A 1,153,433-nucleotide genomic window follows, 5' to 3' on the forward strand; every position below is an offset into this window, starting at 1 on the left:
TTCTTCTGGTACGAACAACCAACCCCCACCCACCCACCCCCCACCAAACCTTGATGTTTTCCGGAACCCCCTCCCTCCTAATTGACGGTCAAAACCCTCCAACCAATCCGTGATTTTTCCCGATCCCTCCCTCTCTCCCGATTGCCTGTCTGATCTCCCACCCTCTCGTCCGCCTCCCACTAAACTGTGATTGTTCTCAGTCCAATCCCCCCCCCAAACCCACGATGTTTCCCAGTTGCCAGGGACTGTCCCCAACACTGGCCAACTCTCCCCTCCCTAATCTGGGGCAATGGGGCCAATTTTCATGCTCCTGCTCTTGCTTCCAGCCTGGCTGAGATCAGCAAACTCAGCATAGGCCTTGGGTTGAACCCGGCACCTCCAGATCAGAATGGCTCAGTTACTCACAGTATAAATTCAGTGGCTGTAGTGGGACAGCACACAGGACTTGACTTTACGAAACTATTCTGACAATACCTTTTACATGACTGACTCATTCAGTACCTCTGTCTTTATGTTCATCACTGTACCTGGGCCTTGGTTATAAGCTTGGATTTCTTCATCGATTTACTTAAGCAAAGGCATTTTACCTGATTGGCTGATCTGTCCATTAATTAACTAGTGGTATGTATACACTGAGAAACAAAACATATTTGTAATGTATGTGTGTGCATTAATATTTGTATAGATATAGGTGCAATGTTAACATTGGTTCATTCAATGAAATTGAATAGGATGATGAAGTGATAATAATCTAATTATAGAGATAGTTCAAGGACTGTAACTAAATCTTTCACAATATGGCCAGTAATCATTAACTTTGGAGTATATGACTTGCATTCATTATACCTTTTCTTTTGTGCTGCAGTGGAGTTTAACTGAATTTTCACAGGCATTATCTTGATCTCTTGCCATAACTTAGGTGGGAGATCAGCAGAACCCCCGGAAATAAACAGGCCTTTTACACCGCTGCTCTGCTGACCCTCCACCGAAGTAACGGCAAGAGATCAGAACAGCCCCTGTGGAATTTCAGGGCCCATATATTTACTCATGTATCCACACACGTATATGCTTGCATGTAAATACCCATGCATATTGTTTCCTATTTCTATCATTTTACTAAATAAATTAAAGACTAAATTTGTATAAAAATAGTATTTAATAAAATTAAATGTCACTATTAGTATAAATTAAAAATAGCTGTTCAAAGCAATGACTGAAAATACTGTAAGGATTTATTGAAATGTATTTAGAGCTAATATTGATGCACTCTTTTGCGAGTGGGCAGTTTGTAAGTGCCTAATGAAAGGAAAAAGAAACTTTCATATATGTCACTTTTTTTTTCAGTTATGGCTGAGTTTCCACTAGTATGGCAGTGGTGGTTGGCTCTAGGTAAGAATTCCAATTTTATGTATAAATGTTGTTCCAAGCATTATATGAAATTACTAAATATTTCAATTTGCTTTACCTTCCCTGGCTCAAACTGGTCATTTCTGCACACACCAGGGATTGTATGTGGGAGCTTCTTAGTCTATTTAATTGAAAAGTACATATAAATATATTTTCCAGCCAAGGTACTAAAGTGGCAAATTCTCCTTGGGCTGAACTTCTGGGATTTTCCGGGTTGACCCTAATGAATAAATACTTTGTGAATTCTCAGCCCATATTCAGCCTAGTTCTGCTGGGACCTCATAAAGGGGAGAGCATAATAACTGCTACAATTTAAAGGAATACCATCACTTGTAGGTTACTGCAGCTTTTATAAAGTATATTTCAACCTTTCCATGCGGCAAAAAAGTGTCTGGTAAAAAAAATGGAGGCAAGTGAAGAAATGGCACAGTTCCTAAACCCATGTTTGATGAATGACAAAGTGGAGGTTCTGCTGCATGAGTTGGCTGCAAAGAAAGTTGCCCTGCTTGGTAATCCTAATCTCCCTTCTCAGAGGACGGAAGGGCAACATGTCGGGCTGGAGGCGGCAGCCAGGGCCAATACTGTGCACACTACCTGCAATACCTGAGAACAAATGCAGAAGCCTGGCACACCTTAAGCAAGCTGCCAAGGTACGAATACCCACTAGTACCATTTACCAGATAGAAACCACAAGGTGTTGCCTGCTAACCTGTTCCACATTTACTACTGGCCCATGCCAAGCCTACAAAGAACCTCAATACAAAATCAAAATATTGCAAATCAGCTGTAAATCTGAAATAGAAACAGAAAATGTTTCTACTACAAAGATCCTTACAGCTCTTTCATTGCGTATCAGGTGCAGCCATGTTCCAGCAGAGCATATATTTAAGCTGCATTTTACAACTGAAACCTTTGGCACAGTCACATCTTCAAACAGCTTCAGATGTAAACCGTTCCAACTCAACCTATCTGAATGGTGGTGACACATGAGATGAGTTGTAGGAGGGCTACGTAGCTGTTGTCAACGACACCTCTTCCTCTGAAATGCAGCAGTGTGGTGAAATTGGACAGCCGTGTTATGCTGTGGCTGCTGTTCAATGGGAAAGGAGATGAAAGTGCTGGTCACGCTGATCAATGTATCAAACTCCTGTGGGCAGCACATTGTCTAGAAAATCTGTTCTGTTGAATCATACTGGGAAAGCAAGGATAGTGTCCTTCATACAAAAGCAAAATACTGCGGATGCTGGAATCTAAAATAAAAAAAGAAAATGCTGGAAATCTCAGCGGGTCAGGCAGCATCTGTGGAGAGAAATAGAGTTAACGTTTTGGGTCCATGACCCTTCATCAGAACTGGCAATAGTTAGTGTCCTTCATAGGTTTCTACTTTCTTTCAGTGAAAAACAATTCTAATCTGAAAAATAAAAATCATTGACAAAACTTGGAAATAGATGAAAAATCCTGCAGAGTTAAGTAAATCATTTGATAATCTGACTGAACGTAAATTCTACAGTTGTGATATATTACACTTATCTGAATTAACATACATTAAAAGCCAGATTGTTAATTTATTACAATGGAAATAACATTTACTTTATAAGAGTCACAACAATAGAGCTAACACGTCAAAGCTTCTAAATATATGAAGTTAACCTTCATTTAAAAATAACAAAATAATAAAAATCCAGTCATTGGACCCTCCCGGAATCATGTAAATAAAGTCTAATAATTTGCAAATATACAAGGACAATCATGTTTAGAAAGGACATTTCAGAAAATAAAAAACAACAGCATTGAAGTGTAAAATTTAAACAATAAAGAAAGTAGGATGGATCAAAAAATTGCAACATAAAAGAAATGAGCAAAATAGCTCTGCAGTAAAACCAGTCAAATTGCTTATGAGTGCACACACACACACAAAACATGAACTATTGGACTCTGCTTGTTATTGCTTGTGTAATGTTGAGACCCGTTGATAATTTTTTTGTGACGTGTTGGGAGTAGAAAAAGTGGTATCGGAAAACTGCCTTTATTCATGCAACTGATATCAAATGGGATGGGCAAATATGGTAAAGTCTATTGTTTGGCAGTTGGTTAAAAAGGCAAAGATTATTATGTACTAGCAAACATCTTGTGACATTGCTCATTGTGAGTTAGAAGAGTGTGACAGGGAAAGTGAGATCGGGAGAGTATTACAAGAAGCAAGTGTGGCACAGAGAATGCATGATACATACAAGACTTATAGGGCTGGATTTTTGTTTCTGCTAATTTCGGGGTGGTAATGGCGGCGGGCCGGTAAAGTTTGTGCCCAGGAATAGCTTGTGCCTCAGTCAGCAAAATTCATCAGCTGGGCCCTGAGTGTGGGGAGGAGTGCTAAAGAAGGCGATACATACCTCTCTTAGGGCGCAAGGCCGGCTGAGCAACTGAAAATCCGTTGCTAAAGAGCCGGCCTCAGAGTGCCCTTAGGGAGGATTCTGTGGCAAAAAATAAATCACACCTAAAAACACAACAAACATTCCCAATACCTTAAACACCCCACAATAAGCTACATCGCAAAAATAAAACTAAATAAAACAATCAAACTTACCTCATTCACCAATTCCATCACTCACCACCGCCAGGACAGCTCTGACTAACTGGTTTTCCAGGCGGTCCTACCACACGTGCTATGGGGCGCTATAGGTTCGGTGCACAGCAAATTTCAAAGCACAGTCGAAACCGGCGACATTGCACTCCGCTTGACACTCCTGGGTGATGCTGCAAAACCGGCAACTCAATTCCTGGCGGGGTGCTGGTGGAAGGCCACCGCCCGGAAACTATTGCCGCCTCCATTACCGCCCCTCCGGGGCATGAACAGAGGCAGTAACATAATGAGAATCCAGCCCATAGTATTATTCTATTGATACTAGAAAATCTCCCTTAGTGTTGCGGAATTGAATGGGGACGAGTGGGGACGAGGCAGGGAGTGGGGTCCCATTTTTAATTTTTTTTATGTTTGCAGCAGAAAAGCATTGTTAATTTTTATAATTTGCAATTAAAGTTTTAAAATTTAAGTTTGTTTCTTATACTTTCTGTAAGCTGATTTCCAACCCCAAATTCTGTGGCCAGTAGATGCGACTTAGAGTTTGAGATGAGTCAAGGAGACTGCAGCAGTGCTATCAATGATTCCAAGTCTGCAACTACAATATGACAGCATGGTGACAGCAAGTTTCTATTTTAACTTTTGGCATAAAAAGTGTAACACAAAACAGTGCTTATGCAAGATGATTTTCCTGGCCTGTTCCACTCTACCCAGTATGCTGGTCAAGTGGAGCATCCTTGAATGCCTGTCCAAGCCTTTGTCTACCAGGCTTTCCCCACCCCCACCACCACGCCCCGCCCCACCCCACCCTCCCCCTGCCTCCACTCAGTGGAAATCCCATAAATCCTGGACCAACATCAACATCAAAATCAGCTTCTAAACATAATGGGGCCGAAATTGATCGTCCGCCCATTTCTCAGCGGTATGCCACTGGTATGTCGTTTCATACCGCTGGGTATCACTGAGGCGGACTGTGCGCGATTTTCATCAGTTTCTTCTTGGCGGTATGCCGAGCGGAATGCAGCGGGTGGAGTCGGTGGTGTGCGAGCACTGAGTCCTTTTCACTCGGTAATCTTTGGGTCCCGAGTTCTATGCATGCACATGCTGCTGCGAGGCTTCGCCTCCCGAGAGACACAGACCAGAATCGACAGAGACTGCCGGCCTGAGAGAGCTGCGCAAGTAAATGGGGGGAGGGGTCACTTCTTGGGGGGAGATTTCTATTTGTGGGGGAGATCGCTACTGGCGGGGGAGATTGCTTCTTGGGGGGAGATTGCTATTTGTGGGGGAGATCGCTACTGGCGGGGGAGATTGCTTCTTGGGGGGAGATTGCTATTTGGGTTGAGATCGCTACTTGAGGATGAGATTGCTGTGGGGGAGGGGGAACAGATCGCTGTGGGGGGGGGGGGCGGGTGGCAGAGACTGGGGGAGGGGTGGGAGAGACTGGTGGAGTGACAGATGAAAAACATTTTCACAGGTGAAGATGCATACCGCTGACTGAAGATCGATTTAAAACCATCTTTTCCAGCGCAGTCTGCAGGGTCGACGGTATGTAGGTGGTAAGTCATCAATTTTGCAATTTTGGGCGGTATATCAGCGGTGTGCATGGGCGGATGGTATGCATACCACCCGGCGGTATATCACTGATGAATTTCCTGCCGGGCGGTATGTGGGCGGTATGTTAGTATTTTTCGATCAAATTTGTGATTTTGGGCGGTATGTCGGTGGTCCGCGGTGGTATGTCCACCAATTTCGGGCCCATTATATATAGAAACAGTGAGCAAAGTGGCTAGAAATGAAAATCAGTATGTCGTTTGTTAAAATGGTGAATGTTCAATAGGACATTCATTTAATATTTCATTAAGTGAATGGATAAGAGTTCAATAGTACCATCTTGTGGTGCAGTTATGTAACTTTTATTGTGAAGCTGTGGCTGTTGTTTTCAATATGTGAATTGTGGACATTTTTTTTTAATTGAAATGTTTAATTTTTACAACCCTTTTTATTTTTCTGCCTTTAAATTATTTTGGAATAATACTATACTAGCATCAACATTTTTAGGAGTTTTGCAGTTGAGATATTTACAGTGTTCATTAAAGAAAAACTGCCAGTAAAGGAGATTTTCAGTCACATCCTGGGCTGGATCAGCAAGAAGAACAGCTCAGTTCATAATCTTGGTAATACACATAGCCAGCCCTACCTCCACCTTCAAAAAGGCAAGCCAATTCCTTCATCATAGAACGGACATATTCCAACAGTATGGAAACAATGTTATTTATTTATGATCATCTCCTCTCCTATTCCCTTGAAGGCCTCACCTTGTAATATGGTACATTTCCCTGGGCATCGATAGCCAAGTAATCATTCCTCTTGTGAGATCCAAACAGCAAATGTTGGCAGACAATTAAACTGCAGGGAATATCACAGTCCAGCTCAATGCATTTCTCAGTCAGCATCCACACATGTACACCAGGGGTCACTAGATAGTGATCAAGAATAGAAGACTTGGCTAATTCTCCCCTCCCTGGCTTGTACGCACAGAAGCAAAATATAGCACACCTACCACCCTGAGCGATATCAACTGACTGAGCAAGTGCCAGGGATTGATTCTGGGGCTTTCATGGTATGGGTCAGTACTTCACCGCACAGCTCTGTGGAAGAAATTTCTCGCTGAAATTGAAGTGCATGGAATTGGATCTAACCTCGTGGGATGGATAGAAAACTGGTTGGGAAATAAAGGCAGAGAATTGGAATAAAGGGACATCCTTGGATGGGGCAGTGACAATTAGAGTCCCCATTATTTAGTTCTGGTGTACCATCGTCTCTCTCTGTCTGTCTCTCACACATATGATCTGGATTAGGGAATAGAGGATAATAGATTCATGGTTTTTAAGCAAGCAGATATACTGAACTGTGAAAAAGAGAGCAAAATATTCCAAATAAACGTAGATAGATTATGCGAGTGGGCAGAACTATGGTAGGTGCAGTTTAATGTAATAAAGTTCAAGGTGGTAAACCTTGTTCATAAATTCAGAACTGGGGCTGCTCATTGATGTTATCATAATATTCAGCTCCATTGATAATGAAACAGCTCATGACAGCATACAGCCGAACTTGGACAACATTTAGGCTTTGGTTGATAAGAGGCAAGCAGCATTCACACTATATAAGTGTCAGAGAATGACTATCTCCAACAAGAGAAAGCCCACCTCCCTGACCTTCAATTACATCACTATTTACAAGTTCCCTGTTGTGTATTGCTCTGGTATATTAAATGTATGATAAGTACAATGGTGCAACACAGATGGCGCTGTGCTGGGAGACCTGAAAGTACCTGCACGAGGCAGTATAAAAGGCTGCCCACCACACCTGTGGAGCACTCTGGAGCTGTACAATAAAGGACGAAGGTCACAGCAGTTAGATTAACACCAGACCGTGTGGAGTCAGTGATTTGTGTGCTACATACACCACATTGGCGACGAGGAAGCGGACAAATTCCACGCAACCATGGCTACTCTGGGCTTGCTAAAGGATTTTACCATGGGCAATGATTGGGAGGCCTTCACGGAAAGGCTCGAGTACTACTTCACAGCAAACGACCTGACGGGGCATAGGGACGCACTGAGAGAGAAGCATAAGGCGATATTGCTCTCCAGTTGTGGAGATGAGGTTTATTGTCTCGTCAGGGATTTGCTGGCACCCGCGAGCGCCAGGGACAAGTCATACGAGGAGCTGACTGAACTCATTTGTGACCAGTTGAAACCGAAGGAGAGTATCCTCACAGCCAGATACAAATTTTACCATCACTGCAGACCCGAGGGCCAGGATGTCACCAAATATGCTGCGGACCTCAGGAGACTCGCGGCGCCGTGTGATTTTGGGGCACACCTTGACGAGGCGTTGCGGGACGTTTTTGTCATGGGGATTGGCCATGAGGGCCTCCTTCACAAACTGCTTGCCACGGAACCCACAGTCACCCTGACAAAGGCCATCGCCATCAGCCAGGTATATATGACCTCGACTTGCAGCACCAAACAAATGATCCACACAGTCGTGAACCCGGCAGGCACTGTCCACAGGATAGCGCCCACCACGGACAGAACTGCAGAAAGTGGCTCTGCCCGGGGCAGAGAGCACGGACCTCGGGATCCTAGAACTCAGAGTCCGCTGAGGGGGGCCAATCAAGCAGCACCATGCTGGCGCTGCGGAGGAAGCCATGGGGCTCACCGGTGCAGGTTTGCGGAGTATACGTGCAATACCTGCCACGTTAAAGGCCACCTTCAGCGTATGTGTAAAAGAAATCTGACTCACCATGTGGCTGAGGAGATGGGGGATGATCCACTGTTCAGTGAGGAGCAGGCAGAAGATGATGAGGGGTTGGGACTGTATACGTGCACCGACGATTCGCCCCCAGTGATAATGGAAGTAAAAATTGACAGAGTCCCAGTGAGTATGGACATGGATACAGGATCGGGTCCGTCGTTGATGAGTCAGAGAACTTTTGAGAAACTGTGGATTAACCCAGCTGCATGACCCAAGCTGGCCCCGGTCACAGCAAAGCTGCGTACCTACACCAAGGAACTGATACCTGTTCTCGGCAGAGCGGATGTGCAGGTATCTCACGGGGGCGAGATGCACGGTTTACCCTTATGGGTCATTGCAGGCGATGGGCCAACGCTCCTCAGCAGAAGATGGATGGGAAAGGTCCACGGGAGCTGGGAAGACTTCATTCCTCCACAGACTGCAGCCTCAGCCTCCACAGACGAACAGACCCTGGAAGATCAAAGTTGCAGGTGCGGGCCTATTGCTGGGGTGCGGGCCAGCAGGGCGCTGCGGGCGAGAAGCGGGAGGCCCATCGATGGCCGGCGGATCCGGGGGGCCCACGCGAAACAGTCGGGCGGCAGTAGCGGCTGCGATGGTGGCGGCCACGGCGGCCGCAGGAGAGGCGGCCACGGCGGGAGTGGAGGCTGCGGCGGCGGTGGGCGTGACTCGGAGGCAGAGCGACGGATGCGGCAGCAAGCACGGAGCAACTCACTGTGACTGATCGAGTCCAGGGAGCCACTTCTGCAAGAGGGATTGATCTGGGCCGTTTTGCTTTTTTCCTTTCCCTCCTTCCTTGTTTCTTCTTCTTTCTTCGCCAGCGAGCTCAAGCTGGTGGTGAGCCTCGTGACAATGGAGACAAAGGCCAGCAGAACACCTAAGATGGTGGCGCCCAAAGGAAGCCTTGTTGGAGCCACAAGATGGCACCTTAAAAGGGAAATGCTCCCGGGAGTCTTAAAAGGTCCTTACACCACTGCGGTCCCCACATAAAGACTTTTGGACTTTTGTAAGGTTAGAGCGAGTCTAAGTGTGCTATGTGAATGTAGGATGTTGGATTTATGACAAGAATTAATATTTTAATGCTGGGTGGTCACTGTGTTTAAAATAATGGACATAAATTGCGAATTACGATAAGAGTTAATATCTCAATGCTGAATGGTCACTGTGTTTAAATTCAGGGACGTGGATCCGTGACCAACATTACCAATGGGACAATGTGTTTTTCGATTTATGGGATTCAAGCAACGGCTTTTTGAACTGGGGGGGGGGGGGGAAGTGATGTTGTGTATTGCTCTGGTACAATAAATGTATGATAAGTACAATGGTGCACCACAGAGGGCGCTGTGGTGGGAGACTTGAAAGTATCTGCACGAGGCAGTATAAAAGGCTGCCCACCACACCTGTGGAGCACTCTGAAGCTGTTCAATAAAGGACCAAGGTCACAGCAGTTAGATCAACACCAGACCGTGTGGAGTTAGTGATTTGTATGCTACATACATTACATTCCCTACCATCAGCATTTTAGGTGTCAACAATGACTAGAAGAATAATGGCCCCAGCCATATCAACACCATGGCTACAAGACCAGAACAGAGAATTGGCTGGATTTTCGGGTGGTTTGCGACTGGGTTTTCGTTGCGTTTTGACCCTCTGCGGCTAAAAATGGGGAGCTCAGCTGTTTTTTGCCTGGTCGCGACTCTCGGCTCGGTTTTTGCGGTGGTGCTTAGAAGCACTGCCGGGGAGAGCTGCCGGGGTGTAACGGCTCACATTGTGACACCGTCCGACTTTCGAGATTCACCCGACCTGTGCACCGTGATCCGATGACTGCCAGGAAAAACATGGCGGTCCAGCCCTGCCGGCGGCGATAAATTGGAAAACCTGAAATGAAGGTAAGTTAAAGTTTTTATTTTTTTATGTTTTTGCGTTGATTTGTGAGGTAAGTGTTATGCATTGATGCTTGTGGTCATGAGACACCAGGGGGCGCCACTGTCGGAGGTCATCGGGCTGTACGCGCGTGTGTGCGGGCCCTGGTATATAAGAGCGAGTACCATGTCATGTGCGCACTTTGGGCATGAATAAAGTTGAACCAGGTTTGCACCTGAGTAAGCTAACAGTAACAAGTCTTTCGAGTCATTATATACATTACATTTAGCGATGTGGTAACTTAAGAACCTTCGCATGCACAATGGGCACCATTGGAATTCTGGAGTGATTCATGGATGGCGAGGATTGGGGGGATTTTATCGACCGCCTGGATCAGTATTTCGTGGTCAACAAAATAGAGGAAGCTGGTGACGCAGTTAGGCGCAGAGCGTTTCTCCTCATCGTTTGTGGTCCAAAAATTTATGGCCTCATAAAGAATCTTCTCTCGCCTGCATGTCCAATGGACAAAGAGTATGAGGATTTGTGTGCTCTGGTGTGTGAACATCTCAAGCCAAAAGAAGGGATCATCATCTCACACTTTCGCTTCTACACGAATGTTCGTGCTGAGGGCCAGGATGTGTTGGGATTCGTTGCTGACCTAAGACGTCTGGCTGAGCCGTGTAAGTTTGGAAATGAGTTGGAAGACATGCTGCAAGATTTCTTCGTGATAGGCATCAACCATGATGTGATCCTTTGGAAATTATTGGCTGCAGAAACGCTGGATTTGAGCAAGGCCATCGCGACTGCCCAGGCATGCATGCTGACTGATGATAATTTAAGGCAGATATCATCGAAGAGTCGGAGCTCCACGGCAAGTACTGTAAACAAGATTGTGTCGTCGTCTGGCAGAGCTGCTTATGGCAGGGCCTACTCGACTGCTTACGTGAAACCTGTAGCTGCTCAAAGTCTGCCAACTGGTACGAATCCAATTTCACCCTGTTGGTATTGTGGGGGTTATCATCGGCCTCATCAGTGTCAGTTTAAACAGTAAATCTGTAAAGACTGTTCGAAAGTGGGGTATCTTCAGCAAATGTGTCCACAACTGAGCAAGCGTGCTGCTGCTCATCACATTGATGATGATGACCAGTCCAGTAATGGCCTGGATATGCAACCCAAGATACCCGAGGAGGAAGTGTATGGCCTGTATTAGTTCCTGACAAAGAGCCAACTGATAATGGTTAATGTGAAGCTGAATGATGTGCCTGTATCAATGGAGCTGGACACGGGTATGAGCCAGTCGATAATGAGCCAAAGGGCATTCGACAAGCTGTGGGACACTGAGGCTGTGAAGCCTAAGCTGAGTACAGTCAATGCCAAGTTGCATACTTACACTAAGGAACGTATACCGGTGATTGGCAGTGTGTAGTCAAGGTGCTGTATGATGGTATGGTTCACGACTTGCCATTATGCATCATCCAAGGCAATGGTCCAATGCTGTTCAGCAGGAATTTGCTCAAGAAAATCAAGGTGGAACTGGAATGATATCAACACGTTGTCCTCGGTGGATGACACTTCGTGTGCTCAAGTGCTGAAGAAGTTTCCTTCTTGGTTTAAACCGGGCATTGACAATTTTACTGGAGGCAAGGTGCAGATTCACCTGGATTCTGATGCAAGACCTGTCTATCATAAAGCCCGGTCTGTTCCATACATGATGAGGGAGAAGATCGAAATTGAGCTTGACAGACTCCAACGTAAAGGAGTCATATCACCGATCGAATTTAACGAATGGGCCAGTTCTATCCTTTCTGTGTTAAAGAGTGATGGCACTGTTCGGATCTGTGGAGACTACAAGGTTACGATCAACTGATTTTTGAAACAGGATCAGTATCCGCTACCGAAGGCTGATGACTTGTTCGCCATGCTAGTTGGTGGAAAGTCGTTCACTAAACTGGATCTGACGTCAGCCTATATGACACAGGAGCTTGTCGACACTTTGAAGAAACTCACCTGCATCAACACCCATAAAGGACTGTTTGTCTACAACAGGTGTCCTTTTGGAATCCGTTCAGCTGCAGCCATATTTCAGAGGAACATGGAGAGTCTATTGAAGTCCGTTCCTAGAACTGTTGTGTTTCAAGATGACATTCTGATCACAGGTCGCGACACTGTTGAACATCTGAACAATCTTGAAGAAGTCCTACATCATCTGGACAAAGTGAAACTTAGGCTGAAACATTTGAAGTGTGTTTTCATGGCACCTGAAGTTGAATTCCTGGGGAGGAAGATTTCTGCTGATGGCATCAGGCCTACTTATTCAAAAACCAAGACCATCAAAAATACACCCAGACCTCAGAATGTGATGGAGCCGCGTTCATTCCTTGGGCTACTCAACTACTTCGGTAATTTCTTACCCCAGATTGAGCACTTTATTAGAGCCACTGCACATGCTGCTCAGAAAAAGCGACAACTGGGTCTGGGGTCTAGCTCAAGATAGAGCTTTTGAAAAAGCCAAGAATCTGCTCTGTTCGAACAAGCTGCTTGTTCACTATGATCTGTGTAAGCGCCTTGTATTGGCTTGTGATGCTTCATCATATGGGGTTGGCTGTGTACTCCAACAAACAAATGAGTTGGGTAAGCTACAACCTGTTGCGCATGCTTCTAAAAGTTTGTCAAAGGCGGAAAGAGCTTACAGCATGGTAGGAAAAGAAGCTTTGGCCTGTGTGTATGGGGTCAAAAAGATGCATCAATACCTGTTTGGTCTTCGTTTTGAACTCGAAACAGATCACAAGCCACTCATTTCATTGTTCTCGGAAAACAAAGGTATTAATACCAATGCATCATCCCATATCGAAAGATGGGCGTTGACATTGTCTACCTATGATTATGTTATTCGTCATAGACCTAGCACTGAGAATTGTGCCAATGCACTGAGTCATCTGCCGTTACCCACACTTGATGTGGAGATGCCTCAACCTGCAGATCTACTGTTAGTAATGGATGCTTTTGAGAGGAAAGGAACTCCTGTTACTGCTCAACAAGTGAGGATCTGGATCAGCCATGATCCCATTTTATCGGTTGTGAAACATTGTGTCCTCAGTGGTGATTGGTCTGCAATAACTATGGAAATGTGTGATGAGACCAAACCTTACAACCGTTGCAAAGATGAACTATCCATTCAGTCAGATTGTCCACTGTGGGGCAATCGTGTTGTTATGCCTAAGAAAGGCAGAGAAAAATTTGTACGTGAACTACATAGCACTCATCCTGGTATCGTCATAATGAAAGCCATTGCCAGGGCTCATGTTTGGTGGCCTGGAATTGACTCTGATCTGGAATCATGTGTGCATCTGTGCATTACTTGCATGCAGCTAAGTAAAGCAACAGCGGAATCTCCACTGAGTCTTTGGTCATGGCCATCTAAACCATGGTCGAGGATACGCATCGATTTTGCGGGCCCTTTCCTGGGAAAGATGTTTTTTGTTGTGGTGGATGCATATTCAAAGTGGATAGAGTGTATTATTATTTATAGAAAATAGGTGCAGGAGTAGGCCATTCGGCCCTTCGAGCCTGCACCACCATTCAATATGATCATGGCTGATTGTTCGACTACAATACCCTATTCCTGCTTTTTCTCCATACCCTTTGATCCCTTTAGCTGTAAGGGCCACATCTAACTCCCTTTTGAATATATCTAATGAACTGGCCTCATCAACTTTCTGTGGCAGAGAATTCCACAGGTTCACAATTCTCTGAGTAAAGAAGTTTCTCTTCATCTCGGTCCTAAATGGCTTAGCCCACATCCTTAGACTGTGACCCCCTGGTTATGGACTTCCCCAACATCGGGACCATTCTTCCTGCATCTAACCTGTCCAATCTGGTCAGAATTTTATATGTTTCTATGAGATCCCCTCTCATTCTTCTAAATTCCAGTGAATATAAGCCTAGTCGATCCAGTCTTTCTTCATATGTCAGTCCTGCCATCCCGGGAATCAGTCTGGTGAATCTTTGCTGCACTCCTCAATAGCAAGAATGTCCTTCCTCAGATTAGGAGACCAAAACTGCACACAATAATCAAGGTGTGGTCTTAGCAAGGCCCTGTACAACTCCAGTAAGACCGCCCTGCTCCTATACTTAAATCCCCTCACTATGAAGGCCAGCATTTCATTTGCTTTCTTTACTGCCTGCTGTACCTGCATGCCCAACTTCAATGACTGATGTACCATGACACCCAGATCTCGTTGCACCTCCCATGTTACTAATCTGTCACCATTCAGATAATAATCTGCCTTCGTGTTTTTGCCACCAAAGTGGATAACCTCACACTTATCCACATTATACTGCATCTGCCGTGCTTTTGCCCATTCACCTAACCTGTCCAAGTCCCCCTGCAGCCTCCTTGCATCCTCCACACAGCTCGCACTGCCACCCAGCTTAGTGTCATCTTAAAACTTGGCGATATTACATTCAATTCCTTTGTCTAATCATTAATGTGTATTGTAAATAGCTGGGGTCCCAGCACTGAACCCTGCAGCACACCACTAGTCACTGCCTGCCATTCTGAAAAGGTTTATTCCCACTCTTTGCTTCCTGTCTGCCAACCAGTTCTCTATCCACGTCAATATATTACCCCCAATGCCATGTGCCTTAATTATGCACACTAATCTCCCATGTGGGACCTGGTCAAAAGCCTTTTGAAAGTCCAAATACACCACATCCACTGGTTCTCCCTTATCCACTCTACTCGTTACATCCTCAAAAAACTCCAGAAGATTTGTCAAGCATGATTTCCCTTTCATAAATCCATACTGGCTTGGACCGATCCTGTCATTACTTTCCAAATGCGTTGCTATTACATCTTTAATAATTGATTCCAGCATTTTCCCCACTACTGATGTCAGGCTAATCAGTCTATAATTCCCTGTTTTCCCTCTCCCTCCTTTTTTAAAAAGTGGGGTTACATTAGCTACCCTCCAATCCATAGGAACTGAACCAGAGTCCATGGAAGGTTGGAAAATGACCCTCATTGCATCTACTATTTCTAGGGTCACTTCCTTAAGTGCTCTGGGATGCAGACTATCAGGCCCTGGGGATTTATCAGCATTCAATCCCTTCAATTTTCCTAACACCATTTCCTGACTAATGAGGATTTCTCTCTGTTCCCCCTTCTCGCTAGACCCTCGGTCCCCTAGTATTTTCGGGAGGTTATTTGTGTCTTCCTTAGTGAAGACAGAACCAAAGTATTTGTTCAATTGGTCTGCCATTTCCTTGTTCCCCATTATGAATTCTGACAGCAAGGGACCTACATTAGTCTTCACAAATTTTTTTCTCTTCACATATCTATAGAAGCTTTTGCAGTCAGTTTTTATGTTTCTTGCAGGCTTACTCTCATACTCTATTATCCCCCTCCTAATTAAACCCTTAGTCCTCCTCTGCTGAATTCTAAATTTCTCCCAGTCCTCAGGTTTTCTGCTTTTTCTGGCCAATTTATATGCCTCTTCCTTGGATTTAACACTTTCCCTAATTTCCCTTGTTAGCTACAGTTGAGCCATCTTCCCTTTTTTATTCTTACGCAACACAGGGATGTACAATTGTTGTATTTCATCCATGTGATATTTAAATGTCTGCCATTGCCTATCCACCATCAACCCTTTAAGTATCATTCTCCAGTCTATCCTAGCCAATTCACATCTCACACAGTTGAAGTTTCCTTTCTTTAAGTTCAGTGCCCTAGTCTCTGAATTAATTGTGTCACTTTCCATCTTAATGAAGAATTCTACCATATTGTGGTCACTCTTCCACAAGGGGCCCCGCACGACCAGATTGCTAATTAATTCTCTCTTGTTACACAAGACCCAGTCTAGGATGGCCTGCTCTCTAGTTGATTCCTCGCCAGGAAATCCTCCTCCACCGTATTGCTACCAGTTTGGTTAGCCCAATCAATATGTAGATTAAAGTCACCCATGATAACTGCTGTACCCTTATTGCATGCGTCCCTAATTTCCTGTTTGATACCATCCCCAACCTCCCTACTACTATTTGGTGGTTTGTACATAACTCCCACTAACGTTTTCTGCCCTTTGGTGTTTTGCAGCTCTACCCATATAGATTCCGCATCATCCACACTAATGTCCTTCCTTACTATTGCGTTAATCTCCTCTATAACCAGTAACACTACCCCATCTCCATTTCCTTCCTGTCTGTCCTTCCTGAATATTGAATACCCCTGGATGTTGAGTTCCCAACCATAATTACCTTGGAGCCATGTCTCCGTAATCCCAATTACATCATATCCGTTAACAGCTATCTGCGCAGTCAATTCATCCACCTTATTATGAATGCTCCTCGCATTGAGACTCAGAGCCTTCAGGCTTGTTTTTTTAAACACTCTTTGTCCTTTTAGAATTATGTTGTAATGTGGCCCTTTTTGATTTTTGCCCTTGATTTCTCTGCTCTCCACTCTTGCTTTTCTCCTTCCTACCTTTTGCTTCTCCCCCCCTTTTTACTTCCCTCTGCCTCCCTGCATAGATTCCCTTCCCCCTGCCATTTTAGTTTAAACCCTCCCCAACAGCACTAGCAAACACTTTGCCTCGGACATCGGTTCCGGTCCTGCCCAGGTGCAGACCGTCCGGTTTGTACTGGTCCCACCTCCCCCAGAAATTTGAATCCCTTCCCCTCTGCACCATTCCTCAAGCCACGTATTCATCTGAGCTATCCTGCAATTCCAACTCTGACTAGCACGTGGTACTGGTAGCTATCCTAAGATTACTACCATTGAGATCCTACTTTTTAATTTAACTCCTAGCTCCCTAAATTCAGCTTGTAGGACCTCATCCCATTTTTTCCCTATATCGTTGGTACCTATATGTACCACGACAGTTGGCTGTTCACCCTCCCTCTCCAGAATGCGCTGCAGCCGCTCCGAGACATCCTTGACCCTTGCACCATGGAGGCAACATACCATCTTGGAGTCTTATTTGCGGTTGCAGAAACACCTATCTATTCCCCTTACAATAGAATCCCCTATCAGGATAGCTCTCCCACTCTTTTTCCTGCTCTCCTATGCAGCAGAGCCACCCCTGGTGCCATGGACTTGGCTGCTGCTGCCTTCCCCTGATGATCCATCTCCTGCAACAGTACCCAAGGTGGTGTATCTGTTTTGGAGGGAGATGACCGCAGGGGACCCCTGCACTACCTTCCTTCCACTCCTCTGCCTGATGGCCACTGATTCCCTATCTGGCTGTGTAACCAACTCACTAAACGTGCTATTCACGACATTCTCAGCATCGCGGATGCTCCACAGTAAATCCATCTGCAGCTCCAGTGCTGCAATGCGGTCTGTCAGGAGCTTCAGCTGAATACACTTCCTGCACATGTAGCTGTCCCGTATGTCCACAGCTACTATTGAGAGCCTTCGTGTCATGTTTGCTACTCATGGTTTGCCTGACATTGTTGTGAGTGATAACGGATCTTGTTTCACAAGTCTTGAGTTTCAGGAGTTCATGAAACTCAATGGTACCAGACATGTAAGGTTTGCTCCATTCAAACCTGTGTCTAATGATCAAGCAGAGCGTGCTGTTCAAACGATCAAGCAAAGCATGAAACGTGTGACTCAGGGTTCACTGCAGATTTGTTTGTCATGTATATTGCTTAGTTAAAGGACAAGACCTCACACACTTACCAAGGTCTCCCCTGCTGAACTTCTGATGAAAAGAAGTATCAAGACCAAGCTTTCTCTTGTACATCCTGATTTGAATGATCATGTTGAAAACAGACGTTAAAATCAGCAATGGTATCATGATCGTGCTGCTGTATCATGTGACATCTCTGTCAACGATCCAGTTTATGTGCTGAATTATGGTTAAGGTCCAAAGTGGATCGTCGGTACTATTATGGCCAAGGAAGGTATCAGAGTGTATATTGTCATGCTCAAGAATGGGCAAACATGCAGGAAACATGTTGATCAGATAAAACTGCGGCACACAGATGAACTGGAACCGGTTGATGATGAAGAAGTCCATGACCAAAAAACCAATGTTCATTCATCAGAAGACTCTGCTGTCATTACTGAATCTGGATTCAGTCTCTGATAGGGTCATCACCACTCCTATCAGATTGGTTACTCAGCCTCCAGTCATAGCTGACTCAGAATGCTCGCCCAGAACTGGAGTTGAACTGAGACAATCAACTCTTGAGCGAAAAGCCCTAGACCGTCTTAATTTGTAAAGAGACTGATACTATGATCTTGAAGGAGGATGTTGTTATGTATTGATGCTTGGAGTCACTAGACACCAGGGGGCGCCACTGAAGGAGGTCATCGGGCTGTACGCGCGTGTGCGTGGACCCTGATATATAAGAGCGAGTGCCGTGTCTTGTGCGCACATTGGGTGCGAATAAAGTTGAACCAGGCTTGCGCCTAAGTGGGCTTACAGTAACAAGTCTTTCGAGTCATTATATACATTACAGTAAGGGTGTTGGCAATGTTTTTTGAATGTTTTTTTTCTTTTTTCCCCCCCTCCCATGGCCTCTCTTGGAGCGCTCCCAGCCCCACACTAAAGTTGGCGAGGATCCCGTTTTTGCACCATGAAAATAGTGCAACGCCTCCGTTTGCACTGCGCCCCTGGCACAGACCCCAAATGCTGAAAGCTAGGCAATTAATCAGTAAAGTTAATTGGGCATGAATTTTCCCGCATCGCCTTCGATTTCGCCCTGAAAGCAGAGACGTCAAAAATCCACCCAAATGGGTACTCTGATGGTGACTGGCTCACCTCCTGACTGTTCAAAGCTTATCTGCCATCGACAAGGTAGGAGTGTGATGGAATATTCACTCAACTGGATATGTGCAGCCATAACAACATTCAAGTGGTTCAACGCTGTTAAGGACAAAGCAGTGCGTTTGATTGGGGTCCCAGCCAATGTACCCTTTAAGCCGCATGGCTGTGTGGCCATGAAGCTCTCAGGACCTCCCATTCAGCATGCTTAGCATAGCGCTCATGACACCGCCTGCCTTCCGCCCCACTCCAAAAGCACTTCCACCCCCACACACCACCGCTACAAATTAGAGAAGCAAAAGAGGGCAATTTCCCTCTAATCTCTGCCCCATGGATTCGGTCGGAGAATATTCACTTTATTTGAATAATCCGTCCCGTTTGGGGAGAGGGCAATTTCGGCCCCATAAAATATAAAAGCAACAAAGTACTACTACAATTCTGTTTGGAATATTAGGGGAGAAGTCCATTTCACACACTCCCTGCTGTGTTTACTTTTGGGTGCCGAACCTTAGGAAGGATGTATTGGCTTGGTGAAGGTTCTATGTTGAGACACTGGGTAACTTGGATTATATTCTCTGGAGATGAGGACATTAAGGGGTGAGCTGATTAAGGTGTTCAATAAAATAAAGGGAACTGATATGAACATAAGAATTAGGAGCAGGAGTAGGCCATACAGCCCCTCACGCCTGTTCTGTCACTCAATGAGACCATGGCTGATATTCGATCTCAACTCCACTTTCCCACCTGATCTCCTAATCTCTTGATTCCTATCTATCTATCTCAGCCTTGAATATACTTAACAATTCAACATCCAAAGATTCACAACCCTTTGAGTGAAGAAATTCTTCCTCATCTCAGTCTTAAATGGCCGACACCTTATCCTGAAACTATGACCCCTAGTGCTAGGCTCTCCAGCTAGAGGAAACCATCTTTCAGCATCTACCCTGTCAATCCCCCTCAGAATCTTACATGTTTCAATCAGATCACCTCTCATTCTTTTAAACCGCCAGAGAGTATGGGCCCAATCTAATCGATTAAGGGCGATAGGGAACAACTGCACCCCGTAGAAGAAGAATCCGGAACAACGCAACATAATCTTTGGATTCCAGCTGTTACTTAAAAGCTAATCCAGAAAAAAATTCTTCAAATGAAGGGTTGTGAGAATGTGGGGTATAGATGCAAAGTTAACTGAGGTATGTAAAATGGAAATCGATGTTTGATTGGGAATTAATTATATTGGCCCAGAATTTCTGATGTCCCGCGTCCGTACGAAGTTTTTACGGACCCGGAAAGGCATCGGAAAAGCCGGTTTTCAGTGCGCAAGGCGCATGTGCTGAAAACCGACTTTTCCGATCTGTCAAGCTTGACAGATGATCCGCAGATCGGAAGCGAGGACATTTGTACGTGGATGTTTGGGCTACTGACCCATATCTTGCACGGCAAATGTCCTCAAAACTCTTGCGCCTGAAAAAGCAGGCGCATAGCCTACTTTTACAGGCGTAAGAGTTTAAAAACATAGAAAAAACATGATTAAAATAAAACTTAAAAAAACACATTTGTGTTAAAACCCTCCCCATTCAGATAATGTTATTTTAAACCCTAACCCTAACTTTTTTAAAAAATCATGATTTTTTTTTCTTTAAAAAACATGTGTAACATTTTTAATTTCTATTAGTTTATTGTGTGAGGTGTTTTTTAAATGTTTTATGTAGTGTTTGTGCATTTTGGGGTTTTTCTCATTTATAGTAATAGGAGATTCGTAACTTACGAATCTCCTATTACTATGAATGAGAACATACTGACCTGTGATTGGGTGTCCAGGCCCACGTGCCTCCGAGGATGGCCCGACGTGCACAAGCTGCGTGTTGCAGGGAGAGGAGGTCTGTGGATCGGGAGTTCCAGCGGGCGCAGCAGCTTCAGGTAAGTGCGCATTTTATTTCTTTTTTTCTTGATTTGCCCGTGGGAAGCCCTCTTCGGAATTTCTGCCCCATTATGGGTTGGATTTTTGGGTGGTTTGCGACCAAGTTTTCACTGCGTTTTGACCCTCCGCAGCGAGAAACCGGTCGCTCAGCTGGTCTTCGCCCGATCACGATCCTCGGCTTGGTTTTTGGGACGGCGCTTGGAAGCACCGCTGGGGAGAGCTGCGCCGGGTGTAACGACTCGGATTGCGCTACCGTCCGAGTTTCGGCACTCACCTGAACCGTACGCTGTGCCCAAAGACCACCATGGAAAACACGGCGGTCCAGCCCTGCCAGCAGCGCTAAGTTGGAAAAACGGGAAAAAAAGGTAAGTTAAAATTTTTATTGTTTTATATTTTTGCAGAGATTTGTCAAGTAAGGGTGTTGGAAATGTTTTTTGAATTTAATAGTGCAATGCCTCCCTTTGCGCTATGCCCCTGGTGCAGACCCCAAGTGCCAAAAGTTAGGCAATTAATCGGTAACATTTATTGGGTGGTAATTTTCACGTATCGCTTACGTTTTCACCCAAAAACAGAGAAAACCAAAAATCCATCCCTAAGAGAGAAAACAAACAGGAAATTGGAATTAAAAAGATAAAGATCTGCATTGGCTAACAAAAACAGTGGAACAGGTTTGTTAAGCTAAATGTCCTATTCCTGTCCTTATGTTCATATGGTACATTTGCTCACTAAGCCATTAGGGAGCATTTAACAATACAATTTAAAGAACCATTAACTATCTGGTATACAATATAAATGATAACAAATACTTTTAATATCAGCACCAAACAGTGCCTTATGTCTATGCTGCTCTCAATGGGAGCAAATCAATGGTACTGTGTACAATATTCAATTTTTAAAATATTTAAGAGATACTTGTAAGTGAATTACAAAATAAAGAATTCAGATTATGTGATAAACATATGTATTAAAATTCAACAACATTAACTCACATTTGTACAGCACTCAAATACAGGAAGACATCTCAGAGCACTTTACAATAACAAGGGAAGGGATACAAAGGAATGTATAGGAAAAGGTGAAGAAAATTAAGAGGTTGGCTGAAAACTGGAAACAGGTGACAGCTGTGTCAGCTGCTGGTGTAGCAACTGTTTGAGTTGTATGTGCTGTCAAAACAAGTTTTATTAATACTGATCTAATGACATTAGTTTTTAATGCTATACTTATTATTGTCAATTAAAAATATATGACACATTTTTTCTGTTTTCCATGGCAAAATAAATTCAATTGGTTTGTGTGATCTGGATTCAAGCAATTTTATTTCTGCATGTGGGATGGATACTACTGGTAGTGTTGCTGCTGTAATTGCTAATCTACAGCATTTCCAGACAGGCAGAGTCGAAACAAAAGGGTACTTACTGTCACATGCACAAACTGGTGGGGGGTGGGGGGGGCGCGGGGGCTTGTCAAGCTGAAGCAATCCAGGCAGATGGTCATGGGAATGTGCCACCTCCCTTAGTATGAGCTGCAGAGATGTCACTAAACACTGACCTCCTGTGGCTCCGAAGGCCACAATTCCACTCAGTTGTTATACCAGTGGTACCTTCTAGGTCTAGACATGAGACATTGCTGGAGTAAGTTGCTGTTTGGTTCAGGGAGCTTTACAACAGGTAACAGAGGCACTGTTTGGAAATGCCCACCTGCATATCAACTTTGGGATGGAGCACTGTCTGCAATCCCGAAGACAGCAGGGCCTCCACCAACATGCACAGTTCCCTAAAAGTTGAGGTAATAATTGATGGTAGCCACGTGGTCACTTGAACACTATTTGGCAATACTGTGGTGTACACTAATCAAAGGATCTTTTGCTTTCTTGTACAGATGGCACGTGACCACAGATAAACATATTAATATTCACCTTCCTGGGTTTACTCACTATCCCTAGGTATGTCTTGTCCCATCGGCAGGACAGAACCATCAGGGGTAGCGGCACAGTGATATACAGTCTTGGGAGTCCTCAACATTGACTCCGGACACCATGGAGTCTCATGGCTTCAGATCAAGCATGGGCAAGGCAATGTCTTGCTGATTACCACCTACTGCCCTTCATCAGCTGAGGAATCAGTACTCCTCCAAGTTGAACGCCACTTGGAAGAAGCAATGAGAGTAGCAAGAATGTGCTCTGGGTGAAGGACTTCAATATCCAACAACAAGAGTGGCTCGGTAGCACCGCTACTGACGGAGCTGGCCGGGTCCTGAAGGACATAGCTGCCAGACTGGGCCTGCAGCAGGTGGTGAAAGAACCACGAGGGAAGGACCTACTTGACCTCATCCTCACCAATCTACCTGTCGCAGATGCATCAGTCCATGACAGCATTGGTAGCAGCGACCATCGCACAGTCATTGTGGAGGTGAAGTCCTGTCGACACACGGAGGACATCCTCCATCGTGTTTTGTGGCACTACCACCGTGCTAAATGGGATAGATTCAGAGCAGATTACCAACTCCAAACTGGGCATCCATGAGGTGCTGTGGGCCATCATCATCAGCAGAATTGTATTCTATTACAATCTGTAACTCATGGCTCGGCATATTCCTCACTCTACCATTACCATCAAGCAGGGGACTAACCCTGGTTCAATGAAGAGTGTAGAAGAGCATGCCAGGAACAGCACTAGGCATACCTGAAAATGAGGTGCCAACCTGGGGAAGCTGCAAAACAGGACTACATGCAGGCTAAAAATCAGAAGCAGCATGCTGTTGACAGAGCTAAGCGATCCCCACAACCAACAGATCAGATTAAAATTCTGTAGTCCTGCCCCATCCAGTCAGGAATGGTGGTGGACCATTAAACAACTAACGGAAGGAGGAGGCTCCATGAATATCCCCATCCTCAATAATGGCGGAGCCCAGCACATGAGTGCATAATAAAAGGCTGAAGTGTTTACAACCATCTTCAGCCAGAAGTGGCGAGTGGATGATCCATATCGGCCTCCTCCTGAGGTCCCCACCATAACAGAAGCCACTCTTCAGCCAATTCGATTCACTCCATGTGATATCAAGAAATGGCTGAGTGCACTGGTTACAGCAAAGGCTATGGGCCCCGACAACATCCCGGATGTTGTGCTGAAGACTTGTGCTCCAGAACTAGCCGTGTCTCTAGCCAAGCTGTTCCAGTACAGCTACAACACTGGCATCTACCCAACAATGTGGAAAACTGACCAGGGTATGTCCTGGCAGAAAAATCAGGACAAATCCAATCCGGCCAATTATCACCCCATCAGTTTACTCTCAAAGTTATGGAAGGTGTCATCAACAATGCTATCAAGTGACACTTACTCACCAATAACCTGCTCACCGACGCCCAGTTTGGGTTCCGCCAGGACCACTCGGCTCCAGACCGCATTACAGCCTTGGTCCAAACATGAACAAAAGAGCTGAATTCCAGAGGTGAGGTGAGTGTGACTGCCCCCGACATCAAGGCAGCATTTGACCGAGTATGGCATCAAGGAGCCCTAGTAAAACTGAAATTAATGGGAATCGGGGGGAAAACTCTCCACTGGCTGGAGTCATACCTAGCACAAAGGAAAATGGTTGTGGTGGTTGGAGATCAATCATCCCAGCCCCAGGACATCGCTACCGGAGTTCCTCAGGGCAGTGTCCTAGGCCAACCATCTTCAGTTGCCTCATCAATGATCTTCCTTCCATCATAAGGTCAGAAGTAGGGATGTTCGCTGATGATTGCACAACGTTCAGTTCCATTTGCAACTCCTCAGATAATGGAGCAGTCCATGCCTGGACAACTTTCAGGCTTGGGCTGTTAAATGGCAAGTAACATTCGCGCCACATAAGTGCCAGGCAATTACTATCTCCAATAAGCGAGAGTCTAACCACTGCCCCTTAACATTCAATGACATTATCATCGCTAAATCCCCTATCATCAACATCCTGGGGTTCACCATTGACCAGAAACTTAACTGAACCAGCCACATAAATACCGTGGCAATAGCCAGTCAGAAGCTGGGTATTCTGCGACAAGTGTCTTACCTCCTGACTGCCTAAAGCCTTTCCACCATCTACAAGGCACAAGTCAGGAGTGTGATGGAATACTCTCCACTTGTCTGGATGAGTGCAGCTCCAACAACACTCAAGAAGCTTGACACCATCCAGGACAAAGCAGCCCACTTGATTTGCACCCTATCCACCACCTTAAATATTCACTCCCTCCACCACCGGCGCACCGTGGCTGCAGTGTGTACCACCTACAAGATGCACTGCAGCAACTCGCCAAGGCTTTTTCGATAGCACCTCCCAAACCTACGACCTCTATCACTTAGAAGGACAAGGGCAGCAAGCACATGGGAAGATCACCACCTCCACGTTCCCCTCCAAGTCACACATCATCCTGATTTGGAAGCATATCGCCGTTCCTTCATCGTCACTGGGTTAAAATCTTGGAACTCCCTCCTTAACAGCACTGTGGGAATACCATCACCACATGGACTGCAGCGGTTCAAGAAGATGGCTCACCATCATCTTCTCAAGGGCAATTAGGGATGGGCAATAAATGCTGGCCTTGCCAGTGATGCCCACATCCTGTGAATGAATAAAAAAAACATAGTGATTCAGAAATCCTGTGCCAATCCAATGTTACTATGCTGTTCCAGAGGGAGGGGAGGTTCAACAGTTGGATACTGCATGATATGAACCAGGTATTGCAACAATGGCTTATGAGACCTCAGCACAACCCAAGTTCCAGTGCTAAGGCACAGTACAATGAAGCACTGATCATGCAGGCCTTGTATATGGCCATGAGAAAGTCACTGGAATTTTGATATAAAGCATTAGTGCTCCTAAATCAGAATAAAGATCATAATATAATAGCATAGAGAGGAATTTCAGATGAATGTGTTAAGCATTTGCAACAATTTATAATTTCAAGGCCATAGTGTTACATATACAGTTGCTTTAAAATGTTCAGAAGATAATCAGGTGTCACTATTGAATAGTGAGGTAACTACAATAACATGAGATTATGGGGGTGAATATGCCCTGCGCTGGGTTTGGGGCACACCTTGAATTAACTGAAAATTTAGCGCCAGTCAAGATGGGCAGAATTTTAAAATTTGCCACTTTGTCTCCCAAATCGGAGAGCTGCGTTGTTGGAGCACTAAATGGTCTCCATGTGGCGGTAACGGTGTGAGAGAGGGGTGGAAGCATGGTCATGTCACTCAGTGCCGCATTGACCATGTCAGCGTGACACTGATGACATCAGCGTGATGTGGACATGTCGTGTGGCACTGACGCTTCACAACGTCCCGCCCCTTCTCTTAAAGGGGAGGACCGATGCAAACTCTCTATCTGCTTCCATGGCACTCACTGGGCCAACAGGAAAGGTTTCATCCAGGCCAGCGGCACGGCACCAAAGCGGGAGTGCCAGGTTGCTTGTTAGCAGCCCAGCTGAACCAGTGGCCGCCATTGTCATGCCGATTGCAAAACCGGCCGACATGAAAAAAACATGGTGGCCATGGCGCAAGGCCCTCCCTTTTAAGGGCAGCCAGGGTGCCCCAGCCATCACAGCTTCTTGCCCCACAAAGCTGTTGGTGACATCGCCCCATACCGACCTCATGTCCTACGGGGCAATTTCCCTCACAAAGGGGTCGGCGCGCATGGCGATGACATCATCGCTGTGCGCTCACCGTACCAGTGCGGTAATCGCGGGGCACGGCACAAAGCACTTTTCGTGCCCCGGGGGCAATTCCGTGGGCGTGCACCATGGCCATCGTGCCCGGGCGAAAGCCCTTTAGCGCCCCATTAGCGCTTCCCAGAGGTGCTAATGGGCCTTTCTGAGAGGGGCAATTTCGACCCCTATATTTTTAATCATGCAAACCAAAAATTTCCATTAAATAGCAATAACTTAAAGCAGCATTTACTCATTGGGCTAGATTTACAAAAAATCTGCCAGCGCCAGATTGCCACCAAAATACTACTAAGATTTTCAAATTACCGCCGGTGAAAAATTCCATAAAAAAGGAAAAAATTCCGACCGGTGAAAAAAAATGGACCTTACACCCCGATTCTCTGCGGAAAATGGAATCTTGGGTCAACTGGGCAGTTCTTAAACAAAATGGGTGGTAATTACTAAAATTTACACTGAGGCTGTGGGTTGAGCCAAGGAGGAGAAAAACACAAAAAAAAATGTTTTTCAAAAAACTTAAAATAAAAAAATCAGAAAACATTCTCAGGACCCTTTTCACCTTAATCACTGTAAGAGAATTTTAAAAGAATTATTAAAAACCCATTAACTTACCTTTTTTTGCAGGGCTACTTATCTACCGCCCAGCACTGCCCAGCTCCCACTGCTTCTCCGTTTTTTTCAACTTACCTACGAGTCACCGCTGAGTCAAAAATCGGCCGATGGCGACCTATGGATGGTACACGCCAGCGATCCACTCCCCCAGCGGTATTTCGAAACCGCCGGCAGAATTCTTTGTGAAAATCTTCGCCGACCCGGTTTTCGCCCAAAATGCCCAATACCGATGCAGTGGAAATTCTAGCCTATTATCTTTTCACATAGTTTACAGTATTTTTAATAAATGTAAACAAAAATCAGAACACAAATCATTTTCTGTTAAATAATTTTGTGGTATTTGGAAAGAAAGTGTTTATGGTTTTTAGATAATGTTTCATTTAAGATAACATAGCTTTTAAACATCCTGAGTCAGATAAAGATTATGGTTGAGGGAATTGTTCACTTCTCAGGGGAAGAGTCTAACCTTTTAAGTGCCTTTCACTTCAAAATTTACATCTGTGAGCAAAAATAGAATTACAGACAAACCATTCCACTAAGCTTCAGGGGAGCCACACATCCTAGCGAGCACAAGTCAATGGGGAGGGAGATGTAACAAAAGTATTAACAACCATGTGCTAAGAAAACATGATATATATACAGGACGGTAAACTGTCTAGTTTGGTTAGTCATTTCCCTAGACATTGCTGAAACAAAAACTTTTCCCATGGTATTTTTTTCCAGCTGATAAAATGTCTTTTAACTATTCTTTACCAATAACTATCATATTTGATTATTTTGGAACTCCTTTTATTGGCTCTTTCTGAAAAAGTATACACAAGCAACCTGCACTCAGACTTTGATCAATCCCACAATGAAACCAAGCACTGGGAAACATACAAGAGCAGTCAAATGGCTCGCCCTCTGATTTTACCTTCTTCCTAGTGGAGATGTCTCTGGCCTCTGGCACATCCCCATAACAACATGATTGAGGTTGGTAATTCACTGGGGGAATGGCTGAGGGCATGAAATCTGCTTTGCAGCATGCACTGAGGCTCAAATAACATTGTGCTGTTGAGTCCAGTTACATTTTAATTGGGACTTTCCCTGCACATGTATTTACTTACTGCTGACAGTATTGTGTATTATTTATGTAAGCCTATCAGAATGAACTTCCTCCAACTACCCCTGGCTCCTAAGGAGACCTGAAGTCCGTATTTAAGTGATGGGTGCTATTATATCTTTAATATATTAAAAATCCTGGGGCCGAGATTGTCCCTTTTCTGTGCCCCGATAGCACCTCCAGGAGGCGTTAACAGGGCGCAATGGCCGTTTCGCCCAGGGGCAGTAGGCAGTAGTGCCTTGGGCAAAATTGCCCCTGAGATTTTGGGGGCGATTTGCCAGTAGCCCGCATCTAGCGGTTAGAAAAAATTAAAAGGTAATTTTTAAATGGCACTGTTTTAAAGTCAAATATTTTTGTTCGTATTTATCATGGTTAAAATAGATTTAGCTCAGTTCAATTATATTCTGCTGAATATCCCGTGGAATTTTGGAATTGCTACCTAAATGAAATTAGATTCATTCTGCTTGGAGAAACAAAGTTCTCAATGGGCCTCACCACACAGCACCAATGGTGGTCCTTGGATGGTTGTTTTTAGTGTATAGAAGCTCCTTGGATGAGACGGCAAAGTGAAAGGGATTGTTTGGAAACTTCATCAGTAACCACTCTGATCCTGTTTGCTGCTTATAGAAAATGGAATGCTTAGAATGGAATGGAACACTGAATAAAATCGAAAATGCTGTGTGAGAGAAAAATAAATAAAATCAGGCCAGCTTCTCCCAAAGGAGCGATAGAGTGGCAGAGCTCCACTGTGAAATTAAACAAAAATCATGCCCACAGCTCTTCATACTGTTTCAGGCACTGCATCATGGAATATCAGTACTACTTCTACCAAAGTGAGAAACTGTCAGAGCTTGGTGTTATTTCTTCCTTTTAACGTCTCCAGCTTCCATAGTGCCCTGTCCCGACTGACCCTTTTCCAGGATCCCAAAAACTGTCTCCACTTCTTTGCAGGCACTGCTGCTGCTGGGGTATACTCCTCCTCTGGCTGCCAGCCATCCCTGCCTGCTTCCTGTTGCTCAGCATTTGGCCTTCCCGCTGCTCCAAGGACTGCTTTAGAAAAAGAACATACATGCAAAATAGCGTCTTCATTTCTTCCTGATTTCTTGCCCAGTGCAAGACACACTGGACAGGGGCTGACACCCACAGAAGGTCCAAGTGAGTACATTTTTCGATGCAATAGACCACAGTTTCAGTTGGAAACAATAATATTAAGAAGTCAGCTTTGCAGTTAGTTGTTGTACACAATAAACCAGATCAACACAACAGGGGCTAAATTGGACCATGTAACGCCCATTTTTTAGGCACTTTGCAGCCACATAACGGTCGAAAATGGGGTCTAAGACCCTTGCCAACACTTCTGATGGGAAGTGCGCAGAATGCCATCTTGATAAAGGGCAAACAAGAGGCGTCCTTTACCCATGTCTGAAGCATATGCAGCTGTTAACATTATATGGATGAGGTGCTCAAAAATGGGTGCTCCTGAACTTATCCCCCACCTGGAAATTTGGAATGTCCATTTCCTCAAATGCGCTGTATTTACAAACAATGGCAATCATTATAGGCGAAGACCACTAATGGGTTTATTGATGGCATCTGATAATTTTAGGTATTACCATCTACTATTTGCAACACTCTGGGAAAGCCAACAATAGCATGAAACTTTGCCCTGCTGCCAACTGTTTTTCTGTGCACCTGCAGAAATAAATAAAAGCACCAGTTCTCTGTAACAACTCCTGAATGTAGAAAGACATGGTGTTCTGGAAAATACCAAAATATCACCTCCTGAATCTGTGCAGGGACCAGCAATGCTTGGCAGAAAGTGTCTGATGGTGGTGGGAGCTACGATGCATGTTAGACACTTATCAGTCACCGTCTATGGAACAGATGTACGTTTCAGGGAGTGGGAAGGCGAGGCAGGGAAATAATCTAGACATCACGCTGTGGTGGTGAGGGTGGGGAGAATTTTCAGCTGCCAGCAGCCTGTTTCTCACCTGAGAAATGGGCGACCAGCAGAAGAAAACCCGCCCAGCACTCCTATCCAATACAGGCGAGAGGCTGTTTAAATATACAAACTAGAGTCCTACTCCAGTTATTGCAGTTTGCATGGGGAAATGTGCAGTGCATCCAATGTGCATGTTAGTCCCAATTTTTGCAGATTTGGAGCAGCCTAAAGAATAGTCCTTAAAGGGGTAAAAGCTGAAAGTGCTGGAAATACTCAGCAGGTCAGGCAGCATCTGTGGAGAGAGAAATAGAGTTAACTTTTCTCACCACAGAAATGGGCAGTTATCGACCTGAAACGTCAACTCTGTTCATAGCAGAATTAGAACACTATTACAGGGCCTCAATTGTAAGCTACTCAAAGGGCTGGATTTTTGGTTCATTTGGCTTTTTTGGGCGTGAAATGAGGCGCACAAGATTTTGCGCCCGGGCAGAATTTTTGTCAATGGTTTTGCAGCGGCGCTAAAACTTAGCACCCCGCCGCTGTTTTGATCGTTTGGATGATGTAAATCGACGTGCATCGCCGTACTAGCAACCCGGGCGGAACTTTCGAGCATATCGCCTAATTTAGCATCCGCCCGGGAACCCGCCAAGAAAAAGCAGTCGGACCCATGGCGCACCAGGCGCTAAGGGTGTCATGTTGGAGGAGAAAGGTGCAGTTGTGAGTGATTTAAAGCATTGGGAGAAGAACGCTGCGTTACTGCGTACATTTGATTGTAACGTTTATGTGAGTTTCTAGTTTGTTTTAAAGGACATTTAAGGACATTATAAAAGATGGCGGACATAGAAACATAGAAACATAGACAATGGCAGGAGTAGGCCAATCGGCCCTTCGAGCCTGCACCACCCTTCAATAAGATCATGGCTGATCATTCACCTCAGTACCCCTTTCCTGCTTTCTCTCCATACTCCTTGATCCCTTTAGCCGTAAGGGCCATATCTAACTTCCTCTTGAATATATCCAATGAACTGGCATCAACAACTCTCTGCTGTAGAGAATTCCACAGGTTAACAACTCTCTGAGTGAAGAAGTTTCTCCTCATCTCGGTCCTAAATGGCTTTCCCCTTATCCTTAGACTATGTCCTTTGGTTCTGGACTTGCCCAACATCGGGAACATTCTTCCTGCATCTAACCTGTCCAGTCCCGTCAGAATTTTATATGTTTCTATGAGATCCCCTCTCATCCTTCGAAACTCCAGTGAATACAGGCCTAGTTGATCCAGTCTCTCCTCATATGTCATATTAAAAAAGGAGGGAGAGAGAAAACAGGGAATTATAGACCGGTCAGCCTGACATCGGTAGTGGGTAAAATGATGGAATCAATTATTAAGGATGTCATAGCAGCGCATTTGGAAAGAGGTGACATGATTGGTCCAAGTCAGCATGGATTTGTGAAAGGGTAATCATGCTTGACAAATCTTCTGGAATTTTTTGAGGATGTTTCCAGTAGAGTGGACAAGGGAAAACCAGTTGATGTGGTGTATTTGGACTTTCAGAAGGCTTTCGACAAGGTCCCACAGAAGAGATTAAAGTGCAAATTTAAAGCACATGGGATTGGGGGTAGTGTGCTGATGTGGATTGAGAACTGGTTGGCAGACAGGAAGCAAAGAGTAGGAGAAAATGGGTACTTTTCAGAATGGCAGGCAGTGACTAGTGGGGTACCGCAAGGTTCTGTGTTGGGGCCCCAGCTGTTTACATTGTACATTAATGATTTAGACGAGGGAATTAAATGTAGTATCTCCAAATTTGCAGATGACACTAATTTGGGTGGCAGTGTGAGCTGCGAGGAGGATGCTATGAGGCTGCAGAGTGACTTGGATAGGTTAGGTGAGTGGGCAAATGCATGGCAGATGAAGTATAATGTGGATAAAGGTGAGGTTATCCATTTTGGTTGTCAAAACAGAGAGACAGGCTATTATCTGAATGGTGACATATTAGGAAAAGGGGAGGTGCAACAAGACCTGGGTGTCATGGTACATCAGTCATTGAAGGTTGGCATGCAGGTACAGCAGGCGGTTAAGAAAGCTAATGGCATGTTGGCCTCCATAGCGAGGGGCTTTGAGTACAGGGGCAGGGAGGTGTTACTACAGTTGTACAGGGCCTTGGTGAGGCCACACCTGGAGTATTGTGTACAGTTTTGGTCTCCTAACTTGAGGAAGGACATTCTTGCTATTGAGGGAGTGCAGCGAAGGTTCACCAGACTGATTCCCGGGATGGCGGGACTGACATATCAAGAAAGACTGGATCAACTGTGCTTGTATTCACTGGAGTTCAGAAGAATGAGAGGGGATCTCACAGAAACGTTTAAAATTCTGACGGGTTTAGACAGGTTAGATGCAGGAAGAATGTTCCCAATGTTGGGGAAGTCCAGAACCAGGGGTCACAGTCTAAGGATAAGGGGTAAGCCATTTAGGACCGAGATGAGGAGAAACTTCTTCACCCAGAGAGTGGTGAACCTGTGGAATTCTCTACCACAGAACGTTGTTGAGGCCAATTCACTAAATATATTCAAAAAGGAGTTAGATGTAGTCCTTATTACTAAGGGGATCAAGGGATATGGCGAGAAAGCAGGAATGGGGTACTGAAGTTGCATGTTCAGCCATGAACTCATTGAATGGCGGTGCAGGCTCGAAGGGCCGAATGGCCTACTCCTGCACCTATTTTCTATGTTTCTATGATTCTATGTCAGTTCTCCCATCCCGGGAATCAGTCTTGTGAATCTTCGCTGTACTCCCTCAATAGGAAGAACGTCCTTCTTCAGATTAGGAGACCAAAACTGAACACAATATTCCAGGTGAAGCCTCACTAAGACCCTGTACAACTGCAGTAGGACCTCCCTGTTTCTATACTCAAATCCCCTAGCTATGAAGGCCAACATCCCATTTGCTTTCTTCACCACCTGCTATACCTGCATGCCAACTTTCAATGACTGATGTACCATGACACCCAGGTCTCGCTGCACCTCTCCTTTTCCTAATCTGCCGCCATTCAGATAATATTCTGCCTTCGTGTTTTTGTCACCAAAGTGGATAACCTCACATTTATCCACATTATACTGCATCTGCCATGCATTTGCCCACTCACCTAACCTGTCTAAGTCACCCTGCAGCCTTTTGGCGTCCTTCTCACAGCTCACACCTCCACCCAGCTGAGTGTCATCTGCAAACTTGGAGATATTACACTCAATTCCCTCATCCAAATCATTAATATATATTGTAAATAGCTGGGGTCCCAGCATTGAACCTTGTGGCACCCCACTAGTCACTGCCTGCCATTCTGAAAAGGATCCATTTAGCCCGACTCTCTGTTTCCTGTCTGCCAACCAGTTCTCTATCCACGTCAATACATTACCCCCAATACCATGTTCTTTAATTTTGCACACCAATCTCTTGTGTGGGACCTTGTCAAAAGCCTTTTGAAAGTCCAAATACACCACATCCACTAGTTCTCCCTTGTCCACTTTACCAGTTACTTCCTCAAAAAATTCTAGAAGATTTGTCAAGCAGGATTTCCCTTTCATAAATCCATGCTGACTTGGACCGATCCCGTCACTGCTTTCCAAATGTGCTGCTATTTCACCTTTAATAATTGATTCCAACATTTTCCCCACTACTGATGTCAGTCTATCCGGTATATAATTACCCGCCTTCTCTCTTCCTCCTTTCTTACAAAGCATGTTATGTCAGGAGTCAGTAATCCTGGCTGCTATATTCATAAGGCGTCATTCAAGAATGCTTATTGATGATCATTTTCAATGTAATTGAAGAGCTCACAGACATATGGGGAGGAGGCCTTACCCCCCATGAGTTTACAGGGAACATCGCTCATACCTGTAGCTCTCTGAGGCACAGTGCGTTAGAAGGCTCTGCTTCCATAAAGAAGTGGTCACAGAGATATGCCAGCTCATACAGGCAGACCTACAGCCTATCAGCGGCACCAGGACTGCACTGTCCGTCGAGGTGAAGGTGACTGTGGCACTTGCCTTCTATGCCCCCGGCTTCTTTCAGGCATCAGCAGGGGACATGTGCTCCATCTTGCAGCATGCTACACATTGCTACATTCGCCAGGTGACTACTGCACTGTACACACATGGACTTCATAAACTTCCCATTGACTAAGGAGACCCAAAATGGGAGGGCTGTAGGTTTTGGATGATTTGCTGGCTTCCCCAACATTCAGGGTGCCCTTGACTGTACGCGCATCACCCTGCGAGCACCTTTACAGCATCCAGAGGTTTATCGAAACCGAAAGGGATTCCACTCCATGAATGTACAGATCAGCTGCGCCTACACTCAGCGCATCATGGCAGTCAATGCCCAATATCCAGGGAGCATCCATGATGCTTTCATCTTGCCTGAGAGCAGTGTCTCAGGCCTGTTCCAGCGTCAACCACAAGGCAAGTGCTGGATGCTCGGGGACAAAGGTTTTGGCCTCGCCATCTGATTCATGAACCCCCCTCCGGAACCCACAGACAGAAGCCAAGCATCGCTATAATGAGAGCCATGCAGCCACATGCAATATCGTCGAACAGAGTGCTTCCGATGCCTGAACCTCTCTGGAGGCTGCCTGCAATACTCCCCTCAGTTGATCTCTGAGTTCATTGTGGTGTGCTGCATGCTACTCAACTTAGCCATCATGAGGGGACAGGAATTGCCACTGGGGATTGCAGGACCACCTCAGGAGAGAGGGGGTGGAGGGGGAGGAGGAGGAAGATGAGGAAGAGGAGCCTGATGAAGAACCCATGCCACCACCACCACCACCCCTACCACAATCACAGGGGAGGCATCATGGAGATTTCGCCACTGCAAAAGCCTTACGTCGGCATTTCATAATTCAACGCTTTGCTTGAAGAGTGAATGGCACGTTTGACCATTGCCTGGCCACTCTATCCCACCATCTTGACTATTCCCCCTCTTATTCTACAAATGAGACACTACATTAGAATGGTTAAGGAGAACAAAAGGATTTATTAAACATTGTAAATGTTGTCAACTTTGTAACTTTCATTGTGAAACTTTAATAAAATAACATAAATTAGCTGCATCCAGCAGTGTGATCATTCAACAACAACAACAACATTATCAACAACCTAATCCAGAGCATAATAATAATGCAACATAAAATATAGGATTCATCCAGCATCAACAACATAATGCAGCAACCCCTGCTGCACTATTTTTTTACCACCGGCTTTTGCCCCCCTTCCCCTTATCACCCTCCCTTGCCTGCTGCTCATACTCAAAGTGGCACCTAGGTGGCATGCAGAAGCTGGGGGGAGAGACAATCGAGACACCGACTGGGGACACACTGGACCAGCTCGTGGCCTGGAAGGCCCAGTTTCTGACTGGCGAGCCTCATCATTGGCGTCGCCAGTCACAGGTGGTTTGGGTTTGGGTGTGACGGTGTGGAACGCAGAGAGTATGGTGGGAGGGTTTATGGACTGATCACCTACCCAAGTGGAAGCAGAGCTTGTGCCTGGGTTGCGCCATATTTGGCAAGGGTTCGCGCCACACTCTCCAGGACTCCAGTGTCACTGCTGGAGGCCACCAGCCTCACGTGGGCATTGACAGCCTCGTTGGTATCACGGCTCGCACTGACAATCTGCAACCCTACCTTCGTAATGGTTGCAGTGAGACTCTCGATGGTCACGGGAATCCTACCCAAGACATCAAGGAGCTGATGACTGACCTGGATGCTTTCCCTGGACAATCCCACCATGTCCAGTTCCACGTCTGCCTTCTGTCAGCAGACCAACTTTGCCTACTCACCCTCCAGAGAGATGGCAGACAGGATTCAACCCCAGAACTGGGTTGCTACACGTCATCAGTCCCAGGAGCCTCGGAGTTGTTAAACACCGAGAAAGTCACATTGTCGTCCTCACGAGGTGAGTGTCAGTGGAAAAAGAGGGGTGGATTGCATCTGCGCCGGAGTCAGCTGATCAGTATCCTCCTCCTCCTCCAGATGATGGCTTGACGTGGTATGTTGCCTTGAGGAATGCTGCGGCTGTGGCTAGTCATCTGGAAGTAGAAAGCAATCAATGAGTGGTTAACAGCAGGGGAGGGGGCAGGGTGACATGAGGAAGGTCGCATAGCACAGGCTCATTTGAAGGACCGCCACTAATCCATTATATCTAGTCCAAAGCCACTGCAGGATATTGCCCCAACCCAGCCCAGGGATTGTGAAGGACATTGCCTAAACCCTAGTCCACAGACAATGTATGACATTGCCCCAACCCAGCCCAGGGAGTGTGCAGGGCTTACCCTCAGTTTCCAAGCTGGGGTCAACCTGAGATGCCAAAGAGGCCTTTAATGATGCTCTTCAATGTCCATGAGTGGCAGGGTATGAAGCGGACCGCCACCTGTCCGCACCTGCTTGCGCCGATTATGTGACTTCTTGGCCTGCAAAGATGAAAATGGGAATGGTTACAAGAGGGTCCATCTGCTCTTGTGGCAGATAGCTACAAAGCATTTATGCCATACTGTCTGAATGTAATACAGTTCTCTGTTTAATGGCCTTGGAGGTTGCAAGTGCTTCATCAGGAGGACATCGAAGTGGGGAGCCATCTTATGAGATCTCAGAAAGCAATTTTAATAATCTGTAAAGATCATTCATGGCAACTAGGGTGCCAAGCTAAACCTACCTATATATCATGCATTTTAGGAGGCAACCCACAGAGTGCTGACAGGCACTAAAAGCGTGAGAACAAATAGTGTGTCAGATTTATAATTGAAGTAATGAAGGAGTACATGAATAAAAATTGTACTCACTTTGACGACCCTTGTCAGATCATTAAGCTTCTTTCGGGACTGTGTGCCAGTCCTGACCACAGTGTCTGAGGCAGAGACCTCCTCAGCGATTTCTCTCCAAATGCACTTGAAAATCGATGGCAGTGGTCTAGATCTACCCCTACGATGCAACTCCTGCCATCTTTTCTCTACAACCCCCACTAGAGCTTCCTTAGCCTCCTGTCTGAATCGCCTGGCACACTGTCTTAATTCCTTGTCCTCCATCATGAAAATCCAAATTTAAAAAGGCTGATTCAGCCCCGGGCCTACTGCGCATGCATGCGGCCATGCCCTGCAATAACGTTTGCAATTGAACAGCAGACCAGAAGCGTGGGAAGGTAAAAAAAATTTGCGCATGCACAGAATGGACGATTTTTCCAGCGGCGGAACTTTCAGCTCCGGCGTACAAATTTTGTGGTGCAATGCCGGAATTAACGCTAACGTTCCTCATGAACTTTCATTTGGTGCAAGTTGCTCGCTAATGTTAACTCGCCGCTAAATTTTGGAATCCTCTACGAATTGCGCCCAGAAACGGGCGAAAACGCAAAAAACCAAAAATCCCACCCACAATGTCCACATTCTGTTCTATTCAAAATGTCCACATTTTATTTTCTAATCTATTAAAGTGTTTCTAACAGTGTATCTGTGGGAAATGTTAATTTAATTTTACACTTATCTAATTGTAACAGAAGGTAGCACAGCATAGGGAGTAAGATATTTTCATAGGATGTAACATATGAACCCATGGCACTCTATTTCATTGGTCTAGGTATTGTTCAGAATAGCTAGGACTAGAAATTGCGTAGCGCCCCGTTTGGGGTGATAACATTTGCGGGACGCAATTGCTTGTGATGGAAACTATCGGTTCAGTGCTCCAGGAGGGAAGTGGAACGTTAAATCAAGTGCTACCACTTTCCTCGGAGCGCTATAGGGAGTGAGAGGGGCGGTATCGGCAGAGCATTGCACAATATTCTGCACAGCGCTGCTGGTTGTATAGGCTCCTTTCCTTAAAGGGAAAGGCCAGTGCTGCGTATATTGAAGCCTAAGGCTGTGGATGTTGGGTGACATGCATAGCAGCCCCAAGCACTCTAAGAAAATGCAAGGCTGAGCAATCATGGCCTACAAAAAAAGCAAAATCCAACACACTGGGGACAGGATTAAATTTTGGCTATCTGACCATCACTGCCTTTAATTAGCGCTCCCCAAGTGACCAGCCAAGGTGACAACGCCTCCTGTAGCTGCCATTGTTGACACCCGGCAATGTGGAAAGTGAATTTTACATCCCGGGCGAGAACTGAGTGCTGTGCACCAGATGACATCACAATCTCTGGGGTGCAAGAGATTGAGATGATAAGTTTACACAAGCACAAACCCGCTCGGGAAGTTCGTGGGCGTCGTTGATGTTGCCGCATCTGGCCGGTAAGCCCCTAGCGTCCTGTTACCGCCTCCCGGAGGCACTAACGGGAGGCGCAAAGGAGTTCAATTTCTCCCCCTGATGTTTTTTACTTCAGAAAAACAAATAGCATTACATAATGGCGGGACAACTTTTAGCTGTGTGTAGGTAGAAGTTACAAACGACTTCTGCAGGGTAAATATATTTGAGCCGTACGTGGCTTAGTTCTTGGCTTTGAATTTAATCATGCGTTTTGCGTACTTCAGCTATAACCGTCACACCATCGCATTGATAGTAATCCACACCTATCACACGAGGACACAATAATGCTTTACTCCCGATCTTCGTCTGTTTCATATTTTATCTAAGTTCTGCTCCCGCTCTTTGTTTTTTTTGTTATTGTCTTTCTCCTGGTGTTTGTCTTTTTTAAGCCCCATTCCTAGTTTTCGTGTCTTTTTTTTTAAACCCAGTATTTCTGTTTTTAATTATATCCTCAACGGGTTCCTTTTAGCGTCTGCGGTTCACTTTTAACCCCATTCTCCGTGCTTGTGGGCTTCTTTCACTGTTAATCCAACTATTATTTTACTGCTTATTCCCAGTGCACTTGGACTTTTTTTTTAATGCTACTCTGCGTATTTCTCTTTTTAACCATATCTTTGCTGTTTCCTTTTAAATCCTGCTCCCTGTATTTCTGTTTCTTTTAGTCTTTTCCCCAGTCTGGCTCTCCCACTCTCAGGCATTCAGAGGACAGGATGGGTGGTGGGTCGGCTGTTAAATTTAAAATGATTGACAGCAGGTCGGGACCCCACTGTCAACCCGCTGTCATGTTATTTTCCCAGATGTCGGGTCTGTCAGCACTGAACAGACCCGGCACGCAGTGGTTGGGGAGGCAGTATAGGTCATTATGACCTTGTTAAGAATTTTGAGCTGAATTTACCATTTTAACAGATTGTCCACAAGGTTTACACTGCTCATGTCTGGTACGGAAGTCGGGAGTTGTGAGACCACAAATTCATTTCTTTACTTGACAGCTGTAATCGTGCTATAAAAGCTCCCATCTCATAGCTGTTCACTTTCAAAATCAAAAGCTGTTGCTTACTGCATTTGTAAGGTACATTGAGCTTTATTCAGGTCGCAAGTATTTGGAGTAATCGCTCTATCCAGTGCCACCTCATTGGAACAATCTCTCTCACCACTGACATCTCGTTTCTGTCATCTCAAGTTCACCTACCATCTATTACATTAGCATCGGTGCCTTTGAAACTATCTCACCTTGGTCCTCAGAATCCCACCACAATCAACCCCAACACCAGCAGCACTAACAACAACACCAACCTTCTCTACAATCAACTGATGCTGCACAGGACACAGGGCATCAGCACCCAATCACATTGCTGCCCAGGAGGGCAGGGATGGCCTCACCATGGCCAGATTGACTTCACTTGATGCTGTACACACTGGTAGCCAGGTTGGCACCACCCCACACCAACAACATAAAGCATCCTTACAATGCCCACATCACCAGTGTGTGGGGTACCGTTATGTCTCACTATTCACTGCAACTCACCAAGCCACTTCAAAAGGTGCACACAAATCTGTCCAAGAATGTAAAATGATGAAAATAAAGGTTTCAATGTTTGACAGTACATTACCAGAAACTTTACATGAACATTGGCTACTCATCGAACAGTTTGTCTGAAATGTGTTATTATATCCTACCTGCCTGTGTAATCAAGATTTTTGCAACGTGCAATTTGATCCATTCATTGTGACAACCAGCTCCAGAGCTCACAGTGCTAACACTACTGCTTTCAGAGAAGAGAAAGGTTCACCTTCCAAGGTTAAGAGTACTCACACTGCAGAGTTCAGATAGGAAGCGGTGATGCCATGGAGAGATTTTAACAAAAGGATGAGAATTTTAAAACAAGGTTGCAGGGGTAGAAAGAAGACTTCTCTCCTTAAAGGTGGACTCCTTGATATAAGGAATCGACACCCCCGCCCATATAACGACCACAGAATCCATCAAACGAAACCTTCGGTACAACTAGTTTATTTTGAGCACATGCAAGGGAAAGTTCAACCATGGAACCTTCAACGTACAAGAGGTTTCAATTACAATTATACAGTTTTTCAAGGGGTGCTACAAAATCATCGATTGGTCTATTGCTATCAGCGAAGTTATATTTGTTGGCTCTTATCAGACTAGCTCTGAGTCGTTCGTTCCCACCTGTCCATCTCTCATCACATGTCAATCATGCTGTTCAGTGATGTGAACTTTGCCATAGTTTCTATGATGTGTGAAGTAACTCTTGTTCCAAAATACTGGCTTCCTTATCTCTTCCCGAGAGTCCCGAACTAATCTAATACCGTTTTTCATGAGAGTCACATATTGTTTACAGTCTATTTCCAGATTGTTGCCCTTGGTGGATTTGCTTATGTAGATCTATACTAATGTTCACACCACGGATGGTTCATTACCCATCAGGCTTCGCTATTCCCTTCTTACTAGCCCAATGTAAGCAAGTGTATAAGCGTGCTTTACATACATAAGTGGGTTATACATAACCGGTCAATATTACAATCCATACCGTAAGACAGAGGAACTCCCGATTCCTCAGAACCTTCTAATTCCGTTTAACCTTCTTACTCAAGTGTACTTTTTTCCCCCTTACAAAGGTGTTGGTAGACAATGTTGCCCCTAATTTTTTGGGGGGTGCACAGTCCCTTTAATGGGCTGCGCAGCCATGCAGCTTGGCAATCACAATGGTGATGGGTGAATGGGACTTGCTGCCTATTAGGATAGTTTTGGATGAGCTCAAGTTCATTGAGAGTGGAAGATGGGAGGCTGGCCAGGAGAACATTGGAATAATTGAATCAGGTAAATAACACATAATTGTAATGTAATGAAAGTTGTAGGACCAAAACAGCATATGCTCTCATTTTTAAAAATTAATTTATGTATTGCCCTTCCCTAGTTGCCCTTGGGAGGGTAGTAGTGAGATGCCTTCTTGAACCACTGTGGTCGGTGCGGGGGTTGAGGGGGAAGGAGAGGGAGAACATGGTGCAGGTGTAAAGGGGGTGGGGGTGGTAGAACGTGATCCAGGCCTAACAGAGGGCGGGAGAACGTGATCTATCTTCTCATCAGGATCATGTTCTTTCTCTCAAAGTTGACGCTTATATAATTTTCCTCTGCAAGTGTTCGGGCCCACCGCCACCTCTGGCCCGAACAACACACCCACTTATTGCCCATCGGCATTGGCAATTAGAATTTGATCACTCCCCAAGGCCAGCCCTTCGATCCTCTCTCTGGACTCCCTCCCTTTGACCCCCTCTCTTCTCTCCCCACCACATCCGATCCCCTGACCTTCTCCGCATGGAGCCGAGGAAAGTGCAGGCTGTAGCCCCCACACCGTTGGGTACTGCGCATGTGTGACCGGATCGAGTGCCCAAGTGCAGTATCAAACAGGCACTGATGCGCAGAGAGAGTCATAAAAGTGGTGCAAATATTCACTCCGTTATGTAAACTTGTGACACTATAACTACACAATCCCTCCAGTGGAGATGTTGTAGTGGCAGTACTGGCAGCAGGCTGTAATTACAGCATGATTGGTTTATGTAGGCAGTTCTCATTATAAATGGGTTCCTATGGATGGCACTGGAAATATAGAAATAAGGATAGAATGAATGACTTTAAAATGGTGACTGTATTATGTCTGTATGTTCTAGTCCAATTATCCCCTGGCCTCTAATCATACTTTACCTGAAGACTACACTTGCAATACCACAGGAAATCAGCAAGTGGGCTTAAATGTTACTTGATTACAAAGTATTTGCCATTATCCTCTTGTCCCAGCTTGACAGTTCTGCAATTACATTTGTGAGCTGATGGATTTGGTTGCTGGATGTTAAGATAAATGTAAACTCGCGCAATAATTAATTAAATCATCAGCAGGAATCACAGCTCTCATAAATGTAATGAGAGATTTGGAGAACCTTTTGCTTGTTATACAGATGTGCTAGTTGTATTCTTTCTGTTATATTCCACCGTTGACAATAACTGCCATTAATACTGACTGCACAATTACAAAAATCAAAGCAAAAAGATGGTTGACAAGTTAACTAGTCCAAAGAAAGCCACTGGACTGGGGGAGAGGGTGAGAAATAATCTGTGGAAGGAAAACAAACCTAGGCTGCACAAGCTGGGAGGAACATCCACAAACCACTCAGCCACATACTGGTGCCAAACCCTTTCATGTGCAATGAGTATCTACAATATAAGGTTTGGTCTGTGTGAAATGTACCATGAGATACCATGTGTGGTTGCAACAAATAATTAAAAAATGCACTTAACTTCTAGCTTAGTGCATCTAATTATAATCTGAAGAATTTCAAGGAAAATATATGTTGTAAACTACTTTAGGAAATGTAACTAAATGTAACTAAATGCAACTAAATTTAATTTAATTAACATCGGTTTAAAATGTCTGCTTTATCCAATTAATTAGAAATGTATTCCCGTTTATACCATGTGAAAACTTAGCTTTATGAAAGTTTGATCATTTGATCATTTGACTGGGTACCTTAGAATTGTGTATTCAATCAAGGAAAAAGATTTCCACCGTGTGATTTTTCTGACAAAATTGTAGACAAGCTTATAAAGAAGCAGCTTATGATTGCTGCATCGTGCACACTGAGGTAATCTCCTCCGTAGCCTGTCATAATAAAAAAAAAACAACAATCTCTATAGGTTATTTTGAATTTAGAAGTAAGAATGTCTGGCTACTGGAACCAAAATCTGATTATGTTTCAATGTTTGTTTTTAAGTACACATGTTCTAAGTCTTCTATTATTTCCATCTAGGTTGTGCTTTGTTAATAATGATCTGTAGTGGACAACTTCTTGTGCATTTTGCATTCCAAGACAACATCATTTATCCACTTCTGGAAGATTTTTGAACAGAGATGACACTTTCCATAAGAGCTGCACTGGTTGAATTGTGTCCGGTTGCTGTGCATTCCCTCTGTGACTCGACTGAGCTGGAATTTCTCTGTGCATCAAGTTTGGCACATTTGGGACTCTTTCTGTAGCATAAAAATCCAGGAATTAGAAAAGACCATTTAACTGAGCCAGGTCACTCTGTCCTCTGCGTTCTGCATTAGAGCCGGTTTCGAACATTTAAAATAACATATTCCTATCCAGACATATTGAGATAGATTTACAACTTACTACCTGGGCTTAAACTGGAACTGCTGGTCTGTTTTGGAAACCACATGATTTTTATTTCCTTGAAATCAATTGAAATTAATGGAAATTAATATTGGGTGGTTTCTATAACAAGCGACTGATCTGCAATGCCAGTTTTATGTCGGGTGGTTAGTTGAAAATCTATCCTATTACCTCTGTACCCTATTCTGAATCAGGTATTAATTCTCTTTCAAGGACACCCTCAAAGCCTCCTTGATAAAGGGCAACATCCCCACTGATACCTGGGAGTCCCTGGCCAAAGACTGTCCTAAGTGGAGGAAGAGCGTCTGGGAGGGCGCTGAGCACCTCGAGTCTCGTTGCCGAGAGCTTGCAGAAAACAGGCGCAGGCAGCGGAAGGAGCTTGCGGCAAACCAGACTCCCCACCCACCCTTTCCTCTAAAGTCTGTCTGTCCCACCTGCGACAGAGACTATAATTCTCGAATTGGACTGTTCAGTCACCTGAGCACTCACTTTTGGAGTGGAAGCAAGTCTTCCTCGATTTCGAGAGACTGCCGATGATGATGCTGACTAGGTGGCAGTTTATTCTACAAATTGACAACTCTGAGTAAAAAAAAAAGTTATTTTTTTATACTGGGTTGATCACATAACTTTCTCAGTTTATAATTGCATCCTCTGATTTTGCATAAACTGATTCTGCATAATATACCTTTCTACATCTTATCAGCTGCCTTTAATATTTTAAAAACCTGTATCTTATCCCTTAACCTTAATCTTTTTCAAATGAAAATACAATAGATGAGGCAGTACTTAGACTGTGTATTGCACTACAATTGTATGTCATAACTGACTTTACCTACGGGGTTAAAAAATCCAAACGCCTACTAGTATATGTTAAATTGAATGAGTGACAGCAGAGTTACTTTCATAGTTTAAGCAGGCAATTGATGACAACATTTATTTTAGACATTGTGAACTTCAAATGGATTTCACATCAGATGAAAAGACAGAAAATGTATTAACATTTATATTCAACAATTATTGAGAGAAATGTTCACTTTGGGGGGGTATGGGTGGAAAGCTGACGGTTGCTGATTGACTGCCTGTTATACTCCCCGCCCGATTTCTCTCTCCATTAAAATAATTTTTTATATTGCAAGGAAAATGCTGATATAATTACATGTCGCAAGCTGACTGGTCTCTTTTTGTAATAATAACACTGATCCTTCCATGACAGCATTTGGGGTTTAGATATCCCGAAAGAGTTTAATTTTAATATTTTGGATGACATTATACTGTACAGCATACATTTCATATTATAAACCTAGAGGAACTGAGTAGCTCACATGTAAAACAACTACAGTTAACTTATTTGTGTTGTTTTGTTTTACAAATATCACAAGGAACCATTGAACAAAAATGAATAGTGTTGAATTTAAAAATATTTCAGTTTTGCTCCAGAGCTACAAGAACAATAAAATGTTACTACAACTCAATTGTTTGAAAGTTAATGTTTATAACCAAACCACAATACTCTCAAAGTTCAGAAGGAAAATCAAGCTTGAGAAATAATAACAGTCAACATGTCTAGTTATATCTCTACAGAGAGTAATATTGTAATAATATGAGAAATAATTCTGACTCTGATGAATTGTAGACTGACTGGTATTAAACTTAAACAATCCAATTATTTGAGATTTTGTTTCCTGCTTTTCTTTCTTAAAAGTGATGGATTACAACATGATAAATATTGTATGAACAATTCTGTTCTTTGTCATCTGTCACATTGCGACGTAAAAAATCCTCTTTTGTGCTCAGCTTTTGAGACCAAAAGATCAAGAAAGTTTGTTCCCTGACTGCAATCCCAAACTACTGTGCCTCTTTGAGATGAAAGTTCAGTATTTCACAGAGTAGATGCACTAAGCTGAAGCACATGAAATTAACAAACATTGAATGTTCCCAATTCTGGAGGATCTTCTTATTTTTCAGCCTACAACACACGATGCACAACATTAACATACATTTCAATCTCATTTTCACTTGAAGTAAATCCCACACTTGATTAGCAGACAGACATGCGCACCATAGCAAAAAACCTACCACATCCAAAATGGATTGCTGTACAAATCTGCCTTAAGACAGCATATGTACTGTTTTATATTTAAATAAAGTCTGGCCCATATTTAAGTGTTTTTAACAGGATCTGTCTAAATTCTTCCAGCTTCCTCTGCTCAGAGCTCAGTATAGAATATTGGTCAGTGTCATAATTTAAAGCATTAGCATCACTTGTGAGTTAAAATGCTTGAGTTGTAATACCTGCACATTTGAGAGGGTTGTGCAGATGGCTTGGATGCGCTTTCCAATGTCATGAGGTTGTGAAAGATGCTATATAACTCACTAACTTACTAACTTCCTTCCTTATTTATTTTTCAATGCAGAGAGTCCATGATGATAGCCAACCGAATGAAATGTATGATTCAACTGCCTCTTGTTGGTTGAATAATACAACAACAACAACTGGTATTAATATAGTGCCTTTAACATAGTAAAACGTCCCAAGGTGCTTCACAGGAGAAATATAAGACAATAATTTGACACCGAGCCACATAAGGAGAAATTAGGGCAGATCAATATAGTAACACATAGACAACATAAACACATTTTTGTTCTTTTGAACAAGGAATGATTTCAATATCTTATTTTTGTGAGGTTGAAATATTACTGGTGGAGACATAAACTATGTTCACTCTAATTTTGAACTGAAGATTGGATCAAGCACCCCAGTGTTTGCGTTTTTAAACCACATGGGCTGCAGTAGTTCAAGAAGAAGGCTCACTACCACCATCTCAGGGTAACTAGGGGTGGGCAATCAATACTGCATCTTGTCAGCGCCACCTACATCTCGAGAATTAATTTCCTTTGTATCAAAACATTCGGCCTAATTTAAAAATTCCTTTATTTGTACTTATTGGCCTGTAATTTGTGGTCCAGATGGTGGTGAACTGGCAGTGTTCCACCTTCGAAACTGACTGCAACTTTGGGATTTAATGCATGCACAGGTGCATGTGGAAATCCTGAAATTGCAGTCTGTCACTCACTGCTCTGACATTGGCTGTGCTTTTAAAATAAATTATTTCAGGATTGCCTTTTCCTCAGATGAGAGTTCCAATCTTTATTTTGCTCTCTCTAAAAATGTTTAAAAGTTAGAATTTTAGGAGCTTACTCCTTTCCTTGTTCGTTGCATGTGAGAATTCTGCATTTTGATTGTCTGCTTGGAGAGCCTGTTGACATCACAGCAACTCGCACAAGGGGATTCACATTAACCTCCATTGATTTGAATTACGCATCAGAAAACTCAAACATCTCAACACAGATACCACAAGATCTCTGTGCAAAGCTTACTTCGGGGACAGGGGCAAACGCCTTTGCTTCACCACTGATTGCAAATTCCGGGCCAATATTTCCCCAGTTTACATAACACAAATAAAAATTACATATCAGGGTGGGTAATGCATTGCCTGTGGAATGGCACCAGTTTACTGTTTTTTGGGCGTTGCACACACTGATAGCATTCCCCTCTGTGCTCGCACTATAATGCTCATTATAATATATATTTAATCATCATCATAGGCAGTCACTTGGAATCGAGGAAGACTTGCTTCCACTCTTAAAATGAATTCTTAGAAACATAGAAACATAGAAAATAGCTGCAGGAGTAGGCCATTCGGCCCTTCGAGCCTGCACCGCCATTCAATGAGTTCATGGCTGATCATGCAACTTCAGTACCCCATTCCTGCTTTCTCGCCATACCCCTTGATCCCCCCAGTGTAAGGACTACATCTAACTCCTTTTTGAATATATTTAGTGAATTGGCCTCAACAACGTTCTGTGGTAGAGAATTCCACAGGTTCACCACTCTCTGGGTGAAGAAGTTTCTCCTCATCTCGGTCCTAAATGGCTTACCCGTTATCCTCAGACTGTGACCCCTGGTTCTGGACTTCCCCAACATTGGGAACATTCTTCCTGCATCTAACCTGTCTAACCCCGTCAGAATTTTAAACGTTTCTATGAGATCCCCTCTCATTCTCCTGAACTCCAGTGAATACAAGCACAGTTGATCCAATCTTTCTTGATATGTCAGTCCCGCCATCCCGAGAATCAGTCTGGTGAACCTTGGCTGCACTCCCTCAATAGCAAGAATGTCCTTCCTCAAGTTAGGAGACCAAAACTATACACAATACTCCAGGTGTGGCCTCATCAAGGCCCTGTACAATTGTAGCAACACCTCCCTGCCACTGTACTCAAATCCCCTCGCTATGAAGGCCAACATGCCATTTGCTTTCTTAACCGCCTGCTGTACCTGCATGCCAACCTTCAATGACTGATGTACCATGACACCCAGGTCTCGTTGCACCTCCCCTTTTCCTAATCTGTCACCATTCAGATAATAGTCTGTCTCTCTGTTTTTACCACCAAAGTGGATAACCTCACATTTATCCACATTATACTTCATCTGCCATGCATTTGCCCACTCACCTAGCCTAGCCAAGTCACTCTGCAGCCTCACAGCATCCTCCTCGCAGCTCACACTGCCACCCAACTTAGTGTCATCCGCAAATTTGGAGATACTACATTTAATTCCCTCGTCCAAATCATTAATGTACAATGTAAACAGCTGTAGCCCCAGCACAGTACCTTGCGGTACCCCACTAGTCACTGCCTGCCATTCTGAAAAGTACCCATTTACTCCTACTCTTTGCTTCCTGTCTGACAACCAGTTCTCAATCCATGTCAGCACACTACCCCCAATCCCATGTGCTTTAACTTTGCACATTAATCTCTTGTGTGGGACCTTGTCGAAAGGCTTCAGAAAGTCCAAATATACCACATCAACTGGTTCTCCCTTGTCCACTCTACTGGAAACATCCTCAAAAAATTCCATAAGATTTGTCAAGCATGATTTTCCCTTCACAAATCCATGCTGACTTGGACCTATCATGTCACCTCTTTCCAAATGCGCTGCTATGACATCCTTAATAATTGATTCCATCATTTTACCCACTACTGAGGTCAGGCTGACCGGTCTATAATTCCCTGTTTTCTCTCTCCCTCCTTTTTTAAAAAGTGGGGTTACATTGGCTACCCTCCACTCGATAGGAACTGATCCAGACTCTATGGAATGTTGGAAAATGACTGTCAATGCATCCACTATTTCCAAGGCCACCTCCTTAAGTACTCTGGGATGCAGTCCATCAGGCCCTGGGGATTTATCGGCCTTCAATCCCATTAATTTCCCCAACACAATTTCCCGACTAATAAGGATTTTCCTCAGTTTCTTCTTCTTACTAGACGCTCTGACCCCTTTTATATCCGGGAGGTTGTTTGTGTCCTCCTTAGTGAATACCGAACCAAAGTACTTGTTCAATTGGTCTGCCATTTCTTTGTTCCCCGTTATGACTTCCCCTGATTCTGACTGCAGAGGACCTACATTTGTCTTTTCTAACCTTTTTCTCTTTACATATCTATAGAAACTTTTGCAGTCCATCTTAATGTTCCCTGCAAGCTTCCTCTCGTACTCTATTTTCCCTGCCCTAATCAAACCCTTTGTCCTCCTCTGCTGAGTTCTAAATTTCTCCCAGTCCCCAGGTTCACTGCTATTTCTGGCCAATTTGTATGCCACTTCCTTGGCTTTAATACTATCACTGATTTCGCTTGATAGCCACGGTTGAGCCATCTTCCCTTTTTTATTTTTACGCCAGACAGGAATGTACAATTATTGTAGTTCATCCATGCGGTCTCTAAATGTTTGCCATTGCCCATCCACAGTCAACCCCTTAAGTATCATTCGCCAATCTATCCTAGTCAATTCACGCCTCATACCTTCAAAGTTACCCTTCTTTAAGTTCTGGACCATGGTCTCTGAATTTACTGTTTCATTCTCCATCTAAATGTAGAATTCTACCATATTATGGTCACTCTTCCCCAAGGGGCCTCGCACAACGAGATTGCTAATTAATCCTTTCTCATTACACAACACCCAGTCTAAGATGGCCTCCCCCCTAGTTGGTTCCTCGACATATTGGTCTAGAAAACCATCCCTTATGCACTCCAGGAAATCCTCCTCCACTGTATTGCTTCCGGTTTGATTAGCCCAATCAATATGCATATTAAAGTCACCCATGATAACTGGTGCACCTTTATTGCATGCACCCCTAATTTCCTGTTTGATGCCCTCCCCAACATCACTACTACTGTTTGGAGGTCTGTACACAACTCCCACTAACGTTTTTTGCCCTTTGGTGTTCTGTAGCTCTACCCATATAGATTCCACATCACCCAAGCTAATGTCCTTCCTAACTATTGCATTAATCTCCTCTTTAACCAGCAATGCTACCCCACCTCCTTTTCCTTTTATTCTATCCTTCCTGAATGTTGAATACCCATGGATGTTGAGTTCCCAGCTCTGATCATCCTGGAGCCACGTCTCCGTAATCCCAATCACATCATATCCATTAACATCTATTTGCACAGTTAATTCATCCACCTTATTACGGATACTCCTTGCATTAAGACACAAAGCCTTCAGGTTTGTTTTTTTAACACCCTTTGTCCTTTTAGAATTATGATGTAGTGTGGCCCGTTTTGTTTCTTGCCTTTGTTTACTCGGCCTTCCACTATTGCTTTTTTCCTTTCTACCATCTGTTTCTGACTCCATATTACTTCGCCCTATCTCGCTGCATAGGTTCCCATCCCCCTGCCATATTAGTTTAAACATTCCCGAACTGCATTCGCAAATGTTACCCCTAGGACATCAGTTCCAGTCCTGCCCAAGTGCAGACCCTTTTGTACAGGTTCCACTTCCCCCAGAACTGGTTCCAATGTCCCAGGAATTTGAATCCCTCCCTCTTGCACCACTGCTCAAGCCACGTATTTATTCTAACTATCCTGTTCCCTCTACTCTGATTAGCACGTGGCACTGGTAGCAATCCAGAGATTTTAATTTAACTCCTAGCTCCCTAAATTCAGCTTGTAGGACCTCTTCCCGCTTCTTACCTATATCGTTGGTACCTACATGTCCCACAACAACTGGCTGTTCACCCTCCCTCTCCAGAATGCTCTGCAGCCGCTCTGAGACATCCTTGACCCTTGCACCAGGGAGGCAACATACCATCCTGGAGTCTCGGTTGCGGCCGCAGTAACTTCTATCTATTCCCCTTACAATAGAGTCCCCTATCACTATAGCTCTCCCACTCTTTTTCCCACCCTTCTGTGCAGCAGAGCCAGCCACGGTGCCATGAACTTGGCTGCTGCTGCCCTCCCCTGATGAGTCATCCTCCTCAACAGTACCCAAAGCGGTGTATCTGTTTTGCAGGGGGATGACCGCAGGGGACCCCTGCACTACCTTCCTTGCACTGCTCTTCCTGATGGTCTTCCATTCCCTAGCTGGCTGTGGACCCTTCACCTGTGGTAAGACCAACTCGCTACACGTGCTACTCACGTCATTCTCAGCATCGTGGATGCTCCAGAGTAAATCAACCCTCAGCTCCAACTCCACAATGCGGTCTGTCAGGAGTTGGAGGCGGATACACTTCCCGCACACGTAGTCGTCAGGGACACTGGAAGTGTCCCTGAGTTCCCACATGGTACAGGAGGAGCATAACACATGACCGAGCTCTCCTGTCATGACTTAACCCTTAGATTAACTTAAATTGGCAACAACAATGCTGAAGTTTACTCACGATTATAGAAGAGAAAAAAGAAAAGCTACTCACCAATCAACAGCCAATCACTTACCCCCTTGGCTGTGACGTCACTTTTCTGTTTCTTTCTACTTCTTTTTTGCCCTCTCCCTGTAGCTGCACCGGCTGGGCCTTTTGTAGGCCTCTCGCTGACCCCGGACTCACGTCTCTCCAACCTCCCGACTCCTCTCGCGGTCTTTTGTAGGCCTCTCGCTGACCCCGGACTCACGTCTCTCCACGCACCTCCCGACTTCTCTTGCGGCCTTTTGTAGGCCTCTCGTTGACCTCGGACTCACCTCTCTCCACGCACCTCCCGATGCCTCTCGCGGCCTTTTGTAGGCCTCTCGCTGACCCTGGACTCATGGCTCTCCACGCCTCTTCTGGCTATAGAAGCAAATTTGGCCAGCTGAAAGTTACTCCAAAGTAACTTCGGCCAGTGTATGTGGAAACTTTTGTAGGCACATAAAAACTTTACCTACATTTAAGAAATTAGCGCAGGTAGCCAGAGATGGGGGGGGAGCCGGGAGCGGTGGGGAGGTGAGTTAGAGGATTCCAAAGCACTAAATACCTTCACAACATCAGCACAACATTGCAACATCTTCAGCACAACAGCTGCACAACATCATCACAAATAAATGAGAGATAAATCGCTGCAGAAAATAGCGCAGTCCTACCTTGCTGACGGCAGAACGCACCAGCTAACCCTCCCGCCAAGGCTAGGGGTGGCAGACTTGCATGACTGTAGGGGCGAGGGATTTTAACTTTTTACAGTTGACTCTAAATGTTGCGAGGTCCTAATGGAGGATGATTCAGTTTCGATGCAAAATATCTTTTATTGTAAATTTTACAGTGCGCTTCAATGATACCAACAACAACAACAACAGGAAAGAAAGGCTGCACCCATCCCTTCCGACATCTCGGGGAAAGTGCACTTCCTCGTAAGGTCGATGATGGTGGAGGGGGGGTTGGGGGCCCGGCTTGGATCTGACCGGAGGTTGGTGCATGGAGTGAAGAGTGAGTGGCATTTGAGTCTACGGCCTTTGTGCCCTTATTGCAGAAGCCAGCTCCCTCATGGCCTCTGCCATCGTCTGCACAACCTCTGAAATGCCCGCCCTCACTTCCCGTCTTAGTGCAGAGATTTCACCCGACAGTGTTGCGACCTCATCACGCACCCGACTGACGGCCGCCACGAGTGATTTTGTGAGGGCATTGGTCTCCTCACCCAATGAAACAACCTGATTAATCTCTGCTGAGGGCTGCCTCGCAGGACTGGGTGTCCCAAGATGCATTTTCTGACCGCCACTCGGATCTGCGACCTCGGAAGGCGTGAACCCATGGAAGTTTACCGAGGAGCTAATGGAGGGTTCTGGCAGTGTGATTCCCTGTGATATGTCCTGATCCATATCGCGGCCAGCATTCTCCTGAACGCACATTTCCATGGATCCCTCGCCCCCCCACACCCGCCCTGGTCTGGAGCTCACGAGTCTGGATTCTCAGGATCTTGAGGAGTGTCTTCATCTTCTGCAAAAGACAACACAACAATCAAATGGTTCGCAGCACAGGAGGGGGCAGGATGGGTGGCAGGCCAGTCAGCAGGTTGATTTGAAGGGCGACTATGCATTTTAATGACTCACCCTCACCCTTGCGTGTGGGTCCAGCTTGTGCAGAGCTGATTCTTTTTCTGCCGGTGCGAGTCAGCAAGGCAGCAACCCTCTGTTCCAGGGGTGATAGTTGGTGCAGATTTGGCAGGCCTCCTCCTGTTCTAGTTCTCTCCCTCTTGTTGTGGGCCAATTTCTTCTGCAAAGATGAAAATATTAATTGTCAGACATGGTGCGCTTCTGATGGGTGGGACACATACAGATGCTAACATTTTCCACTGCAATTCAAAAGATGAAGATATTACTTACACTCATTACTTGACCATTTCTTCTTGCACTGGCTTCCAGATCTTGCGGTGTTGACCCCAGCGGAGAATTCTTCTGCAACGAGGTTCCATCTTTTTCTCATTTCCTTGGGTGAGACCTTTGACGGACCACTCTTGCTGATATCCAGCTCCAGCCATTTCTCCTCAATTACAGTCACTAATTTCTCCACTTTCTCATGGAGGAAATTCTTAGTTCGTCTTGCACGCTCTTGCGCCATTCGTCTATTGGATTCAAACGCAGGTAATGTTCAAAGATCACACTTACACCTTTCTTGCACCTATCCAGCATTCCTTTCCACTCCCTCAGCCACACAAAAATCAATATTCAGACCTCACCTTTATATATGCTCCATAACCAATTATTCTAGATACTGTCACAGAGACTGATACAACACATAACCAACAAATGTAATTTTGATTATTATGATAATTATCAGTATTTACCTGAAGACCTACACCGTAAACGCAGGCTTTGAGTAAAACATTCCCTGTATAAATACAAGACATTACATCTGATCTTAATCACTCATTACACTTACAACTCAAATAATATAAATATATAAGTAAATGTAAATAAATGTAATACTTACTCTGGCAGAACCGACAAGATCGTTCCAGCGTTTGCGGCACTGGTTGCTCTCACGAACCTCGTTCGACGCCGACGAGACCACCTCGGCTACGTCGGACCATATCTTCTGCTAAACCTTTGGGGTGGGCTTCCCACGCCCACCCTGGGTCAATTGAACCCAGCGTGACTGCACCTCCTGCAGGAGGGAGGCATTTGCCTCGTCAGAGAATCTCCGAGCTCGTTTTCGTCCTCCCACTTCTAGCTCCTCTCCCACCTCACTGCTTTCGCCAGCGTCCTCAACCTCCTCCATGCCTCCCATTTTAGTTCTATTTATTTTGCCAAAATCTCCATGCAAACAACTTTATTTGTGCTCTCAATTCTTTTTACTGCTGCTAAATCTCTTTCCTACCTTCCACAACAGTCAAACAGCCTCACAACACACTCACACAGTTCCTCTCTGCTCACTCTCTCTCTCTCCTCTTCTGCGCCTGTATTGATGACCCCTGACCTCCTGAAACACGGGAAACGACCATTGCCATGGCGTTGCTATGGACGCCAACAGTTTACAGCAGAAGGTCAAAAAATTTAACGCTATCGCCCATTTCAGATTGCTCGCATTAACGCCCATTTTATAAAATGGAAAGTTGGGGTTTTGAAAATGGCCGATAATCCGGCGATCTCAAAATCCATAATAAATGCCAACGCTGGAAATAACGCCCATTTTTGGGCGATATGCACAATAATGGAAAGTTTAGCCCATGGTGCTCACACATATTTGGTCAAGATGTTTGATCATGGATAGGTTAGGTTTGTTCACATTGATCATATTTTACCTACAGATGTGGAAGGAGTTGAAAGTTGGAATGATTTAATTATTTCTGATGAGTCAGATAGTCTTGTTACAAGTCGAGTACCAGTAGAACATCTGACATCAGATGTACTAGAAACAAGTCTAAGAGAAAGTCAGAATTTAAGTCTGAGTTCGAGTCAGGTAGACAAACAATCTGAAGTTGTCGAGTCAATTCCTCTCCAACCCATCCAGGCGATCAAAACTAGTCCAGGAGATCACCCTGGCCGTATTCTATTCCCTGCAGCACTTACCATTATATCTGCGCCGTCCAACAAAAGGTCACCCAGTCTAATCCCAATTACCAGCTCTAGGTTCATAACCCTGCAGGTTACTGCACTTTAAGTGCCCATCCAACCATCTCTTAAAAGTGGTGAGGGTTTCTGCATCCACCACTCTTCCTGGCAGTGAATTCCAGATCCCCACAACCCTCTGCGTAAAGAAGCCCCCCCTCAAATCCCCTCTAAACCTTCCACCAACCACCTTAAAACTATGTCCCCTCGTAATAGACGCCTCCACCAATGAAAATAGGCCCTTACTATCCACTATGTCCAGGCCCCCTCAATATTTTGTACACCTCGATGAGGTCTCCTCTCAACCTCCTCTGTTCCAATGAGAACAAACCCAGCCTATCCAATCTGTCCTTATAACTAAGATTCTACATTCCACGCAGCATCCTAGTAAATCTCCTTTGCACCTTCTCGAGTGCAATCACGTCCTTCCTATAATACGGCGACCAGAACTGCACTCAGTACTCCAGCTGTGGCCTAACCAAAGTATTATACAATTTAAGCATAACCGCCCTGCTCTTATATTCTATGCCTCGGCCAATAAAGGCAAGCATTCCGTATGCCTTCCTTACCACCTTATCCACCTGACCTGCTACTTTCAGGAATCTGTGGACAAGCACTCTAAGGTTCTTTTGTTCATCTGCACTATCAAGTGGCCTTTCACTTAATGTGTATACCCTTTCCTTATTAGCCCTCCCAAAGTGCATTAACTCACACTTCTCTGAATTAAATTCCATTTGTCACTGCTCTGCCCACCTGACCAGTAAATTGATATCCTCCTGCAGCCCATGACTTTCCTCTTCATTATCAACAACACAGTCAATTTTAGTGTCGTCTGCAAACTTCTTAATCATACTGCCTGTATTCAAATCTAAATCATTGATATTTACCACAAAAAGCAAGGGACCCGGTACTGAGCCCTGCGGAACCCCACTGGAAACATCCTTCCAGTCACAAAAACATCCATCAATCATTACACTTTGCTTTCTACCTCCAAGCCAATTTTGGATCCAACTTGTCACTTTGCCCTGTATCCCATGGGCTTTGACCTTCATGACCAGTCTACCATGTAGGACCTTAACAAAAGCCTTGCTAAAGTCCACATATACTACATCATACGCACTACCCTCATCGGCCCTCTTGGTTACTTCCTCAAAAAATTCAATCAGGTTAGTTAAACACAATCTTCCCTCAACAAATCCGTGTTGACTGTCTCTAATTAATCCTTGCCTTTCCAAATGTAGATTTATCCTGTCTTTCAGGATTTTTCCAATAATTTTCCCACCACTGAGGTTAGGCTGACAGGCCTGTAATTACTGTCTGTTTCATGGAACACCTTTGGATACTGTTTGATTACATCATCTATCGATGCAAATCTCATTTCAAGATGGAACATCTCATTCCAATCCAGCTTCAGTGATCCCATCCAATTTCTACCTATCAAGGCAGGCTTGTGTCCTGCCAGTACTATGAGAGGCAAGCTAGGAAACTGATTCTTGTATTTTACCAGTATGTTGATACATCCTACAACAGGAATTTGCTCTCCTGAGTAGCCTCGCAGCACTCTCTTTGATTTCTCCATCGGAAAATCACTCAACTTGTCACAACATAGTGATTCTTGTACTATGCTTACGGATGTACAAATGTTTATTTCCATGGCTACCCTGGTTCCTGCAATGTCTACTTGGATGATGATACTTTGCAAATCGCTGTTTGATACCCTCGTGCTCCTGATGACGCATATCTCCAAAATCTCCCTGTCCTGTTGCTTCTCTTCAATGCTATGTTATCTCTGACAATTTCTAGCTCTAGCATTGAACATCGGCTTGCTCCAGTCGCATGCCTTTGCAAGATGCCCTGCCTTCACTTATGGACAGCTTTGAGTGATGTGTTGTCCCAGGCACTCATAGCACGACTTCAATGCACTGTTACCTTGGCCAGTTGCTGAAGCCTTCGGGACCAACTGCCTTTTACTGTTAACCTACAATCGATTCACCTCAGTTGTCTGATGACTGGAAATGGTACGAAATTCTCAGGAGTATTTGTTGGCCATATCCATTGACATAGCTGTCTGACAAGCAAAATCAAAAGTCAAGTTAGGTGTTGACAACAACTTTCTTCTGATTGTTTCATTTTTGATCCCACAAACAAAGTTGTCACGCAATGCTCTGTCCTGAAAATTTCCAAAATGGCAGTGAATGGATAGCTTTTTTAAAGTTACAATGTATGCATTGATACTCTCATCATGTAATTGATCTCATGTTCCAAAATGATAACATTCATCAATTTCCAGGGGCTCAGGACTATAGTGCTGTTTTAACTTGGTTAGAATCTCCATCAGTGGTGTGCTCTTTGGCTTGATGGGAACAGGCACATTTTCAGGGTTTCATACACCTCGGGGCCTGCTCAGTCATGAAAATAGCCCGTTTTCTTTCTAAAATCGCCTGGTTATGGTTTTCATCAGCGGAGACTTCGACGATACTAGTCGCAGTGAAAAACATTTCTAGCTGCTCCACATACACTCTGAAAGTCTCTCAATCATGATGGAACTCACCCAATGCTGTATTATTCCTATAGGTGTGGCCATCTGGACTTTGGCCATGTCAAAAGTGTGCTTGAAATTTACCTTGGATTTTTAGCTGTGCTGAAAAACAAAGAACTTCTCAAAGTTTCTTTGTTGGTTGGCAGTAAGATCCACCAACAAAAGTTTTAGCTACAGAATCTAGGAATCCTATCCTACATCGCCAATGTGATATATTCTTTATGACATCACTGAGCACACTACACACAAGATGGCTCTACAGGAACTTGTCATGTGACCTTGTCACATGATCCTTTATTGTATTTACATCAGCAGTTGCATTACCACATTAGTTCACTAGGTGGCACAGTTGTCCACTTGGGGGAGCTCTATATTACAGATAGGAAGGACCTATTTCCCTTAGCAGAGTGGCCAATAACCAGGGGGCATAGATATAAAGTAATTGGTAGAACGATTAGAGGGAAGTTGAGGAGATTTTTTACCCAGAGGCGGGTGGGGTCTAGAACTCACTGCCTGAAAGGGTAGTAGAGGCAGAAACACTCATCACATTTAAAAAGTACTTGGATATGCACTTGAAGTGCTGCAATCTACAAGGTTCCGGACCAAGAGTTGGAAAATGGGATTAGGCTGGATAGCTCTTTTTCAGCCGGCACGATGGGCCAAATGGCCTCTTTCTGTTTTGGAAATGTCTATGATTCTATGATTCTATGATAATAATGTGCATCTTTCACACGTTGTTATTCTTTCAGCAAAATCTGAGCCATTAAGTTCAAGCCTAGACTTTTGGAAGGGGCTGAGTTAAAGAATCATTGTATCATAGAATGGCTACAGCATGGAAGGAGGCCATTCGGTCCGCCAAGTCCCTGCCAGCTCACTGCACTAGCACTTCAGCTAGTCCCACACCTCTGACCTTTCCCCATAGCCCTGCAAATAATTTTCCTTCAGGTATTTATCCAATTCCCTTTTTAAAGCCATGATTGAATGTGCCTCCACCACCCTTTCAGGCAGTGCGTTCTAGATCCTAACCACTCGCTGCGTAAAAAAGTTATTCCACATGTCGCCTTTGGTTTTTCTGCCAATCACCTTAAATCTGTGTCCTCTGGTTCTCAACCCTTCTGCCAATGGGAACAGTTTGTCTGTATCTACTTTGTCTAGACCCCTCTTGATTTTGAACACCTCTATCAAATCTCCTTTCAACCTTCTCTGCTCTAAGGAGAACAACCTCAGCTTCTCCAGTCTATCCACGTAACTGAAGTCCTTCATCCCTGGAACCATTCTTGTAAATCTTTTCTGCACCCTCGCTAAGGCCTTCACATCCTTCCTAAAGTGTGGGGCCTAGAATTAGATACAATATTCCAGCTAAGGCCAAATCAATGTTATATAAAGATTCATCATAACTTCCTTGCTTTTGTACTCTATGCCTCTATTTATGAAGCCCAGGATCCTATACGCTTTTTTAACTGCTTTCTCAACTTGTTCTGCCACCTTCAATGATTTGTGCATATATACCCCTAGGTCTCTTTGTTCATGCACCCCCTTTAGAATTGTACCCTTTAATTTACATTGCCTCTTCTCGTTCCTCCACCCAAAATGTATCATTTCACACTTTTCTGCGTTAAATTTCAGCTGCTACATGTCCTCACTGTTCACTATACTTCCAAGTTTTGTGTCATCTGCAAATTTTGAAATTATGCTGTGTACACCCAAGTCCAAGTCATTGCTATATATATCAAGGAAAGCAGTGGTCCTAGTACCGATCCCTGGGGAATACCACTGTATACCTTCCTCCAGTCTGAAAAACAACTGTTCACCACTACTCTCTGTTTCCTGTCACTCAGCCAATTTCTTATCCATGCTGCCACTGTCCCTTTTATTCCAAGGGCTTCAACCTGATTGGCATGTCTATTATGTGACACTTTATCAAATGCCTTTAGAAAATTCATGTAAACCATATCAACCGCACTGCCCTCATCAATCCTTTCTGTTACTTTTCATCAAAACACTCAATCAAGTTAGTTAAACATACTTTGCCTTTGAAAAATCTGTGCTAGCTTTAATTAATTAATTCTCACTTGTTCAAGTGATTGTTAATTTTGTCCCCGATTATCGTTTCTAATAGTTTCCCCACTACCGAGGTTAAACTGACTGGCCTTTGGTTGCTGCCTTTATCCTGACAATTTTTTTTGAACAATGGTGTAACATTTGCAATTCTCCAGTAATGTAGCACCACCCCCCTAAGGAGGATTGGAAGATTATGGTCAGTACCTCGCAATTGCCACCATTCTTCAAGTTATTCAAGTAAAATCTTTAACGAAGGCACTTAAGGACACAAGAGAAGATTCAATAGATTCATTTAATTAGGTTGTTGTGATAATTTTTTGATTTTCAAAAACAAATTGTTTAAAAGCTATTTCGAATAATATCTTGAAATCCTTGTAGAGATGAAGAATAAAGCATTAATCTAATGATGCACGTCATTTTCCAGAAAGCTTTATTAAAAAAGGCTGCTTTTCATGAAGAGTTTACAAAACCTTATTTAACTTGCTTGTAATGCAATGGGGGATTTCATGGTGACAAAAATATGAAGTTCTTCTACTGTTCCTCCAAACAAACAGCTTTGTAAACTTTTTCAGAGGGCAATCCTTGCCGTGGGTTCTCGCTGGCCATCCCGGGAGAATGTAGTATCTGTGTGCGGAGGAAGCACCATCGGGGATGTGCTCGGCTTGTTTCCCTGGAGATTACGGGTTATCGGATTCGCCTGGGTCAGAGATAAATCATTGCTGCTTCTCGTTCACTTTGTCAACAAGTCGCCTATTTCGCAGTCGCGCTGAATTTTATCACCACATTGGAGAGAGGCTGCGCTCTAACTTGAGCTCGGTGTTTGACAGATGGAAATAAAACTAAGCTGGGCTTCAGCGGCTGCCACTTCAAATCATGTAATTCGATGTATTTATCCAGAGAGAGAGCCCTTTGATCAGTAGCAGCATCTGCAGTTACTGGTATGCTTTAAATTGTAATTATTCGATTAGTAAACATTGTGTTATTTTTAGAAAGAATTTCCCGAGGGATTCCAGTTTGTTATGTTCAGCCCCCTTTGGAAAATAAACACTGTTTCGGAAAAGTGACGGAGTGCTGAGCTACCAAAAGGTGGAAGAGGGATCCCAACAATGGTCACGATGGGTACTAAATTGATACATTACCTTCACCTGAGGTAAGATTTATTGCTTTCAAAATGTTGTCACAGCTAAGTTTGATTTTTTTTTTGCAAAATTGTTAATTTTCTGTCTTTTAATTATTATGTTTGGACACTGACAGAATTCTTGCGGTTTATAACTTGGGTTTGAGACCAAGGTAAACCAGTAGGAACAGGCGACATTGCACATTTTGTGAAATGCGAATGATTTACTGTAGATGAGAGTCTCTTTAGGGACACTGTCCATTTTAAAGATTCAGCTCAACACTGTTTCCTCTTCTACCATAGTTTACCTGGTGGAGTAACAGGGCCATGATTGTTTTCCTGTAATCTCAGCTGACATATCAGAACTGCATGGGTGAAGTCAGTGTAGGGTATATATTGGTAAAAAGAGGGATTGATAAAATGAGTCAAAGTGTAGGGATTGAATAATATGCCATTCTAAATACATAATTGTGATAAGATTTAACTTGACTACATGCATCTTGTACCTATCTTTCTACAAGCTGACATGCCCTTCAATATGAGTAGAATTTCTGAACTGAGTGTATATGATAATGGTAAAGAGAACAAATGCTGGGAATCTAAAATAAAACAGAAACTGCTGGAAACATTCAATATGTCAATTGGTAAATGGAAGAGAAAGATAATGGAATAGATTTTCATCTCTTTGGCTGGGGGTTAAGAATCAATTGGGCAGAGCGCAGAAAGGAAACTGAGGCAGAGAGAATCACACACACAACAACTTATATTTATATAGCGCCTTTAATGTAGTAAAATGTTCCAACAAGTTTCACAGGAGTGTTATAAGACCCCCATAAATTTCAATGAAGCAGGTTTGGTCACTGGCATGTAAAGCTTTCTACGAGATTTTGCTTTCTGCGCCTGCCCATTCAATGCTTACCAGTAAAGACTAAAATCTATTCCATATTTCAGATGTAATTCTTCATCAGTTCTGTGCTTTGGTTTTCAGCCTTTTCAGTTTTTTTCTATATATATATGATATCTGAAGATAATTTTGGTATTAATAGGTGATTGCCTACAGCTATGTTTGGAACTAGGAATCTGAACAATGTGCTATACATCTCACAGAGCGACAGTAAGTGGCACACCAGTTCTCCACTTTGGGAAGAAAACTGGACAAACCTAGAGTCATTGATGAAGACAAGTCAATATTTTATCCCTGAAATCAAAAAGCAGAAAATGTGCATTTATTATAAACGACAATGAGAGTGATGTCTTGTGAAGGAATTCTAGCCTTGAAGGGCCTACCCTGGATAGTTACTTTATAACTTCTTAAAGTAAGCCAATTGTTGAAACAGTAGTTAGTTCAACTGAATTGACTAATTTGGAGTACCCATCACAAAAACAAGACCAATTCTTATGACCCTGGATAGTTATTTTATAACTTCTTAAAATAAGACAATGTTAACAGTTCTTTAAAAAGGTGAAAAATACAATTTTATTTCTAATAGAGAATCTAACTTTTAAATCTAAATTGTGTTACAGTATTACAGTTCTTAAAATTGTTTAAGCAGGATATCCATCAATTATCAAGGTAGCATTTATCTTAAATCCCTGAGTAGTAGAAGACTATAGTGCTGGCACAATGCCTCTGCTTTGCTCTGATAATCGAGCAATGCTTATGCGAGTCTAAGCGAGTCTGAAAAATCTCATACGAGCTCTCAATATTTATACATTTCCTGATTGTTTTTTACCCTATCTGCAAGTATTTCTTGTTGATCAAGTTAATTAACGCTAGTTATATTTTAGTTGACTTTTGCATCAAGCTCCCCACTGTATCAACGTATGACCATTGTGAGGTTACCATCTGTGGTCAAAGGGAAGATGCCATTTGTTTATGTGGTAGGCACTTGACTTATTATAACATGTGTCCCATTTTAAGAAGTTGTAAAGTAACTATCCAGGGTCACAAGAATTGGTCTTGTTTATGCAATAGGTACTTCAAATTAGTCAATTCAGCTGAACTAACTATTGTTCCAACATGTGTCAAGCTATAGTTAAAGGGCAGATGCACTTCGTTTATGCGATGGGCACTCCAAATTAGTCAAATCAGCTGATTACTGTTTCAACAATTGTCTTATTTTAAGAAGTTATAAAGTAACTATCCAGGGTAGCCCTTCAAGGCTAGAATTCCTTCACATTCTAAATTATCTCAAAAATGTGTTGAATCATGTATCATATACAATCTGTAATATTTTGGAAAAACAATGACTTATTTATTTCTGAACTTATGACAGCTGATGCTGAACTTATGCAACTGTATAGGGTATTGGTGAGGCCGCACCTGGAGTACTGTGTGCAGTTTTGGTCACCTTACTTAAGGAAGGATCTACTAGCTTTGGAGGGGGTACAGAGACGATTCACTAGGCTGATTCCAGAGATGAGGGGGTTACCTTATGATGATAGATTGAGTAGACTGGGTCTTTACTCGTTGGAGTTCAGAAGGATGAGGGGTGATCTTATAGAAACATTTAAAATCATGAAAGGGATAGACAAGATAGAGGCAGAGAGATTGTTTCCACTGGTCGGGGAGACTAGAACTAGGGGGCACAGCCTCAAAATACGGGGGAGCCAATTTAAAACCGAGTTGAGAAGGAATTTCTTCTCCCAGAGGGTTGTGAATCTGTGGAATTCTCTGCCCAAGGAAGCAGTTGAGACTAGCTCATTGAATGTATTCAAGTCACAGATAGATAGATTTTTAACCAATAAGGGAATTAAGCGTTATGGGGAGCGGGCGGGTAAGTGGAGCTGAGTCCACGGCCAGATCAGCCATGATCTTGTTGAATGGCAGAGCAGGCTCGAGGGGCTAGATGGCCTACTCCTGTTCCTAATTCTTATGTTCTTATGAGAGAATAGCAAAAATAGGTTTCAGGCACTTTAGGAATTGTTGCTGCTTTTTGTTATAATTCAGAGCAATATTCTGCCACAGCCCAGTTTAGCCATTCTGCAACTTTCTGCTGTTCTGTTATGTTTGCTTTCTTGTGATCTTCTAAGTTTATATAGTAGATGATTCTGGAAGTGATACAATCTAATCTAATCTAATAATTGTCTACATATAACAACATGTCAGCAGTGCACAGAACATAAGTTACCATAATGTTTTCTCTACAATTATATTTAATATAACAAAGTAATTAGCTTCCTGTCTTCCCAACCCACACCCATTTACACTGAGAACTGCTTTGGTTAGCGCTATTTCCCTAGAACTCTAAGCAACTTAGGTATGCAGGCCCTGTTTGTTTCTTTACGAATTGCAGCTTTAATAAACTACGAAAAATAAAATCTTGTTATATCAGCAATTCACACATTATCCTGACTTGGACATATATCGCCATTCCTTCATTGTCACTGGGTCAATATCCTGGAACACCCTGCCTAACAGCATTGTAGGAATACCTTCACCACACCGAGTGCAACAGTTCAAAAGGAAGGTGGCTTACCACCACCTTCTCAAAGGCAACTAGGGATGGACAATAAATGCTGGCCTTGCCAACGATGCCCGAGAATGAAAACCAAAATATTTATCATCTTTAGGGAAACAAGTCAAAGCCTAGTTCATTACTAATTAAATATTTTTTGGCTTCATGACATGGGACGGGAGGCAAAGTTAGTCTTGCATGGTCATATACAATGTGCATTAGCAAATCGGCAGCCCGGTTTGCACTTCACCCAATTTTGTTTCCCTTTGACTTCAATGGAAAAGAGAATCGGACAGAATGAAAACGGGCTCCTGATTTTCAATCTGTTGTCTGCGTTACCATCCAAGAATAGTTTAACCCCAGTTCTTTTTTTTAAAACTTGTATAAATATATTGTGCTCTAAACCACAAACTTTGAATGTAAATTTCAAAATCTCTCATGGGGAATATGGTCAAACAATGACGAAAAATGGCATCAGATGTATTCTTCTCTACCTTTTTGTACAAAGATTGACTACTCTCCAGTTCTACAACATCCATTGCATATTTAAGGAGGATTGAAAATTGGAGCCAGAACCTCTGCTATCCCCTCTGACTGCTTTCAAATGGTGCATAGCATCAGGGGCTGGTGAATTACCTTCAGTAGTTTATTAGAACTCAAAGCTTTTTTACAGTTACATGTAACAATCGTTACCTATCCTATGCTCCTATCCTCTTCAGTATACCTACATTCTAATTTCCACTATTATTAATTTAAAGGTGGCAAAATAGCCCTTTTTTATAGCCCCATTAGCACCTCAAGGGGGCACTAATGGGCCGCAATGAGGTTCTTGCCCGGGGGAAGGGGTCGATAGCAACTCTGGGGAAATTGCTCCAGTGGTTTGTGGGGTGCTGTGCCGGTTGCACTGTGCTCCATGATTTGCGCCCCAGGCTGGCGCACACACGACGATGACATCATTGCGCGCATGCCAGCCCTTCACCGCCACACGCCCCGTGGGGGAAATTTCCCATGGGTGGTGAGGATGGGGGACATCCACCCCTGGGGCTTACCTTAAAGGGGAGGCCGTTTGCGCCATGGGCCACGATATTTTTCTGTCGGCTGACTCTTCTGTCAGCCCGACAATGGCAGCTCTCGGTTCGACCAGGTTGCCATCCTGTAGCCTGGCACTCCTTTATGGATGCCAAGCCGGTAGCCTGGTTGATTGCATCCCTGATGGCAAAGTGGCAGCCTCCAAAGGGATTGTAGAGCGTGCAGCGGCCCTCCCCTTTAAATTAAGGGGAGGGTTGTTCTGCTGCATGTAGCGCTGATGTTGCTGGCGGGTGCTGGGATCCTGAGCACGCCGCTGGACTCAGTGATGCTCTTTCACACTGGGAGCACCGCTCCATGGACACGGAGAGCCTCCAATCGCACTCCACCTCCATTGAGGGAAGGAACGGCCAACTTTCATGCTGGGCGGCAGAACATCCAGGCTGAGCGATAAATGTTCCCGCCCTGGATGGTTACTGCCTGAAAATGGGTGCGGGGCAATTTTGCCCCCAAAATCTGCACCATATCTTAATGCTCCACAATTAGACCCCTGTTCTGCATGATCTGGCCCTTTCTTTAACTTTTGTTTTAGTATTTATATACTTATAAAGTCCGTTGCTATTTCCTTTTACATTATCTGATAGCCTTTTCACATCTGCTCTTTTTGCCCTTCCAATCTCCTTGCCCTCTCAGGTGTATGTAAAAGATCCCATGGAACTATTCGAAGTAAAGCAAGGGAATTTTCCTGGTGTCCTGCCCAACCTTTATTAATCAACATCACTAAAAAACAGATGATCTTGTCATTTATCGCATTGTTGTTTGTGCAACTTTGCTGTGTGCCTATTGGCTGTGGTGTTTAGAACATAAGGACATAAGAATTAGGAACAGGAGTAGGCCATCTAGCCCCTCAAGCCTGCTCCGCCACTCAACAAGATCATGGCTGATCTGGCCGTGGACTCAGCTCCACTTACCTGCCCACTCCCCAACAGATATTCCACCACTTTGACTGTACACAGCAACACTAGGCTGTCGACAGGACTAGAGTTTATCATATTTATATTTATTTAGTCAATAATTATATATGAAGAAATGGAGCAAGAAACATTTATTAAATCAATGAAAACTGGTCCTTCCACATACCACGTACAAATCTGTTCTATTGTGGACTCTTTCACAAACCATATATAATCTATCCCAGCAGGGGCCCTACCACACACATTTAATCTCCTTCTACATATTATTTTCAATTTACCCTATCATGGACTCTGCCTCACCCACGAAAGGACAGTTTGCACCTGGGCAGGACCGCAACCAATGTCCCAGAGGGAGTGTTTTCTAGTGCTGTTGGGGAGGGTTTAAACTAATATGGCAGGGGGATGGGAATCTATGCAGGGAGACAGATGGAAGTAAAATGGAGGCAGAAGCAAAAGGTAGAAAGGAGATAAGGAAAGGTGGAGGGCAGAGAAATCAAAGGCAAAAAGCTAAAAGGGCCACATTACAACATAATTCTAAAAGGACAAAGAGTGTTAAAAAAACAAATCTGAAGCTCTGTGTCTCAATGCGAGGAGCATTCATAATAAGGTGGATGAATTAACTGCGCAGATAGCTGTTAATGGATATGATGTAATTGAGATTACGGAGACATGGCTCCAGGGTGGCCAAGGCTGGGAACTCAACATCCAGGGGTATTCAATATTCAGGAAAGATAAACAGAAAGGAAAAGGAGGTGGATAGTGTTGCTGGTTAAAGAGGAGATTACCACAATAGTAAGGAAGGACCTTAGCTTGGATGATGTGGAATCTGTATGGATAGAGCTGTGGAATACCAAAGGGCAGAAAATGCTAGTGGGAGTTGTGTACAGACCACCAAATAGTGGTAGTGAGGTTGAGGATGGCATCAAAGAGGAAATTAGAGATGCAATAAGGTACAGCAGTTGTCATGGGCGACTTTAATCTACATATAGGTTGGGCTAACCAAACTGGTAGCAATACAGTGGAGGAGGATTTCCTGGAGTGTGTAAGGGATGGTTTTCTAGACCAATATGTCGAGGAACCAACTAAAGAGCAGGCCATCCTAGACTGGGTCTTGTGTAATGAGAGAGGATTCATTGGCAATCTTGTTGTGCCTTAGGGAAGAGTGACCATAATATGGTAGAATTCTTCATTTAAGATGGAGAGTGACACAGTTAATTCAGAGACTAGGGTCCTGAACTTAAAGAAAGGTAACTTCGATGGTATGAGACGTGAATTGGCGAGGATAGACTGGCGAATGATACTTAAAATGTTAATGGTGGATAGGCAATGGCAGACATTTAAAGATCACATGGATGAACTTCAACAATTGTACATTCCTATCTGGTGTAAAAATAAAATGGGAAGGTGGCTCAACCGTGGCTATCAAAGGAAATTAGGGATAGTGCTAAATTCAAGGAAGAAGCATATATATTGGCCAGAAAAAGCAGCAAACCTGAGGACTGAGAGAAACTTAGAATTCAGCAGAGGAGGGCAAAGGGTTTAATTAGGAGGGGGAAAATAGAGTCTGAGAGTAAGCTTGCAGGGAACATAAAAACTGACTGCAAAAGCTTCTATAGATATGTGAAGGGAAAATGATTCATGAAGACAAATGTAGGTCCCTTGCAGTCAGAATCAGGTGAATCTATAATGGGGAACAAAGAAATGGCAGACCAACTGAACAAATACTTTGCTTCTGTCTTCATGAAGGAAGACGCAAATAACCTTTCCAGAAATATTAGGGGACCGAGGGTCTAGCGAGAAGGAGGAACTGAAGGAAATCCTTATTAGTCAGGAAATTGTGTTAGGGAAATTGATGGGATTGAAGGCCGATAAATCCCCAGGGCCTGATAGTCTGCATCCCAGAGTACTTAAGGAAGTGGCTCTAGAAATAGTGGATGCATTGGTGGTCATTTTCCAACATTCTATAGACTCTGGATCAGTTCCTATGGATTGGAGGGTAGCTAATGTAACCCCACTTTTTAAAAAAGGAAGGAGAGAGAAAATAGGGAATTGTAGACCGTTAGCCTGACATCAGTCGTGGGGAAAATGTTGGAATCAATTATTAAAGATGTAATAGCAGCGCATTTGGAAAGCAGTGACAGGATCGGTCCAAGTCAGCATGGATTTATGAAAGGGAAATCCTGCTTGACAAACCTTCTAGAATTTTTTGAGGATGTAACTAATAGAGAGGACAAGGGAGAACCAGTGGATGTGGTGTATTTGGACTTTCAAAAGGCTTTTGACAAGATCCCACAAAAGAGATGAGTGTGCATAATTAAGGCACATGGTATTAGGGGTAATGCATTGACGTGGATAGAGAACTGGTTGGCAGACAGCAAGCAAAGAATAGGAATAAACGGGTCCTTTTCAGAATGGCAGGCAGTGACTAGTGGGGTGCCGCAAGGTTCAGTGGTGGGCCCCAGCTATTTACAATATACGTCAATGATTTGGACGAAGGAATTGAATGTAATATCTCCAGGTTTGCAGATGACACTAAGCTGGGTGGCAGAGTGAGCTGTGAGGCGGATGCAAAGAGACTGCAGGGTGACTTGGACAGGTTAGGTGAGTGGGCAAATGCATGGCAGACGCAGTATAATGTAGATACATGTGAGGTTATCCACTTTGGTGGCAATAACAGGGAGGCAGAATATTATCTGAATGGTGATAGATTAGGAAAAGGGGAGGTGCAACGAGACCTGGGTGTCATGGTACATCAGTCATTGAAAGTTGGCATGCAGGTACAGCAGGCGGTGAAGAAGGCATGTTGGCCTTCATAGCGAGAGGGTTTGAGTATTGGAGCAGAGAGGTCTTACTGCAGTTGTATAGGGTCTTGGTGAGGCCACACCTTGAATATTGTGTACAGTTTTGATCTCTTAATCTGAGGAAGGACATTCTTGCTATTGAGGGAGTGCAGCAAAGGTTCACGAGACTGATTCCCGGGATGGCAAGACTGACATATGAAGAAAGAGTGGATAGACTAGGCTTATTTTCACTGGAATTTAGAAGATTGAGAGGGGATCTCATAGAAACATATAAAACTCTGACGGGATTGGACAGGTTTGATGCAGGAAGAATGTTCCTGATGTTGGGGATGTCCAGAACCAGAGGTCACAGTCTAAGGATAAGGGGTAAGCCAATTAAGCCCGAGATGAGGAGAAACTTCTTCACTCAGAGAATTGTGAACCTGTGGAATTCTCTACCAGTTCGTTAGATATATTCAAAAGGGAGTTAGATGTGGCCCTTACGGCTAAAAGGATCAAGGAGTATGGAGAGAAAGCAGGAATGGGGTACTGAAGTTGCATGATCAGCCATGATCAAATTAAATGATGGTGCAGGCTCGAAGGGCCGAATGGCCTATTCCTGCACCTGTTTTCTATGATTCTATGTTTCTATGTTTTAAAAAATGTTTCCTTGATTCCCTAAAATATAATCATGTAAAACTCCAGATCTCATCTTACAGCTTGATGATGTAAGGACTAAAGGATTTTTTAATTTATTGTTCCTGAATTTTTTTTTTTTAAGTCATTAATCTTACTACTTTATTTAACTAAGAAAATGATGGAAGTGATCAAACAAGGCCACAAAACACACTCATCCTTCTCAGGTAAAAACAATGACAAGCAAAGCCTGCCACCTGTAGCTTATTGAGAGTAACATCATGTCAGTTGTATGTTGTAGCTGTATTCCTGGTGATAAGAATGAATGGGAAAGCCATTAAACTGCTGGCTGCCCATTTCTCATCTGAAAAATGGACAACCGGCAGTTGAAAGCCTGGTGGGGACCACGTGTGCCAATTTGCTCGCCTGAATCAGTTTTCAAGCAGGCTTTTAAATGGGCACCAAACACACCCACCCAAACCGGAGGAGGCTGTTTAGTTATGCAACTTTCAAAGAGAAATGAGAAAGCATGCACGTGCATGCCAATCCCATTTCTCCAGGTGTTTAGAGGCCTAACCAGCAGTCCTTAAAGAGACTGCTGGTGTTTCACCTAAAAGCTAAGCTTTATGTTTTTTTTTAATTTTAGTGGGACCAGGAACAGCAACAGTGCTCCCACAAAAATCTTCGAGTGTACGCCGGCCATTTTGCATCCCTCCTGGCATCTACCCGTATGACAGGCCTTACCTACCAGCCGGCTGTGTGTTCATAGAATCATAGAAATTTACAGCACAGAAGGAGGCCATTTCAGCTCATTGTGCCCATGTCGGCCAACAAAGAGCTATCCAGTCTAATTCCACTTTCCAACTCTTGGTCCGTAGCCTTGTAGGTTACGGCACTTCAAGTGCATATCCAAGTAGTTTTTTTTTAAGTGGTGAGTGTTTCTGCCTCTACAAGCCTTTCAGGCAGTGAGTTCCAAACCCTCATCCCCTCAAATTCCCTCTAAACTTTCTACCAATTACTTTAAATCTCTGCCTCCTGGTTGTTGACCCCTCTGCTAAGAGAAATAGGTCCTTCCTATCCACTCTATCTCGGCCCCTCATAATTTTATACACCTCATTAAGGTCTCCCCTCAGCCTCCTCTGTTCCAAAGAAAACAAACCCAGCCTATCCAATCTTTCCTCAACTTAAATTCTCCAGTCCGGGCAACATCCTCGTAAATCTCCTCTGTAACTTCTCCAGTGGAACACATATTTCCTGTAATATGGTGACCAGAACAGCTGTGGTCTAACTAGTGTTTTGTACAGTTCAGCATAACTTCCCTGCTCTTGTATCCTATGTCTCGGCTACTAAAGGAAAATATCCTGTATGCCTTCTTGACCATGTTGGCTACCTGGCCTGTCACCTTCAGGGATCTGTGGACATGCATTGCAAGGTCCCTTTATTCCTCTACACTTCTCAGTGGCCTAGCATTTAACATGTATTCCTTTGAGTTGTTAGCCCTCCCCAAACCTCACACTTCTCTGGATTGAATTCCATTTGACAATCTTCTGCCCACCCGACCAGTTGATTGATATCTTCCTGCAGGCTACAGCTTTCTTCTTCATTATCAACCACACGGCCAATTTTTGTATCATCTGCAAACTTATTAATCATACCCACAACATTCAAGTATAAATCATCGATATATACCACAAAAAGCAAGGTATCCAGTACTGAGCCCTGCGGAATCCCACTGGAAAGAGCCTACCAGTCACAAAAATAACCCTTTGCTTCCTGCCACTGAGCCAATTTTGGACCCAACTTGCCACTTTGCCCTGGATCCCATAGGCTTTTACTTTCGTGACCAGTCTGCCATGTGGAAACCGTGCTAAAATCAATATACACTACATCAAATGCACTACCCTCATCAATCCTCCTTGTTACCTCCTCAAAAAATTCAATCAAGTTAGTCAGACACGACCTTCCCTTAACAAATTCATGCTGATTGTTCCTGATTAGTTCGTGTCTTTCTAAATTAAGATTTATCCTGTCCCTCAGAATTTTCTCCAATGATTTCCCCACCACCAAGGTTAGGCTGACTGGCCTATAGTTACTTGGTCTATTTGTAAAGTCCTTACACAATACCACAAATCCACATGAGGCACATTCTATGGACAAGGTCACTCTGTGACCTGCACCTTTATTCACAGGACCAAGAAGTGATGACTCTGCGTGGGGCCTCCCTTTATATACCTGGATGACCAGGTGAGGAGTGTCTCCCACAAGTTCACCCCCTGTGGTCAATGTGTGCATTTCTCAAGTATATACAGTATTGCAGTGTTGTTACATGAAGATTACATACATGACATCACCTCCCCCCCAACGTCTTATTGGGATCACAGGTTAAGTCTTTCGGGTGGTCTGTGCTCTCTCGTGGAGCGCCGCAGTTGGGGCTCTGGCTGTTGAGCCTTGGCCTGCGTGTCTGTCCCCTGTGGTGATTCCGGCCTGTCCGGGCTGAGCGCAGGGACTGTGCATGCTGCTGAATGTTCTTGTTGCTCGTTCACTGGCGGTGGTGTGAGCACCATCTCATGATCTTCCTCAGGTTCCTCAGTGTCCATGCTGAACCTCTTTTTTATTTGGTCCAGCTGCTTGCGGCATATCTGCCCATTGTTAAGTTTAACCACGATGACCCTATTCCCCTCTTTGTCTATTACAGTACCTTCAAGCCATTTGGACCCAAAGCGTGACTAATAACAAATACGGGGTCATCAATTTCTATACATCTCCCCCTTGAATTACGGTCATGGTACTCATTTTGGGACTAGCGCTTGCCTTCAACAATGTCGGACAAGACAGGATGAATGAGAGACAGCCGAGTTTTGAGTGTACATTTCATAAGGAGCTCCGCGGGCGGGACCCCCGTGAGCGAGTGCGGTCGGGACCTATAGGCCAGCAGGAGGCGCGATAGGCGGCTTTGAAGGGAGGGGCCTTGAATCATGAGCATGCCTTGTTTTATGATTTGGACCGCATGTTCCGCCTGGCCATTGGAGGCCGGCTTGAACGGTGCTGTCCTGACATGGTTGATGCCATTACCCGACATGAACTCTCGGAATTCGTAGCTAGTGAAACATGGGCCATTATCGCTAACAAGATGACCGCACGTAGACTCTCCACAGTGGTGGATGTCATGCACGAATTCAAAATGATGCACTCGATCTATTTCGAGTACGCATCAACCACGATGAGAAACATTTTCCCCATGAACGGACTCGCGTAGTCTATGTGGATACGTGACCATGGCCTGGTGGCCAGGGCCACGGGCTGAGCGGGGCCTCCCTGGGTGCATTTCCCAGCTGAGCACATGTTGCGCACCTGCGAACACAGTGTTCCAGGTCTGAATCAATTCCTGGCCACCAAATGTGTGACCGGGCAATGGCCTTCATCAGCACGATGCTGGGTGCTCACTGTGGAGTTCCCTGATGAAAGCTTCCCTGCTCCTCTGGGGCATGACTACCCGGCTGCCCCATAGTAGGCAGTCGGCTTGGATGGAGAGCTCATCCATCCGCCTGTGAAATGGTCTGACCTCCTCAGGGCATGCTCCGTGTGCGGGCGCCCAATCCCCAGTCAGGACACGTTTCTTAATCAAAGATAGGAGGGGATCTCTGTTGGTCCAGATTTTGATCTGACGGGCTGTGATGGGGGAGCCTGCACTGTCAAAGGCATCAACGGCCATGACCATCTCGGCGCTTTGTTCCGCTGCCCCTCAGTGATGGCCAGTAGAAGCCTGCTGAGCGCGTCAGCGCAATTTTCAGTGCCCGGCTGGTGCCGGATGGTGTAGTCATACGCAGCCAGCGTGAGAGCCCATCACTGTATGCGAGCTGACGCATTGGCATTGACAGCCTTGCTGTCTGACAACAGGGATGTTAACGGCTTGTGGTCCATTTCTAATTCGAACCTCCTGCCAAAAAGGTACTGGTGCATCTTTTTCACACCATAGACACATGCGAGTGTTTCCTTCTCAACTATCCCATATCCACGTTCTGCTTGAGAGAGCGACCTGGAGGCATAAGCCACAGGTTGAAGTTGCCCCTCAGCATTGTACTGCTGCAACACGCACCCAACCCCATAGGATGATGCATCACTTGTCAGAACCAATTTCTTACAGGGCTTAATTGAACAGAGTAGGTTGCGCGCCCGATTGAAAGCCCGTTCTTGACAGTCCCCCCAAAACCAATCGCAACTCTTACGCAGGAGCACGTGTAGCGGCTCCAACAATGTGCTTAAGTTTGGCAGAAAGTTCCCGAAATAGTTCAAGAGTCCCAGAAATGAACGCAACTCCGATGTGTTGCAGGGCCTGGATGCTGGTCGAATCGCCTCTGTTTTGGATTCGGTAGGCCGAATCCCGTCTGCAGCAACCCTCCTGCCCAGAAACTCGACTTCGGGAGCTAAAAACACACACTTAGGTTTCTAGAGTTGCAGGCCTACCCGGTCCAGTCGGCCTAGCATCTCTTCCAGGTTGTGGAGGTGTTCCTTGGTGTCCCGACCCGTGATGAGGATATCGTCCTGGAATACGATCATTCCAGGAATGGATTTGAGCAGGCTTTCCATGTTTCATTGAAAGATCACGGCCGCTGATCGAATGCCAAACAGACACCTGTTGTAAACAAACAGTCCCTTGTGCATGGTGATTGTGGTCAGTAGTTTGGATTCGTCGGCCAGTTCTTGGGTCATGTAGGCTGAAGTGAGGTCCAACTTGGTGAACTGCTTGCCACCTGCCAGTGTGGCAAAAAGATCCTCCGCTCTCGGAAGCGGGTATTGGTCTTGTAGGGACACCCGGTTGATAGTGGCCTTGTAGTCGCCACAGATCCTGACCAAGCCATCCGCTTTTAGGACGGGAACAATGGGGCTCACCCAGTTGCTGAATTCAATGGGCGAGATGATGCCCTCTCTCAGCAAACGGTCCAATTTGCTTTCAATTTTCTCCCGCATCACATACGGCACAGCTCTGGCTTTGTGGTGCACTGGCCTGGCGTCCGGGGTGATGCGAATCACTACTTTGGTACCTTTAAACGTCCCGACACCAGGTTGGAATAGCGACTCAAATTGCTGTAGGATCTGTGAGCATGAACTTCGCTCCACAGATGACACTGCGTGCACATCCCCCCATTTCCAGTTCATCTCAGCTAGCCAGCTCTTCCCCAACAGTGCGGAACCATTGCCCGGGACAATCCAGAGCGGCAGCCGGTTCACTGATCCATTGTGTGCGACTGCCAACATTGCACTGCCTAGCACTGGAATGATTTCTTTGGTGTATGTCCGTAATTGAGTCTCAATGCGTTCTAGTTTGGGTCTGCTGGCTTTGAGTGGCCATAGCTTTTCGAATTGTTGAACGCTCATGAGTGACTGGCTGGCCCCCGTGTCCAGCTCCATGCGTACCGGGATGCCGTTTAATAGGACCTTCATCATCATAGGTGCCGTTTTAATATATGAGCTGTGAATGTTTGCCACATGAACCCGTTTAACTTCAGCGTCCATTGATTTGCCCCACCCGTCATCCTGCTTCGCAGACCCCTCTTCTGGTTCATCCGCCTCGTAAATTAGCCTGGTCGCAGGCTTCCTGCATATTCTGGCTAAATGGCCAGTGAGGCTACAATTTCTGCAGGCGAACTGTTGAAACCTGCAAATCCTGGCAGCATGTCTGCCCCCACACCTCCAGCATGAACTGAGATTCCCAGTGTTGTGAACAAAAGAGCTGTTACCAGGAATTCATCGCTGATAGTCCCTTTGACTGCTCTTGAGCACCCTATTAGTGGGTGTCAATGGCCCCATCCCAGAATGCATTGTCTACTGGGATGGCGTAAATGTCCGTTCAGCCTGCCATTGTCTGTGTTGAAAACCTGTTCTGGGCTCTATTGCTGCCTGGGGTGTGTTGAACTGCCCTTGCCTGCCTGCGGGGCTCTGAGTCGTGTTTATGATATTGACCCCCTGATCCATCGCCACGTTGGAGTCAGGATTGCGCGCGTTTATTATCTTGGTTTCCTCCTCCCCCGCCATAAAAGTCTGAGCCAGCATCAGACCGATGCCCTCAATAAAGAAATCCCTTAGCATCTCTCCCTTGCAGGCGTCTGTGAACTTACAGAGGCTGGCCAAGCGCCAGAGGTCCGCAACGAAGTCCGGTATGCTCTGTCCTTCCCGGCGTCGGTGTGTATAGAATCTGTGTCGGGCCATGTGTATGCTGCTCGCTGGTTGGAGGTGCTCACTGATTAGCTTGCTGAGCTCTTCAAAGGTTTTGTTCGCCGGCTTCTCGGGTGCTAGCAGGTCTTTCATGAACACGTATGTCTTAGATCCACAGCTGGTCAGCAGATGAGCCCTTCGCTTGTCGGCCGCTGCATCTCCCAGCCAGTCCTTCGTGACAAAGCTCTGCTGAAGCCTCTCAATGAAATCGTCCCAGTCCTCACCAACACAGTACCGTTCCTCTGGGCTACTGGTGGCCATTCTCGTGGGTCGTTGATTCCCGTTTCTCTTCACCACTGTAAATCCTTACACAATACCACAAATCCACACGAGACACATTCTATGGACATGGTCACTCTGTGACCTGTACCTTTATTCACAGGACCAAGAAGTGACGACCCTGCGTGGGACCTCCCTTTATATACCTGGATGACCAGGTGAGGAGTGTCTCCCACAAGTTCACCCCCTGTGGTCAATGTATGCATTTCTCAAGTATATACAGTATTGCAGTGTTGTTACATGAAGGTTACATACATGACACTATTCCTCTCTCCCTTTTTAAACAAAGGCACAATGTTAGCAGTCCGCCAGTGCTCTGGCACCACACCTATAGACAGAGAGGACTAGAAAATGATGGTCAGAGCCTTTGCTATTTCCACTTTTGTTTCTCTTAACAGCCTGGGATACATTTCATCCATTCTTGGGGATTTATGCACTTTCAAAGCTGCTAAACATCTTAATACTTCCTCTCTCACTATGTTTATTTCATCTAATATTTCACACTTCTCCTCGCTGATCTGCATTTGAAAAAGGAGAGGGGCGATAGGGGTGAGGGCTGTTATAGCCTACCAATTTCCAACTAGGAAAACTAGCAAGCTACAGCAGAACCCCTGTTTGGGGCTCACAACTCATCAGCAAATTGTTAATATGACCCAAACCTGAAGGTGGTTCAGTCCACCCGAATGCTGTGTGGGGTGAGCATCACGGGTACATTGTTGACATTGTGTGAGACGTGAGGAAGATGGCCTTCCTTGCCATTCCATGGCACCATATCTGTAGATCAGCATTGCAGCATGTCTGCAAGGAGGTGGAGTCAGGTTTGAGGCCAAAGCTGGCCTGTACTGTCACTTGTACCAGCTCTATGCTAAATAATAGCTGCATATATTCATGGAGCAGATGGTACAGCTTTACATCTGGATCTCCGATGATCTGGATAAAAATTCCCTTTGGTCATTGCTAGGTATATCTACCAGGGCCTCCCGAAATACTTGGTGGTTTCCTGCCAGAAGCAACTAATGGCTAGGTCAGCTCTTGATCACTCCACATGCCTTCTTTCATGTAGCATCATGCAATGCCTGACATGATTGGGGTCCCTCCGAGAAAGCATCTAATGTTACAGTTAGTCAGATATTTGTACGACTAGATCTGCTGTCCCAACCTCCTTTAGGAATAGGACCCACTGTATCTATCAAAATCTGGTATGTGCACCTCTGTTTGTAGATGCGGATATGCAGGTATTGGCAGATGCTCCCTGATATATATTGGCATGCCCAAAAAGAGGCAGATACTTAAATGGTGACCGAAAATTGAGTGGAGGTTAAAATTGACCAGAGATGCAGTATAGTGGAACTTCACCCCATTTCCAAATCGAGCTGGCCTGATTTGCCCACTCAAACGGGGCAAACCCCATTGGAAAGTTCACCCTATGCTGGCAACACTGGAACCTATTTGCATCAATTTAGTTACCATTTCAATTTAAATTTAGCATCTATCTTTAATTAAATTCATTTTCATTACTTAGTTGAACATAATATGTGATGAATTGAGGACTGTTGTCTATATTTCACTAATGATACTGACAGGAGATTGTGAGTTATCAGATCAGCCACCTTGTGGGGTGTAAATCGTATTCTCTGGCTCCTTATCCCAGAACTTCGATATTTTCAGAGTGGTTGCATGACACAGATTTCTTGTTAATCTGGACTAATAAGATAAAACAAACCAATGATAAGAGTACTGATTACATAGCCTCCACATTCTTTCCATATGTTTGAATTGCTTGTGGAAGAATCAATGATTACTCAGCACAAGGTGCTGTGGCCGGTAAGCTGATTCTCTCTTGGATCTGGCCCCGACTGATGCTGTACTGAAGAATGGATTGAACTATTTTATATACTCAAGCAAGATAATCTGGATCTAGAATCTATTTTAACCAACCCACTGCTAGTTTTGTGAGAAATAACGAGAAGCACTTCCATTATTTTGTTGTCAATTATCTTTCCTGCAATTGATCTGAAGGCTAAAATTGAACTCCTTTTAATTGCGCCTTATGTATAAAAATTATTATTTAAGGAGGAATTCTTTGATATGCATGTGAGGCTCACACGGTGCATGGCCTTTGATATGTATGTGCAAAGTTCACTCTTGTATAGGGCCCTTGAGGCTCTCTGGTATATATATGGCCGACAAAGACAAAAGCTTAGACCCATTTTATTCCATCAGTCTGGTCTGGATTTAAAAAGAATGATGCCGTTACTCACTGCAGCATCCAGCTTACTTTTTTAAGAGTACTGGAAACAACATTATCAAAACAGTTTTAACTGAAATACCTCTGATCAGTCATATCGTCTGTGCAATTTTTCTGGGCAACACATTCAACTCCCAAATCTCTATTAAACAGTATTGCTGAGATTCTCCTCTTTGGGGCAGAGTTCCTCTGTCTGCCCTCTGGATCTGTTCCTACCTCAACCCATTTCCTTGTAGCCATGAATTCTAGGTCCCACAACTCCAAAACTATGGACAGCCTTCTCCTCGGATTCTGCTTGGAAGGTGGCACTTCTTCACCTATTGCTTGCTTCTTTGCTCTCTCGTGCTCTGTGCATCACCCAAAGTCACATTCTCACAAATTCCCCTATGAATCACAGGGGGAGAAATTGGCCTCCTTTGTGCCTCCGGTTAGCACCTCAGCAGGGCACTACCAGCCCTGTGACCGATGCCTGCAAACTTGCCTTGGAGGTTTGCGGTGGTGGTAGCCCCTCTTGCCATGATGTCCTGCGCCCCGGAGATGGTGGCGTCATCTGGTGTGCAGCACCCCAGTACTGCCCTTGATGCGAACTTCAGTTCCGCCCCCAGCAGCATTGCCAGGCGTCAATACCAGCAGCTGCAGGAGCCAATGTAAGGTAGGCCGGCTGCTTGGGGAGTGGTATTTAAAGGTAATACCGCTTTGGGAAGTAAAAAATTTGTATTGAGTCCTCACGTCATTTTTTTAATCATTTTGTTGTGCCGTGATTGATTGTGGCTGCTGTCGGCGACACGGGAAATTAATTTAATGCAGAGCCTGCATCAATGGCTGTGAAGGGAGGGAAGGATCCTCTGATCTCGGCAGCACTGCACTGGATATTGTGCAGCACTCTGCCGCTACTGCCCCTCTTGCCAGCTTTAGTGCTCCAAGGGAAGTGGTAGCTCTTGATTTAGTGCTCCACTTCCTTCCTAGGGTGCTAAACCAGAAGTTTGCGTCGGCTTCACTTGCATAGTGCCTGCCGATACTTTTGTGTTCCCGTGTCTGAGTTGGTACATGAAAATGAGAAAGTAAGTGATGCAGGGTGTAATTTGAGGAGGTTTGGGTGCAGGAACAAGAGGTAGGCTCTTTCTCTAGGGATTCCTGTGTGACCTGGGCCTCATCATCATACTTATTATCACCAATCTAGTCGACAAAGAATACATTTCTTTCCTGCTGCTCTTCCAGCTCCTCATTATCATCATCTTCCTCCCCGTCTGGCTCCCGTCCACCGCTTTCCTGTGATGGACTTGAAGGAAAGGCGAGCTAAGAATAGATGGGCATAATGGGATTAAGGAGACAGAGAAGGGTATGAAAGCTTCTGGCTGTGTGCTGCTCCACAGGGTGCCACAGCGGCTGTCTAGGCCTGCATCCACTAAGCTGCAGCATGCACTGTCCCACCAATGTCACCATCTCCCTCTGCTTGAACAAATTGCCTTTCCACCAGCTCGTATGGCCTATCCCTCATGGGGATGAACTGTCTGATGTCAGGGGCACTCCTCTGGGTGCACTGCCTTTCAGGCACAGTACACGCAAGTTTCTTCTGCAATAAGATTAAGTACTTTAAGTGAAAGATAACATATGAGGGATGTTTCGCAGGTGACCTCAGACAGCTGATATAAGAGATAAGCATGTTAAAATGAGGTCAGGGTTTTAAAGCTTCTGCATGCAAGTATTTCCTGTTAGATGAGACGGAAACACATAGGGCTGAATTCTCCTCCTCGGCTTGGATTTTTGGTGGTTTGGGACTCTGCCCACCCCTCCAAAGCCACCACAATTCTGACCCATTTCCCCGGATCAGGGATCAGTTCAGATGAACTGAGTTCCTGGCAGGATTCATACCACCAGGAAGGAGCACACCTGCTCCCCCTCACCCACACCTGGGCTCCACCCGGCCCACACCTGCCCCCCGCACCCCCTCCTTCGCAGCCCCACCCCCCCCCCCCCCGCCCCCCTGGCCCATACCTGCACTCCCGGCCCAAAAGGAACCTTTAAAAAATAAGTTTAAAATCTTATCTGGGCCTCTTCTGGCGATGATGCTGCTTGGCGCCAGCCTCACTGGTGGGTCCAGGACTATGCGGCTTTTAGTCGGCCTGCAATTAAAATGCATGCAAGTCCGAATGATGCCCTCAGAGTGCAACTTCATCATTTAAGTTAGGCCTTCAGTTGTGTGGGGTGCGCACTTTCCCCGAAGCTGAAAAGACACTTGTTAAAATGCCGACCACTGTAGCTGGTTCAGGACGGGTGGGGAAAATCCCAAAGCTGCTTTTAAGCGCAACGGCATTGTTCCCACCGGTTGGGCAGGATTCAAATTCACCTTTGAATATAAAGGATATAGGGGGGTGTGAAATAGGGTAGCACCGTGTTCAGGGGCGGTTACAGCTGTGAGGCGGGGCTTCCTGCGGCAGGCGCAGAAATCCCGCCCCGCTCGCGATATTGGGGTTATTGCCCCCAAGATCAAGTGAAGTGCAAAATAAAGCACTCCACATGCTCTATGGAGGCGCGAGTGGGGCGGAAGCAAAAGGTGAGGGGCGCAGTGCTATTCACTGTGAAGTATAACGCTGCTGCATAGAAGGGGCCCTCCCTTCCATTAAAAGGGAGGGCCAAGCTGCCAACTCTGCGGGTCCCTACCTGGATCACTGGGGTGCCGTAGCATCAGCCTGGCCCTCAAACGGAGTGCTGGGCTACAAGATCGCGGCACGGACCCCACGTTCCATGATTCAACGAGCTGCGAGCGGTAAGTCGGACGATTTTTTTTAGTGTGAGCCCCATCTCCCCTTTAAGTAATGCCCTCCGAGCAGCTTACAGCAGCATTGGCCGACACAGCTTCAGGGGGCTCACCTGAATTTTCGTTCCGGGACAAAAACGGATCGCTGCGCATGGTGATGATGTCGTCAGCGCTAGCGCAGCAGAGTGGGATGCTACCGGTTACTGCCTCCGCTAAATTCCCGCAGAATTTAGCAGGAGTTATGAGTGGTGCCGCGCCCAGACGAAAAGTAATTTGCACCCCCGGGGACGCTGACGGGAGACGCAAATGACCCGAGTTTCTCCCCCAAAGAATTAATAAAATGAGAGTAAGGACTTGTTGTTTTGCTTAAAAAGTGAGCATTCATTTTCATTGACTAGAACCAGGCTTTTGGACTTCAAATTCAACAGGGCCAATTTTAACATGGCCAAATCAGCATTAATGAGGCGACACAGACTCAAAATGGTGTCGGCAGGCTTACCATTTGGTTAATGCTGACATTCCAACTTCCACCATTTTAAAGGGGCCTTACCACTTAGTGGCAAAGCATACTCCTGTATTAGGCAGTAGGCCTCTTTGATAGGACAGAACTGAGTGGAGCCTGTGGCGTGCACTCTTTGACCAGTTTTACTGGCAGGACAGCAGAAGAGGTTCCAGCAAGGTAAATTTTAAATTATTTTTGTGGGGCCAGGAGGAGCAGGAGCAAAAATAATCTGGGCTGCTGCTACCACAAGCTCTAAGACAGTGATTCCCACCCCCCCAGGACTTCCCGTATTGCTAGATGGGGGCTTTTGGGCCTCCTGATATTGCAAATCTGGCGAACTGCATCTGGATGGCCGCTTGACCAGTTCTATTTAAATCTTCTTTTTAGAGAGTCCCCTGGAGTCGAGGATGACTTGCTTCCACACTAAAATGATTTCGAAGGTGACTGATGAGACCAAAGCGGGATCGACAGTCTCTGGCACAGGTGGGGCAGTTGGTGGTTGGAGGGACGGGTGGGTGGGGTGCTTGATTTGTCGTACGCTCTTTCCGCTATTTGTACTTGGCTTCCGCGTGCTCCCGGCGAAGAGACTCAAAGTGTTTGCCGCCTTCTCGGATACTTCTCCTTCACTTTGAGCGGTCTTGGGCCAGGGATTCCCAAGCGTTGGTGGGGATGTTACATTTTTTCAAGGAGGCTTCGAGAGTGTCCTTGAAGCATTTTCTCTGTCCTCCTGGGACTCGCCTGCCATGACGTAGCTTGGAGTAGAGTGCTTGTTTCGGGAGTTGAGTATCGGGCATGCGGACAATGTGGCCCGTCCATCGGAGCTGATCGAGCGGGGTTAATGCTTCGATGTTGGGGATGTTGGCCTGAGAGAGAACACTGATGTTGGTGCACCTATCCTGCCAATGAATTTGCAGGAGTTTGTGGAGGCAGCATTGTTGGTACTTCTTCAGTGCTTTGAGGTGCCTACTGTACATAGTCCATGTCTCTGAAGCATATAGGAGGGAGGGTATCACTTCTGATCTGACCATGAGCTTTGTGCATGTCATGTATCTTACATTATTATATATAACTGTATCCTAACATGCTATACGTAACTGTAATAAGATATGACCTGTAACCACCAGCATACCTTACCACCAGGGGTGCACTTGCAAGAGACAGGTATATAAGGACAGGTCTGAGGCAAGTGCAGCATTCCAGAGCTGTGAAATAAAGGTGCAGGTCCAGAGTGACCTTGACTTCACTACATGCCTCGTGTGAATCTGTACTGAGGGGACAGGACTTTACAGTGCAGGATTTACGATCCTGGTCTTCGAGCACCCTTTTCCTCAGGCAGCTAAAGGCTGCACTGGCACACTGAAAGCAGTGTTGGACTTCATCATCGATGTCTGTCCTTGCTGATAGTAGGCTCCCAAGGTATGGGAAGTGGTCCACATTGTCCAAGGTCTTGTTATGGATCTTGATAACCGGGAGCAGTACTTTGTGGCGGGGGCAGGTTGGTAGAGAACCTTTGTCTTACTGATGTTTAATGTGAGGCCCAGACTCTCGTACGCTTCAGTGAAGGTGTCAACGATGGTATGGAGTTCGGACTCAAAAGTGTGCACAGGCAAGCATCATCTGCATATTGTAATTCAATGACAGAGGTTGGAGCATCCTTGGATTTGGATTTGGACTCGAGGCGACGGAGGTTGAACAATTTCCTGCTTGCCCTGTCGATTAACTCCACTCCAGCGGGGAACTTGTTAAAGGTGAGATGAAACATTGCAGTGAGGAAGATTGAGAAGAGCGTTGTTGTGATGACACAGTCTTGCTTGACCCTGGTCTGCACTTGTATTGGGTCTGTGGTGGATCCGTTGATAAAAATCACGGCTTGCATGTCATCGTGAAGCAGGCGGAGGATGGTGCCAAATTTTTAAGGACAGCCGAATTTGAGAAGGACACTCCATACCCTCACAGTTGACAGTCGAATGCCTTCATGAGGTCAAAGAAAGCCATGTGCAGAGGTTGATGCTGCTCCCTACATTTTTCTTGGATTTGTTGCGCGGTGAAAATCATGTCCGTTGTGCCCTTTAGTGGACGGAATGCACATCGCAACTCTGGAAGGAGCTCTTCTGCCACTGAGAGGAGACGGTTGTGGAGGATTCTTGCAATGGTTTTCCCTGCGGCAGACAGCAGGGAAACTCCCCTGTAATTACTGCAGTTGGTTTGGTCACCTTTCTTGAAGCTAGTCATGGTTACGGCGTCTCTGAGATCCCCTGGCATTCTCTCCTCCTTCTAGATTTAAATAAGGCCTGGACCTCCCATTGACTCTGGCCTCTGCTTCCGGCGTGGGCAGGCAGCCGGAACGCTCTGCCGGTCAGCCATCCAAATGACACAGGCTATGAAATTCACACCTTAGTGCCGGCTGTTAAACCCGGTTTCCGCCTACATCGGGTGTGTCCTGCAGCAGCCGACATTTTGGGCAGGTCAGCAGTGCAACCGTTGCTTGCATTCGTCAGAAAAATGCTAATCATTTAGATTGTGACGTCAGTCAGTGTGCAACACTGATTTGACGCATGACCTGCTATTTTGGACGTCGCCTTTTTGCTCTTGTACTCGTTCCTATACAGTTTATTGGGGTAGTGGCTTAGTGTCAGACATTTAAAAAGTTGTTAAAATGTGCAAGGAGTGCTGCTGGATGTTTGCAAAGCTTTGCTCTTAATGGAAGGCCTCAGAACACGACTTGCTTCCAGTCGAGGGGAACTTGGTTGCAGCTTGATATGGAGATGGAGCAGAGGCAGCAAAGGGGACAAGCTGCTTGCAAAGGGAGGAAGTGGAGGAAGAGGAGTAGGAGGAAGAGGAAGAAGCAGACGATGAAGAAGCAGAAGTGGAAGAAGTGGAAGATGAGGGAAAAGAGGAGGAGGAGGAAGCCGAAGGAAGGAGGTCAACATGACAGCCCCTTTCTGGCCGGGATATTCAAGATCAAATCATCCGTCTGTGGTTCCAATGAACACAACCCCAATTCCCCTTTCAACATTTGTCCCACACCTTACCTTCCCTATTTGCTGACCATCACATCATCCTCTTGGCCACAATGTTGAAATAAAAGCCACCACAAAGCAAACTTTCAAATTCAACTTTTTCCATATATGCATTCAACATTACATCAAAAAATCAACTCATCACCTTTATGCATTCCCTTAGTGGCAGCCTTGCTTGTGTCTTTGCCTATCGTAGTGCTCCTACGGAGTGGTCTCCAGTGACTGCAGCAAGGCAGGTAGAGGGCTGCTGACTTTCAGTGGGGGAGACTGCAGATGGCCTAGAAGGACAACCTCAAGGAGCTCTGCACCTAGAAGGCCTGGTTTCAGATTGCAGCATCTCAGCATGGGCACCCGGCAGTGTGGGCTGGCTGGCTGGGAGTGTGAAATTGAGTAACAGTGTTTCTTCATCTACGCTATTCATCTCAACTACTCACTGTGGTAGAGAGTTCCACATTCTAACCACTTCTTTTGCCAATTATCTTAAACCATCTTTATTTCCTTCTCCTTCGCCTTTCTCCTTTTCTTCCTCTTCTTACTTTCTCTTTCCTCCTTCCTCTTTCTCCTACTTCCTTCCTCCTTCTTCTTTGTCATGTATTCTACTGTCGTTGTAACCCGTGTATAAACTGACCTAAGTTGTACACTGTGAGAACACTGACCACTAGGTGGTGAACTTGTGGGAGACATTCCTAACCTGGACTTTCAGGTATAAAAGGGGAAGCTCCACCCACCTTCATCACTTCAGTGCTGGCAAATAAAGGTTACTGGTCACAGAGTGACCTTCTCTCTAGTATGGGCCTCGTGTGCATTTGTACTGTATAGCAAGGACATATTATTGGCGACGAGAAACTGGGATTTAAACCACGCGAACATGGCCACTAGCAGCACAGACGAGAGGTACTGTGTTGGTAATGATTGGGATGATTTTATTGAGAGACTACAGCAAAGTTTCGTCACTAAGGAATGGCTGGGACAGGATTCGGCCGACAACCGCAGGGCTCATCTCCTGACGGTTTGTGGATCGAGGACGTACTCCCTGATGAAGGACCTTCTAGCGCCAGAGAAACTGGTGGAAAAGATTTTTGAAGAGCTCAGTAAGTTGATCGGGGAACACCTTAAACCGGCGAGCAGCATGCAAATGGCGAGACACCGGTTTTACACGCACTGGTGGCGAGAAGGGAAAAGCGTTCCAAAATTCGTGGCAGACCTCCGGCGACTGGCGAGCCTATGTAAGTTCCCAGATGCATGCAGAACAGAGATGATGCGAGACTTTTTTATTGAGGGCATCGGGCATGCTGGGGTTTTCAGGAAACTGATTGAGACCAAAGACTTGACCCTGGAAACGGCGGCTTTGATGGCCCGGTCATTTATCTCAGGGGAGGAAGAGACCAGAATGATGTTTGACAAAAATCTTGGTTTAAATGCAGCAAATGGACAGGGAGTCAACATTGTTAACGCAGCACACAGTTCTCCAGGCAGACAGGGGCAATCGGAAATGCTCGAGCATGTAGTCGAACCCAAAGGGGGAACTCAACAGAGACAATGGCGTTTCATGCCATTGCAAGGGACAATGCGGCCAGTAATAGGGCCATCAACACCTGTCAATGGTGCGTTTAAGGACAGTTACAGAGATAGTCAGAGACGATCGACTGGTAATGAACCTTTTGTTTCCAACAACGGCTCATGTTGGAGGTGTGGAGGCAAACACACAGCCAGAGCTTGCAGGTACCAGCAATATAACTGCAGAAACTGCAACATCAGCGATCACTTGGCGCGTATGTGCAGGAAGCCTGCAGCCAGGTTGATGTACGAGGAGGACGGGGATGATGTAAGCCCGACGGGGCCAAATGGACACTGGGGGAAATTGCTGGAAGCTGAAGTTCAGCGAGTTCATGTGGAGCACATTTCCAGTTCATATACCAGGACGCCACCGATTATGATGAAAGTGCTCCTCAATGGCATCCCAGTATCAATGGAGCTAGACACGAGGGTGAGTCAGTCCCTGATAAGTATCAAACAGTTCGACAAGTTGTGGGCGTCCAAGGCCAGGAGGCCAAAATTATTGCCGATTGACGCACAGCTACGGACATATACAAAGGAGATCATTCTGGTGCTAGGCAGCGCCACGGTAGTCGTGACCCACAAAGATTCGGAGAACAGGTTGCCACTCTGGATTGTCCCGGGGGACGGTCCCGCACTGCTGGGGAGGAGTTGGCTTGCTGTCATGAACTGGAAATGGGGCAATGTCAATGCAATTTCTTCTGTGGAGCGAGTATCATGCTCACAGCTCCTGGACAAATTTGACTCACTATTTCAACCTGGCATTGGCATTTTCATGGGGGCCAAGGTAGTGATTCACATAAACCCGGATGCCAGGCCAGTACACCACAAGGCCAGAGCGGTGCCGTACGTGAAGCGGTAAAAGATAGAATGTGAATTGGACCATCTGCTGAGGGAAGGCATCATCTCGCCAGTCGAATTTAGTGACTGGGCGAGCCCGATTGTGCCAGTGCTCAAGGCGGATGGGTCAGTCAGGATATATGGTGATTACAAGGCCACCATCAATCGGGTGTCACTCCAAGACCAGTACCCGCTACCGAGAGCGGAGGACAACTTTGCAACGCTATCTGGTGGCAAGCTTTTTTCAAAATTGGACCTGACCTCAGCTTACATGACCCAGGAGCTGGCGAGTGAGTCAAAGAAGCTGACCACCATCACAACATACAAGGAGTTGTTTGAGTACAACAGATGTCCGTTCGGGATTCGCTCGGCCGCCGCGATCTTTCAACGAAACATGGAAAGTCTCCACAAGTCAATTCCAAGGATGGTGGTTTTTCAAGCCGACATCCTCATCACGGGTTGCGATACTGAAGAACACCTCCACAACCTGGAGGAGGTGCTACGCAGACTGGATCGGGTAGGTCTGCGACTGAAAAAGGCGAAGTGCATTTTCCTAGCTTCAGAGGTAGAATTCCTGGGGATGAGGGTAGCAGCAGACGGGATCAGACCTACGGCGTCCAAAACAGAAGTGATCCAGCGAGCACCCAGACCCTGTAACACGACGGAGCTGCTGAACTATTTTGGGAACTTTCTTCCCATATTGAGCACGCTGTTAGAGCCACTACACGTGCTCCTACGCAAAAGTCGCGAATGGGTCTGGGGGGACAGCCAGGAAAGGGCTTTTGACAGAGTACGCAATTTGTTATGCTCCAACAATCTGTTAACGCTATATGACCCATGTAAGAAAGTTGTTTTAATGTGCGATGCTTCGTCCTATGGGGTCGGGTGTGTGTTGCAGCATGTCAATGCCAAGGGTCAGTTACAGCCGGTAGCTTATACCTCCAGAAGTCTGTCCCAGGCAGAAAGGGGCTACGGAATGATAGAAAAGGAAGCGCTTGCATGTGTATATGCAGTAAAAAAAATGCACCAGTACCTGTTTGGCAGGAAATTTGAGCTGGAGACAGATCACAAACCCCTAACATCCCTTTTGGCGGACAACAAGGCCATAAATGCAAATACGTCGGCCCGCATACAGAGGTGGGCACTCGTGTTAGTCACCTATGACTATACAATTCGGCACAGACTGGGCACTGAAAACTGCGCCGATGCACTCAGCAGGCTCCCACTAGCCACCACCGAGGGGACAACCGAGCATGCTGCTGAGATGGTCATGTACGGGGCATGCCCTGAGGAATTTAAACCATTTCACAGGCGCAATGATGAACTCTCGATTCAGGCTGATTGCCTACTATGGGGTAACTGAGTAGTCATGCCCCAGATGGGCAGAGAGGCGTTCATCCGAGAACTCCACAATGAGCACCCAGGCATTGTCATGATGAAGGCAATTGCCAGGTCACACGTTTGGTGGCCAGAGATAGATGCAGACCTGGAACTTTGTGTTCGCAGGTGCAACACGTGTGCCCAGCTGGGCAATGCGCCCAGGGAAGCCCCGCTTAGCACCTGGTCCTGGCCCGCCAAGCCATGGTCATGCATCCATGTGGACTACGCAGGTCCTTTCATGGGAAAAATATTTTTGGTTGTAGTCGATGCCTAATCCAAATGGATCGAGTGTGACGTTCTCAATTCAAGCACATCCTCTGCCACGTTAGAAAGTCTACGAGCAATGTTCGCCGCCCATGGTCTACCGGACGCTTTGGTCAGCGACAATGGCCCGTGCTTTACAAACATTGAATTCCAGGACTTCATGGCAGGAAATGGTATCAACCATGTCAGAACGACACCGTTCAAGCCGGCCTCAATCTGCCAGGTGGAACGAGCAGTGCAGATAATCAAACAGGGGATGCTCAAAATGGGGTTCCCTACAAAGCCGCTCATAACGTCTCCTGTTGGCCAATAGATCCTGACCACACTCGCTCACAGGGGTTCCACCCGCAGAGCTGCTAATGAAAAAGATCCTCAAAACCAGGTTATCCCTTATACACCCCACCATGAAAGAAATTGTTGAGAGCAGGCGCCGGTCACAATGTAATTACCATGACGGGAATGTGAGGGCGCGATGTATTGATGTCAATGACCCTGTCTTTGTCCTCAACTATGCTGCAGGGCCCAAATGGCTCGCAGGCACTGTGATTGCCAAATAGGGGAATAGGATTCTGGTAGTTAAACTTACCAATGGACAAATCTGCCGCAAACACGTGGATCAAATAAAAAGAAGGTTCAGCAACCCCATAGAAGAAGCAGAGGAAGAACACGATATAGAGTTCACTCCACCACAGGTGACTGAACACTGGAACCAAGTGGAGGAGTGCCCAGTCACTGTGGGCAGTCCGGACAGGCCTGAGGCACCGCAAACAGCAGACACTCAGGTCAGCGCCCAACAACCGGAGCCCCAACTCAGGCATTCTACAAAGGAGAGTAAACCACCAGAGAGACTTAACCTGTGATCCCAATAAGACTTTGGGAGGGAGGTGATGTCATGTATTCTACTGTCATTGTAATCCATGAAAAACTGACCTAAGTTGTACACTGTGAGAACACTGACCACTAGGTGGTGAACTTGTGGGAGACACTCCTAACCTGGACTTTCAGGTATAAAAGGGGAAGCACCACCCATCTTCTCCACTTCAGTGATGGCTAATAAAGGTTACTGGTCACAGAGTGACATTCTCTCTAGTATGGGCGTTGTGTGCATTTGTACTGTATAGCAAGGACATTTTATTATTCTCCTTTTTCTCCTCATTCTCCTCCCCGCCCCCCAACCTCCCCCCCCCCCCCCCACTCCACTACCCTCCCGCCCCCACTACTGGCAGGGCAGGCTGCATTTTTTGAGCTTCTGAAATGAGAAAGGCACAAGAGGTAGGGTTTTGGTGAGAGAATTGGGGGAGCGGGGGTAGAGCATGTGCACCATGTGCAGCTTATAAATTGTGGGATTGTCGGATTAGGGGCAAGTGGGATGTGAGAAGAAGGATAATGTATGAGGATACTGGCACCTTGTATTCTTTCAGCCCCGTCATTGGCTATTCGCTCAAGCATGCCCCTGCCAAGCATGGGCAGCGACATCTCCTCCAAGGGGGTGAGGTGAAACAAGCAAGTCGGTCCCCCGCAGGTTAAAGTCTGCTGGCACCACCTTTTCCTGCACGAGAAAGGGAAGTGTGTCAATGAGTCCGGTGTAATGTGTTTGGGTGATGTGGCTGTCATGGCTGACATTCAGGCTTGGGCTGATAAGTGGCAAATAATATTCACTCCACACAAGTGCCAGGCAATGACTATCTCCAAAAAGCAAGAGTCTAACCACCGCCCCTTGACATTCAACGGAATTACCTTCGCTGAATTCCCAACATCAACATCTTGGGATCACCATTGAACAGAATCTTAACTGGACCAGCCACATAAATCCTGTGGCTACAAGAGCAGGTCAGAAGCTGTGTCTGTGACGACTGTCTCACCTCCTGACTCCCCAAAGCCTTTCCACCATCCACAAGGCACATCGGGAGTGTGATGGAATCCTCTCCACTTGCCAGGATGAGTGCAGCTCCAAACAAACTAAAGAAGCTTGAGACCATTCAGGACAAAGCAGCCCGCTTGATTGGCATACCATCCACCACATTAAACATTCACTCACTCCATCACCGGCGCACCGTGGCTACAATGTGTACCATCTACAAGATGCACTGCAGCAACTCACCAAGGCTTCTTCAGCAGCACCTCTGTAACCCGCGACCTCTACCACCTAGAAGGATAAGGGCAGCAGGCGCATGGGAATACCATCACCTGTAACTTTCCCTCCAAGTTACACACCTTCCTGACCTGGAAGTAGATCACCATTCCTTCATTGTCGCTGGGTCAAAATCCTGGAACTGCCTCCGTAATAGCACCATGGGAGTACCTTCACCATATGGACTGCAGCAGTTCAAGAAGGCGGCTCACCACCACCTTCTCAAAGGCAATTAGAGATGGGCAATAAATACTGCCTTTACCTTCCCATGTACGAATAAAAAAATGGTTAAATAATTGACAGTGTATTCAAGCTGAGAGATGTGGGTGTAAGGCTTGCAGCAGTGGTAAGTGTGTGAAATGTAGCTAAGAATATGAGGTGTGCCTTGTGTTTGGTAGAGATTGTTGGTAGGTGAGTGATGGGGTATTGTGCATTGAGCAGTGTGAGAATAGTGGTGCAGTTGTTAGGAGACGGCTTTTGAAGATGCATTCATTGACCTTGACCACTCGTCTGAGATCATTAAACTTCTTTGGGCACTGGAGCCAGGTCCTGGGGGCAACACTGCTGACAGTGATTGCCTCAGGGATCTGGTCCCAACTCTTTCTTACAGTGTTTCTGGAGGGCTTCCTCCTCCCTGTGGGGGAGGATTTCTCTTCGAGTGTTTACTCTTGGCACAAAGGCCTTGAGTGTTGTGTCTGACACCCTGGGTGCCATTCCCTACCTATTGAGTCATTTTGGTTTGTACTGAAGCAGCTTTAACATTTTTGATCACCAGAAGTCAGCTCACCTTTAAGAGGTGCAGACTGCCTTTAAAAGGCGCAGGCAAGCTTCAAGTAAAGCTAGCTTCGTGCAAATATTGCAAACTTGCGCCCCCTGCTGAGTGCACAACCTATCAGCAGCCCGTTCAGTGCTAGGTTGCGCGCTGCAATCATGCAAAGTAACAGGCAGCACGAATTTTACATACTGCTGAACTCCTTTCAATGGGCGTGGTAAGATCGCATCTGTTTTTGGGCTGAATTGAATTTCACCCCCATAATCTCTCGCAGCAAATCTAAATTTAAAGGGTCTTTGAAAGTAAAGTCTGAATTCACCTTGTTGTTTGTTGCTAAACCTACCATTTACATATTCCATTATATGGCAGCCAGGCATGGAAGGTCCTGTAAAATAAATCAGTTTTAGACAGTTTTATTGTTTTCTAATGCAATGCAAATTGTTCATGATGATGCTACTCATCAAGATGCAGGGGACACACACAGCTACTTTTATGATGGAGCTAGCATTCATTTATAAGCATTAATGCAGCTTAATAATTAATTATATTTGAAGTAGGTATATATTGCAATCTTTGCCACTATACTAAGTAATTGTATTTCCTTTGTTTAGCTTATATAATTGTGTGCTCCATAAATGCAACTATTGTTTATAAGTACATTTTCTTCATGTCATTAGACATACTTTGATATATGATCTTTTACTAATTTGATCCTAAGTCCAAAAGTAAAAGTATGTTGTTCTCCAGCTTCACAAATCGCGAAATGAAACTGAATTATCCATATGAAAAAAAAAGTTTTGCCATTTAATCTGATACTGTGGCAATTATGAGATTGATTCTAAGTACTTCCTATCAGGACAGTGAACCTCTGCTACTAATAAGATAATAATATACTTTGGCTGTAATTGCCCAAATAATTAAATCAAACATAAGTTTTACATGTTTTATTTCTGAAATGTTAGCAATATTAATGTGACCAATAGATAATGTTAAATGCATTTTGACCAATTGGGGGCAGTCAAGGGTGTGAGTGTTGCTTATGGACAAACTCCTGTTGTGAGCCCCGGTTAGGGCAATGCAGTGTTCACCAAAGATAGAAACATTGGCTGCTGTCTCTTAGCTGAATTCTGCAGGGAATCATTTTGAAGTACTGCAATAAAAATGCATGAGATAGACTGAAGAAATGGTTGGTAGTTGGCCACCTGCAATTTCTTTGATAGTGAAAAGTAAAACGTAGCATTTCATGGACTGAAAGAAATGAAAATTGTAAGGTTTTTAGATTTGTTTTCACTTGATTAAATTGGAGTCAATAATCGGACAAAAAATCTTCAGAAGCTCCTTCACTGCTGTGTGTCTATATAAGTGAGGAGAAAAATTTCCAAAAGGATGCATGTGCTTTAAACTGTGCTAAATTCTGATTAATAAGGGTTGGAACAGGTAATTTGCATGTAAACTCCTACAGTTTATATGCCATAAATAATAACTAAAGCCATCGTGCCGTTTATTGTTCTTAATATATTTAACAATTTAGTAGTCACAATGGGCCCAAGTTTTGGGCCGTGCCTAGAATGGCGCAGCCCCGACCTGGACGCCCGTTTTTCGTGCCACAAAGTGCGCCTAAAAAAAACTTCCAGATTCTCCGGCTCCCTGCTGGTCCTCTGGAGCCGGGCGCGGCGCAGCACGAGCTGTAGGGGGTGGAGCCCGGTCCCTGCGCTGAAAACAGTGCCGAGACCTCTGCACATGCGCGCTACAATGGTCTCACTGGGGCTGCGTGCATAAGGCTGCCTCCCACGGCCAGCTCCTGCTTCCTCCCGACCCGACTCGACTCCTGCTTCACCCCCACCCCCCCCGACCGGACCCGACCCGACACCGACCCGACTCCCGCTTCCTCCCACCCCCCCGCCCTCGGACCCGACCTGACCCGATCCCCCGGGCTGGACCCGACCCGCGCACCCCCCCCCCCACACCCACCCGACCTGACCTTCCTCTCCCTCCCACCACCCCTCCGACCCGACCCGCGCTCCCGAACCCGCCCCCCCCACCCGGATCAGACCCGACCCAACCTGACCTCCCTCCCCCCGCCCCCGACACGAACCGACCCAAACCTGACCCGACCTCCCTCTGCCCCCACCCCCCCCGACCCGACCCGCGCTGCCTCCCTCCCTCCCCCCCCCGAACCAACCCGACCTCCCTCCTCCTCCCCCACCAACCCGACCCGCGCTCCCTCCCTCCCCCCCCTCCGGACCAACACCCCCCCCCCGACCCGACCCGTGCTCCCGACCGCCACCCCCCCCGCCCCCGGACCGCACCCGACTCGACCCGACCTCCCTCCGCCCCCCCGACCCGACCCGCGCTCCCGACCCCGATCCGCGCTCCCCCCGACCCGACCCGCGCTCCCGACCCCGGACCCCAGATCCGACCCGACCCAATGCCACCTACCTGTAAATCTGGTGCTGGGGACGGGCCCTGCCCGAAGTCTTCGGCCCGGCCGGGCCCGGCCCGTTCAGCCTCCCTCCCACTTCTCCTTCCCCCCCCTTCTCCTTCCCCCCACCTTCTCCTTTCCCCCCCTTCTCCTCTCCCTTCTCCTTTCTCCCCCTTCTCCTTCCCCCCTTCTCTTTTCCTTTCCCCCCCCTCTTCTCCTTTCCTTTCTCCCCCCTTCTCTTTCCCCTTCTCCTCTCCCCCCCTTCCCCTTCTCCTCCTCCCCTTCCCCTTCTCCTCCTCCCCCCTTCCCCTTCTCCTCCCCCCCTTCCCACCCCCTTCTCCCCCATCCCTCCCCCTTCCCCCCTCCCCCTCTGCCTCCTCCCCTCCCCCTGCCCCCCCTCTCTCCCTCTACCCCCCTCCTCCCCCTCCCCTCGCTATCAGAAACACAGACACTGACAGACAGAGAGTGAGAAACACACACAGACAGACAGACAGAGAGATAGAGACACTGACAGAGACACACTGGGGGGGGGGGGGGTGGGTGGGCGTCCCAGCATGCTGTTGGAGGGCTCCCGGTGCTGCAGTCGGTAAGTAGAAAATGTTTTATTTATTGATTTTTAAAAAAATGTCTCATTAATTTTTTTTGATTGATTTATTGGTTGATTTATTGATGTTTTTATCATTTATTATTGATGATGGCTCTTTATTTGTAAAACTGAAGTGTTTAATGTTTATAAACTTCCCTTTAACCCCCCCCCCCATTCCCTACGCCTGATTTGTAACCTACGCCTGATTTTCTAAAGTGTAGACAAGGTTTTTTCGAGCGTACAAAAATCTTCACTTACTCCATTCTAAGTTAGTTTGGAGTAAGTTTTCACTGCCTAAACTTTGAAAACAGGCGTAAGTGGCCGGACACGCCCCCTTTTGAAAAAAAAATTATGTTCCAAAGTGAAACTGTTCTAACTGACAAGAACTGGAGCAAACTAAATGCCAAAAATTTGAATTTCTAAGATACTCTGTTCTACACCAGTTGCTCTAAAAAATCAGGAGCAACTGAGGCCGAAACTTGGGCCCAATATGCCGCTGAGCTCTTTGCATTTTCTTTATAGTGGTGCCATCTTCATGGAAAAGTGTATGGCAAAACTTTTTTTGTTATTGATTTACACAGCATGATAATATAAATCACATTGATTGTTGTTGTACTCCTAGTGCCATCAAGGATGTGGTTAGTTGGGGGCTAGGAGCGACACAGCCAAATACACAAAATACTGAAGGCTAGAAATTCATTATAGCTACAAAAGATGGTGAATTAGCTCCAGGCGAAAATGCTCTCGACATGCAAAATTCGTCCTGACTGCTCAATAAAATGATTGGAGTTTTAAATTGAGTCTAAAAGCCCAAGCTCATTGGTATTACACTTAAAGGCTGTACCAATAGTGGGTGCAATCTAATTGCAACTCATGATTGCCACAGGCTTTATTTCACTACTTAAAGATGAGGTTCAGTGATGGTGCAGCAATTCATTCTCGGCATTGTTGGACAAGGACAAGGAGCATGTGTTTACAAATCCTCATGGCAGATCGCCGCTTCAGGGAGAGAGCATGCAGGGTTTCCCATGAAGCTTTGGAAGCATTGGTTTTAGCGCTGAAGAGAAGGCGGGCAGTCCTGTACCCCGGAAGCCCTCACAACAAGTCTGCCGCACTATGTGGAGAAAGGGAGGCACACCACATCACGGACTGCCCGTCCGGAAGCCCGATTGTCCAGCTGTCTCCTCCCTCCCTCCTGTTCCTCCTCATCTTCTTCTTCCTTGTCCTTATCCTCCTCCCTCTGCGCACATGTTCCTGTCTTTCTCGTTGCCTATGCTCTCTCCGCTATAGATCCTGGTGAGCAAGGTGCAGTGCCAGTACAGCCCTCATTAATCTTACCAAGTGTTGCAGTTTGAATCTTTGAAGAATAAATGCAACTACTTTGTACTTGCCACAAGACTCCTGATACTAAAGAACCATGAAATGATGCAATGAAACTGTTGCAATAGCTGAAACTAACAAAAAGCCATTGAAACTGCACTAATCTGACAGATGCGAGTGATTACTGATGATCCCTTTAAATAATGTCCCTGCAACCGGCTTCCAGGTGTTGCACGTCAGCTCTCCCTGTTGGTGTTTGCTCCAAGCGGTGAGTAAGTGGCTAAAAGCAATTTGGGAAATCTGGCATTCACACTCACTGACGTCACGATCTCCCTGATGTTTAAGTCCCCAGCAATAGCTGTTTCTGGCAGCGCAACTAGGGATCCCAATTTGACATGCTGTGCTGGACTTACCTCGCCCTGTTGGTACTGGTCTCAATGTCGCATTAGCGCCATCTACTGCCGCTACTGGGCGACGCTAAGGAGACAAATTTTGCCCCCTGACTACACGTTACAAGTTGATGCAACAGAAATTATATCCCAACTATGAAACTTCAGATACATGCAAGTCAGCACACATCATTTTTACCTTTGGCTGGGCCATCAAAAGTAGGATTTGCTATACAGAGAAGTCTAGGTATACATTGTGTGCAGCATTTAGCATTTCCTGTGTAATTCTGATGATAGGGAGAGTCAATAGTCATTAACAATGAATATGACCATCTAATATTGTGCCTTTTGGTCTGGTGTGATTTAACAGTTCTCTAGCCAATGGGCTGGTGATAAGGGATAATCTACAGGCTTAGCGTTTCAGGTCGACGACCTTTCGTCAGAACTGGAAAACGTTCGAGATGTAACAGATTCTAAGCAATTTCAGAGGCAGGAACAAGGGGGAGGGGAGGAAAGCACAAAAGGAAAGGTCTGTGATAAGCTGGAAGGCATGAGAGATTAAATGACATAGGGATGATGGTGCAAGGCAAAAGGAGATGGTAATTGGACAAGTAAAGGAACAAAAGATGGGTCTGGAAGCAGCCTAAATGGAAATAGCAGAATCACCAACAGCTGCCACCTGAAAAAATAGGGGCAAAGGTTATGAACTCAATGTTGAGTCCAGAAGGCTGTAAAGTGGCTAATCAAAAGATGAGGTGCTGTTCCTCGAGCTTACGTTGAACTTGATTAGAACAGTGCAGGAGTCCGAAGACAGGTGGTCAGAGTGGGAGTGGAGCGGAGAATTAAAGTGACGGGCAACTGAAAGCTCGGGGTTATGCTTGCCGACTGATCTGCATTTGGTCTCCCGATTGTTGAGGCATTGTGAATACCGAATACAGTATACTAAATTGAAAGAAATTTAAGCAAATCACTGTTTCACCTGAAAGGAGTGTGAGGGGCCCTGGATAGTAGGAAAGGAGGATGTAAAAGGGCAGGTGTTGTATCTCCAGCGCTTGAATGGCAAGGTGCCGTGGGAAGGGTGTTGAGGGTGATTGAGAGTGGACCAGAGTGTTGTGGAGGAAATGGTAATCAGATATAACTCAAAGATTATTTTATATATTTTTTATGGCTGTCATTTCATTGTTCTTATGTTGTGATAAGATTTGTGCTTTCAAATTACAATCAGTCATAGGCAGTCCCTCGAAACGAGGATGACTTGCTTCCACACCAAAAAAGTTCAGAGGTGCTTCAATTAAAGACCATTAGCATCCCGATCCCGAACCACATCCTGAAGTTGGAAGATGTCTGTGCGTGGATTCCTTTAACGTGTGGTGGCCGTTGCACACCAGCCACCACATGGGCTTGACAGAGCTAGGGCTTGGTCCGGTGGCAAGGGATATCCAAGATGACTGGAGACCTGCTCTGCTGCACGGACCTAGTGCACAAACATATCGCAGTGTGGGCTGGCCCGTGCTGCCCCTGGGCCCTTGGCCCCGAACTCTCACCTCTCCAATATATATGAGCGACAGTTTGAAATGTTTCCATTTAACTGCAAAATTGATGTACAAAACCCACAGTTTTATATCACTTTTACACTAAATGCAAATGTAACTATGTAGATAAGTACTTGGAACAGAAATGTCTTAGAAATATCTTTTTATCCAAAAATATATTCAGTTTTGAAACTTGCCATTGTAGAGCCCCTGAAACATTTCTTATGAGAAGATTCACATGGTGCATGAAGATATCAGCCAAGTGACATCTAATCATTGATGAAATGAACACCAGTTGTTGCCCTTGGTGTGACTTCAGCATTCAGTCATAAGAAATAGCCAATTAGTGAGCTGCATTTTTGTGCTACCAGTGCCAAGAAACATTTCTTATTTCTAAACAATCTGTGTTCCCATAACAGCAGCTCTCGATTCTTCACTGGAACTTAAGTGGCTAAAGGGGTCACCCTGCCCTGCTTTTAAACAGACTGTATGTATCTGCAATAAACCTCCTTAGTGTTACCATTGGGAGAGGCTGAAATGTTTTTGTTCCAGGTGCTGGCACATATTAAGCGTTTGGTTCAGTACTTTGGATCAAATATATTTGCATTTTGGCACCAAGGAATAATTTACAGCATTGAATACAGTTTCTTCATCAGTGATTAAGCACATTACTTTTACTAGAAGGAGTCTGTTCCTAGTTAATAAAATGTATGACATTTGGGGGTAGGTTTTAACTTTTGGGTGGCCGCCTGCCCTCACTGGCAGCGAAGAATCCAATGGGTCCCTGGACCTAATTAAATAGAACCAATGAGCTGTTGGCAGCTTGTAAGTTTTGGGCCGGTGCAACATTAGGTGGTGATCTGTATGGCAGCAAGGAATGGCCTGGGGGAGGGTGGGGGCTCACAATCGCAGAAGGTGAGGGAGCCCGGGGCAGCAACAGCTCAAATTATTATTGTGGGGCCCAGAGGAAGACTCCTACTCCTCCTGGTCCCATAATAATATTTTCAAACTTATCTTTTTGAGGTCTCTTTGTCAGGACTGGTTGGAATGTGTATGGTGCATGTCATAGGTCCCCAATTTGCATATAAAGGTGATCAGCGGGTAGACCCCTGTAAAATTGGTGGTGGCCAGAGTGCCAATAAGTCTACTGAATGCATTTTGAGGCAATTGCCACCCTGTTAGCACTAAATTTGGCACGTTAAAATCAGCCCCCTTCAAGGGCTTTTCTATGAATTTACTTTGTCCATGGTTGGCAGAGAGAAATAGCACAGTAGATTGTAAAGAGCGCAAGCCTGTCCTAGACATAATTATGGCACTTCCTTTGCATAATCTGAGCACTGGAATCCCTAAGGTCCATAGTGGTCAGAAAAATATGAAAATATAGAAAACATTAGATTTACATTTTCATGTGCATATAACACAATGACCCTCTGAGAGTACAGCTTATGGAGAAGAGCTAAGTTAGATCAGCATTCAAAAGATAGGTAGAGCCAGGAATACCAGTAACATACAAACATTACATTGGGTCCGAGCACCAAGAGCGTACTTCACCTAGATGCACAACATTATTGCCAACCCAAAAGCATTGCTGCAGTTCCACTTCCCACTTCCCACCTCCTATCCACAGGATCAGGTATAGCATTCGCTATGGGCTTACCTTGTTTGCTGTTATCGTGGAAGAGGAGAAGGATCAGCACAGGATGGAGCGAAGGAGACACAGGCATTATTTACTGCAAGAGGTATCTCATCACTGAATTCTTCTCTTCTACGGAATCCAGTCTGCCATTGACACCACAGCCTGACCTCATTCTCCACTACATTCAAATAAAGAATTTTCTCTTAAGCCAATACCCATATTGCAATATGACAATGCCTCAGCCTACTTTGCACCTACATTGTACCAAACTCATTCAGATGCACCTAGCCAATCTACTTAGCCAGCCATCAACTGGGAGACATGGGGAAGCACATACTTCATCTCATGCTTCCAAAATGGGTTTGATGTTCTTTCATTCTTGGCCATCATTTCTCCCCATACAGCCTTTGTAGAGACAAAAAACATGTCTGCAACATTATTGCACCATTACACAGGCTGCAATCTTTTGTCCCTGTATGCAGCCATTTAAATTTTAACAGTTCAGGAAAAAGCTCAATGACCTCTCCGGGAATGGCAAGGTAACATACCGACCATGCTTTCTTCCTTTCTTCCTTGCCCACCCTGGACACCAGTATACTCTTCACCCTCTTTAAGCAACACTTGCACAGATAATCCTTCATCGTTCACGCTGGTAAAAGGCAGCTTGAATACAACATCTGCACTTTGGCTACCCAGCTCTCCTAACCAATTATTTTCATGCACAATCCAAAAACCCCTTCCTGTACTTTAACAGCCTCAAACTCCACATCTCTTACTTCAGCTCTCTCATACCACTTGGCATACATTCGTCAACTGTTAGCCGCACTCTGATTTGCTTTATCTACTTGTAAGACAAATTAACACACAATGTCTGTCAAAGGCAGGCCACCAGAAAGGGTGCCCCCACTGATAAACCACTCACCTCATATGAGGAGAAGGCCAGGGAACTAGTGGGCACTCATTTGGCTCTTGCCGTAGGACATGATAATGTCAGCAGCTTCTTAACTATGTCAGGTTATTGATAGTGTCCTATAACAAAATGCTGCATCACAGTTTTCATTGTCCTACCATTATTTTCCCATCATTGGATGTGATGGAGAAGGGCCTGAAACAGTTTCCCATCCAGGAAAACAGCAACAGTTTGTGAGCCTTGACCTCACTACACCCAGCCGTTAATCCCCCCCAACCTTGTCCACCTCGGTGAAGTGAACTGAGGGGTCCCCTTCTTTCTTTAACTTGGGCACACCCGAGATCATATTCTGCAGCTGCGGGGGTGGTGAACGGAACCACAAAATCGCTTTGCAGCGCGCCCTGACCCGCGCCGTCTACGGACGGGCCAAACTTCTGCTGCCGTATGGAACACTTCGGTCCCTTTGGCGCTTCAGGGTTGGATGTCCCTACTCTGCCCCAAATCCTTGCTATCTTCTTCCTCTTCCCAATTCACCCGAGCTTCCCCAAGGGCTATCAAGCAAACCATGCCTTTGGCTTTGGCTGGACCTTGAGTCAAGCTTTGGATTTTTTCTTGGCAGGGCCCGTGATTCCCACTCTCAAACCCCCTACTGCTAGCTACCCTGTAAGCTGTCTTAATATCTTTCAGTTGCCCCTCCAGCCCGTCAACTTTACCCATTAAGCAGGCGCTTTCCTCCCGTACAGCCTGCTCGTTGAGCTTGGCCTTGGTGACCTGGCATTGCAGGTATTCTCCTGTGTTACGGGAGCTTTCCTCCTGAGTACGCCTTTCCTGCCTCTCCTTGCTTAACTCATCCACTAATCTGTTCCCCACTGTGGCCCTTGTGGCTGACTGCTCCCCTGACTCTTGGAGCTCTGCCTTAAGCTTACTAACCTGCTCCCTGAGCAGTTGGACTTGCTTCTGCAACACAGGAGCCAAATGGCCTTTTCTTTTGCCTTTTTGTGTTCCTTGCTCCCCATCCAATCAACTCCCTTACAACAGATCTATACACCGGAATTATAGTGGTGAGCAGAAATATACAGTTATAGTCAGATCTTTTGGTCTCAACCATCACAATGCTTTTATTCAAGTTAGAGCACACACCTAAACCCAGTAAAACACACCCTGGTGGAGTAAAACAAACAAACATAGTAACTTGGCCTGTCTGAGCAGGCCCCTAACGCAAAGTATCTCTGCTCAGATTCAATAGGGCACCACCGAATTGGTCCAACAGAATGTGCGTACGCCTATAATCCGTGCAGAAAAACCTCCCCACTAAACCCCTAAGGCTTGGTTGGGATACACGACACCTTTCACACTATGCGGTGGTCTTAAAGATGTGTGGGCTAGGATAAATGCTCACCAATTACCCCTCTGGCTTACTCGCTACTTCTCTTGATGAGCGTATCTTCTGGTTTGGTTCTGTACCAATCTGTGGTATTCAAGTCCAGTCTCAAGGTCGGCTTCCCAGTTGAAGTAGCAAGGCTCTCTTTGCTCGTAAATGGTGATTTCTTCTCTCCATCCCAGATGGAGTGCTCAGTCCTTGAGTGCGTTGAATGAAGCGAGCAAGCATAGAAGAGGAGAGAGATGGCAGCCAAAACTGCCTCTCTTATATCTGCAAAAATGCTTCTTCTCGCGCCAAAAGTTAGTCCTTCGCCTGAGGTAGTCCAACTGAAAGAGCAAAAAAACACTTCTTCGGATGGTGTCTTTGTCAACTGTCCTGTTCCTAGTGTAGTATGTCGTTGATATACGTGGATGAGGCCTGTGTCTGTGCACATTCTGAGGCTGAACTCCAGGATATAGTCAACGTATTTACTGAGGCATACGAAAGCATGGGCCTTATGCTAAACATCCGTAAGACAAAGGTCCTCCAGCAGCCTGTCCTCGCTGCACAGCACTGCCCCCCAGTCATCAAGATCCACGGCGCGGTCCTGGACAACGTGGACCATTTCTCATACCTCAGGAACCTCTTATCAACTAAAGCAGACATTGATAAGGAGATTCAACACCGCCTCCAGTGCGCCAGTGCAGCCTTCGGCTGCCTGAGGAAAAGAATGTTTGAAGATCAGGCCCTCAAACCTACCACCAAGCTCATGGTCTACAGGGCTGTAGTATTACTAAATATATTCAAAAAGGAGTTAGATGTAGTCCTTACTACTAGGGGGATCAAGGGGTATGGCGAGAAAGCAGGAATGGAGTACTGAAGTTGCATGTTCAGCCATGAACTCATTGAATGGCGGTGCAGGCTCAAAGGGCCGAATGGCCTACTCCTGCACCTATTTTCTATGTTTCTATGTTTCTATGTTTCTATTACCCGCGCTCCTGTAAGGCTCAGAGGCATGGACCATGTACAGTAGACACCTCAAGTCGCTGGAGATATATCACCAACAATGCCTCCGCAAGATCCTACAAATCCCCTGGGAGGACAGACGCACCAATATTAGCATCCTCGACCAGGCCAACATCCCCAGCATTGAAGCACTGACCACACTCGATCAGCTCCACTGGGCAGGCCACATAGCTCGCATGCCAAACACGAGACTCCCAAAGCAAGTGCTCTATGCGGAGCTCCTTCATGACAAACGAGCCAAAGGTAGGCAGAGGAAACATTACAAGGACACCCTCAAAGCCTTCCTGATAAAGTGCAACATCCCCACTGACACTTGGGAGTCCCTGGCCAAAGACTGCCCTAAGTGGAGAAAGTGCATCCGGGAGGGCGCTGAGCACCTCGAGTATCAACGGCGAGAGCATGCAGAAATCAAGCGCAGACAGCGGAAAGTCCGTGCGGCAAACCTTTCCCACCCACCCCTTCCCTGAATGACTATCTGTCCCACCTGTGACAGAGTCTGTGGCTCTCATATTGGACTGTTCGGCCACCAAAGAACTTACTTCAGGAGTGGAAGCAAGTTTTCTCGATTCTGAGGGATTGCCGATGACATGAGTAGGATGTTTGTTTTATTCACTCTACTCTGATTCTTAGACCTGGAACTTATAATGGGAAAGGACAACACGTGGCACAAAATTTTAGACTTAACCCAGTGTTCATTTTATGACGCAACAAAAAATGACTAAAAACTACAGGACTCGACTGCCGAGAGAAATTGACCTAAGACATACAATCACCAGTCCTTCTGTAGCTATCGTAGGTTCGTGATTCTTCTTCTGGCCGTTAACTGCAGCTTCTGTTCCTTTCCTTCTGTGCCTGCTTGCTGTTTCTTTTTGTGTTCTTCCTCCTGCTTCTGCTTAGCTGTTGCTTCCCTGTTCTTCCTCCTGCTTCTGCTTAACTGTGTCAGTGTCCGTATATTTTTTGCAGGTTTTGAATAAGTTTCCCACTCTGACGAAATTCAATTATCGATCCGTTTAACTGGTTGGTAATGACGTTGAATGGCTCCAAATTTGCATGCGGAGTTGACAAAGCAAAAGATATTTCCATAGGCTGAATGCTGTTAGCCCAAAACTTTGCATTTTGTGGGGGTCCTTTGTTGTTACAGTATTTATGGGCTAGATTTTACACTTTTTTTGCGTGCATAACATAGAAACATAGAAACATAGAAACATAGAAAATAGGTGCAGGAGTAGGCCATTCGGCCCTTCTAGCCTGCACCGCCATTCAATGAGTTCATGGCTGAACATGCAACTTCAGTACCCCATTCCTGCTTTCTCGCCATACCCCTTGATCCCCCTAGTAGTAAGGACTTCATCAAACTCCTTTTTGAATATATTTAGTGAATTGGCCTCAACAACTTTCTGTGGGAGAGAATTCCACAGGTTCACCACTCTCTGGGTGAAGAAGTTTCTCCTCATCTCGGTCCTAAATGGCTTACCCCTTATCCTTAGACTGTGTCCCTTGGTTCTGGACTTCCCCAACATTGGGATCATTCTTCCTGCATCTAACCTGTCTAACCCCATCAGAATTTTAAACGTTTCTATGAGGTCCCCTCTCATTCTTCTGAACTCCAGTGAATACAAGCCCAGTTGATCCAGTCTTTCTTGATAGGTCAGTCCCGCCATCCCAGGAATCAGTCTGGTGAACCTTCGCTGCACTCCCTCAATAGCAAGAATGTCCTTCCTCAGGTTAGGAGACCAAAACTATACACAAAACCCCAGGTGTGGCCTCACCAAGGCCCTGTACAACTGTAGCAACACCTCCCTGCCCCTGTACTCAAATCCCCTCGCTATGAAGGCCAACATGCCATTTGCTTTCTTAACCGCCGGCTGTACCTGTATGCCAACCTTCAATGACTGATGTACCATGACACCCAGGTCTCGTTGCACCTCCCCTTTTCCTAATCTGTCACCATTCAGGTAATAGTCTGTCTCTCTGTTTTTACCACCAAAGTGGATAACCACACATTTATCCACATTATACTTCATCTGCCATGCATTTGCCCACTCACCTAACCTATCCAAGTCGCTCTGCAGCATCATAACATCCTCCTTGCAGCTCACACTGCCACCTAACTTAGTGTCATCCGCAAATTTGGAGATACTACATTTAATCCCCTCGTCTAAATCATTAATGTACAATGTAAACAGCTGGGGCCCCAGCACAGAAACTTGCGGTACCCCACTAGTCACTGCCTGCCATTCTGAAAAGTACCCATTTACTCCTACTCTTTGCTTCCTGTCTGACAACCAGTTCTCAATCCATGTCAGCACACTACCCCCAGTCCCATGTGCTTTAACTTTGCACATTAATCTCTTGTGTGGGACCTTGTCGAAAGCCTTCTGAAAGTCCAAATACACCACATCAACTGGTTCTCCCTTGTCCACTCTACTGGAAACATCCTCAAAAAATTCCAGAAGATTTGTCAAGCATGATTTCCCTTTCACAAATCCATGCTGACTTGGACCTATCATGTCACCTCTTTCCAAATGCGCTGCTATGACATCCTTAATAATTGATTCCATCATTTTACCCACTACCGATGTCAGGCTGACCGGTCTATAATTCCCTGTTTTCTCTCTCCCTCCTTTTTTAAAAAGTGGGGTTACATTGGCTACCCTCCACTCCATAGGAACTGATCCAGAGTCAATGGAATGTTGGAAAATGACTGTCAATGCATCCGCTATTTCCATCAGGCCCTGGAGATTTATCGGCCTTCAATCCCATCAATTTCCCCAACACAATTTCCCGACTAATAAGGATTCCCCTCAGTTCCTCCTCCTGACTAGACCCTCTAACCCCTTTTATATCCGGAAGGTTGTTTGTGTCCTCCTTAGTGAATACCGAACCAAAGTACTTGTTCAATTGGTCCGCCATTTCTTTGTTCCCCGTTATGACTTCCCCTGATTCTGACTGCAGGGGACCTATGTTTGTCTTTACTAACCTTTTTTTCTTTACATATCTATCGAAACTTTTGCAATCCGTCTTAATGTTCCCTGCAAGCTTTTTCTCGTACTCCATTTTCCCTGCCCTAATCAAACCCTTTGTCCTCCTCTGCTGAGTTCTAAATTTCTCCCAGTCCCCAGGTTCGCTGCTATTTCTGGCCAATTTGTATGCCACTTCCTTGGCTTTAATACTATCCCTGATTTCCCTTGATAGCCACGGTTGAGCCACCTTCCATTTTTAATTTTTACGCCAGACAGGAATGTACAATTGTTGTAGTTCATCCATGCGGTCTCTAAATGTCTGCCATTGCCCATCCACAGTCAACCCCTTAAGTATCATTCGCCAATCTATCCTAGCCAATTCACGCCTCATACCTTCAAAGTTAGCCTTCTTTAAGTTCTGGACCATGGTCTCTGAATTAACTGTTTCATTCTCCATCCTAATGCAGAATTCCACCATATTATGGTCACTCTTCCCCAAGGGGCCTCGCACAACGAGATTGCTAATTAATCCTCTCTCATTACACAACACCCAGTCTAAGATGGCCTCCCCCTAAAAGGAAAAGGAGGTGGGGTAGCATTGCTGGTTAAGGAGGAGATTAATGCAATAGTTAGGAAGGACATTAGCTTGGATGATGTGGAATCTATATGGGTAGAGCTGCAGAACACCAAAGGGCAAAAAACATTAGTGGGAGTTGTGTACAGACCTCCAAACAGTCGTAGTGATGTTGGGGAGGGCATCAAACAGGAAATTAGGGGTGCATGCAATAAAGGTGCAGCAGTTATAATGGGTGACTTTAATATGCACATAGATTGGGCTAACCAAACTGGAAGCAACACTTAACATCCATTTTACCGCTGAAATGACGTATAACACCCAGATAGCGAGCATTTAGCCACAAAATGGAAACTGACGCCCATTTTTCGGACACTTATCGCCGAGCGTTACTTTCCCCATGTGCATAATGCTGGGAAAAAATAATACTGCCCGCCCAATTTTCTGGGGCGGAATCATCAGAATGGGCGAAACCACACCCATAATATCACCCAGCGTTACTTTCCACACATAATTAACACCAAGATTCAATAATACCGACCGCCCACTTTTTTTTGTCGTAAAGATCACATTTGCTGAAACTAACGCCCAGGAGATCGCCCAGCATCACTTTCATCACCTCGTACACATCTCGCCCACAATATCGCTCACCCAAAACACCGCTCAGAAAAAGTGGAACTGTTCTGAACGAATCACAGCGATGTGGGTGCCATTTTTAAAATTGCAGGTTGCTTCATTTAAAAGGCTGCTTCAACTTCTGGGGACTTTTGATTGACTCTGGAGTTCTACTCAGGTGAAGTGACCATCTCAACAGACATATTTTCAGACTCTGGACTATTGGGGGTTTACTGTAGGTGTATTTTAGTGAGAAAATTATTGCTTCTGATCAATTGCTATTGTACTTTCATTGCAATGGGGCCAGCCATTTCTCAGCCTGCATCGATTAATATGCAGATGCTGCAGAGTGCAGATGGCTCAATGTCTGATGCACGTCATTATGTGCCCAATTTAAGACATGCCAGAATGAGGAGGACGTCCAGACCATACATACCCCATAGTTACAGGGAGAAGAGGTTTTACCTCGACGTGTCCGAGCACACCTACCTTTGGAAACAAGGTGGTGATCAATGAAATATGCGAGCACATCAGGCCATATATGCAGCCGGCCATCAGGACATCCACGTTGGTCGAGGTCAAGGTCACCGCGGCACTGTCTTTCTATGCGTCTGGTTCTTTTCCGGCCTCCGCGGTTGAGATTTGCCCTCTGTCACACCATGCCACCCATCGCTGCGTTAGACATGTCACGGAGGCCCTGGATGCGTGTATGATGGTCTTTATAAGCTTCCCCATTACCATGGAGGCTGATACTGACAGGGCTGGAGCATTTTACTGCATTGCTAAGTTCCCCAGGGTGCAGGGAGCAATGCAGTGCACTCACATCGCCATGTGGGCACCTTCTCTGGACCCAAAGCTTTTTCGTAACAGAAAAGGATTTCACTCCCTGAAGGTCCAACTAGTTGTAGACCACAACTAGATCATCATGGCAGTGAATGCCAAATGTCCGGGCAGCTTCGATGAGGCTCACATCCTATGTGAGAGTGCTGTCTCTGACATATTTAAGAGTCAGCCACAAGGACAATGCTGGATGCTTGGTGACAAACGATATGGCCTAGCTACCTGGCTGATGACCCCTCTGCGTGAAACCCACACCAAGGCCGAGAAACGATACAACCAGAGCCACAGAGATACATGGAATGTGGTCCAGAAAACAATAAATGTGCTCAAGCAGAACTTTAGATGCCAGGACTACTCAGGAGGGGATCTGGGGAGGTCCCAGCAGCTTGGAAAACTGCAAATGTAATGCCCCTATTTAAAAAAGGAGGCAGGCAAAAAGCAGGAAACTATAGACCAGTTAGCCTAACATCTGTGTTTGGGTAAATGTTGGAGTCCATTATTAAAGAAGCAGTAGCAGGACATTTGGAAAAGCAAAATTCGGTCAGGCAGAGTCAGCATGGATTCATGAAGGGGAAGTCATGTTTGACAAATTTGTTGGAATTCTTTGAGGATGTAACAAACAGGGTGGATAAAGGGGAACCAGTGGAGGTGGTGTATTTGGACTTCAAGAAGGCATTTGATAAGGTGCCACATAAAAGGTTACTGCACAAGATTAAAGTTCACGAGGTTGGGGATAATACATTAGCATGGATAGAGGATTGGCTAACTAACAGAGTGCATAGAGTCAAGATAAATGGTTCATTCTCTGGTTGACAACCAGTAACTAGTGGGGTGCTGCAGGAATCAGTGCTGGGACCCCAACTATTTACAATCTATATTAACGACTTGGAAGAAGGGACTGAGTGTAACGTAGCCAAGTTTGCTAATGATACAAAGATAGGAGGAAAAGCAATGTGTGAGGACACAAAAAATCTGCAAAAGGACATAGACAGGCTAAGTGAGTGGGCAAAAATTTGGCAGATAGAGTATAATTTTGGAAAGTATGAGGTCATGCACTTTGGCAGAAAAAAATGAAAGAGCAGGTTATTATTTAAATGGAGAAAGATTGCAAAGTGCTGCAGTACAGCGGGACCTGAGGGTACTTGTGCATGAAACACACGAGGATAGTATGCAGGTAAAGCAAGTGATCAGGAAGGCCAATGGTATCTTGGTCTTTATTGCGAAGGGGATGAAGTATAAAAGCAGGGAAGTCTTGCTACAGCTATACAAAGTATTGGTGAGACCACACCTGGAATACTGCGTGCAGTTTTGGTTTCCATATTTAAGAAAGGATATACTTGCTTTGGAGGCAGTTCAGCGAAGTTTCACAAGGTTGATTCCGGTTGACTTATGAGGAATGGTTAAGTAGGTTGGGCCTCTACTCATTGGAATTCAGAAGAATGAGAGGTGATCTTATTGAAACGTATAGGATTATGAGGGGACTTTACAAGGTGGATGCAAAGAGGATGTTTCCACTGATGGGGGAGACTAGAACTAGAGGGCATGATCTTAGAATAAGGGGCCGCCCATTTAAAACAGAGATGAGGACAAATTTCTTCTCTGAGAGTTGTAAATCTGTGGAATTCACTGCCTCAGAGAGCTGTGGAAGCTGGGACATTGAATAAATTTAAGACAGAAATAGATTGTTTCTTAAACGATAAGGGGTTATGGGGAAAGGGCGGGGAAGTGGAGCTGAGTTCATGATCAGATCAGCCATTATATTGAATGGCGGAGCAGACTCGAGGGGCCATATGGCCTACTCCTGCTCCTATTTCTTATGTTCTTATACAATACAACCCTGAGCAAGTAGCTAAATTCATGGTCGTGTGCTCCATGCTGTACAACCTGGCTATCAGGAGGGGACAAGAATTGCCAGAAGGGACTGATGCTCCACCTCAGGAGAGAGAGGAAGAGGAGGACAAGTAGCTGGACGCTGACCTAGGGCCAGACAATCAGGCTGGCTATGCAATCATGACCGCAAGAACGGGCTCATGGTGGCTACAAAGCTGCAAAACTCTTACGTCAGGAGCTGATAACTGAACGATTTGCCTGAAAGAACATTGCTGTGAGTGTCAACGCTGTGTATGTGTAGCTCAGACATCAATGGTGACCATCACCTTGGTGCCAGTTAAAGTTTAAGTTGATTGAAGTTAAGTTTTACTTAACCCTTTCATGTTAAGGAATCACCAGTGTGCAATGGTCCAGCTATCTGAGACAATGTGCAACAAGGTTATGTTGAATAAAAACATTTTTATACCAACATTGGTCTGAAATCATAAGTATCACGGCCAAAAACACCCCACCCTCGCCCACACCTAACTTTTTCCACCATAGACAATAATCAAATGGTCAACACATCCAGCAACACAGAATACCAATGCAAAGCAGGAGGGTGGTTCCCTTCCCCCATACATTGCAACAAATTGCACAAACCCAGATGGAGATATAACACAGCCATCACCTGCGGACATGCACCTCACTTTCCTTCCCCCCTCCCCTTCTTCTCCCCATCTCGACCCCTTCCCCTCCTCGCTCCACGCCGCCTGGCCGAAGAGCTCCTCAGGCGGTGCCTCATTGGGGAGGATGAAGACAGAGGTGGTGGTTGCACAGGTATGGGAGCGGGGGGGGGGTGCCGAGGGGGGAACATTCTCTGTTCCAGAAGCAGGATCTTGGTCCTGCCTCTCATCTGTCGTTCACAGTGGTGATGCGGGACCTAGGGGTGGAGTGCCGCGCTCCGGGACCACTGGGAGGCCTGTGCCAGCAGTGTCCTTGGCTATCGCCTCCAGGGCCTCCACTATCTGCGGAACGTACTCAGTCATGGTGGCCGCTGTTGGGAAATGCCCCCCAATGCATCGAGGATCTGGTCACCAATGCCTACAGACCTCCTGGAAGCTGTACCATCTTTCCGCTCTCATGTGGCGCTCGTGAACCAGACCTGCCGGGTCCACGAAACCTCCGTGGGGTCGCCGCCTCCTGTGGACAAAAAGGGTGCCCTGTGGCAAGGTGCTTGGGGCCAGTGTTGTGTATGGAGAAAGAGTCAGACTGAACACTGAGCTCAAAGTAAAGTGTGACCTTAGTCTTTTATTGCAGGTCTCCAGAGTGCCTCTCCAACCTGTGAAGCCTCTTTACATACCTGTGCTCCCAAGGGATTGTGGGATCCCTTGGGACTCCAGGGGATGGGCCTTCTGGTGGCTGTACAGAGTTAATACAAGTCTACATATATAACAACACTCCCCCACCCCCCAAAGTCAATAGTGTAACTTTTTACAATGTGAGTCAATCTGGGGCCCTTCTTGCCTTGGTTGATCGTCTCAGTGTGAAAGCTGGTGTTGTTGAATCATTTGTTGGGCCCTCGCTGGGCCGCTGTGCAGCTGGTCTTGCTGAGCTGCCTGGTGTGTTGGACCCTGCTGGGCTGCTGTGGATGATGGGTTCTGCTTCGTGGTCAACCGTGATGCCGGTTGCCACTGGTGTGTATGTTGGGGGGATCAAAAAAGGTAGGGTCCAAGGTGGGTTGCTCAGGATAGTCTGTGACTCTGAGTTTGATTTGGTCCAAGTGTTTCCGATGAATGAGTCCATTTGAAAGTTTGACCCAAAAATCCCTACTCCCCTCTGGCCACAACAGCGCCGGGAACCCACTTGGGACCTTGTCCATAATTTAATACAAATACAGGATCATTGAATTCAATCTCGCATGACACATTTGCGCTATCATGGTATGCACTTTGTTGAAGCCGCCTGCTCTCTACCTGTTCATGTAGATCAGGGTGAACTAGCGAGAGCTTTGTCTTAAGTGCTCTTTTCATGAGCAGTTCAGCAGGTGGGAACCCAGTGAGTGAATGGGGTCTCGTACAGTAGCTAAGCAGGACTCGGGATAGGCGAGTCTGCTGTGAGCCTTCAGTTACCCTCTTCAAGCCTTGCTTAATGGTTTGCACTGCTCTCTCTGTCTGACCATTGAACGCTGGTTTAAACGGGGCAGATGTAACATGCTTGATCCCGTTATGGGTCATGAATTCTTTGAACTCAGCACTGGTAAAACATGGCCCGTTGTCGCTCACCAGGACATCGGGTAGCTGCGTGTGGCAAACATGGCCCGCAGGCTTTCAGTGGTGGCAGCGGACGTGCTAGCCGACATTATCTCACATTCAATCCTCTTGGAGTACACGTCTACAACCACAAGGAACATTTTACCCAAGAACGAGCCTGCATAGTCGACGTGTACCCTAGACCACGGTTTGGAGGGCCCGGACCATAAACTTAGCGGCGCCTCCCTGGATACATTGCTTAACTGCGAGCATGTTTTACATCTGTGAATGCAGGACTCCAAGTCCGCATCGATACCGGGCCACCGCACGTGGGATCTGGCTATCGCTTTCATCATTACGATGCCTGGGTGGGTACTGTGGAGGTCATTGATGAAGGTGTCTCTGCTCTTCTTGGGAAGCACTACTCGATTGCCCCACAGAAGGCAGTCTGCCTGTATAGACATTTCATCTTTGCGCCGCTGGAATGGCTTTATCTCTTCCTGCATTTCCACTGGGACACTGGACCAGCTCCCGTGAATCACACAGCTTTTGACTAGAGATAATAAGGGGTCCTGGCTTGTCCAGATTTTGATTTGCCAGGCAGTGACGGGTGATTGCTCACTTTCAAATGCTCATGAGGAAGTCCAGAACCAGGGGACACAGTCTTAGGATAATGGGTAGGCCATTTAGGACTGAGATGAGGAGAAACTTCTTCACTCAGAGAGTTCTTAACCTGTGGAATTCCCTGCCCCAGAGAGTTGTTGATGCCAGTTCATTGGATATATTCAAGAAGGAGTTAGATATGGCCCTTACGGCTGAAGGGATCAAGGGGTATGGAGAGAAAGCAGGAATGGAGTACTGAAGTTGCATGTTCAGCCATGAACTCATTGAATGGCGGTGCAGGCTCAAAGGGCCGAATGGCCTACTCCTGCACCTATTTTCTATGTTTCTATGTTTCTATGTTTCTATTACCCGCGCTCCTGTAAGGCTCAGAGGCATGGACCATGTACAGTAGACACCTCAAGTCGCTGGAGATATATCACCAACAATGCCTCCGCAAGATCCTACAAATCCCCTTGCAGGTTTAACAGGCTATGCAGCTCGCCTGCACACTCGTTGGAGGTGTCCCATTGTTCCACAGCCCTTGCAAACGTACTCTTTGAATCGGCATGAATGGAAACAATGATCACCCCCGCAGCGCCAACAAGGTGTTGATGGCCTTGCATTCATCACCCTTGATGGTGGACTCTGAGACATCTGCGGGCGTGTAGCTAGAGGTATGTGTGACCTGCCCTGTACGTTACGATTCGAAGACAACATCACTTGTTCACAGTACTTGTAGCAGCACTTATGTGCTGAGAGATTTGCTTCATGTTGTCACTGGTGGCAACGAACGCCTGGGCTATCGCTATGGCCTAACTCAAGGTTGGGGTCTCTACAGTCAAACGTTTGCGAAGTATGGTTTCGTGGCCAATGCCAAGCATGAAAAAGTCTCTGAGCATGTGCTCCAAATGTCCTTCAAATTCGCAATGTCCTGCAAGGCGTCTTAGCTCAATGACATAACTCGCCACTTCCTGGCCTTCAGACCTTTTGTAGGTGTGGAACGGGTACCTCGCCATCAGAATGCTTTCCTTCGGGTTCAAATGCTCTCGGACCATTGTGCACAAATCGTTGTACAATTTCTCCGTGGGTTTCGCTGGAGTGAGCAGATTCTTCATGAGGCCATAAGTTGGTGCCCCACAGACGCGGAGAATCGCCCTTCATTTGGCAGCGCTCACTTCCACATCTAGCTCGTTGGCCACAAAGTATTGGTCGAGTCGCTCCACAAAAGTTTCCCAATCATCTCCCTCCGAGAATTTCTCCACGATGCCCACTTTGGGTTCGCTATCTGTATCTCATCACCAGTTGTTGTGTATGGAGAAAGAGTCAGACTGAACACTGTGAGCTCAAAGTAAAGTGTGACCTTAGTCTTTTATTGCAGCTCTCCAGAGTGCCTCTCCAACCTGTGAAGCCTCCTTAAATACCTGTGCTTCCAAGGGATTATGGGATCCCTTAGGACTCCAGGGGATGAGCCCACTGGTGGCTGTACAGAGTAAATACAAGTTAACATATATAACAGCCGGTACCTTCAGAGTGGAGCCGGGAATGACCGGAGGAGCACTAGGGGTGTCCTTGGGATGGGATGGCTTCTGGAGCGTGGCGATGCAGGTTCCTCGAAGTCCGCGCTCTCATCCGTAGAGTACAGACCCAGTGGATTGACGGGCGAGAATCGGAGCTCCTCAACACCAGATGTAGGATCGTCCTGCCCCGTGCTCCCACCTTCTGGCCTCTGTGGTCTTGCCTGGGGCTGTGCTGCTGGTTGAGCTGCAAAACACAAATGAGGTTATTAGAGGAGAAAGGGGTGCTAAGGTCACAAGGTGATTCCAGCGCTACACACAGCATATGCATGACAAAAGCACCACCGCTATCAAAATCATCACACACATCACCTTTCATGACCATCAACACATTCTGCATTGCAATGATTTTCATTAGGCCAGCATTATTTATAGGACAATTTTATAACTCATCTATCATATATTATCGTTTGGATATGAGTGGATGTGACATCTATTGACGTTATATCGCGCAATGGTGCAAACTTTATTCGCGTCGCATCACTTCAGGGTCTGCAGATGCATCCATGGCTGTCCGGGGGTGCTTCCCCACGATTATAAGTTCCTCCATGTCAGTGATGTTGCTGATGACTGGTGGCCCCCCCACCCTTTTGCCTCTGCATGGACCTCATCGTCGATCACTTCTTCAGTAAAAGGTGACAGGATGACATGGCATGAGCTCATTGCGTGATATCATTGCTAGGTACTGTCACAGAGATAAGAACAGAACAACATAGAAACATAGAAATTTACAGCACTGACGGAGGCTATTCTGGCCCATCGTGTTCGTGCTGGCCGACAAAGAGCCAAACGGCCCTTGGTCAGCGAGCCTAAAGGTTAAATATAAACCTATGAAAAATGACGGAAAGACAAAGAGCGCCCAGCCCAATCAATCTGCCTCACCACAACTGTGACACCCCTTATACTAAAACAGTCTACATTCCACCCCAACTGGAGCCATGTGATCTCCTGGGAGAGGCAAAAACCCAGATAAAAACCCAGGCCAATTTAGGGAGAAAAATCAGGGAAAATTCCTCTCCGACCCATCGAGGCGATCGAAACTAGTCCAGGAGATCGGCCTGGCCGTAATCTATTCCCTGCAATAATTACCATTATATCTGCTCCGTCCAACAAAAGGTCATCCAGTCTAATCCCAATTACCAGCTCTAGATTCCTAACCTTGCAGGTTAATGCACTTTAAGTGCCCATCCAACCATCTCTTAAAAGTGGTGAGGGTTTCTGCATCCACCACTCTTCCAGACAACGAGTTCCAGATCCCCACAACCCTCTGCATAAAGAAGCCTCCCCTCAAATCCCCTCTAAACATTCCACCAACAGCCTTAAAACTATGCCCCCTCATTATAGACCCCTCCACCAATGGAAATAGACCCTTACTATCCATCATGTCCAGGCTCCTCAATATTTTATACACCTCAATGAGGTCTCTTCTCAACCTCCTCTGTTCCAATGAGAACAAACCCAGCCTATCCAATCTGTCCTCATAATTAAGATTCTCCATTCCAGGCAGCATCCGAGTAAATCTCCTCTGCACCCTCTCTAGTGCAATCAGGTCCTTCCTATAATACGGCGACCAGAATTGCACGCAATACTCCAGCTGTGACCTAACCAAAGTATTATAAAATTTAAGCATAACCTCCCTGCTCTTATATTCTATGCCTCGGCAAATAAAGGCAAGCATTCCATATGCCTTCTTAACCACCTTATCCACCTGACCTGCTACTTTCAGGGCTCTGTGGACAAACACTCCAAGGTCCCTTTATTCATCTACACTATTATGTGTCCTATCGCTTAATGTGTATACCCTTTCCTTCCCTCCCAAAGTGCATCACCTCACACTTCTCTGAATTAAATTCCATTTGCCACTGCTCTGCCCACCTGATCAGTAGATTGATATCCTCCTGCAGCCCATGACTTTCCTCTTCATTATCTATCACACAGCCAATTTTAGTATCGTCTGCAAACTTCTTAATCATACTCCCTATATTCAAATCTAAATTGTTGATATATACCACAAAAAGCAAGGGACCCAGTACTGAGCCTTGCGGAACCCCACTGGGGTTCCAGTCACAAAAACATCCATCAATCATTACCTTTTGCTTCCTTCCTCAAAGCCAATTTTGGATCCAAATTGCCACTTTGCCCTCGATCCCATGGGCTTTAACCTTCATGACCAGTCTACCATGTGGGACCTTATCAAAAGCTTTGCTAAAGTCCATATATACTACATCGTATGCACTACCATCATCGACCCTCTTGGTTACCTCCTCAAAAAATTCAATCAGGTTAGTCAGACACGATCTTGCCTTAACAAATCCGTGCTGACTGTCCCTAATTAATCCTTGCCTTTCCAAATGCAGACTTAACATGTCCATCAGGATTTTTTCCAATAATTTTCCCACCACTGAGGTTCGGCCGACAGGCCTGTAATTACTCGCCCTGTCCCTTTTCTCCCTTCTTAAACAAGGGTACTACATTAGCAGTCCTCCATCCTCCGGCACCACGCCCAAATCCAAAGAGGACTGGACAATGATGCTCAAGGCCTCTGCTATTTCCTCTTTTACTTCGCTCAACAGCCTGGGATGTATTTCATCCAGGCGTGGGGACTTCTCAACTTTCAAAGCTGCTAAACCCCTTAACACTTCCCCTCTCTTTATATTTATTTCATCCAGAATATCACACTCCTCCTTGATAGCAGTAGCTGCATTGCCCCTTTGTGAAAACAGATGCAAAGTATTCGTTAAGAACCCTCCCAACATCTTCCGCCTCCACACAAAGATTACCCTCATGGTCTCTACTAGGCCCTACCCTTTCCTTAGTTACCCTCTTATTCTTAATATATTTAAAGAACATCTTAGGGTTTTCCTTAATTTTACTGGCCTAGAATTTCTCGTGCTCCCTCTTAGCATTCTTAATATTCTTTTTAATTTTGCATCTTAACTTTCTATATTCCTCTAAAGATTCTATAGTATTTAGTCGTTGATATATGACATAAGCGTCCCTTTTTTTCTTAATCCTCCCCTGTAAGTCCCTAGACATCCAGGGGGCTGTAGAATTATTTTTCCCAGCCTTTCTCTTTAAGGGCACATGTTTGGCCTGAGCCTTCCGGATCTCTTCCTTGAATGCCTCCCACTGTTCCGACACTGATTTACCCACAAGTAGCTGTTTCCAGTCCACTATAGCCAAATCACTCCTTAACTTAGCAAAATTTGCTTTTCCCCAATTCGGAACTTTTATTCCAGGCCTATTCTTGTCCTTATCAATAACCAACTTGAATCTGACTGAATTATGGTCACTGGCACCCAAGTGCTCTCCCACTAATACCCTTTCAACCTGTCCAGCTTCATTCCCCAAAACTAAATCCAAGACTGCCCCTTCTCGTGTTGGGCTTGCTACATACTGACTAAAAAAGTTCTCTTGAATGCATTTCAAAAATTCCGCACTCTCTATACCCTTCACACTAAATTTGCCCCAATCAATATTTGGATCGTTAAAATCCCCTACTGTTACTACCCTATGGTTTTTGGACTTCATAGCAATTTGCCTACATATTTGCTCCTCTATCTCCCTCCCACTATTTGGGGGTCTATAATACATGCCCAGAGAACGATCGCCTCTTTTTTATTTCTCAATTCAACCCATATGGCTTCATTTGATGATTCCCTCTAACATACCATCCCTCCTCGCCGCTGTAATATTTTCTTTGATCAGTGCCGCAACGCGCCCCCCCCCCCCCGCCCTTTTTACCCCCCTCTCTATCTTGTCTAAAAATCCTGTAGCCAGGAATATTGATCTGCCAAACCTGCCCCTCTTTCAGCCATGTTTCTGTAATGGCTATACTGTCATACTCCCAAGTGTCGACCTGTGCTCTTAGCTCATTTGCCTTATTCACAATACTCCTTGCATTAAAGTATATACCATTCCGCACAGGAAGACCTTCTTGCTTACTACATATTAAACTCTGTTTCCTCTGTCTTACAGGTTCGCTTTCTCGATTCTTGCTATCCAATTTCAGCTTTACTTCCTTCCTTTTTGAATTCGTTCTCTGGTTCGCATCCTCCTGCCAAGCTAGTTTAAACTCTTCCCAACAGCACGAGCAAAACTCCCCGCGAGGATATTGGTCCCAGCGCTGTTGCGGTGCAACCTATCCGGTTTGTTCAGGTCCTATCTCCCCCAGAAGCGGTCCCAGTGCCTCAAGAATTTAAAGCCCTCCCTCCTACACCAACTTTCCACCCACGTGTTCATCCTCTCTATCCTTCTATTTTTATACTCATTAGCACATGGCACCGGTAGTAACCCGGAGATTACTACCTTTGAGGTCCTATCTTTTAAGTTTCTCCCTAGCTCTCTAAATTCTTCCTGTAGGACCTCATCCCTTATTTTACCTATGGCATTGGTCCCGATATGGACCATGACCTCTAAGCTGTTTACCCTCCCCCCCCCCCCCCCACCCGCCCCAGGATGCCCAGCATTCACTCTGTGACATACTTGACCCTGGCACCAGGGAGACACAAAACCATTTGGGAGTCATGTCTACGGCCGCAGAATCGCCTGTCTGTTCCGCTAGCTGTAGAATCCCCGATCACGTGGGCTCTTTTGTTCTTCGTCACTCCCCCCAGTGCAGCTGAGCCAGCCGTGGTGTCTTGGAATTGGCTCTGGCTGCACTACCCAGAGGCACCATCGTCCTTACCGATACTCTGAAGTGAATATTGGTTTGAAAGAGAGATGGACCCACGGGGGGACTCCTGCGCTACCTGCCGAGCATACTTACCACGTCTAGTGGTCACCCACTTCCCCTCTACATGCACGCCTTTAAGCTGCAGGGTGACCACCTCCTGAAACATGCTATCCAAGATATAAGAAATAGGAGCAGGAGTCGTCCATTTGGCCCCTCGAGCTTGCCCGGCCTTTCAATAAGATCAGGGCTGATCTGATCATGGACTCAGCTCCATTTCCCTGCCCGCTCCACATAACCCTTTATTCCCTTATCGCTCAAAATTGTGTCTATCTCTGCCTTAAATATATTCAATGACCTAGCCTCCACATCTCTCTGGGGCAGAGAATTCCATAGATTTACAACCCTCAGAAGAAATTTCTCCTCATCTCAGTTTTAAATGGGCGGCCCCTTATTCTAAGACTATGTCCCCTAGTTTTAGTTTCCTCTATGAGTGGAAATATCCTCTTGCCGAGCCCCCTCATTATCTTATATGTTTTAATAAGCTCACCTCTCACTCTTCTCAACTCCAATGTGTATAGGCCCAACCAACTCAACCTTTCCTCATAAGTCAACCTCCTCATCTCCAGAATCAACCCAGTGATTCTGAACAGCCTCCAATGCATGAATATTCTTCCTTAAATACAGAGTCCGTGGATTCAAGTTTCGGGCTGTGCCTAGAACAGCGCAGCCTCGTGAGCCATGCCTGATTTCCGTGCTCAAAATCGCGCCGAAAACTTACCTCGGTATTCTCCACTCCCTCAGGTCGATCCAGGGCCTCGGCGCGGCGCAGCACGAGCTGTTGGGGGCGGAGCCAGGTCCCTGCGCTGAAATCAGTGCCGGGACCTCTGCACAGGCGCTACAGTGGGCGCGCATGTGTAGTAGCTCCAGGCGCCCGAAACTGTGTGGGGGGGCCCCAAAGTACGCAGCCCCTAGCCCTGGCCGAATGGGCTCACTGGGGCGGCGAAGATCAGGCTGCACCCGCCTCATCCGGCTCCAGCTTCCTCCCCTGCTCAGCTGACGCTCCCTCTGGCTCTCTCAACCGCCCCCCCCATCTACCACTCCGCTGCCCGCTCCCCCCAGCTCCCACCCCGCTGCCCGCTTCCCCCCCCCGAGATCCCATTCTGCTGACCGCTCCACCCCCCCAGCTCCCGCTCCGCTGCCCGCTCCCCCCCCCGCACCGCCCCCCCCCAGCTCCCACCCCGCTGCCCGCTTCCCCCCCCCGATCCCATTCTGCTGCCCGCTCCCCCCCCCCCAGCTCCCGCTCCGCTGCTCGCTCCCCCCTGCACCGCCCCCCCCCAGCTCCCACCCCGCTGCCCGCTTCCCCCCCCCAGCTCCCATTCTGCTGCCAGCTCCCACCCCCCGCGCCCAGCTCCCGCTCCACTGCCCGCTCCCACTAAACCCCCCCCAGCTCCCACTCCGCTGCCCGCTCCCACCAACGCCCTCCTAGCTCCCGCTCCGCTGTGCGTTCCCCCCCCACCCCCCCAGCTCCTGCTCGCTTCCACAGCTCCCGCTCCGCTGCCCACTCCCAACCCCCCACAGCTCCCGCCGCGCTCTGCTCCGGCTCCCCCCTCCCCCTTCAACTCCAGTCCGCTCCCTCTTCCTTTGGCGGGGCCCGTCCGCCCGGCATCTTGCTGGGGGCGGGCCTCACCCAAAGTCTTTGGCCCGGCTTCTTCACGTCGGCCGGGCCCGTTCAGCCTCCTCCCTCTCCTCTCCCCCTCCCTCACTCTCCTCTCCCCCTCCCTCCCTCTCCCCCTCCCTCCCTCTCCGTGCCCCCTTCCTCTCCTCTCCCCCTCCCTCCCTCTCCCTTCCCTCCCTCCCTCCCTGTCCCTTCCCTCCCTCTCCCTCCCCTCCCTCCCTCTCCCTTCCCTCCCTCTTCTCCCTTCTTCCTTCCCTCCTCTCCTCTCCCTTCCCTCCCTCTCCTCTCCCTTCCCTCCCTCTCTTCCCTCCCTCTCCTCTCCCTCTCCTCTCTCCCTCCCCTCTCCCCTCCCTCCCTCTCCCTTTCCTCCCTCTCCTCCCCTCTCCCTTCCCTCCTCTCCCCTCCCTCCCTCTCCTCTCCTCTCTCCTCTCTCCCTCCCCTCTCCCCTCCCTCCCTCCCTCTCCTCCTCTCCCCTCCCTCTCCCTTCCCTCCGTCTCCTCTCTCTTCCCTCCCTCTCCTCTCCCTCTCCTCTCTCCCTCCCCTCTCCCTTCCCTCCCTCTCCTCTCCCTTCCCTCCCTCTCCTCTCTCTTCCCTCCCTCTCCTCTCCCTCTCCTCTCTCCCTCCCCTTTCCCCTCCCTCCCTCTCCTCTCCCTTCCCTCCCTCTCCTCTCTCTTCCCTCCCTCTCCTCTCCCTCTCCTCTCCCTCTCCTCTCTCCCTCCCCTTTCCCCTCCCTCCCTCTCCTCTCCCTTCCCTCCCTCTCCTCTCTCTTCCCTCCCTCTCCTCTCCCTCTCCTCTACCTCTCCTCTCTCCCTCCCCTTTCCCGTCCCTCCCTTTCCTCTCCCTCCCCTCCCTTTCCTCTCCCTTCCCTCCCTCTCCCTCTCCCTCTCCTCTCTCCCTCCCCTCTCCCCTCCCTCCCTCTCCTCTCCCTTCCCTCCCTCACCTCTCTCTTCCCTCCCTCTCCTCTCCCTCTCCTCTCTCCCTCCCCTCTCCCCTCCCTTCCTCTCCTCTCCCTCCCTCCCTCTCCCCCCTCCTCCTCCCCTCCCCCCCTCCTCCCCTCACTGTCAGAAACGCATAGACACTGACAGACAGAGAGAAAGACACTGACAGACAGAGAGAGACACTGACACTGACAGACAGAGAGTGTGAGAGAGACACTGACAGAGACAGAGAGAGACACACTGCGGGGGGGGGGGGGTGGGGGTCGCCGTCCCAGCACGCTGTTGGAGGGCTCACAGTGCTGCAGGCAGTGAGTCGAAACTTAATTTTTTATTTATTGATTTTTAAATTTTTGTAATTTTTTATTAATTTTTTTTGGTTGATTTATTGGTTGATTTATTGATGTATTTATCATTTGTTTTTGATGATGGCTCATTATTTGTAAAACTGAAATGTTTAATGTTTGTAAACTTCCCTTCCCTCCACCCCCGCCCTGCCCCCCCCCCCCCCCCCCCGTTCCCCATGCCTGATTTGTAACCGACGTCTGATATTCTAAGTGTAGGCAAGGTTTTTCTGAGCGTGCAAAAATCTACACTTACTCCATTCTAAGTTAGTTTGGAGTAAGTTTTCACTGCCTAAACTTTCAAAACAGGCGTAAGTGGCTGGACACGCCCCCTTTTGAAAAGAAAAATCTGTTCCAAACTGAAACTGTTCTAACTGACTAGAACTGGAGCAAACTAAATGCCGAGAATTGCAATTTCTAAGATACTCCATTCTAAACCAGTTGCTCCAAAAAAATAGGAGCAACTCAGGCCGAAACTTGACTCCCATAACTGTACGCAGTACTCTCGATGTGGCCTCACCAATACCATGTACAGTTGTAGCAGGACGTCTCTGCTTTTATACTCTATCCCCCTTGCAATAAAGGCCAACATTCCATTTGCCTTCCTGATTACTAGCTGTACCTGCATACTAACGTTTTGTGTTTCATGCACAAGAACCCCTAGGTCCGTCTGTGCTGCAGCACTTTGCAATTTTTCTCCATTTAAATTATAATTTGCTTTTCTATTATTTCTGCCAAAGTGGATAACCTCACATTTTCCCACATTATACTCCATCTGCCAAATTATTGTCTACTCATTTAACCTGTCTATATCCCTTTGCAGATTTTTTGTGTCCTCCTCACAATTTGCTTTCCCACCCATCTTTGCATGATCAACAAACTTGGCTACATTACACTCGGTCCCTTCATCCAAGTCATTAACATAGATTGTAAATAGTTGAGGTTTCACAGCACCCCACTAGTCACTGTTTGCCAATCGGAAAAAGTCCAATTTATCCCGACTCTCTGTTTTCTGATAGTTGGCCAATCCTCTATCCATGCTATATATTACACCCAACTCTGTGAGCTTTTATCTTGTGCAGTAACCTCTTATGTGGCACCTTATCGAATGCCTTCTGATACAACACATAACCGACAGATGTAATCATGATTATTATGATAATTATCATTCTTTACCTAAAGACGTGCACCGTGACCACAGGCTTTAACTACAACATTCCCGGTAAAAGTGAAAGACCTCACATCTGCTGATAGTCACTCATGACTGTTACAAATCAAATATAAATGCATAAGTACATGTAAATAAATGTAATACTTACTCTTACGGATCCCACAAGGTCGTTCCATTGTTTGTGACATTGGTTGCCCTCACGCACCTCATTGGTCGCTGACGAGACCACCTCTGCTATCTTGGCCCATATCTTCTGGTAGGCCTTTGGTGTGGGCTTCCTACGCCCTCCCTGGGTTAAATCACCCCAGCGTGACTTGACCTCCTGCAGGAGGGAGGCATTTGCTTCGTCCGAGAACGTCCTCGCTCTTTTGCGCCCTCCAATGAGCTCCTCTCCCAGCTCACTGCTCTCCCAACGTCAGTCTCCACAGCGTGCTGTGACACCTCCTCCTCTCCCTCCATTATAAGCCAAATTCGGGCAAATATCTGGCTGGTAACAGCTAAGTTTTTTTTCCCTATTTGCTCTAAAGCACTAAATTCTCCCTACTTCCTCCCAAAGCAGCCACACCACAACCACACACGCCTTCAGTCCTTCTCAGCTCCCTCTCTGTCTGTCTCCTCTTCTGCGCATGTCATGATGACCCTTGACCTCCTGAATCGAGCGTTACCATGCCATTGCTAAGGATGGTGACACTTTACGGCAGAAGCTTAGAGAGGTTTAGCGCTACCGCCCATTTCATATCGCTCGCGGTAATGCCCAATTTCAAAAATGGAGACGAGGGGCTTTGAGAATGGGCGACAAGCCGGCGATCTGAAAACCCATTATTACCGCCCACGCCAGAAATACCGCCCATTTTTGGGTGATCTGCACAAAAGTGTAAAATCTAGCCCAATGTCTCCATTGGCAGTTTTCCCCACCCTGGTCAATCAAGTTCAGGGCCTCATGTAACAACTCCATTGTTGTTATGCATGAAGTCAGCTTTGGTTCCTAATGCCTTAATTGTCCAGTTTAATTCGAAAGCTTGTATCAATCAATTTTTAGTTCATGGTCAATGTTTTACTGAAGATTAGTAACCTTACAATATCTCTACTTTTAATGTCTCTTATTATAAGCTCAGAGATATTATTCTGGGTGGCGTCCTCGTTTTCAACGAGCGTTTTGGATGATTGCAGCCTTTAGTCAAATCCCATTACATTTCTTTTTACACCCAAAAGCCAATGTTTTTACAATACAACAGTGTTTCTTACAAGACCATGTTTGGCCTTATTCTGACTTTGGTTTATACCGTGTTTTAGAAACATAGACATAGAAACATAGAAAATAGGTGCAGGAGTAGGCCATTCGGCCCTTCTAGCCTGCACCGCCATTCAATGAGTTCATGGCTGAACATTCAACTTCAGTATCCCATTCCTGCTTTCTCGCCATAGCCGTTGATCCCCCGAGTAGTAAGGACCTCATCTAACTCCTTTTTGAATATATTTAGTGAATTGGCCTCAACAACTTTCTGTGGTAGAGAATTCCACAGGTTCACCACTCTGGGTGAAGAAGTTCCTCCGCATCTCGGTCCTAAATGGCTTACCCCTTATTCTTAGACTGTGACCTCTGGTTCTGGACTTCCCCAACATTGGGAACATCCTTCCTGCATCTAACCTGTCTAACCCCGTCAGAATTTTAAATGTTTCGATGAGGTCCCCTCTCATTCTTCTGAACTCCAGTGAATACAAGCCCAGTTGATCCAGTCTTTCTTGATAGGTCAGTCCCGCCATCCCGGGAATCAGTCTGGTGAATCTTCGCTGCACTCCCTCAATAGCAAGAATGTCCTTCCTCAGGTTAGGAGACCAAAACTGTACACAATACTCCAGGTGTGGCCTCACCAATGCCCTGTACAACTGAAGCAACACCTCCCTGCCCCTGTACTCAAATCCCCTTGCTATGAAGGCCAACATGCCATTTGCTTTCTTAACCGCCTGCTGCACCTGCATGCCAACCTTCAATGACTGATGTACCATGACACCCAGGTCTCTTTGCACCTCCCCTTTTCCTAATCTGTCACCATTCAGATAATAGTCTGTCTCTCTGTTTTTACCACCAAAGTGGATAACCTCACATTTATCCACATTATATTTCATCTGCCATGCATTTGCCCACTCACCTAACCTATCCAAGTCGCTCTGCAGCCTCACAGCATCCTCCTCGCAGCTCACACTGCCACCCAACTTAGTGTCATCCGCTTAGTATTACAAACACTTCAGCCTGGGTTTACTTTAATAAGCCTTCCGGATTCCCTTTTCTCATCCTTTTCTTTAATTTACAGAACAGGACAAGTAGATACAACACTATTATCTACTGTACAATTACTAATGAGTGTGATATGATTCGAACCCAGGGAGGGATTTCAATATTGAGTCCTAGATCCCATCGTGGAGGGGGCCATCATTTCCTCGATTTCTCCCCGTTATCATTTTCCTGCTGTAACGTTTAATAATGTTTGTGGGACAGCTCGATGTTCTTTAATAGTTCAGTCAGATGTTCGGGTAACGGCGGGATATCTTGTCCAAAATGCGATATGTATTCCTGGAGGTTCGGTAAAGTACCGTTGATTATGATATTTATGTGTTTGTGGTCTGCAATAGGAATTATCCTTTCTTGCGCTACTTGTGTCTCTACCTAGGGTTTGAAACAAAAGGTAGAATCCCTCACTGGACACCAAGTGTCCTGGTGCATTCTATACCGACTTTCGCTGGTGGTGACACAGTATGTCCCGTTTCCCCTGTACACAACCTGGAGCAGGACATGGTTGTGAGCCGTCACTTCCATGATACAGCTTATAGGCTGTATCCTCGTACTTGAACCCACATACCAGCCGGTCAAAAGGGGCACAATATCACATGTGTACCCCCTCTCTGGCATCCCTCCAGACTAGTACCGGTTATTGAGTCTCCCAATTTTATTACATACTGCAGGATTTTATGATGTTTCACATGTATCCCGTTCCAAATTACCCCAATGTTTTCCATCCGGTATACCAGTACAGGTCGTTGTGACTGATCCAACACTGGTATTCGAAGCACTATCCCCATTATGGATTGTTTACTTCGACACAGTTGACCGGGACTGGATACGCTTCGGAGGCTGACCATAGCTGGCACAAATTCAGGAGATTGTTATAGACACTCAATGCTTTTAGATGCTTGTTGCTGACCCATGATGGTACGTGGCCTTGTTTTAAATCCTCTAAATTACTGTGTTCTTCGTTTAACAATCCGTACATGACACACACGTAATTCTGAGCAGCTTGATCTGACGCGTTTCTACCCTCCTTGATTAAAGCATTGATGGTCTGAGTGTGTCTTTCCACCTCAGCTACCATCTCTTTCAAATGAATTGTCATTGCCTGGTCCTCCTGTAATTCGTTACCCTCTATGTCGCTACCCTCCTCCAGTATTTTCTTTAACTGGTCCCTTAAGGTATTCACTTGGACTAGCAACTGCACGTTGTCCACATTATTTATCAGTGATGTCCCAGTCTTAAATGCTGTAGCTACATCACTCATTAGCCCCCTTTTCCATCTCGATTTGTACGCTTCCCCCTGACTCTTATCCCTGTAATTCTTCTGATAGAATTGTTTGAACATTTCCTTTAACAATTTTTCATATAACTTTTCTGTTTCTGGTGGACATCACTGGGGTAATTGTAACTCTTAAATTTAGAATAACCGACGCTACTTCATAATATACAGAATTCTCCCTGTTGAGATTAACACCAGCCCATTCTTAGGCTTGGGTTATAGGACAGGACATGGAATTTCTTGGTTTGGAATCTCCAGCATTTTAGGGAGAGGTTTTAATTTGCTCGCGATCAGCTCGGTTGCATTGACTGTTTTTGGAGGATCTGGGACCACACAGACATTGGGACTCATACCCACACAGACGCTGGGCCTCAAACCCACATAGACGAGACATGTACGTGGGGCCTCGAATCCACACAAACGCTGGGCCTTAAAACCACACAGACGCTGGGCCTCGAACCCTCACAGACGAGACATGTACGTGGGGCCTTGAACCCACACAGACGCTGGGCCTCAAACCCACACAGACGCTGGGCCTCGAATCCACACAGACGTGAATCCCTTGTTCCTCCTTCCACCACTTTTCCCAACACAATCTCATATCTTTGGCTCGATTCACTCCTATGAAGACAAAAAATGAAAGAAAATTATTTTGTTCTGTTGGGGCCACCCTCTCACAGGTCCTCCTTCAGTTATTCTCATATGTACATCCTTAAATGAATTTAGCTAAGTCACATTTTAATTTCACAAAACCCTATGTCTAGCCTTTGTGATTTAACCTTACTGGAGTTCACACGGCACTGTCCCATCAAAGTTCAAGTTCGGTAACACCTTGAGGTCATTTCCATATTAAAGGACCTCTCTTGGTAATTGCCTGCTTAAAAGAAAAGAAAAAGAACATCCATTGTGGCTTTTCTGTCAGCCCAATGGGTTAATTCATCAAGCTGATCCCCTTTCTGTTACTGAGGGAAACCATCCACTCAAATTCCAAACTTAAAATTTCCTTTAAAATTTTACAAATGCTCAGAATAATTATTTGACTCTTGACAAGGTGTTGCTTTCTGTAGTCTTGTACATTGCATATTTTCAAAGTTCGACAAACATGCATACTAATGTCACGCATACACATTACACATTACAATGATTCTCAACACCACGCATAATAGCAGTACACGCCCTTTTTCCTCCACTGGTCACACATTCTTGAATTGGTCAGAAAATTTTTATTTTCAAAATACCAAATATATGTGGTTGCCTCATGTCTGGAACTAGAGGTTTTTCACACAATTTAAACCAACCAGAATTCCACTATGGCCGTAATAAAAGTCTGTTTTTTAGCAGGTTAATTAACCTCAATAACTCCAAATTAATTCAAACTAATTTCAAACTAACCAGTGCCAGTTGAAAAAAACTATACAGACACACACACACTTAAAGACAAGTTAAAAACCATCCACATGCTTTTAACTTTACCATTCACACTGAAACATCACAGGTTTTTAGTTCAGCTTTCCTCCACCCATGCCCATATAGGCTATCTTGATTCTCCTGAGCTGTTCCTCTGCCTCTTTGGATTTTTCTAAGTGCCTTTCACTTTGTTCAATGTAGGTCTGCTACTGCTTTTTGCACTCGATCACCTGACATTGTAAATACTCCAAATGATTCCGCACCGTTTAAACCTTCCTACCCTGGATCTACCTTTCTTTCTAAGAACTGGCTACGTCTTTTAACCTTGTATTCTCCTCCTCCAGCTTTTCTACCTTTTCTCTTAACAGTTGTGCCAGGCACATGAGCCAAACCGCTTTCTCCTTTGACTCTTTGTGGTTGCTACTGACTGTCCACTTTGTCGCTTTTTCCTGTGGATCCCCAAAGTGCAGCATTTCCCATGCCCATGGCTTTGAAATGTCCAGTTTGTTCCATATCTATGCAGTTACCTTAGCCTCCATGGACTTTCCACAACTGCGGTTCCTGTTACTCAGGCTTCTCTCTTTGGCTACCCCATTTGACCCAAGACTACTCCGGTCTGTCAGAGACTGTTTCTCTCCTGGTCCCCTAGTCGCCTTTGAGATCACCTTGAGACCTTGTTTGCAGACTACCCGCGACTACCTTTTGGCTTCTCTCCATGACTACCCCAGTCAATCAGGATTACTCCAGCCTGTTTCCTTCATCTGGCTGTTCTGGCTGTCTGTGAGATTACTATGGTCTCCCTGAGACCCCTGCGCAGACTACCTGTGACTTCTTTTCTCCGTGGCTATCTGAGTCAGCCCGGGATTACTTCAGCCTAGCCAAGACTGTTTCCTTCCTCTACTGGCTGCCGTAGCTGCCCCTGAGAAGATAACTTGCACAGACTACCTTCGACTTCTTTCCTCCGTGGCTACCCTAGTCAACCCGGGATTACTTCAGCCTAGCCAAGACTGTTTCATTCCTCTGGTTACCCTGGCTGTCTGTGAGATTACTATGGTCTCCCTGAGACCCCTGCACAGACTACCTTCGACTTTTTTCCTCCGTGGCTACCCTAGTCAACCCGGGATTACTCCAGCCTACCCAAGACTGTTTCCTTCCTCTGCTGGCTACCCTAGCTGCCCCTGAGAAGATAACTTTTTGACTACCTTAGCCGACCTTAGATTTAACCAAGCCTCCCTCGGAGTTCTTGCCCTGGTTTTGTGTCCGTGATCCTTTTCCCAATGCCAAGCTCCTACCTACCAATTCTGTAGGGTGTTTGCTTTGTTCACTCTACTCCGATTCTTAGACCTCGGAACTTATAGTGGGTAAGGACAACACGTGGCACAAAATTTTAGGCTTAACCCAGTGTCAGTTTTTTTATGCAACAAAAGCCGACTATCAACGACAGGACTAGACTGATGAGAGAAATTTGGCTTTAGACGTACAATCACCAGCCCTGGCTGTAGCTCTTCTTCTGTCCGTTCTCTGCAATGCCTGTTGCTTTCGTGTCCTTCTATTTCTTCCTCCTGCTTCTGTGTTTCTTGAGTTCTCTGCTTGCTGTTGCTTCTCCTGTTCTTCCTCTTGCTTCTGCTTAACTATATCGTATGTCTGTGTCCGTATATTTATATTCAGGTTTTGAATAAGTTTCCCGCTGTGACTAAATTCGATTATCGATCCGTTTAACTGGTTGGTGATGACGTTGAATAGCTCTTAATTTGCATGCGGAGTTGACAATGCAGAAGATATTTCCATATGCTGAATGCTGTTAACCCGAAAATTTGCACTTCGTGGGGGTCCTTTGTTGTTACAGACCCAATGTCTCCAGTGGGTTTGTTTTCCCCACCCTGGTCAATCAAGTTCAGGGCCTCATGTAAAACTTCATTGTTGTTATGCATGAAGTCAGTTTTGCTTCCTGACCACAGGATGTTCTTAATTGTCCAGTTTAATTCCAAAGCTTGTATCAATCAATTTTTAGTTCATGGTCTGTGTTTTTCTAAAGATTAGTAACCTTACACTAGGGACAAGGCTCAAACAAGTCTGGGTGGCCAAAAAGCTTCCTTTGTGTCTTGAGCACCGACCAGTCTTCTTGATCTGTCACTGATGGGTTCCCATTACATGACAAAGGGCCCCCATCTTCCTGCCATTTCAGCCATTGATCCATTCCTGCCCACCTGATGTGTATTCCTGTGGGACATGTTTGGACCTGTCCCATGTCATGCTATCTGCCCTTCTGCAGTAACAGCTAAGTTAAAAGCAATGTCCAAAACTTAAAGTCCAAAAATTTAAGTCCAAAAGTTTATGTTTTTGCTGTCGATGTTTTCGCCGATTTCTTACAAATATATTAGATCAGCTGTTTGTCTCATTGTTGTCTATTAATGTGTCCACTATCAAGATTGTTTTTAGGGTAATTTATTATCTTTTATCAAATAATAAAAACTGGAGCATGTAAAATGTTTATGACTGAGCATCGGGGCCAAATGTACAAAGATCTGTAAAGCAGGTGTTTGTAAAAGAAATGGCCCATTGTTTGTCCAGTAGGCAACAAAATGCTTTATGAATAATAGGAGTGTGAGATCTCTGTAAGCTGTTGTGTTATCAGTGGAAGTATAGGAAAACTGGTGGTGAAAATGGAAGATCTAAACTATGACAGTAAGATAACTATATATTCTTTAGTTACTACAGTATCATTGAGAAAGAAAGGCCAATACATCACAGAAACTTCACAAATCCACAAATTCTACTCCTCATTGAAGGGCGTGTGGCCCAAAGGGCACACTGCTACACATGTTCTCGTGTTATCCATGCAGCCAGCTATTTTGGGTAGCACCTCAGGAGGCCATAAAGACCATGGGAGTGAATTCCCATGGGGGTTTTCCCACTTGTCTGCTTTGGCGGAAGAGCTGTGCAATTTTGCAACATGATAGGTATTGACCATTGAGGAAAAGAGAAAAAAAGCATGAGAAGAAAGTGTAAAAAGAGGTTAAAGGCTCCGGTCCAAAGTGGCAGCCAAAATGTGCACACAGATAGACACAGGCGAAAAAGCTAAAACAAAAACATTCAAATTACATTGTAAATAATACAATAAGGGGTATACAATAGTAAAATCAGTATATTAAAGATTAATTATAATTAAACAAAATTTAAATAATATATACCATAATTATAAATTAAGTTAAAATTCGAAAATCAGCAATTGAATCAAATTAAATCAGTTATTAGCTTTCTTTAAGATTCATTCCTGTCCAGTGATTCAATTAATATGGAAGAACCAAATACTGTCCTTCATCCTTGTGATGTCATAATTTTATTACTTTTTATTTCTCATTTTGCCCTCTTGATAGGGCCTGTAATAGCTCCAGGCTCGAACTGCCTCCATTGTCAGGGAGATGCTGATGTTTAAATCTCCCTCCAGCTGCTCCAGGCTCGAGTTGCTTCCATTGTCAGGGAGATAATATTTTATAATAATAAATACAGAGTAATCAGTGTTTACACCATTTTTCCAGGGTTTGCTTTTCTACCAAAGTTACAGAGGATGAATGGGAGATCGGCCCCCCCCCCTCCAGAAGTTCAACCCCCACCCATGACTCGCCTTGCTTTTCCTGCCCTAAGGTTGCTGAGCCCTTCCAAAAGTACCAAGCAATAAAACTGTACAGTACTTCACAAAAGATTTATCTAATTTTGTGAATGAAAATGAAAAAAAAACATTTTCATTCAGGCAGAGTACGTTTCAGATATGTGAATATATATTATGGGTGAATGTTCAACCCATAGCTCTGAACTAAAACATTTCTTTGCTGTACAACTTTATAGAGATAACAACACGTAGATTAAACCGTCATGGAAAAAGTGCAGCATGACCCAGGAAATCACTTACACTGCTGGCCTTAGCAGACTTTTGAAGGTCAGTAGAGGTTTCCTCATTACTGTTCCAAAGGTGGACACCTACATCACTAGATGTTCATCTTAGGTACCTGCTGTGCTGGGGAGGCTGGAAAATCCAGCCAAAGATTGGTGGTCTGGTCTGGGGTGTGGGGGTTCTGCCTCAAGAAAGATTGGAGCTTCCCCGGTGCACCTCTTTATAAGCACTGCCTAAAAATTGCTTTACCAAAAAATGGGTCCTTCTCTTTGGGGTAGGGGAAGGGGGTGGGGCGGAGGGGGGGGGGGGGTCTTGGCCACATCAAGGTGGGCTCCACATCTACTTCTTAGTGAACCAGTATGCCACCAATGCTTTCAAGGCCTATGAAAGGCCAGGAGCTTGTAAATTCCTGATGTTGGAAGTCCCCATCTCCTCCTCCATCAATGGCCTTGCTCCTGGGCAAGATAAGGACCTAGCAGATATAGACATTAAGAACATAAGAATTAGGAACAGGAGTAGGCCATCTAGCCCCTCGAGCCTGCTCCGCCATTCAACAAGATCATGGCTGATCTGGCCATGGACTCAGCTCCACTTACCCGCCCGCTCCCCATAACCCTTAATTCCCTTATTGGTTAAAAATCTATCTATCTGTGATTTGAATACATTCAATGAGCTAGCCTCAACTGCTTCCTTGGGCAGAGAATTCCACAGATTCACAACCCACTGGGAAAAGAAATTCCTTCTCAACTTGGTTTTAAATTGGCTCCCCCGTATTTTGAGGCTGTGCCCCCTAGTTCTAGTCTCCCCTACCAGTGGAAACAACCTCTCTGCCTCTATCTTGTCTATCCCTTTCATTATTTTAAATGTTTCTATAAGATCACCCCTCATCCTTCTGAACTCCAACGAGTAAAGACTCAGTCTACTCAATCTATCATCATAAGGTAACCCCCTCATCTCCGGAATCAGCCTAGTGAATCATCTCTGTACCCCCTCCAAAGCTAATATATCCTTCCTTAAGTAAGGTGACCAAAACTGCATGCAGTACTCCAGATGCGGCCTCACCAATACCCTGTACAGTTGCAGCAGGACCTCCCTGCTTTTGTACTCCATCCCTCTCGCAATGAAGGCCAACATTTCATTCGCCTTCCTGATTACCTGCTGCACCTGCAAACTAACTTTTTGGGATTCATGCACAAGGACCCCCAGGTCCCTCTGCACTGCAGCATGTTGTAATTTCTCCCCATTCAAATAATATTCCCTTTTACTGTTTTTTTTCTCAAGGTGGATGACCTCACATTTTCCGACATTGTATTCCATCTGCCAAACCTTAGCCCATTCGCTTAATCTATCTAAATCTCTTTGCAGCCTCTCTGTGTCCTCTACACAACCCGCTTTCCCACTAATCTTTGTGTCATCTGCAAATTTTGTTACACTACACTCTGTCCCCTCTTCAAGGTCATCTATGTATATTGTAAACAGTTGTGGTCCCAGCACCGATCCCTGTGGTACACCACTAACCACCGATTTCCAACCCGAAAAGAACCCATTTATCCCGACTCTCTGCTTTCTGTTGGCCAGCCAATTCTCGATCCATGCTAATACATTTCCTCTGACTCCGCGTACCTTTATCTTCTGCAGTAACCTTTTGTGTGGCACCTTATCGAATGCCTTTTGAAAATCTAAATACACCACATCCATCGGTACACCTCTATCCATCATGCTTGTTATATCCTCAAAGAATTCCAGTAAATTAGTTAAACATGATTTCCCCTTCATGAATCCATGTTGCATCTGCTTGATTGCACTATTCCTATCTAGATGTCCCGCTATTTCTTCCTTAATGATAGCTTCAAGCATTTTCCCCACTACTTGCAGCCCTCCTTCTCGATTTGTGCTGGAGTTACAATAGGTGTATGCCAGAAGGGCCATGCATTTTCAACCATTGCTCCATTATGAAACAAAAGAGCTTAAGTTGGAGGCGGACCTTATTATAAGTAAAAGTCACGAGAGGAGTGGTTGGGAAGCTGAGCTCTGTCTCATCCACAGGAGAATAATGCAGTACTCATAACAGAGGAACACAAAATAAAAAGGCAGGTTGAAAGAGACTGATTGGCAGTTTGTTATTTTGTGCAACTTTGTCGTGTGCATAAGCATGCTGTTTCACAAAAAAATGAAAGTGCATTGCTGAAGCAGGGCTCAAGTGAAGTCAAAAAATAGAATAATTTTTCGATCAGTAGCTGCCAAATGGAATTTTTAATTGGATCCAACATTATTCTAACACAGCAGCAGTATGTGAGCCCACAAAGAAAAAGTTGGCCATGGAGGTACTTTTCAGTCATACTAAGGTCTCCTGCTGAGTTGTATCCTGCACTGGGTGCAGTGCGATTGTTCTTGTTGGTAATATTATAGGATTACTGCTCAACTGAGTGTAACATGAGTTATGTCTGTGACAAGTACTGAGAAAGTGTTTACGTAATGACGCGATTTGTCCTTGCTTCAAGCAACTGGAACCAACCCAAGTAAAAATTATTAGAGCAGTCGGTGGAAGGCAATTAGTGCTGGAGTATCAGCCCAATGCCTTAAGGCCACCATCATTGTAATATGCCATGATTCTGAGCTGAAAAGTACAGTGAATAATGCCTTACTGTAAATTTTGAATTTTGAGAATGATGAATAGAATTGGTCAGTACAACAGAACATGCTTGAACTCTCCATCACCACCTTTGATCTCATGATTGTCTTTGAGCTGCCCAAATGTCTGCCTGACACAATTTTTTTCAGTTCAATATTGGTAAGATTGAAGTCTTTCTGTTCTGGCCCCACCAGAAAATTGGCTCCTTTATCCTTGATTCCATCCTCCTTCCAGAATGTTCTTTCAACCTTAACCCAATCACAATCTCAGTGTCCACCTGACATCCACTCGATCACAAAGACTGCCTACCTCTACTCTGAAATATTATTCAAGTCATCTCTATTTCATCCCATCAATCTTATTCAGAAATTGTCACCTTCAGACTCAATGTTTCCAAGCCCTCCTCACTGGCTTTCCAAGCTCCACCATACAGAAACTACAACTCATTCAGAAGTCCGCCACCCATATCATATCCTGGTCCTCTAAGGCCTACTCCTTGTCTTGCTGCATGCTCGTTGGATGAAAAACTTATGCATCATGCAGCAGGGAGTATAATGTTGGAAAATTTGGCTGGACTGTACAACAGCACCCTGCCTGATTGATCCAAACATTGCTTCACCATCTCTATGGTGAGCTCAACAGAAACCTTGTGGTGTGGGCTTCGTTGGGAAAGATTTTAATCTACACCACCTGGGCAGTAATCTGGAGCAGTAGATCGTCTACCCTTTACAGAACCGCTTGATTTTTATTCCATTAAATTCAATTGTAACTTTCCAAAGAGTATTGGATATATATTTGAAAATTATTCTTTTTGCAGGGCCATGAGGAAAGAGCAGGGAAGTGCGACTAATTGGATATCTCTTTCAAAGAACTGGCACAGGCACAGGCACAATGGGTCGAATGGCTTCCTTCAGTGTTGTATGATTCTATAATATAACACCCTGCACTGCTGGGCCTGCCAGACAGTGAAAGTTTGGTGTCCTCTCTAGTTATAGTGTCTCCTTTCCATTGGCAATGAAGGTGTTTCCCCTGGTAAATGAGATGTCAATCATAGAATCATAGAATGACATTGGAAGAACCATTTCAGTCCTTGAAATCACTTCCAACAGGAGCGATTGTTGCAAGATCAGAAATTCTACCTACATATCTAATAGCAGGAATCACTTCAGTTAGCTGGAAGCTGTTCTGAGTAGAGGGGAGAGGTGAGGGAACAGAAAGGGAGTGTAGGGTCCGGAAATGGATGGCAATGAAAGGAAAGGAATGGGTGCATGGTTTGGGGAACAGATGAAAGGAACTGGAAGAGATACTTTAGGATGAGGAGGAAGAAGAGTTGCAGCATTAACAAGCAATAGGGAGGGAGAGTGCCAAAGTATGAAATGGTATGGGGCATGGGGAATAATAATTTGAACTCAGAGGGAGAAAAGAGCAGCACCTTTAACTAGGGGAAGAATAGAAACATAGAAACATAGAAACATAGAAAATAGGTGCAGGAGTAGGCCATTCGGCCCTTCTAGCCTGCACCCCCATTCAATGAGTTCATGGCTGAACATTCAACTTCAGTACCCCATTCCTGCTTTCTCGCCATACCCCTTGATCCCCCTAGCAGTAAGGACCTCATCTAACTCCTTTTTGAATATATTTAGTGAATTGGCCTCAACAACTTTCTGTGGTAGAGAATTCCACAGATTCACCACTCTCTGTTTGAATGGGGTATGAGTATTGTCATTTTGAGTGTTGGGTGGAAGAGGCGTACCGTACTTAATGACAGCAGCCCAAGCCTTTGTGCAGGTTTCTTTAGGGGTCTCTCACCTGGTCCCAACAATCAGGGCTAGAGCAAAACGAGGAAAGGAGATTGGGATGTTTCCGGCTACCTAACTAAAATTAAACCTCTGGAGTTGTGTCTATCATGTGCATGCCCACTGATGTCCATTGGCAACACCTCAGGAAATCTCAGAAGGAAGACCGTTAGTCTCCACCCCTTTATCCTCTTCACTGCTCCTGGAGTGTTATGTATTTAATTCCTTGTAACCTGCATAGAAACATAGAAAATAGGTGCAGGAGTAGGCCATTCGGCACTTCGAGCCTGTACCACCATTCAATAAGATCATGGCTGATCATTCCCTCAGTACCCCTTTCCTGCTTTCTCTCCATACTCCTTGATACCTTTAGCCGTAAGGGCCATATCTAACTCACTCTTGAATACATCCAATGAACTGGCGTCAACAACTCTCTGTGGCAGGGAATTCCACAGGTTAACAACTCTCTGAGTGAAGAAGTTTCTTCTCATCTCAGTCCTAAATGGCCTATCCCTTATCCTAAGACTGTGTCCCCTGGTTCTGGACGTCCCCAACATCGGGAACATTCTTCCCGTATACAACCTGTCCAGTCCTGTCAGAATCTTATATGTTTCTATGACATCCCCTCTCATCCTTCTAAATTCCAGTGAATACAGGCCCAGTCGATCCAGTCTCTCCTCATATATCAGTCCAGCCATCCTGGGAATCAATCTGGTGAACCTTCGCTGCACTCCCTCATTAGCAAGACTGTCCTTCCTCAGATTAGGAGACCAAAACTGAACACAATATTCCAGGTGGGGCCTCACCAAGTCCCTGTACAACTGCAGTAAGACCTTCCTGCTCCTATACTCAAATCCCCTAGCTATGAAGGCCAACATACCATTTGCCTTCTTCACTGCCTGCTGTACTGCATGCCAAGTTTCAATGACTGATGAACCATGACACCCAGGTCTCGTTGCAGCTCCCCTTTTCCTAATCTGCCGCCATTCAGATAATATTCTGCCTCCGTGTTTTTGCTCCCAAAGTGAATAACCTCACATTTATCCACATTATACTGCATCTGCCATGCATTTACCCACTCACCTAACCTGTCCAAGTCACCCTGCAGCCTCTTAGCATCCTCCTTACAGTTCACACCGCCACCCAGTTTAGTGTCATCTGCAAATATTACACTCAATTGGAGATATTACACTCAATTCCTTCATCTAAATCATCAATGTATATTGTAAAGAGCTGGGGTCCTAGCACTGAACCTGCAGCACCCCACTAGTCATTGCCTGCCATTCAGAAAAGGACCGGTTTATCCCGACTCTCTGCTTCCTGTCTGCCAACCTGTTCTCTATCCACATCAGTACATTACCCCCAATACCATGTACTTTGATTTTGCACACCAATCTCTTGTGTGGGACCTTGTCAAAAGCCTTTTGAAATACCAAATACACCACATCCACTAGGTTCTCCCTTGTCCAGTCTACTAGTTACATCCTCAAAAAATTCCAGAAGATTTGTCAAGCATGATTTCCCTTTCATAAATCCATGCTGACTTGGACTGATCCTGTCACTGCTTTCCAAATGCGCTGCTATTTCATCCTTAATGATTGATTCCAACATTTTCCCCACTACTGATGTCAGGTATGACACCTGACCACCAGAGGGGCTAACCTGTTGGAGTCCCAAGGGATCCCAGCATCCCTTGGGAGCACGATATATAAGCAGGCCACCCACGAGGTACCTGCACTCTGGAGTCTTATTAAAGGAGCTAAGGTCACACTTGCTCATTATACACAGTACTCAGTTTCATCCTTTATTATGAGTGTACCAATTGGCGACGAGGTAACGAACAACCGCACGAAAACGCAAAGATCAGTCAGTATCCTGGAGAAGTTCTCAGAAAGGGGTGAGTGGGAGGCCTTCGTGGAGAGACTCGAACAATACTTCGTGGCCAACGAGCTGGAAGGGGACGAGAATGCTACCAAACAAAGGGCGATCCTCCTAACTGTCTGTGGGGCAACAACCTATGGCCTCATGAAGAATCTCCTAGCTCCGGCAAAACCAACAGAGAAATCCTACGAAGAATTGGGCACGCTGGTCTGGGAGCACCTAAATCCTAAGGAAAGCGTTTTGATGACGAGATATCGGTTCTATACGTGTCAACGATCGGAGGGCCAGGAAGTGGCGAGCTATGCCGCTGAACTAAGGCGCCTCGCAGGACATTGTGAGTTTGAGGGATTCCTAGAACAAATGCTTCGAGACTTTTTTGTACTGGGCATTGGACATGAGACAATCCTTCGCAAACTGTTGACTGGAGAAACTCCGAATCTAAGTAAAGCCATAACGATAGCCCAGGCATGTATGTCCACCAGCGACAACACCAAACAGATTTTGCAGAGTAAAGATGTTTTGGCCAGTACTGTGCATAAAGTAACGTCGGTTTCGAGCAGAAATGTACATGGCAGAACGTACAGGCCGGCTGTTGCTGCCCGACCTCAGTTGACCCACAGTCCGCCATCAATCGTTAATGCGAGGTAGTTAACACCTTGTTGGCATTGTGAAGGTGATCATTGGCCCCATCAATGCTGCTTCAAGCACTATGCGTGCAATGGTTGCAGAACAATGGGAAACCTCCAGCGAATGTGCAGGCGAGCTACAAACCCTGCAAACCATCATGTTGCAGAGGAAGATCGATCCACTGTGGATCAGGCTGAATTGGAGACTCGTACCAAGGAGGCAGAAGTGTACAGGGTACACACATTCACTACGAAATGTCCACCAATAATGTTGAAAATTGAACTGAACGGTATTCCAGTATCTATGGAACTGGACACGGGTGCAAGTCAGTCCATAATGAGTAAAACAGCCTTCGACAGGCTGTGGGGAAAAAAGGCACACAGGCCCAAGCTCAGCCCCATTCACACCAAACTAAGGACTTACACCAAGGAACTGATCCCTGTATTTGGCAGTATAGAAGTCAAAGTCTCCTATGACGGAGCAGTACACGAACTCCCACTGTGGATTGTGCCAGGGGATGGCCCCATGTTGTTTGGCAGAAGCTGGCTGAGAAAAATCCGCTGGAACTGGGACGACATCCGAGCGCTTTCGTCTGTCGACGTCGCCTCATGTGCCCAGGTTCTGAGCAAGTTCCCATCGTTGTTCGAGCCAGGCATTGGAAGCTTCGCGGGGGTGAAAGTGCAGATCCATTTGGTTCCCGGTACGCGACCCATCCACCACAAGGCACGGGTGGTACCGTACATGATGCCTGAGAAAGTGGAAATTGAGCTGGACAGGCTGCAGTGAGAAGGCATCATCGCGCCGGTGGAATTCAATGACTGGGCCAGTTCGCTTGTCCTGGTACATAAGGAGGACAGCATGGTCAGAGTTTGTGGGGACTATAAAGTAACGATTAACCGTTTTTTGCTGCAGGACCAGTACCCGCTAACCAAGGCAGACGACCTATTTGCGACCCTGACTGGAGGGAAGATGTTCACCAAGCTGGACCTGACCTCAGCCTACATGACGCAGGAGCTGCAGGAGTCTTCGAAAGGTCTCACCTGCATCAACACACACAAAGGTCTGTTCATCTGTAACCGGTGCCCGTTTGGGATTCGGTCAGCCGTGGCTAGCTTCCAGCGGAACATGGAGAGCCTGCTAAAGTCGGTTCCTTGCACCGTGGTTTTCCAGGATGACATACTGGCTACAGGTCGGGACACCATTGAGCACTTGAAGAATCTGGCAGAGGTTCTTAGTCGGTTGGATCGCATGGGGCTCAGGTTGAAACACTCGAAGTGTGTTTCCTGGCGCAGGACGTCGAGTTCTTGAGAAGAAGATTCGCAGCAGACGGCATCAGACCCACCGATGTCAAGATGGAGGCCATCAAGAACGCGCCGAGACCACAGAACGTGACGGAGCTGCGGTCGCTCCTGGGACTCATTAACTATTTCGGTAATTTCCTACCTGGGTTAAGCACCCTACGAGAACCCTTACATGTGCTACTGCGCAAGGGAGACGACTGGGTATGGGGGAATTCACAAGAGGCTGCCTTTAAGAAAGCCAGAAATCTGTTGTTTTCAAAAAAACTGCTTGTCTTGTATAACCCTTGTAAACGATTAGTGATAGCTTGCGATGTGTCGTCATACGGGGTTGGGTGTGTGTTACAACAGGCTAACAAATCGGGGATTTTGCAACCGGTCGCTTATGCGTCCAGGAGTTTGTCTAAGGCCGAAAGGGCCTACAGTATGATTGAAAAAGAGGCTCTGACATGCGTTTACGGTGTGAAAAAAATGCACCAGTACTTATTTGGCCTCAAGTTTGAGCTTGAAACTGACCACAAGCCGCTCATATCGCTGTTCTCTGAGAGCAAAGGGATTAATACCAATGCCTCTGCCCGCATCCAAAGATGGGCACTCACGCTGTCAGCATACAACTATGCAATCCGCCACAGACTGGGCACAGAGAACTGCGCAGATGTTCTCAGTCAGCTGCCATTGCCCACCACTGGGGTGGAAATGGCACAGCCAGCGGACTTGCTCATGGTCATGGAAGCATTCGAGAATGAGAAGTCCCCCGTTACGGTCTGCCAGATCAGGACCTGGACCAGCCAGGATCCTGTACTGTCCTTGGTTTAAAAAAACTGTGCCCTCCATGGGAGCTGGTCCGGTGGCCCAGCGGAGATGCAGGAGGCGATTAAGCCGTTCCACAGCCGCAAAGATGAGTTGTCCCTGCAGGCGGACTGTCTATTGTGGGGAAATCACGTGGTCTTGCCCAAGAAAGACAGAGATACGTTCATATGTGAACTGCACAGCACCCACCCAGGCATTGTAATGATGAAAGCCATAGCCAGATCCCGTGTGTGGTGGCCTGGCATCGACTCAGATTTAGAGTCATGCGTGCGCCAGTGCAACACTTGATCTCAGCTGAGCAATGCACCCAGAGAGGCACCACTAAGTTTGTGGTCGTGGCCCTCCAAACCATGGTCGAGGATCCATGTGAACTATGCAGGCCCATTTCTAGGCAAAATGTTTTTGGTTGTCGTGGACGTTAACTCAAAATGGATTGAATGTGCAATAATGTCTGTAAGCACATCCACGGCCACTATTGAAAGCCAACGAGCCAAGTTTGCCATGCACGGCTTGCCTGATGTCCTAGTCAGCAACAATGGGCCGTGCTTCACCAATGCTGAATTCAAGGAATTCATGACCTGCAACGGGATCAAACAACTGCCCTGTTCAAGCCCGCATTCAACGGTCAGGCAGAACGGGCAGTTCAGATCATCAAGCAAAGCTTGAAACGAGTGTCGGAAGGTTCCCTGCAGACCTGGCTGTCCCGAGTGCTGCTCAGCTACCGCACCAGACCCCACTCACTCACCGGAACTCCCCCAGCCGAGCTGCTCATGGAAAGGGCGCTAAAAACAAGTCTCTCTCTTGTCCACCTTGATCTCCACGATCACGTGGAGGGCAAGCGGCATCAACAAAGTGTGTATCATGACCGTGCAAATTTGTCACGCGATATTGAGATCAATGATCCTGTGTTGTGCTTAGTTATGGACATGGTCCCAAATGGCTCGCTGGCACGGTCACAGCCAAAGAGGGGAGTAGGGTGTTTCAGGTCAAATTGGCCAATGGACAAATGTACAGAAAACATTTGGACCAAATTAAATTGTGGTTCACCAACAGCTACGAACAACCCGAAGAAGACACCACCAACTTTGACCCTCCAACACACACACAAGTGGCAACCGACATCATGGTTGACCACGAAGCTGAACTCATCATCCCCAGCAGCCTGGCAAGGCCAGCTACCCTGCAGGCCAGTGAAGAACTGACCAACTCACCCACACCCGCATTTGTATCGAGACAATTGACAATGGAGCGGAAAACCCCTGATCATCTCACCTTGTAAATAAGTGTACTGTTGACTTCACGGGGGAGTGATGTTATGCATTTAACCCCTTGTAACCTGTATGACACCTGACCACCAGAGGGCCCACCTGTTGGAGCCCCAAGGGATCCCAGCATCCCTTGGGAGCAAGGTATATAAGCAGGCCACCCACGAGGTAACTGCACTCTGGAGTCTAATTAAAGGAGCTAAGGTCACACTTGCTCATTGAACACAGTACTCAGTTTTATCCTTTATTATGAGTGTACCATGGAGAATGCCAATTTTGCAGGTGACTGAAGAGGAAAATCCATTCTTATAATTCCAAGAGTGCATCACTGTCACTCTGGGCAAGCAATCCAAAGCACTGCAACTCCCAGAATGCTATCAAGACTTTCTCTCTGAGTTTAAAGAACACCATATTTTTTCGCTGATATGGATGTATAGTACAATAAGATGTTTATTTATGGTTGCCAAAACAAGGGAAAATCACTTGGAATTTACCTTACTCAGTCACCATAAAGTAATAATCCTCATCATAGATCTCTTATTCAGGACGGTCTTTGGAGTGTCAGTTCCAGCTTTTCAGGAACCTTGTCAGCCAGGAAGTGGAGAGGAGGGAGGAAGGGAGAAATCGCAGGTGCGGGGGTTGCAGAGACCATGGGTTGGAGAGGAGATCTTGGTCGGGGGTAGATCATGGGGAGGGAAACAGGCTTCCTTGAGGGGCTGGGGGAAGCACTCCTGCTCCTCCTGGCCCACAAGCAGTGCTGGAAAGACATTTACCTGCTGGATCCAGCTGTTCTCAACTCCCTTCAGGTGCCAGGTTTCCGAGCCCTGGGAAACCCGGCCTGCAGACGTTATAACTAAATATCTGTTAAAATTTGAGGCACACAGCCTTATTAGCATATTTTAAATCTGATGCCTCCGTGGAACAGGTTAGTCGCCTGCCCCCTAACTTATCTCTGTTAAAACTGGAAATGGATACATTTGAGGCAGGTTCGGGTCAGGTTTCATTTTCCCACTGCTCCCCACCGTCCTGGGGTGGAGGGGGATGTGGGGGCGGCGGGGGGGGAGGGGGGGTGGGGATGCGGGGAGGGGTTAAAATTCTCCACAAAGTGTCTGTTACCAAAAAGATTCTCATTGGCTCAAATTTCCCAAGAATCAATCAAAGAACACTTACTTCACTATCGGTGAGCCAACAACTCTTTTGGTTGGATAACAAAAACAGTTAAGTAAAGTGCCCTCCAATCTGGGGGACACTCCAAACATTTTTCAACTGCCCTTTTTTTTAAAACTTTTTTTTTTGTTTTTTTTGGTGATTTTTTTGGGGCAATAAAATCATAAATTTTACAAGTGTTCCCTATAAAAGGGGAGGGGGACACTAAAAATACAGCAATAAACAAATTAAACTTTAAAATGTAAAATCAAATTAAAATTTGGTTGCCGGGGCTAATAATGCACTCCAGTCCCTACGGTGCCCACCTCTCGCGGAAGGCCGCGAGCGTACCGGTGGACACCGCGTGCTCCATTTCTAGGGACACCCTGGCGTGGATGTACGCGCGGAAGAGAGGCAGGCAGTCAGGCTGAACGACCCCCTCGACCGCTGGCTGCCTGGACTGGCTGATGGCACTCTTGGCCGTGCCCAGGAGCAGTCCTACGAGGAGGCCCTCGGACCTACCCGCTCCCCTCCGCACATGGTGCCCAAAGATCAGGAGTGTGGGACTGAAGTGCAACCAGAAATTGAGGAGCAGCCCCTTTAAATAATGGAACAGGGGCTGCAACCTCGCACACTCCATAAAAACGTGGAACACGGACTCTTCCAGACCGCAGAAATTGCAGGCGGCCTGGGAGCCCGTGAACCGACTTGAAAATTTATTGCGCGGGACTGCTCCGTGCACCACCCTCCAGGCCAAGCCCCCGATGAATAGTGGGAGGACTCCCGCGTAGAGTGCCCTCCATCGAGGACCCCCGCCTCCTCCGGACGGCAAGATGTTGCACCATGGCGTGTCCGGACGGCAGACGAGGATGGCAAGGCTGAGAGTGTGCAGGAGCAGCCCGTACTCGGTGAGCCAACATCCCTCCAAATGCTTTCAGCAGCTGTTATCACTCATTCCCTAATCTTCCCTTCCATCCGAGCACCCTTTTCCCTGGAAACATATAATCTATGACTAACCATTATAAATTCCATTAGTATGATAAGAGTTTCTGATTGCATCAACCTGTGAATAGGTGGCAAGGATAAGAAAGATTGATAACATTCAGAGGAATCTGGAGCAATTAAACCAACCACCCATTAAATGGGAAATGGATTTAATGTAGATTAAATTGAAGGTTATGTACACAAAAAGGAAATGGGGCACATGTACATGCTAAAGGGATGTCAATTAACAAACATAAGATTATTGAGCACCGGATAAAACATTTCAAAAAAGCTAATTATATGCTGGAATGCTTCTCAATAATATTTTGACCTTATACATAACAATGATGAATCTACAGTTGGAATGTTAAATAATGTGTGCCGTTTTACTATCAAAATTCTGAGAGAAATATTGTAGATGCATGTAGATGGTTTAGCTTGGATTATAAAGGTAGAAGTAGAGGACATGAGTATAAAATGAACAAGCCTCAAGCAAAACTTGAGATTGGGTGACTTTTTTTTTCCCCACACAGTTGTGTATATGTGGAATGTTCCCAGATAAAACAGTTAGCAAAGGCCCAATTAATTCATTATGTTAGTGGTGTATAAATTAATTAATTATCTTTTAAAAATACATGACAAACATCTGGTTAGATACATGTCTGAGGTCAATAAGGATAAAATTAAATGATGTGTGGAACATGAGGATGGGTGATGCCAAGGAAAACAACTGGTGTAAGAGTTTAAATTGGGCTGGATTTTTGACTTGTTGTCGCCGATAAGCACTTTCGGGTGGGCAGCCAGCTTCCAGTGCCCCGCCGGGACTTTCGGTGCCGGTTTCGGCGGGGTGCAGAGCATTACCGCCCGGAAGAGGCGAGCTGGTGTACAACACCCCTGGTTGTGACACCTGCTCAATTTTTGGCTGCCGCCCGATCCGTAGCACTCTGTAGAATGCCCTGCTGGGATTGCCTGTGAAAGCAGGCGGTCTGAGCTGTAGCGGCCGCAGTGAGATAAGTAATGTTGACCTTAGGTAAGTGTGATTGTTTTTTTTGGCGGGTTATGTTTTGATGGTGTGAGTCATTTATTGGTAATGTTTTTGGTGGATTTTCTTCCGTTTTTTTTTCTCCCCAGGCTTCTCTTAGCATGCTTTGGGATTGGCTGTTTAGCTCGGGATTTTCGCTTGCTCAGCCAGCCTAGCACCCTAAGAGAGGTGTACAACACCTCCCTTAGCGCTCCGCCCCACACTCAGGGCCCAGCTGCCGAATTTTGCTGACTGAGGCACAAATTGTTCCCGGGTGCAAACTTTACCGCCCCACCGCCATTACCGCCCCGAAATGAGCAGAACCGAAAATCCAGCCCAATATGTAGGATAAAAGGTTAGATTGAAGTTTTGCTTGATTTGATTTTTTGTGAGGGGAGGGGCAGGTGGAATAGAGTGAATCTTTGCAGAATTTTTCCTCCACAAATTAGTTTGGTCCATGATTGAACACGATGCACAGTGTGTGGAAAGATGTCACAAAAATAGCTTTTATGCTGAGGTAAGGATTCAGACAGATTTTTGGACAATAGAAAAGAAGGTTTACAGAGCATTTTTCATGCGATATCTGACCTAGGAATACTTGATTCTGACAAGGGTGTCCAAAGTGTTCCATTCCCAAATATTACATTTCATCACATTTGCAGTAACATTTAGGGATGGGCAATAAATGCTAGCCTTGCCAGCGACGTCCACATTCCAGAACAAAGATTTTTTTTTAAATGAAAAGACAATCAGCAAAGACACATCATTAACCCAAAGCTCGTCAATAACTCAGAGATTTCAAACTTGTATGCCAATACATTCCATTCACATTGTTAGATCAATAGTTCTTCCAAGCCAGACCCCTCAATGAAAGCAGAGCATTTTTTGTTTAACCAAACAATCACAAAAAATAATTGAAACACATAAAAAACTGAATAATCTTACTGTTTATTGCTGATATCTTATTTTTAAATGGTATACTTTATGTTGACATTACCTCTTTAATATTAGTTTCCTTCACAACTCTAAATATCTTTTTCTTATAAAAGATGAGAGGGAAAACATATACCACTGTTGGAAATTCAGTAATGACAGGACTACAGCTGTACGCTCGAAGTTCAGTGTCTTTATCATTACTGCTCCTTGTTTGGAACAACAAAAAGCTTTTCAGACACTAGCCCTACCCACTGTCCCAGAATTGTAGGGGTGGCGTTTCAGTATGGAAATGATCCACGTTGCCAGGCAAGGAAGGATTTTTATTACCCTACGCTGCTTTATGCTGTGTCCAGTTGAACAATAACTAGCAGAAATTATGCCTCACACATTATGGATCTACTGCCTACGTCTCAGAGTGTAGTTTTAACAGGATACCATTTAAATGATGATTCCACCAACGGTGTTGTGAACAGCATGAAGGAGGAAACAGAACTCTCTTCACCGAGGTAGGAATTTTATGCTTCAGAAGAATCTCAACACTTTAAAACATGCCTGTGCGTTAGTCATATTTCAATATGTCAGTACAGTGCAAAGGTTTCAGCTGCTGTGGCTGATTACTGTTGATCAATGATGCAAAGCTTTCAAAAAAACTTTTCCAGTATTTCAGTATTTGTCTGTCCATAAACACTGGAATAGCACGTTGTTACAAAACTGATTGCTATCCAGATTTTGTGACACATAGATTGAGCCTATTTTAAACATGAACGTGCTTGTCTTACTGGGTTAGATTGTCTGTGGAAGTACACTATAAAGTGTTTGGAGTGAGGCAAAACTGTTGGAACTTTTTTTTGTCGAGAATATATTCTGGAAATTAGGAATCTATGTTCATATAGCAGAAATTCACTTTAATTATTTCCTCAAAAAGCAACTGCAGACAAATTGTAAATATTGCTGCATTTTTAGGAGGCACTGGTGTTCAAGTTGTGTTTGCTGTTGCTACATTCACATGCCATTGTAGATCACATCTACTTCAAATCTCAGTCGTCTTTATTTTGATGTGCCTCAGAACAACATTTCAGCATTTATTTGCTAGCCTTTGTTGGTCATTCACAAACATAAAGTAATACTCTGTGTTTACAGCACTACTGTTGATATAGCATTTCCTACCTGCAGTATTCAGTAAAATCTTAAAAATCTCCAGTATAATGTTCATGATCATTTGCATTGCATGAAGTAAATGCATGAATTATTTGCTCTGTCTCCTGGAAAGCCCTTGTTATCACCTAGACATTCCCATTTTACAGGCGTAAAGTTCTGTAAAAATATATTTAGTTGAATATGGAGCCAGGAGGAGCAGAAGTGCTCCTCTCAGCTCCATAGCAATCCTGAAGATTATTGCCTGACAAATTAAATAAGGCTCCACTTCCAATCTCGTGCAAGGATCGCAGGCCGGAGCCATCCAATTTCTCCGCCCTTCTGTTCATTGATAATTCAAAGTCAAATAAGATAATTTTTTTCAGATGCTCATTTGACATCCAGGTCCTTGAATTCTTAATTGAAAGAGCCAGTCACATTCATTTGTGAGAAGGAAGGAATGACGTTAATGATAATAATGAGCTGCCTGATAAAGCAGAGCAAACAACTGGCTTGAAGACAAAAGGTGACTCCATAGACTGTACTGTGGAGGACTCCACACCTTTGGCAATGCACTTACAACCATCTCTGGATAGAACAATATAAGTAGCAAGACTAGTCAAAAACACACAGTGTGACATCAGTGAATTGGAGCAGGCCCTTCGTTACTTCCACCAGATAATCAGAGCATCCAGCAGGAAGACATTGGCCCAAGATGTAAAGCAAGAATACACCTTTACTTAACCCTCCTATGTCGAGCTCTCACTGGGGTGGGGGGGGGTCAGTGTAATCGATTTGGAGTCACCTTTCTGAAGTTGTTACAAAGGATTCTGTCAGAAGCATGTGTACTCTCAGTGTTCCAGGACATAGTTATCAGCCCAGGAATTTCTTGGGGATGGATCTTGGGTGGGGTGGAACTTCTGTCCACCCCACCCAAGATCCTGACACCAGTCCATATCCTGAGGTCAGAAACAGTTACATGGTGTGGGCAGTGCTGATGAGACGCCCGGCTCAGGTGAGATTCCACTGTAGTGAATTGCCGCAGTTAAAAGAAAATTAGAACCCGAGGTTCCATATGCTCATTTCTTGAAAGCTCTGTGATTGATTGCCTTTGGGAAACTGCCGGAATAAATTTCAATCTCACTTGAGGGTCGTAGCAATGCTGGACACATAGGTATTGCTAAATGGGGGAAACTACATTATATGATATGTTTCCCTCATTTGCATTTCATCACAGTAAGTATTATGCTCCCACTTCAAGCAGCACTTTTTTTAAGTGGAAAATGTAGTGGGGATTTAACTTAACTGGGTTCTGTCCCAAATTTACTGCCTGCTAAATTTACATTGGGCCAGAATTTGCTGTCAAAATAACGGTGCGGCTAATGGCGCTCGACATTATTTAGTGAGAGGCAGATGCGCGGTTAAACCTGAATATCCAGAAGTCGCTATCCGAGTTGCTCTTGCTAAAATGGCATCTCGTTGTCTGTCTCATCATTGAAATTAATTGAACAGCATGAAGTCATGAAGTTGCTGTATTTGCGCAGTACATACGAACTAAACTCACTACAGAAAGTTAAGTCTTGTTATTTCAAGTCTAAGCACCCTTTTTAACAATGTGATAAATGTTAATTAGTCAATCAACCTCTCTGACATTGAAAATTAACTAAGAATGTGGAATCTCATTCTTTCAGGTTTTAATTGTTGGAGATGTTAAAAATGTAAAATGTTATAATTTTTTACTTTTCCTTTCTGTATCTTCTCTCTTAATCCAATCTTTCTTTCCCTCTCCTTTTTTCTCTCTCTCTACCTGATTTGACATTGAATTCACCCATTCTAACTTACACTTCCTTCTCAGTCCCTGTGCTGTTAATTTCACAGCCATTCAGTTTGATTGGTTGAAGAGATATACAGTTCTTTACACTGTTCACTCAGATCCCAGAGGCCCTGTTTCTTCGCTGCGATGTTTCAGCTCTCACTTTCAGCAACTTGTCACACAAAAATTGTAAAAGCTTGAACATCCAAGGGCAAGTTTAACTAATGCCAGATGCTATTAGCTGCCCTGCTACAATAAATTATCTTTACACAGCTATATCCCAGAAATTTCAGGTCTTTGATGAACTCTAAATCCTGTACAATACAAGGCAATACTTTATCATAAATTCAAACATGTTGTCTTTATTAATTAGAGTTTCTGATAAATCTTCCCCTTTTTCCTAACATGCACACACTGAAAAATTATATTGGCAGCCATCATTAATGCCGAGGGTTTTATATGTAATTTTATATATACAACATGTGATGCTACCAACTAACTTGAGGTGTCAGCCATAGCTCAGTGGTAGCATTGTTGCTTCTAAGGCAGAAGATTGTGGGTTCAAGCCCCACTTCAGTAAGTTGCAGAATATAACCTAAGTTGGCACTTCAATATAGTACTGAGGGAGTGCTATATATTCGGAGATACTGTCTTTCTGAAGATATTAAACTGAGGTGCTGTCTGCCCACTCAGGTGGATGTCAAAGATCCCATGGCACTATTTGAAGAACAGCAATATTACCATATTTAAACCATCAACTTGCTGTTATGGGACCTTGCTGTTTTCAAATTGGCTGCCACGTTTCTTACATTACAGCAATGGCTACACGTCAAAAGTATGTAATTGGCTGTGAAGGGGTTTGAGACATCCTGAGGTCACGAAAGGTGCCATATAAATGCTTTCTTTCTAAATCGGCTTATCTTTGGGCTGCCCACATACCCGAGTTCAAATGATCTTGAAAGGCCAAATCAGGACGTTGTATGACACAGAATGAAATGTAGCTTAACTCCTATTTGCTAAAGTCATCAAAGACTGAGTTAAACACAGATTATGCTTAGCTAACATTACTTTATTTAGCAACATCTATGATAATGAAATTAACACCACCACAAGGTTAAATATTGAGGATTACGTAACTGGAAATGTGATATCAATCAAACCATTTTAGACACAATAATGGGGGTGAATTTCATGAGCACCTCTCTTGCTTTGCCGCCATAACTTCGGTGCAAACCCATTTACATGTGTAAGTCAGGTTTCTGGCATACTTCTGCCAAAATTACGGTAGTGGAGCAGGAGGAGCCCCAAGGAAATTTTCCCCCAATATCTCAGCATTAGCTGGGGTTTGCTTAGTAACAGTATTCAAGACTACAGTACAGCCCTAGCAAGATTAAGTTTAGTCTATATTAAACATATCACTGGTAAGTTTCCATTACTATCCCTTTATGATGTGAGCATAAGATATTCCTCCCTTCCAATTTGCTGATGCAGTGTTGGGCATTTCATGTGCTCTGGGATGCTTGGGTTTCACCTATGCTGAGTCATCATCCATGGCCAGTGACTTCATTCTTTAGTTGTGCTAATCTTACACCTACTATAATTGTCTGTACTTTCTCCCTTCTTTTGAAAATTGAGCTATTAAATTAAATGTTGTGATAAAACTTTAAGGTCTTTCTATTTTGCTAAACACTTTGGGGGAGAAATTGGCCTTCTGTGTTCCTCCCGTTAGCACCTCCGGGGGGCGATAACGGGACACTACCGGCTATGTGACCGACGCAGCGAGAGTACCACAACCACAAACTTGCCTTGCAGGTTAGCGGCGGCGGTAAACCCTAATGCCATGATCTCCTGCGGCCCGGAGATCGTGACATCATTCGGTGCGCAGCGCCTTGGTACCATCCTGGATGCGAACTTCGGTTCCACCCCCTGCAGCATCGCCGGGCGTCAACATCGGCGGCTGCAGGAGGCATTGTGAGGTAGGACGGCCGCTCGGGGAGCGGTATTTAAATGGATCGGCAGTGAGGTAAGTGAAAAATCTTTTATGAACCCTCTGTGCATTTTTTTTACATTTTCTTCGATCGCGATTGATCAGCCCAGTATTCTGCTGGAGTGCTTGGTGCTGATCGTTGTGGATCGCGACTATCGTTGGCGAGCAGGGGAGTCATGTTATTGCAGAGACTGTAGCAATGGCCCTTCTCTTTAAGGGAGGGAAGGAGCCTCTGATCCCGGCAGCACTGCACTGAATATTGTGCAGCACTCTACCATGACCGCCCCTCTTGCCTGGTTTAGCACTCCAAGGGAAATGCTCCACTTCCTTCCTGGAGCGCTAAACCAGAAGTTCACGTTGGCTTCACTTGCATAGTGCCCAGTGATACTCTTGCGCTCCTGCAAAAACTTTTTGCCTCAAACTTTTGTGCCTAAGAGTGAATGATGCCTAAATTTAGCCCACTGAACTATCTTACATCAAAACATTCAGATTATATTAGTACTTCCACTCCCAACTTCCCATCAGGATTTGCACAGCTACAAAGCGAATGAGTTACCCCTTGCCTGTCAGCAAAGAAGTCAGACAATAAAGTCATAAAATAATGATTGTTTATTAACCATAGAATCACAGTTAGCAGCACTGAAAGATTGAGTATACAGATAATTAGTAGAGAAGCTTAATTGCTGCTATAAATAACAACAGTTACAAGGGCAGTTCGGTTAAGTCATGGTAAAATTTAAAAATGGCTGACTTATTGCTGCCTTCTTCATTGCAGATTGTAGGATCCATGCCGCGATCTTGCAGCCCAGCACTCCGCTTGTGTGCCGGGCTGCTGCTACCGCACCCGGCTCCCTGATGGTCTAGCATCTCCCTCCTGCATAGTCGGCAGCTTGGCCCTCCCCTTGAATGGAAGGGGAGACCCTGTCTTCCCACCAGCGCTATGCGTCGCACCTCGTAACGCTGGAAAATTCACGTCCCTTGGCACAAAATTTTTGCGCTCCATTTCCTCTCGGGGGCAGTAAGCTCTCGGGGGTAGCTCACGGGCAGGACTTCTGTGCCTGGTGCAGGAACTCCCGCCCTGTGGCTGTTACCGCCTGAACCGAATTTTTGGCCACAAGATCTAAATGATACACTTGTATCTGCCTGTATCTGACTGATATAACCATGCAGTCTTAACTTTTGTAACCAACTCTGTTGGAGATGCAGTTTCTGATTTTACAGAGATACCTTACTGCATCTACTAGACACAGAACTACTATACCTTCTACTACACAAAGACTACTACAAGAAATACTAAAAGAACTGGAACTAAAGTGAGACTGAAAACTGAAGACTTTAGTATCAAAAATATAACTTATATATCCTCAAGGGCCGAAATTGGCCACTGCTGGAAACGGGGCGCACGCACCCCGTTTCTGTTGTTTTGCGGTGGATGAGGTGACCTCTTGAGCGAAATTCCGCTCTTTGTTTTTTTTTTCAGCACACTGGGGGCAGATGAGAACACTAGAGGAGCAGAAGTTGGGGGGTGCGTAGTGCCCGCTGCTGTCAGTTATCACGGCACCACGTCACCACGGCTCTCCCCTTCACTTAAAGGAGAGAGCCTGCGTGATTTTTAAAGTTCAGTCCACTGGGCCACTAGAGAGGGTTTCGGCCAGGTTAGTGGCCTGGCACCCAAGAGCGGGTGCTAGGCTGCCTGTTGGCGGCCCGGCCAAATCCGGTTCGCTCATTTACTCCTTAGTTCCTCGGGTCTTGCCAATGAAGGAGCGCACACAGGTCCAAATAATTTTAATGAGCGCCTTAATGAGCTGTCTTGTAGTATTGCTGACTTGTTTTCTGTCCAAAGTATGGAATGTTTTGTTTGTGTAAGGCTTCATGGTTTAATTAGCATTAACTCCTTCCTCTCCGAGCATTCAGTCTGACTACTGACTCCATTTTGAGGACACATTGTGAGAATACTGAGAAGGCATCTCCTGCAAGCACCAAATTCCTGTTAAAAACAAACTGTTCACTTGCAGAGAGGTTTTTCTCTTTTGCTGCGTAGCATATCATCGTAGGTTATTGTGCTCTCTGGTTCACATACATGCCAGCCATCAGCACTTCACACTGACAATCAGTATGACTGTCAGCATGCTGGAGGCAGGCTTCACAAACAGCCTTTTAGTAGCCTGACTTGTTTTTGTTTCAAGCCAACAATGCGCTGCAATTTCATTGGATGTATGCACAATATGTACACACGTAAAACTCAGTATTCTCACAATGTGCAGAAGTCTGCAGAGTTGTGCACATGACAATCATTGAAATTGCATGGTTAAGAGGGACATATAGGTCCTGCGGTGGCTCAGCAGCAGATATAGTTGGGGGAGTTATATTTTAAGGTGGAAAAGGGCTTTTTACTGTAAATCAGCTGGTGTCATAGCATAGAAAGAACAAAGAAAAATGATTATCTTGCACTATTCTAATGAGGTTGCCCTTTTGGGTTAGAAAACAGGTAAACGTAGATTCAAAGTGACTAAAAGTTTAACAAAACCTGCCAGGAGCCAGCTGCCATAAAATGAGGGCCACCTCAGACCTATGACCCTTTTGTACAACATGAGCAGCCAATCACCTCTTGCGATACTAGCACTCAGATTGCACCTAGGAGAAGCATTAGAATAGGTAAAAGATAAGCACGTGTAGGCACCCAGGGAATGCACAGTGTTAGGAAAGAGTAGGCTGGCGTGTTCACTTTGGACTTTGTTGTAATAAAATGTGTACGCACTGTTGTCATACTTTGTTATTCATGGAGGTTAGAGTCGTAGAGGAAAGGGTATACTAATTTTCTGCTGACTCAGTCAATCAGATGATGATGATTGACATGATCATGTAGAGGCAAAGAGGACTGATGTGTTGTCATGTTGTAGGATGGGTACTGAAATGAAGAGGTATTCCTTTATTTGAAGGCGGGAGAGAAGGAGTTTCGGCTTTGGTGTCAAAGGTTAGACTGTGTGATACAGAAGAAAAGACTTCAGTGATGAGGTGTGCTCACATGCTCCCTGCAGCTGTCAGTGAGAAGCCCTCTGAGTGCAGGTCATTTCGAATGGCAAAGTTGTACAGAGCTCGGTAGGCTAGAACTATGCATGACACATGAGCTGGAGCATGTTGCAGAGTTGATCTCTATTATGTATGTAGACCTATAATTAGCATGTCTAACCACCAGAGGGCTTATCCCATGGAGTCCCAAGGGATCCCACAATCTCATGGGAGCACCTGTGTATAAGGAGGCCTCACAGGCTGGAGAGGCACTCTGAGATCGTAATAAAGGACTACAGTCACACTTACTTTGAGCTTGCAGTATCTAGTCTGACTCCTTATCCAAGACATAACAACTGCCGACAAGATACAAATGACGAACCACAATGCAACAATGCAGAGAACTGTGGGCATCCTGGAACAATTTTCAGAGGGAGATGATTGGGAAACCTTTGTGGAGCGACTTGACCAGTACTTCATGGCCAACGAGTTGGAAGGAGAAGGGAACGCTGTCAAATGAAGGGTGATCCTCCTCACCGTTTGCGGGGCACCAATGTATAGCCTCATGAAAAAATGCTCGCTCCAGCAAAACCCACAGCGAAGTTGTAAGATGAGTTGTGCACACTGGTCCGGGAGCATCTAAACCCGAAGGAAAGCATTCTGATGGCGAGGTATCGGTTCGACACATACAAGAGGTCTGAAGGCCAGGAAGTGACGAGCTACATCGCCGAGCTAAGGCGCCTTGCAGGATATTGTGAATTTGAAGGACACTTAGAAGGACACTGAGGGACTTCTTTGTACTTGGCATTGGCCATGAAGTAATACTTCGCAAACTTTTGACTGTAGAGACCCCAACCTTGAGTAAAGCCACAGCGATAGCCCAAGCGTTTATTTCCACTAGTGACAATACCAAATAAATTTCTCAGCACACAAGTGCTGCTGCAAGTACTGTGAACAAAGTAAAGTTTTTTTCGAATCGAAATGTACAGGGCAGGACTTACACGCCTGTAGCTGCATGTCCGCAGATGACTCAGAGTCCATCATCAAGGGTGGTGAATAAAGGCAATTAACACCTTGTTGGCGCTGCGGGGGTGATCATCGATTCCATTCATGTCGCTTCAAAGGATACGTTTGCAGAGGCTGTGGAACAATGGGATACCTCCAACATATGTGCAGGCAAGCTGCAAACCCTGCTAATCCTGCAAATCACTATGTTGCAGAGGAGGACAGATCCATGGTGGATCATGACGAACCAGAGCCTCAGACCGAGGGGGCAGAGGTATATTGGGTGCGCACATTTATCATAAAGTGTCCCCCTATAATGCTGAAGGTTGAATTAAATGGACTCCCGGTGTCCATGGAGCTGGACATGGGCACAAGCCAGTCCATAATGAGTAAAAAAACTTTTGATAAATTGTGATGCAACAAGGCTTCAAGGCCAGTCCTGACTCCCATTCGTACCAAACTCAGAACGTACACAAAGGAGCTGATTCCCGTCATTGGCAGTGCTATCATAAAGGTCTCCTACAATGGAGTGGTGCACGATTTACCACTCTGGGTGATACCGGGCGATGGTCCCACGCTGTTCAGCAGAAGCTGGCTGGGAAAGATACGGTGGAACTGGGACGACGTCCGAGCGCTTTCCTCCATTGCCGACACCTCATGTACCCAGGTCCTAAACAAGTTCCCTCACTGTTTGAACCAGACATCAGGAAGTTCCAAGGAGCAAAAGTGCAGATCCATTTGATTCCGGGGGCGCGACAAGGTGAGAGCGTTACCTTACATGATGAGAAAGAGGGTGGAGATCGAGCTGGACAGGCTGCAACGAGAAGACATCATTTTGCCGATCGAATTCAATGAGTGGGCCGGTCCAATTGTTCCAGTCCTCAAGGGAGATGGCACCTTCAGAATCTGTGATGATTACAAAGTAACTATCAATCGTTTCTCACTGCGGCATCAATACCTGCTACCAAAGGCAGTCGACCTATTTGCGATGCTAGCGGGAGGGAAAACGTTCACGAAGCTGGACTTGACCTCGGCCTACATGACGCAGGAGCTGGAGGAATCTTCGAAAGGCCTCACCTGCATTAACACGCGCAAAGGTCTTTTCGTTTACAATAGATGCCCGTTTGGGATTCGATCGGCCGTGGCAATATTCTAGAGGAACATGGAAAGCTTGCTGAAGTCGCTCCCGCGCACCGTGGTCTTCCAGGACAACATCTTGGTTACAGGTCGGGACACCATCGAGCACCTGCAGAACCTGGAGGAGGTTCTTAATCGGCTTAATTGTGTGGGGCTCAGGCTAAATCGCTCGAAGTGCGTTTTCCTGGCACCTGAAGTGGGGTTCCTGGGGAGAAGAATCGCAGTGGATGGCATCAGGCCCACCGATTCGAAGACGGAGGCAATCAAAAACACACCAAGACCACAGAACGTGACGGAGTTGCGGTCGTTTCTAGGACTCCTGAACTATTTTGGTAACTTCTTACTGGGTCTTAGCACATTGTTCGAATCCCTGCACTCTTTACTGCGTAAAGGAGATGAATGGGTATAGGGTAAAAGCCAAGAAAATGCCTTTGAGAAAGCTAGGAAGCTGTTATGTTCAAACAAATTGCTTGTGTTGTACGATCCATGTAAACGTTTGGTAATAGCATGTGATGCGTTGTCGTACGGGGTCGGGTGGGTGTTGCAACAAGCTAATGAATTTGGGATATTGCAATCGGTTGCTTATGCAACCAGAAGTCTAAGGCTGAGAGGGCCTACAGTATGATCGAAAAAGAAGTGTTAGCGTGTGTTTACGGGGTAAAGAAAATGTATCAATATCTGTTCGGGCTCAAATTTGAATTGGAAACCGACCATAAGCCGCTTATATCCCTCTTTTCTGAAAATATGGGGATAAATACGAATGCATACGTCCGCATACAGAGATAGGCACTCATATTTTTTTTTTTTTTTAATTTTTCGTTGCCAATCTTTCCAATTCTTTGTCAAATCACAAAAGCCAGAGGTCACCTTGCACACATCAAGGATCACTCTGCGTCAATGCTCTTAGTCAAAAGGCCGAGAGCCACTGCACCGTTCCTGGAAGTACTGCAATACCAGGTTCGTGCCATGGAGGTGGATGGGTCAGGCCCCCCACACACCTCCGTGGAGGTGGATGGGTCAAGCCACCCCACCCACCTCCCTCACTCATATTGTCCGCATACAACTATGCCATCCACCACAGGTCAGGCACAGAAAACTGTGCCGATGCTCTCAGTAGGCTACCATTGCCCACCACCGGGATGGAGATGGCACAGCCTGCAGATTTAGTTATGGTAATGGAAGCATTTGAAAGTGAGCAATTACCTGTTACCACCCGACAGATTAGAACCTGGACGAGCCTTGACCCCTTAATGTCCTTAGTAAAAAACTGTGTGCTCCACGGGAGTTGGCCTAGAGTACTGTGGATTAGTGATCTCCACAGTACTCATCCAGCCATAGTAATGAAGAAAGCGATAGCCAGATTGCACATGTGGTGGCCCAGTATCGATGAAGACTTAGAGTCCTGTGTGCACAAATGTAATACATGTTCCCAGTTAAGCAATGCACCCAGGGAGGCACCACTAAGTTTATGGTCTTGGCTCTCCAAACCATGGTCTAGGGTTCATGTTGACTATGCAGGCCCATTCTTGGGAAAAATGTTTTTAGTAGTTGGAGATGTGTACTCCAAGTGGATTGAATGTGTGATAATGTCGGCAAGCACATCCGCTGCCACCATTGAAAGCCTACGGGCCATGTTTGCCACGCACGGCTTGCCTGATGTCCTTGTAAGTGACAATGGGCCGTGCTTTACCAGTACCGAATTCAAGGAATTCATGACCCGCAATGGGGTCAAACATGTCACGTCTGCCCCGTTTAAGCCAGCGTCCAATGGTCAGGCAGAACGAGCAGTTCAAACAATCAAGCCGAGCTTGAAAAGGGTAGTTGAAGGCTCACTGCAGACTCGCTTATCTCAAGTCTTGCTTAGTTACCGCACAAGACCCCACTCGCTCACCAGGGTCCCTCCCGCTGAACTGCTCATGAAAAGGGCACTTAAGACAAGGCTCTCGTTAGTCCACCCTGATCTACACGAACAGGTAGAGAGCAGGCGGCTTCAACAGAATACATATCATGATCGCGCAAATGTGTCATGCGAAATTGAAATAAATGATCCTGCATTGGTGTTGAACTATGGACAAGGTTCCAAGCAGATTGCTGGCACTGCTTTGGCCAAAGAGGGGAGTAGGGTGTTTGTGGTCAAACTCGCAAATGGACTCACCTGCAGAAAACACTTGGACCAAACCAAACTCAGATTTATGGACTATCCAGAACAACCCACAATAGACTCTACCTTTTTTAACCCTCTAACACACACACACAAGTGGCAACCGACCCAGCGGTTGACCACAAAGCAGAACCCATCACCCGCAGCAGCCCAGCAAGCCTCACCACCCCCAGCAGTCCAGCAAGGCCAACTGCACAGCAGCCCAGCGAAGGCCCAACAAATGACTCACCAACACCAGCATTTGCACCGAGACGATCAACCAGGGAAAGGAAGACCCCAGATCGACTCACAATGTAAATAGTTACACTATTTTCTTTGGGGGGGGAAGTGTTGTTATGTATGTAAACCTGTAATTACCATGTCTAATCACCAGAGGGCTTATCCCCTGGGATCCCACAATCCCTTGGGAGCACCTGTATATAAGGAGGCCTCACAGGCTGGAGAGGCACTCTGAGATCTGTAATAAAGGACTACGGTCACACTTACTTTGAGCTTGCAGTACCTAGTCTGACTCCTTATCCAAGACATAACAATCTCGACCTGTCTAGATGGTGCTCCGCCAGCATATCTTGTGTTGATGTGAAGGATCCTGCACACATTGTCACATACAATCCGAAGAGTCAGGAAATGCACGTCTTTCCTGTTGAGGTAGTTGAAGGAGTTTCTGTAGGAGCTCACACAATCCTCATTGAACATAAGAACATAAGAAATAGGAGCAGGAATAGGCCATACAGCCCCTCGAGCTTGCTCCACCATTTAATACGATCATGGCTGATCCAGTCGTGGACTCAGGTCCACTTCCCTGCCCACTCCCCAAAACCCCTTATTCCCTTGCTCCAATATTCTATGCTGTTCATCATGGTGGAAGATAAATGCTTCACTTCAAAAGTTGTTTGATTTCACCTTTTGATCCTAAAATGAGAATTTATACCATGGATTGCTTCATTCAGCCTACGAGGTAATACCCACGTGGTAACACTTTTATGGAACCTTTTCTGCTATTTATACAGAAATAGTAGCATCCACTAAATGTTTAAGCTGTTTTCTTTAATTTGCACACTATAACAAAATCACCCTAAGCTAGTGTTCCCGCAGCAACCACATTGCAGCTTCAATGAACAGGTGACTTACGCCTCATAATGCACTCCCTGTACTCACAGAATTGATTTTTTTCTGCTGACAATGTGACATGTCTTCTATATCACATCAGTGCCACATGTCATTTTGATCATTGGAATCTCACCTTACTTCAGCATTATTTACTGACCAACTGGAAGCCCCAAAATGTATGACTTTTTTGCACATGGCATCATTAGAATACAAAAAAGGGAAGCCACTGGAGGTCATACTAATGCAAATAGTAATTTCAACCCCCAGGTTATTTGTTCTTTCATTCACACTCGGATAACTCTTGGGCTATTGTTGTTTCTTGCGTGTCCTTTAATGAATGAATGATAACGCTTCAGATTGTGGCTTGGTTTAATGTGCCACATGTTTTAAAATTAAATATGCACAGTACAACTGTAAGGGGTGGTTTGCAGGGGGTCAGCTTTCCCTTCTGACCTCATATGAGCGGTTCCGAATCGCTCCCACACCCTTGGTTCTAGACACTGGAATTATGAAGGGACTGTGGCAGACTTGGACAGACAATCGGTTTCAAGGTAGGAAGCAGGTATGGCTTTATTGTGTTTAAAAAGAAGTAAAAGGCACACCTTTAATAACACACACAGACCAATACACACTGAGGGGTACAACACATTGAATAAAATGTCAAATTACAGCCTGTGGGGAAAAGAATACAGCTTAAACTCTAAATGGGGTAAAGAGGAGAATGCAGATACATTTACACAAGTTATCCCAGCCTCCCCCCTCCCAATTCCCCTAACTAACTAAGTTATAGCTCTGAGGGTTCAGGGGCTATGCTCACCAATCCCTTTAGACAGTTGCCGGTGAATCACGGTTTCGGGGTTCGCTGCACTTGGCCTTCTAGGCGAGCCGTACCCGGACAGAGGAGAGGACTTCGGACAGCGTAGTCTTCGGTTGGGGTGCGTCCGTTGATGCGCTAAATTGCGTTTTGGATGTATGGGGTAAGTACCCACTTTCTTTGGTTAGGAATAGTTTTAGTTAGTCCCTTTTGGTAATTTCTCCCCGTTGGGTCGTTCAGAAGTAGATTGTAGAGTAGTTGTCAATTTGGTTGCTGACAACCTTCCGTTTCGTGGGCCTCGTGCTCGGTCAGCTCCTGATGAGTTCTGGTAGTTTTCTTCACTATTCCATTTCTTCACTGTAGAGGAAACAGGCTGCTTGTGTCTGTGCCTGTGTTCCAGTCTTTGTCCTTGCTCGAGTCTGTGCAAGTTCCAGTCTGTGTTCTGTTCAAGTCTGTGAGAGTTCCAGTCTGTGGTCTGTTCGAGTCTGTGCGTGTTCCAGTCTGTGTTCTGCTAGTTTTTCCTTGTAAAACTGGGGGATAGATATATGCCAAAAAAAGGCTCCGTAATCTCCCATCAAATCTCTTGGGCTCTGTTTAAACTGTTCTGTCCATTGATTTTCAAATGTCTCCTTTGTCAGCAGTAACTCGATTAGGGTGTGAGAATGTGCTATCACTGGTTTTGCATTGTTTTAGGATTGTCCAGTTTCCTGACCATGATTTCCATTGTGCTTGATTGGGTAATTCGATTATCTCTTCAGGGGTGAATAGCCTGGGGTCTTTAATACACAAATTTGCTTCAGAGGTTGGCCCCACCTCCTATATTTGGTAACTCTTTTTCGCAGCCAAAATGTTGTAGAATCTTAAAATTGATATGCTCCTTCCCATAGATGTTTAGGGGATCTCAAGCTTCTGTAATTGAGGTCCATTTTGAATTCCCTTTCCTATGAGTCCAAACACTGGGGGGGGGGGTCTCCATGAATGCATCCCCTTTTATCCCCCGCAGGCTTCGTCTGCCCCTTTAAACTCATTTTAAAAGCCCAGAAAGGGATTCTTCTCCTCTGCAGGGGAAAGGTACCTGGAATCTTTGCAAGATATTGGTAAATTCTACACAACTTAACTGCAAATTCCATTTGTACTGTGTACCTGAAAACACACTGTAGGCAATATTTTCAGATTGTCAAAACTATTATTAATGGCTTAATGCCTACTGGAAAATAAGAAAGAACTTAAATTTATATTGCATCTTATCATGTTGTCAGGACATCCTAAAGCTCTTCACATCTAATAAATTATTTTGGAAGTGCAATCAGTGCTTTACAGGCAAATGTAGCAGCCAATTTGGCACATCGGGTTCCACAAGCAGCAAATCAGAAGAAGGGCCAGTGAATCTGATTTTGCTTGAGGTGTAATTGTTGGCCTGAAGAATTGTCTGTTCTTCTTCAAATAGTACTATGGAAATCTTTATGTCAGGCGGGTGGGAGTATTTAACATCTCACCCAAATGACAGCACCTCCAACAATGCAATACTCCCTCATTTCTGCACTGAAATATCATCTGAGAATATGTGCCTTTTTAATGGGGCTTGAACCCACAACTGTCTGATTCAGAGGTAGGAATACTACCAACAGACCCATGATAGCTAAAATAAGTTTTGTCAGATTAACATCAAACTGTATTTTCCAATATGGATTTAGCTGACCAATAAACACTGATAGCTAGTGGGATAATAGCAACAGCTGAGTCAGTTCTGAGGAGACAGATCACCTCAATGTCAGGAAGTTTGCTATTTTCCAATACTTCACAATATTTCACACCACTGGAGCTATAAATGATTAGATGATGGCTGCCTGTCGGTGCCACTGGGAGCTTTTGCTGTTGGTACCCTTTCTATGGTTGGGCGACACGGCCGCCCTTAAAATAGAGGTGGCACTGCCGGCAACTCCATGTTACTTTTTTGTCGACCAACTGCCAGGCCGGGCCGACAATTATGCCCGTGGGTTCGGCTGGGCTGCCAACAGGCAGCCTGACACTCCCTCTTGGGTGCCAGGCCGCTTGCCCTGCCGAAACCCGCCCTGATGGCCCAGTGTTTACCACTAAAGTGGCTGCAGAGTTCGCAGCAACCGTCCCCTTTAACTGAAGGAGAGGGACGTTGTGACGTACCAGCGCGATGATGTCATCAGCATGGCGCTGATGCCTTGGAGCATCGGCCACTCCGACCCCCCCCTTCTGCCTCCACTAGTGGAGGCTACTCCGACCCCCCCCTCTTCTGCCCCCACTAGTGGAGGCTACTCCGACCTGCCTCCATTTCCGCCCCCACTAGGGGAGGCTACTCCGACCCCCCCCCACTTCCGCCCCACTAGTGGAGGCTACTCCGACCCCCCCCCCACTTCCGCCCCACTAGTGGAGGCTACTCCGACACCCCCCCCACTTCCGCCCCCACTAGTGAAGGCTACTCTGACCCCCCCCCCACTTCCGCCCCACTAGTGGAGGCTACTCTGACCCCCCCCCCACTTACACCCCACTAGTGGAGGCTACTCCGACCCCCCGCACTTCCGTCCCACTAGTGGAGGCTACTCCAACCCGCCCCCCCACTTCCGCCCCCACTAGTGGAGGCTACTTCAACCTGCCCCCACTTACACCCCCACTAGTGGAGGCTACTCCGACAAATGTAGGTCCCCTGCAGTCAGAATCAGGGGAAGTCATAACTGGGAACAAAGAAATGGCAGACTAATTGAACAAGTACTTTGGTTCGGTATTCATTAAGGAGGACACAAACAACCTTCCGGATATAAAAGGGGTCAGAGGGTCTAGTAAGAAGGAGGAACTGAGGGAAATCCTTTTCAGTCGGGAAATTGTGTTGGGGAAATTGATGGGATTGAAGGCCGCTAAATCCCCAGGGCCTGATGGTCTGCATCCCAGAGTACTTAACGAGGTGGCCTTGGAAATAGCGGATGCATTGACAGTCATTTTCCAACATTCCAGAGACTCTGGATCAGTTCCTATGGAGTGGAGGGTAGCCAATGTAACCCCACTTTTTAAAAAAGGAGGGAGAGAGAAAACAGGGAATTATAGACCGGTCAGCCTGACCTCGGTAGTGGGTAAAATGATGGAATCAATTATTAAGGATGTCATAGCAGCGCATTTGGAAAGAGGTGACATGATAGGTCCAAGTCAGCATGGATTTGTGAAAGGGAAATCATGCTTGACAAATCTTGTGGAATTTTTTGAGGATGTTTCCAGTAGAGTGGACAAGGGAGAACCAGTTGATGTGGTGTATTTGGACTTTCAGAAGGCTTTCGACAAGGTCCCACACAAGAGATCAATGTGCAAAGTTAAAGCACATGGGATTGGGGGTAGTGTGCTGACGTGGATTGAGAACTGGTTGTCAGACAGGAAGCAAAGAGTAGGAGTAAATGGGTACTTTTCGGAATGGCAGGCAGTGACTAGTGGGGTACCGCAAGGTTCTGTGCTGGGGCCCCAGCTGTTTACATTGTACATTAATGATTTAGACGAGGGGATTAAATGTAGTATCTCCAAATTTGCGGATGACACTAAGTTGGGTGGCAGTGTGAGCTGCGAGGAGGATGCTATGAGGCTGCAGAATGACTTGGATAAGTTAGGTGAGTGGGCAAATGCATGGCAGATGAAGTATAATGTGGATAAATGTGAGGTTATCCACTTTGGTGGTAAAAACAGAGAGACAGACTATTATCTGAATGGTGACAGATTAGGAAAAGGGGAGATGCAACGAGACCTGGGTGTCACGGTACATCAGTCATTGAAGGTTGGCATGCAGGTACAGCAGGCGGTTAAGAAAGCAAATGGCATGTTGGCCTTCATAGCGAGGGGAATTGAATACAGGGGCAGGGAGGTGTTACTACAGTTGTACAGGGCCTTAGTGAGGCCACACCTGGAGTATTGTGTACAGTTTTGCTCTCCTAACTTGAGGAAGGACATTCTTGGTATTGAGGGAGTGTAGCGAAGGTTCACCAGACTTATTCCCGGGATGGCGGGACTGACCTATCAAGAAAGACTGGATCAACTGGGCTTGTATTCATTGGAGTTCAGAAGAATGAGAGGGGACCTCATAGAAACGTTTAAAATTCTGACGGGTTTAGACAGGGTAGATGCAGGAAGAATGTTCCCAATGTTGGGGAAGTCCAGAACCAGGGGTCACAGTCTCAGGATAAGGGGTAAGCCATTTAGGACCGAGATGAGGAGAAACTTCTTCACCCAGAGAGTGGTGAACCTGTGGAATTCTCTACCACAGTAAGTTGTTGAGGCCAATTCACTAAATATATTCAAAAAGGAGTTAGATGTAGTCCTTACTACTAGGGGGATCAAGGGGTATGGCGAGAAAGCAGGAAGGGGGTACTGAAGTTTCATGTTCAGCCATGAACTCATTGAATGGCGGTGCAGGCTAGAAGGGCTGAATGGCCTGCTCCTGCACCTATTTTCTATGTTTCTATGGTTCTATGTCTCATACGATGGCCAGTGATCTTCTCCAGAATTTTTTATTTATTCATTCATGGGATGTGGGCATCGCTGGTAAAGCCAGCATTTATTACCCATCCCTAAGTGCACTTGAGAAAGTGGTGTTGGTGAGTCGCCTTCACTGCAGTCCGTGAGGTGAAAGTACTCCCATAGTGCTGTTAGGTAGGAAGTTTCAGGATTTTGACCCAGCGATGATGAAGGAACGGTGATATATTTCCAAGTTAGGGTGATATGTGACTTGGAGGGGAACTTGCAGGTGATGGTGTTCCCATGTGCCTGATGCCCTTGTCCTTCTAGGTGATAAAGCATGGGTCATAGAAACATAGAAACATAGAAAGAGGTGCAGGAGTAGGCCATTCGGCCCTTCGAGCCTACACCACCATTCAATATGATCATGGCTGATCATGCAACTTTTGTACCCCATTCCTGCTTTCTCTCCATAGCCCTTGATCCCTTTAGCCATAAGGGCCACATCTAATTCCCTTTTGAATATATCTAACGAACTGGCCTCAACAACTTTCTGTGGTAGAGAATTCCACAGGTTCACAATTCTCTGAGTGAAGAAGTTTCTCCTTTTATCGGTCTGAAATGGCTTACCCCTTATCCTTAGACTGTGGCCCTGGTTCTGGACATCCCCAACATCGGGAATATTCTTCCTGCATCTAATCCGATCAGAATTTTACATGTTTCTATGAGATCCCCTCTCATTCTTCTAAATTCCAGTGAATATAAGCCTAGTCGATCCAGTCTTTCTTCATATGTCAGTCCTGCAATCCCGGGAATCAGTCTGGTGAACCTTCACTGCACTCTCTCAATAGCAAGAATGTCCTTCCTCAGATTAGGAGACCAAAACTGTACACAATATTCAAGGTGTGGCCTCACCAAGACCCTGTACAACTGCAGTAAGACCTCCCTGCTCCTATACGCGAATCCTCTCACTATGAAGGCCAACATGCCATTTGCTGCCTTCACTGCCTGCTGTACCTGCATGCCAACTTTCAATGACTGATGTACCATAAACCCAGGTCTCGTTGCACCTCCCCTTTTCCTAATCTGTCACCATTCAGATAATATTCTGCCTTCCAGTTTTTGCCACCAAAATGGATAACCTCCCATTTATCCACATTATATTGCATCTGCCATGCATTTGCCCACTCATCTAACCTGTCCAAGTCAACCTGCAGCCTCTTAGCATCCTCCTCACAGCTCACACTGCCACCCAGCTTAGTGTCATCTGCAAACTTGGAGATATTACATTTAGTTCCTTTGTCTAAATCATTAATGTATATTGTAAATAGCTGGGGTCCCAGCATTGAACCTTGCGGTACCCCACTAGTCACTGCCTGCCATTCTGAAAAGGACCTGTTTATTCCTACTCTTTGCTCCCTGTCTGCCAACCAGTTTTCTATCCATGTCAATACATTACCCCCAATACCATGTGCTTTAATTTTGCACACTAATCTCTTGTGTGGGACCTTGTCAAAAGCCTTTTGAAAGTCCAAATACACCACATCCACTGGTTCTCCCTTGTCCACTCTACTACTTACATCCTCAAAAAATACTAGAAGATTTGTGAAGCATGATTTCCCTTTCATAAATCCATGCTGACTTGGACCGATCCTGTCACTGCTTTCCAAATGCGCTGCTATTACATCTTTAATAATTGATTCAAAAATTTTCCCCACTACCCATGTTAGGCTAACCGGTCGATAATTCCCTGTTTTCTCTTTACCTGCTTTTTTAAAAAGTGGGGTTACATTAGCTACCTTCCAATCCATAGGAACTGATCCAGCGTCTATAGAATGTTAGAAAATGACCACCAATGCATCCACTATTTCAAGGGCCACTTCCTTAAGTACCCTGGGATGCAGACTATCAGGCCCTGGGGACTTATCGGCCTTCAATCCCATCAATTTCCCTAATACAATTTCCTGACTAATAAGAATTTCCTTCAGTTCCTCCTTCTCGCTAGACCCTCAGTCCCCTAGTATTTCCGGAAGGTTATTTGTGTCTTCCTTCGTGAAGACAGAATCAAAGTATTTGTTCAATTGGTCTGCCATTTCTTTGTTCCCCATTATAAATTAACCTGATTCTGACTGCAAGGGACCTATATTTGTCTTCACTAATCATTTTCTCTTCACATATCTATAGAAGCTTTTGCAGTCAGTTTTTATGTTCCCTGCAAGCTTACTCTCATACTCTATTTCCCCCCTCCTAATTAAACCCTTTGTCCTCCTCTGCTGAATTCTAAATTTCTCCCAGTCCTCAGGTTTGCTGCTTTACCTGGCCAATATATATGCCTCTTCCTTGGATTTAACACTATCCCTAATTTCTCTTGTTCGCCACAGTTGAGCCACCTTCCCCGTTTTATTTTTACACCAGACAGAGATGTACAATTGTTGAAATTCATCCATGTGATCTTTAAATGTCTGCCATTGCCTATCCACCATCAACCCTTTAAGTATCATTCGCCAGTCTATCCAAGCCAATTCACGTCTCATACCATCGAAGTTACCTTTCTTTAAGTTCAGGATCCTAGTCTCTGAATTAACTGTGTCACTCTCCATCTTGATGAAGAATTCTACCATATTATGTCACTCTTCCCCAAGGGGCCTTGCACAACAAGACTGCTAATTAATCCTCTCTCATTACACAACACCCAGTCTAGAATGGCCGGCTCTTTAGTTGATTCCTCGACATATTGGTCTCGAAAAGCATTCTTTATACACTACAGGAAATCCTCCTCCACCGTATTGCTACCATTTTGGTTAGCCCAATCTATATGTAGATTAAAGTCACCCATGATAACTGCTGTACCTTTATTGCATGCATCCCTGATTTCCTGTTTGATGCCATCCCCAACCTCACTACTACTGTTTGGTGGTCTGTACACAACTCCAACTCGCGTTTTCTGCCCTTTGGTGTTCAGCAGCTCTACCCATACAGATTCCACATCATCCAAGCTAATGTCCTTCCTTACCATTGTGTTAATCTCCTCTTTAACCAGCAACGCTACCCCACCTCCTTTTCATTTCTGTCTATCCTTCCTGAATATTGAATACCCCTGGATGTTGAGTTCCCAGCCTTGGTCACCCTGGAGCCATGTCTCCGTAATCTCAATTACATCATATCCGTTAACAGCTATCTGCCCAGTTAATCCATCCAACTTATTATGAATGCTCCTCGCATTGAGACTCAGAGTTTTCAGGTTTGTTTTTTTAACACTCTTTGTCCTTTTAGAATTATGTTGTAATGTGGCCCTTTTTGATTTTTGCCTTTGATTTCTCTGCCCTCCACGTTTCCTTATCTCCTTTCTATCTTTTGCTTCTGGCCCCATTTTACTTCCCTCTGTCTCCCTGCATAGATTCCCATCCCCCTGCCATATTAGTTTAAACCCTCCCCAACAGCACTAGCAAACACTCACCCTAGGACATTGGTTCTGGTCCTGCCCAGGTGCAGACCGTCCGGTTTGTACTGGTCCCACCTCCCCCAGAACCGGTTCCAATGTCCCAGGAGTTTGAATCCCTCCCTGCTGCACCACTCCTCAAGCCACGTATTCATCTGAGCTATCCTGCTATTTCTACTCTGACTTACACATGGCACTGGTAACAAACCTGAGATTACTACCTTTGAGGTCCTACTTTTTATTTTAACTCCTTGCTCCCTAAATTCAGCTTATAGGACCTCATCCCATTTTTTATCTATATCGTTGGTGCCTATATACACCACGACAACTGACTGTTCACCCTCCCCCTCTAGAATGCCCTGCAGCCGCTCTGAGCCATTCTTGACCCTTGCACCAGGGAGGCAACATATCATCCTGGTGTCTCAATTGTGGCCGCAGAAACACCTATCTATTCCCCTTACAATAGAATCCCCTACTACTATAGCTCTCTCACTCTTAATCCTGCCCTCCTATGCAGCAGAGCCAACCATGGTGCCATGAACTTGGCTGCTGCTGCCTTCCCCTAATGAGCCATCTCCCCCAAAAGTATCCAAAGTGGTAAATCTGTTTTGGAGGGAGATGACCGCAGGGGACCCCTGCACTACCTTCCTACTCTTGCTCTGCCTGATGATTACCCAGACCTACAGGATGTTGCAGGTGCCCATAGCCTTTGCTGTACCCAGTACGTTCAGCTGTTTCTTGATATCACATGGAGTGAATCGAATTGGCTGAAGATTGGCATCTGTGACAGTGGGGACCTCAGGAGGAGGCCGAGGTGGTTCATCCACTTGGCACTTTTTGCTGAAGATGGTTGCAAACGCTTCAGGCTTGGGTTTTGCACTCACTTGTTGGGCTCCACCATCAATGAGGATTGGGATGCTCATGAAGCCTCCTCCCATCAGTTATTCAATTGTCCACCACTATTCATGACTGGGTGTGGCAGAACTGCAGAACTTTAAGCTGATCCGTTGGTTGTGAGATCGCTGAGCTGTCGATAGCATGTTGCTTCCGCTGTTTAGCATGCATGTAGTCCTATGTTTTAGCTTCACCAGGTTAGCACTTCATTTTCATGTACGCCTGGTGCTGGTCCAGGCATGTTCTTCTACACTCATTGAACCAAGGTTGGTCCCCTGGCTTGATGGTAATGATAGAGTGAGCGATATGCCAGGCCATGAAGTTACAGACTGTGGTAGAATACAATTCTGCTGATGCTGATGGCCCACAGCACCTCATGGGTGCCCAGTTTTGAGCTGCGAGATCTTTATTGAATCTATCCCATTTAGCACGGTGGTAGTGCCACACAACACGATGGAGGGTGAAGACAGGACTTGGTCTACACAAGGACAGTGCAGTGGTCACTCATGCCAATACTGTTGTGGACAGCTGCATCTGCGACAAGCAGATTGGTGAGTACGAGATCAAGCAATTTATTCCCTTATGTTGGTTCTTTCAGCACCTTCCCAAAACCTAGTCTGGGAGCTATGTCCTTCAGGACTCGGACATCCCGATCAGTGGTGGTGCTACTCAGCCACTTCCTGTGATGGACATTGAAGACCCTCACCCAGAGTACATTTTGTATCCTTGCTGTGCTTCTCTCAAGTGGTGTTCAACATGGAAGTGTGCTAATTCATCAGCTGAGGGAGGGCGTGGGAGGTAATAAGCAGGTTTCCTTGCCTATGTTTGAACTGATGCCACGAGACCTCATGGAGTCGATGTTGCGGACTCCCAGGGTCACTCCCTCCTGACTATATATCACTGTGCTGCCATTCCTGGTGGGTCTGTCTCACCGGTGGGACAGGACATACCCAGGGATGGTGATGGAGGAATCTGAAACATTGGCTGATTTGTACGATTGTGTATGACTATTTCAGGCTGTTGCTTGACTAGTGTGTGGGACAGCTCTCCTCACTTTGGCACAAGTCCCCAGCTGTTAGTGAGGGTGTGTGTCTTTGTCGTAACTGAATCCAATGCCTAGGTCAAAGCCAAGTGGCCTGTCCGGTTTTATTCTTATTATACTTCTTTGCGGTGGTTTGACGCAGCTGAATGGCTTGCTCGGCCATTTCTGAGGGCAGTTAAGAGTCAAAGACATTGTTGTGGGTCTGAAATCACATATAGTCCAGGCCGGGTAAGAATGACTTCCTTCCCTAAAGGTCATTCGTGAACTAGATGGGTTTTTATGATAATCGATAGCTTCATGGGCATCATTACTAATATTAGCTTTTTATTCCAGATTTATTTAATTGTCTTTTTTTAAACTAAATTCAAATTCACAAATTGCCATGGTGGGATTTAAACTCAGGTTTCTGAATTCCAGGCCTCTGGATTACTAGCACAGTAACATAACCACTACACTACTGTCCCCAGTATACCTTGTGTGTACAGAAGAATTGCTGAAGGGCCAACTGTGCTGGGCTTGAGGTGCGATTATTTTTTTCGAGGGGGTGAAATTGATCTTGGGCCGCAGCACAAACGGATGATAGTGAATCGGCAGCCTGTTTTACACCCCGTCTTACTTTTTTTTCCATTGAAGACCAATTTCATCCCCGTAGTTTCCAAAGTGGTTGTTTCTCTTTGCTTATACTTGTAATGGACTTGCTCAGGTGCCTGGAACCCAAGGTATCAGCAAACAAGGCTCCAGGTGGCACAAAGCAGTTCGATATTTAGCTGCCTGACTGATTGTGCAGCTTTAGCAGATCAAATCTATTTTTCCCTGTATTATTTTCAAAATATGTTGGGTTGAAACACCATACACATCTGGCAATTTTTTTCCTTTTCTGAAAGAATAAATTACAAGTCACAGGTGACTTTGTTTTATTTTTGTTCTGCGGCATGAGTCTTTGTACTGCATAAACAACTCTTCTTCTGGCAGCTGAATATAGAGACAGTGTTGTGTGTTCCCAGGTGACCTTGGCAACAGTCTAAAAGAGTGCAGGCTGCTTTCCTCAGCAGGTTGTATGATGGAGTGTAACCATTAATTATCTCCTTGGAAAAAAAATAGCTGAAAATTAAAAGCAATTGGAATGCAGCATAAAACACGTAAACATTGTTTGAACAGATTAGGCTGCAGTTTTCTGCCTCTGCATTTCCCGGCCTGTGATTTTCCACCATTGAAGTGAATGGGTAAACAATCCTGGGTCAACGAGTGTAGAAGTGGAAAACCCTGGCCATTATGTCACAAAAACCTCATTTATGTCACTTATAGAAAGCAAGAACTTGCATTTATCTGGCACCTTTCATATCCTCTGGACATTCAAAGTGCTTCACAGCCAATGAAGTACTTTTGAAATGTAGACACTGTTGTAATATAGATATAAAGGGTAATTTTCTGACTTTGCACTAGCAGAAGGAAGAACTAATCGTTAGAAAACGACATACAGCACGGGCCGAATTTCTGCTATGTACTCTCAGCAAGTCTCCCCACCGATAGTACAAAGTTGGAAAAGTATCTTTGTGAGGTCACTATGAAAAATGATGAGGTGTCTCAGTGCCCTCCCTCCCTCTGATAAAGACAGTGCCTCATAAATTGCATTTATTTCATTCTCACTGCAACATTTTATATCTTCTAAACAAAATGACAGGCAAATGACTTAAATGCAGGCCTCTCCCAAAATTCTGTAACTAATCTCTCTCAAGGAGATTATACCTTTTGCAGTACTTTTTTCTGCTATTTGCTACTGAATTTTTGCAATTCAGCACCTCCTTTGTAAACTATAGTCATAGCTCAGCATGGCCATTCCATTGGATGTAGCAATGTCTGTCGTGGATTTGGAGTAGGAAGAGAAGGTCACCGAGACAGAAGAAAGGCAGGCACCCTTGTATTTTAGATATCTGGTATACACTTGGACTTGGTTCATGAACCATACCATAAGACCCTGGCGCACTGACTCAGACGTGTTTGAGTGGACCTGTCTTTGCTATCTCTAATCCACGAGGGAGCCTGTAGTTATGTCATTTATTGGAGCCTGAGCTGCAGACATGTTTTAACACAGGCACAGCCCTGTCGGTTACTGTGAAAATTACTGCAGCATTGACTTTTATCGGATCTGTTCAGGTCACCGCTGGTGATATTTGTTACGTTAGGCAAACCTCAGCCCACTAGCACATCAAGGAGGTCACGGATTGTCGTAGGAACACTTTTGTCCATGTTTTCATGAGCGTGTGAAGCACTTTTACCAGGTGGCAGGTTTCCCTAAAATGCAGGGCCTCGTTGATGGCACAAATGTAGCCAGCAAATCCCGTGGCATATGATAATAGGAAAGGCTTTCATCCCATCAATGTACATATGGGTGAAGAAAATACAAACAGGGGCCATTTGGAAGTACAATGAAATTCCTGCCTCCACCAAATTCTGATGGAACATACAATAGGTGTGCTGAAACAGAGATTCTCCTGCCTGGACAGATCAGGTGGGGTACTGAGCTATAGTCCAGAGGAAGTGTCAAAAATGAGCAACACCTGCTGTAACCTGCATAATGTTGCATTAAAGAGAAGATAAAATCTCCAGCCAGAGGGCCAGGAAGGTTGGGCTATGGTTTTGGCAGAAGGAGCAAATAGAGGAGGAGGGAGAGGAGAAAGGTGAAATGGGCAAAGGTAGGTGTGTCAATCATTGGATTTTCACTTCAAAGCTGAACTGTGGGTTTGTATTAACAGCCCGGTGGTCCTCTCCATAATACACCATACTGTGCTTAATTTCCACTGTTTTTACTATCATTCCAGCCTGCTACATTCATACATCCTTTCAGGCAATAAATCTGCAAAGTCTGTTCCAAAGAATATGCAACCAGTTTATTTCCCTATTCATGTTAAGTGCCTTTAATGTGTAGTCCTCCAGTGCTTGCCCTTGGTGACAGTGTGTCTTGTTTACTTCTTAGGGCTAGAACCTCCACTTTTGTGGTTGGGCGATATTTTCGGCGTGGGTGTTAAAAAAGGGTTTTCAGATCGCCAGCTTCTCACCCATTCTCAAACCACCTAGTCTCCACCTTTGAAAATGGGCGTTACCGCGAGCGATATAAAAATGGGCGGTAGCGTTAAAGTTTTTTGACCTTCTGCCATAAAGTGTGGCCTTCTTTAGCAATGGCATGGCAATGCTCGATTCTCGCAATTCTGGAGGTCAAGGGTCACCATGACATGCGCAGAAGAGGAGACAGAGAGAGAGGGAGCTGAGGGGGACTGAAGAAGTGGCTGGGTGTGGTGTGGCTGCTTTGAGAGGAAGGAGGGAGACTTTAGAGCTTCACAGCAAATAGGCAAACAAAAAGTAGCTCTTACTAGCCACATATTTGACTGAATTTGGCCGATAATGGAGCGAGAGGAAGAGGCATCACAGCACGCTGTGGAGATTGACGCTGGAGAGAGCAGTGAGCTGGGAGAGGAGCACATTGGAGGGCGCAAAAGAGCCAGGAGTTTCTCGGACGAGGCAAATGCCTCCCTCCTGCAGGAAGTCGCGTTATGCTGGGGTGATTTGACACAGGGAGGGCGTGGGAAGCCCACCCCAAAGGCCTACGAGAAGATATGGACTGAGATAGCAGAGGTGGTCTCATTGGCGACCAACGAGGTGCGTGAGGGCAACCAATGCCGCAAACGATGGAACGACCTTGTGGGATCCGCAAGAGTGAGTATTATATTGACTTACATGTACTTATGTATTTATTTATATCATTTGATTTGTAACAATCATGAGTGACTATCAGCAGATGTGAGGTCTTTCACTTTTACCGGGAATGTTTTACTCAAAGCGGTCACGGTGTATGTCTTTAGGTAAAGAATGATAATTATCATTATAATCATGATTAGGTCTGTCGGTTATGTGTTGTATCAGTCTCTGTAACAGTACCTAGCAATGATATCACGCAATGATCTCATGCCATGTTGTCCTGTCACCTTTTACAGAAGAAGCTATCGACGATGAGGTCCGTGCAGAGACGAACGGGTGGGGGCCACCAGTCCCTAGCGACATCACTGACATGGAGGAGCATGTGCTCGCACTCGTGGGGAAGCACACCCGGACAGCCACGGACGAATCTGCAGACTCTGAAGTGATGCCACGTGAGTAAAGCTTATACCATTGCATGATGTAAAGTCAATAGATGTCACACCCACTCATATCCGACCAGTCATATATGATAGATGATTTCTAAAATTGTCCTAGAAATAATAATGAAAATCATTGGAATGCAAAGGTGTTGATGGCCATGAAATGTTATGTCTGTGATGATTTTGATAGCGGTGGTGCTTTTGTCATGCATATTCTGTCTATAGCGCTGGACTCACCTTGTCCCCCGAACACCCGCTTCTTCTCTAATAACTTAATTTATGTTTTGCAGCTCTGCCAGCAGCGTGTCCCCAGGCAAGACCACAGAGACCAGAAGGTGGGGGCGCGGGGCAGGAGTCGGCGGACGATCCTACTACATCTGGTGCTGAGGAGCTCCGATTCTTGCTGGGTCTGTTCTCCACGGATCAGAGCGCGGACTTCAAGGAACCTGCATCACCACGCTCCAGAAGCCATTCCACCCCAAGGCCATCTAGTGGTCCTCCGGTTATTCCCACCTCCACTCTGGAGGTATCGGCCCAAGCACCTCACCACAGGGCACCCCATTTGTCCCCAGGATGGCGCCGACCCCACGGAGGCCTCGTGGACGTGGCAGGTCTGTTCCACAAGCGCCACATGACACCGGAGAGATGGTACAGTTGTCCAGGAGGACTGTAAACATTAGTAACCAGCTCATCGAAGCATTGGGGGGCATATCCCGACAGCTGGCCACCATGACCGAGTACATTCCACGGATGCGATAGCCAGGAACACTGATGGCACAGGCCTCCCAGTGGGTCCCGAGCGTGGCACTCCACCTCCGCACCACCACTGTGAACGACAGATGAGAGCAAGGACCAATATCCTGCTTCTGCATCAGAGAATGTTGCCCCCTTGGTACCCCCCACTTCCGTTGCCCCCCAGTGAGGCACCGCCTGAGGAGCTCCTCGGCCAGGCACCATGGAGCGAGGAGGGGAAGGGGTAGAGGTGGGGAGAAGAAGGGGAGGAGGAAGGAAAGTGAGGTGCATATCTGCAGGTGATGGCTGTGTTATACCTCCATCTGGGTGTATGCAATTTGTTGCAATGTATGGGAGCTGGGGACCATGCTCCTGCTTTGCCTTTGTATTCTGTGTTGCTGGACATATTGAACATGTGATTTATGTCAATGGTGGAAAAAGTGGGGTGTGGGGGGGGGGTTGGGTGTTATTGGCTGTAATACTTATGATTTCAGACCAATGATGGCATTAAATTGTTGTTATTGAACATATTCTTGTTGCGCATTGTCTCAGATAGCTGGAGTTACACACTGGTGATTCCTTACCATGAAAGGGTTAAATACAACTTAACATCAATCAATGTAAACTTTAACTGACACCAAGGTAATGGGCACCATTGATGTCTGAGCTGCACACACACAGCAGTGTGTCAGTGTTGTCACTCACATCAACGCTCTTTCAGGCAAATCGTTCCGATATTAGCTCATCACGTAATAGTGGGATTTCGCAAATGCCAGCCACACCGCTGGCGTTCGTTCAGAACAGTTCCACTTTTTGTGGCCGGTTTTTTGGGCAAGCGATATGTGTGCGAGATGGTGAGATTGATGATGGGCGATCTCCATGGCCGCTAGTTTTGGTAAATATGCTCTTTACAACAAAAAAAAATGGGCGGGTGTTAATATTGAATCTCGGCATTAAATCAGTGTGGAAATTAACGCTGGGTGATATTATGGGCATTGATTTCGCCCATTCTGCTGATTCCGCCCAAAAAAAGTGGGCGGGCGGTAATATTTTTTCCCGCCGTTAAGCACATGGGGAAAGTAACACTCAGCAATAAGTTTCCTAAAAATGCCCGTCAGTTTCCATTTTGTGCAAAAATGGGCAATATATGGTCGTTATATGTCATTTCAGCGGTAAAATGGGCGTTAAGTGGGCGTTAAGCATGCAAAAAAAGTGGAGGTTCTAGTCCCTAGTCTTTTGCACTTTCTTAGTGTCACCTTTGAGCTAGTGCGGTGCCCGGCTCTTTCTCCTCATTGGACACCGCATGATTCAGCTGGTCCCAACTGGTGCGATTTCAATCTCGATGTTTTTGGGTTGCCTTTTCCTTTAAGAAAAAAAAATAATGCTGTAAGCATGAGGTGCACCCCAATGCCTACCCTAGGTACCACCTTGTGTGAAGGACTGACTACACATTAAAATGAATGGGTGGGAAGTGTCAGCTGGGATTGTGTCATTTCATTATAGGCCAAAGCAGAAAATCTCCCTTTATGTGTTAACAGGAATAATGATGTGGCTTGTAACAAAAAGAAAAGTGCCTGTCTATAAGAGAAATCTGTCTGAATGTATTGTATTACTGTAGGTAAGGATACAGTACTACGGAGAATATATGCCCTGATTTTTTTTTGTTTCTGTTATTGAAATTGTGCTGTGTGTGTGTGAAATTTGGTATCACTCTGACTTTATTTGTTTTAACTTATGTAAAACTTGCTCAGTACGGGATCCTTGTGTGATCTATCCCTGCTGTTGGGGACACTGTCCTGATGCCACGTATAGTCTTGGTGTCACTTGGTTGCTTGCAACATTACAGAACTGTAAAACTTGCACTTTAGTCAGTTTATCTAAGTAAGCCCAGGACTACTGCTGTAAGTAGAGTGGAGCCACTCTGTTGTTGCCTTGTTTTAATAAACACGTAAAGCTAGATATTTCTGTTGTGGTCGATCTGAGGTGGGATGGAACCGCTTCCTATCTCGATCCTGTCTGAAATGCCGAGATCAGGGACCTTAGCATGTTGTGGGTAGGTGGCTACCTCCTGTCAATGCAATTGGGGCACCCAGGGGGAGGGATTCTGCTGCCCACATATCAAGGTAAAGGATTCCTTTTAAAATAAATAGCTACCTGAATCTTTAAATTACATTAATTTGTCCTTCTATATCATGTGAGCAAAAAACATAATGTTATTGTTAATTGAACTCTGCATCCATCATTTCTTTCACCTTTCATTATCTTCCCTACTCACCAGCGATCCTGGAAGTATCTACGGATATGTTATTTATTTATTTATCCAAACTAAATATTTAGTGGAAAAAAATCACTCCTCTGAACTCTTCCACAAGGGGCAGTAAAATAGCAACATCACATGTCCAGTGTTCACAGTTTCATTAAACTGCAGGTCACACTTAGAAAAGGTGTTTTTCTGGAGGACAATGCTGCACTTAGGGGAAATGGCTTCTCTACCAGGAAAATCTTAAATTGTTGTTATGCTGATCTTATAGGAGTATTAGTGCTGCTGACACCTGATGTGACAGTCTCACACAGACTGGGGTGACTCCAATGTAAACTGGCTGTGTTCACTAAATCTGGCTGTCAGGGAGACTGGATTTTTACCATAGCTACCCAGCAACCAGAATTGAATGAATCCAACAAGTTTATACTGGGGTTTCTGCTGACTGCATGAGATCCGTGCTAGAGGAACCACTAGCACAAACAGCCATCTGAGGCCAGTATAAAAGCAGCTCAAGTGCAATGGTTGCATTATAGCGCATGCAGTCAGCTCAATAACAATAACTTGCATTTTTATCACACTTTCTAATGTAGAAAAATATCCCAAAGCACTAAGGAGAGATTGTGGTGGACAATGTCTTTAGTATTCCCAATGTTTAACTGGAGGAAGTTATGGCTTATCCAAGGCTGGATATTGGACAAGCAGTCTGACAGCACAGAGGCAGTGGAAAAGCTGAGAGAGGTGGTGAGAGGTAGAACTGACTGTCATCAGCATACATGTGGAAACTGATCCCATGTCTGCCGTGAGGCAGCGTATAGATGAAGAAGAAGCCAGGGCCAAGGAAACATCATCAATACCAAACAGGATCATGGACTGGCTAACAGCAGAGTTGGAAAGTAATAGGGACCAAGAATGGCCAATGATGCAGTCCCAATAATCACTTCAGCCTGACCATTACCCAGAAGCCAATGAGGAGTAGGTGTGGAGAGCAGTGCCAACCTATAATAGCTGAGTATGGGTCATGGAGACAGCAAGGGACAGAGACAGAGCACGGGGTTGGGAGAGCCTTAGAGCTTAATGTACTCACAGCAGTTGGATGAAAGACCATAAGGGGAAATATGGAGAGGGGGACTCTGACTGGGAGCCTCACTATTCACTATAAAAATACATGCGGCGGAGACAGCAACAAACTCAAATAATGAAGGGGGCACCTAAAGGAAAGAAATAATAAATAAATAAAAATAAGAACATTTTAAATTTTAAAGTATAAGTTAAAATTTTAAAGTGAACTAACCGGAAGAGAAAAATCAGGAGGAAAAAAAATCAACATGGCATTAGAGCTGACAGACATATCTTGGATGTCTGCTCTGAGGCGCCACTCAGTGGCCTGAGTCTGCAACTCCATGTCGGTTCAAAGCAGTTTTTTTAACCATGCTCCCATTATAAAATAGCAGGCATTATGTGACAAACAGCATTATGGCCCCAACCGTTATGTGGCAGAAGATGTGACAACTCTAATATTGAAAGTCCTATCACAGTGCCACCAACAAGTGTAAAAGGATTTGTTAGTAAATGTGGGCACTGTATGGGATTTCCCATTAAAGGATTTTTGATTGGAATATGTGCCTTAAATACCAACTTTAATATGTTATCAATCTCTCATAGCATTGCATATGGGGAATCAATGCCGAGTGGGATGTTTAGGTCAAGCAGAGTTAGAGGGCGGGAGATAACTGGTTCCAATAGGGAAGAGAAGAGGAGACAAATAAGAGGAGGGATGAGAAGGAGACAGAGGAGGAAGGGTTGAGGAGAGGAGGAGGAGGGGGGAATGGGGTGAGGAGAGGGAGGGAAAGAGGAAAGAAGGGGAAGGGTGAAGGAGGGGTGGGAAAGGGACAGAGGACAGGAACAAGGGAGGAGAAGGAACAAGGGATGATGAGTGGTTGAGGAGAAGGGGTTTTTGCACAGAGCAAATTCTCATGCAACGCAATGAGATGAATGACCAGTTTTTTGCGATGTGTTTCACTCTTGTGGGTTTTATTGACATCATGTGAGTTGTTTGGATTTATATAGCGCCTTTCACGACCACCAGACATCCTAAAATGCTTTGCAGCCAATTAAGTACTTTTGAAGTGTAGTCAATTCAACCTTCAGAACGGTTGTAAAATGAAAGTTCATATAAACTCTGGAATTTTTGATAAGATTCAGTAACTGATAACTATACTACCAAACTACTTAGTACCATACACAAGTAACAGATTTATAAAGTCTTTGGTAAAATTAGCTTCATTCATTTTCAGCTCAGTTTCTCTAAAGGTAAACCCTATGAACAAATGACATTCTAATTTAAGTGATGTTGTAATATGGGGATTGGGCAAGAAAGTGGAGTTGAGGTCGAAGATCAGCCATTGAATCTTATTGAATGGTGGAGCTGGCTTGAAGGGTCGTATGGTCTACTCCTGTTCCTATTTCTTATGTTCTTATGAAACAGCTCTTTAAAGACATGTTTTCTTTGCTTTACAGCCGAAGATGTGGGCAGTATACTATGAACCAAATGCATTCCAAAGGCACTATGGAGAAGCCTCAGTATGAACGGTCATGCTCCCAGGATTCTCTGGATGAACTGTCTATGGATGACTACTGGAGTGAAGTAGAACACATCCAGAAGACCCAGGAAAATGATCAGGAAGAGCAAGAAGAGGTGGCCGTGAAAGTGCCTGATGGTATGTGAAATCTATTTAGATAATTCCTGTAACGTAACTAAACTGAATCAATCTAAACTACTATATCATCTTTTTAAGCTAGTTAAATACATTTCAGACAAGACTTCCTACGTTCATACTCACGCAGGATGATGCTGAAGATAATCCTATATTTTATAGTAAATGAGCTATTTAAACATCAAAAATAGCTTCATTACTGTAATATTCAATCTATGAAATTAAAATGTGTAGCTAAAGCGAAATTTTAACAACAAATAAAAAAATCACTTTGGCCATAAAATTCTGAGGGAGCCCACTTCATGAGTGTAAGAGCAGAATAGAGACAGGGCCTTTTGCATATTCGGAGCAGGATGTCAATGCCTGAAGGGGTACATCACCGTGCCCACGCAGGCACGGTGATGTACTGATCAATATTTATAGCCATTTACAGCCATTTCTCTGTGAGCACCACCAGTCCTCCGTCAAAGTTATGGCAGGAGATTTAGGAGAACCCCAATGGAATTTCAGGGCCGAAATCTTTTACTTTTTTTTTTGGAGATAGAAGATTTGAAAAAACTAGATTTTCATTAGTTGGCCTTTAAAGGCTGCTATTTCAGCCAATCAAAAGCTCAAAATTGGAAGATTGAAATGCTTGCATTAGAGATACGAACAGACCAATTCTTGGTATGTGTTTTAGTATCCAACCAGGAAGAGGGCTTCCATACCAAATAAACTTTCACCAGGCTCCAAAGCCGACAATGCTGGGCAAGTAAACTTACCTACACCACTTGAAAGGTTAAGATTTAAAAAATCACTCCCAGCTGTATTACAGAATCGAGCCACAGATTGGGAGTAGATACGAGTTTTTACTGAAAGATTAATTTAATTTCTTTATTGTCATTGTTTGTCTTTCATTCTATTTTTTCTTTTGCTTCCTGTGCAGAGGGGGAGTTGGAGGCAGAGTGGCTGAAGGATGCAGGCCTTTCAGGTTTGGTCAGTGGTGATACCCAGGAGAGCATAGCATTACTGTCCACCCTAACCCGTACCCAATCAAAAGCTGTCCAGCGAAGAGTGGAAATGTTTACAATGACAATGAAGAAGAAGAATAAGCAACACGTTCCTGATGTCAGGGACATCTTTAGTCCACAGGTAGGAGGGCGCGGTGCATGCAGTCTCAAATAAATCCCTGAAGCAGGCCTATCATTCTCATGAAGGTTGGATATCAAAAGTAGGGCTTGTGTGATGGAGGCTTTCTTAACATTGACAATTCTTGTGATCCCTGTATAGTAAGAAGACAAAGAAACTGAGCAAGCTCTGTAATTTCAGGGTTTGTGGGGCTGGAGTGGGGAGGGGGGAGGGGGGGGGGTGGGCTGGCGGGGGCAGGGAAAGTCAAAGGATGAACATCACAGTTAAAGGCACAAAGACACAAAATACACGTTAGCGACACTGATTCTTGTTGCCAGCCCTGAAACTCTACAGAGTTCTTCTAATCATCTGCTGTAACTTGGAGTAAGTAAGTGGTAAACCTGCAGGACCCCCAGAGAATCCCCACAGAATTTCGGGACCATTATGTGACATGATGACACCAACAACTTGCTTTTATATAGTGCCTTGAACATAGAATATTGTCCCAAAGCATTCAAAGAAGCAAGAAAATGGACCATTAACACTGAACCTGAAGCTGCAGCGTTTCACGGTGGAGGCAAGGGGAGAAAATATCAGATGAGACAGTCATGGCTCCTTCTATCTATTGCCTACAGCGGTCATTCATTGTGGTCTAATAGCATGCAATGGTGTCAAGGGGAGGTAAATGAAAGATGGGCAATAATTTACGAGATGATAAATTAACGAAGAAGTATAAAATCAGCCAATAAAGTTAAATATGTTATAAATAGACAGTGATGGGTTATGTAATGGCACAAAATATTAGGACGACACTGTACCAAGAATGGGTTTAGAACCCCTGTTTCTCCATACAGCTAGTTCCCAAGTTTTATTATGTCACTTGTGGGATGCACAGAGCACATTTGTATCAATATGTAAAATATAATAAAAAGACTGAAAGTATCTGGAGCGCACAAAAATCACGCTTTACTGGTGACCTCAAAGGGCCCAAATTTCCCCATGAGTTGCACCGTTTTTTTGGTGTAACTTGACCTTTCTGGTGTATTTTTTTAGTTCCAAATATGGCCATTTAATTTGCGCCAGTGTAAGTGAGTTAGTTAGGTTTTTTTTTAGGTCAGTTTTTTTTTCAAAAGGGGGCGTTCCCAGCCACTTACACCATTTTGCCAATTTGGCCAGAAAAAAATTGCACTAAACTAACTTAGGGCAGCGTATGTGTCCACTTTTGTTCGCACAGAAAGACCTTACTAACAGTTACGGAATCGGTACAAGCAACGACATTTAAAGCATCACCAAGCACCAAACAAAGCACAAAAAGTAATAAGCAATTACTTAACAAATAAAATAGAAGGAACTATTTTATTCCCCAAAAGCAATAAAGCACCAAGACCAAAGTAATAAGCAATCAATAAATAATAAATAAAAAAATAGAAGGAACGCTGCACCAAAAGCGCCAAAATCAATCAGTAAATAACAAATAAAAAATAGAACTCCAAGAAACATAGAAACATAGAAAATAGGTGCAGGAGTAGGCCATTCGGCCCTTCTAGCCTGCACTGCCATTCAATGAGTTCATGGCTGAACATGCAACTTCAGTACCCCATTCCTGCTTTCTCGCCATACCCCTTGATCCCCCTTGTAGTAAGGACTACATCTAACTCCTTTTTGAATATGTTTAGTGAATTGGCCTCAACAACTTTCTGTGGTAGAGAATTCCACAGGTTCACCACTCTCTGGGTGAAGAAGTTCCTCCTCATCTCGGTCCTAAATGGCTTACCCCTTATCCTTAGACTGTGACCCCTGGTTCTGGACTTCCCCAACATTGGGAACATTCTTCCTGCATCTAACCTGTCTAAACCCGTCAGAATTTTAAACTTTTCGATGAGATCCCCTCTCATTCTTCTGAACTCCAGTGAATACAAGCCTAGTTGATCCAGTCTTTCTTGATATGTCAGTCCCGCCATCCCGGGAATCAGTCTGGTGAACCTTCGCTGCACTCCCTCAATAGCAAGAATGTCCTTCCTCAAGTTAGGAGACCAAAACTGTACACAATACTCCAGGTGTGGCCTCACCAAGGCCCTGTACACTGTAGTAACACCTCTCTGCCCCTGTACTCAAATCCCCTCGCTATGAAGGCCAACATGCCATTTGCTTTCTTAACCGCCTGCTGTAGCTGCATGCCAACCTTCAATGACTGATGTACCATGACACCCAGGTCTCGTTGCACCTCCCCTTTTCCTAATCTGTCACCATTCAGATAATAGTCTGTCTCTCTGTTTTTACCACCAAAGTGGATAACCTCACATTTATCCACATTATACTTCATCTGCCGTGCATTTGCCCACTCACCTAACCTATCCAAGTCACTCTGCATCTCATAACATCCTCCTCGCAGCTCCCACTGCCACCCAACTTAGTGTCATCCGCAAATTTGGAAATACTACATTTAATCCCCTCATCTAAATCATTAATGTACAATGTAAACAGCTGGGGCCCCAGCACAGAACCTTGCGGTACCCCACTAGTCACTGCCTGACATTCTGAAAAGTACCCATTTACTCCTACTCTTTGCTTCCTGTCTGACAACCAGTTCTCAATCCACGTCAGCACACTACCCCCAATCCCATGTGCTTTAACTTTGCACATTAATCTCTTGTGTGGGACCTTGTCGAAAGCCTTCTGAAAGTCCAAATATACCACATCAACTGGTTCTCCCTTGTCCACTCTACTGGAGACATCCTAAAAAAATTCCTTAGGGAACGCAACGGGCCGCCAATGAGGGAGCCCATTCAGCCAGGGCTCGGGACGGCGTACTTCGGCCCCTTTCACACAGCCTGCAGCGCTCGTTTGCCGAAACTGCCTGCCAGGAGCTGCTGCACATGTGCGCAGATTCTAGCGCGCATGTGCTGAGGTCGCGGCACTGTTTTCAGCACTGGGACCTGGCTCCGCCCCCAATCCATTGGGCCACGCTGCGCCACAATGGAGGAGAGGCTGGGGAGTGGCCAAAATACAGAGGTCTTTTTTTCGGTTCGCTTGGAGTTGGGCAAAAGTGGTGCAGCTCAAGTGAGCGCACCAGAAAAAGAGGTTAGGGAAATTTGGGCCCAAATAATCATAGCTTCAACATTACTGTTGGTGATAAAACTAGACGAATGCTTAAATATAATATCAAGTATTATAAATTGTCATGCATCTTACATTGTTATATATAACTGTATCCTAACATGCTGTACATGACTGTAATAAGATATGATCTGTAACCACCAGCATACCTTACCACCAGGGGTGCACTTGCAAGAGACAGGTATATAAGGACAGAACTCAGGCAAGTGCAGCATTCCAGAGCTGTGAAATAAAGGTGCAGGTCCAGAGTGACCTTGACTTCACTACATGCCTCGTGTAAATCTGTACTGAGGGGACAGAACTTTACAGTGGCGACGAGTTACGGGATTACAGAATTCACAGAATGGCGAACAACGGATCAGATGAAAAGTACAATGCGGGAGACAATTGGGAGGACTTTATAGAAAGGCTCCAGCAAAGCTTTGTAACCAAAGACTGGTTAGGCGACGATAAGGCAGACAAAAGAAGAGCACATCTCTTGACCAGCTGAGGCTCGAAAACATACGCTTTAATGAAGGATCTGTTGGCACCCGAGAAACCAGCAAGCAAGTCGTTTGAAGAATTGAGCACACTGGTAAGAGACCACCTGAAGCCAGCGAGCAGCCTACACATGGCCAGACACAGGTTCTACAACTACAGACGTTGTGTGGGCCAGAGCATACCCGACTTCGGAGGTTGGCTAGTTTATGTGAGTTCTCCGATGAACTGAGGAGAGAAATGCTGAGAGACTTTTTCATTGAAGGAATAGGCCACGCAGGCATATTCCGAAAGCTCATAGAGACCAAGAACCTGACCTTAGAGGCAGCAGCACTGGTTGCACAGACATTCTTGGTAGGGGAAGAAGAAACGAGGTTGATTTACAATGCAGGTACGACAACTAATGAAATATCGGAACAAGAAGTTCACAGCACAAACAAGCTGCTACCCCCACACACAGACAAAACCGGGAGAACAGGCTCTCGACAGCAGGCAGAAGCCATCAAGGGCCACAGGAACGGCCGGTCACACCTCATTAACCCACAATGCGAGCAATCAACTACAAACTGAGAGAAGCTCAAGAGAGATCAGCCAGACACAGCTCATTCTTTGGGAACACTTTGAACAATGGAACAGGTCTGTGCTGGAGGTGTGGGGGTGGGCACTCGTCAAGGGGATGTCGATTTCAGCAGGCTGTTTGCAGAAATTGTGAAAATACAGGGCATTTGGCTCGCATGTGCAAAAAAACGGCAGCTCGGCTGGTATACGAATCGGATGGGTCGGAAAACGGACCAGAAGATGGTGGGGACAGTACCCGGGACACCGATGTACAGCGGGTCAACGTGATCAATGGCCGCTGCTCCTACAACAGGACGCCTCCTATAATAATGAGGGTCCTACCCAACAGGATATCTGTCAACATGGAGCTGGATACGGGAGCGAGTCAATCTCTCATGGGCGCACAACAATTTGAACAACTGTGGCCGCATAAAAGAGACAGACCAAAACTCACAAGGGTTGACACCAAACTAAGGACCTATACCAAAGAAATCGTACCAGTCCTCAGCAGCGCCATACTCTCTGTCACACACAAAGGGACAGTGAACCGACTTCCCCTGTGGATTGTCCCCGGAGACCCCCCAGCACTGCTGGGGAGAAGCTGGCTGGCAAAACTAAACTGGAAATGGGATGATGTCCATGCCATGTCATTAGAGGAACGGACCTCCTGCTCAACAGTTATAAAGCGATTTGAACATCTCTTTCAGCCAGGTGTGGGCACTTTCAAAGGGGCCAAAGTCAAAATCGACATCACACAGGATGCTAGACCGGTCCATCACAAGGCCAGAGCTGTACCCGATGTGATGAGGGAAAAGATTGAACACGAACTAGACAGGCTTCTGCGGGAAGGCATTATATCACCTGTGGAATTTAGCGACTGGGCAAGTCCCATCATCCCAGTCATGAAGCCTGATGGATCCGTACGAATCTGTGGAGACTACAAATCTACCATAAACAGAGTCTCCCTACAGGACCAGTACCCACTGCCCAGAGCGGAGGACTTATTTGCCACATTGGCTGGAGGTAAACTTTTCTCAAAATTAGACCTCACATCTGTGTATATGACGCAAGAATTGACCGAGGAATCCAAGCTACTCACCACCATCAACACACATCGAGGCCTTTTCATGTACAATCGATGCCCATTCGGCATCAGGTCGGCAGCTGCCATATTCCAGCGCAACATGGAGAGTCTGCTCAAGTCCATCCCGGGGACAGTTGTATTTCAAGACGACATACTTATCACGGGCAGGGACACCGACTCCCATCTCCGTAATTTGGAGGAAGTACTAAAGCGGTTGGATCGGGTAGGCCTACGAGTCAAGAAATCCAAGTGCCTGTTTCTCGCACCCGAGGTTGAATTTTTGGGCAGAAGGATTGCCGCTGATGAAATCCGCCCAACAGAGTCCAAAACAGAAGCAATTCACCTGGCACCCAGGCCCCGGAATGTCTCAGAACTGCACGCCTTTCTCGGGCTACTCAATTACTTTGGGAACTTTATGCAGAACTTAAGCATGCTGCTGGAGCCTCTCCACGTGCTACTCAGGAAGGAGTGCGATTGGTTTTGTGGGGACGACCAGGAACGCGCCTTCAATAAGGCACGCAACCTTCTGTGTTCCAACAGTGTTTTGACTTTTTTTGACCCAGGTAAAAAGCTAGTTCTCACATGCGATGCGTCAGTGTATGGGGTCGGGTGCGTTTTGCAACATGTCAATAGTGTGGGCAAATTACAACCCATAGCTTATGCCTCCAGGTCACTTTCGCGGGCAAAGCGCAGGTACAGAATGGTAGAGAAGGAGGCGCTCGCTTGCGTGTACGGTGTCAAAAAGATGCACCAATACCTTTTCGGGGCCAAGTTCGCATTAGAAACCGACCACAAGCCCCTCACGTCCCTCCTATCTGAGAGTAAGGCAATAAACGCCAATGCCTCGGCGCGAATTCAACAGTGGGCACTCATGCTGGCGTCCTACGACTACACCATAAGGCACAGACCAGGCACAGACTACTGTGCCGACACGCTCAGCAGGCTACCCCTGGCGACCACAGAAGGGTCTGATGAACAGGACTGTGAGATAGTCATGGCAATCAATGCCTTTGAGTCCACAGGTTTGCCCATGATGACTCGCCAAATCAGAGCCTGGACGGCCAGCGACCCCACGTTATCCTTCGTAAAAAGATGTGTCCTAACCGGTGACTGGGCAGAGGCTCGTGATGCCTGCCTCGAGGAATTAAAACCCTTTCACAGGCGCATGCATGAGCTATCACTACAAGCAGACTGCCTGATGTGGGGCAGCCAAGTAGTCATGCCTCTGCAAGGCAGTGAAGCATTTGTCCGGAAACTCCACCACGAGCACCCGGGGATCGTTCTCATGAAGGCCATGGCCAGACCCCACCTCTGGTGGCCAGGTATTGATGTGGACTTGGAGCTCTGTGTCCAAAGGTGCACCATTTGTGCCCAACTCAGCAATGCCCCCAGGGAGGCTCCCCTGAGCCCCTGGCCCTGGCCTACCAAACCATGGTTGCGGGTGCACGTAGACTATGCGGGCCCATTCATGGGCAAAATGTTCCTCGTAGTTGTAGATGCATTTTCAAAGTGGATCGAATTTTAAACTCGAGCACAACCTCCACCACTGTGGAGAGCCTCGCAACCATATTTGCAACGCACGGAATCCCTGACACATTGGTCAGTGACAATGGTCCATGCTTCACCAGCGCAGAATTCAAGACTTTATAATTGACCACGGCATAAATCACGTCAAGACGGCACCATTCAAGCCAGCCTCCAACGGCCAGGTGGAGAGAGCAGTGCAAATCATTAAACAAGGCATGCTTAAAATCCAAGGTCCCACGCTGCAGGGTCGCCTGTCACGACTGCTGCTGGCATACAGATCTCGTCCGCACTCACTGACTGGGATCCCCCCCCCCCCCCGCGCAACTGTTGATGAAAAGGACTTTAAAAACAAGGCTCTCATTAATCCTCCCAGACATGCACGAAATCATTGAGGCAAAGCGTCATAAGCTGACTGAGTACCATGACAGAAATTGGAGGGGGAGATGGAATGAGATAGGGGACAAAGTGTTTGTACTAAACTATGGCAGCGGTCCCAAATGGCTTGCAGGGACAATAACGGGCAAGGAAGGAAACAGGCTACTGGTAGTACAAATGGACAATGCAAAACCTGCCGGAGGCATGTAGACCAAGTCAAAAGCAGATTTACCAACAACACTGCGGAACCAGAGGCAGACTACAATGTGGAACTCGCACCACACCTGGTGGACAGACAGAGGGAACAATCTGACGAAAGGGCAATCCTAACAGACAGCCCAGGCGAGTCAACAACAATCACACCAATCGAAACAGACAGCCTAGGCGAGATACCAACAACCACACCCAAAGAAAAACAGACACAAAGGCAAACAACTGAACCACAACTCAGGCGTTCCACACGAGAGCGTAGACCACCTGAGAGACTGAACCTATAAAGAAAATAAGCCCTTGGGGGAGGGTGATGTCATGTATCCTACATCATTATATATAACTGTATCCTAACATGCTATACATGACTGTAATAAGATATGACCTGTAACCACCAGCATACCTTACCACCAGGGGTGCACTTGCAAGAGACAGGTATATCAGGACAGGTCTGAGGCAAGTGCAGCATTCCAGAGCTGTGAAATAAAGGTGCAGGTCCAGAGTGACCTTGACTTCACTACATGCCTCATGTGAATCTGTACTGAGGGGACAGGACTTTACATAAATGGAGGGATTAACCCATTTGAAAAAATGAATGGCATGCAAACCCATTAAGTGTTTGCTGATATCACCAACAATAATTTCTAGACTCATGATTTTTGCTCAAATAAACAGGAAGGAAAAGATGAAATAAAAACAAAATGCTGGAAATACTCAGGTCGGGCAGCATCTGTGCATCGAGAAACAAAGCTAACGTTTTAGGTCGATGACTTTTGTCAGAACTGGAAAAAGTTAGACATGTAACAGGTTTTAAGCAAGTTGAGAGGCCGGGAAAGCGTCAAGAGAGGGAAACAAAAGGGAAGGTCTGTGATAGGGTGGAAGGCAGGCGAGATAAAATGACAAAAGGGATGATGGTGCAAGGTAAAAGGAGATGGTAATAGGACAAGTAAAGAAACAAAAGATGTGTCTGGGAAGAGGTGTAAGTGGAAATATCTGAATTATCACCAACAGCTACTATCTGAAAAAATGGGGACATTGATGATGATCTGAAATTGTTGAACTCGATGTTGAGTCCGGAAAGCTGTCAAGTGCATAATAGAACAATGAGGTGCTGTGCCTCGAGCTTACGTTGAGCTTCATTGGAACAGTGTAGGAGGCCAAGGACAGAGAGGTCAGAGTGGGAGTGGGAGGGTTTTCTGGGCTCCCACAACCCAAACAGTGAGAGAAGAACATCTACACCCACTAGACACGAGTTACCAATTGTATGTCAACCCCGAATTCAGAGCCATAGCTCAGTCTCCACTCGCCAAGACTGTCAGGTGGAGTTGGAACCCCGCACCTTCTGACTCAGAGGCGGCATTGCTACCACTAAGCCAAAGACTCCCTCCATTGTTCTGGTACTAAAAGCTTTCACATAATTCATTCCTGGGCCATTTTGTAGGGCAGAAACAAGCCACCTTATCAGAATATTTTCAGATTGGCAGGCTTTAACTAGTTGGGTACCACAAGGATCAGTGCTTGGACTTCAGCTATTTATAATCTATATTACTGACTTAGATGAAGGGACCGAGTGTAACATATTCAGGTTTGCTGATGATACAAAGTTAGGTGGGAAAGTAAGCTGTGAGGATAACGCAAAGAGGCTGCAGAGAGATATAGACAGGTTGACTGAGTGGACAAGAACATGGCAAATGGAATATAATGTGGGGAAGTAGGAAGTTATCCACTTTGGTAGGAAAAACAAAAAAACAGAATATTTTTTGAATGGTGAGAAACTGGGAAATGTTTGCATTCAGAGGGATCTGGGTGTCCTTGTACATGAATCACAGAAAGTTAACATGCAGGTACAACAAGTAATTAGGAAAGCAAATGGTATGTTAGCTTCTGTTACAAAGGAATTAGAATATAAGAATAAATAAATCTTACAATTGTACAGGGCACATCTGGAGTATTGTGCACAGTTCTGGTCTCCTTACTTAAGGAAAGACATTCTTGCCTTAGAGGGAGTGCAACAAAGGTTCACTAGACTGGTTTCTGGGATGAGGACATTGCCCTATGAGGAGATATTGAGTAGACTAAGCCTATATTCCCTAGAGTTTAGAAGAATGAGAGGTGATCGAATTGAAATATATAAAATTCTTACAGGGCTTGACAGGGTAGATGCAGGGAGGATGCTTCCCCTGGCTGGGGAAACTAGAACATGGGGTCATAGTCTCAGGATAAGGGTCAGCCATTTGGGACTGAGATGAGGAGAAATTTCTTCACTCAAGGCTTATTTGTCAACAATCATGGAACATATTTACATTATATCATTGTGGATACTTATGAAATGTTTTTACTGTAGCTAGAGGAATCTTTGTAATACACTACATTTTGCATCCCCTCCTCCCTCCATTATTCCTTATTTCTGCACAGCTGCCTGAGTTGCCACAGTTCCTCCTTTAGTCCTTCAACTAGAGAGGGAATAAAGTGAGCCCATGAGCATCGTCATACCAACCATGGATGTCACTGTGTGATTACTTGACAACAGCTGAATTATACAGAGTCATATACAGGGTCTTTATGTTGACTTTCAGGCCTCAACTACAAATGAAGCTTCAGCTGCTGCAACTGAGGAAAATGAAAGAGAAGACACCACAGAGAAAGTGGAAGGTATGAAATATATTTTACAGAAAATAGTAAGGGCTGGATTTCCAGTTGGAGGCTTCTTAGGGCGCTAATGGTGGTAGACCGGTAAATGTTGTGCCGGGAAATGATTTGCGACGGCAGCCAACAAATTCGGTTATTGCATCCTGAGAGTGAAGCGGAGCGCTAAGGGAGGTGTTCCACAACTCTCTTAGGGCGCTAGGCCGAGTGAGCAACTGAAAATCCATTGTTAAAGAGCTAGATTTGGAACGCCCTAAGAGAGGCCTCCCTGGAAAAAAAAGTGGCACAAAAAACATTTCCAATATATTGCTCACCCCAAATAAAGATAAATCGTAAAAATAAAACAAACAAAAAAATAATCACATTTACCTCATGCAGTTATTCCTTCCCTCACCACTGCCGGTACAGCTCTGACCGCCAGCTCTCTCTGGCAGGTTGACTACGGGTCACTACGGGGTCAGCACAAAACAAATTTTGAGATCGGGATGATATTGGGGGGATTGCACATCAGCCGACGCTCCCGGGCGTTACTGCTCAGCGCCGCCGCAAAACCGACACCAAATTTCCCGGCGGGATGTTGGAAGCTGGCCGTCCTGCTGGTAATTATTTCCAGACCCATTATCGCCCCAATGGGGCACTAACAGAGGCACAATCGAAACAAAAATCCAGCCCAATGTGATTTCATATTTACCATTTTAACTGTTTTCGCCACTTGTTTTCTAGTTACTATTTATCAACAACTGAAAGAATACTTCACGCGCTTGTTCAATTTTGAGTTGCAGAGTTTACAAAGCGTCTTCCTATGGGCTATGCTCAGCTGTGGCTATCTGTGGGTTCCTTTCAGCTAATTTCTTATTTGACTTTTTATTTGCTTCATGAGGCCAAGCATTTAGCAGTCTTTTAAAATGTGCTCTTCAATTTTTAAAGAACCATTTAAAGGTTTTTCTTTAACATTCATGGTTCCAAAGTTGAGTTACTCATTTGTAGGTGAGCCTGTTATATAATGTTATGTCATGTAAGGTTTACACACACAATGCCACCTACAGATGCAGTTCCTATGAAATGTTGTGATGTTGCAGTCTTTTTAATATATGATAGATTGTTCTTTGGTTAGAATTGTTTATATGTCCCATATTCATAGTGTAGAATTATGCAGCAGGGGGATATAAAGGAACAGTAAATATTGAAATCCATTTCTCAGCTGGCATTAGTCATCTAGAAGGAGATTCAGTTAGGACAGTAACAAGCACCACTTTTCCTTCTAGGGCAGCTGGTTAACCTGGCTACCAAGGATGAAGGTATCCAACACACAGCTGATATCAATTTAGAAATATCTTACTCTGAGCAGGCTGCAAACATGAAAGAAAAATCAAGCAACATAAAGCCCAAAGGAGAGGATGATGCATCCCTGCCCGTAAGTAGAATCATAGAATAATGCAGCACAGAAGGAGGCTATTCGGCCCATTGTGCCTGTACCTCCACTTTGGAAAAGCTATTCAATTAGTCCCACAGTCCTGCAAATCTTTCCACTTTAAGTATATATCCAATTCCCTTTTGAAAGTTTTTATTGAATCTGCTCCCACCACCCTTTCAGGCAGTGCATTCCACATCATAACAATGTGTAATTTTTTTTCCTTGTGTCGCTTCTGGTCTTCTACCAATTACCTTAACTCTGTGTCCTCTGGTTACAGACCCTTCTGCCACTGGAAACAATTTATCGCTATCAAAATTCTTCAAGATTTTGAACACATCTAGCAAATCTCCCCTTAACCTTTGCTTCTCTAAGCAGAGCACTTTCAACTCCTCCAGTCTCTCCTCATAACTGAACTTCTGCAACCCTGATATCATTCTAATAAATCTCCTCTGCACCATTTCCGAGGCTTCAATATTCTTCCTAAAGTGTAATGTCCAGAACTAGACACATTACCCTAGTTGGGGCCTAACCAGTGATTTTCCGTGTGCCTTTTTAACAGCCTTCTCAACTTGTCCTTCCACCTTCAAAGATTTTTTGTATGTACCCTCCCATGTCTCTCTGTTCCTGCACCACTTTTAAAATTGTACCATTTAGTTTATATTGCCTCTCCTCATTCTGCCTGCCAAAATGAATCATTTCACACTTCTTTGCATTAAATTGCATCTGCCATGTGTCTGCCCATTTCACCAGTCTGTCTCTGTCCTCCTGAAGTCTGCTACTATCCTCCTCACTGTTTATTACATTTCTGAGTTTTGTGTCCTCTGCAAACTTTGAAATTATGCCCCCTATACCCAAGTCCAGGTCATTAATATACATCAAAAAGAGCAGTGTTCTTAATACCGACCCTGGGAGGACACAATTATATACCTGTACTTCCCTCCAATCTGATAAACAACCATCCATCGCTACTCTCTGCTTTCTGTCCCTTAGCCAATTTTGTATCTACAGAACCATTGCTCCTTTAATCACATGAGCTTCAATTTTGCTAACCAGTTTATTATGTGGCACTTTATCAAATGTCTTTGAAAGTCCACATACACGATATCAACTACACAACCCTCAGCATCCTTTCTGTTACTTCATCAAAGAACTCAAGTTAGTCAGACATAATTTGCCTTTAACAAATCCATGCTGACTTTGATTTATTGACCCATATATTTCCAAGTGCCAATGTGTCACCCATTTTCCTTTCCTATGTGCAATATTTTACACTTGACTACATTCAATGGAATGTGAGGAAGTGTGAGGTCATACTTGTGTCATAGGTGAAGAGTGAACAAAGAGATGGAAGAGTTTAAATACATAATCAAAAAAAGTTATTGATCCATTTATTTATTGATTAATCTAAGATCATGATTGTATGTACTTATCCTGCATGTTTAGCATTATTCCTTTAATGATGTTTCATTTGTCCTCTACTGAAACTTTGTTGAAAATCCTCCCCCAGTCAATTTGCTCGAGTTGATACCTCATTTCTTTGAAGCTAACCCTCTTAAATATATAAACCTTGCTCCTCGTTCATATCTAATAACCAGTGTTACCTCCCCATAATGACACAAAATAACCAGAGCTCCGTATATCAGTGTTATATCCCCATAATATAATAACCTGATCCCTGTATAATAGGGTTACATCCCCTTATAGATACTTAAAACAAGCTCCTGGCACTATTCAAAGAGCTGGGGAGTTGACCCAGTATACTGGCTAACATTTATCCAGTAAACAATACCACAAAAAAACAGATGATCTGATAATTTATTTCACTGCTATTTGTGGGACCTTGCTGTGCACAAATTGAATGCTGTAATTTTCTACATTACAACAGTTACTTTTAAAAGTGACTTTTAATACTTTTAAAAGTATACCATTTTCTGAAAAGCACTTTGGGAAGTGCTGAGGCTGTGAAAAGCACGATATATCAGTGTTTTTTCTTTCTGAAGAACTACCGGCTGCCAAAGGATAAGACAGGTACCACTAAAGCAGGAGGTCTTGCAGCTCAGGATATGAAAAAAGTCCGTTCCTTGGCTCTGATTGAAATGACTGCTCTTTTTGACACGCTTGGTGTGGATTTCAAGCATCATAAAGCAATAAAAGTCAAAATTAGAGGTAATGAGAATACATATTATTCAAATTTGAAATACTGCTTTCATATGAGGTTAATATATTTAATGCTTTGTTGTGTATAAACTATCCATTTATTTTATTATTCGTGAAATTTAAGCTTTGCCTTATACATGGGTGTGGCCTTAATTGTATTATTTACTCTCAGGTTGAAGTAACACTCGATTCTAGCATCGGTGTGTGTAGGGATAGGTCAGTGAGGAAAATAGTGCTCTCTGTCTTGAACTCCTTCATTTTCCACAGCACTGCAAAGGGCTTGCTGCAGATAACATTAGGCGAGAGTGTGCTGATGCTGAGCAAAACCCAAAGTATGCATAGATAAAATAACAAGATGAATAAACTCTTGGCACCACAATGAGTGAATGTCATCTTCAGCCCAGGAGCAACCCAAAGATAACTATTGCTTGAGGTACATTTATTTTTTCTAATCCTAGAATAATCATCAGATCTTCTGGCTGTTGCTCCCCAGAAGAAAATTTAGACCATAGACTCAATATTCATCTCTCTCAACTCTCCCTTCACATTAAAAGCTAACCCTTCTCCCTCACTTTCAGGTTAGAATCATCCTGCAGTGTGAAAGAGTTATTATTTCTGATCTTCAGCTCTTAACTCCTTGGGCTGGATTTTAAGTTTTTCTGTTTTCAGGGCAAAAACGGAGGCAGGGCGGGAAAGTTACTGGCCGAGAATAGGTTGTACTTTAATAAGGAATTTTCACCATCTGGGCCATGCGCCAGGGTGTGCAGCATGAAGGGAGGCACTGTACAACTTTCGAGGCGCAAAAATGGGAAACTCGCGAACTTAAGTGCTGGGCCATTTGCGTTCCGAGAGAGGCCTGGGGGGGGGGGGGAACCTTAAAAAAAAACACAAAAACATTCCCAAAACATTGCCCATGCCACCACAACAAAAACCGCTAAAAAAATTAAAAGAACAAACACTCGCACTTGCCTTTACAGCAATTTACCTTCATTACCACCGGCATGGCTGGTTTCCCAAGTGGTCATTGCGAGGCGCGATTCCAGGCGTACGGGTCAGGTTCGAGAGGCATTGCACATCCAGCACAGATCTTCCCAGCCATGTTGCTAAGTGCCGCTGCAAAACCCGACCCAATGCTCGCGACAGGACGTAGGAGACTTCGCCGCTCCATTTCACGCGCTCCAGGGCGAGACCCAGAGCGCAAAGGACCGGAAAATCCAGCCCCATATCTGTTTGAAAAGATAAAACTACTTTTTAGTATGAATTAACATATAAAATGATACAGCTGTATCAGGTGTTTGCTGTCGTTGTATGGCCCAGAAGGAGCACAGGATGTTCTTCAAAGTTCAGTGGATTTTCAATATTTGCTTTCAGAAATGGGATTGTTTGGAGTTCCACTTTCATTGCTATTGGAACAGGATCACAAAAAAGTACCAGGAACCAAGGTCCCACTCATATTTCAGAAAGTAAGTACCGGATGCAATGTATATTGAATTGAAAGTACCTTCAAATTATTGGACACGTGCCAGTTTGATAACTCGGCTCCTCAGATCTTTAATCTGTTTTAGCCCCATGTTACATGAAACAAACTCTGCTTTTGCAACCTACAAATCAGATCAGGAACACGACAGTAGAGGGGGAAGGCAGAGGGGCCGAAATTGCCCCTCTGAGAAAGGCCCGTTTGCACCTCAAACCGGTGGCCACGCTGCAGAGTGCAGTGGACACCGAGCTAACCGTCAAATGGCCGCCGATATCAGAATTCCCCTGATGGGTCTTGCAGCGGTCTGCAGCTCCTCACCTCTTCCACCTCACTTCTGTGGCAGTGATTGACAGCACTCTTAAATGCGTCACCGTGCACCGCTGAAGTCCCGGGAAGGAAGCGAGATTCCCCTTCCGAAGTTGTGTGGCCGCTCGGCGGTACGAAGAGTTGCTTTTTTCCGGTGTTGCATCGTTGCAAATGCACACCGCCGGAGCCTCGTAAAGGCTTGTTGATTTCACAGAATTTCGTGCCAGCGACTTTGAAGTTGTTAGACTTGCAGTGCAAGGCTTCCGTGTGCACTGCTTGCCGAGTGCTGGAGGTGCCTTCCAGATGTAGACGAGGGAGGCCACTTCGAGGAGGGTCTTGAGGTGGGGTCTGTGCTTGCAGGTCTTCGCCTTCTACACATTATGTGTGCCGCAGGCATCATTGTGGAGCACGATGGAGAGGGTCAGGTAGACGGCCACAGAAGGCAAGCAAGAGAGCTGGCACATGAAGCCACTCAGCAAGGGCTTCCCCCAAGGAGGAGAGTCAGATTCGATGACCCCCTCCAGCAGATAATGGGCAAGCAGCCCAGGAGGCAGCCTGCAGAGGAGCCAGGTGCTGGGCAGCATGCCCTGCAGAGTTGGAGGAGGCACAACAGCAGCAGGGAGCAGCTAATGAGCCACCTCACATAGCAAGACGGCCGCACAGGAGAGGGCATATCGCGGAAGGGTTTTCCGCCAAAAATTGGCATACACGGTTATGAGTGATGATCAGAGCCTGCGTAGACTGAGATTCTACTTAAGCCTGCATCTGGCGATTTCCATTGCCCAACCTATAAGCTCTCTCACACATTATTCCCACGCACTATCATGAGAGACCTGATCACAAATTACAAACACTAAATAAAGATTTATTACAACCCAAACAATGGGTCTCAAAAACACTTACATTATCCATTATCACCCTTATCCAACTCCTTCTTACCCCTCTTACATAGACCTATCCTTACAGTATACCACACCCCACCTCCCCACCATCATCATCATAGGCAGTCCCTCGAAACGAGGATGACTTGTTTCCACGACAAAAAAAAAAGGATGAGTTCACAGGTGTTTCGAAAGAAGAACCCGAATTACATCCTCAAGTGTGGAAGATGCCTGTGTGTGGATTTTTTTTAACGTGTGGTGGCCGTTGCACACCAGCCACCACACGGGCTTGACAGAGCTAGGTCTTGGTCCAGTGGCAAGGATTACCCAAGACAACTGGAGACCAGCTCTGCTGCATGGACCTAGCTGCACCTCCCCCACCAAGCTGCTGGATCACAGGTCGGCGGGGTGTGGTGGAACCCTTAGGCCTCCGGTGGACCATCGTGGACACAGCCGCAATGTCGCTTAGCCTCCAGCTGACATTGCATGACAGCAGCCACACGCTGGAAGTCAGTAGAGATGAAAGCAGTCAGAGGCTCTGTGCCCTGTTGCCCAGAGTACATGAGAGCATTCCAGGGCAGCAGCCATCCTGTGCAAAGAAAGGTCAAGATGAACTGAAGACACAGCTGCAAAACCTGCCCTTTAAGAAGACCAGGGAGCAGCTGCATCATGTGCATGATGGTTTGCATCAACTGGATAAGTGGGGAATTTCACAGTGCAATCACCACATCACAGCCACACCACTGAAAATATCCATTACCACCGGGAATTAAGACTCCACTCCATTTATAACCAAAAAAAGGACACTTTTGATCTTATTACCACCACAATCATATCGGTGGTAATGGATGGCCAATGGTGATGCAACCACCCCATTTTGGGAGGAGGGCAATTTCGGGCCCTCATGTTTTAGTGTAGTATCTCAGCAACTGAGAGCTTAATCATATATTGTTTTTATCTTTGGAGAGTGCACTGGCTGAGGTTCCTTGGGGTGTCCATGTTACTTCAGACTGGTACAACATTAAGCCTACTATTTGAATTTGGCAAATAGATATAAAATCTTTCATCTTAATGGATCCATAGCTCCATTGTACTTGGGTGAGTTCTATAAAAATAAACCTTTTTATAGATAACTAATTGCTCAGAATTTCTCTGTGACTTTCTCTGCAGTTGCCAATTTGTCTTCTCCTTGATTTAGATATTTTGGTTGATGTGATACAGATTTGCTAAAATGAGATTTCAAATATATTTTCAGCTTATTTCCCACATAGAGGAAGAGGGGTTGAACACAGAAGGGATTCTACGAATACCTGGACTTGCATCAAGAATTAAGGTATTTTTAGAAGAACTTGGGGCCAAAATTCACCATCCCCGAAAGGAAGGATACCGCGGGGTTTGGGCAGCCGATCGAAAAAATTGATCGGCTGCCGCGGTCAGGTGATTTTCCCTCCCCGAGCCATATTCAGCTCGGGGGAGTGGGGTGGGGTGGGGGGACATTTGAGCGGTGCGCACTTCCGCTGGAAACGGCGGGGTGAAGCCACAGTAAAGGAAGATTTTCTGCAGTGATCTCTACAGTGTGCGGGTCGCTGGAAAGTGGTCAGGACAGGAAAATTCACCTACAAAAAGGTAGGACTTCTTCAGGCAGTGCCCCCACAAAGTATTCGAGTCGGTACTCAAATGCGACACCGCTGGAGTGTTGCCGCGATCGGGGCCCTTTGGTAGGGAAATAGTTTTATTAATTTTAGTGTTTTATGTCATATTCCATCATCTGCCGTATTTAGCTTTTCATATAGTTTTATTAAGTTTTAGTGTTTTTATTCATATTCCATCATCTGCAGTATTTAGCTTGTCATATAGTCTTATTAATTGTTTTGGCTCCATTAAACCTGCTGAGTGCTGCTCAGAGGTTTGCACATACCCCTGTACTTTTGTACAACTTTCAGGTCCGACTCTTTAATGGAGGATTGTGGGTGCGGAGACCTGCTTGGCAGGGTTCACCCTGAGGATGGGAGGAGTGTTGGGAGGGCGACACCTGGTACACCGGGTCAGAAGCAGGGCGGCACGCAGGAGAAGGCATCGCCATCAGCACCGTGTAGAGAGGCAGCGGGCAAGGGAGGCAGCAGCCATGATTCGTTCATTCTGTGCCAGACCAGTGTGCCCACCATCTTCACCAGCCCGAATCAGGATTGCGGTTGGCTGCTTGGGGACAAGGGATATCCTCTGTCCACTTGGCTGCTCACTCCACTGCAACACCCCAGGACAGCGCCAGAGCATGCATACAATAACGCTCATTGTGCCACCAAGTGCATCATCGAGCAGTGCATAGGCATCTTTAAGCAGAGGTTCCGGTGCCTGGACCGCTCTGGTGGCACCTTGAAGTACTCTCCTCAACGGGTCTCCATAATCATCGTGGTCTGCTGCATGCTGCACAACCTGGCCATCATGAGGTGACCGCCGCTGGAGGTCAAGCCAGCAATACCACCTGAGGAGGAGGAGGATTCCCATCACCCTAGAGCTAGGAGGCGTCGACCCATCACCACCCTGGGAGGGCCAGGTGCAGACTGGCCAGCACCCTCCTGGGGGGTGCGTCCTCACATATATGGAGATGCCTGACACCTCCCCTGCAATCTCCCTCCATGCATTATATACTGGCGGTCTGCCAGGTCTCCCCATGTCAGGAAACAGTATTCTTCTTCTGTCCTCCACACCATCCATCAGTGTCTCCAGCTCCATATCAGTGAACCTGTTGACTCTCCTTGCACCTCTTACACCAGCCATCGTTCCAGACTCCTTCCAAACTCCTTCCCCTCTCTGGGCCTTGCTGAAAACCTTGGGCTTTAAAAAGGCCAGGGAGCAGCTAGCTTGTTAGAAACCCTTACCTGCATGCTGAATTTCTCAGTGGTGATAACGCTCAAACTAAGACAGCCACACCGCTGAAAAATCCACTTTGGAAGGATTCATTAGTGCTGGAACCCATTTGTTCACTTTTGGAGCTGAATAAAGGGGTGGCCCAGCCACGAAAAAATGTTGGTGCTAATGCCCACAAAAAGGTGGGGGAGCACCAGCTTTCCAGCGGTACTGAATTTCAGGCCCATTATATTTACTGAAAGAAGATTACCTGCAGGCACACAAACTGAAAGGATATAGTAAACGACTGAATCTGCGGTACTTCTAACAAGGAGATCTTCTAAATATAATTTATTTAATTTACACTTGAAGTATCACTATATAGCCATCTTTGCTGTATGTGCACAAATCAGAAGCTGAGAAACCTTGGAGATGATTTTTTAACGCTGTCTGCTTAGTGAGACAGAGTAGGTGGGTGGCTAAAATCGTTGCAGGATATTTACTGCTTTGTTATCGCTGCATTCCCGGTGGTCGCCATTTTAACTGCGCAGTTATTTTAGTTGGCCAAGACACCTGCAGGAGCTTCATGAATAGGGGGCATAATCTTAATGTTAAAGCCAGGCCATTCAGGAATGAAATCATGATGAAATTCTTCACACAAAGCATAGTGGAAATCTGGAACGCTCTTTCCCTAAAGGTTGTAGGTGCTGCGTCAGTTGAAACTTTCAAACTGAGCTCGATAGATATTTGTTAGGTAAGGATATTAAGTGATATGGCGTAAATGCAAAATAATGTATTTGAGACACAGATCAGCCATGATCTAATTAAATGGCAGAACAGGCTCGAGGGGCTAAATGGCCTGCTCCTGTTCCGATGTTCCTATGACTATATGCACATCCTATAATGCTATTAGCAACATGACGCTATTTTAACATGAAAACATAGAAGTCCCGCCCAGCGCCACACCCCAACCAGTAAAACCTAGCAAGATTGGTCTCTCAGCCATTGATTCAGTATTTAATGGGGCACTCAGCCGCAGGTACATAGATCATAGAATTGTAGATGTGCTGACCTCCTGAGAGAGTCAAACAGGTACTGCTCCCATTGTGCCACTGCCACCCCCGAGGGATTGGGGCTCATCACTTCCACTGATCTCCAGGAGATCAGACTGCAGAGGACTCCTTGAAAGCCCCTATCTAACGGTCTGCGAATCTATCCAAGGTGGATACACATCTCTCCAAGGTGGAGCTCAGAGCCTGCATGGCAACCATTTGAGCTTCCACCAAAGCTGCAAAGGCTGGTGACACTGACTTCTTTTGTGAGGGCCGACTGCAGTGTCCCTGGAGGTGGTGTAATGTAAAAAAAAAAAGAAGAGATGAGTGTGTTTGGAATGATTGTATGTTGAAGGATGTGATTGAGGGGAGAGAATTGTTGAGAGTGGTGGGGAATGGGGTAAAAGGAGTGTTGGCAGATGTTGTAAAGGGGTTGGAGAGATGAATTATGCACCCTTGCTTGTCTTGTGAGGCCATTGAAGTACATCCTGTAGTGTGAGCCCATCAGCCACCACTATCCAGACCTGCTGGATGGCGGCCCTGGGGTTGCTCCTGCATCTGGGGGTGCTTGGGGACAGTGCCTCCCTCCTTACCTTGACCTCCTCCACAAGGACCTCCATGGAAACATCTGAAATCTATGGGACAGCTCTGCGACGCATCGCTGTGAAGATAATTGTATCCATGCAGTTCCAATGAACTCTTTCAGAAGGGAATGCAACCTAACTTTAGAAGCTGCACTCCCACTTTAAATAGGCCTTGTTGTGCGGAGAAATTGGGCAGGCCCATTTATCGCTGTGCTTAGGTAGTCAATCATATTAAAATTGGGGCTCTTATTTCAGTGTCGATGATACCCAGAGTGAGCCATGTGAAGACAATTCAGTGAATTTGCACAGTGGCTCTGATAATTCGTACAGACAAACAGGTTACCTCTATGACCCTTAACAAAATGTACACATGGGAAGTGAGTGACCATTCCCCATGTAAAGAGAGCATGCAGGACTTGGTTTTCAGATGTTAACTAACGTTATACTCATGTTATTAATGAAAGTGATGCGTTAATCTTTACTTTCCCGCATGTTTTAAGAGTCTATGTGAGGAGCTAGAAGCAAAGTTCTACGAAGGAACCTTGAACTGGGAAAATGTACGTCAGCATGATGCAGCAAGTATACTGAAGCTCTTTGTAAGAGAGCTGCCACATCCACTCGTCACTCTTGAGTACCTTGATGCCTTCCTAGCTGTACAAAGTAAGTTACTGATCTTTTGTTTGACTAGCATTCATAATAAAAATGGAAATGCAATTCCTCTTGTGTGAATGATATACATCCATATCATTACATTTTCTGTGCAGTGGCCATTCAAGAATTTAATGTAAAAATACTCTAAATCTGGAAATATGATAATATTTCTATATTATCAAATGATTTTTGTCTGAAAGAATGTATATTTGTGGGGATATATGCTAATGATACACAAGCTAGAAAATAAAAAGGTAAATTGCTGACATGCATTTTAATGGACAGGAAATCCTGCAAGACCGACTCGAATTCTCAATAGACCTAATTCCTTGATGTCACACTTAGGGTGCAGCAATGCAGGGACACCAGTGAGGAAATGTTGGGCCCGGAGCACCTAATTTTCCATCCATTCATTTAAATGGACCTAAAATCATGGGCTACAGACCGGCGATTTCCCAACTAACACCTCCTTCAAGCACTGCTCCACACACAGGCACCCGACTGGGGAATCAACCACAATATGCACTGTAAATATATAAAAGATGCTTATAATGAAATATGGAGAGCACAAAATTGTGTCCGCTTCCTGTACCTGTTTGTGCTTGTCTTCCATTTCCTACTTCTTTATTTCTGTCTCCCCGACTTACCCATTCCAACAGTAGGGCCCAGATTCTAAGTCGGGGCGGGTAGGTAGGGAGTTGAGTTGTAAACTCACCCACTGCTCACGAAATGAAGCCCGGGCTATTTTAAATCCCAGGCCTCATTTAAATGACACCAGAATTTTTCAGTGGTTGCTGTAACTGCCAACTAAAAGTTTGTTATTTCAATGCAAACTTTTACAAAACGCTTCCTGTGGAACCAGGAGGAGGAGGAATGCTACCCTGACTCTACAGTCATCGCAGTCACTCCCCCCACCCCCATCCGACCCTGCTTCTTGCCTTCTCCAACCCCTTCTCATAACTTACCATCAGACCACAGCTGGTGAGCCAAGTAGCCCAGCATTTGTGCTGTTCGTATGCGCAAGTTGCCTATGGAGAGGTGACAGGCTGCATGAGCTCGCGTGTAAAATGTTAATGAGGCCCAATCTTGGGCTGGACTTGGGCTTCTTGGTTGGGGCAGATGAATTTCCGCCAGATGAATTTATACCCCTTCATTTGTGTGGAATTCACTCTATTTTGATTTTAGATCTCTTTAAGTATGATGCTTTCTAATTACAAAACGCAAATATTTGATTGACAGATCTGTCAAGTAGAAAACTTCAGCTACAGGCTCTGAACTTGCTGGTGCTTCTCCTCCCAGATCAAAATAGAGACACACTGAAGGTACGGATCGTCAGTTGTATTATACATACATATTTCTTTGTTTTTTGGTTTTTCCTCAAAATTGCATATTAAAATGTGAATAAAAAATGTTTATTGTGCAGAATTTTGACATAAATTTCTTATTCACTTTGAAGGATTGAGGAATTTTTAGCATCAAGCTCATAAACAATAAAAGGGTTTCTCTGTGATTCAGATTTCCAGCAGAGAGTGGCTCTTGCACATCTTAGGAAATCACGAACGTGACTCTTGTACATCGAGCGTGCATTCTGTGATTCCCTGAGATGTGCTTCCTGTGAATGTTGCTACCTGGTGAAGTGTTAGATTGTGGAGTCATCTTTTAGATTCTATGATTGATACACATTATATATAAAAAATAAAACATTAATATGATGTTTCTGATCAAAGGAATGGTAGCATAGTGATTATGTTACTGGACTAGTAATCCAGAGGTCTGGACTAATAATCCAGAGATGTGAGTTCAAATCTCACCATGGCAACTGGAGAATTTAAATTCAGTTAATTAATTAAATCTGAAATAAAAAGCTAGTGTCAGTATAAAACCAGATGGACCACCTGGCATCAACCTCGGCACCGGCTTTGGACACGACGATGGCACACCCAGCCCAGTCAATTCTGCAAAGTTCTCCTCAATCTAACACTTCACTGGATGACAACATTCACAGGAAACACATCTGGGGACTTGTGCCAAAATTGGGAGAACTGTCCCACAGACTAGTCAAGCAATAGCCTGACATAGTCATACTCACAGAATCATACCGTCTCGCCAATGTCCCAGTCTCCTCCCACTGGCAGGATAGACTCACCAGGGGTGAGGGCACAGTGGTATACAGTCAGGAGCGAGCGGCCCTGGGAGTCCTCAACATAGACTTCGGACCTCATGGCTTCAGGTCAGGTATGGGCAAAGAAACCTCCTGCTGATTACCATCTATCACCCTCCTCCATGTTGAACACCACTTGGAAGGGCACAGAATGTACTCTGGGTGGGGGACTCCAAAGTCCATCACCAAGAGTGACTCAGTAGCACCACTACTGACCGAGCTGGCCAAGTCCTGAAAAACCTACTTGACCTCGTTCTCACCAACATACCTGTCACAGATGCATCTGCCCATGACAGCATTGGTAGCAGTGATCAGTGCACTGTCCTTGTGCAGACAAAGTCCTGTCTTCACACTGAGGACACCCACTGTCATTTTGTGTGGCACTATCACTGTGTTAAATGGGAAATAGTCAGAACAGATCTAGCAACTTAAAACTCAGCATCCATGACGTGCTGTGGGCCATCAGCAGAAGCAGAATTGTATTCCACCACAATTTGTAACCTCATGGTCCAGCATATCCCTCACTGTACCATTACCATCAAGCCGGGGACCGACCCTGGTTCAATGAAGAGTGTAGAAGAGCATGCCAGGAGCAGCACCAGGTGTACCTTAAAATGAGGTGCCAACATGGGGAAGCTGAAACACAGGACTACATGCATGCTAAACAGTGGAAGCAGCATGCTCTAGACAGGGTTAAGTGATCCCACAATCAATGGATCAGATTGAAACTCTGCAGTCCTGCCAAATCCATTCGTGAATGGTGATGGACAATTAAACAACGGGAGGTGGAGGCTCCATGAATATCTCCATCCTCAATGATGGCGGAGCCCAGCACACGAGTGCAAAAGACTGAAGCGTTTCCAACCATCTTCAGCCTGAAGTGCAGAGTGGATGATCCATATCAATCTCCCCCTGAAGTCCCCATCATCACAGAAGCCAGTCTTCAGCCAATTTGATTTACTCCATGTGATATCAAAAAATGTCTGAGCGCACTGAATGCAGCAAAGGTTATGGGACCTAACAACATCTCAGCAGTCGTGCTGAAGACTTGTGATCCAGAACTAACCGCGCCTCTAGCCAAGCTGTTTCAGTACAGCTACAACACTAGCATCTACCCGACAATGTGGAAAACTGCCCAGGTATGTCCTGTCCACAAAAAGCAGGACAAATCCAATCTGGCCAATTATCGCCAAGTGGGGATGTTCGCAGATGATTGCACAGTGTTCAGTTCCATTCACAACTCTTCAGAAAATGAAGAGTCCACGCCCGTATGCAGCAAGCCCTGGGAATATTCAGGCTTCAGCTGATAAGTGACAAGTAACATTCGTGTCACATAAGTGCCAGGCAATTACTATCTCCAACAAGTGAGAGTCTAACCACCACCCCTTGACATTCAACGGCGTTACCATCACCGAATCCCCCACCATCAACATCTTGGGGGTCACCATTGACCAGAAACTTAACTGGACCAGCCACATAAATGCTGTGGCAACAAGAGCGGATCAGAGGCTGGGTATTCTATGGCAAGTGACTCATCTCCTGACTCCCCAAAGCCTTTCCACCATCTACAAGGCACAAGTCAGGAGTGTGATGGAATACTTTCCACTTGCCTGGATGAGTTCAGCTTCAATAACACTCAGGAAGCTTGACACCATTCAGGACAAAACAGCCCACTTGATTGGCACCCCATCCACCACTTTCAACATTTACTCCCTCCATTGCACCATTGCTGCAGTGTATACCATGTATAAGATACACTGCAGCAACTCGCCAAGGCTTCTTCGGCAGCACCTCCCAAACCCGCGACCTCTACCACCGAGAAGGACAAGGGCAGCAGGTGCATGGGAGCACCATCACCTGAAAGTTCCCCTCCAAGTTACACACCATTGAGACCTGGAAATATAGGGCCCAAGTTTTCACATGATTCGCGCTTGATTTTTAGGAGCAACTGGTGGAGAACGGACTATCTTAGAAATCGCAATTCTCCACATTTTTTTTCTGCAGTTCTAGTGAGGTAGAACAGTTCTACTTTGGAACAGAATTTTTTCTTCAAAAGGGGGCGTGTCCGGCCACTGACGCCTAATTTCAAAGTTTCCACAGTGAAAACGTACTCCAAACTAAAGTAGAATGGAGCAAGTGAAGATTTTTGTAGAACTGAAAAAACCTGTTCTACACATTAAAAAAATCAGGCGCAGGTTACAAATTAGGCGTCCAGAACGAGGTGGGGGGGAAGGGAAGTCATTAAATTCTACAATCAATCCTTATTTATACTTCTACAAATATTATACAAATAAATCCAACCTGAATAAACATTTATAAGCAAAGAAAAGATTAAATAAACCATCTTCCTACCTGTGTGAAAGTGCTTCAGCCATCGTTCGTTCCCGCGGGGGGTGGGGAAGGAAACCGCCGTTTGTTGCCGTGGAGGGGAGGGAGGGGAAGGAGACAGCGGTCTGTTGCCGCCGCGGAGGGGAGGGAGGGGGAGGAAACCGCCGTTTGTTGCCGTGGAGGGGAGGGAGGGGAAGGAGACAGCAGTTTGTTGCCGCCGCGGAGGGGAGGGAGGGGGAGGAAACCGCCGTTTGTTGCCATGGAGGGTGGGGAGGGGAAGGAGATAGTGAGAAGGGTAGCCTCAGTGCTGATGACCTGATGGCAATGTGCTTTTATTAAAAAATGTTCAAAAATTAAACAGCTACAAAGAACTACAAAAATGGCCGAGTGCCAATGTTTCCTTCACACTGAGCATGCGCGAACGCTCCAATGCGCACGCGCAGCGTTGCCGGCAGGAAAAAAACTAATTTAAATAGTACCCGCCCCCTCCCACTTACAAAATCGGCGCGAGTGTAGGCTCCGCCCCCCTGGGCACCGCGCCAAACAGACAAGGAGCTGCAAAGCGCTCGAGAATAGCGCGTTTTTTTTCTGCCGCCGTTTTAGGCGCGAAAAACGGGCGCCCAACTCGGAGGGGCGCCCGTTTTTCATCCTGTGGAAACTTGGGCCCATATTGCTGTTCCTTCATTGTCACTGGGTCAATATCCTGGAACTTCGTTCCTAACAGCAAACAGACTGTAGTGGTTCAAGAAAGCGTCTCGGCACCACTTTCTCAAGGGCAATTAGGGATGGGCAATAAATGCTAGCCTTGTCAATGATGCCCACATACCAGAACAAATATAAAAATAAATTTGCTTGATAGCCATCAGAGTATCAGGTGGCAGAATGGGTTAGCATACCACCTTTCAACTTTAGGATTTCAATTTGGATATTGCCCAGAGCTGAAAGTATTCTTTTTCTGCTAGCTGTAAGGGGTTAGAATGAGTTTAGGAGGCAGTTTCAACCATGCCCCTTATGAAAGTAGATCTGGAGCACAAAATTGCCTATAACTTGCCCAAAATGTCAATCTAATTCAAAGGGGATGAAATTGGTCTTGGGCTGCAGCACAAAAGTGATAATAACGAATCAGCAGTGTATTTTATACCCATTCGATTTTCCTTTCTATTGATGGCAATGAAAAGAAAATCAGACGGGTTGTAAAAAAAGAGCGACCGATTCACTGTCCCCAGTTACTCGCTACCACACAAGAACAATTTCAGCTCCAAGGAGTCCATAAGATATGTGCAAAAGAAAAGCCACACAAGTGCAGTTGAGATGTTTTTGTAAGATTGCTGTTAAGTCACAATTTTAGGTTTAGTCAATGAAGCTGCTTGACTTGTTAGCGGTTTATGCTTACGTTGGTGAGTGTGTGTGGGTGGTGTGTATCTAGGTTCTGAATAAAGTTTAATGTTAGCTGTGGCTCAGTGGGAGCACTCTTGCCTATGAGTTAGAAAGTCCTATTGCTTTCACAGGACTCCAATTTGCATGGGCTTATGAGGCTTCTAGCTGTTTCTGGGGTCTATGAGCAACTCGTAAGGCTGCTGACTCGCCATCACTCGTTTCACACTATTGCACAAAGCCATGGTCTACCCCAGTGTGTTCATGCCATTGCATTGTGTATTTGTAAACAAATTAGAAAAGGCTTGCCAGACATGTTTATGAAATCATTAGCCCGATTTTCCAGTCTGCCGTAGACCCAGTGATAACCGGGCACGGCAGGATTGGCATTTGTCCGATTGAGTGAGTGCTGACACAGCTGGAAATACCCGGGTAAATGCTAATTTTAATAAATGGATTCTGACAAAGTATGATGGGAAATGCACAGATAACTGACCTTGTATGGAGGCAAAATTTGCTCTCGTTTTTTTTTTAAAAGCTGTTAAGTATTTGTAATGCATATTCAAAAAGAAGTGGCTCCATAATAAATGTGGAGGCAGGAAACAGCTTCTGTGGGCTTAGAGCTGGAACACAGCAGCACCTGAACCCACTGTTTAATGGCTGGCGAAGTTGAGCTGCATGCGAAGAGCACACAGAAAACTGCATTATTTGCCACTCAGAGTCCCTCCGCAGATGACAGCAGGAAAGCCTGCACGGTAGGAGGTAATGAAAAAGCTCACTGCTGCTTGCACTATCCATAAGACCTGGGAACAGAGGACAAAGAAGAAGACACACCTTAAAGAAGTTGCTCAGATAAGATTACCCATTGTTGCAACAATCAGGTATATCTTTTAAAAAGCACATATATATATATACTACATTTTGGGATTAATGTCGGCCGCTCATTGATGTTCTACTAATAAAAGCTGAAAAAAATCCTCACCTCAAAGTCCGTTAAAAATACACCACCATATTTACACTGAAGAAATTTCGATTTTGTGATTAAATCAGGTTTACTGTCAACAAAACTAGCAGTAAAGTTATCTAGAAGAAAATATTTAATGGTAATGAACAGATTGCTTGTTTACATCACAGATTGTAGAATACAAGGCAGAAATTCCTGAGCAAAGCTCCTTTAAATATGCTAAAAGAAAACCATCCAGAATTTGCCCAAAAATTACGCTGTCATGTATTTTTGATTTCTTTCTAAAATGATAACTGTTTCTTGTAAGGTCAGAACTACCCTGTGGCTTTGATCATGTGATTAATATTCTTTTCCAGGCATTGCTTGAATTTCTTCAGAGATTAATAGACAACAGGGAGAGCAACAAAATGACACTAAACAACGTTTCCGTCGTCATGGCACCCAACCTGTTTATGTGTAAAGGATATTGCTCAAAGTCAAGTGCAAAGACACAGTTTGCAATGGCTGCTGGGACAAGCAACATAATGCGCTACTTGATTAAATACCAAGATCTCCTTTGGACGGTAAGAACACTCTCAGGTTTGCAAAGCATGTCCTTTGAAACAAAGCTTCTTTGAGGTAATGTTACTGTGGTGTATGTAGCACACAAATCACTGACTCCACACGGTCTGGTGTAAATCTAACTGCTGTGACCTTCGTCCTTTATTGTTCAGCTCCAGAGTGCCTCTCAGGTGTGGTGGTCAGCCTTATATAGCACCTGTTGCAGGTACTACCAGGGTTTCCCACCACAGCGCCCTCTGTGGTGTGGCATAGTGCTTACTTTACATTTAAGGTACTGGGACGATACACACTACATTACATAACAGTTACGACTTTGCCGTCCTGGCGAGGAGCCTCACCCGAGAATGCATATTGAGAACTCTGGCACACCTTGTGCAGAATTTCCAAATATTCAGAAAATGTTGTGCAGTGCATGGAGAAACAAAGTCAGAAAATTATTCCTCTTAAGTTTGTATAATTTTAGATGCAGAAGTGACAATGACATCTTGCATCGACCAATAAAAATTGAGAGTTGCAATTTGAAATGTCTATGCGTTCACTCTAAAACCCCAATTTTGCTTTTCTGTCAAAATCTCTGCCAGCGAGCCTGCAGTCCACTGAGTGCAATTTTGCAGGGACAGGCCATTTGAACAATGAGCATAAGCTGTCAACACACCTTTGGCCTTGCGGTATCTGGAATGTCTGGCTAGCAGCTCAAATTAAATGCCATGTACCCACTTAAAGGTAAGCGCTGCATAGTGGGGAAAATATAGGGGTCGCTTTTAACATGTTCCCACTGCACAGGAAATGGGCTGCCTGTTTTGCAACACTCCCCCCATGATTTTAGAAACAAAGAAACATGGAAATTTACAGCACAGGAGGAGGCCATTTTGGCCCATCGTGTCCGCACGGCCCTTGGTCAGCAGCCCTAAAGTTTATATATAAACCTATGAACAATGAAGGAAAGGCAAAGAGCATCTAGCCCAACCAGTCCACGTCACACAACTGCGACACCCCTTATACTGAAACGTTGTACACTCCACCCCAACCAGAGCCATGTGATCTCTTGGGAGAGGCAAAGGCCAGATAAAAACCCAGGCCAATTTAGGGAGAAAAAATCTGGAAAAATTCCTCTCCGACCCATCCAGGCAATCAAAACTAGTCCAGGATATCACCCTGGCCATATTTTATTCCCTGCAGTACTTACCATTATATCTGCAACTTCCAACAAAAGGTCATCTAGTCTAATCCCAATTACCAGCTGTAAGTCCGTAACATTGCAGATTACTGCACTTTAAGTGCCCATCCAACCATCTCTTAAAAGTGGTGAGGGTTTCTGCATCCACCACTCTTCCAGGCAGCGAGTTCCAGATCTCCACAACCCTCTGCATAAAGAAGCCCCCCCTCAAATCCCCTCTAAACCTTCCACTAACCACCTTAAAACTATGCCCCCTCGTAATAGACCCCTCCACTAATGGAAATAGGCCCTTACTATCTACTATGTCCAGGCCCCTCAATGTTTTGTACACATCAATGAGGTCTCCTCTCAACCTCCTCTGTTCCAATGGGAACAAACCCAGCCTATCCAATCTGTCCTCATAATTAAGATTCTCCATTCCAGGCAGCATCCTAGTAAATCTCCTCTGCACCCTCTTTAGAGCAATCACGTCCTTCCTATAATATGGTGACCAGAACTGCACGCAGTACTCCATCTGTGGCCTAACCAAAGTATTATAACCAAAGTATTATAAGCATAACCTCCCTGCTCTTATATTCTATGCCTCGCCCAATAAAGGCAAGCATTCCGTATGCCTTCTTAACTACCTTATCCACCTGGCCTACTACTTTCAGGGATCTGTGGACAAGCACTCCAAGGTCCCTTTGTTCATCTACACTATTAAGTGGCCTACCGCTTAATGTGTATACCCTTTCCTTATTAGCCCTCCCAAAGTGCATCACCTCACACTTCTCTGAATTAAATTCCATTTGTCACTGCTCTGTCCACCTGACCAGTAGAAACATAGAAACATAGAAAATAGGTGCAGGAGTAGGCCATTCGGCCCTTCTAGCCTACACCGCCATTCAATGAGTTCATGGCTGAACATGCAACTTCAGTACCCCATTCCTGCTTTCTCACCATACCCCTTGATTCCCCTAGTAGTAAGGACTTCATCTAACTCCTTTTTGAATATATTTAGTGAATTGGCCTCAACAACTTTCTGTGGTAGAGAATTCCACAGGTTCACCACTCTCTGGGTGAAGAAATTCCTCCTCATCTCGGTCCTAAATGGCTTCCCCCTTATCCTTAGACTGTGTCCCCTGGTTCTGGACTTCCCCAACATTGGGAACATTCTTCCTGCATCTAACCTGTCTAACCCCGTCAGAATTTTAAACGTTTCTATGAGGTCCCCTCTCATTCTTCTGAACTCCAGTGAATACAAGCCCAGTTGATCCAGTCTTTCTTGATAGGTCAGTCCCGCCATCCCGGGAATCAGTCTGGTGAACCTTCGCTGCACTCCCTCAATAGCAAGAATGTCCTTCCTCAGGTTAGGAGACCAAAACTGTACACAATACTCCAGGTGTGGCCTCACCAAGGCCCTGTACAATTGTAGCAACACCTCCCTGCCCTTGTACTCAATTCCCCTCGCTATGAAGGCCAACATGCCATTTGCTTTCTTAACCGCCTGCTGTACCTGCATGCCAACCTTCAATGACTGATGTACCATGACACCCAGGTCTCTTTGCACCTGCCCTTTTCCTAATCTGTCACCATTCAGATAATAGTCTGTCTCTCTGTTTTTACCACCAAAGTGGATAACCTCACATTTATCCACATTATACTTCATCTGCCATGCATTTGCCCACTCACCTAACCTATCCAACTCGCTCTGCAGCCTCATAGAATCCTCCTTGCAGCTCACACTGCCACCCAACTTAGTGTCATCCGCAAATCTGGAGATACTACATTTAATCCCCTCGTCTAAATCATTAATGTACAGTGTAAACAACTGGGGCCCCAGCACAGAACCTTGCGGTACCCCACTAGTCACTGCCTGCCATTCTGAAAAGTCCCCATTTACTCCTACTCTTTGCTTCCTGTCTGACAACCAGTTCTCAATCCATGTCAGCACACTACCCCCAATCCCATGTGCTTTAATTGCATGTTAATCTCTTGTGTGGGACCTTGTCGAAAGCCTTCTGAAAGTCCAAATATACCACATCAACTGGTTCTCCCTTGTTCACTCTACTGGAAACATCCTCAAAAAATTCCAGAAGATTTGTCAAGCATGATTTCCCTTTCACAAATCCATGCTGACTTGGACCTATCATATTACCTCTTTCCAAATGCACTGCTATGACATCCTTAATAATTGATTCCATCATTTTACCCACTACCGATGTCAGGCTGACCGGTCTGTAATTCCCTGTTTTCTCTCTCCCTCCTTTTTTAAAAAGTGGGGTTACATTGGCTACCCTCCACTCCATAGGAACTGATCCAGAGTCAATGGAATGTTGGAAAATGACTGTCAATGCATCCACTATTTCCAAGGCCACCTCCTTAAGTACTCTGGGATGCAGTCCATCAGGCCCTGGGGATTTATCGGCCTTCAATCCCATCAATTTCCCCAACACAATTTCCCGACTAATAAGGATTTCCCTCAGTTCCTCCTCCTTACTAGACCCTCCGACCCCTTTTATATCCGGAAGGTTGTTTGTGTCCTCCTCAGTGAATACCGAACCAAAGTACTTGTTCAATTGGTCCGCCATTTCTTTGTTCCTCGTTATGACTTCCCCTGATTCTGACTGCAGGGGACCTACGTTTGTCTTTACTAACCTTTTTCTCTTTACATATCTATAGAAACTTTTGCAATCCGTCTTAATGTTCCCTGCAAGCTTCTTCTCATACTCCATTTTCCCTGCCCTTATCAAACCCTTTGTCCTCCTCTGCTGAGTTCTAAATTTCTCCCAGTCCCCGGGTTCTCTGCTATTTCTGGCCAATTTGTATGCCACTTCCTTGGCTTTAATGCTATCCCTGATTTCCCTTGATAGCCACGGTTGAGCCACCTTCCCTTTTTTATTTTTACGACAGACAGGAATGTACAATTGTTGTAGTTCATCCATGCGGTCTCTAAATGTCTGCCATTGCCCATCCACAGTCAACCCCTTCAGTATCAGTAAATTGATATCCTCCTGCAGCCCATGACTTTCCTCTTCATTATCAACAACACAGTCAATTTTAGTGTCATCTGCAAACTTCTTAATCATATTCCCTATATTCAAATCTAAATCATTGATCTATACCATAAAAAGCAAGGGACCCAGTACTGAGCCCTGCAGAATCCCACTGGAAACATCCTTCCAACCACAAAAACATCCATCAATCATTACCCTTTGCTTCCTACCTTCAAGCCAATTTTGGATCCAACTTGTCACTTTGCCCTGTATCCCATGGGCTTTCATGACCAGCCTACCATGTGGGACCTTATCAAAAGCATTGCTAAAGTCCATATATACTACATCATACACACGACCCTCATCGACCCTCTTGGTTACCTCCTCAAAAAATCCAATCAGGTTAGTCAAACATGATCTTCCCTTAATAAATTCGTGCTGACTGTCCCTAATTAATCCTTGCCTTTCCAAATGTAGATTTATCCTGTCTTTGAGGATTTTTTCCAATAATTTTCCCACCACTGAGGTTAGGCTGACAGGCCTCTAATTACTCGGCCTATCCCTTTCTCCCTTCTTAAACTGAAGGAAATGGGGACTAAGTGGATAGCTCTTGCAATGAGCCAGTCCAGGCATAATGGGCTGAATGGCTCACTCCTGTTTCTATGTTCTTTCAAAGTACAGGCACAGGCACGATGGACTCAAAGGGACCGAAATTGATAAAGGCCAAGGCCCGCCCAAGTGCTGCCCAAAGGACAGCCGATGGCCACTGAGAGACCGGGCGGTACTTTGCCACGAAGATTCCACTAAAAGTGGCGGCAGTACCGCCTGGTGGCAAAATAATGGCTCACGCCGTCAATCTGGGTGGTAGTGGGCGGGAGCTCTCAATCTCGGCGGCAAAGGCTCTTGCCGCCCAAGTGCCGCCGAGGATGGAGTCGGGCCCAGGGAGGGTGGAAGATCTGAAAATAAAAATGATTATAATAAAAAAACACTGGAACACCTTCAAGAGAACCCATCCAGGTAAGTTGCTGTAAAAAAAATTTTAAAAATATGTTCACTAACCTTTTTTTGCGGGTCTTCATACTTATCGTCGGGGTTAGAAAAACATCCACGCAGCGGTCCTTCCCCCTGCTGGCGCCGACTCCCGCCTGCACCAATCTGGCAGCTCAGTGGGCGGGAGGTCACTTATGCTACTTGGCCACCACAGCCATCTGCAGGCGGTTCCCAGCGGTACTCACCTCCCGCCCGCTCCAGCCCAAGTGGAAACTGGCACAGAGGGGAGACTGGAAGCAAAACTCGGCGGCAGTCGGCGGGAAGGCCACCAATATTGGGGCCAAAGTCCTCCTTCTGTATTCTCAAATTCTATGGTTTTATGATACAATGTTCTGTTCTCGAGAACCCTGCTGCCTGGAAAAAATTTTATGCCTGGTAAAGATGATGCCTTCTGTCCACATGGAAATTGAATGACATGTTCCCCCTTGAAAAGAAGGCATCACTTGCTTGTTGCATCTGTGGACAGCCAAATAACTAATTTGGCATATGTTCTCTGTGGTGGCTTGATGGATCCAGTCATCTCTACATTTAATGCAGTTGAAATCTTTAAGTGCACAATAAAACCTACCCCTGTGGTACAAGTTATCTGTTGGTCAAGCTCTAGGAGATTGTATAAGTATGTGGCAGCTTCCTTTATGAAGTAGAAGAGCTGAAGATAGATCTCCTCTGAAGGACTGAGGAAGCAATATCTAGGCCAGCAGGTCCTGGAGTAAGCATTAATGCAGATATAAAGCATAATTGCACCTGCCATCCTTGTCCAAACTTCCCCCTCGAAAGCTAGGTGTACCAAAGAAACTCCCATCCTCCATGTGGTTTCTTCAAGGGGAATAGCAGCTGGAAGCAAGATGGTTGTAAGAAACATAGTTGGAAGTAAGTCTTACAATGCAGAAGATTAGGCCTATATAGCAACAGAAAATGCACCAATCAAAATGCAGATAAAGCAATATAATAAGCTCAAAAAAACTTTCCAACCAGATAAGCGCATGAGGGAGAAAGAAATAGAAGGATGTGTTGATGGGGTTAGATGGAGAGTGGTGGAAGGAGGCTTGTGTGGAACATAAACCCGTTGGGCCGAATGGCCTGTTTCTGTGCTGTAAATACTATGTAATACTTTCTAACCAACAGTTCTTTGTAATATTTTCTAACCAACATCATAGTGACACAGTTTGATGGGCCATCAAGGTGATTAAACAATCCCCAAAACTAATGAGCTGAATTAAGTGTTGACAGAACTGTCAAAAAAAGTCTATAAAGATGAGCATTTCCTTCCAATCTCTTCCAGATACCAAAGTTTATTATGAATCAAGTGCGGCAACAAAACATTGAAAACCATAAAAAACTATCCAAGGAAAAGGCTATGAAAAAGCTACTGAAAAAGATGGCATATGATAAAGATAAGCATGACCGGAACCAAACTGAAAAGAGTCTAACAGATGTAAGTAAGCTGTACCAACACTTATTTTAAAATAATTTAAATATATAAATAATTACTGTATGGCACCCTTGTGTGAATAACAAATGTACCAAAAAATGCATATTTGGCCAAAGGCAGTTTACAAAACTCTACAATATTATATTGCACTAACTGGGCTAAAATTGCTTCATGGAGTCCAAGAAATCTAATTATGAGGGACCACTAGAGGCCATTTCAAAAATGGCTGGATATTTTGAACTTTTACTTTTGTGCTTCTTCTGGGCCCACAAATAAAGTCCAGCCTGCTGCTGGCCCTCGCTAGCACCCTGGGATTTCGCCCTCTCCCCTCAGGTCCGATTGTCAGCTGACTTGAAGAGAAGCCGGCTGATTTTTTTCCCTCCCCACATGCCTCGGAGTGCTCACAGGTTGCATGCAAATGAGGCTTGGGTCTCAAAATGGCTCAGGCCTCACGGCAGTAACAATAGATTGTCGGTGTACACATTTTGTTGCTTTTATTTAGAATACAGATATATTCCAGTTATTCTCGGGATAAAGCTTACTCCCTGTGGCCATTCATACTAGATTCATCACTTTGATTAATAATGCCATCTCTGGAAAAAAGATACATGCAATTATTTCTTGTCAATTTATTCTTGCAGTCAGTGACTCTTCAGGGTGTGATACGGGTCCAGGCACCGTCTCTTTCCAAAGTTTCCATGGCGATTCAACTAACAGAAGAACTCAAAGCTGGTGATATATTGGCACGTTTCCAACAATGTTTTAGTCAGAACAGGTAGGCTGAATCCTCAGGATTACTTTCTCTGAAATTATCTATACTACTTACTCATCATTTCATCTTGACACCAAAGCTAACCAATTGCTAGCAGGTTGTATTTGGGACTGTAATTTCATGCTTAATATTATTAATTCTATTCTTAAAAAATACTATTAATTCCACATTGGAAAAATAACAATGGTGTCTGCGCAGTAACAATGCATCTATGTTCACAACAGGATTCCTGAATCTGCTAACAAAGAGAAAGTTTGCTTATATGAAATTGGAGGAAACATTGGTAAGAATTTACTATCAATTGTATTTAGTATGATAAGTGTATAATTAAATTGCAGGGAAGAATTAACTTTGTTTTTCATTATGTGAGAGATATCAGTTTTGGAGAATAGAATTTTTGGCCACTTCTTGCAGCCAGTGTCAGCTTCAGGTCCTGACAGCTATGGGTTAGGTTCAGATGAAAGCTTCCTCTGCACTGTCTCAATCCCAATCAGAAGTACGTTACCTCCTCTACCAGTATGGCATTTATTTTTCTCACACCAGATGTTCTTGTGGTCTTTGAGTGAGAACACCAGTAAGTGTTGAAAGTTAAAAGTAATTTATGGTCTGAGAATTGTTTTAATAGGTTGAATAGCCATTTTTGGTTTCAATGCTTTTTGTTGTTTTGATGTAGCTACTGAGGGAGCTGGTTTGTGACAGCCTGAGCTCATTGAATTTATGTCCCTCATTGCTGTCTTTGACTTGATTAGTCTGAGCTGGATCCAGATGGAGGCCCAAAAGGTGGCAGGACAGTGTATTATCTAATCTAATTATTCACATATTATTCAACAACTGATTGTTCTTGAATAATCAAAACTCATCAAGCTGAATAACAAACTAATCGGTGGCCTCATCAAGGGTAGAAAGGCCACCAAAAAAATCCTCATTTTTTCCTTCACAGATGCTGACTGACCTGCTGTTTGTTTCCAGTATTTTCTCGTTTTATTTCTGTTCAAGAAGAATTTGTTTCAGTAACTGATTATGATGGCATTCATTGTACAGTTATTTGGTGCGCTGAAGAAGAAAATTTAGAGTTACACTTGACTTTAGCAATTTAAGAAAGACTTGGATTTATATAGCGCCTTTTCACGATCACCGGACATCTCAAATGCTTTACAGCCAATTAAATACTTTTTGGAGTGTAGTCACTGTTGTAATGTGGGAAACACAGCAACAAATTTGCACACAAGCAAGCCCCCATAAACAGCAATGTGATAATGACCAGATAATCTGTTTTTTTGTTACATTAATTGAGGGATAAATATTGGCCTGAACACCAGGGATAACTCCCCTGTTCGTCTTCTAAATAGCGACTTGGGATTTTTTTCCATCCATTTGACAGAGACAGGGCCTTGGTTTAACATTTCATCCGAAAGATCACACGTTAGACAGTGCAGTGCTCCCTCAGCATTGACTGGAGTATCAACGTAGATTTCTTTGTGCTCAAGTCCCTGGAGTGGGACGTGAACCCATGACCTTCTAACTCAGAGGCAAGTGTGCTACCCACTGAGCCACAGCTGACACTGTGACAAGAGGCAGCCTTGAATTGAAATCGGGACATTCAAATTTGCTAGTCTTGTTCAGTAGTTTCTAAAGCAATCTTCTTGGTGTAACACATGACATGGGTGAAATCTCTCCTTGTGGTTTAGCAAGAGTGGAAGGAATTGGGTTTAGCAGTATTTGACCTGCTTGCTAAGTGAGGTGAACACTAATCTCAGCTGGGACAGCCTCTGCCATTGGGACAACTATCGTACAGATAAAGAAAGATATTGAAAATTGCCATGCCAGTACTTATCTGGAGAGAATTCTCTTTCAAGAACAATATGAGGAATACCACAACTACTGCCTTTTTTAATACTGGGAGTTAATCAGAAGGACTTGCAGTTTTAAAATATAATTAAGATTAAATATAAGAAATATCAGCATTAATTTAGCTTTTCTGTAAATGTTTTGCTTTCAGGAGAACGTTGTCTGGATGATGACACATATATGAAAGATCTATACCAACTTAATCCAAATGCAGAGTGGGTTATAAAGCCTCGATGTCAATGAAGATGTTTTGAAAATAGATGGGCAACATGGTTAGGAAATACTAGACATGAATGGCTCTGTACAGCAAGGAAATGTACACCAGTCAGTCAGTCAGACTCATTATACCTGTCCTGGAATCTTAAGCCAGCAGAGAAAAACAATGTTGCTTATGATCAGCAATGTCTAATTCAAGATCAAAATTACACTTGCAACAGTGACAGATATTACAAAATCAGGATTTAAAAAAATCAGATTAACACAGTATATGGATTTGCATACTTTCAATGATATGATATTGGAAGAAAGCATATCTTAGTATGGGACAACCATAAAAACCATTCTTATAAATAGAACCAAAGATTTAATGGAAAACAGCTCGCTAATAGAAAAACTCAGCAACACTATCAGTCAATCGTGCAGCAAATCACCACATAAAGTAAATTAATGCCAAGCAAAAAATTATCTCATATGAAAGGGAATTCTTTTGATGAAGTAAGGCCCCTAGTTTAGGCCCCTTATTGGGCACGTGATCGACATCCTAAATTGGGCCTCGGGCCTCATCACCATAATTCTGACGAGCTGTGGATGCCAATCGTGCCGACTGCGATGCCAGGAGGAAGGCACTCTCGGGCTGGCAGTGTTGCTGAGCCACCAGGGGGGGGGGGGGGGGAGGACTCCTGCCCCTCCTAGTCCCTCATTTGCATGAGCAAGGGACCTAATGACTGATTTTAGGCATCCATTGGCATGCCTAAACATCACCTGACCCAATATTTCATTGTACTTACTTCTGGCACTTTTCAGGCCAAAGCATTAATCCACTTAAAATAAGTAGGTTGACAAAGACATTTCATACCAATATGTTGTGTTCATCTGCTAATATTGCAAACACTAATTTCTAGGTTTATATAAACCATGCAACCTGAAGTCATGCTATGATGAAAAATTCACAGCAGAAACCAGATAGGATAGAAGTTTTAGAAAAGTTTAAAGGAGACAGATTAAATAGGAATGAAGCAACTCAACAGATTTGTCGAAATGGTCTCCTGTGCTGAAATACCAGTTCCATGTGACATTTAGTAAATACTCTGCAATGTACTCTCAAAGTCTGACGGGATATTTGTCACAAAAAATATATGCATGATTCAAAGAGACGACATCATATTGATTCAAAGGTACTGCTTTTAAAAGGATTTGTATGTGGAGTTTTTTTTAAACCACATTATCCACTTGTTGAGGAGAAATTTCTTCTCTGAGAGGGTTGAAAATCTGTGGAATTCGCTGCCTCAGAGAGCTCTGGAAGCTGGGACATTGAATAACTTTAAGGCAGAAATAGACAGTTTCTTAAACGACAAGGGGATAAAGGGTTATGGGGAACGGGCGGGGAAGTGGAGTTGAGTCCATGATCAGATCAGCCATGATATGTAATGGCGGAGCAGGCTCGAGGGGCTGTAAGGCCTACTCCTGTTCCTATTTCTTATGTTCTTGGGTTCTTATGTTCTTATGTTTTAGATTTTTATGCGTTGAATATGTTCAGAATTAAATGGCTGTTTGATGTATAAATGTCGATACTGTTTTAATACATTTTCAGTCAGTTTTTAAACTGTACAGTTACATTTTCTAGTCCTGTAAATAAAAAGTATATATGATCTATATGTTGCAATGATACTCCTGCATTTGTCATTTTAAAGGTTTTAATAATAAAACGTTGTATGTGGAGAATATTTATATAGATTATAAAGTAATCATCACTGACACAAACAAACCCACAATATTTTGTCACATAGCACTGTTACCTTTCAGTTTGAACAATACAATAAACAGTAATACCTATGGTTACTAGGTATAGTGCATCATCCTAGCAACATGCACAGTGCATATCTGGATAAAATGTTGTACAGTATACAAAATACCCCAACTGAGTAATTCAGTCACTGGGTATTTATATTATTCATTTAGCACCCAATTTTGTACTTCCAGTTTATGACATCATTAAAAATTCAGAATTACTCTGTGTTTGCTCATGGGAGGATGTTTCCCTGTCCACTGTAGTAAAATCCTAACCTGGTTCTTTACACTTGATTTTTCTCTGTTAGCAAAGGAAATCTTCCTCCATGTGTATTTTTAAAATATAATTATATAATAAAGAAGGAAAGAACTTTATTTATATAGCACCTTCTCGCATCCTTGGTCTATCCTCTAACATTTTACAAGCAACAGATGACTTCTGAAATGCAATCACTGTTGCTATGTAGATAAATACAGCAGCCAATTTGTGCACATGATCCCACAAACAACAAATTAAAGAATGACTAGATAATCTGCTTCAGTGATGTTGGCTGAGAGATAAACGTTGGCCAGGACACTGGAAGAATTCCCTGCTCTTTTTCAAATAGTGTCATGGGATATTTTGAGCAGTTAGATGGGGCCTCAGTAAAATGTCTCATCATAAATGCAATGAAGCAGTTGCTCAGTATTGCACTGAATTTTTACTCTAGATTATGTCTTTATAGTCATTGTGGGGTTTGTACCACAACATTCGGATTTCAAGGCAACAATGCTATCAATTGAGCCAAAAATGCAATAATATAAAATGATATAAACAAGATATTATGTATATATCTCTGTCACAGTACAAAATCATTAAATTATATATATATAGGCAATAATTTTCTGAGTACACGCTGGTGGTGGAACACTTTGTTTCCCTGCACTCCATATTAGAATATGCCCCTCATATTATGTGCTGGTCACAGAATTTACAAACTACAAATGATCTCTCAGTTAAACTTTACAAAACAGATTCCATGCTCCAGCATTCACAGGAAGTACATACAGGATGTATAGCCCATGATTTTATATACATAAATATTAATTGACAGAAAATCACAGGCTTTGCATCCATTGTTTCTTGATAACTGAATTATCTAGGGTCCGAAATTGCGCCCCCCCACCCCCAGAAACAGGGTGTACGCACCCCGTTTCTATGGTTTTTACCACCGCAGTGGTTGAGGTCGCCTCTTGAGCGAAATTGCGCTCTTTGTTTTTTTTTCACTTGGATCCGGAAGTCGCTCTTAATGGGGATGGATATGCGGCGTTGACAACACTAGAGGGGCGGAAGTTGGGGGCGGTGCAGAGTGGCTGCCGAGATGACGTCATCACGGTGCCATGTCACCACGGCTCTCCCCTTCACTTAAAGGGGAGAGCCTGGGCGATCTTTAAACTTCGGTTCACTGGGCCACCATGGAGGTTTCAGCCGGGCCAGTAGCCTGACACCCAAGAGGGGGTGCCAGGCTGCCTGTTGGCAGCCCAGCCGAACCCAAGAACATAATTGTTGGGCCAACATGGCAGCCGGCCAACAAAATAAAACATGGCAGCAGCGGCAGTAGGTCCTCCCCTTTAAGGGGAGCCAGCCGCCATTACAGAAGGCCTCAGGCTCACTGGACCGCCACGAAAAAGCTTCTTTTGGCATGGCGGAATTTCACCGTCAGGGGGTAGATCGGTGGTGCGCACTGTGATGACGCATTTAGCAAGGATCAGCAGCAGCGGAGCAGTAGGGGGGAGCGCGTCACTGCCAGGATAACACAGAAGCGGAATTTTGATAATGGCGGCCATTACACAAAAAGTCGGTGACTATTGCACTCCACAGCATGGCTGCTGCTTTCCAGTATTAAGAGACTTTAAGAAAAGGGGCAATTTCAGCCCCATTCTGTCCAAAATAAGGTTTTGACCTTAAACCATCAAAAATGTACATATTTCACAATAAGAACATAATAAATAGGAGCAGGAGTAGGCCATTTGGCTCCTCGAGCCTGCTCCGCCATTCAATAAGATCATGGCTGATCTGATCCTGGCCTCAACTCCACTTCCCCGCCCGCTCCCCATGACCCTTGACTCCCTTATCATACAAAAATCTGTCTATCTCCACCTTAAATATATTCAAAGACCCAGCCTCCACAGCTCTCTGGAGTAAAGAATTCCAAAGATTCATGACCCTCTGAGAGAAGAAATTCCTCCTCATCTCAGTTTTAAATGTGCAACCCCTTATTCTGAGATGATGCCCCCAAGCTTTAGTTTCCCCTATGAGTGGAAATATCCTCTCTGCATCCCCCTTGTCGAGCCCCTTAATTATATTATATGTTTCGATAAGATCGCCTCTCATTCTTCTGAACTACAATGATGATAGGCCCAACCTACTCAATCTTTCCTCAAAAGTCAACCCCCTCATCTCCGGAATCAACCTTGTGAACCTTCTCTGAACAGCCTCCAAAGCAAATTTATCCTTTCTTATACTCTTGATTGTTAGCTGACGATCACTGCTGGAAAGTGCACATGTAGATCTATGTTGATGACAAGTGAAAGACCTGGGAGCTAGGAAATCCCCAGTCCTCAATGAGTCCAAGGACTGTTCTGCACTGTATCACTGTTTCCTTGTTCCACCACTAGCAGGACACCATCTACTCTTAAAGCCAATAGCTGACTGCAAAGGTATATTTGGGGACAGGTATTTGTGTTCCTCTGTATGTATGTAGACAGAATAAATGTGTGGCATTGTGATATTACATATATAGGGCTAGAAATTGGCCAGGATTGCACCCGTTTTACCGCTATTTTTTCACGGTAAAAGTGTGTTTTTTGGCGCTAAAAATGTTTTCTGTCATTTTGCTATATTGGCCAGTGGTTTACCGCCGGCAGTAAAAAATACCGTCTGCTTTTTTTTTTGGACCGTTTTTATGATGTCACTCGACGTTGGAACGCTCGGATACCGTTTTTGAAAAATTGGCCAATACCATCATTTTTAAAGTCCGTGAAAACAAATGCCCAAAACTGCAAGACTTACCAGGTCGGATTCATGACGAAATCGGCACGAACGGCGCCATCTTAAAAAATGGAGCTACAGTTTAGTGAATGAAAGCATTTGGAGGGAAGGCTGGGTTTTATACTTTGAGCTTTTTGTGAGTTTATACTTCCTTTTTAAGGACATTTAAGGACATTAAAAATAATGGGGCCTGTGCTATCTCTGCCATTATTGCTGGCTGCTTTTTCTATGGAGCAGAGACCTGAAAGAAGGCTTATTCAACAGTGTTATCAGCATAATCAAAGAGCTCGCAAACTTATGTGGAGGAGGTCTTACCCCCCCCCCCCCCCACTCCCTGCCATGTTTTCAGGGAACAGTACTCATACCTGCACCTTTCTGAGGCACAGTGCGTTAGAAAGCTGCGCTTTTGAAAAGAGGTGGTCACAGAGATATGCCAGCTCATAAAGGCAAACATACAGCCTACAAGCATAAGGAGGACTGCTCTGCCCGTCAAGGTGAAGGTGACTGTGACACTTGCCTTCTATGTCTCCGGCTCCTATCAGGCATCAGCAGGGGACATATGCTACATCTCGCAGTTCGCTACACATTGCTGTATTCGCCAGGTGACTACTGCACTATGTGCACGCAGGATAGACTTCATAAACTTACCACTGACCATGGAGGCACAGAATGAGAGGGCTATAGGTTTTGCATGAATTGCTGGCTTCCCTAAGGTACAGGCTGCCATTGACTGTACGCATATCGCCCTGCGAGCACCTTTTGAGGATCCAGACGTTTACTAAAACCGAAAGGGATTCCACTTGCTGAATATACAGATCGTCTGCGACCATACACAGTGCATCATGGCAGTCAATGCACAATTTCCAGGGAGCATCCATGATGCTTTCATCTTACGTGAGAGCAGAGTGTCACAGATTTTTGAGCATCAGCCCAAGGCCAGAGCTGGATGCTGGGGGACAAAGGTTATGAGATCGCCACCTGGCTCATGACCACCTCTGCAACCCTTAGACAGAAGCCTTGCCTCCTCTGGGCCCCGAACCCACGCCTCTCCTGGGCCCTGTTCATATTGCTCCTTGTATTCTATGCCTCGGCTAATAAGGGAAAGCATTTTGTATGCCTTTTTAACTATTTTATCAACCTGTCCTGCTACCTTTAAGGATCTGTGGACATATATTCCAAGGTCCCTCTGTTCCTGCACACCTCTCAGTATCCTCCCATTTATTGTGTATTCCCATGTCCTGTTGCCCCTCCCCAAATGCATTACCTCACACTTTTCCAGATTGAATTCCATTTGCCACGTTTCTGCCCATCTGACCAGCTCATCACTACCTTCCTGCAGTCTACAGCTTTCCTCCTCACTGTCAACCACTTGGCCAATTTTTATATCATCTGCAAATTTCTTTATCATGCCCCCTACATTTAAGTCTACATCATGAATATATACTACAAAAAGTAAGGCACAAAAAGTTGGTAATACAGGGAAACATCATGTGTGTGGAGTGATTAGGCTGTCTCTCTAATCTCTCCTGTCTTCCACCCTATCACAGACCTTCCCTTTTGTTCTTTCTTCCCCTCCTCCTTTCAATGCTTAAGTATGTGCTTGTATTGAACATTCACCGGTTCTGACAAAGGGTCATCGATTGAAACGTTAACTCTGTTTTTCTCTCCACAGATGCTGCCTGACCCGGAGATTTCCAGCATTTTCTGTTTTTATTTCAGATTTCAGCAACCACAGTATTTTGCTTTTGTATTAGCTTCTTCTGGGAATGCCCACCTTGAAGAAGTTCTACTCTTCCCTCAGACGGGATTTCCGTTTGTCTCTTTTAGCTTGTTCATCTTCTTTGGTTTCGGTTTCCCTTCTCGTGTTTGATCAAGTATCTGCCAAGACTCGCTTTCACAGCCACACCTCTTTCCTCAGTAACTGTCTCTGCCTCAGACTTAATCCATATGGATTCCAACGGAAATTCCACCCTTCATGTTTTCATGTTTTGGATCCACCCAGGATTACAGTTATCTCCGAGATATTCAACGTTCCTCAAACCAGTGCTCTCACCGCATCCAAGGATCCACACTCAATGCTATGCACTGCCAAATGCACGCTCTCGACCTCTCTCTTCAGCAACACTGACTCACTTAATGTCTATGTTGTCCTGGTCCGCAGTTCCATTTCATCCTTTGCCTCATCTGGCGGTTTAACCAAAAACTTTTTTCCTTCCTTTCAGGTGTCAAGAATCGTAAACTTCAACAACTCTTGGACACCAACGCCCCTCCGGAACATTCATCCCCTACACTTCCCTCTGATCCATCCCTTCTTCCAATCTTACCCCCGCCTTGTTTACACTATTCCCTGTCACCTTTCCCTCTCTGACCCCGAACGATTAATTCTCAGCAAAGGCCTAAGCTTCACCCCCTTATGCTCCCACCTCAATGAATTTTGAGCTTGACACGATACTGAGCTCTTTTTCCACCGCCTTTGCCTCTGTGCCCACTTCTTCGGCCAGGAGTCTTCCCCCCGCACAGTTAACCCTTTCTCCCGTCCTCAGAATTCTTGCTCTACTTGGAGCCCTCACCCTTTCTAAAGAGAATGATCGCCAACTCTCTGATACCTCCTCCTACCTCCCCCTCGCCCTAAGGCGCTCCACTTCTTCCTCGAGCAGAGGCCCAACAAATCCCCATCTTGCCCCACAGAACTTATTTCTTCCTATCTCGACTCTTTTTTCTCCCCTTGTCCATTCTCTTCCCACCTACATCCGCAACTCCTCCGACGCCCTCCGTCACTTTAACAGTTTCCTGGCCCCAACCATCTCCTTTTCACCATGGACGTCCAATCCCTCGACGCTTCCATCCCCCACCAGGACAATCTCGAGCAGAGGCCCAACCAGTCCCCATCCACCACCACCCTCCTCTGCCCGGCTGAACTTGTTCTCACATTGAGCAACTTCTCCTTTAACTCCACTCACTTCCTCCAAATTAAAGGTGTTACTGTGGTGTATGTAGCATACAAATCACTGACTCCACACGGTCTGGTGCAAATCTAACTGCTGTGACCTTCGTCCTTTATTGTTCAGCTGCAGGGTGCCTCTCAGGTGTGGTGGTCAGCCTTTTATATTGCCTGTTGCAGGTACTTCCAGGTTTCCCACCACAGCGCCTTCTGTGGTGTAGCATTGTGCTTACATTACATTTAAGATACCAGGACGATACACACATCATTACATAACATCACACTTCCCCCCCACCCCCCCCACCAGATCGCAGGACGACGATACACACATCAATACATAACATCACATTTGTCCAACGAAAGGCAGGTAGGCATAGACAGTGCGTTAGTATGGTACATGTTATCTGGTACATTAACTAGTTATTGACTGGTAACGGATCCCTGATTTCCTTGTTAGCTCTTATCATTAATTGTACTTCATATCCATTATTTTACACAAATACAGTGGCCATGCAGCATTAAAAAATTAATTCTTATTATAAATTCGCCATCTCATATTAACATAGCTCATTTTAGACTCTGCCTTACAGAAGTCCTTTGTGGGGACCACCACATGGTAAGTCCCTTTTAAGACTCCCGGGTGCATTTCCTTTTTAAGGCATCTTTGATGCAGGAGGATTCCACAAGGCTTCTCCTTGGGTGCCGCCATCTTTGATGCTCTGGACCGAAGCCGCCGCCATCTTGCTCTCCGCCGCTCCGGATGCCCTCCGCCGCCGCAGCCTCTGCTGTCACCTGACTTGCCGCCTCTCCTGCGGCCGTCGTCGTCGCTTCTCCAGCGGCCGCACACCATCTCGCCTGCGGCCGCCGTTTGCCACCAACCTCCAGCTGCTGCCGCCACCCGACTCTCCCTCTGCGTGGGCCCCTCCGATCCGCTGGCCAACCTGGATGCCTCGCACCTCGCCGGCTCACCCCCCCACACCCCGCCCCCACTAGGCCCCTCTCTGCAGGGCTGCTTGCCTGTGGGGACTGAGGCTGCAGAATCTCTGTGTGAGGTCCAGGCCTGGGGCTTGCCTGTGGGTGGATTGAGGCTGCAGCTCCAGCTCAGTCATCGCTGCTCTCTGGGAACCCGGGGCACGGCAGCACCCCGGGGAGCAGCAGCCTGTGGAGTGGTGAAGTCTTCCCAGCTCCCACCTCCCCATCCGTCCCCATCCACCTCCGGCCGAGGAGTGTCGGCCCATCGCCTGCAACGACCCACAAAGGTAAACCGTGCATCTCGTCCCCGTGGGATACCTGCACCTCCGCCCTGCCAAGAACAGCTATCAGTTCCCTGGTGTAGGTACGCAGCTTCGCCGTGACCGGGACCAGCTTGGGTCGTACAGCTGGGTTAATCCACAGTTTATCAAAAGTTCTCTGACTCATCAACGATGGACCCGAGCCCGTGTCCACTTCCATACTCACAGGGACTCTGTTGATTTTTACTTCCCTTATCACTGGGGGCGAATTGTCGGTGCACGTATACAGTCCCAACACCTCATCATCTTCTGCCTGCTCCTCGCTGGATGATGGATTATTGCCCATCTCCTCAGCCACACGGTGAGTCCGATTTCTTTTACACATACGCTGAAGGTGGCTTTTCGTGTGGCAGGTATTGCACGTGTACTCCGCAAACCTGCACCGGTGAGCCCCATGGCTTCCTCCACAACGCCAGCATGGTGCTGGTTGATTGGCCCCCCTCAGCGGACTCTGAGTTCCAGGACCCCAAGGTTCGTGCTCTCTGCCCCGGGCAGAGCCACGTTCTGCAGTTTTGTCCATGGTGGGCGCTATCCTGTGGACAGTGCCTGCCGGGTTCGAGACTGTGTGGATTATTTGCTTGGTGCTGCAAGTTGAGGTCATATGTGCCCGGCTGATGGTGATAGCCTTTGTCAGAGTGACTGTGGGTTCCGGTGGCTAACAGCTTGTGAAGGAGGCCCTCGTGGCCAATCCCCATGACGAAAATGTCCCGTAACGCCTTGTCAAGGTGTGCCCCAAAATCACACGGCGCCGCGAGTCTCCTGAGGTCCGCAGCATATTTGGTGACATCCTGTCCCTCAGGTCTACAGTGATGGTAAAATTTGTATCTGGCCGTGAGGATGCTCTCCTTCGGTTTCAACTGGTCATGAATGAGTTCAGTCAGCTCTTCGTATGACTTGTCCCTGGCGCTCCCGGGTGCCAGCAAATCCCTGACGAGGCAGTAAACCTCATCTCTACAACTGGAGAGCAATATCGCCTTATGCTTCTCTCTCATTGCGTCCGTGCCCTCCGTCAGGTCGTTTGCTGTGAAGTAGTACTCGAGCCTTTCCGTGAAGGCCTCCCAATCATTGCCCACGGTAAAATCCTTTAGCGAGCCCAGAGTAGCCATGGTTGCGTGGAGTTCATCCGTTTCCTTGTCGCCAATGTGGTGTATGTAGCACACAAATCACTGACTCCACACGGTCTGGTGTAAATCTAACTGCTGTGACCTTCGTCCTTTATTGTTCAGCTCCAGAGTGCCTCTCAGGTGTGGTGGTCAGCCTTTTTTAGTGCCTGTTGCAGGTACTTCCAGTTTTCCCACCACAGCGCCCTCTGTGGTGAACCATTGTGCTTATATTACATTAAGGTACCAGGACGATACACACATCAATACAAAACAGTTACTATGGGAACCCACATAGGTCCTAGCTATACCTGCCTTTTTGTGGGATATGTGGAACATTCTTTGTTCCAGTCCTACTCAGTCCCCTCCCTCACCTTTTTCTGGTACATTGATGACTGTATCAGTGCCATTTCCTGCTCTCGCCCTGAACTTGAAAACTTAATTCACTTTGCATCCAATTTCCACCCTTTCCTCACCTTCACATGGTCCATTTCCGACTCTTCCCTTCCCTTCCTCAACTTCTCCATCTCCATCTCTGGGGATAGGCTTTCGATCAGTATCCACTATAAGCCCATTGACTCCCACAGCTACCTAGACTACACTTCCTCCTACCCTGCATCCTGTAGGACTCCATTCCATTCTCCCAGTTTCTGCATCTCCATCGCATCTGCATCTTTCACACTAGTGCCTCTGACATGTCTTCCTTTTTCCTCAACCGAAGATTCCCCCCTGATGTGGTTAACATGGCCCTCGACCGTGTCCGTTCTATTTCCTGTACCTCTGCTCTCACCTCTTCCCCTCCCTCTCAGAACCACGACCGGTTTCCCCTTGTCCTCACCTTTCACCCCACCAGCCTCCATGTTCAATTCTCCACCATTTCTGTCACCTCCAGCGTGATCCCACCACCAATCACATCTTCCCTTCCCCTCCCCTCTCAGCATTCCAAAGGGACCGCTCCCTCCATGACAGCCTGGTCCATTCCGCAGTCACCAGCAGCACTGCCTCCCCTTCCCATGGCACCTTCCTGTGCAAGCGCAGGAGATGCAACTCCTGCCCTTTTACCTTCTCCCCTTTCTACTATCCAGGGCCCCAAATACTCTTTCCAGGTGAAACAGTGATTTACTTGTACTTCTTTCAATGTAGTATCATCATCATCATAGGCAGTCCCTCGAATGAGGATGACTTGCTTTCATGAGTTTACAGATGTTTCAATGTATTCGCTGTTCACGATGTGGTCTCCTCTACATTGGGGAGACCAAACAAAGATTGGGTGACCGCTTTGTGGAACACCTCCGTTCAGTCCGTAAGTGTGAGCCTGAGCTTTTGCTTGCCTGTCACTTTAATTCTCCACTCCACTCCCACTCTGATATCTCAGTCCTCGGACTCCTGCACTGTTCCAATGTAGCTCAATGCAAGCTCGAGGGACAGAACCTCATCTTTCGTTTAGGCACTTTACAGCTTTCTGGACTCAACATATTTACAAAAGTATATACTTGCTTTGGAGGCAGTTAGGAGAAGGTTCACTAGGTTGATTCCAGGGATGAGGGGGTTGACTTATGAGGAAAGGTTGAGTAGGTTGGGCCTCTACTCATTGGAATTCAGAAGAATGAGAGGTGATCTTATCGAAACGTATAAGATTATGAGGGGGCTTGACAAGGTGGATGCAGAGACGATGTTCCCACTGATGGGGGAGACTTAGAATAAGGGGCCGCCCATTTAAAACAGAGATGAGGAGAAATTTCTTCTCAGAGGTTTGTAAATCTGTGGAATTTGCTGCCTCAGAGAGCTGTGGAAGCTGGGACATTGAATAAATTAAAGACAAAAACGATAAGGGGATAAGGGGTTATGGGGAGCGGGCGGGGAAGTGGAGCTGAGTCCATGATCAGATCATCCATGATTTTACTGAATGGCGGAGCAGGCTCGAGAGGCCGTATGATCTACTCCTGCTCCTATTTCTTATGTTCTTATATTCTTTAACATCGAGTTCAACAATTTCAGAGCTTAACCTCTGCCCATCTTTGGTGCCCTTCTCCCCAGTCCACGAGTTTATGTTTTTTTCTCTTTGTCTCCAATGGCAGTTGGTCATTATTCTGCCATTCACATCATATCAAGACTAACCTTTTTCTAACTCCTGCCATTACCATTTCAATTTGGCCCATTTGTCTCTCTAATCTCTCCTGCCTTCCACCCTATCACAGACCTTCTCTTTTGTTCTTTCTTCCCCTCCACATTTTAGTGCTTCTTAAAAATGTGTTCTTTTTGAACATTTGCCAGTTCTGATGAAGGGTCGTTGACCCGAAACATTAACTCTGTTTTTCTCTCCACAGATGCTGCCTGACCCGCTGAGATTTCTAGCATTTCCTGTTTTTATTTCAGGTTCCAGTATCCACAGTATTTTGCTTTTGTATTGATTCGCCTGAGCCTGGAAATGGAGGCAGTGTCAGCACACACTAGGGATACCTTGCCTGACTTCTGCACAGTTGTTAATATTCTTTCAAAACCTGGGCTGCAATGTCTAACAAATATATAAACATGTTCAAAACTGAACTGAGGTGAATTAAAAATCAGGTATTACTGCATGTGGCAAATCTTAGTATCATTTTGAAATATAAATATATAATAGCTTTCGAAACTAGAAGGGAGCTTTTCATATAATGTGGAACTTTTCTATGTCTGCAGATTGCTGAGCATTTTTTTACCATCTCCATGGGATTTTCTACAGTGATGTATTAAAACATTTCCCAGCATCTCTTGCAAGCTCCCAAATGTAGATATTGTGGCAATTTCTCATAAAATTCCACAGGTCAAATACAATAGAGTTCTTCATATTAAGCAGATACATCTATTGAGTCAGTGATAAATAGCAACAGGAATGCAAGCTTAAGCTTTGCCTGCAAGCAAAATGAAGAGGTCGTGTGTTTTTTTTTATATAGGTTTACTAAACAAATCTAGCCCGCTCCCCATAACCCCTTATTCTTTAAGAAACTGTCTATTTCTGTCTTAAATTTATTCAATATATAACAAAATATTTTCAATTGCATTTTCCAAGGAGTCATTATAAAGCATTGTTTTAAATTGTCATTCCTTTACACTAATGAACAATGTTAACACTCCATTTACTATGGCGCTCTTGACACAGTGCTGTGCCGTAATCCACTGGGGAAGCATCTTGGGCACTGAGGGCCTGTGGACCAGGCGTGTGCTGGTATCAAGACCCAAATATAATGTAAATTATATTTATGAATGACCTGAATGTTTTGCAGTATCCGAAAGACATGGCAGACATTCAGTGTCCATAAAAATGAGTGCTGCATGATAGGCCGTTCAGCCGTGTCGGATCCTTTTTCTTAAAGTGACGTCTGCTTGGCAGTTTGAGGCAAGGAACTGTATGTTGCACCAGTGATTTGACTGTTTGTTAATTATTTTTATTTGGCCTCAGTGCTGGAGCTAATTAGACCTTCTTAAAGGTGCAACCCATTTCCCATCAAGAGAAATGTAACTGTCTACAATTTTAAAAGTATATATTAGCATTTCATTGGCATCCCTCTCTGCGGGTTCTAGAGGAGGAAAAACAGGATCAGAAGAAACATGCAACACAGGTGCAGTTGCACCATAGAATCTCAAGAAGAAGCCATCTTTAAGCCACCATCCATGTATATAGGTAAAGGTAATTGTACTTGGATATGTGCAAAGATATCTGCACGCAGAGATTAAGGGGGCGGCTCCTTGCCTGGAAAATGGGCAGCCAGCAGTTGAAAGCCTGGTGGGGCCATTGTGCACTTAGGCAGGCCTTAAAATAGGCACCCAACATTCCCATCCAAAACAGGCATATGCTTGTTGCAGAATCCTGATTAAAACTTTCAAGGAGAAATGGCAAAACATAGACGGCGCATGCCAGCTTCATTTCTCCAGGCATCAAATGGCCTAACCAATGATTCTTAAAGGGGCCGCTGCAGGACTCTCATAATCCTAGAAAAAAAATCACAGAACTTCAAACAATCTTGGGAAAGAAAAATCACTATATTTACCAATTCCATCTTATAATTTTCTCTAACAGCTTTCGCTCACATGGACTTCCCATCATTCAGGAGGCCTTCCCAACACTCGGGGGCCTTTCTCTTTGTCAGAGGCTTTACTCCAATCCCAGAACTGCAATTTTTTCCAGACAATGACTTTCGGTGTTCTATGAATACACCAGGTTAATGCCTCTCCATGGCTCTTTGGGGCTGCTGTACATGGTGTATTGTGCATCTATTACTTCCCCTGCCCCCAAAATGATCCCAGCAACTCCTCATGTCAGCTATTCCTGTCATCCTCCAATATTTGGTCTGTTCAAGATGCCTGTGGATGGTCTCTTGTGCCAGCACAATGGATATTCTGTCTGCACCTAGTGGCCTAGACTGCTCCATCTCCTCTCAAACACCATAGCCTCTGGCACTACTGCTGGGGGTCGTGGCTTCTCCTCATTCTAGTGCCGCAGCTACAATCTCCTGCTGACGGCTAGAATGTGCCCGAGTTTCTACCCTCACCCCCAAATCTTGCCCTCCCGATTATCTGATTTTGTGGTTGTTGTCAACTGTTCACTGGTTGTTTATCATTGAATAGAACTTTTTATATAAATAGATAATAATTTGAGTTGGTAAATTTGACTTTACAGATAGTTATTTTTGATTAATTGATTTAGTGAATGGGACATTTAAGCCAGTGTGCTTCATGCCTTAAGGACACTTTCCAAACCACAGGAAGACACACAAATTGAATTTTTAAAAGTTATATTGATTTTCCAAATACAGTAACAATGATCAAAATTTCACTAGTTTTATGACTGATCACAAAACAATTTTGTTGCTGGAGTTATAACACCTGCTGAAGTTCCCACTCCAGGTTTTTATTAAATGGTGTGCAAACACCTCTAAAGAAAAGAGCAAGGTACCTCACACGATTAAGAGAGCACCACACATTGGTTGTAATCCCTAGCAAAATTAAATTAAATTGAATTTTAGAAATTATGCATTCCTCACCACTAATAGTGGTATTTCATCGAATATAATCTCCACTGTAATTTTCAGATTCCAAGGAATTAATAGGTGGTGATAGTACCTAAATAATAGACTGTTTCCCTCTGTAAAATTTCATTATGTAGTCAGATGGATGTGATTCAATGCTCGCTACATTTTGAGAAACCTTTTGATGATGTTATGGTTCCTTGAAGATAGCTATGAAAATTTCAACCCTCACCCGAACACAAGAACTACTTTCACTTCAAAGAGGTGTTTTCTGAAATATTTGTATTATATTTCACACCATGCGTTGCATTCTTACACACACAAAACAAAAGAAGCAAACTCAGTGGGGTCTCTACATAATGCAAATAATGAATAAAAAATATCATCTGCAGGACAAAAGAGTACTTATTTTAATTTTAATGAATAAATGAAAACTGAGAATATTTTTTTAGACTGATCATGTTTAACACAGAGACAAAAGACAGCATTAACATAGCATAAAGATACTGTTTAATTTATGTCTCCAAAAATATTTCTGCCATATAAGCTTATTTTGAGCCATATATTTCCAACTTTGTTTAAAACACACCAGTAGATTCCATTATGCAGGACAGGTAAGGGGTTGAACTCCCTTGAGCTCGACTGCTTTGCTGAAGTCTATTTCTTGTGTCTGTGTCGCCTTCATTAGTTTCAGGTTACGTATGCAGCCCTTGAAGGAAGTATTAATGGTCAATCCTAACTGTCTCATGTCATCTGAAATAGATATATAAAAACATTGTTATTTGGTATTTGTGCAATTAAGTCACTGTAGACAAGGACTTGGCATAGGCAAACAAAAAAATTAAAATTGCCAAAATCTGACACAAACACAGAAAATGCTGAAGTACTCAGTAGGAGAGAAGTTAATATGTGATGTGTGGACCCTTCCGCAGACCAATGGGCAAGCTGGTGAAATAGTGTATTAGTATTAATCTTTTATTTGCCTTCTGATTCTATTTTATTTATGTGACACAGTACAGTACCCTGAGGAGAGCCTAAATTATCACTAGCGCTGTTTGAATGACTGACCAATTTGTTTCTCTGTATATAGCTTTGTCATTACTCATGTATTATACAATATCTTTAATATAATCTGCTATTAATTTCCATGACATGAAATCCTTCTCACTTCATTAGTCAGGGAAAGTTGTCCAGTCCCTCTGAAATTTCCTGATTCAGTCAAAGCAGACAAATGATCTGCTGAATTAATCGATACGCTACAATGCAAGTCCTTTGGGATGATGTAGCCCATATTGGCCATACTACTTGATGCCACACAACAAGTATGCATCCTCTGGTTAGGTACAAGAGGAAGATTGATTACTCTTTCTAGGGATAGATACAGGTGGATTAATAATCTGTTACCCAAAAATGCAGTGCATTACAACATAATGATGAACTTGATCCTTCTGACATTATGCCTTGAATATTCCTGAGTAGGTCCAGAAAATCTATGGCACAGATGAGATCCTGCCATACATTTTAATGTGTTTCCTTCCCTTCTCCTTAGTCCCTAAAGTATTTTTTACCAAGTGGACTACATTTTACATGGTTGGACTTGTCCTGTGTGTGTAAAACATCTTATTTCTAAAATTAGAATTGAAATTTAGGTCAAAGTGGAAAGGGACATGAATGTATAAAAGATTAATTCAGGAATTTCCTCTGAGGTTCTCCCAATCGACTGCTAGAACTTTGCTCAAAGATCGGCGGAAAATCCTGTTTACGCCTCTATCCAGGGCTTCTGCCAAGCTTTTTCCGATGTTGCAGTGGCCAATTGGGAGAACCTCCAAGGAAATTCTAGACGTAAATTTTCCATGATCCATTGTGAGCTAACATTACAGCATTTAAATCTTTTAAAAGTCACTGATATACTTTGAGTTACATTACAAGACAGTGTTTAGTGGTTCCCATTTCTCTTCAGCTTTGTTTGCTCTGTTAGAACATGCGGTCTTGACCCGATGGCAGCATCATGGGCGTATGCTACCGTTGGTTCTCTCCAGGTGTCACTGTTTAATGGCAATAGAACCACACAGATGCAGTCAGACCTAATCTTCTTAGATAAACACCTATAGATCCTTCTACAGATTATAATGTTTTTGATTTTTGAATCTACTAATTAACTTTGTCATTGTCAATCGTTCAATCATCAAAGGAATTGAATGGGGTGGGTGGTGGAATTACAAACCTGACTCTCTGTTTTGCAGTTTTAAATGTTGATGAACATAAAGATAACTAGAGGTGGACCTTATTTCTGAATCGCCAAAAATGGCCTGCCTTCTCTCCAATATGGCTGAGTCCCGTCCTGAGTTGGAGTGGAATTACAATCATGTGAGCAAACATCATTTCGAAGCATGGAGCAAAGACATTTTCCTTGATACAATGGCCCTGAACTTGCGGCCTCTCCGGGTGCGTAAGATGTGCGCACGCGCCCGAAGAGCCCCGCAAGTTGCGGGTTTAGGCGCGCGAAGCGCATGTGCCTGAACCCAGCACTTGCAATCCGTCAAATTGTCTTTTGACAGCTCGCGTGCCTCCCTGGGAGAAGGGTCTTCGTGGGTGGAGATTTGGGCTACTTGCCCAATTCCTGCCCAGCGAATGTCCTTCAAACTCTTACGCCTGGTATGAGGCTTGCTTTTACCAGCATAAGAGTTTTAATAAATAGAATAAATGAATGTTATTACTTATTTTTAAATTAAAAACCCTGTCACCAGGGGACACAGTCTAAGGATAAGGGGTAAGCCATTTAGGACCGAGATGAGGAGGAATTTCTTCACCCAGAGAGTGGTGAACCTGTGGAATTCTCTACCACAGAAAGTTGTTGAGGCCAATTCACTAAATATATTCAAAAAGGAGTTAGATGAAGTCCTTACTACTAGGGGGATCAAGGGGTATGGCGAGAAAGCAGGAATGGGGTACTGAAGTTACATGTTCAGCCATGAACTCATTGAATGGCGGTGCAGGCTAGAAGGGCCGAATGGCCTACTCCTGCACCTATTTTCTATGTTTCTATGTTTCTATGAAGGTAAGTTTATTTTTAACACTATTAAAACATTTTTTTTAATTAAAAAATTCTCTAAAACATTTAATTTAATGCAATTTCTATTAATTTTTTTTAAAAGTGAAGTTTTAAAAAAATTTATGTTTATGTTTTATTTGATTTTAGGGGTATTCTCATTGATAGTAATGGGAGCTCGGAGCTCCTATTACTATGAATGAGAATACTATATTGTGATTGGTGGTACAGGCCCATGTGATCCGAGGATGCACATACGCTCCTGGAATATGTGGGCCTCTGTGCTGGGCTGTGCATGGAGCCGTCGGAGTGCAAGTGTTCGTTTCCCAGGGATTACGAGGTACATTCAGAAAAAAAAATTTGGTCAGAGGCATCCGGCCATGGGAAGCCTCCAACCGCAATTTTTGACCAAATATTTATCTACTCAACTGGACTAGCTTTATTGCTTTTAATGGCTGCATTTCTGCATTCCTTTGAGGATGTAACGAACAGGGTGGATAAAGGGGAACCAGTGGATGTGGTGTATTTGGACTTCCAGAAGGCATTTGAAAAGGTGCCACATGAAAGGTTACTGCACAAGATAAAAGTTCACGGGGTTGGGGGTAATATATTAGCATAGATAGAGGATTGGCTAACAAACAGAAAACAGAGAGTCAGGATAAATGGTTCATTCTCGGGTTGGTAATCACTAACTAGTGGTGTGCCGCGGGGATCAGTGCTGGGACCCCAACTATTTACAATCTATATTAATGACTTGGAAGAAGGGACCGAGTGTAACGTAGCCAAGTTTGCCGACGATACAAATATGGGAGGAAAAGCAATGTGTGAGGACACAAAAAATCTGCAAAAGGATATAGACTAAATGAATGGGCAAAAATTTGGCAGATGGAGTATAATGTTGGAAAGTGTGAGATCATGCACTTTGGCAGAAAAAAATCAAAGAGCAGGTTATTATTTAAATGGAGAGAGATTGCAAAGTGCTACAGTACAGTGGAACTTGGGGGTACTTGTGCAAGAAACACAAAAGGTTAATATGCAGGTACAGCAAGTGATCAGGAAGGCCAATGGAATCTTGGCCTTTATTGCAAAGAGGATGGAATATAAAAGCAGGGAAGTTTTTCTACAGTTGTACAGGGTATTGGTGAGGCCACACCTGAATACTGTGTGCAGTTTTGGTTTCCATATTTATGAAAGGATATACTTGCTTTGGAAGCAGTTCAGAAAAGGTTCAAAAGGTTGATTCCGGAGATGAGGGAGTTGTCATGAGGAAAGGTTGAGTAGGTTGGAAGAATGATAGGTGATCTTATCGAAACGTATAAGATTATGAGGGGGTTTGACAAGGTGGATGCAGAGAGGATGTTTCCACTGATGGGGGACACTAGAACTAGAGGGCATGATCTTAGAATAAGGGGACGCACATTAAAACTGAGATGAAGAGAAATTTCTTCTCTCAGAGGATTGTGGACCTGTGGAACTCACTGTCTGAGAGAGCTGTGGAAGCTGGGGACATTGAATAAATGTAAGACAGAAATAGACAGTTTCTTAAATGATAAGGGAATAAGGGGTTATGGGGAGCGGGCAGGGAGGTGGACCTGAGTCCATGATCGGATCAGCCATGATCATATTGAATGGTGGAGCAGGCTCGAGGGGTTGTATGACCTAATCCTGCTCCTATTTCTTATGTTCTTATGTTCTTAAAAACACAACTATTGGTGATTTGCGTGTTTTAATCTACGGTTACTGTAAGGCAGATAAAAATAGGAGGTAGATCTACTCCTGATGGAAATCTGTTGAGAGGAAAAAGTAATTTTTTTAATCAATTATGCATTACATGTTAAATACCACAATGTAATCAGTTAGCAATTAGTTAGTGCATACCTGGATACCCTCCAACAAAGATTGGATCATTGGTGTCAGTTGCAGTGGAGGTTACACTTGAGCTTCTGCTTTCTACTTTCTCTCCATCGACTGTCAATTCCAAACGGTATTTAACTTTATTGACCACTACATTGTGCCACTGTCCACGACACAACCCATTGAAGTGTGGTGGCTCATAGACAGCTGTAAATATGCCAGCTCCATTGTCAATGTGAACCAAAATCTAACATTATAACATAACATAAAAGGTATTAGGCAAAGCATTGATGAGATTTTTTGAAAGTAATTGAAATCACCATTTAAAAAATATATTTTTTTTCTTGCATTAATTAAACATTTCCCACTGTACACCCCAATAGTTTATCAAGTGCATCTATATAGTTCTCCTCATGCATAGATCAATAAATCAAAGCACTTTATTTTGTACTTATGATTATAACTTACTTTTCCATTGACTAGTTCAATGCCCAGTCCATCCACTCTCTGACTGCTGATTCCTAGTAAAACAGCGTTTCTTTGAGAAGTGCGGAAATCAAACTCGATTCGTAAATCTGTTCCAACCCTATAGCGTGCAACTGAAATGACAAGTCAACATATAGTTAGATGCTCAGCCTATTGTAAATTAGCATGGAGTAATCAGTAAAACAGATCACTCTGTTTTTTGCTGCTAATCTGTGTGCTGTAGTCAAATATTAATTGCTCCAATATGAATGGTCCTCAAGTAGTAGATTGTACACTGAGCTAACCCGAAGCTGGCATGTAGCTAAAAGACACTTGAGTCAAGCCAAAATAAGTGACTCTAACCTTGGATAGATCATTAGTAAGGCATGTGTGAAATCTTTAAGCACTGTACTTCAAAAGAACAGTGTTACATTAGAGGAATCAGAAAAGAGCAACAGGATATTTATAGTTATGAAGAAACTAAATTCATTTTCATTATAGAAAAAATATTTAGAGGTGACTCTCTGTAAGGACACACCCACTTTCAAAGATTTAGAAGGTTTAGGTATAGGTTGATAAAAGCCAAAACTCAGGGAGCTCCAAATATACAATTGCTGCTTCTCTAACCAGGCCAGCCGACCTGCAAGGTTTTGTAGTATTTGGTTCGTAGTATTACTTGGAGCCAAGCAAAAAAGAATCCCAGCTGCCAGTGACAAATCTGCCCCTTCCGTTCCCACTACAAACCCTTCCTCCCTACAAGTGTTTTCCTTTTTAAAAAAAATCACAATTCTACCTCAATGCTTGATCCTGGATCTCACACATGGAGTTGATAATTTCTGGCACAAAGCCACTTGGATCACTGACCTTACATAGGATTACATAGAATATACAGCACAAAACAGGCCATTCGGCCCAACCTGTCCATGCTGGCATTTAAGCTCCATTTGAGCCTCATCCCATCCTTCATCTAACTCTATGAACATAACCTTCTATTCCCTTCAACCTCATATGCTTATTCAGATTCCTCTTAAATTTATCTACACTATTCATCTCAGCTGTTGTAGAGAGTTCCACATTCTCACCAATCTCTGGGTAAAGAAGTTTCTTTTGAATTCCCTATTTGATATCTTGGTGGCGATTTTATATTATTGACCTCTAGTTTTACTCTTCCACACACTCTCTTGTGTGTCTACTCTATCAGAACCTTTCAAAATTTTGAAGACCTCTAATAGGTCACCCCTCAGCTTTCTCCCAGCATGTTCATCCTTTCCTGATAGGTATAACCTCGCAGTTCTGGTATCCTTGAGTCCTGCAGCACAGAGAGGTAACCTTGCACTTATAATCTGAGGTTAATTTATTTGCATATTATCAATGCTCCTGGAGCACAAAGCATGATGTACTGGGAACAAACTAGCATTAAGAATGGCTTCTTGGTGTGAACATATTAGCACCACACTGTTCAGGTAAATAATTTTTGTGTTAATGTGTACACTAATGTGACATGAGATTTCATTTGGGATGGGTCAAAGTAAAATAGTTGCGGTAAAATGTTGTTGCATTCATGTGAGGGCAACAACAGTAATGTTTTATTTTGCCATGTTTATTGGACACATGCTCAGATGATTGTTGTACATTGGATTTCATGCACTTAAGTGAATGCTGGCTTCATTCAACCTTATTAGCTACATGCTTCTTTTAGGTATTATCCTTGGGTGTTTCTCAGTGACACAAATAATTAATTTAACCATAAATTTGCTGAAATATAAATCAGGAATGATCACATGGAAACCCACACAGTATATGCAACCTCTTGGAAAACTACCAATGGAGCTGTTGACTGTTGAACTCCACGTCCCCCCACTCCCCTCCCCAAGGAGGTGGTACCATCCTCCAATGCCGCTGCTCCCACTCCACTCTTGCTACTGGTTACTCAGGGTTTGCACTTAGTGGCATAACCATGAGTTTGCATGGACAAGATGGATACATTCGAATGGGTAGTTTGACAGAAAAGGCATGTGCTCCTAGGTGTGGTAGTGGGACCCACAGGTATGGAGCAGGGAAACTGCTGCCAAAAGGAAACTGCTATACCCTGTCAATACCTGAAGAAGTGAAGAGTAGAGGAAACAAACACTTAAGGAAATCAAAGAGTCATAGTCACATTGCACCTGCTGTGTGATACTGTGGTGCTGATAAGAATAAATGAAGGATTGGTGAAACAATTGAATGGCTTCTTACTGTGTGCAAATTGGTTGCTGTGTTTCCTACATTAGAACAGTGAATATACTTCAAAAATATTTAATTGACTGTATCATGCTTTGGGACATCCAGAGGGTATGATAGATGCTATATAAATGCAAGTTCTTTCTTTCTATCTTTATATTTTTTAGTTTTAGATATTCCAGTCCTGCTAGTGAGATGGCAAGTCTGGAGAAAACCATGAGCTTTAAGTAGCAAAGCCCTGACCATGCTGGATCTTCTGGAGTCAAGGCCTCATTTTCTATTCAAGCTGAGCTCTCAACCACATTGCTTTCTCATCCACCTCTTACAGATTAAATGTTTTATATCCATCTTTTAATTAAAAAGAAACATGTTATCTCACAAATGTATATATGATACTATTAATCATTTTCATGGCTTGTTCCATTATCAAAAATGATCAGCTGTCAAAACATATTTACACTTTTCTATGTGAAAAAAGAAAATGTGTTTACATAATTTCAAAAAACAGAAATGTTAAGATTTGTTACTGTATACACTCACGTATAAGACTCAAAATGTATGCCTCTGATCGGGGCTGAAAGTAAAGGAGGTTATTTTGTAAATGAGTCATATCCTCGCTCATGTTTCCCCCCCAGCAAAGCAACTTTTTTTACAGACGGTAGCGCCAGCAGTACCTAGTACCATATCAGTGCATTCCTATCAGGCGTTGCTGTCAGCTGCTGCTCTGTTCTGCAACACTGTGATATTTCAATGGTGACTTCCCTTCCCGACTTCAATCACTGTTCCTGTTGCTGATGTAAATTGGAAGCAGCGCAACAGGATAAATACAAAAAGAGATGTAAAATCAGTAGCTGGAGATAAAACTGATGGTGAGAGGCAGAGTTACCATTTAAATAGCATATCAGAGCAATAGCTGATAGGAATATTGGTGAATGGAAACTCTGTTATCCTACCCCTTGTTGTATATTAAGCTTGTGGCGTCCTGAGGGATTTTTTTTTAAACTTTGGAGATTGTCTTATATATGGGTCAAAACTCATAGGAGTATATACAGTTAGCTCAAGCAGTATGCAGCAGCTGTCTCTGTAAGAGTAGTATTTTAAAATGATAGCTGACTAAAATGACTCTGGTTGTTAACAGTGAGGTCAAGCAATTTCAATGCTAAAGAAATCAAATATTTTTACCTGCTTTAGCAAAACCTGTTCCATCAAAATAAGTTCCTTTTTGACTATTGAGAAAACAGACACCAACATCCAGGCTGGAAGTCGGATTATCCAGATCAAAAGTTTTATCGTTCAATTTAAAGTTGCGGATGCAAGCATTTATACTGTAGAGTACCTGTGTTAAAAAATGAATAACCAACAGATTAACATGAGTACAAGTATAATCACTATGTTCAGATGACTAAGTTACATATAATTTCAATGTCTTCATAGCTAACTTAGCTTTTAAAGTCGGTTGAAATAATATGGAATAGATATGTGTGCTGTCTGGGTATATTAAAACTGGGGTCAATTTTGACTCCCTTCGTCAACTCATTAACTCCAACACATGACATGGCCAGCTCCATTTTGAAAGGGGCCCACTAAAGCACCAATGTCATGTATTTAACTGTCATTGTAATCCATGTATAAACTGACCTAAGTTGTACACCGTGAGAACATTGACCACTAGGTGGTGAACTTGTGGGAGACACTACTAACCTGAACTTTCAGGTATAAAAGGGGAAGCTCCACCCACCTTCATCACTTCAGTGCTGGCTAATAAAGGACTGGTCACAGAGTGACCTTCTCTCAAGTATGGGTCTCGTGTGCATTTATACTGTATAGTAAGGACATAAATAATAACCAAAGTTGCCTGTTTCAGGCGATAGGCAACTTTTAATATGGGAATTGGCTATGAACTGGGCTGAGCCTGTGCAGTTAAATATAAATGTACACACAAAGTGAAAGTTCATAGGCCATTGAAAGCAATCAGAGAGAAGAAAGAATAGACTCAGGCCACAATTTTTCAATCCTCACTCAATATGCAAATTCTGCTTTGGGATTGAAAAGTAGCCAATGCCACACTTTTGTTCGAGATACACCTAGTAACTAGTTAGTCTAATGCCAATTATGGGCAAACCTTTAGAATCAAAATTTGAGAGTGCATTTAGAAATGTGTGGATTAGTCAAGGACTGCCAGCATGGATGTGTTTGACAATGTTGATAGAGTTTTTTTAATGAAGTGATTTATTGGAAAGATAAAGGGAATGCATAAGGAGGGAGTCAGAGCATGCAGCGAGGTTCTCTTCCCTTTCGATGGGTGAAAGAGACCTCCCCAGGAGACCAAAACAGCCGGTTGGAGATTGCAGGGATGTGGTCAGGAGGTCCTGGGTGCAGTGGTGCAAACCTTTTAATTATCTCATTAGATCAGGAAATGTTAGTACAAAGCCACATGCAACCTCATGCTGCTGTGCCTCTTATCACATAAGAACATAAGAATTAGGAACAGGAGTAGGCCATCTAGCCCCTCGAGCCTGCTCCGCCATTCAATAAGATCATGGCTGATCTGGCCGTGGACTCAGCTCCACTTACCCGCCCGCTCCCCGTAACCCTTAATTCCCTTATTGGTTAAAAATCTATCTATCTGTGACTTGAATACATTCAATGAGCTAGTCTCAACTGCTTCCTTGGGCAGAGAATTCCACAGATTCACAACCCTCTGGGAGAAGAAATTCCTTCTCAACTCGGTTTTAAATTGGCTCCCCCGTATTTTGAGGCTGTGCCCCCTAGTTCTAGTCTTCCCGACCAGTGGAAACAACCTCACCGCCTCTATCTTGTCTATCCCTTTCATTATTTTAAATGTTTCTATAAGATCACCCCTCATCCTTCTGAACTCCAATGAGTAAAGACCCAGTCTACTCAATCTATCATCATAAGGTAACCCCCTCATCTCCGGAATCAGCCTAATGAATCGTCTCTGTACCTCCTCCAAAGCCAGTATATCCTTCCTTAAGTAAGGTGACCAAAACTGCACGCAGTACTCCAGGTGAGACCTTACCAATACCCTGTACAGTTGCAGCAGGACCTCCCTGCTTTTGTACTCCATCCCTCTCGCAATGAAGGCCAACATTGCATTCGCCTTCCTGATTACCTGCTGCACCTGCAAACTAACTTTTTGGGATTCATGCACAAGGACCCCCAGGTCCCTCTGCACCGCAGCATGTTGTAATTTCTCCCCATTCAAATAATATTCCCTTTTACTGTTTTTTGTATTCCCTTTTACTGTTTTACATCCCCATCACTCTGCTGTCCCTACCGTGGGCGAGCAGTTAAAATTAAAAGGCAAGTTAAAAAAGCCTGTTGTAGGTCTGTTAAGTAGATTATAATGAGTTTAATTGGGTCTCCCACCGCTTCCAGTCGGGTCTGCTCAGTGTTGACAAACGCGCCATTGGGAAAGGTGTGTTCTGGCAGAATGACAGGGGGTTTCTGATCTGCTGTCAATAAAAACAATTTCCCAACCGACCCGCCACCAATCCCGCCCACTGACACCCCGAAAAATTCCGGCCTAAGAATGTGAGGAGCGAGGCTAGGAGAAATGTCTTTACACAGAGGGTTGTTGGAGCATAAAATGCTTTATCACGTGAAGAGGTTGAGGCAGAGACCACTGTATAGTTTAAGAGAAAATTAGACAAATATTTCAAGCAGAGAAGGTCTATGAGGAGACAGAAAGGCTTCATTTTAGATTAGATTAGAAGAGCTGGCCAGACACGGTAGGCCAATTTCTTTGCTGAAAATTTACATGATTCTGTGGTAAAGCACAGAATTGTGCAGCATTTCTGACTGAGTGTCCCCAAAACAAATGTAAAATGTAACTGTTAATATTTACCTACTTTGATGAGACCTCACCAAGAGCATTGCTCTTGATAAGATAGAAAGGCAGTGTTGCAAAGAGGATTTTCAGCCTATTAGCACCAGTACAAAAGCATTCCATTCTCCAGCGGTGACATGGCTTATCTTGATGAGCGTGCAAAATGTCCCCACCACCCCCTCAAAAAAGGTAAAGAATAAATTGTTTTGAGTGAGACAAGTGAAAAGAATCTGTTGCTGAAAAAGGAACCATGAAGTACTGACTAAAATACTGCAAAGTTCTTAAGAGTTAAGCACCCAGCATAAATGATCTCGATGTGAGCACAGTTCAGAGACTTGGGTGTGGAGGTCAACGTGTCTGATTTATGGTGCTCCTGATTTTCCATCAAAGATTTAATAGTCAGGAAATGAGAGCTGCTCTGAATCAGTGCAATGACCTTCTTGCCTGATTTTCCAACATGTGCTCGCATCAAGTGAGACTCTGTGCTGGGAACATAACCTCACAATTTCAGGAATTTGATATTATGCATTGTCTACATGACTGCTCTTGTTTACATCTTACATGGCCAATTCTTCTTGTGGTGTAGTTCTTCGGCAATCCTCCGATATAAATCATGCCCACAACATCCAAAATATCTGCATTTTTAGGACTAACTGTAGTCGCCATGGTGAGGCCAATTGTAACTGTTACTCTCTTCCTATCCCGGACAATTCTGACCTGCAAAAAAAATAGATTTATTAAAAAAGACTTGCATTTATATAGTGTCTTTCACGACCACCAGACATCTCAAAGTGCTTTTCAGCCAATGAAGTACTTTTGGAATGTAGCCACTGTTGTAATGTAGGAAGTGCGGCAACCAATTTGCACACAGTAAGCTCCCTCAAACATCAATGTGATAATAAACAGATAATCTGTTTTTGTTAAGTTGATTGAAGGATAAATATTGGCCAGGACACCAGGGATAACTCCCCTGCTCTTCTTAGAAATAGTGCCATGGCATCCTTTCCATCCACCTGATAGAGCGGACAGGACCTTGGTTTAACATCTCATCCAAAAGACAGCACCTCTGACAATGCAGCACTCCCTCAGCACCTCACTGGAGTGTCAGCCTAGATTTTTACACTCAAATCTCTGGAGTGGGGCTTGAACCCACGACCTTCTGACTCAGAGGCAAGTGTGCTCCCAACTGAGCCACAGTTGACACTAGGTGAGTGTGCTAAAACAGTTATTGTACGTTCTATTCCACTTAACAAGTTGCAAAAGAGTAAGCTTTATCAACAAGTATAAAGAAGCAAGATTAGCATTCATATAGTGCCTTTCATATCCACAGACTTTCCAAAATTATTTTGTAGTGTGGTCACTGTTCCTGTGTAGACAAACATGGCAGACAACTTGCACACCTCAAGGTCCCATAGACAGCAATAAGATGAGTGATCAGATAACCTGATTTGGCAATGTTGGTTGATGAATAAAAGTTAGCCAGGAGACGGGGAGAACTCGCTGTTCTTTGAAATAGTGCCATGGGATCTCATATATCCACCTGAGAGGACAGAGTGGGCCTCGATAAAATGTGTTTTCTGAAAGACAGGACATCTGATATTGCAGCACTACTTCAGTACTAGACTGAAGTGTCAGCCATTATAATGCATCACCCCAATGTTTTGAAATACTGAGGCACCCTTTAGCCTGCTGACTTAATCTATTAATTAGTTATTAATGATTACCAGAATAAAAATTGCAGGAATGTTCCTTCATTCTTGCAGGTTATTGCGGATATTTTTTAGTGATCTCTTGTCAGGTTTAATTCTAAATATTTTAAAAATTGTATTATTAAATGATAAATGGTTTTATAATTGATGATTAATCATCCTATTCATTCTTAGTTCAGGGAGCCAATTTTCTTACCCTCTCCACCAATTCACACTGGAACTGTATTCTCTCCCTATTTATGCTGGAACTCTGCGCCCCTTGAGTCTCAGTGCCTGCTGGCACTATTCTCTCCCTCACCCCCAATTCAGGTTGGCACTCTTTTTCCTTACCTTCATTTCACATTGGTACTCTTGCCCTCTTCCCCTTCCTGTTCATGCTGTTCATTCTATTTCCACCCACCACCACCTATTAGTTCATGCTAGTACTCATTTACTGCCTTGCCCCTCAGCTCATATGTATAGAAAGTCCTGCTCACAGACCTCATTGTTCAATTCTCAGAGCAACAGCAGCAACATAGGAGCCAGAAGGACTTCCAAAAGGCATTTGACAGGTTCCATCTAAGAGACTGTTAACAAAAATGAGAGCACATGGATTGGAGGCAATCTATTGGCTTCAATAGGGAATTGATTGAGGTAGGAGATAGAGTGTTTTGGATCATGGGTATGTGACTAGTGGTATTCCCCATGGATCCGTACTGGGGTCTCAACTTTTTACTATATTTATAAATTATTTGGATGAAGGAATAGAGAGCTGTCTATCTAATTTTGCCAATGAAACTAAGTAAGATGGCACAGTAAATAGTGTAGATGGGAACAGAAACTTACAAAGGGACATAGAAACATAGAAAATAGGTGCGGAAGTAGGCCATTTGGCCCTTCGAGTCTGCACCACCATTCAATAAGATCATGGCTGATCATTCCTTCAGTACCCCTTTCCTGCTTTCTCTCCATACCCCTTGATCCCCTTAGCCGTAAGGTCCATATCTAACTCCCTCTTGAATAAATCCAATGAACTGGCATCAACAACTCTCTGCGTCAGGGAATTCCACAGGTTCACAATTCTCTGAGTGAAGAAGTTTCTCCTCATCTCAGTTCTAAATGGCCTACCCCTTATCCTAAGACTGTGCCCCCTGGTTCTGGACTTCCCCAACATCGGGAACATTCTACCCGCATCTAACCTGTCCCGTCAGAATCTAATATGTTTCTATGAGATCCCCTCTCATCCTTCTAAACTCCAGTGTAAAAAGGCCCAGTTGATCCAGTCTCTCCTCATATGTCAGTCCAGCCATCCCAGGAATCAGTCTGGTGAACCTTCGCTGCACTCCCTCAATAGCAAGAACGTCCTTCCTCAGATTAGGAGAACAAAACTGTACACAATATTCCAGGTGAGGCCTCACCAAGGCCCTGTACAACTGCAGTAAGACCTCTCTGCTCCTATACTCAAATCCCCTAGCTATGAAGGCCAACATACCATTTCCTTTCTTCACCGCCTGCTTTACCTGCATGCCAACTTTCAATGACTAATGAAGCATGACGCCCACGTCTCGCTGCACCTCCTTTTTTCCTAATCTGCCGCCATTCAGATAATATTCTGTCTTCGCATTTTTGCCCCCAAAACCTCACATTTATCCACATTATACTGCATCTGCCATGCATTTTCCCACTCACCTAACCTGTCCAAGTCACCCTGCAACCTCTTAGCGTCCCCCGCACAGCTCACACCGCCACCCAGCTTAGTGTTATCTGCAAACTTGGAGATATTACACTCATTCCTTCATCTAAATCATTGATGTACATTGTAAAGAGCTGGGGTCCCAGCACTGAGCCCTGCGGCACTCCACTAGTCACTACCTGCAATTCTGAAAAGGACCCATTTATCTTGACTCTCTGCTTCCTGTCTGCCAACCAGTTCTCTATCCACGTCAGTATATTACCCCCAATACCATGTGCTGTGATTTTGCACACCAATCTCTTGTGTGGGACCTTGTCAAAAGCCTTTTGAAAGTCCAAATGCACCACATGCACTGGTTCTCCCTTGTTCACTTTACTAGGTACATCCTCAAAAAATTACAGAAGATTTGTCAAGCATGATTTCCCCTTCATAAATCCATGTTGACTTGGACCGATCCTGTCACTGCTTTCCAAATGCGCTGCTATTTCATCCTTAATAATTGATTCCAACATTTTCCCCACTACTGATGTCAGGCTAACCGGTCTACAATTACCCGGTTTCTCTCTCCCTCCCTTTTTAAAAAGTGGTGTTACATTAGCTAGTCTATAGGAACTGATCCAGAGTCGATAGATTATTAGAAAATGATCACCAATGCATCCACTATTTCTAGGGCCACTTCCTTAAGTACTCTGGGATGCAGACTATGAGGCCCCAGGAATTTATCGACCTTCAATCCCATCAATTTCCCTAACACAATTTCCCACCTAATTAAGATATCCTTCAGTTCCTCCTTCTCACTAGACCCTCGGTCCCCTAGTACTTCTGGAAGGTTATTTGTGTCTTCCTTCGTGAAGACAGAACCAAAGTATTTGTTCAATTGGTCTGCCATTTCTTTGTTCCCCATTATAAATTCACCTGAATCCGACTGCAAGGGACCTACGTTTGTCTTCACTAATCTTTTTCTCTTCACATATCTACAGAAGCTTTTGCAGTCAGTTTTTATGTTCCCGGCAAGTTTCTTCTCATTAAGTGAGTGGGCAGAACAGTGGCAGATGGAGTTCAATAGAGGAAGGTGTGAGGTCATCCGCTTTGGACCTAAGAAAGATAGATCAAAGTATTTTCTAAATGGTGAGAAGCTAGGAACTGTGAACGAGAAGAGAGATTTCGGAGTCCAAGCACAGAAATCACTGGAAGCTAGTGGACAGGTACAAAAAAATAATTTAAAAGGCTAATGAATATTGGCCTTTATCTGAAGGGGGTTGAAGTACAAAGAGGTGGAAGTTATGCTACAGTTGTATAGAGCTCTGGTTAGATCCAATCTGGAGTACTCCAGTTCTGGGTACCACACCTCAGGAAGCATATATTGACCTTGGAGGGCACCAATTTACTAAAATGATACCGGGGCTAAAAGGGTTTAATTATGAGGACAGGTTACATAGACTAGGCTTGTATTCCCTTGAATATAGATGATTAAGAGATGACCTAATTGAAGTGTTTAAGACGATTAAAGCATTTGTTCGGGTAGATAGTCAACAAGTGAGAATTGCCTTAAAATTAGAGCTAGGCTATACAGGGCTAATGTCAGAAAGCACTGGAACTCTCTCCACCAAAAAGCTGTTGAGGTTAGATCAATTGAAAAGTTCAAAACTGCGATTGACAGATTATTGTATTAAGCATTATGGAATGAAGGCAGGTAGATGGAATTAAGATACAGATCAACCATTATCCAACTGAATAGCGGAACAGGCTCGAGGGACTGAACGGTGTACTCATGTATGGAATGGCCGTTAGAGACAAGTCAGCAAGCATGGGGAATGATTTTTCTGACAGTGGAGAATTTTAATTCTCATGGGATATGCAAATGTTTTTCAGATTCTGCAGCAAAAATGCAACCTTGATTTTCCAGGGCCCCTTACCTAGCTTTGAAATAAGAGAATTCCATTTTACTTCAAAAGCAATAAAGCAATTTTGGAAATAAAAGTATAAAATCCTTTTTTTTTGATTAAACCCATGTGCCTACAAAGCACTGTATATAGCATGTGCAAAGTTTTGGATCAGGGAATAACATAAGTGACACGAGTCATTAATACTGGATGACGAGTATCGTGAATTCCTGATAAATGTAGTGGGCTCCGATTGCATTTTAATGCTCCTGCTATGACCAAGGTACATTAATTAATATTGGCTTCATTCATACTAGCCATGTTACATTGGACACACACATACACTAGATGCTGTTGTTTTCTCTGAATCTCTGAGGCATGAACACACTTGTATATGTGTTCAAGTATGTATCTGTGCATAGTCAATGGCTGAGACTACCTCCATATATGGGTGTCAGTGCAGGGGTCACAGCTGGAGCAGAGTGATATTTCCTTGCTGCAAACTGTGATTTTCATATTTGAAGAAAATCTGACACCAAGATTATGGTACAGGTATAACAAAACATTTAGCAGGATTTTAGTTGAGCAATGAACCTGTGATAGTGGCTGAATAGTACAGTGATAACTGGCTAGGAGTATAGTGAACACCAAAGGATTAACAATTTAAATGCAATGTTGATGTAATCGCAAGTATTAATCTATAGTTCATCAGTAAAAGTTAAGAGTCAACATCGATATATGTAGATTTATAAATATATGAGTCGATCTCTTGTGGCTTTGCCAAGATAAAGAGCACTTTTCAGACCAAGCAAGGTTACAGTTCAGAAAAATGATTGAATCAAGAGGACAGATGGGAAGGGGAGAGAAATGAGGGAGAAATGAGAGAGGAAGGGTGCAGAAAGAGAGCGAGAATAGGGACAGAGTGAGGGGAAGAATAGAGAAAGGGGGGTGAGAGGGGGCAGCTAGAAAGAGAGATGGGAGGGAACAGAGTGAGGATGTGAGGGAAGAGTAGAGGAAGAAAGGGGAGTAGGGAAAATGGAAGAGAGCAGAGAGGAGATGGGGAATATGGAGATAAGAGAGGAGGAATGGGAAGGAGGAAAGAGGAAAATTAGAGGGGGACAGGGAATGAGAGATAGGGGAGTGGAAGAGGGAGGAGGCAAGAGACAGCAGAGGGAGCACAGATAGAGGTCAAGATACGCTGTCTCAATTGGGGGTGGGATGGTAATGGAGTCTTTCCATTTAGTGAGATGGGGCTTTAATGTGATTTGACCTCATTGGGAAGGAGGCAGGTTGTGAATGTCACGTCAGTGGGTGAGGGTGGGGAGAGAGAGAGAGGGAGGTCTACTCAGTCAGACGGGGCTGCTTGTGGTGGTATAACACTTGTCCACTAATGCGCGTTCCAAAGGTTGGTTCCTCATATTTACTTTAAGTGGCCCTGTCGACATAACATCATGCTCGCAGCTCATCTGCAGGTGCAGTTCCTTGGCATGTTGCAACCAAAACCATTTTAATATATAATAGATTCTTGTTATTATATCTCTTGTAATATAACTTCAGTTAACTAAATTAGTAATGGAATTAATTTTGCATTTATTACCTTATGCCATTCACCATTATTTATCTTCCTTTGAACAACTGTACTTGCATTTCCACTTCCAAGGTCATAGCTGAAATGAACCATTCCATCTTTTATCTGAATTGTTGCGAAGTCTGCATGGTTAATTCTGGCCATATAAAAAACAAGACCAGATTCTGCCTCTGTTTGGATTTCAAACTCAATTACAAACCTGCAAGCAAGTCAAAATCATTAATTAACCTAGTAGCTTGCCATGAACAACATAAATACCACACGAGAGCTTATTTTGCAATTTGGTATTATCACACATTTATAATGTAATCTTTAATAACTTTTCATTTAAAACATAAGAATAACATGGCATCTCCTCAAACAACTGTTCTCCATTAGAAGGTTTATATCACACAGATTAGAACTGAATTAATAGCAAGTAAACACAGGCTGCCATTGCAACGTACAATGAGTAGATTTTCATTGTTAATGGGCTTTAAGCATCACCTGGACACAGCGCAGAAAGGAAAATCTCTCCAGGAGGATTGCACACCCTTAGCAGAATCTGCCAGATTAATCCTCTGTTTATTTCAAATGAAAAGAAAATTAGATGGGTTCTATGAAGGGAGCAGATACTTCCTCGGCAGATTTCCCTTTCTGCATGCTGCCCATGCGATGCTTAACCCCAAGGCAGGTAAAGGCAAAAATCTACCCGACTTTTTTTCTGCAAAACAACACCGAAGCTGTCAAATATTTGGTACACTCCAAATTGTGGCAATTCATCCCATGTCATTAAACTGTCATGATAAAGCTATACCTGTAACAAAATGTATCATTTTACCAATTAATTTAATATTAGATTTAAACAAGGGGGCATCTTATTTTATCTAACATAGTAATACTGGGCCCAAGTTTCGGCCTCAGTTGCTCCTGATTTTTTGGAGCAACTGGTGTAGAACGGAATATCTTAGAAATTCAAATTCTCGGCATTTAGTTTGCTCCAGTTCTAGTCAGTTAGAACAGTTTCACTTTGGAACAGAATTTTCTTTTCCAAAAGGGGGCGTGTCCGACCACTTACGCCTGTTTTCAAAGTTTCGGCAGTGAAAACTTACTCCAAACTAACTTAGAATGTAGTAGGTGAAGATTTTTGTACGCTCGAAAAAACCTTGTCTACACTTTAGAAAATCAGGCGCAGGTTACAAATCAGGCGTAGGGAATGGTGGGGGGGGGGTTTAAAGGGAAGTTTACAAACATTAAACACTTCAGTTTTACAAATAAAGAGCCATCATCAATAATAAATGATAAAAACATCAATAAATCAACCAATAAATCAATCAAAAAAAATTAATAAGAAATAATTTTTTTAAGAAATCAATAAATAAAACATTTTCTACTTACCGACTGCAGCACCAGGAGCCCTCCAACAACGTGCTGGGATGCCCCCCCACCCCCCCACAGTGTGTCTCTGTCAGTGTCTCTATCTCTCTGTCTGTCAGTGTCTGTGTTTCTGACAGTGAGGGGAGGGGGAGGAAGGGGGTAGAGGGAGAGAGGGGTGGCAGGGGGAGGGGAGGGAGGGAGGCAGAGGGGGAGGGAGGGAAGGGGAGGGATGGGGGGGGAGAAGGGGGAGGGGGGAGAGAAGGGGAAGGGGGAGGAGGAGAAGGGGAAGGGGGGAGGAGGAGAAGGGGAAGGGGGGGAGGAGAAGGGGAAGGGGGGTGAGGAGAAGGGGAAGGGAAAGGGGGTGATGAGAAGGGGAAGGGAAAGGGGGGAGAGGGAGAAGGGGAAGGGAAAGGGGGGAGAGAGGAGAAGGGGAAAGGGGGGAGAGGAGAAGGGGGGGAGAGGAGAAGGGGGGAAAGGAGAAGGGGGGAAAGGAGAAGGGGGGGAAAGGAGAAGGGGGAAAGGAGAAGCGGGGGAGGCTGAACAGGGGGGGGGGGGGGAGGCTGAATGGGCCTGGCCCAAGACTTCGGGCAGGGCCCGTACCCAGCACCAGATTTACAGGTAGGTGGCGTTGGGTCGGGTCCGGGTGCGCGGGTCGGGTTGGGGGGGGGGGGGGGGAAAGAGCGTGGATCGGGGGCGGGAGCGCGGGTCGGATCGGGTCCGGGGGGGGCGGTCGGGAGCACGGGTCGGGTCGCGGGGGGGGCGGGGGGAGGAGGGAGGTCAGTTCGGGTCGGTTCGTGTCGGGGGCGGAGGGGGAGGAAGGTCAGGTTGGGTCGGGTCCGGTCCGGGTGGGGGGGGTCGGGAGCGCGGGTCGGGTCAGGGGAGGTGGTGGGAGGGAGGTCGGTTCGGTTCAGGTCGGGGTGGAGGTGGGAAGCGCGGGGTCAGGTCCAGTCCGGGGGGTCGGGTCCGGTCCGGTCCGGGAGCGGGGGAGCGGGAGTCGAGTCGGGTCGAGAGAAAGCAGGAGCTGGGCGTGGGAGGCAGCCTTATGCACACAGTCCCAGAGAGGCCATTCGGCCAGGGCTAGGGACTGCGTGCTTCAGGCCCCTCCCACACAGTTTTGGGCGCCTGGAGCTACTGCACATGCGCGCCCACTGTAGCGCACATGTGCAGACGTCCCGGCACTGTTTTCAGTGCAGGGACCTAGCTCCGCCCCCACAGCTCGTGCAGCGCCGTGCCAAGGGCCAGAGGACCAGCAGGGAGCCGGAGAATCTGGAAGTTTTTTTTAGGCGCACTTTGTGGCGTGAAAAACGGGTGTCCAGGTCGGGGCTGCGCCGTTTTAAGCGCGGTCCGAAACTTGGGCCCACAGAAACTAGTCCTATTTACTTTAATGTCAATTTTCCAAGCATAATAAACAAAAATCAGAAGCTAAAAAACATTGTCGAGTTCCTAGATTACATTAAATTCTCTGCTTCTTCCCACAGATGACCCGCCGCAACTCTGTATTTAACAGTTTATTACCAGCAGTAATGTTTACTGACAAGTTCCATGCCAGTACAAATACAAATAATGTGTAAAATGAAGGGTGTGCTCTGACTTGTCATTCAGCCCTGAGAAGATTTATGTTAATTTTGTGTATGTGAAATTAAGTATCACACTGTAATTATATTGTGTAAAATTTCAACATTACCTAGTTTTGACTTTAGTAGCATCAAACTCCATGGCAACATGACTATTTTTGGAGAGACCAAAGTGCTTGGCTTTCTGCAGTGCGATAGGGGAAATGTCAGCAGCACATGTCGTCTACATATAAATCAACAAAAAGTGAAAATTCAAAAATCAAACCATAGAAATAGATCATCACTAAACCATCAATTAACCATTGACATTACATGGAAAAGAGTTGAGTATGGAAACATGCTCAGTCAATTCCAAAAGTTAACCTGGTGCTATAACTGAGTAGTATGCATGAATATTAAAAATGCAAAGTTCCAACATTAACAAATTATAGTGAAACCTCAATTATCCAACTCAAATTATCCACCTACTCGTTTATCTCCCAGAATTTTCACAGGAAGAAACCTGACATGAGACATCACCACATTGAACACCTTGCTGGCACACCAACCTGCTGATACACCAGCGAGTTCACACTGGGGAGAGACCGTTCACCTGCTTCGTGTGTGGGAAGGGATTCAGTACCTCATCCAACCTGCTGACATACCAGCGAGTCCACACTTGGGAAAGGCCGTTCACCTGTTCAAAGTGTGGGGAGGGATTCACTTGTTCATCCAACCTGCTGAAACACCAGCGAGTTCACACCAGCGTGAGGCCGTTCACCTGCTCTGAGTGTGGGAAGGGATTTACTCACTCTTCCAGCCTGTTGACACACCAGCGAGTTCACATGTGACTGCAGGGTTTGGATTCTGCTGTTATTATTGCTGTTATTCACATCCTACTGAATCATGTTCATTCTGTTAATTGGCGTTTGATTCTGCTGATGTTAATCAACCTTCTACTAGGCTGGAGTTTAATATTTTGATATTTCAAATAACAGTGTTGATATTTGATGTCTCCAAGATAAGAGGAGATTAATTGATGTCCTGTTTCTGACGGCTCCATTTTTGATCGGGGCGAAGGAGCAGTGAGAGATTAGGGCCCAGAAGCGTCGTGATCGGGGCCCAGGAGAGGCGAGGGCCCAGGGACAACACGGGCCAGCCCATACTGCGATCTATGGATAGTAGGAGCAGGCTTTCGACAAAGTCCCACACAAGAGATAAGTGTGCAAAGTTAAAGCACATGGGATTGGGGGTAGTGTGCGGACATGGATTGAAAACTGGTTGGCAGACAGGAAGCAAAGAGTAGGAGTAAATGGGTATTTTTCAGACTGGCAGGCAGTGACTAGTGGGGTACTGCAAGGTTCTGTGCTGGGGCCCCAGCTGTTTACATTGTACATTAATGATTTAGACAAGGGGATTAAATGTAGTATTTCAAAATTTGCGCATGACACTAAGTTGGGTGGCAGTGTGAGCCGCGAGGAGGATGCTATGAGGCTGCAGAGTGACTTGGATAGGTTAGGTGAGTGGGCAAATGCATGGCAGATGAAGTATAATGTGGATAAATGTGAGGTTATCCACTTTGGTGGTAAAAACAGAGAGACAGACTATTATCTGAATGGTGACAGATTAGGAAAAGGGGAGGTGCAACAAGACCTGGGTGTCATGGTACATCAGTCATTGAAGGTTGGCATGCAGGTACAGCAGGCGGTTAAGAAAGCAAATGGCATGTTGGCCTTCATAGCGAGGGGATTTGTGTACAGGGGCAGGGAGGTGTTACTACAGTTGTACAGAGCCTTGGTGAGGCCACACCTGGAGTATTCTGTACAGTTTTGGTCTCCTAGCTTGAGGAAGGACGTTCTTGCTATTGAGGGAGTGCAGCGAAGGTTCACCAGACTGATTCCCGGGATGGCGGGACTGACATATCAAGAAAGACTGGATCAATTGGGCTTGTATTCACTGGAGTTCAGAAGACCATAAGAACATAAGAACATAAGAATTAGGAACAGGAGTAGGCCATCTAGCCCCTCGAGCCTATGGCTGATCTGGCCGTGGACTCAGCTCCACTTACCCGCCCGCTCCCCGTAACCCTTAATTCCCTTATTGGTTAAAAATCTATCTATCTGTGATTTGAATATATTCAATGAGCTAGCCCCAACTGCTTCCTTGGGCAGAGACTTCCACAGATTCAGAACCCTCTGGGAGAAGAAATTCCTTCTCAACTCGGTTTTAAATTGGCTCCCCCGTATTTTGAGGCTGTGCCCCCTAGTTCTAGTCTCCCCGACCAGTGGAAACAACCTCTCCGCCTCTAACTTGTCTATCCCTTTCATTATTTTAAATGTTTCCATAAGATCACCCCTCATCCTTCTGAACTCCAACGAGTAAAGAGCCAGTCTACTCAATCTATCATCATAAGGTAACCCCCTCATCTCCGGAATCAGCCTAGTGAATCGTCTCTGTACCCCCTCCAAAGCTAGTATATCCTTCCTTAAGTAAAACTGCATGCAGTATTCCAGGTGCGGCCTCACCAATACCCTGTACAGTTGCAGCAGGACCTCCCTGCTTTTGTACTCCATCCCTCTCGCAATGAAGGCCAACATTCCATTCGTCTTCCTGATTACCTGCTGCACCTGCAAACTAACTTTTTGGGATTCATGCACAAGGACCATCAGCCGGTCCAGGCAGCGGGCGGTCGAGGGGGTCGTTCAACCTGACTGCCTGCCTCTCTTCCGCTCTTACATCCGGTCCAGGGTGTCCTTGGAGATGGAGCACGCGGTGTCCACCGGTACGCTCGTGGCCTTCCGCGAGAGGTGGGCACCGGAGGGACTGGAGTGCATCATCACGCCCGGCAACCAAATTTTAATTTGATTTTACGTTTTAAAGTTTAATTTGTTTTCATTGCCGGTGCTTTTAGTGTCCCCCTCCCCTTTTATAGGGGGCACTGGAAAAATTTGATTTTAGCGCACCAAATAAAAACCAAAAAAAGAAAAAAAAGGAAAAAAAAAAGGGGCCTTGAAAATGTCTGCTGTGTCACCCAGGCGGGTGGCATGGTTTTAATGTTTATGTTTATTTTCAGGTAAACTCAAAAGAGTTTCATGCACAAGGACCCCCAGGTCCCTCTGCATCGCAGCATGTTGTAATTTCTCCCCATTCAAATAATATTCCCTTTTACTGTTTTTTTTTCCCAGGTGGATGACCTCACATTTTCCGACATTGTATTCCATCTGCCAAACCTTAGCCCATTCGCTTAACCTATCTAAATCTCTTTGCAGCCTCTCTGTGTCCTCTACACAACCCGCTTTCCCACTAATCTTTGTGTCATCTGCAAATTTTGTTACACTACATTCTGTCCCCTCTTCCAGGTCATCTATGTATATTGTAAACAGTTGTGGTCCCAGCACCGATCCCTGTGGCACACTACTAACCACCGATTTCCAACCCGAAAAGGACCCATTTATCCTGACTTTCTGCTTTCTGTTAGCCAGCCAATTCTCTATCCATGCTAATACATTTCCTCTGACTCCGCGTACCTTTATCTTCTGCAGTAACCTTTTGTATGGCACCTTATCGAATGCCTTTTGGAAATCTAAATACACCACATCCATTGGTACACCTCTATCCAGCATGCTCGTTATATCCTCAAAGAATTCCAGTAAATTAGTTAAACATGATTTCCCCCTCATGAATCCATGTTGCGTCTGCTTGATTGCACTATTCCTATCTAGATGTCCCACTATTTCTTCCTTAATGATAGTTTCAAGCATTTTCCCCACTACAGATGTTAAACTAACTGGCCTATAGTTACCTGCCTTTTGTCTGCCCCATTTTTTAAACAGAGGCGTTACATTAGCTGCTTTCCAATCCGCTGGTACCTCCCCAGAGTCCAGAGAATTTTGGTAGATTAGGTACCTTCCCAGAGTCCAGAGAATTTTGGTAGAATGAGAGGGGATCTCATGGAAACTTTTAAAATTCTGACGGGTTTAGACAGGTTAGATGCAGGAAGAATATTCCCAATGTTGGGAAAGTCAGGAACCAGGGGTCACAGTCTAAGGATAAGGGGTAAGCCATTTAGGACCGAGATGAGGAGAAACTTCTTCACCCAGAGAGTGGTGAACCTGTGGAATTCTCTACCACGGAAGGTTGTTGAGGCCACTAAATATATTCAAAATGGAGTTAGATGTAGTCCTTACTACTAGGGGGATCAAGGGGTATGGCGAGAAAGCAGGAATGGGGTACTGAAATTGCATGTTCAGTCATGAACTCATTGAACGGCGGTGCAGGCTCGAAGGGCCGAATGGCCTACTCCTGCACCTATTTTCTATGTTTCTATGCGTGCGCACTCGGTCCGTGTAGCAGAGCTTGGTCTCCAGTCATCTTGGTTAACTCTTGCCACTGGATCAGGACCTAGCTCTGTCAAACCTGTGTAGTGGCTGATGTGCAACGGCCATCCCACGTTAAAAGAATCCATGCACAGGCATCTTCCACCCTTGAGTATGTAGTTCGGGACCTAGATTGTCAGGTCCCTCATTGAAACATCGGTGAACTCATCCCTTTTTAGTGTGGAAGCAAGTCATCCTCAATACGAGGGACTGCCTAATACTAATATAATAGAACACCTCTTTCATTTGTATTTCATTCAATTTTCTAGTAAATAAAACTACATAAGGTTCCTTTTGTTTTTTAAATTATACTACTTTTAATTCCTATGCCAAGGGTATAGCCATATTGGATAAAGTTTATAGAGACTCTCAATTATCTGCCAATCTCCTTATCTACCAAGGCGAGCCCTTCCCTTATGATGAATAATGAAGACTCCCCTATAGTTCAACCAGTATTTGATCTCCCTTAGCAAAAAGTGTATTTCATGGGTCCTTTATTTTTTCCAATTACCATCTCACATTTCTATCAATAGTTTGATTCACAATTAGGATATCACATAGTTAATTTAAGCTATAAAAAGAACAAAAATTAAAAAATCACGCATAGCTATTACAATCAAAAACTCGAGAAAATCATGGGCTAGATTTCACATTTTTGTGCATATTGCCCAAAAGTGGGCATTATTTCCGGTATGGGCAGTAAAAATGGCTTTTCAGGTCGTCGTCTTCTCGCCCATTCTCAAAGCACCTCGTCTCCATTTTTGAAATTGGGCGTTACCGTGAGCAATATGAAATGAGCGGTCGTGTTAAATCACGCTAAACTTCTGTCGTAAAGTGTCGCCGTGCTTAGCAACGGCATGGCAATGCTCGATTCCCGTGATTCAGGGGGTCAAGGGTCATCATGACATGCAGAAGAGGAGACAAGAGAGGGAGCTGAGAGGGACTGAAGGCGTGTGTGGGTGTGGTGTAGCTGCTTTGGGAGGAAGGAGGGAGAGTTTAGAGCTTTACAGCAAATAGGGAAACAAAAATTAGCTGTTACCAGCCACATATTTGCCCGAATTTGGCCTACAATGGAGGGAAAGGAGGAGGCATCACAGCACACTGTGGAGACTGATGCTGGAGAGAGCAGTGAGCTGGGAGAGGAGCACATTGGAGGGCGCAAAAAGCCAGGAGGTTCTCAGACGAGGCAAATGCCTCCCTCCTGCAGGAAGTCGAGTTATGCTGAGGTGATTTGAAACAGGGAGGGCGTGGGAAGTCCACTCCAAAGGCCTACCAGAAGATATGGACCGAGATAGCAAAGGTGGTCTCGTCGGTGACCAATGAGGTGCGTGAGGGCAAACAATGTTGCAAACGATGGAAAGACCTTGTGGGATGTGTAAGAATAAGTATTACATTGATTTACATGTACTTATGTATTTATATAATTTGATTTGTAACAGTCATAAGTGACTATTAGCAGATGTGAGGTCTCTCACTTTTACTGGGAATGTTTTACTCAAAGCCTGCAGTAACGGTGCACGTCTTTAGATAAAGAATAATAATTATCATAATAATCATGATTGCATCTGTAGGTTATGTTTTGTATCAGTGTCTGTGACATTACTTAGCAATGATATCATGCAATGATCTCATGTCATGTCGTCCTGTCACTTTTACAGAAGAAGCTATTGACGATGAGGTCCGTGCAGAGGCAAATGGGTGGGGTGCCACCAGTCCCCAGCGACATCACTGAGATGGAGGAGCGGGTGCTCGCACTCGCACCCAGACAGCCACGGAAGCATCTGCAGACCCTGAAGTGATGCCACATGAATAAAGCTTATACCATTGCATGATGTAAAGTCAATAGATGCCACACTCACTCATATCCGAACAATCATATATGATAGATGATTTCTAAAATTGTCCTAGAAATAATAATGAAAATCATTGGAATGCAAAGGTGCTTTGGGAGGCCTCCCTGGGGGCATTACTGAGTTGGGCACAAATGGTGCCTCGACGGACGCAGAGCTCCAAGTCTGCGTCAATGCCAGGCCACCAGACATGAGATCTGGCTATGGCCTTCATAAGGACGATCCCCGGGTGCTCGCGATGGAGCTCCCGGACAAACGCCTCCCTGCCTCGTAAGGGCATAACTACTCGGCTGCCCCACATCAGGCAGTCTGCCTGTAGTGAGAGTTCATGCATGCGCCTACGGAAGGGTTTGACCTCCTCGGGGCAGGCATCGCGAGCCTGTGCCCAGTCACCAGTTAAAACACATCTTTTAACTAGAGATAACGTGGGGTCGCTGGTCGTCCAGGCTCTGATTTGGCGAGCCGTCATGGGCGAACCTATGGATTTAAAGGCATTGATTGCCATGACCATCTCACAGTCCTGTTTGTCGGACCCTTCTGTGGTTGCCAGGGGTAGCCTGCTAAGCGCGTCGGCACAGTTGTCTGTGCCTGGTCTGTGCCTTATTGTGTAGTCGTAAGCCGCCAGCATGAGTGCCCACCGCTGAATGCGCGCCGAGGTGTTGGCGTTGATTGCCTTGCACTCGGATAGTAGGGACGTGAGGGGTTTGTGGTCGGTTTCTAACGCAAACTTGGCCCCGAAAAGGTATTGGTGCATCTTTTTGACACCATACATGCACGCGAGCGCCTCCTTCTCAACCATACCAACCCGCGCTCCGCCCGCGAAAGTGACCTGGAGGCATAAGCAACGGGCTGCAATTTACCCGCATCATTGACGTGCTATAAAACGCACCCAACCCCGTACGCTGACGCATCACACGTAAGGACTAACTTTTTACCTGGGTCAAAAAAGGCTAAAACACTCTTGGAACATAGAAGGTTGCGTGCCTTATTGAAGGCGCGTTCTTGGGCGTCCCCCCAAAACCGTGGAGAGGCTCCAGCAGTGTGCTCAAGTTCTGTATAAAGTTCTCAAAGTAATTGAGTAGCCCAAGAAAGGCGTGCAGTTCCGAGACATTTCAGGGCCTGGGTGCCAGGCGAATCGCTTCGGTTTTGGATTCGGTTGGGCGGATTCCATCAGCGGCAATCCTTCTGCCCAAAAATTCAACCTCAGGCACGAGAAACAGACACTTGGATTTCTTAACTCTTAGGCCTACCCGATCCAATCGACTTAGTATTTCCTCAAGATTGCGGAGATGAGAGTCGGTGTCCTGCCCGGGATGAGTATGTCATCTCGAAACACAACCGTCCCCGGGATGGACTTGAGCAGACCCTCCATGTTGCGCTGGAATATAGCAGCTGCCGACTTGATGCCGAATGGGCATCAATTGTACACAAAAACGCTTCGATGTGTGTTGATGGTGGTGAGTAGCTTAGACTCGGTCAGTTCTTGCGTCATACACGCAGATGTGAGGTCAATTTTCGAGAAAAGTTTTCCTCCAGCCAACGTGGCAAATAGGTCCTCCACTCTGGGCTGCGGGTATTGGTCCTGTAGGGAGACTCTGTTTATGGTAGACTTGTAATCCCCACAGATTGCACGGATCCATCAGGCTTCATGACGGGGATGATGGGGCTTTCCCAGTCGCTGAATTCCACGGGAGAAATTATGCCTTCCCACAGAAGCCGGTCCAGTTCGTTTTCAATCTTTTCCCTCATCACATAAGGCACAGCTGTAGCCTTGTGATGGACCGGTCTAGCATTCTGTGTGATGTAGATTCTAACTTTAGCCCCTTTAAAGGTGCTCACACCTGGCTGAAAGAGATGTTCAAAACAACTTAGAACTGATGAGCAGGAGGTTCGTTCCTCTGATGACATGGCGTGAACATCATCCCATTTCCAATTAAGTTCTGCTGGTCAGCTTCTCCCCAACAGGGCTGGGAGATCCCCGGGGACAATCCACAGGGAAAGTCGGTGCATCCTCCCTTTGTATGTGACTGAGAGCATGGCGCTGCCAAGGACTGGGACGATTTCTTTAGTTTAGGTCCTTAGTTTGGTGTCGATCTTTGTGAGTTTTGGTCTGTTGCTTTTGTGCGGCCACAGCTGTTCAAATTGTTGAACGCTCATGAGGGATTGACTGGCCCCCGTGTCCAGTTCCATGTTGACGGGTATCCCGTTGAGTAGAACCCTCATCATAATTGGAGGCGTCTTGGTGTAAGAACAGTGGAGATTGATCGTGTTAACCCGCTGTACCTCGGCGTCCCGTGCACCGTTCCAACCGTCTTCTGGACCGCTTTCCGACCCTTCCGATTCGTATACCAGCCGAGCTGCTGTTTTTCTGCACGTGTGAGCCAGATGCCCTGTGTAGTTGCAGTTTCTGCAAACAGCATGCTGAAATCGACACACCCTGGTTGAGTGCCTTCCCCCACATCTCCAACACAGACCGTTTCCATTGTTTCCGAAGGATGAGCTGCGTCTGGCTGATCTCCCTTGAGCTTCTCTCAATCTGTTGTTGATTGCTCGCATTGTGGGTTGATGAGGTGTGAACGGCCGTTCATGTGGCTCTTGATTTTGATGGCTTCTGGCGCCACTGTCTGCTGTTGAAAGCCTGCTCTCCTGCCTTTGCCTGTGTGTGGGGGTAGCGGTTTGTTTCACAATGTGAACCCCTTGTTCCGGTGCCTCGTTGGTTGTCGTAGCCGAAGTATAGATCAGCCTCGTTTCTTCTTCGCCTGCCAAGAATGTCTGTGCGATCAGTGCTGCCGCCTCTAGAGTCAAGTTCTTATTCTCTATAAGCTTTGGGAATATGCCTGCATGGCCTATTCCTTCAATAAAAAAGTCTCTCAGTACTTCTCTCCTTAGTTCATCGGGGAACTCACATGAACTAGCCAGCCTCCGAAGTTCTGCCACGAAGTCGGGTATGCTTTGGCCCACACAGCGTCTGTAGTTGTAGAACCTGTGTCTGGCCATGTGTAGGCTGCTCGCTGGCTTCAGGTGGTCTCTCACCAGTGTGCTCAACTCCTCAAACGACTTGCTTGCTGGTTTCTCGGGTGCCAGCAGGTCTTTCATTAAAGCGTATGTTTTCGAGCCACAGCTGGTCAAGAGATGGGCTCTTCTCTTGTCTGCCTTATCGTCGCCCAGCCAGTCTTTGGTCACAAAGCTTTGCTGGAGCCTTTCTATAAAGTCATCCCAATTGTCTCAAGCATTGTATTTCTCATCTGAGATGTTGGTAGCCATTCTGTGGATTCTGTGATCCCGTAACTCGTCGCCACTGTTAAGTCCTGACTCTAATGCACTGACTTACACGAGACACATGCTGAAGTCAAGGGCACTCAGGACCTGCACCTTTAATTCCAGCTCTCAAGTGCCGCACTTGCCTGAGACCTCCCTTTATATACCTCAGTGGGACAGGTATGGAGTGTCTCCTGCAAGTGCACCCCTGGTGGTAAGGTATGCTTATTGTTACAGGTCATATCCAGTTACAGTCATGTGTAGCATGGTAAGATACAGTTATATACAGTAATGTGAGATACATGACAGTGACCAGCTCCTCGATGCATTGGGGGGCATATCCTGACAGCTGGCCACCATGACTGAATACATTCCATGGATGGCGGAGGCCCTGGATGCGATAGTCAGGAACACTGTTGACGCAGGCCTCCCAGTGGTCCCCGAGCGCGGCACTCCACCCCTAGGTTTCGCACCACCACTGCGAACGACAGATGAGAGGAAGGACCAAGATCCTGCTTCTGCTTCAGAGAATGTTGCCCCCTTGGCACCCCCCGCTCCGTTACCCATGCAACCACTGCCTCTGCCTTCATCCCCCCCCAATGAGACACCACCTGAGGAACTTCTTGGCCAGATGCTGTGGAGCAAGGAGGGGAAGGGATAAAGGTGGGGAGAAGGAGAGGGGGGAAGAAAGTGAGGTGCATGTCTGCAGGTGATGGCTCTGTTATATCTCCATCTGGGTGTATGCAATTTGTTGTAATGTATGGGGGGAGGGGACCATCCTCCTGCTTTACATTTATATTCTGTGTTGCTAGACATGTTGAAAACTTGATTGATGTCAATGGTGGAAAAAGTGGGGTGTGGTCAGGGGTTGGGTATTTTTGCCCGTGATACTTATGATTTCAGACCAATGTTGGTATAAAATTTTTCTTATTGAACATAACCTTGTTGCGTATTGTCTCAGATAGCTGGACCGGTTAAATAAAACTTAACTTCAATCAACGTAAACTTTAACTGGCACCAAGGTTGTTATATATGTAACTATGTAATACTTGTCACCAGAGGGCGCGACGGTTGGAGTCCTAATGGTCACCTGCACACATGTGCACAGCCAGAATAAAAGGTTGGCTGCCATGTTGTTTAGGCATTCTGGAGTTGTAATAAAGAAGACTAAGGTCACACTAAGTTTAGCTCACAGTACTCAGCCTCGTGGAGTTCTTCTATACATAACAATTGGCAATGAGTAACAGAATACGAACCTTCACGCAACTATGGCTGCCGTTGGAATATTAGAGAGATTTGTAGAGGGTGATGATTGGGAAGCCTTCGTCGCGCGTCTCGACCAGTACTTTGTGGCCAACGAGCTGGAAGGAGACACTAAGGCGGTCAAATGCAGGGCGGTTCTCCTCACCGTCTGTGGGCCTAAAATATACGGCCTCATCAAGAATCTGCTCGCACTGACAAAACCAATGGAGAAGGGTTATACAGAGTTGTGTACGGTGGTTCTGGACCACTTCAAGCCGAAGGAGAGTATCCTCATGGCCAAATATTGTTTTTCCAGGCACCAGGGGGCCAGGGTGTGGCGGATTATATCGCCCCCTTGAGGCGCCTCATGGGACCTTGCGATTTTGGAGCTGCGTTGGGGGAAATGCTGGTGTTTTCATGCTTGGCATCAGCCATGAGGTCATTCTTCGAAACCCTAGACCTGAGCAGGGCCATTGCGATCGCCCAGGCATGCATGGCCACGGACGATAACATCAAACAGATAGCTTCTCAACATCAAAGCTCACCGGCAAGCACTGTGCATAAAATGATGTCGCTAGCAGGCCGAACTGCATATGGCAGGGCCTATACGTCTGCGGCTGCAAGACCTGTGATGACTCAGAGTCCGCCATCGGGGGTGAATGTGAATCCATTAGCACCATGTTGGCGCTGCGGGGGTAATCATCTGGTTCATCAATGTCAATTCAAGCACTACATGTGCAAAGGCTACGCAACAATGGGGCACCTCCAGCGAATGTGCAAACGTGCTGCGACACACCACGTGGCAGAGGATGATCGATCCGGCGTGGATCATGCAGCACAGGCAACTCAACCAGAGGAAGAATGGAGTACATACCTTCACACCAAGAGCCCTCCTCTAATGCTGAAAGTCAAATTAAATGGAGTTCCAGTATCCATGGAGTTGGACACGGGTGTGAGTCAGTCAATAATGAGCCAGAAGGCTTTCGAGAAACTGTGGGGCAATAAGGCACAAAGGCCCAAACTGAGCCCTATTAATGCAAAGCTGCATACCTACACCAAAGAGCTCATACCAGTCATTGGAAGTGCGGCTGTGAAGGTATCATATGATGGAGCTGTGCATGACCTATTATATACCATAGGTGCCCTTTCGAGATTCACTCGGCTGCAGCCATTTTCCAGAGAAACATGGAGAGTTTGCTGAAATCTGTTCTGCGCACTGTTGTGTTTCAAGACGACATCCTGATCACTGGTCATGATACTACCGAACACCTGCACAACCTGGAAGAGGTTCAAAGTCGTCTAGACAGAATGGGACTCAGGCTGAAACGCTTGTGACGTCTCATCGTACGGGGTCAGCTGCGTGTTACAGCAAATCAATGTATTGGGCAACCTCCAACCGGTTGCATATGCGTCTAGAAGTCTGTCTAAGGCTGAGAGAGCCGATAGTATGGTCGATAAAGAGGAGTTCGCATGTATATATGGGGTTAAGAAATGCACCAATACCTATTTGGACTTCGGTCTGATCTTGAAACTGGCCACAAGCCGCTCATTTCACTGTTTTCAGAGAGCAAAAGTAGAAACATCAATGCTTCGTCCCGCATCCAAAGATGGACACGAATATTATCCGCTTATGACTATGTTATCTGCCACAAACCAAGCACTGAAAACTGTTCCAATGCTCTCAGCCGGCTACCATTACCCACCACCGGGGTTGAAATTGTCATGTATCTTACATTATTATATATAACTGTATCCTAACATGCTATACATGACTGTAATAAGATATGACCTGTAACCACCAGCATACCTAACTACGAGGGGTGCACTTGCAAGTGAGAGGTATGTAAGGAGAGGTCACAGGCAAGTGCAGCATTCCAGAGTGGTGAAATAAAGGTGCAGGTCCAGAGTGACCTTGACTTCACTACATGCCTCGTGTGAATCTGTACTGAGGGGACAGGACTTTACAGTGGCGACAAGTTACGGGATTATAGAATCCACAGAATGGCGAACAACGTATCAGATGAAAAGTACAATGCGGGAGACAATTGGGCGGACTTTATAGAAAGGCTCCAGCAAAGCTTTGTAACCAAAGACTGGTTAGGCGACAATAAGGCAGACAAGAGAAGAGCCCATCTCTTGACCAGCTGTGGCTCGAAATCATACTCTTTAATGAAGGATCTGTTGGCACCCGAGAAACCAGCAAGCAAGTCGTTTGAAGAATTGAGCACACTGGTAAGAGACCACCTGAAGCCAGCGAGCAGCCTACACATGGCCAGACACAGGTTCTACAATTACAGACGCTGTGTGGGCCAGAGCATACCCGACTTCGTGGCGGAACTTCGGAGGTGGGCTAGTTTATGTGAGTTCTCCGATGAACTGAGGAGAGAAATGCTGAGAGACGTTTTCATTGAAGGAATAGGCCACGCAGGCATATTCCGAAAGCTCATAGAGACCAAGAACCTGACCTTAGAGGCAGCAGCACTGGTTGCACAGACATTCTTGGTAGGGGAAAAAGAAACGAGGTTGATTTACAATGCAGGTACGACAACTAACGAAATATCGGAACAAGAAGTTCACAGCACTAAACAAGCTGCTACCCCCACACACAGACAAAACCGGGAGAACAGGCTCTTGACAGCAGGCAGAAGCCATCAAGGGCCACAGGAACGGCCGGTCACACCTCATCAACCCACAATGCGAGCAATCAACTACAAACTGAGAGAAGCTCAAGTGAGATCAGCCAGACGCAGCTCATTCTTCGGGAACACTTTGAACAATGGAACAGGTCTGTGCTGGAGGTGTGCACTCGTCAAGGGGATGTTGATTTCAGCAGGCTGTTTGCAGAAATTGTGAATATACAGGGCATTTGGCCCGCATGTGCAAAAAAACGGCAGCTAGGCTGGTATACGAATCGGATGGGTCGGAAAGCGGACCAAAAGACGGTGGGAACAGTACCCGGGACACCGATGTACAGCGGGTCAACTCGATCAATGGCCGCTGCTCCTACAACAGGACGCCTCCTATAATGATGAGGGTCCCACTCAATGGGATATCTGTCAACATGGAGCTGGATACGGGAGCGGCTCAATCTCTCATGGGTGCTCAACAATTTGAACAACTGTGGCCGCATAAAAGAGACAGACCAAAACTCACAAGGGTCAACACCAAACTAAGGACCTATACCAAAGAAATCGTACCAGTCCTCGGCAGCGCCATGCTCTCTGTCACACACAAAGGGACAGTGAACCGAGTTCCCCTGTGGATTGTCCCCGGAGACCCCCCAGCACTGCTGGGGAGAAGCTGGCTGGCAAAACTAAACTGGAAATGGTATGATGTCCATGCCATGTCATTAGAGGAACGGACCTCCTGCTCAACAGTTATAAAGCGATTTGAACATCTCTTTCAGCCAGGTGTGGGCACTTTCAAAGGGGCCAAAGTCAAAATTTACATCACACAGGATGCTAGACCAGTCCATAACAAGGCCAGAGCTGTACCCTATGTGATGAGGGAAAAGATTAAACACGAACGAGACAGGCTTCTGCGGGAAGGCATTATATCACCTGTGAAATTTAGCGACTGGGCAAGTCCCATTGTCCCAGTCATGAAGCCTGATGGATCTGTACGAATCTGTGGGGACTACAAATCTACCATAAACAGATTCTCCCTACAGGACCAGTACTCGCTGCCCAGAGCGGAGGACTTATTTGCCACATTGGCTGGAGGTAAACTTTTCTCAAAATTAGACCTCACATCTGCGTATATGACGCAAGAATTGACCGAGGAATCCAAGCTACTCACCACCATCAACACACATCGAGGCCTTTTCATGTACAATCAATGCCCATTCGGCATCAGGTCGGCAGCTGCCATATTCCAGCGCAACATTGAGAGTCTGCTCAAGTCCATCCCGGGGACTGTAATATTTCAAGACGACATACTTATCACGGGCAGGGACACCGACTCCCATCTCCGTAATTTGGAGGAAGTACTAAAGAGGTTGGATCGGGTAGGCCTACGAGTCAAGAAATCCAAGTGCCTGTTTCTCGCACCCGAGGTTGAATTTTTGGGCAGAAGGATTGCCGCTGATGGAATCAGCCCAACAGAGTTCAAAACAGAAGCAATTCGCCTGGCACCCAGGCCACGGAATGTCTCAGAACTGCGCACCTTTCTCGGGCTACTCAATTACTTTGGGAACTTCATGCAGAACTTAAGCATGCTGCTGGAGCCTCTCCATGTGCTACTCAGGAAGGGGTGCGATTGGTTTTGGGGGGACGCCCAGGAACGGCCTTCAATAAGGCACGCAACCTTCTGTGTTCCAACAGTGTTTTGACTTGCTTTGATCCAGGTAAAAAGCTAGTTCTCACATGCAATGCGTCAGCGTATGGGGTCGGTTGCGTTTTGCAACATGTCAATAGTGCGAGCAAATTACAACCCATAGCTTATGCCTCCAGGTCACTTTCGCGTGCGGAGTGCAGGTACGGAAAGGTAGAGAAGGAGGCGCTCGCTTGCGTGTACGGTGTCAAAAAGATGCACCAATACCTTTTCGGGGCGAAGTTCGCGTTGGAAACCGACCACAAGCCCCTCACGTCCCTCCTATCCAAGAGCAAGGCAATAAACGCCAACGTCTCGGCGCGAATTCAACAGTGGGCACTCATGCTGGCGTCCTACGACTATACCATAAGGCACAGACAACTGTGCCGACTCACTCAGCAGGCTACCCCTGGCGACCACGGAAGGGTCTGACGAACAGGACTGTGAGATAGTCATGGCAATCAATGCCTTTGAGTCCACAGGTTTGCCCACGACGGCTCGCCAAATCAGAGCCTGGACGACAAGCGACCCCACGTTATCCTTAGTAAAATATTGTGTCCTAACCGGTGACTGGGCAGAGGCTCGTGATGCCTGCCCCGAGGAATTAAAACCCTTTCACAGGCGCATGCATGAGCTATCACTACAAGCAGACTGCCTGATGTGGGGCAGCCGACTAGTCATGCCTCTGCGAGGCAGAGAGGCATTTGTCCGGGAGCTCCACCGCGAGCACCCAGGGATCGTTCTCGTGAAGGCCATAGCCAGATCCCACGTTGGTGGCCTGGTATTGACGTGGACTTGGAGCTCTGCATCCGAAGGTGCACCATTTGTGCCCAACTCAGCAATGCCCCAGGGAGGCTCCACTGAGCCCCTGGCGCTGGCCTACCAAACCATGGTCGCGGGTGCACAAATGTTCCTCGTAGTTGTAGATGCATTTTCAAAGTGGATCGAATGCACCATTTTAAACTCGAGCACAACCTCCATCACTGTGGAGAGCCTCGCAACCATGTTTGCAATGCACGGAATCCCTGATATATTGGTCAGTTACAATGGTCCGTGCTTCACCAGCGCAGAATTCTAAGACTTTATAATTGTCCACGGCATAAATCACGTCAAGACGGCACCGTTCAAGCCAGTCTCCAACGGCCAGGCGGAGAGAGCAGTGCAAATCATTAAACAAGGCATGCTTAAAATCCAAGGTCCCACGCTGCAGGGTCGCCTGTTGCGACTGCTGCTGGCATACAGAACTCGTCCGCACTCACTGACTGGGATCCCCCCTGTGCAACTATGGATGAAAAGGATTTTAAAAACAAGGCTCTCATTCATCCTCCCAGACATGCACGAAATCGTTGAGGCAAAGCGCCGTAAGCAGACTGATTACCATGACAGCAATTCGAGGGGGAGATGGAATGAGATAGGGGACAAAGTGTTTGTACTAAACTATGGCAGGGGTCCCAAATGGCTTGCAGGGACAGTAACGGGCAAGGAAGGACACAGGCTACTGGTAGTACAAATGGACAATGGCAAAACCTGCCGGAGGCGTGTAGACCAAGTCAATAGCAGATTTACCAACAACACTGCGGAACCAGAGGCAGACTACAATGTGGAACTCGCACCACACCTGGTGGACAGACAGAGGGAACAACCTGAGGAAAGGGCAATCCCAACAGACAGCCCGGGCGAGTCAACAACAATCACACCAATCGAAACAGACAGCCCAGGTGAGATACCAGTAACCACACCCAAAGAAAAACAGACACCAAGACAAACAACTGAACCACAACTTAGACGCTCCACGCGAGAGCGTAGACCACCTGAGAGACTGAACCTATAAAGACAATAAGACCTTGGGGGAGGGTGATGTCATGTATCTTACATTATTATATATAACTGTATCCTAACATGCTATACATGACTGTAATAAGATATGACCTGTAACCACCAGCATACCTTACCACCAGGGGTGCACTTGCAAGTGAGAGGTATATAAGGAGAGGTCTCAGGCAAGTGCAGCATTCCAGAGCGGTGAAATATAGGTGCAGGTCCAGAGTGACCTTGACTTCACTACATGCCTCGTGTGAATCTGTACTGAGGGGACAGGACTTTACAGAAATGGCACAGCCCGCAGACTTGCTACTGATCATGGATGCTTTTGAGAGCGAGGGTTCACCCGTCACGGCTCGCCAGATCAGGAGCTGGACCAGCCAGGTTCCTGTGCTATCATTAGTAAAGAGTTGCGTCCTAAATGGGAACTGGTCGGCCATTCCCAGGGAAATGCAAAATGAAATTAAGCTGTTTCACTGATGCAAAGATGAAATGTCCATCCAGTCGGATTGTCTCTTATGGGGTAATCACGTGGTTTTGCCAAAAAAAGGCAGGGAAACATTTGTACAAGACCTACACAGCACCCACCCAGGCATTGTCATGATGAAGGCAATTGTCAGGTCACATGTTTGGTGGCCCGTCATTGACTCGACTTGGAGTCATGTGTGCATCAGTGCAACACTTGCTCGCAACTGAGCAATGCACCAAAGGAAGCTCCACTGAATCTGTGGTCATGGCCCACCAAACCGTGGTCCAGGATCCACGTAGATTTTGCCAGCCCCTTTCTAGAAAAGATGTTTTTAGTAGTTGTGGACGCTTACTCCAAATCGATTGAATGCGTAATCATGTCATTCAGCACGTCCAGAGCCACCATTGAAAGCCTCCGGGCCATGATCGCCACCATGGCTTGCCCGACATCCTTGTCAGCGACAATGGACCGTGTTTCACCAGCTCGGAATTCAACGAGTTTATGACTTGTAATGGCATCAAGCATGTCAGGTCTGCTCCGTTTAAGTCCGCCTCTGCGAGCAGTCCAAACAATCAAGCAGAGCATGAAACGTGTGACGGACGGCTCCCTGCAGACCCACTTGTCTCGCATTCTGCTCAGTTACCGGATGCGACCTCACTCACTCACCGGGGTTCCCCCGGCAGAATTGTTAATGAAGAGAGCCCTCAAAACCAGGCTCTCCCCAGTCCACCCAGATCTTAATGATCACGTGGAAACCCAGCGACACCGACAGAACATGTACCACGATCGCGTGGCTGTTTCACGTGACACAATTAAGCTGTTTCACTGATGCAAAGATGAAATGTCCATCCAGTCGGATTGTCTCTTATGGGGTAATCACGTGGTTTTGCCAAAAAAAGGTCATGGTCCCAAGTGGGTTGTTGGCACTGTTTTGGCTAAGGAAGGGAATAGGGTGTTATTAATCAAACTGTTAAATGGCCAAACATGCAGATGCATTTAGATCAGACCAAATTGTGATTTACTGACAACCAGGAACGACTTGAAGACGACATCACCATCGACGATCCACCAACATACACCCAACCAGCAATCGACCTCACTGTCAATCACGAGAATGAACCCACAGTTCGTGACAGTCTGGTCAGACCAGCCGCGGTGCAGTGCAGCAATGATCCGACCAACTCACACGCGCCAGGGTTTGAGCTTCGACGATCAACCAGGGAGCGAAGGGCTCCGAATCGCCTCAACTTGTAAATAACTTGTACCGAAGACTTTGGGGAGGAGTGATGTTATGGATGTAACTATGTAATACTTGCCACCAGAGGACACAACTGTTGGAGTCCTAATGGTCACCTGCATACATACAGGGCTAGTCTAAAAGGTTGGCTGCCATGTTGTTTAGGTACTCTGAAGTTGTAATAAAGAAGACTAAGGTCACACTAAATTTAGCTCACAGTACTCAGCCTTGTGGAGTTCTTCTATGCATAACAAAGGTGATGGGCACCATTGATGCCTGAGCTGCACAGCAGTGTGTCAGCGTTGTCACTCAGCAACATTCTTTCAGGCAAATCGTTCAGATCTCAGCTCCTCACGTAAGAGTCGTGCAGCTATGTAGCCACCATGGGCCCTTTCCTGCGGTCTGGAGGGGGTCATGGGCATGGTTGCATAGCCAGTCTGATTGTCTGGCCCTAGGTCAGCGTCCAGCCCCTCGTCATCCTCTTCCTCTCTCTCCTGAGGTGGAGCATCAGTCCTTTCTGGCAATTCTTGACCCCTCCTGATAGCCAGATTGTGCAGCATCGAGCACATGACCATGAATTTATCTACTTGCTCAGCATTGTATTGTAGCTCCCCTCCTGAGTGGTCCAGACATCTGAAGCGCTGCTTAAGCACAGTTATTGTTTTCTGGACCACATTGCGTGTGTCTCTGTGGCTCTGGTTGTATTGCTTCTCGGCCTCAGTGTGGGTGTTACGCAGGGGGGTCATCAGCTAGGTGGCTAGGCCATATCGGTTATCACCAAGCATCCAGCATTGTCCTTGTGGCTGACTCTAAAAGATGTCAGAGACAGTGCTCTCACGCAGGATGTGAGCCTCATCGAAGCTGCCTGGACATTTGACATTCACTGCCATGATGATCTGGTTGTGGTCGGCAACTAGTTCGACCTTCAGGGAGTGAAATCTTTTTCTGTTACGAAAATACTCTGCGCCCTGAGAAGATGGCCGCATGGCAGTGTGAGTGCACTGTATTGTTCCCTGCACCCTGGGGAACTTAGCAATGCGGGAGAATGCTCCAGCCCTGTCTGAGCCTCTGTGGTCATGGGGAAGCTGATAAAGTCCATCCTTCTCGCGTACAGGGCCTCCGTGACCTATCTAATGCAGCGATGGGTGACATGGTGAGACCGAGGGCAAATCTCGACCGTGGAGGCCCGAAAGGAACCGGACGCATAGAAAGACAGTGCCGTAGTGACGTTGACCTCAACCGACACTGATGTCCTGATGGCAGGCTGCATATGTGGCCTGATGAGCTCACATATTTCATTGATCACCACCTTGTGGAAGTGCAGTCTCCGAAGGCAGGTGTGATCGGACAAGTCGAGGTAAGACCTCTTTTCCCTGTATGTGCGGGGTGTGTATGGTCTGGCCCTCCTCCTCATTCTTGCATGTCTTAAATTAGGGACCTAATGATGTGCATCACACATTGAGCCATCTGCACTCTGCAGCATCTGCGTATTAATTGATGCAGGCTGAGAAATGGCTGGTCCCATTGCAATGAAAGTATAATAACGATTGATCAGAAGCAATAATTTCCTCATTAAAATACATTTAGAGTAAACCCCTAATAGTCCAGAGTCTGAAAATATGTCTGTTGAGATGGTCACTTCACCTGAAGAACTCCAGAGTCAATGCATACTCCCCCGAAGTTGAAGCAGCCTTTTGAATGAAATGACCTGCGAGTTTAAAAATGGCAGCCACAGCGCTGGCTTTAGTTCAGAACAGTTCCACTTTTTCTGGGTGGTTTTTTGGGCGAGTGATATTGTGGGCGATGCGTGCGAGGTGGTGAAAGTGACGGTGGGCGATATCCTGGGTGTTAGTTTCGCCAAATGTGCTCTTTACGACAAAAAAAAATGGGCGATCGGTATTATTGAATCTCGGCGTTATTTCCGTGCGGAAACTAACACTGGCCGATATGAGCGTTGATTTCACCCATTCTGATGATGCCGCCCCAAAAAAGTGGGCGGGCGGTAATATTTTTTTCCTGCCGTTATGCACATGGGGAACGTAACGCTCGCCGATAAGTTTCTGAAAAATTCCCGGCAGTTTCTATTTTGTGGCTAAATGGGCGATATATGGGCGTTATATGTCATTTCAGCGGTAAAATGAATGTTAAGTGGGCATTAAGCATGCAAAAAACGAAGAAATCCTAGCCCCATGTCAATTAGAGGCATCAGAAAGGCTAGGAGTATTATTTTTGGTACATACTCTTACAAATGATAATTAAAGAAAATTTAATGGAATATCTTCCATTTGTGATTTAGCAAGTTGTTCTCCTTTCTGTGACTATTTTAAAGGCCAATTCCATTCATTTACATGGAATGGAAGCAAGACTGATCAGAATGTTGTCAACTGTGTTTGTTTTGTCACCCTTTTCGAATATGAGCAGCATCACCTTGGCCTGTTTCTAAGCCACCTCTGGTTAAACCTTTATAAATCACTGGTTAGGCCCCAGCTGCAATTCTGGGCCCAATTCTGGCACCACACTTTAAGCAGGATTTCAAGGCCTCAGAGATAGTGCAGAGGAGATTTACTAGAATGGTACCAGGGATACGGGACTTTAGTTTCGTGGAGATACTCGAGAAGTTGAGTTGACCTCTTTATAGCAGAGAAGGTTAAAGGGAGATTTAATAGAGGTATTTAACATCATAAAGGATTTTGATAGAATCAATAAGGAGAAATTGTTTCGGTGGCAGAGGGTTGGTAACCAGAGGACACGGATTTAAGGTAATTGGCAAAAGAACCAGAGGCAAGATGGGGAGAATTCTTTTTATGCAGCAAAATATTGGCCCTGAAATTCCGATGTCCCGGGTCCGTACGAAGTCCTACAGACCCGGGAAGGCATTGGAAAAGCCGGTTTTCAGCACGTAATGCGCATGCGCTGAAAACCGGCTTTTCCGATCTGTCAAGTTTCTGGCTTGACAGATCCTCTGTAGCTCGGGAGCGAGGACAGTTGCAGATCAAGATTTCCAATATTTACAAATATCTTGCCCTGCAAATGTCCTTTAAAATCTTTCGCCTGAAAAAGCAGGCGTATACCCTACTTTTAGAGGCGCAAGTGTTTAAAAATAAACAAAAACATTTTAAAAGTTATAAAAACACATTTTATTGTTAAAAACCCTCCCCACTAAGTTAAGTTTATTTGAAGGCTTAATTTAAAAAAAAATTAAGTCAGGAAAATATATTTTTTTATAATAACTTTAATTGAAATGATTGTTAAATATGCCATTTATTTTCTATTTTTTTTATTGTGTTTTGTGTGTTTGGGGGGGGGGGGGGTTCTTACTGTGAATGAGAATCTATACTAACCTGATTGGCTGCTGTCTCCAACTCCCGGCCTGCTCACATCCCCATGTGCATGCACTGCGACGTGCAGTCACGAGAGGCCTCAGGCTCGGAAGTTCCAACGGGCGCAGCAGCAACAGGTAAGTGCGCATCTTTTTTCTTTTTTTCTGTCGTTTGCCCGCGGGAAGAGCTCGACTGGAATTTAAGGGCCATTATGATCTGGAATACATTGCCTGAAGAGTTTGGAAGCAGATTCAATAATAACTTTCGAAAGGAAAGGGGAAACATTTGCAGGGCAACGGGCAGGGAAATGGGACTAATTGGACAGGAACGATGGGTCATATGGCCTCCTGCTGTGTGAATCATTCTATAATTCTATTACCAATCACCAGATATCAAAATGTGTAAAATTCTATTTTACTCCGATATAGTTAGTGCAGTGTGGGAAATAAATGGTGAGACCTCATTTTCTTTAGTTCACAATACCATCCTGCCTGCGTAAAATGATCTCATCAGATTTTTGCTGTAAAGAACTTGTAAAATTCTAAGTTAACCTTTTTTGAAAGGCATTTGTGAATATTGTTTATGAAGGTCATGTTAGCATTTCCTGGGGATTATGAAAACTGTTCAAACACAATTACTGGATGACAAAATGTACCATAATGGTGCCATGTTTAGTAGCAAGCTTGCTGCTCTTCAGTTCAGTTCAGATATAGTGAAATAAAGGGCTTCATAAATAAAGATCATTAACGCTGCATAGATAAAGAAACATAGCAAGTGGCCTTTTACCTACGTAAATATTTTGGCTGTCCTTTAATAAGCAATAACAGTATAAAGATGCAATTTGCAATAATGCAAGCAATTTATAAAATCTGGTAAAGAAAAATTGCATTTTGACTGTTGACTTGAGTGAATTTTCAGTTGGTGCCAATATGTAAATCATATTTGTTATTATAATTGTGACTTGATGCACTGTGCTATCAATCACTGTGTTTTATATTATTTATTTCCAGAGCCAAAGCAGCATTTATTGAATTTTACCTCCCAGTAAGACATCATTATGGGAGAACTTTAAGAGTCTGTGTTGCCAATGGGGAACCTTGAACCCAGCAATGCAATTTTGGAAATTTGTATTCAGACTGTGCATGATTTTCAGATCTTTTAGTAGGCAGAGTCCACTTGAATTTGCAATTGATGCTGCTGGCAAGAAAGCATGAACTCATGCGATCATCCGCTATATACTAGTATGATCAATCAATTCTCATTGATTTGGAAGTGGGAAGGATTTCCATTAACGCATCATGCAATTTATACTCATTTGGAAAAAAGAAACTCACAGGAGCAGGTGTAGGAAATTTTGTGTGTTCTGCGATAGGTTTGGCCGTGATTTCAGCTGAGATTCTAGTTGCAGTCTCAATCTCTTCTTCAGGAAGTGGCTTTGAAGGTTTTAGGATTGGGCACCTGCCAATGTCTGCATGCTCAAAAGATACTGGTTTGGCAAAATCTAGCGGTCTAAGAGAAAAAGCAAACATGTGGAAGAATAATTGTATGGCTAATATACATCCTACAGTATGGAGCACTGCAAGAAAAGAACAACTATTTATAAAGGTTATCTAATCGCACAAATTTATCTCAATTCTGCCATTATTAAGCGTAATAATTGACATTAGGCACAGTTTTGTGATGTAATCTAACAATTAAGAGCCATTAATTTATTTAGTAAGAGAAAAGTGAAGCTTTCTAGACTTTTTTTTAAAACTTATGACACCAACAGTGACTATGAAAAAATAACCAAAATTACTTTTCCAGTATTTTAGACAATTTTTCTCCTCTGATCATTGTTAGGTTTCAGTGGTCACAATGAGTAAACTCAGTTGGTACCTTCATAAAAGCATAAAAACATGCCAAGGGCTAGAAATTCAGCAACTCTGTGACTGGGTTTTTGGCGATATTTCACCATATTTGTCAAAACCCCGGTCGGTGGGAACTTCGGGCACCTTTTTGCTGCGGCACTTTCCACGTACCGCTGGGGAGAGGAGCGCCGCAGTGCAAGACCCGAAATAACCTTTTTGCCAAAAATTTGGCTCTCTCCACACCTATATTCTGCGCCCAGAATACCGACAGGGAAAAACCTGTCGTTGCAGCCCTGCCAGCAGCGGTAAGAATAAAGACCTGCAAAAAGGTAATTAAAGTTTTTATTTTTTAATTCTTTTTCAGCGATTTAGCAGCTAAGGGTTTTGTGAATGTTTTGTGCATTTTTTTTGGTGTTTGTCCCCCTCTCCCAAGGCATCTCTCACAGCGCTATTGGCCTCGGACAAAAGTTGCCGAAATTTACGGTTTGCGCTGCGAATCCTCGTGCAATGCTGTTTTTTACCGCTGCACAAATTAAAGGTTGAATATCCGGCCTACCAATGGTAGTGAAGCAAAAACAGTAATTTTGATGAAAAAATACTGTTTTAAAACCGATTTCTAGCCCATAGTGTTTTCTTCAACACATTCAATATCTTAACTTTTGATTGGATGAGTAACTGCTCTATAAAAACTGTTTACAACCAATGCATCCTTCTTATTATAAAAAAACCCTTTCACTATAAACTGGATGGCTCGGGGAGAAAAGAAAAAAGCTAAACAAAACTTTTCAAGTTTTTTTCTTAAACTGGAAAAATTAAACAAAAAGTTATGATGGGTTCGATTAGATAAGAAACAATGTGACAATGAAGAAAAATTAAATATAGAATATAAAGAACAAGAGAAAATCGGGGTGACCGTTTGAACAGAATAAGAGAGGTGAAGTTCCATGGGGTTCTCCCACTCATGTGGCCGAAATGCAGTGTCCCCGGAGGGACCGTTAACGCGGGTTTTCGGCGGCCGATCATAAAAATCGGTCGGACGCCGTGGTCGGGTGTTTTTTCCTCCTCGAGCCATATTCAGCTTGGGCACGGCGGGGGGTGGGAGGGAGGAGGGGAACAGGGGAGTCCAACGGTAAAGGGATTCGGGCAGCCATGACTTAATCAGGGTGCGCGCCGCTGCTACACGGCCACGCCACCCATTTTCAGCAGTTGAAAGGGAGGGTTTTTTTGGCAGTAACCTCGCCAGGTCTTTGTGTCGGTCCACTTTGCCGTGGAACGTGACACCGCTGGACGAGATCAACGGACTATCCCCGCGATCGGGGCCATTTTTACGGAAAGTTTAATGTCTGTGTTTTGACTGCATTGAACCTGCTGAGTGGTGTTCAGAGGATCTGTGAGACTTCTGAGGATTTTCACCTCTCGGTCTTTAGCTGTAGGCCTCATTCTGTGCTCCAGAGGCCTGCTAGGCAGGTTGCAACCTGAAAAGGAATGGGATCAGTGTTGGCAAAGGAACACCTGGTCAGACGCAGGACGGCATGCAGGAGAAGGTGTCGCTGTCAGCAATGTCTCGAGAGACAGCGGGCAAGGGAGGCAGCAGCCATGGCTGCCCAACAGAGACAAGCACCTGCAGATGTGCGCAGACCTGCAGCTAGAGAGGGTGGCCAGGAGGGAGATGGTGTCAGGAGGAGGGTGAGGTCGGCTGATCCACCCCACCCCCAACAAATAATGGGCCAGGAGGCTTGCCAGCAACAGCCTCCAGAGGCGGCCGACAATCAGGAGGACCAGGGAGATGGGCATCATCCAGCTGCCAGGGGAGGTGGCCAATGCAGAGGTGGGGGAAGGAGGCCCTACCTTCAATGGGTCGACAGACCTCAGTTCTCCTTCTTCCAGCTCAGTGATGAGCAATGCCTGCGAAGGCGAAGATTTAGAAAATAAGTACTCAGGGAACTCTGCACTGTCCTGCATGAAGATCTCCAGCCTCACACAACGCTGAGGATCGCCCTGACCGTAGAGACCAATGTCACCATTGCGTTGATTTTTATGTCACGGGGTCTTTCCAGTCTGCCCCTGCAGACATTGGCAACATCCCGCAATTCTCCCCACATCGGTACATCCGGCAAAGTCACCGATGCACTGTACTGGATAAGGATGCAGTACATCTCCTTCCCCATGACAGGGGACAAACAGGTGGAGTGGCAGGCCGGATTTGCCTGAATTGCAGGCTTCCCGAGGAGGCATGGTGCCATAGACTGCACACACGTTGGACTGAGGGCGTCACAACTTCACCCCAAGATCTTTGTCCAGCTCGTGTGTGACCACCAGCGTCGGATCCTGGCTGTTGACGCGAGGTACCCAGGAAGCAGCCATGGTTCCTTCATTCTGCATCAGACCAGTGTGCCCGCCCTGTTCACAGGCCCAAATCAGGATTGTGGTTGGCTGCTTGGGACCAAGGGATATCCCCTGTCCACTTGGTTGCTCACTCCACTGCGGAACCCCAGGACAGCGGTTGAGCATGCATACAATGACACTCATTGTAGCACCAGATGCATCATCGAGCACTGCATTGGGATCCTTAAGCAGATGTTCCGTTGCCTGGACCGGTCTCGTGGTGCCTTGCAGTACTCTCCTCAACGGGTCTCCATAATCGTCGTGATCTGCTGCATGCTGCATAACCTGAACATTATGAGGGGACAGCCGCTGGAGGTCGAGCCAGCAGTACCAGCTGATGATGAGGAGGAAGAGGAGGAGGATTCTCGTTGCCACCCAGCTAGGAGGCATTGTATTCAGCGCAACCCTGCAAGGGAGGTGCAGCTGCGTCTCAGCTGCTCGCCTCAGATAATCCCATCCACACATGACCCTTTAGCTCCCACTTTCCACGGCCATCACAATGAGTGCCTTCACGCACAATTGCCCACTCCCAAATGAAAGACCTGGCCAGATATATGTCCCAAAAATAAAGATTTATCAAAATATTCAATTCAGTGCAAAAACACAAGATAAACAAAAAGACTCCCATCAACTATCCCTGTGCATGTCCTTATATCACCTCGTACGGGCGCCTACCCTCACACTACGCCTAAGTGTCTCCTCTGTGGTTTCATCATGGGTCTGGGAAGGCTGCTGTGGTTGTTGTGTGGGAGCTACAGCTGTCCTTCTAGGATGCTCTCGAACACCTTTGGGCCTGGAAGGGCCGGGTGCTGACTGGTCAGCACCCTCCTGGGAAGCTGCAGTCTGGCTTGGCTCTGGGAGGAACCATGTGTGGAGGCACTGGAGAAGTGAGAGGTCTGGGGCCTGGAATGCTGTGATCCTGAGAGAGCACATCATCAGGATCCTGGTGCAAGGAGACTGCGTCACTCCCCAGGGGCAGCACCTTAACACCACCAAGCTGAGTGAGGTCAGGTCGGTGCAGTGGCACAACACTGGAAGGTCCCCCGCAGCCCGTGTTGGACCCAGCCATGAATGCAACACTGAGGTGTCAGGTGGCATTGAGCTGAGACTGCATGAGAGCAGCCAGAGTCTCAAATCCACCAGAGGTGGCAGCAGTTTGGCAGCACTAAGACACTCCATGGTCTGTTGCCCAGAGAGCATAAGAGCATCATGAGCTTCCAGGGCCACAGCCAGCCTCTCCAATCCAGCACCGATGCAATCGTTTGCTTGCGCCTGTGCCAAAATGGCAGCTGCCACATCACCTGCAGGTTGCGGCATCACAGGTGGATCCGCACGGACACACTGGGAGTCCATCACCATCTGCACACTGGCAATAATGGGCTCCATGGTGTGCACAGAGCTGTCGACTATGCAGGAGGTGGACTCCTCCACGCTCCTCACCACTTCCGACAGCCTCTATGGCACCCTTGTCAGCGATCCCAACATCTGGGAATGCATGGCCTCCACCCTTCTCTTGTAAGCCACTATGTCGATGGCATCATCTGAGTCCTCGTCAGCAGAACTCCAGTGCGCACTCGCTCCCGGAGAGGTGGCACCTGAGGTTGCCTAGCCCCGTCACCATGCTGCAGCCCGCTAGGCCCCGGTGCAATACCAGTGCCGCCCCACATACCACGTCAACTACAGCACACCGCTCACTCCCACCAGTATCTGAGCTGGCGTGTGGGTGGCAGCCGTGATGCACTTGTGCCATCTGTGTCCTCCTCCTCTTTCTCATCAGTTGTCTGGATGAGCCGGGGAGTCGTGACAATGGTGTCTTCATTGCTTGAGGTGATGTCATCATCGGTGCTTGTCGAGATTGGAGGGCTTCCATTCACATGCCCGCGCTTCATGCCTGCAGCTGGTCTCACAGGTAGTGTGTCCGTTTGTGCTGTGCTGCCATTCGGTGTTTGATCTGCAAGCATAAATGGGAGAAGGGCTGCTGTGAGGAGGAGGTGGTGGATTGACACATGGAGCGTGCAACTAGCACACTTTTGCACCAAAAAGCGCAGTAGGCACTGGCACATTCAACGATGGCTTCACTTACCAATGCTGCCCATATCGGCATCGCCAGTTCTGCTGCCCACGGCATAGAGGATGCAACTAGCAGATTTCCATAAAGGAAAGGAACAATAGGCGCATTGAAAGAGCGAGCATTAAACGAGGGCTTTCACTTACCCACATTGGCATCAGCATGGCCGCCGACCAACGCCTTAGCCCTCTGTTCCAGAGGTGTGAGCACCTGAGTGTCTGAGTCGCCACCCCCGGTCATCCTTTGCTCGCCTCTATTGTGAGCCAGCTTAACCTGCAAAAGAAAGCATGGTGGGTGAGTACGACTGTGATGACCCATCAGAAATGAGTGCACAAGTGTTTGTCCATGACGTGTAACTGAAAGTGTGAGACAAAAGGGAGCCTCCATTGCGAGAACACACACATATATGTATAGAGAGGCGTGAACAATGAAATGCTGCTCGAGTGACTAAACAGTGAGTATGGGAAATAAGAGAATGTTGAAGGAGAGTGTTGCAGATGCAAGGTCAGCAGCTGGTGGAAGCGGTACTCACTTTTATAAGCTGGATGATGTCGTTGAATCTCTTCCTGCACTGCACTGGCGCCCTCTGATATATGCCTGACACCTTCTCTGCTATCTCATCCCAGCAATTATTTATGATGTGTCTCCTTGGGCTCCCCATGTCTGGAAACATCACTCGCCGTCTACCCTCCACACCTTGCATCAGGGTCTCGAGTTCCACATCCGTAAAGCTATTCACCCTCCTTCCTGCTCTCATGCCAGCCATTTTCCACTCCGATTTCCTTCCCCCCTCAGGGGCTAGCTGCAAACTCTGGCCTTTAAAAAGGGAGCAGCTGGCTTATTAGGAACACTTAACTGCATGCTGAATTTCTATATGGTAATTCAGCTTCAATGAGGACAGCCACACCGATGAAAAATGTACTTTGGAAGGGTACCTTAGCGCTGGAACCCATTTTTTCACTTTTGGAGCTGAATATGGATCAGGCCACAGCTGAAAAAATTTCGGCGGTAATGGCCCCAAAAAGTTGGGAGGAGCGCTAGGTTTCCAGCGGTGCTGAATTTCGGCCCCATTGGTTGTAACTTTGGTGGAATAGCTGCGGAAACTATGGAACAATAGGGTAATCACTGTCTACACTGTTTTCACGGGATTTCTGCAGCTTTTCTGTCAAAGTTATGGTGGGCAATTGGAAAAACAATGATAAAAATTCAGCCCCAAAGTGTTTCGAATGACATTTTTCTACAGGATTAACAGTACTCTGATAACCCTACTGTTGAAATTGAGGAACCTTTTTACCGTAATATCACTGTGTGTGATGAAGGCAGACTACAAATGAGCCTGACCTGTTGAGTATTTCCAGCATTTTCTGTTTTTATTACAAATGAGACTAGATTGGTGAAGGTATATTCAATAGATAACATAATTCAATATAAAAGTAAACATTTTAAAAAGAGGATATTTACATTAATATGTGCTCAATTCAATTAATTTAAGAATAGGAGTAATTCACCAATCGGGTGCTTTCAAAGACTGCACATTAGGAAATTGAGGGCGCACAGCCTGTAGTTTCCCCTCCAATTTTAATGTACGGCTGCTGCCCTGATTTCTCAACGTGGTCTTGTGTCCAACGATGTCCCTATGTAACATGCACTCCGTAGGAGTGCCTGATTGGGGAATCTCCCCATTATTTTCTTTTCTGTAAATGTGTCTTTTTCTTAGGAATAATGAAGCCTTACTTACACTGAATTAACAACCAAATTCCATATACAGCCTTCAAAAGGTATGATATTTCTTAAATGACTGGCTTGGAATGAGACAGGTAAACCTCCAACAAACAGTCTTTTAATGTTGAGAGGCTGCTCATTAGGTAAGCGTAGTTTATGAGCTCTTTCTTCATTCACTTCCACTGTGAGAAACCTGACAGCAAAAAGAATCTCATGTTATTTGCATATTTAGGGTTTTTAAAAACTACATGACAGTAGAAATAATTCATTCACATTTAAATTAATGCTAAACCTATATATTTATTCAAACAAAAATTTTTAAATGAAGATTATATTAATTTGATGCAACTTGGGAGGAAGATTTCCTCCGGTTTCTGATTTTGTTACATGTAGCAGCCAGAGTAAATCATCCCTCCCAGAAAGTTCAATTTTGGTCGCTGCAGTGTTGTCACCTGGGGTTACATTGTAGTCAGTTGGGACAGCATTGGGCACATAGTAGTCAGCTGGGACAGCAATGGGGCATATTTTGGCCTCAGTATCTCCAGCATCAGAGGGGTTAGGGTTAATATGGTGGGGGGTGGGTAAAATGAAATAGGGTTTCTGTTAATAGTTATGATTTAATGGCCTTGTGACAAAATGTATGTGAGGGGAGATGAAAGGATCTAAGTGAACTTTATAGTCCTCTCAATCTATCCACATACTATATTTATATGAAGCACTTTGTGATATTCCTGAGAGATGTGGTAAGGCACCATATAAATACAAATTCTATTTGACTAGCCTCCTAAATTTCAAGGGCAAGGCTCACTGTCGGAAATTACAAACCATTGTCATCAATAAAGATATCAATACAGCCACTAGAATAGGAAAATCAGAGGTATTGTCAAAACTATTTGGAACTGTCATACCCCTTGGATCTATGCAGTCTAACACTGTGTTCCTTTCCATCATTGAACACTCCAGATTCTGGTTTGATTGTAACACGTCGAGGTTCTCGAACTCCAGTAGCAACATGTACTTCCAAGCGTCCTCTGTTTAGAAAAACTGCATAATAGGCCTGTTTATATAAAGCACACAGTTCAAGCACAAACTTACAGTACAGACTAGCTGGATATTATTGCCTTTAACAAAGAGTATTTCAAAATAAGTATGGTATTAAGCATATATCCTCTTACTGCAAATTATTTAATAATTTATTGGTTATATGGATACTATTAGGTGATAGATGTTTTTGAAAAAAATGAATAACCAATAAGAACAAGAACTTAATTTAAAATTGCATACATTTAAATAGAATATTATAGCAAATATTTAAAATATTTAGTATTTCAAATGTCTATTTTTCCATTGGTTCAATATGCAAGTATTACATGATTGGGAGCTTCTTACATTTATACTTCAGAAATATTTTAGTGTCAAACACAAAAATAAATACTTAAAAGATGTTAAAAGTGACAAAAACGACAAAAGAACTTATTGTAAGCAACACCTGTCCAGTTTGCCGACGTTTTCTCCTGAGTTGAGCTGGGGCCTTTCCACTTCCATAAAGTATCATTCCAGTCTCATTTTTAGTACTGAAGGAAAGAGTTATTTCTGTGCCTACATCCAATGAGTGTGGCTGGAGCTCGACAAATCCAGGTTTATGGAAACTAACAGTGTAGACATTCTGTCAAAAAGAGCATATCAGTGAAAATCATACACAGCACTTGGACAATTTCATCAACAGGAGCAGATATTGAATACTGTTAGAATCCAGTATTTGAAAACAAATAAAATTGTTATAAAATGTAAGATATCATAAGTTTAGATAACAAACCTCTAATGTACAGCCTTTTGTTAACCCCAGGTAATATGTGCCACTCAACAAATTATATGGTGACTGTGAAATTTCTATATCTCTGAGGCAGCCACTATATTTCTTTAAACTGATTTCAGGCCTGCAACAGATAAAGGCATTTTGTCAATGTAAGTTTGTCAATGATTTTCTAAAATTATATACACATTGCTGAAATAAAAGTGAAAGAAATAAAATAAAAAATACTGGTGGTAAAATAAAATGGCAAAAAATTAATTCTCCTCACTTCTTTCACCCATTGTGAAAACATTTAAGGAGCACAGATTTACAAATAGAAGATACACTGTTAGGATGAATATAATTTCAGTTAACTGCTTCATTAATAGATCACAAGAGTTCATTTAGGATGGGATGATTAAAATACTTGTGGAAAAATGCTTTGTTATTTGTGATTCTTGATGTAAGGCTGAATGCATTGCAGGAATCCTGCATTTTGGTAGGATATTATACATGTGTGCAAGCATTCAACTAACTGTGTCTATTAGTGGATGTCTTAAATCTCTTGCTGAGTGAATATAAGATTCAGTAGGGAATTCAGGTGAAACTTACTTACCCAGAGAGTGGTTGGAATGTGGCACTCACTACCACAAGGAGTAGTTGAGTCAATTAGCATAGATGCATTTAAGAAGAAACTGGATAAACACATGAGGGAGAATGGAATAGAAGATTATGCTGCTAGGGTTAAATGAAAAAGAATTGGAGGAGGCTTGTGTAGAGCATAAACACTGGTAAGGACTAGTTGGGCCGAATGGCCTGTTTTTGTGCTTTACGTTCTCTGTAATGCTTTGAATGGTGCTTCTGAAGACATCTCTTCTAGCTCATATTCAGGGTCTTCTTCTGCTATCAGTTGAGGCTGGCTCTCTCCTTCAACCTGCTCTGCAGCATTGCCCTTTCATCAGAAGTTATATAAGGCACAGCAGGGTATAATAATCTTGGATACCTTGGCCAGGCTGTGCTGCAAAGACTCCCCTGATTAGTCAATACATCAGATAGTTTGCTTTAGCATGCTGATAGTATACTCTATCAAGATCTGCGTGGCTGCATGTGCTTAACTATATCTCTTTTTTGTCTTGCGCATGGGTGTCTCAAAGGAGTCATGAGCTCAGTCTTGGTGCCCAAGCAGCCATCCCTCCAGTTCTTCTCGCCCCTGAAATAATGGTGGCACCATGGATTGCTGCTGAATAAAGGAATCATGCACCAACTGGGATAGTGGGCATTAACATGCATAATTCTGTATCTACGGTCACAGCTGCACATTCAGGGATTGGAACCGCCTTCGGTTCATGAAAAACATGCCAGAGCTGTCTGTGGGTCATCAATAATGTTTTGCACTTCCGGGGTTGAAGACAGTCTGTAAAAGTACAGATCTTCTTTGTCTGTTGGCTGGTTTCCATGGGAAAGTTAATGAAATCTCTGGTTTGGACAAACAATGCATCTGTTACTTGCCATGCAATGCTAGCTGTGCAATCTGACAGATCTTTCCTGCTGTTGTTTTAAAGAACTCAGAGGCATAAAAGTTCAAGGCAGCAGTCACCTTGACAGCCTTTGACAGAGCTATCCTTGAAGTGGTTGTAAGGTCTGGCTGCAGAAGACTGCAAAGTGTCTCATTGTCTCCCTGGGGAACTGTAGGCATCGATTTTAACTCCCCCACCTGGAGGAAACCAGGCCGGGAAACAGTTAAAATGAGTCAAGTCACATAACTCCTCTGATCCTACTACCTTCCTGCCATATCCTACTCTTAACCTGCGTTTTTGAGCAGCCGAGCGGGACATCCACAAGAAGGATGCAGGTTCCTCCTTTAAATAAGCAGATTGGGTCTAATGATGTCATCGGGATCCAATCTGTAATTTTAATTGAAAGCTTGTGCGGGGGAGCAGGGATGGCTTTCTCATCAGGCCAGATATGTCGGAAAACAGATTGTGGGCCAGAAGACGCCCACCAAGGCAAGTGTAAAAACATTTTGTTTAAGTTTCCTTGTGGGCCGAGAGTAGCAGGAGTGCTCCACCACTGGCAGCCATGCCTTCAGCAGCCGAAGCTCTCGAATTTCCTCCCTAAAGCTCCCTGCCTTTCCGCCTCTCTCCTCCTTTAAGATGCTCCTTAAAAGATACCTCTGTGATACCTGTCTTAATATCGCCTTACAAGGCTCAGTGTCAAATCCTGTTTGATAACACTCCTGTGAAACGCCTTGGATGTTTTATCTACATTAATGGCGCTATATAAATGCAAGTTGTTGTTGCTCCTCCAGACCACACAAGGAAGCCTTTAAAATCGGGGCTCTAATCTCTCATGCAGACCCCTTTGGGAACATTGATGTACAAATATCTTAGCCTGTAGGCAGCAGCATATGGGCTCTTTTATGAGGTTAAATGCACCTGTCTTCCAGTGCCTCCTCCTTCATATATAGAAGGATGCCCAGTGGAATGTTGATATGTCCTATTTAGTTCATGGATAATTAATTCCCTTCGATAATACCCCTGATGGGAGATTGTCTGATTAACTTCAGCAGTGAAGGCTAAAAAAAACTAAAAGCAGCAGACAAATTCCAGGGTCAAGACTCCTTTTGTTGAGAAAGAAGACCTTATATGCCTCAAGTAGCCAACGAGCCAGTGTCTGTTTTATAAGGGCACTGAGTGACACAGCACTATTCTGGAAATGCAAATGCATTATAGGGCCATTGGTTAATTTAAATTAAATTTGAGGTCAATTAAATTAGCTCATCCCAGAAGTGCTTAGCTTCCCTGACATATGGAAGTGAGGTCTGTGCACTGGGCACAGAGTGAGCCTCAGTGTCCAATACCACGCGTAATCTGTGTCTGATGAGTAGAGATATCACCACTAAGTACTGTATTATTGGGCCCTATATCTTACCTTGGAATCAGAAATTCATTCATACCATCAAGCACACATCATTGAATGGACCAATAAATGTATAGTTCATTTAAACTTCTGAAATAACCTATAAAAAGTCAGTAATATGCCCAAATCTCTTTAGTGACACCAGGTGCAGAATTGTATGTCACAATTTAACTATATACCACCTATTCAACAGCACCTAATCTTTTCTCAATTTCTAGCTTATAGATTACAAACTAAAAGTGGGACTTATACCTGTGTGTTCTGTAAACATCCTCAGTGCATGGCTCATACCACCTTACCAGAGTGAATCAGCAGATTTTAGCAATATTCAATGACCAGATCAAAATTTCTTCCTGAATAGCAATGTGTCATTTAAATACAACATCATCATTGTTTTACACAAGCATAATGCGTATTGCAACATTTGATGTATGTTGTTTGCTGGAGTGCAATAGCAGTAAGCAGTTTGACTGGCAAGCAGGTGTAAAGCTTGCACCTATGGCGTAAAGCATGTGAAATATTAGCTTCACATGATGTAAAGATGAGCAAATTGCAATGGAATTAAGCGCCTTATCATGCACTTTAAAAAAAATCATGCACTGAAACACTGTTTACCTGGCCTTCATACTGGATAAAAACAAAGGGTACAAAAGAAAACAAAATTATTAGATTAATATAGTTTATATATAGTTCTTAGAAAACCAGAATATTTTGGAACATGACTAATTTAATCTACACTACCTTTGGAAGCAATTTTTTTCATAATTCTTGTTTTAATACAGAAATAATTAAGGATTTTTTCATTGGGGCCTCGCTTAATAAACAAGCAGATTTAAATAGTTTGTAATCAACATCCCTTTGGTTTTCTTCCTACTCTGAATTTTGGGGAATATTTTTGTTTAAAGTGAGTGATTTTCACGAGACACGACAGAAGACTCCTCCTCTAACATACTCCACAAGCAAGATAAAGTTACCATTGTTTCAAAGATTCATTACTGGTGTCTCTGACATAGCAGTGCACACCACTGAAGTTTTCACACAAAGTATTAGAATATGAGGCAATCAGATATCTTTACATTTTGGATGAATGTTTTCCCTCTTTAGCACCCTATCATACACTCGTGTGTCAGGAGAGACAGCTACCTGCCAACATACAATTCCACAGGTCCTGCCAATGTAATTTCTTGGTAAACCTCCGAGCTGCATATTTAAGCTCTGTAGAAATTAATTTCTCCAAAAGTTTAGATCACCAGAATTTATACCTTAGAGGAAGCCTACGTACTAATGTTGCTTAGATGCTGGAAAAAGCAAAATACTGTAGATTCTGAAAATCTGAAAGGAAAACAGAAAATGCTGGAAACACTCAGATGAGACAGCATCTGTGGAGAGAGAAATGAAGGCTTAACATTTCAGGTCAATGACCTTTCTTCATAACTGATGAACCCTGTTTCTCTCTCCGCAGATGTTGCCTGACCTGCTGATGTTTCCAGTATTTTCTGTTCTAATCACTAGATTTTGGAGTTGAACTCAATGAGGTAATTTTACAATTCAGTGGGGAGTTTTACCTGCCAGGAGTGCACATTGGAAATATGAGCACACAATTACCACAGACCTCTTAAAATGAATAGTCAGAAAATTGTGGGCAGTTTATGCTCAAATTTCTGATGTACACTGCTACTGGGTGAGGAGTTGGTGAGGTGCACACTCATAAAATTACCCTATTATGTACAAATTACACACACAAACAGAATGTACATGCACTGGACAGCGAAGTATACTGGGCTGGATTTTTCTCTGTGATTCCGTCCTTTCCTTGTCTTCAGCATGTAAATGGTGGCAGTGAGGTTGTCCCTGAGCTCCTGGAAGATTTTTGTACTTTCCGTTTCTGTTACTGCTGTTCCCCCTACTACTCCTTGAGACCACCAGAGAATTCTGACAGCAGCCCTTGGCAGAATGGAGGGAGAGGGCCTACTTGACACTTTCTATCACCTATCATGGTTATTTTCCTGATGTCAGCCCACAAATGAGCAGATTAAACTCACGATCTCTGGATTACTAGCCCAGTACCATAACCGTTGGATTACCATAACACTAAATGTATATATACTGGGTATGTATATATACAGACACAAATTAAACAAGCATAACCTTTTTTTTTACTTCAAGAAACAAGAATCTAATTAACCTGTCATCGAAAATGTATTAGTGCAGAAAGATGTACCTTAAATTTTGTAATATAGGCAAGCCACCAAAATATATCTTCTCGTTATCTTTCAGATTGAGACCATGGTTGGTTCCTGGGGAAATCACGACCAAGTTTTCTTCTTTATTGTTTATTGTATCACGTATGAAAATATTTGCTGCCAAAATAGAAAATACTTGATTAATTATCAAATGTAATCAGAATGCCTTTGTGAAATGAAAATATTACTTTAACAAAGCACACCTTGTTTCAGATTTCTTGACAGTGTGAAAGATTTCCATTTTCCATCATTGTGGCGTCCTCTACTGGTGACATTGGATGTACCTGAGCCAAGATCGTAGCTAACCTTTATTCGTCCATCAGTCAGTTCAACACTCATGAAATCTTTCTATTAAAATTTAGCAACATTTGAAAATAAGCAAACAAATGAATCAATGGAATTCTGCTCAGACATGAGAAGTGAAAAATAGCTTGCTTTCAATGTATTGACGCTGCATTTACCAGGTCCTTTGTGGCAAGGTACATGAGTAGTGCATCTGAAGAAAAAGTCCTGAATTTGAATGCAATCGCTGACACATTTGGATTCCAGCGAGTTGGTCGACTAACACCTGCATAACCTTCTCCATCAAACTGCACTGTGCCTTCAGCGTCAGTGGGTTGTGGACTATAAAAAAGGGGAAACAAAGAATTGTATTAATAACATTTTGGGCTATTAACATCATGTAATTTAAACCTTTCAGTGATTACTGCATCTGGGAGCTTTTAAAAGATCTACAATAATTACATAAGGATAAAAATTGCAGTTGGGGATATGAGCAGGCTATTGGCAACCTCGGCATCACATTGATCCCGAGCTACATTTCTGACCTTATAGACTCCCCATCACAAAGACTGTCCTATTTCTATTTCCGTAACATTGCCATCTCTACCCTTATATCAGCCTATTTACTGCTGAAAACCTGATCTATGTCTTCGTCACCTCCAGACTTGACTATTCCAATCTGGCTCTTCGGGCCAGGGTCCTGCACCCTCCGTAAACTTCAGCTCATCCAGAACTATACCGCCCTTATTGTATCTTGGACCAAATCCACTCCTTGCTAAATTACAATGGTGCAGAAATTGCAGTCAGAGGCTCCCGTGGACGGATGCCTCCGACCTGCAAAAAAAATCTATGAACTTACCTGGTGGTCCGGGAGGTTCGGCGACTGGCGGTCCTGGGTCTCTATCTACATTATCACTTCCTCATCTCACTAGTCACCATTCACACTCACCCTCATCCTTGTGCAATCATACCAACTAACAACACACAAGGGTAGGCACTTGGGTCTTTTAGCCAATGTTCATGTAGAGTTTCTGCTAATGTGTTGAAATCTTTATTTTGAATATTTTGGGTCTGAAATGCCCCTTTCCTTAAGGCCTGTTACCACCGCAAATTGGCGGCCACGCTGCGGAGTGGAGTGGCCGCTGACTTTTCAGTGAATGGCTACTGCTAGCTCAATTGCCCTTCCAAATTTTCCCGGCGGTGCCCCGATCCCCCTCTATCGCTCCGCTGCTGCCGATCCATGTGCGCATTGCTGATTTACCCCATCCCCGATGGCGACATTCCCCTGTAAAAATATTCAGCCCACCCAGCAGTACCAAAACCTGTTTTTTTCCCGGTGGTCCAGTGAGGCTGTGGCCTTCTGCAATGGCAGTGCGGCTTCGCTTAAAGGGGAGGACGTGCTGCCGCCATGTTTCTTTTTGTCGGCCGACTGCCATGTCGGCCCGACAATAATGCCCCCGGGTTCGGCTGGGCTGCCAACAGGCAGCCTGGCACCCCCTCTTGAGTGCCAGGCTGCTGGCTCAGCCAAAACTCTCCCTGGTGGCCCAGTGGGCTGTAGTTTTAAAATCGCAAAGGCTCTACCCTTTAAGTGAAGGGGGGAGCCGAGGTGAAGCAACGCTGTGATGACATCATCACGGCGGTTACTCCGCAATGCCCCAACTTCCGCCCTTCAGGTGTACTCACTGGCCCAACTTCTGCCCCTCTCGTGTAGTCACCGCCCCCATTAAGAGTGACTTCCGGATCTGAATACAAAATACAACAAAGAGCGGAATTTCACTCAAGAGACAACCTCAGCAACAACTGTGGTAAAAACCATTGAAAAGGTGTGCATGCACCCCGTTTCGGGCGGTGGGCAATTTTTATCCCTTTGTGTTCTTGGACAGATTTGTCTGAACCTTTGGAAGTGGCCTAGTGAATTGCACTGAATGGTCAGAAATAATGGTTCCCCCCGCAATGGTGAGGAGTGTGAAAGGAATGGCTTGATCATTGTAGGGATGCTTTATGGGGCTGGTGTGGGGTGGTGTCAACCTGGCACATCATGTGGCAGCCATATGAGTGTATACTGTAAAGTTAACTAAATCTGACCATGATGATCCTTGGCCTCCCGGGCAGCAATGTACTTGGGTGCTTATGTCCTGTGTCCTCTGCAACATCAGATGATTGTGGAGAAGGTTGGTGTTGTTGTTGGTGATGGTGGTGTGTTTAGTGATGTTGGTGTTGGGGCTGATCGCGGTGGGATTCTGAGGATCAAGGTGAAATTTTTTCAAGGATAGATGGCAGGTGAGGTTCAGATGACAGAAGCGATCTGTCAATGGTGAGAGAGGTTGCTCCAAGTTGGTGACAGTGAATAGACATTGCAAACAATTCCAAACTGCATACAGCTCAAAAGTTTCTTACAAATCTTAAGGCTTCAGCTTCTGACATTGGAAAGTAAACAGCTGTGAAATGGTAGCTTTTATACCACGTCTGCCGATGTCAACTAGCCAAAGCAATGGAGAGTCACTGAGAACCCGACACACTTGACTGGAGAGAAACCAAAGAGATGGCAAACTCGTTGAAAACTTGGTCAAATGTTAAGTGCCTGGGTAAAATCCTTTTAAATACCTTTAACTTACCTCTTAAGCATCTTAATTGACTGCCCCGCCACTTGGTGTCAGGACTGCGATCCGTGCACAGACCTGACAGTTGAGAAACTGACACAGAGCCAGTTCGGATCAGCTTCCGCCCCACTGTCAATCAGGGCCATTTTGACAGCAGGCCCGCCTCCAAAACCCATAGTCGAAGGGCTGGGAAGATTGTGACTGAGGGGGCAAATTGCCTCTTTAGTGTAGTCAGAAAATGAGGCTACAATTGTAGTCCTGCTCAAAGCAAACACAGGTTATCCACTGGGTGAATGGAATCACTTCTTTGTAGTAATTTTACAACTTTGTGCTCCTAGCAGGAAGTTTTGCTCACCTGGAATGCATATCAGAAATTCAAATGTGAATTAATGGTTTGAAAAATAAATGCTTGAATTTCTGATATGTTCTTCTGGTGGGTGAGGCTCCTCACCAGGAATGCAAAGTCAGAAAATTGTCCCTTTTTAATCCTGACATTTTCAGAATGGAATAGATTTAGGTAATAGTCGCCCTGGGGCTTGATCCTTTACTTAGGAAAGGTAGGAGTACATACCTCACAACACAGCCTTTGCAATCTCCCTGTCTGTCTCTGTAATTCCACAATCCAATAGGTTTACGATCCAAGGAAGTCTCTCCCATACAGCCAGTGAAAGTGGTTGTTTTGACTACATCTGATTTCTTACAGGATTTAAGAAAAAAAACTATAATTACAATACTGATGCAATCGATTTTATCACCTGTTTTTTTTTTGCCAGGGTGTAAACTGTGTTTCCAGTCACAAACATAGATTTTTTGACTGGATGTGGAACAATATGTAAACCGTATCGAGCTGATCCATAAGCTAATATTCTCCTGTGGCGGTATAAGCAATAAGCAAATGTTCTGGGATCAACTTAATTTACGAAACGAAGATAGCCCCCAGCAGTATTCCTGCCTCCAAATAGAAGCTCATCATTGGGATTTGTGAAATGGCATGCTGCTCCACGATTTAAACACCTGAGCAGCTTATAGGGTCAGTCATATTTATTAGCTATTTTATTTTCGTAGCAAGTCGAATGACTAATTAGGAAAACATCTGAAAATTCACCTGTTGGGTGCAAAGGCCCTACATTTTCAGAGGAATCAGTAGAAGTGCTGCTCGCCCAAGTCAGTTAGAGGAAGGAGACCCTGTTTAAAATGGTGGTGGGGTGGCCATCCAAAGAAACTGCCCAGGCAGAGTGGAAAGAGGTGACCATTCAGTAAGTGCCACTTCCATTAATCCTCACATGGCTGCAATACATTTAATGACCTTCCCAAGTCTTACCAAGTCAGGCAAAATAAGATGAGTCAGCCATACCTTTGAAGATGGACTGTACTCAGAATGTTTGCCACTTACAACTACCTTCCTCGCACTGTATTTAAGTGTTTCAAGAGCTTATCATTACTATCTAGGAGATTTTGCAGGGCCCTTTATATGTTTTTTCACTCATGGGCTTACATAGGAACATTCGGAAGTAAGTAGACCTCCTCTGTCATTTAATTAGACCATGTCTGATCTGCACCTCAACTCTAAGAAACGCTAGCCTTCAAATTGTGGAGTCTGCGACGGAGTAGTCATATTCCCTTTGAAAGGCCCTGTACTTTCCGGATTTCCGCATGTGCTTGTGCATGCACGAAATCTGGAACTTACGATCTGTCAACGTATGCCTTGACAGATCATTCAAACTACCTGAAAAATGAGTATTGCTAGTGCAGAGTTGGGATATTTGCCCAACAACTGACCAGCAATTGCCCATGCAACTCTTATGGCTGGTAAAAGCAGGCATCCAGCCTGCTTAAATAAAACATTTATATAAGGCTTAAAATAAACATTTAAAATACACTTTAAATGATTTTGTGCAAATATTGGAAATGAATGAACTTATGAATAAAATTACAATTCAGTACACTGTATAATTATTAGAATTCTGTAAATTGTATAATAATTTGGGCATTCCTTTCATAAATCATTGCAATGGCTCAAGTGATCCCAGGTACGCTTCCAAGCCACCTGCATCCCTAGGATATGTGGGCCTCCACGCTGCCATCTGCCTGGAGGCCTGAGACACAAACTCTTTGCAGCCTGAGCACCAGGAAGTACTTTCAGAATTGTATTGTGGGTCAGAGGCTACTCCAGTGGTACGCCACTGACTGCAATTTCTAGACCAATATCTGAAAAGGGTATAGTAGTTCATTGTGGACTTATGTTAGTTCTATTGATTTTAAGTTGTGTGTTGCTTGAAGTACTATAGTATTTGATATACTATACAGAAGCAAAAAGGTACAGCAAAAGACTAAAATGATACATTTGAGACTTTGAACAAATATTTTGTATCAGTCTTCGCAGTAGAAGACACAAAAAAATCCCAATAGTGGATAATCAAGGGGCTATAGGGAGGGAGGAACCTAAATACAATCACTATCACTAAAGAAGTAGTTCTCAGTAAAATAATGGAATTAAAAGCAGACAAGTGCCCTGGACCTGATGGCTTGCATCCTAGGGTCCTTAAAGAAGTGGCTGCATTCAATTGTAATCTACCAAAATTCCCTGGATTCTGGGGAGGTCCCAGTGGATTGGAAAACTGAAAATGTAATGCCCCTGTTTAAAAAAGGAGGCAGACAAAAAGTAGGAAACTATAGGTCGGTTAGCCTAACATGTTGTTGGGAAAATGCTGGAATCCATTATTAATGAAGCAGTAGTCGGACATTTGGGAAAGCATAATTCAATCAAGCAGAGTCAGCATGGTTTTATGAAAGGGAAATCATGTTTGACAAGTTTGCTGGAGTTCTTTGAGGATGTAACGAGCAGGTTGGATAAGGGGAAACCAGTGGATGTAGTGTATTTGGATTTCCAGAAGGCATTCGATAAGGTGTCACACCAAAGGTTACTGTACAAGATAAAAGTTTACGGCGTTGGGGGTAATATATTAGCATGGATTGAGGATTGGCTAACTAACAGAAAACAAAGAGTCGGGATAAACGGGTCATTTTCCAGTTGACAAACAGTAACTAGTGGGGTGCCACAGGGATCGGTGCTGGGGCCTCAATTATTTACAATCTATATTAATGATTGGATGAAGGGACTGAGTGTAATGTAACCAAGTTTGCTGATGACACAAAGATGGGTGGGAAAGAAAATTGTGAGGAGGACACAAAAAATCTGCAAAGGGATATAGACAGGTGGGAAATCATTTGGCAGATGGAGTATAATGTAGGAAAATGTGAGGTTATCCACTTTGGCAGAAAAAATAGAAAAGCAGATTATAATTTAAATGGAGAAAAATTGCAAAGTGCTTTGGTACAGAGGGACCTGGGAGTCCTTGTGCATGAAACACAACAAGTTAGTATGCAGGTACAGCAAGTAATCAGGAAGGCAAATGGAATGTTGGCCTTTATTACAAGGGGAATAGAGTATAAAAGCAGAGAAGTCCTGTTACAACTGTACAGAGTATTGGTGAGGCGTACAGTTTCGGTCTCCGTATTTAAGGAAGAATATATTTGCATTGGAGGCCATTCAGAGAAGGTTCACTAGGTTGATTCCAGAGATAAGGGGGTTGACTTATGAGTAGTTTGAGTAGTTTAGGTCTATACTCATTGGAATTCAGAAGAATGAGAGGTGATCTTATCGAAACATATAAGATAATGAGAGGGCTGGACAAGATGGATGCATAGAGTATATCTGCACTCATGGGTGAAACTAAAACTAGAGGGCACAGTTTCAGAATAAGGAGCCGCCCATTTAAAACTGAGATGAGGAGGAATTTCTTCTCTCAGAGGGTTGTAAATCTGTGGAATTCATTGCCCCAGTGAGCTGTGGAGCTGGGTCTTTGAATATATTTAAGGCGGAGGTGGAGCGATAAGGGAATAAAGGGTTATGGGGAGCGGGCGGGGAAGTGGAGCTGAGTCCATGAACAGATCAGCCATGATCTTATTAAATGGCGGAGCAGGCTCGAGGGGCCAGGTGGCCGACTCCTGCTCCCATTTCTTGTGTTCTTTTGTACATTTGAGCAGGTAGTTTTAGACTGTGTGAATTGGTCTGGCAATATGTAATTTTTCACTTTTTTTCTATGAAGGAGATGGCAGAATGTGGTGGACATCCTACATTTTCTCTAATAAGTGGTTTACCACAATTCGGCATTCCCTGTTAAACCTGGGCACTGCTTATGGAAACGGCTTCCTATCTGTGAATATGAGAACAAGGGTTGAGATATAGTTTGAACTGTAATTATGGGCCTAATTTTGGCCATGACTTGGATCAATTTTTTTGGAGTAAGTTGTTTTTTCTGGCGTAAGTTAAAAAATGCTATTTTCCCCAAAAGATTTGCTCCAGAGTAAGTCTGTTAGGTACGATTTTTTTTAGTTCAGTTTTTTTTTTCAAAAGGGGGCGTTCCCAGACACTTGCGCCAGTTTTGGCCATTTATGCCACTTTGGCCAGCTAAAACTTACTCTAAATCGACTTAGGTCAGAGTATGTGGCCAGCTCTGAAAAACATTGTGGGCAGTTAAGAATTTGGCGCAGGTTAGTACATTTAAAGCACCAACACTGACAAAGCACTAAAAAAAAAACACAAAAAGTAATAAGCAATCAATAACAAATAAAAAACAGAAGTCCTACCTTTCTGCCAGAATTTAAAGTTCCCCCCCATCAAAACATTCTTTCGCCCCCCAAAACACTCTTTCTCCCTCCCCCCCCCCCACTCCAATCAAAACAAGCACCACCATCAATGAATAAAAAATAAAACTGAAGTCCTACCTCGGCCCGGGAACTCAACGAACCGGCCGGCCGGTGCGAGAGGCCACTCGGCCGGGGATAGGGTGTGGCGAGATCGGGGCATCCCTTCGGCCGGGGATAGGGGCTGCGAGCATCAGGTCCTGTTCACAGCGCGCAGGACACACTGGGAGGGCAGGAGCATGCGCGCAGACTTCACTGCGCATGCGCGCAGTTGCCGGCACTGTTTTCGGCACTGGCCTGTTGCTCCGTCCTCCACTTCACAATGCACACCACGCTGGGACTCCGGGGACTCGGAAGGGCGGCCAGGATGGAGTGACTTTTTTCCGGCATCATTTCCAGCGCACAAAGTAAGTGCACCGAAAAAGGGGTTGGGCAAAATTGAGCCCATGGACTCCACTTCATTTTAATTATTGTTTTTCTTGTTCCCTTGTCTCCTGTGCCATGCAGTTGATTGGTAGGTGGCAGACTTGCAGCCATGCATCCCTCAAGGCTGCTTTGTAAAGTTGGCATGAATGTGGTCCAGGGATGACATCAATTTGGATTTTTCCAATGCTTTCCCTCTGTTTTTCTGTACCAATGGGGAAGTGCCTGGCCTCCAATCAGCTTCTACCACAGCAGTATAGGAATAATGTGCACAAATCCACATCCCATTGTCACCATGATTTTACAAGCCAATGCTCCAACAAGCAATGCAATCAAACTGCCCATTTCATTTAAGAATACTAATTCTTAAAGATCTGATGCACTATAATGTCAGCTGTGGGCTCAGTGGTAGCACTCTTGCCTCTGGATCAGAAGGCTGTGTGCTCAAGCCTCACTCCAGAGACTTGAGCATATAATCCAGGCTAATGCTGCAGTGCAGTACTGAGAGAGTGCTGCATGGTTGGAGGTGCCGTCTTTCAGATAAGATAATCTGCGGCTCAGTCTCCGGTGTATGTAAAAGATCCAATGGTACTATTTCAAAGAAGAACAGGTGAGTTCTCCCCGCTGTCCTGGCCAACATTTATCCTCAACCAACATCACTAAAACAGATTATTTGGTCATGATCACATTGCTATTTGTGGGACCTTTGTGTACAAATTGGCTGCTGCAATGTTTCCTACATTACAACGGTGACTACACTTCAAAAAATACTTCATTGGCTGTAATGTGCTTTGGGGTGTCCAGATGTCATGAAAGGTGCCATATAAATGCAATTCTTTCTATTTACAGAAATGCTCATTAAATTATCTAGTTATGTAATTGTAAAAAACTTAAATTTAAAAATAAATATATCTACTACTTGCAGAACAGATAATTTGTCAGTTGATCGTCGATGATATTTCTGCTGAATTATTAATATTGTAAATCAAAGAATCATATTCTTGAATAAATGTTATACCATACCTTCACTTCTCCTGTTAGACCACCAACAAACAGGTAAGCATTTGCATCTACATCAAGTATTGTGTAGCCTTCAGGAGATACTGCATTGTAAGTCGTTGGCATGATGCTTGCCCTTGGGCCGTCTAATGCACGCACAGAAAGTGTACCATTTCTTCTAAACCTTTTTGTAAAAAAGATGATCCATTATTGCTGTAGTTTGCAAATTAAGGAAAAATTGAACACTGAGCATTGCAGAATAAAATTTAATTCAGCTCAAGTGTAATTTGTTTTTCACAAGCAGGTTTCAATGATCACTACAATATTCTTTCCATCATAGTAAAATAGAGGTGAGAAAATAATGACTCTGATAGCAAAAATGAAGATGCTAGAATATTAAATGGTGAACCATGTGAGTAAAATGCTTTTTAAAAAATCATTCCTACTTCATTTTGTAACTTATTTCCTCATGCTTTTTAATTCCTCCAACATACTGCTCTCTCAATAAGATGGGTGCATAAGTTACAAAAACATTTTACTCACATGGTTCACCATTTAATATTCTAGCATCTTCATTTTTGCTATCAGAGTCATTATTTTCTCACCTCTATTTTACTATGATGGAAAGAATATTGTAATCCTTAATCTGTGCTTTTATAAACCAATTTTCTTAGTTACATGAGAACACAGGGTTCACTTATATAGTTGCATAGTATTTAGTACAGAAATTGCCCATTTGGCCCAACAGGTTCATGCTCCACAGGAGGCTCCTCCCACCCGTCTTCATCTATCCCCATTGATGTATCCTTCTATTCCAAGTGTTTAACTAGATTCCCCTGAAATGCATCCGTGCTGATCGTTCTTGTGGTAGTGAATTCCACATTCAAACCATTCTCTGGGTAAAGAAGCTTCTCCGAATTCCTTATTGGATTTATTAGTGGCTATCTTATATTTACAGTTCCTAGTTCTGGTCTCCCCGCAAGTGGAAACATCTTCTCTACGTCTACTCTCAAACCCTTTCATAATCATAAAGGTCTCTATCAGGTTACCCCTCAGTCTCCTCTTTTCTAGAGAAAAGCCCCAGGCTGTGCAATCTTTCCTGACGGGTAGAACCTCTCAGTTCTGGTATCAATCTAGTAAATCTTTTTTGCACCTTCTCCAGCGCCTCGATATCCTTTCTATACTACGGAGACCAGAATTGTTCACAGTACTCTGCAGTACTCCAAGTGTGATCTAACCAAAGTTTTATACAAGTTTAACATAAATTCTCAGCTTTTCAATTCTATTTCTCTAGAAATGAACGCAGTGATTTAGTTGATTTTATTTAAGGCCTTGTTAACCTGCGTCGCTACTTTTAGTGATTTGTGTTTTTGTAACCCCAGATCCCTCTGCTTCTCTGCCCCATTTACACACTTAATTTCACCTCCTTATTCTTCCTACCAAATGTACCACCACCTCACACTTGTCTATTTTGAAGTTCATTTGCCAATGTCATGCCTATTCTGTAAGTTTATTAATGTCTTCCTGTATCTTGTCACAGTCTTCCTCTGTATTAACCCCCCAACTTGATGTCGTCTGCAAATTTTGAAATTATGATATGTTTTCTGACCTCCCTTCTCCTTATCAGGGAAAGCCCATTGCCTCCACTTAATACTTAGCCAAACTATCCCAATTAAGGCAGCAAAATCAGTATATGGGAAACAATTCACTTCCTAAATGGTACAGCATGTTAGCACATCAATATGCTGCAGGGCAGAACTAATTGTCATTAGCAAATCTGAACAGTGATTAGAATGCTGATTAGCAACATGAAAAAAATCACTAATGTTTTATTCGTCAATCAGTGGTGTACTTGAACCAAAAGTCACTTTATTAATGCAAAATACTTTCTGGGAAAATAACTATTAACAGAAAAGAGAGTCATTATTTGGCATGGGCAGCCTATCTTTAAAATGAAGTATAAATTTGAAAAACAAACATAAATACCCATACCACACATCAGGGTAGATTTTTGTGTGTGTTGGGCGAGAGGTGGGAGGAACAATTGGGAAGCTCATTTGATGGCATCAGCGAAAAGCCCAAACCATTTTCCTGGTTGAGCTTCATTTTAATATTCATGGTAAGCTGCCATGTGTTTGGGGTGGTGAAAGGCAGCTGGGGCGGGGAGAGCGTGCTGGCGATGGGGGCCAGAAATCCAGCAGCTCCTACATGAAGCCAAACTGCCATTTCCTGACTATAGCGGAGAGGCAAGTGCCACAGAAGGTTGGGCACCATGCGGGTCAATTCTTGTGGGGTCACGAGGAGCATTAACGCTTCTTCTGGTCCCACAAACAAAGTTAAAGGTCATACCTGCTTCATTTTTGGAGCCGTCTCCAGTAGTCTCTTTAAGGACTGCTAGTTAGGATGCTTCAGTACCATTGGTACTTGAAAATTACAGGAGCCAAGGTTTCTTATCTGTAGGCCCCAATCAAAATGGTGGTAAGCAGAATGACTGCAGGAACGGGGCGGTCAGTCCTGCCCTGTGAATTTGAGCACACTACCATCCTATTCCCGCTCAAAAATAGGGATGAAAATCGAGACCAACATTTTCCAAACAAAGGAGTGACATTTTTCTGCTATTTTTAACACATTGGTTCACATGTACCTGTAGGTTCGACCCAAGATGTTTCTTTTAAATCCAAATTTCAACTGAAACAGACAAGTGGATGACTTGTTCCCAAGCCCCCACATACTACAGTTACAGTGTCAGATACCTATACTGACCAAGCACTTGGATATTTAAAACTCTGTGAAAGAAAAAAGTAGCACCTGTTCGATTAAAGGGCAGATTTTGTTAATGCATGCTCTGAGGAAAGGGGAGTTCTTGCCCATTGGGAGTGGAATTTTATAAAATCTGACTTTAAAAGTCATGGTTATGCTTGAATAAAAGAGTGCACATTCACAATCACATTACTTACAGTTTGACCAATAGACTTAGTCAGAAGCAATAAACTCAGAAGCATGAAACTTACCTCGAGGCTTCAATTCTGTACCAGTATTGGTCGTTAATGATCAAGTCTGGATATTCAACACGTCCAACACCAGATCCTACATCCCACAGGAAGCTGACTCTGCCTTTACGCATCTCAATTGCTAAGAAATCGGTCTGTTGAATAACAAAAGAAATCAAAGTTGAGGGATAATTTAGGAACCATGCCAGAAGGTTGATTAATTAACCTTCAGAGAAGGCAGTATCTGTAAGTATCTGTAAGTATCAGGAAAAGTCTTTAGACATAGCAAGGCAATATGCAAAATGCTTCTGAAAACATAATGATCAGCCATGATCTTATTGAATGGTGGTGCAGGCTCGAAGAGCCGAATAGCCTACTCCTGCACATATTTTCTATGTTTCTATGTTTCATACGGGGTTGAAATTTTCCCCTGCTCTAAACATGGCGCACTCACCCCGTTTGAATGGTTTTTACCGCAGCTGCAGTTCGGGTCGCCTCTTGAGTGACATTCCGCTCTTTGTTTTTTTTCCTTGGATCCAGAAATCGCTCTTAATGGGGGCGGTGACAACACTTGAGGGGCGGATACGGGGTGGTGGCAACACCTGAGGGACGGAAAATGGGGGTGGTGCGGAGTGACCGCCGCGAAGACGTCATCGTGGCGACACGGCACCACGGCACTTAAAGGGGAAAGCCTCCGCGATTCAAAAACTTTGGCCCACTGGGCTACCAGAGATGGTTTTGGCTGGGCTGCCAACATCTCTTGCAGTGTTGACCCCTTGCACAAAGCTGGAGTGCTGCGTGTGAGACCTTGGGTGCCCTTTCCCTGGCTTGCTGAGCCATTTGTGTTAGTGCTGAAACACTTTTCCCATTATTTTGGCTGCAGAAGGGAATACAGCTTTAAAAGCTGAAGACTCCCATTTGGGAATTCATTTTAATGTTCATTTCTTTTTCAGAAGGTAGTTAAGCTGTAAAGTTAAACTGCATATTTTTGCATCTTTTTTATCATTTCAGAAGACATAGCCCATTTAAAAAGTTGTCAATGCTTTCAGAGGCTGTTGAAGCAGCAATGGCACTTTGGGCACGCCACATCGGGGCCTGCTGTCGGGTCTAATTAGTCCCCAGCACTAATTTTTCAGTCCTGCTAGCACGGCCATTTTCAGCAGCAGTTAACCTCCGGCTGTTGTAGCACCAGCAGCTTATGTGGCGGCCACTAATTTCTCGGCCGTTACATTTTCACGGACTAAGTAGAGACTTTGAAAGCTTAAAATGTTTTGTTTCCTATGATATCCCGGATGGACTGTGGTAAGCCATTATGATATGTTGTATTTGTTGGCCTTTCATAGGACATTTGACAGTTCAGCACAAAAGACCTCGAGTTAACTTCAAAACTGTAGGAATTTAGCTTACATCTTGGGTATAGGTAAGAAATTGGTTGAATAGTCTGTAATTTCTGTAATTTTTATGTAATAGTGATTTGTAAATATAGAGAAGTTGTGTGATGTCTATAGTTGGTTTCAAACACAATTTCTTTCATTATATAAACACAATAATATAAATCTTCTTCTTAGGCAGTCCCCCAGAGTCGAGGATGACTTGCTTCTGCACTAATATGCGTTCTAAGGACTAATATGAGTCCTATGCGGCATCTACCAGGTGGTGGTTGAAGGGACGGGTGGGTGGGGTGCTTGGTTTGTCGTACATTCCTTCCGCTGTTTGTACTTGGCTTCCGCGTGCTCCCAACGAAAAAACTCAAAGTGTTTGCCACCTTCTCGAATGCTTCTCCTCCACGCTGAGCGGTCTTGGGCCAGGGATTCCCAAGAGTCAGTGGGGATGTTACATTTTTTCTAGAAGGCTTTGAGGGCATCCTTGAAGAGTTTTCTCTGACCTCCTGGGGCTCACTTACCATGACGGAACTCGGAGTAGAGTGCTTTCAGGAGTCTTGTATCAGGCATGCGGACAATGTGGCCCGTCCATCAGAGCTGATTAAGCATGGTCAATGTTTCGATGCTGGGGATGTTGGCCTGAGAGAGAACACTGACATTGGTACGCCTATCCTGCCAATGGATTTGCAGGATTTTGTGGAGGCAGCGTTGGTGATACTTCTCCAGTGCTTTGTGGTGCCTACTGTATGTTGTCCATGTCTCTGAAACATATAGGGGGGTGTGTATCACTGCTGCTCTGTAGAACATGAGCACAGTGCCGGGTTTGAGATCTTATTCTTCAAATACTCTTTTGATCAGGCGAATGAAGGCTGCACAGGCAGTCTGAAGGCGGTGTTGCATTCTTTCATCGATGTCTGCCCTCATTGACAGAAGGCTCCCAAGGTATGGAAAGTGGTCATCGCTGTTCTTCAAGGTCTTGTCATGGGTCTTGATAATCGGGGAGCAGTACCGTGCGGTGGGGGAAGGTTGGTAGAGAACCTTTGTCTTTCGGATGTTTAATGTAAGGCCCAGTCTCTCGTATGCTTCAGTGAAGGTGTCAACGATGGTTTGGAGTTCAGCCTCCGAGTGTGTACAAGTGCAAGCATCGTCTGCATATTGTAATTCAATGACAGAGGTGGGAGCAACCTTGGTTTTGGACTGGAGGCGACAAAAGTTGAACAATTTCCCATTCATCCTATAGATTAGCTCCACTCCAGCAGAGAGCTTGTTAAAGGTGAGATGAAACATTGCAGCGAGAAAGATTGAGAAGAACCTTGGTGCAGTGACACAGCTTTGCTTGGCCCTGGTCTGCACTTGTATTGGGTCTGTAGTGGATTGGTTGGTAATGATCACGGCTTGCGGGTCATCGTGAAGATGGTGACAAATTTTTGAGGGCAGCTGAATTTGAGAAGGATACTCCATAATCCCTCTCGGTTGACAGAGTCAAAGGTTTTGTGAGGTCAAAAAAGGCCAAAGGTTGGCGCTACTCCCTACATTTTTCTTGAATTCGTTGTGCGGTGAAAATCATGTCCGTTGTGTCTCTTAGAGGGCGGAATCCACATTGCGACTCTGAGGGGGCCCTTCAGCCACTGGGTAGAGTCGATTGAGGAGGAATCTTGCGATGACTTTCCCTGTGGCAGACAGCAGGGAAACTCCTTTGTAATTAGCACAATCGGACTTGTCTCTTTTCTTGAAGATGGTTACGATTACGGCGTCTGTGAAATCCCCTGGATGCTCTCCTCCTTCCAGATAAGAGAGATGAGGTCATAGATTCACGCCAAGAGTACTTCTCCATCATGCTTTAGTACTTCGGCGGGGATTCCATCTGCTCCGGAAGCCTTGTTGTTTTTCAGCTGTCGGATGGCCTTTTCAACCGCGTGCCAGGCTGGGATTTTGCCGAGATAGTGACGGGTAGCATGCTGTGGGATGGAGTCAAGGACACTCACGTCAAAGACAGAGTCTTAGTTAAGGAGATCTTCGAAGTGCTCCTTCCAGCGGGCACTGACTGAATATAAATACTACTGAAAACACAACAGTGTGGCTTTCAAACAAATAACAGTGCATTCATTACAGCTGCTGATGAAAAGCCTGGTTGAAGGCATTGCAATTTGATTGTTCAGTCAAAAGGTGGAGACAAACTCATTTCTAAAGCTGTCATATTAAACGTTGTATACTCAGTTTTCTACAAATGCATTTGTTGCATGTTGAACTATTTTTAAATTGTGAAGAATTGTGTAGTTAATCATTCAGTGCCCTCATTGAGTTTTGGTTATCTGTATGTTTTTCTAAAACCACTTATTTAATGGTTTTCCTTTTTTTCCAGTTTGCTAAAATTATTTTCTTGTAAATGTATCCATTCATCAAGAATCATAAAGGTTTACAGCACAGACAGAGGCAGTTTGGCTCATTGGGTCTGTGTTAGCTCTTTGCTCTCTCGTCATAGTCCTTTACAACCCTCCCAACCGTTCTCCTCTCTGCTCAAAGTGACAATTTTAAATTGATGACCCCTCATGATTGACTTCACAGCCAGAGGATACAATCCTTCCTTATTCAGCCTATCATAACCTTTTATAATTTTAAAACGTCTATTAAATCTCCTTTTAGGTTTCTCTGCTTCAGCGGAAAAGTCTGAATATCACAAGTCCCTGGGCATAACTGTAGTTTCCCACCCTTGGTATCATCTTGGTGAATTGATGCTCTGTACTCTCGATGGCTCTTGTCTTCCTTATATAATGGAGCATCCAAAGTTGTATTAAGTGCTCAAATAGTGGCCTAACCAATACCTTGTAAAAATGTATCAGTTCTTTAGTCTTGTACTTTATAACCCTATTTATAAAACCCAACAGACTGTTGGCCTTTACAACCTGCGCTCGCATTTTCAGGAAATTAAGTACTTGAACCCCTAGGTCTCTTTCTATCCACACTTTTCAGAGTCTTTCCATTGAGTGTACTTTCCTATTCCTTGTTTTCATTCACAAAATGTATTACTTTGCACTTCACCAGCCTGCTAGTGAGATAAAGAAGACATGGTGGAGGTTTCCGAGGTCAGCAGCAGGAGCGTGGTGCCACTCTCCTGGATCCAATGCAGGAAGCGCGTCAATGACCCAAGGAGCGCAGGAAAGGTGCGAGCAATGACGCATTGTCTTACACCCCGATGTGTGTATCACCCCAAATCCCTCACTCTGCCTTCTCAAACCAACTCCAGCACATCACTCCTCACACCAACTTACCTTGCAAGTGCATCCATCCCTTTCTGTCTATGCATTTCCTCACATCCCCATCTATCCATCCACCGCTGATACTCACCCTCATCCTCATGCAATGTCATGCCTATCCCTCATAGTCACCCAACAAATGCTCTCCATCCATCAGGCGAGCGCGTGCCATTATTCACTCATAGGTCTCTTCTTTTCCTCCTTGCATGAGAAGAGAGCACAGAACAGCAGAGAGAGGAAGAGAATCGGAGGTTGTCCTCCACAGATCTCACAACTAACAGCTACATAGAAAGGTGCACCAGAGAGCAGTAGAATCTCGGAGTGCCTGGCCATCAGAGATTGGGAGATGGGGGCCTACCAGCTACCTGGTGACAGAATTACATATCAGCCAGCCACATGGCATACAACACTCAGTCATGCCGACTTGATGTCAACAGCAAGTGAAATATGATTGTGTGCATAATGATAACTTCAAACACTCTTACCTTGACAGTACTCATTGATGTCTTTTATCTCTGACAGGACCTTCATGAATCCATTAGGAGGTAGTCGAGGTTTCCTACGACGACTCCACAGAGAAGCACACTCATTCTGAGGGGGCACCGTCACAGGACGTACGCAGACCATGCACCAGCTCAGAGACTCGCACATCTGTGGCAGTAGTTAGGCAGATTGTTGGGTTTTCACATGGAGACTTGCACTTCACAGGTGAGCAAGAGCAGAGACAGGGACAGCAGACTGCATCAGGCGCAGGACTCTCCAAGCTTTCCTCAGCTGGACGCAAATGCTGTACCCCGGCGGCTTTTGATGAAGAGAATGCTTTTTGAGCAGCAGCAGAGAATGTGTATTGTACTGACAGATGTTCCAAGCGCACTGTGCATGATTGCAGAGAGATTGGAGGATTCCACCTCAAGCATGAGTGGCATGATGTTGCAGACCATTGTGCTGATGTTGTCTTCAATCGAAAGTGTAGCCAGCAATCGAACGAGTGCATGCAAGCCTTCAACAATGATTTGCACACATTGGATGCCACCTTAAATAGGATGAATAATCCTAGCCTTGATCTTTCAGCGCCCCACTGATCTGCAGCAAAGTGTTCTCTAGCACAGTGCTAAGGAAGTGCAGCTGGGCCATAAGAGGGGGATGATGGCAAAAGGGGATACAGAGTTAGGACTCTGCTCAAAGCACTTCCACTTCTCACTCATTGACCCCCCTCAGTCAGTAGCTGACATGCTGTCTCATGTCCTGATGGCCGAGTCTGCCTCTGAACAGGTGCAGGTGGAGCAGTCTTTGACAGGGCCCTCATGGACGCCAAAACCCAGAGGACACTGGCTAAGAGCAACTCAACAATCAGAGCAGGAATATGAGCAGCCTGCCTTCCACTCTCCTCGATCCAATAGGCAATGGTATGCACATGGGCGTCTTACACATTGTTAATTCTGATGTGTATTTGAAGCACATAAATATTATTCTTTTGCACCACTTTCCCACCTTGCCCATTCTTGATTGCTGGCTGGCAAGCAGCCTTTTCAGTTGTTTGATGATGAATGGGAAGACATGAATTGACGGTGACCATTGGGGGGGGCTGTGAAATGCTTGGTTGGTTGTAGGACTGCTTTGTGATAGTAGCATTTTAGGGGCGGGGTGGAGGGGGCAAAAGTGGCTTTTGCATGTGGTTATTAAAATATGGATGGGTGCACTGATGGAACCTAATTGAGCCTTGCAATATGGAGGGTGACACAAAAGCAAAATACTGCTGGAAATCTGAACTAAAAATAGAAAATGCTGGAAATACTCAGCAGGTCAGGCAGCATCTGTGGAGAGAGAAACAGAGTAAACAATTCGGGTCGATGACCCTTCATCAGAACTGGAAAAAGTTAAAGATGTAACAGGTTTTTAAGCAAGTGTAGGGGCAGGGAAAGGGGGGAGGGGAGGAAAGAACAAAAGGGAAGGTCTGTGATAGGGTGGAAAGCAGCAGAGATTAAGCGACAAAAGGGATGATGGTGCAAAGCAAAAGGAGATGGTAATAGGACAAGTTAAGAAACAAAAGATGAGTCGAAATATGGTGTGAATGGAAATGGCAAAATGATCAACAGCTGCCATGGGAAAGAGAGAGAAAAAAAAAGCAGAAAAAAAAGAAAAAAAATAGGGTCAGGGATTACGGTCTTAAATTGTTGAACTCGATGTTAAGTCCAGAAGGCTGTAAAGTGCCTAATCGAAAGATGAGGTGTTGTTCCTCGAACTTACACTGAACTTCATTGGAACAGTGAGGGAGGCCGAGGACGGAGAGGTCAGACTGGGAGTGGAGTGGAGAATTAAAGTGACAGGCGATCGGAAGCTCGGGGGTCACGCTTACGGACTGAACGGAGGTGTTCTGCAAAGCAGTCACCCAATCTGCGCTTGGTCTCCTCAATGTGGGATCACGCTGGAAGCGGCGTAAATGGCGGAGGATGATCCATTGAACGTGAAGGCTGGTGGGGCGAAAGGTGAGGACAAGGGGAACCCTGTTCTGGTTCTGGGAGAGATGGGAAGGGGTGAGAGCAGAAGTGCGGGAATTAGAATGGACACGGTCGAGGGCCATGTCAACCATGATAGAGGGGAGTCCTCGGTTGAGGAAAAAGGAAGACATGTCAGAGGCACTAGTATGGAAAGTGGCACGTCAGAGACGGAGAAACTGGGAGAATGGAATGAAGTCCTTGCAGGAAGCGAGGTTGGAGGAAGTGTAGTCCAGGTAGCTGCGGGAGTCAGTGGGCTTATAGTTAATGTTTGTCAATAGCCTATCCCCAAAAATGGAGATGGAGAAGTTGAGGAAAGGAAGGGAAGAGTCAGTGATGGACCATGTAAAGGTGAGGGAAGGGTGGAAATTGGAAGTAAAGTGAATAACATTTTCTGGTTCAGAACAAGCGCAGGAAATGGCACCGAAAGTTATCAATGTACCAGAAAAAGAGGTGAGGGACCTGAGTAAGACCGGAACAAAGAATGTTCCAGATATCCCATGAAAAGGCAGGCATAGCTAGGACCCATGCGGGCTCCCATAACAACACCTTTAATTTGGAGGAAGTGAGTGGATTCAAAGGAGAAGTTGTTCAATGTGAGAACAAGTTCAGCCAGGCGGAGGAGGGTAGTGGGGGATGGGCACTGGTTGGGCCTCTGCTCGAGGAAGAGCGGAGCGCCCTCAGGTCGTCCTGGTGGGGGATGGAAGTGTAGAGGGATTGGACATCCATGGTGAAAAGGAGACGGTTAAAGTGGCAGAGGTCATCGGAAGAGTCACGGATGTAGGTGGGCAGATATTGGACAAGGGGAGAATAAAATAGAGACGAGGTAAGAAAAATAATCAGGGCATCCCAGGCAGCAATGTGCACTGCTGATGTTGCATTGCCTGCATCACCTTCTGCCTCTTCATCTTCCTCCTCCTCGGCATCCTCCGAAGAGGTTCTCTGTGCTCTGCCTTGGGCCTCTTGCAGTTCCAAACCTCTCTTCTGGGCAATGTTATGCAGACCGTAGTGCACCACAACCATTCTAGAGAGCCTGGCTGATGCATACTGAAGGGCGCCTCCAGATCTGCCCATGTACCTGAAGCGCATCTTCAGCATGCCGATGGCTTTTTCAATAACACATCTGGTGGTCATATGGCATTCACTGTAGCACTCCCGGGACTTATTCCTTGGGTTTCTGAGAGGTGCTTGCAGCCACATTTTGAGTGGATATCCCTTGTCTCTGATCAGCCAACTTCCAGGTGCAAAGACATCTGGGAAGGTGGACAGTCGCAGAACAAAACATCATGGAAGCTGCCATGAATCTTGCGCACACCTGCATAATGATCTTTTTGTGGTTGCACACCAGCTGCACATTGATGGAGTGGAAGCTCTTGCAGTTGACAAATACTTCTGGTGACGAACACTATGAGTGCCTTGATTGCCACATGTGTGCAGTCAATGATGCCCTGCACCTGTGGAAAGCCATCCAGATCCACAAACCCAAGCACTTGCTCATTCTGACTGGCGTCATCACAGGCAAAGTTGACATAATTGGCAGCCCTGGCAAAGAAGTCATCAGTCACCTGTATTATGCATTTGTGGGCTGCTGACTGCAAGATCCTGCAAATGCCTCCAGCAGAGCCCTGGAAGGATCCAGAGGCAATGAAGTTGAAGGCAGTGGCGACTTTGCCAGCCACTGGTAAAGCCTGGTCACCAGGTCCAGCTGGTCGCAGGCCTTGTTACAGCAGCCTGCAAATGTCTGCCACCACTTGGCACAACACCCTGAGCCTTCTGAGTCATTGGTTTTCAGACATGTCGAGGAAGCTTATCTTCTGCCTGTCGACCCTTTGTGCCGGGTGTGGACTCTTCCTCATCCGAGGTCTAATCTAAGGCAGTGTAAGTGGCATCCATGCTGATCTGGTAGATTAGACCTCCAAATTCTCTGCCCAGGGAATGTATTCAAATCACAGATAGATAGATTTTTAATCAATAAGGGAATTAAGGGTTATGGGAAGCGGGTGGGTAAGTGGAGCTGAGTCCACGGCCAGATCAGCCATGATCTTGTTGAGTGGCGGAGCAGGCTCGAGGGGCTAGATGGCCTACTCCTGTTTCTAATTCTTATGTTCTTATAAACTGTTGAAGAAACCTCCAAATTCTATAAAGTAACTTCCGAGCACAAATACTGTGAACAAACCCTTTCACACAAGTAAGAAAGCAGCTATGAGTACTGAGTACTTATTGGCATATTTCCCTGTCATGGCTTCAGCCCCCTCAGTTGCCGCTGTCTTCGCGCCTTGTTTTACTGGCAAGTTCCAGGAACCCTGGGAATACCCGTGGACCCAAAGTTAAAGTTGAAAACCCATGTCAATATTACTCTAATTAGGTGATTAATCTATGTTAAGTGACAACCCGTCTCTCCCGAGAGCATTGCTTGCACCCAGCCTAAGGCGCTGAAGTGAAACGTGGAAGTCAGCAGGTTGGAGCCGGATTCCCAATGTGCAGTCAATTTCCCCAGTTTTAACCACCCACCCACTCCCAAACCCACGTGGTCCTGCACGTTAAAATCTAGCCGATAATCTAGGCTGACGCTTCAGTGCAGCATTGAGGGAGTGCTGTCCTGTTAGAGTTGCCGTCTTTCAGATGAGACACTGGACCATAGTAATTGACCCCTACAGGTGAGTACGAGGTGTGCATGCACCCGCCGTACGCGTTTCAGCTTTAGGCATGTGCATGCGCTAAAATCCAGAACTTGCAATCAAATACAACGCATTCCCAGGAAAAGGGCATTCGTGTGCGGAGAGTTGAGCTATTCTTACGCCTGGTAAAATGATCCCAGGGCCGCTCACAAACTGCATGCGCCCCTGAGATGCGTGGGCCTCTACTTGCAGGTACCCAGAGAGGCCCAAGACCACGAGTCGCTGTACCTCCCAGACCACCAGGTACGTGGGCAATTTATTTACGGATCGGAGGTATTTTCCCACGGCCCTTTCTGTCTTCTCATGTGGACCTAAAAGATCTCATGGAACTATTTCAAAGACAGCAGGGAAGTTCTCCCCGATGCCTTGACCAATCTTTGTCCCTCAACCAGCAACATTAAAATAGGTTATCTGGTGTGTGCGCAAATTGGCTGCCGTGTGTCCTACATTACAACAGTGACTGTACTTCAAAATTCTTCATTGGCTGTAAAGAGCTTTAGGATGTGCTGAGATCGTGAAAGGCGCAAAATAAATGCAAGTTCGTTCATTGGCATTATTCAATGAACCACCTTTTCACCTTATAGGAATACATCTATTTTGTACGCTATTTATCTCATATTTGAAGGTGAAACATTAGTGCTGAGTAATTGAGTACTCTCTCATTTTGGCAACTACTGCCAGTGGTGAGCTCTCCCATTTGAGACATAACAAAACAGATAAAGATGCTGATAATAACTGGGCTGATAATCTGATAGCAGATGCTACCTGTATTAACTCACCTAAAAACCTGAGGTTACAATGTACCAGAGACACCAAAGTGCATCTCAATGCATGCTAGGCATCTTCCAAGCTCAAAACCCTGAAAAATAAACCTCCCTATAATGCGACTGGGTCGCCTGACCAGCACTCTGGCAACACAGACCCGTACCACCTCTGGCCCACGCTCGTCCACCTTGGAAAATCCCACAGGTTCTCCACGGGCAGTCAGCAGCATCCAACTAATTGACACTGCCCAAAATCCCAGCTCCCATCCCCCAGCACTCCGACCACATCATTAGTGATACAGCCAAATACAGATAAATATTCAAATATGCTGGCCTTGTGTGATCAGGCAAGATCACGTTATTCTGCTTAGTTGTGTGGGGCACTTGAGCAGCACCAGTGCTGGAGGCATTGCTCAGGACCTAGGCTATCTTTCCCAAAGTTTTCTTGAGTGTTAAAACTTGCTTCCGTGACAATACAATAGGCGGCATAAAAATCTAGCGTGAGATCTGGAGAAACATACTCACATATTTAGCACTACCAAGATAAAATAGCAGATTCTCAAGCTCCAACGTCTTCACATTCAGGACAATAGAATTGTAGGTGCCCTTTTTTATGTCAGGACGGTAAGTGCGGATGCAATCACCACCAGATGAGACTGATACTTTGATCTAAAGTAAGTGGTAACAATTAGATAGTGAAGTGGAGAGTAGTAAAGTAACAAAAATACTGAACTTAGATTTATCTTGAGCAGGTTACTCACGGAGTTGGCATGTTTACGGGCTTGATTTATCAGCTCTTTGATATGAGAGATGTTCCTCCCTAGAGTATCCTGAAGATTTTTGATAGGTTTCAGTTTATCCAGTAATCTCTCTGTCTTTTCTTCTAATTCTTTAACTTTCATATCAGCATCGACAACTTAATGCCACAAGAAAAAAATATAAATGTACAAATTGATCGATTTTATCATTTTGTCAGAATTAGACTTAGATCCTATAAGGTCACTCTGATACATCTTTCCCAGCTTTTATATAAAAGTGGGTTTCTCAGTAAGTACAATAGTCTTTACCCTTTCAAAGTGAAGATTATGCCACACACTTACCTATAGATCTTACCAACCTCCAATTTGCAGACTGAAGAGAACTAATTCCTATGCCTATAAACAGGACTGAAAGTGTCAAAACGAAGTACCTGTACCAGCAGAGGCTCGATTACCAATAGCCTACAGAAGGTGTTTAAAATCTGTGCCTCTTAAGTTTAATATTAACTTAACTAAACTCTCAGTAAAGTGGCATCCCGAAACTCCACTAGACCCCACCTAGGGGAGTATAAGGGTAGGTACCATGGACCCAAATTTCCCCCTCCGGTTTTGTCGGCGCACTTACCTGAGATGCGCTGACTTTCTGCTCCAAAATAGCGCTGAAAATGTAGCTCCGTATTCTCCCTGCTCCGTGGACCGTCCTAGGCCTTGGTGTGGCATGGCAAAAGCAGTGGGGGACGGAGCTAGGGCTGTGCTGCTGAAACAGAGCTGGCAGGGGGGCGGGGCTAGGGTCCAGCGTCTGTAAGAGTGCCGGCAGCGTTGCACATGCGCGTTGGAGCGTTCACGCATGCGCAGTAGCTCCTCCCATGATTGTGATGATGATGCCTGCAGCGTAGGACCCAACGCGCCCCGCCCCTATCCCAGGCCGAGTGGCCTGTCGCACAGGCCAGCCGCTGCCTTCATGCGCTGAGGACTACAAGAAACAGGTTGGTGGAGGGAAGAGTTTTGATCGCGGGGGGGAGGGGAACAGGAGAAAGAATACTTTAATATCTAGCTAGCTTTACTAAAAATTCCCTATTTGCAGTATCTTACAGCTCACCCACTATTGCATAGAATTCTAAAATATTACTAATTATGAGAGTCACACTATGCAATGCTGAACACCAAAATTTAAGTTTACATTTTGACATGCTTTTTTTATTAAGTCTAACATTTTAAATTTCTAAACCTAGTCAGGGCAATTCTTCTGTGCTGCTGAAGTCAAAATCCAATGTGGTGTGATGCCGCACACGAACCCATTAGGCGAGAGCATTGGTGCTCTTGATCTATTATCTACAAAGAAAACCCTCCCCTTGCTTAAGTGGCCCCTATACTTCAGCCTTCATTACAAGATCATTTTTATTCTTGTAAAAACCCTATATTCAGTTTAATCAGGCTGATAGCACCTATACCCTGTCCAGTCTCGCTTGGGATTTTTAAAAAAACTAGCATTCCTATCATAACACTGTCATTTGGAGACTACCTGCGCTGATTGCTTAACTCTCCACAAGGGTTTTCTGTGCAACCACAAGTGACCACATACGCTGGCCTGTTAGTTTGGAGCAACTATTAGCTGTCCAAACTGGCTTAAATGGCCAAAACAGGCGTAGGTGGCTGGTAATGCCCCCTTTTGAAAAAAAAAACTAAACTAAAAAAATTCCTAGCTAATTCACTTACACTGGCACAAATTAAATGTGCAGAATGATGATTTTTAAGATACTCCAGAAAAATCAAATTGCTCCAAAAAAAATGGAGAAACTCCTGGGGAAATTTGGGCCCAAAATGTGGTGGAGGATCTCTATCTGAAAAGTTTTTTTCGCAGCTAGTCCTCCTACACACACCTACCTTCTCAGTTCTTTTTCGTTCCATTTGATCTATGAACAGTTACATTGTTGCTATGGCAAGAGCATTGCTTACAATAACATTTTGTGAAATATAAACCACCAGGAAAAGCCACAATTCATCCCCACATTAGTATTCTGGATTGGCTATGTAATTTAAAAACAACTGCTCATTGAATTTGAATGTAAGGAAACATTCCAAATAATTGTGATTTTTGTTGCATCTGGAAATGTTTTGCTGTGTGTATTTGATGTTATTTGTGTGCTTGTTTATGTACTCCTTAACATAGCTGATTAAAACAAGAATAACTCATTCTTTAAGGTCATTGGTCAGGTACCCATTTCTGGACAGAGCAGAAGTTTAGAGGAATTCAAAATTCTGGTTGTGAAGTCTAAATTTACGAATTCATTGAATCTCATTCACAGGAACACTGATCAGGATTTCGCACACAGGCCTCCATTGATTTTAGTGGACAGAAAATTAAATCTTTGATATGCTCTGCTGGCAGGCGAAAATCTGTGTTGGTAGCGTGAATTTCTAAAATTACCCTTGTGATGTCTGCATGTTCACCAGGGATCCCAAAAACCAGAATAAGATGCAGACTAGATTGGCACTGGACATTATGAGAAAACTGAAGTGATGCTGTGAATGTTAAGCGTGAAACACAGTTGAAATGTTACATAAGTTGCAGACATCATACAGAGTGTGGAAATGAAACTGGTAATATAAATTCTTTGAAGAAAAGGATTGATGCTTTCCTCAATTTAGGCCTGGAAGTTGCTACTACTAACATGCTTTCGGAAAAGACGAAGGGGGCGAAATTGCCCATTTTTATAGCCCCGTTAACACCTCTGGGGGGCGCTAACAGTTTTTGCCCATGGGAGGGGGGGCGTGCGCTACCACCTCCTGGGAAATTGCGCAGAGGCGCTGGCACAGCAGCACTGTGCCCTGTGGTTAGCGCCCTGGGCCACCACGCAACCGGCAATGACATTATCGCCGTGCGCAGCGACCCCTCAATGCTCCGCGGGGGAAATTGCCCCACAGGTTGCAAGGCTGGTGCGGGTGGATGTCAATTTCGCGGGTCGCAAAGCTGGCGTCTGCTCACGGGGGCAGTGATTAAAGGGGAGAGTGCCAGCGCCCCAGGCCGCCATCTTTTTTGTCAGCTGACTTTCGCCCCCTAAATATAAATAGAAATGCTAATTAAATACGTTGATTTGAATTTCATGTTAAGTACATATTTACCTTGGCCCAGAATTTTCTTAAAGCTTGCCCCATCTGCGGCATTATTTTACACTGTAAGCATCCCAGGAAATTATGGAGTAAGTGAGTTACACCATCTTTCATGCAGCGCCATTATTTCCTGGGACTTTTGCACCACTCTGCCAGTACCCTTGCCAAAACTGTGCACAATTACTCAGAGCTCTGTCCCCCCCAGTTAAGTCAATGGCAATCACAAAATAATTGGATTTGCACCGGTTCTCTCGCCCCAGACACCTGGATTGAAAAATAACTGTGCATGTGAATTATTTAAATTCACGAGTTCAAAATAATTAATTAAAGCAAAATAAAATCTCTGCTCTTTCTTGATATTTTAATTCCTAGCTAAAACCTATCAAAACACTCCCTTTGTTATAGTTTAGTGTATATTGTGTACATGGTGTAGGGCACTGAGGTACCTGCACATGCCATTTATGAAAGTTTATCTAAAGAAAAATGGTGGACAAATGGAAAGGTTAAAATGCAAGACAAAATTCAGAAAAAATATCGGTGCCATGAATTTCCTGGGAGCTGCTCCCACTCCACCACTGTAACTTCACTGGAATTGTGGCGGAAACCTGCATGGACATGTAAACGGGAGATTCTGCAGCACTTCCGCCAATGAAGTGGGCTGATCTCAAGGAAATTCCTGGTCCTGTATAAAAATGATTTAAATATTCCAGGTTCAGTTATTACAATTCCTTTTTGAATTATTTTTGGTGAATTTTTGAAGTTACCAAGGTAAAGGATATCATGTGAGGGAAAAGGAGCACTTTCAATTTTGGTCTCCAGTGGTACCATCAAGCACTCATAATTAAAATAAGCTGTTGGGTAAAGCTCCTGCTATGTTGCTGAAACAGACTGTCTCAAAATCACATGATAGAATAACTGTTGCGGAACCAACCGGGGAGCAGGCTATCTTAGATCTGGTACAGAGGAGTGAGAAGGTCGGGGCGGATGAGCGGCGAGTGTTTGTGGCGAGATGCGGTGAATGTTTGTGGCAGAGGAGCAGTGAGAGATCGTGGTGGAGGTGCGACAGATGAGGATACGGGGCCCAGAAGAGCCGAGGGCCCAGGGGCAGCACGAGCCAGCCCACACTGCGATATGTGTGCGCGCTAGGTCCGTGCAGCAGAGCAGGTCTCCAGTCATCTTGGTTATTCCTTGCCACTGGACCAAGACCTAGCTCTGTCAAGCCCATGTGGTGGCTGGTGTGCAACGGTCACCACACGTTAAAAAATCCACACACAGGATCTTCCACCCCCTCAACTGGAGTTCAGGACTGGAACATCGGGTCCTTCATCAAAACACCTGTGAACTCGTGGAAGCAAGTCATCCTCGTTCGAGGAACCGCCTATGATGGTGATGATATGTAGTTTCCACACAAATCATCCATGTTGCCTTTCTAATTGAGACTGTCAGCTTAACACTGATGTAAGGACAGAAGTGTATTGTGGAACTTAGAAGCATTAGAATTATCAGCCAGATTAAGCACTATATTTGGGGGGAAATTACTTTGGTTTTTGGGTGTTACGAAATACAAAGAACACTGCTTTACAATGTTGATAAGATGAAGCAGAGGGAAAAAGAGTAACTGTCAATTGTGCAATTGTACACCTTTTGTTCACACAAAGCTATGGCAACAGTATAACTGAAACTTACTTGTCTTAGCTGTTGTGTTAATGACAGCATTTACTTTGTCAACATCTTCTTTGAGTTTGCTGCAGTTGTCCTGCAATCCAAGTAGATTCTGGTTCAAATCTTTTATTTCTGCCAGCACTGCATTTGCCGTGTCATTTGCCTGTTTAGCTTTATCTTTAGCTGCTTGTATCTTGGTACCTGCATCTATTGTTTCAAAGAAATTTACACATCACTCAATTGCAATTACTCACATTACATGACAGTATCAAAACAGATAAGGCTAGACTTGACAATATAGTTAACATTGGACTGAAAGGAGGCATTATAGGGCAGATTGTGCTGTGTCTCAAACGGGAGCCTTGCCCGCTTGAGACACAGACCAGAAATTGTGGGTGCACTGGCCACAGATTTGATGTCCATTCTCTCAATATGGTTACAGCACATAATCAAAGGAGAGGTGTGATATTTTATGATAGCAGATGATGATTTTAGAATGTGGCCAGGTTTTATCCTAAACAAGACATCACTGTAGAAACATAGGGCTCAAAATTGGCCAGGAGTTGCTTCGTTTTTTTTGGAGCAACGATTTTTCTGGAGTATCTTAAAAATCCCCATTTTCAATTTGCACGAGTGTAAGTGAGTTAGTTACGATTTTTTTTAGTTTAGTTTTGTTTTTCTCAAAAGGGGGCGACACCAACCACCTACGCCAGTTTTGGTCATTGAGGTCACTTTGGCCAGCTAATAGTTACTCCAAATTTACTTAGACCAGCATATGTGGCCACTGCAGAAAACCCTTGCAGGGAGTTAAGAAATCATCGCAGGTAGGTACATTGGAGGCCGGCAGAACTTAATGACTTGACTAAAGAATGTGAATAGGATCAAACAGCTATGCAGGACATCATATGACAAACTTCGCAAAGTTAATTTACTATGCAACAAAAGCATTCATGGAAGCTTAAACTACAAAAATAAAAGAAGTAAAAGATAGTTGAAATAAATTGCCCTATTCTCAACTAATTTAAACAACTATTTGTTTGCAATGATTATACTGGGCCAAAATTGAGCCCATATTATCTAAATACAGTCTACTTCAATAAATAAGATATTCTCTCAGTGTTCCTCTGTCACTTATGTTCTTCTTTCACAATAGCACCAGGTGAATAGGCTTGACAAATGGTCACCACTATTCACAAGAGACAAAACATATTTACATAATTTTTTCAAAATATCCAAATAAAAAATAGAAATAAGTCCTACCCTACCTTCATCTTCAGCCCGGGAAGGAAGCGGGCTGGCCTGTGCGGTAGGCCACTCAGCCTGGGATAGGGGTGGGATGCACCAGCAGCCAGTATGATAATGATGATGATGATTGTGTTGCTGCAGCGTGGGACCCACTGAGAGGCTGGGGGCGAGTAATTACTGCTTATGCGCGCATACTCCAACGTGCATGTGCTGACGTCCCGGCACTGTTATCAGCGCGGGATGCTGGCTCCACCCCCGACCCGACTGGCCACGCTGTGTGAAGATCCGGGACAGCGGCCAAAGTGGGGAGCAATTTTTTTTGAGCACTTTTCAATGCAGAAAAGCGGCGCATCTCCGGTGAGTGCGCTGAAAAAAGGGGTGGGCCAATTTTGAGCCCATAAAGAGCCACATATAGAAGGACTTACCGTTGGGAATGGCATGGAGTTTTGCAAGAGTATCATTTAAGGCTTTCAGCAAGTTTTTGTTTTTTGTTGCACCATCCATTAGCCTATGTTGTAAGTTATTCAAGTTATCTCGTTTTTCTGAAAAACAGCAATCAAATTTCAAGAGATGGCATCTGTAGTGACATAGATTTCGTGATGTGAACAAATTATTTGTTTGTACATTTCTAATTACCTGTATTGAATACAGCAATTTCTTTTATACTTTTGAGTTATTCAAACTATAGTTTAGTGAGTGGATGCATCATGTGGCTTGGTGATGTGCCATATAAGAATATAAGAAATAGGAACAGGAGTAGTCCATACGGCCCCTCGAGCCTGCTCCGCCATTCAATAAGATCATGGTTGATCTGATCATGGACTCAGCTCCACTTTCCCGCCCATTCCCCATAACCCCTTATCCCCTTATCATTTAAGAAACTGTCTATTTCTGTCTGAAATTTAGTCAATGTCCCAGCTTTCACAGCTCTCTGAGGCAGCGAATTCCACAGATTTACAACCCTCTGAGAGAAGAAATTTCTCCTCATCTCTGTTTTAAATGGGCGGCCCCTTATTCTAAGATCATGCCCTCTAGTTTTAGTCTCCCCCATCAGTGTAAACATCCTCTCTGCATCCACCTTGTCAAGCCCCCTCATAATCTTATACGTTTCGATAAGATCACCTCTCATTCTTCTGAATTCCAATGAGTAGAGGCCCAACCTACTCAACCTTTCCTCATAAGTCAACCGCCTCATCCCCGAATCAACCGAGTGAAATTTTTCTGAACTGTCTCCAAAGCAAGTATATCCTTTTGTAAATATGGAAACCAAAACTGCATGCAGTATTCCAGGTGTGGTCTCACCAATACCTTATATAGCTGTAGCAAAACTTCCCTGCTTTCATATTCCATCTGCTTTGCAACAAAGGCCAAGATACCATTGGCCTTCCTGATCACTTGCTGTACCTGCAGACTATCCTTTTGTGTTTCATGCACAAGTATCCCCAGGTCATGCTGTACTGCGGCACTTTGCAATCTTTCTACATTTAAATAATAACTTGCTCTTTGATTTTTTTTCTGTCAAAGTGCACGACCTCACAATTTCCAACATCATACTCCATCTGCCAAATTTTTGCCAACTCACTTCGCCTGTCTATGTCCTTTTGCAGATTTCTTGTGTCCTCCTCACACATTACTTTTCCTCCCATCTTTGTATCATCAGCAAACTTAGCTACGTTACATTCAGTCCCTTCTTCCAAGTCGTTAATATAGATTGTAAATAGTTGGGGTCCCAGTACTGATCCCTGCGGCACCCCACTAGTTACAGGTTGCCAACCAGAGAATGAACCATTTATCCTGACTCTCTGTTCTCTGTTAGTTAGCCAATCCTCTATCCATGCTAATATATGAACCAGGTAGGTTCCAATTTGATGCGTGGTCCATGCTGAGTTTGATCTCAACTGGGATTGGCAATGGAGGTGCTATAATTGGCTTCAGTGCCATTTCACAGAATCATAGAAAAGTTACAACATAGAAGGAGGCCATTCAGCCCATCATGTTCATGCCGGTCAGAAAAGAGCTACCCAGCCTAATCCCACCTTCCAGCATTAGGTCCGTAGCTAGAATCATAGAAAACTTAGAGAAGAAATTAGATAAGAAATTGAAAAATCAGAGTGTTTGCATTTCTAATCACCATTCATTAACTCCTGCTGGTAAGTGTGCAACACTGAACATTGAGCGAGGATGAGGTTGGGTTAGGACAGAACTGAGTTGGACTGTGAATCCCAGCATAGTCAAACAGCCAACCAACACTCACTGTCTGAACTTTCAAATTAAGTATGGTCGCTTGAACAAGGTATTGCGGTGACTGCTGGAACTCATAACCTTGAATGCATCAGTATATTCAGCAGAGTATAGAAAAATAATCACTCAACTCACTAGGGAGAAAAATTGACAGAGAAGTCAACTTACTTATTTGTTGAAAGGCATATTTATTAAAAAGTAAACTGTTTAGAAATTATAGGCTAGATATATTATATTTCATGGGCAAAGACCATAGTACACTCTTCATTAATTAATTAGCTTGCTTCTTCTGCCTATAAGCAGTCATAATTCATGAAGATGTTGGTCGTTGATCATATGGGATAATATTCAGTACCAGAAATGATAGTCACCCTATCATATCAGCTATTAAATGTTACCAGGATGCTGTAGACATTCTTCACATTTAATCTGGGCACAGTCAATGCATTAAAACAACAGAAATTTGGCAACAGCAACCACTTTTAGTAATTTTGCATTGTGGATTGTTAGAAGAAATAACGGGTGGTGTCATTGTATCAGTAATTTTTACTGATACAGTGACACCACCAGCAGGTGTAGGACATTCTGAAAAGAGAGGGTGAACAGCCAGTTGTCGTGGTGCACATTAGTACCAATGATATAGGTAAAAAACAGGATGAGGTCCTAAGAGACGAATTTAAGGAGCTAGGAACTAAATTAAAAAGTAGGACCTCAAAAGAAGTAATCTCGGGATTGCTACCAGTGCCACGTGCTAGTCAGAGTAGGAATCACAGGATAGCTCAGATGAATACGTGGCTTGAGCAGTGGTGCAGCAGGGAGAGATTCAAATTACTAGGGCATTGGAACCGGTTCTGGGGGAGGTGGGACCAGTACAAACCGGACGGTCTGCACCTGGGCAGGACTGGAACCAATGTCCGAGGGGGAGTGTTTGCTAATGCTGTTGGGGAGGAGTTAAACTAATATGGCAGGGGGATGGGAACCAATGCAGGGAGACAGAGGGAAATAAAATGGAGACAGAAGCAAAAGAATGAAAAGAGGTGAGTAAAAGGGGGGGGGGGGCAGAGAAACCCAAGGCAAAAAACAAAAAGGGCCACTTTACAGCAAAATTCTAAAGGGTCAAAGTGTATTAAAAAGGCAAGCCTGAAGGCTCTGTGCCTCAATGTGAGGAGTATTCGGAATAAAGTGGACGAATTAACTGTGCAGATAGCAGTTAACGGATATGATGTGGTTGGCATCACGAGACATGGCTCCAGGGTGACCAAGGCTGGAAACTCAACATCCAAGGGTATCCAATATTTAGGAAAGATAGACAGAAAGGAAAAGGAGGCAGGGTGGCGTTGCTGGTTAAAGAGGAAATTAATGCAATTGTAAGGAAAGACATTAGCTTGGATGATGTGGAATCGGTATGGGTGGAGCTACGGAATACCAAAGGGCAGAAAACGCGAGTGGGAGTTGTGTACGGACGTCCAAACAGTAGTAGTGATGTTGGGGAGGGCATCAAACAGGAAATTAGGGGTGCATGGAACAAAGGTGCAGCAGTTATCATGGGTGACTTTAATATGCATATAGATTGGGCTAACCAAACTGGAAGCAATACGGTGGAGGAGGATTTCCTGGAGTGCATAAGGGATGGTTTTCTAGACCAATATGTCGAGGAACCAACTAGGGGGGAGGCCATCTTAGACTGGGTGTTGTGTAATGAGAGAGGATTAATTAGCAATCTCGTTGTGCAAGGCCCCTTGGGGAAGAGTGACCATAATATGGTGGAATTCTGCATTAGGATGGAGAAGGAAACAGTTAATTCAGAGACCATGGTCCAGAACTTAAAGAAGGGTAATTTTGAAGGTATGAGGCGTGAATTGGCTAGGATAGATTGGTGAATGATACTTAAGGGGTTGACAGTGGATGGGCAATGGCAGTCATTTAGAGACCGCATGGATGAACTACAACAATTGTACATCCCTGTCTGGCATAAAAATTAAAAAGGGAAGGTGGCTCAACCGTGGCTATCAAGGGAAATCAGGGATAGTATTAAAGCCAAGGAAGTGGCATACAAATTGGCCAGAAATAGCAGCGAACCTGGGGACTTGGAGAAATTTAAAACTCAGCAGAGGAGGACAAAGGGTTTGATTAGGACAGGGAAAATAGAATACGAGAGGAAGCTTGCAGGGAACATTAAAATGGACTGCAAAAGCTTCTATAGATATGTAAAGAGAAAAAGATTAGTAAAGACAAATGTAGGTCCCCTGCAGTCAGAATCAGGGGAAGTCATAACTGGGAACAAAGAAATGGCAGACCAATTGAACAAGTGCTTTGGTTCAGTATTCTCTAAGGAGGACACAAACAACCTTCCGGCGATAAAAGGGGTCAGAGGGTCTAGTAAGAAGGAGGAACTGAGGGAAGTCCTTATTAGTCGGGAAATTGTGTTGGGGAAATTGATGGGATTGAAGGCCGATAAATCCCCAGGGCCTGATGGTCTGCATCCCAGAGTACTTAAGGAGGTGGCCTTGGAAATAGCGGATGCATTGAAAGTCATTTTCTAACATTCCATAGACTCTGGATCAGTTCCTATGGAGTGGAGGGTGGCCAATGTAACCCCACTTTTTAAAAAAGGAGGGAGAGAGAGAAAACAGGGAATTATAGACCGGTCAGCCTGACATCGGTAGTGGGTAAAATGATTGAATCAATTATTAAGAATGTCATAGCAGCACATTTGGAAAGAGGTGACATGATAGGTCCAAGTCAGCATGGATTTGTGAAAGGGAAATCATGCTTGACAAATCTTCTGGAATTTTTTGAGGATGTTTCCAGTCGAGTGGACAAGAGAGAACCAGTTGATGTGGTGATTTTGGACTTTCAGAATGCTTTCGACAAGGTCCCACACAAGAGATTAATGTGCAAAGTTAAAGCACATGGGATTGGGGATAGTGTGCTGATGTGGATTGAGAACTGGTTGGCAAACAGGAAGCAAAGAGTCGGAGTAAATGGATACTTTTCAGAATGGCAGGCAGTGACTCGTGAGGTACCGCAAGGTTCTGTGCTGGGGCCCCAGCTGTTTACATTGTACATTAATGATTAGGCGAGGGGATTAAATGTAGTATCTCCAAATTTGCGGATGACACTAAGTTGAGGTGGCAGTGTGAGCTGCGAGGAGGATGCTATGAGGCTGCAGAGTGACTTGGATAGATTAGGTGAGTGGGCAAATGCATGGCAGATGAAGTATAATGTGGACAAATGTGAGGTTATCCACTTTGGTTGTAAAAACAGAGAGATAGACTATTATCTGAATGGTGACAGATTAGGAAAAGGGGAGGTGCAACGAGATCTGGGTGTCATGGTACATCAGTCATTGAAGGTTAGCATGCAGGTACAGCAGGTGGTTAAGAAGGCAAATGGCATGTTGGCTTTCATAGCGAGGGGATTTGAGTACAGGGGCTGGAATGTGTTACTACAGTTGTACAGGGCCTTGGTGAGGCCACACCTGGAGTATTGTGTACAATTTTGGTCTCCTAACTTGAAGAAGGACATTCTTGCTATTGAGGGAGTGCAGTGAAGGTTCACCAGACTGATTCCTGGGATGGCGGGACTGACATATCAAGAAAGACTGGATCAACTGGGCTTGTATTTATTGGAGTTCAGAAGAATGAGAGGGGAGTCAGTCGAGGAGGCGGGAGCTCGGAGCAGCGCGAGTCCGGGGTCGGCGAGAGGCCTATAAAGGCCAGCGGGAGTCGAGCAGTTCGAGCAGTCAGTCGAGGAGGCGGGAGCTTGGAGCAGCGCGAGTCCGGGGTCGGCGAGAGGCCTATAAAGGCCAGCGGGAGTCGAGCAGTTCGAGCAGTCAGTCGAGGAGGCGGGAGCTCGGAGCAGCGCGAGTCCGGGGTCGGCAAGAGGCCTATAAAGGCCAGCGGGAGTCGAGCAGTTCGAGCAGTCAGTCGAGGAGGCGGGAGCTCGGAGCAGCGCGAGTCCGGGGTCGGCGAGAGGCGTACCGGTGCAGCTACAGGGAGAAGGCAAAAAAACAAAGGTGACGTCACAGCCTAGGGGGTAAGTGATTGGCTGGTGATTGGTGAGTAGTTTTTCTTTTTCTTCTTATATTGGTCAGTAACTTTTAACATTGTTATTACCAGTTTAAGTGTATCTAAGGGTTAAGACATGGCAGGAGAGCTCGGTCGGGTGTTATGCTCCTCCTGTACCATGTGGGAACTCAGGGACGCTTCCGGTGTCCCTGACGACTATGTGTGCGGGAAGTGTATCCGCCTCCAGCTCCTGACGGTCCGCGTTACGGAATTGGAGCTGAGGGTGGATTTACTCTGGAGCATCCACGATGCTGAGAATGACGTGAGTATCACGTGTAGTGAGTTGGTCTTACCGCAGGGAAAGGGTCCACAGCCAGATAGGGAATGGAAGACCAGCAGGAAGAGTAGAGCAAGGAAGGTAGTGCAGGGGTCCCCTGCGGTCATCCCCCTGCAAAACAGATACACCGCTTTGGGTACTGTTGAGGGGAATGACTCATCAGGGGAGGGCAGCAGCAGCCAAGTTCATGGCACCGTGGCTGGCTCTGCTGCACAGGAGGGCAAGAAAAAGAGTGGGAGAGCGATAGTGATAGGGGATTCAATTGTGAGGGGAATAGATAGGCGTTTCTGCGGCCGCAACCGAGACTCCAGGATGGTATGTTGCCTCCCTGGTGCAAGGGTCAAGGATGTCTCGGAGCGGGTGCAGGACATTCTGAAATGGGAGGGAGAACAGCCAGTTGTCGTGGTGCACATTGGTACCAACGACATAGGCAAAAAAAGGGATGAGGTCCTACGAAACGAATTTAAGGAGCTAGGAGCTAAATTAAAAAGTAGGACCTCAAAAGTAGTAATCTCGGGATTGCTACCAGTGCCACGTGATAGTAGGAATCGCAGGATAGCGCAGATGAATACGTGGCTTGAGCAGTGGTGCAGCAGGGAGGGATTCAAATTCCTGGGGCATTGGGACCGGTTCTGGGGGAGGTGGGACCAGTACAAACCGGACGGTCTGCACCTGGGCAGGACTGGAACCAATGTCCTAGGGGGAGTGTTTGCTAGTGCTGTTGGGGAGGATTTAAACTAATATGGCAGGGGGATGGGAACCAATGCAGGGAGACAGAGGGAAACAAAAAGGAGCCAAAAGCAAAAGACAGAAAGGAGATGAGGAAAAGTGTAGGGCAGAGAAACCCAAGGCAAAGAACAAAAAGGGCCACTGTACAGCAAAATTCTAAAAGGACAAAGGGTGTTAATAAAACAAGCCTGAAGGCTTTGTGTCTTAATGCAAGGAGTATCCGCAATAAGGTGGATGAATTAATTGTGCAAATAGATGTTAACAAATATGATGTGATTGAGATTACGGAGACGTGGCTCCAGGATGATCAGGGCTGGGAACTCAACATTCAGGGGTATTCAACATTCAGGAAGGATAGAATAAAAGGAAAAGGAGGTGGGGTAGCATTGCTGGTTAAAGAGGAGATTAATGCAATAGTTAGGAAAGACATTAGCTTGGATGATGTGGAATCTATATGGGTAGAGCTGCAGAACACCAAAGGGCAAAAAACGTTAGTAGGAGTTGTGTACAGACCTCCAAACAGTAATAGGGATGTTGGGGAGGGCATCAAACAGGAAATTAGGGGTGCATGCAATAAAGGTGTAGCAGTTATAATGGGTGACTTTAATATGCACATAGATTGGGCTAGCCAAACTGGAAGCAATACGGTGGAGGAGGATTTCCTGGAGTGCATAAGGGATGGTTTTCTAGACCAATATGTTGAGGAACCAACTAGGGGGGAGGCCATCTTAGACTGGGTGTTGTGTAATGAGAGAGGATTAATTAGCAATCTCATTGTGCGAGGCCCCTTGGGGAAGAGTGACCATAATATGGTGGAATTCTGCATTAGGATGGAGAATGAAACAGTAATTTCAGAGACCATGGTCCAGAACTTAAAGAAGGGTAACTTTGAAGGTATGAGGCGTGAATTGGCTAGGATAGATTGGCGAATGATACTTAGGGGGTTGACTGTGGATGGGCAATGGCAGACATTTAGAGACCGCATGGATGAAGTACAACAATTGTACATTCCTGTCTGGCGTAAAAATAAAAAGGGGAAGGTGGCTCAACCGTGGCTATCTAGGGAAATCAGGGATAGTATTAAAGCCAAGGAAGTGGCATACAAATTGGCCAGAAATAGCAGCGAACCTGGGGACTGGGAGAAATTTAGAACTCAGCAGAGGAGGACAAAGGGTTTGATTAGGACAGGGAAAATGGAGTACGAGAAGAAGCTTGCAGGGAACATTAAGGCGGATTGCAAAAGTTTCTATAGGTATGTAAAGAGAAAAAGGTTGGTGAAGACAAACGTAGGTCCCCTGCAGTCAGAATCAGGGGAAGTCATAACGGGGAACAAAGAAATGGCGGATCAATTGAACAAGTACTTTGGTTCGGTATTCACTAAGGAGGATACAAACAACCTTCCGGATATAAAAGGGGTCAGAGGGTCTAGTAAGGAAGAGGAACTGAGGGAAATCTTTATTAGTCGGGAAATTGTGTTGGGGAAATTGATGGGATTGAAGGCAGATAAATCCCCAGGGCCTGATGGCCTGCATCCTAGAGTACTTAAGGAGGTGGCCTTGGAAATAGCGGATGCATTGACAGTCATTTTCCAACATTCCATTGACTCTGGATCAGTTCCTATGGAGTGGAGGGTAGCCAATGTAACCCCACTTTTTAAAAAAGGAGGGAGAGAGAAAACAGGGAATTATAGACCGGTCAGCCTGACCTCAGTAGTGGGTAAAATGATGGAATCAATTATTAAGGATGTCATAGCAGTGCATCTGGAAAATGGTGACATGATAGGTCCAAGTCAGCATGGATTTGTGAAAGGGAAATCATGCTTGACAAATCTTCTGGAATTTTTTGAGGATGTTTCCAGTAAAGTGGACAAAGGAGAACCAGTTGATGTGGTATATTTGGACTTTCAGAAGGCTTTCGACAAGGTCCCACACAAGAGATTAATGTGCAAAGTTAAAGCACATGGGATTGGGGGTAGTGTGCTGACGTGGATTGAGAACTGGTTGTCAGACAGGAAGCAAAGAGTAGGAGTAAACGGGTACTTTTCAGAATGGCAGGCAGTGACTAGTGGAGTGCCGCAAGGTTCTGTGCTGGGGCCCCAGCTGTTTACATTGTACATTAATGATTTAGACGAGGGGATTAAATGCAGTATCTCCAAATTTGCGGATGATACTAAGTTGGGTGGCAGTGTGAGCTGCGAGGAGGATGCTATTAGGCTGCAGAGTGACTTGGATAGGTTAGGTGAGTGGGCAAATGCATGGCAGATGAAGTATAATGTGGATAAATGTGAGGTTATCCACTTTGGTGGTAAAAACAGAGAGACAGACTATTATCTGAATGGTGACAGATTAGGAAAAGGGAAGGTGCAACGAGACCTGGGTGTCATGGTACATCAGTCATTGAAGGTTGGCATGCAGGTACAGCAGGCGGTTAAGAAAGCAAATGGCATGTTGGCCTTCATAGCGAGGGGATTTGAATACAGGGGCAGGGAGGTGTTGCTACAGTTGTACAGGGCCTTGGTGAGGCCACACCTGGAGTATTGTGTACAGTTTTGGTCTCCTAACTTGAGGAAGGACATTCTTGCTATTGAGGGAGTGCAGCGAAGGTTCACCAGACTGATTCCCGGGATGGCGGGACTGACCTATCAAGAAAGATTGGATCAATTGGGCTTGTATTCACTGGAGTTCAGAAGAATGAGAGGGGACCTCATAGAAATGTTTAAAATTCTGACGGGTTTAGACAGGTTAGATGCAGAAAGAATGTTCCCAATGTTGGGGAAGTCCAGAACCAGGGGTCACAGTCTGAGGATAAGGGGTAAGCCATTTAGGACCGAGATGAGGAGAAACTTCTTCACCCAGAGAGTGGTAAACCTGTGGAATTCTCTACCACAGAAAGTAGTTGAGGCCAATTCACTAAATATATTCAAAAGGGAGTTAGATGAAGTCCTTACTACTCGGGGGATCAAGGGTTATGGCGAGAAAGCAGGAAGGGGGTACTGAAGTTTCATGTTCAGCCATGAACTCATTGAATGGCGGTGCAGGCTAGAAGGGCTGAATGGCCTGCTCCTGCACCTATTTTCTATGTTTCTATGTTTCTATCTCACAGAAACATTTAAAATTCTGACGGGTTTAGATAGGTTAGATGCAGGAAGAGTGTTCCCAATGTTGGGGAAGTCCAGAACCAGAGGTCACAGTCTAAGGATAAGGGGTAAGCCATTTAGGACCGAGATGAGGAGAAACTTCTTCACCCAGAGAGTGGTGAACCTGTGGAATTCTCTACCACAGAAAGTTGTTGAGGCCAATTCACTAAATATATTCAAAAAGGAATTAGATGTAGTCCTTATTTCTAGGGGGATCAAGGGGTATGGCGAGAAAGCAGGAATGGGGTACTGAAGTTGCATGGTCAGCCATGAACTCATTGAATGGCGGTGCAGGCTCGAAGGGCCGAATGGCCTACTCCTGCCCCTATTTTCTATGTTTCTATGTAAAATATTTCTCTCCATTCCGAAGATCACTCCTGTTAGTAAGCTCTCACTCCCTATGAAGCATAGTGTGCTTTTAAGTGCTCAATGTCTGATAATGTCGCAAAGCTAGGGATTAAACAGAAACCCTTGTCACTGCAGCTAGCTCACTAGATAAGGACGAGTAGAACATTTGTAGAACTGCAGAGAATAGCCATAAAGGCTCTTCAAACACATCAGCAATATGAGAAAAACAACAAAAGGAGAAAAAGCTTCAGTAATGGCCCAGCAATCTCAGTACTGGTCTCTTTAAATAGTTTTAATATGTATTACAGCAGTCAGAAACACTGAATGTCCAGTATATCTGGGTTGCTAGAGGAAACATGGTTAAATGGATGGAAACTATGGGAAATCATGCATATGACATAATCAAATCATTACACATTGACTTGCATGCATCCATGTACAGACTGGTAAGTGCGCTGTGCAGCAGTCCACAATATGGTCAGGAAATTGCAACGGGACAAATCATGACAGAGATCTGGCATTACAGATCTTCACTGACCCCTCGGCTATTAGGACTATTAAGCAACATGGTTACACTTCTATCATATATGTCTCTTTCTAAGTACGAGTACAGATCTATCCTTACCTTTCACATCAGCCCCCAATCGTTCGGCCTCATTCAACTTTCTAAAACTTGTCTGCAGTGAGCTCTTGGCAGTTTCCTTCAAAGATCCATCTGGACCAGATGCCTGATCAAAGAAACATACAGCATGACAACTACTATACCTTAAACAGTACAATATTTACAGGATCATGATCAAGCTGAAGGCATTGTCTAACAATGTCTCAGGGTGGACACACCTGATTTTGTTGGAGCAAAATTCTGAGACTCAGGAAAAAAAAAACTATTTTCATGTTTTATAAGCATACCTTTGGGCAGCAGTCATATGACAGGTCTATGATAAACGTTCATAACCAAACTCAATCTCTGTTCCGATGTGTGTTTATGATTCTTTTTTTACTCTCTTTCACCATCAAATCTCTTATTCTCTTCCTTCTATCTCTATGTGTATTTGTAATTTATTTTCTCTATCCTTGTGTGTATCTGTGGTTCTTTATCATTGCATCTATCTGTTTGCTGCTCTCTCCTGTGTGTAAACTTTTCTCATTCTGTCCAAACTCCTGACTCTCCCTGTGTATTTGAATCTTCACTCTCGAACTGTGTGTCAGTGCTGTCCATCTGAACAACTTTCTGGTTAAACTTTTCTCTCCAATCAGCTCTTTTTCTCTCTTTGTCTGAACTCGCTATGTATTTCTGCTTTTCTCTCTCTCTGAACTTTTCTCTTTCCTTCTTTGTCTGGGTACTTCTCTCCCTACTTGGGAAAGCACTTTTATTTTGTGCACAATTCCATTCACAAGGAGATTCAGGTGAGCTGAGCAGCAAAGGAATGATGTTGACAGCAGAAGCTGACAATCAGAGATCAGGAGCTTCAGACCACAGATCTGACTGCACGTCATGGCAGGCCCCAATGATATTGTCCATCTGTAACATATGACTATTCATCCACATCTTATCATCATATATAATCCAAACTGATTGATATCATTAAGTGTGTAATGAGAAAGGGAATTCAGATCTTCAGGCCACTCAATTTGCCAATCAAACAAAATCTCTCCTATCTTGGATTTTACCTCTTTATGAACATGCTCTCGGTGGTATTTGTAACGACTGAATTAGTGCATTCCGATGAAATTGTGTGTTATTGTAATACATTATTTAGCTCCATCAGTTACCTCAGATTTGCTACTTCACTTGCATTACCCACTGCTATACTTAAAAAGAAAAGATTTGCAGGGCTATGGGGAAAGATCAAGGGAGTGGGACTATAAGAGCAGGGAGGTCTTACTGCAGTTGTACAGGGCCTTGGTGAGGCCTCACCTGGAATATTGTGTTCAGTTTTGGTCTCCTAATCTGAGGAAGGACCGTTCTGGCTATTGAGGAAGTGCAGCGAAGGTTCACAAGACTGATTCCCGGGATGGCGGAACTGACATATGAGGAGAGACTGGATCGACTGGGCCTGTATTCACTGGAGTTTAGAAGAATGAGAGGGGATATCATAGAAACATAAAATTCTGACAGGACTAGACAGGTTAGATGCAGGAAGAATGTTCCCGATGTTGGGGAAGTCCAGAACCAGGGGTCACAGTCTAACGATAAGGGGTAAGCCATTTTGACTGAGATGAGGAGAAACTTCTTCACTCAGAGTTGTTACCTCTGGAATTCTCGACTGCAGAGAGTTGTTGATGCCAGTTTGTTAGATATATTCAAGAGGGAGTTAGATATGGCCCTTATGGCTAAAGGGATCAAGGGGTATGGAGAGAAAGCAAGAAAGGGCTACTGAGGTGAATGATCAGCCATGATCTTATTGAATGGTGGTGCAGGCTCGAAGGGCCGAATGGCCTACTCCTGCACGTATTTTCTATATTTCTATGTTTCATAAGAACATAAGAACATAAGAATTAGGAACAGGAGTAGGCCATCTAGCCCCTCGAGCCTGCTCCGCCATTCAACAAGATCATGGCTGATCTGGCCGTGGACTCAGCTCCAATTACCCGCCCGCTCCCCGTAACCCTTAATTCCCTTATTGGTTAAAAATCTATCTATCTGTGATTTGAATACATTCAATGATCTAGCCTCAATTGCTTCCTTGGGCAGAGAATTCCACAGATTCACAACCCTCTGGGAGAAGAAATTACTTCTCAACTCGGTTTTAAATTGGCTCCTCCGTATTTTGAGGCTGTGCCCCCTAGTTCTAGTCTCCCCGACCAGTGGAAACAACCTCTCTGCCTCTATCTTGTCTATCCCTTTCATTATTTTAAATGTTTCTATAAGATCACCCCTCATCCTTCTGAACTCCAACGAGTAAAGACCCAGTCTACTCAATCTATCATCATAAGGTAACCCTCTCATCTCCAGAATCAGCCAAGTGAATCGTCTCTGTACCCACTCCAAAGCTAGTATATCCTTCCTTAAGTAAGGTGACCAAAACTGCACGTAGTACTCCAGGTGCAGCCTTACCAATACCCTATACAGTTGCAGCAGGATCTCCCTGCTTTTGTACTCCATCCCTCTCGCAATGAAGGCCAACATTCCATTCGCCTTCCTGATTACCTGCTGCACCTGCAAACTAACTTTTTGGGATTCATGCACAAGGAACGCTCGCGGCCTTCCGCGAGAGGTGGGCACCGGAGGGACTGGAGTGCATCATCACGCCCGGCAACCAAATTTTAATTTGATTTTACGTTTTTAAGTTTAATTTGTTTTAATTGCCGGTGCTTTTAGTGTCCCCCTTCCCTTTTATAGGGGGCACTGGGGAAAATTGTGATTTTAGTGCCCAAAAAAAAAGAAAGAAAAAAAAAAGAAAAAGAAAAACACAAAAAAAAAGGGGGGGGGAAAAAAGGGCCTTGTAAATGTCTGGAGTGTCACCCAGGTCGGGTGGCACCGTTTAATGTTTTATGTTTTTGCAGGTGAACTCCAAAAAGAGTTTCATGCACAAGGACCCCCAGGTCCCTCTGCACCTCAGCATGTTGTAATTTCTCCCCATTCAAATAATATTCCCTTTTACTGTTTTTTTTTCCAAGGTGGATGACCTCACACTTTATGACATTGTATTCCATCTGCCAAACCTTAGCCCATTCGCTTAACCTATCTAAATCTCTTTGCAGCCTCTCTGTGTCCTCTACAAAACCCATTTTCCCACTAATCTTTGTGTCATCTGCAAATTTTGTTACACTACACTCTGTCCCCTCTTCCAAGTCATCTATGTATATTGTAAACAGTTGTGGTCCCAGCACCGATCCCTGTGGCACACCACTAACCACCGATTTCCAACCCGAAAAGGACCCATTTATCCCGACTCTTTGCATTCTGTTAGCTAGCCAATTCTCCATCCATGCTAATACATTTCCTCTGACTCCACGTACCTTTATCTTCTGCAGTAACCTTTTGTGTGGCACCTTATCGAATGCCTTTTGGAAATCTAAATACACCACATCCATCGGTACATCTCTATCCACCATGCTCGTTATATCCTCAAAGAATTCCAGTAAATTAGTTAAACATGATTTCCCCTTCATGAATCCATGTTGCGTCTGCTTAATTGCACTATTCCTATCTAGATGTCCCGCTATTTCTTCCTTAATGATAGCTTCAAGCATTTTCCCCACTACAGATGTTAAACTAACCGGCCTACAGTTGCCTGCCTTTTGTCTGCCCCCTTTTTTAAACAGAGGCGTTACATTAGCTGCTTTCAAATCCGCTGGTACCTCCCCAGAGTCCAGAGAATTTTGGTAGATTATAACGAATGCATCTGCTATAACTTCTGCCATCTCTTTTAATACCCTGGGATGCATTTCATACGGACCAGGGGACTTGTCTACCTTGAGTCCCATTAGCCTATCCAACACTACCCCGCTAGTAATAGTGATTATCTCAAGGTCCTCCCTTCCCACATTCCCATGACCAGCAATTTTTGGCATGATTTTTGTGTCTTCCACTGTGAAGACCGAAGCAAAATAATTGTTTAAGGTCTCAGCCATTTCCACATTTCCCATTATTAAATCCCCCTTCTCATCTTCTAAGGGACCAATATTTACTTTAGTCACTCTTTTTCGTTTTATATATCGGTAAAAGCTTTTACTATCTGTTTTTATGTTTTGTGCAAGTTTACTTTCGTAATCTATCTTTCCTTTCTTTATTGTTTTCTTAGTCATTCTTTGCTGTCGTTTAAAATTTTCCCAATCTTCTAGTTTCCCACTAACCTTGGCCACCTTATATACATTGGTTTTTAATTTGATACGCTCATTTATTTCCTTGGTTATCCACGGCTGGTTATCCCTTCTCTTACCGCCCTTCTTTTTCACTGGAATATATTTTTGTTGAGCACTATGAAAGAGCTCCTTAAAAGTCCTCCACTGTTCCTCAATTGTGCTACCGTTTAGTCTGTGTTTCCATCTACTTTAGCCAACTCTGCCCTCATCCAACTGTAGTCCCCTTTGTTTAAGCATAGTACGCTCGTTTGAGACACTACTTCCTCACCCTCAATCTGTATTACAAATTCAACCATATTGTGATCACTCATTCCGAGAGGATCTTTTACTAGGAGATCGTTTATTATTCCTGTCTCATTGCACAGGACCAGATCTAAGATAGCTTGCTCCCTTGTAGGTTCTGTAACATACTGTTCTAAGAAACTATCCCGTATGCATTCTATGAATTCCTCCTCAAGGCTACCCTGTGCGATTTCATTTGACCAATCGATATGTAGGTTAAAATCCCCCATGATTACTGCCGTTCCTTTTTCACATGCCTCCATTATTCCCTTGATTATTGCCCGCCCCACCATGAAGTTATTATTTGGGGGCCTATAAACTACACCCACCAGTGACTTTTTCCCCTTAATATCTCTAATCTCCACCCACAATGATTCAACATTTTGTTCATTAGAGCCAATATCATCTCTCACAACTGCCCTGATATCATCCTTTATTAACAGAGCTACCCCACCTCCTTTCCCTTCTTGTCTATCTTTCCGAATTGTCAGATACCCTGTATGTTTAATTCCCAGTCTTGGCACCCTGCAACCACGTTTCTGTAATGGCCACCAAATCATACCCATTTGTAATGATTTTTGCTGTCAACACATTTACTTTATTTCGAATGCTGCGTGCGTTTAGGTAGAGTGTTTTAATACTAGTTTTTAAACCATGATTTTTAGTTTTGACCCCTCCTGCACCCCTTTATATTCATACATATTGTCCCTTCCTATCACCTTGTGGTTTACACTTACCCCAGTGCTACTCTGCTCTGTTGCCTCCTGCCTTTTGCATTCTTTCTTGGGGTCCTGTTCATCTGACCTCTCACCCACTCTAAGTAGCTCAGAGCCCTCTCCTGGGTTCCGAATACTCCTTGCATTGAGGCACCGAGCTTTCATGCTTGCCTTTTTATTACACTTTGATCCTTTAGAATTTTGCTGTGCAGTGGCCCTTTTTGTTTTTTGCCTTGGGTTTCTCTGCTCTCCACTTTTACTCATCTCCTTTCTGTCTTTTGCTTTTGTCTCCATTTTGTCTCCATTTTGTTTCCCTCTGTCTCCCTGCATTGGTTCCCATCCCCCTGCCATTTTAGTTTAACTCCTCCCCAACAGCACTAGCAAACATTCCCCCTAGGGCATTGGTTCCGGTCCTGCCCAGGTGCAGACCGTCCGGTTTGTACTGGTCCCACCTCCCCCATAACTGGTTCCAATGCCCCAGGAATTTGAATCCCTCCCTGCTGCACCACTGCTCAAGCCACATATTCACCTGAGCTATCCTGCGATTGCTACTCTGACTAGCTCATGGCACTGGTAGCAATCCTGAGATTACAACTTTTGAGGTCCTACGTTTTAATTTAGCTCCTAGCTCCTTAAATTCGTCTCGTAGGACCTCATCCCTTTTTTTACCTCTATCGTTGGTACTAATGTGCACCACGACAACTGGCTGTTCACCCTCCCTTTTCAGAATGTCCTGCACCCGCTCCGAGACATCCTTGACCCTTGCACCAGGGAGACATCATACCATCCTGGAGTCTCGGTTGCGGCCGCAGAAACGCTTATCAATTCCCCTTACCATTGAATCCCCTATTACTATCGCTCTCTCACTCTTTTTCCTGCCCTCCTGTGCAGCAGAGCCAGCTCCGGTGCCATGAACTTGGCTGCTGCTGCCCTCCCCTGATGAGTCATCCCCCTCAACAGTACTCAAAGCGGTGTATCTGTTTTGCAGGGGGATGATCGCAGGGGACCCCTGCATGCCTTCCCTGCACTGCTCTTCCTGCTGGTCTTCCATTTCTTATCTGGCTGTGGACCCTTCACCTGCACTGAGACCAACTCGCTACACGTGCTACTCACGTCATTCTCAGCATCGTGGATGCTCCAGAGTAAATCCACCCTCAGCTCCAATTCCGCAACGCGGACCATCAGGAGCTGGAGGCGGATACACTTTCCGCACACGTATTCGTCAGGGACACCGGAAGTGTCCCTGAGTTCCCACATGGTACAGGAGGAGCATATCACGTGACCGAGCTCTCCTGCCATGACTTAACCCTTAGATACACTTAAATTGGCAACAATAATGCGAAAGTTTACTCACTGTTATAGAAGAAAAAAAAGAAAAACTACTCACCAATCACCAGCCAATCACTTACCCCCTTGGCTGTGACATCACCTTTCTAATTCTTTCTACTTCTTTTTTGCCTTCTCCCTGTAGCTGCACAAGCTCCGCCTCTCCACGCACCTCCTCGACGCTGCCCGAATTCCTGAACTCGTGGCCTTTTTATAGGCCTCCGACCCCGGACTGTCACCTCCTCCTTGACGTTGCCCGAACTCCTGAACTCGCGGCCTTTTTATAGGCCTCCGACCCCGGAATGTCGCTCCTCCTCGATGTTGCCCGAACTCCTCTAATTGGACAGCTCTTTCAAAGGCGGCACGATGGGCTGTATGGCCTCCTTCTGCCTTGTACGATTCTATGATCCCACCAGCTGCTTTCCTCTTGATTGTTCTCCCAATGGCTGCTTCTCATTACTATCCCACCATCCATTCTCCCTCTGGTTGAATATACTGTTTCTTGCCCCTTTGCCTTTGATTGAAACCCGCAGCTGCTGTTCCCTATACTACTCTAACCTCGAGCCCATGGCTGTCCCATGATGCTGGCTGCTACTTAGTTGTCGCTTCACTGTTTTAACATAGGAACAGGTGTAGGCCATTCAGCCCTTCGAGTCAACTACATCATTCAACTAGATCATGGCTGATGTATACCTCAACTGTTTAAACTTCGCAGACCTTGGGATTTAGGAGCTCTGTTGGGCTCATATATTTAATTTGTATTTGATTATTTTCATAAAGCATGTCAGTGGTGAAGAAATGAGTGATTGTAAAGTGGTTCATATTGGTACAATACAGTAATAATTAGAATTCACACAACACTTCTTCAGGGACAAGAGACAACCTTCCTCCTTACCAGTCTGACAGCTTGATTGGCTGTATCCTTAGCTTCTCTTGCTACTTTTTCAGCTTCATCAATTTTATCTTTGATATTAGTATAAGCTTTGAAGGCTGCGGTTGCATTAAAAGACAAATTCTTGGCTTCAGCAAGGATGCTATTTTGTAGAGAAAAATATATTTGTAAACAACAATGGACACAAATATCAGCAATAACTATAACTTTGAACATTTTTATACTTGTCATTTTTTCTGACAAGATGTTGAATGTTTTATTTTCTGCTAAGGGAGTTCTTCCCTCCAATGAATTAGTTATATTGGATTTGATTTGTTTTTTTTTTCTTTGCAGAAAAAGATCACATAGCTCTGCAGTGCAGCCGATGAGGCAGTTGGCCTGCTCCCAGGCCACTACCTGTGCCACTCCTTGACAGCCACCAGAAGTCACCAGACAGCCCAATCTGCTTGGCTATGAGAGGGAATTCAGTAAATTGGGAACTCCAATCAGCATCCCTGTAATTCCATGGTACTGCACACCAATCTCAAATGCAGAAAAGCATGGACATACAGAGTAGGTCTATCTGAAAAGAGGAAAGTCAATGGTAACATTTTGGGTAGGCACTCTTCATTAAAACTTCAGTTCTGATGAAAGGTCTCTACCTGAACTGTTGATTTGTCATTTTAGATGCTGTTGGACCTACAGGGGTAGTTTTCCAATTTCATGCTATCAGTGAGGAACCTTGTCTGCCAGCAGCACAAATCTTAAATTTGGATATAATCTGGGCAGTATTTTCCATCATTTAACCAATGATTAGAAAATCATATACAACGGCCTTCTGAATTTCTGTTCTGTGCTGTCAGAGAGTAAATCTCCCCACTGGTAACCAAAGTCAGAAAATTGCACCTATTATATATTTCCAGCACTTTGTTTTATTTTAATATCTAATAATACACATCTAAAACAGTCTCATTACTCTTTGCAAATAACTTTTTAATAATAAAGTACTTCTTTTCCTTGAATTTCTTGCTACTGTGAGAATTTAATTAACCTACAGTTTCTTGGAAATATAAACTGATTTTCTTTCTGTCAAGAATTTCAAACTGATTAATTATTTTCAAACTGATTTTGTAAAAGGACTTTTGTTGTTCCATATCTGGCCTCTTGTGCATCTCTACTCCTTCAGTCCACCATTGGAATTCCCTCCCTAAATCTTCCCATCTCTCCCTCCTCCTTTAAGACCCTCCTTAAAATCTACCTCATTGACCAAGCTGATAGTCACCTCTCCCAATATCGCGTTCTTTGGTTTGGCATCCATTTTTGTCTGATTGCACTTCTCTGAAGCACTTTGAAATATTTTTCCATGTTCAAAGTACTATATAAATGCAAATTGCTCTTGTTAACTTACCCATCCAGGATTGCAGATGAATCATTCAGTACTGCAGCGTGATATTCTGCACGGAGGACTAGTTCTGGAAGTTGATCATCGTGAATGCCAGCTGCCAGTTCATCCATTTTGTTTTTTAGCTCTGTAGTTAACGGCTCCAGATGTTTTTGTTCTTCTAGTTCCTGTAATGCAAAAGAAAAATGCGCTTAATATAAACACTAGCATAATTAGTTGTCACTTTTACTCAGTCTTTTTCTATGTGCAGGAAACACCTGGATATATTTTGCCAGTAGCTTTAGAAGAGTCAAAGTGAACTTTTTAAAAATCTTTGGTATCTAAATAGTAATCACTTTTATGCATGGTATGACCATAGACTTGTTATCTCATTGTTTTTGACATGGAAATACAAATCCTTGAGGGCCAAAATTGTCCTCAGCAGGAAATTCGGGAGGGCAATTCGATTCATCCGGAAATATTCCGCATGGGAGTCATAGAAACATAGAAACATAGAAAATAGGTGCAGGAGTAGGCCATTCGGCCCTTCGAGCCTGCACCGCCATTCGATAAGATCATGGCTGATCATTCCTTCAGTACCCCTTTCCTGCTTTCTCTCCATACCCCTTGACCCCCTTAAACGCAAGGGCCATATCTAACTCCCTCTTGAATATATCCAATGAACTGGCATCAACAACTCTCTGCGGCAGGGAATTCCACAGGTTAACAATTCTCTGAGTGAAGAAGTTTTTCCTCATCTCAGTCCTAAACGGCCTGCCCCTTATCCTAAGACTGTGTCCCCTGGTTCTGGACTTCCCCAACATCGGGAACATTCTTCCCACATCCAGCCTGTCTAGTCCAGTCAGAATCTTATATGTTTCTATGAGATCCCCTCTCATCCTTCTAAACTCCAGTGAATAAAGGCCCAGTTGATCCAGTCTCTTCTCATATGTCAGTCCAGCCATCCCTGGAATCAGTCTGGTGAACCTTCACTGCACTTCCTCAATAGCCAGAACGTCCTTCCTTAGATTAGGAGACCAAAACTGAACACAATATTCCAGGTGGGGCCTTACCAAGGCCCTGTACAACTGCAGCAAGACTTCCCTGCTCCTATACTCAAATCCCCTTGCTATGAAGGCCAACATACCATTTGCCTTCTTCACCGCCTGCTGTACCTGCATGCCAACTTTCAATGACTGATGAACCATGACACCCAGGTCTCGCTGCACCTCCGCTTTTCCTAATCTTCCGCCATTCAGATAATATTCTGCCTTCGTGTTTTTGCCCCCAAAGTGGATAACCTCACATTTATCCACATTATACTGCATCTGCCATATATTTGCCCACTCACCTAACCTGTCCAAGTCACCCTGCAGCCTCTTAGTGTCCTCCTCACAGATCACACCGCCACCAAGTTTAGTGTCATCTGCAAACTTGGAGATATTACACTCAATTCCATCATCTAAATCATTAATATATATTGTAAAGAGCTGGGGTCCCAGCACTGAGCCCTGCGGCACTTCACTAGTCACTGCCTGCCATTCTGAAAAGGACCCGTTAATCCCGACTCTCTGCTTCCTGTCTGCCAACCAGTTCACTATCCACATCAGTACATTACCCCCAATACCATATGCTTTGATTTTGCACACCAATCTCTTGTGTGGGACCTTGTCAAAAGCCTTTTGAAAGTCCAAATACATCACATCCACTGGTTCTCCCTTGACTACCCTACTCGATACATCCTCAAAAAATTCCAGAAGATTTGTCAAGCATGATTTCCCTTTCATAAATCCATGCTGACTTGGACCAATCCTATCACTGCTCTCCAAATGCGCTGCTATTTCATCCTTAATGATCGATTCCAACATTTTCCCCACTACTGATGTCAGGCTAACTGGTCTATAATTACCCGTTTTCTCTCTCCCTCCTTTTTTAAAAAGTGGTGTTACATTAGCAACCCTCCAGTCCATAGGAACTGATCCAGAGTCGATAGACTGTTGGAAAATTATCACCAATCACCAATAGCATCCACTATTTCTAGGGCCACTTCCTTAAGTACTCTGGGATGTAGACTATCAGGCCCTGGGGATTTATCGGCCTTCAACCCCTCAATTTCCCTAACACAATTTCCCGCCTAATAAGGATATCCTTCAGTTCCTCCTTTTCACTAGTTCTTCAGACCCTTAGTACATTGGGAAGGTTATTTGTGTCTTCCTTTGTGAAGACAGAACCAAAGTACTTGTTCAATTGGTCTGCCATTTCTTTGTTCCCCAGAGGGAAGAGTCTGAAAATTTGTCTCTTTAACTCTGTTGGGGTAAAAAGAAGACTTCTCTTCTTCGGGGTGGATCCCCTGAAATAAGGGATCGACACCCGCCCATATAGCGACCACTGAATCACTCAGACGAAACCTCGGTTCAACCGATCTTTATTCAAGCATATATAGTGGAAGTGATCAGGAATGAATCCTTCAAAGAATAATGGTTTCACCCACAGTTATACAGGGCCCAAGTTTCGGGCAGCGCCTAGAACGGCGCAGCCCCGACCTGGACGCCCGTTTTTCGCGCCACAAAGTGCACCTAAAAAAACTTCCAGATTCTCCGGCTCCCTGCTGGTCCTCTGGCCCTCGGTGCAGCGCAGCACAAGCTGCAGGGGGCGGAGCCAGGTTCCTGCACTGAAAACAGTGCCGGGACCTCTGCACATGCGCAGTACAGTGGGCACGCATGTGCAGTAGCTCCAGGCGCCCAAAACTGTGCGGGAGGGGCCCAAAGCACGCAGCCCCTAGCCCTGGCCCAATGGCCTCACTGGGGCTGCGTGCATAAGGCTGCCTCCCACGCCCAGCTCCTGCTTCCTCCTGACCCGACTCGACTCCCACTCCCCGGACCCGACTCGACTCCCGCTCCCGCCCCCTCCCCCGCCCCCCCGACCCAACCTCCGCTTCCCCCGCTCCCAACCTTCCCCACCCCCCCCTCCCTGACCGACCTCCGCTCCCGACCGATCTCCCACCCGCCCCCCCCCGACCGATCTCCGCCCCCGATCCGCGCTCCCGACACCCCCGGACCCCGGATCCGACGCCACTTACCTGTCAATCCGGTAAGTCTAAGCCCAAAGTCCTGGGCCCGGCCGGGCCCAGCCCGTTCAGCCTCCCTCTCCTTTCTTTCTCTCTTTCCCTCTCTCTTCTCTCTCTCTCTCCCTCTCTTCCCCCTTCCCCTCCCTCCCTTCCCCTCCCTCCCTTCTCTTCCCCCCCTCCCCTCCTCCCTCCCTTCTCTCACCCCTCCTCCCCCCTCCCCCTCCCTCCCTTCTCTCACCCCTCCTCCCTCCCTTCCTTCTCTTCCCCCCCTCCCCTCCCTCCTACCTCTCCTCCCCACCTCCCCTCCCATCCCCCCCCTCCCTCCCTTCTCACCCTCCCTCCCTCCTCACCCCCCCCTCCCCCCCTTCTCACCCCCCCTCCCCTCTCACCCCCCCTCCCCTCCCTCCTTTCTCATGCCCCCTCCCTTCTCACCCTCCCCTCCCCTCCCTCCCTTCTCACCCCCCCTCCCTTCTCAACCCCCCTCCCCTCCCTCCCTCCCTTGTCACCCCTCTCCCCCACTCCACCACCCCTCCCCTCCACCCCAACACCCCCCCCTCCCCATCAGAAACACAGACACTGACAGACAGAGAGTGAGAGACACACACAGACAGACAGACAGACAGACAGACAGAGAGATAGAGACACTGACAGAGACACACTGGGGGGCTGGGGGCATCCCAGCATGCTGTTGGAGGGCTCCCGGTGCTGCAGTCGGTAAGTAGAAAATGTTTTATTTATTGATTTAAAAATTTTTTATTTCTTATTAATTTTTTTTTGATTTTATTGGTTGATTTATTGATGTTTTTATCATTTATTATTGATGATGGCTTTTTATTTGTAAAACTGAAGTGTTTAATGTTTGTAAACTTCCCTTTAAACCTTCCCCCCACCATTCCCTACGCCTGATTTGTAACCTACGCCTGATTTTCTAAAGTGTAGACAAGGTTTTTTCGAGCGTACAAAAATCTTCACGTACTCCATTCTAAGTTAGTTTGGAGTAAGTTTTCACTGCCGAAACTTTGAAAACAGGCGTAAGTGGCCGGACACGCCCCCTTTTGAAAAAAAAATTATGTTCCAAAGTGAAACCGTTCTAACTGACTAGAACTGGAGCAAACTAAATGCCGAGAATTTGAATTTCTAAGATACTTCGTTCTACACCAGTTGTTCCAAAAAATCAGGAGCAACTGAGGCCGAAACTTGGGCCCAAAGTTTCCAAGGTGTGCGACCCTCCTACAAAACCTTCTATGACCACCGGTTGGGTTTACTGTTGATTTACGAAGCTATATTGATTCATTGACCCTGATCAGACTGGCTGTTGAGTGGTTTTGCAACCTCTCCATCTCAGCCTTAGTTGGAATGTGTTGTTCCACAGTCTTAACCTTGCTCTGGTGTTTCCAGCTTGGTCTGCAGTTTTTAAAGATAAACACACAAGCAAAGCTATTCCCTTTAACCTGATTCCATGCCATTTTCTATCATTCTGTACCAAAGTTCAACACATCAAGCTCTGCTTCTTAGCCTTTCTCCATCCAAAACCCATACAATGTGTCAATAGGTGAAATACCACACTCCCTACCCTGAGGTGGAGGAACTCCCAACTCCTCACAACCTCCCAATACTGAAAAGCCCCTTAAACTGGACCACTCCAAGTGTCAGATCAATTCATTAACTTCAGTATCCACTTTAGTGCCAATCTGCCCGTCTACTTCCATTTTGGTGACATCTTTATCCCCTTAAAATATTCTACCCCCTTACAACTCTGACACCTCCTCCCAGGGTTTTGGGGTGTTGTTTGAGGTGGTATTGGGGTGGGTTTGGATCGGGAGTGGGGCGGTGTCTGTCAGTGTAGCGGTGCTAACGCGTCACAACGTCCTCTCCCCCACTTCACTTAAAGGGGAGGGACGCTGCAAAGCCTATGTAGAGCCCACTGGGCCACCAGGGAGGGGTTCAGCTAGGCCAGCAGCCCAGCACCCGAAGAGGGGGTGATGGCTGCTTGTTGGTAGCAGGGTCGAACCAGCGGCTGCCATTGTCGGGCTGACTCAGGAGTAGGCCGACAATTGAAACAAAATGGCCACCATGGTGGTGCACCCTCCCCTTTAAGGGCGGCCTCATCGACCAGCCAAAACAGCTTCCCGCCGTGCGAAGCTGTTGGGCACACTGACCGGCAGCGACCGCGCTCCCGTGGGGCAATTTTCCCCCGCAAGGTGGAAAAGGGGTCACGCCGGGCGGTAAGGGGTCGCGCGCGGTCCACAATGGGTCGGAGCATCGGGCGGGGCGGAAACACGTGGAGCAGCGGAAACCCATTTCCGCTACCCCTGGCGCGGGGGCAATTGCAGATGGGTCGGCTCCGCCGCCTGCCCCTGGTCGGAAAGGCCTTACCACCTCGTTACCGCCTCTTAGAGGCGTCAACAACGAGGCACTATATTCTACTGAGTTGTAGAAAGAGATCATCAATCGGCACAGTATTTTGAAGTTAATCCTTGTTACCATGTTTATAGTTTAGAACTGCAAGTTAAAGGGATCTGGAAGCAGATATTTTGTGTGGGACTCCTCATGATGTGACGTGAATTAAGAATGATACGGACAATCTGGTACAAGTTAATGTGGGGTTCTGAGCCATAATATTCAGTGGGTAAAATTATCTCATATCCTACTGAAAGTTAAGCAAATTGGCCCGGGTGGGGGATGGGGGTGGTGAGCATAGTGGGTCCGGTGGGCACAGCGCAGACTGTTTCGGAGCTGTCAATGACTGGCCGCAACTTCAGGATTTCCGCATGCAACTGCACCAAATTCCGAAGTTGCGGTCAGTTTCAAAAGTGGAATGACAGCTGACAGTTCGTCATCATGCCGACTGCAAATTCTAGACCTTTATCTGATGTGAAATTTCTGGATATTCTCCCCTACCTTATTTATATTATGCACACTTAATAACTATGCTCTGCCATTGCACACCAAAGTTGCATTTATCATTATTAATTTTTCTTGAAAACATTTTTTTTTACTTACATCTAATCCCAAAGAAATTTCTTCCAAAAGTCGTTTGGCTTCAGCTACAAGATTCTGACCTTCCTTAAGTACGTCTTCTGTATCCTTTTTACCACCTTCAACCACCTGTTTCCTTTTCTGAATTTAAATAATAAAAGGGAAGGAATCAACTCTTACAATATGAACAAGAACTCTTAGGTTTAATTTTTTAAATATACATTTCAGTGCAGAAAGACCTTTGATAGATGGGGAAACCAATAACTACTGCAGTTGGAAAACAAAACATTTTATCCCCATAATGTAGCAATTCCATTCTTCAAGCTCTCCAGTCTCTCAGAACAACATACATAAATGATGTGTCACATTTAGTAGGATACATTGACTGGAATTATCAGAATTTATCTCACTTTGAACCTTCTATAGGTTTCAGAAAGAAGATACTTCTAAAATTATTTGACTGCATTCAAAACTCAGTTCAAGAAAGGAGTCGAAATTATTTAACTGTTCCAAAGTACTGTGCTAGTAATTTAAGAGTAGGTGCTTAAAGTTATTGCAAAGCCCAAAAAAGGCACATTGTAACTGAAAACGTGTAGATGCCTGAAAACGTACCTAGATATGCAGCCTGTGATCCTTATGAACGGATCCATCACAAACCCACTCCACATCCGGACCGGGGTCAAACAGGGCTGCATCATCGCCCCAACTCTCTCCTCGCTGCCATGCTCCACCTCACAGTCAACAAGCTCCCCACTGGAGTGGAACTAAACTACAGAACCAGTGGGAACCTATTCAACCTTCGTCGTCTCCAGGCCAGGTCCAAGACCACCCCAACCTCTGTCGTCGAGCTACAGTATGCGGACGACTCATGCGTCTGCGCACATTCAGAGGCTGAACTCCAAGTCATAGTCAACGTATTTACTGAGGCGTATGAAAACATGGGCCTTACGCTAAACATCCATAAGACAAAGGTCCTCCACCAACCTGTCCCCACCGCACAGCACTGCTCCCCAGTCATCAAGATCCATGGCACGGCCCTGGACAACGTGGACCATTTCCCATACCTCGGGAGCCTCTTATCAACAAGAGCAGACATTGATGACGAGCTTCAACACCGCCTCCAGTGCGCCAGTGCAGCCTTTGGCTGCCTGAGGAAAAGTGTGTTTGAAGACCAGGCCCTCAAATCTGCCACCAAGCTCATGGTCTACAGGGCTGTAGTAATACCCGCCCTCCTGTATGGCTCAGAGACATGGACCATGTACAGTAGACACCTCAAGACGCTGGAGAAATACCACCAACGATGTCGCCGTAAGATCCTGCATATCCCCTGGCAGGACAGATGCACCAACGTATGCGTCCTCGACCAGGCCAACATCCCCAGCATTGAAGTACTGACAACACTTGATCAGCTCCACTGGGCAGGCCACGTTGTTCGCATGCTAGACACGAGACTCCCAAAGCAAACGCTCTACTCGGAACTCCTTCATGGCAAACGAGCCAAAGGTCGGCAGGGGAAACATTACAAGGACACCCTCAAAGCCTCCCTGATAAAGTGCAACAACCCCACCGACACCTGGCCAAAGACCGCCCTAAGTGGAGGAAGTGCATCTGGGAGGGCGCTGAGCACCTCGAGTCTCATCGTCGAGAGCATGCAGAAATCAAGCGCAAGCAGCGGAAAGAGTCCCACCCACCCTTTCCCACAATGACTATCTGTCCCACCTGTGACGGGGACTATGGCTCTTGTATTGGACTGTTCAGTCACCTAAGGACACATTTTGGGAGTGGAAGCAAGTCTTCCTCGACTGCCTATGATAATGGTGATGATATGATGATCACCAGTACTTTATCTACAAAGATCATGAGCCCATTTCTGAACTGCCTTCCCATTGCTGCACCAGACATTCAGAAAAAAAGAATGCTTCTTTGCCCAAGAATGAAAAACACTAATTGCCATGCTGCAGGAAATTAATGACAGGACAACAGAAATTACATCATAAATGCACTGCACCATTTTTTTTAAAAAGGGCTGATGATGGACTTGATCTAAAGTAACCCAAATACTGGTCCTTACAAACAGATCCAAAGAGAGGGATTCTCCTCCATGGGATCGAATTCCCATAGAACAGTACTTCTGCCCAACCCTTCATATCCACCCCAGCGCTGACCATTTTCCAGGCTTGGGGCGCATTGCATATGGATAGCGGGCTCCTGGAGGAATTCCCGCAATCAAGAGTGAACCTGCCAGTTAAAAGGAAATGAAACTTTGATGGTACTGCAGTGGAGACAACTGTTGACCTGTAGCCCAGTAAAGGAATTGACACCTTCAGGAGACGAGCAGAAGAGGTGAGCATTGTAGTGGAAAAAAATAAAAGTCCAAATGAATCATTATGTAGCACCACAGAAACTTGCATTTATTTACTGCCTTTAATGTATAAACTATCCCAAAATTCTTTACAGGGGGAGAAAAAAAATAGTAAAGGGTATGGATACCAAGCCATGGAGGGTTAGAATAGGTAACCAAAACCTTGGTTGAAATGGAGAAGGTATTTATAGTGTGACATAAGAATTAGGAGCAGGAGTAGGCCATACAGCCCCTCAAGCCTGCTCTGCCATTCAATAAGGTCATGGCTGATCAACGACCTCAACTCCACTTTCCCACCTGATCGCCATATCCCTTGATTCCCCTTGACTCCAAAATCTATCTATCTCAGCCTTGAATATATTCAGAGACTCAGCCTCCACAGCCCTCTGGGGCAGAGAATTCCAAAGATTCACAACCCTCTGAGTGAAGAAATTCCTCCTCATCTCTGTCTTAAATGGCCTACCCCTTATCTTGAGACTGTGCCCCCTAGTTCTAGACAATCCAGCCAGGGGTAACAACCTCTCAGCATCTACTCTGTCAATCCCTTTCAGAATCTTGTATGTTTCAATGAGATCACCTCTCATTCTTCTAAACTCTGGAGAGTATAGGCCCAATCTACTCAATCTCTCATCATAAGATAGCCCTTTCATCCCAGGAATCAATCTAGTGAACCTTTGTTGCATCCCTCCAAGGCACGTATTTCCTTCCTTACATAAGGGGACCAAAACTGTACTCCAGGTGTGGTCTCACAATTGTGTACAATTGTAGCAAAACTTCCTGGGGGCGAAAATTGCCCACCACTGGAAACGGGGTGCACCTACCCTGTTTCTGTTGTTTTTACTGGTGCGGTGGATGTGGTGGCCTCTTGAGCGAAATTCCACTCTTTGGCTTTTTTTTCAGCGGACCGGAAGTCGATCAAAATGGGGGCAGATACGTGGCGGTAAGCGGAGGTTTGCAGTCTAGAGGGGTGGAAGTTGGGGGTGGGTATAGTGGCCATAGCTGTCAATCATCAGCGTAGCGCTGATGACGTAATCACGGTGCTGCGTCACCACGGCTCTCCCATTCACTTAAAGGGGAGAGCCTGCGCGATTCATTACGTTAGGTCCACTGGGCCATCAGGGAGGGTTTTGGCTGGGCCACCAGGCTGGCACCCAAGAGGGGGTGCCAGGCTGCCTGTTGGCGGCCCAGCCAAACCCGCGAGCATAGTTGTCAGCCTGACATGGCAGTCGGCCGACAAAATAAAACATGATGGCAGTGGCAGTAGGTCCCCAGCTTTAATGGGAGAATACCACCGTTTTAGAAGGACTCCAAGCTCAGTGCACCAGCAGAAAAAGCTGCCGGTGGCACCGAGCAGTGGGAGCAAGATTTTTTCGGTGGAATTTTACCATTGGTCGGTGGGGGGGGGGGGGGGGAGAAGAGAACATCGGTGGTGTGTGCTCTGATGACGCACTTAGGACAGACCGGCAGCAGCAGAGCGGTAGTGGGGGGGGGGGGGGGCAGGTCACCTCCGGAATACCGCAGGAGCGGAATTTTTTAAATGGCGGCCATTACACGAAAGTTCGGTGGCCTTGGCACTCCGCAGCATGGCCACCGATTTCCGGCGGTAACAGGCCTTAAGGGGCAATTTCGGCCCCCCTTACTCTTATAATCTAACCTTCTTGCAATAAAGGACAATATGCCATTTGCCTTCCTTATTGCTTGCTGTACCTGCATGCGAGCTTTCTGTGTTTCTTGCACAAGGACACCCAAATCTCTCTGAATACCAACATTTAAATGTTTCTCACCATTTAAAAATTATTCTGTTTTTCTATTCTTCCTAACCTCATATTTCCCTACATTATACTCCATCTGCCACCTAACTGCCCATTCACTTAGTCTATCTATATCCCTTTGCAGAAGCTTTGTGTTCTCCTCACAACTTACTGTCCCACCTAGCTTTGTATCGTCAGCAAACTTGGATACATTACACTCGATCCCTTCATCCAAGTCATTAATATACATTGTAAATAGCTGAGGCCCCAGCACTGATCCTTGTGGCTCCCCACTAGTTATAGCCTGCCAACCTGAAAAAGACCCGTTTATCCCGACTCTCTGTTTTCTGTCTGTTAATCAATCCTCTAGATTTAGGAAGGGAGTAGGACAAAGGTGATTGAAATAATTGTTTACCTCCAATGCAGTCATGTTTTTTTGATTAACAGCAGACAAACGATTAGTCTCTTTAATTTTTTCTTGTGCTTCTTTCAATAGCTCTTGGGCTTCTTCAAATTTGTCTTTGTGATCAGCTATTTTGTTCATGACTTCATCCTTCAGCCCTTGAGTGGTCTTGTGGGGATCACTAAACATCTTTTTCACCTTCTCCAAAAGTGCAATGGCAACACTGAAGTTCAAAACCATTAAGAAATTAATACAATGAAAGAAGTTTGTACTTTATGATACAAACATGCAAGGACTGATTTCCTGAGCTTTGCACCAGGGAATGCATATTTTCTCCAGGTGCAAAGACGGTTTTGCTGGGTCACTGACCATTTTACGTTGCCACAGAATTTCCACAGCTTTCCAATAGAGGTGGGAGGTGGACTTGTGACTTCATCAGGCATTGAAATTTAAATGAGATGGAAAGAGGTCTTTCTGCCCGCCCATCTCATTTTTCCACTGCAACACTTGCTGGACATCCAAACACAGAGGTACCCAGTGAAGCATGGTTTGGCCCTGGATTCCTGCCAATCTTGTGGTCAGGCAAAAGACAGGAAGATAAGTGACATTTTCTATGTACTCCAGCCCCCCACACTCTCAGGATGTTTTCAGGGAATGCTTCAGTGAGCTTTCTACCATCCCAAAGCCCCAATCTCTGTACCTCTGTCAACATATGCCATGCCAGGGAGAGCAGGCCTGTACCAGGGATGGCTCGTGATAGTATCAGCACTGCTGGGCTTGAATAGAAGCAACGCATTTCTCTTGTGCAGCTCTTGTACAGCACTGGGGTGGGGTAGGGGGAGGCTCTGGGAAAATTGGCCACTTTGATTGTATTTGTGTTTGTGTTTTTGATTCCAACATTTAAATCGTTAATATAAATTATGAACAAAAGTATTCCCAGCACTGATCCTTGTGGAACACCACGATCCACCTTCTGCCACTGTGAATAGCTACCTTTTACCCCTACTCTCTGCTTTCTGTCTTGAAGCCAGCTAGCCATCCATTCTGTTATTGTCCCCTGACCCCGCATTCTCTGACCTTGTTCATCAGTCTATTAAGGGGTGCCTTATTGAAGGCCTTTTAAAAATCTAGATAAATTGCATCTACTGCATTACCATTGTCTATTCTCTATTACCTCTTCAATAAATTCAATGAGGTTGGTCAAGCACGACTTTCCCTTTTGAAATCCATGCTGACTATTCATTATTATATTTTTGGTTTCTAGATCTTCTTGTACCAATGGGGCTCCTCAATGCAGCTTGCCAGTTCAGCAACACAGCAGCAGCAGGGTAAGTCTGGGATGGCAGTACTCCTGCTCCTCCTGGCACCACAGAAATAATTTACAGCTTGCCTTTTTGGGGCCATTTCTGCAATGCCATTTGTAAACTGGCCAGAGAGAGAGCATTGTGCATGTTCCACTCAGTTCAGTCCTAAAATGGCAATCGCGATCCTATGCACAACATTGAACCTCAATTTGCATGTTAAAAGTATTGTGTTCCTAACACAGATGAGGCTGCACTCAGGGAGGTTAAAGTAACAGCGACCTCAGTCTTTAATAAGACACTCCAGAGTGAGGAACAGGCCTTAGGGGCCAGCTTATATACAGTGCTCCCAAGGGATGCTGGGATCCCTTGGGACTTCAGGGAATGAACTCCCTGGTGGCGGAACATGGGAGTGCATGCTTTACAGATACACAACATCACTCCCCGCCCAAAGTCAAAGTGAAAACTGTTTACAAGGTGAGGCGGTCGGGAGCCTTTCTTTCCCTGGTGGACCGCCTTGGTAGAAATGTCTGTTCTGGTGTGTTGGCTGTGCCCTCGCTGGGCTGGCGTGTTGTTGGCCCTGCAGGGCTGCTGGGTGAGCCTGGCCTTGCTGGGCTGTTGGGCGTGATGGGTTTGATTTCCTGGTCCGGGGTGGTGTCGTTAATCCTTTGGGTGTGTGTTGTGGGCTCGAAAAAGGTGGTGTCTGCTGTGGGTTGTTCAGGGCAGTCTGTGAACTGCAGCCTCATTTGGTCCAGGTGCTTTCTGCAAATTTGTCCATTGTCTAGTTTGACAACAAACACCCTATTCCCTTCTTTAGCTATCACTGTGCCCGCGATCCACTTGGGACCATGTCCATAGTTTAGCACATACACAGGGTCATTCAGATCAATTTCCTGTGACACAGTGACGCGACCATCGTTTACATTTTGTTGCTGCCGCCTGCTCTCTACCTGATCATGCAGGTTGGGGTGAATCAGCGAGAGTCTGGTTTTAAGTGTCCTTTTTATGAGTAGCTGAGCCGGGTGCACCCTTGTGAGCTAGTGGGGTCTCGTGCGGTAGCTGAGCAGTACTCAGGATAGGCGGGTTTGGAGTGAGACTTCTGTGACTCATTTAAGGCTCTGTTTGATTGTTTGTACTGCCCGCTCTGCCTGTCCATTGGATGCTGATTTAAACGGGGCTGAGGTGACATGTTTGATCCCATTGCAGGTCATGAATTCTTTAAATTCGGCACTGGTGAAACATGGCCCGTTGTCACTGACCAGTATGTCAGGCAGGCCGTGGGTGGCAAACATGGCCCTCAGGCTTTCAATGGTGGCGGTGCTTCCCGACATTATTTCACATTCAATCCATTTTGAAAAAGCATCCACCACCACCAGGTACAGTTTACCAAGAAATGGGCCCGCATAGTCGACATGGATCCTCGACCATGGTCTGGAGGGCCAGGACCACAAACTTAGTGGTGCCTATCTGGGCGCGTTGCTCAACAGAGCACACACGCTGCATTGCCGTACACAGGACTCTAAGTCAGAGTCGATACCAGGTCACCACAGGTGGGATCTGGCTGTCACTTTCATCATTACTATACCCGGGTGTGTGCTGTGGAGATCCGAGATGGACCTCTCCCTGCCCTTTTTTGGTAGCACTACACGGTTACCCCACAACAGGCAGTCTGCCTGAATGGACAGCTTGTCCTTTCGCCGCTGGAACGGCTTGATTGGCTCTTGCATTTATACTGGGATGCTGGCCCAGCTCCCATGCAGTACACAGTTTTTTACTAGGGACAGCAGAGGATCTTGGCTGGTCCAAGTCCTAATCTGGCGGGCTTTGACAGGTGATTTATCATTTTCAAACGTTTCCATGACCATCAACAAGTTGGCAGGCTGCGCCATTTCCACCCCCGTGGTGGGCAATGGTAGTCGACTGAGAGCATCCGCACAGTTCTCGGTGCCTGGCTTGCAGCAGATGGTATAGTTTTACGCTGATAGCGTGAGTGCCTACCTTTGTATGCGGGCTGAGGCATTAGTATTTATCCCCTTGTTTTCAGCGAACAGGGATGTGAGGGGCTTGTGATCGGTTTCCAGCTCAAATATAAAAAAGAGTGGGAGAGCGATAGTGATAGGGGATTCAATCATAAGGGGAATAGATAGGCGTTTCTGCGGCCGCAATCAAGACTCCAGGATGGTATGTTGCCTCCCTGGTGCAAGGGTCAAGATGTCTCCGAGCGAGTGCAGGACATTCTGAAAAGGGAGGGAGAACAGCCTGTTGTCGTGGTGCACATTGGTAACAACGACATAGGTAAAAAAAGGGATAAGGTCCTACGAGACGAATTTAAGGAGCTAGGAGTTAAATTAAAAAGTAGGACCTCAAAAGTAGTAATCTCGGGATTGCTACCAGTGCCACGTGCTAGTCAGAGTAGGAATCGCAGGATAGCACAGATGAATACGTGGCTTGAGCAGTGGTGCAGCAGGGAGGGATTCAAATTCGTGGGGCATTGGAACAGATTCTGGGGGAGGTGGGACCAGTACAAACCGGACGGTCTGCACTTGGGCAGGACCGGAACCAATGTCCTAAGGGGAGTGTTTGCTAATGCTGTTGGTGAGGAGTTAAACTAATATGGCAGGGGGATGGGAACCAATACAGGGAGACAGAGGGAAACAAAAAGGAGACAAAAACAAAAGACAGAAAAGAGATGAGTAAAAGTGGAGGGCAGAGAAACCAAAGGCAAGAAACAAAAAGGGCTACTGAATATAAAAGGGCTGCAGGAGGGGTAAAAACTAAAAATCATGGTTTAAAAACTAGGATGAAAACACTCTACCTAAATGCACGCAGCATTAGAAATAAAGTAAATGAGTTGATGGCACAAATCATTACAAATGGGTATGATTTGGTGGCCATTACAGAGACATGGTTGCAAGGTGGCCAGGACTGGGAATTAAACGTACAGGGGTATCTGACGATTCGGAAAGATAGGCAGGAAGGGAAGGGAGGTGGGGTAGCTCTGTTAATAAGGGATGATATCAGGGCAGTTGTGAGGGATGATATTGGCTCCAATGAACAAAATGTTGAATCATTGTGGGTGGAGATTAGAGATAGTAAGGGGAAAAAGTCACTGGTTGGCGTAGTTTATAGGCCCCCAAATAATAACTTCATGGTGGGGCGGGCAATAATCAAGGGAATAATGGAGGCATGTGAAAAAAGAACGGCAGTAGTTATGGGGGATTTTAACCTACATATCGATTGGTCAAATCAAATCGCAGGGGGTAGCCTGGAGGAGGAATTCATCAAATGCATACGGGATTGTTTCTTAGAACAGTATATAACAGAGCCTACAAGGGAGCAAGCCATTTTGGATCTGGTCCTGTGTAACGAGACAGGAAAAATAAACGATCTCCTCGTAAAAGATCCTCTCGGAATGAGTGATCACAATATGGTTGAATTTGTAATACAGATTGAGGATGAGGAAGTTGTGTCAGAAACGAGCGTACTATGCTTAAACAAAGGGGACTACAGTGGGATGAGAGCAGAGTTGGCTAAAGTAGACTGGAAACAAGGACTAAACAATTGAGGAACAGTGGAGGACTTTTAAGGAGCTCTTTCATAGTGCTCAACAAAAATATATTCCAGTGAAAAAGAAGGGCGGCAAGAAAAGAGATAACCAGCTGTGGATAACCAAGGAAATAAAGGAAAGTATCAAATCAAAGACCAATGCATATAAGGTGGTCAAGGTTAGTGGGAAACTAGAGGATTGGGAAAATTTTAAGCAACAGCAAAGAATGACTAAAAAAGCAATAAAGAAAGGGAAGAAAGATTACGAAGGTAAACTTGCGCAAAACATAAAAACAGATAGTAAAAGCTTTTACAGATATATAAAATGGAAAAGAGTGACTAAAGTAAATGTTAGTCCCTTAGAAGATGAAAAGGGGGATTTAATAATGGGAAAAGGGGGATTTAATAATGGGAAATGTGGAAATGGCTGAGACCGTAAACAATTATTTTGCTTCCATCTTCAGAGTGGAAGACACAAAAACCATGCCAAAAATTGCTGGTCATAGGAATGTGGGAAGGGAGGATCTTGAGATGATCACTATCACTAGGGAAGTAGTGCTGGACAGACTAATGGGATTGAAGGTAGACAAGTCCCCTGGTCCTGATGAAATGCATCCCAGGGTATTAAAAGAGATGGCGGAAGTTATAGCAGATGCATTTGTTATAATCTACAAAAATTCTCTGGACTCTGGGGAGGTACCAGCGGATTGGAGAGCAGCTAATGTAACGCCTCTGTTTAAAAAAAGGGGGCAGGCAAAAGGCAGGTAACTATAGGCCGGTTAGTTTAACATCTGTAGTGGGGAAAATGCTTGAAAATATCATTAAGGAAGAAATAGCGGGACATCTGGATAGGAATAGTGCAATCAAGCAGACGCAGCATGGATTCATGAAAGGGAAATCATGCTTAACTAACTTACTGGAATTCTTTGAGGATATAACGAGCATGGTGGATAGAGGTGTACCGATGGATGTGGTGTATTTAGATTTCCAAAAGGCATTCGATAAGGTGCCATAAAAAGGTTACTGCAGAAGATAAAGGTACGCGGAGTCAGAGGAAATGTATTAGCATGGATAGAGAATTGGTTGGCGAACAGAAAGCAGAGAGTCGGGATAAATGGGTCCTTTTCCGGTTGCAAATCAGTGGTTAGTGGTGTGCCACAGGGATCAGTGCTGGGACCACAACTGTTTACAATATACATAGATGACCTAGAGGAGGGGACAGAGTGTAGTGCAACAAAATTTGCAGATGACACTAAGATTAGTGGGAAAGCAGGTTGTGTAGAGGACTCAGAGAGGCTACAAGGAGATTTGGATAGGTTAAGCGAATGGGCTAAAGTTTGGCAGATGGAATACAATGTCAGAAAGTGTGAGGTCATCCACCTTGGGAAAAAAAACAGTAAAAGGGAATATTATTTGAATGGGGAGAAATTAAAACATGCTGTGGTGCAGAGGGATCTGGAGGTCCTTGTGCATGAATCCCAAAAGGTTAGTTTGCAAGTGCAGCAGGTAATCAGGAAGGCAAATGGAATGTTGGCCTTCATTGCGAAAGGGATGGAGTACAAAACCAGAGAGGTGTTGCTGCAACTGTATAAGGTATTGGTAAGGCCGCACCTGGAGTACTGCATGCAGTTTTGGTCACCTTACTTAAGGAAGGATATACTAGCTTTGGAAGGGGTATAGAGACGATTCACTAAGCTGATTCGAGAAATGAGGGGATTACCTTATGATGATCGATTGAGTAGACTGGGTCTTTACTCCTTGGAGTTCAGAAGGATGAGGGGTGATCTTATAGAAACATTTAAAATCATGAAAGGGATAGACAAGATAGAGGCAGAGAGGTTGTTTCCATTGGTGGGGGAGACTAGAACTAGGGGGCACAGCCTCAAAATACGGAGGAGCCAATTTAAAACCGAGTTGAGAAAGAATTTCTTCTCCCAGAGGGTTGTGAATCTGTGGAATTCTCTGTCCAAGGAAGCAGTTGAGGCTGGCTCATTGAATGTTTTCAAGTCAAAGATAGATAGATTTTTAAGCAATAAGGGAATTAAGGGTTACAGGGAGAGGGCGGGTAAGTGGAGCTGAGTCCACGACCAGATCAGCCATGATCTTATTGAATGGTGGAGCATGCTCGAGGGGCTAGATGGCCTACTCCTGTTCCTAATTCTTATGTTATTATGTTCTTATGAGGCCAAACAGATACTGATGTATTTTCTTTTCCCGAACACACACGCTAATGCCTCTTTCTCAATCATGCTGTAGGCCCTCTTGGCCTTAGACAAGCTCCTGGAAGCATAGGCGACAGGTTGCAACTTCCCCGCAACGTTAGCTTGTTGTAATAGACACCCGACTCCGTATGATGACATGTCACATGCTAGCACAAGTCATTTACATGGGTTATACAATACAAGCAGCTTGTTGGAGCATAAAATGTTTCTGGCTTTCTCAAAAGCAATTACTTGTTTTTTTTCCCCATACCCAGTTCTCACCTTTGTGCAATAACACATGTAGGGGCTCTAAAAGGGTGCTTAACCCCAGTAGGAAGTTACCAAAATAGTTCAGGAGTCCCAGGAACGACCGCAGCTCCGTGTCGTTCTGTGGCCTGGGCGCGTTCCTGATAGCCTCTGTCTTGGCGTCTGTGGGCCGAATGCCATCCGCTGCGATCTTTCTCCCCAAAAACTCCACTTCTGTTGCCAAGAAGACGCATTTCGTCCTCTTCAGCCGCAGCCCTACACGATCCAGTCGCTGGAGGACCTCCTCCAGGTTTTGTAGGTGCTCGGCGGTGTCCTGACCCGTGACCAATATGTCGTCCTGAAAGACCACCGTGTGTGGTATCGACTTGAGTAGGCTCTCCATGTTTCTCTGGAAGATCGCTGCAGCCGACCGAATTCCAAACGGGCATCTATTGGAGATGAACAGTCCCTTGTGCGTGTTGATGCAGGTGAGGCTCTTCGAAGACTCCTCCAGCTCCTGCGTCATGCAGGCCGAAGTCAGGTTGAGCTTGGTGAATATCCTGCCTCCTGCCAGCGTCGCAAATAGGTCGTCTGCCTTAGGTAGCGGGTATTGGTCCTGTAGCGAGAAACGATTAATAGTTACTTTATAATCGCCGCAAATCCTGACCGTGCCATCACTTTTGAGTACTGGAACAATCGGGTTGGCCCACTCGCTGAATTGTACTGGGGAGATGATGCCCTCGCGTTGTAGCCTGTCCAGCTTGATTTCCACTCTCTCCCTCATCATGTGAGGTATCGTTCGCGCCTTGTGGTGAATGGGTCGTGCCTCTGGGATCAAGTGGATCCGCACCTTTGCCCCGGAAAAGTTTCCAATGCCTGGCTCAAAAGGGGAAGGAAATTTGTTAAGAACCTGGGTACATGAGGCCTCATCGACATGTGATAGCGCTCGGATGTCATCCCAGTTCCAGCAGATTTTGCCCAGCCAGCTCCTTCCAAGCAGCGTGGGGCCATTGCCTGGGACAATCCAGAGTGCCAGTTCATGCACCGTGCCCTCGTAGGTGACCTTGACCATGGCGCTGCCCAGGACAGTGATAAGCTCTTTGGTGTACATTCTCAGTTTCGTGTGGATGGGGCTATTGTAGGAGGTAGGCACCTTTAGAATATACCAGAATACTAGGCATTAGGCACCTGCTAGATATATTTAAAACTCACATAAGCTTAAAATGGACACACACATAAAATGGCTGCCCAGGCATGATGGGAAATCAGGTAGTCAAGCTGTGAACTGTTGAACGTTCAATGACCAAGCAATAACCCTGTGAGGCCCACTATAGGAATGCCTGGGATGCGGGAAGACAGAGATAAGAAGGAAACCATCTCCTGTGAACAAGGTCATAAACCAATTAATTCCCCAGGAAGAAAGATAAGAGGGAAACCATCTCCTGTAAACAAGGTTATAAACCAATTATTTCTCCCAGATGAAAGAACTAGGGAGAGAACCTATAAAGTCATCGATCAGCCCAAGCTGACAATAACCGAACATATGGTTCCCGGGATAATAGGGGAATTCTATTGGGTTAAAAGAACCTATATGTAATCTATAATCGTTGTGATTGGCTTGTGTCCAGCCGTGATGGGCTGTGTAGCTGTAGTAAACTGTTTTGTAACTGTTGTGAAACATATAAAAGTGCATGTAACCCTTTGTTCGGTGGAGAGAAACCTGGATACGGTCCTGAGTTTTTCCTCCCCGCTGAGCGTAATAAAGGCCGCCAGGCGTTGGAACCGACTCTGAGTGTTGAGTGATTCTTCTGAGAAAACACTAACGCTAACAGGGCTCAGGGCTGGTCTGAATGCCTTGTTGCACCACAGTCTCTCAAACATCTTTTTACTCATGATGGATTGGCTAGCGCCAGTGTCCAGTTCCATGGCTACGGGTAAGCCATTCAATTTTACGTTGAGCATTATACATGGACATTTCGTCTGAAATGTGTGCACCCCGTGTACTTCAGCATCTGCCTCCTCTCTGAGGCTCGAAATTGCTTTGATCCACCATGAACCGATCTTCCTCTGCCACGTGGTGGTTAGCAGGTTTTGCATAGCTTGCAGCTCGTTTGCAAGCTCGTTGGAGGTGCCCCATTGTTCCACAGCTCTTGGAAACATACCCTTTGAAGCAGCATGAATAGGCTGAATGGAAGCCTCCACAACACCAACAAGGTGTGAATTGCCTTGCATTCATCCTTTGTTGGGGACTCTGAGTCATCTGGGTCACCTGAGGCCTGCTGGCAGTTGCAGACTTGTGGGTTCTGCCCTGTACATTTCTGCTCGCAAACACAGTTCCAGTTAATTTATGAACATTGTTAGCACTTGTGTGCTGAGAGATTTGTTTGGTGTTATCACTGGTGGACATAAACGCCTGTGCTATCGCAATGGCCTTACTGAGGGTCGGTGTCTCTACAGTCAAAAGTTTTTGTAGGATGGTCTCGTGGCCAGTGCCCAGTACAAAAAAGTCTCTGAGCATTTGCTCCAGGTAGCCATCAAATTCACATTGTCCTGCAAGTCGCCTTAGCTTGGCGACGTAGCTCGCCACTTCCTGACCTTCAGATTGCTGGCACGTGTAGAACTGATACCTCGCCATCAGCACGCTCTCCCTCCGGTTAAGATGTTCCCAAACCAGTGTGCACAGCTCCTCATACGACTTATCTGTGGGTTTCACCGGAGCCAGAAGATTCTTCGTGAGGCTGTAGGTAGGTGCCCCGCAGACTGTGAGGAGGACCGCTCTCCTTCTTACCAGTGCTTCCTTCTCCATCCAGCTTGTTGGCTACAAAGTACTGGTCTAGCTGTTCGACATAGGCTTCCCAGTCCTCACCCTCCAAGAACTTCTCCAGGATGCCCATAGTTTGCTGCATCTTTGCGTTGGATTCGTATTCTCGTCGGCAGTTATTGTGTTCCTAACACAGCTGAGGCTGCTCAGAGGGAGGTTAAAGTAACAGTGACCTCAGTCTTTAATAAGACACTCCAGAGTGAGGAACAGGCCTTCGGGGCCGGCTTATATGCAGTGCTCCCAAGGGATGCTCGGATCCCTTGGGACTTCAGGGGATGAGCTCACTGGTAGCGGAACATGGGAGTGCATGCTTTACAGATACACAACAAAAAGGGACCCGTCATCTAAAAGGGCAGGCTGAAGCATCCAGCAATAGGCAGAGGGCTGACATTAACGGGGTAATAAACCTACTGATCCCGTTATGAGGCCATTCACGCTTTATTAACACAATTTAGCCAACTTAAAGTCAGCTCTCAGGAGCTAGTCATTTGGGACATAACTCAGAACTGCTTCAAGTGCTTCAATGTCTCTCATTGTATGTCCACAACCAGAAATAAACATAATATTCAAGCACAGTCTAACCAGAGCACTATATATTTTAATCACCTCCTTCAATTCCACTACCCTCCCATCTGCACATTTGACTATTTTGCATTGATTTTCTGAATCCAAGTCATTGATGTAAATTAGAAACAGTTGTGGTTCCAACAGTGAGATGTGGGGCAACACACCAGGGCGTCCCTGGAGCTGGAGGATGCGGTGTCCACTGGTACGCTCACAGTCTTCCGTGAGAGGTGGGCACCAGAGGGACTGGAGTGCATCATCACCCCGGCAACCAAATTTTAATTTGATTTAAGTTTCCGGCAAAGTTTATTTGGAAATTTGTGGGTTCTCGTGCCCTTGCCAAAAGGGGGCGCTTGTTTTTATGTTCTGCTTAAAATAACATGCTCAAAATTCTCCCCACCTTGACATAACTCCTCTAAAAAGCAGCAATTGATTTCTACCCTTCAGGCAGTTCTTTATTCATTCCCAAGATTGACCCTGAATCCTTTACAACTTTGAGTTAACTGGTAGAATCTCATGTGAAACTTGGCCAAATGCTTTTTGAAAGTGCAGGGTTTCCCATAGTCCACTGACACTTCCTCAAAGAAGTCTAGGTGATTTGTCAGGATGTAATTCCTTATTTAAAGCCGCGATGATTGCTGTTAAGATTATTCTTGTATACTCTTCAAATTTTCTCCTGATAACTGACTCCATTATTTTACAAGGAACTGAAGTTGAGAATAATGGGTTTATAGTTGCCTGTATCTGGTTTGTCACCCTTTTTGGAACATTTATCCATTTCCAATCTATTGGCACCTCACATGTTTCCTCTGTAATGTCTCTCAGCATGCTGGGATAAATACCATCCACCTTTGGGGATTTGTTTTCAGTCCTTTAAGCCTGTCTCGGACTTCCAGTGTAATTATATCAAACACATAAATTCCACCTTGGTTAACAATGTTTTGGGGAGCATGTTTGATCAAGTTTTCCTCAGTAAATACTTGGAGGAAGTAATCATTCAGAATATTATCTATTTTCTGCTTGTGCTCATTTGCTTATTTATGAATTTATATATTTATGACTCTACGTGGAGTGGAGGTCGGAAGCGGCGAGGAGCGGAGGTCGGGGTCGGCGAGGAGCGGAGGTCGGAAGCGGCGAGGAGCGGAGGTCGGGGTCGGCGAGGAGCGGAGGTCGGGGTCGGCGAGGAGCGGAGGTCGGGGTCGGCGAGGAGCGGAGGTCAGAAGCGGCGAGGAGCGAAGGCCGGGGTCGGCGAGGAGCGGAGGTCGGGGTCGGCGAGGAGCGGAGGTCGGAAGCGGCGAGGAGCGGAGGTCGGAAGCGGCGAGGAGCGGAGGTCAGAAGCGGCGAGGAGCGGAGGTCGGAAGCGGCGAGGAGCGGAGGTCAGAAGCGGCGAGGAGCGAAGGCCGGAAGCGGCGAGGAGCGGAGGTCGGGGTCGGCGAGGAGCGGAGGTCGGGGTCGGCGAGGAGCGGAGGTCGGAAGCGGCGAGGAGCGGAGGTCGGGGTCGGCGAGGAGCGGAGGTCGGAAGCGGCGAGGAGCGGAGGTCGGGGTCGGCGAGGAGCGGAGGTCGGGGTCGGCGAGGAGCAGAGGTCGGGGTCGGCGAGGAGCGGAGGTCGGGGTCGGCGAGGAGCAGAGGTCGGGGTCGGCGAGGAGCGGAGGTCGGGGTCGGCGAGGAGCGGAGGTCAGAAGCGGCGAGGAGCGAAGGCCGGAAGCGGCGAGGAGCGGAGGTCGGGGTCGGCGAGGAGCGGAGGTCGGGGTCGGCGAGGAGCGGAGGTCGGAAGCGGCGAGGAGCGGAGGTCGGGGTCGGCGAGGAGCGGAGGTCGGAAGCGGCGAGGAGCGGAGGTCGGGGTCGGCGAGGAGCGGAGGTCGGAAGCGGCGAGGAGCGGAGGTCGGGGTCGGCGAGGAGCGGAGGTCGGAAGCGGCGAGGAGCGGAGGTCGGAAGCGGCGAGGAGCGGAGGTCGGAAGCGGCGAGGAGCGGAGGTCGGAAGCGGCGAGGAGCGGAGGTCGGAAGCGGCGAGGAGCGGAGGTCGGGGTCGGCGAGGAGCGGAGGTCGGAAGCGGCGAGGAGCGGAGGTCGGAAGCGGCGAGGAGCGGAGGTCGGAAGCGGCGAGGAGTGGAGGTCGGGGTCGGCGAGGAGCGGAGGCCGGAAGCGGTGAGGAGCGGAGGTCCGGGTCGGCGAGGAGCGGAGGTCGGAAGCGGCGAGGAGCGGAGGTCGGGGTCGGCGAGGAGCGGAGGTCAGAAGCGGCGAGGAGCGAAGGCCGGGGTCGGCGAGGAGCGGAGGTCGGAAGCGGCGAGGAGCGGAGGTCGGTAGCGGCGAGGAGCGGAGGTCGGGGTCGGCGAGGAGCGGAGGTCGGAAGCGGCGAGGAGCGGAGGTCGGAAGCGGCGAGGAGCGGAGGTCGGGGTCGGCGAGGAGCGGAGGTCGGAAGCGGCGAGGAGCGGAGGTCGGAAGCGGCGGGGAGCGGAGGTCGGAAGCGGCGAGGAGCGGAGGTCGGAAGCGGCGGGGAGCGGAGGTCGGAAGCGGCGGGGAGCGGAGGTCGGAAGCGGCGAGGAGCGGAGGTCAGGATCGGCGAGGAGCGGAGGTCGGGGTCGGCGAGGAGCGGAGGTCGGGGTCGGCGAGGAGCGGAGGTCGGGGTCGGCGAGGAGCGGAGGTCGGAAGCGGCGAGGAGCGGAGGTCGGGGTCGGCGAGGAGCGGAGGTCGGAAGCGGCGAGGAGCGGAGGTCGGAAGCGGCGAGGAGCGGAGGTCGGAAGCGGCGAGGAGCGGAGGTCGGGGTCGGCGAGGAGCGGAGGTCGGAAGCGGCGAGGAGCGGAGGTCGGAAGCGGCGGGGAGCGGAGGTCGGAAGCGGCGAGGAGCGGAGGCCGGAAGCGGTGAGGAGCGGAGGTCCGGGTCGGCGAGGAGCGGAGGTCGGGGTCGGCGAGGAGCGGAGGTCGGGGTCGGCGAGGAGCGGAGGTCGGAAGCGGCGAGGAGCGGAGGTCAGAAACGGCGAGGAGCGAAGGCCGGGGTCGGCGAGGAGCGGAGGTCGGAAGCGGCGAGGAGCGGAGGTCAGAAGCGGCGAGGAGCGGAGGTCGGAAGCGGCGAGGAGCGGAGGTCGGAAGCGGCGAGGATCGGAGGTCGGAAGTGGCGAGGAGCGGAGGTCGGGGTCGGCGAGGAGCGGAGGTCGGAAGCGGCGAGGAGCGGAGGTCGGGGTCGGCGAGGAGCGGAGGTCTGGGTCGGCGAGGAGCGGAGGTCAGAAGCGGCGAGGAGCGAAGGTCAGAAGCGGCGAGGAGCGGAGGTCGGGGTCGGCGAGGAGCGGAGGTCGGGGTCGGCGAGGAGCGGAGGTCGGAAGCGGCGAGGAGCGGAGGTCAGAAGCGGCGAGGAGCGGAGGTCGGGGTCGGCGAGGAGCGGAGGTCGGGGTCGACGAGGAGCGGAGGTCGGGGTCGGCGAGGAGCGGAGGTCGGAAGCGGCGAGGAGCGGAGGTCGGAAGCGGTGAGGAGCGGAGGTCGGAAGCGGTGAGGAGCGGAGGTCGGAAGCGGCGAGGAGCGGAGGTCGGAAGCGGCGAGGAGCGGAGGTCGGTGTCGGCGAGGAGCGGAGGTCGGGGTCGGCGAGGAGCGGAGGTCGGGGTCGGCGAGGAGCGGAGGTCGGAAGCGGCGAGGAGCGGAGGTCGGAAGCGGCGAGGAGCGGAGGTCGGAAGCGGCGAGGAGCGGAGGTCGGAAGCGGCGAGGAGCGGAGGTCGGAAGCGGCGAGGAGCGGAGGTCGGAAGCGGCGAGGAGCGGAGGTCGGAAGCGGCGAGGAGCGGAGGTCGGAAGCGGCGAGGAGCGGAGGTCGGAAGCGGCGAGGAGCGGAGGTCGGAAGCGGCGAGGAGCGGAGGTCGGAAGCGGCGAGGAGCGGAGGTCGGAAGCGGCGAGGAGCGGAGGTCGGTGTCGGCGAGGAGCGGAGGTCGGAAGCGGGGAGGAGCGGAGGTCGGAAGCGGCGAGGAGCGGAGGTCGGAAGCGGCGAGGAGCGGAAGTCGGGGTCGGCGAGGAGCGGAGGTCGGGGTCGGCGAGGAGCGGAGGTCGGGGTCGGCGAGGAGCGGAGGTCGGGGTCGGCGAGGAGCGGAGGTCAGAAGCGGCGAGGAGCGAAGGCCGGGGTCGGCGAGGAGCGGAGGCCGGAAGCGGCGAGGAGCGGAGGTCGGGGTCGGCGAGGAGCGGAGGTCGGGGTCGGTGAGGAGCGGAGGTCGGAAGCGGCGAGGAGCGGAGGTCGGGGTCGGCGAGGAGCGGAGGTCGGGGTCGGTGAGGAGCGGAGGTCGGAAGCGGCGAGGAGCGGAGGTCGGGGTCGGCGAGGAGCGGAGGTCGGAAGCGGCGAGGAGCGGAGGTCGGGGTCGGCGAGGAGCGGAGGTCGGGGTCGGTGAGGAGCGGAGGTCGGAAGCGGCGAGGAGCGGAGGTCGGGGTCGGCGAGGAGCGGAGGTCGGAAGCGGCGAGGAGCGGAGGTCGGAAGCGGCGAGGAGCGGAGGTCGGGGTCGGCGAGGAGCGGAGGTCAGGATCGGCGAGGAGCGGAGGTCAGGATCGGCGAGGAGCGGAGGTCGGAAGCGGCGAGGAGCGGAGGTCGGAAGCGGCGAGGAGCGGAGGTCGGGGTCGGCGAGGAGCGGAGGTCGGGGTCGGCGAGGAGCGGAGGTCGGAAGCGGCGAGGAGCGGAGGTCGGAAGCGGCGAGGAGCGAAGGCCGGGGTCGGCGAGGAGCGGAGGTCGGGGTCGGCGAGGAGCGGAGGTCGGGGTCGGCGAGGAGCGGAGGTCGGAAGCGGCGAGGAGCGGAGGCCGGAAGCGGCGAGGAGCGGAGGTCGGGGTCGGCGAGGAGCGGAGGTCGGGGTCGGTGAGGAGCGGAGGTCGGAAGCGGCGAGGAGCGGAGGTCGGGGTCGGCGAGGAGCGGAGGTCGGGGTCGGTGAGGAGCGGAGGTCGGAAGCGGCGAGGAGCGGAGGTCGGGGTCGGCGAGGAGCGGAGGTCGGAAGCGGCGAGGAGCGGAGGTCGGGGTCGGCGAGGAGCGGAGGTCGGGGTCGGTGAGGAGCGGAGGTCGGAAGCGGCGAGGAGCGGAGGTCGGGGTCGGCGAGGAGCGGAGGTCGGAAGCGGCGAGGAGCGGAGGTCAGAAACGGCGAGGAGCGAAGGCCGGGGTCGGCGAGGAGCGGAGGTCGGAAGCGGCGAGGAGCGGAGGTCAGAAGCGGCGAGGAGCGGAGGTCGGAAGCGGCGAGGAGCGGAGGTCGGAAGCGGCGAGGATCGGAGGTCGGAAGTGGCGAGGAGCGGAGGTCGGGGTCGGCGAGGAGCGGAGGTCGGAAGCGGCGAGGAGCGGAGGTCGGGGTCGGCGAGGAGCGGAGGTCTGGGTCGGCGAGGAGCGGAGGTCAGAAGCGGCGAGGAGCGAAGGTCAGAAGCGGCGAGGAGCGGAGGTCGGGGTCGGCGAGGAGCGGAGGTCGGGGTCGGCGAGGAGCGGAGGTCGGAAGCGGCGAGGAGCGGAGGTCAGAAGCGGCGAGGAGCGGAGGTCGGAAGCGGCGAGGACGGAGGTCGGGGTCGGCGAGGAGCGGAGGTCGGGGTCGACGAGGAGCGGAGGTCGGGGTCGGCGAGGAGCGGAGGTCGGAAGCGGCGAGGAGCGGAGGTCGGTGTCGGCGAGGAGCGGAGGTCGGGGTCGGCGAGGAGCGGAGGTCGGGGTCGGCGAGGAGCGGAGGTCGGGGTCGGCGAGGAGCGGAGGTCGGTAGCGGCGAGGAGCGGAGGTCGGAAGCGGCGAGGAGCGGAGGTCGGAAGCGGTGAGGAGCGGAGGTCGGAAGCGGTGAGGAGCGGAGGTCGGAAGCGGCGAGGAGCGGAGGTCGGAAGCGGCGAGGAGCGGAGGTCGGTGTCGGCGAGGAGCGGAGGTCGGGGTCGGCGAGGAGCGGAGGTCGGGGTCGGCGAGGAGCGGAGGTCGGAAGCGGCGAGGAGCGGAGGTCGGAAGCGGCGAGGAGCGGAGGTCGGAAGCGGCGAGGAGCGGAGGTCGGAAGCGGCGAGGAGCGGAGGTCGGAAGCGGCGAGGAGCGGAGGTCGGAAGCGGCGAGGAGCGGAGGTCGGAAGCGGCGAGGAGCGGAGGTCGGAAGCGGCGAGGAGCGGAGGTCGGAAGCGGCGAGGAGCGGAGGTCGGAAGCGGCGAGGAGCGGAGGTCGGAAGCGGCGAGGAGCGGAGGTCGGAAGCGGCGAGGAGCGGAGGTCGGTGTCGGCGAGGAGCGGAGGTCGGAAGCGGGGAGGAGCGGAGGTCGGAAGCGGCGAGGAGCGGAGGTCGGAAGCGGCGAGGAGCGGAAGTCGGGGTCGGCGAGGAGCGGAGGTCGGGGTCGGCGAGGAGCGGAGGTCGGGGTCGGCGAGGAGCGGAGGTCGGGGTCGGCGAGGAGCGGAGGTCAGAAGCGGCGAGGAGCGAAGGCCGGGGTCGGCGAGGAGCGGAGGCCGGAAGCGGCGAGGAGCGGAGGTCGGGGTCGGCGAGGAGCGGAGGTCGGGGTCGGTGAGGAGCGGAGGTCGGAAGCGGCGAGGAGCGGAGGTCGGGGTCGGCGAGGAGCGGAGGTCGGGGTCGGTGAGGAGCGGAGGTCGGAAGCGGCGAGGAGCGGAGGTCGGGGTCGGCGAGGAGCGGAGGTCGGAAGCGGCGAGGAGCGGAGGTCGGGGTCGGCGAGGAGCGGAGGTCGGGGTCGGTGAGGAGCGGAGGTCGGAAGCGGCGAGGAGCGGAGGTCGGGGTCGGCGAGGAGCGGAGGTCGGAAGCGGCGAGGAGCGGAGGTCGGAAGCGGCGAGGAGCGGAGGTCGGGGTCGGCGAGGAGCGGAGGTCAGGATCGGCGAGGAGCGGAGGTCAGGATCGGCGAGGAGCGGAGGTCGGAAGCGGCGAGGAGCGGAGGTCGGAAGCGGCGAGGAGCGGAGGTCGGGGTCGGCGAGGAGCGGAGGTCGGGGTCGGCGAGGAGCGGAGGTCGGAAGCGGCGAGGAGCGGAGGTCGGAAGCGGCGAGGAGCGAAGGCCGGGGTCGGCGAGGAGCGGAGGTCGGGGTCGGCGAGGAGCGGAGGTCGGGGTCGGCGAGGAGCGGAGGTCGGAAGCGGCGAGGAGCGGAGGCCGGAAGCGGCGAGGAGCGGAGGTCGGGGTCGGCGAGGAGCGGAGGTCGGGGTCGGTGAGGAGCGGAGGTCGGAAGCGGCGAGGAGCGGAGGTCGGGGTCGGCGAGGAGCGGAGGTCGGGGTCGGTGAGGAGCGGAGGTCGGAAGCGGCGAGGAGCGGAGGTCGGGGTCGGCGAGGAGCGGAGGTCGGAAGCGGCGAGGAGCGGAGGTCGGGGTCGGCGAGGAGCGGAGGTCGGGGTCGGTGAGGAGCGGAGGTCGGAAGCGGCGAGGAGCGGAGGTCGGGGTCGGCGAGGAGCGGAGGTCGGAAGCGGCGAGGAGCGGAGGTCGGAAGCGGCGAGGAGCGGAGGTCGGGGTCGGCGAGGAGCGGAGGTCAGGATCGGCGAGGAGCGGAGGTCAGGATCGGCGAGGAGCGGAGGTCGGAAGCGGCGAGGAGCGGAGGTCGGAAGCGGCGAGGAGCGGAGGTCGGGGTCGGCGAGGAGCGGAGGTCGGGGTCGGCGAGGAGCGGAGGTCAGAAGCGGCGAGGAGCGAAGGCCGGGGTCGGCGAGGAGCGGAGGTCGGGGTCGGCGAGGAGCGGAGGTCGGAAGCGGCGAGGAGCGGAGGTCGGAAGCGGCGAGGAGCGGAGGTCGGGGTCGGCGAGGAGCGGAGGTCGGAAGCGGCGAGGAGCGGAGGTCGGGGTCGGCGAGGAGCGGAGGTCGGAAGCGGCGAGGAGCGGAGGTCGGAAGCGGCGAGGAGCGGAGGTCGGAAGCGGCGAGGAGCGGAAGTCGGAAGCGGCGAGGAGCGGAGGTCGGAAGCGGCGAGGAGCGGAGGTCGGAAGCGGCGAGGAGCGGAGGTCGGAAGCGGCGAGGAGCGGAGGTCGGAAGCGGCGAGGAGCGGAGGTCGGAAGCGGCGAGGAGCGGAGGTCGGAAGCGGCGAGGAGCGGAGGTCGGGGTCGGCGAGGAGCGGAGGTCGGAAGCGGCGAGGAGCGGAGGTCGGGACGGGCGAGGTCTGCAGGGTGGGACGGGCGAGGTCCGGAGATCGGAAGCGGAGAAGAGAGGACAGACGAGGCATGGAGGAGCGGAGAGGTCAGAGCCCAGAGGTGGAGCAACGTGGACAAGACACCAAGGGAAGGAGCAGCACGGGCCAATAGTGAGGCTGTGAGGTCGCTCACATTGCGTACTATGAATTCCACATAAAGAGAGGTCCTTTGGGAAGGAGGAAGGAAGGAGGACAGTAGGAGTATGTTTGAGTTTGTGTGTATGTATTGGTACATGCAGCGGAGCCTGGTCTCCAGTCGTTTTGGATGCCCTTGACACTGGACCAAGACCTTGCTCCATCGAGCCAGTGTGGTGGCTGGTGTGTAACGACTGCCCATGTTAAAGGAATTCACGCACAGGCATCTGCCACCCTTTAAAATGAGTTCATCAGTCACCTGAGTACTCATTTTTAGTGTGAAAGCAAGTCATCCTCAACCCCGAGGGATTGCCTCTGATGATGATGATGATGATTTATGGTTTCCATCTCTTCCTTAACTATCCTCTTGTTGTTGTGGTATTGAAATAATTTTTACTGTTACATTCTGCCTCAGTTGCTATGAATTTTTCTAGGTCTTAATGGACTCTCTGAGCATCTGTTTGGATAATAAAATAACAGGCAGAAGTACATCAATGTCCCCCCTTCTTCTTTCTCCCTCCAGGATTTGTAATTTACCATCACCATTATACTTAATTAATGTATTAAATCATTATTTTATTGTTGATTAAAAACTTAATTTTGCAACTCCTGTTTATAATTATTACTGAACTAAATACTCAGCATTGAACTAAGATTATAATATGTGAATAATAGAAAGGCTCAAACTACATACTCCAGTTCATCATCAGCCATTTCCTCATGTTTGTCAAATGATCGCTCACGCATCTCCACCATCATCTTTGCAACATCCTTCTGCATGTGTTGTAGATTTCTTTCTGTAACCCCATCTCTGACTCTGAGGGTTTTATTTAATTTTTTAGATTTTTCTTTTAAATCTGGAAAAAACAAAAAGAAACAATTTCAAATGACAAAATTCAAATATATTGCATGACTTATATTTATAAAGCACTTTATTATAATATCTCTCAGATATGTGTCAAAGTATTTCACACAAAATGAATTACTTTGGAAATCAGTAAACATTGGGCTGTAATTTGCGGCCCCTACGGGTGTGTACGAGGTGTGCACGTGTCCACATGCGCAAAAAACCCGGAACCTGCGATCTGACAGGAATTTTCTTGACAGATCCTCCGCATCCACGGGAAATGGGCATTCGCAGGCGGAGGGTTGAGCTATTCCTCGCAGGGAGCCTCCGACAGCAAATTCAGGATCATTATATCAGTACAGACGCCAATTTGCACACATCAAAAAAGACAAGTTAATTTGCTTTTGACATTGGCTGAAAGAGAGGTGAACCAGTATTCATTCCCACAGTGAGCAACATTTTGTAAATTTGGCCTTATTATTTTAATTCTAAGCACAGTGGTGCTGAGTTCGAGCTTTTTGATTAATATCTGATTTGATATTATCATAAATGCACAGAAGAACTATTAGTCATTCTACTTTTTAATCCTAGGGCTGTGTGAAACTCCAACCTGAGGCCTTAATTATGCAAAATGTCAACAGTTTTCATGTCTCCCACTGACTGAGACTTTATAGAATCCTCACAATTGATATTGGAAATTGCTGACTGGCACATGTGGGCTGCCTGCCTTACAATACAACCACATAATTAGAATCATAAAATCATAGAAAAGTATGAGGCTATTCGGCCCATCGAATCTGCGCCGGCTCTTTCAAAAAGCAATCCAGTTAGTCCCACTCCCCTGCTCTTTCCCCATACCCCTGCAATTTTTTTCAATTTATCCAATTCCCTTTTGAATAGCTTTTGTACTCTATGCCTCTGTTTATAAAGCCCAGGATCCCATATGCTTTATTAACTGCTTTGTTAACCTGTCCTGCCACCTGCAAAGATTTGTGCACAAGCACCCCCAGATCTCTCTGTTCTTGCACTCCCTTTAAAATTGTACTATTTAATGTGTATCTCACCATTCTTCCTACCAAAATGTATCACCTCACACTTTTCTGCTTTCTGATGAAGTGTCATCGACCTGGACTGTTAACTCGGTTTCTCGCTTCACAGATGCTGCCTGACCTGCTGAGTATTTCCATCATTTTTCATTTTTGATCAGAGAAAACCGGTGGTGGTGGTGATAAATGTAAAAAAGTAAAAAAGAAACCTGACCGATCAATCGGCGTATCGGCATGACACAGATAGGTTTGTTTTCGTGAACCGCAGCTTAGAGTGTGAATAAGACATAGAATACTCCAATAAATAATCATGTCATTGTCATGGTCTGAAATCTTTGGACATGTAGTTGCTGATCATAGTATGTGAAATTTTATCACTATCAGAAGCCAAGAGCCACAGAAAATGATGTCTCGGGCAAGACCTTAAAGAAAAGCATCCTGATGACGTTTATATAAATGAGTTGATGTCTACCTTGAGAAGCCAACATAGTATATTTGATGGATTTTTCTAATTCCTTTGCTCGTTTGTGAGTCTTCTCTGTGTCCTTATCAGTTTGTTCACCATCTGCTGAAACTTTTGTTGTCTAATTATAACATTAAAATAATTTTGTTAAAAAAATTATTTCACCAACTAAAGAGGGTTTGAATTAATATTATTTTAAAATTAATGTGTACATTTACTTTTGCTTGTAGTCAAATTTGGAACATAGTCAGAATTTTATAACAATTAGAAGCAAATACAGGTACAATATCCAGAATCCGGCTGTCTGAAAACCAGATATTTTGCGGTGGCCAAGGTGGCGCCATCAGTTGGCGAGGGATGAGGAATCCAGTAAAAACTGTAGCACCAGGGGGCTGCGGGCAGCGAGAATCGGCGGGTGGCGTGGATTGGTGGGTTGGCGGGCGGCGAGAAGCGGAGGGTTGGCAGGCAGGGAGCAGTGCCAACAGCGAGGTCTGAAATCCAGAAAAATCTGGAAATTGGCATGATCTCAGTCCCGAGGTTGCTGGATTTCAGACATTGTACCTGTATATGCTTTTGTTCATTTTTAAACTCTTACGAACAAAACAAATGTAATTTTTAGTCTGCTTGCTATACATTTAAGCTTTATTTCTATTTATTAAAAGTATTTTGGAATTAGAAATAAAAGTTCACTAATGCAGTAAAGAAACAATTATTTCACAAAAGTTTTAGCGCACAAGGTGAAAATATTAAATAAACTAGCGCTCATCAGGTTACATTGCATTATATGTGCTGAAATCAGGTTTTACCAAGCAGAAATTTTAAGTATTCTTCTATATTTTGGCATTAAGTCCACATTACTGTATCTGTCCTTTACCCTGTTCAGTAACTCATCCATCTCTCTGATCAAGGTGTCCAGGTTACTATCTGCCAGCTGTAGGAGTCTCTCTGGAGCTCTCTGAGGCGACATTAGGTACTGCAGAGATATGAACAAGTTCAGTAATTGCAAGAGACATTCGCAATAAGCACACATAGCACCAAAACGATATAACTTACTATATTGCAGCTTTGTTGGTTTAAAACATAATTTGTATACGAGACATTAATGAACATTTTGTACTTTCCACCGTTGAATTCTCGTTTACTGCACAACACTAAAGTTATGAAATATAAAGCATCAAACCTTTCATAGCATTATGTCAGCTATGATAAATACCATATTCTTAGCACATTTCAGTGGCATGATCCAAGAAAAATACCAAAGAAAATCAACCAAATCATAAATGTTGTTCATAGAAGTCAGTGGAAAATGAAAAGCAGAAGAAATTTATAACAGGTGGGTAAACTAATATCATCCGTTTTACACGATCACCCAAAGTCAAAATTACCTCCACTGTCTGTACATTTCCCAGGTACAACAGTAGTGCAACAGAGGTCTGCTTAGATTTGAATAAAAGCTAACTTCTCTGGCACAGAGATGTCCAGAGCAAGTGGAAGAACTGCCCCTTCATTGAAGAAAATTTGGATGTGCTGCTGGAGGAGGTGCAGAAGAAGAGGAAGGTGGAAAGTTTGGAGGTCAATGAGCAGTAAACAGAGTAGATGGCTAGGTTTGTAAATGCCATCTCTTGGCATCACAGCTAGATAAGTTTTCCCTTCAACAACTTCTTGCTGTTCCTTAAAATCACTGAGTGAATGACATGCAGCACATATGCCCAATAGAAGCATTGGATTGTATTGGCCTTGCTAATATGTGCATAGCAATTTGCTGCATTCCTCATGCTAATTCATGTCCCTTTTCTCTTTGTGCAGGGAGCTACCAAGATTATGTAGTTGGTATCAGGGAAGAGCAAAAAGCTTCCTGGTTGTATGGGCACCTGCCAAGCATTCCACAATACATAGACACAAGCACAGAAACATTCAGTTTGGAGGAATAAGAGAGAGAATGTCAAGAGATAGCACCTAGTAAGACACCCAACACCAGTGAGGTGCAGCAAGTGGAGGTGGCAGCATGCCAAGCAACAATAGAGGAAGGGGGCCTGCAGCCATCATTTTGTCTGCCTGCTCATTAAAATAGTGCTAGCACCATTTATACATTAATGGAATGAAAGCCTTTGCTATTCCTATGCCAACGTTTCATTGTTAGGGGCCTTTATAGTTATATGCATGTTAATAAATGGAGCAATATGTGTGTCATTAATGAGACTGTTTACTTTAGGAAGTCTGGCATATGGTAAAAGTGCTGTTGCCTCCTCTTTGTGCCGAAAACAAGAAAATGAGTGCACTGGCAAACAAAGTTTCTGTGACCTGCTTGATGACTGAAGTCTGATTAATGTGGCAAATGTCACCAGTGGAGCTAGTAGCTTAAAAATTGAATGCAGTGTTGGCTTTCATAGCAACAACCAGAGCTGTCCCTATGCAAGACCTTCACCTGAAATTTCTGTGGGGGTTCTCTCACAGGAGATTGGCGGAACCCCAAAGAAATGGCACAAATGGTTAATGCAGCCATTAACTCTGTTTCTCTCAGTGTTATATCAATCTCCCGTTGAAGTAATGACAGAAGATTTGGAGAACCCCTTGGAAAATTAGAGCCATTGTCTATAGGTCAGACTTCAGTAGATACCATAACTGTCATGAATCAGGTGTGGGCAAATATTCTCATACATGACTAAGTAAATATGCCAGGCCAAAATATAGAATCTGAGCAGGCACCAGATCAGTGAGGCGCAAGGGCACCTGCCTTTCTTCCCTCTGCCCAATTTCCTCTTTCTTCTCTGTATTAATGAGAGTCATTGGTAAGGCCCAGTAGAATACCCATACTGAGCAGTTTGGATAGAGCTCAGGTTGGCAGTCTGTGGTAAAAACAATGCTGTGGATAGAAGTCTGTGCAAAAGGAGCCCTGTATTGTTAAAAATAAATAACGGCAAACAGCAGGGAAAAAAAAACTACTGCACAACTGATAACATAAAAACAAAGATGTGATAAATCACTAATTTTCAGCAGAAAGCAACATTCTAAAAAACACTCAGTCCCAATTTTAAAAATAGATATTCTCCAGCTAATAGGGTGAAGCCTTCAAATGCCCATTATAAACTGGCGAGTAATGCACAGAGTTAAATAGTGAGAAAACACCACAAATTCATTGTGGTACATATTTAAAGCAATTTGCATTAATATCAGGGCTATACGATGGCAGCAAGGGAGGCAGAAGTTGGGCAGAAGTCGGGCCGACTGATCAGTCGGCTGAACTGCCAAGATGACGGCACAGGGCGCTCCCCACTCCCCCTTAACTTCCACCCCGCGATCCAATGTCGGCTGATTCGCCACCCACGAGGCTGGGGCTGACACCGCTCGTGGCAACCTCGCAGGGCAATGTACGTCATGGGGTGGAAAAGGCATCAGCGCTAAGGGGTCGGCGCACATGGTGATGACAGCATCGGCAGTTGCGTGGTGGCCCGGGGCACTACCGGCGGACGGGGCGCAGCGCTACTGTGGCAGCACCTCCACTAACTCGGGTGAAATTTTGAGAGAGATGGCAGCGCCCCCACCCATCCCGGGCAAAAACTATTTTGCGCCCTGTTAGCGCCCCCCCACCCCCGGAGGCGCTAATGGGCGTCACAAAATGGGGCAATTTTGACCCCTCTTTTCCTCTGACTGGCTTGTTGTGCATCTCATCTTCTCTTCACCCCACCATTGGTGGCTATGCCTTTAGTCGCTTAGGTCCCATACTCTGAAATTCGCTCCTTGCCTGACTACCTCCCTTTCTTTCTTTAAGGCCGTCCTTAAAACCCACCTCTTTGAGCTTTTGATCACCCATCCTAATATCTTCTACCTTGGCTCAGCATCCATTTTTTGTCTGATTCCACTTCTTCGAAGCGCAGTAGGATGTTTTTTCTATGTTAATGCACATTGTTGTTAATGATTCGTATCTGGCCTTGTCTTAACAAATGTTTTGTCAGCCCAGCTTTGAAGGAATTGAGGAAGTGCACTGAGCAAGAAATGAATATTCATTTCAGATAACAAGGAGATACTATTGTTGCACCCTATGTTCTGCTTTTGTACAGTTAGATATTCGGCAGGATGGCCACACCCTTGAACAGAAATGCTCCGATTGCTTATGGAAGTGACCAGCACTGTTGTACCCAAGAAAGTGTCTAAGGCAGGACCTAAACTTGTAAAATCTGTTTCTGTAAACTATCCTCGGCAAGAGAGGAGTAATTTTACGAGTCTGTATTTCTGGGAAATAACCTCACCCGTCAGCAGCACATCTTGGAAATTTAGCCACACATATTTCACGATTTTCAGATCATCATGGTCAGAAATTCATGGACAGCGCACACCTGAATTCTTAATGTGCTCTGTAAGATCGGCCGTTATCTAGCTCCTTCAGTTTTTGATAAATTTACCATCCTGTCACTGTCTGTTGTTGCTTAATTACAATTACTATTTATCCCTTAACAAAAAATTTTCACAATTTATTGGTTGCAAGAGCATCTTTGTTATCTAAATATAAACAGGAGACAAATGCTGACTTTTACAACTGTTGTAATACCATCAAAATACATTATAAAGAGCAAATCAATATTTTCAATGCAACACCTTTATTTGTCTTTGTTATTCTTTTTCACCGAGTTTAGTTAGCATATCTTGAAAAACTAGTTTGAGACAGAAATATATACTTGCCTTTAATTCTTGAGACACATTTTCATATCTGTAAAGCACCTTATAAGGAGGAGGTAGGGGTCCAGAGAGATTCAGCCTTGTAATCAGTTGATTAAGGTGTTCAAGGTCACTCAGCAGAAGTCCAGTGCATTCATCATCACAAGCTGATGTAGGATTTATTCAACATTAGTACAAAACTACTTAGACGACAGGCAAACAATAATAAGTAAACAAAAATGTAGTCGAATTTCAGTATAAAAGTTAAATGCAATCTGTTTTGACCACCGGGATATGTTTGCTCAACCAATTTTTACTACATTTCAAACAACAATGAATGATTGAAATAAAATCTCACAAATAATGTAGATCCCATGCTTGAAAATATTTTAAAATATTAGGCTAGAAATTACTCTTGGTCATCATAGCATATGAAGACTTAACTTATTTACATGACATTGCCCAATCTGCTATTTTAATACAAGTGTTAACTAATTTGGTTAGTTGATTTATTTTATATTGGTCAATGGGTTGTGTTACAATAGTGCATGTGGCAATTAAAAACAAGCATATTAAGGGTTTATAAAGGAACTGATCAAATGTCCTACCCTTTTCACACTATGCAACATAACAACATAATTATTCGCATCCATTAAAATACCATTTTCTATTCATTATCATCTGATATATGTCTATTATCGGTACTACAGAAATGTGTGGATATCCATTAAAGCAATATGAAAATGTTTTCATTAAAACACATTAAAGGTTAAGAAACAGATATTTGTGCACATCTTGTCTCCATTAAATTTAAATTCTTTCCTACTTTTCTGCAAACTAATCCTATCTTCCTGCTTTGTCCCCATACCTTTTATTTTTTGTAATTAGCAGTAAACACAACTTGTGCAATCTTACATTCTAATAACTCTTTGTATGAAAATATTTATTTTAATCTGCCCATTTAGTGTTCAGCTTGAGAACATAGCATCTTGTCTTTTACTTACTTCTCAAAATGCATTAACTCACATGTTTTCTGTAATTAAACCATACCTGTCACTTATCTGCCCATTCTCCTCGTCTGCTTATGTCCTTTGTAATCTCCTGCAATTCTCCTGGCAGTTTGTTTGTTATTCCTCCCAAATGGTCTCTTTCTGCCTTGTCTCTTTCCCTGCCTCTCTTTGCCTCCTTTGAGGAAAGTCACCAGTTCCTCTGCTTCTCTATTCCTCTCAACCTGTAGTGTGACTATCCTTGAACACTAAATTCTGGAAACCTCTCCCCTCCCTCCACGGCCGGATGTATATGAGAACATTCCTATGATTACAAACGTTCTTAATGAATACTAAGATGATCTGAAACAATTAAACATTTTTTATTTTATGTAAACTGAATATCAAATGTCTCTGATATAACCAGCCTAGAAATAATTGCTGTTATAGTGATAACTTTACCACTTTCCAAGGCTGATAAATGATACTTGTCAGTGTGAAAATATAAAACTTAAACCTTCTGTTAAAACACAACAGACATTTCAAAACCAATCAAAGCAACAATTTCAGTCACTTAGCCTAAATTAAAGGCAACAATTCATGCATATATTTCACCACACTTTATCATAATAATTGAATTTCTGTTGAGCAATTTGTTGGGAAATGTTGTAAGGTAAATTCATGATCCCACAATTCCAGTGGGAAGCGATGCTCAAACGTAATGTGATTCATGAAATGATTTTTGTGGCGATATAGCCCTCCCTTTAACTCTCGCTCTCTTTGAAAGTAGCTCACTGCTGGGAGTGCAGGATCCGTAAATTTACTTTTATATCAACAAGGTGAAATATATTCAAGCAATTTAATTTTGTCTCTTAATTTGTAAACATAAAGCCTTCATGCCATCAGCAATTTCCTTAAAACTATAGAAAACGACTGCAGTTCATTAGGAACAAGCCACTGAAACATAAGCCACATCATTATTTCAAGCTTTGCAAGTTGCTCTTATACTTTACCATGTAGAAATCATTAGTGTAACTGAGAATTGCTTATTCAATTATTGCATGGTTAAAATACATAATTTGATTACCATGTGCAAATCAGTATGCCTACCATAGTAATAGAACTTGGATCTCCTTGAGGTGGTAGTTTCCTGGAATAGTCATGAATTTCTGTATGAAGTCTGTCACTAATTTTGGAAGTAATGGACACATTCACAGAAAAGTGCTGAATAGTTATACCAAAATTATGATAGGCTAGAAATTACTGTTGGCAATATTGGTGGATGAACACTTAATGGTGCCGAAATTCGGGGTCTCAAAGAGACCCGTTAATGACCGTTTGCGGCAGCCATTCCTAAAAATGGAATGGCCATTGCTTTGGGGTGAACAGACCGACCCGACCTAAATTCAGGTAGGGGATTTTTCGGCCTGGACCCCATCCTGCCCGAGTGATTGCAACGCCAATGAAAAGCAATAAAAATACTTACCCATACTTTTCACCTGAATCCCTCGATCCCCCGTCGCGTGGTGCCCCCAGCAGGTTTTTCTGTCAGTGCACCATCTCCGCACTGAGTGCGGCCCGGCAGCACGGTGGACCTTAAAGGGGAGGGCCCACTGCCACGGCCGCAATGGAAACATTTTTGCTGGCTGACTTGCCGATCAGCTGGCAAAATACAGTCCCCGGGTTCGGCAGGGCCGCCAACGGGCAGCCTGGTACCCCCTCTTGGGTGGCAGGCCGCTGGCCTGGTTAAAATACCCTCCCCGGTGGCCAAAGTAAAAAAATTATAGCTTCTCTCCCCTTTAACGGAGGGGAAAGAGCATGGTGACACAACGGCGGAGGCCCCGACCTACCCATTTTCAGCCAGTCAGCCTAGCTTTGAGTCTAAGGTCCGCCCCCATTATGATCCATTTCCTAAAGTCCTGAAAATGGATCTACGCACCGTACCAGGAGTTCCAGCAGTGAGTACCACTCCAAAATTCATAGATGCGCTAGCTTTCTGGTGCACCTGAATTTCGGCCCCAACATGTTCCCTGTCTGTTATTTTAATAGAGGCATTAACCACAGATTAAAAGTGTGTCTTTTTTTAAGGGAATGTGTCATTAATAAGGCTTTCCATAAATCCAAAGGGAGGTTAACCACAGATTAATGCCTCGGTTAAAACAATGAACAGAGTAACGCATACCTATGTGTTAAGCATTCATCAACTATTATCATAAACAGTAATTTCCAATCTCATGGCTTCAAGATTTATCATGGCCACTAAGCTTCATGAATGGTTTTATTTTCAGCCTTTGTAGTAATATCTGTACAGGCCTCAGCCTTTCTGCTAAATATCAAGCAAATAAACCTTACTATGATTTTATTTTAAAACTTTTTGTCTATCTCGCAATTAACTAATTCAGCTTCTTAGCTATTAAAAAGATAAAGGCCTATAAATTGGCAGACTTACCACTGACCTTTAAGGCCTGTTTCGTGAAAAAAAAGGCAGCCTTTTGTTCCCTTCTGGCACGGAACTCAGCGGCCGCCATTTTGATGAGCCATAGCACTGCCGTTAGCAGCACTGGCCCGAGAAACCTAAATCAGCAGAGCTTGACATCAGTCGGCATGCAACACCAACTTGATGCCACGCTCTGCAAACTTCGATTTTTCGCTGAGTTTATCGCCGGGTCCTAAGTACACTCAGAAAAGCGTGTGTACAGCAGACCCACAGATACACTGTTGGCACTTCTTAAAAGGACACATACATCTTTCAAGTAAGTTTGGATTTAAGCTTTTGGACTGTTTTTTTAATATTTTATTGAAGTGGAGGCTTGGTGCAATAGATGTTCAACATTTTTTAAGTGTGCAGGAAGTGCAAGGAGTGCTGCTGGATGCTTGCAAGGATTCGGATGGTAAAGAAGGCCTCTAAGACAGAAAATGTTGCAAATGCTCAGCAGATGTGGCAGCATCCATGGAGAATGAAAAATAGTTTACATTTCAGGTCGAGATGCTACCTGACCTGCTGAGTATTTCCAGCATTTCTGTTGTGGTGAGGGCGGGAAAGCAAAAGCCATATGCTTATGCCATGCGTACCTTGTAAATCAGAAGATATTGTGTGATGAGGGGAAGTAGGATGTGAGAAGGAGGATAAAGTATAAGGATACTAGCATCTTGTATCTTTTCTGCCCCGCCACTGGCCAAGGGCTCAGTCACATCCCTGCCAAGAATGGCCAGCACCGTCTACTCCAAAAGGGTCAGATGAAGTTAGGAATGTGAGGTGTGCCTCCTGTTTGGTACAGATTGTTAGTGGGTGAGTGTTTGGGTGGGGGATCCGTGCATTGAGATGTGTGTGAGGCTAGTGGTGCAGCTGGTAGGAAATGGCTTTTGAAGAAGCATTCGCTGACCTTGACACTGGCCTGAGGTCATGAAGCTTCTTTCGACATTGGAGCCAGATTGTGGAGGTGTCACTGCTGGCAGTGATGGCCATGGTGATGTGGTCCCACATTGTTCTATCTGGAGGGTAGAGGACCTTTCTTGCAGAGTTGACCCCCTACACAAAGCTAGAGTGCTGTTTGTGAGTTCCTGGGTGCCCTTTCCCTGACTTGTTGAGCCTTTTGTGTTAGTGCTGAAGACCTTTACCATGTTTTTAGGTGCAGAAGGCAATTCAGCTTTAAGAACTGAAAACTGCCATTTAGGAATTATTATTAATGTTTATTTTTTTTCAGAAGGGAGTTGAACTCTCAGGGCTAAAAACAGCCTATTAAATAGTTTTTTTTTCATTTTAGAAAGCAGTTCCCCTTTAAGGGACTGACACTGCTTTCTAAAATGACAGGCTAGCTTTAAAGTAACGCTGTTCTTGCTTCAGGGATGCTATGACCACGCTGCATTGGGCCTCATGCTGAGAGTAGCACCGAAAATAGAGTATTGCATGGTAGGTTTAGCACTGCACTAATTTTAAATTATCAGACAGCACCAAAATACCAGTGCTGCCTGTGCTAAGATTTTCATCATCATATGCGGTCCCTCAAAACGAGGATGACTTGCTTCCACGCCAAAAAAGGATGAGTTCACAGGTGTTTGAATGTAGGATCTAATATTCCAGGTCCTGAACTACATGTTGAAGGGTGGAAGATCCCTGTGCGTGAATTTTTTTAACGTGTGGTGGCCGTTGCACACCAGCCACAACACGGGCTTAACAGAGCTCGGTCTTGGTCCAGTGGCAAGGATTACCGAAGTCGTCTGGAGACCAGCTCTGCTGCACGGGCCTAGTGCGCGCACATATCGCAGTGTGGGCTGGCCCGTGCTGACCCTGGGCTCTCGCCTCTTCTGGGCCCATTTTAGGCTGCCTTTAACTGCGGCCCATGGTGGCACCTGTAGATTTCCGGCGTATTGCAACTTCTAGGCCAAATACTTAGTTAACTCCTTAGAATGCAATTGATGTGTAATAGCAATGATATCAACAGGCAAATTAAGTCCACTGAAATTGAACAATAAATATTACAGCAAATGATTTCAACAGCTTCAATGGAGTACAGAAGACTGAGGTTCGTGGTCATTTGTATAGAATTTTGAAAAATCAGCTACCTTTATTTGTATATATAATAGAGTCAAATGAAGAGCTTTCTAAGAGCTGACATTACCCCTTCTTAATGAAGGTCTATAAATCTGCTACTATTTCCATTTCTGGCAAAACCTTTTGACAATACAGAAAATTCAGTCTTACCCTGCCGAAAACCAGAATACCTATTTGAATACACAATAGAAATCCATGAAGAAACAAGCTAACGATTAAAGCCAGACATACTTCTCAGTCTACAAGTGCACTAAATAAACACAACTGTAATGGTAGGCTTGAAAGATTGTTGCAGATCTTTTTAAAACAACATACCACTGTGTATAATTTGTTTCTTGTTGGAAATACACCAGCATTAAACTCAAGATGTTTCATAAGACAGGAAGCAAAGAGTAGGAGTAAATGGGTACTTTTCAGAATGGCAGGCAGTGACTAGTGGGGTACCGCAAGGTTCTGTGCTGGGGCCCCAGCTGTTTACATTGTGTATTAATGATTTAGACGAGGGGATTAAATGTAGTATCTCCAAATTTGCGGATGACACTAAGCTGCGAGGAGGATGCTATGAGGCTGCAGAGTGACTTGGATAGGTTAGGTGAATGGGTAAATACATGGCAGATGAAGTATAATGTGGATAAATGTGAGGTTATCCACTTTGGTGGTAAAAACAGAGAGACAATTATCTGAATGGTGACAGATTAGGAAAAGGGGAGGTGCAACGAGACCTGGGTGTCATGGTACATCAATCATTAAAGGTTGGCATGCAGGTACAGCAGGCGGTTAAGAAAGCAAATGGCATGTTGGCCTTCATAGCGAGAGGATTTGAGTACAGGGGCAGGGAGGTGTTACTACAGTTGTACAGAGCCTTGGTGAGGCCACACCTGGAGTGTACAGTTTTGGTCTCCTAACTTGAGGAAGGACATTCTTGCTATTGAGGGAGTGCAGCGAAGGTTCACCAGACTGATTCCCGGGATGGCGGGACTGACATATCAAGAAAGACTGGATCAACTGGGCTTGTATTCACTGGAGTTCAGAAGAATGAGAGGGGATCTCATAGAAACGTTTAAAATTCTGACGGGTTTAGACAGGTTAGATGCAGGAAGAATGTTCCCAATGTTGGGGAAGTCCAGAACCAGGAGTCACAGTCTAAGGATAAGGGGTAAGCCATTTAGGACCGAGATGAGGAGAAACTTCTTCACCCAGAGAGTGGTGAACCTGTGGAATTCTCTACCACCGAAAGTTGTTGAGGCCAATTCACTAAATATATTCAAAAAGGAGTTAGATGTAGTCCTTACTACAAGGGGGATCAAGGGGTATGGCGAGAAAGCAGGAATGGGGTACTGAAGTTGCATGTTCAGCCATGAACTCATTGAATGGCGGTGCAGGCTTGAAGGACCGAATGGCCTACTCCTGCACCTATTTTCTATGTTTTCTATAAGTCTCAACAGAAATATATTCCAATGAAAAGGAAAGACTGTAAGAGAAGGGATAACCAATCATTGGCTAACTAAGGAAATAAGGGATGGTATCAAATTGAAAACAAGGGCATACAAAGTGGCCAAGACTAGTGGGAGGCCAGAGGATTGGGAAACTTTTAAAAGCCAGCAAAGAATGACTAAAAAATTAATAAAGAGAGGGAAGATAGATTATGAAAGTAAACTAACACAAAATATAAAAACAAATAGTAAGAGTTTCTACAGATACATGAAAAGGAAAAGAGTGGCTAAAGTAAATGTTGGTCCCTTAGAGGATGAGACTGGGGAATTAATAATGGGAAACAGGGAAATGGCACAGACTTTGAACAAATATTTTATAATATAAGAACATAAGAACATAAGAATTAGGAACAGGAGTAGGCCATCTAGCCCCTCGAACCTGCTCCGCCATTCAACAAGATCATGGCTGATCTGGCCGTGGACTCAGTTCCACTTACCTGCCCGCTCCCCATAACCCTTAATTCCCTTATTGGTTAAAAATCTATCTATCTGTGATTTGAATACATTCAATGAGCTAGCCTCAAATGCTTCCTTGGGCAGAGAATTCCACAAATTCACAACCCTCTGTCTCCCCCGTATTTTGAGGCTTCACGGTAGAAGACAATAAAAACTTCCCAATAGTGGATAATCAAAAGGCTAAAGGGAGGGAAGAACTTAATACAATCACTTTCACTAAAGAAGCAGTACTCAGCAAAATAATGGGACTAATGGTGGACAAGTCCCCTGGACCTAATGGCTTGCATCCTAGCGTCTTAAAAGAAGCAGAGATAGTGGATGCATTGGTTGTAATCTAAAACAAATTCCCTGGATTCTGGGGAGATCCCAGCGGATTAGAAAACCGCAAATGTAACGCCCCTATTTAAAAAAGGAGGCAGACAGAAAACAGGAAACTATAGATCGGTTAGCCTAACACCTGTTGTTGGGAAAATGCTGGAGTCCATTATTAAGGAAGTAGTAGCAGGACATTTGGAAAAGCATAATTCAATCAAGCAGAGTCAACATGGTTTTATGAAAGGGAAATCATGTCTAACAAAATTTCCTGGAGTTCTTTGAGGATGTAACGAACAGGGTGGATAAGGGGGACCCAGGGGATGTGGTGTATTTTGATTTCCAGAAGGCATTCAGTAAGGTGTCACATAAAAGGTTACTGCACAAGATAAAAGCTCACAGGGTTGGGAGTAATATATTAGCATGGATACAGGATTGGCTAACGAACAGAAAACAGAGAGTTGGGATAAATGAGTCATTTTCTGTTTGGCAAACAGTGACTATTGGGGTGCCGCAGGGATTGGTGCTGGAGCCTCAACTATTTCATCATCATCATTTTCATAGGCAGTCCCTCGGAATCAAGGAAGACTTGCTTCCACTCTTAACGTGAGTTCTTTGGTGGCTGTACAGTCCAATACGAGAACCACAGTCTCTGTCACAGGTAGGACAGATAGTCATTGAGGGAAGGGGTGGGTGGGATTGGTTTGCCGCACGCTCTTTCCATTGCTTGCGCTTGATTTCTGCATGCTCTCGGTGACGAGACCCGAGGTGCTCGGTGCCCTCCCGGATGCACTTCCTCCACTTAGGACGGTCTTTGGCCAGGGACATCCAGGTGTCAGTGGGGATGTTGCACTTTATTAGTGAGGCTTTGAGGGTGTTCTTGTAACATTTCCGCTGCCCTCCTTTGGCTCGTTTGCCGTGAAGGAGTTCCGAGTAGAGTGCTTGCTTTGGGAATCTCGTGTCTGGCATGCAAACTATTTACAATCTCTATTAATGACTTGGATGAAGGGGCTGAGTGTAACGTAGCCAAGTTTGCTGATGATACAAAGATGGATAGGAAATCAAATTGTAGGGTGGACACAACAATTCTGCAAAGGGATATAGACAGGCGATGGAGTATAATGTGGGAAAATGTGAGGTTATCCACTTCAGCAGAAAAAATAGATAAGTAAATTATAATTTAAATGGAGAAAAATTGCAAAGTGCTGCAATAGGGACCTGGGGGTCCTTGTGCATGAAACACAAAACGTTAGTATGCAGGTACAGCAAGTGATCAGGAAAGCAAATGAAATGTTGGCCTTTATTGCAAGAGGGTTGGAGTACAAAAGAAGAGAAGTCCTGCTACAACTGTACAGGAAATTGGTGAGGCCACACCTAGAGTACAGCGTACAGTTTTGGTCTCCGTATTTAAAGATGGATATACTTGCTTTGGAGTCTGTTCGGAGAAGGTTCACTAGGTTGATTCTAGAGATGAGGAGATTGATTTATGAAGATACGTTGAGTAGGTTGGGCCTATACTTATTGGAGTTCAGAAGATTGAGAGGAGATCTTTTCGAAACATATAAGATAATGAGGGGGGTCGACAGGATGGATGCCCAGAGAGGATGTTTCCGCTCATAGGGGAAACTAAGACTCGGGGACATAGTCTCAGAACAAGGGACTGCCCATTTAAAACTGAGATGAGGAGACATTTCTTCTCTCAAGAGGGTTGTAAATCTGTGGAATTCTCTACCCCAGAGAGCTATGGAGGCTGGGTCATTGAATATATTTAAGACGGAGATAGAGAGATTTTTGAGCGATAAAGGAATAAAGGGTTATGGGGAGCGGGCAGGGAAGTGGAGCTGAGTCCATGATCAGATCAGCCATGATCTTATTAAATGGCGGAGCAGGCTCGAGGGGCCAAATGGCCTACTCCTGTTCCTAATTCTTATGTTGATTATGTTAACATCTTGGTTTGGTTCTCAAATGATGCAAACTTGTCATACTTAAAATTACTATTCCAAGGCCAGAAGAATTGAGAATCTGTGTAGGAACCTATATCTGCACTTTGCTATAAATGGTTTCAACAGCATCAGTATTAAATCATAAAATACTGAGGTTTAGAGGCCATTTGGATAGAACTCTGCAAAATCAACGATCTTTATTTGTTGCATGCCTAAATAATATAAGTCAATAACTGTATGATTTATGTCAGCCAGCCATCTGAATCCGTCATGTTGGAGAAAATGTACATGGAGACAAGTCAGCAAACACAATTATAATAATATTCGATGTTAGGATACGTACAGATACATTTGGTGCCTTCACGAACATGCCACTCCATGCATCTATCACAGGTCCAGCCTTTCATTCCTGGCTTGCAATTACACTGACCAGTGGCTTTGTCACATGGTACAGGTAAAGAACCAATAGGATCACACTCACATTGCACACAAGAGCTTCCTTCAATTCTTGGATTACCATAGTAACCAGGTGCACACCTAAAAATGACAAAATCAGCATTTGAAAAATAATATTCAAATACAGGGTATTGTTCATTGCTATAAACTGCAAACCTAGACATTCTGGGAGAAGCTGTTTGGGGTTGGATCTGGGAACTTCCCCTGACCCGATGGATATGTCTCCAATCAAATCCGATATCCTGGGATCAAAGGTATTTACATATTGCACATGACGACATCACCATTTCTCGTGCCAATACGTGCTTGATCAGGTACATGCCTTGTCGCAGTATAAGTGGGCCTGCACTCCCAGCCCAAATAACTTTTAAAAAAATGTTTCAGTGTTGCTCCTTGCCTATTGGGTCAGTTTACCATAAACAAATAGGGACTGAAATTTCCCCTTTCTATAAGGCCACTGGCCACCTGAAAGCAGCAGCCACGGGTCAGTGCGGAATGGCCACCGAGTCTCTGTGGAGGGGCCGCCATTTGCCTCTTTCCCGGAATTGACCTGCGGGAGTGGCACTGCCTCATTTTCCTGGTGATAAACAGTAAGTGCGACTCGTTTCAGGTGTGGGCAATTTTGGCCACATAATCTTTTTGAAATTGAATGATGTCAGGAAATCAGTCTTTAAAATTTTAATACCCCAAGGCCATTAAACAGATGCACTAGTGTGCTTCGCACCCAGCATTGCTAGGTGCAAATAATAGAAAATAGGTTGCATGACATATTGCCCTCATGTGTTTGGCATACACTGTATCCACCCAATTTCTACCTTCCCTTGCCCAAACGCTGCAACCTGTTTTGCCTTCAGGCCTCCAGAATTTCAGAGCCAGAATTTATACTGTAATTTAAAAAAATGGTTTTAAGCATTTAAAACTTTAAAGAAAATATGTGTAACACCTTGTAATTATTTACTGTACCATAATTAAATTATATTACTAATTATTAACAAATCAATCCTTCAATTATTATACTATATGTAGACAATCAAAATGGCATTTTACCTCTCACAGAACTGCCCCTCATATCCTTCTTGACATGCATCACAGCGATAAGCATTAAATCCTTCTATAATGCAGGTTGGACTAAAGCTAAAAATAATGAAATACAAATGGTCAACTAAAGCTAGTTAGATAACAAATTAATCTAAACATATTGTGCTTTCATGTGCAATAATGCAAATAAATGGCAGGCCACATACATATTAACATAATACTAATACTTGATGTAAGAACAGGGTTTTCTTTGCAGGGCTGGGTTGAATTGCGAGGTTATTTCCTCACACTGCAGGAAGAATCTTATTTCTATGATAGCACATCTGAATCTCAACATGGGTCAACATTGAACCCATCCAGAAAACAACTTAATAGTTTCATCAGACAAGCGACATGCCAGACTGGCACACTGAAATGTCTGAAGTGACACTGCTGCCAGGATAGCAGAGGGCCCCACAGTTCTGCTAAATTCTTGCACTGAACTGAAACATTGGGGTGAATTTTAACACCCAAAAATGGTGGGTTGGGTCAGGTCAAATGTTAAAATTTTAAAACTCTGAAATTCAATCTCAACCCACCCACTTTCAGGTTTAATGGAGGCGGGACAAGAGTGGGTAGCCAACCCACTTCCAGGATGCGGATTGGTAATTTAAATATTTTACTAAGGCCGCCAGCTTCTGATTTAGCCTGCTATGCAGGTTTAAAAGTTGCCTGCCTGGTTTCCCAGGCCTCTGTAAACCTGGCAGCTGAAGGACAGGGAGTATAGCTTCAAGGAGAAGCTAAGTGCCTTTACAGCAATGCTTGTGGGCCGGGAGGAGCAGGAGAGCTTCCCCGACCCCCCCAAGCTCCCCCCCCCCCCCCATCAGACCCAACCCCATGAAAAGACGCCCGGGAGTTGGGGTTCGAAATCGGACCACCCCTTGGACCCCCACCCCACAGGATCAGACTTACCTGCTCCTGCGAATTGATCCAGAGTCCTCCCCACCCATCTGGAAGCCAAGCCCGTCAATTAGGCTGACATCTGAGTGGGGGAATTGTCAAGGACAAAACACGCGCTGTGGAGTTAAAACTCCACAGAATGCGGGTCCTGTCCGAAACTCCGCTCCCCGCTCCCTCCCCGCCGACGCATCCTGCCCCTGTTAATATCCAGGCCATTGAGTAGCTTCAGAAGACCACAGATAATGAGAAAATTAAAACACCATAATGCAAAAATAAAAAGATATGATAGATTTTCCTGACCCATGGCCCTGAGGAATGCCCAGTTGCCCAGAAACAAAGATCAGGAAAAATGGACAGGGATTTCCATGGTTTTCCTGAGTTTGGTGGCGGGGAGTCAAAGCTATGCCGACAGCAAGCACAGGCCCATCACTACAATTCAGATGAAGTGGGAGGGGGTATTCCTGACCTTCTGCCTCATTTTCCAGCTGATAATCAGTCATTTATTGTTCAACAAATCTTGACTGAAGCGTCTCCTGATGGCTCAGCTGGTTAAGCCAGTGATTAAACCATAAAAGGTAAGCAGGTCCTGGGTTCAATCCCTGGTCAATGAAGAGCTACCTAATCTGAGTGAGAATGAAACAGAGTTTACGTTTCAGGTCGAGATGCCACCTGACCTGCTGAGTATTTCCAACATTTCTGTTGTGGTGAGGGCGGGAAAGCAAGAGCTGCATGCTTATGCCATATATACCTTGTAAGTCAGAAGATGAAGTGGGATGTGAGAAGGAGGATTAAGGATACCAGCATCTTGTATCTTTTCTGCCCCGCCCACTGCCCAAGGGCTCAGTCACACCCCTGCCAGGAATGGCCAACACCGTCCACTCCAAAAGGGTCAGATGAAGTTAGGAATGTGAAGTGTGCCTCGTGTTTGGTACAGATTGTTGATAGGTGAGTGTTTGGGTGGTGGAGGGGGGAGGATGTGTGTGAGGCTAGTGGTACAGCTGGTAGGAGACAGCTTTTGAAGATGCATTCGCTGACCTTGACCACTGGTCTGAGGTCATGAAGCTTTTTTCGACATTGGAGCCAGATTGTGGGGGCAACACTGCTGGCAGTGATGGCCTCGGTACTGTAGAGCCTCTAAAAGTGTGGGTGATGGTGGTATAGTGGTGAGCATAGCTGCCTTTGAAGCAGTTGACCCGGGTTCCATTCCCGGCCATCGCAACCAATAGTCATTGAAAGTTGGCACGCAGGTACAGCAGGCGGTGAAGAAGGCAAATGGCATGTTGGCCTTCATAGCTTGGGGATTTGAGTATAGGAGCAGGGAGGTCTCACTGCAATTGTACAGGGCCTTGGTGAGGCCTCACCTGGAATATTGTGTTCAGTTTTGGTCTCCTAATCTGAGGAAGGACGTTCTTGCTATTGAGGGAGTGCAGCGAAGGTTCACCAGACTGATTCCAGGGATGGTTGGACTGACATATGAGGAGAGACTGGATCAACTGGGCCTGTATTCACTGGAGTTTAGAAGGATGAGAGGGGATTTCATAGAAACGTATAAGATTCTGACGGGACTGGACAGGTTAGATGCGGGAAGAATGTTCCCGATGTTGGGGAAGTCCAGAACCAGGGGACACAGTCTTAGGATAAGAGGTAAGTCATTTAGGACTGAGATGAGGAGAAACATCTTCACTCAGAGAGTTGTGAACCTGTGGAATTCTCTACCACAGAGAGTTGTTGATGTCAGTTCATTGGATATATTCAAGAGGGAGTTAGATATGGCCCTTATGGCTAAAGGGATCAAGGGGTATGGAGAGAAAGCAGGAAAGGGGTACTGAGGTGAATGATAAGCCATGATCTTATTGAATGGTGGTGCAGGCTCGAAGGGCTGAATGGCCCACTCCTGCACCTATTTTTTATGTTCATTAGTCCTGGGATAGGGAGGTAAAAATCGACCAAGTTTGTAGTTGTTGATTGCTATTTAGGATTTGCCGCTGCAAATGGGCAAGTGAACTTAGGCGAGTACTGGATAAAACTCAACCATGGTGCTTCTATGGTTGAATGGCCATTTGACACACTGTCTGGGAGCAAACATGAAGACAGATCATTTGGGAGAGGTACTGAAGAGCGACCAGCACACATGAAATGTATGACAGCAAAGAGATGCGGAGGGATGAAAATGGGAAAATAAAACTATTGACCGACTTGCAAAATGTGAAGTTTTGTGTAAGAAAAAAGATTTTTAAAATGGTTTCTGAAATGATCCCTAGGTCACAGAATAACCCAGACGAGTAATGCTCCGTATTTTAGATTCATAATTTTACAGGTTCTTAAAAATTATTCAAATTAAATATTCACATGGATTTTACGCACATGTTCTCCATCAGGCGACTTGCAGAACCTCCCTGGAGAAACAGTGTAAATGTCTCAAAACAGCTGCTTGTCTGGGTGTCCTGTTGATCTCCTGAAGTTATGGCGAGTGATCATGAGAACCCCGTGAAAATTCAGGTCCATTTTGTCTAACTTATGTTGCCATTGTCATCTAAAACATTGCAATGCTAGAATCTTACTTGTTGCTGGAAATTTGAAGAGGACAAGCACAAGGACGGCAGTCATTTGGAGACCCTCTTACTATCCCATAGTACCCAGGAGCACACACTTCACAATGCCCACCAGCTGTGTTGTCACGACAATTCTGCGGGGGAAAAAAATCTTGTTTAGTACAGGTTTATCACTTCATTATAAACTGCCTCAGTTGTTATTTATAAATCTAAGCAGTTCAAATCAGGATCTGTTTGCATATCATTTTCAATCAGTTAGGCAATACTTGGGAAGCATCAGATCCCGATACTTCGAACAAATATGTCCAAACAGTTCATAAGAAAATGCTCTGGAGCCATTTGAGAAAGTTCCTTTTGACTTGTATTCAGAGATGGAAAAAATCCTCTATTGCTCAAAACAACCAAAACGAAGACTGTATTCTCATTAGCTCAGCACACAACATCTTTCCTGTCAATAATCATGTTATGTACCCAATGATTTATTGCTTTAGAGAGAAGGATTGTCAGCAGCCAAGTACTCAAAATGCCAAGTACTCAAACGCTGGTTTATTAACTTCAAAAGTTATACCTACAGAGACAGTAAATTTATGAAAAACGACTCTTTTGAAATCGAAGTTTGATTTCAAAACTGTCATTTTTGATTTTTCATTTGAGCACTGCTATAGGAAGGGCTGAGCGCTACTTTAAGAAGTGATTCTTCTTTCTGGAAAAATTGCATTTTCATCGTTCAAAATTTGCTTTTTGTATAAAGATTGTTGATAAGAAAAGAGGCATTAAAAGAAAGACTTGGACTTATATAGCGCCTTTCACAACCACCCGACGTCTCAAAGCAATTTACAGCCAATGAAGAAGTTTTTGGAGTGTAGCCACTGTTGCAATGTAGGAAACGCGGCAGCCAATTTGCGCACAAGCAAGCTCCTACAAACAGCAATGTGATAATGACCAGATAATCTGTTTTTTATGTTACGTTGATTGAGAGATAAATATTGGCCAGGACACCAGGGATAACTCCCCTGTTTTTCTTTGAAAATGGTGTCATGGGATCTTTTGCATCCACTTCAGAGAGCAGACGGGGCTTCAGTTTAACGTCTCATCCAAAAGGCGGCATCTCCGACAGTGCGCCGCTCCCTCAGCACTGCACTGGAGTGTCAGCCTAGATTTTTGTGCTCAAGTCCCTGGAGTGGGATTTAAAGCCACATTAGAGTGTCAGCTGTGGCTCAGAGTCAGAAAGTTGTGGGTTCAAATCCCACTCCAGGAACTTAAGCACAAAATTAGATATAATTTCTGTTGGCAGTGCACCAATAACCTCTTCCCACAACAAGATTATTCACAATGGCCCAGATTTTCGTGGGGTGTGTCCTGTTAGTTGGACTTATTTGTTCACATGTAGGTTTTTTAAAGTTTTGCCGACAAAGTTACTGGAATTGCGAGATGATAGTGAGGGCAACAGGGCATCTGGGAGATTAGTGGACAACGAGACAAACAAAAGAAAAGGCTGAAGCGTTTGCATCCATCTTCAGCCAGAGGTTGTGAATCGATGATCCATTTCGGCCTCCTCCTGAGGGCCCCCCATCACAGAAGCCAGTCTACAGCCAATCCGATTCACTCCACGTGATATCAAAAAATGATTGAGCACTCTGGATACAGCAAAGTCTACTGTCCCTGACAACATCCCGGCTGTTGTGCTGAAGATTTGTGCTCTAGAACTAGCCACACCTCTAGCCAAGCTGTTCCAATACAGCTACAACAATGGCACCTGCAACATAGGCATCTACCCGCCAAAGTGGAAAGTTGGCCAGGTATGTCCTGTCTCAAAATGCAGGACAAATCCAATTTGGCCAATTACCGCCCTATCGGTCTACTCTCAATCATCAAAGTGATGGAAGGTGTCTTCGACAAAGCTACCAAGCAACACTTACTCAGCAACAACTGCTCACGGATGCTCAGTTTACCAGTACCACCCTGCTCCAGATCTTCGTACAGCTTTGGTCCAAACATGGACAAAAGAGCTGAATTCCACAGGTGAGGTGAGGGTGAATGCCCTTGACATCAAGGCAGCATTTGACCGAGTGTGGCATCAAGGAGCCCTCGTAAAACTGAAGTCAATGGGAATCAGGGGGAAAACTCTCCACTGGTTGGAGTCATACCTAGCACCAAGGAAGATGCTTGTGGTTGTTGGAGACCAATCATCTCAGCCCCAGGACATCGCTGTAGGATCTCTTCAGGGCAGTGTCCTCGGCCCAAACACCTTCAGCTGCTTTATCAATGACCTTCCCTCCATCATGAGGTCAGAAGTGGAGATGTTCACTTATGAGTTCCATTCCCAACTCCTCAGATAATGAAGCAGTCCGTGCTTACATACAGCAAGACCTGGACGATATTCAGGCTTGTGCTGATAAGTGCCAAGTAACATTCGTGCCACACAAGTGCCAGATAATGATCATCTTCAACAAGAGAGAGGCTAACCATATCCCTTTAACATTCAATGGCATTACCATAATCGAATCCCCCACCATCACCAGCCTGGGAGTCACCATTGACCAGAAACTTAACTGGACCAGCCATATAAATCTTCTTCTTAGGCAGTCCCTCGGAGTCGAAGATGATTTGCTTCCACACTAAAAATGAGTTCTCAGGTAACTGATGAGTCCATTGCGAGACCTACAGTCTCTGTCACAGGTGGGGCAGACGGTGGTTGAAGGGACGGGTGGGTGGAGTGTTTGGGTTGTCGTGCACTCCTTCCGCTGTTTGCGTTTGCTCCCGGCGAAGAGACTCGAGATGTTCGGCCTTCCCGGATGCTTCTTCACTTTGAGTGGGCTTGGGCCAAGGATTCCCAGGTGTCGGTGGGGATGTTGTACTTTTTCAAGGAGGCTTTGCGGGTGTCCTTGAAGTGTTTCCTCTGCCCACCTGAAGCTCACTTGCCATTCCAGAGCTCAGAGTAGAGCGCTTCTTTTTGGTGTCTCGTATCGGGCATGCGGACGATGTGGCCTGTTCATCGGAGCTGATCAAGCGTGGTGATTGCTTCGATGCTGGCCTGAGCGAGAACACGGATGTTGGTACGCCTATCCTGCCAATGGATTTGCAGGATCTTGCAGAGGCAGCGTTGGTGGTATTTCTCCAGTACTTTTAGGCCAGCCATATAAATACTGTGACTACAAGAGCAGGTCAGATGCTGGGTATTTACCTTCTGACTCACCAAATGGGCAAGCCAGGAGGGTGATAGAATACTCTCCATTTGCCTGGATAAGTGCAGCTCCAACAACACTCAAGAAGCTTGCTTGATTTGCACTCCATCCACCACCTTAAACATTCATGCACCATGCCTTCAGTGTATATCATCTTCAAGATGCACTACAGCAACTCACCAAGGCTTCTTCGACAGCACCTCCCAAACCCACGACCTCTATCACCTAGAAGGACAAAAGCAGCAGGCGCATGGGAACACCACCATTTTTAAGTTCCCCTCCAAGTCACACACAATCCTGACTTGGAAACATATTGCTGTTCTTTCATTGTCGCTGGGTCAAAATCCTGGAACTCCCTACCAAACAGCAATGTGGGAGTACCTTCACCGCAGGAACTGCAGTAGTTCAAGAAGGAGGCTTACCACCACCTTCTCGAGGGCAATTAGAGATGGCCAATAAACGCAGGCCTTGCCAGCAATGCACACATTGCATGAATGAATTTAAAAAAAACAGTCAATCTCCTTAACTGATGAGATTAAAGGATTGAGAAATAAACAGGAAGGGCTGATAAGAACAGTGAGTTAGAGTAGATAAATCCAATGTCAAATCAGGTACAGAAAGAGAAATGAAGAGAGGGAAAGAAAGATTGAATTAAGAGACAGAAAAGAGAAAGAATTTAACTTTTTTTTGTTGTTGAAAATCTCCTGAAACTATTCATAACCTGAAGGAGTGAGACACCATACTTATAACTGTTCTTTTTCTGGGCCAGTCATTAACAAGTGAAAAGTCTTTAACCACCATACCCATGAACTCAACCATTTTTTCTAAATCTCTCCAGCTTCGAAAACTCTTTAACATTTATCACTTTGACCGTCACTTTGCTCACTCTTACAACTTCTCCCTGATTTCCTGCTCATTCACCACTAATTCCCCTGGTAAAATGTCTTGAGATATTTAATTACATGAAACGTGCTATATAAATATATGTTTTGTGTATTTTTTCATGTTCATTTTCAAGCTGGAGCTCGCCACAAACAATATACTGGAGCATCATAAGCGATCCTGAGGTAACTTGGCCTCTACTTTGTTTTCCCTTCCCCCACATCTTACATAGGATCTCTACACTGTTCACTGTATGACTTACAATTCAAAGAAAAGGATCATTGTAAGTGACATAGGGATTAAACAAAACATTGTCATTGCTTAATTTGTTCATGAGATGTGGATGATACTGGCAAGCCGATGAATTGTCCATCCCTAGATACCATGAGCAGGCAGTTTATTTTTGAATTGCTGCATCCTTACAGTGATAGTACTTCCATGGTGGTGCGAGGTAGGGAACTGCAGGATTTTGAATCAACAAAAGAACGAAAGAATGGCAATATATGTCCAAGTCAGGATGCTATATGATTTGAAGGTGAACTTGGGAAGATGGTGTTCCCATGATATTGCAGCTCTTGTCCTTCTCTGTGACAGAGATCGCAGGACTAGGAGCTGCTGTCAAGTAAGATTGGTGAGTTGCTGCAGTGTATCTTGTAGATAGTACCTACTGCAGCCACGGTATACCCTTGGTGATTGGGTGGATGTTGAATTTAGTAGCAGAGCTGCTTACAAGAATACTGCACTGCTCTGAGTGATATTGAGATTCTTAAATGATTTTTGTCCCAGCAGCACTAGCAAGCTCTCCTATGAGGATATTGACCTTGGCTCTGTTGAGGTGCAACCCGTCCGGCTTGTACAGATCCTGTATAGATCCCACCTCCTCCAGAAGCGGTCCCAATGCCTCAGGAAACTAAAGCCCACCCTCCTGCACAATCTGTGCTTTGAAGGTGGTGTAGAGGTCAGGAGCGGCAGCTGCGGGACTCTCTCCCTGCACGGTCTCGGTGCGCTCCCAGCCTGCAAGACCATCGGCAGGCCGGGGCCATTACAGGGAGTAACGTGTGGCAGCCCGGCCCAGAAATCGGCGCGCTCCCGACTTGCAAGACCATCAGCAGGCCGGGGCCATTGGAGGGAGCAGCGTGCGGCGGCATACCACTGCAGGGAGCAGCGCGTGCTGCTGCAGGAGGGCGACAGCTGTGAAGCCAGGTCGCTGATTGCAGTGTGGGCAGGCATAGCAGGAGAGGCGAAGGAGTGGCAAGACTTTGTAGATGGAAGTGATCGGGGCCCAGGAGAGGCGTGAGTTTGGGGCCAGAAGAGGCAAGAGCCTGGGGTAGCACAGGCCAGCTCACACCACGATATGTGTGTACACTAGGTCCGTCCAGCAGAGCTGGTCTCCAGTCGTCTTGGCTAATCCTTGCCACTGGACCAAGACCTAGCTCTGTCAAGCCCGTGTGGTGGCTGGTATGCAATGGCCACCATACGTTAAAAAAATCCACGCACAGGCATCTTCCACCCTTCACGATGTAGTTTGGGATCTGGAATATTAGTTCGGGATCGCAAACATTGAAACAACTGTGAACTCATCTCTTTTTGGCGTGGAAGCAAGTCATCCTCGCTTTGAAGGACTGCCTATGATGATGAGAGGTCAGGAGATGAGTCACTTGATGCAGTGTGCCAGCCTCTGCCCTGTTGTCATAGCTACAGTATTGCTATGGCTAGTCCAAATCCGCTGCTGGTCAGTCTTGAGCCCAAGCTGTTAGCAGTGGGAAATTTGGTAATGATGATGCCTTTGAAGGTCAGGGAAGGGAGTAGAGTTTTTTCTTGTTGGTAATGTTCATGACCTGGCACTTCTGTAACATGAATGTTACCTGCAAAATACAATTTGCGCTACATAAGAACATGAGAAATAGAAGGAGTAGTCGGCCATTTGGCCCCTCGACCTGCTCTGCCATACGATAAGATCATAGCTGATCTGATCTTGGCCTCAATTCCACTTTCCTGCCTGCTTCCCATAACTCTTGACTCTCCTATAGTACAAGAATCTGTCTAAGCCTTGAATATATTCAATGACCCAGCTTCCACAGCTCTCTGAGGTAGCGAATTCCAAAGATTCACGACCCTCTGAGAGAAGAAATTCCTCCTCATCTCCAACTTAAATGGATGACGCCTTACTCTGAAACAATGCCCTCTAGTTCTAGATTCCCCCATGAGGGGAAACATCCTCTCAGCATCTACCTTGTCAAGCCCACTCAGAATCTTATATGTTTCAATAAGATCACACCTCATTCTTCTAAACTCCAATGAGTACAGGCCCAACTTGCTCAACAATTCCTAATGCCAACCTGTTCATCCCAAGAATCAACCTAATAAACCTTCTCTGAACTGCCTCCAATGCAAGTATATCCCTCCTTCAATAAGGAAACCAAAACTGTACGCAGTACTCCAGGTGTGGCCTCACCAATGGTCTGTACAGTTGTAGCAGGACTTCACAGGCTGGATTTTCAGCTTTTAGGATTTCCGGGCGCAATTTGCAGCAGGTCGGAAAAATTAGCATCGGGTTAACGTTAGCGTCACAGTGAGGAACTTTTGCCGAGAGGAAGCTTTGGAGGAGCGTGGCGTTAAGTCCAGTGTTGCACCAAAGGCTGTGCACCAGAGCTGAAACTTCCGCATTGAAGGAGGTGGCCATTTTGCATATACATTTTTTCTTTCTTCCACCTGCTGGTTTACGCTCCTGTTGCAAATGCTAATATAGGGTGCGGCAATCTCGTGCACATATGCACATTTAAAGCGGGCCACTTCAGCCACTTCTGCAGAGATGGAGGAGGAGAGAGGGCAGCGTGCCAGGCGATTCAGCCAGGAGGTCAATGAGGCACTGGTGGGTGCGGTGGAGAGGAGGTGGGAGGCACTCCATCTTCGGGAGGGTATCCAGATCTCTGCCTGCCGTCTTTAAACAAATATGGAGGGAGATAGCTGAAGAGGTCTCTGCCTCAGACACAGTGCCCAGGACTGGCACACAGTGCCGAAAGAAGTTTAACGACCTCACTAGAGTCATCAGGGTGAGTACCATTTTTATCCAAGCACTCCTTCACCACTCCAAGGATAAATCAGAGACATTATTATGTGAATGTTCTCATGCTTTTGGTGCCTCTCACCACTCTGTGGGTTGCCTCCCACAATGCATGACAGAAAGGAAGGCTTACTTTGGCACCCTATTTGCGATTATTTATCTATGCACATGAAGAACATCGCTCAGCGCAGTCATCTGCAACTTCTCCCATCGCTTTCTGAACGATCTCATCGACACCTCAACTGAGATGGCTGTACACTTCGATAAGTTCATGATGAAGCACATGCAACATCCAAGTCCCCGAGAACATTCAGAGTATGGTATTAACTACTTTGGTAGTCATCTATGCCACAAGAGCAGATGGACCCTTTTGCAACCATTCCCATTCACATTTTTTCAGTTGAAGCACTCCCATAATCGAGGGAGCAACTGCGGACAGACGTGGGTCCGACGCAGACCCTGCCACTCACTGATGTGGAGGATTCTCGATCCTCATTGGCGCCACAGGTCAGACAGTTGCCAGGGGTGATGCTGAGCCCACTTCATATAGTGAGGGTAAGTAAATGGATCGCACCACTCAAGACACTACATTGAGACAACTAATGCAGTAGCGGCGCTCCTTCAAATGAGCCTGTGCCATGCAACCTTCCTCATGTCACCCTGGCCCCTCCCCTGCTGCTAACCACTCGTCTGTTGCTTTCTACTTCCAGATGACCAGCCAGAGATGCCGCATGCTGACAGTGAGAGAGAGAGAGAGAGAGCCGTCCACACCAGGCCGCCCTCTGGAGGAAGAGGAGATGGATGAGACAACTCCACTGGCTCTTCCCACACCGCAGATACCATCGGGACTGAGCTCATCTGGGGACGCAGTTTCATTCCTGGGATTTGCCGCATAGGGAGCTCCTGGGCCAAGTGGCGTGCAGCAACACAATGCTGGGGTGGAATCCCGCAGGCCAGCTCTCCGGACGGTGAGATGGCAAAGTCGGTCTGCTAACAGACAGGCAGACGTAGAATTGGACCTGCAGGAACTATCCAGGGCTAACATAGAGTCAGCCGTCAGCTGATTGATGCATTGGGATGGATCCCCGAGCATTGATAAGCTCACTGTGATAATTATGGAGGGAGGGTCGCAGATTGTCGCTGTGAACCGTGAGTCCAGTGAGGCCATCATTGCCCACACTCAGATGCTGGTGGCCTTGAACAGTGACAATGGAGTCCCAGAGAGTGTGGCGCATGCCCTTGAGCACGTTGCAGACTCGACCACATCACAAGCACAAGTTCTGATTAAGCTTGGGGAGGTGATGCAGTCCATGCCTGCCTCCATACTCACTGCATTCCCCATTGTCCCACGGAGAAGTGACGGTGCCAAAGCAGGCCAGCAAGGTGGTCCTTTACATCGTGCTCTGGTTGCTAAGGCCCAGCCACGTCAGCCACAGAGTGGCTCCAGGGAGCTGGGAGATGGTGTCATTCCTCAGGATGACACCATTCTGCCTCCCCCTACTCAGTCGCCAACCAAACACCAACAACGGCTGACTTCCAAACCACATGTGACTGACAAAGCCGAGTAAGCCCCCAACACAGCAGCCTTCTAGCAGCCTTGCTGTATGCTCTGTTGCCACATTGAGGAGACAGCAGGCATGGAAGACAAGGTCCCACACAAGAGATTGATGTGCAAAGTTAGAGCACATGGGATTGGGGGTAGTGTACTGACATGGATTGAGAACTGGTTGTCAGACAGGAAGCAAAGAGTAGGAGTAAATGGGTACTTTTCAGAATGGCAGGCAGTGACTAGTGGGGTACCGCAAGGTTCTGTGCTGGGGCCCCAGCTGTTTACACTGTACATTAATGATTTAGATGAGGGGATTAAATGTAGTATCTCCAAATTTGCGGATGACACTAAGTTGGGTGGCAGTGTGAGCTGCGAGGAGGATGCTGTGAGGCTGCAGAGCGACTTGGATAGGTTAGGTGAGTGGGCAAATGCATGGCAGATGAAGTATAATGTGGATAAATGTGAGGTTATCCACTTTGGTGGTAAAAACAGAGAGACAGACTATTATCTGAATGGTGACAGATTAGGAAAAGGGGAGGTGCAAAGAGACCTGGGTGTCATGGTACATCAGTCATTGAAGGTTGGCATGCAGGTGCAGCAGGCGGTTAAGAAAGCAAATGGCATGTTGGCCTTCATAGCAAGGGGATTTGAGTACAGGGGCAGGGAGGTGTTGCTACAGTTGTACAGGGCATTGGTGAGGCCACACCTGGAGTATTGTGTACAGTTTTGGTCTCCTAACCTGAGGAAGGACATTCTTGCTATTGAGGGAGTGCAGCGAAGGTTCACCAGACTGATTCCCGGGATGGCGGGACTGACCTATCAAGAAAGACTGGATCAACTGGGCTTGTATTCACTGGAGTTCAGAAGAATGAGAGGGGACCTCATAGAAACATATAAAATTCTGACGGGGTTAGACAGGTTAGATGCAGGAAGAATGTTCCCAATGTTGGGGAAGTCCAGAACCAGGGGTCACAGTCTAAGGATAAGGGGTAAGCCATTTAGGACCGAGATGCGGAGGAACTTCTTCACCCAGAGAGTGGTGAACCTGTGGAATTCTCTACCACAGAAAGTTGTTGAGGCCAATTCACTAAATATATTCAAAAAGGAGTTAGATGAGGTCCTTATTGCTAGGGGGATCAAGGGGTATGGCGAGAAAGCAGGAATGGGGTACTGAAGTTGAATGTTCAGCCATGAACTCATTGAATGGCGGTGCAGGCTAGAAGGGCCGAATGGCCTACTCCTGCACCTATTTTCTATGTTTCTATGTTTCTAAGGGAAGAGGGAGTAAGAGCATGACCAAGAAACAATAAGATTATTTTGGATGCTTATGTGACTGCAGAATACAGCATTTATTTTTGAACAGATTTGACTGCATGTTGAGTAAATATTTTCTACACCTTAAACATTGCTGGCTGGTGTCTCATTTGCACAGTAAGTGGGGGAATAGTCATGCATTGTGGCATAGAGTCGTGAAGCAATGCTCAAACCTCCAGACCCCTGTTCATGCAAAGTGTTCATTGATAAGTTGCCAACTTAAGAACATAAGACCATAAGAAATAGGAGCAGCAGAAGGCCATATAGCCCCTCGAGCCTGCTCCGCCATTTAATACGATTATGGCTGATCCGATCATGGACTCAGGTCCACTTCCCTGCCCGCTCCCCATAATCCCTTATTGCCTTATTGTTTAAGAAACTGTCTATTTCTGTCTGAAATTTATTCAATGTTCCAGCTCCCACAGCCCTCTGAGGCAGCGAATTCCACAGATCCACAACCCTCTGAGAAAAGAAATTTCTCCTCATCTCAGTTTTAAATGGGCAGCCACTTATTTTAAGATTATGCCCTCTAGTTTTCATCTCCCCTATCAGTGCAAACATCCTCTCTGCATCCACCTTGTCAAGCTCCCTCATAATCTTATATGTTTCGATAAGATCACCTCTCATTCTTCTGAATTCCAATGAGTAGAGGCCCATAGGTCAACCCCCTCATCTCTGGAATCACCTTGTGAACCTTCTCTGAACTACCTCCAAAGCAAGTATATCCTTTCGTAAATATGGAAACCAAAACTACACGCAGTATTCCAGGTGTGGCCTCACCAATACCCTGTACCACTGTAGCAAGACTTCCCTGCTTTTATACTCCATCCCCTTTGCAATAAAGGCCTAGATTCCATTTGGCCTTCCGGATCACTTGCTGTACCTGCATACTATCCTTTTGTGTTTCATACACAAGTACCCCCAGGTCCCGCTGTACTGCAGCACTTTGCAATCTTTCTCCATTTAAATAATATCTTGCTCTTTTATTTTTTTTCTGCCAAAATTGACTAAATGCTCCTGCAACGGCCACATCTCCATGCTGCTTCCACTGTGGTAGTGGTGGTGCTGGCATTGGTTCCTCGCCAGGCTCCTCTTCCTCGTCTACCTTCTCCTTCTCCTCATCCTGAGGTAGTCCTGAAATCCCCATTGGCAATGCCTGTCCCCTTATGATGACTAACTTGTGTAACATGCAGCACACCACAATGAACTCAGAGACCTGCTGAGGGGAGTATTGAAAGGAGCCTCCAGAGCGGTCCAGGCATCGGAAGCGCTGCTTCAAGATGCCAATTGTCTGCTCTATGATGTTGCAGGTGGCTGCACGGCTTTCATTATAGCGCTGCTTGGCTTCTGTAGCAGGGTTCCGGAGGGGGGTCATGAGCCAGGTGGCGAGGCCATATCCTTTGTCAGCGATGAGCCAGCTGTGACCTTGTGCTTGTCGGAACATGCGTGAGACACTCCTCTCACGCAAGATGAAAGCATCGTGGGTGCTCCCTGGAGAACGGGCACTGACTGCCATGATGCGCTGAATGTGGTCACAGACAATCTGTACGTTCAGGGAGAGTAATTCCTCTCTGATTCTGAACACCTCTGGATGCTGTGTCGGTGCTCGCAGGGCCATGTGTGTGCAGTCAATGAACCTTGGGGAAGCCTGCAAATCTCCTAAAACCTATAGGCCTCTCATTCTGGCTCTCCCTGCTCATTGGAAAGGTTATGAACTCCATCCTGCACATGTACAATGCCCTTGTGACCTGCCGAATATAGCAGTGTGCAGCGTGCTGCAGCATATGTCCCCTGCTGCTGCCTGGAAGGAGCCGGAGGCATAGAAGGCCAGCGCCACAGTCACCTTCACCTCGATGGGCAGTGCCATCCTGTTGCCGCTGGTAGGCTGTAAGTCCGCCTGTAGGAGCTGGCAGATTTTTCTCACCACTTCTTTTTTGAAGCACAGCCTTTGAACACACTGCTCATCAAAAATGGGCAGGTAGGACTGATGTTCCCTGTAAATCCGTGGGGGGTAAGGCCTCCTGCCCAAATGTCTGCGACCTCTTCGATTCCATGCCAAACCAAGCCTTCTTCCAGCTTGAAGCCATCTGCCAATAGCAGCCAGCATGAGTGGCTGGTGAACTAGCATAGCCCCTATTTAACTCTGTTAATAACCTTCAAAACAAAGGGTAAGCTCAAAAAAGTCCCTCTTCCAAGTGTTCACTCACGCAGCGTTCTGCTCCCAACAGTGCCAGTCAGTGGCAACTATGACATATGCCCCTTTAACATGGTGCCCATTGCACTTAGTGCACCCTGGGACTGCCAGGTTTTTCTGGTCGGGTCCTGGGGCAGATGTTAAATCAGGCGGTATGCTCGAATGTTCTGCCCGGGGTGCTAGCACAGCGTTGCACGACAATGGTCATCATTCTAATGGACAAAACGGTGAGCGGGCACTAAGTTTTTGCGCCGCCACAAAACTATTGGTGAAACTTCTGGCCGGGCGCTAATTCTTGGACACCTGTTTAATCCCGAAAAACACATTTTTGCGCCCGACCAACGCGCCAAGTAGGGTGCAAATTAGCTGAAAATCCAGCCCCACTACTTTTATACTCTATTCCCTTTGCAATAAAGGCCAACATTTAATTTGCCTTCCTAATTACTTGCTGTATCTGCGTACTAACTTTTTGTGTTTCATGAACGAGAACAACCAGATCCTTCTGTACTGCAGCATTTTGTAGTGTCTCTCCATTTAAATAATATTTTGCTTTTCTATTCTTCCTACCAAAGTGGATAACCTCACATTTTCCCATATTACACTCCATTTGCCAAATTTTTGCCCACTCAACTTAACCTGTCGATATCCCTTTGCAGACTTGTTGGGCTAAAAATCTGATTGCTTAGCGCCACTCGTTAGCGCCTGAGAGGGATGCTAACGGGCCACTAAGCTCTTACCGACCGAGCGCCGCGCTTGCAGCACCTCCTGCGACCTTCAGTGGAGGTTTACCGGTGGCGCTAAGAGTTAGCACTCCGCACTCTAGCGCCACCCACTTGGTGACGTCTATGAGTATGCAAAGCCCACGTAGCACCGCGGTCGCGAAATTGACAGCTTTTGCCTGCCGTAGAGCCTGGTGCTACTTCTGACAGGGAAAGCAGGCGTCATGGAGACCCTGCCTAATATATAGATATTAGGTTGTTATTCAGCGCTGCGCAGGTGCACACATTCACAGTCATTCTTGCCACATGGAAAGCAAGCATCATGGAGCCCCTGCCTGTTCGATATGTCCAAGGGGGAACAGGTGGGCAGTTAAAATGATTTTTTTCCATGAATGTATCTGTCCCAGATGCTGGACACTGTTGTTTAGCAGCCTTGGCTTTTCTTCAGCATTTCGGATGGTCCAGCTGACTTCCCCTTTAGGAGCTCGGATGCTGGTTTCCCAGCGCCAGAAGTTCAGCAGTGCTCCTGTGATAGCGCCCCCAGGGATCAAGGTTAGTGCTCTAAGAGGGGTGGGGAATGCTTCCGTTAGCGCTCCACTCCCCCCTTGGGCCGCAACAAGTTAATATCCCCTTTGGAGGCAGTAAACATTGCCGGGCGCTAAAGTTAGTGACCAGGCGATTTCACCGCCTCAAACCAGGCTAGACTGAATTTTTAGCCCTTTGCTTCCTACTCACAACTTGCTTTCCGACTATCTTTGCATCGTCAGCAAATTTGGCTACAATTCATCGGCCCCTTCATCCAAGTCATTAATATAGATTGTAAATAGTTGAGCCCCAGCACTGATTCCTGTGGCACTCCACTTGTTACAGTTTGTCAATCTGAAAATGACCCATTAATCCCGACTCTTTGTTTTCTGTTAGTTAGCCAATCCTCTATCCATGCTAATATATTACCCCCAACACCATGAGCTCTTAGCTTGTGTAGTGACCTTTTAAGTGGCACCTTGCTGAATGCCTTTTGAAAATCCAGTAAGATTTTAAAAACAACTTGGTTAGTATCATGTAGGGCTGCTTCACTTTTGAGCTGATTTTTATTAAAAAAGCACATAATCTGGTGTTGTATCTCTAATAATGTAGGCTGTTTCCCAATATTACAACAGTGACAATGGCCTGGATATTAACAGGGGTGGGTAACATAGGTGGGGGAGGGGTTGGAATTTCAGTCAGGAAACCCGTAAGTCCAGATTTCCATGCATGCTGTGGGGTTTTAACTCCACAGCGTACGTCATTTGACCCTGACAGGTTCCCCGCCCGGAAGTCAGCCTGACTGATCGGCTTCACTTCCAGTCAGGCAGAGTGCACTCGGGAGCAGGCCGCAGGACCAGGCAGGTCCAATCCTCGGCCCCGGGGTGAGGGTGGGGTGGGCAGTCCGATCCCGGGGGGTGGGGTGGTCCCATCCCTGGGGAGGGTGTGATCCCCAATACCGTGAGAGGCCACTCAATGACCCCAGGGGGAGCGATGCGGTACGGTCCGATCCTTATCCTGGGGTCCTTTCCATTGCAGTGGGGGAAGGTCGGATAGGGAGGAGCTTGTGAGGCTGGGAGGAAGCACTCCTGCTCCTCCTGGTCCATAAGCATTGCTGTAAAGGCACTTACCTTCTCCTTACCTCAGCTGCCGGGTTTCCCTGAAACCCGACTGCCCACTTAATCAGAGGCCGCCAGTCTCATTAACATATTTAAATTCCAACCTGCCTCCTGGGAGTGGGTTGGCTGCCGACCTCCATTAAATCTGGAATTGGGCGAACTTGAAGCAGATTGGGGTCAGGGTTCAGAATTTTTAAATTTTCATCCCCACATGCTCCCAACCCACCTGTTTTGCATGCCAAAATTCTCCCTAATGTCTGCAAAGAACTACCTGCCGGAAATTAACTTCTTTAGCTACTTTGATAAAACAAGAAGAGAATATTCATTACCTGACACACGGAGGTCTTGCGGTCACAGATGTCACTGTGGCTATTGCACTGACATTGTACACAGCTCCACACCACAGGTCTGGGTCCCCTGATTGTTGATCTCAATGGTAATCTGTAATAACCTGGGATACAATCCTGAGGTATAAGGAAAACAGAAGTCACTTGTTAGTTTTCATCACTTTCATGATTAATTCTTTTCTTTTTTCGCATTTTCAATGTTTTTGATGGACTTTGTGCTTACCATAAGCAAGAGATATCAGTGCTGGGAAATGAAATAATTGTCTACTTTTGACACTGACATCAGCTTGTAGCATTTCCAGGTAAGGACTAGCATTCGCTGATGCAAAGTAAGGATATTTCTAAACTGGCCTAAATTCTAACTCCGGTAGCAGTGCAATCTTTCCATTGTTCACTTCAGATACACTTCTGCAGTTGGATTTACCTCCATTCTCCCAACAGAAACTGTATTGAACAACGGTGGAAAATGTAACAAAATTGGACAGTAATGCCTTTCCTGCCCCAACCTCAATTTCCTTCCAATCCCCCCGCCATCCTCCACGCTCCTCCCCCCCCCCCCCCCACATCACACCCTTCACACTGTGGATAGGCCAGTGGTCATTCCATGCTTTCCCATTGCATGGCAGATAAGCAGGGTCTGGGGTTTCCAACTGATTTCCTTACATACCACCACAGTCTCTGCCAACTCCAAGAGTACCAGGAGAAAAGTGACAATATGCCCTGTGGCAGTGGCAGTAAGACCCCCAAGATTGGTGCATGAAGGAAAAGTGTTTAGCAGTGGCCTCCTCTCCCTGCGTAATGATCCACGATCTCAACTGAGGCATAAGAGAATTGTTGCCGTAGCTTTCAAGGCTGTTCTGGCCGCTTTAAATGTACAGCCGTCTCTGCTGGTGCTGCAGTGGGAATCTGCAGTACTACCAACATAATTTCTCCCTCCGGCAGCAGTTGGCTCTCTCTTGGTAGCGTGGATCTTGTTGGGAGCCCACCATGCCTTCCAAATGAGCCCCAACCCAGCAAAATGGTTCGGGGTGAAGGTGGGATCACAGCAGCTGGTAGAAGTTCTACCCAAACACTATCCCATTGAGAAGATCAGAACCCTGCCCATGGTTTCTCTTAGATGATTAAGTTACCATCAATTATGCATGGCAGACCCAGGCTCGCTACAGAGTGGGTTAAGGCTGTTCAAGCTTATTTTTCAGAGAATGTTTAGAGCCAGCAATACAAGAAGACAATTATTATAACAGCCTAAGGTGGGTTAATCACAAGTTCCAGAGCTACAAAATGGTCGCCCAGTCCAGATCCTTCTTCCTTTCATATCTCTCTTTGGCTGGGAATTTGCTCAGAGCTGCTCCTGCTCTCCTGCCGTAACCTTGAGAGAAGTGTGTAGGAAACACCATTTACACGGTGAAGTTATGGCAGTGGAGTCAGCAAAGCGCCAAGGAAATGCCTGTCCTTTGCCTTTTTGCTTTCTGCATCATAGTATCTTCTTTAAAAATTCTGAGAATCAAACATTTCTAAAAAGTCCACCAGATTACTCTTTCAATTTGTCATTCCAATGGGGAGAGAGAGGGGGTTCTGTTCTATTTTCCCTCTCAATGATTATTGTTTAATTATTTCCTGAATTCACAATTAGGTTAACACAAAAATAATGAGATGTAAATTAAGGAGTTTTGTGACGTGGCATTGTAAAAAGGGCCGAATGGTCTCCTTCTGTGCCGTAGTTTTCTCTGAATCTATGATTCTGTATTTATCTGATGGTTGATCAGTGTACATGAGCACGTGGCTTCATAATTGACAAAACAAACTGAATGCTCAATGTCAATAAAAATAAAAATATGCAATATATTTCTCATATATGTCTGTTAATAAAGACATATTAGAAAAATGCACTTGAGGAAAAAATAACGAATAATTTTAAAGCTGGTTAGTATCGCCAATATTAATATTTCACTCCATTAAACTTCAATAAGAGGTCATCAATCTGAACTCCAAATAACTGTCTAAGTCAATAAATATGTGGTGCCTCACAATTGCCTTTTCTGAAATTACATCTGAAGAATATATTGTGGTTAAGTAATATCAGTATGAGACGATTGAAATAACTTTTCCTGATTTCACAAAACTTTGTTTGTACCAGATAAGAATTAAAATCAATGTTCTTACCTAATGGCGTCAATTCTCCTTGAAATTATTACTTGTTAGAATAAATTTTCAGCATACTGAGTGAAAAATAATGGACACAGTGCTATATTGTGTATGCCTGTCATCATGCAACTTTGCAGGCAATTGGCTTAGTGTGTATTGAAAGAGCCATTCTTATTTGGTAAACTGCCTTAAGAATGAGTCATTGCACTGCTGGTTGCATCTAGCTGTATATATTTTATTATTAAAATGTTAATTAAAGAATATAGTACTGCTTCTTTAAAGACTGACCAAATTTTGGATTCCTGCGAGGCAAATTTTTATGCTTGCAGCAAACCTTCTGGGTTTTGATGTGTAAAAATGCTTGGAAAGTGGTAGAGACAGCTAATTGTCACCATGATTTTAGTTCATTGTGAGAAAGTGTCTGACTAATTTCCCCATAAAAGACTTCATTACCATGATGTTTACAGATCTTTGAACCTACTCCTGACATAGAAAATTTATTTACTCTTCACCCCAGCAATGTATTTTTTCCAGAGTATTACTACATCATTATCTGTTCATGTATATCATTAATATTTATTTTAGTTTCTTTTGCCTTTATCTCTAAAACAATGGCCTTGAAATCTCAGCCACCCCGGGTCTGTACTGAGGGTATACATCCCCAGCATTGAAGCACAGACGACACTTGATCAGCTCCGCTGGGCAGGCAACATTGTTCACATGCCAGACACAAGACTCCCAAAATAATCAGGAAGGCGAATGGAATGTTGGCCTTCATTGCGAGAGGGATGGAGTACAAAAGCAGGGAGGTCCTGCTGCAACTGTATAGGGTATTGGTAAGGCCGCACCTGGAGTACTGCGTGCCTTACTTAAGGAAGGATATACTGGCTTTGGAGGGGGTACAGAGATGATTCACTAGGCTGATTCTGGAGATGAGGGGGTTACCTTATGATGATAGATTGAGTAGACTGGGTCTTTACTCGTTGGAGTTCAGAAGGATGAGGGGTGATCTTATAGAAACATTTAAAATGAAAGGAATAGACAAGATGGTGGCAGAGAGGTTGTTTCCACTGGTCGGGGAGACTAGAACTAGGGGGCGCAGCCTCAAAATATGGGGGAGCCAATTTAAAACCGAGTTGAGAAGGAATTTCTTCTCCCAGAGGGTTGTGAATCTGTGGAATTCTCTGCCCAAGGAAGCAGTTGAGGCTAGCTCATTGAATGTATTCAAGTCACAGATAGATAGATTTTTAACCAATAAGGGAATTAAGGGTTACGGGGAGAGGATGGGTAAGTGGAGCTGAGTCCACGGCCAGATCAGCCATGATCTTACTTAATGACGGAGCAGGCTCGAGGGGCTAGATGGCCTACTCCTGTTCCTAATTCTTATGTTCTTATGTTCTAAAACAAGCGCTCTACTCGGAACTCCTTCACGGCAAACACGTTAAAGGGAGGGCAGAGGAAACTGTTATATATGTGGACTTGTATTTACTCTGTACAGCCACCAGAGGGCTCATCCCCTGGAGTCCCAAGGGATCCTGTCCTAATTCTTATGTTCTTATGTTCTAAAACAAGCGCTCTACTCGGAACTCCTTCACGGCAAACACGCTAAAGGGAGGGCAGAGGAAACGGTTATATATGTGGACTTGTATTTACTCTGTACAGCCACCAGAGGGCTCATCCCCTGGAGTCCCAAGGGATCCTATAATCCCTTGGGAGCACAGGTATTTAAAGAGGATTCACAGGCTGGAGAGGCACTCTGGAGACCTGCAATAAAAGACGACGGTCACATTTCACTTTGAGCTCACAGTGTTCAGTCTGACTCTTTCTCCATACACAACAACTGGTGACGACATACAGATAGCAAACCCAAAGATGCAGAGAACAGTGAGCATCCTGGAGAAATTCTCGGAGGGAGATGATTGGGAAACCTTTGTGGAGCGACTCGACCAATACTTCGTGGCCAATGAGCTAGATGGCGAAGAGAGCGCTGCCAAACGAAGGGCGATCCTCCTCACCGTCTGTGGGGCACCAACTTATGGCCTCATGAAGAATCTGCTCTCTCCAGCGAAACCCACGGAGAAATCGTACGAAGATTTGTGCAGACTGGTCCGAGAGCATTTGAACCTGAAGGAAAGCGTTCTGATGGCGAGGTACCGGTTCTACACCAACAAAAGGTTTGAAGGCCAGGAAGTGGCGAGTTATGTTGCCGAGCTAAGACGCCTTGCAGTACATTGCAAATTTGAAGGACATTTGGAGCACATGCTCAGAGACTTTTTCATACTTGGCATTGGCAACAATACTTTGCAAACTTTTGACTGTAGAAAGCCCAACCTTGAGTAAGGCCATAGTGATAGCCCAGGTGTTCATTGCCATCTTTGACAATACGAAGCAAATCTCTCAGCACACAAGTGCTGCTACAAGTACTGTGAACAAAGTGATGATGTTTTCGAATTGTAACACACAGGGCAGGTCACACATTCCTGTAGCTGCACGTCCAGAGATGAATGCTAGGCCATTAACACCTTGTTGGCGCTGCGGGGGTGATCATTATTTCCATTCATGCTGATTCAAAGGGTACGTTTGCAAGGGCTGTGGAACAATGGGACACTTCCAACGAGTGTGCAGGCAAGCTGCAAAGCCTGTTAAACCTGCAAACTACTATATGTTGCAGAGGAGGACAGATCCATGGAGGATCATGACGAACCAGAGCCTCAGACCGAGGAGGCAGAGATACATGGGGTGCACACATTCACCACGAATTGTCCCCCGATAATGCTGAATGTTGAACAAAATGGACTCCTGGTGTCAATGGAGCTGGACACAGGCGTGAGCCAGCCCATCATGGGTAAAAAGACTTTTGAAAGGTTGTGGTGCAACAAGGCCTCAAGGCCAGTCTTAACTCCAGTTTGCATGAAACTAAGAACTTACACGAAAGAACTGATTCCTGTAATCGGCAGTGCTACCGTAAAGGTCTCCTACGATGGACCGGTGCACAAGCTCCCACTCTGGGTGGTACCGGGCGATGGTCCCACGCTGCTCGGCAGGAGCTGGCTGGGAAAGATACGCTGGAACTGGGATGACATCCAAGCGCTATCGCCCGCTGACGACACTTCGTGTGCCCAGGTCTTAAACAAATTTCCTTCGCTGTTCGAACCAGGCATCAGGAAATTCCAAGGAGCAAAAGTGCAGATCCACCTAATTCCAGGGGCGCGACCCATCCATCACAAGGCGAGAGCAGTACCATACATGATGAGAGAAAGAGTAGAGATTGAGCTAGACCGGCTCAACTAGAGGGCATCATTTCACCGATCAAGTTCAGCGAGTGGGCCAGTCCTATTGTCCCAGTCCTCAAGGGGGACAGCACCGTCAGAATCTGTGGCGATCACAAAGTAACTATCAATCATTTTTCCCTGCAGGACCAAAACCCACTACCAAAGGCCGACGACCTCTTAGCAACGCTGGCGGGAGGGAACACGTTCACGAAGCTGGATCTGACTTCAGTCTACATGACGCAAGAACTGGAGGAATCATCGAAGGCCCTCATCTGCATCAACATGCATAAAGGTCTTTTTGTTTATAACAGATACCCATTTGGAATCCAATCAGCAGCGGCGATATTCCAGAGAATCATGGAAAGTTTATTGAAGTCGATCCCGCAGAATGATATCTTGGTCACAGGTCGGAACAAGTCGAGCACCTGCAGAACCTGGAGGAGGTTCTTAGTAGACACAACCGAGTGGGGCTCAGAGTAAAACGCTCAAAGTGCGTTATCCTGGCGCCTGAAGTGGCGTTCTTGGGAAGGAGGATTGCGGCAGACAGCATCAGGCCCACCAACGCGAAGATGGAGGCAATCGAGAATGCACTGAGGCCACAGAACGTGACGGAGCTGCGGTCGTTTCTGGGACTCTTGAACTATTTTGGTCACTTCTTACCGGTTCTCAGCACACTGCTAGAACCACGACATGTCTTACTACAAAAAGGGGGCAAATGAGTTTGGGGCAAAAGCCAAGAAAATGCCTTTGTAAAAGCGAGAAAATTGTTATGCTCAAACAAATTGCTTGTGTTGTATGATCCATGTAAGCGTTTGGTACTAGCAGGTGATGCATTGTTATATGGCGTTGTGTGTGTATTGCAACAAGCTAATGATTTCGGGAAACTGCAACCAGTTGCTTATGCATCCAGGAGTCTGTCTAAGGCTGAGGGAGCCTACAGCATGATTGAAAAAGAAGCATTAGCGTGTGTCTATGGGGTAAAGAGAATGCATCAATACCTGTTTGGGTTCAAATTCGAATTGGAAACTGACCATAAGCCACTTATATCCCTGTCTTCCGAGAGTAAAGGGATAAATACCAATGCATCGGCCCGCATCCAGAGATGGACGCTCACGTTGTCCGCATACAACTAAGCCAGCCGCGACAGGCTAGGCACAGAAAACTGCGCCGATGCTCTCAGTTGGCTGCCATTGCCCACCACAGGGGTGGAAATAGCGCAGCCCGCAGGTCTAGCCATGGTTATGGAAGCATTTGAGAGTGAGCAATCACCCGTCACTGCCCAGCAGATCAAAACCTGAACAAGCCAGGACCCCTTATTATCTCTAGTCAAATGCTGTGTGCTTCATGGGAGCTGGTCCAGTGTCCCAGTGGAAATGCAGGAAGAGATAAAGCCGTTCCAGCGGCGCAAAGGTGAAATGTCTATCCAGGCAGACTGTCTTCTGTGGGGCAATCGAGTAATGGTCCCCAAGAAAGGCAGAGACACCTTCATCAATGACCTCCACAATACCCACCCAGGCATCGTAATGATGAAAGCGATAGCCAGATCCCACATGTGGTGGCCTGGTATCGATGCAAACTCAGAGTCCTGCGTTCACAGATGTAATACATGCTCGCAGTTAAGCAATGTACCAAGGGAGGGGCCGCTAAGTTTATGGTCTTGGCCCTCCAAACCGTGGTCTAGGGTACACGTCGACTCTGCAGGCCCGTTCTTGGGTAAAATGTTCCTTGTGGTTGTAGACGCGTATTCCATGTGGATTGAATGTGAGATAATGTCGGCTAGCACGTCCGCTGCCACTACTGAAAGCCTGCGGACCATGTTTGCCACTCACGGCTTACCCGCTGTCCTGGTGAGCGACAACGGGCCCTGTTTTACCAGTGCTGAGTTCAAAGAATTCATGACCCATAACGGGATGAAACATGTCACATCTGCCCCGTTTAAACAAGCGTCCAATGGTCAGGCAGAGAGAGCAGTGCAAACCATCAAGCAAGGCTTGAAGAGGGTAACTGAAGGCTCACTGCAGACTCATCTATCCCGAGTCCTGCTTAGCTACCACATGAGACCCCACTCACTCACTGGGATCCGACCTGCTGAACTGCTCATGAAAAGAGCACTTAAGACAAGGCTCTCATTAGTTCAGCCTGATCTACACGAACAGGTAGAGAGCAGACGGCTTCAACAAAGTGCATACCATGATAGTGCAAATGTGTCACGCGAGATTAAAATCAATGATCCTGTATTTGCATTAAATTACGGACAAGGTCCCAAGTGGCTTCCCGGCACTGTTGAGGGGAGCAGGGTGTTTCGGGTCAAACTTTCAAATGGACTCATTCACTGGAAACACTTGGACCAAATCAAACTCAGATTCACGGACTATCCTGAGCAACCCACCTTGGACCCTAGCTTTTTTGATCCCCCAACATACACACCAGGGGCAACCGACACCATGGTTGACCACGAAGCAGAATCCATCATCCACAGCAGCCCTGCAGGGCCCAACACACCAGGCAGCCCAGCAAGGCCAGCTGCACAGCAACCCAGCTAGGGCCCAACAAATGATTCAACAACACCAGCTTTCACACCAAGACGATCAACCAGGGCACGAAGGGACCCAGATCGACTCACATTGTAAATAGTTACACTATTGACCTTGGCGGGGGAGTGTTGTTATATATGTGGACTTGTATTTACTCTGTACAGCTGCCAGATGGCTCATCCTTTGGAGTCCCAAGGGATCCCATAATCCCTTGGGAGCACAAGTATTTAAGGAGGCTTCACAGGTTGGAGAGGCACTCTGGAGACCTGCAATAAAAGACTGTCACATTTCACTTTGAGCTCACAGTGTTCAGTCTGACTCTTTCTCCATACACAACAGAAACATTATAGGGACACCCTGAAAACCTCCCTGAAAAAGTGCAACATCCCCACTGACACCTAGGAGTCCCTGGCCAAAGACCGCCCTAAGTGCAAGAAGTTCATCCAGGAGGGTGCGAGCACCTCGAGTCTCATCGCCCAGAGCATGCAGAAGTCAAGCGCAGGCAGTGGAAAGAGCGTGCGGCAAACCTGTCCCACCCACCCTTTCCCTCAACGACTATCTGTCCCACCTGTGATAGAGACTGTGGTTCTCATATTGGACTGTTCAGCCACTATAGACTCATTTTTAAGAGTGGAAGCAAGTCTTCCTCGATTCCGAGGGACTGCCTATGATGATGATGGTACAGACCCGGGAAGGCATCGCAAAAGCCGGTTTTCCGATCGGTCAAGTTTCTGGCTTGACAGATCCTCCACATCTTGGGGAGAAGGACATTCCCACGGCCGAGATTGGGCTATTTGCCCATTTCTTGCCCTGCGAATATCCCTAAACCTCTTGTGCCTGCTGAAAGCAGGCGCATAGCCTACTTTTACCAGCGTAAGAGTTTTAAAACATACAAAAACATATAAAATAACATTTTTAAAACATATTTTAACGTTAAAATCCCTTCCCACTAAGGTAAGTTTATTTTAAACCATAACTAAAACTTTTTTTTTTAAATCGGCAAATATTTTTTTTTCAAAAATTTTTATATCAACTTTAATTTCTATAATGTATTTATGTGAGGTGTTTTTTTAATGTTTTATGTAGTGTTTGGGTATTTGGAGGTGTTTCTCATTCATAGTAATAGGAGTTTCGGACTTAGGAAGCCCCTATTACAATGAATGAGAAAATACTTTACCGTGATTGGGTGTCCAGACTCATGTGACTCCTACGGACATCCCAATGTGAATGCATTCCATTGCACAAGAAGAGGAGGCCTCAGGACCGGGATCTTTGGTGGGCGCAGCAGGAAAAGGTAGGGTGCGCATCTTTTTAGTCATTTTTTGGCTAACACCAGAAAGAGAGGATCGGGATTTCAGGGCCAGTGTTTTTTTTTCATTTTTGCTTTTCCCTTTTTTTCATTGCACCATGGACTCCAAGAAATATGGATATTACCTGGCATGACAGGCCGGAATAACCTTCAGGGCAAAAGCATTGTTCAATCTGTTGGGCATGTTCAGCCAGAAAGTAGCTGTCACTGGCTTCAGCCACTTCCATAGATATTTCAGAGATTCTGGATTGACAATGAAAAAAAAAATTACATTTGGTACACTTCTTGAAACAACAATTGTGCTTGTAAATTGAAGCTTCCTTTATGTTGTTTTTACAGCTATTATTAAGCTGTGCATGTTTCAGCCACATTGCATATTTATGGCAAGTACATGAGCTGCTGGAGCTGCAGCTCATCATTCTACATCAAGTCAGCCACACTGCACTTCAGTAGTAATGTTTCACATATAATGTATGTGAACACATTTCCCCTTGTAATGCATACCAGGTGAAATTCTGCTCCTGCATTTCAGTCAATGGGAGAAAAAAGTTAATAGGACATCATTATGTATGAATAATTCCATAAGTTATTCTTGCACAGATAAATGCCATTCCCAATTGATTTGATTTTGTATAATGATTTATTAAAACAACAGAATCTTCTTAATGGGTAAACATCTCTGACAAATGAAATGGTCTCTTAATCTGATCGATTCCATTAAAGAAAACTTTGCAACACATGAACAATTACTTGGAGCCTAAACAAATAAACACTCCCAATAACTGAAGCAAAATGTTTTCATGAATGCAACACATAAAGCAATCTAATCAAGTGAAACATGCTGCTGGAATATTGATATCACCTGGGTGCTACAGTCAAATTTCAGATAGCAAAAACCGCTCCTACAACTATATGGGCAGCCTTTTTTACTTGGTTATTTACTTTGTGTTAAGATCCTATTTTACAAAATATGTTTTTGGGTTGAGCTTTCTCATACCCCAAACAACACAAATTTTCTTAATTTGTATCTTGCCAAATTACTTCAACCTTCAGCAAACATGTATTGACTGGACAGTTCAGGTAAGTGTTCAGACTCGGGAGATTTTTGAACCCAAGTGTAGGAGTTCTCAAAAATCAATTGCAACATGAAGAACTCTTGGTCCAGTGTTTGGATTTCCAAAACTAGCATTCTATTTTCATATGAAGGCTCTATTTATACCTGGTTTGTCTCATGAAAGTTCCATAAGATGCTTTGATGAGGATAGAATCAATGTCATACAGCACATCCATGAAGTCTTTACGAGAGACAGGTCTGCCATCGGGTGAACTGTCATATTTCCAATCATGCTAATGGAAAAATATTTTGATTTTAGTTAACATTCATGCAGAAGATTATTTACAGCAAATCTTTTTGCTCAACCCAACAAAAAATACTACGATTTAATATTTTTTATTTGAATTAATGTAAAAATTCTAATTGGCATTTCTAAGATTTAAAGATTCACCATAAAATGTAAATAATGATAAAGTAATTAGTCTTGCAATCCCAGTGATGAGTGGCGCTTGAAAGGAGAGTGCATCAGAGATAAAGATTCAATATTGTTCTATTCTCCAACTTCTTTGAGCATGGCTCCCACCAGGAACATAGCATCAGCAAATTTACCCGATAATCTTTCATTAAATTATATTATTCCACAAGTGTGAAGGGTAATTTCACAGCCCAGTGAAATGATTCACCACAGATAAATTTAAAATGATACCAATTTGCTGTAGCAAATTAGCCAATCATGCTCTGATTGAATTGTGAATTTCAAATTCAATAACAGTTCGCAAGAGTCAACTGATTTTGCACTTGAATCATAGGCTAAGACTCCAGTACAGTATTGAAGGAGTGCTGCATTGTCGGAGGTGCCGCCCCTCAGATGAGATGCGAACCCTGAAAATGCAAGATTCGCTTATGGCATGAATTGTGTTTGATAGGATCATAGTCAGTGAATCAGACCTGAAGGTCAACATTTGACTTTAATAGCCAGAAAACCAGGAATGCAAGAATTAGACATGCTAACCTTCCACCCTGATTCACCAGTCTGATATCCCACTATTGAGACAGGAATGGAGTTTTGCAATCTCAGTACCCTTAAACCAAAATTTCATCTGCTTCTTTTAGTAGTTCAGGATGTACATTAATGATCTTAAACCACTACTTAAAGAAGAACATGCAGTTCTCCTAGTGTTCTGATCAACATCCCTCCTTCAATCAATAATAATATAAAACAAATAAACTGGTAATTTATTTCGTGGTTGTGTAGCATTGGTGGTACTTGGTGGTCTGCTGTGTTTTCCTACATAACTGCTATCACTGCACTCCAAATAATTGTGTGAAGTGCTTTTAGATGAGTCAACGTAATACAGCACTGTATAAATGCAAGCATCAGTATGTATAATGAAGATGTGTTTAGTATTGAAACAGTTGGAACTTCGAATGACTTATGCAAGCAGTAGGTTTTTCTTGTGCCCTACACAAGAAATGGACTGAGTGGACTGAGTGGAAGGATAGTTTTGAACTATCTGAGGTAGATTTTCACCTTCATCGCCTGGGCATAAGCTGGCAGAGCCAATCACCTGCCTGCCTTGGAACCTGACCGCGTGCGACAATGCCACCCAGCCAATGAAAATTAAAATTTACTCTTCTGTGTTTTTATGTCTGTCAAGCTCTGGATGATTATAGGCAGCAATAGGTCTATACTATGAAGCTAAAAATGTACATTCCCATAGAATAAATAGTTCAATGCCTTACTGCTACTGTCTCTCTCATATGAACTATACACCTTTATTTTATACATCACAAGTATTTTTCTCATAATACTAATGGATCGCTCATGGTGTTTGTTGCTGATAACTCAGAATGAGGATTGACTGTGAGTCTGGTATGGTCGAATGTGGGGATGGCTGGGATTGAGAGTGAGGTTTACAGGTTTAACAGTGACTGGCTGGGTTTCCCAGGCCTCAGGAAACCGGCCAGCTGAAGGGAGGTGAAGCCAGCTTCGGGAAGAAGGTGCCCTTACCGCATTGCTTGTGGGCAGGAGGGGCATGAGTGCTTACCGCTGGCCCCCAAGCTCTCCGCATCACAACTCCACCCCACACTCCCCCACCCCCCCCTCACCTCCCACCATACAAAGGCCCTCAGGGTCAAGGACCAGACTGCCCCTCAAGATCGGGGATTGGAGCCCCCTCAGGATTGGGGATTGGAACCCCGTTCTCCCACCGGGGACAGGGATTGGATTGACTTGGTCCTGCAGCCTGCTCGAGAGTGCTCCCGGCTTGACTGGAAGCCAAGCCTGCCAATCAGGCCAACTTCTGGGCAAGGAACCGGTCGAGGAGAAAAGATGCACAGTGTGACATGTGGGGAAACCGGGACTTTCCGAGATTCCTGTCTAAAACTCCACTCCCCCGCCGATACACCCGCCCCTGTTAATATCCCAGCCAAAACAACAGTATAGATAATATTTACTTTATCCATAATTTCAAAAATAATTATTGTTTATTATTTTTCTATTTGCATCACTTGTGATTATAAACACATACCTCAGTGAGTTCTACCTCATGTCTGGTCAGCTGACCGATTTGAGGTGCAGATATATGTCGCACAATAACCATCTCTCTTGTGGGCCCACCTCTCATAATAATCTGTGGCTCATAGGTAGATTGACCTACTTCTTCTCTAGCTTCAAAGTAAATGGCATACCTCAGCTTGCTGCCATAGGCTGTGAGCTATAAAATGAAACAAGGCATAATGACAGGTAAATTGAATACATTGTGTTGACCTCTTAAGTACTAAATACATTTTACAGTTTGCTAAACACTCAAAATGTTTCTATCAAATGCTTATAATGCATTTTCTATATACTAACAATGTTGAATGATTTGTTAAATATAGAGGCCCCAAAAAACCTGGGGCCAGAGATGGCTGAAAGCAACACTCCCATCCGGAGGAACCTGTTTCTGCCAGAATTCTGTCAGAACCCCTTTAAACTCTGGTGGAGGGGCTATGGGAGGATCTTCCATCCAATCCCCTCTGTCAAGAGGTATATTTGCGGGAGTTCCTTGGCTTGCCAAGGATTCTGCCTATTATGTCCCTGGTAGACCTCAGTGGAACTCATGCCAACAGAGCTGGAATAAACCTTTACTAGACTAAAATAATCAATCTTGGAATAAATTGTTACATTATGGATCTGCTGCAAGCTGAAGATTTTCTTAGCATTTCTTTCTTCAGCCTAAAATGGTTTGGAGGCACCAGCCACTCCGCCCTCCCGCAGGTGATTAAAGCAGGCACTACAGAAGCACTCTCACAGGTATGATGCATCTGCCCTGGTCATGCAAATAATCCCAGAGAGTCAGAATCTTTGGGCTAGAACGGATGGAGTTCTGCTCTTACCCACTTGCACTGCTGACGTAGGTCCCCAGGAGTTTCAGGGCCAGTGCTTTTTTGAAAACTTGTTTTTACATAATCTATGCGATCTATCTTAACTTTTTCCAATTGTTTTAACTTTTAGAGCACAGGTAATTATTTCCCTCACTGGAGCACATTCTGATTACTGAGGCCACATTGAGATAGCTTGGCAAGTGATAGTACTTCCTGTTTAATGATGGAAAACTACATCCTAAGTTTATGGTGTCAACTTTATGGTGCAACATTGGGCCAAAAACTGTGGTCGGAGGCTTCCCGTGGGTGGATGCCTCCGACCAAAATCTTTTTAACGAAAGTACCTGGTGGTCCCGGAAGAACGAACAATTCCGGTCCGAGGCCTAGATGCGGAGCCCATGCAGAAGTCAACGCATCCCAGGAACGTAAACGCAACCTGGGATCAGTGGACCTGGACCATCAGTGAACATGGAGTATTCTCATTGATAATAATAGTGCATTCTGTTTACTATCAATGAGAATATCCCCCAAAACACAGAAACAACACAATAAATTAAAAAAACACCTCACATATTTAAAATTAATTGAAATTGAATTCAATGTTTTAGAAAAAAATCTATTTTTTTGAAAATTATTTAAAAATGTTTTAATAGGGTTAAAAATAAACTCACCTTAATGGACAGGGTTTTTAATACAAAAATTAGTGATAAAATGTAACTTTTCTATCTTTTAAAACTCTTACGCTGGTTTTACCAAGCGTAAGAGTATTAAGGACATTTGCTGGGCGAGAGTTGGGCAAATAGCCCAAATCTCTGCCCGCGAAGGCCCTTTTCCTGGGATGCGTTGGAACTGTCAAAAGAAATGTTGCCAGTTCGCAAGTGCCGGATTTTGACGCATGCACATTGCGCGCCTAAACCCGAAACTTTCAACCTCTTCGGGCGCATGCACACATCATACGCACCTGGAGAGGCCGCAATTTCAGGGCCAATCGCTATCTTTAGATCTCTGTGCCAATCGCTATCTTTAGATCTCTGTGCCTCAGTCAGCTAGGAAAAAGTCTTTGGAGCAAATGAAAAATCAATTGTTATGAAGTAGGTCCTACTTCCTACATGGGCTCGTTAAAAACAGGTAAATAAATTATTTTAAGATCATGTTTATGAAAAAAAAATGATACCAATGTTAGAGTAAGCTGCATTAGTTAGGGATAAAGTAAACATAATGTTAAGTGACAAATATGAATCGAAAGATCGAATAAAAAATAATGTTTACTGGAAGGGTTTAAAATGTTACAATTGTGTTTCAAATTATTGTCTTCATTTTTGTATTATAAGGTGTATATATTATATGAAAAGACTATTCTTGACAACCATGGTTTGTTTCAGCACCATAGCCCATAAGCTGGTAATTTGCCGGGGGGTGGGGGGGGAGCGGGCGGGGAGAAGGGGTGAAAATTGTCAGTTTGTGAAGCACATAATTTCCTGAAGCAGCCAAGAGTTAAGATGTGATGAAACAATCATCAAAATTAATCTAACAATTAAAAACATGATCTGTGGCAAATAATGTGGGAGTAGGCTTTGCCACAATTACTGCTCAAGATATTGAAGGTAATTAGTGTGAGTTACATTAGATCTGCTTGAAACCAATTGAGAGGGAAATGGGTGAGTAGGGGTTGAGGTGAGCATTGATCTTGATCTTGCCCCGGGCGATTTTAACTGCTGTCCCACATTCAGTTACCTACCTAAAACTGGCGGGAAGCGAGAGTTGGCCAGCAGCCAGGAGTGGAATGTCAGGCAGCTAAAAAACTGCCGGGACCAAGGGATTAGTCCCCGACACTCGGGTAAGTCGCGGAGAGGGGGTTTCATGAGGCAGCCCACAGTTCGGAATTTAACCTGCTCTCCTGAAAGTGTCAGGGTCTGTCTTTAAATATGCAGATTGGGTTCCGATTATGTAATTGGGCACTGACTGCTATTTTATTCGCTGCCCTAAACGGGAAAGGCATTGGGGCTTTCCCACCAGGTGAAGCTAGCGGGAAGGGAACCCAGGGCCAGGAGAACCTAAACAGATAAGGTTTGTTTTAACAATTTTAATCTTGCTGTTGTCTGGCTGATAATTTTGATGATAAAAATTGTTCGTGCTTTGGTTAGTTATATTTTGGACAAATACTACGTTTTGTGAAGAAAGAAGCCATTTTAAGAAATTTCCCACTTTGATGATGTTTTGACAGTGAACATTGTAGATTTTTGGATAGCTGTTCAGAGCAAACTTGGAGTTCAATCACAATGGATCAGAGAGGAATACTAGAGGTAATGAAGCCATGCAGTAATTCACTGAAATTCTCCATCGTTTTTTGAATACCCTTTTTAAGATCATTTGATTTTTATTATATTAGTCTCAAATCTGCTCTACAAAACAACTGAATCTTGTTTTAAAAAATTAATTAGTAATTCTAAAAAAATGATAATGACAGTCAGCTGTTAGTGTGCCAGTATATTTAGTTAAAGTCACAATGTTCACATTTCATTACCTGGAAATTACATGTAACAATATGCAGTGTTATAAATGCTAGTGACTAAAGTTAATCACTGGTCCTTTCTGAACAAAACGCAAAACAATTGCCAACCACCATCTGGTAGAGATTGCAATAGCAATTTGTACCCAACGAGGGCACTATAGTGCAAGTGTTTGGAAACACTGCCTTTGTATCAAGATGATGTCAGGCTGTTCCTTCATTAAAGAATGTAAATTGTGCATTGAACTTACACAGCTTTATAGTAGACATTTATTACTACCAGAATTGCATCTCTTGGCACATTGATAACACCATGTAATATATCATGAAGACTATCGCGTCTCCATCAATCCAATCCCACTTCTTCATTTGTTGAGCTAGTCGATGGTTTTCATCAGTCAGTTTGGTAAGGAGTTGGAATCTATATTGTCTGTTTAATATGAAGTTGAGAAGATCATTACCTTTTCCCCTTCAAACTGCGCTGGAAGTTTCCAGTAAAAAGGTTCATAAAGAAGATGTTTGATCACCGTGTCCACATTAGCTACTATCTCTGGATGCTGATGAAAGACACCAGTGGTTGTTTTTCGGTCGTTGAATTTATTTACTATTTCCAGCACAGTCTGGTCAGGATTAAGTATCAGCTTCAAGAGATAAACAAACCATTCATTAGATGTAGCATGAATGTAAAATTCCAGCTGAATCCTTTGTAAGAATTTGCAAACATACAGTGCTACCAACATTAACTGAATAATGCTAGGTCAACGATTCATGATAATGTTTCATTGAAACAAAACAAGTCTACAGTGTGGCTGTAAGTCTTGCGAGAGTTTTTTTTTCCATTAAATGAAAACTGAAGGATAGTTCAGTAACACTTTAAACTACAAAACACTATTAAATGGGCACAACAGGGGTTAATATGAAATGGATAGTGGATGCACTGGTTGTAATTTACCAAAATTCCCTGGATTCTGGGGAGGTCCCAGCAGAATGGAAAACTGCAAATGTAACGCCCCTATTTAAAAAAGGAGGCAGACAAAAAGCAGGAAACTATAGACCAGTTATCCTAACATCTGTGGTTGGGAAAATGTTGGAGTCCATTCTTAAAGAAGAAGTAGCAGGACATTTGGAAAAGCATAATTCGGTCAGGCAGAGTCAGCATAGCTTTATGAAGGGGAAGTCATGTTTGACAAATTTGCTGGAATTCTTTGAGGATGTAATGAACAGGGTGGATAAAGGGGAACCAGTGGATGTGGTGTATTTGGACTTCCAGAAGCCATTTGACAAGGTGCCACATAAACGATTACTGCACAAGATAAAAGTTCACAGGGTTGGGGGTTATATATTAGCATGGATAGAGGATTGGCTAACAAACAGAGAACAGAGAGTCAGGATAAATGGTTCATTTTTGGGTTGGCAATGAATAATTAGTGGGGTGCCACAGGGATCAGTGCTGTGACCCCAACTATTTACAATCTATATTAACGACTTGGAAGAAGGGACCGAGTGTAACGTAGCCAAGTATGCTGACGATACGAAGGTGAGAGGAAAAACAATGTGTAAGGAAGACACAAAAAATCTGCAAAAGAACATAGATAGGCTAAGTGAGCAGGCAAAAATTTGGCAGATGGAGTATAATGTTGGAAAGTGTGAGGTCATGCACTTTGGCAGAAAAATTTAAAGAGCAAGTTATTATTTAAATGGAGAAAGATTGCAAAGTGCTGCAGTGCAGCGGGACCTGGGGGTACTTGTACATGAAACACAAAAGATTAGTATGCAGGTACAGCAAGTGATCAGGAAAGCCAATGGAATCTTGGCCTTAATGCAAAGGGGATGGAGTATAAAAGCAGGGAAGTCTTGCTACAGTTATACAGGGTATTGGTGAGACCACATCTGGAATACTGCGTGCAGTTTTGGTTTCCATATTTACGAAAGGATATACTTGCTTTGGAGGCAGTTCAGAGAAGGTTCACTAGGTTGATTCCGGAGATGAGAAGGTTGACCTATGAGGAAAGGTTGAGTGGGTTGGGCCTCTACTCATTGGAATTCAGAAGATTGAGAGGTGATCTTATCGAAATGTATACGATTATGAGGGGGCTTGACAAGGTGGATGCAGAGAGAATGTTTCCACTGATGGGGGAGACTAGAACTAGGGGGCATAATCTTAGACTAAGGGGCTGTCCATTTAAAACTGAGATGAGGAGAAATGTATTTTCTCAGAGGATTGTAAATCTGTGGAATTCATTGTCTCAGAGAGCTGTGGAAGCTGGGACATTGAATAAATTTAAGACAGAGATAGACAGTTTCTTAACCGATAAGGGAATAAGGGGTTATGGGGAGCAGGCAGGGAAGTGGACCTGAGTCCATGATCGGATCAGCCAAGATCGTATAAAATGGCGGCACAGGCTCAAGGGGCCGTATGGCCTACTCCTGCTCCTATTTCTTATGTTCTTATGTTAATGTATTGATTTAAGATGTTACACTGTGACCACAGTTCCCAATACAGTCAATTCCCAACCTCACCTGCACCGAGAGTAGATGGTGAACAATTTCATAATATTTCCCTGCACGGAGGGGAAATTGGAAGATTGTCATCATCATGTGCTCTGGTATATCTCTAGTGACCAATTACAGCACTTGGAGGGGAATGGTGCATAGGGGATCCCATGGAGGGTGAAAAGTCACATTTATAAAAGAAAACAACACTCTTTTCAAGATTCAGTATCATAAACAGAGTTATAAGCGTTGTACTTCAATTCATAAAGCACGGTTATAATATTAAGATCAATTATGTTACTGAGTAAAGTTGAAACTAACTTAAAGGACTTATCTGCATATATATTTCCATCCAAACTAAATATGCAAACTCAAATTTCAATTGCTCAGCTACAATTGTGCTAGCAATCTTTCAAATCACTCTGGGATTCTTTTGGCTGCTGATAGATTAATACAAAATGAACAGCATTACACAGAGCAGAGCTACAGTTACAGTAAACAACTGCTTTAGCCCCTACTGAGATACAATGGTGCTCCACAAGTATTACATCAAATGTGAACATAATCAGTGATTCACTTACTCTCCTGAGGATCAGTCCTTTTGCCTCAGTACATTGTGAAGTCACACCTGAGCAGTAACAGCTACTGCATCCATAAGGATTGCTTGAATATAATGCAAAGGCACCAGTCTTGCACCTGTCACAACTAACCCCCTCCACATTCACCTGCACAACAAGCACAATCAGTTGCTTAACGGATCAACAATAACAGTTCATATTAATGTACTCGTTATTAAAATGCTTTATTTTAGAAAATACTATTGAGTGTTTTAATTTTAGCAAACCAATTGAAATGGATAGAGATTAGAGATGATGCGGATTGGATACTGCCTATTACTCTATCAGGATAATGTTATGACTTTGCACTACCAGAAGGAAGTCCCGTCAGCCAAAAGCACATACTGGACATTCAAGTTTGCCCTGGATATAATTTTCAAACTATTTGAAATGATGATGACAATGTGCTCAGCCCATAGCAGAATTTATGATCTGTGCTCTCAGCATCCAAGTTTCCCAGCCAGAGCAGGTGGTCAGAAGATTACCCTTTTTGAGTTTAAACACATCACATTACCAGAAGTTTTGATCCCAAAGATGCCTGTCATAGAAACATGTTGTGGCAACTCCCACCCGTTATCGAACCTGCCTGATTTGCGATTGATTTCAATGAGTTGAAGATTGGAAGCATTCTATAACAGGTGTGTGGTCCGCTCCACCAGTTTACCGCCAAGAGGTGAAGGTAAAAACCATCCCGTTTGTCTTGGTTGGGTGCACATCTCATTGAACAGATAGACAAATACTGTTTGTTGCTCCCACTTGAAATGAATCTCCTGCCAGCTGATTATCCAGCATCAATGTGGCAGTCACACTACAGTTCAGATCAGATCTTCATATTTTATGGATTAAGGATGGTATTTGGTGAAGAGTGGCCCAATTTGTGTTAATTGGTATAAATCAATTCTAAAAGCTTAAGAACTAGTGCTAATCTGGCCAGAATCATAAAGTGCTATTTCCTCGGTCAGCTATTCGCATGATTATTCATAGAGCCAGGTGTAGAAAACACACTAATGGTGTGAGTGGAAAACTCCAGGGGAGGGACAATCAAAGGAAAGTATCACAATAAGGTGACAATAATTCTGAAAGCCGTTAGAAAAGGTGCAGGGGCATTTGAATCCTTTAGTAGCATTTACAATCTCTGAAAGAGCAGAAGAGCAGGAGATTAAGCAGTGACCAACAACAATGTAGGGAAAATGTAGGCCTTCCTGCGGCAAATGCCTCACATGCCTCCTGAAACCAGCAGTTATTATAAATTTTGAATCAATGCTATTACATCATTTTATTTCCTTTACGCCCTTTTTACACATTTGTTTTTCTTTACGATAAAAATAAGTGGACTTAAGTGGACTTAAACAACTCAATTAAAGGGTCAAATTGTCAATGAGTTTCATAAAGGCAATCTTTGCAGCAGCTGCTAATTATTTATTGGGCAGTACGAGGTTCCATCTGTTAAGAAAGATGGACTTACCTTACATTTACACTGTCCACTGTATTCTGCACATGAACATATTCCCATTTCATCACAGGTTTGACTCTTTGTCCCTGCCAGCCCACAGTCACAGTGCCTGCACTGTGGATAATCCCAGTAACCTGCTCTGCATCGGTTACATTTTTCCCCCATGAACTCTGGACGGCAAAAGCAGCAGCCTGTTACATCGTCACACTGAAGGTTTAAAGATCCCACAGTAGTACAGTTACAGGGCTAAAAAAAAAAGAAGACAATAAAAGAAATACATCTTTGCAAAAGTTGACCAAATGCTTACCATGTTTAATGTCTAAAACATTATGCAATCCTCAGCTTAAGAAAGAAACAAAAGAATCAAACTGAAACAGCTGTTAAACTCATTGGCCGCGATTTTCCCTACTGAGGCGGGCGACGTCGGTGGCGGCTCGTGGCCCCACTCATGTCTCCTTCCCGGCCTCCGACATGACTTTCTGTTGATTGGGCTTGTTAAGCCCGCACAGTGTTTCTCCCAGCCAGCTGAAGGAAGTGAGTCTGATGACGTCAATTGATGACGCGTCATCAGCTGATTTCCTTAAAGGGACCATGCCCAAATTTATTTTGACATTTGTGCTGTCAGTGTTCTACAGCATTGAAGTGCTGCAAATACTGACAAGCACTGCACCCAGGTTCTCCCATGACTCCCTCCATATGCTTATGGATGGAGTCACAGAATGCACAGAGGTCCTCTTCCCTTCCAATGGGTGGAAGGGACATCCCAAGGAGATCAACATAGCCTGGTTACACAATGTACAGGAGGGCACAAGCAGAGATGTCATCAGGAGGACCAGGATGCAGTGCCGCAAACATTTCAATGATCTCAGTAGATCACAAAATGTTATTGCAAATCCACACTCAACCTCATCCTGCTGTGCCAATCATCACAGCCCCATCACTCTGCATTCCCAACCCTACTCCTGCACATCCTTACTCACACCAACTTACCTTGCACCTCCACCCAGCTATCTACATTATCACTTCCCCATCTCACTCGTCACCCTTCACACTGACCCTTATCCTTGTCCAATCATACCAACTAACAACACACAAGGGTAGACACCTGTGTGTTTTAGCCAATGTTCATGTGAAGTTTCTGTAATGTGGTGTCAAACATTGAAACCTTTACTTTCTTGGACACATTTGTGTGCACCTTGGGAAGTGGCGTCAAAAGTTGCAGTGAATGGTGAGACAAAATGATATCCCCCGCAATGCTAACAAGTGTGAAAAGAATAGCTTAGGCATTGTAGGGATGCTTTATGATGTTGGTGTGGGGTGGTGCCAACCTGGTGCATCATGTGGCAGCCAGGGTGTACAGCGCCAAGTGAAGTAAATGCGGCCATGGTGAAGCCATCCCTGGTGTCCTGGGCAGCAATATGGTCGAGTGCTGATGCCGTGTCCTGTGCAGCATCAGTTGATTGCGGAGAAGGTTGGTGTGGTTGCTGGTGCTGCTGGTGTGCCTGGTGATGCTGGTGTTGGGGTTGATCGTGGTCAGATTCTGAGGACCACGGTAACAGAGTGTAAATGGTTCTCATCCTGATGGAGTAGACACCAGTTGAAGTTGAGATAACAGAAGCACTCTATCAAAGATGAGAGACGTTGCTGTAATGAGGTGACCCTGGCTGGAGATTTTGCTTCAAAGCCTTGCAGCCTGCATAAAGGTCGATCTGTCTTCCAAAGGATAAAACCAAAGAGTCTCTGCGTTTGGAAAGTGAGCAGTTGTAAAGTGGGAGCTTTTATACTAGTTTTCAAGTTGTCAGCCACCAGCTGCTTCAATGGCCACTCAATAGTATGTGTTTTTTGAATTTAATTAAATTATATTTTTGTATGTTTTTAAACTCTTAAGCCTGTAAAAGTAGGCTATACACCTGCTTTTATCAAGCACAAAAATTTCGAAGACAATTGCTGGGCAAGATATGGGTAAATCCCGCAACCTTGCCCTTGCAAATGTCCTCGCTCCTGATATGCATGAGCTCCAGCTTGACAGATCGGAAAAGCCACTTTTCATGGCATGCACATTGTGCGCTGAAAACTGGCTTTTGCGATGCCTTCCTGGGTCTGTAGACACTCAAGTATGGATCCAGGGAGGCCGGGATTTCCACGCCATTGTCAATTTCACTTCAGACCCGTCACCAACCCCATCTGCAGAGCACCGGCAAAATCGCGCCCAAGTTTTACATGTCACAATGATGGTACAGTATGCTCCTATTTGCTAAGCCATGGGGTGAAAGGAGATTAGTTCATGGAAAATCCTATGCTTGTTCATGCCATTGCGGAGAGGCGGGAAGTGTATTTAATTCATTAAATTTCAGCTTTAAAAAAAAAAATGCCTAACAAAACCCAGCCATGGGGCTGCTGAAAAAACATTATTTTCAGGGTCTCAGGCCACAAGCACAGTCTGCAACCATCGCACACCGCCCCCCCCCCCACCTTACTCTGTTAAGGGCATCAACACTTTCAGGGGGTCGATATGTTTCTTCTCACTCATTGCACCAGCCTCGTACTGACACCAGACTCCTGAAGATGCAGTAACCTCCAGCATAGTAAAGTCCTACCCTTGGCTCTGTTCGCACTGTTTTGTTTGGAGGTGGACCGAGGCTCTGCCTCCAAACAAGGCAATAGGAATCTCGATATCTGGATCCCAGAAAAGTTTACGGAGTTACTGCGGGTGCCCCGTGGCTGGGCTTTTGTGGTGATGGGGAGGGCTGCATTGCTTCACCATCAACACCACTATTTGCACCCTCCTAGGGCAGGTGATCAGCTGAGATGCACACGACTGGAACAAGTGCCTGCCAGCCCCATGCAAACCGGGTGAACTCCTACTGACCTCCGCATCAGGGGCGTGGGTCACCGATGAGCAATGAACAAGGAGATTGCATTTTTATTGTTCATCTAAAAAGACAAGTGACATTTCTTCAATTTTATTGAAAACAGCTTTTTATTGCCAGTTAGGAATTAATTATATTTCTTTACAATAACTTCTTTCTCCCAAGAGCAGCAGAAAGAAGTTTTAATTAATATTCTATTTTAAACAAATGCCTAACAATGAACAAAAGATTCAAAGTCTATCTCATCAACCGCAAAACTATTCCACTGAGGGCTGTAGGATGCAAATTCAGAACTGCAGAATCTCTCTACTCCCACTTCAGTTCAATTTGGCATTTATTTCCATCCTTGAATCCAGCAGCATTCTTTTCTTCCTCTCCCAGTTCAAGCTGGCAATCCTCTTTCTCCTACATGTTCATGCATGGAGGCCCCGACCTGCGAGAGACCATCAGGTCGGGGCCATAAAAGGAGCGGCGAGCGACGGTCTCTGGACAGCGTGGCGATGTACTACTGCAAGGTACAGTGCGAGCTGGTGCAGGAGGGTGACGGCAGCGAAGAGGGACGTCATCAAGGTCCAGGTCGATGATTGGAGAGTGGGCAGATACAGCAGGAGCAGCGAGGTCGGGGCGAAGGAGCGGCGAGAGATTGTAGAGGGGCATGATCGGGGCCCAGAGAGGCATCAGTTCAGGGCCAGAAGAGGCGTGGGACCAGGGGTAGCACGGGCCAGCCCACACTGCGATATGTGTGCGCACTAGGTCCATGCAGCAGAGCTGGTCTCCAGTCGTCTTGGGTAATCCTTGCCACTAGACCAAGACCTAGCTCTGTCAAGCCGGTGTGGTGACTGGTGTGCAACGGCCACATGTTAAAAATATCCAGGCACAGACATCTTCCACCCTTCAAAATATAGTTCTGGATCCGAAATATTCGGTCCTTCATTGAAACACCTGTGAACTCATCCCTTTTCGGTGTGGAAGCAAGTCATCCTCGTTTCGAGGGACTGTCTATGATGATGATGACATGTTCATGTTGGCACGCTCCTTGCTGCTCCCCCATCAGTTCATGCTCGCATGCTCTACTCTATTCACCCATTCCCTCCCAATTTATGATCACACTCTCGACCCTACTCCCCGCACCAGTTCATGTTGGCATGCTCCTTGCTGCTCCCCACACCAGTTCCAGTGTTCACTCTCCTCCTTGCGCCCCCGCCCTGCCCCCACCAGTTTTTGCTGAAATTGTCCGTCCCTAGTTCAAACTAGGACTCATATCCTTTCCAAGCCTCCAGTTTATACTAACACTTTTCTACCCTTCCCTCGAGTGCGGCCTGGCACACTTCATTCCTCCCCATATGTAAAAAAATCACACTTTTTCCCCCTTCCAACTCTTCCTGTTCAAGCTGTCACTCGTTTCTCCCCCTCCACCAGATGAGTCGTTAAACCGAGGCCCCGTCTGCTCACTCAGGTGGACGTAAAAGAACCTATGGCACTATTTTAAAGAAGAGCAGGGGTGTTATCTTCAGTGTTCTGGCCAATATTTATCCCTCAACAAATATAACAAAAACAGATTATCTGGTCATTATCACATTACTGTCTGTGGGAGCTTCCTGTGCGCAAATTGGCTGCTGCGTTTCCTACATTACAACAGTGACTACTCTTCAAAATTACTTCATTGGCTGCAAAATGCGTTGGGGGGGTCTGGTGGTCATGAAAGAGGTCATATAAATGTAAGTCTTTCTTTCTTTTCTCCACTTGAGTTCAATCAGGACTCTTCTTTCATCCCACATCTAAGGTGGCATGTACTTCCCTTTCTTATGCTGGCACTCTCTCCCCAGTGCATGTTGCCACTCTCTCCTCAGTGCATGTTGCCTCTCTGCCTAGTGCATGTTGCCATTCTCTCCCCAGTGCATGTTGCCACTCTCTCCCCAGTGCATGTTGCCTCTCTGCCTAGTGCATGTTGCCATTCTCTCCCCAGTGCATGTTGCCACTCTCTCCTCAGTGCATGTTGCCTCTCTGCCTAGTGCATGTTGCCATTCTCTCCCCAGTGCATGTTGCCATTCTCTCCCCAGTGCATGTTGCCACTCTCTCCCCAGTGCATGTTGCCATTCTCTCCCCAGTGCATGTTGCCTCTCTCTCCCCAGTGCATGTTGCCACTCTCTCCCAGTGCATGTTGCCACTCTCTCCCCAGTGCATGTTGCCAGTCTCTCCTCAGTGCATGTTGCCTCTCTGCCTAGTGCATGTTGCCACTCTCTCCCCAGTGCATGTTGCCATTCTCTCCCCAGTGCATGTTGCCATTCTCTCCCCAGTGCATGTTGCCACTCTCTCCCCAGTGCATGTTGCCACTCTCTCCCCAGTGCATGTTGCCATTCTCTCCCCAGTGCATGTTGCCACTCTCTCCCCAGTGCATGTTGCCACTCTCTCCCCAGTGCATGTTGCCACTCTCTCCCCAGTGCATGTTGCCATTCTCTCCCCAGTGCATGTTGCCACTCTCTCCCCAGTGCATGTTGCCATTCTCTCCCCAGTGCATGTTGCCACTCTCTCCCCAGTGCATGTTGGCACTCTCTCCCCAGTGCATGTTGCCACTCTCTCCCAGTGCATGTTGCCACTCTCTCCCAGTGCATGTTGCCACTCTCTCCCCAGTGCATGTTGCCACTCTCTCCCCAGTGCATGTTGTCACTCTCTCCCCAGTGCATATTGCCACCCTCTCCCCAGTGCATGTTGCCACTCTCTCCCAGTGCATGTTGCCACTCTTTTTCCACACCAAACATGTTGACACTCTCCTTCCTTCCCCCATCAAGTTATCATTCCCATTCATCTCCCGTCTCTCCTTCAGCATAGCTCCTTCCCCATTAGCAGCACTTCCAGCTCCAACCTTTAGTTACTGCTTCTCTAAGTGATTACATACCATTACATTCTGTGGGAGAGAATTCCTAATCTTATTAGAATTTCCACACATGCTATACAGAGCTGTTCAGTCATGTAGAGCAGTATGACATAGGAACCAGTAGGGCACTGTGGTGGTGGTGGTGGTGGGGGGGGGAACATCTGGGAGCTACATTCACATTGGTACTGCTCTGAAAATACTGACTGCCGGTGATGAACCATACATCATCCTGTGCCAGAATCTTTAGGACAGCAGGAATGAAAATTGGATGAATTTGCAGTTCATGTCTGCATTGAAGATCCCTTTTCCTTTTTTTTTTGCCTGTCATATCTTAATCCCCTGCCTTTTCACCCGTGACAATGACTGCTGACAGATTAAGATGTAAATTGTGACATTCCTCTTTAATTGTCCCCATCCCTTTAAATTTCACTTACATGCAATTACCCTCTCACATTACTAGTTTATTCTAGAAGAGCAGTTTTGAAAAATGATTAAAGTTAGCTTCGACCAAGGAAAATGAGTGATATTTGAGTTCTAAACCATTTGAAACTGTCTTGGACCTTTAGTCAAAAATTACTCAAGAGTTTAAATCAATATTCCCATTGCATGCCGTTCAAGTTGCTAACAGATTTTGCTGTTTTGACTTAGGGTTGATCTGACAATTGGCATCATAACCAAGAATAACCCCTTCTAAGCCTCAAAGCCTATGAAATTTGAACAGGGCAAACTAGCAAATAACAAAAGTAAGCACAAATACACTGAGTTGCCTGAGCTTTAGGGGCCTGATTCCAGGGGTTGGAGCTGGACGTGGCCTATTGGTTTCAGTTTGGACACACTTTCACAAACCATTCAAGTCACCTCTGCTAATAGCAAATCAGATCAGCATCCTCTGAGGAGACATCTATGCAAATAGTCATGATTACAAATTCAATTAAGCTAAAAAGAAGCCTTTTCAGAAGATTTCAAATGAAATTAGAAAGTTGTGAGAATTACTCTCCACATAATAGCCTGTCAATGTTATTCCATCAGGCACCATAAGCGTACTGATATTTTACTCAGCACACAATACATAATAGGAAAATTCTATTCATTCAGCCACGATCTTATTGAATGGTGCAGCAGATCTGGCTAGACCAGATAAAGCATTATTGGATCCTGCTCTCGTCTGCCACAATTTCTCACTATTCCAGAACCATTTTGGAATGCAAAGATAAACCCTGACTTCTATTCTCTATTGCTAATCATCTTCTTAAACCCCTCTCCCTAGTCTCCACCCTCACCTCCGACAATAAGGCTAAGATTTCGCCAACCGTGGCGAGTCCGGGGCAGCCGACGTCAGTGGCATGAGGGGAACCCGCTCCTCTCTGCACCCCTGCTGTGCCACTTATCACATCCCCATCCCTCTGTCTTACCTACAGTACTCCTGCACTCCTTACTCACACCAACTTACCTTGAACCTTCACCCATCTCTCTCTCTCTCTATCTACATTATCACATCCCCATCTCATTAGCTCACCTTTCACACTCACCCTTATCCTTGTCCAATCATACCAACTAACAATACACACAAGGGGAGGCACTTGGGTCTTTTAGCCATTGTTCATATAGAGTTTCTGTTAATGTGTTGTCAAACATTGAAATGTTTATTTTCAACACTGTTATTGGACAGATTTGTGTGCACCTTTGGAAATGACTGAGTGAGTTGTAGTGAATGGTGAGACATAAGAATACCCTGCACAACACTAATGAGTGTGAAAGGAATGGCTTAGGCATTGAAGGGATGCCTTATGGAGCTAGTTTGGGGTGGGGCCATCAAAATTGTCTCATAATACTCCTGTGAAGCGCCTTGGGGCGTTTTATTACGTTAAAGACACTAATAAATACAAGTTGTTGTTGTTGTTGGAACAGGCTCAATGGGCCATATGGCCTACTCCTGCTCCTAAGTCTTATCATATAGTTCCAATGTTCTAATTATTTTCATACAATTTAATAATTGACTATTGAACAGTTCTTAGAATTTTAGAACTAAAAACTAAATAATAAAAATGTAATTATAAAGCCATATCAAACTCTATTTATTTTGGCTCAACCACATCACTTTGGCAGAGTTATATATCTTTCAAATGTTGGTAAGAACAGTTTTTATCTTCACTAGTTAAATGCAAAAATTGATTAGATATATTTCAATTTGTATAGATTACAGTCTGTGTTATGATTACAGTCTGTGTTATGTTTTCAGGCTGTTTCACACTCAAGAGATTTAGAGCCAGAAATTCCACATTATAAAATAGTTCATTTTTTTGCACTATTTCTGAGTAACGGACAATTTTTTTAATGCCGAAAAAGCGTCAACAAAATAAGGACCAAGTTTCTGCAGAAGTTTAAAAAATTTTGGTGTAGCACTAAAATACCTCCGTTTCTAAGGATGGAGCTAAAATTTTTCGCAATAAAAATAACGCCTGTTCTATGCATGCGAAGAAGAAAAAAAAAAATCGCCCGTTTTCCATGTGATGGGTATGCCCACTCATGCGCAGTACACTTCCTGGTTTGGATCAGCCATTTTTAAAGACCACTGTAACTTACAGGAGATTTCTGTGTACGTCCACACAGGAGCTCGAAAACAAAAAATGGACCGTGAATTGGAAAGGAAAAGGGCCAATTTTCACACAAGATGCTAATGATGCTCTGGTAGCCACTGTCGAAAGTGGATGGTGACAGATTGACAAGAAAGGTGCTGGTCAGCTGAAACCTGGCTCAAGCTTGGGACCATGTTGCAGAGCAGGTTTCAGCAGTAGCGCCCATCCAGAGGGATGGCAAACAATGCCGGAAGAAGTGGCAGGACTTTTGCCAAGTAGTTAGAGTAAGTAATGTTTTTATTTATGCACGACAATTACTTGAATTATAAACGTGATTATCTGTGTGGGCCACGACAGCAGAAGGCCCCTTCTTAAAAAATTTCCATTGCCATCTTTGCAGAAGAAGTTGTCCAACAACCACCGAGAGCGGATGAAAACTGGTGAAGGTCCGGCAAGATTGTAGCCACTAACACCCCTGGAAATGAGGATCACAGGTATTATTGGTACCGCCAGAAGATCGACTACCCATGCAGAAGCTGGGCCCAGGTTAGAGAGAGGGTAAGTCCTGCAAAATCCACAGTCTGGGTTGGCTCAATGTTAAGTACTGTGTGTGTTACGCTTCGGTTTATGCAATGTACTATCATTCGTCTTGTTCCTTCAAATGAGCCTGCGCTATGTGAGCCTACACATGTCACCCTGTCCCCCCACTTGCTGCTAACCATTTGCCTGTATTGTTATATTTTTCAGTTGTTGCACAGACATCCAATAATGAAGCAGATGGCCCCAGCACCCTGGCACTATCAGAATTGGATGAGCTTGCCGACCTCGGGTATACTAAAGAAGTTATAGAGGCGGCCAATCAGGTCGAGGACGAGAATGAAGAGGAGCAGGAAGACAAGAATATTTTTATTCTGGGGATGGTTGAGGTTGAGGTTGGGGTTGGGGAGGGAGCAGGATTTTGGGGATGAGATAATGACATTGTAATTGCAGGCAGTGCACGACACGCATGTGCCGAGTGCTTTCGGCAGCTGTACGCACGAGGGGACATTTCGTGGTTGTACACCCTCTGAGATCGCGGCGAGTCCCAGTGTGTTGCAGCAAAGCACACCCAGGGCAGCATCAGCTGGCCTGTCTACATGGGTGAGGAGGAGTAGACCTGAACAGCGCTCTCCTGAAATGCAGGCTACACGGGAGGTGTTAGAGCTCATGGGAATGAGTGGGGAGAGCGTTGAGCTTACCAGATCGCTCTTGGAGGCCATGGGTGGGATCAAGGGAGAAATAGCAGCAAACTCTGCGGACATTAGGGAGGGCATGTCAGAGGGAATGGTAGCAATATCTGCACAGATTAGGGAGGGCATGTCCGAGATAGCTGCTGCAATGTGGGAGCACACCCAGGCTGTCATTGCCCTGCGGCAATTGACGGCATGGAGTGATGCTATTCCCACTCCAATCCCCAGACCAACCTCAACAGTCAGTGTCAGTGTGCAGGTTGATCTACAGGCTGAGGATTCCCAAGCCACGCCTTCCACAGCCACAGGTTTTCAAGGGCTTCCATTGCCGTCTCCTGGGTCTGTCCCCCCCTCAATAAGCGCAGCGCCCTAACCGAGACTGTCATGTATGTAGACCATGTATACTAACTGTATAGTCACATAAGGTGTGCCACCAGAGGGCATTGCGGTGGGAGACCTGAGGATCACCTGGATAGGTGTGCAAGGCCCAGTATAAAAGGCTGCCCACCATGCTTGTGCCTCACTTGGAGTTACAATAAATGGGACTAAGGTCACAACAGTTCAAGTACAATATTAGACCTGGTGGAGTCATTCATAAGAGTATTAAAGACATTACAACTGGCGACGAGATTATGAACTTTCACACAAAAATGACTAACGTTGGTGCATTAGAAAAGTTCTCAGAGGGTGAAGATTGGGAAGCCTTTACGGAGCGGCTCGACCAATATTTTGTAGCAAATGACCTGGTAGGCAATGATCCTGTCACACTGGCAGATAAGTGCAGAGCTATCCTGTTGACCAGTTGTGGGCCCGCGGTCTACTGCCTCGTCAGGGACTTGCTTGCACCAGAGAAAACAACGACCAAGTCATATGAGGAGCTGAAAGTGCTAAATCGGGACCAACTCAAACCGAAGGAGAGCATCCTCACAGCCAGGCATCAATTTTATACACACCGCCGCCCCGAGGGCCAGGAAATTGTGAAGTACGCTGCCGACCTCAGGAGGCTGGCAGGACTGTGTGAATTCGGCGCATCCCTCGTCGATGCATTGCGGGACGTCTTCGTAATTGGCCTCGGTCATGAGGCCCTTCTTCACAGGCTACTGTCTGCCGAAACCATCTTCTGGAATCGCAGGCCGAGGCCATGAATGCCTGGCTGACGTTGATTGCCTTCTGCAGGGTGACCGTGGTGTACGCAGAGAGCAGCCTGTGGAGGAGGCCTTCATGGCTGATTCCAATAACAAAGATGTCCCTCAGTGCGTCAGTGAGGTGGTCACCAAAATCACACGGTGCAGCCAATCGTCTAAGGTCTGCAGCATATTTTGCGATTTCTTGGCCTTCGAGCCGCCGGAGTGTATACAACCGGTGTCTGGCTGTGAGGATGCTCCCTTTTGGCTAGAGCTGTTCCTGTATCAACGTTATGAGCTCCGCGACTGTTTTCATTGTCGTCTTCTCTGGGGCTAACAAGTCCCTGACAAGGCCATGAACGGTGGGCCCACAACTGCTGAGCAGGATAGTTCTGTACTTATCAGCCAGCGAGGTCGGTGTGCTCCCAGCCAGGTCGGTCGCGATGAAATAATGTTCTAGCCTTTCCACAAAGGTATCCCAATCTTCCCCATCAGCAAATTGTTGAAAGTTGCCAAGGTTAGCCATTTATCGTGTAGAAACTCGTATTCTCGTTGCCAACTGTTGTGTCTGTAAGCACTCTAGTAATGACTCTACGAGGTAAGGTATTGCACTTGAACTGTTGTGACCTTAGTCCATTTATTGTAGCTCCTGAATGAGGTCCAGTAAGGTGAGTTTCCTTTTATACTTAGTTACCTGCGGTGTGAAGGTGACCTCTAGGTCTCCACCAGTTGCACCCTCTGGTGGTATAGGTATATTGTATACAGTGTGAAGATACATTCAATGGTCTTATGTAACTGTACATTGAGTGTACAGGGTATAAACATACATAACAGAAATAGTTAACATGGTGAGGACACACAATGATCAAACGTGCCGTTCAGCCTTCATACAAAGTGGTGAAGTATAAGATGCTGACGTAAGGCTGCTGCAATGGGGTAAGGTGTACGAGGCCTCCTCCCCCATCCTCCTGTGGGTTGTAGTGGTTCCTCTTCCTCGTCCTCCTCCTCGCTCTTGTCGTAAGCCTCCTCCTCTCCCCCATCCCCCCACCTGTCGGCTGAGCTGGTTCTGCAATGTCCTCCAGTGGGAATATCTGTTCCTTCATGATGGCTAAGTTGTGTAGCATGCAGCACACCACAGTGAACTCACCGACCTGCTGAGGGGAGTATTGCGGGTAGCCTCCAGAGTGGTCCAGGCATCGGAAATGCTGCTTTAGCAGTACAATTGTCTTCTCCACGGTGTCTCATGTGGCTATGTGGTTGTTGTTATAGTGACGCTCGGGTTCTGTCTGAGGGTTCTGGAGCGGGGTCATGAGCGGGGTGGCGAGCCCATAAGCTTTGCCCCCCAGCATCCAACTCTGACCTTCTGGCTGCTGCTGAAACATCTGTGACACACTGCTCTCTCGCAAGATCAATGCATCCTTGATGCTCACTGCATATTAAGCATCTATTAGCATGATCTGCTACATATGGTCGCAGACGATCATCATGTTGAGCGAATGGAATCCTCTTGTGTTTCAGTATTGCTCCTGATCGTCTAAAGGTGCTCACAGTGCGATGTGCGTACAATCAATGGAGACCTTAGGGAAGCCAGTAATTCTAGCAAAGTCTAAAACCCTCTCTTGTTGTGCCTCCTTTGTCATTGGAAATTTATAAACTCCATCCTGCATGTGTATAGTGCAGCAGTCACCTGGCGAATTCATCTATGTGTACCATGCTGCGAGATGCAGCATACTTCTCCTGCTGATGCCTGAAATGAGCCGGAGGCATAGAAGGAAAGTGCTGCAGTTACCTTCACCTCGATGGGCAGTGAAGTCCTCCCGCTTCTAGGCTGTATGTCCGCCTTTATGAGGTTGCATATTTCTGCGATCACCTCTTTCTGAATGCCCAGACTCCTAACACACTGTTCCTCAGTCAGGTGCAGGTATGAGTGCCTCTCCCTGTAACTTCATTCTGCGAGCTCTTTGGTTACGCAAATAATGCTGCCGAATAAGCTTTCCTTGATATATAAGACAGGACAGCATAAACACGCTCCACATATGGCAAAGATAGAATACCCCCCATTCTTTAATTGTCCTAAAATGTCCTTAAAATGTCCTTAAAAACGATTTATAAACTCACAAAAAGTTCAATCAGTAAACGCAGCCTTCCTTCCAAAAGCTTTCACTCAGCTCCATTTCCCAAGATGGCAATGTTGACGTTTTACAACTTATAAAAACTTTTCAGAAAACATTCATTTTAACACCCAACCTGCAAAGGGTGCATCGATACTGACTTTCTTATTTCACAATTGTCCCTATTCATTTTGGAACAGCCCAGTGGTTAAAAGAGTATATTGATGCGTCAAAATAGCGGAGAAGTAAAAATAGTTTCCCATAAAATAAATACATTATTTTCTTCAAAGTGACAATTAAAATAAAATACCAGCTAATTCGGAGTGATTTGATGCGATTTAGTTTTAGCGGGACCACTGTAAACGAGTCAGAGTGGATTTATGTTGAAGAGAACCCAAGTTGGCGCCGTTAGCGTGGATTTCTATCCGACTGCTCCAGGTAAGGCAAGCTTTTTAATAAAGTTATTTAACACTGTCCTTAAAAATATCCTTATTGGCGAAACTCGCAAAAAATGCCGTTTTTGGTGGGTTTGATCCCAGGTGACGTCAGAGAATCGTTACTGGAAAAAAATCAGCCCTTATTTTTTTTTAAGGATGGCATGACACCACTGGTGAAACTAACAAAATGGCCCTAAATTCATTTAGCTCCAATAAAAAACTTTTAGCTTAAAAAAAATGGTGCTAAATCGTGACGAACTTCGGGCTCTTAGATTAATAAATAATTTGTTGAAACACTGTTCTTGTGTTTCACACTAGGTAGTTTAATGGCAAAACTTAGCAGAGCTTTGCCAAGGAATAGTAGGACACAGATTCAAGGCCGCAATTCTACACATAGTGAGTATCAACTACACTTGTGCCATAGAAGGCAAATATCCAGCAGAGATTACAAAAAAGGGAGATTCACCTAGGCTACTCAAAATATTTGACAGCAACCAACTTCTAAGTTCAATTGGCAGAAGCATGGGAGCAGGTCTGCTGCCCGTCCTGGGAATGGTTTGTGACATGCAGAGTCCCAAGAAGGGAGAAAGAGAAAATACTTTAAAATCAAAATCTTCCTGTTTCTCTGCTTACAAAGTCTAAATTTTTACAATCTATTCCATCTAAGTAAATAAAATAATAGAATGTTAATATTTAAATAGGCACAGTTCTCATGCATATATTAATAAGAACCTTCTGACAGATAAGTAAAATGTATTTATTGATAAACTTACTTTACATCCACTGACAAAGTCATGGCCCCAGAAATTCACAGCACATTTGTCACACTTTTCATCCACTGTATTTGGAGGGCAGACACATTGGCCGCTTTCTGAATCACAATGATTGCCGACATGGGCACATTCACAAGCTTAGTGGAGAAATTACAAAAAATAAGCAAAGTAACATTATTTTTAAAAATCAGATTAGCTTCCCCCCATTAACAACTCAGCTGCAAAGCATTTTAAGAACCATTTATACATGTCAATATTTATATATAAATGAAATAGCTAACATTTCAAATCTTTGGATTTAATTGATAGGTAACTCATATTTATGAGAAGGAAATAATAAAAAGCAACAAAATGGAACATATTATGGGATTAGTAATAATTTATGGATTTTTTTTACATTATGCTTGCAGTAATGGTGTTATCACACAAATAACATGGAGCATACACCCACAGTCTGCATCTGCTAATAGCTGCAACCAGAACAGAAACTGACCGAAGGCAGAATAAATCCTACAAAGCAGCATTGAAACAGTATATAATATATAGCAGATACCAGAGAATTGATTTCAAGCAGTAATCTAATCTTGCAGTTGACATATCAGTTATAAACTATGCTGTACTGTTATGATTTACAATATCATCTGAGACTATCCAATACTGAGGCAGGCATCCATTAATCTCCCTATATTATATGTAATGCTTTTCAATCATCCTATATTTCCCAGAAACCACAACATTGCATGCAAATTTTTTATGTAATGTTGTACCTCAATGCCAGATGTCTACTCTTCTCTGGTATCTGCAATACCATACACTCTCTGATCTTGAAATTATATTGTGGGTTAATTGAGTTCAAATGCTTAATCCATTTAAAATCCCTCTCTTCACTATTTTAACCAAGGCATTAACCCACTTAAAATAAAGGAGTTAATGCCTCTGCTAAAATAGTAGAACAATTCATTTCAGACAAGTGCCTTAAGTGTTCATACACTATTATTCTGCAGCTTAATTTCAAGACAATTGCTCTTTACTGTCAAGCTCTTCCTGATCTGTGGACTCCCTTCATTTCTATGCTTGACAAGTTTTTAATGAATGGAAACAAGGAAGAAAACCATCTGTACAGATTAAGCAAAATAACAGATTAACTATAGATACATATATTGTTCCTCCTATTATATACTTTAGCTCAGAAATACGTACACTATTACCTGTTTGTAAAATATTTAAGTATATTATTTACTAAATGCTAAGCTAATTCTACAAATCCATCCCATTACCGTATTTGCAGTGGAACCCATGATGATGTCACAATGTTACATTATCACCTGGGATATTGGCGGGGCTTCTCCCAATCTCCTGCCATATCTTTGGCAGAAGATCTGCAGAAACCTGGGAAAAACTGAAGATAGACTGCTAGTATGAAGGATGAAACCACAGGCCAAATCTTTTAATCAGTATGCTGTCCTCAATTCCTTGTTATAGGTCAGGTGGAAACATTATTCTCTCCGTTTCCTCTATTGATTCAGCCGGTGCCTTAATTCCCTATTTTTCTTGTAGTATTGTGGCCGAAATTCAGGCCCGCCAGACAGCTGGCACACCTACCTTTTTTTAAATTGTTTTTACTGTTGGGTGCGATGAGGCGAGCTATCGATCGATTTTCGCCTCTTTGAAGTTTTTTTCGCATCGGACCGGAAGCTGGTCATAATGGGGCGGAAGTGCGGCAGTAAGTGTTGTTGAAGGGCGGAAGTGGGAGCGGATCAGAATCTCCACAGCTGTCACTCAGCGGCGGAGCAGTGGTGATGTCACTGCGCACTACGTCTCTCCCCTCATTTAAAGGGGAGAGAAGCAGCGTTTCTTTAGATTCGGCCATTGGGCCACCAGGGAGGGTCTCATCGGGCCAGCGGCCTGGCACCCAACAGGGGGTGCCAGGCTGCCTGTTGGCGGCCCGGCCGAACCCGGGATGATAATTGTCCAGCCGATCGGGAAGTCGGCCGACAAAAAAAAACATGGTGGCCGTGGCAGTGTGCCCTCCCTTTGAAGGGGTGCTATGCCACCATGGCTCACACGCAAAAAACAAGGTGCAGCGACAGAAAAACCTCTCAGGTGCACCGCGTGGCGGATCAACGATTTTCTGAGGTAAATTCCGTGCAGAGTGGGATGGAGGTGTTGGAGAGTGGCGGTGCATGCTTTGATGATGCACTTGGAACGGTCGGCAGCAGCGGGGCGGAAGTGGGGATCACCCGAAAAATCCCGAGATGAATTTGGATCATGGTGGCCAATGGACTGCAATGCAGCGGCCACTCGATTCCGCCACATGACGGCCACAAAATGGTGGTAATGGGCCTTATCTAGACCCTGAATTTTGACCCCCTGAGTGTACTCAAATGGAGAATGCACTGGTGCTGCTGAGATACTGAAGGGGAAAAACTAGCTGACACCTTGACCTGTTACAACAGTTGGTGAAAGCATTTCCTACAGGTCTTATGTCCTTAATATAACTTAATTTCACAGTGAGTTGGATAATTATGAAATGGAGAAAGCATCAATTCCAATTTTACATAGCAGGACTAAATGCTATCATGGTTCATTATTTAATTCTTAATTTTAGGAATTTATAGTAAGCTGGAATGACATTAAGCCTTGCCTTTACCAGGATTAAAGGCACAATTTTTCATTATTGATTTTATTTGGACCAGGAGCTGTTCTACGATTACAATTGTGAATATCTTCAGGAGAATGGCTATTGCCACGCAGACTCTGGGAACTCTGCTTTACTAATAGTGACTGTTTTAACAATTGATCACGTTTATATTTCACTAAAATGAATGGGGAAATATAACTTTCTAAATTGCAGCACATTAACAACACAATAATATGTCATCAAAGTCCTGCAACTATGTCACAAAAGTGTTCCATGTCAAGAACTGACAGAACAGGCATCCAGCTCAGAAACTAGTGGGAAAAACATCTATTATGTATCTACAATGTTTCTATTAAAGCCCTAATTTGTGAGGTTATCTGTGACAAACACTGTTGTTTGTAAAATGACATGACGTGGTAGTCAGTTCAGTTATATCAAAGACAATTTGGGCAAGCGTATTCCATTGTCATTTGATTTTACAGTTTTAAATAGTCTAAATCACAGGACCTTCAAGAAACAGAATGGAATTTCTAATGCTATGAGGCTTTTAGAGATCAGGGGCTAAAAATTGGGTGGCGTCGCATTTGGGGCGATAAATTGCAGGAGTGCAAAAGTATCAGTGGGCACTACACAACTGAATCCGATGTGAACTTCTGGTTTAGCGCTCCAGGAGGGAAGTGGAGCGTTAAGTCAAGCACTACCACTTCCCTTGGAGTGCTAAACGGAGCAAGAGAGGCAGTAGCAGCAGAGCGCTGCATAATGTCCTGTGCAGCACTGCTGGATTCACAGGTTCCTTCCCTCCCTTAAAGGGAAGGGCCAATGCTGAGGTCATTTCAAGGTCAGGCTGGGAATGGTCGGTGATGGCACCTGCGATCCGCGATGAGCAGCCCCAGGCACTGATATAAGAGAGTGTAGGGCTGATCAATCGCGGGATGGAATTTTTTTTAAAGAATAGCATACTGGGGTGATAATAAAATTTTGGTCTACCTGTCCACCAATGCCTTTAATTACCGCTCCCCAAGTGGCCAGCCAAGCTCACGTCTCCTGCAGTTGCTGTTGTTGATGCCCAGCGATGCTGCAGGGAGGCGGAAGCGAATTTACGATCCGGGGCGATAGCGGGGAGCTGCGCACTGGATGACATCACGATCTCTGGGTTGCAGGAGATCGAGGCGGTAAGATTTAGCACTGACCTGCCATACAAGTTTGCTAGTGTCGGTAATTTCGCCACGCCTGGTCGGTGAGCCGTTAGCATTCCGTTATTGCCACCCGAAGGTGCTAACGAGAGGTGCAAAGGAAGCCAATTTCTCCCCCCAGATGTTAATATGTTAATTTTATTAAATGTCTATTTTTTAAATAGTAGCTCTTTTCCCTTATTGGATTCCTCACTTCATCAATATTCTCTAGCCAAGAGAGCAAAATAGCAACTTGATCCTGAGCTGTTGAGCAATCCCTCAGTGTTGGACACATTACTTAATCTTTACGATCTCTCTCTTTCATTCAACCACTCCCAAGACAACAGTCTGAGATCAAGAGCTCAGGCTTTATGAACCCAGGAACTACAGCAGCAAACCAATAGAATTACACAGAAATTATATGGAAATAGACCATTCAGCTCAACCATTCCATGTTAGTGTTTATCCTCCACACGAGCATTAGTTTTAAATGCATGCGTCTGCCTATTCCCAGATCCCATTAATCACTTTTACCTATCCATCCTATTCTTAAATATTGACATGGTCTCTGTTTCAATTACTAACTCCAGTAGTGCACAAATTGGATGCATTTTCGGGTATTCTGCACTCCGTTTTTTTGCCCCGGAGCGACGGCAGTGGCGACAGTGAGATCTTCTGGGTGGGTGGTCAGCCTCCAGCGCCCCACGGGGATCCTCAGGTCCGGTTTTGCGGAAGAACTGCACCGGTGTGCAATGCCCCTGGTTGCAACACCACTGCGAGTTTTGACTTCAGCCCGACCCATACGCCCCGAAGCGTGCCCCGCAGTGAACACCTGGGAAACCAACGATACCGACTGCAGATAGTTAAGTAATGGACTCCTAAGGTAAGTGTGACTGTTTTTTCTTTTAATTTTTTTTTGCGATTTATGTTGTAGTGACGTGGGCAATGTTTTGGGAATGTTATTTTTAGGTTTTTTCTTCTCCCCAGGCGTCTCTCTGAGTGCTATCGGCTGGCTCTTTAGCTCGGGAGTTTCCCATGCTAGTGGCCAAGAGAGATCTACAATGCCTCCCTTAGCGCTGCGCCCCCGACTCAGGGCCCAGCTGCCCAATGTTACTTACTGAGGCGGAAACAATCCCCAGGCAGAAACTTTACTGCCCCACTGTCATTGCAGCCCCAAAATCATCAAAGCCGAAAATCCAGCCCAGTGCATGCATTTATGAAGCATTTTAGTTTATTTCGGTAGTATTTAGTCTTCATAACCCAATGCCAGCATCATTAAGGTGTGTAACATCTAAATCTATTACAATGTTCATTACTTTATGCATCTCTTCAAAAATAAATTAAATGAATTTACATACGGGCACATCCGCCTTCTTGGAAGTTGTAGAAGCCAAGAGCACATCTATCACATTTCTGCCCCGTCACTCCAGGCTGACATCTGCACTGCCCTTTATCATCACAGTCAAATGATTTAGATCCAAAGGAATTGCAATTACAAGGAATGCAGCCCCTTGAAGACTGTAGATGATAAGTTCCACTCTATAAAAATGTAAGTAAAAAGTTATGAAAGATCAGCATAAATAGAGTCATAATGCAGAACAATGGGATATGCAGTTCATCACATGAAAAGGCCTCATTAACCAGTGGAATAAATCACAATTAATTCGAAAAGATCTGAATTCAAATTGCAATGAACCAGTATCATACTTTATGTATTTTATACCACAGGGAGAAATCAAAACATATAAAGCTCAAATTTATTGTTGTCGATATTAGCAGATGAACAATTAATGTGTTCATTTGGCAATTGTCGGCCTACTGTTTTAACCAAGGTGTTAACCCATTTATTTCTAATACTGTAATGATAGGCTCAAAATTAATTCCATTGTTAAGTCGATATAAGTGAGTGTGATTTGTAATGAGTGAAACGTGATAGGCTGATATAAACGATGTTTAAACACCTATATAAGCTGATCTCCCATGTCATTGCTCATGGGCAATCAGAGAATGCGCTATTTCATCAGTATAAGAGCATTATATCATGTACGGAGCAATGTATTATTCTGCTACGAGGGTGACGAGTCTATGATGCAACACCACAAAGTCTAATTATTGCTAACTAAATATTGAGTGAGGTCAAAGTTTCATAACTTCAGGTCAGAATCTGAATATTCTCTTTCATTTGTTAAAGTGTGCTTGGTAAGGTAAATCAGAGGTTGTAGACATGCTAGTTTCTGTGTACGGTATATTCAGTTGCTCAGGGACTTTCACTGTATTTCCCAAATAAATACTTTTGTTCCTTCATATTTTTAAAAATATGACACAGCAATTTGTGACAGCCAGGAATGCACACACAAAGTACCATTTTAGCACGAATGGATCTGCCATAACATTCCATAAGGCAAGTTGATATGTTTTTTTCTGAGGAAAGGGGCATTGCATGATAGTTGTATTATTCTGCTATTATGGTGAAGCTTTGTCCTTTTCAGGCTACAGACTCTAAATCCTGTTAAGTAACCATGGATGATTTAATTATTGTTCACCATGTCCATCACAACTTGACTTTACTTGTCTTTTAAGTGCGATAGATAAGGTCAATTAAGAAGCTGCAGTCATTTTGACTACTATATTTTCTATTGTTGGACAATTTTGCTGTACATTCTAAATGACTGCCTTTGTGACATGGAAATTTGAGTGAGATACTTCAAGTATGGTGAACTGGAAGTGCGCACTAGCCATATCATTTACATACACCACAAAATCTCCGACAGCATTGCACATAGGGAGTCAAGACAGTGTCGTCTTCAGGTGAAGCAGGGTTAAAGGCAAGAAGCTGGGAGACACAAAACCACTGCTGGGAGCATGTAATGACAAGTTTACATAGCCAGTTTCCATTATAAATGTAGATACAGGAATTTAGAATGAAAAAGTTAACACAAAAGTGTGATAAAACAGGAAGTAGAGTTCTGCAGATATGTATGGAAAAACATGTTTTTTTAAACATATTATTCATATATAGATATAGCTGGGGTATTGTGCCCAATTCTGGGCATCACACTTTAGGAAGGACATGAAGTCTTTGGAGAGGGTACAGAAGCGATTTAATAGAATGGTTCCAGGGATGAGGGAATACAGTTACGTGGATAGACTAGAGAAGCTGGGGTCGAAGGAAGACACAAATAACCTTACGGAAATACTAGGGTTCCGAGGGTCTAGTGAAAAGGAGGAACTGAAGGAAATCCTTATTAGGCAGGAAATTGTGTTAGGGAAATTGATGGGATTGAAGGCCGATAAATCCCCGGGGCCTGATAGTCTGTATCCCAGAGTACGTAAGGAAGTGGCCCTAGAAATAGTGGATGCATTGGTGATCATTTTCCAACAGTCTATCGACTTTGGATCAGTTCCTATGGACTGGAGGGTAGCTAATGTAACACCACATTTTAAGAAAGGAGGGAGAGAGAAAATGGGTAATTATAGACCGGTTAGCCTGACATCAGTACTGGGGAAATGTTGGAATCAATTATTAAAGGTAAAATAGCAGCGTATTTGGAAAGCAGTGACAAGATCGGTCCAAGTCAGCATGAATTTATGAAAGGGAAATCATACTTGACGAATCTTCTGGAATTTTTTGAGGATGTAACTAGCAGAGTGGACAAGGGAGAACCAGTGGATGTGGTGTATTTGGACTTTCAAAAGGCTTTTGCCAAGGTCCCACACAAGATATTGGTGTGCAAAATCAAAGTGCATGGTATTGGAGGTAATGTACTGACGTGGATAAAGAACTGGTTGGCAGACAGGAAGCAGAGAGTCGGGATAAACGGGTCCTTTTCAGAATGGCAGGCAGTGACTAGTGGGATGCTGCATGGCTCAGTGCTGGGACCACAGCTATTTACAATATACATTAATGATTTAGATGAAGGAATTGAGTGTAATATTTTCAAGTTTGCAGATGACACTAAGCTGGGTGGCAGTGTGAGCTGAGAGGAGGACGCTAAGAGGCTGCAGGGTGACTTGGACAGGTTAGGTGAGTGGGCATGGCAGATACAGTATAATGTGGATAAATGTGAGGTTATCCACTTTGGTGACAAAAACACGAAGGCAGTTTATCTGAATGGTGGCAGATTAGGAAAATGGGAGGTGCAATGAGACCTGGATGTCATGGCACATCAGTCATTGAAAGTTGGCATACAGATACAGCAGGCGGTGAAGAAGGCAAATGGTATGTTGGCCTTCATAGCTAGGGGATTTGAGTACAGGGGCAGGGAGGTCTTACTGCAGTTGTACAGAGCCTTAGTGAGGCTGCACCTGGAATATTGTGTTCAGTTTTGGTCTCCTATTCTGAGGAAGAACGTTCTTGCTATTGAGGGAGTGCAGCGAAGGTTCACCAGACTGGTTCCCGGGATGGCTGGACTGACATATGAGGAGAGACTGGATCAACTGGGCCTGTATTCACTGGAGTTTAGAAGGATGAGAGGGGATCTCATAGAAACATATAAAATTCTGACGGGACTAGAAAGGGTCGATGCAGGAAGAATGTTCCTGATGTTGGGGAAGTCCAGAACCAGGGGATATAGTCTAATGATAAGGGGTAAGCCATTTAGCACTGAGATGAGGAGAAACTTCTTCACTCAGAGAGTTGTTAACCTGTGCAATTCCCTACCGCAGAGAGTTGTTGATGCCAGTTCATTGGATATATTCAAGAGGGAGTTAGATATGGCCCTTACGGCTAAAGGGATCAAGGGGTATAGAGAGAAAGCAGGAAAGGGGTACTGAGGTGAATGATCAGCCATGATCTTATTGAATGATGGTGCAGGCTCGAAGGGTCGAATGACCTACTCCTGCACCTATTTTCTAGGTTTCTATGTTCACCTGGGAGCAGAGCAGACTAAGAGGAATTATATAGATGTGTTTAAAATCATAAAGAATTTAGATAGAGTAAATAAAAATAAACTGTTTCCAATGGCTGCAGGGTCAAAAACGAGAGGGCACAGACTTAAGGTGATTGGTAAAAGAACCAGAGGCGACGTGAAGAAAAACATTTTTATGCAGTGAGTGGTTAGGATTTGGAATGCATACAGATTCGATGTAGCCTTCAAAAGGGAATTGGATAAATATTTGAAGGAAAATAAATTGCAGGGAAAGAGCAGGAGAGTGGGACTAACTTTGGGAAAGCGGGATTGCTTTTCGAAAGATCCAGCACGGACTCGATGGGCCAAATGGCCTCCTTCCATGCTGTACTATTCTATGATTCTATATATATATTTATATTCGTATACATAAATAAATATAGAAAAAGTTGAAAATATATAACAAAGCAGTCATCTGAAAAATTCACATTCCTGCTGTACATTTCCAGTATTTTCTGTTTTTATTTCCATTTTACAGTTTTTAAAAATCTCTGTATTTATATATTGGCAGCTAGCGAGAGGGATAAGTAGATAGAATATAAAGGATAATCCTCTGACTTTGTGCTTCTGACGAGAGGCCTCGGCAGTGGTAGCACACATCAAAATTTGGGGCACAAACTGTGTACAATTTTCTAACCATTGAAAATAATGATTGGAAAATCATCCAAAGATTAGTTGCAACAGTGGTTAATTAACTGTCAAAACATAACAGCAACACAAAGGATGTGCAATGTTAAATGAAGAGAAATGTGATAAAGGAATGAGGTTATTTACTGCATTACTGTGCTAAGTACTGAGCTGTATGCAATTTAACAAAAATGTACTTGATATGCTGCTGTGATAATTTCAACTCACATACTTTGTTGCAAGTCTCAAGGGTGTCAAGTTTACTACTTGTACCATTCACTGTCCCCGCTAACTAGATTTCATTCTTTGAGTTCTCTTATCTTTACTAATCAGTAAATTGAGTAATCATTGTCCAAATTGTAATGTTGGATTTAGATTTTAGACACATTTAATGCTTTGGTTAAATGGACTCAGTGAAAATCATGATGAAATGTACATATTACTGGAATGAAGCTGATGTTACTTGCAGTAATATCATAATTCTGGAAATATATGTGGCACATTTGATGCAATGAGTTGTTACATTTGTACACTTTAAGGGGAGATACTAAAGCATATTTTGACACACACCGTATTGCACCTATCTTCACATTATACTTGAATTATGCATATTGTATCTGCAAGACATTCTAAAGTTTAACCTCATAGGATCAATCAGTAAATCAAAAAAGTAACTTAATTGGCATTTCTATATTCAGTTTCAACTCTGTATCAGGACTCCTTTGAGAGTTCGACATGCTAATTCAATTCACACCATGCAAAATTATTAGTTTTCAAATTTGCAACCAACAAAATAATTGAATTATTCAAATTAGTTAAGTTGCTTCTCCAAACAAAAAATGAAATCCACTAATGATCCAAACATGTAAACATTTCCACACTCATGCACCTTTTATAGAGTAATATAAAACATAACTAAAACATGGGAATGTGCAGATTATATGTAGCTTTTAAAATCACTTTTTTTGAGGAAATAATATTTTCAGTGACTCATATCATTAAGAGCAGTACTTTCTGGATCAGGTCCTATGCATATCACTCCAGATGGTGTAAATTGCAAATAAAAAGATAAGCTCTGAACAATATATTTAATAATTAATGAATTTCATTATCACTAGATTTTTCTGTTACAAAGGTCTCCATGCTAGTCAGAATAAGGGATCAGCCATTTAGGACTGAGATTAGGAGAAATGTCTTCACTTAAAGGGTTGTGAATCGTTGGAATTCTCTACTCCAGAGGGCAATGGAGGCTCAGTCGTTGAGTGAATTCAAGACAGAGATCGATGGGTTTTTGGATACTAAGGGAACCAAGGGATATGGGGATAGTGCGGGAAGGTGGAGTTGAGGTAAATGATCAGCCATGATCTTGTTGAATGGCGGAGCAGGCTCAAAGGGCCAAATGGACGACTCCAGCTTCTATTTCTTTGTTCTTATGTTCTTATTCACTCTGGTGATGCTAAATAAGAATACTTGCAAAGGTTGGTTGTGGTCAGTGAAGCACTTTAAAATGTATGTATTTCCCCTTAATAATTGTAAAGGGAAAGAAAGCAGCCTAACTCAAGTCCCAGCTAGTACTGTAATTCTTTGGTGTGATTTTAACTTAAGGCACACAACGGGTGAGCTGAACACACCTGGCTGTTATTACTGTTGTTAGGCTGAGGCGTTTGGGGCCTGGGCCTCATTAACCTGTGAGTTGCAGGTGGAAAATGGACACCCTGTTGCAGCTTGCGACTTATGGAAGGGCAGGAAGTCAGCCAGGCTCCCACACTGAGCTAGCTGACGGTCAGGGTCTGGAAGGGCAGGGGATTTGTCCTGCTCCTTCTGGCCTCATCAAGATTTTTTTTTTAAATTCCAGTGCCATTTTCTGAAGGGTCTCCAGCAGTCCCTGTAAGGACCCTACCCAAGATGATGCCAGCCAAAGCGCAATCATAAACAGGGTGATGAGCGACCCAACACCATTTTTCAGGCTGCTATCATCCATTTATGCCTGGCAGGGCTCCAAAAATCAGTCCTGTTGTGATGGAGAGCAAGAATGCCATTCAGAAACAGCAATGGTCCAATCTCTGCTCAACGGAGCCCTCAGCACATCAGCTCTTTTCTGATTGAGTATCATGATAGGCTGGTTACTTACTAGCTGCTTTGACTACAAAACAAGGTTATTTCTCTCACAGGTAGCTGACATTTGCTGATTTAAAAAAAAATTGAATGGAAAGTGTTGCTATCCCTCCTCAGAATAATCACTTTTACTAATGATTGTATTTATTCTGTGATCTGATACTGAAATTTACTTTTTAACTTAATACCACCATTTTCCATGTGCTTTCATTGGCTGATGATTGGTAATGGTATTATCAAAAATCATTTTAGTAACCATTTGCAAGAGGCTTTTTGTAATTCAGAATCTCAATCCAGAATACTGCCATTAATAAATAGGAAATTAATGAAAAATGGGAATGACTGATATTTAGGCAATTTGCATTTAATTATTTCATACTGCACTATTGTTTTGTGTTTAGTGATATGGGTGAACTTTACAATGCACATATATTTTAAAGCAAAATTATCTAAAGTTTTCTTTAATATCTATTTTATGTGATCTCTTTGTTATGCTCACCGGTGCTGGAATAGATTTGTTTGAACTTTTTTACTCTGCGCCAGCATCAAGTACACCCTGATCAGGTTCAGAACGGGCAGATACAGAATAAATATGCCATCTCCTGTGCCCAATCATGTGTCTTAACCTAACTTCAGAACAACTGGCCCTACAGCATCAGAATAACATTTTACAACTACCACAGTATTTATTCATCCTTGTAGCTTGAGCATGCTACCAATTTGTGCCAAATTCTGGGCAGTTTTATACTGGGCTCCTTACCCAGAAATTAATAGAAATTAGGCTAAGCCTGTCCAAATGTGTTTAATGTAATATCTTATAACCAGCAAAAGATAGAAAACTTTCACTGCATCATTCTGGATTGGATTCAAATCCAGATGTAAAGGGGCCGAAATTCACCCCCGTTGGAAAGCTGGCGTACCTACCGTTTTAAAGTTGTTTTACCGCCGCATCATAAGAGATGGCCTCTTTGGCAAAATTCAGCTCTTTGGCAATTTTTTTGGAGCAGATTGGTAATCGGTCATAATGGGGGCGGAAGTGCAGTGGTAACTACTCTAGAGGGGCAGAAGTGGGGGTGGGACGGAGTCTCCACCGCTGTCAGTCAGTGGCGGAGCAGTGCTGATGTCACTGCACGTCTGCGTCACCACGTCTCTCCCCTCATTTAAAGGGGGGAGAACCAACGATTATTTAGCTTTGGCCCACTGGGCCACCAGGGAGGGTTTCGGCCGGGTCAGCAGCCTGGCATCCAAGAGGGGGTGCCAGGCTGCCTGTTGGTGGCCCGGCTGAACCCGGGGCCATAATTGTCCGGCCAATCGGGAAGTCGTCCGGCGAAAAAAACCTGGCAGCGCAGCAGTGCGCCCTTCCCCTGAAGGGCCGCAGCGCTGCCATGGCTCACAATGTGAAAGGAAGGTGCATCGACAGAAAAAGCTGTCGGGGGCACTGCATGGCGATCTATGAATTTTCCAACTAAATTTCACAGGGGGTGTCACGGAGGTGCGGGAGATCGATGGTGCGCCCTTTGATGACGCACTGGGGCGGAAGTGGGGACCACCAGAAAAACCCCCGAGGTGAATTTCGCTGGCGGTGGCCTTCTGGCAGTAAGTGGCCTTTTTAGGGGCTGAATTTCAGCCCCAAAATCTTTAACATTATATAACTCTATAAAAATTTGCAATGACATTTATATTTCAAAAATGTGATACAGGTTTCTAAAACAGGAAAAGCAATCATTTTCCTTAATCCACACAACAATCATGAAGGAAGACACGGCACACAGGCATAATGCACTTTTACCCCTCTGGCAGAGGGTGTGGCAGGCTTGTATGCACCACGTGGACAGCCGCCAATGCCAGTTGCCCACCACCGTCGACGTTGGCTCTGAAGAGGTTTTGCCATCTGTGAATCCTTATGGTACTGCTGTTCATAGAGCTGCCTGCTGAGATCACAGCGTTTCCCCAAGAAGCCCGGCTTACAGATACAGTTCCCTGTTTTGTCACACCGAAGTGACATGGAACCGATGGGACTGCACTGACATGACATGCAGACCTTCTTTTCATGATCCCACCAGCAGTTAGGCTTTACAGTCCACAGAACAGAATTTAAAAAAAAACACAAAAATCAAAACAAGAACATAAGACCAAACAGATGTGAATAATTTTCAATCCTGATCCAAGCTACTGTGAGATGAGAAAAGCCGTAATAGGCTCTCATAATAACAAAAGAGATCGAATTCAACAGAACTTTAAACAGACTTCAAGTTATTCAAAATGTAAAATTAAAATAAAACCTCAGCCCTGATCTTTTTCTTTTAATTTTCTCATTTGTTTTAGTCCCACATGTAAAGAAAGCAAAAACTTGCATTTATCTCGCGCTTTTCATGGCCTCATGATGTCCCAAAGTACTTTATAGAAACATAGAAACATAGAAAATAGGTGCAGGAGCAGGCCATTCAGCCCTTCTAGCCTGCACCGCCATTCAATGAGTTCATGGCTGAACATGAAACTTCAGTACCCCCTTCCTGCTTTCTCGCCATAACCCTTGATCCCCCGAGTAGTAAGGACTTCATCTAACTCCCTTTTGAATATATTTAGTGAATTGGCCTCAACTACTTTCTGTGGTAGAGAATTCCACAGGTTCACCACTCTCTGGGTGAAGAAGTTTCTCCTCATCTCGGTCCTAAATGGCTTACCCCTTATCCTCAGACTGTGACCCCTGGTTCTGGACTTCCCCAACATTGGGAACATTCTTTCTGCATCTAACCTGTCTAAACCCGTCAGAATTTTAAACGTTTCTATGAGGTCCCCTCTCATTCTTCTGAACTCCAGTGAATACAATCCCAATTGATCCAATCTTTCTTGATAGGTCAGTCCCGCCATCCCGGGAATCAGTCTGGTGAACCTTCGCTGCACTCCCTCAATAGCAAGAATGTCCTTCCTCAAGTTAGGAGACCAAAACTGTACACAATACTCCAGGTGTGGCCTCACCAAGGCCCTGTACAACTGTAGCAACACCTCCCTGCCCCTGTATTCAAATCCCCTCGCTATGAAGGCCAACATGCCATTTGCTTTCTTAACCGCCTGCTGTACCTGCATGCCAACCTTCAATGACTGATGTACCATGACACCCAGGTCTCGTTGCACCTTCCCTTTTCCTAATCTGTCACCATTCAGATAATAGTCTGTCTCTCTGTTTTTACCACCAAAGTGGATAACCTCACATTTATCCACATTATACTTCATCTGCCATGCATTTGCCCACTCACCTAACCTATCCAAGTCACTCTGCAGCCTAATAGCATCCTCCTCGCAGCTCACACTGCCACCCAACTTAGTATCATCCGCAAATTTGGAGATACTGCATTTAATCCCCTCGTCTAAATCATTAATGTACAATGTAAACAGCTGGGGCCCCAGCACAGAACCTTGCGGCACTCCACTAGTCACTGCCTGCCATTCTGAAAAGTACCCGTTTACTCCTACTCTTTGCTTCCTGTCTGACAACCAGTTCTCAATCCACGTCAGCACACTACCCCCAATCCCATGTGCTTTAACTTTGCACATTAATCTCTTGTGTGGGACCTTGTCGAAAGCCTTCTGAAAGTCCAAATATACCACATCAACTGGTTCTCCCTTGTCCACTTTACTGGAAACATCCTCAAAAAATTCCAGAAGATTTGTCAAGCATGATTTCCCTTTCACAAATCCATGCTGACTTGGACCTATCATGTCACCATTTTCCAGATGCACTGCTATGACATCCTTAATAATAGCCAATGAAGTGTAGTCACGGTGGTGGTGCAAGAAACATGCCACATTCCATCCTTGATAAAGATGTATGAACCAACAACCTTTCCAGTCTTCTGGGAATATTGCTCTGAAATGGCTATGTGAGAGTAATATGAGCTAATATAACCTCCCTTGGGGATGCACCTCACCTCCATTCAGCACCTCCTGGATGGTCCAGTTGAGATCAGGAAATTACCTAAGAAAGAATACCTGGGGAGACCTTGAATCAGTTGTATTGCACAAAGCATGAGTGAACTAATACCCCAGGAATTTCAACTAAACCTATGTTTTTGAGGCTCATATCTACATGCAATAGATGTCAACAAGGGTTATAAAAGTCTAACGTAACTGAAATATATGTGAGAAGAATAACAAATCTATAATGCAATAAGACCATAGGCCAATAATGTGGGCCACATTGCCAAAGCACTGCAGTACAATGGACATGGGCACGTTGCATTAGTAAATGAATATCTGAAGCACTGATTAGGCATTCCAGCATTATCAGGAGCCACTAACTTGAATAACCACTGAGGTCTTAATGAGACTTGCAGCAGTGCACAAGTTGTGAGTGCCAACAACACTTGGGTGTCACGCTCGGAGGCAGCGAGCACATTGGCAATGAATAGGCCTTAGCATCCCGTTTTGTGACAGGTGTATGCCCGACGTGCTGCAGTGCTTTGGTGCCATGGACCACATTACTGACCCTGTGATTTTGATGTATTACAGCTTCTTCATTCTTCCGCCAACTACTTGTTAGTTTGGAGTGGCTGCTTCAAGGGAAGCCTGCAATAAAATGCGTGTTCTGTCTGGCTAGGTGCCCTCTCCTTCACACACAATCACCTCTTGCTGAACAACCTCTTTGCTCATGGCCTCCAACACCGAACCAGCGCATCATGTATTTGTTGTGGAGGCCATTAAGTTGTCCCAAGTAAACCAGGACATTGTTATGGCCAACCTACAACGTGCTAACAATCGCTAGAGCCTAATAAACCACCCACAACCTTGAGGGTCTTTCAGCACATCATGTACTACACGCTGGGGCCACCCTTTAAATATGTTCATAAGCTGAACTTGCTTTATTGTGCGAGGTCAGTTTTGTGAGGTATAGAGGATGAGGCGAAGAGATCTGTTGCTGGATCCCTGCCATTGGACACCATGGAACTTTTCCTCCTCCCCAGCAAAGATCTCAACTACATGCACATTGACCATCTCACTGCCAGTTAAACTACTGTAGGAGAAAGGGGGGAAATGGCTGATGTCACTACCTTCCTGCCACAGTACCGCTGAACCTAAATAAGAACAGAAAAGGTGTGGCAGTAGTGGCTCGAGCAGTGGCAGTAAGATTTCCCAAGGAACTGAAATAAGGAGAGGACCTGCTTCTGGTCATCTCTCCCACTCCTATGTGATCCTCATGCTGAGTGCTGTTATGTAGACTTTTCTCAAGCCATTTGAGCAAAATAGTTGTTTTAGCTTCAGGGAGGTTGTGTATCATCTAACTTCAGCTCTACCTATTTGTGACATTGTAGTGAGTGTCTCACTGCAGCACCACTGGACTTTCTGCATTGGCAGTGGTGGGCTCCCTCTATAAAGTTAGAGATAGTGCCAGGAGCCTGCCTTGTATGTAAAATGAACCCAACCCAAGAAAATGGATCGGGTTCATGATAGTGGGCAAAAGTCCCACCCTGACCCAACCCCAGCGGTGAAACCACCCTGGAAGAAAATTATGCCCTTGCACTCTTAGTTAGAATCCGGACAAACACAGAGTAATTTTTGACTACATTAATATTTAGACCACACAATAGTGGTATAGTCATGAGGCCACACAACTAATTTGTTTTTTGTTTGAAATAAACTTTCAGAAAATGATCCTAAATTACTTTCAAAATTACTGCCTGCTGCAAGAGCATTAAGATGTGGGGAGAAACAGGATTGAGCAGGATCACTGATCTCAACAAACTTCATTTAAAACAAGTTTGCAGACTGAACACTTTAAAAATGCATTGGAGCAATACATCTACTGATGACCATCTTCTTCTGCTGTGCTCGTTTAAAATTATCTGTTTAAAAAGGCAATAACAAACGGATCAACTCAGAAATATTTTAATTAACAGGAAGTATGATAACTAAATTCATAGATCATCATAAGCCTTACCTTACAATATAAAATGCCAACAGATTACAATCAGTAGGCTATTAAAATAGTTCTGTTCAATATTGATTACATTTCAATGTAATTAATACCACCATATAGGATCCTTACTCTCATATTTATTTTGTCCAGTATTAATTAACTTCTTAATTTTATGCTCCATTCATTGGATCATTTTCTATTATTAGTATTCAGTTTATACAGAAATTGTGCTCTGCTGTAAAAGTGAGTCTCATTATCATCTGACACCTATTTGATATGTTCTGTGCATTTCTTATTTGCTGGGCACATTTGATAAACCAATAAATGTTGATGACCTCATGAATGGTATTAGTTTGGTACATTTCTGAGCATGATAATGCAGGGGAGCTGAGCACAAAAATTAAAATTTCATATTTAAGATCTATTTTTCTTCATTTAAATAAGCTGAACGGATAGCTGGATATCAATTTAGCTTCCTTATACATTTGGGCTTAGAAACGTTATCAAGTCGATATTTGCTGATGTTATCATAGTTTAAATGAATATGCATGACAGCATAAAATCATGAAATGGAGAGTTGTGGGTTCAGTCTCTTCCTCCAATGAACTCCTCGTTTCAACTGTACTGCTGCATAAACTGAGATCAGCCAACTTTCCATAAGGATATGGGAAAATGAGGGGAAAATAATCATCATAAAGCTGCAATTTTGCACCTCATGGATGCAGTCTCAAGAGAAACATTGACAGAAACCTGAGACAAGTTGCCCGTCTGGCAAGGCCATAACAGGGAAGAAATAACCAGTACTATTTGAAATAATTTGATTTTGAGAAGTGATCTTGAAGTCAAGTTTCCCTCTATAACTAATATGAAGTTTAATTTGCATGTAAAAGGGTAAATTTGGTGGTCCCATGCTCCTGGTGGGGAGTCACGCTCAAAGAGAGCGAAGGATAATTGGGGTTACAATGCTGTTGCCCTCACACTGAGTTGGCTCCCTTCAAACATGACTTCCCCATGTGGAGTGTGAGTTTGCTGAACTTATGTCACAATTTACACTTACAAAACAAAACTGCTCATTCTTTTTCCAAAATCCAATTTTATTCATGCACTTGTCATTTCAGTCCCTAGTTCATCAAATTTTGTCTGTTGTACTAGCTATCTGGAAAATATCAGTATATAGAATTTTTGAAAAATGCCTTTCCTCCCATTTTTAATTCATAGCATTTCTTTTTCAAATTCCGATCTCCTAACTTAAGGCAGTCATAAGCAAAATATTGATTTACAGGTTGTGAAAAGGAAAGGAAATGCAGGAAATAGTCAAAAATGATTTATTCAGCTTATCTACGTCAAGAAAATTATATTCTAATCTAAGATTTTAACAATGGAACTGATTGTTTAACAAGTTCATATATATTTACACTTACCCTGCAACATTTAAATGCGGTAGTGCAGAAATCATTTGAATGAATGATGTAGTTGAGTATGAAATGGAGCATGGTCCAGACTGATAGCATAGTGTAATTTATTAATCATTACATAATGTCTCTGTAGTCTTAGCACTTGTGTACTGATCAGAGATTAAAACTACATAAGGCCTAGCAATATTTTCAAATACAACAGAACCAGCAAGGTTCTGTGGGGAGGACAGCACCAATGGGATTGTAAATAGGACTGAAAGGGACTGAAGAAGCATGTGTGTGCCAAATTAAGTCACTGACTTTGGTCGTAGCCCTTGATTTGATTTAAACTCAATAATGTAATGCAATCAGAAGGTTTCTACATTACTCAATTTAAGTGTTGCAGAGTAAGCGTAAATATATATGAACTTGCTAAGTAGTCAGTAACTATTGCTACAATTGGACAGTTATAATAGCCTGGAAATTACCATGAGCAATGTTATCATATATATGCTTAATGCACGCATATCAAATCAAGGATGCTGCTCTTCGCTATTTTAATGGTAACGTTAACCATTTGTTTGAATTCTATTAAAATAGCAGAAAGAGGAATTTGAAACAAACTGTTAAGCATTCAAACAATAACATTTCATTGGGTGTAATCCTGGCACTTAAAGCGGGATTATACCCATTGGTGCCACCCATTGCTGACCGTACTGGAGTATGCAGGGTTTAGGCGGGGCTACTGTGAGCACATCTTGGGTTCCCACCTGGCCTGGGGGAAGGAGGGTGGAGGGTTGCTGGGAGCCACCTAGAAATGCGAGATTGTGCCTCAACTTGCCAACAAAGATGTAAACCAAATAAAAATTGAAAACAAACCTGACCTGTTCATTGGAAGTCCTTTGAATGTGGGTTCCAGTTCCACCATTCTGGGAGAAATGGCCAGCAATCTATGACAGAGTTTGACCCAGGCTGGGACTGCAGAAACCCCTAGCCTGGGGAGTCCCAATCCTCGACATGTCGCTGATCTTGGGAAAGGGCAAGCACTTTACAAGTCCCATGGAAAACCCCTATGCAAGCCTGAAACCTGGCATATTTGGGTCCTAACAGAATTTTCTGCCATTCTGGTATGTCCAGAAGGAGTATGCCAGAAAAGCTGGGATTTTCATTCTGTTTCTTTAACTTTACCCTCAAAGGAAAACATATCTCTTAGTCCACTCTCAGTACACAGAATCATGGTTAGCTGTCCAAGAAAATTTGTTTTAAAATGTTTGAATTTCTAGAGGTTATTGAGCAATACTTACCAAACAATGATCACACTGTCTTCCTGCAACATTGTGTTTACACTGGCACTGTCCAGTCTGCTTGTCACAGAGCTCAGCAACGGATCCATTCACATGGCACTCACAGGCTGGAGATTAATAAGATCAGCATTATACAAAATGAACTAAACATTATTTTTGGGCAATTATGTTGAAGTACAATAAATTCACATTTTATATGTCCATTAATGTTTCAAAGTTCAAGTGCTATTGTACAGAGGCTTCTAATTATGCAGCATGTGTAACCAATGTAGTAAGGAGAAGGCAATAACATATTTGCAAACGAGGAGAAATAGCTTTTCAGTGAAGCATGCAGTATTAGCAGCCCTGATCACCTTATGCGACAACTTTTGCTTCAATGAGAAGTAACTTCGGGTGCATGGTATTAGTTCAGTGGGCTGTTTTGTAAATATCGAATAACTCCATGAGGCTAAGTACGGTGAGTTAGTTCAGGCATGACCTTACTCCAGTTTATTTACTCTCAAAGTGAGGATTCAACATGGCTGCCAACATTATATACACGGCTTGCATGTGTCTGCCAGTGACCATAAGGACTCCGACAGTCGCGCCCTCCGGTGGCAGGTAAAACCCAATTAACATACATAACATCATTCCCCCCCCAAAGTCCTTGGTACAGGTTGTATTTACAAGTTGAGACGGTCCGGGGCCTTCCACTCCCTGACTGATCTTCTCAGTTCGAACCCAAGCTTGGGTGAGTTAGTAGGACCATTGCTGCATTGCGGAGCAGCCAAAACTGTGCCAGCAACCCACTTTGGACCATGACTATAATTCAGGACAAACACAGAGTCATGAAGAGCAATGTCACGTGATACGGCCGTGCGATTGTGGTACCATTGCTGCCGTTGCCTTCTGGTTTCGACGTGATCATTGAGATCCGGATATACAAGGGAGAGCCTGGTTTTGAGGCCTCTCTTCATTAACAGCTCGGCAGAAGGGACCCCGGTGAGCGAGTGGGGTCTCGTCCAGTAACTGAGCAGAATGCGGGACAAGTGGGTCTGTAGGGAGCCGTGAGTCACGCGTTTTAGTCACTGCTTAATGGTTTGGACAGCCCGCTCCAGTTGACCATTAGACGCGGGTTTGAAAGGGGCAGACCTGACATGCTTGATGCCATTATGGGTCATAAACTCGTGGAACTTGAACTGGTGAAACACCGTCCGTTGTCGCTGACAAGGACGTCGGGCAGGCCATGGATGGCAAACATGGCTCGGAGGCTTTCAATAGTGGCTGTGGACGTGCTGGATGACATGAAACTATGAAAGTAAACTAGTGCAGAATATAAAAACAGATAGCAAGAGTTTCTATAGGTATATAAAAAGGAAAAGGGTGGCTAAAGTAAATGTTGATCTCTTAGCAGACGAGACTGGGGAATTAGTAATGGAGAACATGGAGATGGCAGCAACTCTGAACAAATATTTTGTCTCAGTCTTTACAGTAGAGGACACTAAAAATATTCCAACAGTGGATAGTCTAGGGGCTGCAGGGCAGGAGGAACTTAACACAATCACAATCACCAAGGAGGTGGTAGTCAGTAAGATAATGGGACTAAAGGCAGATAAATCCCTTGGACCTGATGGCTTGAATCCTAGGGTCTTAAGAGAAGTAGCGGCAGGGATAGTGGATGCATTGGGTGTAATTTACCAAAATTCCCTGGATTCTGGGGAGGTCCCAGCAGATTGGAAAACTGCAAATGTAATGCCCCTATTTAAAAAAGGAGGCAGACAAAAAGCAGGAAACTATAGACTAGTTAGCCCAACATCTGTGGTTGGGAAAATGTTGGAGTCCATTATTAAAGAAGCAGTAGCACGACATTTGTAAAAGCATAATTCAGTCAGGCAGAGTCAGCATGGATTTATGAAGGGGAAGTCATGTTTGACAAATTTCCTGTAATTCTTTGAGGATGTAATGAACAGGGTGGATAAAGGGGAACCAGTGGATGTGGTGTAATTGGACTTCCAAAAGGCATTTGACAAGGTGCCACATAAAACGTTACTGCACAAGATAAAAGTTCATGGGTTGGAGCTAATATATTAGCATGCATAGAGGATTGGCTAACTAACAGAGAACAGAGAGTCGGGATAAATGGTTCATTCTCTGGTTGACAACCAGTAACCAGTGCGGTGCCGCAGGGATCAGTGCTGGGACCCCAACTATTTACAATCGATATTAATGACTTGGAAGAAGGGACTGAGTGTAACGTAGCCAAGTTTTCTAATGATACAAAGATGGGAGGAAAAGCAATGTGTGAGGAGGACACAAAAAATCTGCAAAAGGACATATACAGGCGAAGTGAGTGGGTAAAAATTGGGCAGATGGAGTATAATGTTGGTAAGTGTGAGGTCATGCACTTTGACAGAAAAAAAATCAAAGAGCAAGTTATTATTTAAATGGAGAAAGATTGCAAAGTGCCGCAGTAGAGCGGGACCTGGGGATACTTGTGCATGAAACACAAAAGGATAGTGTTGTGTATCTGTAAAGCATGCTATCCCATGTTCCGCCACCAGGGAGCGCATTCCCTGAAGTCCCAAGGGATCCCAGCATCCCTTGGGAGAACTGTATATAAGCCAGCCCCTAAGGCCTGTTCCTCACTCTGGAGTGTCTTAATAAAGACTGAGGTCACTGTTACTTTAACCTCCCTGTGTGCAGTCTCATCTGTGTTAGGAACACAATAAATGGCAACGAGAATACGAATCCAACACAAAGATGCAGCAAACTGTGGGCATCCTGGAGAAGTTCTCGGAGGGTGAGGACTGGGAAGCCTATGTCGAACGGATAGACCAGTACTTTGTAGCCAACAAGCTGGACGGAGAAGGAAGCGCTGCAAAAAGGAGAGCGGTCCTCCTCACAGTCTGTGGGACACGGACCTACAACCTCATGAAGAATCTTCTGGCTCCGGTGAAACTCACAGATAAGTCGTATGAGGAGCTGTGTACACTGGTTCGGGAGCATCTTAACTGGAGGGAGAGCGTGCTGATGGCAAGGTGCCAGCGATCTGAAGATCAGGAAGTGGCGAGCTACGTCGCCGAGCTAAGGCGACTTGCAGGACAATGTGAGTTTGATGGCTACCTGAAGCAAATGCTCAGAGACTTTTTTGTACTGGGCATTGGCCACGAGACCACCCTACGAAAACTTTTGAATGTAGAGACACTGACCCTCAGTAAGGCCATTGCGTTAGCACAGGCGTTTATGTCCACCAGTGATAACACCAAACAAATCTCTCAGCACACAAGTGCTAGCAATGTTCATAAATTAACTAGAACTGTGTATGCGAGCAGAAGTGCACAGGGCAGAAACCATGCCAGCAGGCCTCAGGTGACCCAGATGACGCAGAGTCCGCAACAAAGGATGAATGCAAGGCAATTCACACCTTGTTGGCGTTGTGGAGGCTTCCATTCAGCCTATTCATGCCGGTTTAAAGGGTATGTTTGCAAGAGCTATGGAACAATGGGGCACCTCCAACAAGCTTGCAGCTCTGCAAAACCTGCTAACGTGGCAGAGGAAGATCGGTCCATGGTGGATCAAAGCAATTTCAAGCCTCAGAGAGTGGAGGCAGATGCTGAAGTACAGGGGTGCACACAATTTTGACGAAATGTCCACCTATAATGCTAAACGTAAAATTGAATGGCTTACCCGTAGCCATGGAACTGGACACTGGCGCTAGCCAATCCATCATGAATAAAAAGATGTTTGAGAGACTGTGGTGTGGCAAGGCACTCAGACCAGCCCTGAGCCCCTTCCACACGAAACTGAGAACATACACCAAAGAGCTTATCACTGTCCTGGGCAGTGCCATGGTCAAGGTCACCTACGAGGACACGGTGCACGAACTGCCACTCTGGATTGTCCCGGGCGATGCCCCCACACTGCTTGGAAGGAGCTGGCTGGGCAAAATCCGCTGGAATTGGGGTGACATCCGAGCGCTATCACATGTCGATGAGGCCTCATGTAACCAGGTTCTGAACAAATTTCCTTCCCTTTTTGAGCCAGGCATTGGAAACTTTTCTGGTGCGAAGGTGCGGATCCACTTGGTCCCAGAGGCACGACCCATTCACCACAAGGCGCAAGTGGTACCTCACATGATGAGGGAGAGAGTGGAAATCGAGCTGGGCAGGCTGTAACGCGAGGGCATCATCTCCCCAGTGCAATTCAGCGAGAGGGCCAGCCCAATTGTTACAGTACTCAAAAGTGATGGCACGGTCAGGATTTGCGGCGATTATAAAGTAACTATTAATCGTTTCTCGCTACAGGACCAATACCCGCTACCTAAGGCAGACGACCTATTTGCGACGCTGGCAGGAGGCAAGATGTTCACCAAGCTCGACCTGACTTCGGCCTACATGACGCAGGAGCTGGAAGATTCTTCGAAAGGCCTCACCTGCATCAACACACACAAGGGACTGTTCATCTACAACAGATGCCCGTTTGGAATTCGGTCGGCTGCAGCGATCTTCCAGAGAAACATGGAGAGCCTACTTAAGTTGATACCATGCACGGTGGTTTTTCAGGACTACATATTGGTCACGGGTCAGGACACCGTCGAGCACCTACAAAACCTGAAGGAGGTCCTTCAGCGACTGGATCGCTTAGGGCTGCGGCTGAATAGTCGAAATGCCAACAAAAGTGGAGTTTTTGGGGAGAAAGATCACGGCGGATGGCATTCGGCCCACAGACACCAAGACAGAGGCTATCAGGAATGCACCCAGGCCACAGAACATCACGGAGCTGTGGTCGTTCCTGGGACTCCTCAACTCTTTTGGTAACTTCCTACCCGGGTTAAGCACCCTCTTAGAGCTCTACATGTGTTATTGCATAAAGGTGAGAACTGGGTATGAGGAAAAAAACAAGTAATTGCTTTTGAGAAAGCCAGAAACATTTTATGCTCCAACAAGCTGCTTGTATTGTATAACCCATGTAAAAGACTTGTGCTAGCATGTGATGCGTCGTCGTACGGAGTCTGATGTGTATTACAACAAGCTAACGTTGCGGGGAAGTTGCAACCTGTCGCCTATGCTTCCAGGAGCTTGTCTAAGGCTGAGAGGGCCAACAGCATGATTGAGAAAGAGGCATTAGCATGTGTGTTCGGTGTAAAGAAAATGCATCAGTACCTGTTTGGCCTCAAATTTGAGCTGGAAACCGATCACAAGCCCCTCATACCCCTGTTCGCTGAAAACAAGGGGCGAAATACTAATGCCTCAGCCTGCATACAAAGGTGGGCACTCGCGCTATCAGCGTATAACTACACCATCTGCCACAGGCCAGGCACCGAGAACTGTGCGGATGCTCTCAGTCGGCTACCATTGCCCACCACGGGGGTGGAAATGGCGCAGCCTGCAGACTTGTTGATGTTCATGGAAGCGTTTGAAAATGATAAATCACCTGTCACGGCCTGGCAGAATAAGACTTGGACCAGCCAACATCCTCTGCTGTCCCTAGTAAAAAACTGTGTACTGCATGGGAGCTGGACCAGCATCCCCGTTGAAAGGCAAGAGCTAATCAAGCTGTTCCAGCGGCATAAGGACAAGCTGTCCATTCAGGCAGACTGCCTGTTGTGGGGTAACTGCGTAGTGCTACCCATAAAGGGCAGGGAGACGTTCATCTCGGATCTCCACAGCACACACCCGGGTATAGTAATGATGAAAGCGATATAGCCAGATCCCACCTGTGGTGGCCCGGTATCGACTCTAACTTAGTCCTGTGTACGGCAATGGAGCTTGTGTGCTCAGTTGAGCAATGCGCCCAGAGAGGCACCACTAAGTTTGTGGTCCTGGCCCTCCAGACCATGGTCAAGGATCCATATCGACTATGCGGGCCCGTTTCTCGGTAAAATGTTCCTGGTGGTGGTGGATGGTTTTTCAAAATGGATTGAATGTGAAATAATGTCGGAAAGCACCGCCACCGCCACCATTGAAAGCCTGAGGGCCATGTTTGCCACCCACGGTCTGCCTGACGTACTGGTCAGTGACAACGGGCCATGTTTCACCAGTGCTGAATTTAAAGAATTCATGACCCACAATGGGATCAAACATGTCACCTCGGCCCCGTTTAAACCAGCCTCCAATGGACAGGCAGAGTGGGCAGTACAAACAATCAAACAGAGCCTTAAACGAGTCACAGAAGGCTCACTCCAAACCCGCCTGTCCCGAGTACTGCTCAGCTACCACACAAGACCCCACTCGCTCACAGGGGTGCCCCCGGCTGAGCTACTCATGAAAAGGACACTTAAAACCAGACTCTCGCTGGTTCACCCCAACCTGCATGATCAGGTAGAGAGCAGGCGGCAGCAACAAAATGTAAACGATGGTCGCGCCACTGTGTCATGGGAAATTGATCTGAATGACTCTGTGTATGTGCTAAATTATGGACATGGTCCCAAGTGGATTGCGGACATGGTGATAGCTAAAGAAAGGAGTAGGGTGTTTGTAGTCAAACTAGACAATGGACAAATTTGCAGAAAGCACCTGGACCAAACGAGGCTGCGGTTCACAGACTGCCCTGAACAATCCACAGCAGACACCACCTTTTTCGAGCCCACAACACACACCCAAAGGATCAATAACACTACGCCGGACCAGGAAATCGAACCCATCACGCCCAACAGCCCAGCAACGCCAGGCTCACCCTGCAGGGCCAACAACACGCCAGCCCAGCGAGGGCACAGCCAACACACCAGAACAGACATTTGTACTGAGGCGGTCCACCAGGGAAAGAAAGGCTCCCGACTGCTTCACCGTGTAAATAGTTTTCACTTTGACTTTGGGGAGGAGTGATGTTGTGTATCTGTAAAGCATGCACTCCCACGTTCCGCCACCAGGGAGCGCATCTCCTGAAGTCCCAAAGAATCCCAGCATCCCTTGGGAGCACTGTATATAAGCTGGCCCCTAAGGCCTGTTCCTCACTCTGGATTGTCTTAATAAAGACTGAGGTCACTGTTAAGGGAAGCCTTACTGCAGCTCTATAAGATATTGGTGAGGCCACACCTGGAATACGGTGTGCAGTTTTGGTTTCTATATTTACGAAAGGAAATCCTTGCTTTGAAGGCAGTTCAGAGAGGGTTCACTAAGTTGATTCCGGGGATGAGGGGGTTGACTTATAAGGAAAGGTTGAGTAGGTTGGGCCTCTCCTCATTGGAATTCAGAAAAATGAGAGGTGATCTTATCAAAACGTATACGATTGTGAGGGGGCTTGACGGTGAACTAGTTCAGACATGACCTTAATCCAGTTTATTTATTCTCAAAGTGAGGATTCAACATGGCTGCCAACATTATATACATGGCTTGCACATGTCTGCCAGCAACCATAAGGACTCCGACAGTCACGCCCTCCGGTGGCAGGTAAAACCTAGTTAACATACATAACAAACTCTAAAGCAAGAATTGTGAGACCACCTCGAGTAGAGAGAATATGCATGGGGAGGTGTAAACAATTCCACACATTTGTTTTGCAGGGATATGATTTGCAATTTTAAAACTGAGTGTAAAAGCTGGCTGAAGGAAGTGTGTATATGCATATGTGACAAAAGAGATGATTTTTGTGTGGACTGCATATGGGGCAGTTGGTGGCGGGCAAGCGCTGGGCCAGCCTGAAGGAGTCAGAGTGGCACCCATGCCATTTTTGTGGGCAAGCCTAACTTAGATTAATTTGCCAAGCTGCAGAGTAAAACCAATTGGGAGGGCAGGAAATCCAGTGGGATAATTACCATTAAAGGTATCCAGCAACACCTTAAAGGGGAGGTACTTTTTATAATGGTGAAGTTCGGCCAACGAGATTGTGCAGCAGGAGGCAAAATGATTTTGAATAGGGCACTCGGGTGTTCTGATGCAGCAATGGTGATGCTGATTGAACAAGTTAGTAGAGGCAAATATGAAGTCAACAGGCATGGAAAGAGGTGGCAAAAGATGTGCCGGTCAGAAGGAATTGGTACTATTTTAAATTTGCTGCCTGCACCGTGGTAAATCGTCTCAGACTGTTTGATCCTCACAGTGGGTGGAATATAACTTCAGTCGTGGAAAGCCAGATTTTAGAAGTGCCGTTGTATTGAACCTGCACTGGTTAAATTTAAAGTCGTTGAAAAGCCATGATCAAGACTAATTTTTTTGACCAAAGGCCTTCTCATTCCAGGAAGGCTTTTCGAAGCCGTTGATAACAAAACTACGGTGGCAGCCGATACATGCGAGTCGAGAAGTCGGGCTGTTATGGTTGGAGACAAGTGGAGGCCTGTGGTGTCGAATGCCGTCATTTCTATTTGATATTAATGACACTGCACCTTTTAGTGTTACTGGGCAAAAAGCACCTCTACAGGTGTATCTCCATTCAGTTGAAACCCTTAATACTCCTTGGTTAATATTACAGTGTGAACATGTATTTGTGTGAAACATTCACTCACAGAGCTGTATATAAATGTGCCACCTCGAATTAGTTTTTTAATGTGCCTCTCTATGTAAAACAAATGACTAAAACAATATGTGAAAAATGAACAGCTGAGGTATGAGGGCCTCAGTATGTCAACGTAGTGCCCAGTTTCCATTCAGTTACAAGATACTAGTGTATGTTGTTAGTCCTTTAAATCTTCTCCTTCTTAGGCAGTCCAGGGTCGTGCATAATACTTACTGAATTAATTATTGGCTAAAATGGACAGAAAAGACAGTTTTAACAAACTGATGAATATCATGCGCTTTGAAAAATTAGAGAATTTATACAGTACAGTAAATGTGCACAATGCAAAATCTATTTCCCCACACTTATGTCCCCATACATCAACCTGGATACATATTTAGGCTTACATACTTTCCGAAGTGTTCTCACTGCAAACAGCAAGTTATTTCTATTTATACTCTCATTTGACATTGTAGTTGGACACTTCTCAGCTTCCTTTTTTAAAAATACTTAAAATGGTATATTCTAGGTCTGGTTACTAGGTTTTCAAAACATTAAAAAATAAATAACTTGCATTTATAGAACACCTCATTGTGTCCTCAGGATGCCCAAAGTACTTTATAACCAATTAATAACTTTAGAAATCCATTCATTGTTGTTAGGTAGGCAAATACATTATAGGGTTTATCTTAAATTGTGGCAACTATTTTTAATCAAAAGTGATTCTGAACTACTGGAATTGGAATACCAGGTAAACATGTATAGATCACTGCTTGCTCTGGTGCTATCAAGTTTTTCCCTGTGAGTCTGAAAGTCCCAACTGGTTTATTCAAAGAGAAGTACAGCATGTTGTAAGCAAAATTCCAACTGACTTCTGTGCATTCAGACCTATTTTATCTCTATTCTAATACCATTAATTTCTTCCAGCTTATGTTTGCTACACTTGACAGAGTAATATAATCAACAGGAGACATGGGGCAATTTTCATAGCATTTTTAATGTTCGTATTGCTACTGTAATTAAAAATATAATAAAGGCATTTTCTTTCAAACAGCTGTGGATCCTGCTGAGCTTTGAATACAATGGAGTTCTTGACATTAAAAGTGTAGAAAAAGGACAGAAAATGAGCAATTTGGTTGCTAGTGTTTGGTTTCTTTTGTGGGTTTTTTTTGCAATTGACAGCTCTTTGAATTTTTCAACAATAGAGGGAAGGGTATGTACAATAATGCAGAATGTCTGTGTGCTCTGGTTTAAAGATAGCTTTGAAAATATAACCTCAAACAATAGTGAAAGAACACATGAATGCCACTGTAAGTATTAAACCATGCTGATTTATCAGTACACAACAATACAAAAGAGACCAGAGCGGTGGCATACTTTATTTTCAGTTTTAATTCTACTGCACCACAGGCAATTTCTCACATCCAGGTGCAAGCTCATTAATGGCACAAATAGCCAGCCCAGATCCTACATGTTTTGATGCTGAAAGATCACTCCAAGGGTTGACCTCGTCGTGAATACTTGTTGTGGCTGGCAGCATTGCCATTCGAATGTGACAGACAGATAGACCCATGGCTCCAGCACCCACATGCGCAGCATGACTTGGACTTGGCTCAAGCTTTATTAGCAGTATATTCTCTACAATCTCATAAACCACCTTCACACAAATATAATTTCAATTATTCTTTGAAGTTCTTTGGATCCCATCTCCAGTTAATAAGAAGTCAATTTTATCGCTTACATAACAACAGTCATTTAACTTCAAATAAATTTATTGTATATGAAGTGATTTTAGAAAGTGCTAGAGAGACATGATCTCTGCAAATCCTCTGGGAGGACAGGTGCACCAACATCAGTGTCCTCGCCCAGGCTAACATCCCCAGTGTTGAAGCACTGACCACACTCGATCAGCTTTGCTGGGCAGGCCACATAGTTCGCATGCCAGATACGAGACTCCCTAAGTTTTATGCGGAGCTCCTTCATGGTAAACGAGCCAAAGGTGGGCAGCGGAAACATTACAAGGACACCCTCAAAGCCTCCCTGGCAAAATGCGACATCACCACTGACACCTGGGAGACCCCTGGCCGAAGACCGCCCGAGGTGGAGAAAGTGCATCCGGAAGGGCGTTGAGCTCTTTGAGTCTCAACGCAAAGAGCGTGAAGAGGTCAAGCGCAGGCAGCGGAAGGAACGCACGGCAAACAAGCCCCACCCACCCCTTTCCTCGACGAATGTCTGTCCCACCTCTAACAGGGTCTGTGGCTCTCGTATTAGACTGTTCAGCCATCAAAGAACTCACTTTGGGAGTGGAAATAAGTCTTCCTCGATTCCGAGGGAGTGCCTATGATGATGATGATTGTTATAACAGAGTGACTACTTGTACTGCCTTTTTTCTGTCCTTCTGCGACTGTGTCCTCTGGACTCCGCCCGAAACCAGAACCAGAAGTGAGGCCCCGAACCGGAAGTGGGTCCATGTTGTTCCTCAGAAGCGGTGGGCAGCAGGGAATGAGGTGGCATGTGGGCGGCGAGAGACACAGGGAGGGGGAGAGACACAGGGAGGGGGAGAGACACAGGGAGGGGGAGAGAGAGACGGGGGGGGGGAGAGAGACAGGGGAGAGCGAGAGAGACGGAGGGGGAGAGAGACAGGGGGGTGAGAGAGAGACAGGGGGGGTGAGAGAGAGACAGGGGAGAGCGAGAGAGACGGAGGGGGAGAGAGACAGCGGGGGTGAGAGAGAGACAGGGGAGAGGTGGGGAGAGAGACAGAGGGGAGAGCGAGAGAGACGGAGGGGGAGAGAGAGATGGGGGGAGGAGAGAGACGGGGGGGTGAGAGAGAGACAGGGGAGAGGTGGGGAGAGAGACAGAGGGGAGAGCAAGAGAGACGAGGGGGGAGAGAGACAGAATGGGTGGGGGATAGAGACATGGGGGGGGCGTGGGTGGTGGAAGAGAGAGAGAGACGTGGGGAGGTGGTGGTGGGGGGGTGAGAGAGAGACACAGGGGTGGGGGGGGGGCGGTGGGAAGAGAGAGAGACGGGGGGGGGGTGGAAGAGAGAGATGGTGGTGAGACAGAGAGACACGAAGCGGGAGAGAGAGCCTCGAGGGGGAGGAGGGGTGGAAGAGACAGACAGAGGGGGGAGCGACGGGGGGGAAGAGAGAGAGACATGGTCAGGCCCAGAGTGTGCCGGACTGGAGAGGTACAACTGTACCTCTATTCATGAAGCCCAGGATCTTGTAAGCTTTTTAAACTGTTCTCTCAACCTGCCCAGCTACCTTCAACGATTTGTGCACATATACCCCTAGGTCTCCCTGTTCATGCACCCGCTTTAGGATTGTACCCTTTAGTTTATATTTCCTCTCCTCATTCTTCGCACTTCATTGCATTAAATTTCATCTGCCGCATGTCCGCCTGTCGAAGTCCACGACAACTTTCCCAGTGGCTGATAACAGGGAGATTCCTCTGTAGTTGCCACAGTCGAACTTGTCCCCTTTTTTAAAGATGGTCACGATTACTGCATCTCTGAGATCTCCCGGCATGCTCTCCTCTTTCCAGATGAGAGAGCTGAGGTCATGCATTTGTGCCAATAGTGCCTCTGCGCCATACTTTAGTGCCTCAGCAGGGATTCCATCCGCTTCCGTTGCCTTGTTGTTCTTGAGCTTGCGGATGGCCTTTTCTATCTCGTGTAGTGCTGGGATTTTGCTGAGATGGTGGCGGTTAGCATGCTGTGGGATGGAGTCGAGGACACTCGAGTCAAAGGCAGAGTCTTAGTTAAGTAGATCTTCGAAGTGCTCCTTTCAGGGGGTTCTGACTGCCTCGGTGTCCTTGATGAATATTTCCCCGTTCTTGGCCAGCAGTGGGGTGGGGCCTTGGGTGCTTGGGCCGTCGGTGTTCTTGACTGTGGTGAAGAATCCTCGCACATCATGGCTGTCGGCCAGCTGCTGAATCTCCTGTGCTTTCTCCACCCACCATCTATTCTTTAGGTCACGGGTTTTTTGTTGGACCTCGGCCGTAAGCCTTCTGTAATGCTGCTTTGCTGCTCCCGAGTCGAAGCACTGACCACACTCGACCAACTCCGTTGGGCGGGCCACATTGTTCACATGCCTGACACAAGACTCGCACAACAAGCGCTCTACTCGGAACTCCTACATGGCAAGCAAGCTCCAGGTGGGCAGAGGAAACGTTTCAAGGACACCCTCAAAGCCTCCTTGATAAAATACAACATCCCCACCGACACCTGGGAGCCCCTGGCCAAAGACCGCCCTAAGTGGAGGAAGCACATCCAGGAGGGCGCTGAGCACCTCGAGTTCGTCGCCGAGAGCATGCAGAGACTAAGCACAGACAGCGGAAGAAAGGTGCGGCAAACCAGTCTTCCCACCCACCCTTTCCTTCAACGACTGTCTGTCCCACCTGTGACAGAGACTATAATTTCCATATTGGACTGTTCAGTCACCTAAGAACTCACTTTTAGAGTGGAAGCAAGTCTTCCTCGATTTCGAGGGACTGCCTATGATGATGATGATGTTGTCTGAGTCCAGTTGAAGTCTATCTCTATCCTCCTCACTGTTTGCTATACTTCCAATTTTAACTGCAAATTTTTTAATTGTGCCCTGTACACCCACGACCAAGTCATTAATATATATCAACAAAAGCAGTGGTCCAATACCGACCCCTGGGGAACACCACTGTATACCTTCTTTTAGTTCGATAAACAACCATTCACCACTACTCTCTGTTTCCTGTCACTTAGCCAATTTTGTATCCATGCTGCCACTGTCCCTTTTATTCCATGAGCTTCAACTTTGCAGGCACGCCTATTATGTCGCACTTTGTCAAACGCCTTTTAGAAATCCATGTACACTACGTCAACTGAAATGCCCTCATCAACCCTCTGTTACCTCATCAAAAAACTCGATCAAGTTGGTTAAACACAATTGCCTTTAATAAATCCTGGCTTTCCTTAATTAATGCACATTTGTCCAAATGACTGTTAATTTTGTCCCTGCTTATTGTTTCAAAACGCTTCCCCACTACCGAGATAAAACTGACTGGTCTGTAGTTGCTGGATTTAACTTTACACCCTTTTTTGAACAAGGGTGTAACATTTGCAATTCTGCATTCCTCTAACTACACCCCCATTTCTAAGGAGGACTGGAAGATAATGGCCAATATCTTCGCAATTTCTTCCTTCACTTCCCTCAGGGTCCTAGGATGCATCCCATCCGGTCCTGGTGACTTTTCGATCTTAAGTACAGCCAGCCTTTCTAGCACCTCAACTTTATCACTTTTTATCCCATTAAGAGTCTCCTCTACCTCCTCCTTCACAATGCCTACGGCAGCATCTTCTTCCTTGCTGAAGACAGATGCAAAGTACTCATTTAATACCTCAGCCATACCCTCTGCCTCCATGCGTAGGTCTCCTTTTTGGTCCCTAATCAGCCCCACCCCTTCACTATTTATATGCCTATAGAAGACTTTTGGATTACCTTTTATGTTGGCTGCCATTCTATTCTCATGCCCTCTCTTTGCCCCTCTTATTTTATTTTTCACTTCTCCTCTGACCTTTCTACATTTAGCCTGGTTCTCAGATGTATTCTTGACCTGACATCTGTCATAAGCACTCGTTTTTTGTTTAATCTTACTCTCTATCTCTTTCGTCATCCAGGAAGCTGTGACTTTAGTTGCCCTACCTTTCCCCCTAGTGGGAATGTACCTCGATTGTGCCCGAACTATTTCCTCTTTAAAGGCAGCCTATTGTTCCACCATTGTTTTGCCTGCCAATCTTTGATTTGAAGTCAGAAAATGACAACTAACATTTCGACTGAAGGTTATTTTTGGGTACTTGGTTATGACTTTATTTCGTTTTATCTTTTTGGCCAAGGATTTCGGCATTGCTTCTCAAAGCTGCTTCAATTAAAATGTATCGGGGTGGTGTATTCTACAGTTAAAATGTAGAATACACCATCCCGATAAGCTACTGCTACAGGCTTTTAAATTTCCTACGCGTTAGTTTTTCCACCCCTCAACAGCAAGCTCCCACTGGCAGGCAGAACTTATGATGGGTTATTATAATTGGGCTGGCCTCCACCAGTTTAGCAGGCAAGAAGCCCCTCCACCAAGTCCATCCTCATCCAAGCTGAAACCGTAAGGTTTACCCTTGTGAGAGATTCAAAGTGAGGGATATATTGCTCTATTGTAACTTTATGCTGTCAGGGTTTTCTTGCTAAAGATTCTATGTTCAAAATTATTTCCATTTAAGAGGAAGTGGGACTAGCTGAATTGTTCTTGCAGAGAGCCAGCACGGGCTCGATGGGCTGAATGGCCTCCTGCTGTGTGTATCAATTCTATGATTCTATGACCATCAATCACTTTAGCATTCCATGATTGTACCACAAAGCTAAGTTCTATGGGGCTGAAATTTGCTTGATAACGCTATCCATTAACGCCGGCGATGGGCAGCTAACGGGCAGCAAAAGCCCACCGTCGGCGGAGAGTGGCGTCCACGCCTCCGTAGAAATTGAGTTGGGCGTTGGTGGAGGCGCCAAGTGGTAATGCTCTGCCCTCTAACACCACCCACATGGTGACGTCAATGAGCGTGCAACGCTGCCTTGGTGCCTCTGCCGCGATATTTGGTTTGTACGGCAGCCTAATGGGCAGGCATCCATACAGTCTGCAAAAAGCAGTCGTAACATCGGGGATCCTGAGCGACATCGCCCAGAGAGCAAGGTAAGTTTTTCTTTATTTATTTAAGCATTTATTTGTTAGTTGCAACAGTGGGGAAGCATGTGTGTGGGTCGGGGAGGTTTTGGGGTTTCTTTCCCCGTATCTTCAGCTCGCTTGCCGGCAGTTTTCTGTCGGGAAATTGAGTAGGCCTCCTTAGCTCCCGCCCCGTTGGTGCCCGATGATGAGTGTGCAATGCCACTTTTAGCGCTGCTCTCTCATGTTTGGGTGTAAAACCTGAATTTGGCAGTTTGAGGTCTGGCGCTAAAATCAGCATTCAGACGGTGACACCTCCTCAAAAATGGCCATAACCAATTTCAACCCCTAGTTTTTAGTTTGTCACATTTAAGGAGCAAATACCAAAAGAATAATGCAGGACACTTACGTCGGCAATTCCTTGCTACAACAGCATCTCCAAAGAATCTTTCAGCACATTGATCACAGAACTGACCAGCAATTCCCTCAATACATCGTAGACACTCTCCTGTCAATGAATTGCAGCTGCCAGGTAGTGCCAGGTCAAGGTTATCATTGCACTGGCAGGGCTGGCATAATCCACCTGGTTTACTAGGTTGTCCAAAGAAGCCTTCTGAACACCTGGTTAACAAAAGAAAAATTCAAAACTAAATCTGTGAATGAAATTCAAATTGGTTTATCTTGTCGCAACACCATTTAGAATACAGATATTTCTAGAAACTCAAACTGTATGGTTTTAAGGGCTAGAAATTCGGTGCATTTGCACCCGAGGGCACTAAATGGGTGCAAATACCTTACCACCACGGCGCGATGCTGGCAACGATTAATGCCATATTGGGTAACAGTTTAGTGACGGTGCTATGGCATTGTGCCCCGATCTCCTGCACCCAGAGATTGTGAAATCATCTCCGTGCGTATCGGCCCGTTTTCGCCCCAGCCCCGAAATTTGCTTTTGCCCCCTGCAGCTGAGCCGGGCGATGACAGCTGCAGGGGATACGTATCAGGCGGCTGGCCACTATCGGGGTGAAAATTAAAAGCGAGTTGGCCGATGGCAAAGGGAAAAAACACTTACCTTGTGGTTGCCACTCCTGATGCAGTTTCTTCGCGGGGTTGTGGCTGCATCACTCATCCCAGCACCCAGCTTGTGTGCCGGACTGATCGCGCGGCAACCCCGCTCCCCGGTAGTCCAGATAGGTGCCTTTTTCTTTTGCAGAGTCAGCAGTATGGACCCTTCCCTTTAATTGAGGATGTGGTAGTGCTACGCGGCCAAGTGCATAGCGCTGCAGAGGTGTCCGCTCCGTTACCGCCCCAGGAAGGAAGTGGAGCACTGGCTGCACTCCACTTCCTTCTGGGGGCGGTAACCCGAATTTTGAGAGAGGGCGGGACCTCCGCTCCTGGCGCTAAGTCTCGCACCTCCCAAACGTTACTGCCCCCAAACGGAGTAATACTGAATTTCGCCCCCATAGCTTTTTACTCCTGGATAGTAGAATTTGTCAATTTTAGATTACAGCAATAATTCTGCATCCCAGTAGGGTGTCACACTCACAAGGTGCTTGAATCAGAGAATTGGGCCTATAGTGGTGTAACTTTATCTCTAATTCTTATTCCCGTGCAAGGACCTAGGTGCAGTGCCACAAAGGGTTCAATGATCTCAGTACATCGCAAAATGTTACTGCAAAGCTACACAGCCTCAACCTGCTGTGCCACTCATCACATCCGCATCACTCTGCATTCCCTACTCTACCCCTGCACATTCTTACTCACACCAACTTACCTTGCACCTCTACCCATCCCTCTCTCTCTGTCTACATTATCACTTTCCCATCTCACTAGCCGTCCCTCACACTCGCCCTCATCCATGTGCAATCATACCAACTAACAACACACAAGGGTAGGCACTTGGGTCCTTTAGCCAATGTTCATGTAAAGTTTATGTTGATGTGTTGTCAAACATTGAAATCTTTATTTTCACCACTTTGCATTCTTGGACAGATTCATGGTCACCTTTGGTAGTGGCTTAGTGAGTTGCAGTGAATGGTGAGACATAATGGTACCCCCACAATGGTGATGAGTGTGAAAGGAATGGGTTGGACATTGTCGGGATACTTTATGGTGTTGGTGTGGGGTGGTGCCAACCTGGTGCAGCATGTGGCAGCCAGGGTGTTCAGGATCAAGTGAAGTAAATGTGGCCATGGTGAGGCCATCACTGGACTCCCGGTCAGCAATGTGGTCGAGTGCTGATGCCCTGTGTCCTGTGCACCATCAGTTGATTGCGGAGAAGGTTGGTGTTGTTGCTGGTGTGTTTAGTGATGTTGGGTGTTCGGGCTGATCATGGTGGGATTCTGAGGACCAAGATGTGATTTTTTTCAAGGGCACCGATGCTGCTGAAATAAATGGCAGGAGATTGAGATAACAGAAGCGATCTCTCAATGGTGAGAGAGGTTGCTCTAAGGAGGTGACAATGAATAGAGAGTTCACTGCAAACACTTCCAAATTGTGTACAGCTCAAATACTCTTTCAAAACCCTGATGGCTTCAGCTTCTAACATTGGAAAGTGAACAGCTGTGAAACTGTAGCTGTTATACCATTTCTGCAGCTGTCAACCAGCAAAAGTAATGGAGAATCACTAAGAACCCAACTCCACTTACCTGCCCTGTTCCCCAAGGGATGGCAAACCTGTCAAAAGGTTGATAAAATTGTAAATGCCTGCTTTTAATCCTCTTAAGTAGCATTCAACTACCTTCTAACAGCCTTAATTAATTGGCCCGCCACTTGCTGCCGGGTCTGTGATCCGCACGCAGTCTTGACAGGTCAGAAACTGACATGGAGGAGGGTCTAGAGTGAGATCCCGCCTCCAAACCTGCACTCTGGGAAGATTCCGGCCATTTTGTGACGTGTGATTTTTGGTGACGATAGGTCGGGCTGCAGGCATTCATGCACCTCATTGAAATTGAATATTTATGTAAATAAGGCTGAACGTTAAAACTTTGGGTGAGGCTATGCCCCAATGCACACCTCACTCACATAAAATGGGTGAGCGACCTGATTTGGAGTAATTAATAAGCAAGGCTGAGATTGTTTGAGTGAATGTTGAATTCCCTGTTTTTATTTTTGGCGGTGAGCATTTAGCTACTTCAAATTAGACATTGTGCATACTTTGTTTTCCCTATGTATTTATGCCCTGCGATTAAAGTCTTTAGTTTACTGGCCAACATGTTCCTACATTATTTGCAATTGTTGCTAAATTACAAGCTGCAGTGAACAAAGTTGGGAAGATGGCGATATCCTTAGAATATTCTAGTACGACATGAATTGGATGAAAAGAACCTTTTTGTTACAGGACAACATCTTGAGGCCTAAGCCACCATCCAAGTTACTATGTTTGCAACGCTGGAATGTCCAAAAACACAGTCTCCAGGGTGCTGGTGCTTGAGGTAGGTGGGGTGCTTGGGGCAGGTGAAATGCCTGATAAAACCTGTCCTTGATGAATTCTCAGACAAAAAGGGCAAGGGTCAACTCATCAAATTACACTAGTCCGCCACCTGTCCTGATAAACTCCCGGTGGTTGTGAGCCACCAAAGCCTATAAGCACAGCATATTTAATCAGATGGTAGAAAGTGTCTGCATACACCAAACAGCATCACTGTGTCAGGACATCACCCTTTCTGCACCAAGCCTTCTCACATTGGCTTGCATATTTTTGTTTTTACGAGTACTCTTTTTGCAGGTGAACTGTGAAGTACATTATGCATGGTATTTTTGTCTCCTACTGCAAATGTGTCATGCAGTTTCTGATCAATGAAAAGTATTGTAAGTGGTACAGCTGGTAAAGGGGGGGGCAGGGACAAAGAGACCTCAGGGTTCACATACACAAATCCTGAAAGGTGCCAGGAAAAGTTGATTAAGGCTGTTCAAAAAAATATGGGTTCCTAGGCTTTATAAATAGAAGTATAGAGTACAAAAGTAAGGAGGTTATGGTAAAACCTTTACAAATCACTGGTTGGGCCTCAGCTAAAGTATTGTATCTAATTCCGGGCACCACACTTTAGGAAGGATGTCAAGGCCTTGGAGAGAATGCAGAGGAGATTTACCAGAATGGTACCAGGGAAGAGGGAGAGATTAAAGAAGCTGTAGTTTTTCTCCTTAGAGCAGAGAAGGCTAATGGGAGAATTAATAGATGTGTTAAAAATTATGAGCGGTTTTAATAGAGCAGTTAGGGAGAAACTGCTTACACTGGTAGGAGGGTCAGTGACCAGAGGACACAGATTGAAGATCATTGACAAAAAGGTCAGGAGGCAGATGAGAAGAATGTTATGCAGCGAATTGTTAGAATCTGGAATACACTGCCTGGACAGTTGTGGAAGCAGATTCAATCATAACTTTCAAAAGGGAATTGGATATATACTTCTACAGGAAAAAATTGCAGGGCGATGGGAAAAGCGCAGAGGAGTGGGACTAATTAGATAGCTCTTTAAAGAGCCAGCACAGAAACAATGGGCTGAATGGCCTCCTTCTGTGCTGTATAATTCTATGAAAAAGGGGTAAATGCTCTTTGACTGCTTTACAGGTTATTTACCTGACGGAGTAGCAAATGACCATTTAGATGGAGTCTACGCATTGTATAAAGATTATTACGGACTTGGAAGACTGCATTCATAGAGTCAGCGACTCTGCACATTCAGCTTTCTCCTGGGATTCCAAATCTTCTTTTGCTGTACTTCCTGCAGCAACTTCTCCAACAACTCATTATTTAAAGAGAAAGGGGGCGAAATTGCCATGTGCCCCGATTAGAGACGGTAACTTTCTGGGGTGGGGACATTTAGCACTCGCCGCAGAAGTCCAGCCCCCCCGCAGAATTGCCCTTACCACCACTGAAAGGTAGCGGAGCGCAATCTCTCGGGCTCCATTTTCTTTGGGGGCAGTAACCGGGACGCTACTAGGGAGGGGAGTCGAGTGCTACGCTGATGCTCCGGGTAGTGCTGATGTGCTCCTCCCCTTCGATTAAAGGGGAGGGCCTCTGTGCACTCTGTACGCCCTCTGCTGGACTCCACTGGGCTACCAGGGCATCGTGCGACCAGGTCAGACAGAGTGCTGGGCTACATGTGCTAACTTTGTTGCTTCCTTCAGCCTCCAACAGAACAATGACAGGCAAATGCCCTTTAATATCAAGCAGCAGCCACTTATGAGCTGCTGGCTTGTCCAATTTTGTGACTTGCAACCAACCAGCTTTCAGGCCAGAATCCCTGTGTCAGGTTTTTCATACACAGAGAGCTTATTATTAAAATGAAAGAGAGGGATTTGTCTCACAAAATATGGTAGGCCGGTCCTCCCAACTGCTAGCTCGGGTGCACCTGCACCACACCAAGTCCAACCTGATTTTGCTGGTCTGGCAAAATCAAGGTTTACATCTGACCCATGCTACATCAGATGTGGAAGCATTTGATGCTCAAGCTGGGTATAAAAAAAATTAAAATATTCCATTCTGCAGCATGGATCCCCTCAGTTTAATTAAGACAAATTCACCAAAATTATATATTTAAAAAAAAAAGCTATTCTGTACAAAATAAACACTATTACTTGCAGCAGCAGTTTAGGGCTCACACAGCATAATGGCAAGTATTTGTCACATCACCTATTTGTAAATTGTGACTGCCTCAGATGTTAGATGTGCCTCAGTTGAATGAAAATTAACAAATAATTTCATCAATAATGAAATTAGAGGCTGACATACCATCACTAATTATATATTTAGTTCTCATTGTAGAAATGTTTTGCTCAATTGTACAGAGCTGTGACTTGCATAACAAGTACTGATACATTTAAAACATTTAAAATTCAGAGGAAATTGAGCAGTGAATCTTCTTTTTCTACTGATTAGTTATTCTAAGAGACTCAACACCATCCAGGACAAAGCAGCCGCTTGATCGACACCCCATCCACCACCTTAACCATTCATCCCTCCATCACCAGCACACCGTGGCTGCAGTGTGTACCATCTACAAGATGCGCTGCAGCAACTCGCCAAGGCTTCTTCGACAGCACCTCCTAAACCTGTGACCTCTACCACCTAGAAGGACAAGGGCAGCAGTGATATGGGAAAACCATCACCTCCAAGTTTCCCTCCAAGTCACACACCATTCTGACTTGAAAATACATTACCCTTCCTTCATTGTCACTGGGGCAAAATCCTGAAACTCCCTACTGAACAGTACTCTGGGAGTACCTTCACCACACGGACTGTAGCAGTTCAAGAAGGCAACTTACCACCACCTTCACAAGGACAATTAGATGGGCAATAAATGCTGGCCTTGCCAGCAATGCCCACATAGAAAAAACAACAACCATCTACTTGCACCTATGTAAACCTGCCTGCTTCCTCAGCCTATCTGCTGCTAAAACCATCAAATCATTTTCAATCTGGACTTAACTATTACATTGCTTTCCTGGCTGACCTACCATCTTCCACCCTCTGTAAACTTCAGCTCTTCCAAAACTCTGCTGCCCATACCCTATCCCACACCGAATCTGTCAGCCTATCACCCCTGTTCGCACTGATCTACATTGGCTCCCTGTCCCAATGCCTCATATGTAAAATTCTCATCCTTGTGATTTAAAGCTTCTGTGGCCTTGCCCTTCCTTATCTCTATAACCTCCTCCCAAGTCACATACTCTCTGTTCCTCTGCCTCTTGCTTCCATACTATTATTGGCCTTGCTTTCAGCCATTTAAGGCCATCTCTCTGGAATTACCTCCCCAAACCCCTGCTACTCTTTACCCTCCTCTTCTCCTTCAGGGCCCTAGGCCTATGGTCACCCTTCCTAATATCTCTCTCTTTGGCCTAGCATCCATTTTTTCCTTACGCCTTTGTTAACAGTGCTATATTTATCCAAGTTGCTGAGTAAATGTTGTTGTTGAATAACATACTTTGATGACAGTTCAGAAACAAAAACTGCAGAAAAGTGGTAGTTTATTTTATTCCACCCTACCTCTTAAACTACTATCATAATTGAAATGGGAGAGTAAAAGGAAACAGTGAGTCCGTATTGGGTGCAGGCAGCCTGTATTGGATAATGTAGACAGGCACATACTGTCATTTCAGCAGAAAATTGGTGGAAACCCTGAAAAAGAGGTGACAATGGTCATTTACGTTGTTTCTCTGGAGTTTCCACTGAATATATGGCAGAGGATCAGGAGAACCCCCGTGGAAATTTTACTCCACTGTTTCCAGTGGTTGAAGGGACATTGATCTAAGATTAAATACAAAAGATTTGGGACAGAGAGCAGGAGAAACATTTATAGACATAAAGCTGTGAGGGTGTGGAATACAGTGCTGCAGTTAGTGACACAAGCAGAGACCACATCAACATTAAAGACTAGGTTAGAGAGCTGGATGAAGGAAAGGGGGTTAAAGGGATAATGGAACAGGGCATGCACATGGGATTAGGGCTACTGCTTGTGTGAATGTTAAAAAACACATGGACTGGTTGGCAGACAAGTCTATTTTCATGTTGTTTTTCTGTACATTATCAGGTGATGAAATCAGAATAATTCAGTAGGGAAGCACCTGTGACATTGGAGGCATGCACACTAGGTGAGTTGTTGACTCATTAAGATTCAAACAAATGTCAGTGGGTTCATGGCCCATAATGCAGTTTTGGATCCTGAACTGAAGCTCCACCCTCATAATGGAATGGTTGGCCTTGTTGGTTCTTGTTCCTTAAAGAGGAGTCACTTGATATTTTCATCTTGGAAGAATGTCATTAGCTATCCTGGTTTTGCAGCAGCAATTTCTATCCCTCAGTAGCAGTACAGCTAGAAGCAGCCCATTAAGAGCTGCTGGCACCAGATAACAAAACCCTTTGTGTCATGTGCTCTAAACTGGGAATGCTGCAATATTATGCAAAGCAGCTGACCTCACAATATGGCATAATATAATTTCATAGGGCTACAGGAAAACACAGCAGTCAAAAGGCCACAGTCTCGAGACTGCATTGTGCACCTCTCTTAGGGCATTGGGCCAGCTGAGCATGTGAAAATCCTGAGCAAAAGAGCGGGCCTTGAAGCGCTCTAAGAGAGGCCTGGGGAGCAAAATAAACCTGAAAAACCCCACCAAAACATTCCCAATAAATAACTCATGCTAGCACAACATAAATCGCAAAAAGAAACAATCACATTTACCCGAGGTCGACATTACTTACCTCATTGCAGCCACTTTCACAGGCGGTCCCAGCACGTCGCTCTACGGATCGAGCTGGAGCCAAAAATCGAGCCAGTGTCGCAATCAGCACACCGGCTCGCCTCTTCCAGCCGGTAATGCACTGCGCCCCGTCGAAACCGGCCCTGAAAACCCCAGCCGGGCGCTGGAAGCTGGCTGCCCATCGGGAAGAGCTAACCGTTAATATGTCTGTATTCATCTGTAGAATAACTCCACGAGGCCTAATGCTGTGCTTGAACTGCTATGAGCTTAGTCTCTTTATTGTAACTCAGAGTGAGGCAGCATCGTTGTGACCAGCCTTTTATACAGCTCCTGCCTAGGCCTCCTACAGTTGCACCCTCTAGTACATACAGAGTATACATATATGACAATCGCTGCCATTGCCGCCCCTCCAAGGTGAAAACAGAGGCGGCGACGAGCCGAAAATCCAGCCCCAAGTGTCTTGGACTGCTTATGGAAACTGTAGTTTCTAGGGAGGGAAATTGGGTTGCTTAGCACCTCCCGTTAGAGCCTGGGGGGTTGGGGCGCTAACGGGCGCAAAGGTGTTAGCGATCGGGTGCAGCGAATGCAGCAACGTCCATGAACCTCAGTGCCGGCGCTAACTCTTACTGCCTGGGCCTCAAGCACCTCACAGTTTGTGATGTCATAAAGTGCGCAGCGCCCCTGCTGTATCGCCGGGCTTGAATAACGACAGGAATAGAAAGCATTGTCAACTCGGCTGGTCGCTTGGGGAGCGCTAATTAAAGGGAATGGTTTTCAGGTAGGCCAACCTATATTACTTGCACCAGTCTGGTGCCTGCTCAAAGTTTCTGCTATTTCATTGCTGCAAGATGTCCAAGCCCTCCACTTTGTGTTTGGGGCTGTAATGGCAGTCACGCATGTCGCCTTGTTTCGCAGAACTGCTGCCAAGTAGGTTGTGTACCATCATTGGCCCTTCTCTTTAAGCAAGGGAAGCAGCCTCTGATGCTGTTAGCAATGTGCTGCAAATGGTTCAGCGCTCTGCCGCTACCGCCCCGCTCTTGGACTTTAGCGCCCTAAGAGAAGAGTTAGTACATGATTTAATGCTCCACTTCCCTCTTGGAGCGCTAAAGCTGAATTTTCCGGCAGGAGAGAATCATTAGCGGCTGGCGCTACTTTTTCTACTTTTCAAAAGTTAATGCCCAAGTCGGGGCACTATGGAATTTCTCGCCCGTGGGGCCGAAATTCAGCGTCCCTGAAGGGACGGCTTCCGCAGGGTTTGGGCGGCCGATCGAAAAAAATTTATCGGCCATCACGGTCGGGTGTTTTTCCCTCCCCAAGCTGTATTCAGTTCGGGGGGTGTTTGAGCGGTGCGCACTTCCACCGGAATCGACGGGGTGAAGCCGCGCTGAAGGAATTAGTGGCGCGGTGAGCTCATCAGCGGCCGAGCCATTGAAAAACGGCCATGCCCACGATATTCAGATACAAAATCCGAGGACTTTTTCAGGCAGTGCCCCCGTGAGGTTTTCCAGTCGGTGCACGAATGCAACACAGCTGGAGTTTTGCCGCAATCGGGTCTGTTTGTTAGGTAAATCGTTTTTGGTATTGTTTTGGCTCCATTAAACCTGCTGAGTGCTGCTCAGAGGTTTTGACAGACTTTTGGAGGACGTTCAGGTCTGACTCTTTAGTGGAGGTCTGTAGGCCTCATTGTAGGCTGCAGAGACCTGCTTGGCAGGGTTCACCCTGAGGATGGGAGGAGTGTTGGGAGGGCGATACCTGGTATACCTGCTCAGAAGCAAGATGGCATGCAGGAGAAACATAGAAACATAGAAAATAGATGCAGGAGTAGGCCATTCGGCCCTTCGAGCCTGCACCGCCATTCAATAAGATCATTCACCTCAGTACCCCTTTCCTGCTTTCTCTCCATACCCCTTGTCCCCAAGCAGCCAAAATGGAGATATCAGTTTGGGGATTTCAGTCAGTCTCTAGTTAAAACAATTGAACACTGGACTGCCGACTGCATATTAACAGATAAGATAACTTGGGGCCGAAATTCAGGGTCCTATAAGGCCTGTTTCCGCCGTTTTGCAGTGGCCATGCAGCAGAATCGAGTGGCCGCTGCATTGCAGTCCAATGGCCACCCCGACCCAAATTCAGGTCGGGGATTTTTCGGCCTGTCCCCACTTCCGCCCTGCTGCTGCCGACCGCCGCATGCACGTCATCAAAGCACCTCCATTTCAATCCACCCCAAATTTAGTTGAATAAATCCACGAGCCGTTGGATGGTGCCCTGAGAGCTTTTTCTGTCAGTGTAGCGTGTCTGCTCGCTGCCTTGGAGGTACGGCGATGGCCATCTTATTTTTTTTGCCGGCAGATTTTCATATTGGCTGGACTATTGCTCCCCCCGGGTTTGGCCAGGCCGCCAACAGGCAGCCTGGCACCCCCTCTTGGGTGCCAGGCCACTGGCCCGGCCAAAACACTCCCTGCTGGCCCAGTGCCCAAAGCTAATAATCCCCGAGTCTCTCCCCTTTAACGGAGGGGAGAGAGCGTGGTGACGTCTCCACCGCTCCACCACTGAGTGACAACGGCGGAGACATGGTCCAGCCCCAATTTCCACCTCTCAGCCTAACTTACTGCCACACTTCTGCCCCGACTATGATCGACTTCCGGTCCAACGTTAAAAAAATCTTCTAAGTGCTGAAAATGGATCGGACGGTCACCTCTTCGCTCCCTACGCAAAAAATGAGGTAAAAAATCATTGGTGCGCCAGCTTTGCCAAAATCATTGGTGCTGGAGCTGTGCATGGATTCACTCTGGAGCTGAGGATGTCGTGAGTAGCACGTTTAGTGAGTTGGTCACACCGCAGGTAAAGGTTATTCAGGCAGATAGGGAATGGGTGACCATCAGGCAGAGCAGTGGAAGGAAGGTAGTGCAGGGGTCCCCTGCGGTTATCTCCCTCCAAAACAGATACACCATTTTGGGTACTGTTGGGCGAGATGACTCATCAGGGGAAGGCAGCAGCAGCCAAGTTCATGGCAATGTGGGTGGCTCTGCAGCACAGGAGGGCAGGAAAAAGAGTGGGAGAGCTATAGTGGTAGGGGATTCTATTGTAAGGGGAATAGATAGGCGTTTCTGCGGCCGCAAACGAGACTCTAGGATGGTATGTTGCCTCTTTGGTGTAAGGGTCAAGGATGTCTCGGAGCGGCTGCAGGGCATGTTGGAGGGGGAGTTGTCATGGTGCATATAGGTACCAACGATATAGGTAAAAAATGGAATGAGGTCCTACAAGCTGAATTTAGGGAGCTAGGAGTTAAATTAAAAAGTTGGACCTCAAAGGTAGTAATCTCAGGATTGCTACCAGTGCCACGTGCTAGTCAGTGTAGGAATGGCACTCTGATGAGTCTGTGGCTTAAGGAGTGGTGCAAGAGGGAGGGATTCAAATTCCTGGGACATTGGAACCGGTTCTGGGGGAGGTGGGACCAGTACAAACCAGACGGTCTGCACCTGGACAGGACCAGAACCAATGTCCTGGGGGGAGTGTTTGCTGATGCTGTTGGGGAGGGTTTAAACTAATATGGCAGGGGAATGGGAATCTATGCAGGGAGACAGATGCAAGTAAAATGGGGGCAGAAGCAAAAGGTAGAAAGGAGATAAGGAAAGATGAAGAGCAGAGAACTCAAAGGCAAAAATCAAAAAGGGCCACATTACAACATAATTCTAAAAGGACAAAGAATATTAAAAAAACAAGCCTGAAGGCTCTGTGTCTCAATGCGAGGAGCATTCGTAATAAGGTGGATGAATTAACTGCACAGATAGTTGTTAACGGATATGCTGTAATGGGAGTACGGAGACATGGCTCCAGGGTGACCAAGGCTGGGAATTCAACATCTAGGGGTATTCAATATTCAGGAAGGATAGACAGAAAGGAAAAGGAGGTTGGGTAGTGTTGTTGATTAAAGAGGAGATTACCGCAATAGTAAGGAAGGACATTAGCTTGGATGATGTGGAATCTGTATGGGCAGAAATCTCCAGTGAAAGTTGTGTACAGACCTCCAAACAGTGGTCGTGAGGTTGGGGATGGCATCAAACAGGAAATTAGGGATGCGTGCAATAAAGGTACAGCAGTTATCATGAATGATTTTAATCTACATATAGATTGGGCTAACCAAACTGGTAGCAATACGCTGAAGGATGATATCCTGGAGTGTATAAGGGATGGTTTTCTAGACCAATGTGTCGAGGAACCAACTAGAGAGCAGGCCATCCTAGACTGGGTCTTGTGTAATGAGAGAGGATTAATTGGCAATTCTGTTGTGTGAGGACCCTTGGGGAAGAGTGACCATAATATGGTAGAATTCTTCATTAAGAGTGACACAGTTAATTCAGAGACTAGGGTCCTGAACTTAAAGAAAGGTAACTTCGATGGTATGAGACGTGAATTGGCTAGGATAGACTGGCAAATGATACTAAAAGGGTTGACGGTGGATCGGCAATGGCAGACATTTAAAGATCACATTGATGAACTTCAACAATTGTACATTCCTATCTGGCATAAAAATAAAACAGAGAAGGTATCTCAACCGTGGCTAACAAGGGAAATTAAGGATAGTGTTAAATCCAAGGAAGAGGCATATAAATTGGCCAGAAAAAGCAACAAACATGAGGACTGGGAGAAATTTAGAATTCAGAAGAAGGACAACGGGTTTAATTAGGAGGGGGAAATAGTGTATGAGAATAAGCTTGCAGGGAACATAAAAACTGACTGCAAAAGCTTCTATAGGTATGTGAAGAGAAAACGATTAGTGAAGACAAATGTAGGTCCCTTGCAATCAGAATCAGGTGAATTTATAATGGGGAACAAAGAAATGGCAGACCAATTGAACAAATACTTTAGTTCTGTCTTCACGAAAGAAGACACAAATAACCTTCCGGAAATACAAGGGGACCGAGCGCCTAGCGAGAAGCAGGAACTGAAGGAAATCCTTATTAGTCAGGAAATTGTATCAGGGAAATTGATAGGTTTGAAGGCTGATAAATCCCCGGGCCTGATATTCTGCATCTCAGAGTACTGAAAGAAGTGGCCCTAGAAATAGTGGATTCATTGGTGATCATTTTCCAACATTCTATAGACTCTGGATCAGTTCCTATAAATTGGAGGGTAACTAATGTAATAGCACTTTTTTAAAAAGAAGGGAGAGAGAAAACAGGGAATTATAGACTGGTTAGCCTGACATCGGTAGAGGGGAAAATGTTGTAATCAATTATTAAAGATGTAAAGCAGCGCATTTGGAAAGCAGTGACAGGATCGGTCCAAGTCAGCATGGATTTATGAAAGGGAAATCATGCTTAACAAATCTTCTAGAATTTTTTGAGGATGTAACTAGTAGAGTGGACAAAGGAGAACCAGTGATGTGGTGTATTTGGACTTTCAAAATGCTTTTGACAAGGTCCCACACAAGAGATTAGTGTGCAAAATTAATGCACATAGTATTTCTAGGGCTGCTTCCTTAAGTACTCTAGGATGCAGACTATCAGGCCCCGGGGATTTATCGGCCTTCAATCCCATCAAGTTTCCGAACACAATTTCCCACCTAATAAGGATTTCCTTCAGTTCCTTCTTCTCACTAGACCTTCAGTCCCCTAGTATTTACGGAAGGTTATATGTGTCTTCTTTCGTGAAGACAGAACCAAAGTATTTGTTCAATTGGTCTGCCATTTCTTTGTTCCCCATTATAAATTCTGACTGCAGGGGACATATGTTTGTCTTCACTAATCTTTTTCTCTTCACATACCTATAGAAGCTTTTGCAATCAGTTTTTATGTTCCCAGCAAGCTTCCTCATACTCTTTTTTTCCCCCTCCCAGTTAGACCCTTTGTCCTCCTCTGCTGAATTCTAAATTTCTCCCAGTCCTCATGTTTGCTGCTTTTTCTGGCCAATTTATATGCCTTTTCCTTGGATTTAACACTATCCCTAATTTCCCTTGTTAGCCACAGTTGAGCCACCTTCCCCATTTTGTTTTTACTCTAGACAGGGATGGACAATTGTTGAAGTTCATCCATGTGATCTTTAAATGTTTGCCATTGACTATCCACCGTCAACCCTTTAAGTAGCATTCGCCAGTCTATTCCAGTCAATTCACGTCTCAAACCATCGAAGTTACCTTTCCTTAATTTCAGAACCCTAGTCTCTGAATTAACTGTGTCACTTTCCATCTTAATAAAGAATTCTACCATATTATGGTTACTCTTCCCCAGGGAGCCTCGCACAAAAAGATTGCTAACTAGTCCTTTCTCATTACGCATCACCCAGTCTAGGATGGCCAGCCCTCTCGTTGGTTCCTCAACATATTGGTCTAGAAAACCACGCCTAATACACTCTTGGAAATCCTCCTCCACCGTATTGCTACCAGTTTGGTTAGCCCAATCTATATGTGGATTAAAGTTGCTCATGATAACTGCTGTACCTTTATTGCACGCATCCCTAATTTCTTGTTTGCTGCTGTCCCCAATCTCCCTACTACAGTTTGGTGGTCTGGACACAACTCCGACTAGCGTTTTCTGCCCTTTGGTATTCCACAGCTCTACCCATACAGATTCCACATCATCCAAGCTAATGTCCTTCCTTACTATTGCGTTAATTTCCTCTTTAACCAGCAACGTTACCCCGTCTCCTTTTCCTTTCTGTCTATCCTTCTTGAATGTTGAATACTCCTGGATGTTGAGTTCCCAGCCTTGGTCATCCTGGAGCCATGTCTCCGTAATCCCAATTGTATCTCATTCGTTAAAAGCTGCCTGCGCAGTTAATTCGCCCACCTTATTATGAATACCCCTCGCATTGAGCCACAGAGCCTACAGGCTTATCTTTTTAACACTCTTTGTCCTTTTAGAATTATGTTGTAATGTGGCCCTTTTTGATTTTTGCCTTGATTTTCTCTGCCCTCCACTTTTACTTTTCTTCTTTCTATCTTTTGCTTCTGCCCCCATTTTACTTCCCTCTGTCTCCCTGCATAGGTTCCCATCCTCCTGGCATATTAGTTTAACCCCTCCCCAACAGCACTAGCAAACACTTCCCCTAGGACATTGGTTCCGGTCCTGCCCAGGTGCAGACTATCCAGTTTGTACTGGTCCCACCTCCCCCAGAACCGGTTCCAATGTCCCAGAAATTTGAATCCCTCCCTCTTGCACCACTCCTTAAGCCACAGACTCATCAGAGTGCCATTCCTACACTGACTCGCACGTGGCACTGGTAGCAATCCTGAGATTACTACCTTTGAGGTCGTACTTTTTAATTTAACTCCTCGCTCCCTAAATTCAGCTTGTTGGACCTCATCCCATTTTTTACCTATATCGTTGGTACCTATATGTACCATGATAGCTGGCTGTTCACCCTCCCCTTCCAGAATGTGCTGCAGCTGCTCCGAGACATCCTTGACCCTTGCACCAGGGAGGCAACATACCATCCTGGAGTCTCGTGTGCGGCCGCAGAAACACCTATCTATTCCACTTACAATCGAATCCTCTATCACTGTAGCTCTCCCACTCTTTTTCCTGCCCAGCGGTGCAGCAGAGCCACCCCTGTTGCCATGGACTTGGCTGCTGCTGCTTTCCCCTGATGAGTCATCTCCCCCAACAATACCCAGATGGTGTATCTGTTTTGGAGGTAGATGCCCGCAGGGGGCCCCTGCACTACCTTCCTTCCACTGCTCTTCCTGATGGTCACACATTCCCTATATGCCTGAGTATCCTTTACCTGCAGTGTGACTAACTCACTAAATGTACTATTCACGACAACCTCAGCATCGTGGATGCTCCAGAGTGAATCCATGTGCAGCTCCAGTGCTGCAATGCGGTCTGTCAGGAGCTGCAGCTGGATGCACTTTCCGCACATGTTGTCGCCAGGGACACTGGAAGCGTCCCTGGCTTCCCACCTAGTACAGGAGGAGCATGACTTGGGTCTGGGCTCTCCTGCCATGACTTAACCCTTAAATTACTTAATTTGGCAACAATGACAATGTTTCTTACTGCTAAGAAAAAGAAAAAAGATAAAGAAAAAGAAAACTACTCACCACTCAACCAGCCAATCACTTACCCTCTTGACTGTGACATCATCCTTCAATTACCTTTTAATTCTTTCTTACTTCTGACCCTGTTGCAGCTAGCTGCTCGCTCCACCACCGACTGCTGCCGACCTTGGACTCCCGTTGGACTTTTCTAGGCCTCTCCTCGCTCCTCCTCCGGCTGCTCGCTCCACCACCGACTGCCACTGACTCCGGACTCCCGTTGGGCTTTTATAGGCCTCTCCTCGCTCCTCCTCCGGCTGCTTGCTCCACCATCGATATATTCAAAAGAGAGTTAGATGTGGCCCTTACATCGAAACGGATCATAGGGTACGGAGAGAAAGCAGGAATGGAATACTAAAGTTGCATGATCAGCCATGATCATATTGAATGGTGGTGCAGGCTCGAAGGGCCGAACGGCCTACTCCTGCACCTACTTTCTATGTTTCTATGTTTCTGGTGTGCCTAAATTTTGGCCCCCTTAATTGCTGTCAAATCACTTTCTGTAGTGATACCAAAATAAATATCACAATAACTATCTAAAATACAATACAGACCATTCTTTTTAAATATAAAAATGAAGTATAACTTTATTTTGTGTAACTCGACAAATGAATTTCACAGGTTTGTTGATTTTTTTCGAATTCTCTACCCCAGAGGGCTGTGGATGCTCAGTCGTTGAGTATGTTCAAGACAGAAATCGATAGATTTTTGGATATTAAAGGAATCAAGGGATATGGGGATAGTGCGGGAGGTGGAAATGAGGTAGAAGATCAACAACCATAATCTTATTGAATGGCAGAGCAGGCTCAAACAGAGGAAAGGCCGACTCCTGTTCCTATTTCTTATGTTCTTAAAATACTGCTGCAGAGGATTTAAAGGCTGACATTTTCAGCAATATACAATATTGGAAATGTAGTTTGATGTTATAATATTTTGATTAAAATTAAGCAATGCATTTCAAATTATTTATACATATAGAACCTTCTCTTCAAGGAAAATAAAAGTAACAGAAACAGAATCCAAACCCACAATGACAATCCAATGTCCTTCCTCATTTTGGAATAGGGTGATGATGGATAGTTTGGTCTCAAATTAAGTTTATTCATAACTATCAACTAACAGACCAAAATATATTTCAACTATGAATAGACCCTGATATGTTTCAACCAGCTTATCACATTTCATGCCAGCTATTTCTAATAACCCTGGAAAACGCAATCATTTTTTCTACTTGTTTTCATTTTTGCTACTTTTATTTGTCTCTACCTTTATCGCTCTGATTCTTGTATGCTCTCGTTTGTAGTATCATTGCTCCTATGCTTCTGCAATAATATAAACTGCAGCATATGTTACTTACTGTAGCTCCCCCACTAGTGTGATTAGTCTGACAGAAATAGTCCTTTGCTGCAGTGACACATAATGACAGGTGTCTCTTTCAACTGTAACGCTTGCAGACACTCCCAATATAACATGTTTTTCTTTTCACGACTAGCAGTATATCAAAGCATACGCTTTAAATGAATCATCTCCTAATATGGTGTGGACTTTCCAATTCTGTAATCACTTATGCTGTGTTTTTGCATTTCTGGGCAACTCATACTTTCTGTACAGAAATACTGGAACATCAATAGATTACTGTGTTCTAACTATTGTGGAATCACATTTTATTTTATTTTTACTAAGGTTATAAAACTGAAAACAGTGACATTTCAAAATATTAATTTTCAACAGGTGCAGAAAGCCCGGAATTGTTTCTTTGGTAGAACACTTCATGGGTCAATCTGTGTCAAATCAGTTTTGTAAAAGCAGAAGAACATTTTGAGAGAGAATTGAAGTTATTAGAGGTTACATTTTCATAACATGTCAGATTGAAGTATTCAAAAAGTTGATTCTGAGTAAACTAATCCTGTTTGAGAGTATTTGGAAAGTTCAACTATATACAGTGCGACTGGCCAGGCTTAATAACACTCTGTTCTCAATCACCCTGATAATATAAAGAGTGATTTTCATTTTTAGTTTGATGACTTTCAGATAAAATGCAAGTGTGTGTACGTGTCAGATTCCAGTAGAATTACTTTACCATTTGAAGGACTATTTTTTAATAAGTTTCCATGAGACTAATATGATTGCCATTATATGTCACACTGTTTATAAAATGATGTGCTATTACTATAATTAAAGTAATGAGTAATATTACAAAACATAAGAAAAACAAATTACAGATCCACAGAATATGGAATATAATCTATTTAAAAAAATTACGATATAAATAAATATTATTTGTGAGTAAAGTGGAAGATTGCTTCTGATGCATGCAAGAAGTTAAGTCACAACCAACTTTTGTGCAACAAATTTTTTGGCTTTGAACTTTATTCACCAATGCAGCTTTTAAAAGTTCCCAGTAGTTGTGGGAACAAAATAAAAAGATCAGAGATTTCTTACCTGTCACATCGAGGTCCTGCATAGCCAAGAGGGCATCGGTCACATATTATCGCTCCCCCAGAATCCAGGTGACAGGTTGGACTAAAACTATGTTGTTCATGTTGTGTAGACACAGACACAAAAAGATAAACCAAAAACAATTGTATTAGCTGCATAGCCGAGCGTTCTTTACTGAAATCATCACTGTGAAACAGACAAGGTCTATTTTTCCTTTCCGGCACCAAAGATAGAGCAGGGATCTCATTCCAGCTTACAGTCTCTGGAATGACTATTGGGTATTTCGGCCGACACTGAGTATAGTAAAAGGATGCCAGCATCTCAATGGCATTTCAGTCTGAAATTCCCTGTCGCCTATAACTCTGTACAATAAAAAACGGAATGTGCAGCTGCTTGCCTGTGCCCTGAAGAGGTTAGCAAAGCATTGTATCCGACTGTAATCACAAACCTGTAGCTTAATCAACTACCAAGATGCAACAATTGTTTATTTTCCTAAAATGCATTGATCATGCCTGTAAAAATGTATGAAAAAGATCTTGTGCAACTGGTATTGTAAGAGAGTGATACCAAAATAATTCAGTGTGCTTTATTTATATTGCCATTTTCCTCTGCTCTCCTATACCAATTGAGAGAAGAGAGACCCAGCCTTCTGTGCATGCTAACAGCAGGGGCAACTGACAATATAAAAGATTGTTCATCATCTTTGAATTGTTCATAGATGATCTTAAAAAAAAAGATCTGGTGATCCTGAGTATGTCACAATAGGTCTGGGAATTGACAGTGAACCAGTACCACATCTTAACATGCTCACCTTATGATACTATTTTGCATTATAATGCAAGCTCTCTGATACATTGAACCAGTGTAGTGATTTTAACAGGCTAAAAGGGGACCCAATTATTCCAATGTAGAACACAAAATCCCAAAATATTATTGATCTTAATTATTGAGTGGAAACTGTTTATCTTCAGAGCAGGTAATAAAAATGAAAGCCTAGACAAATATGAAGAATATAAGAAAAGTAAAAAAGGAAAGCTCGAGTATGAAAAAAATTAGCAAAATATCTGAAGCACAATTAATAGGCTTTGTGTAAACACATTAGGGGTAGTCAAAGTCAGCTGAAAGATGAAGGACGCAAGCTTGTAGTGGAGAGTGAAAGAATGGCAGAAATATTAAATATGTGTTTTGCCTCAGCTTTCAAAGCTGATGGATATTGGCATATTGGGAATCTAGCACCACCAGTGGTGGGTATAGACAGTGGAGGTTATTCGAAGAGAATTGGTTTGAAAAAAATTACTCAAACTTTTAGGTAGAAAAATCACAGATTCCTGTTGGTTTACATCCTGAGAGAAGCCAAAGAAAATAGCAGAGGCTTTGATTATCTACAATTGTCTTACTACAATTATACAGGGCATTGGTGAGACCACATCTGGAGTACTGTGTACAGTTCTGGAGCTAGACATTATTCTCCACCCCAAACGATGCGGATAATTCGAATTGAATGAATATTCTCCTCCCGAATCCTTGGAGCGGAGAATAGAGGGATTTTGGCCTCTTAAACTTTTTTAATTTGTTGTGGCGGTATTTGGCCGGCTGAGGGTCAGAAGTGTGTCAGGAGTGGGCGCAGCAACGTCCCTCCCCTTCAGTTAAAGGGGAGGGCTGCCATGAGCTCTGCAAATACTTTAGTGCCACCCACTGGGCCACTAGGGAGGGCTTCAGCCGGGCCAGAGGGGGTGTCGGGCTGCCTGTTGGTGGCCCAGCCGAACCCGTGGCTGCCATTGTCGGGCCGACTTTAGAGTCAGTTGGCAATTAAAATAAAATGGTGGCCACAGCAGAGCATCCTCCCCTTTAAGGACGGACGTGCCGCCCAGCCACTGGCAGCTTCCCACTGGGAAAAGCTGTCGGGGGCACCAACCGGCGGCTGCTCTGCTCCCGCAGACGAAAAAGGGTCACTCGTTTCCACCGCCCCCGGCTCGGGGGCAATTTCTGATGGGTCGGCCCATCTGCCCTCGACTGGTCGGTAGAGGGGGGCAATTTTGGCTCTGTGGTCTCCTTACCTAAGGAAAGACATACTTGCCTTGGAGGGAGTGCAGCGAAGGTTCACTATAGTGGTTCCTGGGATGAGGGGATTGCCCTATGAGCAGTGATTGAGTAGACTGGGGGCAGATTTTCCGGTCCTTTATGTTCCGTTTTTCACGGTGGCAATGGTGGCGACGAGGTCCTCTGGGCAGGTGGGCGGTCAGCCTCGAGTGCCCCGTGGGGGTTTTTGGGGCTGGTTTTGTGGCAGCGCAGAGCAGTACCACCCGGAAGAGCAGTGCCGGTGTGCAATGCCCCTGGTTGCGAAACCGGCGTGTTTTTTGACTCCCGCCCGACCCATACACCCTGCAGCACGCCCCACAGTGAATGCCTGGGAAATCGGGCGGTCCAGTCTATACCAATTGCAAAGAGATAAGTAATGCAGTCCTAAAGTGAGTGTGATTCTATTTTTGCGATGTTGTGGTGGCGTGGCCTATGTATTGGGAATGTTTTTGTAGGTTTTTTTTACAGTTTTATTTTTCTCCCCAGGCGTCCCTCGGATCGCTCCCGGCTCGGCTCTTTAGCTCAAGATTTTCCCATGCTAATGCCCAAAGAGAGGTGTACAATGCCTCCCTTAGCGTTGCGCCCCAGACCCGGGGTCCGGCTGCCCAATTTTGATGACTGAGGCGCAAACTGTTCCCAGGCGCAAACATTACTGCCCTGAAATCATCAAAGCTGAAAATCCAGCCCTAGGCCTAAATTCCCTAGAGTTTAAAAGAATGAGAGGTGATCTCATTGAAACATATAAAATTCTTAAGGGCTTGACAGGGTCAATGCTGAGAAAATGTTTCCCCTGGCTGGGGAATCTAGAACACAGGGTAAGGGATCGGCCATTTAGGACTGAGATGAGGAGAAATTTCTTCACTCAAAGGGTTGTGAATCTTTGGAATTCGCTATCCCAAAGCGTTGTAGATGCTCAGTTATTGAGTATATTCAATACATTTTTGGGAATTAAGGGAATTGGGGATACTGTGGGAAGTTGGGGTTGAGGTAGAAGATCAGCCATGATCTTGTTGAATGGTGGAGCAGGTTCAAAGGGCCAAATGGCTTGCTCCAGCTCCTATTTCTTATGTTCTTATTATAATATTTTGAAATTCTGTGGAAAACAAAATTGTGCCAGACGACTGTGACACCCCTTCTCAGGAAAGGAGATAGTCTGATATCAGTTGTTGGTAAATGACGTGGGAGTGAATTTACTCAGGGGACTCCAATTCGCCCGGTGGAACTTTGGGGGAAGAGCCGTGGGCTCCATTTTACAGGATGGAATTATTACAGACTTGGAAACATATGAATTAATCAGGCTCAATCAGCACAAATTGTGAAGAGCAGGTCATGCTTGGCCAACCCATTAAAATTTGTTAATAAAATATCAGAGAGGAAAGATAATGGAATTGCAGTGGATGTGGATTATATGAACTTTCAAAAAAAGTATTTGATAAGGAACCGCAAAGTTAATGGTGCATGGAATTAAAGGGTATGTGGCCACATGGACAGAGAAATGGTTGGAAGGAAGAAAGAAGAGGAAGGGGTAAAGGAAAGTTTCTCATACTGGAAAGGCATGGTGAGTAGATCTACAGCTGTTAATGATGCAGCCGCCATAGCAGCTCTCCTATGGTTTTGTTTCTGGGGAGTCAGTGGATATACGGGGGTAGATTTATTAACTTGCCACCTGGATATAAAACTGGTGTTGCAGCTCTGCCTCCCATTATAGAAGCTGCCCGATTTTCATTTCTGTTGAATTCATGCCCAGGCAGCAAGCTGAAAATTTACCCCATTGTTTTATAATAATAGTGCTATTTATGCCATATAATGGTTAACAATAAGGGCCACTGATTTACAATCAAATCACATCTTTATTAAATTATATTCTGGGAATTTTGCTGGTGCTTTGGGGATCAAATTCGATGACTATGTCCATTATTCTGTGAAAACTATGAACGAGTATCCACTGAAATGCTCTGTGATGTATGCTCCTTTAGGTTATTGTTAAATAAAACTTACCGCTTTACTTTTTTCTATAAAAAAAATATTAAATAGATGTTGGAACCCGGAGCCATGAGTCATTGTTCAATATTGAATAACAATTTTATTTTATTTTTTTAATCAAGTAAAGGCCATGTACTTTCTTAATAAATAAGTGATTCACTGTCAATGTGGTTGTCAGATTGAGAATATGAATGGAATTAAGGTGGGGATAACGAACAGTGATTCATGCTGCAGCAAAGAATGCATTCAAACATCCTCTGTGAATTCTAATCACCACGAAAAAGTGATTTATACTAAATACCAATAAAATGTAGTTACAATGGGCTCAATTTTGCCCAAAGCCCTTTTCTGGCATATTGCCAGAGTTACACCCATTTTTCTAAGCCAGAAATGCGTCAGAAATATTTTGCCAAAGTTTCCCGATGTATAATTCAAATTTGGCGCCGCGCAGCGTGTCCAGTCACCTCGGGGGGTGGAGCCTGCTGTCTGCGCCAAAAAAACAATGCCGCAACTTCTGTACATACACAACAAAAAAAGTGGCGTTTTTGCCGTTATTTCAATGGACGCATATGCGCAGTACAGCTCTGGGTTGGCAATCGGCATTTTTAAAGAGCCAGTTGTGTGTGTAAGAAGGAGTGCTGTGTGAGAGCATTGGAAAAATTGGATCTGCAGCAACACAAGATGCAACGCGGTGCAAGGACCAAGAATTTCTTACAGGATGAAGTGGAGGCACTAGTTACTGTGATTGAGACCAGATGGCAGGAGCTGGACACCAGCAGAGGTCACATAAAAGTTCCACCAAAAGAAATGAAGAAACGCTGGAACCAAGTTGCAGAAGGTTACTGCGCGATGGCAATCACCATGAGATTTGAAGGCCAATGTAAAAAGAAGTGGCAAGATTTTGGCCAATTAAGTAATATTTTCATTTATTCAAAGCAATTGCAAATGTAAATGTGACTAGCTGTATATGCAGCCAAACCCAGCAGAAAGACACCCTCTCTACGAATTTGCATTTTTATCTTTGCAGAGGAAGGTGACACATAACAAAAGGGAAAGAACTTGAACAGGCAAATCTGCAGCCACTGACACCCTTGGAAGAGAGGGTTGCTGCTTTGATGGGTCCTGCCTGGAGAAAAGCAACCACCACTGCACAAGCTGGGCCCACACTCGAGGGAGAGGGTAAGTTCTACAAATTTCAGAGTTTGGCATTGCTAAATGTTAAGTCCTGTGCGGGCTAGCCATGCTTCGGTTCCTGGGGATGTCTCCATCGGCTACACTTCGGTTGATGCAATGTGCTGTCATTCATCACGGTCCTTCAAATCAGCCTGCTGCCTGCACTGTGTGAGCCTACTCATGCCACACACCCTGCCCCCTGCTCTGCTGCTAACCATTTGTCTGTCCTGTTATATTTTGCAGAACTTGAGGCCGACCCTGACAATGCAGAAGATGATTCAGACGAGGACGAGCCTGAAGAGGAGAACTTCTTCCATTCCCAGCCTCCAGACCAAGAGCATGGGGGTGAGGGGGAGGGGGAGAGGATAGAGATGGTTGAAGCTCCCACTGTTTTACTGTCTTTGGAGGAGGTTCAGGTGCCAGCCCCTTCCGTGACTAGTGGTATGGTGGGAGATTCCATGGTTTCCTACCGTCCGAGGCTGCGGATCCCAGTGATGTGGTGCAGCGAGGCACACCCAGTGCCGAACCTTCCGAGGCTACCGGTCCCAGTGGTGGAGTGCAGCGAGGCACACTCAGGGCCCCACCGTCCGAGGTTGCGGGTCCCAGTGGTGGAGTGCAGCGAGGCACACCCAGGGTGATGATGGGAAGGAGAGCTCTACAGCACTCTCATGAGGTGCAGGACCTAACAGATGTGGTTTATATGGTGTATGAAATGATACAATGAACTTGGTACGGTGTAACCTGGTCAGTCTTTAATGGCTTCCAGAAGCGAAGATACAAAGGTGAAGTTCAGCTTATATATCTGGCCCAGCACGAGTGTACCTATGACCCTAGGACCTCCGATGGTAGTGCCCTCTGGTGGTGGGCAGACCTTATGTACATACATTACATCATTCCCCCCCAGTTCTTGGCACATGTGCATATTACAAGTGCAGACAGTCCGGAACCCTTCACTCCCTGGTTGACCATATCAGTACAATCCCAGTGCTTTCCGAATCTCTCACAACTTGGGGCTGGGCGTTGACCACAGTGGGTTCTTCTGATGGCTGGACGTGAGTTGGTTGGTCGTCTAAGCTCACGGTGTCTTCTTCCAACTGTTCCGGTTCATCAGTGTGTCTTAGCTTGATTTGATCAATGTGTTTCCTACGCATCTGCCCATTCTTGAGCTTTAACCACATACACTCAGTTACACTCCTTACCTGTAACATTGCCTGGGAGACACTTGGGCCCTTGACCATGGTTAAGTACATACACTGGGTCATTTACAGATATGTCATGTGACACTGCAGTGCGCTCGTGATACCACTGCTGGCGTTGACGTCGGGTTTTGACATGATCGTTAAGGTCAGGATGGACTAGAGAGAGCCTGGTTTTGAGGCCTCTCTTCATCAATAGTTCCGCAGGCGGGACCCCGGCAAGCGTGTGTGGCCTTGTCCTGTAACTGAGCAGTATGCATGACAAGCGTGTCTGCAAGGATCCATGAGTTACGCGTTTCAGGCTCTGCTTGATGGTTTGAACTGCCGCTCCACTTGACCAGTGGATGCGGGTTTGAACGGGGCTGACCTCACGTGTGTTATGCCATTGCGTTTCATGAACTCTTGAAATTTCAGGCTCGTGAAACACAGTCCGTTGTCGCTGACAACGATGTCTGGCAGACCATGTGTGGCAAACATGGCTCTCAGGTTCTCAATGGTGGCAATGGAAGTGCTGGATGACATGATCACACAGTCGATCCATTTGAAGTATGAATTCACCACCACAAAAAACATTTTACCGAGGAAGGAGCCCACAAAGTCGATGTGGATTCTAGACCATGGTTTGGATGGCCATGACCCAGACTGAGCGGAGTTTTCTTTGGGATATTGTTTAACTGCATGCAAGTGCTGCACTGATGCACGCATGACTCTAAGTCCAAGTCAATGCCAGGCCACCAAACATGAGACCAGGCGATGGCCTTCATCATAACAATACCAGGATGCATATTATGTAACTCCCGTACAAATCTCGCCCTGCCTTTCTTGGACATTACAACATGATTACCCCACAGTAAACAGTCGGACTGGATGGAAAGCTCATCTTTGCGATGGCTGTACAGTTTGGTTTCATCACCCATTTCCTTGGGGATGGTCGACCAGTCCCCATTAAGAACAGAACATTTTACAACCGAGAGGGTCAGATCTTGGCTGGTCCATGTCTTAACTTGTTGAGCAGTGACAGGCGACCCTTCACTCTCAACGGCATCCATGACCATGAGTAGGTCTGCGGGCACTGGCGTTTCCACTTCCAGTGTGGGCAACGGTAACCGGCTCAATGCATCAGCGCAGTTGTCGGTGCCTGGTCTATGGCGGATGACATAATCATAGGCAGATAATGTCAGCGCCCACCTCTGGATGCAGGACGACACGTTGGTATTGATATCTTTGTGTTCCGAGGACAACGATATAAGCGGCTTGTGATCGGTTTCCAGCTTGAAGCGAAGCCCAAACAGGTACTGGTGCATTTTTTTTACCCCATAAACACGTGCTAAAGCCTCTTTCTTTACCATGCCATAGGCTCTTTCCGCCTTGGACAGGCGGAAAGTTTGCCTGACTCATTGGCTTGCTGGAGTATGTAGCCGACCCCATAGGACGACACATCACAGGTCAAAACTAGATGCTTGCATGGGTCATACAGTACCAGTAGCTTGTGGGAACACAACAAAGGCTCCGTCTTGAAGTTCACCCCACACCCAGTCAGCTCCTTTCCTGAGCAGCTTGTACAAAGGCTCTAATACTGTGCTCAATTTGGGTAAGAAGTTAGTGAAGTAGTTGAGAAGACCCAGGAACGAACGCAGCTCCATCACATTCCGGGGCTTGGGCGCGTTTTTGATGGCCTCTGTTTTCGCGTCTGTAAGCCTGATTCCGTCTGCAGCAATCTTTCGTCCAAGGAATTTGACCTCAGGTGCCATGAAAACGCACTTCGAACGTTTCAGCCTGAGTCACACTTTGTCCAGACGACGCAGAACCTCTTCCAGATTGTGCAGGTGCTCGGTGGTGTCACGACCTGTGACTAGGATGTCGTCTTCGAATACCATGGTTCTGGTGATGGATTTCAATAGGCTCTCCATGTTTCCCTGAAATATGGCTGCCGCCGAACGAATGCCAAAAGGGCACCTGTTGTAAATAAACAGTCCTTTGTGCGAGTTGATGCATGTAAGTTTCTTTGATGATTCAACCAGTTCCTGTGTCATGTAGGCCGACGTTAGATCTAATTTGGTGAATGATTTTCCCCTGGCTAGCATTGCAAACAAGTCATCAGCTTTCGGTAGCGGGTATTGATCTTGTTTCGAAACTCGGTTGATCGTGATCTTGTAGTCTCCACAAATCATGACCGTGCCGTCGCTCTTTACCACTGGAACTTTGGGGCTGGCCCATTCATTAAATGCGACCGGTGAGTTGACCCCCTCGCATTGCGGCCTGACCAATGTGAGCTCGACTTTTCTCTCATCATGTGTGGGACTGCCCTGGCTTTGTGACGGATGGGCCTTGCGTCTGGGCCTAGGTGAATTTGCACCTTGGCTCCCCTGAAGCCGCCAATTCCCGGTTCAGTGAGGGAAATTTGCTCAGTACTTGAGCACACAAATCATCATCCACTGATGACAAAGCTTTGATATCATACCATTTCCATTTTATTTTCTCGAGCCAACTCCTGCCGAATAATGATGGGCCGTTGCCCGGGATTATCCATAACGGTAGATCATGAACCGCTCCCTCGTATGACACTCTTACTGCTGCACTACCGATCACTGGTATGAGCTCTTTGGTGTAGGTATGCAACTTCGCATTTATCGGACTCAGCTTGGGTCTCTCTGCCTTGGTCTCCCACAGCTTTTCGAAAGTCCTCTGGCTCATTTCAATTGAATCGCTCCCGTGCCTAATTCCATGGATACCGGCACTCCGTTTAATTTTACGTCCATCATTATCGGTTGGCTCTTTGTTAGGAACGCATGTACACTGTACACTTCCATCTCGGAGCTCTCAAGTGCCTCGGGCTGCATCGCCAGATCTACGCTGAATTGATCATCATCCACGTGGTGTGTCGCAGCTCGTTTGCTCTACTGTGGACACGTCCACTGAAGATGCCCAGTCTTCGCACACCCTCTGCATACATACTGCCTGAAGTGGCACTGATGGGGTCAGTGATTGCCCCCGCAACGCCAACATATTGAGCTCGGATTTGTGCCCGATGGCGGGCTTTGAGCGGCTCCCGTTCTCGCATACACAGTCGAGTAGGCCCTTGATGGCGAACTTTGAGCGGATCCCGGCCTTGCAGACGCAGTCGAGTAGGCCCTGCCATGTGCAGCTCTGCCAGCCGTCGATACAATTTTGTACACAGTACTTGCCGTGGAGTTCCTGTTTTGTCGCAATATCTACTTCGTGCTTTTCTGCGTGGACATGCATGCCTGGGTGATGGTGATGACCTTGCTGAGGTCCGGCGTCCCCGCAGCCAGCAGCTTACTTAAGATCACCTCGTGGTTGAACCCAATCACGAAAAATTCATGCAGCATGTCTTCCAACGCAGGCCCAAATTTACAAGGCCCTGCAAGATGTCTCAGGTCGGCAACAAATGCTGCTACGTCCTGGCTTTCAGGACGAACATGCGTATAGAAGCACTATCTGGACATGAGGATTCCTTCCGTAGATTCCTTCTCGAACTAGAGCACACAGCTCTTTGTAATCCTTTTCTGTAGGAAGAGTGGGTGAGAGCAGATTCTTGATGAGTGCATAGGTCGTGAGGCCACAGACGGTGAGAAGAACTGCCCTGCGCTTCTCTGTATCCTTTTCTTTGTTTAGGTCGTTTGCCACAAAATACTGGTCAAGACGATCCGTGAAATCTCCCCAATCCTCTCCCTCATTGAATCTCTCGAGGATTCCAACAGTACTCAATCGTGCTGTGCTTGCCATACTTTTGCGTGGGTTCATATTTGCCTCCTCGCCAGTTATGGTGTATGAAATGAAACAATGAACTCTTACTGTGAGCCAGTGACTAGGTGTAATCTGGTCAATCTTTAATGGCTTCCAGAAGTGAAGATACAAAGGTGAAGTTCAAGTTATATACCGGGCCCAGCACGAGTGTACCTATGACCCTAGGACCTCCGATGGCAGTGCCCTCTGGTGGTGGGCAGACCTTATGTACATACATGACAGTTCAGATGATAGCAATGCGTGTGGAGACCATTGACCTGACACAATCACTCCTGGACACCATCAAGTGGGGTGGGTGATGAGGTAGCGGGACTGTCGGGAAAAGTAACAGCAATCTCACGAGAAATGCGAAAGATGTCCACAACCATGGGTGAGGGAATATTTCAGTCAGCTGAAACTATGTCAGTGACCATGAGAGAGGGAATGTCACAATTGCTGATGCGCTGTCAGTGAACATCATGGAGGGAATGTCAGAGATGGTGCAAACATTATCAGTGAACATGAGGGAGGGAATGTCACAGGTAGTGAAAACACTATCAATGAACATGAGGGAGGGAATGTCACAAATAGTGCAAACAATATCAGTGAACATGAGGGAGGGAATGTTGGAGTTAGCTGCTGTAATAAGGAAACACACCCAGATCCCGTGCCCATTGACAGAATCAACTGCCATTTCCACTCCAATCCCCACAAAACAGACTCTGAAAAGCCCCAAGCCGGGTCCTCCATATTGCCGCCTGGACCCTCCACATTACTACCTGCTGCCCCCTCACCCCCCCCATCCCCTACCTCTCCTCACCTCCTCAACAGGTGCGCACTACCCGAGATCTTAGAAAGAATAAGCTTGGTGCCAACCCCAAAAATACTGTGCCACCGCCTGCAGGTAGGGGTGGTGGAGTCATAGAAACATAGAAACATAGAAAATAAGTGCAGGAGTAGGCCATTCGGTCCTTTGAGCCTGCACCACCATTCAATATGATCATGGCTGATCATGCAAGTTTAGTACCCCATTACTGCTTTCTCTCCATACCCTATGATCCCTTTAGACGTAAGGGCCACATCTAACCCCCTTTTGAATATATCTAATGAATTGGCTGTTGTGTATCTGTAAAGTATGCACTCCCATGTTCCGCCACCAGGGACAGCATCCCCTGTAGTCCCAAGGGATCCCAGCACCCCTTGGGAGCAGTGTATATAAGCCAGCCCCTAAGGCCTGTTCCTCACTCTGGAGTGTCTTAATAAAGACTGAGGTCACTGTTACTTTAACCTCCCTGTGTGCAGTCTCATCTGTGTTAGGAACACAATAAATGGCGACGAGAATACGAATCCAACGCAAAGATGCAGCAAACTGTGGGCATCCTGGAGAAGTTCTCGGAGGGTGAGGACTGGGAAGCCTATGTCGAACGGCTAGACCAGTACTTTGTAGCCAACGAGCTGGACGGAGAAGGAAGCGCTGCAAAAAGGAGCGCGGTCCTCCTCACAGTCTGTGGGGCACGGACCTACAACCTCATGAAGAATCTTCTGGCTCCGGTGAAACCCACAGATAAGTCGTATGAGGAGCTGTGTACACTGGTTCGGGAGCATCTTAACCGGAGGGAGAGCGTGCTGATGGCAAGGTGCCAGCGATCTGAAGATCAGGAAGTGGCGAGCTACGTTGCCGAGCTAAGGCGACTTGCAGGGCAATGTGAGTTTGATGGCTACCTGAAGCAAATGCTCAGAGACTTTTTTGTACTGGGCATTGGCCACGAGACCACCCTACGAAAACTTTTGAATGTAGAGACACCGACCCTCAGTAAGGCCATTGCGATAGCACAGGCGTTTATGTCTACCAGTGATAACACCAAACAAATCTCTCAGTGCACAAGTGCTAGCAATGTTCATAAATTAGCTGGAGCTGTGTTTGCGAGCAGAAATGTATAGGGCAGAAACCACGAGTCTGCAACTGCCAGCAGGCCTCAGGTGACCCAGATGACTCAGAGTCCCCAACAAAGGATGAATGCAAGGCAGTTTTCACCTTGTTGTTGTTATGGAGGCTTCCATTCAGCCTATTCATGCCGCTTCAAAGGATATGTTTGCAAGAGCTGTGGAACAATGGGGCACCTCCAACCTCCAGCTGCAAACTCTGCAAAACCTGCTAATCACCACGTGGCAGAGGAAGATCGGTCCATGGTGGATCAAAGCAATTTCGAGCCTCAGAGAGAGGAGGCAGATGCTGAAGTACACGGGGTGCACACATTTTCGACGAAATGTCCACTGATAATGCTAAATGCAAAATTTTGAATGGCTTACCCGTAGCCATGGAACTGGACACTGGCGCAAGCCAATCCATCATGAGTAAAAAGATGTTTGAGAAACTGTGGTGCAAGAAGGCACTCAGACCAGCCCTGAGCCCCATCCACACGAAACTGAGAACATACACCAAAGAGCTTATCACTGTCCTGGGCAGTGCCATGGTCAAGGTCACCCACGAGGGCACGGTGCAGGAACTGCCACTCGAGATTGTCCCAGGCGATGGCCCTACACTGCTTGGAAGGAGCTGGCTGGGCAAAATCCGCTGGAACTGGGATGACATCCGAGCGCTATCACATGTCGATGAGGCCTCATGTATCCAGGTTCTGAACAAATTTCCTTCCCTTTTTGAGCCAGGCATTGGAAACTTTTCTGGGGTGAAGGTGCGGATCCACTTGGTCCCAGAGGCATGACCCATTTACCACAGAGCGCGAGCGGCACCTCACATGATGAGGGAGAGAGTGGAAATTGAGCTGGACAGGCTACAACGCGAGGGCATCATCTCCCCAGTGGAATTTAGTGAGTGGGCCAGCCCGATTGTTCCAGTACTCAAAAGTGATGGCACGGTCAGGATTTGCGGCGATTATAAAGTAACTATTAATCGTTTCTCGCTATAGAACCAATACTCTCTACCTAAGGCAGACGACCTATTTGTGACACTGGCAGGAGGCAAGATGTTCACCAAGCTCGACCTGACTTTGGCCTACATGGCGCAGGAGCTGGAGGAGTCTTCAAAGGGCCTCACCTACATCAACACGCACAAGGGATTGTTCATCTACAACAGATGCCCGTTTGGAATTCGATCAGCTGCAGCGATCTTCCAGAGAAACATGGAGAGCCTACTCAAGTCGGTACCACGCACGGTGGTTTTTCAGGATGACATATTGGTCATGGGTCGGGACACTGCCGAGCACCTGCAAAACCTGGAGGAGGTCCTCCAGCGACTGGATCGCGTAGGGCTGCGGCTGAATCGGTCGAAATGCATCTTCATGGCAACAGAAGTGGAGTTTTTGGAGAGAAGGATCACGGTGGACGGCATTCGGCCCACAGACGCCAAGACAGAGGCTATCAGGAATGCACCCAGGCCACAGATCGTCACGGAGCTGAGGTCGTTCCTGGGACTCCTTAACAATTTTGGTAACTTCCTACCGGGGTTAAGCACCCTCTTAGAGCCTCTACATGTGTTATTGCGCAAGGGTGAGAACTGGTTATGGGGAAAAAAAACAAGTAATTGCTTTTGAGAAAGCCAGAAACATTTTATGCTCCAACAAGCTGCTTGTATTGTATAACCCGTGTAAAAGACTTGTGCTAGCATGTGATGTGTCGTCGTAAGGAGTCGGGTGTGTATTACAACAAGCTAACATTGCGGGGAAGTTGCAACCGGTCGCCTATGCTTCCAGAAGCTTGTCTAAGGCTGAGAGGGCCTACAGCATGATTGAGAAAGAGGCATTGGCGTGTGTGTTCGAGGTAAAGAAAATGCATCTGGCCTCAAATTTGAGCTGGAAACCGATCATAAGCCCCTCATATCCTTGTTCGCTGAAAACAAGAGGATAAATACTAATGCCTCAGCCCGCATACAAAGGTGGGCAGTCACGCTATCAGCGTATAACTATACCATCCGCCACAGGCCAGGCACCGAGAACTGTGCGAATGCTCTCAGTCGGCTACCATTGCCCACCACGGGGGTGGAAATGGCGCAGCCTGCAAACTTGTTGATGGTGGCGCAGCCCGCAGACTTGTTGATGGTCATGGAAGCATTTGAAAATGATAAATCACCTGTCACAGCCCGCCAGATTAGGACTTGGACCAGCCAAGATCCTCTGCTAGCCCTAGTAAAAAACTGTGTACTGCATGGGAGCTGGGCCAGCATCCACTTTGAAAGGCAAGAGCTAATCAAGCCGTTCCAGCGACGAAACAATGAGCTGTCCATTCAGGCAGACTGCCTGTTGTGGGGTAACCTCGCAGTGCTCCCCAAAAAGAGTAGGGAGACGTTCATCTCGGATCTCCACAGCACACACCCGGTTATAGTAGTGATGAAAGCGATAGCCAGATCCCACGTGTGGTGGCACGGTATCGACTCTGACTTAGATTCCTGTGTACGGCAATGCAGCGTATGTGCTCAGTTGAGCAACGCGCCCAGAGAGGCACCACTAAGTTTGTGGTCCTGGCCCTCCAGACCATGGTCGAGGATCCATGTCGACTATGCGGGCCCGTTTCTCGGTAAAATGTTCCGGTGGTGGTGGATGCTTTTTCAAAATGGATTGAATGTGAAATAATGTCAGGAAGCACCGCCACTGCCACCATTGAAAGCCTGAGGGCCATGTTTGCCACCCACGGCCTGCCTGACATACTGGTCTGTGACAACGGGCCATATTTCACCAGTGCCGAATTTAAAGAATTCATGACCCGCAATGGGATCAAATATTTCACCTCAGCCCCGTTTAAACCAGCCTCCAATGGGCAGGCAGAGCAGGTGGTACAAACAATCAAACAGAGCCTTAAACGAGTCACAGAAGGCTCACTCCAAACCCGCCTGTCCCGAGTACTGCTCAGCTACCGCACGAGACCCCACTTGCTCACAGGGAGGCCCCCGGCTGAGCTACTCATGAAAAGGACACTTAAAACCAGACTCTCGCTGGTTCACCCCAACCTGCATGATCAGGTAGAGAGCAGGCAACAAAATTTAAATGATGGTCGCGCCACTGTGTCACGGGAAATCGATCTGAATGACCCTGTGTATTTGCTAAACTATGGATATGGTCCCAAGTGGATTGTGGGCACGGTGATAGCTAAAGAAGGGAGTAGGATGTTTGTAGTCAAACTAGACAATGGACAAATTTGCAGAAAGCACCTGGACCAAACGAGGCTGCGGTTCACAGACAGCTCTGAACAACCCACAGCAGATACCACCTTTTTTGAGCCCACAACACACACCCAAAGGATCAACGACACCACCCCAGACCAGAAAATTGAACCCATCACGCCCAACAGCCCAGCAAGGCCAGGCTCACCCAGCAGCCCTGCAGGGCCAACAACACGCCAGTCCAGCGAGGGCACAGCCAACACACCAGAACAGACATTTGTACCGAGGCGGTCCACCAGGGAAAGAAAAGCTCCCGACCGCCTCACCCTGTAAATAGTTTTCACTTTGACTTTGCGGGGAGTGATGTTGTGTATCTGTAAAGCATGCATTCCCATGTTCCGCCACCAGGCAGAGTATTCCCTGTAGTTCCAAGGGATCACAGCATCCCTTGGGAGCACTGTATATAAGCTGGCCCCAAAGGCCTGTTCCTCACTCTGGAGTGTCTTAATAATGACTGAGGTCACTGTTGCTTTAACCTCCCTGTGTGCAGTCTCATCTGTGTTAGGAACACAATACTGGCCTCAACAACTTTCTGTGATAGAGAATTCTACAGATTCACAATTCTCTGAGTGAAGAAGTTTCTCCTCATCTCGGTCCCAAATGGCTTACCCTTTATCCTTAGACTGTGACCCCTGGTTCTGGACATCCCCAACATCGGGAACATTCTTCCTGCATCTAATCTGTCCAATTCCATCAGAATTTTATATGGTTCCATGAGATCCCCTCTCATTCATCTAAATTCCAATGAATATAAGCCTTGTAGATCCAGTCTTTCTTCATATGTCAGTCCTGCCATCCCGGGAATCAGTCTGGTGAACCTTCGCTGCACTCCCTCAATAGCAAGAATGCCCTCCCTCAGATTAGGAGACCAAAACTGTACACAATATTCAAGGTGTAGCATCACCAAGGCCCTGTACAACTGCAGTAAGACCTCCCTGCTCCTATACTCAAATCCTCTCGCTATGAAGGCCAACATGTCATTTGCCTTCTTCACCACCTGCTGTACCTGCATGCCAACTTTCAATGACTGATGTACCATGACACCCAAGTCTCGTTGCACCTCCCCTTTTCCTAATCTGTCACCATTCAGATAATAGTCTGCCTCCCTGTTTTTGCCACCAAAGTGAATAACCTCACATTTATCTACATTATACTGCATCTGCCATGCATTTGCCCACTCACCTAACCTGTCTCAGTCACCCTGCAGCCTCTTAGCATCCTCCTCACAGCTCACACTGCCACCCAGCTTAGTGTCATCTGCAAACTTGGAGATATAACATTCAATTGCTTCATCTAAATTATTAATGCATATTGTAAATAACTGGGGTCCCAGCACTGAACCCACTAGTCACTGCCTGCCATTCTGAAAAGGACCCATTTATTCCTACTCTTTGCTTCCTGTCTGCCAACCAGTTCTCTATCCATGTCAATACATTACCCCCAATACCATGTGCTTTAATTTTGCACACTAATCTCTTCTGTGGGACCTTGTCAAAAGCCTTTTGAAAGTCCAAATACACCACATCCACTGGTTCGCCCTTATCCACTCTACTCGTTGCATCCTCACCAGAAGTCACCAAGAACAAGTGCGGTGGGCAGTCTTAGAATAAGGTGGAGGAGAGATGAGTGCAGCCTTTCTTTATTGCTGCTGCTGTTATTATTGTTACTTTTGTAACTGTTGTTCTCAAGTTGAAAGAATGTTTTAAGTACAAAGAACTGTTTGTTAAACTTTTGAATAAAATATATTTTACATTAATTCTGAATCATTTTCATTATTTGTTCCATTATTAACACAACTTTTGGAACTCAAGAAGAATAATTTCCATCATTTGTTCCATTAACACAACACTACATTACGGAACAGGTCCAAGCAGTTAACATGGTGCATGTGGAATAGTTGTTGCTGAGCCTTCAGGCAGCAAAGCAATCACAGATGAGCTGCTGGCGCAAGGCTCGAGCAATCGATAAAGGGGCATGACGGCTTGCCCTCCTCCGCCGTCATGCTTCGGGTTCAGGTACTTGCATGGCTTTCTCGTCCTCATCCTCCTGCTCATCATCTGCATCTTCCTCATCATCATCATCAGCCACTCTCACCGCAGGTGGGTCTTCTCCTTCCAGCTGCTGCTGCCTCACGATGGCTAAGTTATGCAGCATGCAGCACACAACAGTGAACTGACTGTCAATCTCAGGGGAATACAGCAAGTAGCCTCTGGAATGGTCCAGGCATCGAAAATGCTGTTTCAAGATGCCAATAGTCCTCTCTATTTTGCTGCGTGTCGCAATGTGTGGCATGTTGTATTCCTGGTCCGCTTCCGTCCGGGTTACGTGTAGGGGCGTCATGAGCCAGGTGGCAAGGCCGTACCCTTTGTCTCCCAGTAGCCAGCTGGCTGCTGCTGAAACATGGCAGATATAGTGCTCTCGCATAGGATGAACGCGTCATGAGTGCTCCTAGGGTATCTTGCATCAACTGACATGATGAGATGCATGTCGTCACACATGAGCTGTACATTAATGAAGTGGAAGCTTTTTCTGTTCCTGTACATCTTGGAATCCACCAGAGGTGCTCACAAGGCGATGTGGGTACAATTAATGCAGCCCTGCACCTTTGGGAAGCCAGCAATCCTGGAGAAGTCCACAGCCCTGTCACACACTGCTTGGACAGTCACGGGCAACTTTATCTCGTCATTCCTCTGTGCATATACTGCAGTTGTCACCTGCCAAATGCAGACATGTGTTGCATGTTGAGAAATGGAGCACACATCTCCAGTTGTAGCTTGAAACAATCCGGAGGCATAGAATGAAAGTGCAGCTGTAACCTTCACTTCAACTGACAAAGCAGTCCTCCTGACGCTTCGAGGTTGCAGGTCTGCTTTCACCAAGTCACAGATCTCAGTTACAACTTCTTTGTGAAAACACAGCCGTCTGACACAGTCTGCATCACTCAGGTGCAGGTACAAATGCCTGTCTCGATAGACCCGACATGGGTAAGGCCTCCTGCCTAGCACCCTATGGACTCTGATGTTCAACATGTGATGATGTTGAATCAATTGTGTCCCACATAGCAACATCATGCAGAAGGCTCGCACAAGGTATGGCATTGTCAGCACTGCCCCCATAACTAAATTGTATTTTTGCAAGAAGCTCAAAATGGCAGGAAGGCAGGCAGAACAGGTTCTTCGTTCTCTTTCCCCAAAGTCTGTATGGATGGACCACACCCAGGTCTTGTGATTTCTCCTCCCTCTACCCCCCCCCATTCCCCCCCCATACCCCCAACTAATTGCAGTCTTGTGACTTCTCCCCTTCTCCTCCCCCCCCTCCCCCAAACTCATTGCAGTCTTGTGTCTAGTGCAGCAGCCTTCCGATCGGCACCTCCCTCCCCAGGCTCAGTGCAGAAGCCTTCCAATTGGCACCTCCCCCCCGCCCCACCCCCTCCACCCCGGGCTGGTTTTCCAACCGAGCCCCAAGCCCCTGTGTCCGGGCACAGGGCCGATTCTGACGGCTGACGCTGCCACCCCGCTCCAGCCCTGCTTGAAGACATTCAGTGGTGGTGTGCCAGTAAACAAAAAATTAAAACCTCAGAAATCGAAGAAACTTCCATGTACTCCATTGAAAGGTAAAAATAGGATATTTCAAGAGTTAGAGACTCCCTCCAAAAACTTTGATGAAAAACAATGGCGTCTTTCAGCACCGATTTTTCAATGTGCTCTGCTTTCTGTTAACTCACCAGAAGGTTTTTCGGGGGTGGCCAGATACGACGACCTAGGATAAAACATTTTTGGGCATACTGCGAAAAATGCTAAAAACTGGCACAGGCATGAGGGAACATCAAAAAAACATAACGTAGAAAATCGTAACTAAAGCAGTTACGCTGGCGCAGATTCCAGGGAGAAACTTTGAATTCAATAATTAAGCCAGAAAGAAACGGTGTGCGCCAAAAAAACGCCGCAAATGACTCAGGAAAATTGAGCCCAATATTTGCACAGTAGGGAGCAGTATAATACCCAGGCTATATACTTTTCCTTATTTTGTACCTTCAATGATTTCAGTACAATTAGATTGTGTGGTGCTTTAGGAGATTATCTTAATTGACAAAGTTTAATTTTTTTTTTCTGGCACTTGATAATGTTATTAGTATATATTTGCCTGAATCTTTGTATGAAAAAGATATGCTTTGTATAAATCTGCTGGGATTTGGTGCTCAGCTAGGTTACAACAATAGTATTAGTCACTGCTTCTCATATGAGAAAGCCCTAAATTGAATGGACACAAGGGAAAGGAGGTGAAGTTAGCTTCATTACCAATGGCTGTTCATTTCACAAATCAGGCTCTGACACTCATACTTGCTCCCACTATACATGCCGCCAGGTAGAACTCGGACTATATTATGAGGAGTTAATTTTCTGATGCTGCAGATACAGATTAATTCATATCTTACTTACTTATTTGTAGAAATTAGTAACGGGCAACTGCAAGGGTAACAGTCACTGGGCGTTCCCCGAGTAGGGTCTCCATAAAAGCCGGGCTGACATTTATCACAAAATGGGCCAGTAGTCTCATGTTGGCAATCCTAAAATAAATAATATTTCCTTTCAGAACCTTCTTGATAAAAGACAAATTATTTCTTTGTTTTATTAAATTATTTTAAATTAGATACCTCTTTACTGAATACATAGAAGAGCTGCCAGCAGAACAAAATGACATTCCAAGGTGTCCACAGCGACTATATTACATATATTTTTAATGAACAAATGAATTCTGACACCCCAATTTCATTAGGTTACTTATAAACAACTTCAATATCCCTCTCCAATGATCACAAGCAGACACTGAGGTTGGAATCTTACCAGCGTTGCGAGTGCGAGTTTGGAGGCGGGTCCACTGTCAAAATGCAGTGATTGACAGCAGGGCGAAAGTCCGCTCTGAACCCGCCTCCTTGTTAATTTCCCAAGTGCCGGCTCTGCCTGCGCTTTGCAGAGGCGGCACGAAGTGGCGGGTCAAGCAATTGAAATACTTCAGAAGCTGTTTAAAGGTATTTAAGCAGCATTTTACCAGTTACTAACCATTTTTCCAAGTTTTGTTACAAGATTCCCAGTGCTCGTTGATCACGTCAGGTAAGTGTGCCGGTTCTCAATGACTTTCTGTTGCTGTGAATAATTGACAGCTGCATAAATGGTATAAAAGCTATAATTTCACTGCTGTTCAATTTCCAATCTTAGAAGCTGGAGCCTTCAAGACTTGGAATAAACTTTTCAGCTTTATGGAGGTTTGAAGTGTTTGCAGTGAACTCTCTATCTAGTGTCACCTCCTTGGAGCAACTTCTCTCACCGTTGACAGATCGCTTCTGTCGTCTCAACTTCAGCTGCTATTATTCCAGCAGCAGCGGTGCTCTTGAAAAAAATCTGACCTTGGTCCTCAGAATCCCACCACGATAGGCCCCAACACCAACATCACAAGGCACATCAGTAGCACCAACAACACCAATCTTCTCTGCAATCTCCTGATGCTGCACAGGACACAGGGTATCAGCACATGATCACATTGCTGCCCGGGAGGCCAGCGATGTCCTTACCATGGCCAGATTTACTTCACTTCATGCTGTACATCCTGGCTGCCACATGATGTGCCAGGTTGGCACCACCCCACACCAACATCATAAAGCATCCCAACAATGGACAAGCCATTCATTTCACACTCATCACCACTGTAGGGGTACCATTATGTCTCACCATTCACTGCAACTCACTAAGCCATTTCCAAAGGTGCACACAAATCTGTCCATGAAGGCAAAGCATTGAAAATAAAGATTTCAATGTTTGGCAACACATTAACAGAAACTGTACATGAACTTTGGCAATAACACCCAAATGTCTACCCATGTGTATTGTTAGTTGGTATGATTGGACAAGGGTGCGAGTGAGTGTGAGGGGTGGCTAATGAGTTGGGGATGTGATAATGTAGATACAGAGAGAGGGATGGGTGAAGGTGCAATGTAAGTTGGTGTGAGTAAGGATGTGCAGGAGTAGGTTAGGGAAGGCACAGTGATAGGGATGCAATGAGTGGCACAGCAGGATGAGGTTGAGTGTGGCTTTGCAGTAACGTTTCAGATCATTGAAAAGTTTGTGCCACTGCAGCCAAGTCCTCCTGATGACATCTCTGGTTGTGCTCTCCTGTACAATGTGCAACCAGGCTGCATTCATGTCCTGGGGAGGTCTCTTCCACCCATTGGAAGAGAAGAGAACCTCCTTGCTTGTTATGACTCCCTCCATAAGCATCTGGAGGGAGTCAGGGCAGAGTCTGGGTGCAGCTATGCACCTTTGTGCAGTGTTTGTCAGTGTTTGCAGTACCTCAATACTGCAGAACACTGGCAGCACAACTATCAAAATGAATGTGGGCATGGTCACTTTAAGGAAACCGGCTGATGACGCATCATCAAATTACGTCATCAGATCCGCTTTGTTTTAATTGGCCAGGAACTGCGCAGGGCAGGCTTAACAAACCCCATCAATGTAAAATTACTTGGACAGAGCTGGATGAAGAAGGCAGCGGGGTTCCAGTGCCCGCCTCACTCCTGACCCGATAGGAAAAATCGCAGCTTATGACTGAGATAGTTATAATCCAACATAGAAGCCCAGAGGTTACCATGAGCGGTGTAATTATACAAATGTTTAACATATTTGCATCAATTTCTCTCTATGCTATTTTAATGGAGGCAGTAACCCATTTGTCAGCTAGTGGCTCAGTTGGTCGCACCCTTGCCTCGGAGTCAGAAGGTTGTGGATTCAAGACCCACTCCAGAGACCGAAGCACAAAAATCTAGGCTGACGCTCCAGTGCAGTTCTGAGGGAGTGCTGCACTGTCGGAGATGCCATCTTACCAATAAGGGAATTAAGGGTTATGGAGACCAGGCGGGTAAATGGAGCTGAGTCCACGGCCAGATCAGCCATGATCTTTTTGAATGGCGGAGCGGGCTCGAGGGGCTAGATGGCCTATTCCTGTTCCTAATTCTTATGTTCTTATGTTCTTATCTTAAACTGAGGCCCGTCTGCCCTCTCAGGTGGACGTAAAAGATCCCATGGCACTATTTCGAACAAGAGCAGGGAAGTTATCTCTGGTGCCCTGGCTAATATTTATCCCTCAATCAACATCACAAAAACAGATTATCTGGTCATTATCACATTGCTGTTTGTGGGAATTTGCCTCTGTCAAAATACCAGAGAAAGGAATTTTACATGAGTATGTTTAGATTTTCAGAATGCTGCAATGATCGCCTGATACCATTGATATATTTATTAAATATTGTTTTGAGAATAGGAAGTCTAACTCTTCTCTCTCCAGTTTCCCTTTTCTCATTGGGCAACACAGTACTCCTTCCCTGATCTCCACAGTTCTATGTAGAGTCAGCTACAAGGACCTATGTGAGAGCCTTCCAGTCACAACGCTCCTTCTGGAAAGGCATCCAGGCCTTCACTGAAACTGCAGCAAGGCTGAGATTTGGAACTCAGCAAAGCAGCTGAACCAGACCTCAATCCTACCATCATATGGATAGAGGGCTGCCCATTTTATGCATACTTTGGGGTCAATTTTCCACTTTGCTGATTTTTGGTGCCCAGGAGGATGAACAGATGACTTTTTTGTGCCCGATTGCGCCAAAAATAAACAGTTTTCGCCAAAGTAAAATTTCATTTTGGCGCTGCGGTACCAGAAGTTAAGTCTGGGGATGGGGCTTCAAGTGTGCGTCGAAAAGTCTGTGAGCATGTCCCAGAATAAAAAAAATAACTTTTTCCCGCGCATCCAGTGAATTCCTAGTCTGGATCAAGAGCTTGTGAGAACACATTGGGATCGGAGCTGGATCTGAACATTATGGGGCCGAAATTAATGGCTTTACCGCTCATTGCCACCGACTGCTGCCCACTGCCGCCAACATTCCTCCTCGAGTTGCGCCCAGTGCCAGTTTTGATTTGGTCTAGAGTGGGCGGGAGGGGAGAACCGCCAGGAACCGCCTGCTGACATCAGCAGATGGCCAAGTGCCGCAACTGACCTCCCGCCCGCCGAGATGCCAGATTGATGCAGGTGTGGATTGGCGCCAGAACGGGGAAGGACCACTGGCTGGAGGCTGTTCTATCAGGGATAGTATTAAAGCCAAGGAAGTGGCATACAAATTGGCCAGAAATAGCAGTGAACCTGGGGACTGGGAGAAATTTAGAACTCAGCAGAGGAGGACAAAGGGTTTGATTAGGGCAGGGAAAATAGAGTACGAGAGGAAGCTTGCAGGGAACATTAAGACGGACTGCAAAAGTTTCTATAGATATGTAAAGAGAAAAAGGTTAGTAAAGACAAACGTAGGTCCCCTGCAGTCAGAATCAGGGGAAATCATAATGGGGAACAAAGAAATGGCAGACCAATTGAACAAGTACTTTGGTTCGGTATTCACTAAGGAGGACACAAACAACCTTCCGGATATAAAAGGGGTCAGAGGGTCTAGTAAGAAGGAGGAACTGAGGGAAATCCTTATTAGTCGGGAAATTGTGTTGGGGAAATTGATGGGATTGAAGGCCGATAAATCCCCAGGGCCTGATGGACTGCATCCCAGAGTACTTAAGGAAGTGGCCTTGGAAATAGCGGATGCATTGACAATCATTTTCCAACATTCCATAGACTCTGGATCAGTTCCTATGGAGTGGAGGGTAGCCAATGTAACCCCACTTTTTAAAAAAGGAGGGAGAGAGAAAACAGGGAATTATAGACCGGTCAGCCTGACATCGGTAGTGGGTAAAATGATGGAATCAATTATTAAGGATGTCATAGCAACACATTTGGAAAGAGGTGACATGATAGGTCCAAGTCAGCATGGATTTGTGAAAGGGAAATCGTGCTTGACAAATCTTCTGGACTTTTTTGAGGATGTTTCCAGTAGAGTGGACAAGGGAGAACCAATTGATGTGGTATATTTGGACTTTCAGAAGGCTTTCGACAAGGTCACACACAAGAGATTAATGTGCAAAGTTAAAGCACATGGGATTGGGGGTAGTGTGCTGACATGGATTGAGAACTGGTTGTCAGACAGGAAGCAAAGAGTAGGAGTAAATGGATACTTTTCAGAATGGCAGGCAGTGACTAGTGGGGTACAGCAAGGTTCTGTGCTGGGGTCCCAGCTGTTTACATTGTACATTAATGATTTGGACGAGGGGATTAAATGTAGTATCTCCAAATTTGCGGATGACACTAAGTTGGGTGGCAGTGTGAGCTGCGAGGAGGATGCTATGAGGCTGCAGAGTGACTTGGATAGGTTAGGTAAGTGGGCAAATGCATGGCAGATGAAGTATAATGTGGATAAATGTGAGGTTATCCACTTTGGTGGTAAAAACAGAGAGACAGACTATTATCTGAATGGTGACAGATTAGGAAAAGGGGAGGTGCAACGAGACCTGGGTGTCATGGTACATCAGTCATTGAAGGTTGGCATGCAGGTACAGCAGGCGGTTAAGAAAGCAAATGGCATGTTGGCCTTCATAGTGAGGGGATTTGAGTACAGGGGCAGGGAGGTATTGCTACCGTTGTACAGGGCCTTGGTGAGGCCACACCTGGAGTATTGTGTACAGTTTTGGTCTCCTAACTTGAGGAAGGACATTCTTGCATTTGAGGGAGTGCAGCGAAGGTTCACCAGACTGATTCCCGGGATGGCGGGACTGATATATCAAGAAAAACTGGATCAATTGGGCTTGTATTCACTGGAGTTCAGAAGAATGAGAGGGGATCTCATAGAAACGTTTAAAATTCTGATGGGTTTAGACAGGTTAGATGCAGGAAGAATGTTCCCAATGTTGGGGAAGTCGAGAACCAGGGGTCACAGTCTAAGGATAAGGGGTAAGCCATTTAGGACTGAGATGAGGAGAAAGTTCTTCACCCAGAGAGTGGTGAACCTGTGGAATTCTTTGCCACAGAAAGTTGTTGAGGCCAATTCACCAAATATATTCAAAAAGGAGTTAGATATAGTCCTTACTACTCGGGGGATCAAGGGGTATGGCGAGAAAGCAGGAATGGGGTACTGAGGTTGCATGATCAGCCTTGAACTCATTGAATGGCGGTGCAGGATCGAAGGGCCGAATGGCCTACTCTTGCACCTATTTTCTATGTTTCTATGTATCCCCGACGGTGAGTATGAAGAGCTGAAGAAAAGATTAGTCAACAATCTTACATTTTTTTCTTTACAGCAACTTACCTTGATGGGGCCCCTGAAGGTCTCCTGATGTTTTTTTTTAAATGCTTTTTATTTGCAGCTCTTCAACCCTCCGTGAGCGCGACTCCATCCTCGGCGGCATTTGGGCAGCAAGCGCATTTGCTGTTGAGAATGAGAGCACCCGCCCGCTGCCGCCCAGACTGACGGCGTAAGTCTCTCTTTTGCCGCCGGCCACCCTTTCAAGGATCTTCTTGCCGAAAACCCCGCCCAGAGTACCGTCAGGTATCTCGCCGGCCATCAGCGGCACTTGGGTGGCCCCTGTCCTTCACCAAATTTGGCCCCTTAAATTTTAGCTGCAAGGGAAGGGGAAGGAGAAGGAGCAGGGGGAAAGGCCAAGAGATTTCTAACAGAAGAAATTGAGCCTCTGGTAGACATCATTGAGAGGAGATGGGATGTGCTTGAGAACAAAGGAAGAATGGGACAAAAGAAACTGAAACCCTTTCTACTAGCAAAACTTTAGGAACAAGTTGCAGAAGAGTTCAATGCAGTTGCCATGACTCCAAGAAGCGGTGTGCAGGTCAAAAATTGGTAGGACCTTGGCCAAGCAGTTACTGTAAGTAATATTTTTATTTATGCACTGCAATTGCATTTGTAAATGTGACTAATATGTGTGTGTGTGTGTGTGTGGCCACCACAGCAGAATGACCCTCTCTTAAAAATTTCTATTTTCATCGATGCAGAGGAAGGTGTCACAGATCAACCGAGAAAGGTCAACATCTGGAGGAGGTGCGCCAAGTAGGCTGCAACTAACAACCGTGGAACAGAGGATCTCTGATATGATTAAATCTCGCAAGAGATCAACCACCAATGTGGACGCTGGGCCCAGGTTACCGAGAGAGGGTAAGCCCGGCAAATTGCACAATTTGGGTTGGCATCGTGGTCTTTGAAAAGAGCCTGTGCTGTGTGACCCGCGTACTCATGTCACCCTGCCCCCTCTGCTCCCTCCCTTGCTGATAACCAAACATCTGCTCTGTTAAGTTTTGCAGATGTTGCGCATCAGGAAGAGACAGAAGCTGAAGCAGAAGTAGAAGCAGAGCATGATCAGGAAGCAGTCAGTCCAGATATTCTTCATCAACATCAGGACGAGGATGAGCTGGAGAATGAAGGGCAGCAGGAAGACCCCAATACAGAGATGTTTACATTGGAATTGGAGCTGGTGAACCCCCTGAGGACACCAAGCACTTTACTAAGCGATACAACCAACACGACATTTCATGGTGTACATTCTAAGGCTGCGGGTCCCAGTGGGTTGCAGCAAGCCACACCTGGGAGACGGCTGCGGAGGGTGGGAAAGAGAGCTCAATCTGAAATGCAGGATGCAGGGGACCTAGGATGGCTCATGGGAATGAGTGGGGAGAGCATTGAGCTAACCAGATCATTCCTGGACACCATAAGTGGGGTGAGGGTGGAATTAGCGGGACTGTCAGTAGAAGTAGCAGCACTGTCTGGAGGAATGGGAGCACTGTCAGGACAGATGAGGGAGGGGATGTCTGTGATTATGGAGGGAATGTTGGACATTAGGGAGGGAATGTCAGAGGCAGCTGGTGCAGTGTCGGGACAGATGAGGGAGGGGATGTCAGAGATAGCTGCTGCAATAAGTGGACATGCCCAGGCTGTCATTGCCCAACAGAAATTGGCAGCATCAACTGCTGACACTCACTTTCCAATCCCCAGACCAAAGTCAGGTAGTGTGCCGTGGGTTCATTCACAGGCTGAAGAATCCGAAGAGTAACCAGGGCCTTCCACAATGCTATCTGCTAGATCTGTCCCTGTCCAACACCACCAGCAACAAATGCGCCTTCGCGCAGAAAACAGAAAATACCTTGAGGTCGGGGTGAGGAAGCAGAAGTCTGAGACAACGTGCACAGGTAGGGGTAGAGGCAACAACAGGGGCATGAGGGGCACAAGCGTTAAAGTCTTTGAATAAGGGGGCGGAGAGATGGCTGCAGCTAGAGTTTGCTTGTTTGTTTGTTGCTGCTACTTTTTGTTTTCTTCATTGAAAAGTTTAAAGTTTGATACAAGATGTTTTATGTAATTTAAGTAAAACTGTACAAATGTTTAATGAACCTAATTATTTTTTAAATTTATGCAGAATCCTGCACGTTATTTTTTGAATTAAAGCAACATAAATCAATATAACATGACAACCATTATTATGTACATTATTTTTTCACACTAACATGTGCAAAGATTCAACACTGTCGGACCATTTAGCCTTCAGGCAGCAAAGCGATCACTGATTAGCCAATGACGCATATCTCTAGCTGTGGCTATAAGTGCACGAGACCATCTCCTCCGCCGTCGTCCTGCGGGTTGAGGTGGTGACATGGGTTCATCGTCCTCCTTTTGCTGCTGGTCCTCCTTGTCCTCCTGCTGCACCTCCTCCTCCTCGTCCTCATTGTCAGCCTCCTCATCCTCCTGCTGCAATGTCCACTACCTGGCCCCTCATGATAGCCAAGTTGTGCAGCATGCAGCACACGACAGTGAACTGACCGACGTGGTGAGGGTGTATTGCAGGTAGAGTGGTCCAGGCATCAGAAATGCTGCTTCAGTATGCCAATTGTCACTCTATGATGCTCCGTGTCGTTATGTGCGACATGTTGTACTGACGCTCTGGCACAGTGCGGGGATTGCGTAGGGTGGGGTCATAAGCCAGGTGGCGAGCCCGTAGCCTTTGTCTCCGAGCAACCAGCTGTGCCCTTCTGGCAGCTCCTGAAAAATTGCATATATAACGCTCTCGCGTTGGGTGAAAGCATCATGGATGCTACCTGGGTATTTGGCATCCAGTGCCATGATCTGATGCATATCGTTGTAGACGAGCTGGACATTTAGGGAATGGAACCCTTTCCTGTTGCAATAAAACTCGGAGTCATCCAAAGGTGCTCTCAAGGCGATGTGGGTACAATCGATCGCACCCTGTACCTTTAGGAAGCCAGCAATTCTGAAGAACCCTACAGCCCTGTCTCGCAATGTCTACGCGGTCATAGGGAAATTGATGAACTGGTCCCTTTTGGCATACAGTGCCAAATTCAGCTGGCGAATGCAGCAATGTGTGGCATGCTGCGAAATGCAGCACATGTCCCCAGTTGCTGCTTGAAATGAGCCAGAAGCATAGAAGGCAATGCTGCAGTGACCTTCACTTCCACAGGTAGGACAATCCTCCTGCCACTTCTTGGTTGTATGTCTGCCCTGATTGGCTGGCAGATCTCGGTGATGACCTCCTTTCTAAATCGCAGCCTGTGAATGCAGTCTGCCTCACTCAGGTGTAGGTATGAGTGCCTGTCCCTGTAGATTCGATCAGGGTATGACCTCCTCCCCATTAATGCCCAAGCGATCTGGTTTCTGTGATGGTGGCATCATATTATCCGTCGCCTCCACATGTCATGCATGCAAATCAACCTTATTACATGAGGCATCGTAATAGTTTCCCCCATAATTATTCTTCTTAAATTTGTTATTCTCATTATTGTGAGACAGTACCTACTGAAGCACTCACACCTTTGCTGGGTGACGCCCTAATAGAATGGACCACACCCTGGTCTGTGTATGTGCAACACTAAGCTCTGTCTCTATGGAGACATGGTGCACAGCGATTTATGGCACTTTAATTATAGCTTTTGCCAAAATGCCTACATTTGCTGCTGTATTGTACTGTCTCTGATGCACAGTTCGGAGTGCATGCCGGCAGGATCGCTCCCTCAGCCAGACAGAAACACAGGAGCTCGGCGCTTGGATTCCACCCCCCCAAACTGCACCCCGACTCCCCACCGGGCTTCTTTCCAAGCTGAGTCCGGGGTGTGGGGGGGGGGGGGGGGCAGGTGGAATCCAAGCACCGAGCTCCTGTGCTTGTGTCCGGCCAAGGGAGCGATCCTACTGCCGGTCAGCCGGCACTCCTCTGACCCGTGCCTGGAGCCCCATGAGCAGAGATTCTGTGGTGGGGTGGAGTCGCAATTTGCCCATTCCCAAAAACATTCTGTGGGAAAAATTAACTTTCCGAGTTATTTTCTGCAAAAATCAGCATGAATTTGTGTTTTAAATTGCCTTCTTCCCTCGCTCCAAAAACTCAGAAATATACTCAGCGCCGATTTCCTTAAGTTAACGTAGGGTTTTTCTGATCGGTACTTAAGGCCACTGTGCGCCGCCCTTAAAAAAATCGGTGTTGGCAAAAATCGGTTAAATGGCCAAAAACGGTGCGGAAATCATTTTCAACTAGACCTGCGGCAAAAAAATCTGGCGTATAAAAAATACGACACTTTTGAGGAAAGTTGCAAAATCAAGATTGCTCCAAAAAAAACAGCAGACACCAAAAAAGCGGTGCCCAATGGTGGCGAAAATAAAGCCCTTTAGAACATTGATGTGAGAATTAGAGTCATAGTGCAGCACAGAAGGAGGCCATTCAGCCCATTGAATCTGCACCGGAACAGAGCACTGTATTTTTCAATAGAAAAATGTCCTGATTGTGAAGCATGGTGCTTGAAGATAGAATATATGAAACTTCCAAGTAATTAAAAATATTGTAACAAGCATAACAACTTCAAACTTGCAGTGAAATTAGAAGTATTTAATATTTCTTCTCAGATTTTCAAATCATACATTTTGCTATTTCTGTAAATTGTGTTGCATTTTATATCATTTAGCATAAGGATATATTGCACACTATCTTGTAGATTCATATATATTCGGAGAATCTTCCAAGAAAGCATGAACTATGCACAGTGCTTAGCAATAAATATTGCATTTCTAAAATAGGATTTATGTGAAATGTCCTTCATTAATTAGAGTTAACCTGTGGAATAAAGATAAAACACTCCCTCAAGAGAGGAACAAATTGTAAAAGCAATCATTACGATGAAGAAAGCACCACAGTATAAAAATAATTTCATCATCCTTACACACTGTAGCAATCTATCTGACATTATTTAAATAATAAAATGATAAAAGTTGTTTTAAGCTTCATGCCTTGTCAGACTGGATAAAAATGAAACTGTCTTTTGAGTTAATGAGAATTGTCAACTTGGCATATGGTGTGCAGATCACAGAAGTTTTTGGAACAATTGATCGTCACTTTTTTTCAATGAAAGAAACCTTTATTATCTCATGCACTTAGAAAATCTTTCAGGAATGTCTCAAAGTCCTTAATATACAATGGATGACAGTGAAGTGCAATAAATATTGTTATGCATGTTGTTTATTCCATATACTTGAAATAATGGTCTGACCAACATATTACTTGTATGTGCACTGGCTCTAACAGCTGTCCCAGGGAAAACTTGGGAGCAGTCTTAAAATGTCTTCAACTGGTTTATGGGTTCTCAGGTGAAAAATGAATCTATCCCAGCAGTAAGTCACGAATACAGACTGAAGCTTCAGCTCTGTAAATCAGTGTCAAAACAAAAAATATTATTATTTTTTTACAAAGTCATAAGTACATCTATATATGCAAATTCCCTTGCGCATTATACAATATATTTTGACTCATTTGATGGAAGTGGGAATTGGAGAATTGGGCAGGGAAGTTAGCTCACCCAATTTGTGGCACACCAGATTTTCCAGTAATTGAAAATCAAGTGCCATGAACTGTGTACGCTGACATCCATGAGCTATTCTACAATGTGCAGTGCCAGGGACTCTTTGATGGAGCCTCGTCTCACCCATATACACAGTGGTGCTATCCTGCTACTGACTATGTATGCACACTTTAAGTAGAACAGGAGGTTTTCCAAATGTATTGCTAAAGCTTAGATTGGTCTGATCTTTCTGGTCCCCAGCATTGACAAACTTCATTTATTCAGATCGCAATTGAATTATTTTTATTTCTAAACTTTAAAATTTTTCAATATCTGTTGATTCTTGGAATTTATTTATATTATTAATAATAATGTTTAAACTAAATTGCAGATACAGTGCTCCTGAAATGAAAGGGTACACAAACAAGTGAAATTCCAAGCAAATATCGCAGAAATAAAATAAATGTAATTTTAACAATCTTCTGGACTTGGCTACATAAAGTTTAAGCTTATAAGGCTTCAGATGTTAGATGTACTCCTTACTACTAGGGGGATCAAGGGGTATGGGGAGAAAGCAGGAATGGGGTTCTGAAGTTGCATGTTCAGCCATGAATTCATTGAATGGCGGTGCAGGCTCGAAGGGCCGAATGGCCTACTCCTGCACCGATTTTCTATGTTTCTATGTTTCTATAACATTGTTAAAAATTAGGGATATCTAAAAAAGAAATACTGTGTTTAAATGATTGTATGTTTCTGTTCGAGACTAATAAAGGGTTAATAAGTTATGTTTTACCCAAGAATGTTTAAGTTTTGCTTTCCTAGGAAGACGCATCGAGACTGTCATGTATGCAACCACAATATAACACCACTGTATTACTGTATACACTCAACCTAGATGCACACCTTGACCACAAGGGGTGAACTTGTGGGAGACACTCCTTACCTGATCTCACAGGTATAAAAAGGGAGGTCTCACGCAGGGTCATCGTCTTTGGAGTCCTGTGAATAAAGAGTTAAGGTCACAGAGTGACCTTGTCCCCAGAATGTGCCTCGTGTGGTTTCATACTGTAGAGTAAGGACTTTAGATTGGCGACGAGAAACGGGAATTCATGACCAATGAGAATGGCCACCGGTAGCACAGAGGAACGGTACTATGTTGGGGAAGACTGGGATGATTTTGTCGAGAGGCTTCAGCAAAGCTTCGTTACGAAAGAATGGCTGGGGGATGCAGCGCCCGACAAGCGAAGGGCTCATCTTTTGACCAGCTGCGGACCAAAGACTTACACGCTCATGAAGGACTTACTAGCACCCAAAAAGTCGGCGGACAAAACCTTTGAAGAACTGAGCAAATTGATCGGGGAGCACCTCAAACTGGCGAGTAACATACATATGGCTACCAACCAACGTCGTGAAGGACAGAACATACTGGACTTCGTAGGGGACCTCCGGCGTTTGGCCGGCCTCTAAGTTCACAGACGCCTGCAGGGGGGAGATGCTAAGGGACTTCTTTATCGAGGGCATCGGTCATGCATGGATTTTCCGCAAATTAATTGAGAACAAGGATTTGACCTTGGAAGCGACGGCGTTGATAGGTCAAACTTTCACGGCGGGGGTGGAAGAGACGAAAATGATATACGTGCGCAATTCTGCCTCTAATGCGGCGATGGATCAGCGAGTCAACATCATCGATGCGACTCAGAGCCCCGCAGGCAGGCAGCGGTAGTCCGACACTCCCCAGGCAGCAATGGACCCCAGAGTAGGACTTCAACAGAGATAATGGCAGGCTGAAGGGCCATTCACACCATTACAGTGGACAATGCGGCCCGGGATGGGGCCATTGACACCCACTAATAGGGTACTTAAGAGCAGTCAAAGGAACAGTCAGCATGGAATGCCTGGCCATAGTCCCTTTGTTCCCAACAATGGAAACTTTAACTCATGCTGGAGGTGTGGGGGAAAAAACTCAGCTAGATCTTGCAAATTTAAACAGTTTGTCTGCAGGAACTGCAATCTCAGTGGCCATTTAGCTCGAATATGCAGGAAGCCTGCAACCAGACTAATATATGAGGCGGATGGACCAGAAGAGGGTTCTTTGAGGCAGGATGACTTTTGGGGCGAATCGATGGACGCCGAGGTTCAGAGGGTACATGTGGCGAATATTCACAGTTCATACACCAAAACGACACCAATGATGATGAGGGTTTGACTAAATGGTATCCCAGTATGCATGGAGCTGGACACTGGGGCTAGCCAGTCACTCATGGGCGTTCAGCAATTTGAGAAGCTATGGCCATTTAAAGCCAGTAGACCAAAATTAACACGTATTGAGACCCAATTATGGACTTACACTAAAGAAATCATTCCGGTGCGAGGTAGTGCAATGTTGGCTGTCACACACAATGGGTTAGTGAATCGGCTGCCGCTCTGGATTGTCCCAGGCAATGGTCCCGCACTGTTGGGGAGGAGCTGGTTAGCCGACATGAACTGGAAATGGGGGGATGTTCACACAATGTCATCTATGGAGCGAAGTTCGTGCTCACAAGTCCTACAACAATTCTACTCACTATTCCAACCTGGCGTCGGGACTTTCAAAGGCACTAAAGTAGTGATACACATCACCCCGGACGCCAGGCCAGTGCACCACAAAGCCAGAGCGGTGCTGTATGTGATGCGGGAAAAGGTCGAGAGCGAATTGGACTGGATGTTGAGAGAGGGCATCATCTCGCCTGTTGAATTCAGCGTCTCGGCGAGCCCCATTGTTCCTGTCTAAAAGCGGATGGCTCTGTCAGGATCTGTGGCGACTACAAGGCCACCAGCAATCGGGTGTCCCAGCAAGATCAATACCCGCTCCCAGCTTGCTGGCAGGCGGCAAGCTGTTCACCAAATTGGACCTCACTTCAGCCTATATGACCCAGTAGAACTGGCCGACGAATCCAAGCTACTGACCACCATCACCACGCACAAGGGACTGTTCATTTATAACAGGTGCCCGTTTGGCATTCGATCAGCGGCCGCGATTTTTCAAAGAAACATGGAAAGCCTGCTTGAAGCCATTCTTGGAACGATCGTATTCCAGGATGACATCCTCATCACGGGTCGAGACACCGAGGAACACCTTCACAACCTGGAGGAGGTGCTACACCGACTGGACCGGGTAGGCCTGCGACTCAAGAAGTCTAAATGTGTGTCCTTAGCTCCTGAGGTTGAGTTTGTGGGCAGGAGGGTTGCTGCAGATGGGATTCAGCCCACCAAATCCAAAAAAGAGGCAATTTGACAAGCACCCAGGACCTGCAACACATCGGAGTTGTGTTCATTGCTGGGACTGTTGAACTATTTCGGAAACTTTCTGCCGAACTTGAGCAGGTTGTTGGAGCCGCTACACGTGCTCCTGCATAAGGGTTGCGATTGGTTTTGGGGGGACTGTCAGCAACGGGCTTTTGATCGGACGCGAAACCTACTTTGTTCAAACAAGTTGTTGACCCTGTACGACCCTTGTAAAAAATTGGTTCTGACATGTGATGCATCGTCCGATGGAGTTGGGTGCATGTTGCAGCAGGGCAATGCTGAGGGTCAACTACAACCTGTGGCTTATGCCTCTAGGTCGCTCTCTCAAGCAGAACGGGGATATGGCATGGTCGAGAAGGAAGCGCTTGCATGTGTCTATGATGTAAAAAAAATGCATCAGTACCTCTTTGGTAGGAAGTCTGAATTAGAGACGGACCATAAGCCATTAACATCCCTGTTGTCAGACAGCAAGGCGATCAATGCCAATGCATCTGCTCGCATACAGCGATGGGCTCTCATGCTGGCTGCTTATGATTACTCCATCCGGCACCGGCCTGGCACTGAAAATTGCGCCAACGCGCTCAGCAGGCTTCCACTGGCCACCACTGAGGGGGCAGCGGAGCAAAGCGCCGAGGTGACCATGGCTGTCGATGCCTTTGACAGCGCAGGCTCCCCCATCACAGCCCACCAGATCAAAATCTGGACAAACAGAGATCTCCTCTTATCCCTGATTAAGAAATGTGTCCTGACTGGGGATTGGGCGCCCGCACACGGAGCATGCCCTGAGGAGGTCAGACCGTTCCACAGATGGATGGATGAGCTCACCATCCAAGCCGACTGCCTACTATGAGGCAGCCGGGTAGTTATGCCCCAGAAGGGCAGGGAGGCATTCATCAGGGAACTCCACAGCGAGCACCCAGGCATTGTGCTGATGAAGGCCATTGCCCGGTCACACGTTTGGTGGCCGGGAATTGATTCAGACCTGGAACACTGTGTTCGCAGGTGCACGAAATGTGCAGATCTGGGTAATACTCCCAGGGAGGCCCCGCTCAGCCCATGGCCCTGGCCCACCAGACCATGGTCACGCATTCATGTTGACTACGCGGGCCCATTCATGGGAAAGATGTTCCTTATTGTGGTATTTGCGTACTCGAAATGGATCGAGTGCATCATTCTGAATTCATGCACGTCATCCACCAACGTGGAAAGCCTACGTGCGATCTTTGCAATCCACGGCTTGCTGGACATCCTGGTTAGTGATAATGGCCCATGTTTCACAAGCTACGAATTCCGAGAGTTTATGTCAGGCAATGGCATCAACCACGTTAGGACTGCGCCGTTCAAGCCTGCTTCCAATGGCCAGGCGGAACGTGCGGTCCAAATCATTAAGCAAGGTATGCTCAGGATTCAAGGACCCTCCCTACAATGCCGTCTATCGCGTCTCCTGCTGGCCTATAGATCCCAACCGCACTCGCTCACGGGGGTCCTGCCTGCAGAGCTACTAATGAAACGGACACTCAAAATTCGGTTGTCCCTCATTCACCCAGTCCTGACCGATATACTTGAGGGCAAACGCAAGTCACAAAATGAGTACCATGACCGTAACTCGAGGGGGAGATGGATAGAAATAAATGATCCTGTATTCATCCTCAATCACGCCTTGGGGCCCAAATGGCTTGAGGGCACTGTAATTGACAAAGAGGGGAATAGGGTCATCGTGGTAAAACTCAACAATGGTCAGATACGCCGTAAGCTTCTGGACCAAGTAAAAAAAAGGTTCAGCATCGACACGGAGGAACCTGAAGAAGACCATGAGATGGAGCTCACAGCACCGCCAATGAACGAGCAACAAGAGCAATCAGAAGAATGCACAGTCCCTGCAGTCAGCCCGGAATCACCACAGGTGACAGACACTCATGTCAGTGTCCAACAACCAGAGCTCCAACTGCGGCGCTCCACGAGGGAGCGTAGACCACCTGAAAGACTAAACCTATGATCCCAATAAGATTTTGGGGGGGAGGTGATGTCATGTATGTAACCACAATATAACACCACTGTATTACTGTATACACTCAACCTAGATGCACACCTTGACCACAAGGGGTGAATTTGTGGGAGACACTCCTTACCTGATCTCACAGGTATAAAAAGGGAGGTTCCACGCAGGGTCATCGTCTTTGGAGTCCTGTGAATAAAGAGTTAAGGTCACAGAGTGACCTTGTCCCCAGAATGTGCCTCGTGTGGTTTCATATTGTAGAGTAAGGACTTTACACAGACAGTGTTTTTCAGAGTTAGGTTAGAGAATACATAACATTTTGACTGAGGGGCCGCAGAGGTTCCGTCGGAAATAATTTTTTTTTTTTTTTTTTTTAGAGATTTCTCCGGCACCGCCCATCTGCCGCCAATCTGCCGCCCTCTTGCCGCCCAGCGAGAGATTGGTTGCGGACGTTCTGCCGGAGCGACGTACTGACACCCGCCCATGCCGGAGGCGGGAAATCCGGCATTTTCCTCAGCGCGATCCACTAAAGATCGCACTGCTGCCCGCCAGAGGGACCGCCGGCAAAAAGCTGGTCTGAGCTGACTGTGAGTCGGGCGGCAGGGAGAAACACTGAGTGCTGCAGCGCTCCATATCCCGGGTATTGTGTAGATGCTAGAGAATTATAAGTGGCTCTGAAATTGTGATGGGATGGACCTTAACCCGCAAACAGACAGTTGAGAAATGTAAATCCATATGGCTCCGTTGAAGGGAAGGTGTGGTAGGGGAAGCGGCAATAAGTATCGAGAGATGTTAAAAACTCACTGGAGATGCCATTTTAGGCAGACCATATTTAGTGACAGATTGTGACTGCGCAGATGGTATCAGCTTATGTCAGAGTGAATAAGTGTAAGGTTCTGCAAAACCAACCACGGAGACATGTGGCAGGGAGAATGGGAAGATGCCATGTTTAAAATGACCAACTGCAGCCAACAGCAGAGGATGATGGGACTCTGGCCACCCTGTACAGTAACAGACAGTGTTACAGGGTCACGGAACCGGACGGGGGATGAGTCAGCTACTGTAAGGGGGAAGAGTGTACATTCGGTTCTTCGAGGAAAATGGATACAAGGCAACTTTATATTTTAAAAGGACATTTCTCCAGCTTTTTGTGTAAAACCCTCACAGAAGAGGCAACATGTCCAGGTAAAATCTCCCCAGTAATACACAAGGCAACACAAAGGGTATCAGTTTGAATAATTAACCAAAGGCCCACAGGTCTGATGCAATCATTTTGGCCAGCCCAGACAGAGTGGCAACTCTGTCGAGATAGTGAACAATCATCTTCATTCACCCCATCAGCGAGCGACAGGATACAGGAGGTGTGGCTAATCTCCCATTCCAGACAGATCGATGCACATCGAACTGCCATTCACACCCCATTTTATTTATGGAAGACCCAAGACAATGGCATGCAGTTTTGGCGCGAAGATGAACGGACTATAAGAAAAGTTGCAAAAACACACAAGGAGGTTTTTGAGGTTGGGGGGTTGGAGTTTGAAGGTTGGAGGTTGGAGTCAGCTTTTGCATTGAGTTGTAGAGTTGAGTTAAGAAGGTGGGAGTCAGTTTTCGTGGTGGTTGAGTTGAGTTAAAGGGGAGTTGAGTCAGCTCTTCACAGGGCCCTCACTCTGGGGAAGGTGAGCTTAACTCCAGCAGCGTTTTGCTGAGCAGCCAACCGAGAGGCAAAGAGAAGAAACTGACGCAACATCGAGGAGGAAAACCAAACCGAACAACAACATAAAACCCACCCCAGAGGGACACCGAGCTGAAATAAGTGCCCCCAGAACCTCGGAGTTGATAGGATTGTGATTATAGCCCAAGCCCCCTCACAGACTCAATTTAGGATAGCAATTGGTAAGAAGGGTGGAAGTGGGAGGCGTGGTTGTGTGTGGGTGGAATGTTTCAACCTCTTATCTTCCCCTTCCCTGTTGCGAGAATTTTTCGTGTTGTTGAGTGAGATTGTGCCATTACTGCTATTTACGACCTCTTCCTATGCCCTCTATCTTTGTGTTTACTATTCTAAATAAACAACATTAGCCATTTTGTACTCTTACCCACTGTGTCTGGTGCCTCGTTACTCACCCATCCTCATAAATCGCATGTACCGAACCTCAGGGGAGTGTGGATTCGAACCCACACCCCAAGCTCCCCTTACAATGGTGACCACGAAGGGACGTGTGTTGAGTGAGGGTGAAGAGACAGTCAGTCTTGGTGGAGAGGAGTATAAAATGGAGGGTAGGATTGCTAGGTATGTAACAGCAAGGATAAACTGCTCAAGGAAGTGGGTGCAGGCGCTGCTGAGGGCTGAATGGCCTGAGGACGCAGCAGCCAGGTGGACCCAGAGTAAAGATCATGAAAGATCAGTGGAAAAGGCAGTGTGGCCGATTTGCTTTTGGAAGCAAATACAGGTCTTGGACAGGCAGGTAGACGTCCTGCAGACAGAGTTAGCTGAGCAGAGAGAGGAGCTAGTAAAGACCAGAAAAGAAAGTGAAAAGCTGGATCAGGATTTAAAGTGGGAGAGGCAGGAAGAGAGAGGGATGGAGAAAGCTATCGCAACCACAGAGAATACCTTCAGTCCCAGGTAACTGAGGGAAAAGGTTACGTCAGGGGACTGCAGGAGGAATTTGCCCAGGCTCAGAACCAGGGAAGGTTGGGAGAGGGTAAGAGTCTCCAGCTAAAGGCTGCGCTTCAGGCGTGCCACAGCAGGGCAGAGACGGATCATTGTTCCTTTCAGGAACAAATTGATCGGCTCACCCTGGCTCTGGCTGAAGCCAAAGCAGCCCTTGTTCTAGCCGGAGCAAAAGCTCTGGAAGTGCCCGAGACTCGAATCCCCACCCGGCCCGACACCAAAGCTCTGGCCCAAGCTGAGGCTAAAGCCCTTGGCTGGGCTGAAAGCAAGGCACCCAGTAAAGGAGTGGTGTGTCTTATCAGCCCAGCCGAGGTGCAGAACGGGGAGCATAGTGAAACAGGCAGTGGGGAGGAGGAGAGGGAGGAAGAATCCCACAGCTCCATTGGGGATCCCGGAGGAGAGGCAGGGTGAAATGATGGAATCTAAACCTCCGGAACCAGCCCCAATGTGCCCCATCAGGCAGAGTAGATTTAGACCACCCACAGTGGGTCAGGCTGAGGGTCCCCTCAGAACCAATACGTGGTTCCCCACAGTGCGACCCAGCTGCGGCAGATGGTGGCCCATGTGAATAAACTTACCCGAAAAGGAGACCACTCTGTCCACTTTATGGAAGGAGAGCAGGTAGGAGACATAAATGACTGCGATGAAGCTGAACGGAGAAAACTGCTGCTGTTCTCACTGGACCCAGCCCTGTGTCAGGCTCTCTCTGCTGAGAGCAAGAGGGGTCAGCGAACAGTGGCCGCTCTCCAGGAGGATATCCTGGAGGCCATGGGGTTGAACAACGGCTGTACGTTCGACTGGGTACAGGCCACTGTCCAGAGACCCGGGGAGACCCCCCAGGCGTTCGCTGATCGACTGTGGCCAGTGTATGAGGAAGCCAGTGGGGGGGGATTTGGCCCGAACCCAGCTGGATGCACACCGACGTGGTCGCTGGCTGCGTACACTGGTGGCAAACAGCCTACCTGAGTTGTGCGCCCAGGCCAACCTGTGGTTCAATTTCAGAGACCCCCAAGCCACAGAGGAGATGGTGCTGAGGCAGCTGACCCTCTCTTTTCGCAATGGCAGAATCGGGGGGGAGAAACCCACCAAGGCAAAGGTGTGTGAGATCCGCCCCAGCTATGATAATAAGAACATAAGAACATAAGAATTAGGAACAGGAGTAGGCCATCTAGCCTCTCGAGCCTGCTCCGCCATTCAATAGGATCATGGCTGATCTGGCCGTGGACTCAGCTCCACTTACCCGCCCGTTCCCCGTAACCCTTAATTCCCTTATTGGTTAAAAATCTATACATTCAATGAGCCAGCCTCAACTACTTCCTTGGGCAGAGAATTCCACAGATTCACAACCCTCTGGGAGAAGAAATTCCTTCTCAACTCGGTTTTAAATTGGCTCCCTCGTATTTTGAGGCTGTGCCCCCTAGTTCTAGTCTCCCCGACCAGTGGAAACAACCTCTCCGCCTCTATCTTGTCTATACCTTTCATTATTTTAAATGTTTCTATAAGATCACCCCTCATCCTTCTGAACTCCAACGATTAAAGACCCAGTCTACTCAATCTATCATCATAAGGTAACCCCCTCATCTCCGGAATCAGCTTAGTGAATCGTCTCTGTATCCCCTCCAAAACCAGTATATCCTTTGTTAAGTAAGGTGACCAAAACTGCATGCAGTACTCCAGGTGCGGCCTTACCAATACCCTATTCAGTTGCAGCAGGAACTCCCTGCTTTTGTACTCCATCCCTCTCGCAATGAAGGCCAACATTCCATTTGCCTTCCTGATTACCTGCTGCACTTGCAAACTCACTTTTTGGGATTCATGCACAAGGACCCCCAGGTCCCTCTGCACCTCAGCATGTTGTAATTTCTCCCCATTCAAATAATATTCCCTTTTACTGTTTTTTTTTCCCCAAGGTGGATGACCTCACACTTTGTGACATTGTATTCCATCTGCCAAACCTTAGCCCATTCGCTTAACCTATCTAAATCTCTTTGCAGCCTCTCTGTGTCCTCTACACAACCCGCTTACCCATTAATCTTTGTGTCATCTGCAAATTTTGTTACACTACACTCTGTCCCCTCTTCCAGGTCATCTATGTATATTGTAAACAGTTGTGGTCCCAGCACCGATCCCTGTGGCACACCACTAACCACCGATTTCCAACCCGAAAAGGACCTATTTATCCCGACTCTCTGCTTTCTGTTCATCAGCCAATTCTCTATCCATGCTAATACATTTCCTCTGACTCCGCGTACCTCTATCTTCTGCAGTAACCTTTTGTGTGGCACCTTATCGAATGCCTTTTGGAAATCTAAATACACCACATCCATCGGTACACCTCTATCCACCATGTTCGTTATATCCTCAAAGAATTCCAGTAAATTAGTTAAACTTGATTTCCCCTTTATGAATCCATGCTGCATCTGCTTGATTGCACTATTCCTATCTAGATGTCCCGCTATTTCTTCTTTAATGATAGTTTCAAGCATTTTCCCCACTACAGATGTTAAACTAACCGGCCTATTGTTACCTGCCTTTTGTCTGCCTAATTTTTTAAACAGAGGTGTTACATTAGCTGCTTTCCAATCCGCTGGTACCTCCCCAGAGTCCAAAGAATTTTGGTAATTATAACGAATGCATCTGCTATAACTTCCGCCATTTCTTTTAATACCCTGGGATGCATTTCATAAGGACCAGGGGACTTGTCTACCTGGAGTCCCATTAGCCTGTCCAGCATTACCCCCCGAGTGATAGTGATTATCTCAAGATTCTCCTTTCCCACATTCCCATGACCAGCAATTTTTGGCATGGTTTTTGTGTCTTCCACTGTGAAGACCGAAGCCAAATAATTGTTTAAGGCCTCAGCCGTTTCCACATTTCCATTTAATCCCCCTTCTCATCTTCTAAGGGACCAACATTTACTTTCGTCACTCTTTTCCGTTTTATATATCGGTAAAAGCTTTTATTATCTGTTTTTATGTTTTGCGCAAGTTTACCTTCGTAATCTATCTTTCCTTTCTTTATTGCTTTTTTGGTCATTCTTTGCTGTTTAAAATTTTCCCAATCTTCTAGTTTCCCACTAACCTTGGCCACCTTATACACATTGGTCTTTGATTTGATACTCTCTTTTATTTCCTTGGTTATCCACGGCTGGTTATCCCTTCTCTTACCACGCTTCTTTTTCACTGGAATATATTTTTGTTGAGCACTATGAAAGAGCTTCTTAAAAGTCCTCCACTGTTCCTCAATTGTGCCACCGTTTAGTCTGTGTTTCCAGTCTACTTCAGCCAACTCTGCCCTCATCCCACTGTAGTCCCCTTTGTTTAAGCATAGTACGCTTGTTTCTGACACAACTTCCTCACCCTCAATCTGTATTACAAATTCAACCATACTGTGATCACTCATTCCGAGAGGATCTTTTACTTGGAGATCGTTTATTTTTCCTGTCTCATTACACAGGACCAGATCTAAGATAGCTTGCTCCCTTGTAGGTTCTGTAACATACTGTTCTAAGAAACAATCCCGTATGCATTCTATGAATTCCTCCTCCAGGCTACCCCATGTGATTTGAGTTGAACAATCGATATGTAGGTTAAAATCCCCCATGACTACTGCCGTTCCTTTTTCACATGCCTCCATTATTCCCTTGATTATTGCCCGCCCCACCGTGAAGTTATTATTTGGGGGCCTATAAACTACGCCCACCTGTGACTTTTTCCCCTTACTATCCCTAATCTCCACCCACAATGATTCAACATTTTGTTCATTAGAGCCAATATCGTCTCTCACAACTGCCCTGATATCATCCTTTATTAACAGAGCTACCCCACCTCCTTTCCCTTCTTGTCTATCTTTCCGAATCGTCAGATACCCCTGTATGTTTAATTCCCAGTCTTGGCCACCCTGCAACCACGTTTCTGTAATGACCATCAAATCATACCCATTTGTAATGATTTGTGCCATCAACTCATTTACTTTAAGAGAGAGTGGAGGCAAGAAGGGAATTGGCAGGCAGGCAGAGAGGTGGTTTGCTATGGGTGCGGGGAGACAGGGCACATGAGGAGGGAATGTCGGGCTCAGAGGCAGGAAAAGAGAGGTCAACAGGCCCCAACTTCAGCCCCAGTCCCCGCGGCCGCAAGCCCTCCCAAGCCAGCTGTGCCCAGCCCTGCCGCCCCACTTGAGGGTCTCCTCGCGGCTCTGCAGGCACTCTTTACCCAGACTGGGAAGGTCGCAGCCGTGACCGGGGGCAAAGCCCCTCAGGCCCAGTCCAACACCCCCCAATGACTAGACCCCAAGAAACCCGTTTACCTCTGCCCGGTCACCTATGATGTGTGGAACAGACCACGTGTCATGATGGGGGTTGAGAGGGTCTGGGGGGAGCATCTGCTGGACACAGGGGCCTAGTGCACCCTGATTCATGTAGACGACCCGACCACCTCACCCCTATCCAGTGGGATCCCCTACTGCTTAACCAGCTTCACTGGAGAAGAACGTGAGGGCTTCTTCGCCAAACCACTGCAGATACACATAGGCACCCTCCACACCATGTAGAAGTGTGTCCTTCTGCCATGGGAGGGAGTGGGTAAAGGCTTCCTAGGGGCAGATTTCCTCAGCTGCCAGAAAATTCTGGTCGACTTGAGGAACCATTGTCTGTGGGGCACAGCTGACACCGGGTAGGGGGAAGGTACAGCAGTCATCCAGGGGAAGCAGGGGAAAGGTTCCCTCTGCACTGTAAAGCCGAAGGAGGGATATGACCTTGGCGCTCTGGTAGACGGCACCCCGATGATCTATCAGGCTTTTGTGCGGGCCAACCTGGCGGCATTTGCCTGGCATAAGCACGACTGTGGACGGGCAAATGGGGTCGAGGTCAGAGTAGATGGGGACCCCATGTCTAAGCCCCAGAAGCAGTATAATTTTCCCAGGGAGGCTGAGGCAGACCTTGAGGTCACATTGGGATCTCTAGTCAGACAGGGAGTGCTGAGACCAATAGCCACACATGTGAACTCTCCACTTTGGTCGGTTAGAAAAATGGACAATTCTTGGAGGGCCACGGTGGACTACCGAGTCCTCAATAAAAATATCCCTGTCTGTGCGCCCACAGTGGCAGCTGTAGCCGACCTAGTCGCAGCCACCCCCGCGTCCGCAGCCGTCTTTACGGTGCTGGACATCTCGAATGGGTTCTGGTCCATCCCGCTGCGGCGGGAGGACCAGTACAAATTGGCCTTTACATTCAAAGGACAGCAGTATACCTGGAACTGTCTTCCCCAGGGCTTCCACAACAGTCCGAGCATTTTTCATCAGTGTATGGCCAACTGCCTGAAAGAGTTCAGCAGACCCAGACAGCTAGTCCAGTATGTGGACAACCTCCTGCTATTCTCCGATTCGGAGGAAGAGCACGGTCTCTTGCTGGCAGAGCTATTGGGACTGCTGCACGAGGAGGGTTTTAAAGTAAACCCTAAGAAGGCACAGATCGGCCAGACAGAGATAAAATTCTTGGGGCTGACTGTGCGGGCAGGGGAGAGAGCCATTGATGAGGCTAAGAGGAGGGCAGTTCAGGAGTTACTGGCTCCGACTACAGTTACAGGGGTGAGGTCATTCCTGGGTCTGACCGGTTACTGCAGGGACTTCATTGAGGATTACGCAGCCATTGCAGCCCACTACACCAGTTCCTGCTCAAAGGCGTGGAGTGGGAGTGGGATGAAGACTGTGATGCAGCGTTTACCCGCCTCAAGGGAAACCTGCAGAAAGCTCCGGCCCTGGGAATGGTAGATGAGGGCGAGGAATTTTTCCTGGAGGTAACAGCCAGCGGGGATAGCTTAAGTGCTGTGCTGATGCAACAGTGGCACGGCCAGCTGAGACCGGTGGTCTACTCCTCCAGGGTGAGAGGGGTTACTCAAACTGTGAAAGGCATCTGCTGGCCACCCACTGGACTGTGAAGCGGTCGCAGGTGTTTACAGGAGTGTCCCCAATCACCCTCCTCACTCATCACACCCCCACTCAGATGCTGCTGGATGGGAGAATTAAGGATGGGACAGTGAGCAGCGCACGCATTGCACGCTGGACCCTCCTGCTCTCACAGATGGATTTGAGAGTAAAAGGGATGTGTGAACCCCGACTGGCAGCCAACATGCTGTACCCCGGGAAAGCCCATCGTTGCTCAGTTGAGGGGGTCTGGAACGTGGACATAGGGCTCCGGGCGGGGATCCATCCCCATGGCCGGGAGATCTATGTTGGCGGGTCCAGCACGGTGGTGGCAGGGGAAAGGCTCACAGGGTGCGGGATTTATGATCCCCAGGCAGGTATTGCCAGGGCCATCAAGCTCCCAACCACCATGAACACCCAGCATGCTGAACTGTCAGCAGTCATGTATGTAATCACCCACCCCGACGAATTCCCACGGCCCTATACTATCTTTTCAGATCGTATGTTCACCTGCAATGCCTGCACGGAGTACCTAGCCATCTGGTCCCGTCGCGGGTATACATCTACATCGGTAAGCACCTGGCCATAAAACCCCTACTGCAGCACATCATGCAGGCAGTAGGGACCGGGGCAGACATTTGCGTTCACAAAGTAAAGGCCCATTACAAACATGAGTCCAGGGCTGCAGGGAAAAGAAATCGAAAGGAGTAGACCACCGGCCTCAGCTGGCCGTGCCACTGTTGCATCAGCACAGCACTTAAGCTATCCCCGCTGGCTGCTACCTCCAGGAAAAATTCACAGCCAAGCGGGTAAGTGACTGGCAAGTAGTTTTTCTTTTTCTTTTCTATATCAGTAAGTAACATTTAGCGTTGTTGTTGCCAAATTAAATTAAACTAGGGGTTAAGTCATGGCAGGAGAGCTCGGACACGTGTTATGCTCCTCCTGTACTATGTGGGAAATCAGGGACGCCTCCAGTGTCCCTGATGACTACGTGTGCGAGAAGTGTATCCGCCTCCAGCTCCTGACGGTCCTCGTTGAGGAATTGGAGCTGCAGGTGGATTCACTCTGGAGCATCCAAGATGCTGAGAATGACGTGAGTAGCACATTTAACGAGTTGGTCTTACCGCAGGTAAAGGGGACACAGCCAGATAGTGAATGGAAGACCAACAGGAAGAGCAGTGCAAGGAAGGTAGTGCAGGGGTCCCCTGCGGTCATCCCCCTGCAAAACAGATACACCGCTTTGGGTACTGTTGAGGGGGATGACTCATCAGGGGAGAGCAGCAGCAGCCAAGTTCATGGCACCGTGGCTGGCTCTGCTGCACAGGAGGGCAGGAAAAAGAGTGGGAGAGCAATAGTGATAGGGAATTCGATTGTAAGGGGAATAGATAGGCGTTTCTGTGGCCGCAACCGAGACTCCAGGATGGTATGTTGCCTCCCTGGTGCAAGGGTCAAGGATGTCTCGGAGCAGGTGCAGGACATTCTGAAAAGGGAGGGTGAACAGCCAGTTGTCGTGGTGCATATAGGTACCAACGATAAAGGTAAAAAATGGGATGAGGTCCTATGAGACGAATTTAAGGAGCTAGGAGCTAAATTAAAAAGTAGGACCTCAAAAGTAGTAATCTCGGGATTGCTACCAGTGCCACGTGCTAGTCAGAGTAGGAATCGCAGGATAGCTCAGATGAATACGTGGCTTGAGCAGTGGTGCAGCAGGGAGGGATTCAAATTCCTGGGGCATTGGAACCGGTTCTGGGGGAGGTGGGACCAGTACAAACTGGACGGTCTGCACCTAGGCAGGACCGGAACCAATGTCCTAGGGGGAGTGTTTGCGAGTGCTGTTGGGGAGGAGTTAAACTAATATGGCAGGGGATGGGAACCAATGCAGGGAGACAGAGGGAAACAAAATGGAGACAGAAGCAAAAGACAGAAAGGAGATGAGTAAAAGTGGAGGGCACAGAAACCCAAGGCAAAAAACAAAAAGGGCCACTGTACCACAAAATTCTAAAGGGTCAAAGTGTAATAAAAAGGCAAGCCTCAATGCGAGGTGTATTCAGAACCCAGGAGAGGGCTCTGAGCTCGTTAGAGTGGGTGAGAGCTCAGATGAAAGGACCCCAAGAAAGAATGCAAAAGGCAGGAGGCAACAGAGCAGAGTAGAACTGGGGTAAGTGTAAACCACAAGTTGATAGGAAGGGACAATATGTATGAATATAAAGGGGCTGCAGGAGGGGTCAAAACTAAAAATCATGGTTTAAAAAATAGTATTGAAACACTCTACCTAAACGCACGCAGCATTCAAAATAAAGTAAATGAGTTGACGGCACAAATTATTACAAATGGGTATGATTTGGTGGCCATTATGGGTATGAATGGCGGAGCAGGCTCAAGGGGCTAGATGGCCTACTCCTGTTCCTAATTCTTATGTTCTTATGTTCTTATGAACCAAAAGACAGATCAACTGGCCAAAGAGGGAGCCCGAACGGGAACCAAGTGGAACCCGCTCGAGGCAGGCCCCATAGCAGCTATCCGGGGCGGACAGGGGACACAAGGGAGCGCAGGGGTGGCTTTGGCCCCGGACCTCCAGCGGGTACAGGCGCGAGATCCCGTCCTCAAGTCCGTCATGGACAAGCTGACTGCGGGAGAAAAGGTCGAAGGAGGCACAGACATCCATGTTAGGGAGAAGATGTTGTTTAAAGGAGAGCAGTGGATAGTGCCCCAGCAGCACCAGAGGGAGTTCCTTCAGCTGGCCCACGCAAGCCCTGGAGCTGGACACCCCGGACCGGAGGTCACCTGGCAACGGGTGGAACAGGTCGGGTGGTGGCCCGAGCTCCGGGAAGACATTCGTGAATTTTGCCCGAACTGTCTTGTCTGTGCAACCAATAATCCAGATCCCCAGAAAAGAACGGTGTCTCTAGGACATGCAAGGAGGGTAGAGGGACCATGGCAATTGATACAAATTGATTACATAGGGCCCCTACCTGTGGCTAAGGGAGGGTACCGGTACTGCCTGGTTTTGGTGGATTGAAGCCTTCCTTTGCCGAACAGCCACAGCAGCGGGGACCACCAGGATATTGGTTAGTTAGGGAGGTGTTCTCCAGGTGGGGACTGCCACAGTATGTGGAGTCCGACCGGGGGAGCCACTTCACCGGACAGGTCATGCAGGCATTCCTCAAGGTGCTGGGGATTGAGGGGAAGTGGCACGTCGCCTACAACCCCCAGTCCTCGGGGCTAGTGGAGCGTATGAATAGGACCTTGAAAGAAAAACTCAGGAATTAGACTGGGGACTCCCCGCAGAGGTGGGTGGAGAGGTTGCCCCTGGTTTTGATGGGGATTCGGGCCAGCCAGTTGAAAAGCATGGGGTATTCCCCATACGAGCTCATGACTGGAAGAGCCATGCGAACCCCAACCCATGTACTTGCCCCAGTCCTGACGGAAGCTCAGGTAATCGAGGTGAATAGGGACCGCTTTACCAAGAGTCTGTTGGAGCACCTCAAGCAGATTCACTGGCAGGCGGCCACTAACATGGGGAAGCAGCATCAGACCAACCGATTGCTACTGGAACCGAGCAAACACCACGAGTGGCAGGTGTGGAACCAGGTCATGGTCCGCAACTTTGCCAGGGTGGGAGTCTTTGAGCCACTATACATGGGGCCTTACAGCATTGTCGACAAGGCAAGTCCCATGGTATACGCGGTCAAGATGCCCCGCTGGGTTAAATGATTTCACATTAACCAATGTAAACTGTTTAACTCCAACAAGGCAGAACCTCGTGGGAAAGGGCAGCCCGGAGGGATAATCCCGATGGGAAGCCCAGGCCCTCAGCCCACCACTGCAGCCCCACCGATCCCACCACAAGGAGCAGAGAGTTGCTTCACAGGTGCAAACTACCCACAGATTTAGGACCCACAGGAAGGGGGATTCCCACCTTACATATGGGACGAAGACTCACCTCCACCCGTTAGGAGATCCGCTCTGACTCCGCAGCCAAGGGTGCCACCGTCCCTAGCAGCCTGTTTTACTTTCCTGAGAGGTACTAGGGGAAAAGGGCCGCGCAGGGCAGGCAGCCAGTCACTGGACGTGACCCCGCAGCCAAGGTCTCCTGACGGAGAAGGGGTTGTACTGGAGACAGGGGTCGCCGACAGTGAGGAGCCTGTCGGGGCTAGCCTAGCCTTCGGTGTGGACAGCCCAGAGCCTGCAAGCGAGTTAGTGGCGGCGGGTCCCAGTAGTGAGTGGTCCCTGGAAGAACGAGAGTCTCCTGACAGGGAAGGGGTTGTGCCGGAGACAGGGGCCGCCGACAGTGAGGAGCCTGTCGGGGATAGCCTAGCTTTCGGTGCGGACAGCCCAGAGCCTGCAGGAGACAGGGTGGCGGCGGGTCCCAGTAGTGAGTGGTCCCGAGAAGAACAGAGGAAATGCTGTGAGAGTATCAGCTGCGAGTGGTTTCGAGTGGAACCCTTGTATAACCCAAAGCCCCCAGAGGATACAGGAGTCCCCGGCAGTGAGGAGCCTGCCGGGGGAATTTTCGTTGCTCCCGGGGACAGTGAGCCATCCCTGGAGGAGATGAGGGGCTGTACCAGCCCAGTAAGCACCACCCGAAGCTCGGGGGACACCTTGGCAGGGGAGACAGAGGGGCGGCGGAGGTTGGTCCGGCCCAAGAGGCCAAAGGAGAGGTGGTCTCCCCCCTACATTCCCTCGCATAAAAGGAAAACCAAGGAACGTCCCAGGAATTAGCACAGCCACCCGGGAAGGGTGGCAAGCAGATTAAAAAGGAGAGCAGTAGATGTGTTCAGATATATATAAAGTTTTCTCTCGTGTAGTGGGGCTCAGGTGGCCTCTGCAATATAGGGAGTATAACAGTGAGACTTTTGAGCCAATAGGATAGGGAGCCTGGACTTCTTTTTTTTCTCTCACTTCCTCTTTTGTGTAAGGTTTGCTGGTTGTTTCAAGTGTTTATTAGTTGAAACCCCTTGACTTCCACAGTAAATTGCGGTTTGCGGTCAGAGCGATAGGCACACACAGTTTAAACCTGTGCAGGGGTGCTGTGAGGTGTAGACAGAGTGGAAAATGGGGGAGGGGTGAGCCAGGGGGCTCAGAGGTTTTGAACCAAATGAGGTTTTGTCTTTCAGAAGAGGAACCAGAGATGAGGAAAATCCTGCTCCTGTGCACCTACATCAGAATGTGCATCGGCTGCCGGGGAGAGACTGAAGAAGCTATTATTTTTGGATGCTCGGGGGGGCAGGCACCGACTGTCACCACAGGAGAAGGGACACCAGGGGTAGAGGGGACCGCAATATATACCCACAGGGGAAGGTGCCCAGGGTGGTTGGGATCCAATTGCACTAGCTACTCCAACCACCCTGGGGTCACGTATGAGGAAGCATCAGTCTCCTGCCCCAGCATTGAGGTGGCCGCATCCCGGGTTAGGGTAGTGGTTGGGAAGAGGGTTCGCCTGACCTGTAAGGGGCACATCCCGGTGGGAAGGTGGTGGTAGCTCAGGAAGCTGAGCAAGGACATGGAAAACCCGACAGCAGATTGGGAGAGACTGGACAACAGCACCTACCGGACCATCACGGGCACCCAGGGGGGAGTGAGTGTGTGCTGGGATAAATGGTGGGAGGCGGAGTTAGGAGTGTGTGTGTGCATGTAGGGATCAGAGAAGATATGCCCGGCAGGCATCTCCATAGCATTCTCCTGACAGTGGCGGGATGAAGGGGAGGGGATGGGATGGGATCGGAGCATGGCCGCATGCATAGTAAGCCACCTCAGCTCCATCCACGCCACCGAGTTAAGCGCACACCCGAGACAGCCCCTGCCCACAGCCCCGACCGAACCAACTGACACGGACAGATGCCCTACCACCACCCAGGGACCAAAGAACGGTTTCGTTTTGGTTCCCATGGACAAGCTGCTATACCAGGGGGTCCACTACGCCGTGGCATCCGTCATCCTAAACCTTACCGAGGTGCACCTACCTGAGTGGTGCCCAAAAGAGACAGAATGCCTCTACCAGGCTCTCCTTCGAGAAATGTTCAGGACATTCTACGAGCTCGATCTTGGCTATTTGAATAAGACTTTGCTGCACTGTCTACAACCCAAAGACAACGTCAAACCGAAAAGACACAGAAGAGGGATCTGGAATGATGTCTTTACCGGTTTCAACGCCGGCATCAATGATTAATAGCATGGACAATTATGTAGCACATTTCGGATACCACATTCCATTTTTACCAGAGCACCTGACAGATCTGTTCAAAGCAGCACAAAAATCCCAGAAACATTATTTCAACCTACAACAAAAAAAACAGTAAAATTGGGAGCCCAGATAGCTGCTTTAAATTCAAAGGCCCTGGTGGGATTGAGGGTTGGACATAGAGGTCCAGGCCTGGGACCGCATCCTCTCTCACGCCCTGGTAGTGGCACAGCTGATCATCGTAGCCTATTTGCTGGCGATCCGCTGCCAGCTTAGGAGAAAGGGCCGTCGTTTAAAAATTGAGAAAGCTATGCGGGAAGCCAAGTCAAAGGCCAAACGAAAAGGGAGGGCTAGCAAAGTCTATGCAGTATGACGGGACTGATTATACGAGCCGAATGTATTCACTGTAAAGAAAAGTCTGTACCTTGTAAAAGGTCCGTAGCTCCCTATCTGTAATACTATGATGTGTGATACTATGTATTTTATGATTTTGGTGAAGGGTATTGGTTGAGAAGCATTTTTACATTTTCAGTATTGTATTGATTCCAAATGTATGAAGACCATTGGTGTATTTTAATGTTTTATCGTGGGTTTAGGTAAGATTTGGGGAAGATTGGCTCTGTGAGAGGAAAAAGGTTTTGCTTTACATTTTGAAAACACCCTGAGACAGAGTGTTTTAACGGGAGACTGTAAGGTTCTGCAAAATCAACCACGGAGACATGTGGCAGGGAGAATGGGAAGATGCCATGTTTAAAATGACCAACTGCAGCCAACAGCCTGTAAACCACAGAGGATGATGGGACTCTGGCCATCCTGCACATTAACAGACAGTGTTGCAGGGGCACGGAACCGGACGGGGGATAAGCCAGCTACCGTAAGGGGGAAGAGTGTACATTCGGTTCTTCCAGGAAAATGGATACAAGGCAACTTTATATTTTAAAAGGACATTTCTCCAACTTTTCGTGTAAAACCCTCACAGAAGAGGCAACATGTCCAGGCAAAATCTCCCCAGTAATACACAAGGCAACACAAAGAGTATCAGTTTGAATAATTAAACAAAGGCCCACAGGTCTGATGCAATCATTTTGGCCAGCCCAGACAGAGTGGCACCTCTGTTGTGATAGTGAACAATCATCTTCATTCACCCCATCAGCGAGCGACAGGATACAAGAGGTGTGGCTAATCTCCCATTCCAGACAGATCGATGCACATCAAACTGCCATTCACACCCCATTTTATTCAAGGAAGACCCAAGACAATGGCATGCAGTTTTGGCGCGAAGATGAACGGACTATAAGAAAAGCTGCAAAAACACACAACGAGGTTGGGGGGTTGGAGTTTGGAGGTTGGAGGTTGGAGTCAGCTTCTGCATTGAGTTGTAGAGTTGAGTTAAGAAGGTGGGAGTCAGTTTTCGTGGTGGTTGAGTTGAGTTAAAGGGGAGTTGAGTCAGCTCTTCACAGGGCCCTCGCTCTGGGGAAGGTGTGCTTAACTCCAGCAGCATTTTGCTGAGCAGCCAACCGACAGGCAAATAGAAGAAACTGACGCAACATCGAGGAGGAAAACCAAACCGATCAACAACATAAAACCCACCCCAGAGGGACCCCGAGCTGAAATAAGTGCCCCCAGAACCCCGGAGTTGATAGGATTGTGAATATAGCTCAAACCCCCTCACAGACTCAATTTAGGATAGGAATTGGTAAGAAGGGTGGAAGTGGGAGGTGGGGTTGTGTGTGGGTGGAATGTTTCAACCTCTTATCTTCCCCTTCCCTGTTGCGAGAATGTTTCGTGTTGTTGAGTGAGATTGTGCCATTACTGTTATTTATGACCTCTTCCTATGCCCTCTATCTTTGTGTTTACTATTCTAAATAAACAACATTAGCCATTTTGTATTCTTACCCACTGTGTCTGGTGCCTCGTTACTCACCCATCCTCATAAATCACACGTACAGAACCCCAGGGGAGTGTGGATTCGAACCCACACCCCAAGCTCCCCTTACATAAGCGACAGTTAGAAGATGTAAAACTCTGGCAGCACACTGCAAGTGATAGTGAGAACAGCATGACATGAGGTATACAAGACGGAAAAATACATATAATGGATTGCAATGTCACTGATGACCATGGGTGGCACTCTGCAATGTATGTCGTAATAAAAAGTGGGTTGAAGTGCAAGCCTTAATGTGTGCCCTGCAAGTAGTTCAACTGACTGGCATTGAATGGCAGACTTCCAGCATTGGTAACCCTTAATTGTCATTTCGCTATGGCCTGATGACAGGAACCATTATACAGTGCAGTCATATGTGTAGGGCAAGATATTCCTCTTAGAGCAGAACACCTGAAGGAGAGCTGTGTTTTTCTCAGAAGGCACCACACATGATGTAAAAATGAGATAATGACCAAGAGAGGGTGAACAATGTGACTGTATTGAAAATCCCAGCATACCAAAAGTGACATAACATAATGGCCTAGAAATCCCGGTCGACTAAAAAAGGGAAAAAAGATGCGCACTTACCAGAACCTGCTGCACCCACAAGCGATCCCAGTCCTGAGGCCTCCACTGACTGTGCATCACAGGATGTCCACAGAGATGGAGCTGCAGTCACATGGTTCTGGGCAGCCAATCAAGGTAAAGTATTTTCTCATTCATAATAATGGGAACTCCGTAAGTTGGAGTTCCCGTTATGGTGATTGAGAACCACCCCCTCAAACACACAAAACACTGATAAAAAAATAGAAAAAATGCACCACATATTTAACATTAATTTAAATTCAAGTTATTTATGTCATAAAAAATATATATTTTTCCGATTTTTTAAGAAGTGTTTTTAATTATGGTTTAAAATAAACTTACCGTAGTGGGCAGGGTTTTTAACCATAAAATGTGTTTTTAAAATTTTATTTTGTTATGTTTTTGTGTGTTTTAAAACTTACGCCTGTAAAAGTAGGCTATGCGCCTGCTTTTATCAGGCTCAAGAGTTTTCAGGACATTTGCTGGGCAAGATATGGGTAAATACCGCAATCTTTCCCTTGCAAATGTCCTCACTCCTGAGATGCGGAGGATCTGTTAAACCGGAGCTTGACAGATCGGAAAAGACGGTTTTCAGCGCATGTGCATTGTGTGCTGAAAACCGGCTTTTGCGATGCCTTCTGGATTCGTACACACTCCATACGGATCCAGGGAGGCTGCGATTTCTGAGCCAATAACATTTGCATCAACAACATCCACCCCTCTACCATCTCTCTTCCCCCCCTCGATGTGAGGCCCATGGTCCTCTTCTTCGCCTGTCTTCAACACGGTGTGCCACACCCCTGCCCCTCAGTGCCTCTGCTTGAGCAGGTTGTGCAGGTGGGCACCCGATCTCTGCAGACATGTCCATCTTGGCGAGAAGGTAGAGGGCGTGACTGAAGGCCCCGGCATCTCCAGCTCTTCGGGATCCGTTTGCCTTGAGGTTGTGGGCTCGGGGGCTTGCACGACCTGGCCAGAAGCCATCGCTTGCCTCATCGCCTCAAAAGAATCACTGGTGCGCTCCAACGCACTAATGAGCCGCTCTATCCTGTCAGGATGGTGCTGAGCAAAGGTCTCGATGGTGGCAGCTACCCCAGCCATGGTCTACAGCGGGTCGCAACCTATCTCCACGCTCGTCCTCGATAGCTGCACCAGCGCTTGAATAGGTGTGAGCCATCCTGCATCCTCAAGTGGGTTGTTGGGTGTTTGTGTGTTCATATGCCTTGGCTGGGTCAGCTCCACGGCCTCTGCGCCTGGCAGCGCTTGGAGCTATTGCACTGGTTCAAAGCCCATGAATTCTGAGCCCGACGCCGAGGTACTCTGGACAGGTAGCACACATGGCAGGAGGCTGGTATTATTTTTCTTCCAGCTCCTCAACCTCAAGGGGCTCAAACATGGGCCCTTCTCCCTCTTCTCGTTCCTCTTTTTCGTGACTCTGGGTGGCGGAGTTGGGTGCGGTAGAAATGGGTTAACTTGGGGGGGAGGGGGGGGGTGAGGTGGCGGAAGGAGCCCATATCTTGGGCTGGGGACAACGTTGGGGTGGGAGACACTGGGGTCACACTCCTCCTTTGAGGTGCCAGAGGTGGATGGCATGCATTGATCGGTGCTGTCCGACTCATCATCTGCAAGTAGAGGAAAACATTTCAGTCTATGGAGAGGGCGGTTGGTCAACCTGACAGGTGAGCCATCTCATCTCACATTGTGCCATCAAGGAATACCTTCTTTACATGGACACACCAATAATGGCTGACAAACTGTGCATTAAAATGCATTTGCCTTGACTTTGCATGACTTTTCATGCCATGAGCGTTAATCACACCGGAGATTATTTTACCCTTACCATGCTCCAGCATGGGATTTGCATCACCCTTTGTGGTTGCACGGCAGTGGTCATCCACCAATGCAAAGACACACACCTCCAGGCTGCTCAACTCTATCAGCTCTGCTGGGCCCCCTCCCGTGGCACTGAGGCTTGCTGCCTTGGAAGTATTTTTCTTTTGCAGAAAGAAAAGTGGATTCCTTCACCCCCTTTGCTCATGCCCCCCACACACACCCACATCGGGGTCATGGCCAATTGCAGTTGGACGGGAGGGATTCCATAAATGTTTACTCATTCTTGCTGATGCCACCACTTCGTTCCAACGTTTTCTACACTGGTCTCCATCTCGCTCAATGTTGCCCATTGAGGACACGGCCTCACCACTCTTCCTCCAAATGCGTCTGTATTGTGGTGGTGGAGGTTTGCCATGACCATTCCAGGTGAAGTCTTTACACCTGCGCTTCACCAAGCTCCTCCAGTTCCTCATCATTAAACCAGGGAGCTCTAGGTCTGGTTTTGACAGTCTTCTTTGATGCTTTTTTTCCACTCATGTTAAATCACTTAAGGAATGGCTTATGAAAAGTTTGCAGCTCTGTGTCTCCAACACTCTCCCCTCTACAACTGGCAGATGCAAGAGAGTGTTCACCATTTAAGCGAATGCGCACATGTCCCAGCAGCCTCAATTGCGGCAAAAATGACGCGGTGTGCTGATAGAACTACAAAAAAAAAATCTCGCGCATGCGCGGTGCAGCACCTCTGAAGTTCTCCGATTTGAGAGGCCTGCACCTCCCGCCCACTGATGCTGCTGCCCGCTGATGCCTGCGCCCGCCCGCCCGCCGACTCCCGCTGTCTGCTGCAGATGCTGCTGCCCACAATACCAGGCCGAAACTGACTCCCGGCTGGACCCAGTGGCAGCGTGCGCCAAAAAGATAGGTGCCGTCCGGGGACCACCGAAAAATTGGTGGGCCTTACAGCTCATCAATATCGGGGCCTTAGTCTTTAATTTGGTCAATGAAAGCCCAACCTATAACCATATTATAATGCTAATGTAGAATTTGGAGTTTGTTTAACAGAACTGCTTGCAAAGATAATAAAAATTAATTAGTATTAAAGACGTAAATAGAAGGGTATCCATGACGACCGGCTGGAGTGAGAAAGCTCTAACAAAGGGCCTCTCTTTTAATGGCCCAAGGCTGTGCCTGAGAATACACCAGGAGTTCAGGGCCGTACGAGATTAAGAGGGTCCAGGTGGATGGATTGGCCTTCAAAACTTTAAACAAGCAAAGATGTGTAATGATTGTGAAGACCCTTCCTTCAGAGTGGGTCTTCACCGGCAAATTTAGACAATGAACTTGAAGCCCCATTGGGTATTGAGTTTTAAGGGGAACCTTTATAGGCGAATATCCCACTCCAGGCCCACCTCTAAGAACATGGGAGGAGGGGCAATGTGTGGGGAGGACACGGGGGATCTGCAGCAGGACATGGACAGCCTGGGTGAGTGGGCAAAAATTTGGCGGATGGAATATAGTGTTGGAGAGTTGGAGAGCTTTGACAGAAAGAATCAAAGAGCAAGTTATTATTTAGATGGAGCGGGATTGCGGAGTGCCGCAGTGTAGCAGGACCTGGGGGTACTCGTGCATGAAACGCAAAGGGATAATGTGCAGGTGCGGCAAGTGATCAGGAAGGCCAGTGGTGTCTTGGCCTTTGTTGTGGGGGGGATGGAGTGTAAGGAGGGGGAAGTCTTGCTACAGTTATACAGTTGGTGAGTCCATATCTGGAATACTGCATGCAGTTTTGGTTTCCATATTTATGAAAGAATGTACTTGCTTTGGGGGCGGTTCAGAGGGAGTTCAATGGGTTGATTCCGGGGATGAGGGGGTTGACTTATGAGGAAAGGTTGAGTGGGTTGGGCCTCTACTCATTGGAATTCAGAGGAATGAGAGGTGATCTTATCGAAACGTATAAGGTTATGAGCGGGCTTGACAAGGTGGATGCAGAGAGAATGTTTCCACTGATGGGGGGAACCTAGAACTAGAGGGCATGACCTTAGAATAAGGAACCACCCATTTAAAACTGAGATGAGGAGAGGTTTCTTCTCTCAGAGGGTTGTAAATCTGTGGAATTTACTGCCTCAGAGAGCTGTGGAAGCTGGGACATGGAATAAATTTAAGACAGAAATAGACAGCTACTTAAACAATAAGGGGGTAAGGGGTTATGGGGAGTGGGCAGGGAAGTGGAGCTGAGGTCATGATCAGATCAGCCGTGATCTTATTGAATGGCGGAGTAGACTCGAGGGGCCATATGGCGTCCTCCTATTCCTATTTCTTCTGTTCTTATGTTCTTTAACCAAATAAAAGTAACAGCCTGAGAGCTCATCCCCACAAACAGTGGAGGGAAATACCAGGAGTTGTGCTGGTCGATCGTTCTGAGAGCAATTCCATGCTTTACTGAAGGAGGCTCTAGACGAGAGAAAGAGAGGCTGCACACCAGAGAACTGCTCATGTGCGGCAGCTGTTTGTCCAATCAGGATTGGGTAGCAGCTACTTGTCACGGTTGTATGTTTATGCTGTATAACTAATGTGTTATATTCCATCTTAAACTCTGATTAAACACAATATACCCACCAGATTGGTTTACAGTCAAACCTGATTATTAAAGTGACCAGATATAGCCTTAACTTGGCTATTTCTAACAAAATATATCAATGTAGTCAGATAAATGCTATACTTTTAAGACAGGTAAAGTGACACAATGGCCCTGATCTTGACTGAGGTGGATTGGTAAGCGGAGACGGTGGGGGGAAGGCCGAGTTTTGGTCGGGAGCCCTGAAGCCTGGGATTTCCCGTGTGCTGTGGAGTTACAATCCCCGATCCCGGGGGGGGTCTTTGTATTGAAGGGTCCTGATCCAAGGCAAGAAAGTAGCAGGAGGGCCCAAAGGAAGCACTCCTTCTCCTCCTGGCCCACAAGCAGTGTTGCAAAAGCACTTACCTTCTCCCCAAAGCTGTCCTCGCCTCCCTTGAGCTGCCGGTTTTTCCAAGGCCTGGGAAACTCAGCCAGCCAGGGTAAAACAGGTTAAATGTGAGGCTCCCGGCATCATTATAATAATTACATCGCTAACCCACCTCCTGGGAGTGGGTTGGCTGTATGCCTCTTGTCCCGCCTCCGTTAAACCTGGAAGTGGGTGGGTTGGAGGTGGGCTGGGGTCGGGTTTGAGATTTTAAAATTATCAATTCACTAGACCCCTAACCCACCCATTTTGAGGGGGGCGGGGAGGGGGGGGGTTAAATTAACCCCAATGTCTGCCTGGTAAGAGGCCATGCTTCAATTTGACGGTCAACAATAACTGCACCTCACAATTATCTGTGTCCTTTATAAAATCAAAGTTTGGATACTTCCTATTTATGAAGTAATAATACTGCATGCCAATTATACATAGTTGGAGGACTCCAGTTTGGAATATGATTGTACATTATTTTTTCTTCATATTGAATTATGGATAGAAAATGTCATTGTAATTCCCTTGAATTTCATGCACCATGACAACTAAATACATTTTCAGGGGAAATACACTCATTTCTGATGACTGATCTACTCAGGTTACTTCTCACTTGTGTAATAGATTCTGTACTTTTCCCCAGTTGAGTGTGATACTCATAGAGACACTATAGACTGTAAAATTTATTACACTGTTGAGAAAAACTTAATTATAATTCACTTGTGATTCATTCTTTAGTTATTAAGTTATTAAGTTTTTCTAATACTTGAAACATGTTCTGTACTTCATTATTTTAGAGTTCCCAACTGATTCATGATATCATAATAATCAAGTGAACTGGTTTCTATGGGCCCAAGTTTCCACAAGAAAAAAAACGGGCGCCCCTCCGAGCTGGGCGCCCGTTTTTCGCGCCTAAAACGGCGCCTAAAACAATCCTCGGTATTCTCCACCTACCTGTAGGTCCTCTGGCCCTCGGCGCAGTCAGCACGAGCTGTGGGGGGGCGGAGCCAGATCCCGGCGCTGAAAACAGTGCCGGGACCTCTGCACATGCGCGCTACAGTCGGCACGCAAGTGCAGTAGCTCCAGGCGCCGAACTGTGTGGGAGGGGCCCGAAGCACGCAGCCCCTAGCCCTGGCTGAATGGCCTCACTGGGGCTGCGTGAATGAGGCTCCTCCCACGGCCAGCTCCTGCTCCCCCCCCCCGACCAGACCCGACACCCGCCCCCCGCGCCGACCAGACCCGACCCGACACCCGCTCTCCCCCCCCCCGCAGACCAGACACCCGCTCCCCCCCCCCGCCGACCAGACCCGACCTGACACCCGCTCCCCTCCCCCAGCCCCGACCCGACACCCGCTCCCCCCCCCACCCCGACCCCCGACACCCGCTCCCCAACCCGACACCCGCTGCCCCCCCCCGCCCCGACCCGACACCCGACACCCGCTCTCCCCCCCCGCCCCGACCCGAGACCCGACACCCGCTCCTCCCCCCCACCCCCCCCACCCCGACCCGACACCCGACACCCGCTCCCCCCCCCCGACTGACCCGACCCGACCCGCACTCCTGTTCCCCGACCCGCCCCCCCCTCTCTCTTCCCCCCCCCCTCCTGCTCTCTCTCCCCCCCTCCACTCTCTCTCTCCCTCTCTCCCTCCCTCCCTCCCTCCCTCCCGCTCAGCGGCACGAATGGCTGCAGAATTCTCCCTGGCTGAAGCACTTTCACACAGGTAGGAAGATGGTTTATTTAATCTTTTCTTGGCTTATAAATGTTTATTCAGGTTGGATTTATTTGTATAATATTTGTAGAAGTATAAATAAGGATTTATTGTCGAATTTAATGAGTTCCCTTCCCCCCACCTCGTTCTGGACGCCTAATTTGTAACCTGCGCCTGATTTTTTAATGTGTAGAACAGGTTTTTTCAGTTCTACAAAAATCTTCACTGGCTCCATTCTACTTTAGTTTGGAGTACGTTTTCACTGTGGAAACTTTCAAATCAGGTGTCAATGGCCGGACGCGCCCCCTTTTGAAGAAAAAATTCTGTTCTAAACTAGAACTGTTCTACCTGACTAGAACTGCAGAAAAAAAAATGTGGAGAATTGCGATTTCTAAAATAGTCCGTTCTCCACCAGTTGCTCCTAAAAATCAGGCGCGAATCATGTGGAAACTTGGGCCCTATATTTCTACAGGCATGATATAATCAGTTTCACACTGATTTACCACTAATGCTTCAGTTTTAGAAAGCATCTATAGACTCTCCCCAATAACATCATATTTTATCTATTTGTGATGGAACTAATACAAATGTCTTGTCAAAGACTCCTTAAATTACTCAGCATTTTAACAAGTTTAGTCAAAGATCACAGGGTCCAAATCATAGGATTGAAGATTTGGTACTTTCATTTCAACCGCAGTTCCATGTTTCAACAGCACAGCAAAGGCTATTGTGAAAATGGGCTAGTTTTTCAACTTTTTTTGCATGCATAACTCCCACTTAACGTCCATTTTACCGCTGAAATGACGTATAACGCTCAGATAGCGCCCATTTAGCCACAAAATGAAAACTGACACCCATTTTTCGAGCATTACTCTCTCCATGTGTGTAACGGTGGGAAAAAATAATACCGCCTGCCCCACTTTTTTTGGGCGGAATCATCAGAATAGACGAAATCAACGGCCATAATATCATCCAACGTTAGTTTCCGCATATAATTAACGCCGAGATTCAATAATACCGACCGCCCACTTTTTTTTGTCGTAAAGATCACATTTGCTGAAACTAACGCCCAGATCATCGCCCAGCATCAATTTCACCACCTCGCACACATATCTCCCACAATATCGCTCACCCAAAACACCGCTCAGAAAAAGTGGAACTGTTCTGAACGAATCACAGAGATGTGGGCGCAATTTTTAAAATCGCAGGTCCCTTCATTCAAAAGGCTGCTTCAACTTCAGGGAAGTTTGGATTGACTCTGGAGTTCTTCTCAGGCAAAGTGACCATCTCAACAGATATATTTTCAGACTCTGGACTATTGGGGTTTACTGCAGGTGTATTTTAGTGAGGAGATTATTGCTTCTGATCAATCGCTATTATACTTTCATTGCAATGGGGCCAGCCATTTCTCAGCCTGCATCGATTAATACGCAGATGCTGCAGAGTGCAAATGGCTCAATGTCTGATGCACATCATTATGTACCCAATTTAAGACATGCAAGAATGAGGAGGAAGTCCAGACCATACACACCTCGCACTTACAGGAAGAAGAGGTCTTACCTCGACGTGTCTGAGCAGACCTGCCTTCGGAGGATGCGCTTCCACAAGGTGGTGATCAATGAAATACGTGAGCTCATCAGGCCACATATGTAGCCTGCCATCAGGACATCAGTGTCAGTTGAGGTCAAGGTCACCGTGGCACTGTCTTTCTCCACATCTGGTTCCTTTCGGGCCTCCGTGGTTGAGATTTTCTCTATGTCTCACCATGCCATTCATCGCTGCATTAGACAGGTCACAGAGACCATATACGCAAAAAGGATGGACTTTATCACCTTCTCCATGACCACGGAGGCTCAGACTGACAGGGCTGGAGCATTCCACCGCATTGCTAAGTTCCCCAGGATGCAATACAGTGCACTCGCCATGCGGGCACCTTCTCAGGACCCAGAGCGTTTTCATAATAGAAAAGGATTTCATTCCCTGATGGTCCAACTAGTTGTCGACCACAACCAGATCATAAGGGCAGTGAATGCCAAATGTCCAGGTAGCTTCGATGAGGCTCACATCCTGCGTGAGAGCGCTGTCTGTGACATGTTTAAGAGTCAGCCACATCATCATCATAGGCAGTCCCTTGAAACGAGGATGATTTGTTTCCATGCCAAAAAAAAGGATGAGTTCACAGGTGTTTCGAAAGAAGAACCCGAACTACATCCTCAAGGGTGGAAGATGCCTGTGCGTGGATTTTTTTTACGTGTGGTGGCCGTTGCACACCAGCCACCACACAGGCTTGACAGAGCTAGGTCTTGGTCCAGTGGCAAGGATTACCCAAGACAACTGGAGACCTGCTCTGCTGGACAGACCCAGTGCGCACACACATCGCAGTGTGGGCTGGCCCGTGCTGTCCCTGAGCCCCTGGCCCCAAACTCATGCCTACCTTGGGCCCTGATCACATCCCTCTCCACAGTCTCTCACAACTCCTTCACCCTGATCTCGTCACTCCTGCTGCACCTGCCCACGCGCCAATCGCTGACCTGGACCTTGCTGACGTCACTCTTCACTGCCATTGCCCCCCTGCATCAGCTCGCACTGTACCTTGTAGTGGCTTGCCTCCAAGCTGCTCCTGGGCCACTGCTCGCCGCTCCTTTTATGGCCCCGACCTGCCGCTGATGGTCTCTCACAGGTTGGGGCCTCCAAGCTGCTCCCAGGCAGCCACAAGGACAATGTTGGATGCTTGGTGACAACCGATATGGCCTAGCCACCTGGCTGATGACCCCCCACTGCGTGACACCCACACCGAGGCCAAGATGCGATACAACCAGAGCCACAGAGCCACTTGCAATGTGGTCCAGAAAACAATAACTGCTTAAGCAGCACTTCAGGTGCCTGGACCACACAGGAGGGGAGCTACAATACAATCCTGGGCAAGTAGCTAAATTCATGGTTGTGTGCTCCATGCTGCACAACCTGGCTATCAGGAGGGGCCAAGAATTGCCAGAAGGGACTGATGCTCCACTTCAGGAGAGGAAGAGGAGGACAACCAGGCCATGCCCCCCTCCAGACCACAGGAAAGGGCCCGTGGTGGCTACATAGCTGCAAGACTCTTACGTAAGGAGCTGATATCTGAATGATTTGCTTGAAAGAACATTGCCGTGAGTGACAATGCGGACACACTGCTGTTTGTATGCAGCTCAGACATCAATGGTGGCCATCACCTTGGTGCCAGTTAAAGTTTATGTTGATTGAACTTAAGTTTTATTTAACCTTTTCATGTTAAGGAATCACCAGTGTGTAACGATCCAGCTATCTGAGACAATGCGCAACAAGGTTATGTTCAATAAAACATTTTTTATACCAACATTGATCTGAAATCATAAGTATCACGGGCAAAAACACCCCACCCCCGTCCACACCCTACTTTTTCCATCATTGACATCAATCAAATGTTCAACATGTCCAGCAACACAGAACACAAATGCAAACCAACAGAGTGGCCCCCTCCCCCCATACCTTACAACAAATTGCATACACCCAGATGGAGATATAACACAGCCATCACCTGTGGGCATGCACCTCACTTTCCTTCCCCCCTCCCCTTCTCCACCCCTTCCCCTCCTCGCTCCACGCCACCTGGCCAAAGAGCTCCTCAGGCGGTGCCTCATTGGAGGGGATGAAGGCAGAGGCGGAGGTTGTATGGGTACGGGAGCAGGGGGTGCCGAAGGGGCAATATTCTCTGATCCAGAAGCAGGATCTTGGTCCTGCCTCTCATCTGTCGTTCGCAGTGGTGGTGCGGAACCTAGGGGTGGAGTGCCGTGCTCGGAGACTGCTGGAAGGCCTGTGGCAGCAGTGTTCCTTGGGATCGCCTCCAGAGCCTCCACCATCCACGAAATGTACTCATTCACGGTGGCCAGCTGTCAGGATATGCCCCCAATGCATCGAAGAGCTGGTCACCAATGTCTACAGTCCTCCTGGACAACTGCACCATCTCTCCACTCTCATGTGGCACTCATGGACCAGACCTGCCGCATCCACAAAACCTCCGCGGGGTCGGCGCCGTCCTGGGGACAAATGGGTTACCCTGTGGCGAGATGTTTGGGGCCGGTACCTCCAGAGTGGAGGTGGGAATGACCGGAGGACCACTAGATGGCCTTGTGGTGGAATGGCTTCTGGAGTCTGGCGATGCAGGTTCCTTGAAGTCCGCGCTCTCATCCATAGAGAACAGACCCAGCAGATCCAGCAGATCCTCAGCAGATGTAGGATCATCTGGCAAGTCCAGCCCCGCGCCCCCACCTTCTGGCCTCTGTGGTCTTGCTTGGCGCCGTGCTGCTGGCTGAAATACAAAACACAAATGAGGTTATTAGAGGAGAAGGAGGTGCTAGGGTGACAAGGTGATTCCAGCGCTACACACAGCATATGCACGACAAAAGCACCATCACTATCAAGATCATCGCAGACATCACATTTCATGACCATCAACACATTTGCATTGCAATGATTTTCATTAGGCCAGCATTATTTATAGGACAATTTTAGAAATCATCTATCATATATGATTGTTCGGATATGAGTGGGTGTGGCATCTATTGACTTTACATCACGCAATGGTGTAAACTTTACTCACGTCGCTTCACTTCAGGGTCTGCAGATGCCTGCGTGGCTGTCCAGGGGTGCTTCCCCACGAGCGCGAGCACCCATTCCTCCATCTCAGTGATATCACTGGGAACTGGTGGCCCCCCACCCATTCACCTCTGCACAGACTTCATCTGTCATGTATGTAACCTCAATGTAACACCACTGTATTACTGCATACACTCAACCTAGATGCAAACCTTGACCACAAGGGGTGAACTTGTGGGAGACACTCCTTACCTGATCACACAGGTATAAAAAGGGAGGTCCCACACAGAGTCATCACTTGGAGTCCTGTGAATAAAGAGTTAAGGTCACAGAGTGACCTTGTTCCCAGAATGTGCCCCATGTGGTTTCATACTGTCGAGTAAGGACTTTACATTGGCGACGAGAAACGGGAATTCACGACCCACGAGAATGGCCACCGGTAGCACAGAGGAATGGTACTGTGTTGGGGAAGACTGGGATGATTTTGGCGAGAGGCTTCAGCAAAGCTTCGTTACGAAAGAATGGCTGGGGGATGCAGCGGCCGACAAGCGAAGGGCTCATCTTTTGACCAGCTGTGGACCAAAGACTTATGCGTTCATGAAGGACTTGCTAGCACGCGAAAAGCCCGCGGACAAAACCTTTGAAGAACTTAGCAAATTGATCGAGGAGCACCTCAAACCAGCGAGGAGCATACACATGGCCCAACACAGAATCTACACCCACCGACGTCAGGAAGGACAGAGCATACCGGACTTCGTAGCGGACCTCTGGCGTTTGGCCAGCCTCTGTAAGTTCACAGACGCCTGCAGGGGGAGATGTTAAGGGACTTCTTTATCGAGGGCATCGGTCATGCGGAGATTTTCCGCAAGTTAATTGAGACCAAGGATTTGACCTTGGAAGCGGCGGCGTTGCTAGCTCGAACTTTCATGGCAGGGGAGGAAGAGACGAAAATAACATACACGCTCAAGTCTGCCCCTAACGCGGCGAGGGATCAGGGAGTCAACATCATCAATGCGGCTCAGAGCCCCGCAGGTAGGCAGGGGCAGTTCAACACCCTCCAGGCAGCAATAGACCCCAGAGTAGGACTTCAACAGAGATAATGCAGGCTGAACGGACATTCACGCCATCACAGCAGACAATGCGGCCCGGGATGGGGGCTATTGAAACCCACTAATAGGGTATTTAAGAGCAGTCCAAGGGATAGTCAGCACGGAATGCCTAGCCATAGTCCCTTTGTTCACAACAATGGAAACTTTAACTCATGCTGGAGGTGTGGGGGAAAACACCCAGCCAGATCTTGCAGATTTCAACAGTTTTCTGCAGGAACTGAAATCTCAGTGACCATTTAGCTCGAATGTGCAGGAAGCCTGCAACCAGACTAATATATGAGGCGGATGGACCAGAAGAGGGTCCTCTGAGGCAGGATGACTTTTGGGGCAAATCGATGGACGCCGAGGTTCAGAGGGTCCATGTGGCAAATATTCACAGTTCATACACCAAAACGACACCCATGATGATGAAGGTTTTGTTAAATGGCATCCCTGGACACTGGGGCCAGCCAGTCACTCATGGGCATTCAACAATTTGAAAAGCTATGGCCATTTAAAGCCAGTGAACCAAAATTAGCACGTGTTGTGACACTATTACGGATTACACTAAAGAAATCATTCCGGTGCTAGGCAGTGCAATGTTGGCTGTCACACACAATGGGTTAGTGAATCGGCTGCTGCTCTGGATTGTCCCGGGCAATGGTCACGCACTGTTGGGGAGGAGCTGGTTGGCCGACATGAACTAGAAATGTGGGGATGTTCACGCATTGTCATCTGTGGAGCGACATTCGTGCTCACAAGTTCTGCAACAATTCGACTCACTATTCCAACCTGGCATCGGGACTTTCAAAGGCACTAAAGTAGTGATACACATCACCGCGGACGCCAGGCCAGTGCACCACAAAGCCAGAGCGGTGCCGTATATAATGTGCGAAAAGATCGAGAGTGAATTGGACCGGCTGTTGAGAGAGGGCATCATCTCGCCTGTTGAATTCAGCGACTGGGCGAGCCCCATCGTTCCCGTCCTTAAAGCGGATGGCTCTGTCAGGATCTGTGGCAACTACAAGGCCACCATCAATCAGGTGTCCCTACAAGACCAATACCTGCTCCCGAGAGCGGAGGACCTTTTCGCCACGCTGGCAGATGGCAAAGTGTTCACCAAGTTGGACCTCACTTCAGCCTATATGACCCAGGAACTGGCCGATGAATCTAAACTACTGACCACTATCACCACGCACAAGGGACTGTTCGTTTATAACAGGTGCCCGTTTGGCATTCGATCAGCGGCCGCGATTTTTCAATGAAACATGGAAAGCCTGCATAAACCCATTCCTGGAACGATCGTATTCCAGGACGACATCCTCATCACGAGTCGAGACACTGAGGAACACCTCCACAACCTGGAGGAGATGCTACGCCGACTGGACCGGTTAGGTCTGCGACTCAAGAAGTCTAAATGTGTGTTTTTAGCCCCCGATGTTGAGTTTCTGGGCAGGAGGGTTGCTGCAGATGGGATTCGGCCCACCGAATCCAAAACAGAGGCGATTCGACGAGCACCCAGGCCCTGTAACACATTGGAGTTGCGTTCATTCCTGGGACTGCTGAACTATTTCGGGAACTTTCTGCCGAACTTGAACACGTTGTTGGAGCCGCTACACGTGTTCCTGCGTAAGGGTTGTGATTGGTTTTGGGGGGACTGTCAGGAACGGGCTTTTGATCGGGTGCGAAACCTACTTTGTTCAAACAAGTTGTTGACCCTTGTAAAAAATCAGTTCTTACATGTGATGCATCGTCCTATGGGGTTGGGTGCGTGTTGCAGCAGGACAATGCTGAGGGTCAACTACAACCTGTGGCTTATGCCTCCAGGTCGCTCTCTCAAGCAGAACGGGGATATGGCATGGTCGAGAAGGAAGCGCTTGCATGTGTCTATGGTGTAAAAGAAATGCATCAGTCCTTCTTTGGTAGGAAGTTTGAGTTAGAGACGGACCACAAGTCATTAACATCCCTATTATCTGACAGCATGGCTATCAATGCCAATGCATCAGCTCGCATACAGCGATGGGCCCTCACCCTGGCTGCTTATAACTATTCCATCCGGCACCAGCCCGGCACTGAAAATTGTACGAATGCGCTCAGCAGGCTTCCACTGGCCACCACTGAGGGGGCAGCGGAGCAAAGCGCTGAGATGGTCATGGCTGTCGATGCCTTTGACAGCGCAGGCTCCCCCATCACAGCCCGCCAGATCAAAATCTGGACAAACAGGGATCCCCTCCTATCCCTGATTAAGAAATGTGTCCTGACTGGGGATTGGGCGCCCACACACGGAGCATGCCCTGAGGAGGTCAGACCATTCCACAGACGGATGGATGAGCTCTCCATCCAAGTCGACTGCCTAATATGGGGCAGCCGGGTAGTTATGCCCCAGAAGAGCAGGGAGGCATTCATCCGGGAACTCCACAGCGAGCACCCAGGCATTGTGCTGATGAAGGCCATTGCCCGGTCACACGTTTGGTGGCCCGGAATTGATTCAGACCTGGAACACTATGTTTGCAGGTGCACGACGTGTGCCCATCTGAGTAATGCCCCCAGGGAGGCCCCGCTCAGCCCATGGCCCTGGCCCACCAGGCCATGGTCACGCATTCACGTTGACTACGCGGGCCTGTTCATGGGTAAGATGTTCCTTATTGTGGTAGATGCGTACTCAAAATGGATCAAGTGCATCATTCTAAATTCATGCACGTCATCTACCACCGTGGAAAGCCTACGTGCGATCTTTGTAATCCACGGCTTGCTGGACATCCTGGTTAGTGATAATGGCCCATGTTTCACAAGCTACGAATTCCGAGAGTTTATGTCAGGCAATGGCATCAACCACGTCAGGACTGCGCCATTCAAGCCGTTCTCCAATGGCCAGGCAGAACGTGCAGTCCAAATCATTAAGCAAGGTATGCTCAGGATTCAAGGACCCTCCCTACAATGCCACCTATCGTGCCTCCTGCTGGTTTATAGATCCCGACCACACTCGCTCACGGGCGTCCCGCCCGCAGAGCTACTAATGAAATGGACACTCAAAACTCGGTTGTCCCTCATTCACCCAATCCTGACCGACATAGTTGAGGGCAAGCGCAAGTCACAAAATGAGTACCATGACCGCAATTCGAGGAGGAGATGTATAGAAATAAATGATCCTGTATTCGTCCTCAATCCCGCCATGGGGCCCAAATGGCTCGAGGGCACTGTAATTGCAAAAGAGGGGAATAGGGTCATTGTGGTGAAGCTCAACAATGGTCAGATATGCCGTAAGCATCTGGACCAAGTAAAAAAAAGGTTCAGCATTGACACGGAGGAACCTGAAGAAGACCATGAGATGGAGCTCACAACACCGCCAGTGAATGAGTAACAAGAGCATTCAAAAGAATGCACAGTCCCTGCGGTCAGCCCGGACAGGCCAGAATCACCACAGGCGACAGACACTCACGTCAGTGTCCAACAACCAGAGCCCCAACTGCGGCGCTCCACGAGGGAGCGTAGACCACTTGAAAGACTAAACCTGGGGGGAAGGTGATGTCATGTATGTAACCTCAATGTAACACCACTGTATCACTGTATACTCTCAATCTAGATGCACACCTTGACCACAAGGGGTGAACTTGTGGGAGACACTCCTTACCCGATCACACAGGTATAAAAAGGGAGGTCCCATGCAGGGTCATCATCTTTGGAGTCCTGTGAATAAAGAGTTAAGGTCACAGAGTGACCTTGTTCCCAGAATGTGCCTCGTGTGGTTTCATGCTGTAGAGTAAGGACTTTACATCATCGTCGAGAGCTTCTTCTGTAAAAGGTGACAGGACGACATGGCATGAGATCATTGCGTGATATAATTGCTAGGTACTGTCACAGAGACTGATACAGCACATAACCGACAGATGTAATCATGATTATTATGACAATTATCACTTTTTACCTAAAGACGTGCACCGTGACCGCAGGCTTTGACTACAATATTCCTGGTAAAAGTGAAAGACCTCACATCTGTTGATAGTCACTCATGACTGCTACAAATCAAATTATATAAATACATAAGTACATGTAAATAAATGTAATACTCACTCTTGCGGATCCACAAGGTCGTTCCATCATTTGCAGCATTGGTTGCCCTCACGCACCTCGTTGGTCGCCGACAAGACCACCTCTGCTATCTCGACCCATATCTTCTGGTAGGCCTTTGGGGTGGGCTTCCCACACCCTCCCTGTGTCAAATCACCCCAGCATGACTCGACCTCCTGCAGAAGGAAGGCATTTGCCTTGTCTGAGAACCTCCTGGCTCTTTTGCGCCCTCCAATGTGCTCCTCCCCCAGCTCACTGCTCTCGCCAGTGTCAGTCTCCACAGTGTGCTGTGATGCCTCCTCCTCTCCCTCCATTATAGGCCAAATTCGGGCAAATATCTGGCTGGTAACAGCTAATTTTTGTTTCCCTATTTGCTCTAAAGCTCTAAACTCTCCCTCCTTCCTCCAAAAGCAGCTATACCACACCCAGACACACCTTCAGTCCCTCTCAGCTCCCTCTCTCTCTGTCTCCTCTTCTGCGCATGTCATGATGACCTTTGACCTCCTGAATCACAGGAATCGAGCGTTGCCATGCCGTTGCTGAGGACGGCGACACTTTACAGCAGAAAGTCAGAGAGATTTAACGCTAACGCCCATTTCCTATCGCTCACAGTAACACCTTATTTCAAAAATGGAGATGAGGGGCTTTGAGAATGGGCGACAAGCCGGTGATTTGAAAACACATTTTTACCACCCACGCTGGAAATATCGACCATTTTTGGGCGATCTGCACAAAAGTGTAAAATCTAGCCCCGAAGCTTGAAATGGAGTGTTGAGACACAGATCTGCAATTGGAATTGGAGTTGCAGCATCATTGAGAATCATGGGGCTAGAAATTGCGTAGCGCCCCATATGGGACGATAACTTTTGCGGGAGCGCAAAAGTATCGACGTGCGCTACACGTGGTCTCATTATAATATTTAAATTGTCAACTACTTTCGTACGAGCTGATAGGTGGCCTGCCCCTCATCCTGCCTCCTTTAATTCCAGATGTGGGCGGGTTCGAGGCGTGTTGGGTTCCTGTTTCAGATTTTTTGAATTGTCACCTCTGACCCGATACCAACCCACCCTTTTTTGGGAGTTGAGATTCAGCCCATGTGCCCTGGAAATCTGCGGTATGGTATATGTCATCTTCAGAGCGTGTTCCCTACCCCCACTATCAGAAGAAAATTTAAGCTGCCCCCGCTGCCCCTGTACAAAGGAGGGTGCAGTATAAAAATTAATACATTTGACTCGCCAATTACTTGGGGATCCAGGCATCAATTCCAGCCTGTTCCTTCTAATGGGCCCTAAAACCACCAGTTTTTCAGCCAGAATGCCTGATCTCATCAAGCATATCAGCAACAACAATACACCAGGACCCTAAAGAGGTTGGGGGCATTGGAACTCCAACATTCAGAGTCCCTGCCCACCCCCCACCTGCCCAGCATTTCTCCTGTGAAAGCAGGCAGAGTCTTGGTGCTAGGCTGGCTGGAGAGTTTCTAGCCGTGCAGAAAGTATTCAGCTGGTGGAACCCTGACAAAGTTACAGTGGTAGTCTACCAGAGCAGTCGCAGATTTTCAGGGCCACTATTTTATGGTATTCTGCTAATTATCAGGTGAAAACTGCAAAACAGATTAATTATGATGCTGAGTATTATGTAAATTTAGAGATGCACACACAACCAAAGACCTTATTTGTTGTATAAACTGTTTAAAAGGGAAAACATACTTTCCTGATTACTTGTCTGCATTTAATATGCTACTGTAGCATTCTAAGAGTTAAAAGTATATGTTTTCAACATCAACATGGAAAATACGATTAAAGTATTATAGCATAAACTGAGATTTCCCAGTAATTAAATTGTTTTTTTTGTAACATGAGGCATTAACTGACTTTCACAACAAATATTATATGAAACAGATAGTGCGATCAGAGTTACTAACAGAGTGGGGACCTGGGTAGTGCTACTGTTAGATATAAATGCACTCCAAATGTTACATTGGCACAAACTCTCTGGATTTGCTGTGAATAATCAAGACAAAAACATATTCTCACCCTGGCTGGGTAAATACCTTGATTGATTGATACTCACCAAACATTCCCCAGTAATGTCATCACAATAGTTAGAATGGCCATAGCAAGTACATGGTGCACAGATTCCTCCATAGAGGGTGCTATTTACTCGTCTGTATCCAAGCGCACAGGACTGTAAAAAGGAAAATATCTTTGTTATTTAATGACTGTAACATTTCACTCATGCAAAATGTCCTCCTTTTATTATAATAGCTTTCATGATATGTGAAGTGTTATATTGTTAACATTGTATAAATAATATCATAATCAAACAATCTGAAGTTGTTAGCTTTAATTTATGATTATACAATACAGAATTGCAACAGAGGAATCTGATTTTTGTGTTAAGATGAAAAATGGCAGTGATGAGGAGTTGAACATCTTTCCACTATTTGCAACTGGTGTAAGTATCAAGCACTCCAAGGTCAGGTATACCAATATGTAAATACAGGGCAAAGCTCCCCTGTGTTGCTTTGATATTGGCCTGGATTTTGCGGACAGTGGTGAACGAACGGCACTAGCTGTTCATTGCACTTAAACTTGCCCACAGACTTTCAATGGGCTTTTGGACTGGAATTTGCAGTAATTAGAAATCCAAAACAGCAATGCATCTTCTACAGGAGATCTGGGACCTGTGTGAACAGAGCAAGCAATGGTGTGTCTCTTCAACCAATCAGATTGAAGAATTATCACTGAGTCACGCAGGGGCTGAAATTGCCCTGCGGCCCATCCGGGGGTAGTAATCCTCCGGGCCCGGTTAATAAAAGTGAGCGCTGATAGCCTCACCACTATGTGACTGCAAAATTCGGGACAACTGTGTCTGAATCGAGGCTCAAACAAGTACTTCCTACTAGATCTGTATGATTTAAATTAATTTCCAGTGAGGAATGGGCACAGTCTAAACCACTGCATCAACTCGTCCCCTTTTAAAAATTGATCACAAAGTAGCCATTTACTTCAAAGTACTTACAATAAAACCCATCCCAATAAAACCTATCTACAACGATCATTTCTAGAAACATCCAGAGGTGGCTTTTATATAATATGTGTCTAATATACCAAGGAGCTTATGAGATTCAAACTACCAATGCATGGTGAGCAGTTTTACTGGATGAGCTCATTGAAGCTATCTCAGATCTATTATTGATTGATGTAAAAAACTTTTATTACTATATAAATTTGATTATATTTTGCAATTTCCTGCAATAATACAGCTAAGACAATGCCTAATAATTGAATTTGACTGCAAATGGATGACTGTGATAGCTGCCCTAATTTAGCACATTTAAATTTTAATAATAAATTCTTCAGTCTGCAGTAATATATACTTGCTACTCGGGTAATAAGTCGATACTACAGCCCACTGCAGAAAAGCAGTCTTTATAACCTCGTTTTTACTTAGGAGAGTAGGAGCAGCAAAAGTTCTGTTAAAAAGCGTGAAGCTAAAGAAAGGTAACAGCATTAATACAAGAGCTGAATAAGATAAGTTTGTCTCAGAAGGTAGAAAATTGTAAGCTTTTAATTTTATTTTATTTCTCCTCTCGTGATTAACTATACCATCACAATGTCAAGCCATTTGTTGGAACCTTAATGCCTGACAGAGGATAAATTAGAACATACACAGGGTGGAGCATCATTCATCATATGGAGATGAAATGACCTTCTGTGTCAGAGCTAATACACATACTAAAGGTGAGAATTTGAACTGGGAGCGGGATTCAGGCGAGCACAGCGAGTCAAAACATGCCTGATATTGGCAGCGTGAAGTGCAGATGATTTTAAGTCCTAGGCCTCAACTGTATGTCACTGGTCTGAGGCTGCTCAAAAAGGGCAGGAAGTGGCAGCTGGCTGGTGGACAGAAGTAGATATTCGGGCAGCAGGAGACTAACGGCCTGCACCAAAGGAAGGTCCATTCCTATTAAGCCATTCAATTAGATCATAGCTGATCTGTACCTCAACTCCATCTATCCGCTTTTGTTCCATATCCCTTCATACCCTTACCTGATAAAAATCTGTCGATCTCAATCTTGAAAAGTTCAATTGACTCAGCATCCATAGCCTTTTGGGGGAAAGAATTCCAGATTTTGACAACTCTTTGTGTGGAAAAAATTCTTCCTGATTTCACTCCTGAATGACTGAGCTCTAATTTTAAGATTATCCCACTTTCTTCCCGATTCCCACCCAGAGGAAATAGCTTCTCTTATTTATCCTTTCAAAACGTTTTAGCATTTTAAATATCACAATTAAATCACTTCTTCACCTTCTAAACTTGAGAGAATGCAAATCTGTCCTCTTGTAACCTGTCCTCATAACGTAACTCTTTAAGCCCTGGTATCCCTGTGCTGAATCTGGGATGTACCCCCTCAGAGGCCAATATATCCTTACTGAAGTGCGTGCCCAAAATTGAATGCAGTACTCCAGATGGGGTCTGACTAAGGCTTTGTACAAATGAAGTATAATTTCCTTCACTTTGTGTTCCAGCCCCCTTGAGATAAAGACCAAGATTCTATTAATGATTTTTGTATCTGTTCAGATGATTTTCATGATTTGTAGACCTGGGCACCAAAATCTTGTGAAGTTGTTTCATGAGGTGTCTTACTGCCAGCATTCTAAAATATTATTTTCTTCTGCTCTTCTGGGTGCCAAAAAAGAGGAACTGCTAGAGCACAATAAACAGCCTCTTTTCATCACCTACTCCTACAGTGACAAGCACCAGCACAGGTGAATCCACTCAGAGAGAATTAATGAGGCATAGGAACATTTGGTGCAGCGCAGAACACAAGTGAAAAGGAAAAAGTGCAGGTAGAATCGCATGAGACGTAACCATCTAACTGAAGGGGCAGTTTGAGGCTCCTTCATCTATTGAGCTCAGGAACTCAGATCTCACAGGGCCTGCCTGCAAATGTACTTTGGCAGCTCAGCACCAGTACTTCATGGAATCATTTAATAGTGTATCAAGCAGCATTTAGAATTTAGGAGTTTCTATGGAGACATACACAACCCACATCTATGCTGCATATGTTATCAATCGGTCTGCAACAACAACAACCTGCACTTATACAGGGTCTTTAACATAGTAAAACTTCTCAAGGTGCTTCACAAGAGTGTTATCAAAATAAATTGGACACCGAGCCACATAAGGAGATATTAGGACAGATGTCCTAAAGCTTGGTCAAAGAGGAAAGTTTTAAGGAGTATCATAAACGGGGAGAGAGAGATGTAGAGGTGGAGAGGTTTAGGGAGGGAATTCCAGAGCTTAGGGCCTAGGCAGCTGAAGGTATGGCCACCGACAGTGGCTGTAGAAGAGGACAAATTGGAGGAGTGCAGAGCTCTCAAAGGTTGTAGGGCCGGAGTAGGTTACAGAGATAAGAAGGGGTGAATGGATTTGAAAATATGGATGAGAATTTTAAAATTTAGGCATTGGCAGACCATGAGCAATTGTAGGTCAGCAAGCACACGAGTGATGGGTGAACGGGACTTGGTCTGAGTTTTGGATGAGCTCAAGTTTATGGAGGGTGGAAGATGGGAGGCGAGCTTGGAGAACTTGGAATAGTCAAGTCTACCACAATCAAACCACCACAAAGAGTGTGACCACTCCAGGACCTTAGTGTGAGCTGTGGCTCAGTGGTAGCACTCTCACCTCTGAGTTAGAAGGTTGTGGGTTCAAATCCCACTCCAGGGACTTAAGCACAAAAAAAATCTAGGCTAACACTGCAGTGCAGTACTGAGGGAGCATTGTTGGAGGTACCATCTTTCGGATGAGATGCTAAACTGGGGCCCTGTCTGCTCTCTCAAGTGGTGTAAAAGATCCCATGGCACTATTTCAAAGAAGAGCAGAGGAGTTATCCCTGGTGTCCTGCACAATATTTATCCCTCAATTAACAAAACAAAACAAATTATCCTGTCTTTTTCACATTGCTGTTTGTGGGAGCATGCTTGTGCGCAAATTGGCTGCTGCATTTCCTACACTTCAAAAATACTTCATTGGGTGTAAAGCATTTTGAGATGTCCAATGGTCATGAAAGGTGCTATATAAATCCAAGTCTTTCTTTCTTTCTTTCTGCAGTGGCCTGTCATAAACTCAGGCATGGAAACCACCACAAATGCTATGACTGGTACTCTGCAGACTCTGGGCTCCAACTTACAGGACTCTGGCTTGTCTGGATTCATCATATTGCGGAATCAGATTGAGGCAAGGTCTAGGGGTCATAAATATAAGATCATCTATATAAGATCATCTATAAATCCAAAAGGGAATTCAGGAGGAATGTCTTTATCTAGACAGTGTTTAGAATGCAGAACTCACTACCACAAGGAGTAGTTGACCAGCTGGCCAGGGTTAAACCTGTAAAGGGGTCAGGTTAAATCAGAGGTTGCCAGCCTCATTAAAATATTGAAATTGCCAAACCGCCTGCTGGGAGCGGGATGGCTGCCCATCCCTTGTCCCGCCTCCATTAAACCCGGAAGTGGGCGGATTGAAGGCAGGTTGGGGTCGGGTTGGAGATTTTTAAATTTCAACATCTCAGCCGACCCCTACCCACCCGTTTCTGGGTGTTAAAATTCATCCCAATGTTTTACTGATCGCAGCATCCCAACATAGGGATGCATTCAGAGACAAACAGCAGCTTTCCAAGATTTTATCTATTTATTTATTGTCACCCTATCAATTGTAAAAACAAATTTTAAAAGCCTGTTATAATATTCACATTATTTTAACGGGAGTATAAAATTTAATCATTGTAATATTTATAGTGTAGATGTGATTTTACAATGAGCTCCTGGCTCAGAGTGTTACTCAATAGAAATTTGGTTGCAAAGGTAAGCATGCCATGCCGGACTTTCCAACCATTCAATTCAATGAATACAAAATCCTACGGTTTCACTGGCCTCTAAATTCCTGATAGCTGCTCCTGGCAAATGAAGCTCCCTGACCAGAGGGCAAACTTATAGCAGCTACCTTGTGTGTATATACATATAGATATATATATCAGTAGCTCATTCGCCTTTGCTGATTATGGATGTTAGAAGTTCTAAATTGATATAGTTGTTCATCATTCTGCTATATTGATGATAAAAGATGAGATATTGGAAATTTACTGACAGCAAAATTTAGATTCTGTAATTGTTACTTACTTCACAAGATGTGCCAAAGTACTCAGGGGAACACTGACAAATCTCAACGCTTGTAGCTGTATATTGGCCTAATGAATTTGGATTAGCTGTCTGGAGTACAACAGAGCTCAACCTGTTCAGACAAAAACAGAACAAAAATATATCCGCTTCATAAAACATAATTAAATTTAAATCCATTTGAATAATCATAGAAGTGCAACTCTAATTACATGTCTGCCCAGTGGATTTGTAGTGAGTTAATTGTCATGAAACAGTTTAGAAACTGGGCTTTTCCAGCAACTTCTGTTTTTATGAGAGATAGTGACATGTCCATAAGGACACCTTTGCTAAGAACATGTATTTTTGTCTTCAGTGTATAAGAACATAAGAAATAGGAGCAGGAGTAGGCCATTTGGCCTCTCGAGCCTGCTCTGCTATTTAATAAGATCATGGCTGATCTGATCATGGACTCCTCCATTTCACTGCCCACTTCCCATAACCCCTTCATCCTTTATCAGTTAAGAAACTGTCTATCTCTGTCTTAAATTTATTCAATGACCCAGATTCCACAGCTGTCTGGGGCAGAGAATTCCATAGATTTACAACCCTCTGAGAGAAGAAATTCCTCCTCATCTCAGTTTTAAATGGGTGACCCCTTATTCTGAGACTATGTCCCCTAGTTTTAATTTCCCCTATGAATGGAAATATCCTCTCTGCATCCACCTTGTCAAGACCTCTCATTATCTTATATATTTTGATAAGATCACCTTTCATTCTTCTAAACTCCAATGAGTATAGGCCCAACCTATCTTCATAAGTCAACACCCTCATAAGAACATAAGAACATAAGAATTAGGAACAGGAGTAGGCCATCTAGCCCCTCGAGCCTGCTCCGCCATTCAATAAGATCATGGCTGATCTGGTCGTGGACTCAGCTCCACTTACCTGCCCTCGCCCCGTAACCCTTAATTCCCTTATTGCTTAAAAATCTATCTATCTTTGACTTGAAAACATTCAATGAGCTAGCCTCAACTGCTTCCTTGGGCAGAGAATTCCACAGATTCACAACCCTCTGGGAGAAGAAATTCTTTCTCAACTCGGTTTTAAATTGGCTCCTCCGTATTTTGAGGCTGTGCCCCCTAGTTCTAGTCTCCCCGACCAATGGAAACAACCTCTCTGCCTCTATCTTGTCTATCCCTTTCATGATTTTAAATGTTTCTATAAGATTACCCCTCATCCTTCTGAACTCCAAGGAGTAAAGACCCAGTCTACTCAATCTATCATCATAAGGTAACCCCCTCATCTCCGGAATCAACCTTGTGAATCTTCTCTGAACAACTTCCAAAGCAAGTATATGCTTCCTTAAATACGGAGACCAAAACTGCATGCAGTACTCTCGGTGTGGCCTCACCAATACCCTGTACAGTTGTAGCAAGACTTCATTGCTTTTATAATCTATCCCCCTTGCAATAAAGACCAACATTACATCATGATTACTTGCTGTACCTGCATACTACCTTTTTATGTTTCATGCACAAGAACCCCCATATCCCTCTGTACTGCAGCACTATGCAATTTTTCTCCATTTAAATTATAATTTGCTTTTTTATTTTTTCTGCCAAAGTGGATAACCTCACATTTTCCAACATTATACTCCATCTGTCAAAGTTTTGCCCACTCACTTAGCCTGTCTATATCCCTTTGCAGATTTTTTGTGTCCTCCTCACAATTTGCTTTCCCACCCATCTTTGTATCATCAGCAATCTTGGCTACATTACACTCAGTCCCTTCATCCAAGTCATTAATATAGTTGAGGCCCCAGCACCGATCCCTGTGGCACCCACTAGTTACTGTTTGCCAACCAGAAAAAGACCCATTTATCCCAACTCTCTGTTTTCTGTTAGTTAGCCAATCCTCTATCCATGCCCCCAACCCCGAGAACTTTTATCTTGTGCAGTAACTTTTTTTGTAACTGATCCATACAACATGTCGAGGTCATAGAAACATACAGCACAGCAGGAGGCCATTTGGCCCATCAGCCTGTGCTAGCTCTTTGAAAGTGCAGTCCTAACCCATGCCAACCCTCTCCCCCCGCTCTCCCCACCTTCCGCGTTTTGTCCATAACCCTGTAAGTCACTCATCCTCAGATACCTGTTCAACTCCCTTTTAAATTGTCTTAAAATGATTTATATATGTTAAGATCTTTTAAAACATTTTAACATGATAAGGTGCTGTATGAAAGGAATTATTATTTTATAGATCATTGTAGTTTTATTGTCAATATCCATATTTGCAGGTTACAATAGAATTCATGTGGAGCACACAATATCATGGCAAATTGCATACAGGCTTGAAGTGGAAAATCTAATTAAACTTGTTTGCATTAATCAAAAATAATTTCCAATTATATTGCACCTTTCACATCCTCAGGGCGTCCAAAAGCACTTCACAGCGAATGAATGAAATGGATAAAGTAGGTAAGGAGGCTGAACAACAGTGGATGAAATTGAACACAGATAAATGTAAAGCACTGCACAGAGGAAGTGACACATGTATTACTAACATTATTAAAACATTTACAATAACATTATTAGAATTAGGTAGCCTCATACATGTAGGCAAATAAATAGGATCCTGATGGAGCTTAACCGAGAAGTCAGTGGAAGTCCGCAGTGGTCACACCAAACCTAGCCACACATCTGAAGCAGCCCTGTCAGGCAAGTTTTAAACTTTCCTTTGTGGGGACAGCAGGAGCAAGATTGTTCCCCTGCATCTCACAAGAGTAGTGTAGACCTCCCCTGCCTGAACTCTCCACTGACTGCACCGTAACCCCCATTCCCCGCTCCCAGTTCCTGTATTTATCACGGGAAACAACTTCCTGACAGTTTTAGGTGTTAATGAGGCCGAGCCGCCTCTCGCTGTCGTTATCGGACGGGCCAGCCACTCACTAGGCTGTAAAATTCCAACGCTCATTTTATTTTTTTCCCTCTAAGTGGTATGTCATTGATCGCAGCTTATTTCAGGCAATTATTACCTGAAGTCAGGAACGGTAGCAAAGTGGACTAGTAATCCAGAGGCCTGGACTAATAATCTGGAGACATGAGTTCAAATCCCACCATGGTAGCTGAGGAATTTAAATTCAGTTAATTAAATAAATCTGGAATAAAAAACCTAGTATCAATAATGGTGACTGTGAAACCATTAAGTAGAAATGGTGAATGTCGTAAAAGCCCACCTGGTTCACTAATGTCCTTCAGGGAAGGAAATCTGCTGTCCATACCTGGTATATATGTGACTGCAAACCCACAGCAATGTGCTTGACTTTTAATTGGCCTCTGAAATGGCCTAAGAAGCCACTCAGTTATACCAAACTGCTACAAAGTAGTAGCACCACACAGACTGCAGCAGTTCAAGAAGGCGGCTAACCACCGCCTTCTCAAGGGTAAATAGGGGATGGGCAATAAATGCTGGCCTTGCCTGTGAAGCCCACATCCGTGAACAAATTAAAAGAAAGGAAAATATAAAATGCAAAAATCTAAAGGCCTTGATGTACAGCAAGAGTTTTAGTAATCTATTGTTTGTATGCTTATTTTTTAGTGTTATATTTTGAGTGGATAAAAACAACAGACTGGCTATCTCAAGTATTTTTGTGCAATATTTTTATTTCCTATAGCACTGCCAAGGGAGAAAATATCATACAAAATGTAAATGTTTGCATTTAAGTAGGTATAAGCAACGAACACCTTTGCCTGGATTTGCTCATAATTGGATGTTTATTTTATTGCCAAAATGGAAACTTTCAAGTCAGATCTGCCTCCCTTTGGTGATGTCATTTACAGAGAATGCCCTGTGCATCCTGGAGCAGTTCCATTGCCAATAGTGGGAGAGGAGGCCACGTGACTTTCAACAGGCTGAGGGTTTACTTCAAACCACCTGAGCCCAGGAGTCCACACTACAATGTGGGAAAGTTATATTAAAGCCTGTAATAGAATGACTCCAGAGAGGCCCACTGTCCAGTGTGAAAACACAGTCCCCATTGTTTACAATGGAGGCACTTTGCGACACTCGCTATATTTGACATCATCAGACGAGTTTAGTACAGGGAAGACCCTCTTTGAAATACAGAAAAAATTGAATTAAATTAAGATAGCTATTATTTTTGTTTTTAAAAAGGGTAAGTAGTTTAAGTAACAATTATTCTCCCTAGACTTTCCTTTCCTATTTTATAAATCATCAATAATGAAATGCATGGGTAAGAATGTATCTGCACAAGTGTGACTATATGTTGGTTATTTATCAGTACAAATTTTTTTAAATTATGTAACTCAGCAATAATGGCAAATTAGCAGTAGCATATTTCACAGCCTTCCTCGCCATGGCACAACAAATAATACATGTCTTCTTTCTAAGTGTGGTCCAGTATCTCTTCTTTGGACCAATTACTGTAGAAAATTAATATTGTGATTCTATTTGTGACAGCCGAGAAAAGAAATGAAAAACAGACGAGCTCCCTGTCATTTCAATTTTGGTAAGATCGATCTTCTCAACCAGCTTGTCCTGTTTTCCAAGAAACAATTGGAAAAGGTGTGATGGGCTGTTTTTCATGTATTTCACTGTACTCAGTATGCCAGGACTCATGCATATATGTACAACCATTCATTCAAAGGGAGGGGTTTAAGCAAAATATTTGATTTTAATGCACCTGGCTAGCTGTTTGTCACAGGAGCAGACCTCTCTTGTCTGCACCTTTCTACAGGATATTTAAATATGGAGCAAGAGGGCTTACAGTTGGCAGTGATTAATTTAATTATTTTCAATGGCAGTTAAGTCTTTGGTGTTCCTATCCCCTATGCCAGTGTAAAATTCAACCATTAAAGGTTGCAGTTAATGAGCCGAAGGACAGAAAGTGAGATGAGCTTTTAAACATCAATCAACTGTAATACTATTTACTGTAAATGCAAGGAAAATGTATTGTAGTAAGAAAATCTAATTTCTACCTATAGATGGCAGTCTGGTCGCTGCTATAGGTGGCCCTTATTAAAAGACGGGTAATGTTTGCCAGAACAATCATGAAGTCCTTTCTATTCACGGGTGCCTTAGTTGTATGAATGACAAAGTTCTCTGGTCGTAGAACTATCACTTTGGTGTGCTCTGTCAATGGATCACGCTCAATTCCTTCAACACCACTGCTTATGTGGATATCATTACCCTAACAAAGAAAATAAAAGACAACATTAGCATGTTACAAAATACGCAAGAAAAACTTCACCCTAAACAAATTCTTTGTTTCAAATGAAAAGCTAGAGAAGGATTTACTATAGAAACATAGAAACATATAAATTTATAGCACAGGAGGTCGTCATTTCGGCACATCGTGTCCGCGCCGGCCAAAAAAGAGCCGCACGGCCCTCGGTCAGCAGCCCTGAAGGTTACAAATAAGCCCATGAACAATGAACAATGCGGAAAGATAAAGAGCACCCAGCCCAACCAGTCTGCCCCACACAACTGCGACACCCCTTACACTGAAACATTCTACACTCCACCCCAACCGGAGCCATATGATCTCCTGGGAGAGGCAAAAACCAGATAAAAACCCAGGCTAATCTGGGGAAAAGAAATCTGAGAAAATTACTCTCCGACCCATCCAAGTGATCAAAACTAGTCCAGGAGATCACCCTGGCCGTATTCGATTCCCTGCAGTACTTACCATCATATCTGCGCCGGCCAACAAGAGGTTATCCAGTCTAATCCCAATTACCAGCTCTAGGTCCGTAACCCTGCAGGTTACGGCACTTTAAGTGCCCATCCAACCATCTCTTAAAAGTGGTGAAGGTTTCTGCATCCACCATTCTTCCAGGCAGTGAGTTCCAGATCCCCACAATCCTCTGCGCAAAGAAACTGCCACCCCCTTCAAAATCCCTCTAAACCTTCCACCAACCACTTTAAAACTATGCCCCCTCGTAATAGACCCCTCCACCATTGGAAATAGGCCCTTACTATCAACTATGTCCATGCCCTCAATATTTTGTACACCTCAATGAGATCTCCTCTCAACCTCCTCTGTTCCAATGAAAACAAAGCCAGCCTATCCAGTCCGTCCTCATAACTAAGATTCCCCATTCCAGACAGCATCCCCGTAAATCTCCTCTGCACCCTCACTAGTGCAATCACATCCTTCTTATAATATGGCGACCAGAACTACACACAGTACTCCAGCTGTGGCCTAACCAAAGAATTATACAATTGAAGCATAACCTTCCTGCTCTTATATTCTATGCCTCAGCCAATAAAGGCAAGCATTCCATTTTCGCTGTCTGCCCAACCTTTCAGTAAATGGGTTGATAATCCTGCTTTGATAACACAACAGCTTGTGTAATCAGAAAAAAACAGATGTGGAAACAATGGGTGAATATTAGGAAATTGGTTTGGTCAAAGATATGGAGCTGGAACCTCCACTTGTGCTTATCGCCGGCGTGATCGTTAAAAAAGGGTTTTCAGATCGCCGGTTTCTCGCCCATTCTCAAAACATCTAGTTTCCATTTCTGAAAATGGGCATTAACCGCAAGCGATAATAAATGGGCGGTAGCGTTACATTTTTTTGATCTTCTGTCGTAAAGTGCGGCCGTCCTTAGCAACGGCATGGCAATGCTCGATTCCCGCGATTCAGGAGGTCAAGAGTCATCATGACGTGCAAAAGAGAGAGAGAGAGAGGGAGCTCAGAGGCACTGAAAGCATGTGTGGCTGTGGTGTGTGCTTGTCTGGCTGCTGTGGGAGGCACGACAGAGATTCACCAGCAGCAAAAAGAATACTAAGTACCAAGAACATAGTTGGCACCGAGTTTTTGTCCAACAAATAAGATATAACATGGAAGGGATGGAGGAGGCCCTGGAGCTGGTAGCCAGGAACACTGGTGGCAGAGGGCTCCCAGTGGTCCCGGAGTGCTGCACTGCACCCCAAGGTGACGCGCCCCCATTGCCAACCACACGAGAGCCAGCAGCAACGTCTTGCTTCTGGCTCGGAGCATGTTCCCACCTCAGGACTGTCCTCTCCCGTATCCGTCCAAGCAGCACTTCGGCCGTCATCCCCCGCCACCACCCACCCACAATGAAGCATCACCTGAGAACCTCCTCGGCCAGGTGGCTTGGAGTCAGGAGGAGAAGGGGTAGACGTGGGAAGGAGAAGCTGGGATGGGTGGGGGAGGATTGGTTTGTACAGAAATACTGATGATTTCAGACCAATGTTCGGTTTAAATGTTTTTTATTTAACAAAACCTTGTCGCGCATTGGCTCAGATAGCTGCACCGTTACATGCTGGTGATTCCTTAACATCAAAGGGTATAATCACACTTAACTTCAATCAACTTAAACTTTAACTGTCACCAAGGTCACCATTGACCTGCACACCCAGCAGTGCATCAGCCTTGTAAATAACACAAACGTTCTTTGAAGCACAGTGATCATTGATGAACTCCTGACGTAAGGCTCTTGCAGCTATCATGCCACCATGACGTTTTTTTGGGCAAGCGATATTGTGGATAATATGTGTGCGAGGTAGTGAAATTGACGCTGGGCGATCTCATGGCCGCTAGGTTCGGTAAATATGCTCTTTACGACAAAAAAAAGTGGGCGGACGTTAATATTGAAACTTGGCGTTAAATCCATGCGGAAAGTAACGCTGGCCGACATTATGGGCGTTGAATTCTGATGATTCCGCGCAAAAAAAGTGGGCGGGCGGTAATATTTTTCCTGGCGTTAAGCATATGGGGAAAGTAACGCTCGGCAATAAGTTTCTGAAAAATGCCCGCCAGTTTCCATTTTGTGCCAAAATGGCCGATATGTGGGCGCTATATGTAATTTCAGCGGTAAAATGGGCGTTAAGTGGGCGTTAAGCATGCAAGAAAAGTGGAGGTTCTAGCCGATGGGTTTTAAGGAGGCATTAAAGGAGATAGGAGGCAAATAAGGAGGTGGAGAGGTTTTGGGTGGGAATTCTAGAGTGTGAGTCTGTCATGTATGTACTTTGGGGTCACTAGCCACTAGATGGCGTCACTGTTGGAGGCCATTGGGCTGCACGCATGAGTGTGCAGCCCAAGTATAAAAGGCCAGCCATTTTGTATATTAGTAACTTTGGGCCTTAATAAAGCAGAGCCAAGGTCATACCTCTTGGAGTTAAACAGAAAGTCTAACAGTTATTGCATACACAATATTTGGTGACGAGGAAACAAGAACCTTTGCATGCAAAAATGAGAACAATTGGATTGTTGGAGCAATTTATGGAAGGAGAAGATTGGGCAGACTTTGTGAGTCGTTTCTGCCAGTTCTTCGTAGCCAACAAAATGGAGGAGGTCGGTGACGCAGATCGGCGCCGGGCAGAGTTCCTCAGGGTTTGCGGTCCAAAAATTTATGGTCTGATAAAGAATCTACTCCTGCCTGTGAGTCCAACAGAGAAGATGTATGAAGAATTGTGTACACTGGTACAGGACCACGTAAAGCCAGACAAAGGCATCATCATCTTGAGATACAGATTTTACACGCACGTTCGCACAGAGGGCCAGAATGCGGCGTAATTCGTTGCCGACCTGAGACGTCGAGCGGGACCATGTATGTTCGGGGCTGTGTTGGCAGATATGCTGCGGAACTTCTTTGTAATCGGCATCAACCACGAGGTGATCCTGTGTAAACTACTGGCAGTGGAGACGTTGGACTTGAACAGGACCATCACGATCGCTCAGTCATACATGGCGACGGATAGAAGCCTAAAGCAGATATCACTGAAAATTCAAAACTCAGCAAGTACTGTAAATATGATTGATTCGGCGTTCGGCAGTGCGGCACATGGCAGGGCCAACTCGACTGCGTACGCGAAACCTGTGGCTGTCCAAAGTCCGCCAACGGGAATGCATCTGATTTCTTCGTGTTGGCATTGTGGGGGAAATCACCGGCACCAGCAGTGTAATTTAAGTAATATAGTTGCAAAGGCTGTCTGCGAGTGGAGCATCTCCAGCGCAAGTTTCCGCATATGGGCAAGCGTGCTGCGACACACCACATGGAGGATGATGGCCAGACTAGCGTGGATCTGGATACGCAATCCGAGATCCAGGAAGTGTATGGACTGTATTCTTTCTGATAGAGAATTCAAGCTCTGCAGCCAGGCTGCATTTAGACAGGTTGTGAAAAAACACAGGCCACATTGCATTAAGTCATCAATCAACTTGACATTTTCGGACCTTGGGTAGCGAGCCAATTAAAAGGTTAAAAGACTATTAATTGAGCCAATAAGGTCAAAGAAGGCGAGTTCTTTTCTGTGAATTGAACCCGGTATAAATACAGCCATTTTGACCATGTGGTCTCAGAAAGGACAAAGACCTGGCTTAAAGCCAAGAACTTGTTTGCTGCTGCCATAATAAAGATACATTAAAACTACAATCGGAGTTCGTATTTCATTGGAAAATTAAGAGATCTAACAATTTTGGTGTCACGAACAGGATCGCTGAGGAAAGAAACTGAATTTTGGACATCGGACCTACATACTGAGGTAAGGACTCCTCTTTATAAAAAGTCCTCGGTCAAAAGTCTAAATTCGCCTCTCCTTCTACGCGATTCCGAAAGCCTCCGGTTTGCGAACCCTCCGGTTGGTAGTCGGCTCGAGGTCCCATAGACGTCTAAACTTCGGCGGTGTGTTAGTTAATTCATCACCGACCTATTGATCGGCTAGAAAGCCTGCGACTCGAGACCCCAGTAAACAAATCAGTATTATGGCAGCAGGAGACAAGAGCAAAGAATTGCCTACAACTGTTAAAGGTGGGCACGCACCACCTGAAGTTTCGCTAGATTTAATTCTCTAACAGTTGAAAGAATACATAGAGCAACAATTCAATTTATCTAAAACCTGTATTAAGATCGAACAAAAGTACGGAACCTCCAAAGGACAATGGTCCTTGGACGAGATTAAAAGGGTCTGGGGAAAAACGACCCGTATGAAAAATAAAGAGCGAACTAGATGGTCCCTAGCAGTTATGGGCCAGATTCGAAAGCGGAATGAAATTATAATGCGTTCCCAACATGATCGAGAACTGACCAGTACAAAGGATCAATTGCAAGCTGTTTGTGCACAGCTGCGACAGAAAAAGCTTGAACTTGAAAAGCTGGAAGCGGAAGTGAGAAATCTTCAAGGTGAAATTAAAGAATGGAAAAAATCATTCGGTCAAGAGACAGTAATAGGAAAAGGAAAATGTATTGGTCAATTCCCAGGGTACCCATGTTGGGATAAATTAAAAGCGCAAACCCGAAGACACGACCGAGGAATAGATGCGGATTCTGAATCCTCTGACGATACAGTGTCGGAGGATGAAGAATTAGGGGTGCGCTTTGCCCCGTTTAAAAAAAGACGAGTTGTAGTCAAATCAGAAGAGACTGCGGGTGAGGGCGGAACCAAAAAAACGAGGAAAAGGGTGTATGAAAAATACTTATTTCATGATCCGGCAGACCCAGAGAAAATTGATAAATGGTCCAAGGAATTGCCCAATCCAAAGAAAGGGGGAGTAAAAACGTGGGACCAATTGGACCGCTTAAGAAATATATATCAACTTCATCCCTGGGACGGAGTGCAAATTTTGACCATAATGGTGCCAAAAACACAGGGAAGAAAATTGCATGACAAGGTAGAAGAAGCTTTGGGGCAGAATGAGCAAGAATTAGACGCAGGATGGGAGGCGATTAAACACTGACTGCAAGCCTTCAGTCCAGCTAAGACAGACTGGGGAAAAATTGCAGCCTGCCAACAGAAGGGAACAGAGGAGGTCCTGGAGTATGACGAGCGGTTTAGATGCACGTGGCTAGAACATTCGGGTATGAATAATACGGATGAGGAAATGGATGAACAAGTGTTTGGACCCCTGAAAGCAGCTTTTGTGGCAGGTCTAAAGCCAGAACTGTCCAAAATGCTTAAGGTCGTGTTACCGGACTGGGAAGGTAGAGGAACTACCTTTGCAGAGTTGGTGGATCGATGTAACCAATTAGATCGGGATATGGGAGCTAAAGTCCAAGCTGTTCAGGCTATGGGATGGAAATCCCAAGATTCCGATAAACAGTTATTTGGAAAATTACCCGGAAAATGTCATTATTGTGGGAAAGAAGGTCACTGGGCCAAGACGTGCAGGGCCAAACAGAAAGGTCGTGGCTGGGGAAGAGGACGCAGCCAGGGATACAATTCAGCCAACAAACCAGGCTTGTCACAAGATAATGGCCTCATTGCAGCATTTAAGCGACTGACAATACAACAACAGAAGGAGTTACTTGGGATAGCAAAAAACGATTAGAGCCCACCCTGGCCCCACTCCTCGCACTAATACAACAAAGGGGAGATGGGCTTTATATAACTGTGAGGGTGGGCGATAAGGATGTGGACTGTCTTTTAGACACAGGGGCGGAATTAACATGCTTACCCCTACAATATGGAGACTTTTTGTCGTTGGATGGTAGGGCACGTACAGCCTATGGAGTTGGGGGCCAGAAAATGGAAATTAAAAGGACAACACCGGTACTTTTCGGGCTGGGTCCACATGAACTCACCACGCCGGTCTGGATAGGCCCAGTAGATCAACCCCTTTTGGGAATGGACGTTCTAATCCAAGTAGATTCATCGTTGCATTTCGAGGATGGTCGGGTGACATGGTCAATTAAAACTTTGAAGAAAGAAGAATTGAAGGAATACCCGATATGGGCTAAAGATAAGAACGATTGTGGCCTACTCCAGATGGAGCCAGCGTCATTTACCGGGACCAAGCCTCCATGCACTAAACAGTATCCCATCAGTCCAACTGCCATCGTGGGAATCTTACCGGTTATTCAGCAATTGGAGAAACAAGGGGTGCTTATTAAAACGCATAGCTCCTCCAATAGCCCCGTGTGGCCAGTACAGAAATCTAATGAGACTTGGCGTTTGACTGTCGAATATAGGAAAGCTAACCAGTGTATTGATCAAAAAGCTCCTTTGGTCGCAGATCCCTCCACCATTTTTAATGCCCTCAAACTGGAACATAAATATTTCTCGGTTATAGATATGGCCAACGGATTTTGGTCGGTGCCTCTGGCACCGGAGGTTCGACAGTGGTTTGCTTTCACGGTCCAAGAACAGTATACTTGGACCCGGTTACCGCAGGGTTTCCACAACAGCCCTACGGTATTCCACATGGCTTTACAAAGCCATTTGCGAGAATTACCTCCCCTGTCATCCACAGTCATCCAATATGTAGACGATATCCCGCTAGCTTCAAACACGGAAGAACAGCATGAACAAGATTTACGAGCTTTGCTGGACCACCTTCGGATGAAAGGACATAAAGCCAGCATCGACAAAGCACAAATATCCCAAGAAGAGGTTGTATACCTGGGACAAAAGATTTCACAAGGAAAGAGAGAACTTACCCAGGATAGATCTGCAGCCATTAAGACTGCTAAAAAACCCACCACTATTCAGGAACTAAGGTCTTTTTTGGGATTGTGTAACTTTAACAGAAATTGGATTGACTCCTTCACACAGCTTGCTCAGCCATTAAATGATATTTTAAAGGGGAAACGTGCCTCTAAAGAAGCCATCACCCTCACTAAGGAACAGCAAGAGGCATTCCTGAGTTTGAAAAAGGCTTTGTATTCGGCACCGGCTCTTGGAATCCCCGACAGTGGTAAGCCATTTACCCTGTTTGTCCATGAGAAAGAAGGATATATGACAGCTATACTGACACAAGAACATGGGGATCGGCAAAAACCTATTGGCTATTATTCGGCAAAACTGGATGCGGTAGTCCTCGGATGGGGAAGTTGCCTAAGGGCCATGGAAGCTACATGTCGAGCGGTAATGATCACTGCGGGTCTAGTCCTCGACCAAAAGCTAATTGTCAAGTGTCCCCACACCGTATACGCTTTGCTGTCTATGAATAGAATGTCTCAGGCCCCCTGCCCCTGTCGGACCATTCCAGCATCTGCAGGTTGATTATATATCTCTTCCTTCATGCCAAGGATACACTAACATTCTTGTCATGGTCGACAGATTCTCTAGATGGGTAGAAGCTGTCCCAACTAAAAGAGCCACAGCCAATCACACTGCAAAGGTCTTGTGTAAGGATTGCATTCCCCGATGGGGAGTCCCGAGTAGCATTGACTCAGATCAGGGAACACACTTCACAGGTGCTGTCTGCCAAGAAGTCTGTAGGTTACTGAACATTACGTGGGATTTACACTGTCCTTATCATCCACAATCATCAGGACAAGTAGAACGAATGAATCGAACTTTGAAACAACGGCTTGCCAAATATCACCAAGAAGGAACAACATGGCCCCAGGCACTACCAATAGTGCTATGTAGTATTAGGGCAACCCCGAACAGAACTACAGGTCTAAGGCCATTTGATATTATAACAGGAAGACCCATGTCGCTGCCAGGAACTATCGATTTAAGGAAAGCTGAAGTTCACTTCATGAGTGACACTTTGTTATCATACTGTCAGAACCTAACCAATGCTATTAGTTTTGTTTCTCGACAGGTATCGGCAGCTTGGGGTAATCCACCCGAAGGAGGACACGACATCATCCCGGGAGTCTGGGTGTATGTGAAAAAGTTACATAAAGAACCTTTGGGTGCCAAGTGGGAGGGACCTTATCAAGTGTTATTGACCATCCAGGCAGCTGTTAAAGTCCAAGGAAAGAAAGCCTGGATCCACGCTTCACACATTAAACGAGCACCCGCAACTGAAGCTGAAATCTAATAAGGACAATTACTTTTTGCGAAAATGTATAAATTTACTCTATTACTGATTGTAGGTATTCTAGGCATAGGCCTACCTCTTACTAGCCGACCCTCTGCTCCAAAGGGAAATAGTAGGGTAGCAAGGGAATTACATGTAAATACCTTTTTATATATGTCATACATTTATGCCAAACAAGGTAACATTTCTAGTTGTTAGGTGTGTGCGCATATTCCTATTCACTCAAAGGGAGGGATTCCCTTGAGGCCAGTTCCCTTGAATATCTCGGAAATGGCTGAGTGGAAAACAAAACAGGCAATATGTTTCAGGATACGGAAAACTGGGCATGTAAATGGAAGTCAGCAGGTTACAATCTGACTACCTTTAAGGGGGATACCAACCGTGCTACGATAATTCCAAATGGCCCCCATTTTTTGTTATCACTAATACAACGGGAATAGGAAGACCGGGGGAATCGGTCTGTCTGATTAGAAACATCAAAGGAGGCCAAAATATGGGGTATAGTAACTGCTCCCGGAATTATAATATAATCAAGCCACGGAACCGTCCAAACTGGGCCGATGTGGGAATTTTTAACGTAACGGGGATTCTGAATAAAACAGATGGAAAAGCCTGGACAGGCCCCGGAGTGTTGCTGACAAAGAAACAGCTAACCTTCATTGTCTATAATGGCACCTATTGGATGTGTGGCCACAAGGCCTACCCTTGGCTGCCCCAGAATTGGATGGGATCCTGCTATTTAGCCTACATTGTGCCTTATATGTATCATATAAAGTCACTGTCGGAACATTTACACCGTCCTAAGAGAGCTATCACAGAAACAGAGAGGTTCTTTGCCATTCTGATCCCCGGGTATGGGACTGGCAAGGGAATCCATTAACATGGCATCCGTTGTGGAACGGGTAGCCAATGATACCTCAGAGGCCCTAGTTAAAATCAATGCAGAAATGGTAGCAATCTGCACAGTAGCCCTACAGAATAGACTGGCCCTTGATTACATCTTGGCTGAAAAGGGAGGCACTTGCACCCTACTCGGAACTGAGTGTTGCACATATATCCCAGATAGCTCCGAAGAAATTACCCACTGAGCGGAGCATATCCAAAAGGAGGTAGAAAAACTTAAGCAACCCCCATCATTCACTTTGTGGAGTGGAGCCACTGAATGGCTAGGTTCAATAGGAACTTCATTGGTGGAAGGTTTAATTCTATTTGTTGTAATTGTTTTACTTTTATATTGTTTGTTTATGTTGATTAAATGTTGTTGCGACCAGGCGGCTGTAGCTGCTGTCCCGCAGGTGAGACACCTTGCAGGTCCCAGCAGACCGTCTGTACGTGGCACAGGAGTATGTTATGCTTAAGGGAAGGTTGTTTACTGGTTGAACTAAGATATTGATTTGGATTAAATTGGAATAAGGTTAATTAACCTACTAAAACCAGACTTCCATCGTGGCCACGATGGAACTCGGGTTGATGTAAATTTGTGTGGAAGCTACTAGTCCGGACATGTAGCGAAACACATCAACAAATTTTAGAAGGAAACTCGATTAACATGTATGAAATTATTTTGTAGAATGTTTAACCAGTGATACCTGAAGTTTTATGATTCAGTTTGTGAAACAATCAAAGGGGGGATTGATAGAGAATTCAAGCTCTGCAGCCAGGCTGCATTTAGACAGGTTGTGAAAAAACACAGGCCACATTGCATTAAGTCATCAATCAACTTGACATTTTCGGACCTTGGGTAGCGAGCCAATTAAAAGGTTAAAAGACTATTAATTGAGCCAATAAGGTCAAAGAAGGCGAGTTCTTTTCTGTAAATTGAACCCGGTATAAATACAACCATTTTGACCATGTGGTCTCAGAAAGGACAAAGACCTGGCTTAAAGCCAAGAACTTGTTTGCTGCTGCCATAATAAAGATACATTAAAACTACAATCGGAGTTCGTATTTCATTGGAAAATTAAGAGATCTAACACTTTCCTAACTCAGAGCAAACCGATAATGATCAACATGAAATTTAATGGGGTGCCGGTATTGATGGAACTGGACACCGGGGCGAGTCAATCGATAATGAGCCAGAGGGCATTCGACAAGCTGTGGGATACTAAGGCTGTGAGGCCCAGGCTGAGTCCAGTCAATGCCAAGTTACGCACATACACCAAATAACTCATAACGGTGATTGGCAGTGCCGCAATTAAAGTGTCGTATGACGGTGCAGTTCACGAGTTACCGCTATGGATTGTCCCAGGCAATGGCCCAATGCTGTTCGGCAGGTACTGGCTTGAAAAAATCAGATCGATTGGAACAACATCAAGGCGTTGTCGGCAGTGCCCAAGTACTCAGCAAGTTCCCCTTGCTGTTCGAACCATGCATCGGCAACTTCACGGGAGCCAAGGTGCAGATTCACGTGGACTTGGATGCAAGACCCATCCATCATAAAGCTCGGGCAGTTACGTATATGATGAGGGAGAAGGTCAAAATTGAACTGGATAGATTCCAGCGTGAAGGGATCATATCACCGGTTGAATTTAATGAATGGGCCAGTCCCATTGTTCCTGTGCTGAAAAGTGATGGCACAGTCAGAATCTGTGGAGACTACAAGGCTACGATTAACAGGGTTTCGAAACAGGATCAGTACCCGTTACTGAAGGCTGATGACTTGTTTGCAACGCTAGCCGGGGGGGAAGTCGTTCACCAAACTGGACTTGACGTCGGCCTACATGACACAGGAGCTGGTCGAGATGTCGAAGAGACTTACGTGCATTAACACACATAAAGGACTGTTTATTTATCACATATGTCCTTTTGGAATTCGCTCGGCTGCGGCAATATTTCAGAAGAACATGGAGAGTCTACTGAAGTCCGTTCCCAGAACCGTCGTGTTCCAAGATGACATCCTGATCACAGGTCGTGACTCTGAGGAACATCTGAACAACCTAGAAGAGGTTCTACATCGTCTGGACAAAGTAGGACTCAGACTGAAACGCTCGAAGTGAGTCTTCATGGCACCAGAGGTCGAATTCCTGGGGAGGAAAATCGCTGCTTACAGCATCAGGCCCACGGACGTCAAAACCAAGGCCATCAAGAATGTACCCAAGCCACAGAATGTGACGGAACTATGTTCGTTCCTGGGTCTACTCAACAACTTCGGTACCTTCCTACCTAAATTGAGCATCTTATTAGAATCACTGCACATGCTGCTAAGAAAAGGCGACAATTGGATGTGGGGTGCGTCTCGACAGAGCTTTTGAGAAAACCACTAATCTGCTTTGCTCTAACAAGCTGCTGGTACATTATGACCTATGTAAATGTTTAGTATTGGCCTGTGATGCTTCGTCATATGGAATTGTATACGTACTTCAACAAGCTAATGAGTCGGGTAAGCTTCAACCAGTCGCGTATGCTTCTAAACGTTTGTCTGAAGCGGAAAGAGCCTACAGCATGGTAGAGAAAGAAGCACTAGCCTGTGTGTATGGGGTTAAAAAGATGCATCAGTACCTGTTTGCTCTTGATTTGAACTGGAGACAGATCACAAGTCGCTCATTTCACTGTTCTCTGAAAACAAAGGTATCAATACCAATGCTGCATCCCGCATCCAGAGGTGGGCGCTGACATTATCCGCTTATGATTATGTAATTCGCCATAGAGCTGGCACCGAGAATTGTGCCGATGCTTTGAGCCGTCTGCCGTTGCCCACACCGGAGGTGGAAACTTATTGTTAGTTTTGGATGCTTTTGAGAGTGAAGGAACCCCTGTCACAGCTCAACAAGTTAAGACCTGGACCAGCCAGGTCCTGATTTTATCTGTGGTGAAGAGTTGCATCCTCAAAGGTGATTGGTCTACCATACCCAAGCAAATGTGCGATGAGACCAAACCTTACATTCGTCGCAAAGATGAACTGTCTATTCAGTCGGATTGTATACTGTGGGGCAATCGTGTTGTTATGCCCAAAAAAGGGAGAGAAATTTGTACGTGAGCTACATAGTACACATCCCAGCATTGTAATGATGAAAGCCATTGCCAGGTCTCATGTATGGTGGCTGGGAATTGGCTCTGAGCTGGAATCATGTGTGCATCAGTGCAGCACTTGCATGCAGTTCAGCAAAGCACCAGTGGAATCACCGCTGAGTCTGTGGTCATGGCCATCCAAACCATGGTCCAGCATCCACATAGACTTTGCAGGTCCCTTCCTGGGGGAGATGCTTCTAGTTGTGGTGGATGCATATTCGAAGTGGATAGAGTGTGCAATCATGTCATCCAGCACATCCACAGCTACCATTGAGAATCTCAGTGTCATGTTCGCGACACATGGTCTGCCTGACATCGTTGTTAGCGACAACAGATCGTGCTTCAACAGTTAGGAGTCTCAAGAGTTCATGAAACTCAATGGTATCAAACATGTAAGGTCAGCACCATTCAAACCTGCATCCAATGGGCAAGCAGAACGTGCTGTCCAAATCACAAAGCAAAGTATGAAGTGAGTAATCCAAGGGTCACTGCAGACCTACCTGTCAGGCATACTGCTTAGTTATAGGAACAAGACCTCACACGCTTACCAGGGTCTCGCCTGCTGAACTAATGATGAAGAGAGGTCTTAAGACCAAGCTATCTCTTGTACACCCTGACTTGAATAATCATGTTAAATATAGAAGGCAAAGTCAGCAACGGTATCACGATTGTGCACTGTGTCACGTGATATTTCTGTAAATGATCCTGTATATGTTCTGAATTATGGTCAGGGTCCCAAGTGGATCGCTGGTACTGTCATGGCCAAGGAGGGCAACAGAGTATTTATTGTCAAGCTCAAAAATGGGCAAACATGCAGGAAACATATGGATCAGACAAAGCTGCGGCACACAGACGAACCGGAACGGTCGAAGGAAGAGACAATCGACAACCAATCAACCTACCCCCAGTCACCAGAGAACTCAGTGGTCATCAGTGAATCGGGACTTTCAATCACTGACGTGTTCAATGAAAATGAACTTTCAATGCCTGACATGGCCATTGCCACTCCCACCAGGTCAACCACCCAGACACCAGTCACAACAGACTCTGAACACTCACCCAATGCTGGAGTTGAACTGAGACGGTCAACCTGGGAGCGTAAAACACCAGACTGTCTCAATTTGTAAAAGACTATGTTAATATCTCAGAGGGGGGTATTGTCATGTATGTACTTTTGGGATCACTAGCCACTAGATGGCATCACTATTGGAGGCCATTGGGCTGCACGCCATTAAAAGGTCAGCCATTTTGTATATTAATCACTTTGGGCCTTAATAAAGCAGAGCCAAGGTCATACCTCTTGGAGTTAAACAGTATTCAGTCTAACAGTTATTGCATACACAACAGAGGGCTAGAAGGCAATGCAGCCAATTATAGGATGAAGGGAAGGGCCCATTTACAAAAGGCCAGAGGAACAGAGTGTTCTGGGTGTTGTAGGGCTGGAAGAGTTTACCAATATATGCTGTAGTATGGCCATAAGGATGAGAAATTTAAATTTGAGGCATTGGGAGAATGGGAATGAATGTAGGTCAGCAAGTACAGGTGTGATGGGTGAGCAGGACATTTTGTGGGGTCGGATACTGGCAACAGAGTTTTAGATGAGCTATAGTTTATGGAAGCTGGACAATGGAAGGCTGAACAGGAGAGCATTGGAATATTCAAGTCTGGAGGTGGCAAAGTTATGGTTTCAGCAGCAGATGGATTGAGGCAGCACAGAGGCGGGTGATGTTACGGAGGTGGAAGTAGGCAATCTTTGTGATGAAGTGTTTATGAGGTCAGAAGCTCAGCTCAGGGTTGAATATGACGCTGAGATTGTGAACAGTTTTCTTCAGCCTGAGACCTTGATCGGGGAGGGAGAGGGAATTGGAGAAAAAGGTACGGAGTTTGTGGCAGGGGCCAAAGATGAAATAGTGCTGCAAGCACATTGTAGTTTGCGAGGTCAGTGGGAGGACACTTAATTAGCATGGGGCCGGCACAGATGCCTACCTGGGCCATGCTGCTGAAAACACTGGTGCCTCCTAGTTATCTGGGGGTGGGGGGGTGGGGCATCCCCAGAGAACCCATTCTGCCCCATATTTGGCCCCTTCTGTAAGGGGGCCAATTTAATTTTTTTTAACTTTTCCATCTTCAGGGGTCATAGGATTATACAATCATACAGCACAGAAGGAGGCCATTCAGCTCATCGTGCCTGTGCTGGCTCTCTGAAAATGCTACCAATTAGTCCCACTTCTTGCTCTAATAGCCCTGTTTATTTTCTTTTTAAGTAGAAATCCAATTATCTTTCTCAATGAAAATTACCATTGAATCTGCTTCCACCAGCCTTTCGGGCAGTGCATTCCTGATTGTAACAGCTTGCTGAGTAAAATAATTTCTCCTCATCTCCCCTCTGGCTTTTTTCCAATTATTTTAAATCTGTTTCCTCTGGTTACCAACTCTTGCCAGTGGAAATAGTTTTACCCCATCCACCCTATGAAAAACCCTTCATAATTTTGAACACCTCTATCAAATCTTCCCCTTAACCTTCTCTGCTCTGGGGAGAAAAATCCCAGCTTCTCTCGTCTCTCCAGATAACTGAAACCCCTCAACTGATGCCATTCTGGTAAATCTCCTCTGCACCCTCTCCAAGGCCTTGACATCCTTTCTCAAGTATGGTGCGCAGAATCAGACATCATACTCTAGCTGAGGTCTAACCAGTGATTTATAAAGGTTTAGCATAATTTCCTTGCTTTTTACTCTATACCTCTATTTATAAAGCCAAGGTTTGCCCATGCTTTTTAAACAGCTTTATCAACTTATCCTACCATCTTCAAAGATTTGTGCATGTGAATTCTCAGGGCTCTCAGTTCTTCCATCCCCTTTAAAATTGTACATTTAGTTTATATTGACTCTCCTCATTTTTCCTATCAAAATGCATCACTTCACACTTCTCTGCATTAAATGTAATCTGCCATGTGTCTGACCCGTCCATTTCACAAGTCTGCCTATGTCCTCCAGAGGTGTGCTACTACCCTCTTCACTGTTCACCACATTTCCAAGCTTTGTGTCATCTGCAAACTTTAAAATGATGCCCCCTATGCCCAAGTCCAGGTGTCTAGTATATATAAGACGAGCAGTGGTCCTATACCGAACCCTGGCGAACACCACTGTATACTTCCTTCCAGTCCAAAAAACCCCCATTCACCATTGAAAGTCCATATATACAACATCAACTGCAATACCTTCATCAACCCTCTTCATTATTTAATCGAATAACTCAATCACTTTCCTGGCCTGTACCAATTGGTAAGGCCCACCTCTGCCATTCTGGAGCCTGGTACACCTCACCCGCTGGGCATATGCCAGGTCCCTTTTAAGCTGGGAGGCAGGAACTCCAAACATAGCCAGTCCCATAACCAGTCCCACCATGTTGTCTCTGGCTCTGTCTAAAATCTTCTATGCTCAGCCATCCATCCCAATCCCAGCTGAGCAACTTCTCCCAAGCTTGGCAATCACACAAATCCATCCTCCATTTGGCTGCTTTCTCCTGCATTCTGCTCTAGCTGAACTCTGGGACTCAACCCTCCATGCTATCTGGTGTCTATTGGGTTCAGGCCAAGGCTGGCTTTTCAGCTTTGCCGTTTTTGCGCCGAAAACTGAGGCGGGGCGGGAAATTTACCACCCGATTAACATTTGCGCTTTGTGGAGCAACTTTCATCATTCGCAAAGGGGGACATTGTACTAGTTTTGCGGTGCAAAAACAGGATCCTTGCCAACTTCCGAGAGAGGCCTTGGGAGGGGGAAAATAAAACAATAAAAAGATTCACAAAAACTTTCAAAAAACATTGCCAACACCCTTACCACACAAATCGTTGCAAAAATATATAAAAATGAAAACTTTAACTTACCTTTTTTACAGTTTATCCAAGACCCCGCTGCCAGCAGGGCTGCACCGCTGTGTTTTCCCTGGCGGTCATCGCGGGGCGCGTTTCACGGCGTACGGGTCAGGTGTTTGACAAAACTTGTGCCAGTGTTGCAATGCGAGCCGTTGCACACCCGGCGCAGCTCTCCCCGGCGGTGCTTCTAAGCGGCGCCGCCAAAACCGACCCGAAGATCACGCCCGGACGAAAAACAGCTGATCGCCCCATTTTTCACCGCGGAGGGTCAAAACATGGCGAAAACCTGGTCACAAATGACCCGAAAATCCGCCCCATAGAATTCACTAGTTTATATTGAACCAACAACAATATTGAGGATACATTTGTAAGGATTCGGTCAGATCTGGTTGAGCAGCAGAAACTTTTTAAAAATGTCATTCTAGTGACGTATGCGTCGCTGGCAAGACCAGCATTTATTGATTTATTGCCCATCCCCAGTTGATCTGAAAAGGTGATGGTGAAAGGCAGAAGCTGCACCCATTAAAAGGCCCTGTGGAAAATCCCAATCCTCAGCATAGCCAGATCCATACATATTTTGCAGCTTTTCAACCATACTCCCACTGGGAATAAGGAGCACTTTTAATTTGCCTGCAAAATTCTGGATGAGTTCATCAATAATTAACTTACTAATTAACTAAATGTGGAAAAATCAGCATGTTTTCTTACTCTGCGCTTACTTTTTTAATTCCTCTTTTAAATATGAATTATAATAGTGTAAAACATGAAATAATTATCTATTGTTTAAAGAAAGAAGAAATGACTTGCATTTATGTAGCACTTTGGGACATCCCAAAGCATTTCGCATTCAGTCTACTTTTTTGAAGTGGAGTCACTGCTGCAATGTAGGGAAATGGGACAGCCACAATAAGGTCTGACAAACAACAATACAATGAATACCCAGATAATTGTTTTAATGGAGCTTGTTGACAGATAAACATTGGTCAGGGCATTGGGAGAACTCCCCTGGTCTTCTACAAATAATGCCATGGCATCTTAAAGGGCGAACATGGCATCAGTTTATCAGATCATCCAAAAAATGGCATCTCCAACAGTGCAGCACTCCCTCAGTATTGCACAAAAATGTCAGCCTAGTTTGTACACTCAACTCTCTCGAATGAGCCTTCTGACTCAGAGATGAGAGTGTTAAACTCACATTTACTTTTCATTAAGGTTAACGAAGGGAGGAAAATATGTCTCCATGTGAACAGAATATCTGGCACATGGTTGAATGCATGAATATTGATCCAAGGCTGGGGATAGTGAAAATGAGCACCACTCATTGAACAATGGATCTTTGAGAGAAAAAAAATGAAGGACATGCATCCTTCACTAACAGAATTGACTTCAAATTATGGCTTCCAAATGACCAGAATGGATCATTGGTAGCAATTCCCTTATGCTTCTGAGTAATCCTTCTTTCATGCACAATAAAAGACTGTACACTTCATGGGGGGGTGGGGATGAGGCTTCCACTGCTAGCCACCTGTTTATCACCTGACGCTCATTTGCCTTCCTGAATCAATTTTTAGGCAATCGTTTAAATAGGCACCCAGCACTCAAGGCCAAAACAGGGGGGAAGAGTGTTTAAATATACAAATCAGGTCGTATGCGGTTTGTAGGATCCAATTACAATTTTCATGGAGAAATGGGTAGAGCGTGCAATGTAAATCCAGATAATCTAGGCTGACACTCCAGTGCAGTACTGAGGGAGCACTGCACTGCTGGAGGTGAGGTCTTTCGCATGAGATGTTAAAACAAGGCACCACCTGACCTTTCAGGTGGATGTGAAAGATGATTATCACTTTGCTGTTTGCGAGCCTTGCTGTGCACAAATTGGCTGCCGCATTTCCTACATTACAACAGTGACTACATTTCAAATGGCTGTTAAGCGCTTTGGGACTCCCTGAGGTCATGAAACGCCCTAACCAACTGCAAGTTTTTCTTTTTTCTTTCATGCTTCTCCCAGTTTTCCAGGGGTTGAGCAACCTAACCAGCAGTCCTTCAGCGGACCGCAGGATGCCACTCCGAAAAGGGAAGTTTTTATTTTTGAAAATGTTTATGGGGCTCTCAAAATAATCCTGCCTACTGCCGGTCCGGACTCACCACCCCTCTCCCACCTCCCCCGCCGCCCTCCCCGCCACTGCCCACCCATGGTATCTGTTTCTCCTCCCTAACAGGCCCTACTTGTCGGCCAGCTCCATGCAGAAGTTCTGCCGATTATCCGAGGTCTGAAACCAGCGAGCCACAACAGAGCACCTGTTTGGTGCCCGTAGATCGATGAAAAAATTGAAATGAGGCCAAAACCTGAAAGTGGTTCAGGCCTCCAGACTGTCACCCTGGCTGGGTGTTGTGGGCACATTGCCAATGCCATCCTGACTGGGTGTTTTGGGCACACTGCCAATGCCACCCTGGCTGGGTGTTGTGGACACACTACCAATGCCATCCTGGCTGAGTGTTGTGGGCACACTGCAAATGCCACGCCTATTTTGGACTCCATCTGAAAATCTGCCCCCACATTTCTTAAGATGGATATCCTGCATGGGTAGAAATACGTATTTGATACAAGTGGTGCACTTGTTCTTCATGTGATTTAAAAATAAATAAAAAAGTAAAAAAAAGGTGCTGACCTCTAATTTGGAAAATTCAAACAAAGTGGAATATAAACACCAACCTCCATGAAGACTTGAGACCTTTGATTGTGTGACGGGTGTCTTGTGGAGTCGTCAGAGATGGTGAAAATCAATTTCCCTCCATATGCTGTCAGCTGCAGTAAAAGAAACACAATAATGCGTTTTATAAAGTTCTCTCTTGCACTGATTAAAATGTGCACTTGAGATGTTCTCGTAGGGCATTTCAAAATCTGAGAATAAAACCCACATTAACCTTTAAATTGCTGTCATTTTTCATATATATGTCAGTCTACTGAAGCATTTTAATGTAAAGTCATAACTTTGCTAAATCATGTGTAATATAATGATAACTCATCATATTGTAATAAATGAGACAAAGTAAAGGTCTTGAACTGAAGTTTGCGCATTAACGTGCTTATGATTCCTATTTCAAACTATTACTTGTACAGCACCATAATTTAGTTTCCATTAACAAGACTTCACAGGACCATTACAATTTCTGCATTATCAACAGTTTTTAGGCAATAGTTAGAAATTTTAAGATTATTAATAATCTCATGATTACATAGAACGATATTCTTCAATAATAGTTGTTCAAATGATGATTTGAGTAAATGTATCTAATCATTTCATCATGCCAAACTGACAAAACAAAACTTGGACTGAATGCAGGACCAAAAGATGCAAGTATAAAGTAACAAGCCTTAAACTTGAAATAAGAAAGGTGACCCACCCTACCCCGCTACACTCGCATGCACACACACTGATTCACACACACTCACTAACACAAACACTCATTGCTGTGCTGCTATACCTTTAAAAATAAATTGCCAGTTAAATGTACGATAAAGAAAAGACTTGCAGATTACATGAATAAGTACAAGTAGAGAAGATTGAAGATTCAAATGCCATTGTAACTTGAATATCCATTACCTTTCCTTCATTGGGGCTGTGTGGATACAGAGGCAGATGTGTTTAGAGCATGGGGCCCAGGTTGCCATGGTGGGAGAAAGAGGTGGAGGATTCGTAAAAGAAGCAAGAGTCGGAGGTACAGAGAGTTCTTGGGGATTGTAGGGATGGAGGAGTTAAAAAAGATGGGGAGGGGTGATACCATAGAAGAGGATGAGAATTTTAACTTTTGGTGGACCAGGAGCCAATGTTGGTCAACAAGGGTAAGGTTGATGGCTGAACCGAGAATTGATGCCCGTCAGGATGTGGGCAGCGGTGTTTTGGATCAGCTGAGGTTTCTGGAGGGTGTATGATGGGAGGGCATCCAGGAGACTATTTTGATAGTCAAGTCTGGAGGTGACAAAGGCATGGATGAGGGTTACAGCAGCATATGGGCTGAGGCAGAGTTGAAAGTAGATGGTCTTTGTGATGGGTCATAAGCTTAGTTTTGAGTCGAATGGGATGCCTAATTTGCAAGCAGTGTGATTCAACCTGAGGCAGTAGTCAGGAATGAGGGCTGGAATCAGTGGAAAGCGTACAGAGTTTGTGACAGGGCTCAAGAAGATGGTTTCAGTCTTCCCAATGTTTAACTGGAGGAAATTGCAGCTCAACGAGGATTGGATGTCAGACAAGCAATCTGACAATGCAGAAGCAATTGGTAGAGCTGGGTGAACATGTGGAAGCCAAACGCATGTCTTTGGAAGATGTTGTCAAAGTACAGCATGTACTCCTGGGATAAAAAGCCTTTGCTGGAGATGTCTGGCTACAATTGGATAGGTAGGAGCAGAACGAAGAGAGGGAATCGCATTGTGCTGGACAATGAAGGAAAGACATTGGAGGAAGGCAATGTGATCGACTGCGTTAGAGATGAGGCTCAAAGAGCTCGTGGGGCGTGAGGAAGTATAGTGTACCTTGGTCACAGTAACAGAGAATGTTATTTATGACTTACATTAGGGTCATTTCAATGCTTTGGCATGGGTGGAAACCTGATTGAGGGGATTCAAATGTGGAGTTCCGGGAATGATAGGCACGGATTTGGGAGGCGACAACACGTTCAAAGACTTTGGAGAGGAAAGAAAGGTTGAGACGGGTTAGTTGATTCCAAGGACAGAGGGGCTGAGGGGATTTTTTTTAAGGATGGGATGATGACTCTAGTTTTAAAAAGGAGGGGAAGACCACCTGCAGAGAGGGAAGAATTTACAATGTCAGGTAGCATGGGTGGTACAGAAGGGAAGTTGGGTTGTTAGGAGTTTAGTGGGAATAAAGTCCAAGAATTAGGAAGTGGGTCTCAGAGACAAGATAAGCTCGGAGAAGGTATTTTGGAAGGTAGGAAACGAGAGAATGCAGGGCTAAGGTACAAGAAAGCCTTGAGAAAGGTTTGACTTGGTGAGCCAGAGGAAGGTTGGTGGGGGGGAGGGGCAGGGTGCAGGGGGTAGGGGGAAGGGCGCAGGGGGTAGGGGGAATGCCAGAGGTAGCTGACTGGCTCGTCTCAGTCTTGGTGACAAGGGAGTCTATGAGCTGCTCGCATTTGTAGTTGGAGGTGAAGGGGAGTTGGGCAGAGAGACTCTTGCTATTGGGGGAAAGAAGCTGGGGTCATCTTTTCTCTCCAGGATGCCTTTGGAGTAGTGAACAGTTTTGGTACAGGCGAGTAATTGAATTCTTATTTTTCACAAATAGCTGAATCAGCTGAATTAAAACCAACAACAGAATGCTGTGTTTGCAAATTAGATAATTTTCTTCTAGATCTTCATGATCAAAAAATTAGTCCTAGGTTCGATCTTCGCAGTGCTGAGCTGTGGATCTTAACCAAAGTGATGAAAGGAGTTGTTACAAGTTGCCTCAATGACTCTGGTTAGGCAAGGAAATTGAGCAAGGTGCTGATTCCAGGGGCTGTCTGTTCGAGGTGCATGTGTGTAAACATCCTGAGGACAGCATGAGCCTCACCTGTAATGCCCCATGTAGTCAAATAGCCTGTTAATAATCAAGGATCAAACATGAAATCTGAACACTTGGACAAAGTACCAGAAGGTACCTGAAGAGCTTTACTGCAGTGAAGATTAATTTCTTAAGGATTGGGTGAAAATGAGGGAGAAAAAAATTAAGAACCAGAGGGAGAAAGTCGATTTCAATGCCACTTGTAAATTCCACTTACTGTACTCAATGCACAAGACAAATTATCTTCAACCAATTTTTTGCAAGATATCTCCTCTGTAAAAATTGCATTTTGATGTATTACAACTTTAAATATATTCAATCCATTAATCATGAGTAAAGAAATTGCCCTGTACTTATTCTAAAGAGAATATGTCAAAGTGCATCTTCAGGTCACCAATTTCACTCACACAATTCTACATGGCAAACATTATTTTAAAAAGTCTGCGCATCAAAAACTACATTTTTAGTTTGGAGATGATTGAAAAATGTCCTCAGGATATTGATCCAGCATGACTTAAACTCACAAGGCAAATTGGAAATTAAACTCAATGAAAATTCCAAACAAAAAATGTTTTTGCAAGCATTGAAAACTTCCACAAACAGGATGCAGACATGCAGCAAAGTCTATTAATATTTGTTTTAAGCTATCAATTCGTTGTTTAGTCTTGACTATTTATTGTCGAGTAAAGCAAATAAATCACAACCATTTCCATCAGTCGAGAAAGGAAGCATTGAAATTCCTTAGAATTATAGTTTAAAAACTATTCCTTTTTGTTGGCTAAATTTCAAACATATTCATTAAAAATAGAGGGTTGACCATGGGGTCACACTGGATAAAATACTTATATAAATGGTAGACGCAACAAATTGTAAGCAAGCACCGGCGCTGGCGACGTCAGGCAAACTAATTTTGTGGAGGGGGCCTCAAAAATGCATTAAGCACTTTTTTCCATATGCAAAGGGATATGGGCTAGATTTTACACTTTTGTGCAGATCGCCCAAAAATGGGCATTATTTCCAGCGTGGGCAGTAAAAATCAGTTTTCAGATCGCCGGCTTGTCGCCCATTTTCAAAGACCCTAGTCTCCATTTTAAAAATTGGGCGTTACCGTGAACGATCTGAAATGGGCGAGAGCATTAAATCTCTCTGACCTTCTGCCATAAAGTGTTGCTGTCCTCAGCAACAGCATGGCAACACTCGACTCCTGCGATTCAGGAGGTCAAGGGTCATCATTACATGTGCATAAGAGGAGACAGAGAGAGAGGGAGCTGAGAGGGGGTAAAGGCGTGTGTGGGTGTGGTGTGGCTGCTTTGGGAGGAAGGAGGGAGAGTTTTGAGCTTTATTGCAAATTGTGCCAAAAGAAAACTAGCTGTTACCAGCCAGACATTTTCCCGAATTTTGTGGTTATAATGGAGGGAGAGGAGGAGGCGACACAGCATGCTATGGAGAGTGACGCTGGCAAGAGCAGTGAGCTGGGAGTGGAGCACATTGGAGGACGCAAAAGAGCCAGGAGGTTGTTGGACGAGACTAATGCCTCCCTCATAGAAACATAGAAACAGAGAAATTTACAGCGCAGGAGGCCATTTCGGCCCATCGTGTCCGTGCCAGCCGACAAAGAGCCACATGGCTCCCGGTCAGCAGCCCTAAAGGCCACACATAAACACATGAAGGAAAGGCAAAGAGCACCCAGCTCAACCAGTCCGCCTCACCACAACTGCGACACCCCTTATACTAAAACATTAAACACTCCACCCCAACCGGAGCCATGTGATCTCCTGGGTGAGGCAAAAAACAGATAAAAACCCAGGCCACTTTAGGGAGAAAAAATCTGGGAAAATTCCTCTCCGACTCATCCAGGCAGGCGAAACTAGTCCAGGAGATCACCCTGGCTGTATTCTATTCCCTGCAGTACTTACCATTATATCTGCTCCGTCCAACAAAAGGTTATCCAGTCTAATTCCAATTACCAGCTGTGGGTCCATAACCCTGCAGGTTACTGCACTTTAAGTGCCCGTCCAACCATCTCTTAAAAGTGGTGAGGGTTTCTGCATCCACCACTCTTCCAGGCAGCGAGTTCCAGATCCCCACACCCTCTGCGTAAAGAAGCCCCCCATCAAATCCCCTCTAAACCTTCCACTAACCACCTTAAAACTATGCCACCATGTAATAGACCCCTCCACCAATGGAAATAGACCCTTATTATCCACTATGTCCAGGCCCCTCAATATTTTGTACACCTCAATGAGGTCTCCTCTCAACCTCCTCTGTTTCAATGAGAACAAACCCAGCCTATCCAGTCTGTCCTCATAACTGATATTCTCCATTCCAGGCAGCATCCTAGTAAATCTCCTCTGCACCCTCTCTAGTGCAATTACGTCCTTCCTATAATACGGTGACCAGAACTACACGCAATACTCCTGCTGTGGCCGAACCAAAGTATTATGTAATTTAAGCATAATCTCCCTGCTCTTTTATTCTATGCCTCAGCCAATAAAGGCAAGTATTCCGTATGCCTTCTTAACCATCTTATCCACCTGACCTGTTACTTTCAGGGATCTATGGACAAGCAGTCCAAGGTCCCTTTGTTCATCTACACTATTAAGTGGCATACCGCTTAATGTGTATACCCATTTCTTATTAGCCCTCCCAAAGTGCATTACCTCACACTTCTCTAAATTAAATTCTATTTGCCACTGCTCTGCCCACCTGCAGGAAGATATCAATCTAGAGAAGTGTGAGGTAATGCACTTTGGGAGGGCTAATAAGAAATGGGTATACACATTAAGCGGTATGCCACTTAATAGTGTAGATTGATATCTTCCTGCAGCCCATGACTTTCCTCTTCATTATTAACCACACAGCCAATTTTAGTGTTGGCTGCAAACTTCTTAATCATACTCCCTATATTCAAATCTAAATCGTTGATATATACCACAAAAAGCAAGGGTCCCAGTACTCAGCTCTGCGGAATCCCACTGGAAACATCCTTCCAATCACAAAAACATCCCATCAATCATTACTCTTTGCTTCCTACCTCCAAGCCAATTTTGGATCCAACTTGCCACTTTGCCCTGTAGCCCATAGGCTTTAACCTTCATGACCAATTTACCATGTTGGACCTTATCAAAAGCCTTGCTAAAGTCCATATCTACTCCATCAAACACACTACCCTCATCGACCCTCTTGGTTACTGTTATGTCTTGAATAAAGTCAGACTAGATACTGCAAGATCAAAATAAGGTGTTACTGTAGTCTTTTATTACAGGTCTCAGAGTCCCTCTCCAGTCTGCGAGGCCTCCTTATATCCAGATGCTCCCAAGGGATTGTGGGATCCAGGGGATAAGCCCTCTGGTGGTTAGACATGGTATTTACAGGTTTACATACATAACAACACTCCCCCCACCGCCCGCCCGCCCAAAGTCAATAGTGTAACTATTTACAATTTGAGTCGATCTGGGGCCTTCCATTCCCTGGTTGATCGTCTCAGTGCAAATGCTGGTTTTGGTGAGTCGTTTGTTGGGCCCTTGCTGGGCTGCTGTGCAGCTGGCCTTACTGGGCTGCTGGGGGTGGTGAGTCCTGCTGGGCTGCTGCAGGTGATGGGTTCTGCTTCATGATCAACCGCTGGGTCGGTTGCCACTTGTGTGTGTGTTGGAGGTCGAAAAAGGTAGTCTATTGTGGATTGATAGAGAATTCAAACAGGCTGCATTCAGACAGGATGTGAGAATTCACAGACCCCAAGTCAAAGCTGCTACATGCAACTCAGCATGTTGCATTAAGTCATCAATCATCTTGACATTTTAGGACCTTTGGTAGCGAGCCAATTAAAGGTTAACAGTATATCAATTGAGCCAATAAGGTCAAAGAAGACGCGTTCTTTTCTGTAAACTGAGTCTGGTATAAGAACAGCCATTTTGGCCATGTGGTCTCAGAAGGACAAAGGCCTGGCTTAAAGCCAGAAGCTTGTTGCTGCTGCCAGAATAAAATTACATTAAAACTACAACCGGAGTTCACATTTCATTGAAAATTAAGAGATTTAACAGGATTGTTCTGGATAGTCCGTAAATCTGAGTTTGGTTTGGTCGAAGTGTTTCCTGTAGATGAGTCCATTTGAAAGTTTGACCACAAACACCCTACTCCCCTCTTTGGCCAAAACGGTGCCAGGAAGCCACTTGGGACCTTGACAATAGTTCAATACAAATCATTTATCTCGATTTCGCATGACACATTTGCGCGATCATGATATGTATTCTGTTGAAGCCCTCTGCTCTCTACCTGTTCGTGTAGATCAGGGTTGACTAACGAGAGCCTTGTCTTAAGTGCCCTTTTCATGAGCAGTTCAGCGTGAGGGACCCGAGTGAGAGAGTGAGGTCTTGTGCGGTAACTAAGCAGGACTCAGGATAAGGGAGACTGCAGTGAGCCTTCAGTTACCCTTTTCAAGCTCTGCTTGATTCTTTGAACTGCTCGTTCTGCCTGACCGTTGGATGCTGGTTTAAACGGAGCAGATGTGACATGTTTGATCCCGTTGCGCGTTATGAACTCCTTGAACTCGGCACTGGTAAAGCACGGCCCATTGTCACTCACAAGGACATCAGGCAGGCTGTGCGTGGCAAACATGGCCCGTAGACTTTCAGTGGTGACAAAGAAACATAGAAACATAGAAAATAGGTGCAGGAGTAGGCCATTCGGCCCTTCGAGCCTGCACCACCATTCAATAAGATCATGACTGATCATTCACCTCAGTACCCCTTTCCTGCTTTCTCTCCATACTCCTTGATCCCTTTAGCCGTGAGGGCCATATTTAACTCCCTCTTGAATATATCCAATGAACTGGCATCAACAACTCTCTGCGGTAGGGAATTCCACAGGTTAACAACTCTGAGTTAAGAAGTTTCTCCTCATCTCAGTCCTAAATGGCTTACCTCTTATCCTTAGACTATGTTCACTGGTTCTGGACTTGCCCAACATCGGGAACATTCTTCCTGCATCTAACTTGTCCAGTCCCGTCAGAATTTTATATGTTTCTATGAGATCCCCTCTCATCCTTCTAAACTCCAGTGAATACAGGCCCAGTCGATCCAGTCTCTCCTCATATGTCAGTCCTGCCATCCCGGGAATCAATCTGGTGAACCTTCATTGCACTCCCTCAATAGCAAGAACGTCCTTTCTCAGATTAGGAGGCCAAAACTTAACACAATATTTCAGGTGAGGCCTCACCAAGGCCCTGTACAACTGCAGTAAGACCTCTCTGCTCCTATACTCAAATACCCTCGCTATGAAGGCCAACATACCATTTGCCATCTTCACCGCCTGCTGTACCTGCATGCCAACTTTCAATGAATGAGGTACCATGACACCCAAGTCTCGTTGCACCTCCCCTTTTCCTAATCTGCCGCCATTCAGATAATATTCTGCCTCCCTGTTTTTGCCCCCAAAGTGGATAATCTCACATTTATCCACATTATACTGCATCTGCCATGCATTTGCCCACTCACCTAACCTGTCCAAGTCACCCTGCAGCCTCTTAGCGTCCTCCTCACAGCTCACAATGCCACCCAGCTTAGTATCATCTACAAACTTGGAGATATTACACTCAATTCCTTCATCCAAATCATTAATGTATGTGTAAATAGCTGAGGTCCGAGCACTGAGCACTGTGGCACCCCACTCGTCACTGCCTGCCATTCTGAAAAGGACCCGTTTACCCCGACTCTCTGCTTCCTGTCTGCCAACCAGTTCTCTATCCACATCAGTACATTACCCCCAATACCATGTGCTTTAATTTTGCACACCAATTTCTTGTGTGGGACCTTGTCAAAAGCCTTTTGAAAGTTCAAATACACCACATCTACTGGTTCTCCCTTGTCCACTCTACTAGTTATAACCTCAAAAAATTTCAGAAGATTTGTCAAGCATGATTTCCCTTTCATAAATCCATGCTGACTTGGACCGATCCTGTCACTGCTTTCCAAATACGCTGCTATTTTATCTTTAAGAATTGATTCCAACATTTTCCCCATTGCTGATGTCAGGCTAACTGGTCTATAATTACCCGTTTTCTCTCTCCCTCCTTTTTTAAAAAGTGATGTTACATTAGCTACCCCCCAATCCATAGGAACTGATCCAGATTCAATCGACTATTGGAAAATGATCATCAATGCATCCACTATTTCTAGGGCCACTTCCTTAAGTACTCTGGGATGCAGACTATCAGGCCCCAGGGATTTATCAGCCTTCAATCCCATCAATTTCCCGAACACAATTTCCTGCCTAATAAGGATTTCCTTCAGTTCCTCCTTCTCACTAGAACTTCGGTCCCCTAGTATTTCCGGAAGTTTATTTGTGTCTTCCTTCTTGAAGACAGAACCAAAGTATTTGTTCAACTGGTCTGCCATTTCTTTGTTCCCCATTATAAATTGGGGACAGTGGACGTGTTTGCCAACATTATCACACATTCAATCCATTTGGAGTACGCATCTACAACCACTAAGAATATTTTTCCCAAGAATGGGCCTGCATAGTCGACATGGACCCTGGACCACGGTTTGGAGGGCCAGGACCAGAAAGTTAGTGGCACCTCCCTGGGTGCATTGCTTAACTATGAACATGTATTACATTTGTGCAAGCAGGACTCTAAGTCTGCATCGATACTGGGCCACCAAACATGGGATCTGGCTATCGCTTTCATCATTACGATGCCAGGGTGGGTGCTGTGGAGATCACTAATGAAGGTGTCCCTGCCCTTTTTTGGCACCACCACCCAAATACCCTATAGGAGGCAGTCTACCTGCATAGACATTTCATCTCTGCGCCGTTGGTACGGTTTTATTTCTTCCTGCAGTTCTAATGGGACACTAGACTAACTCCCGTGGAGCACACAGTTTTTTACTAAGAACAGTAAGGGGTCCTGGCTCATCCAGGTTCTAATCTGTCGGGCGGTAACAGGTGATTGCTCACTCTCGAATGCTTCCATTACCATGACTAAATCTGCGGGCTGTGCCATTTCCACCCCTCTGGCGGGTAATGGCAGCCTACTGAGAGCATCGGCACAGTTTTCTGTGCCTGACCTGTGGCGGATGGCGTAGTTGTATGCGGACATGAGCGCCCATCTCTGGATGCGGGACGATGCATTGGTATTAATCCTCTTGCTTTCAGAAAAAAGGGATATAAGTGGCTTATGGTCGGTTTCCAATTCAAATTTGAGCCCGAACAGATATTGATGCATTTTCTTTACCGCCTAAACACACGCTAACACTTCTTTTTCGATCATACTGTCGGCCCTCTCAGCCTTAGACAGACTTCTGGATGCATAAGCAACCGTTTGCAATTTCCCAAATTCATTAGCTTGTTGCAATACACACCCGCCCCAGTACGACGATGCATCACATGTTAGTACCAAACGCTTACATGGATCGTATAACACAAGCAATTTGTTTGAACATAACAGCTCCCTAGCTTTCTCAAAGGCATTTTCCTGGCTTTTACCCCATACGCATTCATCTCCTTTACGCAGTAAAGAGTGCAGGGGCTCTAACAATGTGCTAAACCCGGTAAGAAGTTACCAAAATAGGTCAGGAGTCCTAGAAACGACCGCAGCTTCGTCACATTCTGTGATCTCAGAGCGTTTTTGATTGTCTCCGTCTTCGAATCAGTGGGCCTGATGCTGTCCGCCGCGATTCTTCTCCCCAGGAACTCCACTTCGGGTGCCAGGAAAATGCACTTCGAACATTTTAGCCTGAGCCCCACACGATTGAGCTGACTAAGAACTTCCTCCAGGTTCTGCAGGTGCTCGACGGTGTCCCGACCTGTAACCAAGATATCGTCCTGGAAGACCGACTTCAGCAAGCTTTCCATGTTCCTCTGGAATATCGCTGCGGCCGATTGAATCCTAAACGAGCATCTGTTGTAAATGAAGAGATCTTTGTGCGAGTTGATGCAGGTGAGGCCTTTCGATGATTCCTCCAGCTCCTGCGTCATTTAGGCTGAGGTCAAATCCAGCTTCATGAATGTTTTTCCTCCCGCCAGCGTCGCAAATAGGTCGTCTGCCTTCGGTAGTGGGTATTGATCCTGCAGTGAGAAACAATTGATAGTTACTTTGTAATCACCACTGATTCTTACGGTGCCATTTCCCTTGAAGACTGGAACAATTGGACTGGCCTACTCATTGAATTCGATCGGCGAAATGATGTCCTCTCGTTGAAGCCTGTCCAGCTCGATCTCCACCCTTTCTCTCATGTAAGGTACAGCTCTCGCCTTGTGATGGATGGGTCGCGCCCCCGGAATCAAATGGATCTGCACTTTTCCTCCTTGGAATTTCCCGATGCCTGGTTCGATCAGCGAGGGGAACTTGTTTAGAACCTGGGCACATGAAGAGTCGTTGATGGACGAAAGCGCTTGGACGTCTTCCCAGTTCCAACGTACCTTTCCCAGCCAGCTCCTGCCGAACAGCGCGGGGCCATCGCCCGGTACCACCCAGAGTAGTAACTCGTGCACTGCTCCATCGTAGGAGACCTTTACGGTAACACTGCCGATTACGGGAATCAGATCCTTTGTGTATGTTCTCAGTTTAGTACAAATGGGGGACAGGACTGGCCTTGAGGCCATGCTGCACCACAATTTATCGAAAGTCTTTTTCTCATTATGGACTGGCTTGCGCCCATGTCCAGCTCCATGGACACCGGGAGTCCATTTAATTCAACCTTCAGCATTATCGGGGGACACTTTGTGTTAAATGTGTGCACCCCATATACCTCTGCCTCCTCGGTCTGAGACGCTGGTTCATCGTGATCCACCGTGGAGCTGTCCTCCTCTACAACATGGTGGTTTGCAGGATTAGCAGGGTTTGCAGCTCGCCTGCGCATGATTTGGAGGTGTCCCATTGTTCCACAGCCCTTGCAAACGTATCCTTTGAAGTGGCATGAATGGAAACGATGATCATCCTCGCAGCGCCAACAAGGTGTTAATGGGCTTGTATTCACCACCCTTGATGGTGGCCTCTGAGTCATCTGCGGACGTGCAGCTGCAGGCGTGTAAGTCCTGCCCTCTACATTTTGATTTGAAAACAACATTACTTTGTTCACAGTACTTGCAGCAGCACTAGTGTGCTGAGAAATTTGTTTGGTATTGTCACTGGTGGCGATAAAGGTTGGGGTCTCGACAGCCAAAAGTTTGCGAAGTATTACTTCATGGCCAATACCAAGTACAAAGAAGTCCCTGAGCATGTGCTCCAAGTGTTCTTCAAATTCGCAACGTCCTGCAAGGCACCTTAGGTTGGCGACGTAGTTCACCACTCCCTGGCCTTCAGATCTCTTGTACGTGTAGAAGCGATACCTCATCATCAAAATGCTTTCCTGCGGGTTTAGATGCTCCCGGACCAGTGTGCACAACTCATCGCATGACTTTTCTGTGGGTTTCGCTGGAGCAAGCAGGTTTTTCATGAAGCCATACGTTGGTGCCCCACAAACGGTGAGGAGCATCGCCCTTCGTTTGGCAGCGTCGCTTCTCCTTCCAGCTCGTTGGCCATGAAGTATTGGTCGAGTTGCTCCACGAAGGTTTCCCAATCATCTCCCTCCGAAAATTTCTCCAGGATGCCCACGGTTCTCTGCATTGTTGCGGTGGGGTTCGTCATCTGTATCTCGTCGCCAGTTGTTATGTCTTGAATAAAGTCAGGCTAGATAGTGCAAGCTCAAAGTAAGGTGTAACCATAGTCCTTTATTACAGATCTCAGAGTCCCTCTCGAGCCTGTGAGGCCTCCTTATATCCAGGTGCTCCCACAGGATTGTGGGATCCCTTGGGACTCCAGGGGATAAGTCCTCTGGTGGTTAGACATGGTATTTACAGGTTTACATACATAACAGTTACCTCCTCAAAAAATTCAATCAGGTTAGTCAGACACAATGTTCCCTTAACAAATCCGTGATGACTGTCCCTAATTAATCCTTGCCTTTCCAAATGCAGATTTATCCTGTCGTTCAGGATTTTTTCCAATAATTTTCCCACCACTGAGGTTAGGCTGACAGGCCTGTAATTACTCGACCTATCCCTTTCTCTCTTCTTAAACAAGGGTACTACATTAGCAATCCTCTAATCCTCCGGCACCATGCCCAGATCCAAAGAGGACTGGAAAATGGTGGTCAAGGCCTCTGTTATTTCCTCTTTTACTCCGCTCAACAGCCTGGGATGCATTTCATCCGGGCCTGGGGACTTATCTACTTTCAAAGCTGCTAAACCCCTTAATACTTCCTCTCTCACTATATTTATTTCATCCAGAATATCACACTCTTCCTCGATAGCAGTATCTGTATTGCCCATTTCCTTTGTGAAACCAGATGCAAAGTATTTGTTAAGAACCCTAACAACATCTTCTGCCTCCACACAAAGATTACCCTCATGGTCTCTAATAGGCCCTACCCTTTCTTTAATTACCCTCTTACTCTTAATATATTTAAAGAACATCTTCAGGTTTTCTTTAATTTTACTGGCCAAGAATTTCGCATGCTCTTTCTTAGCATTCCTAATATCCTTTTTAATTCTGCCTCTTAACTTTCTATATTCCTCTAATGATTCAATAGTATTTAGCCATTGATATATGACATAAGCATCCCTTTTTTTCTTAATCCTCTGCTGTAAGTCCCTAGACACCTAAGGGGGCTCTAGAATTATTTTTCCCAGCCTTTTTCTTTATGCAAGAGGTCCAGTCACACTGGGGTGATTTGACACAGGGAGGGCATGGGAAGCCCACCCGAAGACCTACCAGAAGATATGGGCTGAGATAGCAGAGGTAATCTCGTCGGTAACCAACGAGGTGCGCGAGGGCACCCAATGCCGCAAGCGATGGAACGACCTTGTCAGATTCGCAAGAATAAGTATTACATTCATATACATGTACTTATGTATTTATATAATTTGATTTGTAAGAGTCATGAGTGACTATCATCAGATCTGAAGTCTTTCACTTTTACCGGGAATGTTCTACTCAAAGCCTGCAGTCACGGTGCACGTCTTCAGGTGAAGAATGATAATTATCATAATAATCATGATTATATCTGTCGGTTATGTGTTGTATCAGTCTCTGTGACAGTATCTAGCAATGATATCACGCAAGGATCTCATGCCATGTCATGCTGTTACCTTTTACAGAAGAAGTGATCGACGAATAGATCCGAGCAGACGTGAACGGGTGTGGGGGGCCACCAGTCACCAGCGACCTCGCTGATATTGAGGAGCGGGCGCTCGCACTTGTGGGGAGCAACCTCTGGACGGCCACACAGGCAGCTGCAGACCCTGAAGTGATGCCACGTGAGTAAAGTATACACCATTGCGTGATGTAAAGTCAATAGATGCCGCACCAACTCATATCCAAACAATAATATATGATAGATGATTTCTAAAAGTGTCCTATAAATAATGCTGGCCTCATGAGAATCATTGCAATGCAGAATGTATTGATGGTCATGAAATGTGATGTCTGTGATGATTTTGATAGCGGTGGTGGTTTTGTCGTGCATATGCTGTGTAGCGCTGGACTCAGCTTGTGACCTTAGCACCCCCTTCTCCTCCAATAACCTCATTTGTGATTTGCAGCTCAGCCAGCAGGGCATCCCAAGGCAAGACTACAGAGGCCAGAAGGTGGATCACGGGGCCGGACTCGCCGGACGATCCTACATCTGGTGCTGAGGAGCTCCGATTCTCGCCCGTCAATCAGCTGGGTCTGTTCTCCATGGATGAGAGCGTGGACTTTGAGGAGCCTGCATCGCCAGGCTCCAAAAGGCATTCCACCGCAAGGCCATCTAGTGCTCCTCCAGCCATTCCCACCTCCACTCTGAAGGTACCGGGCCCAAGCACCTTGCCACAGGGCACCCCAGGTGTCCCCAGGATGGCACTGATCCCACGGAGGTTTCGTGGACACGGCAGGACTGCTCCACGAGCGCCAGATGAGAACGGAGAGATGGTAGAGTTGTCCAGGAGGACTGTAGACATAGGTGACCAGATACTACATGCACTGGGGGGCATATCCCGACAGCTGGCCAGCATCTCCGGCACCATGACGGAGTACGTTCTGCGGATGGTGGAGGCCCTGGAGGCGATAGCCAGAAACACTGGTGGCACAGGCCGCCCAGTGATCCCAGAGTGCGGCACTCCACCCCTAGGTTCCGCATCCCCAGTGCCAATGACACATGAGAGGCAGGAGCAAGATCCTGCTTCTGGATCCGAGAATCTTCCCACCTCGGTAACCCCCGCTCCCGTATCCGTGCAACCACTGGCTCTGTCTTCATCCCCCCCAATGAGGCACCGCCTGAGGAGCTCCTCGGCCAGGCAGCGTGGAGTCAGAAAGGGAAGGGGTAGAGGTGGGGAGAAGAAGGGGAGGGGGGAAGGAAAGTGAGGTGCATGTCCGCAGGTGATGGCTTTGTTATATCTCCATCTCGGTGTATGCAATTTGTTGTAAGGTATGGGGGGATGGGGCCACCCTGTTGGTTTGCATTTGTGTTCTTGTGTTCTGTGTTGCTGGACATGTTGACCATTTGAATGATGTCAATGGTGGAAAAAGTGGGGTGGGGATGGGGTGTTTTTGCCCGTGATACTTATGATTTCAGACCAATGGTCATATAAAATGTGCCTGTGCATTGTCTTAGATAGCTGGACCATTACACACTGGTATGCCCTTGACATGAAAGGGTATAATTACACTTAACTTGAATCAACTTAAACTGTAACTGGCACCAAGGTGATGACCACCATTGATGTCTGAGCTGCACATACTCAGGAGTGTGTCAGCTTTTTCAATAACAGCAACGTTCTTTTAGGCAAATCGCTCATTTATGAGCTGCTGGCGTAAGAGTCTTGCAGCTATGCAGCTACCACAGCCCTTTCCTGCTGTCTGGAGTGGGGCATGGGCATAGTTGTATAGTCAGCCTGATTGTCTGGCCCGAGGTCAGCATTCAGCCTCTTGTCCTCCTCTTTCTCTCTCTGCTGAGGTGGACAATCTGTCCCTTCTTGCAATTCTTGTCCCCTCCTGATAGCCAGGTTGTGCAGCATGGAGCACACGACCACGAATTGAGCTACCTGATCAGGGTTGTATTGTAGCTCCCCTCCTGAGTGCTCCAGGCATCTAAAGTGTTGTTTAAGCACACTAATTGTTTTCTGGACCACATTGCGTGTGGCTCTGTGGCTCTCGTTGAATTGCTCCTCAGCCTCAGTGTGGGTGTCACGCAGAGGAGGTCATCAGCCAGGTGGCTAGGCCATATCGTTTATCACCAAACATCCAGCATTGTCCTTGTGGCTGACTGATAAACATGTCAGATACAGTGCTCTCACGCAGGATGTGAGCCTCATCGAAGCTGCCTGGACATTTTGCATTCACTGCCATAATTACCTGGTTGTGGTCGACAACTAGTTGGACCTTCAGGGAGTGAAATCCTTTTCTGTTGTGAAAAACCTCTGGGTCCTGAGAAGGTGCCCACATGGCGATGTGAGTACATTATATTGCTCCCTGCATCTTGGGGAACTTAGCAATGCAGTAGAATGCTCCAGCCCTGTCAATCTGAGCCTCCGCGGTCATCGGGAAGCTGATCAAATCCATCCTATGCGCATACAGAGCCTCCGTGACCTGTCTAATGCAACAATGTGTGACATGCTGAGACAGAGGCGAAATGTCGACCGCAGAGGCCTGAAAGGAACCGGATGCGTAGAACAACAGTGCCGTGGTGACCTTGACCTCGACGCACAGTGATGTCCTGAAGCTGCTAATGCAGGTGTTCTCGGATAAGTCGAAGTAAGACCGCTTCTCCCTGTAAGTGCGGGTTGTGTATGGTCTGGACCTCCTCCTCAGTCTGGCACGTCTTAGATTGGGCACATAATGCTGCGAATTAGACGTTGTAACATTTGCACTCTGCAGCATCTGCGTTGTAATCGTTGCAGGTTGAGAAATAGCTGGACCCATTCCAGTAAAAGTATAATGCCGATTGTTCACAACAATAAATTTCCACACTAAAAGACACCTACAGTAAAACCCAATTGTCCACCATATGAAAAGATGTCGGTTCAGATGGTCACTTCACCTGAGAAGAACTCCAGAGTCAATCCAAACTCCCCCGAAGTTGAAGCAGCCTTTTCAATGAAGCGACCTGAGATTTGTAAAATGGCATCCACACCGCTGTGATTAGTTCAGAATAGTTCAACTTTTTCAGAGCGTTGTTTTCGGCGAGCGATATTGTGGGCGAGATGTGTGTGATGTGCTGAAAGTGACACTAGGCGATATACTGAGCGCTAGTTTCGGCAAATGTGATCTTTACGACAACAAAAAGTGGGCGGTCGGTATTATTGAATCTCGGCATAAATTACATGCCAAAAGTAACGCTGGCCGATATTATGGGCGTCGGTTTCACCCATTCTGAAAGTGGGCGGGCGGTATTATTTTTTCCCGGCATTACGTACATGGCAAAAGTAACGCTCGGCGATAAGTGTCCGAAAAATGGGCATCAGTTTCCATTTTCTGACTAAATGGGCGATATCTGGGCGTTACACCTCATTTCAGCATTAAAATGGACGTTAAGTGGGCGTTATGCATCCAAAATATTGGAAAATCTAGCCCTATATCAATATGGCTGGCGGTGCACTTCTGGCTTGTAATGAGCGTGCACTTCCTGCCCACCATACTGGAGGTTTAGGCACCCATTTAGCTCCAGGATTTCTAGGCCAGAGGGTTCAATGTGAGTCTAAAATCCTGAGCTACATGAATGCTGGTAGCTAGTAGCAGGCAAGAAAACTTCATGTGCACTTCCAGGGGTATGCCTAAACCGAGATGGCCGAGCCTTCACCTGCAGCAAGTGGAAGAATTCAAGCAGAATGCTAATGAGATGGTAGTGTATGCGCCTCCCACCTCATTTTTTTACCTGTGCTTTTACTGTTCTTTATACAGCAACCAGCAGAACCCAAAGACAGGGACTATTACTGTTACTGCAGGCCTCCCAGCTTTGGCACCAGGTCACTTTCCTCCCACAATTATAGGTGCTTGCCCATTCCTGAATCCAGAACTACAGCTGAGCCGAAGTCCAGTCAAATGGTGTGCACCTTGCACTTGGTCAGAGGAAGAAAAATAAAGTCAGCCCCATAATGTCCTTATGCAGCTGGTTGAAGTCATGCTGCACAGCATCTCATTCACTTTTCCTGAAGATCTTGAGGTACATCCTATCTCCTGTCATCTTGAACTATTGACAAGGGGTGACTGCAAAACACACCCACTATCATAAATTTCAGGCCCGAGCTATTTTAACCATATTTAACAGATTCCGGGAACAATATATTCGGCTAAAAAACAAGAACAAGCTAAACACTAATGTTACAACATGGATGAATAAAGACATAAGGGATAAACTGAGGATAAGGAAAGAGGCATACACTAACTACATGGACAACAGGGAAGTGCATGTCAAGAGAGACTATGAAGAGATTAAGAGAGAAGCCAAAAAAACAATTAGAAAGGCAAAAAGGAACTATGAAATTAAATTATCAAGGATCATAAAACAAAATCGTAAAATATTTTACAGGCACATAAATAAAAAAAGGAAAATTGGGATGGGAAAAGGGTCACAAAGGGATGGACAGGATAATATCACAGGCAGCGATGGAGAGATGGCAGAAATATTCAATAATTGGTTTGCTTCAGTATTTACCAGGTGGACATGACATTGGATGATGAAATTAGAAATGAGGAAGATATATTAAATAAACTAATCCAACTCAAAGAGGATAAACCCCCTAGTCTGGATGGATTACTTCCAAGCATTTTAAAATAATCTAGGGATGAGATAGCATTACTACATATATTTAATAATTCATTAGAACAAGGTGTAGTGCCAGAGGACTGATGGATAGCTAATGTAATACCTACATTTAAGAAGGGAAATAGAACATGTCCAGGCAACTTTAGTCCAGTCACCTTAATATGAGTGGTAGGAAAAATAATGGAATCCCTACTAAAGGAGAAAATAGAAGAGCAGCTAGAAACGAAAAATATAATAATGAAAAGAGAAAGTTTTGCTTGACTAACTTTATTGAATTTTTTGAAGTGGTAACAGTGAGATTGGACAAGGGTAATGTAGTAGATGTAATTTATCTAGATTTTCAAAAGGCCTTCGATAAGGTACCACATAATAGACTAATGAATAAGGTCAGAGAGTGCGGAGTCAGGGGATAAGTAGCAGAATGGTAGCTAGCTGGCTTCGACAGAAAGCAGAGACTAGAGGTAAAGGGTAGGTATTCAGAGTGGCAGGAGATGGGAAGTGATGTTCCATAAGGATCTGCTGGAACCACTGTTGTTCACAATTTATATTAATGATTTAGATTCTGGAATTAAAAGAACAATTTCTAAATTCACAGAGAACACCAAATTGGGGGCGGGGCGGGGGGGGAGGTGGCGGGGCGGCAGCGGCGGGGGGAGGGGGGGCGGGATAGTCAATACCGAGGAGGACTGCAACAAATTACAAGAAGACATTAATACACTTGAAGAATGGGCATATATTTGGCAAATGAAATTCAACAAGATAAATATGAGGTATTACATTTTTGTAGGAAAAATGGGGAGGTCACATATTACTTGGAAAATATGAATCTAAGTGTGGTAGAAGAGCAAAAGGATCGGAGTAAAATAGACAACTGAAAGTGGCGACACAGGTTAACAAGGCCATAAAAAAAAAGCACTAATGTTTATTTCTAGAGGGATTGAAGTGAAAACTAGAGCAATTATACGAAACTTGTATAGAACCTTGGTTAGACCACACTTGGGAGTACTGTGTGCAGTTCTGGTCGCCATATTATAAAAGGACTTGACTGCTGCCAACAAACAAATCATTCTGCACATGCACATTCTGGTTCGTTAAGGGAGCGGGCTTGTTCAAAAATGCCAAGAATGGACAGGATCTTTTTTTTCAAAGCAGAAACATAATGCTTATGGTTGTTGGAACTTCCAGATTAATGCGCAGTACACTTCTGCGCAGTTTCCAGTTGTTGGCAGCAGTCACTCCGATTATACAAAGCATACAGAGGCACTGGAGAGCGTGCAAAAAAGTATTTACAAGGATGATATCATAAATGCGAGGGTATAGCTATCAGTAAAGGATGAAGAGGCTGGGTCTCTTTCCTCTTGAAAAGACTGGGTGACCTAACAGAGGAGTTTTAAATTATGAAAGGTTTTGATAGAGCAGATACAAAGAAAATTTTTCCATTTGTGGGGAAGAGCTTAACTAAAGGCCATCAATATAAGCTAGTCACCAAGAAATCCAATAGGGAATTCAGAAGTAACTTATTTATTCCAGAGAGTGGTGAGAATGTGGAACTTGCCACACAGGGAGTAGTTGAAGCAAATAGTATACGATGCATTTAAGGGGAGGCTAGTCAAGCATATGAGGGAGAAAGGACTAGAGAGTTATGCTGATAGAGTTAGATGAGGAAAGACAGGAAGAGGCTCCAGTGGAGCATAAACGCCGGCATGGACTGGTTGGGCCAAGTGGCTTGTTTCTGTGCCGTATATCCTATGTAATCCTACGTATGTAATCCTATGTAAAAAGGACAGCAATGTTTTGAATTCAGTTTCAATCAGTAACCAATCAGAAGCTCAGTGTGCTATCCTTTAGGTTTCTAAGCAAACAATATTTAGTAAAATGATATGTTGGGAGTTGCTTTGAAAAGGTAAACTTTGCACTTTTCGAGTAGATTGAATTAAATATATTCAGTCAGGTAAAATAAAGTGTCTGTAGCTAGCCATGCAGACACGCCACACATTGCTGTCATTCTCATCAATCTGAAGATGATAGCTAATGTTCTAGGTTTGGGTGAAACTACTAGAGTGTGCATTCAGCTAGAATCTTGAAAGATAGGTTATTTATCATCATAATAGGTTATTACTGATAATAGGTCACTACTCATCCAAGAGACAGTATATAATAGATATATATATATAATTGCTATGGTCTCTTTGAATCGGCTTGCTCTCAGTCAGTGCACTTGCAATTTTAAGCTAATTTATAAATATTAACAATAGGTAGTGTGCCACACAAACGTTAATTTCAGAAGAGAATATCAATACTTGCAAACAAATTCTTTGCCCCTTTGTGCAAGTATCTTCCAAAGTACAAGCCATTAATACTGCAGTACTATCCCCATATGAGTTATTTTTTTTTCCTGATTATAAACCATCATGCTCTGTGATTTAATGACAGACATTTAAGTAGCCAATATATCATTTTTTAAGACATGAAAATAAAAATATTCAAATACGTTATACTTTTTCCAGAAAGAAGCATTTAAATTATTAATGTGACTTGACAAAGTAAATGAATTGTAAACTAGATGACATAACTTGGAATAATACATTCAATACAAAGTTAATTGGTTGTTATTTCCATAATCATTCAAACATGAAAATTCTACCGGTTTAGTTATCCTGGAAAATCTTGTCTGCTTATTGTGATGTTCTCCACTTACTCAAATCCCTCTGCAGCTTAGTTTTTTATGGATACATTGAAACCAAAATCATTGATTAGCTAATGGCTTCTTATTATAGACTTATAGGATAGATTTTACATTCAGGTTAACCTATTTCACAGGATATCTGCCCACTTTAAGTTAAGCATTTATTTCAAACATGTAAAATATCAGGGACAGGAAGTGTGCTCCTCAAAAGCATCCAAATCACAGATGTCATACTTTCAGTGGCACGGCATGAAGGAAGCTGTGCCGGGGAATCATCGGCCAATATAGCCTGAAATGGCCGATTCTGCTGATTTGCCACCAACCACACATGCAGGAAGTGGCGCCTTTACCTGGTGATGACTATGGAGAACTGCCTTCACAGGACCAGCAAGAGCTCGATGCAGAGCTTTAATCCTGCATAATCAGTTGTTTACCTGAATTGCGTATACAATTCAAATGGGCCAAGGCCCCAATAAGAGGGTTGAAACTCTGTGAAGCGTGGGCCTGATACATTGATAAGTGGAGGGATTATAGACAGTGAGAGTTATGTTAGAATTGCTCAGATAAGCAGAGATTATTACTAATAAGTTCCAGAAAGGGGAGATGTAAAGGTCAGTGCAGTGGAACTGTCATGGTTAGCTTGGCTGAGCTTGACTATACTGAACTCTCTCCCAACTCTCTTACAAATGCATTCATGAACTCCGAATTGTCCAGCCTTTGGCCGTCCATTCATCATTACATTTCTGCAGTTACTGATCTGCTCAACCACACCATCACCACCACCTTTGATGCCATAGTCCCTATTAAAACAATTACTCTCTCTCACCCTGGCTTTTCCCTCGGTACGGCCTTCATGTTTGCTCCCTTAAGTCCAAGGAATGCAGATTATTGTGTTCCTACTCTATTTGTTTGTTACAGGACACTAGGCAGACATTAGGACACTGCAAGAGCTATTCACACACTGCAGTAAACATGCTGGTTCATGCTGGTTTTGGGACACCATTTTGGGAGTTGCTATAAAGGACACAGTTAGTTACATTATTCCTGTTGCAGTTAGTCTGTTTATTTACGTACACAACATAATTTGGTGACGAGGATGAATCAAATTAACCTCCCTACTCCGCACCCTCCCCCCCCCCCCCGCCCCACCCCGCCATCCCCCCCGCCTTTCCTCTCCACACCCAGGGACCCTTCAATCCCATGGCCGAGATATATAAAAAGCTTTTCTACATACATCACGGCGAATGGGTTAGACAGCGAGAATGTAACACCAGCTCGCTGCCATGCAATACTTATCCACTGCCTCAGCACTGAAGGCCAATGCATCCTTCGCCAAATCGAAGACACGGAGTCCTACAACAAGACGATAAGCAACCTAGAGAACTATTTTGGGCCAAAGAAAAGTATCATGATGGAGAGATACAAATTCTCTCAAAGGGGTCAAAGGAACAGTGAACCAATCAAACAGTATATAATTTCATTAAGTGAACTGGCCAGTGTGTGTAATTTCGCAGCGCTCACAGAGGAAATGACCAGTGATCAAATTATTGAGAAAACAACGATCCCCCGCATTCGAGAATGCTTGCTAATGGAGGATGACAAATTGAAATTGGACAAAGCAACTCATTTGGCCATCCAAATCAAATCAGCGCTTTCTGATTCAAAAGCGATTAGATTCCCTGCTCCCCCTGTGCAGCAGACTTCAGCTACAGCCCATGTTCAAGGCGTTCGTCCAAAGCGGAAATCACAGCAGAGATCCAGGGCTAGTAATAAGGCACCCACTACAGATCGCAGGCCGAACTACCACTGCTTTAACTGTGGGGACAAATCACATTCAACAAAGAGTCCTAACTAACCTGCACGTGGGAAGAAATGCTCTGCATGTGGCAAAATGAACCATTTTGCTAGTGTCTGTCGCTCATCGCTGGATATTCTGTTATATATGTAAACCTGTAAATACCTCATGCCCTGGAGTCCCAAGGGATCCCACAATCCCTTGGTAGCACCTGTACTTAAGGAGGCCATCAGCCTGGAGAGGTACTCTGGAGACCTGCAATAAAAGACTAAGGTCACACTTTACTTTGAGCTCACAGTATCTGGTCAGACTCTTTATTCATATACTACAATTCGACATGTGGACAACCCCGATAGTGATGAATGCAGTATGATTTACACCGTTAGTGGCATTTCGCACATCGGTCCAGTCAAGGACTGTGAGGTAAACATTGATGGCACACCCACCTGCCTCCTCATTGACCTTGGAGCCAAAGTCTCCATAAGAGCGAGGTTGTGTAGAAAACTCACTTCACACACTGTCAACTGCAGCCCGCAACTTCCACTCTACATGCGCACTCCAACTCCAAAATTGAGGTACTTGGGGTCATATCTGTCCTGATATACTACACGGAAATAACACTGCAGAACTTTTCCTTTCATGTCACGAAGGGACGAAGCCTCACGGGTGTTGACCTTTTTGACAGGCTTGGGTTCAAAGTTTATGACGCACCCAGCACACATATGTACACGGTGGACTTTGACAAGCAATATCCCTCAATCTTCAAAGGGTTTGGAGTGACAATAAAATTCATCCATTGTCCCTGCATTGACCCTTCCATCAAACCGGTTATGCAGCAACTTTGCCATCTCCCATTCGCGATTCGTGACCAAGTATCTCCAGAATTAACGCAACTCGAATCTCAGGGAATCATTGAGAACATCGACTTCTCATCCTGGATCTCGAACTTAGACATTGTTTGGCGTAAAAATGGGGAGATCCGCCTATGCATTGACCTGAAAGAGGTCAACAAGGCCATCATCCCTGACAAGTACTTTCTTCCTACCATCGACGAACTGTCTTCAGAATTCCACGGCTCAATAGTTTTCACGAAACTCGACATGCGCCACAGTTATCTACAAATACCCCTAGCAGAAGAAAGCAAATCGCTTACGGCATTCATGACGCATGATGGTCTGTATCAGTACAGACGCATGCCCTACAGACTATCTTCTGCACCAAATGCATTTCAGAAGATTGTCACGACTATGCTAACAGGCATAGAGGGCACCCTCAATCTGCTTGACGATATTGTCGGCCATGGACGGACAATGGAAGAACATGACCAGTGACTTCACACAGTTATGGCTAGACTTGCTACACATAACATTACACTTAATGCCGATAAGTGAACATTCGCTGCTGGAGAAATAAACTTTCTGGGCTGCAGAGTCACAGCACAAGGTGTCAAGCCGACGCTTGACAACATTGATGCAATCCAGCGAATGCAGGAGGCTACCAATGTAAAAGAACTTTCATCATTCCTCGGCACTTGCAACTTCGATCTGAAGTTCGTCCCGCACTACAAGCACATTGCCGAACCACTTTGCAAGTTACGGCGCAAGCACATCCCTTGTGAATGGACAGATTCGCAGGCTCAGGCATTCACCACGCTTAAGGACAAAATCACATCCCGTCCTATCCTCGCACACTTTGATCCAAATGCCATTACGTACGTCACCACGGATGCAACAGGCACCGCCATGGATGCTGTGCTCTCGCAATGGATAAACGGCCTGGAACGCCCAGTAGCCTTCGCCTCTCGCAAGCTGTTGTCTGCAGAAACTAAATATTCTACAAGGGAACGTGAAGCACTTGCCTGAATCTACGCATGTGAACGCTGGCACATCTACCTCAATGGCAGTAAATTTACCCTCCGTCGGGATCACCAAGCGCTAACTATGCTACTCACTACAACTGGATCTGGGCATAGACCACTACGAATCAGCTGATGGTCACATCGCCTTCATCAGTATAACTTTGATGTACAACACATCGCTGGCAGTCACAACCACATAGCTGTCATGCTCAGCCACTCGACACCTGTTTCGTACTCTGGTGCTGACTTGTTCACAGATGACGACATCATCACTCAGTCCAGCAGAAATCTTGTCTCCTGCGACAAACTCAAAACTGAATCACAGAGTGATGCTATGCTCCAGCATGTGTGCCACCTCTTCCAGACTGAGTGGCCTAAGCAAATTCCGGAAGAGCTGAAAACCTTCCACAGACTTCGCGATGAATTTTCCATTTGGACCGATGGCTGTCTAGCTTGTGGTGATAGGGCAGTAATTCCCAAGTTGCACCAATAGCGCATTCTCTCATGGGCACATGATGGACACCCTGACATTGTCCGCATGATGCAGAGATGTCACGATTCAGTATGGTGGCCTGGGATTGACACTCGCATCGATGAGTTGTCTCACACGGCGAATAATGCAGTCTGAGCGAAAAGACCACAAACTTCCAATCAGCACCAATGAAGCCCATTCCATGGCCACAAATATTGATTGGGACAAATTTAGTGTGAAGGGTATAGAGGGTGCTGAATTCTTGAAATGCATTCAAGAGAACTTTTTTAGTCAGTATGTAGCAAGCCCAACACGAGAGGGGGCAGTCTTGGATTTAGTTTTGGGGAATGAAGCTGGGCAGGTTGAAGGGGTATTAATGGGAGAGCACTTGGATGCCAGTGACCATAATTCCGTCAGATTCAAGTTGGTTATGAACAAGGACAAGAAGAGGCCTGGAATAAACGTTCCGAATTGGAGAAAATCTAATTTTGCTAAGTTAAGGAGTGATTTGGCCATGGTGGACTGGAAACAGCTACTTGTGGGTAAATCAGTGTCGGAACAGTGGGAGGCACTTAAGGAGCAGATCCAGAAGGCTCAGGCCAAACATGTGCCCTTAAAGAAAAATGTTGGGAAAAATAATTCTAGAGCTCCCTGGATGTCTAGGGACTTACAGGGCAAGATTAAGAAAAAAAGGGACTCTTAAGTCATATATCAACGGCTAACTACAATAGAATCTTTAGAGGAATACTATAGAAATACTATAGAAAGTTAAGAGGCAAAATTAAAAAGTGTAGTGTATGAAATGATACAATGAACTCCGTACTGTGAGCCAGTGACTAGGTGTAACCTGGTCAGTCTTTAGTGGCTTCCAGAAGTGAAGTTACAAAGGTGAAGTTCAGGTTATATACCGGGCCCCGCACGAGTGTTCCTATGACCCTAGGACCTCCGACGGTAGTGCCCCCTGTTGGTGGGCAGATCTTATGTACATACATTAAATCATTCCCCTCCCAGTTCTTGGCACAAGTCCATATTACAAGTTCAGACGGTACAGAGCCCTTCGTTCCCTGGTTGACCGTCTCAGTACAACCCCAGTGCTTTCTGAGTCTCTCATGACTTGGGGCTGGGCATTGACCACAGTAGATTCTTCTGGGTAGCTGGACGTGAGTTGGTTGGTCGTCTAAGCTTGTGGTGTCTTCTTCCAGCTGTTCCGGTTCGTCAGTGTGTCTTAGCTTGATTTGATCAATGTGTTTTCTGCACAACTGCCCATTCTTGAGCTAAACCATATACACCCGGTTACCCTCCTTATCTGTAACATTGCCCGGGAGCCACTTGGGCCCTTGACCATGGTTAAGTACGTACACTGGGTCATATGTCGCGTGACACTGCGGCGCGGTCGTGATACCACTGCTGGCATTGACGTCGGGTTTCGACATGATTGTTAAGGTCAGGATGGACTAGAGAGAGCCTGGTTTTGAGGCCTCTCTTGATCAACAGTTCGCAAGCGGGCCCCCGGTGAGCATGTGTGGCCTGTAACTGAGCAGTATGCGTGACAGGTGTGTCTGCAAGGAACCGTGAGTTACACGTTTCAGGCTCTGCTTGATGGTTTGAACTGCCCGCTCCGCTTGACTATTGGATGCAGGTTTGAATGGGGCTGACCTCACGTGTTTTATGCCGTTGCGTTTCATGAACTCTTGAAACTCCAGGCTCGTGAAGCACGGTCCGTTGTCACTGACAACGATGTCTGGCAGACCACGTGTGGCAAACATGGCTCTCAGGTTCTCAATGGTGGCAGTGGAAGTGCTGGATGACATGATCACACATTCTATCCATTTGGAGTATGCATTCACCACCATAAAAAACATTTTACCGAGGAAGGGGCCCGCAAAGTCGATGTGGATTCTAGACCACGGTTTGGATGGTCATGACCCAGAGTGAGCGGAGCTTTCTTTGGGACATTGCTTAACTGCATGCAAGTGCTGCACTGATGCACGCATGACTCTAAGTCCAAGTCAATGCCAGGCCACCAAACATGGAACCTGGCGATGGCCTTCATCATGACAATACCGGGATGCGTACTATGTAACTCCCGTACAAATCTCGCCCTGCCTTTCTTGTACATTACAACATGATTACCCCACAGTAAACAGTCAGACTGGATGGAAAGCTCATCTTTGCGATGGTTGTACAGTTTGGTTTCATCACTCATTTCATTGGGGATGGTCGACCAGTCCCCGTTAAGAACAGAATGTTTTACAACCGATAGGGTCGGATCCTGGCTGGTCCAGGTCTTAACTTGTTGAGCAGTGACAGGCGACCCTTCACTCTCAAAGGCATCCATGACCATGAGTAGCTCTGCGGGCATTGGCCTTTCCACCTCCAGTGTGGGCAACGGTAACCAGCTCAATGCATCAGCGCAGTTGTCAGTGTCTGATCTATGGTGAATGACATAATCATAGGCCGATAATGTCAGCGTCCACCTCTGGATGCGGGACGATGTGTTGGTATTGATATCTTTATGTTCAGAGGACAATGATATAAGTGGCTTGTGATCGGTTTCCAGCTCGAAGCGAAGCCCAAACAGGTACTGGTGCATTTTTTTTAACCCCATAAACACATGCTAAAGCTTCTTTCTCTACCATGCCACAGGCTCTTTCCACCTTGGACAGGCTTCGAGACATGTATGCAACTGGTTGTAGTTTGACTTGACTCATTGGCTTACTGGAGTACGCAGCCGACCCCATAGGACGATGCATTACTGGTCAAAACTAGACGCTTGCATGGGTCATACCATAGTAGTAGCTTGTGGGAACACAACAGATTTCTAGCCTTTTCAAAGGCTCTGTCTTGAAGTTCACTCCACACCTAGTCGTCTCCTTTCCTGAGCAGCTTGTGCAAAGGCTCTAATACTGTGCTCAATTTGGGTAAGAAGTTACCGAAGTAGTTGAGAAGACCCAGGAACGAACGCAGCGCCGTCATATTCTGGGGCCTGGGCGCATTTTTGATGGCCTCTGTTTTTGCGTCTGTAGGCCTGATTCCGTCTGCAGCAATCTATAGTTCAAGGAATTCAACCTTGGTGCCATAAAAATGCACTTCGAACGTTTCAGCCTGAGTCCCACTTTGTCCAGACGATGCAGAACCTCTTCCAGATTGTGCAGGTGCTCAGCAGTGTCACGACCTGTGATTAGGATGTCATCTTGGAATACCACGGTCCTGGGGGCGGATTTCAATAGGCTCTCCATGTTTCTCTGAAATATGGCTGCCGCCGAACGAATGCTAAATGGGCACCTGTTGTAAATAAAAAGTCCTTTGTGCGTGTTGATGCACATAAGTTTCTTTGATGATTCAACTGTTATGTATGCAACCCTAGGTAACCTGTATTGTACCGCCACCAGACCCATACCTGTTGGAGTTCCAAGGGATCCCAGCATCCCTTGGGAGCACTGTATATAAGCTGGCCTCCCATGCTGTACCTGCATTCTAGAGTTTGAATAAAGGAGCTAAGGTCACACTTACTCATGTCTACAGTACTCAGCTACATTACTTTATTATGAGCATAACAACTGGCGACGAGATAACGAACAATCATGCGAAAATGCAGAGAACTGTTGGTATCCTGGAGAAATTCTCAGACGGGAACAATTGGGAGGCCTTCGTGGAGCGACTCAAAAAATACTTTGTGGCCAACGAGCTGGAAGGAGATGAGAACGCTGCCAAACGAAGGGCGATCCTCCTCACTGTCTGTGGGCCAACAACTAATGCCTCATGAAGAATCTTCTAGCTCCGGTGAAACCAACAACCAAATCGTGTGAAGAACTGTGTATGCTGGTACCTAAATCCAAAAGAAAGCGTTCTGATGGCAAGGTATCAATTTTACACATGTCAGCAGTCTGAAGGCCAGGAAGTGGCGAGCTACGTCGCCGAAGTGAGGCGTCTTGCAGGATATTGCGAATTCGATGGATTCCTTGAGCAAATACTAAGAGACTTCTTTGTGCTTGGCATTGGCCATAACGATATGTCCACCAGCGATAACACCAAACAAATTTCGCAGCATAAAGAGGTTTCAGCAAGTACTGTACACAAAGTAACGTCATTTTGAGGCAGGAATGCATATGGCAGAACATACACACCTGCAGCTGCACGACCTCAGATGACCCAGAGTCCGCCATCAAACGTTAATGCGAGGCAGTTAACACCTTGTTGGTGCTGCGGAGGTGATCATCGAGCCCATCAATGCCGCTTCAAGTACTATGTGTGCAAAGGCTGTGGAACAATGGGGCACCTCCAGCGAATGTGCAGACGAGCTGCAAACCATCACATTGCAGAGGAGGATCGATCCATGGCGGATCAGGCTGAACTAGAGACTCGAACCGAGGAGACAGAAGTGCATGGGGTACATACCTTCACCACGAAATGTCCACCGATCATGCTAAAAGTCGAACTAGATGGAATTCCAGTATCCATGGAACCGGACACGGGTGCGAGACAGTCTATCACGAGCAAAAAGACCTTCGACAGGCTGTGGTGCAACAAGGCACATAGGCCCAAGCTTAGCCCCATTCATACCAAGCTAAGAATTTACACTAAAGAGCTGATCCCTGCTATTTGCAGTGCAGGAGTAAAAGTCTCCTATGGTGGAGCAGTGCACGAACTCCCACTATGGATTGTACCAGGAGATGGCCCCACACTGTTCGGCAGAAGCTGGCTGGGGAAAATCCGCTGGAACTGGGACGACATCCGAGCGCTTTCGTCCGTTGACGACGCCTCATGTGCCCAGGTTCTGAGAAAGTGACCGTCGTTGTTTGAGCTAGGCATTGGAAGTTTCTCGGGGGCGAAGGTGCAGATTCACTTGGTTCCTGGTACACGACCCATCCATCACAAGGTACGGGTGGTGCCATATATGATGCGAGAGAAAGTGAAAATTGAGCTGGACAGGCTGCAGCGGGAAGGCATCATCGTGCCGGTGGAGTTCAACAAGTGGCCAGTCCGATTGTTCCAATTCTCAAAGGCAATGGCATGGTCAGAATTTGTGGGGACTATAAATCTAGCGGAATCTTTGAAAGGCCTCACCTGCATCAACACGCATAAAGGTCTGTTCATCTACAATAGATGCCCGTTTGGGATTCGATCAGCCGCGGCAATTTTTCAAAGGAACATGGAGAGGCTGCTAAAATTGGTTCCGCGCACCGTGGTTTTCCAGGACGACTTACTGGTCACAGGTCGGGACACCATCGAACGCTTGAAGAACTTGGAAGAGGTTCTAAGTCGGTTAGATTGCATGGGACTCAGGTTGAAACGCTCGAAGTGTGTTTTCCTCACGCCAGAAGTCGAGTTCTTAGGGAGAAGTATCGTGGCAGACAGCATCAGACCCACCGACGCCAAGACGGAGGCCTTCAAGAACGCACCGAGACCACAGAACGTGATGGAGCTGCGGTCGTTCCTGGGGCTCCTCAACTATTTTGATAATTTCCTACCCGGGTTAAGCACCTTGCTAGAACCCTTACATGTACTGCTACGCAAGGGAGATGACTGGGTATGGGGGAAATCACAAGAGGCTGCTTTTGAGAAAGCCAGAAATCTGTTGTTCGAACAAACTGCTTGTTCTATATAACCCATGTAAATGTTTAGTGCTAGCTCGCGACGCGTCTTCGTATGGGGTCGGGTGTGTGTTACAACAAGCAAACGAATCAGGAACATTGCAACCGGTCGTCTCTGCATCCAGGACTTTGTCCAAGGCCAAAAGGGCCTACAGTATGATTGAAAAAGAAGCTCTGGTATCCATTTACGGGGTGAAAAAAATGCACCAATATCTGTTTGGTTTCAAGTTTGAGTTAGAAACTGACCATAAGCTGCTCATATCGCTATTCTCAGAGAGCAAAGAGCAAAGATGGGCACTCACGCTGTCGGCATATAACTATGTAATCCGCCACAGACCAGGCACAAAGAACTGCGCTGATGCTCTCAGTTGGCTACCATTGCCCACCGCCAGGGTGGAAATGGCGCAGGCTGCAGACTTGCTCTTGGTGATGGATGCACTTGAAAACGAAAAGTCACTCGTTACGGCCCGCCAGATCAGGACCTGGACCAGCCAGGATCCTTTAGTGTCCCTTGTAAAAAACTGTGTCCTCCATGGGAGCTGGTCCAGTGTCCCAGTGGAGATGCATGAAGAGATCAAGCCGTTGAAAGACAAAATGTCCATACAGGCCGACTGTCTTTTTTGGGGCAATTGCATGGTTTTGCCCAAGAAAGGCAGGGAAACGTTCATACACGACCTACATAGTACCCACCCGGGCATAGTAATGATGAAAGCGATAGCCAGATCCCATGTGTGGTGGCCCGGCATCAACTCAGATTTGGAGTCATGCATGCGCCAATGCAACACTTGCTCTCAACTGAGCAATGCACCCAGAGGGGCACCGCTAAGTTTCTGGTCATGGCCCTCCAAACCATGGTCTAGGAACCACGTTCACCTTGCAGGCCCACGGATGCTTATTCAAAATGGATTCAGTGTGTAATAATGTCTGTAAACACATCGACTGCCACTATCGAAAGCCTACGAGCCATGTTCGCCACGCATGGCCTGCCTGATGTCCTGGTCAGTGACAATGGGCCGTGCTTCACCAGTGCTAAATTCAAGGAATTCATGACCCGCAAAGGGATCAAGCACATCACATCTGCCCCGTTCAAGCCCGCATCCAACGGTCAGGCAGAACGGGCAGTCCAAACCATCAAGCAAAACTTGAAACATGTGTCGGAAGGGTCCCTGCAGACCCGCCTGTCCCAAGTCCTACTCAGCTACCGCACCAGACCCCACTCTGGGTTTCCCCCAGCTGAGCTGCTCATGAAAAGGGCGCTCAAAACAAGGCTCTCTCTTGTCCACCCTGATCTCCATGATCACGTCGAGGGCAGGCGGCATCAACAAGCATGTACCATGATCGTGCAAACTTGTCACGTGATATTGAGGTCAATGACCCTGTATTTGTTCTCAACTATGGACATGGTCCCAAATGGCTTGCTGACACCGTCATAGCCAAAGAAGGGAGTAGGGTGTTCCAGGTCAAACTTGCGAATGGACTAACTTGCAGGAAGCATTTGGACTAAACCAAACTGTGATTCACAAACAGCCGCGAGCAACCCGAAGAGGACACCACCAACTTTGACCCTCCAACACACACACACAAGTGGCAACCAACATCACGGTTGACCACGAAGCTGAACTTACCATCCCCAGCAGCCCGGCAAGGCCGGCTGCCCAGCAGCCCAACGAAGAACCAAACAACTCACCCACACCTGCATTTGTACCGAGACGATCGACAAGGGAGCAAAAAGCTCCAGATCATCTCACCCTGTAAATAAATGTACTATTGACTTTGGGAGGGAGTGATGTTATGTATGCAACCCGAGGTAACCTGTATCATGCCACCACCAGAGGGCATACCTGTTGGAGTCCCAAGGGATTCCAGCATCCCTTGGGAGCACTGTATATAAGCAAGCCTCCCATGCTGTACCTGCACTCTGGAGTTTGAATAATGGAGCTAAGGTCACACTTACTCATGTCTACAGTACTCAGCTACATTACTTTATTATAAGCATAACATCAACCAGTTCCTGTGTCATGTAGGCCAATGTTAGATCCAATTTGGTAAACGATTTTCCCCCAGCTAGCATTGCAAACAGGTCATCAGCTTTTGGTAGCGGGTACTGATCTTGTTTCGAAACTCGGTTGATCGTGACCTTGTCTCCACAAATCCTGACCGTGCCATTACTCTTTAACACTGGAACAATGGGGCTGGCCCATTCATTAAATTCGACCAGTGAGATGAACCCCTCACGTGGTAGCCTGTCCAATTCAAGTTCGACCTTTTCTCTCATCAGATGCGGGACCGCCCTGGCTTTGTGATGGATGGGCCTTGCGTCTGGGCCTAGGTGAATCTGCACCTTGGCTCCCTTGAAGCTGCCAATTCCCGGTTCAAACAGTGAGGGGAATTTGCTCAGCACTTGAGCACAGAAATCATCATCCGCTGATGACAAAGCTTTGATATCATACCGTTTCCATTTTATTTTCTCAAACCAACTCCTGTCGAATAATGATGGGCCATTGCCCGGGATAATCGATAATGGTAGATCATGAACCGCTCCCTCGTATGACACTCTTACTGCTGCACTACCGATCACTGGTATGAGCTCTTTGGTGTAGGTATGCAATTTCGCATTTATGTGACTCAGCTTGGGTCTCTCTGCCTTGTTCTCCCACAGCTTTTCAAAAGTCCTCTGGCTCATTATCGATTGACTCGCACCCGTGTCTAATTCCATGGATACCGGCACGCCGTTTAATTTTACCGCCATCATTATCAGCTAGCTCTTTGTTAGGAATGCACGTACGCTATACACTTCCTCCTTGGAGCTCTCAATGCCTCAGGCTGCATCGCCAGATCCACGCTGAATTGATCATCATCAACATGGTATGTCGCAGCTCGCTTGCTCCGCTGTGGACACATCCGCTGAAGATGCCCCATCTTCGCACACCCTCTGCATACATACTGCCTGAATCGGCACTGATGGGGTCAGTGATTGCCCCCGCAAGGCCAACACGTTGAATTCGGATTTGTGCCCGATGGCGGGCTTTGAGCGGCTTCCTTTCTCGCATACGCAGTCGAGTAGGCCCTCGATGGCGAACTTTGAGAGGCTCCCGTTCTCACATATGCAGTCGAGTAGGCCCTCGATGGCGAACTTTGAGAGGCTCCCGTTCTCACATACACAGTCGAGTGGACCCTCGATGGCGAACTTTGAGCGGCTCCTGGCCTTGCAGACGCAGTCGAGTAGGCCCTGCCATGTGCAGCTCTGTCGGCCATCGATACAATGTTGTACACAGTATTTGCCGCGGAGTTCCTGTTTTGTTGCGATATCTGCTTTGTGCTTTTCTGCGTGGACATGCAAGCCTGGGCAACAGTGATGACCTTGCTGAGGTCCGCGTCTCCGCAGCCAGCAGCTTACTTAAGATCGCCTCGTGGTTGACCCCAATCACGAAAAAGTCACGCAGCATGTCTTCCAACGCAAGCCCGAATTTGCAAGGCCCTGCAAGACATCTCAGGTTGACTACGTCCTGGCCTTCTGGACGAACGTGCATATAGAAGCAATATCTGGATATGAGGATTCCTTCCGTGGGTTTATGCTGTTCCCAAACTAGAGCACACAGTTCTTTGTAATCCTTTTCTGTAGGAAGAGTGGGTGAGAGCAGATTCTTGATGAGTGCATAGATCGTGGGGCCACAGACGGTGAGAAGAACTACCCTGCGCTTCTCTGCATCCTTGTCTTTGTTTAGGTCATTAGCCATGAAATACTGGTCAAGACGATCCGTGAAATCTCCCCAATCCTCTCCCTCAATGAATCTCTCGAGGATTCCAACAGTACTCGATCATGCTGTGCTCGCCATACTTTTGCGTGGGTTTGTACTTGCCTCATCACCAGTTGTAGTGTATGAAATGATGTAATGAACTTCGTACTGTTAGACAGTGACCAGGTAGAACCTGGTCAGTCTTTAATGGCTTCCAGAAGTGAAGATACAAAGGTGAAGTTCAGGTTATATACCGGGCCCAGCACAATAGTAACTATGACCCTAGGACATCCCTGTTGGTGGGTAGACCTTATGTACGTACATTACAAAAAGGATATTAGGAATGCTAAGAGAGAGCAAGAAAAATTCTTGGCCAGTAAAATTAAGGAAAACCCTAAGATGTTCGATAAATATATTAAGAGTAAGAGGGTAACTAAAGAAAGGGTAGGGTCTATTAGAGACCATCTTTGTGTGGAGGCGGAAGATGTTGGGAGGGATTTTAACGAATAATTGGTGTCTGTTTTCACAAAGGAAAGGGACAATGCAGATACTGCTATCGAGGAGGAATGTGATATTCTGGATGAAATAAATATAATGAAAGAGGAAGTATTAAAGGGTTTAGCAACTTTGAAAGTAGATAAGTCCCCATGCCCGGATGAAATGCATCCCAGGCTGTTGAGTGAAGTAAAAGAGGAAATAGCAGAGGCCTTGACCATCATTTTCCAGTCCTCTTTGGATCTGGGCATGGTGCCGGAGGATTGGAGGACTGCTAATGTAGTACCCTTCGTTAAGAAGGGAGAAAGTGACAGGCCGAGTAATTACAGGCTTGTCAGCCTAACCTCAGTGGTGGGAAAATTATTGGAAAAAATTCTGATCGACTGGATAAATCTGCATTTGGAATGGCAAGGATTAATTAGGGACAGTCAGCTCGGATTTGTTAAGGGAAGATCGTGTCTGACTAACCTGATTGAATTTTTTGAGGAGGTAACCAAGAGGGTCAATGAGGGTAGTGCATACAATGTAGTATATATGGACTTTAGCAAAACTTTTGATAAGGTCCCATATGGTAGACTGGTCATGAAGGTTACAGCCCATGGGATACAGGGCAAAGTGGCAAGTTGGATCCAAAATTGGCTTGGAGGAAGGAAGCAAAGGGTAATGATTGATGGATGTTTTTGTGACTGGAAGGATGTTTCCAGTGGGGTTCTGCAGAGCTCAGTACTAGGATCCTTGCTTTTTGTAGTATATATCAATGATTTAGATTTGAATATAGGGAATATGATTAAGAAGTTTGCAGACGACACTAAAATTGATTGTGTGGCTGATAATGAAGAGGAAAGTCATGGGCTGCAGGAGGATATCAGTCTACTGGTCAGGTGGGCAGAGCAGTGGCAAATGGAATTTAATTCAGAGAAGTGTGAGGTGATGCACTTTGCGAGGACTAATAAGGAAAGGGTATACACATTAAGCAGTAGGCCACTTAATAGTGTAGATGAACAAAGAGACCTTGGAGTTCTTGTCCACATATCCCTGAAAGTAGCAGGCCAGGTGGTTAAGGTGGTTAAGAAGGCGTATGAAATGCTTGCCTTTATTGGCCGAGGCATAGAATATAAGAGCAGGGAGGTTAGTTATGCTTAAATTGTTTAGGCCACAGCTGGAGTATTGCGTGCCGTTCCGGTCACCATACTATAGGAAGGACGTGATTGCACTCGAGAGGGTGCAGAGGTGATTTACGAGGATGCTGCCTGGAATGGAGAATCTTAGTTATGAGGACAGATTGGATAGGTTGGGTTTGTTCTCATTGGAACAGAGGAGGTTGAGAGGAGGCCTCATTGAGGTGTACAAAATATTGAGGGGCCTGGACATAGTGGATAGTAAGGGTCTATTTCCATTGGTGAAGTGGTCTATTACGAGGGGGCATAATTTTAAGGTGGTTTTGAGGGGGGACTTCTTTATGCAGAGGATTGTGGAATCTGGAACTCGTTGCCTGAAAGAGTGGTGGATGTAGAAACCTTCACCACTTTTAAGATATGGTTGGATGGGCACTTAAAGTGCAGTAACCTGCAGGGTTACGGACCGAGAGCTGGTATTTGGGATTAGACTGGATGACCTTTTGTTGGATGGAGCAGATATAATGGTAAGTACTGCAGGGAATAGAATACGGCCAGGGTGATATCCGGGACTAGTTTCGCTCACCTGGATAGGTCGGAGAGGAATTTTCCCAGATTTTTTCTCCCTAAATTGACCTGGGTTTTTATCTGGTTTTTGCCTCTCCCAGGAGATCACATGGCTCCGGTTAGGGTGGAGTGTAGAATGTTTTAGTATAAGGGGTGTCGCAGTTGTGGTGAGGCGGATTGGTTGGGCTGGGTGCTCTTTGCCTTTCCGTCATTGTTCATAGGATTATATGTAACCTTTAGGGCTGCTGACCAAGGGCCGTGTGACTCTTTGTCGGCCGGCATGGACACGATGGGCCGGAACGGCCTCCTTCTGCGCTGTAAATTTCTATGTTTCTGTGTTTCTACAGACCATGACAACAACTTCAGTTGGATATCTTTGGTCCAGTTGAAGCAGCTCCACAGCACCAGTATTTCCTTGTTGTAGTACATGACCTGCATTCCAAATGGCCAGAAATCGCTGCAACAATTTCAGTGACCTCATCAACGATCGTCACTACTCTGCAGCGTATGTTCATGAAGTGGGGCCTCCCAGAGGTCATCATCACTGACAATGGACCACAGTTTGTTTCCGACCAGTTTGTGGATTTCCTTACTCGTCATGCTATCGTGCATCGCCTTACTGCTTGGTACAATCCTCAAAGAAACGGAGGTGTCGAGCGTTTTAATCACGTCATCAAAGAGCTTTTGAAAGCCAACGTGGCAGCAGGCCAAACATTCGCGAAGCGGTTCAAATCATTCTTCTCACATACCGTTCGACAAAGCACTCGCTAACAGGGAAGACACCCATTGAGCTTATGATTGGGGGGAGTCTTTGCTGGCTACTGGACATTCTCAAACCCCCAGCCAAACCTAGCGCAAAGATAACCACACTTGCATCCCAGATTTCAGAACACCAATGAAAAACGAAGTCGTACACTGACACAAAACGATGCGCTCAAAAGCCCCAACTGAAGCACTCAAACCAGAGACATAAGCTCACATCTTCACTTTCGCCTCCAAAACAGATTGGGTGAAAGTTCAGCCCTCACACCTACGAGCTCAATGATAGAACTCGTTGGAACGCTCGTAGACTGATCCCAATACACAGGCCAACAGACCAGCAGGATGGAACAGAGGCATCATTCTGTTTCCCAACCAAAAACCTCAATCAAACACCGCAAGCCATATGCCAGTCTCAGCAGATCAGAACAGAGCCTGGCTATCTCAAGGGCTGAGTCTGTTCATAGACTGTGGTTTCAAAAGCGGGGAAATAGGTTGTGTTTAAACTCTATTGTTTGTTACAGAACACTAGACAGGCGTTAGGACCCTGCAGGAGCTATTCACACACTGCTGCTAAGCATGCTGGTTCATGCTGCTTTTCGTACACCATTTTGGGAGTTGCTATAAAGGACACAGTTAGTTACATTACTCCAGTTGCAGTTAGTCTGTGTATTTATGTACACAATACAGACTTGAATGGATATGGTGGACAACTGGTTTAGCCATGCACCGTCAGATCTGGCTGTACCACATAAAGCATTATTGGGTCCTGCTCTCGTCTGCCAAAATTGCTCACTATTTTGGAAACATTCTGGAATGCTTCTATTCTTCAGTGCTAACCATCTACTCAAACCCCTCTCCCCTGTCTCGTCCTCCCGAACTTCCGACATCAAATGTGAGTAACTCATGAACTACTTTGTCTCTAAGATTGAGACCATCCGTTCGGCCGCCTCAGCCACTTCACTTCCTTCCCCTAGCCCACCGGGCCAAACTTCCTCTGAGGTTCCCCCCTGCCCTAGCCCTGAATTCACATCTTTCTCCAGTCTCTCTCCGATCTCCCTTCATGACCTCGCCGCGTTCATCTTGTTCATGAGACCCACTTCCTGCTGCTTTGACTCTATTGCCACCAAACTGCTGACCACCCAGCTTCCTTTTCTGGCTCCCATGTTAGCTGACATTGTTACCGGTTCTCTCTCCTCAGGTACTGTCCCCCTCTCCCTCAAATCTGCCATCATCACCCCTCTCCTCAAAAAACCAACCCATGACTCCTCTGTTGTTGCAAACTAACGCCCCATCTCCAACATCCCTTTCCTCTCCAAAGTTCTTGAACATGTTGTCGCCTCCCAAATCCGTGCCCATATTTCCCGCAACGCCATGTGTGAATCCCTCCAATCAGGTTTCTGCCCTTGCCACAGTACCAAAACGGCTTTCATCAAAGTCACAAATGACACACTTTGTGACTGTGGCAAAGGTAAAGTATTCCTCCTCATTCTTCTTGACTTGTCTGCAGCCTTTGACATGGTTGACCACTCTTTCTCCAACGCCTCTCCACTGTCGTCCAGGTGGGTGGGATTGCACTCGCTTGTTCCATTCTTACCTATCTAATCGTAGCCAGAAAATCACCTGCAACAGCTTCTCTTCCCGCTCCCGCATCGTTACCTCTGGTATCCCCCAAGGATCTATACTTGGCCCGCACCTATTTCTCATCTACATGTTGCCCCTTGGCGACATCATCCGAAAATACAGTGTCAGTTTCTACATGTATGCTGACGACACCTAGCTCTACCTCACTATCTCACTGCTTGTCCGACATCCAGTACTGGATGAGCAGAAATTTTCTCCAATTGAATATTGAGAAGACCGAAACCATTGTTTTCGATCCCTGCCACAAACTCCATTCCCTAGCCACTTACTTCATCCCTCTCCCCAAACTCTGTCTGAAGCTGAACCTGTTCGCAACCTTGGTGTCATATTTGACCCTGAAGTGAGCTTTCAGCCACATATCTGCAGCATAACTAAGACCACCTATTTCCACCTCCGTAACCTCACCCAACTCTGCCCTTGCCTCAGCTCATCTGCTGCTCATCCATGCCCTTTGTTACCTCAAGACTTGACTATTCCAACGCACTCCTGATTGGCCTCCTACATTCTACCCTACATAAGCTTGAGGTCATCCAAAACTCAGCTGCCCTTGTCCTACCTCACACCAAGTCCCGCTCACCCATCACCCCTGTGCTTGCTGATCTACATTAGCTCCCGGTTAAGCAACGCTTCGATTTCAAAATTCTCATCCTTGTTTTCAAATCCCTTCAAGGCCTCACCTATCCCTATCTCTGTAATCTCCTCCAGCCCCACATTATCTGTGCTCCTCTAATTCTGCCCTCTTGAGCATCCCTGATTATAATCGCTCAACCACTGGTGGCCATGCCTTCTGTTGTCTTGGCCTCAAGCTCTTGAATTCCCTCCCGAAAGTTCTCTGCTTCTCTACCTCTCTGCCTCTTTCCTCCTTTAAGACACTCCCCAATTTCTCCTTATGTGGCTTGTTGTCAAATTTTTTGTCTTATAATATTAACATAGAAAATAGGTGCAGGAGTAGGCCATTCGGCCCTTCGAGCCTGCACTGCCATTCAATAAGATCATGGCTGATCATTCCCTGAGTACCCCATTCCTGCTTTCTCTCCATACCCCTTGATCCCCTGAGCCGTAAGGACCATATCTAACTCCTTCTTGAATATATCCAATGAACTGGCATCAACAGCATCAATATTCCTGTGAAGTGCCTGTGGAATGACGTTTTACTACATTAAAGGCGCTATATAAATATTGTTGTTGAATGAATCAAATAATATAACCTTCATGATGACACCTTCAGGCTCAATACCTTTTACATTTTGCAGCCAGTCAACAGTTTAGAAAAAAAAAAATATATATAGATACTTTTTTTAAGTTAGATACCTTTTGGCCCAAATATGCACTTGGTGCACTCCAATAATACTGTGATGGTAAAATCCTGCTGTCTTCAGAGTCGTTAATACTCAGCTGCACTAGCCCATCCAAGGTCTCCTGCCGAGGCAGAATTCTTGAAATACCTTGCAAATCCGTGAAGAACCAATCAAACATGTCAGTCAGCTAAAAGGCAAAATTTAAGAAAAAATGCTTAATTATCTATACCAAAGAAACTAAGGGGCTGAAATTGCACTGTTCTGCGCCTCATGTTAGCGCCTCTGGGGAGCGCCGCGCAACTGGCATTGACATCATCGCGTGCTCGGCAACCCTTTAGTGCTCTGCGGCGACCCCATTCCACCATGCAGTGGAAACTGGCCAGCGCCCCAAGAGGCTGTCGTTCCCGGTGTCAGCACCAGGCTCGAGGGTTGCAAACTGGGCCGACCTCTGCTTCCGAGGCAGAAGTCAAAGGGAAGGTGCTGCACCGCACGTCGCCATTTTTGTTTTTGGTCGACTCACCCGTCAGCCTCTCTTGGTCCTCTGTGGCGAGGTCCGGGCTGCCATCATGCAACCCGGCACTCCATTTGGATGCTGGGCTGTGGCCTCGGCACCACTTCACCCTGGTGTCCCAGTGGAGGCCATCAGAGGCCCTGCAGAGTGCACAGCCCTCTCCTTCAACGGAAGGGTGGGTGCATTGAAACGTGTCAGCGCTACGCAGAGAAGCCACCCAAGTAGCGCCCCCAAACATGACATTGCGCTCCACTACCTGTGAGGGGCAGTAACTGCAATTTCGCTGCCGGTGCGGGACTTGCACCGGGCGCAGGAAGTCCCGCCCCGACTCGGTTACTGCCCCCAAACGGGGCGCTGGGGAATTTCACCCCCTAAATTCTTTCAGACATCTCACTGCTAGCATGTACCTTACTTTGAAAGACGCATAATCAAAAATGAGCTTATTCATAATAAAAAGCCATCAGTGTAACAGGTGATGAAATGTACCTTGCCAAAAATCCCAGCCCTGAAATTCTGTGAGGGTTTTCCCGGTCTCTCATCATAACTTTGGCAAAAACCCCACAGAAATGGCATAATTGGCTGAAAACGGCTGTTTGTGCCGTTTCCCTGTGCTGTTATGTCAATCACCTTTCCGAAGTTACAGCAGGAGATAGGAAGAACCCTCGTGAAATTTAAGGTCTCTCATGGCTTTCTTAATTTAGTCAAATGTTAACAACACTTTCTCATAATGGTCTTTAACTTTTCATTCTTAGACCCAATGTACTACACATTGATCAATGGGCAATGAATTATATTTTTGTACCAGGTGATGTTTAGATCCTGTTTTCAACTGACATTTACATTGACACTTCCCATGGAGACTAAGTTTGTCAGCCTTAGCTAGGAGCGTAGGGAACGGAGAAAAAACTACCAAAGAGGATATCCTTCAAGTGGCTGACCAAGAATTTGCACTGATAAATGTTGCATTTCCGATTGGATTCACCCAATTTGCAGGAGTTAATTAGACAAACCAAATTTCTTATGTTCTTACGTGCTAAGGCTATGTTCGATAGATATGAGTTAGAGAGAGAAGATTAAAGTGGTGCTTCTCCAGGATCAACTACTGCCAGCCACCCTGGTCACACTACCTACAATTTTCCATTCATTTAAGGGATGGAAAATTAAAAGAAATACGACCCAATATTTCCCAATATGCATGGCTAGTAGACGAGCTCTGCCTTTAGTGTAAACTCAGAAAATTACCCCCAAAGCTGTAAAATATAAATATAAAGACAAGTTACTTTGCCATTCAATAATTCTTACATTATCATAGGTCCATTGAGAGCATTCACATGCATTGGATACCCCTGAACAGAAACACTGATCACAGCCATAATAGTTCTCTGACTGCAGGTTGAAGAATCCTATTTTGCATCGGTCGCAGTTCTCTCCTTCAGTATTGGCCTGCAAATTGCACCAATGTAAATTATATTAATGGTTATGATTAATTTACAAAGTTATAAAGGTAATGGAAGGTGCACATCATTCCAGAAAAACATGGATATATTCCATCAAAAATCAATGTTTGTTTTCAATAAAGTCACAGTTCAACAATGCTAATAAGTGATACTAGAGTATTTTGAAGTATTACTCATATATACATCAAAAATATTGATTTGATAGTGAGATACGATTGTTGTAAAAGGATTTATACATGCAGCTTGTCTTCCTTCTTGGCTTCCTCTGCTAAACAATTTATATCACTAGAATTTAAAAAACCCTGAAAAGCTGGCTAATGGCATGTAATTAAATTACACATTGCTTAAAGCTAATAGGATCAAACACCAGGAGCCTCTCGCAAGTTACTTAAATCCTCGAACAATCACTGAGGTCCTACAGCACAATAATTTACTGAATAAACTCCATTTTCTAGCTGACATTTTCAGCAGGGTAGGACCCAAAAAAACATCGCAGATTTCGATCTTCTGGAATTTTGAAAGCCTAAAAGAAGCCTTATGGTTACAAGATTAGCAGATATTTTCCATATATAAAATTCTAAACAACAAATTAGAACAGAGGCTGAAACATCAAGCTTTTTGTTACTTGGGGAAAATTATGCTATTACAAGCAAAATTTAAGACTTATTTTCAAGACTGAACCTCCAAATTCCTCCTATCCAACAGTTTTCCCTTCCCATTACATTTTGGGGTTTTTTCTATCTTTTTTACTCTAAATTAATTTGACTTTCATATCTCCCAAGGGCAAGTATCTAATTCCCCATATGTTCAAGATGATCTTACCCTTGAGATCTCGGTATCTTTTGCTAACATGCCTTGGACAACAAAACAATGAATTCTGACTATTAATTACTTTTAACGACTGAACTTATCATGTGCCTTCATAGGATCCATCTTGGCAAATACAGCATCACATCTTCAAACTTTGCTTTAAGCTTAAAACCATTAAGCAAATGTATTTAACAAAAGATGAACAAGTAAATAAGTCACAGCCATTTAATAGTTATATATTTACGGTAGATATCTTTCCACTTAACTTCTTGAGTGGACAAACTAATAAAAAGCAAATCTAAGAACTAAGCTAAATTATTTTGAAGTAAAATCCTGAGGCTGATTTTGGTTTGCTGTGGTAATCAAGAGGCCAGTCAGCCTTGTGACCATGATCGCAATAAGGAGAGGCCCAAACCATCTTGGTGATGGGGCCTCACTAGCATACACTGACATTCTGTAAGCACCAAATGGGCGCTCTGAGGCAACTCACTGGCCGGCTCCTCCAACTGTAGCACCCACCACCACAGAAATTGTGATTAACTAACTTAGTGTGTATAAGGAATCAAACCTGGGATCATCTGGATCAATGTCCCCAAATACAGTACAATGCATATACCCACAGAACCAGCAGAATAATCAACTGAGCATCTTATATGAATGATTTTCTTGCAAGTGGCCCAGGGTAAAAATATCACCCTGTTCAGTTTATCACTCACTAATCCTTACATTTTATGAATATTCAACTCTAAATGAATTGGCATTCAAACTTTGTATGTTTTGCCCCTCTTAATTTACAACTCACATGGGATACTTATTAAATTGATAACTGTAGCTATAGATAAACAGGATGATACCTTGCAAATGCACTGCCCAATGCATGGATCAACATTCAAGCTTCCATCAGTACTACATTCACAGTGAATGCAATTAGGATAACCATTGAAACCAAAAGCACATCTGTCACATTTATCACCAGCATAACCAGCCTTGCAGTGGCAGGACCCAGGATGCAGACCTAGAATGATAATGGAAACTTGCTGTTGTAAAAATCCAAACACTCTGTATATTTACTAAGCCGAAACATGATATATATTTGGTAAGCACATTACCTCTTTCGATCTGTTTGACATCCTTAATACATTTATTATGCAAAGACCCAATTAGATTACACCAGCAAGGTATACATGGATTTGGTTCGTAAGGAGAAACCTGGGGAAAAAATGTGAACACATAATGTACATTCATTTTTCTATAAAATATTACGTAATGTCATGATTTCTCATTTGTATTATAATGCATTATGATGTATTTTAGTAGATTAAAATTAACTCTTCCTATGCTGTGAACAAGTACTAATCTCTACAGTTCTAGCACTCACTTAGTTGAAAAATAGATTTTGGAGCAAATTTTTATATGCTTGCAATGGGTAGAAATTGGCAGCTGGCACATTTCATCCCGGTCCTCTTGGACAGAATGGAAGACACGACTGCTTGGCATCTCAGTGATTTTGTGCTGCTAATCAAGTGGGCAATGGTGGGAAATGTTCCGCCATATCCCCTCCCACTTTTATGCCATCCTATTTTCTGCTGTTATTTTCAGTGGCTGACAGAAGTGCCTGTCTATTTCTGATAATTATAAAATGAATGCCCAGGGTTGCTAGATACTATCTTGAAGGCATAAGTAAATTTAAAGGAACTAGCGTGTGTATTTACAAGTTCTTTTAAAACTTTCAACTTATTACAGTGTTATTTCTGTTGGAAGAACAATGGAGGAATTCCAGGATGCACTGCCGCTTTATGGAATCCATGTACTGGTACCTGACACCAGAGTATGCAGGCAAATATGCCCATACCTTCAGTTGACCCGGGCCAAAGTGGTGGTGTCGGCGGGGGGGAGCGGGGGGGTAGGGCGGAGGAGGAGTGGAATTTTGAGGTCATAAACTTAGATGAATAAATTTTGTACAGCCTGGTTTCGAAGGACAGAAAATCGTGAGTAGCGTGCCCATGATTTCCTGATATGCACTGGATGCGTGCAAGGCTATTGGGTGTCACAAGGTCTTGCAAATATTACCTCTACTTTAAAAATAAAGAAAAATTACAATAAATTAAAAAGTTATCTAATCCAGTCCCAAATTAATGTTGAGATATAAAACACATGAATGCATAAAATAAAGAAATATAATACTTATATTTTCTGAAAACTATATCCGACAGTTTGAATTCTAAATAAGAAATTATGTTACAATAAATGAGTTATTTTTCTTCTCCATTTTCAGCTAATGCTACTAATTTCAAACTCTTTGCACACAATCATTTTTTCTGTCTATATCCATCTCTACCTATTATTATATAAAATGAAAGATGATCACAAATGGATGATCACTTCTAACTGTTTCCTAGTCAGTTTTGCACATTATTTGTAGCTTTTGCGCTTATAAATATATTGTTCTGGGTCAATCTCGAATAAAAGTCTTAATAATACATCCTCAAATATTATCCATTCCATGCAGGAATTATAAAATTTAAGGGAAAAAAACAAACAAATAAAAGTTAATTTTTTACTGTACCCATGCAGGTCTGAAGTATTCATCAATGCAGGTCTCACAATTTATCCCAGTTGTATTGTTAGCACATTCAATACACACACCACCGCCAATGTACTCTCCCTTTATGTTTAAACTTTGGCTCCTGTTTGCTACATTCTGATCATAGTAGCAATCTCTAGCTTTTCCATGGCAATTACATTCTGCAATGATAAAGGTTGATGTGATAAGGCGAAAAAAGTCACAGAATTTCACTTAAAAATAGTTATTCAGCTTCATTTAAGTGAGCTATTATTAAATATGATTTTCCTTCCTCATTTTTGAAAGCTATTTTCTCTTGGATCATTAGGTCCCTTTGCACAGAGGAAGTCCATTTGACCCAGTTTAATTCATCCATCCAGAAAAAGCCTGAAGCCAAAATAGAATGCAATTGTTTCGTAAACGATTTCACCTCCACTACTCAAACTAGAAGTCTATTCCATGCATTTATCACCCTTTATATGTAAAAGATTTTCCTGATACTAGTTCTAAATTTATCTTTTACGTTTGAAACCATGTTCTATTGTCCTACTCTCAACATTTAATTTATAGTAGTATTCTCAATTTACCATGACCTATCTTATCTATTTCTATAGGATCAGTTCTCAACTATTTCTTTTCCAGGCTGAAAAGCCTTACATCTTAGATCAGCCTCCTGCTTATCCTGGCACTGCCTCCAGCATTTAAACGTCTCTCTTGTGTCTCAGTCACCAGAACTTGATACAGTATTCAAGGTATCCGTAGCCTTTGGTTTCTAGTTATTGTTATTGTTGAACCTTTTAATAATAGCATGCATTTCAATATGAAGTCTTGCATTTGCACGCACTTAGAATCGTAGAATAGTACAGCACAGAAGGAGGCTATTCAGCCCATCGAGTCTTTCTAAGAGCAATCCAGTTAATCCCCCACTCCTTCCCTGTATCCCTTCAATGTTTTCTCTTTCAAGTATTCATCCAATTCCCTTTTAAATGCTACTATTGAATCTATATCCATCGCACTATCAGGCAGTGCATTCCAAATTCTAACTGCTCGTTGTGTAAAAATGTTTTTCCTCATGTCACCTCTGGTTCTTTTGCCAATCACCTTAAATCTGTGCCCTCTGGTTATCAACCTTTCAGTCATTGGAAACAGTTACTATCTATTTACTCTATATAAACCCATCAAGATTTTAAACACCTCTATCACATCTTCTCTTAGCCTTCTCTTCCCAGCTTCTCCAGTCTATCCACATAACGAATCCCTCATCCCTGGAACCATTCTAGTAAATCTCTTCTGTGCCCTCTCCAAAGTCTTCAAGTCCTTCCTAAAGTGTGGTGCCCAGAACTGGGGCCAAAGTACTACTTAATAAAGGTTTAGCATACCCTCCTTGTTTTTGTACTCTATGCCTGTATTTATGAAGCCCAGGATCCCATATGCAGTACAATGGCAGCCATACCCGAGTTTGAACACACTGCAAGCACAGTGCACAGAGAGAAATAGTTATTGGTGGCACCGAGCGGCGGCAGCAACATTTTCTCGGCGGAATTTCGCGTTCGTGGGGGGGTGGGGGGGGGACATTGGCGGTGCATGCTCTGATGACGGACTTAGGATGGATCAGCAGCAGCGGGGCAGAAGTGGGGAGAGCGAGTCACCCCAGGATACCGTAGGTGGGCAATTTTCAAAATGGCGGCTATTCCACAAAAAAAATCGACGGCCAGTCCACTCCAATTTCTGGCGGTAACAGGCCTTAAGGAACTCCTACACCGCAGGTGAGCCCCAGGTGGGCAGAGGAAATATTTCAAGGACACTCAAAGCCTCCTTGATAAGAACATAAGAACATAAGAATTAGGAACAGGAGTCGGCCATCTAGCCCCTTGAGCCTGCTCCGCCATTCAATAAGATCATGGCTGATCTGGCCGTGGACTCAGCTCCACTTACCCGCCCGCTCCCCGTAACCCTTAATTCCCTTATTGGTTAAAAATCTATCTATCTGTGATTTGAATACATTCAATGAGCTAGCCTCAACTGCTTCCTTGGGCAGAGAATTCCACAGATTCACAACCCTCTTGGAGAAGAAATTCCTTCTCAACTCAGTTTTAAATTGGCTCCCCCGTATTTTGAGGCTGTGCCCCCTAGTTCTAGTCTCCCCCACCAGTGGAAACAACCTCTCTGCCTCTATCTTGTTTATCCCTTTCATTATTTTAAATGTTTCTATAAGATCACCCCTCATCCTTCTGAACTCCAATGAGTAAAGACCCAGTCTACTCAATCTATCATCATAAGGTAACTCCCTCATCTCCGGAATCAGCCTAGTGAATTGTCTCTGTACCCTCTCCAAAGCCAGTATACCCTTCCTTAAGTAAGGTGACCAAAACTGCACGCAGTACTCCAGGTGCGGCCTTACCAATACCATATACAGTTGCAGCAGGACCTCCCTGCTTTTATACTCCATCCCTCTTGCAATGAAGGCCAACATTGCATTCGCCTCCCTGATTACCTGCTGCACCTGCAAACTAACTTTTTGGGATTCATGCACAAGGACCCCCAGGTCCCTCTGCACCTCAGCATGTTGATAAAGTGCAGCATCCCCACCGGCACCTGGCCAAAGATCGCCCTAAGTGGAGGAAGAGCATCCGGGAGGGCGCTGAGCACCTCGAGTCTCGTCACCAAGAGCATGCGGCCCCTAAGTCTTATTACAAGCTTAAGTACCCTTTTAACAACATGATAACTGTCATTTACTGCCAACTAACCTCACTTGCCCTGAAAATTAACTATTAAAAGTGTAAAGTCTCATTCCTTCGGGATTTAAGAGCTTTATTTTCGCCACCATTGGGCGCCGTTTTTTTGGAGTCCACTGATTTTTTTTGGAGTAATCATGATTTTACAATTTTCCTCAAAGTTTGTACGCCAGCGGTGACTGTCAGTGCCATTTTTTTTGTACGCAAAATTTTTTGGTGCAGGTCTGGTTGAAAACTGATTTCCGCACCGTTTTTGGCCCTTTAACCGATTTTCACCAACAACAATTTTTTCAGGGCGGCGCACAGTGGCCTTAAGTACCGATCAGAAATACCCTACGTTAACTTAAGGAAATCGGCACTGAGTATATTTCTTGAGTTTTTGGAGCGAGGGAAGAGAATTTAAAACAAAAATTCAAGATGATTTTTGCAGAGGGAACTCGGAAAATAATTCGGAAAGTTCAGTTTTCCCACAGAATGTTTTTGAGAATGGTCAAATTGTGACTCCACATCATTGAATTTCTGCTCACGGGGTTCCAGGCACGGGTCGGAGGAGTGCCGGCCGAATGCAGGATCGCTCCCTCGACCGGACACAAGCACAGGAGATCGGCGCTTGGATTCCACCTCCCGCCACCCCCCCCTCCCCACCCCACCTCCCGGGCTCAGCTTGTAAAGAAGCCCGGGGGCAGGGGGGAGCGGGGGGTGGAATCCAAGCGTCGAGCTCCTGTGTTTCTGTCCGGCCGTGGGAGCGATCTTGCTGGCATGCACTCCAAACTGTGCATCGGGGAAGGCACAACACAGCAGCAAATGTAGGCATTTCGGCACAAGCTATAATTAAATGCCATAAATCTCTGTGCGTCACGTCTCCATGGAGACAGAGCTTAGTGTTGCACATGCACACAGTCCAGGGTGTGGTCTGTTCTGCTAGGGCGTCACCCAGCAAAGGTATGTGTGCTATGCTTCAGTAAGTCTTACAAGAACAAGAATAATAAAGTTAAGAATAATAGTTATGGGTGTACATTTTACTATGCCTCATGTTGTAAAGTTGGTTTACATGCATGGCTTGAGGAAGCGATGGCTACGACGAGACCAGATTGCTCGGGCATTAATAAGGAGGAGGCCATACTGTGGTATATGTAGGCACCTTTGGTAATAAGTCTCCGAGGCAGAGTATGGTACTTAAACTGTGCAGACCTGCAGTCCTTTATTAGCAGCTCCTGAGTGCCGACAACAAGCTGTGAGTTCCCTGCCGTGTGCAGGCAACCCCTGGGTCTCCAGCAACAGCACCCTTTGGTGTACCGAAAAGGTGTGTACAGTACAAGGGGACATTCAATAGAGCATAACAGTGTTACAGACATCACACAGTGAACAGGCATGCCTACACAACAATACTCCCCCCTGAGCATTTTTCATATCCTTGTTGTCATGACCGGGGGAGGTGATCAACGGTGGGCTATGGGAGGTTGTGGTGAGGGTTGTGTGATTGCCAGATGTGAACCCTGTGCTTGAGGCTGGCCTCGTACATTTCCCCTCCCTCACTCACAAACCAAGTTGGTGTCACTGTTGTGGGATCGGTCACCGCAGCAGTGGGTGGTGTGTATATTCTGTAATGTGGATAGTTGTGGGGTGGTGGGCAGGGCCACAAGACTGGGTGGGCTCCTTGTCCACCAATGAGGATGAGGGTCAGGTCATTCCAGGGAAGCTGGAGGGTATTGGCCTCATGTTCCTGGTGTTGGCCCTGATGGCCAGGGGTTGTAGGGCTGGTGTGATGCAGGTTGCCATCGGTGGTGGCTGGGCTGTCCATTCACCACTGTCCCTGTAGTGGGTCTGCTCCCACTGCCTGTGTGTGTGTCCTGCAAGGGGCATCACATTCGTTCCAAAAGCTACATGGTCAGGTTGCCTGCTGTACCTGGGGGTCTTCCACAGGGGGATTCCATTGGTATCAGCATGGTCCCTGTAGAACCCAATGTCCTTTGGCAGTGTCCTGCATTCAGCTCATTAGTCACATTAATTAAACCAGCATTACAATTCATGGTTACATTGCATACATTTTCGTACTTGCACCCTTTTATTGCATCTTTAGCTTTAAAGTACGTGTACTCAAATAGTTGGAACTTCCCCTGTAAATCTTTTTGGTTACCGGTCTCCTTTAAGGGAGCCTTCAAATCCGATTGGCCGCTCGATGTCACATGATGCTCCTCCATGTTGACTCGTGGCATGGAGGAGGCCATTTTGATTGCAGGTCTGCTGCAGCCATTTTGTGGTCTTGCTGCAGATAGGTTGTGGTGCTCTTTTCTTCCACATGCTTGTGGTGCTGCAGCCATTTTGTGGTCTTGCTGCAGGTAGGCTGTGGTGCTCTTTTTGCTTGTGGTGCTGCAGCCATTTTGTGGATGCTGCAGGTAGGTTGTGGTGCTCTTTTCTTCCACATGCTTGTGGTGCTGCAGCCATTTTGTGGTCTTGTTGCAGGCAGGCGGTGGTGCTCTTTTCTTCCACAACGCCACTTCGCCTGATGTGGACCCGGTTCATCCAATTCCTGCCCAGCAGCGTAGGACCTTCGCCGGCTACAATCCACAGGGGGAGTTTGTGCAACACGCCACCCTGAGAGACCTGGATGTCTACGCTGCCAACAATTTGGATTTTACCTTTGGTATAGGTGAGCAGCTTTGCCTGGACAGCAGACAGTTTTGGTCGAGTGGCAGGATTCCTCCAAACTTTTTCAAAGGTCTTTTGGCTCATCACAGACTGGCTCGCCCCATCAATGTCCACTTCCATCATCCACGGAGAACTTCCAGTGGAGCAGGTAAAGACTCCATACTCTTCTCCCAGGGTTTGAGCAGCTTCATCTTCATCTGTGTCGGAGCCCCGGTGATTAGCCAACTCATCAGAGACACAGTGAGTACAGCCTTTTCTGCACATTCTCTGAAGGTGCCCTTTTTCTTTGCAGCCCTTGCATGCATAGTCTTTGTAGCAGCACTGGTGGGCCCTGTGGTTTCCTCCACAGTGCCAGCACAGGGCCATCCGGTTTGCCCCATGTGGCGGGCTCAGGGTTGCTTGGGGCAGCATTTCTGCCTTTCGAAGTGTCCATGTGGTGCACTGCGCTCGCCGGTTTAGAGTCCTGGGTTAGTATTCGCCTGGAGTCGCAGGCCGAAACCATGGAGGCTTGGCTCACTTGGATTGCTTTCTGCAGGGTGACCGTGATGTCAGCCGAGAGCAATTTTTGTTGGAGGCCGTCGTGGCCGATTCCGATGACAAATATGTCCCTTAGTGCTTCATTAACATGGTCGGCAAACTCACACGGCGCAGCTAGTTGTCTTAAGTGTGCAGCATACTTGGCAATTTCTTGGCTCTCAGGTCGCCAGTAAGTGTAGAACCGGTGCCTGGCTGTGAGGATGCTTTCTTTCGGTTTTAGTTGTTCCTGTATGATTGTTACAAGTTCCTCATAGCTCTTGGCGGTTGTCTTCTCCGTGGCTAGTAAGTCTCTGACGAGACCGTAGATGGTGGGCCCACAACTGCTAAGCAGGATCGACCTGCATTTGTTCGGTAGTGTGGCCGGTGTGTCCCCGTCCAGGTCGTTGGCTATAAAGAAGTCATCCAGTCTTTCCACAAAAGCATCCCAATCTTCCCCCTCTGTAAATTGCTGAAAGTTGCTGAGGTTAGACATGTTGAGCGTGTAGTTCGTGATCTCGTATTCCCATCGCCAGTTGTGGTATATGTAGGCACCTTTAGTAATGACTCCACGAGGCAGGGTATGGTACTTAAACTGTGCAGACCTGCAGTCCTTTATTAGCAGCTCCTGAGTGCCGACAACAAGCTGTGAGTTCCCTTTTATACTGGGTTACCTGCCATGTGCAGGCAACCCCTGGGTCTCCAGCAACAGCACCCTCATGTGTACCGGTAAGGTGTGTACAGTACAAGGGTACATTCAATGTGGCATAACAGTGTTACAGACATCACACAGTGAACAGGCATGCCTACACAACACATACCCTAATCGAATTTACAGGGACAGGCGTTCATTTCTACAACTAAGTGAGGCAGATTGTATTTGCAGGCTGCGATTTAGAAAGGAGGTCATCACCGAGATCTCCCAGCAAACAGGTCAGCCATACAGCCAAGAAGTGGCAGGAAGTGGCAACAACTGCCTTACCTGTGGAAGTGAAGGTCACTGCAGCACTTGCCTTCCGGCTCATTTCAAGCAGCAACTGGGGACATGTGCTGCATCTCGCAGCATGCCACACATTGCTGTATTCGACAGGTGACTGCTGCACTGTATGCCAAAAGGGACCAGTTCATCAATTTCCCTATGGTCATGCAGGCAATGCGAGACAGGGCTGTGGGGTTCTCCAGAAGTGCTGGCTTCCCAAAGGTACAGGGTGTGATTGACTGTACCCACATTACCTTGAGAGCACTTTTGGATGACTCCGAAGTTTATCGCAACAGGAAAGGGTTCTATTCCCTCAATGTCCAGCTCGTCAGGCAGTGGATGCCAAATACTCGGGTAACATCCATGATGCTTTCATCCTATGCGAGAGCATTATATCTGCCATGTTTCATGAGCTGATAGAAGTTCATAGCTAGTTACTCGAGGACAAAGGGTATGGGCTCGCCACCTGGCTTATGACCCCCCTACGCAATCCCCGCACTGAGCCAGAGCGTTGGTACAACATGTCACACATAACGACACAGAGCATCATAGCATGGACAATTGGCATACTGAAGCAGCATTTCTGATGCCTGGACCACTCTGGAGGCTACCTTCAATACGCCCCTCACCACGTTGGTCAGTTCACTGTCATGTGCTGCGTGCTGCACAACGATGCCCTGGACATTGAAGAGCCTCCTGAGGGGAGAAGGGGGTGGGGAGGGGGAGAGGAAGAGGAGAACGAGGAGGCTGACAACGAGGTTGAGGAGATGGAGGAGGCGCAGCAGCAGCAGGAGGACAAGGAGGACCAGCAGCAGGAGGAGGAGGATGAACCCATGGCATCACCTCAACCTGCAGGACGATGGCGGAGGAGGCGGCCTCGTGCACCGATAGCCTTAGCTAGAGACTTAAGTCAGCAGCTAATCCGTGATCGTTTTGCTGCCCGAAGGCTAAACGGTGTTAACCTGTTAGTGTGAAAACATAATGTACATCGTATGTACGTAATGTTGTGTTGGTTTATGTTGCTTTAATTCAAAAAATAATGTGCAGTATTCTGCTTAAAAAATAATTAGGTTTATTAAACATTTGTAGAGTTTTACTTAAATTAAATAAAATATCTTGTATCAAACTTTAAACTTTATAATGAACAATACAACAAGTAGCAGCAACAAACAAACAAACTCTAGCTGCAGCCATCTCTCCTCCTTATTCAAAGACCTTAGCACAGTGCGCCCCTGTTGTTGCCTCTACCCCTACTCATGCCCATTGTCGCAGACTTCTGCTTCCTCACCATGACCCCAAGGTTATTTACGCTTTCTGCGCAAAGGCACATTTATTGTTGGTGGGGTGGTCTGCGAGAGACAGACCTAACAGACAGCATTGTGGAAGGCCCGGGTTCAGTGTCAGACTCTTCTTCAGCCTATGGATGAACCCCCGGCAGTCTATCTGACTTTGGTCTGGGGATTGGAAAGTGAGTGTCAGCAGTTGATGCTGCCAATTGCTGCCACTGCACTGAACTCTTCTGCAACTTGTTCCTCAAGTTTTGCTAGTAGAGATGGTTTCAGTTTCTTTTGCCCCATTCTCCCTTTGTTCTCAAGCACATCCCATCTCCTCTCAATGATGTCTACCAGGGGCTCAATTTCTTCTGCTAGAAATTTCTTGGCCCTTCCCCCTCCCCTTTTCCTTGTCCTTCTCCTTCCCTTGGATCCATCTTTTGCAGCTAAAATTTAAATGTCCAGATCCAGTTCCGATCCGAACAAGCTGCTGGTCTAGACAAGAAGTTCACTGTAGATGCACGGACACACCCGACACGTGGAAAGTTTTTTAAATTTTTCGGCGCATGCTCACTGACTTTTCAGCGCACACTTGAAGCTCCACCCCCAGATTTAACTTTGGGTACTGCAGCGCCAAAATTAAATTTTACTTTGGTAAAAATTGTATTTTTTTTCCGGCACAAAAAAAATCGGCCGTACATCCTCCTGGGCACCAAAAATCGACAAAGAGGAAAATAGAGCCCGAATTGTTGAAGATTTTAAAAATATCAATTAAAAAAAAATTTTAAAGGACTTTTTTTCTGTCTCTTTTTTCACTCTTAATCTCTCTCTTTATTTCTCTTTCTGTACCAGATTTGTCATTGAATTCACACACTCTAATTTATACTTCCTTCTCCGTTGTTCCTCTGATTATTTCTGAATCCATCAATCTGATTGGTTAAGAAGATATACAGTTGCTTGCCCTTTCCATTCGGGTCTCAGATGCCCGGTTTCTCTCACTGCGACGATGTCAGCTCGCATTTTCTGCAACTTGCCACACAAAAAAATTTAAAACCTAAACATGCAAAGGCAAGTCTAACTGCGACAGACACCGTTAGATGATTTGCCACAGCAAAAGCCAGACCAATATTTTTCCTCCTTTCGTGTGGAGAAGCTCGCACAATTGAACAACTATCATTTCACCCACACCTGGAAGGATTTTTACTTTTGGGTTTTCAATTCATATTTTTTTTAATGAATGTTGTACAACAGCACTTCTAAAACAGGCCGTCTGCCATTTTAGAATAATAATAAATTGTTGGCTTGAGGCTTATGACCCTTTTGATAACTTGGTTTGGTATTGCATCTACAATAAATGCAGCAGTTTTTTTCTAATGCAGTATAAACAATACTGTTACTAGACTGTGTAGGAGGATTAATCAACATTAAATTAACATTGTTATTCTCTGAGAGAATTTCTTCCCTCAGAGGGTCAAGAATCTTTGGAATTTTCTATCCCAGAGAGCTGTGGAAGTCGAGTAATTGAATATATTCAAGACGGAGATAGACAGATTTTTGAGCTATAGGGGAGTCAAGGGTTACAGGGAACAGGCAGGAAAGTGGAGTTGAGGCCAAGATCAGATCAGCCATGAATGGCGGAGCAGGCTCGAGGAGCCGAATGGTCTACTCCTGCTCTTATTTCATATGTTCTTATTCATATGGTTTTCTCCAAACATCAGATCAAATGATATATTTAAGTGAATGTAACAGACTTTTTTCCAGATGATAAATATCCATTTGCGGAATGATCTGTTTGTTCATTTACTTACGTTCACAAAACTTGCTGCTGTAAAAGGTTCCAGCTTCCCATGGGCTCTGATGGAATCCAGGGCAGCAACGATCACAACTTTCTCCACAGGTGTTGTGTTCACATTCACAGCTAAATTTCTGCCAGAACAGAACACATTCAAATGAAATCGACTAGATCTATTTGTTAACTTAAATAGAAACCTCAATTATTTCACTGCCACAGCCATGTGCTTGTTGTTTTGTATAAAATGTAATTATATCCACTTCCTGCTCAATGTTTTTATTATGTCTATAATGATATTGAAGTATCTTGGTTCAACAAATTCATCCTGCATATAGTTATGCTTAGACAGGCTAGGATGTATTCAATTAGCCACAGATCGGACCTCAACAGCATGGAAAATTCAATTAATGTGTAAACAACTAAGAACACTATCTTGCTCCAATTTATGATATTCCAAATAATTATCATGTAAGAACTGCACATTGATTATATGAATGGTAAAATAATTAGCTCAATCATAGAATCATAGAATGATAAAACACAGAAGGTCGTTTGGCCAATTAATCGTGTGACGGCTCTTTGAAAGAGTTCTCCGATTAGTCCCACTCCCCTGCTCTTTCCCAACAGCCCTGCAAATTTTTCCACTTCAAGTTTATATCCAATTCCCTTTTGAAAGTTATTATTGAATCTGCTTCCACCACCCTTTCAGGCAGTGCATTCCACATCATAACAACTCGCCGCATCATTTTTTTTCTTCACTTTGCCTCTGTTCTTTTACCAATTACCTTAAATCTGTGTCAGCTGGTTACCGATCTTTCTGCCACTCGAAACAGTTTCTCAATATTTACTCTATTAAACCCCTTCATGATTTTGAACACCTCTATCAAATCTCCCCTTATCCTTCTCTGCTCTAAGGAGAACAACTCCAGTTTCTCTTGTCTCTGCGTCTAACTGAAGTCATTCATCCCTGTTACCATTCTAGTAAATCTTCTCTGTACCCTTCCAAGGCCTTGACATCCTCCCTAAAGTGTGGTGCCCAAAATTGGATACAATACTCCAGCTGAGGCCTAACCCGTGTTTTCTCAAGTTTTAGCTTAACTTCCTTGCTTTTGTAGTCTCTGGGCTACAAATTTGGTCGTGTCCCAAATTTTGAACACTTGAAAAAGTAGCGGCAGGCACTAATCATTCTAATCGCCCACTAAATTGCTTTTTAGCGATCCAAGAAAGAACTGGAGCATTAATCAACTGCTAATGACCTCACTGGGGTGCTACAGGGGCTCTACCAGCAGAGCGATAATGAATTTCAGGGGCAATGCATTCACACTGGCTCCTTCCAGCTCTTAAATGGGAAGTTCCATCATTCAGTACAACCTCATTCTCAACACTGCTGGCTCTGAAGGCAACCTACAAGCAACTCAACCTATTATTCTCATGGCTGATCCCATTCCCAGGGAGAGAGTTTGCCATTTCAGTGATCAGGCATTAGAGGCACTGGTTGCAGGACTGAAGTGAAGGTCAAGTAGTAAAGTATTAGGCAGTCCCTCGTAACGAGGATGACTTGCTTCCACACCAAAAAGGGATGGGTTCACAGGTGTTTCAATGAGGACCTGACATTCTAGATCTCGAACTACATACTGAAGGGTGAAAGATGCCTGTGCATGGATTCTTTTAACGTGGGGTGGTCGTTACAGACCAGCCACCACACGGGCTTGACAGAGCTAGGTCTTGATCTATGGCAAGGGTTAACCAAGACAACTGGAGACCAAGCTCTGCTGCACGGACCTAGTGCTATACATTCTTTTACTGTCCATAGATTGCAGTGTGGTTTGGCCCGTGCTGCCCCTGGTCCCTCGCCTCTTCTGGGCCCCGAACCCTGGCCTCTCCTGGGCCCCGATATCTTACCGCTTCTCTGCCTCGATCAAAAATGAAGCAGTCAGTAAAGGACATCAATTAGTCTCCTCTTATCTTGGAGACATTAAATATTGACACACTGTTATTTGAAATATCAAAATATTAAATTCCAGCCTACTTGAAGGGTTATTAATATCAGCAGAAACCAACGGCAACTAACAGAATGAACACGAATCAGTAGGGATGTGAATACCAGCAGCAATAACAGCAGAATCCAAGCCCTGCAGTCACTTGTGAACTCGCTGGTGTCTCAGCAGGTTGGGTGACTGAGTGAATCCCTTCCCACACTCCGAGCAGGTGAACGGTCTCTCCCCAGTGTGAACTCGCTGATGTGTCAGCAGACTGGAAGAGTGAGTAAATCCCTTCCCACACGTGAAGCAGGTGACCAGCCTCTCCCCAGTGTGAATTCGCTGATGTGTCAGCAGGCTGGATAACCGAATGAATCCTTCCCACACTCAAAGCAGGTGAATGGTCTCTCCCTGGTGTGAACTAGCTGGTGCTTTAGAAGTGTGGATGACCGAGTAAATCCCTTCCCACACAGTGAAGGAGGGCAATGCTGTTCCCAGCCATTGGCAGGAGGCCATTGCCCCAGGTCTTCAGGGCAATGTGGAGGGAAGTGGCCCAGGATGTCTCGGCCAGCAGTGTAGTCATCAGGAGCCTCACACAGTGCTAGAAAATATTCAACGATCACACTTGGGTGGTCAGGGTGAGTACATGCTTCAACGGGTCCTCGATACCAGCATCTGAATCACAGTCTGTACACATTGCACAAACCACCACACCATCACCACTCACCCACACCGACTAAAATTCACATCCACATCTCACGCCTTGCCTACAATCACAGCTATTCAACTGTGGCAGGCACATCTCCCAAACACATAGTTGCACTCTCACTCGCATACTTTCCTTTCTCCTGCAGGCCAAGATGGCCCACAATAGGAGGGAGTAGCAAAGAACAGACGGGGGTGATGTGGATATCCAACACCTTACAGACCTGGAGGAGCGACTGCTGAGACTCAATGGGCACCAGGTGTTGGGCACCATGGCCGTCGGCAACGTTGATCCCCTTGGGAGTAACAATGGTATGTTCATCCCCTCTCCTTCTCTCATCCCACTTCCCCCTCACACCACAAGCCTTTCCCACTTTCCAGCTCCTGATATTGTCTGCATTCTTTGCTCCGTTCCTGCCTCCTGCCCTCATCTTAGCATGAGTCGTGCCTTGATGCGTTCAGTTAATCATCAACAAGATAACCAGCCTGTCCCTGAACCTTCCAGTAAGAGTGTGGCGGGACGAGGAGGAGGACCCAAGTACCGCATCACTGCATGTCTCACCTGCAGGCCCCACCTCAGGTACTGGCACTACGCGTTTCTTAGAGGTTAGGCTACTAGAAGGCTCTGCATGTGTGATGCACTGGGAACATTTGGGCTGCAGCAAGGCCAAGGGGAAAGAGTAGCTCAGGAGCCAGCTCCCTGGAGGGCGAGTTTTGCTGCACAGGACTCAGATGCAGACCTTGATGGGGAGGCGTTCACAAGAAGGGTAATGGGCATGTACATGGAGATCATAGGTGCAATGGCAAGGGTGCCCGAGAGCCTCTCGGCAATGGTAAGGAGCGTGGAGGAGTTTGCCTCCAACATTGCACAGAGCTCTGCGCACACCATGGAGCCCATCAATTCCACTCTGCAAAGAATGGTGCACTCCCAGAGAAACCGTGGGGACCTAGACCTCATAACGCGTCTTATGGCAGAGGTGGCAGCATCCATGGCAGCACAGGTGGAAGCCACGCAATGTCTTAGTGCGATAATGCAGTCAATGATTGGTGGCATTGAGTCTCAGACTGTTCTCATGCAGTCTCAGATTGATGCCACGCAAGTGTAATATAGAGCTGCTCCTGGTGGACTACTGCTCCACTCAGTGAACTACTCTGGTAATGCAACTACTGCTGTAAATACAATAAAAGGATCATGTGACAATGTCACATAACAGTTTCCTGTAGAGCAATCTTGTAGTCTGTGTGTGTTTGTGATGTCGTAAAGAATATATCACATTGATGACGAGTATGGGAAAATCAGATTCCTTAGCTGAAATTAGTGTTGATGGATGATTCCTGCCAAACAGCAGAAAGAGCTTGAGAGGTTCTTAGATTTGCAGCGCAGCTAAAAATCAAAGGTAAATTTCAAGCACACTTGTCTGAATTATCAGAGTCCAGATGGCCACACCAATGGGAATAATAGGACGCTTGGGTGAGTTCCATGGGGGTCAAGTTTCGGCCTGAGTTACTCCTATTTTTTTGGAGCATCTAGTTTAGAATGGAGTATCTTAGAAATTGCAATTCTCGGCCTTTAGTTTGCTCCAGTTCTAGTGAGTTCGAACAGTTTCATTTTAGAACGGATTTTATTTTTCAATAATAAATGATAAATAAACCAATAAATCAATCCAAATAAATTAAAAAATTTAAAATTAAAAAAAATTAAAAATCACAATAAATAAAAAATAATTTCTACTCACCTACTGCAGCACCAGGGAGAAGAGAGGGGGGAGGTGAAGAGGGGGGGGGGGAAGAGAAGAAAATGGGGGGGGAAGAGAAGATGGGGGGAAGAGAAGAGGGGAGGGAAGAGAAGAGGGGAGGGAAGAGAAGAGGAAGGGAAGAGAAGAAGATTGTGGGGGGGGGGGAGAAGAGAGGAAGACGGGGGGGGGGTGCGGGGGGAAGAGAGAAGATGACGAAGAAGCTCCGCACGCAGCCGATTCTTCGGGCGGGGCCCGCCCCCAACGAGAGGCCGGGCGGGCGGGCCCGCCACCGAGGTAAGATGCGCAGGCCACTCGGCCGGGGATAGGGGTGATGTCCCTTCAGCCTGGGATAGGGTCGTCGCCGCGGAGACAGGATGCCGGCAGCTACTGCGCACGCGCGCAGTGGCCGGCATTGTTTTCGGCGCAGGGCTGTAGCTTCGCCCCCAGCTCCGCCCCCAGCTCCGCCCCCACGGCTGTAGCTCCTGCTGCGCAGCGCCGAGGTGGAATTGGGCCTACAGCTAGCTGAGAATCGCGAGGTAAGTATTCGGCGCAAATTTTGTTCTATAAATTAGGCGGGCCTCTCCGATGTGAGCCGTTCTAGCGGGCGGCCAAAACTTGACCCCATGGTGACTGACTTGCACAGCACCTGTGGAGCGGCTAGAAATGTTTTTCACTGCAAATAGTATCGTCAAAATCCCTGATGGTGAAAACCATAACCAGGTGGTTAGAAAGAAAACTGGCTATTTTCCTGACTCAAGCAGGCCTCGAGGTGTATGAAACCCTGAAAAATGTGCTTGTTCCCTTCAAGCCAAAGGACACGCCACTGATGGAGAATTGCTGAAAGCTATTGATTTGGAACATGAGATCAATTACATGATGAGAGTATCAGTGAGTACATTGTAGCTTTAAAAAGCTAACCATTCCCTGTCATTTCGGAAACTTTCAGGACCAAGCATTGCATGGCCACTTTGTTTGTGGGATAAAAAATGAAGCAATCAGAAGAAGGTTGTTGACAACCCGTAACTTGACTTTTGATTTAGCTTGTCAGACAGCTGCATTAATGGATATGGCCGATCAATACTCCCGAGGATTTTGCGCTATTTGCAGTCATCAGACATCCAAGGTGAATCACCTGCAGGTTAAAAGTAAAAGACAGTAGGGCTCCAAGGCCTCAGCAACTGGCCAAGGTAACAATCAATTGAAGTGATGCTATTGGTGCCTGGGACAACACATTGCTCAAAACTGTCCATATGTGAAGGCAGAATGTTTCTGCTGCAAGAAAACTGAGCATCTTGCTAAAGCGTGCTGACTGAATAGTAAACATAGAAACACAGAGAATAGGTGCAGGAGTAGGCCATTCGGCCCTATGAGCCTGCACCACCATTCAATAAGATCATGGCTGATCATTCCCTCAGTACCCCTTTCCTGCTTTCTCTCCATACCCCTTGATATCTTTAGCCGTAAGGGCCATATCTAACTCCCTCGTGATTATATCCAACGAACTGGCATCAACAACTCTCTGCGGCAGGGAATTCCACAGGTTAGCAACTTTCGGAGTGAAGAAGGTTCTCCTCATCTCTGTCCTAAATGGCCTACCCCTTATCCTAAAACTACGTCCCCTGGTTCTGGACTTCCCCAACATCGGGAACATTCTTCCCGCATCGAACCTGTCCAGTCCCGTCAGAATCTTATACATTTCTATGCGATCCCCTCTCATCCTTCTAAACTCCAGTGAATGCAGGCCCAGTTGATCCAGTCCCCCCTCATATGTCAGTCCAGCCATCCCTAGAATCAGTCTGGTGAACCTTCGCTGCACTCCCTCAATAGCAGGAACATCCTTCCTCAGATTAGGAGACCAAAACTGAACACAATATTCCAGGTGAGGCCTCACCAAGGCCCTGTACAACTGCAGTAAGACCCCCCCTGCTCCTATACTCAAATCCTTTAGCTATGAAGGCCAACATACCATTTGCCTTCTTCACCGCCTGCTGTACCTGCATGCCAACTTTCAATGACTGATGAACCATGACACCCAGGTCTCGTTGCACTTCCCCTTTTCCGAATCTGCCGCCATTCAGATAATATTCTGCCTTTGTGTTTTTGCCCCCAAAATGGATAAACTCACATTTATCCAATTAAAGGGCCCAAGTTTCCACACGATAAAAAACGGGCGCCCCTCCGAGCTAGGCGCCTGCTTTTCGCGCCTAAAACGGCGCCTGACAAAAAACTCGTGATTCTGGAGCGCCCTGCAGCTCCTTGTCTGTTTGGCGCGGCGCCCAGGGGGGCGGAGCCTACACTCACGCCGATTTTGTAAGTGGGAGGGGGCGGGTACTATTTAAATTAGTTTTTTTCCTGCCGGCAACCCTGCGCGTGCACGTTGGAGCGTTCGCGCACGCGCAGTGTGAAGGAAACATTGGCACTCGGCCATTTTTGTAGTTCTTTGTAGCTGTTTAATTTTTGAAATTTTTTTAATAAAAGCACATTGCCATCAGCACATCAGCACTGAGGCTTCTTGCAGCCTTCTCACTGTCTCCTTCCTGCCCGCCGTCGGGAACGTCTTCCTGCCCCGCCCCCGCCGCTGCGGTTGTGCCCGCCCGCCGTCGGGAACGTCTTCCTGCCCCCCCCGCTGCGGTTGTGCCCGCCCACCGTCGGGAACGTCTTCCTGCCCCCCCCCCCCCCCCCGCCGCTGCGGTTGTGCCCGCCCGCCGTCGGGAACGAACGAACTTGTGAGGCTGGCTGAAGAACTTTCACACAGGTAGGAAGATGGTTTATTTAATCTTTTCTTTACTTATAAATGTTTATTCAGGTTGGATTTATTTGTATAATATTTGTAGAAGTATAAATAAGGATTTATTGTAGAATTTAATGACTTCCCTTCCCCACCTCTCCCCCCCACCTCGTTCTGGACGACTGATTTGTAACCTGCGCCTGATTTTTTAATGCGTAGAACAGGTTTTTTCAGTTCTACAAAAATCTTCACCTGCTCCATTCTAAGTTAGTTTGGAGTACGTTTTCACTGTGGAAACTTTCAAATTAGGCGTCAGAGGCCGGACACGCCCCCTTTTGAAGAAAAAATTCTGTTCCAAAGTAGAACTGTTCTACCTGACTAGAACTGCAGAAAAAAAAATGTGGAGAATTGCGATTTCGAAGATAGTCCGTTCTCCACCAGTTGCTCCTAAAAATCAGGCGCAAATCATGTGGAAACTTGGGCCCTATACTGCATCTGCCATGCATTTGCCCACTCAGTGATGTTCAATGCTAGTAGTAGAAATTGCCAGAGAGTACATAGCATTGAAGAGAAGCAGCAAGTCGAGGAGGTTTTGGAGATACATCACATCAGGAGCACGAGGGTACCTAACAACGATTCACGAAGTATCGTCATCCAAGTTGCAGGAACCAGGATATCCATGGAAATCGACACTGGTGCATCCGTGAGCATAGTACCGGAATCATAGAAACATAGAAACATAGAAAATAGGTGCAAGAGCAGGCCATTCAGCCCTTCTAGCCTGCACCGCCATTCAATGAGTTCATGGCTGAACATGAAACTTCAGTACCCCTTTCCTGCTTTCTCGCCATAACCCTTGATCCCCCGAGTAGTAAGGACTTCATCTAACTCCCTTTTGAATATATTTAGTGAATTGGCCTCAACTACTTTCTGTGGTAGAGAATTCCACAGGTTCACCACTCTCTGGGTGAAGAAGTTTCTTCTCATCTCGGTCCTAAATGGCTTACCCCTTATCCTCAGACTGTGACCCCTAGTTCTGGACTTTCCCAACATTGGGAACATTCTTCCTGCATCTAACCTGTCTAAACCCGTCAGAATTTTAAACGTTTCTATGAGGTCCCCTCTCATTCTTCTGAACTCCAGTGAATACAAGCCCAGTTGATCCAGTCTTTCTTGATAGGTCAGTCCCACCATCCCGGGAATCAGTCTGGTGAATCTTCGCTGCACTCCCTCAATAGCAAGAATGTCCTTCCTCAAGTTAGGAGACCAAAACTGTACACAATACTCCAGGTGTGGCCTCACCAAGGCCCTGTACAACTGTAGCAACACCTCCCTGCCCCTGTACTCAAATCTCCTCGCTATGAAGGCCAACATGCCATTTGCTTTCTTAACCGCCTGCTGTACCTGCATGCTAACCTTCAATGACTGATGTACCATGACACCCAGGTCTCGTTGCACCTTCCCTTTTCCTAATCTATCACCATTCAGATAATAGTCTGTCTCTCTGTTTTTACCACCAAAGTGGATAACCTCACATTTATCCACATTATACTTCATCTGCCATGCATTTGCCCACTCACCTAACCTATCCAAAGCACTCTGCAGCCTCATAGCATCCTCCTCGCAGCTCACACTGCCACTCAACTTAGTGTCATCCGCAAATTTGGAGATACTACATTTAATCCCCTCGTCTAAATCATTAATGTACAATGTAAACAGCAGGGGCCCCAGCACAGAACCTTGCGGTACCCCACTAGTCACTGCCTGCCATTCTGAAAAGTACCCATTTACTCCTACTCTTTGCTTCCTGTCTGACAACCAGTTCTCAATCCATGTCAGCACACTACCCCCAATCCCATGTGCTTTAACTTTGCACATTAATCTCTTGTGTGGGACCTTGTCGAAAGCCTTCTGAAAGTCCAAATATACCACATCAACTGGTTCTCCTTTGTCCACTTTACTGGAAACATCCTCAAAAAATTCCAGAAGATTTGTCAAGCATGATTTCCCTTTCACAAATCCATGCTGACTTGGACCTATCATGTCACCATTTTCCAAATGTGCTGCTATGACATCCTTAATGATTGATTCCATCATTTTACCCACTACTGAGGTCAGGCTGACCAGTCTATAATTCCCTGTATTCTCTCTCCCTCCTTTTTTAAAAAGTGGGGTTACATTGGCTACCCTCCACTCGATAGGAACTGATCCAGAGTCAATGGAATGTTGGAAAATGACTGTCAATGCATCCGCTATTTCCAAGGCCACCTCCTTAAGTACTCTGGGATGCAGTCCATCAGGCCCTGGGGATTTATTGGCCTTCAATCCCATCAATTTCCCCAACACAATTTCCCGACTAATAAAGATTTCCCTCAGTTCCTCCTCCTTACTAGACCCTCTGACCCCTTTTATATCCGGAAGGTTGTTTGTGTCCTCCTTAGTGAATACCGAACCAAAGTACTTGTTCAATTGGTCTGCCATTTCTTTGTTCCCCGTTATGACTTCCCCTGATTCTGACTGCAGGGGACCTACGTTTGTCTTTACTAACCTTTTTCTCTTTACATACCTATAGAAACTTTTGCAATCCGCCTTAATGTTCCCTGCAAGCTTCTTCTCGTACTCCATTTTCCCTGCCCTAATCAAACCCTTTGTCCTCCTCTGCTGACTTCTAAATTTCTCCCAGTCCCCGGGTTCGCTGCTATTTCTGGCCAATTTGTATGCCACTTCCTTGGCTTTAATACTACCCCTGATTTCGCTAGATAGCCACGGTTGAGCCACCTTCCCTTTTTTATTTTTACGCCAGACAGGAATGTCCAATTGTTGTAATTCATCCATGCGGTCTCTAAATGTCTGCCATTGCCCATCCACAGTCAACCCCTTAAGTATCATTCGCCAATCTATCCTAGCCAATTCACGCCTCATACCTTCAAAGTTACCCTTCTTTAAGTTCTGGACCATGGTCTCTGAATTAACTGTTTCATTCTCCATCCTAATGCAGAATTCCACCATATTATGGTCACTCTTCCCCAAGGGACCTCGCACAACGAGATTGCTAATTAATCCTCTCTCATTACACAACACCCAGTCTAAGATGGCCTCCCCCCTAGTTGGTTCCTCGACATATTGGTCTAGAAAACCATCCCTTATGCACTCCAGGAAATCCTCCTCCACCGTATTGCTTCCAGTTTGGTTAGCCCAATCTATGTGCATATTAAAGTCACCCATTATAACTGCTGCACCTTTATTGCATGCACCCCTAATTTCCTGTTTGATGCCCTCCCCAACATCACCACTACTGTTTGGAGGTCTGTACACAACTCCCACTAACGTTTTTGCCCTTTGGTGTTCTGCAGCTCTACCCATATAGATTACACATCATCCAAGCTAATGTCTTTCCTAACTATTGCATTCATCTCCTCTTTAACCAGCAATGCTACCCCACCTCCTTTTCCTTTTATTCTATCCTTCCTGAATGTTGAATACCCCTAGATGTTGAGTTCCCAGCCCTGATCATCCTGGAGCCACGTCTCCGTAATCCCAATCACATCATATTTGTTAACGTCTATTTGCACAGTTATATCTCGACAAGTTGTGTGAGTTTCGACGAGAGAAGTTTAAGATAGAGCTGCTAGGCTACGCAGGAGAGCAAATCTCATCTCTACGATGTATCACCGTACCTGTGAAATATAAGGATCAGTTTCAGCGTTTGCCTCTCTTAGTAGTGGAAGGAGACAAGCCTGCCTTAATAGGAAGAAATTGGTTGGGATCACTGAAGCTGGATTGGAATGAGATTTTTCGTGTTGAAACGAGATTTGCATTGAAGGATGATGTCATCAAACAGTATCCAAAGGTGTTCCGCGAAACAGGTAGTCCGGTCCAAGGTTTCAAGGCGTGTGTCAGGGTATAGAAGGATGCAAGACCAGTTCTGTGCAAGTCACGTCCAATACCATACGCACTCAAGGAGAAAGTTGAACAAGAACTCAAAAGACTATAGACTGAGAACATTATCTCTAAGATAGATCTATGTAATTGGGCTACACCCATTTTTGTTGTACCTAAGTCAGACCGTAAGGTAAGGTTGTGTGGTGATTATAAAGTAACCGTAAACCAGGTTCGAGAGGGTAATCTACCCAATACAGAACGCTGACAGGTGGCTAGATGTTTTCAAAGTTAGAGCTCACAAATGCCTACTTACAACTTGAAGTCGATGAGGAGTCCCAGTCATGCTTGACTATAAATACTCATCTCAGCCTATATCAATTTAATAGGCTACCATTTGAAGTGTCTTCCACCCCCACCATATCCCAAGGGGTGATGAAGCAGATTTTGCAAGGCATTGAAGGGGTAGTATTTTATTTAGAAGACATACTCATTTCAGCACCAAACAAGCAAATCCATAATAACGTATCGAATGAAGTGCTCAAATGGCTAGAGAAGCACAGAGTACGAGTGACTGCTCGCAAATGTGAGTTATTTCAAAACTCAGTGGTGTACTTAGGGCACAGAGTAGACAAAGGTGTTTTACATTAAACTAAGGGAAAGCTGTATGCAATCAGAAATGCACCCACTCCCAAGAATGTCACTGAACTTCGATCATTTTGGGGTCTTTTGAACTATTATGGGAAGTTCCTATCAAATTTGGCTACAGTGTTACATCCACTGAATGAGCTGTTTAAAAAACAGGTCCATTGGAAGTGGTCAGAAGAATGTGACACAGCATTCAAAGTGTGCAAAGCCAGTTGGTAGAGAGTACCAAGTTAGTTCACTCTGATGTATCTAATGAGATCAAGCTAACATGTGATGCCTCTCCGTATGGAGTTGGGGCAGTGATCTCTCATGTACTGCATAGTGGGGAGGAGAGACCAATTGCTTTTCCTTCATGCACTCTCAATGCCAGTGAGCGTAATTATGCACAGATCGAAAGGGAAGCTTTAGCATTGATTTTTGAGGTCAAGAAGTTCCACAAATTATTGTATGGTCGTAAGTTTACCATCATTACTGACCATATGTCCCTGACAGCAGTCCTCCATCCAAAGTCCCCAGTTCCAACATTAGCTGCAGCCCGAATACAGCGATAGGCTTTGATATTGTCAGCAGCTACGTATGACATTGAATACAGATGATCAGCTGATCACAGTAATGCTGATGCTATGCCCAGGTTGCCATCCCCATCACAAGTTACACCCAATAGGGAAGTATTCTATTTTTCATACATTGATGAACTGCCAGTCACAGTTGAAGAGATTGGTAGAGCAACCAAACGTGACCTAGTTATGTCAAAAGTGTATGATTACATAGCAAATAGCTGGCCAAACCAGGTAAGAGAGGAAAAGATTCATCCATGCTTCATTCATAGGAATGAATTATCAATGGATAAAGATTGTATCATGTGGAAGAGTGGTTATTCCAAATAAGTTCATGTCCAAATCACTAAGAGATCTTCATGACCGGCACCTGGGAATGGGCTTGACCAAGAGTTGAACATAAGAACATTACAAATAGGAACAGGGATAGGCCATACAGACCCTCGAGCCTGCTCTGCCATTCAGTAAGATCATCGCAGTTACTTATGGTGGCCAGGTCTAGATAAAGATATAGAGTACATCATTAGTCAGAATACAACATGTCAATCAGTAAGCAAGAAATCACCATCAGTACCATTACAGCAATGGAAATGGCCTCGCAGAGTGTGGCAAAGGTTACATATAGATTTTGCTGAGCTAGAAGGACAACAATTGCTCATTGTAATTGATAGCCATTCGAAGTAGGTAGAGATGTTTCCGATGTGGAAAATAACAACAAATAAAACACTAGACAATTTGCGAAGTTGGTTTTCTTCATATGGCCTCCCAGAAGAAATTTTGTCTGATAATGGACCACAATTTTGTTCAGAAGAATTTGCACAGTTCATGAGCAGAAATGGTATGAAACATACCAAGGTTCCACTGTACCACCCTGCTTCAAATGGTGCAGCAGAGCGCACAGTACAAATTGTAAAACATGCCCTCATCAAGCAAATGATGGATCCAAATCCAAGGAAACGGCAGTTGTCATTGGATTACAAACTAGCAAATTTTCTGATTACTTATCGTAATACACCTCAGACAACTACTGGTAGAACACCAGCAGAGTTGTTTCTCAAATGACAGCCTCAAACTAAGTTCTCGTTGCCAAACTTGGCACAGTCAGTAGAAGAGAAACAATTAAGACAGAAAGAGAATCATGATAGAGGTAGAGTATGAAAGGGAAGTGTGAAATTGAATCAGGAGATTAAGTGAAGAACCATCACCATAAATGGTTAAAGTGGTTACCAGGAAGAGTGGTGAAGTTATATGGTCCTCGCACATATTTGGTCAAGATGTTTAATCACGGAAAGATTAGGTTTGTTCACATTGATCATATTTTACTTACAGATCTGGAAGGAGTTGAAAGTTGGACTGATTCGATTATTTCTGATGAGTCAGATAGTCTTGCTATAAATGGAGTAACAGTCGCAAATACTACATCAGATGTACTAGAAACAAGACCAAGAGAAAGTCAGAATTTAAGTCTGAGTCCGAGTCGGGCAGACAAAGAGTCTGAAGTTGTAGAGTCCAAATATAGATCAAGGGTTTCCCCAAGAAAAACTCTCCTCAGGATTAGCCTAGAATGAGTCTAAGTACCATAGAAACATAGAAAATAGGAGCATTGGTAGGCCAATCGGCCCTTTGAGCCTGCACCGCTATTCAATATGATCATGGTTGATCCTCTATCTCAACACTATAGTCCCCATTTTCCCCATACCCCTTAATGCCTTTTGTGTCTAGAAATCTATCTATCTCCTTTTTAAATATATTCAGTGACTTGGCCTCCACAGCATTCTGTGGTAGAGAATTCCACAGGTTCACCACTCTTTGAGTGAAAAAATTTCTCCTCATCTCGGTCCTAAATTTCCTACCCCGTATCCGGAGACTGTGACCCTTTGTTGCCATCCCAGGAATCAGGCTGGTGAACTTTCCCTCTATGGCAAGTATATCCTTTCTTAGGTAAGGAAACCAAAACTACACGCAATACTCCAGGTGTCATTTCACCAAGGTCCTGTATAACTGTAGTAAGACATCCTTGCTCCTGTACTTAAATCCTCTTGCAATGAAGGCCAACATACCATTTGCCGTCCTAACTGCTTGCTGCACCTGCATGTTTGCTTTCAATGACTGGTGTACAAGGACACCCAGGTCCCTCTGTACATCAACATTTCCCAAGCTATCACCATTTAAATAATACTTTGTCTTTATGTTTTCCCTACCAGTGGATAACATCACATTTATCCATGTTATACTTCATCTGCGATGTGTTTGTCCACTCACTCAACCTATCTAAATCACCTTGCAGTGCCTTTGCATTCTCCTCAGAACTCACAATCCCACAATCCCCTGTGTCGTCAGCAAACTTGGAAATATTACATTTGCTTCCCTCATCCAAATCATTTATATATATTGTGAATAACTAGGGCCCAAGCACTTATCCCTGTGGTACCTCACTAGTCACTGCCCACCACCCCAAAAGAGACCCGTTTATTCCTACTCTCTGTTTCTTGTCAGTTAACCAATTTCAAAGGAAGTAGCCCGAGAAATAGTGGATGCATTGGTGATCATTTTCCAACAGTCGAACAACTCTGGATCGGTTCTTATAGACTGGAGGGTAGCTAATGTAACCCCACTTTTTAAGAAGGGAGGGAGCGAGAAGGCGGGTAATTATAGACTGGTTAGCCTGACATCAGTAGTGGAGAAAATGTTGGAATCAATTATTAAAGATGAAATAGCAACACATTTGGAAAGCAGTGACGGGATCAGTCCAAGTCAGCATGGATTTATGAAAGGGAAATCCTGCTTGACAAATCTAGAATTTTTTGAGGATGTAACTGGCAAAGTGGACAAGGGAGAACTGGTGGATGTGGTGTATTTGGACTTTCGAAAGGCTTTTGACAAGGTCCCACACAAGAGATTGGTATGCAAAATTAAAGCACATGGTATTGGGGGTAATGTACTGACGTGGATAGAGAACTGATTGGCAGACAGGAAGCAGAGAGTCGGGATAAACGAGTCCTTTTCAGAATGGCAGGCAGTGACTAGTGGGGTGCTGCAGGGCTCAGTGCTGGGACCCCAGCTATTTACAATATACATTAATGATTTGGATGAGGGAATTGAGTGTAATATCTCCAAGTTTGCAGATGACAGTAAGCTGGGTGGCGGTGTGAGCTGTGAGGAGGACACTAAAAGGCTGCAGGGTGACTTGGACAGGTTAGTGAGTGGGCAAACGAGTGGCAGATGCAGTATAATGTGGATAAATGTGAGGTTATCCACTTTGGTGGCAAAAACATGAAGGCAGAATATTATCTGAATGGTGGCAGATTAGGAAAAGGGGAGGTGCAACGAGACTTGGGTGTCATGGAACATCAATCAATGAAGTTTGGCTTGCAGGTACAACAGGCGGTGAAGAAGGCAAATGGTATGTTGGCCTTCATAGCTAGGGGATTTGAGTATAGGAGCAGGGAGGTCTTACTGCAGTTGTACAGGGCCTTGGTGAGGCCTCACCTGGAATATTCTGTTCGGTTTTGGTCTCCTAATCTGAGGAAGGATGTTCTTGCTATTGAGGGAGTGCAGCGAAGGTTCACCAGACTGATTCCCAGGATGGCAGAACTGACATATGAGGAGAGACTGGATCAACTGGGCCTGTGTTCACTGGAGTTTAGAAGGATGAGTGGGGATCTCATAGAAACATATAAAATTCTAACGGGACTGAACAGGTTAGATGTAGGAAGACTGTTCCCAATGTTGAGGAAGTCCAGAACCAGGGGACATAGTCTAAGGATAAGGGGTAAGCCATTTAGGACTGAGATGAGGAGAAACTTCTTTACTCAGAGAGTTGTTAACCTGTGGAATTTCCTAGCTCAGAGAGTTGTTGATGCCAGTTCATTGGATAGATTCAAGAGGGAGTTAGATATTGTCATGTATGTAATCTTTATGTAACAACACTGCAATACTGTATATATGTAAGAAATGCACAGCTTGACCACAGGGGGCGAACATGTGGGAGACACTCCTCTCCTGGCCATCCAGGTATATAAAGGGAGGTCCCACGCAGGGTCATCACTTCTTGGTCCTGTGAATAAAGGTTCAGGTCATGGAGTGACCTTGTCCATAGAATGTGCCTCGTGTGGATTTGTGGTATTGTGTAAGGACTTTACATTGGCGACGAGAATGGCCACCGGCAGCACAGATGAATGGTACTGTGTTGGTGAGGACTGGGATGATTTCATTGAGAGGCTCCAGCAGAGTTTTGTCATGAAGGACTGGCTGGGAGACACAGCGGCCGACAAGCGAAGGGCTCATCTGCTGACCAGCTGTGGACCTAAGACTTACGCGCTCATGAAAGACCTGCTAGCACCCGAGAAGCCGACAGACAAAACTTTTGAAATGCTCAGCAAACTAATCAGTGAGCACCTCAAACTGGCAAGCAGCATACACATGGCCCGACACAGATTCTATACCCACTGACGTCGGGAAGGACAGAGCATACCGGATTTCGCTGCGGACCTCCAGCGCTTGGCCAGCCTCTGTAAGTTCACAGACACCTGCAGGAGGGAGATGCTAAGAGATTTCTTTATTGAGGGCATCGGTCATGCTGGGATTTTCAGAAAGCTAATTGAGACCAAGGACTTGATCTTGGAAGCGGCGGCGTTGATGGCTCAGACTTTTATGGCGGGGGAGAAGGAAACCAAGATAATATAAGCGTGCAATTCTGCCTACACCGTGGCGATGGATCAGGAAGTCAATATCATAAATGCAACACAGAGCCCCGCAGACAGGCAAGGGCAGTTCGACACACCCCAGGCAGCAATAGACCCAAGAGTAAGTCTCCAACAGAGACAATGGCAGGCTGAACGGACATTTACACCCCTCCAGTGGACAATGCGGCCTGGGATGGGGCCACCGACACCCACTAACAGGGTGTTCAAGAGCAGTCAAAGGGACAATCAGCGAGGAATGCCTTGTAACAGCTCTTTTGTTCACAACAATGGGAATCTCAGTTCATGCTGGAGGTGAGGGGGTAGACATGCTGTCAGGACTTGCAGGTTTCAACTGTTCGTCTGCAGAAATTGTAACCTCAGTGGCCATTTAGCCAGAATGTGCAGAAAGCCTATAACCAGGCTAATATATGAGGTGGATGAACCAGATGAGGATCTGCGAGGAAGGATGACGCTTGGGGCAAATCAATAGATGCTGAAGTTCAGCGGGTTCATGTGGCAAACATTCACAGCTCATATACCAAAACGCCACCTATGATGATGAAAGTCCTATTCAACGGCATCCCTGTACGCATGGAGCTGGACATGGGGACCAGCCAGTCACTCATGAGTGTTCAACAATTCGAAAAGCTGTGGCCACTCAAAGCCAGCAGACCCAAACTAGAACGCATTAAGAAGCAATTACGGACATACACCAAAGAAATCATTTCAGTGCTAGGCAGTGCAATGTGGCGGTCACACACAATGGATCGGTGAACCGGCTGCCGCTCTGGATTGTCCCGGGCAATGGTCCCGCACTGTCGGGGAGGAGCTGGTTAGCTAAGATGAACTGGAAATGGGGGGATGTGCACGCCATTTCATCTGTGGAGCGAAGTTCATGCTCACAGGTCCTACAGCAATTTGAGTCATTATTTCAACCTGGTGTTGGGACGTTCAAAGGTACCAAAGTAGTGATACGCATCACCCCGGACGCCAGACCAGTGCACCGCAAAGCCAGAGCTGTGCCGCATGTGATGCAGGAGAAAATTGAGAGCGTGTTGAACCGGTTGCTGAGAGAGGGCATCATCTTGCCTGTTGAATTTAGCGACTGGGCGAGCCCCATCGTTCCCGTCCTAAAAGCGGATGGCTCGGTCAGGATCTGTGGCGACTACAAGGCCACTATCAACCGGGTGTCCCTACAAGACCAATATCCACTCCCGAGAGCGGAGGACTTTTTTGCCACACTGGCAGGTGGCAAGCTGTTCACCAAGTTGGACCTCACTTCAGCCTACATGACCCAAGAACTGGCTGATAGAGAATTCAAGCTCTGCAGCCAGGCTGCATTTAGACAGGCTGTGAAAAAACACAGGCCACATTGCATTAAGTCATCAATCAACTTGACATTTTCGGACCTTGGGTAGCGAGCCAATTAAAACGTTAAAAGACTATTAATTGAGCCAATAAGGTCAAAGAAGGCGAGTTCTTTTCTGTAAATTGAACCCGGTATAAATACAGCCATTTTGACCATGTGGTCCCAGTAAGGCAAAGGAACTGGCAATCAGCCAGCAGTTTGTTGCTCTCTGCCAAGATTAAAAAGTTAAAACTACCATCGGAGTTCGTATTTCATTGGAAATTAAGAGATCTAACACTGGCCGACGAATCTAAACTACTGACCACCATCACTACGCACAAGGGACTGTTTGTTTACAGCAGGTGTCCATTTGGCATTCGATCAGCGGCCGCGATTTTTCAAAGAAACATGGAAAGCCTGCTCAAATCCATTCCCGGAACAATCGTATTTCAGGACGATATCCTCGTCACCAGTCGTGACACTGAGGAACACCTCCACAACCTGGAGGAGGTGCTATGCCGACTGGACCGGGTAGGCCTGCGACTCAAGAAGTCTAAGTACGTGTTTTTGGCTCCCGAGGTCGAGTTTCTGGGCAGGAGGGTTGCTGCAGACGGGATTCGGCCCACCGAATCCAAAACTGAGGCGATTTGATGAGCGCCCAGGCTCTGCAACACATCAGAGTTGCATTCATTTCTGGGACTCTTGAACTATTTCGAGAACTTTCTGCCGAAGTTAAGCACAGTGCATCATTTTGAATTCGTGCACGACATCCACCACCGTGGAGAGTCTGCGCGCGGTCTTTGCAACCCACGACTTGCCGGACATCCTTTTTAGCGATAATGGCCCATGTTTCACAAGCTACAAATTCCGGGAATTCATGTCAAGTAATGGCATTAACCATGTCAGGACAGCATCGTTCAAGCCGGCCTCCAATGACCAGGCGGAACATGCGGTCCAAATCATAAAACAAGGCATGCTCCGGATTCAAGGACCCTGCCTTCAAGGCTGCCTATCGCGCCTCCTGCTGGCCTATAGGTCCCGACCACACTTGCTCACGGGGGTCCCGCCCGCGGAGCTACTCATGAAACTTGGCTGTCCCTCATTCATCCAGTCCTGTCCGACATTGTTGAGGGCAAGTGCCAGTCCCAAAACGAATACCATGACCGAAATTTAAGGGGGAGATGTATAGAAATTGATGAACCCGTATTTGTTCTCAATCATGCTTTGGGGCCCAAATGGCTTGAGGGTACTGTAATAGACAAAGAGGGGAATAGGGTCATAGTGGTTAAACGTAACAATGGGCAGATATGCCGCAAGCATCTGGACCAAGTAAAAAAAAGGTTCAGCATGGACACTGAGGAACCTGAGGAAGATCATGAGATGGTATTCACACCACCACCAGTGAACGAGCAACAAGAACATTCAGCAGCATCACAGTCCCTGCGGTCAGCCCGGACAGGCCGGAATCACCACAGGTGACAGACACGCATATCAAGGCTCAACAACCAGAGCCCCAACTGCGGCGCTCCATGAGAGAGTGCAGACCACCCGAGAGAGTTAACCTATGATCCCAATAAGATTTTGAGGGGGAGGTTTTGTCATGTATGTAACCTTTACATAACAGCACTGCAATACTGTATATATGTAAGAAATGCACTCCTTGACCACAGGGAGTGAACTTGTGGGAGACACTCCTCTCCTGGTCATCCAGGTATATAAAGGGAGGTCCCACGCAGGGTCATCACTTCTTGGTCCTGTGAATAAAGGTTCAAGTCATGGAGTGACCTTGTCCATAGAATGTGCCTTGTGTGGATTTGTGGTATTGTGTAAGGACTTTACAGATATGGCCCTGACGGCTAAAGGGATCAAGGGGTATGGAGAGAAAGCAGGAAAGGGGTACTGAGGTGAATGATCAGCCATGATCTTATTGAATGGTGGTGCAGGCTCGAAGGGCCGAATGGCCTACTCCTGCACCTATTTTCTATGTTTCTATGTTTTAATCCATGCCAGTACATTACCCCCAATCCAATGTGCTTTAATTTTGCACACTAACCTCTTATGTGGGACTTTATCAATGGCCTTGTGAAAATCCAAATACACCACATCCACTGGTTCTCCCTTATCTATTCTATCAGTTACATCCTCAAAAAATTCCAGTACGTTTGTCAAACTTGATTTTCCTTTCATAAATTCATGTTGACTTTTTCTAATCCTGTTAATATTATCTAAGTATCACATCCTTTATAGTAGACTCTAGCATTTTCCCTACTACTGATGTTAGGCTAACTGGTCTGTAGTTCTCTGTTTTCTCTCTCCCTCCTTTTTTAAATAGTGGGGTTATATTTGCCAACCTCCAATCTGCAGCAACTGTTTCATAATCCATGAAATTTTGGAAGATGACAACCAATGCGTCCATTATTTCCATGACTACCTCTTTTAGTACTCTGGGATGCAGATCATCAGGCCCTGGGGATTTATCTGCCTTCAGTCCCATTAGTTTCTCCAATACTATTTTCTTACTAATAATAATTTCCTTTAATTCCTCTTGGTCACTAGACCCTTGGTTCCCTAGCATTTCTGGGACGTTATTTGTATCTTCTTTCATGAATACAGAACCGAGGTATTTAATTAATTGTTCTGCCATTTCCTTGTTCCCTATTATAAATTCTCCTGTTTCTGTCTGTAAAGGACCTACATTTGTCTTCACTAATCTTTTTCTTTTTACTTACTTGTAGAAACTTTTGCAGTCGGTTTTTATGTTCCTTGCAAGTTTACTCTCATACTCTATTTTTCCCTTCTTAATCAATCTCTTGGTCCTTTTTTGCTGAATTCTAAACTGCTCCCAATCCTCAGGCTTGCTACTTTTTTTGGCAACTTTGTATAACTCCTCTTTGGATCTAATACTATCTTTAATTTCTTTTGTTAGCCATGGTTCAGCCACTTTTCCTTTTGTGTTTTTATGCCAGAAAGGAATGTATAAGTGTTGCAATTCATGCATTCATTCCTTAAATGTTAGCCATTGCCTATCCACCATCATGCCTTTTAATGAATCTTCCCAATCTATCACAGCCAATTAATTCCTCAAACCTTCGTAGTTTCCTTTGTTTAGATTTAGAACCCAAGTTTCGGATTGGACTACTTCACTTTCCATCTTAATAAAGAATTCAATCATATTATGGTCACTTTTCCCTAAAGGACCCCGCACAACAAGACCCCTTCTCATTACACAATACCCAAGTTTGGAAAGTTCTGTTCGAGAGTGAAGATATCCGCTTCGAAACAGAAAACCAGTGGTTAATTTTTTTCAAGTTTTGTATGATGATTATTTTGTTCTGATTACTTCATCATTAAGGAGGGAGAAGTGTAATATAGAGCTCCACCAAGTGGACTACTGCTCCAGCTGGTGGACTATTGTGGTAATGCAACTGCTCATGTAAATACAATAAAAGGATCACGTGACAAGGTCCTGTAGCGCCATCTTGTAGTCTGTGTTTGTTTGTGATATCATAAAGAATATATCACAGCAAGCTCTGACTGCTGCCATCATTGCTGGGTCCACCAGAGTCCACCAGAGATCTCACAGTGTCGCAGCAGGCTACCAATCTCTGCTCCAGCAGATTGGTACAGATGCTGAGATGCTGCGCCGGGGAAATGGCAGTGGATCAGTGGAGCAGGAACCTGCTATCCTCTCTCAGGATGACAGCATTTCTGAGCCCACCATTGCCACTCCACCTTTGTTCTTGTCATTGTCTATCATCCTGCCAGCCTAGACTGCCACCGCCCAGCCTGAGGAGGTGCAGTGTACAGCCGGGCCTTCCACGCCCAGAGCTGGTCGAGGGCATCCTGCAAGGCCATCTGTAGTCTCTGGCCCTGACAATCAGCAGCCATCCACCAGCCCTGCTGCACCACTGGGGACACACTACGTCGGAGCAGTAGATTAGGAAAAGGCACTGGAAAGAAGGGAAGTAAAGGTTTGCACAAGGGTGATTAATTAATATTATTGTTGTATATACGTCTTTACTGAATTTTGATAAATTTATTAATGGAATGTTGCAGATTTGGCACTGTCACTAATTTCAGCTTTGCACTGTGATATGGCATGCAAAATGGATGGAATAATGGGGACATGGTGAGCAACCAATATGTGGGATCGAATTTATTGGAACTGCAGTCTGATGAGGCGGTCATGGACCACCCTTCCAGAAGGCCGATGGGAGTGGCTGCTTCCTCCCTCGCTGCTGTTCCTCCTCCTCCTCGTCCTCCTCTTCTCCCTCTTCCTCCTCCAGAGATGGTCCGGATATGCCTGGTGGAAATGGCTGGGCCCTCATGAATACCAAGTTGTGCAGCATGCAGCACACCATGACAAAAAGGGACACCCGCTCAACCGAGTACTGGAGGTCAAAGCAGTGAAACCGTTGCTTAAGCACTCCGAATGTCTGCTCGATGATGTTCCTGGTGGCAACATGGCTCTCGTTGTATGAGTGCTGGGCAGGAGTGTTGGGGGTGCAGATGGGAGTCATGAGGCAGGTGGAGAGCGGATAGCCCTTGTCTCCGACCAGCCAGCCGTGAGCTTGATGTGGTGGGTGGAAGAGAGCTGACACATCGATCTGGTGCATGATGAAGGCATCATGGCTGCTGCCAGGATAGTGGGGAGTGACAGTGAGGATTCACTGTGTGTGGTCGCACACCAACTTCACATTAAGTGAGTGGTAGCCTTTGAGGTTATGGAATGCCTCAGGATTGTTATGAGGTGCCTGCAAAGTGATGTGGGTACACCATTGGGGAATCCCGCTATCCTGACAAAGCCACATGCACACTTGTCCTGTTTCTCTCTGGTGATGGGGAAGGAAATGTAATCCCTTCTCCTTCTGTAGAGAGCCTCTGTGACCTCCCGGATGCAGCAATGGATGGCAAACTGTTAGATATGTCTCCTGTTGCAGACTGGAAAGATCTGCCAGCATAGAAATTGTGGGCAACAGTGACCTTGACTGCCACTGAGAGAGCCGTGGTTACCCAGGTCTGAAGCTGCAGGTCTGGTTGCAGGAGGTGGCAGAGCTCTGTGGCCACGTCCTTGGTAAAGCACAGCCTTCTAAGACACTCACTGTTCCTCAATTAAATTGATGTAGAACTACATCCCGGAATACACTGGTGGGGGTGGGGGGATGGGTGGGGGTGGGGGGGGACAAGGCCTCCTGTTGAGAGCTCTGTTGGCACTCCCCGCTCTGGCCACATTTTACAATCTTTCTCTCTACCTCTGCTGCCTCCGTTATTGATACTGGAGGGTGCGGTCGAGCGCCAGTACAGCTCCCATTAACACATGCAAGTGTAGGACTTTGAAATCTCAGCAGAATGAAAGTGACAAATTTTTAGCAGGCAGAACACTCCTGAAAGTTAGAAATGCTTAACTTACTGAAAACAGCTGTTTTACTTTGTGAACCTGACAAGGCAGCATTGATTGGCGACTAAAAATGAACCGGAAGTTGATCCTTTTAAATACCATTCCGACAGCGGCCATCTAATGCATATTGCCTCCTCTTCCTGCCGTTCTTCATGCACGGTGACATAGCATGGAACGAGAGTCAATTTTACATGCAGGACGATAACAGGGCGCTGCACACTTTATGACATCACAATCTGTGAGGCACTTGAGGCCCAGGCGCTATGAGATAGCACCAGTGCTAAACCGGCACTGAAATTCGCGGGCATCGCTGCATTCACCATGCCCAGTCGCTAACTTGTTAGTGCCCAGTTAGCCCATTCCCCCCACCCGGTGCTAACGGGAGGTGCTAAGCTACCAAATTTCTCCCCTATACCTCTATTTATAAAGCCAAGGATCCCGTATGTCTTTTTAACAGCCTTATCAGCTTGTCCTACCACCTTCAAAGACTTGTGTACATCTACCTCCAGTTTCCTCTGTTCTGCTTTAAAATTGTACCATTTACTTTATATTGCCTCGCTTCATTCTTCCTACCAACATGAATCACTTCACATTTCTCCGCATTAAATTTAATCTGCCATTTATCTGCCCATTTCACCAGTCTGTCTATGTTCTCTGAAGTGTGTTATTATTCTCCTTACCATTGACTACATTTTCAAGTTTAGTGTCATCTCCAAACTTTGAAATTATACCCTTTATCCCCTAGTCCACGCCTTTAATATATATCAAAAAGAACAATGGTCCCAACACTAACTGCTGGAGAGGGAGGAAATTGCAGAGGCTCTGACCATCATTTTCCTCTCTGGCTACAGCTGTCGGAGGACTGATGACTGTAAAAATATATAGCTCCACCCAGTGGACTACTGTGGTAATGCAGCCATTGCTGTTTACAACAATAAAGAGGGAACAGGCCACCTGTTCCTGAAATTATCAGCCATCTTAGAGTCTGTGTGTCTGTGAGGTCATACAGAAGATATCACACTGGCGATGAAGGATAGGATTTCTGGATAACCTAGCTGAAATTTTTGTTGGTGGATGATTCAGCCAACGGACAGAGAGACTTTGAGGGCTTCTTTGTTTTGATTAACAGCTAAAAAAAATCCAAGGTAAATTACAAGCACACTTGGCTGAACTGCCAAAATCCAGATGGCTGCGCCTATGGGAATAATAAGGCGCTTGGGTGAGTTACAACGTCACCGTGAAACTTTCGGAGCATATATTGAGCAGCTAGAAATGTTTTTCACTGTGAATAGTATCATTAAAGTCCCCGATGATGAAAACTGTAATCGGGTGGTGTTGGAAAGAAAACGGCTATTTTATTAACTGAAGCAGGGCCCGAGGTGTATGAAATCCTGAAAAATTTGCTTGTGCCTGTCAAGCCAAAGGACACATCACTTAAGCAGATTAACAGCATTACAGTCATGAGTCCCTGGAAATTGCTGAAAGTTATCGTTTCAGAATATGAGACGAAAGTATCAGTGAGTACATTATAGCATTAAAAAAGCTATCTATTCACTGTCATTTCGGAAACTTTCTGAACCGAGCATTGCGTGACCGCTTTGTGGGATGGAAAATGAAGTAATCAGAAGAAAGTTGTTGGCAACTCCTAACTTGACTTTGATTTAGCTTGTTAGATAGCTATGCCGATGGACATGGTTGGCCAATATTCCCGAGAATTTCGTACCATTTCCAGTCATCAGACAACCGAGGTGAATCGCCTGCAGGTTAAAAGTAAAAGGCAGTTGGACCCCAAGGTCTCAGCAACTGGCCAAAGTAACAGAGCATTGAAGTTATGCTATCGGTGCCAGTGACAACACATTGCTCAAAACTGTTCATATGTGAAGGCACAGTGTTTCTTCTGCAGGGAAACTGGGCATCTTGTGAAGGCATGCTCACTGAAGAATAAACCAACTTTCAAGGCTATAAGTAGAAATCCCCAGAGAGTACATAGCATGGAAGAAAAGCAACAGGATGAAGTGATACATGTCATCAGGAGTATGAGGGTATCTAACAGTGAGTAGATGTTGCAGGAACCAAGATACCCATGGAAATCGACACTGGTGCATCCGTGTGCATAGTACCGGAATCACTATATCTTGACAAATTGTGTGATTTCCCATTGGAGAAATCCAAGATGGAGCTGCAAGGCTACTCAGCAGAGAACATTCATGTGGTAGGTCATATCACTGCACCGGTGAAATACAAAAATCAATTTCAGAACTTGCCTCTCTGAGCAGTGGCAGGAGACAAGCCTGCATTACTAAGAAGAAATTGGTTGGGATCACTGAAGCTGGATTGGATTGAGATTTTTCGTGTTGAAATGAGATTTGCATCGAAGAATGATGTCATCAAGAAGTATCCAAAGGTGTTCTGTGAAACAGATAGTCTGATCCAAGGCTTTAAGGCAAGTGTCAGGGTATACAAGGACACTAGACCAGTTTACTGCAAGCCACGTTCCGTACCATATGCACTCAAGGAGAAAGTTGAGCAAGAACTAAAAAGACTAGAGACTGAGGACTATGGGCTCAATTTTCTCTAAAACTGTTTTTTGGTGTACTTGAAGAGTTAAGCCCATTTTTTTGGGCCCCAACTACACCAAAAAACAATCATCCAATATTCCCCGTTTAAATTATTGATTTTGGTGCTGCCTAGCCTGTCCTTTAGCTTTGGGGGTGGAGCCTAAGATCTGCACCAAAAAGATCAGGTTGCCAGGGTAACTAGGGACATACTGACTGAGGGCTGAGACTGGAAAGTGAAACATACAACACATTCTGGCCAGCTCACAGCAACCTGCACAAGCACCTTGCATATTGCAGCAGCTTACCAGCATTACATTATTAAGGTGTTTATGCCTGAAGTCTATCCCCCCACTGCCCACCCCCGATCCCCAGTGCCCGGTGTCACTCCTAACCCTGGCCGAAAGGCCTCCCAATGCCGGGTGCCGTTGCTAGCCCTGGCTGAAAGGCCTCCCCCCTCCCAATGCCTCTAACTGAGGTCTTATTAAAGTTTTAGCTTTTGTTTATAATCCTATCAACTTGAGGTGCTGCGTTTATTGTTCTGAGAACCTGTCCCTCTGCTGTTCCACAGCACTGTGCTACTTCCATTCAAACTATAATTAACACTGCTATTTCTTTTCACCAAAATACATATTCTGACATTGAATTTCACTTGTTAGACCATTCTCCCATCTTATCAATATCCTTTTGCAGTTTCCTTTGGTCTTCTAGATAATTAACTATACCTCTGTTTTGGTAGCATCTGCAAATGTTTACATCACTGCTTCTGTACACAGTGAGTTCAAAGCTGAATTATCCTCAAAGGGTTTGGGTGCCTGATATATATATATAAATTGTCAGATACCTGAGAATGAATTACAGGCTGGAATCTAAATTAATGGGTTTGGATGTTTCATACATAGAACAATGGATAACCAGGAGCGAGTTTACAGGTTAGAATCCAATCAAGTGTTTTCAATTATTTGTACATAGAATAACAGATGCCTGAGAGTGATTTATGGACTGAAATGTAATCGAATGGTTCAGGTGGCTTCTTCATAAAATAATAGACACCTGGGAGTGTGTTACAGGCTGGAATCAAATCCAGGGGTTCAGATGGTTTACATACAAAGTAACAGGTACCTGGGATTGAGTTAGAGGCTGTAATCTAACCAAGGCATCCGGATAGGTTATATTTAGAATAACGGATACGGTTTGGGTGGTTGTCGTTGCGAGCCCTGGCTGATGGGCCTCCCTTCTCCCGATGCCAGTTGCCACTGCTAGTCCTGGCCAAAGGGCCTTCCTCCCCTCCCGGTGCCTGGTGCCACTCCTAACCCTGGCCAAAAGGCCTCCCCCGCTCTCCTCTCCCCGCCTCTCTCCTCTCCCTCCAATCTCTGCTGCTGCTGTCCGGGCCGTGGAACTGCATCTGTTACGCTGATTCTCTTACCTGCGCCGATTTTGGTAACTGCGCAGAAGGTTTTTCCAAAGTGGTCATATACGCCATCCTGAGAAAAATTGGAGTAAATCGGAGCTGGCAAACTTGCTTCAATGGCCAGAATTGGCGCGGGTGGCAGATTACGCCCCAAATGAGGTAAAAAAAAAACTTAGCCTACTGAAGTACAGAAACTTTGGGGAAACTTGGAGATTTTAATTTACTCCAAAAAAAAAATGGTGTATGCCAAAAAAATGGCACATTGGGGAAAATTGAGCCCATTATCTCTAGGATAGATCTATGTAATTGAGCTACACCCATTCTTGTTACATCCAAGTCCGATGGTAATGTAAGGTTGTATGGTGATTATAAAGTAATTGCAAACCAGGTTCGCGAGGGTAATCTCCCCAATACATTGCCAAATGTAGAAGATTTGTTCACAACACTGACAGGTGGTCAGATCTTCTCAAAGTTGAATCTTACAACTTGAAGTCGATGAGGAGTCCCAGTCATGCTTGATTATAAATACTCATCTAGGCCTATATCAATTTAATAGACTACCATTTGGAGTGTCTTCCGCTTCTGCCATATTTCAAGGAGTGATGAACCAGATTTTGCAAGGCATTGAAGGGGTAATATGTTATTTAGATGACATACTAATTTCAGCATCAAGCAGGCAAATTCATAATAACATATTAAATGAAGTCCTCAAATGGCTAGAGACGTACAGAGTACGTGTGACTGCTCGCAAGTGTGAGTTATTTCAAAACTCAGTGGAGTACTTAGGACACGGAGTAGACAAATATGGTTTGCATCCAACCAAGGGAAAGCTGGATGCAATCAGAAATGCACCCACTGCCAAGAATGTCACCGAACAGCAATCATTTTTCGGTTGTTTGAACTATTATGAGAAGTTCCTAACAAATTTGGCTACAGTGTTACAGTATTACAATGTTACAGTGTTACATCCACTCAAGGAGCTATGGAAAAAACAGGTCCGTTGAAAGTGGTCACAAGAATGTGATGCAATATTCAAGGAGTGTAAAATCCTATTGGTGGAGAGCACCATGTTAGTTCACTATGGCATATCTAAGGAGATCAAGCTAGCATGTGACACCTCTCTGCATGGAGTTGGGGCAGTGATCTCTCATGTACTACATAGCGGGGAGGAGAGACGAATTGCTTATGCTTCACGCACTCTCAGTGCCAGTGAGCGTAATTATGCGCAAATCGAAAGGAAAGCTTTGGCATTAATTTTTGGGGTCAAGAAGCTTCACTAATACTTGAATGGTCGTAATGTACCATCATTACAGACCATAAGCCCCTCAGCAATCCTCCATCCAAAATCCCCAGATCCAACATTAGCTGCAGCCCAAATACAGAGATGGGCTTTGATTTTGTCAGCATATACATATGATATTGAATGCAGACAATCGGCTGATCACAGTAATGCTGATGCTATATCTAGATTGCCTTCCCAATCACAAGTTCCACCCAACACAGAAGAAATGTTCTATTTTTCATGAATTGATGAACTGCCAGTCACAGCTAAAGAGATTGGTAGAGCAACCAAACGTGACCCAGTTATTGCAAATGGCTGGCCAAACCAGGTAAGAGAGAAAGATATTCATCCTTTCTTCATTTGTAGGAATGAATTAGCAATCGATAAAGATTGTATCATGTGGGGTGCAAGAGTGGTTATACCAAATGTCACGCTCATAATAAAGTGATACAACTAAGTACTGTATGCAATGAATAAGTGTGACCTTAGCTCCTTTAATTAAACTCCAGAGTGCTGGTGCAGCGTGGGAGGCCTGCTTATATACAGCGCTCCTAAGGCATTCTGGGATCCCTTGGGACTCCAACAGGTAGGCCTTCTGGTGGTGGTGTGATACAGGTTGCCAAAGGTTACATTCATAACATCACTCCCTCCCAAAGTCAATAGTACTATTATTTACAGGGTGAGACGATCTGGGGCTTTTCGCTCCCTTGTCGATCATCTCATTACAAAGCAGGTGTGGGTGAGTTGGTTGGTTCTTCACTGGGCTGCTGGGCTGCTGGCCTTGCCGGGCTGCTGGGGATGATGAGTTCAGCTTCGTGGTCAACCCACATGTCAGTTGCCACATGTGTGTGTGTGTTGGAGGGTCGAAGTTGGTGGTGTCCTCTTTGGGTTGCTTGTGGCTGTTTGTGAACCGCAATTTGGTTTGGTCCAAGTACTTTCTGCACGTTAGTCCATTGGCCAATATGACCTGAAACACCCTAATCCCTTCTTTGGCTATGACCGTGCCAGCAAGCCATTTGGGACCATGTCCATAGTTGAGTACAAATACAGAGTAATTGACTTCAATATCGCATGACAAGTTTGTGTGATCATGGTACATGCTTTGTTGATGCCGCCTGCCCTCGACATGATCAAGGAGATCAGGGTGGACAAGAGAGAGCCTTGTTTTGAGCGCCCTTTTCATGAGCAGCTCGGCTGGGGGAACCCCGTGAGCGAGTGGGGTCTGGTGCGGTAGCTGAACAGGACTCGGGACAGGTGGGTCTGCAGGGATCCTTCCGACACATGTTTCAAGCGTTGCTTGATGGTTTGAACTGTCTGTTCTGTCTGGCCGTTGAATGCGGGCTTCAACAGGACAGATGTGACGTGCTTGATCCCATTGCTGATCAAGAATTCCTTGAATTCAGTACTGGTGAAGCACGGCCCATTGTCGCTGACAAGGACATCCGGCAGGCCGTGCGTGGAAAACATGGCTCGTAGACCTTCGATGGTGGCGGTGGATGTGCTTACAGACATTATTACACGTTCAATCCATTTTGAATCCACAACAACCAAGAACATTTTGCCTAGAAATGGGCCCGCAAAGTCAACGTGGATCCTAGACCACGGTTTGGAGGGCCATGACCACAAACTTAGCGGTGCCTCTCTGGGCGCATTGCTCAGTTGAGAGCAAGTGTTGTATTGGCGCACGCATGACTCTAAGTCTGAGACAATGGTGGCCACCACACATGGGATCTGGCTATAGCTTTCATCATTACTATGCCTGGGTGGGTACTGTGTAGGTCGCGTATGAACTTTCTTAGGCAAAACCACGATATTACCCCACAAAAGACAGTCCGCCTGTATGGCCATTTCGTCTTTGCACCTCTGGAACAGCTTGATCTCTTCGTGCATCTCCACAGGGACGTTGGACCAGCTCCCATGGAGGACACAGGTTTTTACCAGGGACAGTAAGGGATTCTGGCTGGTCCAGGTCCTGATCTGGTGGGCCGTAACAGGTGACTTTTCATTTTCGAATGCATCCATCATCAAGAGCAAGTCTGCAGGCTGTGCCATTTTGAACCCGGTGGTGAGCAATGGTAGATGACAGAGCATCAGCGCAGTTTTCTGTGTCCGGTATGTGGCGGATTACATTGTTGGATGCGGGCAGAGGCATTGGTGTTAATCCCTTTCCTCTCTGAGAATAGCGATATGAGCGGCTTATGGTCAGTTTCTAGCTCAAACTTGAGACTAAACAGACACTGGTGCATTTTTTTCACCTCAAACGCACACAAGAGCTTCTTTTTCAATCATGCTGTAAGCCCTTTCGGCCTTGGACAAAGTCCTGGACGCATAGGCGACTGGTTGCAATGTTCCCGATTCGTTTGCTTGTTGTAACACACACCCGACCCTGTATGATGACGCATCGCAAGCTAGCACTAATCGTTTACATGGGTTATACAGGACAAGCAGTTTGTTGGAATATAACAGATTTTTGGCTTTCTCAAAAGCAGCCTCTTGTGATTTCCCCCATACCCAGTCGTTTCCCTTGCGCAGTTGCACATGTAGGGTTTCTAGTAAGGTGCTTAACCCGGGTAGGAAATTACCGAAATAGTTGAGAAGTCCCAGCAACGACCACAGCTCCATCACGTTCTGTGGTCTCGGCGCATTCTTGATGGCCTCCATCTTGGCGTCGGTGGGTCTGATGCCATCTGCCGCAATTCTTCTTCGTAAGAACTCGACCTCTAGCACCAGGAAAACACACTTCGAGCATTTCAACCTGAGTCCCACACGATCTAGCCGACTTAGAACCTCTTCCAGATTCTTCAAGTGTTCGATGGTGTCCCGACCTGTGACCAGTATGTCGTCCTGGAAAACCACGGTGCGTGGAACTGACTTCAGCAGGCTCTCCATCTTCCGTTGGAAAATTGCCGTGGCTGAACGAATCCCAAACAGGCATCTGTTGTAGATGAACAGATCTTTGTGCGTGTAGATGCAGGTGAGGCTTTTCGAAGATTCCTCCAGCTGCTGCGTCATGTAGGCCTAGGTCAGATCCAACTTGGTGAACGTCTTCCCTCCAGCCAGGGTCGCAAATAGGTCGTCTGCCTTGGGTAGAATGCGCCTTTATACACTGGAGTTTAGAAGGATGAGAGGGGATCTGATAGAAACATACAAGATTCTGACGGGACTAGACAGGTTAGATGCAGGAAGAATGTTCCTGATGTTGGGAAAGTCCAGAACCAGGGGACACAGTCTTGGGATAAGGGGTAGGCCATTTAGGACTGAGATGAGGAAGAACTTCTTCACTCAGAGAGTTATTAACCTGTGGAATTCCCTACCACAGAGAGTTGTTGATGCCAGTTCATTGGATATATTCAAGAGGGAGTTAGATATGGCCCTTACAGCTAAAGGGATCAAGGGGTATGGAGAGAAAGCAGGAAAGGAGTACTGAGGGAACGATCAGCCATGATCTTATTGAAGGGCTGAATGGCCTACTCCTGCACCTATTTTCCATGTTTTTATGTTTCTATGTAGCGGGTACTGGTCCTGTAGCAACAAACAATTAATCGTTACTTTGTAGTCTCACAAATTCTGACCGTGCCATCGCCTTTGAGAACTGGAACAATCAGACTGGCCCACTCGTTGAATTCCACCGGTGTGATGATGCCTTCTTGCTGCAGCCTGTCCAGTTCAATTTCCACTTTCTCTCGCATCATATATGGTAATGCCAGTGCCTTGTGGTGGATGGGCCGTGTACCGGGAACCAAGTGGATCTGCACCTTCGCCCTCGAGAAACTTCCAATGCCTGGCTCAAACAACGACGGGAATCTGCTCAGTACCTGGGCACATGAGGCGTTGTCGACGGACGAAAGCACCCAGTTCCAGCGGATTTTTCCCAGCCAACTTCTGCCGAACAGTGTGGGGCCATCACCAGGCACAATCCGCAGTGGGAATTCGTGCACTGCTCCATCATAGGAGACTTTTACTTTGCGCTACCAATAACAGGGATCAGCTCTTTGGTGTAAGTTCTTAGCTTGGTGTGAATGGGGCTAAGCTTGGGCCTGAGTGCCTTGTTGCTCCACAGCCTGTCGAAAGCCTTTTTGCTCATTATAGACTGACTTGCACCCGTGTCCAGTTCCATGGATACTGGAATTCCATTCACTTTAACTTTTAACATGATCGGTGGACATTTCGTGGTGAAGCTGTGTACCCTGTACACTTCTGCTTCCTCGGTTCGAGTCTCTAGTTCAGCCTGATCCACCATGGATCAATCGTCCTCTGCAACATGGTGGTTTGCAGGGTTTGCAGCACGTCTGCACATTTGCTGGAGATGCCCCATTGTTCTACAGCTTTTGCACGCATAGTGTTTGAAGCGGCATTGATGGGCCCAATGATCACCTCCACAGCGCCAACAAGGTGTTAACTGCCTCGCATTAACGATTGATGGCAGACTCTGGGTCATCTGAGATCGTATAGCAGCCAGTGCGTATGTTCTGCCATATGCATTCCTGCTTGAAAGCGACGTTACTTTTTGTACATTACTGGCCGAAATCTCTTGATGCTGCAAAATTTATTTGGTGTTATCGATGGTGGACATAAATGCCTGGGCTATCGTTATGGCTTTGCTCAGATGCGGTATTTCAACAGTCAATAGTTTGTGAAGGATAACCTCATGGCCAATGCCAAGCACAAAAAAGTCTCTTAGCATTTGTTCAAGGAATCCATCAAATTCGCAATGTCCTGCAAGGTGTCTTAGTTCGGCGACGTAACTCGCACTTCCTGGCCCTCTGACCGTTGACACGTGTAGAACCGATACCCCGCTATCAAAATGCTTTCCTTCGGAATTAGGTGCTCCCAGACCAGCGTACACAGTTCTTCATAGGATTTGGTTGTTGGTTTCACCGGAACGAGAAGATTCTTCATGAGGCCATAGGTTGTTGCCCCACAGACGGTAAGGAGAATCGCCCTTCGTTTGGCAGCGTTTTCATCCCCTTCCAACTCGTTGGCCATGAAGTATTGGTTGAGTCTCTCCACAAAGGCCTCCCAATTGTCCCCTTCTGAGAATTTCTCCAGGATACCAACAGTTCTTTGTATTTTCGCGTGGTTGTTCGTTGTCTCGTCGCCAATTGTTACGCTCATAATAAAGTGATACAACTGAGTACTGTATCCAATGAGTAAGTGTGACCTTAGCTCCTTTAATTAAACTCCAACGTGGAAGACCTGCTTATATACAGTGCTCCCAAGGGATGCTGGGATCTCTTGGGACTCCAATAGGTAAGCCCTCTGGTGGTGGTGTGATACAGGTTGCCAAGGGTTACATACGTAACACCAAATAAATTCAGGTCCAAATTATTGGGAGATTTTCATGACTAGCACCTGGGAATGTGCTTGATTAAGAGTTTTGCATGCAGTTACTTAGGGTGGCCAGATCTCGATATAGATATAGGGCTAGACCCTCCACTTTTGTGGTTATCGCCCAAAAATAGGCAATATTTCTGGCATGGGCAGTAAAAAAGGGTTCTCAGATCGCCGGCTTCTCTCCCATTCTCAAACCACCTAGTCTCCATTTTTGAAAATGGGTGGTACCGCAAGCGATATAAAATGGGCGGTGCCGTTACATTTTTTGACCTTCTGCCGTAAAGTGTGGCCGTCCTTAGCGGTGGCATGGTAACGCTCGATTCCCGCAATTCTGGAGGTCAAGGGTCACCATGACATGTGCAGAAGAGGAGACAGAGAGTGAGGAATCTGAGAGGGACTGAAGGCGTGTCTGGGTGTGGTGTGGCTGCTTTAGGAGGAAGGAGGGAGAGTTTAGAGCTTCACAGCGAGTAGGCAAACAAAAAGTGGGTGTTACCAGCCACATATTTGACTGGATTTGGCCTATAATGGAGAGAGAGCAGGAGGCATCACAGCACGCTGTGGAGACTGACGATGGAGAGAGCAGTGAGCTGGGAGAGGAGCACATTGGAGGGCGCAAAAGAGCTAGGAGGTTCACGGACGAGGCAAATGCTTCCCTCCTGCAGGAGATTGAGTTACGGTGGTGTGATGTGACACAGGGAGGGCGTGGGAAGGCTATCCCAAAGGCATACCAGAAGATATGGGCCGAGATAGCAGAGGTGGTCTCTTTGGCAACCAACGAGGTGCATGAGGGCAATCAATGCCGCAAACGATGGAACGACCTTGTGGGATCCGCAAGAGTAAGTATTAAATTGATTTACATGTACTTATGTATTTATATAATTTGATTTGTAACAGTCGGGAGTGACTAACAGCAGATGTGAGGTCTTGCAATTTTACCAGGAATGTTTTACTCAAAGCCTGCGGTCACGGTGTACGTCTTTAGGTTAAGAATGATAATTATCATAATAATCATGATTACATCTGTCAGTTATGTGTTGTATCAGTTTCTGTGACAATACCTAACAATGATATCATGCAATGATCTCATGCCATGTCATCCTGTCACCTTTTACAGAAGAAGCTATCGACGATGAGGTCCGTGCAGAGGCCAACGGGTGGGGGGCCACCAGTCCCCAGCGACATCACTGACATGGAGGAGAAGGTGCTTGCACTCGTGGGGAAGCACACCCGGACAGCCACGGACGCATCTGCAGACCCTGAAGTGTTGCCACATGAGTAAATCTTGCACCATTGCTTCATGTAAAGTCTATAGTTGCCACTCCCACTCATATGTGAACAATCATATATGATAAATGATTTCTAAAATTGTTGTATAAATAATGCTGGCCTAATGAAAATCATTCCAATGCAGAATGTGTTGATGTTCATGAAATGTGATGTCTGTAATGATTTTGATAGCGGTGGTGCTTTTGCCGTGCATATGCCGTGGGTGGCGCTGGACTCACCTTGTGACCCAAGCACCCCCTTCTCCTCTAATAACCTCATTTGTGTTTTGCAGCTCAGCCAGCAGCGTGGCTCCAGGCAAGACCACAGAGGCCAGAAGGTGGGGGCGCAGGGCAGCAGTCGGCGGATGATCCTACATCTGGTGCTGAGGAGCTCCGATTCTCGCCCGTCAATCGGCTGGGTCTGTTCTCCATGGATGAGAGCGTGGACTTCGAGGAACCTGCATCGCCACGCTCCAGAAGCCATTCCACCCCAAGGCCATCTAGTGGTCCTTCCGTCATTCCCGCCTCCATTCTGGAGGTACCGGCCCCAAGCACCTCGCCACAGGGCACCCCATTTGTCTCCAGGATGGCGCTGACCCGGCAGAGGCCTCGTGGACATGGCAGGTCTGTTTCATGAGTGCTACATGACAGCGGAGAGATGGTACAGTTGTCCAGGAAGACTGTAGACATTGGTGACCAGCTCATCGAAGCATTGGGGGGCATATCCCGACTGCTGGCCACCATGACCGAGTACATTCCGCGCATGGCGGAGGCCCTGGATGTGATAGTCAGGAACACTGCTGCCACAGGCCTCCCAGTAGTCCCCGAGCATGGAACTCCACCCCTAGGTTCCACACCACCACTGCAAACGACAGATGAGAGCAAGGATCAAGATCCTGCTTCTGCACCTGAGAATTTTGCCCCCTCGACAACCCCCGCTCCCATACCCGTGCAACCACCACATCTGCCTTCATCTCCCCCAATGAGACACCACCTGAGGAGCTCCAAGGCCAGGTGCTGTGGAGTAATGAGGTGAAGGTGGGGAGAAGAGGTGGGGAGAAGAGGTGGGGAGAAGAAGTGGAGGGGGGAAGGAAAGTGAGGTGCATGTGTACAGGTGATGGCTGTGTTATATCTCCATCTGGGTGTATGCAATTTGTTGCAATGTATGGGGGCTGGGGACCACGCTCCTGCTTTGCCTATATATTCTGTGTTGCTGGACATGTTGAACATGTGATTTATATCAATGGTGAAAAAAGTAGGATGTGGGCGGGGGTTGGGTGTTATTGGCTGTGATACTTATGATTTCAGACCAATGTTGTATTAAATTTTTGTTATTGAGCATAACCTTGTTGCGCATTGTCTCAGATAGCTGGACTGTTACATACTGGTGATTCCTTAACATGAATACAACTCAATCAACGTAAACTTTAACTGGCACCAAGATGATGGGCACCATTGATGTCTGAGCTGCACACACACAGCAGTGTGTCCGCATTGTCACTCACATCAGCGTTCTTTCAGGCAAATCATTCAGCTATCAGCTCCTCACGTAAGAGTGGGAATTAACAAATGGCAGCCACACCACTGCCGTTCATTCAGAACAGTTCTACTTTTTATGGGTGGTTTTTTGGGCGAGCGATATTGTGGGCGATATGTGTGTGAGATAGTGAAATTGACAGTGGATGATCTCATGGCCGCTAATTTAGGTAAATATGTTCTTTACGACAAAAAACAGTGGGGGGGGGGGGGGGTGCATTAATATTGAATCTCGGCGTTAACTCCGTGCGGAAAGTAATGCTGGGCGATATTATGGCCATTGATTTCACCCATTCTGATGATTCCGCCCCAAAAAAGTGGGTGGGTGGTAATATATTTTTCCTGGCGTTAAGCACATGGGGAAAGTAACACTCAGCGATAAGTTTCCTAAAAATGCCCGTCAGTTTCCATTTTGTGCCAAAATGGACGATATATGGGCATTAGACGTCATTTCAGCGGTAAAATGTGCGTTAAGTAGGCGTTAAGCATGCAAAAAAAGTGGAGGTTCTAGCCCATAGAGTACCTCGTTAATCAGTGTACTACATATCAATCGGTAAACAAGAAACCATCATCAGTGCCGTTACAGCCATGGAAAAGGTCTCTCAGGGTGTGGCAAAGGTTACATATTGATTTTGTTGAGCTAGATGGACAGCAATTGTTCATTGTGATTGATAGTCATTAGAAGTGGATAGAGCTGTTTCCAATGCGGAAAATAACAAGTAAAACATTAGACATTTTGCGAAGATTATTTTCTTCATTTGGCTTCCCAGAAGAAAGTGAGGGCCCGAAATTCAGTACCGCTGGAAAGCTGGTGTTCCCGCCACCTTTTTGTGGCCATTGGCGCCAAAACGTTTTCGTGGCTGGGCCACCCCATATTCAGCTCCAAAAGTGAACAAATGGGTTCCAGTGCTAATGAATCCTTCCAAAGTGGATTTTTCAGCGGTGTGGCTGTCTTAATTTGAACATTATCACCACTGAGAAATTCAGTATGCAGGTAAGGGTTTCTAATGAGCCAGCTGCTCCCTGCCCTTTTTAAAGGCCAGGGTTTGCAGCAAGGCCCTGAGGAGGGAAGGAGGTTGGAAGGGTGGTTGGTGTAAGAGGTGCAAAAAGAGCCAACAGGTTCACTGATATGGAGCTGGAGACACTGATGGAGGATGTGGAGGACAGAAGAAGATTACTGTTTCCTGACGTGGGGAGACCTGGCAGACCGCCAGTATATAATGCATGGAGGGAGATTGCAGGGGAGGTGTCAGGCACCTCCATATATGTGAGGACGCACCCTCCCAGGAGGGTGCTGGCCAGTCTGCACCCGGCCCTTCCAGGGTGGTGATGGGTCGACGCCCTCCTAGCTCTGCGACAACGGGGATCCTCCTCCTCCTCCTCTTCCTGCGCCTCCTCCTCCTCCTCCTCAGGTGGTACTGCTGGCTCGACCTCCAGCGGCTGTCCCCTCATGAAGGTCAGGTTGTACAGCATGCAGCAGACCTTGGCAATGATGGAGACCCATTGAGGAGAGTACTGCAAGGTGCCACCAAAGCGGTCCAGGCACCGGAATCTCTGCTTAAAGATACCTTTGCACTACTCGATGATGCACCTGGTGGCACAATGAGCATCATTGTATGCATGCTTTGGCACTATACTGAGGTCCCGCAGAGGAGTGAGCAGCCAAGTGGACAGGGGATATCCTAACACTCCTCCCATCCTTAGGGTGAACCCTGCCAAGCAGGTCTCTGCAGCCCACAGGACTCCACTAAAGAGTCAGGCCTGAAAGTTATACAAAAGTACAGGGGTATGTGCAAAGCTTTGAGCAGCACTCAGCAGGTTTAACGGAGCCAAAACAATTAATAAAGTTACATGAAAAGATAAATACTGCTGTTGCTGGAAAATGAAATAAAACACTAATAATTAATAAAACTGTTTACCTACCAAAGAGCCCCAATGGTGTCGCGTTCGAGCACCAAGCGAAAACCTCGCGGGGGCACGGCCATAAAAGTCCTATCTTTTCCTCGCTGAATTTCGCTGTCCTGTGGCTTTTCAGCGGCCCACACACTGCTTCCCTCTTCGCTGGAAACTCACCTTTACCATACCGTTTCCAGCGGAAGTGAACACTGCTCAAATCCTCCCTGAGCTGAATATGGCTCAGGGAGGGGAAAGTACCCTACCGCGGCAGCAGATCGATTTTTTTCAATCGACCGCCCAAACTCCACAGTAGCCATCCGAGTTTTTGGCACACTACATTATGACAATTGAAGTCCTGCATTATTATTATTCTAAAGTTGTTGCATATTTCTGCAACTTTGCACCTCTATCTCCTTCCCACTATTTGGTGGTCAGTAGATGTAAAATACTCATTTAGTATCACAGCTATGCCCTCTATCTCCACAAGATATCCTTTTGGTCCTTACTCAGCCCCACCCTTCCTATGACTACCCTTTTACTATTTATATATTCATAAAAGACTTTTGGGTTTCCTTTTAAGTTACCCACTAATCTATTCTCATATACTCTCTTTGCCCCTCGTATTTCCTTTTTCAGTTCTCCCCTGTACATGATGTATTTATCTTGGGTCTCTACTTGACATTTATCATAAGCCTCCTTATTCTGTTTCATTTGAATCTATATCTTTAGTCATCTAGCGAGCTGTGGCTTTGGCTGCCCTTCCTTTCCCCCTCATGTCTGTACCCAAACCATCTCCTCTTTTAAAGGCTACCTTTGTTCATTTACTGTTTTACCTACTAATCTTTGATTGCAATCCACCTGGACAAGATCCCTTTTCAACTCACTGAAGTTAGCCGTCCTCCAGTTGAGTATTTTCACATTTAATTTTCCCTTGTCCTTTTCCATAATTACTCAAAACCAATACAAGTTTTTTCTTCAGTTAACATGAGATGATCGACAACTTTTAAGATAATGATTAAATGATTGCCTCAAATCTCTGCATGAAGAAAGCTATGAACCAGGAATGTTGGATTGCAGCTCTTGCCTGCTATTCTCACTCAGCCCTCCTCCCAATGGTACATTTTGATACTGTCAGTGGGGTTGTTTGGAGGAGAAAGTGCATGCTAGTTTCGGGAGGTGTGTGAGTTTTGGCTGGTCCACCATCAGGGGGCTTTACTAACATTTGTAGCATTTTTTATCTTTCTGACCAAGGAAAGAAGTGCATGTCATTTTTTTTAAGTTAATTCTAAAAGCAATTATGATTAAGGAATATACTTACATTGGTTACTAAATTAAGAGGACAAGCACTTGCATGTCCATAGCAGATGCACATCCCACCAATAGAAATGTCTTTCAGAGAGTAGTAATACTAAAAGGGGAAAATAACAAGCATTACAAATGTCAATAAGAGTATATTATTGTTCTACGTTACGTAATCTGACTGTTACCATTGAAATGAGAACCTCAAACATAAGGGCAGCTTTTTATTAATACAATTGATAATCCCAACAACCAGGATCAGGTAGCCCAGTTAGTTAAGCTCTGGTGGGATCAGAGGATCCTAGTTCAAATGCTGGCAGGTTTTATTCTATCTTAGATCATGCTCAGTTGAGTAAACTAAAAACACATTTTAGAAAGAAGGAAGGGAGGGGGAACCAGAGACTGGATACAGTACTTGACACACTATCACAAAAAGCATCCCCAAACACTCATGGCTTTGGCAATTAAATAGAAAAGATTTGTACTACTTCCTACTACTATTTGGTGATGATGAGATAAGTCTTTCTAATATCGATAGCCAATTATATTTCAATTACCAATAACCATGCAGAATGCACTCTGATTTTGCAACTGTCACAACAGCTATTATCATTATAAACTAACAATTTCTCCTTATCCCTATTAATCAACTTTAAAATAGCAATATTAAAAACCATCATCCAAAGATTAACACTTTCTTGCAATGACATTTTTATTGGTGTTTCAATAATCATACCCACTTTATTTCTATGTACTATGAGAAATGTGAAAAAGTACAATTTGAAATAGTTTTAATCAAATTAATACCTTTTATTGTATCATACATGGTTATATGCAGATTATACCAACTTGATAGCCCTGTTGAACTACAGCTTTGTATCATCAACAAAACTACATTTTTGTAAGTTTGAGCATTTGTTTCACTTTATTTTAGCTCTGCACCAGTTGCAGCATAACTTTAATCATGTTTTTTATTTGTTCGTGGGATACGGGCAACACCGGCAAGACAGCAATTCTTGCCCATTCCTAGTTGCCCTGGGGGCAATAAGAGTCAAATGTAGGGCAGATAGGAGTGGCAGGATAGTTGTGAACCAGTTGGGTGTTTACAACAAATCCAGTAGCTTTCATGGTAATTTTCTAGTGTTAGCCCACACATTATCAGATTTGTTGAACTCAGTTTCACAACTTGTTATGGTAGGATTTAAATTTAACCTCTGGATTGTTAGTCTGGTACAATAACCACTACATTATCAAACCCTATCATCAAAAATGATCTTTTAAACTTTGCCTATCCAAGGAGTGATGTGGAACCAGCAGCATCACTCAAGTCTGCTGACTTTATCGCTATACACATTGTGGTCTAAAACTGATAACTTAAGTATTGAAATGCCATGAAAGTGGAATGGCTGCATTTTGTTTATTAATATCCATACTGTTGTGCATAATTTGTGCTAGCTAAAATAAACTCACAACTTAAGATATGGAATGGCTAATATCTTTAATGAAACATTAGCACATAATTTACGGCCCCGACAGCAGCGAATGAGGTGCGCACGTGCCCATAAGAGCTGCATTAGTTCCGAGTTTTCACACGCAAAGCGTGTGCCAAAAACCCGAAACTTGTGATCGTTGAAGAATTTTCTTGACAGATCATTCGCATCCCCTGGAAAAGGGCATTCACAGATGGAGAGTTGGGCTCTTTGCCCAACTTCTGCCCAGCAAATGCCCGGGAAATTCTTACGCCTGGTACACATAGGAGTTTAAAAAAACATTTTTACCATTTATACATTAAAAAAACCTGTGCAATAAGGTAAGTTTATTTTTTAGCCCTTTAAAACATTAACATTTATTTTTCTAAAAATTTAATTTTTGTTTTAAATATTTAATTAAATTGTATTTTAATTAATTTTAAATATGTATTTTTTTTGTATTTATTTGATGTGTAATATATTTTTTGGGGTATTCCCATTCATGCTTATGGGGATTCCCTTCTTTTATTGGTTGGGCCAGCCCACGTGAACAAGGGGGCCCTTGCGGATCTCGTGCATCCGAGATATGTGGGCCTCTACCCACAGGTACCAGGAGAGCCCCAGGACTGTGAATCTCCATACCTCCCGGACCACCAGGTATTTCCTCCGTGGGACGCCTCCAACCGCAAATTCAGGGCCATTATTTTCATGTGCGATTTCATAAAGCCAAATGATTTTAAAAGCATTTAAAGCTCAATCAAAAAGAATGGCTAGAACAGTTAAATTATTGAATGCAATAGGACTCAAAATTTAAATTGATTTTTTATAAAAGGCAAAAATTCTTACCCTTCTGGTAACAATAGGATCAATATCCTTTGCATCATTGGATGCTAATGTCATAAGATCAGCATTAAGTGTCCTAATTCTCTCAAGCTTCAGACGAATATAGCGAGTTGAGGTGAACTTCAGCAAAGTTGAGGATGGATCTTCTGCACTGGGCCTTCCATTAATAAGAGAAGTATGAATCTGAACACAAAATAGGGCAATCTTAATATTCACAAGCAAATACTCAACTTCTTGGTTATAAATGTTCTGTTGACATTCACGTCCATCAAATGTTTACAAACATGTCCTTTATTCTCTGAATCCCTATTAATATAATGACAATACTGAATCAGAACATTATAGTAAAAACTGTAATCATGGCCGGGATTTTCCTTACCTCAGTGGGTCCATGGCAGGCGATGTCGGTGTTGGTTCATGGCCCCGCTGCTGTCTTGATCCCGCTCTGGAAAACTAACTTACGTTGATGGGGTTTGTTAAGCCCGCCCAGCGCATTTCCCATCCGGCCCAATTAGAAGAAGTGGGTCTGGTGACATTATTCATGATGTGTCATCAGCCGGTCTCCTTAAAAGGATCATCACGAACTTTCTTTTGACATTTGTGCTGTCAGTGTTCTACAGCATTGAAGTGCTGCAAACACTGGCAATGACTGCACACAGGGGCACGGCTGCACCCAGGTTCTCCATTGACTCTCTTCATATGCTTGTGGAGGGAGTCAGAGTACACAGGGAGGTTCTCTTCCCTTCCGATGAATGGAAGACACCTCCCCAGGAGAACAAAAAAGCCTGGTTGCATATTGCACTGGAGTGATGTGGTCAGGAGGACATGGCTGCAATGGCACAAACCTTTCAATTATCTCATTAGATCACGAAACATTAGTGCAAAGTCACACTCAACCTCATCCTGCTGTGCAACTCACCATATCCCCATCACTCTGCCTTCCCAACCCTACTCTTGCACATCCTTACCCACATCAACTTACCTTACACCTCCACCCATTCCTCTCTCTCTATCTACTGTATCACATCTGCATCTCACCAGCCAACCCTCACACTCAATCTCATCCTAGTGCAATCATACCAACTAACAACACACAAGGGTAAGCACTTGGGTGTTTTACTAATGTTCATGTAAAGTTTCTGTTAATGTGGTGTCAAATTTTGAAACCTTTATTTTCAGACAGATTTGTGTGCACCTTTGGAAGTGGCTTAGTGAGTTGCAGTGAATGGTGAGACATAATGGTACACCCGCAGTGGTGGTGAGTGTGAAAGGAATGGCCTGGGCATTGTAGGGATGCTTTATGATGTTGGTATGGTGTGGCGCTAACCTGGTGCATCATGTGGCAGTCAGGGTGTACAGCATCAAGTGAAGTAAGTGTGGCCATGGTGAGGCCATCCCTGGCCTCCCGGGGAGCAATGTGGCCGGGTGCTGATGCCCTCTGTCCTGTGCAGCATCAGGTGATTGTGGAGAAGGTTGGTGTTGTTGGTGCAGCTGGTGTGCCTAGTGATGCTGGTGTTGGGGCTGATAGTTGTCGAATTGTGAGGACCAAGGTGAGACAGTATAAAGAGCACCCATGTTGATGGACTAGATGGCAGATGATTTACAGATGACAGAAACATTCTGTCAATGGTGAGATAGTTCTTCCAATGAGGTGAAAGTGGATGGAGAGTCGAAAGTGGAAAGCCTGCAGAATGTATGCTAGAAATGGACTGAGAAACAGCTTGTGGTTGAAGAAAGTGATGATCTGTCAGGTGGGAGCTTTTCCTGTGCATTTGAAGCTGTTAAGTAATCAGTTGGAGCAATGGCCACGGAACTCCCGCCTCAGGTTCACAGATATGGTCCCCGAGCAGCGTGGACCCTGTGAGCAAGTTAAAGTTAAAAAATAAGGTTAAAAACTTTATTAAGGATCTGTCAACAACCCAATAATTGGTTTAATTAGGTTACCCATCTCTGCAGGGCAGGTCGGATTGGAGTTCACAGATGCACCATTGGGAAAGGTGCTTTGGGCTGGGTTGACAGCTGGGTCCCGAAGTGCAGTCAGAAAAATCAAATTTGCCACCCGACCCGCCACCAATCCCACCTGCTGACCCCTCCCCTGCCCCCCCCAACCCACTCCCCCCGCCCCCGGAAAATTCCAGCCATAGTGTTTGTTCAACTATAACTACCTATATGACCATGCAAAACAATATACACTTAAAATACATTTTGGCCATTAATGTTCCAACACCGTAGAAATGTTTCACTTATTAAATTCTGTATAACTAGTATTTTTCAAAATATTAATTCACAAATCACATTGGACCATTGTGTTATAATAACAGCTCTTGAATACACCAACGATTGCACAGTGGTTCACAGATAGTTGAAGTAATTACATGTCTGGAACTAGAAACATTATTTATTTGGATTACTTATTTCACTTATATTGAACAAGGGAGTTAATTTTAAAATAATGAAGCTTCAGCAAATATTTTCCAGTGTAATATGAGCAACCAGAAATAGTTCTAATTTACAAATGCCAAACGAAGGGCTTGATCCAGTTACATTTGTCTTTATTTCCTCTGTATGATAGACATTTTCATATTACGACCACTGTGTCAACATAATATGCTTCCAGATGTTGTTTTCATAAGGTTATTCAAAAGCTGGCAATTCTGCAGTCAACACAGCTGGTTGATTACCATACTGATAAGTGGCAACTTAGGGGAAGCAGGAGAGCTGCTGATTGCCTTGCTCAGGATGGGCTCGTCGCCTGATTGAATTTGCCACACTGTTTTAATTTGTCCTTATATTTCTTATGCCACTATGTTTGTCTTTGCGAATTTGATAGGAGGACAAGTTTGTCCTTAGCACTGCTCTCTGATCAACAGAATGAGGGAGCAGTAGTGAAACACACTTCTCCTTTCAAAATAACACTTATCTAATGGTGAAAATATTTTTGCCCATGAAAAACATCACAAATCAGCTTTCTGACATATTTTCCTGTCAGACCAATTTTCAAAGGGAGAGGATGTGAGGCTGCAAGGAATTATTGATATTTTAGGATTGTGGCAGAATTGCAATAAACCTGTCCATTTTGAAATCCTGCACAACAGCTAGAATAAGGGATCATTGCACATAAGCATGGACATCCTTGTTCATCCTCATCTAACTGAGCTAACCTTCTGTCACAGGAAAGACTCCCTTAATGGACTTTCAGATGACACTCAAGGTGATTTAAAAAATTTATAGTAGCTATTTTCCGAAGTCTACGTCCAGATGCAGTAGATTGCCAGGGTGCAGTGAATATCGTAAAATCAAGCAGGTTCTGTTGCAAGTGTGCGCTGCAACCTATCCGATTTTCCAACATCTGCTGTGCATTGGGCTGTCCAGTGTACCCGAGCACAGATCCAGAAAAATATCCCCTCATATTTTTATGGTTCATGAGTTACAATTTCTTGTAGTTTTATCTTTTCCTTCAAAGATCTTTGTGCACCTTTTTCAACATGTGGATGCCACTCTTCTTCAGCAGCCATTCCATTAGTGGGGCAGAGCTTTCATTCCTGAGTCCTGCCAGCATTGGACTCAACAAGACCTCAAAAGTACTCACATGCCACCAGGATGGCTGCCGAATCAGGCCAAGACCAGGATAGACTGGGTCCTGCAATGGAACTCACGGCCTTGTAAGGGGCTGAGCCTCCAGCTGCCCCTTACAATGCCAGTGACGCGGAAGGGGTGGGGATTCCAGAAGACTGGAATTTCCATTTCCAGCCCTTAGGTAGCACCTGCCATGTGGTCGGTGCAGGATGTGGGGTCCACCCAATGGCCCAGCCCAGTTTTGAGGCCTTCACATCCAAGAGGCCCATAAAACATTTAAAACTTAAAAGTGGCTCCTTCAGAAAAGTAGCCGGGGGTGTAATTTCTATTAGTTTCTTACAATGGCCCCAGCATTCCCCCAGCTGACCACTTGTGCCACAGTATGTGATCTCTTCTGCTGGGGAAAAATCCGCATCATGACTATTAAAAGCGTCACCAGTGGAGCATGCAGATGGGAACATCCTGCCACTCACATTGGGCTGCAGCCCCCTGTGGATTTTCTGGGTTTATGTGTCCTGAGTTTTCTGCAGCAGACACTTATTAATTTTTGTGCTGTGCATTCCTTCCCTTCATCTGTGAATTGAGTCTGTAATATTTTTAGTCAACACCACATGAAACTCCAGATATAAATTATTTAGCATACCCATTGGTGACATCAGGCATATTGAATGTGTGCAGTGTTAGATGCAAGTCAGTACCTGCAGTACAATGCATCCATTCAATTTACCTTTACCTTTATTAAAAATGTTTTATATACAATGCAAGCAACATCAGTACAGTGTTTCAATGTGTGACTAACAACCTGACTTCAAACTCAATTAAAAGATTGAACATGACTATCGCTCACATTACTCCAAATGACATGTTCCCATGATAACTTTATAAAAGTGATTTGTAAATTATCTTAATTTCCAGCCTCACCTCACCATTCTCCAGAGGTTGGATTTTTGAGTAGAATGAGGTACAAATAATTTCATCGTCTGCTGTATACGAAGGGTTGCCTCTCCGAGGCACAATCTTGTAGCGAGTAAGACATTCTGTATCTGTTATAGCATAGTATTGCCATGGTGTAAATGTGATTCCATCCATTGAACGTTCTAAAATCCAATTCCCAGGGCGTGGAGAATTGGCTGCTTTTACAATAACATACGCAATCTGGAACACCTATAAAATATGCATGGTTAATTTAGTATCAAATGCCCAGTAATAATTATACATCAGTAAATATAGTTTTAAACTATTGGATCATTTGTAAACCTGAGGGGCCGAAATTCCCCTGTGCTGCGTTTCCCGTTAGCACCTCCGGGGGGGGAGCTGTTTTCTTCCCGGGGGTGGGGGGCAGGCACTACTGGGTCCCGTGAAATTGCATGGGAGTTAGCGGAGGCGCGAACACGGTAGCTCCGCACCCTGCTGGTAGCGCCCCGGGCCACTGCACCTCCGGCAATGACATCATCGGCGTGCACAGCGACCCCGTTTCGCCCCGTGGCGGAAATTGCCCAGCACCCCGTGAGAATGTCGCGGCTCGCAGGTTGCAAACTGGGCCGGTCACCCATCGCGGGGTGAACCTTAAAGGAGAGGTGTGCTGCACCGTGCACCCCCATGTGTGTTTTTTTTCCTGACTCGGGGACCCGGCCGTGATTGTGCAGACTTGCACTCCGTCTTGGTTCCGGGCTATGGCCATGGCACCCCTTAGCCCTGGTGGCCCAGTGGATGCTTTCAAAGGGCCATCAGAATTCGCAGCGTCTCTCCCCTTTGATGGAAAGGTTGGGACATTGAAATGCGTCAGCGTTACGCGGAGAACCCGCCCGTGTAGCGCACCTGGACCCGCCCCAAAGGGAAGTGGAGCGTGCGACATTGTGCTCCACTTTATGTGAGAGGCGGGAATTGCAATTTCACGGCTGGGACGGGACCTAGTCCCGCCTCCCCTCAGTTACCCTCCCCAAACAGGGCGTAGGCGAATTTCGCCCCCTGAATATTTCACTCCGTTTCCTTTAAAAAAAAATTGTAAATCTACTTTGCAGATGGTGTTGGCTTGGAATAACTCTAAAAGTATACTTCAACATTTTTCTATACAACTATTTACAATATACATTAATGATTTAGACAAAGGAATTGAATGTAATATCTCCAAGTTTGCACTCTAAGCTGGGTGGCAGTGTGAGCTGTCAGGAGGATGCTAAGAGGATGCAGGGTGGACAGATTAGGTGAGTGGGCAAATACATGGCAGATGCGGTATAATGTAGATAAATGTGAGGTTATCCACTTTGGTGGTAAAAACAGGAGGGCTGATTATTATCTGAATGGTGACAGATTGGTAAAGGGGGAGGTGCAACGAGACCTGGGTGTCATAGTACATCAGTCATTGAAGGTTGGCATGCAGGTACAGCAGGCGGTGAAGAAGGCAAATGGCATGTTGGCCTTCATAGCGAGAGGATTTGAGTATAGGAGCAGGGAGGTCTTACTACAGTTGTACAGGTCCTTGGTAAGGCCACACCTTGAATATTGTGTGCAGTTTTAGTCTCCTAATCTGAGGAAGGACATTCTTGCTATTGAGGGTGTTGTGTATCTATAAAGCATGCACTCCCATGTTCCGCCACCAGGGAGCTCATCCCCTGAAGTCCCAAGGGATCCCAGCATCCCTTGGGAGCACTGTATATAAGCCGGCCCTGAAGGCCTGTTCTTCACTCTGGAGTGTCTTCTTAAAGACTGAGGTCACTGTTACTTTAACCTCTCTGTGTGCAGCCTCATCTGTGTTAGGAACACAATAACTGGCAACGAGAATACGAATCCAACGCAAAGATGCAGCAAACTGTGGGCATCCTGGAGAAGTTCTCAGAGGGTGAGGACTGAGAAGCCTATGTCGAACGGCCAGACCAGTACTTTGTAGCCAACGAGCTGGACGGAGAAGGAAGCGCTGCAAAAAGAAGAGCGGTCCCCCTCACAGTCTGCGGGTCACCGACCTACAGCCTCATGAAGAATCTTCTGGCTCCGGTGAAACCCACAGATAAGTCGTATGAAGAGCTGTGTACACTGGTTTGGGAGCCTCTTAACCAGAGGGAGAGCGTGCTGATAGCGAGGTATCGGTTCTACATGTGCCAGCGATCTGAAGGTCAGGAAGTGGCGAGCTACGTCGCCGAGCTAAGGCGACTTGCAGGACAATGTGAGTTTGATGGCTAACTGGAGCAAATGCTCAGATCCTTTTTTGTACTGGGCATTGGCTATGAGACTATCCTACGAAAACTTTTGACTGAAGAGACACCGACCCTCAGTAAGCGATAGCACAGGCATTTATGTCCACCAGTGATAACACCAAACAAATCTCTCAGCACACAAGTGCTAGCATTGTTCATAAATTAACTGGAACTGTGTTTGCGAGCAGAAATGTACAGGGCAGAACCCACGAGTCTGCAACTGCCAGTAGGCCTCAGGTGACCCACATGACTCAGAGTCCGCAACAAAGGATGAATGCAAGGCAATTCATTCCTTGTTGGCGTTGTGGAGGCTTCCATTCAGCCTATTCATGCCGCTTCAAAGGGTATGTTTGCAAGAGCTGTGGAACAATGGGGCACCTCCAACGAGCTTGCAAACGAGCTGCAAGCTCTGCAAAACCTGCTAACCATCACGTGGCAGAGGAAGATCGGTCCATGGTGGATCAAAGCAATTTCGAGCCTGAGAGAGAGGAGGCAGATGCTGAAGTACACGGGGTGCACACATTTTCGACCAATAATGCGAAACGTAAAATTGAATGGCTCAACCGTAGCCATGGAAATGGACACTGGCGCTAGCCAATCCATCATGAGAGACTGTGGTGCAATAAGGCATTCAGACCAGCCCTGAGCCCCATCCACACGAAACTAAGAACGTACACCATGGGCAGTGCCATGGTCAAGGTCACCTACGAGGGCACGGTGCACGAACTGCCACTCTGGATTGTCCCGGGCGATGGCCCCACACTGCTTGGAAGGAGCTGGCTGGGCAAAATCCGCTGGAACTGGGATGACATCCGAGCGCTATCACATGTCGATGAGGCTTCATGTACCCAGGTTCTTAACAAATTTCCTTCCCTTTTTGAGCCAGGCATTGGAAACTTTTCCGGGGCGAAGGTGCGGATCCACTTGGTCCCAGAGGCATGACCCATTCACCACAAGGCGCGAGCAGTACCTCACATGATGAGGGAGAGAGTGGAAATGGAGCTGGACAGGCTGCAACGTGAGGGCATCATCTGCCAGTGGAATTCAGCGAGTGGGCCAGCCCGATTGTTCCAGTGCTCAAAAGTGATGGCACGGTCAGGATTTGCGGTGATTATAAAGTAACTATTAATTGGTTCTCGCTACAGGACCAATACCCGCTACCAAAGGCAAACGACCTATTTGCGACGCTGGCAGGAGGCAAGATGTTCACCAAGCTCGACCTGACTTTGTCTACATGACGCAGGAGCTGGAGGAGTCTTCGAAGGGCCTCACCTGCATCAACACGCACAAGGGACTGTTCATCTACAACAGATGCCCGTTTGGAATTTGGTCAGCTGCAGCAATCTTCCAAAGAAATATGGAGAGCCTACTCAAGTCGGTACCACACACAGTGGTCTTTCAGGACGACATATTGGTCACGGGTCAGGACACCGCCGAGCACCTACAAAACCTGGAGGAGGTCCTCCAGCAACTGGATCACGTAGGGCTGCGGCTGAAGAGGTCGAAATGCGTCTTCATGGCAACAGAAATTGAGTTTTTGGGGAGAAAGTTCGCGGAGGACAGCATTCGGCCCACAGACGCCAAGACAGAGGCTATCAGGAACGCGCCCAGGCCACAGAACGTCACGGAGCTGAGGTCGTTCCTGGGACTCCTCAACTATTTTGGTAGCTTCCTACCGGGGTTAAGCACCCTTTTAGAGCCCCTACATGTGTTATTGCGCAAAGGTGAGAATTAGGTATGGGGAAAAAAAACAAGTAATTGCTTTTGAGAAAGCCAGAAACATTTTATGCTCCAACAAGCTGCTTGTATTGTATAACCTGTGTAAAAGACTTGTGCTAGTATGTGATGTGTCGTCATACGGAGACGGGTGTGTATTACAACAAGCTAACATTGGCGGGAAGTTGCAACCTGTCGCCTATGCTTCCAAGAGCTTGTCTAAGACCGAGAGGGCCGACAGCATGATTGAGAAAGAGGCATTAGCGTGTGTGTTCGGGGTAAATAAAATGCATCAGTACCTGTTTGGTCTCAAATTTGAGCTGGAAATCGATCACAAGCCCCTCACATCCCTGTTCGCTGAAAACAAGGGGATAAATACTAATGCCTCAGCCCGCATACAAAGGTGGGCACTCGCGCTATCAACATATAACTATACCATCCGCCACAGGCCTGACACCGAGAACTGTGCGGATGCTCTCAGTCGGCTACCATTGCTCACCACGGGGGTGGAAATGGCGCAACCTGCAAACTTGTTGATGGTGGCGCAGCCCTAGACTTGTTAATGGTCATGGAAGTGTTTGAAAATGATAAATCACCTGTCACGGCCCGCCAGATTAGGATTTGGACCAGCCAAGATCCTCTGCTGTACCGAGTAAAAAACTGTGTACTGCATGGGAGATGGGCCAGCATCCCCGTTGAAATGCAAGAGCCAATCAAGCCGTCCCAGCGACAAAAGGATGAGCTGTCCATTCAGGCAGTCTGCCTGTTACGGGGTAACTACGTAGTGCTACCAAAAAAGGGCAGGGAGACATTCATCTCAATATCCATAGCACACACCCGGGTATAGTAATGATGAAAGCTATAGCCAGATCCCACCTGTGGTGGCCCGGTATCGACTCTGACTTAGAGTCCTGTGCACAGCAATGCAGCGTATGTGCTCAGTTGAGCAACGCGCCCAGAGAGGCACCACTAAGTTTGTGGTCCTGGTCCTCCAGACCATGGTCGAGGATCCATGTCGACAATGCGGGCCCATTTCTTGGTAAAATGTACCTGGTGGTGGTGGATGCTTTTTTAAAAATGGATTGAATGTGAAATAATGTCGGGAAGCACCGCCACTGCCACCATTGAAAACCTGAGGGCCATGTTTGCCACCCACGGCCTGCCTGACAGACTGGTCAGTGAAAACGGGCCATGTTTCACCAGTGCCGAATTTAAAGAATTCATGACCCGCAATGGGATCAAACATGTCACCTTTGCCCTGTTTAAACCAGCCTCCAATTGGCAGGCAGAGCGGACAGTACAAACCATCAAACAGAGCCTTAAATGAGTCACAGAAGGCTCATTCCAAACCCGCCTGTCCCGAGTACTGCTCAGTTACCACACGAGACCCCACATGCTCACAGGGGTGCCCCCGGCTGAGCTACTCATGAAAGGGACACTTAAAACCAGACAGTCGCTGGTTCACCCCAACCTGCATGATCAGGTAGAGAGCAGGTGGCAGCAACAAAATGTAAATGATGGTCGCGTCACTGTGTCAATGGAAATTGATCTGAATGACCCTGTGTATGTGCTAAACTATGGACATGGTCCCAAGTGGATCACAGGCATGGTGATCGCTAAAGAAGGGAATAGGGTGTTTGTAGTCAAACTAAACAATGGGCACATTTGCAGAAAGCACCTGGACCAAACGAGGCTGCGGTTCACAGACGGCCCTGAACAACCCACAGCAAACACCACCTTTTTTGAGCCCACAACACACACTCAAAGGATCAACGACACCACGCCGGACCAGGAAATCAAACCCATCACGTCCAACAGCCCAGCAAGGCCAGGCTCACCCAACAGCCCTGCAGGGCCAATAATACGCCAGCCCAGCGAGGGCACAGCCAACACACCACAACAGACATTTGTACCGAGGCAGTCCACCAGGGAAAGAAAGGCTCCCGACCGCCTCACCTAATAAGTAGTTTTCACTTTGACTTTGGAGGGGGGAGTGATGTTGTGTATCTGTAAAGCATGCACTCCCATGTTCTGCCACCAGGGAGCTCATCCCAGCATCCCTTGGGAGCACTGTATATAAGCCGGCCCCTAAGGCCTGTTCATCACTCTGGAGTGTCTTATTAAAGACTGAGGTCACTGTTACTTTAACCTCCCTGTGTGCAGCCTCATCTGTATTAGGAACACAACAGAGGGAGTGCAGCGAAGGTTCACCCGACTGATTCCAGGGATGACAGGACTGACATATGAAGAAAGACTGGGTCGACTAGGTTTGTATTCACTGGAATTTAGAAGAATGAGAGGGGCTTTCATAGAAACATATAAAATTATGACGGGATTAGACATGTTAGATGCAGGAAGAATGTTCCCGATGTTGGGGAAGTCCAGAACCAGGGGTCACAGTCTAAGGATAAGGGGTAAGCCATTTATAGAAACATAGACATAGAAACATAGAAAACAGGTGCAAGAGTAGGCCATTCAGCCCTTCTAGCCTGCACCGCCATTCAATGAGTTCATGGCTGAACGTGCAACTTCAGTACCACATTCCTGCTTTCTCGCCATACCCCTTGATCCCCCTAGTAGTAAGGACTTCATCTAACTCCTTTTTGAATATATTTAGTGAATTGGCCTCAACAACTTTCTGTGGTAGAGAATTCCACAGGTTCACCACTCTCTGGGTGAAGAAGTTTCTCCTCATCTCGGTCCTAAATGGCTTACCCCTTATCCTTAGATTGTGACCCCTGGTTCTGGACTTCCCCAACATTGGCAACATTCTTCCTGCATCTAACCTGTCTAAACCCGTCAGAATTTTAAACGTTTCTATGAGGTCCCCTCTCATTCTTCTGAACTCCAGTGAATACAAGCCCAGTTGATCCAGTCTTTCTTGATAGGTCAGTCCCGCCATCCCGGGAATCAGTCTGGTGAACCTTCGCTGCACTTCCTCAATAGCAAGAATGTCCTTCCTCAAGTTAGGAGACCAAAACTGTACACAATACTCCAGGTGTGTTCTCACCAAGGCCCTGTACAACTGTAGCAACACCTCCCTGCCCCTGTTCAAATCCCCTCGCTATGAAGGCCATCATGCCATTTGCTTTCTTAACCGCCTGCTGTACCTACATGCCAACCTTCAATGACTGATGTACCATGACACCCAGGTCTCGTTGCACCTCCCCTTTTCCTAATCGGTCACCATTCAGATAATAGTCTGTCTCTCTGTTTTTACCACCAAAGTGGATAATCTCACATTTATCCAAATTATGCTTCATCTGCCATGCATTTGCCCACTCATCTAACCTATCCAAGTCACTCTGCAGCCTCATAGCATCCTCCTCGCAGCTCACACTGCCACCCAACTTAGTGTCATCCGCAAATTTGGAGATACTACATTTAATCCCCTCGTCTAAATCATTAATGTACAGTGTAAACAGCTGGGGCCCCAGCACAGAACCTTGCGGTACCCCACTAGTCACTGCCTGCCATTCTGAAAAGTACCCATTTACTCCTACTCTTTGCTTCCTGTCTGACAACCAGTTCTCAATCCATGTCAGCACACTACCCCCAATCCCATGTGCTTTAACTTTGCACATTAATCTCTTGTGTGGGACCTTGTCGAAAGCCTTCTGAAAGTCCAAATATACCACATCAACTGGTTCTCCCTTGTCCACTTTACTGGAAACATCCTCAAAAAATTCCAGAAGATTTGTCAAGCATGATTTCCCTTTCACAAATCCATGCTGACTTGGACCTATCATGTCATCTTTTTCCAAATGCGCTGCTATGACATCCTTAATAATTGATTCCATCATTTTACCCACTACTGATGTCAGGCTGACCGGTTTATAATTCCCTGTTTTCTCTCTCCCTCCTTTTTAAAAAAGTGGGGTTACATTGGCTACCCTCCACTCGATAGGAACTGATCCAGAGTCAACGGAATGTTGGAAAATGACTGTCAATGCATCCGCTATTTCCAAGGCCACCTCCTTAAGTACTCTGGGATGCAGTCCATCAGGCCATGGGGATTTATCGGCCTTCAATCCCATCAATTTCCCCAACACAATTTCCCGACTAATAAGGATTTCCCTCAGTTCCTCCTTCTTACTAGACCCTCTGACCCCTTTTGTATCCGGAAGGTTGTTTGTGTCCTCCTTAGTGAATACCGAACCAAAGTACTTGTTCAATTGGTCTGCCATTTCTTTGTTCCCCGTTATGACTTCCCCTGATTCTGACTGCAGGGGACCTACGTTTGTCTTTACTAACCTTTTTCTCTTTACATATCTATAGAAACTTTTGCAATCCGTCTTAATGTTCCCTGCAAGCTTCTTCTCGTACTCCATTTTCCCTGCCCTAATCAAACCCTTTGTCCTCCTCTGCTGAGTTCTAAATTTCTCCCAGTCCCCGGGTTCGCTGCTATTTCTGGCCAATTTGTATGCCACGTCCTTGGCTTTAATACTATCACTGATTTCCCTTGATAGCCACGGATGAGCCACCTTCCCTTTTTTATTTTTACGCCAGACAGGAATGTACAATTGTTGTAGTTCATCCATGCGGTCTCTAAATGTCTGCCATTGCCCATCCACAGTCAACCCCTTAAGTATCATTCGCCAATCTATCCAAGCCAATTCACGCCTCATACCTTCAAAGTTACCCTTCTTTAAGTTCTGGACCATGGTCTCTGAATTAACTGTTTCATTCTCCATCCTAATGTAGAATTCCACCATATTATGTCACTCTTCCCCAAGGGGCCTCGCACAACGAGATTGCTAATTAATCCTCTCTCATTACACAACACCCAGTCTAAGATGGCCTCCCCCCTCGTTGGTTCCTCAACATATTGGTCTAGAAAACCATCCCTTATGCACTCCAGGAAATCCTCCTCCACCGTATTGCTTCCAGTTTGGTTCGCCCAATCTATGTGCATATTAAAGTCACCCATTATAACTGCTGCATCTTTATTGCATGCACCCCTAATTTCCTGTTTGATGCCCTCCCCAACATCACTACTACTGTTTGGAGGTCTGTACACAACTCCCACTAACGCTTTTTGCCCTTTGGTGTTCTGCAGCTCTACCCATATAGATTCCACATCATCCAAGTTAATGTCCTTCCTAACTATTGCATTAATCTCCTCTTTAACCAGCAATGCTACCCCACCTCCTTTTCCTTTTATTCTATCCTTCCTGAATGTTGAATACCCCTGGATGTTGAGTTCCCAGCCCTGATCATCCTGGAGCCACGTCTCTGTAATCCCAATCACATCATTTTTGTTAACATCTATTTGTACAGTTAATTCATCCACCTTATTATGGATACTCCTTGCATTAAGACACAAAGCCTTCAGGCTTGTTTTTTTAACACCCTTTGTCCTTTTAGAATTTTGCTGCACAGTGGCCCTTTTTGTTCTTTGCCTGGTGTTTCTCTGCCCTCCACTTTTCCTCATCTCCTTTCTGTCTTTTGCTTTTGTCTCCTTTTTGTTTCCCTCTGTCTCCCTGCATTGGTTCCCATCCCCCTGCCATATTAGTTTAACTCCTCCCCAACAGCACTAGCAAACACTCCCCCCTAGGACAATCGTTCCGGTCCTGCCCAGGTGCAGACCGTCCGGTTTGTACTGGTCCCACCTCCCCCAGAACTGGTTCCAATGCCCCAGGAATTTGAATCCCTCCCTGCTGCACCACTGCTCAAGCCATGTATTCATCTGCGCTGTCCTGCGATTCCTAGTCTGACTAGCATGTGGTACTGGTAGCAATCCCGAGATTACTACTTTTGAGGTCCTACTTTTTAATTTAGCTCCTAGCTCCTTAAATTCGTTTCGTAGGACCTCATCCCTTTTTTTTACCTATGTCGTTGGTACCAATGTGCACCATGACAACTGGCTGTTCTCCCCCCCTTTTTAGAATGTCCTGCACCCACTCCGAGACATCCTTGACCCTTGCACCAGGGAGGCAACATACCATCCTGGAGTCTCGGTTGCGGCCGCAGAAACGCCTATCTATTCCCCTTACAATTGAATCCCCTATCACTATCGCTCTCCCACTCTTTTTCCTGCCCTCCTGTGCAACAGAGCCAGCCACGGTGCCATGAACTTGGCTGCTGCTGCCCTCCCCTGATGAGTCATCCCCCTCAACAGTACTCAAAGCAGTGTATCTGTTTTGCAGGGGGATGAGCACAGGGGACCCCTGCACTACCTTCCTTGCACTACTCTTCCTGCTGGTCTTCCATTCCCGAGCTGGCTGTGGACTCTTCACCTGCGGTACGACCAACTCGCTGCACGTGCTACTCACGTCATTCTCAGCATCGTGGATGCTACAGAGTGAATCCACCCTCAGCTCCAATTCCGCAACGCTGTCCGTCAGGAGCTGGAGGCAGATACACTTCCCGCACACGTAGTCGTCAGGGACACCGGAAGTGTCCCTGAGTTCCCACATGGTACAGGAGGAGCATATCACGTGACCGAGCTCCCCTGCCATGACGTAACCCTTAGATACACTTAAATTGGCAACAACAATGTTAAAAGTTACTGACTGATATAAAAAAGAAAGAAAAAGAAAAGCTACTCACCAATCACCAGCCAATCACTTACCCCCTTGGCTGTGACGTCACCTTTCTGTTTCTTTCTACTTCTTTTTTGCCTTCTCCCTGTAGCTGCACAAGTACATCTTTTATAGGCCTCACCACGCACCTCCTCGACGCTGCTCCCGACTGCCGCCGATGCTGGGCCCCGGACTCCCTGCTATGCCTTTGATAGGCCTCACCAACGAACTACCGACGCTGCTTCCGACTGCTGCCGACGCTGGGTCCCGGACTCCCTGCTGTGCCTTTTATAGGCCTCACCACGCACCTCCTCGACCGAGATGAGGAGAAACTTCTTCACTCAGAGATTGTGGGCAACTCAGAAAGTTGCTGGGGCCAGTTCATTACAAATATTCAAAGGGGAGTTAGATGTGGCCCTCACGGCTAAAGGGCCACATCTAACATCTACAGGGGTATGTAGAGAAAGCAGGAATTGGGTAGTGAAATGCATGATCAGCCATGATCTTATTGAATGGTGGTGCAAGCTCGAAGGGCCGAATGGCCTACTCCTGCACCTATTTTCTATGTTTCTATGTTTCTGTGTTATCACAAAAAATCAAAAAGGTGTATAGCACAATCACTAACATATGAGAAATTCTGATGCTAGTCTGTAGTTAATGTTTTTCCATACCAAATGACTCTCAGTCTATAACTACACCAGATAGACTTCCTGGAGTTCGAAATTGCTCTCCGCCCGAAACGGGGCACACACACCACATTTTAGCGGCCTTTACTGCCGAGATGGATGGGGTGGTGTTAAGATGGGAATTCTGCTTTTTCGGGCCCAAAACGGAGTGGAGTAGTAACGACTGGGGTAATGGGATTATTTCAGCAGTGTTGCAGGGGAGTGACGTTTGAACTGCGAAATCCCACTCCTGAGCATTTAATCCGAACCATGCAGCTGCCCCCTGGCCTTCTTAAAGAGCAGGTTTTGCAGTTGTGTCTTGACTTCGTTCTCACTTGCATCAGAGGAGATAGCTGCAAGGGGAAGTTTGAGGAGGGCCAGCCACTTCAGCGATGCAGAGCTGGAAACCCTGATGGTAGCTGTGGAGGGAAGGAGGTGGCTACTCTTCCCTGAAAGTGGTGGGAGACCAAGCAGGAGCATCTTCACCTGGAGAGAGATTGCAGAGGAGGTTTCGGGGACCTCAATTCACCAGCGCACCCGCCCCCAATGCAGGAAAAGGCTAACCGACTTTATTTGACTGATGAAAGTGAGTACATGTTCCCCTAACTCCTCACATTACATCTGCGAGCCTCTCCTTCATCTTAAACTTGTTTCTCACCAACACTACATAGTAGCTGAAGTAGCCGTTAAATGCTAGGCCTGTATGTGTGCACACTCACAATGGAGGAGTCCACCTCCCCGCATTGTGGACAGCTCTGCGCACACCATGGGGACCATCATTGCCAGTGTGCAGACGATGGTGGAATCTCAGAGTGACCGTACGGATGCAGCTGTGATGACGTATCTCTTGGTGGAGGTGACACCTGTCATTGTAGCACAGGCACGAGAGAATGAGCGTCGCTGTGCTTCTTTGGACAGGATGGCCGCTGCCCTGGAAGCTCAGAATGCTCTCATGCACTCTGGGCAACATGCCACGGAGCGTCTGACTGCTGTCATCTCTGATGGCTTCCAGAATGTGGCTGCTCCCATGCAGTCTCAGCTGGAGGCTATGTGTGCTCTGACTACTGCCATTGTGGCTGGGTCCCCCGTGGGCCTGACGGTGCCACCACACCACACCGAGCTGTGCTCTAGCAGCTTAGTGGGGGAGGTGGGGCGCTGCCCTGGTGGAGTGGCGCTGGCTTATCGGACCAGGATACTGCTGTGGGCCCTCCGGTTCACGGCAGCCCTGAGCCAAGACCTGCCACTTCGCAATTGCTGCCATCCATGGAATCGCCCCAGCCACTTCCAACTGAAGGCACAGAGGATACGATGCAGCCCTGTTTTCAGCCGGCCCTTTAGGGCCAGAGCTGGTCAAGGGCATCCGAGAAGGACATCTGTCGATTCCTCTACATACACACAGCAGCCTTCTCAAAGCCACGAGGCAGCCACAGGGGAGACATTGCGGCATAGTGTAATGATAGGTCTGCGTAAGAGGGGTAATAAGGAGTTGCACAAGGATGATCATTAATTATGTGAATGTTTTGGAAACCCATTATTTGGGTTCGAATAAATCTTTATTTTGTTTTTGGAATTTCTGATGAGGTCTCTCATTTTACTGTGCGGGAATGATGTGTGAGAGGGCTCACAGGTTGGCCCATGGACATGGCCAGATACAGACTCAGCTGGCCATTCAGTTATGTGAACCACACAGCTATGAGACGGCTTTGTGCTTCCCTTGTAGGGTCACGATGGTGACGCCGCCTCCTGCGTGGCTTCCTACCCGCATTCTGCTCCGACTCCTGTGCTTCCTCCTCCTCCTCCTCCTCCTCCTCGTGCTGCTGCTGCCTCGTCCTCCAATGGCTATGCCCTCATGATGGCCAGGCTGTGGAGCATGCAGCACACCACCATGAATATGGAGACACGCTCAGGCGAGTACTGCAGCACACTGCCTGAGCGGTCCAGACAACGGAGCCTCTGCTTGAGAATCTCAATTGTATGCTCGAGAGACTTTCATTATAGGCCAGCTGCTCAGCAGTTCTAGGGTTGCGCAGAGGAGTCATGAGCCAAGTGCTCAGTGCGTAGCCCTTGTCACCGAGGAGCCAGCCGCAATCTTGATTGGGACCAGTGAAGAGGCGTGGCGCACTACTCTGCCGCAGTATGAAAGAATCTGGGCTGCTGCCAGGAAACCGGGCATCTACATACATAATCTTGCAGTTGTGGTCGCAAACCAGTTGAACAATGAGAGGAAGCCCTTGTGGTTTTAGAATTGATCAGGAGTGTGTCAGGGTGCCCCAAGACCAACATGGGTGCAATCAATGACCCCATGGACCCTGGGGAAGCCCGCAATGCGTAGGAATGCAGTCTGCCGCTCCAACTGCTTGTCCCTGGTCATAGGGAATGAGATGTAATCGGCCCTCCTTCTATACGGAGCATCTGTGGCCTCCCGTATCGATGTAGGGGCTGTAAACTGCGAGATGTTGCACATGTCCGCAGTGTTAGCTTGGAAGGATCTAGTCGCATTAACAGTTCAGGGCGATAGTAACCTTGGATGCCATGCTCAGGGCTGTCCTCACCCGTGTTTGCGGTTCAAATTCTGTCTGCAGGAGATTGCAGAGCTCCGTCACTATGTCCTTGTGGAATCGTCGTCTGCGCAGGCACTAATCATCGTTCTGGTCCCTGTACAATAATTGCTGGCGGAAGACCCTTTGTCGATATGGCCTTATGCCCCCGTGTCTGTGCAGCTGTCTTGCCCTCTGCTGTACTTCATTGTGTTCTCCCTGCTGCTATGCTGGCTGCTGCACCTCAGCAGGCTGTTGCTGCCTCCTGGCCTGCTGGCCCAGTATCTGGTGCGAGGGGTCCGAGTAACACTATCCTTCTTCGGGGACGCCCTTGCTGAGGACCTTCCTGTGGCAACTCTCTTGCCTCCCCTCTGTTGCCATCTCACTGGCCCTCTCCATGCTGGGCCGCAATGATAACTGCGGCCCTTGTCCGCTGCCTCTGAAGCCATTGCCCCTGGTGCCGTCTTCTCCTGCGTGCCTCGACAGCACGCACAATGTGCAGGAGGCACTGGCCTGCCAGCACGGCCCTCCATTTCAAACCCCTCCCCAAGCCCAGCCGCCTCGAAGTTGCCTCCCTCTTCTGCAGGTGGCGGCGCCTCCAGCACTCAGAAACCAGCCTGCACTGTATCCTCGAACAACAGGAAAAAGTTGCCGACAAGAAACCAACACACCTTTAAGGCACTCTGGCGGTGTGCATCAGGAACTATGCACCACCCAAAAAAACAACTCTTGGAACTGTCGAGCGGTCGGATGATTTTTATAGCGGAATGTGGCTTCTGGTCCAGGACCTCGGTGGTGCACGCAATGATGACGCACTTAGGACTGCTGGCCAGCAGCGCGGCGGAAGTGGGGGGGGGGGAAGTGGTGCGGTGATAGTCACTGCCGGTAAACCGCGGCAGGGCAATGGGCGATTGGCAGCCATTCTATGAAAAGTTGGCGGCCACTCCACTATTGTGCAGTGCAACTTTATTGTTGATCACGAATATTGGGCATTCTATGAATCTTGACTGCTGACCTGAGCCAACACTCTGTTTGCTATGTAGTCTGAGATTTTAAAAAGTAGCATTCGAAAACTGCACAGAAAGCAAGTCAAATGACAAATGTTAATCAAAAAATGATCACACAAGTACCTGGCACACAATACCATGCAGCGGTATCCTACAATTGAATTTATCTGGATTATAGCAAATCAAAGACTCATCTTAAAACTAGAATGTTACTACATACTGTAGCTACCAAACAAGCATGTAACTAACATATACTGGTTAGAGAAAATCCTAGTGCATTCCTCACCAATTATAGCGGGCACGTTCGTGCAAGCACGATTTACCTGTATAAGCAATGGCTAGTGAAACATGACAGCCGAGATCATGGAGGTGTTTTAAAAATCATTGCGATGGTAGCTAGTCTCGCTCACTAACTGGCCAGAAGGGCCAATATCCGCTGATTGTACCCGCTTCGCAACCCTGCGGGGAGGCTCTTAAAACTAAGCTGTTTGTTTTTGAGGCGCAAAGGTAATAGGCATTTTTAAAAGATTTTAAATATTAAGAAATATTTAATCTATAATAATAATATTCAGTTTTGGTCTGGGGCTGGGGTGGGGGCTGGGAGCACATGGTCCGGACTGAGTGACAGTTGCACCAACCAGTGGGCAATCAGGGTCCGCCCAGCCTCGCAACCAATCAGGGCAGGGGGGACGATGGCGACGCTGGCTCTGCTCCAATGAGGAGGCGGCAATGGATGCAGCGGGGCCAAAGGGCGCAAGCACAGGGGGCGGGACCTCCCCTGGCGTGGTGAGGAGCTGAGAGGAGCGGGTGGCGGGAGCGGTGGGTGAGAGAGAGAGAAAGAGAGAGGGAGAGGAAAAGGGAAGGTGGGAGAGAGGTAGGGAAGGGAAGAGAGATAGGGAAGGGGAGAGAGGTAGGGAGGGGGAGAGAGGGAGGGGAGAGAGCAAGGGAGGGGAGAGAGGGGGGGAGAGGGAGGGGAGAGAGAGGGAGGGGAGAGAGAGGGAGGAGAGAGAGAAGAGAGGGTGGGAGGGGGGAGAGGGTGGGAGAGGATGGGAGGGAGAGGGTCGGAGGGAGAGGGTTGGAAGGCGAGGGAGAGAGAAAGAAGGTGGGAAGGGGAGGGAAAGGGCAGGTGGGAGGTGGAGGGAGAATAAGGATGGGAAGGGGAGGGAGAGTGAGAGAGATGGAGGGAGGGGGTGGGAGAGGGTGGGAGGGAGGGAGAAGGTGGAAGGGAGAGGGATGGTGGGAGAGGGAGGGAGAGTGAGAGAGATGGAAGAAAGGGACTATGGGGGCGAGAGAGGGAAGGGAAAAGGTGGGAGGCTGCGGAGGAACGAGGGTGGAGGAAGAGAGTTTTGCGGGCCAATGCTATTTTAAACTGACAGTATACACCAATGAAACTAGTAAATGGTTCTTCATATTTAAAATCGAGTTACTCACATCGATGGACTAGACATCTTATTAAAAATGTTTGTGATAAACCATTTTTCAGCTGCATTAATAAAACTGCAGGTTATCACAAATATATCAAGGAATATTTTTTAATGCAAGGGAAAAAAATAAACAATTATGTTCTAAAATGCTGCCCAATTGCACTGGTGCATGGAAGATTTTTCGTTTGTGAATGTACAAATGAGTTTGAATGGAAACTTGAGCCATAACAAAACTAGCAATATTTAGAGTGCAATTTGCACCCAGATTGCTGATTGCACCCAAAACGGAAACTCTACACCCCTGATGTAGAATGAAAGGTAATTAGTGAGTAAACACAGCTATTTCTGAAGCATTTAAGACAATAAAGCTGGCAACTTTGAAATTGTGGTTAATGCAGATGGATAATGGTTATCACTTTTTAGCCAACAGAAGCAACTGCCCATTTTAAACATAGTTGTTTTAATTGGTGAGGACTGTAATGCTCTGGAACAAAAGAACCTACTCTCTGACATATGATGCTTTGCATCTCATTGCTTTACTTCACAGTCTTTGTTTCATCAGCAAAACTCAGAGATTTCAGTGCACTTTTTGATATTGCCTTGGATTCCACTGCAACAAAGCGGTTTGCCCATCACTGTAATACAGCAAGTTTGTTGAAACAATATACCACATGACTGACTCAAAGTAAAAGTAATTATATGCCCCAATTATATTGAAAGATATTGGCCTCATAGTATAATTGTAGCACGATTTACCCACAGCTTTATAAAATTTGCTTAAGATGCAAATAAATTTGTTGTTCCCGCCCCAAAATCTTTAATTCCCAGTAATTTACAATATAAAATCGTCATTCTTTTTGTAGTTACGTCTATATATCAACAATCTTTTATATAGCATGTACTTCCTGTCCAAAAGCTATGTGTCCTGCATTATGATTCAATCACACCTTTGATACTAATATTGAACAATTAGAATGCCATAAATAAAAATTTATATTGGAAAACTACATGTAAACATTTATGTCGTGAAAACCCTATTTAGCAAGGAAACATTTCACCATCATGGTTTGTTGATGAACCAATCAAAACATTCAAAATGCTTTAAAATTTTTTAGTCCAGAAACTGAAATTTTAATGCCAAATAAAATCAAAAAAATTAGTTATTTCACAATAATAATAAATTTACCCACCAAATTGTCCTGTTTTTGTGTCTTTCAATACCTTCATCAATTTTTTTTTCTTCAAGGCCTCAGCCTGACTTCTAAGCTTGGGTTTCAACTGGATACTTTTACTTCATAACATTTGGAAAAAGATTTCAATCACATATATGCATTTTGAGGATGTGCTTTTGCAGAACTTCCCAGAATGAAATCTGTGCATCAGCATGAATTAATGGCCCTCATCCTGTGAAGGTTTGAGAGTTTCTGTGCTTTTTAAAAAATACTGCATAAAGTGTAGATTGAATTCAAGGATTTATTTCAGGCAAGTTCTGATTACAGCTTATTGACCTGAAATGTTAACTCTGTTTCTCGTGCCACAGAAGCTACCTGACCTGCTGAATATTTCCAGCATTTTCTGTTATTTCAGATTTCCAGCACCCGCAGTATTTTGCTTTTGTATAAGTGATGACATTTATTTAAGTTCATTAACAATTGTGCTTTTCTGTTCTGAGCTGTCACAGACATCTGTGATTAGTAGCGCCTGCAATTGTAGTTTTTTTGTTGAAGTTTGGAAAAGAAAACTCAGATTGTTTGTCGAATGTGGACTTTTTTTTTTACTCACACACTCATTTATTTCCTTAGAAACTTAATTTAAAAATTACTCTTCATTTTTGAAGTTTAAGGAATTTCTTTAGTATTAAAAACTCAAAAATTGTTTGATTGATTAAGATATGAAAGCTGGTTGATGAAAATCTGTGTTTATTAAAGACTACACAAATGGGCAAGCTCATTAATAATGCACTAAAAAGTAATTTTTCCACCTATATGCATGCCAGGATTGCAATAAATTTAGTAGAGAGAAAATCATATGCCAGTTTCACAGTATGTTTTCTGAATGTGTGCTGGGAGTGAGTAAGTAAATAATCTATCAATAAATGCTGAAAGGCAAGAACTGTTGATGAGTTGGGGGGAAAGGAGAGTGTAAAAAGGCTGCAGGCTGGTCAGGACAGGAGGCTGATGGGTGGGAACATTGGGAGGGTGGTGTCCAAAATAAACCAATGGCATGTTTGTGTCCCATTCTCCTGGTTCCCCCCTCTTTCACAAGGCTGCTGGTCTCCAAATACTGCCAGATCTCATAACATTTGACAAATTCCAAACTCTTCCCCAATGCTCCAAAATCACCTCTCCAGTCCTGCTGGACACCATCACTCCTCTTGTCAGTTCCCCCCATTCCCACAATGCAGCTCTCAAACACACCAAATTTGTCATTAGCAGTTATAAATTCTCAACACTCAGGCTCAGGTGTCAAGACAGAACAACAGAGTCATACATCGGAACAGGAGTAGGCCATTCAGCCCCTCAGGCCTGTTCTGCCATTCATAGTTGATCTTTATCTTAACTCCATCCACCCGCCTTGGCCCCATATCTCCAAATAACCTTAGCAAAAATCTATCAATCTCTGATTTTTAGCATCTACTGCTTTTTGTGGGAGAGTTACACACATACCATCCATTAGGTGAAGTGTTTCATAACTTCTCTTCTGATTGGCCTCACCCTGGTTTTTACGTTACGTCCCCTTGTCCAAGACTTCCTCAACAGCGGAAAGAGGTTGGCTTAGAAATTGGCTCCTTAGCGCTCCCCATCATTGTCTTCAGGCGGCGATAACGAGGCACTAAGCACTTAGTGACAGGCATGGCGAGAAGATTGACTCCCGCCATAATCGGCGGGAGGTTTGCGGTGGCGGTATGGCATTGCACCCCGATCTCTTTCACCCGGAGATCATGACATCAAAGCCGTGTGCATTGCCTCGGACCCGAATTTGGTGTCCCTCCCACCCTCCGCAGCATCGCTGGGCAAAAACACCGGCAGCTGCAGGAGGCGTCCATCGACTAGCCTGGCACTTTGGGGGTGATGATTAGAAGCAAGGTGGCCACGGTAACAAAAAAAATGTCAATCCTCTGTTTGAATTTTTTTTAACGTTTTTGCCCATGATCGATCTGCCCGGCACTCTGCTGCAGTGCATCGGGCTGATTGGCCCAGATCACGGCTGCCGACGGCGAGCAGGTAAGTTCCTCTTTTACAGAGCCTACAGCGTGGGCCTTCCATTTAATGGAGGGAAGGAGCCTTCCAGCGCGGCAGCGCTGCATGGCCCAGTGTGCAGCGCTGCTCACCTACTGACCCTTCTGCTGCCTCTTGCGTTCCAGGAAGGAAGTGAAATGCCTGAATTAGCGCTCCACTTCCTTCCTGGAGTGCAAATGCCAGAATTTTTTAAAGTTTAAAAAACATTAGTGTTAGGTATTGTCCAGGTACATAAAATGTATAAGTACAGTGGTGCGCCACAGAGGGCACTGTGGTGGGAGACCTGAAAGTACCTGCAAGACAGAGTATAAAAGGCTGCCCACCACACCTGAGAGGCACTCTGGAGTTGCACAATAAAGGACTAAGGTCACAGCAGTTACTACAACACCAGACGGTGTGGAGTTAGTGATTTGAGTGCTACATACGTCACATTGGCGACGAGGACTCGGACGAGCTTCACTCAACCATGGCTACTCTGGGCTCATTAAAGGATTTTACGGAGGTCAGTGATTGGGAGGCCTTTACAGAAAGGCTCGAGTACTACTTTACGGCAAACGACCTGACGGGGGGCACAGACACACTGAGAGAGAAGCGTAAGGCGATATTGCTTTCCAGTTGTGGCGATGAGATTTACTGTCTCATCAGGGATTTGCTGGCACCGGCAAGCACCGGGGACAAGTCATATGAGGAGCTGATCGAACTCATTCGTGACCAACTGAAATTGAAGGAGAGCATCCTCACGGCCAGGCACAAATTCTACCATCACTGCAGACCTGAGGGCCAGGATGTCACCAAATATGCTGCGGACCTCAGGAGACTAGTGGCGCCATGTGACTTTGGCACACATCTTGACAAGGCGTTGTGAGATGTTTTTGTTATGGGGATTGGCCATGAAGGTCTCCTTCACAAACTGCTATCCACTGAACCTACAGTCACCCTGAAGCAAGCCATCACCATCAGCAGGGCATTTAAGACCTCGACTTGCAGCACCAAGCAGATGATCCACACAGTCTTGAACCCGGCAGGCACTGTCCACAGGATAGCACCCACCACGGACAAAACTGCCGAATGTGGCTCTGCCCAGGGCAGAGAGCACGGACCTCGGGTCCTGGAATTCAGAGTCCGCCAAGGGGGGGCTAATCGAGTAGCACCATGCTGGCGCTGCGGAGGAAGCCATGGGGCTCACCGGTGCAGGTTTGCGGAGTATACGTGCAATATCTGCCACACGAAAGGCCACCTTCAGCGTATGTGCAAAAGAAACCTGACTCACCGTGTGGCTGAGGAGATGGTAAAGGATCCCAGCGAGGAGCAGGCAGAAGAAGATGAGGCGTTTAGACTGTACATGTATACTGACGATTCAGCCCCAGTGATTATAGAAGTCAAGATTAACAGAGTCATAAGAATTAGGAACAGGAGTAGGCCATCTAGCCTCTCGAGCCTGCTGAGTATGGAAGTGGACACTGGATCGGGTCCCTCGTTGATGAGTCAGGAAACTTTTGATAAACTGTGGGTCAACCCAGCTGCACGACCCAAGCTGGTCCCGGTCACGGCAAAGCTGCGTACCTACACCAAGGAACTGATACCTGTTATTGGCAGAGCGGATGTGCAGGTATCTCACGGGGGTGAGATGCACGGTTTAACTTTGTGGGTCATTGCAAGCGATGGGCCGACGCTACTAGGCAGGAGGTGGATGGGGAAGGTCCGTGGGAGCTGGGAAGACTTCATTCCTCCACAGCTGTCCTCCACAGGGTTCCCAAAGAGCAGCGCCGACTGAGCTGGAGGAGAAAGAAGCAGTTCATCGGCAATCTAAATCCCCACACAGACGAGCCGACCCTGGAAGTTTTGTAGGTGCGGGCCGATCGCTGGGGTGCGGGCCAGCGACGCGCTGCGGGCAATGAGCGGGAGGTCCATCGATGGCCGACAAATCCGGGGGGCCCACACAGAGGAAAAGTTGGGCAGCAGTCGCGGCTACGGTGGTGGTGGCTGTGGCGGCCGCAGGAGAGGCGGCTATGGCGACGGCAGAAGAGGCGGCGATGGCAGCCACAGGAGAGGCGGCTACGGCGGCCGCAGGAGGGACGGCAGTTGCGGGGACAGCGACAGGAGTGGAGGCTACAGCGGCGGCGGAGGCTACAGCGGTGGCTGGTGTGACTCTGGAGAACGTGAGCCAGAGCGGCGGATATGGCAGCAATTACAGAGGCCGCTCTCACAGGGATTATGACTGATCGAGTCCAGGGAACCACTTCTGCCAAAGTCGAGATCAAGTTGTTCTTGGCCATTTTTCTCCTTTCTTTCTTCTTTGTTCCTTCTGTTCCTTCTTCGCCAGCGAGCTCAAGATGGTGGCGAGCCTCGTGGCAGCAGAGCTCTGCAGAGAAAGGCCAGCAGAGCAACTAAAATGGTGACACCCAGTGGAAGCCTCGTGGGAAACACAAGATGGCACCTTAAAAAGGAAATGCACCCGGGACTCTTAAAAGGGTCTTACATCGTTGGCGGTCCCCACAAAGAGATTTTTGTAAGGCAAGAGCGAGTCTAAATGAGCAATGTAAATGTAGGATGATGAATTTATGATAAAAGTTAATATTTTAATGCTGAATGGTTACTGTGTTTAAAATAATGGATATGAATTACGAAAAGAGTTAAGACCATGAGGTACAAGTAAAAGGGTAATGGATCCGTGACTAACATGACTAATGGACTAATGCGATTTTCGATTTATAGAAACATAGAAACATAGAAAATAGGTGCAGGAGTAGGCCATTCGGCCCTTCGAGCCTGCACCACCATTCAATATGATCATGGCTGATCATTCAGCTCAGTACTCCTTTCCCGCTTTCTCTCCATACCCCTTGATCCCTTTAGCCGTAAGGGCCACATCTAACTCCCTCTTGAATATATCCAATGAACTGGCATCAACGACTCTCTGTGACAGGGAATTCCACAGGTTAACAATTCTCTGAGTGAAGATGTTTCTCCTCATCTCAGTCCTAAATGGCCTACCCCTTAACCTAAGTGCCCCCTGGTTCTGGACTTCCCCAACATCGGGAACATTCTTCCCGCATCTAACCTGTCCCGTCCCGACAGAATCTTACACGTTTCTATGAGATCCCCTCTCATCCTTCTAAACTGCAGTGTATAAAGGCCCAGTTGATCCAGTCTCTCCTCATATGTCAGTCCAGCCATCCCTGGAATCAGTCTGGTGAACCTTCGCAGCACTCCCTCAAGAGCAAGAACGTCCTTCCTCAGATTAGGAGACCAAAACTGAACACAATATTCCAGGTGAGGCCTCACCAAGGCCCTGTACAATTGCAGTAAGACCTCCCTGCTCCTATACTCAAATCCCCTCGCTATGAAGGCCAACATGCCATTCGCCTTCTTCACCGCCTGTTGTACCTGCATGCCAACTTTCAATGAATGATGAACCATGCCACCCAGATCTCGTTGCACCTCCCCTTTTCCTAATCTGCCGCCATTCAGATAATATTCTGCCTTCGTGTTTTTGCCACCAAAGTGGATAACCTCATATTTATCCACATTATACTGCATCTGCCATGCATTTGTCCACTCTCCTAACCTGTTCAAATCAACCTGCAGCCTCTTAGCATCCTCCTCACAGCTCACACTGCCATCCAGTTTAGTGTTATCTGCAAACTTGGAGATATTACCCTCAATTCCTTCATCCAAATCATTAATGTATATTGTGAAGAGCTGGGGTCCCAGCACTGAGCCCTGTGGTACTTCACTAGTTACTGCCTCCCATTCCGAAAAGGACCCGTTTATCCCGACTCTCTGCTTCCTGCCTGCCAACCAATTCTCTATCCACGCCAGTACATTACCCCCAATACCATGTGCCTTGATCTTGTCCACCAATCTCTTATTTGAGACCTTGTCAAAGGCCTTTTGAAAGTCCAAATACACCACATCCACTGGTTCTCCCTTGTTCACTCTACTGGTTACATCTTCAAAAAATTCCAGAAGATTTGGTCAAGCATGATTTCCTTTTCATAAATCCATGCTGACTTGGACCAATCCTATCACTGCTTTCCAAATGCACTGCTATTTCATCCTTAATAATAGATTCCAACATATTCCCCACTACTGATGTCAGGCTAACCGGTCTATAATTACCCATTTTCTCTCTCCCTCCTTTTTTAAAAACTGGTGTTACATTAGCTACCCTCCAGTCCATAGGAACTGATCTGGTGTCGATAGACTGTTGGAAAATGATTACGAATGCATCCACTATTTCTAGGGCCACCTCCTTAAGTACTCTGGGATGCAGACTATCAGGCCCCAGGGATTTATCGGCCTTCAATCCCATCAATTTCCCCAACACAATTTCCCTCCGAATAAGGATATCCTTTAGATCCTCCTTCTCACTGGACCCTCTGTCCCCTAGTACATCCGGAAGGTCATTTGTGTCTTCCTTTGTGAAGACAGAACCAAAGTATTTGTTCAATTGGTTTGCCATTTCTTTGTTCCCCATTATTCATTCACCTGAGTCCGACTGCAAGGGACCTATGCTTATTTTCACCAATCTTTTTCTCTTCACATATCTATAGAAGCTTTTGCAATCCGTTTTTATGTTCCCGGCAAGCTTCCTCTCATACTCTATTTTCCCCCTCCTAATTAAACCCTTTGTCCTCCTTTCTGAATTCTAAATTTCTCCCAGTCCTCAGGTTTGCTACTTTTTCTGGCCAATTTATATGCCTCTTCCTTGGATCTAACACTATCCTTAATTTCTCTTGTTTGCCACGGTTGAGCCACCTTCCCTGTTTTATTTTTACTCCAGACAGGGATGTACAACTGTTGAAGTTCATCCATGTGATCTATAAATGTTTGCCATTGCCTATCCACCGTCAACCTTTTAAGTATCATTTGCCAGTCTATTCTAGCCGATTCACGCCTCATGCCATCGAAGTTAGCTTTCCTTAAGTTTAGGACCCTAGTTTCTGAATTAACTGAGTCACTATCAATGGTTCAACGGCTGCAGATGAGCTGCCAAGGCGACTACTTTCTGAGAACAGAGGCAATGCACCAGTTGCGATACCCGGTCTCAGTGCAGCCCATTACCTCGGGCAAAAAGAGGCAGTACACCGCCACCATACCTCTCCCAGAGGAGCTGGGATTAAATAACTGTTCAGTGTACCTGCAACCTTTTGACATAACATCTGTACCACATATTATATCTACCATACAAATGTACTGTCTATGTATACCTGCTTTCTGTTGGAGGTTATGCTCGTGTACTTCATCATCCATGTAAGGACTGCAAATATCACATGCTTGCACCGGATCGCAAGCATAATCTCTGCATGGGGGAGAAGAGGGAAGTGGATGGGTCATGGACTCACACTCACAAATCAACCAGGACGAACAAAGCCAAGGTTACCGGCAATGGCTTTTGGAACTGGGGGGGGCAGTGAGATGTTATGTGTTGTCCAGGTACATTAAATGTATAAGTACAATGGTGCGCCACAGAGGGCGCTGTGGTGGGAGACCTGAAAGTACCTGCAAGACAGAGTATAAAAGGCTGCCCACCACACCTGAGAGGCACTCTGGAGTTACACAATAAACGACTAAGGTCACAGCAGTTACTACAACACCAGACTGTGTGGAGTCAGTGATTTGAGTGCTACATACATCACAATTAGCGTCTGGCGCAAATTTTCAACTTTTAAAAGTTAGTGTCCCAAACGGGGCACTCCTCAATTTCTCCCCTTTATCTCTATCTACCAATCAATTCCTTTCAAAATCCTGAAAATCTCAATCATATCACCCTTTAAATCTTCTATATTCCAAGGAATACAAGCCTAGTTTATGTAATTTCTCCTCATAATCTAACCCGTGGATCCCTGGTAACGTTCTGGTGAATCTGTGCTGCACTCTTTCCAAGATGCGGTGGCCAGAACGGTACACAGTACTCCAGGTGTGGTCTAACCAGGGCTTTGTACAGCTGCAACAAAACTTCCTCCCCTTTATATTCCAGCCCTCTATTTATAAAGGCTAACATTCTTAATTACTTTTTATCCCACATTTTAGTGATCTATATACATGGACCACTAAATCTCTTTGGACCTCCAATGTTCCTAGCTTTTCACTATTTAAATAATACTCCAATCTATCATAGTGGTCCAAAATGGATAATCTTACAATTACCTGCATTGAAATGCATCTGCCGCAGTTTTGCCCACTCACTTAATCTATCAATATCTCTTTGTAATTTTTTGCTCCCGTCTACATTACTTACAATGGGCCCAATTTTGGCCATGACTTGCTCCAATTTTTTTGGAGTAAGTTGGTTTTTCTGGTGTAAGTTTAAAAAATGCCATTTTCCCCAATAAACTTGTTCCAGAGTAACTCAGTTAGGTACGATTTTTTTTTAGGTGACTTTTTTTTTCCAAAGCCATTTACGCCAGTTTTGGCCATTTATGCCACTTTGGCCAGCTAAAGCTTACTCCAAATTGACTTAGATAGCGTATGTGGCCAGCTCTGAAAAACATTGCGGGCAGTTAAGAATTCGGCGCAGGTTAGTACATTTAAAGCACCACAGTTCCGAGCTTCACAGTATTTATTCAGATCTATATTTCTTTTGTCCAAAGTGGATAATCGCAGCCAGGGGAAACAACCTTTCAACATCTATTTAATCAACTTAGCTTTTAGTTTTTTAACTCATTACTTGATCTAGTTTAAGTGAGAGGTAGATTATATGAAATATTTAAATATGTAACATGAACCACTACAAGTATCGAAGCCAAAAAGCAGAACCTCCTTCCCCTCTCTGCACCGAATTCCCACTTACTAAATTCCCAACTTTTGCACTCTGTTTCTGACAACTCTGAGCGACCCTGAATAAATACTGCGGGATATTCCCCACATACCAGGCGAACATCAGGGTGTCCCTTCGGCCAGGGATAGAGTGCGGCGAACATCGGGGCGTCCCTTCGGCCAGGGATCGGGGCTGCGAGCAACGGGTCCTGCTCACAGCCCGCAGGATACGCTGGGAGGGTGAGGAGCATGCGCGCAGACTCCACTGCACATGCGGACAGCTGCCGGCAATGTTTTCTGCGCTGGGCTGTTGCTCCACCCCCCACTGCACTACGTACGCCGCGCTAGGACACGGGAGACTCAGCAGAGCAGGCAGGATGGGGCCACTTTTTTTTCGGCGCCGTTTCCAGCGTGCAATGTCGGTGCATTTAGGGTAAGTGCGCCGAAAAAGGGGGTTGGGGAAAATTGGGCCCAATATCACCAATCTTTGTGTCATCGGCAAACTTGTATATATGGCTCTCTATTATGTTATCTGAGTCATTAATAAAAATTGTGAATAGTTGAGGCCCCCAGCACAGATCCTTGTGGGACACCACTAGTCACTCCCTTCTAAATTGAGTACACACCCATTAACCCTACTCTCTGTATTATACCGCCAAACCAATCTCTTAATCAGGTCAATAATTTGCTTTCAATTCCATGAGCTTTCATTTTAGTTAACAGTCTCTTATGTAGAACCTTATCGAATGCCTTTTTTGAAGTCCATATAAACTATATCCATAGACATTCCCCTGAATAGTACTTTAGTTACTTCCTCAAAAAGCAGTTAGTTTCGTAAGACATGACCTACCTTTTCCAAATCCATGTTGGCTTACTCTAATCAGCTCAAAATAATTTGGTAATGTGTCTGTTATGTTGTAAATTTTATTTAGAACTATATAGGAAAATGGCAGGTGGAAATTGTGAAGAAGTTATTTGAGCAATTTGGCTTATTAGTTTTATGCTACTTTCTAATTCATTCATTCTAAATGTGAAACAAGGAATAATCTTATTATGTGCTCATTGGGGCAATAAGCTACTTTTTCATTAATTTTAAGTCAGGGATTTAAAGGATAACAAATAAATAATTATTTCGGCCGATCACTTTTTTACCCTATGGATGTATGGTGCTTTGTTCCGTGAAGTCTGACCCTATTAGTGTGACATCTTTAAAAGACATGTCAAGGCAGAAACATGAAGGTGAAATACTTTTATTTATATCAATAGAAAACACTGGAAATGGTAAACAATAAATGTTATTTTCTGTGCATGGACAAGAATCAAGATACAACAAAATGAGGAAGGTGTTAAGTTACTACTTCTAGGATTTGAGATGGTCCGTAGTGAAGTAATGACGAGATCCCAATCATTCTATCCAATATTCTTCATGGAATTACACGCATTCAGATTATTGTTTTGTGCAATATTGGCCTCTTGTGCAACTCGCACTCCCTTCACCCCACTTTGGCAACCATGCCTTTAGCTTTCCAGGTCTTTGAGCTCTGGATTTACCTCCCTAAACCTCTCCACCTCTCTCTCCTCTTTCAAGACCCTCCTTAAAACCTATCTCTTTGACCAAGCTTTTAGTCACCCCTCCTGCAATTTCCTTCTTTGGCTCAGTATCAATTTTTGTCTGATTACTGGCTCAAGAAACTTTTTAACATTTATATTTGTTAAGAACCTAATTAGCACCTTGAAAAATATTGAAGGATCATTATTAAATATGTTGAATTGATTGTATTTTCTCATATCTGCTAATGAAATTGCTTTTCAGGAGTCATGTTTTAAAACCAAAGCGGGCAATTTCCTTGCTGTTTCTGGTGTTAGAAAAGTGAGGAAATATTTCCTGTGAAAAGACTCCTGGGGAAGACATTTCTGGCACATGTGCACCTATAAATAGCTTCCCCCAACTTTCCGGTGCTTCTGGAAGCAATCCATAACGTGCCCGCCGAATCACCATTAGCCTCATTTACAAACAGCTGCCCATCCTGGACTTACCCCATTGTGGGTAAGTTATACCCATGTGTATGAGGTACAAAAGTTGTCGAGATCAGCTATTAAAGGTGAAAGTAAAGACAGAGAGGAGGCTGAAGACAGGAAATGTCTTTTACATTGGCACTGTTTTTGCATTCGGTCCACAGATGCCTGCACTTGCTCTGCGAAGGTTCAGAGCACCAGCAGATTTTCAGAACGGCCCCCCCACCGCCCCCGCAATATCAAGGGTATTAATGAGTGGATATGGCATTCCTCATGACCATCTATTCTCGTGCCTTTTCTTGGCGTCACCCAATGGCCAGCGTCGTGGAGATGGTTGGCTCCTCATGCTGGTTAGAAGGATCATGCGCCTGGTAACTGGCTCTGGTAAGAAACCGCTGCTGGGTGCATCCCTGGAAGGTATTCCTGGCCTTGACAGGTGTGGTGCTCTGAGAGGGATGGTTGGAGACCCGGCATGCGCTATCCTGACGGCACTAACATGCACCTGCAACTCCTGGGTGACTGGGTCCTCATCACCCTCTTCATTATCCTCCTCCTGTGCCACCCCCTGCTGTATTGGTTGTGCACTAAGGAAGGGTAAAAGGCAAGAATGGGGCATCATCCTTTTTGGATTAAGGAGACAGTTGATGCATGGAGGGTTGTAGCTGTGTGCTGCTTCAAAGGGCAGACAGGGCGACAGTGTATGGTCTCAGACAGTAACCTGGCACCACCAACAAGATGACTCTGACCTCACCATCTCCTATGGCAAGAGTTAAGTGCTTCCCTAAAGCTGCCTAGCCCTCTCCTCATAGAGGATGGAGTTTTCTGCTGCAAAGTAAGTAAAGAGCGGCAGTTAAGGAGTGTTCTGCCATGTACTGCAAGCTGAATACTGCATTTAAAGTACATAAGTATATGAGCAGGAGTAGGCCATTTGGCCCCTCAAGCCTGCTCCGCTATTCAATATGATAATGGCTGATCTGATCATGAACTCAGCTGCACTTCCCGGCTCGCTCCCCATAACCCTTTACTCCCTTATCACTCAAAAATCTGTCTCTCTCCACCTTAAATATATTCAATGACCCAGCCTCCACAGCTCTCTGGGGCAGAGAATTCCACAGAAATACAACGCTCTGAGAGAAAAAATTTCTCCTCCTCTCAGTTTTAAATGGGCGGCCCCTTATTCTAAGACTATGAGCTTAATTTTCCCCAGTGATTTGTGCCATTTTTTTGGAGCAGGCTGCTCTTTTTGGCCTAAGTTGAAAAACCACAGTTTCCCCAATCAATTTGCACCAGTGTAACTTAGTTACGATTTTTTTGAGGTCAGTTTTTTTCTCAGCCAAAGGGGGCGTAACTAGCCACCTACGCCAATTAGGGAAGTTTGGCCAGCTGAGAGTTATTCCAGTTCTGCTTAGGCCAGCGTATGTGGCCTCTGCTGAAAAACCTTCCCTACAGATAAGGAAATCGGCGCAGGTAAGGAAATCGGCACAACAGCTGCCTGGGCACACTAAAATAATTGAAAACAGAGAGAGAGAGAGAGAGAGAGAGAGAGAGAGAATGGGACTGGACCGGCAAGCCTTTCGGGCAGAGTTGGAGGTCAGTTGCTGCTATGTGTTTTTCAATTCTTTTAATGTGTTGGGAGCTGGCTGTATGCTTCAGCTCGTATTGTGTCCCCGGTTACCATGGCAGCCCAATCTTTTTGGCGCCAAAATGAACAAATCAAACGGGGAAACTTAGATTTTTTTTTGGGGGTACTTAGGCCCCAAAAAAATGCTTTGGGGAAAATTGAGCCTAATGTCCCCTAGTTTTAGTTTCCCTATGAGTGGAAATATCCTCTCTGCATCCACCTTGTCAAGCCCCCTTATTACCTTATATGTTTCAATAAGATCACCTCTTATTTTTCTGAACTCCAATATGTATAGGCCCAACCTACTCAACCTATCTTCAGAAGTCAAACCCCTCATCTCTGGAATCAACCTAGTGAACCTTCTCTGAACAGCCTCCAATGCAAGTATATCCTTCCTTAAATACGGAGACCAAAACTGCACGCAGTACTCCAGGTGTGGCCTCACCAATACCCTGTACACTTGTAGCAGGACTTCTCTGCTTTTATACTCTATCCCCCTTGCAATAAAGGCCAACATTCCATTTGTCTTCCTGATTACTTGCTGTACCTGAATACTCACTTTTTGTGTTTCATGCACAAGGACCCCCAGGTCTCTCTGTACTGCAGCACTTTGCAATTTTTCTCCATTTAAATTATAATTGCTTTTCTATTATTTCTGCCAAAGTGGCTAACCTCGCATTTTCCCACATTATACTTCATCTGCCAAATTTTTGCCGACTCACTTAGCCTGTCAATATCCCTTTGCAGATTTTTTGTGTCCTCACAATTTGCTTTCCCACCCATCTTTGTATCATCAGCAAACTTGGTTACATTACACTCTGTCCCTTCATCCAAGTCATTAATATAGATTGTAAATAGTTGAGGACCCAGCAGTAATCTTTTATGTGGCACCTTATCGAATGCCTTCTGGAAATCCAAACACACCACATCCACTGATTCCCCCTTATTCACCCTGCTTGTTACATCCTCAAAGAACTCCAGCAAATTTGTCAAACATGATTTCTCTTTCATAAAACCATGCTGATTCTGCTTGATTGAATTATGCTTTTCCAAATGTCCCGCTACTGCTTCCTTAATAATGAACTCCAGCATTTTCCCAACGACAGATGTTAGGCTAATTGGTCTATAGTTTCCTGCTTTTTGTCTGCCTCCTTTTTTAAATAGGGGCGTTACATTTTCAGTTTTCCAAAGGCAGCACAGAAGTTTTCTGCCAAATTAGCTGCTTGCACCAGATTCCCACTAGAGGCCAGTGGCGGATGTAACTCTTTTTTTTTTAAAGATGCCACAGAGATGTAAATCATATCGCAGAAATTCTGGATCCATGTCTTCCTATGACTTAATTAGTGTGTTGTAAATTTCAATTTAAAATGGGCATTACATCAGTATTTCTTTCAATAAAGGAAAATATATCGTGCTCACACATGAGGGGTAATTTTTGAACTTTGCATTCTTGGCAGTGAACCTCTTTTGCTGAGAGCACATATCAGAAATTACAGTGTGCATTAAATAATGGTCAGAAAATTATATGCAGTGTATGCCTGAATTTCTAGTATGTGCTCACAGTGGGCAAAATGCCCAGTGCATAGTTGGAACATTATCCTAATTTAAATGATGTTCTGTGAAGTCCAACAATCCAAAGACCACAACTGTAGTCTGGTGGGAGAAGGGATCTTTGTATCCTATAAATGTATTTTAACTCAATGTTTCATATTTAATATTTTAAAAATACAGCTCCCTATCCAGGAAAAGTTAGGATTTGCGAATAATTATTTTCTTCTGTCCGAATTAATTCTAAGAAAAAATGGAATTTAAATATTTAGAAGTCTTCTAACCCTCTCTTCTTGCCAAAAAACAAATTAATATTTCTGGCTTTTGTGTATGTTCATCATAAAGGATTTTTCCCCAACAGCAATTCCACGATGGTAAATTAGCTATTTCCATTGTCTGCTTGGTGGTATTTGTGATTTCTTACCACCATTGTTTCACAGACAAGGGCATGTATTATATGATTTATTTAGCTAGAAATTTGTTTATCCAAATTTGATTGCATATGTCATACTTACATAATTGCTCATTTAAGTAAGTGGCATGTGTGCAACACACTAATGCACCAAAATGCTGAACTATAAAGTCGCACTAATATAGGTTAGTAGCTGTGACTTCCAACATGGCAAGATTCCAGTCTTGGTTAATCAATAAGGGAGAAACCTCTGGGAAGAGAAAAGTTCTTGCCAGCTGGAAGAAAGGAAATTCAAGGAGTAAACCAACTTCATCAAGCTTCTAATGCCCAATAACAGAACAACCCTGACCGAGGGCTGGCAGCAAATCACTTGCCAGCTTTGTTTCAGGCATGGCATGTTAGTGGACTATAAAGAAAGGAAAAAACTGCTATTGAGCACAAAAGAGGAAATTTTCCAGCTTCCAAGAGCACAATTCAGGAATTCTGGCACATAATATGTGTAATTTCCAACCAAATTATTATACAGTTAATTATTGCTGCCTTTATAAAATAGTAACATTATGATTAAATTGAGTTTTACATATTATCTTGATATCAATGATTTTCATCTGATTCCATTGTTCAACAATGGTTTAGTTTTAATTCTCAAAACCTCATTCTAGTGGCAGCTGGCACTTAAAGAAGTTTAAATTAAAAGTACTCTTCTAAAGTTGCACAAAGCAGAAAAAATTCTGAGGTGAAAAGAGTGAATGACAGTAAAAGTTGGCATATGCTGTCAATACAAAAGTGATTTATGCTTACGTTGACATGCAATTTTCTTAGCCTTCACCTCTATTATACCTTGTCAGCTGGAAAAATCTGATAGTTGTCTATCAATGTCCAAATGCTTACGGTACACAGTTTTAACTCCTGTGTTAAAAGCAAGTGAGGTGTGATGAATGCATTCAGGTTTATACACAATACTTTATTTTTCAATATGTCTTCAGAATCAAACTTGAAAATGAAATCTGAAAATCAATAACAAAGCAGCTGGTTGTGTTTCATTACAGACGGTTAATGTATAAAAGTAAGCACAATAATCAATTTATAAAACATCTAAGCTTGGTCAGTAAATAGGTTCATACTGAGCCATACAAATTTGGAAGGTCCTGGGCTTAATGGGCCCAAATTTGGCCCACCCATTTTTTCGGCGCACTCACCAGAGATTCGCCGACTTCCTAGGGTGAAAACGGTGCCGAAAAGATCTCCCCGGATTCTAGCTACTCTGTGCCCTCTCCCATGGCTTGGCACGGTGTGGTCTGTCCAATAGGGGGCAGAGCTAGGGCCCTGCGCGAAAAGCAGCGCCGGCAGCTCAATGCATGCGCACTAGAGGTTTTGCGCATGCGCAGTAGCTCCTGCCCCCAGCCGTGCTGCAACGTGGGACCCGATTCGTCCCGCCCCTATCCCCGGCCAAATGGCCTCACAACATGCACCAGGCTGGCTGCTGGAATATTCAAAGAGTGAGAGTCAGATCGCTGCAATAGTCACAGAGAGTCAGAGAGAGTCATTCAGAGAATCAGTTCCCTGTGCTCTCCCGCCTGGTCATCCCGCCCGCACCTATCCCCGGCCGAATGGCCTCTCGCACCGGCCAGCCGGCTGACTTCCAGAGCCCTAGTTAGGAAGGTAAGACTTAAGTTTTATTTTTTATTTCTTCTTGATAGTTTTTATGCTTCTTAAATGTTGTTGTGCTTTGTTTAGTGCTTTGTAAGGTCCTCTCCGCTTCCCTTTCACCCCATCTCTGGCTACCTGCACTGATTTCTTAACTCTCCGCAAGAGTTTTCTGTGTGGCCACAAGTGGACACATACACTGGCCTAAGTTGGTTTGGAGCAACTATTAGCTGTCCAAAGTGGCTTAAATGGCCAAAACTGGCATAGGTGGCTGGTTACGCCCCCTTTTGAAAAAAACTAAACTAAACTGAAAAAATCCTAACTAACTCTGGCGCAAATTGAATGTGCAAAATGGGGATTTTTAAGATACTTCAGAAAAATCAAGCTGCTCCAAAAAAAACGGAGCAACTCCTGGCCAATTTTGGGCCCAATATCTGGTCTGCACTGTCAATATCAACCAAGATGGCCTTAGTGTCCCCAAGCAAGGGAGATAAAAATGGCCAGAGTCCCTGGTGCTGATTGCTTTCCAGTGACCCAGTGTCAACCGTACGTATGATTATCAAAGGATTGCTGGCCCCCATAACCCAGAATGGGTCAGCACCTTCAAGAGAGATGATTAAAAATAATACAAAATTAAAAGTTTTTCATGAGCATATTTATGATCAAAGTTAAATATTTCAACTTCTATTTACACTGCTAAAATTATTGGCCCTGAATTTCCTCAAAGCTGATCCCACTCTGCCACCAAAACATCTGCAGAAGTGCATTGGAAACCCAATTTACTGGCCAAATTACAGAGGTGAAGTGGTAGCAGCTCTTAGAAAATTCCCAGCCATTATCTTTGCAGCAGCTTAGCATCAAAGCAGGTGCTGCTAGCTTTTCAGTCTCCTTTAAATTGATATTTCAATTTTTAAAAATATATTAACTTTTATTCTCAGCAGGCACGTAAATAATGGTCAAGTCAATTAAACACACGCACTCACTTCAAAGGCTCAGACTTGAAGAATGACCCCTTGGGCAAAGTGTCAGGAGCTGCAGTAAGCATGGAACTATATCCTAGTTTGAATTACTACCTTCAGAAGAGAAGCAAAGAAAAAAACAGCTTGAAATTTAGAAGGGCAATTATAAAATCTAAATGTTGACCTTTGATTAATTCATGTTATGTCTCCCTATTAAATGAAAACCATTTAGAATAGCTAAACAGATTGCAACACATCACTTTTTCAAGGAAGTTTCAAGCTTTCTTGGTGATAAATACAATTTATAGCCTATAACTTTGCATCATTAGCAATAAACAGTCTTATTCTTCATGTTTGCAGAAATAATAAATGAGTGCTTCTTTACACAACAGCTGAAAGAGAATCATGAGCTGTCATCTGAGCACATATCCCTGTTCAAGAACTCCTGAAACAACTGCTGCCAGATATGGTAGGTGGCTTTCTCCTCGTGTTCTTCTATTCTATTCTTCTATTTATCCTTTACAAGTTCCGATCAAGATTTATTTTCATCTCTTCCTCCTGAGCTCAATTAAAACCACAAGTAATTCCTTGTTGTCAGTTCATTTATTCACCTTTTCCATTCTTGCTGTTATCATTTTGTTTAATCTAACTTCTGAATTCTCATTTAAACTGTGTTTATATCTCACTTTTTCTCCTCCTTTGAATACATTTATGCTGCTACTTACACATCAAGTTGAAGTGGTTTCAGGTGTAATTCGATACAAAACTTGCATTATAACTCAGGAGTCAGATCCCAATCTGACTCCCCAAAACACTAAGAGGTCGAAATTGACCATTTTTGTGACACCCGTTAGTGCGTCCGGGGCTCTAACAGGGCGCGCAACACTTTTCACCCATGTAATGCTGACGATCGTGCCTCATTAGCGCCACTGGACCTGCTTCATTTCCTCTGAGGGGTGGGAAGGCCAATTCAGAGAGGGGGCGGGACTTCCATGCCAGACGCAGGAAGTACCGCCCCGAGCAGGGTACCGCCCCCAATTTCTCCCGTTAAATCCAAAAAGAATGGATATTGTTGCCCACTTCCGACTAATTTTAAAATTAGCTGCCTGGGAGTGGAGTTCTCTGACCGTTCAGAATTATTTTGATCCTTTTTCCACAGAAAAGATTTTTTTAAAGATATAATTCGAATGCTGCGCTTTTAAAATAATGCAAATTCCCAAGTTTCAAAAATGGCCACCGCATGAAGGATCAGTAATATGCTAAACAGATGTGCTTTTTCCCCCAGAGACGAAACAATAAGTTATTTGTTAGTTTATCTGGGTAATCGGCAAGCATCTCTCATCCATTGTGTTGAGAACCTTTTTGACATTTGTGCCCATCAGCCAAGAGGGGGACACAGACACCTAGACTGGAATCTTACCAGCCCTGCGAGTGCAGGTTTGGAGAAGGCCCCGCTATCAAAATGGGCCTGATTGACAGCAGGGCAGGATCCAGCTCTGGACCCACCTCCTTGTCAGTTTCCAAAGTGCCGGCTCTGGCTGCGGTTCACAGGCCCGACACAAAGTAGTGGGCCAGCCAATTAACATCATTAAGAGGTACTTTAAAGGTATTTAAAAAGAATTTTACCAGATACTTACCATTTTTCCAACTCTTTTTACAAACTTCACGTCCGTTGACATGTGTGTCGCCTTCTCAGTGGTTCTCCAATACTATGACTAGTTGACAGCTGCAGAAATGGTATAAAAGCTACCATTTCACAGCCATGCACTTTACAATCTCAGAAGCTGGAGCCTTCAGGATTTGGAAGACTCTTTTGAGCTGTATACAGGTTTGAAGTGTTCTCTCTATCCACTGTCACCTCCATGGAGCAATCTCTCTCAGATCACTTCTGTCATCCCAACCTCACCTGCCATCTATTCCATCAGCATTGGTGCCCTTGAAAAATTCTCACTTTGGTCATCAGAATCCCACCACAATCAGCCCCAACACCAACATCACTAAACACACCAGCATCACCAACAAATTCAACCTTCTCCACAATCACCTGATGCTGCACAGGACAGAGGGCATCAGTATCCAACCACATTGCTAGCCGAGAGGCCATGGATAGCCTCCCCATGGCCAGATTTACTTCACTTGATGCTGTACACCCTGGCTGCCGCATGATACACCAGGTTGGCACAATCCCACACCAACACCACAATGTATCCCTGCAATGCCCAAGCCATTCCTTTCACACTCATCACCATTGTGTGTGTGTGTGTGTGTGTGTGTGTGTGTGGGGGGGGGGGGGGGTACCCTTATGTCTCACCATTCACTACAACTCAGTAAGCCACTTGCAAAGGTACACACAAATCTGTCCAAGAATACAAAGTTATAAACTAAGGTGGTTAGGAAGGCATATGGAATACTTGCCTTTATTAGTTGAGGCATGGAATACAAGAGCAAGGAGGTTATGCTTGAACTGTATAAAACACTGGTTAGACCGCAGCGAGAGTACTGTGTGCAGTTCTGGTTACCACATTACAGGAAAGATGTGATTGCACTGGAAAGGGTGCAGAGGAGATTTACAAGAATGTTCACTGGACTGGAGAATTTTGGCTATGTCATGTATGTACTTTTGGGATCACTAGCCACTAGATGGCGTCACTGTTGGAGGCCATTGGGCTGCACGCACGTGAGTGTAGCCCAAGTATAAAAGGCCAGCCATTTTGTATATTAGCCACTTTTGGCCTTAATAAAGCAGAGCAAAGGTCATACCTCTTGGAATTAAACAGTACTCAGTCTAACAGTTATTGCGTACGCAACATTTGGTGACGAGGAAACAAGAATCATTGCATGCAAAAATGAGCACAATTGGACTGTTGGAGTGATTTGTGGAAGGAGAAGATTGGGCAGACTTTGTGAGCCATTTGAGCCAGTTCTTCGTGGCCAACAAAATGGAGGAGGTTGGCGACGCAGATCGGCGCCGGGCGGTATTCCTCGCGGTTTGCGGTCCGAAAATTTATGGTCTGATAAAGAATCTACTCCCGCCTGTAAGTCCAATCGAGAAGACATATGAGGAATTGTGTACACTGGTACAGGACCAACTTAAGCCAGATGAAGGCATCATCATCTCGAGATACAGATTTTACACGCACGTTTGCTCAGAGGGCCAGAATGCGGCGGAATTCGTTGCCGACCTGAGGCGTCTAGCAGGACCGAGTAAGTTCGGGGCTGTGTTGGCAGACATGTTGCGGGACTTCTTCGTAATCGGCATCAACCACGAGGTGATTCTGCGTAAACTACTGGCAGTGGAGATGTTGGACTTGGACAGGGCCATCACGATCGCTCAGTCATGCATGACGACGGATAGAAGTCTAAAGCAGATATCAGTGAAAAATCGAAACTCGGCAAGTACTGTAAATATGATCGTTTCGGCGTTCGGCAGAGCGGCACATGGCAGGATCTACCCGACTGCATATGCGAAACCTGTGGCTGCCCAAAGTCTGCCAGCGGGAATGCATCCGATTTCTCCGTGTTGGCATTGTGGGGGAAATCAGCGGCACCAGCCGTGCAGATTTAAGCAATATAGTTGCAAAGGCTGTCTGAGAGTGGAGCATCTCCAGTGCAAGTGTCCGCAGATGAGCAAGCGTGCTGCGACACACCACGTGGAGGATGATGGTCGGACTAGTGCGGATTTGGATATGCAATCCGAGATACCAGAGGAGGAAATGTATGGACTATACTCATTCCTAACTAAGAGCAAACCGATAATGATCAACGAGAAATTTAATGCCGGTATCAATGGAATTGGACACGGGGATGAGTCAATCGATAATGAGCCAAAAGGCATTCGACAAACTGTGGGATACTAAGGCTGTAAAGCCCAGGTTGAGTCCAGTCAATGCCAAGTTGCGCACGTACACCAAAGAACTCATAACGGTGACTGGCAGTGCCACAATTAAAGTGCCGTAGGATGGTGCGGTTCACGAGTTACCGCTATGGATTGTTCCAGGCAATGGGCCAACGCTGTTCAGCAGGAACTGGCTTGAAAAAATCAGATGCGATTGGAACAAATCAAGGCGTTGTCGTTGGAGGAAGATACATGTGCCCAAGTACTGAGCAAGTTCCCCTCGCTGTTCGAACCAGGCATCGGCTACTTCACGGGAGCCAAGATGCAAATCCACGTGGACTTGGATGTAAGACCCGTCCATCATAAAGCTCGGGCAGTTCCGTATATGATGAGGGAGAAAGTTGAAATCAAACTGGACAGACTCCAGCGTGAAGGGATCATATCACCGATTGAACTTAATGAATAGGCCAGCTCCATTGTTCCTGTGCTGAAAAGTGATGGCACAGTCAGAATCTGTGGAGACTACAAGGCTACGATCAACAGGGTTTCAAAACAGGATCAGTACCCGTTACCGAAGGCTGATGACTTGTTTGCAACGCTAGCCGGGGGGAAATCGTTCACCAAACTGGACTTGACGTTGGCCTACATGACACAGGAGCTGGTCGAGACGTCAAAGGGACTTACATGCATTAGCCATGATCTTTTTGAATGGCGGAGCAGGCTCGAGGGGCTAGATGGCCTACTCCTGTTCCTAATTCTTATGTTCTTATGTTCTTATGCATTAACACGCATAAAAGGACTGTTTATTTATCACAGGTGCCCTTTTGGAATTCGCTCGGCTACAGCAATATTTCAGAGGAACATGGAGAGTCTATTGAAGTCCATTCCAGAACTGTCGTGACATCCTGATCACAGGTCGTGACTCCGAGGAACATCTGAACAACCTGGAAGAGGTACTACATTGTCTGGACAAAGTGGGACTCAGACTGAAACACTCGAAGTGCATCTTCATGGCACCAGAGGTCGAATTCCTGGGGAAGAAAATCGCTGCTGACGGCATCAGGCCCACGGACGCGAAAACCAAAGCCATCAAGAACGCACCCAAGCCGCAGAATGTGACAGAGCTGTGTTCGGTCCTGCGTCAACTCAACTACTTCAGTAACTTCCTACCTAAATTGAGCACCTTATTAGAACCACTGCACCCCACAACTGGGTGTGGGGTACGTCTCAAGACAGAGCTTTTGAGAAAGCCACTAATCTGCTTTGCTCTAACAAGCTGCTGGTACATAATGACCCATGTAAACGTTTAGTATTGGCCTGTGATGCTTCGTCATATGGAATTGGTTGCGTACTCCAACAAGCTAATGAGTCGGGTAAGCTTCAACCAGTCACGTATGCTTCAAAAGGTTTGTCTAAAGCGGAAAGAGCCTACAGCATGGTAGAGAAAGAAGCACTAGCCTGTGTGTATGGAGTTAAAAAGATTCATCAGTACCTGTTTGGTCTTCGGTTTGAACTGGAGATAGATCACAAGCTGCTCTTTTCACTGTTCTCTGAAAACAACGGTATCAATACCAATGCTTCATCCCGCATCCAGAGGTGGGCGCTGACATTATCTGCTCATTATGATGTCATTTGCCATAGACCTGGCACCGAGAATTGTGCCAATGCTTTGAGCCGTCTTCCGTTGCTCACACTGGAGGTGGAAACACAACCGGCGGACCTATTGTTACGTATGGATGCTTTTGAGAGTGAAGGAACCCCTGTCACGGCTCAACAAGTTAAGACCTGGATCAGCCAGGTCCCGATTTTATCGGTGGTGAAGAGTTGCATCCTCAAAGGTGATTGGTCTGTCATACACAAGCAAATGTACGAAGAGACCAAACTTTACAATCGTCGCAAAGACGAACTGTCTATTCAGTCAGATTGTATACTGTGGGCCAATCGTGTTGTTATGCCCAAGAAAGGGAGAGAAATTTGTATGTGAGCTACACAGCACACATCCCGGCATTGTCATGATGAAAGCCATTGCCAGGTCTCATGTATGGTGGCCGGGAAGTGACTCTGAGCTGGAATCACGTGGGCATCAGTGCAACACTTGCATTCAGCTCAGCAAAGCACCAGCGGAATCACTGCTGAGTCTGTGGTCATGGCCGTCCAAACCATGGTCTAGGATCCACATAGACTTTGCAGATCCCTTCCTGGGGAAGATGTTTTTAGTTGTGGTGGATGCATATTCAAAGTGGATAGAGTGTATAATCATGTCATCCAGCACATCCACAGCTACCATTGAGAATCTCAGTATCATGTACGTGACACGTGGTCTGCCTGACATCGTTGTTAGCGACAATGGATCGTGCTTCACCAGTCAGGAGTTTCAAGAGTTCATGAAACTCAATGGTATCAAACATGTAAGGTCAGCACCATTCAAACCTGCATCCAATGCGCAAGCAGAACGTGCTGTCCAAATCATAAAGCAGAGTATGAAGCGAGTAACCCAAGGGTCACTGCAAATCCGCCTGTCATGCATACTGCTGAGTTACAGGACAAGACCACACACGCTTACCGGGGTCTTGCCTGCTGAACTAATGATGAAGAGAGGTCTTAAGATCAAGCTATCTCTTGTACACCCTGACTTGAATAATCATGTTGAATATAGAAGACAAAGTCAGCAAGGGTATCACGATCGCGCAGCTGTGTCACGCGATATTTCTGTAAATTATCCTGTACATGTTCTGAATTATGGTCGGGTCCCCAGTGGATCGTAAACATGGCCAAGGAGGGCAACAGAGTATTTATTGTCAAGGTCAAAAATGGGCAAACATGCAGGAAACATATGGATCAGACAAAGCTGCGGTACACAGACGAACCGGAACAGTCGGCGGAAGAGACAATTCCCGACCAACCAACCTACCCCCCAGTCATCAGAGGACTCAGTGGTCATCAGTGAATCGAGACTTTCAATCACTGACATGTTTGCAGCCCAAGTATAAAAGGCCAACCATTTTGTATATTAGTCACTTTGGGCCTTAATAAAGCAGAGCCAATGTCATACCTCTTGGAGTTAAACTGTACTCCGTCTAATAATTCATGCATACGCAACAGGCCATGATGAAAGATTGGAGATGCTGGGTCTGTTTTCTTTGGAACAGAGGAGGCTGAGGGGAGACCTGATTGAGGTGTACAAAATTATGAGGGGCCTGGATAGAGTGGATAGGAAGGATCTGTTTCCCTTGGTAGAGGAGTCAACAACCAGGGGACATAGATTTAAAGTAATTGTGGGGAGGTTTAGAGGAGATATGAGGAGAAATTTCTTCACCCAGAGGGTGGTGGGGTTCTGGAACTTACTGCCTGAAAGGGTGGTAGAGGCAGAAACCCTCACTACATTTTAAAAATACTTGGATGTGCACTTAAAGTGCCGTAACCTACAGGGCTATGGACCAAGAGCTGGAAAGTGTGATTGGACTGGATAGCTCTTGGTAGGCCGGCGCAGACACGATGGGCCGAAATGGCCTCCTTCTGTGCTGTAAATTTCTATGATTCTATGATTCTCAAATCATTGTGTGCAGAATGTTTCTCTAGTAGTTGTTGAGTCTAATATTAGGTGACACATCAATGTTGGTCTTTCGATGGAAGTGGTTCATTTAAGGGTGGAAGGACTGGGAGAGATGGTGGATATGACTGTTAATGTGGGGGGCGCGGGGGGGTGGGGGCGCGTGGTGTGGTGGTGGGCCGGTGGTGTGCAGGGATTGTTCAACGGAAGTGCTCGTCAATGATCTGCTGCTGAAGAACTTTAGCTGCAGGCTAGTGTCGGTGCCCTCCAGCTTCTCTGCCATCCTTGATGTTATCTGCGTCAACTTTGTTACGTGACTTCCTCATCCAATGGTGGCTATATATGTTGTCCCCATTCCAGACTAAGAATAAGGAGCATTCACCAAACCCTTATAATATGAGACACTCTCTCCAAGTTATATTGGAGGAAGCCACCAGACTTTTGCAAACAACAGACTTGTTTCTCGAGGACACCAATGATCTGCTCAATGAAGGCACCCATCAACCTGTGAATCTAGTTGTAGCGTAGTTTGGCCAGCAAGTGCGGATTTCTGAGAGGAGTTATGAGTAACGTTCGTGCTAAGCCGCACAGCAGTCTGAAGATCCTGCGCAGGCCGCTCACCAGCTCTTGTATGGAACAGCGCTTGCACGAAAATTTGAATGGGCCACGCAGCTAGTTAAAGGGACCATGCACAAAAAAAAATAAAAGGGAATATTGGTTATGAGCCAAGTGTGCAGGGGATAGCACTTCGCCCCGAGCCACTATCCTCCCACTTGCTGTGCAGGGGCAAAGAGTGGGGGATGGAGGATTGATGCAAGATAAGAACCTCATGGTAGCTGCCAGGATAGTGGGCACAGGCCTGCATGATGTCCTGCTGATGGTCACACCAGTTGTACATTCATGGAATGGAAGCCATTGCAATTCATGAAAGCAGTTGGCTCATCTGTAGATGTCTGCATAGTGACGTGTGTGCAGTTAATTTTGCCCTGCACTTGGGGAAATGCTTGTAATCTGCACAAACGCCTGAGCCCTATCCTGCTGTTCCGAGTTATCCAGAGAGAATGTGATAAAAGTGTTTGTTTTAGCAAACAGCATCAGTCATCATCAAAATCATCATCATAGGCAGTCCCTCGGAATCAAGGAAGACTTGCTTCGACTCTAAAAATGAGTCCTTAGGTGGCTGAAGTCCAATACGAGAACCACAGTCCCTGTCACAGCTGCCTGCGCTTGATTTCTGCATGCTCTTGGCGACGAGACTCGAGGCGCTCAGCGCCCTCCTGGATGCACTTCCTCCACTTAGGGCGGTCTTTGGCCTGCTTAACGGAAGCGTGAATTGCAGACTAACTGATTTTGCTGATCGTCTTTGCTAGAGTTTGGAAGATGCCTGAGGCAAATAAGCTGAAGGCTGTGCAGTGCCAGCTGTAGCAGTGAGTTACAGGTCTTGTTGCAGGAGGTGACACAGGACTGTGACCATCTCTCTGCAGATACACAGCCTCCTTATGTACTACTCCTTTGAGAAGTGCAGGTATGCAACTCTGCAACTCTGCAAGCTCTCTCCTCCTCTGTGGTCTCCCAGCAACTGAAATTGTCCATGGTCATTCCACCTGTTACTGCTGCTCCTCTTCCTCTATCCAGAATAGAATAGCCAAAAGGATGCCCATTTTCAGAAATAGAAAGTTGCTTGTATCCCATGAAGCTCTGTGAACGTTGTGCAATTACAACAAGCAGTTAAAAAAATGATTTTGTAGCTAAACAGCAAGATGATTGTGAAATATTTGCAGGAATTTAAATGGGAGTAGGCGAGTGCTCTTTTAAATAATACCTATCACGCTGTACAGCCCATGATTTGTCGGCAGGTTGAGGAAGTGGCAGTGCTGATTGACACGAAAATGGTAGTCAGGTTCTGAATATTACTTGGATATATTCATTAGGCCGCTGCCAGTTTTGAGCAGGAGAACTGTCCACTGAAATTGCCTAAAGTCACAATAGGCAGTCTTCCAGTGGTAAGCCTCCAAAAATGGGGCAACAGCAAGACGAAAATCATCCCTTGAATATATTGTGCTACATACTCAGCCTTGGACATGCGTGGATACAGTCTGGGCCAAGGCTGGAAGAGTTGTTTATGTGCTATATAGAGACAAAGGGCCTGCTTTCCAGGTGTCGGTAATTTTAATGTTGGCTTACAGCTAGATGGAAAATAGTGCTCTTGGCATTCTAACTTGCTTCCTGGTTTTAATGCCACGTTGCACTTTCCAACTAGGGCTTAATTCAGCGATGAGCACAAACCACAATTGAATTAAAACACCAACTGAGCCAATTACTTGGGAAAGGGGGTGAATCCAATTAATTTATGTAAATCATCCGTTTCTCTGTATTATGAAATCTTTGCACAGTGATAGCTTTCAGTTAATTATGAATAAGCAAAGCTATCACTTTCTAAAGCAAAGGAAGTGAAGGGTGGTTATACATGCAGCTGTATCGGCATGGAAGGAGATAACTAGTGAGATGCCTTGGAGAATTAGTGCTCAGGCTATTACTAATTGCAATATACATAAATGATTGGGAAGTGAGGTGTAAAGTCCTGTCCCCTCAGTACAGATTCACACGAGACATGTAGTGAAGTCAAGGTCACTCTGGACCTGCACCTTTATTTCACAGCTCTGGAATGCTGCACTTGCCTGAGACCTGTCCGTATAATACCTGTCTCTTGCAAGTGCACCCCTGGTGGTAAGGTATGCTGGTGGTTACAGGTCATATCTTAATACAGTCATGTATAGCATCTTAGGATACAGTTATATATAATAATGTAAGATACATGACATCACCCTCCCCCAAGGTCTTATTGTCGTTATAGGTTCAGTCTCTCAGGTGGTCCACGCTCTCGCGTGGAGCATCTGAGTTGTGGTTCAGTTGTTTGCCTTGGTGTCTGTTTTTCTTTGGGTGTGGTTGCTGGTATCTTGCTTGGGCTGTCTGTTTCGATTGGTGTGATTGCTGTTGACTCGCCTGGGCTGTCTGTTGGGATTGTCCTTTCCTCAGGTTGTTCCCTCTGTCTGTCCACCAGGTGTGGTGCGAGTTCCACATTGTAGTCTGCCTCTGGTTCCGCAGTGTTGTTGGTAAATCTGCTTTTGACTTGGTCTACATGCCTCCGGCAGGTTTTGCCATTGTCCATTTGTACTACCAGTAGCCTGTTTCCTTCCTTGCCCGTTACTGTCCCTGCAAGCCATTTGGGACCCCTACCATAGTTTAGTACAAACACTTTGGCCCCTATCTCATTCCATCTCCCCCTCGAATTTCTGTCATGGCTCTCAGTCAGCTTACGGCGCTTTGCCTCAACGATTTCGTGCATGTCTGGGAGGATTAATGAGAGCCTTGTTTTTAAAGTCCTTTTCATCAACAGTTGCGCGGGGGGGATCCCAGTTAGTGAGTGCGGACGAGATCTGTATGCCAGCAGCAGTCGCGACAGGCGACCCTGCAGCGTGGGACCTTGGACTTTAAGTATGCCTTGTTTAATGATTTGCACTGCTCTCTCCGCCTGGCCGTTGGAGGCCGGCTTGAATGGTGCCATCTTGACATGATTTATGCCATGGTCAATTATAAAGTCTTGGAATTCTGCGCTGGTGAAGCACGGACCATTGTCACTAACCAATGTGTCAGGGATTCCGTGCATTGCAAACATGGTTGCGAGGCTCTCCACAGTGGTGGAGGTTGTGCTCGAGTTTAAAATGGTGCATTCGATCCACTTTGAAAATGCATCTACAACTACAAGGAACATTTTGCCATGAATGGGCCCGCATAGTCTACGTGCACCCGCGACCACGGTTTGGTAGGCCAGGGCCAGGGGCTCAGTGGAGCCTCCCTGGGGGCATTGCTGAGTTGGGCACAAATGGTGCACCTTCGGACGCAGAGCTCCAAGTCTGCGTCAATACCAGGCCACCAAACGTGGGATCTGGCTATGGCCTTCATGAGAACGATCCCCGGGTGCTCGCGGTGGAACTCCCGGACAAATGCCTCTCTGCCTCGCAGAGGCATGACTACTCGGCTGCCCCACATCAGGCAGTCTGCTTGTAGTGAAGTCAAGGTCACTCTGGACCTGCACATTTATTTCACAGCTCTGGAATGCTGCACTTGCCTGAGACCTGTCCTTATATACCTGTCTCTTGCAAGTGCACCCCTGGTGGTAAGGTATGCTGGTGGTTATAGGTCATATCTTATTGCAGTCATGTATAGTACGTAAGGATACAGTTATATATAATAATGTAAGATACATGACATGAGGAAATAAGCAAAACATTCTGGGGCCGAAATTGCCCCCTGACTAAGAGTAAGTGCACTTGCCGATCTTTAAAATTTTTCTCCGCCCCAATCCATTCACCTCTTTGTTTTGTATTTCTGATCGGGACGGTGTTGAGGGGCAGAACTGCCCTTGGATCAGGTCGGCCGCCCCAACGAGTCATCAGTTAAAGGGGAGGGCCGCTGCGAGCTCTGCAATAAGTTTTGTTCGGCCCACTGGACAACCAGGAAGGGTTTATCTGGGCCAGTGGCCCGGTACCCAAGAGGGAGTGCCGGGCTGCCAACCTGTGGCCACCATTGTGGGGCCAACCTTGGGTCGGCCGACAATTAAAATAAAATGGAGGCGCCGGCAGTGCCGCTCCCGCGGGGGTCGGAAAGGGGATCGCTGCCGGAAGCTGTGCGGTCGATGCATGCCTGATGGGCGCTCTTAGAGGCGGTAATGGAGCTTAAGGAAGGGGGCAATTTTGGCCGCTCCAACTTTGCAGATGATACGAAATGAGAGGGACCACTAGCTACTGAGGCATCATAGGCAGTCCCTCGAAATCGAAGAAGACTTGCTTCCACTCTAAAAGTGAGTTCTCAGGTGACTGAACAGTCCAATACGGTAATTACAGTCTCTGTCACAGGTGGGACAGACAGTCATTGGAGGAAAGGGTGGGTGGGGAGTCCGGTTTACTGCCTGCTCCTTCCACTGCCTGCACTTGTTTTCTGCATGTTCTCGACGACGAGACTCGAGGTGCTCAGTGCCCTCCCGGATGCTCTTCTGCCACTTAGGGTGGTCTTTGGCCAGGGACTTCCAGGTGTTGGTGGGGATGTTGCACTTTATCAAGGAGGCTTTGAGGGTGTCCTTGAAACAATTCCTCTGTCTGCCTGCCGTGTCGGAGTTCCGAGTAGAGCGCTTGCTTTGGGAGTCTCGGGTCGGGTATGCGAACAATGTGGCCCACCCAACAAAGCTGGTCAAGTGTGATCAGTGCTTCGATGCTGGGGATGTTGACCTGATCGAGGACACTGATGTTGGTGCGTCTGCCCTCCCAGGGGATTTGCAGGATCTTGCGTAAGACAAAGATCCTCCACCAACCTGACCCCACCACACAGAACTGCCCTCCAGTCATCAAGATCCACGGCGCGGCCCTGGACAACGTGGATCACTTTCCACATCTCGGGAGCCTATTATCAGCAAGGGCAGACATCAGCGACGAGGTTCAACACCGCCTCCATTGCACCAGCGCAGCCTTCGGCTGCCTGAGGAAGAGTGTGTTCGAAGATCAGGCCCTCAAATCTGGCACCAAGCTTATGGTCTACAGGGCTGTAGTGATACCCGCCCTCCTGTATGGCTCAGAGACGTGGACCACATACAGTAGACACCTCAAATTGCTGGAGAAATACCACCAATGATGTCTCCACAAGCTACTGGGTACAAACTGATTAAATACAGAAGGATGTGGATAGATTAGGAGCTGGGCTGATGACTGGGAGAAGTAATTTTATGTGGACAAATGCAAAGTCATGAGATTGGGAAAGGATAATAAACAGTGGCAATATAACGTTATATTTCTGCAGATCATGACACAAATGAGGGATTTGGGAATACTGGTGGATAGAATGCTGAGGACATCAGTGCAGTTTATGGCTGCAGTAAAGCGTTCAAATGGGATCCTGAGACAAATGCCAGAGAAATAGAGCACAAATCTCAGGAAGTGATGCTGTGTTTCTACAGAGCTCTGGTTCAGCCCCACATGGACTACTGTAGCGGCAGGGATTGTGGATGCATTGGATGTAATTTACCAAAATTCCCTTGATTCTGGGGTGGTCCCAGTAGATTGGAAAACTGCAAATGTAATGCCCCTATTTAAAAAGGGAGGCAGATAAAAAGCAGGAAAATATAGACCAGTTAGCCTAACATCTGTGGTTGGGAAAATGTTGGCGTCCATTATTAAAGAAGCAGTAGCAGGACATTTGGAAAAGCAAAATTTGGTCAGGCAGAGTCAGCATGGATTTATGAAGGGGAAGTCATGTCTGACAAATTTGCTGGAGCTCTTTGAGGATGTAACGAACAGGATGGATAAAAGAGGAACCAGTGGGTGTGGTGAATTTGGACTTCCAGTAGGCATTTGACAAGGTGCCACATAAAAGATTACTGCACAAGATCAAAGTTCACGGGATTGGGGGTAATATATTAGCATGGATAGAGGGTTGGCTAACTAGCAGAGAACAGAGCATTGGGATGAATGGTTCATTCTCTGATTGGCAACCAGTAACTAGTGGGGTACCACAGGGATCAGTGCTGGGACCCCAACTATTTACAATCTATATCAACGACTTGGAAGAAGGGACTGAGTATAAGGTAGCCAAGTTTGCTGATGATACAAAAATGCATCACTTCACATTTCTCAGCTAATTAGTTATAGCATGTTTAAGACATCGCAGTCATGAAAACTTTTCAATTTTTGTTTCAGGTTGATGACCTGAATGTTCGAAAAGAACAGATTCTTAAGGAACACTGAAAGAGGGAGGGGAGGAAAGAACAAAAGGGAAGGTCTGTGATAGGGTGGAATACAGGAGAGACTAGAAAGACAAAAGGATGATGGGCCGACTTGAAATGGAAATTGCAGAAGTTAGAAAAAGGTTAGTCTCGATAGGGTGTGAATGGCGGAATAATAACCAGCTGCCATTGGAGACAGGGAGAAAATAAATTACATAAGATGTGGGTGGAGGGAGGACGGGGAAGGGAGCCAAATATGGGCAGAGATTATAGTCTGAAATTGTTGAACTCGATGTTGAGTCCAGAAGACTGTAAATTGCCGAAACGAAAGATGAGCTGCTGTTCCTCGAGCTTGCGTTGAGCTTCATTGGAACAGTGTAGGAGGTCGAGGACAGAGAGGTCAGAGTGGGAGTGGAACGGGGAATTAAAGTGACAGGCGACCGGAAGCTCAGGGTCACACTTACGGACTCAATCCACTGAGATTTCCAGCATTTTCTGTTTTTATTTCAGATTCCAGCATCCACAGTATTTTGCTTTTGTAAACTAAATAGTACAATTTTAAAGGGAGTGCAGGAACAGGGGGTTCACATAAACCCAACTTTGAAGGTTGTCAGACAAGATAATAAGGCTATTAAAAAGCATAAGGGATCCTTGGCTTTATTAATAGAGGCATCAAGTACAAAAGCAAAGAACTTATGCTAAACCTTTAGAAATCACTGGTTAGGCCTCGGCTAGAGTATTGTGTACAATTGCGAGCACCACACTTTAGGAAATATGTCAAGGCCTTGGAGAGGGTGCAGAGGAGATTTATTAGAATGATAGCAGGGATGAGGGACTTCAGTTATGTGAAGAGACTAGCAAAGCAGGCATGTTTTCCTTGGAGCAGAGTAGGTGGTTCAATAGAGGTATTCAAATTATGAAGGGTTTTGATAGAGTAAATAAGGAGAGCATTCTGGCCAGAGGGTCGGGAACCAGAGGACACAGATTTGAAATAATTGGTGAAAGAACCAGAAACGAAATGAGGAGAAATTATTTTATGCAGCGAGTTGTTATGATCTGAAACTCACTCACTGCCTGAAAAGGTGATGGAAGCAGATTCAATAGCAACTTTCAGAAGTGAATTGGATAACTACTAAGTGGAAATATTTGCAGGGCTATGAGGAAATATTTGCAGGGGAGTGGGACTAATTGGATAGCTCTTTCAAAGAGCTGGCACAGGCACGATGGGCCGAATAGCCTCCTTCTGGCTTCATGAATCTATGAAATGAAGTTGATAGGTTCAGACTTTCATTTTCACATATAAAGTAGAAGGAATATGGCACGAGTTCATCGCTTTCCTCGGGCCCGATAACGTATGCTTATTTGCACTTGTTTTATGCCAGTTTTTACTTCCAAAGTATGCTAATGAGAATCTCAGAAAATTTCTGCATAAATTGCTGATGAGAAGATGTGCATAAATTTCAGCGTAACTTGCCAAATATGCCATTACAGGAAATTTCAGATTGTGCAACAGGATAACAGAGCCTCAAACTTAGAAGAGGGGAGTGAAAAGACAGTTAGATTTAACTACATTTTACAGAGACGGTTACTAAGGGAGACAGTGGGGCTGAGTGTGTCAGCAAATTCCAGTGTAAGTTGCCCAAGTACACGGCAAAAAAATTGATAGAGAGCTACGAGAGGTCTTGTGGGATATATTTCCTAGATAGTGACACCACACAAATATATTCTGAGTTCTGTCGAAGGGTCATCGACCTGAAACGTTAACTCTGTTTCTCTCTCCACAATGCTGAGTGTCATGTATGTAACCATCATGCAACGGTAATCTTCATGTAACTGTAACCTTCACGCAACTCCTGTACACTGTATTCATACCCTAGAAATGCACACCCTGACCACAGGGGGTGAACTTGTGGGAGACACTCCTCACCTGGGTTTCCAGGTATAAAAGGGGAGGTCCCACCCAGGGTCATCACTCCTTGGTCCTGGAAATAAAGGTTAAGGTCACGTAGTGACCATGTCTGCAGTATATGCCTCGTGTGAGTTTGTAGTACGGTGCAGGGACACCACATCTGGCGACGAGAATCGGGAATCACCGAACCATGAGGATGGCCACCGGTAGCACAGAGGAACGTTACTGTGTGGGTGAGGACTGGGACGACTTCGTGGAAAGACTCCAGCAGAGCTTTGTCACGAAGAACTGGCTGGGAGCGACGGTGTCTGACAAGCGGAGGGCGCATCTACTGACCAGCTGCGGACCACAGACTTATGCGCTGATGAAAGACCTGCTCGCACCCCAAAAGCCAGTGGACAAGTCCTTTGAAGAGCTCAGCCAGCTGATCAGTGAGCATCTCAAGCTGGCGAGTAGCATACACATGGCCCGGCACCAGTTCTACACACAACGGCATCGGGAGGGACAATACATCTCTGACTTCGATGCGGACCTGCGGCGCTTGGTCAGTCTCTGTAAGTTCACAGACGCCTGCAGGGGGGAGATGTTAAGGGACTTTTTCATTGAGGGCATTAATCATGCCAGGATTTTCAGGAAGCTCATAGAGGCCAAGGACTTGACTTTAGAAGGGGTGGCATTGATAGCTCAGACCTTCATGGCAGGGTAAGAGGAGACCAAGCTAATTTACACGTGCAGCCCTGGTTCCAACGTGGTGATGGACCTGGGAGTTAACATTGTGAACGCGGCTAGGGACCCCGCAGGCAGGCAAGGGCATTTAAAAACTGCCCAGGCAGCAACAGACTCTAGGGTGGGCCCGCAACAGGGACAATGGAAAGGGGATTGGCAATTCACACCATCACGAGGAACAATGCGTCCCGTGATGGGACCATTAACACCCACCATCAGAGTGCTTAGAAACAACCAAATGGGCAATCCGAGAGGAATGCCTGGTAGTCCCTTTGTTAACAACAATCTTAGCTCATGCTGGAGATGCAGGGGTAGACATACTGCGAAAAGCTGCAGGTTCCAGCAATATACCTGTAGGATTTGTAACGTCAGTGGACACTTGGCCAGGATGTGCAAAAAGGCTGTGGCGAGACTAATCTGCAAGACAGAGGAACCAGACGAGGGGTCTGCAATGCAGGATGATACCTGGGGAAAAGCCATGGATGTTGAAGTTCAGTGGGTTCATGTGGCTGACGTCCACAGCTCATACACTAAAACGCCACCCATGATGATGAAAGTTTTATTGAATGGAGCTGGATACGGGAGCTAGCCAGTCATTTATGAGCGCCCAACAATTTGAGAGACTATGGCCACACAGAGCTAGCAGGCCCAAACTGGACCGCATTGACACGCAGCTACGGACGTACACCAAAGAGATCATTCCAGTGCTAGGCAGTGCAAACTTGGTGGTAACACATAATGGTTCACAGAACCGGCTGCCGCTCTAGATCGGCTCGGGAAATGGCCCCGTGCACTTGGGGAGGAGTTGGCTAGCCGAGATGAATTGGAAATGGGGGGATGTGCACGCCATTTCATCTGTGGAGTGAAGTTCATGCTGACAGGTCCTACAAAAATTCGGGTCACTGTTTCAACCCGGTGTCGGAACGTTCAAGGACACTAAAGTAGTGATACGCATCACTCCGGATGGCAGACCAGTGCACCACAAAGCCAGAGCGGTGCCGTATGTGATGCGTGAGAAAATTGAATGTGAACTGGACAGGCTGCTCAGAGAGGGCATCATTTCGGCCGTTGAATTCAGCGACTGGGCAAGTCCCATCGTTCCTGTCCTTGAAGCAGATGGCTCGGTCAGGATTTGTGGCGACTACAAAGCCACCATCATTCGAGTGTCGCTGCAAAACCAATACCCGCTCCCGAGAATGGAGGACTCTTTTGCCACACTGACAGGTAGCAAGCTGTTCACGAAGCTGGACCTCACTTCGGCCTACATGACTCAGGAACTGACTGAAGAATCCAAGCTTCTGACGATCATCACGACGCACAAGGGATTATTTATCTACAACAGGTGTCCGTTTGGCATTCGTTCGGCGGCAGCCATCTTTCAGCAGAACATGGAAAGCTTGCTCAAATCCATTGCTGGAACAATTGTATTCCAAGACGACATCCTTATAACGGGTCGAGACACCGAGGAATACCTCTACAACCTGGAGGAGGTGCTACGCCGACTGGACCGGGTAGGCTTGCGGCTGAAAAAAGCCAAGTGTGTGTTTTTGGCCCCAGAGGTCGAGTTTTTGGGCAGGAGGGTTGCTGCAGACGGGATCCGGCCCACTGAATCAAAAATCGGAGGCGATCTGCGGGGCGCCCAGGCCCGGCAACACGTCGGAGTTGCGATCATTCCTGGGACTTTTTAACTATTTTGGGAACTTTCTGCCGAACTTAAGCACATTGTTGCAGCCGTTACACATGCTCCTGCGTAAAGGTTGTGAATGGCTTTGGGGGGACTGTCAAGAACGGGCTTTCAATAAGACAAGGAACCTGCTGTGTTCTAACAAACTGTTGACTTTGTTTGACCGCTGTAAAAAACTGGTTTTAACGTGCAATACATCGTCCTACGGGGTTGGGTGTGTGTTGCAGCAGGGTAATGACGACGGCCGACTACAACCGGTGGCTTATGCCTCCAGGTCACTCTCCCAGGCAGAGCATGGATACGGCATGGTCGAAAAGGAAGCACTCGCTTGTGTTTACGGTGTGAAAAAGATGCACCAGTACCTTTTCGGTAGACGGTTCGAGCTGGAGACGGACCACAAGCCGTTAACATCCCTGTTGTCCGACAGCAAGGCTGTCAATGCCAATGCGTCAGCTCGCATACAGCGATGGGCTTTCATGCTGGCTGCGTATGACTACACCATACGGCACCGGCCAGGCACCGAAAATTGCGCTGACACGCTCAGCAGGCTCCCACTGCCACCACCGAGGAGCAAAGTGCTGAGATGGTCATGGCCGTTGAGGCTTTTGACACCACAGGCTCTCCCATCACAGCCTGCCAGATCAAACTCTGGACCAACAGAGACCCCTCCTATCCATGATAAAGAAATGTGTCCTGACTGGGGATTAGGCACCCGCACACAGGGCGTGCCCCGAGGAGGTCAGACCGTTTCAGAGACGGATCGATGAGTTCTCCATCCAAGCCGACTGCCTGCTATAGGGCAGCCTGGTCGTCATGCCCCAGAAAGGAAGGGAAGCGTTCATCAGGGAACTCCACAGCGAGCACCCTGGCATCGTGTTAATGAAGGCCATTGCCCGGTCACATGTATGGTGGCCGGGGATTGACTCAGATCTGGAACACTGGGTGCACAACGTGTTCCCAGCTGGGCAATGCCCCCAGGGAGGCCCCACTCAGCCCGTGGCCCTGGCCCACCAGGTCATGGTCACGTATTCACGTAGACTATGCGGGCCCGTTCATGGGGAAAATGTTCCTGATCATTGTCGATGCATACTCGAAATGGATCGAGTGCATCATATTAAACATGTGCACTATATCCATCACCATAGAGAGTCTGCGTACGGTTTTCGCGACCGACGGCTTGCCGGACATCCTGGTCAGCGACAATGGCCCGTGTTTCACCAGCCATGAATTCCAGGACTTTATGTCGGGCAATGGTATCAAACACGTCCGGACAGCACCGTTCAAGCCGGCTTCCAATGGCCAGGCGGAACGTGCAGTCCAAGTCATAAAACAGGGCATGCTACGCATCCAAGGACCCTCCCTTCAGTACCGCCTATCGCACCTCCTGCTGGCCCACAAGTCCCGGGTGCACTCACTCATGGGAGTCCCGCCAGTGGAACCCCTCATGAAACGCACGCTTAAAATGCAGCTGTCCCTCATTCACACAGCCCTGGCAGACATTGTTGAGGGCAAGCGCCAGTCCCAAACCGAGTTCCATGATCGAAACTCAAGGGGGAGGTGTATAGAAATGGATGACCTGGTATTTGCTCTTAACCATGCTTTGGGATCCAAGTGGCTTGAGGGTACAGTAATTGGCAAAGAAGGGAATAGGGTCATAGTGGTCAGACTAAACAATGGGCAGATATGCCGCAAACACTTGGACCAAGTAAAGAAAAGGTTCAGCATAGACACGGAGGAACCTGAAGAAGAGCATGAGATGTCACCCACACCACTGCCAGTGGACGAGCAACGAGGACAATCCACAGCATGCACAGTCCCTGCGGCCAGCCCGGACAGGCCGGAATCACCTCAGGTGACAGAGATGCATGCCGAGGCTCAGCCACCAGAGCCACAACTGCGGCGCTCCACGAGAGAGCGTCGACCACCTGAAAGACTTAGCCTTTGACACAAAAAGACGTAAGGGGGGAGGTGATGTCATGTATGGAACCATCATGCAACGGTAATCTTCATGTAACTGTAACCTTCATGCAACTCCTGTACACTGTACTCATACCCTAGAAATGCACACCCTCACCACAGGGGGTGAACTTGTGGGAGACACTCCTCACCTGGGTTTCCAGGTATAAAAGGGGAGGTCCCAGTCAGGGTCATCACTCCTTGGTCCTGGGAATAAAGGTTAAGGTCATGTAGTGACCATGTCTGCAGTACATGCCTCGTGTGAGTTTGTAGTACGGTGCAGGCACACCACACTGAGCATTTCCAGCATTTTCTGTTTTTTATATTAAATATATTCTATGGTCTTTTCCAGTCCTGTACATTCCTAGGTAGTGTTCAGCTTCATTTCCAACAATTTGCAAGTCAACTTCTGATTCATTGCACCTGATTTTCAGCAGAATGGGGAGGGGAAGAAGAGAACAGTGAAGAAGGTGTATTCATGCATAAAAGCTGAATTGATATCACATTTTTAACAAACAAAGAATTTAAAATTAAATGTATATTTCTGGATTCACCTCGTCTTCTCTCGTATTATTTTAATACTAGTGTCCTCTGTCATGGACCCTGACTTTTTTTTATCTAGGTTCACAACATCAAAAAAATGATTGATGATAATGTTATTTTACCTGTTTAAGGTCCAGAGTGATAGTCACATAATGGTATTCCATTCCATTTCGAATGCTAGGGCTTTGCCACCATCTGTTAGTGCCATCAATTGCATTTGTTATTGGATGTCGTTCTGTAAAAGAAATTGCAATGACACTCAAAGGTTGTGTAAAACATGAGTTTAAACAAGGCTTATTTTTGAAAAACTGACATTGCTATAAAATAATGGAGAGGCATTATCTTCTTTATTTCTCACTAAGATCCCCCACTGTAATCTAGGAGAATCAGATTCACAGCAGGGTACATCTCACACAGAACTGTGATAAATATTGGATGGTCTCGCAATTAAATACCTGTGTCTTCTTCCCACTAGATTATCAAACTCACTCAGAAGGGACATTTTCCTGAGCCTGTCCCCACTGCACATGATTGGTTGTGTGCAACAAATCACAGTACAGTATATTTTCTATCTGGTGAGTTTGACAAAACATGCATGTGTGGGTGTGGAAATTCCTCATCTGGCCAGTCATTTAATCCAACCTAAAGTACTTCATTGTAGAATATGCAAGAGCTTCATTTGAACATTAAAATGTATTTTAAAATATATGAATAGAGCCTACCATTATTTTGCATCCATTTAAAATATAATGCTGTGCATTCTGCATCAGGAATGGCAAAGCTGGGAATATCACCTCCTTTTAAAGTGCTGTAGGCTGCCTTTAAGTAACAGTCCCCACTGGATTTTATACCCTCCCAATTGGTGAGCTGTCTAGGCAGTTGAATGTACCACCGCTAATGGTGAAGCAAAAGGAGAGATTTGCACAAGAGGCCAGAGTCAAAGGAACAGACAATGAGGTCTTAGAGTGCTGGAGGAGGTTACAAAGATAAAAAGGGATAGGGCATGATGGGATTTGAACACAAAGATCAGGATTTAAAATTTGAGGTTTTGAGGGAGCAAGAACCAATATAGGTCAGCGAAGGACGGGCGTGATAGTCAGCTGTGACATGGGGATCGATTTTTCCTACCGAGGCGGGAGAGAGGCGGGCGACGTCCAAGGCTGGCTGCAACCCCACTCCTGGCTCCATGCCAGCTCCCCCCACGACGTTCCCTAAATTGGGCTTGTAAAGCCCATCCTGTGCGGTTCCAGGACGATAAAAAATAAGCGGGTCTGACGACGTCATCTGATGACGCGTCATCAGCCGCTTTCCTTAAAGATACCATGCCCACATATATTTTGAAATTTGTGTTGTCAATGTTCTACGCCATTGATATGCTGCAAACACTGACAAGCATTGCATAAAGGTACATGCTGCCCCCACAGGCTTTCCTATGGCTCTCTCCACATGCTTATGGAGGGAGTCACAGCATGCAGGGAGGTTCTCTTCCCTTTCAATGGGCAGATGAGACCTCCCCAGGACACTAACGCAGCCTGGTTGCACATTACAGAGGAGGTCACAAGCAGAGATGTCATCAGGAGGACCAGGATGCAGTGATGCAAACCTTTCAATGATCCCCATGGATCACGAAATGTTATAGCAAAGCCACACTCAACCTCATCCTGCTGTGCCACTCATCACATCCCCATCACTCTGCCTTCCCTACCCTACTCCTGCACATCCTTACTTACACCATTATCACATCCCTATCTTACTAGCCACCCATCACACTCACTCTCATCCTTGTCCAATCATACCAACTAATAACGCACATGGGTAAGCACTTGGGTGTTATCACCAATGCTGATGTAAAGTTTCTGTTAATGTGTTGTCAAACATTGAAATCTATATTTTCAATACTTTGCCTTTTGGACAGATCTGTGTGCACTTTTGGAAGTGGTTTAGTGAGTTGCAGTGAATGGTAAGACATAACGGTACCACCCCCGCCCCCCCGCCCCTCCCCCCCACTCCCCAATGGTGATGTGTGAAAGGAATGGCTTGGGCATTGTAGAGATGCTTTACAGTGTGGTGTGGTGTGGGATGGTGCCAACCTGGCACATCATGTGGCAGCCTGGTTGTACAGTGTCAAGTGAAGTCAATCTGGCCATGGTGAAGGCATCCCTGACCTCCCGGGCAGCAATGTGGTTGGGTGCTGATGCCCTGTCCAGCATTAGGTAATTGCGGAGAAGGTTGGTGCTGTTGTTGGTGATGCTGGTGTACCTGTTGATGTTGGGGCTGATGTGGTGGGATTCTGAGGATCAAAGTAAGATTTTCTCAAGGGCATCGATGCTGATGGAATAGATGACAGCTGAAGTTGAGATGACAGAAGCGATCTGTCAATGGTAAGATAGGTTACTCCAAGGAGGGGACACTGGATAGAGAGTTCACTGCCAACACTTCAAACCTCCATAAAGCTGAAAAGTGTATTCCAAATCCTGAAGGCTCCAGTTTCTTTGATTGGAAATTGAACAGCTGTGAAATGATAGCTTTTATACCACTTCTGGTAACGTTTCTGCTGTCCTCCTTTGGCTCGTTTACCATGAAGGAGCTCCGCATAAAGCATTTGCTTAGGGAGTCTTGTATCTGGCATGCGAACTATGTGGTCTGCCCAGCGAAGCTGATCGAGTGTGGTCAGTGCTTCAATACTGAGGATGTTAGCTTGGACGAGGACACTGATGTTGGTGTGCCTGTCCTCCCAGGGGATTTGCAGGATCTTGCGGAGACATCGTTGGTGATATATCTCCAGCGACTTGAGGTGCCTTCTATACATCGTCCATGCCTCAGATCCATACAGGAGGGCGGTATTACTACAGCCATTTAGACCATGACCCTCAAAGCCTCCCTGGCAAAGTGCGACATCACCACTGACATCTGGGAGACCCTGGCCGAAGACCGGCCGAGGTGGAGAAAGTGCATCCGGGAGGGCGTTGAGATCTTCGAGTCTCAACGCAAAGAGCGTGAAAAAGTCAAGCGTAGGCAGCGGAAGGCTGAGCGGCAAACCAGCCCCACCCATTCCTTCCCTCGATGAATGTCTGTTCCATCTGTAACAGTGTCTGTGGCTCTCGTATTGGACTATTCAGCCATCAAATAACTCACTTTAGGAGTGGAATTACTACAACCACAGAAGCAAGTCTTCCTCGATTCTGAGGGACTGCCTCTGATGATGATTTATACCACTTCTGCAGCTGTCAACTAGTCAAACCAATCCAGAGTTGTTGAGAACCTGACACACTTACCTGCTGTGTTCCCTGAGGGACGGAAACCTCCTAAAAGCCTTGGGAAAATCCTTTGGACATGGTAAACGCATCTTAAATAGCTTTACGTAGCTTGTTAACTAGCACAATTGCCTGACACATCGCTTCGTGCTGCAAACCGCAGCCAGAGCCGACACTTTGGAAATTTACAAGGAGGCAGGTTCAGAACGGACTTCCGTCCTGCTGTCAATCACAAACATTTTGACAGCGGGCCCACCTCCAAACTTGCACTCACAGGGCTGGTAAGATTCAAGCCACGTGTAGGATAGGATATGTACAGAAGAATTTTGGGGTGGAACAGGATGCCTGAGGTTGCGAACAATCTGGTTCAGCCTGAGACCGTGGTTAGGGAAGGAAATGGAGTTAATGGCAAGGTTAAGGAGCTTGTGGCAGGAACGAAAGTCAGTGAGGTCGAAATTCAGTGCAGCCAGAAAGCTGGTGGTGTTGAGGCCTTTTTTCCACAATTTGAGCCGCAAAGTTTGCGGCGGCCATTGGATCCAAATTCAGCTTTTTAACAACAAAAAAGTGTTCCAGTCATTAGCCCTTCAAACCTGAAAGTTTGCAGTCTTAATTGGGGCATTTTTCCCATGGGAAATTTACCCTTAGCGTGATGTGACAACTGCCATTGCAGCACAGGGGCGAGGGAACGAGCGTATCGATGCTGCTTTGGCGAGGATGGCCGCGGCTCTGCAAGAGTCGACGGAGCGTCTAAGTGCTGTCATATCTGGTGGCTTTCAGACTGTGGCTGCTTGCATGCAGTCTCAGCTGGATGCCACCCGCCCCCCCCCCCCGAGACCTCAGTGTTGCTTTCGCGGCTAGGCCCACCACGAGCTACGGGGGACCTTCCGGTGTGGTGCCACAGCACTGACCTGAGCTCCTTCAGACTGGTGGTGGTGGTATTTGTGCTGCCCCTGGTGAGTTATTTAGGCTCCTTGGGCCAGGATACGGATGATGCGCTCCCTCCAGCTTGTAGCATTCCTGGCCCCAGGCTTCCTGTCACTCCGCCAATGCCACCACGCATGGCCTCGCCCGAGCCAAGTCAGACTGAACCCTCCCAGGAGGGTGTTGACCAGTCTTCAGCCGGCCCTTCCAGGCCCAAAGCTGCTCGAGGGCATCCTAGAAGGACATCTGCAGCTTCCACACAGGGAACACAGCAGACTTACCAGACTCATGAGGCAGCCACCGGGGAGACACTGAGGCAAAGTCGCAGGTTAGACATGTGTAAGATCATCATAGGCAGTCCCTTGAAGTCGAGGATGACTTGCTTCCACTCTAAAGGTGAGTTCTCAGGTGGCTGGACAGTCCAATGCGAGACTAACAGTCTCTGTCACAGGTGGGACAGACAGTGGTTGAAGGAACGGGTGGGTGGGGAGCCTGGGTTGCCACACGCTCCTTCCGCTGTCTGCGCTTGGTTTTTGCATGCTCTCGGCAACGAGACTCAAGGTGCTCAGCGCCCTCCCGGATGCTCTTCCTCCACTTTGGGCGGTCTTGGGCCAGGGATACCCAGATGCCAGTGGAGATGTTGCACTTTATCAAGGAGGCTTTGAGGGTGTCCTTGATGCGGTTCCTCTGCCCACCTGAGGCTTGCTTGCCGTGTCGAGGCTCCGAGAAGAGCGCATGCTTTGGGAGTCTTGTGTCATGCATGCGGATGATGCAGAGCTAATCGAGCGAGGTCAGTGCTTCAATGCTCGGGATGTTGCCCTGAGTGAGAATACTAACGTTGGTATGTCTGTCCTCCCAGTGGATTTGCAGGATCTTGCAGAGGTAGCATTGGTGGTACTTTTCCAGTGCTTTGAGGTGTCTGCTGGAAATAGTCCACGTCTCTGAGCCATATAGGAGGGCACGTATCACTACTGCCCTGTAGACCATAAGCTTGGTGCCAGATTTGAGGTCCTGGTCTTCAAAAACTCTCTTCCTCAGGCGACCGAAGGCTGCGTTGGCACACTTAAGGCAGTGTTGGACAGCATCATCGAAGTCTGCCCTTGCTGACAGTAGGCTCCTGAGGTATGGAAAATGGTCCACATTGTCCAAGGCCTCACCGTATATTTTGATAACCACAGGGAAGTGCTGTTTTCCGAGGTCAGGTTGGTGGAGGACCTTTGTCTTACAGATGTTTAGTGTAAGGTCCATACTTTCGTAGGCCTCGGTGAAGGTGTTGATGATGGCTTGGAGTTTGGTCTCTGAGTGTGTGTAGATGCAAGCGTTGTCTGCGTAATGTAGTTCGATGACAGAGGATGGGACGACCTTGGATCTAGCCTGGAGGCGGCGGAGGTGGAACAGATTCCCATTTGTTACCGCTCAGAATGCTGACCTGGAGCGATGTTTCCAAGTCTAAGCCCCTGGATTGAGATTTCAGTTTTCTCTCTGTGAATCTCGGGATCTCTATTTCTCTCTCTCTCTCTCTAGTTTTTTTCCCCCCTTTTCTCTTTCTCTATCCTATTTCTCCATTTCTCTCTCTTCCAATCAAATTTTCTCATTCTGTTTCTCATTCCCTTTCCTCACTTCTATCTCTTTCTCCTTTCTATTTTGCTCCCTTCCCTCTCTCTTTCTCCCTCCCTCTCTCTCTCCCTCCCCCTCCCTCTCCCTCCCCCTCCTCCTCTCTCTTTCCCTCCTTCTCCCCTTGAGTGCAGATTCTGTGCTGAACATCCTCAGGTTTGGATCTTACCTTCTTGTCTCTCTCTGCTCCCATGGTTCCGAGATCTCTGCCACTGTGCACCGGTCCTAAAAGCTGGCGGGGGCACCGTCAGCAAAAGGGCCATTTTTTTTCACGCTGAAAATTTGTTCAGGGGCGGAGCGGCAGGGGTGCACACTTTTAGCGCATCACTACTGCCACAAGCCCCACACCGCCATGAGAGTTGGCAGTGGCCCACACCGCTGCAAGACCTCCCGGGATGAATCTATGTCGGGGCAGCCAGTTGAGCCCAAAGCGGCGGCCATTCGATTTTGATGAATGATCGCCGCAAACGGGCAGTAACGGTCCTTCCTAGGACCGTGAATTTCTGGACCAGTGGCCTTGATTTTACCAATGTTTAGCTGAGGAAGTTACAGCTCATCTAAGACTGAATGTTAGACAATCAGTCTGACTGTATAGAGGCAATGGAGGAGTCGTGAAAGGTAGCATTGGTATACACCTGGCAGCTTCGAGTTCTGTCATCATAGAGCAAAATATAGATGAGGAAGAGGAAGGATCCTTGAGGGATTTTAGAGCTGATGATGTGGGGTTGAAAAGCGATGAAATTGCTGGAGATACTCTGGCTACAATTGGATAGGTAAGATTAAAACCAAGCAAGAGTAGTCTCATGGAACTGAACAACAGAGAGGTGTTTAAAGAGGATTGTGCGATTGCAGGCTGCAGAGAGGTTGAGGAGGAGGGATAATGCAATATGGCCACAGTCACAAAGAATATCTTTCGTGACTATGGATGAGACCATTTGTGTGCTGTTGTAATGGTGAAAACCTGATTCCAACAGGGAGTTGTGGAAGGTGTGGGCACACATCTGGGGCATGATAACACATCAAAAGACATTGAAGAAAAGAAAGAGATTGGAAATGGGACGGTAGTTAGCGAGGACACAGGGGTCAAGAGTAGGTTTTTGAGGAGGGGTCTGATGACAGCAGTTTTGGAAGGGAGACAGTGCATGAGGAGAAAGAACCATTTACAATATCAGCTAAAACACCAAGTATCTTTTTTTCAAACCATAGGATCTAGCTGAGACACGGGCTAGTAAAACAAAGCCACTGTCTTTGGTTCCTGTCACAAGCTCCCTAACCTTGCCACTGACTCCATTTCCTTCCTTAATCACTGTTACTAGTTAACTTGAAAAGTTAACAAAATTGAACAATACAGAATAAAGTATATTATTTAGAGCAAGGAGAAAATGGAAAAAAGAAAATGAAAGGAAATAGATAGCCACAGCAGGAGTAAAGTTTTTTTTATTGTATTTTTCAACCTGCTTGTTACAATGGATTCTAGTAAAACAGCAACAAAGGTTTTTTTTTGAAGTGTAGATTTGAATCACAATTATCGCAGATGAGGGTGGGGGTACAAATGGACATCGCCAGACCTCCTACATTTGAGTAGACAAATGATAACATTTATTAAATAAAGAACAATGGAAACTCAAAGACTTGTATTACAGGGAGGAAAATCTTGTTACTATGATCCAAAATATTATACTAAACATTAAAACATCTGAAATAATTATTGGAACATCTGTGATTCACTTGCAGATCCATTTTTGTTATATAGATCAACTTTAGAGTTTGAACTCTAAAATAGTCGTAAAATGATAGTTCATTCAAATATCCAAGCTGAATAATTAAAGTTTACCAGTTTCACAGTTCTGTGAGAAGAAAAAAAGAATCTTACTCTCAAGCCAAATCCCCATGTAAAAGTTAAAGAGCAAGCACAGTCTCCCGCCCTTCTAAATAATGACAGAGGACACCATCAATGCATTTAACAGGAAAAATCCCAGACAGTAATAATTTAAAAATAAACACTTCCTTGAAATCTGTCTCCATAAAGAATGAACCACATACCCTTTGGATATCTACTTTTCAAGTCACAGACTCTGCACTGTGGGTTCCTAAATGGCCGTCCAGGAACATGTTCTACCAGTTTGCAATACATTTCAGGGCCATTTTTACCACATGTGGCATTGGTACTGATATCAGCCATGCTGGCAAGATTTAGCACTGCTGGAAACAACCCTGAAAAGAACAGAATACGTTGCATTAAAAGACAGCTTCTCAATAATAACTTTGTAGTTACTACAACTAAAGAACAATTTCAATGACAAGCAATACTTTTTTCAGAACATTATACCTTTTCTTGCAATATTGCTTTGTTACAAAAGAAAATGTCTGATTACATACAATATTCAGGAAATTGTTAAGCAGATTCCGACACAATCTTATATATTTAAGAAGTACGATATTAAAAGTTAGACTTTATATACTTGCTTTACACAATATTGTATCTTTTTTTTCTTGATACTTGTATCATTTGATTGGCACATTATTTCATGCCAGCACTGCTTTCTGAAAACAATACATAGACTATGCAAATCTGTCACCCCTTTGAATGCTTCAGTAACTATTCTTGCCCACTTGCACTAATATTTTAAATATAAAAGTAAAATAGATTGGGTTTCTATTGTTTTGCAAGCAATTTGTATATTTTAACTAAAATTAATATTCTGCATTGTATTGGGACTCCTTTGGAGAAAGAAAAGTGAGTTTGTTGCTTGGAGAGCCAAGTCCTATCTGGCAGTACGCAATGAGAATTGGGACGGAATGTAATGTTGGTACTTCTGCTGTTTTGTGCTAGTGCCAGGAATAATGGCATCATCACAGATGTAGCAGATGTTGTTTCTATTGGTTTAGCAAGTCGAACATTTTGGCCAATATGTTTTTAACAGTTTTGCAATCCATTGACAGCTGCAAGCACTATGCCTCAGACATGCAAAACATGATTACACAGAATTTATGGCACTAACAGAAATAATCTCTGTGCTCTTGGCTTTCACTAAAGACCAAAACTGAAAAATTAGCACATCAGTAAATTTACTTGAAGAATGAATCGCTGCTGACCTCTGCAAATTTGAGTAAGAATTTTAAAACAACTTGGGGATGATTGATCAGCAAAAGCATAATATACTTGTTACATGCCAGTGGGGGAGAATATAATTTATGGGAAGCTCTTGGAAAATTGTACGTTAGTATTCTGCACATTTAGCTCAAAATAAAACTGTATTTAGAAAGAAAGAACTTGCATTTATATAGCACCTTTCACATTCTTAGGATGTTCCAAAGCATTTCACAAACGTTTGAAGTATAGTCACTGTTGCAATATAAGCAAACACAACAGCTAATTTGCATACAGCAAGGTCCCATAAACAACAAAATAAGTGACAAGTTACTCTGTTTTTGTAGGTGTTGATTGAGCGATAAATGCGAGGACACCTCCCCTGTTATTTTTCATATAGTCCTATGGGGTCTTTTACGTCTATGTTAACAGGTGGACATGGCCTCAGTTAAACATCTCATCCAAAAGATGGTACCAATGCAGTATTCCCACAGTACTACAGTGAGATTTCAGCCAAGATTATGTTCTCAAGCCCCTGGAGTGGGGTTTGAAACCATGACCTTCTGGCGCAGAGGCAAAAGTGCTGCTACTGGTACTGAACCAAGCTGATACTTTGAAAATAACCCTTTAATACTAAATTAACTATTTTTGTTGCAGCTTTGATCAAAATTATTTAATAAAATATTGCACCAAATGCACTACCCTCATCAACCAGCAATGCTGAAAGTGCCGGGCATGAAAGAAAAGTGCCAGACCATCCTCTCATTCTCCGTCACCCTCGCCCTGGAGGGTGAACAACATTAGACAGCTATTGTATTTCATTATGAACAGCAAACAGCTTTCAAATTTATTTTTCTATTTTTTTTGTCTGGAGAGCCTTTTCCATCAAAACGGAGTGCGAAGGCTAACTGAACGCCAATTGCTGTCTGAAAGTGCTGAAGACACCCAATGCACCTGGTCTTACTGATTTCTGCTGAATCTCACAATTATACAGAAAATGTCACTGGCATAAAAAGCTATGCATTATTTTTTGGTTTCAATGAAAAGCCTGGAGTTATAACTTACCATTTCTGCACTACATTACAAACAGAAATGTGTATCATTTAAAAATATCATTGCAAAATCATCCCAAAGTAAGCAAACGTTGCTTTTTTTGTAAACCTGACAGCATTTAGTTGGGTGAGGAGTTGTTGATTTCACTTCACAAATCTAACTTGAATTCACTTGTGGAACTTGATTATTCTGATGCTGTATTTATCATCATAGGCAGTCCCTTGAAGCGAGGAGGACTTGCTTCCACGCCAAAAAGGGATGAGTTCACAGGTGTTTCAATGAAGGATCTAATAATCCAGATCTCGAACTACCTCGTGAAGGGTGGATGATGGTTGTACGTGGATTTTTTTAACGTGTGGTGGCCATTGCAACCAGCCACCACATGAGCTTGACAGAGCGAGGTCTTGGTTCAGTGGCAAGGATTACCCCAGACGACTGGAGACCAGCTCTGCTGCACGGACCAAGCGTGCACACATATCGCAGTGTGGGCTGGCCCGTGCTGCTCCTGGGCCCTCGCCTCTCCTGGGCCCCCGATTCACGCCTCTCCTGTGCCCCAGTCACTTCCATCTACAATCTCTTGCCACTCCTTCGCCCCTCCTGCTGTGCCTGCCCGCACTGCAATCAGCGACCTGGCTTGATAGCCATTGCCCTCCTGCAGCAGCACTCACTGCCCTCTGCAGTGGTATGCCGCCGCACGCTGCTCCCTCCAATGGCCCCGACCTGCTGATGGTCTTGCAGGCCGGGACCGCGCTGATTTCCGGGCCGGACTGCCACACACTGCTCCCTCCAATGGCAGTGCTGTCAGCAACAGCCCCTGCATCATGGCAGCACAGTAAAAGAAATGAGATGCTCTCCAGAGAATCCAGAACTCACCAGAAGAAGTTTCTTTTGTGGAACTTCAGGCAGTAATAGAACCATTGGTGTGTGAGCTGGATTTGTGTGGTGCTGGAATTTAGAGTACCGGTCACTGAGGCATTGGGGCATAAACCGCACAAACTACTTGTTTCTCGGGATGCCACCAGCAAGATAAATATGTGACTGGAGAAATGGTGTAGGACAGAAGGATTCAGATTCCTGGGATACTGGAAACAGTTCTGGGGTGGGATTAACCTGATTCAGGATGGAGAGGCTTCAACTGAATAAGACTGTGACTAACATCCTTCCTGGGATAATAACTCGTGCTGTGGAGGAGAGTGTATACTTATATGGCAGGGGGGAGAGAAAAAAGATGAGGAAGTAGAAAGGAGAGCAAAAGGAACCAGAAGATTAAAAAAGAAAAACAGATCAGAATAGGGAAAGTGAGTTAAATTAATAAGGAAGTTTGAGTGTATGTATTTAAATGCACAAAGTACTTTGAATAAAATTATTGAGATAGAGACACAAATTGCTATGGAGTGTCTGATATAATTTGATTAACAGAGACACGGCTGAGGCTAGAGCAGGTTTGGGACCAGAACATTCCTGGATATAAAATATTCAAGGGGCTTGGAGTAGACACAACGGAGGGAGGTTGTCAGTTTGAATTGAAGGTTGGTGTAAAAGTTTAATTCATTTTGTTAAAATTACAGAATAGGAAAGGAATTGTTTCTCTATAAGGAACACCTTTGGGCTATGATAGAAGAAGAAATCTGAAAATAAATTAGAGAAAAATACAAGAACAATAAAGCCGTAATAATGGGTGACTTTAATTATCCAAAGATAGACTGTCTGACAAATGTAATAGAGTTGTTTAAAGAAATAGTGGAGCATTTTGATAAAGAAAATGCCATAGATGTTGTGTACACAGATTATCCAAAGGCATCTGATAAAGTGCCACACAGGAGGAGGCTTATTGATAAAATTAAGGTATATGGTATTAAAGGGATTGTGACAGAATGGACAGGAAGTTGGTTAAAGGACAGATAACAGAGTAGAGGTTAAAGGATTTTTTTCAGACTGGAGGGATATAAAAATTGGTGTCACCAAGAATCAGTTTGGAATCATTGCTCTTTTCGGTATACATAAATAATCTCAACTCATGTATAGGGGCACAATATCAAAATATGTCAATGGCTCAAAAATAGAAAGCTTGGTTAATTCTGAAAAGGAATGTAAGGGACTTCGGAAAAATATCGACACGTTATCTGGACAAATAGATGTCAGATGAAATTTAAACTGAAGAAATATGAGGCAATATGTTTTGAAAGGAAGAATAAGGAAAATAAATATTTATTAAATGGTAAAACTTTAGCAGGAGGAGTGGTGCAGAGGAACTTAAGGATTCAGTTGCACAAATCTTGGACGAATTGATAAAACTGGTTATAAAGGCATATGAAACATTCTAAATATTGGTATGAAGTACAAAATCAAGAGGTAATGTTAAACCTATATAAAACGTTGGTTAAACGACAGTTGCAATATCGTGTCTAGTTTTCAGCAGCACCCTACTACGGGATGATATAAAAGCCATGGAGAGGTTGCAGAAGAGATTCACTAAGATGATACCAGGGATAAGAGGCTTTGTAAGAACATAAGAACATAAGAAATAGGAGTTGGAGTAGGCCACTTGGCCCTTCGTGCTTGCTCCACCGTTCAAGAAGATCATGGCTGATCTTCGACCTCAAATCCACCTTAGCGCACAATCCTCATATCCCTTGATTCCCTCAGTTCCCAAAAATCTCTCAACCTCTGCCTTGAATATAGTCAACGACTGAGGAACCACAGCTCTCTGGGGTAGAGAATTCCAAAGATTCACAACCCTTTGAGTTAAGAACTGTCTCTTCATATCAATCCTAAATGGTTATGAGAAAATAGGGTTCTTTTCAATCTAATAAAGAAGATTAAGGTTAGATCTAATAAAATATTCAGAACTATGGAGAGGCTGTGATGAAGTAATTCGTGAACAACTACTTCCACTGATCTTTGCATCTATTATGTATGTAAACATGTGTAAGGCTTGCCACCAGAGGGCGCAACTGTTGGAGGCCCAAGGGTCACCTCGTGCAAGGGAGTATAAAAGGTTGTCTGCCATGCTGCTCAGGCACTCTGGAGTTCGATTAAAGAGACTAAGGTCCCATCAGTTTTAGCTCGCAGTACTCACTCTTGTGGAGTTCTTCCATACTTAACAATTGGTGACGAGTAACAGATTATGAACTTTCACGCGGTCATGGCTGCCGTTGGTATTTTCGAGCAATTTGTAGAGGATGATGATTGGGAAGCCTTTGTTGAGCATCTCGACCAGTACTTCGTGGCCAATGAGCTGGATGGGGACGATAAAGTGATCAAGCGCAGGGCGATTCTCCTCACAGTGTGTGGGTCCACAATATACGGCCTCATCAAGAATCTGCTAGCACCAGAGAAACCAGCGGAGAAGACATATACAGATTTGTGTACGCTGGTTCGGAACCACCTTAAGCCGAAGGAGAGCATCTTATTGGCCAGGTTTTGCTTCTACATGCACCACCGCTCCGAGGGCCAGGACGTGGCGAGTTATGTCGCTGACCTGAGACGCCTTGCGGGAACTTGCGAATTTGCTGGATTTTGGGGGAAATGCTGCGGGACATTTTTGTGCTTGGCATTGGCCACGAGGTCATTCTTCACAAGCTGCTGTCCGTCGAATCCCTAGACCCGAGCAAGGCCATCACGATACCCAGGCATTCATATCCACGAGCGATAATACCAGACCGATATCTTCCCAGAATCGAAGCTCACCGGCAAGTACTGTGCATAAAATAACATCACTAGCAGGCAGAACTGGATATGGCAGGGCCTACCCATCTGCAGCTGCAAGACCTAGGATGACTCAGAGTCCGCCATCGGGCGTGAATGCAAATCCATTAGCACCATGTTGGCGCTGCGGGGGTAATCATCGAGCCCATCAATGTCGATTCAAGCAGTACAAAGGCTGCGAAATAATGGGGCACCTCCAGCGAATGTGCAAGAATGCTGCGAGTCACCAGATGGCAGAGTCGACAGAGGATGATTGATCCAGCACGGATCACGCAGAACAAACAAGAGAGGCTACTCAACCCGAGGAAGCAGTGTGTGGGGTACACACTTTCACCAACAAGAGCCCTCCTATCATGCTGAAAGTCAAATTGAATGGTATTCCGGTATCAATGGAGTTGGACACGGGGGAGAGTCAGTCAATTATGAGCCAGAAGGCTTTTGAGAAACTGTGGGGCAACAAGACACAAAGGCCAAAACTGAGCCCGATTGTGGAAATGTATTTTTTATCTAAGCTGATACCACACGGTATTTGTGCGCCCTTTGCAATATATATATAACAACATGGAGTCCTGGTCCTTCCAGAACTTTCTGCATAAAAGCAGTCGGCTTGCATAAACAGCTAAACCTGTTTTGAGATGGCTGATGGCCATCAGACAGCTAGGAGACAAGTCATGCTGAGACAAGTTCCCCCCTCCCCCCCCCCCATGGTGCTCTCCTATTGTCTATACGACACCAGTTCCATGCCACCCCACCCTTTTCGAAGTACTCAAACCACCAGCCATTATCTCTTGTAGAGACCTCATCCATTTGATGCAAAAAGATAACTGACTAGGAAACTGGACAATCCTGACACAATGCAAGACAGGTAATAGCTCATTACCACACTCTCATGGAGTAATGGCCGGCTGGCCAACTAATAACCCTGACAAAAGGAAATATCTGGAAACCATTTCAGGACAAGGATGTAGTAATTGACTCTTTATCTGTATTCACTGACTGCGAGACAGAGCCAATACACAGGGAGAGGCCATAACTTGGGTTTTACTGTATAAATATCTCGTGAAACTGTACCATTTCGGAGGTGTTCGCTTAGCCATTGACTGAGTGTGACCTGCCCCTTGCTAGCAAGTAAATTAAAGAAACTTCTGCTGGAGCTGAAAGTGTCGGAGTCATTTTTTTCGGAGGTCGAGATTTCGACAGTTACTTCTTGGAGGTTCCACCGAGATGCATACTCTCTGTCCTGTGAGTAAAACGGATACAGGCATAGTGCCTCTCCAGTGAAAGGCTTCAGTGGCCAAAACAAGGTGAGCCTTTTGCTCACAAGAAGGTTTCTTCACTGTTGAATCGCATATGTAATCTGTTGTCCACAGGGGAGGTACTGCAATCTACAAGACTCGACATTTAAAAGCTAAAGTTATTTTTTTTTAACCATTTCTTTCTCAGCTTGCAAGCAGAAGAGAACGGGTTCTGGAAAAATCTCGAAACAGCCCGGGGAAGGTTTCAGTAGGTAAGGTAGAAACAGCGCTAGTCGATTGAAAAAGGTTCCTGAAGGTTCTTATGTGATAAGATTAGAAAAAAAAAGCGCTAATCGATCGAAGGTTCTTATGTGATAAGAGTTCATTGTTTTTAATTAGGAAAAGGTTCTTATGTGATAAGAGTTAGGGTAATGGAACCGTAAGTTTTATCAGTTTTATAAATTTTATTAGGATAAGTTAAGGACTCGGTCTGTAGTGGCGTACAATGCAGACTGAGAATTAATTATTTGTTTAGATAGAGTTTAAAGGTTATGATTTGTGTACTCGCGTGAATATTGTTTGTCCTAGTTGTCCTTGTTATACTGTTGTGTGCAATACCTTTGTGCGACATTGCCATTAGAGAAACGAGAAGAGTCACTAGGGAAAATTGTGATTCGGGAAAAAAAAACAAGGATTGATTAAGAAAAGAAACAGTAACTGATTGATCAACTACGGTTGGTTCGTGCCAACATATCTCACACACCCAGACTGAGCCCGAATTAAGAGCCTTTTCAGGCCATGTGACGGCCAGGAGAAGTGGGCGTAGAGAATTCAGTTGGCCGAAAGGATTGTGAGATCAGAAACTGTGGAAAATCTTAATCATCCAGAATGGGGGCTGGAGCAAGTAAACCACCACCAAAAGGGACCCCAGCCCATTTTATGCTCCAGAATTGTGGTCAGTCTTCAATTGACCACCTAAGAGAATGGGTAAAGTGGACTAAGGGTGAAAACAGGCCATTTCCACCCGATGGTTCATTCAATTTAGAGAGAATAACATGTCTAGAAGAATGCCTTATAGACAGAGACCCAGGTAGAAGAGGTAAAAAGAAAGTGAATTGGTCAGCGTTTGGAGATTGGAAAAGGGAAGCTGAGGAACGACACGAGAAGAGCCTAAGAGTTAGCAAGCAGTGTACTAGAGGGAGAAAGCAGGTGGATGAACGAGTAGAGCAGGTGAATCGCCCTCGACATAGCAAACATCCATCTGTTATGGTTGCTAAAGAGACAAAGGCACACTCACCAAGTGCCCCTAAGGGTTGGGAAAAAGATGAGGATGAGGACTGAGACGAGGATTGGACTCCCTACAGCCATCGACCACCGCCGTATGTTCCACCCCCGGGGGGTGCTCCAGGCCAACAGGGAGGAGACGATCCATGGGCCGGAGCACAGGGAAATGGGGTAACACCCGCTCCCAACGATGCAGGTGCGGCTGCAGGAAAAATAGATCAGTCACAAGGGAATCAATACCATGACGGCCCTGCAGGTGGCACACGAAGTCTTATCCGTGGACAAGGGCCCAGTGCCCTGGAGCCATCATCATCTGCATACCCAGTAAGACTTTATCCCAGTCCACTCTCTGGGGGGGCTCCGGTCCCTATTTATCGACCATGGTCACCAAGTGAGTTAAGAATAATTGTGGAAGGATTGGCAGGCCCTAAAAACAATATTGAAAAGGCCATAGACCAGTTAAAAGTGATCATCTTGTGCCACGAACCCAGTATATTAGATGGTCAAATCTTACTGAAAGCATGGTTAAAGGACATGAAATTTACCGAACTTGAGATAAAATTCAAAAATTTTAAAATCCATCGAGAGGCTCCAGATGCAGATCCCAGCATGAAGCCAGGAGAGGGGTTCTGGGAAAGATGTTGGGAAGCCTTACATTCGGTGTTCCCAAGAAAAACAAATTGGTCCAAAATTATGGAAACTACACAAAGAAAGGAGGAGGATGTTGAGGATTATGTAGAAAGAGTACGAGGGATCATGAACCAATGTTCAGGCATGAAAATAGAGGAGGCAGAAGCTCCTATGATCAGCGCCGTGGTAAATGGGCTACGACCCGAACTCAGAGATCCCTTTAAACTAGTTTGTCTCAGATGGCGACAGGAATCGCTATCCAAGGTTGTATCTATGTTAAAGGACATACAAGAGCGAAATAGAGAATCTAAAAGCAAGGTCACCGTGTTTGTGGAACAAGCAGCTCCAACAACACCCACCCCGGTGACACCGTCCTACGCCCCCCAGGGTAGAGGAAGAGGGCGAGGCAGAGGAGGAAATTTCAGGGAAGAGGGAGAGGAGGTGCAGGGCGGGAACAATATGATACCTGTTACAATTGTGGTCAGATTGGACACTGGGCTAGAAATTGCCGGGCAAAACAGCAACAACCAAATTATGATTGGACTCAACAGGCAGGTAATAGAGCACCCCCTCCCCCTCCAGGACTCAACCTGTATGCGACCCAAGTCCAGGTACATGCTAGACCTCAGACTAATTTCTCTGTTCAAGATCCATTTGGATCACAGAATCAAAAGCAATTCGGCCAATGATCAAATTATCCGTATAATGATCAATGACGCCCAATCCCAGACCCGAGTGCGACGAACAAACAGCTACCCGTCGTTTCGTTAAATGCCATAGGAGAACCTGAAGTAAAAATACGAATACAAGGAAAGGATATCCCATTCCTAGTGGATACTGGTGCCATCTATTCGGTCCTTTCAAGGGAGGATACGAGGGGAATCCCACTTCCACTAATCAAACCTCAGTGATTGGACTATCTGGACACGCGCAGCAAATGTTTTTCTCCAACCCTATCAATGTACAATTAGAAGATTATGAAGATAGTCATTCATTCCTACTGTCTAAGGAGGTTCCAGTGAATCTGTGTGGACGTGACCTGTTATGTAAAATGAATGCCACTATCCTCTGTTCCCCAGCTGGTCTGGAGGTTCGAGTCCCCATAGATAAATGTGCCGCATATCCACTACTTCAACCCACAACTCCCATATTGTATGCCTGGAAAAATTTGGACCCCACACTAAGCAAAACCCTATCCTATTTGGTTGGTTCATATTGGTGCGTAACAAGGTTAATCATAGACTACCTCAAATCTCAAACCTTGCGAAATTGGTACGAAACATTACACTGCACAGCATATTGTGACAACACGGGATCAGACGCTACAGCACAAATCTTTTATCAACCATTCCTGCACCAGAAACATCAATTGGTGATCGAACAAATTTTTATCGGACCTGAAGGCATAGCGGCAGGGGTTGAATTATCCTCCCACAGTCAGAGCTTGTTTAGGGTTAAAGGGAGCATTCCACACTGCACCCTTGCGGTTGCAGGCACACATAAACCCCAGGATTTGGGATGAATGGTTAAAAGAATGCAAGGATCCCCAGTACAAGAGGAATGGCACACACTTAATGGAACTTTGGGGCAACATGAAAGGGGGGGAGGCTATTCTGTCAAGTTGAATGGGAAAATATACTTCGATGCTATCTTAGAAGAAAGGATGCTTTCAGCCACTAGCTTCCCATTACAACAAAGCACAGTAGAACTTCTTGCTAAGGTTCCAGAGCAACTATGGTCTACACACGCGAATGAAGTAGGAAAGATGCTCACCGCCCAACCATATAAGGTAGTGATCAATTCAACCGCCCCACTCCCCAAGAAGCCCCAATACCCCTTGTCCCCAGCCACAGAACAAGGTATCGAGCCAGTCATTAAGTCCCTGCTGGCCCAGGGAACAATCGTTCCAACTAGAAGTCCATGTAACACACCGATCTTTCCGTTGCAGAAGCCCAATAGTGACAAATGGAGATTTGTCCAAGACCTACGAGCTGTGAATCATTCTGTATTCCCAACTTATCCGGTGGTACCCAACCCGGCAATTACACTTGCCAGTATTCCGGCATCCTCAACGTATTACACAGTAATTGATCTGTGTTCAGCACTTTTCTCAATACCCATTCACCCAGAGTCTCAATTCCTGTTTGCCTTCACGTATAAAGGACGCCAATATACGTGGACAAGACTCCCGCAGGGATTTACCGAGAGCCCTACTATATTCTCACAATGCCTAAAGAGGGATCTGGAAGATGTAATTTTACCAGCAGGTTCTACACTTGTGCAGTATGTTGATGACTTATTGCTCGCCTCACCCTCCAAATTGGCCTGCGAAACGGACTCCCTTGTGTTATTAAAAGCCCTGGCCTTGAAAGGACACAAGGTGTCAAAGGCAAAGTTACAATTTGTCTCAGAAAAGGTTCGGTATCTCGGGCACGAATTGGTCAGAGATACGAGACAATTGACACAAGACCGAGTAAAAGCAATCTGCTCTGCCCCACTACCAGTAACCAAGAGAGAAATGAAACACCTCCTCGGCATGACAGGATACTGCCGGCAATAGATTATGAGTTATTCCGAGATTGTTAGACCACTGTTAGACATGTCCATGCCCGCACTACCAGAGAAGTTGATTTGGAATGAGGTATCCCGGAATGCTTTCCAGAACCTTAAACAGTCCCTCACTTCAGCACCCACCTTGGGATTACCAGATTACACTAAGCTATTCAACTTATTTGTGCATCACAAGTCGGGTTTTGCACAATCTGTTTTGACTCAGTTACATGGGGACAGGCAGTGGCCGGTAACGTATTTCAGTACCTAACTAGACCCAGTGGCACGCGGACTACCAGGATGTCTTCCTTCGTTGGCAGTAGCTTATTATGCTATGCAACAGGCTCAGACAATAACTCTAAATCATCAGACCATTTTGTATATCCCACACTCTGTCGAGATTTTACTTACTAAGTGTACCACCCAACACCGAACCTCCGCAAGAACCACTAAATATGAGGTCGAACTGTTATCAAATCCGCACCTTATCATCAAAAGATGCACTACCTTAAATCCAGCCACTCTACTCCCCACAGAAGAAGATGGCGAACCCCATTCATGTGAAATGGTAAACAAATTAGTGACTAAACCACGTATCAATCTAACAGATGTACCAATGTGTAACCCTGATCTAGTGTACTATGTTGACGGATCAGCCCTACGAAATGATAGGGGCCAACCTAGAGCGGCTTATGCAATTGTAACCCAGTTTAATGTTGTCGAAACAGCCTCTCTTCCAGACTCCTTTTCAGCCCAACAAGCCGAATTGTTTTCGTTAACTCGAACCTGTATTCTGCCTGAAGGACAAACAGTTAATATGTACACTGATTCCAGGTATACTTTTGGGGTATCACATGATTATGGACAAATTTGGAAGATTCTCGGGTACCTGACTTCTTCAGGAACCCCTATCAAAAATGCAGAACAAGTGGAAAATCTTCTGCGAGCCATTCAATGCCCCTTGAAACTTGCTATTATCAAATGCCAAGCACATACAGGCCAGTCGAATGAGGTGACACTTGGGAATGCCAGAGGTGACACTTGGGAATGCCAGAGCTGATAATGCGGCTAAGTCAGCAGCTCTGTCAAAAGGGGGGATGCAGGTGTCATTGTTCCCACTAAGGAAAAATAATTGCTCAGACCCGCCACCCACTATTAATGATGTGCTGGCCTTTCAGACACAGGCCAGTACGGAGGAGGTGGTGACCTGGACGAAGGATCAATGTTATAAAAATCCAGAAGGAATATGGGTTCACCATGACGGCCGCGTGGTGGCACCCAAATCCTTACTTCCATGGATTGCCCGATGTGTTCATACATTCACACATGCAGGCAAAGGGGGAATGGCAGATTATATTTTGGCAACTTGGTATGCACCAGGTATTTCGGCAATCGCAAAACAAATCTGTGAAAATTGTGTTACCTGTCAGACAATGAATCTGGGTAAAACGGAAAAAGTAGAATCTGCCTCCCACCCAAATCCAGTCGGGCCTTTTGTACATTTACAAATGGATTTTATTGAATTACCTATGTGCATGGGATTCAAGTATGTATTAGTTATTGTAGATGTGTTCTCTAGATGGATTGAAGCCTTTCCATGTAAAAAGGCCGATGCCACTACTGTTGCTAAATGTTTGTTAAAAGAAATCGTACCGCGCTTCGGAATCCCTGCTAAGCTTTCTAGTGATAACGGGTCACATTTCACGGGAACTGTTACAAGAGAAATGTGTAAAGCTTTGCAGATTAATCAACGTTTTCATTGCAGTTATCATCCACAATCAACTGGACTTGTTGAAAGATATAATGGAATGCTTAAAAATAAGCTGGCAAAACTATGCAATGACCGGACTGAAATGGACAGAACTGCTGCCCTTAGCTTTGATGGTAATGCAATCTGCAACCAACAGAACAACAGGCCTGTCACCGCATGAGATAGTTATGGGACGTCCCCAACGACTATCTTTTACAGCACCATTTACTACAAAACAAATGGACATCCACAAAATGGAGGAAAATATGTTGAATTATTGTATTGCACTAACCAAATGTATTTCCAGCTTTCATTCACAGGTAAAGGAAGCTCAAGTCAAGCCAGCGGAAGGGAAGTGTCATAACCTAGAGCTAGGGGAATTCGTTTACATCAAGATTTTTAAAAGAAAAAGCAGTCTACAGCCAAGATTCGAAGGACCATACCAGGTCTTGCTGGCGACCAATACTGCAATCAAGATAAAGGAAAGACCAACATGGATCCATGCATCCCATTGCAAACGGGCACCCGACCAGGAGGAAGGGAAGAAGGAACCAGAGGAACAGAAAAAGGAAAACTGAATAAGGAACTGTATGGACTATGGGGACTGATGGTGCTGGGCTTGACAGGGTTTTACTTTGCATTATTGATTACACCAGGGGTACAGACCCGCCACCGAAGGGAATTGCAAGTAAACGTATTTATGGCACGGAGTCATAGGTATGCTCAAGAAAGAAACTTGTCGAGTTGTTGGATATGTTCCCATGTACCTGTCCACTCCGAAGCGGGTATTCCCCTGAGATCTGTCCCCTTTAACGAATCAGAAATGGTAGAATGGTTGACAGTGCAAAATAAGACAAACCTAACTAAGGGGCCAGAAACGAAGGAGCAAACAGAATGGAGGTCAGCAGGGTATAAACTTACAGCCTTCCAGGGATGGTACCAGCCCAATTATGATAATAACCGTCAGCCTCCCTTCCTAAGCATTACTCCCAGAATAGGAAATCCTGAAGGTATAATATGCCTAGTGAGTAATGAGACTAAAGGACCAGAAATGGGTCGCAGCAAGCGTTCCCAAATGACTAAATGGCAAGCCACAACTAATCCCACGGATGGGAGAAAGATAGCAAGCGTTGGCTGGACAATGGTCCATAACAAAGCCCCAGGTGAAGGGTGGGAAGGTGAGACCACTCGAGTATGGATGGCGCGAAAGAACCAAGAGCTGACGTCCTATAATTGCACCTACCTTATTTGTGGCCATAAAGCCTACCCATGGTTACCAGCCAACTGGACAGGGTCCTGTTACTTAGGATATGTGGTACCCTTTATCAGATCAATAAAGACTCTAAGGGATGCTTATGGAAGTCATAGATTTAAACGGGATTTGACATGGCTAAACGGAATATTCAAGGTAATGGTGCCATCCTATGGAATAGCATCAACCGAATGGCAGTTACGGGAACTGGCTTACTTAGTCGAATCAGTAGCCAACGCAACTTCCCAAGCCTCTGAAGGGGTAAATGATGAAATGGTAGCTATTCGAACAGTGGCTCTCCAAAATCGTATGGCCTTAGATTATCTCCTAGCCAAGGAAGGAGGGACATGTGCATTAATAGGTGGAGAATGCTATATGTATATCCCAGATAAATCAGAAGAAATCGGCAGTCTAGCTGAATACATCAGGAAAAAGGTAATAGAGTATAAACAGACAGTTGGCCAGGACGGTATCACCTTGTGGGGTTGGGCATCGGGATGGTTGGGATCCCTAGGGAAAACTGTGGTACAGGGTTTGATCATATTCCTGCTGATAGTCTTCGCCCTGTATCTATTATTTGTCGTCGTTAAGTGTTGCTGTGCCAGGGTGGGAAAAACTATGATACCTACCGAGACCACGGCTAGAGTTATGGTAGCAACAACTGCTGAAGGCTCTTGTGTGGAAATGGAAATGGAGAGACTGTACAAGATCAGAATGGATTAAGTTGTCCTTGTGAAGGACAAAATGGGGGAATGTGGAAATGTATTTTTTATCTAAGCTGATACCACACAGTATTTGTGCGCCCTTTGCAATATATATATAACAAAATGGAGTCCTGGTCCTTCCAGAACTTTCTGCACAAAAACAGTCGGCTTGCATAAACAGCTAAACCTGGTTTGAGATGGCTGATGGCCATCAGACAGTTAGGAGTCAAGTCACGCTGAGACAAGTACACCCCCCCCCCCCCCCGCCCATGGTGCTCTCCTATTGTCTATACGACACCAGTTCCATGCCACCCCACCCTTTTCGAAGTACTCAAACCACCAGCCATTATCTCTTGTAGAGACCTCATCCATTTGATGCAAAAAGATAACTGACTAGGAAACTGGACAATCCTGACACAATGCAAGACAGGTAATAGCTCATTACCACACTCTCATGGAGTAATGGCCGGCTGGCCAACTAATAACCCTGACAAAAGGAAATATCTGGAAACCATTTCAGGACAAGGATGTAGTAATTGACTCTTTATCTGTATTCACTGACTGCGAGACAGAGCCAATACACAGGGAGAGGCCATAACTTGGGTTTTACTGTATAAATATCTCGTGAAACTGTACCATTTCAGAGGTGTTCACTTAGCCATTGACTGTGTGTGACCTGCCCCTTGCTAGCAAGTAAATTAAAGAAACTTCTGCCGGAGCTGAAAGTGTCGGAGTCATTTTTTTCGGAGGTCGAGATTTCAACACGATTCAGATAAAGCTGCACACCTACACCAAAGAGCTCATACCAGTCATTGGCAGTGCGGCAGTTAAGGTATCGTACGATGGAGCTGTGCATGATTTATCACTGTGGATTGTACCAGGCGATGGCCCAATGCTATTCGGCAGAAGCTGGCTGGGAAAGATTCGATGGTGAAGGATGCAAAATTCACAAGAACCCCCCCCACCCCGACGCAGTGTTTAGGCTCATTCGAAAGGAAATTTAATTTGGGACTATCTACCAAAAAATTTGAAATCCTGAAGTGTCTGTGGAAGAAACTATGAACTTTCATAAATTTTGGATTTTAAAAGACAAATTCGAGCTTGTGGGTGGGCCTAAAGAACTAAGGAAGTCCACTTGATTATTGGAACTGTCTCGCTGTTAAGACTAAGTTAACTTGTCTGGAGGAATGGACATTCAAAAACCCTTCTCCACAGGAGACATTTACATTACAACAATAATTCAGAGATGGCCAGCCATCAAACCAACCTGAGAAAAGCCATCTTCCACATGAATAAGAACAAAGGGCCCACTACAGCCTGTATGCAAAAAACCAAGCACAAAAGAACAAGTTAATATTTCCATCAGGAAATAGATTTAGAAGTGCAACCCACCCAAGACATATGAACTTTTAACGAGCCTGCCAAAATATTACAAAGGAAAGTCAAGCCCACCAAATTTAAACAAGAATTCAGAACTGATTTGGTGTGAAGATTAGAACAGCTCAAACCATATAACTGGCCCCTGTTTCAACAGAGGGTATGCTATACTACACCAGGTGCTATACTGCGAGTATGCCATCAAGACAAGAGAAACCAACACGACAGTTGTAAACTAACTTCTCCAGCCTCAGAGTCCTGAAGTCCTGAAGGAAGAAAGAACATCACCATCACGGCAGCAATCGACCACAGCCAACGTGGTCCCAACGAAAAACCACCGCGATCGACCAAACTCAAAACAAAACTCCAATGGGAAGAAACCGAAGAATCGAAAAGTTTCCACTCTACGATCCAAGGCCTGACTACCTAAAGAGATTTTGAACCTATTTCTAATGAAGAAAATCGGGTACTTACCCCACAGATCCAAAACGCGCCTTACCGCATCAGCGGACTCAATCCAACTGAAGATTGCGCAGTAAGAAGTCTTCTCCGACGTTCGGGGTACGGCAAGCAGAACCTACAGATTTCAACAAACCCCGAAATCGTGAACTACCGCTAACTGACCATAAAGGATTGGTAAGCATAGTCCCTGCCTGGCCTGGAGTCTAACCTAGCTAGAATTAGGTATTGGGAGGTGGGAGGTGTAATTTTTACTGTAACCCCCTTTGAATGTGTAATGTATTGTTCTTTATTAGAGTGATTCTAAGTTTGACATAGTATTTTCAAGTCTTTAATAAAATCAAAGTTCTTTTGCACCAAACCAGTTGTCCTTTGCATTTTGTCACATCCCCCAAATAAATCCAGAGTCAAGAACCCAAGGGAGTGGGAGCGATTTGAAGCACTCAAGCAGGTCAAAGGTGAACCTGACCCTGGGACCACACCCTTACAATGGAACTGGGAGAACATCAAAGCATTATCTTCAGTGAATGATGCCTTGTGCGCCCAAGTGCTGAGCAAGTTTCCGTCACTATTTGAACCAGGCATCGGCAACTTCACAGGCGCCACAGTGCAGATCCATCCAGTTCCCGATGCAAGGCCCGTTTATCACAAACTCGAGCTCTTCCATATATGATGAGGGAGAAAGTCGAGATCGAACTGGACAAACTACAACGAGAGGGAATCATATCGCCAGTCAAGTTCAACGAGTGGGCCAGTCCAATTATTCCGGTGTTGAAAAGCGATGGCACGGTCAGAATCTGCGGAGACTACAAGTTAACGATCAACCGAATCTCGTTAAAAGACCAGTACCCGCTACCCAAGGCGGATGACCTGTTCGCAACGTTAGCGGGAGGGGGAAGTCGTTCATCAAGTTGGACCTAACCTCCGCCTACATGACACAGGAGCTGGCTAAATCTTTCAAAAGATTGACGTGCATCAACAAGCACAAAGGACTGTTTATACACCACAGGTGTCCTTTTGGGATTCATTCGGCTGCTGCCATCTTCCAGAGGAACATGGAGAGTCTGCTGAAATCGGATCCGCGCACCGTTGTGTTTCAAGACGACATCCTGATCACTGATCGTGACACCACCGAACAACCTGGAAGAGGTTCTAAGTTGACTAGACAGAGTGGGACTCAGCTGAAATGCTCAAAGTGTATTTTCCTGGTGCCAGAGGTTGAATTTTTGGGGAGAAAGATTGCGGCAGACGGCATCAGACCCACGGACTCAAAGACGGAGGCCATCAAGAATGCTTCTAGACCACAGAATGCGATGGAGCTGCGTTCATTCCTGGGACTCAACTATCTTGGTAACTTTCTACCCGGGTTAAGCACTTTGCTGGAACTGTTGCGCATGTTGCTACGTAAGCGTGACGACTGGGTTTGTGGTAAACCTTAAGAGTCAGCCTTTGAGAAGGCCAGAAACCTACTTTGTTCCAATAAGTTACTTGTACTGTATGATCCATGTAAACGATTAGTGCTAGTTTGTGATGCATCTTTGTACAGGGTTGGCTGTGTGTTACAGCAAACCAATGTATCGGGCAAACTTCAACTAGTTGCATACGCATCTAAAAGTCTGCCTAAGGCTGAAAGAGCCTACAGTGTGATCGAGAAAGAGGCATTAGCATGTTTATATGGGGTTAAGAAAATGCACCAATACCGATTTGGACTTCGGTTTGAGCTTGAAACCGACCACAAACCGCTCATTTCCCTGTTTTCAGAAGGCAAAGGGATAAACACTAATGCTTCATCCCACATCCAAAGATGGGCACTAACATTGTCCGCCTATGACTAAGTTATCCGCCACAGATCAGGCACGGAGAAATGTGCTAATGCCCTCAGTCGGCTACCGTTGCCCACTACCCCGGTGGAAATGGCGCAGCCCGCAGACTTGCTTCTGGTCATGGATGCTTTTGAGAGCGAGGGGTCACCCGTCACTGCTCGCCAGATCAGGACCTGGACCAGCCAGGATCCTGTGCTATCACTTGTAAAAAGTTGCGTCCTCAATGGGAGCTGGTCGGCCATTCCCGGGGAAATACAAGATGAAATTAAGCCGTTTCACCGACGCAAAGGTGAAATGTCCATCCAGTCGGATTGTCCCTTATGGGGTAATCGCGTGGTTTTGTCAAAAAAAGGCAGGGAAACATTTATACGTGACCTACACAATACCCACCCAGGCATAGTCATGATGAAGGCTATAGACAGATAGCATGTTTGGTGGCCCGGCATTGACTCGGACTTAGAGTCATGTTTATACCAGTGCAACACGTGCTCACAATTGAGCAATGCACCAAGGGAGGCTCCATTGAATCTGCGGTCATGGCCCTCCAAACTGTGGTCCAGGATCCACGTAGATTTTGCTGGCCCCTTTCTCGGAAAGATGTTTTTAGTTGTAGTGGACGCTTACTCTAAATGGATTGAATGTGTAATCAGGTTATCCAGCACATCCACTGCCACTATTGAAAGCCTCCGGGCTATGTTCACGACCCATGGCTTGCCCGACGTCCTTGTCAGTGACAATGGGCCGTGTTTCACCAGCTCGGAATTCAACGAGTTTATGACCCGCAATGGCATCAAGCATGTCAAGTCTGCCCCGTTTAAGCCCGCATCCAAAGGTCAAGCGGAACGGGCAGTCCAAACTATCAAGCAGAGTTTGAAACGTATAACAGAAGGCTCCTTGCAGACCTGCTTATCTCGGGTTCTGCTCAGCTACCGGACGCGACCCCACTCAATCACTGGGGTTCACCCTGCAGAACTGTTAATGAAGAGAGCACTCAAAACCAGGCTCTCCCTAGTCTACCCGGATCTAAATGATCATGTGGAAACCCGGCGTCACCGGCAAAACATATACCACGATCACGCGGCTGTATCGTGTGACATTGATATTAACGACCCTGTGTTTGTCCTGAATTTGTCATGGTCCTAAATGGGTCGCTGGCACTGTCTTGGCCAAGGAGGGGAATAGAGTGTTTATAGTCAAACTACTGAATGGACAAATATGCAGAAAGCATTTGGATCAGACCAAACTGCGGTTCACCGACAACCAGGAACAACCTGAAGAGGGCATCACCATCATCGATCCACCAACACACACCAAACCAGCAATCGACCTCGCTTTCAATCAAGAGGATGAACCCACCATTCCCAACAGTCCTGTCAGACCAGCCGCGCCGCAGTGCAGCAATGGTCCAACCAACTCACCCATGCCAGAGTTTAAACTCAGACGATCAACCAGGGAGTATAGGACCCCGGGTCATCTCATCTTGTAAATAATTTGTATCAGAGACTTTGTGGGGGAGTGATGTTATGTACGTAAACATTGTAACTGTGTAAGACTTGCCACCAGAGGGCGCAACTGTTGGAGGCGCAAGGGTCACCTGCACACCTCATGCAAGCGAGTATAAAAGGTTGTCTGCCATGCTGCTTAGGTACTCTGGTGTTGTATTAAGGGGCTAGATTTTCCCCAAGCAGTTTTGTCGATGCACTGACCTCAAGTGCGCCGACTTTGCGCGCTGGAAACGGCGCCGGCAAAAACTCGCCCCATCCTGGCCGCTGCGTACAGTCCCTGGAGTCCTGGTATGGCGTCGATGGTTAAATGGGGGGTGGAGCCAAACGCCCACGCCGAAAACACTGCTGTCACCTTCGCGCATGCTCAGTGGTGCTGGCCCCGACGTGCGCGCATGCGCAATAGAGAGAGAGAGAAAGAAAACTTGGCACTCATTTTTAAAGAGCATCGCAGCTGTAATTGCTACCTGCCAGGAGAGCTCTGAATCTAACTAGCTGGTCTGCTGAATGAAAGCTGCAGTATCCTGCCTGAAATTAACTGTTGCATCCCTGGAGAAGTTTTGGGGATCATTGCAAAAGTGCTGCTAAGTGTCTCAGAGGACTGTGTGTTTTGAAAAATCACACTTTCACTAAGTGCAGTGGAAAAGTGTGTCAGAGCATTGCAAAAGTCCTGTTAGTGGCTCACAGCAGTTGCAGCAATAATGCAGCAATGTCCACCAAGAACAAAGAATTTCTTGCATGACGAAGTCGAGGCACTAGTTACTGTCATTGAGAGCAGATGGCAGCACCTGGCTACCAGCAGAGGTCACACAAAAGTGCCACCCAAAGATTTGAAGAAATGCTGGAACCAAGTTGCATTCTGTGGATTGGTGATCACCAAGAGATCTGGAAGGCAGTGTAAAAAGAACTGGCAAGACCTTGGTCAAGTGTAAGTAATATTTCCATTTATTCAATGTAATTTCAATTGTAAATGTGACCAGCTGTATATGTCCCACTCAGCAGAAAGACACCCTCTCTAAAAAGTTGCATTTTAATCTTTGCAGAAGAAACTGTCCCACAACAAAAGGGAAAGAACTAGAACAGGAGGAGGACCGGCAAATCTGCACCCACTGACACCCTTGGAACAGAGGGTGGCTGCTGTGATGGGTCCTGCCTGGAGAAGAACCATCAGTACTGCACAAGCTGGGCCCACACATGAGGGAGTGGGTATGTCATGAAAAGTCATCGTGCCCCTTCAAATCAATCTGCTGCCTGGCCTGCTATGAGTGAGCCTACTCATGCCACCCATTTCACTCTTCTGTTATATGTTGCAGAACTTGAGGACAATCCTCCTGATGATCCAAATCAAGATTCAGACGTGGACGAGCCTGAAGAGTAGAGCAACCCTCCAGAACAACATGGGCGTGAGGGGCACTTTGAGTGATGTGGGAGTGGTTTGATGACAGGAGTGTTCTACGGAATCTTGAGGAGGTCAGCATATCTCAGCTGCCAGGCTCTTCCGTCATTAGTGGTTCGACATTCTATTATTTCCCGGCATCCGAGGGTGCGGGTCCCAGTGGTGGTGTTGTTGTGCTGCAGCATTGCACACCCGTGGCCCCACCTTCCGAGGTTACAGGTCCCAGCAGTGGTGGTGGTGGTGGTGCTGGTGCTGGTGCAAATCAGCAGGGAACACCCAGGGTCCCAACATCCCAGCCTGCGCCTCCCAGTGGGATGCCACGAGCCTGATCCAGGGGGAGGGGAAGGAGACATCGACCACGCTCTCCTGCGATGCAGGATGCAACAGATGTGGTTCAGATCATGGCATTGGGTGGGGAGAGCATTAACCTTACCCGATCACTCCTGGACACCATAACTGGGGTGAGTGAGGAGGTAGCGGGACTGCCGGGAGAAGAAACAGTAATGGCACGGGAAATGGGAACCATGTCCGCTAACATCAGTGAGGGAATAGTGTCCATGGAATGTCAGAGGTAGTTGTTATGTAATGATGTGTGTATCGTCCCAGTACCTTAAATGTAATGTAAGTACTATGCCACAGCTGAACAATAAAGGACGAAGGTCACAGCAGTTAGACTTACACCAGACCGTGTGGAGTCAGTGATTTGTGTGCTACATACACCACAGTAGTGGAAAGGATGACAGTTGCAATGACCAAGGCCATGAGGGAGGGAATGTTTCAGACCGCTGAGACACTGTCAGGTTGCATGAGGGAGGGTATGTGTGAGTTAGCTGCTGCAATAAGAAAACACGCCCAGATCCCGCGCCCATTGACAGAATCAACTGCCACTCCGACTCCAATCCCCACACCAAGCTCTGAACAGGCCGAGGCCACGCCCTACAGCTTGCCGCCTGGGCCCTCCAACTTGCCACATGAAGCTGACACCCTCCACCCTCAAGAGGTGCCCAGTGGCTGAGATGTTAGAAAGAAGAATCTTGGTGTGTACCCCAGAGACACTACACCACCGCCTGTGGACAGGGGTGGTGGAGAGTCCACGACCAAGCGCAGCGGGCGGCCAAAGACTAAGGGGGTTGAGAGATGGGTGCAGCCTTTCTTTGCTGCTGTTGTTTTTGTTTTTGTTGTTTATGTCACTTCACTCACTGTTCTAACTGTTCTCACATTGGGTGTTTTTTGTAACTTATGTAAATTTACACATTTATAAGTGAACTTGAAGTTTAAGTGATCTTAAAGAGTAAATTTTGATACAAGAATATTTTTATTACAATAAAGTTAAGTACATTGTAAAGTTTTCAATAAAATATATTTTACATTCAAAATGAATCATGTTCAATTAATACAACACAGGAACAGCTCCAAAAAATAAACCCTCCTCTCCCCCCTCCACCCCACCCGATTAAACGCGCAGCAGTTCCAGCAGCTGCAACTTCTCCGGTGGTCTTCCTTCCCTATCCCAGGCCGAATGGCCTCACACACAGGCCAGCCCATTGCCTTTCCCGGGCAGACCTTCTCGGGTAGCTCTGCGGGCTCTCCTCCCCCCGATTAAACTCGCAACTCCAGCAGCTTCTCCGGTGGCTCGGCGGGCTCTATATTCTCCAGCTCCCCCCCCACCCTCCCCGCGATTAAACGCGCAGCAGCTGCAACTTCTCCGGTGCTGTCTTCCCTTTCACTATCCCAGGCCGAATGGCATACACAGGCCGGCCTGCTGCCTTTCCCAGGCAGACTTTAAAGATAAGGTAGGATTTACTTCTTTTTTTATTGTATCTTATTGGTTTGAGCTTTTCCTTAATGTTTGCTGCTTGGTTGTTGAGGTCCTCTCCAGTTCCCTTCCCTCCCCTATCCCTGTCCTAACGTCTGCTGAATGTGCGCTGCTTTTTCTTAACTGCCTGCAGGGTTTTTCAGAGCTGGCCACATACGTTGACCTAAGTAGATCTGGAGTACTTTTTTGCTGGCCAAAGTGGCATAAATGGCCAAAACTAGCGTAAGTGCATTGGGAACGCCGCCTTTTGAAAAAAAAAACTGACCTAAAAAAAATCGTACCTAACTGACTTACTCTGGAGCAAATGTTTGGGAGAAAGTGGCATTTTCTAACTTACACCAGAAAAAACAACTTACTCCAAAAAAATTGATGCAAGTCATGGCCAAAATTGGGCCCAAAGAGACTAAGGTCACATCAGTTTTAGCTCACAGTACTGAGTCTTGTGGAATTCTTCCATACTTAACAGCGTCAGTAACCAAAAGATAGGAATTTAAGACCACAACCAAAAGAACAAAGGGAGAGGCTAAATGCTTTTTTAATGCAGAAGATTGCTAGGACATGGAATAACCTACCAGTAACAGTGCTGGAAGCAGAATCCATAATAACTTTTAAAAAGGGAAATTGATAAATATTATTTGAAAATGTAAAATGCAAAAGGTTACGGGAAAAGTATTGGAGAATTGAACTAAATGGATAGCTATTTCAGAAAGTTGGCTCAGGCACAATGGGTTTAATAGCCTCCCGTCTGTGCTGACAAAATCTATGATTCTTTGATCTATGATTCAATTTGCTGCCACTTTAACAGCATTAGGGATAATTTGCCAGTGAGCTCAGGAGGTATAAGTGTTTTTATAGTACACATATGATCCAGAATGACGTAGTATTTATAGCACTGAAACAGGACTGTAGGCCCAACAGGTCCACGCCGGTGTTAATCGCCCCTCCCTATCTCTGTAATCTCCTCCAGCCCCACAACCTCCCAAGATGTCTGCACTCCTCTAATTCTGCCCTCTTGAGCAGCCCTGATTATAATCACTCAACCATTGGTGGCCGTGCCTTCTGCTGCCTAGGCCCCAAGCCCTGGAATTCCCTGCCTGAACCTCTCCACCTCTTTATCTCTCTTTCCTCCTTCAAGATGCTCCTTAAAACCTATTTCTTTGACCAAGCTTTTGGTCACCAACCCTAATTTCTCCTTATGTAGTTCGGTGTCAAATTTGTTACGTCATGATACTCCTGTGAAGTGCCTTGAGACATTTCACTATGTTAAAGGTGCTATATAAATACAAGTTATTGTTATTGTTGTTGTTAATGCTCCACATGAGCCAATTCAGAATTAACCATGCTTTCTATTTTTGTGCCACCTGCATATTTTGATATTGTGCCCCGATACCCAAGTTGAGATCATTTATGTGTACTGCGAAGAACAATGGTTCCAACACTGATTCTTGGAGACACAAATGTTTACATCCCTCCAGTCTGAATAATATCCTTTAACCACTACGCTGTTTTCTGTCCTTTAACCAACCATGCTGCCACACAATGGGGGGAATTTTAACTAAAAAGCAGGTAGGTTGGGCATATGGGAAGTTAGTGTTAAAAATTTGAATTCTGACTTGAACCTGCCTCCAGCCCGCCTACTTCCAGTTTTAACAGAGGCAGGACGGGGGTGGGGAGACAGGCAGCCAATCCATTGTCAGGGGACAGATTGTCTCTTTAAATATTATAATGAGGCTAGAAGTCTTTGCTTTAACCTCGACTTTGAATTTAATTTTAGCTGGTCAGATTTTGCATGCCTCACAAAACCCGCCAGCTAATGCAAGGTGAGGACTGCTGGCTCCAGGGGGTAAGGGCCTTTACATTAGATCCAGGGTCTCTGCCGAATGCACCCCCCGCGATCAGAGAACCCCTCACGAGGCCTCCAATCCCCCTCACGAGGTCTCGATCACCCGCCCCCACCGCAGGCCTCAAATCCCCCATGAGACTGTCTCACCCTACCCCCATGCTCATCCGCCCCCCCCCCCCCCCCCCCCCCCCCGTTCCTCTGGCTGCCGATCCTTGCTGACACCCCCACGACCCCTGCTCCTCCGGCCCACCCCATGCTTCTCCCAGCCCTCGATCCTCTTCCAACATTCCTCCACGCACCCACTCCATGCAGCTCCCAGCCCCCGATCTATTAGCTAGCCTTGCCCATGCTCCCCCAGCTACCCCCACGTAATCCCGACCTCCTCCTCTCTGTCGGCATCAGGCCTACCCGCCCGGAGCCATCCAGCTTTTCAATCTGGCTGGCTGTGGATGGGAAACAGAGGCTTCCCATGCAAAGCAGGTCCTTCTGTTAAATTCGGCAGGGCTTGTGAGAAACCTGTTCTCCTGGGTTTTTCAATCACCTCAGAGCCCTCCCCGATCCCTCCTCCCCTGTCACCCACTCCCAACCCACCTCCCTCATTAAAAATCAGCCGCATGTCTTATAATTGGTGCTTACACAGCTGTGGATTTCAATATACTTGGTAGTTTTTGTATTAACTAAAGTAACAGCAGTCTGACAGCATTTTTACATGAACACTCTGCCCGGACTTTCTCCATGCAAGCGGGTTGGGGTCGGGAGGTTGGCGGGGGGTGGGGGGGGGGGGGGGGTTTGGTCAGTGGCGGGGGGTGGGGGGGGGTTTGGTCAGAGGTAGGGGGTGGTCAGAGGCAGGGGGTGGGGAAAGGGGGGGGGTGGAATCCCGGGAGGCCCGGTTTCCAGTAGGCCCTGCCAATTTTAATGGCAGGGTCTGATTTGTATGTGAGGCCTCGGATTCCCCCTCGCAGCCAGCCAGGGATCGCGGGGTGGTGCTGGTTGGGGATCGGCATGGTCGGGGTTGGGCAGGAGAGGGGTCGGCAGTCGGCAGTCAGGGATCGTGGGTTAAATGTTGGCAGTGCCAGATCAGGGATTGTGGGAGGGGGTTTGGGGGGTCGATGGTTGGGGGGGGCTGGGCCAGAGCATTGGCGAGGGGGTTAGCCGAGGATCTGGGAGGGTCGGAGATTGGGGATCGGTACAGGTGGGGGAGAGAGGATCAGGGTCGGCCACCGGAGGATTGTGGCTGGCCTCAGCATCTTCGGTGGGGTCGGGGCAGGGTTAGGGAGGCCTCATGGTGGGGATCGAAGGCCTGGGAAGGCAATTGGATCGCAGGGGGTGGTTTAGATAGATATAAAGCCAGGAGGTAGGTATAAAGCCACTTATTTGCTGAATACAGGAGTCCCCGCCTCGGTTCAACTGCCGGGTTTCACAAATAGTGTGAAACCTATACGCATGCAGTTAAATTCAAAATGGAGGATAAAAAAAGAGGCTTCCAGCCTCATTACAATATTTAAATTGACGATCGGCCCCCTGGGAGTATGTTGGTCAACCGTTTCCCGTCCCACCCCTGTCAAAACCAGACATTGGTGGGTTGGAGGCAGGATCAGGTCAGTAATCCCATTTTTAAGATTTTAACTACCTCCACGCTCCCAACGCACTTGTTTATTTTGGGGGAAATTCCGACCTCTCTCTTTGAAGTTATTTTCCCACTTCCATCGCCCCCCCCGTACCCCAACCACCTCTGCCACCCCCATTCTTTATGGGACACACCAAGTGATGAATTGCTCTATGATTTTCTCTGTCCCTATTGGAGAAGTGACTGGGCTCAATGCTGCACCTATCCATAGCAATGTAACTGAGATTGAGAGTTGAATGATGAGAGGTTGCAGCTGGATACTTGTGGTCATGTTGATACTTGTTTTCTGAAAAACATCTGAAGCATTCTTCAAAATGCAATATTATAGAAACATAGAAACATAGAAATTTACAGCGCAGAAGGAGGCCATTTCGGCCTATCGTGTCTGCTCCAGCCAACAAAGAGCCACACGACCCTCAGTCAGTAGCCCTGAAGGTTACATATCAACCTATGAACAATGAACAATGAACAGGTAAAGAGCATCCGGCCCAACCAGTTCGCCCCACATAACTGCAATACCCCATGTATCGCAACATTTTACACTCCACCCCACCCGGAGCCATGCGATATCCTGGAAGAGGCAAAAAAAACAGATAAAAAACCCAGGCCAATTGGGGGAAAAAAATCTGGGAAAATTCCTCTCCAACCCATCCAGATGATCGAAACTAGTCCAGTACATCACTCTGGCCGTATTAGATTCCCTGAAGTATTTACCAGTACTCGCGCCAGCCAACAAGGTGTTATCCTATGTAATCCCATTTACCAGCTCTAGATCTGTAACCCTGCAGGTTACGGCACTTCAAGTGCCCATCCAAGCACCTTTTAAATGTGGTGAGTGTTTCTGCCTCTACCACCTTTCCAGGCAGTGAATTCCAGACCCCAACAACCCTCTGCGTGAAGAAGCTTCTCCTCAAATCGCCCCGAAACCTTCCACCAACCATCTTAAAGCTATGCACCTTCATAATTGACCCTTCCACCAAGGGAAATAGGCGCTTGCCATCCATTATATCCAGGCCCCTCAAAATTTTAGACACCTCAATGAGGTCTCCTCTCAGCCTCCTCTGTTCCAGGGAGAACAAACCCAGCCTATCCAATCTGTCCTCATAGCTAAGATTCTCCATTCCAGGCAGCATCTTCGTAAATATCCTCTGCAGCCTCTCCAGTGCAATCACGTCCTTCGTATAATACGGCGACCAGAACTGCACGCAGTATTCCAGCTGTGGCCTAACCAGGATATTATAAAATTTAAGCATAACCTCCCTGCTCTTGTATTCTATGCCTTGGCCAATAAAGGCAAGCATTCCATTTGCCTTCTTAACCACCTTGTCCACCAGCGCTCTGTGGACAAGCACTCCAACGTCCCTTTGTTCATCTGCACTTCTCAATGGCCTACCATTTAATGTGTATACCCTTTCCTTATTAGCTCTCCTCAAGTGCATTACTTCATACTTCTCCGAATTAAATTCCATTTGCCACTGCTCTGCCCACCAGACCAGTAGATTGATATCGTCCTGCAGTCCATGACTTTCCTCTTCATTATCAACCACACCGCTAATTTTTAGTGTCATCTGCAAACTTCTCAATCATACTCCCTATATTCAAATCTAGATCATTAATGTATACCACAAAAAGCAAGGGACCCAGTACTGAGCCCTGTGGAACCCCACTGGAAACATCCTTCCAGTCACAAAAATATCCATCAACCATTACCCTTTGCTTCCTACCGCAAAGCCAATTTTGAATCCAACTTGCCACTTTGTCAATTATAATTGATTAAAACTAAACTAATGTTCGCATCTTTGTGTATTCAAGAAACATCACCAGAATAATATTTGAAAATACTAATTCAGAGAGAAAAAAATAAGTCATGTGATCTGTATTTGACCCATCCTTCACTGCTTTAGAAAATACAGTATTCAGATAAGCCAGTCTGCACAAACCTTTCATTTGGAAAATGCATTTTCTGGTTTTTAGCTGGTGCAAGTATTTCCTTTGGAAGTGGTTAAAGAAAAATGAAGAATATTCTTTGATCAAGGTCTGTTTTAAATTTTAGTAGCATAAAGCGTGGGAAGATCATGGCTAAAGAACATAAAGAAAATAAAATGTTGTGCCGGAAATCTTTCCCAGCTGTGCACGGAGGACTCTGTTATTCAGCTCCAGATGTCAAAAAAAAGTTCAAATAACATTAGACTTTTCCAAAATAACTTCAATTTTAGTTAAAAAAAAGTTGACCAGGTACAACAGTGATTAAAAAATGGAACAGCTTTCAATTACTTATAACTGCTCTGAATTTTCTAATGATTGTGAAGTAATACTACACTCCCACTGCATATAAACACTGATACAAAAGCAAAATACTGTGGATGCTGGAATCTTGAATAAAAATAGAAAATGCTGGAAATCTCAGCAAGTCAGGCAGCATCTGTGGCGAGAAAGCAGAGTTAACATTTCAGGTCGATGACCCTTTGTCAGAACTGGAGAGTGTTTGGAAAGAACAGATTCTTAACAAGCACTGAAAGGGGGAGGGGAAGAACAAAAGAGAAGGTCTGTGATAGGGTGGAAGACAGGAGAGATTAGAGAGACAAAAGGGATGATGGCCCAAATTCAAATGGTAATGTCAGGAGTTAGAAAACATCAGTCAAGATAGGGTGTGAATGGTGGGATAATGACCAGCTGCCATTAGAGACAAGGAGGGAGAAAGAAAGAAAGAAGGAAAGAAGGAAGGAAAGAAGGAAAGAAAGAAGGAAAGAAATAAGGAAAGAAGGAAAGAAATAAGGAAAGAAGGAAAGAAATAAGGAAAGAAGGAAAGAAAGAAGGAAAGAAAGAAAAAAGGAAAGAAAGAAAGAAGGAAAGAAAGAAAGAAAGAAGGAAAGAAGGAAAGAAAGAAGGAAAGAAAGAAAGACAGGCTCTGAGGGGGGAGGGGAGGATGGGGAGGGGAGGATGGGAAAGGGGAGCTAAAGATTGGCAGCGGTTATGCTCTGAAATTGTTGAACTCGATGTTGAGTCCAGAAGGCTGTAAAATACCTAAACGAAAGATGAAATGCTGTTCCTCGAGCTTGCGTTGAGCTTTGTTGGAACAGTGTAGGAGTCCGAGGACGGAGCTGTCAGAGTGGGAGTGGGGCGGGGAATTAAAATGACAGGCGACCGGAAGCTCAGGGTCACACTTGCGGACTGAATGGAGGTGCTCCGCAAAGCGGTCTCCCCAATGTAGAGGAGACCACACCATGAGCAGCGGATACAACATACTAAATTGAGACAAATACAAGTAAATCGCTGTTTCACCTGGAAGGAGTATTTGGGGCCCTTGATAGTGGGAAAGGAGGAGGTAAAAGTGCAGGTACTGCATTTCCCTCCATGGGAAGGGGAGGGGGTGCTGGGGGTGATTGCAGAATGGACCAGGGTGTCGAGAGTGGTCCCTTTGGAATGCTGAGATGGGAGGGGAGGGTAAGATGTGATTGGTGGTGGGATCAGGCTGGAGGTGGCAGAAATGGCGTAGGATGATCCGTTGACCGTGGAGGCTGGTGGGTGACAGGTGAGGACAAGGGGAACCCTGTCGTGGTTCTGAGAGGGAGAGGAAGAGGTGAGAGCAGAGGTGCGGGAAATAGAACAGATACGGTCGAGGGCCATGTTAACCATAGCGGAGGGGAATCGGCGGTTGAGGAAAAAGGAAGACATGTCAGAGGCACTAGTGTGAAAGGTGGCGTCGTCCGAGCAGATGCAACTGAGACGGAGAAACTGGGAGAATGGAATGGAGTCCATACAGGATGTGGGATAGGAGAAAGTGTAGAAAGGTAGCTATGGGAGTCAGTGGGCTTATAGTGAATACTGGTGGAAAGCTTATCTCCAGAGATAATATAAACACTGACTTAATATTTTACAATATCCTCGAACATTTTAAAACATATATAAACTATAGTCTGTCCACTTCAATATCTCCTCACAGTCTATTTTCTACTGCTTGTGGAAATTACTCACTGACAATTATTGCCCAGTGCAAGCACAGTTAAACACAGAAATACAGAAGTTGCTGTCAGTAATACCCTGCTTGTCCACAGGGTGCGCTGTTGCAACCTTCGCAGACGCAACAAAGAATCAGTTACCTTCAACTATTTACGCACTTTTCTCGTTATAAAAATGAAATGTCAAGCCTTGTTCCATCAGGATTAACTGAGTTTTAACAGCGTACTAAGTCATAATTACAGCTGAACAACCTCACTGGCACTGAAAAACTAATTTTACAAGTGTGGAGTCTCATTCCCTAAGAACATTAAAAAGTTGGATGATATTTAAAATCATAAAATATAATTTTAATTTTATTAAATTATTAGCTTCTGAGCTACCTGGGTGATGCACATTCTTCCACATTCAAGCTATTCTCAATCTGCATATAATGTTTACATTAAGAGAATAAAATGAGAGCACATTTCAAAATCACGAAAATAATATTGTGATAAATATAGTATGCACAAAAATGGATATACATTAGTGAACTGCTATGCAATGGCATTCTTATAGTTCATAATGTGTATTTTGACTTTCTGCAATATCTCACAATATCACAAGCAGCAATAACTCGCAAAGTAATACAGAATTCCTGACATTAAAATCAATCGTACATCAATGTATGTATCTTAAGATGTGGCTCAGTTAGTAGCACCCTCACCTCTGAGTCAAAAGGTTGTGGGTTCAAGTCTCACTCTAGGGACTTGAGCACAATAATCTAGACTGTCACTCAAGTGCAATACTGAGGACATGACATGCTGTGCTGTCTTTCAGATGAGATGTTAGACCAAGGTGGACATAAAAGATCCTATGGCACTATTTCAAAGAAGAGCAGAGGAAGTATCCCTGGTGTCCTGGCCAATATTTATCACTCAAACAGATTATCTGGTCATTATTGTAGAGCTTGCTGTGTACAAATTGGCTGCTGTGCTTTCTGCATTACACCAATGACTACAGTTCAAAAATACGTAATTGGCTGGAAAGCACTTTGGGACATCCGGTGATCGTGAAAGGTGCTACATAAATGCAAGTCTTTCTTTCTTTATACTGAGCACGAGTTTCCACTAGGTTGCGCTGTTTCTTTCAGCACAATAGGCCAAACCAGAGCAAACGATCGTGAAATTTTTAGTACAAATTGAGTTTCCATAATTTTTTGCGCTAGTTTTAAAAACATCATGCTAAAACCAGGCCCGCCTACAAAACTGTCCATGTCCCCAGATTGAATTAATCACTATTGCAAATTTCTGTTCATTGCACTAGTTTTTGGGCCTTCAAGGAGGCTCTAAAAATTCAGGTTTTTTTCAGCGCAAGGAGCTAGCATAAATATTTTAGCTCCCCAGCTGAAATAGAATTTTAAAAAATTACATTTTGGACTTTATCAACAGACATGGATAGATGTAGAACCCATATTTATTAATTCAATTCCACAAGGCATGCTGTTAATGTGGTACTAATGTGGTCATAAAACAGATTTATGGGTACAGCATCACAGTTACAGTCTGATATATGCAACGGAACTCGTTAATGGGATGAGCAACAACTCTGTGCAGTGACCAAAGAGACATTTCAAAATATACTTAAATGTTTATATTTATTTACGTGAAGTAATGTAATTTTTAAAAAGTACACAGACTGAATTTGGACTTCAATGAGGGATAGTGATTGAACATAAAGGGAATTGTAATCAACCTTAGCAACTGCCTATGAATGCTAAACCCCCTGCTGAATAATCCCTGCTCACTGGACTTTGGCATGCCAACCTGACCCGATTAGAGCCTTGTGAGTAAATTCATCGACTTAGTGTATCAGTATGTTTGGAGTCATGATCGGAGGAGGTTAATTTCAGAATTAACATCCTGTGCGGTATATTTCCCATGCTGAGAAATAATTAGGTGGAAAACAATCAAATCTGTGTCTGGGTTTTAAATATCAGCTGCACTGACTGCAGGTGTATTTCATACACTCAGCCTCTTCTGGGGACAGATGTTACGTACATAAACACAGACTCTTATGACTATAATGCAAAAGAAAGCAGGACTGGGTAACTCCACAAATATTATTTTGTTGCAGTGATGTTATGTATGTATGCCTGGGTTTACCTGCCACCAGGGAGAGCGACCGTCGGAGGTCATTGGGCCACATACACATATGTGTAGCCCTTGTATATAAAGAATGCCTCCATGTTTAATCCTCACTTTGAGAGTTAATAAAGTAGAGCCAGGTCGAACCTGATTACTAAACCTATTGAGTTATTGCATACGCAACATTTGGCGACGAGGCACAACAAGAACTTTCACGCACAAAAAAAAATGAGCACCGTTAGAATCCTGGAGCGATTCGTGGAGGGAGAAGACTGGAAGGATTTTACAGATCGCCTCAACCAGTACTTCATGGCCAACAAGATGGATGAAGATGCTGACGCAGTTAGGCGCACGGTGGTTTTCCTCACGGTTTGTGATCCAAAAACCTCTGGCCTCATAAAGAATCTGCTCTCACCTGCACCTCCAACGGAAAAGACCTATGAGGAATTGTGTGCTCTGACTCGGGACCATCTCAAACCTAAAGAAGGCATCATTATCTTGAGATATCGCTTTTACAAGCATGTTCGTTCTGAGGGACGTGGCGGAAATTGTTGCCGACCTGAGACGTCTCACTGGGCCGTGTAAGTTTGGAACCGTATTGGAAGACATGCTGCGCGACTTCTTTGTAATAGGCATAAACCACGAGGTGATCCTGCAGAAGCTGCTGGCTGCGGAGACACTAGATCTGAGCAGGGCCATCACGATCGCCCAGGCTTGCCTGACCACGGTCGATAGTACAAAGCAGATATCCTTGCAGAGTCGGAACTCCACGGCAAGTACTGTACACCAGATTGTGTTGTCGGTTGGCAGAGCTGCACCTGGCAGGGTCTACCCGACTGTGCTGGCAAAACCTGTAGCTGCTCGAAGTCCGCCAGTGGGCACGAATCCGATTTCACCCTGTTGGCATTGTAGGGGCAATCATCGACCTCATCAGTGCCATTTCAGACAGTATATTTGTAGAGGCTATAAGAAAATGGGACACCTTCAGCAGATGTGTCCACAGCTCAGCAAGCATGCTACGACACACCATGTGGATGATGATGATCGATCCGGAGCGGATCTGGCAATGCAACCCAAGATACCCGAGGAGGAAGTGTATAGTGTACATGCGTTCCTGACAAAGAGCCAACTGATAATGATTGAAGTCAAATTGAACGGCGTGCTAGTATATATGGAATTAGACACTGGTGCGAGTCAGTCAATTATGGGCCAGAGGACTTTCGAAAAGCTGTGGGACACCAAGGCCGTGAAACCCAAACTGAGTCCAGTAAATGCAAAATTGCGTAGCTGCACCAAAGAGCTCATACCAGTGATTGGCAGTGCAGCAGTCAAGGTGTCGTAGGATGGGGCGGTTCATGATCTATCGCTGTGGATTGTTCCAGGCAATGGTCCAATGTTGTTCGACAGGAGTTGGCTCAAAAAAATAAAGTGGAACTTGAATGATATTAAAGTTTTGTCATTGGTGGATGATGCTTCGTGTGCTCAAGTGCTGAGCAAATTTCCCTCGCTGTTTGAACCGGGCATCGGCAACATCACAGGAACCAAGTTGCAGATCCACCTGCAGTCGGATGCAGGACCCATCCATCACAAAGCCCGGGCGGTCCCATACATGATGAGGGAGAAGGTCGAAATTGAACTGGACAGACTCCAACGTGTAGGGGTCATTTCACCGGTCGAATTTAACAAATTGGCTAGTCCCGTTGTTCCTGTGTTGAAGAGTGATGGCACTGTCAGGATTTGTGGAGACTACAAGGTTATGATCAACCGAGTTTCGAAACAGGATCACTACCTGTTACCAAAGGCTGATGACCAGTTTGCAACACTAGCTGGGATAAAGTCGTTCACCAAATTGGATCTGACATCAGCATATATGACACAGGAGCTTGTTGAATCGTCGAAGAAACTTACGTGCATCAACACGCATAAAGGACTGTTCAATTACAACAGGTGTGCTTTCGGAATTTGCTCAGCTGCAGCCATATTTCAGAGAAACATGGAGAGTTTACTGAAGTCCATCCCTAGAGCCGTGGTGTTCCAAGATGACATTCTGGTTACAGGTCGTAACACTGCCGAACACCTGCATAATCTGGAAGAGGTTCTACGTAGTCTGGACAAAGTGGGGCTCAGGCTGAAACATTCAAAATGCATCTTTATGGCACTGGAAGTCGAAGTTCTGGGAAGGAAGATTGCTGCAGACGGCATGAGGCCGACAGACTCGAAAACAGAGGCCATCAAAAATGCACCCAGACCCCAGAATGTGACGGAGCTGCATTCGTTCCTTGGTCTTCTCAACTACTTCGGTCATTTCTGACCTAAATTGGGCACATTATTGGAGCCACTGCACATGCTGCTCAGAAAAGGCAACAACTGGGTTTGGGATTTATCTCAAGACATGGCCTTCGAGAAGGCTATGCTTTGTTCCAACAAATTGCTGGTATATTATGACTCACGCAAGCATTTAGTATTGGCCTGTGACGCTTCATCACATGATTGGTCGGCCATTCCCAGGGAAGTGTGTGATGAGACCAAACCTTACAACCGTTGAAAAAGACGAACTATCCATTCAAGAGTGACCATAATATGGTAGAATTCTTCAGTAAGATGGAGAGTGACACAGTTAATTCAGAGACTAGAGTCCTGAACTTAAAGAAAGGTAATTTCAACGGTATGAGACGTGAATTGGCTAGGATAGACTGGCGAATGATACTTAAAGGGTTGGCGGTGGAGAGGCAACGGCAGACATTTAAAGATCACATGGATGAACTTCAACAATTGTACATCCCTGTCTGGCATAAAAATAAAACGGGCAAGGTGGCTCAACGGTGGCTTACAAGGGAAATTAGGGATAGTGTTAAATCCAAGGAAGAGGCATGTAAATTGGCCAAAAAAAGCAGCAAACCTGAGGACTGAGATAAATTTAGAATTCAGCAGAGGAGGACAAAGGGTTTAATTAGGAGGGGGAAAATAGAGTATGAGAGTAACTTGCACGGAACATAAAAACTGACTGCAAAAGCTTCTACAGATATGTGAAGAGAAAAAGATTAGTGAAGACTAATGTAGGTCCCTTGAAGTCGGAATCAGGTGAATTTATAACGGGGAACAAAGAAATGGCAGACCAACTGAACAAATACTTTGGTTCTGTCTTCACGAAGGAAGACACAAATAACCTCCCGAATGTACTAGGAGACCGAGGGTCTAGTGAGAAGGAGGAACTAAAGGAAATCCTTATTAGTCGGCAAATTATGTAGGGAAATTGATGGGATTGAAGGCCAATAAATCCCCAGCGCCTGATAGTCTACATCCCAGAGTACTTAAGAAAGTGGCCCTAGAAATAGTGCATGCATTAGTGGTCATTTTCCAACATTCTGTAGACTCTGGATCAGTTCCTATGGACTGGAGGGTAGCTAATGTATCCCCACTTTTTAAAAGGAGAGAGAAAACAGGGAACTATAGACCAGTCAGCCTGACATCGGTGGTGGGGAAATTGTTGGAATCAATTATTAAAGATGTAATAGCAGCGCATTTGGAAAGCAGTGATAGGATCGGTCCAAGTCAGCATAGATTTATGAAAGGGAAATCATGCTTCACAAATCTTCCAGAATTTTGAGAGGATGTAACTGGTAGAGTGGACAAGGGAAAACCAGTGGATGTGGTGCATTTAGACTTTCAAAAGGCTTTTGACAAAGTCCCACACAAGAGATTAGTGTGCAAAATTAAAGCACATGGTATTGGGGGTAATGTACTGATGTGGATAGAGAACTGGTTGGCAGACAGGCAGCAGAGAGTAGGATTAAACGGGTCCTTTTCAGAATGGCAGGCAGTGACTAGTGGGGTACCACAAGGTTCAGTGTTGGGACTGCAGCTATTTACAATACACATTAATGATTTAGAAGAAGGAATTGAACGTAATATCTCCAAGTTTGCAGATGACACTAAGCTGGGTGGCAGTGCGAGCTGTGAGGAGGATGCTCAGAGGCTGCAGGGTGACTTGGACAGGTTAGGTGAGTGGGCAATACATGGCAGATGCAGTATAATGTAGATAAATGTGAGGGTATCCACATTGGTGGTAAAAACAGGAAGGCAGATTATTATCTGAATGGTGACAGATTAGTAAAAGGGGAGGTGCAATGAGACCTGGGTGTCATGGTACATCAGTCATTGAAAGTTGGCATACAGGTAAAGCAGGCAGTGAAGAAGGCAAATGGCATGCTGGCCTTCATAGCGAGAGGATTTGAGTATAGGAACAGGGAGGTCTTACTACGGTTGTACAGGGCCTTGGTGAGGCCACACCTTGAATATTGTGTGCAGTTTTGGTCTCCTAATCTGAAGAAGGACATTCTTGCTATTGAAGGAGTGCAGCAAAGGTTCACCAGGCTGATTCCCGACATATGAGGAAAGACTGGATCGACTCAGCTTATATTCACTGGAATTTAGAAGAATGAGAGGGGATCTCATAGAAACATATAAAATTCTGACTGGATTGGACAGGTTAGATGCAGGAAGAATGTTCCCGATGTTGGGGAAGTCCAGAACCAGGGGTCACAGTCTTAGGATAAGGGGTAAGCCATTTAGGACCGAGATGAGGAGAAACTTCTTCACTCAGAGAGCTGTGAGCATGTCGAATTCTCTACCACAGAAAGTTGTTGAGGCCAGTTCGTTAGATATATTCAAAAGTGAGTTAGATGTGGCCCGTACGGCTAAAGGGATCAAGGCGTATGGAGAGAAAGCAGGAATAGAGTACTGAAGTGCATGATCAGCCATGATCAGCCATGATCATATTGAATGATGGCGTAGGCTCGGAGGGCCGAATGGCCTATTCCTGCACCTATTTTCTATGTTTCTGTGTGTCTATCTGATTATTTGCTATGCGGTAATCATGTTGTTGTGCGCAAGAAAGGCAGGGAGAAATTTGTACGGGATTTACACAGTACCCATCCTGGTATTGTGATGATGAAGGCCATTGCCAGGTCTCACGTTTGGTGGCCTGTCATTGATTCTGATTTGGAGTCATGTGTGCATTAGTGCAACACTTGCATGCAGTTAAGCAATGCACCAGTGGAATTTCCGCTAAGTCTGTGGTTGTGGCCATCCAAACCATGGTCGAGGATGTACATCGATTATGCGGGTCCTTTCCTGGGTAAAATGTTTTTGGTGGTGGTGGATGCGTATTCTAAATGGATAGAATGTGTAATCATGTCATCCAGCACATCCACAGCCACCATTGAGAGCCTTTGTGCCATGTTCGCCACTCATGGTCTGCCCAACTTCGTTGTGAACAACGGATCGTGCTTCACGAGTTTGAAGTTTCAAGAATTTCTGAGACTCAATGTCATCAAGCATGTAAGGTTAGCACCATTCAAACCAGCAGCCAATGGTCAAGCAGAACGGGCCGTCCAAACCATCAAGCAGAGTCTGAAACACATAACTCACGTTTCTTTGCAGACTCGCTTGTCACACATACTGCTTAGTTACAGGACGAGACCCCACACGCTTACTGGGGTCCCCCCTGCTGAACTGCTGATGAAGAGAGGGCTCAAGACCAGGCTCTTGCTTGTCCACCCTGATCTTAATGATCACTTCGAAAACAGACGTCAACATCAGCAGTGGTATCATGATCGCACTGTCGTGTCACACGACATCTCTATTAATGATCCTGTGTATGTGCTAAATTATGGTCAAGGCCCCAAGTGGGTCACTGGCCAAGAAGGGTAACAGGGTGCTTATTGTCAGGCTCACAAATGGGCAAACATGCAGGAGGCACATTGATCAGATGAAATTGTGGCACACAGACGAACTGGAACAGCTTGAAGAAGACACCATCAATGATCAACCGATTCATATTCAGCCAGCAGAAGACCCTGCTGTTGTCAATGAATCTGGACCTTCAATCCCCAACATGGACACTGCCACTCCCATTAGATTGGCTACCCAGCCTCAAGTCATGAATGACTCGGAGAGCTCACCCAGATCTGGAATTGAACTGAGACGACCAACTCGGGAGCGCAATGCTCCGGACCATCTCAATTTGTAAATAGGACTGATACCAAGATCTTGGGGGGAATGACATAATGCATGTATGCCTGGGTTTACCTGCCACCAGGGGGAGTGACCGTCAGAGGTCATTGGGCCACATACATATACGTGCAACCCAGGTATATAAAGAAAGCCTCCATGTTTAATCCTGACTTTGAGAGCTAATAAAGTTGAGTCAGGTTGCATCTGATTGAGTTCATGGTACTAAGCCAATGGAGTTATTGCATACGCAATAAGTATGTAGGAGATCTGAAGAAAGAGCTTTACTCTGGGGTTGATGCACTAGGAGAGAATAAAGGGGGGCCTTGAGCAACACATGAGTTTCAAACTTCTGTAACTTTGAAACTTTGGTCAAGGGGATGTTCTGGAATGGCTCCCTGTGGATCCATTGGTTTTACAGCTACAAGTTCTCTCTTCCGCACTTAGCGCCCGCCCCCCCACAACATCTTTATTTCTTCCTTTCTCCCCTCCTCGCCTGAGGGTGCAGACTTCTGCTTGGATACACTTTGAGAGGTAATGGCAGCTCTCTCAATCTCACCCAAGTGGCCATTCTTCATTCGTGCACTTTGACAGTGAGGGGTGAATTTTAAACCCACCAATGGGTGGGTTGGGGGTCGGGTAAGATGTTGAAATTCATAATATCTACCCACCTACTTCCAGGTTTAACGGAGGCAGGACAAGGGGTGGGCAGCCAACCTGCTCCCAGGAGGCAGGTTAATAATTTTAATATTTTAATGTTGCTGGCGGCCTCTGGTTTACGGAGTGATTATGGGGTGAGAGAGAGAGAGAGTGGAGAGAGAGAGGGAGGAGAGAGTGGAAGAGAGTGAGAGACTGGGAGGGGTGAGAGAGAGAGTGGTGAAGAGAGAAAGTGGGAGAGACTAGGGAGAGAGAGATGGGGGAAGGAAGAGAGAGAGAGACTGGGGGTAGAGAGTGGGGGAGAGAGAGAGAGTGAGCGAAAGAGAGAGACACTGGGGGAGAGAGTGGCCGAAGGAGTCCGGGAGGAGGCAGAGAGAGTGACAGGGAAAGAGGGGATCGGAGGGGAGCGAGAAAGCAGGAACTCAGGGAGAGAAGATCAGGAATTCGGTGGTGAGGGAGAGAGTAAAGAGCACAGAGAGCACAGTGGGGATGGGGGAAGAACATGATCCAGGTCTAAAGGGAGAGTTGAGAGCAAGAACATGATCCAGATGGTAAGACGGATCATATTCTTCCATCCCCACCCACACCGCACCAAGTTCACCCTCTCCTCCCCCTACTCCTAGTTGATTTCTCAGAAAGCTCGGTGTGTGTGTAGCAAGTGACATCATTGGAGTAGGCAGAGATAAACCTGTGTACAATCCGTGACCCACACGTAATGTCCCCTCTATGGTGCGGGGGTGCTGGGCAGGCGGGGGGGGTGGGGGGTAAGGTCAGGAACTTGTTGGGGAGATAAAGGTCATGAATACGTGGGGGAGGAACTCGGGCAGGGGGAGAAAGTCAGGAACTTGGGCTTGGTAGGTGGCGAGTGTGAGGGGAACGGTGGCGGGAGGGGAGGGAGGTCTGGAATTTGGGTGGGAGGAGAACTTCAGAAACTTGAGGGACTAGGTCAGAAACTTATGCTGGGGGTAGGGGTGTGGGGAGGTTAGGCACTTTGGTGGTGGGGGATGGAGGAAGGAACTTGTTTGGGGTGGTGGGAAAAGGCCTGGACCTGTGAGAGTAAGCTCTGTCTGTTCCAAGTGAGTTGTGTTCTGCCTGGAGTCGACAGTTAGAATGGCTCGAATTACACTTTGCAAAGTCACTGATTACATAGGCAGGGCGGTTCTAATTACTCATTCCAGAGAAACTGCTGGATGTATCTTATCCTCCAAGGGGACCAGTCAGCAATCAGGACTTGTGATGAAGTGGATCCAATCAGAACTTTAGGTGTTACAAATAAATACAACTTCTGGTTTAACTCTGGCCAGCCAGTTTTCCCGGGGCATGGGAAACCATCAGCTGAAGGGAGGCAAGGACAGCAACTGGTGGAGATCGAGGAATCACCTGTACACTACAGGTAACCAGGTATAAAAGGGAGCTCACCATGCTATAACCTCACTCAGGAGCTGTAATAAATGGACTAAGGTCACAACAGTTCAAATGGAATACCTTACCTCGTGGAGTCATTACTAGAGTGCTTACAGACACAATAACTGGCGACAAGATTACGAATTTCCACATGAAAAATGGTTAACCTTGGCAACTTTCAATAATTCGCCGAAGGGGAAGATTGGGAGACCATTGTGGAAAGGCTCAAACACTTCTTTATTGCGAACGACCTGGCGGGAGACACATCGACCTCACTGACTGATAAGTGCAGAGCTATCCTGTTCAGCAGTTGGGAACCCACCATCTATGGACTTGTCTGGGACTTGCTAGCCCCAGAGAAGACAACAAACAAAACATATGCGGCGCTCGTAACGATGATACAGGAACAGCTCAAACCTAAAGAAAGCATCCTCACAGTCAGACACCGGTTCTACACGCACCGGCGGCCCGAAGACCAAGAAACCGCAAAATATGCTGCAGACCTGAGACGATTGGCTGTAATTTTGGCGACCACCTCACCGAAGTGCTGAGGGACATCTTCGTTATTGGAATCGGCCATGAGGGCCTTCTCCACAGGCTGCATTCTGCGGACATCACGATCATCCTGCAGAAGGCAATTAACGTGAGCCAGGCGTTCATGGCCTTGGCCTGCAATTCCAAGTGAATAACTCACCCCCAGGACTTTAACCCGGCAAGTACTGTGAACCGACTGGCGCCTTTTAGAGGCAAGTCTGCTACAAGCAGTCTCTCTCAGGGTAGAGAGAGCAGAACCCCAAGTCCCGCAACCCTGAGTCCACCACATGGAGCCAACCGGCCAACCTCATGCTGGCGCTGTGGAGGAAATCACAGGGCCCACCAGTGCCGCTACAAAGACTATACTTGCAAAGGCTGTAACACAAAGGGCCACATACAGCGAATGTGCAAGAGAAATTTTACTCACCGAGTGTTGGTCGATCAACCGGACTCCAGCGATGCTGGAGAGAGAGTCCATGAGGCAGTTCAGCCCCACGAAGAGGTATACGGAGTGTTTACCCAATCCACTGAGAGCTCTCCATTGAAAATGGAAGTGGAAATCAATGGCGTTCCAGTCTCGATGGAGGTGGACACAGGGGCGAGCCAATCGCTGATGAATCAAGCGGCCTTTGAGAAACTCTGGGACAATCCATTCGATCAACCTAAAATGATCTCGATCCAAGTGAAGCTGCTCACCTACACAAACGACACCATCCCAGTCATTGGCAGCGTGGATGCCCAGGTGTCCCATGGCGGCATGATGCACAAGTTACCTTTGTGGATCGTTGCTGGTGATGGTCCATCGCTGCTAGGAAGAAGATGGATGAAACAAATTCTACATGGCCCCAAATTTGGATCTAGCACAACACCTGAAAAACCAAATACCCAACTCGACTGCATGGAGACGACACAGACCGCTCAACCCAACGGCGAGATGATCCAGCCCAAACGACCCGCCCTCACCTACCAGGCTCCAATGGCAGGACTCTGGAGGAAGAAAATTGACGCAGAAGGTAACTTCCCTGTTTCCATGGCAGAACCTGGGGAGAAAAGGATCACCACAGCCTACCTCGTGGAGAGAAAGAAGATGGCGCCTGCACCATGAGGTGAATGAAGCGCCTGAAGTAAAGATGCCGGCGGCCAGACCACAAGGGGCAGCGTTGAGGGAGCAACACGTGTTGCCAAGCAGCGAACCGGATTCGGGTAAAAATTGCAAGGCCCCCTTAAAGGAGACTGGCAACCCATCGAAATTAAAGGGACAGTTCCACTTTTGTACTGCAATGCTGGTAATACACATTGTAAAAGATGCAATTGACAAATGCACGTATGTAAATGTAACTTTGTATAGCAATGCTGGTAATACACATGGAAAAGATGTAATTGACAAATGCAAATATGTAAATGTAACTTTGTACATCAATGCCAGTAATACACATGGAAAAAAATTTAATTGACAAATGCAAGTATGTAAATGTAACGAACCGTGTCGACTCGGGCGATTGCGATCAGAAACAATGTATTATGACAGTAAATGCAGAAATGATGTGCGATGCTGGATTCTACATGTACGCCGACAAAACCAAGGGCAACCTCCCGTCGGAAGCACCCAGGTCCAGTGGGCTACCCGACCATGTAGCCTGTGCCTCCGGGACAATGTGATGCTCCACGGAGTGTGGCCACACACAGAGGGAGCATACCAGCTGCAGGGCCAGCGGATGGCAAAGGCACCACTACTGGTACCCTGCCCCAGATGGGCTTTACCTCTCTGGCCACTGGGGCCAGTACCGGGAGCAAGAGGCGAGCACCCTCCAGCCCTCCCAACAGGACTGGGATGACCAGGCTCCCAATACCGCTGAAGGACAGCAGGGAGACACTGCAGCCTCAAAGGAGGACAGGGAGACACACTCCTGTGGCTCTGTCCACCACCAGGCCCTGAGACTCAGCCAGGTAAGCTGGCAGGGGGCACAGCGCCGCCATGAGATAACCTGGACACAGTCCGGTTACTCGGGAACTAGCGTTCTCACCCACCTGCACCTACATCCCAGGGGCAAGACTGAGATACCACATATGTACCTTACCTGTAAAATATACTTGTTCCACTACTGCAAAACCCAAACAGTGATGTAATTAGTCATATGGTTTTATTTGTTCTTTCCGTCTGTACATGTATGCACATGCAGCTGTTGAGCCACACACATGGTCTATGTATGCAGGGTGGGGGGGGGGGGTTGGGGGGAGAAATGGATGTATGTAGCCATGGACACACATGGATCACACCCAGAACCCACTCAACCCCCCACTACAACCTCTGACCGTCCACTGCTGACCATTTCCAAATGTTGTGGCAATAAGGACTTGGGGGTCTACAGGGAGAGAGCCAAGGCAAAGCATAGACAAGGTGCAAGGGCTTTGGGCACTCAAGTCTAGGGCCAGAGCACAATGCAAAGGCTAGTGGCACAAGACTTAGGGGAGGGTGATGTTGTATATGTATAATCAATGTACAGTTACCTAAGACTACTGGATGTACCTTCACACTGTATACACTGTGCTTGTTCCACCAGAGGGTGCAACTGGTGGAGACCGAGGGGTCACCTGTACACTACAGGTAACCAGGTATAAAAGGGAGCTCACCATGCTATACCCTCACTCAGGAGCTGTAATAAATGGACTAAGGTCACCACAGTTCAAGTACAATACCTTACCTCGTGGAGTCACTCAAGAGTGCTTACAGACACAATAACAACCACAAGCATTTTCCTTTGTGCTAGGTATGACTCCAGCCAGTGGAACCTTTACTGCCAATCAACCTCTCCAGCACTGTAAATTAACGATTACAAGTGTGGAGTCTCATTCCTTCAGGTTTTGAAATTTTCTGGGAGATTTTAAAAATATCAAATTTTAAATTAAAAAAATAATTCTTACTTTCCTTTGTCTCTTTTTACTCTCTCTCTTAATCCAATCTTTTCCTATCTTTATTTCTATATTTGTACCTGATTTGACATAGAATTCACCTCCTTTAATTCACCCTTCTTCTATGTTCTTCCTGTGTTTATTTCCCAATCCTTAAAACGCATTGGTTTAGGAAATACCCTGTTGGTCACCCTGTTCGCTCAGGTCCTAGATGCCCTGTTTCCCTCGCTGCACCATTATCAGCTTGCACTATCAGCAATATTGTGGGCAAACGATGTTTTGAGCTGAAGATGCAGGGACAAATCTAACTAACAGCAGACACCATTAGATGCCCTTCTACAGCAAAATCTAGCCCACGGGGTGGATCAGGGGAAGGGCCAAAAAGAATGGTAAAATTATGAGGCCGGGGGGCGGTGGGAGGAGGTGGGCAGATGTTGGAGTACAAAAACGATTTTGCAGTGGATAACCAGCAGAAAGGGTTTCCGTCCCACTATGCTGCCAAAAAAGTTGCTTGCCTGATTATATGCTAAACATACGCTGAAAATGATGTGGGAATTTCCCCTCGCTATGTAAATTTCATCCATTCTCTAATTTTAGTGAAAGGGTTTCTCACTTTATACATGTCTACTTTTTCTCTAAATTAGCGAATGTATGAAAATGTAGCTGATTATGCTTAAATCATTACTTTTATAAACTTATAATAATAGGTAATATTTTCTTTTGGGCACATTGAATGGATCTGTAATTAATACACAGCATACTCAAATTGAATTGACAAAATGAAAGATTGTAAAACAGAGAAAAAAGGAAAACAAATACAGTCTTCTACTATAATTTTTAACTAAGGAAGGTACCAAAAATAATTATTCTCTTGTTGGAATTACAGATTATTTAACCTGGAGGAGGAAAATTCATGTGGGATGTTAGTGAGGGATGGTTAAAGTCCGCCAGGTTTCAGGAGATACCATCCGGAAAACCATTAACGATCCTGTGATTATATCTGTCGACAATCAGTAATAACGTCTTCTTCAATTTTGTCATAGCTGTTATACTGTGAATCATTAGGTTGTAACTTTGGTTTATATAGTAATTTAATGCTTCCGTTGACAATAAATTCCAGCAGTCTTGTGATTTGGGATAAGTAAAAGGCCACAGGAAACTCCTGCTGTACAAGAAATGTATCCATGCACAAATGTTACTCCTAATCCAGTTACATTGGTGGTCTTTTGTGTAAAGTGCGGTAACGGTAACTCCCACGGATGATAGGTTGGGGGCAAGTGGGAAGATAAAAATGTTTGAACTTTCAAACCTGCCCCCAACTCACCCACTTCTGGTTTTAATAGGGGCAGGTCGGGGAGCGGGGGGGGGATGCGGGGGGGAGCGAGTGGGGGGGAGCGAGTGATCATCCCGCTCTCAGGAAGCCTCCACCTTAACTGCATTTTTATTCTTAATTCACTGAGACCAGGATTCCTGGGCCTCAGGAATCCCGGCAGTTAATAGGAGGTGAGAAGGGCTGAATCCGTGAGATAAGTGTCTTTACTGGACTGCTTGTGAGCCAGTAGGAGGACAATTGCTACCTCTAGGCCCAACAAGCTTACCTCCACAAGATTAGACTCCCACACCCCCAGATGTCCGATTCACCACCCAATTTCCCCCACCCCGCCTCCCCCAACAATGTCAGACTTGCCTGATATCCCCTCCCTGGGTGCTTTCTCGCACGACAGGAATCAAGCCTGTCGGTCTGGCTGTCGGGTAGGAACGCTGTTGAAATGGTTTCCTGTCCAAAAATCCTCCCCACTCCCTTCTCAATCCATACCACCACAGAACCAAACATGTTGAGGAGCAACTTGGTCCATTAATCAAAACATTATTCCTCCAACCTCATCTTCCCTTCCCCCGCCATCCGCCCCTCCCCCCCATAGCCTCATACTTCAGAAATTGCAATGCAGCTGAAGCAATTCCTCTATTATTTCTAATTCTTTTTATGTTTTATAATTCTTTGCTCGCTCAATTGCTCAGCTGGTTCAGGCAAGTAGCTGAGCCATACAGATAAGACAATTGCAGGTTCGATCCCTGGACTATGTTGAAATAGCTGATCTCAGACTGGAACAGCACTAGTGGTCTTACAATTAGCCTTATGTGGATTCGGAAAGGGAAGGGTAGCGCCAGAGTTCTTGATCACTTTCCAGCAATTTTTACTGAAACACCCATGTGATAACGTCAGAATCTGTCCTGGCTTTGATGCCCCGAGGTGAAATAACCTCCGAATACTGTATAGGAGCTGTATGGATCATTTAACGTACAACATGTAATTGTGAAGTTCTAGTGGAGAAGACAGATATTTATGATTAAGATGAATACTTTTTGCTAAGATCTTGTGGATAAATTAGTGCCTTCACTATTTTCATGGAACAATTTTATGCATTACTGAACTCTTCATAAGTTCATTAGTTATACCAGCCAGTGACAGTTTAGCTGCATCAGGCATATAAAATGAGCATTAATTGGGTCTGCAGTGATTGGCCATTCTTTGGTAATTGCTGCGAACAAAATTGTTTCAGGAAGTCAGTACAAGAAAATAATGACCAGCCCCCAGTTTGATTATTGTGCAGAGGAGAAACGCCCCAATCTTTTTTTATAGATTTAATTGTTGCAATCATTCGTTTTACTTTAAAGAGATTATACATAGAATATTAGATAGTTTATCATACTACCGCATGGCACTGTAAAGTACTTAGCATTCAATACCTCTCACTCCTTGCATAAATTTGATTTGGTCAATTTGCACTGGAGTTATATGACATATTTTATATCAATATGAAGTCAGAATTATTCGCATCATTGCAAAACTTGTACGATGCTGGACTATTAGAAACTGAAGCCAAATGCAACAACCCCCTCCCTTCACTGCCTTTGTGGAAGTTATTTAATTCAATAAGGCCCAGGAACAGATCTAGGACCTGCCTCATTGGTCAGTACATCAGCCACAAAACCTTTAAGGGAGATTTAAAAAAAATGTTACCTAGAAATTATCAATACCTTTATTTAAAAAGGGGATGAATGGAAAAAAAAACTGAAAATGAATTCTATAATTGAAAAGCAATACTGATTTTAAGTCAGACTCATTCCTTCTGATTTAATAGGATTTTTGATGTCCTTTACTGTAAAAGAAAATCAAACACAGCTCCATCTGCTAAAATGAGTTTAAAACCTGTAAACATCTTTTCATCATAAATCTCACTCCAAACATTTGCCTGATATTCCCTGCACTGATGTTGACCAGATTATACTATTGTATATTCCTCTAGTCTGTCAGATTTTACCTGCCATTTTCTACAGTTCCAGAACCACACAAGAGAGGGTGTTACATAGAATTACACTGAAATTACAACATAGATAATAGGCTGTTCGGCCCAACCAGTACATGCTGGTGTTAATAGTCCACAGAAGCTTGTGACCTCTGCTGAAACAGAAGCCATTTACAATAGTGAGCTGAATACATATAAGTGATAAGCTACAGAATTCACTGATTGGGACTTATTTTGACAGGAATTCAAATTTACATTAAGCAATAATTCAAAATGACAGAACCCCTACATGCTATAGACATGCTCAGAGTTTCTTAGTATGACACTGCCTTTCCATTTGCCTTTCTTGTGGCCCTTCTTTTTGCAATTTCACCTTTAAAGAACTATGTAACTGTAACTTTCTGAACAGTTTTATTATATTGGGTATACTTCCTTTCACTGTTTACAACAACTTGCATCATATAATGCCTTTAACATAGTAGAAAGTCCCAAAGAGTTTCACAGGAGCGTAAATCAGACAAAAACATTTGACACCAAGCCAATAATGATGATATTAGGATGGGTGATGTCATGTATCTTACATTATTATATATAACTATATCCTAACATGCTATACATGACTGTAATAAGATAGGACCTGTAACCACCAGCATACCTTATCACCAGGGGTGCACTTGCAATAGACAGGTATATAAGGACAGGTCTCAGGCAAGTGCAGCATTCCAGAGCTGTGAAATAAAGGTGCAGGTCCAGAGTGACCTTGACTTCACTACATGCCTCGTGTGAATCTGTACTGAGGGGATAGGACTTTACAGTGGCGATGAGTTACGGGATTACAGAATCCACAGAATGGCGAACAACGGATCAGATGAAAAGTACAATGCGGGAGACAATTGGGAGGACTTTATAGAAAGGCTCCAGCAAAGCTTTGTAACCAAAGACTGGTTAGGCGACGATAAGGCAGACAAGAGAAGAGCCCATCTCTTGACCAGCTGTGGCTCGAAAACATATGCTTTAATGAAGGATCTGTTGGCACCCGAGAAACCAGCAAGCAAGTCGTTTGAAGATTTGAGCACACTGGTAAGAGACCACCTGAAGCCAGTGAGCAGCCTACACATGGCCAGACACAGTTTCTACAACTATAGACGCTGTGTGGGCCAGAGCATACCCGTCTTCGTGGCGGAACTTCGGAGGTTGGCTAGTTTATGTGAGTTCTCCGATGAACTGAGGAGAGAAATGCTGAGAGACTTTTTCATTGAAGGAATAGGCCACGCAGGCATATTCCGAAAGCTCATAGAGACCAAGAACCTGACCTTAGAGGCAGCAGCACTGGTTGCACAGACATTTTTGGTAGGGGAAGAAACAACGAGGTTGGTTTACAATGCAGATACGACAACCACCGAAATATCGGAACAAGAAGTTCACAGCACTAAACAAGCTGCTACCCCCACACACAGATAAAACCAGGAGAATAGGCTCTCGACAGCAGGCAGAAGCCGTCAAGGGCCACAGGAATGGCCTTTCACACCTCATCAACCCACAATGCGAGCAATCAACTACAAACTGAGAGAAGCTCAAGAGAGATCAGCCAGACGCAGCTCATTCTTTGGAAACAAAGGAAGCGGTCTGTGCTGGAGGTGTGGGGGTGGGCACTCATCAAGTGGATGTCGATTTCAGCAGGCTGTTTGCAGGAACTGTGAATATACAGGGCATTTGGCCCGCATGTGCAAAAAAACGGCAGCTCGGCTGGTATACGAATCGAATCGGTCGGAAAGCGGACCAGAAGATGGTGGGGACAGTACCCGGGACACCGGTGTACAGCGGGTCAACACGATCAATGGCCGCTGCTCCTACAACAGGATGCCTCCTATAATGATGAGGGTCCTACTCAACGGGATATCTGTCAACATGGAGCTGGATACGGGAGCGAGTCAATCTCTCATGGGCGCTCAACAATTTGAACAACTGTGGCCGCATAAAAGAGACAGACCAAAACTCACAAGGGTCGACACCACACTAAGGACCGATACCAAAGAAATCATACCAGTCCTCGGCAGCGCCATGCTCTCTGTCACAGACAAAGGGACAGTGAACTGACTTCCCCTGTGGATTGTCCCCAGAGACCCCCCTGCAATGCTGGGGAGAAGCTGGCTGGCAAAACTAAACTGGAAATGGGATGATGTCCATGCCATGTCATTAGAGGAACGGACCTCCTGCTCAACAGTTATAAAGCGATTTGAATATCTCTTTCAGCCAGGTGTGGGCACTTTCAAAGGGGCCAAAGTCAAAATCTACATCACACAGGATGCTAGACCAGTCCATAACAAGGCCAGAGCTGTACCCTATGTGATGAGGGAAAAGATTAAACACGAACGAGACAGGCTTCTGCGGGAAGGCATTATATCACCTGTGGAATTTAGCGATAAGGCAAGTCCCATTGTCCCAGTCATGAAGCCTGATGGATCCATACGAATCTGTGGGGACTACAAATCTACCATAAACAGAGTCTCCCTACAAGACCAGTACCCGCTGCCCAGAGTGGAGGACTTATTTGCCACATTGGCTGGAGGTAAACTTTTCTCAAAATTAGACCTCCCATCTGCGTATATGACGCAAGAATTGACCGAGGAATCCAAGCTGCTCACCACCATCAATACACATCGAGGCCTTTTCATGTACAATCAATGCCCATTCGGCATCAGGTCGGCAGCTGCCATATTCCAGTGCAATATGGAGAGTCTGCTCAAGTCCATCCCAGGGACGGTTGTATTTCAAGACGCCATACTTATCACGGGCAGGGACACCGACTCCCATCTCCGTAATTTGGAGGAAGTAATAAAGCGGTTGGATTGGGTAGGCCTACGAGTCAAGAAATCCAGTGCCTGTTTCTCGCATCCGAGGTTGAATTTTTGGGCAGAAGGATTGCCGCTGATGGAATCCGCCGAACAGAGTTCAAAACAGAAGCAATTCAGCCTGGCACCCAGGCCCCGGAATGTCTCAGAACTGCGCGCCTTTCTCGGGCTACTCAATTACTTTGGGAACTTTATGCAGAACTTAAGCACGCTGCTGGAACCTCTCCACGTGCTACTCAGGAAGGGGTGCGATTGGTTTTGGGGGGACGCCCAGGAACGCGCCTTCAATAAGGCACGCAACCTTCTGTGTTCGAACAGTGTTTTGACTTTCTTTGACCCAGGTAATAAGCTAGTTCTCACATGCGATGCGTCAGCGTATGGGGTCGGGTGCGTTTTGCAACATGTCAATAGTGCGGGCAAATTACAACCCATAGCTTATGCCTCCAGGTCACTTTCGCGGGCGGAGCGCGGGTACGGAATGGTAGAGAAGGAGGCGCTCGCATGCGTGTACAGTGTCAAAAAGATGCACCAATACCTTTTCGGGGCCAAGTTCGCATTAGAAACCGACCACAAGCCCCTCACGTCCCTCCTATCAGACGGCAAGGCAATAAACGCCAACGCCTCGGCGCGAATTCAATGGTGGGCACTCATGCTGGCATCCTACGACTGTACCATAAGCACATACCAGGCACAGACAACTGTGCCAATGCGCTCTGCAGTTTACCCCTGGCGACCACGGAAGGGTCTGACGAACAGGACTGTGAGATAGTCATGGCAATCAATGCCTTTGAGTCCACAGATTCGCCCATGACGGCTCGCCAAATCAGAGCCTGGACGGCCAGCGACCCCACGTTATCCTTAGTAAAAAGATGTGTCCTGACTGGGCAGAGGCTCGTGATGCTTGCCCCGAGGAATTAAAAACCTTTCACAGGCGCATGCATGAGCTATCACTACAAGCAGACTGCCTGATGTGGGACAGCCGAGTAGTCATGCCTCTGCGAGGCAGAGAGGCATTTGTCCGGGAGCTCCACCGCGAGCACCCGGGGATCGTTCTCATGAAGGCCATAGCAAGATCCCACGTCTGGTGGCCTGGTATTGACGCGGACTTGGAGCTCTGCGTCCGAAGGTGCACCATTTGTGCCCAACTCAACAATGCCCCCAGGGAGGCTTCACTGAGTCCCTGGCCCTGGCCTACCAAACCGTGGTCGTGGGTGCACGTAAATTATGCGGGCCCATTCATGGGCAAAATGTTCCTCGTAGTTGTAGATGCATTTTCAAAGTGGATCGAATGCACCATTTTAAACTCGAGCACAACCTCCACCACTGTGGAGAGCCTCACAACCATGTTTGCAATGCACGGAATCCCTGACATATTGGTCAGTGACAATGGTTCGTGCTTCACCAGCACAGAATTCCAAGATTTTATAATTGACCACGGCATAAATCACGTCAAGACGGCACCATTCAAGCCGGCCTCCAACGGCCAGGCGGCGAGAGCAGTGCAAATCATTAAACAGGCATGCTTAAAATCCAAGGTCCCACGCTGCAGGGTCGCCTGTCGCGACTGCTGCTGGCATACAGATCTCGTCCGCACTCACTAACTGGGATCCCCCCGCGCAACTGTTGATGAAAAGGACTTTAAAAACAAGGCTCTCATTAGTCCTCCCAGACATGCACGAAATCATTGAGGCAAAGCACCGTAAGGTGACTGAGTACCATGACAGAAATTCGAGGGGGAGATGGAATGAAATAGGGGACAAAGTGTTTGTACTAAACTATGGCAGGGGTCCCAAATGGCTTGCAGGGACAGTAACGGGCAAGGAAGGAAACAGTCTACTAGTAGTACAAATGGACAATGGCAAAACCTGCCGGAGGCATGTAGACCAAGTCAAAAGCAGATTTACCAACAACACTGCGAAACCAGAGGTAGATTACAATGTGGAACTCGCACCACACCTGGTGGACAGACAGAGGGAACAACCTGAGGAAAGGGCAATCCCAACAGACAGCCCAGGCGAGTCAACAACAATCACACCAATCGAAACAGACAGCCCAGGCGAGATACCAGAAACCACACCCAAAGAAAAACAGACACCAAGGCAAACAACTGAACCACAACTCAGACGCTCCACACGAGAGCGTAGACCACCTGAGAGACTGAACCTATAAAGACAATAAGACCTTGGGGGAGGGTGATGTCATGTATCTTACATTATTATATGTAATTGTATCCTAACATGCTATACATGTCTGTAATAAGATAGGACCTGTAACCACCAGCATACCTTACCACCAGGGGTGCACTTGCAAGAGACAGGTATATAAGGACAGGTCTGAGGCAAGTGCAGCATTCCAGAGCTGTGAAATAAAGGTGCAGGTCCAGAGTGACCTTGACTTCACTACATGCCTCGTGTGAATCTGTACTGAGGGGACAGGACTTTACAGGTGATTAAAAGGTAGGTCAGAGGCAGGTTTTAATGATGAGAGATGGAGGGGTGTCGATGTTTAAGGAAGGATTTCCAGAGCTTAGGGCCGAGACGGCTGAAGGTATGGACTCCAATGGTGAGCCAAAGGAAGTGAGTGATGCACAGGAGGCCAGATTTAGAGGAGGGTTGTAGAGTTAAAGAAGGTTACAGAGATAGGGAGGGTGAGCCTTTGGAAGGATTTGAACATGAGGATGAGAATTTTAAAATTAAGATGTTGATTGACTGGGAGCCAATGCAGGTTATCAAGCATAGGAGTGATGGTTGAAGGGGACTTGGTGTGAGTTAGGATACAGACAGCAGAGTTTTTGTTGAGCCCAAGTTTATGGAGGGTGGAAGATGTGAGGTCAGCCAAGAAAGTATTGGAATAGTCGAGTTTGGAGGTAACAAATATATCGATGAGTGTGTCAGCAGCATAGGGCCGAGGCACGATTGGAGATGGAGGTAGAAGTAGGCCGTCTTTGGGTCAAATAGGATGCAGAGATTGCGAAAAATCTGATTCAGTCTGAGACAGTGGCCATGGAGGGGAATGGAATCTGTGACTAGGGAACGGAGTTTGTGATGGAGGCTGAAGACAATGGCTTAGATCTTCCCAATGTTTAACTGGAGAAAATTTCAGCTCATTCACATAATAGACTTGCCAGCAAAGTTGAAGCCCATGGAATAAAAGGGACAGTGGCAGCATGGATACGAAATTGGCTAAGTGACATGAAACCGAGAGAAGTGGTGAATGGTTGGTTTTCGGACTGGGGGAAGGTATACAGTGGTGTTCCCCGGGGGTCGGTACGAGGACTGCTGCTTTTCTTGATATATATATTAATGACTTGGATGTGGGTGTAAAAGGCACAATTTCAAAATTTGCAGATGACACAAAACTTGGAAATACAGTGAACAGTGAGGAAGATAGTGATAGACCTCAAGAGGGCATAGACAGGCTGGTGGAATGGACGGAAACGTGGCAGATGAAATTTAATGCAGAAAAGTGTGAAGTGATACATTTTGGTAGAAAGAATGAGGAGGGGAAATATAAACTAAAGGGTACAATCCTAAAGGGAATGCATGAACACAGAGACCAAGAGGAATATATGCACAAATCATTAAAAGTGCCAGGGCAGGTTTAAAAACCAGTTAGAAAAGCTTACGGGATGCTGGGCTTCATGAATAGAAGTATCAGGGCCAAAATTGCCACATTTTTTAAAGAGCCATTACTGCTTCAAACAGGCGGCAACGGTGCAGAAAGCAACCACTGCTCAGTCGGCACGGAGGGGCCGACATTTTCTAAATTGCCATCTTTTATTTTTGGAGTGGTGTACGGGACCGCCTGTGCATCTTCCCGTATCATCGGGCTCATGCCGAACCCTTACCGACCAGCGCGAACCCCTTTCTGCCCCGCGTGGGAAATTGCCTCACAAGAAATTGCCCCGCGGGAGCGGATCAGCCGCTGGTCGTTGCCCCGACAGCTTTCCCCGGCGCAAAGCTTCCTGTGGCTGGGCGGCACGTCCACCCTTAAAGGGGAGGGCGCACTTAAGTGGCCGTCATTTTATTTTAATTGTCGGATGATTCTGAGGTCAGCCCGACAATGGTGGCCGAGAGTTCAGCGGCCATGCATCCCATCTTGGGTGCCAGGCCGCTGGCCCAGCCAAAGCCCTCCCTGGTGGCCCAGTGGACCAAATTGAAATAAATGCAGAGTTCGCAGCACCCTCCCCTTTAACTGAAGGGGAGGAACATTGCTGTCATATATGCATACTTAGTACATACCATGCTGGTACCACTAGAGGGTGCAACTGTGGGAGGCCCAAGCAATGGCTGTATAAAAGGCTGTGCACCATATTGCTAGCTCACTCTGGGTTATAATAAAGAGCCGAAGGTCAAAGCAGTTCAAGCACAACACTAGGCCTCGTGGAGTTATTCTACAGATAAGTAGAGACATATTAACTGGCGACAAGGACAGATCACGGACCTACACGCAGAGATGGCTGCCGTTGGTAGTTTAGAAAAGTGTACAGAGGGTGAAGCCTTTATCGGGTTTCACTGGCCAGGTATCGCTTCTACACACCCCGCCACGCCGAGGGCCAGGATTTAGCGGAATATGTCGCAGACCTACGAAGGCTCGCGGAACCATGTGAATTTGGCGAACTCCTCAACAATGTGTTGCGGGATATTTTCGCGACGGGACGGGATATGAAGTGGACCATCACCTTAAGCCAGGCATTCATGACCTCAACGTTGAGATTCTGCCAGAATCAAAACTCACTGGCAAGTACTGTGCAGAAAATAACTGTTGATCAAAGAATTAGTCCGACTCAGAGTCCACCAAGAGGTGTAAATGTGAATCATTTAACATGCCGGCATTGCGGGGGTAACCATTGGATCCGTCTGTGTCGATTCAAACTCTATGTGTGCAAAGACTGCCGCCAAAAGGGCCATCCACAGCGAATGTGCAGAAGAACTGCGACTCAAAACGTGGCAGAGGAGTCGGCAGGAGGTTTCCTGCAAGGAGCATAAAGTACAAGCTAAAGAGGCGACTCAGCCTGAGGAAGCAGTGCACAGGGTGCACACCTTCACTACCAAAAGTCCCCCCATGATGATGAAAGTCAAGATAAATGGCATTCCTGTTTCCATGGAGTTGGACATGGGGGCGAGTCAGTCACTTATGAGCCAGAAGCCATTTGAGAGGCTGTGGGGCAACAAAGAACAAAAACCCAAGCTAAGTCCGATTCAGACAAAGCTGCACACTTACACCAAGGAACTGATCCCAGTTATCGGCAGTGCAAATTGCCACTGTGGGTTGTACCAGGCGACGGGCCAACGTTGCTTGGTAGAAGTTGGATGGGGAAGATCCGGTGAAACAGGGAAGATGTCAGAGGACTATCTTCAGTGGACAATGTTTCCTGTGCTCAAGTGCTGAGCAAGTTCCCATCCCTATTTGAACCAGGCATTGGCAACTTCACATTCGCCAAAGTGCAGATCCACTTGGTCCCCAAGGCACGGCCTGTTCATCACAAGGCTTGAGCGGTCCCTTACATGATGAGGGAGAAAGTGGAGATCGAATTGGACAGACTCCAACTCGAGGGAATCATATCACCAGTCGAATTCAACGAGTGGTCCAGCCCGATTGTTCCGGTACTTAAGAGCGATTGCACGGTCAGAATCTGCGGCGACTACAAGGTAACGATCAACCGAGTTTCATTACAGGACCAGTACCCGCTACCCAAAGCCGATGATCTCTTTGCGACATTAGCAGGGGGAAAGGCATTCACCAAGCTGGATCTAACCTCTGCTTACATGACCCAGGAGCTGGCTGAGTCATCGAAAAAATTAACTTGCATTAACACACACAAGGGACAGTTTTTGTATCACAGGTGCCCATTCGGGATCCGCTCGGCTGCAGCCATCTTCCAAAGGAACATGGAGAGTCTGTTGAAATCGGTTCCATGCACCATTGTATTTCAGGATGACATCCTAATCACTGGTCGCGACACCACCGAGCACCTGCACAACCTGCAAGAGGTTTTAAGTCAGCTAAACAGAGTCGGACTTTGGTTGAAATGATCCAAGTGTGTCTTCCTGGCGCCAGAGGTAGAATTCCTTTGGAGGAAGATTGCGGCAGATGGCATCAGGCCCATGGACTCGAAGACAGAGGACATCAAGAATGCACCCAGACCACGAAATGTAACAGAGCTGCACTCGTTCCTGGGACTCCTCAACTATTTTGGTAACTTTCTTCCAGGGTTGAGCACCTTGCTCGAACCGTTGCACAAGTTGCTACGCAAGGGAGATGACTGGGTTTGGGATCAAAATCAAGAGGCCGCCTTCAAAAAGGCCAAAAACTTGCTGTGTTCGAACAAGTTGCTTGTATTGTATGGCCCAAGGAAACGTCTAGTTTTAGCTTGTGATGCGTCATCGTACGGTGTCAGGTGTGTTTTACAGTAAGCAAATGTAGCGGGCAAACTCCAACCGGCTGCATATGCGTCGAGAAGTCTATCCAAGGCCGAAAGAGCCGACAGTATAGTCGAGAAGGAGGCTTTGACCTGTGTTTATGGGGTAAAAAAAAATGCACCAGTATTTGTTCGTGGTGTGTGAAGAAAAAAACATTTAAAATCGGTAAGTGCGCCCCATTTAGGGCGGAGGACAATTTCGACTCCATGGAGTACAAAAGCATGGAAATTATGATCAACCTGTATAAAACACTGCTTCGGCCTCAACTGGAGTATTGTGTCCAATTCTGGGCACTGCACTTTGGAAAGGATGTGAAGGCCTTAAAGCAGTTATCCAAAAATAAAGGATAGGGATTTAGAAAATGTCGGCCCCTCCGCGCCGACCGAGCAGTGGTTGCTTTCTGTACCGTTGCCACTTGTTGAGGCAGTAATGGCTCTTTTTTTTAAAGTGGCAATTTTGGCCCTTATCCCTCTATTCATGAAGCCCAGCATCCCGTAAGCTTTTCTAACTGCTTTCTAAGGTGCAGAAAAGATTTACGAGAATAATTCCAGGGATGATGGACTTCAGTTATGTTGATAGACTGGAGAAGCTAGGGTTGTTCTCCTTAGAGCAAAGAAGATTGAGAGATTTGATAGAGGTGTTCAAAATCATGAGGGGTCGAGACAGAGTAGATCGAGAGAAACTGTTCCCATTGGCAGAAGGGCCGAGAACTGGAGGACACAGATTTAAGTTAATTAGCAAAAGAACCAAAGGCGATGTAAAAAAAAAAAATGTTTTTTACACTGGGAGTGGTTAGGATCTGGATGCACTTCCTGAAAGGATGATGGAGGCAGACTCAATCATGACTTTCAAAAGGGAGTTGGATGAATACCTGAAAGAACAAGAATTGCAGGGCTACGGAGAAAGGGCGGGATAGTGGGACCAACTGTAGTGCTCTTGCAGAGAGCCAGCATGGGCTTGACGGGCCGAATAGCCTTCTTCCATGCTGTAACTATTCTATGATTCAGGAGTGAATGTCGGTCAAATAGCCTGATAACACAGAGGCAGTGAAGGGGTCGAGAGAAGTGGAGGGTACATTCCCTTTTTCCCCCAAAACATACTACTTCACATTTTTGAGCATTGAACGACATCTGCCCACTCCATAGTGTGCTGACCCCGTGAAGATTTCCTGATGCCGCAAAAATGTAATACCGTGGGCGAGCTCCAGGCTCCAGATGTGGAAAATGCCTGTGATTGAGAGCATGCCTGTTGGTGGGTGGGTATTCATGTCTTCTGTAGGATTTAAAATCTTGCAGCAGCGTAAAGAGCTAGATTTGTTGGTCTTTCCAATTTTTGAACTCAGTAAGCTCCTGTGAAAAAATATATGGAAGGAGTGCAGTCGACCACAATGCAGTCCATATCTCTGATGGAGCAATCGAGATTATTGAGAACGAAGTTAGCAGACAAGGGTTCTCCCTCTTTGGCAGTGAGCACTGTAAGCCCCAAGAGTAGTCCAATGGAAATGGGAAGACATGGCCAATGTGAATGCTACCTCCACCATCGCGTGTACCTGGAAGCAATGGTGAAGAAAGTCCAGTGACATCACCAGGTCAGCCATAGTGGCAGAATTCATCATGACTTCCCATTAATGTAGTGCATTAAGCATGTATGACACTTAGAATTACTGTACCTCCCCCACACATTACCTTAAAGCATTTCACATCACGAATGCCAGGGTGCTGCACGGTACCCTTTACATCTTCTGCTGGAAGTATTCCTTCACTCACAATGTTACATATACTCAGCCTAAAAGAATCCTGCCAACTAATGTAGCTGAATATTATATGTACGTTTCTTTGCACCTATGGGCTTTACATATACAGTAATAACCAGTGTGTCATCTTCACAGATGCAACTTCTCATCTCTTTCACTCCACATGCAACAGAGAGCACTTGCACGAAGAGGACCTTCTTACTTTAGACCTCAGAAGTAGTCCTTGAAATCCTTGTGAGGAGGGCCAGAGATGGGGAAATAGCATCTTTCCCCTAGTCTCTAATTCACTATCAGCAAAGCATACAATTAAGCCCTTTATCATGTCATTGCTTCTACTCAAAATTGTATGTGAAGGTTGTTCAGCAGAACACCACTGTAACTTGTTTTCCTATTTTCTGTTAGGTGTATCACAGGAAGGAAAACCAGGCTAACTATATTTTGCCATGCCAGCACTTCACAGCACATACAGTCACACATTCTCTGTCTCTCTTTCTCCTAAGCATCATTTTCGATACATCCATCCTGGGGGAATTCGAGAATGAGCGGGAGTGGAGACACAGCACAAGTGAGTAGGAGCAGATGAGGTAAGCTGCTGTCCGGAGACATAGCTTGCATTCCACATCAGCAGCAGCTGAGCCTGGAGATCTGGACCTGTCCCGACCTATTTTTAAAAGGAGCTTTAATGAGCATCGAGTACTGGTACAAGCATTGAGGAGCATGCGAAGAGGTATGTTGCAGACGACGGCTCAGGCAAAGAAGTTCACCAGTCGCATGAGCAAAGCCTTCCGTGATGGTTTTGCAATACTACAATCCACAATGGACCGTGTGCTAATTCCATGTACAACTGCAAGACACTGGCCCGAATGCCAGTGCTTCTCCCATCATCGTCATAGGTAGTCCCTCGGAATCGAGGAAAACTTGCTTCTACTCCTAAAGTGAGTCCTTTGGTGGCTGAACAGTCCAATATGAGAGCCACAGACTCTGTCACAGGTGGGACAGATATTCGTCAGGGGAAGGGGGGGGGGGGAGATGGGACTGATTTGCCGCACGCTCCTTCCGCTGCCTGTGCCTGACCTCTTCACGCTCGTGGCATTGAGATTCGAAGAGCTCAACGCCCTCCCGGATGCACTTTCTCCATGTAGGGCGGTCTTCGGCCAGGGTCTCCCAGGTGTCAGTGGTGATGTCGCACTTTACCAGGGAGGCTTTGAGGGTGTCCTTATAACATTTCCGCTGCCCACCTTTGGCTCATTTGCTGTGAAGGAGCTCCGCATAGAGCAATTGCTAAGGGAGTCTCGTGTCTGGCATGTGAACTATGTGGCCTGCCCAGCGAAGCTAATCGAGTGTGGTCAGTGCTTCAATACTGGGGATGCTAGTATTGACAGACGCACCACTGATGTTGGTGCGTCTGTCCTCCCAGGGGATTTGCAGGATCTTGCAGAGCCATCGTAGGTGATATATCTCCAGCGACTTGAGGTGTCTTCTGTACATCGTCCATGTCTCTGATCCATACAGGAGAGCGGGTATTACTACAGCTCTGTAGACCATGAGCTTGGTGGTAAATTGGAGGGCCTGGTCTTTGAACACTCTTTTCCTCAGGCAGCCAAAGGCTGCACTGGAGGCGATGTTGAATCTCCGCATCAATGTCTGCTTTTGTTGATAAAAGGCTCCCAAGGTATGAGAAGTGGTCCACGTTGTCGAGGGCTGCGCCATGAATCTGGATGCGAGATGGCTGTCATAGAAGCCTGAGGTTCCAGGGCGGAAAGGGGTATCTCATCTAGCTTCAATTGGCTTAGTGGTCGGTTCGAGGGAACCTTGAAGCATGGCTTCATTGATCCAATTTTGTACCATACGGTCTGTTGTAATGCTGCTCAGTGACTATGAACTATGCAAATTGCATCATAGTTATGCATAGTTTGCACCATGTGTTTCATTTTATAGTGCATGCTTACCATATGATAATACAATTTACAAGCCTGACAGATGTTTCACTATATTACGATCATTCCATTGCAATTAAGGAAAGTACAGTACAAAATTGTTTGGGCTAAGATTTTCATCTTGACCACCTGGGTGTTAAGCATTGCGTGGGCAGAGCACAGAAAGGAAAGGCTGGCAGGGAGGATCACACTTCTCTTAATGAATGCATTGGATTTTCCTCAACAACGAGGCAGTAAAGAATGTTTTTTAAACTTGTATTCCAGAGGATTTCTATGAAAAATATCTATTATAATTAGTACAGGTAAACAAGTTGAGAAATGTATGAAAAATTCACAATGCATTGGCTTGTGACCTTATAATTGGATCTATTGTAATTCTGCAATAAACTGTCATTCTTTTGCTTACACTTGCCAGCTCAGTTAAGCCTTGTTAAATATTTCAAACTGCATTAACAGATCTGCACTGATCATCCCAAGACGTTTCGATTCAGACAATGACTTTGGTAATTGCTACATCAACACAAGTTCTTTCTTATTGCTGAATAAATGCAAACCCGTTCTTTCTTTAAAGAGTTAAATCAGAGGTGGAATACTGTATATGCACCATCATTTGCATGTATTGCCTGGGGAGAAGTGATCAACGGCAGGGGCAGAGGGAGATAAAACCAGATCAGGACAGTGACATGGCAGTAGGCATGACTAACAGATTTAGGCTCATTGTCCGCAACTATCCCATCCTATTTCAGGCAAGATCACAGATTACAGAACTAGCTCCACTTCTGTCCACAGTTGGTGCATGGGTGTCATAGAGGGCGACCTTCATTATCCTTCCACCCTTCATTCCACTTAAAATATGAGTGGCACAAATGATAACCCTAAAATGAAAGTATTGCGAGAGCAGCTGAGAAAGCAGGGTTTGCCCGACATGATTCTGTGCGAGTGTTTGCAAATAATGTCCAAATTTTATTTTTAAATCTCTTTCTAATGAATTGCAATTTAGGATGATGCAGAAGGGCCGAAATGGCAACATGGCTGCCAGCAATTACGTGGGAAAGAGGACAATTCTGTAGAATTGTATTTCTCCCTCACATTGCTGCTGTTGATCAGTGGCAAGAGAGATATAGGGCCAGAATTCTCTGCAGCAATGCATCTCATGGCATGCCTGGTTATTTCGTCCTGCCCCCTTCAGCTCAAAACATTTTTGCCCTGTAAATTGCTGGAAGTGTGAGCTGATAACGGTGCAGTGAGGGCAACAGGGTATTTGGTATTTTGGTAAACGACGGGACCAACAGTATCTCTTTAACCAATGAGATTAAAGGATTGAGAAATAAACAGATAAGGACTGAGAAGGAGGGTGAATTAAAGTGGGTGAATTCAATGTTAAATCAGGTACAGAAAGATAAATAAGAGGGAAAGAAAGATTGGATTAAGAGAGAGAAAAAAAGTATGCAAACAAATTAAAAAATTAAAAATTTAGCATTTTAAAATTCATCCACAAAAATTCACTGCCTGCAGGAATGAGACTTCACACTTTTAATTGTTTACCATGTCCGTTATATTTCCTGCATCTCTGCTCTCACCCCTTCCCCTCCCTCTCAGAACCAAGACAGCCTTCCCCTTGTCCTCACCTATTATCCCATCAGTCTCAACATTCAACAGATCATCCTCCGCCATTTCCGCCACCTCCAGCGTGATCCCACCACCAAACACATCTTCCCCTCCTCCCCTCAGCATTCCGAAGAGACCGCTCCCTCCACGACTCCCTGGTCCATTCCACAGTCACCCCCAGCACCCCTTCCCTTTGGCACCTTCCCGTACAAGTGCAGGAGATAAAACACCTACCCTTTTACTTCCTCGCTCCCCACTGTCCAGGGCCCCAAATACTCCTTCTAGGTGAAACAGCGATTTACTTGTATTTCTTTCAATTTAGTATACTGTATTGCTGCCCACGATGTGGTCTCCTCTACACTGGGGAGACCAAACGCAGATTGGGTGATCGTTTTCCGGAACATCTCTGTTCAGTCCTAATATGTCCTTACTATACAGTATAAATGCACAAGAGGCCCATACTTAAGAGGTGGTCACTCTGTGACCTGTAACGTTTATCAGCCAGCACTGAAGTGATGAAGGTGGGTGGAGCTTTCCCTTTTATGCCTGAAAGTCCAGATTAGGAGTGTCTCCCACAAGTTCACCACCTAGTGGTCAATATTCTCATGGTGTACAACTTAGGTCAGTTTATACATGGGTTACAATGACAGTTGAGTACATGACATCACCTCCCCCGCCAAAGTCTATTTGGGATCACAGGTTAAGTCTCTCTGGTGGTTTACGCTCCCTTGTAGAGCGCCTGAGTTGGGGCTCCGGTTGTTGGGCACTGGCCTGAGTGTCTGCTGTTTGCGGTGCCTCAGGCCTGTCCGGACTGCCCGCAGTGACTGGGCTCTCCTCCACTTGATTCCGGTGTTTGGTCACCTATGGAGGAGTGAACTCTACATTGTGTTCTTCCTCTGCTTCTTCTATGGGGTTGCTGAACCTCCTTTTTGTTTGATCCACGTGTTTGCGGCAGATTTGTCAATTGGTAAGTTTAACTACCAGAATCCTATTCCCCTCTTTGGCAATCACAGTGCCTGCGAGCCATTTGGGCCCTGCAGCGTAGTTGAGGACAAAGACAGGGTCATTGACATCAATACATCGCGCCCTCGCATTCCCGTTATGGTAGTCACATTATGACTGGCGCCTGCTCTCAACAATTTCTTTCATGGTGGGGTATATAAGGGATAACCTGGTTTTGAGCGTCCTTTTCATTAGCAGCTCTGTGGGTGCGACCCCTGTGAGCAAGTGTGGTCAGGATCTATTGGCCAACAGGGGGCGTGATAAGCAGCTTTGTAGGGAACCCCCTTGGATTCTGAGCATCCCCTGTTTGATTATCTGCACTGCTCGTTCCGCCTGGCCGTTTGAGGCCGGCTTGAACGGTGCTGTTCTGACATGGTTGATACCATTTCCTGCCATGAAGTCCTGGAATTCAGTGCTTGTGAAGCATGGGCCATTGTTGCTGACCAAGACGTCTGGTAGACCATGGGTGGCGAACATTGCCCATAGACTTTCTACTGTGGCAGAGGATGTGCTTGAATTGAGAATGTCACACTCGATCCATTTGGAGTAGGCGTCTACTGCAACCAAAAACATTTTTCCCATGAAAGGACCTGCGTAGTCCACATATATGCGTGACCATGGCTTGGTGGGCCAGGACCAGGGGCTAAGGGGGGCTTCCCTGGGCGCATTGCCAAGCTGGGCACACGTGTTGCACCTGCGAATACAAAGTTCCAGGTTTGCATCTATCCCTGGCCACCAAGCGTGTGACCTGGCAATTGCCTTCATCATGACAATGCCCGGGTGCTCATTATGGAGTTCTCTGATGAACATCTCTCTGCCCATCTGGGGCATGACTACTCGGTTCCCCACAGTAGGCAATCGGCCCAAATCGGGAGTTCATCCTTGCACCTGTGAAATGGTTTGAATTCCTCAGGGCATGCCCCGTACGTGGCTGCTCAGTCCCCATTCAGGACACATTTCTTGACTAAAGACAGTAGCGGGTTTCTATTTGTCCAGACATTAATCTGACGCGCTGTCACTGGTGAGCCTTCACTTTCGAAAGCTTAAACAGCCATGACCATCTCAGCAGCATGCTCAGTTACCCCCTCGGTGGTGGCTAATGGGGGAGCCTACTGAGTGTATCGGCGCAGTTTTCAGTGCCCGGTCTGTGGGGAATTGTATAGTCATAGGCGGCGAACGTGAGTGCCTACCTCTGTATGCGGGCTGATGCATTTGCATTTATGGCCTTGTTGTCGGCCAAAAGGGACGTTAGGGGCTTGTGATCTGTCTCCAGCTCAAATTTCCTGCCAAACAGGTACTGGTACATTTATTTTACAGCATATACACAGGCAAGCGCTTCCTTTTCTACCATCCCGTCGCCCCATTCTGCCTGGGACAGATTTCTGGAGGCATAAGCTATCGGCTGTAACTGACCCTTGGCATTAACATGCTGCAACCTACACCCGATTCCATAGGACAACGCGTCGTGCATGTTAAAACGAGTTTTTACATGGGTTATATAGCGTTAACAGATTGTTGGAGCATAACAAATTTCGTGCTCTTTCAAAAGCCCTTTCCTGGCTGTCCCCCCAGACCCATTCGCGACCTTTGCGTAGGAGCACGTGTAGCGGCTCTAACAGCGTGCTCAATTTGGGAAGAAAGTTACCAAAATATGTCAGGAGCTCCAGGAACGAACACAGCTCCGTCGTGTTACGGGGTCTGGGTGCTCTCTGGATCACTTCTGTTTTGGACGCAGTAGGTCTGATCCCGACTGCTGCTACCCTCATCCCCAGGAATTCTACCTCTGGAGCTAGGAAGACGCACTTCGCCTTTTTCAGTCGCAGACCTACCCGGTCCAGTCTGCGTAGCACCTCCTCCAGGTTGCGGAGGTGTTCTTCAGTATCACAACTCGTGATGAGGATGTCGTCTTGAAAAAACACTGTCCTTGGAGTCGACTTGAGGAGGCTTTCCATATTTCGTTGAAAGATCGCAGCGGCCGAGCGAATCCCGAACGGACATCTGTTGTACTCAAACAACCCCTTGTGTGTCGTGATGGTGGTCAGCTTCTTCGACTCACTCGCCAGCTCGTGCGTCATGTAAGCTGAGGTCAAGTCCAATTTTGAAAAAAGATTGCCACCGGATAGCGTCGCAAAGAGGTCTTCCGCTCTCGGTAGCGGGTACTGGTCTTGGAGTGACACACGATTGATGGTGGCTTTGTAATCGCCACATATCCTGACCGACCCATCCGCCTTGAGCCCCGGCACAATCGGGCTCGCCCAGTCACTGAATTCGACTGGCGAGATGATGCCTTCCCTCAGCAGGCGGTCCAATTCGCCTTCTATCTTTTACCGCATCACGTACGGCACCGCTCTGGCCTTGTAGTGTACTGGCCTGGCATCCGGGTTTGTGTGATTCACTACCTTGGTCCCCATGAAAGTGCCAATGTCGGGTTGAAATAGTGAGTCAAATTTGTCCAGGAGCTGTGAGCATGATACTCGCTCCACAGAAGAAATTGCATTGTCATCGCCCCATTTCCAATTGATGACAGCAAGCCAACTCCTCCCTAGTGCGGGACCATCCACCGGGACAATCCAGAATGGCAACCTGTTCTCCGAATCTTTGTGGGTCACGACTACCGTGGCGCTGCCTAGCACCGGAATGATCTCCTTTGTATATGTCCGTAGCTGTGCGTCAATCGGCAATAATTTTGGCCTCCTAGCCTTGAACGCCCACAACTTGTCGAACTGTTTGATACTCATCAGGGACTGGCTGGCCCATGTGTCTAGCTCCATTGATACTGGGATGCCATTGAGGAGCACTTTCATCATTATCGGTGGCGCCCTGGTGTATGAACTATATATGTGCTCCACATGAACTCGCTGAACTTCAGCTTCCAACGATTTCCCCACAGTGTCCATTTGGCCTCGTAGGGCTTACATTGTCCCCGTGCTCCTCGTACACCAACCTGGCTGCAGGCTTCCTACACATACGCGCCAAGTGACCACTGACATTGCAGTTTCTGCAGGTATATTGCTGATACCTGCAAGCTCTGACTGTGTGTTTGCCTCCACACCTCCAACATGAGCCGTTGTTGGAAACAAAAGGTCCATTACCAGTCGATCATCTCTGACTGTCTCTGTAACTATCCTTAAGCGCACCATTGACAGGTGTTGATGGCCCCATTACTGGCCGCATTGTCCCTTGCGATGGCATGAATCGCTGTTCAGCTCGCCATTGTCTCTGTTGAATTCCCCCTTTGAGTTCGACTACATGCTCGGGCATGTCCGATTGCCCCTGTCTGCCTGGAGAACTGTGTGCCGCGTTAACAATGTTGACTCCCTGTCTATTTGCTGCATTTAAACCAAGATTTTTGTCAAACATCATTCTGGTCTCTTCCTCCCCTGAGATAAATGTCTGGGCCATCAAAGCTGCCGTTTCCAGGGTCAAGTCTTTGGTCTCAATTACTTTCCTGAAAACCCCAGCATGCACGATGCCCTCAATAAAAAAAGTCTCACAGCATCTCCGCTCTGCATGCATCTAGGAACTTACATAGGCTCGCCAGTCGGCGGAGATCTGCCACGAAGTCTGGAACGCTTTGCCCTTCTCGCCGCCGGTGCGTGTAAAACCGGTGTCTCACCATGTGCATGTTGCTCGCCGGTTTAAAGTGTTCCCCGATCAACTTACTGAGCTCTTCAAAAGTCTTGTCTGCCAGCTTCTCTGGCGCTAGAAAGTCCTTCATCAGGAAGTACGTCCTGGATCCACAAACCGTCAGGAGATGAGCCCTGCGTTTGTCGGCCGAATCCTGTCCCAGCCATTCCTTAGTGACGAAACTTTGCTGTAGTCTCTCAATAAAATCGTCCCAATCATCACCAACACAGTACCTCTCTTCTATGCTGCTAGTGGCCATGCTCGCGTGGTTTAAATCCTAGTTTCTCGTCACCAATAATATGTCCCTACTATACAATATAAATGCACACAAGGCCCATACTTGAGAGAAGGTCACTCTGTGACCAGTAACCTTTATCAGCCAGCACTGAAGTGATGAAGGTGGGTGGAGCTTCCCCTTTTATGCCTGAAAGTCCAGGTTAGGAGTGTCTCCCACAAGTTCACCACCGAATGGTCAATGTTCTCACGGTGTACAACTTAGATCAGTTTATACATGGATTACAATGACAATTAAATACATGACAAGTCCATAAGTGTGACCCCGAGCTTCCGGTCGCCTGTCACTTTAATTCTCCACTCCATTCCAACTCTGACCTCTTCGTTCTCGAACTCCTACACTGTTCTAATGAAGCTCAATGCAAGCTCGAGGAACAGCACCTCATCTTTCGTTTCGGCACTTTACAGCCTTCTGGACTCAACATCGAGTTCAACAATTTCAGACCTTAACCTCTGCCCACAATTTGCTCTGATGTATTTTTTTTTCTCTCTCTTTGTTTCCAATGGCAGCTGATAATTATCCTGCCATTCACATCCTATCTAAACAAATCTTTTTTCAACTTCTGCCAAGTCGACCCATCATCCCTTTGGTCTCTCTAATCTCTCCTGTCTTCCAACTTATCACAGACCTTGCCTTTTGTTCTTTCCTCCCCTCCCCCTTTCAGAGCTCCTTAAGGATCTGTTCATTTCAAACATTCACCATTTCTGATGAAGGGTCATCGACCCGAAACTTTAACTCTGCTTCTCTCCACAGATGCTGCCTGACCTGCTGAGATTTCTAGCATTTTCTGTTTTTGTTTCAGATTCCAGCATCCGCAGTATTTTGCTTTTGTATTATTTAATTTTTTACTTTCTGGACCAGAGAGGTTGCTTGGCAGGATTAACAATTATCACATCATTTAAAGGGTACTTACACTATGAATTACTCGACTTAACTTTCTGTGGCGAGTTTAATGGACAATTAATGTACAAATGCAGCAACTTCATGAAACTAACAGAGAGAGGTTAAGTGCGAGATGGCGTTTTCGCCAAGCTTATGGTGGAGAAGCGCAAATTGTCCAGCAGCTTGTGGCATCACTTCCTTGCCACAAATTGCTGATCGATTTATAATTTAAATAATGGTGTGCATCGTTCGCATACATTATTTTTTTTAGCAAATTCTGGCCCATTGACATTTGTCCTGCCCAACAATACATCTGTGACCGCCTTGATATATCTGTGGAAAGCAAACTAGCTGCCATAGATAAATAGGAACAGGAGCAGGCAATCACCCCCTCAAGCCTGTTCCGCCATTCAATCCACAGGGTGGCTCAAGGGGAACCAGTGGATGTGGTGTATTTGGACTTCCAGAAGGCATTTGACAAGGTGCCACATAAAAGGTTACTGCAAAAAATATATTAGCATGGATAGAGGATTGGCTAACTAACAGAGAACAGAGAGTCAGGATAAATGGTTCATTCTCTGGTTGGCAACCAGTAACTAGTGGGGTGCCGCAGGGATCAGTGCTGGGACCCCAACTATTTACAATCTATATTAACGAATTGGAAGAAGGGACTGGGTGTAACTTAGCCAAGTTTGCTGATGATACAAAGATGGGAGGAAAAGCAATGTGTGAGGAGGACACAAACAATCTGCAAATGGACATAGACAGGCTAAGTGAGTGGGCAAAAATTTGGCAGATGGAGTATAATGTTGGAAAGTGTGAGGTCATGCACTTTGGCAGAAAAAAATCCAAGAGCAAGTTATTATTTAAATGGAGAAAGATTGCAAAGTGCTGCAGTACAGTGGAACCTGGGGGTAATTGTGCATGAAACACAAAAGGATAGTGTGCAGGTACAGCAAGTGATCAGGAAGGCCAATGGTCTCTTGGCCTTTGTTGCAAAGGGGATGGAGTATAAAAGCAGGAAACTCTTGCTGCAGATATATAAGGTATTGGTGAGGCCACACCTGGAATACTGCGTGCAGGTTTTGGTTTCCATATTTACGAAAGGATATACTTGTTTTGAAGGCAGTTCAGAGAAGGTTCACTAGGATGATTCCGGGGATAAGGAGGTTGACTTATGAGGAAAGTAGGTTGGGCCTCTACTCATTGGAATTCAGAAGAATGAGAGATGATCTTTTCGAAACGTATAAGATTATGAGGGGGCTTGCCAAGGTAGATGCAGAGAGGATGTTTTCATTGATGGGGGAGACTAGAACTCGAGGGCATGACATTAGAATAAGGGGCCGCCCATATAAAACAGAGATGAGGAGAAATTTCTTCTCTCAGCGGGTTGTGGATCTGTGGAATTCGCTGCCTCAGAGAGCTGGGACATTGAATAAATTTAAGACAGAAATAGACAGTTTCTTAAACGATAAGGGGATAAGGGGTTATGGGGAGCGGGCGGGGAAGTAGAGCTGAGTCCATGATCAGATCACCCATGATCTTATTGAATGGCGGAGCAGGCTCGAGGGGCCATATGGCCTACTCCTGTTCCTATTTCTTTTGTTCTTATGTTCAATTAGATCATGGCTGTTCTGTACCTTAACTCTATTTACCAGACTTACATCTTTGATAATCTCAGGTCTTCCAAGTGTTCTACAGTCACAACAACAACAAAAATTTGCATTTATATAGCACCTTTAAAGTGGTAAAACATCCCAAGGCACTTTGCAGGATTGTTATCAAACAAAATTTGGCAATTAAGTACTATTGATGTGTCATCACTGTTACAACATAGGGAAACATGGCTGCCAATTTGCAGACAGCAAGGTGCCATAAACAGCAATGAGATAATGACCAGATTTTTTGTTCTTGTTGATTGAGAGATAAATGTTGGCCAGGACACTTGTAAAGTCCCCTTCTCTTCTTTAAATAGTGTCCTGGATCTTTTACATGCTTCTGAGAGTGCAGACTGATACTACTGAGCCAAGGCTGACACCCAAAAAATATAAACAGAGCAAATGAGGTTTCAGTGGTGCTTGGGTACACCCAGAACAGCGAAGGGATTCTGATATTAACTTGTACACAGACAAGGATAGAAAATTGTTTAGATTTGATTTCAGATGTGTTGATACGATGGAACTTTACAATTTACATTGTACAACAACTGCTTCACAACATCCAAAAATTATCCACATATTTGATGTTATGAAACACAAGAAAAACATGTCAAAAATTCGGTTATGTCAATTTTACATTAAAGTCAACACATTTTCACTGGTCACTTAGACCATTTACCAAGAATGTGATCACATTCTGTGACAAACAGGCCATCGACAATAATTAAAGTAATTATGCAGGTACTCAATATCAGTATTGCATTAAAATATCTGATTACACTACAGATAATACTACAAATTTTCACTCCACATAAAGCAACATGTCACTTAAATGCATCAACAGGGAAAGCTTTCACAGGTTTCATAGATTTTGCTGATGTGGGAAACATCAATAAATCCATTAGATATGTAAACATATTGGGGCCGATAGTACAATGGTGGATGCCCTAGAAAATTAGGTGAGGAGGCATGAGGCCCAGAATGCAAGGCACTCAATGCAGACGGCAAGCATAAAACGGCATAGAACCAGTACTGAAGTTGTACACAAGGATCATTAGGTTGACATATTTTTTGTAAAAAATTTCCTGCCCCATGAAGCATTTGGTGTATCTTATTATTGTTCCAGCCATACAACTTCCATTTGGAATGGACGCTAAAGGGGAGCCGGCCTTTACATTTTTTTAATTAATTTGTGTACCTCGGTCCTACCAATCTAGTATCAATGGGATCAAGTTTCGACCTGAGTTGCTCCTATTTTTTTGGAGCAACTAGTTTAGAATGGAGTATCTTAGAAATTGCAATTCTCGGCATTTAGTTTGCTCCAGTTCTAGTGAGTTAGAACAGTTTCATTTTAGAACAGATTTTCTTTTTCAAAAGGGGGCGTGTCCGGCCACTTACGGCTGTTTTGCAAGTTTAGGCAGCAAAAACTTACTCCAAACTAACTTAGAATGGAGTAAGTGTCGATTTTTGTACACTCAGAAAAACCTTGCCGACACTTTGAAAATCAGGCTAGGTTACAAATCAGGCGTAGGGAAGGAGAGATGGGGGCGGGGAGGGGGAGGGGGGTTTACAAACATTAAACACTTCACTTTTACAAATAAAGAGCCATCATCAATAATAAATGATAAATAAATCAATAAATAAACCAATAAATCAATCCAAACAAATTAAAAAATTGAAAATTAAAAAAAAATTAAAAATCACTCAATAAATAAAAAATGATTTCTACTCACCTACTGCAGCACCAGGGAGAAGAGGGGAGGGGGGAGAAGAGAAGAAGATGGGGGGAGGGAGAAGAGAGGAAGATGGGGGGAGGGAGAAGAGAGGAAGATGGGGGGGAGAAGAGAGGAAGATGGGGGGAAGAAGAGAAGAAGATGGGGGGGAGAAGAGAAGAAGATGGGGGGAGAAAAGAGGAAGATGGGGGGGAGAAGAGAAGAAGATGGGGGGAGAAGAGAAGAAGATGGGGGGAGAAAAGAGGAAGATGGGGGGGAGAAGAGAAGAAGATGGGGGGAGAAGAGAAGAAGATGGGGGAGAGAAGAGAAGAAGATGGGGGGAGAAAAGAGGAAGATGGGGGGGGAGAAGAGAGGAAAATGGGGGGAGGGAGAAGAGAAGATGGGGGGGAGAAGAGAAGAAGATGGGGGGGAGAAGAGAGGAAGATGGGGGGGAGAAGAGAGGAAGATGGGGGGGAGAAGAGAGGAAGATGGGGGGAGAAGAGAGGAAGATGGGGGGGAGAAGAGAGGAAGATGGGGGGGAGAAGAGAGGAAGATGGGGGGAGAAGAGAGGAAGATGGGGGGGGGGGGAAGAGAGGAAGATGGGGGGAGAAGAGAGGAAGATGGGGGGAGAAGAGAGGAAGATGGGGGGGGAAGAGAGGAAGATGGGGGGGAGAAGAGAGGAAGATGGGGGGAGAAGAGAGGAAGATGGGGGGGGGAAGAGAGGAAGATGGGGGGGAGAAGAGAGGAAGATGGGGGGAGAAGAGAGGAAGGGGGAGAAGAGAGGAAGATGGGGGAGAGAAGATAGGAAGATGGGGGGGAGAAGAGAGGAAGATGGGGGGGAGAAGAGAGGAAGATGGGGGGGAGAAGAGAAGAAGATGGGGGGGAGAAGAGAGGAAGATGGGGGGGAGAAGAGAGGAAGATGGGGGGGAGAAGAGAGGAAGATGGGGGGGGGGAAGAGAGGAAGATGGGGGGGAGAAGAGAGGAAGATGGGGGGGAGAAGAGAGGAAGATGGGGGGGGGAAGAGAGGAAGATGGGGGGGAGAAGAGAGGAAGATGGGGGGGAGAAGAGAGGAAGATGGGGGGGGGAAGAGAGGAAGATGGGGGGGAGAAGAGAGGAAGATGGGGGGGAGAAGAGAGGAAGATGGGGGGGGAGAGAGGGAGAGGGGGGGGGGAAGAGAGGAAGATGGGGGGAGAAGAGAGGAAGATGGGGGGGAGAGAGGAAGATGGGGGGGGAAGAGAGGAAGATGGGGGGGGGAAGAGAGGAAGATGGGGGGGGAGAAGAGAGGAAGATGGGGGGGGAAGAGAGGAAGATGGGGGGGAAGAGAGGAAGATGGGGGGAGAAGAGAGGAAGATGGGGGGGAAGAGAGGAAGATGGGGGGAGAGGAAGATGGGGGGGAAGAGAGGAAGATGGGGGGGAAGAGAGGAAGATGGGGGGGAAGAGAGGAAGATGGGGGGGGAAGAGAGGAAGATGGGGGGAAGAGAGGAAGATGGGGGGGAGAAGAGAGGAAGATGGGGGGGGGAAGAGAGGAAGATGGGGGGGGGAAGAGAGGAAGATGGGGGGGAGAAGAGAGGAAGATGGGGGGGAGAAGAGAGGAAGATGGGGGGGGGAAGAGAGGAAGATGGGGGGGAGAAGAGAGGAAGATGGGGGGGGAAGAGAGGAAGATGGGGGGGGGGGGAAGAAAGAAGACGATGAAGAAGAAGCCTCACACGCAGCCGATGCCGGGCTGCCGATGCCGCCGACTCTTCGGGCAGCGAGACGTGGGCGGGTGGGCCCCGCCGACGACGAAGAAGCCGGGCCCCGCCGATCACTTCAGCCGATGCCGGGCTGCCGACGCCTCTTCGGGCGGGGCCCATCTCCAGTGAGAGGCCGGGCGGGCGGGCCCCGTCGCCGAGGTAAGATGCGCAGGCCACTCGGCCGGGGATAGGGGCGACATCCCTTCGGCCTGGGATAGGGTCGTCGCCCCGGAGACAGGACGCCGGCAGCTACTGCGCACGCTCGCAGCTGCCGGCACTGTTTTCGGCGCAGGGCTGTAGCTCCACCCCCAGCAGCTCCTGCTGCGCAGCGCCGAGGTGGAATTGGGCCTACAGCTAGCTGAGAATTGCGAGGTAAGTATTCGGCGCAAATTTTGTTCTATAAATTAGGTGGGCCTCTCCGATGTGAGCCGTTCTAGCGGGCGGCCAAAACTTGACCCAATGTCCCCACTTGGTGAAACATGCACCTGTCCCCAACAATTCAGCAAGTACTCGGCATACAATGTGCAGTCCTTCACTGGCAGCGAGCACTCAAAAATGTGGCTTTGGTGCTCCCAGCATGTTATGAGAGATACAATCAGATTGGCAGTAAGTTATCCAGCAAGTTCAGTTTATTTTACAAGCACACAGAGTGCCTGTGCAGTGCTGGTGTGGCACTCAAGGCAATTTTTTTTTTAATTGTTCATCCGACGTGAGCATCATCGGCAAGGCCAGCATTTATTGCCTATCCCTAATTGTCCTTGAGAAGATGGTGGTGAGCCGCCATTTCAGAGGGCAATTAAGAATCAACCACATTGGGTCTGCAGTCACATATAAGAACATAATAACATAAGAAATAGGAGCAGGAGTAGGCTATAACCCTTGCTCCCCATAACCCTTGAATCTCATATATTGGCCAGACCCAGTAAAGACGGCAGATTTCCTTCCCTAAAAGAACATTAACGAACCAGATGGGGTTTTTCGACAATCTGATAGTTTCATGGTCACCATTGCACTAGCTTTTATTTCACATTTTTTAAGTTAACTGAATTTAAATTCCCCAGTTGCCATGGTGGGATTTGAATTCATTACTCCAGGCCTCTGGATTACGAGTCCAATAATATAACCACTATGCTATCATACTCCCATGAAGCCTGGAAACGACCCCAGACATGTCCTTGATGCAAGGAGGTGCATGGAAGATCTGCCCGAAAAGGAAAATGCTGGAGCTAAAAAGCGGGGCAGAACTGGGAGGCACCCCAAATCTCCACCCTCAGGTCCATCCGGTATTTTGGACCTATATTTTCATTAAGACGGACATAAACATGTGCAGTATTTGCTCAATATATTGCACTGTCTTGCAATTATTTCTTCATTCCAGCTGTGTTCGTTTCATGAGGTGACTACTCCCACAGGATATGCAACAAGTTGTACAAACATAGACTTCCGACACTTAACTGTTCTTGACCTGTCTCTGGCTTAAAACCTCTATTGGATGCATGCTGCCTGGAAGCAATTTTTGAGTGTCGTGGACACTTCCACTGAGGGCTTTTGGGTCAGCAGCAACAGCTTAGCTACACCATAACTTGAAAAAATTATTTATTTTCTTATTGTTCCCAGCAGACATTTTGTGAAACCCAAAGTGGAAAAACACTGTCAACCACATTACACATATTTCTAATCCAGAACATCATGAAAAATAATCAGGATGTGTGGAAAGGGGTGAACAATTAAAATGGAGGCACTTTCCACGAATCAGTAAATTATTGTCCACGAAGATAATCTTGGATTAGTCGATGTTTAATGACAATAGCTCAGCAGATGTGTAGGTCAAACTGCAGGGAGTTTGCTGAGCTCTGCCAATTTTTTGGTTTCATTGCAATAACATTCTTAACCCACATTAAAAAATTCTTTCTCTGCAGAATAAATTTATATTGATTTGCTCTCTCTTCGTTATTTAAAATCAAACTTCATTTCTATGTGTGTAGCCACCACCCCCAAATATAGAACTTGGCACAAAACAAAGTAAAATCAGGCACAAAAACAAAAATCCAGCACCATTTTTACACAACTGCTCAGTGTTATATCAAGAATTACTGCACAGATGCAATAGGTCGACGAAGAGGCTAAAGCAAATTGTACCCCTCCGGGGAAAATGCAGTACATTCTGTTCCACTTCCTTAATGGTTTGTTTTGTTTTTCCTCTCCAAGGACTGTTATACGCTTCTTCATATGTATGAGGCAATAAAAACAGGCACATTTGACTGTTCACAATACCAAAGTTACAATAGAGCATTAAAAAAGAATTACATTTTATAATTTGAATCTATAATTTTGTAACTTTGAAAACTAACAGGGATTGCAAGTCTCACGTATCTGATGTCAAGACTAAAGGTCTGATTCCCCAATCGGTACAAAATCATCCATACTCGCAGCAATTGCAGGCTCACTCCTCATAATTGTGTGGGTGCCTGACACTGCTAGATTCTGCACAGTTATTTACAAGAGCACCTGAAATTTCAATGCGGGTTCTCCATCCTGAAGGGGCCGAAATTCCCCCCCCCCCCCGCCGGAAACGGGGCGCACCTACCATTCTGTTGTGTTTTGGCCGTTGCAATGAATGCAGTGGCCCATCCTGCAAAATTCCGCTCTTTGTCATTTTTTTGAGCGGGGCGGAAGTCAGTCATAATGGGGGCAGAAGTGGGGTTGGAAACGGAGTGACCGTCATTAGCGGAGTGGAAGTGGAGACGGGACAGAGTCTCCGCCGCTATCAGTCATCAGCGCTGGGCTGGTGATGTCATCGCACTGGCGCATCACAACATCTCTCCCTTTCAGTTAAAGGGGAGAGCCGCTGCAAGCTCTGCATGTTTTTAAGTTAGGTCCACTGGGCCACCAGGGAGGGTTTCAGCCGGGCCAGCAGCTTGGCGCCCAAGAGGGGTTGCCACACTGTCTGTTGGCAGCCCAGCCAAACCCAGGGGCATAATTGTAGGGCCAACCTTGCAGTCAGCTGACAAAAAAAATAAAATGGCATCGCCAACAGTGCCACCTCCCCTTTAAGGGTGGCTGTGCCGCTGACCAACAAAGAGTGCACCGACACAAAAAGCTGTTGTGTGCACCGATCAGCGGCCGGAAGACTTTGAGGTGAATTTCCCTCCCGATGCAGCTCCGTTGTAGTGCGTGCTCTGATGACGTCTTTAACGACGCATCAGCAGGAGCGAGGCAGAAGTGGGGGGAGCAGGGTGGATCTCCACACCACAGCAAAAAGCCCTGAGCTGAATTTCGCTAATGACGGCAATTCTGCTGCAAGTCGGTGGCCATTCTGCACCACCCTGTGGCCACTGCTTTCCAGTGGCCGGAGGCCTTATCAGGAGGCCAAATTTCAGCCCCGAAGGCTTCAGTTTCTAACATTGGAAAGTGAACAGCTGTGAAATGGTAGCTTTTATATCAGCTCCGCAGCTGTCAACTAGCCAAAGCAATAGTCACTGAGAACCCGACTCCACTTACCTGGCGTGTTCTCCGAGGCACGGCAAACCCATCAAAAGGTTGGTAAAATTGTAAATGACTGCTTTTAAGCTTCTTAACTAGCATTTAAGTACCTTTTAATATTAATTACCTGTCCCACCTCTTGCTGTCGGATCTGCTATCCGAACGCAGATCTGACAGGTCAGCATCTCACATGGAAGCGGGTTCAGAGCGAGATCCCGACCCGCTGTCAATCAGGGCCATTTTGACAGCAGGCCCGTCTCCAAACCCGCACTCGTAGGGCTGGGAAGATTCCAGCCCTCATGTGAGCACAAATACATAGCGGTTCACCAAAGGAGTTCAAGTTGGCTCATTGTGTCTGTGCCTGCTCTCTGCTAGAGCCATCAAGAAACTAATCCCATTGCCTGGATCTCTTCTCAGAGTCCTCTATCTTCCTTTTCTTAAATGTTTAAATGCTTTTCCCTGAAAAGTGATCTCTGCCTCAACTAGTCCCAGTCACTATTTCCATGCTCGAACAATTTCTCCTAACATGCTTCACTCTCGTGATAATCTTAAATGAATGACTCCTCATCACTGACTCCACAATAAGAGGAAATAGTCTTTCCTTAATTACTCTATTAAAACTGAACATTTTAAAAACCTTGATTGAATATACTTTTAATCATTTCTGCTCCAGTGGAAATGGTCCGTGTATTGCAAGTTTTTCATTAAAACTATAGGTTCTCATCTCTGGCATCACCATGATGAACCTACAACTGTATCAAAAGCAATATACTGCAGATGATGGAACTCTGGAATAAAAACAGAAAATGCCGGAAACATTCAACAGATCAGGCAGCATCTGTGAAGAGAGCAGCAGAGTTAACGGGATGAATTTTCCGTGGTGATAGCAGGTGCGATCGGTGGCGGGTCGGGTGGGAAAAATGTTTTTTTGACAGCGGGTCAGGAACAGACTGGTTTACTGATGTCCTTTAGGGAAGGAAATCTGCTGTCCTTACCTGATCTGGCCTAAATGTGACTCCAGACCCATAGCAATGTGGTTGACTCTTCACTGCCCTCTGAAATGGCCTAGCAAGTCACTCAGTTCTTTCAATAAGGTGGCTCATCACCACCTTCGCGAGAGCAATTGGGATGGGCAATATAATGCTGGCCTTGCCAGCAATGGCCACATCCCATGACTCAATTTTAAAAATTATTAAAATCACCCTTGCTTCAGCTCATCTGCTGCTGAAACCCTCATCCATGCCTTTGTTACCTCTAGACTTGACTATTCCAATGCATTCCTGGCTGGCCTATGTAAACTTGAGGTCATCCAAAACTCGGCTGCCCGTGTCCTAACTTGTACAAAGTCCCATTCACCGATCGCCCCTCTGCTCGCTGACCTACATTGGCTCCCGGTTAAACAACGCCTCGATTTCACAACATTCTCATCCTTATTTTCAAATCCCTCCATGGCCTCGCCCCTTCCTATCTCTAATTTCCTCCAGCCCCACAAACCCCCAAGATATCTGCGCTCCTCTAATTCTGCCCTCTTGAGCATCCCTGATTATAATTGCTTAACCATTGGTGGCTGTACCTTCTGTTGCCGAGGCCCTAAGCTCTGGAATTTCCTCCCTAAACCTCTCCGCCTCTCTACCTCTCTTTCCTCCTTTAAGCCGCTCCTTAAAACCTCTTTGATCAAGCTTTTGGTCATCTGCCCTGATTTCTCCTTATGTGGTTCGGAGTCAAATTTTTTGTCTTATAACACTCCTGCGATGTTTTACTACGTTAAAGGCACTATATAAATACAAGTTGATGTTGTTGTTATTGATATTATGCTCCCTATACCCAAGCCTAATTATATAATTTTCTACGAATGCAAAAGTAGGGGGCTTAATAAACTAAAAGTCCCAGCCCCGGAAGGTTACCGCTCCAAATCGGGGCGCGGAGCAATTTCGCCCCTTATGTTTTTACTGGCTTTTTAAGTGAGACAGAGAGTTAATTTGGCATTATATGACAGAATAAATGGCACACATTTTTGAAGATCAGTTTAAGATTATCTTTCAATGCACTAAGCATCAGCTCCTTCCCATGCACCTCTACTCTCTGAACCATGTACTCTTCCCTGCCATCACAGAACACAGAAAATCTAAGGCAGTTCATGGAGCAAGGCAGACCTGTGGGAAGAAGTATGGAAGCTTTCACTCTCAGCCTCTGCATGCAACAAAATGTATCAGCCAATTCAGAATGATGCATGGTTATATAAGTTATGGAAATTCAATAGCTTTCTCTCAGATGAATGTTGGAGTGGCCACGGTTCCAGAGCTGTACAAATACAGCTTTTCTGGCCCCAAGTTTCGTCCCGCGGCGAAAACGGCGCACCTCCGAGCTGGGCGCCTGTTTTTCGCACCGAAAACTGCGCCTAAAAAAAAGTCCGGTATTCTCGAGCTCCTTGGAGCTCGATGTCTGCTTGGCGCGGCGCGCTCTTTGCAGCAGGGGGCGGAGCCTAACACTCGCGCCGATTTTCTAAGTAGCAGGGGGCGGGTACAATTAAAATTAGCCTTCGTGGTGCCGGCAACCCTGCGTGTGCGCGTTGGAGTGTGCGCGCACGCGCAGTCTCACACAAACATTGGCACTCGGCCATTTTTAAAAATACTGCAGAAAAAGTGAAGATTTGTTTCTTGGACCCCTGCAAAGGCTTGTAATTTAATTTTTTTTGATATTTCTGTGTGTGAGGGAGTGCTTTTAGCAGCACTGCTGAATAAATCACCTGCTGAAATCAGTGAGTTCAGCTTTTCACTGCTAAACTTGCAGAACCGGTGCTGCATTGGTGCATGCAAATTAAGGACTGTGTGTTTGGAGAAATAAGAGTGCCAATTCAACCTAGCAATGGATCAACGTCCACCAAGAACAAAGAATTTCTTGCATGAGGAAGTGGAGATATTAGTCAACGTAATTGAGCAGAGATGGCAGGAGCTAGATACCAGCAACAGAGGTCGCATAAAAGTACCACCAAAAGAAATGAAGAAATGCTGGAACCAAGTTGCAGAAGATTACTGCGCAGTGGTGCATACCAGGAGATCTGGAAGTCAGTGTAAAAAGAAATGGCACGACCTTGGTCAAGTAGTTAGTGTAAGTAATATTTCCCATTTTTAATTTAATCGACGTGGGTAAGGTCTCCTGCCCATCAACCTACGGGCTACGACGTTCCTGGTGCGGTGAGCTCTAATCAATTCTCTCCTATGCAGTGAATTGATGGCAAACCATTGCATAATACGTGGTGTTGACAATGCAGCACCCATTCTGCAAATTTAAATATAAAACTGTCGATGTGGCTGCCTCTCCCTGTCCAAATGGCCTCAGTCCCCCTCACAGCTCGAAGGCTGCTGCTGTATCTTCGGCTGCCGTCGAGCCACTGACGCCGCCCCTAAAGCGTGGCCGAATGGCCTCAAGCACCATAAAGAGCTGCGTGTGTCAGGTGTTGATTCTTCGGCTGCCGGCCAGCCACTGACGCCGCTGATATCCTATGGCCGAATGGCCTCACGTCGGTCCACTGCTGATTCTTCGGCTGCCGGCCAGCCACTGACGCCGCTGATATCTCATGGCCGAATGGCCTCGGGTCCGTCCGGTGCTGCTTCTTCGCGGCCAGCCACGAAGAGAATGAAGGCCTGCCTCAAGCACTGCAGCTCAGCTCGAAGCTTGCTGCCGCTGCCGTCGAGACACTGACGCCACACCCCTGCCTGTCTCCAACATGAAAGGCCTGCCTGAAGCACTTTCACACAGGTAGGAACATGGTTTATTTAATCTTTTCTTTGCTTATAAATTTTTATTCAGGTTGGATTCATTTGTATAATATTTGTATAAGTATAACTAAGGATTGATCGTAGAATTTAATGACTTCCCTTCCCCCCCCTCCCCCCCCACCTCGTTCCCTACACCTAATTTGTAACCTACGCCTGATTTTCTAAAGTGTAGACAAGGTTTTTTCGAGCGTACAAAAATCTTCACTTACTCCATTCTCAGTTAGTTTGGAGTAAGTTTTCACTCACGAAACTTTGAAATCAGACATAAGTGGCCGGACACGCCCCCTTTTGAAAAAAAAATTCTGTTCCAAAGTGAAACTGTTCTAACTGACTAGAACTGGAGCAAACTAAATGTCGAGAATTCCGATTTCTAAGATACTCCGTTCTACACCAGTTGCTCCTAAAAATCAGGAGCAAATCATGTGGAAACTTGGGGCCTCTGTTCCTATTTAAATCTTCAGTCCTGCTGCACAGATATTCGAGCACCATGGTGAGACTGGCTGTTTGTTTCTCAGAGTCTGCCTGCGCTTGCTCAGCCTCCTATCCAGGTACCCGAAAATCTTTGCAGCACATTGTCGAGTACAGCTCTTGTTGTGAGAAGCAAGAAGGTGCCTGGATTTACTAGAGAAGCCCTCTCCCAGAAAAATACCTGTGGGGCAGTTGCCAATTCTGATTATACAGGCTGCAGCTGGAGCTACGTAAATGCCAAGTTATCGGGGCCCCTTCCTAGCAGCACATGGTCCTAAATTTAATGAGGCTTCCCCTCGCTCTAGAGCAATATAACCTTCCTCTGTTAGGCGAGATGCAAACATCATTAAATCTGAGAAATACCACAGATTTGCAGCCTACAACATATTCCAATGCAAAATAAAACTGGCCTCTCATATTCACTTCTTATGCTAACATCTACAGCCATAGTCCTCTGCTTAATGATGGCCATAGTGCCAGCACTAATTAAGATTTTGTGCACCTTTCCCTTAAGTACAGATGATCTATTAATATAATGCATCATGATGGTATCATAGTTTGCACCTTCAAAATGTTAACTTAATAAAAGAAAGAAAACAAAGCATAACAACGAACAGTGCACAGAAAACTGAATTAGTAAAGCTTGATACTGAGCGCAAAGTTAAGGTCATGGATTTGGATTCCACGCCTTTTAAAAACAAAATTATTAAAAGAGTTCTGTAAGTATACATTGTAGGGATAATTTTCCAACTGCGCACTCAAGAACGCATCTTGGAAATTCCAGCGCAGGTTGAAATTTTCTGATCATTTAAAATATTAGTGAAAAAATCATGTACAGTGTGCATCTGAATTTCTGCTATGCACTTTGAACCAGTGATGTCCTTCACCAGGAAAATGAAAATGAGAAATTACTCCTGTATGTAATGCAATGTTGTTCATACAATGGTTTGCAAGTGCATACAGATATACATTAAGCTGAGTTATGGACACAACTGTGTGTAATTAGAAGATGCTGTACCATTACCAAGAGCAACTGGTCAACAGTGAGTTGGAACAGGCTGTGCTCATGGAGTTATTGTACAGGGCATACTCAAGGGACTCCTCTTCCTGTAACATGAGGTCCAATGGTTATGAAGGTTATGAGGCTGGAAAGGGATGGGTGTACATCTGGCCTTAGAGCATGTAATTGGAAGGGAGAGTCCCTGCAGAGTAAGGATGATACACAATTAGAAAAGGGATCTAGACAGCTGGTTGGCATGTCCAGTTCCTGGAGTAATCCATATGTTAGTTGTTTGGATTGGAAATCTCCTAATGTACTTCTCTCACATAAACACTGAGGGATGGGTGGGTGGGGCAAGAGACAGAGACAGGGCTGCACCATAACAAAGGTTTGTCCCTCTTAATTCTGAGTGGCAAAAGCCAAGCTTCCCTGTACAATCACAGGGTTCCACTGGGATTCAGTCACAGTCCTATTGGCATCGAGAAGGAATGAACATAATCAGAATGTGTGTAAGATTTGCATGTAGCATAGGAACATAGAAAAGAAAATAAGAACACAAGTAGGCTATTCAGCCCCTCGAGCCTGTTCAGCCATTCAATAAGATCTTGGCTGATCTGTAGCCTCTTCAACACTAATCTGAAAAGGAGGGGATGAAGCTGGTGAAGTCTGCATGAGGTGTGGTATATTTAGTGTACTATTTTCAACTGGCCCATCTGCATTCTGTCATATGCAAAGGTACTGTAGTGAGGAAGTGTTTCAGTACCACTCGATTGCTTCTCCATAGAGGAGCAGCCCAGATTGCATTCCCTTTAGGCGTTTTGTGTTCTCCATTGACAAGGAGAAGAACATGTTGTAGTAAGTGAAATATGCACAGGATTTTTAAAAATGTGGAGTCAGAGGCATAACTCTAGAGAAGTGGGTTCCTCAGAGTTTCTGATGTATATCGAGGTTCTAAATATACTGGTGGATTGAAAAGTAACAGAATATGTCCTTATTGGGCAAGCTGGCAATGACTTACAAATTCTTAAAATGGACTGGGGTTGTACTATGTGCAGCAGATATGTGGCATTTTTCTTATGCCAGGTTTTAAATCAATACAGGGCCCAAGTTTCTGGGAGTTTGCGATTGCACAATATGGGAGAAAAATACCATGGAGATTATATTCAACTGCTGGCTTCTCTCCACTCTGAGGGTAGCTGCTACTCTGGTCTATTGAACTCAATCAACTACTTCCAAAAGGCCAAATTATGTAATGGATAAAGGAGTGACTTCAACCTTCATGCTCTTTCATAGATTCTGAGAGGAGAGTGTGTTCCAAGCAATCATTCACAGTGCTGGGTTGCCTAGTGCTACTATTGTAGTTTGTAAAGCACAGTCCTGCTTACTGTTTCCAGAACCATACTAACCTAAGTACTACACTGACATATAGATATGCAGCATCTGGTAAGTTTAACTTTCCAAAACAAAATGCATGTCAGAAAATAACATTTTAGCAATTAACTGCACTCAACTTAGTCAAATTGAGGATACTCAATGACCTCTGATTTTGCACTACCAGTGCAGAGCCGTGCTCGTAGAAATTCAGGCAAGCGCTCCATATGCTTTTCCAACCATTTAAATAATGGTCTGAAAATCATGAGCATGCCCAAATTTCCAAATGCACTACCAATGGATACACTGCTGGAAGTGTGAAGTCATTAAAAATTATTTTTTATTGGTTCCAGGGATGTGGACATCACTGTCAAGGCCAGCATTTATTGCCCATCCCAAATTGACCACAAGAAGTTGGTGGTGAGCCGCCTTCTTGAACTGCTGCAGTGGTGAAGGTACTCCCACAGTGCTGTTAGGGAGGGAGTTCCATGATTTTCACCCAGCGACTATGAAGGAAGGCAATATATTTCCAAGTCAGAATGGTATGTGACTTGGAGGAGAACTTACAGGTGGTGGTGTTCCCATGCATCTGCTGCCCTTGTCCTTTGAAGTGGTAGAGGTCGCAGGTTTGGGAGATGCTGTCAAAGAAGCCCTGACGAATTGCTACAGTGCATCTTATAGATGGTACACGCTGCAGCCACGAAGCACCAGTAGTGGAGGGAGTGAATGTTTAAGGTGGTGGATGGGGTGCAAATGAAATGGACAGCTTAATCCTGGATGGTGTCGAGCTTCTTGAGTGTTGTTGGAGCTGCACTCATCCAGGCAAGTGGAGAGTATTCCATCACATTCCTGACTTGTGCCTTATAGTTGGTGGAAAGGCTTTGGGAGTCAGGAGGTGAGACACTCACTGCAGAATACCCAACCTCTGACTTGCTCTTGTAGCCACAGTATTTATGTGGCTTGTCCAGTTAAGTTTCTGGTCAATGGTGACCCCAGGATGTTGATGGTGGGGGATTCGATGATGGTAATGCCATTGAACTACAAGGGGTGGTGGTTAGACACTCTCTTGTTGGAGGTAGTCTTTGCCTGGCATTTGTGGGGTGCTAAAGTTACTTGTCCAAGCCTGAATGCCGTCCAAATCTTGCTGCATGCGGGCATGGACTGCTTCATTTTCTGAGGAGTTGTGAATGGCACTGAACACTGTGCAATCATCAGCGAACATCCCCACTTCTGACCTTATGATAGATGGAAGGTGATTGATGAAGCAGCTGAAGATGGTTGGGCCTAGGACACTGCCCTGAGGAACTTCTGCAGCGATGACCTGGGGCTGAGAAGATTGCCTCCAACAACCACAAACATCTTCCTTTGTGCTAGATATAACTCCAGCCAGTGGAGAGTTTTCCCCTGATTCCCATAGACTTCAATTTTACTAGGGCTCCTTGATGCCACACTCGGTCAATGCTGCCTTGATGTCAAGGCCAGTCACTCTCATCACACCTCTGGTTTTCCACATTGTTCAGCAGATACCAGTACTGGAACTGCTTGGCTCAAGTTGTGGCTAGTTCTGGAGCACAAGTCTTCAGCACAATAGCCGAGCTGTTGTTTGGGCCCATAGCCTTTGTGGTATCTAATGCGCTCAGCTGTTTCTTGATATCATGTGGAGTGAATCGAATTGGCTGAAGAATGGCTTCTGTGATGGTGAGGATGTTAGGAGGAGGCAGAGATGAATCATCCACTTGGCAATTCTGGCTAAAGATGGTTGTAACGCTTCAGCCTCGTCTTTTGCACTCGTGTGCTGGGCTCCGCCATCATTGATAATAGGGATATTCAGGGAGCCTCCTCCTCCTGTTAGTTGTTTAATTGTGCACCACCATACACAACTGGATGTAGCAGGACTGGGGAACTTTGATCTGTTGATTGTGGGATCGCTTAGCTCAGTCTATAGCATGCCACTTCCGCTGCTTAGCATGCATGTAGTCCTATGTTGCAAGTTCCCCAGGTTGGCACTTCAGTTTTAAGTACACCTGGTGCTGCTCCTGCTTGCTCTTCTACATTCCTCATTGAACCAGGGTTGGTCCCCTGGCTTGATGGTAATGGTAGAGTGAGGGATATGCCATGCCATGAGGTTACATATTGTGGTGGAATACAATTCTGCTGTTGCTGATGGTCCACAGCGCCTCATGAATGCCCAGTTTTGAGCTGCTAGATCTGTTCTGAATCGGTCCCATTTAGCACGGTGGTAGTGCCACACAACACGCTGGAGGGTGCCCTCATTGTGAAGATGGGGCTTTGCCTCCACAAGGTCTGTGCGCTGGTCACTGCTACCAATGCTGTCATGGACAGATGCATCTACGACAGGTAAATTGATGAGGACAAGGTCAAGTAGGTTTTTCCCCCATGTTCGTTCTCTCACCACCTGCTGCAGGCCCAATCTGGCAGCTATGTCCTTTCGGATTCGACCAGCTTGTTCAGTAGTGGTGCTACCAAGCCACTCTTTGTGATGGACATTGAAGTCCCCCACTCAGAGTACATTCTAGGCATTTGCTACACTCAGTGCTTTTTCCAAGTGGTGTTCAAAATGGAGGAGTACTGATTCATCAGCTGAGAAATGTGATAATCAGCAGGAGGTTTAATTGCCCATGCTTGACCTGAAGCCATGAGACTTACATTACAATGGTCATCAAGTATGAGATAATTTTCATAATACTATGAAAGGGAAATCATGTTTGACAAATTTTCTAGAGTTCTTTGAGAATGTAATGAGCAGGGTGGATTAAGGGAAATCATGTTTGACAAATTTTCTAGAGTTCTTTGAGAATGTAATGAGCAGGGTGGATTAAGGGGAACCAGTAAATGTAGTGTATTTGAATTTCCAGAAGGCATTCGATAAGGTGCCACATAAAAGGTGCACAAGGCAAGAGCTCACGGGGTTGGGGGTAATATGCATGGTAATTAGGATGGATAGAGGATTAACTAACTAACAGAAAACAGAGGGGTGCCACAGGGATCAGTGCCAGGGCCTCAACTATTTACAATCTATATTAATGACTTGGACGAAGGGACCGAGTGTGATGTAGCCAAATTTGCTGATGAAACAAAGATAGGTGGGAAAGCAAGTTGTGAAGAAGAGACAAATAATCTGCAAATGGATATAGATAGGTTAAGTGAGTGGGCAAAAATTTGGCAAATGTAGTATAATGTGGGAAAATGTGAGGTTATCCACTTTGATAGGAAGAATAAAAAAGCAAATTATTTTTTAAATGAGATTAAAAATGCTGCAGTACAGCAGGATCTGGGGATCCTTGTACATGAAACACAAAATGTTAGCATGTAGGTACAACTAATTTGTAAAACATTAATGTTATATATGTGTACCTGTAAATACCTTGTTTAACCACCAGAGGGCTCATCCCCTGGAGTCCCAAGGGATCCCACAATCCGTTGGGAGCACCTGTACTTAAGGAGGCCTCACAGGCTGGAGAGGCACTCTGGAGACCTGTAATAAAGGACTACGGTCACACTTTACTTTCAGCTCACAGTATCTGGTCAAAATTTTTATTCAATATATAACAACTGGCGACAAGATACTGATGACGAACCCCACTGCAATGATGCAGAAAACACTGGGCATCCTGGAGAAATTTTTGGAGGGAAATGATTGGGAAACCTTCGTGGAGTGACTCGACCAATACTTGGTGGCCAAGGAGCTGGAAGGAGAAGCGAATGCAGTCAAACAAAGGGCGATTCTCCTCACCGTTTGTGGGGCACCAATGTATGGCCTCATGAAAAATCTGCTTGCTCCAGCGAAGCTCACAGAGAAATCATATGATGACTTGTGCACACTGGTCCAGGAGCATCTTAACCTGAAGGAAAGCGTTCTGATGGTGAGGTAGCGGTTCTACACGTACAAGAGGTCTGAAGGCCAGGAAGTGGCAAGCTATGTCGCCGAGCTAAGATGCCTTGCAGGACATTGCAAATTTGAAGGACATTTGGAGCACATGCTCAGGGACTTCTTTGTACTTGGCATTGGCCATGAAGTAATACTTGGCAAACTTTTGATTGTAGAGACCCCAACCTTGAGTAAAGCCATAGTGATAGCCCAGGCGTTCACTGCCACCAGTGACAATACTAAGCAAATCTCTCAGCAAATGAGTGCTGCAACAAGTACTGTGAACAAAGAGATGTTGTTTTCAAATCGTACCATACAGGGCAGGCCCCACATGCCTGCAGCTGCACGTCGCAGATGTCTCAGAGTCCACCATCAAGGGTGATGAATGCTAAGCCATTAACACCTTGTTGACGCTGCGGGGGTGATCATCGTTTCCATTCATGCCGCCTGAAAGGGTATGTTTGCAAGGGCTGTGGAACAATGGGACATCGTCAATGTATGTGTAGGTGAGCTGCAAACCCTGCTAATCCTGCAAACCACCATGTTGCAGAGGAGGACAGATCCACGGCGGATCATGACGAACCAGAGCCTCAGACCGAGGAGGCAGAGGTGTATGGGGTGCACATGTTAACCACAAAGTTCCCCCGATAATGCTGAAGGTTGAATTAAAAGGACTCCCGGTGTCAATGGAGCTGGACAAGGCACGAGCCAGTCCATTATGGGTAAAAAGACTTTCGATAAATTGTGGTGTAGCAAGGCCTCAAGGCCTGTCCTGACTCCCATTCGCAGTAAACTGAGAACTTACGCAAAGGAACTGATTCCCGTAATTGGCAGTGCTACTGTAAAAGGACTCCTACGATGGAGCGGTGCACATGTTACCACCTGGCGATGGCCCCACGATGCTCGGCAGGAGCTGGCTGAGGAAGATACGCTGGAACTGGGACATAGAAACATAGAAAATAGGTGCAGGAGTAGGCAATTCGGCCCTTCGAGCCTGCACCATCATTTAATATGATCATGGCTGATCATGCACTTCAGTACCCCATTCCTGCTTTCTCTCCATACCCCTTGATCCCTTTAGCCATAAGGGGCACATCTAACTCCCTTTTGATTATATCTAACGAACTGGCCTCAACAACTTTCTGTGGTAGAGAATTCCACATGCTCACAGCTCTCTGAGTGAAGAAGTTTCTCCTCATCTCGGTCCTAAATGGCTTACCCCTTTATCCTTAGACTGTGTCCCCTGGTTCTGGACTTCCCCAACATCGGGAATATTCTTCCCTCATCTAACCTGTCCAGTCCAGCCCAATCGATCCAGTCTCTCCTCATATGTCAGTCCTGCCATTCCGGGAATCAGTCTGGTGAACCTTCGCTGCACTCCCTCAATAGCAAGAACGTCCTTCCTCAGATTAGGAGACCAAAACTGAATACAACATTCCAGGTGAGGCCTCACCAAGGCCCTGTACAACGACAGTAAGACCTCCCTGCTCCTAAACTCAAATCCCCTAGCTATGAAGGCCAACATGCCATTTGCCTTCTTCACCGTCTGCTGTCCCTACATGCCAACTTTCAATGACTGATATACCATGACACCCAGGTCTCGTTGCACCTCCCCTTTTCCTAATCTGCCACCATTCAGATAATATTCTGCCTTCGTGTTTTTGCCCCCAAAGTGGATAACCTCACATTTATCTACATTATACTGCATCTGCCATGCATTTGCCCACTCACCTAATCTGTCCAAGTCACCCTGCAGCCTCTCAGCGTCCTCCTCACAGCTCACACCGCCACACAGCTTAGTTTCATCTGCAAACTTGGAGATATTACACTCAATTCCTTCATCTAAATCATTAAATGTATATTGTAAATAGCTGGGGTACCAGCACTGACCCCTGCAGCACCCCACTAGTCACTGCCTGCCATTCTGAAAAGGACCCATTTATCCCAACTCTCTGCTTCCTGTCTGCCAACCAGTTCTCTATCCACATTAATACATTACCCCCAGTACCATGTGCTTTGATTTTGCACACCAATCTCTTGTGTCGGACCTTGTCAAAAGCCTTTTGAAAGTCCAAATACACCACATCCACTGGCTCTCCCTTGTCCACTCTACTAATTACATCCTCAAAAAATCCAGAAGATTTGTCAAGCATGATTTCCCTTTCATAAATCCATGCTTATTTGGACCGATCCTGTCACTGCTTTCCAAATGCACTGCTATTTCATCTTTAATAATTGATTCCAACATTTTCCCCACTATAATTACTCGTTTTCTCTCCCTCCTTTTTAAAAAAGTGGTGTTACATTAGCTACCCTCCAGTCCATAGGAACTGATGCAGAGTCGATAGACTGTTGGAAAATGATCACCAATGCATCCACTATTTCTAGGACCATTTCCTTAAGTACTCTGGGATGCAAATGATCAGACCCTGAGGATTTATCGGCCTTCAATCCCATCAATTTCCTCAACACAATTTCTCGCCTAATTAGGATTTCCTTCAGTTCCTCCTTCTCACTTGACCTTCGGTCCCCTCGTATTTCCGGAAGGTTATTTGTGTCTTCCTTCGTGAAGACAAAACCACATTATTGGTTCAATTGGTCTGCCATTTCTTTGTTCCCCATTATAAATTCACTAAAATCTGACTGCAAAGGACCTACGTTTGTCTTCACTAATCTTTTTCTCTTCACTTATCTATAGAAGCTTTTGCAGTCAATTTTTATGTTCCCGGCAAGCTACCTCTCATACTCTATTTCCCCACTTCTAATTAAACCCTTTGTCCTCCACTGCTGATTTCTAAATTTCTCCCAGTCCTCAGGTTTGCTTCTTTTTCTGGCCAATTTATATGCCTCTTCCTTGGATTTAATACTATCCTTAATTTCCCTTGTTAGCCACTGTTGAGCCACCTTCCCGGTTTTATTTTTACTCCAGACAGGGATGTACAATTGTTGAAGTTCATCCATGTGATCTTTAAATGTTTGCCATTGCCTATCCACTGTCAACCCTTTAAGTATCATTTGCCAGTCTATTCTAGCCAATTCACCTCTCATATCATCGAAGTTACCTTTCCTTACGCTCAGGACCCGAGTCTCTGAATTAACTGTGTCACTCTCCATCTTAATAACGAATTCGACCATATTATGGTCATTTTTCCCCAAGGGGCCTCGCACAACAAGATTGCTAATTAGTCCTCTCGTCCGTCGACACTTCGTGTGCCCAGGTCCTAAACAAGTTCCCCGCGCTGTTCGAACCAGGCATCGGGAAGTTCCAAGGAGCAAAAGTGCAGATCCACCTAATTCCGGGGGGCGTGACCCATCCATCACAAGGTGAGAGCAGTATCGTACATGATGAGAGAGAGGGTGGAGATCGAGCTGGACCGGCTGCAATGAGAGGGCATCATTTCGCTGATTGAATTCAACGAGTGGGCCAGTCCAATTGTTCCAGTCCTCAAGGGAGACGGCACCGTCAGAATCTGTGGTGATTACAAAGTAACTATCAATCATTTCTCCCTGCAGGATCAATACCCACTAACAAAGGCAGACGACCTTTTTGCGACGCTGGCGGGAGGAAAGACGTTCACGAAGCTGGACTTGACCTCGGCCTACATGACGCAGGAGCTGGAGGAATCATCAAAGTGTCTCACCTGCATCAACACATACAAAGGTCTCTTCATTTACAACAGATGCCCATTTGGGATTCGATCAGCCGCAGCAATATACCAGAGAAACATGGAAATCTTACTGAGGTCGGTCTCGCGCACCGTGGTCTTCCAGGACGACATCTTGGTTACAGGTCGGGACACAGTCAAGCATCTTCAGAACCTGGAGGAGGTTCTTAGTCAGCTTAATCGTGTGGGGCTCAGGTTAAAACGCTCGAAGTGCGTTTTCCTGGTGCCTGAACTGGAGTTCCTGGGGAGAAGAATCGCGGCGGACGGCATCAGGCCCACTGATTCGAAGACGGCGGCAATCAAGAAGGCACCGAGGCCACAGAACATGACGGAGCTGCGGTTGTTTCTAGGACTCCTGAACTACTTTCGTAACTTCTTACCGGGTCTCATCACACTGTTAGAACCACTGCACACCTTACTGCATAAAGGAAATGAATGGATATAGGGTAAAAGCCAAGAAATGCCTTTGTAAAAGCTAGAAAACTGTTATGCTCAAACAAATTGCTTGTGTTGTATGATCCATGTAAGCGTTTGGTACTAGCATGTGATGCGTCGTCACATGGTGTCGGGTGTGTATTGCAACAAGCTAATGAATCTGGGAAATTGCAACCTGCTGCTTATGCATCCAGAAGTCTGTCTAAGGCTGAGAGGGCCAACAGCATGATTGAAAAAGAAGCTTTAGCATGTGTTGATGGGGTAAAGAAAATGCACCAATATCTGTTTGGGCTCAAATTTGAATTGGAAACTGACCATAAGCCATTGATATCCCTCTTTTCTGAAAGTAAGGGGATAAATACGAATGCATTGACCCGCATCCAGATATGGGCGCTCAAGTTGTCCGCATACAACTATGCCATCCGCTACAGGCCAGGCACAGAAAACTGTGCCGATGCTCTCAGTAGGCTGCAATTGCTCACCACGGGGGTGGAAATGGCACAGCCTGCAGATTTAGTTATGGTAATGGAAGCATTCGAGAGTGAGCAATCACCCGTTACCGCCCGACAGATTAGAACCTGGACGAGCCAGGACGCCTTACTGTCCTTAGTAAAAAAAACTGTGTGCTCCACAGGAGCTGGTCCAGTGTCCCATCAGAAATGCAGGAAGAAATAAAGCCATACCATCGGCACAAAGATGAAACGTCTATACAGGCAGACTGCCTTCTGTGGGGTAATCGGATAGTGGTGCCTAAAAAGGGCAGGGGCACTTTCATCAGTGATCTCCACAGTACCCACCCAGGCATTGTAATGATGAAAGCGATAGCCAGATACCACATGTGGTGGCCCGGTATCGATGCGGTCTTAGAGTCCTGCATGCACAAATGTAACACATGTTCACAGTTAAATAATGCACCCAGGGAGGCGCCACTAAGTTTATGGTCTTGGCCCTCTGTGGTCGAGGGTCCATGTCGACTATGCAGACCGTTCTTGGGTAAAATGTTCCTAATGGTTGTCGATGAGTACTCTAAATGTATTGAATGTGAGATAATGTTGGCAAGCACGTCCGCTGCCACCACTGAAAGCCTGCGGGCCATGTTTGCCACGCACGGCCTGCCTAATGTCCTTGTGAGTGACAACGGGCCGTGTTTCACCAGTGCCGAATTCAAAGAGTTCATGACCCGCAATGGGATCAAACATGTTGCATCTGCCCCATTCAAACCAGCATCCAATGGTCAGGCATAGAGAGCAGTGCAAACAATCAAGCAGAGCTTGAAGAGGGTAACTGAAGCTCACTGCAGACTCACCTATCCCGAGTGCTGCTTAGTTACCGCACAAGACCCCACTCGCTCACTGGGATTCCATCCACTGAACTGCTCATGAAAAGGGCACTTAAGACAAGGCTCTCATTAGTCCAACCTGATCTACATGAACAGGTAGAAAGCAGGCGGCTTCAACAAAGTACATATCATGATAGTGCAAATGTGTCACGCAAAATTGAAATTAATGATCCTGTATTTGTGTTGAACTATGGACAAGGTCCCAAGTGGCTTCCCGGCACCGTCATGGCCAAAGAGGGGAGTAGGGTGTTTCGGGTGAAACTTTCAAATGGACTCATCTACAGGAAACACTTGGACCAAACCAAACTCTGATTCACGGACTATCCAGAGCAACCCACATTAGACCCTACCTTTCTTGACCCCCCAACACGCACACCACTGGCAATCAACACAGCGGTTGACCACAAAGCAGAGCCCATCACCCGCAGCAGCCCAGCAGGACTCACCACACCAGGCAGCCCAGCAAAGCCAGCTGCACAGCAGCCCAGCAAGGGCCCAACAAACGACTCACCAAAACCAGCATTTGCACCGAGACGATCAACAAGGGAAAGAAAGGCCCCAGATCGACTCACCTTGTAAATAGTTACACTATTGACATTGCGGGGGGAGTGTTGTTATATCTGTAAACCTGTAAATACCTTGTTTAACCACCATGGGGCTCATCCCCTGGAGTTCCAAGGGATCCCACAATCCCTTGGGAGCACCTGTACTTAAGGAGGCCTCACAGGCTGGAGAGGCACTCTAGAGACCTGTAATAAAGGATTATGGGGACACTTTACTTTGAGCTCATAGTATCTGGTCAGACTCTTTATTCAATACATAACAATTAATACAAGTGCCCCCTTATTAAAGGGACACTAAACCGACAAATTAAACTTTTGGCGTTAAATAAATCAAATTAAAATTTGGTTGCCGGGGGTGATGATGCATTCCAGTGCCTCTGGCGCCCACCTCTCGCGGAAGGCGGCAAGCGTAACGGTGGACACCGCATGCTCCATCTCTAGGTACAGCAAGTAATCAGGAAGGCAAATGGAATGTTGGCCTTTCTTGCAAGGGGAATGGAGTATACAAGCAGGGAAGTCTTACTATAATTGTAAAGGGCATTGGTGAGACCACACCTGGAGTGCTGCGTACAGTTTTGGTCTCCTTATTTAAGGAAGGATATACTTGCATTGGAGGCAGTTCAGAAAAGGTTCACTCGGTTGATTCCTGAGAAGGGGTTATCTTATGAAGAAATGTTGAGCAGGTTGGGCCTATACTCATTGGAGTTTAGAAGAATGAGAAGTGATCTATTGAAATGTATAAGATTCTGAGGGTGCTGGACAAGGTAGATGCAGAGAGGATATTTCCCTTCGTGGGGGAATCTAGAACTAGGGTACATAATTTCAGAATAAGCAGTCGCACATTTAAAATGGAGATGAGGAGAAATTCCCTCTCTCAGAGGGTCATGAACTTTTGGAATTCTCTTCGCCAGAAAGCTGTGGAGGCTGGGTCATTGAATATATTTAAGGTAGAGATAGACAGATTTTTGAACAATCGGGGAGTGAAGGGTTATAGGGATTGGCAGGAAAGTGGAGTTGAGGCCAAGATCAGATCAACCATGATCTTATTGAATGGCGGAGCAGGCTCGAGGGGCCAAATGGCCTACTCTTGCTCCTATTTCTTATGTTCTTATGTACTACTTGTAAACATTTACAATGAAAAATACATGCATTTATATAGCACTTTTCATGACCTCAGGATGTCGCAAGGTGTCTTACAGCCAATGAAGTACAATTTTGAAGTGCTGTTACTGCTGTAACGTAGGAATCACAACAGCCAATTTGCCCACATCAAGCTCCCACAAACAGCACTGTGATAATAATCAGATTATTTGTTTTTAGGTTTTGGTTGAGGAATAAATATTGGCCAGGACACCAGGGAGAACTCTTGTGCTCTTCTTCGAATAGTGCCATGGTATATTTTACATCCACCTGTGAGGGCAGATGGAGCCTTGGTTTGATGTCTCATCTGAAAGATGCCACCTCCGACAGTACAGTACTCCCTCAGTACTACACTGGAATGTTGCCTGGATTTTGGATTTTTTATGTCAACTGCTCAAAAACCCACGACCTTCTGACTCAGAGGTGAGAGCATTACCTCTGAGCCATGGCTGACAAAGGTCTAATTTGAATCACAAGTTTGAAACTTGCAATTCAATTTTTATAGACTGAACAACTGCTCCCATTTTGCATAACTCTTAATTTGCCCACGTAAATTATTCTCTTGCAAGAGCTTTAAAGAAGGTGATGCATCCACAATAAGAAGCAATCGGTCAATGCAACCTATTTTAAAATGAAACTATGAGCTTCAGGGCAAGTTTTTGAAATTTTTTGCAATGAATTTTCACTATATATTGCTGATTATATTTTCTGCCTTATTTTGAAAATTGCTCAATTTCTTTAATATAATTTCATTCTTATAAATAATTTGATAATTGATAATAATAACGAGGCTATCAGGATTAGGTAAGTTTTGAGCACCTCGATAACCCATACATCTTACTGACTACATCTTAATGTGAATTTTCTGGATCTTTCCAGTCACATTTTATTGCAGCAGAATCTTTTAAAAAGAGTGTTTTCCAGCATTAGGAGATTAAAGTGACGTTTCATAAATCACTGCCATTTAGAAGTATCGATACGATGATTCAATGAGTATATGCATCATGTAGTAGGTACCGCAAGTCTCCATGTTTAATCCATGGTCTATGTTTAGTAAACTGATCTCAGGCAGGACAGCAGTGATAGCATCACAGTTGGACACAGTTGGTCACAGTGTCCCTGGGCTAGGGAGGGGAAGAATCAGCTTGGGTTCACACTAACAATGATGATTTATTACCCCTGCTAGAATGTTTGTGCCTATATGACTGTCAGGTGAGATCAGGATTGACCTTGACTGTGATGCACTATGGCACAGTTTGACTACATTTACTGCCTGTACTGCACATAAATATAAAAATTAATCACTTGAGCAAGTCGCCAGAGGGTTGCAGTGTTTGCAGAGCTATAGCCGAGCAAGAGTTAGCTCCTTCAGGAAAAGGAGAAAATTCAGTTTTAAGAAAGAAAACTTAAGTTATTTTCAATATAGAACGCTGCTTACAAGTAAAATACATACATAGAAATATATTAAAGTTACAACATGGAATTTGCCCAGTCGGTCCAACCAGTCCATGCCAGTATTTACCCTCCATGTAAGCAAACAGTTCCAAACACATTCACTCACTTTCTTCCCATATCCCTTCAACACCCTTTCATTCATCCACCTGTTCAGTCTAATCTTTAATGTTGACACAATTGAGGGGTCGAAATTCCCCAGCCCCGCCTTGGGGGCGGTAACCCAGTCGGGGAATGACTTCCTGCCCCCAGCATCCTTGAAATTCAGGTTAGCGCCCCACACAGGAAGTGGAGCCAAAACTACAAAATGGCAGCGCAGGGCGCAGTGCACCTCCCCTTTAATTTCTGCCCTGCGAGCGGATGTTGACCCGCGAGCCTGGCATTGACACCACTTGCGGCAGCCTCGCGGGGCGCTGGCCAATTTATGCTGCGGGGCGGAAAGGAGTCGCTGAGGAACGCTAAGGGGTCGTTATGCACGGAGATGACATTATCGCCGGTTGCGTGGCGGCCCTGGGCACTACTAGCAGGGAGCAGCGCTACAGTGAGAGCACCTCTGCTAACTCCTGCACAATTTTGTTAATGGGAGGCGCACAACAGAGGAATTTCGAACCCTGAGTTCCCGCTTCAACTGTAAACCTGGAAATTAATTCCATGAGCTAGAACCTCCACTTTTGTGCTTATCGTCCAAAAATGGGCGTTATTTCCAGCGTGGGTGGTAAAAAAGGTTTTCAGATCGCCGGTTTCTCACCCATTCTCAAAGCACCTCATCTCCAGTTTTGAAAATGGGCGTTACCGGGAGCAATATGAAATGGGCGGTAGCGTAACATTTTTTTGACCTTCTGCCGTAAAATGTGGCCGTCCTTAGCAATGCTCCATTCCCGCGATTCAGGAGGTCAAAGGTCATCATGACATGCGCAGGAGAGGAGACAGAGAGAGGAAGCTCAGAGGCACTGAAAGCGTGTGTGGCTGTGGTGTGTGCTTGTCTGGCTGTTGTGAGAAGCACGAGGGAGATTCACCAGTAGCAAAAAGTCGACTAAGCACCAAGAACATAGTTGGCACCTAATTTTTGTCCAACAAATAAGATATAACATGGAAGGGATGGAGGAGGCCCTGGAGCTGGTAGCCAGGAACACTGGTGGCAGAGGGCTCCCAGTGGTCCCTGAGCGCCGCACTGCACCCCAAGGTGCCGCACCCCCATTGCCAACCACACGAGAGCCAGCAGCAACATCTTGCTTCTGGCTCGGAGCACGTTCCCACCTCGGGACCGTCCTCACCAGTATTCATCCAAGCAACATTTAGGCTGTCACCCACCTCCAGCCGCCCGCCCCTCCCGCCCCCGCCAATGAAGCATCGCCTGAGGAGCTCCTCGGCCAGGCGGCTTGGAGTCAGGAGGGGAAGGGGTAGAGGTATGGAGGAGAAGCGGGCGGGGGGTGGGGGAGGGTTGGTTTGTACAGAAATACTGATGATTTCAGACTAATGTTCAGTTTAAATGTTTTTTATTTAATAAAACCTTGTAGCGCATTGGCTGATAGATGCACTGTTACACGCTGGTGATTCCTTAACATCAAAGGGCATAATGACACTTCATTTCGATCAACTTAAACTTTAACTGTCACCAAGGTGATGCCCACCATTGATGTATCACCTGCACACCCAGCAGTGTGTCAGCCTTGTAAATAACACCAACGTTCTTTCAGGCAAAGCAATAATTGCTGAGCTTCTGACGTAAGGCTCTTGCAGCTATCGTGCCACCACGGGCCCTTTCATACGGTCTACAGGGAGGCGGGGGCATGGCTTCAGCATCAGCCTGATTTTCTGGGCCGATGTCAGCATCTGCCTCCTCGTCCTCCTCCTCCTCCCTTTGGTGAGGTGGACTGTCAGACTCATCAGGCAATTCTTGTCCCCTCCTGATAGCCAAGTTGTGCAGAATGGAGCATATCACCATGAATTGAGCTACCTGCTCAGAGTGGTATTGGAGCTCGCCTCCTGAGTGGTCCAGGCATTTAAAGCGCTGCATAAGCACTCCAATGGTTTTCTGCACGATATTGCGAGTTGCTCTGTGGCTCTCGTTGTATCGCCTCTCAGCTTTGCAGTGGGGTCATCAGCCAGGTGGCGAGGCCATATCCTTTGTCACCAAACATCCAGCATTGACCATGCAGCTGATTGTTAAACAAGTCAGATGCAATGCTCTCACGCAGGATGTGAGCACCATGGACGTTGCCCGGAAATTGAGCATTCACTGCCAGTATAATTTGCTGGTGGTCGATAACCAGCTGAACATTCAGGGAGTGGAATACCTTGCAGCTCCTGAAAACCTCGACATCCTGAAAAGGTGCCCGCATCGCGATGTGCGTACAGTCTATTACTCCCTGCACCTTGGGGATGTTTGGAGAATTCTGGAGAATCCTAGAGCCCTCTTACTCTGTGCCTCCCTGGTCATAGGGAAGCTGATCAAGTCCCTCCTGTGTGCGTACAGGGCTTCAGTGACCTGTCTAATGCAGCGATATGTGGCATGCTGAGAAAGTCCGCAAATGTCTCCAGCTGTGGCCTGAAAAGAACCCGAGGCTTAGAACGACAGTGCCGCGGTGACTTTGACCTCGATGGACAGTGCAGTACTGGTGGTGCTGGCAGGCTGCAGATCTGCCCTTATCAGTGATAACCTCTTTGTGGAAGCAGTCTCCGAAGGCAGGTGGTGCCTAGCAAGTCGAGGTAAGAATGCTTCTCCTTGTATTTGCGGGGGTGTAACGCCTGGTCCTCCTCCTCAGTCTGTCATGTCTTACATTGGGTACATAATGCAGTGGAGTGTTCCTTCAGTGATGTCGAGTCTGCTGCATGTAATTGGTCACCAAGAGAGGGTGAGAAAGGACAGGCCCCATTGCAGTAGCTCTCTGTTTTCCACCGATTGGTCACAAACAAGGACTGTCCCGACGAAGACACCTATTCAATTCCAATCGGTCACAGTGTGCTCAAGATGTTTTTAGAGATGTTCACATCAACGCCAATGACCTCCAGAGTACATCCGAATTCCGCCGAGGTTGAAGCACAGCAGCGTTTTAAAGGATGCAACCTGTGATGTAGAACATGGTGTCCATAACGCTGTGATTAGTTCCGGTTAGTTCCACTTTTTCTGAGCGTTGTTTTGGGCGAGCGAGATTGTGGACGATATGTGTGCGAGGTGGTGAAATTGACGCTGGGCGATCTCATGGGCGCTAGTTTTGGTAAATATGTTCTTTACTACAAAATAAAGTGGGGGGGGCGTTAATATTGAATCTCGGCGTTAAATCAGTGGGGAAAGTAACGCTGGGCGATATTCTGATCATTCCGCCCAAAGAAAGTGGGGGGGCGGTAATATTTTTTCCCGCCGGCGGTTTCGAGGTACCGTTGGGGGAGCGGACCGCCGGCGTGCACCGTCCTGAGATCGCCCTGGTGTAATATTAGGCTGAGAGTTGACCCATAGGTCAGTTTTTAAAAACCGCCCACGAGGATCAGCAGAGCTGGGCGGTAGAAACATAGAAACATAGAATTTAGATGCAGGAGTAGACCATTTGGCCCTTCGAGCCTGCACCACCATTCAATAAGATCATGGCTGATCATTTACCCCCAGTACCCCATTCCTGCTGTCTCGGCCACATCTAATTTCCTTTTGAATATATCTAACGAACTAGCCTCAACAACTTTCTGTGGTAGAGAATTCCACAGCATCACAATTCTCTGAGTGAAGAAGTTTCTCCTCATCTCGGTCCTAAATAGCTTACCCCTTATCCTAAGACTGTGACCCCTGCTTCTGGACTTCCCCAACATCGGGAACATTCTCCTGCATCTAATCTGTCCAAACCCATCAGAATTTTATATGTTTCTATGAGATTCCCTCTCATTCTTCTAAATTCCAGTGAATATAAGCCTTGTCGATCCAGTCTTTCTTCATATGTCAGTCCTGCCTTCCTGGAAATTAATCTGGTGAACCTTTGCTGCACTCCCTCAATAGCAAGAATGTCCTTCTTCAGATTAGGAGACCAAAACTGTACACAATATTCAAGGTGTGGCCTCACCAAGGCCCTGTACAACCGTAGTAAGACCTCCCTGCTCCTATACTCAAATCCTCTCGTTATGAAGGCCAACATGCCATTTGCCTTCTTCACCGCCTGCTCTACCTGCATGCCAACTTTCAATGAATGATGTATTATGACACCCAGGTCTCGTTGCACTTCCCCTTTTCCTTATCTGTCAACATTCAAATAATATTCTGCCTTCCTGTTTTTACTACCAAAGTGGATAACCTCACATTTATCCACATTATACTGCATCTGCCATGCATTTGCTCACTCACCTAACCTGTCCAAGTCACCCTGCAGCCTCTTAGCATCCTCCTCACAGCTCACACTGCCACCCAGCTTAGTGTCATCTGCAAACTTGGAGATATTACATTCAATTCCTTCGTCTAAATCATTAATGTATATTGTAAGTAGCTGGGGTCCCAGCACTGAACCCTGCGGCACCCCACTCGTCACTGCCTGCCATTCTGAAAAGGACCGGTTTATTCCTACTCTTTGCTTCCTGTCTGCCAACCAGATCTCTATTCACGTCAATAAATTACCCTCAATACCATGTGCTTGAACTTTGCACACTATCTCTGTGTGGGACCTTGTCAAAAGCCATTTGAAAGTCCAAATACACCTCTACTAGTTACATCCTCAAAAAATTCTCGAAGATTTGTGAAGCATGATTTCCCTTTCATAAATCCAAGCTGACTTGGACCAATCCTGTCACTGCTTTCCAAATGCGCTGCTATTACATCTTCAATAATTGATTCCAACATTTTTCCCACTACCAATGTCAGGCTAACTGGTCTTTAATTCCCTGTTTTCTCTTTCCCACCTTTTTTAAAAAGTGGGGTTACATTAGCTACCGTCTAATCCCTAGGAACTGATCCAGAGTCTATAGAATGTTGGAAAATGACCACCAATGCATCCACTATTTCTAGGGCCACTTCCTTAAGTACTCTGGGATGCAGACTATCAGGCCCTGGGGATTTATCGGCCTTCAATCCCATCAATTTCCCTAACACAATTTCCTGACTAATAAGGATTTCCTTCAGTTCCTCCTTCTCACTAGACCTTCGGTCCCCTAGTATTTCCGGAAGGTTATTTGTGTCTTCCTTCGTGAAGACAGAACCAAAGTATTTGTTCAATTGGTCTGTCATTTCCTAGTTCCCCATTATAAATTCACCTGATTCTGATTACAAGGGACCTACATTTATCGTCACTAATCTTTTTCTCTTCACATATCTATAGAAGTTTTTGCAGTCAGTTTTCATGTTCCCAGCAAGCTTAATCTCATACTCTATTTTCCTGCTCTGAATGAAACCCTTTGTCCTCTTCTGCTAAATTCTACATTTTTCCCAGTCCTCAGGTTTGCTGGTTTTTCTGGCCAATTTATATGCCTCGTCTTTGGATTTAACGCTATCCCTAATTTCCCTTGTTATCCACATTTGAGCCACCTTCCCTGTTTTATTTTTGCGCCAGACAACAATGTACAATTCTTGAAGTTCATCCATGTGATCTTTAAATGTCTGCCATTGTCTATCCACCGTCAACCCTTTAAGAATCATTCGCCAGTCTATCCTAGCCAATTCACGTCTCATACCATCGAAGTTACCTTTCTTTAAGTTCAGGACCCTAGTCTCTCAATTAACTGTGTCAATCTCCATCTTAATGAAGAATTCTACCATATTATGGGCACTCTTCCCCAAGGGGCCTCGCACAACAAGATTGCTAATTAATCCTCTATCATTACACAACACCCAGTCTAGGATGGCCAGCTCTCTAGTTGGTAGTTCTTCAAGAAAAAGGTTAGTAATTGGTTTTTTACTAATTATTTAAAAAATGTGTTGTGGTGATTTTGTTTTGAAGTGTCTTGGGAATAATTTTTTTTATTTTTTAGTTGATATTTATTGTTTTTCTGTTGTTAGGCCTCGGGGTATATTTTTATTGTTTTTTTTATTTTTCACCCATTTTGTTTACAAACCGCCCGATCGACCCTAAATTGCACATTTTCGCCCAGAATGGGTGTGCAAGACTCATGTTTTTCATCGGTGGATTTTTAAATTTTTGGGGGGATGCTTTCGCCATGATAATCTTCCCAGTCTTAGCGGTCTTTTGGGTGGCGATCGGGCGCTGGTGGGCTGATAGGAAATTCTAGCCCAATGTCTTATTGCTGCAGATATGAATAACAATCCATGGAAACATTTGTTTTCATTGCAGAAAAAAAAGTTTGGGAGAGGAAATGATCCAATTTTTTAAAATGCTAGAGTAGGATGACCATATTTTCTGAACTAAATCTAGGGACACACATGGGTGGAAGCTCAGCAAAATGGCTAGGATTGAAAATGTGAGCCGCGCAGAATAGCAAGGCAAATTTATTTTAGCATTCGGTAGGCTAAAAATTCAGGGACTTAACGCCACCCGTTATCAGCAAAAAGTGGATGACCGCCACCCTTTCGTCAGCTGGTGGTGGGTCATGCAGCGTCCTCCGTTTTCGTAGGCCCAGAAGCGTTGCCATTAAGAGGTATCGCCCTGCAAAGAAAATTGGCGGAGTGGTGACATCAGTCTGCATGCAATGCCGACTTAACATCACCACTGCGAACTTCAACCCGAGCACTGAGTTCAGCACTGGGTCCTACGCATGCCTGGTAAACTGAGTGTGCAAGCAGATTCACAGTCTTAAAGGGATTCACACATCTTTCAGTTAAGTTTGCATTTAAGTTTAAGGACTTGTTTTTTTTTTATTGAAGGAGTGGCTTGCTGGCTGGGATATCCAGGATGGAAGCATCTGGTTGTGGTCCCAGTGACCACAACCCCAATTCCCCTTTCAACATTTATCCCATATCTTACCTTCCCTCTGTTACTGACCATCACAGTGTCCTCTTAGCCACGATGCAGAAATAAAAGCCACAATAAAGCAAACTTTGCAAACCAACTTCATACATCTATCCATACAATATGACATTAAGAAATCAACTCATCACCCTTATGCATTCTCTTAGTGACTGTTTTATGTGTGTGTGCCTTTGCCTATCCTACTGATGTCACACAGTATAACCCCAGTGGCTGCAGCATGGCTGGTAGAAGGCTGCTGACTTTCAGTAGGGAACACTGCAAATGTCATTGCTGGTTGACCTTGAGGAGCTGATGGCTGGGAGTGTCAAATCAAGGGACGGGGTTTCTTCATCTTCTTCATTCTCCTCTCCCTCTTCTTGGCCAATCACTGACTGGGCAGGCTGCATTTCTTGGGTGTGTGAAATGAGAAAGGCACAAGGATAGTGTTGTGGTGAGGGTAGGGCGGGATAGCAAGAGATGCATGCCAGTAGGAGGATAACATGTGAGGATATCAGCATCTTGTATCCTTTCTGCCCCGGTGCTGGCCAAGGGATCAGCCATACCCTTGGCAAGAATGGCCAGCGCCATTTCCTCCGAGGGGGAGGTGAGGCTAGGAATGGGAGATGTGCATCGTGATTGGTACAGATTATTGGTAGGTGAGTGATTGGGATGCGCGAGGGGGAGTCATGCATTGTGTGAGCAGTGTGTGAGGCTAGTGATTCAGTTGGTAGGAGATGGCTTTTGAAGATGCATTTACTGACCTTGACCACTGGTCTGAGGTCATGAAGCTTCTTTGGGCACTGGAGCCAGGTGGCGGGGCCGACACTGCTGGCAGTGACAGCCTCACTGATGTGGTCCCACATTGTTCTTTCTGCAGGGCCTCCTGGCCCCTGTGGGTAGTGGATGCTTCTTGCAGTGTTCACCCCCAGCACACAGCTAGACTGCTGCATGCGAGACCCTGTGTTAGTGCTGAGCACTTTTTCCATTTTTTGAGGTGCAGAAGGAAATTGAGCTTTAAATGTTGAAGACTCCCATTTGGGGCTGCTTTTTAATGACATTTTTCAAAGACAGTAAGGGCTGAAAATTGCATTTTTTTCCACGTCATTTTAATTTTTATTAGTTCTGAATGCCTTGCCCCTTTAACTCATAGCCCTTTTAATTGCCCACAATTCCTTGTGAACTCTGCAGCCTTGCTCCCAGAAGCTGTTAGAAGCTGGTACGCCACTTCTGGAAGTTGGAAGATGGGATCTTCGACTTCCAGGTCTGCACATATGCCACCAGGAAGCCATTACACAATAAGTTAGCGCTGGGCTAAAAATCTTTAGCCCCCAGTGAGAATTTTTCTCGGGTAGCGTTGCGTCCATTTTCAACAGTCGTTAACCCAAGTTGCAAATTTTCCCCCCTATATCTTTAACAGTTGCACATTTACACTGCAAATGCAAAACAAATGTGCATATATTTACCTCAGATGCGACGTCACACTATTGAAGCATATTCAGACACCGTTTATAATTAATACAATAACTCTGTTCAGTCCATTGACCTGAAACTGTGATTATGTCTAACGGTATGATATGCATATATTCCAATGAATATGGCTCTTGTCTATTCGGGGGTGAGTTTCGTGCACTGGGGTTTCATCCGGGAACATTTTTTGCCCCGGAGCACAATACCTCATTCAGGGACTGAACCTGGAAAACGGGTATGTATGATTCCCCTATGCTAGAGAGAATAGATAATGCAGATGTGAGCAAGCTACTTAATTTAGCCATCTTCTACAAGCTGCAGGAAAAATCGGGTTATTTTTAATACGACTACCACCCTGTTTATGCTGGCAAACAGGACGCAAGGTAAACAAAAATGTGTGGGGATGGGAGGGCTGGATTGGCACGGTGGGGGGGGGGGGGGAAGATAAAGTCCTGCACACTGGTTGGGGACGAGGTGGGGAAGATAAATTCCTGCACACTGGCCGCCTGAGGCCCGTCTGACTTGATTTTTAAGCAGGCTTCAAAATGTGCAGCCAGTGCTCCTGCCCGACACAGGATGCAGTCTTGTTCAGATATTTAAATCAGGGTCCTACACTTGTAGGACCTCAATGTGAGTTCTGTGGACCAATGGGGGCAGCATGCTGCAACCTAACCAGTGGTTCTTAAAGGGACTGCTGCAGGCTGCTCCAATTACAGACAATAATAATTTTTTTTTCTCCTTTTATTTTTATAGGTTCACAAAATACATCAGTATGCTGCTGGTTCCTGAAGGGCTCCCTGGGTTTGTACTGTCAGGCGACTTAGCATATGAACAGTCCATTTCCCGCCCACCCCAATCAACGAGCTACCTCAGTGCCTGTTCAGTGCTCACAACTTGCTGGCCGCATGCTAATAAGGCCCGACCATCAGAATGATTTGGACCTCTCACTGTTGCGATTAGGTAGACAGTTCGATTGCAATGCCGACTGCCTACCCAATTCCAATTTCCACCCTTTCCTCACCTGCACATGGTCCATCTCCAACTCATCTCTTCCCTTTCTCGACTTCTCTGTCTCCATTTCTGGGGATAGGCTCTCAACAAACATCCACTATAAGCCCACTGACTCTCACAGCTACCTAGACTACACTTCCTCCAACCCGGCTTCCTCTAAGGACTCTGTTCCATTCTCCCAGTTTCTCCATCTCCGTCTCCATCGCATCTGTTCTGACAATGCCACCTTCCATACTCGTGCTTCCGATATGTCTTCCTTTTTCCTCAACCGAGGATTCCCCTCTACCATGGTTGAAATGGCCCTTGACCATGTCGATTCCATTTCCCACACTTCTGCTCTCACCCCCTCCCTTTCCACTCAGAACCATGACCTTGACCTCACCTTTCACCCCACCAGTCTCCACATTCAATGAATCATCCTCCGCCCTTTCCTCCACCTCCAGCCTAATCTCACAATCAAACATATCTTCCCCTCCCTTCCCCTTCCCTTTCAGCATTCCGAAGGGACCGCTCCCTCCGTGACACCCTGGTCCACTCATCAATCACTCTTAACACCCCCTCCCTGGCACCTTCTTGTGCAAGTGCAGGAGATACAACCCCTGCCCTTTTACCTCCTCCCTTCCCTATCCAGGGCCACTAACACTCCTTCCAGGTGAATCAGTGATTTTTTTTTTTACTACTTGTAATTTAGTATACTGTTTTCGCTGCTCACAATATGGTCTCCCCGATGTAGAGGAGACCAAATGCAGACTGGGTGACTGCTTTGCGGAACACCTCCACTCAAACTGTAAGCATGACACCGAGCTTCCAGTCGCCTGTCACTTTAATTCTCCACTCCACTCTCACTCTGACCTGTGGTGTATGTAGCACACAAATCACTGACTCCATACGGTCTGGTGTAAGTCTAACTGCTGTGACCTTCGTCCTTTATTGTTCAGCTCCAGAGTGCCTCCCAGGTGTGGTGGTCAGCCTTATATAGCCCTTGTTACAGGTACTACCAGGGTTTCCCACCGCAGCGCCCTCTGTGGTGTGACACAGTACTTACAATACATTTAAGGTACTGGGAGGATACACACATCATTATATAACATCACCTTCCCCCACCCCACCTGGACGCAGGACAACGATACACACATCATTACATTACATCACACTTGTTCAATGGAAGGCAGGTGGGCATAGACAGTGCGTTAGTATGGTACATTTTATCTGGTACATTAACTGGTTATTGACTGGTAGCGAAACCTTGATTTCCTTGTTAGCTGTTATCATTAATTGTACTTCATCCATTATTTTACCCAAATACAGTGGCCATTCAGCATAAAAAAAAGTAATTCTTATTATAAATTCACTATCTCACATTAACATAGCTCATTTTAGACTCGCTCTGCCAAACAGAAGTCCTTTGTAGGGACCACCTCTTTGTAAGGCCCTTTTAAGACTCCCGGGTGAATTTCCTCTTTAAGGCGCCATCTTTGATGCAGGAGGATTCCACGAGGCTTCTCCTTGGGCGCCGCCATCTTTTATGCTCTGCAGCTCCGACACGATGCCGCCGCCATCTTCTTCTCCGCCGCTCCGAATGCCCTCCGCCGTCGCAGCCTCCGCTTCCCTCCGCTGCCACCTGACTTGCCGCCTCTCCAGTGGCCGCACTTGCCGCGTCCCCCGCGGCCTCCGTAGCGGCCTCCCCTGCGGCTGCCATGGCCGCCGACCCCCAGCTGCTGCCGCCGCCCGACGCTACCAGCTCCTCGGCGGGGCCCGCCCAACGGCCTCTTCCTCTGCGGGGCCCTTCCGAACCGCCGGCCCCTGGATCCCTCAGCACCCCACCTGCAGTGCCCCGCCGGCTCACTCCCCCCCACTAGGCCCCTCTGTGCAGGGCTGCTTGCCTGTGGGGGCTGAGGCTGCAGGGTCTCTGTGTGAGATCCGGGCCTGGGACTTGCCTGTGGGTGGATTAAGGCTGCAGGGTCTCTGTGTGAGGTCCGGGGCTGGGACTTGCCTGTGGGGGATTGAGGCTGCAGGGTCTCTGTGTGAGGTCCGGGGCTGGGACTTGCCTGTGGGGGCTGAGGCTGCAGGGTCTCTGTGTGAGATCCGGGCCTGGGACTTGCCTGTGGGTGGATTGAGGCTGCAGGGTCTCTGTGTGAGGTCCGGGGCTGGGACTTGCCTGTGGGGGATTGAGGCTGCAGGGTCTCTGTGTGAGGTCCGGGGCTGGGACTTGCCTGTGGGGGATTGAGGCTGCAGGGTCTCTGTGTGAGGTCCGGGGCTGGGACTTGCCTGTGGGTGGATTGAGGCTGCAGGGTCTCTGTGTGAGGTCCGGGGCTGGGACTTGCCTGTGGGTGGATTGAGGCTGCAGGGTCTCTGTGTGAGGTCCGGGGCTGGGACTTGCCTGTGGGTGGATTGAGGCTGCAGGGTCTCTGTGGGAGATCCAGGCCTGGGACTTGCCTGTGGGTGGATTGAGGCTGCAGCTCCAGCTCGGTCGGCGCTGCTCTCTGGGAACCCGGGGCACGGCAGCACCCCGGGGAGCAGCAGCCTGTGGAGGAATGAAGTCTTCCCAGCTCCCACGGACTTTCCCCATCCACCTCCGGCCGAGGAATGTCAGCCCATCGCCTGCAATGACCCACAGAGGTAAAGTGTGCGTCTCGGCCCCTTGGGATACCTGCACCATCGCTCTGCCGAGAACAGGTATTAGTTCCCTGGTGTAGGTACGCAGTACGTGACCGGGACCAGCTTGGGTCGTGCAGCTGGGTTAACCACAGTTTATCAAAAGTTCTCTGACTGATCAACGACGGACCCGAGCCCGTGTCCACTTCCATACTCACTGGGACTCCGTTGATTTTTACTTCACTTATCACTGGGGGCGAATCGTCGGTGCACGTATACAGTCCAAGCACCTCATCTTCTTCTACCTGCTCCTCGCTGAACAGTGGATCATCCCCCATCTCCTCAGCCACATGGTGAGTCCGATTTATTTTACACATACACTGAAGGTGGCCTTTAACGTGGCAGGTATTGCACGTATACTCCGCAAACCTGCACCGGTGAGCCCCATGGCTTCCTCCACAGCGCCAGCATGGTGCTGCTTGATTGGCCCCCCTCGGCGGACTCTGAGCTCCAGGATCCCGAGGTCCGTGCTCTCTGCCCCGGGCAGAGCCACGTTCTGCAGTTTTGTCCGTGGTGGGCGCCATCCTGTGGACAGTGCCTGCCGGGTTCGAGACTGTGTGGATTATTTGCTTGGTGCTGCAAGTCGAGGTCATATATGCCCGGCTGATGGCGATGGCCTTTGTCAGGGTGACTGTGGGTTCCGTGGCCAGCAGCTTGTGAAGGAGGCCCTCGTGGCCAATCCCCATAACGAAAACGTCCCGCAAAGCCTCGTCAAGGCGTGCCCCAAAATCACACGGTGCCGCGAGTCTCCTGAGGTCTGCAGCATATTTGGTGACATCCTGGCCCTCAGGTCTGCAGTGATGGTAAAATTTGTATCTGGCCGTGAGGATGCTCTCCTTCGGTTTCAACTGGTCACGAATGAGTTCAGTCAGCTCCTTGTATGACTTGTCCCTGACGCTCCCAGGTGCCAGCAAATTCCTGACGAGACAGTAAACCCCATCTCCACAACTGGAGAGCAATATCGCCTTACGCTTATCTCTCATTGCGTATGTGTCCTCCGTCAGGTCATTTGCTGTGAAGTAGTACTTGAGCCTTTCCATAAAGGCCTCCCAATCATTGCCCACGGTAAAATCCTTTAGCGAGCCCAGGAGTAGCCATGGTTGCGTGGCATTCATCCGCTTCCTCGTTGCCAATGTGATGTATGTAGCACACAAATCACTGACTCCACACGGTCTGGTGTTAATCTAACTGCTGTGACCTTCGTCCTTTATTGTTCAGCTCCAGAGTGCCTCCCAGGTGTGGTGGTCAGCCTTATATAAGCCCTTATTACAGGTACTACCAGGGTTTCCCACCGCAGCGCCCTCTGTGGTGTGGCATAGTACTTACAATACATTTAAGGTACTGGGACGATACACACATCATTACATAACAGACCTCTTGGCCCTCAGCGTCTTAAACTGTTCCAACAAAGCTCAATGTAAGCTCGAGGAACAGCACCTCATCTTTTGATTAGACACTTTCTGGACTCAACATCGAGTTCAACAATTTCAGACCATGACCTCTGCCCATATTTTTTCACATGGCAACAGTTGATGATTCTGCCATTCCCATCTACACCTCTTCTAGACTTATCTTTTGTTTCTTAACTTGTCCCATTACCATCTCCTTTTGTTTTGTACTATCCTACCTTTTTTGTCATTTAATCACTCCTGCCTTCCACCCCATCACAAACCTTCCCTTTTGTTCTTTCCTTCCCTCCCCATTTTCCCTGCCACTATACTTGCTTAAAATCTGCTACATCTCTAACTTTTTCCAGTTCTGACAAAAGGTCATTGACCTGAAATGTTCTCTCTCTACAGATGCTGCCTGACCTGCTGAATATTTCCAGCATGTTGATGCAGAGTATGCAGCTTGTACGCTTCCCTTTAATTCAGGGAAGTGCCTCTCGTATGCGGCAGTGCTACGCGGCCCAGTGCATAGCACTTTGCCCTGCTACTGTCCCAGAAAGGAAGTGGAGCTCTTGATTTAGCGTTCCACTTCCTTTCGGGGGCGGTAACCCCAATTTCTCGCGAGAGGTGAGAAGTCTCACACCTTGCGAATGTTGTAGGTGTCAACTAAATACCAGTCAGATTCCCAAATAAAGGGAGAAAAAATCTGGAAAAAAGTAATCCAAAGTCTCCTTCAATTTCCTAAAAGCTTGTAGATAACGCTGTGTCAATCACTGTTCCTTCTCTGCCTCATCTTTATCCAAGATCACATTTGCAACTACTGGCAGCCAGTAACACTTGCGCTACTGGTTGCACTAGATATTAAAATTAAGAGACAAAGTTTCAGTAAATATTGTTAGTGCCAAATAATCAAAGCACAAAAACAATTTAACATGACTATGCAAATAAAATTTTTCTCGGGGACATTAAAAATGTGTTTATTAATAAAAACTAATCATAGGTGCCCCAGGGCTAAGGATGGAAATAATTGACCAAGATTGCTGCTGCTGACTGATGTCCAGTAAACCACTATAAGAAACATAATTGGACAGCAGATAATGACAGCATCAGCCTCAGCTATGATGCTCCAGAGTAAAATTCCACTACCATTTATGAATTCACACTGCAAGAATGTCCTCTTTGCTGAGATGTTGGAGAGCTACTAATGGCCATGGAATTGTATTCCAAGATGAGCCAAGACATTCAGGAGGGTTAAGCCAAGAAAACCAGAGAGAGGATGGAGACAAAACAAAAGTGATTTATTTCCCCGGGGTGGCCAGTAACATCTGTAAATCTGTGCTGAAACTACATTCTCGTTCAACATCTAGAGAGAACATTAGACATGATTAATCAGGATTTCCGGAGTTGGCCGATACCCTCAATGCTAAATAACTCATCACAGAATAGGAAATATATATTATCTAAACTCTTCGTGAACTAATGAGTTTCAAAACCATTCTGAACTTTATCAAGATAATACCAAAATCTTTACTCCTGAAATCAATTCTTGTTTGTTTTCTCTTTTTTTGTTAGTTTCTGGAGATATTTTCTCCCAAATCCTAGTTGCTCCCGACCATACTGTTATGTCTTTAGATGCTCTGATAATGACTCCACGAGGCAATGTATTGTACTTGAACTGTAGTGATCTTAGTCCATTTGATGTAACTCGAGTGAGGATCACACATAGTGGCCTGCCTTTTATAGTAGGCCTGGTACCTGTACAAGTAACCTACAAGTCTCCCACTGCAGTGCCCTCTGGTGGCACACCTTAGTGACCATACAGCTAGTATACAAGTTTCCCATAGTAGTGCCCTCTGGTGGCACACCATATGTAATAGTACAAGCAGTAACCATGTTTGGATACATGACATCACTCTCCCCCAAGTTCTGAGTGCAAATCGCCTTCATGCATTGACTGTGCTTTGGGCTTAACTCTATCTGGTTGACCCTTGGAGGGTTGTTTCCATCTTGGGGGAGTGGGTGGTGTTTCGTTGGCAGTAGAGGTGCTGGTGGTCTCTATTTGTGCTTCCATAACCACTCCATTCTCTCCCTCCCCCGCCCCCCGCCCCCACATATCGGTTATGCCGGTGGCTCATTACATTCATATACATTCAAGTCCAGAAAAAAAAATTGCATTTACATCATGACATTTGTGGTACAGTTGTGAGGCAAGTACATTTGACTGGTGAGGTACATTCTTGATACATACTTGGAATCAGTACTGGTGTCAGCACCTGTGCGTGAGGACAAGCTAGTACCAGAATTGCTGGATGGTGTCCAGGCAGTCTGGTGGCAGCGCAGTGCCCAGTGCTGGCAGTGGGAACCCGGTTAGCTCAAGTTACCAGCTCTCGGGATCTTTGCTGTTGCTCCTAACATCGGGCAGGTTCACAGATGCCTGTGACCTCCCTGTCCTTTCCTTACACCCTGGGTCGCTGCTGCTCCCTGAGGAGCAGTCGTCTAGCAATGTGCAGGGAACTGCTGACTCGCTTGCCTGAGCGTTATTTGATTTGGAATCCTGGCTGGTCCTGGTCACATTTGGGAGAACCGTTGCAGGTGACCCTTCATTCCTGGTGTAGCCTTGGTGGCGATAGGGTCTGGGGGCTGCGCCTTAGTGCAGTTTGCTTTTTCAGGCTCGTGGCGGTTGGTGCCTGAGAGGTGGAGTTGAAGAAAAAGATGGCGGCGGCCAGACCACGAGGTGCAGCGCTGATGGAGCAACACGTGGTACCAAGCGAAGAAGAGGATTGGGGTAAAGATAGCAAGTCTCTCTTAAAGGAGGCCAGCAACCCACTACATTTAAAGGGACAGGTCCACATTCTCAATCAATGTATTAGCAAATGTGAGTTACATGTAACTGTGAATTAAAGGGTATCGATACTGGTGCTGTTGCCCTCCTGCAATCACTTGCTATGCAGCTTGTCTATATTAGCTGCTTGTGGCCACACTCCGTGGTGCATCACTCTGGTCTCAGGGATGCAGCATTGGGTAGCTCGCTGGACCTGTGTGCTCCCGATGGGTGTTTGCCCGCTACATTAACTGAATGCAGTTGAAATCTTACATCGCACAACGTTTGATTACTCATCGTAGATAAACTGTAGCTCCGATCGCAATTGCACAACTTTTCTTTGCTTATTACATGTATAAAACTCTGATCATCAATTACAAGCTTTACATTTAACTCACAGTTGCTAATACATTGATTGAGAACATGGACCTGTCCCTTTAAATGTGGTGGGTTATTGGCCTCCTTTAAGAGAGCCTTGCTATCTTTATCCCAATCCTCTTCTTCACTTGGTATCATATGTTGCTCCATCAGCGCTGCACCTCGTGGTCTGGCCGCTGCCATCTTTTTCTTCAGTGCTTCACCTCATGGTTTGGGCGCCATCTTTCTTCCATCCATGATGTCGACTACTGTGATCCTCTTCTACCCGGGTTCTGCCACCGAGGCTGGGAAGTCACCTTTGGATCCGATTTTCTTCCTCTGGAGTCCTGCCACTGGAGCCTGGAAGGTGTGTTCGGGTCGTCTCAGCTGGATCATCTCCATGAAGTCGTGCTGAGCGATCTGTGCCTCGGGTGCTGTGCTGGTCTGCTCTCTGGTGCCGGATCCAACCTCAGGTGGGGGCTTGCTTTGCCTCTGAGCGCGGGGGACGTCGATCGCTGGAGGGATGAAATCTTCCCAGTTCCAGTGGATCTTCTCCATCCACCTTCTTCCGAGTAGCGTTGGTCCATCACCTGCAACAATCCACAGTGGTAACTTGTGCACCACGCCATCATGGAGTACCTTTACATCCACACTACCAACGACTGGGATAAGTTAATTGGTGTAGGTGCGCAGCTTTGCCTGAACCGGGACCAACTTAGGTCATTCAGCTGGATTGTCCCATAGCCTCTCAAAGGCTTCTTGTTTCATTACTGACTGTCTCGCCCCCGTGTCCACTTCCATGAAGACTGGAATGCCGTTTATCTCGACTTCCATCGTCAATGGGGAACATTCTGTGGTGCAGGTAAACATGCTATACACGTCAGCGTGGTGTTGAGCTGCCTCTCTGACTATCGCTTCATAATCTGCGCTGGATTCATGGCCAGCTGCAGACTCTTCATCAACACAGTGAGTCATATTTCTTTTACACATTCGCTGGAGGTTGCCCTTTGTGCTGCAGCCTTTACACACATTGTCCTTAAAATGGCACTGGTGAGCCCTGTGATTCCCTCCACAACACCAGCATGGTGCTATTCGATTAGCCCCCCTCAGCGGACTCTGAGTTAAGAGACTCGGGGGGCTTGTTCTCTCTCTCCTGAGAAGATTCACGTTCTACAATCCAGCCTCTAAAAGGTGCCATTCTGTGTACAGTACTTGCCGGGTTTGAGTCCTGAGGATAAGTCATCCGCCTAGAGCCGCAGGTCGAGGTTATGAATGCCTGGCTCATGGTGATGGCCTTCTGCAGTGTGACTGTGGTATCCGCAGATAATAGTCTATGAAGAAGGCTCTCATGGCCGATTCCGATGACAAAGATATCCCGCAGCACTTCGGTGAGGTGGTCGCCGAAATCACACAGTGCCGCCAGCCTCCTGAGGTCTGCAGCAAATTTTGCGATTTCCTGGTCTTCGGGCCGTCGGTGCGTGTAAAACCGGTGTCTGGCTGTGAGGATACTCTCTTTGGGCTTGAGTTGTTCTTGGATCAGCATTACAAGCTCCTTGTACGTCTTGGTCATTGTCTTCGCTGGTGCCAGCAAGTCCCTGACGAGGCCAGAGACGGTGCGCCCACAACTGGTTAGCAGGATAGCTCTGTGCTTATCAGCAAGTGTGGCTGGATTATCGCCTGCCAGGTCATTTGCTGTGAAGCAATGGTCGAGCCTCTCCACAAAGGCGTCCCAATCATCACCTTCGGCAAACTGCTGCAACGTACCAAGGTTAGCCATTTTCACGTGAAAGTCCATAATCTCATCACCAATTGTTATGTCTTTAGATGCTTTGATAATGACTCCACAAGGCAATGTATTGTACTTGAACTGTAGTGACCTTAGTCCATTTAATATAACTCCAGAGTGGTGGCCTGCCTTTTATACTAGACCTGGCATCTGTACAGGTAACCTACAAGTCTCCCACTGCAGTGCCATCTGGTGGCACACCTTAGTGACCATACAACTGGTGTACAAGTTTCCCATAGCAGTGCCCTCTGGTGGCACATCATATGTAATAGTACAAGCAGTAAACATGTTTGGATACATGACACATACAAGTTGCCAAATTGAGATGGTTGTAAGTATCTTGTTTCTAGCTTATGCCCAATAGTTTGCAAGCGAGTCAGCTCTTCAGCCTTGAGCTCTGATACTGGAAGTTGCTTAATTGGTCCAGACAGTCAGTATCTCATTTATATTACCCAGCTCCAACTGAACGTTTACTGCAGAAAAGAGTATTGTGCAGGCATACTTCCATGCATTTACAGAGCTCTCCTCCCTGCAGTTAAAACATAAATGTTCAGAGTTTTGCCTAGACTTTCCACCCACTCCCCCACAGGATTTTTGACAGATCTTTATACTCACAACTTTACAAAGCACAGTAGTGTTAGAGGTTTCAAGGAAGCAGATAAAGTAAAATATGTCACTGGAACATTGTAAAAATATTGTTTGTGTGCCTTGATTAATATTGCAGCCAAATAAATTCCTTTTTTCAGAATGTATTTTCTTCATTTCATTCCTTGCCAGCTAAAATATTCATATTCTCAATAAGCATGCCAAATTGTGAATTGTTCCAACCAACACAATACAGCTGCTTTCAATTCAATTTGAACCACTACTTTTAGGTACATAGAAATAGGAATAGGCCATTCAACTCCTCAAGCCTGTTCTGCCATTCAATTGGATCATGGCTGATCAATAAGTCAATTTACCCGTTTTTATTCCATATCCCCTGATATCATTACGTAACAAAAATCTATTAATCTCAATCTTGAAAATTTCAATTGATCTGGTATCCATATTTTGGGGGAGCAAGTTCCAGATTTCCATTACACTTCATGAGAAAAAGTGTTTCATGATTTCACTCCTAAATGGCCTAGATTTTAAGATTTTGGCCCCTTGTTCTGGATCCCCACCAGAGCCAATAGTGTCTCTGTATCTATTCTATTGAATCCCTTTATCATTTTAAAGATTTTGATTCGATCACCCCTCAAACTCTATAATCAAGAGAATACAAACCAAGTTTATGTAACCTACCCTCATAATTTAACCATTCTGGTGAACATGCACTGTACCCCTTCAAGGCCAACATACCCTTCCTGAGGTGAGGTGAACAAACTGAACGCTGTACTCCACATATGGTCTATCCAAGGCTCTTTACAACTGAAAGTCACTTTCTCACTTTTGTATTCCAGCTCCCTTGAGATTAAGGCCAGCAATCCAATACATTATTGATTATATTTTGTTTTTGAAGAAGTTAACAAAGTTGGTGGGCGAGGGAAGCCCACTAGACATTGTCTACTTAGATGTCCAAAAAGCTTTTGACAAGGTACTGCACAAGAGGTCTCCCTATAAAATCGGAGCCTCTGGTATTAGTGGAAATATATTGAGCTGGATACAGAACAGGCTGGATGCAGACAAAGAGTAGTTATAGATGGATCTGTTTGGAGACCGGTCGGTCAACAGCGGTGTCCCGCAGGGATCAGTGTTGGGACCGTTGCTTTTTACTATTTTTATTAATGATCTGGATTCAGGGGTTGGCGGCATAATGTGAAAATTTGCAGATGATACCAAGATCTGTGTTAGCGCTAGAACTGTAGAAGAGGCTCGTCTGATTCAGGCAGATCTTAATGGGTAGGGAGACTGGGCTCATGACTGGAAAATGATGTATAAATTAAATAAGTGCAGTGTTATTCATGTGCGCTGGGCAAATGCTCAATATTTATACACCCTCCAGGGAAAGGTATTAAAGATGGTGGAGATAGAAAGAGAAATACAAAAGCAAAATACTGCGGATGCTGGAATCTGGAATAAAAACAGAAAATGCTGGAAATTTCAGCAGGTCAGGCAGCATCTGTGAAGAGGAAGCAGAGTTAACGTTTCGGGTCGATGACCCTTCGTCAGAATTGGGGAGTGTTTGGAAAAAACAGATTCTTAACAAGCACTGAAAGAGGGAGGGGAAGAAAAAACAAAAGGGAAGGTCTGTGATAGGTTGGAAGGCAGCGAGACAAAAGGGATGATGGCCTAAATTCAAATGGTAATGCCAGGAGTTAGAAAACATTAGTCAAGATAGGGTGGGATAATGACCAACGGTCATTAGATACAAGGAGAAAAAGAGAAAAAAAGAAAGAAAGAAACAGGTTCTGGGAGAAGGCGGGGGAAGGGAGCCAAAGATTGGCAGCAGTTACGCTCTGAAATTTTTGAATTCGATGTTGAGTCCAGAAGACTGTAAAGTGCCTAAATGAAAGATGAGGTGCTGTTCCTCGAGCTTGCATTAAGCTTTGTTGGAACGTTGTAGGAGACCGAGGACAGAGAGATCAGAGTGGGAATGGAGTGGAGAATTAAAGTGACAGGCGACCGGAAGCTCAGGGTCACATTTGCAGACTAAACGGAGACCAAGCGTAGATTGAGTGACCGCATTGCGGAGCACCTCTGTTCCCGGTTTCCGGGAAATTGCCCGGGAGTTTGTGAAGGTGCAGCACCACACCCCATGGGTAGTGCACTGGGCCGCCACACAATGGCCAATGATGTCATCACCGTGCGTGGCGACCCCCTCAGCGCCGCGCGTCGACCACTTACTGCCCTGCGGCCCACGAGTCTGGCGCTTGCGGGGATCAACCTCGCGAAGCTGGCCAACATCCGCTCGCGGGGTGATAGTTAAAGGGGAGGTCACCAGCGCGCCACCGTCTTACTTTTTTTTAACCGACACTCGGGTCGGTTTCCCAACCTGTATTTTTGCGTGGTCTGGGCCACCATCATGCAAAACGACATGGGCTGCAGACCTGGTACCACGCTGTCCTGGTGGTCTACTGGAGACCATCAGAGGCCTTGCAGAGTGCACAGCGGCCCTCCCCTTTTAGCGAAGGGGAGGGGCGTTGACGCATGTCAGCGCTGCACTACTTGCCCCGTCAGCACCGCTGGTCCCACCCCTAAAGGAAGTGGAGCACGCAAGATTGCACTCCACTTCCTTTGATAGGTGGTAAGCCCAATTCAACGGCCAGGATGGGACTTCTTCTCTGGGCGCAGGAAGTCCCGGCCCCAGCGGGTTACAGGCCCCAATTGGGGCGCAGGGCAATTTCACCCTCCCTGCTTTCTCCCTCCCTCCTTCCTTATATAATGGACTAACACTTGTGATTTTCCAATCTAATTTTTCTGCAAACAACGACATACTCCTAGTGATCCCTCCCAATATTGTACCTCGATTCTATTTTCCAAAAGACAGTGTCAGCTACTTAAGAGGAAAAGAGAGTTATCGTTAAAGACAATGGCTTTATTAGTATACAGAAACAGAAATAATGTGCTAAGTCAGCAAATATGTAAATTATATTATTAGTTATTTTTGACGACGAGCCTTTTTCACTTACTTTTTATATTTCACTGCTTCGCAAGGAAATTCAAGCAGCTCGGGAACCATGTCTGTCAACCTGATGTTGAGTGGCCATTACTCCAGCTGATTACTTGACAGCATCAAATGTACAGTAAAAGCTCCCACCTGACAGATGATCACTTTCCTCAGGCAGAAGCTGTTGCTCAGTCCATTTCCAGCACAGGCTGCAGGCTGTATGTATTTCTAGATAAAATCTCCATCCACTCTCACTTCATTGGAAGAACTCTTTCACCATTGACAGAATGCTTCAGTCGTCTGTACATCACCTGTCATCTATTCCATCAACATGGGTGCCATTTATACTCTCTCACCTTGGTCCTCAGAATCCGACCACAATCATCCCCAACAGCAGCAGCACCAGGCACACCAGCAGCACCAATAACACCAAACTTCTCCGCAAGCACCTGAAGCTGCACAGGACAGAGGGCATCAGCACCCGAATGCATTGCTGCCCGGGAGGCCAGAGATATCCTCATTAGGGCCAGATTTAGTTAACTTTACATGTATATCCTTATGGTTGCCACATGCTGCGCCAGGTTGGCACCACCTCACACCAACACCATAAAGCATCACTACAATGACCATAAAAAGGAAAAGAGTGGCTAATGTAAATGTTGGTCCCCTGAAGGATGAGACTGGGGAATTAATAATGGAGAACAGGGAAATGGCAGAGACGTTGAACAAATATTTCGTATCGGTTTTCATGGTAGAAAACATCCCAAGGGGCTATAGGGAGGGAGGAACTTAATATAATCACTATCACTAATGAAGTAGTACTTGGTAAAATAATGGGACTAAAGGCAGACAAGTCTGCTGGACCTGATGATTTACATCCTAGGGTCTTCAGAGAAGTGGCAGCAGAGATAGTGGATGCATTGGTTGTAATCTACCAAAATTCCCTGGATACTGGGGCGGTCCCAGCAGATTGGAAAACCAGAAGTGTAACACCCCTATTTTAAAAAGGAGGCAGACAAAAAGCAGGAAACTATAGAACAGTTAGCCTAACATCTGTTGTTTGGAAAACGCTGGAGTCCATTATTAAGGAAACAGTATGATTCAATCAAGCAGAGTCAGCATGGTTTTATGAAAGGGAAATCATGTTTGACAAATTTGCTGGAACTCTTTGAGGATGTAACAAGCAGGGTGAATAAGGGGGGAACCAGTGGATGTGGTGTATTTGGATTTCCAGAAGGCATTCGATAAGGTGCCACATAAGAGATTACTGCACAGATAAAAGCTCATGGGCTTGGGGGTAATATATTAGCATGGATAGAGGATTGGCTAACTAACAGAAAACAGAGAGTCGGGATAAATGGGTCATTTTCCGGTTGGGGTGCCGCAGGGATCAGTGCTGGGTCCTCAACTATTTACAATCCATATTAATGACTTGGATGAAGGGACAGAGTGTAATGTACCCAAGTTTGCTGATGATACAAAGATGGGTGGGAAAGCAAATTGTGAGGACACAAAAAATCTGCAAAGGGATATAGACAGGCTAAGTGAGTGGACAAAAATTTGGCAGATGGAGTATAATGTGGAAAAATGTGAGGTTATCCACTTTGGCAGAAATAATAGAAAAGAAAATTATAATTTAAATGGAGAAAAATTGCAAAGTGCTGCAGTACAGAGAGATCTGGGGGTCCTTGTGCATGGAACACAGAAAGTTAGCATGCAGGTACAGTAAGTAATCAGGAAGGCCAATGAACAACCTGGGCTCCCCTTTCAGGGCCCTTAGGATCCAGATGCCCCAGTTTGATCTGGCACTTAGATTTCAATGGATGGAAAATCACAGGCAGTGCAAGCAGGATTTTCCAATATGCACTTCTTGTAGGCAAGGCTCCCTGTTGTCGGTGTCTACTCTTAAAACTACACCCATAATGTATCATTTTAAAATTAGTTTAATTTGTTGAAGGCATCCAGAAGCAGTAAGTACCATAAAGTCTGTGTGTGTTGTTACTTTAAGACACCTGTGGCCTCTTGAAGAAATGACATCAAGATTTTCATTCATTGGTAAATTCTCTGCTGAGTCTCAGTAATTGTTTTTGATTCACAGCTAAGAAATCTATAGGGGTCATGTGCACTGGCACTTCATCCTACTCCTGTGTTCATTGTCATCTTCTTGTCTTCAGTTCCAGATACACGCAAGTTAAGTGGATTTTATGTTACTGAAATGTTATAGTATTCAGGTACACTAAACCCAATTACAACTAGGATGTTTAATACAAAAATGTGTAACTGAAAATCCCAAGTGTGCATTTTCTGCCATTCTGTACCCTCACCATCAGCTAAATAATCCAGCAAAAAGAAATAGTGCAAGTCATTAATGTAGAGTGGGTGCACCAAATCAGTGATAAAACAAGTCATATGTAATTTTATTGCCAAAAAGAAAAGTGTAACTGACATCACACGTAACTTAAGTGCAATGCCCTATTGTGATTAAAGATAAAACGCAAGCAATTTCAAAACACTTATTCTATTGGCAATATGCCAAAAGCTGGTCCACATTAATACTGTACCCAGTATGTATTTTCTTTCAGCACAATTACTTATCAGGAATAAAAAATAACACATCCTGTTGAAAAACTGCTTGAAATTTATTGAAGATTGTCCTATAATAATTATATTTGCTCATGGAATATTAATTTTCATTCGGCACAGCTGAAAATAACTAAACAATTAATGTCTGTTAATTACAGTTTGGTCAGAATTAACTCCAAGGGGCCGAAATTGCCCTCCGCCTGAATCAGGGTGCAATACCATTTTTTAGATGCATGGGGCGGACATTCCGGCGATTTTCAGCTCTTTGGTTTCAGTTTCCGGTCGGGAGAGGGGCGAAAGCGTGGTCGGGTCGGAGTGGGCGTCACTTGCCGGGCGGAAGTGGGGACAAGTCGGGGCGGCCGATGCTCCAAGTCATCAGCGCCGCACTGATGATGTCCCTCGTTACAACGTCCCTCTAAAGGGGAGGGCTGCTGCAAACTTTGCAGCCAATTTAGTGGCAAACACTGGGCCACCAGGGAAGGTTTTGGCTGGGCCAGCAGCCTGGCACCCAAGAAGGGGTGTCCGGCTGCCTGTTGGCAGGCCGGCTGAACCCACGGGCATAATTGACGGCACAACGTGGCAGTCGGCTGACAATAAAAAATAAAATGGAGTCACCGGCAGCGCCGACCGTGCCGGTCCCACTGGGCAATTCCACATGGGGCAATTTCCCCTGGGCCAATTTCCAAAAGGGGGTCGCCGTTGGTTGCTAAAGGGTCGGCGCGTGCATGATGCGCTGGGAAAATGGGCGGGGTAGTCCTGTACACCGCTCCAAAACGAAAGGAGGGCAATAAAAAATGGCGGCCCCTCCGCGCCGACCGAGCAGTGTTTCCTTACCGGCTCTTTGAGGCGGTCACCACCCTTATAGAAAGGGGCCCCTGTATGTATAAAAATGTACTCCAGAACATCTTAAAAAATGAAAGTCTAGTGTATAATTAATGAAAATTTAGTTATGTACAAATTTTCAACTTAAAAATAAAATTCTTGAAATCTCTAAGTCGTAAAAACTTCACCTCCCACAAAAAGTTATATTGTAATGTCTATGTCATTTAAATGCTGACAGTAGCAAAATATTTTATAAAAGGATTGTCTTTGTTTATTCAAGAATTGCCATGAATCAAATATCTAAGGGGGAGAAATTCGGCTGCTTTGCACCTCCTGCTAGCGCCTGGCAGGGGGGGGGGGGGGGGGCGGGGTGGTAACGGGGGGGCTGAGGGATTAGCGACCGGGCGTGGCAAATTCAGCAACGCCTGCAAACATCAGTGCTGGTTTAGTGCTGGCACTAACACTTACCGCCTGGGCCTCGAACACCTCGCAGATCGTGACATCATAATGTGCATAGCGCCCCATTACCGCCCCGGATGTGAAATTGCCTCCCGTCCCCTACTGTATCGCCGGGCGTCAACAACAGCAGGAAAAGGAGGCATTGTCACCTTGGCTGGCCGCTTAGGGTGCAATAATTAAAGGAAATGGTTTTCAGGTAGGCCAAATGTTATTCTTTGCACAGCAGTCTGGTGCCTGCTGAAAGTTTTCAATGTTGCATTGCTGCAAGATGTCCACTTTCTGAGAGTGTTTGGGGCTGTAATGGCAGTCGCGCAGGTCCCCTTTCAACGCAGATATCTCGGGAAGTATGTTGTGCACCATCATTGGCCCTTCCATTTAAGCGAGGGAAGCAGCCTCTGATCCCGGTAGCATTACACTCCACATTATTCAGCGTTCTGCCGCTACCGCCCTGCTCACGCACTTTAGTGCCCTAAGAGAAGTGGTTAGTGCTTGATTTAGCATTCACTTCCCTCTTGGAGCACTAAAGCTGAATTTCCCGGGAGCAGAAAATCATTATCGCCTGGCGATACTTTGAGATTTCAAAAGTTATCATCCCAAACGGGGCACTATGGAATTTCTAGCCCTAAGACTTCGTACTTCTCATATTCCATATTCCACTTTGTAATATTTACCATTAGAAATGCACAGAAAAATATTTTTGCAGTTGTGAAATGGAAAAACAGATATTCATATTTGGAAAGCTAAACAGGCCCATCAGGACCTTAAGCAATAAGGAAAATCTAATGCAATATTTACCACATCTACAAAAACTCCATCTGGAAAATCATTCAAACATATTGAAATGGCTACAATCCATTGTCATCTGGTGGATTTGTTGTTCCAGGACTTGCACTATAAGATACAATCCCATTTTTTAAATTAGCCAACAATTAAGTTATTCTACTCCCAAAAGTTGAATCACAAAATCTTTTGCATGTCTAATATTACATTTTATTTTGCAACAACTGGCCCACAGATTAATTCTCTACATAATCCTTAATTTACTGACAACACTTATTTTGACAGCTGCAATGCAGATTGATTTCAAGAACAAATAGGTGGGCCAATGGGCTAGATTTTAGACTTTTGTGCAGATCACCCAAAAATGGGCGTTATTTCCGGCGTGAACGGTAAATATGGGTTTTCCAATAGCCGGCTTGTCGCCCACTTTCAAACTCCCTAGTTTCCACTTTATAAAATGGGTGTTACCGCGAGTGATCCGAAATGGGTGTTCGCATTAAATCTCTGAGCTTCTGCCGTAAAGTGTTACCGTCCTTAGCAACGGCATAGCAATGCTCAATTCCTGCGATTCAGGAGGTCAAGGGTCATCATTACATGCGCATAAGAGACAGAAAGGAAGCTGAGAGGGAGTGAAGGCGTGTTTGGGTGTGGTGTAGCTGATTTGGGAGAAAGGAGGGAGAGTTTTGAGCTTTATAGCAAATGGTGCCAAAACATTTCGCTGCTACCAGCCAGATAGTTTCCCGAATTTGGTGCCTATAATGGAGGGAGTGGAGGAGGCAACACAGCACGCTGTGGAGACTGACGTTGGCGAGAGCACTGAGGTGGGACAGGAGCAAATTGGAAGACACAAAAGAGCGAGGAGGTTCTCGGACGAGGCTAATGCCTCCCTCATGTAGGATGTCAAGTCACACTGGGTGATATGTCACAGGGGGGGCGTGGGAAGCCCACCTCAAAGGCCTACCAGAAGATATGGGCCGAGATAGCAGAGGTAGTCTCGTCGGCGACCAACGAGGTGCATGACAGGAAACCGATGCCACAAACGATGGAACGACCTTGTCGGATCCGCAAGAGTAATTATTAAATTTATTTACATGTACTTATGTATTGATATAATTTGATTTGTAACAGTCATGAGTGACTATCATCAGATGTGAGATCTTTCACTTTTACTGGGAATATTGTACTCAAAGCCTGCGGTCACGGTGCACGTCTTTAGGTAAAGAATGATAATTATCATGATTACATCAGTCGGTTAATTGTTGTATCAGTCTCTGTGACAGTACCTTGCAATGATATCACACAATTATCTCATGCCATGTCGTCCTGTTACCTTTTACAGAAAAAGCTATCGAGGCATAGGTCCGAGCAGAGGCGAACGGGTGGGGGGCCTCCAGTCATCAGCGACCTCACTGACATTGAAGAGCGGGTCCTGACACTAGTGGGGATCAACCCCCGGACAGCCACGCAGGCAGCTGCAGACCCTGAAATGATGCCACGTTAGTAAAGTACACACCATTGCGTGATGTAAAGTCAATAGATGCCACACCCACTCATATCCGAACAATAATATATGATAGATGATTTCTAAAAGTGTCCTATAAATAATGCTGGCTTCATGAGAATCATCGCAATGCAGAATGTATTGATGGTCATGAAATGTTATGTCTGTGATGATTTTGATAGCGGTGATGCTTTTGTCATGCATATGCTGTGTGTAACAGTCGACTCACCTTGTGACCCTAGCACCCCCTTCTCCTCTAATAACCTCATTTGTGTTTTGCAGCTCAGCCAGCAGCACGTCCCAAGGCAAGACCACAGAAGCCAGAAGGTGGGGGAGCGGGACCGGACGATCCTACATCTGGTGCTGAGGAGCTGCGATTCTCGCCCGTCAATCAGCTGGGTCCGTTCTCCACGGATTTTGAGTAGCTGGCATCGCCAGGCTCCAGAAGGCATTCCACTCCAAGGACATCTAGTGCTCCTCCGGCCATTCCCACCTCCACTCTGGAGGTACCGGGCCCAAGCACCTCGCCACAGGGCACCCCATTTGTCCCCAGGACAGCGCCGACCCCGCGGAGGTTTTGTGGACGCGGGAGGTCTGCTCCACGAGTGCCATACGAGAGCGGAGAGATGGTACAGTTGTACACAAGGACTGTTGACATAGGTGACCAGATCATAGAGGCATTGGGAGGCATATCCCAACAGCTGGCCAGCATCTCCGGCACCATGACCGAGTACGTACCACGGATGGTGGAGGCTCTGAAGGCGAGGAACACTCGTGGCACAGGCCTCCCAGTGGTCCCGGACCATGGCACTCCACCCCCAGGCTCCGCACCCCCAGTGCCAACGACACAAGAGGCAGGAGCAAGATCCTGCTTCTGCATCCGATAATGTTGCCACCTCAGTACCCCCAGTTCCAGGATCCGTGCAACCACCGGCTGTGCCTTCATTCACCCCAATGAGGCACTGGCTGAGGAGCTCCTCATCGAGGAGGGGAAGGGGTAGAGGTGGGGAGAAGAAGGAGGGGGGAAGGAAAGTGAGGTGCGTGTCTGCAGGTGATGGCTTTGTTATATCTCCATCTCGGTGTATGCAATTTTTTGTAAGGTATGGGGGAGGGGGCCACCCTGTTGGTTTGCATTTGTGTTCTGTGTTGCTGGACATGTTGACCATTTGGTTGATGTCAATGTTCTAAAAAGTAGGGTGGGGGTGGGGTGTTTTTGACCATGATACTTATGATTTCAGATCAATGGTCGTATGAGATGTTTTTTATTCAACATAACCTTGTTGCACATTGTCTCAGATAGCTGAACCGTTACACACTGGTGATTCCCTAACATGAAAGGGTATAATTATACTTAACTTGAATCAAATTAAACTTTAACTGGCACCAAGGTGATATCTGAGCTGCACACAAATCGCTCATTTATGAGCTGCTGACGTAAGAGTCTTGCAGCTATGGAGTCACCACGGGCCCTTTCCTGCGGTCTGGAGGGGGGAGTGGGCATGGTTGCATAGTCAGCCTAATTGTCTGGCCCGAGGTCAGCGTCCAGCCCCTCATCTTCCTTTTCCTCTCTCTGCTGAGGTGGACCATCAGTCCCTTCTGGCAATTCTTTTCCCCTGCTGATAGCCAGGTTATGCAGCATGGAGTACATGACCACGAATTGAGCTACCTCTTCAGGGTTGTATTGTAGCTCCCCTCCTGAGTTCTCCAGGCATCTAAAGCACTGCTTAAGCACACTAATTGTTTTCTGGACCACATTGCGTGTGGCTCTGTGGCTCTCATTGTATCACTTCTCGGCCTCGGTGTGGATGTCACGCAGTGGGGTCATCAGTCAGGTGGCTAGGCCATATCATTTATCACTAAGCATCCACCATTGACCTTGTGGCTGACTGGTAAACATGTCAGATACAGCGCTCTCACGCAGGATGTAAACCTCATTGAAGCTGCCCGGATATTTGACATTCACTGTCATAATTATTTGGTTGTTGTCAACAACTCGTTGGACCTTCAGCGAATTAAATCCTTTTCTGTTGCGACAAAACTCTGGGTCCTGAGAAGTTGCCCGCATGCGATGTGCATACAGTGTATTGCTCCCTGCACCTTGGGGAACTTAGCAATGTGGTAGAATGCTCCAGCCCTGTCAGTCTGAGCCTCCGTGGTCAGAGGGAAGCTGATAAAGTCCATCCTACACGTGTACAGGGCTCCTGTGACCTGCCTAATGCAGCAATGTGTGGCATGCTGAGACAGAGGGGAAATGTCGACCGCGGAGCCTGAAAGGACGCTTAGCATGACAGTGTCACGATGACCTTGACCTCGACGGACAATGATGTCCTGAAGGTGCTGGCAGGCTGCAGATCTGCCCTGATGAACTGGCATATCTCACTGATAACCACTTTGTGGAAGCGCAGTCTCCTAAGGCAGGTATTCTCAGATAGGTCGAGGTAAGACCGCTTCTCCCTGTAAGGGCAGGGGGTGTATGGTCTGGACCTCCTCATCAGTCTGGCACGTCTTAGATTGGGCACATAATGCTGTGGATTAGATGTTGTGCCATTTGCACTTTGCAGCATCTGCATAGCAATCGATGCAGGCCGAGAAATGGCTGGCCCCATTCCAATAAAAGTATAATGCCGATTGTTCACAAGCAATAAATTTCCCCACTAAGACACTACAGTAAAACCGAATCATCCACAGTATGAAAAGATGTCGGTTCAGATAGTCACATCACCTGAGAAAAACTCCAGAGTCAATCCAAACTCCCCAGAAATTGAAGCAGCCTTTTCAATGAAGCGACCTGCAATTTACAAAATGGCATCCACACCGCTGTGATTAGTTCAGAACAGTTCAACTTTTTCAGAGCGGTGTTTTCGGCGAGCGAGATTGTGGGCGAGATATGTGCGAGGTGCTGAAAGTGAAGTTGGGCGATATACTGGGCGTTTGTTTCGGCAAATGTGATCTTTACGACAAAAAAAAGTGGGCGGTCGGTATTATTGAATCTCACCATTAATTATGTGCCGAAATTAACGCTGGGCGATATTATGGGTGTTGGATTCGCCCATTCTGATGATTCCACCCAAAAAAGAGGGCGGGCGGTATTATTTTTTCTGGGCGTTACGTACATGGCGAAAGCAACGCTCGGTGATAAGTGTCCAAGAAATGGGCGTCAGTTTCCATTTTGTGACTAAATGGATGATATCTGGGCATTACACCTCATTTCAGCATTAAAATGGACGTTAAGTGGGCGTTATGCATGCAAAAATAATGGAAAATCTAGCCCATAGTCTTTGGCATTCATTTCTTCGATTGAAAAAACTTGTTTATACATTTACTGAATTCAGGATTGAGGAAATGCATTTTTGACTCTAAAGCAAGCCCGGCAAATCCAGCTGGCAATAGTTTACACATATTTCCACGCTTAATTAACAATCCAGAACAAATACGAGTATCCACCTGATACTACTAACAACTTGAGAAGTCCAAAATGACAGACATTTTGAAAATTAAGTTTCCCACCAACAATATCTCTGTATTAAGTGGCAAAAATAATACAAATACCCTTTAAACTTAAATTCATACAAAATTCACACAAACACAGTTTTTTAATGTTTGTACGAGTATGCACCAAAAGAGTAATAGCTATGCACACACTACTCGTTCATTACTCTTGACACGATGTTCCAGGGCCCGGCGCTCCAGCTCTATTTATTGCCCCGACTTGCGGTGGTGTTCTCACACAGGTCAGGGCGGCCCACAATGTATGTTCAGGGCTATAAATAGAGCTGGAGCGCCGGGCCCTGGAACATCGTGGGCAAAAGTGCGGCGAATGAAGGTACTGGGCCCAGAAGAGCCGAGGGCCCAGAGGCAGCATGGGCCAGCCCACACTGCAATATGTGTGCACGCTAGGTCTGTGCAGCAGAGCAGTCTCCAGTGGTCCTGGTTCAACCCTCGCCACTGGATAAAGGCCTAGCTCTGTCAAGACCGTGTGGTAGCTGATGTGCAACGGTCACCACACGTCAAAAAAATTCACGCACAGGCATCTTCCATCCCCTCAATTGGAGTTCAGGACTGGAACATCGGGTCCTTCATTGAAACATCGATGAACTCATGTGGAAGCAAGTCATCCTCGTTCGAGGGACTGCCTATGATGATGATGTCTCTTGACATAAGCTGGTGCTCATTCTGTGGAGACTCCAGCACAAGTGTGCTACGCAAAAAAATTAGACTTTCTTACTTTAAAAAACAATGTACTTAAAAACCAAAGTAACACTAACACTGGACTTGATATCCACCACCAGCATACTTTGGCAACACTACAGGAAGTACTTCAGCAATGCATTAAGGTTATTACGACAGCACCTCTCTTCCCTGTTGCCTCTATCACCAAGAAGAACAAGAACAGCAATGTTGTGGGAACACCATCACCTCCAAATCACACACCACCCTGACTTGGACATATATCACTACTTCTTCATCACTGGGTCAGAAACTTGGAATTCCCTACGTAATAACATTGGGAAAGCACCATCAGCACAAGACTTCACCGCTTCCAGGACAAGGTCAACCGCTATCTCCTCAGGGCAACTAGGGGTTGCCACCTGCCACTCCCACCCTGCCAATCCCAAGAACAAATAAAGAAATCCTAGCAAGTATAAATTATTAATAAACTAAAAACAGAGACTGCTGGAAATCTCAGCGGGTCAGGCAGCATCTGTGGAGAGAAAAATAAATTAACATTTTGGGTCGACGACCCTTCGTCAGAACTGCCGAATGTTCGAAAAGAACACATTCTTAGGTACTGAAAGGGAGAAGGGAAGAAAGAACAAAGGGGAAGGTCTGTGATAGGGTGGACGGCAGGAGAGATTAGAAAGACAAAAGGGATGTTGGGCCGAATTGAAATGGTAATGACAGAGATAGACAAAGGTTAATCTGAATAGGGTATGAATGGCAGAGTAATGACCAGCTGCCATTAGAGACAAAGAGAAAAAAAGAAGAAAAAACTAAGATGGGGGCAGGGGGGTGGAGGGGCTGGGGGGGGGGGGGAGCCAAAGATGGCCAGAGATTGCGCTGTGAAATTGTTGAACTCAATGTTGAATCCATAAGGCTGTAAAGGGCCTAAACGAAAGATGAGGTGCTGTTCCTCGAGCTTCCATTGAGCTTTGGTGGAACAGTGCAGGAGTCCGAGGACGGAGATATCAGAGTGGGAGTGGAGCGGAGAATTAAAATGACAGGTGACCGGAAAGCTCAGGGTCACACTTACGGACTGAATGGAGGTGTTCAGCAAAGCAGTCACCCAATCTGCGATTGGTCTCCCCAATATAGAGGAGACAACATCGTGAACAGAGAATCCAGTACAGGTGCAGCGTCCAAAATCCGGAGTTCTGGAATCCGGACTCCGGATCGATTGGTGGCAGCGTTGTCTGGAATCCGTAAAATGTTCCGGAATCCGGACCCTGACGAACTTGAGGTGCCGCTGCTGCCCGACCTCGGGGGCCCCTCGTCGGCCTGCACCGAACACCTCCTCCGCGACGGGGCTGCCCGACCAGCTGCGCTTCGCCGGGGTCCGGCCCAAACTCCTCCACGGCAGCGGGCCCCACCCAAACACCTACATGGTGTCGGGGCCCGCCCGAACAACTCATCGCCCGGCGACCCGAGCAACTCTTCGGCGAGCACCCGCTCCCTTTCTGACGTTCCGAAATCCGGAAATACCTGAACCTGAGCTCGGGTGTTTCTGGATTCATGACGTCAGAAAGACGTTCCAAAGTCCGGCAAAATGCAAAATCCGGAACGGCCTCAGTCCCGAGGGTTCCGGATTGGGGATGCCGCACCTGTATACTAAATTGAAAGAAGTACAAGCAAATCACTGCTTCACCTGAAAGGAGTATTTGGAGCCCTGGATAGTGGGAAGGGAGGAGGTAAATGGGCAGGTGTTGCATCTCCTGCGCTTGCATGAGAAAGTGCCGTGGGAAGGGAAGGGGGTGCTGGACCAGGGTGCCGCGGAGGGAGTGGTCCCTTTGGAACGCTGAGAGAGGAGGGGAGTGGAAGATGGGATTGGTGGTGGGATCACGCTGGAGGTGGCAGAAATGGCAGAGGATGATCCGTTGAATGTGGAGGCTGGTCGGGTGAAAGGTGAGGACAAGGGGAATCCTGTCGTGGTTCTGGGAGGAAGAGGAAGGGGTGAGAGTAGAGGTGTGGGAAATAGAACGGACACTGTGGAGGGCCATGTTAACCATGGCGGAGGGGAATTCTCGGTTGAGGAAAAAGGAAGACATGTCAGAGGGGCTAGTGTGAAAGATGCCGTCGTCAGAGCAGATGCGACGGAGACGGAGAAACTGGGAGAATGGAATAGAGTCCTTACAGGATGCGGGGTGGAAAGAAGTGTAGTCCAGGTAGCCGTGGGAGTCAGTGGGCTTATCGTGGATACTGGTCGAAATGGAGACAGAGAAGTCAAGGAAGGGTATACAATTCAATAATTAACCATAGGCATAGCAATTCCTGGGTCCGGGATGCAACAATGCAAGTGCGGCAAGGTGGCATTTACACCTGGCAGAAATCGGAGGCGTGTGATCCCGTCAGAAATCCCTGGTTCTACTAAATTAAATAATGTTGGTGAGTCAAGAGAGAGTCCCATTAACTGTGTAGTCAATAAAGCCAGGCAGCAAAGCAAAAGGTATGCATTTAACTTCTCAGAGACTGATGTGCAACTGTTGCTGGTCCAAATTAGAGAAAAGAGGGATGCAATAGTTGGACCAGTTTTGGTCCCCTCGTATGGTGGGGGATATTGAGGCTTCAGAAAGGTGCAGAGGAGAGCCAGAAGATTAATTCCCAATTTAAAACACCTTAATTACATAGATAGATTCAATCAATACTTTAGAGAAGCATAGACATGGGGATAATTTGATCAAGATTTATAAAATAATTTTGGGACTAGATTGTTTTTATGTAGTCCAACTATTTCAACTGAATAGGTTAGGGAGGACCAAGGGTCACACTTGCAAGTTATCTAAGGGTAAAACTAGGTTGGATGTTAGGTGGTTCTTCTTTTCCCAGAGAATAGTAGATCTGTGGAATAGGATGCCGGCTTGAGTGGTGAATGCTGAATTGCTATATTCCTTCAAGCAAGAACTGGGCCTGTTTTTGGCGGGGGCAAAGATCACTTCGTACAAGAGATTCGTATCCTGTAACATAAATCAGGGACAAAGTGATCTTCTGGACTAGTCTCGACTGCCTGAGAGGGCTAAAGAGTAATTTCATCCCTGCCTCAATTGGCCTGGATTTTAATCTGTTTTTGTCTCTCCCAAGAGATTACAGGGTAAATGGTTAATGTATATATTGTGATGTGTATTTTATTACAACTGTGTGGGACAGACTGGATGGACTATTAGGTCTTTTCCTGTCTGCCATGTTAATGTTTTAATTTGTTTGTTTATTTTTGTATGTTCGTATCGCCTTGATCGCCAAGTATCTGCTCATACTTGGCTTTGTAGGTAAAGCAGTGCTGGCACCAAAGACTGCCTTAAAGGCACTGTGGTTGCTTCCAGGAAAGCAAGCAGTTACTGGATTGAGCTTTTTTAAATTATGAAGGGATGGGACAGAGTAGATAGAAACAGAATGTTTCTAGTGGCTGACGGGTTGAGAACTTGGGGATAAGGATACAAGATTAGATGCAATAAATTTAAAAGAGAGAGCAGGAGAAACTTTTTTCACATGGAAGATTGTGAGGCTATGAAATACACTGCCAAAGTTAGTGATCGAAGCAGAGATTATACCTGTCATGTATCTTACATGGCCACTGTTGGTACCATATCAAGGTGTGCCACCAGAGGGCACAGCAATGGGAGACTTTTAGGTTATCTGCACAGGTGTGCCTGGCCTAGTATAAAAGGCAGGTCACCAACTGTGATCATCACTCTGGAGTTAACTAATAAAGGACTAAGGTCACTACAGTTCAAGTACAACACACTGCCTCGTGGAATCATTGTTAGAGCATCAACAATTGCCGATGAGAATACGGATTTTCACGCAGAAATGGCTAGCCATAGTACTTTGCGGCAGTTCGCCGATGGTGATGATTGGGACGCCTTTGTGGAGAGGCTAGAATACTTTTTCACAGCAAACGACCTGGTAGGAGACGACCCGGCTGCACTGGCTGATAAGCGCTACGCTACCCTGCTAACCAGTTGTGGGCGCACCGTCAATGGCCTCGTCAGGGACTTGCTGGCACCAGCGAAGACAATGACTAAGTCGTACAAGGAGCTCATAACCCTGATCCAGGAGCAACTTAAGCCCATGGAGAGCATCCTCACAGCCAGACACCAGTTCTATACCCACCGACAGCCCGAAGGCCATTAAGTCGCAAAGTACGCAGCAGACCTCAGGAGGCTGGCAGCACTGTGCAAATTCGGCACCCACCTTAACAAAGCGCTGCAGGCAGTTTCGTCATTGGAATTGGCCATGAGGGCCTTCTTCACAAGCTACTGTCGGCAGATACCATAGTCACCCTGCAGAAGGCCATCTTTATGAGCCGGTCATTCATGACCTCGACCTGCGGCTCTAGGCAGATGTCTCACCCTCAGGACTCAAACCCGGCAGGTACTGTGCACAGAGTGGCGCCATTCAGGAGCTGGACTGTAGAGCGCGCATCCTCTCAGGAAAAAGAGAACAGGTTCCCGAGTCCCTTAACTCAGAGTCCGCCAAGGGGGGCTAATCGAGTAGCACCATTCTGGCTTTGCGGAGGGAATCACAGGGCTCACCAGTGCCGTTTTAAAGATGATGTTTGCAAAGGCTGCGGCACAAAGGGCCACCTCCAGCGAATGTGTAAGAGAAATAGGACTCACTGTGTTGATGAGGAGTCCGCAGATGGCGATGAATCCAGTGTGGATTATGAATTGTTAGACAGAGAGGCAGCCCAGTCCCATGGGGAGGTACATAGCATGTTTACCTGCACCAATGAGTGCTCCCCGCTGAAGATGGAAGTCGAGATAGAGGGAAGTCCAGTCTTCATGGAAGTGGACACGGGAGCGAGCCAGTCAGTGATGGATCAAAGAGCCTTTGAGAGCCGATGGGACAATCCAGCTGAACTAACCGAGTTGGCCCCAGTTCAGGCAAAACTGCGCACCTACACCAATGAAATCATCCCAGTCATTGGTAGTGTGAATGTAAAAGTACTCCATGATGGTGCGGTGCACAAGTTACCTCTGTGGAGTGTTGCAGGTGATGGACCAATGCTGCTTGGCAGAAGGTGGATGGAGAAGATCCAGTGGATGTGGGAAGATTTCACCCCTCCAGCGATCGAAGCCCTCTGCGCTCAGAGGCTAAGCAAGCCCTCACCTGAGGGTAGATCCGGCACCGATGAGCTGACCCAGCACGGCACCCGAGACACAGACCACTCAGCTCGACCGCGTGGAGATGATCTAGCTGAAATGATCCGAACGCAACTTCCAGGCTCCAGTGGCAGGACTCAGGAGGGAGAAAATCGGATCCAGCAGCGACTTCCCAACTACAGAGGCAGCACCTGGGGAGAAGAGGATCGCCGCAGTCAACATCATGGACGAAGAAAAGATGGCGCCCGCACCACGAGGCGATGCGCTGAAGACAAAGATGGCCGTGGCCAGACCACGAGGTGCAGCGCTGATGGAGCAACACGTGGCACCAGTCAGAGAAGCGGATTGGGGTAAAGCAAGCAAGGCTCTCTTAAAGGAGGCCGGCAACCCACTACAATTAAAGGGACAGTTCCACACAATTAAGCAATGTAACAAGAATTGTAAGTTAGAGACTAAAGGTGCAACGGATTATGTAAAGTGTGTAACTGACCTTGTAATATGTGTAACTGATAATCGGAATTGTATTCTTGCAATCAGCGAGGAAAAGTCGCGCGATTATATACAATGTGTAATTGATTATTTGAACTGTGCATTTGCAACCAGCAAGGAAAAGTCGCGCAATCACGATCGGACCCCTAGAGTTTCCATCATAAGTAAGGAAAAGCTGTGCGATGCAGGATTCCCACCACACGCAGCTAATGCAGCGGGCAGACACCCATCGGGTGCACACAGGTCCAGCGAGCTACCCAATGCTGTAGCCTGCATCCTGGGGACCAGAATCATGCACCACGAAGTGTGGCCACAAGCAGCCAACATACGAGCTGCTAAGCAAGTGACCTCAGCAAGGCAAAGGCACCAGTGGTGATACCATGCCCTGGGTCAGCTCCATCTCTCAGGCACCCGATGGCACCAACTGCCACGAGCCTGAAGGAGCAGACTGCACCAAGGTCATACCCCTAGATGTAGGGTCACCCGCCACTGTTCCCCCAGAGGAAACAAGCACCAGTCAGGATCTCAAACCAAGCAACGCTCAGGCCAGCGAGTCAGCGGTTCCCTGTGCACTGCTAGACGACAGCTCCCCAAGGAGCAGCTGGAATCCAAGGCGTAAAGAAAGGACGGGGGGGGGGGGGCGGTTCACAACCTGCCTGATGCTAGGAACCATGGCAACAGCCCCAAGAGCAGGGTACACGAGCCAACCGGCTTCCCACTGCCAGCACCGGGCACTGAACCACCACAGGACTGCAGAGACACCACCCAGCAGCTCCGGAACTAGCTTGTCCTTACGCACCAGTCAACGCATCGACAAGGCACCTAACGCTCTTGTCGCACCACGGAAACACTAAAGAAACATACAAGACCCATTTACCTGAACTTGTGTGTACATGAATGCCAGGAGCCCCCAACACACCAACGTGGGAGGGGGGAGAATGGAGTGGTCAGGAACACACACACACAAACAGCAACCACCAGCACACTACTGCACCAACTACCCACCCAAGGTTGAGCCGGTCAGTTAGAGGTCTACCAGACAGAACCCATATAGAGCTAAGTCCAGGGTATAAGTAATGCAAAGGCGATTTGCACTGAGGGTTCAGGGGGGAGTGATATCATGTATCTTACATGGCCACTGTTGGTACCATATCAAGGTGTGCCACCAGAGGGCACAGCAGTGGGAGACTTGTAGGTTACCTGCACAGGTGTGCCTGCCCTAGTATAAAAGGCAGGCCACCAGGTGTGATCCTCACTCTGAAGTTAACTAATAAAGGATTAAAGTCACTACAGTTCAAGTACAACACACTGCCTCGTGGAGTCATTGTAAGAGCATCTAAGGACACAACAATACCAACTTTAAAAAATAAATAGTTGAAAGAAAGGGGGAACAAAGTGATATGAGAAGACGATACCACGTGGAATTACTACTACTCGTGTAGTGACTAAACACCAAAACAGGTTGGGTTGAATAGCCTGTTTTTGTGCTGTAAATTCTATTTAATCCTATGTAACTTGCGTGATGATGTGCTACTGGTAGCAAATGAGCTGCAATTGAGTGTAATGTGCTTCCCTGTTCAATGATCAAAGGAGCACTTATAGCTACGTGTGTGCAATCTGTAACTTCTTAACTGTGAGTGAATCCTGGCAGCCAGTAAAATTGCAGTGCTCTGTCACATTGCAACCAGTTGTCCATGGAGAAGCTGATGAAATTGCTAGTTCAAGAAAACAATGCATCAGTTACTTGCTTGATGTATCTATGCACAGTTGTTTGACTGAACCCCAGTAGCAGCCTGCAATGATCCTCTGCCATAGAAGTTAAGAGCAGTTGTGCCTTTAATAGCCACTGGCAGAGTAGAATATATAGGAGAGGTGGGCAGTGTAATATAGAACTCCCCTTGGTAGACTGCTGCTCCACCTAGTTGACTATTGTGGTAATGCAACTAATCATGTAAATACAATAAAAGGGTCACATGATAAGTTCCATTACAGCCATCTTGTATGTGTGTATTTGTGATGTCATAAAGTATATATCAAAGGCAGCATGCTCTGCTTTCAGTTTGTAGCAATTCTGTCACAGCTTCCTTTACAAGGCATAGCTTCCTCAAGTGAAGGTACTCCTGCAGTGCTGTTATATAGGGATTTGGGGATTTTGACCCAGCGACGATGAAGAAATGGCGATATATTTCCAAGTCAGGATGGTGTGTAACGTGGAGGGGAACTTTGAGGTTGTGGTCCTCCCATGTGCCTCCCGCCCTTGTTCTTCTAGGTGGTAGGGGTCTCGGGTTTGGGAGATGCTGCTGAAGAAATCCTGGTGAGTTGCTGCAGTGCATCTTGTAAATGGTACACACTGCAGCCATGGTGAGCTGGTGGTGGAGGGAGTGCATGTTGAAGGTGGTGGATGAGGTGCCAATCAAGTGGACTGCTTTGTCCTGGAAGGTATCGAGCTTCATGAGTGTTGTTGGAGTTGCACTCATCCAGGCAAATGGAGAGTATTCCATCACACTCCTGACTTGTGCCTTGTAGATGGTAGAATAACTTTGGGGAGTTAGGAGGTGAGACACTCACTGCAGAATACCCAGCCTCTGACCCGCTCTTGTTGCCACAGTATTTATAAGGCTGGTCTAGTTAAGTTTATGGTCAATGGTAACTCCCAGGATGTTGATGGTGGAGGAGGATTCGGTGATGGTAATGCCGTTGAATATCAAAGGGCGGTGGTTAGACTCTCGCTTGTTGGAGATGGTCATAGCCTGGCCCTTGTGTGGCGCGAATGTTACTTACCACTTATCAGCCCAAGCCTGAATGCTGTCCAGGTCTTGCTACATGCGGGCATGGACTGCAACTCTGCTTGCAGCATGTAACAATCAAGGTTCAATAATGTAATTGTAATGTTAAATTAGAATCCTGGAGCTTTTGTTCAATTATCTTCCGTGCTCACACGTATACTAAACAGATTGTGGATGAAGATGTTTAAATGGCTGTCTTCTACACCAGGTCAAGAAAAAGAAATACTACCATTTGGATGAGCCATCAGCTGGAGCAAAGCCAAACTACAAAAGTTTCAAGCTTCCTCTCCAACTTCCAACTCTTTCCAATTGGCATAATCAAGTTAAACAATTGCAACATTGAAACTCAGTCAGTAAATGTACTGCTCGATATAGCACAGAGGCTCAAAAATCTGTGTAAATTTAGTCTATCTCAATGGGCACAGCTGACATTCGAGTTTGGCTCAGCATCCCAGGGCAAGGAAAGAAAAAAATGGCTCTTGCTTCTGGTTATTATTCAGTAAGTGCACACGTGCATGTGAGATAAGGTTTGGTTGTTATGACCGGAATGGCTGAATAATCCAGGGACATTCTTCATCAAGCTTGTTAAAGGACAGCCACTGGCAATGTCCTTTGGCCTGTGATACTATAATCCAGCATAAGTTGCAGTCTTCAGGAGAGGAGAAATAAGTGGAGAAAGTCAAAGGGAACAATCAGGTGGAAGAAACCGTGAACAGATACATGTATCTTGGAGGTATTCTACCCTTACTGTGATTTAATCTAGATGTGCACAGTTGGGTATGATTGGCAAGCAGGAGTCCTCATCACTCAAGACCACTCAGTCCCCACAGGACAAATATCAAAAGCAATGTTGTATATTTAAAATGTCATGGTTGTAGGTTGTCCGGTAGTGAAACATAGGTTTGGTTAGAAGATAATAGAATGCACTTGCAGATATTTAATAATAAAGCCTTGTATAAATTTCTTGGGAAAAATTCATTGGCAGCACTGTTTTAAGAAACTGCAAAGAACAGAGAGTGATAAAGGTAATGTTTTTCGATCTGTTTGGTCTTGTTAACAGAATGAGACCGGTTGCTCGATTACTTAAGAACAAAACATCAAACTCCAAATTGTAACGAATTATTGAATGAGCAGACATTTCGGTATAATCCATAAACAAGAGACTAAAACAAGCCAGAGAACATCAAATGATCAATCAATTACAATTAAGAAACTTTGGGGTAAAAAATCACCTCCGCCAGAAATGGGGCACACCTACCGGTTTCCTGTATTTTCACCGCCACACTGGATGAGATGGTCTCTTGTGCAAAATTCAGCTCTTTGTCTTTATTTTTCAAGCGGAGCGGAAGTTGATCATAATGGGGGCGGAAGTAGGGATGGAGAGCAGAAGATCGGTCATAAGAGGGGCGGAAGTAGGGATGGAGAGCAGAAGATCGGTCATAAGAGGGGCGGAAGTGGAGGCCGGACGGACCCCAAGAGGGGTTGCTAGGCTGCCTGTTGGCGGCCCAGCCGAACTCGGAGGCATAATTGTTGGGCCGACCTGGTAGTCAGCCGACAAAAAAATAAGATGGCAGCCGCAGCAATGCGCCCTCCCCTTTAATGGCAGCCGCACTGCCATTTTACACACAGAAGAACAAAAGAACATAAGAATTAGGAACAGGAGTAGGCCATCTAGCCCCTCGAGCCTGCTCCGCCATTCAACAAGATCATGGCTGATCTGGCCGTGGATTCAGCTCCACTTACCCGCCCGCTCCCCGTAACCCTTAATTACCTTATTGGTTAAAAATCTATCGATCTGTGACTTGAATACATTCAATGAGCTAGCCTCAACTGCTTCCTTGGGCAGAGAATTCCACAGATTCACAACCCTCTGGGAGAAGAAATTCCTTCTCAACTCGGTTTTAAATTGGCTCCCCTGTATTTTGAGGTTGTGCCCCCTCGTTCTAGTCTCCATGACCAGTGGAAACAACCTCTCTGCCTCTATCTTGTAACACACTGCAAACACAGTGCACTGACAGAAAAAACTGTCGGCCGCACTGCACGGCGGCTGTAAGATTTTTTTACGGGAATTTTGCTTGTGGGGCGGGAGATCGGTGGTGCACGCTTTGATGACACACTTAGGCGGGTTCGGCAACAGCGGGACTGAAGTGGGGACCACCGGAAATACCACCGAGGAGAATTTCACGAGCAGCAGCCATTCATAGAATTATAGCAATTTACAGCACGGAAGGGGGCCATTTCGGCCAATCGTCTCTGCACCGGCCGACCAAGAGCTATCCAGCCTAATACGATTTTCCAGCTCTTGGTTGTAGCCCTGTAGGTTATGACACTTTAATTGCACATCCAAGTATCTTTTAAATGTGGTGAGGGTTTCTGCCTCTACCACCCTTTCAGGCACTGAGTTCCAGACCCCCACCACCCTATGCGTGAAGAAATTTCTCATCATATCTTCTCTAAACCTTCCCCCAATTACTTTAAATCTATGCCCCCTGATTGTTGACTCCTCTGCCAAGGGAAACAGGTACTTCATATCTACTCTATCCAGGCCCCTCCTAATTGTATACACTTCAATCAGGTCTCCCCTCAGCCTCCTCTGTTCCAAAGAAAACAGACCCAATATCTCCAATCTATCCTCAGAGCCAAAATTCTGCAGTCCAGGCAACATTCTTGCAAATCTCCTCTGCACCCTTTCCAGTGCAATCGCAACTTTCCTGTAATGTGGTGACCAGAACTGCAAACAGTACTCCATCTGCGGCCTAACCAGTGTTTTATACAGTTCAAGCATAACCTCCTTGCTCTTGTATTCCATGCCACAACTTATAAAGGCAAGTATTCCATATGCCTTCTTAATCACCTTAGTTTATAACTTTGTATTCTTGGACAGATTTGGGTGTACCTTTGGAAGTGGCTTACTGAGTTGTAGTGAATGGTGAGACATAAGGGTACCCCCCCCTCCCCACACACACACGCACACACACACAATCTTATCTACCTGGCCTGCTACTTTCAGGGATCTGTGGACCTGCACTCCAAGGTCCCTTTGTTCCCCTACACTTTTCAATGTTGTACCAATTAATGTGTATTCCCTTGCCTTGTTAGACCTCCCCAATTGCATTACCTCACACTTCTCCAGATTGAATTCCATTTGTCACTATTCTGCCCACCTGACCAGTACATTGATATCTTCCTGCAGTCCGTAGTGTTCTTCTTCATTATCAACCACACAGCCTATTTTAGTGCCATCTGCAAACTTCTTAATCATACCCCCAACATTCAAATGCAAGTCATTGATATATACCACAAAAAGCAAGGGACCCAGCACTGAGCCCTGCGGAACCCCACTGGATACAGCCTTCCAGTCACAAAACACCCATCAACCATTACCCTTTGCTTCTTGTTTCTGAGCCAATTTTTTATCCAACTTGCTTTGTCCTGGATCCCATGGGCTATTACTTTCATAACTAGTCTGCCATGTGGGACCTTATCAAAAGCTTTGCTAAAATTCATATACACTACATCATACGCACTGCCCTCATCGACCCTCCTGGTTACCTCCTCAAAAAATTCAATCAAATTAGTCAGACCTGACTTTCCCTTGACAAATCCATGCTGACTGTTCTTGATTAATCCATGTCTTTCCAAACAAAGATTTATCCTGCTTATAATTACTCGGTCTATCTCTTTCTCCCTTTTCAAACAAAGGTACAACATTAGCAGTCCTCCAGTCCTCTGGCACCACACCTGTAGTCAGAGAGGACTGGAAAATGATGGTCAGAGCCTGTGCTTCTCTTAACAGCCTGGGATACATTTCATCCGGGATTGGGGATTTATCCATTTTTAAAGCTGCTAAGCCCCTTAATACTTCCTCTCTCACTATATTTATCTTATCTAATATTTCACACTCCTCCTCCCTCATTGCAAAGTCTGCATCGCCCCTTTCTTTTGTGAAAACGGATCCAAAGTATTCATTAAGAATCCTACCCATGTCTTCCGCCTCCGCACACAGATTTCCTTTATGCTTTCTAATAGGCCCCACTCTTTCTCTAGTTATCCTCCTGTTCTTAAAATATTTATAAAACATCTTTGGGTTTTCCCAGATTTTACTTGCCAACATTCTTGCATGCTCTCTCTTTGCTTTCCTGATATCTTTTTTAATTGCACCCCTGCACTTCTTGTACTCCTCTAGAGTCTCTACAGTGTTGAGTTCCCGGTATCTGTCATAAGCTTCCCTTTTTTTCTTTATCTTACCCGGTATGTCCCTTGACATCCAGGGGGCTCTGGATTTGTTAGCCCCACCCTTTTTTTTAAGGGAACATACTTGCTCTGTACCCTCAGGATCTCCTCCTTGAATGCCTCCCACTGCTCTGACACTGATTAACCATCAAGTAGCTGTTTCCTGGCCACTTTGGCCAAATCGCATCTCAGCTCAGCAAAATTGGCTTTACCCCAGTTGAGAACTTTTATTCCTGGGCCCCCTTTGTCCTTTTCCATAACTACCCTAAATCTTACTGAATTATGATCACTTGCACCAAAATGCTCTCCCACTGATACCTGCTCCACCTGCCCCTCTTCATTTCCCAAAACCAAGTCCAAAACCGGCCCCTCCCTAGTTAGGCTTGTTACATACTGGCTAAATAAGTTGTCCTGAATGCATTTTAGGAATTCCGCACCCTCTGTACCATTCACACTACTCTTTTCCCAGTTAATATTAGGGTAGTTGAAATCCCCCACTGTTACAGCTCTATAGTTTTTGCACTTTGCAGTGATTTGCCCACATATTAGTTCTTCTATCTCCCTCTGACTGTTTGGAGGTCTATAGAACACTCCCAGTAGTGTGATCGGCCCTTTTGTTCTTTAATTCAACCCATATGGCCTCGTTTGATTATCCCTCTAACATATGTCCCTTCTCACAGCTGTAATTGTTTCTTTAATCAATAATCCAACACCCCCCCCCCCTTTTACTCCCCTCTCTATCCCCTCTGAAAATCCTGTAACCAGGAATGTTGAGCTGCCATAGCTGCTCTTCTTTCAACCATGTCTCAGTAGTAACTATAATATCATACTCCCAAGTGCTTGCATCTCATCTACCTTATTTCCTATACTCATTGCATTGAAGTATATACCATTTAGTATTGCCAAATTCCCCTGTTGTCTATTTTGCAACCCTTATTTCCTCTGTCTTCCAAATTCACTTTCTACTTCTGCTTTTCTGCTGCCCAATTCCAGCTTTGCTTCTCTCCCCACTGAATCTATTTTCCGGTTCCCATCCCTCTGCCAAGCTAGTTTAAACCCTCCCCAACAGCACTAGCAAAACCTCCCGTGAGGATTCTGGTCCAGGCTCTGTTGAGGTGCAACCTGTCCGGCTTGTAATAGGTCCCACCTCCCCCAGAAACGGTCACAATGCCTCAGGAATCTAAAGCCCTCCCACCTGCATCATCTCTCCAGCCACATATTCACCTTCTCTGTCCTCCTATTTTTGTACTCACTAGCATGTGGCATCAGCAGTAATCCGGCGATTACCACCTTTGTAGCCCCGCTTTTTAATCTATCTCCTAGCTCCCTAAACTCTGCCTGCAGGACCTCATCCCTCTTTGTACCCAAGTCATTGGTACCGATATGGACCAAGACCTCTGGCTGTTCTCCCTCTCCCCCCAGAATGTCTTGCAGCCACTCAGTGACATCCTTGACCCTAGCATCAGGGAGGCAACATACCATCCTGGAATCACATCTGCGGCCATAGAAACGCCTGTCTGCTCCCCTGACTATTGAATCCCCTACCACTATTGCTCTTCCATTCTTCTTCCTGCCACCACCCCCCCCCCCCCCACCCCTGCAGCTGAGCCACCCGTGGTACCATAGACTTGGCTCTGGCTGCACTCCCCAGAGGCACCATCGCCCTCACCAGCACTCAGAACAGTATACTGGTTGGAGAGAGATATGGACTCGGAGGACTCCTGCACTACCTGCCTGGTACTCCTCCTCTGTCTGGTGGTCACCCATTTCCTTTCTGCCTGCACATTCTTAAGCCGCAGGGTGACCACCTTCTGAAATGTGCTATCCACGAAATTCTCCGTCTCATGGACGCACCCCAGAAAATCGGCGGCCATTTGACACCGCCGCGTCGCCGCCGCTTTCCGACGGTAACAGGCCATATCAGGAGGCTGAATTTTGGTCCTTTTGTCATCTGCTGAACAAACTTCCTCCAGAGCAGCAACAAAGAGCTGGCTTGTATGCAAACAGTTGTGCTATTTGGCTGCAGTTAAAACTTTAACATGACTTCTTCATAAATCTACAGATGTGACAAGCATCAAGGAGTACTGGTACCAAAAGTCTAACTTTGCACATTGGGATTCGAAGAAACGGAAGTAGGAAACATTCACAGAACCATTATATCAACATATTTATGAGACCACCCACCCAGTCTGCAGCCAACATACGGAGACAATTTAGCCTTCACAATTATAAATACATAGAATTTACAACACAGAAAAAAAACATTTGGCCCAACCAGTCCGTGTCAGACAAATAAATAGTTCTAATCACACTTACCCACCCTGTTCATAGAAATACATAGAATTATGACAATGAATTATTCAACTCCTCAAAAAAGGGGCAAAAAGAGAGTACGAGAATAGATTGGCAGCTGACATAAAAGTGAATCCAAAAGTCTTCGATAGGCATATAAATAGTAAGATGGAGGGGGGGGGGGGTGGGCGGCTGATTAGGGACTAAAATGGAGACCTACGCATGGTGGCAGAGGGCATGGCTGAGGTACTAAAGAGTACTTTGCATCCATCTATACCAAGGAAGAAGATGCTGCCAAAGTCATTTGAAAGAGGAGACAGTTGAGATACTGGAAGGGATAATAATTGATAAGGAGAAGGTACTGGAAAGGCTGGCTGTACTTAAAGTGGATAAGTTACCAGGACTGGATGGAATGCATCCTAGGATGCTGAGGGAAGTACAGGTGGAAATTGCGGAGGTACTTACTTAATCTTTCAATCCTCCTTGGATACGGGGCTGGTGCCAGAGGATTGGAGAATTGCAAATGTTGCACCATTGTTCAAAAAAGGGTGCACGGATAAACCCAGCAACTACAGGCCAGTCAGTAGTGGGGAAGTTTTTAGAAATGATAATGTGGGACAAGTATGGATTAATTAAGAAAAGCCAGCATGGATTTATTAAAGGCGAATCGTGTTTAACTAACTGGATTGAGTTTTTTGATAGGTAACAGAGATAGTTGATGAGGGCAATACGGTTGATGTGATGTACATGGACGTCCAAAAGGAGTTTGATAAAGTGTCATATAATAGGCTTGTCAGCAAAATTGAAGCCTATGGTATAAAAGGGACAGTGGCAGCTTGGATACAAAATTGGCTAAGTGACAGGAAACAGATTGTAGTGGTGACCAGTTGTTTTTCGGACTGGAGGAAGGTGTACAGTGGTTTTAATAAGAACATAAGAAATAGGAGCACGAGTAGGCCATTTGACCCCCTCGAGCCTGCTCCGCCATTTAATAAGATCATGGCTGATCTAATCATGGACTCAGCTCCACTTTTCTGCCCGCCCCCCATAACCCTTTATTCCCTTATCGCTCAAAAATCTGTCTATCTCCGCCTTAAATATATTCAATGACCTGGCCTCCACAGCTCTCTGAGATAGAGAATTCCACAGGTTTACAACAGGGGTTGATACTAGGACCACTGCTTTTCTTGATATATATTAATGACTTAGACTTGGGAGTACAGGGCACAATTTCAAAATTTGCAGGTGAACAGTGAGGAGGATAGTGATAGACCTAGAAAAGATAGATAGGCTGGTGGAATGGGTGGACGTGTGGCAGATGAAATTTAAAGCAGAAAAGTGGGAAGTGATACATTTTGGTAGGAAGAACGAGGAGAGGCAATATAAACTAAAGGGTACAATTCTAAAGGGGGTACATGAACTGAGAGACCTGGGGGTATATGTGCACAAATCGTTGAAGGTGGCAGGACAGGTTGAGAAAGTATATGGGATCCTGAGCTTCATAAAAAGATGCATAAAGTATAAAAGTAAGAAAGTTAAGATGAACCTTTATAAACCACTGATTCGGCCTCAAGTGGAATATTGTGTCCAATTCTGGGCACCGCACTTTAGGAAGGATGTGAAGGCCTTAGAGAGGGTGCAGAAAAGATTTACAAGAATGGTTCCAGGGATGACGGACTTCAGTTATGTGGATAGATTGGAGAAGCTGGGATTGTTCATCTTAGAGCAGAGAAGGTTGAGAGGAGATTTGATAGAGATGTTCAAAATCATGAGGGTTCTAGACACGAGTAGATAGAGATAAATTGTTACCATTGGCAGAAGTGTCAAGAACCAGAATTTAAAGTGATTGGCAGAAGAACCAAAGGTGACATGAGGGAAAACTTTTTTATGCAGTGAGTAGTTAAGATCTGGAATGCACTGTCTGAGAGCGTGATGGAGGCAGATTCAATCGTGGCTTTCAAAGGGAATTGGATAAGTACATGTAGGAAAATAAATTGCAGAACTATGGGGAAAGGGTGAGCGAGTGGGTCTAGCTGAAGTACTCGTGCAGAGAGCCGGCACAGGCTCGACAGGCCGAATGCCCTCCTGTGCTGTAACCACTCTATGGGCCCAAGTTTTGGGTGGAGTTGGTCCTATTTTTTTTGAGCAACTAGTTTAGTTTGGAGTATCTTATAAATCGCAATTCTCGGCATTTAGTTTGCTCCAGTTCTAGTGAGTTAGTTTAGTTTCGTTTTAGTTCAGTTTTTTTTCCAAAAGGGGGTGTTACCAGCCACTTACGCCTGTTTTGCAAGTTTAGGCAGCAAAAAGTTACTCCAAACTAACTTAGAACAAAGTGTCGATTTTTGTATGCTCAGAAAAAACTTACCTACACTTTAGAAATTAGGCGCAGGGAGCGAGAGATGGAGGGGGAAGGGAAGTTAGAGGGAAGTTAGGGGATTTTACAAGCATTAAACACTTCACTTTTACCAATAAAAAGCCATCATCAATAATAAATGATAAATAAATCAATAAATCAATCAAAAAATCAAATTAAAAAATTTAAAAAATTTTAAAAATCAATCAATAAATAAAAATTAAAAGTTTCCACTCACCTACTGCAGCACCTATCTGTTTGGGAGCACTGGGAGCCCTCCAACAGCCTGCCAAAGAACTGGTCAGGTGGGCCCCATTGCCGAAGAGGTGCTGATTGGGCGGGCCCCGCCACCGAGGAGGTGTTCGGGCATGGCCCGCCATCGAGGAGTAGTTCAGGCGGGGCCTGCCACCGGGGAGGAGTTCTGGTGGGCCCCGCTGTCGAAGAGGTGCTGGTCTTGTGGGCCCTGCCACCGAGGAGGTGTTCGGGCATGGCCCACCACCGGGGAGGAGTTTGGGCGGGCCCCACCACCGAGGAGGTGTTCGGGCATGGCCCACCACCGGGGAGGAGTTTGGGCGGGCCCCACCACCGAGGAGGTGTTCGGGCATGGCCCACCACCGGGGAGGAGTTTGGGCGGGCCCCACCACCGAGGAGGTGTTCGGGCATGGCCCACCACCGGGGAGGAGTTTGGGCGGGCCCCACCACCGAGGAGGTGTTCGGGCATGGCCCACCACCGGGGAGGAGTTTGGGCGGGCCCCACCACCGAGGAGGTGTTCGGGCATGGCCCACCACCGGGGAGGAGTTTGGGCGGGCCCCACCACCGAGGAGGTGTTCGGGCGGGCCCCACCACCGAGGAGGTGTTCGGGCATGGCCCACCACCGGGGAGGAGTTTGGGCGGGCCCCACCACCGGGGAGAGTTTGGGCGGGCCCCACCACCGAGGAGGTGTTCGGGCGGGGCCCGCCGCCGAAGAACTGCTGGTCGGGCAGGGCCCGCCACCGGGGAGGAGTTCGGGCAGTGGAGGCGAGGCGAGGGACGGTGAGGTAGGCAGGCCACTCGGTCCGGGATAGGGGCGGCAAACATCGCGACGTCCCTTCGGCCAGGAATGGGGTCGCCCGGTGACAGGACACACTGGGAGTGCCAGGAGCTACTGCACATGCACGCAGCTGCCAGCACTCTTTTTGGCCCAGGGCTGTAGCTCCGCATCCCCCACCCGCTGTTGTGCTGCGTCGCGCTGACTGCTGGACAGGCCTGCTGCACTCGGTGAATCGCGAGATAAGTTTTTGGCGCGCTTTTCATTCCACAAAATAGGCGGGCCTCTCGGAGGTGCGCTGTTCTAGCAGATATCGGAAACTTGGGCCCAATGATTCTATGAAAAGCCAGAACTGCAATAGCTTGAAAAGAGTAGAACAATTCATGTAGTAGTTTATTATAGCCTCAAAGTGAAATTTTCTTGTAAGATATCCATGAAGTTGCTTTGCACTTGTTTCCGTCAACATTGTTTCCTCTCCTTAACCTTATAACCTGCCAGCAAAGGCATAAAATGAAACTTCAATCAGTTTGTGTTTTATGCTGAAAGCACATCATCCTAAAAGTTGTCTTGCATTTCACACACTAATGCTAGTTCTACAGTAACTAAGGTTGCTTTACTTACAGGATATAAATGTATATGTAGTTTATATTTATATGTCTTTTAATTTTTATGCAGCATCAAGAGATTTGCCTGTTTGTAAGCTTTATTTTAAGCTGCTAATGCACAGTACATTGCAAATATGTCTTATTCAGACTGGATTGTCTTTGGAGATAGATTTGTCAATGTTTTCAGAATAGCACATTAAATTGGATGAATGCAAAGAATTCATTGTGAGACAGAAACTTTCTAAAAGGCAAATCGCAATACTGATAGCATCAAATTTTATCAACTGTTTCTTTCTTTAAGCAGAGAAAATACTTAATGCGTACAGTTAATACTGTAGAATTATTCCCCAAAGTCTACAATTTGAGGGATATTCATGACAGTATGCTTTTAAATGGTATTCAGTTAGTCATGGTTACAATTTTTACAGGTCTATATGAGATGCTCTCTCGTGGTCAACATCACCTGTCACTCCCATAAGCAGACGTCCCATCCCCAACCATCGTAAGTGCACTTTTACTGCCCAATAACTGAATAAACAGTAGCATGACCTGGGGATTGTAGCAATAAACGCTTCTTGATATGTACTGGATGCTGTGATCTTGCATGTACCGCCAAATATTTTGCCCTGTCGCTTTGGAAGAGGGACTGAAAACCACTCCAAGACAATGTCAATTGTAAACCAAAAAAATGGTTCATTTTATATAGAATATATAAATGAACAGAATGCAGTTGTACACCGAGATACATCAGTTTCCTACCACTCCTTTTGCCATACAACAATAAAATATGCAGTGTTCTAGGCAGATCCCCTTAGATACTAGTTGTGCCGAGACCAGCTAGCCCCTGGATGCTCTATAAAATCTCGAAGTCCGCAGAATAGTAGTCATCTCCATGATGCATTGCATAACCATCAAAAGAGCCATGTATGTTCCTGGAAGATGAGCAGCCAGAAGCCATCGCATAAAAGGAGGAAAAGGAAGAGGATCTTGACAAGGAGCTAATGAAAGCTCAGCAGTCACTGCCTTACAACAGTGACTACACTTCAAAAGTACTTCATTGACTGTAAACCGTTTTGGGATGTCCTGAGGTTGTGAAAGGCGCTATATAAACGCAAGACTTTGGGGGCGGTAGCCGAGGCAAGGCGGGACTGCCTGCATCTGGCACAGAAGTCCCGATCTGGCCGCGAAATTCCTGTTATCGCCCAGCACAGGAAGTAGAGTGCAATGTCGCGTGTTCCACCTCTCTTTGGGGTGAGTTCGGGAGTGCTGCGTGACCTCTGCGCATAATGCTAACACGTTTCAACATCCATCCCCTTCCGTTAAAGGGGAGAGACACTGAGAACTCAGCAGGCCCTTTGAAGGCCTCTATTCGGCCATTAGGGGTAAGGGGTGCTGTGGCCGCAGCCCAGCACGATCGCGTCCCAGATTCTGTGAAAGGAGCAGTGAACAGCCCGACTGGTAAAGGGAGGAAATAAAAGATGGCACTGCGCGGAGCAGCGCACCTCCCCTTTAAGGTTCGCCCCGCGATGCGTGACCGGCCCGGTTTACGACACTCAAGGCTGGCACTGGCATCGCCCGCAGCGGCCTCAAGGCGTACTGGCCAATTTCTGCCATGGGCCAGAAAGAGGCCGCCATAGAGCAAAAAAGGGTCGCCACACACGCCGATGATGCCATCGCCGGAGGCTCAGCAGCCTGGGCCACTACCGGTAGGGACGCGGCCCTACAGTTTACACAACTCCGCTAACGCGCCCCCCCCCACCCACCCCCCGGACCGAAAACAGAGGCAGTGAACGGGAGGCTCAGAACAGTGGAGTTTCAGCCTCTTTATTTTTTTTTTTCACTGCAAGAAGCAGATGTCCTCCAGTTCTGCCTTTATCTTCAACTGGATATTTTTATGTAAACCTACATTACTTAGTAATACTATTTATGCAGACGTGCTTAATTTAAAACGTAAACAATAGCTATGAAGTATGAGGTGATTTGTTGCATCTTTATTAAAAATAATAGCGAAGCTATGTTGTTCATTTAGTGTGGCGTGCATCTGTGCTACCCCTGTGAACCTAAACTAGTATGAGGCGGTAGTTTTTACTCTAATATTAGTCATAGTTGACGTATTTACTGAGGCATACGAAAGCATGGGCTTTACGCTAAACATCCGTAAGACAAAGGTCCTCCACCAGTTTGTCCTCGCCGCACAGCACTGCCCCCCAGTCATCAAGATCCACGGCACGGCACTGGACAACGTAGACCACTTTCCATATCTCGGGAGCCTCCTATCAACAAAAGCAGGCATTGGCGACGAGATCCAACACGGCCTCCAGTGCGCCAATGCTGCCTTCAGCAGCATGAAGAAAAGAGTGTTTGAAGACCAGGCCCTCAAACTGCCACCAAGCTCATGGTCTACAGGGCTGTAGTAATACCTGCCCTCCTGTATGGCTCAGAGACATGGACCATGTATAGCAGACACCTCAAGTTGCTGGAGAAATACTACCAACGATGTCTCCGCAAGATCCTACAAATCCCCTGGGAGGACAGGCGCACCAACATCAGTGCCCTTGTCCAGGCTAACATCCCCTGCATTGAAGCACTGACCACACTCGATCAGCTCCGCTGGGCAGGCCACATAGTTCGCATGCCAGACACAAGACTCTCAAAGCAAGCGCTCTACTCAGAGCTCCTTCACTGTAAATGAGCCAAAGGTGGGCAGCAGAAATAGTACAAGGACACCCTCAAAGCCTCCCTGATAAAGTACCGAAAGAGCGTGCGGCAAACCAGTCCCACCCACCCCTTCCCTCAACAACTATCTGTCCCACCTGTGACAGAGTCTGTGGCTCTCCTATTGGACTGTTCAGTCAACAAAGAACTCACTTCAGGAGTGGAAGTAAGTCTTCCTCGATTCCGAGGGACTGCCTATGATGATGATGATGATTCTACTAAAGGAACGAGAAAGCATGTGCTGCAAATCTGCTTGCGATTTAAGGAGCCACTTACCTTGATGTGTAATGTCGTGGTTATGATACTGGACTAGTAATCCAAAGGCCAGGTATAATAATCCAATGTATGAGAGTTCAAATCCCATGATGGTTTGAGAAATTCAATTAAGTTTAAAAAAATGTTTAAAAGTAAACTTTTACTGGTACGAGTAAAAGTGACCATGAAGCTTGTCGTTAAAAACCCAACTGGTTCATTAATATCCTTTAGGGAGGAAAACCTTACCCAGTGTGGCATATATGTAATTCCAGTCCCACACCAACGTGGTTAACTTTTAACTGTCCTCTGAAGTGTCCAAGCAAGCCACTCTGTTGTATAGGGATGGGCAATAAATGCCAGCCTTGCCAGCAATACCCAGATGAAGTATAATGTGGATAAATGTGAGGTTATCCACTTTGGTGGTAAAAACAGAGAGACAGACTATTATCTGAATGGTGACAGATTAGGAAAAGGGGAGGTGCAAAGAGACCTGGGTGTCATGGTACATCAGTCATTGAAGGTTGGCATGCAGGTGCAGCAGGCGGTTAAGAAAGCAAATGGCATGTTGGCCTTCATAGCAAGGGGATTTGAGTACAGGGGCAGGGAGGTGTTGCTACAGTTGTACAGGGCATTGGTGAGGCCACACCTGGAGTATTGTGTACAGTTTTGGTCTCCTCACCTGAGGAAGGACATTCTTGCTATTGAGGGAGTGCAGCGAAGGTTCACCAGACTGATTCCCGGGATGGCGGGACTGACCTATCAAGAAAGACTGGATCAACTGGGCTTGTATTCACTGGAGTTCAGAAGAATGAGAGGGGACCTCATAGAAACATATAAAATTCTGACAGGGTTAGACAGGTTAGATGCAGGAAGAATGTTCCCAATGTTGGGGAAGTCCAGAACCAGGGGTCACAGTCTAAGGATAAGGGGTAAGCCATTTAGGACCGAGATGCGGAGGAACTTCTTCACCCAGAGAGTGGTGAACCTGTGGAATTCTCTACCACAGAAAGTTGTTGAGGCCAATTCACTAAATATATTCAAAAAGGAGTTAGATGAGGTCCTTACTGCTAGGGGGATCAAGGGGTATGGCGAGAAAGCAGGAATGGGGTACTGAAGTTGAATGTTCAGCCATGAACTCATTGAATGGCGGTGCAGGCTAGAAGGGCCGAATGGCCTACTCCTGCACCTATTTTCTATGTTTCTATGTTTCTATGTTTCTATCCCGAAAAAATATATATATTTTTAAGTCAATGCAGATAGTTAAGCAATTGTTGCTGTGCAGATAGTTTCACATTTCACTGTGCAACACAGCCATTGTTTTACATCAGCTGCAACACTTTTGTTCTTTCTTAACCTCCCCCTTTCCCTGCCTCTGTACTTGCACAAAAATTATTACATCTCTAACATTTTCCAACAAAAGGTCATCGGCCAGAAAATGCTGCCTAACCTGTTGAATATTTTCAACATTTTCAGTTTTTATTACATTTGTACATAGTATGCATTTATAATTATACAAACCAATCCTCTGGGCCGAAATTGGTTGAACACAAGGTCAGCCTGTTTTTTGGTGGTCTGCGGGCTGTGTGTTGTTTTTTTAATGCCCGGTACCACTGGGGCAGAGTGTACGGGAATTTCATCAATTTTTTCTCAGCGGTAAGCCGAGCGGAGTGCAGCAGGCGGGAGTGGTGTGCAGCCGGCGGTGCCCGGCAGAGAAGCCTTTTCACTCGGGAATGTTTGGCTCCTGAGTTATGCGCACGCACATGCTGCTATGAAGCTCCGCCCCCCCGAGAGGCACCGACAAGAGGCCAGAGACTGTTTGGAGTTCTTGATATACAGGTATGAGTCAAACCTTAAATGCTTTGCTCTTTCTTAATGTAGTTCTCCAAATTATTACTTATTTTAATAAGTGAATGTGCTTTCAATGCGTGGAGGTACAGTGCATCAATGTTTCTCTACTCTCTCCTTGACTTATGACATTGTGGGGTAGCCTGAGATCGCTGTGTGGGGAAGGGAGATCGGTGCAGGGCGGGGGAGGGGGGGATTGGTGCGGAGGGCGGGGGGGGGAAATCGCTGCGGGGGGGAGGGGCGGAGATCGCTGTGGGGGGAAAAGAGACTGGGTGGGGGGCGGTTGAGAGAGACTTGGGTGTGGGAGAGCCTGAGGTTGAGAGACAACATTTTTATTAAAGTTAAAGATGACCTGTCAGCTCTGTTTACAAAACGGCCACTGAAGATCGACTTAAAACCACCTTTTCCAGGATAATCTGCAGCTCCGGTGGTATGTCGGTGGTCAGTCACGAATTTTGTAATTTTGGGCGGTATGTCGGCGGTCTGCATGGGCAGGCGGTATGCAGGTGTTTTTTGATGAATTTTGTCATTTTGGGCGGTATGTCAGCGGTACGCTGCGGTATGCTGACCAATTTCGGCCCTATTATAAACAGTATCTCAGACCATGGTCTCAAATGATAGTACTGTCAAAATGGTGAGAGATTTGGGCTGTTGTGTCACTTCTTGTCAACACTTTATGACTTCTTTAAAGAAAAAACAATACCTTCAACAGAAGATAAATGTGCAATGACTGAGCAAATATATTGAGCTGTGCATTTTAGGTACTCGTATAGTTTTATGATCTTATGGATAGTTGAACATTAATTACTGTGTTTACAGGAAGTTTCTAAGAATGGTTTCAGAGCTAGTTAACTGTACTCTAATTGTCAGCTTATGTATGAATAATTATAGCAATCTTCAATACCTGCATCATTCTTGGTTCTAATTTTTTTTCCAACCTATGTTCGTTACTTTGTATTGCATTAGGTTTAACATTACTAAGGCTGTCAAACAAACTCATCCGACATCCGTGATTTATTTTGATTGGCATAATTGCCTATTTACATATATGACAGGGTCAAAATATGGCAGGATACTAATATCGACCCGCAGACCTGAAACATTAACTCTGTTTCTTTCCACAGATGCTGCCTGACCCACTGAGATTTCCAGCATTTTCTGTTTTTATTTCAGATTTCAGCATCTGCAGTATTTTGCTTTTGTGTTAGTGTCCATTTGTTAAGTCTGCCAAAGTTAATATGATGACTTAAGAACATAAGAAATAGGAGAAGGAGTAGGCCATATGGCTCCTCAAGCCTGCTCTGCCATTTAATACGATCATGGCTCATCCGATCATGGACTCAGGTCCACTTCCCATAACTCCTTATTCCCTTATCGGTTAAGAAACTTTCTATCTTTGCCTTAAATTTATTCCATGACCCAACTTCCACAACTTTCTGAGGCAGTGAATTCCACAGATTTACAACCCTCTGAGAGAAGAAATTCCTCCTTATCTCAGTTTTAAATGGGTGGTCCCGTATTCTAAGATTATGCACCCTAGTTCTAATCTCCCCTATCAGTGGAAACATCCTCTCAGCATCCACCTTATCAAGCCCCCTCATAATCTTATACATTTTTATAAAATCACCTCTCATTCTTCTGAATTCCAATGAGTAGAGGTCCAACCTACTCAACCTTTCCTCATAAGTCAACCCCCTCATCTCCGGAATCAACCTTGTGAACCTTCTGTGAACTGCATCCAAAGCAAGTATATATTTTCTTGAATATGGAAACCAAAACTGTACGCAGTATTCCAGATGTAGCTTCGCCAATACCTTTTTTGCTGCAGCAACACTTCCCTGTTTTTTATTCCATCCCTTTTGCAATAAAGGCCAAGATTCCATTGGCCTTCCTGATCACTTGCTGCATCTGCATACTAACTGTTGTGTCTTGGATAAAGAGTCAGACTAGATACTGCAAGTTCAAAGTAAGTGTGACCGTTGTCCTTTATTACAGATCTCAGAGTGCCTCTCCAGCCTGTGAGGCCTCCTTATATACAGGTGCTCCCAAGGGATTGTGGAATCCCTTGGGACTCCAAGGGATAAGCCCTCTGATGGTTAGACATGGTAATTACAGGTTAACATACATAACACTAACTTTTTGTGTTTCATGCAGCAGGGCCCCCAGGTCCCGCAGTTTGCAATTTTTCTCCATTTAAATAATAAATTGCTCTTTGATTTTTTTTTCTGCCAAAGTGCATAACCTCACACTTTCCAACATTATACTCCATCTGCCAAATTTTTGCCCACTCACTTAGCCTGTCTATATCCTTTTCAAGAGTTTTTGTGTCCTCCTCACACATTGCTTTTCCTTCCATCTTTGTATCGCCAACAAACTTGGCTACGTTACTCTCAGTCCCTCTTCCAAGTCATTAATATAGATTGTAAATAGTTGGTGTTCCAGCACTGATCCCTGTGGCACCCAACTCGTTACTGATTGCCAACCCGAGAATGAACCATTTATTCCGACTCTCTGTTTTCTGTTTGTTACCCAATCTTCTATCCATGCTAATTTATTACCCCCAACCCCTTGAACTTTTATCTTGTGCAGTAACCTCTTATGTGGCACCTTGACAAATGCCTTCTGGAAGTCCAAATACACCACATCCACTGGTTTCCTTTATCCACCTTGTTCGTTACATCCTCAAAGAATTCCAGCAAATTTGTCAAACATGACTTCCCCTTCATAAATCCATGCTGACTCTGCCTGACTCAATTTTGCTTTTCCAAATGTCCTGCTACTGCTTCTTCAATAATGGACTCGAACATTTTCCCAACCACAGATGTTAGGCTAACTGGTCTGTAGTTTCCTGCTTTTTGTCTGCCGCCTTTTATAAATATGGACATTACATTTGCAGTTTTCCAATCTGCTGGGACCTCCCCAGAAGCCAGGGAATTTTGGTAGATTACAACCAATGCATCCACAATCCCTGCTGCTACTTCTCTTAAGACCCTAGGATGCAAACTATTAGGCCAAGGGATTTATCCGCCTTTAGTCCCATTATCTTACTGAGTACCACCTCCTTAGTGATTGTGATTGTGTTAAGTTCCTCCTCCTCTACAGCCCTTGACTATCCACTGTTTGGATATTTTTAGTGTCCTCTACCATAAAGACTGATACAAAATATTTGTTCAGAGATTCTGCCATCTCCATGTTCCCCATCTCCAATTCCACGGTCTCGTCCTCTAAGGGACTAACATTTACTTTAGCCATTCTTTTTCTTTTTATATACCTGTAGAAACTTTTGCGACCTATTTTATATTTCATGCTAGTTTACTTTCATAGTCTATCTTCCCTTTCTTAATCATTTTTTTAGTCATTCTTTGCTGACTTTTAAAAGCTTCCCAATCTCCTGTCCTCCCACTAGTTTTGGCCACTTTGTATGCCCTTGTTTTTAATTGGATATCATCCTTTATTTCTTCAGTTAGCCATGGATGGCTATCTTTTCTTTTACACCCTTTTTATCTTCACTGGAATATATTTTTCTTGAGAGTTATGAAATATCTCCTTAAATGTTCACCACTGTTCATCAACTGTCCTACACTTTAATCTATTTTCCCAATACACTTTAGCCAACTCTGCCGTCATACCTTTGTAGTCTCTTTTATTTAAGCTTAGTACGCTGGTTTGGGATCCAACTTCCTCGCCCTCCATCTGAATTTGAAATTCAACCATGCTATGGTCACTCGTTCCAAGGGGATCCTTTACTAGGAGATTATTTACTAATCCTGTCTCATTACACAAGACCAGATCTAAGATAGCCTGCACCTGGTTGGTTACATATTGCTCAAGGATACCATCCTTTATGCACTCTATGAACTCTTCCTCAAGGCTACCCTGACCAATTTGATTTGTCCAATCAATATGGAGGTTAAAATCATCCATGATTATTGCTGTTCCCTTTTTTCAAGCCCACACTATTTCCTGGCTTATACTCCGACCAACAGAGTTGCTACTTAATGCAAGAAAGAATGACTTGCATTTATATATCATCTTTCATGTCCCCTGACTGCCCCAAGATTATTTATGGGCTAGATTTTCCACTTTTTTTGCATGCTTAATGCCCATTTAACGCCCATTTTACTGTTGAAATGACATATAATGCCCATATATCACCTATTTAGCCGCAAAATGGAAACTGACGGGCATTTTTTGGAAACGGATCGCCAAATGTTATTTTCCCGATGTGTGTAACGCCGGGGAAAAATCAGATCATCCGTCCACTTTTTTTGGGCGGAATCATCAGAATGGGCAAAATCAATGCCCATAATATTGCCCAGCGTTAGTTTCCGCATGGAATTAATGTCGAGATTCAATAATACTACCCGCCCACTTTTCTTTGTCGTAAAGGTCACATTTGCTGAAACTAATGGCCATGAGATCTCCCAGCATCACTTTCACCACCTCGCACACATATCGCCCACAATATCACTCGCCCAAAAAACAGCCCGGAAAAAGTGGAACTAACCGGAACTAATCACAGCGTTATGGATGCCATGTTCTACATCACATGTCACATCCTTCAAAAGGCTGCTCTGTTTCAACCTCGGGGGAGGTCGGATGTACTCTGGAAGTCTTTGGAGGTGATGTGAACATCTGTACAAACATCTTGACCATACTGTGACCGATTGGAATTTAATAGGTGTCTTCGTCGGGTCATTCATTCTTTGTGACCAATCAGTGGAAAACAGAGAGCTATTGCAATGGGGCCTGTCCTTTCTCACCCTCTCTTGATGACAATTACATGCTGCAGACTCGAGATGGCCGAAGGTACGCTCCACTGCATTATGTTCCCAATGTAAGACGCGTCAGACTGATGAGGAGGACCAGATGTTACACCCCCCCCCCGCAAGTACAGGGACAAGCGATGTTATCTCAACTTGCCCGACACCACCTGCCTTCAGAGACTGCGCTTCCACAAAGAGGTTATCACTGAGGTATGCAAGCTCATAAGGGGAGATCTGCAGCCTGCCAGCACCATCAGTACTGCACTATCCATCGAGGTCAAAGTCTCCGCAGCACTGTCGTTCTATGCGTCGGGTTCTTTTCAGGCCTCAGCTGGCGACATTTGCGGTCTGTCTCAACATGCCACACATTGCTGCATTAGACAGGTCACTGAAGCCCTGTACGCATGCAGGAGGGAGGCACAGAGTGAGACGGCTCTAGGATTCTCCAGAATTGCAAACTTCCCAAGGTGCAGGGAGCAATAGACTGTATGCACATCGTGATGCGGACATCTTTTCAGGATGCAGAGGTTTTCAGGAACCACAAGGGATTCCACTCCCTGAATGTCCAACTCATTGTCGACCACCAGCAAATTATAATGGCAGTGAATGCTAAATTTTCAGGCAGCATCCATGATGCTCACATCCTGCGTGAGAGCACTGTATCTGACTTGTTTAACAATCAGCCACAAGGTCAATGCTGGATGCTTGATGACAAAGGATATGGCCTCGCCACCTGGCTGATGACTCCCCTGCGTGACACCCACACCGAAGCTGAGAGGCGATACAACGAGAGCCACAGAGCAACTCGCAATATCATAGAGAAAACCATTGGAGTGCTTAAGCAGCACTTTAGATGCCTAGATCACTCAGGAGGTAACCTCTAATACCACCCCGAGCAGGTAGCTCAATTCCTGGTGGTGTGCTCCATGCTGCACAACTTGGCTATCAGGAGGGGACAAGAATTGCCTGAAGAGTCAGACAGTCCACCTCACCACAAAGAGGAAGAGGAGGACAAGGAGTATAACTAGAAGGCATGGGTTTGAACTAATAAAAGGTCATTTTAGGATTTCTTCTTCACACAGTGATCAACCTGTGGAATAAACCTCCAGATAATGAATAGTGGAGGCAAAAGCTCTCGAATCATTGATGAAACAATTATATGTTACAATGGGAATGTTAGGATCTCTCTGAATGGATGAATTAAGATGGGCCTAATGACATTCCTCATCTGTAATTATCTTGTGATACTTAAATTCAGTTCCACTAACTCTAAAGGTGGCTTCATCACTCTGGCTTCAGTGCACTTAAAAGTCAGATCACTGACCTGCCTGATAAGTTGTACTGATGAATTTTTGATTACTCAAAAGTAGTGTAACAGTACCATATAATAGTTCTGTGAAATTGTAGTATAACTTAATTTCAGTTCCACTAACTCCATATTCACAACAGACTACTGCAATCACTCACTGTCTCTCAAAACTCCAACGCTGTTCCTGGATTCCTGTTCAGAGATATACATGCAGACACGGAGTCTCACACTTCTCAAATCTCACAGGAGCTCAAAGTATTTGCTTACTGGCCAAGTTTCTGGAAGTTACTCATTTAACATATACAAATATAACTCATTGTATCTGTATACACACACAAGAGGAATCTTCCTTATGTTGTGTATTTGTATATTTATATATTTGAGGTTATTTCCATCGTGAGGTGGGCCACATCCTATAAAAATGTCCTCAGCTAAGCTGTAAAAATGTTAGAGTATTAATAAAACAATAAATCATTTTATTTCAACTTTCCTTATGTTTATAATACGATAACTAAAGTTTTACAATATTTAAGATAGTAATTGAATAAATAGATTTGATATATATGCATAATTAACAGATACAAGCACAGAAGAAACGAGGGGACTACCATGTGTGTTTTGTATAGTAAAGCAGGCAATTGTATCATGGAGCAGGCGAAGGATGTTGACAAACGTTTGGGGGCATCCGAAACGGAGGAGGATGTTCCATAGACCCTCATGGTTGACAGTGTCAAAGGCCTTTGTAAGATCGAAGGCCATATATAAGGACTGGCGCTGCTCCTTGCAATTTTCCTGCAGCTGTCACGCTGCAAAGATCATGTCCGTTGTGCCCCGTAGGGGACGAAATCTGCACTGTGACTATGGGAGGAGCTTGTCGGCCACAGAGAGAAGATGGTTGAGGAGGACTCTAGCGACAACTTTCCCAGTGGCTGATAGAAGGGAGATTCCCCTGTAATTGCCGCAGTCGGACTTGTCCCTTTTTTTAAAAAGGTGGTCACGATTTCTGCATCACTGAAATCGCCCGGCATGCTCTCCTCCCTCCAGATGAGAGAGATGAGTTCATGTATCCGCGCCAACAGCGCCTCTCTGCCATACTTTAGCACCTCAGCAGGGATTCCATCCGCTCCCATAGCCTTGTTGTTCTTGAGCTGTCATATGGCTTTTCCTACCTCATGCAACGTTGGGGTTTCACTGAGATGGTGGTGGGTCGCATGCTGCGGGATGGAGTCCAGAACACTCGAGTCAAAGGCAGAGTCTCGATTGAGGAGATCTACGAAGTGCTCCTTCCAGCGGGCCCTTACTGCCTCGGTGTCCTTGATGAGTGTTTCCCCGTTCTTGGCCAGCATTGGGGTGGGGCCTTGTGAGTTTGAACTGTAGGTTGCCTTGACTGCAATGAAGAATCCTTGCACATCATGGCTATCGGCCAGTTGTTGTATCTTCTATGCATTCTCTATCCACCACCTGTTCTTTAGGTCCAGAGATTTTTGTTGGACCTCAGCCTTAAGCCGCCTGTAATGTTGCTTTGCTGCTCCCGAGTTAGGTTGTTGCTTGAGGCTCAGAAATGCTCTGCACTTGTGATCTATTAGTTCTTGGATCTCCTGATCATTCTCATCAAACCAATCCTGGTGTTTTCTGGTTGCATAACCAAGTGTCTCTTCACAGGCACTGGTTATGGAGGTTTGGAGGGCAGACAAAGTGCTGTGGGCATTCAGCATCTCAGGGTCATCAAAGCACACCAGGTTAGCTGTGAGGCGCTGGCTGTATAGGGCTCTCTTAGCTGGGTCTTTAAGTGCCCCGGCATTGACTTTTTTGCGGCACTGCTTCTGCTGTCCTCTCCGCTTTGGGGCTATGTTAATGTCGACGATGGATCAGATTAGGCGGTGGTCCGACCAGCAGTCGTCAGCTCCTGTCATGGCGCGGGTGATGCGCACATACTTGCGATACCTGGCTCGGACGATGACATAGTCAAGCAGGTGCCAGTGTTTGGATAGAGGGTGTTGCCATGATGCCTTGTATTTGTCTCTCTGGCGGAACAGGGTGTTGGTAATGAGAAGTTCATGTTTTAGACATTTTGTCAGGAGTAGGGTACCACTGGAGTTGGTTTTCCCTACCCCCTCTCTGCCAATCATGCCTCCCCAGGGGGCTGTGTCTTTGCCAACCCTGGCATTGAAGTCACCGAGGAGGATCAGTTTGTCGCCCGCGGGGACGTAGGACTGGGGTGTTTCGAAGTTGGAATAAAAACCCTATTTGGTCTCATCCGTTGCATCAAGTGTTGGAACGTATGCACTGATGACTGTGGTGCATTGGTTCCGGGATAGGGTGAGTCGAAGAGTAATGAGGCGGTCGTTAACCCCACAAAGGGAGTCTTTGAGGCGGTCGAGCAGCTCATTTTTGATGGCGAAACCGACTCCGTGAAGGTGGCATTCTTCCCTCTGGTTTTCCTTTCCAGAAAATGTTTGTCAACATCCTTTGCCTGCTCCAAGACAACATGGAGGCCGTGCCAACGGATACATCACAGACCAAATCCACGTCCAGACCGAGGTTCAAACAGGGCTGCGTTATCGCTCCAACCCTTTTCTCAATCTTCCTCGCTGCCATGCTCCACCTCACAGTCAATCCAGTGGGAAGCTGTTTAACCTTCGCCACCTCCAGGCCAGGTCCAAGATCACTCCAACCTCTGTTGAGCTACAGTATGCGGACGACGCCTGTGACTGCGCACATTCTGAGGCTGAACTCCAGGATATAGTCGACATATTTACTGAGGCATACGAAAGCATGGGCCTTACGCTAAACATCCGTAAGACAAAAGTCCTCTACCAGCCTGTCCTCGCCGTACAAGCCCCCCAAGTCATCAAGATCCACAGCGCGGCCCTAGACAACGTGGACCATTTCCCATACCTCGGGAGCCTCTTATCAACAAAAGCAGGCATTGATGAGGAGATTCAACACCGCTTCCAGTGCGCCAGTGCAGCCTTCGGCCACCTGAGGAAAAGAATGTTTGAAGACCAGGCCCTCAAATCTACCACCAAGCTCATGGTCTACAGGGCTGTAGTAATACCCGCCCTCCTGTATGGCTCAGAGACATAGACCATGTACAGTAGACACCTCAAGTCGCTGGAGAAATACCACCAACGATGTTTCCGCAAGATCCTACAAATCCTCTGGAAGGGCAGGCGCACCAACATCAGTGTCCTCGTCCAGGCTAATATCATTGAAGCACTGACCACACTTGATCAGCTCCGCTGGGCAGGTCACATAGTTTGCATGCCTGATACGAGACTCCCAAAGCAAGCGCTCCTTCACGGCAAACAAGCCAAAGGTGGGCAGCGGAAACGTTACAAGGACACCCTCAAAGCCTCCCTGATAAAGTGCGACATCCCCACTGACTCCTGGGAGACCCTGGCCAAAGACCGCCCTAAGTGGAGAAAGTGCTTCCGGGAGGGCCCTCGTGTCTCAACGCCAAGAGCGTGCAGAAATCAAGCGCAGGCAGCGGAAAGGGCATGCAGTAAACCAGTCCCACCCACCCCTTCACTCAATGACTGTCTGTCCCACCTGTGACAGAGTCTGTGGCTCTCATATTGGACTGTTCAGCCACCAAAGAACTCACTTCAGGAGTGGAAGCAAGTCTTCCTCGATTCCGAGGGACTGCCTATGATGATGATGATGATGACGAATAAAGTTTACTTATGATATTTAAGACATTTTGATATATTCTTCTGTAAACAATCTTAAAATATATTTTATCAGTTTTTGATTTTGGGACCATCTTAGCTTCAAATATAAATGCTATGCACATTTGAAATAAATAGTAATGTAGAAGTACTTATATACAATTTGAAACCATTAGTATGTTGAAAATTCTTGCAAAGAAAAAAAACAGTGCAAAGACTGTGGTCAAAATTCTTAATTCAAAAAAAAATTGTTCTCAGGATGTGGTGTCACTGGCAAGGCTGACAATTATTGCCCATCCCTAGTTGCCTGGAAAAGGTGGTGGGTCTTTTTGAACCATTGCAGTACATGAGTATTCTTTTGCAGTGGTTTGATACACTTCAGAGGACAGTGTCAACCAGGTTGATCTGGGACTGGCGTCACATGCAGGTATGGATGGCAGCTTTCCTTTCCTAAAGGGGATTAGTGAACCCGTTGGGTTTTTATGCCAATCCAACAGCTTCCTGGTCACGGTTACTGATCCCAGTTTTTTTTTTTAAATTGAAGTTCCCAAAATGCCATGGTAGGATTTGCACTCACGTTCTCTGGATTATTAGTCCAGTAATATAACCACGACCTGACTGTACCCACTAAAATTAATGGAGAAAAATAACTTTCCTAATGAAAGATGTGACATTCACAGCAACATTTAAATACATAGGGCCCAAAATTGGTGGACAAACCACTGGCATACCGCCGAGAAATGGGTGGATGACCAATTTCGGCCCCGTAGTCTTTTCTCTATCAATTCCACCCATTTTAATCTCTCCAAAGTTTCTCCCTGCCACAAAAGTGAATCAAACAAAACTGTAGAATAACTTGCATGCTCCAGTATACCCACAATCTGTTGCTTTCTTAACTAACTTTTCTATAATTGCAAGCGCTATCTTTAACGGTTGTTTATAAATTCAGTTCTAATACATTTGTTCTTCTTTAGGTTTGTTTGTAATTCTGTTCTATGAAAACCTTCATTGATTGTGCAACATTTTATACATTCTGCAACAATAAAGAGATAAATTACCCAACATAAATGAAACTTTGAATTGTTCATAATATCACAGGAATGGAGACATCTTTTTTTTAAATGGTATGCTTTTTTTGTTAAATTGCAGAATTCCCTATTAATTTTGAGCATCGCAGTTTCCAACAAATTGGCAATCAAGCAGATCCATCTGTCAATAAAGTGTGGTATTGTTAGTGTTTCACTCCCGAGATCAAAAGGGAGTGGGGAAACAGCAAGCAGTAAACTTTTACAACAGCAAGTCAATATCCTCAAATTCAGCGATAAGCATGTAAACAAACTTCACAATTCTCATGTGTTACCAGAGACAAAACAGATTAATTAATGTGCAACATAATTTGTTTAGATAAACCGTATTTATCTTCAATATCTGTATGTGTATTATTATAATTGCAACATACATCATAGTAATAACTCCTCAACTTCTCAGTTATATTCAGGTCTAGAAATTTGCATACAGTTCGATTCCAACTCGAATATACCCAGATGACATTAACAGTGTATATTACTGCAGTCCCATTGCTGTTGGACTATGATTACCTCCAATGTTGTAACTTTGTATGTATTCTCCAAAAATTAGACTTTAAAAATAATTATACGTAAATATAACGCTTCCGTGACTGTAATGTAACATGCAGCACTCCAACATTTCTGAAATTGGTCCAAATACAGGTTTTAAAGGTTTAATAATTCAGCTGATAATGAAGTGCTCAGCTGTAACTGTTCACTAATGTAACTATCACCTCTCTTACCTCTCTGCTGACCGCGGCTGCAATGCCAATATAACAGTGTAGTGACCGCAAACACGAGCAAACGGGAAGTTTTCATTTTGTTCCTGTTTTGTGCTTTTCTTACTTCATTACCAGAGCTCTCACTCACTTCAACTGCAAACTTTTTTCTCCCTGTCTGCACTAAGTTGAGTGCCGCTGATGTGCTGTTGCCTACCCAATGCTCTGGCTCCCGCGACAGACACACAGCGAGCACCAGCGCCGCCTCGCGCCCGAGACCGGCAGCGCCAACGCCAACGCCACTACACTCCGCGAGTTCGAGTCTTGAGACAGCCCGCCAACTTTGAACTGTATCTTGCACAATTCATGCTGGGCACTTTATAATAAAGCCAAGGGCCACACGCATCAAAATAATTTGTACTTTTTATTGGTTGAATTTTGATGTCCAGTGTTTAATTGTGCCAAATTCAGAGCTTCTTTTTTTAAAAAAGATAGATTTTTGATTTTTATAAGGACATTAGAAATATGAACAGGAGTAGGCCATTCGGCCCCTCAAGCCTGCTCCGCAATTCATTAAGATCATGACTGATCTTCTACTTTAATTCTACTTTCCTGCACTATCCTCATATCCAGGAATGGATTAACCATGGGGTGGATGGGGCTGCAGCCCCAGGCCTACCAAAGAACATCGGCCCACAAAAGAAATGTAGGAAAAAAAAATAAGGCCTCCCAAATAGGTTGAATGGAATAGACAATAAGTAAAGAAAAACAAGACCAAGGAAAATAGATTCAGTTGTTTATACCTATATACAGAAGTACCTATACACTAATGTACCTATATACAGAACATAATCTGTACTGGCCTGTGTTATTTCACATTTTATTGAGAGAAATGTGCCTATATGTACAGGAATCTAGTATTGCAATGTTACCAGAACCAGAATATATACCTACTTGATACAGAATATAGCTTTCATTGTTGTATATACTGGCCTATGTTTTCATACTCAAAATCAGAATCATATACGTAATGTAATGAACATGAACAAACATAACTATAGGCCCTAATACAAAAGCAAAATACTGCGGATGCTGGAATCTGAAATAAAAACAGAAAATGCTTGAAATCTCAGCCAGTCAGGCAGCATCTGTGGAGACAGAAACAGAGTTAGTGTTTCAGGTCGATGACCCTTCGTCAGAACTGGTGAATATTCGAAATGTAACAGATTCTGAAGGAAGAGGGGGGGTGGGTTGGAAAGTATAAAAGGGAAGGTCTGTGATAGGGTGGAAGGCAGAAGAGATTTGAGAGACAAAGGGGATGTTGGGCTGAATCGAGATGGTAATAGCACAGGTTAGGAAACAAAAGATGAGTCTAGATGGGGTGTGAAAGGCGGACTATTGCCAGCTGCCACAGAAAACAGAGAAACAAAATAAAAATCAAAAAGGGGGGCAGGGGAAGTTTTTGTAAAAAAAAAAAAGGCAAAGAAAGGGAACAAAATGTGGACAGAGGTTATGGTCTGAAATTGTTGAACTCGATGTTGAGTCCAGAAGGCTGTAAAGTGCCTAAACAAAAGATGAGGTGCTGTTCCTCGAGCTTGCGTTGAGGTTCTCCATCCTCATTTCTTGACTGCTCACTTGATCTAGATTAAGTTATAGGTAATGAAATTAAATATCTACCTGTAACACAAAGCACTACAAGTAGTGTAGGCAAAAAGCAGCAACTCCTCTCCCCTTTTCTTCAAATTCCCACTCTTTCCAAATTTCCAAATAAAACACTCTGTTTAAGTGTACTCCGTTTAATGCCACCATGTTCTCAGTTTTTGGTGCGCTGCAGGAACTGGGAGGGAAGGTTGCAAGATGTGGGTGCACTGGGAAAGCAGTATCAGTGTCTGGTCGTGTATAGCAGAATTGTGGGTGTGGTGCTAATATATTGCGATGTTGGATGTTGGTGCTTGGGTCATAGCAGCACTGGGATGGCAGTGGTTGGGTTTAGGAGAATTGGAGAGGGGAGGTGCTGGGTGTCAGACCACTGAAGGGGGAGGTGGAGTGCCACTGACAAATGCACATTGATCAAAGGTATTCTTGGCAGGTTTGCAATGGGGTGAATACATTGGTGTTCGATCTCTTCATTTCGTGTGAAGTAGTGGAAGGATTTTCAGGCTGATTAACAGTCTGATTGGCCACGTTTATGCTCCTTCCATGGCCGTAACCATCTTTATATCAGTCATTAGGGTGGTTAGTCCTATACAGCGGGTATCTCACTGGATGTCAACCCAGAATTCAAAGTCTGAGCTCCGAATCCACTCGCCAGAACTGTCTGGAATACAGTTCAAACCTTCCAGCTTCTGGCCCAGAGGCAGGTGTGCTACCACTGCCCCAAAGGTTCACTCCATTGGTGCACGATGTGGGAAGTGGGATTAGTGAGGGGCAGCAGGAAGAAGGGGAAAGGTATGGGTGCTCAGGGAAGGGAGGTACAGTTACCAGGGGAGCGATGACAGATGCAGAGGATGTCTGTTCATAGAATCACAGAAGTTTACAGCACGGAAGGAGGCCATTTCGGCCCATTGTGTCCATGCCGGCCAACAAAAGGCTATCCAGCCTAATCCCACTTTCCAGCTCTAGGTCCGTAACCATGCAGGTCACGACACTTCAGGTGCACATCTAAGTACTTTCGAAATGCGGTGAGGGTTTCTGCCTCTACCACTCTTTCAAGCAGTGAGTTCCGGACCTCCACAACCCTCTGCATGAAGAAATTTCCCCTCAATTTCCCTCTAAACCTTCTACCAATTACTTTAAATCTATGCCCCCTGGTTGTTAACCCCTTTGCAAAGGGAAATAGGCCCTTTCTATCCACTATATCGAGGCCCCTCATAATTTTATACACTTCAATGAGGTCTCCCCTCAGCCTCCTCTGTTCCAATGAAAACAAATCCAGCCTATCCAATCTGTCCTCATAGACAAAATTCTCCAGTCCAGGCAACATCCTCCTAAATCTCCTCTGTATCCTCTCCAGTGCAATCACGACCTTCCTGTAATGCGGTGACCAGAGTTGCACGCAGTACTCCAGCTGTAGCCTAATCAGTGTTTTATACAGTTCAAGCATAACCCCCCCTGCTCTTGTATTCTATGCCTCGGTTAATAAAAACAAGCATTCCCTTTGCCTTCTTAACCACTTTATCTACCTGGCCTGCTACTTTCAGGGATCTATGGACGTGCACTCCAAGGTCCCTTTGTTCCTCTACCCTTCTCAGTGTCCTACCATTTAATGTGTATTCCCTTTCCTTGTTAGCCCTCCCCAAATGCATTACCTCACACTTCTCCGGATTAAATTCCATTTGTCACTGTTCTGCTCACCTGACCAGTTGATTGATATCGTCCTGCAGTCCGCAGCTTTCTTCTTCATTATCAACCACACAGCCGATTTTAGTATCATCTGCAGACTTCTTAATCATACCGCCTACATTCAAGTCTAAATCATTGATGTATATCACAAAAAGCAAGGGACCCAGTACTGAGCCCTGCGGAACCCCACAGGAAACAGCCTTCCAGTCGCAAAAACACCCATCAACCATTACCCTTTGCTTCCTGCCTCTCAGCCAATTTTGAATCCAACTTGCCACTTTGCCCTGGATCCCATGGGCTTTTACTTACTGGTTGCAGCAAGGGAGGTTAACAGTGGCTGATGTGGCATTTTAATAGGAATTCGTAGGAACATTGGAATTGCTAAACAAAAAAAGACGAGGGATGCATCTCGTTCGCCTTCTACTATCTAGGGAGTTGCATGCTGCAACAATGAGGAAGTTGATCACTAAGTATGTTAATTAATCTCTATCAATTAGTCTAAAACAGACTCAGAAAGGTGGTGAAGTAAATCCGTCAATTATGAAAATCTTTGGGAAGTATAGTTTCAAAGTCTCCTGTTTCTTTGAAACATATTAAACTTGCCATATTTCATGTCTCAGATTACTCACGTACTGCATTCCAAATTATTATTTTGTGAAAGAAATCTATCCAATTTGCATTTTAATGAAACTCTCCTTTCTGCTTCCCCTGTCTTCCGAGGGAACCTGTTCCATAGGTTCACCACGTGCTTACTGAAATAATGGCATCGATTTTTACAGTGGTGCGGGAAGGCTGCTTTGGAGCCCAGCAGCGAGCGCTGAACCCGACAGGTTCGGGGACATGGAGGCCCTGCTGATCTTAACATTGACAGAGTCCCACCCAACACCCGGACAGATTGACTACCTGGCCAGCGGGTGGGAATGGGAAGCTGGCAGGAAGAGGCCGCAGCCTGGACCCGTTGGGACAGTCAGTCTCCAGCAGTTAGTGGTTGGAGGGGATTCCCTGAATTCATGGTGTATAATGTATGTATGCCTGGGTTTACCTGCCACTAGCGGGAGCGACTATCAGAGGTCATTGGGCCACAGGCACACACGTGCAGCCCTTGTATACAAAGAAAGCCTCCATGTTTAATCCTCACTTTGAGAGCTAATAAAGTAGAGTCAGGTCGCACCTGATTGAGTTCACGGTACTAAGCCTATTGAGTTATTGCGTACGCAACATTTGGCGACGAGGCAAAATACGAACTATCACACACAAAAAAAAATGAGCACTGTTGGAATCCTGGAGCGATTCGTGGAGGGAGAAGACTTGAAGGATTTTACAGATCGCCTCAACCAGTACTTCGTGGCCAAAAAGATGGATGAAGACATTGACGCAGTTAGGCGCAGGGCGGGTTTCCTCACGGTTTGTGGTCCAAAAATCTATGGCCTCATAAAGAATCTGCTCTCACCTCCACGTCCAATGGAAAAGACCTATGAGGAATTGTGTGCTCTGATTCGGGATCATTTCAAACCTAAAGAAGGCACCATTATTTCGAGATATGGCTTTTACAAGCATGTTCGTTCTGAGGGCCAGGACGTGGCGGAATTTGTTGCCGACCTGAGACGTCTCGCTGGGCCGTGTAAGTTTGGAACTGCGTTGGAAGACATGCTGCGCGACGTCTTTGTAATAGGCATAAACTACGAGATGATCCTGCGGAAACTGTTGGCGGCGGAGACGCTGGATCTGAGCAGGGCCTGACCACGGTTGATAGTACAAAGCAGATATCCTCGCAGAGTCGGAACTCCACGGCAAGTGCTGTGCACCAGGTTGTGTCGTCGGTTGGCACAGCTGCACTTGGCAGGACCTACCCGACTGTGTTTGTGAAACCTGTAGCTGCTCGAAGACTGATTTCACCCTGTAAGCGTTGTGGGGGCAATCATCAGCCTTATCAGTGCCATTTCAGACAGTATGGGCCCAAGTTTCGAGCCGCGCCTAGAACGGCGCAGTCCCGACCTGGACGCCCGTTTTTCGCGCCACAAAGTGCGCCTAAAAAAAACCTCCAGATTCTCCACCTCCCTGCAGGTCCTCTGGCCCTCGGCGCGGCGCAGCAGGAGCTGTAGGGGGCGGAGCCAGGTCCTTGCGCTGAAAACAGTGCCGGGACCTCTGCACATGCGCGCTACAGTGGGCACGCATGTGCAGTAGCTCCAGGCGGCCAAAACTGTGTGGGAGGGGCTGAAGCACGCAGCCCCTAGCCCTGGCCGAATGGCCTCTCTGGGGCTGTGTGAATAAGGCTCCTCCCACGGCCAGCTCCTGCTTCCTCCCGACCCGACCCGACTCCCACTTCCCCCCCCCACACCCCCGGCCCCGGACCGGACCCGATCCGACCCCCGCTCCCCCGCCCCCGCCTCCGGACCCGACCCATCTCCCGCTTCCCCACCCTCCCCCCCGCCGCTGGACCGGACCCGACCCCGACACCGACACCGACCCGACTCCCGCTTCCCGCCCCCAGACCGGACCTGACCCGAGTCCCGCTTCCCCCCCGCCCCGGACTGGACCCGACCCGACTCCCGCTCCCGCCTCCAGACCGGACCCGACACCGACACCGACCCGACTCCTGCTTCCCCCGCCTCCCCCCCCCCCCCAGACTGGATCCGACCTGACCTCCCTCCCCCCGACCTGACCTCCTCCCTCCCCCCGACCCGAACCGAACCGAACTCCGTCCCACCACCCCCCCGACCTGTAAATCTGGTGCTGGGGACGGGCCCTGCCTGAAGTCTCGGGCCCGGCCCGTGCAGCCTCCCTCCCCGTTCTCCTTTCCCCCCCTCCAATTTCCTTCCCCCCCATCTCCTTCCCCCCCCAACCCCTTCCCCCCCCCAACCCCTTCCCCCCCAACCCCTTTCCCCCCCAACCCCTTTCCCCCCCCAACCCCTTTCCCCCCCAATCCCTTTCCCCACCCCATCTCCTTCCCCCCCAACTCCTTCCCCCCCATCTCCTTCCCCCATCTCCTTCCCCCCCATCTCCTTCCCCCCCCATCTCCTGCCCCCCCCGCCATCTCCTTTCCCCCCATCTCCTTTCCCCCTTCTTCTTTCTCCCCTTTCCCCCCCATCTCCTTCCCCCACCCCATCTCCTTCCTTCCTCCCCATCTCCTTCCTTCCTCCCCATCTCCTTCCTTCCCCCCCATCTCCTTCCCCCTATCTCCTTTCCCCCATCTCCTTTCCCCCCATCTCCTTTCTCCCCCTTCTCCCCTTTATCCCCTTCTCCCCCCCTCCCCCTTCTCCCCCTCCCTCTTCTCCCCCCTCCCCTTCTCCCCCATCCCTCCCCCTTCTCCCCATCCCTCCCCCTGCTCCCCCCCTCCCCCCCTCTCTCCCTCTAACCCCCTCCTCCTCCTCCCCTCGCTGTCAGAAACACAGACACTGACAGACAGAGAATGAGAGACACAGACAGACAGAGAGAAAGAGACACTGACAGAGACACACTGGGTGGGGGGCATCCCAGCACGCTGTTGGAGGGCTCCCGGTGCTGCAGTCGGTAAGTAGAAAATGTTTTATTTATTGATTTTTTTTGAAAATTATTTCTTCTTAATTTTTTTGGATTGATTTATTGGTTGATTTATTGATGTATTTATCATTTATTATTGATGATGGCTCTTTATTTGTAAAACTGAAGTGTTTAATGTTTGTAAACTTCCCTTTAAACCCCCCCCCCCCCCCATTCCCTACGCCTGATTTGTAACCTATGCCTGATTTTCTAAAGTGTAGACAAGGTTTTTTCGAGCGTACAAAAATCTTCACTTACTCCATTCTAAGTTAGTTTGGAGTAAGTTTTCACTGCCGAAACTTTGAAAACAGGTGTAAGTGGCCGGACACGCCCCCTTTTGAAAAAAAAAATTCTGTTCCAAAGTGAAACTGTTCTAACTGACTAGAACTGGAGCAAACTAAATGACGAGATTTCCGATTTTTAAGATATTCCATTCTACACCAGTTGCTCCTAAAAATCAGGAGCAAATCATGTGGAAACTTGGGGCCTATATTTGTAGGGGCTGTGCGGAAATGGGGCACCTTCAGCGGATGTGTCCGCAGCTCAGCAAGTGTGCTGCGACACACCACGTGGATGATGATGACCGATCCGGAGCGGATCCGGCAATGCAACCCAAGATACCCGAGGAGAAAGTGTATAGTGTACATTCATTCCTGACAAAGAGCCAACAGGTAATGATTGAAGTAAAATTGAACGGTGTGCCTGTATCTATGGAATTAGACACGGGTGCGAGTCAGTCAATTATGAGTCAGAGGACTTTCGAAAAGCTGTGGGACACCAAGGCCGTGAAACACAAGCTGAGTCCAGTAAATGCAAAATTGCGTACTTACACCAAAGAGCTCATACCAGTGATTGGCAGTGCGGTAGTCAAGGTGTCGTACAATGGGGCAGTTCATGATCTATCGCTATGGATCGCTCCAGGCAATGATCCAACGCTGTTCGGCAGGAGTTGGCTCGAAAAAATAAAGTGGAACTGGAATGATATTAAAGTTTTGTCATCGGTGGATGACGCTTTGTTTGCTCAAGTGCTGAGTAAATTTTTCTCGCTGTTTGAACCGGGCATCGGCAACTTCATGGGAGCAGTTCCACCTGGACTCGGATGCAAGACCCGTCCATCACAAAGCTCGGGTGGTCCCGTACATGATGAGGGAGAAGGTTGAAATCGAACTGGACAGACTCCAACGTGAAGGGGTCATTTCACCGGTCGAATTTAACAAATGGGCTGATCCCATTGGTCCTGTGCTGAAGAGTGATGACACTGTCACGATTTGTGGAGACTACAAGGTTACTGTTATATATGTATACTTGTATTTACTCTGTACAGCCACCAGAGGGCTCATCCCTGGAGTTCCAAGGGATCACATAATCCCTTGGGAGAACAGGTATTTAAGGAAGCATCACAGGTTGGAGAAGCACTTTGGAGACCTGCAATAAAAGGCTAAGGTCACAGTTTACTTGGAGCTCACAGTGTTCAGTCTGACTCTTTCTCCATACACAGCAACTGGCGACGAGATACATTCAGCGAACCCAAAGATGCAGAGAACAGTGGGCATCCTGGAGAAATTCTCAAAGGAAGATGATTGGGAAACTTTTGTGGAGTGACTTGACCAATACTTCATGGCCAACGAGCTAGATGGGGAAGAGAGCGCTGCCAAACAAAGGGCGATCCTCCTCACTGTCTGTGGGGCACCAACGTATGGCCTCAAGAAGAATCTGCTCACTCCAGCGAAACCCACGGAGAAATTGTACGATGATTTGTGCACACTGATCTGAGAGCATTTGAACCTGAAGGAAAGCGTTCTGATGGCGAGGTACCGGTTCTATGCCTACAAAAGGTCTGAAGGCCAGGAAGTGGCGAGTTATGTCGCCGAGCTAAGACGCCTTGCAGGACATTGCGAATTTGAAGGACATTTGGAGCACATGCTCAGACGTTTTCGTAATTGGCATTGGCCACGAAACCATACTTCGCAAACTTTTGACTGTAGAGACCCCAACCTTGAGTAAGGCCATAGCGATAGCCCAGGTGTTCATTGCCACTAGTGACAGTACGAAGCAAATCTCTCAGCACACAAGTGCTGCTACAAGTACTGTGAACAAAGTGATGTTGTTTTCCAACCGCAACATACAGGACAGGTCACACATACCTGCAGCTACACGTCGACAGATGTCTCAGAGTCCACCATCAATGGTAATGAATGCAAGGCCATTAACCCCTTGTTGGCGCTGTGGGGGTGATCATCATTTCCATTCATGCCGATTCAAAGGGTGTGTTTGCAAGGGCTATGGAACAATGGGACACCTCCAACGAGTGGGCAGGCGAGCTGCAAAGCCTTTTAAACCTGCAAACCACCACATTGTAGAGGAGGACAGATCCACGGAGGATCGCGATGAACCAGAGCCTCAGATTGAGGAGGCAGAGGTACATGGGGTGCATACATTCAACACGAATTGTAGCCCCCGATAATGCTGAATGTTGAATGAAATGGACTCCCCGTGTCAATGAAGCTGGACACGGGCACGAGCCAGTCCATCATGGGCAAAAAGACTTTCGAAAGGTTGTGGTGCAACAAGATCTCAAGGCCAGTCTCAACTCCAATTTGCACGAAACTAAGAACTTACACGAAATAACTGATTCCTGTAATCGACAGTGCTACCGTAGAGGTCTCCTACGATGGAGCGGTGCACAAGCTACCACTCTGAGTGGTACCGGGCGATGGTCCCACGCTGCTAGGCAGGAGCTGACTGGGAAAAATACACTGGAACTGGGACGACGTCTGAGCGCTATTGTCCACTGATGACATTTCGTGTGCCCAGGTCTTAAACAAATTTCCTCCGCTGTTCGAACCAGGCATCGGGAAATTCCAAGGAGCAAAAGTGCAGATCCACCTAATTTCGGGGGCGAGACCCATCCATAACAAGGCGAGTGCAGTACCATACATGATGAGAGAAAGGGTGGAGACCGAGCTAGACCGGCTGCAAAGAAAGGGCATAATTTCCCCGATCGAGTTCAACGAGTGGGCCAGTCTTATCATCCCAGTCCTCAAGGGAGATGGCACCGTCAGAATCTGTGGCGATTACAAAGTAACGATCAATCGTTTCTCCCTGCAGGACCAATACCCACTACCAAAGGTCGATAACCTCTTTGCAAAGCTGGCGGGAGGAAAGACATTCATGAAGCTGGATCTGACTTCATGATGCAGGAACTGGAGGAATCATCGAAGGCCCTCACCTGCATCAACACGCACAAAGGTCTTTTTGTTTATAACAGATGCCCGTTTAGAATCTGATCGGCAGCGGCGATGTTCCAGAGAAACATGGAAAGTTTACTGAAGTCGGTCGCGCACACCGTGGTCTTCCAGGTCGACATCTTGGTCACAGGTTGGAACACAGCCGAGCATCTGCAGAACCTGGAGGAGGTTCTTAGTCGACTCAACCGCGTGGGGCTCAGGTTAAAATGCTCGAAGTGTATTTTCCTGGCGCCTGAAGTGGAGTTCTTGGGAAGGAGGATTGCGGCGGACAGCATCAGGCCCACCAATGTGAAGACGGAGGCAATCAAGAACGCACCGAGGCCACAGAACGTGACAGAGCTGCGGTCGTTTCTGGGATTCCTGGACTACTTTGGTAACTTCTTATCGGGTCTCAGCACACTGTTAGAATCACTGCATGTCTTATTACAAAAAGGGGACAAATAGATTTGGGGCAAAAGCCAAGAAAATGCCTTTGTAAAAGTGAGAAAATTGTTATGCTCAAAGAAATTGCTTGTGTTGTATGATCCATGTAAGTGTTTGGTATTAGCATGTGATGCGTCTTCATATGGCGTCGGGTGTGTATTGCAACAAGCTAATGATTTCGGGAACTGCAATCGGTTGCTTATGCATCCAGGAGTCTGTCTAAGGCTGAGGGAGCCTACAGCGTGATTGAGAAAGAAGCATTAGCGTGTGTCTATGGGGTAAAGAAAATGCATCAATACCTGTTTGGACTAAAATTCGAATTGGAAACTGATCATAAGCCACTTATATCCCTGTTCTCCGAGAGTAAAGGGATAAATACCAACGCATCGGCCCGTATCCAGAGATGGGCGCTCACGTTGTCCGCATACCACTACGCCATCCGCCACAGGCCAGGCACAGAAAACTGCGCCGATGCTCTCAGTAGGCTGCCATTGCCCACCACGGGGGTGGAAATGGCGCAGCCCGCAGATCTAGCCATGATTATGGAAGCATTTGAGAGTGAGCAATCACCCGTCACTGCCCAGCAGATCAAAACCTGGACAAGCCAGGACCCCATATTATCTCTAGTCAAAAGCTGTGTGCTTCACAGGAGCTGGTCCAGTGTCCCAGTGGAAATGCAGGAAGAGATAAAGCCGTTCCAGCAGCGCAAAGATGAAATGTCTATACAGGCAGACTGCCTTCTGTGGGGCAATTGAGTAGTGGTCCCCAAGAAGGGGAGAGAAACCTTCATCAGTGACCTCCACATTACCCACCCAGGCATCGTAATGATGAAAGCGATAGCCAGATCCCACGTGTGGTGGCCCGGTATCGATGCGGACTTAGTGTCCTAGGTTCACAGATGTAATACATGCTTGCAGTTAAGCAATGTACCCAGGGAGGCGCCGCTAAGTTTATGGTCTTGGCCCTCCAAACCGTGGTCTAGGGTACACGTCGACTATGCAGGCCCCGTCTTGGGTAAAATGTTCCTTGTGGTTGTAGACGCATACTCCAAGTGGATTGAATGTGAGATAATGTCGGCGAGCACGTCCGCTGCCACCACTGAAAGCCTGCGGGCCATGTTTGCCACACACAGCCTACCCGATGTCCTGGTGAGCGACAACGGGTCATGTTTTACCAGTGCTGAGTGCAAAGAATTCATGACCCAAAATGGGATCAAACATGTCACTACTGCCCCATTTAAACCAGCATCTAATGGTCAGGCAGATAGAGCAGTGCAAACCATCAAGCAAGGCTTGAAGAGGGTAACTGAAGGCTCACTGCAGACTCGACTATCCCGAGTCCTGCTTAGCTACTGCACGAGACCCCACTCACTCACTGGGATCCCACCTGCTGAACTGCTCATGAAAAGAGCACTTAAGACAAGGCTCTCGTTAGTTCACCCTGATATACATGAACAGGTAAAGAGCAGGCGGCTTCAACAAAGCACATACCATGAAAGCACAAATGTGTCACACGAGATTGAAATCAATGATTCTGTATTTGTATTAAATTATGGACAAGGTCCCAAGTAGCTGCCCGGCACTATTGTGGCCAAAGAGGGGAGCAGGGTGTTTTGGGTCAATCTTTCAAATGGACTCATTCACCGGAAACACTTGGGCCAAATCAAACTCAGATTCACAGACTATCTTGAGCAACCCACCTTGGACCCTACCTTTTTTGATTCCCCAACAAATCGGCACCAAGGTTGACCACGAAGCAGAACCCATCATCCACAGCAGCCCAGCAGGGCCAAACCCATCAGGCAGTCAAGTAAGGCCAGCTGCACAGCAGCTCAGTGAGGGCCCAACAAATGATTAAACAACACCAGCTTTCACACCAAGACGATCAATCAGGGCAAGAAGGGCCCCAGATCGACTCACATTGTAAATAGTTACATTATTGGCTTTGGGGAGGAATGTTGTTATATACAGAATGTTGTTGTATTTACTATGTACAGACACCAGAGGACTCATCCCCTGGAGTCCCAATGGATCCCATAATCGCTTGGGAGCACAGGTATTTAAGGAGGCTTCATAGGTTGGAAAGGCACTCTGGAGACCTGCAAGAAAAGACTAAGGTCACAGTTTACTTTGAGCTCACAGTGTTCAGTCTGACTCTTTCTCTATACACAACAGTTACGATCAACCGAGTTTCAAAACAGGATCAGTACCCGTTACCAAAGACTAATGACCTGTTTGCAACGCTAGCCAGGGAAAAGTCGTTCACCAAATTGGATTTGACGTCGGTCTATATGACACAGGAGTTTGTCAAATCGTCGAAGAAACTTACATGTATCAATACGCATAAAGGTCTGTTCATTTACAACAGGCGTCCTTTCGGAATTCGCTCAGCTGCAGCCATATTTCAGAGAAACATAGAGAGTTTACTGAAGTCCACCCTAGAACCGTGGTGTTCCAAGACGACATTCTGGTCACAGGTCGTGACACTGCCGAATACCTGCACAACCTGGAAGAGGTTCTATGTCGTCTGGACAAAGTGGGGCTCATGCTGAAATGTTCAAAGTGCGTCTTTATGGCACTGGAAGTCGAATTCCTGGAAAGGAAGATTGCTGCAGATGGCATCAAGCCTACGGACTCAAAAACAGAGGCCATCAAAAATGCACCCAGACCCCAGAATGTGACAGAGCTGAGTTCGTTCCTTGGTCTTCTCAACAACTTCGGTAATTTCTTACCTAAATTGAGCACATTATTAGAGCCACTGCACATGCTGCTCAGAAAAGGCGACAACTGGTTTTGGGGTGTATCTCAAGACAGGGCCTTCGAGAAGGCTAGAAATCTGCTTTGTTCCAACAAATTGCTGGTACATTATGACCCGCGCAAGCATTTAGTATTGGCCTGTGATGCTTCATCAGATGGAGTTGGTTCCTCCAACAATCCAATGAGTCGGGCAAACTACAACCCGTTGCGTACGCGTCGAGAAGCATGTCTAAAGCGGAACGAGCCTATGGCATGGTAGAAAAAGAAGCTTTATCCTGCGTATATGAGGTTAAAAAGATGCACCAGTATCTGTTTGGGCTTCGTTTCGAGCTTGAAACCAATCAGAAGCCACTCATATCTTTGTTTTCAGAGCATAGAGGTATCAACATCAACGTGTCGTCCCGCATCCAGAGGTGGGCGCTGACATTATCTGCCTATGATTATGTCATTTGCCATAGACCTGCACCAAGAATTGTGCCGATGCATTGAACCGTTTCCCGTTGCCCATGCCGGGGTTGGAAATGCCACAGCCCGCAGACCTACTGTTGGTCAAAAATGACTTTGAGAGTGAAGGGGCGCTTGTCACTGCTCAACAAATTAGGACCTGGACCAGCCAGGATCCGATGTTATCGGTTGTAAAACGTTGTGTCCTTAGTGGTGATTGGCCGGCCATTCCCAGGGAAATGTGTGATGAGACCAAACCTTACAACCGTCGCAAAGACGAACTTCCATTCAATCTGATTGTTTGCTATGGAGTAATCATGCTGTTATGCCCAAGAAAAGCTGGGAGAGATTGGTAGGGGATTTACACAGTACCCAGCCCTGTATTGTGATGATGAAGGCCATTGCCAGGTCTCATGTTTGGTGGCCTGGTATTGATTCTGATTTGAAGTCATGTGTGCATCAGTGCAACACTTGCATGCAGTTAAGCAATGCACAGTGGAATCCTAGATAAGTCTGTGGCCGTGGCCATCCAAGCCATGGTCAAGGATCCACAACGACAATGCGGGTCCTTTCCTGGGCAAAATGTTTTTGGTGGTGGTGGATGCGTATTCCAAATGGATAGAATGTGTAATCATGTCATCCAGCACATCCACAGCCACCATTGAGAGCCTTCGTGCCATGTTTGCCACTCATACTCTGCCCGACATCGTTGTGAGCGACAACAAATTGTGTTTCACGAGTTTGGAGTTTCAAGAGTTTATGGGGCTCAATGCTATCAAGCAGGTAAGGTCAGCATCATGTCCCGTGTCCAATGGTCAAGCAGAGCGGTCCATCCAAACCATCAAGCAGAGCCTGAAACATGTAACTCACGGTTCTTTGCAGACTCGCTTGTCACGCATACTGCTTAGTTACAGAACGAGACCCCACACGCTTACCGGGTTCCCCCTGCTGAACTGTTGATGAAGCGAGGTCGCAAGACCAGGCTCTCACTTAACAATCACGTTGAAAACAGACATCAACATCAGCAGTGGTATCATGATCACACTGCCGTGCCACGCAACATCTCTATTAATGATCCTGTGCATATCCTAAATTATGGTCAAGGCCCCAATTGGGTCATTGGCATTGTTACGGCCAAGGAGGATAACAGGGTGCTTGCCAAGTCAGCATGGATTTGTGAAAGGGAAATCATGCTTGACAAATCTTCTGGAATTTTTTGAGGATGTTTCCAGTAGAGTGGACAAAGGAGAACCAGTTGATGTGGTATATTTGGACTTTCAGAAGGCTTTCGACAAGGTCCCACACAAGAGATTAATGTGCAAAGTTAAAGCACATGGGATTGGGGGTAGTGTGCTGATGTGGATTGAGAACTGGTTGGCAGACAGGAAGCAAAGAGTAGGAGTAAATGGGGACTTTTCAGAATGGCAGGCAGTGACTAGTGGGGTACCACAAGGTTCTGTGCTGGGGCCCCAACTGTTTACATTGTACATTAATGATTTAGACGAGGGGATTAAATGTAGTATCTCCAAATTTGTGGATGACACTAAGTTGGGTGGCCGTGTGAGCTGCGAGGAGGATGCTATGAGGCTGCAGAGTGACTTGGATAGGTTAGGTGAGTGGGCAAATGCATGGCAGATGAAGTATAATGTGAGATTATCCACTTTGGTGGTAAAAACAGAGAGACAGACTATTATCTGAACGGTGACAGATTAGGAAAAGGGGAGGTGCAACGAGATCTGGGTGTCATGGTACATCAGTCATCGAAGGTTGGCATGCAGGTACAGCAGGCGGTTAAGAAAGCAAATTGCATGTTGGCCTTCATAGCGAGGGGATTTGAGTACAGGGGCATGGAGGTGTTACTACAGTTGTACAGGGCCTTGGTGAGGCCACACCTGGAGTATTGTGTACAGTTTTGGTCTCCTAACTTGAGGAAGGACATTCTTGCTATTGAGGGAGTGCAGCGAAGGTTCACCAGACTGATTCCCGGGATGGCGGACTGACATATCAAGAAAGACTGGATCAACTGGGCTTGTATTCACTGGAGTTCAGAAGAATGAGAGGGGATCTCATAGAAACGTTTAAAATTCTGATTGGTTTAGACAGGTTAGATGCAGGAAGAACGTTCCCGATGTTGGGGAAGTCCAGAACCAGGGGTCACAGTCTAAGGATAAGGGGTAAGCCATTTAGGACCGAGATGAGGAGAAACTTCTTCACCCAGAGAGTGGTGAACCTGTGGAATTCTCTACCACAGAAAGTTGTTGAGGCCAATTCATTAAATATATTGAAAAAGGAGTTAGATGTAGTCCTTACTACTAGATGGATCAAGGGGTATGGCGAGAAATGGGTTACTGAACAGGAATGGGGTACTGAAGTTGCATGTTCAGCCATGAACTCATTGAATGGCGATGCAGGCTCGAAGGACCGAATGGCCTACTCCTGCACCTATTTTCTATGTATCTATGTATCGATTGTCAGGCTCACTAATGGGAAAACATGCAGGAGGCACATTGATCAAACAAAATTACGGCACACAGATAAACCGGAACAGCTTGAAGAAGACACCATCAATGACCAACCGATTCATATTCAGCCATCAGAAGACCCTGCTGGTTATCAATGAAGCTGGACCTTCAATAACCGACATGGACACTGCCACTCCCATTAGATCGGCTACTCAGCCTCAAGTCATGAATGACTCGGAGAGCTCACCCAGATTTGGAATTGAACTGAGACGATCAACTAGGGAGCAGAAAGCCCCGGACCATCTCAATTTGTAAATAGGACTGATACCAAGATCTTGGAAGGGGGTGAATGACCTGCCACCAGGGGGAGCGACCGTTGGAGGTCATTGGGCCACAGACACATACGTGCAGCCCTTGTATGTAAAGAAAGCCTCCATGTTTAGTCCTCACTTTGAGAGCTAATAAAGTAGAGTCAGGTCGCACCTGATTGAGTTCACGGTAGTAAGCCTATTGAGTTATTGCATACGCAGCATGGTGGGACGGGCAGGCCGCGGATTCCTTTTTATGACAGATTAGGGAGTGCCGAGCCTTCCTTTCAATGTGCAAATGAGTGCTGTCGGAGCTGGGGCTGTCACAAAGACCGGGGAGGCCCAAGGACTCCATGAAGGACCTGGGGGAAGAACTCCTACAAGAAATTCAAAGACAAGCAAAGTTTTAAAACTTACCTGGGGCTCTTCTGGCTAGTCGCTCCTGCAGCCTTCTTGCTGCTGCTGGGCAGCAGACAGTGCAGGGTGTGTCATGTTTGTAACTACAATGTAACACCACTGTGTTACTGTATAAACTCAACTCAGATGCACACCTTGACCACAGGGGGTGAACTTATGGGAGACACTCCTTACCTGATCACTCAGGCATATAAAGGGAGGTCCCACGCAGGGTCATCACTTCTGGAGTCCTGAATAAAGAGTTAAGGTCACAGAGTGTGGAATGTGCCTCGTGTGGTTTCATGCTGTAGAGTAAGGACTTTACAGGATGCCACTGCATGGATCTTAACATTACTTTGCGGAGCCGATTACATCGTCAGGCCGTGACTTTTTAAATTTTAGGTGGGCTCCCGCCTGCTTTTAGTGGGAGCCCCGTCCAGGGCCTGAATCGCCGCTGTAAATATTTACAGCAGTCAGGAATGCTACGGGTTGGAGGAAGGATTTTGATTTTTAGGATTTTAACCACCCACACAATCCTTTCCTACCTGTTGGTATGTCGAGGCAGTGAAGGGATTAAAATCGAGGCCACTGTTTCCGCAGCTTGGTTTTAAATTTACCTGCCTTCAAGCGCAGGCTATGTCCTTTAGTTCCATTGTTCTGGGCAAAATGAAACAACTTGTCTTAAGAACATAAGAACATAAGAATTAGGAACAGGAGTAGGCCATCTAGCCCCTCGAGCCTGCTCCGCCATTCAACAAGATCATGGCTGATCTGGCCGTGGACTCAGCTCCACTTACCCGCCCGCTCCCCGTAACCCTTAATTCCCTTATTGGTTAAAAATCTACCTATCTGTGACTTGAATACATTCAATGAGCTAGCCTCAACTGCTTCCTTGGGCAGAGAATTCCACAGATTCACAACCCTCTGGGAGAAGAAATTCCTTCTCAACTCAGTCTTAAATTGACTCCCCCGTATTTTGAGGCTGTGCGCCCAAGTTCTAGTCTCCCTGAGCAGTGGAAACAACCTCTCTGCCTCTATCTTGTCTATCCCTTTCATTATTTTAAATGTTTCTATAAGATCACCCTTCTGAACTCCAACGAGTAAAGACCCAATCTACTCAATCTATCATCATAAGGTAACCCTCTCATCTCCGGAATCAGCCTAGTGAATCGTCTCTGTACCCCCTCCAAAGCTAGTATATCCTTCCTTAAGTAAGGTGACCAAAACTGCATGCAGTTCTCCAGGTGCGACCTCGCCAATACCGTATACAGTTACAGCAGGACCTCCCTGCTTTTGTACTCCATCCCTCTCGCAATGAAGGCCAACATTCCATTTGCTTTCCTGATTACCTGCTGCACCTGCAAACTAACTTTTTGGGATTCATGCACAAGGAATAACATCCATCTGGTCCGGGACCTCATCCATTGTTCCCAGGAGGCTGGTCTGTCGGTCGCCTTCCTATCCCTCGACCAAGAGAAGGTGTTCGACAGGGTGGATCACGACTATCTGCTCGGAACTCTGCGCGCTTTCGGGTTCGGGACGCATTTCGTCGCCCGGATCCGACTTTTGTACGCCGCCGCGGAGTGTCTGATTAAGGTTAACGGGTCCTTGACGGCGCCCCTTCGCTTTAGGAGAGGGGTGCGCCAGGGATGCCCCATGTCCGGCCAGTTATACGCCGTTTGCGTGGAGCCTTTCCTGCGCCTCTTGCGGACGAGGTTGACGGGACTGGCTCTGCAAGGGCCGGGCGTGGAGGTCGTCCTCTCGGCTTACGCCGATGACGTGCTCCTCGCGGTAGAGGATCCCGCTGACCTGCGGAGGATGCGTGAGTGCCAGGAGATTTACTCGGCCGCGTCCTCCGCCAGGATCAACTGGGAGAAATGTTCCGGACTCCTGGTGGGTCAGTGGCGGGTGGACTCCCTGCCGGAGGAGCTCAGGCCTTTTGCCTGGAGCACGACCCATCTCCTCTATCTGGGAGTCTACCTTAGCCCCGACGAGGAAGCCTGGCCGGCGAACTGGCAGGAGCTGGAGGCCAAGGTCGCCGCTCGCCTAGGGCGCTGGACAGGACTGCTCCGAGTGCTGTCCTACAGGGGTCGAGCGCTAGTCATAAACCAGCTGGTGGCCGCAATGCTGTGGTACCGGCTGGTCACTTTGACCCCTCCCCCTGCGTTTGTCGCCAAGATACAGAAGAAGCTGGTGGACTTCTTCTGGAACAACAGGAAGCACTGGGTCTCTGCCGCGGTCTTGAGTCTCCCGCTTGAGGAGGGCGGTCAGTCGTTGGTGTGCGTCAGCGCCCAGCTCGCGACTTTCCGTCTTCAGACCCTGCAGAGATACCTTTACGTCGAGCCCCCTCCTAGGTGGTGTGCTCTGGCGAGGTATTTCTTCCGCCAGCAGCTCGACCTCAATTATGACACGCAGCTCCTGTTTGTGAACTTGGGGGGTGCCAGGACCGCCCTCCGGGAGCTGCCTGTCTTTTACAGGGAACTCATCAGGGTCTGGAACAAAGTCTCCACCAAGCGCAGCTCTCCACCGGCTGGAGTGGCGGCCGTCCTGCAGGAGCCGCTGCTCGGGAATCCGTACCTCCACGGCCGAGGCTTTATGTGGCGGTCGGAAGAGAGGGCTGTGGCTGGTGAGGTGACCAGGGTCAGGGACCTGCTCGATGGCGGAGGAGCGGGCTGGATGGCGCCAATCACGCTGGCGCGGCGCCTAAATTCTGCCAACGTCCGCCACGCGGCCGATGCCATCGAGTCGCTAAAAACAGCTCTGGGCCCTGACTCCGTTAGGTGTATCGAGGAGGCTCAGGCACGTGGGGAGATCCCGTCCGAACTGACCCCCGTCCGGACGGAATTCCTCATCGGCGCCAAACCCCGGAACCTCCCTCGGGGGCCGGCGCCTCACAACTTGAGCCGCCTCGGGGAAATCCCCTCCGTGCCTTTCAGTTCCGCGCGGAGGGGTTTCCTGTACGGGCTGCTCCTGCACACCCTCAACTTTGCCATCCTCGCCGGCCGTCCGGACACGCCATGGCGTACCATCTTGCCGTCCGGAGGAGGCGGGGGTCCCCGATGGAGGGCACTCTACGCAGGGGTCCTCCCACTATTCATCGGGGACTTGGCCTGGAGGGTGGTGCACGGAGCAGTGCCGTGCAACAAATTTTTAAGCCGGTTCACGGACTCCCAGGCCGCCTGCAATTTCTGCGGTCTGGAGGAGTCCGTGTTCCATGTTTTTATGGAGTGCACAAGGTTGCAGCCCCTGTTCCACTATTTGAAGGGGCTGCTCCTGAAATTCTGGCTGCACTTCAGTCCCACTCTCCTGATCTTTGGGCACCCTGTGCGGAGGGGAGCGGGTAGGTCCGAAGGCCTCCTCGTAGGACTGCTCCTGGGCACGGCCAAGGGTGCCATCAGCCGGTCCAGGCAGCGGGCGGTCGAGGGGGTCGTTCAACCTGACTGCCTGCCTCTCTTCCGCTCTTACATCCGGTCCAGGGTGTCCTTGGAGATGGAGCACGCGGTGTCCACCGGTACGCTCGCGGCCTTCCGCGAGAGGTGGGCACCGGAGGGACTGGAGTGCATCATCACGCCCGGCAACCAAATTTTAATTTGATTTTACGTTTTAAAGTTTAATTTGTTTTAATTGCCGGTGTTTTTAGTGTCCCCCTCTCCTTTTATAGGGGGCACTGGAAAAATTTGATTTTAGCGCCCCAAAAAAAACCAAAAACCAAAAAAAAAAAGGGGCTTGAAAATGTCTGCTGTGTCACCCAGGTCGGGTGGCACAGTTTAATGTTGTTTATGTTTTGCAGGTAGACTCCTAAAAGAGTTTCATGCACAAGGAATAACATCCATCTGGTCCGGGACCTCATCCATTGTTCCCAGGAGGCTGGTCTGTCGGTCGCCTTCCTATCCCTCGACCAAGAGAAGGTGTTCGACAGGGTGGATCACGACTATCTGCTCGGAACTCTGCGCGCTTTCGGGTTCGGGACGCATTTCGTCGCCCGGATCCGACTTTTGTACGCCGCCGCGGAGTGTCTGATTAAGGTTAACGGGTCCTTGACGGCGCCCCTTCGCTTTAGGAGAGGGGTGCGCCAGGGATGCCCCATGTCCGGCCAGTTATACGCCGTTTGCGTGGAGCCTTTCCTGCGCCTCTTGCGGACGAGGTTGACGGGACTGGCTCTGCAAGGGCCGGGCGTGGAGGTCGTCCTCTCGGCTTACGCCGATGACGTGCTCCTCGCGATAGAGGATCCCGCTGACCTGCGGAGGATGCGTGAGTGCCAGGAGATTTACTCGGCCGCGTCCTCCGCCAGGATCAACTGGGAGAAATGTTCCGGACTCCTGGTGGGTCAGTGGCGGGTGGACTCCCTGCCGGAGGAGCTCAGGCCTTTTGCCTGGAGCACGACCCATCTCCTCTATCTGGGAGTCTACCTTAGCCCCGACGAGGGAGCCTGGCCGGCGAACTGGCAGGAGCTGGAGGCCAAGGTCGCCGCTCGCCTAGGGCGCTGGACAGGACTGCTCCGAGTGCTGTCCTACAGGGGTCGAGCGCTAGTCATAAACCAGCTGGTGGTCGCAATGCTGTGGTACCGGCTGGTCACTTTGACCCCTCCCCCTGCGTTTGTCGCCAAGATACAGAAGAAGCTGGTGGACTTCTTCTGGAACAACAGGAAGCACTGGGTCTCTGCCGCGGTCTTGAGTCTCCCGCTTGAGGAGGGCGGTCAGTCGTTGGTGTGCGTCAGCGCCCAGCTCGCGACTTTCCGTCTTCAGACCCTGCAGAGATACCTTTACGTCGAGCCCCCTCCTAGGTGGTGTGCTCTGGCGAGGTATTTCTTCCGCCAGCAGCGCGACCTCAATTATGACACGCAGCTCCTGTTTGTGAACTTGGGGGGTGCCAGGACCGCCCTCCGGGAGCTGCCTGTCTTTTACAGGGAACTCATCAGGGTCTGGAACAAAGTCTCCACCAAGCGCAGCTCTCCGCCGGCTGGAGTGGCGGCCGTCCTGCAGGAACCGCTGCTCGGGAATCCGTACCTCCACGGCCGAGGTTTTATGTGGCGGTCGGAAGAGAGGGCTGTGGCTGGTGAGGTGACCAGGGTCAGGGACCTGCTCGATGGCGGAGGAGCGGGCTGGATGGCGCCAGACACGCTGGCGCAGCGCCTAAATTCTGCCAACGTCCGCCACGCGGCCGATGCCATCGAGTCGCTAAAAACAGCTCTGGGCCCTGACGCCGTTAGGTGCATCGAGGAGGCTCAAGCACGTGGGGAGATCCCGTCCGAACTGACCCCCGTCCGGACGGAATTCCTCATCGGCGCCAAACCCCGGAACCTCCCTCGGGGGCCGGCGCCTCACAACTTGAGCCGCCTCGGGGAAATCCCCTCCGTGCCTTTCAGTTCCGCGCGGAGGGGTTTCCTGTACGGGCTGCTCCTGCACACCCTCAACTTTGCCATCCTCGCCGGCCGTCCGGACACGCCATGGCGTACCATCTTGCCGTCCGGAGGAGGCGGGGGTCCCCGATGGAGGGCACTCTACGCAGGGGTCCTCCCACTATTCATCGGGGACTTGGCCTGGAGGGTGGTGCACGGAGCAGTGCCGTGCAACAAATTTTTAAGCCGGTTCACGGACTCCCAGGCCGCCTGCAATTTCTGCGGTCTGGAGGAGTCCGTGTTCCATGTTTTTATTGAGTGCACAAGGTTGCAGCCCCTGTTCCATTATTTGAAGGGGCTGCTCCTGAAATTCTGGCTGCACTTCAGTCCCACTCTCCTGATCTTTGGGCACCCTGTGCGGAGGGGAGCGGGTAGGTCCGAGGGCCTCCTCGTAGGACTGCTCCTGGGCACGGCCAAGGGTGCCATCAGCCGGTCCAGGCAGCGGGCGGTCGAGGGGGTCGTTCAACCTGACTGCCTGCCTCTCTTCCGCTCTTACATCCGGTCCAGGGTGTCCTTGGAGATGGAGCACGCGGTGTCCACCGGTACGCTCGCGGCCTTCCGCGAGAGGTGGGCACCGGAGGGACTGGAGTGCATCATCACGCCCGGCAACCAAATTTTAATTTGATTTTACGTTTTAAAGTTTAATTTGTTTTCATTGCCGGTGCTGTTAGTGTCCCCCTCCCCTTTTATAGGGGGCACTGGAAAAATTTGATTTTAGCGCCCCAAAAAAACCAAAAAAATAAAAAAAAAAAAAAAAAAAGGGGCCTTGAAAATGTCTGCTGTGTCACCCAGGTCGGGAGGCATGGTTTTAATGTTTATGTTTTTGCAGGTAAACTCAAAAGAGTTTCATGCACAAGGACCCCCAGGTCCCTCTGCACCGCAGCATGTTGTAATTTCTCCCCATTCAAATAATATTCCCTTTCACTGTTTTTTTTTCCAAGGTGGATGACCTCACATTTTCCGACATTGTATTCCATCTGCCAAACCTTAGCCCATTCACTTAACCTATCTAAATCTCTTTGCAGCCTCTCTGTGTCCTCTACACAACCCACTTTCCCACTAATCTTTGTGTCATCTGCAAATTTTGTTACACTACACTCTGTTCCCTCTTCCAGGCCATCTAAGTATATTGTAAACAGTTGTGGTCCCAGCACCGATCCCTGTGGCACACCACTCACCACCGATTTCCAACCCGAAAAGGACCCATTTATCCCAACTCTCTGCTTTCTGTTAGCTAGCCAATTCTCTATCCATGCTAATACATTTCCTCTGACTCCGCGTATCTTTATCTTCTGCAGTAACCTTTTGTGTGGCACCTTATCGAATGCCTTTTGGAAATCTAAATACACCACATCCATCGGTACACCTCTATCCACCATGCTCGTTATGCAATAAGTTAGTTAAACATGATTTCCCCTTCATGAATCCATGTTGCGTCTGCTTGATTGCACTATTCCTATCGAGATGTCATGATCTATATTATCTGGTCCCTTTAAAATTTTTGAAACATCAATCAGATCACTTCACTCCTTTCCAGTGTCCCATGCACACAAAAAGCAAGATCCATAAACAAAAAAACCATGACCTTCCAGCCATACAGAATTGAGCCCACCAGGGAATCCTGGCTCAGACACATGCAGATTTTGAACTTTTTTTTTGTATTTTACAGTTCCCTTATAAAGCAATCTAATATGCTGCAATTTTTATTCTTTTGTGCCAGTGCCACTGCCTGCCTCCCAGGCAGCTTTCCAGATTTGCAGGTCTTGTGTAATGGCGGGCACCTGAGAAGTGCCTGTAGTGGCGACATGCCTGCCAGGTTTATGCTAATGAGGATCCTCCCCCTGATCCTGCATAATCTGGCACAGTTAGAGGCAGAAGTTCCCAGAAGATGAATCTCAACACTTATTTCAGGATCAAAGGCCCACAGGGCTTCAGGGCCTCTTACACTAGGAGATGGATTAAATGCAATGTACTTTGTTCTCAAATATTTCTTTTTAGAAAATAATTGCTTGGAAATTGCATGTGAAAAAATTACAAAATCAATTTCTAACTTCAATTGCTTTATATATGTAATAATTTAGTAACTCATTCCAATTTTGCAAATATCCAACACACAAAACTATTGAATAAACTTAAATTCTATCCCCAGGGCCTGATGGACTGCATCCCAGAGTACTTAAGGAGGTGGCCTTGGAAATTGCGGATGCATTGACAGTCATTTTCCAACATTCCATTGACTCTGGATCAGTTCCTATCGAGTGGAGGATAGCCAAGGGTAACCCCACTTTTTAAAAAAGGAGGGAGAGAGAAAACAGGGAATTATAGACCGGTCAGCCTGACATCGATATGGGTAAAATGATGGAATCAATTATTAAGGATGTCATAGCAGTGCATTTGGAAAGAGGTGACATGATAGGTCCAAGTCAGCATGGATTTGTGAAAGGGAAATCATGCTTGACAAATCTTCTGGAATTTTTTGAGGATGTTTCCAGTAGAGTGGACAAGGAAGAACCAGTTGATGTGGTCTATTTGGACTTTCAGAAGGCTTTCGACAAGGTCCCACACAAGAGATTAATGTGCAAAGTTAAAGCACATGGGATTGAGGGGTAGTGTGCTGACATGGATTGAGAACTGGTTGTCAGACAGGAAGCAAAGAGTAGGAGTAAATGGGGACTTTTCAGAATGGCAGGCAGTGACTAGTGCTGGGGCCCTAGCTGTTTACATTATACATTAATGATTTAGACAAGGAGATTAAATGTAGTATCTCCAAATTTGCAGATGACACTAAGTTGGGTGGCAGTGTGAGCTGCGAGGAGGATGCTATGAGGCTGCAGAGCGACTTGGATAGGTTAGGTGAGTGGGCAAATGCATGGCAGATGAAGTATAATGTGGATAAATGTGAGGTTATCCACTTTGGTGGTAAAAACAGAGAGACAGACTATTATCTGAATGGTGACAGATTAGGAAAAGGGGAGGTGCAACGAGACCTGGGTGTCATGGTACATCAGTCATTGAAGGTTGGCATGCAGGTACAGCAGGCGGTTAAGAAAGCAAATGGCATGTTGGACTTCATAGCGAGGGGATTTGAGTACAGGGGCAGGGAGGTGTTGCTACAGTTGTACAGGGCCTTGGTGAGGCCACACCTGGAGTATTGTGTACAGTTTTCGTCTCCTAACCTGAGGAAGGACATTCTTGCTATTGAGGGAGTGCAGCGAAGGTTCACCAGACTGATTCCCGGGATGGTGGGACTGACCTATCAAGAAAGACTGGATCAACTGGGCTTGTATTCACTGGAGTTCAGAAGAATGAGAGGGGGCCTCATAGAAACATTTAAAATTCTGATGGGTTTAGACAGGTTAGATGCAGGAAAAATGTTCCCGATGTTGGGGAAGTCCAGAACCAGGGGACACAGTCTAAGGATAAGGGGTAAGCCATTTAGGAGATGAGGAGAAACTTCTTCACCCAGAGAGTGGTGAACCTGTGGAATTCTCTACCACAGAAAGTTGTTGAGGCCAATTCACTAAATATATTCAAAAAGGAGTTAGATGAAGTCCTTACTACTAGAGGGATCAAGGGGTATGGCGAGAAAGCAGGAATGGGGTACTGAAGTTGCATGTTCAGCCATGAACTCATTGAATGGCGGTGCAGGCTCGAAGGCCCGAATGGCCTACTCCTGCACCTATTTTCCATGTTTCTATGTTTCTATGTTTCTAAATAGGTCCATTTTCAAATGTTATCACAATTGCCCAACTGCAAATAGTTTGTCAAGCAAAGCACAAGTGTTTTCTCTGGTACCTACTGTTATGAGGCACCGATAATTATATACATAAAATATATAATTCTTGCATAATGGTGCACACATTATTATGAAACTAACTAACAGGGGAAGCTAGAGAGGATACTGATGATAATGAAGAAGGTAGGGTAAGCACAAGTGCACGGGAGCATAAAGCCATCTATCACTGCAGCATAGTGTATGCTCTTCCTTTCTTTGCAGAAGCTGTTTTTTAATAGTGAAAATGTATTGGAGGCACTGTTGGATAATGGCATCCATTAACTCCTACCAAGGGGCTGTATTAGACATTCTAAGTTCTCAGGCCTTGGATGGAATTAATGATCTAAAAATTTGGAGGAAAGTATATCTGATAGGACCATTTTATGCAATGGCAACGGAAACATTATACAATGGCAATGGGAAATTTTTCATCGATAAACAGATACTGAGCACCAATGGAATAGGAGAGGCTGGGCTTAGAATTCCCAATGGTTGGAGTTGCTGCATGCCCAGGCTCTCAAAGGACCATTCGAACATTCATGAAAAAGTATCCCTTCTGTTCAGATATGCCATAGCTGAACCATATAGTACTTTGCCATTTGTTTCTCTAACAGTATAGTCACTACATGGTAATATCACACCTCGTACCTTGGGAAAACTGCCATTGAGAAAAAAAAACTGCCTTTGCCTTTCTTGTTACTGATGTTGTAAAGGAGATCAGATGTGAGTTGATGATGGGCAGTGCAAATTGTCTCAGTTTTGCTATGTCCACAGAAGGTCACTAGGCAGACCTTATTGGGCAGAGTTTCACTACAGTAGTTATTTTGATTGCCACTGAGATAACAATCTTCATAGTTGAATGTATCTGTGGGCCTCGTTCTAAAAAGTGGCATATATCACAAGCAGATGTTCTACATGGTTTGGGCCTTATTGGGCACTACCTCTCTGACAGCTCCAGATAGTTGATCCAGGAGCAGTACACTCGATGGCAGTGATAGGATGCATTCTGAGTGTTCTTCAATGTCTTCCACAATCTGTCAGCCCCCTCTCTTCCTTTTCCAGTATTTCATTACTATTGGTGCTGACTACTACCGCATGCTGATGTGGCCAATTTAAATTAAAAACTTGATTTTGAAATTGGTTTGTTGCTGAGCACTTCTATTTTCTAGAGCTAACTATTAAGAAAGAAACATGTAAAAATGTAACCAGTGTGAGGCTGCTGAATTTGGCAAGTAGTCCACTAAACTGGCATTTGCACAGGCATTTAACAGTGAAACTAGGACAAACGTGACAAAAGAAATTCAGCAATTTCAATAGTGTGGCTGCAAAAGGATAAATCCTTGTCACTACATCACATGGTACCACATAAATCATTCCTGTCTTGTCGAACAACCAGAGTGATTTTTCCTTATAATTTTGGCCTAATTTTGATACTAACGGAATAATCTGACAGATCGGAGCGGGAGATAAATGAGCGGCCAACCAGCGCGAGAACTACACATGGGAGTGGAAGATAACGGAGCAGTGACAACGGATCTGAAGGGTAAGAAGTCAAAAGAAATCAAAGTGTGACATCACAGGAAAGCAGGGAAGTGATTGGTTGGTCAGTATTTCTCTCTTTTTCTTGGGCATTGGTTTAATTTAAGAGCCGGATTACAAACTAAACATTCAAAACTTGAAAACTTAATTAATTAAATAAAATACTTTTGAGATGGCATGAGAGGCGATGTGTTACTGCTACAGCATGTGAGAGCTGGTGAACACCAGTGTGATCCACGGCGACCGCATCTACAGTTAGTGTTGGTGGCTCAAGGAATTTCAGCTCCGTGTTGATGAGCCGGAATCCGAGCTTCAACACATCAGAGAGGGGGAGTTACCTGGACACTGTGTTCCAGCAGAGAGTCACACCCCTGAAGTTAAATAATTCCAATTTGGTCCGTGGTCAGGGACAGGAGAGTGTGACTACGAGGGAGGCAGGTAATGGGGCCCAGCAAATAGTAATGGAGGAACCTCAGCTCTTGCACTTGTCCAACACGTACGAGGTTCTTACTCCCTGTGTGGACAAGAGCAGGGACTGTAGGGAGGATGAGCAAACTGACCATAGCACTGTGGTACAAGGGGCCATTCAAGTTGGGGGAGTAAAAAGAAATGTGGTAGTGGTAAGTATGTAATGTATATATTCCTGGGTTTAATGTGATAGTGGTATGTGTGTAATGTATGTATGCCTGGGTTTACCTGCCACCAGGGCATGAAATGCTTTAAATTCCTCAGGGCATGCCCCGTACATGGCTGCCCAGTCCCCATTCAGGACACATTTCTTGACTAAAGACAGTAGCGGGTCTCTATTTGTCCAGACTTTGATCTGACGGGCTGTCACGGGTGAGCCTTCGCTTTCGAAAGCTTCAACAGCCATGACCATCTCAGCAGCATGCTCGGTTGCCCCTCGGTGGTGGCTAGTGGGAGCCTGCTGAGTGCATCGGCGCAGTTTTCAGTGCCCAGTCTGTGCCGAATTGTATAGTCATAGGCGACTAATGTGAGTGCCCACCTCTGTATGCGGGCTGATGCATTTGCATTTATGGCTTTGTTGTCGGCCAAAAGGGACGTTAGGGGTTTGTGATCTGTCCCCAGCTCAAATTTCCTGCCAAACAGGTATTGGTGCATTTTTTTTACTGCATACACACATGCAAGCGCTTCCTTTTCTACCATCCCATAGTCCCATTCTGCCTGGGACAGATTTCTGGAGGCATAAGCTACCGGCTGTAACTGATTATTAGCATTCGCATGCTGCAACACACAACTGACCCCATAGGACGACGCATCGCACATTAAAACAAGTTTCTTACATTGGTCATACAGCGTTAACAGATTGCTGGAGCATAACAAATTGTGCTCTATCAAACGCCCTTTCCTGGCTGTTCTCCCAGACCCAATCATGACCTTTGCATAGGAGCACGTGTAGCGGCTCTAACAGCGTGCTCAATTTGGGAAGAAAGTTACCAAAATAGTTCAGGAGCCCCAGGAACGAACACAGCTCCGTTGTGTTACGGGGTCTGGGTGCTCTCTGGATCACTTCCGTTTTGGACGCCGTAGGTTTGATCCCGTCTGCTGCTACCCTCATCCCCAGGAATTTTACCTCTGGAGCTCGGAAGACGCACTTCGCCTTGTTCAGTCGCAGACCTACCCAGTCCAGTCTGCGTAGCACCTCCTCCAGGTTGTGAAGGTGTTCTTCAGTATCGCAACCCGTGATGAGGATGTCGTCTTGAAAAACCACCGTCCTTGGAATCGACTTGAGGAGGCTTTCCATATTTCGTTGAAAGATCGCGGCGGCCGAGCGAATCCCGAACGGACATCTGTTGTACTCAAACAACCCCTTGTGTGTCGTGATGGTGGTCAGCTTCTTCGACTCACTCGCCAGCTCCTGGGTCATGTAAGCTGAGGTCAGGTCCAATTTTGAGAAAAGTTTGCCACCGGATAGCGTCGCAAAGAAGTCCTCCGCTCTCGGTAACAGGTACTGGTCTTGGAGTGACACACGATTGATGGTAGCCTTGTAATCACCACATAACCTGACCGGCCCATCCGCCTTGAGCACCAGCACAATCGGGCTCGCCCAGTCACTGAATTCGACTGGCGAGATGATGCCTTCCTTCAGCAGACGGTCCAATTCGCCTTCTATCTTTTACCGCATCACGTACGGCACAGCTCTGGCCTTGTGGTGTACTGGCCTGGCGTCCGGGTTTATGTGAATCACTACCTTGGTCCCCATGAAAGTACCAATGAATCAAATGTGTCCAGGACCTGTGAGCATGATACTCGCTCCACAGAAGAAATTGCATTGACATCGCCCCATTTCCAGTTCATGAAAGCAAGCCAACTCCTCCCCAGTAGTGTGGGACCGTCCCCCAGGACAATCCAGAGTGGCAACCTGTTCTCCGAAACTTTGTGGGTCACGACTGCCATGGCGCTGCCTAGCACCGGAATGATCTCCTTTGTATTTGTCCGTAGCTGTGCGTCAATCGGCAATAATTTTGGCCTCCTGGCCTTGGACACCCACAACTTGTCGAACTGTTTGATACTCATCAGGGACTGGCTGGCCCCTATGTCTAGCTCCATTGAAACTGGGATATCATTGAGAAGCACTTTCATCATTATCGGTGGCGTCCTGGTGTATGAACTGTATATGTGCTCCACATGAACCCGCTGAACTTCAGCTTCCAGCGATTTCCCCCAATGTCCATTTGGCCCCATCGGGCTTACATCGTCCCCGTCCTCCTCGTACATCAACCTGACTGCAGGCTTCCTGCACATATGCGCCAAGTGACCGCTGACATTCCAGTTTCTGCAAGTATATTGCTGATATCTGCAAGCTCTGGCTGGGTGTTTGCCTCCATACCTCCAACATGAGCCGTTGTTGGAAACAAAAGGCCCATTACCAGTTGATCATCTCTGACTGTCTCTGTAACTGCCCTTAAGCTCACCATTGACAGGTGTTGATGGCCCCATTACTGGCCGCATTGTCCCTTGCGAAGGCATGAATCGCCGTTCAGCTAGCCATTGTCTCTGTTGAATTCCCCCTTTGGGTTCGACTACATGCTCGGGCATGTCCGATTGCCCCTGCCTGCCTGGGGAACTATGTCCCGTGTTAACAATGTTGACTCCCTGTCCATTTGCTGCATTTAAGCCAAGATGTTTGTCAAACATCATTCTGGTCTCTTCCTCCCCTGAGATAAATGTCTGCGCCATCAAAGCTGCCGTTTCCAGGGTCAAGTCTTTGAAATAGAGAAACATAGAAAATAGGTGCAGGAGTAGGCCATCCGGTCCTTCGAGCCTGCACCACCATTCAATAAGATCATGGCTGATCATTCATTCAGTACCCCGTTCCTGCTTTCTCTCCATACCCCTTGATCCCTTTAGCCGCAATAGCCATATCTAATGCCCTCTTGAATATATCCAATGAACTGGCATCAACAACTTTCTGCAGCAGGGAATTCCATAGGTTAACAACTCTCTGAGTGAAGAAGTTCCTCCTCATCTCAGTCCTAAATTGCTTATCCCTTATCCTTAGACTGTGTCCCCTGGTTCTGGACTTCCCCAACATCGGGAACATTCTTCCTGCATCTAATCTGTCCAGTCCCATCAGAATTTTATATATTTCTATGAGATCCCCTCTCATCCTTCTAAACTCCAGTGAATACAGGCACAGTCGATCCAGTCTCTCCTCATATGTCAGTCCTGCCATCTCGGGAATCAGTCTGGCGAACCTTCGCTGCACTCCCTCAATAGCAAGAACGTCCTTCCTCAGATTAGGAGACCAAAACTGAACACAATATTCCAGATGGGGCCTCACCAAGGCCCTGTACAACTGCAGTAAGACTTTGCTGCTCCAATACTCAAATTCCTTCGCTATGAAGGCCAACATACTATTTGCCGCCTTCACCGCCTGCTGTACCTGCATGCCAACCTTCAATGACTGATGAACCATGACACCCAGGTCTCGCTTCACCTCCCATTTTCCTAATCTGCCGCCATTCAGATAATAATCTGCCTTCGTGTTTTTGCCCCCAATGTGGATAACTTCACATTTATCCACATTATACTGCATCTGCCATGTATTTGCCCACTCGCCTAACCTGTCCAAATCACCCTGCAGCCTCTTAGCGTTCTCCTCACAGCTCACACCGCCACCCAGTTTAGTGTCATCTGCAAACTTGGAGATATTACACTCAATTCCATCATCTAAATCATGAATATATATTGTAAAGAGCTGGGGTCCCAGCACTGACCCTGCGGCACTCCATTAGTCACTGCCTGCCATTCTGAAACGGACCCATTAATGCCGACTCTCTGCTTCCTGTCTGCAACCAGTTCTTTATCCACGTCAGTACATTACCCCCAATCAGTGGTCTCAATCAGTTTCCTGAAAACCCCAGCGTGCCCAATGCCCTCAATAAAAAAAGTCTTGCAGCATCTCCGCTCTGCATGCAACTGGGAACTTACATAGGCTTGCCAGTCGGCGGAGGTCTGCCACGAAGTCTGGAACGCTTTGCCCTTCTCGCCGCCGGTGCGTGTAAAACCGGTGTCTCACCATGTGCCTGCTGCTCGCCGGTTTAAAGTGTTCCCCGATCAACTTTCTGAGCTCTTCAAAAGTTTTGTCCGCCGGCTTCTCTGGCGCTAGAAGATCCTCCATCAGGGAGTACGTCCTGGATCCACAAACCGTCAGGAGATGAGCCCTGCGTTTGTCGGCCGAATCTTGTCCTAACCATTCCTTAGTGACGAAACTTTGCTGCAGTCTCTCAATAAAATCGTCCCAATCATCACCAACACAATACCTCTCGTCTGTGCTGCTAGCGTGGTTTATATCCAGTTTCTCGTCGCCAATAATATGTCCTTGCTATACGGTATAAATGCACACGAGGCCCATACTTGAGAGAAGGTCACTCTGTGACCAGTAACCTTTATTAGCCAGCACTGAAGTGATGAAGGTGGGTGGAGCTTCCCCTTTTATTCCTGAAAATCCAGGTTAGGAATGTCTCCAACAGGTTCACCACCTAGTGGTCAATGTTCTCACGGTGTACAATTTAGGTCAGTTTATACATGGGTTACAATGACAGTTGAATACATGACAGCCTCAACCAGTACTTCGTGGCCAACAAGATGGATGAAGACGCTGACACAGTTAGGCGCAGGGCGGTTTTCCTCACAGTGTGTGTTACAAAAATCTATAGCCTCATAAAGAATCTGCTCTCTCCTGCACGTCCAATGGACAAGGACTATGAGGTATTGTGTGTTCTGATTCGGGGCCATCTCAAACCTAAAGAAGGCATCATTATCTCGAGATATCGCTTTTACAAGCATGTTCGTTCTGAGGGCCAGGACGTGGCGGAAATTGTTGCCGACCTGAGACGCCTCGCTAGGCCGTGTAAGTTTGGAACCACGTTGGAAGACATGCTGTGCGACGTCTTTGTAATAGGCATAAACCACGAGGTGATCCTGTGGAAACTCTTGGCTGCGGAGATGCTGGATCTGAGCAGGGCCATCACGATCGCCCAGGCTTGCCTGACCACGGTCGATAGTACAAAGCAAATATTCTCGCAGAGTCGGAACTCCACAGTAAGTACTGTGCACCAGATTGTCTCATTGGTTGGCAGAGTTGCACCTGGCAGGGCCTACCCGACTGTGTTTGCGAAACCTGTCCCTGCTTGAAGTCCGTCATTGGGCACGAATCCGATTTGACCTATTGGCGGTGTGGGGGCAATCATCGACCTCATCAGTGCCATTTCAGACAGTATATTTGTTGAGGCTGTGTGAAAATGGGGCACCTTCAGCAGATGTATCCGCAGCTCAGCAAGCGTGCTACGACTCATCACGTGGATGATGATGACCGATCCGGAGCGTATCTGGCAATGCAACCCAAGATACCCGAGGAGGAAGTGTGTAGTGTACATTTGTTCCTGACAAAGAACCAACAGATAATGATTGCCGGTATCTATGGAATTATGAGCCAGAGGACTTTCGAAAAGCTGTGGGACACCAAGGCCATGAAACCCAAGCTGAGTCCAGTAAATGCAACATTGTGTATCTACACCAAAGAGCTCATACCAGTGATTGGCAGTGCAGCAGTCAAGGTGTCGTACGATAGAGCGGTTCATGATCTATCGCTGTGGATCGTTCCAGGCAATGGTCCAATGCTGTTCGGCAGGAGTTGGCTCGAAAAAATAAAGTGGAACTGGAACGATATTCAAGCTTTGTCATCGGTGGATGATGCTTCGTGTGCTCAAGTGCTGAGCAAATTTCCCTCGCTGTTTGAACCGGGCATCGGCAACTTCACAGGAACCAAGTTGCAGATCCACCTGGACTCGAATAAGATTCTGACAGGACTGGACAGTATAGATGCGGGAAGAATGTTCCCAATGTTGGGGAGGTCCAGAACCAGGGGACATAGTCTTAGGATAACGGGTAGGCCATTTAGGACTGAGATGAAGAGAAACTTCTTCACTCAGAGTTGTTAACCTGTGGAATTCCCTGCCGCAGAGGGTTATTGATTCCAGTTCATTGGATATATTCAAGGACGAGTTAGATATGGCCCTTATGGCTAAGGGGATCAACGGGTATGGAGAGAAAGCAGGAAAAGGGTACTGAAGGAATGATCAGCCATGATCTTATTGAATGGCGGTGCAGGCTCGAAGGGCTGAATGGCGTACTCCTACACCTATTTTCTATATTTGTATGTTTCTATGAATGCAAGAGCCATCCATCACAAAGCCCGGGTGGTCCCATACATGATGAGGGAGAAGGTCAAAATCGAACTGGAAAGACTCCAACGTGAAGGGGTCATTTCACCGGTTGAATTTAACAAATGGGCTAGTCCCATTGTTCCTGTGCTGAAGAGTGATGGCACAGTCAGGATTTGTGGAGACGACAAGGTTACGATCAACCAAGTTTTGAAACAGGATCATTACCCGTTACCAAAGGCTGATGATCTGGTTGCAACGCTAGCCGGGGTAAAGTCGTTCGCCAAATTGGATCTGACGTCGGCCTATATGACACAGGAGCTTGGCGAATCGTCGGGAAAATTACGTGCATCAATACACATAAAGGGCTGTTCATTTACAACAGACGTCCTTTCGGAATTCGATCGGCAGTAGCCATATTTCAGAGAACCATGGAGAGTTTACCAAAGTCCATCCCCAGAACCGTGATGTTCCAAGACGACATTCTGGTTACAGGTTGTGACACTGCCGAACACCTGCACAACCTGGAAGAGGTTCTACGTAGTCTGAACAAAGTGGGGCTCAGGCTGAAATGTTCAAAGTGGGTCTTTATGGCACTGGAAGTCGAATTCCTGGGAAGGAAGATTGCTGCAGACGGCATCAGGCCTACGGACTCGAAAACAGAGGCCATCAAAAATGCATCCAGACCCCAGAATGTGACGGAGCTGCGTTCATTCCTTGCCTTCTCAGCAACTTCGGTAATTTCTTACATTATTAGTGCCACTGCACATGCTGCGCAGAAAAGGCGACAACTGGGTTTGCAGTGTATCTCAAGACAGGGCCTTTGAGAAGGCTAGAAATCTGTTTTGTTCCAACAAATTGCTGATTTTTTTTTTTTTTTTTGAAATTCGTAGCCAATCGTTCCAATTCTTTGTCAAATCACAAACGCCAGAGGTCACCTTGCACACGTCAAGGATCACTCTGCGCCAATGCTCTTAGCCAAAAGGCCTAGAGCCACTGCACCGTTCCTGGAAGTACTGCAATACCAGGTTCGTGCCATGGAGGTGGATGGGTCAGGTCCCCCACACACCTCCGTGGAGGTGGATGGGTCAAGCCACCCCACCCACCTCCTATTTCCAAAAAAGCAAGCATATACCTTCCTGATCCAGGGAGAACCACCTTGGGGTTATGATGGTTACTCCCCTGTCAGGTCAGTTACGCATGATCTTAGCCAAAAGGCCGAGAAGCAACAAATTGCTGATACATTACGACCCGTGCAAGCGTTTGGTATGGCCTGTGATGCACCATCACATGAGGTTGGTTGCGTGCTCCAACAATCCAATGAGTCGGGCAGACTACAGCCCGTTGCATACGTGTCGAGAAGCACGTCGAAAGCGGAAAGAGCCGACGGCATGGTAGAAAAAGAAGATTTAGCCTGCGTATATGGGGTTAAAAAAATGCACCAGTATCTGTTTGGGCTTCGTTTCGAGTTTGAAACCGATCACAGGCCGCTCATATCTTTGTTTTCAGAGCATAGAGGTATCAATACCACTGCGTCGTCCTGCATCCAGAGGTGGCCACTGACAATTTCTGCCTATGATTATGTCATTCGCCATAGGCCTGGCACCGAGAATTGTGCCGATGCATTGAACCGTTTCCCGTTGCCCACGCCGGAGGTGGAAACGCCACAGCCCGCAGACCTACTGTTGGTCATGGATGCCTTTGAGAGTGAAGGGTCGCCTGTCACTGCTCAACAATTTAGGATCTGGACCAGCCAGGATCCGATCTTATCAGTTGTAAAATGTTGTGTCCTTAATGGTGATTGGTCGGCCATTCCCAGGGAAGTGTGTGATGAGACCAAACCTTACAACCATCGCAAAGATGAACTTTCCATTCAATCTGATTGTTTGCTATGGGGTAATCGTGTTGTTATGCCCAAGAAAGGCAGGGAGCGATTTGTACAAGATTTACACAGTACCCATCCCAGTATTGTGATGATGAAAGCCATTGCCAGGTCTCACGTTTGGTGGCCTGGCATTGAATCTGATTTGGATCATGTGTGCATTAGTGCAACACTTGCATGCAGTTAAGCAATGCACCAGTGAAATCCTAGATAAGTCTGTGGTCGTGGCCATCCAAACCATGTTCGAGGATCCACATCGACTATGCGGGTTCTTTCCTGGGCAAAATATTTTTGGTGGTGGTGGATGCGTATTCCAAATGGATAGAATGTGTAATCATGTCATCCAGCACATCCACAGCAAACATTGAGAGCTTTTATGCCATGTTCACCACTCATGGTCTGCCCGACATCATTGTGAGCAACAATGGATCGTACTTCACGAGTTTGGAGTTTCAAGAGTTTAAGAGACTCAACGGTATCAAGCACGTAAGGTCAGCACCAGTCAAACCCGCGTCCAATGGTCAAGCAGAGTGGGCCGTCCAAACCATCAAGCAGAGCCTGAAACGCGTAACTCACGGTTCTTTGCAGGCTCGCTTGTCACGCATACTGCTTAGTTACAGGATGAGAGCCCACACGCTTATCGGACCCCCCTGCTGAACTGTTGATGGAGAGGTCTCAAGACCAGGCTCTCGCTTGTCCACCCTGATCTTAACGATCATGTCGAAAACAGACGTCAATATCAGCAGTGGTATCATGATCGCACTGCCGTGTCACGCAACATCTCTATTAATGATCCTGTGTATGTGCTAAATTATGGTCAAGGCCCCAACTGGGTCACTGGCACTGTTACAGCCAAGGAGGGTAACAGGGTGCTTATTGTCAGGCTTACTAATGGGAAAACATGCAGGAGGCACATTGATCAGACGAAATTGCGGCACACAGACGAACCGGAACAGCTTGAAGAAGACACCATCAATGACCAACTGATTCATATTCAGCCATCAGAAGACCCTGCTGTTATCAATGAATCTGGACCTTCAATCCCCAACATGGACACTGCTACTCCCATTCGATCAGCTACCCAGCCTCAAGTCATGAATGACTTGGAGAGCTCACCCAAATCTGAAATTGAACTGAGACGATCAACTAGGGAACGGAAAGCCCCGGACCGTCTCAATTTGTAAATAGGACTGATACCAAGATCTTGGGGGGGAATGATGTATGCATGGGTTTACCTGCCACCAGGGGGAGCGACCGTCAGAGGTCATTGAATCACAGACACACATGTGCAGACCTTGTATATAAAGAAAGCCTCAATGTTTAATCCTCACTTTGAGAGATAATAAAGTATAGTCAGGTCGCACCATATTGAGTTCACGGTACTAAGCCTATTGAGTTATTTCATATGCAACAGGGCACAGTATAGTTTGGGGGATGGGTATGTTCTTTGCAGCCAAGGGCATGAATCCCGAAGACTGTGTTGCCTGCCGGAGTTAACATATAAACAAAGAAAATAGATGCAGGAGTAGGCCATTCGGCCCTTCGAGCCTGCACCACCATTCAATAAGATCATGGCTGATCATTCACCTCAGTACCCCTTTCCTGCTTTCTCTCCATACCCCTTGATCCCTTTAGCCATAAGGGGCATATCTAACTCCCTCTTGAATATATCCAATGAACTGGCATCAACAACTCTCTGCAGTCGTGAATTCCACAGGTTAACAACTCTCCTCATCTCAGTCCAAAATGTCTTACCCCTTATCCTCAGAATATGTCCCCTGGTTCTGGACTTCATCAACATCGGGAACATTCTTCCTGCATCTAACCTGTCCAGTCCCATAAGAATTTTATATGTTTCAAGAGATCCCCTCTCATCCTTCTGAACTCCAGTGAATACAGGCCCAGTCGATCCAGTCTCTCCTCATATGTCAGCCCTGCTATCCCGGGAATCAGTCTGGTGAACCTTCGCTGCACTCCCTCAATAGCAAGAATGTCTTTTCTCAGATTAGGAGACCAAAACTGAACACAATATTCCAGATGAGGCCTCACTAAGGCCCTGTACAACTGCAGTACGACCTCCCTGCTCCTATACTCAAATCCCCTAGCTATGAAGGCCAACACACCATTTGCCTTCTTCACCGCCTGCTGTACCTGCATGCCAACTTTCAATGACTGATGTACGATAACACCCAGGTCTCGTTGCACCTCCCCTTTTCCTAATCTGTCACCGTTCAGATAATAGTCTGTCTCTCTGTTTTTACCACCAAAGTGGATAACCTCACATTTATCCACATTATACTGCATCTGTCACTCGTTTGCCCACTCACCTAAGTCGCCCTGCAGCCTCTTAGCGTCCTCCTCACAGCTCACATCGCTACCCAGCTTAGTGTCATCTGCAAACTTGGAGATATTACACTTAATTCCCTCATCCAAATCATTAATATATATTGTAAATAGCTGGGGTTCCAGCACTGAGCCCTGCGGCACTCCACTAGTCACTGCCTGCCATTCTGAAAAGGACCTGTTTGCTTCCTGTTTGCCAACCAGTTCTCTATCCACATCAGTACATTACCCCCATTACCATGTATTTTGATTTTGCACACCAATTTCTTGTGTGGGACCTTGTCAAAAGCCTTTTGAAAGTCCAAATATACCACATCCACTGGTTCTCCTTTGTCCACGCTACCAGTTATATCCTCAAAAAATTCTAGAAGATTTGTCAAGCAGTATTTCCCTTTCATAAATCCATGCTGACTTGAACCGATCCCGTCACTGCTTTCCAAATGTGCTGCTATTTCATCTTTAATAATTGGTTCCAACATTTTGCCTACTACTGATGTCAGGCTAACCGGTCTATAATTACCTTCCTTCTCTTCCCCCTCCCTTCTTAAAAAGTGGTGTTACATTAGCTACCCTCCAGTCCATAGGAACTGATCCAGAGTCGATAGACTGTTGGAAAATGATCACCAATGCATCCACTATTTCTAGGGCTACTTCATTACGTACTCTGGGATGCAGACTATCAGGCCCCAGGATTTATCGGCCTTCAATCCCATCAATTTCGCGAACACAATTTCCCTCCCAATAAGGATTTCCTTCGGTTCCTCCTTCTCACTAGACCCTCGGTCCCTTAATATTTCTGGAAGGTTATTTGTGCCTTCTTTCGTGAAGTCAGAACCAAAGTCTTTGTTTAACTGGTCCACCATTTCTTTGTTCTCCATTATAAATTCACCTGAATCTGACTGCAAGGGACCTATGTTTGTTTTCACTAATCTTTTTCTCTTCACATATCTATAGAAGCTTTTGCAGTCAGTTTTTATGTTCCCAGCAAGCTTCCTCTCATACTCTATTTTTCCCCTCCTAATTAAACCCTTTGTCCTCCTCTGCTGTGTTATAAAATTCTCCCAGTCCTCAGGTTTACTGCTTTTTCTAGCCAATTTATATGCCTCTTCCTTGGATTTAACACTATCCTTAATTTCCCCTGTTAGCAACGGTTAAGCCACCTTCCCCATTTTATTATTAGTCCAGACAGGAATGTACAATTGTTGAAGTTCGTCCATGTGATCTTTAAATGTTTGCCAGTGCCTATCCACCATCAACCCTTTAATTGTCACTCGGCAGTCTATTCTAGCCAATTCACATCTCATACCATCGACGTTATCTTTCCTTAAGTTCAGGACTCTAGTCTCTGAATTATCTGTATCATTATCCATCTTAATAAAGAATTTTACCATATTATGGTCACTCTTCCCCAAGGGGCCTCGCACAACAAGATTGCTAATTAGTCCTTTCTCATTTCACATCACCCAGTCTAGGATGACCAGCCCTTTAGTTAGCTCCTCGCCATATTGGTCCAGAAAACCATCCCGAATACACTCTAGGAAATCCTCCTCCACCGCATTGCTAGCAGTTTGGTCAGCCCAATCAATACGTAGATTAAAGTCGCCCATGATAACATAAGAACATAAGAACATAAGAATTAGGAACAGGAGTAGGCCATCTAGCCCCTCTAGCCTGCTCCGCCATTCATCAAGATCATGGCTGATCTGGCCGTGGACTCAGCTCCACTTACCCGCCCGCTCCCCATAACCCTTAATTCCCTTATTAGTTAAAAATCTATCTATCTGTGACTTGAATACATTCAATGAGCTAGCCTCAACTGCTTCCTTGGGCAGAGAATTCCACAGATTCACAACCCTCTGAGAGAAGAAATTCTTTCTCAACTCGGTTTTAAATTGGCTCCCCCGTATTTTGAGGCTGTGCCCCCTAGTTCTAGTCTCCCCGACCAGTGGAAACAACCTCACTGCCTCTATCTTGTCTATCCCTTTCATTATTTTAAATGTTTCTATAAGATCACCCCTCATCCTTCTGAACTCCAACGAGTAAAGACCCAGTCTACTCGATCTATCATCATAAGATAACCCCCTCATCTCCGGAATCAACCTAGTGAATCGTCTCTGTACCCCCTCCAAAGCTAGTATATCCTTCCTTAAGTAAGGCGACTAAAACTGCACGCAGTACTCCAGGTGCGGCCTCACCAATACCCTGTACAGTTGCAGAAGGACCTCCCTGCTTTTGTACTCCATCCCTCTCGCAATGAAGGCCAACATTCCATTCGCCTTCCTGATTACCTGCTGCACCTGCAAATTAACTTTTTGGGATTCATGCACAAGGACCCCCAGGTCCCTCTGCACCGCAGCATGTTGTAATTTCTCCCCATTCAAATAGTATTCTCTTTTTTTGTTTTTTTTCTCAAGGTGGATGACCTCACACTTTCCGACATTGTATTCCATCTGCCAAACCTTAGCCCATTCGCTTAACCTATCTAAATCTCTTTGCAGCCTCTCTGTGTCCTCTACACAACCTGCTTTCCCACTAATCTTTGTGTCATCTGCAAATTTTGTTACACTACACTCTGTTCCCTCTTCCAGGCCATCTATGTATATTGTAAACAGTTGTGGTCCCAGCACCGATCCCTGTGGCACACCACTAACCACCGATTTCCAACCCGAAAAGGACCCATTTATCCCGACTCTCTGTTTTCTGTTAGCCAGCCAATTCTTTATCCATGCTAATACATTTCCACTGACCCCGCGTACCTTTATCTTCTGCAGTAACCTTTTGTGTGGCACCTTATCGAATGCCTTTTGAAAATCTAAATACACCACATCCATCGGTACACCTCTATCTGCCATGCTCGTTATATCCTCAAAGAATTCCAGTAAATTAGTTCAACATGATTTCCCCTTCATGAATCCATGCTGCGTCTGCTTGATTGCACTATTCCTATCCAGATGTCCCGCTATTTCTTCCTTAATGATAGTTTCAAGCATTTTCCCCACTACAGATGTTAAACTAACCGGCCTATAGTTACCTGCCTTTTGTCTGCCCCCTTTTTTAAACAGAGGTGTTACATTAGCTGCTTTCCAATCTGCTGGCACCTCCCTAGAGTCCAGAGAATTTTGGTAGATTATAACGAATGCATCTGCTATAACTTCCATTTTCTTTTAATACCCTGGGATGCATTTCATCAGGACCAGGGGACTTGTCTACTTTGAGTCCCATTAGCCTGTCCAGCACTACCCCCCTAGTGATTGTCTCCAGGTCCTCCCTTCCCACATTCCTGTGATCAGCAATTTCTGGCATGGTTTCTGTGTCTTCCACTGTGAAGACCGAAGCAAAATAATTGTTTAAAGTCTCAGCCATTTGCACATTTCCCGTTATTAAATCCCCCTTCTCATCTTCTAAGGGACCAACATTTACTTTAGTCACTCTTTTCCCTTTTATATATCCGTTTTATATATCTGATAACTGCTGTACCTTTATTGCACGCATCCCTAATTTCTTGTTTGTTGCTTGTCCCCAACCTAATTACTACTGTTTGGTGGACTGTACACAACTCCCACTAGCATTTTCTGCCCTTTGGTATTCCGTAGCTCTACCCATACCGATTCCACATCATCCAAGCTAATGTCCTTCCTTACTATTGCATTAATTTCCTCTTTAACCAGCAATGCCACCCCACCTCCTTTTCCTTTCTGTCTATCCTTCCTAAATGTTCAGTACCTCTGGATGTTGAGTTCCCAGCCTTGGTCACCCTGGAGCCATGTCTCCGTGATGCCAATTACATCATATCCATTAGCTGCTATCTGCGCAGTTAATTCATCCACCTTATTGCGAATACTCCTCGCATTGAGGCACAGAGCCTTCAGGCTTGTCTTTTTAACACACTTTGCCCCTTTAGAATTTTGCTGTAATGTGGCCCTTTTTGCTTTTTGCCTTGGGTTTCTCTGCCCTCCACTTTTACTTTTCTTCTTTCTATCTTTTGTTTCTGCCCCCACTCTACTTTCCTCTGTCTCCCTGCATAGGTTCCCATCCCCCTGCCATATTAGTTTAACTCCTCCCCAACATCACTAGCAAACACTCCCCTGAGGACATTGGTTCTGGTCCTGCCCAGAGGCAGACCATCCAGTTTGTACTGGTCCCACCTCCCACAGAACCAGTTCCAATGTCCCAGGAATTTGAATCCCTCCCTTCTGCACCACATCTCAAGCCATGTATTCATCTGAGCTATCCTGTGATTCCTACTCTGACTAGCACGTGGCACTGGTAGCAATCCTGAGATTACTACTTTTGAGGTCCTATTTTTTAATTTAGCTTCTAGCTCCCTAAATTCGTCTTGTAGGACCTCATCCCATTTTTTACCTATATCGTTGGTACCTATATGCATCACAAAAACTGGCTGTTTACCCTCCCCGTTCAAAATTTCCTGCACCCACTCCAAAACATCCTTGATCCTTGCACCAGGGAGGCAACATACCATCCTGGAGTCTCGGTTGCATCTGCAGAAATGTCTATCTATTCCCCTTACAATAGAATCCCCTATCACTATAGCTCTCCCACTCTTTTTCCTGCCCTCCTGTGCAGCAGAGCCACCCACAGTGCCATGAATTTGGCTGCTGCTGCTCTCCCCTGATGAGTTATCTCCTTCAACAGTACCCAAAGTGGTGTATCTGTTTTGCAGGGAGATGACTGCAGGAGACCCCTGCACTACCTTCCTTCCACTGCTCTTCCTGTTGGTCACCCATCCCCTATCTGGCTGTGTAACCTTTACCTGCGGTAAGACCAACTCACTAAACGTGCTATTCACATTATTCTCAGCATCGTGGATGCTCCAGAGTGAATCCACCTGCAGCTCCATAAAGTACAGGAGGAGCATAACACGTGTCCGAGCTCTCCTGCCATGACTTAACCCCTAGATTAACTTAATTTGCGAACAATAATGCTAAAGGTCACCTACTGATAAAGAACATTTTTTTAAAAACTACTCACCAATCACTTATCCTCTTGTCTGTGACGTCATTTCTTTCTATTTCTTTTTTGCCTTCTCTCCCTGCTGCAGCTGCACCAGCTAGCCTCCTCGACGACTGATGGGCCTTTATAGGCCGCTCTGACGTCCCCGGACTCCCGCTGCTCGCATGCCCGTCTCCTTGACGACTGATGGGCCTTTATAGACTGCTCTGATGTCCCCGGACCCCCGCTGCTCGCACGCCCGTCTCCTTGACGACTGATGGGCCTTTATAGGTCGCTCAGACATCCTCGGACTCCCCCATCGCACTCCCGCCTCCGCGACGACTGATGGGCCTTTATCGGCCGCTCCGACGTACCCCGAATACCCGTTGCTTGCACTCCCACCTCCTCTACGACTGATGGGTCTTTATAGACCATCCCCTCAGGGCTGGAGAAGAACTTGGAGTGGGAGGGGAAAGATCCAGTTGTTGTGGTCCATGAAGGTACCAAAGACATAGATAGGACAAAGAACGAGGTTCTGCTGAAGGAGTATGAGCAGCCAGGAGTTAACTTAAAAAGTCGAACCGCAAAGGTAATAATCTCTGGATTACTACCCGAGCCGTGAGCAAATTTGCAGAGGGTAAATAGGATCAGAGAGATGAACATGTGGCTCAATGTGGGAGAAATGGGTTTTGATTCATGGGTCACTGGCACCAGTACTGGGATAAGGGGGAACTGTTCCATCGGGACGGGCTTCACTTGAACCAGGCTGGGGCCAGTGTCCTGGCGAATCGAATAACTAGGTCTGTAGATAGCGCTTTAAACTAAATAGTTGGGGGGCGGGATCCGGTGAGCGGAAATTTAAAATGTCAAAGAGAAAGGAAAAGGCAGAAGTGCAGGGTAGCGATCAGGGTAATGATAACCAGAGTTTGCCAGGAAGGGATTTAAATGCATTTAAACATAAGAATGCATCAGAAAGTAGGGTCAGAGTAGGGAAAAATGGTAAAAAGACAAAATTAAAATCTGAACGCACGCAGCATTCGTAACAAGATAGATGAGTTGACGGCACAAATAGAAATAAATGGGTATGATCTGATAGCCATTACAGAGACGTGGTTGCAAGGTGACCAAGGCTGGAAACTGAATATTCAGGGGTATTTGCCATTTTGTAAGGATAGGCAGAAAGGAAAAGGAGGTGGGGTAACTCTGTTAATAAAGGATGAGATCAGTGCAGTAGTGAAAAATGATATTCGCTCAGAAGATCAAGATGTAGAATCAGTTTGGGTGGGGATAAGAAATAATAAGGGAAAGAAGTCACTGATGAGAGTGGTCTACATGTCCTCAAACAGTAGCCACACTGTAGAACAGAGTATAAATCAAGAAATAATGTCGGCTTGTAAGAAAGGTACAGCAATAATCATGGGCAATTTTAATCTACATATTGATTGGACAAATCAAATTGGCAAAGGTGGCCTTGGGGACGGGTTCATAGAGTGTATGAGGGATGGTTTCTTGGAACAAAACATTGTGGAAATAACCAGAGAGCAGCCTATTTTAGATCTGGTAATGTGTAACGAGTCTGGATTAATTAATGATCTCGTAGTGAAGGATCCTCTTGGGAAGAGTGATCATAGCATGGTAGAATTTCAAATTCAGTTTGAGGGTGAGAAAGCTAGGTCTCAAGCTAGTGTCCTGAATTTAAATAAAGGTAATTACAAAGGTATGACGGCAGAGTTGGTTAAAGAGGACTGGGAAAATATATTAAAGGGTAAGACTGTAGAAAAGCAGTGGCAAACATGTAAGGGAATATTTCATAACTCTCAGCAAAGATATATTCCAGTGAGAAAGACAGACTCCAATAGAAGGATGAACCATCCGTGGCTAATTTAGGAAATAAAGGATGGTATCAAATTGAAAACAAAGGCATACAATGTTGCAAAGAATAGTGGAAGGCCAGAAGATTGGGAAATTTTTAGAAACCAGCAAAGCATGACTAAAAAAATGATAAAGAGAGAGAAGATAGCCTCTGAGAATAAACCAGAAATACAATAACAGACAGTAACAGCTACTATAGGTATATAAAAAGGAAGAGAATAACTAAAATAAATGTTGGTTCCTTAGAGAATGAAACTGGGGAATTAATAATGGGAAACAGCAGAGACTTTGAACAAATATTTTGTATCGGTCTTCACAGTAGAAGACACTAAAAGCATCCCAATAATTGATAATCGAGGGGCTATTAGGGGTGGGGGGCGTAAAACTATCATTATCACTAAAGAAAAAGTACTAGGCAAATTAATGGGACTAAAGGTGGACAAGTCCCTTGGACCTGATGGCCTGCATTATAGGGTCTTAAAACAGATGGCTGCAGAGATAGTTGATTAATTGGTTGTAATCTACCAAAATTCCCTGGATTATGGAGAGGTCCCAGCAGACTGGAAAATCATAAATGTAATGTCCCTTAAGAAAAGAAAGAGACAGAAAGCAGGGAACTATAGACCAGTTAGCCTAACATGTGTCATTGGAGTCCATCATTAAGGAAGTAATAGCAGGACATTTAGAAAATCATAATGCAATCAAGCAGAGTCAGCATGGTTTTATGAAAGGGAAATCATGTTTGACAAATTTGCTGAAGTTATTGGAGGATGTAACGAGCTGGGTGGATAAAGAGAAACCAGTAGATGTCTTGTATTTGGATTTCCAGAAAGCATTCGAGAAGGAGCCACATAAAAGGTTACTGCACAAGATAAGAGCTGACATGGTTGGGTGTAATATATTAGCATGGATAGAGGATTGGCTAACTAAAAGAAAACAGAGAGTCAGGATAAATGGGTCATTTTCAGGTTTTCAAGTGGGTGCCACAGGGATCAGTGCTGGGGCTTCAACTATTTACAATCTATATTAATGACTTGGATGAAGGGACCGAGTGTAATGTAGCCAAATTTGCTGATGATACAAAGGTGAGTGTGAAAGCAAGTTGTGAGGAGGATGCAAAAAATCTACAAAGGGATATAGCTGGCTAAGTGAGTGGGCAAAAAGTTGGCTGATGGAGTATAATGTGGGAAAATGTGAGGTTATCCACTTTGATAAGAAAAATAAAAAAGCAAATTATTATTTAAATGGGGAGAGATTACAAAATGCTGCAGCTCTGAGGGATCTGGGGGTCCTTGTACATGAAACACAAAATTTTAGCATGCAGGTACAGCAAGTAATTAGGAAGGCAACTGGAATGTTTGCCTTTGCTAGAAGGGGGATGGAGAATAAAAGTAGGGAACTCCTGCTACGACTTTACAGCGTGTTGGTGAGATCACACCTAGAGTACTGTGTACATTTTTGATTTCTTTATTTAAGGAGTGATATACTTGCATTGAAGGTTCACGAGGTTAATTCCTGCGATGAAGGGGTTGTCATATGAAGAAAGGTTGAGCAGATTGGGCCTATACTCATTGGAATTCAGAAGACTGAAAGGTGATTTTTTTGAAACATATAAGATTCTGAGTGGCTTGACAGGATAGATGTAGAGAAAATTTGTCCCCTAGAACTAGGGGGCATAGTTTTAGAATAAGGGTCACCCATTTAAAACGGAAATGAGGAGGAATTTCTTCCCTCACAGGGTCGTGAATCTTTGGAAATCTCTGCCCCATGGAAGAGTGGAGGCTGGGTCATTGAATGCATTTAAGGTGGAAATAGCCAGATTTTTGAACGATAAGAGAGTCAAGGGTTATGGAGATCGGGTGGGGAAGTGGAGTTGAAGCCAGGATCAGATCAGCCATGATCTTATTGAATGGCAGAGCAGGCTTGAGGGACCAAAAGGCTTACTCCTTCTCCTATTTTTTATGTTCTTATATTCTTCTGATAGCTCCCAATTAAAAACTTTTAGATGAAAATTGGAGTTTCTATTCGATTGCGCTGCTTTTGTCGATGCAATTCCCCCCGATATCGGCGTAACCAATGCAAAAGATCGCAAATTTTAAACACAAATCACTTTCAGTGCAAATCGAGCTACATGATTATTTTGCTGTAGTTTTAACAGTTGTACAGGGCCTTGGTGTGGCCACACCTGGAGTATTGTGTACAGTTTTGGTCTCCTAACTTGAGGAAGGACATTCTTGCTATTGAGGGAGTGCAGCGAAGATTCACCAGACTGATTCCCAGGATGGCGGGACTGACCTATCAAGAAAGACTGGATCAACTGGGCTTGTATTCACTGGAGTTCAGAAGAATGAGAGGGGACCTCATAGAAACGTTTAAAATTCTGACGGGTTTAGACAGGTTAGATGCAGGAAGAATGTTCCCAATGTTGGGGAAGTCCAGAACCAGGGGTCACAGTCTGAGGATAAGGGGTAAGCCATTTAGGACCGAGATGAGGAGAAACTTCTTCACCCAGAGAGTGGTGAACCTGTGGAATTCTCTACCACAGAAAGTAGTTGAGGCCAATTCACTAAATATATTCAAAAGGGAGTTAGATGAAGTCCTTACTACTCGGGGGATCAAGGGTTATGGCGAGAAAGCAGGAATGGGGTACTGAAGTTTCATGTTCAGCCATGAACTCATTGAATGGCGGTGCAGGCTAGAAGGGCTGAATGGCCTGCTCCTGCACCTATTTTCTATGTTTCTATGTTTCTATGTTTCTATGTGCTAGAAACAGGCCCCACCCATAAAACTGGCCATGGCCCCAGGGTGAATTCCTCGCCTTTGGGTGTTTCTGCTAATTACGCTGATTTGCAGACCTTTGAAGTGGCTCCAAAAATTAAGCTGAGTGCAAGGACACTAATAGATAAGTTTTGACTGCTAACCAAATGTTATAGCCCTAAAAAACTAATTTTAAAATTTGTAGAGTATCAAATTTAATAAAAATTATAAGAAAAGTTAAAAAATTATATTTAAAAAAAAAATGTTGTCTTTATTTCGGGCCGGTTTACCTTTTCCCCATATGTGAGACCCAATCTTTGTTTTGCTCTCAATAACATTTTTTTAAAGTGAGAATGAAAGGAGTTCATGCACTTCCTGGTTCCTGGTTTGTGAGAATTCTGCAATGTGTTAGGCTGCTTAGACAGCTTGTTGACATCCCAGCAGCTCGCGTTCGGGATTCTCCATTAACTTACACTGATCTCAAATCAACTGAACGTTGGAGAAGTCGAACTTCTAGCCAAAGAGATCGCAAAATCTTTGTGGGAAGCTTACTTTCAGGGAACGGCAAATGCGTTTGCATCGCCACTGACCGCAAATTACATCCAGGGAGCTCTAGCATTGAATGCCCTTCTTTTCCCTTTCATGGGAATGTGTCTAGTCTGTATTTGAACTATCTCCTCTTTGAAGGCCTCCTATTGCTTATTTACCTGCTAATCTTTGATTCCAATCCATCTGGGCCAGATCCCTTTTCAACTCACTGCAATTAGCCCCCCTCCAGTTGACTATCTTCACATTTGATTTTTCTTTGTCCTTTTCCAGAAGTACTCTAAACCTAAAGATATTGTGACCACTGTTTCCCAAATGCTCTGCCAGTGAAACCTACTCCACTTGCCCCACTTCATTCCCCAGAACTAGATGTAGCAGTGCTTGTTTCCTCATTGAGCTGGAAACATACTGACCAAGAAAATGCATTTGTACACATTTCAGGAATTCCATCCCATTTTTGGCCTTTTGTTATTTTCTCAATCTATATTAGAATAATTGAAGTCCCTCTTTATCACTACTCTTAAGTTCTTGTATTTCTTTTGAAATTTGCCTGTAAGTTTGCTCCTCCATCTCCTTCTCCTTATTTGGTGGCCAAAATATACATCCAGGAGTGTCATAGCTCCTGTTTTGTCCCTGAATTCCAACCAAATAGATTCTGTCTTTGAACTCTCATGTACATAATCACTTTCTGGTGCAGACTTTGATCAATACTGCCATCCCTTCCTTTTTTTCCTTCCCTATCTTTCCTGAATACATTGTAGCCAGGAATATTAAGTGCCCATTCCTCCCCTTGTTTGAGCCAGGTCTCCATTGTTGCCATTACATCATAATCCCATGTGGCTACTTGTGCCTACAGCTCACCAACCTTTTACGCACTCTAAACCCATCTTAGTCCGCCTCACATTTCCTCCCTCTCTGATCTCCCTATTTCTGAACTACATTTTATTCTAACGCTGTCCATCTCTCCCAGTCCTCTGCACCTGTACCTCCTCTCTAATGCATCATCTTGGTGCCCCTCCCCAGACAAATTAGTTTCAACATTCCCTCACAGCACTTTTAACCTCCCTGCAAGACATTGATGTGCAAGTAAGATGTAGTGTAGAAAAACATGTCATGATAATTCCAACATTCCATTGACTCTGGATCAGTTCCTATCGAGTGGAGGGTAGCCAATGTAACCCCACTTTTTAAAAAAGGAGGGAGAGAGAAAACGGGGAATTATAGACCGGTCAGCCTGACCTCAGTAGTGGGTAAAATGATGGAATCAATTATTAAGGATGTCATAGCAGCGCATTTGGAAAAAGGTGACATGATAGGTCCAAGTCAGCATGGATTTGTGAAAGAGAAATCCTGCTTGACAAATCTTCTGGAATTGTTTGAGGATGTTTCCAGTAAAGTGGACAAGGGAGAACTAGTTGATGTAGTCTATTTGGACTTTCAGAAGGCTTTCGACAAGGTCCCACACAAGAGATTAATGTGCAAAGTTAAAGCACATGGGATTGGGGGTAGTGTGCTGACGTGGATTGAGAACTGGTTGTCAGACAGGAAGCAAAGAGTAGGAGTAAATGGGGACTTTTCAGAATGGCAGGCAGTGACTAGTGGGGTACCGCAAGGTTCTGTGCTGGGGCCCCAGCTGTTTACACTGTACATTAATGATTTAGATGAGGGGATTAAATGTATAATCTCCAAATTTGCGGATGACACTAAGTTGGGTGGCAGTGTGAGCTGCGAGGAGGATGCTATGAGGCTGCAGAGCGACTTGGATAGGTTAGGTGAGTGGGCAAATGCATGGCAGATGAAGTATAATGTGGATAAATGTGAGGTTATCCACTTTGGTGGTAAAAACAGAGAGACAGACTATTATCTGAATGGTGACAGATTAGGAAAAGGGGAGGTGCAACGAGACCTGGGTGTCATGGTACATCAGTCATTGAAAGTTGGCATGCAGGTACAGCAGGCGGTTAAGAAAGCAAATGGCATGTTGGCCTTCACAGCGAGGGGATTTGAGTACAGGGGCATGGAGGTGTTGCTACAGTTGTACAGGGCCTTGGTGAGGCCACACCTGGAGTATTGTGTACAGTTTTGGTCTCCTAACTTGAGGAAGGACATTCTTGCTATTGAGGGAGTGCAGCGAAGATTCACCAGACTGATTCCCGGGATGGTGGGACTGACCTATCAAGAAAGACTGGATCAACTGTGCTTGTATTCAGTGGAGTTCAGAAGAATGAGAGGGGATCTCATAGAAACGTTTAAAATTCTGATTGGTTTAGACAGGTTAGATGCAGGAAGAATGTTCCCAATGTTGGGGAAGTCCAGAACCAGGGGTCACAGTCTAAGGATAAGAGGTAAGCCATTTAGGACCGAGATGAAGAGAAACTTCTTCACCCAGAGAGTGGTGAACCTGTGGAATTCTCTACCACAGAAAGTAGTTGAGGCCAATTCACTAAAATATATTCAAAAGGGCGTTAGATGAAGTCCTTACTACTAGGGGGATCAAGGGGTATGGCGAGAAAGCAGGAAGGGGGTACTGAAGTTGCATGTTCAGCCATGAACTCATTGAATGGCGGTGCAGGATAGAAGGGCTGAATGGCCTACTCCTGTACCTATTTTCTATGTTTCTATGTTTCTATAATCCTAATTATTATAATAATTCATAATGTCATTGTTGTTTATTAGAAACATAGAAAATAGGTGCAGGAGTAGGCCATTTGGCCCTTCGAGCCTGTACCACCATTCGATAAGATCATGCCTGATCATTCCCTCAGTGCCCCTTTCCTGCTTTCTCTCCATACCCCTTGACCCCCTTAGCCGTAAGGGCCATATCTAACTCCCTCTTGAATATATCCGATTTATTACCTCAAATGCATTCAAGTCACAGCCCATTTGTAGAATCACAACCTGAATTTATACCCAACACAACTCTGCATAATTCATAGAAGTGGATAACAACAACAACTTGCATTTATATTGCACCATTAATGTACTAAAATGTCCCAAGATGCTTCACAGGAGCATTATCAAACAAAATTTGACACCAAGCCACATAAAGAAACATTGGACAGGTGACCAAAAGCTTGGTCAAAGAGGTAGGTTTTAAGCAGTGTATTAAAGGAGGAGTGAGAGTTAGAGAGGTTTAGGGTGGGAATTCCAGAGCTTAGGGCTGAGGCAGCTGAAGGCACAGCCACCAATGATGGAGCGATTAAAATTGGTGTTGCGCAGGATGACAGAATGCTGTATGTGTGAAAAATCTGTTGAAATTCATAATTTAATAAAATGGCTGTGTTCTAATTCATGGTACAATATAATAGATTTTCTAAAGCATAGCAGGCAGTTGGACAACACAGCAAGTTTCATAGGTCCACATTTTCCTCAGAAAAACCAACTGATTTCAGGAAGCAGTCTGGCGAGTAGAATCGATGGAGAGTAAAACTCCATCCCAAAAAATGGCCACCATGATTTCCCTATTGGGATACCACTGCAACCCTGATGCAAATAAAGGGAGTGCAGCCAAGTAGCCCCTAGAACAGACTGAGAAAGTGAAAAAGTCACACAGACGTATGATTCTGCAACACTTGTCACAGTCACTTCCAATACTTAGAAGTTGCAGCATCTCAGCATTTTGTGAAACTTGCTAAGTGATTAAAGGATTTTGTACACAGTGAAATAATGGAGATTCCATTGTTCCTGTTCATTTAAGTGGACAATGAGAAGGACATGGAGGAGGAAAGGATGGAAGCCACAAGCGTGCAGATTTGCACATGCAGGAAACAGCTGACCTGCTGTTATGCATAGTACACCGACAACAGACCACGGCGGTCCCATCTGTATTTTCCCTCTTAGCAATGTCTGAGAAGGCCCTGAGACAGTAACACATATAGCTATTGGAACCTGCCTTGCAGCCTCTTTCCAGGGCAGGGGAGCTGCCTTGTCTGAGGATATGAAGGTGACAATAGCACTTAACTTTTATACATTCAAATGCTTCTAGGTCTGGCTAGGACTGTACCAACAGAGTCCTCACGGACTGAGGTGGCACTCATCTCAATAATGCTGATGTCCTTAAAAGATCTGCTTTCAGTGTCATGTCGCTTGCACATACAATGCCTATAGGATGCTAAACACAAGCTTCTTCATGTGCTGGCATTTTTACTGCCCTGAGAAGCAGCAACATCTTCAACCACTTCTTTAAGACCACCAGTGCTTACCAGAACTAGAGAAGCTAAAATTGCAGAGAATGCCATCGAAAGTTTAGATCTGAAGCTGGTTATTGCATCAGAAAGACTTGCATCAATCCTACATTTGTTGAATATCATCGACAGTGCTACATGCGTTTCACTCATAAATCCAAGATCGACAGAGCCAAGAAGAAGCAAAGAAAGGAAAATCAGAACTATGAACATGAGTACACGTGATTTTACATTATCCTGTATTTCCTATAGAACTGTGTCAGCTGACAAATATTTATATCCAACGTTCGTTCCTTAGTTCAATGGTTATGCCGTTTGACACGTTCCATTTCGTGGGCCTGCTTCAGCACCAAGTACTTATTTCTGTGTAGACTCACTGACTCTAAATTTCTCACTCTGGTCATAACACGCACAAACACAACAAAAAACAGTTTTTTTGACCAAAGATCATTGTCAGTGGGGCTGATTAGAATATCAATTTTATCATTCCTTCAAAGCCATTTCAGCAGCTTCTTCTTCTTCGTCTTAGGCAGTCCCTCGGAGTCAAAGATAATTTGCTTCCACACTAAAGATGAGTCCTCAGGTGACTGAAGAGTCCAATGCGGGACCTATAGTCTCTGTCACAGCTGGGGAAGACAGTGGTTGGAGGAACGGGAGATTGGGGAGCCTGGGTTGCCACGTGCTCCTTCCGCTGACGACGCTTGGGTTCAGCTTGCTCTTGCCGAAGAGCCTCAAGGTGTTCCGCACCTTCCGGATGCTGTTGGTCAGAGCATAAACCAGGAAATAGTGGGGGCTTGCAAAAAGGGAACAGCAATAGTCATGGGTGATTTTAGCCTCCATGTTGATTGGACAAATCAAATTGGTCAGGGTAGCCTTGAGGAAGAGTTCATAGAGTGCATAAAGGATGGATTCTTTGTGCCGTATGTAACAGAAGCAACCAGGGGGCAGGCTATCCTAGATCTGGTCCTGTGTAATGAGACAGGATTAATAAACAATCTCTTAGTAAAGGATCCCCTTGGAATGAGTGATCATAGCATGATTGACTTTCAAATTCAGATGGAGGGTGAGAAAGTTGGATCTCTCACCAGCTACTAAGCTTAAATAAAGGGGACTATGAAAGTATGAGGGCAGAGTTGGCTAAAGTGGATTGGGAAAACAGATTGAAGTGAGGGACGGTTGATGAACAGTGGTATACATTTAAAGAGATATTTCACAACTCTCAAGAAAAATATATTCCAGTAAGGAGGAAAGGGTGCAAGAGAAAAGAAAGCCATCCGTGGCTAACTAAAGAAATAAAGGACGGAATCCGATTAAAAACAAGGGCATACAAAGTGGCCAAAACTCGTGGAAGGACAGAAGATTGGGAAGCTTTTAAAAGCCAGCAAAGAATGACTAAAAATTGATTAAGAAAGGGAAGATAGACTATGAAAGTAAACTTGCACAAAATATAAAAACAGATAGTAAGAGTTTCTATAGGTATTGTAAGGGGGCGTGGTGGTGGTTGTGTGTGGTCTCTATGAGGGAGTTAGGTTCCCTTCTGACCAACTTGAGCGGTTTCGAATCGCTCCCACTCCCTTAGGTTCTGTACTTTGGATTTATTTGGAGTGCGGGGGTGACAAAAGTGCAAAGGACATTGGTTTGATGCAAAGAACTTCGGTTTTATTATAGTCAAAGTAATACAGGCTTACTACTCTCGTAAGAAAATACAAGGCCAAACTTACAATCACTCTAATGAAGAACAATACAATGAAAGGTACAAGGTCAAACTTATAATCACTCAAATAAAGTACCATACACTACACATTCAAAGGGGGTTACAGTAAAATTATATCTCCCACCTCCCAATACCTAATTCTAGCTAGGTTAGACTCCAGGGCAGGCAGGGACCTATGCTTACCAATCCTTTTGATAGTTAATGGTAGATGGTGATGTTCTTCCTTCCTTCAGGACTTCAAGACTTCGAGGCTGGAGAAGTTAGTTTACAACTGTTGCGTTGGTTTCTCTCCTTGTCTTGATGCAGTCGTAGCAACCACCTCTCTCCCCTCCAACCTCTGTTGAAAACAAGGGCAGTTATACGATTTCATTGTTCTAATCTTGCCACCAAATCTCTTCAAAATCCTTTGTATAATTTTGGCGGGCTTGGTTCTTCTTTGTAATATTTTGTCGGGCTCGTTAAAATTGATATGTCTTGGGTGGGTTGATGTTCGAAAAATGTTTCTTGATGAAATATTAGTTTGGTATTTGCAATGTCCTTTTGTACTTAGTCTTTCGCATATAGGCTGGATTGGGCTTCTTTGTGATGTATATGCTGAAACGGTTTGTCCAGACCCATGTTGATGGGGAGCTACCTCTGGGTGATTTTGTGATGGTAATGTCTCTTGTGGAGAAGGATTTTCAAATACTCATTCTTCCAGACAGGTAAACTCAGTCCTCACACCCAGACAGTTCCAATAATCAAGTGGGCTTCTTTTGTTCCCTAGGTCAGCCCACAGGCTTGAATTTGTCTTGTAAAAGTTCATAATTCTATTAAAGTTCATAGTTTCTTCCATAAGCACTTTAGCGTTCCAAACCTTTCTGTAGATAGTCCCAAATTAAATTTCCTTTCGAATGAACCCAAACACAGGGGGAGTTTCTTGTGAATTTTGCATCCCTTCAGTATATAAAAAGAAAAAGAGTGACTAAAGTAAATATTGATCCCTTTGAGGACGAGACCGGGGAATTAGTAATGGAAAACATGGAGATGGCAGAACCTGTAAACAAGTATTTTGTATCAGCTTTTACGCTAGAGGACACTAACAATATTCCAAGAGTGGATAGTCAAGGGGCTATATGGGCGGAGGAACTTAACACAACCACAATCACTAAGGAGGCGGTGCTCAGTAAGATAATGGGACGAAAGGCAGATAAATCCCCTGCACCTGATGGCTTGCATCCTAGGGTCTTAAGAGAAGTAACGGCAGGGATTGTGGATGCATTGGTTGTAATTTACCAAAATTCCCTGGATTCTGGGGAGGTCCGAGCAGATTGGAAAACTGCAAATGTAATGCCCCTATTCAAAAAATCTGGAAACTATAGACCAGTTAGCCTAACATCTGTGGTTGGGAAAATGTTGGAGTCCATTATTATAGAAACAGCAACAGGATATTTGGAAAAGCAAAATTTTGTCAGGCAAAGTCAGCATGGATTTATGAAAGGGAAGTCACGTTTGAAAAATTTGCTGGAATTCTTTGAGGATACACCAACCAGGCCGGATAAAGGGGAATCAGTGGATGTGGTGTATTTGGACTTCCAGAGGCATATGATAAGGTGCCACACAAAAGGTTACTGCACACGATAAAAGTTCACGGGGTTGGGAGTAATATATTAGCATGGATAGAAGATTGGCTGACAAACAGAAAACAGAGAGTCGGGATAAATGGTTAATTCTCTGGTTGGCAATCAGTAACGAGTGGGGTGCCACAGGGATCAGTGCTGGGACCCCAACTATTTACAATCTATATTAACAACTTGGAAGAGGGGACTGAGTGTAACGTCGCTAAGTTTGCTGACGATACAAAGATGGGAGGAAGGGTAATGTGTGAAGAGGACATAAAGAGGCTGCAGGAGGACATAGACAGGCTCAGTGAGTGGGCAAGAATTTGGCAGATGGAGTATAATGTTGGAAAGTGTGAGGTCATGCACTTTGGCAGAAAAAATCAAAGAGCAAGTTATTATTTAAATGGAGAAAGATTGCAAAGTGCTGCAGCACAGCGGGACGTGGGGGTACTTGTGCATGAAATACAAAAGGATAGTCTGCAGGTACAGCAAGTGATCAGGAAGACCAATGGAATCTTACCTTTATTGCAAAGGTGATGGAGTATAAAAGCAGGGAAGTCTTGTTACAGCTGTACAGGGTATTGGTGAGGCCACACCTGGAATACTGCATACAGTTTTGATTTCCATATTTACAAAAGGATATACTTGCTGTGGAGGCAGTTCAGAGAAGGTTCACTAGGTTGATCCTGGGGATGAGTGGGTTCACTTATGAGGAAAGGTTGAGTAAGTTGGGCCTCTCCTCATTGGAATTCAGAAGAATGAGAGGTGATCTTACAGAAACGTATAAAATTATGAGGGGGCTTGACAAGGTGGATGCAGAGAGGAATTTTCCACTGATGAGGGAGACTAGAACTAGAGGGCATGATCTTAGGTTAAGGGGCCGCCCATTTAGAACTGAGATGAGGAGAAATTTCTTCTCAGAGGGTTGTGAATCTGTGGAATTCGCTGCCTCAGAGAGCTGTAGAAGCTGGGACAGTTTCTTAAATGATAATGGGATAAGGGGTTCGGGGGAGTGGGCGGGGAAGTGGAGCTGAGTCCATGATCAGATCAGCCATGATCTTATTGAATGGCGGAGCAGGCTCGAGGGGTCTCCTGTCCTACTCCTGCTCCTATTTCTTATGTTCTTATGTTTTATATGCTTTTCCTCCACTTTGAGCAGTCTTGGGCCAGGGATTCCCAGGTGTTGATGGGGATGTTACATTTTTTTCAAGGAGGCTTTGAGGGTGTCCTTATAAGAATTAGGAACAGGACTTGAAGTGTTTCCTCTGCCCACCTGGGGCTTGCTTGTCGAACAGTGCTCTTTGCTGGCGATCAGGACTTTCGCTAAATTCACCTTCCCCATTCCATACTGAATCACATCCTGAAAAACAGTGAATCACTATGAGAACAGCACATACATCTTTCCCAAAATGATCAAAGATGCGATGAACATTTATTGTACAACATTGGGGTCTGTCGTCTTTGTGCGAAGCAGTCGAATCTTCGTCGTGGCTTCACTCCTCTCTGCTTCTTTCAGTGTGCCAGTGCAGCCTTCGGTCGCCTGAGGAGCTAAGAGTAGAGTGTTGTTTTAGGAGTTTTGTATCAGGCATGCGGACGATGTGGCCCATCCATCGGAGCTGATCGAGCATGGTCAATGCTTCGATGCTGGTGACGTTGGCCTGAGCGAGAACACTGACGTTGGTGCGGCTATCCTGCCAATGGATTTGCAGGATCTTGTGGAGGCAACAATGGTGGTACTTCTCCAGTGTTTTGAGGTGCTTGCTGTACATAGTCCATGTCTCTGAGCCATATAGAAGGGCGGGTATCACTACTGCTCTGTAGACCATGAGCTTGGTGCCAGGTTTGAGGTCCTGGTCTTCAAATACTCTCTTCCTCAGGTGACCAATTGAGAAGTTAGGGACCTCCTTTGCTGTTTCACTATTCCTTTGTGAAGAACTAGAGGCATACACCTGTGAACTCTGTGGGCCGAGTGGATGCAGAGATGTGAACCAGGCCAGATGTCAAATGTTCAAGACTAGAAGTTATGCAGAGAAGTGCTTGCCAACAAATAAAGTTTCATTATACAAGCATATACAGCGTGTCAATTACCAGCCTGGAATTCACAAGCGATGTCTTGAAAACAGGCTGGAAATCCCATCTCCAAAGAACCATGATTGGAAACTTGAAGATGATGTACTTGTCACAGACTGGATGAAACTTCCTGCAGCATCCGCAAGTGTAATGGAGTTTGCACGTTGTTCATGCAAAAAGACCCAGTGTGCACAAAGAAGGTGCTCTTGTCTTCTCAACAAACTACCTTGCATCGACATCTGCTCATGTATAGGTTGTGAGAATGTTGCATCTTTGCCTGAAGCTTCGAGGGCTGAGGAAACAGATAGCTGGGGCTCCAACTATTTACAATCTATATTAACTACTTGAAAGAAGGGACTGAGTGTAATGTAGCCAAGTTTGCTGACGATAAAAGATGGGAGGAAAAGCAATGTGTGAGGAAGACACAAAAAATCTGCAAAAGGACACAGACAGGCTAAGTGAGTGGGCTAAAAATTTGGCAAATGGAGTATAATGTTGGAAAGTGTGAGGTCATGCACTTTGGCAGAAAAAAATCAAAGAGCAAGTTATTATTTAAATGGAGAAAGATTGCAAAGTGCCGCAGTACACTGGGACCTGGGGATACTTGTGCATGAAACGCAAAAGGATAGTATGCAGGTACAGTAATTGATCAGGAAGGCCAATGGTATCTTGGCCTTTATTGCAAAGGGGATGGAGTATAAAAGCAGGGAAATCTTGCTACAGATATATAAGGTATTGATGAAGCCACGCCTGGAATACTGCATGCAGTTTTGGTTTCCATATTTACCAAAGGATATACTTGCTTTGGAGGCAGTTCAGAGAAGGTTCACTAGGTTGATTCCGGGGATAACAGAATTGACTTATGAGGAAAGGTTGAGTAGGGTGGGCCTCTACTCATTGGAATTCAGAAGAATGAGAGGTGATCTTATCGAAATGTATAAGATTATGAGGGGGCTTGACAAGGTAGATGCAGAGAGGATGCTTTCATTGATGGGGGAGACTAGAATTAGAAGGCTTGATCTTAGAATAAAGGGCTGACCATTTAAATGAGATGAGGAGAAATTTCTTCTCTCAGAGGGTTGTAAATCTGTGGAATTTGCTGCTTCAGAGAGCTGTGAAAGCTGGGACATTGAATAAATTTAAGACAGAAATAGACAGTTTCTTAAAGATAAAGGGATAAGGGGTTATGGGGAATGGGCGGGAAAGTGGAGCTGAGTCCATGATCAGATCAGCCATGATCTCATTGAATGGTGGAGCAAGCTCGAGGGGCCGTATGGCCTACTCCTGCTCCTATTTCTTATGTTCTTATGTTCTTATACCCTTGATTCTGATGATGATTCATAGATATGTATTCCTTTTCAGCCTCTAACATTTTTTCAGATCAATTTTGTTTTTTCAGTACTTCTTGCTTTTAAAAAAATCAATACTATTATGTTTAACATAATTATAAATATTACTATAATTATATGGTTGACAAATGAGTACGGGTGTCCATCTGAAATGTCAATAAGTATGTATGAAATAAATGGTTGCTGTGGTAGATTTCTTTCTGAGCAACGGATATGAAAACAAAACTTAGATTTATGTATAACTGATGCATCCAGACCTCAGATATCTTCAGTGATACTTTTTTTTTTACCAATTCTTACACTATCCATGCTTAAAATTTAGCAGGAGCACTGAAATGTCACCGTTGCTGGGGAAAAGAAAGTCCATAGCAACCATTTTTATGGTTTTCTTTGTTTTTGGCCATTTTTCAATAACACTCAATTTTCAGACTTGGGAACATTTGATTTTTGCTTCAGATACATATGTTTAACATATTTAGCATGGTTCTAGGTACTTTCCACACGGAGACTATGGGCCCAAGTTTCGGATGCTGCTCAAAACGGCGCACCTCCGTAAGCTGTTTAGGAAAAAATGTGCGCAGAAATCCTACCGGGAAATTCTCGGGTCGTCCTTGAGCGTGGCGTGGTGCAGCGGAGTCTGAGGGGGGAGGAGCAAGTCGATTTGCAACCAGCAGCGGGGCGGGGCTAGGGCCCTGCGTCTTTTTCACTGTCGGCATCCTTGCGCATGTGTGTTACAGCGTGCGCGCATGCGCAATGGGTCTTCGACCTTGGCAATCGGCCATTTAAAGGGAGAACATGGCAGGCACTCAGTTAAACCAAGCTGGGACTTTTAGTTGCAGGTAGGAAAAGGAGTGAAAAGTATTTCACTGATTCTTGGAGTGCAAAGGAGTGCTGCAAAGGTGCTGCATAGGTGCATGCAAGGTCATTTAAAGGGAGAACATGGCACTCTGTTAAAGCGAGCTGTGTGATTTTTGGGTGCAGGAAGGGAAGGAGTGAAAAGTTTTTAAGTGATTCTTGGAGTGCAAAGGATGCTGCATATGTGCACGCAAGGAAAGAACTGTGTGTTTTTAAAAACCACTGTGTGTCAATCCAGTACAGCAATGCAAGAACGTGCAGCGAGAACAAAGAACTTCTTGCATGAAGAAGTGGAGACACTAGTTAATGTCATTGAGGGGAGATGGCAGGAGCTGGACACCAGCAACAGAGGCCGCACAAGGATGGCATCCAAAGAAATCAAGAAACGCTGGGACCAAGTTGCAGCCGAATACTGCGGAGTGGTGGATACCAGGAGATCTAGGACCCAGTGTGAAAAGAACTGGCAGGACCTTGGTCAAGTGTAAGTAATATCTTCCTTTTCTCAATGGAATTTCAATTGTAAATGTGACCAGCTGAATATGTCCCACCCAGCAGAAAGGCACCCTCTCTAAAAAGTTATATTTTCATCTTTGCAGAAGAAATTGGCTCACAACAAAAGGGAAAGAACATGAACAGGAGGAGGCCCGCCAAATCTGCACCAACTGACACCTTTGGAACAGAGGGTCGCTGCCCTGATGAGTCGTGCCTGGAGAAAAGTAATCAGTACAGCACAAGCTGAGCCCACACGCTTGGGAGAGGGTATGTCCTGAAAATGCATCGTGACCCTTCAAATCAACCTGCTGCCTAGCCTGCTATGTGCATGTCACCCATCCTGCCCATGCCTGTACTGCTAACCATTTGACTGTTCAATTATATTTTGCAGAACATGATGCCAATCCAGAAGATTCAGAAGAAGATTCAGATGCATGCGATCAAGACCAAGGCGGTGGTGGGGGAGGAGGGCAGCATAGATATGTGTTCAGGGGAGACTGTTGATCGTAATATGGATCAGTCCATCGTGCAGGGCCTCACTCTCCCAGATAATACCATGAGTTCTCGTCCAACATTGCACTCTTTCATCCACCCCCGATCCTTGCGTAGCGCTTTAAGTTCTGATGCGGCATGCCATCATCTTCTCACATACCCATCTGCGCTTAGTGATGTAAGTTCTGGTCAGACGTTCCATGGTTTCACATCTTCCGAGGTTGCAGGTCCCAGTGATGGTGGTGGAATGCATCTTGGAACACCCAGTTTCCCACTGTCAGAGGTAGAGGGTCCCAGTGGTGGTGGTGGAATGCAGCTTGTAACACCCAGGGTCCCAATGTCAGCGGAAGCGGGTGGTCCCACTGGTGGTGGTGCAATGCAGCGTGGAACACCCAGGGCCCCACTGTCAGAGGAAGCGGGTCCCAGTGGTGGTGGTGGTGGAATGCAGTGTGGAACACCCAGGGTCCCACCGACCCACCCTGCACCTCGCACTGGAGGGGTGCCGCGAGGCAGAGCCGGGGCGAGAGGAAGGAGAATCCGAATCGGCTCGCCTGAGATGCAGCGTTCAACAGATGCGCTTGACCTTACTGCATTGGGTGTGGAGGGCAATGACCTTACCCGTTCACTCGAGGGCACCATCAGAGGGGCTGGTGATGAGTTAGCAGCACTGGCTGGACAAACAGCAGTTATGCCACGTGAACTGAGCACAGGAATCTCAGGAGCAGCGCAAACGCTGGCAGAGACCATCAGGCAGTTAACTGCTGCAATAAGCACACACATCCCGGCCAATCAAATGCCACTCCCACTGCAATCCCAGTATCAGCCTCTGTAGAGACCCAAGCTGGGACCCCCCTCTCTCCCCCCACCCCCTCTCTTCACCTACCACACCCCCCTCCCCCCACCCCCACCCCGCATCCATGAGGCAGTGCACAGTCACCGAGATGTGGATGAGAGCTGGGTGCAGCCTTTCTTTGCTGCTGGTGTTGATGTAGTAGTTGTTGATGCCAATGTTGTAACTGTTTTTAAATTGAAGTTTTGTAACTTTACAAGTATATAAGTGATCTTAGAGCTTTTAAGTGATCTTAAAGTGTAAATGTTCTCACATTTAATAAGTTGTTTAAGTTTACTGCGTTAAAAGTTATCTTAAGGTTTTTCAGTGATCTTGTTCACAAATTGAAATTGTTTACTAAGTTTTCTAACTATAAAACTTTATAACATTTGGAGTTTTTAAGTGATCGGAAAGAGTCATATCAAATTTGATACAAGATTGATTTTATTGCACTAAAGTAAAGTACATTGTAAAGATTTCAATGAAATATATTATACATTGAAACTGAATTATGACAAGAATGCTTTTATTATTGCACTAAAGTGAAGTACATTGCAAACGTTCAATAAAGTTTATTACTTAACATTAAAACTGAATCATTGTCCATTATCATATCAACACGCAACATTTAGGAACACCTGCAAAGGAAAGACATCCCACACCCTTTCAGTCATGCCTGCCTCCCGCACCTAGCCATGACCGAGGAGCGTGCTGGTGTGGCGTGTCGTGGCTCGGACATCTCTCCTGCTGCAGTGGGATGGGTGTCCGTGGGCCGAGGAAGCCAGATACTGATTTCCCTACAGTATCTGAGACGCACAGATCGGTCCTGCTGCTGGCTGCGAGGGTTTGGGTTGGGGGCGGGGAGGGGGGAGACGAAAGAGTGATGTTGGGGGCGTAGGAATGAGGAGGGACACACGGAGCGAAGGGTTTGGAGGTGGGACGGGGGGGGAGGGGGGGAAGAGCTGTTGCGGGCGTGGGAGACAGTGGTGGATTACAATACGTTACTCTAACAGTCAGTCCCTGACAGAGGCCCATTAATGCCAAACAGTTAGTTTTTACAAATGAGAGATAATCTAGTCCGAGTTGAGTCATTCAAGTAATAGGTTGGACTAATGGAGTATGATGATTTCCAAAGGATCAAATTAGCCATAATTAGGTGTTGATGTGTCTGCCTCAGCCGGGAGCCTACACTTGTTTATTTATAAAAAGAGAAACAACTGTCCTCAGTCAACAGATATAAGGCAAAAATATAATCGAAAGAGGTTTTAGATCATTTTAAGTGATGTGTTTAATGCTTTAGTCCTTTGTGTTTAATGCTTCCCACCCCCCTGTCTCTGGCTGTGCCTGCACTAACTTAACTCCAGGTAATGTTTTTCAGAACTTAAAAAAGTGGACACTTACTCCATTCTAAGTTAGTTTGGAGTAAATTTTCGCTGCCGAAACTTGCAAAACAGGCCTAAGTGGTTGGATACACCCCCTTTTGAAAAAAAAACCTGAACTAAAACAAACCTGAACTAACTCACTAGAACTGGAGCAAACTAAGTACTCCAAACTAAACTCGTTGCTCCAAAAAAGTTGGAGCAACTCCACCCGAAACTTGGGCCCATATATATGGAACTAAACATCTAGGCAAGAAAACAGGCTTCGGCCTATGGTCTATCTCTGTTTCCTGCCGTTCAGCCATTTTCTGAACCAGGTCAATAATTTGACTTCGATTCCATGGGCTTCAACTTTAGTTAAAAGTCTCTTATGATGGACTTTATCTAATGCCTTCTGAAAGTCCATATAAATAACATCCATAGACATTCCCCTGTCCACTACTTTAGTCACCTCTTCAAAAAGTTCAATCAGGTTTTCCAAGCATGACCTACCCTTTACAAATCCATGCTGGCTCTCTCTAATCAGCTGAAAATGTTCAAGGTGTTCAGTCACCCTATTCTTAATTATAGACCCTAGTAATTTTCTGACAACAGATGTTAGGTTAACTGGTCTATAATTCCCTGCCTTCCTTCTCTCACCATTCTTAAAAACCAGAGAGACATGTAAAATTTTCCAATCTAAAGGAACGGTTGCTGAATCGTACTTCAGGTTTCTCATTTCTTTCACTGCATGTTTATATGCAAATTGTTGCAGCTGATTGGCTCAGAATTTGTATTCATAAAGTTGCAACATATCACAACTGATGAGGTAGGGAACATGCAAAGCAAATATAAGGAATTCAAGTGGAAGAACTACTATTACGAAATTACTAATGATGTTAAAAAAAAACAAGCAGGAGCAGCAGGAACAGTAGCTTAGTGGGTAAATTACGGGATTAGTAATTCAGAGGCCTGGATTCATAATCCGGAGGCGTGAGTTCAAATCCCACTATGTGGAATTTAAATTCAGTTAATTAAATAAATCTGGAATAAAAAGCTCGTGTCAGTAATACCTGGTCTGGCGTATATGTGACTCCAGATGCACAGCAATGTGCTTGACTCTTAAGTGTCCTCTGAAATGGCCGAGCAAGCCACTCAGTTATAACAAACCGCTACAAAAACAATATTGAGAATAAAACCCGGTCTTGGCACCGGCTTCGGCACACCCAGCCCAGTCGACCCTGTAAAGTCCTCCTCACTAACATCTTGTGCCAAAATTGGGAGAGCTGTCCCATGGCCTCATCAAGCCTGATAGAGTCATACTCACAGAATCAAACCACTCAGCCAATGTCCCAGACTCGTCCAGCACTATCTCTGGGTATGTCCTGACCCACGGATAGGACAAACCCACCTGAGGTGGCGACACAGTGGTATACAGTCAGGAGGGTGCGGCACTGGGAGTCCTCAACATTGACTCCGGATCACATGTAGTTTTATGGCTTCACGGGCAAGGAAACCCTTTGCTGATTACAACCTACCGCCTTCCCTCAGCTGATGAAGCAGTATTACTCCAAGGTGAACATCACTTGGAAGAAGCACTGAGGGTAGCAAGGGCGCAGAACACACTCTAGGTGGGGGACTTCAATGTCCATCACCAAGTGTGCCTCGGTAGCACCACAACTGACCGAGCTGGCCGAGTCCTGAAGGACATAGCTGCCAGACTGGGTCTGCAGCAGGTGCTGAGAGAACCAACACGAGGGGAAAATCTACTTGACCTCGTCCTCACCAATCCACCTGTCGCAGATGCATCTGTCCATGACAACATTGGTAGCAGTGATCACCACACAGTAATTGTGGAGACAAAGTCTTGTCTTCACACTGAAGACACCTTCCATTGTGTTGTGTGGCACTCATCATCATCATAGGCGGTCCCTCGAACGAAGATGACTTGCTTCCAAGAGAGTTCGCAGATGTTTCAATGAAGGACCCGATGTTCCAGTCCTGAACTCCAACTGAGGGGGTGGAAGATGCCTGTGCGTGAAATTTTTTAACGTGTGGTGACCATTGCACATCAGCCACCACACGGGCTTGACAGAGCTAGGGCTTTATCCAGTGGCAAGGATTAACCAGGATGACTGGAGACCTGCTCTGTTGCACGGACCTAGTGCGCGCACATATCGCAGTGTGGGCAGGTCTGCCATGATGTTCCAGGGCCCGGCGCTCCAGCTCTATTTATAGCCCCTACCTGCAGTGGTTTTCTCACACAGGTCGGGGTGGCCCACCACTGTGCTAAATGGGATAGATTCAGAAAAGATCTAACAGCTCAAAACTGGGCATCCATGTGGCACTATGGGGGCAGCAGCAGAATTGTATTCCACCACAATCTGTAACCTCATGGTCCGGCATAATTCTCACTCTATCATTACCAAGCCAGGGGGCCAACGTTGTTGAATGAGGTGTACAGAAGAGCATGCCAGGAGTAGCACAAGGTGTACTTAAAAATTAGATACCAACCTGGGGAAGCTGCAACACAGGATGACATGTATGCTAAGCAGCAGAAGCAGCATGCTATAAACAGAGCTAAGCGATCCCACAATCAACAGCTCAAAGCTCTGCAGTCCTACCACATCTAGCTGTGAATGGTGGTGGAAAATTAAACAACTAACAGGAGGAGGGGGCTCCATGAATATCCCCATTCTCAATGAAGGCAGAGTACGCAAGTACGAAAGACAAGACTGAAGCGTTTACAACCATCTTCAGCCAGAAATGCCGAGGGGATGATCCATATTGGCCTCCTCCTAAGGTCCCCACCATCACAGAAGCCAGTCTTCAGCCAATTCAATTCACTCCACGTGCTATCAAGAAGAGGCTGAGCTAACTGAATGCAGCAAAGGCTATGGGCACTCGACAACATCCCGGCTGTCATGCTGAAAACTTGTGGTCCAGAACTAGCCGGCCTCTAGCCAAGCTGTTGCAGTACAGCTACAACACTGGCATCTACCAGACAATGTGAAAAACTGCCCAGGTATGTCCTGTCCACAAAAAGCAGGACAAATCCAATCCAGCCAAATACTGCCTCATCAGTCTACTCTCAATTATCAGCAACGTGATGGAAGATGTCACGACATTGATGTTAAGCAGCACTTACTCACTAATAACCTGCTTACCAGTGCTTAATTTGGGTTCCACCAGGACCTCTCTGTTCCAGACCTCATTACGGCCTTGTACCAAACATGGACAAAAGCACTGAATTCCAGAGGTGTAATGAGATTGGCTGCCCTTGACATCAAGGCAGCATTGACCGAGTGTGGCATCAAGGAGCCCTAGTAAAATTGAAGTCTATGGGAATCAGGGGGAAAACTCTCCACTGACTGGAGTCATACCTAGCACGAAGGAAGATGTTGTGGTTGTTGGAGGTCAATCATCTCAGCCCCAGGATATCGCTGCAGGAGTTCCTCAGGACAGTGTCCTCAGCCCAACCATCTTCAGTTGCTTCATCATGACCATCCCTCCTTCATAAGGTCAGAAGTGGGGATGTTTGCTCATGATTGCACACTGTTCAGTTCCATTCGCAACTCCTCAGAAAATGAAGCAGTCCATACCTGCAAGCATGGAGACTTGGATGATATTCAGGCTTGGGCTGATATGTGGCAAGTAACATTTGCACCACACAAGGGCCAGGCAATGACCATCTCCAACAAGACTAACCACCTCCCCTTGATATTTAACGGCATTACAATCGCCGAATTCTATATCATCAACATCCTGGGGGTCACCAGAAACTTAACTGTAACAGCCACATAAATACTGTGGCAACAAGGGTGAGTCAGAGGCTGGATATTCTGTGGCAAGTATCTCACCTCCTGACTCCCAAAAGCCTTTCCACCATCAGGCACAAGTCAGGAGTGTGATAGAATATGCTCCACTTGCCTGGGATGAGTGCAGTTCCAACACTCAAGAAGCTCGACACCATCCAGGACAAAATAGCCCACTTGATTGGCACCCCATTCACCACCTTCAACATTCATTCCCTCCACCACCAGTGCACTGTGGCCGCAATGTGTACCATCTACAAGATGCACTGCAGCAACTTTCTATGGCTTCTTCGGCAGCACCTCCCAAACCCACAACCTCTACCACCTAAAAGGACAAGGCCAGTAGACACATGAGAGTACCATCACCTGCAAGTTTCCCTCCAAGTTACATACCATCCTGATTTGGAAATATATTGCTGTTCCTTCATCGTTGCTGGGTCAAATTCCTAGAACTCCCTCCCTAACAGTACTCTGGGAGTACCTTCACAACAAGGACTGCAGCAGTTCAAGAAGGCAACTCACCACCACCTTCTCACAGGCAATTAGGGATGGGCAATAAATGTAGATCTTGCCAATGACGCCCACATCCTGGAATGAATAAAAAAAGTAGCAAAAGCCAACTACAAACAAAATGGAAGGGAAAACAACCAAATAGTTCCAGATATTTTTTCAAAATCCTATCCGCGCCATCTTGCTTTCTTCACTAACCCAAGGACTCTGGAAATAAGGGTTGGACTTTTTCTTCTTATGTGCTTATCTTGTGATGCAAGCACAGAAGCAGAAGACCCTCACCAATGTTTAAAACTTTAAGACACTGAAAGTTACAACATTTACAAATACAGGTTGAACCTCCTTTATCCGGGACTCCCTTATCTGGCACCACCCCTCATCCGGCACCATTCCTGGCCACTGGGTGGCGCAAGCGCAGAACTCCGACATGAACAAATTGAACAAATTGAAGACCTTCCTCACTGCCAACTCCTGCAATCGCTGGACTGAACCCGCGATCCACCGCCCCTCCCCCTCCCCCCCCCCCCCACCCACGATCTCTCTGCCGCACTACCAAACCCAAGCCAGCCAGCCCCGATATCCCCTTGCTCAGTACCTGTATCATCCGATTTAATGTGACCTCCCCATGTCCGGCAAAATCCCTTATCCGGCACTGGCTAGGTCCCAAGGGTGCCAGATAAGAGAGGTGCAACCTGTACTAACTTGCATATTAAACTGCATTTGGGGTATTTAAAATACTGTTGTGACTTTAGGATATTTCTCTCATGCTCAGCAATCAAGGACCGGTCCATAATGATCATAGTATGGCTGCACACTGCACTATCCGTCTGGTCCTGTTTTTAAAAAATCTCTTCCAGCCTGTTTATCTTAACTTTTAATTCTTGACCAGCTAGTTCTGTTTTATTTTTATTCTGACTATCCCACCATTTCCTCTGTCTGTCAGGTGAGTCTTCTTTATTTTAGTAAGAAATTCAAATTAGTAAGGTCCAGTGTAAAACAGCTGTCAATGGAAAGGGTTAACTCCTTTACAGGTTTGTAAGAAGGCCTGATGTCATTACGTGACTTCGCATAATCATCCAAATCTTTGTGCCTTCAAAACTTAGGAATCAAGAATTAGGAATCCGTTAAAACAGCAGAAATCATTAGTAAAGTGGTCATAAAAATCTTCTCATCGGGAAAGACAGCATTTTAGATTAAACTTCAAATTTTCTAAACTTCTAATTCAAATACTTGCCAAAGATTTTTTTTAAAATGTGAGACTGAAATCCAATTTTCACACAAGCTGTATACATTCCAACATTTTGGTTTTTTTTTTATGGTTCCGTTCACTGGGCAAATCTTGTGTTTTATTTCTCTCTCTGCTGAGTTCGCATAGCTTAGATCTTTTCTCCTCGGTTATTTTCAAAACCCTCCTGCTTGTTTAGACTGTTCGGGACTTTTCTTGATAAACACCGTCTGTTCTGGAAATCTTTTCAAACTGCAGTGAAACTTTCTCGTAATTTAAAATCATTATCACTGTAGAGTGTCTTTTACCTCTTCCAATTTTTTTTTCCTTTTCCCAATTAAACCAATATCTTTTTCACAGCAAACATCAATTAGTATTTAGTAAGTTATGTCTTTTTCCATCGCAAACACATTTTTTTTCAGCACTTAGTACGTTACATCTTTTTTCAAACCTTTTAGTTTTATTTCTTTTTTTTAAAAAGAGATCAGATTTAACTTTTTGTTTTAAATGTATCGCATTTTGTTGTGCCTTTTCTTCACCAGTGGTACTTGAAACCTTCACAACAAAATTAATTCTTCACTGTTCCCATCCTAATTTCTGCTCCCCTTTTGTAGAATTTAAATTTATTGTTGAATTACAAAATTTCAAATATGGTAATACTGTTTTTTTTGTGCCTAACTTCTGTTTCAGAAGCTGATCAAAAACTTTAATCTTTTGCTCTGTAACTTCAATTTTGTGATACAGTATCTCATAAATTACATTTTAATAAGCTTTAGCTTCTGACGCAGCATATGTAAAAATCTCTTTACTGAGCTAGAAGCTTTCGCGTCAAGGTTTTACACAAAGGAAAAATGGGACCTTACTTCCCCAGCCTGCAGCCTCGACACAACCACACAGGCTTCTTTTTTTTTTAAGGCATTACAGTTTCCCTTCTCTGTTCTTTATCTTATTCCTAGACAGACATTCACAAAAATCTCTTTTCATTCAACAAAGTTTATTGTTTAGCTGGCTCTATTCTAGGATCCATACTTCACTTAAGATAATCACTATCAGGTTTTTTTTAATTTCTTACATATTGATTTACTTCCTCTGTTAATTTTACGTGGGCTCGCAGTATCAAGACCACAGTCTTTTCATTTTTATCTTTCTTTTCCTTCTTCCACCATCCCGCTGGTCTGCTGGCGGGTCCTGGGGGTCCCATCCTGCTTTAATCATTTTCTCGATTAGTTTATTTTGTTTTTCCGCCAGGTGGCGGGTAAGGGAGCCTTCCGGCCCCCACTCGAGTTTATCTGCTTTATTGGCCATTCCTGGGTAGGACTAGAACCGTTAGGAATCTACTCTCAGAGGTTTGCCTTTTACCTTGCACAACTTGTAGTAGACCGTTTCTGGGCTGCTGTCAGGTCACAGGTCTGTTTTTACACAAACTTATACAATTCTTACAACGCGGTTAAGCAATTCCCACAGCGCTCTACGTATCCTTAATGACCACCTACCACCGCTCTGCCCGTTGGTCCGACCCTGTTCACAGGTTTGGATTCCGTTAGTCGCTGTACACCGCCTGGTTCTACCCCGGGGTATATTTCAAATTACACTACTGGGTCCGGAAGATGTCTTTCGGTATCACAATCCCACGGTCCAAGTGTGTTCCCGGCACCTACTTAGTTCCTGGCCATCACGTGGGACTAAAGTCCTCTTAATTCAGGCTCAGGCTAGGTGTTTGACCTTCTCCTCGTGTCGATCAACCAGCATCCACCTTCGCCACACGTTATAACATTTTTGTTTAAGGTATACTCACCCGGTTTCTCCAAGGGCATTTAGCGACTTCGAAATCCTGTTCGTGACACCACTGTTAGCCTGAATGTTTTCTCGGAAGAATCACTCAACACTCAGAGTCGGTTCCAACGCCAAAGCGGCCTTTTATTACGCCGGCGGGGAGGAAGCCTCTGATCTAGATCCAGGCACCTCTTTCCAACAAACAAAGAAATTCATCGATATTTATATGTTTTACAATAGTTCATTACAGTTACTCAGCCCACTTTGGCTAGACACAATCCAATCATAACGATTATAGATTACATATAGGTTTCTTTAACCCAATAGAATTCCCCTGATACCTCAGGGGCTGTATGTTCGGTTCTTGTCAGCTCGGGCTGATTAATGACCTTGTTATGTGAGGTAGGCCTCCCCTTATCTCTGTTCCTCGGGGCTCTGCTGTGTGAAGTCCTTGATTAAGGACATTCCATACCAGGTACTATAATGGTTCGTTATAGTTATCTTGTCTCAAGCGGATGATCCAAGGCATTCCCGGTAGTGGGCCTCATCAGGTCATTGCTCGGTCAGCCTCAGTCAACAGTTCATTGCTTGACTAACTGAGTTCCCATCATGCTTGGGCAGCCATTTTATATGTGGCCACTTTAAACCTATATGAATTTAGATATATTCAGCAGGTGCCTAATGCCTACAACAGGTACTATTGAGGTACATTCCCACTAGGGAGAAAGGTGGGGCAACTGAAGTCAGAGCTCTCTGGATAACAAAACAGATAGAGAATATGATGAAGCAGAAAAAGAGTGCGTGTGACAGATGTCAGGTTGCAAATACATCTGAGAATCAGGCTATATATAGAAATATCAGAGGAGAAGTGAAAAAGAAAATAAGAGGGGCAAAGAGAGGGCATGAGAATAGAATGGCAGCTGACATAAAAGCTAAAAGGGTATTAAGAGGAGGGGTGGGGCTGATTAGGGACCAAAAAGGAGACCTATGCATGGAGGCAGAGGGTATGGCTGAGGTACTAAATGGGTCATTTGCATCTGTCTTCACCAAGGAAGAGGATGCTGCCATAGACATAGTGAAGGAGGAGGTAGTGGAGACAATTGATAGGATAAAAACTGATAAAGAAGAGGTATTAGAAAGGCTGGCTGTACTTCAAGTAAATAAATCACCAGGAGCGCATGGGATGCATCCTAGAATGTTGAGGGAATTGAGGGTGGAAATCGTGGAGGTACTGGCCATAATATTCCAGTCCTCCATAGATACAGGGATGGTGCCAGAGGACTGGAGAATTTGCAAATGTTACACCATTGTTCAAAAAAGGTGTAAAGATAAATCCAGCAACTATAGGCCAGTCGGTTTAACCTCGGTAGTGGGGAAACTATTAGAAACCGTGATCAGGGTCAAAATGAACCGTCACTTTGGATAGGTGTGGATTAATTAAGGAAAGCCAGCACAAATTTGTTAAAGGAAAATCGTGTTTAACAAAATGATCGAGTTTGTTGATGAGGTAATATAGAGGGTTGATGAGGGTAATGCAGTTGATGTCGTGTATATGGATTTCCAAAAGGCGTTTGGCAAAGTGCCACATAATAAACTTGCCAGCAAAGTTGAAGCCTGTTGAATAAAAGGGACAGTGGCAGCATGAAACAGAGAGTAGAGATTAACGGTTGTTTGTCGGACTGGAGGAAGTTATCCAGTGGTGTTCCGCAGGGGTCGGTTCCAGGACCACTGCTTTTCTTGATATATATTACTGACTTGGATGTGGGTGTACAAGGCACAATTTCAAAATTTGCAGATGACACAAACCTTGGAAGTATAGTGAACATTGAGGAGGAGAGTGATAGACTTCAGGAAGACACAGACAGGCTGATGAAATGGGCGGACAAGTGGCAGATGAAATTTAACACAGAAAATTATGAAGTGATACATTTTGATAGAAAGAATGAAGAGAGGACATATAAACTAAATGGTACAATCCTAAGGGGGTGCACGAACAGATGCACCCATGTGTGCACAAATCATTGAAGGTGGCAAGGAAGGTTGAGAAAGTGGCTAAAAAGGCTTACTGGATCCTGGGCTTCATAAATAAAGGTATAGAGTACAAAAGTGTGAAAATTATGATGAACCTGTGTAAAACACTGGCCCGACATTAACTCAAGTACTGTGTCCAATTCTGAGCACCACATTTTAGGAAGAATGCAAATACTTTAGAGAAGGTGCAGGAAAGATTTACGAGAATGATTCTCGGAATGAGGGACTTCAGTTGCATTGATAGACTGGAGAAGCTAGGGTTGTTCTCCTTCGAGCAGAGAAGATTGAGAGGAGATTTGATAGAGGTGTTCAAAATCATGAGTGGTTTGGACAGAGTAGATAGAAACTGTTCCCATTGGCAGAAGGGCCGAGAACCAGAGGACATAGATTTAAGGTGATTGGCAAAAAAAAACAAAGGTGATGTAAGAAAAACCATTTTTACACAGCGAGTGGTTGGGTTCTGGAATACACTAGCTGAAAAGGTGGTGGAGGCAGATTCAATCTAATCTTTCAAAAGGGAGTTGGATAAGTATCTGAAAGTAAAAAAATTGCAGGGCTACAGGGAAAGGGCAGGGGAATGGGACTGACTGAGAGTTGGCACGGACTCGATGGGCCGAATGGCCTTCTTCCGTACTGTAACCATTCTATGATTCTGTAAACAAGCCATCACTCCCTATGAACCAAAATGTAACCACAAACATGCAAATGTCCATAATTTCCTCGAAAATGTTGGCACCAATGTTGGATTGTGCCAGTTTTGCATTCAAATATCGCAGCATGCTAATTTCTTTGACCGTTTACGCCACTTCTGACAAATATACGCCAAAGCCCTCTGCCACTTATTTACAGAACTCCGACACCATACAAAAAAAATCACAAGAGTTTTCTGGATTTATGCAAAAAAGTGCTGACATAGCTATACAGCCAAAAATTTAGGCGCAGCATAATCCTAAATTAGCCAGTATCAGCAAAATTGATATTTATAGAGTTTAAGAGCGATTTCTTTGCTATTTGTTTTGATTTTTTTGTTCTTATTGAGGCTTGCACTTTATTTAATGGAAGTGCTGTCAGTGTCAGTACAGCCCCTCCCCCTCCACTCTTCCCCACCCCCCTCCTCCACCAACCCTTCCCCACCCACGCCCCCCCGCCAACCTCTACCTATTTTCCAGATTAAGGATAACAGTTTCAATGGCTCATTTATTAACTTTTGGGAAATCTCATTAACGCACCAACCCTCTCCTTTGTCTCAATGGGTCCAGCCTGTCTTCTTCTGTCAAAGTGTCAGGAGGTTGCACACTTGAAAATTAACAATTAAAGATTCTGAACAGTTCATATTGAAAACATAGTATAGCTTAAACCAAATATACGAATTTGAACACAGCTATCAGAACTAAAAGCTTCTAAAAGCAGCTGTCCATGAACTCAAAGCATGTCATAGCTCACTGAATAATTAATGTCGGCCCCATCTCAAATTTGGTTGTCCTCAAAAATTCGTCACCATCCTTCGCCTGCTTCACGATGACATGCAAGCCGTGATTCTTACCAATGGATCCACCACAGAACCAATACAAGTGCAGAATGGGGTCAAGCAAGGCTGTGTCATTGCACCAACGCTCTTCTCAATCTTCCTCATTGCAATGCTTCATCTTACCTTTAACAAGCTCCCCGCTGAAGTGGAGTTAATCTACAGGACAAGCAGGAAATTGTTCACCCTCCGACGCCTCCAGTCCAGATCCAAGGTTGCTCCAACCTCTGTCATTGAATTACAATATGCAGACGATGCTTGCGTTTGTGCACACTCTGAGTCCGAACTCCTAACCATTGTTGGCACCTTCACTGAAGCGTACGAGAGTCTGGGCGTCACATTAAACATCAGTAAGACAAAGTTCCTTTACCAACCACAGTACTGCTCCACGGTTATAAAGATCTTGGACAATGTGGACCACTTCCCATACCTTGGGAGCCTAGTTTCAGGAGGGGCAGACATCGATGACAAAGTCCAACACTGCCTTCAGTGTGCCAGTGCAGCCTCAGGCCGCCTGAGGAAAAGAGGGTTCGAAGAGCAGGATCTCAAAACCGGCACCAAGCTCATGGTCTATGGAGCAGTAGTGATACCCACCCTCCTTTATGCTTCAGAGACATGGACAGTAGCCACCTCAAAGCTACCTGGAGAAGTACCACCAATGCTGTCTCCGCTAAATCCTGCAAATTCATTGGCAGGATAGGCGCACCAATGTCAGTGTTCTCTCTCAGGCCAACATCCCCAGCATCGAGGCATTGACCAATCTCGACCAGCTCCGGAGGGTGGGCCATATTGTCCGCACGCCCGATGCTAGGCTCCTGAAACAAGCACTCTACTCCAAGCTATGTCATGGCAGGCGAGCCCCAGGAGGGCAGAGAAAATGCTTCAAGGACACCCTCAAAGCCTCTTTGAAAAAATGCAACAACTCCATCGACTCTTGGAAATCCTTGGCCCAAGACTGCTCAAAGTGGAGGAAGAACATCCGAGAAGGCACCGAACACTTCGAGTCTCTTCGCCGGGAGAACGCAGAAACCAAGCACAAAAAACGGAGCGTGCGTACAACAAATCAAGCACCCTCCCACCCGTCCCATCCAACCACTATCTGCCCCACCTGTGACATAGACTGTAGATCCCACATTGGTCTCATCAGTCATCTTAGAACTAATTTTAGTGTGGAAGCACTCATCCTTGACTCCGGGAGACTGCCTAAAAAGAAGAGAAGAAGAAAAAGTCAGCCATTGAAACTTATTCTGGGACAATATGTGTGATATTGCCACTATTCAGACACTTAATAGGCATTCACCTAATAGTTGCTAAACACGTCGACTGATTATCTAAATTGTTAAACCCCTTTTGACTCAATTGAGCATTCACTGAGCTAAGTAAGTAGGTAGTCAATGTTGCAATTAAAAGATTAGTGTACGAAGAACAATTTGCCTTACCACAGTATTCTGCATTAGGACTACAAAACAAATTGGTGAAATGTGGATTCTTTCTCAATCCTATAGAAAGTTACAGCAGAGAAAGGCCATTTAGCCCATCATGTCAGTGCTGGCCAAGAAAGAGCTATCCAGCCTAATCCCACTTTTAACAGAACTTATTTTACTCTTTGTTGGCTTGGACTCCTGAAGAAAAATGTGAAGATATTAATTTTAATTAACTGACTCCCCCTTACAAAGGGAACCATGGGGGCACAACTTTCCATTATGGCAGTGGGGGGGGTGGGGGGGAGGGGGGTGGGAGGAGCATCGACAGCCCGCCAGACCAGGTACAGTATACATATTTTGTGACTTCTAAGGAGAAGCAGGCAGGCACCCAAAATGTGCCAATGTCAGCGGCAGAAGTGTTTCCCTGCAAATTTTCAGTCCCTGTATCTTAATTTGAATCATCTGATAATTCAATTTTTTTTGCAGCAAATTCTGACTTTCCTTCATTATTTATATTGTTTAATTCAAGTTACTGGATAATTCAATTTTTAGTGGAAAAGCAGCTTCGAGTAGACTGTTCACTGTTATTTGCTGAGGCTCAACAGGTAGCAGGTTACAAGGTGACACGCATCTGAGTCTACATCTCCCAGAATTTTTTTTCATTGACTGCAGACTGGCTAATCACAAAGCACACGAACATGTGAAAATTACAAGCAGGAAAAGACCATCTGGTCTGTCAAGCCATGCCTGAATTTGCTTTAGGTGAAATTCTGCTATCTATCCTCCTGTCTCATGATGGAACAGAACTGGCAGCACAAAGCCAAGAATGCATTATTGGACTTTGGAAAGTAAACTATAAATATGTTTATTTTTCGAGTAAAAACATCAAACAACTTAAAGAGTATGATGTCATAGCCAATTACAGAGACCTGACTATAAACTAAGCTTGGCTGGGATCTAATTATTCCAGGTAATAGAATCTTTAGGTTTTTGTTGGGTAAAGGTATCAAGGGATATGGAACAATAGTAGGTAAATGGAGTTGAGATACAGATGAACCATGATCTAATTCAATGGTGGAACAGGCTCTAGGGGTTGAATGACCTGCTCCTGTTTCTGTGTTTCTATTTACTGTTCCAGAGACACACACCTCCCACAATCCAAGTCATTCTCCTCACCCTCCCTCAGGAACACTACTCTAGTTTTTTACTCAGGCTCAGGTTTAAATGTCTGGAGGCCCTGTTCCCACCTTGCAACAACATAACTTCCAGCTCACCATGAACCACACAATGGCAGATCTGCTTAGACAATAATATGTCCATACTATACAGTATAAATGCACACGAGGCCCATATGTGAGAGAACGTCACTCTGTGACCAGTAACCTTTATTAGCCAGCACTGAAGTGATGAAGGTGGGTGGAGCTTCCCCTTTTATATCTGAAAGTCCAGGTTAGGAGTGTCTCCCACAAGTTCACCATCTAGTGGTCAATGTTCTCACGGTGTACAACTTAGGTCACTTTATACATGGGTTACAATGACAGTTAAATGCATGACATCACCTCCCCCCCAAAGTCTTATTGGGATCACAGGTTAAGTCTCTCTAGTGGCTTACGCTCCCTGAAAGAGTGCCTGAGTTGGGGCTCTGGTTGTTGGGCGCTGTGTCTGCTGTTTGCGGTGCCTCAGGCCTGTCCGGACTGGGCTCTCCTCTGCTTGGTTCCGGTGTTCGATCACCTGTGGAGGAGTGAACTCTACATCGTGTTCTTCCTCTGCTTCTTCTATGGGGTTGCTGAACCTCCTTTTTGTTTGATCCACGTGTTTGCGGCAGATTTGTCCATTGGTAAATTTAACTACCAGAATCCTATTCCCCTCTTTGGCAATCACAGTGCCTGTGAGCCATTTAGGCCCTGCAGCGTAGTTGAGGACAAAGACAGGGTCATTGACATCAATACATCACGCTCTCGCATTCCCATCATGGTCGTCACATTGTGACTGGCGCCTGCTCTCAACAATTTCTTTCATAGTGGGGTGTATAAGGGATAACCTGGTTTTGAGCATCCTTTTCATTAGCAGCTCTGCGGGTGGAACCCTTGTGAGCGAGTGTGGTCGGGATCTATTGGCCAACAGGAGGCGTGATAAGCGGCTTTGTAGGGAACCCCCTTGGATTCTGAGCATCCCCTGTTTGATTGTCTGCACTGCTCGTTCTGCCTGGCCGTTTGAGGCCGGCTTGAACGGTGCTGTTCTGACATGGTTGATACCATTTCCTGCCATGAAGTCCTGGAATTCAATGCTTGTAAAGCACGGGCCATTGTCGCTGACCAAGACATCTGGGTCGACCATGAGCGGCGAACACTGCCGGTAGACTTTCTACCTTTGCAGAGGATGTGCTTTAATTGAGAATGTCACACATGATCCATTTGGAGTAGGCATCTACGACAACCAAAAACATTTTTCCGATGAAAGGACCTGCGTAGTCCACATGGATGCATGACCATGACTTGGCATGCCAGGACCAGGGGCTAAGGGGGGCTTCCCTGGGCGCATTGCCAAGCTGGGCACACGGGTTGCACCTGCGAAAACAAAGTTCCAGGTCTGCTTCTATCCCTGGCCACCAAACGTGTGACCTGGCAATTGCCTTCATCATGACAATGCCCGGGTGCTCATTATGGAGTTCTCTGATGAACATTTCTCTGCCCATCTGGGGCATGACTACTCGGTTTCCCCATAGTAGGCAATCGGCCTGAATCAAGAGTTCATCCTTGCGCCTGTGAAATGGTTTGAATTCCTCAGGGCATGCCCCGTACATGGCTGTCCAGTCCCCATTCAGGACACATTTCTTGACTAAGGACAGTAGCAGGTCTTTATTTGTCCAGACTTTAATCTGACGGGTGAGCCTTCGCTTTCGAAAGCTTCAACAGCCATGAGCATCTCAGCAGCATGCTCGGTTGCCCCCTCGGTAGTGGCTAGTGGGAGCCTGCTGAGTGCATCGGCGCAGTTTTCAGTGCCCGGTCTGTGCTGAATTGTATAGTTATAGGCGGCTAACGTGAGTGCCCACCTCTATATGTCGGCCGATGCATTTGATTTATGGCCTTGTTGTCGGCCAAAAGGGACTTTAGGGGTTTGTGATCTGTCTCCAGCTCAAACTTCCTGCCAAACAGGTACTGGTGCATTTTTTTTATAGCATATACACATGAAAGCGTTTCCTTTACTACCATCCCGTAGCCCCGTTCTGCCTGGGACAGATGTCTGGAGGCATAAGCTACCGGCTGTAACTGACCATTGGCATTAACATGCTGCAACACACACCTGACCCCATAGGACGACGCATCGCACGTTAAAACGAGTTTCTTACATGGGTCATATAGCGTTAACAGATTGTTGGAGCATAACAAATTTCATGATCTATCAAAAGCCCTTTCCTGGCTGTCCCCCCAGACCGATTTGCGACCTTTGGTTAATAGCACGTGTAGCGGCTCTAACAGCGTGCTCAATTTGGGAAGAAAGTTACCAAAATAGTTCAGAAGCCCCAGTAACGAATGCAGCTCCGTCGTGTTATGGGGTCTGGGTGCTCTCTGGATCGCTTCTGTTTTGGACGCAGTAGGTCTGATCCCATCTCTGACTGTCTCTGTAACTGTCCTTAAGCGCACCATTGACAGGTGTTGATGGCCCCATTACTGGCCGCATTTTCCCTTGCGATGGCATGAATCACCGTTCAGCTAGCCATTGTCTCTGTTGAATTTCCCCTTTGGGTTCGACTACATGCTCGGGCATGTCCGATTGCCCCTGTCTGCCTGGAGAACTGTGTGCCGCGTTAACAATGTTGACTCCTTGTCCATTTGCTGCATTTAAACCAAGTTTTTTGTCAAACATCATTCTGGTCTCTTCCTCCCCTGGGATAAATGTCTGGGCCATCAAAGCCGCCGTTTCCAGGGTCAAGTCTTTGGTCTCAATCAGTTTCCTGAAAATCCCAGTGTGCCCGATGCCCTCAAAAAAAAGTCTCGCAGCATCTCCGCTCTGCATGCATCTAGGAACTTACATAGGCTTGCCAGTCGCCGGAGGTCTGCCACGAAGTCTGGAACACTTTGCCCTTCTCGCCGCCGGTGCGTGTAAAACCGGTGTCTCGTCATGTGCATGCTGCTCGCTGGTTTAAAGTGTTCCCCGATCAACTTACTTACCTCTTCAAAAGTCTTGTCCGTCGGCTTCTCTGGCGCTAGAAGGTCCTTCATTAGCGAGTATGTCCTGGAACCACAAACCGTCAGGAGATGAGCCCTGTGTTTGTCGGCCGAATCCTGTCCCAACCATTCCTTAGTGACGAAACTTTGCTGTAGTCTCTCAATAAAGTCGTCCCAATCATCACCAACATAGTATCTCTCGTCCATGCTGCTAGTGGCCACGCTCACGTGGTTTAAATCCCAGTTTCTCGTCGCCAATAATATGTCCTTACTATACAGTATAAATGCACACGAGGCCCATACTTGAAAGAAGGTCACTCTGTGACCAGTAACCTTTATTAGCCAGCACTGAAGTGATGAAGGTGGGTGGAGCTTCCCCTTTTATACTGAAAGTCCAGGTTAGGAGTGTCTCCCATAAGTTCACCACCTAGTGGTCAATGTTCTCACGGTGTATAACTTAGGTCAGTTTATACATGGGTGACAATGACAGTTAAATACATGACAAGAGACACACTCCTCCCACAATCCTAGTCATTCTCCTCACCCTCCCTCAGGAACACTATTCTAGTTTTTTACCCAGGCTCAGATTTAAATGTCTGGAGGCCCTGTTCCCACCTTGCAACAACATAACTTCCAGCTCACCATGAACCACACAATGGCAGATCTGCTTAGACATATATTAAAAATCTTGCCTCTAGCACTGTCAAAATGTCACATTTATCACACTTGAAAGTTTCACATATGCAAACTATATGTCACACTTGCACCTAATTGGTAGAAAAAAGTCACTCCTGAACAGGTAGGAAAGTTACCAATGAAAGGGTTTGAAAGAGTAGACATAGAGAAGATGTATCCACTCGTGGGGGGGTCCAAAACTAGGTGTCATAAATATAAGATGATGACTAATAAATCCAATAAGAAATTCAGGAGAAACTCCTTCACTCAGAAAGTGGTGAGAATATGAACTTGCTACCACATGGAGTAGTTGAGGCTAATAGGATAGATGCAGTTAAGGGGAAACAAGGTAAATACATGAGAGAGAAAGTAATAGATGGATATGCTGATAGGGTTTGATGAAGTAATGTGGAGCATGAACACCGGAGACTAGAACGAGAGGACATGAGCTTAGAATAAGTGGCCACCCATTTAAAACAGAGATGAGGGGGAATTTCTTCTCTCAGAGGGTTGTAAATCTGTGGCATTCACTGTCTCAGAGAACTGTGGAAGCTGGGACATTGAATAAATTTAAGACAGAAATAGACAGTTTCTTCAACGATAAGGGGATAAAGGGTTCTGGGGAGCGAGCAGGAAAGTGGAGCTGAGTCCATGATCAGATCAGCCATGATCTTATTGAATGGCGGAGCAGGCTCGAGGATCCGTATAGCCTACTCCTGTTCCTATTTCTTATGTTCTTATAGACCAGGGCCAAATGGCCTGTTTCCATTCTGCAAATTTGATGCAATTCTATGTAATAAGTAGTATATAAAAGAGAAAAGAAGTCAGTCATTTCCTCTTGATTCTTTCTCCTGTTATTAGTGCGTTCTCCCCCCGAAACGGAGAGGCTAATAATTTACAAGTAGCCAGTGATCAGGGAATTCTGAGTCTATAAACCATTGCATTCATAGGGGTGCTGGATTACTGCTTCACATTATCTTTCATGGACAAACTTCTTTGAACAACAGCAATTAGCCTCTAATTGACTTTATAATATGCTTATTTATAGTATTTCCCCATAAGAAGTAATTGAGCAGGTTGATGATCGGGTTTCTGCTCTGGTCAATGTAGATTTGGTGGCAATAGAGAGGCTGGCACAGATTCACATTAGCAGAAAACTGCTTTTATCAATGCAATCCCTTTATGGAAAAGGCTATAGAGACATAAATCTCTAATTATTATATAATAATAGATTGTGAACTACATGGTTTGATGTTCCTGATATTGTATCTTCTAAACTATAACGAGCAATGCCATAACAGATCTAGTAATATTAAAAAACTCAATGCGGACACTAGACCGAGGAGAGTAAATTCACTGCTGTATATATCCTTAATGTTTCTTTTTAAGTTTACACATTTTTGCTTTACACCAATGAGAATAATGCTGAAATGCATTCATTAATGAAGCTTAAAAACCATAAATCAAATTGACATGTTTCAAATCAAATCTGTTTGACTGTTTTGTTATTCTCATCACGTTGGCATTGTTTTTTGGCTGATTTCCAAAATCTTTGTTGTCAGCATTATTATGGAGGGATCTTTGTGAGCGCTGCTCACTTTTCTAGTTCACTGTGCACTTCTATTCCTATTATTAACAATATTTTTTTCTGTTGCAACACTACAATGATGATAATCTTCACTATTTCAATATGAGATAAGGACATATATTTTTTACAGCTTTCATTTGTATAAAATATATTTCGTGTTGTTTTGCTTTGATTTGAATAAAAAGAATATGATTTTTGGCACACTGTACTGGCATATACCATGAGCCTACAACAAAAATTGGTTTGCTGGTGAGATTTATGACAGTTGGGTACCCAATTACAACAAGATTGAAATCATATTTGACAATTTGATGATGTAGCCAGAGTCCAGTGTTACAAATGTTTTTTCTCAAAAATGCCTGTTGAGTTGAATAAATCTGAAATTCTCATGTTTATTCCTGTTGTACGACATGTTAAATTAACAAATAAAAATATTTTGCAGATTCTAGATTCCTTGGCCCTGATTTTAACCTGCTCAGTCGACGGAAATCGGTCAAGAGGCTAGTTAAAATAGCAGTAGACTACGTACCACAGTATTTTCGACGTGCTCCCGCCCACAGCCATTTTAACCATGCAATTTTCGGAGGCAGTCGAGTCACCCACCACATGAAGGCTGCAGATGTCAGACGGTCTTCCTGATGTAGCTCACTAGACTCAGGCCAGTGCAATCTCAAGTGAACCAGAGACTGTCCAGCTAATCGCAGTTCTGCGTCTCCAGGCACCATAAAAATAATTTAAAATATTTCTCATGAATGAGAGGGCATCTCATAGAAACATATAAAATTCTGACAGGATTGGACAGGTTAGATGCAGGAAGAATGTTCCCGATGTTGGGGAAGTTCAGAACCAGGGGTCACAGAAGGATAAGGGGTAAGCCATTTAGGACTGAGATGAGGAGAAACTTCTTCACTCAGAGAGTTGTGAGCATGTGGAATTCTCTACCACAGAAAGTTGTTGAGGCCAGTTCGTTAAATATATTCAAACGGGAGTTAGATGTGGCCCTCATAGCTAAAAGGATCAAGGGGTATGGAGAGAAAGCAGGAATGGGGTTCTGAAATGCATGATCAGCCATGATCTTATTGAATGGTGGTGCAGGCTAGAAGGGCCGAATGGCCTACTCCTGCACCTATTTTCTATGTTTCTATGTTTCTATCACCAGTGAATCTGTTGGGAGAGTGCACGACAGACGCTTCGACAAGTCATTTACTAAAATGGCAATCGAGGTGCTACGTACTTCATAGGACCATGATTTACATTTATAAGGAGCCTCGCACCTGAAACAAGCAGGTGCTTTGTCACCTGTAAACGGGACCGTGAGCCAATCGTCAGCATTGGTGGTAAGTCTACTGATCCCATTTTGAGGATGTTACCAGCTCACTCGCATCAATTTTGGCAAGTTAAAATCGACTGCAGTATTTAAAAAAAAATAAACTACCACCTGAATTTTGAAACCAACTAATAATCTCAGCTGTTAACTGTTAGAAAAGGTAAATTCTCTCAGTGGTTGCATCCGTGAAATGGAGATTCTAGTCACTAATACCTATAAAACAAAGAGAAAGAGAAAAACAGGGAGCCAGATAGAATGTCTTTCCCCATTCCAATTTGATTTAAAAAACAAGTGCATTCAGTTGAAAATCAAACAAAACCTCTTCAAGGAACACAGATTGGAGGAGAAGGTTCAAGAAGATAAAGGGAAGGGAACGGTTGAAGGGATCTCTGGTTTTCACCACTTGCCTTGAGGGAAATTGAGTGGAGGTGGGGGAAATCCTGGAGGGTTAATGCTAAAGTGACAGCAGAGCAAGGCGGAAGGGATGATATCAGGTAGAATAGGTAGTTCTAAGAGGACGCAGGAGTTGGCCATAATCTCTGGAGTTCTCTCTCTAAACCTTCCAACCTCTCTACCTCTCTCTCCTCCTTTAAGATGCTCCTTAAAACCTAGCTCTTTGACCAAGCTTTTGGTCACCTTTCCGAACATTTCCATATGTGGCTCAGTGTCAAATTTTGTCTGATAATGCTCCTGTGAAATGCCTCAGGATGTTTTACTACATTGTAGGTGTAAATAAATGCAATGTGATGGGAGCGAAGGGCGTAGTAAGGAGAAGGAGTCGTAAGAGGGTGAATTGGTCAGAAACATAATGGGAGAAGAGACATGCACAAATAACTGGGGGAGGAAAAGGAAAGGTAAGTGCCGAGGGCCACATTTTCCCTGCAACCCTCTCCCCAAATGAGACCTCCAGCCATTGATAGCTATTTTCCCCATGAGGGGGAATGAGAGGGAATAGTCAGGCAACGAGCAAGAAAATACGTGGAGGACAGACAGAGACTTGGTACAGCAACACAATATAAATCCTGCTGCTGCTTCAAGGGGCAATGGAACAACTGGAGAAAACATAAAACCTCAGCGACAAGAATGGCAGCCAGAATGAGCAGCAAATTTCAGGTAATGAAAAAGAAAGACTTGCATTTATATAGCGCCTTTCACAATCTCAAAGCGCTTTCCAGCCAATTAAGTACTTTTGAAGCGTAGTCACTGTTGTAATGTAGGAAATGCAACAGCCAATTTGCGCACAGCAAACTCCTATAGACAGCAACATGACAATGACCAGATAATCTGTTTTTAGTGATGTTGATTTTTTGGGATAAATATTGGCTGGGACACCAGTGATAACAGCTCTGGTGTTCTTCGCAATAGTACCATGGGTTCTTTTACATCCACCTGAGAAAGCAGACAGGACCATGATTTAGCATCTCATCCAAAAGACGAGACGTCTGACAGTGCAGCACATCCTCAGTACTTGAACCCACAACCCTCTGATTCAGAGGTGAGAGTGCTACCCACTGATCCACAGCTGATAGAAAGGTCTACATGTCCTCCTAAGGAAGATATGGAGCAAAAATGAAGGGTTGCTTGGGGTTAAGGGTTGGAGACCTGCCAAGAATATGATGCACACTTTATGTAGGGAGTTAGCTGAGGTAGCTTAAACCCCAAGGCTCCTTTGCAGGGCAAAAAGAAATTTAACAACCTCATGAGAGTAGCCAAGGTAAGTATGCTCTTCCCCCAACCCTTTTTTGTAGTCTCTTTTATAAATGTGACACCCCTTAATTTATTGCCCTCATAGTGCCAAAGGAATCAGAAGTGAAAGTGAAATCTTGTAGTGCAGAACGAAGACACTGCAGAAGTCAACTTCTGGCTCCCAAACCTGTGGACTCAGATCTCTGGGCTCTTGCTGAAAAAAGAAGGATGCATCACACTCATTTGGAGACACGTAGGACCATTTTGGAAAACTTGAGAAGGTGGCAGGGGTCACAGCGTAATCCAGTGGCAATATTCAATGCCAATATTTAGGAATGATTTGATACAACGCAGTGCTATCTGGAATGAGCATCTGCATTCATTTCCACCCGCCCCCCACCCCCTGCCCCTACAATAGAAATACTTCTAGACCAGTCAGTACATCCAAAATAGATGCTTTGACCACTGGCCTTTGGGCCTTGGCAACTGTTTGAAGAAAATAATGGAAAACGGTGTTTGAGTGCTTCAGCATGCCACCTCACAGTCTGCAACATGTAACTGATATCATCAGATCTTCCCTCCCACTGATTACTGGGTACAGGGTCAGGACCCAGCATAAGTGGCACAGCTAGAACCTGAATTTATAATTCTGTCTCCTCTTTGAAAAATGGCTTATGTGATTTTCTAGCTTGTCCCCTCAGATGTCTGCTCATGTAGGTGTCAGGATATAGGACCAGGTCCTTAAAACACCTGCAGTAGTCAGTTGAAGAGTCTTCCCAGGACTCAAAGATTCTGAAACTGTGGTATATTCTCTATAACATCACAAACATACACTTACAAGATGGCTTCAACTCAGGAACTTGTCAGGTGACCTGTCACCTGATGCCTTTATTTTATTTCCAGCAATGGCTGCATTACCACAGTAGTTCACTAGGTGAACCAGTAGTTCACTTGATGGAGCTATATATTCCACTTCAACCTCCTTAATGAAGAAGTAACTATAACAAAATAATCATCATACATAACTTGCATGGTTGTACATAACAAAAGATATGGGGCTGAAATTGGTGAAGGCCCCCGCCTGCCCAAGTGCCGCCCAAAGATCCGCCGATGGCCACTGAGGTACCTGACAGTACTTTGTGCGGGGTTTTCATCAAAAAGGTCCTTTAAAGGGTGGCGGGCGACAAAAGAGGGACTTACACCGCCAATCTGTGCGGCAGCCGACGGGAGCTCCCAATCCTGGTGGCAAAGGCTCTTGCTGCCCAAGTGCCACCAAGGATGGAGTCGGGCCCACAGAGGGTCGAAGATCTGCAAAGAAAAATCGTCAAAAAAAACCAGTGGAACACCCTCAGGGGATCCCATCCAGGTAAGTCGCTGTAAAGAAAACATTTTAAAAATGTTTATTAACTTTTTTTTTCAGCTGTTCATATTCATCGTCGGGGATAGAACAGCCTCCAGCCAGTGGTCCTTCCCCACTCTGGCGCCAACTCCCGTCGACTCCCGCCCGCATCAATATGGCATCTCGGCGGGCGGGAGGTCAGTTACGCCACTCGGCCATCTGCAAACGTCAGCGGGCGGTTCCCGGCAATTCTCCCCTCCCGCCCGCTCGACACCAAATGGAAAGTGGCACTGGGCTCAACTTCAAGAGGAATGTCGGCAGCAGTGGGCGGCAGTCGGCAGCAGTGGGTGGTAAGGCCATCAATTTTGGGCCCATGGACTTATTTTGCCATATTTGCAAATCAAACATAACTACTTGTTTTCTGTTTCGAAGAGGATACCTTTGCTCTCAAACAGAACTTCCCAACCATGGTGTCGAACCTAGATTTATTCTAGGCTGATCCTGAGGAATGTTTTCCTTCAAGGGATGCCTAGATCTACATTTGAACTCTCTACAACTTCAGACTGTTTGTCTGCCTGACTCGGACTCAGACTTAAATTCTGACCTTCTCTTGGATTTGTTTCCACTACACCTGATGTAGGATTTGAAACAGGTACTCTGCTTGTAACCAAACTATCTGATTCATCAGAAATAATTGAACCAACTTTCAACTCCTTCCACATCTGCAGGTAAAATACGATCAATGTGAACAAACCTAACCTTTCCATGATCAAACATCTTGACCAAAAAGTGCATGCAAAACTCTTGGTCAAGCACATTCTCAGGTGCTGGTCATGAAGATCTCCTAATAGTTTGGACCTGAATTTATTTGGGATAATCACTCTTGCACCCCACATGATAAAATCTTTATCCACAGACAATTCATTCCTATGAATGAAGTATGAATGAATATCTTTCTCTGGTACCTGGTTTGGCCAGCCATTGCTATGTAATCATACACCTTTGACATAACTGGGTCATGTTTGGTTGCTCTACCAATCTCTTCAGCTGTGACTGGCAATCCATCAATGTATGAAACATAGATCACTTCTTCCCTATCAGGTGTAACTTGTGATGGGGATGGCAACCTAGATATAGCATCAGCATTACTGTGATCAGCTGATCGTCTGTAGTCAATTTCATACATATATGCTGACAAAATCAAAGCCCATCTCTGCATTCGGGCTGCAGCTAATGTTGGAACTGGGGACTTTGGACAGAGGATTGCTTTCAGGGGCTTATGGTCCATAACGATAGTAAACTTACAACCATACAAATATTTGTGGAACTTCTTGACCCCAAAAATTAATGCCAAAGCTTCCCTTTCGATTTGCGCATAATTACTCTCACTGGCACTGAGAGTGCGTGAAGCAAAAGCAATTGGTCTCTCCTCCCCACTATGTAGTACATGAGAGAACACTGCCCCAACTCCATACCGAGAGGCCTCATATGCTAGCTTGATCTCCTTAGATATGTCATAGTGAACTAACATGGTGCTCTCTACCAATTGGCTTTTACACTCCTTGAATGCTGCGTTGCATTCTTCTGATCACTTCCAATGGACCTGTTTTTTCAACAGCTCATTCAGTGGATGTAACACTGTAGCCAAATTTGGTAGGAACTTCCCGTAATAGTTCAAAAGACCCAAAAATGATCGAGGTTCAGTGACATTTTTGGTATTTCTTATAGCATCCAGCTTTCCCTTAGTTAGATGTAAACCATCTTTGTCTACTCTGTGCCCTAAGTATTCCACTGGATTTTGAAATAACTCACACTTGTGAGCGGTCACTCATACTCTGTGCTTCTCTAGCCGTTTGAGCACTTCATTCAATGTATTATTATGGATTTTCCTGTTTGGCGCTGAAATGAATATGTCATCTAAATAACATATTACCCCTTCAATGCCTTGCAAAATCTGGTTCATCACCTCTTGGACTATGGAGGGGGCGGAAGACACGCCAAATGGTAGCCTATTAAATTGATATAGGCCTAGATGAGTATTTATAGTCAAACATGACTTGGACTCCTCATCGAGTTCAAGTTGTAAGTAGGCATTTGTAAGATACAACTGTGAAAAGATCTGACCACCTGTTAACGTTGTGAAAAAAATCTTCGACATTTGGTAATGTATTGTGGAGATTACCCTCTGGAACCTGGTGTACGGTTACTTTATAATCACCGCACAATCTCACCTTACCATCTGACTTAGGTACAACAACAATGAGTGTATCCCAATTACATAGATCTATCTTAGAGATAATGTTCTCAGTCTCTAGTCTTTTGAGTTCTTGCTCAACTTTCTCTTTGAGTACGTATGGTAGTAAATTGGTCTACCATCCTTCTGTACTCTGACACTCACCTTGAAACCTTGGATTGGACTGCCTGTTTCACAGAACACCTTCGGATACTTTTTGATGACATCATCCCTCTATGCAAATCTCGTTTCAACACGAAAAATCTCACAGAATCTCTGTAAGGGATGTGTTCTTTGGCTTGATGGGAACAAGCCAATTTTTAACAGTTTCATAGACCTCAGAGCCTGCTCCAGTCAGGAGAATAACCGTTTTTGTTCTAACACCACCCGGTTACGGTTTTCATCATCGGGGACCTCGATGATACTATTCGCGGTGAAAAACATTTCAAGCCGCTCCATACACGCTCCGAAAGTCTCTCGGTCATGATGGAATTCACCCAAGCGCACTATTATTTCCGTATGCGCAGCCATCTGGAATCTTCAATTCAGCCAAGTGTGGTTGTAATTTTCCTTGGATTTTTAGCTGTTTTTCAACACAAAGGGCCTCTCTAGTATCCCTGTTGTTTGGCTGGAATCATTCACCAAAAAAATTTCAGCAAGGGTATCCAGAAATCCAATCCTACGTCGCCAATGTGGTATATTCTCTACGACATCACAAACACACATTTACAAGGTGGCTTCAACTCAGGAACTTGTCAGGTGACTTGTCACCTAATGCTTTTATTATATTTCCAGCAATGGCTGCATTACCACAGTAGTCCAGTAGGTGGAAAAGTAGTCCACTAGATGGAGCTATATATTACAGAAACAAGGGCCATCTTGGTCCCAACAGGCCTTCGCAGCCAGCATGAGAAGCATTCCTGGCCCTGAGATAACATTTTGGCACTGTACTAGGATAGGTTTACAAACAGCACAGAGAGGCACCAGAAGTAGTTATAAGAAGCTGTAAATACTTATGTGCACAGTAAAAATATTTTGTGGCATGAATGCAGGTGTTCATTGTGGCACCACTCATTGCAGGTGGCGTTCTGTTGTATCAAATCATTTTGGAGTTAGTCCGTTCTTTGTTTTTTATGTTTGAATGTTTGGTGGTCAGTTTGCAATTGGAGACAGATTTCCTTCTGTGGCCCCTTACTGAATCATTGCCTCCTGAAGCAGAGTTCTTCTGAGACATAATTGAAAGAGCAACATGAAATGTAGGCTCTGGTGGAAGTGTACCTACTAGTTGGTCTTGGGTGTACCCTTATCCTGCATGCCTCTGTCATTTTCTCTTCCTCCTGCTCCTATTCTGACTCTGTAATAAGGACATATATGGGAATGTGTTCAGTGAACTCCCTGGTAAGGGCTCCATGACAAAAGAATGGGAGCAAAATATTTTGCTGCCTGAAACTACTGCAAGGCAGCTTTCAAAATCCTTACATAGTGGCACAGCTAAGAAAATATTTTTCTCATCATTTCAGTTAAAACTGATATTTCTGTGCACGGTCAAATAACAACAACTTGTATTTATTTAGCACCTTTAACGTAGTAAACAAAATCTGACATCGAACTACAGAAGAAGATCTTCAGGCAAATGACCAAAAGCTTGGTCAATGAGGGAGATTTTAAGGAGTATCTTAAAAGAGGAGTGTGAAGTAGAGAAGCAGAGATGTTTAGGGAGGGAATTCTAGAGTTTAGAGCTCAGACAGCTGAAGACACGGCTGCCAATGATGGAGCAATTAAAATCGGGGATGCACAAGAGGCCAGATTTGGAGGAGTGCAGAAATCTCAGAAGGCTGCAGGGCTGGAGAAGGTTACAGAGATAGATGTAAGAATAAAAAGTGTTTAGTAATGACAACATTGATTCTGTATATATATATATGTTAAAAGTGTAGATTATACAGAAAGGCTACAGTGTTGAAAGAAACAAAATGGATGATTTCCCCAAGTTCATGTCAGCATGGCTTTAAAACTCACCAAGCTAGAAAAGATGTCAATTAGAAAGCTATTAACCTAATCAAGGAATGGCACCGGCCCTCCAGACAGACACATGTATGAGGAGAAGCGGTCCAGGCAGCGGGCGGTCGAGGGGGTCGTTCCGCCTGACTGCCTGCCTCTCTTCCGCGCGTACATCCGCGCCAGGGTGTCCCTGGAGATGGAGCACGCGGTGTCCACCGGTACGCTCGCGGCCTTCCGCGAGAGGTGTGTGCCGGAGGGACTGGAGTGCATCGTTACCCCCGGCAACCAAATTTTAATTTGATTTTATATGTTTTAAAGTTTAATTTGTTTTAATTGCCGGTTTTAGTGTTCCCCTCCCCTTTTATAGAAAAAATTATGATTTAATACCCAAAAAAAAAAAAAAAATACAAAAAATACAAAAAAAAACAAAAACAAAACAAAAAAAGGCCTTGAAAAATGTTTGGAGTGTCCCCCAGATTGGGGGGCACTTGATTTAATGTTTATTTTGTCCTTTCAAAAGATATGAGGAGAAGCCAATCAGGAACAGCCCTGGAACCAATCCTGAGCTTTCTGAGAAACTATTGCCTGAAGAGGTATAAAAACTCAAGCCAAAGATTGCTCTGTCTCTCTTTTCTTAAGCACATGGCAAAAAGCATGATCTTCCTCCACAGACAAAGAAGCAGGCCATGTGCTTTGCCAGAGGGAAGTAAAGTATACCTTTTTATACCTTTTTATTGCAACATCATTGTATCTGTTGTAATTAAGTAGAGCCTGTAGGATACTAATAGATTGCTGTTATGTTCGATAGGCTATTTGCATGTGTGTGTGTTTCATAAACTTATTCCAAATTATTTTAAAAGAATTGGTCTTGCTGTCAATTTAATGCTAGAGATTTGGAAATCTTAAAAAATTGGGGTCTTGCCCGGGATCTGGCGAGACAGCTTTTGATCATTCTTTTGAGCAATTGGAAATCTCGGGAGTTGCGATTCTAAACTGTGTTGCGAAGTGGAAACTATAAACGCGGGAGAAGTTGCGTCTTAATGAGCAGTCATCGAGATAGTTGGAACTTTTTAAGTGGGGACCCACCAGTAGTTAAATTCAAAAGACACAGTATGAAGGGATCGGTCATGTACAGAAAGCCAACAAAAGATATACAGGTAGTCTATGAGGAGAAAGTATACAAAAAGGTATCTAGAAACATAGAAACATAGAAAATAGGTGTAGGGGTAGGCCATTCGGCCCTTTGAGCCTGCACCACCATTCAATAAGATCATGGCTGATCATTCCCTCAGAACTCCTTTCCTGCTTTCTCTCCATACCCCTTGATCCCTTGAACCGTAAGGGCCATATCTAACTCCCTCTTGAATATATCCAACGAACTGGCATCAACAACTCTCTGTGGTAGCTAATTCCACAGGTTAACAACTCTTTGAGTGAAGAAGTTTCTCCTCATCTCAGTCCGAAATGGCCTATCCCTTATCCTAAGACTGTGTCCCCTGGTTCTGGACTTCCGAAACATCGGGAACATTCTACCCGCATCTAACCTGTCCAGTCCCGTCAGAATTTTATATGTTTCTATGAGATCCCCTCTCATCGTTCGAAACTCCAATGTATAAAGGCCCAGTTGATCCAGTCTCTCCTCATATGTCAGTCCAGCCATCCCGGGAATCAGTCTGGTGAACCTTCGCTGCACTCCCTCAATAGCAAGAATGTCCTTCCTCAGATTAGGAAACCAAAACTGAACACAATATTCCAGATGAGGCCTCACCAAGGCCCTGTACAACTGCAGTAAGACCTCCCTGCTCCTATACTTAAATCCCCTAGCTATGAAGGCCAACATACCATTTGCCATTTGCCTTCTTCACTGCCTGCTGTACCTGCATGCCAACTTTCAATGACTGATGAACCATGACACCCAGGTCTCGTTGCAACTCCCCTTTTCCTAATCTGCCGCCATGCAGATAATATTCTGTCTTCGTGTTTTTGCCCCCAAAGTGGATAACCTCACATTTATCCATATTACACTGCATTTGCCATGCATTTGCCCACTCACCTAACTCACCAAGTCATCCTGCAGCCTCTTAGCATCCCCCTCACAGCTCACACCACCACCCAGTTTAGTGTCATCTGCAAACTTGGAGATATTACACTCAATTCCTTCATCTAAATCATTGAATCATTAATGTATATTGTAAAGAGCTGGGGTCCCAGCACTGAGCCCTGCGGCATTCCACTAGTCACTGCCTGCCATTCTGAAAAGGACCCATTTATCCCGACTCTCTGCTTCCTGTCTGCCAACCAGTTCTCTATCCACGTCAGTATATTATCCCCAATACATGTGTTTTGATATTGCACATCAATCTCTTGTGTGGGACCTTGTCAAAAGCCTTTTGAAAATCCAAATACACCACATCCACTGATTCTTCCTTGTCCACTCTACTAGTTACATCCTCAAAAAATTCCAAAAGATTTGTCAAGCATGATTTCCCCTTCATAAATCCATCCTGACTTGGACCAATCCTGTCGCTGCTTTCCAAATGCGTTGCTATTTCATCCTTAATAATTGATTCCAACATTTTCCCCCCTACTGATGTCAGGCTAACCGATCTATAATTATCGCTTTCTCTCTCCCTCCTTTTTTAAAAGTGGTGTTACGTTAGCGACCCTCCAGTCCATAGGAACTGATCCAGAGTTGATAGACTGTTGGAAAACGATCACCGATGCATCCACTATTTCTAGGGCCACTTCCTTAAGTACTCTGGGATGCAGACTATCAGGCCCCGGGGATTTATCGGTGTTCCATCCCATCAATTTCCCGAACACAATTTCCTGCCTAATAAGGATATCCTTCAGTTCCTCCTTCTCACTAGACCCTCGGTCCCCTAGTACTTCCAGAAGGTTATTTGTGTCTTCCTTCGTGAAGACATAACCAAAGTATTTGTTCAGTTGGTCTGCCATTTCTTTGTTCCCCATCATAAATTCACCTGAATCCATCTGCAAGGGACCTACGTTTGTCTTCACTAATCTTTTTCTCTTCACATATCTATAGAAGCTTTTGCGGTCAGTTTCTATGTTCCCGGCAAGCTTCTTCTCGTACTCTATTTTCCCCCTCTTAATTAAACCCTTTGTCCTCCTCTGCTGAATTATAAATTTCTCCCAGTCCTCAGGTTTGCTGCTTTTTCTGGCCAATTTATATGCCTCTTCCTTGGATTTAACACTATCCTTAATTTCCATTGTTAGCCACGGTTGAGCCATCTTCCCCGTTTTATTTTTACTCCAGACAGGGATGTACAATTGCTGAAGTTCATCCATGTGATCTTTAAATGTTTGCCATTGCCTATCCATCGTCAACCCTTTAAGAATCATTTGCCAGTCTATTCTAGCCAATTCACGCCTCAAACTATCGAAGTTACCTTTCCTTAAGTTCAGGACCCTAGTTTCTGAATTAACTTTGTCACTCTCCATCTTAATAAAGAATTCTACCATGTTATGGTCACTCTTCCCCAAGGGGCCTTGCACAACAAGATTGCTAATTAGTCCTTTCTCATTACACATCACCCAGTCTAGGATGGCCAGCTCCCTAGTTGGTTCCTCGATATATTGGTTTGGAAAGCCATCCCTAATGCACTCCAGGAAATCCTCCTCCACCGCATTGCTACCAGTTTGGTTAGCCCAATCAATATGTCACCCATGATAACTGCTGTACCTTTATTGCATGCATCCTTAATTTCTTGTTTGATGCTGTCCCCAACTTCTTTCTATCTTTTGCTTCTGCCTCCATTATACTTCCCTCTGTCTCCCTGCATAGGTTCCCATCCCCCTACCATATTAGTTTAACTCCTCCCCAACAGCACTAGCAAACACTCCCCCTAGGACATTGGTTCCGGTCCTGCCCAGGTGCAGACCATCCAGTTTGTACTGGTCCCACCTCCCCCAGAACTGGTGCCAATGTCCCAGGAATTTGAATCCTTCCCTTCTGCACCACTCCTCAAACCACACATTCTTCTGAGCTATCCTGTGATTCCTACTCTGACTTGCACTGGTAGCAATCCTGAGATTACTACTTTTGAGGTCCTACTTTTTAATTTAACTCCTAGCTCCCTAAATTCAGCTTGTAGGATCTCATCCCATTTTTTTACCTATATCGTTGGTACCTATATGCATCACAACAACTGGCTGTTCACCCTCCCTTTTCAGAATGACCTGCACCCGCTCCAAGACATCCTTGACCCTTGCACCAGAGAGGCAACATACCATCCTGGAGTCTAGGTTGCGATCGCAGAAACGTCTATCTATTCCACTTACAATTGACTCCCCTATCACTATAGCTCTCCCACTCTTTTTCCTGCCCTCCTGTGCAGCAGAGCCACTCATGGTGCCATGAACGTGGCTGCTGCTGCCCTCCCCTGATGAGTCATTTCCCCCCGCCCCACAACAGTACCCAAAGCGGTGTATCTGTTTTGCAGGGGGATGACCACAGGGTACCCCTGAACTACGTTCCTTGCACTGCTTTTCCTGTTAGTCACCCATTTCCTATCTGGCTGTGTACCCTTTACCTGTGGTAAGCCCAACTCACTAAACGTGCTATTCACGTTATTCTCAGCATCGTGGATGCTCCAGAGTAAATCCGCCTGCAGCTCCAGTGCCGCAATGCGGTCCGTCAGGAGCTGCAGCCAGATGCACTTCCCACACACGTCGTCGTCAGGGAGACCGGAAACATCCCTGACTTCCCACATAGTACAGGAGGAGCATAACACGTGTCCAAGCTCTCCTGCCATGACTTAACCCTTGGATTAACTTAATTTGGCAACAACAATGCTAAAAGGTTACTTACTGATAAAGAAAAGCTACTTACCAATCACCAGCCAATCACTTACCCCCTTGGCTGTGACGTCACCTTTTGATTTCTTTCTACTTCTTTTTTGCCTCCCTGCTGCAGCTGCACCAGCTGACCTCTGACGACGAACTCCCGACTCTGCTCACCGAAGTTGGGACTTTCGTAGGCCTCCTTGATCTCTCGGCTCCACCTCCGATGACGAATAAAGGACATACAAGAGTTACTCACACAGGCACCGTACTTCCAAAAGGGCCAACATGTGTCCTTTGGGGAGCTCGTGGCATTTATCCAGGAGAAAGTAAACCAAGGAGAGCTAAGGCCAAAATGGGTAAGCAGTCTCTTGGCATACATCGCACATTACTGTGCTCAGAGAGATGAGAAATTAATGAGGCAGGATGCAAAAGAGATTCAAAATTTAAGGAAAGCGCTGCAAGATTTAAAATACCAAAGGACAAGAGAGATACAAGATTTAAAAGAATCGCAAATAAGAGGTTTGACGAAATGAAAGAGATTCAAAATTTAAAAGAACAAAAGGAAGAAAGCCTTCAACTTATTTGGCAGTTAGAGGAGGGAGAAATACAGCGTTTGAGAAAAGAAATTGATTGATTAAACCAAAGTATTAGGCAATTTGAAAGAAGGACCAAACAGGCAGCTTCATTGTTACAGCAAAAAAGCCTTTCAAATTTCAATGCCACATCAGTCGTCATTGAAACGAATGAAAACAAATTAGAGGGTTTCTTTTTAATTGGAAAACTTGGGGCTCCAGCAAGAGGTAGAAGATGCTTGGGGGGGCATTAAGGGAAGTAATTAAGAAGCCACATAGGGAGGCAGACCACTCCCAGTGCCTACTAGAAATAGCGAGGCTAAAAAGTAATTGAGGTGAGCAACAGGCCCTGGTATCCGCAATAACATGGAGAGCCATAACAGAGACAACAGAAGGGGACAAGGGGGAGACAGATTGGGAAGAGAAAGGCAGTCAGTATAATCCCCAGGAGAGTGATGAAGGAGACACAAGGGCCAACAGTAGCAGTAGTAACCACTTCTTTACAACATGGTCACATCACCAGTAACCATACTGACTCACAGCCCATATCTGGTGCTGACGCCATGCCATGTAGGCATGAGTTGGGGCCCAGTAAAGATGGGGACTGTAGTGTATGAATAAAGAGTCTGACCAGATACTGTGAGCTCAAAGTAAAGTGTGACCGTAGTCTTTTATTGCAGGTCTCCAGAGTGCCTCTCCAACCTGTGAGGCCTCCTTAAGTACAGGTGATCCCAAGGAATTGTGAGGTCCCTTGGGACTCCAGGGGATGAGCCTTCTGGTGGTTAAACAAGGTATTTACAGGTTTACATATATAACAACACTCACTTCCCCACCCCCAAAGTCAATACTGTAGCTATTTACAAGGTGAGTCGATTTGGGGCCTTTCTTTCCCTGGTTGATCATCTCGGTGCAAATGCTAGTTTTGGTGAGTCGTTTGTTGGGTCCTCGCTGGGCTGCCTGGTGTGGTGAGTCCTGCTGGGCTGCTGCGGGTGATGGGTTCTGCTTCGTGGTCAACCGCTGTGTTGGTTGCCACTGGTGTGTGTGTGTTGGGGGGTCAAAAAAGGTAGGGTCTAATGTGGGTTGCTCTGGATAGTCTGTGAATCTGAGTTTGTTTTGGTCCAAGTGTTTCCTGTAGGTGAGTCCATTTGAAAGTTTGACACGAAACACCCTGCTCCCCTCTTTGGCCACGACAGTGCCAGGAAGCCACTTGGTACCTTGTCCATAGTTCAACACAACTACAGGATCATTAATCTCAATTACCCGTGACACATTTGCGCTATCATAAGAACATAAGGACATAAGAATTTGGAACAGGAGGAGGCCATCTAGCCCCTCGAGCCTGCTCCGCCATTCAATAAGATCATGGCTGATCTGGCCGTGGACTCAGCTCCACTTACCCGCCCACTCCCCGTAACCCTTAATTCCCTTATTGGTTAAAAATTTATCTATCTGTGACTTGAATACATTCAATGAGTTAGCCTCAACTGCTTCCTTGGGCAGAGAATTCCACAGATTCACAACCCTCTGGGAGAAGAAATTCCTTCTCAACTCAGTTTTAAATTGGCTCCCCCGTATTTTGAGGCTGTGCCCCCTAGTTCTAGTCTCTCCGACCAGTGGAAACAACCTCTCCGCCTCTATCTTGTCTATCCCTTTCATTATTTTAAATGTTTCCATAAGATCACCCCTCATCCTTCTGTACTCCAATGACTAAAGACCCAGTCTACTCAATCTATCATCATAAGGTAACACCCTCATCTCCGGAATCAGCCCAGTGAATCATCTCTGTACCCCCTCCAAAGCCAGTATATCCTTCCTTAAGTAAGGTAACCAAAACTGCATGCAGTACTCCATGTGCGGCCTTACCAATACCCTATACAGTTGCAGCAGGACCTCCCTGCTTTTGTACTCCATCCCTCTCGCAATGAAGGCCAACATTCCATTCGCCTTCCTGATTACCTGCTGCACCTGCAAACTAACTTTTTGGGATTCATACACAAGGACCCCCAGGTCCCTTTGCACCTCAGCATGTTGTAATTTCTCCCCATTCAAATAATATTCCCTTTTACTGTTTTTTTTCCCAAGGTGGATGACCTCACACTTTCCGACATTGTATTCCATCTGCCAAACCTTAGCCCATTCGCTTAACCTATCTAAATCTCTTTGCAGCCTCTCTGTGTCCTCTACACAACCCGCTTTCCCACTAATCTTTGTGTCATCTGCAAATTTTGTTACACTAGACTCTGTCCCCTCTTCCAGGTCATCTATGTATATTGTAAACAGTTGTGGTCCCAGCACCGATCCCTGTGGTACACCACTAACCATCGATTTCCAACCCGAAAGGACCCATTTATCCCGACTCTCTGCTTTCTGTTCGCCAGCCAATTCTCTATCCATGCTAATACATTTCCTCTGACTCCGCGTACCTCTATCTTCTGCAGTAACCTTTTGTGTGGCACCTTATCGAATGCCTTTTGGAAATCTAAATACACCACATCCATCGGTACACCTCTATCCACCATGCTCGTTATATTCTCAAAGAATTCCAGTAAATTAGTTAAACATGATTTCCTCTTCATGAATCCATACTGCGTCTACTTGATTGCACTATTCCTATCTAGATGTCCCGCTATTTCTTCCTTAATGATAGTTTCAAGCATTTTCCCCACTACAGATGTTAAACTAACCGGCCAATAGTTACCTGCCTTTTGTCTGCCCCCTTTTTTAAACAGAGGCGTTACATTAGCTGCTTTCCAGTCCAGAGAATTTTGGTAGATTATAACGAATGCATCTGCTATAACTTCCGCCATCTCTTTTAATACCCTGGGATGCATTTCATCAGGACCAGGGGACTTGTCTACCTTGAGTCCCATTAGCCTGTCCAGCACTACACCCTAGTGATGGTGATTGTCTCAAGGTCCTCCCTTCCCACATTCCTATGACCAGCAATTTTTAACATGGTTTTTGTGTCTTCCACTGTGAAGACCGAAGCAAAATAATTGTTTAAAGTCTCAGCCTTTTCCACATTTCCAATTATTAAATCCCCTTCTCATCTTCTAAGGGACCAACATTTACTTTAGTCACTCTTTTCCGTTTTATATATCTGTAAAAGCTTTTACTATCTGTTTTTATGTTTTGCGCAAGTTTACCTTCGTAATCTATCTTTCCTTTCTTTATTGCTTTTTTAGTCATTCTTTGCTGTTGTTTAAAATTTTCCCAATCTTCTAGTTTCCCACTAACCTTGGCCACCTTATACGCATTCGTCTTTGATTTGATACTCTCCTTTATTTCCTTGGTTATCCACGGCTGGTTATCCCTTCTCTTACCACCTTTCTTTTTCACTGGAATATATTTTTGTTGAGCACTATGAAAGAGCTCCTTAAAAGTCCTCCACTGTTCCTCAATTGTGCCACCGTTTAGTCTGTGTTCCCAGTCTACTTTAGCCAACTCTGCCCTCATCCCACTGTAGTCCCCTTTGTTTAAGCATAGTATGCTCGTTTCTGACACAACTTCCTCACCCTCAATCTGTATTACAAATTCAACCATACTGTGATTACTCATTCTGAGAGGATCTTTTACGAGGAGATCGTTTATTTTTCCTGTCTCATTACACAGGACCAGATCTAAGATAGCTTGCTCTCTTGTAGGTTCTGTAACATACTGTTCTAAGAAACAATCCCGTATGCATTCTATGAATTCCTCCTCCAGGCTACCCCGTGCGATTTCAGTTAACCAATCGATATATAGGTTAAAATCCCCCATGACTACTGCCGTTCCTTTTTCACATGCCTCCATTATTCCCTTTATTATTGCCCGCCCCACCATGAAGTTATTATTTGGGGGCCTATAAACTACGCCTACCAATGACTTTTTCCCCTTACTATCTCTAATCTCCACCCTCAATGATTCAATATTTTGTTCATTAGAGTCAATATCGTCTGTCACAACTGCCCTGATATCATCCTTTATTAACAGAGCTACCCCACCTCCTTTCCCTTCTTGTCTATATTTCCGAATCGTCAGATACCCCTGTATGTTTAATTCCCAGTCTTGGCCACCCTGCAACCATGTTTCTGTAATGGCCACCAAATCATACCCATTTGTAATGATTTGTGCCGTCAACTCATTTACTTTATTTCGAATGCTGTATGCATTTAGGTAGAGTGTTTTAATCCTAGTTTTTAAACCATGATTTTTAGTTTTGACCCCTCCTGCAGCCCCTTTATATTCAGTGGCCCTTTTTGTTTTTTGCCTTGGGTTTCTCTGCCCTCCACTTTTACTCATCTCCTTTCTGTCTTTTGCTTTTGTCTCCTTTTTGTTTCCTTCTGTCTCCCTGCATTGGTTCCCATCCTCCTGCCATATTAGTTTAACTCCTCCCCAACAGCACTAGCAAACACTCCCCCTCGGACATTGGTTCCGGTCCTGCCCAGGTGCAGACCGTCCGGTTTGTACTGGTCCCACCTCCCCCAGAACCTGTTCCACTAAGTTGGGTGGCAGTGTGAGCTGCGAGGAGGATGCTGTGAGGCTGCAGAGCGACTTGGATAGGTTAGGTGAGTGGGCAAATGCATGGCAGATGAAGTATAATGTGGATAAATGTGAGGTTATCCACTTTGGTGGTAAAAACAGAGAGACAGACTATTATCTGAATGGTGACAGATTAGGAAAAGGGGAGGTGCAAAGAGACCTGGGTGTCATGGTACATCAGTCATTGAAGGTTGGCATGCAGGTGCAGCAGGCGGTTAAGAAAGCAAATGGCATGTTGGCCTTCATAGCAAGGGGATTTGAGTACAGGGGCAGGGAGGTGTTGCTACAGTTGTACAGGGCATTGGTGAGGCCACACCTGGAGTATTGTGTACAGTTTTGGTCTCCTAACCTGAGGAAGGACATTCTTGCTATTGAGGGAGTGCAGCGAAGGTTCACCAGACTGATTCCCGGGATGGCGGGACTGACCTATCAAGAAAGACTGGATCAACTGGGCTTGTATTCACTGGAGTTCAGAAGAATGAGAGGGGACCTCATAGAAACATTTAAAATTCTGACGGGGTTAGACAGGTTAGATGCAGGAAGAATGTTCCCAATGTTGGGGAAGTCCAGAACCAGAGGTCACAGTCTAAGGATAAGGGGTAAGCCATTTAGGACTGAGATGCGGAGGAACTTCTTCACCCAGAGAGTGGTGAACCTGTGGAATTCTCTACCACAGAAAGTTGTTGAGGCCAATTCACTAAATATATTCAAAAAGGAGTTAGATGAGGTCCTTACTACTAGGGGGATCAAGGGGTATGGCGAGAAAGCAGGAATGGGGTACTGAAGTTGAATGTTCAGCCATGAACTCATTGAATGGCGGTGCAGGCTAGAAGGGCCGAATGGCCTACTCCTGCACCTATTTTCTATGTTTCTATGTTTCTGTGTTTCAATGCCCCAGGAATTTGAATCCCTCCCTGCTGCACCACTGCTCAAGCCACGTATCATGATATGTACTTTGTTAAAGCCGCCTGCTCTCTGTGAAGATCCAGGTGGACTAACGAGAGCCTTGCCTTAAGTGCCCTTTTCATGAGCAGTTCAGCGGGTGAAATTCCAGAGAGCGAGTGGGGTCTTGTGCGGTAACTAAGCAGGACTCAGAATAGGTGAGGCTGCAGTGAGCCTTCAGTTACCCTCTGCAAGCTCTGTTTGACTGTTTGCACTGTTCTCTCTGCCTCACCATTGGATGCTGGTTTGAACGGGGCAGATGTGACATGTTTGATCCCATTGTGGGTCATGAACTCTTTGAACTCGGCACTGGTGAAACGGCCCGTTGTCACTCACAAGAACATCAGGCAGGCCGTGCGTGGCAAAAATGGCCCGCAGGCTTTCAGTGGTGGCAGCGGACGTGCTTGCCGACATTATCTCACATTCAATCCATTTGGAGTACGCATCTACAACCACTAGAAACATTTTTCCCAAGAACGGGCCTGCATAGTCAACATGGACCCTAAACCATGGTTTGGAGAGCCAAGACCATAAACTTAGTGGCGCCTCCCTGGGTGCATTGCTTAACTGTGAACATGTGTTACATTTGTGCACGCAGGACTCTTAAGTCCGCATCGATACCAGGCCACCACACATGGGATCTGGCTATCGCTTTCATCATTACAATGCCTGGGTGAGTACTGTGGTGATCACTAATGAAAGTGTCCCTGCCCTTTTTTGGTACCACTACCCGATTGCCCCACAGAAAGCAGTCTGCCTGTATAGACATTTCATCTTTGCGCCGCTGGTACGGCTTTATTTCTTCCTGCATTTCTAATGGGACACTGGACCAGCTCCTGTGAAGCAGAGTTTTTTTTACTAAGGACAGTAAGGGGTCCTGGCTCGTCCAGGTTCTAATCTGTTGGGCGGTAACGGGTGATTGCTCACTCTCGAATGCTTCCATTACCATAACAAAATCTGCGGGCTGTGCCATTTCCATCCCCGTGGTGGGCAATGGCAGCCTACTGAGAGCATCGGCACAGTTTTCCGTGCCTGGCTTGTGGCCGATGACATAGTTGTATGCGGACAACATGAGTGCCTATCTCTGGATGTGGGCCGATGCATTCGTATTTATCCCTCTTTTCGGAAAGCAAGGGGATATCAGTGGCTTATGGTCGGTTTCCAATTCAAATTTGAGCCCAAATAGATATGCATTTTCTTTACCCCGTAAACACACACTAACGCTTCTTTTTCAATCATGCTGTAGGCTCTCAGCCTTAGACAGACTTCTGGATGCATAAGCAACTGGTTGCAATTTCTCAGATTCATTAGCTTGTTGCAATACACACCCGACACCGTATGACGACGCATCACATGCTAGTACCAAACACTTACATGGACCATACAACACAAGCAATTTGTTTGAGCAGAACAGTTTTCTAGCTTTTACAAAGGCATTTTCTTGGCTTTTACCCCATACCCATTCGTCTCCTTTATGCAGTAAAGGGTTCAGTGGTTCTAACGGTGTGCTGAGACCCGGTAAGAAGTTACCAAAGTAGTTCAGGAGTCCTAGAAATGACCGCAGCTCCATCATGTTCTGTGGCCTCGTTGCATTCTCGATTGCCTCCATCTTCGAATCGGTGGGCCTGATGCCATCTGCCGCAATTCTTCTCCCCAGGAACTCCACTTCAGGTGCCAGAAAAATGCACTTCGAACGTTTTAACCTGAGCCCCACATGATTGAGCCAACTATGAACCTCCTCCAGGTTCTGCAGATGCTTGATGGTGTCGCGACCTGTAACCAAGATGTTGTCCTGGAAGACCACGGTGTGTGGGACTGACGTCAGTAAGCTTTCCATGTTTCTCGGGAATATTGCCGCAGCTGACCAAATCCCAAACAGGCATCTGTTGTAAATGAAGAGACCTCTGTGCATGTTGATGCAGGTGAGGCCCTTCGATGATTCCTCCAGCTCCTGCTTCATGTAGTCCGAGGTCAAGTCCAGCTTCGTGAACGTCTTTCCTCCTACCAGCGTCGCAAATAGGTCGTCTGCCTTTGGTAGTGGGTCTTGATCCTGCAGGGAGAAATGATTGATAGTTACTTTGTAATCACCACAGATTCTGACGGTGCTGTCTCCCTTGAGGACTGGAACAATCGGACTGGCCCATTCATTGATTTCGATTGGCGAAATGATGCGCTTTCGTTGCAGCCTGTCCAGCTCGATTTACACCCTCTCTCTCATCATGTACAGTACTGCTCTCGCCTTGTGATGGATGGGTCGCGCCCCCGTAATTAGCTGAATTTGTACTTTTGCTCCTTGGAACTTCCCGATGCCTGGTTCAAACAGCGAAGGGAACTTGTTTAGGACCTGGGCACACGAAGTGTCGTCGATGGGAGAGAGCGCTCGAACGTCGTCCCAGTTCCAGCATATCTTCCCCAGCCAGCTCCTGCAGAGCAGTGTGGGACCATCGCCTGGTACCACCCAGAGTGGTAACTTGTGCATCGCTCCATTGTAGGAGACCTTTACAGCAGCACTGCCGATTTACGGGAATCAGTTCCTTTGTATAAGTTCTCAGTTTAGTGCGAATGGGAGTCAGGACTGGCCTTGAGGCCTTGCTGTACCACAATTTATCGAAAGTCTTTTCGCTCATAATAGACTGGCTCGCGCCCTTGTCCAGCTCCATTGACACCGGGAATCCATTTAATTCAACCTTCAGCATTATCGGCCTGCAATGGTAAACCTTTTGTATACATAGAGCACCATGATCTGCAAACACCTATGTAGTGCCATGTATAATGCAAGTTCTGTTGCGTAATGCATGTTGGAAACAAATGTAACTGTACCCTCACTGTGCACCATATGGTGACACATGTAATGTAACTTGATGAACGTACCACAATGTATCCTGGATTGTATGAATCATACCTTGAAATGTAAAGTAAAGAAATGTATTGAACGGAACTGCAGTCAGCATCCAAATGTAATGTATGGAATTGCTGACCACATCCAAATGTACTGAACTGCTTTTGAATGTATTGTGCAAATTTTTATATGAATAAAGTATATTTTGAAATTTAAAAAAAAGTGGCCGATGCACTCATGACCGAGATCCTAAAACATTTAGGGATCCAAAACTTGAACTTAGTGGCTCTGCTTAATCAGACCCAGCAGTGCCCAGAAGAGACTCCTAGAGTCTTCAGTAATCACCTGTACGATATCTATCAACGTACGCAGAACCAGACACCCAAACATGCTGCAGCAGGAAAGAATCAGGAACAATTTAAATCGATGTTCCTGACCCAACTCCACCCTTTAGCTGAAACCCTGGGCATAGCCATGTGGCCCACCAATCAGTGGACAGATAGACCAGCACTAAAATAGCCCGGGAGGTGGTAAAAGTCCAGTTAAAGGTGAAGTCACCACCCACCGCAAATAAACCAGTGTCACCGGTGGATTGATCTAGGTGTTACCCCTTTAAGGGACAGTGCTTTAATTGTAAGAAGGTAGACCACATGGCGAAAGACTGCACCAGACCCAGACAGGCACCGGACCATGGTGCAACGCATAGCTACCTCCTGAGGGACGAATGCAAGCCCTCTGGGATAGGTCAACGATTGGACCAATTGATAACGCTCATACAAACCCAACTTCCGGGGGGATGCAAAATCATTTACATCACAATCGCTGATGCACATTCGTTAGATAGACCCCTTCAAGGATTCACCCTATGATGGGGTTCGGCCCTCAAAGATTGGTCGTAAGTGAGGTTCCGACATAGCGGGAGAACAGTAGTCTTTGTTGTCTTAAAAGGGGGCCAGCAGCAGATTATGCTTATTGTTACTGGCTCAGCCATTACCATCATCCACATCCCATACCCTGAATGCCATGCAGCGGCAAGCAAGGGTTGTATGACTCTTAAAGGGTTTAATGGTGATACAACCACCGCAATACAGGGAAGGTCACTGAACTTCAGTTGGGAGGCCTCACCTGTAAAGTCCCAGCACCGATGCTGATGACCAACCCTGACGGAAGGGGAATTGTAGGGACTGATGTGTTGGATCAGTATGTGATAGATTACAATCGGGACGGTGCTTGTATGGGATTGAGAGAGAATGCGAAAGTGACAGAAATTTCAGATGTTCACTCGGTTTTTGCTATTAAAAAGCCATCTGAGTATGACCCTCTGGGAAGCGAAAATGAAGCTGGGGCAAAACTAATTCGGGAACACCTAGCGGTGTTTGTCACCTGCAAGCATAACTGGAACAATGGCAGATGAAGAGACTATTGAGGGACCCTCCCACTCATTCACTAAACAGTACCCCATCCCAAGGGAGAGTCACCCTTACATCTGAGACACCATAAAATCCCCAGTTGAGCAGGGTGTTCTTAGGACAGGCACTTTCACAACCAATTTACCCACATGTCCGGTTAAAAAGGCTGATAGCAACTGGCGACTGACTATTGATTACAGAAAGTTAAATTCTGTAACACCAGCCTGCTCACCGGTAGTAAGAGAAACTCCCACCATATTATCTCAAATTCCTGCTGGTTCCAAGTACTTCTCGACCCTCGACATCACCAATGGAATTCTGGGGCAGCCCTGTTAAAAGGGAAGACCAGTACTAATTCGTGTTCACATTTGAGGACCAGAGCTACACCTGGACATGCCTACCTCAGGGGTTTCACAAGACCCCGACAATTTTCCACAAAAGAATGCTGCAATTTTGAAAGACTTTTCCAGCCCTATCTGTTTACTGCAGTACGTAGACTACCTAGTGCTGGCAACCGACAGCATGGAGGAGCATCTGTCCCTGTTGCACGAACTGTTGACATTGTTGGCTCAGGCGGGACTAAATGTGAATCCCTGTAAGGCTCAATTCGTAAAAGAACGGGTCACCTTTCTGGGAGTGTCCATTTCTCCACAGGGATCATCCCCCGACTCTCACAAGGTGGAGATTGTTGTGTATCTGTAAAGCATGCACTCCCATGTTCCGCCACCAGGGAGCGCATCCCCTGAAGTCCCAAGGGATCCCAGCATCCCTTGGGAGCACTGTATATAAGCCAGCCCCTAAGGCCTGTTACTCACTCTAGAGTGTCTTAATAAAGACTGAGGTCACTGTTACTTTAACCTCCCTGTGTGCAGTCTCATCTGCGTTAGGAACACAACAGAGGTAATACAGCGACTGCCATTACCCACTTCCAAAACAGCCCTACGATCATTCTTGGGTTTGGTGGAGTACCAAAGGAACTTTATTCCAGGCTTTGCAGAGTGCGCAAAGCCCCTGTATGATTTGATAAAACTGCAGGGTGATGACATACGCCCGGCATGAACGGATGCTGACACCCAGTCTGTGGCTAAATTAAAAACTGCAGTGATACAGGCCGCATGTCTGATTGCTCCCAATCCCACGCAGCCCTTTCATTTAGAGGTCAATCCTCACTGCAGCCAATTGCATTTGCGTCTCGAATCCTGCAGGGGGCACAAAAGTCATATACCGCATGTGAGCGCCACCTACTGGCCGTCTTCTGGTCGGTACATCACTTTACCTTTGTTACTGGGTTACAGGCTACAATCCTGCCCAGTGGACACACACCTCTGAAACTACTGATGAAACTTGGAGATTTGCTAGTTTCCTTGCAATGCCTCAGCAAACAGACATTGGAATTTATGGAAAAAGACATTGATACCATTTCCAAACCACCACATTGCTGCCACAATTTCTGATCTATGAGGGGGACCCATATGAATGTCCTGATTAATTTTGAGACCCATCCTGTGCAGAAAGAGCCCATACAGGGTACCCCAGATGTCGACATCGATGGGTCCTCATATCACACTGAGGGATCCCCTCACACCGGGTATACTGTGGTATTGCCAGAAAGAACCATCCAGCGAAGATGCAACAGACAGTCTTCACAATATGCAGAAATCGCCGCACTTCTACCTGCTGTGAAGGAAACCTCAGATAGACCCATGAATATTTGGTCCGATATTGCCTATGCTATAAACACCATACACTCCTTGTCCCTATACCACAAAAATGACTATCGCACGATAGATGGTAGGGCCCTGGTTACGCCTGCTCTGGCCATACCTTAAACAGCAATCCCAACCTTGCTTCATAGGAAAGATAGCAGCCCATAGAAAAGGGGGTCCACATAGTGAGGGTAATTCCAGAGCAGACAGAGCAGCCATGGATGCTGCGGTGGATGGGGAAATAGAAGATATAATTGTTGAGCCCTGCAATGCTGTTAGCAAGGCCTCCCCAACAGATCACCTAGATTTTAAATCCCTGCTGCAGCAATACTGGCCATATGCTGTTGTAAGCGCCTGGCACTAGGAAGGCAGACTCATTCCTCAACAGACAGCCTGGGCTCCCAATACCATACTAGTCACTGCCCCTGACTCAGATGAACAGTTGCTGATGTTCAAAAGAAGCCAAACGCCTGCCTAGTGGTGTGATTTCCACCAGAGGTGGGTCAGGAACTGCTCTCCCTCATTCACTCCCACCCATAGCAGGGCACTATTCAGCGCTGGTAACCTTCTATAAGGTAGCATCCACAGCTTGGTGGCCTTCCATGAGGGAAACAATCAACCAATATGTGGCACGATGCCTATCGTGCCTGCAGCATAATCCTCCCGCATGCACTAACTAAGCCTTGCTTCAAAGCGCACCCCCACCTCAAGGGCCATGGAGTCACCTCCAGATAGACTTCATTGGGCCACTTCCACAAGGCATTTTTCATCATGCCCTAGTGGTAGTGGATCAATTCACTAAATGGATCAAAGCATTCCCCTGCTGCTCCAACACCGCAATCATGGCAGCCAAAACACAATTAAATCATGTGTTCTGTAGGTGGGGAGTATCAGTACAAGTGGACAACGATCAAGGTTCACACTTTACCACTAAAATTTTTACCCACCTGCAGAAAATGTTGGGGATAAAACACAAATTACATATTGCTCACCACTCCCAGTCAACCAGAGGGGTCGAAAGGGGGAACAGGACCCTCAAGTTTATGTTTAAACAATTGTGTGCAGACTACCCCACTCAATGGGCTAACATGCTGTCAATGTGCTTAATGGCAATGAGGTCCACACCTCATAGAACAACAGGGGTCTCCCCATATCAGGCCATGACTGGGAGGCTCATGAGAACGCCAGGCCAAGTAACACTAACAGGGATGACTCCCCTGACAATGAAACCATGTCGTTTCAAGTGGCTGGAACAAGTGATAGATCACACCGATCAGATGAATCGATTTGTGGCCACCAATTGGGGAAGTCAAAAAGACATATTAAAAGGTACTTTGATAAGAAAGTACGTCCCTTTGAATATCAGGTGGGAGACACAGTAATGATTCCAAATTATAGGAAAAAGAAGCATGCCTTTGAACCCAGGTGGTGGGGACCGCATACGAACCCCGTGGTTTATTTGATTCAGTTACTGGGGGAAAAGGGCATTAATGGTACAAGAAATGGTTTCACATTAATCAGTTTAAAAACTGCCAAAGAGTAAATACTGCACTGATCTTGTTTCCCACAGACCATGATATGGATCCTTATGATAGAAACATAGACATAGAAACATAGAAAATAGGTGCAGGAGAGGCCATTCGGCCCTTCGAGCCTGCACCGCCATTCAATGAGTTCATGACTAAACATGCAACTTCAGTACCCCATTCCTGCTTTCTCGCCATACCCCTTGATCCCCCTAGTAGTAAGGACTACATCTAACTTCTTTTTGAATATATTTAGTGAATTGGCCTCAACAACTTTCTGTGGTAGAGAATTCCACAGGTTCACCACTCTCTGGGTGAAGAAGTTTCTCCTCATCTCGGTCAGAAATGGCTTACCCCTTATCCTTAGACTGTGACCCCTGGTTCTGGACTTCCCCAACATTGGGAACATTCTTCCTGCATCTAACCTGTCTAAACCCATCAGAATTTTAAATGTTTCTATGAGATCCCCTCTCATTCTTCTGAACTCCACTGAATACAAGCCCAGTTGATCCAGTCTTTCTTGATATGTCAGTCCCGCCATCCCAGGAATCAGTCTGGTGAACCTTCGCTGCACTCCCTCAATAGCAAGAATGTCCTTCCTCATGTTAGGAGACCAAAACTATACACAATACTCCAGGTGTGGCCTCACCAAGGCCCTGTACAACTGTAGTAACACTTCCCTGCCCCTGTACTCAAATCCCCTTGCTATGAAGGCCAACATGCCATTTGCTTTCTTAACCGCCTGCTGTACCTGCATGCCAACCTTCACTGACTGATGTACCATGACACCCAGGTCTCTTTGCACCTCCCCTTTTCCTAATCTGTCACCATTCAGATAATAGTCTGTCTCTCTGTTTTTACCACCAAAGTGGATAACCTCACATTTATCCACATTATACTTCACCTGCCATGCATTTGCCCACTCACCTAACCTATCCAAGTCACTCTGCAGCCTCATAGCATCCTCCTCGCAGCTCACATTGCCACCCAACTTAGTGTCATCTGCAAATTTGGAGATACTACATTTAATCCCCTCGTCTAAATCATTAATGTATAATGTAAACAGCTGGGGCCCCAGCACAGAACCTTGCGGTACCCCACTAGTCACTGCCTGCCATTCTGAAAAGTACCCATTTACTCCTACTCTTTGCTTCCTGTCTACCAACCAGTTCTCAATCCACGTCAGCACACTACCCCCAATCCCATGTGCTTTAACTTTGCACATTAATCTCTTGTGTGGGACCTTGTCGAAAGCCTTCTGAAAGTCCATTGTCGGGACGACACTGGCCACGACAGAAGCAGAGGGAAGATGGAGAAGGGGGAGCTGCAGCATGACTTACGAACATCATCAATGTGCTTCGAGAAGCAATGGTGCACTGAAGATATGGGAAGGGGAGGGTCTCCACTGGAGATTTTATTGTACAATAGTAAATCCTCTAAGTGTGGCATACACCTTACGAGGTGCGGACCGAGTCAGGCCATCCACTTTTCTCTCCCTCTCTCTCTAAGTTTAAAACCCATTATACAGCGGTTATCCACCTTACAGAAACATAAACAGCAGAGCTATCAGAACCCTCTCAATGTTTATGGTATGTGATCCCTGAGGAGATAAACCAAACGAGGAGTCAATAAGGATATTTCCCCCTCAAGGTGGGGAGTCTGTAGGAATAAAAGTGTTTAGTAATGATAAAATTGATTCTGTGTATATATATTACATATTATATATATATTATATATATTTTATAGATATAAATTTTAAAAGTTTAGATTATACGGAAAGGCTGCAGTGTTGAAAGAAACAAAATGAATGATTTCCCCAAGTTCATGTCAGCATGGCTTTGAAACTCACCAAACTAGAAAAGATGTTAATTGGAAAGCCATTGACCTAATCAAGAAATGGCACCGGCCCTCCAGACAGACACATGTATGAGGAGAAGCCAATCGGGAATGGCCCCGGAACCAATCCTGAGGCTTTCTGAGAAACTATGGCCTTAAGAAGTATAAAAACCCAAGCCAAAGATTGCTCTGTCTCTCTTTTCTTAAGCACATGGAAAAAAGCAGAACCTTCCTCTACAGACAAAGGAGCAGGCCGTGTGCTTTGCCAGAGGGAAGTAAAGTATACCTTTTTATACCTTTTTTATTGTAACATCATTGTATCTGTTGTAATTAAGTAGAGTCCGTAGGATACTAATAGATTGCTGTTATGATCGATAGGCTATTTGCATGTGTGTGTGTTTCATAAACTTATTCCAAATTATTTTAAAAGAATTGATCTTGCTGTCAATTTAATGCAAGTGATTTGGAAATCTTACATAGGGAGGGGTAAGGCCATGGAGGGATTTGAAAATTTGGATGAGACTTTAAAAATTGAGGCATTGCCAGACCAAGAGCCAATGTAGGTTAGCCAGCACAGGGGTGATGGGTGAACAGGACTTGGTGAGAGTTAAGATACAGGCAGCAGAGTTTTGGCAGCCTGTAAACTCAATAGTTTTCTTGTTTGAAAGTCATTCAGGCAGTCTACCCCTCTTTTCTACAAGCTTAGCATAAGTCAAGTGAAGCAAAAGTCAGCTGTTGTAAATGACAGCATAAGAACATAATAAATAGGAGCCGGAGTAGGCCATTCGGCCCATCAAGGCAGCTCCACCATTCGATAAGATCATGGCTGACCTACCTCAACTCCACATTCCTGCACTATCCCCATATCCCTTGATTCCCTTAACATCCAAAAATCTAGAGAACTCTGTCTTGAATATACTCAATAACCGAGCCTCCACAGCCCTCTGGATAGAGAATTTCAAAGATTCACACCCTCTGAGTGAAACAATTTCTCCTCATCTCAGTCCTAAATGGCCGACCCCTTATTCTGAGACTGTGACCCCGGGTTTGAGACTCCCCATCCGCCCTGCATTTACCCTGTCAAGCTCTGTAAGAATTTTGTATGTTTCAATGAGATCACCTCTCATTCATCTAAATTCTGGAGAATATCAGCCTAATCTATTCAATCTCTCCTCATAGGACAATCCCCCATCCCAGGAATCAGTCTGGTGAACCTTTGTTGCACTCCCTCTATGGCAAGTATATTCTTCCTTAGGTAAGGAGACCAAAACTGTACACAATACTCCAGGTGTGGTCTCATCAGTGCCCTATAAAATTGCAATATATGTCTTTACTGTTATAATCAAACCCTCTTGTAATAAAGGCCAGCATACCATTCGCTTTCTTAATTGCTTGCTGTACCTGCATGATAACTTTCGGTAATTCGTGTACAAGGACACCCAGGTCCCTTTGAACAGCAACATTTTCCAATCTCTCACCATTTAAAAACTACTCTGCTTTTCTATTTTTCCTACCAAAGTGGATAATTTCATATTTCTCTACATTCCATTCCATTTGTCATGTTCTTGCCCACTCATTTAACCTGTCTATATCCCCTTGAAGCCTTTTTGCATCCTCCTCACAACTTACATTCCCACCCAGCTTTGTATCATCAGCAAACTTGGATATATTATATTTGGTCCCATTATTCAAATCATTGATCTGTAGATTGTGAATAGCTGAGGCTCAAGCACCGATCCTTGCTGTACCCCACTAGTTACAGCCTGCCAACCTGAAAATGACCCGTTTATTCCTACTCTCTGTTTTCTGTCCATTAATCCATGTCAGTATAATTACCCCCCAATCCCATGAGCCCTAATTTTGTTTAATAACTTCTTGTGTGGCAAGTTATTTAATATCTTCTAAAAATCCAAATACACCACACCCACTGGTTCCCCCTTATCTATATTGCCAATTACAACCTCAAAAAACTCAACAGATTTGTTAATCATGATTTCCCTTTCATAAATCCGTGTTGACTCTGCCATATCATATTATTATTTTCTAAGTGCCCTGTTACCACGCACATAGATTCTAGCATATTTCCTACTATTGATGTCAAGCTAACTGGTCTATAGTTCCCCATTTTCTCTCACCCACCTTTCTTAAATAGCGGGGTTACATTTGCTACCTTCCAATCCATGGGAACTGTTCTAGAATCTATGGAATTTTGGAAGATGACAACCAATGCATCCACTATCCCTATAGCCACCTCTTTCAAAACCCTAGGGTGTGGGCCATCAGGTTCAGGGGATTTATTGACTTTCAATCCCATTAATTTCTCCAGTACTATATTTTTATGAATATTAATTTCTTTACATTCCTCATTCTCACTAGACCCATAGTTCTCCACTATTTCTGGGAATTTTTTTGAATCTCCTTCCATGAAGACAGACATAAAATATTTGTTTAATTTCTTTGCCATTTCCTTATTCCCCATTATAATTTCTCCTGTCTCAGCCTGTAAGGGACCCACATTTATTTTTGCTAATCTTTTTCTTTTTACATACATATAGAAGCTTTTACAGTCTGTTTTTATGTCTCTTGTTAGTTTACTCTTATATTATATTTTCCTTTTCTTAATCAATGACTTGGTCCTCCTTTGCTAACTTGTAAAATCATCCCAATCCTCAGGCTTACTGCTCTTTTTGGCAACATTATATGCCTCTTCCTTTAATCTAATACTATCTTTAACTTATCTTGCTGGCCACAGTTGGACCACTTTTCCTGTGGGGTTTTTGTGCCTTAAAGGAATGTATATTTGTTGTAAATGATGTATTAATTCTTTAAGTGCTAGCCATTGCTTGTCTACCATCATACCTTTTAATGTAGTTTCCCAATCTACCTTAGCAAACTTGCCCTTTATAACTATGTAATTTGCTTTGTTTAGATTTAAGACCCTAGTTTCGGATTTAATTAAATCACTTTAAAACTTAATGTAAAATTATATTATATTATGATCACTCTTACCTAAGGGCCCCTTTGCTACAAGGTTATTAATTAACCATTTCTCATTGCACAATACTAGATCTAAAATAACCTGTTCTCTCGTTGGTTCCTTAACATACTGATCGAGAAAACTATCTTGCATATATTTCATTAATTTGTCCTCCACACTAATACTGCAAGTTTGGTTTGCCCAGTCTATTTGTAGATTAAAGTCCCCCTTGATTACCATATTACCTTGATAAATGCACCTCTAATTTCCTGACTTATACCGTGCCCTACATTCCAGCTATTGTTTGGGGGCCTCTACACAACTCCCACCAATGTTTTCTGCCCCTTGCTGTTTCTTAGCTGCACCTAAACTGATTCTACTTCTTGATTTTCAGAGCTAAGATCCATTCTCTCTATGTCTTTATCCCATTCTTTATTCTCAGGGCTACCTGTCCTCCTTTTCCATTTTGTCTATCTCTTCTAAAAGTTATGCATCCTGGAATATTTAGTTCCTAACGGTGGTCACTTTGCAACCACACCTCCGTAATGGCTATTAGATCAAACCTATTAATTTACCCTGCTTTGGTCTGGTTTCCATGCATAGAAAAAAAAAACTTGCTACCCCAATTCTGTGATCATAACTATTGCTTTACATCTGATGCAAGGTAATATTTGGAGTATTATTATTACTGTATAATAAATACATCTCATCTTTGTCTATGTTGGTGTCTGTACAACATAGTATGACTCAATTGAAAGTTCATGGCTTGTGCTTCAAGCTGAGCCTTACCATTAGAGATAAATTAGCAAAAATGACATCCCTCTTTCAGGGTTATGATTAATCGAAAGAGGAAACTGAATAATCTATATAAAGCAATAATATAATGATTCCATACTGTTTTTCACATGGAAAAGTGAATAAATATTTTGGAATTGAGAAAGTCCTTCAAATACATACAGTAGCTGTGTTATGTCATTTTTATTGGGCTCAATTTTCCCCAAAGTTGTTTTTTGGCGCACTTGAAGAGTTACACCTGTTTTTTTGGGGTCCAGCTACGGCAAAAAAAGAAATCCAGCTTTCCCATTTGAATTGTTGATTTTGGCACCGCCTAGCCTGTTGTTTAGCTTTGGGGTAGAGCCTAAGATCTGCAGCAAAAAGATCAGGTTGCCAGGGTAACAAGGGACACACTGCGGGCTGAGGCTGGAAAGTGAAACATATAACACATTCTGGCCAGCTCACAGCAGCCTACATAAGCACCTTACACATTGCAGCAACTTACCAGCATTAAATTATTAGTGTTTATGCCAAAAGTCTATCCACCCCTCCCCCACACCCTCCCAGTGCCCGGTGCTGCTCCTAACCCTGGCTGAAAGGCCTCCCTCCCCTGCTGGTAAGCCCTGGCCGAAGGACTTCCCGATGCCGGTGCCAGTACCCGCTACTAGTCCTGGCCGAAGGGCCTCCCTCCTCCTGGTACCGGTTACCACTCCTCTAATTCTGGCCGAAAGGCTTCCCTCCCCTGCCGGTGCCAGTTGCCGCTCCTCTTACCCTGGCCGAAAGGCCTCGCCCCTCTCTCCTCTCTCCTCTCCCACTCTCTCTCTCTCTCTCTCTCTCTGCTGCTGCTGTCTGGGCTGTGGAACTGCATCTGCTGTGCTGATTTTCTTCCTTGCGTCGATTTTCTTAACTGCCCAGAAGGTTTTTCCACCGGTCACATACACCGTCCCAAGAAAAATGGGAGTAAATCGGAGCTGGCCAAACTTGCTTAAATGGCCAGAATTGGCGTGGGTGGCAGGTTCCGACCCCAATGAGGTAAAAAAAACAAACCTAAAAAAATCGTAACTAACTGAGTTACACTGGCACACAATCTTTGGGGAAACTTGGATATTTTAATTTAGGCCAAAAAAAGTGGCGCGCGCCAAAAAAAGGGCGCAAGTAACTGGGGAAAATTGAGCCCAATATTCCTCAGATAGAATTTTCTCTTTCCTTATAAATGCCCTCTGGCAAAAAATGCACTGTTCCAAAACAGCATCTCTGGTTCAAATTTTTTCAAGTTTAATGAACAATGTTATTTGTGAAGAAATTTTATTTGTACGTCATCTCTGTTTAATCACTTGATCACTGTTGAGAGTTAGTTTTCCAAACTAGTCTTGTTGCAAATGTATGTTTGTGAAAATACCAAATCCTATTTTGTACCTCCTAAAAACAATAACAACTTGTATTTATATAGCACCTTTAACATAGTAATTTGACACCAAACCAAATAAGGAGATATTGCACCAAAAATTGTGGTTGGCAGTGTACCTCCACAGTACGCCGCCAACCTGCGAAAAGAATACGCAACCAGCTGATGGTGGCCCTCCTTGCTGTCTGATGCTGCATGCTGGAGGGCAGTGTAAGGCCCACAGATCCCTGTGCAGAAGCGTACCTGGGATCACGTGAGCCTGGTCTTCCAATCAGAAAATGGATTGTCATTCAGTCATTTAAATTATTACATTATTTCATTATTACAGCCTTTAAAATACATACAGATATAGCTCTTATCATGGGAATCCAATACATTACACATAATTCCCACTTCTAAACAAATACTGTGCACTGTGCAGAAAGTTAGGAAAATTAAATGTTATTTTTTTTAAAACCTGCAGCTTTAACATACACTAAGATTGCTTTTCATTAAAGCTTTTAATGTTCCTGAATGTCATTTTTTTTTAAAGCATTTCTTTCATTTCGGGTATCCCCTTATGCTCTGGAAACAGGCTATTTCTACCAACCATAATATTTCCATATGTAATTGCTGGGCAGTTGGTGGGAAAATAGCCCAACTCTGCGCCGGCAATTAGGTTTTTAGTAGTGGAGCAGGTGGCCTGTCAACGCATATTTTGGCAGACCGCAAGTTCGGGATTTAGCGTATGCACAAGCGCATGCGGAAATCCTGAACTTGCGGTGGATTTCAAAGGTGGTATGATGGCACACTCTGAGAGTATTAGAATCCGGGCCATTAGGACAGGTGACTAAAAGCTTTGTCAAAGAGGTAGGTGTTTAGGAGCGTGCGAGAGAGGTAGAGAGGCGAAGAGGTTTAGGGAGGAAATTCCAGAGATTAGGGCCTAGGCAGCTGAAGGCATGACTGCCAATTTTGGCGTAAAGGAAATCGGATATGCACAAGAGGCCAGAATTGGAGGAATGCATAGATTTCAAAGGGTTGAAGGGCTGGAGAAGGTTACAAAGATAGGGAAGGGCTAGTCCATGGAGGGATTTGAACATGAGAATGTGTATTTTAAAACTGAGGCGTTACTGTAAACCAATGATCCCAATGAACCAATGAACAAATTGGGTGTTTTTGTGACTGGAAGGATGTTTCCAGTGGGGTTCCGCAGGGCTCAGTACTAGATCCCTTGCTTTTTGCGGTATACATCAATGATCTATACTTGAATATAAGGGGTATGATTAAGAAGTTTGCAGATAATACGAAAATCGGCTGTGTGGTTGATAATGAAGAAGAAAGTTGCGGACTGCAGGAAGATATCAATCAACTGGTCAGGTGGGCAGAACAGTGGCAAATGGAATTTAATCTGGAGAAGTGTGAGGTAATGCATTTGGGGAGGGCTAACAAGGCAAGGGAAGACACATTAAATGGTCGGACACTGAGAAGTATAGAGGAACAAAGGGACCTTGGAGTGCATGCCCACAGATCCCTGAAAGTAGCAGGCCAGGTAGATAAGGTGGTTAAGAAGACATATGGAATGCTTGCCTTTATTAGCTGAGACATAGAATATAAGAGATGGCGGGGTTATGCTTGAACTGTATAAAACACTGGTTAGGCCACAGCTGGAGTACTGGTGCAGTTCTGGATACCGCATTACAGGAAGGACGTGATTGCACTAGATTGCACAGAGGAGATTTACGAGAATGTTGCTGGGAGTGGAGAATCTTAGCTAAGAGAAGATTTGTTTTCCTTGGAACAGAGGAGGCTGAGGGGAGACCTCACTGAGGTGTATAAAATGAGGGGCCTAGATATAGTGGATAGAAAGGGCCTATTTCCCTTCGCAGAGGGGTCCACAACCAGGGAGCATACATGTAAAGTAATTGGTAGAAGGTTTAGAGGGGATTTGAGGGGAAATTTCTTCATGCAGAGGGTTGTGGAGGTCTGGAACTCATTGCCTGAAAGGCTGGTAGAGGCAGAAACCATCACCACATTTAACAAGTACTTGGATGTGCACTTGAAGTGCCATAACCTGCAGGGCTACGGACCTAGAGCTGGAAAGTGGGATTAGTTGGCTGACACGGACACGATGGGCCGAAATGGCCTCCTTCTGTGCTATAAATATATAAGAACATAAGAAATAGGAGTAGGCCATACGGCCCCTCGAGCCTGCTCCACCATTTAATACGATCATGGCTGATCCGGTCATGGACTCAGGTCCAATTCCCTGCCCGTTCCCCATAACCTCTTATTCCCTTATCAGTTAAGAAACTGTCTATCTCTGTCTTAAATCCATTCAATGTCCCAGCTTCCATTGCACTCTGAGGCAGCGAATTACAATGCTCTGAGAGAAGAAATTCCTCCTCATCTCAGTTTTAAATGGGCGGCCCCTTATTCTAAGATCATACCCCCTAATTCTAGTCTCCCCTATCAGTGGAAACATCCTCTCTGCTTCCACCTTGTCAAGACCCCTCATAATCTTATACGATTCTTCTGAATTCCAATGAGTAGAGGCCCAACCTACTCAACCTTTCCTCATAAGTCAACCCCCCATCTCCGGAATCAACCTAGTGAATCTTCTCTGAACTACCTCCAAAGCAAGTATATCCTTTGTTAAATATGGAAACCAAAACTGCACGCAGTATTCCAGGCGTAGCCTCACCATTATCTTGTATAACTGTAGCAAGACTTCCTTGCTTTTATACTCCATCCCCTTTGCAATAAAGGCCAATATTCCATTGGCCTTCCTGATCACTTGCTGTACCTGCATACTGACCTTTTGTGTTTCATACACCAGGATCCCCATGTCCCGCTGTACTGCAGCACTTTGCAATTTTTCTCCATTTAAATAATAATTTGCTCTTTGATTTTTTTTCTGCCAAAGTGTATAACCTCACACTTTCCAACATTATACTCCATCTGCCAAATCTTTGCCCATTCACTTAGCCTATCTGTCCTTTTGCAGATTTTTTGTGTCCTCCTCACACATTGCTTTTCCTCCCATCTTTGTATCGTCAGCAAACTTTGCTATGTTACACTCGGTCCCTTCTTCCAAGTCATTAATATAGATTGTAAATAGTTGGGGTCCTAGCACTGATCCCTGTGGCACCCCACTAATTACTGATTGCCAAACCAAGAATGTAAACTTCTATGATTCTATGATCTCTTTCAATTTGTTTTAGTGCACGGTCCCTTTAACTGGGTGCGTGGCTCATTCAAATCTCCATGCATGCGTGGTTTCTTCCCAGTAAAATCTGGTGAGAGGCCTTCGTAGGACCTGCAGATTGCAGCTTAATGGGAACATTGGAGCCAATGTAGGACAGCGAGCACAGGATTGATGGGTGAATGGAACTTGATGCGAGTTAGGATACAGGCAGCAGAGTCTTGGAGTAGCTGACGTTTACAGAGGTTGGAAGATGGGAGGTCAGCCAGGAGAGCATTGGAATAGTCGCGGCTGGAGGTAACAAAGGCATGGATTAGGATTTCTTTCAGGAGCAGATGGGCTGAAGCAGGGGCGGAGATGGGCGATATTATTTCTAGTCATTGGCACTGTGCTATGTAATATTTGATGAGTCATTTTGAAAAGTACAATCGTTCACTTGATTTGTAAACATGTGCACTAAGTCCTAGTAATTTTATTACAAAGTTAGGGTGAAGAATTTATCACAACACAAGTAGTTCTAATAACTGCTCGCCGTTGGAAAATTAATTCATAGAATGGCTTAGAAATAGAATGATTTGAAAGGAAACATCAAGAAGCTAGAAAGATCATGGAATCGTTACACAATTCAAACAGGGGAAGGAATAATGTAATTAAGGTGTTCATTGCCACATTTTTTTAAACAATGCTGTTATATGGCAGAAAGGTCTGGCTCCAGCTAGTGCTCACTTGGTTTGACACAGATGATTGATGGAGGATGGATTCATAAATTCATATATTAAGCTCCTGGTGCTCCAATACCATGGTGTGAAAATATTTCAGCTGCTGTTAGGGATATGCAAAAAATTATAATTTCAAATTTCTATTTCAGGGCTGTGAGCCTCACTGATTGTGTATGATTCACAAATTTTTGAGAAGTCTGGAAGTAGATTGTTCAGTTTTTTCTTCACGAGAGCTTAATTTTCTTGGTAGTTCTAGAAATTGAGGACTAAATTGGGCAGAATCTGTTTTATTTTACAATTTATCTAACTATAAAAGTTAAGGACAGGTTTATCTTCCTTTGTTTATTTGTACTGCTTTTTGAGCGAGGTGACCATTAAACGTCTTTGAAGGTTCTGCTCGGACCAGTATTTCGTTACCTCTCCTTAAAAAAGTATCTTCCACCTCCAAGATTATGATCAACTTCCAAGACGTGATAATTAACTTGCTCAAAAAGCGCCGATATGGATTTCAAGTAGACGAAGAAAACTTAAGCTTTGCAAAGCGGGAGGAACTGAATACGGATCATACCGAAATCCTTCAGGGGAGAGTGGTGGAAGAGGTGCCCTCGGGTGAAGTTGAGAACCGGGCACAGCGTTTGGAAACTGACCGACTACATGCTGGTCCCCACATCACCACATGGGAAGCTGGCTGGAATGTTACCAACGCCATCCAGGCAAGTTCCGCTCTGACTACTAATATATAATTGTTAAACATGAGTATACCATCGCGTTTCTCAACAAACACATCTTGAAAATACCGACCAATTTAATTTAAAGATCAAAAGTCAAATAACATGTTACAGAAAATTGTTCGAAAAGAAAATCTGATGACAATGCAGATTGGAGAATTATCAAGATTGTCACAGAGATTTGGCTCTAGTGTTGGAGGTCAATGGACAAATTAAAAGTTATCCTTAAGGTAAGTAATAAACTAGTAAAACGCAATAGTTGGGACCGAGAGGGAGCTGAAGCACACGCGTTATCTGAAGGTGAAATAGAAAGCCTCATGTTTGTATCTATGTTTGTAGTTTGCACTCATTTGCTACATTTAACCCCGTAGATTCAACAATTCTACAGTCCAGCAACTAAGGATAAGTGCAATTAATAAGAAAAACAGTAATCGCCAACAATCCGATATAAGAGAATGAAGGGCGAGGTTTGGATGGAACCAGGCTGCTCTTGTACAGTCTTCATATTCTTCCGTGATATCTCGGACGGACCTGCTGTGATACATCATCATAGGCAGTCCCTCTAAACGAGGATGACTTGCTTCCACGCCCAAAAAGGATAAGTTCACAGGTATTTCAATGAAGGACCTAAAATTCTAAGTTCTGAACTACATCCTTAAGGGTGGAAGATGCCTGTGTGTGGATTTTTTTTTAACGTGTGGTGGCCGTTGCACACCAGCCACCACACGGGCTTGACAGAACTAGGTCTTGGTCCAGTGGCAAGGATTACCCAAGACAACTGGAGACCTGCTCTGCTGCACGGACCTAGTGCTGCCCCTGGGCCCCTGGCCCCGAACTCATGCCTCTCCTGGGCCCTGATCACATCCCTCCACAGTCTCTTGCTGCTCCTTCGCCCTGACCTCGCCGCTCCTGCTGTATCTGCCCACGCTCCAATTACCAACCTGCACCTTGATGACGTCACTCTTCGCTGCCATCGCAGTTCGGGCTGCTCCCTGGAGTAGTATGCCTCCACGCTGCTGATGGCCATTGCTCGCTGCTCCTTTTATGGCCCCGACCTGCCGCTGGTGTTCGAGCCAGTTGATGGCAGAGTAGAGCATAGATTCACCAGAATGATACCAGGGCTTAAAGGGTTAAATTCTGAGGAGAGGTTGCATAAATGTAGCTTGTATTCCCTTGAGTTTAGCAGGATGAGAGGTGTTCTAATTGAGGTTTTTAAAATGGTGGGCGAATCCAGAACAAGAGGGCATAATTTAAAAATTGAGGAGCGAAATCAAGAAGCACTTTTTCATTCAAAGGGTTGTGGAAATCTAGATCTTGCTTCCCAATAAGCTGTTGATACTGGGCCAATTTAAATTTTCACGACTGAGATCGATAGATTTGTATTGGGTAATGCCATCAAGGAGTATGCAAGAAAGGCAGATGAGTGGAGCTGAGGTACAGATGAGTCATTCAATCTAATTGAATCGTAGAATAGACATGAGTGTGTGAATGGCCTTCCTATGAGAAGCGAGCAGCACTAAAACAGATTACCTGGTCATTTATCTCATTGCTGTTTGTGGGATCTTACCATGTGTAAATTAACTGCCATGTTTCCCTACATTACAACATGATTACACATCAAGAGCACTTCATTAGCTGTGAAGTGTTTTGGGATGTGAAAAACCATCTTGATTATTCAGGAACTACAAACCATTCTGGATGAACTCAGGGTGAAAAGGAAGACATATATACAGTTCCCCTACCCCAAAGGTGCCTGATGTACCAGGTATAAAGAGGAGGAAGCCAACACCAGTCAGCCATCACAATATCAGATGTGGATGGCTCACTTTCTCAGCCCTGATATTGTATAATATCAAACTCCCAGGCTAGAAATCTCCCGAGCATTGCTGTGAGCAATCTGGTAGAAAAATGTGAAAGCTCCATCTGGCGACTGTCACTACTGTATGTGGAACAACACAGTTTGTTCTTTTCAGGCTCTTTCCCGATTTCCACTTTATTGCAAGGTACACTATATTTTATTTATTTTGATGTTTATTTTTACTAGGAATACATTGCTTCTGGGGTACACACACATTTGGTAAGGTGGCACTGCCAAATATTCAGCAGAGGACCCGGCATGTCGAAGGGTAATACTGAAGGGTTAAATAAAGGCCAGGTCACTGGTAGAATTCCTTGGCACTTCTTCGAATAGTGTAATGGGATATTTTGCATCCAACTGAGAAGACAGATGGGACCTCAGTTTAACATCCGAAAGGCGGCACCTCTGACAGTGCAGCACTCCTTCAGTACTGCATTGACATCTCAGCCTAGACTATTTGCTCAAATCTCTGGAGTGGGGCTTGAACCCATAACTTTCTAACTCAGAGGACACAGATAAAGAATGCAGCTTTGTGCAGGGGACTAATTAGCAATATAAATGTAGTTGATGACTCTGGATTATGGGAAAGCCAGCAACTCTGCAGAATTGCGTTGCTCTCTCATGTTACTGCCATTGATCAGTGGCAAAAGTGATGAAGTCACTGGTCCTGCTGAATTTGTGACCTCAACAACAACAACTTGCATTTATATAGTGCCTTTAACATAGTAAAATGTCTCAAGGTGCTTCACAGAAGTGTTATCAAACACAATTTGACACCGTGATGCATATTAGGACAGGTGACCATAAGCTTGGTCAAAAAGGTAGGTTTTAAGAAGTGCCTTAAAGGAGGAGAGCTAAAGTGGCAGCGAGGTTTAGGTAGGAAATTCCGGAGATTAGGCCCTAGGCAGCTGAAGGCAAGGCCGTCTATAGTGGATCAATGAAAATCGAAGATGCGCAAGAGGCCAGAAGTGGAGGAGCACAGAAATTTTGAGAGTTGTAGGGCTGTAGGAGGTTACAGAGATAGGGAAGGGTGAGGCAATTGAGGGATTTGTAAATGAGGATGAGAATTTTTAAATTGAGAAAATTGAGCGAGCACAGGGGTGATGGGTGGATGGGACTTGGTGCAAGCAGAGCCAGCAGAGCTTTGGATCAGCTCAAGTTTATGGAGGGTGTTGGGTGGGATGCCGGCAAGGAGAGCATTGGAATAGTCGAGTTTAGAGGTAACAAAGACATGGATAAGGGTTTCAGCAGCAGATGTGCTGAGACAGTGGCGGAGATGGGAGATGTTATGGTGTGGTGGCAGGAGGACTTGGTGATGGAGCAGATATGGGGTCAGAAGTTCATTTCAGGGTCCAATAGGACGCCAAGGTTGCAAAAGGATCTCGTTCAGCTTCAGGCAGTGGCAAAGGAATGGGATGGAGTCAGTGGCTAGGAAACAGAGTTTGTGGCGGGGACTGAAGACAATGGCTTCGGTCTTCCTAATATTTAGTTGGAGGAAATCTCTGCTCATCTAATACTGGATGTCGGACAAACAGCTTGACAAATCAGAGGCAGTGGTGGAGCCAAGAGAAGTGATGGTAGGTAGAGCTGGTTGTTGTCATCATACATGTGGAGCCTGATGTGTTTTCGGATGATGTCGCTGAGGGGCAGCGTGTAAATGAGCAATAGGAGAGAGCCAAGGAATAGATCCTTAGGGGACTTCAGAGGTAACGGTGCAGGAGTGGAAAGACAAGCCATTGCAGGTGATTCTCTGGCTACGATTCGATAGATAGGAATGGAACCAGGTGTGGGGAGTCCTACCTAGCTGAACGATATAGGAGAGGCATTGGAGGAGGATGGTGTGGCCAACTGTGTCAAGGTTGCAGACAGATTGAGAATGATGTACCTCCTTGATACATTTGTGAGCAAGAAACCGGCTAACGCAGCAGATGTGCCCACTGTAGCCTGAAATGAGTCTGGTGTTTAAAAATTCAAGACTACACGAACTTTAATAGGCATTGGCAAACCTGTACTGGCGTTATAAGTTGGCTGGAAGATTTAATGAAAGCTCAACGTTGTGACCATCACATTGCTAAACTTAAGCCTCCTTAAGCACATCTTTACTGTCATTAGCCAGGTAACTATGCCTGAAATGGGAGGTCCATTGTTTGGCAGAGCAACAGGGCTCCATATATGTCATTTAATTTCACAGATGGCTCTTTTCTGCACTGACTGTTCCTCTGGGTCAATTCTGGTGTAACAGGGGCCATGATTACAACTCCTATCATGGCCAGAAACCTGGAAATTGAGAACAAATCAATCTGGCCTCTTAATTAGCCTATCGAATAATTTGAGTGTAAAAGTATTCTTATTTGATTTTTACTTTGCAGCAATTTTGTTGGGGTTGTGAGTGCTGTACCATACTCCTGACACCGTGTCCCCTTCCATCAACTGCCTTCAGCACAATGTTTTATATTGGCAGCAATTTCCAGACCATTAACTATAAATGGTTGGTTGGAATTGAATAAAATTTCTAAAGTCTCAACTTCTCCCAGTCAAAAAAAGGGAAAATTGATCATGCATAATAGCATTCTATTTTGAGCACATTTATGTAGAACCATTAGTTTAAATGCTCAAAACTGCAATTAAAGCAAACATCAATTAATAAGTAAAAAACCTCAAATAACATTTCCTTGTGTCAGTATCATAGAATCATAGAAATTTACAGCACAGAAGCAGGCCGTTCGACCCATTGGGTCCATACCAAACAAGAGCTATCCAGCCTAATCCCACTTTCCAGCTTTTGGTCTGTAGCCTTGTAGGTTATGGCACTTCAGGTGCACATTCAAGTACTTTTTAAATGCTAAGTGAGTTTCTGCCTCCAACACACTTTCAGGCAATGAGTTGCAGAACCTACCACCCTCTGGGTGAAAAAGATTCTCCTCAGATCCCCTCTAAACCTCCTACCACTTACTTTAAATCTTTAAATGTGGCAGAGATTGGCAGCCTACTCAACCACATATGGAGCTCAATTTCCCCAATGATTTGCGCCATTTTTTTGACGCACAGCGCTTTTTCTGGCCTAAGTTAAAAAATATAAGTTTTCTCATTCAATGTGCGCCAGGGTAACTCAGTTAGTTATGATTTTTTTCGGTTCATTTTTTTTTTATGTCATAGGGGGCATAACTTGCCACCTGCGCCAATTCTGGACATTTAAGCAAGCTTGGCCAGCTCCGATTTACTCCAATTCTTCTTAGGATGGCGTATGTGGCCTCTGTGGAAAAACCTTTTGGTGAGTTAAGAAAGTCAGCACAGGTAAGTAAATCAGTGCAGCAGATGGCTGGACAGCAGCAGCAGAGAGTGGGAGAGAGGGGGGGAAGCCTTTCGGGTGTAGTTAAGAGCAGTGACCGAGAGGGAAGAGGCTGTTCAGCCAGGGATAGGTGCAGGGACCGGGAACGGGACTGGGAGGCCATTCAGCCAGGTATAGTTGTGGGGACCAGGTGCGGGGAGGCCATTCGGCCTGGGATAGTTGTGGGGTCCGGGACCCAGAGGTCATTTGGCCAGGGATAGGTGCAGGAACCGGGACCCGGAGGCCATTCGGCCTGGGATGGATGTGGGGACCGGGAGGGTGGAGGCCCTTCGGCCTGGGATAGGAGCGGGGACCGACATCGGAGTGGGGGGGGGCAGGGGGAGATAGACTTTTGTCATTACACTTTCATAATTTAATGGAGGTAAGTTGCTGCAATGTGTAATGTGCTTGAGCAGCTTGCTGTGAGCTGGTCACTTTCCAGCCTCAGCCCGCATTGTGTCCCTCGTTACTGTGGCAACTCCATCTTTTTGGCGCAGATCTTGGGCTCCATCCCCAAAACTAAACGACAGGCTAGGTGGCGACAAAATGAAGAATTCAAATGGGGAAACTTGGATGATTTTTTTGCCGTATTTGGTCCCCAAAAAACAGGCGTAACTATTCAAGTACGCCAAAAAACAGCTTTGGGGAAAATTGAGCCCATGAAAAGTATCATTTTGACATACCAATCAATGAGACTGATAATAGGAAAAATTTTAGGCTCTTTCCAAACAAATTCTGAAGAAAAATTTATTTCTAAGCGCATGTTTTCTTTTCTTTGCTAGCATAACAAAAATTAAATAATGGTCCAGATTTTGCAGTCAGTGGCAAAGCGCTAGCTGACATTCACCACTGGCCCGGAAGTAAGCTTCGCACAAAGATCTTGCGATCTCTGTGTCGAGGAGTTCAAACTGTAGTGGGGATCCCTTTGTGCGAACTGTCGTGATCTCACCAGGCTGTCTAAGTATCCAGTCAAAACACAGAATTCTCACAGACAGCGAACAAAGAAGTGGGCCAGCTCTTAAAATTCTACCTTCTTAAAAATGTTAGGACAGCAAAAGAAAGATAGGGGCTCTCACATGGGGAAAAGGCAAATAATAAAGATGAACAAACTTTAAAGAAAATTAAAAGCAATTTTTTAAAATAAGTTTCTTAAATATTTAAATTTTTATTAAAATGGATAAATTTCACACTGCACAAAATACAATTAGTTTTTCAGGCCCATAACCTTTGTTGAGCAATCGATGCGCTGTTAAAACCCCAGTTACACCTAATCCCTTTGGGTCTCACTTTTCGTGGGGAATTTAACAACGTAATTACTGCGGAAGAGCTGAAGTTTTCATCAGTTTCCCTGATTTGAGTGATTATACAGATTGCCAGCTCTGTGGGGGCGGATAGGGGGGAGGCAAGGTGAATGCATAGTGCAAACTGTGGGAGCAGTAAATGACAGACCGCAACTTCAGGAATTCCACATTCGCCAACTTCCAAAGTTGTGGTAAGTTTCAAAGGTGAAATGATGGCGAACGCTGCTAGTTCGCCGTCATCCGGACTGCAAATTCCAGGCCTTTACCTCAATCAATCAGAATTGATCATGAGTAATCAATGATGAATTAAAATAAAGCATTCTACCAAATCATAGAGCATAATCATCCATCATCATCATAGGCGGTGACTCGTATCGGGGATGACTTGCTTTCACGCCAAAAAGGGATGAGTTCACAGGGGTATTTCAATGAAGGATCTAATATTCTAGGTCATGAACTACATGTTGAAGGGTGGAAGATGCTAGTGCGTGGATTGTTTTAACTTGTGGTGGCCGTTGCACACCAGCCACCACACGGGCTTGACAGAGTTAGGTCTTGATTCAGTGGCAAGACGACTGGAGACCAGCTCTGCTGCACGGACCTAGTGCGCACACATATTGCAGTGTGGGCTGGCTCTTCTGGGCCCCGAACTCACGCCTCTCCTGGGCCCCGATCATGTCGCTCCACGATTACTCGCCGCTCCTGCGCCCCAACTTCGCCGCGCCTGCTGTACCTGCCCACACTCCAATCAGCGACCTGGACCTTGGTCCAGTCACCCTCTTCACAGCTGTTGCTCTCCAGCACGCGCTGTACCTCGAAGTGGTATGCTGCTTTAAAGGCCCCAACCTACTGATGGTCCTTGCAGGTCGGGGCCGCTGCACCACATAACTAGTACCATCAGCATAAAAAGTAAAACATTTTCACCCTTATGTTTCCATTAGTAGCTTTCTTGTTCTACATGTCTGCAGAGCAGGACAAACTGGGCTATTGACTTCTTAACAACTGTTCCTTAAGTAACTGACAAAATGCACTTTGTAAGAATACTGGGATTAATATACTGACAAGAGTATTCATCAAGGATACCAGACAAATCTTTAACCCTTCATATTAACTTATCATGGAAACAGCTGAAGTTTACCATCAATGAATCTGACAGGTATTTTAACCTCTCTTAACCTTTCCCTCTTTCTATTGGAGACACATTTTCTGATTTTACAGAGGCGCCCTGCCATATATACCAGACAAAGTACTCCTACACTTTCTACTACAAAAATGACACGTGTTAGAAGAGTTCAGCCCATCTAGCGCCAATCACTTCACACAGCCATGTTAGTATTCCCAATGATCTTCAAATCAATGAAGCACCAACACCTAGACATGCCAGATCACTCATTTACTCCTTAGCTTCTCAGGTCTTTACTAACACAGGGGGTGAAACACGGGTTCAGCTAAGGAAGGACATTTTTATGTCTCTCTTAACAAACCATCTATGGTTGTGTGGTCTTGATGGCTTGTATAAGCTTTTGTGGTTTAATTAGCATTGGTCTTTTCCCAGCATTCAGTATGACTACTGATTCCATTCTGAGGACACACTTAAGGCAATTCCTGGAGCATTTGTCCTAGAATTTCCTTAGATTAGCATTACAGCTGACAGTTTGTCCTGCTGTCAGTGTTCCAAAATAAAATCTAGGAATGTAGCATTAATACCAATCAAAGCTGTGATTCAAACATGAACCTTTGGCTCAGCGTTCATTATTCTAACTTAGCTTCCTGTTTAATCACACTGCTGCTAATTCTGAAAGGGACTTCCAATTAAAAAGACAAAGGCATACAAGTTGGACACTTCTTCATTTACAACATTTAGGGTTGGATCTTAAATACAAGCATCCCTTTGAAAGTTTATTCTACCTTTAACTTTGTCAGCGGTGGTTATCCTGCAGTTACCATTTCAGAACTAGAATTATTTGTTCAAACTTTGTTATTAATGTATCTTTGAATGATTATTTCTAACCATTATTGATTGTAACTGAGAAGATGGTTATATGATAAAAATGTTTTTTGCAGTGTGAGGTGATTGGTAATGAAGGCTGTTAATACAAATTTCACTTTATTGTTGCCATGTCATGCAAGTCCCAATTATTAGTGATTTGGACTTCAACCAGTTTGAAAATTATAGTGTTCTGATCACCTAAATACTTTATGTTCAGCAGGTCAGACCTGATTGAGGATAGCCTCACAACACGTTCTTAATATATAATAGTGTTAACCAGTAATCATGCTCAGCCTGGAGTGAACTGTTATGGTGTTACATAAGGAGGAATTTATATAAAATGTCTGCTCCCTGGCTGCCTTTAACCAGCAGTAATAATGTATGAAATATAGGCCCAGATTTACCTGGAGACTTGCAGCACTATAATTTATTTATTTAAGAAGGGAGATAGACATGTCCGGGGTACTATAGACCTGTCAGCTGAACATCGGTGGTATGAAAGATAATGGAATCACTACTGAAGGATAAAATAGAAAAAAACATCAAGAAACCAAAAATATAATAATGAAAAGGGAAATTCTTGCTTGACCAATCTCATTGAATTCTTTGAAGCTGTAACAGTGAGAATAGACAAGGGTAATGCAGTAGATTTAATATATCTAGATTTCCAAAGGCCTTCAATAAGGTACCATAATATAAACTAATGAATAAGATCAGAGCATGCAGAGTCAGGGAACAAGTAGCAGAATGGATAGCCAGCCGGCTGCAATACAGAGAGCAGAGAGTAGAGGTAAAGGGTAGCTATTCAGAGTGGCAGAAGGTGGGAAGTGGAGTCTCACAAGGATGAGTGCTGGGACCACTGTTGTTCACAATTTATATTAATGATTTAGCTTTGGAATCAAAAGCACAATTTCTAAATTTGCAGATAATCAATACAAATTACAAGACTTTAATAAACTTGAAGAATGGGCATATAATTGGCAAATGAAATTCAACATAGATAAGTGTGAGGTATGACATTTTGGTAAGAAAAATAAAGTGGTCACATATCACATGGAAAATGAGAATCTAAATGGGGTAGAGGAACAAAGGGATCTTGGCGTACTAATACGCAAATCACCAAAAGTAGTGACATAGGTTAATATGGCCATAATAAAAGCAAACCAAGTACGAGGGTTTATTTCGAGAGGGATAGAATTGAAAAATAGAGAAGTTATGGTAAACATGTATCGAACTTTGGTTAGACCACACAGAGTACTGCATACAATTCTGGTTGCCATATTATAAAAAGGATATGGAGTTATTGAAAAGAGTGCAAAAAAGATTTACAAGGATGATATCAGAACTACGAGGTTAAACCTATCAGAAAAGGATGAACAGGCTGCATCTCTTTTAACTTGAAAGGAGAAGGCTCAGGGGTGACCAAAATTATGAAAGGTTTTGATAGAGTAGATACAGAGAGTTTTTCCACTGTGGGAAAGAGCAAAACTAGAGGGCATCAATTTAAGATAGTCACCAAGAAATCAAATAGGGAATTCAGAAGAACCTTCTTTACCCAGAGAGTGGTGAGAGTGGAATTCGCTACCACTGAGAGTAGTTGAGGCAAATGGACAGATGTATTTAAGAGGAAACTAGATAAGCATAAGAGGGAGAAGGGAATAGAGGGTAATGCTGATAGAGTTAGATGAGGAAGGATGGGAGGAGGCCCGAGTGGAGTATAAACACTGGGATGGACTGATTGGGCTGAATGGCCTGTTTCTGTGCTGTATATTCTATGTAAAAAATAGTGCATCTATGTCATCAAGATCCTTAAACAGTGCAACAGGGGAAATTACGGACTAAGTGATGTACTCCATCATTTATGGCACTCCATATTTTCCTACAACTTTTGCACTGCTTCGCCGTAACTCCACATCGATAACAATAGGCAGCTAATTTTTATAGCTCTGCCGCCCCCCCCACTGAAAACAACGGGTTCTCAGGATGGTCGAGTGATCTAAGAATGGCCGAGTGGTCGAAGGCATCAGACTCAAGGACTGCTAATCCTTAACTTAAAGGTTGGTGAATTCTGGTCCCTTTCTAAGGGCATGGGTTTGAATCGCGCTTCTGACATTACCTTTTGGCACGGGGTCGACGGGCCTCCTTCTGTGCTGTAACCATTCTATGATTCAGCATTATTCATGCTGCTGCATAGAGTTAAAAAGTACTGGCTCGGGTGGCTTGGCAGCAGCATGCTTTTTAGCTAATAGATCATTTTTTTAAAATCAGTCGAACTATTAAACATGAGCTGGTTTGAGGCTATTAAACATGAGGCTAGAGGACAGGCTCAGCACACCTGTAGAACCTCCTAACTCAAACTCATGATGAGCTCTACGTGGAAGCAGGCTGACCAATACCCCAAAAAGAAAGCAGCCTGGTGGGAGTATCAATCTGGATGAGTGTCGTACTTCAGATTCACATTAGAAGATGATTTTAAAACTTGAAATGCCACCCAGTGTAGGTATGTGTGGAACGCTGGGAAAAATGGCTGCACTGCTTCTGTTTCGCAGCCATACTAGCTACAGCGTATACTAATTACAAATGCCTGAAAATACGCAGGGACATATCGACAACTAGACAGCTAAATTTACAATCAAAGTCACCAATCTCACTATTGCTGGAGAATCTGGTCCAATGCAACAAAAGGGATATCAGTAAAAGTACAGGCAGTTTCTTTTATATGGGGCAATTCAGTAGAATTTGCTACCCTTTTATGTAATAAAACCTTAAATATAATAAAATACAATAGCACCACTATGTAAAATAGAAAGAACAGAGGACATGAATATGAGCTTGCTCGGCAACTTTTAAAGTTAGAAGAGATAAATTATTATGGCTTGAAAGTGTTTAAAAATTGGTCATTCTCAACTTATGAGCAGTGGCATATGATTAATGTTGAACTTGGTTAGCTTTATTCAGCAATTGATCTCACAGCCCAGGGCACTCATTAAAAATCAGGTGTTCTTCTTACAAAATGGCCATAATTGCCCAATAAACTATCTTTCAAATCAACAGATAACAAACTTTCTGTTATATAACTGCAGCATTTACTTCAGATATTAATCAGAATTCTAAATAAACAATTTAAATTAACCTTTATGCAAAGTTTTGACAGTTGTAATATTTTTAACAAACCTTTTTAAAATATGTAAATTAATAATTGTTGTAACTTTTCTAAAATTGTGAATACTAAAGAGTTGCTTTTGTTTCACAGTAAATTTGTATTCCAGGTATCTTTTACACTGACTAATAGGTAACCTGCAGGTTACTTCACAAAAATTCTCACAGGTACAGATCTCTCCTGAGACGTGACAGAACAATAATATTCATAATTTCCAAAACATGTTTGAGACACCACACTTCTACTGTGATTGTGATAGACTTCGGTACATTTCACATTAATGTCTAGTTCTTTAATATTGCAGGATCTCTACACTTTCTGCCATCCTTTACCAAAAGTTGAATGGACTGTGCTTGGCTTCAAGCCTTCCTGTGCCATAGAGACACTGGGCTGAATGTTCAGGCCTCCCTTCTGGTGCAAACAGGATGGTAGGCTCTGAAAATTACAGGGAATGACTTACCGCCCCCTCAATGATGCTGCTGGTGCCATTTTTCCAGGGGCCTCGTGTTAGGCAGCCTCAACACAACACAACAATATTGAATACAACAATATGCTAATAATATAGAAGTTTTTGGTCAATTCTTGGCTGAATTCATTCATTGCCTTCAGAGAGATTGAGTGAAGAGAGGAGAAATGGGAGTGATTCTGGAAACCCAATTGTGGGCAGAAGAGGAAAAAGAGCAGGAGCAGCAAGGAGAGCATGCTGGAGATGTAGTGGGCCCTTTTAGAGCACCACCTGGAGGGGGATTGATCCTACTTGGCTGTTCCATTTGATGACTGTCTGCTACAGTCAAATAAATAGCTTGCTAACACACACCATCCAGGCTCATGTGAACACTGGCAACTAGGGCAAGTTACCAGTGGGCTGCCAGTTCCCATAAAACGGTACCTCACCCTAAATCACTGCTTCCAGGAAAGTAACTGAATCAAAGGAGGAGAATGAGCGAAATATAAATGCAAGTGGAAAAAAGAGACAGATCCAGAAGTGAGGAAGCAGAAAGATAGACAAATAAAGCAGGAGGGTGAGAGAAACAGAAATCAAGGAAGAGAAAGAGAGCAAAACAATGATGAAGGAGGAAGGGAAAAATAGAAGTGGAGAAGAATGGGTTTTTTTGTAAATTGACCACTATTTTCACTCAGAGGTACGTGAAAAGCTGAGACTGGTTCAGTAGGGCCTAGCAGTTGAGAAGCACTGATTTAGAGAAACTTGTTCAACATTATTGAATGACAGTGGCTTGAGTGAGCCTTAAAAAAGAAAGACTTGCATTTATATAGTGCCTTTCATGACCACCGGACATCTCACAGGGCTTTACAGACAATTATTTTTGGAATATCGTGTAATATGAAAAAAGTGGCAGCCAATTTGCACACAGCAAACTCCCACAAACAGCAATGTGATATTGATCAAATAATCTGTTTTTTTGTTATGTTGGTTGAGGGATAAATATTGGCCCTAGGACACTGGAGATAACTCCCCTGCTCTTCTTTGAAATAGTGCCATGGGATATTTTATGTCCACCTGATAGAGCAGACGGGGCCTCAGTTTAACATCTCATTCGAAAGACGGCACCTCCGACAGTGCAGTGCTCCCTCAGTACTGCACTGGAGTGCCAGCCTAGATTTATATGCTCAAGTTCCTGGAGTGGGATAAGCAAGGTCATGTCGGCAGGGCATGCATCTGAGCAAGCCTCCACCCTCTCTACTATCATGGTGCCTACACTTTTAATCTAAGATTCCTCTGCAAACTCACAAAAATATATTGGGCTGGATTTTCCAGTTCTGTCCACCTCTGTTTTCGCCCTGGAGGGGTGGCAATGGTGGTGGTGAGCTCTTCTGGGTGGGTGGTCAGTTTCCAGCGCCCAACCGGGATTTTCGTGGCTGGTTGCGGCGGAGCATGGAGCATCACCGCCCGGAAGAGGCGAGCCAGTGTGCAACGCCCCTGGTTGCAACACTCGCTCGATTTTTGAGTCCTGCCTGACCTGTAGCGCCCTGCTGTGACCACCTGTGAAAACGGGCGGTCCCACCTGTACCGGCTGCGGCGATGCAAGTAATGTCCAGCTCAGGTAAGCATGATGGTTTTTTCTTTTTTTTTGCGATTTATGTTGTGTTATGTATTATATATTGGGAATGTTTTTGGTGTTTTTTTTTCAGGTTTCCCTGTTCCCCCCCCCACCTCCCCCCAGGCCTCTCTTAGAGCGCTCCCGGGCCGGCTGTTAAGCTCAGGATATTCGCATGCTCAGCCGGCCTAGCACCCTAAGAGAGATGTGCAACACCCTCCTTAGCACTCCCAGGGTCCAGCTGCCCAATTTTGCTGACTGAGGTGCAAACTGTTCCCGGGCATAAACTACCGCCCTGCTGCCCCGCCACCCGGAAATGAGCTAAGCTGAAAATCCAGCTCATTAAGACCAATAACATTTGTTGTATTAGGGTTGTATTAGAATAGAATTAGATATAGTACTTTATTCTGAGGTACTTACTATTATCATCCTGACTGCCCAGTCTGGTGTGTTCCTCCTATACTAGTTCCCACCAGTCTGCACTAGGTCTTCCTCTATTTACACTCACACGCTGGACATTTACACTCCCCTCTGGCTTTCTCTTACAATTCACATAATTGATTTATAAGCTTATATCATAACTAGATACCCCTTGAATTTCCTCTGTGTGCTTTGTGTAGAGAATTCATAAACACACTTATAAAGAACACTTTTATGATTTGATGAGCATGACACAGAGAAAATCTTCCCCATGGTGCGTTGTCGGACTTGACCATACCATCAGGGAAGGTAGTTCCCTTGAGCAGGAGGGAGAATTGGAGGGCAAATCACCAAGGTCTTCTGTTGCAAACCTATTAACTGATGGATGCAATGTGAGAGTGGCAAAGGCATGAGAAGATGTCATTCAGGGAGACTTAAACAGAGACAAACAAAATTAAAAAGGAACAGAAATAAACCAATTGGCTCTCACCATGACCTTATTGAATGGCGGAGTAGGATCGAAGGGCCGTATGGCCTACTCGTGCCCCTAATTCTTATGTTCACAATCTTTTTTATATAGTAGGACTGATAGATATAGAAATAGAATGCTGCACCAATAGTGGTACTTTAATTGTGAGGGAGAAAACCTCATGAATCACTCAAACCTGACTTTCACATGGATGAAGTAAGCATGAAAATAAGCCACAATTGCTGCTCATGTTTATTTATTTAATACAACAAATACAAAGATAAATTCATTTAACTGATTTGAAATCTAAATTTAAAAATATAGCTACAATAGAGTATTTGTTCTCACTTCCACTTTGCAGTAATGTTCAATTTATTTGGAATAAAGTTGGTCAAGAAAGATTACAAATTTACAGTTAGAACTAAAAGGATAGGATTGTCATTTTGTAGGCACTCTGGATGATTTAAAATGATGATTGATACTGCAGACTTAGAATAGTTTACAATAAGAGGACCTTTGATTTATTTTGTCAATCATAATGTCAATACTGGTCTACAAGAACAATGATTGCCAGTACTTCCTCACATCTCCAAATATATGGACCTGTCTCTGAATCCAGAAGGAATACACAATGTCTGTATCATTGCCGCATGTTTGTTCCTTAGCAACCTGCAACCTCTCTCAGCATCCATGGGTTCACCTGCAGCATAATCTTTGGAAGTGGTGGGGACCATTTCCTCACCATATGTTGCTGAGTTATAGCTGAAGTGAGAGGTGGTAACATAAAAAGCAGCAAGTCATACAGACAGTGTAACATTTTTTGAGGGATTTCTTGGCCTTTGAGAGGCCCTTTTTGAGTTTGAAGTGATGCCCTTTCCAGTATTAGGTTCTCCTTTTTGGTCAGTCAGGATTGCTTGTTTGATCTTAATAGTTTCTCATTGGTAGTTTTGTAGCCACTTTGTCATTTTGCTTTCATGTTTCCTATCTCTTTAGTTCTCATTTGTTACTATTTTATGAATCCAAAATTTAAGAATTGAACAAAGTGTGGCATGTGAAATGTGGGGCTCGAGTCTCCTGCACAATCTTGCTTAAAATGGGGCCCAATTTTCCCCAACCTCTTTTTTTCGGCGCACTTAACCTAAATGTGCCGACTTTGCACCCTGGAAATGGTGCCGAAAAAAAGTGGCCCCATCCTGCCTGCCTGCTCTGCCGAGTCTCCTGTGTCCTAGCATGGCGTACGTAGTGCAGTGGGGGGCGGAGCAACAGCCCAGCGCAGAAAACACTGCTGGCATCTGCGCGCATGCTCCTCGCGCTCCCAGCGTGTCCTGCAGGCTGTGAGCAGGATCCGATGCTCACAGGCCCTATCCCCGGTCGGCCGGCCTGCTGACTTCCCGGGCTGAGGTAGGACTTGAGTTTTATTTGTTATTTATTGATGGTTGTGCTTTGTTTAGTGCGGAGAGTTTTGATTGGGGGGGTGGGGGGGGAGAGGAGGAGAGTTTTGATGGTGGGGGGAGGAAGAGTGTTTTGATGGGGGAGCAAAAAAACTTGTTTCTGGCATAAAGGTTGGACTTCTATTTTTTATTTGTTATTGATTGCTTATTACTTTTTGTGGTTTGTTTCGTGCTTTGTAAATTTTGGTGCAGGTCCTCAGCTTCCTTCTATCTTTTATTTGTTAACTAATTGCTTATTACTTTTTGTGGTTTGTTTATTGCTTTGTAAGTCTTGATGCAGGTCCTCTCAGCTTCCTTGTATTTTTTATTTGTTATTGAATGCTTATTTTTGTGCTTTGTTTAGTGCTTTGTAAGTCTTGGTGCTTTAAATGTACTAACCTGCGTCGAATTCTTAACTGCCCGCAATGTTTTTCAGAGCTAGCCACATATGCTGACCTAAGTCGAGTTAGAGTAAGTTTTAGCTGGCCAAAGTGGCATAAATGGCCAAAACTGGTGTAAGGTGCTGGGAACGACCCCTTTTGAAAAAAAAACTCAACTAAAAAAAATCATACCTAACTGAGTAACTCTGGAGCAAGTTTATTGGGGAAAATAGCATTTTTTAACTTAAGCCAGAAAAACCAACTTACTCCAAAAAAATTGGAGCAAGTCATGGCCAAAATTGGGCCTATGGAGTGGCGAACAAGGGACAATTCAGGTGGCGAGATCTACTGCCTCCTCACCACTGGTCCTGGATTTCCCTCCCCGCCCCTTTCACGATCACTGCCAACCGTACCTTCCTTCACTGCTACTGTCAGGTCTGTGGTGATTTCTCTCCCATCTGCCCGTGTTACCAGTGCTTCCCAGGGCCACATGGGGAAGGTTGACAGTAGACCCCAGGAAGTCTCGGTAATGATCCTGAGGTCCTCCCCTTGGAAGTTATCTTCCTCTCCACCACATATCTGCTCAAGGCCGTAGTCTCGACGAAGACCTTGAGACATCTCTTTCAATTTTCAGGGTATTCCTGCCCTTTTAACTACCCAGCTGCCTCTTCTGGTGCTGCAAGCAACATTCCTACTGAAGCACTGCCATGATGTTCAGCTGCAGCATGATGGACTACATCTTGGCAGTGGCAATACCCTGGAAGCCCATCACGCATAGTGGGGTCAATGTTTGCGAGGTGGGCGGAAGTGCCACCCTGCTGAAACACTGTCGCTGGAGGAGAATCCTAGCTATGATGTTATAGTGTGACATCTGAAGTGTGACAGCAGAAGTACACACAGATGAACAATCTTATATTCCTATCAGATCCCACAAGATACTGCTCACAATGAGTAATAGATAATGGTAATGGAAGACATGGGGGAGCACTCACCTCCAAGTAAACAATAAATCTAAGACTTCTCCCCAGGGAAGATGAAGCATGTTTTTTTAATTGTATTTATTTTATCTACTACCCTGCATAAATATCTAGTACAGTTGCTTAATTAAAACATTCTATGAACAATTATTAATTTTGAATTCTCAGCACAAACAAAATAAAGTGCAGGTTCTGCAATCACCCATTTTGTCTTTCCTTCTGTACTGGACCCTCAGAAGTAAAAGCAATGGCATTTTACTCAAAAAGCTTCTTAAATTTATCTACCAGCTTGTTCAAATCATTTGGAGAAACAAACTCAACAGATTTTGCAATTTCTTTTTGCATCATATAGAAAAACAAAGACACGCAATAGCCCTGTTACAACATGAAGAAAATCCTTCTCCATTTGTCTTTTACCAGATTGAACCTGTGACCCCTTTTATTCTCACAATTAAAACAAGACTAATTTTCCCAATTATATACTCGTATAAGATCACTTTGCAGGCTCTTCCTTTTAAGTTTCATGTATTTCCCTATAACTGAGACATCAAATTTATTTTAGCAGTGACTTCAGATGGTTTGCAAAGCTATTGTAAAAGTAATGTTCAGGATTACAATAATCTGGAGAAATATAAACAACTTCTCAATATCTGTTTTAAAAAGGAAAACTTTTAGTGTGAAGTTTGATCATTATTTTTATCATTGCTGTGATTTTTTAATGTTTCATGCAATTTTTTTAGTGTACAACTTCCTTGTGGGCATATTAATAAAGGATAAATGCAAGAACACTGTGCAAGCAAAATTAATGAATGTGAGTCTTGAAGCTACATCTTCTTGGCTGGCCTCATTAACTTTGAATTACAGTATTAACAACTATTTATTGATTGAAACAAAATGACAAAGGAACATTTCCCTTCAAAGTTTGGTATAATTCATTGGCTTTGATTATTTCCGAGATAACATTACTGCCTCCTAATAAATATAATACTGTAATAACCTGGAAATTACTGTTTGCAATATTAGCATACAAACATGTTAAGTGTTTATGCAACATTCCTATCTGTTATTTTAACGGAGGAGTTAATCCGTTTAAAAGAAACAGACTATTTACTCTATTCAAATAGAAAATCGAGGAATGCCACAAAGATGTTTCAACATGTTAGGCATTCTTGCAATAATGTGATGAACAATAATTTCTAGGCTAATTTATTTTTCATGGTAAAGAGTTTGCAACCACCTTAGCTTTCAGAATTTTGATCCATTGCCTTTTTCTTTCCTGTCAATTGGCGACATGTACGAGCTGCCAATAAATTAATATATTATTAATAGTAACACATGGTTTTACATATTCCCTTCCTATAACAGACAATTTTGCCTGAAAGGTCTTGTTTTTTTGTTTTCTTCAGGGTATTTTTGTCCTGGGTTTGCCATACGCTGTTCTGCACAGTGGATATGTCGGGTTGTTTCTCATCATGTTATCTGCTGTTATCTGCTGCTATACTGGCAAAATTCTCATTGCCTGCCTGTATGAAGAAAATGAAGAAGGACAGCATGTCAGAGTGAGGACATCATATGAAGACATCGCCAATGCCTGCTGCATTCAATTATTCCCTAAATTAGGAGGCAAAATTGTTAATTTTGCCCAGGTAGTTGAACTAATTATGACCTGCATTTTGTATCTGGTGGTAAGTGGGAATCTCATGTTCCACAGTTTCCCACAGATGCAAATATCAGAAGTGGCCTGGTTTATAATAGCAGTTGTTATGTTAGTCCCATGTCTTTTCATACAAAATCTTAAAATTGTATCAAAGCTGAGTCTTCTTTGTTCTGTAGTCCATCTTGTTGTTATGTTCATTATGATTACCTATTGTATGACACAAGTACAGAAATGGTCATGGAAAAAGGTGCAGTTTTCCATGGATTTTGAAAAGTTTTTGGTTTCTGTTGGGGTTATCATTTTCAGCTACACTTCACAGATTTTTCTGCCCACTCTGGAAGGAAGCATGAAAAACAGGGGTAACTTTATGTGCATGTTGACCTGGACTCATTTGTCTGCATGTATCTTTAAAACAGTCTTTGTCCTTGTCACATTTTTAACATGGGGGAATGAAACAAAGGAAGTAATCACAGATAATCTGCCATTCACCCTACGGATGTTGGTGAATGTGTGTTTGGTGGCCAAGGCGCTCCTTTCCTATCCTTTGCCCTTTTATGCAGCTGCTGAAGTTTTACAAAGTAGTATTTTGAATCCAAGCTCAGTGGATGGGAAGACTCAAGTCTGGGCACTTGTTTTGCGAGGTTGTTTATTGATATTAACCCTCCTAATGGCCATGTTTATGCCCCATTTTGCCCTCCTAATGGGGTTAACAGGCAGTGTTACAGGAGCTGTTATGACTTTTCTACTTCCTTCACTTTTTCACTTGAGGCTGCTCTGGTATAAATTAGGTAATCTGGAAAGATTCCTGGACATTTCCATCTTCCTCCTAGGATTGCTTTGTGGTCTATCTGGGATATTCTGTTCCATGAAGGGGGTAATTGATGCTTTCAGAAGAAGTTAAACGTGCCTCTGAAATTGAATATCTAACCTATAAATAAATACAAAACTGTGCATTTGATTAGTGATTCTTGCTCTGGGTCATCTGTATATCATATTTTCTTGCACTTAATGACAAATATATACGGGTGAATTTTAACTCCCAGGTGGGATAGAAACATCGAAATCTACAGTGCAGAAGGAGGCCATTTCAGCCCATCGTGTCCGCGCCAGCCGACAAAGAGCTACACAGCCCTTGGTCAGCAGCCCTAAAGGTTACATATAAACCTATGAACAATGACGGAAAGGCAAAGAGCACCCAGCCCAACCAGTCCGCCTCACACAACTGCGACACCCCTTATACTGAAACATTCTACACTTCACCCCAACCGGAGCCATGAGATCTCCTGGGAGAGGCAAAAACCAGATAAAAACTCAGGCCAATTTAGGGAGAAAAATTCTGGGAAAATTCCTCTCCAACCCATCTAGGCAATCGAAACTAGTCCAGAATAGTATGAACTCCCTGCTCTTATATTCTATGCCACGGACAATAAAGGCAAGCATTCCGTATGGCTTCTTAACCACCTTATCCACCTGGCCTGCTACTTTGAGGGATCTGTGGACAAGCACTCCAATTTAGAATTCAGCAGAGGAGGACAAAGGGTTTAATTAGGAGGGGGAAAATAGAGTTTGAGAGTAGGCTTGCAGGGAACACAAAAACTGACTGCAAAAGCTTCTATAGATATGTGAAGAGAAAAAGATTAGTGAAGACAAATGTAGGTCCCTTGCAGTCAGAATCAGGTGAATTTATAATGGGGAACCAATTGAACAAATACTTTGGTTCTGTCTTCACTAAGGAAGACACAAATAACCTTCTGGAAATACTAGGGGACCGAAGGAGGAACTGAAGGAAATACTTATTCGTCAGGAAATTGTGTTGGGGTAATTGATGGGACTGAAGTCCGATAGATCCCTAGGGCCTGATAGTCTGCATCCCAGAGTACTTAAGGAAGTGGCTCTGGAAATAGTGGATGCATTGTTGGTCATTTTCCAACATTCTATAGACTCTGGATCAGTTCCTATGGATTGGAGGGTAGCTAATGTAACCCCATTTTTTAAAAAAGGAGGGAGAGGGAAAACAGGGAATTAGCCTGACATCTGGAGTGGGGAAAATTTTGGAATCAATTATGAAAGACGAAATAGCAGCGCATTTGGAAAGCAGTGACAGGATCGGCCAAAGTCAGCATGGATTTATGAAAGGGAAATCATGCTTGACAAATCTTCTAGAATTTTTTGAGGATGTAACTAGTAGAGAGGACAAGGGCGAACCAGTGGATGTGGTGTACTTAGACTTTCAAAAGGCTTTTGACAAGGTCCCACACAAGAGATTGGTGTGCAAAATTAAAGCACATGGTATTGGGGGTAATGTATTGACGTGGATAGAGAACTGGTTGGCAGACAGGAAGTAAAGAGTCAGAATAAATTGGCCCTTTTCAGAATGGCAGGCAGTGACTGGTGGGGTACTGCAAGGTTCAGTGCTGGGACCCCATCTATTTACAATATACATTAATGATTTAGACGAAGGAATTAAATGTAATATCTCCAAGTTTGCAGATGACACTAAGCTGGGTGGCAGTGTGAGCTGTGAGGAGGATGCTAAGAGGCTGCAGGGTGACTTTGACAGGTTAGGTGAGTAGGCAAATGCATGGCAGATGCAGTATAATGTAGATAAATGTGAGGTTATCCACTTTGGTGGCAAAAACAGGAAGGCAGAATATTATCTTAATGGTGACAGATTAGGAAAAGGGGAGGTGCAATGAGACCTGGGTGTCATGTTACATCAGTCATTGAAAGTTGGCAAGCAGGTACAACAGGCGGTGAAGAAGGCAAATGGCATGTTGGCCTTCATAGCGAGAGGATTTGAGTATAGGAGCAGGGAGGTCTTGCTGCAGATGTACAGGGCCTTGGTGAGGCCACACCTTGAATATTGTGTACAGTTTTGGTCTCCTAATCTGAGGAAGGACATTCTTGCTTTTGAGGGAGTGCAGTGAAGGTTTACCAGACTGATTCACGGCATGGCAGGATTGACATATGAAGAAAGATTGGATCGACTAGGCTTATATTCACTGGAATTTAGAGGAATGAGAGGGGATCTCATAGAAACATATACAATTCTGACAGGATTGGACAGGTTAGATGCAGGAAGAATGTTCCCGATGTTGGAGAAGTCCAGAACCAGGGGTCACAGTCTAAGGATAAGGGGTAAGCCATTTTGGACCGAGATGTGGAGAAACTTCTTCACTCAGAGAATTGTGAACCTGTGGAATTCTCTACCACAGAAAGTTGTTGAGGCCAGTTCATTAGATACATTCAAAATGGAGTTAGATGTGGCCCTTATGGCTAAAGGGATCAAGGGGTATGGAGAGAAAGCAGGAATGGGGTACTGACGTTGCATGATCAGCCATGATCATATTGAATGGTGGTGCAGGCTCGAAGGGTCGAATGGCCTACTCCTGCACCTATTTTCTATGTTTCTATGTTTCTAACTTAGCAAAATTATCTTCCCCAATTCAGAACTTTTATTCCAGGCCTATTCTTGTCCTTATCCATAACCAACTTGAATCTGACTGAATTATGTTCACTAGCACCCAAGTGCTCTCCCACTAATATCCCTTCAAGCTGCCCAGCTTCATTCCCCAAAACTAAATCCAAAACTCCCCGTCTCGTGTTGGGTTTGCTACATACTGACTAAAAAAGTTCTCTTGAATGCATTTCTAGAATTCTGCACCCTCTATACCCTTCACACTAAATTTGTCCCAATCAATATTTAGATAGTTAAAATCCCCTACTATTACTACCCTATAGTTTTTGCACTTCACAGCAATTTGCCTACATATTTGCTCCTGTATCTCTCTCTCACTGATTGGGGTCTATAATACACGCCCAGCAATGTGATCGCCCCTTTTTTATTTTTCAATTCGATCCATATGACCTCATTTGATGATCCCTCTAACTTATCATCCCTTCTCACCGCTGTAATAGTTCCTTTAATCAGTACCGCAACCAACCCCCTCCCCGCCCCCCCACTCTTTTTACTCCCCTCTCTATCTTGTCTAAAAATCCTGTAGCCAGGAATATTGATCTGCCAAACCTGCCCCTCTTTCAGCCATATTTCTGTAATGGCTATAATGTCATACTCCCAAGTGTCTATCTGTGCTCTTAGCTCATCCGCCTTATTCGCTATGCTCCTTTCATTGAAGTATATACCATTCAGCACAGGAAGACCTCCTTGCTTACTACATACTAAGCCCTGTTTCCTCCGTCTTACAGATTCGTTTTCTAGATTCTTGCTATCCAATTTCTGCTTTACTTCTTTCCTTTTTGAATTCGTTCTCAGGTTCCCATCCCCCTGCCAAGCTAGTTTAAACTCTCCCCAACAGCACTAGCAAAACTCCCGCGAGGATATTGGTCCCAGCGCTGTTGAGGTGCAACCCGTCCGATTTGTACAGGTCCCGTCTCCCCCAGCAGCGGTCCCAATGCCTCAAGAATTTATAGCCCTCACTCCTACACCAACTTTCCAGCCACGTGTTCATCCTCTCTATCCTTCTATTCTTATATTCATTAGCACATGGCACCAGTAGTAACCCAGAGATTATTACCTTTGAGGTCCTACCCTTTAATTTTCTTCCTAGCTCCCTGATGCAGGTGGGATGCATGTCTGAGAGCTGCAGTAGGAGACAAGTTCCATTTTAATGGCTGGGCTTCCAGCGACAGCAGTGGCCAAAGTTTCTTTGTGGAGCCCAGAGGAGCACTTCTCGTCTTCCTGGCTCCACACTGACTGGGCCTCTGCTGGGTATCTGCCGGTTTTTCTTGAGCAGAGTATCCACTCCATTCATTAGGCAGTTAAAATTGTTTCATGATAGGACTCCGATTTGCATATAGTTATGAGCCAGGCAGGTGCCTCAACTGCTCAAGAAAACAGCAGCATGATGACAGCCACAGGGCCCAGTTTCTGCCAATTGGAGAGAGCTAAATTTTCCCCTATAGTGTAAGAAAACTCCTACCGATAAAAGGATACATGCAGTATTCCCTTGTACCCTTCAACCCCAAACTTAATTATTCTTTTCCAAAAATCATCCAAACCGGCCAAAACCGCTTAAATTGATTTGATTTGTTTGATCACCTCTGCTCAATACAATATCTTTCCTGCCCCTCTTATTTTCTCCTTTAAAAGCCTATCGACATCATGTACTTACAAGAAATAATATTTATAGATACTATTTAATAGGAATAAAGTATTTTTGAGCTGCAAATAATACTCAGCACTCAAAGGGTTAATAACTGTTCTGTTGAATAATAAATTCTCAATGTAGTCTCTGTGAAATGCAATGTAATATAATGTCCATTGAATTGAACTGCTTCTTTGATTTAACAGTAATGAATACAGATAAATCAGTCTTTGTTCTCTGACATTACTTGAGATGTGGAGAGCGTAAGAAGCTAACTCTCATCATTTTCTATCAGCCAGCATTTTCTGGTTATGGTGAAGTGGTTCTGCATAACTGCTTGGGATCCCTGACATTTCTTACAAGGCACGATATGAATCCTATTTGTAATTTCCTAAAAGATGCATTTGCACCACAAATAATTGGAAGCAAAAGCTTATATTGATTATATATACCATATTCTGTGCTTCATATTTGCTTTAGACCGTAGATCCTTGGATGAATTGTACCATCCCTGAAACTGTTCTATCCTCCTGTGCTATTAAACACCTCTCACTTGCTCAGCTCCTCACCCAGCAGCCTAGTTCAGACCACAAGCAAAGAGGTGAGAGGTGTAACATGCTACAAAGCCTGGCTCTTTTCGGGTACCACTTAAACACGTAAGTATGTTGCTTAATGAAAAACTCTCATGATCACAATATTCAAGAAACCCTGAATAATATTAAACACTATTTGTGAGCTAGTTATAGGTTGGTGTTAAAAGCAGGTACTTATACTTGTATAATTCTTATATAATAATTCCCTTGCACATTGTTATGATACATTGAGACCATATGAGATACATTTTTATCTTAATTGTTTGGGAGTTAATCTGGCAGAGCAGATCACCTTCCCGTTACAGAACCCGTCTGATATCCATCCTTAACAGATCAAAAATCGGGTGGGTGCCATAACAGGCAGACCATCCGCTCTGCCAGCATACTGCCCAGCCGATGAAGATGAAAATTTACCCTCATATATATTAATCCAAAGTTCCAACTTAGAAGTTTGTGAGCAGCAATTTAGACAAAAGCATGTTACTATTGTTACAGTGATGTATCAAAGTACAAACATATCCTGTACAGTATATATGTACATTAAAATCTTGGTATCTGCCATTATGCTGTGTTCAGTATATATTCTGTGAATAGATATCTAACAACAATAGATAAAAGAAGAATCTATATATATTTTGTGCATATGGTATGAGAAGTAAGCATGAGCTGGCACAGTGCATTGTTGATCCAAATGTTTGGACTGCTAATCAATCTCCCATGGCATCAAAATTAAATTGAATTTATCAGGTCAAGCAGTGTTAGAGGTGGGGGTTGTTATGTCTCAAATAAAGCAATGTGACTGAGTACTGTAGATTTGAGTAAGTGTGACCTTAGTCTCTTTATTCTGACTCCAGAGTGCAGGTACAGCATGGGAGGCCTGCTTATATGCAGTGCTCCCAAGGGATGCTGGGATCCCTTGGGTCTCCAACAGATGCATCCTCTGGTGGCGGTAGAATGCTGGTTACAAGGTGTTGCATACATAACATCACTCTCCCCGCCCCCCCCCCAAAGTCAGTAGTACACTTATTTACAGGGCGAGATGATCTGGGGCTTTCCGCTCCCTAGTCGATCGTCTCAGTACAAACACAGGTGCAGGTGAGTTGGTTGGGCCTTCTCTGGGCTGCTGCACAGCTGGCCTTGCTGGGCTGCTGGGGATGATGAGTTCAGCTTCGTGGTCAACCGTGATGTCGGTTGTCATTTGTGTGTGTATCGGAGGGTCAAAGTTGGTGGTGTCCTCTTCAGGTTGCTTGTGGCTGTCTATGAATCGCAGTTTGGTTTGGTCCAAATGCTTTCTGCAAGTTAGTCCATTTGCAAGTTTGACCTCAAACACCCTACTCCCTTCTTTGGCTACGACAGTGCAGTATGCCATTTGGGACCATGTTCATAATTGAGTAAAATATAGGGTCATTGACTTCAATATCACGTGACAAATTTGCGCAATCATGGTACATGCTTTGTTGATGCCGCCTGCCCTCGACATAATCATGGAGAACAAGGTGGACGAGAGAGAATCTTGTTTTGAGTGCCCTTTTCATGAGCAGTTCGGCAGGAGAAACCCTGGTGAGCGAGTGGGATCTTGGGCGGTAGCTGGGCAGGACTCGGGACAGGTGGGTCTGCGGGGAGCCTTCCAACACGCATTTCAAGCTTTGCTTGATGGTTTGGACTGCCCGTTCTGCCTGGCCATTAGATGCGGGCTTGAACGGGGCAGATGTGACGTGCTTGATCTCATTGCAGGTCATGAATTCCTTGAATTCAGCGCTGGTGAAGCATGGCCCATTGTCGCTGACAATTATATCAGGCAAGCCGTGCGTGGCGAACATGGCTCGTAGGCTTTTGATGGTGGCAGTGGACATGCTTACAGACATTATTACACATACAATCCATTTTGAATAAGCATCCACAACAACCAGAAACGTTTTGCCTAGAAACAGGCCAGCGAAGTCAATGTGGATCCTAGACCACGGTTTGGAGGGCCATGACCACAAACTTAGCGGTGCCTCCCTGGGTGCATTGCTCAGTTGAGAGCTAGTGTTGCATTGGCGCATGCAAGATTCCAAATCTGAGTCGATGCCGGGCCACCACACATGGGATCTGGCTATCGCTTTCATCATTACTATGCTTGGGTGGGTACTGTGTAGGTTGCGTATAAACCTTTCCCTGCCTTTCTAAGGCAAAACCACGCGATGACCTCACAAAAGACAGTCCGCCTGTATGGACTTTTTGTCTTTGTGCAGCTGGAACGGTTTGATCTCTTCATGCATCTCCGCTGGGATGCTGAACCAGTTCCCATGGAGGACACAGTTTTTTACAAGGGACAGTAAAGGATCCTGGCAGGTCCAGGTCCTGAACTGGCGGACCGTAACGGGTGACTTTTCATTTTCAAATGCATCCATCACCAAGAGCAAGTCTGCAGGCTGTGCCATTTCCACCCCAGTGGTGGGCAATGATAGCCGACTGAGAGCATCAGCGCAGTTCTCTGTGCCTGGCCTGTTGCAAATTACATAGTTATATACTTACAGCGTGAGCGTCCATCTTTGGATGCGAGCAGAGGCATTGGTATTAATGCCTTTGCTCTCTAAGAATAGCGATATGAGCGGCTTATGGTCAGTTTCTAACTCGAACTTAGGCTCAAACAGATACTGGTGCATTTGTTTTTACCCCTTAAACGCATGCCAGAGCTTCTTTTTAAATCATGCTGTAGGCCCTGTCGGACAAACTCCTGGACGCATAAGCAATGTTCCTGATTCGCTTGCTTGTTGTAACACACACACAAGCCCGTACGAAGACGCATTGCAAGCTAGCACTAAACATTTACATGGATAATACAGAGCAAGCAGTTTGTTGGAACATAACAGATTTCTGGCTTTCTCAAAAGCAGTCTCTTGTGATTTCCCCCATATCCAGTCATCTTCCTTGCGTAGCAACACATGTAGAGATTCTAGCAAGGTGCTTAACCCGAGTAGGAAATTACCAAAATAATTGAGGAGTCCCAGGAACGACCGTAGCTCCATCACGTTCTGTGGTCTCGGCGCATTCTTGTTGGCCTCCGTCTTGGCATCAGTGGGTCTGATGCTGTCTGCCACAATTCTTCTTAAGAACTCGACCTCTGGTGTCAGGAAAACACACTTCAAGCGTTTCAATCTGAGTCCCACACAATCTAGCCGACATAGAACCACTTCCAGGTTCTGCAAGTATTCGATAGTGTCCCGAACTGTGACCAGTATGTCGTCCTGGAAAACCACAGTGCGCGGAACCAACTTTAGCAGACTCTCCATGTTCCTTTGAAAAATAACCGTGGCCGATCGAATCCCAAACTGGCATCTATTGTAGATGAACAGACCTTAGTGCATGTTGATGCAGGTGAGGCCTTTCGAAGACTCTGCCAGCTCCTGCGTCATGTAGGCCGAGGTCAGGTCCAACTTGGTGAATGTCTTCCCTCCTGCCAACGTCACAAATAGGTCGTCTGCCTTGGGTAGCAGGTACTGGTCCTGCAGCGAAAAATGGTTAATCGTTACTTTATAGTCCCCACAAATTCTGACCGTGCCATCACCCTTGAGAACCAGAACAATTGGACTGGCCCACTCGTTGAACTTAACCGGCGCAATGACGCCCTCTCGTTGCAGCCTGTCCAGATCTCTACTTTCTCTCGCATCATGTATGGCACCGCATGTGCCTTGTGGTGGATGGGTCGTGTACCGGGAACCAAGTGGATCTGCACCTTCACCCCAGATAAATTTCCGATGCCTGGCTCAAACAACGACGGGAACTTGCTCAAAACCTGGGCACATGAGGCATCATCGATGGACGAAAGCACTCGGATGTCGTCCCAGTTCCATCGGATTTTTCCCAGTCAGCTTCTGCCGAACAGTGTAGTGCTATCTCCTGATACAATCCATAGTGGTAGTTCATGCACTGCTCCATCATAGGAGACTTTTACTGCTGCGCTGCCAATTACAAGGATCAGCTCTTTAGTGTAAGTTCTCAGCTTGGTATGAATAGGGCTCAGCTTGGGCCTTTGTGCCTTGTTGCACCACAGCTTCTCGAAGGCTTTTTTGCTCATGATCGACTGACTCGCACCCGTGTCCAATTTCATGGATACTGGAATTCCGTTCAGTTCAATTTTTAACATGATCGGTGGACATTTCATGGTGAAGGTGTGTACCCGTACACTTCTGCCTCCTCGGTTTGAGTCTCTAATTCAGTTTGATCTGCCATAGATTGGTCTTCCTCTGCAACGTGGTGGTTTGCAGGGTTTGCAGCTCATCTGCATATTCGCTGGAGGTGTCCCATTGTTCCACAGTCTTTGCACGTATAACGTTTGAAGCGGTATTGATGGGCTCGATGATCACCACCGCAGCGCCAACAAGGTGTTAATTGCCTTGCATTCACACTTGATGGCGGACTCTGAGTCATCTGAGGTCGTGCAGCTGCAGGCGTGTACGTTCTGCCATATGCATTCCTGCCTGAAAATGATGTTACTCTGTGTACAGTACTTGCCGATGCATCTTTATGCTGCAAAATTTGTTTGGTGTTATCGCTGGTGGACATAAATGCCTGGGCGATCGTTATGGCTTTGCTCAGGTTCGGTGTTTCAACAGTCAATAGTTTGCGAAGGATAAACTCGTGGCCAATGCCAAGCACAAAAAAGTCTCTTAGCATTTGCTCCAGGAATCCACCGAATTAGCAATGTCCTGCAAGGCGCCTTAGTTCAGCGACGTAGCTCGCCACTTCCTGGCCTTCAGACCGTTGACATGTATAAAATCGATACCTTGCCATCAGAACATTCTCCTTCAGATTTAGGTGCTCCCGGGCCAGCACACACAGTTCTTCATACGATTTAGTTGTTGGTTCCACCGGAGCAAGAAGATTCTTCATGAGGCCATAAGTTGTTGCCCCGTAGACGGTGAGGAGGATCGCCCTTCGTTTGGCAGTGTTCTCATTCCCTTCCAGCTCATTGGCCACAAAGTATTGGTTGAGTCACTCCACGAAGGCTTCCCAATCGTCACCTTCTGAGAATTTCTCCAGGATACCAACAGTTCTCTGCATTTTCGCGTCATGGTTCGTTATCTATTACTCGTCACCAGTTGTTATGTCTCAAATAAAGCAATGTGATTGAGTACTGTAGATTTGAGTAAGTGTGACCTTAGTCTCTTTATTCTGACTCCAGAGTGCTGGCACAGCATGGGAGGCCTGCTTATATACAGTGCTCCCAAGGGATGCTGGGATCCCTTGGGATGCCAAAAGATGCACCCTCTGGTGGCGGTAGAATGTTGGTTATAAGGTATTGCACACATAACAGGGGTAATGTGGGGGAATGAGAAAAAGGAGAAGGAGGCAAATAGAAAAAAGAAGGGAGGGAGAGAAGTCCAGTAGAAGGAGGATGAGATGGAATGGAAGCCATGGGAAGGAGAAAGGAGGTGGTGGAGTAAGTGGGTCAGTGTGGGAGAAGAGAGAATAGGGAGATTAGGAAGTAGGGAATAGAAGGAGGAATGTAGAGGGAATAGAGTAAGGAGGGAAAGGAAGGAGGAGTGAGGTGGGAGTGAGAACAGAGAGGACATAGGGAGATGCTGGGGAGTCAGAGGGGGAAAGGGGAAGGGGTAGGGATAGAAAAGAGGATAGGGGGAAGGGAAAATAAGAAGGAAAGGAATCAGGAGAGTTGGAACGAAGAGGAGGGGAGGACTGGAGAGCAAATGGAGGAGGGGAGGGATGGAGAATGAGGAATAGAAGAAGAAGGAAGGAAGTGATGGGAAGAGAGTTGAGGAACAGGCGAAGGGGAGAGAAAAAGGGTAATAAGAGAGAGAAGGGGAGGGGGAATGAGAGGACAGAGAATGGCACAGGAGAGGTGAAGTTCAGTGAGAGGTGTGGCGAAGCCAGTGGGGGTGTTATGGATTGGAAAGTCAAGCAGGGTATCTATAAAAGGGTGGGGGCAATTGCAGCTGTTGGGCGGTTAAGGCAGAAAAGAATTGGCATTCTGTAGGTGGGTAGCAACTAGAAATGCAGTCAGTGGAGAGGAATGTGGTTGGTAGGGGAAATGCAGTGAACAAATAGCAATTTGTGCCAGTGAGGGGTTTGAGTGCAATCCACAATGTATTGCTCATTTGAGTGAGGAGATGCAGGATTCCCTCTCGGCATGAGGGACTAGGTCAGAGGGCAGGTGTGGATAAAGGGTAGGTGGTCTGCTGTGTATGCATCGAATCCCCAAGGATTTATTGGACATTATCTGGACATTGCAGAAAAAGCTGGAAGCTGTTTGTGGGAGGGGCCCAGGTACTTCTCCATGTTTGATTTAGAATGATGGGCAGGGGGTCTGAGAAGACAATGGCCAAGATAAGGCAATTCATCGCAGGTGATGAGCAAATGGAGAGTCCGTTGTTAAACAATGTGAACTCGTCAAAGATACATCAGGTGAACTGATCAGTGATCGAGCCATTACCTGGATGAGATACCAGAACAATAGAAAGTCATTAAGCCCAGACCGATCGGAAGCAAAAACCCATCACTGGACTCAAAACAGGAAGCCTTGTAAACAAGGAAACTTTAATGGGCAAAAAGAAGACACACCCACAGGAAGCCTCGAAACAACAACAAACTTTATTCAGCCTGAAAGGGCGGACAGTATGGGGGTATTAAAGAAGGCGGGTGGCCACAGCTCACCCTCTTGCTCTCGCTCGCTTCGCCTCTACACGGACCAAGCCCTCCGTATGGGATGGAGAGAAGAAACCAGAAGAGACACGTTTTCATCAGGAGAAGCAGCGAGTAAGCCAACGAATCGGTGAGCATCATCTCTGCACACACATCTTTTAAGATCACAGCCATGGTGTGAGGGGGTATCGTGCGTTCTCCCAACCAATATCTTAGAGGCTTTCAGTGGAGGTTTTAGACATGGGTACTTCACGATAGGGGCCTGTTTAGATGGGCCAGACTATGTATTGTAATGTATTTGTTTATTTTACACACCAGGGTGTGTGTGGTTTTACTGGGTGCAAGTGTGTGTTTTAACTTTAATAAAAGCATTGTTGGTTGAGACCAAGGTACTCGTCCCTGACTTATTCATCTGTTCAGTACAGTAATCACTCCCAACACTAGAACTATTGTAAAGTGGGGGTGCTTCAAAAACACCTAAGGCTAGACTTTCCACTTCTCATCGCCCATCGAAGGCTCGTATATCGCCCAAAACGGACCTCTATCACCCATTTTCACCAAAAAATGGAAACGAGGCCCAAAACATTGCTGGAAAAATAAGCCCCCAAGTTTTGGCTCACTTCGGCGAACTGATCGCCCACACAAGGCCCATCCTAACTTTTGGCACATCGCCGGCACTTTGCCAGGCTGATGGAAAGCCGATAACAGCGCTGAGATATAGTTGCATTTCCCGGCTTTACAGAAGGAAATGGGCACTACGGACGCCATTTTGAAGATCAGAGGAAGGGTGGAGCAACTGAAAAAACCGAGCTTGATAGTTGTGAGTTATTTAGAGAGTTATTTATAGATAGATCAACTCAGAATATTATATTATGGTATATAGATTGATAGTAGCTCGTGTATAGGCATTTTTTGTGAAAAGTGCTTTTATAGTGAGTGAAAACAATTATTGATATTGTTGGGGCCTATTAGACTGACTGGTATACAGTGTTAGACTTGGTGTAGAGAGTGTAGAGAGAGTAGAGAGTAGAGAGAGTAGTTTAATTTAGTTAAAGTAATTATTGATAGTGATGGGGCCTATGCTTTCTCTGCCATTACTTGTAACTGTTCACACGCTGGTTTCTGAAAGGATCAATCGAAGAGGTGGCAGAGTAATGCGTCGACAGAGACAGAGGAGACAGAGGAGGTGAGCGTACAGCCAACGAAGGTACTTGGAAAAGCAATCTTACCTCAACTTGTCTGAAAACGCGTGTCATAGGAGGCTGTGCTTCCGGAAGGAGGTCATCGATGAGATATGCCAGCTGGTCAAGGGTGATCTGCAGCCTTCCAGCACCATCAGAACCGCACTGTCCGTTGAAGTGAAGGTAACTGCAGCCTTAGCCTTCTACGCATCGGGATCTTTTCAGCCTTCAGCTGGCGACATCTTCCATATCTCTCAGCATGCCACACACTGCTGCATTCGGCAGATGACTGAAGCCCTTTACGCTCACAGGATGGACTTTATAAGCTTCCCTATGACCAGGGAGACACAGACCGGGAGGGCTTTGGGTTTCTACGGAATATCACACTTCCCCAAGGTGCAGGGAGCAATAGACTACACGCAGATTGCCCTGTAAGCCCCCTTAAAGAAAGCGGAGGTGTTTCGTAACAGAAAGGGGTTCAACTCCCTAAATGTGCAGCTTGTTGTCAACCACAACCAAATAATCATGACAGTAAATGCTACATTTCCTGGCAGCATCCATGATGTGCACATCCTACGTGAGAGTGCTATCCCTGACCTGTTTGTCAATCAGCCAGAATGTCACAGTTGGATGCTGGGGGATAAGGGTTATGGACTTGCCAGTTGGCAGATGACCCCTCTGCGTAATCCCATCACTGAAGCAGAGAAGCATTACAATGAAAGCCACATATCGACATGCAACGTCATTGAAAAGACAATTGGAGTCCTAAAGCAGCGCTTCAGATGCCTGGACCATTTTGGTGGCAGCCTACAGTACCACCCTGATCAAGTCGCTGAGTTTATTGTGGTGTGTTCCATGCTACATAACCTAGCTATAAAGAGAGGACAAGTAATGCCAGATCTGGCTGCAGGTCCACCGACAGAAGGAGGGGAGACGGAAGAGCCAGCCGGCGAGGAGCAAGAGGAGGAAGAGGCAGAAGAAGAGGCTGTTGAGGACCTAGGGGAGGGCAATCTGCCAGGCGATATAGCCCCGGTCCCACCACTGGTCACTGAGGCGTGAGTCCAGGGATCGGCAGAGGCCTATAAAGGCCGCGAAAGGCAGCGGGAGTTCGTGGTCGCTGAGGCATGAGTCCGGGGATCAGCAGAGGCCTATAAAGGCCAGCCGGTGCAGCTGCAGCTACAGGGAGAAGGCAAAAAAGAAGTAGAAAGAAAACGAAAGGTGACGTCGCAGGCAAGGGGTAAGTGATTGGCTGGTGATTGGTAAGTAGTTTTTCTCTTTCTTTCTTTATCAGTAAGTAACCTTTTAACAGCGTTGTTGCCAATTTAAGTGTATTTAAGGGTTAAGTCATGGCAGGAGAGCTCGGCCACGTGCTATGCTCCTCCTGTACTATGTGGGAAGTCAGGGATGCTTCCGGTGTACCTGATGACTATGTGTGCAGGAAGTGCATCCGCCTGCAGATCCTGATGGACCGCATTGCGGCACTGGAGCTGCGGGTGGATTCACTCTGGAGCATGCACGATGCTGAGAATAACGTGAATAGCATGTTTAGTGAGTTGGTCACACCGCAGGTAAAGGGTACACAGTCAGATATGGAATGGGTGACCAATAGGAAGAGTAGAGCAAGGAAGGTAGTGCAGGGGTAATACACTGCTTTGGGTACTGTTGAGGGGAATGACTCATCAGGGGAGGGCAGCAGCAGCCAAGTTCATGGCAACATAGCTGTCTCTGCTGCACAGGAGGGCAGGAAAAAGAGTGGGAGAGCGATAGTGATAGGGGATTCAATTGTAAGGGGAATAGATAGGCGTTTCTGCGGCCGCAACCGAGACTCCAGGATGGTATGTTGCCTCCCTGGTGCAAGGGTCAAGGATGTCTCGGAGCGGGTGCAGGACATTCTGAAAAGGAAGGGTGAACAGCCAGTTGTCGTGGTGCATATAGGTACCAATGACATAGGTAAAAAACGGGATGAGGTCCTACGAGATGAATTTAGGGAGCTAGGAGTTAAATTAAAAAGTAGGATGCCAAAAGTAGTAATCTCAGAATTGCTACTAGTGCCACATGCTAGTCAAAGTAGGAATCGCAGAATAGCTCAGATGAATACATGGCTTGAGGAGTGTTGCAGAATGGAGGGATTCAAATTCCTAGGACATTGGAACCGGTTCTGGGGGAGGTGGGACCAATACAAACCAGATGGTCTGCACCTGGGCAGGACTGGAACCAATGTCCTAGGGGGAGTGTTTACTAGTGCTGTTGGCGAGGAGTTAAACTAATATGGCAGGGGGATGGGAACCTATGCAGGGAGACAGAGGGAAATAAAATGGAGTCAGAAGCAAAATATAGAAAGGAGAATAGTAAAAGTGGAGGGCAAAGAAACCCAAGGCAAAAAACAAAAAGGGCCACTTTACAGCAAAATTCTAAAGGGGCAAAATGTGTTAAAAAAACAAGCCTGAAAGCTCTGTGCCTCAATGCGAGGAGTATTCACAATAAGGTGGATGAATTAACTGTGCAGATAGCAGTTAACGGATACGATGTGTCACGAAGACATGGCTCCAGGGTGACCAAGGCTGGCAACTCAACATCCAAAGGTATTCAGCATTTAGGAAGGATAGACAGAAAGGAAAAGGAGGCGGGGTGGCATTGCTGGTTAAAGAAGAAATTAATGCAAAAGTAAGGAAGGGACATTAGCCTGGATGATGTGGAATCGGTACGGGTGGAGCTGCAGAATTCCAAAGGGCAGAAAACGCTAGTGGGAGTTGTGTATTGACCACCAAATAATAGTAGTGAGGTTGGGGACAGCATCAAACAAGAAATAAGTGATGTGTGCAATAAAGGTACAGCAGTAATCATGGGCGACTTTAATCTACATATTGATTGGGCTAACCAAACTGGTAGCAATGCGGTGGAGGAGGATTTCCTGGAGTGTATTCGGGATGGTTTTCTAGACCAATATGTCGAGGAACCAACCAGAGAGCTGGCCATCCGAGACTGGGTGATGTGTAATGAGAAGGGACTAATTAGCAATCTTGTTGTGCGAGGCCCCTTGAGGAAAAGTAATATGGTAGAATTCCTTATTAAGATGGAGAGTGACAAAGTTCATTCGGAAACTAGGGTCCTGAACTTAAGGAAAGGTAACTTCGACGGTATGAGGCGTGAATTGGCTAGAATAGACTGGCAAAGGATACTCAAAGGGTTGACGGTGTATAAGCAGTGGCAAACATTTAAAGATCACATGGATGAACTTCAGCAATTGTTCATCCCCGTCTGGAGTAAAAATAAAACTGGGAAGGTGGCTCAACCAAGGCTAACAAAGGAAATTAAGGATAGTGTTAAAGCCAAGGAAGAGGTATATAAATTGGCCAGAAAAAGCATCAAACCTGAGGACTGGGAGAAATTTCGAATTCAACAGAGGAGGACTAAGGGTTTAATTAGGAGGGGGGAAATAGAGTATGAGAGGAAGCTTGCAGGGAATATAAAAACTGACTGCAAAAGCTTCTATAAATATGTGAAGAGAAAAGGATTAGTAAAGACAAATGTAGGTCCCTTGCAGTCGGATTCAGGTGAATTTATAATGGGGAACAAAGAAAAGGCAGACCAATTGAACCAATACTTCGGTTCTGTCTTCACGAAGGAAGATACAAATAACCTTCCGAAGGTATTGGGGACAGCGGGTCTTGTGAGAAGGAGGAACTGAAGAATATCCTTATTAGGCAGGAAATTGTGTTAGGGAAATTGATGGGATTGAAGGCCGATAAATCCCTGGGGCCAGATAGTCTGCATCCCAGAGTATTCAAGGAAGTGGCCCTAGAAATAGTGGATGCATTGGTGATCAGTTTCCAACAGTCTATCGACTCTGGATCAGTTCCTATGGACTGGAGGGTAGCTAATGTAACACCACTTTTTAAAAAAGGAGAGAGAGAAAAAACGGGTAATTATAGACTGGTTAGCCTGACATCAGTAGTGGGGAAAATCATTAAGGATGAAATAGCAGCGCATTTGGAAAGCAGTGACAGGATCGGACCAAGTCTGCATGGATTTATGAAAGGGAAATCAGGCTTGACGAATCTTCTGGAATTTTTTGAGGATGTAACTAGTAGAGTGGACAAGGGAGAATCAGTGGATGTGGTGTATTTGGACTTTCAAAAGGCTTTTGACACAAGAGATTGGTGTGCAAAATCAAAGCACATGGTATTGGGGGTAATATACTGACGTGGATAGGAAACTGGTTGGCAGACAGGAAGCAGAGAGTCGGGATAAAGGGGTCCTTTTCAGAATGGCAGGCAGTGACTAGTGGAGTGCCGCAGGGCTCAGTGCTGGGACCCCAGCTCTTTACAATATACATTAACGATTTAGATGCAGGAATTGAGTGTAATATCGCCAAGTTTGCGGATGACACTAAACTGGGTGGCGGTGTGAGCTGTGAGAGGGACGCTAAGAGGCTGCAGGGTGACTTGGACAGGTTAGGTGAGTGGGCAAATGCATGACAGATGCAGTATAATGTGGATAAATGTGAGGTTATCCACTTTGGGGGCAAAAACACAAAGGCAGAATATTATCTGAATGGCAGCAGACTAGGAAAAGGGGAGGTGCAACGAGACCTGGGTGTCATGGTACATCAGTCATTGAAAGTTGGCATACAGGTACAGCAGGCGGTAAAGAAGGCAAATGGTATGTTGGCCTTCATAGCTAGGGGATTTGAATATAGAAGCAGGGAAGTCTTAATGCAGTTGTACAGGGCCTTAGTGAAGCCTCAGCTGGAATATTGTGTTCAGTTTTGTTCTCCTAGTCTGAGGAAGGATGTTCTTGCTATTGAGGGAGTGCAGCGAAGGTTCACCAGACTGATTCCCGGGATGGCTGGGCTGTCATATGAGGAGAGACTGGATCAACTGGGCCTTTATTCACTGGAGTTTAGAAGGATGAGAGAGGATCTCATAGAAACATATAAGATTCTGACGGGACTGGACAGGATAGATTTGGGAAGAATGTTCCCGATGTTGGGGAAGTCCAGAACCAGGGGGCATAGTCTTAGGATAAGGGGTAGGCCATTTAGGACTGAGATGAGGAAAAGCTTCTTCACTCAGAGAGTTGTTAACCTGTGGAATTCCCTGCCACAGAGAGTTGTTGATGCCAGTTCATTGGATATATTCAAGAGGGAGTTAGATATGGCTCTTTTGGTTAAGGGGATCAAGAGGTATGGAGAGAAAGCAGAAAAGGGGTACGGAGGGAATGATCAGCCATGATCTTATTGAATGGCAGTGCAGGTTTGAAGGGCCAAATGTCCTACTCCTGCACCTATTTTCTATGTTTCTATGTTTCTACCCCCCCCTCCCGAAGACCAGTACCCAGTGGCAGTTACGTGGCTGCTAAGCTGTTGTGTCAGCAGCTCATTTATCAACGCTTTGCATGAACTTACATTGTGGATATTCACATTTGCATTTACAGTTACGGTTAAGCAAAAGTTGCATTTGCATGGAGTTTTATTTTTGCCTTGCCTGCATTGGCCTGGCATCTGCATTAATGCTTAGCTTAAGAAAACTGATGTTATAATAAAAGACTGAACAAATAATTCTGAACAACTGTAAATATGTTATGCTTAATGTAACTAAGAGAGAAGGCACAACAATTGTTAAACTCAATAATTTTTTTTAATTAACACAAATTATTGAAATTTTTTTATCAACACCCTCCCCCCTCCCCCCCTCCCCCAACCCACCCTTCCCCCTAACCCCAAACAACCATGAACGAAATAACAAACTTGTAAAAATATTAACAATTTGATTGAAAAACAAACCCCCTCCCTACCTACTGCCATGTTTCCCTCCAGATCGTTTCCCAACCCATGTTTTTACACCACCCACTCATTTTGGTCTATGCAGACCGACATGAACGTGGTGTGCAGCATGGGACGGCAAGACTTCCTGCCGTGTTGGAGGTGACGGAGTGGAAGCAGAAACCTGAGGCTCCACTTCCGAGTCAGGAGGAACTGCGTACCCCGTACTCGCTTGAGTGCTAGTGGTCGCACTCCGAGCCGACACGACACCTTGAGGTGCAGCGCCGTGTCCAGCCAGCAACGCATGCCGAAGGGCATTGGTTGCAGTGGTCTGTTCATGAATCACCTCCAAGGTCTCCTGTGCTATCTCCATTTGCACGGAAGACCAGTTGGAAAAGTTCATGTTGAACTGGCTCCAGTTCGTGGAGAAATGGCTCCAGTTCGTGGAGATCCCATAGAACCTCTGGATAAGGTCGCGACCTATCATGACCGTCTCCCTGCACAGGGAGATCAAGCACCCTGTCTGCCCATCCGAGGTCGGCAATTGCTCACCTCGCTGACCTGACCTCCATGGGGGTTGGCGTGTGTGAAATGTCACGTGTTGGCATCACCAGCTGCACACTGCTTGGTCCCGGTGCCTCATCGCTCTCAATTGAGATGACCGCATCGACGGCCTCCTCGTGTTGGAGCTCCAACAGCTCCTCATCCTCCCGATCCAGCTCCTGTTCCAGCTCCTCTACATACATTTTGGGAATATGCTCATCAGGCTCATCATCCTCCGTAGTTGTTGATGTTCCTGGTGCCAACTGCACCAGTACCAGTGTATCAGGATCACCTTAAAAACACATATGATGACATTTTTACATATCTCATTAGAACATAATATTCAACATTACCAAGAGACGTCAAATATCGACTATCCCGGAAAGCTGTAACTGCTGCAATCCGTGCTTCATATGCCATGCTCTTTATGCATGCATGAATTGACATGACATCATAAGCACATTCCAAGTATAGCATTTTGCATTTTATTTACAGGACATTAGATCAGTAACATACTTAAGTTTTTAGTACTGTTTTTAATACAGTGCGACAGATTACAAATTATTCATGAGACGCATGGCTGGGTTCAGCCAGACCACGGTGGTGACGGCACGGCTTTCATGGCCAACCAGTGCGAGTGCATGCTCCTCGATGGACGTCAAGGCATGCAGCTTAGTAATGCCGCCCCCCCCCCCCACACCGTCCACCTTTGCTCTGATTTATTGATAGACATCTTCTTCTGCAAATGACAAAAGAGAATGGCGTGTCATAGGCTACTGGACTCATATGTATCAACACTTTAAATAGTTAAAAAAGTTCAATGCTGCTACTTCACATAACACGTTATACATTGTAGAATGACAAACAATTTCTGTCAAGGGTTGGTATTTAATACAATAGAATGTCCAAGTTGCATTAAATGCAGGTCAATCATTGATATCTAAAAAAATCTCCAAGCAAAAGTGAAACATTTTTTACATTATTATTTGAAATTTACTGTTAACATAGTTTAAAAAAACATGAAAGAAATCCATGAAATGCAGGATATTCATTGCTCTAATAAAAATTAGCATCATTAAAATATAAAATATAAAATAAAATATATAAACAGTAAAACATAAAATGCAACCTACTCTCGCTGAAACCACCAAACTATTCCAGCGTTTACAGCAAAGATCCGATCCCCTACATTCATTAGATGCCAAGGACATCACCACAGCAATTTCCACCCAGATTTTACGATACACATGGGGTGGCGGCTTGCCGTGTACACACCGTGTCAAATCGTCCCAGCGTGATTGAACTACATTCATTGTAGTGTCCCTGCACCTTACTACAAACTCACACGAGGCATGGATATATCAGACACGGTCACTCTGTGGCCTTCACCTTTTATTGCCAGGACCAAGGAGTGTGGACGCTGGGTGGGACCTCCCCTTTTATACCTGGAAACCCAGGTGAGGAGTGTCTCCCGCAAGTTCACCCCCTGTGGTCAGGGTGTGCATTTCTAGGGTACAGGTACAGTGTACATGAGTTACAGTGACATGACCATGTCATTGCAAGATGGTTAAATACATGACATCACCTCCCCCCTTAAGTCTTTTTGTTTCAGAGGTTAAGTCTGTCAGGTGGTCGACGCTCTCTCGTGGAGCACCGCAGTTGTGGCTCTGGTGGCTGAGCCTCGGCACACGTCTCTATCACTTGAGGTGATTCCGGCCTGTCCGCTTGGCCGCAGGGACTGTGCATGCTGAGGACTGTCTTTGTTGCTCGTCCGCTGGCAGTGGTGTGGGTGGCATCTCATGCCCTTCTTCAGGTTCCTCCGTGTCTATGCTGAACCTTTTCTTTTCTTGGTCCAAGTGTTTGCGGCATATCTGCCCATTGTTTAGTCGGACCACCATGACTCTATTTCCTTCTTTGCCAATTACGGTACCCTCAAGACACTTGGGTCCCAAAGCATGGTTAAGAACAAATACCAGGTCACCTATTTCTATACACCTCCCCCTTGAGTTTCGATCATGGAGCTCGGTTTGGGACTGGCGCTTGTCCTCAACAATGTCTGCCAAGGCTGGGTGAATGAGGGACAGCCGCGTCTTGAGCGTGCGTTTCATGAGGAGTTCCGCTGGCGGGACTCCTGTGAGCGAGTACGGGCGGGATCTGTAGGCCAGCAGGAGGCGCAATAGGCAGTACTGAAGGGAGGGTCCTTGGATGCGTAGCATGCTCTGTTTTATGACTTGGACTGCCCGCTCCGCCTGGCCATTGGAAGCCAGCTTGAACGGCGCTGTCCAGATGTGCTTGATACCATTGCCCGACATAAACTCCTGGAATTCATGGCTGGTGAAACATGGGCCATTATCGCTGACCAGGATGTCCGGCAAGCCATGGGTCGCGAAAACCGTACGTAGACTCTCCACAGTGATGGATGTCATGCACGAGTTCAATATGATGCACTCGATCCATTTCGAGTATGCATCGACAACGATCAGGAACATTTTCCCCATGAACGGGCCCACATAGTCTTCGTGAATACGTGACCATGGTCTGGTGGGCCAGGGCCACAAGCTGACTGGGGCCTCCCTGGGGGCATTGCCCAGCTGGACACGTCGTGCACCTGCGAACCCAGTGTTCCAGGTCTGAGTCAATCCCCGGCCACCATACATGTGACCGGGCAATGGCCTTCATTAACACGATGCCAGAGTGCTCACTGTGGAGTTCCCTGATGAACGCTTCCCTTCCTTTCTGGGGCATGACTACCCGGCTGCCCCATAGCAGGCAGTCGGCTTGGATGGAGAGCTCATCCATCCGCCTCTGAAACGGTCTGACTTCCTTGGCGCACGCCCTGTGTGCGGACGCCCAATCCCCAGTCAGGACACATTTCTTTATCATGGATAGGAGGGGGTTCCTGTTGGTCCAGAGTTTGATCTGGCAGGCTGTGATGGGGGAGCCCACAGTGTCAAAAGCCTCAACGGCCATGACCATCTCGGCGCTCTGCTCCGACGCCCCCTCAATGATGGCCAGTGGGAGCCTACTGAGCGTGTCAGCGCAATTTATGGTGCCTGGCCGGTGCCATATGGTGCAGTCATACGCAGCCAGCGTGAGGGCCCAGCGCTGTATGTGAACTGACGTATTGGTGTTGACAGCCTTGCTGTCGGACAACAAGGATGTTAACGGCTTGTGGTCCGCCTCTAGCTTGAACTGTCGACCAAAAAGGTACTGGTGCATCTTTTTCACACCGTAAACACACACGAGTGCTTCCTTCTCGACCATGCCGTATCCACGCTCTGCCTGGGAGAGCGACCTGGAGGCGTAAGCGACCGGTTGGAGTCGGTTATCATTACCCTGCTGCAACACACACCAAACCCCGTAGGATGACGCATCGCATGTTAAGACCAGTTTTTCACAGGGATCATACAAAGTCAATAGTTTGTTAGAACACAGCAGGTTCCTCGCCTTATTGAAAGCCGTTCTTAACAATCCCCCCAAAACCATTCACAACCTTTGCGCAGGAGCGTGTGTAACGGTTCCAACAATGTGCTTAAGTTCGGCAGAAAGTTCCCAAAATAGTTCAAAAGTCCCAGGAATGATCGCAACTCCGACGTGTTGCTGGACCTGGGCGCTCGGCGGATCGCCTCCGTTTTTGATTCAGTGGGCCGGATCCCATCTGCGGCAACCCTCCTGCCCAAAAACTCGATCTCTGGGGCCAAAAACACACACTTGGCCTTTTTCACCGCAAGCCTACCCGATCCAGTCGGCGTATCACCTCCTCCAGGTTGTGGAGGTATTCTTCGGTGTCTCGACCCGTTATGAGAATGTCGTCTTGGAATACGATCATTCCAGGAATGGATTTGAGCAAGCTCTCCATGTTTCTCTGAAAGATGGCTACTGCCGAACGAATGCCAAACGGACACCTGTTGTAGACAAATAATCCCTTGTGCATCGTGATGGTGGTCAGAAGCTTGGATTCTTCAGCCAGTTCCTGAGTCATGTAGGTCGAAGTGAGGTCCAACTTTGTGAACAGCTTTCCACCTGCCAGCGTGGCAAAAAGGTCCTCTGCTCTCGGAAGTGGGTATTGGTCTTGCAGCGACACTCGGTTTATGGTGGCTTTGTAGTCGTCACAAATCCTAACCGAGCCATCTGCTTTGAGGACGGGAACAATGGGACTTGCCCAGTCGCTGAATTTAACGGCCGAAATTATGCCCTCACTGAGCAGCCTGTCCAGTTCACATTCAATTTTTTCACGCATCACATACGGCACCGCTCTGGCTTTGTGGTGCACTGGTCTGGCGTCTAGAGTGATGCGTATCACTACTTTAGTGTCCTTGAACGTTTCAACACCAGGTTGAAGCAGTGACCCAAATTTTTGCAGGACCCGTGAGCATTAACTTTGCTCCACGGATGAAATGCCGTGCACATCCCCCCATTTCCAATTCATCTCAGCTAGCCAACTCCTCCCCAAAAGAACGGGGCATCCCGGAATGATCCAGAGTGGCAACCGGTTCTGTAATCCATTATGTGTTACCACCAAGTTTGTACTGCCCAGCACTGGAACGATCTCTTTGGTGTACGTCCGTAGCTGCGTCTCAATGCGTTCCAGTTTGGGCCTGCTAGCTCTGTGTGGCCATAATCTCTCAAATTGTTGGGCGCTCATGAGTGACTGGCTGACTCCCGTATCCAGCTCCATGTGCACCGGGATGCCATTCAGTAAGACTTTCATCATCATGGGTGGCGTTTTAGTGTATGAGCTGTGGACATCAGCCACATGAACCCACTGAACTTCAGCATCTATGGCTTTACCCCAGGCCTCATCCTGCACTGCAGACCCCGCGTCTGGTTCCTGTGTCTCGCAGATTAGCCTCGCTACTGCTTTTTTGCACATCCTGGCCAAGTGTCCACTGACATTACAAATCCTACAGGTATATTGCTGGAACCTGCAGCTTCTCGCACTGTGTCTACTCCCGCACCTCCAGCATGAGCTGAGATTGAGATTGCTGTTAACAAAAGGACGATTACCAGGCATTCCTCTCTGATTGCCCATTTGGCTGTTTCTAAGCACTCTGATGGTGGATGTTAATGGTCCCATCGCGGGGCGCATTGTTTCTCGAGATGGCGTGAATTGCCGATCCCCGTTCCATTGTCCTTGTTGCGGGCCCACCCTAGAGTCTGTTGCTGCCTGGGCGGTTTTGAAATGCCCTTGCCTGCCTGCAGGTCCCTGGCCGCGTTCACAATGTTAACTCCCTGGTCCGTCGTCACGTTTGGACCAGGGCTGCGCGCGTAAATTAGCTTGGTCTCCTCTTCCCCTGCCATAAAGGTCTGAGCTATCAACGCCGCCCCTTCTAAAGTCAAGTCCTTAGTCTTTATGAGCTTCCTAAAATGTCGGCATGATTAATGCCCTTGATGAAAAAGTCCCTTAACATCTCCCCCCTGCAGGCATCGGAGAACTTACAGAGACTGGCCGAGCGCTGCAGTTCCGCTACGACGTCCGAGAATTTTTGTCCCTCCCGACGCCGGTGAGAGTAGAACTGGTGCCGGGCCATGTGTACACTACTCGCTGGCTTGAGATGCTCACTGATCAGCTGGCTGAGCTCTTCAAAAGACTTGTCCGCCGGCTTTTGGGGTGCGAGCAGGTCTTTCATCAGCGCATACGTCTGTGGTCCGCAGTTGGTCAGTAGATGCGCCCTCCGCTTGTCAGCCACTGTCTCTTCCAGCCAGTCCTTTGTGACAAAGCGCTGCTGGAGTCTTTCCACGAAGTTGTCCCAGTCCTCACCCACACAGTAACGTTCCTCTGTGCCACCGGTGGTCATCCTCGTGGTTCGGTGATTCCCGTTTCTCGTTGCCAAATGTAGTGTCCCTGCACCTTACTACAAACTCACACGAGGCATGGATATATCAGACACGGTCACTCTGTGGCCTTCACCTTTTATTGCCAGGACCAAGGAGTGTGGACCCTGGGTGGGACCTCCCCTTTTATACCTGGAAACCCAGATGAGGAGTGTCTCCCGCAAGTTCACCCACTGTGGTCAGGGTGTGCATTTCTAGGGTACAGGTACAGTGTACATGAGTTACAGTTACATGACTATGTCATTGCAAGATGGTTAAATACATGACATTCATCAGGACCACATTGGCGTCATCGCTGAAAGCCTTCATCCTTTTCCTTTCTGCATCTGTCATTTCCGACATATTAATTAATGATAATAAATAAAATTTAAACTTGAATTATTACTACCGGCAACAATGAACAATAAAAAACAAACAACAATCGACAAGAAAATCAAACAAAAATATCAAAAAACTCTAGAAAACTGTAAACTCTATTTTTAAACTCCTGCACTTCTGTCTCTCCACGAATCTCTCTCTCTCTCTCTCTCTCTCTCTCTCTCTCTCTCTCTCTCCGGCCCCTCCCTCTGCCTTCTACCTTTTGAGCATGTGTGATGATCTCCCAAAACGTGGTTAAAAAAAAACTGCCAGAAAAAAAACCCACACATGCGTACAAGGCTGTTGTTAGGGAAGCTTTTTTTTTACTTCCGTTTTAGTTTGCCGATCATGAGATCGCCGATAACCCACATCGCCCATTCCACACCGCCGGGATAAGGCCGAGTGGAAAATCGCAAAAATAAAAATGGGCCTTGTACCAGCGATCAGCAAGGCTGAGAGGTCCACATCGCTGGAACAAGGCCCATTTTTGGGGGGCCTTGGCCACCCAGTGGAAAGTCTAGCCCCTAAGGGAAATCACTTACAGAATTTGGTGACCGTGGCAGGACGCTGGGTGGATGGGGAGTAAAGGGCATAGAAAGGCAAAAGAAAAGGCCATCTGGCTCCAGAGTCTGCAGAAGCAAGTAGGCTTAAGGCAGAGCTCAAAGAGTCCGAGGGCAGTCAGCCGCAAGGGCTATGGTAGGAACGTGGTTTTTAGATGAGTTGCGCAAAGAAAAGCAGGAGAGGCACACTCAGGAGGAAACCTCCCGTAACAAAAGTGAGTACCTGCAGTGTCAGGTAACAGAGGCCAAGCTCAAGGAGCAGGTCACACGGGAGGAGACCGCTCATCCAGCGGGTAAAGTTAATGGGCTGGAGGGGCAACTGAAGGATATTAAGACAGCGTATAGGGTAGCCACCAGCAAGCATTTTGAGAGTGGGAATCACGGGCCCTGCCAAGAGAAAATCCAAAGCTTGACCTATGCTCTATCCAAGACCAAAGGAAGGGTCTGCGTAATGGCCCCGGGGGGAGTCCGGATGGACTTGGAAGGGGAAGGGGAAGACAGGGAGCCAGACAGGGACGCACGACCTCTGCAAGAGGTGCTGGAGAGGGACGCATGACCTCCGCCAGAGGCGCCGGGACCCATGCATCCCATACGGCAGCGGAAATACAGTGCGCCCATAAACGGCCAAGGTCAGGGGGCGTTGCAAAGCAATTTTGTGTTTCCATTCACAACCCCACAGCTGCAAAATATGATTTCAGGGGTGCTCAGGCTTACCAACAAAGGAACAGGTGGGAGGGATTAATGGGTGTAACGAAGCGGAGGTTCACAAGCTGCCATTATTTTCCCTGGAGGGGAAGATGTATCAGGCCCTATCTGCCGAAAGCAAGAGGGTGCAGAGAACCATAGAGGGCTTAAAGGAGGAAAACCTAAGAGCCATGGGTCACACCCAAGATAGTCCATTATCCAGGGTGGAAAGGACGCTGTAACTGGCGGGGGAAGCACTTCAGGCTTTTGCGGATGGCTCTGGCCGGTCTATAATAAAGCCTGTAATGGAGTGCTGGACCGAGCGCAGTTGCAGGGGGAGCCAAGGAACCACTGGCTCAGGACCCTAATGTCAAAGAGTTGGCCCCGAATAGGGTAAAGTTGGAGAACTGATTTGATCCTGAGGATCTTCAGAACACGGAGGCCGATGTGCTCCATCACGAGTCTGGCCAGCGTGGAGGAGGAAGTCAAACCAGTTAAAGGGAAGATTCATGAGATGAAGCCCAGTTAGGGTAGTAAAAGGGAATGGCGCCAGGAAGGAGGTAGCTCAGAGAGGGTTAGGACGTGTTTCAGGTGTGGGAAGCCAGGCCACTGGAGGAGAGACTGCCCAGCCCAGAGGAAGGGGCAAGGCAAAGGGGATCCTCCAGTGCCTAAGACAAAACCTGTCAAGGCGAAGGGATCAACCCCGGAACAATTTGATGTTCTGGTGGCCGCCCTTCGGACAGCTTTTGTGCCAGAGCAGGGAAGGGTAGATGCTGCCGTGAGCATGGAAACCCCGACCGCTCTGGTAATCCCACCACCCTGACTAGCACGCACCCAGCCTGAGTACCTGTGTTCACTCACGTACGATGAGTGGAGTAGACCATGCGTGAAGATGGGGGTGGAGAAGGTAGAGGAGAAGTACTTGGTAGACACCGGGGCTTCGAGCATGGTGATCCATGCGAGTAACCCGACCGATTCACCCTGGTCCAGCAAGGTTCCACACAGTCTGGTGGGGTTTATGGGGAACAAGCAGGGGGGGGTTCGATATCCAGGCCGTTAGTCATTGATGTAGGATCCCTCCACACCAGGTAGGAATGCATCCTAATAAAGTGGGAACAGCCAGGGTCAGGAGTCCTCGGGGCCGACTTTATGTTAGCCCACAGAATCATAGTAGATTTAAGGAACCATTGTCTTTGGGGGGCGGTGTGTACAGGGAAGGAGAAAGAAGTGGTAGTGATCCCAAGAAAAGGGGAAGGTAAAGGCACAGTGTGTATGATGAAGCCAAAGGTAGTTACTGTTATGTATGTAAACCTGTAAATATCTTGTTTAACCACCAGAGGGCTCATCCGCTGAAGTCACAAGGGATCCCACAATCCTTTGGGAGCATCTGTACATAAGGAGGCCTCACAGGCTGGAGAGGCACTCTGGAGACCTGTAGTAAAGGACCTCAGTCACACATTACTTTGAGCTTACAGTATCTGGTCAGATTCTTTATTCAAGACATAACAACTGGCGACGAGATACACATAATGAACCCCACCGCAACAATGCAGAAAACCATGGGCGTCCTGGAGAAATTTTCAGAGGGAGATGATTGGGAAATCTTCGTGGAGGGACTCGACCAATACTTCGTGGCCAAAGAGCTAGAAGGAAAAGTGAAGGCTGCCAAATGAAGGGCGATCCTCCTCACCATTTGCAGGGCACCTCATGAAAAATCTGCTCACTCCAGCGAAACCCACAGAGAAGTCGTACGATAATTTGTGCACACTGGGCTGGGAGCATCTAAACCCGAAGAAAAACGTTCTGATGGCGAGGTACCGGTTCTAGACGTACAAGAGGTCTGAAGGCTAGAATTTGCAAGCTACGTCACCGAGCTAAGGCGCCTTGCAGGACATTGTGAATTTGAAGGACACTTGGAGCACATGCTCAGGGACTTCTTTGTACTTGGCATTGGCCATGAAGTAATACTTCGCAAACATTTGACGGTAGAGACCCCAACCTTGAGTAAAGCCATAGCGATAGCCCAGGTGTTCATTGCCACCAGTGATAATATCAAACAAATCTCTCAGCACACGAGTGCTGCTGCAAGTACTGTGAACAAAGTGATGTTGTTTTCGAAACATAACATACAGGGCAAGACTCACATGCCTGCAGCTGCACGTCTGCAGATGTCTCAGAGTCCACCATCAAGGATGGTGAATGCAAGGCCATTAACACCTTGTTGGCGCTGCAGAGGTGATCATCATTTCCATTCATACCGCTTCAAAGGATACGTTTGTAAGGGCTGTGGAACAATGGGACACCTCCAACGTATGTGCAGGCGAGCTTCAAACCCTGCTAATCCTGCAAACCACCATGTTGCAGAAGAGGACAGATCCACGGTGGATCACGTCGAACCAGAGCCTCAGACTGAGAAGGCAAAGGTATATGGGGTGCACACATTTACGACAAAGTATCCCCCGATAATGCTGAAAGTTGAATTAAATGGACTCTCGGTGTCAATGGAGCTGGACACGGGCGCAAGCCAGTCCATAATGAGCAAAAAGACTTTCGATAAATTGTGGTGCAGCAAGGCCTCAAGGCCAGTCCTGACTCCCATTTGTACTAAACTGAGAAAGTATACAAAGGAACTGATTCCCGTAATCAGCAGTGCTACCGTAAAGGTCTCCTACGATGGAGCAGTGCACAATTTACCACTCTGGGTGGTACCGGGCGATGGCCCACTCTGTTCGGCAGGAGCTGGCTGGGAAAGATATGCTGGAACTGGGACGACATCCGAGCGCTCTCGTCTGTTGACGACACTTCATGTGCCCAGCTCCTAAACAAGTTCCCCTCGCTGTTTGAACCGGGCATTGGGAAGTTCGAAGGAGCAAAAGTGCAGATCCACTTGATTCCGGGGGCGCGACCCATCCATCACAAGGCAAGAGCGGTACCGCACATGCTGAGAGAGAGGGTGGAGATCGAGCTGGATCGGCTGCAACGAGAGGGCATCATTTCGCCAATTGAATTCAACGAGTGGGCCAGTCCGATTGTTCCAGTCCTCAAGGAAGACGGCATCGTCAGAATCTGTGGTGATTACAAAGTAACTATCAATCATTTCTCCCTGCAGGATCAATACCCGCTACCAAAGGCAGATGACCTATTTGCGACGCTGGCGGGAGGAAAAACATTCACGAAGCTGGACTTCACCTCGGCCTACATGACGCAGGAGCTGGAGGAATCATCGAAGGGCCTCACCTGCATCAACAAGTAAAAAGGTCTCTTCAGTTACAACAGATGCCCATTTGGGATTCGATCAGCCGCGGCGATATTCCAGAGGAACATGGAAAGCTTGCTGAAGTCGGTCCCGCGCACCGTGGTCTTCAAGGATGACATCTTGATTACAGGTTGGGACACCGTTGACCACCTACAGACCTGGAGGAGGTTCTTAGTCGGCTTAATCATGTGGGGCTCAGGTTAAAATGCTCGAAGTGCATTTTCCTGGTGCCTGAAGTGGAGTTCCTGGGGAGAAGAATTGCGACGGATGGCATCAGGCCCACCGATTCGAAGACGGAGGCAATCAAGAACGTACCAAGACCACAGAACGTGATGGAGCTGCAGTCATTCCTAGGACTACTGAACTACTTTGGTAACTTCTTACCGGGTCTTAGCACACTGTTAGAACCACTGCACTCTTTACTGCGTAAAGGAGATGAATGGGTATGGGGTAAAAGCCAAGAAAATGCCTTTGAGAAAGCGAGGAAACTATTATGTTCAAACAAATTGCTTGTGTTGTATGATCCATGTAAGCGTTTGGTACTAGCATGTGATGCGTCGTCATACGGTGTCGGGTGTGTATTGCAACAAGCTAATGAATCTGGGAAATTGCAACCAGTTGCTTCTGCATCCAGAAGTCTGTCTATGGCTGAGAGGGCCCACAGCATGATCGAAAAAGAAGTGTTAACATGTGTTTATGGGGTAAATAAAATGCATCAATATTTGTTTGGGCTCAAATTTGAATTGGAAACCGACTATAAGCCACTTATATTCCTCTTTTCTGAAAGTAAGGGGATAAACACGAATGCATCGGCCCGCATCCAGAGATGGGCGCTCACGTTGTCCGCATACAACTAGACCATCCGCCACAGGCCAGGCACAGAAAACTGTGCCGATGCTCTCAGTAGGCTGCCATTGCCCACCACAGAGGTGGAGATGGCACAGCCCGCAGATTTAGTCATGGAAATGGAAGCACTCGAGAGTGAGCAATCACCTGTTACCGCTCGACAGATTAGGACCTGGACGAGCCAGGACCCTTTACTGTCCTTAGTAAAAAAACTGTGTGCTGCACGGGAGTTGGGCTAGTGTCCCGTTAGAGATGCAGGAAGAAATAAAGTCTTACCAGTGGCGCAGCGATGAAATGTCCATACAGGCAGACTGCCTCCGATGGGGTAATCGGGTAGTGGTGCCATAAAAGGGCAGGGACACTTTCATTAGTGACCTCCACAGTACTCACCCAGGCATCGTAATGATGAAAGCGATAGCTAGATCCCATGTTTGGTGACCCGGTATCGATGCAGACTTAGAGTCCTGCGTGCACAAATGTAACACATGTTCACAATTAAGCAATGCACCTAGGGAGGCGCCACTAAGTTTATGGTCCTGGCTCTCCAAACCGTGGTCCAGGGTCCATGTTGACTATGCAGGCCCATTCTTGGGAAAAATGATCCTAGTGGTTGTAGATGTGTACTCCAAGTGGATTGAATGTGAGATAATGTCGGTACGCACATCCGCTGCCAGCATTGAAAGCCTACGGGCCATGTTTGCCACACATGGCCTGCCTGATGTCCTTGTGAGTGACAATGGGCCGTGCTTTACCAGTGCCGAGTTCAAAGAGTTCATGATCCGCAATGGGGTCAAACATGTCACATCTGCCCCGTTTAAACCAGCGTCCAATGGTCAGGCAGAGCGAGCAGTGCAAACAATCAAGCAGAGCTTGAAGAGGGTAACTGAAGGCTCACTGCAGACCCCACTCGCTCACTGGGATACCCCCCGCCTAACTTCACATGAAAAGGGCACTTAAGACAAGGCTTTCGTTAGTCCACCCTGATCTACACAAACAGGTAGAGAGCAGGCGGCTTCAACAGAATACATATGATGATCATGCAAATGTGTCACGCGAAATTGAGATTAATGATCCTGTATTTGTATTGAACTATGGACAAGGTCCCAAGTGGCTTCCCGGCACTGTCGTGGCCAAAGAGGGTAGTAGGGTGTTTCTGGTCAAACTTTCAAATGGACTCACTTACAGAAAACACTTGGACCAAATTAAACTCAGATTCACGGACTATCCAGAACAACTCTACCTTTTTCGACTCCCCAACACACACACAAGTGGCAACCGACCCAGAGGTTGACCATGAAGCAGAACCCATCACCTGCAGCAGCCCAGCAGGACTCACCACACCCAGCAGCCTGGCAAGGCCAGCTGCGCAGCAGCCCAGCGAGGGCCCAACAAATGACTCACCAAAACCAGCATTTGCACCGAGACGATCAACCAGGGAAAGGAAGGCCCCAGATTGACTCACATTGTAAATAGTTACACTATTGACTTTGGGGGGGTTAGTGTTGTTATGTATGAAAACCTGCCAATACCTTGTTGAACCATCAGAGGGCTCATCCCCAGGAGTCCCAAGGGATCCCACAATCCCTTGGGAGTACCTGTACATAAGGAGGTCTCACAGGCTGGAGAGGCACTCTGGAGACCTATAATAAAGGACTAAAGTCACACATTATTTTGAGCTTATAGTATCTGGTCAGATTCTTTATTCAAGACATAACAGTTACGACCTAGAGCAATTGGTTAATACTACTCCAACCGCATACCAGGCTCACGTGCGGAACAATCTCGCATCGTTCGCCACACACAAACATGATTGCGGTATGGCGACGGGGGTAGAAGTCAGGGTACAAGGAGACCTTATATCCCGGCCGCAGAAACAGTATAATTTCCTGAGGGAGGCAGAGGCTGACTTAGAGATGGCACTGGGATCCCTGGTAGCCCAGGAGGTGTTGAGGCCCATAGCCACACATGTGAACTCTCCACTTTGGCTGGTTCGGAAACCGGACCAGTCGTGGAGGGCCACCGTGGACTATCGGGTGCTCAACAAGAACATTCCAGCTTGCGCGCCCACTGTCACGGCCGTAGCTGAACTGATAGGGAGAATTCCAGCATCCACGACCACATTCACGGTGCTGGATATATTGAACAGGTTCTGGTCAATTCCCCTCAAAAGAGAGGACCAGTACATTTAAAGGGAATACCTGGATGTGCCTTCCACAGGGTTTCCACACCAGCCCCTCCATTTTTCACCAGTGTATGGCCAACAGTTTAAAGGGTTTCAACAGGCCTCAGCAGTTGGTGCAGTATGTAGATGACCTACTTTTGTTCTCTGACGAGGGATAGGAGCCTGGTGCGCTGCTGGACGAGCTGCTGGAACTGTTGAATGACACCGGGTTCAAGGTCAATCCCAAGAAAGCTCAGATTGGTCAGAGGGAGGTCAAATTCCTTGGGCTGACCGTAAGGGCTGGGGAAAGGGCTATAGACAAGGCCAAATGGAAGGCGGTATAGGAGTTACCAGCCCCACGACCGTGACGGGGGTGAGATCCTTCCTGGAGCTCACTGGGTACTGCAGGGATTTTATTGAGGATTACGACACCACGGCAGCCCCTCTACTTCGGCTCTTCCACGAGGGAGTCGGATGGGAATGAGATGAGGATTGCACGGCAGCGTTCAATTGTCTCAAGGGAGATCTGCAGATGGCACGCGCACTAGGGGCGATTAATGGTGGGGAGGACTTTTTTTTAGAAGTAGCAGCCAGCGGGGACAGTTTGTGCGCGGTGCTCCTTCAAGAGCGGCACGGCATACTGAGACCCGTGGCTTACTCCTCAAGAGTCCTCACAGATGTAGAATTGCGAGAGGCATCTCCTTGCCACGCATTGGGCCGTGGGGCACTCACAGCTCTTCACGGGGTCATCCCAGATCATTCTACTAACCCACCAAAACCCCACTTAGATGTTATTAGATGGGAGGATAAAGGACAGCACAGTGAGCAGTGTTCGCATTGCTCGCTGGACTTTATTGCTCTCACAGATGAATCTGAGAGTGCAAGGCCTGTGTAAGCCCAAGTTGGCAGCTAACATGATCTATACAGGGGCGGCCCATAAGTGTTCTGTAGAGGGAGTATGGGACGTAGACGTAGGATTTCGGGCCGGGTTACACCCCACGGGCTGCAAAATATATGTCGACGGATCCAGTTCGGTGTTGGCAGGGGAGTGTTTCACTGGATGTGGGATTTATGACCCGACAGCAGGCATTGCATGGGCCATTAAACTCCCGAGCACCCTGAGCACCCAGCATGCCGAACTGTCAACGATGGTGTACGTCGTTACCCATGCCGACGAGTTCCCAACCCCATACACCATCTGCTCGGTTTCCATGTTCACATGCAATTCGTGCATCGAATACTTGGCCCTCTAGTCTCGTCGCGGTTTCACTTCCGCAGACAGGAAGCCCTTAGCAATCAAACCACTGTTGCAAAGGATCTTAGAGGCCACGGGAATCCAGGGAAGCCATTACATTTGTAAAGTAAAGGCCCATTCCAAGACAGAGCCCAGAGGGGAAGGCAATCAAAAGGCTGATGAGTTAGCCAAGGAGGGAGCCAAAATAGGAGAGTTTTGGGACCCATATGGGGCCAGCCCAGTAGCAGCGATCTGGGACAAAGGAGGAATACAAGGCCGTGTAGGGGTAGCATTGGCCCAGGACTTGAGGAAAGTCCAGGAACAGGATCCCATCCTCAAGGTTGCCCTGGAGCAACTGGCTAGGGGAGAAAAGGTAAAAGGCCCATTCGGGGTGGTGGGCATAACTTTAAAGGAGGGGATGCTTTTCAGGGGAGATCAGTGGGTGGTCCCAGAACAGCACCAGAGGGAATTCCTCCAGATAGCCCACGGGAGCCCAGGAGCGGGACATCCAGGGCTAGAGATTACCTGGCAGAGGGTAGAACAGGCAGGATGGTGGCCGCAACTGAGGGAGGATGTCCGCGATTTTTGCGCAGACTGTCTGGTATGCACAGCGAACAACCCCAATCCCCAGAAAAGAAAGGTTCCTATGGGACGCACGAGAAGGGTAGAGGGACCATGGCGGTCAGTACAGATCAATTACATCGGGCCATTGCCCACCGCAAAGGGGTTTACAAGTACTGTTTGGTCCTAGTGGGTTTTTTCTCAAAGTGGGTTTAGGTCTTCTCTTGCCGATCAGCCACAGCATTGGCGACGGCAAGGATCTTGGTGGGGGAAGTGTTTTCTAGGTGGGGACTGCCGCAGATCATGGAGTCTGACCAGGGGAACCACTTCACGGGGCAAGTCATGCAGGCTACCTTGAAAGTTCTAGGAATAAAAGGGAAATGTCATGTGACTTACAACCCACAGTCATCGGGGGTTGTGGAGTGACTTAATCGGACCATCAAAGAAAGGCTGCAGAAGGAAACAGGACAGTCCCCGAAAAAATGGGTTGAGGTCCTGCAGTTTGTCCTGATGGGGGTCCGAACCAGCCTCTCCAGAAGCACAGGGTATTCCCCGCAGGAGCTCATGACTGGTAGGGTCATGCGCACATCCACCCATGTTCTGGCACCGATTCTCACAGCGGGGCAGATGAGAGAGGTAAGCCGCGACAAGTTTGTCAAGAATCTGTTTGAGCACTTGAAACAGATTAATTGGCAAGTTGCCAGCAACATGGGACCGCAGCACCGGAGCAATCGGTTGCTGCTCGAGCCCCGGAGAACCCACGAGTGGAAGGTAAAGGATCAGGTCATGGTCCGCAATTACGCTCGGGTGGGCACGTTTGAGCCTTTGTACATGGGACCCTACAGCATCGTAGATAAGGCCAGTCCCATGGTGTATGCGGTTAGGCTTCCAAAGCACACAAAGTGGTTCCATGTGAACCAGTGCAAGTTGTATAACCCGGGGGAAAGAGCGAGATACAGAAAGAAGCACCAAGGCGCTGTAAACAGCATGGTGGATGCGGGTCTTCTTCCCATAGTTTGGGACAGTGAGGAGCCCGTGGTGGTGGTGGTGGTTAGGAGGAGTAGCAGGATCCCACGGCCAAGAACGCTGTGGTCACCTCCTTACACACTGCTGAGGAGCTGTAAAAGGCCCAGGGTCATAGAGACCCAGCGGGGCCACCCAGAGATGGGTGGTGGTGTTTATAGTTTCCTTCTCAGTTTTGTGTTTTACAGAGTGTGTTTTGATGAAGCCAGACCTGTGGAGGTATACCCTCTCACAGAAAGGTTGCTGTTTCTTTGTATCTTCACAGGAAGCCGAGAGAAAGATGGAGACAACCCTGGTAATTGTTCTTTGGAGCTTGGCTGGAATAGGATACAGCGGGAGGGGGGATGCCGAGTTGTCCTTCCTCTGTGGATGTATTGGGGGGAACGGACCTACCATGACACAGGGGGGTAGGACAGCGGACACGGACAGGATGACAGTCTACTTCCACGTGGGAAGGTGGCCAGGGTGGCTGGGGTCGAATTCGACAAAATACTCCAGCCACGCCGGGTTCACATATGGGGAGGCTTCTGTACCGTGTGCCAGACTGAAGGCCACAGCCACACAGTTTGGGGTGACTGAGGGCAGGCGTGTATGCTTGAAGTGCAAGGGACACATTCCCCTGGGACGGTGGTGGTGGCTCAGGAAATTGAGTCAGGACACGGGGAACCAGACAGCGGACTGGGAACAACTGGAGAACGATACGTACCAACAGATCACAGGGTCAAAGGGGGAGTGTAAGTGTGCTGAGACAAGTGGTGGAAGGAGGAACAGGGAATTTGTGTGTGTATGTGGGGGTCGGAGCGGATCTGCCCAGCAAGTGTGTCGATTGCCTTTTCGAGGCAATGGCAGGACGCCGGGGCTGGGATCAGATGGGATCGGTGTATGGACTCCTGCGTGATCCCAGACCCACCCGACACAATAAATGCCACTGAACTTGTAGCACCACAAGAAGAAGCCCCTGCCCCACCGGTACAGATGACAGAAGTTAGTTGTCCAGCCCAGGCCAAGCGAATGGTTTAGTTTTAGTCCCGACTGGAAAGGTTTTATTCCAGGGGGTGCATTACGCGATCGCATCAGTTATTTTAAACCTAACCGGGGTACATTTGCCCGAGTGGTGTCTAAAAGAAACTGAGGAGTTGTATGAGGCACTCATTAAAGAAATGTTCCACCAGTTCTTTGAACTCAGTTACAGGATGTGAGTCGGGAAAGGTTGTACAATATGGGAGTGAGGTATAACGTTAGTCTGGGGAGGCAGAGACGAGGGGTGCTCAATGATGTCTCTACGGCGTTTAGCGCGAGTACATCTCTCATCAATAGTTTGGACGACGTGCAGCTGCAGATGCAGATCAGTGGTTTAGAGGACCAGCTGCGGAAAATTCTGGGGGAAGGGAACGCAGTGGTAGGGTCAGAGTTCGAGGACCAGACAATGACTGTCCATTTAAAGGAGGTTATCGCAGAACTGGAGACACATGCAAAGACTGTAAATGCATCAATACGGGAGGACAGGAATGCCTCGGCGCAGGCAGCACGAAATGAAGTGTGCGTGTTGTGCGGTGCCTGGTTGCTGAGAGGTGCAGTAAGTTAGAGGACCTCCAGCAAGGTCACGTCCCGTCATGGATCAGCAACCGGCACCTCGCAGCGCTCAGCCCATACAGTAATTCGATGAGCCCATATCAGCTCCGTCTAGCCTCCAAAGCCCAATGGATTACGGTCAGTCCAACCACACAATCATGGGGATAGTGTTGTGTATGCCGGTAATGGGTGGGTCATCACAACCAGCGCCGGTATACAGGGTGGAGAACATTGAGGTCATACAGGAAGGGGTGCACGTGCAGTATCATGCGGTCCCATCATTTATTATAAAGTGGGAGCACGCCATGACTGGCACTGACCTCAAGGGGTGCCAGAGCAGGAGTGCACACATCATATTGTGTCTCCAGCATTTGAACGCGTTCGATCGGCCAGAATGCGGGTTTGAATCCAAGAGTCGAGAGCCCATTAATTGCACATGGAGGTGAAGTCCCAGAGCCACGTTCCTCAGGTAGCTTATGCAGGCAATGGGACATACAGCATAACCACGAGTGTGGACCGGTATCAAGTGCACCGAGACACTTGGTGTCCGGTCACCGACAGCACTTTCTGCTTCAAACCCCACGCCGAAGTTCAAGTGACACAGGAATGTATTATTCTGATCCCAGAACCATCCACGGTACACATTATGGTAAATGACACGATCCTGAACCTGCAACAGTACATTGCCCAGTTCGGGTATCAGATTCCTTTTCTGCTGGAACACCGAACAACGTTATTAACGGCCGTCGAGCTATCCCAAAAACATTATTTCACACTGGAACAGACAAACCGGGGCACAGGGGAAAGAATTAAAGGGATAAATTCCCCGCCCTGGTGGGACCTTGGTATAAGTGTGGAGGTTCCTCCATGGATCCGGATATGCTCACATGTTCTCGTCATTGCACAGTTTTTGCTTGTGATATACCAGTTATGTATTTCTTGTAAAAAGAGATGTCAGGTGCTCTAGAGTCGATGGGAGTTAACGAACCTTGAATATAATTTTCTGTATCTATATGGTAACAGTGCGATGCACGGTTGTATTTCAGGGAGGTATATTCAGGGTGTTTTAAAAGTAAAAAGCGATAGGATTGGTTGGGAACCACGATGCTTGCTCACCAGCAGACATTGATATGTTCGAAAAGACTCTTGAAATATCATAGGGGGGACTGTAAGCATCGAATCCCCAAGGATTTATTGGACATTATCTGGACATTTGCGTTTTAATATTTTTCTCACCGCAGAAAAAGCTGGAAGCTGTTTTTGGGAGGGGCCAGATACTTCTCCATGTTGGACTTAGAATGATGGGCAGGGGGTCTGGGAAGACAATGGCCAAGATAAGGCAATTCATCGCAGGTGATGGGCAAATGGAGAGTCCGTTGTTAAGCAATGTGAACTCGTCAAAGGTAGATCAGGTGAACTGATCAGTGATCGAGCCATTACCTGGTTGAGATACCAGAACAATAGAAAGCCATTAAGCCCAGAAAACCCATCACTGGACTCAAAACAGGAAGTCTCGAAAACAAGGAAACTTTATTGGGCAAAAAGAAGACACACCTACAGGAAGCCTCGAAACAGAAACAAACTTTATTCAGCCTGAAAGGGCAGACAGTATGGGGGTATTAAAGAAGCTGGGTGGCCACAGCTTGCTCTCTTGCTCTCGCTCGCTTCGCCTCTAAAAGTACCAAGCCCTCCGTATGGACAGAGAGAAGAAACCAGAAGAGACACGTTTTCATCAGGAGAAGCAGCGAGTAAGCCAACGAATCAGTGAGCATCATCTCTGCAAACACATCTTTTAAGATCACAGCCACGGTGTAAGGGGGTATCATGTGTTCTCCCAACCAATATCTTAGGGGTTTTCAGGAGAGGTTTTAGAAGTGGGTATTTCTTGATAGGGGCCTGTTTAGATGGGCTAGACTCTGTATTGTACTGCAATTGTTTGTTTTACACACCAGGGTGTGTGTAGTTTTACTGGGTGTGTTTTAACTTTAATAAAAGCATTGCCGGTTCAGACCAAGGAACACATCCCTGACTCATTCATCTGTTCAGTACAGTAATCACTCCCAGTGCTAGAACTATTGTAAAGTGGGGGTGCTTCAAAAACACCTAAGGGAAACCACTTACAGCTGTTCGTTTCAATCAGATGCCGATAATTTCATTGCTCCTTCAGGGTTTCAGCATCTAACATAATCACTGACTACTTGGACTCACTGTCTTTCAGCCATTGTCAGGAATTTTTGATGGGTGGGGAGAGTCTTGTTTGGGGGATGAAAGCTTGCTAAGTGGAGGGGGCAGGGGCAAAGAACGGATTTGGCTATATGCTCAACACAGGTTGAGAAAGTGGGACCAAAACTTGCTCAGTGGAGTTGAGGGGTGTGGGAGTGGAGCTTCTCACAAAGCATTTCCTTAATGACACAAAGCCTCTCCATCGCATTAGTCCTGTGGATCCATATTTTAGGTCACTCTTTGCCAAGGTCCTTGTAACTTTCCATCATGTAACCAAAAGTTTGTTCTCAGCAATTCTAGGTAGACTTTCATTAGTCCTTACACCCCAATATTAGAAAGGCACTTTGTTGCATCATTCACCAGCTAACTCATTGGCTATAATGAGCTTTGGGACATCCTGAAGTCGTGAAAGGTATAAGAACATAGGAATAGGGGTAGGTCATTGAGCCCCGCGAGCCTGTTCTTGCATTCAGTGAGATCATGGCTGATTTGTGACCTAACTATATATACCCACCTTAGCCCCATATCCCTTAATACCTTTGGTTAACAAAAATCTATCAATCTCAGATTTAAAATTAACAATTGATCTAACATCAATTGCCATTTGCAGAAGAGAGTTCCAAACTTCTAATACCCTTTGTGTGTAAAAATGTTTCCTAATTTCACTCCTGAAAGGCCTGGCTCTAATTTTTAGACTGTGCCCCCAGTCCTAGGCTCCCCAACCAATGGAAATAGTATATCTCTATCTACCATATATGTTCCCCTTAATATCTTGAAAACTGCAATCCAACCAACCCTTAATCTTCTAAACTCCAGGGAATAGAACCCTAGTTTGTGTAATCTCTCCTCATAATTTAACCCTTGGTATCATTCTGCGCTATAAAAATGCAAGTTCTTCTGTCACATCTAGTAGGCACTTACTAGTCTCATCTGTCCTTGGACCTACAAAGTCTTTATTGAGAACTGCACAATTCCAGTTCCACAAAGCCCTTCCCACTCAGTCTCACATCAGTGCCTTGCCTGGTTTTGTCACAATTTCTCTATGACAACCCAGGAAAATAGAAGAAAAATACACAAATTAGAGAACAATTTAACAGCTATACACAAAATAACTTAAACATATACTATGAATAGAATTATCTTGCATATAGCCTTTTTCAATAAAACGATGATTCCACTTGTGATTTAACCTTCACAATCTAGCTATTGAATACTTTGAATAGGCAAGAAATTGATTTTTTTCCACAGCAAGTTTTTTTATTTCTGCTATTTGTGTCAATGCTAAGTGCAATCCGAAGTGTCACAGCACTAAGAATCTATTCAGTTAGCCTTTGAAACATGGGGCTTTGTATCATTGTGTTATTATTTCAACTGAATCTGTTTCCAGAGAGCTGTCATGCCATTATTATGCCAGATTGTTCCACACAAAGGGATGATGGTTTTACACAACACTTCAAATTGTACCCCTAAAAACATAAACAAATTGCTTCAAAATAGCACAAACCTCTATCTTGAAGAACTACACAAATGCATTTCTAAAATAATTTTGAAATGTCAGCATGATTCTACTCTTAACATAAGTGACTGTTGGTGCCATTTCCTGCTCTGAACTGGAAAATGTCATTAACTTTGCTTCTAACTTCCATCCCTCCCATACCTTTACATGATGCATCTTCAACTCTTCCCTTCCCTTCCTCAACTTCTCTATTTCCATTTCTTTGGATAGGCTGTCCACCAATGTCTATTACAAGTCCACTTACACCTACAGCCACCTTATTTATGATTCCTTCCAACCCACTTCCTATAAGGACTCTATTCTGTTCACCCAGTTTCTCTGTCTCCATCCCATCTGTTCCAACGATGCCACCTTCCATACCAGTGCTTCCGAAATGCCGTCCTTTTCCCTCAGTCGAAGATCCGTGTCCACCATGGCTGACAGGGCCCTTGACTGTGTCCATCTCATTTCCCACACTTCCACCCTCATCCTTTCCTGGAACCACGAGGGAGTTCCCCAAGTCCTCACCTTCTGCCAGCCTCAACATTCAATGGATTATTCTCTGCCATTTCCGCTATCTCCAGCATAATGCCACCACCAAACACATCTTCCCCTCTCCTCCACTTTCAACATTCCGAAGGGACCATTCCTTCCATGACATAAATAGGACAGAGACAGAGATTCTGCTGAGAGAGTATGAGCAGCTAGGGGCCAAATTAAAAAGCAGAACCACAAAGGTAATAATCTCTGGATTACTGCCTGATACACGAGCAAATTTGCATAGGTAAATAGGATCAGAGCGTTAAACACGTGGCTCAAAGACTGGTGTGGGAGAAATGGGTATTGATTTATAAGAACAAAAGAACATAAGAAATAGGAACAGGAATAGGCCATACGGCCCCTCGAGCCTGCTCCGCCATTCAATAAGATCATGGCTGATCTGATCATGAACTCAGCTCCACTTCCCCGCCCACTCCCCATAACCCCTTATCCCTTATCGTTTAAAAAACTGTCTATTTCTGTCTTAAATTTGTTCAATGTCCCAGCTTCCAGCGCTCTGAGGCAGCGAATTCCATAGATTTATAACCCTCTGAGAGAAGACATTTCTCCTCATCTCTGTTTTAAATGGGCGACCCCTTATTCTAAGCTCATGCCCTCTAGTTCTAGTCTCCCTCCATCAGTGGAAACATTCTCTCTGCATCCACCTTGGCAAGCCCCCTCATAATCTGATATGTTTCGATAAGATCACCTCTCATTCCTCTGAATTCCAATGAGTAGAGGCTCAACCTATTCAATCTTTCCTCATAAGTCAATTCCCTCATCCCCGGAATCAACCTGCTGAACCTTCTCTGAACTGCCTCCAAAGCAAGTATATCCTTTCGTAAATATGGAAACCAAAACTGCATGCAGTATTCCAGGTGTGGCCAATTTAAGTGTATCTAAGGGTTAAGTCATAGCAGGGTGTTATGCTCCTCCTGTACCATGTGGGAACTCAGGGACACTTCCGGTGTCCCTGACGACTACGTGTGTGGGAAGTGTATCCGCCTCCAGCTCCTGACGGTCCGCGTTGCAGAATTGGAGCTGAGGGTGGATTCACTCTGGAGCATCCACGATGCTGAGAATGACGTGAGTATCACGTGTAGTGAGTTGGTCTTACCGCAGGAGAAGGGTCCACAGCCAGATAGGGAATGGAAGACCAGCAGGAAGAGTAGTGCAAGGAAGGTAGTGCAGGGGTCCCCTGTGGTCATCCCCCTGCAAAACAGATACACCGCTTTGAGTACTGTTGGGGGGGATCACTCATCAGGGGAGGGCAGCAGCAGCCAAGTTCATGGCACCGTGGCTGGCTTTGCTGCACAGGAGGGCAGGAAAAAGAGTGGGAGCGCGATAGTGATAGGGGATTCAATGGTGAGGGGAATAGATAGGCGTTTCTGCGGATGCAACCGAGACTCCAGGATGGTATGTTGCCTCCCTGGTGCAAGGGTCAAGGATGGCTCGGAGCGGGTGCAGGGCATTCTGAAATGGGAAGGAGAACAGCCAGTTGTCATGGTACATATAGGTACCAACGACATAGGTAAAAAAAGGGATGAGGTCCTACGAAATGAATTTAAGGAGCTAGGAGCTAAATTAAAAAGTAGGACCTCAAAAGTAGTAATCACGGGATTGCTACCAGTGCCACGTGCTAGTCAGAGTAGGACTCGTAGGATAGCGCAGATGAATACGTGGCTTGAGCAGTGGTGCAGCAGGGAGGGATTCAAATTCCTGGGGCATTGGAACTGGTTCTGCGGGAGGTGGGACCAGTACAAACCGGACGGTCTGCACCTGGGCAGGACCGGAACCAATGTCCTTGGGAGAGTGTTTGCTAGTGCTGTTGGGGAGGAGTTAAACTAATATGACAGGGGGATGGGAACCAATGCAGGGAGACAGAGGGAGACAAAAAGGAGGCAAAAGCAAAAGACAGAAAGGAGATGAGGAAAAGTGGAGGGCAGAGAAACCCAAGGCAAAGAACAAAAAGGGCCACTGTACAGCAAAATTCTAAAAGGACAAAGGGTGTTAAAAAAAACAAGCCTGAAGGCTTTGTGTCTTAATGCAAGGAGTATCCACAATAAGGTGGATGAATGTTGGTGAGAGGGGAGCGACCTATCAAAAGCCCAGCGGGAGATCGAGAGCCAGCGGCAGTTGGTGAGAGGGGAGCGACCTATCAAAAGCCCAGCGGGAGATCGAGAGCCAGCGGCAGTTGGTGAGAGGGGAGCGACCTATCAAAAGCCCGGCGGGAGATCGAGAGCCAGCGGCAGTTGGTGAGAGGGGAGCGACCTATCAAAAGCCCTGCGGGAGATCGAGAGCCAGCGGCAGTTGGTGAGAGGGGAGCGACCTATCAAAAGCCCAGCGGGAGATCGAGAGCCAGCGGCAGTTGGTGAGAGGGGAGCGACCTATAAAAGGCGTACCGGTGCAGCTACAGCGGGAGAGAAAGCAAAATAGAAGTAGAAAGTAATCAAAAAGTGACATCACAGCCAATGGGGTAAGTGATTGGCTGGTGATTGGTGAGTAGCTTTTCTTTTATTTTTTATATCAGTAAGTGAACTGTAACATTGTTATTACCAATTTACGGGTATCTAAGGTTAAACATGGCAGGAGAGCTCGGCCACGTGATATGCTCCTCCTGTACCATGTGGGAACTCGGGGACACTTCCGGTGTCCCTGGGCGCTACGTGTGTGGGAAGTGTATCCGCCTCCAGCTCCTGACGGTCCGCGTTGCGGAATTGGAGCTGAGGGTGGATTCACTCTGGAGCATCCACGATGCTGAGAATGACGTGAGTATCACGTGTAGTGAGTTGGTCTTACCGCAGGAGAAGGGTCCACAGCCAGATAGGGAATGGAAGACCAGCAGGAAGAGCAGTGCAAGAAAGATAGTGCAGGTGTCCCCTGTGGTCATCCCCCTGCAAAACAGATACACTGCTTTGAGTATTGTTGGGGGGGATGACTCATCAGGGGAGGGCAGCAGCAGCCAAGTTCATGGCACCGTAAGTGGCTCTGCTGCAAAGGAGGGCAGGAAAAAGATTGGGAGCGCGATAGTGATAGGGGATTCAATGGTGAGGGGAATAGATAGGCGTTTCTGCGGACGCAACCGAGACTCCAGGATGGTATGTTGCCTCCCTGGTGCAAGGGTCAAGGATGTCTCGGAGCGGGTGCAGGACATTCTGAAATGGGAGGGAGAACAGCCAGTTGTCGTGGTACATATAGGTACCAACGACATAGGTAAAAAAAGGGATGAGGTCCTACGAAATGAATTTAAGGAGCTAGGAGCTAAATTAAAAAGTAGGACCTCAAAAGTAGTAATCACGGGATTGCTACCAGTGCCACGTGCTAGTCAGAGTAGGACTCGTAGGATAGCGCAGATGAATACGTGGCTTGAGCAGTGGTGCAGCAGGGAGGGATTCAAATTCCTGGGGCATTGGAACTGGTTCTGCGGGAGGTGGGACCAGTACAAACCGGACGGTCTGCACCTGGGCAGGACCGGAACCAATGTCCTTGGGGGAGTGTTTGCTAGTGCTGTTGGGGAGGAGTTAAACTAATATGACAGGGGGATGGGAACCAATGCAGGGAGACAGAGGGAGACAAAAAGGAGGCAAAAGCAAAAGACAGAAAGGAGATGAGGAAAAGTGGAGGGCAGAGAAACCCAAGGCAAAGAACAAAAAGGGCCACTGTACAGCAAAATTCTAAAAGGACAAAGGGTGTTAAAAAAAAAAGCCTGAAGGCTTTGTGTCTTAATGCAAGAAGTATCCACAATAAGGTGGATGAATGTTGGTGAGAGGGGAGCGACCTATCAAAAGCCCAGCGGGAGATCGAGAGCCAGCGGCAGTTGGTGAGAGGGGAGCGACCTATCAAAAGCCCAGCGGGAGATCGAGAGCCAGCGGCAGTTGGTGAGAGGGGAGCGACCTATCAAAAGCCCAGCGGGAGATCGAGAGCCAGCGGCAGTTGGTGAGAGGGGAGCGACCTATCAAAAGCCCAGCGGGAGATCGAGAGCCAGCGGCAGTTGGTGAGAGGGGAGCGACCTATCAAAAGCCCAGCGGGAGATCGAGAGCCAGCGGCAGTTGGTGAGAGGGGAGCGACCTATCAAAAGCCCAGCGGGAGATCGAGAGCCAGCGGCAGTTGGTGAGAGGGGAGCGACCTGTCAAAAGCCCAGCGGGAGATCGAGAGCCAGCGGCAGTTGGTGAGAGGGGAGCGACCTATCAAAAGCCCAGCGGGAGATCGAGAGCCAGCGGCAATTGGTGAGAGGGGAGCGACCTATCAAAAGCCCAGCGGGAGATCGAGAGCCAGCGGCAGTTGGTGAGAGGGGAGCGACCTATAAAAGGCGTACCAGTGCAGCTACAGCGGGAGAGAAAGCAAAATAGAAGTAGAAAGTAATCAAAAAGTGACATCACAGCCAATGGGGTAAGTGATTGGCTGGTGATTGGTGAGTAGCTTTTCTTTTATTTTTTATATCAGTAAGTGAACTGTAACATTGTTATTACCAATTTACGGGTATCTAAGGTTAAACATGGCAGGAGAGCTCGGCCACGTGATATGCTCCTCCTGTACCATGTGGGAACTCGGGGACACTTCCGGTGTCCCTGGGCGCTACGTGTGTGGGAAGTGTATCCGCCTCCAGCTCCTGACGGTCCGCGTTGCGGAATTGGAGCTGAGGGTGGATTCACTCTGGAGCATCCATGATGCTGAGAATGACGTGAGTATCACGTGTAGTGAGTTGGTCTTACCGCAGGAGAAGGGTCCACAGCCAGATAGGGAATGGAAGACCAGCAGGAAGAGCAGTGCAAGAAAGATAGTGCAGGGGTCCCCTGTGGTCATCCCCCTGCAAAACAGATACACTGCTTTGAGTATTGTTGGGGGGGATGACTCATTAGGGGAGGGCAGCAGCAGCCAAGTTCATGGCACCGTAGGTGGCTCTGCTGCAAAGGAGGGCAGGAAAAAGATTGGGAGCGCGGTAGTGATAGGGGATTCAATGGTGAGGGGAATAGATAGGCGTTTCTGCGGACGCAACCGAGACTCCAGGATGGTATGTTGCCTCCCTGGTGCAAGGGTCAAGGATGTCTCGGAGCGGGTACAGGACATTCTGAAATGGGAGGGAGAACAGCCAGTTGTCGTGGTGCACATTGGTACCAACGACATAGGTAAAAAAAAGGGATGACGTCCTACGAAAAGAATTTAAGGAGCTAGGAGCTAAATTAAAAAATAGGACCTCAAAAGTAGTAATCTCGGGATTGCTACCAGTGCCACCTGCTAGTCAGAGTAGGAATCGCAGGATAGCGTAGATGAATACATGGCTTGAGCAGTGGTGCAGCAGGGAGGGATTCAAATTCTTGGGGCATTGGAACCTGTTCTGGGGGAGGTGGGACCAGTACAAACCGGACGGTCTGCACCTGGGCAGGACCGGAACCAATGTCCTAGGGGAGTGTTTGCTAGTGCTGTTGGGGAGGAGTTAAACTAATATTGCAGGGGGGTGGGAACCTATGCAGGGAGACAGAGGGAGACAAAAATGAGGCAAAAGCAAAAGACAGAAAGGAGATGAGGAAAAATGGAGGGCAGAGAAACCAAAGGCAAAGAACATAAAGGGCCACTGTATAGCAAAATTCTAAAAGGACAAAGGGTGTTAAAAAAGCAAGCCTGAAGGCTTTGTGTCTTAATACAAGGAGTATCCGCAATAAGGTGGATGAATTAACTGTGCAAATAGATGTTAACAAATATGATGTGATTGGGATTACGGAGACGTGGCTCCAGGATAATCAGGGCTGAGAACTCAACATCCAGGGGTATTCAACATTCAGGAAGGATAGAATAAAAGGAAAAGGAGGTGGGGTAGCATTGCTGGTTAAAGAGGAGATTAATGCAATAGTTAGGAAAGACATTAGCTTGGATGATGTGGAATCTATATGGGTCGAGCTACAGAACACTAAAGGGCAAAAATCGTTAGTGGGAGTTGTGTACAGACCTCCAAATAGTAGTAGTGATGTTGGGGAGGGCATCAAACAGGAAATTAGGAGTGCATGCAATAAAGGTGCAGCAGTTATAATGGGTGACTTTAATATGCACATAGATTGGGCTAGCCAAACTGGAAGCAATACGGTGGAGGAGGATTTCCTGGAGTGCATAAGGGATGGTTTTTTAGACCAATATGTCGAGGAACCAACGAGGGGGGAGGCCATCTTAGACTGGGTGTTGTGTAATGAGAGAGGATTAATTAGCAATCTCATTGTGCGAGGCCCCTTGGGGAAGAGTGACCATAATATGGTGGAATTCTGCATTAGGATGGAGAATGAAACAGTTAATTCAGAGACCATGGTCCAGAACTTAAAGACGGGTAACTTTGAAGGTATGAGGCATGAATTGGCTAAGGTAGATTGGCTAATGATACTTAAGGGGTTGACTGTGGATGGGCAATGGCAGACATTTAGAGACTGCATGGATGAATTACAACAATTGTACATTCCTGTCTGGCGTAAAAATAAAAAAGGGAAGGTGGCTCAACCGTGGCTATCTAGGGAAATTAGGGATAGTATTAAAGCCAAGGAAATGGCATACAAATTGGCCAGAAATAGCGAACCTGGGGACTGGGAGAAATTTGGAACTCAGCAGAGGAGGACAAAGGGTTTGATTAGGGCAGGGAAAATGGAGTACGAGAAGAAGCTTGCAGGGAACATTAAGACCGATTGCAAAAGTTTCTATAGGTATGTAAAGAGAAAAAGGTTAGTAAAGACAAACGTAGGTCCCCTGCAGTCAGAATCAGGGGAAGTCATAACGGGGAACAAAGAAATGGCAGACCAATTGAACAAGTACTTTGGTTCAGTATTCACTAAGGAGGACACAAACAACCTTCCGGATATAAAAGGAGTCAGAGGGTCTAGTAAGGAGGAGGAACTGAGGGAAATCTTTATTAGTCGGGAAATTGTGTTGGGGAAATTGATGGGATTGAAGGCCGATAAATCCCCAGGGCCTGATGGACTGCATCCCAGAGTACTTAAGGAGGTGGCCTTGGAAATAGCGGATGCATTGACAGTCATTTTCCAACATTCCATTGACTCTGGATCAGTTCCTATCGAGTGGAGGGTAGCCAATGTAACCCCACTTTTTAAAAAAGGAGGGAGAGAGAAAGCAAGGAATTATAGACCGGTCAGCCTGACCTCAGTAGTGGGTAAAATGATGGAATCAATTATTAAGGATGTCATAGCAGCGCATTTGGAAAATGGTGACATGATAGGTCCAAGTCAGCATGGATTTGTGAAAGGGAGATCATGCTTGACAAATCTTCTGGAATTTTTTGAGGATGTTTCCAATAAAGTGGACAAAGGAGTACCAGTTGATGTGGTATATTTGGACTTTCAGAAGACTTTCGACAAGGTCCCACACAGGAGATTAATGTGCAAAGTTAAAGCACATGGGATTGGGGGTAGTGTGCTGACGTGGATTGAGAACTGGTTGTCAGACAGGAAGCAAAGAGTAGGAGTAAATGGGGACTTTTCAGAATGGCAGGCAGTGACTAGTGGGGTACCGCAGGGTTCTGTACTGGGGCCCCAGCTGTTTACATTGTACATTAATGATTTACAATTGTACACCTGGAGTATTGTGTACAATTTTGGTCTCCTAACTTGAGGAAGGACATTCTTGCTATTGAGGGAGTGCAGCGAAGATTCACCAGACTGATTCCCGGGATGGTGGGACTGACCTATCAGGAAAGACTGGATCAACTGGGCTTGTATTCACTGGAGTTCAGAAGAGTGAGAGGGGACCTCATAGAAACGTTTAAAATTCTGACGGGTTTGGACAGGTTGGATGCAGGAAGAATGTTCCCAATGTTGGGGATATCCAGAACCAGGGGTCACAGTCTAAGGATAAGGGGTAAGCCATTTAGGACCGAGATAAGGAGAAACCTCTTCACCCAGAGAGTGGTGAACCTGTGGAATTCTCGACCACAGAAAGTAGTTGAGGACAATTCACTAAATATATTCAAAAGGGAGTTAGATGAAGTCCTTACTACTCGGGGGATCAAGGGGTATGGCGTGAAAGCAGGAAGGGGGTACTGAAGTTTCATGTTCAGTCATGAACTCATTGAATGGCGGTGCAGGCTAGAAGGGCTGAATGGCCTGCTCGTGCACCTATTTTCTATGTTTCTATGAATTAACTGTGCAAATAGATGTTAACAAATATGATGTGATTGCGATTACAGAGACGTGGCTCCAGGATGATCAGGGCTGGGAACTCAACATCCAGGGGTATTCAACATTCAGGAAGGATAGAATAGAAAGAAAAGGAGGTGGGGTAGCATTGCTGGTTAAAGAGGAGATTAATGCAATCGTGAGGAAAGACATTAGCTTGGATGATGTGGAATCTATATGGGTAGAGCTGCAGAACACCAAAGGGCAAAAAACGTTAGTGGGAGTTGTGTATAGACCTCCAAACAGTAGTAGTGATGTTGGGGAGGGCATCAAACAGGAAATTAGGGGTGCGTGCAATAAAGGTGCAGCAGTTATAATGGGTGACTTTAATATGCACATAGATTGAGCTCGCCAAACTGGAAGCAATACGGTGGAGGAGGATTTCCTGGAGTGCATAAGGGATGGTTTTCTAGACCAATATGTCGAGGAACCAACTAGGGGGGAGGCCATCTTAGACTGGTTGTTGTGTAATGAGAGAGGACTAATTAGCAATCTCATTGTGCGAGGCCCCTTGGGGAAGAGTGACCATAATATGGTGGAATTCTGCATTAGGATGGAGAATGAAACAGTTAATTCAGAGACCATGGTCCAGAACTTAAGAAGGGTAACTTTGAAGGTATGAGGCGTGAATTGGCGAGGATAGATTGGCGAATGATACTTAAGGGGTTGACTGTGGATGGGCAATGGCAGACATTTAGAGACTGCATGGATGAATTACAACAATTGTACATTCCTGTCTGGCGTAAAAATAAAAAAGGGAAGGTGGCTCAACCGTGGCTATCTAGGGAAATCAGGGATAGTATTAAAGCCAAGGAAGTGGCATACAAATTGGCCAGAAATAGCAGCGAACCCGGGGACTGGGAGAAATTTAGAACTCAGCAGAGGAGGACAAAGGGTTTGATTAGGGCAGGGAAAATGGAGTACGAGAAGAAGCTTGCAGGGAACATTAAGGCGGATTGCAAAAGTTTCTATAGGTATGTAAAGAGAAAAAGGTTAATAAAGACAAACGTAGGTCCCCTGCAGTCAAAATCAGGGGAAGTCATAACGGGGAACAAAGAATTGGCAGACCAATTGAATAAGTACTTTGGTTCGGTATTCACTAAGGAGGACACAAACAACCTTCCGGATATAAAAGGGTTCAGAGGGTCTAGTAAGGAGGAGGAACTGAGGGAAATCTTTATTAGTCGGGAAATTGTGTTGGGGAAATTGATGGGATTGAAGGCCGATAAATCCCCAGGGCCTGATGGACTGCATCCCAGAGTACTTAAGGAGGTGGCCTTGGAAATAGCGGATGCATTGACAGTCATTTTCCAACATTCCATTGACTCTGGATCAGTTCCTATCGAGTGGAGGGTAGCCAATGTAACCCCACTTTTTAAAAAAGGAGGGAGAGAGAAAGCAAGGAATTATAGACCGGTCAGCCTGACCTCAGTAGTGGGTAAAATGATGGAATCAATTATTAAGGATGTCATAGCAGCGCATTTGGAAAATGGTGACATGATAGGTCCAAGTCAGCATGGATTTGTGAAAGGGAGATCATGCTTGACAAATCTTCTGGAATTTTTTGAGGATGTTTCCAATAAAGTGGACAAAGGAGTACCAGTTGATGTGGTATATTTGGACTTTCAGAAGGCTTTCGACAAGGTCCCACACAAGAGATTAATGTGCAAAGTTAAAGCACATGAGATTGGGGGTAGTGTGCTGACGTGGATTGAGAACTGGTTGTCAGACAGGAAGCAAAGAGTAGGAGTAAATGGGGACTTTTCAGAATGGCAGGCAGTGACTAGTGGGGTGCCGCAAGGTTCTGTGCTGGGGCCCCAGCTGTTTACATTGTACATTAATGATTTAGACAAGGGGATTAAATGTAGTATCTCCAAATTTGCGGATGACACTAAGTTGGGTGGCAGTGTGAGCTGCGAGGAGGATGCTATGAGGCTGCAGAGTGACTTGGATAGGTTAGGTAAGTGGGCAAATGAATGGCAGATGAAGTATAATGTGGATAAATGTGAGGTTATCCACTTTGGTGGTAAAAACAGAGACACAGACTATTATCTGAATGGTGACAGATTAGGAAATGGGAAGGTGCAACGAGACCTGGGTGTCATGGTACATCAGTCATTGAAGGTTGGCATGCAGGTACAGCAGGCGGTTAAGAAAGCAAATGGCATGTTGGCCTTCATAGCGAGGGGAATTGAGTACAGGGGCAGGGAGGTGTTGCTACAGTTGTACAGGGCCTTGGTGAGGCCACACCTGGAGTATTGTGTACAATTTTGGTCTCCTAACTTGAGGAAGGACATTCTTACTATTGAGGGAGTGCAGCGAAGATTCACCAGACTGATTCCCGGGATGGTGGGACTGACCTATCAAGAAAGACTGGATCAACTGGGCTTGTATTCACTGGAGTTCAGAAGAATGAGAGGGGACCTCATAGAAACGTTTAAAATTCTGACGGGTTTTGACAGGTTGGATGCAGGAAGAATGTTCCCAATGTTGGGGATATCCAGAACCAGGGGTCACAGTCTAAGGATAAGGGGTAAGCCATTTAGGACCGAGATAAGGAGAAACCTCTTCACCCAGAGAGTGGTGAACCTGTGGAATTCTCGACCACAGAAAGTAGTTGAGGACAATTCACTAAATATATTCAAAAGGGAGTTAGATGAAGTCCTTACTACTCGGGGGATCAAGGGGTATGGCGTGAAAGCAGGAAGGGGGTACTGAAGTTTCATGTTCAGTCATGAACTCATTGAATGGCGGTGCAGGCTAGAAGGGCTGAATGGCCTGCTCGTGCACCTATTTTCTATGTTTCTATGAATTAACTGTGCAAATAGATGTTAACAAATATGATGTGATTGCGATTACAGAGACGTGGCTCCAGGATGATCAGGGCTGGGAACTCAACATCCAGGGGTATTCAACATTCAGGAAGGATAGAATAGAAAGAAAAGGAGGTGGGGTAGCATTGCTGGTTAAAGAGGAGATTAATGCAATCGTGAGGAAAGACATTAGCTTGGATGATGTGGAATCTATATGGGTAGAGCTGCAGAACACCAAAGGGCAAAAAACGTTAGTGGGAGTTGTGTATAGACCTCCAAACAGTAGTAGTGATGTTGGGGAGGGCATCAAACAGGAAATTAGGGGTGCGTGCAATAAAGGTGCAGCAGTTATAATGGGTGACTTTAATATGCACATAGATTGAGCTCGCCAAACTGGAAGCAATACGGTGGAGGAGGATTTCCTGGAGTGCATAAGGGATGGTTTTCTAGACCAATATGTCGAGGAACCAACTAGGGGGGAGGCCATCTTAGACTGGTTGTTGTGTAATGAGAGAGGACTAATTAGCAATCTCATTGTGCGAGGCCCCTTGGGGAAGAGTGACCATAATATGGTGGAATTCTGCATTAGGATGGAGAATGAAACAGTTAATTCAGAGACCATGGTCCAGAACTTAAGAAGGGTAACTTTGAAGGTATGAGGCGTGAATTGGCGAGGATAGATTGGCGAATGATACTTAAGGGGTTGACTGTGGATGGGCAATGGCAGACATTTAGAGACCGCATGGATGAATTACAACAATTGTACATTCCTGTCTGGCGTAAAAATAAAAAAGGGAAGGTGGCTCAACCGTGGCTATCTAGGGAAATCAGGGATAGTATTAAAGCCAAGGAAGTGGCATACAAATTGGCCAGAAATAGCAGCGAACCCGGGGACTGGGAGAAATTTAGAACTCAGCAGAGGAGGACAAAGGGTTTGATTAGGGCAGGGAAAATGGAATACGAGAAGAAGCTTGCAGGGAACATTAAGGCGGATTGCAAAAGTTTCTATAGATATGTAAAGAGAAAAAGGTTAATAAAGACAAACGTAGGTCCCCTGCAGTCAAAATCAGGGGAAGTCATAACGGGGAACAAAGAATTGGCAGACCAATTGAATAAGTACTTTGGTTCAGTATTCACTAAGGAGGACACAAACAACCTTCCGGATATAAAAGGGTTCAGAGGGTCTAGTAAGGAGGAGGAACTGAGGGAAATCTTTATTAGTCGGGAAATTGTGTTGGGGAAATTGATGGGATTGAAGGCCGATAAATCCCCAGGGCCTGATGGACTGCATCCCAGAGTACTTAAGGAGGTGGCCTTGGAAATAGCGGATGCATTGACAGTCATTTTCCAACATTCCATTGACTCTGGATCAGTTCCTATCGAGTGGAGGGTAGCCAATGTAACCCCACTTTTTAAAAAAGGAGGGAGAGAGAAAGCAAGGAATTATAGACCGGTCAGCCTGACCTCAGTAGTGGGTAAAATGATGGAATCAATTATTAAGGATGTCATAGCAGCGCATTTGGAAAATGGTGACATGATAGGTCCAAGTCAGCATGGATTTGTGAAAGGGAGATCATGCTTGACAAATCTTCTGGAATTTTTTGAGGATGTTTCCAATAAAGTGGACAAAGGAGTACCAGTTGATGTGGTATATTTGGACTTTCAGAAGGCTTTCGACAAGGTCCCACACAAGAGATTAATGTGCAAAGTTAAAGCACATGAGATTGGGGGTAGTGTGCTGACGTGGATTGAGAACTGGTTGTCAGACAGGAAGCAAAGAGTAGGAGTAAATGGGGACTTTTCAGAATGGCAGGCAGTGACTAGTGGGGTGCCGCAAGGTTCTGTGCTGGGGCCCCAGCTGTTTACATTGTACATTAATGATTTAGACAAGGGGATTAAATGTAGTATCTCCAAATTTGCGGATGACACTAAGTTGGGTGGCAGTGTGAGCTGCGAGGAGGATGCTATGAGGCTGCAGAGTGACTTGGATAGGTTAGGTAAGTGGGCAAATGAATGGCAGATGAAGTATAATGTGGATAAATGTGAGGTTATCCACTTTGGTGGTAAAAACAGAGACACAGACTATTATCTGAATGGTGACAGATTAGGAAATGGGAAGGTGCAACGAGACCTGGGTGTCATGGTACATCAGTCATTGAAGGTTGGCATGCAGGTACAGCAGGCGGTTAAGAAAGCAAATGGCATGTTGGCCTTCATAGCGAGGGGAATTGAGTACAGGGGCAGGGAGGTGTTGCTACAGTTGTACAGGGCCTTGGTGAGGCCACACCTGGAGTATTGTGTACAATTTTGGTCTCCTAACTTGAGGAAGGACATTCTTACTATTGAGGGAGTGCAGCGAAGATTCACCAGACTGATTCCCGGGATGGTGGGACTGACCTATCAAGAAAGACTGGATCAACTGGGCTTGTATTCACTGGAGTTCAGAAGAATGAGAGGGGACCTCATAGAAACGTTTAAAATTCTGACGGGTTTTGACAGGTTAGATGCAGGAAGAATGTTCCCAATGTTGGGGAAGTCCAGAACCAGGGGTCACAGTCTAAGGATAAGGGGTAAGCCATTTAGGACCGAGATGAGGAGAAACTTCTTCACCCAGAGAGTGGTGAACCTGTGGAATTCTCTACCACAGAAAGTAGTTGAGGCCAATTCACTAAATATATTCAAAAGGGAGTTAGATGAAGTCCTTACTACTTGAGGGATCAAGGGGTATGGCGAGAAAGCAGGAAGGGGGTACTGAAGTTTCATGTTCAGCCATGAACTCATTGAATGGCGGTGCAGGCTAGAAGGGCTGAATGGCCTGCTCCTGCACCTATTTTCTGTGTTTCTGTGTTTCTGTGTTTCTGTGTTTCACCAATACCTTGTATAGCTGCAGCAAGGCTTCCCTGCTTTTATACTCCATCCCCTTTGCAATAAAGGCCAAGATACCATTGGCCTTCCTGATCACTTGCTGTACCTGCATACTATCCTTTTGTATTTCATGCACAAGTACCCCCAGGTCCTGCTGCACTGCAGCACTTTGCAATCTTTCTCCATGTAAATAATAACTTCGTGGGACACTGGCACCAGTACTGGGGTAAGAGGGAGCTGTTCCATTTGGACGGACTCCACTTAGATCGTGCTGGGACTAGAGTCCTGGCAAATCAAATAACTAGGGCTGTAGAGACGGCTTTGAACTAATTCGTGGGGGGGAGAGTTCAGCTGAGCGAAAATGTAAAAAGTCAAAGAATAAGGAGAAGGCAATCGAGCAGGTAGCACTGGGGGAAATGAAATCCAGAGCGTGACAGGAAGGGACAGAATGTATGAAGGTAAAAGTGAATCAGAAAGTGGGGTCAAAGCAGGAAAAAAGAGTAAAAAAACAAATTTAAGAGCTCTTTATCTGAATGCACACAGCATTTGTAACAAAATAGATGAGTTGACGGCACAAATGGATACAAATTGGTATGATCTGATCGCCATTACAGAGACGTGGTTGCAAGGTGTCCAAGGCTGGGAACTAAATATTCAGGGGTATTTGACAATTCGGAAGGATAGACAGAAAGGAAAAGGAAGTGGGGTAGCTCTGTTAATAAAGGATGAGATCAGTGCATTAGTGGGAATCGATATTGGCTCAGAGGATCAAGATGTTGAATCAGTTTGGGTGGAGATAAGGGGGCCAAAATTTACCGTCCCCAAAGGGACGGCCACCGCGGAGTTTGGACGGTCGACCGAAAAAATCGATCGGCCGCCGCGATCGGGTACTTTACCCTCCCCGAACCATATTCAGCTCGGGGAGAATTTCAGCAGTGTTTACCTCCGCTGGAAACGGTGCGATAAAGCCGCTGTAAAGGAGGGTTTCCAGCGGTGAGCTCTGCAGCGTGTGGGCCGCTAGAAAGGGACCAACACAGAGAAATTCACTGAGGAAAAGGTAAGACTTTTCCCGAGAGTGCCCTCGCGTGTTTTCAATGTGGTGCTCGAACACGACATCGCTGGAGCCCTTTGGTAGGTAAAAAGTTTTATTACTGATTATTGTTTTTATTTCATTTTTCAGCATGCATCCGTAGTATTTATCTTTTGATATAGTTTTATTAATTATTCGTATTTTTATTTCATTTTCCATGGTCCACAGTATTTATCTCTTGATATAGTTTTATTAATTATTAGTGTTTTTATTTCATTTTCCATGGTCCGCAGTATTTATCTCTTGATATAGTTTTATTAATTGTTTTGGCTCCATTAAACCTGCTGAGTGCTGCTCAGAGGTTTGCACATACCCCTGTACTTTTGTACAACTTTCAGGCCCAACTCTTTAGTGGAGGATTGTGGGCTGCAGAGACCTGCTTGGCAGGGTTCACCCTGAGGAAGGGAGGAGTATTGGGAGAGCGACACTGGTACACCGGCTCAGAAGCAGGGCAGCACGCAGGAGAAGGCGTCGCCATCAGCACCATGCAGACAGGCAGTGGGCAAGGGAGGCAGCAGCCATGATTTGTTCATTCTGTGCCAGACCAGTGTGCCCACCATCTTCACCAGCCCGAATCAGGATTGCAGTTGGCTGCTTGGGGACAAGGGATATCCCCTGTCCACTTGGCCGCTCACTCCTCTGCGGAACCCCAGGGCAGCGCCAGAGCATGCATACAAAACCTCATTGTGTCACCAGGTGCATCATCGAGCAGTGCATAGATATCTTTCAGCAGAGATTCCGGTGCTTGGACCGCTCTGGTGGCACCTTGCGGTACTCTCCTCAACGAGTCTCAACAATCGTCGTGGTCTGCTGCATGCTGCATAACCTGGCCATCATGAGGGGACAGCCACTGGAGGTCGAGCCAGCAGTACCTCCTGAGGAGGAGGAGGTGCAGGAAGAGGAGGAGGATCCCGTCACCCCAGACCTCGGAGGCATCGACCCATCACCATCCTGGAAGGGCCGGGTGCAGACTGGCCAGCACCCTAGGGTGCCTCCTCACGTATATGGAGGTGCCTGAAACCTCCCCTGCAATCTCCCTCCATCCATTATGTACTGCCTGTCTGCCAGGTCTCCCCACATCAGGAAACAGTAATCTTCTTCTGTCCTCCACACCATCCATCAGTGTATCCAGCTCCAGATCAGTGAATCTGTTGGCTCTCCTTGCACCTCTTACACCAGCCACCCTTCCAAACTCCTTCCCCCCTCAGGCCCTTGCTGCAAACCCTGGCCTTTAAACAGGCCAGGGAGCAATTGGCGCATGAGCTGCATGAGGAGAGAGGCGGGAGTCGAGAGAGGCAGCGGCCTATAAAAGGCTCAGCAGTCCGGGGAGCGTCGAGAGAGGCGGGAGTCGAGAGAGGCAGCGGCCTATAAAAGGCTCAGCAGTCCGGGGAGCGTCGAGAGAGGCGGGAGTCGAGAGAGGCAGCGGCTTATAAAAGGCTCAGCAGTCCGGGGAGCTTCGAGAGAGGCGGGAGTCGAGAGAGGCAGCGGCCTATAAAAGGCTCAGCAGTCCGGGGAGCGTCGAGAGAGGCGGGAGTCGAGAGAGGCAGCGGCCTATAAAAGGCTCAGCAGTCCGGGGAGCTTCGAGAGAGGCGGGAGTCGAGAGAGGCAGCGGCCTATAAAAGGCTCAACAGTCCGGGGAGCGTCGAGAGAGGCGGGAGTCGAGAGAGGCAGCGGCCTATAAAAGGCTCAGCAGTCCGGGGAGCGTCGAGACAGGCGGGAGTCGAGAGAGGCAGCGGCCTATAAAAGGCTCAGCAGTCCGGGGAGCGTCGAGAGAGGCGGGAGTCGAGAGAGGCAGCGGCCTATAAAAGGCTCAGCAGTCCGGGGAGCGTCGAGAGAGGCGGGAGTCGAGAGAGGCAGCGGCCTATAAAAGGCTCAGCAGTCCGGGGAGCGTCGAGAGAGGCGGGAGTCGAGAGAGGCAGCGGCCTATAAAAGGCTCAGCAGTCCGGGGAGCGTCGAGAGAGGCGGGAGTCGAGAGAGGCAGCGGCCTATAAAAGGCTCAGCAGTCCGGGGAGAGAGGCGTACCGGTGCAGCTCCAGCTGGGAGAGAAGGCAAAAAAGGCAAAAAAAGAAGTAGAAAGAAATCAAAAGGTGACGTCACAGCCAACGTGGTAAGTGATTGGCTGCTGATTGGTGAGTAGTTTTTCTTTTTCTTTATTAGTCAGTAACTTTTAACATTGTTGTCGGCAATTTAAGTGTATCTAAGGGTTAAGTCATGGCAGGACAGCTCGGACACGTGATATGCTCCTCCTGTACCATGTGGGAACACGGGGACAACACCAGTGTCCCTGACGACTACATGTGCGGGAAGTGTGTCCACCTCCGGCTACTGACGGTCCGCGTTGCGGAGTTGGAGCTGAAGGTGGATTCACTCTGGAGCATCCACGATGCTGAGAATGACGTGAGTATCACGTGTAGCGAGTTGGTCTTACCGCAGGAGAAGGGTCCACAGCCAGATAGGGAATGGAAGACCAGCAGGAAGAGCAGTGCAAGGAAGGTAGTGCAGGGGTCCCCTGTGGTCATCCCACTGCAAAACAGATACACTGCTTTGAGTGCTGTTGAGGGGGATGACTCATCAGGAGTGGGCAGCAGCAGCCAAGTTCATGGCACCGTGGCTGGCTCTGTTGCACAGGAGGGCAGGAAAAAGAGTGGGCGAGCGATAGTGATAGGGGATTCAATTGTAAGGGGAATAGATAGGCGTTTCTGCGGCCGCAACCGAGACTCCAGGATGGTATGTTGCCTCCCTGGTGCAAGGGTCAAGGATGTCTCGGAGCGGGTGGAGGACATTCTAAAAAGGGAGGGAGAACAGCCAGTTGTCGTGGTGCACGTTGGTACCAATGACATAGGTAAAAAAAGGGATGAATTCCTACGAAATGAATTTAAGGAGCTAGGAGCTAAATTAAAAAGTAGGACCTCAAAAGTAGTAATCTCGGGATTGCTACCAGTGCCACGTGCTAGTCAGAGTAGGAATCGCAGGATAGCTCAGATGAATACGTGGCTTGAGCAATGGTGCAGCAGGGAGGGATTCAAATTCCTGGAGCATTGGAACCGGTTCTGGGGGAGGTGGGACCAGTACAATCCGGACGGTCTGCACCTGGGCAGAATCGGAACCAATGTCCTCGGGGGAGTGTTTGCTAGTGCTGTTGGGGAGGAGTTAAACTAATATGGCAGGGGGATGGGAACCAATGCAGGGAGATAGAGGGAAACAAAAAGGAGGCAAAAACAAAAGACAGAAAGGAGATGAGGAAAAGTGGAGGGCAGAGAAACCCAAGGCAAAGAACAAAAAGGGCCATTGTACAGCAAAATTCTAAAAGGACAGAGGGTGTTAAAAAAACAAGCCTAAAGGCTTTGTGTCTTAATGCAAGGAGTATCCGCAATAAGGTGGATGAATTAACTGTGCAAATAGATGTTAACAAATATGATGTGATTGGGATTACGGAGACGTGGCTCCAGGATGAGCAGGGCTGGGAACTCAACATCCAGGGGTATTCAACATTCAGGAAGGATAGACTAAAAGGAAAAGGAGGTGGGGTAGCATTGCTGGTTAAGGAGGAGATTAAGGCAATAGTTAGGAAGGACATTAGCTTGGATGATGTGGAAACTATATGGGTAGAGCTGCAGAACACCAAAGGGCAAAAAACGTTAGTGGGAGTTGTGTACAGACCTCCAAACAGTAGTAGTGATGTTGGGGAGGGCATCAAACAGGAAATTAGGGGTGCGTGCAATAAAGGTGCAGCAGTTATAATGGGTGACTTTAATATGCACATAGATTGGGCTAACCAAACTGGAAGCAATACGGTGGAGGAGGATTTTCTGGAGTGCATAAGGGATGGTTTTTTAGACCAATATGTCGAGGAACCAACTAGGGGGGAGGCCATCTTAGACTGGGTGTTATGTAATGAGAAAGGATTAATTAGCAATCTCGTTGTGCGAGGCCCCTTGGGGAAGAGTAACCATAATATGGTGGAATTCTGCATTAGGATGGAGAATGAAACAGTTAATTCAGAGACCATGGTCCAGAACTTAAAGAAGGGTAACTTTGAAGGTATGAGGCGTGAATTGGCTGAGATGGATTGGCGAATGATACTTAAGGGGTTGACTGTGGATGGGCAATGGCAGACATTTCGAGACCGCATGGATGAACTACAACAATTGTACATTCCTGTCTGGCATAGAAATAAAAAAGGGAAGGTGGCTCAACCGTGGCTATCAAGGGAAATCAGGGATAGTATTAAAGCCAAGGAAGTGGCATACAAATTGGCCAGAAATAGCAGCGAACCTGGGGACTGGGAGAAATTTAGAACTCAGCAGAGGAGGACAAAGGGTTTGATTAGGGCAGGGAAAATGGAGTATGAGAAGAAGCTTGCAGGGAACATTAAGACGGATTGCAAAAGTTTCTATAGATATGTAAAGAGAAAAAGGTTAGTAAAGACAAATGTAGGTCCCCTGCAGTCAGAATCAGGGGAAGTCATAACGGGGAACAAAGAAATGGCGGACCAATTGAACAAGTACTTTGGTTCGGTATTCACGAAGGAGGACACGAACAACCTTCCGGTTATAAAAGGGGTCGGGGGGTCTAGTAAGGAGGAGGAACTGAGGGAAATCCTTATTAGCCGGGAAATTGTGTTGGGGAAATTGATGGGATTGAAGGCCGATAAATCCCCAGGGCCTGATGGACTGCATCCCAGAGTACTTAAGGAGGTGGCCTTGGAAATAGTGGATGCGTTGACAGTCATTTTCCAACATTCCATTGACTCTGGATCAGTTCCTATGGAGTGGAGGGTAGCCAATGTAACCCCACTTTTTAAAAAAGGAGGGAGAGAGAAAACAGGGAATTATAGACCGGTCAGCCTGACATCGGTAGTGGGTAAAATGATGGAATCAATTATTAAGGATGTCATAGCAGTGCATTTGGAAAGAGGTGACATGATAGGTCCAAGTCAGCATGGATTTGTGAAAGGGAAATCATGCTTGACAAATCTTCTGGAATTTTTTGAGGATGTTTCCAGTAGAGTGGATAAGGGAGAACCAGTTGATGTGGTATATTTGGACTTTCAGAAGGCGTTCGACAAGGTCCCACACAAGAGATTGATGTGCAAAGTTAGAGCACATGGGATTGGGGGTAGTGTACTGAGATGGATTGAGAACTGGTTGTCAGACAGGAAGCAAAGAGTAGGAGTAAATGGGTACTTTTCAGAATGGCAGGCAGTGACTAGTGGGGTACCGCAAGGTTCTGTGCTGGGGCCCCAGCTGTTTACACTGTACATTAATGATTTAGATGAGGGGATTAAATGTAGTATCTCCAAATTTGCGGATGACACTAAGTTGGGTGGCAGTGTGAGCTGCGAGGAGGATGCTGTGAGGCTGCAGAGCGACTTGGATAGGTTAGGTGAGTGGGCAAATGCATGGCAGATGAAGTATAATGTGGATAAATGTGAGGTTATCCACTTTGGTGGTAAAAACAGAGAGACAGACTATTATCTGAATGGTGACAGATTAGGAAATGGGGAGGTGCAAAGAGACCTGGGTGTCATGGTACATCAGTCATTGAAGGTTGGCATGCAGGTGCAGCAGGCGGTTAAGAAAGCAAATGGCATGTTGGCCTTCATAGCAAGGGGATTTGAGTACAGGGGCAGGGAGGTGTTGCTACAGTTGTACAGGGCATTGGTGAGGCCACACCTGGAGTATTGTGTACAGTTTTGGTCTCCTAACCTGAGGAAGGACATTCTTGCTATTGAGGGAGTGCAGCGAAGGTTCACCAGACTGATTCCCGGGATGGCGGGACTGACCTATCAAGAAAGACTGGATCAACTGGGCTTGTATTCACTGGAGTTCAGAAGAATGAGAGGGGACCTCATAGAAGCATATAAAATTCTGACGGGGTTGGACAGGTTAGATGCAGGAAGAATGTTCCCAATGTTGGGGAAGTCCAGAACCAGGGGTCACAGTCTAAGGATAAGGGGTAAGCCATTTAGGACCGAGATGCGGAGGAACTTCTTCACCCAGAGAGTGGTGAACCTGTGGAATTCTCTACCACAGAAAGTTGTTGAGGCCAATTCACTAAATATATTCAAAAAGGAGTTAGATGAGGTCCTTACTGCTAGGGGGATCAAGGGGTATGGCGAGAAAGCAGGAATGGGGTACTGAAGTTGAATGTTCAGCCATGAACTCATTGAATGGCGGTGCAGGCTAGAAGGGCCGAATGGCCTACTCCTGCACCTATTTTCTATGTTTCTATGTTTCTATGCTGAATTTCTCAGTGGTGATAATGCTCAAATTAAGACAGCCACACCACTGAAAAATCCACTTTGGAAGGGTTCATTAGCACTGCAACCCATTTGTTCACTTTTGGAGCTGACTATGGGGTGGCCCAGCCATGAACATTTTTTGGCACTAATGGCCACAAAAAGATGGGGGAGCACCAGCTTTCCAGCAGTACTGAATTTTGGGCCCAAGGAACAATAAGGGGCAAAGGTTGCTGGTGGGCATAGTCTATAGGCCCCCTAACAGTAGCTACACTGTTGGACGGAGTATAAATCAAGAAATAATGGAGGCTTGTAAAAAAATAACGGCAACAATCAAGGGCGATTTTAACCTTCACATTGATTGAACAAAGCAAATTGGCCAGGGTAGCCTTGAGGAAGAGTTCATAGAGTGTATCTGGGATAGTTTTATTGAACTGTATGTTGCAGAACCAACCAGGGAGCAGGCTATCTTAGATCTGGTACTGTGTAATGAGACAGGATTAATAAATGATCTCCTAGTAAAGGATCCTCTAGTATTGAATGACCATAACATGGTTGAATTTCAAATTCAGTTGGAGGGTGAGAAAGTTAGATCTCGAACCAGTGTCCTGATCTTAAATAAAGGAGACTACAAAGGTATGAAGGCAGAGTTGGTTAAAGTGGCCTGGGAAAATAGATTAAAGAGTGGAATGGTTCATGAGCAGTGGCAGATATTTAAGGAGATATTTCTCATAACTCTCAAAAAAAAAATATCCCAATGAAAAGAAAAGGCTGTAAGAGAAGGGATAACCACCCGTGGCTAACTGAGGAAATAAGGGATGGTATTAAATTGAAAACAAGGGCGTACGATGTGGCCAAGATTAGTGGGAGGCCAGAGGATTGGGAAATCTTTAAAAGCCAGCAAAGAACGACGAAAAAAAATAATAGAGAGGGAAGAGAGATTATGGAAGTAAACTAGCACAAAATATAAAAATAGATAGTAAGAGTTTCTACAGCAACATAAAAAGGAAAAGAGTGGTTAAAGTAAATGTTGGTCCTCCAGAGGATGAGACTGGGGAATTAATAATGGGGAACAGGGAAATGGCAGAGACTTTGAACAAATATTTTGTATCAGTCTTCACAGTAAAAGACACTAAAAACATCCCAATAGGGGATAATCAAGGGTCTATAGGGAGGGAGGAACTTAATACAATCACTATCACTAAAGAAGTAGTACTCGGTAAAATAATGGGACTAAAAGCGGACAAGTCCCCTGGATCTGATGGCTGGCATCCTCGGGTCCTAAAAGAAGTGGCTGCAGAGATAGTGGATGCATTGATTGTAATCGAGCAAAATTCCCTGGATTCTGAGGAGGTCCCAGCAGATTGGAAAATCGCAAATGTAACGCCCCTATTTAAAAAAGGAAACTATAGACCGGTTAGCCTAACATTTGTCATTGGGAAAATGCTGGAGTCCATTATTAAGGAAGCAGTAACAGGACATTGGAAAAGCATAATTCAATCAAGCAGAGTCAGTATGGTTTTATGAAAGGGAAATCAGGGTGGATAAGTGGAACCAGTGAATGTGGTGTATTTCAATTTCCAGAAGGCATTCGATAAGGTGCCACATAAGAGGTTACTGCACAAGATAAAAACTCACGGGGTTGGGGGTAATATATTAACATGGATTGAGGATTGGCTGACGAACAGAAAACAAAGACGGGATAAATGGGTCATTTTCCGGTTGGCAAACAGCAACAAGTGGGGTTTCGCAGGGATCGGTGTGGGGCCTCAAATATTTACAATCTATATTAATGACTTGGATGAAGGGACCGAGTGTAATGTAGCCAAGTTTGCTGATGATACAAAGATGGGTGGGAAAGGAAATTGTGAGGAGGACACAAAAAATCTGCAAAGAGATATAGACAGGCTAAGTGAGTGGGAAAACATTTGGCAGATGGAGAATAATGTAGGAAAATGTGAGGTTATCCACTTTGGCAGAAAAAATAGAAAAGCAGATTGTAATTTAAATGGAGAAAAATTGCAAAATGCTGTAGTACCGAGAGACCTGGGGGTTTTTGTGCATGAAACACAGAAAGTGAGTATGCAGGTACAGCAAGTAATCAGGAAGGCAAATGGAATGTTGGCCTTTATTGCAAGGGGGGATAGAGTATAAAAGCAGAGAAGTCCTGCTACAACTGTACAGGGTATTGGTGAGGCCACACCTGGGGTACTGCGTACAGTTTTGGTCTCCGTGTTTAAGAAAGGATATATTTGCATTGGAGGCTATTCAGAGAAGGTTCGCTAGGTTGATTCCGGAGATGAGGGGTTGACTTATGAAGATTGGTTGAGTAGGTTGGGACTATACTCATTGGAGTTCAGAAGAATGAGAGGTGATCTTATCGAAACATATAAGATGAGAGGGCTGGACAAGTTGGATGCAGAGAGTATATTTCCACTCATAGGGGAAACTAAAACTAGGGGACATAGAATAAGCGGCCGCCCATTTAAAACTGAGATCAGGAAGAATTTTTTTCTCTCAGAGGGTTGTAAGTCTGTGGAATTCTCTGCCCCAGAGACCTGTGGAGGCTGGGTCATTGAATACATTCAAGGTGATGATTGACAGACTTTTGAGCAATAAGGGAATAAAGGGTTATGGGGAGCAGGCAGGGAAGTGGAACTGAGTCCATGATCAGATCAGCCTTGATCTTATTGAATGGCGGAGCAGGCTTGAGGGGTCAAATGGCCTACTCCTGCTCCTATTTCTTGTGCTCTTGAGATCTGGCTGCAGTGGCACTAACCTTTCAATGATCTCAGTAGATCACAAAACATTCCTGCAAAGCCACACTCAACCTCATTCTGCTGTGGCACTCATCACATCCCCATCAGTCTGTCTTCCCTACCCTACTCCTGCACATCATAGACATAGAAACAAAGAAAATAGGTCCAGGAGTAGGCCATTCGACCCTTCGAGCCTGCACCACCATTCAATATGTTCATGGATGATCATTCACCTCAGTACCCCTTTCCCGCTTTCTCTCCATACCCCTTGATCCTTTTAGCCGTAAGTGCCATATCTAACTCCCTCTTGAATATATCCAACGAACTGGCATCAACGACTCTCTGCGGCAGGGAATTCCACAGGTTAACAACTCTCTGAGTGAAGAAGTTTCTCCTCATCTCAGTCCTAAATGGCCCACCCCTTATACGAAGACTGTGTCCCCTGGTTCTGGACTTCCCCAACATCGGGAACATTCTTCCTGCAGCTAACCTGTCCAGTCCCATCAGAATCTTATACGTTTCTATGAGATCCCCTCTCATCCTTCTGAACTCCAGTGTATAAAGGCCCAATTAATCCAGTCTCTCCTCATATGTCTGTCCAGTCATCCCTGGAATCAGTCTGGTGAACCTTCACTGCACTCCCTCAATAGCAAGAACGTCCTTCCTCAGATTAGGAGACCAAAACTGAACACAATATTCCAGGTGAGGCCTCACCAAGGCCCTGTACAACTGCAGTAAGACCTCCCTGTTCCTATACTCAAATCACCTAGCTATGAAGGCCATCATGCCATTTGCCTTTTTCACCGCCTGCTGTACCTGCATGCCAACTTTCAATGACTGATGAACCATGACACCGAGGTCTCGTTGCACCTCCCCTTTTCTTAATCTGCCACCATTCAGATAATATTCTGCCTTTGTGTTTTTGCCATCAAAGTGGATAATCTCACATTTATCTACATTATACTGCATCTGCCATGCATTTGCCCACTCACCTAACCTGTCCAAATCACCCTGCAGCCTCTTAGCATCCTCCTCATAGTTCACACCACCACCCAGTTTAGTGTCGTCTGCAAACTTGGAGATATTACACTCAATTCCTGCATCCAAATCATTAATGTATATTGTAAATAGCTGGGGTCCCAGCACTGAGCCCTGCGGCACTCCACTAGTCATTGCTTCCCATTCCAAAAAGGACCCGTTTATCCCGACTCTCTGCTTTCTGTCTGCCAACCAGTTCTCTATCTACGCCAGTACATTACCCCCAATACCATGTGCTTTGATTTTGCACACCAATCTCTTATGTGGGACCTTGTCAAAGGCCTTTTGAAAGTCCAAATACACCACATCCACTGGTTCTCTCTTGTCCACTCTACTAGTTACATCCTCAAAAAATTCCAGAAGATTTGTCAAGCATGATTTCCCTTTCACAAATCCATGCTGACTTGGACCTATCCTGTCACTGCTTTCCAAATGCGCTGCTATTTCATCCTTAATAATTGATTCCAACATTTTCCCCACTACTAATATCAGGCTACCCGGTCTATAATTTCCCGTTTTCTCTCTCCCTCCTTTTTTAAACAGTGGTGTTACATTAGCTACCCTCCAGTCCATAGGAACTGATCCAGAATCGATAGACTGTTGGAGAATGATCACCAATGCATCCACTATTTCTAGGGCCACCTCCTTAAGTACTCTGGGATGCAGACAATCAGGCCCCAGGGATCCCATCAATTTCCCCAACACAATTTCCCACCTAATAAGGATATCTTTCAGTTCCTCTTTCTCACTAGACCCTTGGTCCCCTAGTATATCCGGAAGGTCATTTGTGTCTTCCTTCGTGAAGACAGAACTGAAATATTTGTTCAATTGGTCTGCCATTTCTTTGTTCCCCATTATTAATTCACATGAGTCTGACTGTAAGGGACCTACGTTTGTCTTCACTAATCTTTTTCTCTTCACATATCTATAGAAGCTTTTGCAATGAGTTTTTATGTTCCCGGCAAGCTTCCTCTCGTACTCTATTTGCCCCCTGATAATTAAACCCTTTGTCCTCCTCTGCTGAATTCTAAATTTCTCCCAGTCCTCAGGTTTGCTGCTTTTTCTGGCCAATTTATATGCCGCTTCCTTGGATCTAATACTATCCTTGTTAGCCATGGTTGAGCCACCTTCCCTGTTTTATTTTTACTCCAGACAGGGATGTACAACTGTTGAAGTTCATCCATGTGATCTATAAATGTTTTCCATTGCCTATCCACCGTCAACCCTTTAAGTATCATTTGCCAGTCTATTCTAGCCAATTCACGCCTCATGCCGTCGAAGTTAGCTTTCCTTAAGTTTAGGACCCTAGTTTCTGAATTAACTGTGTCACTCTCCATCTTAATAAAGAATTCTACCATATTATGGTCACTCTTCCCCAAGGGGCCTCGCACAACAAGATTGCTAATTAGTCCCTTCTCATTACACATCACCCAGTCTCGGATGGCCAGCTCTCTAGTTAGTTCCTCGACATATTGGTCAAGGAAACCATCCCTAATACACTCTAGGAAATCCACCTCTACCGCATTGCTACTAGTTTGGTTTGCCCAATCTATATGTAAATTAAAGTCGCCCATGATAACTGCTGTACCTTTATTGTACACATCCCTTATTTCTTGTTTGATGCTGTCCCCAACCTCACTACTACTGTTTGGTGGCCTGTACACAACTTCCACCAGTGTTTTCTGCCCTTTGGAATTCCGCAGCTCCACCCATACCGATTCCACATCATCCAAGCCAATGTCCTTCCTTACTGTTGCATTAATTTCCTCCTTAACCAGCAACGCCACCCCGTCTCCTTTTCCTCTCTGTCTATCATTCCTCAATGTTGAGTACCCCTGGATGTTGAGTTCCCAGCCTTGGTCACCCTGGAGCCATGTCTCTGTGATGCTAATTACATCATACCCATTAACTGCTATCTGCTATTTCCTTATTCACACCAACTTACCTTGCACTTCCACCCATCCCTCTCTATTTACATTATCACTTCCCCATCTCACTCGCCCCTGCCCTACCGCCGCAACCCCCCCCCCCCCCCCCACCGCACCCCCCCCATCACAGTCACCCTCATCCGAGGCCAATCATAGAAAATAGCAACACACAAGGATAGGCACTTGGGTGTTTTATGCAATGTTCATATAAAGTTTCTGTTAATGTGTTGTCAAACATTGAAACCTTTATTTTCAAAACTTTGCATTCTTGGACAGATTTGTGTGCACCTTTGGAAGTGGCTCAGTGAGTTGCAATGAATGGTGAGACATGGTACCTCAAGCAATAGCGATGAGTGTTAAAAGAATGGCTTGGGCATTGCAGGAATGCTTCATGTTGTTCTTGTGGGGTGTTGCTCACCTGGCGCATCATGTGGCAGCCAGGGTGTAAAGTGTCAAGTGAAGTAAATCTGGCCATGTTAAGGCAACAATGTGGTCGGGTGCTGATGCCGTGTCCCGTGTAGCATCAGTTAATTGCGGAGAAGGTTAGTTGTTGTTGGTGCTGCTGGTGTGCCTGGTGTTGCTGGTGTTACATAAGAACATAAGAAATAGGAACAGGAGTAGGCCATACGACCCCTTGAGCCTGCTCCACCATTCAATAAGATCATGGCTAATCTGGTCATGGACTCAGCTCCACTTCCCCACCCGCTCCCCATAAACCCTTATCCTCTTATCATTTAAGAAACTGTCTATTTCTGTCTTAAATTTATTCAAGGTCCCAGCTTCCACAGCTTTCTGAGGCAGTGAATTCCATAGGTTTACAACCCTCTGAGAGAAGAAATTTCTCATCTCTGTTTTAAATGGGCGGCCCCTTATTCTAAGATCATGCCCTCTAGTTCTAGTCTCCCCCATCCGTGGAAACATCCTCTCTGCATCAAGCCCCCTTACAATCTTATACATTTCGATAAGATCACCTCTCATTCTTCTGAATTCCAATGAGTAGAGGCCCAACCTATTCAACCTTTCCTCATAAGTCAACCCCCTCATCCTCGGAATCAACCTCGTGAACCTTCTCTGAACTGCCTCTAAAGCAAGTATATCCTTTCGTAAATATGGAAACCAAAACTGCAAGCAGAATTCCAGGTGTGGCCTCACCAATACCCTGTACAGCTGTAGCAAGACTTCCCTGTTGGGGCTGCTCATGGTGGGATTCAGAGGACCAAGGTGAGATAGTTTCAAGGGCACCGATGCTGATGTAATATTTGGCAAGTGAACTTGAGATGGCAGAAACAATCTGTCAATGGTGAGAGAGGTTGTTCCAATGAGGTGACACAGGATAAAGTGCTTGCTCCAAACAATTGCAATCTGCATAACCCTCAATCTGTCTTCCAAATACAGTAAGCAACAGCTTCTGAACTTGGAAAGTTAACAGCTGCGAGATTGGAGCTTTTATCGCACATTTCCAGCTCTCAAGTAATGATTATTCCATGGCCATTCAACTGCCGTCCTGCTTACCTGACATGATCCCCGAGCAGTATGGTCTCCGAGGGTGACCTGGTAAACTCTGAAGGTGAGCTCAAAATTGTTCTTAATGGTCTGTTAACAAGGTCATAATGACCTGAATTGCTTCCCACCACTGCGTGTCGGGTCTGCTCAGCAGTGACAGACCCAACATTTGGGAAAGGCGCTTGGCGGCGTGTTGACAGCCACCCGCTGTCAAAAAAAACATTTTTCCACCCAACCCGCCACCGATCGCACCCGCTGACACCCACCCCGCCACCCGTCCCCCCCCACCACCCCGGACCCCGCCCCAACAAAATTCCTCCCGTTAACTCTGTTTCTTTCTCCACAAATGCTGCCTGACCTGCTGATTGTTTTCAGTGTTTTCTGTTTTTATTTCAGATTTCCAGTGTTCGCAGTTTCACTGTTGTTTTGTGTATGTTTTCATGATGCAGGACCAGCATGAAGCTAAAAATCATTAAACTTTATTGGCAGTAATATTGGGTATGTCCCTATTCCCAGTTACCTTATAGCAATGCACTATAGCTTATCAGAACTACAGAGAGAGTTTTACTTTCAACAACACCACTGTTGCTGTGTGCTCCACCATCAAAGTCCATGTACTAGAAGCTGAGTTAGACCAATCATCATCATCATAGGCAGTCCCCTGAAATCGAGGAAGACTTGCTTCCACTCTAAAAGTGAGTTCCCAGGTGACTGAACATTCCAATACGGGAATTACAGTCTCTGTCGCAGGTGGGACAGACAGTCGTTGGAGGAAACGGTGGGTGGGGAGTCCGGTTTGCCGCACACTCTTTCCGCTGCCTGCGCCTGTTTTCTGCATGCTCTCGGCGATGAGACTTGAGGTGCTCAGCACCCTCCTGGATGCTCTTCCGCCACTTAGGGCGGTCTTGGCTAGGGATTTCCAGGTGCCGGTGGGGATGTTGCACCTTACCAAGGAGGCTTTGAGGGTGTCCTTGAAACGTTTCCTCTACCCACCTAGGGCTCGCTTGCCGTGTAGGAGTTCCGAATAGAATGCTTGCTTTGGGAGTCTTGTGTCGGGCATGTGAACAATGTGGCCCACCCAATGGAACTGGTCAAGTGTGGTCAGTGTTTTGATGCTGGGGGTGTTGGCCTGATCGAGAACACTGACATTGGTGTGTCTGTCCTCCCAGGGGATTTACAGGATCTTGCGGAGACATCATTGGTGGTATTTCTCCAGCGATTTGAGGTGTCCGACTGTATATGGTCCATGTCTCTGAGCCATACAGGAGGGCGGGTATCACTACAGCCCTGTAGACCATAAGCTTGGTGCCAGATTTGAGGGTCTGATCTCTTTTCCTCAGGCAGCCTAAGGCTGCGCTGGCGCACTGGAGGTGGTGTTGGACCTCGTCATCGATGTCTGCCCTTGCTGATAATAGGCTCCCGAGGTATGAAAAGTAGTCCACGTTGTCCAGGGCCATGCTGTGGACCAATCATATCAGTAACATGACTACAATAGCAGGATGGAGGCTCGGTACTGTGCAACGAGTGGCTCAGTAATACATTGCAAAATATAATGGTATTTGGCCCTTTATTTAGATAAATGCAATCATTTTTTATTTATATTCAGTGCAATTATTCTGTAGCCTCAGCAGCAAGTTTTAATAAAGTTAGCAGGAAAGAGAGGTTCATTTGATCTCCAATGATTAGCATTTTACTTTGAAATTAGACTGGTGGGAAATTTCCCCTTGAATTGTAAAAAATTGCCTCCCAAGACTGTAAAAAGCAATAAAGGAAACATGGCCTGACTAATTTAAATACATCCATATGTTTCACATAAAATCTCCTGATAGCTAAAGAAAATATCTTTGTTTTAATCTAATATCATAATTATTCATTCTGTTTTGGTCTAAAATCAGCTAATTCAAGTTCAATGAGTGTGTCTTTACAATATAGAGGTCAGAAACAAAGACACACAACCATACAGAATGAAATACTTCCTGTGACTAAAAACGACTTAAAGAAAAATCTTCATTGTAAATACAATCATTTCAATTCTTTTGATGCTGAGTGTAGAAAGTCCATAGTAATTGTTAAGCATAGTTTTAGTATTAAGTCATGCTTCACAAATCTATTATAATTTTTTAAGAATCGAACTAAATGAGATGAGATTTTCTCAGATTTTTCAGAAGGCTTTAACTTCCGCTTCATTCAGGAGGGCAAGAGAGAGAGAAAAAATTGGCTTCACAATAGAAAAAGCTCTGTTGGGGGAAATGATATGAGATCTGAACCAACACCCCTGCTGTTCACATTATTCATAAACAATGCAGAGAAGAGTTCTTCTAATATTAATTTTGGTAATTGCACCAAGCTATGTGGCCAGATTATGAGTTAAAGGGAAAGAAATAGCATTCAAAGTTAGATCAATTCAGTGGCTGCACAAAGAAACAACAGATGTATTTTAATATGGGTAAATATAAAGTCATTCACCTTTCAACAGGAAACATTGAATGTGGAAATTCCACATTGAAAAATAGCTGAATTTTTTGGCACTATTTTTGAGTAACGGACGATTTTTTATTCCGAGATAACGCCAAAAAAGTAAGGACCAAGTTTCACCAAAAATTTCTGAAATTTTGGCACAGTGCTAAAATACCTCTATTTTTAAGGATGGAGCTAAATAATTTTGCGATAAAAATAAAGCCCTTGCTTTATTTTTTGCATGCGCAAAAAAAAGGGGGAAAAAAATCGCCCATTTTCCATGTGATGGGTATGTCCGCGCATGCTCAGTACAATTCCTGGTCTGGATCAGCCATTTATAAATATCACTTTAACTTGAAGGAGATTTCTGAATATTTCCACACAGGAGCTCGAAAACGGAAAATGGACCGTGAATTGGAAAGGAAAAGGGCCATGAAGTTCACACAAGACGCCAATGATGCCCTGGTAGCCGTTGCCGAAAGTGCATAGTGACAGATTGGCAAGAAGGGTGCTGGTAAACTGAAACCTGCAGCAATGGCTCAAGCTTGGAACCATGTTGCAGAGCAGGTTTCAGCAGTAGCACCCATCCAGAGGGACAGCAAGCAGTGCCGGAAGAAGTGGCAGGACTTTTGCCAAGTAGTTAGAGTAAATAATATTTGAATTACTTGAATTGTAAATATGATTATCTGTGTGGTTGTCACGACAGCAGAAGGCCCCTCTGTTAAAAATTTCTGTTGCCATCTTTGCAGAAGAAGTTGTCTGACAACCACTGAGAGCGGATGAAAACCGGTGGAGGTCCGGCAAGACTGTAGCCACGAACACCCCTGGAAATGAGGATCGCAGGTATTATTGGTACCGCCAGAAGATCGACTACCCATGTAGAAGCTGGGCCCAGGTTAGAGAGAGCGTAAGTCAAGCAAAATCCACAGTCTGGGTTGGCTCAATGTTATGTACTGCTACGCTTCGGTTTATGCTATGTACTATTATTCATTGTGGTCCTTCAAATGAGCCTGCGCTATGTGAACCTACTCATGTCACCCTGCCCCCTCCCCTGCTGCTAACCATTCGTCTGTTCTGTTATATTTTGCAGATGTTGCACAGACATCCAATATTGTCTGTACAACATATGCAAAAGGCAGATGTTGCACAGACATTATTGGATGACTGTGCAAAGCAGAAGGCCCCACCACCCTTACATAACCAGAATTGGATGAGCTTACTGAACTCAGCTATGCTGAAGAAGTTGTAGAGACGGTGAATCAGATCAAGGACCAGAATCAGGAGGAGCAGGAAGAAGACGAGGATATTTTTATTCCGGGGCGGGGGTTGGGGGTCGGGGGTTGGGGGAGGTTGGGGAGGGAGCAGGATTTTGGGGCTGAGACTGTGACATTGCAATTGGAGGTGGTGCATGACATGCATGTTCCAAGCGCTTTCGGCAGCTCTACGCTCGAGGGGACATTTCATGGTTGTACACCCTCCGAGATCGCGGCGGGTCCCAGTGGGTTGCAGCAAAGCACACCCAGGGCAGCATCAGCCGGCCCATCTGCATGGGTGAGGAGGAGGAGTAGACCTGAACAGCGCTCTCCTGAAATGGAGGCTACAAGGGAGGTGTTGAGTGTGGAGAGCGTTGAGCTTACCAGATCGCTCTTGGAGGCCATGGTTGGGATCAAGGGAGAAATAGCAGCACTGTCAGGAGGATTGGCAGCAAACTCTGCTGACATTAGGGAGGGCATGTCGGAGGGAATGGCAACAATATCTGCACAGATTAGGGAGGGCATGCCGGAGATAACTGTTGCAATGCGGGAGCACACCCAGGCTGTCACTGCCCAACGGCAATTGACGGCATCAAGTGATGCCATTCCCACTCCAATCCCCAGACCAACCTCAACAGTCGGTGTCAGTGTGCAGGTTGATCTACAGGCTGAGGAGTCCCAAGCCACGCCTTCCACAGCCACAGGTTTTCAAGGGTTTCTATTGACGTCTCCTGGGTCTGTCCCCCTCCCCCTCCCAACAAGCGCAGCGTCCTAACCAAGACACTATCAAAAACCTTGGGCTCACCGGGAGTAGGGCTAAGGGCAAGGTCAGGGGCAAGAAGGGTGGGTGGGGGCGCGGCGGTGTTTAAATAAGGCCCGGGGGGGTGGAGAGAGATGGCTGCAGCTGAAGTTTGTTTGCTGCTGTTGTTCTTGTTGTTGTTTATTGTTCTTTTATTCTTTTAAATGATGTTCATTGAAAGTTTAAAGATTAATATCAAATTTTTTATTAAAGTTAAGTGAAGTGTACAAATATTTAATAAACTGCAAATAATTTTTTCATGAAAACAACATTATGTACATTATTTTTTCAACTAAAACAATTATTTACATTATTTCTTCAACTAGACCAAAATTATTTACATGATTTTTTTTCAACTAAACAAAACTTAGGTAGTGTCTCATTTCATTCACAGCATTGGAAATAGTCAACATGGTGGGGATACACAATGATCAATCGTGCCGTTCAGCCTTCATACAAACCTGTGAAGTATAAGATGCTGACGCAAGGCTGCTGAATGGCGTAAGATGTAGGAGGCCTCCTACATCCTCCGTCCCCTGTCCTCCTGCCCCATCCAACTCTGACCTTCTGGCTGCTGCTGAAATATCTGTGACACACTGCTCTCTCGCAAGATCAAAGCATCCTTGATGTTCCCTGCATGCTTAGCATCTACTGCCATGATGTGCCTCATATGGTCGTATATGTGGCTAAGTATAGCTCCTGATCTTCTAAAGGTGCCTGCAGGGCGATGTGTGTACCTTTAATGGCTGCTTGCACCTTAGGGAAGCCAACAAGTCGAGTAAAGCCTGAAGTCCTCTCTTGTTGTGCCTCCCTTGTCATTGGGAAGTTTATAAACTCCATCCTGCGTGCATACAGGGCATCAATCACTTGTCAAATGCAGCTATGTGTAGCATGCTGCAAAATGCAGCATATGTCCCCAAATGATGGCTGAAATGAGCCGGAGGCATAGAAGGAAAGTGCCGCAGTTACCTTCACTTCGATGGGCAGTGAAGTCCTCCCGCTTCGAGGCTGTATGTCCACCCTTATGAGGTTGCATATTTCTGCGACCATCTCTTTTCTAAAGCCCAGACTCATAACACACTATCCCTCAGTCGGGTGTAGGTATGAGCGCTTCTCCCTGTAACCTCGTTCGGGCTTCCTCACCATTCTGTGAGCTCTTTGCAGATAATGCCGCCGACTAAGCCTGCCTTGATGATAGTAGAGAATAGCATAAGCAAGCTCCACATATGGCAAAAATAGAATGCCACTCATTCTTTAAATTTCATCAAATAGCCTTAAAATGTCCTTAATAACGACTTTAGACTCACAAGAAGCTCAATTATTAAATGCAGCCTTCCTTCCAAAAGCTTCCACTCAGCTCCATTTTCCAAGATGGCAACAATGACGTTTTACAACTTTTAAAAACTTTTCAGAAAACACCCATTCTAACACCCAACTTGCAAAGGGTGCATCTATACTGAATTTCTTATTTAACAGTTGTTCCTGTTCTTTTTATAACACCCATGTTTTAAAAGAGGAATATTGATGCATCACAATTGCAGAGAAATAAAAATATTTTCCCATAAAATAATTTTATTATTTTCTTCAAAGTGGCAATTTAAAAAAAAAGCTAATTCAGAGTGATTTGATGTGATTTAGTTTTATCGGGACCACTGTAAAGGAGCCAGTGAGTGCATTTATATTGAAGATAAAATAAGATGGCACCATTAGAGCGGATTTCAAGCCGACTCCACCAGGTAAGGCAAGCTTTTTCAAATCGGTATTTAGCACTGTCCTTAAAAATATCCTTATTGGCGAAACTCGCAAAAAATTGTGTTATAGGTGGGTTTGACCTCGAGTGACATCAGAAAATCCTTACTGGAAAAAATCGGCCTTTATTTTTTAAGGACAACGTTTGACCACTGGTGAAACTAGCAAAATGGCCCTACGTTCATTTCACTCCAAAAAAACTATCAGCTCCAAAAAATGGAGCTAAATTGTGACAAATTTCAGGCCCTTGGGCCCTTATTAGCAGGATGTAAAAGGGCAAAGCTACAATGTGATTATTGAGCATTCATTGAAAGAATTCAATCAATGTGAAGGTGTTCGCAATAAGGTTAAAACAAGCATTACGTTTTATCTTGAAAGTATTTGATCATAATTTGAAACAGGGTATTGATGAGACAACATCATCAGACTTGCTTCCTTCAATTAGCCGGCAAATGCACTGGCTGGGCTTAACAAGCCCAAACAGGGGAAAATCATTTTGGTCAGCGGGCTGGAGCCAGCAGCGAGGTCGGGATCCACCCACCACGGACTCGCCAAGGTTGGGGAAATTGTGGCCATTGTCCCCAGTCTCCACCACAAACTCTGTTCCTTAGTCACCACCTCCACCCTCTTCCCAGGCTGAGACTGAACCATACTATTCGCATAACCTTGGTGGCGTATTCGACCCTGAGATGAGCTTCCGAGCACATATCCTCTCCATCATCAAGACTACCTATTTCCACCTACGTAACATCGCCCGACACCGTCCCTGTCTCAGTTCATCTATTGCTGAAACCCTCATTCATGCCTTTGTTACCTCTAGACTTGACTATTCCAATGCTCTCCAGGCCGGCCTCTGATCTTCCACCGTATATAAACTTATGCTCATTCAAAACTCTGCTGCCCATATCCTCACTTGCACCATTGGTTCCTGGTCCTGCAATGACTCAATTAAAAAAATACCACCTTGTTTTCAAATCGTTCCATGGACTCACCCCTCGCTATCTCTGTAATCTCCTCCAGCTCTACAATTCTCAAAAATCTCTGCACTCCTCCAATTCTGGTCTCTTGTGTATCCCCAATTTTAATCACTCCACCATTGGTGCACCTGCCTTCAGCTGCCTGTGCCCTAAGTTCTGGGATGTCCTCCTTAAATTTCTCCACTTCTCTACCTCTCTCTCCTCGTTTAAGATGCTCCTTAAAAACTCTTTGACCAAGCTTTTGGTGATCGGTCTGAATATCTCCTCATGTGGCTCGGTGTCACATTTTGTTTGATAATGCTCCTGTGAAGCGATTTTGGATGTTTTACAATGTTAAAGGCGCTATATAAATGCAAGTTGTTGTTGTTATTGTTTATCTGCCTTACCACTCACTTTTACCTGTGTTCAACCTCATGTCCTGCAGTATCCTCACATGGAATAAACTCTCTCCCAAGTCACTGACAACTGCACTTGTAAACCTCCATTTTCCATGATATCTCTGCAGCTGTTGATTTGCTCAACATTCCCTTTAATTGGTATTCTCAGCCCCAGAAAAACCTTCACTGTATCCCACCTATCCTTGTTATTATCAGGAGGCATTTGTAAGGTACCACACAAGAAGTTGTTATACAAGAAGGCTAGAAATTCTATAGTGCCTGTCATGTATAAGCTGACCTAAGTTGTACACCTTGAGAACATTGACCACAAGGGATCAACTTGTGGGAGACACTCCTAACCTGGACTTTCAGGTATAAAAGGGGAAGCTCCACCCACCTTCATCACTTGAGGTCTTGGTTATAAAGGTAACAGGTCACAGAGTGACTTCTCTCAAGTATGGGCCTCGTGTGCATTTATACTGTATAGTAAGGACATATCATTGGCGACAAGAAACTGGGATTTAAACCACGCGAGCATGGCCACTAGCACCATAGAAGAGAGGTACTGTGTTGGTCATGATTGGGATGACGTTATTGAGAGACAACAGAAAAGTTTCGTCACTAAGGAATGGCTGGGACAGGATTCGGCCGACAAACGCAGGGCTCATCTCCTGACGGTTTGTGGATCAAGGACGTACTCCCTGATGAAGGACCTTCTAGCGCCAGAGAAGCCGGCGGACAAGACATTCGAAGAGCTCAGTAAGTTGATCGGGGAACACCATAAACCGGTGAGCAGCATGCACATGGCGAGATATCGGTTTTACACGCACCGGCGGCGAGAAGGGCAAAGCGTTCCTGACTTCGTGGCAGATCTCCGGTGACTGGCGAGTCTATGTAAGTTCCCAGATGCATGCAGAGCGGAGATGCTGCGACACTTTTTTATTGAGGACATCGGGTACGCTGGGGTTTTCAGGAAACTGACTGAGACCAAAGACTTGACCTTGGAAGCGGCAGCTCTGATAGCCCAGACATTTATCTCTGGGGAGGAAGAGACCAGAATGATGTATGACAAAAATCTTGGCTCAAATGCAGCAAATGACCAGGGAATCAACGTTGTTAATGCGGCACACAGTTCTCTAGGCAGACAAGGGCAATCGGACATGCCCCAGCATGTAGTCGAACCCAAAGGGGGAATTCAACAGAGACAATGGCTGGCTGAACGGTGATTCATGCCATCGCAATGGACAATGCAGCCAGTAATGGAGCCATCATGACCTGTCAATGGTGCACTTAAGGATAGTTATAGAGACAGTCAGAGACGATCGACTGGTAATGGACCTTTTGTTTCCAACAATGGGGCCTCCAGCTTATGCTGGAGGTGTGGAGGCAAACACCCAGCCAGAGCTTGCAGATATCAGCAATATACCTGCAGAAACTGTAATGTCAGCGGTCACTTGGCGCGTATGTGCAGGAAGCCTGCAGCCAGGTTGATGTACGAGGAGGACGGGCCTGATGTAAGTAAACGAGGCCAAATGAATACTGGGGGAAATCGCTGGAAGCTGAAGTTCAGCGAGTTCATGTGGAGCACATATATAGTTCATATACCAGGACGCCACCGATAATGATGAAAGTGCTCCTCAATGGCATCCTAGTATTAATGGAGCTAGACACGGGGGCCAACCAGTCCCTGATGAGTATCAAACAGTTCAAAAGGTTGTGGGGGTGCAAGGCCAGGAGGCCAAAATTATTGCCGATTGACGCACAGCTACAGACATATACAAAGGAGATCATTCCGGTGCTAGGCAGCACCACGGTAGTCGTGACCCACAAAGATTCGGAGAACAGGTTGCCACTCTGGATTGTCCTGGGGGACGGTCCCACACTACTGTGGAGCAGTTGGCTTGCTGTCATGAACTGGAAATGGGGCTATGTCAATGCAATTTCTTCTGTGGAGCGAGTATCATGCTCACAGGTCCTGGACTAATTTGACTCATTATTTCAACCCGGCATCGGCACTTTCATGGGGACCAAGGTGGTGATTCACATAAACCCGGATGCCAGGCCAGTACACCCCAAGGCCAGAGCAGTGCCGTACATGATGCGGAAAAAGATAGAATGCAAATTGGACCGCCTGCTGAGGGAAGGCATCATCTCGCCAGTCGAATTCAGTGACTGGGCGAGCCCGATCGTGCCGGTGCTCAAGGCGGATGGATCGGTCAGGATAAGTGGCGATTACAAGGCCACCATCAATCAGGTGTCACTCCAAGACCAGTGCCCGCTACCGAGAGTAGAGGACCTCTTTGCGACGCTATCCGGTGGCAAACCTTTTTCAAAATTGACCTGACCTCAGCTTACATGACCCAGGAGCTTGCGAGTGAGTCGAAGAAGCTGACCACCATCACGACACACAAGGAGTTGTTTGAGTATAAAAGATGTCCATTCGGGATTCGTTCGGCCGCCGCGATCTTTCAGCGAAATATGGAAAGCCTCCCCAATTCGATTCCAAGGACGGTGGTTTTTCAAGACGACATCTTCATCACAGGTCACGATACTGAAGAACACCTCCATAACCTGGAGGAGGTGCTACGCATACTGGACCAGATAGGGCTAAGACTGAAAAAGGCGAAGTGCATCTTCCTAGCTCCAGAGGTAGAATTCCTGGGGAGGAGGATAGCAGCAGACGGGATCAGACCTACTGCGTCCAAAACAGAAGCGATCCAGAGAGCACTCAGACCCCGTAAAGCGACGGAGCTGCATTCGTTCCTGGGGCTCCTGAACTATTTTGGTAACTTTCTTCCCAAATTGAGCACGCTGTTAGAGCCGCTACACGTGCTCTTACGCAAAGGTCATGATTGGGTCTGGGGGGACAGCCAGGAAAGGGCTTTTGATAGAGTACGCAATTTGTTATGCTCCAACAATCTGTTAATGCTATATAACCCATGTAAGAAACTTGTTCTAACATGCGATGCGTAGTCCTATGGGGTCGGGTGTGGTTGCAGCATGTCAATGCCAAAGATCAGTTACAGCCAGTAGCTTATGCCTCCAGAAGTCTGTCCCAGGCAGAAAGGGGCTACGGGATGGTAGAAAAGGAAGCGCTAGCATGTGTATATGCAGTAAAAAAAAATGCACCAGCACCTGTTTGGCAGGAAATTTGAGCTGGAGACAGATCACAAACCCCTAATGTCCCTTTTGGCCGACAACAAGGCCATAAATGCAAATGCATCGGCCCGAGGTGGGCACTCATGTTAGCCGCCTATGACTACACAATTCAGCACAGACCGGGCACTGAAAACTGCGTCGATGCACTCAGCAGGCTCCCACTAGCCACCACTGAGGGGGCAACTGAGCATGATGCTGAGATGGTCATGGCTGTTGAAGCTTTCGAAAGCGAAGGCTAACCCGTGACAACCCGTCAGATTAAAGTTTGGACAAATAAAGACCCACTACTGTCTTTAGTTAAGAAATATGTCCTGAATGGGGGCTGGGCAGCCATGTACGGGCATGCCCCGAGGAATTCAAACCATTTCACAGGCGCAAGGATGAACTCTCGATTCAGGCTGACTGCCTACTATGGGGAAACCGAGTAGTCATGCCCCAGATGGGCAGAGAGGTGTTTATCAGAGAACTCCACAATGAGCACCCAGGCATTGTCACGATGAAGGCAATTGCCAGGTCACACGTTTGGTGGCCAGGGATAGATGCAGACCTGGAACCTTGTGTTCACAGGTGCAACACGTGTGCTCAGCTGGGCAATGCACCCAAGGAAGCCCCCCTTAGCCCCTGGTCCTGGCCCGCCAAACCATGGTCACTCATCCATGTGGACTACGCAGGTCCTTTCATGGGAAAAATGTTTTTGGTTGTAGTAGATGCCTACTCCAAATGGATTGAGTGTGCCATTTTAAATTCAAGCACATTCTCTACAAAGGTAGAAAGTCTACCGGCAATGTTCACCGCCCATGTTCTACAGGATGTCTTGGTCAGCGACAATGGCCTGTGTTTCACAAGCACTGAATTCCGGGACTTCATGGCAGGCAATGGAATCAACCATGTCAGAACAGCACCGTTCAAACCGGCCTCAAACGGCCAGGCGGAACGAACAGTGCAGATAATCAAACAGGGGATGCTCAGAATCCAAGGGGGTTCCCTACAAAGCCGCTTAGCACGCCTCCTGTTGGCCAATAGATCCCGACCACACTCGCTCACAGGGGTTCCACCCGCAGAGCTGCTAATGAAAAGGACGCTCAAAACCAGGAAACCTTATACACCCTACTACGAAAGAAATTGTTGAGAGCAGGCGTCAGTCACAATGTGACTACCATGACAGGAATGCGAGGGCGCGATGTATTGATGTCAATGATCCTGTTTTTGTCCTTAATTATGCTGCAGGGCCGAAATGGCTTGCAGGCACTGTGATTGCCAAAGAGGGGAATAGGGTTTTGGTAGTTAGACTTACCAATGGACAAATCTGCCGCAAACACGTGGCTCAAACTAAAAGGAGGTTCAGCAACCCTATAGAAGAAGCAGAGGAAGAACACGACGTAGAGTTTACTCCACCACAGGTGACCGAACACCGGAACCAAGTGGAGGAGAGCCCAGTCACTGTGGGCAGTCCGGACAGGCCTGAGGCACCGCAAACAGCAGACACTCAGGCCAGCGCCCAACAACCGGAGCCCCAACTCAGGCGCTCTACAAGAGAGCGTAAACCACCAGAGAGACTTAACCTGTGATCCCAATAAGACTTTGAGGGGGGGGTGATGTCATGTATTCAACTATCATTGTAACTCATATATAAGCTGACCTTGAGAACATTGACCATAAGGGGTGAACTTGTGGGAGACACTCCTAACCTGGACTTTCAGGTATAAAAGGGGAAACTCCACCCACCTTCATCACTTGAGGTCTTGGTAATAAAGGTAACAGATCACAGAGTGACTTCTCTCAAGTATGAGCCTCGTGTGCATTTATACTGTATAGTAAGGACATATCAATTTTTGAAATGTTGAAAAAGTAGCGCCAGATGCTAAAGATTCTGAGCTTCCGCTAAATTGTCTGTTAGCACTCCAAGAAAGAACTGGAGCAATAAATCAAGCACTAATGACCTTATTAGGGCTCTACAGGGGTTCTACCAGCAGAGCAATAATGAATTTCAGGTGCAATGCAATCAGGAATCATCATTCACACTGGCTCTTTCCAGCTCTTAAATGGGAGGTTTCATCATTGCGCAGATCCTCATTATCAACATTGCTGGCTGTGAAGCCAACCAGCAAGCAACTGAATCTGGTAATTGTCATGGCTAATCCCAGTTCCAGGGAGAGAGCTCCCCATTTCAGCAACCAGGCATTGGAGGCATTGGTCACGGGAGAGGAACGAAGGAGGGCAGTGCTGTTCCCAGCCACTGGAAGGAGTCCATTGCCCCAGGTCTTCAGGGCAATGTGAAGGGAAATGGCCCAGGAGGTCTCGGCCAGCAGTGTGGTCGTGAGGAGCCTGATACAGTGCCGCAAAAAATTCAACAACCTCACTCGGGTGGTCACAGTGAGTAGATGCTTCAACAGATTCTACATACCAGCATCTTAACCTCAGTCTGTACACATTGCATAAATCACCACTCACCCAACAAGCATCTCCACCTAATAAAACTCACATCCACATCTCATGCCTTGCCTACAAATGCAGCAACTCAACTATGTCACACACATCTCCAAAATACATAGCTGCACTCTCATTCACACATATTTGTTTCTCTTGCAGGCAAATATAGCCCACAATAGGAGGGAGCAGCAGAGAACAGGCAGAGGTGATACGCAGTTCCAGCAATTTACAGACCTGGAGGAACGAGTGTTGCAACTCATTACGCACCAGGTGGTTGGCAATGCTAACCCCCTTGGGGGCAACAACAGTATCTTCATCCCCGCTCCTTCTTTCATCCCACTTCCCCCTCACACCAGAAGCCTATCTCACTTTCCAGCTCCTGATACTGTCTGCATTTCTTGCTCCATTCCTGCCCTTACCTTAACATGAGTCTTGTGTCTTTCTGCTCTCAGATAATCAGCAACCAGATGACCAGCCTATCCCTGAGCCTCCCAGTGAGAGTGAGGAAGGAAAAGAAGAGGAGGAGCAAAGCACCTCTTCATTGCATCTCTCACCACCTCAAATACTGGACTGTGCAATCTTTAGAGGCAAGCTTAGTAGAGGGGTCTGCACTGGGTGATGCACTGGGGATGAGCAGGTTGCAGCAAGGCTAGGGGCAAAGCCAGCTCCCCAGAGGGTGAGTTCGCGAGCGAGTTCCGCTACACAGGACTCGGATGAGCACCTCAATGGGGAGGCGTTCACAACAAGGGTGATGGCTATGCGCTCCAAGATGATGGGTGCAATGGCAAGGGCATCTGAGAGCCTCTCGGCAATGGTAAGGAGCGTGGAGGAGTTTGCCTCCAACATTGCACAGAGCTCTGCGCACACCATGGAGCCCACCATTTCCACTCTGCAGAGGATGGTGGATGCCCAGAGAGACCGTGGGGACTCAGACCTCATGATGCATGTCATGGGCAATGTGGCAGCTTCCATTGCAGCACAGGAGGAAGTCACATAGTCTGTCAGCACTAAAGACAGAAAATGCTGGAAATCTCAGCAGATCAGGCAGCATCTGTGGAGAGGAAGTAGAGTTAATGTTTCGAGTCAATGACGAACGGTCATAGACCCGAAATGTTATCTCTGCTTCCTCTCCACAGATGCTGCCTGATCGGCTGAGATTTCCAGCATTTTCTGTTTTTATTCCAGATTCCAGCATTCGCAGTATTTTGCTTTTGTATTAGTCTGTCAGCACAGTTAGCGACATCGTTGTAAGATGACTTTCTCTGCTTAGGTCCTGCAGTGTTTCATTCATTCCTGCAGTTATTTTATCTTGTTCTGCAGAGGTCAGGTAGTTGACTAAGGAAGACTTTCTGAAGAGTAGAATTGCAGACATAAAATCCACCAGAGGACTGTGACAGCTATGAAACTATACTCCAGCATTAATCATTGCTTTAAGAAAAAGGGTAAAGAAAAAAAGTACAAAGGAGCAAAAATAACTATATTTGGACAAGGAAAGTTATTTTCTGCTAAACTACCATAATTGTTTATTGACATATTGGTGGGTGGGATGGTTTCTCCTCTTTGGGGCAGAGATCTAGTGGGGTGGGACTTTCAACCCCTCCTCAAGATCTGCCCCACCACAACCCAGTTCCCTGGGTCCAGATTCATTCCCTGTCCACTGTTGGCTTGCTACGGGATTCCTGCAGTCAAGCCGGAGTCTGCCGGTGCAAAGGCAAAAAAATTCAACAATGCTGGTACCAGAAGAGGTGGCAAGGAACTTAAAGGGCAGTAGTACCCCAAAGATGGCATCAAGACTCCTACTAAAGGGTCTGGCCAAGACTGAGGCCTTCAGCAGCTAAGTCCTGGGACTGACTTGAAGAGAGAAGGGGCCATGACAAGGTCTTCTCTTTCCATAAAGGGAACATGGATCTTTGACTGCTAATTCCCACAGTTGACCACCACCTCCCATATGGCGGCCCAAGGAACCGGTGACAAGTGGAACAAATGAGAGGGAAATC

The 1,153,433-nt window shown here is 45.8% G+C and overlaps 3 protein-coding genes, 1 non-coding gene and 1 pseudogene across 5 annotated transcripts; 3 read left to right on the forward strand and 2 right to left on the reverse strand.

The window, feature by feature from the left end:
* Positions 1 to 146,429: 146,429 nt before the first annotated feature.
* On the forward strand, positions 146,430 to 219,242 carry arhgap18 (Rho GTPase activating protein 18). The gene is made up of 15 exons (XM_070884442.1): positions 146,430 to 146,545; positions 179,691 to 179,890; positions 180,813 to 181,018; positions 190,919 to 190,994; positions 192,254 to 192,402; positions 194,403 to 194,568; positions 195,931 to 196,022; positions 198,479 to 198,556; positions 202,207 to 202,366; positions 203,597 to 203,679; positions 209,541 to 209,747; positions 216,230 to 216,382; positions 217,021 to 217,154; positions 217,376 to 217,434; positions 219,151 to 219,242. Exons 1-15 carry the CDS (start codon positions 146,430 to 146,432, stop codon positions 219,240 to 219,242), a joined length of 1,971 nt encoding a protein of 656 aa, XP_070740543.1.
* Positions 219,243 to 234,863: 15,621 nt separating this feature from the next.
* lama2 (laminin, alpha 2) lies at positions 234,864 to 927,943 on the reverse strand. 2 transcript variants are annotated; one of them, XM_070885262.1, is made up of 63 exons: positions 927,801 to 927,943; positions 764,203 to 764,373; positions 756,493 to 756,605; positions 701,049 to 701,291; positions 696,555 to 696,734; positions 694,259 to 694,348; positions 654,015 to 654,132; positions 644,063 to 644,241; positions 642,606 to 642,705; positions 642,351 to 642,511; positions 640,532 to 640,672; positions 638,732 to 638,905; positions 598,078 to 598,170; positions 578,723 to 578,934; positions 573,747 to 573,858; positions 568,633 to 568,746; positions 516,407 to 516,534; positions 496,620 to 496,706; positions 478,356 to 478,567; positions 462,854 to 462,960; positions 447,951 to 448,131; positions 442,780 to 442,916; positions 428,797 to 429,030; positions 427,296 to 427,439; positions 424,683 to 424,862; positions 420,875 to 421,060; positions 418,509 to 418,636; positions 417,415 to 417,532; positions 408,012 to 408,146; positions 393,142 to 393,266; positions 389,651 to 389,737; positions 388,629 to 388,684; positions 378,430 to 378,572; positions 374,627 to 374,725; positions 373,762 to 373,873; positions 372,091 to 372,253; positions 352,549 to 352,759; positions 348,045 to 348,161; positions 342,002 to 342,162; positions 340,618 to 340,756; positions 333,215 to 333,317; positions 322,214 to 322,330; positions 320,568 to 320,750; positions 315,774 to 315,928; positions 315,538 to 315,681; positions 304,461 to 304,594; positions 301,474 to 301,633; positions 295,892 to 296,016; positions 292,900 to 293,062; positions 292,642 to 292,786; positions 292,417 to 292,555; positions 287,301 to 287,421; positions 286,974 to 287,150; positions 286,393 to 286,541; positions 285,501 to 285,677; positions 278,794 to 278,968; positions 255,707 to 255,819; positions 252,676 to 252,865; positions 246,376 to 246,531; positions 243,147 to 243,300; positions 239,748 to 239,878; positions 239,304 to 239,526; positions 234,864 to 235,129 (listed from the first exon to the last, which is right to left on the reverse strand). In XM_070885262.1, exons 1-63 carry the CDS (start codon positions 927,874 to 927,876, stop codon positions 234,978 to 234,980), a joined length of 9,153 nt encoding a protein of 3,050 aa, XP_070741363.1. In that variant the 5' UTR covers positions 927,877 to 927,943; the 3' UTR covers positions 234,864 to 234,977. The 2 variants fall into 2 exon arrangements, with proteins under 2 accessions (XP_070741363.1, XP_070741362.1); XM_070885261.1 differs by having other exon boundaries at positions 388,491 to 388,684.
* On the forward strand, positions 391,727 to 391,798 carry trnaq-uug (transfer RNA glutamine (anticodon UUG)). Its single transcript has one exon. It is a non-coding gene; the product is annotated as a tRNA-Gln (tRNA).
* Positions 927,944 to 963,066: 35,123 nt separating the features above from the next.
* LOC139267592 (U2 spliceosomal RNA) lies at positions 963,067 to 963,305 on the reverse strand (annotated as a pseudogene).
* A 70,867-nt stretch (positions 963,306 to 1,034,172) lies between these two features.
* On the forward strand, positions 1,034,173 to 1,068,559 carry LOC139266614 (vesicular inhibitory amino acid transporter). Its single transcript, XM_070884208.1, has 3 exons — positions 1,034,173 to 1,034,374; positions 1,048,336 to 1,048,616; positions 1,067,408 to 1,068,559. The coding sequence occupies exons 1-3, from the start codon at positions 1,034,173 to 1,034,175 to the stop codon at positions 1,068,557 to 1,068,559; spliced, it is 1,635 nt and encodes a 544-aa protein (XP_070740309.1).
* The last annotated feature ends 84,874 nt before the right edge of the window (positions 1,068,560 to 1,153,433 follow it).

The sequence above is a fragment of the Pristiophorus japonicus genome, chromosome 7 (genome assembly GCF_044704955.1).
Source record: "Pristiophorus japonicus isolate sPriJap1 chromosome 7, sPriJap1.hap1, whole genome shotgun sequence".
NCBI classification, from domain to species: domain Eukaryota; kingdom Metazoa; phylum Chordata; class Chondrichthyes; family Pristiophoridae; genus Pristiophorus; species Pristiophorus japonicus.

Bases quoted from the DNA above. Each gene is read 5' to 3' on its own strand.
- arhgap18 (XM_070884442.1), top strand. From the start codon at position 146,430: ATGGATCTACTGCCTACGTCTCAGAGTGTAGTTTTAACAGGATACCAT. The intron at 194,569-195,930 runs GTAATGAGAATA...ATTTGCTTTCAG, and splicing joins AATAAAAGTCAAAATTAGAG to AAATGGGATTGTTTGGAGTT. The intron at 203,680-209,540 runs GTACGGATCGTC...ATTCTTTTCCAG, and splicing joins AAAATAGAGACACACTGAAG to GCATTGCTTGAATTTCTTCA.
- lama2 (XM_070885261.1), bottom strand. From the start codon at position 927,876: ATGAAAACTTCCCGTTTGCTCGTGTTTGCGGTCACTACACTGTTATAT. The intron at 756,606-764,202 runs GTATGTGGTTCA...TTTCTTTTACAG, and splicing joins GAAAAGTAGATATCCAAAGG to AACGACATCCAATAACAAAT. The intron at 278,969-285,500 runs GTAAGTAAGGCT...TTTTTCTCTTAG, and splicing joins AATTTGGTTGTTAATTCAGT to ACCGCTAGATTTTGCCAAAC.
- LOC139266614 (XM_070884208.1), top strand. From the start codon at position 1,034,173: ATGCCTACCTCAGGGGTTTCACAAGACCCCGACAATTTTCCACAAAAG. The intron at 1,034,375-1,048,335 runs GTAAGGCTCAAT...TCCTTAAAAAAG, and splicing joins GGGACTAAATGTGAATCCCT to TATCTTCCACCTCCAAGATT. The intron at 1,048,617-1,067,407 runs GCAAGTTCCGCT...TGTTTTCTTCAG, and splicing joins ATGTTACCAACGCCATCCAG to GGTATTTTTGTCCTGGGTTT.